Genomic DNA, 1,014,879 nt, shown 5'->3' with positions numbered 1-1,014,879 from the left:
GGGAAGAGAGCTCAGACTCTGGAAGGGAGGGGGCTTTCAAATCAGCACAGACAAGGAGGGAAATGAAACATAAGGGTCTTCCCCTGCTTACTTTGTTGGCACAGGAATCGAAGGAAGCTACTCCCTGAATCTGACTCAACGGGTTCGGATGCATAATCCTGAACTATAGCTGTTTCTTGTACATATGTAATAAAGACTGTAAATATCAAGCTGACTGTGTGTTAATGCGAAAGGGGAGACACCACCTTTACACTAGATGTATATAATCATAATTGAAATACAATAATAATCCATGGAAACATCATAAAAAAGAAAACCCTGTACAATGAAAGTTACTTTTGGCATTTGGGAACTTCCATATTGCCTTGTGAGGGAAAGAGCTTCATGACAAGTGATTGAACTTACTCACTCTAGGTCACGGCAGAGCAAGCCAGCAGACAGAGACCGCTGTGAAAGGCACAGGGGCAAAACCCTGTTAAAGGTTTGGCAGCCCTGTGGATCCCATTTGGAGAAGATACAACCAACCTCACCAGCAAAGGTGTTGATACCCGGAGCAAGGACAGAGAAGTTCATGTGGAATGCATAGCCCCTAAATATGAAGCTTATGAGCAATGTGGAGCCCATGTTGCTATGACAACCTGGAGGTGCCCACAAAACCTCTGCACCGCCCTCTCCAGGTTGATAAGGGAAGTTACTGCTCTTTTCCCTTGAAAAATACATAGAGCTGAAGTTGGAAGAGTGACACTCTTTCCCACTTTCTCTTTCAGGAATTTGTGGGTTGTACTCAACCAGCTTTTTTCCTTTAATTTTAATTTTTATTAATAAATTATTTACAACATAGTCCACAACAACACATACAAACAAACCCACCACCACTGACAATTTGATTATCAAAATTAAACTCCTATCCCCTTATACAGTATATATAAAAAACATAAAAAATAAAAGACTTCCTTTATCCTGTAAATGGCTCCTTATTTACTTCTTGTATACTGTTTATATGTGATTATTACAATTTTTCCTAGTTATGACTTTAAAAACTGCAAAGTCTCCTGTAGAAATTAATCGAAACAAGTCCAGGTATATATTTTGGGGCACTGTTTGGTAAAATATTCTCTGCATTTCCCCCATTCTTTTTGAAATTCTTTTCTGGGTTGTCCCCTAATTGTCTCTGTTAATCTGGCCAGTTCAGTATAATCTAATAATTTATCCTGCCATTCCTTTTTTGTTGGCACAAATTCTTTTTTCTTTCTTTCCAAAATAGACCCATTGAAATGAATGTCCCTGACTGAGACATGTTAATTTCAGTTAGTCTACTCCAGGTAAAAGTTAGCTGAATACAATCACCATGTGCTTTTCAAGGCACAGATTAGTTCCACCCAGATTCGTTGGAAAAGTAAAATGTGTGTGGGGGTTTTCTTGAGTGACACGTGTGTGTTTGTATGTCCTGATCTGGATGAGTGAGGAGAGAAGCAATCAGAGGGGGACTCGCCCACAACAGTTACGTAAAATTACAAATGGGACCCTGGGTCTAAAAAACGTTAATGACTGGCCGCTGTTTCAATTGACCCACAAATTCAGGGACCGTCTTGTTCCTGACCTCTGTGAGCCTCTCTGGGACCCATATTTATCTCAACAATGAGGTAAAAATGCTTTAAATTTTATAAAGGGAGGGATGATAGGAGCTGTATGGGGATGAATGGGTAGGGTTGCTAACTCACATGAGGGGGATGAGGTGGCTGCTATGCCTGCATTTAAAACTATGCAATTTATGCAGAGAAGCAACTTTTATGCTAGCCACCCACCCACCCAAAGTCTGAGCATTGCCCACAGACCCATTCTGACCCAGGCCTCAACCAGGTCTTAGCATCTTTTCCCAAAAGTCAACAGTTACAGAGGAAACAGTTAAAGTTGCTGTGCAGCACTCCTGCTAAAAGCAGGGCCATTTAATTCTCACCCCACCGCTAGCCAGCATCTCCTGCTTAGATTCCTTTCCAGTGCCCATTTCTCAAGTTAATAGAACGTAGCTTCTGATTGTCGGTTCCTCTTTACTGTACTTAGATTGGGGGGGTGTTTTGGGGGGGAAGAAAGAAAATTAGTGTTTTCTGTTCCACTCTCTTTCAAAGGCTCATATTTACAAAGGGAGGGAGGGGGAAGCAAGATATACATTTTCTAGGTTATCGATTCTCCTCCCACCCTCCAGCCCAAGTGCCCAGAGTTGCTGATTTCAGACTTCTTTGCTTAATGGGATAATCTTTTTTGGAGGCTCAGGGCCATGGCCTGCATTTGCAAGAGACATAAAGCAGGACAATTTGAGCTGGTTGCTTAAGAGGATTTAAGCAATGTCAGGAAGTTTAGACATGAGAGAAAGACAAATTGTTTTTTTTTTCCTGTTGGGAGACGATGGGGATTAGGAAGCCACTTGGATCTCAGTCTGGATGGAGCCCCAGAACCAGTCACAGAGCGCTGGGCAAATAATATATTGTGCGAAGGATGATGGTGTGAGAGAATAACCTTGAACATGCACAGAGTAGCTCTGCCTCGCCGCTGAGAAATCATAGCCTGCCTCCAGCCAGCTTGGATTTAGGAGTTGGCTTCCTCAGATTTTCCTAACAGACACAAGCCACAATTTGAAGCCTTTTCACTGTTGATGAGGAGGGGAAGTTCTGTAATATTCCATGAACAGAGGTTGCTTCTGTGAGATAAATTGTTTATGATTTGCCTTCTCGGAACTAGTGTGATGTAGTGATTAGTGCTGGAGTAGGATCTAGGAGACTAGGCTTCAAATCCCCACTCAGCCACGAGGTCTACTGGGTGGGCCAGTCACTGTGTCTCAGGCTAGGCTACATTGCAGGGGTGTTATGAGGATGAAATGGAGTGTGGGAGACTCACATATGCCACCTCAAAAGCCTTGGAAGATAGGTGGGATATAAAGATAATAACAAACAGTGCTTTTTTCTGGGAGTACTCAAGGAGATGCAGTACCACCACTTTTACACACACACACGCATATATATATATATATATATATATATATATATATATATATACCCACTGTATATTCTGGCGTATAAGATGACTGGGCGTATAAGACGACCCCCAACTTTCCCAGTTAAAATAAAGAGTTTGGGATATACTCACTGTATAAGAAATACGACCCGGCATACAAGACGACCCCTGCCTTTTGAGAAGATTTTCCTGGGTTAAAAAGTAGTCTTATACGCAGGAAAATACAGTATATGAAAAATGTGGCACTTACTATAACAACTTCATAGTGAATACCAACACCTTTTTTCCTTTAAAAAAAGCACTGGTAACAATAACAGCAACACTAGAATTATAGCGTTGGAGGGTACCCAAGGAGTCATCTAGTCCAGCCCTTTGCAATGTAGGAATCACACAGCTGAATCACTAGAATCCATGTGCATGATGCAACCAACATTAAAGCAATTTTAAGTCCCATTTCACTGCAAGATGAGGCCCAGTGTCAGACCCAGCTGGGCATCTGCAGAGCCCCATGACATGGCAGAGGATGCAATGCTGACTGGAGATACTGGACTGCTCTCCTCTTTCGGGGGGGGGGCAGCGGAGAGAGTGGAGCACAAGAGATTGTCACTACCACCGGGCACTCCTCCCATCAGAAAACGGAGTATTGCGATGACAAAGCTGGAAGAGACCTAGAGGTCCTTTGATCCAATTCCCTGCTCCGTGCAGCATAGAGCTACAGCCTTTCTGACAGATGGTTAAGCAGCCTCTGCTTAAATAAGGCCAGTGGAGGGCAGCCCACGTCATCCTGAAGCTAAAGGAGGGCACTGTCCTCATATACCCAGCTATAAACAAAGGTTCTCCTGGCGCGTATTGCAGTACGGTTTGGGGGAGCAGCCCCCTTCCACAGACTTTACAGATGATTTTCCCATTCTGGACATGTGCGAGGGGGCTACACAGGCTTCGCATTGTAAGATTCCTCCACTAAGGCTGCCTTTGGGTCAAAAGTCTTCCCAAAGGTTTTTGGTCAGCTGAGCTTTGGTTCGCAGGCAGACCGTCTTGCAGAGAGATAGGTATCTATGCAACCTTTAGAAGACACCTGTATAGGGAAGTTTTTGATGTTTTAGGATTTATTATGTTTTTTATATATGTTGGAAGCCACCCAGAGTGGCTAGGGCAAACCAGTCAGATGGGTGGGGTAATAGTAATAATAATAATAATAATAATAATAATAATAATAATAATAATAATATGTCCCTATTTTAATTGGATAAATGGTGGAGGCAATTGGTCCAGGCAACATAGGTTTGGGTAGCATTATGTACACATCAGCTCCAAGTAGCCACCTTGCTATTCTGCTGATATTGCTTTTTGGAGCTTTAAGCCACAAACCCTTTTATTCTTTGACTGCCATTTTTATTCTGAACAGAAATAAGTTTATTTGAACTCCAAGGACAAAGTTTATTTGAACTTATTTATTTGAAATGGGGACTTGCTAATTCTGGCTAATTCCCTCAAGTAATTTAAGTGACTGAAGTACCACACAAAGTCTCCAGGTAGATGCTTTGAACTCCAGATCAAAGGTGCCAAATACCAAAAACCTTCGTGGTCTGCCTTCTATGTAACACAAATGATGCTCATTTCCTAGAATTAGGACTTAAAATGGCCGACCTCCGTGGCGCAGCCTGTATGATTGGGGGTGGGGAAAACTCACCCTGCTGCCAACGGCCCACAAAGACTTGGAGCCAGCTTTGTGTGATCATTAAATGTTCCTCATCCTAAATTAATGGGGCTTCAAAATGCCTAACTTTAAATGGATCATTCCCTGGGGCCTTTATGCCAAAATCAATCCATTACTCTGTCAAATGGCTTTTTCTGCAGGAATCCAAACGTTTTTCAAACATCATTACTTGTTCTGCCTGAGAATTGTCTTGAGGCGGTGATAGAAATTTTTTTTGCACGTTAGTGTTTTTTCTACTGTAGTCAAACTCCTACCATCCCACACCCAAATAAATACTAACTTTATCCGCCCACCCCGAAAAAAAGCCCTCCTCTCTCCTTCTTTTGCAACTTAGCACATCAAACCCTGCTATTTTCATCGCCTCGCTTAATGACAACTCCCTACTTTCCAAAACATCTTCACATTTTGGCTTGAGACGGTGAGAGGCTTTCAGTCAGTGTGTCTCCAGTGCCATCTCCTGGGCAGAACCATAACTGCAAGGCTTGAGCAGAAACAAGTCTGACAGAATGGGCAAGACATCTATTTTGGTGCAGGTCACCACGGCTGTATAAATCCTCTGCAGGACCAACTGAACTTAGGCAGCCTAATAAAGAGTACATTACATTTATGCAACCAGATGTAACTAAGGAGTGAATCCAAGAATTTGCTTAGCAGGCTGCTAAAGCAAAGGAAGTATTTATAATTCCACCAGTCCATATACTTCGTGTTCCATAAATGTATGACAAAAATATTTGATAAAAAATCTAGTCTTAATCCATGCCCCTGGTGTTGTCAAAGAGTTACCTTGGAAATGGGGAGAGGGGGCAAGGCGGTGAGAAAAATGGCATAAGACCGCCATATGCAATCATGCTTGGAAATTAAACAAAGGGTCTGCTGGTTTCTCTTTAAGGTTTCCAGACTCAAAAGAGAGCAGGGCAATTAAAGGCACAGAAGTCCTGTCCTCTCTTGAGTCTGGCAACCCTAGCCAGATGTGAGATTTCAGACCAGCAACAACCTCACATAGCAGAACTCATTCCCTGAGTCACCCCACTACAAAAGCTCTTAGCACAATTACATCATGGTTTTGCTTATTCCCAATCAATTTAGGGCACTTTGGGGCGGGGGTGAGGAAGGACCCTGTTTTGGGAAGTAACTTTTGTCTCCAGGAGCTGAATAGTTTTGCTTTTCCTCAGCTGCACAGATAGAATGGTGCTGCAATTTTGTCCGTTTTTTCACTTTTGGGAATATGGCAACCCTAAGATAGAGGGGTATATCTGCATTAAATCTTGAGCTCAGATCATTAGGGAACATGTCTAACTACTGTTTCTGGTTTCTCCACTAGGTGGAGAGACATAATTGCCATTTATGGAAGAGTCCTTCCACCATAGCTGCCAAGTTATCCCTTTTTTAAAGGGATTTTCCCTTATGCTGAATAGGCTTCCTCGTGAGAAAAGGGAAAACTTGGCAGCTATGCCTTCCACTAGTCTCTTGCAGCAAAAACAAAAAGTTCGGGGGCACCTTAAAAAGACTCAACACTCTTAGTACAGAATTAGCATTCATCTACCACACAGACCATGAAGCCAGAAAGAAATGAAATTCAGAAAACAGAAGACTGGTGCGCAGTCTTGAGCTCCTGAAGTTTCCCAGGATGGCACAAGATGGCAGCATTTCCTTACTTCAAATGCAGTGAAGGGGGGGAGCAAAGGTGGCAGACAGCTAAACCAGGGGTGCCTACACTATATACAGGGCCAGATTTAGGTTTGATGAGGCCCTAAGCTACTGAAGGTAATGGGGCCCTTTATATGTCCGTCTGTCTTTGTCAACAGTAAATTGTGGCTGTTTTTTGTGTTGAATATATGTTATATAGGGACCCAGGTGGCGCTGTGGTTAAACCACTGAGCCTAGGGCTTGCTGATCAGAAGGTCGGCGGTTCGAATCCCTGTGACGGGGTGAGCTCCCGTTGCTTGGTCCCAGCTCCTGCCAACCTAGCAGTTCGAAAGCACGTCAAAGTGCAAGTAGATAAATAGGAACCGCTACAGCGGGAAGGTAAACGGCGTTTCCATGTGCTGCTCTGGTTTGCCAGAAGTGGCTTTGTCATGCTGGCCACATGACCTGGAAGCTATATGCCGGCTCCCTTGGCCAATAATGCGAGATGAGCGCGCAACCCCAGAGTCGGTCACGACTGGACCTTACCTATATGTTATATGTAATTTATGGACCTAATAGGTATCTAAAGCCATTTGCACATAACAAAATATGTATTTTATCAAAGGAATTGTTGAACTGAAATACAATTAAGAAGTTTATTAATAGTGAATTACAATTAAGAAGAAGTATATTAATAGTGAATTACAATTAAGAAGAAGTGTATTAATAGTGAAATAATTATTACGGTAAGCTCTAACTTAAAATGATTGGGGGGCCATTACTTACATCATAGGAGCCTACACAACACCAAACACTGCTGCTGAATGTAGGTTTCATTTTATTTGTTTTTTATTTTATATTTTGGAAATGTACATCCAGGTTTTTTTTCCTTTAATTTTTTTTGGGCCCCCGAGAGAGTGAGGCTCTAAACTATATAGCTTGTTTAGCTTATACCTAAATCTGGCACTGACTATATATTGAAGGATTGCAGAGTGGTTTGCAATTGCTTAACAACACCAACGAAATAACATCTAGAGCTACCATTTAAAAAGAACGAGGTTTTCAGAGAGAAAAATCTGGAGGAATGTTGTTAGCTATCCTCCATGTTTCAGAAGCCCAACTGGCACTGTCTAGAAGTCGGGCATTGTGTGCTGTTGATTCCATGCAGGGCAATTTTCTTGTAGTAGAGACACAGCAGACATCTTCACTTGTAACCTGACTTTTTTTTTAAATGTCAACAGGCCTGTTCAGCAGCTTCAACTTTTAAGATGAGCCGGTCCGTGATGGCTGTTGCCCACCAGACCAGGGGAAGCTGCTAGGAGGTCATGGGGGGATGACCAGTGAGGGGTCACAGGGGTGTGGCCAAGTTGTTTTGGTTTCCTCCACAACCTCCTTCCTTTTAAAGTTACGGTGGGCACTTAAGCACTGCAATTTTGCAGCAGCAACTGACTAAAACTGAAAAGTGCCTCACTCTGGTCCAGAGTCCCCTGCTGTCATGATTCCTAGTGTGGGTTCATGCTAAGCGAACTGCACAGAGGTGAGCCCTGCTTAATTCTATGGGGATTGCCACCTTGCAAGTATGTACAGGATTGTAAACCTGAACTGGCTGGTCTCAAAAGTGCAGCACAGGACTGTTAACAAGCTGCCCCATAAATTTCCAGAGCCTCTTTTCCTGGCCTGCTCCTTTCCGCTGGGCACTCTTTATCACTCAGTTGGGGGTGGACAGTGATCTGGTTGTCCCAGACTGCCGTTGGTTCCGATTTAGAGCCAAAGAGCAAGTTTTCCCTGGGAAAGGAGTGGAGCGAGGGAAAAACCACTCAGACCCACCATGCCTAGAAAGCGCTTGTCAAGCAGAAAACCTTTCAGACCTGTGCTTTCTAGGCACAGAGAAAGAGGAAGTGTGAATGAGCCCTGATAATCATCCATCCAAAAAAAAAAATTACTCACACACAGAAAGCTAGGTATCTTATGCTTGATATGTTGGATTTCCACGCACAGGAATTTGGAGGTGGGTGGGGGAGCACTCAATCTTGTGGGTCCCCACCTATTTCTGATAGTTTGGTACATATGTCCCAGGTTTATCAGAAGACACTCGAGGACACAGACAGGACTTCCCTAATGACTACTGCAGGGGGCAGGGGAGTTTGCATCTAAACTGAGCCACTATCCGATTTTCTTGGCAGGGGACTCCCTGAAGAAGGTTTTCCAAAGGTTAATGCATCCCAACATAACAGGAAGCGAGACAATGGCCGAGGCTCTTATCTTGACTGTGCAGCTTTTCCAGGTGCTGACCTCCTCCCCCCCCCCCTGCTCTACACACATACAGCGGTGGGGGCATGCCTGCAGACATCTCAGAGCAAAAGCCCCCAAGGCCAGAGCTGAGGCGGGAAGTGAGAACAGGAAGAGTCTGCTTCTGTCTTTTCCCCTTCCCGTGGTGCTTTGCAACGAGGCCAAGTTTTTGCCAGGTAGGCCAAGTTTGGGTGTATCAAAAGATACCTCTGATCAAAAAAGTAGTCTGGCTACAGATCAGATGTGACAAGAAAGTGTAATGGCATTCCTGTCCTTTTTCAATGTAAAAAACCCAAAAAAAAACCCCACAAGATTGCCATGTTTGGCTACTTCTGCAACTTACATTTACTTGCTGAAAATTACCCCCAAGAGGAAAAACCCCATATGGACACACACAAAAATGCAGCCTCTTCAAGAAGTTACAAAGGCACCAGATTTCCTTTGTACATTAATGAAATTTTCAAGTTTAAGTGTCTTTACAGCCAGTGTGGTGTAGCGGTTAAGAGCGGTAGACTCGTAATCTGGTGAACCGGGCACATGCAGCTGCTGGGTGACCTTGGGCTAGTCACACTTCTTTGAAGTCTCTCAGCCCCACTCACCTCACAGAGTGTTTGTTGTGGGGGAGGAAGGGAAAGGAGAATGTTAGCCGCTTTGAGACTCCTTCGGGTAGTGATAAAGAGGGATATCAAATCCAAACTACTACTACTTTAGGAAAACCTCAGTGTTGGTTTCCAAATACCAGCAGATAATGTGTGTGTGCGTGTGTGTGTTTTCCTGGGGTGTGCATGCTAAAATTTAGCCCAAGGCTCCAGGTGGAAAGAAAGAAACCAGTCACACACAGTTCTTGCCACTGTCTTTGATGCACTTTATTTACAAATAAGCAAAATAAATATAAAAAGGCTCTTAGAAATACAAAACCTTCTGCATAGACAAGATAGTAGCATTGCTTCTCTCTTTTAATAAGTTCTTGATCTACGTCTGATCAGAAGCAACTTCTTTGGAATGTAATAACTTGAGAATTTGGAGCAGGGCTCCCTGCCACTGCCGCCACACACACATCAAGTTTTGTTCATTCATGAGTGTCAACTGTTTGTTGCAAAGGTGGAGATTCCCTCTATGCAGAAACCAGAGCGTGTGGATAATACACAGGTGCTCTGAGCCAGCTGAAGATATCCATGTACATAAATAGACTTTTAACACATGCATCAGTAACCTTTCCATGATTCTTTGTGGAAAGCCACAACAGACAAACTGGTTATACAGTGGTGCCTCGCTAGATGAATTTAATTCGTTCCACGGGTGAATTCTTATAATGAAAAATTCGTCCAGCAAATCTCATAGGAATGCATCGATATTTTTTTTTATTGCCCATAGGAACGCATTAATTGAATTTCAATGCATTCCTATGGGAATCCGCGATTCGCTAGATGAATTTTTCGTAAAACAAATTCGTCTAGCGAGGCAACCTCCGCTCAAAAAATCCTTTCGTTAAGCGAAAAATTCGTCTTGCAGGACGTTTGTCTAGCGAGGCACCACTGTATTTGTTTAGGTTTGCAACATTTATGTCTCTGAGCGCTTCCAGGCTGTTCATATTTCTGAATGGAATTTAGTCACATTCTGGGCAAATTCTGGTAGTACATTTATAGTTGGGTCCTGTGCAACAAACTCACTTGGTCAGACTTTCAGCGATAGGGAAAGTGACAGGGAAATGCTCTGGATTGTGTGGGATAACACTAGCTGGATGCAACACCCTCCGCAGTCATCCTCCAGCCTCCCCACAAGCAAATCAGGGTGAATGTTCACTAAACAGATTGTCTGGAAGTTCCCTGTTTGTCACCATTCGTTTTACTTTTCATCTTTGCTAGCCCATAATTTGCACAAATGCACCTATATCCAGTCAATGTTATGCTGCGTGCTTCAAAGGGGCAGGGAGAGCAGGCACTAATATACTGTAATAGCCAGTCTCCTAACATGGGAAGTAACTGGGTTCTGGGAACGTAACTAGCTACATTTTGGTCAATGGGGCCACCCGAAAAGGCAAGGCAAGGCCATGCCTCACTTTTGCTGAATTTAGTAGACCAAGTCAGCTGTGACCATTTTGAATCCCTCAAGTTTTGAAAAAATTTTAAGCACAGGCTATACATGTAGCAGGAAGAGGAGGCAAGAGTCCTGAAGTGGGAGAACAAGGTACATAATATCAATGGGCAGGTGGGAGATCACATTATTCAATGTGCTGATACATTAAAATCTCATTGCAAGCACAGCAGAGTGTGTGGCTGGGGTTAGAGCTTTTAAAACCAGACACTTGTAACATTTGTATCAGCTATGGTAGGGTTTTTGTTTTCGTTACTCTCAGTGGATTATTTTTTAAACCTGGGGGAAGCATTTCAAAATGGCATCACCAACCCGCAGTCTAAATCCAGTATATTTCATTCTTAGCATCATTGGGTTCTTTCATCGCATTCTCCTTCATGACTTGGCCTCGGGTGCAAGTGATGACTTGCATGTGTAAATGTAGGGCTGCCATATGTCCGGAATTCCCTGGACACTTCCGGGTTTCACCTGCTGAAAAGGGAGTCCCAGTGGAATTTCCAAAAGAGGTTAAAATGTCCGGGAACCCATAGCAACCCATGTCAGAAGTGTTGATTTTTTTTGACAAATTTCTTTTTTAAAAGCTCTAAAACTTCAGTTTTTTTCGGAGATTTTCCAAAGAAAGCTCAACAGCTATGGCAACCCCATGTAAACAGGCCATTGCAGATAAAATATCACAAACTGGAAGGAAGTTCACTCAAACCTCACTACACTCCAGCAGCCATGCATTTGTTGTCCATTTGTAGGGTCTCCAGACACACCATTAGCCTTCAGGAACCTTGAGAGAAACTCCCTTCTTCACAAAGATTTCAGAACGGTTCAAGGGCACCAGTTACTTCACAAAGTGCCCAGCAGCTTAATGTAGAGAAATAAACTGAGACATGTATGCCTGTCCGAACATTCTCTGGAAGAGGACTACAAAGTTTAGGCAATGGGTGCACAGGTGTACTGATGGCAATTCATTACCTTTCCTTTTTCAGTTAAAAAGCTTTGATAAGGAAAAAAGAAGAAGGGATGGAGCTATAATAGCCTAATTGCACATTAGTTACAGATGTATGTCAAAATCTAGCCTGCTCCTAAAAACAGCTGCAGCTGCAGCTGCTGCCAACAGTTTAGAGATGACAGCAAGTCAACCTAGGATGGAAGTGTGGACTGCAGAGCTTGATTGTATCCCCATTGCACATTTCCATCCCCAAAACACTTTGAAATGGACAGGTGGGTGGAGGCAGTTCTGTTCTGTTTTTTATGCAGTGGCCCAGTTCTCCCGGAGGTGGGCAACCTTTGTCTGGGTTATACCACTGCAGACTGCGTGTGGAGGCACACATGATGGAATACTTTTCATGCCAAAAATAAAAATGCCATCTACCTGAACAGATGCCACGGAGGTGGGTTTGCACCTTGCTTTCTCCTTAGCATGCTTACTTTCCATGTTTTTATTTAAAATTTTCATAGAATAGTCCATGCATCCATCACCACTACCACCTGTAGTCTGAAGTGGTATAGTCCCAGCTTTATGGACCTGTGAGATATAAGCCAAGGTCCGGGCTTAGAAAATCCACAATCACCTGGATGTCTCATTTTCTGCTTTGATCTGGGCACATGTACTTGCTGGCTTCTCCCTTGTTAAAACTTCATTTGGACTCCATATGGAGTGCTGGCACAGGCACTTACTCTAAAGCCTTGCTGCTTCGGTCAGGCGTGAACACGCTCCACTTTAATGTGCGCTTTCACTCTCCGCTTCTTTCACATGAATGGGGGCGGCTCAGTGTTTGCACTGACGCTTGTGAAGCTTGCAAAAACTGACAGAACCAGCCACGACGCCTGACTAAAGCCCCCTTTCATCAACACCAAACTCCCAACAATGGTTTTACTAAGCTAGGGTGGGATTAAGCACCCAAAGACCCCCACATCCTGTACAGAAGGCTCAGAGACAGGCGTTCAAACATGAAAGAAAGGGACAGGGATAACTGATAGGGGCAGGGTGAGGACAGTGCAGGGGAGAATGAATGCTTTCAATATGGATAATATATGGGCTGGTGCACCGGGTTCTTCGTGTCAGCAAAACTCTGTGTTTGCAACAGATCTCGGGAGGGGAAATGAGAAAACAGCACGGGTTTCTAAACAGGTTGGGGAGAGAGGAGAAGAAAAGGATTTCCTATTTTCTAATTTGGAAGAGAGGAGAAATGCCATGGGGCTCTAGCAGGACAGGGGGCTCATTCTGGCTTGCTCTGCCAGTAGGCAGGCGAATGCTTTTTTCAGATAACTGAAGGTACGGTGGAGTCATCCCCTGTGACACAAACAAACACTCTGCTCTGACACAGAGTAAAATACACGGGAACCCCATGCCGAGTTCCTTCCTCCAAGAAGCACAACTTCTCCTGAGAACTCCTGACATCGTGATACGGTATGTTTTCCTGCTACAGAACATTGGCTGCCTTGGCAGCAGTTGGGCAGTGATTTTCACACCCTTTGTTTTTGTCTGGCAATCTCTCTGATCAAATGAATTTGACAGATTTTTGAAACACAGCAGAAACCATCCATTGAGGAGGTTGAAGCAACATGTTATAAAAAAACATGGGGCTCATACTTAAAATGGTAACCCTCCATAACTTAGGCCACGTCCTTATGACATCTCTAAGCTGAACAATGAATAACAATGCCCCCTTCATACCATCCTCAGCTCCATTGAAAACTATTGTTTGTCTTCCAACCGTTTGGTTGATCACCAGGAATAATAAAATTCATTTAAAAAAAAAACCTAGCAGTAGTTTGTTCCACCACAAAGGTGAATTTCCCACATGCCTGGGCAAAACTGTCTGGAAAAACACAGTCTTTGAGGTTGTTTCTTCATTCTGTAACTGGGCGCCATTTCCATTTCAGGATTGGGCCTCCAAGAATGATGGACCTTACTGAGCAGTTCTAGAAATGTCTTCTCAAAATCACAGCAGCCATCTCTTTACTTTATTTCCTGTGATTTGGACTGACTCCTCTGTTTGTGAGGGCATCCCCTGGCAGACTTGAGGTTCAGGATTCCTGCTTTTCTTTTATATGTCAGCCAGGCTGAGGTAAAGCAATGGCAATATGGAGTGGCTAGGAATGAAACTATGGGAGTGTTTACAAGAGGCAATATGTATTAGGCTGTGAGGCCTGATTGTTTTTGCGTGGTCTCCATAAGACTGGTGTTCGTATGTGTGTGAGGAGAAGGAGCAGCTAAGGGGAGATCCCATGTTACCTGAGGCCCAAAATGGTTTGACATGAGAAGCCCACAACTCTTGGCATTACAATGGCTGCCAATTCCTCGAAAGAGGTTTGTTCCTGACTCAAACCACTGTCGAACATCAGGTCAGAGAAACCAGCACTTCCAAAATGGCTTCATTTTGAGGCACTGGTGAGGTGTACAAGAGATTACTGGATACCCACAGAAAAGGAGAGGCTGATTTGTCCTCCCATATTGTTCACTGTATGGCACTAGCCACTCTTCAGGCAAAATTGACAGGGTGTTCCTTATTTGCTTCTGGTGTCTCTGCGGCACACTTTGGGTTTTGTGTGTAGGCTAACAAAGATGCAGAGGAGCAAGGGGGTGTCAGACAGAATAACTTTCCTTGGTCCCTTCTGACAAAACTTCCCCCTCTCCAGCTGTTTCTTCAGTTCTCAAGGAGCTTCCAAAGTTTCCAGGAAGGCCATCCAAAGCCTTTTAGACTTGCCCAGGGCTTCAAGAACAGTCCTAGGCCTCACACAGTCTTGTGCAGACCCCAGAATGTGGTCAAGCATTGTTCTCTTCAGAGACAGACTCAGTGGTGAAAGGGAGCTGTGTGGTGTTCTTTGGCTGATCCAGATTTGATTTTGTTTTCTTTTTTGGAGAAGAAAAATGGTGTGGGCAACAAAAGGAAGGAAGTTCTCCCTGGTGACCTGCTGGTGCAAGGTCGGCCTCCCAAGTTCCTCACTTCTTGTGGTGCATGTCTTCCATCCCGACCCGGCCCCAGACGCCTACCACAAAGGTTTCGATCTCACACTCATTGGCCCCACGGGCAATGCGGAAGTAGCCGTCCTCTCCCCAGTCCTTGCCCCACGAGTTGGCAGCAATCTGAAGCCGGAGACACAAAATTGCCCACAAGATAACATGAGCCATTAATGGTTTCCGACAAAACAGCTTTTCACATTTAGACTGCGCCGTAGCATTCATACATAGCAATCTTTTTGCCGTCCTTACTGCAGGCATGCAAGGCAGATCAGCACTATCCCCAATATCTTGCACAGAGAAAAAGAGAAGCTCACCTAAGGCTGTCAAGTGAGTTCATGGCAGAGGCGAGTTTTAAACTGGGGATTCCTGCTTTGTAACACTATCTCGCAGCGGCTTCACTACACCAACTCTCACATTAAATTGAGGATGCGGAACCTTTCAGCTCAGCGGGCCAGATCCTGAGCCCAGTGGGTCACTGACAGGTAGAGGGGGCACCCACCTTGGGGAACCCTTTTTCTTTTGTGGCATGGCTTGATGCCACCCACTACCAGCTGTTTGGTCGTGACTTCAAGCCCTGCTGGGATCGACTACATTCCAGAGTTTCCAATCAGTTGACTGGCATTGTCTTCAAGCCTCATTTACAGCAGCGCTTACTTGCAGACTGCGGGGCAGGAGAGATCCAGAGAAATAGATGTCTAGGATAACGAATAATTATTAAAAGGTCCCACAGTGTGCTTTGAAGGTATATGTTGCAGCCACTTGCTGAAGTTAAAACAAATTTGGGTCTGGGTCAGTGTCTCGATCATCACCCCCACACTGAGGTTGCTCCCTGACACCCTGTTTAATGAGCATTCATCCTGATTTGTTTGTGGGGAGATTAGATGATGTTGGGTCAAGGGAGTTTCATCACACACTTCCATTTCCCCATATTTTTCCTTAGCGCAAGTCTGATTTCTTAGGGAAGCAGGTTTGTTTTGCAAGAGCTCCAAATCAGCTCTGAGCGCGCAGGCTGAATTTGCCAGGATTTGATTGAATTCCACCTGAAAACAGTGACAGTCTGGAAATGCCTTGACTGGGCACCCATCTATGCCACCTTGAGCTCTATGATGAAAGACCTTAAATGAAAGACCTCAAATGAACAATACCTAAATTTGTGGCAATTCCTGGTTAAGACATGGCAGCACTCACCCAGTATTTCTGATTTGACCCATCATGCATCTGTTCCTCTCCCCACCTGTGACACAGAATGAAAGAGACAGCTTTGTTGAGTGGTCCTCCTTATCATGTGCTATGCAAAAGATTTCAGTCACACATTTGCACACCACCCAAGCATCTTCTGATGAAGGACAATTAACAAATATTGCTTGCAAAAAAAATGTGTATATTTGGAGTAATCGGACCAAAACGCTGATGAATTTTCATGCAGATTATAATAATAATAATAATATTATGTGGAAACGTGGCAAACATTTTTAAGACTGGAAAGATAAGAAACCAAAATGAAATTTGACAGATTCTTCGGTCCCTACTTTACAAATGAAACTGTGAGTGATAAATGTTTTGCCACACTTTAACTAAAATATGTTAAGGCCAATAGGACCTGGAAAAAGTGAATTACTATCCACTTTTCTCCAAAACCGCTTCACCAATTTCGTTCAAATTTGAACACAACGTCCAAAGCGAATGTCCAAAGACTCTTATAAGGTGGGACCAGTCACAGGGATGACCCGGGGGTGAGGGGAAGAGGGGGCATGATATGTCATGGGATGGGACAGGTTGGGGGGAATCACAGGGAAAAGCCGGGGTGGGGGGAGGAAAGGGCGGGATATGTCATGGACCGACACAGGGTGGTGGCAGTCACAGGGATCAGCCACAGCAACGTGTGGCAGGGCCAGCTAGTATAAATATAATGTCTAGTAGCTGCTGGTACATGAATCTGTCTAGTCCCCTTATAAAGCCATCAAAGTTAGTGGCAGTACTTCATTTTGCCTGTCCGGGAGAGATGATCAAAGTTCTTGGTCAGGTGTTAGCAAAGCAGGCTTGGTGTCTGACTGGAAGGGGTTTCCCATTTCATTCCTTACAGATTAGCTCAGAATCTGGTCTGTCATTTCCTTCTGCAAGCAGCTTGAGAAGATAAGCCCAAGTGGAAAAGACAGCATGATCTAGCTGGCTGGGAGCCTTCCACTTGTTTCTCCTTAGCTTGACCCCATAGTTCAGTGTTTTCCTTCACCCTAAGCCCATCTCTGAGTGTTTTGATCTCAGTGTTTGAATGGGTAACTGTGGCAACACTCTGTGTACTTACAGTTTGTGAGTCAAGTTAAAAAGACTCAAGGTGTCGCCTGGTGTCAATGTTTTGTTTAGGTTTCTGCTGTATTTGTGGCTTGTTCCAATCCAGTGAGAATTCCTCATCCCTCACACAGTATCATAAGTAGCGTTATTATTATTAGCATTCCACCCACAGCAGCTTACAAATGATTAGACAATCCCTTCCCTTCCTTTCGGGCTCTCAGTCTAAGGCACAGCCCTCAGCACCCTTCACAAACTACAGTTCCCAGAATCCTTTGGAGGGTGGGAAGCCATGACTGTTTAAAGCAGGCATCCTCAAACTTCGGCCCTCCAGATGTTTTGGACTACAATTCCAATCTTCCCCGACCACTGGTCCTGTTAGCTAGGGATCATGGGAGTTGTAGGCCAAAACATCTGGAGGACTGCAGTTTGGGGGTGCCTGGTTTAAAGTGATATAAACCTGCTTAAAATGTATACTGCAGATGATGCATTAGTTTTTTTAGCCATAACAGACTAAAAACACACACAGCAGTCTCCCCATTTCATCTGCGAAACGCTGGAGAGTCTTTTGCATGCTGTGGAATAAGACTCTGAAGCCGTTTCAGTCGTGGTGAAAGAGATCTCAGAGGGGAATCTGCTCCAGCTGTGCTCAGCTCACCCAAAGATTGACTCTTTCACCCGGCTGGCGGGTGTTTGACGTCAGAGAGAAAAGTTCTCACTTTCCCCCAAAAGAGTGGCCTTATCTGGCAGTGACTTGTTCTCAAGAGCCTCCACTCTCCCCCTGCAGGGCCTCTCTTGTTAGTTTTCCTTCCTCATTCCTCAAGCAGCAGTGAGCTGGCATGGATCAAACTCCGCTGTCCAGTCAGTGCCCACAGAATGAGGGGGAAAGGAGAGGAAATCACATGGCACCGTGGAGAGGAAACCTGTTGAACTCCCTATGGTGCCCACCGTCAAACATACACAGAGAGAGGCAGAGACAGTCATAAGCTCCAAAGAGTCACAAGGCCAGGCAGTCATCAGGGGTCCAAGAAGACCCACAAGGAGGAAGGAGGAATATGAGGAAATTCTGCCCCTTCTTCCAGGTTAAAACAGTCTGTGGAGGATGTCCTCTACAACTGCCCCCACCCCCGCAACCCTGGGAAAAGAGAGGACATTATTTTTCTTTACCCAAATGTCTCCTTTATTCCTTTTTCCTGCAACTGGTCCTTCTCCCAAATTCTGGGGCCAGGGCCAAGCTCGCACACCTCTCCACCAAAACATACACAGGCCGTGTTCATGCCATACATTTATAGCACCATGATAGCATTTTAACTTGTCCTGCCTCCCCCCCCAAAGGATTCTGGGAGCTGCAGTTTGTTATGGGTGCTGAGAGTTGTTAGGACACCCCTATTGCCCCCACAGAGCTACAATTCTCAGAGTGGTTCAACAGTCAATTGCTTTCATGCCCTGCTCTGAGGCTCTCAGAAGGTGCTGTCCCCTGTTGGAAACAGAACGCTCGACTGAACCGGACCTTGGCATGATCCGGTAGGACATAACATGTAAGAATACCATGCGATTGGATATTCCTGTGATCAGTAGAAAGCAGCCCCTGAACACCTCTCCACCAACATTACCCGCTCGAGCAATCTCCCTCACCCGGTGACTTTGACGGAATGGGTGCCGTGCCGTCGGTACTGTTCTGGCTTCCCGGCTGCTACAGATGTGTGCCGATAAATGCCGCTTTTATACACGAAGAAGTCTTCATGCACCTCCATGATGGCTGTACAAGAAGATAAAGGAGATGAAGTAAGCAACATGGAAAAGTCGACAGGCACAGACCCTCCACCTCTGATGTTAACTTCACCACCAACCATTGGGAGCCCTGTCTGCACTACAAACGTGTATCAGTTTTATAACTCTCGTGGCTTGCACATTCACACTTGCATACGTGCACCCCAAAGGATCCTGGTAATTGCAATCTGGGAATCCTGTTAAGGGAATCTGGGAATCTGAGAATTCTGTTAAGGGTTCTTACACTCACAAAGCCAGAATTTCTTCAGAAGATGGAATAATTATTAAGCAAGTTTGCTGTGTGAACACACCATTTAGATTTCTATGATAGGTAGACTCCCTGAATTTCCATCAACAAGTGGTGCATTTCTGCACTATGGATGAAGGAGCTGATCATGGGGGGGGGGGGAGGACTGGGGACCTCTGTGAAGAAGTTGTGGGCCAGAAAGGGTTGTGATTGGGCTTGCAGAGCTTGGAAGGCAGGAGGTAAAACTTAGGCTGCTGGTGGTAATACCCACTGCTAGTAGACTGGGGGTTGTGTGTTTCCACTTTTGAAAGTCAGTGTGGCATTGTGAACAGAATGCTGTACTTGAATAAAGGTAAAGGGACCCCTGGCCATTAGGTCCAGTTGTGACCGACTCTGGGGTTGCGGTGCTCATCTCGCATTATTGGCTGAGGGAGCCGGTGTGCAGCTTCCAGGTCATGTGGCCAGCATGACAAAGCCGCTTCTGGCGAACTAGAGCAGCACACGGAAACGCCGTTTACCTTCCCACCGGAGCGGTACCTATTTATCTACTTGCACTTTGACGTGCTTTCGAACTGCTAGGTTGGCAGGAGCTGGGACTGAGCAACGGGAGCTCACCCTGTCGTGGGGATTTGAACCGCTGAGCTTCTGATCTGCAAGCCCTAGGCTCTGTGGTTTAACCCACAGCGCCACCCGCATCCCATGCTGTACTTGAATAGGAGGGAGCAAATTAAGATCAACTGACCTAACGCAGGGTTGTATCTAACTACGTTTTACTCAGAGCTGCTCCATTGTGATTAATAGGTTAGCTTAGTCTTGCTCATTCATTTTTTATGGGTCTAGTAGGACTAGCATTGGCTACAAACCATGTTCTTCTATCATCATCCTACTACTATCCTTTTGAGATTTAGACCACTGGAATTAATCTATTTTTCTTTCTTTCTTTCCACCTGTCAAACTTTTGAACAGCTTTGTGGTGCTGATCATCCCGTGTGCTCTGCCTTAGATGACAAGGACGTGGCTTTCATAATATCTAGCACCAGAGTCAAATTAAGCCCTCCACCTCCACCCACCCAATGGCAAAACTGTTTGTATGTAGCATTATATGTTTATCAGCACAACTCTTCCATGATTGCTGGTGCCGGTGAAATGGAGCAAACACCTTCCATGTGTTCAAAGAACATGTGAAAGGATTACACAGGCTGCCCCCTTCCTTGCTGATGCACCCAAGAATGCCTCCCTCCAACTATGTGAATGGAGCTTCTCCATGCAAGTGGGGGACATGACTGGATCTCTGTTCATAGATGAATGCACCAGTGGCAGAGGGACACACAATCCCCTATTAATGTATGTGGGTTTTCTTCTGTCTTACACCACTGCCTCAGAAATCTCAGGTAGGTAGCCGTGTTGGTCTGACAAAGTTGAAATATAAAATAAAAATTTTAAAAATTGCCCAGTAGCACCCTAGAGACCAACTAAGTTTGTTCTTGGTATAAGCTTTCATGTGAAAGCCTATACCAAGAACAAACTTAGGGATATATATATATATATATATATATATATATATATATATATATATATATATATATATAGGTTTTTGCATTGATTTTTATATATATTCAGAAATCTCAGTCATAGAGATCTGTGAACCATTGAAAGCCAGAGTCCAACTTCCTCGAGCTTAATCATTGATAATTTCCTAACAGAAGGTCTGTCTTGATTGTGCCTATCCTAAACATAAACCGACTTCTACTGGGTTTTTATCTCTGAGGGTTACAGGAGCAGTGCAGGCTGCTGTGACAGAGGCATGCTCTCTTTTTTTTGTACAAAATATGGAAAGACAACATTTTCGGGAGCTGGCTTCCTGTTCTCAACATTGTGTCATCCATACTGGGCACAGTGCTGTAAATAATCATTTCTACAGCAGGCTGGCAGTAGGGATGAGACTGCCAAGTCTATGCCCTCTTCCTGGCCAGGACTGGAGCAAATTAAGAATGATCATGGACCTCTAAGGTTCTAAATGCTCAGGTAGAGTGCTCTTCCTCGAAGTGCTTTGTGGAAAAGCTCTGTGGCTACAAATTTCTCAGGTTTTTTTCCTAGGGGCGACCCATAGCTCACCTTGCACTGGTCCGTTTTCCATTAACTCCTTCTGGATCTCTTTCTCCTGCAAGCAGACGGAAGAGTATCAAAGCATTTTACAAACATATCATAAACAGCTTTAAAAAAAAACAACCAGAAAAATGATACTTTGTAAAAAAAATTCCTCCCAATATTCTCCACCATTTTTGATGGCAGATCCCATTGATAGCACCCCAGAATGATGCATAGGCTAGGACTCGGTGGAAGATGCGAAAGGTGGTCAGGATGCCAGCATAGTTGATGCTGAAGCTGCAGGAAAATACTGCTTTGTGACAAAAGAAAGAAAATATGCTACTGCATCTTTTAAGAGTGATCTCCACCAGAAATAAAGTACTGGGACCCTGCCCACCCCACCACAAATATAGATATGCCCACCAATGGGATAGAGGATTTAAAGAGCCATTTGCGCACAGCTCTAGCTTGAAAACCCTGCCCAGAACGATCAGCTGTGCTCAGCCCAACCTCTACAGCACTCACGTTAGAGGAGAGGCGATACGCAGGGGTGGACTGGAAGATCTCATTGGAGTCCGTCCATGGGTTGGGGCAGCGTGCCGTGGCTTGTCTCTTGCCCCGGCCTGTGGAGCGGCTATGCATCATGCAAGGGGTTGCAGGCGGGGTGCTGTCTTTTTCCTGGCTGGTGAAAGGGTAGCATTCGTCCGTCACCACTCTGGAAGACCAAATGTGCAGGAGAGTGAAAGAAGAAAAGTATGAGATTTTGTAGGTAACTGAACGGCTTATTTGGAGACTTGCCCACTACCAAGGGTGATGTTACGAACATGGTATGTATGTACCTTAAAAAAACAAAACAAAACCCTCTAACTAGGAGTCACCCAGGATGGGGAACTACTGGGACAACACTAGCAGGGAAGTGCTTATTCAACCCTTCCCTCCTATAGAAATGGAAGGGGGAAGGGATTCCCCCTCCCCAATCAGGAACACAGTATAGGGGGGGGGAAACAGTTTTAAAACACCTTCCCCATGTGTCATGATCCTGATCTCCCACCCCTTGCCCCCCACCAAGCTGCAGTTATTTATAGCTTTTTTAAAGATACAAGGAATGCCAACCCACGTGCCTAATGCCACGGGTTGTTCGGCCTCAAGTCTTTACATGCAACTCCTTCAAGGCAACTTCCGTTCCCACCCTCCCTTCCCCACACCTGCCACCCCCCCCCCACTAGTTGATACTTTCCCCAGCCTTCTAGCCTTCCCGGTCATCAAGGAATAATAGCCCCCCCCCCAAGCCCCATAACAAGGCCGGAACAGTATTGCCTAACAGTTTTCAAAACACGTGACAAGGAGAGTAATGGAGGCTGTTCTGCGAAAGACAATGTGTACATAGGAAGTTGCCTTATTCAGAGTCAGGCCACAGGTCCATCCAGCTCATTAGACAGTAATATGCCAAGGGACTGTTCTACCGTTGAACTTTGTTTCTTCCCCATGACTGCTCTTGTGTGCATTTTTTTGGGGGGGGGATTCTTATTCCATGCAAGCTGGTGGTAAAGCACCCCATGCAGACTCAAACTCCCCAGAATCTTCTGCAATGCACTGGGCTCTACTCCAACAGCCTGCTGTAAAATGACGATGGCTGAACATTTGAGTTTAAGTCAAATTCAGCATATGATCCCTTAGTTCTTTCTACCTTCATGGACTCACGGCTGAGCCAGAACTGGGAGCCTGGCAGAATCTGGGAGGTCCAAAAGGGTTCTGGAAAGCCTCCAGTGCTACACTAGGCCATGCCACATCTGCACAGAGACCTTTTCTGTCCCGTGCATGTCGACGACCTCATCAACTTGCATTGCCACGCCAGGCTCAATTCCTGAAAGTGACAAAAATGGACTTTTCTGTACAAACTCACCCCCTCCTGCGCAGGAACCACCAGGCCCCGTCAATTCGGCCCCCGCTGCAGCCTTGCTGGTTGCGAGTGTTGCAGGAGAGGAGGTTCTGGGGCGATAAGGCGGGAGTCATGTGTCCCATGGAGTGGATGGAGATCCTGTCTGAGGCCACCGCTGGTGAGAAGACACATGTGGTAAGAAGTCTGGAGAGCTAGTAATGAGGATGAAGCCTGTTTCTTGAATCACAGGAGCATTGGCATTGTGCTACAGTTGATGTAGCTCTCCTGTTTGGATTTTCAAAGCATAAGGAATCTCCAGATTTAGGGAGGAGAAAGTGAGGGGCAGCAGTAGTTGGAAGAGAACGCCGGATGGACGAGGGGGAACTAAAGGGGGTACCAGGGGTTCACAATCTGCATTAAGATGAGGTATGGCTGCCCCCTCTACGCGTGAGAAGTCCAGGGCGTTGCTTGAAAGAAGTGTGCCTCCCTATGAGTGATGCCCTATGAGTCCCTAAGAACCTGTACAATGGGAGGAAGAGGCAACATAGTGTCACAGCAGGAGGGTGGGACAAGCACCGTGATAATAATCAGGGACACGGACATGCCAGGGATGTTGGAAAGGAGCCAGTACTGCTATTAAGATTTACAGGCCTCTGAAGATGTGTGAGTCAATGAATGAGTCCCATTTCCAGAGCACCTAGAAGAACTGGCAGTAGATTGCCAGGTACAGAAAACATTTGAATAGGTAGGAACAGGTTACCCTAGCCTACCCCACCCCCAAGTAGAGCATCAGGAAGGTAGCAGAAGACACGCCCTCTCCCTGCTCCATCATTGTTATGGCACATTTTTTCCACTTGTGAGGTGAGGTACCTGCAGTAGAAAAGGCCCAGGATCCAGCACAGTTGCCCTGGTCCAGCGGCTCATGGATCATTCCAGGCCACTTCTCAGCAGCGTTGAAATGGGAAGGCAGCACCTCACTGGCGTCCATATTCATCTACAGAAAGAGGGGGAAGCAGGAGAAGGGTGTCACTTGAGAGCAGGGAAATGTACCCAGGATTCACAGTGGAAACAGCAACAGGAACCAGGCCAGGGATATTCATATCTTGCAACAGGCTCGCCTTGGTTCCTGCTTCAAGATACTCCCTCAGGCAAAATGGTTGGTTCTCCTGCTCCAATTTAGGGCTAAAGAAGAGGTTTTCCGGGGGGAAGTGGCAGGGCAAAGGGCAAAGCTGCCCAGACCCATGCCTAGACAGCATGGGACAAGTGGAAAAGCTCTTGAAGCCCATGCTTTCTAGGACAGGAGGACTAAGCGGAACAAGCCCTGAGAGAGAGTCAAGAAACCAGAATACAAGCTGTGTAAAATTTCCTGCCCTTTCCTGCATCTTCCCCTCTCAGCTTACACAACCTTGAGAGTTCCCACGTTGCTCGGTCACAAAGCAACAAGAGCAAGAGCAAAAATTGCTCAGGCTTGGAATCACGTCCTGTTCTGTTGACGGACAGCTTGTGCTCGTAGCCCAACAGACAAGGTCTCGTCGCTTCCCTTGCTGGAAAAGTGGGGCCTTCAGTCCAGCCTGGCCTCTTCCCTTTCCTTGTTCTAAAAAGAGAGCAGGGATCTGGGGGCCAAACTGGTTTGATTCCTCTGACATTTCAGCTGGCTTCCTTTGGTCTGGGGAGCAGATTACGTCAGGGATAATGCACTGCTGAATCAGCAGCCTCTGCCAATGTCCTGAGGGGCTGCAGTGGCCTTCCCAGGAGTGGGAAAGAACAACACAGCCAGAAAAAGACAGGACTGAAATTGCTGAAGCAGCATGAGTTTGTTTGCAAACATCTCCAGGGCCCCCAGAGTCTCTGGATTGTTTTGTAGATTGTATGATTTATGGTGCATTTGTATTGTTCTATTATGTTCTATCGTGTTAGTGTTATTTATTGTTTGTAAACTGGTTTGGGATTCATTTGAATGAAAAGCGACATAGAAATACAATAAACCAAATCAAACCCTTCTCTTAACAAAGTCACATATCTTCCCTCTTTTCCCCCCACACACACAAAAAATGTGTAAGTGACCTCCCTCTTATAATGGAGATGGTAAGCAGGGCTTTTTTTCAGCTGGAACTCACCAAAACTCAGTTCAGGCACCTCTCAGGTGGGCACTATTGTCATTATAAGTGAACAAGGGAGGTGTTCATGGTGAGTTCCGGCACCTCTTTTCCTAGAAAGATACCAGTGATTGTAAGCCTTCCTGATTTAGAGCTCAGCATTCCAGGCCATCCTCATTACTGCCACTGTAAGGACTGGATGCTTGACTAGATGGGCTTTTGGCCTGATCCAGCAGACTCTCCATATCCCCCCCTTTTTTTTAACTTACTGTCAACAGGTAACAAAAACACGCTTGAAACTGACCTCTCAGAAGCCAAGGGGTAACTGGATGTGAGTTTCAGGGCTCTCAGAACTACATGCCTGAAATCTGTCCCTTGTCCCTTCTGACACAACTGGGAAAATTATACATGTACACACGTTCTTTTGTATTTAATTTTTCACAGTCCTATGCTCAGAAATGCAGAGGAAGAAAACTCCCGGGCTTTGGAATGAAGAGGCTCAGAATGAGCCTTTCTGGGTTACACACCAAGCAAGACTTACATGGAGTTCATTCATGTTCATGACAGCAGTGGGGGGTTTGATGGTGCCAAGTCGATACTGGATGCCCTCCTCTAGCGTCATGCCCCAGAACTGGCTGTAGTTGGAGGCTCTCCAGCTAAAGAAAGATGGAAGAGACTCCATTGAGAAGATGAACCTTTGCTCAGGGAGACCCTGAGAGATCCATTAGAGAGAGTGCCAGCATTCAGAGTTGCTGGGGTCTGTTACACAAACTGTGAAGACTCTGCTGATCCTTAAGTGTGCTAATGCTTTTTGGCATCAGTCGCTGTGATGTTCAGGCTGGAGAAAGCTTTTGAAGCTCCCAAACGATAGACCAGGAGGGAGAGAACATGCCAGTCGAGCTCCTCACCAAGAATAATAGGCCACAGACACAAACACAGGGACCAGAACCTGCAACAGACCCAGATTCCAATCCTGTCTCCACAGCTCCTAATAAAACACTATTGCAGATCCTAATAATGTCAGCCAGAATGTCAAGGGGACACCGACCAGCTCATCTTACATGATGGCAATATCTCGTTATGCATCCTACATAAGACCAACAGAACAACCACTGTGCAATAAGCATAAACGGACATAAACTTGACACTTGAAATAGCATTTAAAAAACAAACAAGCCAACAACTGTGGAGGAGCATTTCAGTGTACTTGGACACTCTGCCATGAACCTTGTTCTTGAACAAAGGAACTTCAAAAGAAAACTGAAGCATGAAACCAATGAATCACAATTTTTCAAGAGGTACTATTTTTCAAGAGGTTCAAGTCTACTAGCTGCCTTAAATCAGGATAATGGGTTGACTCTTCAGGTGAACTGAGCTTGGGGAACAATATCCATGAGGGTCCTTGCTTGGGTTCCACAGACCCCTAGGCCACTCGCCTCAGGTACAGTATCAGGAACTTGTTCCAGGCCCTCAGCTAGTGCTACAACATCTCCAGATCCAGCCAACCTATCATTTTATGACACTGAGGTCAAGGCTGGAGCAATGGCAGCTTTTTCTTTAGGCCCACAGCTTTGACAACAAGCCTCAAAATGGTGGATATGTGGCTCCCCTCCTCACCACTGCTACACCTCCCTCGGAATGGAGACCGCCAACTTTTGTTGGACCCCTCCTCCCTAGCAGCCTGCTTGATTTGTCAAATTGAGGCTCTTATTCTTACCCATAATTCCCTCTGTTGACGGCATCTATCATATCCCCATTGATGAGGCAAGCATGGTTTTCACAGGACCATCGCCCATTTCCTTCGCAAGTGCTGAGAAGAGAAGACATGGGAAACGTTAGATATACGAAGCTACAGAAGAGTGGTGAGCTAGTAGCCAAAGGGAGATACTTCCAGAAGTCTAGATCCAGCAGTGGCCTGCAAGGTGGTGTGGAGCCACCATCCTGACACCAGCTTTGCTGACACTTACCTGAATGCAGGGAAGCTGGGCAAGGAGGCGATGCCATTGGGGCTGTGCAGGCCCAGTGGCAGAGCCAATCCAACACACTCCCTCTGGTGTGTCCAAGCAACTTCAACCTCACCACCACCCTGCTTTACATCAGGGGTTGCCAATGCACTGCATGAAGGTGCCATAGCACCCACCAAGTTCTTCACTGAGCTCTGAGCCTTGTGGAACCAGGTGCAGATCACATGAGGATCAAACTCATAACAGTACAAAGGAGATAGGTGATGAGCCAGGGCGGACCACAGCACAGATATAACAGAGGCAGTTCTGACTTCTATAGGAACCTAGGAAGCTGCCTTAAACTGTGTCAGAACGTCTAGCTCAGTGTTGTCTACACTGATTGATAATGACTCTCCATGGTTTAAGATAGAGGACTTTCTCAGCCCTGCCTGGAGACACCAAGGATTGAATCTGGGACTCTTTGCAGGCAAAGTAAATGCTCTACCACTTAACTACAGCCCTTCCTGCCACCTTCCCTCACAGGACTTTTTTCCCATCATCCTGGCAGCATTTTTGCTGCCATCCTCTGAATCTGCTCCAGTGTGTCCACATACAAATTCAGAGTGCAGTGACTACAGAAAGACACAGAGCTCCAAGCGAGGTCCGACTAGTGCTAAGAGCTTTATTTACTTATTGGAACAGGCTCCTTTATTAAAGAAAGCTTGGGATTCTGAGGATGTTGGATGTGGAAGGGCTCAGTGGCAGGACATCTGCTTTGCATGCAGAATGTTCCAGGTTAAATTCTCAGGATCTGCAGGTGGAGCTGGGGGAGACCAGTCTGAAATCCTGGAATGCCACTGTTAGGTCAGTGTGGGCAATATTGAGCTGGATTGACCAGACTTGGTATACGCACTCAACCCCCTCCCCTCTGTGTGTGTCTGTGTATGCTTAGACCAGGCATGTCCAACAGGTAGATCGTGATCTACCGGTAGATCACTGGATGTCTGCGGTAGATCACTGGTAGATCATTGGCTCCCCCCAAAGAAGCTGAACAACTGTGGCTCCCCTAAAAAAAGCTCAACATTCTACCTCCTCCCTGAAAAAACTCAACAACTTTGACCTTCCCCCAAAAGGGGGCCTTCCTCCTTCCTAAAAAAAGCTCAACAATTTTGACCTGAACCCCCCAAAAGAGGGTAGACCACTGCCAGTTTTTAACTCTGTGAGTAGATCGCAGTCTGTTGGGAGTTGGCCACCCCTGGCTTAGACCAAGCTCCCCCTGCACATGGTCTATGTCCAGGCCTGCTGCAAACACATTGCTAGCACAAGGTGCCCTAATCCTTTTCACGAAGCCTTCAGGAAACACGGTGGCCTTGCTGACGAGGAGCCAATTCCAACATTAGCTATGCTTCATAGAACGCTTGGCATTTTCTCTTGGCCAAAAGGCACTTTATAAAGCAACAACAATCCTTTCCCCCACCCCCTTCCCCATCCTGAAGGGTTTTGTCCTTTTACGGACCTGCCTGGCAGCAACACTCTCCCCTTAGAGTCTGTATCCTGCCAGGGCCTGCTGAGCAGTTAACTGGAGCTCAGTCGGGACTCTGTTTAACCCTCATCTTCCCTTTGCCTTTCAGACCACAAGGACAGCTTTGTTGCTGGGTCTGGTCAAAGGCCCATCGAGTCCAGCACCATGTTATCAACGCCATGGTGAACATAATAACAAAAGGGAAAAAAGAGCCTGCCAGATCAGGCCAATGGCCCATCTAGTTCAGCATCCTATTTTCAGAGCCGCCAACAAGATGCCCATGGGAAGCCTAGAAACAGGACCTGAGCACAACAGCATTCTCCCCACTTCTGACTCCCAGCAACTGGTATTCAGAAGCATTACTGCCTCCAACCATGGAGACAGAGGCTAATAGCCACTGATAGCTTTCTCCTCCATGAATTTGCCTAATTCTCTTTTAAAGCCATCCTAGTTGGTGGCTCTCACTGTCTCCTGGTGGAGTGAGTTCCATAGCTTAACCATGCCCTGTGTGTATTGTGTTTACACATAATAATAATAATAATAATAATAATAATAATAATAATTGTAGTAGTAGTCATTTTATTTGCATCCAGCCCTTCTGACTGTGTTGCCCTAGCCACTCTAGGCGGCTTCCAATCCAGCAAATACAAAAGCATAATGAAGCATCTTTATTCATTCAGCTCATTTCAACGCATTTCCTTGTCACTTTCCTAACTGCAAAAGTCCACACAAGTTTTTAAAGCAGATTTGTTGTTGTGTGGATTTGCTAAGCAGTGCAAACTGAAAGTTCTAGCATGTGCTCAGATTCCTTCTGCCAAATGCTGGCAGTCTGAAGGGAACCTTTGGCAGTGAGACTTTAACTGGGGGGAAAAATGCTTCTGTGATCAAAGAGCCCAACTTACCAGAAGTTGCAGTTATCTCTGTAGGTTGAGCCTGTTGGAAACTTGTGTCCATTACGGATGCAGGCTGGAAAAGAGGGAATAAGGAGAAAACTAGGATGGGAAACTGAGTGCATATGGATCCATATAGGTAGCAAGAAGGCTTGCATTTTGGTGGAGGGGCTCAACCTCCCAATATCAGGATTCAGTGCAGTGTTCTATACAACTGTTTACTGCTGTGGATGCTGGGAAAGCAATATTTAGGCTGATTTCTTGTACTAATATGTCATGCTTATATTGCTTTATATTTATGGCACACTTATATTTGAATTTATCATACAGTGGTCCCTCGACTTACGAATTACTCGACATCCGATGTTTTCGACTTACGAAAGGGACAAATGCCCACAAGCTTATGAATTCTTCTACATCCGAATGGAAACCGTTGGCGGTTTTAAATGCGGTTTCCTCGACTTACGAATTTTAAATGCGGATTCCTCGACTTGTGAATTTTTCCGATTTTTTTTTCCTATGGGAAACCGCTTTTCAACTTACGAACTTTTCGACCTACGAATGTGCATTCAGAATGGATTGAGTTCGTAAGTCGAGGGACCACTGTACTTTATTGTATTTTCTTTTCTATTCTGTCCATCACTTTGGGGGCATTTGGGCCAAAAAGCAGTATATATGTATGTATGTACGTATGTACATGCGCGCGCATGCACACACACACACACACACCAGCCATAACCAATGGGAACCAGCAATGGAGGATAGTCTCCTGATTGCTGGGAATATCTCTCTAGCTTTTGGAATGCAACCTCCATCAGAGTTTGGGAAGGCAACACTCTGCTCCAGCTAGTGGGAGGGGCAGCAGAGAAATGGTCTGGGAACCAGTTGCGCAGTTTCAAACCAGCTAAAATCAGAAAGGGAAGAAAGAGAAAGAGCTGAGACCACTGCTTGGGTGTAGTTGCTGGTGTTTAAGGGCTTCTATTAACCCCTGGCATGCTCTGATTGTATACTATAAACACATCAAATATTACAAAATACATCATTAAGCCTTCAGGGCTTTATCATACGAGCTAAACCCTGTAGCACGTTTCTTGTAATTCCTCACTAAAATATTATAAGGCATGTTGGGGGAACCAACACACTGATGTAGCCTGGCTTAATTACGTACCACTCCCTGGTTCTGGAGCAACAATAACTTACTGTTTAGAAGCTTCCCTCTCTCCATAAATGTACATGGAAAGTATGGAATAAATTCTACCCTTTTAACCTTTCCAGAGTACAAAAGGCTGGTTGAAGCTTGCAAAGGTTGAACTGTATAAAATCTCACTGTGTTCAGTAGAGTTCGCACTCCTGCTCTGAGGCTTTGGATTGAGAGCTCAGGGTCAAAGTTTGATTCATTCAAGGCTCGGCGAAGGCTGGAGCATGTTTCAAATGCCATTTTCCAAGTCAGGCTTGGAAAATGCGAAGGGAGGGGTGAACCCTAGCTCATAAGAAGATAGGAAGAGCCTGCTAGTGTCCCATTGGAGTCCAGAAGATACAGAACATTCCTAGTTGCGTAGGGTGAGGCAAGGGGCAGGTTTCAGGCATGTAATTCTGCTCCATGAACCCCGAAACTCCTGTGCGGTTACCCCTCTGCCTTCTGAGAAGTCAGTTTCAAGAAGATATGTGTTACCTGTTGGCAGTAATGTACAGAAACGTAATGATATACAAAGAGACCTGCTGGAACAGGCCAAGGACCTCTTCTCACAGTGGCCAATCAGATGTCTATAGGGATCCCACAAGCAGGACCTGAGGGAAGCAGCACTTGCTCTTCACCTGCAGCTTCCAGAAACTGGTACTGTATTCAGAGGGACGTTGCCTCTGGCAGTGGAGGTGGAACAATGTGAATGTGATAATGCATGATCTTGTGTCAGTAACAGAAGGTGGTGTTCCTGACTAGCTTGCAAGTCAGGAAGCCTCCTTTGAGAAGGTTGTCTCTGCCATGAACTCAGCAGCACCCCCAATGCCCTGGAGGATGGCTATCTCTCAGTGTAGGCAATACTGTACTAGAGGGGTCAATGGCCAGAAGGCAGGACATTTGATTTGCAAATCATTTATTGTTATTATTATTAATTATTATTCACTTTAGGGAGAGCTGGGAATGTGCCCGGTCTATAACCCTGACAGCCATTGCCAGTCAGTGAGGACAAGGCTGAGCTAGATGGACCAATGGTCTGGCTCAGAATTACGTTGCTTCCTACATCTCCGGATAAGGTACCTCCCAATGTGAAAAATAGCAATAAACATGACAATTTATCTGAGTATCCACAAAGTGCATTTTTCTCACCACTGGGGGGTGGGTGTGAAATAGTCCATGCACACCCAAACTTGAGAGTGTGGAATTGGTTTCCCGGCTAGGGTTCAGCACTGTTCTTTTTAGAAATTAACTGCTTGGAGAAAATTTAGCCCAAAATGAAAATTTCTATTTCTCCTTTGGGTTCAGCTTTGATGGGGTTAAACGTCTTATTTCAGAGGGAAGCCAGAGCCCTGAGGGAAGCTGAAGGCATTCCCCACCACCAGCCCTTCTATGAGAAGCTCAAGAGAAAGGCGCCTATTGTTTTTAAGCAAGGATGGAAGGGGAAATCACATTTTCCTTAAAGGGGGTCAAGGGGATTTTGCAGCTGCTGCGGAAGTATCCCTACTGGGACTCTGGGGGCTGTGATTGTGCCAAAGGCATATTTGCTTGACACATCTAGTAGAGGCAGATTTAAGGGCCCAAAGACTGACGTCTCCAACATGTGGGCGGGGGATGGGGGATGGGAGAATCCCAATATCAATAAATCCACACATTTAATCATAAGGTTGGTCTTTCCCAGATCAATCCAAGGGCTCGGTGGAACATTACAACAGCAGCCAGCTATATTCCTCTGGCGCCCCAATTATTTTATCTGTAAGCCTCCTTGAGTCCCAGTCTGGGGAAAAGGCAGGATGATGGTGGTGATGACTTGGCCCCAACACTGGGCACTCCAAAATGTACTGCCTCTTCTCTGGCTATCTTCTCCAATGTGGTGGTGCTGGCGGAGCCTGAAAGGAGCTGTGGACCAAAATATCTGGAGGGCATTTGGTTGATGAATGTGGCCTATCCCCTTCCAGGAATTTGTCTCTAATTCCGTATTAAAGTCACCCGGAGTAAAAAAGTCATTACTCCCTCTTGTGGCAGTGAGTTCCACAAATTAAATGCAGGTTGCCTGAAGAAGTGCTGCTTTCTATGCCGGCTTCCACAACAGACATTTACCATAGAATTATTGTTCTTTCTTCATCATTTTTTTTACAATGATGTCATTATCAAAACACTGCCAGCCTGTGTTTCCCTGTGCTCTGTTTTCTGCAGCATTTTTTTCAGACTGCAGGCAATCCAGTTTGGGGAGGAAGGATCAGAAGTGTAGCACAGACTCAGCCTGTCTCCTCTACAACTACTAGGTTTGGATGCGTTTGGTGATGAACTGGGCAGGTGAGTCTATCGCCATGCCCCTAAACTTTGGCACACCTCCAATAGGCACCATTCTATCCATGTGCTTATTTCTTTAATCAGTCTATGAATTTGGGCTTAAACACCATCTATGTATTTTTGTCTTTTTATATACCGTGTTTCTCATATTATAAGACACGTCTTATATTTATTTTTTCCTCAAAAAAAACCCACTATGGCTTATTTTCAAGGGATATCTTATTTTTTTCCTCCTCCTGCTGCGGCCGGCATTGCTGCTGCTCCTATCACTATGTCTTATTTTCGGGGTATGGCTTATATTCCTTGAATGCTTAAAAATCCTGCTATGGCTTATTTTATGGGTATGTCTTAAAATATGAGAAACAGGGTAAAAAAAGAAACCCACAATGGTTGTTAAACGAAAAAGCATTTTGTTGCAGATTTTAACCTGTGCCGCTCCAACTGACATCATTTTAGCATCATTAAAATACATCATTAGCATCATTAACAAAAATGTTGTAATTGCACAGTGGTGCCTTAAAAAATTTTAAAAATTGATCTGGGGGATTTTAATTTTTATCCTTAGCTAGAGGGCTAAGTCACATCCACTAGTCCAGTGGAAACAAAGTACAATGTGTATACAATGAAAGTGCCACAATCCCTGAAAATGTAGAAACTCTGTTGCAATTCCACATGGAGCTTGCAGTGAAAGAGCAATGCTTGGGTGGTGCTAGGAACCAACAGCCTGCCTGCTGTGACTTTCCTGCTGATCTGTTTCTACAATCTATAGTATTAACACAGAGGAAGAGAAAATGAAAACACACACACATGCAACCATTCATAATTGTCCAGCACAAACAGCCACTTATGCCCACAGACCCTTTACAGTATCTGCACAAGTCACAAACACCCATCTCAATACATCTAACCTCTTAAACAACTTTTCTCAACCCTGTGCCCTCCAGGTGACTTGGTCTACAACTCCCACCAGCACCCCAAGCAGTGTGGCCAAAGGCTGCTGCAAAGCAGCCCACATTTGTAGCCCCTTCCTCTCCCCTCAGACTCAACCTCCAGTGCTATGTATATATCTAACCACCAAACAGGCAATCCACCCGCAAGTAACCCACCTTGCTGCACAGCAAACGGAGGTTCGATGCCCAAACAGTACTCCCAGAAATCAGGGCAGCAGTCAGAGACAGTGCGGTTGCAGAAGAGGTCACAGTAGCAGATGGTGTCCAGGTATGGCACTGTGCAGCCATCATCCCTCCCAGGGCAGCAAGCATTACGGCGTTCGCAGTAAGAGCCTCCTGCGTCCCGGATCCCCCGCTCATGCAATCCTGGGGCCAGCTCCCTCCGCGTACGAGATGCCCGGATAGCAAGGGCCTCGCCTGCCAACAGCACGGTGGCCAAGAGAGTCCAGAAGGCCTTCATTCTTCTGTTTGATCTTCTGGGATCTGCAGGTCTTGGAGAACAATGAAAAGATGGAGAATCACACAGAGAAATCAATCTCCCTTTTACACTATGTGGAGCTTGGTTGGATACATACCAACTCCTGCATCCCATAAAATGATGCTCAAAGTGACTTACAATACAAAACCAAAACACAATGTGGAAAACTAAATGTTCAGTGTAATAACATCAAGGACAATACTTTCCCCCAGCAGAACAGAGTTTCAGGAACTCTGACCCAAATCAGAGCACCCCAATCGTGCCCCTGAAGGCAGACACTCACACCAAGCACCAGCAGCCCTTCCCATTGATGGTCTCCCTTGGGTTGCTCTGCACCCTGCCTGGCCTGACAGTCAATCCCCTCCATGAAACATGCAGGAATGTGCAGCAACCTCGGGAGCAATTTTGCAGGGGAGGGCGGGCAGTGCTCAACATTCAAATGTTTTGCCCCAACAGGAGCCTCCACTTCAGCTGGCAACTCAAGAGATCCTCTGAAGAAATCCCACGGGTCTCGCCAGCATGCTCTGGGCTTCCCTCGCTGGAAGATGGTGTTCAGCTTGACCTTCAGGTATCCAGGAGCACAGGGCTGCGCCAGCCAGAGCACGGTAATCGTTTCTCTTACATCCTCTGATATATCTGTCCCAGCCATTTTCCCTGAGCACAGGCTTTCCTAGCCAGGAATGTAAATCGGGACATTTTCCTGTTTATGCTGCCTTCAGGATGGAAAAAGAAAGCAAAAGGGTACAGCCTTGAACTCATGAGCTGAGCAGCTGAAAGCAGCCAATCAAATGAGATGGGGAGAGCATTGGGCGTTCTTCCAGGCTGGCTTTTACTGCAGGACAGAGGCACCTCATTTTTGCACCATCCTCAAAACATGATGCCAGCCTGAATTCCGCCCACCCCCGCCTCCAATTTAATTCAGATTTAATGAATTTCTGGGGGTAATCTGATAAGGTTTTTTTTTTCTTCTTCTCAAGATACCTGTTGCCAATTATACATTTGGAATTTGAAGCTAGAACTCCAAAGTAACTGTTTCTGAGCTGTGATTGAAGTACAAAGTTTCTCAAAAAAGAAATTGGAGGAAGGATGAGTCCCCTCACCTCTCATGTTAGAAAGACTGGGTGCTGGTGTCTGCTGTGCCCTGAAAGAGGAAGACGGCCTCTGCCCCATTCTTATTCCTTCTCTGGCATCTCCCCTGTGCCCTCCCATCTCATGGTCACCCGGGATTAAGAAGGCACCTTCTATGATCTCAGACTTCAGCAATGCAATAAGTTTTCTACTCTCAGCAGCAGCAATCTCAAGAGGAGGGCGGCTCAAGGTCAGAAGGCAAGGAAAGAATCTGGGTCTCTCCCCCCCCCCCACCCCAAACCTCTGCCTTGCTCTTCCAGATGCTAGGAAGTAGTGGGGCGTCATTTTGATTAACTGTCACCTTCTGACCTCAGTCGGCAAAGTCCACGGAAACACACAGTGCGGCTCATCAATCTGAGGAGGTGGAGCGTTCAAGAATGGCTCTCGTCTCGTGCAAGGCAGGGAATCTGGGCTTGCGCCTGTTGGTGTGCGGCTTATCTCCCTTTGAACTGTGGTGTTTGTTATGTGACTGTACAACTATGGAGGTTTTCCAGCCCAGAGGCTTTTCAAATGGAAGAGGGGTTTTTTAATTGAGTTCTTTTTGTTTTTTTTGTTTTAGTAGTGATGGGAAAAGATCTCCAAAAGACATAACTGCAAAACAGGGGAACTTTGTGTCCACTTTACAAGAGCGCAGTTTACACAGTGCACATAACACAATGTGCAACAGCTCCAGTCAATTCCACATCCTTCCTAGCGACACGGGCTGAGTGGCACCCACACCCTAGTTCCCCACCCCAAACACAAACATTAGCAGCATGTTCTAAATTTCACAGACAGTTATTAAATATAACCTTTCCTGGTGCACCTTTATTTAAACACATTGCTGATAAGGGAGTCCACACAAACACTCAGGACTGGGGGCCTTCCCTGGTAATCAGAACACTCCCCCCTGCTCAGACAAAACTCTTCTTCACTAACTAAACACAGGAAGGAGAAAGAACATTTATATGTTCAAGGCCCCCCCCCCAAAAAATACCCTTTCATTTGGGATTTCTTAAACTACATCAATTAGAATAGAACTAGAATAGAATAATTAGGGTTTCTTAAACTAGAATCCCACTCTTTATTTTGGGATGCACCAGGCTCCCCTTTCCTTCCTCAGATGCCTTAGGTGGGGGGGGGGAGGCTGGGGGGGTAGAGAGAATATGTAGTAAAAAAATTCCTTCTCACTTAGCAAGTTCTTTATATGGGTCTTTTAACTGGTTTCATTTTTATCCCACCCTTCTTCCAAAAAAGCTTGAGTGGGCTAATATACATACCAGTAGCTCTCTCTTCAGCTTTTATCCTTACAACAATCCTGTGAGGTAGGCTAGGTGGGCCCAAAGCCAACCAGTGAGCTTTGTGGCTGGACAAGGATTTGAACCCAGCTCTCCTCAGTCTGACACTAACAACGACAGCACCCTGGTTTTCTTGATCCACAGACTTCTGCACTCTGACCATTGTTTAGGAAGCATGGTGGCATGCCTGTGGTTCCAAGGCAGTCAGCCCCCGAGGCATTGACTAGACCCAGAGCTGCTTAGCTTCAGCAAGGTAGTGTCCTCAGGTGCCTTTAGACTGTACCCTGGACCTTGATCCCAGGGATGGGCAACCTGATGCCCTCCAAATGTTGTTGGACTCTGATCTGGAACCGTGATATAAATATGCTTAGCATTTTCCTTTGTAGCTTCAATTATATCATGATTGCCTAACGATGGACCCCTCGATTGTTGCTCTCACCTGTGCATGTAAGCATGGTTTTAGTAAGTTGGCAACCCTAGTAAGCAGAAGCACCAAGGCCAACTTGTGTATTTGGCAACCTGGCAAATCAATGACATTCAAGCACATGATACATTCAGATATAATACTTTTTTTAAAAAAATGCACCAACCCTCTTTATTCCATTCTATCCTGCATTCCCCCCCCTCCATTTTTTTCTGATAGACCTTTTGGGTGGTCAGTCAGATATGATGGGAGTTGGAGTCTGGAGGGCCACGAAGGAACATAGACCAAATACACCTTTGTCCACCTAGCTCAGTATTGCACACACTGGCTGGCAGCTCTCTTCAGACAGGGGACATCCCCAGCCCTGTGTGGAGATGCTGCGGGGTTGCGGTTGAACCCAAGACCAAAGCAAATGCTCTCCCACGGAGTTACAGTCCTGCACCCCGCACGTTTCCCCATCCCTCCCCTACCCCACGCTTCACACCTGGCCGCGCGTAACACTTACCCCACAAGCTTCCCAGCCTGAGGTCCAAACCTGGAAACGAGGTTCAGAGGAGTCTCAACAGGAGAAGGAAAACAGCCTCGCCTTCCTGCCCCGGTGATGCTCAGGCTCTGGCCAAGTTGGATTGCTTTTCACCCGGAGAGGAGCAGCCGAAGGGAAGGGCGGCGGCATACCAGAGAGGCTGATCTCCTGAAGAATCAGTTGCGCAGGAGAAGGCGCGGGCTTCGTAGACCTGAAAGGGGTGTGAGTTGCAGCTCGCAGGCAGACAGGCAGCGGCTGATCCTCGCCGAGGAAAAGTCCCTGGCAGGGGCGGCAGGAGCGGACGGAAGTCTCTCTCGCACTGCTGCCCGGGGATTCAAGCGTCTCTTATGTACCGGTATGCTTCCCAGCCCACCACCGGCTCCCTCGATGTAGTCCCGGCAACCAAGCCCGCCGCCTGCCTCTCCGGCCCGCCCAGCTTTACGCAGGGGCAGCGCGGAGGACCCTTCTGGGGTGGGGCGTGCAGTGGTAGCCTTGCCTAGTGGTGAGAGACGCAGCGCTAGGAAGGGACATTCCCCCTCCCTTCCTCGCTTTCTGTTTTTAAACGGTCGGCTTTTATCTGCTTTTAAAGCCTCTTTTATCGTTATTTTTAATGAACATCTTATCCTGTTATGTAAGCGACTTAGAGCTAGTTGTTGATTAGGCGTAATACAGTTGATTTTTTTTGTTTTAAATCATTCATTCAATGATTTCTCAAAGAAAGTCTCCAAGCGGTGTGCAAGTCTGGTTTTACGCAAAGCAGGACGAAAATACACAAACCAACTAGAAACAGTTAAAATCACTGAAAACAGTTATAGAATCAGTAAAGCTTTAAAGCAAAGTATACCTAAAATACAGTATACAGCTGCATGGGTCTGTTGAAACAGAAAAGTTTTCAGCAGGCAACTAAAACAGTATGGTGAGCGCACCTGCCTCATGCAAACTGGCAGGGAGACCCAGACTTGCTAAATAAATACTCATTCCTTTATGTAAACATTTACTCTCAGTTGCACCTCTGGAGGGGATCTAAGCATGGAATATGCACCACACTAAAATAAATACTGTAGCAGCTTAAAAAAAACAACTCCACAAGGTTCTAGTCCCTGTGACTGCAAACATGAGTGGAAGTCGTCTTTGAATTTCAGAAGCAAGCATGAACAACTGCTGAATGAAATCTAAATGGCACCAGGGCAGGGGGGTGTCTAATATACAGCACCTAAATATTGCTGGTCTTTCTGGAAATGTAAAGAGAAGGATGATGAACTTTATCATATGTGGTGGACATGCGAAAAAATTAAAAGATTTTGGGAAATGATATATAACGAATTGAATTTTTTTTAATACACCTTTCCCAAAAAACCAGAGGCTTTTCTATTGGGACTTATAGGACAGGAGATTGCAAAAGGAGACCAAGTATTATTTATGCATGCGACAACCGCGGCTAGGACTTTGTTAGCCCAAAAATGGAAAACGCGGGAGTTACCGACAATTGAGGAGTGGCAGACGACAATGATGGACTATGCTGAATTAGCAAGACTGACTAGCAGGATCCGAAACCAGGGAGAGGCAAGGTTCCAAAAAGACTGGAGTAAATTTGTGGACTATATGGAGAGGAATTGTAGAAGTTTAAAAACCCTTGCAGGACTGAAATAAATCCTACAAAATGACATTAAGTAGAAGGTGTAAAGGAACTGCGAGATAGGAGTGGACAAGAAAACCGAATGAGGGGAGGGAGGGAGGGAGGGAAGTCAAAGCTCGGCAGAGCACAGAGAATCCGAGATAGTTAAATAGATGTTAAAAGGAAATTTGTGTGTGTGTGTGTGTGTGTGTGTGTGTGTTTATTGTTTATTGTGTGTTGTTGTGTATGTTGTTGAATGTTTTGTTATTGTTTAATGTGTTTATTGGAAAATTTAATAAATTGTTTTTTTTTTAAAAATATTGCTGGTCTTTCCCAGTTCCAGTCATCTCTGACCATTCGTCATGCTGGCTAGGGCATGATTGGGGTTGGAAGACAGCAGCATCTGGAAGGCCACAGATTATCTTCTTCTTGTTGGAGTGCTGGATTTGAACCTGGGAGATCCCAGTGTACATCCCTGCATAGCCAGGAAACTTACTTGGTGAACTCCGGAGGGTATCTCTCTCTCCCTTCCTCCCTCCTTCCCTCCCTCCTCCTGTGCCTACCTCCTATCTCAAAGGAGAAACTACGAGAAAAGGGTGAGAGAACTGTGACAGACTGGTGTATAAGAGGCAATGCCGTATAGTGTTGGAATGGGAGCAGGGAATCCTGAGTTCAAATCTCCACATAGCCATGGTGAAGCTCATCATTCGATCTTGGGCAAATCACCTTACAATATTGTTGTGAGAAGAGGGCATGGAGGGCATGCTAAAAATGCTTGCAAGCACTAAAGGTCCCCAGTGGTCCCATGGAGAATTTAGGGTGCTTTTTTTAGCACCCTGTTCCTAAGTAAGGACATTTGGTTTGGAAGATCAAGGAATGATTATTCACTTAACAGCAGCTTTCCTTCTCTCATGGAAGAAGTCAGAACCACCTGGATTACAAATCCAGTGAATGAAAATTTGGGGCATTGTCTGGATGATAAAATTAACAAGTGTAATTCTGGTTTGGGAAGGTAGGCAAAGGGATAACAAAATATTACTTAAATATCCTCCTGGAATGAATGAACACACAATCCTTTTGTGGAGGGAGAGAAAACTAAACAAAACCCAAGGGAGTTTAATGTAGGAATGACAGCTAAACAATTGATGTGCCTGGAGCTTTGCTGACTTTAATAATAATCTGCTAAAGGGAAAGAAATGAAATGTTAAAAATTGCTTATGTGTTTGCATCTATTATGATGCTCATTGAACTCAGCGGAAGCTGGTTAAATGGGCAGAACCCAACCAGGCCCAGCCAACTCCTGTCTATTCCCTGCCGTCTTACATACTGTATAATGACTCTGAGGATGGCTGTGCCCACAGGTGTACTTAGGGGTTGGTGAAATCAGCCCCCTCCACGGTTGCAGGCCCTTCAGGGAGCGGTGTAAAAATAACCTATCAGACTATTGTGTATGATATACAGTATATGTGTGTGTTCAAATGCCGCTGCTGTCTTGGCAAGATCAAACATAGGAGAGTCCTCGTACCACGGCACAAAGGCATGTGAATTTTTTCACTCTTCCTCCTCACTTTGCCCTTGCCCACAATCCAGACACTTAGAATACTTGGGTCATGTAAAATGCAATAACATCTAATGTGGCTATTTGGTTTTTTGTGGGGGGCAGGGATGCTGGTACAGCTTCTTGACAAGGTTTCAAGGGACCCTAGGTACACCTCTGGTTCTGCCTGCCATTGGCGCTGGCTCAGCCTCATGTTGGTCTCCCTGCCTTTCCACTCCACCAGCCACCTCTGGTTGAACATGGTTTTGTACAACACTCTACGAGATAAATATAAATATGCATGCTTAAAAAATGTGTGAGTGTTGGGGAGGAAAAACTGGAGGCTCTGGCAGTGCATTCATCCCTGGGGAAGGGGCCTCTGCTGAAGCAAAGCTGTGGTTTCCTCTTCCCACCCCAAGAAGGATCCACATGGAGCTGCGTTGCCAAAGATCAAGGCCGAATCCACCTCCAAAGACATTGGACGCAGCATCGCATCATGCTCAAGCAGGAGCCAGCAGGGCAAGGATGCGTTGGCCAGCTCCACCCTCCCCAAGGGCAAAGAGATATGCCACCAAACTGTGGCATCCCTCCACAGGTTTCTCTTGGCAGCACTCAGTGCCGAACCAGATGGCAAATTGCCCATTGGCACATGCAAGAGGCTGGGCTGTGGTTGCGTCAAAAAAGAAATTAGCCACAGTGGTTGGGCACGCTGCCAACTGTGACCTCAGGACGCTGGCAAAAGAAGAGATGGGAATTAAGCCAGGCTGCCACTGTCTGTGGCTGGCTGGGATGGAAAGGCAGGTGTGAGGAAGAAGGCTTAGCTGGAGCCATAGACCCACCTTAACTCAGCCTACTTTAAAAAATAGAAATCTAAACTTCTGATAGCTAAGGCATGCCTTTCTGAATTGAAACAGGGAGCACATTTCACCCCACATCTGAAAAGGGTTCATTTGGAGGCATTGTTGTTGTTTAGTCGTTTAGTCGTGTCCGACTCTTCGTGACCCCATGGACCATAGCACGCCAGGCACTCCTGTCTTGCACTGCCTCCCGCAGTTTGGTCAAACTCATGTTCGTAGCTTCGAGAACACTGTCCAACCATCTCGTCCTCTGTCGTCCCCTTCTCCTAGTGCCCTCAATCTTTCCCAACATCAGGGTCTTTTCCAAGGATTCTTCTCTTCTCATGAGGTGGCCAAAGTATTGGAGCCTCAGCTTCACGATCTGTCCTTCCAGGGAGCACTCAGGGCTGATTTCCTGAAGAATGGATAGGTTTGATCTTCTTGCAGTCCACGGGACTCTCAAGAGTCTCCTCCAGCACCATACTTCAAAAGCATCAATTCTTCGGCGATCAGCCTTCTTTATGGTCCAGCTCTCACTTCCATACATCACTACTGGGAAAACCATAGCTTTAACTATACGGACCTTTGTCGGCAAGGTGATGTCTCTGCTTTTTACGATGCTGTCTAGGTTTGTCATTGCTTTTCTCCCAAGAAGCAGGCGTCTTTTAATTTCGTGACTGCTGTCACCATCTGCAGTGATCAAGGAGCCCAAGAAGGTGAAATCTCTCACTGCCTCCATTTCTTCCCCTTCTATTTGCCAGGAGGTGATGGGACCAGTGGCCATGATCTTGGTTTTTTTTATGTTGAGCTTCAGACCATATTTTGCGCTCTCCTCTTTCACCCTCATTAAAAGGTTCTTTAATTCCTCCTCGCTTTCTGCCATCAAGGTTGTGTCATCTGCATATCTGAGGTTGTTGATATTTCTTCCAGCAATCTTAATTCCGGCTTGGGATTCATCTAGTCCAGCCTTTCGCATGATGAATTCTGCATATAAGTTAAATAAGCAGGGAGACAATATACAACCTTGTCGTACTCCTTTCCCAATTTTGAACCACTCAGTTGTTCCATATCCAGTTCTGACTGTAGCTTCTTGTCCCACATAGAGATTTCTCAGGAGACAGATGAGGTGATCAGGCACTCCCATTTCTTTAAGAACTTGCCATAGTTTGCTGTGGTTGACACAGTCAAAGGCTTTTGCATAGTCAATGAAGCAGAAGTAGACGTTTTTCTGGAACTCTCTAGCTTTCTCCATAATCCAGCGCATGTTTGCTATTTGGTCTCTGGTTCCTCTGCCTTTTCGAAATCCAGCTTGCACTTCTGGGAGTTCTCGGTCCACATACTGCTTAAGCCTGCCTTGTAGAATTTTAAGCATAACCTTGCTAGCGTGTGAAATGAGCGCAATTGTGCGGTAGTTGGAGCATTCTTTGGCACTGCCCTTCTTTGGAATTGGAGGCATATAAAACCAAATATAAAACAACAGCCACCCACAAAGAAGTCCAGCTTCTCTGTTTCTGCATGAGTCTCTGTTCTGGGCAAGTCTCTTCATTGGAAGGTGGCCAACCTGGAGCAGAGACTCACCCAGGGGGGCAATGAGAGCTGAGATGAAACGCCAAAAATAACTTGAGAAATTCCTTTTTCAGAATCCCCCTGAACTGTTGGTGGAATGGGAATTTTCCTGCCTGTGAATAGGGTGGAAACCTCTGAGGACCATTGTGGATCCAACCCATTATATTGTTATGAGTTTTTGGTGCCAGGGTGTGTGGGTGTCAGACACCCATAATTTCTAGGTTTAGTAAGTGTTAGAATACAATCAATGCTTGACAAGTTAAACTTGAAGGCACACTCTTAATAGCTGGACTCAGTTTCCCCCTGATAATGGCTGAGTTGTTAAGCAAGCAAAGACAAGGTGATCACCCGTCAAGAAAGCCATCAACAAGGCAAAGCCACATGCAGAGGGGTGTGGTCCCACTCTGATCTCTGAATTAGCTGGAAGAACAAAGGCCAGTAGCAGAGTTTGAGGTTAGCAGTTTTTGCCAGAGGAAAATTAGATCAGTCTGTAAGCAATGGAGAAGCAACACAGGCAATTACCCAGTAGAAGGGTTAGGAGTGATGCAACACGGATGTAAAGTAGCAAGCTGGAGAGAGGGTCAGAGCATGACAATTGATTTCTGTTTGAATCCAAGGCTGTGGCTGTGGGAGAAACAAGACCCTATTGGGTTGGGCCCTTCTTGCTTCTAGCCCAGGCATCCCCAAACTGCGGCCCTCCAGATGTTTTGGCCTACAACTCCCATGATCCCTAGCTAACAGGACCAGTGGTCGGGGAAGATGGGAATTGTAGTCCAAAACATCTGGAGGACCGAAGTTTGGGGATGCCTGCTCTAGCCCTTCTCTCATAGCCTACTGATTCCTGCTCCATCACCATGAAATAAAAGTACAGTATATTTCAGGTGAGAAGTTGGACTGAAATTTCGCCAAGGATAATTTTCTGACATTTTATTTTCTGATTCCAGCCCCACACCAAATAAAACACACAGCAACAACAATCTGTTCTAGAATTATACTTCTCTGGAGAATATTTGGAAAATTCCCCACCCCATTTTGCTACCCACGGATACGGCGGGGTCACTTTCACTCAGATCTGGATGCAATGGGCAGTTTCATATGTGTGTGTGGAGGGAGAGGTCAGAGCACACACACACACACACACACACACACACACACACACATTGAAGGAGCACATGAAGATTTATGGAGCTATACAAACTAGCTCTGAAATATGCATGAAGTCCCTTCATATGGTGCCGGAACATGCAAATGATGTGTGGCTGTTGCATGGTGTGCCATGGTAGGAGTGCCTAACCCACCTTTTAATGCTTTGGGGGGTTGTCTGAACCCCCTTTGATCTCTGCCTCAGGAGTGAGCACCTCCCCCAATCTCACCTACTGAAAGCTGCAGCAGAATAATTTCTGAATTAATTCAGGGAGAGCTTTGAAATAATAACATCACCATCAACAACAATTTATTTATATGCCACCCATCTGACTGGGTTACCCCAGTCACTCTGGGAAGCTTCCAACAAATGAAAAAGCTCATCCATCTCTTATTGTTGCCATTAGCCAGTAGCCACCAACCCATTTCAGCAAGCATCCTTTTCTTGGGTATTAGCAATACATACACCTGGAAAGGGAATGTTCTCTTCTTCACATGATGACATTACAGTATCAATAAGATGATACAGAGGCTTGGAAGGAGGTAAGCTTTGGAGCCTGGTTGCTGCTGGCTTTGAACAAACCACTTGCTCAAAAAGAGTAGACCCAGTGAAATTAGTGGACATGACTAACTTAGGTCCATTCATTTCAGTGGGTCAACTTTGAGTAGGACTAGCATTGGCTATAACCCAGCAAGCTGCCTTTTACAAAGTTTTCTCTCATCTCCCCCATCCTCTTTGACAGTTGGGGGCCTCTGCCTCTCCCTCAAGGCTTGCTCTGGGATTGACCTGCCAGCGTCCCATTACACAACCCCAAGTGGCAGGACTCTGCACAACGGGGTTCCTGTTGCACAACAATGTCATGATCTCTTGCACAAGTGGGGTGGGGGTGGAATAAGAGGAACTGAAAGCATCTTGGAAAGGCAAGGGGGATAGCGTTGGACCCTCTTCCAAGAGAAGGGCAGAGGAAGTGAAAATCTGGGTCTGAATCACTGTAGCACCAACGTCCCTCAAGCAAAGTGCTGAAGAGTTAGGAAATGTGGAGGGAACATCACTGAGTCACCCCAGGGCTGTGACCTTGAAGTCAGGTGGGGACAAATATGCTGAAGCAAACCCCATCCATCCACACAGTGTGCGTCACTTCATTTCTGTAGGAAAAAAATGCCAGCAGTCACCCCCATGACAGGCAGGACCACTTCCCCTCAAATTTTGCATCTATAATTAAAATAGAAATGCATTCATCTCAGCGTGCTGGGGGAGGCAGTCACCAGGTGAGTTGTGTGCCTTCCTCAGCCTGCTGCCTCTCAGGTGCTGCTCACTGTCAAGGGGAAAATTCAAGGGCCACCTGGTTTCCTAAGTGCCAGGATGGTCTTTGAGATCAAGTGTTGCAGAGGCAGATTTAGAGATGGGAGATGTAGTCCAAAAACATCTGGAGGGCACCAGGTTGATGAAAGCTGTTCTACACAGACCTTCTGATCAACATATGGTGGTCAGAGTGGTCGGTAGTTGGGGGAGAAGAAAGCAACCCCGATCCCCCCAATTGATGAGTCATTGTTGTTTCCCACTCTCCATATAAGACCAGCATTTTCTGTGGGTCCAAGGGAAGGTTGTGCAGAGCCATAGCTGCCAAGTTTTCCCTTTTCTCGCGAGGAAGCCTATTCAGCATAAGGGAAAATCCCTTTAAAAAAGGGATAACTTGGCAGCTATGTGCAGAGCCCCAGTGAGAAATTTTGCTAGTTCATGGAAACTCTTTTTTTCTTTCCTCCAAATTCCTCAGAAATCCCCACCCCCAAATGGAGCCTCCAGAATTCATCCCGAAACACTGAAACCCAGTACTGTCTTGCACAACAACCACCCCCTGGCCCAAGAGGCACGGTTTATAGAGGTACAAGTACAAAGCATGGGTGTCATTAGGCAAGTCCAGGCCAGCCTCTTAAGAGCCAGAGGCCCACTGCTCCTCTTCAAGCGACAGACCTTTGACTCTTCAAAGGTCTTTGCCAAAGAATATGCAATTATCTTCCAAACTCATTCCACATCCCCTAGAAGAGGCTACTGTAATTTAGCAAAATCAACGCTGACTCCATTGAAGAGGAAGTTGCCCAATCCTGAAGAACCTTTGGGGCACCAGTGGGTCAGGAGGAAGTTTCCAGCTCCTGGCATGCCATTGCTCAACTGGAGCTCCCAACTGATTCTGAAACATCATTCAGTGCTTGCTTCTTCTCCATGGAAATATAGGAAGATCCCTGTGGATTGGGCCTATGGCCCATCTAATCCAGCATCTTATTCTCACAGTAGCCAATCAGATGCCTCTTCTGGAAAAGCAACAAGTTAGACCTGAGTGCAACAGCTGCTCTACCCCTGCAGGGCTTCCAGAACCTGGTATGCAGAAGCATTGTTGCCTCTGACCATGGAATGAGTGCACAGCCGTCGTGGCTGGTAGCCATCGATAGCCTTGTCCTCCACAAGTTAGTCCAATCTTCTTTTAAAGTCATCTGTTGGTGTGGCTGTCGCTGCCTCCTGTGGAAGCAAATTCCATAGTTCCACTATGTACTACATGTAGAAGTACATCCTTTCGCCTGTTCTGAATCTTCCAACATTCAGTTTCATTGGATGAAGGAGAAAAACTCCTCTATCCACTTTCTCCATGCTGCTGCTGGTGTTTGCACATCCAGAGGCTATATATATATATATATATATATATATATATATATATATATGGGATAGAAGCAGACATAAGGAAGGTTGGAGATATTTGCTTGCCAGAGTGGAATCCACAACACCCACAGTGGAAGTTGAACCAGACATTCCTACTTGTGATGGATTAAAACAATTGTACAAATTCTTCTATCGGGCCCCTATTTTAAGAAAGAAGCGTCACCTTTAAGATAAGTTTATACAACTTTGATAGATGTTTCTAATCCGCCAAAGCTCCTTTTCCTGTGCTGGTGACTGTAAGTCTCACTTCCTGGCGGTAGCAGCAACCCCACCTTCTGGTGAAGGAGCTGGGTGTTGGACAGGGTGTCCAGGAAGGCCCAGCAGGACACTCGGAGACCCAGCGTCTCCTCTGCACATATTTTAGCAGTGACTGAGTGGATGGGAATGTGCCATGCGTCATGTGCTTTCCCATGAGCCCCTGGGGAAAAGCAGCAGAGATCCCCCTCCACTTGACACAAGTCTTTTGCCATTGTAATGCAAGCAGAGAATGGCTCTTCCCCGAGCATTTCTCTTCTCCCCTCAGCCTTGCACTTGGGTGACTTTTAGTAGGCAAGAATGTTTATTTCCAAAACTCCCCCTCTTCATTTCCCAAAATAAAGATGCTCTTTCTCACATTGCTCTTGTTTTTCCGCCAGTGGTCCATGTGGAGTAAACGGGGGGGGGGGATCCCATTGCACTTCACCATAGAGAACATCCCTAGTAATTACTGTACTGGAAAAGGGAGGCAAAAGTAAGAAAGTTGGATTTGGGGAAGCAGGGTGGAGTGCTAGGAGGAGGAGGAGGAGGAGGAGGAGGAGGAGGAGGAGGAGGAGGCAGAGGCGGCAAAGAGGATGCATTAGAACAGGCATCCCCAAACTTCGGCCCTCCAGATGTTTTGGACTACAATTCCCATCTTCCCTGACCACTGGTCCTGTTAGCTAGGGATCATGGGAGTTGTAGGCCAAAACATCTGGAGGGCCGCAGTTTGGGGATGCCTGCATTAGAACTTCTAAAATACAGTCAGAGCCCGACCACTCAAGAGACACATTGAGGCAGCTGCTTTGAGCAGTGGAAACCCACCGGGGCAGCTCCCAGTGGGATCCCCACTTGCCGCAACCACCACTACTGGAGAAGTGAGGAGAATCAGCAGCAGGGAGTTCTGGCAAGCTCTCATAAGATCTTACAGTGCTCTCACAAGACTTTGCAGAGCTCTCCATGAGATCTTGCTGCTGCTACCACTTCTGCACCCTTCCTACCTCCCACGCTCCACTCCAGCCTTGATCTGGATAGATTTTGCAGTTCAGTCTCCAGTCTACAACTGACTCTGCCTTGGGACTGATGCTCTTCTGGATCTGCCCTAAGGTTCCATTCTGTGTGAAGCCCTCCTCACATTAGGCCTTGCATGCCAGCTGCCTCCCTGCCATATTTCAAAAAGGAAAAAACCAGGACACCCCGGAAATTGTTGAGCCAAATAAACACAATTTTCTGAAATATATTTTATTAATTTTCCAATTAAAACCAATTATATCACATTCATTATTTCAAATTATACACATATATATATCAATCAAACCGAATGTTATGCCAAATCGTCTAAAGAATTTTTTATTTGGGTTCCCATGCTTCAAGAAATTGGGGATTCCTCGCAACCGTCCACTGCCGTCTTTTTTCTAAAGTTCAAATCGTCCTCCAAGTTCATAATAATCCAGATCTTCCCCTTACAGTCACATAGATGTTTTCCACTTTCAACCGATTGTTTCCCAGCTGCTGAGATAAATATCAAACGAGGTTTCACAAATGTTCTTTCTCCTGTGTGGGTTAATCAGTCCAGCCTCCCCATAAATCTTCTTAGTCTGGAGCTCCCTGTTGCGTCGAAGCAGCGCCATCTTAAAAAGCTCAAATCACTTTCGTTTTCTCTCATAGCCATGAAGATTAACGATCTTTATAAAATTTACAGCTTTTCCAGGCAGAAGACCCAAACATCAAACCATAAACTCTTGGTAAATTAATGGATCTCCTTGCCCTATAGCTGAACTTAGCTTCAGGTCGCTGCTCCAATTCAAAGTGCGTCACAGCTCATAAATCCTCCGAACGCGTCCAGGACTCCTTCCATCCGACTAGGGGGGGGGGCTTTTCTCATCGGCAACTCCACATCTTTAAAAAATATGCTCAGTAACAACAGTTTATAAAGTTCAACTCACACAGTCTTTTGCTTCTCTTTCACTCCAAACAAGCCAGGACATCGCGTCTGGGAAGGTACGAAGTAACTCATATGAAGAAAAATAAAACTCCATTCCCTTATCGCTCCGTCCCCATCAATCCTTCTTCCAGATGATATACAGCCTTTAACTCCTCTCCCTCAGCAGCATAGATTTCTCAGCAGTAAACAGCGCTTCTTCCCCTCCTTCTGAAGTATGTCCATAGATTTAAGCCTAATTATCTTCTTTAACCATGGAAATCCCCGCCATGCAGATTAGCGTCCGGGAGTCCTGGCCCTCGTAAGTGCTTTTCAGCCCAAGCTCCCCCCACTCCATAAACAGTCGGAGTGGGTCTGGGGGCATCGCGGGCCAGCGGCCCCTCTCCGTAACCCCCGGAGAGGGTAGGGGGTTGCCATTTACTCCCCTAGCAACCGCCAAATTCCTTACGAAGGTCAGAGGGATGGAAAACAGGTCCGCCATTCCTGCCGGCGGAAACCGGAACCCCCGAGCCAAATAAACACAATTTTCTGATTGACTTGCCTATGATCCAAGACAAAGTGCCACCTTTGCCAACCTGACATGCTCTCTAGAGGTACTGGACTACAACTTCCACCAGCCCCACCTAGCACAGTCCCCGCATTGCACGGTCAGGCTGATGGTCCTTCAAAGGATTTAGAGGGTTTGAGATTGGGGGAGGCTATCCCAAATGCTGTGCTGCCAAATGGACCGTGAATCTCCACAGACTGCCCTGTGTGACAAGAAAAGCACAGCTTCAATGCAACCACAGACAAACAAGAAAGGCAAGAGAAAGGTGGCCTCCTCCCCTCCCCATCCCCAAAGAGGCAGAGTCCCTCTCCATTCTGATCTAGGAGGGAGGGATTATATCCTGCCCCAAAATATGCTGATCAGTCAGATCAAGAGTATGAATGAGACCCAATCACTCAATCACCCCAAGGGCGTTTTCACTGGGCAAAAGTTATAGGCAAGAAAGTTATTGGCAAACTGTTCTCAGATATGGAGAAAAATTAAAGGGGCAAAACAGGACCTGATGAAGCTCTGCTTGCCCCGCAGGGTATTGTGGGGGCAGCAGATGCTGCTACGGTGCCCTTTCAATATCCACCCTGCAGTTGTCCCTAACCCTGATGCCTCAAACCATATAGGAAAAAGAAATCCACAATCCTATGTGAGCGTGGAACTTCCTGATCCAAGGAGCCAGAAGTGAGCCAGCAGAAATCAAGTCTCATAATTTAATTAGTTTACCCAAGGCATGTCAAATACACCACAATGAAACCAATCATTGAAACCTTTCAACAGCTGATAAATTTTCAAAATTTGACATGAAAATTCAGATTTCAAATTTCAGAGATGAATGGATGGATGGATGGATGGATGGATTGATTGATGATGTCACTATAAATTTACTCGATTTTATTACAATACACTTTTCAGAAAGCATCAAATGCTCACTGCTGTTTTATGTCACTTGTCAAATGTATTCCCAAACGCCAGCAACTGTACGTATGTCAGGTCTCAGTATCTTCTGATGACAAGTGCTGAATATTAAATATTTACCCAATATTCACACCCCCAGAGAATCTCTCACTCAAAACTTCAGACAACAAATTGAGTAAAAACTACTACTCAAGTGTGGTATAGAAACGAATATAAGCACCTTAAGATATGGGCAAATTAAAATGATATGTCCATGTAGACACATAATGAACAGACTTGTGTGGCAAACAGTGTTCTGTATGTACTTAGTGACACAATTGTCTTTACCCAAATTCTCATCTGAGTTTTGTTTTGGAGGCTGGGGTCCACATATCTTTTTCTGGGTTGTGATTGTTTGCAGAATACAGTGGAACCTTGGTTCTTGAACTTAATCCGTTCCGGAAGTCTGTTCGACTCCCAAAACCATTCGAAAAACAAAGCACGACTTCCGATTGGCTGCAGGAGCTTCCTGCCTTCAAGTGGAAGCTGCATCGGACGTTCGGCTTCTGAAAAACATTTGAAAACCGGAACACTTACTTCCGGGTTTTCAGCGTTCGGGAGCCAAATTGTTCGTCAACTAGGCCATTTGAGAACCAAGGTACCATTGTATCTGCCATAAGAAAATTAAATAGGCAAACTTGGAAATATAGCAGGCAAATTTGTTTCAGCCCTTAAGTCAGGGGTCAGCAAACTTTTCCAGCAGGGGGCCAGTCCACTGTGGGGGGCTGGACTATATTTTTTGGGGGGGGGGAATGAACGAATTCCTATGCCCCACAAATAACCCAGAGATGCATTTTAAATAAAAGGACACATTCTACTCATGTAAAAACATGCTGATTCCCGGACCGCAGGCCGGATTTAGAAGGTGATTGGGCCGCATCCAGCCCCAGTGCCTTAGTTTGGAGACCCCTGCCTTAAGTTCTTTGAACTGCCAAGGAAACTCCTTTAGAAGACTTTTGCACCACTAAGAGGTGCTGTGTTGTGAAGGTTAATTATTCACACAGAGAAGCCTGGACACTGAGATCACGGCAGGCGGACGTCATGGCCTCCCTGATTCATTTCCCCCTTTCTGCCTGCTCTGGGCAGCCCTGCCTTTAGAGATAAGAGCACCATAAGTCCTCCTCAGCACAGGGACCCCAGTGACTCACATTTCCTTCCCTGGCATTCCATACCCTTTTCACTCCAGCTAGCTGTCAACCTGGTGAATATTTTACTCCCCGGAACCCTCTGCTGATAGTCTAAATTATACGTTTTCTGCATTCCACCCCTGTGATGTTGCACCGTATCAACAGATGTGTCACACACACACACACACACACACAGCTACAGGAGCTGCAGATCTCAAGAAGGATCGTTAATGTGCAAGTGGTGAGCATGCCAACTTAGGCAGCAATTTTGTGCAAAGTTTCTTTTTCCGGGGGGGGGGGGGGTGTCAGTGTTTATGTAACAGAGTGTACCACCCAGTATGGCATGGGCATTTCTATTGATGGCGCCAGGTCAAAGTTATGCAGAAGGAGTTAGTCAGCTTCCTCAGGGGGGCAGAAGTCGTGAGGCATTGGAAAATGAAAACTGGCTGCTTGGTAGAGGGTTGGTATGGCAGAATTGGGCAAATTGCATTTCTAGAAAAATCCACACACCACGATAGGTGGATAAGAGACATGGTCAAGCAGGACAATCTTTTAGACACCTGGTTTCCATTTTTGTCATATGTTAAGGTGTGTGTGTGGGGGTGCCGCTTAAAACTCATTTTGGAGAAATGCTTTTTCTTGAAGAGTGTATCTGCTGGGTGAAATAGGGACACCAGAACTGTCCCTTATAGAAGTAACTATTTTCTGTGTTTAATACACTTCTTGGTGTATTTAGTTGCTGGTGTGCTTGCTCTTTATAATCCCCCGCCCCCGCCCCACAGATTTTGTCTGAGTCCAGTGCTACCAGGTGAAACAAGGGGATTCAGAAGCCCAGTTCTCCCCAACCACACACCTGAGCATGTCACAGATTAAAACAGGGACACTTTCAAAGCATCTCTATTTCTCTATCACTTGGTTCAGTTCCCAATCGTCTCAACCTCTGATGCATAGCTGAAAGCTCTTTCGTCTTGCCATATGACATTTTCTTCTGTCCTGCAATAACCTGTCCTAAAAGCAAAAAGGAGTGCTTTTGTTTTTTAAAAGTATGCAATATAATATTACGGTACCCTCAGTGTGGTGTAGTGGTTAAGAGCGGTAGATTTGTAATCTAGGGAACTGGGTTCGCATCTCCGCTCCTCCACATGCAGCTGCTGGGTGACCTTGGGCTAGTCACACTTCTCTGAAGTCTCTCAGCCCCACTCACCTCACAGGGTGTCTGTTGTGGGGGAGGAAGGGAAAGGAGATTGTTAGCCGCTTTGAGACCCCTTCGGGTAGTGATAAAGCGGGATATCAAATCCAAACTCTTCTTCTTCTTCCGGCAAATGTAATGTAAAAGAAAGATAACCAGTGGCCAGGAATGGTGAGAGCTGGAGTCTAGCAACATCAAGAAGACCAAACATTCCTTACACTTGATTTTAATATTTATAAGGTATTTTGTTCTGTGTTTTTGTGCATTATAACTGGATTGCAGAATCCGTGCAAGTGCACAATCTGCCTAGGAGTTGCATTTTGATCCACAAGCAAATTTGGGAGCCCCAGATTGAGTTGGTCTGCCATGAAGTAGACTGGACAATTTTCTCCATCTCTCACACATGGCACTAAACATCTGCTTTCATGCCATGAAAACAAACAGTTGCTGATTGCTACAATTAAACTATATGCTAAAAGCTAAGGAGCAGGCCAGGGTGGATTTTTTTACTGATTAGTTAGCAACCCCACAACTCCAGCACAGAAATTATATTTCCTTGGAACATCGGAGGGGGCTTCTATTTTTAGGTGGGATTCAATTGCATATTGGCAAATTCAGGTTGTGTAATTATAATTGATGGGGGTGAGTTTGTACAACACACTTCTCCCCCAAATCAGCCTTTTGGTGATTAGGAAAGTGATTGGGAAATGTAAGAGAACCTTTTCTTCTATGCAACATTGTTTAACCTCCCCACAAGCAAACCAGAGTGAATGCTCAATAAACAGCCGACATTGTCTAATCTCCCTGAAAACAAAACAGGGTGAACGCTTAAAAAACAGTTTGCCTGGAAGCACCAAAAGACCCAGTCCGCAAATGACTCTTCTTATTGTGAGGAATTCAGCACCATTTGTAGGAGGCTTTGTGCGCTTAGCACGCCTGGAGATAGACAGAATGGAAAGATGTCCTTCATGGCACGTTTCTGTCTACTGCTGCTGTGGCCCAGCTCATGGTGATCCCCTGAGGCGCATTCATGTTCCCAGAGGCATCATGAAATGGGGGAGGGGGGGGTCTGTGCCTACATGGGCAGATGTTCTGAGCCTTGACAGACAACAGCTCTGTTCTCTTCCTGGAAAGTTCAAGTTCCCATAGAATAACCAGACAAAACCCACCATTGTCCTTGAGTAATGCACATTTATTTGGGATAGTTCTGAGAGCAGATTGTGAAAGGGGTGAGTGGGCAAGGGGGCTGAATGTCACAGCAAGTGAAGGGAGGAACAGACCTGAAGGAACTTTGGCACAGCCCAGAGGCATTGTGGGTAATCTATTACCTGCCTGCCATTTTGGTTTCGATTTCAGTATGATTCTAGTTAAAGAAAAAAGGGAAAGGGGAAAAAATGTGGCTATAGGCCACAGGAAGTGGTAGGCTTGTAACACAATTATCTGTTTCCTTGTTATGCTCACAATGGATTATTATCATGCACTCAGTATAGGGCTATTTTCAAAAAAGGCTTTAGGAAGTTTCATTTGGTTCGCAACACAGCCACCAGACTGTTCTTTGGTGTGGAGTTTACTGATAATATCACTCCACTGCGCTTTCAAGTGCACCAGCTACTAGTTTGCTTCATAGCTGGATTCAAAGTGCTGCCCTTCTAAGATTAGTTCAAGGGCCTCACTCAGCTCCCAAAGCAAATATCCCCCCACCCAGATTCCACTGATTTTTATGGTGACAGTGAAAAGAAAAGAAAAAGTAGGCATGGCGCTGAAGTGGGTGGAGCCCAGCATTTGGATAGGTATGCCGTTCTCAGGTGTCAGATATTTGAGGAGCAGAGGGGGCACAACAGCCTCCCTCCCTAGTTGATCTGCAACAGAGGAAGGGAAGTAGGCTACATGCTGATGTCTGATTGTGTGACAAGAGTGTGTGGCATGGTCCCGTTCACTTTTGGCCACACCCACTGGGAGGTAGACCAAGGTTTCCAGAATAGGTTAGTCACTTCGGCTTCATGGCTTTAAACCAGGGATGGGCTACCTGCAGCCTTGCTCTATTTCAAAAGTCCTTTGCAAATGATCAGTTGAAAGAACTGGCAAAGGTTTTCCTGGCCCTCAATGGATGAAGAACTTGGAGTAGCGTTTTTGCCAAAAAAATTAATGCTCAAATCAGTGTGTTACATAGGCAAAACAGGGCTCAAACACTCAACAAGTGTTGTGCATGGGAAATGAGCAAACAAACAGGAACTCCATCTGGAGGACTGGACCTATTATGAAGACAGATGCAAAGAATTTATTCAGATTCTGTGCAATTTCCTTATCCTTCTTTAGTACGCCTTTGACTCTCTTGTCATCCAAGTGTCCAGCAGTCTACCTAGGTGGTCTCATGACACTAATGTATTTAAAGGACATCTTGTTGGTGTACTTAATGTTTTTAGCAATGCACACTTCTAATTCTTTTTAAGCATCCCTTACAGTCTGATTACACTGGGAGGGGGGGAGGTGTTGGAGGCTGAAGAGGTAACAGGGTTTAGTGAGCAGGAAGAGGCTGTGGCAGAGACCAGCCAAGAATCAGAGGCAGAAGCAAAAGCTGGAGAAGAGGGACCAGGAGGCAGAGTTGGAGGTAGGCTGCTGAAGAAGCCAGGGAGTCTCCCCCTCCCACTGTGACCTGCTCTCTCCCCCTGCCCCTTCCACATCTCTCAGTACATGAAGAGGAATGAAGAAGGCAGAGCAGAGAGAGACAAGACGAAGGAGCTTCAGGTTGCTGGAGAAGGTGCCAGTGCAGGAAGAGACTTAGAGAGTAGTGGAAGGTGAGGACCTTCAGTTCTCGCAACTGCCTCATTGGGGCAAGACCTACTGGGAAGAGTCGCTGTGATCACTAGGCTTGAGCTGTGTTGTTTCTCTGAATAAAGAGTGATACCTTCACTGATACCTTGTGAGTTATTGCTGACTTGCTCCCGGCTCCCACCTTGACATGGGGGTGCCCAGCACTGCAGAAGAAGAAGAAGAAGAAGAGTTTGGATTTGATATCCCGCTTTATCTTAAACCACTGAGCCTAGGGCTTGCTTATCAGAAGGTCGGCGGTTCGAATCCCTGTGACGGGGTGAGCTCCCGTTGCTTGGTCCCAGCTCCTGCCAACCTAGCAGTTCGAAAGCACGTCAAAATGCAAGTAGATAAATAGGTACCGCTACAGCGGGAAGGTAAACAGCGTTTCCATGTGCTGCTCTGGTGTGCCAGAAGCGGCTTTGTCATGCTGGCCACATGACCCGGAAGCTGTACGCCGGCTCCCTCGGCCAATAATGTGAGATGAGCGCGCAACCCCAGAGTCGGTCACGACTGGACCTAATGGTCAGGGGTCCCTTTACCTTTACCTTTATCACTACCTGTAGGAGTCTCAAAGCGGCTAACAATCTCCTTTCCCCTCCTCCCCCACAACAGACACCCTGTGAGGTGGGTGGGGCTGAGAGACTTCAAAGAAGTGTGACTAGCCCAAGGTCACCCAGCAGCTGCATGTGGAGGAGCGGAGACACGAACCCGGTTCCCCAGATTATGAGTCTACCGCTCTTAACCACTACACCACACTGGCTGCATGCCATATTCCTCAAAGCAGAGGTGGGGAATGTGTGCCTGCAACTGATATATTTGACCACCTGTCAGTCTGCATCACCAATGGTCAGGGGTGATGGGAGCTGGAGCCCAGCACCTTCTGAAGGGTCCCCAGGTCTCCCCCCTGCTGCTTTAAGGAAAGGGATGGAAAAAAACAGCTACATCGCAAGTGAATCCTCAGTCATACATTCTGCTAAAATTCACTGCATAATTGTAACAGCTGATAATGCTATGGGGACTGGCAGACTGCCTGCAGGTATAGAAAAAATTAACAGGTAGCTCCTAGCAGCTGTGAAGGAATGCAGACCCTGGGGACGGGATAAGTGGTCACTTCCAAACACTCAAAAGGCAGAATGGGTGGTGGTGGCAGGAATCTGAGCGACTCCAGATCTTGGACCATGTCGCAACCTCCCAACATTCCTTCCATACTACCTTCGCTGTGCTGGCACCAGGCCAGAAGGCCACCCCTTCCTCAGAGTCTTCTTACGTCCCTGGGTTGGAACGAGATCAGGCAGGTAAGCAGCATACCTTTGCCCCGGCCTTGTCCTGCCCAAACCAGACAGAGACGGCTCTTTGAGATGGGAATGTTAAGAGCTCTGCAATTTGCTGGGAGCCAAATTGCTGGGAACCGCAGGAAGGGAGGGTGATCTTGTGCTCAAAGGGTGGGTTACGATTAAAACGCAAGGTCAGGTGGTCCGCGGGACGTCTGCATGAAATATCCATATTGATTTCTAATTGCATTTTTATCGATTCTTCTGTTTCTCCTGTTCACATTCTGAATTGTGTGGGTTTCAAATGGTAAGAAACGAAATAAAAGCAAGAGAAATACAATTAAGGACCTACAACACCTAAGATGGTACATCATGATTACTAGTGTAGGCTGAACTGCAATATGCAGGAAGAGTTTGGGAACCACCAACCACAGTCACATTGCCTTCCAAGGGAAAAGGTACAGGGACCCCCATATCTTTTCACCCATGGGTGGGTGTCTGTGGAAGATGGTCTTAATCAGAAAAAGGCCCCCTGGGAAAAAGATTTCAGCAGTCCCACCCTACTGCCACTGCTCCAATCGGAATTTGCTCCTTCTGCCCCATGTTTGTGTTCAACTTAATTGTTTAAATTTCAGTTTAAAAACCCCACACATGAACCATCAGGAGACTGTTCATTTCTGCATCTAGATGAGCCTAACATGGGACTTTAGCTTCATATCCGGGGGGGGGGGGAACCCAAATATGCTTAGCTCACTTATGGCAGTGGAAAATTGTGAGCTGCTCTAATAATAATAATAATAATAATAATAATAATAATAATAATAATAATAAATTATTTATACCCCGCCCATCTGGCTGGGTTTCCCAAGCCACTCTGGGCAGCTTCCAACCGAATATTAAAAACAGTACAGCATCAAACATTAAAAACTTCCCTAAACAGGGCCGGTTTCAGTTGTCTTCTAAATGTAAAATAGTTGTTTATTGCCTTGACATCTGCTGGGAGGGCGTTCCACAGGGCGGGTGCCACTACCGAGAAGGCCCTCTGTCTGGTTCCTGAAACCTCACTTCTCGCAATGAGGGAACCGCCCGAAGGCCCTTAGTGCTGTATCTCAGTGTCCGGGCTGAATGGTGGGGCTGGAGACGCTCCTTCAGGTATACAGGACCGAGGCCGTTTAGGGCTTTAAAGGTCAGTACCAACACTTTGAATTGTGCTCAGAAACGTACTGGGAGCCAGTGTAGATCTCTCAGGACTGGTGTTATGTGGTCCCGGCGGCTACTCCCAGTCACTAGTTTAGCTGCCGCATTCTGGATTAATTGCAGTTTCCAGGTCACCTTCAAAGGTAGCCCCATGTAGAGTGCATTGCAGTAGTCCAAGTGGGAGATAACAAGAACATGCACCACTCTGGCGAGACAGTCCTCCACACCTGCCCACCTCCTGTCCTCCCAAAACAGTACTTCTGTCTTATCAGGATTCAACCTCAATCCGTTAGCCGCCATCCATCTTCCAACCACCTCCAGGCACTCCCACAGGACTTTCACTGCCTTCACTGGTTCTGATTTAAAAGATAGGAAGAGCTGGGTGTCATCTGCATACTGATGAACACCCAGCCCAAACCCCCTGATGATCTCTCCCAGCGGCTTCATATAGATATTAAAAAGCATGGGGGAGAGAACGGAACCCTGAGGCACCCCACAAGTGAGTGCCCAGGGGTCTGAACACTCAACCCCCAACACCACTTCCTGAACACGACCCAGGAGGAAGGAACGGAACCACTGTATGACAGTGCCTCCAGCTCCCAGCCCCTCTAGACGGTCCAGAAGGATGTTATGGTCAATGGTGTCAAAGGCCGCTGAGAGATCCAGCAGAACTAGGAAACAGCTCTCACCTTTGTCCCTAGCTCGCCGGAGATCATCAACCAGCGCGACCAAGGCAGTTTCAGTCCCATGGTGAGGCCTGAATCCCGACTGGAAGGGATCCAAATGGTCCGCTTCTTCCAGACGTGCTTGGAGTTGTTCAGCAACCACCCGCTCAATCACCTTTGCCCAAGAATGGTAGATTTGAGACTGGGCGATAGTTGGCCATATTGGCCGGGTCTAGAGATGTTTTTTTAAGAAGCGGTTTAATGATCGCCTCTTTCAGTGGGTCTGGGAAGGCTCCCTCATAGAGGGAAGCATTCACCAACCCGCGGAGCCCATCGCCCAGCCCTTCCCAGCTTGCTTTTATTAGCCAGGATGGGCAAGGATCAAGGAGACAGGTGGTCGGTTTCACTCGTCCAAGCAGCCTGTCCACATCCTCGGAGGTAACAGATTGGAATTGATCCCACACAACTTGACTAGACAGGGCTCTAGCACTCTCCCGCCCTGGCCCTGCTCCCACGGTGGAGTCTACCTCCTTCCGAATCTGAATCTGGCCATTGGGATGCTGCCAGGGACCATCTTTTAGCAACCATCTAAATTATGGCCCAGGGCTGAACAGCTTGACATGGCAAGCAGCCTTCTCTCTCTAGGTCAAGGCAGGGGTCCAAGTCTCTTCCAGTTCTTGTGCTTCTTCCTAGCCCACGGGGGCGGGAGAACCTTTGGCTCAGGGACCAAATCTCTCCCCTGGTGCTTTGCACCCTGATTGTTTTTACCTGGCTGGAATGTATGTTTGATAATGCCTGTTCCTTGCCTGGGTGGAGGATAGAGAGGACTGTGTGTGCACAACAATGATAAAATTGACATTTGTTGCTTCATCCACTTTTACTTGGGATCCTGCCCACCCACCACTGGAACATGGCCCCAGGAAACCTGCCTAGAAGGGAATGCGGCCCCTGAGCTGAGGATTCCCCACCCCTGTTGTAGCCCAAGGCATCTCCTGGCCCTTTTATAGCTTCTTCCCAACTTCTTGGAAGAACAGAAACAGCAGGAAAGTCAGTAACTACCGTCTCCCCTCATCTTCCCTCTCCCCTGCTGGACCAGGCTCCTCCTCCAATACGCTGCCAGTACAACTGTGCCCCCATCCCCAATATGCCAATGTCTGCTTTTTAAACTGTGAGTAGCTCATTTCTAGCCATGTTGGTCATTTACAAGAACCATGTAACAGAAAGAATTGGGAGTCTCAAGTTTGCTGGTATTCCTCTTCCCTCCCCCTCCCTATTTCCTTTTGTGTCATCTGTTTTTGGATGGTAAGCCCAAAGGCTGGCACTGTGTTATTCTTACTGATTTGTAGGCCATGCTGGGAGCTAAACATCAGGGTATAAATGCTTTGAATGAATAAGTGTAGAACTTTCCCTCAAGAGTAGGCTTCAATAGCCTTGAAAGGCAAGGGGGGTCCTAGTGATTGCCATATCTCACTCATTCTTTCACCCCACCCCATGCAGATTGACAGACAGTCATTTCCAAGATGCAGCCCAAGTTAACTCTGGCCCCCATCCACACAGCCCACAGGTTTCTACCACAAACAGATAATTAACGAGACACACAGGCAACCGTCTACTGAAAACTTTAATGAAACAAATAAGTTAATAAGTTAATAAAGTGAGGTACTATTCATTGTCTCAGAAACAAGGTTTATTTGGAAATCCATTGGAGGGTCCACCTCATTTACCTTGGTTGGTCAAAGCCATGCCCCTCCTCTCTTCCTCCCCCAACCGCACAAGCCCCTTCTCCCTCCCACTTTTGGAGACGTCCGTCTTGGATGGAAGACTTGGGGTGTGTTCTCCAAAGACGCCGTGTTCAGTGCATTGAGAGGTGGGGAGAGGTGGGCTTCGGTGGGCTGAGAAGTCAGGAAGAGCTCTAGCCATTTCTTCAAGACACATGCATGAGCATGCAAAGGAGAAAGGTGCACGGGAGGCCAGAGGGGTTTTGTGGCATGCACCCTAAGGAGGCGTGAAATGGAAGCAGGGCCTTCCCCCTAATCTGATATCTCCTGGGGCAACTGGATCACCCTGGTGATGTTGCCTGTGAGGTGAAAAGAAAGGGATAACCTTCCAGTTTTAAACCCTCCTCCATCTTCATGTATGACAATGGTGGTGGTGGTGGCGCTAAGAAAGAGAAGACAAAAGCAGTGGAGAAGGGAAGACAAAAAACCATGAAGAAGAGGAAGACAGAAACAATGAGGAAGAGGAAGACAGAAACAATGAGGAAGAGGAAGGACTTTGATCTGATCTCCTGCTTAAAAACAATTATTATCCAATCAGGGTGGGAGTACACTGTGAAATCCAGGTGGCCAGGTAGAGGCCAGAGAAAGGGGAGGAAAGGCAGAAAGGAACAAGCCATTCAAGCTTGTAAATTATCATGGGATGGCTCTGTACCAACAAGAATGTGCAATGGAAATGGAGAGCGAGGAAGTATATGGTCCCCTCAAACTACTAGATCTAAGGGCCACTGTTTACACAGCAGCAAGCTCAGGTTTGCGGCAGAGTGACAACTTGGCAGAGCTGCAGTCAACTGTGGACCTTTGACATGCATGCTGGTATGATGCATGTGCTTTTAGACACATCTGGTTTGTATATTATTTTTGCAGATGAATTTCTAATGCAGAGTTGGGAAATCTCAGGCCCATGGGCCTCTCTCTCTCCGGATCTTGGGGCTTTTCACAGGCCATGCCTCTTCCTAGTCCATGCCCCTTTCTCCAGGCCATGTCCTCCACAAGTGTTTTGCCTGTGTCCTTGGAACACAGGACACAAGTTTGCCTGGATGGAGAGGGATGTGCTGGATGTGGGTGTAGGTAGAAACCTCTGGCTCTTGCTTAGTTGGAATGTTGCCTACTAGACAAAAGTCAACCCTGTTGCTCCACCCACTTTAGCTTCTGGACCTGCCCACCACGGGCATGCAGCCCCTGGAAGCTTGCCCATCAGGGAATTCAGCCCTCAAGCTAAAGAAAGATTATCCATCCCTACCTAAGTGTTGTTGTCGCTGTTGTTTTTGTAATAGCACATACCTGGAAAGGTAATGTGTCGAGAGGGCCTTAGCCACTGATCTTTCCCCAAAAAGCACACTCAAGACTGAAGTCTACAGTGATACTTATTGCAATTAAGATTAAGAAAACAGCAAAACAAACTAATTGGGAAAACTTATTAGGAAGGCAAGTCCGAGAGCCAGTGAGGTGTCATGGTTAGAGTTCTGGACCTCGGAGACCAAGGTTCAAAGCCCTAGTCAGCCATGAAGCCCACTGGGTGACTTCGGGCCAGTTGTAGCTTCTCAGCCTGACCTACCTCACAGGGTTGTTGTGAGGATAAAACAGGGATGGGGAGAGCTATGTGCACCACCCTTGAGCTTCTTGGAGGAGAAAGCGGGATAGAAATATAGTAATAAAATAAAAAATAAATAAAAATACCGTATCATATCTGGAGGCACAGCCTCATAATGGGAACAGCTCCCAAAGATGCAGAGGTTGGGGCCTGAAATGATGTTGGAGACAAGCTTTGGGTGAGGATAGTAGGAAGGCAGTTTAGTGGGCTGCCTGCAGGAGACTGAGGGGTGGAAATCGGGGGTCAACCAGGGCCTGTCCGCTAGCAAAGGGGCTGGATTCGTTAGGTGGTCTGAGGGGAGGGAGGATCTAAAGCTACACCAGAGCGCCCTCCGTCAAGGTAACCACCACAAAACCAGAACCTCTAATCATGAAAGCCTAATGCTATTGGATGAAAGGGATGCACAATCCCTTGGGACAGGCTGGCTGTTGCCCTAAAGGTAGGAATCGGATGCAACACACCCTGCAGGTCACCAGGAACTTCTCTGCTGCTGGCCAGCTGAATTTGGCCTTCTTAGGTGAGCATATGAAGGCATCAGGATTGCCTCCGTGTCCTAGTCAGGGGAGGCTCAAAGTCCACTGATTGACTATAAAGATTGATTTCAGGTTGCATATTTAAGATTGTTGCATATCATGTTTGCTCTGCACCTGAGAAGCACTTCCCCTGCGAGGAAGGTCCCGCTGTGCTTATGATGTCGGGGCCACAGAGCAATGTCCACTACCTGGCGGGGGTGAGTGGGGGAAGAGCCAAGGTGCTTAAACACTGCCAAGAGCAGGAATAGACATTGCCAGTTATTATTCTCTTCTAGATGCAAAGGTAAGAAACCACATTCACTTGAGTCGCAATGCCCCTCGCTTTTGACCGGGGAAGAAAGGGTTACCTAGCATTTGCATAGCTGTTAGTAAGCATCTCTGACCTGGTAGAAGTCCGGAGCCAGAGGCGGTCAGATACAAGCCGATAAAGTAAAGTGTCTGGAACCACTGGTGTTATTTGCTGGGCTGGGGGAGGGGGCTGTTGGTGGTTCTTCAGCCCTGGTACCTCTGTTGACAAAGGAGGGTCCAGCCCATATGAAGTTGGATGCACCTGGAGATGCTTTTGGTAGCAGAGAACCTTAAAAGATGCTCATCAAAGGCTGAAGGGCAAAGGGTGGAGCCCTCTGCATCATGTTTCAGGCTAGTGTGGATTTCTCTCCATGGAGAAGACCACCTGCCCCGTGCAGTTCAGACTGCCAGGCGCTGCTATTTACGTAGCACTTTTTGTTTAAAAAGCCACAGAAGTGCCACAATGGCTCTACCGAGGGCATGAAAACTGCATCCTTCTTGGAACACCCAGTAATAGCAGCTTTGCTCTGCAGCTGGAAGACTTCAAGTAAAGTTGAGGTGCACTAAGAGAGAGGAGTCAGTTGGCACCCCACCAGGATGGCGAGGGTGACGAAGGGCTCTCGCTCTCGGAGCATTGTCTGTCAGAGCAGCCGGCAACGTTTGTCTATCCCTCCTTCTGCCCTGGAAGCGGAGAGGTGCCGCCCTCCCTAATATGGCTGGTGTGTAACGACCACATGGCTAGGCTGGATGCCATCTTAGTCCATGTTGGTGCTAGCCGACCGGGAGATGTTCAAGGTCTGAGCGGAGACAGAGATGTCCTCGTGGTCCACGGGGCTGTGGTAGTCGGAGGTGATGTCAGGCTCCCCGGTGGGGATTGGCATTGCCGTCAGGCTGATGGAGTTCACGGACCCTTTCCGCAAGCACTGAGAATAGACACCCAACAGCAAATCCAACTTGTGCTCAATGGACTGCACCTGCACAAAGCAAGAGAGGTCTGTCAAAGGCCAGGAGTGATGGGGGCGAGGACTCTGAACCTGAAGGGGAAGGCACTGCTCCCGAAAGAGTCCGTGCCTCCCCATCACCACCAGGCCGAGAATGTGGCATTGTCTTCCTCTCACAACTCCACTGTAGAAGACCCAGGAAGACCTGAACCTCCCCTGTTCCATTGCAGCAAGAGCCCTTTAAGCAAAGGATGTGCCAATAATTAGGCTGCATCTGTTGCTACTACTCTATCAGGGCTCCGTTTCAACTGCATGAACTCCAGAGCACAGTCTGAGCCCTGCTTTGTCTTGTATCTAGCTTGAACCTCACCGTATCCTACACCTTGGTTGAGCCTAGTCACACTGCAGAGCAGAAGAAAAAAGGGAGGGAGGGGGGGGAAAGGCCCTCTGGTCATAGCTGCCAAGTTATCCCTTTTTTAAGGGAAATTCCCTTATGCTGAATAGGCTTCCTCGCGAGAAAAGGGAAAACTTGGCAGCTATGCCTCTGGTGCCCCAGATCAGAGTGGAAAGGGAAAACCAAAGGGGAGAAACTCAACTTTCACATCTCTAGCTTCTAGATTTGATTGAGTCCCTAGTTGAAAAAGTAGCCTCAGAAAGTCTGTCACCATTGCAGCCAAGTTCTCTCTAATGAGTGTTCAGCGCAATTCTTTGATCTTATCACCACTATGTGTTCCAGCTGGCAACGAGGCCTTAGTTTAGCTAAATAAATAAATAAATACATTATTTCACATCCCACCTTTCCTGCCAAAGGAGCTCAGTGTGACAGACGTGATAAAACACTAAAAACATCTTAAAACATTTTTAAAAACTGACCACATATAAAGCTATTCCCAGCTGGGGGTTGCAAGAGGCCTCTTAAGTGTGTGCATTACAGACCCTACCCTCCCTCCTTCCCTCCCTCCCTCCTTCCTTCCCTCCCTCCCTCCTCCACTTCCAGCTGTACCTGCTTCTCCACCTTGACCACTCGGCCCATCATACTGAAGTCGTCCGCCAGCTCCACCTCCAGTGGTGTCTTCTCCCCTTTTTTCTTATCGATAGCGATAGCTCCCCGGCCCATGATCTGATCCACACTGCCAGGCAGGGAAGAGAGAAGAGACAGGCAGGAAAATGAAATCACAGATGTAACAATGCATGGAGGGTTAAGGATGCAAGGGCGAGCAACTATGAGATGGAGAGCAAAGGATACAAGTGCAAAGCATAGTGGGGACATAAGAGCATCAGAAGAGCCTGCTGGATGAGGCCAATGGCCCCTCTAGTTCAGCATCCTGCTCTCACAGTGGCCAACCAGATGCCTTGGTGGGAAGCCCACAAGCAGGACCTGAGCACAAGGACATTCTCCCCTCCTGCAGTTTCGAGCAACTGGCATTCAGAAGCACTTCTGCCTCCCTGCATGGAAGCAGAGCATTGCCATCATGTCTGCTAGCCATTGATAGCCTTCTCCTTCTCCATGAATTTGTCTAATCCTCTTTTAAAGCCATCCAAGTTGGTGGCAATTGCTGCCTCTTGTGGGAGTGAGCTCTGCAGTTTAACTGTTCTATGCATGCAGAAATACTTTCTTTCATATTTCCCAAATCTTTCAACATTCAACTTCATTAGATGCCCATGAGTCCATGTTCATGGAAGACAATCTTACTTGGCTATGAGTGATCACAGAGGAGGAGGAGGAGGAGGAGGAGGAGGAGGAGGAGAAGAAGAAGAAGAAGAAGAAGAAGAAGAAGAAGAAGAAGAAGAAGAAGAAGAAGAAGAAGAAGAAGAAGAAGAAGAAGACCACTTATAATGTCATAAACTCCAACCATATCACCTCTTGCCTTCACAGAGCTATAATTCCCAGCAGCCTTAAAAATAGAGTTCCCAGGATTCTTTGGGGGAAGTTGTTGTTGTTTAGTCGTTTAGTCGTGTCCGACTCTTCGTGACCCCATGGACCATAGCACGCCAGGCACTCCTGTCTTGCACTGCCTCCCGCAGTTTGGTCAAACTCATGTTCGTAGCTTCGAGAACACTGTCCAACCATCTTGTCCTCTGTCGTCCCCTTCTCCTTGTGCCCTCCATCTTTCCCAGCATCAAGGTCTTTTCCAAGGACTCTTCTCTTCTCATGAGGTGGCCAAAGTATTGGAGCCTCAGCTTCACGATCTGTCCTTCCAGGGAGCACTCAGGGCTGATTTCCTTAAGAATGGATAGGTTTGATCTTCTAGCAGTCCATGGGACTCTCAAGAGTCTCCTCCAGCACCATAATTCAAAAGCATCAATTCTTCGGCGATCAGCCTTCTTTATGGTCCAGCTCTCACTTCCATATATCACTACTGGGAAAACCATAGCTTTAACTATACGGACCTTTGTCGGCAAGGTGGAAGTAATTGGGGGGAAGTAATTTTGCTTTAAATGAAGATACCTTGCCTGATGCTAAGAGGAAGCAAGTGCCAAAGAATGGCTACAGATTTCTTATAAATGCTGGACAGGTATACATGGCACCTGCAAGCATACCAGTGCTACAAATTGAAGCCATCAAGTGGGCTTATATTGGGCAAAGTGATTCTGCATGTAAACCGGACTAATAAAAGCTATCTCGATTAATAGTTAACACCTTGAATTTGGCCTGGTAGCAAACTGGCAGCCAGCGCCAGACACCTGAGCGCTGGTGCTATATGTTGGAGGGTCTCACTCCTGTCACCAATCACGCTGCAACATTCTGCACTGACTGTAGGGATCAAGCACAAGGAAAGAAGCCCCATGAGCAATGATGGCAGTTGTAGTTCAACAACACTGGGAGGAAGGGAAGGAGGTTTTGGGTGAAAGTGGGTTTCCTGCAAGAGAAACTATAGTCCAAGCAGGCACTGGCAGCTCCACTTACCGCGTCTGGAGACTTTTGATCCTGCCAAGCATGTCCAGGTGGCCAGCTGAGTACTGCTCAATAACATCCTTGACATCATACGGACGCAACGTCTCCTTGAACTTCCTCTTGGCCACCAGGAACTTGAGGATTCTGCAAAAGTGTAAGAATCCAGAAGGCTTGAGGGAAAAGCAGCCGGATAATTTGATGCAAGAACCTGCCCTACAGAGAGAGAGACAGACCACTGGCCTATCGAGCATAGTCTGCTCTGTCTAGTAGCACCTTTCTAGGATTGCAGACAGAAGACTCATCTATACCTGCTAATTGGAGATACCAGGTGGTGGGACCTCATCCATGCAAAGGAGATGCTCTAACCCATTCCCATTACCACTGACCCATGTAGCCCAGTAAGAACTTTTGAAAAGGTGCATGGGATCAAGCCAAAGGATTAGCATCCTGTTCTCACCGTGGCCAACCAGGTGTGTTGAAGCAAAGGCGAAGTGTCCCAGAAGTTTTTGCTACCACCACCTTAGTAGTCAAGATAATCCCACAATTAAATGGTCATTGTTGTCATATATGTTTATATTTGTTTGCTTTGATATAAGCTAATTGGCTTGCGTCGATGTTATCCTTATCTGTGCACTTGGAGTACTGGGCTCTGAGCCCAGAAAGGGGAACAATCTGTAAAACTTGGGTATTTGCCACCTAGGCCCTCATTTGGACAGGTGAAGCAATAGGAAGTCAACTACCTAAAGTCAACTACCCAGCCACCCCCATCTCGAAGTTCAAGTTGTCTCATCAAAAGCAAGGCATCAATCCATCAGAGAGGATGGATGGAAGGAGGAAAGGGGTATCCAGGGCCATGCTTGCCAAACAACACAAGACAAAGTCCCCCAGGGGCCTGAACCAAGAACACTTGCCCCACAGGGCTCACCTCACTGCCCTGATGAGCATCTTCACAGCAGGCATGATGTCTTCAAAAGTCAAGTCACACTGGTAGGCCTTCTCCTCACTGCTTTCCTCTGCAGGACCATCAACTGTGAGCAGAAACAGGGCTTCATGGGAGGACTTGCCTGCCATTCCTGCCTTCTTAGTCAGTTCTAAGGAAGGCAGAAACCTCTGTGCACAGCCCACCATTTGCATAAATTTCCCTCCACTTTCCTCTTTATTTCTCTCCACCCTCCATTGTTCATTTGGGCCATAATTGTTTCTCCCTACCATCAATTGTGTGTGTGTGTGTGTGTGTGTGTGTGTGTGTGTTCCCCTTTTTGCTCTGATTTTGCTTATCCTGGTGTGTGCAAACAAGCAGACACAGAACAATTGCTCAATAGTATAAGCTTGCATCCCAATCAAAGTTGTGAAGATTGAAGGGCAGGAACAGGGCAGTTGTTGCATACTATCAATATCGTATTTAGAACAGGGGCGAAATTCCCCTAGCAGGTTCAGATTGATCAGTGACCCTGCGGCATCTTTATTTCTTCCTTCCTTTCGTAGTAGCATGTGGCTTGGCTCACTTCCTCAAGCTGTCTAGAACACTTTCTTCTGCAGGCATCTTGAGGAGCAGCCCCTATAGAGAAGTGCACACTGCAACCTTCTCTCCCCACCCCAGAACCCCTTCACAACCCCAAACTGTAGCTGCTCTCAAGACCTACCCTCCACAGGTGTCCGGGGCCTCAGCCTCAATGAGGCCCGGAATCTTGTCCTGTCATTGAAGCTCCAGCTCTTCTGCACCTTGGTGGGGCTGATGGCCTCGTTGACATTCTCAGTGCTGGGAGAGCGGCGGAGAGGTGGGACCAGATGCTGCTTCCCCCGGCTGCCCTGCCTCTGGGAATTGTTCAGGCGAATGCGGTCCTTGATGCCCATTTTATTGCTGCAAAGGATTCAGGGGAGGAACGGAGAAATTAGGAGGGAGGTGGGGAGCTCTTGAGCTGGGGAGGATGCAAGCAGCAACCTAAAGGGGGCTCTAGAGAGAAAGAGATAGAGAGATGTGGTGCAATGCACTCTGGTCTCTGGTGGACCAGCTGACTACTTCAAAGAGGGAGATGACTGGAGCTGACTCAATGGTTCTGACATCCTACACCAACTCTAGATGTATGTCAGAATCAGAGAGGAAATATTGGTACAAAGCCTGACCACAACAGGCTAAAGACAGGGCATTTCCCAAGGTCTTGAACTCAGAACCCGAATAAATGACTACTCTACCCACACTGAGACTCAAAGAGGTTCTTATTTAGCCTGTGGTATCTCCCCCCAACTCGTGAATTTCTGTTTGCTCACAAACCAAATTCTAGAAGTCAGGCATCAGCGAAGACCAATGACTGGTCAAAATATGCTGTGTGTCCACCAGCCTCTCATACAGCACAATCCTGTAATATTTTCCTGGGAATAAGCCCCACTGAACTCAGAGTCACTCACTTCTGAGTAGATATGATAGGATTGCAATATGACTAATCCAAAACAGGGCTGGGGAACCTGTGGCCCTCCAGGTGTTGCCGGACTACAACTCCCATCATCCCTGACTTTGGGCCATGTTGGCTGGGGCTGGAGTCCAACATCTGGAGGGCCACAGATTCCCTACCCAATCAGGAATGTAAGTGTGACACGGTGGTTCCAAGGCATGCGTGTTGTGCCCCAATTGATGCATTTTAGCCTGGATTAGTTAATCCAGAATAAGAAGGTGGTCCTAGCTAGTGTACAAATGGCAGTAGAAACTGTGGCAGTGATTATTATTATTTTTGTAATTTTGTTTTGCAATTAATGGGTGTCTTTTTTTAAAAAAAAAAACTTTTACAAATGATTTTGACTGCTTCCCTTCCACAAGGAAGGCTTTATTTTCTGCTGCTTGTGGAAGTGAAAAGACAAGACTAAATGATTGGTTCTTAAATAAGGCAGAGACAACTGTTTCAACTGTTTCAGCCAGTATCAAAGCTAAATCCACTCCTTAGCTCAGTCTTCCCCTAGTGTCCTTCAAATGTTTCTGGGTACAACTCTCCTCCATTGCCCCACCAGTCTCTGGGGCTGATTTTGTAGTGCAATATCTCTGGAGAGCCTCATGGCAGGGAAGGAAATTCTAGCTATGCAGGAGTAGGGAAAAAATCTGCATGAAAAGGGGGAGGGACTAATTTCCCCTCTGTGCTTAGTAAGGGGGCTCTCTAGGATGTGGGGACAGGCATATCATAAATGAGAGCTGCAATTCCACACAGCCTCCCCTAAAAATACAAAAGTGACTTAAGGATTAAGACTTTCTGAGAACGTCAACTCCCCCCCCCCCAAAAAAAAGGATTCTAGTCTTTATCATTGCTAACAACAACATGAAAGTGTGTGAGCAAGTTTTGTTGAATTCTGATTAATATTTGCAAGGATTAGGGGTGGAGTTTCAGGACCCTGAACAGCTCCTGACCCCTCTTTCCAACTAGTAGAACCAGAATAAATGATGCAAAAGTAAGAGTTCATGCATATTTATTTAACAGACATAAGATTGCCGAATTCAGCTTGTTGTATAATTTGAGTTACCTTAGTGCACACACACACAGAAACACACACACACACACACACACACACACACACACACACACACACACACACAGTGCACCCAATCCTGACCACTGACAGTTGTTTTGTTGTTGTTGTTAACAAAGAAATAGGTGAGGGGAGAGAAGGAAAAGGACAAAACCAAGTCATGCCACAAAACTCTATTCATGGTCCAGATGCTACTGAAGTACTTACGGTAAGGGCTGAAAAAGAAAGAAACAAAAATATAAAGCATTAAAAGGACCAAGCGATAAAGAGAGATTGAAAGACACCGCCAGAAGAAGGAGGCCTGGAAAGGAGATGTTTGGATACTCCAGAGGTTTTGGGGGAGTGCATGGGAGCTAGCTAAAATAAATAAGTCTTTCAGTTGATGTTCTGGCTAAATGGCCAAGAGCATCTCCCTTGGTAGGAAGTTGAGGCCTCCAACCCAAGCAAAGCTGACAGTGCAAGGAAGAGGGCAGAAAATCTGTTCCAGAGCCGAATTCACAGTGCTGGTTCTGACCTATAAAACAGCAACAACCTCAGGGGTTATAATGCTTACCCCATATTTGAGTTGAGCATTATGAACTCCTGAAGTGCGTATTTCCAAGTCCCAGAAATACAAATTTTGGTGACATCACTAGCACTGACCCACCGGATTTTTTAATGAAGATCCAGCATTGAAAGAATTGCTACCACTGAGTAATCCAGAGATGGAACAAACAATATGCAGCACAGACCACATCACATAACCCTTTCTAAGATGTCTGGAGGCTATGGAAGGGGAGCCCCATACCCAAGGTGCAAGGACCAGAAGTCACCATTTGGCATAAGATCCACACAAAGGCAAATTTAACAGTAGAGGATTTTACATTTGGGTCTCATCAACTTTCCTTAAAACAAACAAAAGTCAAGAGAAATGTAAGTTTCTTGATCTCACTTGTAAGCTACTCTGGAAGGCATTCTGCCACTCAGGTACAACAAAGCATTGTAAGCCTTCAACATTGAAATAAGAGTGAATGGGCAACATGTGTCTGTCAGAAGCACAATTAAGTAAGAACACAACAAGAGCCCGCTGGATCATCTAGCCCTGAATCCTGTACTCACAGTGGCCAACCAGATGCCTGTGGGGAACCCGCAAGCAGGACTTGAGTGCAAGAGCAACTCTCCCCTCCTGCAGTTTTCCCCAAAAAATTACTCAGAAGCATTACTGCCTCTGACCATGGAGACAGAGAAAAGCCAACATGGTTAACAGCCACCCATAGTCTTCTCCTCCCTGATTTTTTCTGGAAATTGCAGCACAAACAAAAGGATGGATGAGCCCTGAGACTATCCATCTCTTGGCCACCTTCAAGTCCCAGGATGCCTTCTGAATTGGGGTGGGAGGGTGTTTCTGCTCTGGGTAACTTCTTCCATCAATCCTTTCAGCCAGGGGTTTTCAATCTTTTTAACTGGAGACACCCCTTTCCACATTGGCTGGATTTCTGCAGAACCCACTGATGCACTGCAGGGGAGTCTACTGAAGTGCACCCTCAGTTCATGCAAAACACAGATCACAGGCCTCCTCCTACTCCTCAACATCACCTGAGAGCAGCTTTCCACAACCAGGTACCCTCCAGATGCTTTTGGATGGCACCTCACATCAGCCCCAGCCAGCACAACCCATGTTGGCTGGGACCAATGGGAGCTGCCGCCCAAATCTTTTGTAGCACAGCTGGCTGGCAAAGTCTGCCCTCCAAGAACTGAAAGTTCACCCTTTCTGCGCCCCCAGCATTCCTTGCAGCTCTACACTGCTGGGCTGAGGGTAGGGCCATAGTCATGGTTGTCCATTGTGGGGGGGGGCATTTGCCCCCCGAATCCTAAATGCAATTATTTGTTTTACTGTACACAGACTCATGCAAGTTACAAGTGTCACAGACTTCCCCCGACAAAAATGATTTCTGCACACATCCATGGCCATAGCTCAGTGGCAGAGCACATGCTGTGCATGCAGGTCCCAGGTGCAATCCCCAGCAGCATCTCCAGGTAGGGCTAGGAAGGACCTGGCCTGAAACCCTAGAGAGCTGCTGTCAGTCACTGTAGACAATACTGAGCTGGATGGACCAGTCGTCTGACTGAATATAAGGCGGCTTCCTATGATCAGTAATTGTGATCAAGCTGTTGTACTGGAAACGCTTGTCTGGGGTTCTTGCCGAGGGAATGCCAAATGACTTTCAAGCCAGGGTTCCTTGGCACACAATAACTGCCACCAGGGCAGAAATTATTTGTCAGCCTTGTTCCTTGGGTTGCACTGATGGGGCAGTTGTCAACCTCCTTGGCCCCCTTTCCTGCTCCACCCTTCCCCCATGCATCTCAACTAAAAACACAATAGAAATAACTTCAGGGCCAGCCCTTGTGTAGCAAATTCTGCCAGACTAAATTCTTTCCTGTGGTTGAAAACTGATTGAGCCCATCCATGACAACCACCGACTTTTAATTCCATGGATGCACACCTAGGAAAATCGTGGGGCGTGGGGTCAGTAGGTGAGCTTTGAACACAATCCTTTTGAGGTTTAATGCAGAAGAAGTCCTACAGGGTGAGCTGTAGACTCTGAAGACTCTCTGCGTCCCTGCAGATGGGGGTGTGGCACCCAGACGCAGAAGCAAGTGCTCGTATTGGAATCCAATGAAAAGTGGTGACATCACCGTGCTAATGGAACCACTTCCCCTGGAATGATGTTGTGTGTGGGTGTGTGTGAGAGAGAGAATCCACAAAGTCACTACTGGCCCCAAGAGTTATTCCAAACCCACTTTGTCATCAAGCACCTACAGGCAAGCAGATCTCCAGCACAGCTTTCTCAGAGTTGCTATAAGAAAAAAATGGGGAAATCCCGCTTTCTTCCTATTAATTTTTGGCGGTGCTCAGATTATGAAGTGAGGGAAGTAGGGCAGGGGGCTTAATGAAACCTACAAGCTCCACCACCAAAACTTCCCCAATGTAACTGAGCTTTCTCTTCTTCTTCCCTTCCCTTCTAAAAAGAGACAATAAGTGGGCTGTTGCAAAAGGGAAGGGGCAGAGATTCTTCTGCCCCAGCTGAGCACTGATGGAAGCAGAAGTCTATCTTTCTCATTTGAGAACAGGAACTTCCTGACCTGCATCTCTACATTCCCCAAGAAGCCACACGGACCAACTCTGTCTGGCCACATTCAGTCACTAAAGGAATCTCTAATGTACAGCATCCATCATCTTCAGCCAACAGCCGTTCTGACCGTGGCTAATTGGAGCTGCAGCCCAGAAGCATCTTGAGGGCTGCAGACTCCCCTTCCTTGAAACGGAGAAAACAATGTCCTGGCAATACAGCTTGTCTAACAGTGATGTCTCTCAAGTGAGCCCACTGCATTCTCTACAGGTGGGAGGGACCTCGGTGACATCAACACTCTATAAAGCTGAATTCTAGCACAGGGTTGGTGGACCTCATGACTTGAGCTGGTCTGGGTTTTAAACCACCACCACCACCCCTTCTCACTGTCCTTGCTGAGAAGAGGAGTAAAGTATCAAGCTGTTTGGCCAGAAATAAAGGAGGTAATCTATATTGAGTTTAGCTTGATGAGAGGTTCTGCTATTAGCTCCAGGCCCTGTTCAAGAAGCCCCACCCTGAGCCATCACTACCATCTTCTGCCCCAAACACACTCCACCCCCTTGGCTGCTGAGTCTCTACCCCTTGAGCCTCTGGGGGACTTGGGAGTGGTACCTTTTTGAACCATGGGTGATTCCCTCTGTGACACTGTCCTGATAAAATCCACATCTTATAAACATTTGATCAATTTTTGGTCCATCAACTGCCTTCTGTTCAGACAGGTCAAATCCCAACCCAACAGGAAAGGAAGTAGAAAAGTTTAGAAGACTAGGGAAGGGAATCATTTTAAAAGGAGTTTGGGGGACATTGCATAGTTCTCTCTCCATTTTCTAGTTCCAGCTGAAACGCATTAATGGACTCTCATTTTAAGCTGCACTGGAGACTGATTATCTGGTTGCAGGAGAGCAAACATATCTCCCACCAAGAAAGGACTTCATAGCAAGATTCAGAGGGTTACCCCCCATGCACATCTCCATTGCACATTGGCGCAGCATGCCGTCCTTTTTTTTTTTTCTCTAAAGGAAAGGAAAAACCAACATGGGACAAAACAATGCAACGGCAATTAACATCCAATTCAACCCCAAAACATCTCTTGGGTAGCAGATCCAAAGCCTCGGTACCTCTGTTTCCAGCCGGTGTGAATCCGAAAGAAATTCCTTTTACTACTAAAGATCTGGCTAGAGAAATGGAAAGAAAGAAAGAAAACAACAGAAGGGGAAAGGTGGGAGGAGGAGGAGGCAAAAAGTTAGTAAGGGGGGCAGCAGAAGGAAAGTTAGAAGGATGATCCCAGAGGGAAAAAGCCTTGCTGAGGCTGGCAATAATGGATGCTTGTGTGCATACAGCGCCCCCTGCAGAATGAATCATTCAATGACAGATGTGACTGAATATTTAACTCTTATCCATATGTTTTTGAACAGGCATGGGGCAATTTATCAGACCCCTTCAGGAAGCAATCCATTATTATATTTTTTTATTTAAAAAACCTGTTGGAAAAACTTCTGGTTTAAAAAGGATAAGCACATTTCAGAGAAAGAACTGGGGGGGGGGTGCAGCAAATAACCAGGTATTGTACAGGAAGTTTTGGTTCACGCATTCTCTCTCACATTTCGCTCTCTGTCTCCATATGGCAAGCTGCATACTTGAAACTTTGCACGAGAGAAGCAACTGACAGAGACATTCCTGGGGGAAATGGAAGATGCCTCTCTGTGATCGTGATTCTGAGACATGCATTCATTGGAACACTGGAACAGGCGGCTGTGCAGTAGCATCAAAACAAGGCAGTTGTGTCAGCAACCAACGTTTCGGAAGACAGCTTGGAAGAAATAAGTGAGGGCAATGGGCTGAGTCCCCATGACCCTAATGTGGCCTGCTATCAAATCCCATTTTTGGAGGTGTTGCTTATCCATGTCTCTGTTTCTGGGACTGGCAATTGGCTCCCCTCTTAGGCCTGGATATGATCCAGGGGTCATTGATCATTTGCGGTGACCTCCAGATGTTGATGGATTCTCAGTTCCCATCAGCCCTAATCAGCATGGCCAATGGTCAGTGGTGATGGTTGCTAAGAGACCAGCAGGAGGACACCACCTGCTTTAGAGCCTAAAAAGCATGCAGGCAAGATCTCTGCGGTAACAATGTACTGGTTTCTTTCCTGATACTCACACATACACACATTCACAAACACACACCCAAGGTTTATTTGGCTTTGATGACCTCTCCCCAAGCAGTAGCTGCAGATCGTCCGTACTTCTGGAAGAAAACCTACCGTCCTTTGGTCTCTCTTTTGAGGGGGAATAAAAGCACACAGCGGCTTTGAGGGAAAGGTTACCTTAGGCGTAAACACTTGTGGGGTGGAGCTTCGTCTTCTTTCCAGCTTCCAGGAATGAATGGGGAATGGTGAAGATGGGAAGGTGGAGGAAGGACGAGGAGGAGGAGTGGAGGGAGGCAAAGAGGAGGGGAGAGAGAAAAAGATGATGAAATGAGATAGGGACTGCAAAGGAGACTTGAGGAGGGGAAACTATCCGGCCCAGCAACACAGACCTTCATATAGTCAAGACAATCCAGTTGGTTGCATCCAGTGACAAATCTGCCCTGCTGAGGACTGGCAGATTTGTCATTTTATTTTTTAGCCTCAAGAAATATTTGCTGCCCGTCTGTTACGAAGGAACAAACACACAATGGATTTTCAGCACCATGAAGCACAAGCTTTGTAGTCTCTGCTTCCCACCTTCCATCCCCACGAGTTGCCAAACCCTCTCCAGTGTTTATAGGTTCTACAAACAGCTTTCTGCTCCTAAAGCAGAAGTCCCTTGTCCCTCCTCTTACACATAAGGACCCAACTGCCATGCTGTTGGCTGCTGTCTGTTTAGAAACCACCTCCCATTGGAAAGACCCCCAAATGTCTGACTTTGGCCAGATGGCAAGGGAAAGCTTGAGATTTGGCTCTTTTTGAGCATCTACAACACAGAAGAGCTGTCAGAGGCCAAACTAAACATGATCTGTATAAAAAGTTCTGGTTCCCGTACAACAGCCATGTAAATAGAAGTGATGTCAGTGTCAGACCTCCAGCCGCTCATGGTTGCTTTGGGAGAGGCTATGTCTCAGATGATTCAGTTATTTTGCAGTGTCTCTGCTTAATTCTCCTTCTTATATGTGAGTGATGTAGGCACATAAAACCTACAGGTTTTATTATAGTTGTTAAAAACCAATAAAATATGTCTTTTTTAAAGTCTCTACCTCTGATCCGGTCACCATGTGCATAGATCATCATACCTTCTGCCTTGCAGATCTTCCCCCTCCTGTCACTCTCTGCCACCCAGTGGCATAGCATGGGCGGGGCCATGGGGTGGTTGCCCTGGGCACAAAGTTCTTAGGGGTGCAAAATTTCAAAAGAAAAAGAAAGTAGTAATGAAAAATGAAAATAGTGCCTCCTCCTCCCACAGAAAATCTCCCAGTGTTCACATGGGTGGACTGGGGAGTGGATTTGGGCAGCTGGTTGCTATGGTGCCCTCTGCACAGGCTTTAGAAAGTTACCCACTCCCAACCAATCCCCGTCCCACTCTCAGCTGTGCTTGACACTCATGGGGCACTGCAGCTACAAATTGGACAGGTTGCTGAGCTATTGCCCCTTCAATTCAACCTATTGGCAGGCAGTGCCAAGGATACTTTCCTTAACCTGGACACTGGTAACCCACGCTATGCCACTGCTGCCACCCCTTTGATTCAGAGCAGATTTCCTGATCACATGGATGAGAGAGAGGGGGGGGGAAGTAGCTTGTGCTGCTTATTCTCTAAACCTCTTTGTAACTACTGGAGACCAGAATAAAGAAGCCCAGTCCTCACCTCCAAGTCTTCAGAAACAAATTTTCCATTGTCCATTGTCTATTCATTCTGCCCTACAATCACAGCAGCAAGAAACATATCCTAAAAACTTTGGTTCTCAGGGTTCTGAGGTGGGCACTAAAATTGTGATAGAAAACTAGATTCCCACTGTCTTACAATCCACACCAAAAGGCCAGGATGGTGACAGCTATAATTTACAAACACCGAAGCTCTCTGTCTGTAGAAAATGCACTTGTTAAAAATGATTAATTAGAATAGGCAAGATGTAGCGGCAGACTCCAGTCAGAAGGGGGAGGCCAAGAACAAGGACTGGTGGTGCATTCAAGTCAAAGGGCCTTTGCAGACCGGAAGGAAGCCAGTTCAACGTCTGTCAGGTGTTAAACCAGAAGGCAGCAGAAGCAGCAGAGTGAGAAAGAGCCAGCACACCAGACAGACAGAGGGGACACACCACAGGCATGGAGGAGGCTTTGACCCTACCTTTCCCCTGAGCAAAATGGAGGATGGATGGTTTTCAGGCCAGAGGTGAAGGAGTGGTACGGTGGTGGAGCTCCATCAGGGAATTTCCTCACCTCAGAGTTCCTGAGCCCCCCGTTGCGAGCTCGGTGCAAGTGGTCAAACATAAGGACCAGTTCTCTAGGGGTGGGTCCAAATAAAAACATGGAGAAATTAAAATGCTTTGAAAAGGGGGAGAGAGAAATAAATAAATAAAATAAAATAAAATATCAATATAACATGCAGAAATTGAAGGGGAGGCATAAAGACGGGGGTGGGATACCCCATAATTCTTTCAGTTGTTTGAGTTGGTCTCTCCAAGGTGTGAATTGGCCAAGGTGGGTTTGTTGAACTGGGGGGGTTACAGATGTTCACCTTTGGTATTTTGCCTTCGAATGACTGATCAAAACCTTGCAGTTTGGGTGAGGCTTCATAGTTGGACCTGGACCTTATAAACTGCTTGGTTCTGCACACAGCTTGAAAACACATTGAAATTACGGGACACAACAAAATATGCCGTCCCTAACCTTCCGATGGCAGCAGAGTGAACTGCATACAAAGCTACTGTATTGTCAAAGCAAGTTATGGCTCAGCTGTGGGGTGCTTTCGCTGCTGATGGAAGACATGCCTGTTCATCCAGGCCAAGGGTAGCAACATGGAGACCTGAGGATGTTATGGTCTGGAGCAGTGTTTCCCAACCTTGGGTCTCCGGCTGTTTTTGGACAGCAACTCCCATCATCCCTAGCTAGAAAGACCAGTAGTCTAGGATGATGAGAACTGTACTCCAAAAACAGCTGGAGACCCAAGGTTGGGAAACACTGGTCTAGAGTTCCCATCACTCTCAGTCAGCCTGGCCAACGGGACGAGACGCTGAGAGTTGTACAACAAAACAACTGACTGGCCCCAGGCTGGCTACCCCAACCCTTCATATTATTAGTAGACTTTGGTGATTGTGGCAATTTTACTGCTTATGAATTTTTATTGGATACTGTTATGCCTTATTATTGCGCAAACCACTGTGGTATTCTTTTTGGTAAATGAAAAGCAGTGTAGAAATATTTTGATAAATAAATAAATAAAAATAAACAAAATAGCACGCAAACAAAATAGGAACTTGCAGCACCTTGCTCTTTAGAGTGCTCTATTTTCATCTTGCTGGAGCAGAGATTGCCCAAGTTGCACCCACCGGCACTAATGTAATCACTTCTTATGGTGCCCACAAAAGCACCAAAGCACAAAAATATCCCCTTAAAAATTGACAATGCATGAACAACTGATAGCTTTTCCCGGTTGGTTCCTGCTTTCACTGATTCAGGCCCTCTTACGTGGGACCTGCTCCCTTGAAATACGCCTGCAATCCATGGGACGCCAGATCTCCCCAACTGTTCTGAGAAGTGCAAAGAGCTTCTTTCTGTGAATGAACATGGGGGCACTTGATGCATATGCCACTTCCCCCACTGACTTGAGGGGGGGTTCTGGGAGGGGGGGAGCTGCCATACCACTTTGGAGCCCTGTTTTCCCCCTGCTATTGTAGATGCGGCAGCAATTTTGTGTTCTGCCACACCCCCGCAGCAGCCATCAAGAGGCAGGCACCCACAGCACTTTCTCAAAATTCCAGATGGGCTTACTGGCCCCAAAGGTTTGGCTGCCTCTGTGACAGACACCACTGAAGACGTTTTCTAAAACCAGGCCATATGAGGTAAGTATGGAAGTCATTCCTTGTACTTTGCAGAATCAGTCATCTTACAACTGCATTGCAGGGGGTTGGACTAGACGACCGGCTCTCCCACTCTATGATCCTGTGGTGCAAACTTGCTGGACTAGGTTGTCATATGACTTCTACTATGGGTTGCTATAGGTCCCTACTTGAGACCCTGAAGAGCCTGTCTAATGAGGCAGAACTTAACGAGATGGATTAACAAGTCTGATTCAGTAAAAGCCAGCGTCGTATGTCCACACCCACCAGTGCATATTCATGTATATATGTGAGTATATATATCAGCACGTAAAAACCAGGGGTCTCCTCCAACATCCACACCACGCTTCCCAGTCTCCACAGAAGTCTTTGCAAACAAAGTCCCGACACTGATTGAGATGGTAAAGTCATGTGTTAAGGGAGAGGGGGATGGAACTGTGATGGAAGTGTGATGTGTTGTGATGAGGGTGTGAGATCTGCACACAATCCCCAGCATGTAGATGTTCTGTTTCACTCCTCCACTGGCTCCAGGGAAAATAGCAGCACAAGAGGCATAAACCACTGCCTCACCTTTAAAAGTCATACCACCACACTCCTGAGGGCACCTGTGTTTTTCCTCTCCCGTGCAATAGAATGGCTGTCATTCACTACTATGGAAGCAAAAGAGCATTGCACAGGGAGAGAGACTGTCCCTTCAACCCAAGTGCCTGCAATGTTCAGGCCCCCTATGCTCTCCCTTCCCATCCTAATGACAGACATCTGACTAGTGCATAGACTGAACAGAGGCAGAAAAAGAACAGTGGATTATTGCTGCGTGGCAACATTTTCCCCAAATTAATTCACCATATAAACTCGCCTTAAGTTAACATAAGAACCCCCCTGATTTGGATCTATCAGACACCAGCTACCCAACACTGGATGAATGCCAGAAAGTCGGTGACACAAAATGTCCCCACCGTTCTTATTTGTTGGGGAACGGATACGTCTGTTATATTGAAAACTGTTACATGAAATGGCAACAATCCACAACGAAAACAGGAAAAAGTGTAACTTTAGTCCAACCGCTGCCATCCTGAACCTGATGTTATTTATCAGCCCCACTGGCTTAGCCATTCTGGCCAACCCTGGCTCTCCACCTCTTGGCTTGCAGAGAGTCTGTGAATTTTAGGGGCCCACCACCAAGTAGGCTCCTCCACCAAGGCAACTTCACACCTACCTAAATGATGGAAGGATGCTGTCGTAATAGCACCAGGTGGCTGTCAGGTAGGCTCGGCTGACATCCGTTGAGTAGAGGCGCCACGCAGCCTGCACCAACCGGGACGAGGGGGTAGGGGTGGGGAAAGAGAAGGGCATGTTCTTTATGCACTGCTTGTTTCCCCCAGTGGCCATCTCGTTATTGTTACTGATTGACACTCTGTCATTTTTAAATCAAGGTGGCTCACGGAGATATCATTATAACAAGATAAACAAGATATATATCTCCCTAATTCCCTTTCTTTCTTTGAATTCATCAATTAACAGCATTAATAACAAATAGAACTTAATGTCTAGTGAAGGATGACAACTGGACATTAAACAAAAGAATATGCGGCTTCGGGAGGAAATGATCGACATATGTTTGCAACAGGAGCTGGAAACCTGATTTTAAGAAATTGTATTAAATTTAAGTAATTTGGTCTGATTTGTAACAATTTGGATTTTTTTTTTTATAGAAAAAATGAATAGCAAATACAATGACTAGAACTAAAAAACCCAGAATTGTGTGTGTTTTTTAACTAAATAGTGCCCCTATATCTATAAGGCAATCAGAAGTGGTCTAATAAGGATGGCCATTTTCAAAAACATGGCCACTTGTGCTGTGGATTATTTACTGGAGCCCTGAAGCTAAGTGATCATGAGAGACTCAAAAAAGCAGCCAGGAAGGGACTGTATAATGGGATATATTAGGTCTTTCCTAGTCCCTTGAGAGAAACTACAGTAAAAAAGACATGCAAGATAAACTCCACCTCAGCATTGTTACAGGGGATAAACAAGATAAGAGCAAAACCACAACAAAATAAGCAGGGGATAAACAAGATAAGAGCAAAACTGCAACAAAATCACAGCAACTATAAAGTGCAACCGGGACCATCTTTGGCTGCATACACCATACATTCAAAGCACACCCAAATCCCAGGAACCATAGTTTGTTAAGGGTACTGGGAATTGTAGATCCCCGAAGGGTAAACCACAATTCCCAGGATTCTGGAGGGGTGTGTGTGGATGTGCTTTGAATGTATGGTGTGTACACTTCTTTTTCTAATACAGTGGTACCTCGGTTTAAGTACACAATTGGTTCTGGAAGTCCGTACTTAACCTGAAGCGTACTTAACCTGAAGCGAACTTTCCCATTGAAAGTAATGGAAAGTGGATTAATCCATTCCAGACGGGTCCGCAGAGTACTTAAACTGAAAGTACTCAAACCGAAGCGTACTTAAACCGAGGTATGACTGTACAGAAGACCAGGTATATTCTCACCCACCAACCCAACCTGATTTTGGCCAGACATTGTTGGGAAAAGGATTCTGAATTTTAAAGGTAAATCTAGAAAAAGCTTCACAGGGGAGGAATTGCACTATTGCTTTGGCAGAAATGGGGCCAAAATCTGCTGCCTTTTACCCCACAGATGTCCCAGGCAGCAATCTTTGCAAATCAAGCCGAAAGATTCCCTCTCCATTCATTCATTCATTCATTCATTCATTCATTCATACTTGCATACTGTAATGTAACACAATCTCTAATTGGTCCACACACAATGCAAGTGCCACTTTCCTCCTTTACTTTCCAGAGCGACTTGCCCTTTCCCTTCACAGAAATATGGTCTCACTTTACACGGGCACCACTGGCAATTGTGGTTCTGTCACAAAACTGAAACGGTTCCCGTGGTTTGAAGCTATGGTTAAGAGGGAATCTGATTTCTGCAAATCACAGAGGGCATCACTGCTCATTTAACATGAAGGTGTGTTTAATGCTGGGAAATGAAGGGAGCGGTGGTGCTGGCCTGCATTCACAAGGCTGGCTTCCGATTTGAAAACCATAGCGAAAGGGGTTCTGCCACATGGGGCAATGGAAAAAGGAGCTCCCCTCCCCATTCCGCATACAGATATGGACCATATTTCACCACACCATGTAGAAACATTGGAAGCTGTCTTGCGCTGTATCAGATTATTGGCCCATCTAGTTCAGAACTGTCTCAGAATTCACAGCAAGTTCTCCAGCCCTACCTGGAGAAGCCGGGGATTGAACCTGGGACTTTTTGCATACCTTAGTGGGTGGGGGGCAAGTCACACAGTGTATTCAGCTCTGTGCTCCACAACAACGGTAGGGCTGGTCACATCTCCCTGTACCATCACATTCTTGTGAACTGGGTTTAGACACTGTACTTCTCAGTCTAACAGAGAGGCTGTGTTTTGTCTCATCACACATTCCAGTATTAATCCGTTTTCATTTGATCAGATGCCTTGAGTATGAGACGCTCAAACCCATAGAGAGGATTTGGGGCAGAGGCAGGGGGACAGGGCAGGCAGTAGGGCTGGGGCCTAAACCAGAGGATGATGAGCCCATAATCTTCTCCCAGGAGTCCTCAAATTACAGCAGCTCAATATTCGGAGATGTTTCTCCCAAATCTTTTCCTATTTATTTCTGGGGTGGGGGAATGCTCTATAGGGAATTATTGTGGGTTGGGCGGAAGAAAGAAAGTGGACGGCCATATCATCATTTTCCATCTGCTCCAGAAAGCAAGGCCTTCTGAATTGGCCGGCGTTATCAGGTGGGGAAGGAGAGAGGAGCCCTTCTCGGGAGCAAAGGGGACAGAGAGCTGTGTCCTTGTGATTGCTTTGTGTGCTGAAACAATGAGTGTGTTCCCCTTTTGTCTGGCTCACTGTCCATTTCCAGCTGTTCCTTGTCAGCCTTTCAGTGAATGAAAGGCAACATGGAGCTGCATTTAGCAGTGGGGCAGCAGGAAAGCTGACAGGAGGAGATGGGGGGGGCAGGAGGGGTCCCCTTTGTCACAAGAGTCCTCTGAACCAGAGAGATAACGCAGGAGTCAGAAGCATCGCCTTTCCAGCAACAATGGGAGGGGAACAATCTAGGCACATAGCTAGTACATCCGGATTTTTGTTCTTTGCCCCGATGGCAGGTTCTATATTATGAAATGCAGGGCAGATGGAGGGACAGCCAAAGAAAAACTGAATCGGAACTGGGTGTGAGCATGCAACATGGGGAGGGGAAAGGGGGCCAAGAAGGAGGTCACAGATAGAACAAGGATGAATAGGGAAAGGGCCAGACTGCGACACTGGGCTTCTTGGGGAGGCAGGGCAGGATATAAATTTAATGAATGATATTATTGTGCAGGGGAACCAGTCAGGGGCATGCCAGATCTTGTTGGACTCCAAATCCCATCATCCCCCCCACAGGCTGTGCTGGCTGCAAGGGCTGTTGGGAGTTGGGCAGTTGCTGCCAGTCAGTGTAGACAATATTAAGCTAGATGGGCCAATAGGCTAAAGCCTCCAATGTTTCTATGTTTCAAGTAAAAAGCTGCTTCTTATGTGAAAAATAATAATATATGTAACCATGGGAGATAGGCCATCTACACCCAAACCTCTAGGACTTGGAGCAGGTTTCTTGGCTAGCTTTAGCAGTTCTTCTTTCCCCTTTGGATCCCGCTTTGATGGGGTTAACATGCCGAGCTCATAGGAAAACCAGAGTCCTGGGAAAAGCTGAAGGGATTCCCACCCACCACCTTTTCCTATGACATGCCCAGCTATTGTATTTAGGCAAGAGAAGGGGGCCTGGGCTGCATTTTCCTTAAATAGGGCTTCCATTGTTCTTTCAACTGACAGTGGCTCTCTGAGATCTCAGGAAGAGAGAGGGAGTCTTTCTTTCTGAGCCCTAATGAGATATTTTTATCCAGAGAGAGTGGCGACTGAACCTGGGACCTTAGGCACAACATTGTACTGTGAACTGGGACCCCCCCCCCACACTTGACCATTACTCTACTAGCAATGATACTTAGGGCTTGTTCCATGCTTTCTAGGCATGGGTCGGAGTGGTTTTTCATTTGCCCTGCTGCTTTCCCCAGGAAAACCTGCTGTTTACCACTGAATTTGGCAATCTGCAGAAAACCTAATTGCCGTTTGTTCCAATTCAGTGCTAAACCATGGGTTTTCCCAGTGGAAAGCAATGGGACAAGAGGAAATCTGTGTGAGCCCTTGTTCCCACTGTCATCAATTTTCCAAGGCAGGCAGAGTGACGTTTTCCCCAACTGACGGTCCGTTGCCTGGGATGCTTTGCCACTAAGCTGTGCCCCCCTTTTGTGCCAAGAAAAGCTCCACACTGTGATCTATGCAAATTTGCTTACTTTCTCTTATTTTGCATAATGCATTGTCATATTGTTTGTCCTGGGGAGGAGCTATATTGCTTTAAGAAACTGCTGCTCGGCCTTGCTTTCCCCCCCCCCCTCCTTCCCACCCATCCCTCCTTCCTCGTGTGCCATGCCTTTTAGCTGATTTCCATAAGCCTAAAAGAGCAGGGTAAAAATGTTTCAAGGGGATTGTTTATTTGAGATTCCTGCATTGCAGAGGGTTGGACTAGATCAGGCATCCCCAAACTTCGGCCCTCCAGATGTTTTGGACTACAATTCCCATCTTCCCCGACCACTGGTCCTGTTAGCTAGGGATCATGGGAGTTGTAGGCCAAAACATCTGGAGGGCCGCAGTTTGGGGATGCCTGGACTAGATGAATCTTGGGGATCCCTGTAACTCTACCATTCTGTGATTCTAAATAAGTAACACCTGGTTTCTTTTTTGGGGGGGGTTATTCCAGCCATTCCATGAGGCGTTGTCCATACCCTCCCAAGCGTACCTCCACAATTACAAGGGCAAGGATTTGGCTATCACAAATAAAGAAGTGGGGGGAAATCCCAGGATCACAGCCCACCCACAGAGCTGGAGAAGGGCCTTACGCCAAACTCTATCTGCTTTCTATCCACCTGGATCAAGTTAGCCGCCGGTGTCCGTCTCTTCTCAAAATGTTTCTGCCGATGCTGCTCTTGAACTTTGAGAGCAAACCCCGAGCCCAGGATCCCCTGTGTGGAAAAGAGAAATGGAGCAGGAAAATAGAGGTCAAGGTCTAATTTCGGAGGAGGAGCCCCACCAACTGCTTGGGAAAAGCCCATCAGCCCATCTGCTTGTGCTAGACAAGGGCCTTGGTGTCTCCTCACCTCCCCCTACCCACCAGTCTGCCATCCCTGTTAGCCTCTCCCCCAGGTCTCATTGGCACCTACTTACAGCAGGTAGAGCAAAGAAGGAAATGCCCAGGAGGGCAAAGCAGGCTGCCAACACCCGCCCCAGCCATGTCTGTGGGGTCTTGTCCCCGTAGCCAATGGTGGTGAGTGTGATCTGAAAGCAGAAGAGGAGACATCAATACAAATCCTTTGCCATCACCCTTCAGTCAATCTGGCACCTTCCAAAGGTTGTCAAGACAGCAGCCCTCACATTGGCCATGCTGGTTGGTGGGAGATGTAGCCCAACAACATTTGAGAATAGAATAGAATAGAATAGAATAGAATAGAATAGAATAGAATTAAAGAGTTGGAAGGGACCATGAGGGTCATCTAGTCCAAGCCCCTGCAATGCAGGAATCTTTTGCCCAACATGGGTCTCGAACCCACAACCCTGAGATTAAGAGTCTCACTCTCTACTGACTGAGCTATCTCAGTCAGGTTGACTGGCTAGGACTAGGCTGGCATCCTCTCGATTCACGTCAACTTCTGGTTCCTTCACACGTTCAGAGGGTAAAGCTAAGGTACACAACACCTTTCATTTCTTAAGTTCAGTTCATCACAAAACGAACTGAAAATAAAACGTCCAGCACCATAATGCCGTCACAAACATCTACGGAGTCACCACACTTGGAATATGGTGTCCTTTTCTGGTTGCCTCACCTCCAGTTGGAGCTGGGCAAGATTCAGAAGAAGGGGATGGAGCAATTCCCCTATGAGGAAAGGTTACAAACATTTTGAATTTTTCATTTTAAATAAAAGGTGTGTAGGGGGAGGGGGCATGGTGTGGCAAAAGAGAAAATCTCTCTCTCTCTCTCTCTCTCTCTCTCTCTCTCTCTCTCTCTCTCTCTCTCTCTCCTAGAACTCAGGAATATTCAATTACCGGTAAGCTGAATGTTGGAAGATTCAGGACAAGCAAAAAGAAACCACTTCTTCACACATTACATAGTAAGACAATGGAATGTGCTCCTACAAGAGGTTGTGATGTCCACCAACTTGGATGGCTTTAAAAGGGAATTAGACAATTCCATGGAGGATAAGGCTATCAATGGCTACTAAGCATGTAGGCGATACACTAGTAGTAGTACACTACTTTCTGTGCTGGAGGGTGTTATGCCTCCCAACGCCAGTTGCTGGAAGCTCACATGGGGAGAGTTGCGGCTGTTGCTTTCAGGCCCTCCTTGCAGGTTTTCCATTGGGGTATCTGGTTGGCCATTCTTAGAAAAAGATGTTGGACCCCTCTGGTCTTTATCAAACACAGTTGTACCTTGGAAGTCGAACGGAATCCATTCCAGAAGTCCGTTTGACTTCCAAAATGTTCAAAAACCAAAGGTGGCTTCTGATTGGCTGCAGGAAACTCCTGTAGGGCTCTTTTATGTTCTTATTTCCTCATCAGTATGTTTTTCTTTTTAGCAAAGTCCTCACTCTATCTATCTATCTATCTATCTATCTATCTAATTTCGAATACATACATTTTTGTATGCAGCTTTGCCTAATGCACAGATTTTGCCAGCAGTTTTCCTTAACATAGTTTTTTAAAAAAATTAACAAGATTTATATACTGCTTAAACTAAAAAAAGCTCTAAGCTGCTTTCATAAATAGCATAAAATATTCATAATAATAAAAGTACACATCTGGGTAGGCTTGCCTAAATTAAAGTGCTTCTAGCAGGCTTAAAAAAAAAATACAAGGACACCTGCCTGATATTAACATGAAAGGAGTCTCAGAAATTAAGTACTACCGCACTATATGATGGGTTCCTTGTAAGTGCAAGGATGAGCATTGAACAGTACATGTAAAAGGGCAAGCTCAGCATTTTGCTACATTCATGTATATTTTTATGCACACTTTCCCTTAATATATGCATTTTTGCACCCATGTCTTTGGTTGGAGAAGGGCATTACAAAATTCAAAGAAGTGTGAATTTCAAAGGATGGTTGCAATTCGCTTTGTTATGGGAAGCACGAATGAAGCAGCTTCACATTAAATGGCAAATTGAAGTCAATTTCTTCCCCCTCCCTAGACTATGGAGGATATTCTCTGCACTCAGTCATACCCACCCCCTGCATTTTAAGAACATAAAATGGACCTTTCTGGACCAGACCAATGGCCCCTCTAATCCAGCATCCTGCTCTCACAGTGGCCAACCAGATGCCTATGGGAAACCCACAAACAGGAGCTGAGCACAACAACACTCTCCCCACTTGTGATTCCAGCAATTCCTAGCATACTGTCTCTGACAGTGGAGGGAGAGCATTGCCTGGTCCTCCACATCTTCTAAGCACCCAGTTTGCTCTCAACAGGTCAGTTGAACATCCCCCAACAAACTTAACTTCTTCTCCCTCCCTGCCCATCCCAAGACGAAAGAGCAGGCCAGATCAAAAAGATGTCTAACTTACCGTACCCCACCAGAGTGAGTCTGCATAGGTGAGAAAATCTTTGTTGGTATCTTTCTCTGCCAGGTAGACGAGGAAGGAGGCAAAGATGAGGACCAGGAAACCGATGTACCAAGCTGTGATCAGCTCCTGCACACACACACACACACACACGAACATCAGCAAGTAACCTGAAAAGGAACTTGGAGCAAAGCAGTTCTAGCTGAAGACATAAAAAGCTAGCTAGCAAACCAAAGGAATAGGACACAGAAACCTAAGTCATGGGACAGAGTTCAAGATTCGGGGGCTCTTCTACTAAGGTATGAACATACTCAAAAGTACCAAGAAAGAAAGACCTTCCTAAACTACAAAAGCCGCAACATGACTGGTGATTCTCTGGAGTCATTCAACATTTCTCTGGGGGGCTCTGAAATCCACACAAGGAGATAGCAGCATGCTTAGGGGAATCTTGGGCTTTGTAGAAGTACAGTTTTAAGAAAAACAGCCTCCCAAAGAGACACACCCACACCCCAAACCAGCCTAATGATGACTGAGCATACTAAGTGTCCACAGAAAGTTGAATGTCACTTAAAAAGGAAAACTGAAAACTGGGCAGATGGTGAGTGGAATGTCCTGCTTGAGTTTCTAATAGAGGGGTTCTAATGGAAGGGTTGGCTAGCTGGCTTGGAGACCACACATAATCATTCCCACTAGAAGATGAGAAGGACACTCTGGTATAGTCCATGCCAGTTCTCTCTATTTAGTTCTGTCCCATTTGGAATTATCTTACTTTTTTTCCTAATTGCAACATTTTTATCTGTTTTTATAATTGTGCACTATATTTTTGGTGACTTGCCCTGGGATCTTACAGTGAAGGACAGGTGAGAAATATTGTGAACAAAAAAACAAAAACAAATAAATATTGATCTTATTAAGAGACCACGTGGTCTCCTGGAACTTCGTATGAGCTTTGCTGCTTTATATCATTGATTACCCAGAGAGGAAGCAGATGTGTTGAGAGGAGAGAAGGAGAAGAAATTTAATCTCTGCAACTGACAGACCCAGTTTCCTGTCGCCAAAATTTCTTGTGGAGCAGAATGCAGCTATCACTCAGATTATGCCCTTCTCCAGATTTTGCAATGCCCCAAAAATGTGCACACAAAAGATGTACTATGTACATTTTCTTAAAAGGGAGGAAAGAGAGCATATATTTTATGCATTGGAAACCATACAAAAAATGTGCATTTTAGGGGAAGAAGAATACATGTACAATGCAGAATATATACAATTTAAATGTAGAACTTTTTGCCCTTTCTGTTTTTTAAAATCTGAAAAACCTGAGATGGGAAAGACCTTTAGGCAACAGCAAAATGCCATAGAATGGAAACAGGTTTATCCATCTGCCTCTAGCTGAGAACCCCTGATTTTCCAAAAGTTGATGATTCAATTTTCTTTCAGTCTTATCATCATCCTCAAAAGGATTTAAAACCACTTTCCGCATTGGAAGCAGGATGCCTCTGAATACCAGTTGCTGGCAACCACGGTTGGGAGAGTGCTGTTGAATTCAGGTGCTTCTTGTGGGTTTGCTCTCTGCATGTGGATGGCTACTGTGAGAAGACGGTGATGGACTGGATAGGCCTTTGGCCTAATCTGGCAGTAATACTCTTCTTGAAGACAAATGAGAGGCTGGAAGGTCTTTGCAGTGCTGGAACGGAGCCTCCTTCTTCCCCCACCTCAAACATGCCCCCCACCCCCCAGAGCGTGCTTTGTACCTTCTACTTTTGCCTCAGGCTGCCAACTCACCTTGCTGTGCGCATAAACCACCGAGCCCAGGAGCTTCCAGGTGCCACCGCGGCGGTCCATGCGCACCATGCGCAAGATCTGTAGGAAGCGCATGCTGCGCAGTGCCGAGGTAGCAAAGATGTTCCCCTGGGTGCCAGCAGCGATGACGGCCAGAGAAGCAATGCAGACGATGAAATCTGGAACAGAAGAAGAGAAGGGGAAAGCAAGCATGATCCAGGGCCCAAGGGGTGGGCCGGTCCCCTGTGTGTTCAGGAAAAACCCTCTGCCTAAGCACAGAAGCTGGTCACCTGAAGCACCACCAAGGATTTGCAACTGGGCCAAAATTGCACACAGAGAGAGATTCATAGGATGTTTATGTTCTAATGGGGCGACAGGGAAGCACACATCCCTGAACTATGAAAAGTCTTTAAATTATCTGTATAAAAATGTGTCCTTGGGGCATAGGAAGCCGCCTTATTTTGAGCCAGATCACTGGTCCATCTAGCTCCATACTGTTGACACTGACTGGCAGTGGCTCTCCAGAGGCCTCTCCCAGCTCTGCCTGGAGATGTGGAGGACTGAACCAGGTATCTTCTGTATGCAAATAAGATGCTCTGCCACTGAACTGCAAGAGCAATTGAAAGCACCTTGCAAAATATTTAAAAAAACAGACATAACAATAACAATAATCCAGTATAACTGTCTAACTAAAAGCTGCATCGATAAACAAGAACCCAAACAGCCAAAGGTCAAAAGCAATTACTCAAACTGAACCATGGAATCAAAAGCTTGTTTTAAAAACAGCATCTTCAGTTGTAGGCAGACTAGAAAGGAGGAAGATAACATAACCTCTTGGGGCAAGGCGTGCTGTGCAGTGACACTGCTGCGAGACTGGGGCAACGGAACTGTCTTAAAAGTTCTCTTTTCAAAGGGCTGCATCAGAGCTCCTGTGGCAAAGCAAGTAAGACTATGTAATGTGCGCAGTGCTCAGGACTTCCAGTAGGTGGCATTCAAGGCCACCCCTGGTTAAGAGAACTTGATAGCTCAGCAAAAATTAAGAAAAATGTGGGTCTCTAAAGGACAAAGCAGGGCTTGAGATAAAGGCCACCCAGAGCTCTTTAAGAACTGCAGTAAAACAACTTGGATGTCTTTATTCAAATCATGAAGAAGGTATTGAAAACCTTCTGTGAAAGGGGAGCATAAGGTCTATATGGCTTAAGATCACCTGTATCTTGGATCTCACTGTTTCTGGGTCCTATTAAGCTTTGGAGCCCTTAGTAGCTTGAGACCAAGATCCCTGAAAAAACATATTCTCTTATATATACCTGATGTAAGCCCTAGATCTTCAGAGGCCTTTTCCAGGTGCCCCCACAAAGGGAAGCGGCAGACTCAGGGGCTTTTCAGTGGTAGCAGCTGAGCCGTGGGACACCCTCTTAAAAAAGGAACATCTGGTGCCTGCCTTGCTGTCCTTTCAGAACATTTTAATTCTCTTTTAACAACCTGCCTTTTTATTTTTTTAATATATACAACTTTAGCATTTTCAGCCACTGTTTACGAGCTGCAATGCGCACATTTGAATTGTCTATTTTGATTCTCCTTTCTTCCAGAAAAAGAATTTTATGTTGCAAGTTGGGTTTTTGAAAAAATAAAATAAAATATGAAATTGTCTTTTTAAATTGTATGTTGCCGTTCTATGCACACTACCCCAAGAACAATGCTGCTGGCTAGCCTTGTATCAGAGGGGCATTAGATACAGGGAGAGAGCCACATCCAGAACTGGTTCACCCTCTGTGGAGCATTTTTGATGGGCAGATTGGGGCCACCTATCTGTCAATTACCTGATGGCATCCCCTGGCTCAAAGTTCATGCCACAGCAGCAGGTACAGGCTTATATCTGATCTCAGCACTATGCAGCCACATCACTAAGATCGGAGAAAGGCAGCAGGCAAAGAATTATCTCCTGATCTTAGTGTAGTGCATATCTGAGTGCTTAAATCAAAGATATTAGACTGCTCCTCCTGATGTCTGGTGGCTAACAGGTGGGTGTGGTTTACACAATCGGTGCAAAGATGTGGTCCACCTGTGCACACCTTGTCCCATTGCTATGTCTCTTCCTGTGACTCCTCCTTCTCTCCTGGCTGCTATAGGGCAAAACAAAAGGCGTACCTATGACACAGAAAGGTTTCCGGGCAAATCGAAAGCGTCCCTGCCAACCTCTGTAGCGGCAGCAGCAGCCGGCTGACCAGACCCTGATGATGTATTCCATGCCAAAAACCACAATCATGACAAATTCCTGCAAAGGAGGAGAGAGGAACAGAAAAAATAATAATCAGGTGTGGGGTTTTGGAGAGGGGGGGGGGCGGAGAGGGGGAAACCAGGCAGGAGAAAGCTACCAAACACTTTTGAAATCACACTCCATTAACAGTAATAGTAAGAACCTGCCCCCCCCCGTGTGTGTGTGTGTGTGTGTGTGTGTGTGTGTGTGTGTGTGTGTGTGTGTTGAAAGTCACCCAAATAAACAGACATGTGGCTAAGTTTAACATCAATAAAGGAACATGCTTCTTCACACTCATATACTATATTTAATAAAATATTTACACCTCACCTTTCAGGACAACTGTACTATAAGACAGGCTACACCTCCTCCCACAAAAGACATATTAAAGGCAGCTATTGAACCCCTATTAAAAAAGGAAAAATAAAACCAGAGCGAAGCAACCATCTTTCATAATGCACAGTTAACTTACAAAATTTGCTGCCGTAAAAATTAAGAGACAGCTGTTAATTTGGAAGACTTTAACAAACTCGTGATAATGTGTTTTATGACTGTGGCTGCTGCGTGTTATAATTCAATATTGCATTGTTGTAACCTTAATTTGTCACCATGGTTGTAACCTGGTATTATCCTTGTAATCTAATATTTTATTGTTTTAACCTGGGACCTCACAGTAAAGGATGGGCAAGGAATCTAATAAATAAATACCTCTTTGATTACTCATGACAACTAAAATGGAGCCTCCATGTTCAAGAGACATTCAGCATAATCTCTGAATGTCAGGCCCAGGGAATGAGCCACAGGAAGAGGCTGCCGCATAATGAGATTCCCAGAGGCATCTTAACAGGCTGCCTGAAATGGGACACTGGACCAGGTGGGGCTTGGATCAGACCAGAAGTCCAACAGAGCGATTCTTCCTTATGCGACTACCAAATGTCAGTTCAAGCCATGCAGAACGAGACCTCTCTCCCCCCACCCTCTGCACTTTCCGCCGCAGCCCAGTGACCAGGCCATCTCGGCAGGCCCCCGTGGACCCCACAAGCAGAAATTAGAAGCCGGAAAGGGCAGGGTGGCATTGGGACCTGCTTTCTAAATATAAATGTCCTCATTGCAAATCATTGATCCCTCTCCCAAGCAAAGGCCAGACCTCAGAAAGCAAAGGATCTCTTCTGGAGAAGGTGGAGGAAGTTGGTTTTTACCAATGCCGGGAATTCACTTTTGAATAGATATTTGGGGGACGTATTATGAGAGCCCCCAGAGAACTTCAGCTGCAAAGCCACTTGTGAGCACCAGCCTGGTTGGCCTTTTCATAGGAACACAGGAAGCTGCCTTATACAGAGTTGGACTATTGGACCATCTAGCTCAGTATTGTCAACACTGACTGGCAGCTGCTCTCCAGGAGGAAAAAGGTCTCTCCCATCCCCACCTGGTGATGCCTGCAAAGCAGAGGCTGTCACTGAGCTACAGGGGCGTCTGCTCCAGAACACCCTTGTTTCAAGCCAAGGAATTGCGGCAGCCGTTTCCATGTACAGCTGAGGTATAGAACCATGGTTTCTCATATAACTGAAGAAACCCAACCTTTTATCCGTAAAGTTAATCACTGCAGCGGGGACATAGGAATCTGCCTTACACTTAGCTAATCTGCCTTATAGCAAGCCAGACCCTTGGTCCACCCAGCGTATTGTCTGCACTGACTGCCAGCAGCTCTCTCCAGGGTTTCTGATGCGGAACATTACCAGCCCTACCTGCATATACCAGGGACTGAACCTGGGGCATTCTGTGCACAAAGCGGGGGCTCTGGCACTGAGCTATGGCCCTTCCCTTTTGCTAAAGTAAGATTCCAGCCCTCATGGTTCCAGATAAAGGAAGATCCCTTCTACTGAGTCAGACTATTGCTCCATCTAGCTCAGTACTGTCCACACTGACTGGCAGCAGTTCTCCAGGGTTTTGTTGTTGTTTAGTCGTTTAGTCGTGTCCGACTCTTCGCGACCCCATGGACCAGAGCACGCCAGGCACTCCTGTCTTGCACTGCCTCCCGCAGTTTGGTCAAACTCATGTTCGTAGCTTCGAGAACACTGTCCAACCATCTCATCCTCTGTCATCCCCTTCTCCTAGTGCCCTCAATCTTTCCCAACATCAGGGTCTTTTACAAGGATTCTTCTCTTCTCATGAGGTGGCCAAAGTATTGGAGCCTCAGCTTCACGATCTGTCCTTCCAGTGAGCACTCGGGGCTGATTTCCTTAAGAATTGATAGGTTTGATCTTCTTGCAGTCCATGGGACTCTCAAGAGTCTCCTCCAGCACCATAATCCAGGGTTTTAGCTGGGGGAAGATATTGCCAGACTGGACATGCCAGGGATTGAACCTGAGCCCTTCTGCATGGAAGGCAGATGCTCTGCCAATGAATTATAACCCTTCCCTCAGAGATGGCAGCTTCACAAGCCTCTCCGTCTTTCCTGGTCTGACTGGAAAGCCAGTGTGGCGCTTCAGCACCCTTGCCCAGGAAGCCCATATGAGCAGCCCACTTGCATCCCTTTCCTGCACCCTTGGAGGAAAGTCAATAAGGGCAGGTTTTCCCGCCATGTCAGCTTTGTCCTGCCTCGTCGCCTCCCTTTCCTTTCTTTCCTTTTTCACAAACAAGCCCCTATTTTGCTTACTAGAGGGAAAGTCACACGGACCTTCTTAATTTAGTCTCCATCTCAGTCGGGAGAATTCCAGCGTCAGCCGTTTCTGACAGTTTGGGGGAAAGTTGCTTTTTTTAGAGATTCTTCTCGCCCACCCCCTCCCCCTGGGTTTGGTCGTCCTTCCCCCTTTCCCAAGTTTTCACCCGCCTTTTCCATACGGATAAAGTTCACCACCAAGACTGCCGGCTATGAGAAGACAAATCCTGCTACCGAATTGCACCATAAGATCCAGCTGAGCTAGCATTATGCACCCAGAGTCCTCCAGGAATCCCACAAGCAAAGCATCTGACAGGTACCGGCCCTACCATTAGGCCAAGCGAGACAGCTGCCTCTATTAGCAGAGGTTGGGGGCAGTAGAGGCCACTCCCTGGCTGTCCTTCCAAGTCCTTTGGTCGTATCCCTCTGTTGGAGGGTAGACTTGCAAACAGCAATGGTGGCTGGTGCTCACTGGGGTGGAAGGCAAGGAGGCCAACAGCAGGTGGCGCCAGAGGCAGTGCCAGGCAATTGTCTCCATCCTCCTGCTGCTCCCTGCTGCTGAGTTCTGCAAGGGCAACACTGAGACCCAGGAGGAGGAATCTGACAGCCACTGCTGCCGCCACCTGCAATGGTTGCAAGGCAGGAGGCAGGAAAGTGGATGTAAGCTGAGGTTGGGGAGGGGGATAGTGCTCCCCAGCTGCCCTAAACGACCAGCCTCCATTGCTACACAGCCTGTCCCAGCCCCCTCCTAAACTGGTCTGTGGCCTCAGGGGAAGCAGAAGATACTGTTCTAGTCGCCAGGGTGGAATCAAGGTTCAGTTATTAGGCCAGCCAGCTGCTGTAGGTGGAATGGAGAGGGGCGGCCTCATTTATATATTTGCTTCTTGGATTTACATCCCATGCAAGGAGCTGAAGGTGACACCAGTGAGCTTCTTGGCTAAGCAGGGATTTGAACCTTGGTCTCCCAGGTCGTAATCTGGTACTCTAACCACTACACCACCCTGGATCTCCTTGGCACCTGCTCCTCCCCACCTCCTCATTCCTTCCACTGCTTGTTTGCTGAGAGTGGAGGAGAAGGAGCAGCAGCAGCAGCAGCAAGGAAAAGAGCCTTCCAGGGCTTAGAACGCCTGCCCTACTGAGCCATGGCCTTTGGAAGGTGAGGAATGATGCCAACCCCTGGTTCCTTTCCTGGGGCAAGCAAACAGAGAATGGTGGGGAGGAGCCGCTACCACCCTCTTGGAGGGAAGGGAATGGGGGTCCCTAAGTCCCTTACTTACTTACAAACTTGGAGCTGGCCCTGTAGCAAAGCCTCCTGAAGAGAAAAGGATTGCAAGACCAAGGGCAAGGAGAAGGGATTTGCAAGAATGAAGAACAGACTTAAGATGGGCAGACAGGAGAGCAAGACAGATGAGGAGGGGGCCAGAGGAGCCCCCCTTACCAGGATGAAGAGACACTGGTTGGCGAATTTGTGATGCTCTGGGATGGTTGAAAACACAGACAGGACCAGACAGCTGAAGACCAGGAGAAATCTGGAACAACAAGAGGAGGGGAACACAGATTAGCCCGGGCTGGCAATTGTACATACCTCTGACATGGTTTTCTTTCTCTTTCATAAAATCATAGAACTGGAGAGCTGGAAGGGACCCCCGAGGGTCCTCTAGTCCAACCCCCTGCAATGCAGGAATCGCAGCTAAAGCATCCTGACAGATGGCCACCCAACCTCTGTTTAAAAACCTCCAAGGAAGGAGAATCCACCACCTTCCAAGGTAGGCAGTTCCACCGTCAAACAGCTGCTACTGTCAGAATGTTCAGTCTAAATCAACTCACTGAACCAGTCAGCAGATCCCACAACACATCCTGTACGTACGTACTATAAGAAAATAAGATACAAGATCAAATAACTCTATGGACAGGGAAAGAAATGCGGCAGTGTTTATTTGGCAAAGACTTTCTTCACTGTTTCAACACAGATTTAGAAAGTTGATGTAATTTTAATCTGTTTTGGTATTTTAACTTTTGTATGTTTTAAGTTAAGGTTGCAATTTTTTCTCGATTTTCTCGTCTTTTCTTTTTGTAAATAGCTTTGGGGGTTGTTGTTTTTTACAATCAAGTGTATAAATCATATGAAATAATATTTTTTTAAAAAAATCTCCTGGGCTGGGTTTTTTTAAAAAAAATTCTCAAAAAAAAACCCTCTAAATGTACCGTTTTTATTATATTTTACTGGTTTGCTCTGTTTTATCAATATTGTTTTATTGTGCTGATATATTTTTAATCCACCACTGTAAACCACTTTGGGATTTCTAAAAGGATGTGGTTTTTTAAAAAGATAGATAGATAGATAGATTAGATACAACCATAATATATAAATGTTATATATTTTTTTAAAAGTGTGCATTTAGGACTACATTTATGCCTTGGCTTTCCTCCAAGGATATGAGAGTGGTGTACCTGGCTCTCCGCCTCCCCACTTTATCCTCTTCTTAGCACCCCTGTGAGGTAGGGCGGGCAGAGGGAGCTTCATGATGGAGAGGGTTGTTTGAACCCTCGCTTTCCCCCTCCACAGGTTGTAGTCTAACCACTACACCACACAGCCAAACACCACAGAGCAAGTGTGAGGCCCTCTTTGGACCGGCCTATGGAGAGGGATCGTAGCTCAGGTTCCTTACCCAATGCCTACAATTAAAAGGGTCAGGTGGCAGAGGCACTGGTGGAGGAATGGGAGTGCGGAGGGAGTGGACCGCCCCTGGTACCACTATTGTGGTAGAGTGCCATCAAGGTGGACCCCCCGGACATGCACCGTGTACCCGCTCGCGCGCCCACAGGCAGCGCATCATGCCCCCAGAACACGCGCCACTGGGCAGAGGGAACCAGGAAGGCCTTCTTTTAGCCTATTCAATTTAGCCTATCCTTTCTTTGGAAAAGGAGGGCACAGGCTCACCAGGGAGCAGTGGAGCCCCAAGGCAGGCCATGCTCAAAGGGGGGTGGACATAACTCACACTGGAGCTGCCGTGTTTGAGAGCGGGAGAGTATGTTTAGCGCTTGGCCATCTCTTGGTCCAGCCAGGCTTGGAGTCTGATCCAACACAGACGAGGTGGAAACTTGGAAGTGGAATCTAAAACCCTGCATTCTCAGCAACCCTCTCCTCGGAAGGACTTCTCGCTGGGTCACAGCCCATGGAAGACAGCTGAAGTTTCCACCTCAGGCACCAACAATTCAGTTTTAGAGAACCCTCAAGAACTTGCCACCAGTGCATCTGACCAAGCTGCAGGTGGGAGGCATGGCCGATAGGTGGCAGCATGGAGCAGCTGACGGAGCCTGGGAAGTCTCAGAAACCAGAGCTAGAGGCACAATACGTTTTTGTTGCAAAATCTGGGGGATGAGCCATTGAACCTCCTAGCCACACATGCACCCCAAATGCCAATCCTATCTTAGCTTATTGAATTTGAAGCCTCTCAGCTTCCTTAAGAGAAATGAAGGTGATGGAGACTTGAATTTGCAAGCTTGAAAAGTTTTCTTCTGTCAGCGGGAGGCGCCACGTTGGAGCGACCTCCCTGCAAGAGTAAAATCTCCCTGCAAGTAGAAGGTTAGCACATCAGCGGGGAGACGTTTTAGCCCACACCACCTTCTGGGCTAGCTTTCTAAGTGCAGGGATGTTTAACTATAGCCAGGGAAGTGTTCTAATATGCGATCCTTGCCCAGCCCCCAGCACTCTACCACCTCAGAACTTCATCACTTCCCCTCCCTTTCTGTGCAAACCAGGTCCAAGAGAAGAGAGACAATTACCTAATGACCAGCAGAAATCTCTGTTGCATCCAACAAACAACCTCACAGATTTTTTAAAGGATTTTTTGGGGGGTGGGGGCAGTGAGCAATAGCTTAGTGGAAGAGCTTTGCATACAAGAAGGTTCCAGGTTTGATTTTTGGCACCTCTCAGTGGGGTTGGGAAAGAGCCCCAACTGAAACACTAGAGAGCTGCTGCCAGTCAGTGTAGATAATATTGAGCTGGGTGGACCAACAGTCTGACTCAGGCAGCTTCCTACATTCCTAAGTATCTAGCCTACAAAGATAGGTTAGAAGTCTGGGAGCAATGCATGGTAAAATCTCCAAAACTAGTCAGTGTCTCAGTAGGAATTCCAGCAGTTGTGGAGGCTGGCACCAGAGCTCATTGCTCTTTCCCATGCGTAAGAGGGAAAAGAGCAAGCGAATGAAATATCTTCAAATGCCCATAATTGAGCTCTCATTTATTAAGGTGAAGTACTGCATGCTGTAAAGTTTGCTTGCCTCTTCCTTGCTTGCACGACTTTGCCCCTTTGAAAAATAAAAAAAATAAATGAACGAGAGCTTCACCTATTTAACTAGAAGAAAATGCTGTATCCTTGCGAATGAACTTACTACATTATGCAGACATTGTTAGCGGCATTGTAACTTCCTTGTTCAGAAGGCTAAAGCTCTAGGTTTGCTCAGGGAAAACCCACTGCCAGCAAGCTCAGGACAGACAAAAGGAAATGCTTATTCACACAACACACAACCCAGGTGGAATTCATCGCTACAGAGTGTGGCATAAGCTACCAGCATATGTGACATTAAAGAGGAGGGTCCTGAGGGCCAGGCAGAGAGGTCTTGGGGACCGCTTTTGGTTCCTGAGCCTGAGTGGCCCCTCCCCACTCAATTCAGCCACAGGGAGCCAAACCCTTCTGGTTGGTCCATTTCCCAGCTACCCAAGGGGAAGCAACAAAACCATTTTTACACATTGTCTTTCTTTCCCAAACAGCAACCAGGGAAAATGCTGATCTCAAACAAGCAGAACAAGAGACGCACACAGCTTGTAATATTCTGAGCACTATCAGAGTTGAGCCAGAATTTTAAATATTTAATCACTTATAAAAAGAAAAGTGGGGGGGGACACACACTTTGTAGCCATTCTCTGGGGACTGGTGAAAGGAAGCACTTGTCTGGTGACAAGGGGCTCAGAATCCCATTATCGTACTAATAACTGGCATGGCCAGGAATGTGTGTGTTTTTTTTGGGGGGGGGTCAGTCATGGCCCCTGAGGTCACAGCTGTGAATAAAGCCAGCACTCCATGGACTGTGGCAACTACCGTATTCCCCATGCATGTCTTTCTGAATCATGCCAGATTTGCCCTTAGAGAGACCTGCAGTCTTTCATCTATTCAGAATTCCCCCATTAAGCTCAAAGCTCTCTGTTATCAACCCCTCCTTGGTCAGTTTCTCCATCAGTTCTCTGCCATGCTTCAGCTTCAAGCTTCTAGTCCTTATGGCAAGTCGGCAGTAGACTCACAGACCAAACTGCTCATCAGCCATGCACAAACAGTCCAGCGGGAGTACTACAAGTCTTTTCTTTTCGGCTGCCTGCTTGAAACTGGAGTGTGTGGGGAAATACAGCCGTGTCCAGCCAGGAGGCCACAATAGAGTTTGCTGTTCATGTAGTCTCTCTCTCTAGTGTGGGTGGGTCGCATGGGCGTACCCAGCGAGGGGCGGGGGGCAGCTGTCCCCCCAGAAGCAAAAAAAAATTAACGTATTTTACGGACCATAACCCACACTTTTTCCCTCCGAAAACTGAAGGGGAAAAGTTGCTGCGGGTTATGGAAATCGGGCTGTTTCCGCCCCCTCTGCAGCTGCAGCCAGCGACAGGAACGTGGGGAGGGCGAGAAGCAGCCTGAGCTTGGGGGGGGTGGATGGGAGCACCATCCTTCCTTCCATCCTTCCTTCCCCCCTCTTTCTTTCTTCCTTTTTTTCTCTCTCTCCCTCCCTTTTCTCTCTCTCACCCCTTCTTTCCTTCCTTCCTTCCTTCTCTCTCTTCCCTCCCTCCCTCCTTCCTTCCCTCTCTCTTCCACTCTCTTGCCCCCCAAGTTTTGATCTTGGGTACGCTCCTGGGTGGGTGGTCATTTTATTCTTGTTTTCTTAGCTTCTTTGGGTACTTTTTGAAGACAACACGGGATATAGGTTGCAAAACAAGCCAACAGCATTAAACTCCACAGAGCACCAGAGGCATCCTTTTGGTTCCAAACAAATGATCTATAGCAGAAAAGTCTCCCAAGCACTTCACACTTCAAGCTGTTGCTATTATTTCTATTTAAACACAACAACAGTATCTTTCACTCACAATTTCTGACAACTCTGCTACAGAGGACAGGTTAAGTACAATCAGCAAAGTTAGGAAGTAAAACTTTTGCAGGCTGGGGGCAGAAAAGCCAGCTGTGTGTTTGAATCCTCTCCCAAGTACAAATCTCTCTGCATATAGAGGGAGGGAGGGAAAGCTAGGATGAACACTTCTCCAATGCATGCTAGATTTCTCCATGCAGGGAGATTTCTTCTTGGGACGAGGATTCAGACTCCTCTACAGCTGCAGCCTGAGATGGCACAGTCCACAAAACACCTTCGCTGCAGGACTCTGCAGGCTGCATGAACTCAGGAGCAGAGTTTGTGTTGTTGGAAACACGTGAGAGATACTAAAAGAATAATGAAAACAGTGAGCCCCATCCTTTTGGCCTTTTGGAAAACTTCTCAAGTTGGGCTGGAAAACTGGAGCTTGGGTACAAAAGGCATGCAGCAAAGGATGTGAAACTCTCGCCCTGCTGCAGTCCGAGAGCAGGCGCCTGAAATGAGAAACCCACCGGATCTCAATACTGCCGATTCTGGCGGTTTCTAAAAACTGAATGAATGAAAAGAGAGAAGGAGCAAACAAGACCCAGTTGCCAGCCAAACATATCAATGTCTTCCAATCCCTTCTGAGGAAGTAGGGCTCTGTGGTCACAGAATCCACACTCCTGGGGTGTGTGGGGAGAAGAGATGGCTCGTGCTGAAATTTGCCTGGCTTGGCCTCGGGAGGAAGATGTGTCAGGCCACAGGGTGTACCAGGCAGCAAAGGCTCCCTCCGAGCTTTCTTTTAAAGAGTGCTGCAAGACCCACAGAACCTTTAAAGCTTGCAATGCTTGGCTCAGGTCAATGTAAGGGGATGTCCGCTGCCGCACATGCTTTACAAAATTCCCTTGCTCCTCCCTCGCTCTCTTCCGGCCACAAGCACCAGGCCCTAGCCCTTGCAACTGGCTGACAGCACAAAGCCCTTGAATTGCCAGCGAGAGGGATGAATGTGGAAAACTTGGCCTCCCACTCCGGGTCAATGAACAGTAGTGGCTAAAGTCCATTGGTAGGGTGGGAAGCAGGGAGCGCAACAGTAGGTGGCGCTAGAGCTATTGACTGGTAGAGCTAATTAATTCTGGTTCTGTCTCCCTCCTCCTCCCTGCTGTGTTCTGCAAGGGCAACACAAAGACTAAGGAGGAAGAGGAAGCTGGGAAGCAGGGCTACCTCTTGGACTGGTTTTAAGTAAGAAGGAAGGCAAATGGGGGCTAGTTGAGAGTGGAATGAGGTTGGTGGAACTGAACAGACGCCACTGCTTTCTACACTTCATGCTTCAGTTATAGACTGCAGGAACCCCGGGTTGAAGAATAACCACCTGGAGGTCAGACAAGTGGCTGTCAGAAAAAGAACAGACTTTTTGGTGGTGGCACCCAAATTATGCACCTCCCATTTTTTAGGTGCTGCAACAAGTTCATCATGTTCTCACATGCATATTAATGACTTTAAATGGTACTATGTATCTTTTCAATTGCCTTTTATGCTGCCTTTTGTTTGGGCTTTTAATTGTTGGCTCTTGTTTTATCTGCCATTTATATCCACTGTTTCTACTGCTGCTGTTTCGTCTTTGGTATATTAGCGTTTTACATTGCAAGCTGCGCCAATGCCATTTGATGAACGGTGGAACGTCAATGCCAGATATTAGAAGAAAAACAAAGAAACTCCAGATGTGGACTGAGAGTTTCACAAGCCATCCAAAGCCGTGGGGTTGGGCTGACACAGTGGCTTGTGACAATCAAGAACACTTGCACTTTTTTGTGGTGAACCAGAGAAAATGTTACCATTTCGTCTCTGAATCATGGCCAGTTGTTACATTGCAAAGTGACTTTGATAATCACTAATTAGCGGGGTAGAAATCTCCAAAGAGAAACATTATACTGTCTGAAAGAACTGTTTCCCTCACCAGTGCAGCTATATCCTCCAAAAATGGACCGATTAAGAGTGTAAGCTAAGCTATTTCAAATCTTCCTCCATTCTTTTATCCAAGCATCCTTAAAAGAAAAGAAAAGGGGGGGGGACTGGCACAATTAGTGAAGAAATGAATAAAAGGGGAAACAAAGATTGCTGAAGACAAAGGAATGGGAACTGTGCAAAAATATTTTTCCCCGATCCAGCAATTCTAAATATGGCACATGGAAAGACTGGCCCACAAGCTTGCGTAACCGCATGCAGAGACCATCCATCTCCCAGGGCAGCGCACTGCCCCCAAGACCCACAGGCAGCAACACTAGGTACATGCGTGTACGTGACAATTTGACAGCACTAGGTTTAAAGAAACATCGGGGGGGGGGAGAACTCTCAGCTCCTACAAGTCAGTATGTCAGTTACCAGCTACACTTCAGAATCGTATCGGTTAATGCACGGCCAAGTAGCATTAGAGGACTGTCTCCTCTTGACGGCACCCAGTTCTCCTTTGCTGCACAACAGGACACAAAAATATGTTTATTAAATTGTGTTCAGTGCGAGGAATGTGTGCAGACATATAACTAGAACTCAAGATCGTCCAATGAAACTGAGCAGCAGCAGAACAGCTGGAACATGGAAGCTGTCTCCTATCAGATCAGACCTCTGGTCCTTGCAGTGCAGTATTCTCTACCCCAGGGGTGGAGGGTAGAGATTCTGGCCTTCCAGAAGCTCAAGGATGATACAAGTTTTACTCCAGCAAAATCTGGAGGGTCACAACTTCCCCAGCACTGCGCTATACTAATCAGATACCTGATTTCTTTAGCTGGAGATGCCAGCATGGAACCTAGCAGCTCCATCCTGCAAGACAAGAGCTTTACCAAAGAGTTAAATTGGCAATTAAGGCACAAGAACACAGACAGCTGTCTTATGCCAACTCAAGCCATTGAGTTCTATACTGTCTACACCCACTGGCAAGGGAGAGGAGAAGATATCAAAGACAGGAGAGGAATTAGAGAGGTGAGAGCAAGGAGGTGCAAATTAGGAGTAAATACAGTCAGTAGCTGTTGCATGGATCTCAACTTTGTTTTGGTTATGGCTGAGGGGTTAAGGCAGGGAGCTTCTGGGTAAGATTCCATCACAAATGAGCAAATTCAGGTTGTGCAATGGAGCTCTTAAACAACAAATCCGACCCTCACCCCCAAAACTGGACTTTTTCTGATAAGGAAAGTGATGGGAAACTGTCTTTGCCTGAAACAATGCTGTCTAATTTCCTCACAGAATAAATACTCAGCAAACAGCACCTATTGTCTAGCCTCCCTGCAAGCAAATCAGAACAAATGTTCAATAAACAGGTTGTCTGGAAGTAACTCCAGATGATTTGTCGAAGAAGGGGATTTTAAGCTGGGATTTAAAAAGAGGAAGGCAGGAGGGGGGGGAGAGAATCATGTGTGTGTTTGGGGGATGGAGTTCCAAACATAAAGGGAAGGTAGGCAGAATTAATTTAAGATAATTTCCATAAATGTGTGTGTTCAAAACAAAACTTCTGAGTATCATGCATTGCTTGTTAAAAGTAAAAAAGAGCAGGATGTCAGGTTCTTTCAAACATTTTTGGATCTGCTAAATATGTTAGCTTGCTGATCTGCAACTGAACTCTGGCAAGATCTCAACTTTCAGCAATTTAATGGAGATGACCCCTTACACAGCTTCAAATCTAGGAACTCGCTGCGCTTGGGCAAATGTGTTACACTGCCTGGAGAATCACAAACCAGATTCCTCAACAAGGCAGGTACCATCTCCAGTCAAGGAGGCGAGGCAGGTGAGCGTGGGGAGCAGATCAGAAGCTTAAAAGTTAGTGCACAGTGGTGGGGCAGTAACCCTCTAGGACCTCTATGGAGTTCTCCATGCAAACCCTTTCCCGAGTTCAGCAGAGAGATGCAGTTCCAAAACAGCTTCTCCAACAAAAGAGCCCCGCCAAGATGAATCAATCAACTTGCTAAATATAGCAAAGGGGGGGAGCTGTGATCACAGACACCCCTCCACCAAGGGAAAGACTGAGCCCGCCCAGTACTGACATTGAGTTTCTCTTCTTTTGTTGCTGATGTGAAGCATTACAGTTGAATCAGCTGTAACAGGAGTCTTTGGGACCTGAAACTAATCCTCAGAAAGCAAGTCAGAGTGGAAAAACCCTCAAGTGGTGGCTTCCTAGCTTTCCTGATCTCTTCTCTGCCTACTCCTGCACCTTCCCATTCCAACCTCAGACAATTTATCCAACCATTGGCAGAAACCCTGATTCGCCTGCAAGAGTGCACTCCCCAGCAACTCTCAGTTGGAGTATTTTGGCACTTTTAAGCCAATGGTCTGTTCTTCTTTCAACTGTGTGGTCCTTGGGACAGGAATCTGACCTTTGGGGTTATGCTGCAAAGTGCCACGTACAGCAGAAAGGGCTGCATAAAGAATTAAATAATGGCAACAGACGCTTCTCTCTTCCTCAACCACTTTGTCATCATGAGTTGGCAGCAGAGACGCCATCTGAAAGCTAAAACAGAGGGGGGTAACTGACAACTTGGGGGACCTGCAACCTTTGACCTGGATGAGAGCCCCTACCAGTCCTTCACCCTAGCCTAGAGACAGCACAAAATATCTTTAAGAAGCATCAACAACCGTTCTACCAATATCCACTCTCATCTCAAACCTATTTGCATGCTTAGCAACCAGCAGAAATCTGTTTAAAATGGCCATAGCTAAAAACAAACCTGGAGGCAAAATATAACACAAAACAAATCAGTTCTTCCACTTACATGTCCACCTTTTGATGAGCATTATGTTAGTAACAGAAATCTTCTCTGGCCTCTTTCTACCCAACAGTGTACTGGCCTCTGTATGTCAGTGTACTGACATGTATCTGAGCATCTGTCATGGATGCTTTAGTTGAGATCCCTGCATTGCAGGGGGTTGGACTAGATTATCCTTGGGGGTCCCTTCCAACTCTACAATTCCATGATTCTATCTCACAGTCCCCACTATTTCATAAAAGAAGCAGCTATATGAAGATACTAACCAAATAAAGGTTAAAAAAGGTAAATATGTTTAATCAATTGGGCTAAACATTTCTCTAATTCAGGGATGGGGACCTCAGGCCCAGGGGCCAATGCGGCCCTCCAGGCCATTCTATTTGGCCCTCAGGCCACACCCCTCACTGTCCCTGCTTTCCACCCTGAGTGTTTTTGCCCTTTGAACTCTGATAAGGCCATTTTGCTTCCTTGGATGGAGGGCAGAGAGGGGTGTATGAGTGTATGTAGAAATTAGCCTGCTGTACAAAGGCAAAATGTACATTTCTTATTCCTCCGTCCTGTTTTGCCTCTGGTCCTTCTCACCACTGGAATATGGCCCTCTGGAGAAAATATGCCGATGGGCTTATGCAATTGTCTAAAATACCCCTTGATGGGTTCGTGTTGCTTTTCAATGTTTTTATGCAGTTGCCTGCCTCCCTGAAGTTTTGTGAGAGGCAAGATGCAAATACTTTTAGAAATAAATATGCCCCTAGGCTGAAAAATGTGCTCCATCCTTGCTTTAACTGGTTAACAGTATGGCAATTTTGTACATGAATGTGTGTGCCCCCTCTCCCGCCCCCCCCCCCCGCCCCCACTGTTTTACAAGCATCAGCAACAAGACTGCTTTGATCCAGGCAGAAACTGTCTCATCAACTCATGGCTCCACCCTTAGGGGATGGGACTTTCTTTTCCTTCCCTTTTCCTTCCCGGAGTATTCGATTTCATGACAAGGGATTCCAGCCCTTGACAAAGGGTAAAGAAGCGGGGTTGCATTTCCCCCGCTTGTCCTCCCTCCTCTGACTTCCTTGCCTCTGTAGCCAGACTGCCTCAAACTTGCGAAAGAACGGAGGGAGGCGAGAGAATTGCTGTGCTCACTTTTTCCTAGCCTGTCAGCAGAACATGAGAGAAACGGATTCAGGTAACAGGGTGGCATGTGTGAACAGAGGAAGGAGAGCTGGTAAAGGGAAATGGATGCAGGGTGGGAAATGGAACCTAGAAAAAAATCATTTAAAACGGTGTGTGTGTGTGTGTGTGTGTGTGTGTGTGTGTGTGTGTGTTCTATTAAAACCATATAAACAATTATAATAAAAACAGCACAGCACAAGCCCTTTCATTAAAACCAGTTAGTTCCCGAATGCCTGTTGGAACAGCACAGTAGTCACCCACTGGCAGAGAGACAACAAGGAGGGAGCCAGTCTAGCTTGACTAGGGAGGGAGTTCCAAGGTCTGGGAGCAGCCACCAAAAAGGCCCTGTCTTTGGGCCCCTCCAGGTATCCTTTTTACTGTGCATTCATGATTATCTGTGGTCATGATGTTATATGGGGCAGTTATATCATATGATCCTGCTTTCAATACCGTTTGCTCCTGCAAAGGTTTCAGGGCAGACACACTGCTTCGTTTCCAAGCAGTACCATGCCCTGCAGTTTCCTGCTGAAATCCTGTATCGTGTCGTACCACAAATGTTCAGATTGGGAGAGTTGTTTTGTGGCAGAATAGCACAAGAGGCATAGCTGTCAACCCTCCCTTTTTTGCGGGAAACTCCCTTATTCCAAGCCACAACTGTCAACCTTCCCTTTTTTTGCTGGAAATTCCCTCATTCCAGCGCCGTTTCCCGCTGCTATCCTGGATTGTTAGATATAACCGTAGACCAGGGGGCAGCAACTTTTTCCAGCCATGGGCCATCCACCATCCCTCAGACCATGTAGTGGGCTGGACTATATTTGGGGGGTGGGGAAAGGAACAAATTCCTATGCCCCACAAATAACCCAGAGATGCATTTTAAATAAAAGGACACATTCTACTCATGTAAAAACAGGCCGATTCCTGGACCGTCCGTGGGCCACATTGAGAAGGCAATTGGGCCGCATCCGGCCCATGGGCCTTAGGTTGCCTACCCCTGCCGTAGACTGTCCCCGGGACAGGTGAGGCTGCTGATCCCTCATTTTCAAATCCGAAAATTGACACTATGACAAGAGGGCCCCTCCGGATTGCATTAATGCAATCACATTCAGGAAGCACTGCAGAACAATTGATAAAAAGGAATGACATGTGGATGGTCAAGTTTAAACCCAATAATACACAAATATTGCATTAATGGTGTTGCAGAATAAACCCATGCACAAAAACCCGGTCCAGGGTGCCCTTGTATGGGGTGCAGACCCACCCCTTCTTCCCCACGAGGTAAAACAGCTTCGGAGTGTTTCTGTGTGGCTGGGTGGGTATGTGACCAGAGACTGGCTGATCCTTCTGCATTTCAAGGGGAGGATTAAACTATCCTGCAGCTTAGGCCAAGATCTAGCAATGATGATGATGATGTACAATTACCATCTTGCCTTCTCCAGCAGTGCAAGGGAAAACTCTCTCCCCTCCTGAATTATTAACAAGCCCCCTTCCTTCTTCCCATTCAGCATTTCTGATGTTAACTCTTTCCAAACAGGAGCCCAGAGGGAGTCTGGGGAGGATGAAGGATTAACAAAGAGTTAATTTCACCAACAGCAGGTTCTTTCTTGTTTTATTGCTAACCTACCCCTGACTCCAGCACCTGACAGCGGAGGGGTCTTAGAGGCAACCTGGGCTAACCCCTTGCTCAGTACAGGAAATTGGAGATCGAGAGCATCCCCTGCAGAACGCTGCCCTGCCTGTGCTTGAAGACCTCAAGGAAGGGTCTTCCCACACCCCACAGGACCCAGCCCTGCCCTCTTCCAGCTGCAAAGCTGGAATCTGCCTTACGCCAACTCAGACCATTGGTCAGTACTGTCTACAGTGGCTGTCCAGAATTTCAGCCTTTCTGAGCTCTGCCTGGAAACATCAAGGCTTTGAGCAAGGAACCTTCTGCATGTGCTACAGATGTTTGGGAATGCAACTCCCATCAGCTCCAGCCACAGCTGGGGCAGAAGGGAATTCAAACATTGCAGCTGACGTTCAGGGTTGGTGGTCATGTGACAGCACCCACCTAGAGTGTAATAAGGAATGAGAGGTTGGGGGGGGGCTCATTGAATCTCACTGTAAACAAGTGGTACAGTGACAATAAAGTATTTCTATTTCAATTTCAAAACATCTGGACAGGCAGTTTTTTTATACTGTAGTCATAGGAGCTGAGTAGGGCTTCCATGTGCAAAGGCACTATACCCCAGGGTCAGGAAAGAATGAAGAAGAGAGAAGGCCATTGCCGTTATGCTTGTGAGCTTCCATAGAAGTTGGCTCCCTTCCGACGGAAACAGCCCATTTGTCTGATGCATCCTGGCTCTTCATATGCTCATTTCTACCAAGAGAGAACATAATGCCCAGACCATTTGCCATTAGGAAAAGGGTTTCAAGAACAAGGTATGGGGCTTCCAGAAAGATTTTAGCACCACCGTCCTGTTTCTTTTGCTTGTTTTCAGAACTTAACTATTCTAGAGAGCTCTAGACATCACTCTGCACAATTCTGACAGTTTTTTTAAAAAAAATTAAATCCGCACCAGGAAAAAGCCAGGGTAAGCCTACCATTTATAGTTAAGTTTAAGTGGCAAAAATAATTTCATCTAACGGCAGCCCAGATCCTTAATCAGATGAGCTCAACGCCTCCTATCACCGGCAGCAAAGATTATCAAAAATCAAAATGTTGCAAGCGATTTCAGAGGGGATGGGGGTGCAACAAAGCAGAAAGTAATTCAGCCGTCATTCAGCTACCAAGAATTTGGGCACTGCATGGCGATCCAAAGTCAAGTGGGTAAGCATGAAACTGCAACACGCAAAGTTCCCTTGAGGTCTGGGTTGGGGGGGGGGTTGAAACAAAACACTCTGCATGCAAAAGAACCCAGTTTCAATCTGTGGCATCTCCAGGTAGGGTTGGGAAAGACCCGAGTCTGTGTCGCTGGAAAGCTGCTGCCAGTCAGTGTCGACAATAGTGAGCTCGATGGAACTATGGTTTGGCATGGTATAAGGCAGAATCCTGTTTCATTTTCCCCCATGGGGAAACAACTCTTTAGCGCTTAATCAGAGCAAACAGCAATTTAGGCTTTCTCCAGATTGGCGTTTGCTCCAATTTAGCGCTAAAGAGCAGGTTTTCCTTGGGAAAGGAGAGGGGTAAAGGGGAAATCACTCAGACCCATGCCTAGAAAACTGCTTGGATCTGTGCTTGCTAGGCACGGGACAAGTGGAAGTGTGGAAGAGCCCTTTATTTTGTTTTGTAAAACCACTTAGGGAATATGGTACAGTATTAGGTTGCTCAGAAGCTGCTGGAAAAAATAATAAATTCCTCTCCATGCTCAAGACCAACATCAAGGGATGATCTGGTCAGGCACCCACCAAGGGACCTGCTGCAGTGAAGAAGTAGGCTGAGAGGCAGGGGACGGGGCGTGGAGGGTACCTCACACAAGGGCCTTAAAAAACTTTATCAGACACTGCTAGATACCATAGCATTCTGCCTCCAGTGCACCTGCACAGGTGACATCCAAAGCTGAATGATGGAAGATTCAGGACAGGCAAAAGGTACGGCACATAGTTAAACTATGGAACTCGCTCCTACAGGAGGCAATGATAGCCACCTGGGCAGCTCTAAAAGAGAAGCAGACAAATCAGTCACATTGCTTATGTTTATGCATCCATGTGCATATAATTTCAAAAGGACTTTGCCAAGAACAGACAGACAGACAAACAAACAAACAAGGGTGAGAAGCTATGAGAGGATGCAGGTCCAAAAGTCCAAGTGTGAATCCAAAGCAGGACCAAGTCCCTGAAAGAACAGTCCATAATGGAAGCGTCGCCAGCCCAACTCCATGCTAAAAAAAAACAACCCACCTGGCCTTGAGCCCAGGGTGCAGAACAAAAAGGGACTTTTTACATTGGACAAGGAGCACCTGAAGGCTGCTTGAAGGAGCTTAATTGTTTTAATATCTGCACTAAGGGAAGCATGAATTGTTTATAGTAGTGATGACTCCTTGATACTTGGGAGCTGGGAGGAGCAGAGGGAAGAAAGAGAAAGGCCGAATATTATGGGTGAGTGCCTTGTTCAAAAGACTCTCTGTCTCTCTTTCCAGTAGAGTGCACAGCACAGACCACCCCAACTTGATACCCCCTCTGAATCTTTTCCCTACAACTCCTATCAATGCCAACCAGCAACGCTAGTGGTAAGGGATGATGGGAATTGCAGCCCAACACCTGGAGGGAAGCAGGTTGGAAACACCTGGTGCAGGGACTGCAATGTCCATCTCCCTTTGACAACAATAAGCTGTATTGGAGGCCACCTGCAATATTCTCTTGAGTTCTGGGACCAGCTTGGTAGGGGGGAGATCAGTAGCACTGTTGCTTGCACAGCAGAATCCATCAGAAATACTTTGGAATTGCTACCCTAAAGATTTTCTATGCAGTTCCATTTGCCACAGAAAGCAACTGCTGCAAATCAACTGTGAAAAACCCACTGGTGGTGTGTGGCACACTGGGCAAATGATATGTGGCAATTAAGCTGACAGGGAATAGATTCACGTCAGGCCAAAAAAGGAGGAGTGAATAATATGCACACAATTTACAGAATTCACTTCAAGATTTATACAGCACTTCATGGAAAGGAAGGGGGAGTAAACAAAAAATACACATTTCAGTTATTGTTATTATTATTATTTTTTAAAATAGATTTTATTAATTTCTTTAAAAACATAGACACACAACATGTATACATACATTTGATTTTCTTCTCCTATCTCATAACATTTTACAAAACGGAAATAGAAAAGGAAAAAGTTAAAGTAAAGGAAGAAAAAAGATAAGAAAGAGAGAAAAAATACTATTACAGAAAAAACGAAACACTCCGACAATCTGTATACAAAAAAGAACAACAAAAAACCATTAACATCTTCTTTGTTATGACTTCCAATTATTCTCTCTGTAATCTATATATTAACCTTATTTTATCACACAATTCTGGATTTCTGTTTACATTTATTTTTCTTTAAATTCAAATTAGGTTCAGCTTTAGTCTGCCATTAGGATTTTGGGTATACCATTACTTTTTATATACTCATCAAATATCCTCCATTCCTTCTGTGTTTTTTTTGTTTCGTTTGTCCTCTTATTCTTCCAGTGGTTTTTGCTAACTGTGAATATTCTATCATTAAGGTTTGCCAATCAGTTATTATTTGTGGTTGTCACAGATCCCTCGCTCCTGCTGCCACCAGCCTGGTTCACACATAACACTGAGCCAAACTAAGGGTGAACAAGATAATGGCTGCTTCACTCCTCTGCCAGTCCTGCTATTGCCACTCTACCAAGAGCAAAGCCATAGTTTGGCATAGCTTGACATCTGAACCCAGGCAGACCACAGGCTGCAGGCAGGCCTTCTTTGAATGTTAATACCAAGCCAGACCAGACTTCACTCCATGCAGAACAGCAGCATTTATCTGGCCCCCATACAAATGTTTGGCATGCGCCTCCCTCCCCCCCACCCCACCATACTCCCTTGCCTGTGGGGGGGGGAGTAGAGGGCTTTAGCTGCTTTGGGTCTCTTTGTCTAAATTCCTTACATTCCTAGCTGTCTGACTTGTATTTACTGCCAGCAGTATGACTTGGATGTACGTAAACTGCCCACAAGTGACAAATGCCCTTTATAGCAGCCTTCACCACCCTGGTGCCCTCAAAATGGTTTGGATCCCAACTTCCAATGTTGGCTGGAGCTGATGGGCATTGTGTCGGATGTCTCGGTTTTTCCAGGGCAGTTGACAGGTATGGGAGTGTGTGCCTTAGGGGATGAAGTCAAACTGTCGGAAGGTTGCAGCGCCTGCTGTGGCTGTAGAAGACCTAGGGTCTCAGTTAGATACCCAACAACCACATCTAATATATCCACCACTAATACACTATTTAGGCACCAGGCGAAAATGTTTCTTTTCAACCAGGCCTTTGGCTTATTAACATCCATTTTAAATGTGTTGTGGCAGGGGGTGATTATTGGTTTGGTTTGGTTTGGTTCTTATTTTTATTACGTATTTTGTGTTTTTATATTGTAATTTTATGTTGTGAACTTCCTAGAGATCTACGGATGAAGGGTGGTATACCAAACAAACAACAAACAAATACTGCATCAACAACATATTGCACACACAACACAACCACACAACCAGTCTGGAGGGACTCATTAGTAAGTACTTATCAGCATGCAGTGAAACACTGCAAAGCACTGCAAAAAGTTGGGCCTACTTGCATCTAGTTCAATCGTACTGCACCCTTTCTCATGAAAGGAATACATACAGTATACCGTAAGCGAAACCCCACACTCCCTGATTCTTTCCACCCTTCTTTCCACTTCTGCCTAATAATCCCTAAATGGGATTAGCATCCCACGAAAAGGGTCATGCAAAGTACAGAGTATGAGAAGAATACTTCGTAAACTGGATCACCTGCTAGGCATTAATGTCTAAAACCTTTGCTGAAAGTTTCTCCCCTCCCCTTTTTTTTTTTAAAAAAATGTGCACTTCTATGCAGACACACACTAGAAAGGGGCTTTCTTAAGCTGCTTAGTAGAGAGCGAGTCACATGTGGCTAAGGGCGACTATTGGGAAATTTGCCTTAAAATGGAAAAAAAGGCAGCAGAGCTGGAAGGCTGAGGAGGTGAACTGTGCAAAGAGAAGCTGCAGATGTTGCAAATATGGATGCCAGGAGAGCAGGCAGGATTCTCCCCCTCCCCAGGGTGCAAAGGAAACAGTCGATGCTGCTGATAAGAGTCCTGGAGCAGGCAGCAGGTTTGAGACCAGGACTGTCAGATCCATGAAACAAGAGAAAGAAAGAAAGAAAGAAAGAAAGAAAGAAAGAAAGAAAGAAAGAAAGAAAGAAAGAAAGAAAGAAAGAGCAGAAGAGAAAAGCCATGGTTCTATATACAGTGTGATATGCAGTTAAACTGCAAATAGTACCAGCTAAAAGATGTGCAATGAGGACTCAGATCTACATTGGAAAAAACATCCTGAAACTGCTACTTCATGACACAGCACCAATAGGGTGCATTAACAGAGGACTGCCAGCCTTTGGGGGCCCATGTGCACATCTGCAAAGTGGGGAAACTGCCGTGGGCACCTCACACAAACTGCAACCAATCACATGCTGCAACCTAGTCTTCTGGCTACAACAGAATGTTTCCTTCAAGTCTACTTTGAGCAGGGGGTGGGGATGCTTCAGGCACCAGGGAAAGCCTCTGTGGGAGTATGTGCAATGGATGCCACACTGGCAGTCCCTGCTTAAAAATGTTGAAAGGCTCTGCATGCATAACCACAATATGTCTTCTGGCAACCCTACAAAGTGGGCTGATGTGTTTGCCACAGATCTTTTTCTAGTAACCATATCTGTTTTCATTGCTGGGGTCCAAACATGTGGGGTACACTTTATGCAGGGTGCAAGTCCACCATGAGGAGACAGAAAGTGGCTTGGGCTGATGGCTGCCATAGTCCAAAACATCTGGAGGGCACCAGGCTTGGGGAAGACTGGACTGATGCATCCTTTTTCTGCCCTCTCCCTATATCAAGCCCAGGGTAATGTACAGCCACCCCAATTTTATTATGGATTTCACAAGAACCCTATAAGGTAGGTTAGGTCGAGAGATAGTGCTTCCCCAAGCTTACTCTGAGCTTCACAGCTGAGTGAGGAATTGAACCCAGGTCTCTCTGGTCCTGGTCTACTCTCCCCCTTACACAATGGCCTTTGCTGCTGACAACTTGCTTGTGCTCTGGTTCGCAGATGCCCACAGGTATTCCTTGGAGATTCATTTTTGTGATGCTGTTGGGTTTATGCCTGACCATTGTAGGGCAAGATTCTCTCCCTCCCTCCTGCCCTTACTAACAAATGGGCCCTGTCATGAAATTTAAGAAGGTAAGCTGCCATATTCTGCACAGTGGCATTCTTGGAATAATTGGCCGTGGTCGAGCAACAGACGGTCAACTGACAATATCTGATCGATCAATTGTCCTGCATGCCTGACAACCCGAATTACTAAAATAGTATCCGATGAATTTGGATATAGCAAGACATGGTAACGCAACAGTTGCGCAGAAGAGCAACAGTGCTCTCCCTCCTAAAAAAACAAATAATGCCCCATTTCTCAGTATATTAATTTAAGAGCGGGATTCTAAAACTCTTACAGCAATGCTTCTCGTGCAAGGATGAAGAGCCACGAGTCCTCCAAACAGCATTGGACCCCAACTCCCAGCAGCCTCTGTAAGCATGGCAATGGCAAGGGATGAAGGAATTTGGAGTCCAACACCATCTGGAGGGCTACAGGTTTCTACTCCTGCAATAAAATAAGAGTCCATAGCAGCAAATCTGGTGGTGAAGAGAGCTCTTCCTTGCCACCAGCACACTTGTCTGGGCTCAAGTGAGAGAGGCAGGTGAGCAAGGAAATTGTCATGGCAAAGAGGAGCAGGCGGTCCAGGAAGGCCCTTGGCAGTGGGCCCCTTGGTTAGTGGGCCAACACAAAATGCCCAGTTATGCCAACCCATGGAGCAAGTCCTGGGTTAGTGTGTAGGAAGAAATAATCAGAAGAACTGACTCAATTGTAGGAAGAATTTTTTATTTTAGCAGACTATCTCTTTACAGTTGATAGAATAACATTGTGTGGAGGTTGGTGGCTGGGAGAGAAATGGAGATTACAACATTTCCCAGGCCAATTGAAATGGATGATCACCATTTTGGGCTATCCTGTATCTCAGATGTGGAAATACCTGAGGCCTGGGGACCAAATATGGCCCTCTCGATTTGTCCCTCAAGACTCTGCCCAGGCTAGACCCTCTCTTCCCAGCTACACCTCTCACTGGTCTTGCTCCATACTCTTTTTGAGTCCTTGAAGACTGGAAAGTAGCCAATGCAACACCAATTTTCAAAAAGTGATCCAGGGGAGATCCTGGAAATTACAGGCAGTTAGTTTAACATCTGCCCTGGGAAACTGCAGAAAAATATTCTTAAGGATAACATAATTGGGCATATAGAAGAACAAGCCATGCCAGAGCAGAGCTAGCATGGCTTCTGTAAGGATAAGTCATGAACCTCTTAGAGGTCATTGAGAGTGCCGACAAACACACAAATAGAGGTAATAGAGGTTGACATAGTATACTTGAACTTTCAAAAAAAATTAATAAGGTCTGTGTGGTGTGTAGAAACCTCCAACTTTTGCATAGCTGAGTGTACAAAAAGAGTCTCACCCACTGCGTCACCCATGTTTTGCCTGTGGCCACCCCTAGTACTAGCACACAGCCCTCAGAAGGGTCACCCAAAAGGGAATGGAGCCCTTCAGCTGATAAAAGTTCCCCACCACCTATGTATATGAATAAACTCCCATGTTACATATCAGTCTATGGCACCCTCCAGCTGTTTTGGAATATGCACCATCAGCTCCATCTCCCAACTGATGGGAGCTGCAGGGGGAAAGAGCTTCAGAGCACCAGGATGTCAAAGTCTAATGTACATATACACCAAAACAGGCCAGCAAGGCAAGCATTGATGGAAATTTGGCATGCCTTTCATAACTTTTGGAATAGTTTGAGAAAAGACATAAATATACTTAATTGTGTGTTTTATTTATATAACTTCACAACAAAACTTGAACTATGTTCTCTTCTGCCCCTTCTGTTAATAGAAACCATAATTTAGTTTTTTAGACAGCAGGCAATGCGTAGACGGAGTTCATTCATTTTAACGTGATTCTTGTACACAACACCTAACCATTGAACCATTTTATTGATATACTATATATTTTGGAAAGCTGTTTGTTCACTATGCAACTGGACACCTCTTAAGATACCACAACCATATCTTCTGAGTGAGAGGCAGGGGAGGGAAGGCCTCCTAGGGTGAGAGACCAGGAGAAGAAAGGAAAGCTCCCTGGTGAGTGCTCACTGGAAGGACAGATCCTGAAGCTGAGGCTCCAAAACTTTGGCCACCTCATGAGAAGAGAAGACTCCCTGGAAAAGACCCTGATGTTGGGAAAGATTGAGGGCACTAGGAGAAGGGGACGACAGAGGACGAGATGGTTGGACAGTGTTCTCGAAGCTACGAACATGAGTTTGACCAAACTGCAGGAGGCAGTGGAAGACAGGAGTGCTTGGCGTACTCTGGTCCATGGGGTCACGAAGAGTCGGACATGACTAAACGACTAAACAACAACAACAACAACAACAAGAGTTAGAAGGGTCCACCACTTTCTGTGTGAGACAAGGGTTAAGAGCTACATTTGAAAGAGGAATCCATGTTTTCTTTTCTCTTTCTTTCTCTGTTTCTGCCTTTATCTGGATTAGTTTCTTTTATCCTACTGTATCACGAAGAAGCTCTAACAAAATCTTATCAACAACCACCACCACCAAATCCTCAAGGAGTAGGTATTTGTCCATGTTTGGACACAGTTGCATGCCACTTTGAATCAAGATGCCAGACTGAACCTTTCACCACTGCACCGATTATAACCACTGATTTCAAAACTGTGCTGATATTTTTTTCCTTTGAATTCCCAAGCAATGCCAGGGACAAGGCTGCTAGTAATATGTAAATATTCTGATAAAGTTTATCAGATTTGCAAAGTGGTAATGTCAAATAAAGCAATGCCATCACCTGTTCATGCATCTAGCATGTTTGCACAGCTGCTCCAAGCACACTGGCTTGGGAGTGAGTCTCAAAGAACGGAGGAAGGCTTTGCTTGCAAACAAATGTGGCACAAGATTGAGCTGTCCATCTGCAGAGGACATCTGTACCTTTGGGGGGGGCTCACAGTCACCCTAGGGTGACTAAAACCATTACATAGGTGAGGAAAGTTGTGGCCAAGAAAGCAATTTGTCCTGAACCAGGTATCACAAACACATAAGTGCCAGTGAGTCCACCAGAACTTCCTATGGAACCTGCAAAAAGTTTCAGTAATTGCCACCACCACCCCCAAAAAAAGCCTTTCCCTGCTCATTTCAGCTCAGCAAGAACTTGAACCCAGGCCATGTTCTGCTTTAATGCATCTGCATTGCATGCCTCTCTACATATACCACTTAAACAGGAGGAGAAGGATACTTATGGACTAATGTGTGTACATGGTGGGGGCAGAGGAGAGAACTCAAATACAAGCAGAGTCTGCTATTTTTATTTGTGGGTGAGTGGGAGGAAAGATAGCTAATACTACCTCCAGCCATTAAAAAGTCCAGCTGTGTCACTTATCCACTCCACACAAAATAAAGTAAGTTGTTGGGGAGACAGGAAAGCGCTGCACTTTTCAGAGACGTTCCTGCTGTGTTCTCAGCTGACAGAGCCCTTGCTCCCTTGCCTTTCCCACCCAGATTAAAGTATTTTCAAGGCTTTAATCTCATGAGTCTGGTCTCAGGTCCTCCTTGTTCACAGCTTAGCATCTGAAGTCAGAAAGTGCTGGTGGCAAGAAGGGAAGAGAGCTGGGAGACTGGGACAGGATGGGTCGAGTGATCGACCTTAGCACAAATCGTCCCTGTGCAGGCAGGGGCATTCCTCTCTTACAAATAGCTCATCAGCTCAGCAAACTGTGACAAAGGGAGACCAAAGATTAGGAGGCCATCTCATAAGCCTCCTAGGGACCTGCAGCCCACCGGCCAGGCAATTATATTGCTACTGCTGCCTTTATTCCTCGCATTCTGCAAGGAAATGTGTCAAAGCGATTTACAGATCCCTAAATTACAAATGAGCTTGGCAAAAGTTTAAAAGCCAAATTCACAGGGCAAAAAACTACCATAAAACAATAGGCCTAAAAGTGCCCCAACAACTATAAATATAAAAACGATGCACCCTTAACGCCACACCACTAAAAGATGACAACCAGAAAACAGGCCAGAGACAAAAGGATGAGCGCCCTGCTCCAGGATGACGAGGGCAGCACTGTTGTGCAGCAGGACAATGCAACCTATTTTGGGCACCACCACAAGCGGGATCCATGAAAGGCAAGAAACTGATGGGTGCAGATGATGCAGCAATGCTTTCTAAAGCAAGGGTGGGGACCTTTTTCAGTCCAAGGCCTATGTTTCCGTCTAGGCAACCTGCTGGGGACCACATGCTAGTGGTGGGTGAGGCAAGCAGCAAAAGTGGGTGAAACAATGAATGCAATTTAATAATACAGTAATAATAATAACAACAACAACAACAACAACAATACTCCACCCATCTGGCTGGTTTCCCCCAACCACTCTGGGCAGCTTACAGCATATACCCTGTTTCTCATATTTTAAGACATACCCATAAAATAAGCCATAGCAGGATTTTTAAGCATTCAAGAAATATAAGCCATACCCCGAAAATAAGACAGTGATAGGCACAGCAGCAATGCTGGCCATGGCAGGAGGAGGAAGAAAAAAATAAGACATCCCTTGAAAATAAGCCATAGTGTGTTTTTTTGAGGAAAAAATAAATATAAGACATGTCTTATAATATGAGAAACACGGTATTGAAACATAATATCTGGAGTTACACAGTGCGTATTTAAAGTATGCAATCCAAATTAACCCTGATATTCATATTAAATCATCCAGTTTATACAGAAGGCTAGTTTCTGCATTCACACACCGCTCTCTATCCACCCAGGCAAGCAAGAGGCATTATCAAGACTTCAAGGACATATTTCAGTCCAGCCAGGTAAAAGCACTCAAGAAGGGTGCAAAGCAGGACTGGAGAAGGCCATGGCCTGGGGAGAAGGGGTATGGCTTGAGGAGGGTCCTGAGTGAGGCTTGGGGCCACACTTGGCCCCTAGGCCTAAGGTTCCCAACCCCTGGCCTAATTAAACATAGTTTTTTCCAGCACCTAAGCCCAAGGTTCCGCACTGCTTAAAGGGTTGGTGGTCCTGGTGTGGGGCAGGAGGAAGGAGCAATGTTTGGGCTGCGCTTCAGGGAGGAAAATGTCCCACACTAGCTGCTAACACCATTGATTTCACCCAACAACAGCTCAAGCAAAAGAGTGTAAGAACGGCAAAGGGTCATGAAGGGATTTCGGTAGAACTCAGAGACAGATCTCAGAGGGTTTCTAACATCCCAACCCAAGAGAAAAATATTAATGCAGGCTGTTCGCCAAGCTGTATCCCATGCTATCATTTGCTTCCCACCAAAACCAGATGAGTGAGTGAAGAAGAAGAAAACACTCTATCCAGAAACATGACGAGAGCCAGGAGCAGAGTCCCCGTGGATGAAACAGAGAGATATAAACCCTGTAAAGGAGGGGAATAAATGACTGCACCTTAGCAGTCAAAGGCTAACTTAATGTTTATCTCTATTGTTTTGAGTTACGTGCACACTGCTTAAAGACAATTGCAATTAAGTAACACACATTATCTCAATAAATAAGCACAAAAAGAAATGTGTCTTCAGTACAAAGGAAAAAAAATTTGTACAACCAAGATGCTAAGTGCACTACTGTGGGGAGGAAGTTCTGCATTCGAGGGGCTGCCACAGAAAAAGCCCTCTCCCCTCTTGGGCCACCATCTCCCAACTTCCTGAGGGTGGCAGAACTACCAAGGAAGTGTTGTCCTCGTCCTCCCGAACAGATCTTGACATCCAAGAAGGTTGAGAGGGATGGAGATGGTTGGTGGGCAAATTGAGATGGCCACCTTAGGTTGCTGATGCTGGAGGAATGCACTCCTCGACTGTTTCTCCCAAGCCTCGCCTCCCCTCCCCCAGCCATTTCCCTCTGCTGCACAGTCTGTCCTGGCCCCTTCCCCACTACAAAAACTAGCCTGCTGCCCATCACTGGTGCTGAAGTAAGATTCAGCAGGCAGCTGTTTACATGGGGGTAAGAAGTGGGGGGGGGAGAGAGACATCTTATTCACCTCAGGCTGCAAAATGTGTTGGGTCAGGCAGCCAGGCCAAAACCCAACCCACAGCCATCATGTTAAATTCTCAAGCCAGAAATGGGGGGCGGGGGGGCGGGTTCCTGCTGGCTGTCTCCAAGCCAGCACTCAGCTCCCAGGAGGACTTGAAGGGCCGCCTGCCTCTTATATAAACAGCATGTCGTATAAATCCACCCATCCCTCGTTCTGCCGACCTTTATGGAGAGTGAGAGAAGGGAGAGAAGGCATCCGATCTACTCCGAAGGATATAAATACCCTTCTGTGGAGCAGCGTTTGTTTCCAGCTGTCACCATGGCGAGGGCCGCTGCTGTTGTTTATCTTGCTGCATGTTACACTGCAGGCCTCTCCACCCTGCCTGCCAGGGCACCCAGGACTCCTAGACAGCAGTGAGAAAACCCGCTCCCACTGGCCGGGGCCCAGAGTAGGCCATCAAACCTTCTTCCTGCCCCGCAACCCGCTCTGTAAAGGGCCAAAAGGGTCAATCTTAAATCTTATTCTGCTAACTTTAAACCAATTACATTTAGACCTTGTCCCAACAGGGCAGAAGTGCTAAAAGCACCACATTTTGCAGTAATTTTATTTCTCCTTGCGTCTGTTGAATAGGAACAATCAAAGCTATTAATGTAAAGCTGTTGAGGGGTAAGGGTGTGAAAGAGACAGCCAATTAGCAAACAGGGAAAGAAAACCCACTAGGTAAGGTAAAAGTAAAGGACCTCTGGACAGTTAAGTCCAGTCAAAGGCGACTGAGGTTGCGGCGCTCATCTCGCTTTGCAGGCTGGGGGAGCTGGCATTTGTCCACAGACAGCTTTCTGGGTCAGCATGACTAAACTCCTTCTGGTGCAATAGAACACCGTGACGGAAACCAGAGTGCACAAAAACACCATTTACCTTCCCGCTGCAGTGGTACCTATTTATCTACTTGTACTGGCATGCTTTCGAACTGCTTGGTTGGCAGGAGCTGGGACAGAGCAACGGGAGTTCACTCCGTCGCAGGGATTCAAACCGCTGACCTTCTGATCAGCAAGCCCGAGAGGCTCAGTGGTTTAGACCACTACACCCTTGTCATCCATTATGTCAAAGTAGTTTCATACAGTCATTAAATCTTTATAAAGTTAAGGTAGCGCAAAGCCTTTGCCCATCACACTTGGCCAGAACAATGGAAGGTGGAAGATTGTTTACCCCCAGCTTTGCCATTGAACAAAATACCACCAATCGTATCCTCAGTTACACCTCTGTAAGTAAAAGGGCAGCAGAGGCTTTTTGGAAAAACTGAGCTGAAAATTCATAAAGGACATTGCTGACAGGGCTGGCCTCCACAGACTGAGTGTGTGCCTGCTGTTCCAACTTAAATGATCTCTATGGTTAACATTTAGCCTTATAATCCTCTGGTTTTAAAATGAAAGTTCTTCTCTAGATTACAAATCTCAGCTGTGGTGGATGCCCTTCTTCATGCCTACTTCAGGATGTCAGTGGTGCTTCAAGCAGTTCTTTCCAGACTCCTGGCATTCAGAAATGGTACGAACTGGATGGAACAGCAACCACTTGACAGGGGATGGATTGATGGACCATCTGCCACTGTGATGGATGAGGAGAGGCTTCCAGGGGAGAGTTGTAGTGAGTGATGGGCAAGGGGGCTTGGCAGGGGGACATTTTGGACAGCAGCACGTGGGCTCCTCCTTCAACCAAACAGCTCTATTCATTTAAAATAGATGGTTCCCAAACAGCCAGATTCTATTTCTTCTCAAGGCAGCAGCTAACTTTTTTTTAAGGAATAGTCCCCCTTTGGGCAGCTGTGGCTGAAGAGCACCACTGCTTTGTTTATTTTGCAAAAATTATATATCACTTAATCAAAAGTATCTCTCTTGAGTGCCTTGCCAAAGAATATAAAATATTCATTTTAAAAAGTGATACAAACAAACTTTAAGAAAAGTTTCCTCCACCTCATCACCAATTCACATATTCCATACGGCTGCACCAGAAAACAGAAGGAGCCCCCCTTGGCTATGTAGACCTGACAAAGAACAGCTCACTATGGACCAACAGTGGCCTGGAGACCACAGTTTAAGAATCAGCAATCCATTAGGACAGGCATAGGCAAACTCGGCCCTCCAGATGTTTTGGGACTACAACTCCCATCATCCCTGACCACTGGTCCTGTTAGCTAGGGATGATGGGAGTTGTAGTCCCAAAACATCTGGAGGGCTGAGTTTGCCTATGCCTGCTTTAGGATGTGGTGCAGTGGAGGAGGCAGCTTGCGAGATCCAGGGGTAAAAGCCAACTCAAATTTAGGAGCACTTGGCCAATTCTTTGTCCTCAGTGTCAGGAGAGAGGCCAATCAGGAGGCTCCAGCATCAGCCTCTCAGGAGGTCTTCAAGAGCATGTTTGGGAATCCTGGACAGCTCCAAGATTCCCAAACACAAACCTCAAGGTTGAACCTTCAAACCAGAACTATGGGATGGGCAAAAGCTTTTTACATACCATCCAGTAGTGAAAGGATCCCTAACACAGCAGCATGCATGCTGAGGGGAACCAGGTCCAGAGAATGCCATGGGGCTATTTCTACAGGTGGAAACACAGCCCTGCCTTAGAATCAGCCCCAGCCCCTTGGCAGAGCATAAATACATTAATAAATTGACCTTTCTTTCAGCAGCCGAGCAGTACAGATGAGCATCCTGCCCATCGATCCATCCATCATCCCGCAACACCCCACGACAGAAGCCCAGTTGGAAAAGGATGGCAAAACTCAGTCCCTGGCGCTAGAGCAACTGGATGTAAATATTTCATGTTGAGTGTTCTGTGCGACGCTTCGGCTCACCTCTACCTTATCCATCAAACAGCCAGCCCCATAAAGCAAGGGAAATTTTATCAAAGCTAAGGGCACACACTTATATTTTGTTATGCTTAGCTGAAACAGCATCTTTGCAGCATTGATGCCGAGGGAGGAACAGAAATACAGCACTGAGAAGGAGAAGGTCACCACCCTCTACCTGAAAGTTGGCCTTTTTGTTCGCAAAAAAAAAAAACCTCCTAGAAAACAAGCAGGTCATAGGGTCTGAAAGGGGAAGCTTCCATTCCAAGGTCACCATTGGTGGTAATTGAATGGAGGGAGAAAGGGGTCACTATTCCCATCCCAAGCTCCGAAAAGAATTTAAGCAGGTGGAAATCAAGATGGATAAGACCTATTGTAGAACATTAACCTAAAATTCAAAGAAGGGAACTAGAAGCAGCACTATCCATACAATTGGCAATTGCCTGAATGTGTTTTCTAAAATTGCAGGTGCCAGGTGGATGGGGGGGGTAGATGTTCTGGACTGACTGCTTTAAACCTTTGCTACCTGCTGTGGCCTCAGTCCAGGTCCCCTTTGTACCAATGGAAACTCATGCTACTGATGGGAATCCCTGACAATGCAAAATTGCATGTGAGGGGGAACAGCAAATGGGATTGGGACCACAGCAGGGGACAAAGGCCTCCCCCATCTTGGTCCTGAAAGTAAACATTCATTCTGTTGCAGGGGGGTAGAGAGTCATGAATTTGGGAACTGAACAGAAAGAGTGTGTAATGCAAAGTACAAGATCATTGAGATGGGTGCAATAGAGAATCCTGGTCAGATACAGGATGACACATCCAGAATTGTAGCAAGCAGCCCCTGGGTCCAGAAAGAAGTGACCAAACTATATGATCTATTCCAATATCTGCCAACCTGGGGCTCTCCAGAAGTTTTAGACTACAACTCCCATCAGCCCTGTGCTGTGCAGTCACCAGGTTGGCAAAGGCTGACCTACTGTGTCATGTTTGCAAAACTTGACCTTGAGTGTCGCATATTTCCCCCGTGCTATACATTCTTTTACATAAAAAGCAGACATAACTCATGTCGTCAACAGAGAGCAATGGATCCAGACTAAAACAAACATGCCTGCATTGAATATTGGATTATAAAACCAAGTTATTTTTTTTAAAGAAACACCATTGTTGAAACCTTTATTTTTAAAATTGCATCTATTTTTTAAAAGAAAAACCAATTCTTTAAAATTAAAGAAAAACCAATTCTCCTCGCAATATTTTAAACTACTTGTAGGACCAGCCCATTCTTTGCATGAATCTATCTCCTTTTGCTTCCTTTGACACCAGCCAGTTGGTTCCCACACATGCTTGTTCTTTTGGCTCCTCTCTTTGGTTGCAACTACATCCATGTCTGCATGGACAGCAGCCCTCCCCAACCCAGTGTCCTCCAGACAATTTGAACTCCCATCAGTTTCAACATCATTCAGCCATGCTGAGTAGAGCTGATGGTATTTGGCAGGGATGGAACCAGGTTAGGGAATTCTGGCCAAGGAGATGAAAGCAGACCAGGGCAGCTTTTAGAGAGGCTGAGATTCCTGGGCAATTGCTAAGGCCCCAGAAACCTGGAAGGGCTAAATATTGACACCTCACCTGCTGCCACTCCACCTACTCAGGCAGGTGATGATGGTGATGAGCAGCACGAGAGGGCAGGTGTTTTCTCACTTGCCAGCCACAGAGCCACTGTGTAGTAAAGAGTGTCTCCAGGCTCAAATTCCCACTCAGCCACAAAACTCCTTGGGTGACCTTGGGTCCAGATTCTTTCTTCTAAGAATAAAGGTGGTGCAGTGGAGAAAGAAAACCATGTGAGCCCCTTGGAGGAAAGGTGAGGCAAGACTAAAGAAAAGAAACTCTCAGAGGTAATGGGAAGCAGTATGGAAGAAAAATGCTGTCAATGAGGAAAGGAGAGGAGAACCCACTGAGGGCACCTTTGTGGTGGTAGGAGCTTCCAAGCCTTGCACCTTGGTGGTTTACAGCTCCGTGTAGGACACTGACCTCTGCAATCCTGACAACAGGATGCCACAGTGACTTATAGGCTATGTTCCACAAGAGCCACCAAATCCAAAACTGACCACAGAATTCAACTTCCTGAGATTTTCAACTTCCATATCTTTGTTCATTTTTGTTGTTGTTTTTAAAAAAAAAACACCAAGTTTCTAGCCCTCATGGTGATGAAAGGGAACATATGCTGGAACCTCCAAAGCAAGATAAGAATTTATGGGGTTTCACTGCACTGCCCCGCCCCATGACCCGGAAGAGCAGAATAAATTGTGTAGAAGAAGGAAATTCATTTATACAGGTTGTAAAATCTAGCTTTTCACACTGGAAGCTTTTGATCCATTTTAAAATGTAGAGTACATATCAGCCCATTTTTTTAAGCTGCAATCCCACCCTCTGGCCCAACTGCATGTTCTATAGACACAACACTCCACCCTTCCACATCTTGGCTCTGCTCAAAGTAGACCCTACCAATTTCCCAAGCAGGAGAAGAGGAGGCAATGTTTCTTCTGCAAGATCAACCTGGTTGTTATGAAGACATAAGGTTGCCTTCTACCAAGTCAAGGCCACAGGGGAACACAGCTCAGCAGCAATCCAAGATCTCCAGCTGGAGGACTTTCTTAGTTCTGCTGCCCCAGGCGATTCTAACTGTAGACAACCAAGGGCAGAATTGGGGACCTTCTGCAAGCCAAGCATGTGCTCCAGCGCTGAGCTCTGCACACCCACACATTGCCTTCACCATCCTCCTTCCCTGTCCTCACTGTCTTGTATTAAGTTACAACAATGGGACAACTGCTTTGCGAGAGATCTCCCCAACGTGTAGGAGAACAAGGGTTTTTATAGCTATTTCAGAAGGGATTTCAAGTGCCATTTGTCATCTTTTTGGCAGCCCTGCTGCCAGGTGGCTCTTTATAATTAAGCATTGTGCTATTATTGTAACACACACCGGCCCACTGCAACTCCGCTCAGCACCTTTACGCCCTTCTCCTCAAGGCGCTCGCCGGCACCTCCCTGTAGATGTGGCGGGAAAGGTGGGGAGCTGCTCCATTTCGGAGGCAATTCTGCTGACAAAGCTGGCTTTTATTTTAGCTTCCTGGGGAACAAGTGCGCGCAGATGCTCAAAGGCCCACTTCCTCCCACTGCTGCGCATTCCCTGCGCGGTGTTCAAACCTGTGGCCTGCTGAAGCTATTCTGCGGCGTCTTCCTCCCTTCCCACACCCCCAAAATGTCTCATCACCACCCCGTCCCTTTACAGCTGCTTTCCACCAGTATCAAAGCGAGATGCAAATATCAAGTCTCAAAAGATGGGAGGGGGGGGCATTGTACAGGGCTGTCCTTTTCACTAAGAACCAGTGTGGACGTCAGATTCCAGCTGCAAGATCACTTGGCAGGTGGCAACGTTGTGTCTTTCACCACCACAGCCTTCACACAAAAAGAGCGTTATCTGCTTGTTTTCTACATCCATCAATCCACAGCCATTTTTACCACTTGATTCTAGTTATGGTATTCTTACAAACATAGTTTGCCTTGCACCAAGTCAGACGACTTGTCTGGGTGGTGCTGTGGTCTAAACCACTGAGCCTCTTGGGCTTGCTGATCGGAAGGTCAGCGGTTCAAATCCCCTTGATGGGGTGAGCTCCCATTGCTCTGTCCCAGCTACTGACAATCTATGCCAGAGGTGGGGAAACTCATGCACAAAGGACAAATGCAACCCCTAAGACCTCTCTCTCCAGCCCTTGGGATTCTGCCTGGGCCATCCCCCTTCTCCACAGCCACACCTCTCACTGGCCCTGCCCCCTCCATTCCTAACAGGAATCTGTCTTTGAACTGTGATAATGCCTCTTGCATGTGTAGAAGGGGGGAATAGAGGGATTGGCAGAGGAGGGCTATAAAAGCGTGTGAAGAATTCTTGACTTTTGTAGGCCTGGAATGTAGCCTGCTGTACAAAGTCACCAGTCACATCTGTTTCTGCACTCAGGGTTTGTCCACATTTCTGCTTGTGTGCTGTGCCAAGAAAGCACGAGTCCTGGCTCTTTAGCGAAAGATCACAACAAATGGAAATCTGAATTGCCTTTTGCTCTAACTGAGTTCTAAAGATTGGCATTCCTGGAATGGGAAAAAGCAGCAGGACAAGACACAGGGTTTGAAATTAGCAGGACGCCAGGTGCATTTTGTGCCTAAAGATTCTCTGTTTGCGAGCACTTCAAAAAGTCTGGGTGCCATTTTTTGTGCTTGGCTGACACTCAAGGATTACAGAAATGCATGTGCTTTGAAGCCTTGAAGTATATGTTAAGGATAAACAATATGTTAAGAAGTTTAACAATAAAGCGTAAACTGTTTTGAAAACTGAAGTATGGTACCAATACAGTCGTACCTTGGTTGCCGAACGCCTTGGTACTTGTATGTTTCAGCTCCTGAACGATCAAAAACCAGAAGTGAGTGTTCCAGTTTTTGAACGATTTTTGGAAGCCAAACGTCCGGTGCAGCTTCCGCGGCTTGGTTTTCAAATGGTTCCAGGAGTTGAACAGACTCCCAGAATGCATTCTGTTCGAGAACCAAGGTACGACTGTATTCTTATTATAAACACTAAGTTAAACATGAATTATCAATTTCTGATAAAAATGTGAAATTAACAATGTGTCTCTTATGCAAATTACATATTAGTTTATGCTTACCAAAAGAATAAATAAAAAGTGTTGCTGACCCACCCATCCCCCGTGCCCGTGGCGACGAGACATTCTGTTTTGGCTCCTAGCTTTTCTCTCCCAGTTTCTAACACTGCACAAGAGGAAGTGTGGATAAGCCCTTACTTTTGCCTCTGTTCCTGCCCACTTTTCTGTCTCTGGCTCCACTCAACTCTGGAGCACATGCACATACACAAATAAGCTTTGCCTAGAAGGGAATACAGCAGTCTGAAATGTGGTTCCCCGCTCCTACAGGTTTTGAGAAAGACATTTTGCCAGCAGAAGCAGACAGGGCCATCTTAAGCCCATCCAGCACCCCCCTCCAGAGCCTCTCCAAGGGAGTGCCAAGGGGACCGTGGCAGCAGCGGGAGGCCACCTCCGAGGACTCCGCGCTGCGCCTCCTTCTCGTTTCCCCAGCACTAGGTTCGGCTCAGTCGAGCTTCGCCACCAGCGCGCGCACCATCTCCCACAAGAGCTGCTTGGGCGCTGTGCGTGCGCTGGTGGTGAAGCTCGACTGAGCGGAACCCAGTGCTGGGAAACGAGAAGGAGGCGCAGCACGGAGTCCTCAGAGAAGGAGAGAGACGCGTCGCAGCCTCTCAGCTCGTGGAGCACAGTCCTGGTCAGATCGCCGGAACCCTGCGCTCACTTGGCACCCTCCAGCGCCCGGTGCCGTGGTTCTCCGCGCCACTAGCCTCTATGGCTAGGACAGGCCTGGAAGCAGACAATCTGACAGGGTGCCCTCCATCTCCCACAGATTCACATGGTGTACAAACCAAACAGGAAGTTCTACTGCTCAGGGCTTGAGACCTTCCTCCTGGATTGTGTCCATTAAACAGAACCGTCCCATTTCCCACTACCAATTGTACCTAGAATTCGCTACCCAGGCAGTCACATCTGTCCATGGGCAGCACCGTTTCCCCAACACACATATCCCCCCCCCAAAAAAAAAATGGGAGAGGGAAAAATGCTGAATTGGTTGTTTATGCCATTCAGGGCCGAATTAATCTCTCGAGCCCCCGGGTGTGCAGGCAAAGCTTGCCGGGGTGTGCAGCTTTCATTAAGCAGCATAACAGATGTGCCAATAAAGCCAACACAATTCCCCCGTGGCCACCAATTTGCTTGCTCCTGTCTCATCATACCCTGAACTCAGAGTCCAAAAGGTGAGGTTTTTAACAAGGGGTCCTCTAAACAAGTATGCATCAAATAACTGTTAACAAGGGAAAGGAGAGGCACAAACAGGCCTCCAAACTGTAGCTGAGGAGGGAGGGAGGAACAAATTCCAATTTCTAAGGAAATAGTGGATGTGTTGTCTGGGCAGGGGGGCGGTGCAGGATAGGGAAAAATCTCTCTCTTCTCTCTCTTCTCTCTCTCTCTCTCTCTCTCTCTCTCTCTCTCTCTCTCTCTCTCTCTCTCTCTCTCTCTCTCTCTCCATAATTTGCTTCTGGTCAAATTGCTCTTTTTAATGAAATGGTCCTCCAGGAAAACGGGAAAATTCTGCTGAGCCAACTGTTCCATCCCCATCCCACCCCCAGCTGATTTAGAGGCATTAAGAGCAAAGCCTGGTACATACTTTTCAAGAGAGTAAATTGGGAAATCAACAGGTGAAGAAACCCCACCCAAAAGGGGGGTGTCATGAGAAAGGGAGGGCAAATGGCAAGGGTGAGTTGCATAAATGAGGTAGTCATGACTGGCACAGGAAAGGGCAAATCTGTCAAATTTTCTTTTGCTCAGTTTTGCATTTTTCTAACCTTAAGACTACATTTCTGCATCAGTTTGTGATTTTGTTTTTTAAGTCCTCATGAAAATTCACCAGCATTTTAGTGCAAGCTTCTAATTTGTAGGTGATTTTGCCTAATATACACATTTCTGCAAGAATTTTCCCCAATATAATGCATGTTTACAGCTTATTTACTCTAATACACACATTTTTGCAAGCAACTTCAGCACTGTGCTGATAATGCCAAGATTGCAAGTTTAATCCCCATATGAGACTGCTGCATATTCCTACATTGCGGGGGGTTTGACTTGATGATCCTCAGGGTCCATTCCAACTCTAGAATTCTATGATTCTTCAATAAAATGCAACTCTACTATGCTATCTAGAGCAGTAGTTCCCTCATTAGATTTATAATGGCGATGGTGATGGTGATGGTGATGATTTAAACTGTGGTCTGCAGACTACTAATGGTCCATGAGTTTCATTCAGGTCACCTGCAGCATACCTGTGAATTTGTGTCTGAAGTTGGGGGGTGGCACATCCATTACATCAAATATTTCTATTTACCTTTAATAGTATTTTTGTTGCTTCTCTTATTTCTTATACTGTCTTTTATCATATTCAAATTTAAATTCTGGTGGAATCACATTTACTATGACAGGCAAAAACAATCAGTAATTTTCAAGTGGTTTGTATGTTTAAAAAAAGAAGGTTTGGAACCAGTGGTCTATAGCAGGCATAGGCAAATTCCATCCCTCCAGATGTTTGGGACTACAACTCCCACCACCCCTAGCTAACAGGACCAGTGGTCAGGGATGATGGGAATTGTAGTCCCCAAACAAGTGGAGGGCCGGAGTTTGCCTATGCCTGGTCTATAGAACCAGAAATTCTCCACCCCTGCCTTAAAGCATGGTTGTCAAATCCAATTTGAGCCACAATATTTTATTTTATTTTATTTTTTATAAAATAAAATTCCACAAAAGATTAAGTACCCTGTCTGTTTGCTATTTGTGGCCCGAAGGAGTGTGGGGTGGGGAAGTAACCCATTCTGCTCAAACAGCCATCTCTAGCCTGGTGCTCTCCAGATGTCTTGGACTATAATCCCCATTGGCCCCAGCCTTCCTGGTCATGTTCCATCAGCCTGAACATTCTGAGGCCATGCTGGCTGCAGCTAATGGGAGCTGCACTACATAGCAGCTGGAGAGCCCCACCTGGGCAATCCCTGCTATAGAACATCCTAGCACCATTTGCCACGAAAGCGCTCCTGTTTATGAGCTCCCTCCAGACTGGTGCTCTGTGTGTGCATGTGCGCGTGTGCTGTGTAATGCATCCTCGATGCAATAATAGTTCATTAGTGGTGGGCATAAACTGGATCATTCCCACATCATTCCACTTTATTGGTTGTTCTGTGATGCTCCCCCAATGTCACCACATCATTGGCATCTGGAGGAAAACTATAGCACAACAAAAGCAGAATGGTGGTGGTGGAGGGGAACCCTAAACATTTGCTGTACAAAAAGTTACCAAATTTCAGCAGGAAGATAAAGGGAACTGGAATCCAAGCAGTAAATGTTCACCTTTACAGGCACAAACAGTTTGGAGAATGAGACTGCCCTAATTCCATCATGAGCACAAATCATCGTTAACGCTCAACAAAAGGAACCCTATGCCTTTGGGGCAGGTATGCTGAAACACACTCGCTTCATCCCGGTTCATATCTGCAGGTGCAGATAACTCAGTGAAGGCTTTTTCAACCCTTCTCCTCAAGTATCACTAGTAAGAAATATCACACTCTTTAATCCACATTAACTCCCATGCACAGAGGTCTGCAGGGAGGGTACCCCGTTGCGTCTCCTCCAAGATCAAGGAGAACAGCAGTAACGGGAGGCGTCGGCTGGTGTTATTGATTCCCAAATGGCAATGGTATTTTTAGAAAGGTTGCCACCCTGGAAAGGAGAACAGAGCTTCTGTAGCAGGGCATGGATGCCACATTCCTGCTTGTTAGTGACGCACTCAAAAAAAAAAAAAGGATACTACAGGTCCCCGGTGTTTAACTGCTGATCACCCAAGGAGCTGGTTAGAGAGGAACACGATCTCACCAGTGAGGAAGTCATCAACACCTCAAGAAAAAGTGCCACAATTAAGGGAAGACTGTGAGTGAGGACTGGCTGGCAACAACACTTTCCCCACTGAAAGCGTTTTTGCAGGAAAGGGGATTTTCAAAGCAAGTGGTCCAAATTCTGCTGCGTTCATTGCAATGGTTATGAGAGGAGGCTAAGAGGCCAAGCTAAGCCGGGGGGGGGGGGGGAAACATGCCTGGTAGGGGTGGGGTGTGTAACTCAGTGGTAGAGCATCTGCTCTGCATTCAGAAGGTGCCAGGTTCAACCCCCGACATCTCCAGTTATGACTGCAAAGGTCCAAGACCCTTTGGGAGAACAGCCCATTCTGACCTACCTTGGATCATTGTTTTAAAGGTTGGGCCCCTAAGAATGGCTCTGCTGATCAGACCAAAGGTCCCTCTACAAGTCCAGCAGACTGATGCTGTACAACAGCAGGCCACATGCTTCTAGGAAGCCCACAAGCACAAAGTCAGCTTTAAAAAAGAGGACTGGACTAATTCAAGGAAGGTAAAGCTATTGCTGCTGGCTACTAACCATGATAGCTATGTGTCCCCACCTTCATTTGTCAAGGCAGGAAAAACCTATGCAATGTGATATTTACACTATAAGGAATTGTTTGGGGTGACTTTTAGGAAGTAAATTGCAATCCCACAGTTGCTAGAAGCCTCAAGTAGGGGCAGCGCTGTTGCCCTCAGGTGCTGCTTGTGGGTTCCCCATAGGCTGGCCACTGTGAGAACAGGATGCAGGACTTCATGTCCTATGGTCTGATCTGGAAGCCAGAACCGTCTTATGCTCTTCAGCGAAACAAGAGGGTAATAGCCCTCTCTCCCTGCTGGAGATAATGTACATAGCCATGATAGTCTTATTCATCATGGATTTGTCTAATGATAATCCTCATTTAAAGCCGTTTAAGTCTTCTGGTAGTGAACTCCACGGATGATGCATTGTGTGAAGAAATGCTGCCTTTTGTGTCTGTACTGAGTCTGCTGCAATGACCTAAAATTATGGCAAAGCTCTGTCAACTTTCCTACACAGTGTATGCTTCTATAAAACTCAGTCCTGACCCCCACTTACTCACCTTCCCCAGCAAAATAAAAGAGCCCCAGATGTTGAAGCCATTCCTCATAAGGGAGTTGTTGTTCCAGCACCTTAATCAGAGCTGCCTATTTATTCCTACTTTTCACTTTCACTTTCTATTACGTATTTAATCAGTTACAAATCCATAAGAGAACCTGTGTTCTCACATCATTACTGCTAAGTTGACTGTGGAGATAACTTCTATTAAGCAATCTGAATTTAAGAAAGCACTATTTTAAAATGCATTTTTAATATTAAATACTAAAATATATAAGGGACGCAGGTGGCGCTGTGGGTTAAACCACAGAGCCTAGGGCTTGCTGATCAGAAGGTCGGCGGTTCGAATCCCGCAACGGGGTGAGCTCCCGTTGCTCGGTCCCAGCTCCTGCCAACCTAGAGTTCGAAAGCACGTCAAAGTGCAAGTAGATAAATAGGTACCGTTACAGCGGGAAGGTAAACGGCGTATCAGTGTGCTGCTCTGGTTTGCCAGAAGTGGCTTAGTCATGCTGGCCACATGACCTGGAAGTTGTACACTGGCTCCCTCGGCCAATAATGTGAGATGAGCTCCGCAACCCCAGAGCCGGTCACAACTGGACCTAATGGTCAGGGGTCCCTTTACCTTTACTAAAATATATACAGTACCATCTTAGCTGTACTAAGTGCAGCTCATTTCTGATTATGACACATATTTTGTCACTGATTTGCCCCAACCTGCAACACAAGTTTTACCTTTTCTGTTTTTTAACTAAATGTACAGCTTCATCGTTTGTTTGTTTGGTCTCAGACTTTCTACTTGTTGCACTGTGGTCTAAACCACTGAGCCTCTTGGGCTTGCCGATCGGAAGGTTGGCATTTCGAACAGGGCCGTCTTAAGCATATCCGGTGCCATGGTGCCCCGCAGAATTCAGCGCCTGCAGGCTAAAAGGAAAAAAATGAGCCGACGCTCGGCGGGAGCAGCACACGCACCCTCGCTCACTCAGTGCGCTCGTTCGGTGTTCCCCGGACTCTCACCTGGCGCCCTCCAGAACTTGGCACCCTGGTGCCCTGTGCCACTAGCCTCTATGGGTAAGATGGGCCTGAGTTCGAATCCCCACGATGGGATGAGCTCCCGTTGCTCTGTCCCAGCTCCTGCCAACCTAGCAGTTCACAAGCACGCCAGTGCAAGTCGATAAATAGGTACTGCTGTGGCAGGAAGGTAAAGAGAGTTTCCATGCACTCTGGTTTCCGTCACAGTGTTCCATTGCACCAGAAGTGGTTTAGTCATGCTGGCCACATGACCCGGAAAGCTGTCTGTGGACAAACACCGGCTCCCTCGGCCTGAAAGTGAGATGAGCGCCACAACCCCATAGTCACCTTTGACTGGACTTAACCGTACAGGGGTCCTTTACCCTTTTACCTTTTTTTTTTAACCTACTTGTTGCTTTCATCCTCTGTAAGGATGTGCCATGTGCTGGCCCAGGAGCAGTAGGGATTCAGAAGTGAAGATTCAAAAGAGGAAGTCCAAAAAAGAAAGGAAGATGGCTGTGTGGCTTTTACATGGTCAGCTAGGGTCACGCTCATCCACCTGGTCACACACAAGGGGAGGAGGCTCCAGAGCAGGTATGACAGGAAGTCCTCCCTGTCTGGAGGCACATTCCCCTGTGTGTCCATTCTAGGCAACAGGAAAATGTTATTCTTGACTGCTCTAGCAAATAATACAGTGGTGCCTCGCTAGACGAATGCCCTGTAAGACAAATTTTTCGCTTAACGAAGAGATTTTTCGAGCGGAGGTTGCCTCGCAAGATGAATTCGTTTTGTGAAAAATTCATCTAGCGAATTGCGGTTTCCCATAGGAATGCATTGAAATTCAATTAATGCGTTCCTATGGGCAAAAAAGAAAAAGAAAATTCAATGCATTCCTATGGGATCCGCTAGACGAATTTTTCGTTATACGAATTGACCCGTGGAACGAATTAAATTTGTCTAGCGAGGCACCACTGTACATCCCACAGATATGACCTCTTATTGAACATGGGAACAGTTTCCATAGATTTATTTGGCGTTAATGATCGCACAAGCTCACGTTGCCAATCTTTTGCTAGCAGCTAGGATTTTAGTGCCTTCTAAAGCGGGAAATAACAAACACATCACCCATAACTGAATGGTTAAACAAAGTATGGCATGTGGCTGAAATGGAAAGACTGACATCATACATTAAATTAAGAGAACACAGAATAAGAAAGCTTTCACTCAGTATAGGGCCTTTTACATGATTCTGGACAGCACAGCACAATTCATCAGATTTCAATATATATTTGTTCGGAATTCTGTCAATCACTGTTCCACTCCCAGCTTGCAACAAGGACAGTGAAGCTGGGCAAGTCATGCCTGCTCAGCCCAATGCGATGTGCCTGTGGAATTCAGCAACCCCCTCCCGTATGATCCTAGCCACCAGGGATAGAGCCCCAAGGCCTGAGCTTCTAACTTCCACAAACTGCCAGGGTACCAGTTCAGTAGCAATGAGACTCCTTCTCCGAACAACAGAACTGGATAAGAAGACAACTCTCCATTGAGAGCTTCTCTCCATGACATTCAAGGAGTTAAGGCAACATTCTGCACTGGGCTGAATTTTTTTGCTGTGCTTTGGAAGTTCACTGCCATCCCTCCCACCCTGCTAAATCCCTTGCTGGGATTTCTCATTTTCTAGCACAATATTTGCAAACAAGCAACTAAACAACTTCTGAACCCTTGGAACTTACAAACAATGCAATCTCTCACTTCTATCTCATTTTTGGGGACCGAGAAAGAAAGCATTTTCTAATGCAACAGCAAGGATATCACAGTGAAACAAACACAACTCCACTAAGTGGCATTTTGGGGATCTATTTCTTAACCTTTTACTATAGGTTTGCATGGTGGTAGAGCTCTTGCTGTGACCTACCTTGGGTCAGGCCATGACCTACACTATTGAGTCCCAAACCACCAGGTGAAGACCAGTGGTGTAGACAATACTGATCTAAAGGGATCAATGGACGGACTCAGTAGAAGCTGAGTCCAGAACAGTTGCTGCTACCAACTAAGACTGATTCTTTACAACAGCTCCCCCATATTTCCGTCTTGGCAGTTGGCACAGGAACTCAGTTGCAGGAAGCTCTGTCAATTGTAGAGACCAGCAGGTGAGTAGGCAGGCAATAATGCACACCAAAAGATATGATGAGGGCTAGAAACCTGGAAGATTACAATGAAAAGCCAAGATTGTCAAAAGCCCGAATTCTGCATTGGCACCAAGCTCCATGTGGACTTTTCTGCACTACACAGCATGCACTGGGGGCCACAGCAGCTGTAGAAACTGGTGCAGAAACTGGTTTAGGGGGCAGAGAAGAACCAAATCTACAACACACACCATGAGGGCTAGAGACCTGATGAAAAGGGTTAAAATGAAAACCATGCCTTTTACGAATCTGAACACTACACCAGGCTTCAAAAGTGGGGTTGGGGTGCATGGCTAATAGGAAAAGATCAGTAATAATCATCAGACACACCACTTCTCCCCTTTTGCACATTGATATTTTTCTCTATCTATCCATCCTGTTAAAATAACCCAGTTAAGAGAGACTGGGGGGGGAGGGGAGGGAGCAAGATCCCCAGCACAGGAGAATCGTAACACCTGCTCTCTGATTTATAGCTTTCCTGCTTTCTCGAAACCCTGCTGCAACCCTGATGCTCAAAGAAGATGAGCTATCTAATTAGGTGGAAAAGAGGGGAAGTCATTTCCGATATCACAAGGCAGCCCCACCTCTGAACCCTCCAGAATTAACACTGCCTCTTTGTGCCCAGCACAGGAGTCGATGCAAAGTTTCATGGCCTGCCACTCCTCCTTTTGTTTTGCATAATTACCCTTTGTGCTGAACCCAAGAAACATCGCCACCCAGTGCTATTAACTCATAGATCATTAATGCTTTTGTGGGCTTTACAAAACAATTAGAGGCAAGGCGGTCCTCCGCCGCTTGCCGCTAACCCAATCACTCTTCATTCCGAGGCTCCCCGGTGCACGGACTCGTGAGGCTGTCTCCCTTCCGAAGCCCACATTTGATGAATTGCACTGTCTTTTCTGCTGTTGCTGAGAGTGAGTTTGTTAATGAAATTAACAAATTCAAATGTGTGTTTTACGTGGCCCGCGTTGGCAAAGGGAGGGAGCGGAGGGGAGGGAGGGCAAACCTGCTTTTAACAAACGCTTAGCTTTTATTCAAAACGCAGTTCAAAAACATCACCCATGCATCATCTTAATTATCTCTACAACAGTTCTGCAAAGTAGGCCACTATTAACACACCCAGATGGCGGAGACAAAGCTATAAACAACAGCCAGCCCAAAGCTGTCCTATTTGTACCAGGAACTTCCACCTCATGCAATTAGCTCCCATTTATTTATAAATAGGGTCACTTATGACAACTCAAGTTTCCTGATAATGCTGATTTTTTTTAAAAAAAAAGCACAAATAAATCATGTTTTTGTAAGTTAAAGACTATAACTTGCTGAATCAAACCAAATGTCCATCTAGTCAAGAGCTAAGCTGAATTTTCTCAAAATACTTTACCGAGAAAATGTCTCATCTTTTTCTCACACATTCCCCTGCCTCAAAGAAGACCACATGGCAATTCCCATCCTGCAGTTCTGCACCATTTTTTGATGATGGTTACCACTCAGGTCCCCACCCCATTAGGCATTGCGGAGAATTCAAAATAGTGACCAGACTGTCAACACAAAAGCAGCAGCAGCAGCAAATAATATTTCTTAGAGGGGGGGGAAGGGCTATGTGGCTACAACTGCTTAATAGGGTACCACACCGACTGGAGGCTGCTGGGAGAATTGTGACTTACAAATAGAGAATTTTGAGAGGACATTTGAGTACAACTCTAGTTAAGTCCAGCATTCTGTTCCATACGCTAGACAACAGTACATCTCCAGGAATTCACAAGCAGGGTGTGAAAATAATAGCACCCCACCCTTCAATACTGCCTGTTCCCCAGAAACCTACATTCAGAGGTAGACTGCCCCTGAAGCTGGAGGGTCCTCTTAGCTCATTGTTGTTGCTAAAAACCCTCCCTCTGTGAATTGTCTGCCCTGCTTTTGAAACCGTTTGGCCACTGCCACATCTTGCAGAAGCAACTTCCAGGGGTTAACCACAACACACATACAAAAATTGTTTGTAAAACACTCTGAATTTTTTTAATGAATACTGGTATATAAATATTTTTACAAATCAAAATAAATAAATCTGCAGGTTTCAAAGCCAACCTTAAAAAGATATAAATATTCCATTTATTCTGCTTAGGGATGGGGTTCTTATTCTCCACATTGTGGAGCTAGCTGATATATTTCCATCTCAATTAAAAAAGAAAAGAAAAATATTGCTAGCTACCTTGAGCTTTCAGATGTAGGGAGAGATAGAAGCCAAATACGGAAAGCAGCACCCAGGCAATTCAGAACGAGCAAGAGAATTCCAAAGAAGTGTATTCAACAAGAGCAAATACAAAGCCTTGTTCTGAAGGAGGAGAAAATATAGGGAGCTGCCTTATACCGTGTTTCCCCTTTTTTAAGACACCGTCTTATAACTTTTTTCCCTCAAAAAAACACACAGTGGCTTATTTTCAGGGGGTGTCTTTTTTTAAAAAAAAAAAGTGCTGGTACAACTGGGACCCACTGGCTCAGGATGCTCGGTGCTCTCTTCTGCACATTGCTGGGCGCGTTGTTGGCGCTGCCAGTTCCGAGCGCCTGCAGGGTGGGGTGGGGGTGGCAGTGCTTTAAACCCCCAACCCTGTAGAAAGCAATGGAAGTTATGGACTGTAACAATCCTTAAGAGGCGCAGGTCTTAAAAAACCCCTGGTATCACCCTTGAAGCACAGCCTTCCAAAGTCAGGGGGGAATAGGTCTGTTTAGACAAAGGAAAGGATCGGGGGTGATTCTGTGCCCTGGGACCCACAGAACTACTTTAAAAATCCCAACCTGGGGGGGGGGTCAAATAGTGAAGCCCCATAGCCCTGTAGCAACAGAAGGCACATTCTGAAGCACCCGAGCTGTTCGGTTCCATAAAAAATCCAGGAATTGTAAAATTAACAACAATAATGGGGGGGCACTCTATCCAAAGAGTTAAGAAGGAATGGGAAAGTGTTGAGTTATATATGGAAAAATATGGAAAGGAAAGTTAGTTAAAGATAAAAAATAAATAATTATCGCAAGGGGAAAAATAACATCATAAAGGGTAATAATATTAAATATAAAATAGACAACACAACAGAAAAAGCAAGTATATGACTAAATGAGATCGCACAGGAGTGAGGGAAGTGGGGAGAGAGGGAGGGGGGTAAGGAATGGAAGGAGGCAATGGTTGGAGGAGGGTATAGGGGGATGAATTAAAGGAAAATTAAGACTGAGAAGCGCATGGTTTTTGTTTTTTAAAGATGCAAAGGCTTGCAATCAGCCAAAGTATAGAGCCCAACTTCTAGGAGACTGCGATCTACTTGCGGATTTATAAACTGGAGGTGATCTACCCCCGTTATATTGGTGTTCAGGTCAGAGTTGTTTTTAGAGAGAGGAAATATCCCATTTTTGAGGTTAAAGTAAAAGTTCCTGACCTTTTTTTTATAATGAGGAAATGCTGCTAAAACTCCGTTCTTCATTCCACGAAGGGGAGAGGGGGCGGGGCCGGGTGCTCAAAGACAAAAGAAATGGAAAAGGAGATAGCGATCAAATCCAGCCTCGCATTCATGCAGCCGTCGGGAGAGGCAGGGGCTGCAGCCGAGTGCTGCTTCACAAACAAACGGGGGAAAGTGCTTAGAACCCAGAGAATCCAGCTGAAAAACACGAAGCAGCAACAGCAATTGCACACACACCATCCCAAGCCAGCACAGTAACCAAGTCCCAAAAGCAAGAAAGGACTCAGCAAACACTGCTGCGGCCGGCGTTGCTGCTGCTGACTCGGGGAGCTCAGTGATCTCTTCCGCACAGCGCCTATCACTATGGCTTATTTTCGGGGTACGGTTTATATTTCTCAAATGCTTAGAAATGCTGCTATGGCTTATTTTATGACTACGCCTTAAAAAGGGGGAAACACGGTAGTATACAGTAAGTACATTGAGTAAATTGGTCCATCTAGCTCAGTGTTGTCTGCACTGACTGGCAGCAGCTCTCCAGGGTGTCCGGCAGGGACATCTCTCAGCCCTACTTGGAGGTGCCAGGGACTGACTCTGGTCCCTGGGGCCTCTTGCATGCAAGGCAGATTCTGTACTGCTGAGCTATGGCCCAAAGCAATTTACGGCAACCCGTTGCCAAATGAAAGATGGATTTATAGATATGTCTTCATCTTGCATTATGCCTGAAATCAAATTGAAGCTGCTATACAATTGGGACGATGCAATAATAAGCATTTATAAAGCACAACCCTTTTATACATGTCTCCTCGGAAGTCCACCCCATTGAGTTTAATGGGATTGCAATCTAAATGTTCAAAATGCTTTACATCCTGCTGCAAATCAGATTATCTCCATACTTCAGATGGGACAACTGAAACTGAGAAAGTACCTAGCTTGCTTAAGTGCCCCTTCTGAGTTTACAGCAATGGTGAAATTAGAACTAGGGATTATTCTTTCTTTTTTTATAAATAATTTTTATTTCGTGTTACAAATTCATTCATATTCATCCATAGTAAAAAAAAAAAAATGCACGAGATTCTTCAGAATCTCAAGACTTCTCCCCTCCCCTCCATGGGTTCTTTGAGTAACTTTTTAACAGTATATTCTAAGTCCTAGAACTAGGAATTTTTCAATGTGCAGCTCAGCCTCTCACCCGTTATGCTACACCAACTCTTCACAACATGTAGCCCAAAACTTCTAACACTAAGGAAACCCAAAATTTAGTGAAATCCATGACATTTTGATGTATCTCCCACGGTCAGGAGATATAGAAGGATGATAAGCCGCACCAACAGGTTAAAGAACAGTTTCTACCCATGGGCCGTAAGGCTGCTGAATGGAAAACAGCAACTTTGCAGCCGACATTCGGGGTTGGTGGTTGTACGACAGCACCCAGAGTGTAACAAGGACTGAGAGATTGGGGGGGATTACAGTTTAATTTCACTGTAAACAAGTGGTACAGTGACAATAAATTATTTCTATTCTATTCATATAGTCCAGGGGTCCCAAACTAAGGCCCGGGGGGCGGATGCGGCCCAACTGCCTTCTAAATCCGGCCCGCGGACGGTCTGGGAATCAGCATGTTTTTACATGAGTAGAAGGTGTCATTTTATTTAAAATGCATCTCTGAGTTATTTGTGGGGCCTGCCTGGTTTTTTTTACAAGAGTAGAATGAGTCCTTTTATTTAAAATGCATCTCTGAGTTATTAGTGTGCCATAGGAATTCATTCTTCTTTTTTTTTCAAAATATAGTCCAGACCCCCCCCAAGGTCTGAGGGACAGTGGACCGGCCCCCTGCTGGAAAAGTTTGCTGACCCCTGATATAGTCCTTTAAGTTCCAAAAGCAAGCAGATACAACATTTACAAATATGCCCATCTCTCTCTCACCATGTAGCCACAAACTTGCTTTTAAAATCATACCCTGCCATTACCAAATTCCATACTGGGAACCAGCATAGCACAGCCCTTAGAGAATTGAATAAAACACAGGTAATATATGTGCTTTGACCACAGAGATGGGTCAATGATGTGGGGCAATGTGAGTGGGACCTTCATCTGAATTTTATTCTACTATTACCTGCCTCCTCCAAGGTTCTGGGGAAGAAACAGGCAGTAAAGGACATGATCCAGGGAAGTTTTAGAACCAAGTCATCTGCATTCTCATGACTACCAATATAGAGACTACCAGAGAATCCCACGCTTGCAACATCCAGTTCTTTGGGTACAATTGCAAAATGACCATCTAAATACGGTGTCAAGAAGGATTTTTTTCTTTTCTTAGTTTTTGCTTTTAAATGTTTTAAAGTGTTTTCAGTACTGCTTTTAATTACAGTATTTAATTTTTAACAATATCTATATTGATTGTGTGGATTTAGCTGTATTTGTTTTCATTTATGCTCGGAGCTGCCTTGCATCCTGACCGAGAAAAAGGCAGAAGCTAAATTAATTAAGTAAATGGGAACTATAGGGTTGCGGTGCTCATCTCGCTTTCAGGCCAAGGGAGCTGGCGTTTGTCCACAGACAGCTTTCCAAGTCATGTGGCCAGCATGACTAAACCGCTTCTGGCACAACAGGGCACTGTCAGCGACGTAAGAAGATAGTGGCGGTGGGAGCGGGCCGCCCCAAGCGGCGGGCTCCAAGGGGCGCCATCGCGGGTGCCGCCCCACCCCAAAATGTGTGTCACGCCCCTCCGGGAGGCGCCCCCACCCCTGGAATGCATGCCACACCGCTCTGGGAGGCACGCCGTGCCCCCGGGAGGCGTGCCACGGCCCTCCGGGAGACACACCCCACCCCCGGAACGCATGCCATGCCCCTCCGGGAGGCGCACCGAGGCCCTGGAACATGCACCCCACCCCCAGAACATGCGTCCCTCCCCTCCGGGAGGTGCGCCTCACCCCCAGAACAGGCGCCAGCCCCGCCCCCGCCCCCGGTGCCAGAGCATGAAACTCCGCCACTGGGCACTGTGACGGAAATCAGAGCACACTGAAACACCGTCTATCTTCCCACCTATTTATCTACTTGCACTGGTGTGCTTTCAAACTGCTAGGCTGGCAGGAGCTGGGACAGAGCAACGGGAGCTCTCCCCATCACGCAGATTCTAACCACCGACCTTCCGATCGGAAAGCCCGAGAGGCTTAGTGGTTTAGACCACAATGCCACCTGCGTCCCAATTTAATAAATATCTGTAAATAACAGGATCATCTTTAATATGCAATTGTAAAATATTCTTCTACTATTGTGGGTACCACAGCAGGAGAACAAACAGTAGCTTCTCCCTGGCATTTATTAGCCTGAGTGTTTATCGTAAGTCTGAAAGCAGAGGGGCAATCTGTTACAGAAATATATTTCCACTTGCTTCTCAAGTTGCTATGTAATTCAACTGAGTCCCCATTGCCCTCTAGATCCTGGCCAAAGGAACTTTTAAGGCCGCAGTCCTAAGTGTGCTTACCCCCTGGCAAGTCTCACGGAAGATACCGGTAGCTCACAGCAAACCTGCATAAAGCCAAACTGAACAACATACACAGTCAAATGAAGTCTTCACTCAAGACAGCCTTGTCGGGCAGCAAGAAAGAGATTAAGATTTTAATCTTTGTTTCCTCCAATGTAATTAAACTAAGCAGCCTCTCTCCGAAAGTCCATTGCCGGCTATAACATAAATAACATTTCCTCAAGTACTAAGTAGACTTTTCACCAATTGCCTCTTTAGTTGATGCTCACAGCCGGGGTGTTTTTTTTTAAAACAGTTTGTAATGCCAAGAGAGTTTTACGCACAGGAAAAAGAGACCCACAAACGAATGGTTTTGGCTCTGGGTCCTTTCCAATCCGGGAAAGCCTATGAGCCTGTTAAACCAGCTTATTTAAACATTCAAACAATTTTTCAAATTCAAAGCAGGAAAGCACACCCTCTCTCCCTTGAACTTGGGAGTGGAAGGGAAGAGACTGGAAAAGCCAGTACTGTATGTATGAAATTCACAAAAAGAAAAAGAAAACTTTTTCTTTCTTAGATGAAAAATAATGTGTTGTTGCTGTTGTTGTTCACCCTAAGATTTCAGAGTGATTTACAACAATTTAAAAGCCAACATTAAAAACAATTTCAAAAATTAAAAAGGGTATCAGCAGAACAGAAAAGTTCGTGCTGCTAAGCTGCAGAACAAGGTAGGGGTGAGAAATTAACCTTTAAAAGTGACATACACCGCTTGATTGCAAAAACCTCAAAGTGGTTTACAAAATGAATAAAACCACAGAATTATCATCAAAAACAACTACTTAAAACATTGAAAGAAACGATAAACTGAAAACAGATTAAAGCACACATCAACAGGACTGATCGGTCTCGCAGGGCTTTTTATGTTTATATTGTTTAAAATATTTAAATTCCACCTTTTTTGACCAAATCCCACTTTTTTAAAAAGAAAGGAGATTCCGACTAAACATCAAGAAGAACTTTCTGATGTTAAGGGCTGTTCAACAGTGAAACAGGTCTCCCTCAGGACGATGTGGACTCCTCTTCATTGGAGGTTTTCATTGGAGGTCTGTCATGGATGCTTTTGTTGACATTCCTGCATTGTAGGACTAGATTACCCTCAGGATCCCTTGCAACTCTACGATTCTATGAAAGTTCTCAGGCAGCTCAAAACAAGAATTTTATTTTAAAAAATTCTTTAACAATGAAAGTATAGCTACAGTAACAAAGCGTGTCAAGGTTCTTTTTCTTTTCTTTAATAGCCTAAAGCTAAAACCAATTTAAAATGCCTAGGCATCAGGCCATAGCTATTGTATCATGATTGTCTATACAAAACACACCTTCCCAAAGAAACAAAAAGCCTCAGTCAAAGTTTCCAGTGCAGAGAACAGCTGCTTGTGTCTTCCAGGGCACACAAAACTAACATCTTCCACCCTCCCTGACTCAGTGCAAAGAAATATGGAATAGTTACCTATCTAGTTCCTGTTTGGAGACAAAGACAGATAAGAGGAACAGCCAAAACTGAATCCCTATTCAGACGGTAATATGATCAGTGGAGAAGCAAATAATTGTATTGTCAAAATTAAGCGGGGAATAAAGGACTGCTCCTTTAAAAAGGTGAACAGGGAGGCAAATGCCCAGGGTGTTGGAGGAGGGCAGGATTGCCAAGACAGCCTGATGGTCTTACACACCAATCAAGAAGAGATTCTGTTCCACTTTACAGCTCTGCTAGCTTTTGCTCATAAAGAAGGCTGGTCGCCGAAGAATTGATGCTTTTGAATTATGGTGCTGGAGGAGACTCTTGAGAGTCCCATGGACTGCAAGAAGATCAAACCTATCCATTCTTAAGGAAATCAGCCCTGAGTGCTCCCTGGAAGGACAGATCGTGAAGCTGAGGCTCCAATACTTTGGCCACCTCATGAGAAGAGAAAAATCCTTGGAAAAGACCCTGATGTTGGGAAAGATTGAGGGCACTAGGAGAAGGGGATGACAGAGGACGAGATGGTTGGACAGTGTTCTTGAAGCTACGAACATGAGTTTGACCAAACTGCGGGAGGCAGGGCAAGACAGGAGTGCCTGGCGTGCTATGGTCCATGGGGTCACGAAGAGTCGGTCACGACTAAACGACTAAACAACAACAACAACAGCTTTGCTCTTTGCAGTGTCTGGGAAGGAGGTAGACACAACTGAGAAGAGATCCAGGTCTAATAGGTGGAGAGATAAATAATGCCACAAGGAGCAGCCAGGTAGGGCAAGACAGAGGCCCAGAGAAATTGCAACACCTGCCTTGCATGTAAAAGGTTCCAGGTTCATTCCCCAGCATCTCCAGGTAGGACCAAGAGAAATAAAGGCTGTCTGAATATCCTGGAGAGTCACTGCCAGCCAGTGCAGGCAATACTGAGCTAGATGGACAAATGGTCTGAGTCAGGATAAAGGAGCTTATCACGTCCATAGTGGGGATCAGATTCTGCAAAAAAGGGAGGCATTTTGGGGTGAATCAGCAGAAAGGGAGCTGGGACAGGAGATGGAGCCCAGTTTCCAACAGCATTGTATACCTATTGAAACAACTATTCTTCTCCCCATGATGGAAGGAAGGAATCCCCTTTGGACCTCATATTCAGCTTTCCTGTTGCAACTCTGCCTTACATCTTCCTGAAGGACCTTGTGTGGACCAGCCTAGAGTAGGGAAATCTAGAGAAGCCTCTCCAGCAGCGGTCCTCCAGGTGTCATTGGACTCATTACAGTATTTAGAGACAACTAAATAAACCACAGAGCCTAGGGCTTGCTGATCAGAAGGTCGGCGGTTCGAATCCCTGCGACGGGGTGAGCTCCCGTTGCTCAGTCCCTGCTGCTACCAACCTAGAAGTTCGAAAGCATGTCAAAGTGCAAGTAGATAAATAGGTACCGCTCCGGCGGGAAGGTAAACGGTGTTTCTGTGCACTGCTCTGGTTCGCCAGAAGCGGCTTAGTCATGCTGGCCACATGACCTGGAAGCTGTCTGCGGACAAACGCTGGCTCCCTCGGCCTATAGAGTGAGATGAGTGCCGCAACCCCGGAGTCATCCGCGAGTGGACCTAACAGTCAGGGGTCCCTTTACCTTTATTTTATGATTAACTAATATACAAATGGTTGAAATAAATAAGGTAAGAATTCCCATCAGTATCAACCAGCATGACCAATGGTCAGAGGTGATGGGAGTTTAGTCCAGCAACAACTGGAGGGATAAAGGTTCCTCATCCTTCATCTACAGACAGAAGTTGCCAACACCTTTCAGGGTTCACAAGCTGGCAGAACACAAAAAGGGTCCTTTTACCTGTTAGCCCCACAATGAAATGGTACCCTAGCCAAGGAGGATCCCCTTAGCTAGTATGGCCAATATAAACTTTTCAGAGATGAAAAGCTCCAGGGCATGGAAGCATCATCATAGACATCTGTTGTTACTCATGTGCAGATTTACCTACTGCCATCTTACAACTTCACATGTTCCAAGGCTTGTTGAAAAATGGGTCCTGGGGCAGAAGAAGAGTGCATTTCTGAGCTGGGAGGAACGTGTCCTGGGTAAGATTAAGCAGGCGGCAGTGAAAAACAGGAAGACCTGCAAGAATTGCTCTGTCCAAACAGCCTGAAATGCCGTTCTATCACCGCAGGGTTCTCTCAGCATCAATAAGGTTAACTTTCATTTGGGAGGGGGGGACTTTTCATACCATTCAAAAACTCCACACCAATGCACCCCCGGCAGCCCGGGAATGGGTTCTGGCTGCTGGCACAATGTTGTGGCTTCACAGCCTGAGATGCACAAGAAGGGGAAAATCTAAGTGCCTGGTTGCCCCCAAAGTTTGGTGCCATCACTTAAGAGATCTGGCTCTCCCTTCCCTCAGTCGGCTCAGGCAACGGAAACCCCTGCTGCCAAGTCTTCCAAGATAATGCCTCTAACTTATTGTTCCATATAAAAGAAGCAGAATTAAAGAACACTTTAAAATCCAGCCCTCCTTCCAAAATGGAAACTGAACTTTGAGTCCAGGCAACCTGCTTTTGCTCAGAATCCATCCCTTCCTACCCTTGTCTCTTCCTCAGCTGCTTCTGCTGATGGAAAATTTGAACTGTAAGCTCCTGCTCTATTTTGCTGTGCTGCTCTGAAAAGTACTGGATATATGGTGCCCTCAATGTCTGAACAACAGGGGCACAGTCAGAGTTGAACCTCAATTTTAGATCTAGCCAGTCCCAACCCCTCACCTGGAAACTGATTACTTACATGAAAGAGGGAGTGGGAAGAGTAATCCTATGCTATGGCTTTAGCCAGGGTTTTATCCAAAAGTAAGTAGTCATCAAATCACAGCCAATCACTCCCCTTCCAGGTGAGTTATCTACCTGGCTTCATATCCACAATCACCAAGGCAAAAAACACAAACAAAAAAACCCCAAGCCCCTTTGTTCAATCTGCAGCATGCACAGAAGGAGCAGCACTAATCCTTTTACCACTTATTAACCAGACTAGGAATAGATTTTGTGCACACGTATGCTTAATTGCAAACAGTTACCACTAATTACTGAGTACAGGGAGCAACGCCTAGCCAAATTGGAGGCTACAGCTTCAATGATATCAAGTAAGCGAAGACCTGCCATTCGCTTGAGTTGCCACTAGAAGTTAAGAGCAAAATAATGGCTTCATCATAAAATATATTTTTCAAACTGATTTTTAATCTGCACCCTAAGTCTTGCAGGTGGCAAGGGGGGACCCGAGGAGCCTTCTGTCTATCTGCATCAGCTCAAGTTATTGATCTCTGTGTTGGCCAAAGAAACAAGAGCAGCAAAACAAGCACCACAATAGCTTATCCGGGCTCAAACTTCGATCAGCAAAAGAACATGCAGGCTTCAGAGTTACACAAGGCTCTTTTATCACACCAAATTGCAAAAGAAAAAAAGAAAAACAGCAGAAGCAAGGATTTGCATATGGGAATGGGCCATTGGCCATATAGGAACTCTCTCACAGACACACTCCATCCCTTCCTCCAAAGATATAGATGTGCCAGGCATGAGCATACCAGTAAGGTGGGCATGCACTTTACGAAAAGTTTAAAAAAAAACTGATAAGGGGGGCAGGGGGAGAGCAGGCTACTTTCTCAGACACTCAAAATGTGTATGAACATTTTGCTTCATATCTCAGGTTCTAAAATGCTCCAGATGTGGTCCCTTCCAGCTTCACAATTAATTATATGATTCTATGATATTTCCTCTTTTTAAAGTATGAAAGCTGGGAAACTGGAGGTTAGGATTCATTGGAGGGAAGGCTGGCTCTCCCCCCACCCAGCAGATGCCCAAAGAGTTAGCTTAGTTTGAACACTGGGGATTGGCCCTGTCTGCACCACTTTGCAAGTTTCTTTGGCTAAACAGGAATTGAAACCCAGGTCTCTCCACTCCAATTCTAACATTCTAACCGCTACACTGTGCAACTTTTTTCAGTTTAGCAGCCAGTCAGCAAGAGTGAGAGGGTGGTAAAGTTGGGCATTTGCCCAAGACCAACAGGGGGCCGCTGGACCAACAGTGCTGCCCTTTCCACTTTGCACAAAATATCCAAGCAGCAGCAGATGTAGTCCAAGGGAAACAACAGTTTGCATGTCCTTACTCTTCTAGCAGAGCCCCAGCCCCCACAGCAAATCCTGGAGTCTGCACTGAAGAGTAGAGAAAACCAAATACAAGCCTGCAGGTGCAAAGCGGTTCCCAGATAGGCTGGGACTGTATAGACAGAAAGCAAAGATATTAGCAAAGCAGGCCAGAAGTCAAGGAGGAAATGGATTTCTGAAGGGGAATATGGTCATGATCTGGATTTGGTGACAGAGAAGCAGCTTTGCCCTCCGATTCCAGCAGTCCTTTGTAGGAAGAAGGGACTGGGCCCTTAAGAAAATAGGATGTAGAGGGTAGGCTGTGCAATCAAGGACTGGTCAGGTGAAACTTGCACTTCCCAAATGTCATGTCAAAAGTTGCTTTGCCAAGCGGCATTTAAATCTGGCTTTGCATTTCACAAATGTGCAATTTAAAGAACGCAAGACTGGGATTAGCGGCAGGCTCAGCCCTCTGTTGACTTTCAGGGCCCCGTTCACAAGTGGAGCAGCGCTGGCCTGCTGAGCATCCCTTGCAACAGTGCCCTCAATCTGCTTTGCATGAGCCTGTACATCTACCCAGTCACAGTGCTGTAAACAAGCTATTTACTAACCAGCTCAGGGTAGCAAACCTTGGTCTGCTTTGGACAATGTTGGCCCTCTTGAACATAGTGATCCATTCAGGCCAAGCTCTCACCTGTGTTTACTAGGAAGCAAGCTCCACTAGAACATCTCTCATTTAGTGAGTCCTCTTGCCCCTCACACCATGTTTCCTCCCTAAGCATAAAACTGTGGGAAGCTGTAAGAATAGCTGGAATACATCTTAATACTACGAGGGGAGGAGGAAAGACACAAACAGAGAGGAACATGGTCTTTAGTTCTGGGCCTGTAAAAAGATGGGACAGGGAGAATTGAGGTGTTAAAAGAATTGGGTGCATGGGTGAATGGTGGCAGAGGAGCCAACTCCTAGGGACCATGGGGGCTTCAGCCTCCACAATAAAATATTTGAGGGGGCTGGGCCCCCACAAAGTTGATGGGCATTCCCATTCAAATGGTGTGTGTGCACTGAGTCATGTGATCGATTATGTGGGGCGGGGCCCCCACAATATTTTATTCAAGTTGGCACCCCTGGATGACGGAACCCCATGCAAAGAGGCACCTTTCCTATGCAAAGACCCTTAGGGAAAAGTTTCCGGTTGGCCGGGAAGGGTCTGGGAGGTCCAGTACTCACATGAAGGCGTGATAGATAAACGCCCAACCTCGGGGTCTTTCCAGCACATTGTAGAGACAGTTCTGGAGGCGCCGGTAGCGTTTGTTGGAGGCGGATCGGGCTCCGGAGCCCCCCCGGGGAACCGGCAGCGGCGTCCCGAGGAGCCCCAGGCGCCTGGGGCTGCCGGCGGCAGGGACGTCGTTTTTCTCCGTCTGCACGGCGGTAAGGGCCACGAACTCCACCCGTTGGGCTTCCACGCCGCCGCCGGGGATCGTGGCCGGAGACAGCATGGCACGGTCCCCGCCGGGCGCCCCGGCCATAGCGCTGGCAAGATGGAGAGGGCACCGTCACCGCATGGAGAGGCACCAGCCTCGAAGCCGGTCAGCCCGGCATCATGGCCCGAGGAAGGGGACCGAGAGGGGCTCCGCCGCGACACTTCGACGCTCGCGCCAGGTTAGGGACCTCCGCGCCCTCACTCTCCTCGCTTCTTGCCCGGTCACACTTCGCCCAGCGCCGCGCCTGGGTCTCAAGGGTTGGAGGCGCCCAGGGCGCACGTGCGGGACCCTCTTCGGAAAGTGAGGCGCGCTCTTAGCCTCGGCCGCGCCGTCCCCGCAGCTTCTTCAGCCTATCCAGAAAAGAAGGGGGCGCAGAGAGAGAGAGAAAAGTCCGGAGGAACTGGGATTCTCCCCCTTGCCTCGCTCACCCAATTACTTCTCCGCCTACGCCCAAGTTTAGAAGAGTTGCCGGTTTACATGGCGCTTCGCTTTGGAGAGCTGGACAGCGTCAAAAGCGCAGCCGGCTGGAAACAGGAGCAGCCGCCGCGGCGGGCTCTTTCTCCTCCTCTTGTCTCGGCCCCTCTCCATCCTGCTGGCTTTCCCACCTGCCTTTTGCTTCCCCGACTCACATGGCACCCTCTTCACCCGCCTCCTTCGGCCTCTCTCCGCCCCTCGGCGACTCGCCTTTCCGACGGCGCGGCGGCGCTCAAGAGGCGCGACGCCCGCGACTCAGCCCCGCCCTGCCTCGCCAGCCCAGAGCCGGGGGCGCGTTTCCTCCACCAGGCGGGAGGCTCAAAGCGAGACGGACGCAAAGGAGCGCGGTTTCCTGTTCGGGGCTGGGGGTCCGCCGTCTTCCTTTCCCGCTAAGCCACCCGTCCCAAGCCAGAGACTGAAAAAAGGTGCTGAAAGTCGCCAAACCACACGCTTCCAAAACTCTCACGGATACGTCGGGTTGGCCGCAGTGAGAACCGGATGCTGAACCAGATGGGCCACTGGCGTCATCCAGCAGGCTTTTCTTATGCCTTTTCTCTCGGGGATCTGTGCGACCGTCTGTCTTCCCGCCCAGAAACCCACCACGGAGGCCTCGACCTACGCGCCTTGCTTTCCAAAATACAGGCAGAGAGATACCTTGTTTCCCGAAAAGGGTGAGCACAATGTCGCCAACTGACTGAAAGGAGCTTGCTCTTCATGCCCGAGGTGCAGAAACCAGAAAGTGAAGCTCCACCCCCCCGTCCCGTCCCCACGCTGGAAGACGGACTCATTTCGCACATCATTTTATTGAATATTCATGTTGATTTGTGCTCACGATGCTCTCAGGGTGGTCACACAAAATCTCACTTTCAATACTGTACTGTTTGTGTCTGCAAAAGTTTTTGGGCTGTCACACAGCTTCATTTCCAATCACTGCATATCCCGTAACTTCCTGCTGAAATCGCATAATATTTTATACTGAATGTATGTGGAAGGGTGTTGTTCTGCTGTAGCCCCTCTGGACAGCACCCATGTGGTTTTTCTGGAGAAACGCCACAGAACAAATTAAAGCAGAATAAAGCCACCACTACTGGCACTATGATTACATCAAGAACCTGTTGCAGAGCACTCTCTGAATAAAACATTGGTCCGAAGAAGGGGCCTTAATAATAATAATAATAATAATAATAATAATAATAATAATAATAATAATAATTTATTTATTTATTTATACCTTGCCCATCTGGTTATGTCTCTCCAAAGATTGAGCTTCTTGTGCGAGGCAGAGCTATGGTGGGACGCTGTGAAGTTGGCAACCCTGCTTCCTTGTGGTTTTGCAGAAGCTCTTGGGAAAACATCCAAAGCAGAGTGCTCATTTTAATGGAATGTGCTGAGTAAATTGGTAGATTAATCGACAGCTGACTGGTTTAATCAGCAAAAACAAAGAAAAAAAGGAGAATTTTAATCAGTTGGGCAGGGAGGCTCAATTCACCTGAAAAATTGTTTCTTTTCCAGAATGTGGCAGCTAGACTAGTGACTGGGAGTGGCCACCGAGACCATATTACATTGGTCCTGAAAGACCTACATTGGCTTCTAGTAAGTTTCCAAGCGCAATTCAAAGTGTTGGTGCTGACTTTTAAAGCCCTAAACGGCCTCTGCCCGGTATACCTGAAGGAGTGTCTCCAACCCCATCGTTCTGCCTAGACACTGAGGTCCAGCTCCTAGGGCCTTCTGCCAGTTCCCTCACTGTGAGAATTGAGGTCAGAAGGAACCAGGCAGAGGACCTTCTTGGTAGTGTCACCCTGTGGAATGCCCCCCCCATCAGATGTCAAGGAAATAAACAACTATCTGACTTTTAGAAGACATCTGATGGCAGCCCTGTTCAGGCAAGTTTTTAATGTTTGATGTTTTGTCGCTTCTTTTTTATTATTATTATTATTATTATTATTAATATTTTGTTGGGAGTCACCCAGAGTGGCTGGGAAAACCCAGCCAGATGGGTGGGGTATAAATAATAATAAATTATCATCATAATCATTTTAGCATATGGAAGGGTAAGAATTGCCTGCTTTCAGAGGTACCCTCCCTCCCTAATTATGTTTATCTTTCTTTTCCAGAATGTATCCAAAGTAGGGTCCCACACACAACATGAGGGATGATGACTAAAAACTAAGACTGTTACTAAAACAATTTAGAAACAAAAACAAAAACTTGACTGGGTTTCTATTGTGCCTTTTTGCTTCAGAAGGATCTACAAACTGCTTACAAAATAGCAGCCCTGGGCTGCTTCTGTTCCCTCCCATCAGTCCCAGCACCAGCAGTCAGCCAGGTCAGGCACTGACCAAGGACTCCAGGGGCTTGAAAGGGCTGCTCACCTGGTTGGCGCTGCCCTTCAAAACCCTCCCGCATCAGGCCCTGGGATGTTTTGCCACTTTTGAACGAGAGCCATGCTTAGCTCACTTCCATGGTAGGTGGGTGCCATTGTAAGTTACCAAAATGTAATGACCAGGCTTACAGACCTATGCAACATATTGTTTCCATGGATCTGTGGCAGGCATAGGCAAACTCGGCCCACCAGATGTTTTGGGACCACAACTCCCATCACCCCTAGCTAACAGGAGCAGTGGTCAGGGATGATAGGAGTTGTAGTCCCAAAGTATCAGGAGGGCCAAGTTTGCCTATGTCTGATCTATGGTCTAAATTGGATGATAATTGGAGTTGGTGGGACCATCATCAGTAGCACCATGCCAACACACAGACACACCATGCCCTGAAAGTCTGGAACTGGCCCTCATACTTAGCACTGCTTTATGGTAGGATGCTCTTGCCACCACTGCTCTCATGAGCTTATTGTGGCTCATCCCATCTTCCCCTGGCTATGAGCTTCACTCTCTTCTCCCTGTCCAAGAGCTGAGAGGGAGGACCTTATATGTATGTACATCAGCCAGGCAAAAAGAATGACTGCATGGAAGGGTGTGGGGTCAGGCCTCACCAGCCTTAGGCCCTCATCTTCTGTTTATTGAGTGGGGTGTCATAAGAACATAAGAAAGGCCTGCTGGATCAGGCCAATGGCCCACCTAGTCCAGCATCCTGTTCTCACAGTGCCCAACCCGATCACTGAGGGAAACCTCCAAGCAGGATTTGAACACAAGAGCACTCTCTCTCTCCCTGTGGTTTCCAGCAACTGGTATTCAGAAGCATTTACTGCCTCCATCAACAGCCCTTTCCTCCAATCTCTGAAAAGAAATGCCTATGCCTCCTTGTCCTGATTCTTGTATGTGTGATATATGAGTGAAAAGTGTTAATGTCCCAAGGCACCTGGCTCTCAAGCCAGATTGGTGTGCCCCATGACTGAATGGAGGCAACAGGCTACTCTCCTTACATAGACTCCTGCAGAGATAGATTGCAGACCATAGATCCAGGCAGGGAGGGCATTCTTGAAGCACCAGGAATCATCCAATCATATCTGATGCAGAGAAATAGCAGAATCACCTGATTCCACACACACCCTCCCTAGAGGAAGATGATTGGATGAAGCCAACAAGCCTAGAGAAATCAATCATTCAGAGATGCAACAGGCAGCCTCTACTGTGAGCAGCACTTCTTTGGGCTCTTGGGAGCTTTTAGTTATGTGATGCATCTATTTCTGTTTGGGATTTTGTTGTACTAAGCAGATCAAATCAAATGGGGGAAAACTAAGGAGATCAGTAGGAAATTAGCAGCCACAAAACCACTAAATAAGGACCCAGTATGAACTTTAATTGTCTCAATTTCTGTTAGGAAGACCCAGACATGTTTCCCACCCAATTTTCTGCCCCTTCCCCCCAAAGTTAGTCAAGTGTCTGTGGGCACTCAAGCAAGGGGTACAAATTATATGTTGTTGTTGTTGTTGTTGTTGTTGTTTCCAACCTCACTGTGCTGAATTCTTTTATTTTTGGGGGGGGGAGCAGGAGGGTGCCCCTGTCCCATTGAGGTTATTTTTTGTTCTAAATACTTTTACACTTACGAAAACCTTGGGGTTCCCCCGAGGCTGCTGATATTGCCTGGATGACACTGTTTGGTCAACATAGAGATCCACACTCAGAGAATTCTAGCCTGACAAAAATATTCAGGGTGCCAAGCAAGGTCAGTGAGGGGTGTGGCCTGGGGAGAGTCCCAGGGGCCAGATTTGAAGGCCTGGAGTGCCACGTTCAGACCCCAGGCCTGAATCTCACCAGGCTCAGTTGGTCGAGCATGAGACACTTAATCTCAGGGTTGTGGGTTCAAGCCCCACGTTAGGTGAAATGTTCTTGCATTGCAGAGGGTTGGACTAGATGATCCTCATGGTCCCTTCCAACTCTACAGTTCTATGGTTCTAAGTTGAAAATGAAATAGTTCTAATAAAGAGTCATGCACAACAGGTCTTCTCTCCCTTCAACTGCTTTCCCACTCTGCTTCTAGCCAGGCCTCCTAATCTAGATGTGGGAAATGCCCTTAAAGGTATAGTCACACTTATCCTTACAGAGCAGGGGAGACTGATTGTACTGGGCTTCTGTGATGGAGTTGTCTGCCATCAGAGACCAGCAAATGCAACTTCCTCAGGCCAGAGGTGGGATGAGCAGCGACTCACCTTGCAGACTTGCATCTGGGGCTAGTCCTGTGTGCAAATCCCCTTCTAACTCATTCTTTAACATCATAATGAAGGAGAAGACTCCAACCCCAGGGTCATGGCAGACCAGTTTCATTTTTGTGGCACTGTCAGATTACATCCTGGTTTGCTCCCTTTCATCTTTGCCAACGGAACCACTTCCCCACCTACAGATTAATCCCACAGGAGGTTGGGTCTGTTATGCTTTCAAAACGGGCTTTGGTTCCTCCAAATGCACCCCCGGGATCCCAACGGCTCCAAGCCACAAGGAACAAGAATGAAAATTAAAGGCTCATGCATTAGTGAATTATTTAATGTGTGGTTGAGGGGCTTGGCACCGATGCCCAGTCCTAATGAGCATCGCTGCTTTCGGAAGGCACTTAGAGATGTGGGCCATAAAAGCATCAATAAGTAATACCTCTGCCACCTACATTCTCCTCCCAGCAAAGGGACTTGCTAGGAAAAACTGGAGCAGAAGCAATCTCCCGAGGTCCAGTAAAAGGTGACCAGTCAAGGCACATGCTTCAAATATCCCTATTTATTCCTGGGCCCTCAATAAAAGAGAAGCCTTGCTGTTGGGTCAGGCCAAAAGAGGACCACATCTAGCCTAACAACCTGTTCTCACGGTGGCCAGCCAGGTGTCCATGGGAAGCCTGCAGGCAGAACCTGAAGGCGCCTGCACTGTCTCCCCACAACAACAGAGATTCACTGTTGCTCTGCCTACCTTATGCTAAAGGAGAACCCCAGTTAGCTTTTTTCCTATTTTATTTTAAATATGCTTTATTAATTTTGCACACGCTTTAGAAAACAATAAAGCACAATGGGGGAGAAATGGTGAATCACATTTTGATGGGCAGAAGATACTGTATAAATAATATAGACTGTTTGTGCATCTTGCATTTCACAGAAGCAATACAAACTTATGGATAGAGCCATTTACTTGTAGAGTTGGGAGGGAACATGAGAACCCACCTATCAAAGGCGGCCCACTCCTTTACACATTCAGTTACCCCGGGTTGACAAACTCTGAACTGAACTCATAGGCTTGGCGCCTTGCTGGAACTGAGCAGGTCAGGATATTGTCAGCACCTGGAGGGGAGGCCACCTGAGAACCACATCTATGCTGTGCTGGGTTCCATGATGGAAGAAAGGCAGGAGATAAATTAAGTACAAGATTATATTAATTTTGTTTGCTTACTTAAGGAGGAGGATCAGAGATGCGTGTTGCACTGAGGGTGGGTGACATGTCCTCCAGGATCCCTTCCAACTCCAAATTCTGTGATTCTGTGAAGAAGAACCAGTGGTTCCTTGGTGGTAGCAGCTGGGAACTCTTGCACAAGGGCTGTTAACTATGCATGATGCAGTTCTATAAGAGAATGGAGAAACACAACATTTGGTTTCCAGCTTTCATTTCAAAAGAGAACTAGGTTTTGAGGCCTTATTAGTGTGAGGATATATTTAGGAAAGGCTGCCTGATGACATCTCACTAATTAAAGAATGTGACTGCCTAGTTCTGTGCCTTTCCTCCTAACTAGCATGACCAGAATCAAATATGCAAAAACAACCAAGTTCTCTTCGTTTGCCTAATTTCTACATGCCACAGAAATCACCTTTGCTTGAAGCAGGATTTTTCTTTTTCTAAGAACACACAGAATAGCTTTCAGCCCTTGACTCACCTTGCTTTTTCAGGATAAACAATCATATGCACAAGGGCAGGATGATCTTTTCTGGTGGGCATCTCTGGGGAGACACAGCTGAGCTGTTCCTTTGCCTGCTGATCTGCACAATCAACAGTTCACATGCTTAGTCTGCTTTATGGGATTAGCAACTGGGCCAAAGCTGGTCCTGAGAGGGACATCGCAGCCATTCTCCCAGTTGCCAGGCCAGAGAACTCAGAGTCAGCAGTGCAGTGGTCAGAGCATTGGACTAGCCCCAGGAAGACCCAGGCTCACATCCCCACTCAGCTGAGAAACTCACTGGGTGACCTTGGGCCAGTCACTCTCTCTTAGCCCAGGGGACATGAAGTGCCTTTGGTTCAAAGCCTGCATTTCCATCTGGTCATCCTTCCAGTGGTGGGTGAGGCCAGAGGCAAAAAGGGCGCAGAGCAACCTGTATGATTTTTACCTTTGCACAGTAGCTTCTGCACATACCCCACTCCATCCTCCACCATGGGAAGCAAGAAACATCGCAGTATTACTGTTCAAGGACAAATTCCGGTCAGGCAAATACAATCAAGGATGGTGCAATGCAGGGCTGGTGAGGGGCGTGGCCTGGAGAAAGGGGTGTGGCTCCAAAGCCAGAAAGGAGTACATTTGGCCCATGAGCTTGAGGTTTCACCTTCTGGTCTCAGCCTAGCCTAACTCACAGGATTGAGTGAGTTAGTGTGGCATGTGGGTTAGGGGAACCACGTGCATGGCCTTGAGCTCCTTGGAGAGAGGTTGTATATATAAATGTAGCAGTTAGGGGAGGCAGCAACATCTGTGGCATTGCACTTGCCACTTTGCCAGCAGGCTACATAAATGAGCAGAACCAAGACCTCCATTCTCAAAGCAGGCCTCCAGCATAGCCAGCAGCTGATCAGGAATCTACTCCTGTGAGTGATAAGAATTGAGCAGTATGTGTGCCACAGATCAGTTTCTGCAACCACGGGTTTTCCACATCTGTGTGCCTTTCCTGCAAAGGCTTGCACAAAGTGTGTTGATGGTTATCTTTGGGTTGTTTCCTTTCTCTCCTGAAACTGAAGTAGAAAGGCTCATTTTCTCCTCCATAACAGCCTAAGTGTGTGGTGGTGTTGGACCAAAGGGAATTTGTTTGTGTGCATCCAGGAATCAGTATATGGGTCACCAGTTACCAACCCCTGCATTAAACCACCCCCAGCAGAGCTTCTTTCAGCTCAAGGAAATGGCTCAACGCTCAAGCCTTCCATTGTATTCTGTTGGTGAGATGAGAGCATCTCCTTTATTATGCAGGACACCGAGGTCATAGGAAGAGCCTGGGTCTCTGGGTATTTTGCTGGCCATCAAGACATCTCCAGCCATGTGTCCAAAGGACTGTGGACAACCAGTTCCTCATGATGGTCGGAGGATGGAGGACTTTCCCTTGGCATCAGTCCATGGACACACAAACCACACCCGTGATGAACAATGACAGCTGGGATATCTTTGCTTCTGCTTTTTTGGTGTCTCTTTTGAACCTAGAAACCTCCTCCGATCGATTTCATAGCCGAGAATATATTTTGTTACTTTTTGTCTTGGTCCAAAGCCAGAGAGTCTAAATCAATATGGCACCAACTTATCCATCAGATCTGTCATGGGTTTCGGGAAGCCAGCCTGATCTCTTTTGCTGCCACAATGTTGCCTGGTTGGACTGGGCTTCAGCACTATCCTCCTCCCCTCAATGAAACTTTAAAAAGGCTTTCCAAGGCCTGAGCTAATAAGAACAGGGAGTCCTGAGCGCCTGGAGCCCACTCCACTCCTGGGAACGAGAATTCAGTTCCTGGCATGGCACTAAGGACAGAAATGGCATCCTCAGGGTTTCCTGTAAGAGTAGCTACACACACACACACACACACACACACACACACACACACACACACACACACACCTGGGGTGGCAGGGGGTGAGAATGACCACCTTTGAGGGAAGTGGGATTTACATGGCCGGCACCTCATTCTACAGTCTCCACTGTGTGTGGTGGACTGGACCACATTTGGGTGGTTTCTGAACAGGCCAGAACTGTGGGAGGCAACTCCTGAGTCCAGATCAGGAGGGTCTGCAGTTGAAAGCTGGGGGAGGGGAGCAAACAGTATCATCCCTGGCTGAGGGCCAGGTTCTAATTATTTAAACCAGGACTGCCCAAGCCAGAGGCTTGGTTCTGTCCACCACCAATCCAGAGGTGAGGTGAGGCCCGAAAGCCCCTGCAAGCCATTCCGAGATTCCTAAAGGAAGGGTGTAATGCAGGAGTAGGGAGCCTCAGGCTCTCGATGCCTCTCTATCCAGCCCTCAGAACTGGAGTGTTTTTGCCTGGCTGGGATATACCTCTGATAATACATCTTGCTTGCCTACACAGAGGATGGAAAGGGGTGTGTGTGTGTGTGTGGATAAACTGTATGAAGGTTACAATCACATTTGTTGCTCTGCCTGCTTTTTGCTTCTGGCCCTGCCCACCAGTGGCATATTGGCCCCCAGAAGTTTAATGCAGACCTCGGGCTGAAAAGGGATTCCCCACGCTGCATAATGAATAGAACAGGCCACCCACAAAGCTTGAGTGCAAACCAAATAAAACCGAACACCATGGAGCAGGCATCCCCAAACTTCGGCCCTCCAGATGTTTTGGACTACAATCCCCACCATCCCTGACCACTGATCCTGTTAGCTAGGGATGATGGGAGTTGTAGGCCAAAATATCTGGAGGACCGCAGTTTGGGGATGCCTGCCATGGAGCATCAAGCGCCAAGGGCTGCACTTACATGGCTCACCCTCTGCTAGAGGTGGAATCAAAGCAGCCCCAGGCAGGCCTCTGACCTCCTGAGTGGCTAAAGCTCCATCTGAGGAGTTTGGAGTCCCACCCACTGGAGTCTTCAGCCACAGTGAAAGCAATGCCAAGGAAACCAGTTTTAATATGTGCATTCATCAAATTCCTAAATGCATGCTGAAAGCAAAAACATTAAGTCTTAATGATCAACTTCTGAATGATTAAGCTGTTTCAATAGTCTTTGCTTTTCTGCTTCCTCTGTTTGTCTACTCCAGCATCTCTGACCTTGGGTGATAGTAAACAGGCTACTACTAACACATAAAATTGTCCACGATGCTAAGATTTTGCAGGTTGTGCTTGCAAGACCTTTGATCTTGGTTCACTAGCAGCTCAGGATCAGCCCCATTTAATCTGACAACAGCAGACCCTCCGTGTCCCTTTTTTCCAGGGATGTCCATGATTTAGAGAAGCCGCCCCAGTTTCTGATTTGATCCTAGAATGTCCCACTTTTCCTTAGGATGTCCCTATTTTCATTGGAGAAATGCTGGAGGGTATGGAGTTTTCTGACCCACGAGACGTCTGAAGGCAATCCTCTATAGGGAAGGTGTTTTTTTTTTTTTAATGCAATAGATTTTCAAGGTTCCCATTGCTCCAGCAGTTTAGCTTTAGACAAGGTTTAATCTCATTAGCTGGCAGAAGATATATTTTGCAAAGTGCTTTGCACTGATCCCGCAAGAGCAGCTCTCTGCAATCTTATCTTAATTCATAGCATATATTGTGGTTGAGAGGACCTTAACAAAGAGCAAAGGCAAAGCCCAGAGAGCACATTCTATGCAAGCAGGAGCCAAAAAGCAAACCAAAAAACCGGCCTCGAATCCAGGTAGCCACCACTCAAAATAGTAATCAGCAGGTTCATGTTCATAAGGGATGTTCTTTTGCATATAACAAAGCTGACAAGCACCTGCTTAAGACACTATCGTTTAGGCAAGACATGGTAGATGTAGACATATTATAATTGCTTTGACTATTAATTGTAATTAACTTTAAATGATTTTAATTGTTTTTCACATATTCATTGATATTTCTTGTAAACTCTAGAAATTTAAGAGCTTATACTACTTTCAAGCAGTAAATGCAGGGTGTTTTTTTTCAGCCAGAACTCAGTTCCGGCACCTCTCAGGTGGGCACCATTGCCATGATAAGAGAAAAAGGGAAGTGTTCATGTTGAGTTCGGGCACCTCTTTTTCTAGAAAAATAGCACTGAGTTTATGTGTTTTGTTTAATTAATTAAGAGTATGCTAGCTAAGAGACAACACAGCCCCCTCCCCAGAGAACAGGATCAGCCTACAGCAGTCACCCCCAAACTCAGCCCTCCAGATGTTTTGGGACTACAATTCCCGTCATCCCTGACCATTGGTCCCGTTAGCTAGGGATGATGGGAGTTGTAGTCCCAAAACATCTGGAGGGCCAAGTTTGGGGGTGCCTGGCCTACAGCATTTTATGGCCTGAAGAAAATGGGAACAGAGGAGAAATTCGAATCAGTTCACATTTAAAGGCCAGTTTATCAAACTCACACTTCCTAAAACAACATGCAAACCAAAACACTGCCATCCTCGAAATCCACATTTATCCAAATTGTGTGATGCAGTTCTGCAACAAAAAATGCATGTACTGGGGAAAGATTGTGTAAAAATGAATATCTTAGTGAAAATAGCATACAGAAATGCATCATATTAGGGGAGATTGCTTTGCAAAAATGTATATGTTAGTCAAAGCTGCCTACAATAAATTTGCTATTAGGAAAAATTCTCATTAAAATGTGCATGAATTTTCACGAGGGCTTAAAAAAAGTAAAATAATTGTAAACTGATGTGAAAAATTGGAGAACTGAATTTAACCCTGGAAAAATGAGAAACTGAGAAAATAGCCGAAATTGACAGATCCTTCCATCTATATTGAGGAGAAGGGTTAGACATTGCCATCCATTCCAGATAAAGAAGCCAGCCAAACGGACAGCTGAATTCATACTTCAACACAAGTGGGATAAAATCTGGTCCAAAGCTCTGTTGAAAACAAATATCACCTTGATCAAACTGTCCACTATGCCCCCAAGGTCATATTCCTGGTCAGTCACTGCCAGTTCAGATCCCATGAGTGTATATGCAAAATAAAAACGTTTTGCTCCAACATGCATCCCAAATGGAATTCAACAACCCCACAGCATGCTAAACCTGACAAAATCATAGAAGTATCAATATCACACAGCCAATAGGGTGAAAATGGCATCGTAAATATGCACGAGACTGGCTGGTGCTGAAAGGCAATCAGGGCTGTTACTGAAGTCCTGAGCAATATGGGGAACTTGCGGTTAAAACAAAACCAGCACTTTCTGCGGAATCCAGAAAGGAACAGGAAGCTGTGGGTATATTTGTGTGTTCCTCTTACTGCAGAACTCCCAGCTTTCCTCACCTCTGTAGATGCTGGCCATCCACCAGGGTTGTCATATTTCAAATCTGGACAGAAAAGTTGTTGAGCTTTTTTTGCAAATTTGCCAAAAGTAAATAGGTTTTTGACCTATTTTTAAGAGAAATCACCCCAAATGACACTGCTGACATGGGTTGCCATACATCCAGATTTCCCCGAACATTTTAGCGATTTCCGCCCAGGAACTGCTTCCGACTGCAGTATTCCGGATACGTGCAGGAAATTCCGGACCTATTCCAACCCTACTCAAACTTTTCTTCCTTTCCCTCCTCTCCCGTTTTCTTACTGTCAGGACATTGGGGAGGAGGAATAGGATCCCAGCAAGGGGTTTAGCCAGGACTGGGACACACCAGGACAAGCAGGGGATGGGGAAGGAAGTACTCACAGTGTGGTGGAGGATGGGAAGCGGATGGGGGTCAGTGCACAGGAACCAGAGCAGCAGGACCCATCACCAGAGCCAGAGGAGCCCCTGTCTCCACAAACACAGTGGGCTCTGAGATGCAGGGACCAGCAGCAGGAGGGGCACTCTACAAGGCTGAGGCAAGGACCCACAGCCCAGCTCCCTAGCTGGCCAGGTGGGGCTCAGTAGCTCTGGGAGGAGGTGTGTGATTCCTCAGCTGGAGTAGGAACAGGTGAGGGTCCCATGCCTTGTCAAGCCCAGATGCTGCAACTAGCATGCAAGGTATAAAAGGGCAGCAGAGCGCAGGTGCTGTGTCTGCTCTCAACTGCCCATATTGGATGCTCCAGGATCTCTGTGGGGCTTTGGATATGTGGATTGATCCTGGACTGGGGATTTGACATACTGACTTGCTGCCAGGTAGGCCAGGGGCTCAGGACACTTACCATCACAGGCCCCCAATTTGCATCACATAATAAATCAATACCCACTGGATTGATTGGTTATGTGGAAAGCCCTGCTAGCTCCCTCACCTTTTTTTTCTCCCCTCCCTAGCTCAGGCCCAACCCCAATTTCCTTCTCCTTCTCTTTCCTCCTCTCCATGGGCGACACTCAAGGCCACAGTAGACACAACAAACAATTGTGTGAATGGCATCTGAAAAATTAAATAACAGGTACAAGGGGAGGGTAATGGTTAAAGCCCCAATTTAGACTGGGGGCTCCTCCCACACCTGACATTTACAATACAAGCAGCTATTGAACCAGTCAGGCTAATTTCTGTAGCTGGCCAGTTAAGTGCTCTCTGCAGCATCTCAAAGAGTAAGCTATGGGTCACAGCAACAACTTGGTGACGATGCCGTCCAGGAAAGCAGTAGGCATTTTCCAACCCCACTTGCCTGGCTGGGTGTCCCTGTCACCCTAGGAAGGAGGGAAAAATAGGCCAAGTGAGTTAAATTTTTGGTGTATGAGTTTTGGCTGATGCTGGAAGCTGGATACATAGAGGCACACTTTGCTCTGTGCTGGACCCAAAGCTGTGGCTTCAGACGTCCCTGGAAACCTATTGGGGAAGCAAGGTCTATTGGCATGTTAATGCTGTGAGCCCCTCTATCATACCCTCCAACATTTCTCCGATAAAAATAGGGATGTCTCATCCCATAATGATAATTTTACTATATACTGTACACCCCACACATCTTATTGGGTTGCCCCAGCACTCTGGACAACTTCCAACATATATAAAAACTTAAGAAAACATTTTTTTTAAAAAAAAAACCCTTCCCTATACAGGATTGCCTTCAGATGGCTTGGGGGTTAGAGAACTCCATACCCTCCAACATTTCTCCAATAAAAATAGGGACATCGGGAAAAGTAAGACATTTCGGGATCAAATCAGAAATCGGAACAGCTTCTCTAAATCAGGGATGTCCCAGGAAAACAGGGACATTTGAAAGGTCTGCCTCTATCCTATACACGGTGTGTGTGTGTGTGTGTGTGTGTGTGTGTGTGTGTGTGTGTGTGTGTGTGTGTGTGTGTAAATAAAACAATATACCCTAGACACCACAGTCTCCACTGACCTTCAATCCAAGGAAACCAAACCTTGAAGTGCTGTAACCCCTGGAGGCTCCAGCTGCTCAGTTAGTGGCAGACTTTGGGCTCTCAAATTTCAGTGGCATGCTGTGTAACACTAAAATTCAGTGCTCCCCCCACCTTTCATGCACCATTCTACAGCATTGTTGTGGTGCCCCCTGCAGCATGGCCCCAATGCGGCCAAACCAGTTATGCTACCCTAAAACCGCCTCTGCCAGAGGCTGGGGATTTTGCAGAAACATGCTATTCTTTCCTACAACAAAATGGTTGTTATGCCCAGGTAAATGTGCTGGGCATCAGGGCAGCAGAAGCTGACATCCTTTTGTGAAAAGACGATAGTATTTCTTTGGAGCTTATCGGGGAGATGGAGTGACTGTCCTGTGAGGAAACGTTGCAAGTGTATGTGACTTTTTAGTTTAGAGGAAAGGTGAGGAAGAGGTAATGCAATAGACATTTATAAAATTATGCATGGCATGGAGAAACTGGATGGAGGAAAGATTTTTCTCCCTTTCTCACAACTCATGAACATCCAAAGAAGCTGAATGTTGGAAGATACAGGACAGATGAAAGAAAGTACAGCACATAAACTACAGAATTTGCTCCTGTGCATAGGTGCCAAGTTCCAGATTGAAAAATCCAGGATCAGCAGCGCCGCGGCACCGGAAGTCACTTCTACGCACTTCGCTTCCGGCCATGCGTAGAAGCGACTTCTGGCGCTGCGGACATTTTGGAAATGGGCAGAGCGGCATCAGAAGTCGCTTCTATGCATGTCCGGAAGTGCATGGAAGCGACTTCCGGTGCCGCCGCGGCACCGGAAGAACATGGCCGCTGGCAGGAGCTCCGTAATCTGGGGGAATACGGGGTATTTTGCCATTCTGGACACCTGCGGAAAACGGTAAGAAAATACGGGGGGTTTCCCGGGGAAAACGGGGTACTTGGCAGCTATGCTCCTGTGGAAGGCAGTGATGGCTACCAACTAGGATGGCTTTAAAAGAGGATTAGGCAAATTAATGGAGGAGAGGGCTACCAACAGCGACTAGTCATTATGGCTGTGCTCTGCCTCCATAGTCAGAGGCATACATTGCTGGAAACCACAGCTCTTGTGCTGAGGTCCTGCTTGAGAACAGGATGAGAACAGGATGAGGAACTAGATGGAGCACTGGCCTCATCCAGTAGGCTCTTATGCATCTATTTCACAACACTTTCTCTCTTCACCCCCCTCTTTGCAACTCTATAACCTTCCTGGAGGCCTACGGTAGAAATAGTCCAAGCTTCACATCTGAAACCAGCAGAGACAACTTTGGGCTCCAGCCTTCCTTCTGCACATGGTTGCTTCCCTTCCCCTGCCCCAAACCCACCGTTCTGGAGACATCACAGAGGCAGGATCTGCAGCAGCAGCCGTGCTCTTAGTGCTAAAGTCGGGCATTCCTCGGCCTGCTGCTTTGGGAACCGAGAAACGTTTGTGAAAGTTCTTTACCACACAGATTTTGCTCTTTTTAAATGCTGCGCCAGCGAGAGCTTAAGAGTGCTGATCACCCGTTAAAGCTACAATCTCATCTCGAGGGAAAATCCGATCACTTAATCGTTTGGCTGGCTCCTTCCGCGCCGCCCCCGCCCCCTGCCTGCAATCCTCCTTCTCCTCAATTTGGCACAAATCTTTTTCCTTGTTTTTCCCCCCATTCCAATTATATATATAAACCTTTTGTTTTTACAAGCACTGCCAGAGGAATTAGCTGTTGTGTCCCTGAGATATCCTATTTATCACTGTGTAGGCGCAGCCAATGGAGCGGACAAATGATCCCAGGGGAGGTTTTAACATGTGGGAAGCTGTGCACAGGGTGTGACCAGGGGAAAGGGCCATAGCTCAGTGGTAGAGCATCTGCTTTGAATGCAGAAGGTCTCAGTCCCCAGTGACCTATCCAGGTATGGTGGGGAGAGACCCAGGTCCGATCCCTAGAGCGCTGCTGCCAGTCAGTGTAGCCACTATTGAAGTAGAGGGGCCAATGGTCAGACTTGGTATAAGGCAGCTGAATTGACTGGGGGAGGCAGAGTACACAGTCAGTCCCAGGTTCAAACTCCAGCATAGAACCCCTGCTTGAAAGCCTGGAAAGGAACTGCCAGTCAGTACAGTACAGTACAGTACAGTACAGTACAGGACAGTAGAATACCAAGCTAGCCAGACCAGTGGTCTAACTTGGTATGAGGCACCCCCCTATATGATCACCCAATACAGCCAAGTGAAATGCAGACCTTCCACGTGTCCCTATTTTCCAGGGACATCCCTGATTTAGAGAAGACACCCCGGTTTCTGATTTCATCCTGGAATGTCCCACTTTTCCTTAGGATGTCCCTATTTTCATTGGTGAAAAGTTGGAGTGTATGCAAATAGACTCCCAGAACTGTAGAGTTGGAAGGGACCCCTAAGGGCCACCCAGTCCAACCCTTTGCAGTGCAGGAACAGAACCCCGTGCAGATTTCCTATTGAAGTTTCTGAATTTGAAACAACCTCGCAGGGTTGTTCTGAGGAGGATGAAGCAGGGAGGGGAGAACCATGCATGCCATGTTGCACTCCCTGGAGGAAAGGCTGGGTAGAAAAGTTAAACAAACAAAACGAATTAGCATGCATAGGTTTGCTGGCTTGGAGTTTAGCAACAAAGTTTACATATGCTTCATAGCAGTTTAGCTAATTGCAACGCACCTCAAAGAATTATCGGTAGGTGTGGGAAGAACTGAGAATTCTTCCTAAGAGATCTCTTTCCCTCTTTCCCCTCACAAGCTACAGTTCCCAGGCTTCCCTTGGGAGAGAATTACTGCTGGAGCTATTTAAATCTGTGGCACACATAAACTAGAGAAGAGAGGATGCAAACTGAGGAAAGAGCAGCTAGTGCCCGGGAAGCAGGTGGGGGGGGGGGAGGAACAGGGAGAAGGAATTATTATTAGAGGTCCCTCCAAATTTCATCCAGAGGCAACATTGATTCTGGATTTGGAGGGCCCTGTTGAGGCAAAACAGCTGCAGGATTTAGAGTGGAGTGAAATGAATTTCAGTAAGATTAGGAAAAGGTCTTTCATCATTTTATCGTCACTGGATTTGGCACAAAGTTGACATTGCAACCTGAATTTGGAAGACCCAACCCAAGGAGGACTTTTTAAGGTTCACAGGAAGGGTTGAAAGGCAAGGCATTGTCTTAGAGACTACCTTGGCCAGCCTGATCCGAGATGCTGCTGGACAACAGGGCGGCAGATAGATCAGAACTATCCCCAATCTGTCTCTCTGGTGCAACACCAGGTGCAGAGCCTCTAAGCCCTTCCTAAGGTAAAGAGGTTTTCTGGTCAAGGAGGTGGTGCTTTTATGGACAAGAGCAACCCACTCACTCCCAGTCTAATTTGATGTACCAAGCAGTGGCGGAGCTTCATGCTCCCGCACAGGGGGTGGAGAGCAGGCAGGCGCATGGTTGGCGCATATCCCGGGGGGGGGGCATGGCATGCTGCCGGCAGGGATGTGGTCTGTGTCCTAGGGGGTGTGACGTGCTTCCCAGGGGTGTGCCACGCTGCCCGCAGGGGTGTGGCATGCCGCCTGCGGGGGCGTGACACCCAGCGCGCGGGAGAGGGGAGCCTCGATTGCACCCCACCGGGATCGTGGTGCCGGGGGCAGTGCGCTCCCCCCCACCCCCTCTTCCTCCGCCAGTGGTACCAAGTACCCAGGTAGGCACAGTTGGGTAAGGTGAGGACCGGCCAGCTCACTCACCTATCTCTCCCAGAGGAGCGTGTGCACAAAAACACACATAGTAGTGAAAATGCCTTATAGTAGGGAAGGTAGCTTGCCAAAAATGTGTATATTGGGCAGGAAATGAATTCCAAAACACGTTTATTAGGCAGAATTCACATTAACATGCTGACAAAGTTTCATGAGGATTTATTTTATTTTATTTTTTTAAAAAACCATTGCAAATTGCTTCAGAAATGTGGAAAACTGAATTTAAGATTGGGAAAATGAGAAACGGAGAGAAAACAAAATGGACAGTGCCACCCGTACTCTAGGGATAGGTGCAAATTCCCCTGTGGTGATCTCAAAGAACGGTGTGCCTGACGAAACGGGGGGGGGGGGGTTTAAAGGAGAGATTTGAAGGGAAAGGAAGCGCTGAGGTGTTCAGGGAGGGAGTTCTGTGCAAGGCAACCAGAGAGAAGCAGCGAGGCCTCTGAGGAGTAATGGTGGTAATGTTATTGGTTTGTTTGTTTATTTGAATTTATATACCGCCCTATACCTGGAGGTCTCTGCGTTGGAGTAGCAAATGCCAAGAGCAGGTTCTCCTGCCTGAAAAATGGATTGAGTACAGCACAGCCACTGAGGGATGGCACCCAGGTGACCTCCCACAGTAACAGTATCCCAAGCTTTCTGCTGAGTGGAGACACTCGCTTCCTTTTAGCAGAGCTTAAAAAATCCTGCCCTTGCGTGCGTCAGAACGTCCCCTTGATCTCAGCCGAGAAGCGGAGACACCTCCATCCCCGTACAACTGAAACATCATTCCACTTGGCAACACCTTCCGTCATCTTGCTTCCGCCAAAGTCATCCTTTCGATAGGATATAATTTCACATGGCAAAGGAGGCACATTCAGCAATGGGTGCTCTGGGAGAGAGACAGCCTGCCGCTCGGGCATCTTAGCAGAGGGTCCTTGATTTATCGTTTGGAGCTGTGACGTCCACAGGGCTGCCCATTCCCACGGTGGGCCTGGACCGTCTTCCCTCAGAGGTTGTTACTCCTGAGTCCAGACTATTTTTAGCAGCCTCTGCTTCCTGGCAATATAAATACACCCGGCATCACTTTACCTTTGTGCTGGTTCCCAAGTTTACCTTTCTCTCTCGCTCATGGGCAAAGGAACAAACATAAACATGAACGAAATGGAATTTCTTTATTGCCTTTGGCTGTCAGCTGGCCAGGGGAAAAGGATTATTTTATTTTAGCCAGGACCAGAATTGTAAGCAGCAAGACTGCACTCTCATCTTCCCCTACCTCTGTCTTTTGCTTTGTTTCTAGACATCCACCTTAGGTGCACAGACTGTGTACTTACGCTGTCCAAAAGCTTTTGACAAAATACTCCAAAGTCTCTTCAGTAAACTTAGCAGTCATGGAGTAAGAGGAGATGTCCTCTTGTGGATCAGTAACTGGTTAAGTAACAGGAAGCAATGATTAGGAACAGTGAATAGTTTTCACCATGGAGGGAGGTAGAAAGTAGAATCCCACAAGGGATAGTGACTGGGACTTAAGCTTTTAGACCAGGCATCCCCAAACTGCGGCCCTCCAGATGTTTTGGCCTACAACTCCCATGATCCCTAGCTAACAGGACCAGTGGTCGGGGAAGATGGGAATTGTAGTCCAAAACATCTGGAGGGCCGAAGTTTTGGGGTGCCTGTTTTAGACTTACTGGCTTATTTTCAGGGGATGTCTTTTTTTTTAAATTAAGCCTATCACTATGTCTTATTTTCGGGGTATGGTTTATATTCCTTGAATGCTTAAAAATCCTGCTATGGCTTATTTTATGGCTACGTCTTATTTTTGGAGAAACAGGGTATTTATAATCAAGTTAGGGAGGGGCAGTGAGGTGGCCAAGTTTGCAGATGACACTAAGTTGTTAAGGATTGGTTTTTAAAAAAAAACCCAAGGATTCTGAAGATCTCCAGAAGGGACCTTTCCAACCTGAGGGAATGGGCCATAAAATGGCAGGCACATGGGGGCGTAGGAAGATAGGGGCGGTGCGCCCCAAGTGACACGATTCCAGGGGCGCCATCGCCGCTGCCTGCCCCGCCCCAAAACGTGTGCTACGTCACTGCGCACGCCGCGCACGCCCCATAACGCATGCCACATCACTGCGCACGGCGCACCCTGCCCCCAAAATGCACGTCACGTCACTGGGGGCAGCGCACCTGCTCTCCGCCACTGCAGGCACAATTCTACATAAACAAGTATATAGAGCAGGCATCCCCAAACTCGGCCCTCCAGATGTTTTGGGACTACAATTCCCATCATCCCTGACCACTGGTCCTGTTAGCTAGGGATGATGGGAGCTGTAGTCCCAAAACATCTGGAGGGCCAAGTTTGCCTATGCCTGCTCTAATGTCATGGTGGTTGTGGAGGAAGCGCAGCTTTGTTGCCAGGGTCTGAGCTACTCAGAGATCAAGGGAGGCAGGAGAAGGACATGGAAAAAGAGGGGAAGAGGGAAAACTTCGCGTTTGGGGATACCTGATATAGAGTGATAGAGGGCAAAATAATCTTTATTTCACATGTATACATGTGGGGTCTGAACTGGTGGTGACTGACCAGGAAGGAGACCTTGGGGCTTTTAGTGGATAGCTTAATCAACCCAATTTTTGACAGTTGTGAGGGGGAAGAAAAGGCAAATTCTATGCTGTGGATAGTTTGGAAAGGAACTGAAAATAAAAGTACCAATATCGTAATAATACAAATATGCAGTGTGAATCTTGTGTACAGTTCTGGTTGCCCTTACCTCAAAAAGGATATTCTAGAGTTGGAAAAGGCGAACCAAAATGATCAAGGGGGTGGAGCAACTCCCATTTGAGGAAAGGTTGCAGGGTTTGGACCTTTTTAGTTTAGCAGACATCCCCAAACTTCGGCCCTCCAGATGTTTTGGACTACAATTCCCATCTTCCCCGACCACTGGTCCTGTTAGCTAGGGATCATGGGAATTGTAGGCCAAAACATCTGGAGGGCCGAAGTTTGGGGATGTCTGGTTTTGAGAAAAGGAGAGTAAAAGGCAACATGCAGGAAGTTTATTAAATGATGCATGGCATGGAGAAAGTGGATAGCGAAGTTTTTCTCCCTCATAACTCCAGAACTTGTGGACATCCAATGAAGCTGAATGTTGGAGGATTCAAGACAGACAGAATCTTCCACACATTCAGATTGAATGAAGATACAGCTGTCCCCTGCATGTTTATCTGACAAAGCTCAGCCACATACCGGTAACTATATAACGTTTGACCAGCCATCTTTAATGTGGGCAATTCAAGGCTACTGTCTCCAGAAGAATTAAAAAAAAATGAGTCCTGCACCCTCTAGTGACCAGAAGAGGGATAAAATTTGTACATTTTGGGTTCGACCTGCTGCTACAATTGCAACACACAAAAGGTGCAAAAGACAGAGGCCTCCACTTTCATTTTTTCAGTTCTCAAGCAGGTCTTGCCAATATAGCAATGCCCCTGGGAGATCTCAGAAACCAGAGTGGGGTTGGGGATGAGACTCTGGTGTTCCAGTCAAATTTGAGACTGACGGAGCAGAAGTCTTTAACTACACATTAAGGTTGCAAACTTAAATTTCAAAGAGACTAGTTAAACAAAAGGTGCTCCCTAGCCATAAAGCTTTTTTATGCTCAAAGGACTTCTGAAAGTTGCAGATGGGACTTCAGACATTGTCTTAGAGCCAGGCATTCTCCCATCACTCTAAGTTGATGCTGTGATATGCATGTGTTTTGAAGCACCTCTAAAGCACCTCGTTTTAGTTCAATGCAAGCTTATGGAGGTTTAATTTAGAAGAGCTTATTTTATTAGATGGCATAAGACATGGATGGGTAATCTCAGGCTCAGGGGCTGAATGAGGTCCCCCAGATCTGTCTGTCCGGCCTTTGGGGAATTTCACCAGACATCAGCTGTGCTTCACACTCTTCTGAGTGTAATGGGACTTTGTATTCCATTCTTGCTCACTTGGACAGTGTGTGAGTGTGTGTAGAAACTAGCCAAGTGGTACAAAGGCAACATTTTCATTCATTACTCTGCCTGGTTTTGCCTCAGGCCCTGACCGCCACTGGTATTCCCCCCCCCCAAGATTGCCCAGAGGGGAATTTGGCCCTTGTTGTAAAGGTTCCCTGCCTTTGGCTTCAAACATCATTCACTGGATGGAAGACATACATGGTCATGGAATGATTAGCAGTGGTGTCCAAACATTATGAAAGAGGGCCAGATTTGATGAAGTGAAGGGCCGTGAGGGCTGACCGAAGGGCCGACCAAAGTTGTTAACCTTTTTTTTTAGGATTGAAGTTGTTGAGCTTTTTTCTAGGATTTTTTTAAGGATTAAACTGGATTAGGCCCTCAAAATGGACTTTGGACATGCCTGGATTAAAGGAAATGTATCCTGCCCAATTGCATGCCGTTAGGTCCGAGGGTGCATTTTCCTCTTTTGGGAGAAGCGGCGAGAGCAGAATTTACAGCACTTGCAGCGACATCTCCCAGACTGTTTTGTGTGTGACTGTGCCAAGGGTAAAACTGCTACAGTATGCTGAGAAAGCAAGCAATTAAATAATGACTGACTCCTGTAAACCCAGCATGTGCACCCACTGGGGAGGCTGCCTGCTGTGTCTCTGCTTGGTTTGTTGCTCTGGTCCTGCTTCCATCAATTCAGCTTGCTTGGCAGGGATGGGAAGCTTAATGTTGCGTTCCTGCCCAGGTCACTCTTCCTTCCAATTAGGAAGCAACCACCGTTCTCACTGAAGCACAAAGACAGGGGCTCCACTGAAGCAGGGTGGGTGGGTTATTTTAAGCCTTGCTACAGGCTAGCACATAACCTTTTTTAGGCATAAGAGCCAACTGAGCTCCCAAAGACTGCGACACCCAATTGTAATGAGCACGCAGGTCAGAAAGGCGCTCCTTCAGGTAACTGTAGGACTTCTGATGGTATTTTTATTGCTTCTTCTATGTCTTGAATTTTATTGTATTACAGTTCGAAATTCAAAGAATTGTAAGTGGCATTGGTTAGACATGTCATGGACCACCTGAAAGAATCCCTCAGGCCGCTGGTGGTCTGCAGAGCGCAGTTTGAGAACACCTGCTGTAGCCTCCCAAAGAACACATTACAGTAGTCCAATCTTCAGATCCAGAGCATCAGCATCTTAGCCATACTAGATTTAGCAGAGGAAATCTTCCTTTTCACTCTATCAATATCCAGGGATTTGGAAAGTGTGAATTTAAAGACCGTAACAAATTAATTCTTTGGGCAGCTTTCAAGACTATTCAGGTGCAGAAACTGACCACTAAGCAGACATTTTCTCTCTTTCTGGAACTGGCTCCCTCTGGACTAGCCAGATGCCCACAAAGACAATGTTAATAGTGAAAAACTTTGCTTTCTTGACTTGTCGTCCCGCCCCCCCTCCCAGAACTGGAGACTGTGAGGGGGAAACCACCACTTTCATCCTGACTTTGAAGTAGCACGTAGAAGTAGAGGTGCGGTTTCAATTATGAAATGAAAAGTGAAGGCTTTCACACCTACGCCATGCAGAGGCGGGAGACATACCATCCAGAATGTTACAACCAAGGAAGATCTAAGTTCAGCTCTCTGCTAAACCGTAACCCCAGCTGTGCGATCATGGCACAATCACCAACACCCAGCCACACCCAGCCTTCCCCACTGCTCTCCCAGTGTTTTGAACTATAACTCCCATGCCCGACATTGGCAATCATAATCCAGAACATCTGGAGGGCAGTAGGTTGGGGAGTGATGACCCAACCTATTCCAGAATGAAGTCTGCTATACACAGCTCAGTTTCTCCCAGGAGGAATGCCTGGATACAAATGTGTTAATAGTCACAAAGCAATGTCTGCCTGTAGTGACAAAACCAACTCCAGCCTACTTCACACTCTTGAGAAATGCTATCAAGTTTACCAATTTTGAATTCCTTTCCTAATACTGAACTTGGGTGCTGAATTGTACCAGTCAGGTAGGCAATCTCAGCATTCTTGGGGGAAGGGGAACCATGAAGTTTGTGGGGAAGAGGAACACTACGGCAGATATCAGCCTTCCTTTTAGGGCAAGGCCAAGCCTTCCAGTGTTGCAGGATAGGGCAGCAACCTTGCCTCAAGCAGTGGATTCTAGGGCAGCCTTGAAATTCAGTAGATTTGTCACTTTACCACCACAGGGGAAGATGCCAGTTATATCTTCTGCCACAGGGCTCAAGTTATCTTGGACCATCCAGTGGGGGCTGTTGGGCTGCTGATTTGAGAGAAGACACATGGCTCTTGAACTATCATAGAAAACAAGTTTATTGCATTTCATGCAGCTGTATTATACACATGCATTGACCGAGACTTCATACAGTTAACCAATAACTCATATCTGTGCATCCAAACTGAAAGTATTTCAAAAAATAGTTCAAGGCCAATATTAAAGCCTTAGGGGCAGCTTTCCCCAACGTGATTCCCCACCCCGAATGCCCCAGCCAGTTGTAGTCCAGAACATCTGGAGGGCGCCATACGTTGGGGAAAGCCGCCTTCAAAAACAGGTTTAATACAGAATTGCTGGGGCTGGTTTACTCCCCTCCCTGCCCCCTCCCTCAGAAGCTGAAGTTAACAATACTTAGATTGGGGACATTAAAAAGAGATAAACCTTTCACACGCATACACCCACACTTCCCGACTGAAATATGAAGATGGGGATATGTCCAGCTTATGCAGCAAACGCAAGGTTGTTCCAAGGTTGAAAGTCCTGGAAGATGAAGTTTACTGGACAGGGATGTGGGAGGGACAAGGAAAAGATGCTGCACCAATGAAGAAACAGGGAAACAGATACACTGCTTTTGACAGAGCCCTATAAAAATTCACCAGTTATATACAAAGCAGAATTGCTGAGCAATGTAGAATTTGCCATTTTCTTTTAAAAAAAGAAAAAAAAGAAAAATATTGCAACATTGTCAGTTTGTGGGGTTTCCTTGCCTCCCACCAGATTGAAGGAGTTCATATAATACAACGTAGATTGCTGCCCTTTGCAGGTTTATATCAAATGCAGATATATATTGGGGAAGGGATGGAGAAGAGCTGAAGAGGGCCTCTGGTTGGCAGTACATCAATCAAGATGGTGTAACTTCCATAACATCCCGCAGCCCTCTTGCTGGACCAACTCACTCTCCTGTAACTTGTGCGGCCTGTCCATCTGTTGTCTGATTTGTGGACTGGATGAACATGGGTTGGGTGATGTCCTGGCCGGCAGGCATGGTCACCTGCTGGATCTGGTAGAGCTGTTGGAAGAGAACAAGCAAGGAGACCCACTGAGGTTCCCTCTTCAATGGATACAGACAATCGCAGCATCGTGGAACAACCATTACATAGGCAAAAGTGAGACCCACTATGCTAGGTCAAGCAATTTAAACACACTGCTGGTGAAGTGTACCCCACACCATGGTCATGTATGATACTCAAGCAGGAGTCCCTACTTCACTGAAAGTGAAGAAATAACATTGCCATTTGCATCCCTAACATCATTGCTCATCCCAAAAGCCCATCTAGTCCAGCATCCTGTTCTCATAGTGGCCATCTAGTTGCCCATTATAGGGAACCTGCCAGCAGGACCCAACCGCAACTGCCCTCTTCCCACTTGTGATTCTCAGCAGTTGGTACTGAGAAATACTGCCTCTACAGTTTCCCTGTCTCCTACTGTAAGTTTGAAATAATCAAATGGAGACACAGACTTAACTTTGCAGAAGCCATGAACTTCCCCAGCTTTTCATTTTCTCAATGAAAATAAGAGGCAGGAAGATGGCCAAATAGGAGCTAGAGAAGACCCACCTCCTTCTGAACTACATCAAGGTGTTATAACGTAAGAGCCCTCCTGGATCAGCCCAATGACCCATCTAGTCCAGCATCCTGTTCTCAGTGGCCAACAATATGCTTATAAGAAGCCCACAAGCATGACCGGAGCACATCAGCATACTCCCCACTTCTGATTCCAAGCAACTAGCATTCAGAGGCATACTGCCTCCAGCTGTGGAGGGAGAACATAGTAGCATCATGGCTAGTAGCCACAGATAGCCTTGTCTGATCCAACCCAATGGCTGTCACCATGGGTTCTGAAGCTCATACCTGTCCGTCTGTAAACTGGCCGAATTGTTGCTGTCCCTGCTGAACCTCTGTCTGTGCAATCTACAAGATAGATGATTGATTTATTGACATTTGCAGCCCCACCATGTAAAAACAAAAAAGGAGGACAGAGCCCACTTGCCTTAACTGCACCCCCAACACAGAGAGACCATTTTAATTTTAAAGACCTGCTTGCCCCACCAGGCGGCTCTTCTCTTCGGCTGGCATCAGAGCTCTTTGGTTCACAAATCCACCTCCTTGCCCCCATTTAACAGAACAAGGCAAAAAGAAAGGAATAGAAATGTGCTATGGAAGTATATCTTCAACATACAAAACCACAGCAAATTTGCAAAACAAATTTTCTTCATCAGAGAGATTAGAGAGAATAAAACAACATACGCCTGGAGGAAGGGTGAGGGCAAAAGGATGATTGAGGCTGCTTTGTCATGCATGATAGATATTCAGATTATTTTGCTCCTGTGGATTATTTAACCAAATAATGCCATAGTGCCTATTGAGATTGGATGGATGGCTGTAGTTCACAGGAGGAAGTGGTAGAGACACCTGGGGGTGGAAGTGATGTTGAAAGCCTCAAGACAAGCCTTTGCTATAGGCCAGGCATAGGCAAACTCGGCCCTCCAGATGTTTTGGGACTACAACTCCCATGATCCGTAGCTAACAGGACAAGTGGTCAGGGATGATGGGAATTGTAGTCCCAAAACATCTGGAGGGCTGAGTTTGCCTATGCCTGCTACAGGCCATTCACACAGCCAGCTGAGAGAAGGAAGCTGTGTGCATGGAGTAGGAGGGGAAAGGCATTTTTTTTTAAAAAAAAAAAAACCTGAGTGTGTTGCTAGGCTGTACATAAAGATGCACCCCAGACCTGAAAGAGCAGGAATACTGTTATATAGGACATAAAAGTAAAAGTAAAAGATGCTTTTAATGAATGTATTAACAGTGACTAAAAATGGTTCTTGCAAAGCACTGGAAATCAGATATGGTGACTGAACAGAAATAATGGCTGTGTTAAATCTGGCAGGTGGTCAGAACAGAAAAGCTGACCTATACAAGAAAGGGGGGAGTGGGAACAAAAGGGAAGGAATAGGATTTAGCTGAATTTGCCAAACACTGAAGGAGGTCTGTGCCAAACAAGAGCCAGATTTTTGTATTCCAGCACGTGTTCCAGGACAGGTTGTATCTTTAGTATCTTGTAGTTTGCTCTGATGCGTGACAGGTATTTCCTGAAAGTGCACGTTAATTGTAATTTGTTTTCTGGGAGTTGTCTTTTGATGGAAATTCTGGTGATCAAGCCTCAGGACCTTGCTTGAAATATGAAGGGGTGGGGTAGGATGGAGTAGGTCCAAAACAGGTTTCTGTACTTTTTAAAATGGAAAAAGGCAGGCAGCATGAAAAAAAGACCAAGGAAACTACTGCCGCTCCCTTGCCTCAGTGCCCAAGTTCAGGAAAATCCACTTCTTTTCAACAGACTAGGTACCTTTTAACAGCTATTAACAAGCCACTGGACCTCAGTTTATACCTGTTGTGTGTTGGCTGCAAGTGTCTGGATTTGGCCCTGGACCACCTGGGCACCAGAAACGGGCTGAGTTAAGCGGATATACTGCAGCTGACCGGCGTTGAGATGTACCTAGAAACAGTAGGAGATGGCACAGAGTTGGTAACCTGAAACATGCAGGCTTTACACCCTTGTTTCCGAAAGAGACAGAGATATTACACAGGGAGGGCTAAATAAAGCCAGGGCGGAAACGTGACCACAAGTCCCCCTTTTACATCATCCCCCTTGACAGCAAAACAATAGGAGCATGAAAGGAATCAGGCAGAAATATAGATATCCACATGTTTCTCTTCAGTGAAGTTTTATCAAATGTTAAAGGGGAACATGCAACCTAGCATTTCTGATTGTGCTATAAGCTACCATGTTCTGTTCTGAATTATTACTATTACCCATGATAGTAATTGTATACAAAAAAGTCTCAAAGCAACTTAACAATACAAAATACAAAACATAAAGATAAATTAAGAGCCTTAAAACACACACAATGTGCAACACAATAAGGAGGGTAAGTCTTACGCCACTCACCTAAAAGATGAGCACCTCAATATAGGCTACTTGACTACCAAAGGTCTGGGCAAACGGAAATACAGTATTAGCCTTGCACCTACCAACTGACTGTCATGGGGCCAGTTGTGTTTCTCTGGGGGCAGCATTCCAAAGAGTCAACTTTCTGTCCTTTAACATTAGACACTTGTGTACTATATGCACGGAAACCTTTTTTCTTTTTTTAGGAGCAGGTGGAGGAAGATCTTCAGTCAGAGAAAGTGTTTTAATACCTGTCACTGATGCCCAAACCATTTGGAGCAGAAACTATGAAGCTTGCAGTTTGCCCCCTTGCCGATTTCTCCAGCATGCAATATTTTTCTCTAAAGGTCATCACCCTGTTACAGGCAAAGTGTAGCCCCCTGTAGCAGATATACTCTATGTGAGCAAAGGCACCTCTATGCATTTGTCTTTCAGTGAGGAAATTTGCCTTCAGGGGAAAATGCTGTTTGCCACAAAAGGCCCCTAGTTAGATTTTAACCATAAGAGCTAACTCTGAAATGGACAAGGCAAACTTTCAGGGGTCTAACTATTATTCTACTGCTCACAACCAGAAAGCTTTTGTCACAGAGTTAAAGTTAAATCCTGTTGCCTCAAGCTGTTTTGAGGTGCACCTGCAAAACCTTTTCCTAAGGTGGCCTGGGTATAGTTTGCAAACACTTGTGCAACACTCACACAAAGACTCTACATAACACTTGAACAGTTTATTATTTAAAAGCATTCATGTATCTTTCCATGTTGTTTTAAGGACTGCAACCCATCCTGGTTGTACAAAGCAGGCAAATGAAGATTTCAGAGCTGAATGCAGCTTTGGTAACAAAAGTTGCAAGACGATGTGATCTTTGACTTCAGAGCACTAAATATACATTGTCAAAGTGTGCTGCACAGAACATACAAATGACAGCCAGTCCTACCCATAGGGTTTGCAGCCTATGCGATGATGAACAAGGTGTGTGCAAAATGGATGTGTCGATATGTGTGAGAGACAAGGAGTTGGCTTGGCGGAAAGAAGGGAAGGCTGTCAGAGGCACAAGGCATGCTCAAAAATTTAATGAATTCAGGTTCCCATCCCCCAAAAAACTACTTTCAGAGCCTCACAACCCTCTGGCAGCCAAGCACAAAGTATCCTCTCACTTATCTACATGACTGTATGCAATTAGCTGCTGTATATAAGGACCTGTTGACTGAGATATGAAGCCAACAGTGGCATCAGAAGAGCATGACCATGGCTCATCCAAGTCTTCCTCTTTAACCCATCCCACCAAGTGAACGAAGCAGGAAAGGAATGAGCTCACTGGAGCCAGGAGCTCCCACCTGTACCTCACCCATCTCTGCATCTTTCATGGTGAGCACAGCTGCTCTGATGGCAAAAAGTCTCTGACTCTGCCTGCTTGGAGAATCCTCTCTCGCTCCCTGAAACTTTGGACCCTTCCTCCCAGTATTATGCAGAGTTTAAGAGCCACTGGCATAAGCCAGCAAAAGAGGAAGAAATGGAGGCAGAAGAAGTTTAGAAGAGGAGGAGCAGGAATAAGAAAAAGGAGAATATTAAGGCATAAGGTAGACTGCTGTGCAATGAACGGAAGGCCCTTGAAGCTCACACAGAAGAGAAACAGTATGGATTTGAGAGCAAGTGAGAGTCAAGTGTCCAGAAAGCACTCCAATATGTGCTGGTGGCGAGGATGGAAACTCTCCCCCCCCCCCCAATGCTCCCACGCATCAAAGAATGCTGTGCAAATTGAAAGCTATCATGTCAGGGTGTCAGGCTCTATCCTAATCTTCTTCCTGTTTAGTTAGTTTTTACAGAAAATTGTGGTTTATGACAAAAAAGTTTTAATTATTTCAGTGATTATTTGCAACATGCAAACACTTAGCTGGATTACAGAAGTGTTCAGACTTGAGAGCACTGCACTACATACTATGCTTTATCTGAACTTCTGAAATGATGGGCACAGATGGTTTGTGAGTGTGTGGGGGTTGGTGGGTATTTGAAAGTGCAGCACAGCAGAAGGCAGAAGTGGGAGAAACACACAGAAGGGTTCTTTATTGTAGCACAATGTTCTTTAACCTTGGGGCCCCAGATATTGTTGGACTACAACTCCCCTAACCTCTGAGCAACGGCTAGGTTGGCTGAGGAGCTGCAGTCCAACAGCTTCTGGGAACCCAAAGTTGAAGACTGAAGCCCACTCAAAAGCAGTGATGGGTGCTGAGCAGAGAGAAGTAAACACAAGTCCCTAACACAGTGCCATTTCTGCCTTCTGAGTTGTCTTAAAAGCAGGATATCATCGTCAACAACAACAGCCTGCAGAGAGAAGACCCTCTTGAGAACAAGGGTCACAAGAGGACAGCCTGAGTACAAAGAATAAGATCAGTCGTATGCCTCCTTACCGGTATTTGCTGAATTTCTCCAGTATTGGTGATGATCTGTTGCATGACCTGCATGGTCTGCCCAGTCCCACTCTGTGCTGGCTGAGCCTGCCCCTGTGGCTGAGCCTGCACAATCTGAACCTGCTGCCCTTCTCCGACTTGCATAGTCACAGGGGTGGTCTGAAAGAACAGAGCAGAAGAGAAGCATCCTGAGCCTGAGGTATCCCAAATACACCTGAAGCCTGGCTGGTTCCCTGCAACAGCCAGACTGAAAAGGGGAAAAAACCCACAGGCCCTCAACCTTTTCCCAAGCAATGTCCCAGAATTTCTCTGCTGACTACCTTCAAGGAGGTGCAATGGATAAGATTTTGATTGCTGTGGTAAAAACAATCCGAAAGCAGAAGTGACCAGTACCTCCACTACCAGTGGAAAGTGAAAGTGAGTTAGAATCAGGACACATCTATGCAGCTTAGTTGCTTTCTACCTGAAAAAAACTGCATTGTGGCATCTGGGAGCATGCAAATACCTGCATGGCAAATACTTATGAGGAGGATCAAGAGTTTTGGCAGCCAATATAGATTTGGGGCAGGAAGACCCAAAGACTTACTCCAATGATGGTCTAAAGCAGGTCATTCTCCTATTCTACACACATCTTTTGCACTTGTCTCATACTTCTTTCTTCAGAATTTAGGATCTCTTTGTGAAAGCCTGGGCAGCTTATGAAAATAATCAGATCTGCAGTTTTCTCTCCAAGAATTTTTCTTTGCAGCCCTCAAGGCTGCAAAGCAACACCCAGATAGTGGGTGTTGAAGTCTCAGAGAGCAGAACGTTACTAAATCTCCCAGCATAGGCATCTATTCTGATTTCTGCCAAAACCCTGAAGTCCGCCAACAGGAACAGAGTCAATGAACACCTGCGTCCCATGAGCCATGCGCTGGGATGATCCACACATACAAATGGAAATCTACACCAGAATTAGTTGCCCAACTTAAGCTTCTCCACTAGTCTTAGTACTTCCAGAGAACTGTCCATCCAGCAGCCAAAGGATCTTGCCATGTTTCTGGGTGACTCAGCAGAGCGCTGGCATTTTCCACTAGGAAGTCGAATGGGCTGCAGTATTATCTAGCACATTTGGGATTTCTGCTGCTGTCGGAGCTAGGGAAATTCAGGCCCAGGGACCAAATATGGTCCTCCAGACCAGGCTTTTATTCCAAGCAGAAACTCATTGGAACTCAGTTCCAGCACCCCTCAAGTGGGCGCCATTGCCATTTTAAGAAAATGAGAGGTGTTCATGGTGAGTTCTGGCACCTCTTTTTCTAGAAAAATAGCACTACTCCAGACCTTTCCATGTGGCCCTCAGAACTCTCCCTATGTTACGCCCCCATTTGCTGACCACATCTCTTGCTAGCTGTGCTGTGTCCTCCTTGGGCACTTTGGCCTGGCTGGAATTTATCACTTAACTGTGATAATGCCTCTTGCTTGCCTGTATGGAGGATGGAAAGGGGTGTGTGGTGAAGCTGGTTTCACATGGCCAGAATATACCAAGATAAGTTACACACGTGACACGCTTCAGCCCACCTCTAACACAGAGCACAAGCCCTCTGGAATGCCATTTACCAACCTGCCCTTGCTGAGGCTGTGCTATGATGATCTGCCCTGGCTGGATGGTCGTGGTGGACGTGGTCGTCTGTTGCCCTTGCTGCTGCCCCTGCACCTGGACAGCTGCAGGCTGCTGAGCAAGTGTGAAGTAGTATTGGACAGGCTCTGCCGGGGTCACAGCCTGGCGCACCTCCTCCTGTGCCAAAGGAAAAAAAGGGGGATGAAAAAGCAGAGTTCATCAGCTGAAGTCCTCTTTGTGATATCCAGTACAGCAGCCTGTGCAGTGCTTCAGAATGGGACAGTAATGTGTAGCAAGCCTATGCCTACTGACCTGAAAATGATGGTCTTCAATGGACTGAGAGAACAATGCGTCTCTCTCCACTGTCAGAAACCTTATGGTGTGCATCCCCCAATATTTTAATTGATTTTTTGTTATATACAAAAACATGTAGACACTAAAAAAAACCCCAGATAACTTGTTTGATTGGTTTCGTGTGTCTATCATCTACTTTGCTCAGCATTCGGTCCTGCTTTCTGCCCAAGCACATTGTAATTTTATTTAGAGGAAGCCACAAGAGGTTAATGTGTGCTGCATACGTGGGACATCCCTCAAGGGTTTGGTATTAGCAGAAAGTGGTGTGTGTGTCTATTAGACAATCTTCCAAGTCTGCAAAGTTTTGTGAAATCCCCAGCTGACTAAGAACGGCATTCTCTTCCCCACTTTGAATCAGCCTGTAAGAGATGATTTGGAAGTAGAAGATGAAGATGTTTGAAGATGAACAATCCATGGCAGAAGGCGTAAACAACCTTCTCCCAGCCACCACAAAGTCACAGCTGAGAGTGTAGGATGTTTACACATGCTGCTGCATGGGAAATTCTGGTTCTATGTAGAGAACACGCCACAAACTGCTTGCAAATCAGTTTCCTTTGCCTTCCTTCCTATCATTGAAGGTAGAGAAAGAAAGAGGGTGTGGACACGTGTCCCCTTTCAATTGCCAGCTTGAGCGCCAGCTCTGCAAAGCTGTGACACAACTACCTTCTGGTTCAATGGCAGCGCAGCAAACATCCAGTTCCTAGTACGCAGACATGCATATGAAGCTGAAAAGTTTGTAAGTTAGTTACAAGATCCCAAAGTATGTTGAAATCCCTTTTTGGGAGCCTTGGTTGTATGAGAGTTAGAAGTCATTCATTACTCTTTTTCGTTCAGCCAGTTGGCTTCAATATGCCACTCTCCCCACTCCCCATGTAGGAAAAAGGAAGGTGTGAAGATGTCCTCACCTTCCAGTGTTCAAAACTGTAGGTCCTGTGGGTTATTTTGGCTAACTTTACATCTTAAGCTTATCAGAGACAAACACGTTACACAAAACAATTATCCTCATACATAATTGGGGGGGGGGGGGAATATATAGTTCAAGTACAACTTTCACTGTTTCTGAAACATTTTTGGATGCACAATGATTGGATTTTAATGACTTATGCTTCTGAACCGCAGTCACAGTCATCCAGCTCTCCTGCCAGTAGTCTTGTAGATTAGTGGAGGCCAAGAGACAAGACCGCCAAGAATGGCTGGAATGGATTCCATCAACATAATGTAAGGATCTCTTGTGCAAACTTATTGGCGTGTCCCACTCTGTAGATCCAGGGTTGATTGCTTTAAGGGAAGGAAAAATATCTTTACAACACAAGAACTGGAAAATGTTTTGCCAGAAGAATGCAGGCCTGCAACCTACTCAGCCCCGCTTTTGTCTGAAGGACACACTAGATATCAACCCCAAATAATGCTGTTAAACAAATCTATGGTACAACCATATTCACAGTTCTGGTCACCTCATCTCAAGGGAAGAGTTGGAAGGGATTCAAAAAGAAAGAAAGAAAGAAAGAAAGAAAGAAAGAAAGAAAGAAAGAAAGAAAGAAAGAAAGAAAGAAAGAAAGAAAGAAGAATGAGAATGATCAAAGGGCCAGAGCAACTTGAGTATGAGGAAAAGTTACAGTATTGGGCTTTTTTAATTTAAAGAAAGGGCGAATAAGAGGTGACATCATAGGTTTATAAAATTATGCATGGCATGGAGAAGGTGGATCAAGAAAAGCTCTTTCCCCTCTCATATAATACTAGGACTTGTGGACATCCAATGAAGCTGAATGTTGGAAGATTCAGGACCGACAAAAGAAAGTACTTAACTATGTTCTCATGTTCTTAAAGAGTGAGTGTCAGAACCATTCCTGTTTTCCCTGCTGTGCCATATAGCACTAGAGCAGGCATCCCCAAACTGCGACCCTCCAGATGTTTTGGCCTACAACTCCCATGATCCCTAGCTAACAGGACCAGTCGTCAGGGATGATGGGAATTGTAGTCCAAAACATCTGGAGGGCCGAAGGTTGGGGATGCCTGCACTAGAGGTCTGAGGAATAGGGCTGGCTGTCAGTTCCAAAACTAGGCAAGTTTTAGCTATATAGCAGGAGTTGGGGGGCTGAAGGATGAAAAAGCTAAAGATCAATTTTCTTTTCCTACAGCAACCCTGTATAGTGAAGGGAGGGAAGTCTATTTTATAACCCAAGGGTAAACATCTCCCTAACCCTAATCCCTTCTCCTCCTCCAGGATCCTTACTATAAACTGCTAAGAGCTTGAGCAGGTCAATTCCCTCTTCTTCCCACACACCTAGTTTCTTCTCCCTCCCCTTCTAATGATACCAGCTTTTATTACATGGTAAAAGTTTTTGTGAGACTGTTTTGGTTGTGTTTTTTATAAATATATATATATGTATATAATTTGCAAACTTATGTACCAAGACAGCCCACCAAATACATACAAACCACTGTCTTACTTCTAGATGGTCCTGGTTTGCTTTCAAACCAATGATAAACATGAGGTGGTTAAGTGCTTAGTAGCCAGGCTGAAAACAAGCATCTGCCAGCAGGATGTGGCCCAAGTCAAACTGAGGTAGATGTAAAGCCATTTCTGCCTGGAACACTGCAAAATAGTAACTAGGAATGCAAGCTATTAAGATGCTGAGGGTGACTTCATTTTAGACAAAAGCTACATGGAATCAGAAGTGTCACAATCCTTGGATCGCAATAGGGAGAAAGAGCTGCAGCTTTCCCCACACATGGCCTCCTGAGGCACCTAACCTACTCTATGTTTGCAGTGAAGGCTCAGCTGAAACAAAGTCTGCTTTGAAATTCACCTGGGAAAGACAAACAGTAGAAAAATATTCAGAGTGTTGCAGTCCAACCAGCTAGAACCGGGGCTGCTGATTAAGCTAGCGTTTGCTCTGATGCTCAACAGCTTCCTTAGAATCTCTCTGCAGCTAAGCAAGCTCACCCTCCCACCACACCTGCTTTCTTTATGGATAGAAAACTAGGGGCTGCCCTGAAATCTGGCAACTGGCTGAGTGGAAGCGAGGCCTTTGGTCCAGACTACCTGTCCGGCGTTTCCAACATGCACATTCTCCCTGTCACACTGAGATATTGGAATTGAATTTGGAATGTGCTGTGGACCACAAGTCCTGGGGTTCAGAAGTGAGTGCCAATTCTTATGTACCCAAAATGACACAGTTACAATGCAAGAGGGGAGGTATCAGTAAGGTACTTTGTGGTTTGCAGAAGAACAAAAAATCTTTTGGAAAAAGAATTACCAAAACAGCCCAATGAGAACATCTGGAAATGGTGCCCTTGCTGGAGATATAAATTGTGCTGGAGATAATATCCATCATGCTGTATTCTGAAGTGGGCAGGGGGGGATTTTAAAATCACAAAAAGCAGGTGATAGTTCCAGTATTACTGTATGTTTATTCTATAGCAGCTTTCAAAATTCCAGACATATACATGCTGTACTAGCAGGAATGGAATTTAGAAACAGGCACTCCCTGTGGTTGTCAGATGACAGAAACAGAGGCTGCTGTATTGATGAGAGATTGAATTTCAAAGACAGCAGACCGTCCTTACAGCAATCCTGGAGAGTCAGGTTCCTCAGAGCTGAGGAATCAAGGCTATCTTAAGCTTCCCAGTAAAAGCTCTTAGATAATCTTGGAGCTCCCCAGGGACAGCCTTGCCCAAATAGGAAGCTTTCCCTTCTGCAGTAACTAAAGGCAGATTCTCACATACTCCATATCAAGCCCGTTTGTGTGCCTGCAACCAAGAAGTACCAGATTCAATGGAGCACATTCTCTTAGATTGCCTTTTACATAGCAGACCTCGCCAATTGATGCTGAGTAAAATGTTGGATCTCCAGCCCACAACTCTGAGAAGAAATCAAATGAGGGTTCTCCTGGCAGATCGGGACAATGATACCACTGCTCTAGTAGCCTCCTTTTTAGCCACAATTTTACCCAAAAGGGTTCCCAACAAACCATCCCCTCGGGAAATAGACTGGGTGTAGCAGAACATCTAAGTGCACACGACTACAGTGTGACCCTATAAACCTTGACAGCTTCACCCTTGTCCTTTTAATTATCCCAGTGATTTGAAACATTTTATATTGTGATGCATTTTATATTGTGGGGTATTTGATTTGATTTGATAGCAGCTGGCCCCAGAACCTCCCTGGATCCAAAGTGTTTAACAGAAAGGAACAGCATTTTGCATCACTGAAGGAGAAAGCAAAATTGTAATTGTTGCATTCCTGCAAGGGGAAATTAGCAACTGCCATCTATTAACTCCACTTGAACTGCACATTAACATTCCCACATAGTAAATCAACTTGCAGAAGACCATCAACTTGATGTTCTCCAGATGTTTGGACTCCAACATCAGCCCAAGTTAACACAGCCAGTGGTCAAGGATGATGGAAGTTGCAGCCAAGCAACCAATTCCCCACTCCTGAATAAAGGGTTGCTGACAACATTGCTACTAAGAATACTTAAAGGTCTCTGGTTCATGTAAAGGTAAAGGTACCCCTGACCGTTAGGTCCACTCGCGGACAACTCTGGGTTGCAGCGCTCATCTCACTCTATAGGCCAAGGGAGCCGGCGTTTGTCCGCAGCTTCCGGGTCATGTGGCCAGCATGACTAAGCTGCTTCTGGCGAACCACAGCAGCGCACAGAAACGCTGTTTACCTTCCCGCTGTAGCGGTACCTATTTATCTACTTGCACTTTGATGTGCTTTCGAACTGCTAGGTTGGCAGGAGCAGGGACTAAGCAACGGGAGCTCACCCTGCCGCGGGGATTCGAACTGCCGACCTTCTGATCAGCAAGCCCTAGGCTCAGTGGTTTAGACCACAGCGCCACCCGTGTCCCTATCTGGTTCATGTAACCCTGCCTAATTATGTGTAGCTTCATTTGCTTCAGCCTTTCCTTTCCTCCCACTCCTGTGGCCTCCTGAACTATCAAAATTTAGTTTATAATTTCTGTGGAGCCAGGGACCTGTCTTTTTTGCTCATGAAACTGCAAATGTCCCAGGTATAGTGATGGCTACATTACTGCAATGAAGTTGGCCAAACTTCTCTCTGAAGGTCTTCCAAAGACATTGTCTCTGCTATAAGTCAGGCACAATAAGGCACCGCCTTCAGCATTTTTCAGACAGTGGGATACAAAAACAGTGGGATACAAAAATATAAAATGCTCTTAGTATTCAATTAAATAAAATTATATAGCAACATCTGTACAGAAACTGAGATGCAAGTCTATTCATAAGTAAAGAAAGATGGTAACATAGTTGTAGGTGTTATATATACATTTCTCTAAGGGTGGTTTTATGTAAAGTTGTGATGTAAGAGTTGATCCTTAACCTGCTCTAACCCCAAATGTCGCCTCAAAGTGACTCTTCAATACAAACCCGTTATGTTTCAGGAGAACTGCAGCAGCCTGCCGCTGTAAACATCCGACTGAAAGCCCCTTCAAGCACCATACAGCTTCCAGTCAAGGATGTTTACAGGAGCAACAACTGCCGAGAAAGATTCGGGATGTGACATTCCTGGGGTGGATCAATGCTTGTGGCAGGGAGGACATGGGCCCTCGATGTGGCCTGGGCTGGTGCTCTGTATGGCTTCTTGGAGGAACTGGAGTCTTCTGGAAGACGGAGCTTCTTCTAAATTAGCAAAATTATCTCTGATTGTTGCTCTAGAAAGTCAATGTCTGAACTATTTGACCAGCACACTTACAAGGTGTTTTGACCAGTCAGATGTGAGCACCTTAATGAAAGTTCCAGATGGCTGTGAGGAGAGTGTCATAAACCTGTGTGTATCCAATCTCTAAGCACCTGGCATAAACCGAGGGCATTGTGCACAGGTTATTGCTTATGTAACAGGAACCTGCTGTGCAGGTAATCAAGTGCCCAATTGTGCATCTGTGGAAGCGAGCATGCGCATGTGCTTCAAATCAACACTCATGCTGCTTTTCACAATTTATAAAACATTCAATTATCCTTCTCAAAAGGCACCAGCAATACCATTTGTCACTCCAACAAGACAGAAAAGCTAAGGGTTTTGAGAATAAGCCACATTTAATACAGGCTGGCAGTCTAACTATACCCAGTTTAAATATATATGCAAAAAATGGAGGGGTGTTGAAGCTGAGTGAATAGCTCTTTCCTACCTCCATGAAATGAGATGATGTGAACTCTGGTGGCCATGCTGGTCAGCTGAACTTTATTCATATTCAACAGTCTAAAATCCAGTTCTGTGTGACATCCACTGTCTGGATCTTGTGTCTTACCCATTCATTCAAGTCACTATCCCTATTTCTTCCCCCAACCCCATGTGCATCACCCCCAGGTATCTGCCTGCCCCAAAGGCATGTTCCAAGGGCAATGTTTCAGGTGTACCCAGTATTTTGTGCCTGGTCTTCCATAGCCTTTGACCATGGAGCTTGGCCACTTAGGAGAGAGGGCAGCAATGGCTCTACTGGAAGTTGCAGCCACTGCACCAAGATGGTCTGATGGGTTTGCTGCTAATTTCTCTAAATGGTAGATAACGGAGGCTGGAGAATTTTGAGAGTGGTAAATGCTGCTCATGCAAGACCTCAGCTGTCTAACATGTAACGCTCTTGTTGTTTAAAATTGATTTTCTTTATGCAATTGTATCAATTGTTTTTATATGTGTAATTGTTTTATATAGATTATACTGTAAATCACTTCAGTTGCTGCATAGGAAGAAATTCATAAACGAAATAAAATCACCATCATCTCATAAACATCGCAATAAATTTGGATATTTACCCTGATGTTTTGGGGGGCAAATAGAGCTAGTTTAGAATCAATGCAGTTATTCCAGACTAGTCACATCTTGATTCTAGGCAAGCATTTTGTCTGTTGTATGGTGATCTTGGGGGAAGGAATCAGCACAGGAAAAAATACTGGCAACCCCCCCCCCCAATATCTGCCCAAATCTTTATAGAGAACACAAACAGGGCACAGACTGTTTCACTCTCACCTGGCGTTTGGGAGGTTTAAGTTCATCCCTCGGAACAATGTCAATGAGAAAGTCAAACTGATCAAACTTAGTGATGGCCATGGCAATGTCGTTTCTCTGTAACAAGGAGAAGATGGTGGTTACATTAAGCCTTGCCACCTGTACACTGCTGGAATTGACCGGGCTCAGATTAATAAGCAATAGCACCTCATAGATTAAAAGTATTCCTTCCAGTAGCACCTTAGAGACCTCTAAGGTGCTACTGGAAGGATTTTTTAGATTTTGTTTCGACTATGGCAGACCAACACGGCTACCTACCTGTAACCACCTCATAGATGTTAGAGTAGCCTTTCTCAATCTTGGATCTCCAGATGTTGTTGGACTACAACTCCCATCACCCCTAAGAAGCAGGACCAGTGGTCAGGGAAGATGAGAGTTGTACTTCAACAACATCTGGGGATCCAAGGTTGAGAAAGGCTGCGTTACTTGGCAATGAAGAAGCGAATCTTTAGCAGTGGAAAGCTATCAGAAGATATGGAAGGAAATGTTATTCTTAAACTTCACAGCTTTGTGGAAAGTCAATCAATAAGGGATATCTTGAATTTTGCTAGTTTACTCAACCCAAGGACACATGCACATGCACTACTTATTTAATATTATGTGGATGTGATTCAAAATCCACCTAAGGCTACTCTACAGCAGCTGGTTAAGGTCACAAGTCTTGTATGCCTCACACAAAGGAGCAACATCATTTAGTACTACCAGCCAACTACTTTATAATGAGTCGTGGGTGGTCCACTTGCCCATAACTGACCCTCAAATTGGGTGGAGAATTCTGGATCCTGAGATCTGATCATGGAACTTTCAGCATCATGTCTATTTTGGTCCTTAGTGCAGCTTGCAAGAAATCCATGATTATTATATTGAATCACTACTAGAATTCAGCCCCATGCGTTTTGCTCAGGAACCTCTAGAAAGGCGAACCACTAGTGCAACCAACCAGTTATTACATTATTAACTGCAAGCAGAAGCAGAGGAGCACTTCAGAAAGGGGACTCCCCCCCCCCAGAAGTTAGGGATTCTATTTGCCTTCAAATTGTTTCTGAGTATCAAACCAGTGTGGCAGCGATTGACAAAAGTCTAAGCTGCACTTCTAAAGGCAGTGACACTGGTGAGGTTGAACAGAGCAGCCTTTGCCAACCTGGTGCCCTCCAGATGCTTTGGACTACAACTCCCATCAGTCCCAGCCAGCCCTGCTGCTGTAGTAATCTGAAACATTTGGAGGTGAAAGGTGACACAAAGGTTTGACAGAAGTTCTCAGGACACACATGTACAGTGGTACCTTGGGTTAAGAACTTAATTCGTTCTGGAGGTCCGTTCTTAACCTGAAACTGTTCTTAACCTGAGGTATCACTTTAGCTAATGGGGCCTCCCACTGCCGCCGCACGATTTCTGTTCTCATCCTGAAGCAAAGTTCTTAACCCGAGGTACTATTTCTGGGTTAGTGGAGTCTGTAACCTGAAGCGTCTGTAACCCAAGGTACCACTGTACTGAACACAGGCCAGAACTTCACATTACTAGCCACCTCACATATGCAGACACCTCAGGGCCACTTTCTCCTTGCAACTCTATCCCCACCCATTAGCACCATGGGGTTCTGACATCTATCTTCAAAGGAAACAAAGTCTGGAAGTGGGGGAAGGGTTAAGTTCCTAAATGCTGCTTCTTCATTGCAAACTGCCTCCTCCTCCTCCTCCTCCTGACACCACTCTGCAGCAAAGGTGCTGCAACCTGGTTTTGCATGCCCAAGTCAAATAGCTCCAGTCTACTCTCCATTCCACTCCCCTGCCCCAGCCCCTACTGGAGAAATAGTCAGAGAGCAGAAGGAGATGCCATGGAACTTTTAAGCTAGCTGAAAAATAAGCCTTCCATTACCTGCAGGGTCCTGCGCTTGTTGTCCTCTGTGTGTATCCAGGCCCGTAGTGTCAGTTCTGTGATGAATATCTGAGCAGCCTTGGCAAACAGAACAGGCGCCTCTGCACTGATCATCTAATAAGGAAAGGGTGCATTTACTCTGACTATAGAAAAACATAACTAGATGCTAAAGTCTGTCCCCACACACCCTTAAGTCTTGCTGCTTGGACTCCAGAAAGAGGACTTCCCCATGTACAGGAAAGAGATGTCAAATCATTTTTGTATTATCACATTTGTATCATGCTCTACTCAAAGTGGCACATGAGGGTGACATGTAAAAGCACCTCATGGCCTCTTCAACCCAAGTTGATGCAAGGTTTCAAGGCCAGCAATGTCACAGACAGTGGTAATATATCTACAGAAGAAGGGGTAGTTAGGTCTCTGTGTTCTTGACTCTAGTGCGGCGGGGAGGGTGTACTTGTGGTGGTCACCCTTGTAGTTTAAGAGCGGATATGACAATTTCCCAAGTCATCTGCAGAGCAGACAAACTTCCTCTCTCACACAGGAAATGTCTCCTTTCACACTGTCAGCCTCAGTGCAACCCTCACCACTTCCAGATACAGTAAAAATAAAACTGTCAGTCAAAGAAATATTAGCCAATCATGAGTTTTACTCAATTAAAATTGCTTATAAATAAAACGTTCTGAAGTAAAAAAAAAATACCCTGTTTAAGACACAAACACAACTATCGGTACATGCACAATGCCAGAAGAGGCATTTCATCTTCGGTTTATTGGACCTCATTTAGCTAATACTGGGTCTACAGGCAGGGGTTCAGAACTTTCATAGCCTCTCCTGATCCAAAAGACCAGGAGAAAGAGAGGTGCGTATTATCTGCATACTGATGACACTGCAAATCCCCAGATGACCTCAACCACCAGTTTCATATAGGTGTGAAAAAGCAAGGACAAGGAGGACAAGCTCAAATGCCTTGGGGTCAAGCAGAAATCCCCCAGTGCTATGTTCTGAAATTAATCCTGCAGATACAAGTGGACCCACCAAAATCACTGCATCTCCCAGCCAACAGAACCAATCCAGCAAGATAACCATAGTAAATGGTATTAGAAGGTATTGAGAGATCAAGAACTAAGCAGGAGTAATGGCTCTTTCCTGACAGAGGTCATATATCAGGGTGGCCAAGGTTGCCTCTTTGCCAAACCCTGGCCTTAATCTGGACTGAAATGGGTCTGGATAATCCAGAATATCCAATAGTGCCTGGAGTTGAGTTTGTTACCAATTTGGGAAGAGGTATTCAACAGGGATGTGTTTTTTTATATTAAATATGCTCAGAACAAATTTATTGACTTGCAAATGTCAAAATTCAACATTTTTGACAGGAATTTTACCTTTACATCTTCATCTAGTTTCATGATCTTCTTTATGCGTGCCAATGGAAGTTCCTGAACTCTGAAATCTTTCTGCAGAGATCAACAGAAAAGAAGAGACTTTGTATCACTCTGGTACACACAATTCAGTATAGAAAAGGACATTCAAAGGCATCTACTAAAAAAACCCAAAACCTAACACAAGCTGGTTTACAAACATATTGTACAGGAGATTGTCTATTTTTCCTTTAGGCACCCTTTTTCGACCTGGGGTCCTCCAGATGTTTTGGGCTACTAGTGTATTGGCTGGGGCTGATGGGAGTTGCAGTCTAAAACATCTGGAGGGCACCAGGTTGAAAAGGTTGCTCTGCGGGATGACAAATGTGGTCACCTAACATTTGGATCTGCTCCTGCTCCCCTTCATTAGAGTACCATTGATATGGTTATGCAAGTGACCCACAGATCTGAAAAGGACAGTTTGGCTTCTGTAATATAATCAAAATCTCCACAGGGATTGTCAGGAAAGGCACCTGACAATTACCCAATTCAAAAAAGCAAAAACAAAACACGCTTAGCAGCAGCGAAGTAAACTCTTAGTTGTCCTAAAAATGAATCCTGCTCTAATAAATTAGGTTCTGTACTCTCCCCACCCCCAAGGTCAGAGTGGACAGGCATTTCTAAAGTTCAAGCGAAAATTTCTATAGCTTCAGGGTCACTATAAAAGTACAAAAGAGATTCTGATTTATCTTCCAGCTTTTGTGACTGCTAACGAAGAGATGTTTCTAAGCAGAACCTCACCAGTAGATCTGAACAACCATCGGGATTAATATGGGGGGCACTCCCAGTTATGCAGGGTCCAGGGTGCAATATGATCTTTAAAGATCCAACACCAGCCCTCTGAAGTGGGCCTAGAATCTAAAAGGTCAGTACAGCTGCCACTGTATGCAGTATAGACACCCATGATTCTGCACCTTTCACAAGTGATGGTTTTCACACCCATTGAAACGTCAAGATCATTTGAGAAGACCAGCCATCAAGTAAGCAGTCTGTGAAAAGAACTGAGTGGCAGGAGAACTCTTGACCTGGATGGACATTTATCTGCACTGTTCATGGATTCAACTGTCAACCCTTGTGTGCACAAACAAAGCAAACATTGGTTCCAGAGAGAGTGAGAGAGTAGCTCACAGATGCTTAGATCATGCACATTGGTACCATCAGCATACAGGTGACACTGCATGCTCAGGAAGATCTTGCCCAGCAGCTTCTTACAGATGTTGAAATTACAGAGGTGACAATGTGAAACTTTGAAGAACTCAGCCTATTGGTAGCCGTGATGTACAACAGGCTGCATTCTGAGAGAAATTAGCACAGTAGTATGCTAGCTGCATGAGAATTATGTTGGCCTACTTCAGCAGGTTGTTAAAGGATGACCAAAATAATATGGGAAACACTTGGAAAAGTGCATTGCAAAAACTTTGTGTTACCATAATCTCCACTGTCTCCTACAAATAATGGAATTAACACCATGTCAAATACAGCCAAGACGTTTAGGACAGTGGTTGCCCAAATGTATTTCAAGAAACACCAGGATTCCTTGGAACATCAACAACCATTCTTCAGTTAAATCAGGAATGGCAGGCGTGTTTCTCTAAATACAGTTGTTTCCCTGCAACACAAGGTGTGCCCCAGGATAGAGTGCTCAGCTGATGTGAGGGTCAACATGCTATGTGAAGTTATGGATGCCTCAGAAGCCTCTGCAACTTGCAGGCTAATGTGAAGGGTTTTTTCCACAGGCAAGTCAATGTATAAGTAGTCTCCTTAAGCTAGAAAAATTTGGGAGAAAGGAAGGAAGGAAAAGATTTTCTTCTACTGATCTCTCAAGAGGGATACCATCAGTAAGAGTTGTATCCAACTCAATTTGACTCGGTAGTCACACTGAAATTAAAGGACTGAACACTGTCATTTTCATTTATTTCAATGGGTCTACTCTGAGCAGGACTAGCATGAAATACAAACCAATGCCTCTGTCGCATATGACTGAATTGGGACTTGGGCCCATTAATTTCATTAGATACATACAGCTCAACAACAGACACTGAGGTCACATCAAACAGCAGCAGAATCTGAACATTTTGTACACCTGCCAATTGCATAGTACAGGCAAATCAGGACCTCTATTTGCATAGAGGAACATTTAGTGGATTGGCTGTACAAGACGTAATTTCAGCAATGATTATAAACAGAGTAGAGTATAGCCAGAGAGGGCTTTTTTGTAATTATCTTTCTTCCACAGTCCCTATTAAAATTTCCACTCAGGCAAAAGGGTTACAGCTTGACATTCAATGTTTTGTTCATTCACAGTGTAATAAATTGAATCACATGACCAGAGTACTAAAAAAAACAACACACACACACCAAAAAACTGCCCCTTTTTGGGAAGCTGCAGAAGACTTTTTACCACTGAGCTGAAATCTCAGACTTGCAGCTCCTACATGTCAGAGCTATGTTTACTAAAGGATCATAATTATTTCTTATTTTTATGCATCAGTATCTTTTGACTGACCTCCAAAAAGGCAGCTCTAAGTATCAGATCCAAATGGGAAATTTATCTTTAGGCTGCTGGTTCCAATGTGGGCTCTAGGGTTTATTTACAATTATATCAGACTCTAATACTGATTAATCTCTAAGGTAAATTCTTCAACAAACAGGTCCAAACTTCTTCATCAATTTGCTGATTTAAAAAGAAGTGGTAGAAAGGTCTAAAATGTATTGTACTCCTGACTGGGAATCAAAGTATAGTTTTTACTTATCAGATTTGTAGGATGCATGGTAACTAACCATTCAAATTTAGATTTTTCTCAGAGATGTGTATGTTGTTGCAATTGATTATTTATAACGTGTCTTAATTTAAAATATTCAAAAAATGGATAATTATATCCAATTTTTCTAACATGGTGGCGATGCAGGTCTCTAAAGGGGTCTCATTCATCTGTGAATCAACTATGTTACAAGTTTAGTTCCTACACAAATTCATAAAAGGCACTGGACCTCAAGCCAATGAGCCATATGAAAACCTTTCTGAATGCAAGAGTCCTGTTTGGTCTATCCACTGCAGCAGAAAAGCCCTTCAGATTGTGCCCTCCTAACTGGTATTCAGAGGCTCAATGCCTCTCACCTTGGCGATTTCATTTGGCCAATGAAAACCTAAAAAACCTAACCTCTGCAAAGTTGTCTACTCCTCTTTTCCAAGATTCCTCTGAACATACACCACACCACTGACCTTCTATTAGAGAGATGTGATTTGTGAGGGCATGAGCCCCGTGTATTTTCAGTGATCCCACACATATTGTGAAGCAGCTTCCCAAGAGAGACCTCTTCATTACTTGAAGTCCTCCAGAAAGCATTTGTACATGCTTTTACCATCTGATTTTAACAGGCTGATTTATTCCGGCATTTAAGCCTATGTGTTAACACATTTAGTATTTATTGTAGCTAAAAATGACTTAACATTTAGTTCTATGTATTTTCCTCATTTCAAATTTGCCACCTTGAGCTTTATTTTCTTAATGCTCAATAAATTACGAACAGAAATAAATAAAATGTAAGAAAATCACATTTGCTAGCTAAAGATATGAATGTCTATGCTTAGTCTGGGTGGCGATCAGGTGACAACTCCACTTAGGTGAGACCTCTACAACAGGCACGATTACATCTGTGGGACTGCAGGTTGCATGAAGGAATGGTGAATGATACCTGCTATCCACCTCAGCTGCACAACCCTACCCACCCACAAAGGCAAACAATACGTTTCCTCACCTGAACATATGTGTCTCTTGTAGTTCTATGGGTAAGCATGGGGCTATGTTCTGTTACTGGACACACACAAAACACTGCATTTCTTTGTGTTCCACTCAATAAGAGAACTGAGCAAATCATATTCCCGGAAAGGCAAATATTATAGACTTGCCCCTACACAGAATCCATCTCTACAGATGTGCTCCCTTGTAGAATCTTCTCTGTACTGCAAAGCTTCGCAAAAAGGCAGCACAGGAAGCAATTCTCTCTTGCAAAAGGGATGCTGCATGGAAGATGGAGCAAACTTGTTTTCTCCTGCTCCAGAGGGTAGGACCCAAACCAATGGCTTCAAGTCACAGGAAAGGAGGTTCTGACTAAACATCAGGAAGAATTTTCTGAAATTAAGAGCTGTCTGACAGTGGAACAGACTCCCTTAGAGATGGTAGCTGCCAGTGTGGTGTAGTGGGTAAGAGCGGTAGACTCGTAATCTGGGGAACCGGGTTCGCGTCTCCGCTCCTCCACATGCTGCTGCTGGGTGACCTTGGGCTAGTCACACTTCTCTGAAGTCTCTCAGCCCCACCCACCTCACAGGGTGTCTGTTGTGGGGGAGGAGGGGAAAGGAGATTGTTAGCCGCTTTGAGACTCCTTCGGGTAGTGTAAAGCGGGATATCAAATCCAAACTCCTCCTCCTCCATGAGACATTCTTAAGCAGAGGTTGGATGACCATCTGTCATGGATGCTTAGTTGACATTCTTGCATTGCAGGGGGCTGGACTAGATTACCTTTGGAATCTCTTCTAACTCTACAGTTCTATGGCCCCCTGCTTGTATTGTTGAGTTTATTGGAGGTAAGAAGGCCACAGTTACAAAAAAAATTCAGAAATTCAATCTTTTCCCACCCACCCCATTGAGAAGGCAGCATAATAATCAGCAATCCCTTGTAAATTAAACTAATCTGGTGGACAATAACTCCTCCTCAATAATGACGCAAATATCACCTGAAAGTTCTGGGTTTTTAAAAATGGAATAACTTACCACTGTAAGATTTCGAATCTCCTCCATGACCCGAGGCCAAAAAGACTGAAGGCATTGCTGGGCATCACTGTTGCCTCCTGAGCCAAAGCCCCCATCTGTGGACATTTTGGAAGCTAGAAAGAAATTAAGAGACATGTTAGAAGCAGAACTGTCTTGAGGAGCTGCAGAGTTCACATCTAAAAGGTCCTCAGATGGCTTTGGGACATGAAGAGCAAATGCACAGCCTTCAGTGTTATCCAATAATCTGGGGTGCTTCCCACAATTCTCCTTCCTTACCAAAATTTTCTTAAGAATCTTGAGACTTCTCCACAGATTCTATTCTTATACACAGTACCTTTCAGAAAGATCTTACATCTTGCATTTGTGACCAAGCAGTGTACTTTAGGGAGTTTATTAACTCATATGATTCTTCTGATTCCTTCAGATTAGGAATGGTTGTTCTGACTGGGGCTGATGGGAGTTTTAGTTAGCAGTATCTGAAGGGCTGGAGAAGGCTACATTAGAGCTTTCTCTGCCATAGCACCTACACTGTAAAACAGTCTCCCCAAAAGCCTACATTCCACTATTTTAATTCAGATATTTTTGTTCACCAAGGCTGGTACTCATACACATGTATTAAATTCTACTGAGCCCTGTGGGTCTTTTGTCAGAGCAAATATGGCAGAAAAATAACTAGATTGTTTGGCATTTAAGTTAACATTTCTTGGCTTGCATACACTTGCTTTTTCAATGTTGTTGTCGATTTAACATTTTTGATGGTAAATTTACTGCTTTGAATGATGCTTTTTGAAAAAGTTTATAAATGATATATATGAACTACAGATCACCTTGGCTTAGGTCTGGTTGGGAAGAAAAAGTTTCCAATTCATTGATGACCTTGAGAAATATTGCCTTAAGTATATTTTGATAGCACAATGGCTACAGAAACAGAAGACATTCCTAAATGTAAAATGAGAATACGATTCACATTCTAGCTAGGAAACAAGTGTTCCCTAGCACTATCCCTTCAAAGGCCTTTAACAATATGGATGCAAAGAGGTGGCACATTTCTCCTAACTTCCTAAGGGCTGCTATCAGGCACAGAATTCTTTGGAATGGCAGTCTGGTAGGAACTTGAAGCTCCATTACTGTAAGTACTTTCTCACCTCAACAGTTATGTCAGAAAGGAAGAAGAAGAAGAAAACAACAATTAAAAGGGGAAAATAGAGAAATCAGCACTTTTTCAGAACAAATTGAGACCCAGCCTCACAGCCGCTAGGCAGAGCCGAACAGTGAGACTCAAGAGCCCTCCTGAGAAGCCAGTCTTCAGCTGGCCTTGCCTCCTGTTTAGATGTAAGAGAATATCTCAAAGGATAAGATCTCTCTCTCTTGCCTTCACATGAGAAGCGATAAGAAACTCCAGGAGGAGATTTTACTGTATACTAGTTTTTTACAGGGGACAAAAGCCTGGATTGGCCAGAGAAAAATTAAGTTTGTAAGTAAGAAAATTTAAGAATAGTCAGAAGATAATTCCACAGCTGGTTTTTTTGAAATGACCATGTTAAATATACCTTCCTAAGTTTGCATAGAGGGGAGAGGAAAACCAGAGATTGTTTTTATTCAGACTTTTAAAGAAAGCAATCTTTCTGCACAGTGCCGTAATGGGAATTGGCTGGAGGCCAGGAACAATTCTAGCATAAGTGGGTACGATTCCCACTGACTTATGATCTATTGTGTGTGGTGGGGTTTATTTTGGACTTTTACTCAGGCCAAGAAAGGGAAGAGTGCTCCACTCCCCAAAGAATGTTGAGAATGGACCTTGGCTTATGCTATGGACCTTGGCTTATGCTATGTAAAGCAACAACCTATTGCTTAAAAAAATAGTAACCACAGTGCTAAATAATTCTATTGTCAAAAATTATTAGTACTTAAGTTTGCAGATACAACTCCATGAAGAACAATGAATTCTGCTGGTATAAAAGAAAAGGAAAAAACAGAGGTTAGCTAGGACTGGTTAAGTTTTCTAAGACTGGATTTTGATGAATACTCCCTAATGGCACAGCATCTGCAATATCTTGAGAAAATAAAAGATCGTTTGCAGCTTCTTTAGAATATGCTTATTTAAATGTAATCAATCCACTCAAATATGCAATTAGTTGACAACCCTAATAAGTTATGCTGCCACATGTATGCAATTTCCATAATATATACCAAATAGATAATTCATGTGGAGCTGAAAAGACCAAGGCAATATGCAGCCTGATCCCGGGCAACAAAAGCAGGGCAAACCCCCACCAGCTGTGCGCACATTGTTTACTGATGCAATCTATATCACAGCAGGCCAGAGCAAGCTTGCAACAGAAAAGCACCTGCAGAGCAAACAGGTCCAAATGACAAGGCCACACCACCCAACATCTCATCTCATCTCACTGCAGAATCTAATTACCCTGTTTCCCCTATTTTAAGACATACAGTGGTATCTCGACTTACAAACGACTTGACAACCGAATTTTTCAACTTACGAGTGGGGCAAATGGCCGCACGCTTATGAATTTCTCGACATCTGAACAGAAACCGCGGCAGTTTTAGATACGGGTTTTTCAACTTACGAATTTTTAGATGGGGTTGCTTTGACTTACGAATTTTTCCGTTTCCAATGCATTCCTATGGGAAATCAATGGCACTTTTCGACTTACGAATTTTCTGACCTACGAAGGCGCCTTTGGAATGGATTAAATTCGTAAGTCGAGGCACCACTGTAGTCATAAAATAAGCCATAGCAGGATTTTTAAGTATTCAAGGAATATAAGCCACACCCCGAAAATAAGACATAGTGATAGGCGCAGCAGCAATGCCGGCTGCGGCAGGAGGAAAGAAATAAGACACCCCCTGAAAATAAGCCATAGTGTTTTGGGTTTTTTTGAGGAAAAATAAATAAAAGACGGTGTCTTATTTTCGGAGAAACACAGTAGGCCTCTGAGGAAGGGAAATAACTTAATGCATAGTCATATATGGTGGTGTAGATTGTGTTCCGACCCCAGCGGGCCACTTTGTGTATTCTGTCCCACCCTGAGGGATCCAAAAGACACTTCTGCATAGTGGTGGTACATGATGCAGGGCATGACACTTGCATTGTGTTTTAATGAGCAGTCAACCTGCTCATGCAAGATACAAGTACTTCCATACCAGTGCAAACACCTTGTCCTTGAGGTGGGGGAAGAAACCTTCAGGAATCATATAGACCAGGGGTAGACAAACTAAGGCCCGGGGGCCGGATGCGGCCCAATCGCCTTCTAAATCTGGCCCACGGACGGTCCGGGAATCAGCGTGTTTTTACATGAGTAGAATGTATCCTTCTATTTAAAATGCATCTCTGGGTTATTTGTGGGTCCTGCCTGGTGTTTTTACATGAGTAGAATGTGTGCTTTTATTTAAAATGCATCTGTGGGTTATTAGCGGGGCATAGGAATTTGTTCATTCCCCACCCCACCCCCCAAAAATATAGTCCGGGCCACCACATGGTCTGAGGGACGGTGGACCAGCCCACAGCTGAAAAAGGTTGTTGACCCCGATATAGACGATGACCCAAAATACACCTTCCAAAATTAATTTTAGACCATCTTTAAGTTGGCATAATAGTTCTATTATGTTCCTGCGCTGTCCATGGGAGATTGTTCCAGAATTTCACATCAGATTTCCATCAGACATTTATATTTTATTTTCTAGCCTTTTATGTAGAATCATAGAATCATAGAGTTGGAAGAGACCACAAGGGCCATCCAGTCCAACCCCCTGCCAAGCAGGAAACACCATCAAAGCATTCTTGACATATGCCTGTCAAGCCTCTGCTTAAAGACCTCCAAAGAAGGAGACTCCACCACACTCCTTGGCAGCAAATTCCACTGTCGAACAACTCTTACTGTCAGGAAGTTCTTCCTAATGTTTAGGTGGAAGCTTCTTTCTTGTAGTTTGAATCCATTGCTCCGTGTCCGCGTCTCTGGAGCAGCTGAAAACAACCTTTCACCCTCCTCTATATGACATCATTTTATATATTTGAACATGGCTATCATATCACCCCTTAACCTTCTCTTCTCCAGGCTAAACAGGCCCAGCTCCCTAAGCCGTTCCTCATAAGGCATTGTTTACAAGCCTTTGACCATTTTGGTTGCCCTCTTCTGGACACATTCCAGCTTGTCAGTATCCTTCTTGAACTGTGGTGCCCAGAACCGGACACAGTACTCCAGGTGAGGTCTGACCAGAGCAGAATACAGTGGTATTATTACTTTCCTTGATCTAGACGCTATACTCCTATTGATGCAGCCCAGAATTGCATTGGCTTTTTAAGCTGCTGCATCACACTGTTGACTCATGTCAAGTTTGTGGTCTACCAGTACTCCTAGATCCTTTTCACATGTACTGCTCTCAAGCCAGGTGTCACCCATCCTGTATTTGTGCCTTTCATTTTTTTTTGTAAAGCAAGGGCTTATCTGGAATTCTCAAACAGAAGAACAAGAATGATGACCAAGTTTCCCAGAAAGCTTGCCCACCACTACCAGTTCCCCCAGTAAAATTAAACGGCATGGTATTTTACAGCACACACAGTTTTTGTGGGATGATGGCAAGAAATCATGGCTCAGTATCCCAGGTGAACTGAGAACATCTCAGGATATTGTCCCAGCCCCAGAATGCCCAGCAACACAGAGGGGTCCTCAGCAAATAAGCTAATATGTGAAAGCGTTCTAAAGGAGAGAAAAAAGGGTTAAGAGACTGTTCCTTGACAAGAGCATACACACACTTGGATAAAATTTACTACGGGGTTTATATCTCTTTTAACTACAGTCCATTAACACTGTTTGCCTTCAGATGCTTAGATATGTTTAAGAACATCAGCAATTGAAAGGCGTGCCTATATGTTTTCCCTACATGAAGGCAAGTCTAGATTTAAGGACACACAAACTAATCCCCCAGATCTGCTCTGTCCTGGCAGGAATGTCTTATGTAACTGATCTTTCAATGTTGGCACACTAGAACCAGGAAGCACTTTCTCCTTTCAAGCAGCAATACAATTCACTCAAAAAGCAAAATCAATATATGATCCCACCACCCTGCAATTTCCCCCTCTCAGTAGCTATTTTGCATCCCAATCTATTTAACCTCTGCCTTGTGCTAAAAGGAGAGAAAAATAATAAAACATGCCAGTCACTTGAAAAAAATGTTTGCTATCAGTTATACCACAATTTGGGTGTTTTTCATGGAATATCTTCCTGACAGTAAGAGCTGTTCGGCAGTGGAATTTGCTACCAAGGAGTGTGGTGGAGTCTCCTTCTTTGGAGGTCATTAAGCAGATGCTTGACAGGCATATGTCAAGAATGCTTTGATGGTGTTCCTGCTTAGCAGGGGGTTGGACTGGATGGCCCTTGTGGTCTCTTCCAACTCTATGATTCTATGATTCTATCTCACAAAAAATTAAAAGATCAAATTATTTTAAAGATACATCTGGGGGGGATCACATTCAGAAAAAATAACAGAACAGCAATGGAACAGAATCAATTTGGGACTGAAGTAAAAACATCTGGCACAAAATTTGTGGAGCAGGAGAAGAGAGGAAGAAGTTTGATATCTTTTTCCCATAATGAGTCTAGGAAATATGGGGGGACATAAATCAAACCGTTTTATTCCTAGCTATTCTCTAACATAGTTGAAAATGTGTATTTGTTTTTCTAAGTTGCCTATTGGCACAGAGTGTCCCTGAGAAAGAGGTCCCTGAGACCTCTTACTAGGTCAAGTGATAGGTTGACTAGAACAGGGCAGGGTAGCCTTACTGATGCTCTTAAAGCACTTCACATACATTGCATCCAGAATTGTTAACTATAGCAAGATGCCATGTTCTCCTTGACATGCCCCACTTCAAGTTTCTCTCCACCACACCCTCTCTGCAGAAGCTTAGGCACACTTTTTAAAGTAGTATATCATCATACGGTGCAAAGCCTGCAACACTGGTTGCCACTGGAATGGAAACACAAGAAATGAAGAAGTCACTACCACACAGGGAAATACACCTAAATGTGAAAGAAGGGGAGAGAGAACTCAACAGAGCTGCCATTTTCAGAGGAAGCATTATGCTGAGTGTAAGGTGTTGTTCTATCTTAACACAAACCATTATCATTATCCCCTTATTGTTGGGGGAGGGGATTATGATGGTTCACAAAAAACTGTGTCTTCCTGCAACAGCTACATGCTGGCAAGAACTGGAAGTCAGGTAGCCAATGGCATACCGTACCTGCAAAAGCAGCCACATTATTCTACGGTACTTCATGGTATTCTTTTAAAAAGTATCCTGTTTTTACAACATTACTGATTTTCTCGTTCAGGAACCCCCCAGTTTCTCTGGGCAGAATTTCAAAAAACAATACCTTGAAGACTGCTAGGTACATACAGTATGCTTTTTAAGCCTTAAAAAAATCATTTTCAATACCAATAAAAAAGGTTTCTAGCTCTCAGTACAAATGACAAAAGCCTGAGAACACATGGGGAAATGCTTAGTAAAGGTTGGGAGAGGACATGGCTACCAGCAAGATTTCCAATATCATTAGATGGTGGTGGCAAGAATGCAACATACAAACTTTATCTGCTTATATTAAAAAATATTGGATGGTTTGGAACTGCATATAAATGAGATCCCGGTTCCCATTCTGAAGTTGTTGCATATATACGTGGATGCTTTTAAAGCGTGTGTTAATTTTCCATGTTGAACTGTGCTATGCTATATTTATCTTACAAAAACAACACTGAAAACTGCTGCATATTCTCAGCAATAGGAGTTTCCAAAATATGGGCTCATTTTACATTCACATTTCTTATACTGGTTTCTCTCCTCATCCCTAACACAAATAAACGGAAAAAAGAATGGGAGGGGAATAATTTGAGCATACAATGACACATACACCAGTCCCAAGGATGTTTGCTTCAAGCTTTATACCACTCTGCAAAATTCACAAGCAATGTTTCTCTTTTTAGCAACTGACCTAATTGGTGAGAAATAGCAAGCAAAATGTGTACTTTTGTCATCAGACAACATTAATCAGTATCAATAACCATCTACACGACATATGATTCCCCAAAACTGAAGCTTAATTTTATTTCTTTTAAACAATATTATGCTATAGCAGCAAAGCCAGGAAAAGAACAACATTTGGTTCTTTATCAAGCTATTTGCTGAAAGGACAAGAGTTCCTCCATCCAGAGCTGCTCAACTGTAGCCCAGCTGTTCAACTACGGCTTCCCCAATGTCTTCAGTGCAAGCCTGGCCTACAAGCTTCCTACAAGCCTGGCCACATTCCTGCTCACTTTCACAAGCAACCTACACTGTTGTAGGCACAATATTCCTACAACATATTGTGCACAATGCACATGGGAGACAGTGCTAAACCATACAACCTGAACTCATTTGATATTATGGACTCTAATCCCCATCACTCCTGACTACTGCCTGTGGCTTATGGGAGTGCAATTTCAAAACATCTGGGAAGGCACCATGTTGTTGTTTCAGCCCTTACCTCTAGTAAAAGTATTTCTCAAACCCAGGTCACACATCACAGGAAGCCATGGTTAATGGCTCCCTGTGAGCAAGCAGGGTACATGGTGCCCAGTCACTCCGCTTGTTGCTCCTTTGGCACAAGGCGGCATAACAAGCCATGAAGCCTGGATTGCTGTTATGTCCAAACTAGGATCGTCATTTGTTTATCCCTAACAACCATGATCAGGAAGCCAAGAATAAACCATGATTTAATGATAACTGTTTGTCAGGGAGAAAGAAACCATGACCTCCAATTTGGATGCAAGGACAACAAACACAAATGCTATTGGGGAGGAGCAAAGTGGGAGCAATTGGGCAGTACATGCTAGCATGCTGCTCATTCATGGTAAGCAATTAACCATGTGTGAACCGGGCCACCGCCAATGTCAATCAGACCCCCCCCCCAATAAATTGCAGGAAACTGAACTGAAATAGTTCAGGCTTGCCAATATTTAAAAATGCAAAATACAACAAGAGACAATATGGTCTGTTGCTATAACATTAATGTCTTCATTAATCTAGATGCAGAAAGAATAAATGCACCTGCTTTTCTTTTAAAGAGATAACGGAACTTGGGTCTGGAAGACATGGTGTCCCAATCCCACATCAACCCCATGTATTTACTGGGAAGTCTCAGCTAGCTCCAACTGTTTCATTGCAGTTTCATATGAGACAAAATGTGTAAACTCTATACATACTTGCAGTGGCAGTGGAAAGACCCCAAGTGTGGAGTCCCGCAAGGTGCAATCCGTTCCCTGGTGCTTTTCAATATCTTCATGTGCCCCCTCGCCCAGATTGTCCGGAGTTTTGGGCTGGGTTGTCGTCAATATGCTGATGACACCCAGATTTATCTGTTGATGGGTGGCCGTCCTGCCTCGGCCCCGGACACACTGACCAAGTGCTTGGAAGCTGTGGCTGGATGGCTATGTGGGAGTCGGCTGAAGCTAAATCCTTCGAAGACAGAGGTCCTCTGGTTGGGTCGGGATGACATGGGGCGGGGGGGGGGCAACTTCCATCTTTCGCTGGGGCTCAATTAGTGTCAGCCCCTTCTGTCAAGAGCTTGGGTGTAACCTTGGATGCCTCCCTTTCCATGGAGGCGCAGGTTGCAACTACAGCCCAGGTGACATTTTTCCATCTCCGCCACATTAAGCAGTTGGTCCCCTACCTTTCTCAGCCTGACCTGGCCACAGTGATCCATGTGATGGTCACCTCTAGGCTTGATTATTGTAACTCGCTCTATGCGGGGCTGCCCTTGAAACTGACCCAGAAACTCCAGCGGGTGCAGAATGCCGCGGTGAGATTCCTTACGGGGTCCGCGCCACGAGACCACATTCATCCAGTGCTTTACCAGCTGCACTGGCTCCCGGTGGAGTACAGGGTCAGGTTTAAGGTGCTGGTTTTGACCTTTAAAGCCTTATGCGGCTTAGGACCCTCATACCTACGGGACCGCCTCTCCTGGTATGCCCCGCAGAGGACATTAAGGTCCACAAATAATAACTTACTGGAGATCCCGAGTCACAAGGTGGGTAGACTGGCCTCGACCAGGACCAGGGCCTTCTCAGTACTAGCCCCGACCTGGTGGAACGCTCTCTCTCAGGAGACTAGGGCCCAGCAGGAGTTGTCATCTTTTCGTAGGACCTGCAAGACGGAGCTGTTCAGCTTGGCCTTTGGAATGACTCAGTCTGACCTTGGTGTTACCCTCCCCTAAGGCTTTATCCTACAGATATTTAAATGAGGTTGCACTTGTAGATTCCTAATTTTTAAATTGAATTTTAACATTGTATTTAATCTGCATTTTAATTGAATTGTTGCTTTTATGCATGCCTTGATATTCTTGTTGTTAGCTGCCCTGAGCCCAGTCTTGACTGGGAAGGGCGGGGTATAAATAAAAATTATTATTATTATTATTATTATTATTATTATTATTATTATTATTATTATTCAAGTCTGACATCTAATGTGAAGATGACACAGGGATCTATTTTTACATACTCAAGGCAAGTGAACTTTCAAAATAAAGCTGATCTTCCCATTAGAGGCCAATAGTGTGTATATGCATAGGGATATATAAATATGTAGATCTGCATCTAAAAGTTAGAAAATACCCAGGCTAAAAAGGGCTTGTGACAAAGCCACCCAACTCTTAGGCTGAAGCTGACATTTAGAAACTGAATTTATTCCAAATTTATATTCCACTCTTCCTTCCCCAAAGTTGGCAGTTCACAATAAAATTATGTAAAATCTATTCAAAACTACACAACATCACAGACAGCTGTTAAAAGCAGTACTATCCTTCATAAAACTATTGGCCAAAAAAGTATTTATATGTTTGTTGAATACAGAAAAGGGGTGGTGGGGATGGAGGGGGAGAGAACTGCCTGACTTCCCTTAGGATGGAGTTCCATGGCTGGGCCTTAATTATTTCTTCCAACACTTCTACAGCTATACAAACTGAAATTTTGTTCACAAAATGACCGGCTGGAAAGTCTACACACATAGCAGGGAATCACCTTGCCCTCAAAAAGCAAGTGAGAAGGTTTATGTGCACACAGGGGATGGCATAAGACCATAGGAGTCAGTGTTGTGTCATTATGTGTTAAGGCAAGCATGCCTAGTCCTAGCTTCATTCCCCCATTCTGCATACAGTAAAATATGTGGTTATGGCCAGATGGCCTTAAAAAAGGACTAGGCAATTCATGGGGGATAGATCTATCTACAGTTACTGGTCACATTAGATAAATAAAACCTCCATATACCTCAAGTGATGGGTGGGGCAAGCAACAGGGAGGAGCATTGCCTTCAGGCAAGTTTCCCAGAAGCACATGGCTGTCCACTCTTGGAAACAAAACACATGCCTACAGGAATCATTGGCTGGGTCTGGCAAAGTCCTTATCCTCTAGCAAAAGAGATTATTTTCTATTGGCAGTGAAGTGTGTATCCCATGCATCAACAAATGCACAGGGCAGCACAGTATCTGACTTCTTGACTCTCTCAACTTTTAAGATAGTTTTTAGTTCTCATGGCTGCACAAGGAATTTGGGAAATAAGTCAGAGCAAAACAGCAAAAAGCCAGAGTAAACTTTTATAGGCAGCAACCAACTTGTCACCAGATGCATGAAGTAGACCAAGAAAGTAGGAACACAAGAGGGGTACCGAAAAAGGAACTTGTAACCAGCATGTTTATTCTGATCATAGAATCTTTCAAGGTGCAGACATGGCGCTGCCTCTTAGAAGGATAACTGATTTGGTTCTACAGTATTGTGTTGGTTCTATAACCATCTCATCTTTAATAGATACTTAAGTGCTAACCTTTCCACATATATGAAGAAGAATCTGTGGCTCTTAACCTGGCTGTTAACTTGTGGAAAAGTTTACTTTCACTAACTTATTTTTGTTAAGTGTTTATAATCCACACAATTAAGAGTAGCTAAGCACAATTTGTGCCCACAAAAGAAAGAATAATTAGTTATGTAAAGCTGCACCATACACAACCCAATTCATGTACAGTACTCAAAAACTTGATACACTGGTGAAACACAGTCACCCTGGCAGTTTCTTTCATGCAAGGTTGGAGGATTTTTCAGTTTACAGGCAGACGGAGGAATCACAAGCAGCTATAGAAACAGCATGCAGCAAAATTCCAGAAGGAAGGCAATAAGCTAAATGCTCACCAAGAGAAGAAATGACCTTTTGCTGGTGCCCCACCACAATCACAGTCCATTTGGAAAATGCTTCACTTGCTAGTTTTAAAAAGTAATGTATTAAGAGAAAAGCAAAACTCATTGGCATCGCTATTTCCATCTATTGTAGTTGTCCTTAAACAGAGCAGTTCAAGGACATAAATAAAAATGGCACTTCCAAAGTTAAACATTTACTGGGTCTAGTTTATCAAACAGCTCATTATTTTTCATTTCCTCACAACCATTCAGATTTTCCAGGTTAGCAAGGTACTTTCCAAATGTGGAACCACCTTAGAAAAGATCAATTCAGCATTGTAATTCAGATGCGTTGTTAAATGTAAGTCAGAGAAAAGACTGAAACTCAGGGGTGGAAACACTGCATGTCATGTGCTGAACAGTACATAGGTGGTATGGTTTGTCCTTTAAGTTTTGTGATTTGAGGGTGTGCCCTCTTTTAAGTTGATAACATTCTGAAAAACAGGAGACCTCATGCTTAAGGCACACTGATCCCACCCTAATCTGCTCCTGCTCTTGCCCATTCATCTTTCCAAAGTGTTAAGAGACTAGTTTCTTGGACCCCAAGAGACTGTTTAAAAACAGTAATCTTGAGCAGTATTTTATGTACATTTTCCAAAAAAACTAAACAAAACACACATAGCACAAAACATTTTGTATTGAAACTGCTATTAAAACCTAGCTTTTTTGTAGAGAACTGACTTATGCAGCTGACACCTTCAGAAAACAGGTTGACAGCTGACACCTTCAGAAAACCCAAAGCTGTTGCAAACACATGACAACCAGCTGGCTGATGGACAACTCAGAAGCACTGCATAAGGACCTCAGACAGGTGAGTGGAACAAGCCACTTGTCAGGTATCTAATGTCATATTGGTCTGACAGTATAAGGCAGTTTCCTTTATGTCTTCTTGGTGGCCTCTTAAAAGAACGTATTTACTGTATCATTTCAGGAAAACATGGGAGCAAGAATTTTCATCAAACCTCTGACTGGACAATTAAAGAGTTAGTATACCGAATCTGGCCTCTGAGGCTCACAGCTGCTTATTCCTAGACACTTTCCCAAGTCATCCAAATTTAGTACGAGGTGCCACACATGTTCACAGATAATTGTGTACTGGCTGTACTGCAACAATGAGGGCCAGCTACATGTCTTGTGATCTACACTTTGGCCACCCTTGGCCATTGTGTGATCTGAGCATCTCGTAGGTAGTCTTTACCAACTCAAGAAGTTGGCCCAGGTCAACATCAATGACCACATTATAACAACTGAAAACATAAATGTTCTGAACCAGCTACTGAACCACAGCAAGCACAGCAATGTGAGTCCAACTTCTGTTATTTTTCATTCCATGTTTCATTTAATGGAAGCCAATGCAAGTTCTAATTGTAGAGGGCACAGACTGCTTCCTTCATTCTCCGCAATTCATTCTCAGCCTCTGGGAGGATTATGTTTTCAAAACATAACTTAAGCAGCACACTCAACAAATGTAGATTTTCTTGATTTTTACAAAGCTGGTTAAACATGATTTGTATTCCATTATCCTGCTAACCATTACGATTGCAGAGGGTGTAAAATATTCTAATTATTTTTTTAGTTTGTTATGGTATTGTATGCTGAAAAGTTTTTTTTTTAAAAAAAGTAAAGGTAAAGGGACCCCTGACCATTAGGTTCACTCGCGGACAACACTGGGGTTGCAGCACTCACCTCACTTTACTGGCCAAGGGAGCCTGCGTACAGCTTCCAGGTCATGTGCCCAGCATTACTAAGCCGCTTCTGGCGAACCAGTGCACAGAAACGTCGTTTACCTTCTCACTGTAGCCGGTACCTATTTATCTACTTGCACTTTGACATGCTTTTCAAACTGCTAGGTTGGCAGCAGCAGGCGCCGAACAACGGGAGCTCACCCCTTCGCGGGGATTCGAACCGCCAATCTTCTGATCGGCAAGCCCTAGGCTCTGTGGTTTAACACACAGCGCCACCCGTAATGATTCTAATTACAGTGGTACCTCGGGTTACAGACGCTTCAGGTTACAGACTCCGCTAACCCAGAAATAGTACTTCAGGTTAAGAACTTTGCTTCAGGATGAGAACAGAAATCGCGCGGCGACGGGAAGCCCCATTAGCTAAGGTGGTAGCTCAGGTTAAGAACGGCCCTCCAGAACGAATTAAGTTCTTAACCAGAGGTACCACTTTATTTTTCACTGGCTTGTCTTAAAAGGACTAAAGGATAGAATAATGTTTAGTGAAAACATAAGCCAATTACAGTGTTAAAAGCTGAGATATGAAAGCCAGGAGCTAAATGGCACCTTAAACCTAGGTTTAAGGGTGCAACAACAGAATGTCTAGGCACATTTTTTTATAACAAGAATACAAAAAGCTGAAAATGAATGAACTGCAGCTAAAACATTGTGTTCATTTTTCACATGCTCCGGTCTTTCCCCTGCCCACCCCCCTAATACTCTTAAGAGGGTCTCTTCTCCAGTTTTCAGAGAGTAGCTGAAGGTGGGGAGGCAGAAAAGATCCCCCTTTCCTTCCACTCTGCAGTTTTAAACTGAAATCTTACCTGCAGTACTGCACCCTGAGCTCAGAAACTGCTCACACTAATGAAATTCCCTGTCACAAAATGTGCCTAGAACAGGCACCCCCAAACTGCGGCCCTCCAGATGTTCTGGCCTACAACTCCCATGATACCTAGTTAACAGGACCAGTGGTCAGGGAAGATGGGAATTGTAGTCCAAAACATCTGGAGGGCCGAAGTTTGGGGATGCCTGGCCTAGAAGAACAATGGGAGTTTCGAAAACCGACCAATTATTATCCCATATAATTCATCCCTTCCTTTTATGGTCAAATTGCACATTTGCAATCTGGGAGTACTCTGTGTGGGTTTGGGTGTTTTTGGGTGGCAGATTCTATGTGCACCACCTCCTACCACTACATAGTCCTCTTGAACTTACAGTATTGTGTGTAATGCCCAAGTTCTGTAATCCTCCTCCATCCAAACACACATACAGACACAAGGATGATGGAAATCAGGGTATTAAATACATATGTATATGCGTACCTATGGCTCAAACATTACACTAGTGAGAGTCTGCTATATGTACAATATTTCCAGATCATAGATTAGTTGTCAATTGTCTATTTAATTTATCTATAAGATTCTCTCAAAGTGACATAGGTAAAGGTAAACGTACCCCTGACTGTTAGGTCCAGTCACGGACGACTCTGGGCTTGTGGCGCTCATCTCGCTCTATAGGCTGAGGGAGCCGGCGTTTGTCTGCATACAGCTTCTGGCTCATGTGGCCAGCATGACTAAGCCGCTTCTGGCAAACCAGAGCAGCGCAGGGAAACACCGTTTACCTTCCCGCCGGAGCGGTACCTATTTATCTACTTGCACTTTGCTGTGCTTTCGAACTGCTAGGTGGGCAGGAGCAGGGACCGAGCAACGTGAGCTCACCCCGTTGCGGGGATTCGAACCGCCGACCTTCCAACCGGCAAGCCCTAGGCTCTGTGGTTTACACCACAGCGCCACCCGTGTCCCAACTCAAAGTGACATACAAAACATTTAATCTGCAGGGTGTGGGATATCAGTTTAATACAAATTGTTATAGGGTGTGTTTAAAATTGGCTGGAAGCCATTAAACACAATTTCCATTTGTATGTACTGTAGGCCCTAATGGGAAACTAAGGCTACGTGCAGCTTCCTGATTTGTTTTGCCACTCATGCAAAGGGAGGAGCAACGGAACTGCATACTAAATAACAACAAACCAGGACATGGTCATGTGAATACAGTCACAGTCTTAAAACTGATTCATTTCCACCTATCAAACATTGTGTTAAAGTTTGTTTTTTGTATGTAAACGAGAATCACTGCAGAGGATATCTAACTACCGTACCTAGGTTAATTATTATAACATGTAGTTATAACACATGCTATGCACATGTGGATTTCCTACTGGACTCAGGGACTAGCAACCAGGAATTGCACATCCAACAACTTGAACTGTGCAACATGTATAGTTATCCATAAATGCTTATGACTCTACTCAGCGTTTGAAATTGAAAATTGAAATTTAGCACCTGGCTATCGACCACTTGCAACCAAGTGAAGATGCCTGGGCGCCAATATGGTGCCACCATTTGGAGGTGCATGCCTGGGGATCCTTGGATTTTGACGGTTTTCACACATTTGCAACACATCCCATAGAATTCAACCTGCTATATTTTATCTGCACAATCAGAATGAATTTCAGGAACCAAAAAGGTGTATTGAAAAATACGGATTTCGAGCTGTTGGGCCCCAAAATGGCAACTAGACATTCCATTTTGGTGACTATAAACCTGGTTTAAGGAGCCATTTGGCACCTAGCTTATATATCAAAGTTTCTAACACTGACTCTACTAAGCGAAAACATGGACATTAAAAGTTTGCATCACATGGAGATGCTTTTTTGCCTAGTAACTCCTAGTCTTTACTTTTGGAACAGTTACAACTCAATCTTATGAATGCTTACTTGAAAGTACCAATGTATTCAAATAGGAATTAGTCGAAAAAATGGGCATAGGATTGCAGCCTCAGCCTTCATGTAAGTGATCTTGCTAAGAGTCAACAGAAATATGTCCCTTAGTGCTAAGCAGCAGTAATTCTGCAGTATAAAAGGCACATAAGCTTAATGATGAAAGGCATTTTAAAATGCTGCTACGCTGAAGGCTCTATATAGCTGCAAACAAGTATGTTTAATAGTTATAGCAACTATTTAGTATGCATGCTTCTAAATGCTTTCACAAAGAGATACAAGAAGTTATTGATATATAACACCTGACAATGCCCACGCATATATGTTCCATAGAACATATCAGAAACCATAGCTTGAAGTGAGTTTACAAAACATGGTCTATATGCCAACTATGTGTTAGCACACATAAACAAACCATATTGGAGGTAATAGAACAATAATGTCAGAGGCTGTTACACCATCGAAAAAAGCTGAGTGTATGAAAAATAAAAGCAGACAGGCACCTTTCTGACAGGTTTGCCTAGTGCTTTGGGGAAGCTCAAACCATAGTTTGGGTTCTAAACATGTCCTCCTCATAGTCAAGACTCCTACTTCCTTCAGACTTCCCTCAAAAATGCACTTCAATAACCTCATCTTCTCCAAATCCTCTATAATAACCTAATGACAGCCTAAACTTTGTCAAACAGAAGTGAATACTTCAGTTGAGGCCCTGAATAAGCCTGAACAGAGCAATACTCTAGTTAATGTCACTAAAATGGCAATCACATTTTGGGTGACATCATCAATCCTTTACATGGAGATCTACTGCTATCCCCTATTTGCCAGTGGGTTCAATGACTTGAATAAAGGGACAGAAGGCATGCTTTCATTTTATCTAGGACACAGAACTGCAAGCTTTAGCGAAAACAGGATCAATCTTGAGAAACTGGGGTGCTAGGATAAAAGCAAAACAATGCCTGGTTTATGATTCATAAAAAGACCAGTTCTGCAGTTTCCTAACACACCTTTATACGTGCAAAGCAGAGTCTATGCATTTAAGGATGTGGTGACCAATAGGGTTGGCTTGAATCTTATCAATCCCTTCCATGAGGAGCTAATACTGGGGCAATACAGAAGCTAGTTGGAAGGAGTAAGTGTACCAATGTACACAGAATATTCCAGTGGCACAATCCACAAGGAAGCTCTACTGTACAAGCTCCACTGATGTTGTTATTCATTTCAGGAATGTGCCCTAAGTTCTTAACTACAGCAGAAACAGGGATGCATAGACATTTGGAAAACTTTGGTGCCAGCTGGGGAGGAGGGGGGATGGGGGATGGGAGACCTGAGGACATCCATGAAATGGGATATCTTGCTTTTGCAGTTAAGTGAGAGCTGCTACTGGGCAACCAGAGCATCTGTTTGGGAGATCTATGTCCAGCAAGGAGTTGCTGCTTGCAAATGGGGTCAAATGAAGTTAGAGGTAGCTGAAGATAGCAGTAATCTTGCAATCTCTCTCTCTCTCTCTCTCTCTCTCTCTCTCTCTCTCTCTCTCTCTCTCTCTCTCTCTCTCACACACACACACACACACACACACACACACCAGCAGCATACATGGGGTCAGGGTGGTGGAGGAGGAGAAACATGCTTCCTGTCCCTTTCAGCAACTCAAGACAACAGGGCCAATTTTGAGCCAAAAAGGCTAATTAGGGTGGCTGGATGCTTGCTACCCTCAGTCATGAACAGCTGATCCTTGAAGGGTGGTGTAAAATCCATCCTTAGAAACTAACACTAGGTAAAGTTTATTTCCAAGCGACACTCTTTTGTTAACACCATGTTTAATGTTGATGCAAAATTAAGTTGTGCTCTTGCTCATCATCCCATTACTATTGGGGGCGGGGGCAGCGGGGCAGCTGGCAACCTGCTTTGAACGCTCAAAATTTAACTCCCAAAGCCAGTGGAGAAAAGTTAGGCAGGATATAAAGGCAGAAAACAACATTCCTTATCATCTTAAATATCACAATCCCTTGGAAACCTTGGGACTGAGGCAAAGGGGGAGGGGAGAACAATTAAAGGATTTTTGTTTAAATGGCTTCAGTTTCAGTCTTCCACTTACTTATACCAACTATGGTTTTGCTCAGGTATTACAAATAACTCCTCAGCCTCCTCCTAATCCAGATGCCTCTTGATAGCTAAGATAAGAACAGCATAAACAAACTTTGTCCTTCAGTCCTTAAAACTCAGAGTAGCAGTGCTTCAAGGTCACTCTTGTTAGCAAAGGAAGGCCTTGCTCCAGCAACTTTTACTGCAACACCATTCCAACTATGAGGAGGGAGAAATGTAAAAAATAAAAAGCCATGAGTGTCAGTCTTTACTCAATGCAAACAGGTAACCCATTCCAGAGTGCACTTGTTCCCCTTCTTCCAGTAAAGGATGACTGATCTCAGTGGCAGGAACATCCCAGTGACCTTCATCATCTACTTGCAACTAAGAAGAAAAGCAAAAGCCTTCTAATACTTGCCAAAAGAAAGCAGAAGTCTGCAAAGAGATGCATGTCTTTTGGTACCCACAGCAAAGTCTTTAGTAGCCTGTGGCCAAAGGAAAAACTTGTCTCGCTTAACCTAGATATGAGGCAGAAACTACAAGGGCAAAAGACTGAACCCTTTTCTGCCCCCTTTACTTTCCCACATCAACAAAATGTGGTTGCTGCAAAGGTTTTCAGATCACAGCACATGGAAACTGACTTTATGATACATGCAGTACAATACAGAATGATAGCTGCTGCTCAGAAAGATGGTGATTTAAGCAAGTAATACATTCCCCTCACTGAGGTTTTATAAACGGGGGGGGGGGGGAGAGATGACAGGTGAAAAAAATTGCCACAATTTACAAATGCATGGCACCTACATTAACTCTGATATGTACAGAGTAATGTATCAGTTTAAGGCCTCAGCTACTAAAGACTGAATGGTATATAAAGCAAGGGAGCAGTTTAATGCTAACTCTCCTCCCTACACCCCCACTCCTCCAAATGTGTTGCCAATGTTCTTTGTATTTCCCAAAATCAAAAGGGCATTTGAAGAACAACTCCCTTATGTTTTTCTCCTTCTATGAAAGCTTCAGTGCATTTGAACAAAGACAAATTAACAGGAGGGGAAAGGGGGGGGAAGAGAAAGAGTTCCAGCTTTTCAACCCAGATCTTGCACAAAAGATTAGGCATCTCTGCACAAATTAATCTCTTTCCTCACACATCTCCTTTTACAGCTACAGAAGTGGGGGCAAGCGGGGGGGGGGAGGAGGACGGGGAGCCAGCTAAAGGGCATGCAGAAGCCAAGGAGAGCAAGGTAATGTAGGTGCTCCTCCGGAAGGTATGCAAGGAATGCAAAGGGGCCATTTTCTGAGACAGTTTCAACTTATCTGCACTCTTGGATTCTTGGTTACAGCTAGGATCACTACATAGAAAACAAAACAAAAACAATTCAAAAAACTTACCAGGGATTGCGTTTATTTTATGTGCAGTTAACTGTGCTTCCTCTGACAGAGCTAATTAAGTCATTCCTAGCCCTTCTCCACACAAACACACACAAAACCAGAGGTGGAGGAAGAGGAAACAAAGGCAGCAGGAGATGCAGGAAAAGGTCTCTGGAGTGTCCACTGTGGTACAAAACTGAACAGCTGCCCTCCCAACAAACTATTCGCCATTTTTCTTTGTCTTTCAGCTGACCCCTGCCTCAGTGAAAAACTCCCAGAGACTCCAATGAAACACTGTGCAGCCTCCTTCCACTTTAACAGTCAAAGACATTCAATCTAGCATGCTATTTGACACCAAACCTCGCCTCCGCCTGCATCTCATTGGCTAAGCCCCTTTATCTGGGAAGATCACAGAGGCTGGATTGGCTGCTCCAGTCATCACTAACCTCCTTTGTACACTTCCTGTTTTAAAGTTACCTTGAGATGCAGAACAGGGGTCAGACACGGAGACTTCAAGCTAGAAACAACTTACATAAAAGGAATTTCTGGCAAAGACACACTTTTAGCAATGAGAATAGGAAATCATAAAAAGAAAGGCAAGCCTCCGCCCCCCCCCCTTTTTTGTCTGTACCCAGCACAGTAACATCTACATTTCTGGCCCTTTCCTTCACATTATAGTAAGAAAAACTTGGCACTGCTAATCATAGGATTTAAAAAAAACTGGTAATAAAAAGAAATCATTTTTTTTAAAAGCTACAATTTTCACAGCATGTCTATTGGCCCCACAGGCTGTCCATATACAGCATAACTTCACAGGCATTGAAATACAGAGCAACAGCAAGTACCTAGGGTTGCTCAGAAGTAAAGGGGAGAAGAAAAAGAGTGGGCACATATCATTATTAGAGTACACAGGCACTCTTATGGCAGCAGGGCTCCACAGTAGACTTGAGGTTTAGGACCGCTGGTTCTCTTCCCACCCACCCCTCTTGTCAAAGTGGTCTTCTGGCAAAACTAGCTGCTCATCAAGGGATTCCCTTACTGCACACAGTCATCGCAAACGCTTCCCACACATCAGCAGTTACACATCAATTGCCAGAAATGCGGCAGGTTTCCATGCCCGCAACTGAGGTCAGCTTCCTGCAACTGCCAAAGACATGCCAATATAATAATTCAAAAGGCAGGTGAAATCATTTTATGCACCTACACCTGCACGCTTTTCATGAGAACGTTCAGATACTGCATAAGAACCTTGTGGCACCTTCCCTAACACAGCATAAACTGTTGTGGACTAAAACCTACTTCGTCAGATGCATTTGTCTATCTACTGAATGACCCACAGCCCCTCTAGCGTCCTAGGTTCCTTCTTCTCCCTGACACCACTCCCTCTCTCTAAGTCTAACCTAAGTCTAACTCAAACCCTCCTTTCCTAATACTGCCCTCTCATGCCTGTTTTCCTAAGTTTTCCCTCTTCCCCTCTTTTTCCTTCTCCTGCCTCCCTTGATCTCTGAGTAGCTCAGACCATGGCAACAAAGCTGCGCTTCCTCCACAACCACCAAGACATTAGAGCGGGCATAGGCAAACTTGGCCCTCCAGATGTTTTGGGACTACAGCTCCCATCATCCCTAGCTAACAGGACCAGTGGTCAGGGATGATGGGAGTTGTAGTCCCAAAACATCTCTAGGGCTGAGTTTGCCTATGCCTGATTAGAGTAGCTTAACTAAACAATGTTAAGACCAACACCACCATAATCTCTTGCAACATTACAATGCCTTACCTAAATTGTAATAAAACACAGTACTTCACTGAACAAATGTACGTGGAAAGTGGCTAACCTAACAGGCAAACCTTCCTTCTGTTTTGCAGACCTGGAACTGCAACCAAGTACTAAATTAACTGTGTACATCAGTTTCCAATCCAGAGGCAAAAGCAGAAGTGCTATGGTGCTTGCATTGCAAAAATCCCTTCCTCCTCAAAGTCCAAGCTCTTGGATCAGGAGAACACACTGCATATGTTAGGCAAGCCTTGCAATTGGTCTTTGGGAAGAGTAAATGATTCCTTGCAATACAACATAACAATATAATAAAGCCATCCCAACTCACAGGCACATGTGCAGAACCTGTTGCGCAAGCAAGTCAATTATTCTGTGTATATATGAAAGGCTGAATTCTTTTGCTTCTAATATCTCTTTTAATAAAAGGGGTGGTGGGAGAAGCAGCAGCAATGAATGGATTGGCAGAAGAGAATCTTTGTGGTTCCATTCTCTTCTGCCATCTAGATATGTCACTCTAGATATGAACCACAGGTATTTACACAATCTGATATACAAAATGCCAAGCAGCCCCAACCCCCAAACACAAATGTGAATGGGTTTTTGTTAAAAAAAAATATAATTAAAAAATAAAATAATATTCTATATACCCTGTATTTTGGAAAGGGTTTGGCCTATCTGTCCGTTCTCTGAGTTTCGCACTTCTTGAAATATCATTGCACAAGGGTTCCCAAGGTGAGGGTGGCAGACTTAGTTGATGCCAGGCACTATTTTGAATTAAGATGGCAGACCAAAACATCACTTTGGCATGACTCTGCCTATTTTTTTGGCATAGGTTTGGCCATCTCTTGAGATTATGTCACCAAACCCGGCACAAAGATTCCTGCAGTGATATTTGTCAAAAGTTGGGTGCCAGGTGCCACTTTGAATCAAGTGGACTGAAACCTGACTTTGGTGCGGCTTCTTCCTTTTGTGTATGTATCAGGTACAAGCTATGCTGATTTGGGCACCTCTGAAGATATTGTCATCCCATTTGGCAGGTCTTCAACAAATATAACCTGACAGTCCGACCCTGCACCAATTTGGACAGGTTGGAAACAGCAAGAGTTCCAGAAGTGGAGGTGGCAGTCTTTGCCTATGTTTGGACATCAGGTGCCATTTTGATTAAAGACGGTGGACAAAATTAACCATAATTAACCATTGGCTTCCCCCTCGCCAATTGATTCAGGCCTGGTTCCTTAAAGCTCACACATGACACTATCCATTTAAAATCACATTTTAACAAATTTCTTCAAATTTCTGGGCAGCGCCAGGCTCTTCCCACTACTATAAAATAACTTTCATATAAATATGATAGCCCTAATTTCAAAACTAAAAGAAATACCTCTACCAAATACATTGAGTTAAATGAGTCTTTTCTATGTAATTAAAGAACCAATTTGATCATTTCTAAAGTATGAGTATTTACACTCTACCTGCCAAACACAGGCAGCAAAGAGATGAAACACTGCAAATACTACTCTATTCAATTGTAAATTAACAGAGTTTAGGCTGCAGCCATGTATACCAGGGGTAGGGAACTTTTATGGTTCAGTGGGCACCACAGCTAAGGCTAACTTTGACGGGTGCAAAGTTGACAGGAGCAAGTCCCCTAGAAAGGCAAATGTTTAGGAAACAAGCATCAATAGGAAACTTGATTTAAATCAACTCTTTTTCTTACTTTTTTTTTGTAACAATAATTTATTTTGCCTTTCCTTCCAAAGGAGCCCAGGGCAGCAAACAAGTGATGAAACAATAAAAACTAACATCAAAACAATTTCAATATAGATGCAGTTGGGTTGGATCTCAACTTAAAAGGCTTATTGAAAGATGAAGGTATTCAGTAGGTGCCAAGACAACTGAGATGGCATCCTGACCTTAGTACAGTAATCATCAATTTAAATCATCTTGGTTTAAATCAATCTACCTGCTGCTATATTCCTGTCAGTGCAGCTACCAACTTGCACAAATCAAAACTGCACAGCTAGAAGGAACATGTATAGAAGCATAATTTTTAAATGATCTTGTGCAATTCCTCAGAACCAATTTGCAGCTCGGAAGTCAGCCAGATCAAAACTAAAACTCAATGGAAGCCTGAAAAGTACATTCTCCTGTTCATAATAAGGGTACTAACGTTCTGACAATGCGATTTTGTCTTTGCTCTGTTTGCTTATATGAACAATACTCATTTTTTGTTAAGAAGCTAGTTTCTAAGTTGTTGTTTTTTTAAAGTGGATGTTTTCAACTTGAAATATAAAATGTTATAAAAGAATAGGGGTGCTGCTCACCATTCAAACAGGAAGAACAATTCCCATCCCTGACAAGGGTGTTGAGATAAGTCCACTGCTTTAGTGGGAAAAGTCCACATATGGAAATAGTTCGCACAAAGTAGCTGCTTGCACAGATAACCAGCATGCTGGCTACTGTGCATTATCACACTGTTTACAGATAAAAAGGGTATTTAAGGCTCATAAGTCTCTGTGAAACACTGTGATGTTAAGTTGATAATAGGAGGAGGGAAGGAAGAAGAATAAACTTTTTAAACTTCTGTTCATGGGTCCAAAGTACAGATTAAAATCATTGGCAATAACCACTCAAATTGCTCCGGCGATAGGAACCTAGGAAGCTGCCTTATACAGGGTCAGACCATTGGCCCTTTCAGCTTAGTATTATCCTGACTGGCAGCAGCTCTCCAGAGTTACAGACAGAGGACATTCCCAACTCTTCTCGGAAATGCTGGCTATTAAGCCCGGGACTTTCTGTATATACATGGTAGATGCTCTCCCACTGGGCTATGGCCCTTCCCATGTTCAAAGGCAGCATACCTTTAAACATAGGTGGCTGCTATGAAGTATTATTTACTTCTACTGCATTCACAGCTCACATCTAACTAAATTGTGTGGCTTGGTCATGAGAAACAAGGCTTGGTCATGAGAAACAAGAGACCAAGCGAGAGCTTTAGATTGCAGTGGAAAAGCAAACTTGCGCCTAATTTCTGGAGAAGAAAAACAAACCTAATCAGGAGAAGAAAAGGGGTGGGGAAGGTCAGAGTGTAAGAGTAAGGAAAAAGACCAAAAGGGGACAAAAAACCCAGAGGAAATAAAGGGTGTTTTGGAGAAGAGCAAGGCACACATACATACTCTCAAAATCCATACATACAACTAATCCAGAATGTGGCAGCTAGACTGGTGACTGGGAGCGGCTTCCGAGACCACATAACACCGGTCTTGAAAGATCTACATTGGCTCCCAGTACGTTTCCGAGCACAATTCAAAGTATTGGTGCTGACCTTTAAAGCCCTAAATGGCCTCGGTCCAGAATACCTGAAGGAGCGTCTCCACCTCCATCGTTCTGCCCGGACACTGAGGTCCAGCACCGAGGGCCTTCTGGCGGTTCCCTCGTTGCGAGAAGCCAAGTTGCAGGGAACTAGGCAGAGGGCCTTCTCAGTGGTGGCGCCCGCCCTGTGGAACGCCCTCCCAACAGATGTCAAAGAGGGGAAAAAACTACCAGACTTTTAGAAGACATCTGAAGGCAGCCCTGTTCAGGGAGGCTTTTAATGTTTAATAGATTAGTGTGTTTTATTTTTCTGTTGGAAGCCGCCCAGAGTGGCTGGGGAAGCCCAGCCAGATGGGCGGGATATAAATAATAATAATAATAATAATAATAATAATAATTATTATTATTATTATTATTATTGAACCTCTACAGGGAGTGACAGAAAAAGCATAGTAGGCAATAGTGAATATGGGCTTAGTAGAAAAAGCAAACCCTAGTTATGAAAGAGGGATGGCTTCAGGCCAAGTCTGCCCACCAGTGTTAGAAACTGAGATATGAAAGTTAGGCAGGCTGAGGCTGAAAATAAATCAATATAGTAGAGTAATAAAGATCTCCAAAGACAATCTGGAAATCTTTTCAGGCTGAAAAGGGACTCCTACAACAGAAAATCCAAGTTCAAGAATAGGAGGCCTCTGAGGCCTATACTTCAAAAACTGATGCAGAGATGTTCAGCAAGATCAGGAGAATAAACCAAGCAGAGACAGTGAAGAAGAAGATTACTTTGTACAACCTGGGGCAAAAATTTAGGGCTAAGACACTACTGCATGATGATTTGGAAATATAAAACAAAAAACCCCATAATCCATGCCTCCAAGGCAGAAACTGTTGTTAGCAAAGAATACAAGTCAAACAGGGCCATGATCCTGATTTTAACATGGGGTGGAATCCAACTATACAGCTTTGCTAGCACAATAACTTTTAACTGCATAATGGAACTTTCCTGCCTGCTTCCTCTCCTCTAAACCTGTTCCAGGAGTTCCTTCAACCCTACAGAGCAGATTTACAGGCACGCAGGAGGTACACAGGGACAGGAAAGTTCTATTGCATCACTGGAAGTCCTTGTGCTAGTCAAACTGTTTAGACGGATAATGCTCATGGTTGAGACAAATGTTGAAAATGAGCTTTTATAAGATGAAACATTACATGTTCTCTTCCTGCTCCAGAATCAATCATTTGTTTGTATTGCCTAACAGTACAAAAAGATCTTAAGGCAGCTATGATGGTGTCAGATTACATTAGAGCTAGAGTGAGGAAGCCCCCAGGAACAGTCCCAACCCCGTCTGAAGATTCTGGGGACTGAATTTGTATGCAAGGCTCAAGGCCACAGGTTCTCCACCTCTGCACCAGAGTAGTAGGTAAATTGAATGGGATGAACTGCAAAAATCATATGCCTGCTTATTAGTAAGTCAGTGTCACTGATTTCAGGAGGATTCACACCATAGTGCACAAAAGTGCATTCACAGTATAACACAAACTTCAAATGCAAATGAGAATACAAAACAAGGAAAGGTAGGTAGGATGGAACTTGTTATTTCTTTCAAACAAATTTGAGAGGATTCAATATCAGCTTAGTGTGAGAAATAATAATGTGTCAGAGACATCAGTTTATGGCCATTTCACAGTTCAATCCTCTGCATATCTATTCAAAAATAAGTTTTATTGAATTCACTGAGATTTATGTGGTAAGTTTATATCACTGGGGTGGGGAATTTTTTGGGCTTGGCAGGCCAAATCTTGGGAGATTCGTGAAAGGTCCAGTGTAGGAGGAATCGCCTGGTAGATCAAATGAGGAGGTCTAAGCAAGCTAAATTTGGCCCATGGGTCAGAGGTTCCTTTTTGTGTGTGAAAAAAATGCATTTGGAAACAAAAACATATCCAATGAGGCCTATGCAGGAATGTTACTGCAAGAATGCCTTGCAACTCAGAGGTTCATAGCATACACAGGTCCCCTTCCCATTACCTCTAATGCAACTGAACTGCCTCAATTTACACCAGGGCTCGGCAACTTGCGGCCCACGTGCCGCCCCCGAACTGAGCCGCCCGCTCGGTGAGTCCTCACGTGTGGCGCTAAACCGGCACGGGGATTCGTTTCTGCAGCGCCGGAAACTGGAAATTGCATCTGCGCATGCCCAGACACCAGAAATCACACACACATGATCTGGCCCACGGAGAGATCTCCGCGGGACTTGACTGGCCCAGGCAGGTAAAACCTTGTCAACCCCTGATTTACACCCACCCACATTCCTAGCACATGCTCATTTTAACTAGACAATACCTGTCCTACCTGCTGAGAATACTGTAGATCACTGTTGTGTAGGACAAGGACACAGAAATCACAAGCAAAGTCACTATGAGTCAGATATAGCCCTGGGCTGCCTAGTTAATGCCAGGACATTAAAGCAAGATAATAGCGGTCAAAAGCTGGAAACTTGCTTGATAGAACACTTCAAGGTGTAGTAATGTTTCCCTTAACATAAAATCTCGAGTTTCAAGTTTAGTGTTTTCTCCCACATGGTGCATGTACTGTTTTAGAAAACAGCCACTTAGTTCTACATGTTTATAGCTGAAGTGTTGTAATTCATCACTAGGTATATTTATCCTACTTATTTACTTTAATTGTACAATATACTTTGAAGACTTTCTATGAATGGTATGACTAAATGCTTTTCCAAAAACATCTTCATAAAGAACTTAATATTAAAGGGCTATCTATCTGTTTATCTATATATGTTTTAAGGCAAGGCAAATAATTATACATCGTATTTCAATTCCCAGTGCCATGTTACTTGCCGCAAGAGCTAAAAGCATGCCAAATGCTTTATCTATTTGCTAATATCTCTAAGTAGTACGTAGTAACCTCCAAAACGACATTTGCTCAAAAATGACATTTAAAAGTAGCCGACTATATTTATTTTCACACAGGATTAAAAGGTTAAAGGCTAAAATGTGGAATGTCCCAAGGCAGTCTTGCAAGACAGTTGCAACTATCCCTCCATCTCTCACCTCCAATGCATTACAGAAAAGCTTTCCAAACTGTGTCATGACACTGCCGGCTGCCGGTGTGTTGCGCAAACACTCCCCAGGCTCCTCCTGGAGTTAGTTTAACCTCTGGTTTTGTCGCAAAATGATGCACTTCTAAAAAGTGTGTCACCAACATGAAAAGTTTGGAAAGTTCTGCAATACAGGTTATGTTCCTATTAAGATACCTTTACTTGTTCCCATGCAAATATGCTCCCATTTCTATGTCTTTCTATTAGACAGTGTATTCAAAGCCGCTTACAACAAGAAGATTAAATCAAGTTATGAGGAAGCAATGAAAATTGCTTGGAGGAAGCTTTGGAAGTATACAGACATACCTTGGAAATATTACGGGTTCAGTTCCAGACCACAGTAAAGCAAATATTGCAATACAGCGATTCACACCTTTTTTTGGTTCTGTTCCCCAGTGATGCATATAAAAGTAATGCCTACACTATACTACAGTCTATTAAGCTAGCCCCACTCTGGCTGCAGGGGCAGGAGGGGGAAAACCTGGCCCCAGCCAGCTTCACTCCAGTTGCCCAAAGAGGGGTTGCAGCAGCAGGGCTTCATTCTCCTGGAAGCAGCAAAGCTGCCTGCAACTGCAGCTGCATCCTCGTAAGAAACAGTATCTGTAAAGTACAATAAAGTAAAGTGCAATAAAATGAGATATCCAAGTTAAACAAGCAGTACACAAAGGAAAAAATGAAGTGTCACAAAATCTATCAGAGCAGCAAAAGGAGGGGAATCAACAAAAGCAGTTGAACATAACTTCCTTAGGTCTTAAAATATAAAAGCTTCTATGCAGAGTTTGCTTGTTTTCTTTCTTTCCTCCTCAATCCCTTTTCCATGTGCGTCATTAATGTCTCATAGATTATAAACCTATATTGCTTCTTATTGGCCTGTAAGCCTATCTAGGAATCTTTTCAGCTGAATAGCAAGGTACAAAGATGCTTTAAATAAAATCAGGTCAAAAACAAAGTCAAGGCTTGGATGAATGGAAAAGGACGAATGCAATGATTGAGGCAGCTTCGTTCTTTATTTAAATATCACAATAGCCCTCCAATAAGCTCAGGGCAATACAGTATACATGGCCCTTTACTACCCCTCTCCCCATCCTCACTACAACCCGGTTCATTTATTCTTTATTACATTTATATCTCATCCTTCCTCCACCTAGCTCACATTAGCATACATCGATCTCCCCCACTTTATTTTATCCCCGCAACATCGCTGTGAGGCAGGTGAGACTGAGAGACACTGAGTGGCCCAAAGTTACCCAGTGAGCTTCATGGCTGCATAGGAATTTGGGTTCTAGTCTAATAATCTACCCACTATACCACACTGGATCTAAGAGGTAGGTAAGGCTGAGAGGAGAACACATACCGGTAGCTCAAGGTCACACACTGAGCTTCATGGTTAACAGCTGTGAGCTGCACTAACCACTGTGCCCACTGCCTCTTTCTCAGGATTCTAGGTCCTGTATCCCTATAATATGCTTACTCTGAGGCCCCATTTGGCTCCTCCTGTCCAACCACCTTAAGCGTGCACAGGATGTTGATGCCTCAAGGTCTACTGAGACCCCAAAGCCTGAACCCCTCTGATCACTGTCCTGATCACTTTGCTCTCAGCCCCGCTCCGACAACTTATCCCGCTCTCTCCCTCCCTCTATCCTGGTTTCTTCCATAAACTTCTATGCATTCCTTTCAGACGCACGCGCTCGCTCTCAGCCCCGCCCCAATACCGTTGGGCGCTTAAGGGCATCAGAAAGGGGCGGGGGCAACATGCGATTTCCGTTGCATCCTGCTCTCTCCACGGTCCGCCGGCGGCACTCACCCAATCGCCGAGCTAGAGTTCCGGGCGGCCGCCTTACCCCACTGCCGGCCAATCAGAGACAAAAGCAGAGGGCCCGTCCAACCAATCAGAAGCGGGAAGGGAGGGAATGGCGGCGCCGAGAGAGGGGGAGGGGAAAAACAGAGTCCAACTGCTGCTACTCCTCTCTACGAGATCTACCCCCCCCCAACAAACAAACAAAAACCATCCCAGACTCACCAAGCTAATCAAGAGTCCGTGGCTTCCGCTACGTTCCGGTGGCGGGTGCAAGTGCTAGTGCGTCAACCGCAGCCCGCGCGCTCCCGGGCGCAACGAGGAAGGGGGGGCGGGGATGTGACAGACGGAGCGAGCGCAAAGTGGCGGTGAAACAAGATGGCGGCGGGGCTGGGACTGAGGAGGGTAAGCCCCGCCCCTTCTCTACGTTTGTTACTTCTTCCACTTACTGCGCAGGCGCAAACTCTTCCCTCCACGTTCCTCTTAGTCGTTCGATATCGCGAGATTTTTTGCCATACGCGAGCGACGAGCGTTCTTTCTGCGTGGGAGCCTGGGAGTTGTAGTTTTTGCTTCACCTCCCCGGAAGGTAATACAGTACAGTACTGTACTGTAGTTGTATGTACCAAATAAATAGAACCACGTTTTCCAAGGAGGAGCAGGAGATGTGGGCCGAGGATTGTGGCACCGCGGCAGAACTAAGCGCAGGATACGATCCTGTAACACTTAGTTAGGCGTAGATCCCATTTCTTAGTTCAGTTGATTAACTACCGAATTGCTTTGCACTACCTATAATATCCTATATGGTAGTAGGAGGCGTCTTCCTCCGTCCTCGTTATTGTGCATTCACGAAAGTTTGTCTTCACCATTTTATCCGGGAATTGTGTTTATACGTACTCTTCTCATCTGCAAAAGCCCTAGGGCAGACCTACTGCTTCATTCCCTATCGCAAGAACATAAAGAGAGCCTGCTGGATCAGCCTAATGGTTCATCTGCTTCAGCATCATGTTCTCAGAGTGGCCAACCAGATGCCCATTATGGGAAGCCTGCAAACACGACTCCAGCACGGCAGCCCCCTCCCCTTCCATCAATTTATAATTCCAAGCAGACATGCTTGTAAGAGCAGGCGCAGGCTTTGGTAATCTCTTGTAATACAGCGCCCTGTGCGAGGCCAAAATTTGGTGCGGATTATAGGGCTTGCCGATCAGAAGGTCGGCAGTTCGAATCCCCGCGACAGGGTGAGTTCCCATTGTTCGGTCCCTGCTCCTGCCAACCTAGCAGTTCGGAAGCACATCAAAGTGCAAGTAGAGAAATAGGTACTGCTCCGGCGGGAAGGTACGCGCCGTTTCAGTGCGCTGCTCTAGTTCACCAGAAGCGGCTTAGTCATGCTGGCCACATGATCCGGAAGCTGCGATCATAACGCTGGCTCCCTCAGCGAGCAAGATAAGCGTGCAACCCCAGAGTCGTCCGCAACTGGACCTTTACCTTTACCTTATAGGGCAACAAGAGTGTGGGAAACAAGCATAGTCTTTGAGCTTATCCACACTTACTTTTTCTTCCTCTTCCCAGGCACAGCCCAAACTTTAAAGCTCTAGGTCTGAACTCTCCCCCCATTTTTTTTGCCCTGGAGTCCTCCCCTCTCCCCTCCAGAAACTTGTTCTTTAGTGCCCAATCGGAGCAAAGGGCAATCTGCTTAAAACTTGAACTGACGTTTTTCTGACTGAGAACTGAAGAGCGAGTCTTCATGGGGCTGCTGAATTTGCTCCCTGGTGCCCTTTTAGAACAGACCAGCACCTTATTTCAAACCATCTGAGAAGTCCAGATGGCTTCAGGAGATTTCTGTCCATCCACTTTCTTTTATGTCTTATATTCTCTACCACTCATCAAGTAATGCTCCATTTCCTACCCAACAGCCTCTGCTTCAATAGAATGGCCAGCTTGCAGTACAAAAAACACCACTGCCTTTTGCAGAACAAGGTCTGTGTGTGCCAGGCAGGCCAGAAAAGTTGCAGCTTGCAAAAGTGAAATTTTCTGCTCACCCCCACCCAGCACATTCCCAAAGACATTTTCATGATAGAGCAATGTCTGCAAGTCTGCAGTGTTTTTTGTTTCTGCACTTTTGTCCGGCACCTCATATAGTGCCTTTGCTGAAACACAGAAAGAAAGGGTTGGTTCTTCAGAAGTTAATTGCTAATTTCAGAGCATAGAACATCACAAGTCTGCATACTCCAAGTTGTAGATTTATGCATGGGGGAACAAAGTACAAGATTTTTTTCCTGCAAAATAGGCACTTAGAGAAAACAATAATCTGCTGTTCCACATTGCATAATTTGCCTTGAACAGAATAATCAGAGGTTTCACGGTCAGTTTGACGGTCATGAACCCCCAATGTGTACAGTACAGTATCTGCAAAGTAAGGAAACAGTATATTTTTGTGTTTCTTTTTCGCCTCCAGATGGAGGCAGAGAGCAACCACTGATCCTCATCCTTCGGACTGCTTCAGTTACCTTGCAGAATGAGATTATGATGATGTGTTACAAAACTGAGCCCACTCAAAAATGCTAGCTCCAGAGCCACCCCATCTGAAACCACAATTTTCCTGACACACTGGAATAATTAATATGTAATCAAGCATAATGGCTTGCTGGGAGAAGCTTACAACAGCCTTCCCCAAGCCAGTGCCCTCCAGCTCCCATCAATTAAGGGTGCTGAGAGGATGTTAGGAGCCCTCTATTTCACCACCACCACCACCAGACCTACAAGTCTCAAGAGTGCTTTAATTTTCAATCCCTCTTCCCTTGGAACTCTCGGAATTGTAGCTCTTTGAAGGGAATAGGGGTCTCCAACACCCTTCACAAACTACAGCTCCCATAATTCTTTGAGGGAACCCATGATTGTTTGTTGTGGTATCATGGTGCTTTAATTTTTTGGTGTGAATGTGGCCTCAGGAAAAGCACAACACATAGGGCTCGTCCACACTTCTGCTTGTTCTGTGTGTAAAAAGCATGGGTCCAAGTGGATTTCTGCTTGTCCCATGTTGTTTAGGCAGGGGTCCAAGCAGTTTGGGCATTGTCCTGCTGCTTTACCCTGGAAAACCCATTCTTTGGTGCTAAACTGGATCAAATGGCAATCCAGGGAAAATCCAATTGCCGTTTGTTCCAATTCAGCGGTAAACCATGGGTTTCCCTTGGGGAAAGGGGCAGGGCAAACAAAAACGTGGATGAGACCATACAGTGGTACCTCGGGTTACAAACGCTTCAGGTTACAAACGCTTCAGGTTACAGACCAGAAATAAACCAGAAATAGTACCTCGAGTTAAGAACTTTGCTTCAGGATGAGAACAGAAATCGTGCTCCGGTGGTGCGGTGGCAGCAGGAGGCCCCATTAGTTAAAATGGTGCTTCAGGTTAAGAATAGTTTCAGGTTAAGAACAGACCTCCGGAACAAATTAAGTTCTTAACCAGAGGTACCACTGTACTTAGCATGTTTGATGCTGCATGGCAAACTACAGGCTTGCCAGATCTACTTTTTCCTTTTTACTAGAACCTGTCATGGACTGGTTGGATGCAGAGGGAGACAACCAAGGGAAGTAAGCTTAAAGGCCAGGGTGCGGTGGTCGGAGAGTGGAGAGAGTGAGAAGACTGGGAGGAAAAGGTTTCAGAAGCTGAAGAGGTCACAGGGCTTAGTGAGCTAGGAGAGTCTGTGGCAGAGAGAAGTCCAGAATCAGAGGCAGAAGCTGAAGCAAGAGCGTGAGATAAGGGAGGCCATGAGGTAGAAATGAGTCAGACTGGTGAAGAGTCATGGTGTCTCCCTCTCCTGCTGCGACAAGCTGCCCCTCCCCCTCGTCTCCCAGAACCAGAAGAGGCATGAAAAAGGCAGAGGAGGCAGGGACTTTCAGCCTCCACTTTCATGGAGGAAGTTCACCGGGGACTCATCTACACTCATGGTTTTTAATGCTAAAAAAGGGCTATGATAATCATATAGCCATATGATGTTCTTTTAAAACTCCAGTAATGAGTTATTAAAATGTAACACCAGAGGGCGCTGCAGAATTCTCCCCATCAAATAAGTGGGTAGACCGTGTAGAAAAGGAAGCGGAGGGAAGAGAATGCCTTTATGTTTAGAGTATCAAAAATATAGTTCTAAGAATGCCTAAAGAGTGAGTATAGATCCATCCAGGAAATGTGCTGCTCTGTTCATTAGGCCTGACACTCAATCAAGTTTGTGGAGATTGTGTTTTTGCTAATAAAGAATCAACTCCATCTTTGAACTGTGTGATTACTGACCAGCATGTCCTGTGACAGAACCACAAGATCTACGGACTAAAGCAAGAAGTAAAAGAATCAGGTGGTCTGTGAGCACATTCTGAGACTCAGAATTTATTTTCAGTACCAGAGGTTTGTTGAACTCCTAGACTCCTAGTTAGTCAATGCTTCAACAGTCTAATTTGGTATGCAGGGCAATGATATTTTTTGTTGCCACTGCAAAATGTCTACTGCAAAATGTCCAGAGATCTGCCAATAGATCCTAGCCTACCTTTGGTCCCAACCTGCAGGCTAAGAAAAGCTCCCCCCCCCCCCGCTTAGCGGCCTGGGCAGAACTCATTCTGGAAAGGCAGGGATACATTTAGGGCCAAATGCAAACTAGCTGGCACACCCAAAGCAGGGTTGAACTCCTTGTTATCAGCCATGTCTTTAGCAGCCATGCTTTCTTTTCCCCGCACGTGTGGTGTAACATGTGACCGTGGTTTTGGGGAAATGGCCTGGCAGGGTAAGTTGAGCTGAAAGTTTCGCACTCTTGCTAGAAAGGAACCAAAATGGAATTTATTAGATGCACAGACACCCCCACAGTGGCGGAGCTACCTGCTCTGGCACCAGGAGCAAGTACATCTGGGGACGTGGCTGGTGCGCATCCCAGGGGGCACGGCGCGCATTGGGGTATGTGGCAAGTGGGGTGCATCCCGGGGCGCAAGCGGCGAGTGTCCCTGGGTGGCACGCCGAGCGTCCTGGGTGGCAGGGGTGGCAAGATTGGCACCACCCTTCGTCCACCAGTGCACCTCCAGAATGTCACAAGTTGACTCTAGCTACACTATGCAGGAGATCTGTGCGTGTCTGAGACCAAACAGGTGCTTCAGGCTTCACTTTGGAGCTTGAAATGGCTGCCCTAGAAGCCATTGGCTTCATTGGAATTTTAAAAAAATAAATAAAAATGGTTTTTTGCATGTGAGGGCGACCTGGCTGCGACATCTGTCACCCCATTGATCGCCAGGGTTGGCTTCATTGGAAATTAATCCGGAAGCTTTGGTAGAACCTGGAAGGGTAAAGATATAGGTTAACCCCTGCCCCTCCACACAAAAAAATAAAAAATTTGCAGAGGGAACCTCAGTTCTACTATCTCAGTTGCTCTCGGTATGAAGCTGAGAGACCAGGAAATCTCCTACTGTAAAATAAGATTATACAGCATGCTAACATTTCTTCACCCCTTTCATTGAGTATGTTCGTCCATGTGTGTCGATGGGGACCCATAAATTAATACATGTATGCCATCTGTCCAGAGGAAGCATCCAGACCTACCTTTTACCCACCTGCATCACCGGCTCTTCGAACACTCCAGATCAGTTCACAGACCGTTGATGGGCTTTGGAGTCAAGCCTATCAAGGAAGCCTTCCTTGAATCCTCTTAAGACATGTCTCAGAAGGCTAAGCTTATTAAATCCATGCCGTTCCTTTTGCAGAGAACCAACGGACAGCGATTACTGCCAGAAAGTGGCAAAGATCCAGATTCTCTCAAGGCTGGGCACTTTAAAAAGAATGATTTGAATCAGGAGATTGAAAAAGAACTAAAATTCTCTGGAAATTTAGGCCTACAGAACAGTCTAGGTTTTTCCTTTTTTCTTTCTTTTGATTTATGTTAGAAGAGCTGGCCCATGACATTTTGCGGCCTGAGGCAAAGGACCTACCGCTGTTGCTTCTTCTGCTCACTGATCCCATATACAAGAGCTGAGCAGAGTCTGTAAGACTCTGAAGTTTAAAACAGTTGCGGAGTACCTGTGTTCCTCCAGATGTTCCTATCGGGACAAGTGGGTGGGCCTTTTCCAGCCTCTCTTTGCTAGATTCCACACCCTCCTTGGAAGGGAAGCGATTGGCCGTGGCGGCTGAGTACATGAGAGTTGTGTGCTGAGCTTTTGGAGTGAGGCTCAGATTTCCAGACACACAGGCATGTCCGCTCTGTGCCAGATTTTCAGCTCCCTTGGGAACCAAATGGGGAAGCAAGATCTGCTGGGGCGTTAATTCTGTGAGCCCCCCCATACTATGCTCAGGCTGTATATATGTGTAACTGAAACCATATATCCAAAAGACTCCATGGTCTCTGTTGACCAGGTATAGGCAAACTTGGCCCTCCAGATATTTGGGGACTACAGTTCCCATCATCCCTGACCACTGGTCCTGTTAGCTAGGGATCATGGGAGTTGTAGTCCCAAAACATCTGGAGGGCCGAGTTTGCCTATCCTTGCTGTTGACTATTCCAAGGAAACTGAATCCTGAGGAAGCACAGGCCTGGCGTTTCTTGCTGATTAGAGGCTGCAGCGCCTGTTTTCATCTTTTATCTAACTTTCAAACTCTCGTGGCATATATTGTACAGCCACGTTCAATGTTTTTGTACATTTTATTTCCTAAAATAAGATTTTAAAAAAATAAATAATGTGCTATTTTAATTTCTTTCTCGTAGCTGCTTTGACTAGGATGTTTCAGAAAAGCAGGTTTGTTTAGTAAGACAAATATATGTTATGATCAGAATGGAATCGTCATAAAGCATTTTCCAGGAAAGGAATATCCTGCTCATGCATGGTTTTGGCAAGGGCACTAAAAATACACAAATAGTTAATAGTCTCTGCTTCTGGCCCATACAGGAAGGGCAGAACAAAGTCTGGCCGGAATTGAGGGATTTGCAGCTGGGCCAGCTGTGAGGAATTAATTAATTGATCCCCGGTCACATTGTGGACAAGGAGACCTATGGGGAGCTGAAAGGTGGCCTGCAGGGCTCCACTCCTCTCTTCTTAAAAGGGGCTTAGCTCTAAGGAATGTTTTCTGAGTAAGCACAGCATCCTTGGAAACGACAGCCCCAAGACCTGAACCGACAGATTAAAATTACATACAGGAAAGGAGACTTTGATTAAACATTCAAATATTGATTAAACCCTAGGAAGAACTTTTTGAGGGTGAAAGCTGTTTTGACAGTGGAACAGGCTCCCTAGGGAGGTGGTGGACTGCCCTAGGATCATTGGAGGCTTTTAAACAGAGGTTGGACGGCCATGTATCAGGGATGGTTTAGCCGAGATTCCTGCATCACAGCGAGTTGAGCTAGATGACCCTTGAGGATCCCTTCTGAGTCTAGAACGATAAAGTTTAAATTCAAATGGTATTTATCATCCCGGCTTAGATTTGGAGTTGCCAACATTTCAACCAGAAACTCTAGTTGTAGTTTGTAGCAGGTAATGATAGATAATATTAGTGGGTGTTAACATTTCTTTTTGTGTTTGGAAAGCTTCAGCTCGTGATATTTTTACAGACAAAGTTTCTGATAAAGGCACAAGAGCGGGCTATTTTTCCACCCCCTTTGGAAAACTGGCACGCCCAGCCCAGCTGGCATGGAGTGTCATTGGCATTGCCTTGTGGAATAATCTGCCAATAGAGATTCAGTAGGCGCTTTCTGTTTCTTTTAAATGCCTGCTAAAAACTTTTCGATTCCATCAGGCTTATGCAGGCAATTAAAGAACATGTACCTTATTTCCCTAACAGTTGGCTGAGCTCCGATTCTAACTTTTAAAAAATAAGTGCCTCTCTTTTTTCTTTTTAGGAAAAAAGGTGCCCGATACTCCATGAGGTTGTTACACTCAGTGCCACACTTCTAACATTTGAAAGGGAGGAAAAGGGTGCCAGTACTGTGTACCCTGGAGTACTCCCAGAAAAAAAACACACCACTTTTTAATTGCATGAATTTATGTGTAATTGTTGCGATGACTCATTATTATTATTTTTAATAGCAAAATATAAACATTTTTATAAATATTAAGGAAGCAAAATAGTCTACCCATCAGGAGCTGATCTATGTGTCAGTCAGTCACTCAGATAAAGCAAGACAAGGGAAAGTTAAACAAAGGGAAGTGGTGTACAAACTTTAGGGAGTCAATTTTTGTTTTTGTTATGTTTTGTCTTAATTGCTTTGGTTTTTTCTTTCTTTGCTCCTATGCATTATTTGTTAAGGGTATTGGGTTGGAATTTTATGGTCTATATGTTTCTGTTTTCGTTATTACTCTTTATTTTTTCTGTATGTTCTTTTTTTCTGTTTATTTGATTGTATTTTGTAATATTTTAAATATATATATAAGTAAAGAGATTTTTTAAAACTAAAAAACTAAAAAACTATGTGTCAGTCAGTCAATGTTTATTATGGCAAACAGCCAGCATATTAAACCAGAAATTTTGCATAATTCTCTACATAAACAATAAAAAAAACTGATATGGGGTTTTAACAGTCAATATACTAATTAAGTGTACAGTACTTAATATACGTGTCCAGAGGAATAAAACACCATAAAAGAATAAGAGATTTAACTAAGAACTGTAGTGGTTTGTGATGATCTATATGTGTAATGCATCCTTAAGCTTTATTTGATGAGCTAGCATTTATTTAATAAGGTGATATGGTCACACATATATCAGGGGAAGCTAATCTGTTTGTTGTTTAGTCGTTTAGTCGTGTCCGACTCTTCGTGACCCCATGGACCATAGCACGCCAGGCACTCCTGTCTTGCACTGCCTCCCGCAATTTGGTCAAACTCATGTTCGTAGCTTCGAGAACACTGTCCAACCATCTTGTCCTCTGTCGTCCCCTTCTCCTAGTGCCCTCAATCTTTCCCAACATCAGGGTCTTTTCCAAGGATTCTTCTCTTCTCATGAGGTGGCCAAAGTATTGGAGCCTGAGCTTCACGATCTGTCCTTCCAGGGAGCACTCAGGGCTGATTTCCTTAAGAATGGATAGGTTTGATCTTCTTGCAGTCCATGGGACTCTCAAGAGTCTCCTCCAGCACCATAATTCAAAAGCATCAATTCTTCGGCGATCAGCCTTCTTTATGGTCCAGCTCTCACTTCCATACATCACTACTGGGAAAACCATAGCTTTAACTATACGGACCTTTGTCGGCAAGGTGATGTCTCTGCTTTTTAAGATGCTGTCTAGGTTTGTCATTGCTTTTCTCCCAAGAAGCAGGCGTCTTTTAATTTCGTGACTGCTGTCACCATCTGCAGTGATCAAGGAGCCCAAGAAAGTAAAATCTCTCACTGCCTCCATTTCTTCCCCTTCTATTTGCCAGGAGGTGATGGGACCAGTGGCCATGATCTTGGTTTTTTTGATGTTGAGCTTCAGACCATATTTTGCGCTCTCCTCTTTCACCCTCATTAAAAGGTTCTTTAATTCCTCCTCGCTTTCTGCCATCAAGGTTGTGTCATCTGCATATCTGAGGTTGTTGATATTTCTTCCGGCAATCTTAATTCCACATATATATCAGGGGAAGCTGGTCACACATATATCAGGGGAAGCTAATCTAGTGCCCTGCAGATGTTTTGCATTTGCAACTCCCATCAGCCTCTGCAGCCAGATTGACTGCTGGTGAGAAATGTAGTCCCAGCAACAGGTGGAGAACCACAGGATTTACCACTCCTGCAGTATAGAAGGTGCTGGGCTTTCCTTCATTGCTAATTTTTAAACAGAAGCTGCACGATCATTTGTCAAGGATTCTTTAGCTGTGATTCTGGCATTGCATGGGGTTGGACTAGAGGACCTTTGGTGTGCCTTCCTTCCAACCCTACGCTCTATGATTCTGTGTTCCAGTCTGGTACCCAGACAAAGAGAGCTGATATCCCCACCGGGCAAAAAAGCAATCGATGATTTGCATGCTGTGGACAGACATGGAAGCAACACTGCAGGGTGGGGACAGGTGTGTATATGCACACATCCAGTGTTTTCTTCACCGGAGCAGCAGCTGCATCTGAACAGCACAGCTCAGAGTAGCACCTTCCAACAGTTGGGCTTTCCCTTGCCTCCGCCCCAGCTGTGGTTTCCAGAAGGGGATGCTGTGCTGCCACTGCTGAAAGAGACAGCTGGTACCCACCCCGCTCGTTTAAGGCTGCATCGTCAGATCCTGGCAAGCATCTTTCTACAACAGCAGAAGCAGGGAAAGGCTGCGAGAGACAGGTGGATGCATGCAGGAGGCAGCGGGGAGCAGCTCTTCGCCAGTGGCAGCAGGGAGAAGCGGGGAGGTGAGTAGCTACAAGCAGCCAGCTCTATGGGGGGTAGTGGGGGGGAAGCATTTGTTCTGATTGAAGGCGGGAGATGTTCTCTTTGGGAACAATATGGATGTTGTCTAGGAAGGGTGCGCAGCGTTCTGGTCTCCTGGGTTGTATTCAAGCGGCTGCAATTTACTCTCAGCTGTGATACTCTCTTAAGTTCGACAAAGAGCCAGCCTGGGTTTTATTTCAACCCACCCACCCCCCAGCAACGAATGGACTAAAGGGGCTGGGTGGGGATTGGTGTGTGTGTGCCTGCACAGAACTTGTCTTTTTCTGGGCTGCATCAATAGGAGTATAGCATCTAGATCAAGGGAAGTAATAGTACCACTGTATTCTGCTCTGGTCAGACCTCACCTGGAGTACTGTGTCCAGTTCTGGGCACCACAGTTCAAGAAGGATATTGACAAGCTGGAACGTGTCCAGAAGAGGGCAACCAAAATGGTCAAAGGCCTGGAAACGATGCCTTATGAGGAACGGCTTAGGGAGCTGGGTATGTTTAGCCTGGAGAAGAGAAGGTTAAGGGGTGATATGATAGCCATGTTCAAATATATAAAAGGATGTCATATAGAGGAGGGAGAAAGATTGTTTTCTGCTGCTCCAGAGAAGCGGACACGGAGCAACGGATTCAAACTACAAGAAAGAAAATTCCACCTAAACATTAGGAAGAACTTCCTGACAGTAAGAGCTGTTCGGCAGTGGAATTTGCTGCCAAGGAGTGTGGTGGAGTCTCCTTCTTTGGAGGTCTTTAAGCGGAGGCTTGACAGCCATCTGTCAGGAATGCTTTGATGGTGTTTCCTGCTTGGCAGGGGGTTGGACTGGATGGCCCTTGTGGTCTCTTCCAACTCTATGATTCTATGATTCTATGATTCCTACAGGTCCTAAGGAATTCTGGGGTATGCGCTCCAGAGGACTGTTGGTCATCAGTTCTGCAGATGTCCCCCTCCCTGTATTATGGAGGAGTGCATTATTTCCCCCTCCCAGGAAGAGTTCGGACTTTTTGCTGTGACTGATCCTGGTGCTCTTATGCCTTTTGCAGCAGCCTGCCCCGTACATGCCCCATAACATGCTCCCCGCCGCCACTTGACTCAGTGATGGGGACCATGTGGCCCTCCAGGTGTTGTTAGACAACAGCTCCCGTGCCCATGGGCTATGCTGGCTGGTGCTGATGGGAGCTGTAATCTAACAACATCTTTAAATTTGCTTCACAACTGGAAAAAAGCTTGCATCTGCTGTGGTTTTGCATGGTGGGTGGCTCTTTGTTGTTGAAAACAAACAAACATGGCAACCCAACTGGAAGTGACCATCTCTGGGGGGGGGGGGAGAACCACCCCACCCCCCGAAGAGTGTGTACTTTTTACTCCAAGTGTTTCCCTGCCAACAGTGTAAAAATATGCATCACGGTGTTTCGTGTTTAGAATATTTAGAATCCTTTTTCTCAGAGACTCCTAGAAGCTTGAAACAAATAACTCATCATGCAAATTAAGGCAGTGGTCCTCTATGCAGGTTTACTTGGGAATCGGCTCAGTGGGTGTTATCTCTGAGTAATAAGGCATAGGTTTGGGTTGCATGTGCTTCTGCCCTAAATCAATGTCCCAAATCTTCTACACAATATTTTGTTTATCGTCTTACAATCACCAAATCAGGTTTGCCAACATCTTTACTGCTCTTTGTTACAGTACCTTCGGTAACAGTTTGATCCATATGCATTGACAAGTATAAATCTCTTTAGGTGGGTTTTGATAGTGTTTTTATTCTGTGTGGTTTTTAATGAGTAAATGCTGCTTTATATACATTTTTTATGTTAAACTCTCTGGTTGTATTGTTACTGTGTTCTAATGTTGAGAGCCACATTGAGATAAAATTTTCTATTTTTAAACGGTGGGTAAAAATGACTTAAATATATAATGATAATTTTCATGTTGTCAAGTGTTTCACTTGCTGGTGTCTATAGCTGTTATTAAAGGCAGAAGAGCATGTCAGTCCTTTTTTCTTCTTCTGGTGAGCTGGCAACCCTAGCCAAAGTCCAGCCAAAGTTCATTGCAACTAACTACCCAGCTAGATTTATGTAGGAATTCCATGTTTGGAGCTTCCAACAAATTTTTCTGTCCTCAGAAATAATTGTGTGTGTGTGTGTGTGTGTGTGTGTGTAATTTGGAATGGGACCTCTGTGCAAAAGGAAGAGGTCAGATCCTGGCCCCTGTACCAATTCCCCACATTAAAGCAGTCCATGGAACACAGGGAGACATGAAGCTGCCCACTTTGGTGGGAAGCATACAGCCCAATTCTGCATGTTTTTTCTTTGAAGTAAGCCTAGTAAGCTCAGTGAAGTTCATTCTTAGAAGGATACATAGGATTATTGCCTTCCAGTGCAGTCCTTTACATTTCCATTAAGAGGCAAGACCCATTCAGTTCAATGGGACTCTTTCCTAGGTCAGTGGATATTGGGCTGCAACCTCTGAACTGACAATTTTAGGTGGCTTGGGATGAACTTAGTCGATGGACCATCCATACTGGACTGTGGTTTTGTTCTGTTTTGTTTTTGAATTAGTTTACACTGGGCCACCTGTACATCTTCTCATAGTGGGATTTTGTGTACAACTGCTCCGGTTCCATCATAAGCACTGATCATCATGAATGCACAATAAAAACCATGTTTGGATACCCAGCGTCATTGATGGACTGTTCTCTCGCAGTTGTTCAACAGTCGGTCTATTGAAAAACTTGACAGAACATTTGGAGAATGTTCTCCTAAGTCCACCTTCTCCAACCTAGTGCCCTAAAAATTTTCTGAGACTCCAGCTGGAAGTCAAACAACATCTGGAGAGCTACAGGTCCCCATCCTGGATCAAGGTTGCATCAAGACAAACAGGGTTCCCCCCACCCTGCAATCTGCTAGCAGGGGAATGTTCATCAGTCAGCCACTACTTCAAGGGCCGTTCTGTCCAAGTTCTGTCCAAATAACTGCAAGAAGGGAGACCAGAAGAGGGGCTCAAAGTGGTTAGTGCCATCAATAGTGAACAGCACCTGGGCAACTGACTAAGCAGGCACACACAACACATCACCTGGTTATACTCTTATTCCCCACTATGGTGAGACATATCATGTTTCTATTTAAATTATAGTAATTGTTTCTAATTGAATCTATAAATTAGCCTCTTCAGTTTTAGGCAACTCTCTCTTTGTATTTGGGGTGTGTGTGAATCCACTTCCTTTCTTTTTTTGGCCGCATCTGTGACCACTCTACTGCTGTACCTTTGCTCTTCATAATGTTGTTTCATGCAGCTTTAACCAGAAAATGAATCAGTTGAAACTCATATGATTAACTGATAGGGATTTCCTAATTGAGTGAGAGCACTCTTGGCTACTGATAGATCTTGTCCCATACCTCTTTCTGGTAGCATTGCCAGCTTATCAAGGGGGGTGGATAAACTTGTAGAAAGTGAGGATGCAAAGTAGCAACTGTTCACGATCACAGAATTGTAGAGTTGCAAGGGACCCCAAGGGTCATCCAGTCCACCCCATGTAATGCAGGGATCTTTTGCCCAATATGAGGCTCAAACTCACGACCCTGAGATTAAGAGTTTCATGTTCTACTGGCTGAGTTGTCATATGCTACCTCCCGGGTCAGAGGCAGCCTGCCTCTGAACTACCACTTGCCGGGGTTTAGTGGTAGCTGGAGAGACCTATTGTGGTCATATCCTGCTGGTGGGCTTCCTTCCCAAGGGCATCTGGTGGCCTGCTGTAAGAAGCAGGATTTGAACTCCATATGCCTTTGGTTTGTTCCACCAAGGCTGCTCATATGCTGTTATGTCCAGGAAATAGCTGGTTTGGCTGATTTTCTCAATTGAACAGCAGCCAGAGCCATTCCCAGGTACTTAAACAGATTTGAGGCCTACGTCCATAGGCACAATTTGCAGAAAATTTGAATATGCTAATTTCTATTGTGGGTGCAAATTTAGAATCTAAATGTCACAGAAGGCAAGCCAACTGACTTCCCAAATCACACCAAATTAATTCTTCTTCGGTAAATTTGCACTCTGCCCCCAAACCAGTTCCTTTTCCATTTATTTGCCCCAATTAATTTCCCAACGGATCCTGTTATAAATCAATTTTCTTTCCGTTGCCCCATTTTGTGCCCCCAAATCATCTCTGGATAAAGTGATCTTAAATTTATTTTCCCAAATTAATATTTTATGCAATAATTCAGATCACCACTGCCAATTCACCACCCCGACACACACACACTCGGAACACTTGAGGCACATAGGAAAATATTTGGAACATGTGCCCCATATGACCACCCCTAACAGCACCCACACAGGAGCTGGAGAGGTAGGAGTTAGCAGGTGAAGCTTTACATGGCATTATCATCTGCTAACCTCAGAATATCAGGCTGTTGTTAAAAGCACAAAAAGCAGGGTCCGTTCAAGAAGTTGGCAAGCTTTCTTTTCATTCTATTCCTATGAGGTGCAGCCAGATCCCACATAGTTGTATCTGTAGGTAATATTCACTGTATTCAGTATGGTCTTTTCAATTTACACATTGATTTGGGGTGAAGAGTAAAACTCTAATAACTAAATCCCCCAGTACTAGAATCTAGCCATGGCGTTTTCATACCTATCCACACCGCCAATTCCCCACAACCAGTTTGCACAGATCAGGAAGCGAGACCGGTCCTTCCAGTTCTCATCCAAACAAACTGGGTCCAGAAGACCTCTGCTTCGAAATGAATCACTGAAGGTCACACAGCTGAAATTCCTGTGCGTAGACGGTTGCAGAGTGGAAATTCCTTCCTACTCCACTACGGTAGCTTAACGAAGCTGTATCCACAACCTTGTTTTGCAGGGGTGGGGAACCAGTGACCCACAGGCCGATGTGGCCCACGGGGGTGGCCTCTATCTAGCCTGCATTGCCTCCTCCTTGTGCTGCCTGCCACCCTGTGCAGGTTTTAGGCTTGAAAAAAGTATTCTACTGGATCTAATAGGAGGATTTTTAAAAAAATACTATGGAGCATGGAGGTGTTTGCAGAAGCATCACAGCTGCGGAGGAAAAGGTTAGGCCAGGGGTCAGCAAACTTTTTCAGCAGGGGGCAGGTCCACTGTCCCTTAGACCTTGTGGGGGGCTGGACTATATTTTGGGGGAAAATACGAACAAATTCCTATGCCCCACAAATAACCCAGAGGTGCATTTTAAATCAAAGGACACATTCTACTCATGTAAAAACTCGCTAATTCCTGGACCATCCACGGGCCGGATTTAGAAGGCAATTGGGCCGGATCCGGGGCCCCGGACCTTAGTTTGCCTACCCATGGGTTAGGATATATATATATATATATATATATATATATATATATATATATATATACACATACAGTGGTGCCTTGACTTACAAATTTAATCCATTCCGAAGGCACCTTCGTAGGTCGAAAAAAATGTAATTTGCATTGGAATGCATTGGAAACGGGAAAATTCATAAGTCGAAGCAACCCTATTTAAAAATTCGTAAGTAGAAAAATCCCTATCTAAAACTGCCGCGGTTTCCTTTCAGATGTCAAGACATTCGAAAGCGCGCTGCCATTTTCGTAAGTCGAAAAATTCGGTTGTCGAATCGTTCGTAAGTCGAGGTACCACTGTAATAGTTTGTGTGAGAGAAAGAGTTGTGTGTGAGAATGGGTGTGTGGTGGCTATGCCCACTTTGGCCCCACCCACCTCTTTCATGTGTTGTGGGAGTTGAATTCCAGTGTAGAATACTAATTTGGGGAAATAAATTTTAGATCGCCTTATCTAGAGATGGTTTGGGGGCAGGAAATGGGGCCCCAGAGGTCTGGTTAACAGGGAATGCAACCCTCAGGCTGAAAAATCTTCCTCACCCCTGTTGCTGGGTTGAGGTGAGGAGAGGGCCCAAGAAACATTTAACAAAGGATCAGACAGCCAGGGGTTAACAGGTTACCTTCAGCCGCCAGAAGCTCTCTTCCAATTAGCTTTAATAAGACAGCAGCAGGTTCCTTTGGGGAAATGTGGCTTAGACTAATTGGCGGCAAACTTAAATGATTTGCCCAAATGCTGGGAATGTAAAACCGATAATGGAACAGGGGTGGTGTGTGCGTGTAGAGTGCACAAGGCCAAGAATAAGGAATGCGGGGAGGTCTCCCGGAGTGCCACCTTTGCATCTTTTTAAATCATTCAGTTGCTTGACCAGCAGAAATCCAACAGGTGAAGCAACCCACTTTCCACAGCTCCTCCCGTCAGCCAACTAGGAAGCACATGGAACTGACACTTTCTGGTGGTTAACACAACAAAACGGAAAGAAAAGAGAGGTGTGCTGGCCTGGAAGCTGTCCTCCCTGGTCCTCGGCATGGGGGGGGATGCCCTGTGTTCTTTTAGCATTCTGCATATTCTCTGGGGCACTGCTGCATGTAATCCAGGTGTTGAGTGGTAGAGCTCTGGAACTGAAAAACCCCATGGCCAAGGCTGAGTCATGGTGAGCTCTGGCTCAGCATAAACATGGTGTATTCCTTGGTTAATCTGGGGCTTCCTTCACATAATTGCTTGAAATAACCATGTTACAATAACGGCCAGTGTGGCATCTGCATCACTCTTTCACGTGTCCACTGTGGAAATTAATCCAGCTACTCTGGATTAACACTAGAGAGGATTTGGGTGGGTACACATATCACTAGAAATATCGAGTTTCATTGACCAGGGTGGGGGAGCAGTTTTTGTCACCCACCCACTTTGAGGCTTCAGGAAGGGGAAGGTTAGAACAGACTGTGTTGCAATTAGAATTATCTGCATAAACACACCAGGAATTGTTTTTATATTATTACTCCATATCAATAACTAGAACGGGTGATGGAAGTGATTATGCATAAATGCCTCTTGTTTTTTTTCACTTCTCAGACAAGGAGGCATTTAAAGCGAACCTTCAAGGCTATGCTAAACAAGCAATTAGCCTGGCACTGTATTACATCACTCAGTTTACTGAGACAGTGTCTTGTCTAGAGTGGCTGATTTCATTAGCACCACGACAGGGTCTTGTATTATCTGAGAGATGGCAGCTTATACAGCCCAAAGCCCAACAGCACTCTTTGGTGCCCTGCTCCCTAATTTCGGAATGAAACCACCCGCTTAGCATAGCTGTTCATTTATTTCAGAGTTTTTATACCCCGCTTTTCCTCCAGATCTGAGCACAGGGCTGTTTGCAATATGCAGCATACATTATGAACAGTAATATAAAATAAAACAGTAGAAAATCATGCATCCATTATTATTTTTAAAAAACAGCAGCACTAAGCCTAAGCTCCAATCAGAATCGACTTCGTCCTGCTCCAAATGCCTTAACAAATAAATATATTTTCGCCTGTCACGTAAATATAGCTGCTGTTTTCATGAATATGTGCATTTTTAACGCACATCTTACTCCATTATATGCATTTTTATACACATTTGAACTGCATTTCAAAGTCTGGAGGCAAGTGAATTCCAAGGGATGGCTGGGTCGCAGTTTGTGTGTGTTTCAGGAAGAGTGAATAGGTAGGTTTACCTGTAAATGCTAACAATACCAAATTTCTCCCCCATCCCTAATATAGGGTGGCCAAAAGAAGAAAAGCAGACTGAACACCAATATGTTATCTTTCATAGTAGTGCACAAGAGAACATGAATTTAGCGATATAAATAGAAAAATAGCCTCTTGGGGGTCCTGAACATAGGAAGCTGTCTGATACTGTCAGACCATCCAACCATCTAGCCTGGTGGTGTTTACATGGGCTGAAAGTAACTCTTTGGGAGTTTAAAGCTGGAATAATTCTTCTTTTAGCATTATTCCACAAGATCCTGAGTTGGCAAGGGTTAAATATGGGACCACCTTCATCCAAGTCTGGGCTTTCTCACTGAACTATAAGCTGATTTTAATTCTTGTTTCTTTTGTTGCCAAAGGCAATAGGTTTCCATCACGCTGTAGCAAAATAATAGTAGTAATAATTGACGATGAAGGGCTAGAGGGAGTAAAAGCAACAGTGCTAGAGGCTAATGACTTAATTGGAAATCATTTAGGAAACTGCAAGAAAGGTTGAAAGCAAACCAGAACACAGATGAAGTCAGTAGTTCTGGTTTAGGGGTGTACAAGACTTGTTTTAGACTGGAAATTATCTTAATCTAATGGATTATTTTGCCAGATGTCTGGAAACAATCTGGACTGATGCCAAAGTTCAGGGATACTCGCATGGGCTGAAGCCATGGGTCTGCATCAGTGTACCAGGACTGGACAAATGGAGGTGGGGAGAAAAGGGACACAGCTTTGGGCGAAGAAGATGATACTCTGTAGCATCTTCCTCAGCCAGTAACCCTCCAGACATTTTGGGCCATGACTCCCATCAGCCCCAGCCAGTACAGCCAAGCCCAAAGCACCTGGAGGCACCAGGTGGGCAAAGGCCGTGGTAATGCATGATAGAAATGGTTTAATTTTGAACACATTCTCTGCCCTAGAAATGGATGTCTTGCAATGCAGCAAAAAAAGGGGAGGGGGGTTCTGACCTATTCATTTTGTTTTAGGTGTTTTATACCACCCTTCAATCATATTCTCAGGGAGGGATGGCGAAATAAGAAAAAAGAAAACAATTAAAATGCAAGTGCAAGTCAACCCTGGGCCACAGAAATATAAAACAGTTTTCAGATTAAAATTGTGTCTGAAAAGCTTGGAAGGGAAGGTCTTTGGAGGCTGAAAAGACATGATGGTCGGAACCAAGTGATCGCCTCTGGGGAGACCATTGCACACCTGGAGAGCCACCAACAAGAAGGGAGCCACTCTGGTAGCCTTCTGCTTCATGTCAGATGGTGGGGCACCTGCAAGGATGCCCTCCACTGAAGATCTCCAGGGATAGGGAGGAGCAGATGAAAACACACTCTTTCAAGTCCCTTGGTCCTCAGGATTTAAATATCTAAAACAGCACTTTGGACTGGGTCTGGAAAAAGAATGGGATCTTCTGTAATAATAATAATAATAATAATAATATATTTATTTATTTATACCCCGCCCATAGCTCACAAGGCAAAGATATAATGTGAACATAAGTACCTGGTCCCAGTTAAGTACTCCAGTAGCCACATTCTATGCTAACTGCAGTTTCTGAGCAGACTTCAAAGGCAGGCTCTCACAGAGTGTATCAGAACAGCCTAAACTGGAGCTAACTAGAGCATGGATAACAACAACAACAACAACAACAACAACAACAACAACCGTTTATTGTGAGGACCATGCCTGTACACAAATATCAACACAACAATAATTAAAAATGTTAAAATTCATTACATACTATCCCAACAAAACCTTCATCCCACAAAACAGAAAGAGAAGGAAAACAAGCAACGAGTTAAAGAGACGATGAAGGGGTCTTTACTTTATCATCCATAAATCTTTCCCTGGCTTTCATGGCCATCACAAAGACCGCTACCACATGGGTAATTCATGGGTTAGCATCAACTAACAAAAATTTTACTCTATCTTCAGGATTGATTATAGAATTGACATGGATAACTGAGGCCAGGCTATCTCTGTTGAGGTAGGGGTACATCAGACTTTTAAAAGAATATCTGCTTGTTTTCTGCCTTCTCAAACCTTAGGTCCCTCTTTCAAGGCTGATGGCCCAAACTCTAGCATCCTTCACTGAAATTCTGTATTTGTGGAACCTCTAAGCAGAGGCCAAAGCAAGGAAAAGCATGGTCAGTCTCAACACCATGCACATGTCCGCTGAAGCCTTGGCGGGTCTGAATATACTGATGAGGCATGGAATTTCTCTGCATTTGAAAACCTATGCCTTGCTATCTGATTTCCCCATGCTGACCTCACTAATTTCCCCCATTTCTAAAACACAGACACTCTTTTTGCCCCGTAGGGACACCCCTCCCTCCTTGAGAGCTTCTCTTTTGTTTGTGGTAAGCACAATCTTCTCCAGGGTTTGCTGCCAGCCTTTTGGAGTTCTCCCGAAGGGAAGATTAAGTTTTGTTGTTGATGAGGCTGCAGTGCCCTAATGAAACCCAAGCACTTGCTTTGCAGAGATCAGCTTCTGCTTTGCAAGTAAGAGCAAAGTCTGACTAAGAAGCCGTCAAGTAAGGGCCCCGCAACTGATCTCTCTGGTTGAGGGGGTGCTGCTTGATCCCTCCAACAGCTTCCCCCAGGGCAGGTGAAGGGTATTGAGGTTAGACATGGATGAGCCTGTCAATTTTTGTTTGTCTCAGTTTCTCATTTTTCTAACCAATTCTCTACATTTCCCCATCAGTTTACATATTTTTAAGTCCTCGTGGAAATTCAGCAGCATTTTAATGCAAATTTACCCGCATATTCACATTTTGTATGCAACTTTGCCTAATATAGACACTTCCTCAAAGCTTTTTTTGAACATGTTACTTGACACTGCAAAATTCAGAGAAGTGTAAATTTCAAAGGCTGGCTGTGTTTGGTTTGTGAATCGTTTCGTAAAGTGTGAATTAAGTAGGTTTTCCTTTAAATTGAAACTGCATTGATTTTCTCCCCTCATTCCTCATAAGAGGGCTGTTGGAAGTCACTGCCCAGGCGGAGGGGTTGTTAGTTAGGGTTAATCTGTTTCTGGTTGTGTTAATTTCACATGTTTATTCATAACTAATTCCATACTTGTTTCTGCATTAATCTGTTATGGTATATGTATACGGTATATCCATGTGAAAATTGTATTTAAAAGCCTATTTTGTTACAAAACTGGTATTTAAATATAAACACATACTTTGGGAAAAAGCATAAATGAGACAGAATGGATTTATAAATTGGCATATGTAAAATTGACACAGTACACATTTCATCTCAATGTGTGCATTTCTAAACATACTTTATCTTTAAAGTGTAGATTTTCATAAAAATGAATGTTGAGTTTTTTAAAAATTTGAGGACTATATTGCAAATTTTGGAGAAGTGCAAAATTCAAAAGATAATTGCATCTCTAACTGTTTTTAGTCTGGGACTTGTGAATTAGATCAGTTCTCTCATATATATATATATATATATATATATATATATATATATATATATATATAGTTGATACTACTGTATCATACCTGCCATCCCAGGAATCTAGCTGCTAAGTAGAGGTCACTTCCAAGCTGGTGAACAGGTGGATTGGACCAGTGAGTGGTTAAAGAAATCAGTCTGTAACCAGCAAAGGTGGTTTTAGGGCAGCGTGACCCAAGCAGAGAGGGTGCCCAGTAAGCATGTGGCTGGTTATGGGAATGAGTTATGAAGGCTCTGACAGGGCCGTCTTTAGCATATGTGCCGCTGGGGTACAAAGATTCGCCCAGCACCCCCAAATTTAGTTTAGCCACCCCAAATTAACTTTTATTGAGCTTTTTTGTGAGGGGGGAAGCCAAGGTTGTTGACCTTTGGGGGGGGGCAATATTTGACACTACGGGGTAACAGAGCAACGGAGGAGGGTGTGGGGACTTTTGCTCCATTGCTTTTCACTGCCACTGATTGAGAGGGATTGGTATACAGTAGTTTTCACTGCCACTGATTGAGAGGGATTGGTATACATTTGGTGCCCACCGGAATTTGGCACCCGGGTGCCCCACACCCCTTGCACCCCCGGGTAAATATGACCGTGGTCCTAGAGTCCTCCCACCTCCTTCCCAAAGCTTTGTGGGGGGAAACAAACCAGGGAAGCACCCCACCCTCCCCAAAATAGCCCAACGAGGGCTGAGTATGCTCTGAGGCCTGTGAACATCATCAGACACAAGACATTGAGTGTCAGTTGGAAAGGAAAAAGGGGAAATAGAGATGGAAGAGAGGAGAGTTAGTGCTTGAGACCCTATTTAACAGTTTATAGTATTCTGGGGTAAAGGAATTGTGGTTTTGAACGGCAGCCCTTCTATTGGGCCCTAGCAGTTAGGGGAATGAGGATATACCGCAACATTTCATTATAGTCCCACTGGTAAACAGGTATTATGAAAAAGCCTGAAGTCTTCAGTACACTCTTCACTCTCCCTGCTGAAAATGTCTACCCCCTCAGGACATTGGGGGATGCAAAGTGATACAATAGTCACAAGTTTGAGCAGAGTACCTTGCAAACAAATAACCAGGCATGTGACACACCTGCCAGGCACAAAGGCAACTCAAGGGCTTCCAAGCAGCTCCCCTGTGGCTCAACAAGCACCACATTCTCCCTCAGTTCCACTGAGATATGTTTGTGCAGCTCCTTGGGTCTGATTACATATTGATCCTGGTGGCAGCTTCCATTAAGCCCAGCTCCCCCGGTGATTGGCCTTGCTTCATAACCCTGATGATGGAAAATGCAATGGCTCCCCCACAACGCATCCTGGGAACTGAAGTTTGGCAAAAGCGCCGATAATTCATCACTACGGTAGAGGCCTTGTAGAACTGCATTTCCCAAGGTTCCTGGGAAAAGGGAATGACTGGGAATCTACTTTAAGATGTGTAGCTCATGCTCTCAGTAGTACACCGATGAGTCATGCCAGTTCTCTTGTTCTCTTGTTCTCACACCCTTTTTTCTCTCCTCTCAGTTGAAAATTAGCATGCAAGGGCCTGACAGTGGGGGGGGGGAGCAGGGACCACACTTTTTTATTGTTGCTTAAATTACTCTGTAAAGGACTATATACGCAATGCTGGTAATAGTCAAAATTGCTGTTCTATTTTTAATTAAAAATACCCCAAGGAAGCCCATTTTTCTCCATTGGTCAAGACACCTCTGTCAAATCTCTACTTTTTGAGACCCTTTTCTTATCCTTACTTGGACAACCCTTTAAATGCAAACTGAATCAAATCCCGCCCCCATCCCTACCTCTGATTTGTGGTGCGCCTTGGGCCTAGAGCAGGCATCCCCAAACTGTGGCTCTCCAGATGTTTTGGCCTACAACTCCCATGATCCCTAGCTAACAGGACCAGTGGTCGGGGAAGATGGGAATTGTAGTCCAAAACATCTGGAGGGCGGAAGTTTGGGGATGCCTGGCCTAGAGGGAGAAAGCAAGTGAGTGGATGGCAGAAGTTGTGGGAGGAGGAGGAGGAGGAGGAGGAGGAGGGGAGCATCAGGGCCTTGCTTGTTTCGCACTTGTGAGTAATTGATCCTTCAGTGTGGCAACACCTACTCTTTGGAACTCTCTGCCCCTTGATATTAGGCAGATGCCTTGGCTATATTGTTTTCAGCACCTGCTAAAAACGGTTTTGTTTCAGCAAGCCTAGCCAGGCATGTAATTTTAACATGCCGTTTTAACATGTAATTTTATTATGTATAATGGATTGCTGATTTCATTTGATTCCACTACCCAAATACAATCTTAGCAGCATGGGTTATAGTCACTGGGAAGCAGTAATAATATTGCCCTGATGACGTATGAATAGGCCCTCGGTGGAATGATTTAATGTGACAATTGTAGTGGATCTGCCTCTAACTGGTCCTCTTTTCTTTTCCCTCCTGCTCCCTTGAAAAATTGGGATTTGCATCCTGTGCCTTAAAAGTCTTCATCATTTGCATGCTTCCCTGTGATTGGGCAGCACAAACTGCAAAGTCCTAGAGGATGCCCAGTGAGAGAACCACATTTAAATTGCAGCATTGGTTCTTGTTACTATGTCAGAAGTGTGATGCTCTGGCAGATCAGCTTATGTGCATCAGACGTGCATCTCAGTGGCTTCAGATTAAGGGGGCCAGGGCCGTCTTAAGCATATCCGACGCCGTGGTTCAAAGATCCTTCCAGTGCTGCCCCCCCTTTCCCAGAATTGTCGACCTTTCCCCAAGCCTCTGTGGGGGATTGCTCTCCTCCCGCGGAGGCTTGGGAAGGAAGCTGCACGCCCGCCAGCCATATGGTTGACGGGGCACAGCTGGCAGGCGTGCAGGGAAAGGGGAGGCTGTGCAGCTCCCCCACTTGCTGGGGTGCCCCTGAGAGGCCAGTGCCCTGGCGCAACTCACCAGTAAGCCCAATAGGAAAGACAGCTCTGAAGGGGGCTATGATTGCTGAGCTGCTCCCACAGAGAGCAAGATATACAGAGAACAGGGATGAGGACCCATCTTCAGCCAGAGGGGTGTATCCCTTTTGGGCCCCCACCCAGAAGCAAAAATGATTAGGGCAATGGATGTGGATTTGACCTTTGTACAGTATGGTAGTTTCTACACCCAACTCACACACTCCTCTCTGTCCTCCATGCAGGAAAGCAGGAGGTGTTATCAGAGTTGAAGGACATATCCCAGCCACGCAAAAACATGCAAGGAGGGTACAAAGCAAGGCCAGTGGGTGTTGTGACCATGGCGGAGTTTTGGGGGACTGCATTTGGCCTCTAGGCCTGAGTTTCCCAACCCTAATACAGAAGGATAAAATCGGGGTTCTGGTTACACGCTAATCTTGATAGCAATGGGGCAATATAACCACAGAAAATGATGTGATGAAATAACTAAAATATTACTTAAATGGTCTCACGTTCCATCTTCTTAGTGTAATAATCATGGCGCTATGATTTAACTGTGAAACTGTATGTGCTCAAAGAGTTTTTCTATTTTAACCAAAGTGGCAAACTGCTTTTTCTTGTTGTTTCTTTGTGCTTCCTAATTGCTTCTTCCTTCTGCTTCTGCATATTTCCACATCAGTTTGTGATTTTATTTTTTATTTTTATTTTAAAAAAGAAATGTCCCCATGGAAATTCATCAGCGTATAGTGCGAATTTCTCCTAAACGTACACATTTTTGTATGCAATTTTGCCTAATTATACATATCTTTGCAAAACATACTTTTCCTAATCCCCCCCCTTATGCTCACTAATTGTGTTTATGCATACTTTACCTTAGTATATGCATTTTTCTACACACTATTCAGATGGAGAAATGCATTGCAATATTTGGAGAACTGCAAATTTCAAAGGATAGCTGTGTTTCAGTTCACCTATTTATTTATTTTTTGCAACCTGTGAATCGGGAAGGCTCATCTTTAAATGCGCACTGAATTGAATTTCTCCTCCCTCCCTTTATTCTGGCTCAGAGCCATGTATCAGGCTGCCATTGAATTACCTTGAATGGTACCTTTTGCCCTCTTCAGTAATGACCTTTAGAAGCGCAAAATCTCTCTTAGACAGTGGCATTTCACATAGTGAACACTTGTCACACCCCTGTTCTCCTTCCAGGGAGCACTGCCTGAACACCCCCACCCTCACATGTTGCTATAGGCTTTATTCTGCCTGCTGATAATTTACTCTGCAATAGTGAGTCCTGACCTGGCTATTGAAGTACAAAGTATGTCTGTCTGGAAAAGCAGGATACCGGGATAGGAGGAAAAAGGATTACATTGCTCTGCCCAAACAACAACTGACTTTAGCTCAGTGGTGGAGCATTTGCTTTCCAGGTTCAATTCCTGGCATCCCTAGATAGGGTTGGGACCCCTATTTGAAACTCTGGAGAGTCACTGCCAGTCAGTGTAGACAATACTGAGTTAGATAGACTAAGTTAGATGCATTTCTGTACACATTACTTGGCTGGAGAACAGTATTGCAGAACTTGAAGAAGTGTGAATTTCAAATGATGGTTGCATTTTTGTTCTTATGGTTTCAGAAAGTGTGAATTGGGCATTTAATTTCTCCCCCATCCCTTCTGAGATGACAAAACCTTGTCCAAAACTCACATGGATTAGGATATTGAGAAATCATTTACAAACCTCTCCTCAGATGCAATGTACATTCACACATACTTGCCTTCTATGAAGGGGCCAATTCCAGCTGAGATGCGAACTGTTTAGGTCTGATATACGTATGATGTTTCTCTTCTTTGGCCCTCCCCATTTTTGGTGACCTCCTCTGTGTGATGGGTGGTGGATAGACTTCAAGCCCTCTTCACTGACCTGCGCTCTGCAAAGATTGCTCTCAGCCTCTTCTTTTATCCTGAATTGGATTAGGAAAGTTAATCAGCCATTTTATGGAGGTCTCAAACCTTCCTGCTCTTCAGGATTAAGAACCTACTGCCAGAGCTGTTAGCCACTTCTCTAACATGATAATTGTTTCTTGGCTGCTAAAATATCCTGTGTCGGCGTCGGCGTCCCCCCCCCCCCGCTTCCTTGCAGTGAGAATGGCTCTGTCTTAGGAGAAAGAAAGGTTCCGGAAGATACTGATATTGCCTGTTGGTACGGCTGTGCTCTCTTGATGTCTAAGCCACAGGGAACCTTTCCTTCACAAGAAGAAAGATAAGAAAGCGCTGATTCACCCATGTATGCATATCCTTTGATGACTGCAATGCACAGAATACCACTGAAGCTTTCTGACATCAACTTAAATGCACTGCTTTTCAATAGAGTTTGTAAAGGCCAGGGTGGCACAAGTGGCAGAGTGGGGTGGTGCGATCCTGCAGTGGCAGAATGGACTGTGCCACTTCAGACTTCAGGTAGGGGGCAGGTACCATTGTTGATGCTCTCCTATGTGTTAAAAACCAACCAAACCCAAACTTCATTCAATCAACAAGGAAATTGGGAGGGAAGCTTCTAGTGCAGTGTGCTGTTGCATTACTATTCTACTTGCATGGAGTCCCCACCACCACCTATAGGCTGATAGTCTAGTCTAGAACCTTAGAACTATGCCGCTATGTTCAGGATTTTGGGCTCAGTCTTCTTATTCAGCAGCATGTTGATGTAATGCTGAGAGAATAGAATAAGAAACCTTATTCTCAGAATTGCATGTGGAAAGAAGATTACCATTTTTGAATACTCCCCATGTTCCCAGTAAATTGAAATAAAGAACATCGAGGAGAACAATTCTAGCCTAACCCTGTCCCTCCTGTACCGGCTTTCTGTTTGCAAGGAGGGGTTTTTCTCCTTGATGTAGGAAAGCAGTAAAAAAAATATGATTGGCCCACCAGGAGTGATGCAGCTCATTTTACCACCATATTGCTTGTTTGTTTCTTTAAAACATGCCTATACTGCCCTTCAATTAAACAGATCTAGAGTAGTTTTCAATAGCTCATAAAACACAATGCATTTGCAACAATAAGTAAAACACTTTATTGCAGTAATAAAAAAGCAATTGCAGCTGAAACTTTCTAGGCAGTCTTCAGGGACAGCCCTATGCACAATGCACTGTGGTAGTCTAACCTGGAAGTTACCAAAATGTGGGTAATTGTAGCTGCGCTATCTCCATCCACAAGGGGTTGCAGCTGGCAGAACAGCCTTAGCTGGTGGAAGGTGCTCCATGACACTGCGGCCTTGTGGGTCATTAACCACAGAGCTGGACTAATGAGCATCCCCAGGCTGTAAATATGATGCTTTAGTGCAAGTGTGATGATTTCCAAAACAGGCTGAGTAACACTTCCCTGGACAAATGAACCACTCAACAACAGTACTTCTGTCTTGTCAGTACTAAACTTCAGTTTATTCATCCTAATCCACTTCACCACTGCCTCTAGGCAATGATTCAGCACATGGACTCCTGAATTTGTAGGCCCACTCTCAGTGGTCATTTGTAAGTGTGTGGTAATCAAGGGTAAAGAAATCAACAGATGTGCAACCCAATCCAAACTTGATTTTTTTATTTTTTTTACCCTTTCTTTATGAGGGCAAGAGATGCACATGTGACCAACTTTGGCTTTGTCCAGTGGAGGACTGAATCTGGAACATGGGATGTAGAAGGAGGAGACACAGAAACTTGATAAGCTTTAAAGATGAACCAAGTGTAGAACACCATAGCTTACAGACTATGGTTGACTCTTAGCCTCATCTGCCTCATCCAGGGCCTGAATGCAGCTTTCCAGGCCTCTCTGGCTTGCATCCATCTCTGGCCCTCTTCTGCACCTTCATAAGGTACTGTTGCCTGGCTGGAATGTGCTCTTGAGTTTTGATAATGCCCCTTGCTTGTCAGGATGGGAAGATTGCTCTGCCCACTTTTGTATCTGGCCCCTCCCACCCCGGAAGGTTGCCTATGAGGGGCCATTGGGCTTAAAAAGATTCCCCATCCCTGGGCTAGAAGCTATATATGAGCTCTTCTAGGTCAAGAAGTCAGTCCTAAGGAATGGGTCGAAACAAAAAAAATCCTTCCAGTAGCACCTTAGAGACCAACTAAGTTTGGCATCTGAAGAAGTATCTTCTTCAGGTATCTGAAGAAGTGTGCATGCACATGAAAGCTCATACCAATTACAAACTTAGGTGGTCTCTAAGGTGCTACTGGAAGGAATTTTTTATTATTTTGTTTTGACTATGCCAGACCAACATGGCTACCTACCTATAACTAGAACTAAGGAATGGGTGTTCTCTTGGTAAGCCCGGGACATCTAAGCCAGGATTTCCATATAGCAACTGCTGCCATTACTACTTCACCTCCTTTTCCAGGTCCTTCCTCTACAGTTAAATGGGAATTTCAGTCCATAGACAAGCCTGTTAAGTTGCTAAGAGAAACTTATCTATTCCATCCTCCATGAAGCTTGGGACAAAGATATGTGAGACTACATTTTCCTTCATTCCTGAGGAATGCTGTTGGAGTAAATTTATTGTTCAGCAGTGGGCAATGAAACAATTCCAGGTGCCTTCTCTGGAGCCAGAGTTTGCACCTTAGTCTTCAAACATCTTAATTCTGGAGCCACCTTTGTCTCCTGCATGATGCCCAGCATGGACAAACGGATATTTGGATGTCTGGGCTATTTTATACTCAGCCTAAGAATCAGGTGCTCTGCAAAACAGAGCAACAGCAACAAAACCAGTGCTTGTTAGAACTGAAACAATAATATGCAGATATTCAAATTTGCCCCAGAATTTCATTTGACAAATTGTACGTAAAAAAATTTGAACCTGAAACTCACATTTAAACATTGTGTGAAATTTTAAAGGAGTCCAATTTTGAATTAGATTTGTTGGCATCTCTCGATTAGTTTGATTTGGGCAGGTGTCAAACCTCATAAACTGTCACCTCTCAAATACTAAATCCGATTAGACATAGGCCCAGTACGCACAAGCATAAATGTCACTTGGTATCTAATCACTCAACAAATCCCTTATGACTCTCAGCTCAACGTCACAAACTAACAAAATTCCCGGCACTCAAATTTTACCCTAGATTCTACGGTTTCAGTTCACCTGATCTTTTTTGTGGCTCAGCACTGATGCAGTGCTGCCATTGCCAAAGCACAGGAGCAACCTTACGTGCATTGATTAACATATCATTTAAAAAGGAATACTGATGTAATGAGACCATCACATCTGGATTCCTTTCCTGTTGTGATTTAATCAACGTACTTACACGTAATTACAGCATCAGAAACAAACCCATCAAGATCCCTGTGTTGCCTGGCGTTTTGATCAATGTACATTTGCGCTCCTCCACCCAGTGGTCTGTCAGTAAGAAAGAAAAATGCATTATTCAAACCTGCAGCAAACTGTGCACCTACCAATCCTGAAATTAATTTTAGAAATTGTTCCAGTCAAACCAGAAACCCACAGGATGAAAACAAGATGGAATGGGGTGCACACCCACTCATCCCTGGCAATTTGCGCTTGAGGTGCTGTGAGGTGATGCTGAAGCTCTGCCTGTGGCATGTGATCTGTGATGTTCAATTCATGCATGATACAATCACTGATGTCGCCGCCATCAGAAGATGGAATGTGTTCGTTTGCAGCAACTCACAGTGGCAGGCAAATTCCAAAGAAGAGGAGCCCATTTGGAAGGATATTAGGGAAACTGTGAGGGTAATGGGGAGGCATGTGCTGTGTGTGTCACCACTTGTCAGTGATCTGATTAGCATTGTGGAATAATGATCCAGTGGTTTGTACTGCTGTGGTTGAAATCCAGAACACTTGGAAGATAGGGATACGTATCTTGTGTACTCCGATGAACCTTGAACCTTTTCCATTGAACTGTCTGCTTTTCTGCACTGGCTCAGACCCAGCGCCGTATCAGTGGTACAAGGGTGTGGGGGGGTGAACGCTGCGTGTGGGTTCAGCAGATTCTTGCCCCTCTCTACATTTCCTCCCTGTCACTGTATATTACCCCCCCCCCGACAATAGAGTTAATGGGGTGGGGAAGAGGAGACACAATATTTCTTCCCCCCCCCATTTCATTTCTGGAGGGGGAAGACATCCAGAGGCTACTTCTCACCTGCTCGGACTTTCTTTCTTTCTTTCTTTCTTTCTTTCTTTCTTTCTTTCTTTCTTTCTTTCTTTCTTTCTTTCTTTCTTTCTCCTTCTCTCTCCCTCTCCCCCCCCTCCAACTTTTGACTGCGAGGAGAATTGGGTCAGCAAGGTAACCATGGTAATGCTTAAGCAAAGAGAGTCTACGATCCAGCCCCCCCTCCCCACCATCTCCCTCTCCCTCTCCCCTTCTCTCTCTCTCTCTCTCTCCCCCTCCAGAAACCCTTACATTACAGATTAACTAGATTGCCAGCTCCAGCAATGAGATTTGGGGCCTGAATCCCTTCCATTTGGGGGCCACGATTATTCCGATCTATTTCTGGAGGGGAGGTGGAGGGCAGGTTGTTGAGCTGCTTCCGTGACTCCATTTACACTTGGATGCAATATAGGACCCGTCCATCTCTAGGTAAGGAGCATCCTTCTTCCCTTCAGCCTTGATGTTTATTTTCATTGATGTTAGGCAAATGGCGGGGGGGTGCAGGGGGAGGGAGAGGTGTAGCATTACTTTTTGCAATAATTTGGCAGTGTCAATTCTGGGTTGGCAAAGCTTGATTTTTGTTAACAGATACGGTGAAGAATTTGTCTGCCCCCCCCCTCTGCCAAATGACTGGGTCTGTGCATTGTATTTTCCTTGCCACAAAGGGAGATTTCTGTCTGCATTTTGCATGCATGGCTCTTTCAAAGAACAACCAAGCTGGCACCATTGAGGCAAGGATGCTAAAAGATGCATTCTTTTGATGTCCTGCCACCTCTTTGCTTCCTAAGGGTTGTGGCAGGGATGACAGGTCATCAGGAATGTGAAATGGATGCATGGTTTAAAAGAAATCTCAGAACAGGTGTCTGGAGGCGCAAATCTCACACATTGTGTTCAGTGGCCCTTACTCCCAGGTAAGGGGATGTCTAATTGCAACCTGGTTGAGCATTTGTAATCCTGTTAGCTGGTGATTGCCTCACTTCAAACACACACACCCCTCCCCAGTTCTCTTGAAATAAATTTTTCATAATTTTAGGAACCTGGTATCTTTGAGAATGTTTTCATTTGTTAAAAAGTCAGAAGATGAGGGAACAGAATGCTTCTGCAAGAGAAAGACAGCAAGAGTTGGGAACTGATTGAGCTTCTCTTGCAAACCACCTCCTCTTCTTGCTGTTTATTTGGAGGGAAATGATGGGGAAACAGTGGTTTGGTTTTGGGATGCTGAAGTGAATGATGGTATTAGCTGTTGTGGGTCTTACAGCAGCCACCCTGTGGCTAAATGAGCAGTGCAACTCTTGGGTTTATTTTTTGGAAATACCTTAAAGGCATAAACAGCCTGGGCGAGCTGAGGAAAAGGTAAACCGAAAAGATGGGCTAAGAAAAATAGATGCCTCCTCTTGTGTTCCAAAATGAGCAAATAAGCACCCACCGTTTCAGTTTTTTGTCTCACCTTCTCTTTCACATGTTGCATTGCCAGCAATTTCACTGGCATCACTGTGGCATAATGATCTAATTTCTGCACCCACCCTAGTCTGGCGAATCTCAGCAGCAGCAAATAAAGAGCAGGGCGGAAGAGGCAACTGACTTTCTACCTGCTCTTTGAGAAGACTGTTTTGGTTGTTGTTGTTGTTAATCATAAATGAAACATAAATTTGCTTCATTTATGAATACTCCCAATGAAGCATATCAAATCAATTTCACAATACAATAAAAGCGTACAAGACAATTTCAAATCCAATGCAGATATCGATTGGGATAAAAATCTCCATTTGGAAGGCTTATTGAAAGAGGAAAGCAAGCCCTTTTACCAACACAAACGTTCCCTCATTTAGCTATCTATGGATACAAGAGGTTTGAAGGATTATTGCACCCCACATCTTTCTGCCAGTTGTGCCTTGCCCTGTCCTGAAGCACAATTTCACTTAACATTGTGGAGTGTTGTCATTGTGATAGCAAAAAGAACTGTGGTAATTAGTTGTTCCAACGTGTGCTTGATGTGTGGGAGTGGGGGTTAAGCAGACCAACAGTGCAATCTATTGGATGCCTATCTAGAAGCAAGCCCCATTGAGTTTCATGGCGCTTACCTGGGGGTAAGTGAATATAGGGTTGCAGTCTAGTGGCCGAACCAGGAGTGGCACTCCAGATCTTGTTGACCATTAACCAAACTGTATGGGGCTTGTGGGAGATGGAGTCCAGCAACATCTGGAGGGTCACAGGTTACCCACCTAGACACATCACTTGCAGTTGGTGCCTGTCATGTCTCTGCATCCATGTCCCCATTGTTGCCTGAGGGGGGCTTAGATAGAGCCTCACCAGCAGCTACCAGCACCCCTTCAACACTACCCAAACCTGAAGGCATTGCTCTCTAATCATCCTCAGATTCATCAGATAAGCCTTCTGTAATTTCTCCTGCTCCATGGCCATGCAGGAGCATGCAACTGCAGAAACAGCTGTGGGCTTTGCTTGCCAACTTTAAACCTTCAGATGACTTTGGTCCTCTGCTGAGACAACATTTTCATTAGCTCAGCCAACAGGGCTTAGCACTCCACATTGACTACCTTAATGCCAGAATGGGCAAAACCTGTAGGTGGCAGACAACTTCTTAAAGCTGGTGCTTCTCCTTCCCTTTCACACATGAAAGATGCATGTAAGTTGGGTGCTGCTGTGACATGTAGAGACAACACTTAAACACAAATAAAAGTGTCTTATTTACTCATAGAGGTATTGCTTTATTCATTTGCTAATAGAATAGAAATAGAAAACCCGTATCAGGTAAGAGTTCTTTTAATTGGCTGATAGACCTATTAAGAACTTGAATAAGGAGTGTTAGGATAGCTGCAATGCTGGTGTATGGCAGCATAATGAATTTTCAAAGGGTGCACCTCAAAAACCTCAGCAGCCTCGTTTGTAAATCTAAGGAGAGTTTAGTGTCTTTCACTCTATATCTGGGTCTCAGTGTTGCTATAGGAGCATTCTGATGAATCACAAGTGATCCCATTTGGATCATATTGGGCTCTTAGCACCTCCTTATGCCCTCTTCTGGCCTGGGGATGTGGCTTTCCCATCTTATTCATACTCTGGCTCAGACTCCCCTGTAGCTTCTTTAGCTCCACAGCCATGTAGGAACACACAAGTTTGGAATCCACTATGGGCCCTTTAAGGATTGCAGGCAGCTTTCCTGGGAGAGGCCGGCAGAGTCACTGGGAAAAGAAATCCTGGCAGCTTTTTAAAGCCTTCACATAATTCTGGTCCTTTGCTGATAAAGCATCTTTCTATACCCCAGCTAGCAGAGGGTGCATAGAACTATCCATGGTCCTGATTGTTGCTCCCTAGGACCTGCCATGACAAAGGCCATAGTCAACTGACCAGCCCCGAGCTTGGTTTTTATACCTGGACTTGTCTCCACATAACTGTGATCTTGGGGAGGTGGTGTTGTCCCATAGCAGTGGCCTTAGAGGGAGGAACTCTAAGGTGCTTTAAAATGTCATTTATTCAACCCAATTTGTATCAGCATGTATTCTTTGTCAGGGGTGCTAGCCAAACAAAACAGTACACTGAATTTCCATGGAGCAGAAAAAACTGGTAGGATTGGTCTGTAACACTTCAGGCAGCAGATGAAGGAATTCACAGAGCATTCAAAACTCTCCCTGTTTTGAATAGAAAAACTCTCCCTGTTTTTAGGGAGAGAGCAAAACTAGAGCTTTTCTTCCCAGTGTGCTACTTTGCTACCGGTACTCACAGAGAATCTTCACATGAAAGAGCATTCTAAACAAGATCTCTTTCCTGCTGCTGGAAGAGTGGGGACCATCTCCTTTTGATGTTTGTGTTGAAAAGGCCCCAGCAAAGTGGTAAGATACAATATTTTTAGGGCCACCAGTATAGGAACATGAGATCTTCACAATGCAAGTAGGAAAGGTTTTGCACCAACTCACGGAATGAGGAGCGATGATGGAAACTTACAAAATGAATTTGCTGCCGATGTGATAAAGTGAAGGCAAAGTTTTTCAAACTGAGCTGCTCTTAATTGGGCGCAGGGGGCAGGCAAATTTGAGGTGCTCTGCAGGAGGCTGCAGTAGAAAGCACTTGCCAGCAGCTGAAAATCCACTTGTGAATATGAGTACCTATGCTTAAAATGTGCTGGAATTATTTTAGCCAGTTTAACTGTCATTCTTTCTCTGCAGAGAATTCTGGGCACAGTAGTTCTGTGTGCAGGGCCAAGGAATCTGTGGTAGAGAATTCTCAGCACCCTCATCAAATTCCATTTCCCAAGATTCTTTGGGAGAAGCCACTGAAGTAGCATGAAACCAACTTTTCCCTCATTGTATGGCTGAATACCTAGGTTTGCTAACATTGGAACAGGTAACAGCAGCCAAACACTACAGGAGAAGAGCTTTAGCTCAGTGCTAAAGCAACTGCTTTGCACTGGAATGATTTCTGACATGGGACAGATAGGACAAATAAGCAAACACTGACAATTTCTGCTCCTGTTTCAATTTTTTCCGGAATTCTCTGACGACCCTAGTGAAGTGCACCTAAAATGTAATGTGTGAAGTGACCCTGAGAACTTCAATTATATACCATTGAAAGCAGGGCATTACAAAAAGTGTGTGTGTGCAGTTAAGGATCTCGTTATTTTGACTATTACATTACTCTTTAATTTTCACCACTGTGCTAAGTATTGCTTTGCCATTTATGGCTGGCTTGAAGGAAAGGTCCCCTGCCTCGTTCATTTTCAGAGAATAGAAAAGCGACCCGCTATCCCATTTTGTTACTAGGAGCTGGTTAACGCTCTTGAGCAACAGCCAAATCTTTTATTGAAAGGCTGGCAAGAGAGGTCTATTTATCTAAATTTCCTGGGGAACAGCTGATTTGCAGGACTAATTGAGGGCTGGGGTGGCATTGGCAATGATTTAAACTTGCCGCACAATGCCTGTCCAAAACAGAGCCCTGCTCCTTGACAATAGAGATCATTGGCCAACAGCATGCAGCCAGCACTGTCTTTGTTCTGGGCCACAAAGAAAATCTCAATTTCACATCCAAATTCTAAACTGAGAAAATGCTGATTCTGCAACCTGAATGGATTCTGCAAATCAAATGAAGGGAGTCCCCTGGAGATTGAATACCCTGTCCTTTTAATATTCTGTTCATTCCACCTTGAGGCCTCTTAGATATTGTGGCTGTTCAAGGTTAACTTGCATCGCCAGGGGCTTAAAATATGCAGAATGGAGAGAGAATTCAGTTTCCTATCCAATATCATTGTCCTTCCCTTTGACTCCCCATCCTGCCCCCACTATATGATTGGAACAAAGTCAAGGGGAACCATCCACAGGGGAGTTCTCTTGCAGAAACTTCATTGAACTGGATGGGAGAAGCACATGGACACCATGCTCTTGAACTTCTGCCATTCATGTGCAGGAGCTTTTTCCAGTGAATGGTGCTTTTATTCAGCACCTCTTTTTCAAAATGCATGACTAGCCTGGTGTCTCCTACACACACTGGGAAAACCAAATGTTCAAAGAGCAGTGCAGGGCTGTTTGCAAAAAGGCCTTCAAACAGCTCTGGACTGTGCTTTGAAGTCATGAGAGTTAGGGCTTCAAAGCACAGCATCATCTGATGCAAGATGATTGGCAGGTGGGTGGCTCTGCCCATCTGGCAAATTTGCTGGTGGGGGGAGATAATGATCTGGTCTAGCCAGAAAAGCTTCCCCACCCCTGTGGTATAAACTGAAAAGCCATGGCTGGGTCTCCAAATTTGACCCCAAAGGCCATTTTGCCCACCCAATATTCACCTGACATCAGGTGCAGGACAGGTAAAGCTGTGGCTGCAAAGTTGTTCTTTTGCAAGCACAGTTTGGTTCAGAATGTTTAGAACTGGCATAAAATGCAAGCCGTGCTGCTTACAGCAGAGGTTAGATCCACCTGACATCATATGATGCCAGATGATTGACAGGGGACCTGGCCTTCTGGCCAAAAGTGTTTCCCTGCTATGATAAGTAATCTGTAATTCTTTCAGGCAAACAGCAATGTTGGTAAGCTCTCTTTCTGGAATCAGATCAGATGAAGGGACAGATAGAAGCAGGCTTAAGGTTCAGTCACTCTAATTCTCAGTTAATTTCATTGTACACAGGTTGTACATTGACAATAAAGGTACTACTACTACTACTACTACTACTACTACTACTACTATTCACTTCTGTGATTGGTAGACTGTCAGGGAAAGGGGGGCAGCTACCCCCCTCCACTCCACAAACCTGAGTTGCAAGTGGCAGATTCCTCCCAACATTTTCTCTATGCTTCTCTATGAATGGCTGCCATTCGCTTTTATAGACGAGCCTTAGCTCAGTGGTAGAGATTGTTTTACATGAATGTCCCAAGTTTAATCCCTGGCATCTCCAGATAAGACAGGGAATAACGTTTTCCTTAAATTCTGGAGACCCACTGACAGTGTGGACAGTACTGAGCTTGTTAGATCAATGGCCTGACTCAATATATAAGGCAGTTTCCAATGTTCCAGTGACAGAGCAAATCCTTTGCATCAGAAAGTCTCAGGTTTAATCCCTGGCATCTCCAGGTAGGTCTGGCAGAGACTCCCAGTCTGAAACCCTGGAAAGATGTTGCTATTCAGCGTACGGTAGCTAATTCTGAACAAGATAGACCAGGCATCCCCAAACTTCGGCCCTCCAGATGTTTTGGACTACAATTCCCATCTTCCCCAGCACTGGTTCTGTTAGCTAGGGATCATGGGAGTTGTAGGCCAAAACATCTGGAGGGCTGCCGTTTGGGGATGCCTGAGATAGACCAATGATTGGATTCAGAGTAAGGTTTCCTGTGTCACCACTAGATTTCTCCTTTAGGTTGATGAGAAACAGTCTGTTCTCTACAAACTCAAGGTCTAGGTTAGTAATCCCTTTCCCCAGTAATGCTACCTGGAAAGGAGACCTGGGACAAAAGCCTCCCTTCTCCAGCCATCCATAATCAGGGCCAGCCCTACCATTTGGCAAAGTGAGGTGGCTACCTCAGGCAGCTGATTTTGAGTATCATGAAAGAGCAGCAGATTGTTAGTTCTTGAATTTATCATGGTCTACTTTTTGCTGCTTGTGGTATTTTGTGCCCCAGGTGCCCAAATAACTTGGCTGGCTTTGGGTGCAATGCACCTTTACTGGAGGGGGGCACCATTTGCAGCAACACCCCAGGCAGCTAAATGTCTTGGGCCAGCCCTGTAAATAACTGGGATGCTTACCCTGCTTCTTGTCAGTGACTGTCTCAGCACTCTGGTCCTTTCCTTCTAACTGTTTCCAAGGCTGAGTTGAGACTCGTGTGTTGCTGTATCATGCCTATGCTAGGTAAAGGGCCATGGCTCAGTGGCAGAGCATCTGCCTTGCCAGTAAACGGCCCCAGGTTCAATCTCCTGTTGTGATAGACCACTATCTGAAAGCTTAGAGAGCTCCTGCCAGTCAGTGTAGAAATATTGGGCTAGAGGAACCAGTGGGCTAGATAGAATTCAATTCATCTGGGATGTTTTCCCACACAAATTCCACTGAAACAAATGGAGGATGCAGAAGGCCACAGTAATGTTATTGTATGACACCCAACCCAGTGAGGTGGAACTTCTTTGTCGATTGTGCCTCACATTCATCAGTGTCTGCAAGTAGGAGGCCTGTGAATTTTCTGACTCCAAGCATAAAAATATTTCAGGTTGGTCCAGCAGTAACAAGCTATTTCCCCTCTTCCTTGTCCCTTAGTGCTGTTTAGCATCCAAAATTATGTTTGCTACCAGAAAGGAGGAGAAATTTATTTATTTATACCCTGCCCTTTCTCTGGAAGAGCCTAGGGCTGCTAACAACCTTTATCAATACATCTGGGGTTCCCAAAATGGTGCCTTCACCATCTGCCAAGACTGCATTTCTCTTTAAAAAAGAAAGAAAAAGCTTTCATTGGAAGGGGTTGTTTGGTTGGGTGTTGCCTGTTGTTTTTTTGTCTGTGCATTATTTGTTCAGGGATCCACGTTTTGTCTCTTCTTTGGGGCGGGTGTCTGAGCATCACTGTTTATTCTTCTTCTGTGGAACGAGTATATTGATGTGCCCATGACAGATCCTCAGGTTTCCAAATGTGCTCTCAGGACCCAGAGAGATTGAGGAGCCCTCCAATAAATCAACATCACCAAAATCATAACGCCAAAATCACAAGGATGCCACACAAGTTGCTACAGTGTGGAATAAAATGCCAGGAATTTGTTGTCTCCCAGTTAGCTCCAACCAGCTAAAAGTGCAGTACAAAACCTTTCCCACACAAAAGCAGTCCAATTCCACCCGGGCACAGCTGGTAACTTGGCAAGCCAGTGAGAAATGTCATCTCTAGAGTTCTAGAGAGTTTGCTCATATTTAATGTTTTTTCCCCCTCCCCTGCCTCCCCCTTTTTTTCTTTCTTACCGCTTTCCTGGAAGTGTTTTCCAAGGCGCAGCCGCCTTCCCCTCTTATTACAAAGTGGCAGGGAATGAATAATTTAGCTTCCTCTAGATGATGGATGCATCCCATCACATGGGAAGGCTGAATTATTCATGGCAGGGAAAAGCAAGAGTGAGCAAGTTAGGCATCTGGGCATTTTAGAGGAGCATTGGAAGCTGCCTTATAGCGAATCAGGCTGTCGGTTCATCTAGCTCAGTACTGACTACACTGACTGGCAGGGAATTTTTTATCTGCGCACAAAGTGGATGCTCTACCATCAGGTTGCAGCCTGTCCCACTACGGTCTCTATGGCAAGGCTGAGCCACTTTTGCTCAGAATGGGCAAAAGGAGATATTTGCTGGGAATGTGACTAAGACCTAGGCTAGCTCAATGGCAGAAGCTGCCAAAGAAAAGTGGGGATGCTGGTGGGGAACCTCTTCTCTGGGAGCTGAGAGTGGTTGCCATACCTTTTACTGGCCACACACCCTCCTTGAAGCATGACAATGCTTTTTTACTTGCCTGGAAAGAGTGTGTTTGTGTGTGTAGACCTCTGCCTCGTGACATCAGCAAGCTCTAGTTTCTGAGTCTCGAAGGACGCATATCAGAAAATGTCTGGGAAATAACTGGAATTGAGTGTTTTGACCATATTATGCCTGTGTAATGTCAGTTCATTTCTGGGCCTAATTTAAAGTGTTGGTTTTGGCTTTTAAAGCTGTTAATGACTTGGGAACAGATTAACTGAAAGAGCCCCCTTTTCTTGTAAGTACTTAGCCAGCTCTTAAGATCTTCCGAAACCCTGGTCTGAGTGCCCTCACCAAACAAAATGAGGTAGGCCACCACTAAGGAGAGGGACTTTTCAGTAGACGCACCCCAGTTCTAGAATAGCCTTCCCATAGCCTTTATGATCAGGAGAGAACCTTTCCTATTTTCTCAGTTCTTTAACTTCTGTTTCACAGTCGGGGCCTCTCAGTTTAAAACTGTTTTAATTTTTCAAATTGAGCCATTCTAGTTTTTATTGTTTTATGCTGCATGCTAATACTGTATTATTTTAAAAAATGTGTTATTACAACATTATTAATATTGTATTAAAATCCATAGCTCAGTGACAGAGCATTTAGTTGGCATATGGTTGGGAGAGACTCCTTTCTGAAATCCTGATTTGCTGCCAGTCAGTGTAGATAATACTGAGCTAGAAGGACCCAATGGTCTGGGTTGGTATAAGGCAGCTTATGTTCCTATTTTAAGGGTGCAATCCTATGGCCTGGGAAAGGGGAGAGGGATACAACAGCACTTTAACCACTCATTCGACACCCTCTTAGACAGGCACCCCCAAAACGTGGCCCTCCAGATGTTTTCAGACTAAGGTAAAGGTAAAGGGACCCCTGACCATTAGGTCCAGTCGTGACCGACTCTGGGGTTGCGCGCTCATCTCGCATTATTGGCCGAGGGAGCCGGCGTATAGCTTCCAGGTCATGTGGCCAGCATGACAAAGCCGCTTCTGGCAAACCAGAGCAGCACATGGAAACGCCATTTACCTTCCCGCTGTAGCGGTTCCTATTTATCTACTTGCATTTTGATGTGCTTTCGAACTGCTAGGTTGGCAGGAGCTGGGACCAAGCAACAGGAGCTCACCCCGTCACAGGGATTCGAACCGCCAACCTTCTGATCAGCAAGCCCTAGGCTCAGTGGTTTAACCACAGCACCACCTGGGTCCCTTGTTTTCAGACTACAATTCCCATAATCCCTGACCACTGGTCCTGTTAGCTAGGGATGATGGGAGTTGTAGTCCCAAAACATCTGGCGGGCTAAGTTTGGGGATGCCTGATCTTAGAGATGCAGAAGGGGTGGATAGAGTAGCGTTCTGTGTTCTTCCATATATTTCTAGGCTTAGATTTAAAACAACAACATTGAAAACATTTCCCCTCCTGAAAGGGAAGCAATAAGTTTAGACACACTCAGAAGTGTGACCAAATTTCCCTTTGTTTGGGGACCTAACAGGGAACTGGAAGAGCTTAGGATAGTTCAGATCTCAGCTGCTTTCCCATAAACTCCACTGTCAGTTTGGCCACAGCAGCAGAGGAGCCTGTGTCATTGGAGAAGGCAGCCAGGGACAGGAAGGCAGATCATGGGCCTACTGTGTTTTATCAGTTTGGCTCTCATATCCCTAATGGATTAAATATTTAATTCATTGATGGCGATTCCCACAGAGACAACCTAAGGAAGAGATCCTGTATAATCTGTACATATAGCGAGGAAACTGTATCTCAGTGGCTGGAGTATTCACTTAGCATGCAAAATGTTGAGGGTTAAATTTTTCAGCTAAGATTTCATGGGTGATAGTCAAAGAAAGGTCTTTCCTAGCTCTAAGATTTGGAACCTAGACATTTTGGACTATAACTCCTATCAGCCCCAGCCAACATGGCCATTGGTATCCTTCTAGCTGGCTGTGCCAGCCCACTTGCACGCTCTGTCATTAGCTAACAATAAAGAAAAGAAATACAGTGATAATCGTAATAACCTTTTATATCCTTAGTTGTCAGTCTTTGTTTAATTATTGTGGTAAGTGAAAGAACATACGTATCAGAAGACAGATGACAAAGGACCTGCTTACGTTATATGAAAATCTCCGTTGAGTGCTGGTAAATAGATCTTCTGGGCATCAAGGACAACAAAAACGATTCAAGATCTTCCCAGAAACTTGTTTTCTGGGTTTTACAATGTTGGCTTCTAAAATAAGACTGAGAGTTACACCATCCAATAGGACTTTTCAAATGTAGATATAGCCATTGGGTATTCATTGATCACGTATCAATATGGCTATAGGAAATGTATGGAGGATTTGGAAAGTTTTTCAGTAAGAAACTGATACATATTTTATTAAAATAAAAATAAAAAAATCCTTCCAGTAGCACCTTAGAGACCAACTAAGTTTGTCATAGGATTTTTTATTTTTATTTTGACAGTGTCAGACAAACACGGCTACCTACCTGTAACTAATATTTTATTAAGAGCACTGTCCTATGTACTCAAAAGTGTCCCAAGGAGTCCAGTGGGTCTTTCTAATCAAGCTGTGGCTGAGGCTCCAAAAAGCGCCTTTTGCTATCCTCCTCTTCTGTGTGAGAAATAAGAACATCCTGTAAGATTTATGTTGCTGCATTTTGTTTTGTTTTCTGTTGTTGTTAAAGACAATTATGGTCTGAGATGCAAAGCATCTCTGTTTTCTAAAGACCCCATCTGTGTGTACTGCTTGGTACTGTCATAATTCAGGGACAAATGCCATTGACTAGGCACAGCTAAATCTAATCCATGCCACGCTAGAGAGCTAAAACAGCTCTAATGTTCAAGCTGGCAGTCAGCTCTGGCAGGGTGGGGCAGACAGCAACACTCACCAAAGCTTTAGGACAGTGGTAGCTGGTGTCCATCGAGACTGGCAGGGTGGAGGCAAATAGTAGGTGGAGACAGAACCTATGAGGGGCAGAGCCAATTATTGCTGGTTTTGTTTCCTCCTCTTCCCTGCTGAGTTCTGTCAGAGAAAACCTGAGACTAAGGGCTTATCCACACTTCCGCTCATCTCTCTGCTCTCCCCCCCCCCCGCCCTGGGGAAAACCACTCTTTTGTGCTCAATCGGAGCAAACAGAAAATTGAGTTTTCTCCGGAGTGATGTTTGTTCTGATTTAGTGCTAAGGAAGTGGGTTTTCCCTGGGACAGGAGTAGGGCAAGGAGGAAACTGCTTGGACCCATGCCTAGAAAGTGTGTGTCAAGTGGAAAATGGTTTGGACCCATGCTTTCTGGACACAGGACAAGCGAAAGTGTGGACGAGCCCTAAGGAGGAGGAAGTTGACAGCCGGGGTGGCCATCACTTGGTCCTTTTTAGTTTTTTAAGAAAAAGGTGAGTAAGGGGATGAGGACATGTTTTTTCCCCTCTCTCATAATACCAGAACCTTGGGCCTTTGGTCTTATCCCAGCCTTTAAAATAGGTAATTATAATGTTTAAAGTGAAAAAAAACCATTGGATGAGACATTGACTCATGTCTCCTTTGTCTTCTGTTGCAGCTTCACCCTGCTGGCAAGGAGCCACTGAGATCACCTCAGGTGACCATGCTTAACGGGGAGACAAGTTCCTCCTCAGCCAGGAATGTGGTCCGGAGCTCCAGCATCAGTGGAGAGATGTACAACATTGAGAAGAGTAACGCAGGCAACCCGGATTCAGCTAGCCTCTCATCCAATAAGAAGCGGCGATCCAGCCTGGGGGCAAAGATGGTGGCTATCGTGGGGCTGTCCCAATGGAGCAAGAGTACGATGCAGGTCAACCATCCTGGTAGGGAGGCTGTCAGGGATTTTTGTGTGTTGCGAGATACTAGGGGAAGGAGACTGGAATCAGCCTTCATAGACCTGAGAGTTACTAGCAGCCGGGGCTGCTAGTAATTGTAGTTCAAAACATCTAGAAGGCACCAAGTTGAGGAAGGCTGCTCAGCCAAGCCACTGAGTGACTGTAGATACCATTTGTTAAACAGGCCGATATGCATGTCAAATTGACAAGTACCGTGTTTCTCATATTTTAAGACATGTCTTATATTTTTTTTACTCAAGAAAATAAGCCTATGGCTTATTTTCGGGGGTGTCTTATTTTTTGCCGAGCCCCGACTGAGCGGGAACCAGCAAAGGCAGCAGCCCGCCGCCGGCATGGAGCTCCAACAGAGCGCGCGCTTTGCCGAGCTCCAAGCCGGCGGCGGGCTGCTGCTTTTGCCTGTAAACACGATTACAGCCTGAAACTCAAGACGACAGAGACCAAGGCGGAGGAGGAGGAAGAGCGCGGCTCCTTCCTTCCATCCACAGCCAGCTGCAACTTTACACTTCGCCGTCTTGCGGGCGTGTCCCCGCGGGCGGCCGAAGTTCCAGCAAGGCAGGAAGGCTGTGGAGCAACAGACGGCCAAAGCTGGGCAAGCGCCCGCCTCGCCCTGCCTTGCCTTGCCTTGCCTTGCCGAGGAAGGAGCGGGTGGCGCGTGCGCTAAGAAGTTTCTTTCCTCAGGCCTGAGCCAAGAAAGGAGGAGGAAGCAGCGAGCGACGGGGTCGCCGCCTGCGTCGGGGGCACTCTGTGTCCGCCACTCACAGGCAGCCGGTCCGCCGGGAGAAAGACGCCGCCTTCCCTTCTCAGAGGAGCGGCGAGGAGCCCCGGGGGCTGAGGCGCTCGCCACCTTCTCCTGTAGCCTCGGAGCAACTGCTTGGCGGCGGGGAGCATCCTCGCCATCTTGCCCTGCTTCTCCTCTCCCCGCTCAGGTCGAGCTGAGGGAGCCGAGGGGCGTCGGTGCGCGCAGCCGCCGCCTGCGCAAGAAGCGGCTGCTGGGCGCGCGGGGAAGGCGAGGTGAGGCGCCTGCAGCACCCGAGGAGCCCGTTGTGTGAGTGAGCAGCTCTCCGAGTGAGCAGCAGAGGGCGGGTTTAAAGGGGAAGGCGTTTCTGCCGCTCGTTGGGCTCTCCCCGCCTCCCCCCCTCACATTTGTTTTTGCCGACAAAAAGAAAAGAAAAACAGCAGCAACAGCCAAAAAGCAGCTCACGAACGAAAGCGCAAGAGCTGCAAAGTACTTTTCTGCCAATTGCCCTAACCACGCGCGAGAGACGCGCCCTTTGCCAGCTATGAGATCCATGTCTCTCCCCTGCACAGCCCGCCGCCGGCACGGAGCTCCAACAGAGCGCGTGCTTTGCCAAGCTCCAAGCCGGCGGCGGGCTGCTGCTTTTGCTGGTTCCCGCTCAGTCGGGGCTTGGCAAAGCGCGCGCTGCTGCCCTTGCCGGGTCCCGCTGGGTCGGGACTTGGCGCGGCGTGCCCTGCCATACCGTACCAGCATGTCTTATTTTCGGGGTATGCCTTATATTTCGCCAGGTCTTGAAAATCCTGCCATGCCTTATTTTTTAGGGATGCCTTAAAATATGAGAAACACGGTATCTGTGCCTAGAGAAGGAGCTACTCTTTCCTGATTTAAAAAAGTAACCACAACAAATGTTCTTGAGATACAGTTAGGTGCTTGGCAATTCCCTGAGTGGTGAGAAGTGCCAAGAGATTTGGAGGATTATGTTGTTGTTGTTGCTGCTGCTGTTGCTGTTGCAGCATCTAATTTATTTATATATATACCACCAGCAGGGAGGCAAACCTGTGCCCTCCAAGGTGGCATCCCAAGTTCCATCTAACTTCCTCCCCCACCAGTGGTAGAGCATCTGCTTTGCATGCAGAAGGACCTGGGTTCAATCCCTGTCACCCCACAGGTAGAGCTAGTAAAGAGTCCTGTCAGCATAAATAATACAGAGATAGATAGATAAATGGCCTGACTTGGTTTAAGGCCTCTTCCTACATCCATATGATGCTCCTTGCATCTTCTTCTGCAGAGTCAACTAACTCGCCTCTCTCGCTTACATGCACATTTTGCCCTTTCTTTTGCCTGTGGAATAGTTTCTCCTTGCAGAATTTCATGCCACTGCTCTCCCCAGCAGATAGCTTATGCTTTTTTTGCTTCAGCTCGGATGCGGGCTTCAGGGTCAGCTGCTGCTATCTGGCACCATGCTTGCTAAGCTGCTGCCTTGTCCTCAGGAGTTAGGAAGGGTTAGCACATAATGGACAGCTCACGCTGGCTCAGCCACCTGCCCCTTTTCGTCCCATCTCTCGCCAGAACAGTGATCAAATTATAATCATTTAATAAGGGGAAATCCCATTCCCGTCTGTCCTCTTTCTCTTCTGCCCTCTCTCTTTTTCTTGTAACCTCTAACATCGGATGGAAGAAATCCCCTCCAGTCATTGTATATAAATCACACACAAGGGTTCACAGTAGGATACCAAATGAGCCAAGTGGTTGAGCGACATCCCTAGGTTTCACAGCATGCCTCCCCAAAGGACTTTGGAGAAAGGCCCTGCCACACCCTCGCAAGCCAAAGAAAGTCTCACTCTGTTTTGCATGCAATCAGTGTGTTTATTCCTCTCTTTTTTAGGAAAAGGGAGTCTCTTTCATTGTAAGGGCCACACTTGCTTCTGGAAACCAGTGGTGGATGGGGCCAGAGGCATAAAGGAGAATAGCAATTAATGTAAACTAGCAAGTGGCTAACTTCTACATAGACTCCCACATTAATCTCTGTCCTCCATCCTAGGACTGGATATTTGCACAGAGGGACTGTGGGTTCCATTCATTTCTAGCCAAAACAAATTACAGGGCTCAGAATTCATTATTTCTAATGTATGTCTTCTGCACCAGGCTCTGGTCTTTAGATCTCAGGGTTCCAGTGAAAAACAAGTCTGAAGTCTCTTCTCTCATTTCATAAAACAGTATCTATCCACAGTTAAACACTTTAGAGCAGCCTTCCTCTACCTGGTGCTCTTTGGATGTTTTGTGCAACAACTCCCATCGGCTCCAGCTACTATGGCTTTTTCACACTGGCAAGAATCCTGGAAGTTGGGAGCTGCTCCTCTTCTTACCAATTGAGTTGAGTACCACCTGAATGGCTTAATTAAAAGGGGGAAGGGGTGCCTCCTCCATCATCTGTACAGAGGAATAAAGCAGAAGGGGCTAGGAGTCTGGTGCCCTTGTCAGTTAATCAAAATCATGTGATGGGGAGGGGCCTGCTTTACATGTCAAAGGTTGCAAGTTCAGTCCCAGGAAACCTGAAGAGCCACTGCTAATCAGTGTAATGCTAGCCTGGAAGGAACAATGATCTGAGTTGGTATATGCAAGCTTCCTATGTTCCTATGAGTGGCAAAGGTAACAAGTGCAAATTGAAACAGATACTAGAACTTGTTTTGGTTGGACCAAAGTCTGAGGAGATATAACAAAGGCATCACAGAATGGGTGGGTTTTGAGGGGGATTTGAAGGAAGAGCTAATGTGGTATAGTGGGTAAACTTGGATTGGAAAGCCTTGTGTTCAAATTCCTGCTGTTCAAATTGAAGCTCACTGAATGATCTTGGACTCTGTTTCTCAGCCTATTCTACCTTAAAGAGTTCATAGAGTCATAGAATCATAGAATCATAGAGTTGGAAGAGACCACAAGGGCCATCCAGTCCAACCCCCTGCCAAGCAGGAAACACCATCAAAGCATTCTTGACATATGCCTGTCAAGCCTCTGCTTAAAGACCTCCAAAGAAGGAGACTCCACCACACTCCTTGGTAGCAAATTCCACTGCCGAACAGCTCTTACTGTCAGGAAAGTTCTTCCTAATGTTTAGGTGGAATCTTCTTTCTTGTAGTTTGAATCCATTGCTCCGTGTCCGCTTCTCTGGAGCAGCAGAAAACAATCTTTCTCCCTCCTCCATATAACATCCTTTCATATATTTGAACATGGCTATCATATCACCCCTTAACCGTCTCTTCTCCAGGCTAAACATACCCAGCTCCCTAAGCCGTTCCTCATAAGGCATCATTTCCAGGCCTTTGACCATTTTGGTTGCCCTCTTCTGGACACGTTCCAGCTTGTCAGTATCCTTCTTGAACTGTGGTGCCCAGAACTGGACACAGTACTCCAGGTGAGGTCTGACCAGAGCAGAATACAGTGGTACTATTACTTCCCTAGATCTAGATGCTATACTCCTATTGATGCAGCCCAGGATTGCATTGGCTTTTTAAGCTGCTGCATCACACTGCTGGCTCATGTCAAGTTTGTGGTCTACCAGTTGCTGCTGCAAGAATAAAAAGGGGGCACTGAAGTCCTTAGAGAAGGGTTGTTGTAAAAACACATGCATCATAATTGAGCAGGAGATCAAAGCAGAGGGGAATATGTCTCAGTAGAGATGCATATTTTGCAAATAAGCAAAAAGGCTTTCATGCATTCAGCAATTGCATGCAAGTCATTTTTGTTATACAATTGCATTTTGAAACTTTAGGCTTTGAATAGCTACAAGGCAATGGGCGGTATCTTTTGTGACCTGTCCTTCTGCATTTGACATCATGAATTTTCAAAAGAGACCATCAAGTGGAACTGCTGAAGGGGTGTGGAAAATGCTCTTTCAGAAGAAAAGGGGCTTGTCAACTATTACAGCTTCAGGAAATTTTTATTTGCCTAAAATAGGTATTTGGGGGAAAGCCTGAAAAATAATAATATGAAGAGCCCATTATAATCTTGGCAGTTTTTCAAAGTCTCCCCTTTGCATTACTATAGTTCTGGTATTTGCTGGCATTTCATGGTTCAGCTGTGTTTTGAAAAGAAGGAGTTTATTTGGAGCTTTTAAAGACTTGCACATCTGAGATCTATCCAAAGGGTTGTAATTATCCACAGAATGGCTAAGAAAAGAAAGAGCAAAAATAAATAAGTTAAAAATGGTGAAGAACATAGCTCAGTAATGTGGAACCCCAAAGCAACATTCTCAAATTCTACTGAAGACGAAGAAATACTGCCAGTTTAGCTGGAGAAAAGCTGATGCAGAAGAGTTTTAGACATGAACAACAAATTCCAGTGCTCATTGCCCACCTGGAACAAGGAGCAGAGACACCAACCCAGGTTGACCTTTGGTGGTGTGAATCAAACTTTCCCAAATTGGTGCCATCCAGTTGTTTTAGCCTCTAGCCATGCTGGCTGAGGCTGATGGGAGATGGGGTCCAGGACAGCTGGAGGGGACCAAGCTGGGAAAAGGCCTCTTTCCCACAAAGGATTATTGTGCAGCAGGGGAATTTACTTATCAAACCATTTATATCAAGCACGGGGCACCTATGGCCCTCCAGATGTTTTTTCCTACAAGATCCATCATTCCTGACCATCGACCATGCTGGTTGGGACTGATGGGAGTTGGAGTCCACATGTTTCCCATGTCTGGTTTATATATTTGTTACAGGTAGGTAGCCGTGTTGGTCTGACGTAGTCGAAACAAAAAATAAAAAAAAAATCCATAGGTACCTATGACAAACTTAGTTGGTCTCTAAGGTGCTACTGGAATGAATTTTTTTTTTTGTTTATACTGTATATTGTCTTTTAACCTCTAAAGAACCTCCTGGACCAGTTTGCAAATTAAAAACAAACAAACAGTGAAATTAAACCAGAGCACATTAAACATGCCAATAAAAAGCAAATCTAAAAAAAGAAGAAGTATGTGTTAAAATAAGTCAGAAGCTTAGTGAAAAAAAGCTCATATTTCCACCTAAGAATCGTTTTTTTGAGTGCCATTCTTATGTCCCTTGCATGTGTGTGGGGAAAGGGTAGCAGTTCTACAGAGAATGTGGAACCGCTAAAACTTGCTTCATGAACAATCAAATATCTCTTGGTGGTAAGACATAGAACACAGCCTCCAAAGGTTTATACAGGATGAGGTAGTCCTTCAAATACCTGGTCCCTAGACGTTCCATTTTTCAAAGGAAAAACCCATCTGCCTACTTTTTGAGAAGCATGATCTCACAATAGGTGGGGATCTCTTTTCCAGATTTTGGAATGCAATACTCATCAAGGGTTGAGCACTAACACCTTCTAGCTCCTGGAAGTGGGGACAGAGAAACAATTTGAACGTGGCAGAGATGATCACAGTGATAGAGAGATTGAGGGAGGTGGGGGTGGGGGAGAGAGAGAGATAGCACTGAGAGTTTTTGTCTAGAGTTGGCTGATGAAGAAGCAGCTGTGGGTGTTGTGGCCTTCCCTGGGAATCTGGCAGATTTCCTGCCTTCTGGAGAGTATCTGTTTCCAATAAGCCCAGCTTGAATATTTGTAATTAAAACATATGTTATAAAAATGTCAATAGATCACTGTCCTAATCCATAGGCAAGTGAACTCTGCAGCGATGCCCCTGAACTCCTCGCTGTTCAGGGAAATAAGGAACCAAGTGGCAATACAGTATATAAAGATGCCCAAGCATCTCTGCTTACAGAATGAGTACAGAATTCTGGCCCATTAAGCATTCTCCTGAATCCAATGGCTTTGCCGATATCCTAGCAGCCACCTGGAAAAGGTCAGAAGCTTAGAGCTGAGCTGATGTCCCTTGGTGCTCAGTATTGTATTATTACATCTTATGTCCCCTGCTCTAGATGAGCTGCACAGCCTCTGGGGCAAAGAAGTGAGACATAATTCAGTTTCTGTTGTGCTTGCAACCCTCCTATACTCTGAAGCTGCTGGATTAGTATGGGCCAAGGGTGCTGGCGGTTTGTATGGCATAGGTGCCCACGTACAGGGAACTGGACCAGACAGGAAAGCAGCAATTTGGAGTTTCTACCCTCTTGAGTGTTGAGCAGAAAACTAGAAGCATCTGTGCCTTTCCTTCCCCTCCCCCTCCCCTGTCAATCACATCCAATGGGAGAGGCGTTACAAATCAGTAACACTTTACCTTGCTGTCCATGGTGCTGAACTTTTATAAGTAGGGGGTGCATGTCTTCTGAGATATAGAGTTGTAATCAACAAAGTTCTATTCTGAGTAGACCCACTGAAATTAATGGGTCTAAGTTAGGCATCTTCCTTTATTTCAATGAGTCTACTCTGAGTAAGCCTAGCAACGAATACAAACTATAGTGCAAGTGTGGGGAACCTTTGATCCCCCAGATGTTACTGAACTACAGCTCCCACTAGCCCCAGAAAGCATGGTCAGTGGTCAGGGATGTCGGGACTTGTCATTCAGGAGCATCCGGGGGGCCAAAGGTTCCCCACACTTGCTGCAATGTTCTGGATTTAGCCCAGAATCTGGAACTGCTCCTGCTCTGTTCACATACAAGTCATTTTCAGAAAAGTTCAGTTCTGACTCTATTTATTCTCCCACCCTGCAAATCTTGAATCCAGGCTAACTGTGGCATGAAGGAAGGGGGGTGGGGAAAGAAGCACAGAGGTTCAGCTGTAAATTAGTGTCAATGCAAATGGGGTTAATTAATCCTTGCCATGGATTTGCCCACACTGTGTTCTGATCATGAAGCAAAATAGAATGGGGGGTGGCAGGACTTTTATCCTCCATGACTCATTAGGAAATAGCTCTCTTATGCCAAGTCAGACCATTGATCCACCTAGCTCTGGTACGGTCTACCCTCTAGACTTTGGGCTATAACTCCTATCATCCCTAGCCATTGCCCATGCTGGTTAGGGCTGATGGGAGCTGTGGTCCAAGACACCTAGATGACACCAGGTTTGGGCAGCTTGCTTCATTCTAACTGGCAACTCAATCTAGCTGCAGTTCCCTCTCAGGACCAGCAGCACTGGTGGACCAGGAAACCAGTGTGTGATTCCACAGGGCTCCTCTGAAGGCAGCCCTGTTTAGGGAGGCTTTTAATGTTTAATAGATTATTTTATTTCAATTTTCTGTTGGAAGCCACCTAGAGTGGCTGGGGAAACCCATCCAGATGGGTGGGGTATAAATAATAAATTATTATTATTGTTATTATTATTATTTATTATAGTTAGAGGGAGCCTGAGAGCATCATACTAGGAAGGGGATCCTGTCCAGGGACTGATTGTGTCATTTGGTTCTTCAGAACACTCACTGGAGATTTCTTGGCATTTGGGGTGTTTAAGCCTCATTTTTTACTCCTGCATGTCATGGTCTGGAGTTTGTGGGTGCATCTGTGGGGTTGATTTCTTGATCTATGTAGGAATGGGGTACCTGTATGCTCTTGGGTTCCAACTCCTACCACCCCCATCTAGCACAGCTAATAGTTGAGAATGATGGGAGTTGTAGTTCAGCAACATTTGGAGGTTTGCAGATACCCCATCCCTGATCTAGGGAGACTTGGCATGCCAACATTCCCGGGGATGGTTCAGCTTCCCACTGCTGGCATTCCTTCCGCTGGTGAGCAACTCCTGGAGGGAGGGAGGTGCATTCATGAGCAGCTGGTAGTCAGGCCATGCTCTGTGGGGATGAATCACAGTCAACTGCCATGTCAGATCAGGCCACTGGCCCATCTCATTTTCCTTCCCATGACAGGCTTACGCTTCAGAAGAAAGAAAGCAGCCGGCCTCCACGTTCTGCTCCTTCCTCCCACAATGCTGTTTGCAGTGGTACTGGATGTGGGTGGGTGGTGGACTCCAGCAGATTCTCTCCTGACCTTTAAATCAGTTGACTTACGTCCTGCAATGGTCGAGTTTAAATTCTCCCAGAAATGCCTCTTGAGTGACTGCAAACCAAATTGTCTGGTAACCGTGTATGAGAGAGATGTATAAAGATGGGAATGAGGGGGCTCTCCAGTCTAGCGCAAAGATTCATAGATGCTTGCTATTAACACAATAAGTTATTCTGTTGTACAAAAGGAATCCTTTTCTCTGGGTTTCTAAATAGTTAAGTATTTGATGGAGAACAACAGGCTTTTCATACTGGGCATTTTGTACTGCTCCTTGACTAAAGAGCCACATTAGAAAGTATCCTAGAACCAAAGAATCATAGAATTGCAGAGTTGGAAGGGAACCTGAGGGTCATCTAGTCCAACCCTCTGTTGTGCAGGAATATCAACTAAAGTATCCAAGACAGATGGCCATCCAACCTTTGCTTAAAAACCTCACCTTAGGGAGTCCATTCCACTGTCAAAACCAGAAAGTTCTCCCTGATGTTTAGCTGGAATCTACTTTCTTGTAACTTGAATTCCTGCTCTCCAGAGCAGGAGAAAACAAGTTTGTTCCATCTTCCATGTGACAGCCCTTTATATATTTGAAGATTGCTATGATACCTCCTCAATGTCTCCTCTTATCCAGGCTAAACATACCCAACTCCCTCAACCATTCCTCATAAGGCTTTGTTTCCAGACCCTTGGTCATCTTAGTCACCCTCCTCTCCACACTTTCCAGACTGTCAACATCCTTCTTAAATTGTTGCACCCAGAAATGGACACAGGACTCCGGGTGTGGTCCGACCAAGGCAGAATAGAGTGGTATGATCTGAACACGATACTTACTTGATGCAGCCAAGAATAGCCTTAGCTTTTTTTGCTGCTGCATCACACATTTTGAGTGATGCAATATAGCTAGGGGAACTAAGGTCAGTTTTGATTAGCAGGGGCTAACACTTTCCTTCCCCAACCTGGAACCCTCCAGATGTTTTGGGCTACAATTTCCATCAACCTAAGCCAGCACAGTCAGCGGTCATGGATTATTGGAGTCATTGTCCAAACATCTGTAGGATGGGGATGACTGATTGCCGTATGAGAACAGATTTGTGTAAAATTTGCATATGCAAATTATTTATATAGTTGGAAATTTAGGAACAATACAATTTAAATGAAAATCCAGTGCACCACCCCATAGTGGGGAAGGCTGTGACCTGGGGGCCTCATGTGCTTGCTGGCAATGCACTAACAGTTGATGTACAGTTTCAAGGTTCCTTCTCTTCTGTCTCTGGTACTTTATCTTGAAACAGGACACGTTCAAATAGAGAACTGTCCTCTTTAGTGCAAGACGTATGGCCACCCTAAGCCCATCTCTGGTTCCACTTTGTCCTTTCTTCCAGGTCTGCACCTCCCATAAGGGCCTGGCGCTATGATTTATGCCAGACTCCCCCTGGGGAACAGCCTGCTGAAGGATGCTGGCACAGACAGATTAGTATTAGTGAGTGAAAGAGAGAGCACAAGCCTGCTCTGGGAGGAAGGAAGGTACTGGGGAGGGGGCTGACAAGGAGAGGAAGGGTTGTCATGGCAACTCTGTGAGTGATTGTGTGAAGTGCTGATTAGGACAGAAATTAGGGGGCCAAAAGGAGCCTGGATAGTCTTGCTCAATGGTGCACACAACGTCTCTTGCTTCTGTTCTGAAAATTATCCTTATCTACACCAGCCTCCTTCATTCCCTCTCTAGGGGTGCCATGTTTTAAAGCAGGCTGTGCTCCTGCATCTATAAGAGAAATTTAGCAGCTTTGCTTTGCTGTCCAACTGCCCACACCTCAGTCTGTGGCAGCATGGTCATGAGTCAACACCAGCTGGCTTCTGAATCACATCTGCCTTGGTGTGAGGCAGTCATGTGGATGGCCCTGCATCAGGCAACACGGCACCCAAGCCTTAGAGCCTAAGGTTGAAGGTAAAGGGTAAAGGGAACCCTGACCATTAGGTCCAGTTGTGACCGACTCTGGGGTTGCGCCGGTCATCTTGCTTTATTGGCCGAGGGAGCCGGCGTACAGCTTCCGGGTCATGTGGCCAGCATGACCAAGCCGCTTCTGGCAAACCAGAGCAGTGCACGGAAACGCCATTTACCTTCCCACTGGAGTGGTACCTATTTATCTACTCGCACTTTGGCATGCTTTTGAACTGCTAGGTTGGCAGGAGCTGGGACAGAGCAACGGGAGCTCACTCCGTCGCAGGGATTCGAAGCGCCAACCTTCTGATCAACAAGCCCTAGACTCTGTGGTTTAACCCACAGCACCCTGTTTGCCTTGCCTTTTATTTGTTGGTTGGCTTGTTTTAGTAATTACATTTGCATCCCGCCCTTCCTTCCATGGGAGCCCAGGGTGGCTAATACGAAAGTGGTAAAATAAAAACAATTTTAAAAGTGTAAAACAGTCACATCCCCTCATAGTTAAAAATTTTGAGGTTGCCAGAAATAGTCTTTCAGCTAAAAGATGCATGGGAAAGCAGAAACATTAAAATTCCACCTGAAAGCCAATAATGGAGAGAGACACCTCACCAAAGGGCATTCTGCAAAGAGCTGCTACCAAGAAGGCCCTGTAATGGGCAGTGGCAGCACCTCCAGCAGGGCCTCCCGTGTTGCTTGTAGGGCCTGAGATGGTTGGTATTGAGGGGAGGCACTCTTTTAGGTACGTACTTAGGCAGGCATCCCCAAACTTTGGCCCTCCATATGTTTTGGACTACAATTCCCATCTTCCCCAACCACTGGTCCTGTTAGCTAGGGATCATGGGAGTTGTAGGCCAAAACATCTGGAGGGCCACAGTTTGGGGATGCCTGTACTTAGGTCTCAAGTCATTTAGGGCTTTGCACGTCAGTACTGAAACCTTGAAGTGGGCCCTTATAAAGCAGGAGCTGTGTGCTCTTCCAATCCTGCCTCTTCTCCACACCACCCTTCCCTCTGCTTTCCATCCCTTCCTGCAGCAGGTCAAAGGCTGCTGCAGATGGAAGTAGAGAAGGACAAAAGAGCTAAGGGGAGAAATGGGCATGAGCCTCCAAACAGGTTCTTTTGTCTTTAGGATTGCCACCTGACCAGGGAAAAACCAGCCTGCTCTGTTCCTATGCTTTTAACTGATGCTTGATAAATAGTTCAAAGTGCTGCAATTTTGGTGGCTAGTTCAGAAGTTGGAAAACTAGGGCCTTGCATTGTTTGAATTTGACGTTAAGTTGGATTTAGCATCTAGGCCAGGGAGAACAAACCTTTATCAGTCTAAGGTTCCCTCATTTGCAACCTCCAAGGGGCCATAGGAAGAAATGGTCAAAGAAACAGTGAGGAGTATACTGTACAAAGAGTTATATTCCAGCCAAACAAAACTCACCAAGGTCTACAAACACTAGGACTGACATATATTGAAGAGCAAAAAGAGGACAGCCCAAGCTGCTGCCAGCCTGAGCTAGGAAAAGAGGTGTGGGGGCTGCCACACCTCTTTCCTCTTTCCTTGACTTGGGCTGGCAGTGGCTGCAGCATGCAGAGCAGCCTGAGCCACCCAAGCCCAAGCCCAAACCCCCCTCCAAAACCCAGCCATTTCATTAAAAATGTAAACATCCGCCCAGATATGCATATTGGCCCCCCAAAAGAGGAAATGTCTGGGTTTTCCCGGACGTATGGCAACCCTAACAAACACATCATTCAGGCAAATGAGAAGCGATCATCATCATCATCATCATCATGTTCAAGGACATTCTAGCCAGCCAAAAAACATCCAAGGAGGGCATGAAGCAGGGCTAGTGAAGTGTGTGGCCTGGGGAGGGAAATGAGGGCTAGTTAGGGAGGATTTGAGGGTTGCATTTGGCCCCCAGGCTTCAGGTTCCCCACTCCTGATCTAGACCAAATTGCTATCTCTGCTGGGTAGGGTTAAACAGAATTTTAGCCAAAAACATCTGGAAGACACCAGGATGGAGAAGGTTAGATGCTGCCTTGCCACCAAAGACCTAGAGGAGGGAGACGTATTTTCAGTAAGATGGGCTCACTTTCCTCTTTGTTTGGCTCCGAGACACGCAGAAGTGCCTGAGTTTGGAGCTGGAAGGGTTTAAAAATAGCTCTTTTATTTTGGATTCTCCAGAGGCCTGGCAGGAGGCTTGTCCGTGTGAGGCTTCATTGCACAATCTGTGACAGCCTCAACGAGTTGCTCTTGAGTCCCCAAATATTGTGAGTGGTGCTGGTAGCTCAGTGAGGAGGAGGCTACTAAAGTGTGGAAAAAAGTAGTACAATCTCTTGCACAGAGGCAAGCCTTTTTGATAGGGCTGGGCAAGTTTCTTGGGCTCAGTATGTGAATTGACTCACATAAAATGAGCTGCTTTGGGATTTCTTTGGATCGATCTTTAATAGCTTGGGTCTATTCTGGAGACTCCCAAGTTTTGTCACACTCCTTATGAGATCATTGCAGATATGGCCAGCTCTGGAAAGCTTTTCTCCTCCACCACCCAAATCCATGGCTATATCTGGGTGCACAGCACATGCTTTGCTTGCAGAAAGTCCTGGGCTCAATCCCCAGCATCCCTAGGGTGGGCTGAGAAAAATGCTTTCTGAAACCCCAGAGAGCCACTGACACTCAGCATAGGAAGATGGAGTATTGGTCTGGCTTAGTATAAGGCTGCAGGTTCCTTTGCAAGCAGGGCCACCGTGTTCATTTAGGTGAACTAAGCTGCCTAGGGCGCCAAAATGGAGGGGGCGCTGGCCAGCCTGCCCGCTGCCACCGGTGCTGCCTGTGGCTGACTCCACTGTGCCTGTCACCTGTTGAGCGGCTTCAGGCAGCTACCCTGAGGTGTGCGCGTGCCTCCGGAGAGGGGCCTGAAGCCGCTCAACAGCTGACAGCTGCAGTGGAGGCGCCCCAGGCTCCCGCTCCCGCTCCCCGCGCGATGCTCCGGAGGTGTGCGGGGAGCACGAGCCTGGGGCTGCCTCCTCCGCGCCTGTTACTGTTGAACAGCTTCAGGCCGCTATCCCAAGGCGTGCACGTGCCTCCGGAGAGCAGCCTGAAGCCGCTCAATAGCTGACAGCCACAGTGGAGGCACCCCAGGCTCCCGCTCCCCGCGTGATGCTCCGGAGGCGCGCGGGGATTGTGAGCCTGGGGCCACCTTGCCGCACCTCTCGGCTGTTTTATTTTTATTTTTTCTACTTTTTAATTTCTTTTTCTATTTTCTATTTCTATTTTTTCTATTTTCTATTTTTATTTTGTCTATTTTCTATTTTTATTTATTTATTTATTTATTTATTTTATTAATTGGGGGGGGGCGTCAGAAGGTGATCTCGCCTAGGGCGCAAAAAACCCTAGTACCGGCCCTGTTTGTAAGTCCTCTCTTTCCATTGTCCCTGTTTCTCAGAAATGATAAGGGGTGCTGATCTGGCAGTGGCACCACTGCGGGTACAAAAGGCTCCTGGGTCCTGAATAGCTTTTGGTAGCCTTATCCTCCATGAATTTGTTTAAAACTTTTGTGCCATCTTAATACAAGTTGAATATCAACTACCTCAGATATGCTGATGACACAACCTTGATGGCAGAAAGTGAGGAGGAATTAAAGAACCTTTTAATGAGAATGAAAGAGGAGAGCGCAAAATATGGTCTGAAGCTCAACATCAAAAAAACTAAGATCATGGCCACTGGTCCCATCACCTCCTGGCAAATAGAAGGGGAAGAAATGGAGGCAGTGGGAGATTTTACTTTCTTGGGTTCCATGATCACTGCAGATGGTGACAGCAGTCACGAAATTAAAAGACTCCTGCTTCTTGGGAGAAAAGCAATGACAAACCTAGACAGCATCTTAAAAAGCAGAGACATCACCTTGCCGACAAAGGTCTGTATAGTTAAAGCTATGGTTTTCCCAGTAGTGATGAGTGATGAGTAGTAGTGAGAGCTGGAGCATAAAGAAGGCTGATTGCCAAAGAATTGAGGCTTTTGAATTGTGGTGCTGGAGGAGACTCTTGAGAGTCCCATGGACTGCAAGAAGATCAAATATATCCATTCTGAAGGAAATCAGCCCTGAGTGCTCACTGGAAGGACAGATCCTGAAGCTGAGGCTCCAATACTTTGGCCACCTCATGAGAATAGAAGACTCCCTGGAAAAGACCCTGATGCTGGGAAAGATTGAGGGCACAAGGAGAAGGGGACGACAAAGGATGAGATGGTTGGACAGTGTTCTTGAAGCTATGAACATGAGTCTGACCAAACTGCGGGAGGCAGTGGAAGACAGGAGTTCCTGGCATGCTCTGGTCCTTGGGTCCATGGGGTCATGAAGAGTTGGACACGACTAAACGACTAAACAACAACAATACAAGTTGGTGGCCATCACTACATCCTGTGGGAGAGAACACAGTTTAACTATGTGCTGTAAGAAGAAGAAAATATACCTCTTTGCCTGTCCTGAACCTTCCAATGCTCAGCTTTGTTTCATGGCCCCAGCTGAGTTCTAGCATAATGAGACTGTGCATGTGCAGGATCTTGTTTTTCATTCTGAGCCAGCAAAGAATTTGGAGGACAAATGCAGCTCACTTCATCATACACCCAAGCATTTTGAGCTTGCTCCAGAGGGCAATGTTAAGTATTTCATCACTGAAAGATCAACTGAGCACATTAAAGGCCTTTTGAGCATTTAAAAATAAAATAAAAAATATTGGTTGTGAATAATTTATCAAAGGGCCAGGGACTGGCAATGCAGGGATCAGAAATCTGTTGTAGGGAGTGCACAGTGTGAATCTGCTTTGATCTCATCTGCTTTCAAGTATTCGCAAGCGATGTCACCCTTGATTCTCCCCTTCCAGAGCCTGGGGGTCTGCAAGTCAGGGACCGTTTCTAAGTGGTTAATCTTGTCCGCTCTACTGTTCCTATCTGAGGGAAAGGTCAGTTGTAAAGGGCAGGTAAACAGCATAGCTGAAGCTCAAAGCGGAGTGTTGCTTTGGTGAGCCATCAGGAGGGAAAATTCACTCTCTTGTAACTCTGTAACTCTCTGAGAATTACAGCTTGGCCACAGGGGATGGGGTGGGCAACACACTAATGGAGACTGATTTGCTCCTCCAGGTTAATTGCTGTGGATTCCGAGGTTTGCTAGCTGTCTGATTTCAGTTGTGGTTGTGCAGTAGAATTATCAACTTTTTTGTTTTAACTTAGGACAAAGTGCCATGTTTCGAAAATTCTCCCCAGACTGCCTTTGAAATCCTGGTAATGTCCGGACATATGGCAGCCCTATTTTAACTATAGCCCACCCTTGTACATTTTACAGTACCTTGAGCAGTAGACGAATTGGAGGTGTTTCTCTCCCCGTTCTGAAAAGCATCACTTGCTAACACCTAAAGCACAAGCACAGATCAGATGCTTCTTTTCTGTTGGCAGTCCTCCCCTCTCCCCACTATGGTGGTGCAGAACATGAACTGTGAACCAGGAAATCCCTGAGTGAATATTAACCTCGGCAATGAATTCACTTGCTAGCCTTCGACATGAGATTGTCCCACACGTGTGTAACTAGCCTCTGACCCACCAAGATGAAGGCAGCCTATTGGGGGGATCAACATTTTTGCTCCCTCCTTGGGACACCACAGACCATGGAGTTGTGACTGAGTTGTGCGGGTGGGCTGTGTACAACTTGGTGGTCACTGATTCTGCAAACCTGCCCCATTTTTCAGCCTGAGTTTACCATGCCTCAGTCTGCAACGTGGGATGGGGGATACGATCATGCTAAAATATAAACAGATTGTCAAAATCTGTTTATAAACTGACAGGTGATGGGAAAGGAAATGTCTAACTTAGTGTGCTAGACATTCTGTTACAGTATGCAAAACTATACTATATAACACATATTCATTTTATACCAGTTTAGTGGTTTCCCCCAGATAAGTCTGGGAGTTGTCATTTGATGAGAATTCTTTGTTTTTTAGCTCCTCCCCCAGACTTTCCCTGTTTTTTTTGGGGGGGGGGTTAATAAGCATTAACTAAGTTTAAGTCTGTATTGGATGTTAATGATGTTGTAATTTTTAAATAGAAAGGCAGGGTATAAATGTTTAATTAATAAATAACATTGTGGCATAGATGCACCCAAAGAGCAATCCTCAATAATTTGATGGACCTTAGGGTGTCTTGAAACCAATTATAACCAAACCATGGGCACTTTTTAAGTCTCTGAAATCTACCGTCCCCTGTCCCCCTCCCCCTTCTTTCAGATGGTGGGCCAAAAAAGCTTCGTAGTAACATCCGCAGAAGTACGGAGACTGGCATTGCTGTGGAGATGAGGAACAGGGTCACTCGGCAAGGCAGTCAGGAGTCAACTGATGGAAGCACCAATAGTAACAGCTCCGATGGCACGTAAGGCCCAGTGGCAGTGAAGGCCACTTTTCTCTATAGGGCAGGTGTCCCACAACTTTTTGTAAACGGCTTTCAGGTTTTACAATCAAGCGGTATATAAATTTTATGAAATAAAATAAACATAAATAAGCATAAGCACAGGAGAGACAGATTACGCAGTCATTCCCCAGTGGCTTGGTTTTTTCTTTTAGTGATCTGCTGTTGGTGGCTCATAAATGGGACAAAGGCACAAGAGGAACAGGAAGCATGATGCCCTGGCGCTTCCTGTTCCCCCACTCCTCTGGATTTTCAAAAACACATTGCCTCTCCTCAACAGAAGCTTCTTCAAGAGAAGTGAATGAAACATGAGATAGTTGGCTTGTCTTTTCCCGCTTTGCTTCACCATCATGCCTGAAACCACCCTGTGGCATGAGGAAGAAATGAATGAAGGTGCAAATGAGGAAATGACTCACATGCCCTACCCTGCCAGGCTTTATCTGAAGGCAGGGGGTGCATTTCTTCTGAGGAAGATATAAACATACTCTGTCCTCACACAGGAGACCCCTTTGTTCCTCATGGAAAAGATGTGCATTTTCCAGACCTAGTGTTAAAGGTTGACATGGTTGAGGGCCCATACCCATTGACAAGAGCCCTCTTAGCCAGCTCCTCTTTCCCATCACAACTTGCTTGTTCACCCATCTCTCAGACAGGATGAGCAGGTAAAGAACCATGGTGGGGAGATGGAAACAGAATTGTTGCCACAGCCTGCTTGGCTCTGTCTGTCAACCAGTCAGGTGGTAGCATTGATGAGACAGGGGAGCAGTAGCTGCTGGCAACAGTGGCAGTGAGGGGAGTAGGGTCCCATTGATGGCATCTTGCCCAAGACTTGGAGCTGGCACTGCATCTTTTCCATTAGACAAAGGGATGCAGGGATAACAGTAAATCTCGTTTCTGCATCTTCTCTCTTTTCACCTCTCAAATGGCCAGTGTAGCACCTGCTCACTGTGTTTCCACACTGCCATTTCTCTCCCCTCACTCCCTCACTCTGTTGTCCTTTCCTTCAGGTTTATTTTCCCCACAACCAGGCTGGGAGCTGAAAGCCAGTTCAGCGACTTCCTAGATGGGCTGGGGCCAGCGCAAATCGTAGGACGGCAGACGCTTGCTACTCCGCCAATGGGTGAGTTAACCAGTTCTAGGCACTCAGTGCCAAAAGGTCACCTGAACACCCACCTCCTTTGGATTTTGTGCAGTTTGCATGCTATCAATGTCATCTTTCGTTGAGCCGGCATGGCACAGGGGCGAATTCCTGTTGAGCTCTTCTCAGACTGAGCAGAATGGTGCTGTTCCTCTGGCCCATTGTTGAGTTTTGATGTGGGAATCATAGGTTCAAATCCTCACAGAGCTATGAAGCTCTTCAGATACCCTGTTCCCCAGAAAATAAGACATACCCATAAAATAAGTAGCAGGATTTCTAAGCATTTGCACAATATAAGCCATACCCTGAAAATAAGACATAGTGATAGGCGCAGTTCTGGAGGGCGCCAAGGAAGAGGCGAGGCTGGACGCATAATAAAAAAATAAGACATCCCCTGAAAATAAGCCATAGGGTGTCTTCTTGAGGAAAAATAAATACAAGACAGTGTCTTATTTTGGGGAAAACACGGTAGCTTAAACAGGGGTGGCAAATGCATGGCCCATCTGATGTTGCTGGTCTCCAGCTCCCCCCCCCTCCAGCAACATGGCTGACGGGGATGATAGGAGTTGTAGTCCAGCAACAACTGGAGGGTCACAAGTCCCCATCCCTGCTTTAAGTAGTTCTTATTAGAAACAATCAAAGAAGGCCAGGAAAGGGTGTCAAGAAAGAGCCACAAACCCCCTTTGCGTTGTTGTTAAGAGGGGATCTGTGATTGCCTTGTGTTGCTTACGTTGCTATTATGAGGTATAACAAAATGCTCTATAAATACACTTGTTGTTTTGTGATTGAGGTGTGAACCTTGAATCTTTTCACTCCAGTACTTAATTTTGAAAATGGAGGTTTTCTGGGAGATTCAACCATCCCTGCTTGAACGCCTGCCTTTTAAAATTCCTCTCATCTTTTTATATGAGAGTAGGATGTGGTTGTTAAGCAGTGTGGAAAAGTCTATCTGCGCATGTTCAGAGGTACTTCTATATCCTTTTTCCCTCATGTTCCAAGCCTGAGCTCTGGCTCAGAATAAGGACCACTTCCCCCAATACTGTTCTGTTCAAGATCCTGTTCTCATTTCCTATCAGCTCCATGTGCCACTGTTACAACAATTCCTTTGAGCATACTGTTCAATATACAGTAAAGCAACTGTGAAAATGCACTGTTGGCACAACAGTAGTTTTCTTAAAAGGAAGGCTCCTTCTGTTTTTCTGTTTCTTGTGCTCCTTTTATATTTTTGTTTTCTTTCTGTGCTGCTTTATTTTATTTTATTTCAATTTGCCTTTCCAGCCTGAAAACTGTGCCCTCTGGTGGTAAGATATGAGATAACAGATAGCTCATTCTTCTCTTCTACAAATAAGACATATCATAAAGGAGTCCTCTCCTTTTGCACTCCCAGCAATGGAGAACCCAGTTTCTTTTTTGCCCTCTGCTGGTTAAAAACAGGAATGATGGACATAGACAATTGTCCTAGGGCTGTATTCACATGAACAGGCAAGACAATTTTGCTTTGTGCTGTTCACACATTACATGTGGGATAAGCAAGGCTTTTTCAGCTGGAACTCGCTGGAACTCAGTTCCAGCACCTCTCAGGGGGGGCACCATTGCTGTTATAAGAGAACAAGGGAGGTGTTCATGGTGAGTTCTGGAACCTTTTTTTTAGAAAAATAGCACTGGGGACAAATGTGCACAGAGAGCAGCAGGCTGTGCTTTTAGCTCCACCCTTGATGTCACATTTGGTTCCCCCCCCCTTGTGATTAGGGCTCTGCGTAATCAGAATACCAGCACAATCAGATGTCCTGGTGTAAAGATCCCCCACTCATTAGCAGTTGCTCATACACTGAACTTCCTCCTTGCAGAACTGTGGCCCACATGTGGGGGATGGGGCAGGGAGATTCAATGTTGGGGCAGCGTTTAATGCATGGCCCTGCTTCCTACACATGTATTCCCTATACACAGGTCAAGTGTGAATAGGGCTCCAGTCTCAACATAAGGGCAGGACAAGACCATGCAATTCTGTCTATACAGCACTGAATTGTCCTCCTTGGTGGCTTTCTGAAGAGGGTCATAGCTCAGTTGTAGAGCATCTGCTTTACATGCAGAAGGTCCCAGGTTCAGTTGCTATCGTCTGCAGGTAGGACAATGGGAGATCCTGGAAAGCCTCTTCCAGTCAGTGTATAACAGTGGCGAGGAACCTATGGCCCACTAGATGCTGTTGGATTACAAGTCCCATCATCCCTGATGGCTAGAAATGGATGGGAGTCCAGCAACCTCTGGAGAGCAACAGCTTCCCTGACAGTGCTGTAAGCAGTTCTGAACTCAAGGAACCAAGGAACTAAGTTAGCAGATGCCAGATTACCAGGTTTCTAAGCTGCCCTGCCTGTTCAAAAGCATCCTGGCAAGGGAATGCATCCTGGTGAGGGCCAATTTTGGTAAACCCTTTGCACTGATGGGGGAAAAATGTTTTCACCTGGTGAACCCTGCTTCCATTTTATATTGTTTTGTTTCAATATTGTTGTTTTATTATAGGGTTCTGATGCGTCCGGATTTTTGAACACCCCTTTAGCAGTGTTGGCTCGTGTTCATTGGGACTGGTAGGGCAGAAGGTGGGTGGGCGGGGGGAAGGGGGAGCCAATGTCAGGGAAAGCCAGCTACTTCTGGTTTCGTTCCCATCCTCCTGCCTGCTGAGTTCTAAAAGGCAAAACTGAGATGGAGGAGGAGGAAGCTGACAGCCAGGGCTGGTTTTGAGTAAGAGGCATGCAGGGTAGGAGCAGGCTGAGGTTGGTGGGACAGCACCCCATTTGCCTTTAGAGACCACCCTCCGCTGCCCTTTAATCTGTATCCAATCCATGGCGTCACAGTATTCCAAATGTGGATATGCTACAGAAATGTCAAGGTGGCATAAAGCAGGTTGCAGAGATCCTACATGACCAGCACAGGATTGTGAATATGTTCCCATGCTGACTCCTCTGCCTTCTTCTAGGTGATGTCCACATTGGAATGGTTGACAGGAATGGACAGCTGGAGGTAGAAGTAATAGAGGCCCGGGGACTCAGTCCAAAGCTAGGATCCAAGTCCATTCCTGGTGAGTAGCCACATCAGAGAAGGCTATATGGATAGAAAATATCACAGATGACAACCGGCATGGAGCAATTGGATGTGGTTTGGGGAAAACAGATTAGTGGACTAAATTTGGTCCATGGACCAGAGGTATCCCATGGAGGAGTTAATTGAGTTGTTTCTAGTTGTTTACTTGCTTCAGAGTGACCTAGTCATTATACATCCCCTGCCTCCTTTAGAAGTACAGTGGTACCTCTACTTACGAATTTAATGCGTTCCGAACTCACATTCGTAAGTCGAAAAAGTTTGTAAGTCAAATCCCATAGGAATGCATTGGGAGAAAAAATTCGTAAGTCGAAGGAACCCTATCTAAAAATTCGTAAGTAGAAAAAATCCTATCTAAACCACATCCAAGATGGCGGACGGAGCTCCATTCGTAAGTAGAGTTATTCGTAAGTAGAGGTACCACAATATAAAGAATATGTAATATGGGGTTCATGTTTGTAGAGAGGCAACTAGGAATTAATATATTCAGGTCTTCCTTTTGTGGAAAAAGTACAGGGAAAACTGGGCCTTTTCCAGTAACTCCTTCCTCACTTTGTTTTTCCTTCCAAGAGTTTTACCATCATTAGTCTCACCACGACACCCAATTCCCTCTAACATATTTTTTTTAACTCTGAACACACAAATTATTATTATAAATAGTCTGAGTTAGTAAGAGTGCTAATAAATGCTTAACATTTAATTAATTCATGAGATGTTTTCATAAAGTGCTATTTGATTATACCTTTGTTGCCTAAATATCTGGCAGGTCCTTTTTAATCCTGCCCCAGCTTCTACCTTTTTCTTTACCAGAAGGCTACATTTTATCTGAGTTTCCCTGCCACAGGATAGTTTTGTTTAACCATAAGGGCAAATGAAAGTGCCTTAATGTAAGAATAAAGTCTCCCCTCAACCCCTATCCCCCAAGCCCCCCAGAAACCTCAAAAGTGTTTCATCTGCTAGACCGCCTCAAAAAGCAGCCCCGAGACATAGCTGCCGTTATAACAGGCCATTCATGTTTCTCTCTCTCTCTCTCTGCCAATGCAGCCACCTACATCAAGGTTTATCTGCTAGAAAATGGCGCTTGCTTGGCCAAGAAGAAAACAAAGACTGCCAAAAAGACCTGTGACCCGCTCTACCAGCAGGCCCTACTCTTTGACGAGGGCCCTCAGGGAAAAGTGCTACAGGTGATTGCTTTCCTCCTCTTTAAAGGGTAAGAGGACCACTACCGCAGCTCATCTTCCCTCGGACAGAAAATGCCCTGGTGGTACATGAGGGAAAGAATATTCTAGAAGCTTTTATAAGAGGGCAACCCATTGGGGCTGAGGTGAAAGTTTCTGCTGAGGTAAAATGCCCTGATTATGGGAAGGGGCTCGGTAGGTCTGTGTGGGCGTGTGGGAAGCAATAAAAAAGCCAGGCTGGTGTAGTGGGTAGAATATTGGACTAGGACCTGGGAGACCAGGGTTCAAATCCCCACTCAGCCGTGAAGCTTACTGGGGCCAGACCTTGGGATAGTCACTGCTTCACAGGGGGGTTGTGGGGATTAAATGAGGAGCGGGGAGAAGTGTGTATGCTAAAACCGCAAGGCAAAGGATTTGCTTCGGCAAAGCCCCAGCTTTAGACAAGAGTGAAAACACGTAAGGCATGTTCAGGCATTTGCAAATGCTCAAAGTGAATTAGCATTGCCTCAGTCCCTTATCTTTCCCAGAGGTCTGCTTTCTCAGGGTCCCCCAAGGCAAGTGGAAGCTCCTTACAGATCTTCCCCACACAACAGTGGGGGAAATGGGAGGGACATACAAGGACTGACAGCCGCTGTTCAGGGTTTCAGGGAAGGAACATTTCCAGCTCTACCTGGAGAAGTTGGGGATTGAGCCTGGAACCTTCTTGGTTGCAAGGTAGATGCTCTAGCATTGAACTACGGTCCTTCTTGCATAAAGCAGCCCTTTGGTTGACTCTGTAGGGAGGGATAAAAAGGGATATAGTTTCTGAATGTCAGCAAGTTAAAGGCAATGGAGCTCAGGATTGCTGACTGTATACAAATTATTATTATTATTATTATTATTATTATTATTATTATTAGGGGCCATGCATGTACTATTCTGTTTCCTGCTTTCCTGTGTGTACAAATGTCCAGAATCCAGTTCAGATATAAAGAAATTAGAGGTGTCATTTTAGATTTCATATGGGGTCAAGGAGCTGATCTTAAAAGCCTGCTCTTCAATATATTCAAAATAGATTGCAGACAGAATAGGAAAGGAGAGTCGCATTGAGGGCTGATTCATACCTTTTGCCCCTGTGCTTTCTAGGCACAGGTTGTGCTTTAAAGTGCTGTGTCCTCCTCTTTAAAGCTGAATAAGAACAAATAGAAATTTGGTTTTTTGTGGATTGCTGTTTGCTCTGATTCAGCAGTAAAGAGTGGGCTTTCATGGGGAAAGCACCAGAACCCAACAAGAACACCGCTTGGACATGGTGCTTTAAAGTATACACCTGTGCCTGGAAATGCGCCATAAAAGGAAGTCTAGATAAACCCAAAGACAATATGTTTGTGGTTACATTTTTATACTTCATAGTTGGCATAGTAATGTTAACCACAAAGGTCAAACAGTTGCACATATATTCCCCATTTTGGAACACAGGGATTTAATTGTTTATTTATGTACAGTATAGAATTTACAAGTTTACCTTTTGATGGGAACATCCTCAAGGTTGGCTAGCAGCTTACAAAAATCAGTACAAAAAAATAGAAAATATATTTGGTACGCATGTCTAATATACTCACAATGCATGTCTGCTCATAAATAGGGATTTTTCTCATTTTACAAAATTCAGTAGTAGTAGTAGTAGAAGAAGAAATAAATAAATAAATAAATAAAACTATGCTGCCCATCTGACTGGGTTGCCTGACCCAGCCACTCTGGGTGGCTCCCAGAAGAATACTAAAAACCCATTTCTGCAGGAGTGTGTAATTCATACACACATAAGTGCATTTTATGCATGCTTCCCTTAATATACACTTTTTTTTGGTCACAAAATCTGGAGAAGTGCTTATTTCAAAGGGCAGTTATGTTTTGATTTGCATATTGTTTCTGGAACTTCAGATTAGGTAGTAACCTAACCAAATGTCTCCCTAGTCAGTTCCACTGAACTCATTGGGACTTACTCCCAGGTAAGTCAGTATAGGATTGCACAGCTTAAACTGCTTTTGCTGCAATCCCTCTTCATGCTTGCCTAGGAATAAATCCCATTGAATGGTGTGACTCACTCAGAGTGAAGATGGATAGGACTGTCCTTTGGATTATTTTGTCACTCAATGGCTGTATTGCACCTCACAGTAAACCATGGTGAATGGTTTGTCACGATGCACAGCTCACTCCCACTTTGCTCTGCTAGGGAGAAGGAGCAAGAAAACACAGTCCTTGGCTTAGTATTACATCTGAAGCAGGGTTCAAACAAGCCAAGATCTGAAGCTAATGTTTGTTCTTGGCTTACCAATCATGGGTTGTTTGGAGCGAAACAAATCACAATCCCTGGTTCAAAGGCAGTGCTTCTGGGGGAGACCTTCATGTTCTCGGTGAAGCACTAATCATGGTTTAGGATGGTGTGCGAATGCACCCAATGTGTAGAACTAGGGAGTTGGCTAGAAACATAGGGGCTCCTAAGGATTAATCATGTGGTCTGAAAAAGCAGAAGGCAAACAGATTCCTCCCCAACTTCCCTAAGTGGCATATCTGGTAGGCATCCTCCTTACTTTTTACTCCCCATAGTGAAGTTCTGCTGGCAGTTCAACTTCTCCTTCTCCTTCATTTTAGGTGATTGTTTGGGGAGATTATGGGCGCATGGACCATAAGTGCTTCATGGGAATGGCCCAGATTGTTCTAGAAGAGCTGGACCTGTCCAGTGTGGTGACCGGTTGGTACAAGCTCTTTCCCACCTCCTCGCTGGCGGACTCCACCATCGGACCCCTTACGCGACGTCTCTCCCAGTCCTCTCTAGAGAGTTCAATAAGCCCTTCTTGCCCTTAAGGATGGACTGGGAGGAAAGGAGAAAAGCAAAGGAGGAGACACCCTGCTCTGCCACAAATTTGGTAGCATGGTTTGTAAATGTCCCATGTCTTTCCCTCCCATCACCCTTCCTTCTACTTCTTCACAGAGGGAAGACTGTTACCAACGATTTTAGGCGTTCCCTCACTCACCCTACAGGTATGCGATTATAGGAAGAGATAATTCCAGAATGTGGTGGGGGAGGAATTAAAAGGAGATGGGGGGGAGGAGGAGGAAAGGAACATGTGATAAAAGACAAGTCATGTGACTGGCTCTCCATTTTCAAGACTGTTGCATCACTTTCAAAGAAATTGCCTTTGAAAAGGAGTCACCCATTTCTCACATCTCTAATGCATTTTGGGGGACACATCTCCAACCTGACTCAGTTAATCCCATTGCAAGTAGCATGTTAATTGAATATGTTTCTTTCCTGCTCCATATTGTTTCATTTCCATATCTTTCATTTCCATATCTTTGAAGGAGAAAGTAGAGCTTTTCTCATTTTTGTTTCGAAAAAAAAGAAAAAAGAAAGACTGATTGACTGAAATCAAACACTATTCAGCTTTTAAAAAAGGAATGTAGCATCTTCAGACATTATGTAGCCTGCCATGTGCTCACAAATCTCTCTGCAATATATGGGTAGACAGTTTTCCTCCTGGATTTCTGGATGCAAGCCTTGGAAATGTTGAGCAAGCAACCAGGGTTTTGTTTGTCTTGCATCTAAAGGGTGATTCTGCCAAGGTTGTGAGGTGGGGGGAAAGCTATAAATGGTGCATTTGACATGACTGTTAAGTTTGAGGCATATTAAGGTTCCTGTTTTGCTTTCTCATCTTATGAACAATTTAATTTGTTTCTCCTACTCCAACCAAGGCATTAGCCTTTGGGCATAATCCAATCTCTCATCCAAGCCCCACTGGAATAGTGGGGCTTGTGCAAGAGCCCAGTAGTGCTGTATTGCTTCAGCTGAGAGATGCACACAAGATAATGCCAGAGATTGGTGTCCTTTGCAGTTTCATCTTTGCATGATCTTTGCCCTTGCACCTGGGTCCAGTTTGCAACCCAAGAGGCAGGATGTCCAACCACTGGCATTCAAATAGAAGGTGAAACTTTCACTGGACAAGGTTGAACATGCCTTTTTGAAACCCCATTGGTGGGCATATCTGAATAGCACATTGTGGTTTTCTCATAAGGGTGAGTGTGGTTCTGTCAATCTACTGTTTTGAATTTAAAATGTTCTGGCTGCAATCCTAAATGCACTTACTAGGGAGTAAGTCCCCACTGAATTCCCAGTGGGTTTTTACACCTGTGTAAACCTGCATAGGACTGGGTTATTAGTTGTGTATTCATGTGTTCTTAAGTAGCAATCTGGCTCCCAAAGCAAGGGCCAGTTCCTGTAGCAAAACTGAGAATTACAGCTTTTAATGAAGGTGCCTACTAAAATTTGATGAAAATACTCAGGGGAGATACTACTGGAAATCATTATTTCTTCTTCATTATTCCAATATTTTTGAAGTTTCACACTGACCGAAGTGTAGGAGCTCTAAAACAGAAGGATCCCCTGTCTCTACAGAAGCAAAAAAGAAGTTTCGGGACCATTTCTGCTTGCCAGGTAGCTTTGGATGTTTCGTATTCAATCCAACAGTGCTCAAATTGAGATTTTTAAAGAAATTATTGTTAGCGGCAAGGAGCACATTTCACAAAGAAATTTCATAATCATATATATATAATGCATAAGATAAGATATGGGTTCCTCTGTTGCTCTACCCAAGCATGAAACAACGAAGTTCTTAAGAAGAGTTAGATTCAGAGAGATAAGAAAACAACAAAGAATCATTTCCACCATTGAAATGGAACCTGAAGTGGATGGCAACCTTTTGCTGCTGATGATCTGAAGGGATCCTGTCTCTGCCCTCACAAGGCACAAAGAACTGCACAGTAACCCTCTTTCAGCAACTTTAAACCTCTCTGATCTTTTGGATTTGTAATTTCTGTCCTTTCATGTTTAAGGCATCAGATGTACAATTTCAGCAAACCTGCATCCTTCAGAGAGTTGATGAAATTCCATTGGTCTGGGTGTTCTCCTTGGCCATTTCATGCCTTTGTTCCAGTATTTTGTCCATTGTGACTCCCCTCGCCCCCACCCCCCACCCCCAGAATAAGCAATATGTTGGTTTGCACCCAAGGTGCTCATTCTCTGGTTAATGTTAGAAAGTCTTCAGCAGGGGTGGAGGGGGGGGGACTGATGCTCACTGATGTGTTAGTCATCTGTATTGATTGCTTTTTGCTATCCTCCTGCTGTACCTGCAGGTGTGGGCATTGCAGAAGATATAGCAAAGCATGAACTACTTTTAAGTTATATTGTCCATCAGCATTTATGACAAAGAACAACCAATCCGACTTTGGTCTTGCAGAAAAGTGAAGAGATCTGTTTGGAGGTGGAAAAAACAACTAAATCACCACTTAGGTCATGACATGAAAGTTATTCAATCGGCTGTCCAAGCCACCTAGTTTCTTGTGCCAATAGTAGAACTGTGGTTGCAACCAAATAGACCCATTTCTTGAAATCAAAAGAGGGTCATAACAAGGAGAAGGGGATGACAGAGGATGAGATGGTTGGACAGTGTTCTCGAAGCCACCAACATGAGCCTGACCAAACTGCGGAAGGCAGTGGAAGACAGGAGTGCCTGGCGTGCTCTGGTCCATGGGGTCACGAAGAGTCGGACACGACTAAATGACTAAACAATGACAACAACAAACAAACAAGATTTGCTGCCAAAGGCATCACTGAGCCCATTTTTTTGTAGGAAAGACCATTGAGATAGTGGACCAATTGATTTGCTCCGCAGTTTATACCAGCTGGCAGACTATTCATGAAGCACCTAATGCCTCTGGGGCAGAATAGGGAGGAACTCTCATGGATTCTCTTGTTATACATGGCTTAAGTTTTCATAATGGCACATGCTCTGGAAAAACAAGAATAAGAGAACATCACTTCTAAACACATCTCATCAGATATTTCTTCAGATGAAACTGGAACATTGTTGCCAGGCTGAAAGCACCGGGCAGCAGACAGAAAGCGGGTCAACGATTCTCCATTCCTCTTGCATCCACATGGTGAAGTCATGACAAATCAATTTCCAAGATGGACGCAGTATTCTTGAGCCAGTGCTGATAGGCATGAAAAACCTGACCTGCTTCACACTGCAGTTAACCACACGTTAGTGCAATCATTGGACTGCTATGCTGTACATTAACTCAACCCACAATTACTGCACCAAACATCAAGGTTGGTCTCTATGGGAGATGTTTCAAGAAGGATATGAAGACAAGTCACAGGTGCAAGCTGGGGCATAGAACCACTCAATCCACATGTCAGCATATGGGCTTAGGCTTTATCAGTTGGCCCATGACAAACAGTGGTAGTGGGATATCTTCTTTGCTTTTCTTACTCATGAAGAACCCCAACCCAAATTTGTTTAGCAATGTGTGAATTAAGATTAGCTGTATATTTTAATGTCTGCTTCCTAACGTAAGTGCACTGGCCGGCATCCAAAGAAAAAAGCAATTAGTTTCATGCATGCATTCAAATACCTTTAAAAAAAACATTTTTAAACTTTTTTCTAATGGCTCATCTTTGTAGGCAAGGGGTTGCATCCATGGGCAGAAGATATAAAAGTTCAAATCGTATTTGAAAAACAAAAACAAAAAACATTCCAGATTCCCTTGCACTTAACAATTTTCTAGGGGACACACAACCCATTCTGGTGGCAGTGTTACTGTAGGAAAGAAAGCTGATGCAAACTAAGGGCGATGGGTTCATAGGAGCTCCTTTCATCGGAAACCAAGGTACCAAGAAGCACCTACTCTGCATTCCCAATCTTATTCCACTAATAAATGGGACTTTGAGCAGTTTCCCCAGCACATCCTGAAGGACAGTTGGGTTGTAGGGTGAAAGTATAGCTGATGAATGAATAATTTGGTATTTATTTGCACCATATATTAATCCGGGTTACAGGAAATGCATGAAGGTGGAATTAAAATTGGGATCTATGGTTAAAACAAAGCTGGAGAGGGGGACTCATTTGGAATATTTCCTCCGGGAGTAGAAATGGTGAACAGCAACAGTCTTGGCCTTGTGCTGTTAATTAATAGTGCAAGACTAGCTGCTCCAGTTAACTGCTAGTTATTGGTTGTATTCCTCATTATTTTAATTACTAATATGTTGTGACTTGTTTCAAGTGTTTGTCTGTCTGATAAAGGAAACTGTGGGTGTTGAGAAACAGCTGTGAGAAGCCTCCATTAGCACATCTCTTCCCCCATTTGCTTTGCCTGTGAGTAGATACAGATTCAGAGTTTGTCTACTAGTGTGTGTTTATTTATTGCCATCATGTATATTTCACCTTTTAAAAAAGTTTACAAAAAAGGAGTCCACAGAACCACAATAAAATCACAATTGAAATAATATCAGATAATTATGAGCACTTCAGCACAAGCCGTATAAAAGGCAGCCACTTGGGTAGCCATTCCCAAGCTGGTGCCCTTCAGATGTTTTGGACGCAGTCAGCACACATGTGCAATAACAATGGTTATTAGAGTTCATATTGAAGTTGCTGTTGAGAAGTACTCCCAAAAAAGTAGTAGCAGCCTTAGAACTGTTGAGGAGTGTTGGCAAAGGGGTGATATGTGTGTTAATTGAGATTGTCTTTAAGTCACTGGTCTCTGTCCACATTTAGGGGGTGGGTGGGAGGGGAAGAGAGAAGGATGTTTGTCAATTAGACATTCCAAGCACTTGCTGGAATGGAGGACTGTATTTCCGATATTCATAGCAAGGACCTCAAAGCAATGCTTTCCTGATGCCAGAGATGGCAGCTTGTTCTCACTGGGCTTGGCTGCAACAGCCTCCCCCAAGACTGTGCACCTGGCTTTTGCCTAGTAGCGAACAGCTCTGGACTGTTAGCACTTTTGATGTTGGTGGCCTTGTTGGGGTTTTCTTCTTCTGTTTTTTAAAAAAGGGCTTATTACCGTATCGTATTTGTTAACGGAATGAAAATCCTTCACCTCCCCATCAGTTTGGTCTTCCCATCCCTTTTAAACAAAGCAACTAGCAAAATAGCACAGGTGATACCCACTGAATTCCCAGAGTGTGACAATGGAAACTGGAGGCGATTCTACCTCTAAATCCTGTTTGGCCTGGAGCTGTTCTGGAACTGGAATCGTGGTAAGGCCTGAGATCTATTCATAAGACAATTTTTAAAAACACCCCCCAAATCTCCATTTAAATAAAAAGAGACACTGATAAATGCAAACCTGATTTAGAAACTCTTAATTTTGCCATTGCTTTATGCTTCCCTGAAGGAAAGAGTCCTTGTGAATTCCTTCTGAATTGCTACCCAAGGCAGATGTGGTGTGGGAATTCATATATTTGCAGAGTTTTGTGCCACTTTTCATTATAAAAAATTCAAAACAGTATACAATTAATTAAACTGCATACAAAACTCTCTCTCTCTCTCTCTCTCTCTCTCACACACACACACACACACACACACACACACACTGTAAAAACCACATTAGCAGTAGAGCTGAACAGCATCTTAGCAGATGCCACTTCATAACAGAAAAAGGTGTTAATCTGATTCAAAAGGGATAACAGAGTGGGAGCCAAACAGGCTAAAAGTTCTGGGGCTAAAACAGAAAAAAGCTCTGCTTCATGGAGGCCAACTTGATTTCTATATACTTTCAGCAGCAGACCTTAAATTGGTGGTGTTCATATGGAAACAGATTCCCCATGGGAGAATCTGGACCTAAACCATTTATGGTTCTTTAGGTCAAAAACAGAACCCTGAACTGAGCTCATTAACCAGGGGTGGCTGACATTTGGTCCTCAACATGTGGGACTACAGCTGACTACTGGGCATATTGGCTGGGGCTGATGGAAGTTGGAGCCCCAACATCTGGAAAGGAACAGGTTAGCCCTGCCAGATTGACAACCAATGCAGATTCTCCAAGGAGGTGCAATGCGACTGTGGCACGTGGTGTCTGCCAATAGTCAGGCAGCAGCCTTCTGCTCTAGCTGAAGTTTTCAGACTTGCTGCAAGGGCAGCCTCAGTAACTGATAAGCAGGCACATCCGGCACCTCACCCACGTTTCCTTCTGTCAACAACGTAGCATGGGCCCTGGGACATTTCCATGGAGAAAGGGAGATGAGGAGCAAAACACTGAGGACTTAGAAGCCTGACATGGCTGAGGAATGCAGAAGGGGTATGTGTGTGACAGGACCACCGCAAAGAATGTTTAATTAAGCAGGGGTGACACGAACAATCAGTAGGAGTTAGAATACAGCAGGGAAGCAGGGATCAGCCTATTTCTGGCCTGTGTCACTTTCACATGATCATTCCCCCCTCTTCTGGCTTTAATCTGCAATTTATTTATTTTCAGATCTTTACAAAAATTAATATTTAAATAAGTATTTCAGCTAGATATATTTTATCCCAAAATATGAAGTCTGGTACATTTTTTTGAGCTGATAACTATTTAATAAAATTTGGACCAGGGCGAAAAACCAAAAGATGGTTATTTTCCAATCACTGTATTTGTCTGGGAGGTGCCAATCTTTTGCTTAAAAATATGGACCAAATATAGTTCTCCTCCAAGGAATAGCTATGGTAGTCTTCACCATACAGCACAAATGAGGTTTCTAAATCAGGTTTTTTAAATCGTGGTTTTGGGGTGTGTGTTTTTTAAAGTAGAAAGTCAATATTTTTCAAGTTACAGGTAGGTAGCCGTGTTGGTCTGGATCGAAGTAAAAATAAAAAAATTCCTTCAGTAGCACCTTAAAGACCAACTAAGTTTTTATTTTGGTATGAGCTTTCGTGTGCATGCACACTTCTTCAGATACAGTGAAATGGAAGTTTCCAGGCACTTATGTAGAGAAGGGGTGGGGAGGGGTGGGGATGGGGAGGGGGGATCACTCAGAAGGGTGGTGGAAATGGGTGATTGACTGACTGATAGCTGTTGATGACCGGAAATGACTGCAAATGGTTTTGCATGAAAAAGCAAGGGTGGAGATGGCTGAAGATCGCTTATCATGTATAATGAGATAATAACCCGATATCTCTGTTCAAACCAGGTCCCTCCATGGTTTTGAGCTTGGTGATAAGTTGCAATTCAGCAACTTCTCTTTCCAGTCTATTTCTGAAATTCTTTTGTAGTAAGACAGCTACTTTGAGATCTTGTATAGAATGTCCTGGGAGATTGAAGTGTTCTCCTACTGGTTTTTCTGTCTTCTGGTTCCTGATGTCAGATTTATGTCCATTTATCCTTTGGCGTAGGGTTTGGCCTGTTTGTCCAATATAGAGAGCTGAAGGGCACTGTTGGCATTTGATGGCATACACAATGTTAGAGGATGAGCAATTAAATAGTCCTGAGATGGTATGTTGGATGTTGTTGGGGCCAGTAATGGTATTGTCTGGGTGTATGTGGCAGCAAAGTTGGCATCTGGGTTTATTGCAGGCTCTGGTACCAGTGTCCATGTTAAGTCTGGTGGTTGTATTATTGTGGGTGAGGAGTTGTTTAAGATTGGGTGGCTGTCTGTAGGCAATGAAGGTCTTCCTCCCAGAGCTTGAGAAAGGGAGCTGTCATTGTCCAGGAGAGGCTGTAGATCTCTGATGATGCGTTGTACTGTTTTAACTTGGGAGCTGTATGTGATGACTAGTGGTGTTCTGTTATTTTCTTTTTTGGGTCTGTCTTGCAGCAGGTTCTCTCTAGGTATCTGTCTGGCTCTGTTGATCTGTTGTTTAACTTCATCAGGTGGATATTTTAGTTCTAAAAAGGTTTGCTGTAGATCTCTTAGGTGAGATTCTCTGTCTGTAGAGTTGGAACAGATGCGGTTGTAACGTAAGGCCTGGCTGTATACGATGGATTGTTTGGTATGTTTGGGATGGTAGCTAGAAGCATGTAGATATGTTTGTCGGTCAGTTGGTTTTCTGTATAAGGTGGTGTCTATATGTCCATCCTGTATTTTTATAGTAGTGTCCAAAAAATGTATTTCTTGCATAGATTGGTTCATTGTTAGGTTGATGGTGGGGTGAAAGTCATTGAATGTCTGGTGGAAGGTTTCCAGGGTCTGTTGTCCATGTGTCCAGATAATAAAAATATCGTCAATGTATCGCAGGTACAGGAGAGGTTTGAGTGGGTAGGAGTTAAGGAAACGTTGTTCTAAATCTGCCATGAAGATGTTGGCATACTGTGGGGCCATGCGGGTGCCCATGGCTGTGCCGCTGATCTGGAGGAACAGGTCATCACCAAATTTGAAGTGGTTGTGGGTAAGGACAAAGTGGCAGAGTTTGGTAGCAAAGTCCGCTGTGGTTTTATCTGAAATGGTGTTCCTTATGGCTTGTAAACCATCATTGTGTGGGATGTTGGTATATAGAGATTCCACATCCATAGTGGCTAGTATAGTATTGTTAGGAAGATTGTTCAAAGATTGTATTTTCCTCAGAAAATCTGTGGTGTCACGTACGTAGCTGGGAGCACTGATAGCATATGGTTTCAGAACAGAGTCCTTTCATTGCCTACAGACAGCCACCCAATCTTAAACAACTCCTCACCCACAATAATACAACCACCAGACTTAACATGGACACTGGTACCAGAGCCTGCAATAAACCCAGATGCCAACTTTGCTGCCACATACACCCAGACAATACCATTACTGGCCCCAACAACATCCAACATACCATCTCAGGACTATTTAATTGCTCATCCTCTAACATTGTGTATGCCATCAAATGCCAACAGTGCCCTTCAGCTCTCTATATTGGACAAACAGGCCAAACCCTACGCCAAAGGATAAATGGACATAAATCTGACATCAGGAACCAGAAGACAGAAAAACCAGTAGGAGAACACTTCAATCTCCCAGGACATTCTATACAAGATCTCAAAGTAGCTGTCTTACTACAAAAGAATTTCAGAAATAGACTGGAAAGAGAAGTTGCTGAATTGCAACTTATCACCAAGCTCAAAACCATGGAGGGACCTGGTTTGAACAGAGATATCGGGTTATTATCTCATTATACATGATAAGCGATCTTCAGCCATCTCCACCCTTGCTTTTTCATGCAAAACCATTTGCAGTCATTTCCGGTCATCAACAGCTATCAGTCAGTCAATCACCCATTTCCACCACCCTTCTGAGTGATCCCCCCTCCCCATCCCCACCCCTCCCCACCCCTTCTCTACATAAGTGCCTGGAAACTTCCATTTCACTGTATCTGAAGAAGTGTGCATGCACACGAAAGCTCATACCAAAATAAAAACTTAGTTGGTCTTTAAGGTGCTACTGAAGGAATTTTAATATTTTTCAAGTTGAGGTGGAGAACACTTTTGCCCTCCAGATGTGGCTGAACTGAAACTGCCATAATCCTTGGCCATTATTCATGCTTAATCTGCTTCAAAAGGGGTAACAGAGTAGGAGCCAAACAGGCTAAAAGTTCTGGGGCTAAAACAGAAAAAAGCTCTGCTTCATGGAGGCCAACTTGATTTCTATGTAATATACTTTCAGCAGTAGACCTTAAATTGGTGGTGTTCATATGGAAACATATTCCCCATGGGAGAATCTGGACATGAATCATTTATGGTTCTTTAGGTCAAAAACAGAACCCTGAACTGAGCTCATTAACCAGGGGTGGCTGACATTTGGTCCTCAACATGTGGGACTACAGCTGACTACTGGGCATATTGGCTGGGGCCATTATGACCATTATTCATGCTTGTTGATGCTGATGCAACATCTGGAAGGCCAAAGTTTTCCCACCCTTTTCTAAGATAGCCAATACAACTGTCAACCTGCCTTCAAATCTCTCCTATTTGGCTATCATTTTTTAAAAAAATGTATAATGGCCTTTGCTTTAAATGACAGATTTACCACAAAGTTTGAATACAAGGGGAAACCCCCATACTTGGAGATTAGAGTTGAAAATCTCCTGGTCACACTGAGCACAAGAAGGGATGAGCTTGTGATGGGCAGTGGAGAATTTGATTATTTATGAACCAAGAAACATAACACACATTTACACACAAATGGCAATTTTATACCTGCGCTCTGTAATGTTTTCTATGTGATGTGGTCTTTCCTAAATGTAGAACTCTTGTATTTTTCTGTGGGTTTATATGCAGCAGGACTGACAGCTTTGAGGGTGCACGCTCAATTTTGTATAAACATTCTTGACAAGTTTTTTCTCCTCTTTCCAAAGGAGACAAGATGGATAAAAAAAAAGTTAATGTCTCTCCATTTGGCTTGTTAAATGCATGTACAGTATTTGGGCAGCAAGTAAAGACAATTAAAGTCAGTTTTGAAAACTGTTTTGACTGCAAACTGTGTTTGGAAAAGTCGCGCCAATAGTATTTCCAGTTCTTGACTACACGTTTCATGCAGCCAGTACATGGACCCTTGCAAATAAGCACCAAGGGTAGGTGCTTGCATAGATTCACACTTGGTTTTAATAGGAGTCTACCTTAATTCTTGCAGATAAATGTACATGGAAGTGATTCAATTTCTCCACAATATTATCCCACCTCCATTAGTCCTTACACACTGTTGTCATCAAATGGTTCAATGATTTCTTGTACCTGAAGCATCTGTTTTAACACACATTTTTAGCTTCGAAATCCTTTTCCCCCTTGCTGTGTTGTCAACCTGCATGCATTTGTTTTTCTGGAATTTGTGCTCGCTCTTATCACCTCCATTTAGGCAAGACTTCCACTTCATTAAGGAAGCCTTCTTGCATTTGATAGCTTCCTTACATTATTTATCGATCTAAAAAAATTATAAACGGCTTAATGAAAGTACCCCTGAGCAGCACACACAAGACACTATAAAATAATCAGGCAGGCATCTAAAATACTATAAACAAGGGTGCATGCTTAATGTTAATGGGCAGGAAGTTCCGAGTAATTAATGTTGCCACGATGAGAGACTCCTGATAGACACAGAATCAATACTGTGTCATTTGTAAAATGTTTGACAGATTTACATTGAGGAATTTTACTTCCCTCCTTTTTAATTAGTCTCATGTTTAAGAAGTTTCTGTTTTGAAATTAGATGTGGCCATGGTGGACTTCCTGGATAACTGTCCACTTACACCTGTTCCTGAGAGATTTTTTGATGCTTTCCTCACACACCAGATTCCAGGTCCCTCTAAAACTTCTTTTAACTGCACAACTTTTCTTGTGACTCTTTAGTCTTTTGTTTCTGTATGCTCATTGCCAAAGTTCAGCCCTTCCTAGTCTGAGGATCTGAAAGACTTAACACCATCCCTAAAGGGTGAGTTTTCCCAAACCAGATTCTTCCAAGCAGATAGCCCCCTCCCTAAGAGGTCACTTAAAAACCCACATCATCTCAAAGTGAGTGAAGCCTGTCTCCTTCAACAAGTCCAACATGTTCCAAGTGCTGACCAAATCTAAGTCCTTCCTCCCAGTACCAGCCTCATTGTTACTTTGCTTGTCAGACCCTGTCCAGGCAGCTAATATGAAAGCAATGCCTTAACATCCAAAAAATTGGCTGCCAGGACCTCACAACTATATTTCCCAATGTTTGTCATGAACACACTTTTCTCCCATACTTTTTAAACAATATGTACATGATGCCTGCAGCCTTCATACCAGGAAAACATCACCATGCAGCCATTAAATGTCTCATCATAAAACTCCTACTGCACCCATTGCTGTGTATCCTTTGTGCAAGCACATGCCAGTTCATCACTGAGAAATAGATCTCATTTATGGGATTACAGCACTCTAGGTCAGCTACCTTGGCCTAAAGATAACAGATTTGGATTCATAAGAGCCAGGAGCTCATAGCACCGTGGACACATGCATGAGTTCTACCTAGCAGGCAAAAAAGCATACACAGGATGCTCCATGCAAACAAAAAAACAAAAACCAAGGCATGGTTCTCATAGTTGCTGATTAGCAGAGACAACTGAAATTTACTCAACATAAATGCTTACTGCATTTGGGTACATGTGTAGAAGTATTAAAATAACTTTAACACAATGAGTTAAGTTAGAGAGAAACAAGGTGATATTTCATTGCAATATTTTTATTAAGGAATTTACATATACACAAGGTAAAGTAGACAGAAGATGCCTAGCTTTCATTTATGCTTTATTTCAAAACCACAGATTGGATCTTCTTCCTCTGTGTAGTGGCTGAGGAGAGTCGGACCATCCCAGTCCCATAGTTTTTATTCCACCACTAAAACTTTCAGGCTGGCAAGTGTGTGTGTTACACAGGAAAACAAAGTGCAAAAAAAAAAGTGCAAGGAGAAAACTTGCCACAGAGTCTTGGCCCTTTGATCAATTAGGTCATTAAAATGTAAAAGAAAGAAAATATTGGTGGGCAGGTGGGGAGAGGAGAGGTTGTTTAAATATGTCGCCACCACTGGTGGTTAGAAAGAGGAAACAGTTGTTTCAAAGTGGTGCCAATTTCACCCCACCTTGTTCACAGTTCAAAAAAAAAAAAAAAAAAAAGATTTGTGCTCAAGGGCCTCATAGGAATTCTACCAGTTCCAGGGTAATAAATTTCAAGCTCATGAAAGGTGGAACTAGTTCTGGAAAACTCCATAGTGCGTGTGTGTGGAAATGGAATGTTCAGTAGAAGAAAGGCAAAAGGATGGAAGCAAGAAGCTTTTTTTTTTGTATGGGGGAGGGGGGAGAAGAGATCGTAAACAGATGACAAACCTCAGAGAAGGGGCTTGATTTCTGAAACACAGGCCACCTCCCACCATATGTGCACACTCACATAGTTTAAAGAGCCAAGATAGTAAAATCTCCAGTTCCATGGATGTGGAGTTGGAAAGCAGCAGAGAAGGTTTCCCTTATTACAGGAAAGGTCCAGCCAAGACCACCAGAATGGAAAGCAAAACCTTAAAATAACCTCAGGGAGCAACTTTTTAATAATGCAGAAAACAAACAAACAAACAAAAACCCCTCAAACAAGAAAACAGAAGCAAAGGAAGAAACAAAAGGTCCAAAATCCTGGTGTATTATTTCCACACCTGGGAACTGAGGGTTTGATTGGTTCCTTGGGCCCCTCCTCTGCCCATAGACTGTCCATATCCCACCATCCCATTTGTGCCGTAGAAGTTCATCCCAGCCATCTGCTGCGTCATCTGAATGAGAGAGAAGGCAAGAAATTGGTCAGAAGGCCCATTCTACAATACCAGGGATGAGGAACCTGTGATCCTCAAGATGCTATTTGACTACAGTTCCCATCAGCAGTGGCCAGTGTGGCTGATAACCAGAATGATGGGAGTTGGAGCCCAGCAACTTTTAAAGTAGCCTTCATCAACCTGGTACTTTCCAAATGTTTTGGCTTAGAACTCCCATCACCTCCGACCCTTCAGCCATGTTGGCTGGGGCTAATGGGAGTTTCAGTCCAAATCATCTGGAGAGTACCAGCTTGTAGAAGGTCAGTCGGGAGCACTGCAGGATACTCATCCCTGTCCTACACACACCTCTTAAATTTCCTGCTCTGTAAACAGATTTCAACTGGCTACGACACCTTTGCTGCTCTCATTTTTCTGCACTTGCTAGCATCTAGGTCCAATAACCAGTTGCTACTGACCATGGTGGTTCTCAGAACGGACTTAATGAGGTTCCACAATTTCTTATCCTTTACAGGGAGGTCATGATTTTTATGAAAAAATATCCAATTTCAGAATATGTTGGCAACTAACTCCATGGCTTACTGATTGGAGTTCTGATGGGTTGAATACTACAGGAGTCTGATGTTATGTCTCTGGATCCAAGCCATCCAAGAAGGTGGCTGCCTCTTTGCTTAACAGAGGCAGAATGCCTTCTTTCAATGCCCAGCCTTGAGCAAAGGCCAGACATCACATGTGCATGGTAGGGCTGAGCCAAATGAAGCTTCATCAGGCTCAGTCCCACCTCCAACACAGAGACAGCAATGTTTTGAGGGGACTGTGAAATAGTTCTTAGGGAGCCCTGCAACTATAAAATGAAGCAATGGATGTATTCTAATGTATTTCATTTGCCCTTCACCACATCAGCACATAAGAGTTGTGATGTCATCACACGCAGTACATGATCCCCAATTGGCTGAAATTATGGGGGCAGGGGGAGGCTACTGAAGCAGGAAAAGAGGGGAAACAAGCAGTAGGTTAGTTAAATCCCTGCATTTTCCTCCATATGTTTTAGTTAGGGCTACCAGGCTATTGAAGGATTCAGTCAGCATATTACCCAAACCTCTATCTCTCAGTCCCGAAAGGCACCTACTGTATAAGAGAGACCATATTTTAGTATCTCCTTTCATTCCCTCTTACAAGTAGAACACAAAAGCCAGAAAAGCTCACCCACCTCACCCTGTTTAACTCCCAGTCTCCATCAATTACGTTTGTTTCAAGCATTTCATTTAAGAAACTTTGAGAAATGTTACATAGAGAACTACCTATATAATGAGTGAGACTACCTATATAAAATGAGAGGCAATTTTATTTGTCAACTACCATACTTTTCCGTGTATGTACTTTTTTGGGGAGGATTGCACAGAATTGTTGAGCTTTTTGGGGGAAGGACTGCCCACAGTTGAGCTTTTTTGGGGGGGCAAGGGTTGTTGAGCTTTTTAAAGGGGAAGATGCCAAAAAACGCTCACACAACAGACCAACAACAGACCAACAATGCTGCTCGTGCACATCACCAAGGCAACCTATCCTCTGTCCCACTGCCGAAAAAAGCAGCAAATCGGCCGGCCAATTGCTGCAGTGACAGCCAATCAACAACAGCCCTTGCAGCAGCCACCAATAACAATCTCCAACTGCTGAAAAGGCATTTGATAATGTCTCATGGAAATTCCGCAAAAAATAATAAAAAAACTTGAATTGGGAATATCAATCTTAAAGGCAATAAAAGCAATATGCCATAATCAAACAGTGAATTTAATTATAAACAATGAAATGACTGATTATTTTCCAATATAGAAAGGAACAAGACGGGGTGCCCACTTCCCCCCCTTTTATTTATACTAACATTTGAGGTGTTAAATGAGGTTATAAAAAAAATGAAATAAAAGGAATAACCTTAGGAAGAAATTCGTATAAAACCAGGGCTTTCACATATGATATGATAGTGATGATGGAGAACCCAATAGATGGTATAAAAAGTTGCTAGAGAAAATGGAAGAATTTGGGAAAGTGGCGGGATTTAAGTTAAACAAAGAAAAAACTAAGGTTATGGTCGAAAATATGGATGAACAAGGGGGGGATTTAGAAGAGAAAAATGGATTACAAATTGTAAAGAAAGTAAAATATTTGGGAATCCACATAACAATGAAGAGTATTAATTTATTTGAAGACAACTATAACAAAACTTGGGGAGAAATAAAAAACTAACTGGAAATTTGGCAAAGGCTAAAATTATCTATATGGGGTAGGATTTCAATGATTGTTTTACCAAAGTTTTTGTTTTTGTTTGAAAAGCTCCCGATAATTAAATATGACATTTTTGAAAAATGGAGAAAAGATATACTGTATCACGATTTATATGGCAAGGGAAGAAGCAAAGAGTAAAGTTTAAATTACTAACGGATACCAAAGGGGGAGGGGCGCTTCGGATTGACGGATCTGAAATTATATTACCACACAGCCTGTCTCGGATGGATCAAAGATTGGGTTATGTTACGTAACACAGAGATTTTGGATGTGGAGGGATGGAATAATCATTTTGGTTGGCACGCTTATTTGGTTTACGATAAGGTGGCAGTAAATAAGGATTTCTTGAACCATATAATCAGAAAGCCCTTATACAAAGTATGGGCAAATTATCGATGGCTACTGGAACCAAAGATACCCTGGTGGGTGTCTCCATCAGAGGTATTAATGGTAAAAAAATATGGAAAAGAAATGGCCAACATACCAACAATTAATAATAAAAGAACATGGTGTTGTAAAACTAAAACCATATGAAGAGATTAAGGATTACTGCAATAGCTGGCTACAATATCATCAAATAGCCCATTTGTTTAACGAAGATTAAAAAAAAGGTTTTGAACAGAAAACTTCTAAATTACAAAAGGAACTATTGCAGCCAAATAAAAAAATTATATCGAAAATGTATAATCTACTCCCTGAGTGGGAATTGAAAGATGAAGTAATAAAAGAAACAACGATAAAGTGGTCACAAGATCTGGGCAAGACAATACATTTAGATAGGTGGGGAAAATTATGGAGTGTTGACATAAATTTCACAGCTTGTTATTTGATAAGAGAAAATATAATGGAAATGTGTTATCATTGGTACCTCAACGCAGTAAAATTGGCAAAGATTTATTAAAAATATTCAAACCATTGTTGGAGATGTAAAGCAGAGGTGGGAACAATGCATCATATGTTGTGGGGGAATAAGGTGATTAAACAATTTTGGACTAAGATACATGAGGAGTTGAAAAGAATATTTAAGAGCACAATTCTCAAAAAGCCAGAAGCATATCTGTCAGGCTTAATAACCAACAATATCCCCAAAGATAAAAAGAATATATTCCTCTCTGTGACAGCAGCGGCCAGATAGTACTAGTGACAAAAAATTGGAAAACAGGAAAAATACCAAAATTATCAGAATGGAGAATTAAGATTTGTGAATTTATGGAAATGGCAAAATTAATGGAATCAATTAGGGGCTGCCCCAAACAAAAAATTGAGAGTGGGAGTGTGTAGAGATATATGGTATATGAAAAAAAATATGGATATGAAAATTAATTTTAACATAAACGTAAAAGACTCACAAGGATACAAGATGATATCATAAAGGATAGGACTATTAAGTATAAATAACTGCTAACACGACAAGAAACAATAACACAAATGCCAATAAGATCTCACATGGGTGAGGGGAAGTCGGGTGAGGGGGAGGGAAGTAGAGGGTGGTATTTGGAAAATTATTAAGAATGTGATATAAAAGTAAAATGATTGTGTTTGTAACTGGAATTATGTTGATTGACTGTGGTTGTAAGTCCCCCCCTCTAGTTTTTACTTCTTTTTCTGTCACAAAAACTTTAAATAAATTTTATTTTAAAAGCAAAAAATAATAATAATTAAAAAATCTCCAACTCGCAGCAACAACCTATCCCATGGCCCCACAATGCACTACCCATGTATAAGATGACCCCTAATTTTGAACATGATTTTGGCATAAAAAAACAAAGTATTTGTCAGAGGGTCACTGTGGAGTAACTCCACTTGAGTCCAGTTTGTCTTCAAAGACGTTTATTGTGCTAATTATTTACAGTGTAGAGACAGCTTAAAACATGACCTCTCATCCCGAATCAGAATCCAGCAATGGCGTACGTCTGTACTTACGCCAGCAAAGTAGTCGGGGCACCCCAAAACGCCGCCTCCTTGACCTGCGTTGCGGCGCTCTCCTTACTTCTTGAGCTGGAAGGAGTGATGCCCTTTCAGTTTCCTCCCTGAGCAGTCGGTGCCCTGGCTCTCCAACATCCCTGAGCCCCTGTCTGCATCTCTCCGCCCCTGAGCTTTCCCATTGTTCCTCACTCTGATTTCTCTCCCCCTCCGAGTCTCTTCCTCCCCCTCTGACTGCTTCAGAACCACTGGTGCTCTCTGTACTTGATGATGTGGGCATCAGGATGATGGGGGCTGGCTCCCTGTAGGGAGTCACCCTTACAGTCTTATACACGGAAAAGTATGGTAACCCTACTGACTAAAGATCTCTGCATCATTTCAGGCTTCCTCTCACTCATCCTTGATCTCCTGTATCCCCATACCCATTTCTTAGGCTTGCCAATTCATTGAGAAAAGAGCAGGCTAGAAATATAAAAACTAAATTCTACATTATCGTAAAAGCAGGGAGCATGTTTTTGAGGAGAGCAAGAGAGCTTGCCCCATGCCCAAAGGAGTTATGCAGCAGCCACCCTTGCCCCCAATGCCCCCTCTTACCTGGGCAATATTCCACTGTAACTGCTGTGCTGGTTGCACCCCATATGCGGGGGGTGGGACGGGTGCCATGCCAGCCACGTACCCAGCCTGCTGTGCTGGCATCATCCCATTGGGGACGCCGATGACTGCTGTCTGCATGCCGCCTACATAACCCGCTGGGATCGCCATGGGTGCCACCATGCCAGCTGCTCCCTGCTGTGCCATCATCCCAATTGGTGGTGCCACCATGCCACCCATCATGCTGCTGGGAGGGGGCATGCCTGGAAAACTGGGGTATGCTGCAGGGTACCCCATTTGGGCTGGAGTGATGAACACAGCTCCTAGATGAGATTTTGTAAAAAAAGGTGTTAGTGCTGAAGGGAGTCCTGGGAGGAGTCTGGGTTATTACGATTTCTCTGCTGACATGCTGTCTTTATGCCTGATGAGCCTACAAGGCAGCCTTTCTTTGCTACTCCATTCTATGGGCATCAGAGTTTGACATTTTGAGTGAGTCACACCAATTGTAATCAAGAAGCAAGGTTGGGAATTGGGGGTGGGGCAAGAGGAAGAGACAACCGCCTCTTCGCATACGCACATCCAAATTGGGAACTAACCTTGGGATGAAAGACTAGTAATGCATTCCTCCTCTGCAGCCCAGAAAAGTGCTCTCAAAGGGTGTGAATGACGTAAAAAAAAGTCTGTGATGATGGAGACAGGGAGTGGGAGGAAGAGACTGCAACTACTTCTTTCGCAAGCAGCGTGGTGAAGCAGTTAACAGTGTCAGATGAGGGCTGCATCAGAATGCTAGCCACACCACTGCTATCCAAATACAGGATATCGAACAAAATCTGATGCAGAGTAGACCCTTTTCAGCTGCTGTCCCTCCCCCCCCCCCACTCCAAATGGCTGTGGAATGCTCTCCCCAGCAAGGCCTGCCTGGACTAGGTGCCAAAATTAATAACTTTTTGGTGCCCAGTTACAAAATATCTGTTCTCCCAGGCTTTTGTAGGATTACGATAACCATGTTTAATGTTGTTTTTTTGGGGGGGGGGGGTAGGAGAGAGAGGGGACTGCTTTATTGCTAAACTTCATAGAGATTTTTTCCCACCTAGAGCTGCTTTGTACTGGATGGTCAATAAATCAAACAAGAAGTCCATCAATTTCTACTATTAAATTGCCTAAATCCAGTTATTTCAGTGGGCTTATTCTGAGTATGATGAACATTAGATATCACCCACAGCATCTAGGAGAAGCACTTTACTTGCCTGTCATACATAACCCCAGCACCGTGAAAAAACCAACATAAAACATTGACACAAACTGTTCAAGAAAACCAATTGCATATTCAACAAGCCTTCCTAGCTTTACCATGAGAACATTTCCATGAGTCTACTAACTTGAACAAAACATTTCCTAAATTTAGAAGCTGCACCAAACTATGCAACTTTATGCTTCAAACCCAGCAAATGAGTTAACCACTTGCAAAATTATTCTCTACTGGTTACATTCATTCGCCTTCCCCAAATATAGCATTAGCTATAACTGGCCACAGGATATTTCCCCTACCCTTTCCACCCCCTCACTGGGTACCTTGTGCAGGTATTTGTGGGGTCTGAGAGCCATATAAGGAGAGAATAGAATCCTTTGAGAGCTGCTTCTTCCCCATCTCTTCTGACTTGCTTCCAGGCTCTGGGAAAAGGTTCAGGTTTTCAGGAACAGAACCAGCACTCCCAGCTGTGGGCATAGAGCCAACGACCTGCCGAGAGAATGTACCATGTTTATTCCCAATGGTGGAGGGAGGGAGAAAACAAGGGATATAGCATTCTCCCTAAACTTTCAAAAGCATTTCACAAAAATATTTGAGATGCTGTATCTCAATTCTCTGTGACCAAAAAGGCCTTCAAGGTAATGCACAACAAACCAATTTACAGTCATTACAAAGCAGCCCTGCATGGTAGGACAATATTGCCATTCCCACGCGAAAGAGGAGGACAAAAGAAAAGTGGATTTGCTGCTCTTTGAAATCTCAGCCAGATAGTCCACCAGGGGACAAATAAGAGCAGATAGACAATGGAGAGAAAGATGGTCAGCTGCTCCACAGTCGCCCTTTAGCTTTTTCTGCCTACCTCTGAGAGGATCTTTAGAATTCTCAACAGAAAGAGCCTGACTTGCACACGGTTACCTGTTAAGTAATGTGTAACCAGAATCTAGTTACAGTGGAACCTCAGTTGTAGAACGGAATCCGTTTCGGAAGACCGTTCGACTTCCGAAATGTTCAACAACCAAGGCGCAATTGCCGGTCGGCAAATTCCTTTAAAAAATGGAGATATGCGCCTCGGAAGCCATTCGACTTCCGAGGCGCGTTTGAAAACGGAAGCATTCACTTCCAGGATGTCGGCATTCGGCTTCTGAAGCGTTCGACAACTGAGGTTCCACTGTATATGCAATTTGCCGCTGATGTTGCAATCAAACACTGAAAGCAGACGTATCAGCCAAGCTTTCTTTGCTGTTCAATTTGATTTAACAACAGTGAGACGCAACGATATACAAGCATTTGGAAGCTGGCTACAAGGGTACACCAGCCCATCAACATGAATCTTCCTCCTCCTTTCGCACATGGGTTGTTGGGTATTCTACTTTTCTCACCTTCCTCTCAGAGGTCATGGAGGCAAACAGGTCCAAGTCCTTCTCTAAACAGTTACTTGATCTGCCATTGGGGAGGGTCGTTGAAACAGGAACATCTGGAAAAGAGGAATGTAATGGGAACAGCCTGAACTAATCCAAATCCAGTAGAAATCCACTGGTGGCCAGCGGCCCAATCACCAGCTGGCCCGCCACTTGCATGGGCCTTTTGACCCCAAACAACAAGATGTTTCAAATCCCTCTAGCTATATAAAAATTGCGCAAATTAGGGCGAGTTCTCTCACCATGGATTATTTCTATTGCTGTGTTCACATCGAGGGCAAGGAGCTACACAAACCAAAGTCCCATCACCTAGACCAAATGAAATCCTATTCAGCCTCCCCTGTTACCTCTGCCTTCCGAGGTTTCACCAGGCATTGCTTAAACATTTCCAAGTGTAAGTTGGCAGCTATGCTGGCAGCAAGCTGTGGATTTGTGGCCCTCCAGAAGTTGTTGGACTCCCAACTCCTATCAGTCCCAGCTAGAATGACTAATGGCCGGAGATGTTGGGAGCTGGGAGTCCAATTGTGTCTGAAGGGCCACAGGGATTCACCATCCCTGCCTCAGGGGCTACAAAATTGATTTATTTTTTTTACATGAAATGTAAAACTCTTAGGAAGCTGAATTTTACTCCATAAACTGTAATCTACGCAGGACTTGAGAAAGGACGCAAAGCACTGGCTTCAGGATATAAAAGGAGAAACGGCCACAAACGTTAGTGCTGCCCATCCTTCCCTACTAGTCATCTGTCTTCTTTGAAAAAGGCAGGCTAGAATTTTCATGTTCTCCACCCTAAACAAGGCACCCACCACTAACCCAACCCCAACAGCTCATACTGTATGTTAATTTGAGCGACAGTGTCCTTTAAACCAAGCTAAGCTCTTCACTTTGCTGATCCTGCAGAAGCAACTGAGACCACAAGCTCTGTTGCAGTGCTGGGTAGCAGCTGCAGCTCAGAGAAGAGTCGATTCGGAGATTTTTGCTGCAGAGGCAGATTTTAAGTACCTCAAAGGATAAGTTCCTGTGCCCCTCCCCATCAGGGGACAACTCTTGGGAAGCAAAGGCAGAATATTACATGCTACAGAAGGGGGAGTAATGCAGAGAGCAACATCTGCAGCTGTTCCTTAACCTCATTAAGAGGGAGGTGAGCTGCTGCAGCTAAGATAAGAGGAATTTCATGCATGGCTTGCAGTTTTGCTTTGTCCCCCCCCCCCTTAAAATGTTTCATCATCTTTAAAGAACAGCAGTGAGATGGGCTGAGATCTAAACTTTGGTGCCAGGTAGAACTGTGTGAGCTGCAGGAAACAGAACAGAATATATAATTCACTTTCAGCTCAAAGGCAGCCCTACACTAACAGTATAGCTCAGTAAAGCCTACTCTGACAGGCAGCAGCTCTTCAAAGTTTCAGGTAGAGAGAACTACTCTGCTGGAAGCCCTTTTGACAGGACATACAAGGGACTAAACCTGGAGCCTTCCACATGCTAAAGCACCTGCCAGGTTATGGGCCTTCCTCCTGATTAACTGACTGGAAAGTGTGCAAAACCCCTATGCAAAAGCACAATGATGTAGAGGCAGAGACAAGTTATATTACACTGGACCCCACCATCCAGGCAGGCCACAGAATCCTATTGCCAATGTCAATGGTGTGATCCATGCTGCCAAGAGGCCACCTGCCAGGAGCATGATCCCCTAAGGGAACCTGAAGCACCCCTTTCCGCACAGGTATACCTGCAAATCCTGCCTAACTATCTGCTTTGCAATCTCCCAAAGCCACCAGATCTCTGTAGGCCAGGCATAGGCAAACTCGGCCCTCCAGATGTTTTGGGACTACACCTCCCATAATCCCTAGCTAACAGGATCAGTGGTCAGGGATGATGGTAGTTGTAGTCCTAAAACATCTGGAGGACCAAGTTTGCCTATGCCTGCTGTTGGCTCTTCCAAAAGAAACAATGGATGGAAGTAGATCCAGGAACGTCTGCTGAAAGGTAGAGGTAGCACTGAAACACCCCAAAGGATTTGATGCTGTGGCCTCTCTAGGGAGAAGGACTTGTTATTTCTGCCTCCTCTTACTCACAAATGCCTAGTTTTAATACCACACAGAATATGACATCACCTTGCTGTGCACTTTTCCACCCACACGGCTGACTGGCAATGATGCAGGCAGGGGAAGAAGGCAAGCACATTTTATGTTGTGTTCAAAGTGGATCTTTTGAGGAAGGCAGTCCCAGAAGTGTGGGAAGGGAGAGAGACTGAGCCATGGGCTCTCTTGGAACACCCAGTCTCATTCCTGAGTGTTTCAGCAAATGTCATTTATGCAGTTACGTTCCATTTCAGTCAAGGATGAATAATGAAGGATTAAAAGGTTAGGCCAGAGTCTTTATAGGAGGGGTTGGTCTTGGAACTTTGAAGGCAGTTATTTTTATGCTTCACTGAAACACAGAAGTATAGCACAGAAAGCTGCCTTATACAGAGATAGGTCACTGGCCCATCTATCTCAGCACTGTCTACAGTAGGGGTGGGGAACCTTTTGGCTTGGTGGGTCAGAAATTTATTCCCACCCATCATGTGTGCCAATTGTAGCAGGTGGTTGGGACCACCCACCTCTTAAAGTGGGGAGCGATAGTGAGTGACCAGCAGGCTTGAACTCCTTACACATCAACTGATGAGCAGGAAATTCAATCCTGTTTTCTTCAGGTACACAAGTGAGTTCCCAGCAAAGAACCCTCTCGTGCACCCAAACCAAACAGGACTGGTTCCCGTGTTGATGCATTGCAGAGGATTCTGGGTGACACACAGTTCACACAGGGGTGGTGCAGGGCCTGACTCTAGATAAGCTTGGGAGCATGCAACAACACACCATATGCTCCCCCACATATCTCACACTGCAGAGGATGGGCAGTAAAATCAGGCACAAGCTGTCTTTCAAAGAGGCTTGCCTGCCATGTGTGTTTTCCTTATGGATAAAAGCCCTTTGTTCAAAGGAACACAAGAGTGGACAGAATACACTGTGGCAGCTATTTAACCTGTTTCCAGCACCTACAGTGTGTGTTATCATGTATAGAACATGACACCAAGGTGCATTTGGACAAAGAAAAAGCTCCAAAGCGCACATCATCTTACCAAGTCCCAGCAAGTCCATGGCGGGCTCAGAAGATCTGGAAGGACTTTTCCTGGCATGAGAGTCGTCTTTCTTCTGAGGCTGAGCCAAACAGAGTAAAAAGCCCCTCAGTTACTTTGATGCAGACTTTGCCAACCTGGCGCCCTCCAGATGTTTTGGACTACATGCTGGCTAGGGCTGATGGAAGTTGTAGTTCAAAACATCTTGAAGGTACCAGGTTGCCAAATGTTTCCTTTACATCTTGTCAAAAGCTGCCAGATGGCTCCCGTTTGAAAAGCTTTTTCAAACGTTTAGAGGCTGTTTGAAAAGCAGAAAATAAACCTACTAAGTAAACCAGGGACAGGCAATATGGAGGACTCCAGATGTTGTCAAACTACAACTCCCATCATACCTGACTACTGGGCCATGCTGGCTGGGAGTTGGAGTCTAACAACATTTGAAGGACATCTGGTTGCCTACTACCAAAGTAAAACAACACATACTAGTTCTGTACATAAAGTTTACCCAAATTCCCAACAAAAACAAAACAAAAGATACAAGGAGCATAAAATTACAGTCCCAGGTGTTACCCCCCCCCCATCCGTCCATCTGAAGTTCAGGAACAACCACACGCAGCAGAAGGAAGAGTTGTCTTACCATTTTCACTTTCTCAAAGATAATTGGCTCCAGCTTTTTCCCTGAGGCTGTCTCTTTTTTCCATTTGTCATCCTTTTCTCTCTGTGTATACAATCAAATGAAGCAGTGAGACAGTGAGGAAGGTAGTTGAACATGACACTGTCATTTCCAGGCCAGTGGGACAGAAAGTCCAGCTGGTTTGGCGAATGTAAAACTCCTTAAACCACACCACACTTCCCCAACAGAAGCGAAGTGTTCCTGGTTTCCAGCCATATTAAGTCAGAAATGTGTTGGTGCTTATTCCCTTTCAACTTCTCCAATGTGCAAGAGGACAGAGTAGCCACATCTGGCTGCTGAGCAAATGCAAAAAAAGGTTCAGGTAGTCTAAGGGGCCAGTGTACTGATCAAGAGGACAGCCTCTGACAATCTCAACTGGATTTTTTTTTGGGGGGGGAGGTGAAGAACTCTCATCCTTTCTACCATAAAAGGACAGTTTAGATGAAAATTCTCCCCAAAATCTGGGCCATCAACAGTTTGGAAGTCTCATGCTAACAACAGGTAGGTAGCTGTGTTGGTCTGCCGTAGTTGATTTTTTTTTAAAAAAAAATCCTTCCAGTAGCACCTTAGAGACTAACTAAGTTTGTCATTGGTATGAGCTTTCATATGCATGCACACTTCTTCAGATACCATGCTAACAAATTAGTCCAGATTATGGCTTTATACTTTTGAATTTATACCACTACTTTGTATGCAGCAGATCCCAGATTCAAATCCAGGGATCCTGGGAAGCCAGGCTGGAAAAGACACCTCTCTGTCTGAGGTCTTACACTGGGGGTAGTCAGTGTGGCTCCTTCCATGCTTTGGACTACAACTCTCATCATCCTCAGCTGGCACAGGGTAATGGAAGTTGTAGTCCAAAAACATTTGGAGGGCATTATGCTGGTGAAGGTTGCCTTAAAAGAAGCACTGCCAGTCAGAACGAACAGGACTGGGCTAGATGGGACTTAATGGACATCATAGATTCAGGATGCAACAAGCATTCTGATGCATTTAAGACTCACCCGCAACAAGTTGACGTCGAGGCTTCTGTCGATGTACTTCTTCTTTTCATATTTGTCCCTGATAAAGCCCTCCACTGCTCTGCACAGAAGTCAGTTAAAGAAGAACAAGGAAGGATTGACAGCCTGTGCATAACATGGTCAGGCAGCAGCAAGATTCTAGCCCAAGCTAGACTTCTGTCATGGCATGATTTGACCCACACCTTCTCTATTCTTGCTGAAAAGGTAGACACTGTGACAACCACGATCCTTGGATAAGTGACAGTGCCTTTCTAGTATGAGCTACAGCAGTGGCCCTCAACCTTGGGCCTCCAGATGTTTTTGGCCTACAACTCCCATGATCTCTAGCTAGCAGGACCAGTGGTCAGGGATGATGGGAATTGTAGTCTCAAAACATCTGGCGGCCCAAGGTTGAGGACCACTGAGCTACAGGACATGTGCAGATCCAGCAGCAACCCAGTGCTTTTTATGGTGCTTTTGCCTCCAATCTACCTAGACCGCGGTGGGGATACCATTTTAAGCCTAAGAAATACATTCCTGTCTGGGCAACCTTCTGAGGGCCACATGCCAGTGGCAGGTGAGGCCAGAGGCAAAGGTGGGCAGAACAACAAATGTTAAGTTTTACTTTTGTACGGTAGGCTAGTTTCTACACACACATCCTCCATCCAAGCAAGAAGCATTATCCAAGTTCAAGGGGATGCACCAGCCAGGCAAAAACTCTCAGGGTGCAAGCAGAGGCGGTGTGGCCTGGAGAGAGTCTGAGGGCTAGACAGAAGGGCTGCATTAGTCCCCTGGGCCTGAGCTTGACAATTAGAAATTTTTTGAGTGAGTGCTGCACACCACCCACTCCAGTCAGTTCTCTCTTCCCTCCCTTTGATCAGCCCCCTGCCTAGCCGAGACAGAGACACACACACACTTTGCTTTCCCAAGGAATCTTGTATACAGTATAATTAAGCTGAGCGTTAAAAAAACACCTAGAGCCGAAAGAGGAAGTGAGAAAACACCACTCTTCCAACTCTAGCTCTATGGACTTTTCATGGGTGAGAAAAGTAACCACCCTCACCATCTCATGACCAAGGGGGATTTATAGGAATCAGACTCAAAGGCGTCATGGGTGCCAGGGAAAGACCTCAAAGGTACAACTGCACCCATGGGCACCATGGTAGTAACCCCCAGTTTGACCCGGTGGGGGTGGAACCAAGATCATGACTACAGGGAGGGGAGAGCACATGGGTGTGCACTGGAGTGCAGGCAGAACGGAAACATGGTCACAGTCATGAGGAAGCCAACCACCAATGAAGTTTCACCACCCGTTTTGCTGGCCCTGCATTCAAGACCCATAGTCACAAAATGGGACAAACCCGCTGCACCTGTCTGCTTTGCTGTGGGCAGTCACCCCTCTAGCAACAGCACCTTCTGCAGCCTAATTTTCAAAAAAAAAAAGCCAAGTAACAGAGGTGCCTCAATGAATACAGACTCTAACAAATATTTTAAAAAGTTATACATTCCATTTAAGGTACACTTCTGCTCCCTTCAAAAGTATGCATTCAGAGATTAGTGAGATGCCCTCCATCCAACTAATGCTTAGCATCAATATGCTGTAAGAGAGGCAGAGGAAGGATGCTGGTCTGTCTGAGGTCGTCTGAAGTTCTCCGGAAGGTAAGCTTCATAGAGGCGATTTGCTTTGCCATTCCCCATCTCCTGCATGCACTGGAACAGAAGCAAGAAACCTTCAATAATGGCATGGCATCTGGTGCTGCCAGTTAGGCTATTCTTGCCATCGTTTCACTTTGAGCATAAAACGTTTTATGGAACCCAGAATGCAGGAGTATCACAGGGCCTGCTCTGTGCTGGTATGAAGGAAAGGAGAGAGTTTTCAAAGTCTGCCAAAGCCGTTTCTGAAAGGTGCTCCAACACCAATCTGCAGAGTCATCGTAACAGTGACTTAGTTAATTCATGTCCTCGATTTCTGACAGATCAGCAGAAAATGGCTGCAGCTCCTAATGGCTACAAAGAGCAGGCTTCTTGCAGTTTTTGTTCTTTCAACAAAGAACACTGTTTTGCTTTTGCAACAGGACAGATTTATTGTAACTCTTCTCTCCTTCCAAAGTGGATGCCTGATATATTCTCAAGTGCCTGCATCTTGCTCAAAGTATTTGTTTTGCCCATTCACATCGCTGCCTGCCTCAAACTTCCCACAGTTCAGCTTTCCTTTGACTATGCCACTTTTTCAGCATAGTTATTCAATTTTAGTTTTTATTAAAATCAAGGCAAGGAACAGAGAACACTGCCAGGGATACATTTGCAAATCTTCAGTACTTCTGAGAGAGAAGTTCATCCTCACTCACTCAAGAGTTAGGAATATCAACTGAAGTACAGATTGGGCAGAGCATTGTAATACTGATGATTTGATTCAGGCTGGATAATTGTGTTTGGGTCTAATACAACCATCTTTTTTTACTTTCTATAGAGTGTGTAAGCACTGCAGCAAGCATAACCTGATTTGCATAACACAATGATGTCCTAGATCTGAAGCACACTGATAAAAGTCAAGGGCTGAACTGCAGAGCATGTCAATGACAATCTCGGAGTAATTGCACACAAGCTCAATTTACTCTTTTCAGACGCCTCTCCTTAAGGAGCACTACCTACCAGATCCCTTCTGGAGGGCAGACTTCAGGCTTGCTGGATCTGCTTTGGTTGGCAGCTCTTGGGGTTCTAAGCAAAAAACAGAGCTACACTCCAGCACAAAGCTATGCTCCAGCACATGAGTTTTCTAACTACTGGGGGCAGGGAGTGGTGGAAAGGTTGCATGGAGGAGCACCTGAGTAGTCCAGGCTCACGTTTTTCCTTCTCATCTGCCATTTGAGAAAATAAGGCTGAGGTTCCCCATATTAATATAAGCCAAGATACAGAACTGCAGATGAGAAGCTGAATGGTCTTCAAAAATGAAGCCTACATACAAGGGAGATAGTTTTCTGTTACTAACCTGTATTTGCTCTTGTGTCCATTGGTCCAGATTGACGGATTTTACCCGGGATATGTGGACACCCAGGTTCCTGTGGATTCCGGCGCAACGGATGCAGATGAAAACACCAATATTCCATGAGGCCCATCTTGGCCCTGCAAAAGTACAAAGAAAGTGGTCACAGGAGCATTTCTGAGCATCAAGCTAGTTATGCTGGATGGGCTCTGCCCCGAAAACTGCTGAAAGCCAGGCAGGGGCTGAAGAGTTTCCATCTGCAATGTAGGCTGGCTTTAATACGTTCATTACCAAAGGTCACAACCATGCTGGAGAAACAAGGGACTGGGAAAGAATCCGACCATGCTTTCTATCTTAAAAAACAGGCACAGGATTGGAGAGGTGGGGGACAAATCGGATGCAGGCAGGAAAAGACAGTTTCATTTTTAAAATTTATTTAACAGGTCCAAAAATATGTCTATCCCAACCACATTGACTAGGAATCCATAAGAAAGGCATGAGTTTCAGAGCACCATCTTAGAACAAGAAGAAACATTCTTTTGCAAAGGCAGGAGTGGAAGATTTCTCTGTATGCAAAGACCTCTGCAGCAGATATGCATAAATCACAGGACGAAGGACATTGGACACTTTCTAGATATTGCTCCCTTTTGCACTTAGGTCTAGTTTACACATGTGAAGAGAATGAGGTGCAGATTGCAGTTGAGGGGAATGCAGCTCATTAAAAAAACAACTTGCTGCAAATCTGTGATTTGGGAGCCCCCCCCCCCAAAAGAATTCAGTTTCATTCATAGCAAAGCCAACCACGACTCTTTCCCACACAAGCCAGCTAGGAAGTCCACTGCAGAGTAAGATACGAATTACTACGCAAAGCCGCACAGTGCCACTAACTTTGTCCATGTGCCCTTGAAACGGAACAATCAGATGCTTTGAATACAACCAGCGGTGTGAGACAGAAACTGTTTCTCGCCTACGCTGCTTTGCACAGGCAGATCTTTAAAGGAATAGAATCACAAGTCTTCAAGTCCCGTCAGAGGCAGCTGAGTGCAGCAGTATGGAGAAGGGCTGCAATTCAATGGCAGAGCATCTGCTTGGCATGCAGAAGGCCCCAGGTTCAATTCTGGCAACTCCACATAGGACCAGGAAAGACTCCTGCCTGAAACCCTGCAGAGCTGCTGCCTGTCACATGAAATAGTTACACCTCACTTTTCTTGCTGGCTCTACATTTATGTCTTGCTTTTCCCATGGCATATGTGGCGCTAGGGTGCAAAGACCCCCGCAGCGCCCCCCCCCGGTTGCTCAGTCCTAGGTGCACAGGAGGGCAGAGCCAGCCTGCCACCTCAGCGCCTCGCTGGCTTGGTCGCCCCCAAACTTGCAGCAGCAGAAGAGCCCACCGCGGCGCCCTGACCGATGGGCGGGATCTTCCCTGGACTCAACTCTCGGGCCCAGGATTCTCAGCATGGCGCCCCTGAGGGCCTGGCGCCTGGGTGCCCCGCATCCCCGAGCTCAAGATTGTGTACATTTTTCTCCCCTCTTTATCTTCTCAGCAGCCCTTTATCTTCTCAGCAGGCCAGGCTAAAATAAGCAGCAATAGGTTGCCTAGCAAGGGGGAAGATGCAGGGGGTCCAGTCCTGTTGGCATGCCTGCACACGAAACCTCGGAGGCCAGAGAAGTCAAGCGTTTGAATGATGAAAAGAGAACCTAGGTAACCACATATTCAAAGTTATTTTTAGCCCTGAAAGGTAGCTAGGAATCATTTAGGGTTAGGTCTAAAGTCCCTGTTATATTTAGCATTTACTGTGTTGGAAGGGATTAGTAATCTAGATAAAGCTGTTTCATCACCTTGAGGGTTAGCACCAACTGATTCACACACAGCTCTAGCCTGCGCTAAGAGATGCAAATACTAGAAACATCTGACCCCCCCCCCCCACTTCATTGAGGCAGTAGAAGGGGGACATACACCAATTCAGAATATCAGGCTGGTTGGGCAGATTTGTTTTTCATTTCCACCACCTGTATGCACAGTTCCATTGAAAAAGCTTAAGCAGACATAATGAAAACATTAACTGTTTTAATTGTGTCCAACTATTAAGAGCCAATTTCCAGTTTAGCTTCTTGGCTTCTGCAGGCACAAGAGTCAAAACTTAAGGGAGAGAATAACTGCCACCAACGAAGTTGATTTTAAAGGTGTTTTTCTTCCCCATGGTTCACAATCTAAAACAGGAAGTCTGTTTTATTGTTTCATTTCTATTTTATAAATAGAAGGCTTTGAAGGCACTGAATAAAAAACAGAATCTAAAGCTATTTAGTAAATCAATATATACATAAAAGGGGCTTTCCCCCCAATATCTACTACGGTATCTTTGAACCTACAATCAGCAGGGGAGGCCTTGTTGGTGGTGGCACCACTGCTGGGCGCTGCCTTTTTGGCATTAACCCATGACAGGGCTTTCTCTGTGGCGTTTCCCTATTTGTGCAAAAACTATCTCTGGTGAGGTGAATTTTGTCTCCCTCATTATTAACATTCAGGCTGAATTTTAAAAGCATTCCTGCTCCCCCAGGCAGTTGATGGTTGAAACATGCTGTTCCTGGAAACTTTGAAATTACCAGTATTAGCTATGAGGATATGCAACAGTAATAAATAAATAAATTAAATAAATATATATTTTTATCCCTCCCTTTCTCCCAATGGAGCCCAGGATGGCAAATAAATGCTTTTAATGCTCTTAAATTTATTTTAAATTGCATTACTGTAGTTTTTAATGAATTTATATGCCACTTAATGCCAAAATAGGCTTTAATTATATTACTTTGCCACTCTCTTTGCCACCCTGGGCTCAGTTTTATTTGTCCACCCCAATCCATAAGCTCACAAGCAACAAATGCACAAACCACTGGACAACAAGCCAAACTTTGGAGAAACAAAACCATGGCCAACATCACCACTGTGAATGCTTGGGGGAAAGCGTGACATAAAATACAAAATTTATAACTCTCAACCCCTTCCTCTTCAGTGTCGATGCATTTTCATGACTCCACAGAATTACTTGAAATCTACAACATAGAGGGTCTTGAGCAGGGGTGGAGAACCCTTTTTCAGTCAGGGGCCGCATTTACACATGGGCAACATTCCAGGGACCCAGGTGGCGCTGTGGGTTAAACCACTGAGCCTAGGGCTTGCTGATCAGAAGGTCGGCGGTTCAAATCCCTGTGACGGGGTGAGCTCCTGTTGCTTGGTCCCAGCTCCTGCCAACCTAGCAGTTCGAAAGCACGTCAAAGTGCAAGTAGATAAATAGGTACCGCTACAGCGGGAAGGTAAACGGCGTTTCCATGTGCTGCTCTGGTTTGCCAGAAGCGGCTTTGTCATGCTGGCCACATGACCTGGAAGCTATACGCCGGCTCCCCTTGGCCAATAATGCGAGATGAGCGCGCAACCCCAGAGTCGGTCACGACTGGACCTAATGGTCAGGGGTCCCTTTACCTTTTTAACATTCCAGTGGCCGCATGGCAGCCAAGAGTGAATCAATATTAGTATGACAGGCCACATTCCAGCGACACAGAAGTCATAGGTTTCTATAGAGACATCCATTTCTCCATCCAGGTATGCCAGAGGCATCACTACATTTCAGAGACACATTCCAGGAAGGCTAAAGCACTAGAGGGTGGAATGAAGCAGAACCAGTGATGCTTATGACCTGCAAATAGCCCTAGAGAGCTGCAAGTGGCTCTTGGGTCGAAGGCTGCCCACCCCTGTTTCAAAACACAAGAAGCAAGGAACATCACAGTAACCAAGAGAAATGCCTGAACAGGATTAACTAGGCTATAGGTGTGCAGGCTTCAGTGGGCTGGGGAAAGATTTCTATATAAATAAAACATTAGCAGAACACAAGCAGCTCTGCCTGCCAGCTCCACCATGAAAGCAACTTAAAAATGCACAAATGAAGCATCAACTGTACTGCCAACCTTTCATGGTGCCGCATAGCACTAAAAATGCATGTATGCTGGAACTTTGGTGTGAGGGGAAGTGGAAGACGGCACATTTTTTGTCTGGATGTTATGGAAAGTTATGTACCTGCTCTTGTTGCGAAAAGATAACAGCCAGTAAGGATATGATGGAAACCAAGTTGGATTGTGGGCTTAATCTTGAGGGCTTCCCAACAACACTCAAGCCATGGCTGTGGAAGAATCCCTTAGTAGACTGTCTTTCTAACAAAAAGAGATTCTAGTGTTTGCTGCTAAGGAACATCAATAATAAAAAACATAATATAAAGCATACTAACAGACAGCATAATAATAAAATAGTCATAATAACACACACACACACACTTAACATGTCATAGATTATTTAATGGTTAAAGCCCACCATCACAGTGACACAAGTGTATTGATATAATCTCTCACCGGCCAAGGAGAGCTCATGCTGTGTGCTGCCCAAAGTCAGATTTTGACTATATTTACGAAAACAATCTTTGCTTCCATCACTCCCCAGACAGACAAGTCTCTCTGTTAAACTCCAAGCAGGTTCTGTTTCAAAAGCAAGTGGTATCCACGCATGTGGGCTTTATGAAGGCGTTTTGACATCTCCCAAAAGGATTTCATACATTCATCACTATGGCAACCTGCCAGGTATTTTTGTGGAAAAATATTAAATTGAAAGTTCAATTTTCTACAGAAAGCAGCTGTCTTTCACACAAAACACAAATTTAGAGGCTCCAATTTCACAACACAGCCCATGCTATGAGCTCAGGGAAAAAATGTATACATTTCATTGTTCATAACTAGGTAGCTCAGGGCATCTGCAAAATGGAGTCTGGCAAAGACCAACTAAAACATCAAATGGCTTGCCACAAATGTTAGGGAACACTGAGCTGTACAGCTCAGTTAGGTTATCGAATCTTCCGCAAAAGGTGGACAGTCACACAATTAAATCACACACGTCATTCCCTTATCAAACCACCTATATATGCTTTAGATATGTTGCTGTCTCTGAAACATCACCAGCTTTGCCTTCCAGCTCTAATGAAACCACACAGTGGCAGTTAGATTGCAGATGTAGAAAGTTGTCATTTCCAGAGCTTGGAATGCACAGGGGCACACTGAAAAGAAAACCACACAGAAACCAATACAAAAGTTGTCTCCAGCCTTACCACTTCAAGAGCAGTTGCGCATATAATTTAGCCCTCAAATGCTACGCACTTTAGCTGGAAGTCCAGAAGACAACCCCAAGTTGAGAGCAGGTAATAATATCTGCCCTCCAGATATACTTTGGAAACACATCTTAGGTAACAGCCTATGAAAACAGACATCCCTTCTCCCTTTGCACAACTGGTTTGGTAACCACATATGTTAAATGCCTGCACTGGAGGCTCTAAGGCAGAAGCTGGAAAACTACCAGCCACCTAGAAATCTGAATCAAGCTGGCATCCAGGAGTACTGAAATATTTATTTAGGTCTGTCCAAGGCCAGAGCCCAGCAGCTTCCACTCCTAGGGTGGAAAAAAGTACTTGCGCCTTGGAATTTGAAATACTCTTCCAGCTCCACCCCCCCCAATCCAGCAAATTCCAAAATCAGCAGACCAGTTATAAACCTGTTAATCCATCCTTATAATCACAACATCACTTTCCCTTCACCCCACCCCCTGTTTACAGTCTCTTGCCATCCAGGTCACCATACAGGACCCCTGAATTTCTTCTCTTCTCTGCATATTTTTTCCTTCTTCCCTGTGGGCGTTCTGGAGTTCCAATAATACCAATCGTGCCCCCCTCAAAGGCAGGGCACTCCATCCAACTTTTTGTAGAGTAGAGTCATCATTTTTTTCATGGTGTGTTTCATTTTGTGTTGAATCATCACAGTCCTCATCTTCATCTTTTCCTTCCCCATCATTGTCATTCTCACATTGCTCTTTTTCAGTGTCAAAAGCTTCATCTCCTAGAAAATCATATTCCGCCATCACCTCCTGAAATTTCTGCTGTAACTCCTGTCGTCGTGTCTCCTCTTGACATAACTCTATTCTTGTTTCCCACATTAAGGTCAAAACAGACCGCTGGAACTCAGGGGAACACTTTTTTGTTGACATATTTCAGTCCTGCCAAGGTCAAAACTTATCACGTGGGGTGGAATATGATCACAGTTTATTTTCTCGACTCCATTTTAACAAGCTGGCTGCATTCTTCAAGTCTTGTTAACAATAAAGTTCGAACTCACATTTCACAAGCACTTAAGCCAAAAAAGAAATTCCACAAAGTCCAGAAATACAAAGTGAAGTAAAAATTGACTTATAAATCCTGATCAACTCACTGGATTGCCTGGGCTGCCGGCTCCCGAGGGAAAGAAAGGTTTTTCTTAGGCTTTACCTCATTGCTGCAGGGCAGTCATAAACCACAGTCTCTCTCCCCTTTTCACCCTGCATCAAAGGGGATATTCTCTTTGATGCCTTTGAGGGATCCTTTTGAATTACAAATCTTCTGTTTATGGCTTCGGGTTTCTATTTACTGTCTCTTTGTTGCCGTGGGGGGGGGTGGCTTCCTCTTTTCTCCCCTCTCTCCCAGACCAAATTGTTTTATAATCCAAATCGTGAGGTTACTTACAGTCTTTTCCAATCGTTTTATTTTCGGAAGAATCCAGCGCTCTCCGCCTTCGGCTTGAAGCTTCTCCCTGCTAGAATAACGTTGCCGCTCAAAATGGCCCCCGCGACTTCTACCCTCCTCGCTCCGGAGCTCTTATTAGAGCTAACCGAAGAGTTGGGGAGTCCGGATTGGGTCTGTGCCGAGCAAATTGCCCTCGGGACGCCCTTCCCGAGGTTCTAAGGGGCGCAGCGTTGCTCTCGCTGCCCTCCCCACTCCTAGCAGAGACGGGCCGTCTCGGAGACGAGACGAAACCCCGCCGATCGACGCTGGCGCTGAACCCGGAAGCCGGTAATCGGGGATGTAAGGTTAAATTGAGAATAGTTATAGTTTTAAAAGTGAATGGATTTTGGAAAATGTGAAAATATGGAGGCTTATAGAGGGAGAAAAAAAAATTAGGCACGGGAAGAGAAAATGGGAGTTTGAATTTTCAGTGATTTGAATATTAGATGAAAATGTTAACAATTGATTTATAAGTTGTATAAGATACAAAGGTGTATTTTTATAAAGTAAGAAACTGTTGCAGATGATAAAAAAGGGATGAAAACCGGGGAAGGGGGGGAGGGGAAGCCCATAAAATATGGTTTTTCAACTATGAATGCAAGAAAAATTTTTCTGTTTTGTATTGTTTTTTTCTTTTTCTTTTTTTTCTTCGCCCTTTCTTTTTCCCCTTTTTTTCCTATTTCTATTTTTCTCTTTTTTTTGGTATAACAATAGATGGTTGGATGGATGTCCTCCTGCGTACTGCCCTGGTTTGCTGGAGCTCCCTGGTGGCAGGGGGGGGCTTTGGGGTCAGGGGAGGGGGAGGAGGACAGAAATCCAAGCATAAAATGGACCATTTCTGACTGTTCACAAACATGGGATACTTCTGTGGCAGGGGAGGACCCATGTGGGTGGGTAGGAAGGAGGTGGAAAAGGGGTTTAAGTATGTACCGTTTTTTTGTTTTTTTGTATTTTGTAAAATTAATAAAAAGTATGTTAAAAAAAAAAAAATGAAATACTCTTCCAACCTTGCTTATCCATGATAAAAGCAATGAATGGATGCTATGGTTAAATACCAAGAACTGTGCGCCATCACAAAAGTAAGAAAAGCGTAAGGTCTTCCCATCTACCTGGCAATGTGCTGCAAGAGGGTTGGATTTCAGAGAGGGACTCAAGGAGAAATTCGCACAACACACTGGTGCAAGAAGGAGGCAGGGGAAGGCGGGGGAATGATGTTTGGACAAACCAAAGGAGGAATTAGGGGGGCAACCTTAAGACCTGATGAGCTGACACAGTAGAAGTTGCAATAATCAGCTGGTGAGGGCTCCACTTGGGGAAGAACCTGCAGCTCTTGTCACCTGCGGCTCTGGATCCAAAGGAACCTGTGGGAAAGAAGGGATGTGGATCTGGAAGTAGAGAGGAAGAGTTTGGAAAGGGGGAAGTATCAGATACAGTACATCTGTGCAGCATGATCAGTTTAGTGTTAAAGATTCAAAGACAAGCGAGCCAGAGAATGTCACACATGCTTAGAAAACTCCAATGTTAGCTTGACAAACCATTCTCAGCATCCATGCCCTGCAGCACGGTTAATACAAATCATAAGGCAGGTTGAGCCCAAGGCAACATGCTCAAAGACAATGCCCTTTTCTGGGTATGTGAGGCTCCTGGAGACCAGTGGGACAAGCCTATCCATCTTTATTTGCATGTGAACAATGTAACCAAAGTAGCTATCCTGAAAAACACAGTAGCTTCCAAGAATACAGTAAATGTGCAACTTATGTGCATTTAACTTGTGTGCATTCAGCTTTACTTGCTAGGCGATTTTTGTTTTTAATTAAAAGGTGGAAAGGGGGCAAGCATCCGGAGGGCGGGAGGAAATGGCAATTCTACCCTTCATTGCACCCAATGTGTTTTGACTATGTGCAATTTTGGCTTTATGCGCTATCCCCAGAATGTAACCCCTGTGTAAGCTGTGGGTCTACTGCAGGCATCCCCAAACTTGGTCCTCCAGCTGTTTTGGGACTACAATTCCCATCATCCCTGACCACTGGTCCTGTAAGCTAGGGATGATGGGAGTTGTAGTCCCAAAACAGCTGGAGGACCAAGTTTGGGGATGCCTGGTCTACTGTATTCAAACCCACTTCATGTGATGAAATACCATAAGTGACTATGGTAGGCAGGCAGAACAGAGTATCAACAGCTGCCATGGGCAGCAGAGAAGAGAGCTGGGTCGCAAAGGCATTTGGGGATGGGAGAAGCTGAGACGGTTGTGGGTCCTGCAAACAAATATTTTGGTGGGGACCACCCCACCCAAGGCAAAGCAGCAGTCAACCTAACTAAAGAGGGACATGCCAGGGACAGCAGCTAGAATAAGTTTAAGCATGACAGGCAAAAGGGGAACAATGGATGTTGCCTTATTGGTACATCTAGCTCAATATTGTCTGTATTTACTGGCAGTGGCTCTCTAGAATCTGACAGGGTTCCCTCCCAGCCCCACATGAGGATGCTGGGGATTGAACCCAGGACTTCTGCATGGAAAGCATCTGATTTGTCAGAGTTACAGCCAGGTTTATGGTATGTGTGTGCATTATAAAATTACGTGTGAATGCACACACACCCTGCTTAAGAAGAACCCAAATTATTCCAAAATAACCAACATTTTATATCCTGTATAAATTATGCAAATTTAAGCATAATTTTTGCAGTTTGCCCTATATCCACTAGACAGGACAAAGGGGCCATGGAAGGTAATGTTAGATGTTACTTCTGAGAGATAATAATAATAATAATAATAATAATAATAATAATAATAATAATAATAATAATATTTATGCCCCACCCATCTGGGTGGGTTTCCCCAGCTACTCTGGGCGGCTTCCAACCGAATATTAAAAACAGTACAGCATCAAACATTAAAAACTTCCCTAAACAGTTTGTATGCTTTCAAGCATATATTCTCAACCATAAGGGCTGGAATCTTGCTTTTCGAAAAATAATAGTCCTGATTCTAGGAAAATTGAATTGTGCACCCAATACTACATTCTGTACTTTTCTAGTGCTACTGCAAAAATAGCAGTATAAGTTATCACTGCAATTTAAGCAATTCCATTTTGTGCTGCGACAGTGTTACCTTGCACTGAAGCTTTGTGTGTAGGGGCCACATGAAAAAAGTTTTTCCAGTCTGGAAAACAAAATGAATTTGTTTCAACATGCACATTTATTAACACCCCCTGAGTAGCCTTGACTCAGCTTCACCATCAAGCACTTGGAACAATAAAGGACAATTTCATCATTTCTCTGTGTAGTCACAGGAAGTGAACACAACAGGACCTTATGAAGACGACAGCATTGGCTACAGTCAGTTGGGAGGGTTTCTTGAGCAATGCAAAGGAAGCAAGTGTGGTTGAAGAAACAGGAGCGAAGTTTTATGGTCTGGGGAAAAAAAAACTGTCAACAGCCTTTGCCCTTCAGTTCCTCTATTTGCCATACTTCCCCCTCACCCTCAAGAAAAACTCAGATAGCTGCTATGAACCAGCATAAGCTGCCCATGGATCTATTTCTTTGTTTATAGTGGCTCCAGTTCAAGTTTCAACCAGATTAAACATGCCATTGTTGACTGCAAAAGGTTTGTCTCTTCCTTAGTGCGTTCTGCAACTGTAACATCCCAGAAGGCACAGGCAGTTCAAGTTCTTAATTACCAAAAATTTGGGCTACCTACTTGGAAGTATATTCCACTGCAATCAGTGGGTCAGGCTGCTCATCTTGCAAAAGAACAGTCACCATCACTGCAATATGTACAGCATCGAGCACAATCTGCACTACATAAATGTTAGAACACAGCAACAGCCCCCCAAACTGCCTTCACTCACTCAAGTATTGCAGGCAGGCAAGCAAGGTGATCATGTTTGCTCAAAGCCAAAAGAACAACCTTAGGTATACATACAAATGGACACTCTGCAATTAGCCATGTTACGCACAATCTGATTAATCTTCTGTATCTTTCCCTCTTCAAGGTTGCTGTGGCAGCGTTTGTGCTGCCTTATGCCCCAGTTGCAATCGCTAGAAAAACAAAACCACAGGTTCAAGCCAAATGCAACCTCCCATGAAAAAAAATGGCTACAAGCCTGCACTAGATACCATTATGCAAGTGGGAAAGTGCTTTAAAAATGACAAAATCTCAATGACCATAACGTACGGCAGAGGAACACAGGAGAAGATCAACCTTCCTGCCCCAAGCTGTACCACCTTCATCTTCTGACTTCTACCAGGGGCTCTGGCTGAATCACTAATTTTTACTCCATCTTGATCAGGATGAACCTCTTGGAAGTATTGGGGTGCAACCTAGCTTGCACTGTAGGCCAATGCACCTGCATAAGAAAGCGCCAAGCTTCCAAGACTGTCCTTATCCCAACCTGGGTTGTTCTTCCTTTAGCGTTACTGGTAACTTAGACCGCCTTCTTCCTTAGAGACCCTCTTGGGTGCTGAGATTGGCAAAGAAGACCTGCTTGATAGTTCCTCTGCCTTATACTCAGGTGGAGGTGCATCTAGCAACTTCATTATACAGTTGCTGGAGAATGCTGAAGATGCACTTTTTTACCCTGGCTTTTGACACTTGAGGTGCATGTTTTTAGGACCCACCTTATTTGTGTGATTGTAAGTTTTTAGTGTTTTTAATGATGTAACCTGCCCTGGGACTTTAGGGTGAAGGGTGGATGATGATAATAATAACAATAACAATAATAATTGCTGACCTGATCTTCCTACTTCTCTTCCCTCCCTTAACAAGACAGAACTAGCATCTTTCCTATACAACATTTATTCCAATAAGAAATATATTTCTTATTCTCCTAAAACCAGGGTCTTGTATCCAGAGTAAAGTGTGCTGCTCCAACAGGGTTCAGCTTCTGCCAGCATTCAACTCAAATGCTAATGTCCCCAATTCTGCAGTCCCCATAGTTATATATTGTAAACCATTTAGAAGCCAAATTTAGCATTAAGCAGTATGTAAATAAATAAAGTTTCACTTAACTAGCCTGCACAAGCCCTTACTGTGGAGGATGCAAACCAGACCGCAAAATGTAGTATTATAAGCAGAAAGAACAAGAGTGCTGCAGGAGAAAAAGAAGAGTATATTCAGATAACTTAAGGAAAAAGACCAACTCTCTGCAACAGAAGGCACACCACTCCCTCTCTCTCCCCCTGCCACCCCATCAACAGCTGCAAAATCCCCAAATCAGGGTTGTTAATCTGGCCCAAGGGAGAAATTGTTTCAGGTCCAAAATATGGCAGGGAAGCAAGCAGTGAGCATTAAGAAAACCCTATCTACGAAGTCATCCCAAGAGATATTTAAATTGAGCACACTGTGGATGTGCATAGCAATCTTCACAGTCAATTATCTGGCCTGGTGTCATTTCAATGTCAAAACATGGCTCAGGAGACTGTTCCATTGAAGACAAATGGAAAAAAACCACCATGTTACCAAGGAGAGTTTAAGTCAAACTCAGGCAACTGCAAAAGGTCTCCCCACCCATATCTCTCCACCTAAGGCTCTAAAGGTAAAGGGTAAAGGGGCCCCTGACCGACTCTGGGGTTGCGGTGCTCATCTCGCTCTATAGGCCGAGGGAGCCGGCGTTTGTCCGCAGACAGCTTCCGGGTCATGTGGCCAGCATGACAAAGCTGCTTCTGGCGAACAGAGCAGCCATTTGTTTTTGTCCCCATGCTTTTCAAATTTTCTGTAGTTTTGTGGGGACACTGGTTGTTTGAAATTTGTTGGCTGTATGGTGCATTTTACATTTTTAATGGCACACTTCAATTTTACATTAATTATACCACCAAGGTAGCTTGCTGTTTTATGGACTACTCAAAAACGAATGCTGGCAGGGCAGGGAGTGGATATTAAATACTGTACAGACCTTAGGGAACCTTTTAGAAAGCTGTTTCAGCCAAGTATCATAGAGAGCAGAACTATCAGTCTTGGCTTCTCAGGGAACTGTCATAGAAATATCTTCCAACGCTCAACCACGGGGAGGCTAGCGTAGGCTGCTTGAAGTCAAGGGCTATGAGCACACAGGAAGCTATGCAAATGAAGAAAGGAAACTCAGAAAAACAGGAAGTGGACAGAAATATGAGGCAGGCACACCAACAGGAAACTAAGCAAAGGTCTTCAGCAATATTGGTCATTGGTATTATAGATCTGAACCCTTATTGACATGGGATGACATAAGAAGTGCCTATGGACTTTACAAGAAGCTTCTCCCTCAGACATACACAGATCTTATGCCGGATATGAATCAATGGTTCATTCCAAACAGGCCAGCACATTTTTAACAAGATGCCATTAGACAAGCAGAGCAAGACAGAAATTATTCCTCTAGCAAATGGTATTCAGAGGTATACTGCCTTTGAACCTGGAGGCTCCATTTAACCTTTCACCATCACTTGTGGCAATGAATTGCATATGTTTTGTGAAGGGGTATTACCCCTGCCACCAGCCTTGAGCTTACTTCCAATCAATTTAACTGAATGACCCAATTCTGTTTGCAAACACATGTGCATTCTTCACATGTTCTTTGTAGCCCAGACTAGAAGCTCTGAAGTTTGGTGCAACACAAAGAGTGAAAGGGGAAAAACCTAAATCAGCCTTCCCCAGCCTGGTGCCCTCCAAGACTACCGGTATGAACCCCCATGAGAATTCATAATCAAAAACATCTCAAGAGCACCAGGTTGGGGCAGGATGACCTAAATCATCAGTAACTTGACTTCCAAAATATAGGAATCCTTCTGCTTAAAGCACAGATGGGACTGAACCAACTGAGCCAAAACATTCTTTGCTTAGAGTTGGGCAATCTGGACTGCAGCTAATCTTTTCCCAGTTTTGCATTGCACTTTGCAAAGTGCCACTAGACCCCAGAGCAGAGTTTGTTGGAACATGTTTAGTTTATACTGGGTTCTCAATTGTAATCTATATTACTATTCTTAACCATAAGCTTTGGAGCCTTGCATCATGAAAGCAACCAGAAGGCCACTGGGTCCTGCTTCCTGAGCAGCTGATTTGGGTAGCAACAAGAACACAGGCACACAAGCAGAGTGTTTTCAGAATGGTTATTGCAGAGCAAACAACTGGGCAACAGAAATAAGGGGGCAAAGATACCGTATATGAAAGAAGCCAAACATGCTCCATTTTTCTAGCTAGCTTGACTGGGGGAAGAAGCATCATCTTCTCCATTCCAGATATGACAATCCCCTTCCAAAGAGTTTTCCAAAATAAGTTTTTGAGGATATCAAGAGTCAGCCTTCCTGAGAACTCTGAATAGATCTTAGTAACCAGAGGCATTTGGAAGAGAAATAAATCTTGAGCTGCCTTACCAACATGTTTGTTTGTGACCCTTCCAGACACTAAGTTTTTTCAAACTTCCTTACCACCTGAAGAGCTAAAAAGTTAAGGCATTTAACAGGAAGCAGAGACACAGGAATGTTAACAGGAGCCTGGGAGTATATAATGCTAGACTCCAGTAGACAGTTGCAGTCCATGGCTCACACATACAGTATACATTTCCCAAATCTGCCTTTTTTTGTGAATCATCCTTCCCTTCTCTTTTCTGATGCGGCCTTCCCATGTGATCTGGCCTTATCAGCCTCCAGAAAGAATTCATCCCCAATGTACCTTCTTTAGATACAGAATTTATAATACAGTCTGTGCTGTCAATTTGCCCAGTTGATGCCATTATGTAACCAACTGCATGCAGTACCCCCTGCATTAGGCGTGGGTTCTCTCCCCCCTTTACAAAAATGCAAGCCAGTCTGCCAGCAACCTTCCTTTCATACCGGCACTTGATTTTTCCAGCATGAGGGACCATTTTCACCACCTGTTTGCTTTTCCTCCCTCATCCAATTCAAGAGGCAGAGCACGAGCGCATACATCCAAGGAGCTAGTATTTCTGACAAAGAAACCTGCAGTACATGCTTCTGCCTAAGAGGAAGTCTCATCCTGATATCACACAGTATTAATGAAGATGACCTGAAATTCACAGCATTTGCTGCTTACAATTATATAATGCTTTTAGTAATTTTTTAAATAAAAAAACCTTACATGTATTTGTATATTATGTATGTATGCATATTATGTACATATGCATATTAACACACTCTGGCACACACCAATGAAGATATACTGTAATCACCATCCAGCAACAGTGACACAATCTTAGCCCACCTACTCGTTGCCACACAGCTCCCTTCTGTAGGGCTAAGCTCATAGTTTCCCCCAACCCCACAATATGTTCACCAGTTCTGTATGTTACCTTTGGCCTGACAGTCTGCACAGTATTTGTTCTCCTCTTCCAACAGCAGATTGGCAAGGACAGCCTGATATCTATCCACATCCCGGACCGATTTGCCTGTCATTGCAGATAAGAGATGGCTGCGCAGGAGTGCAAAAATAAAAATAAAAAAATAAAAAGGGAGAGATGTCCTTTCCTTCCTTTAGCTCTCTAAAGCAGGCCTTTCCAGGCTCCTTCACTCCACACCTCTGATAAAGTGCACCCCACCCTAAAATTCAGCTCACACCCTTCTACATAATCAAGATCTTGGTCTAGAGAGAAAAGAGGCCTCTCAGCTCCCAACAATACAACTTCCCCTCTTGCTCTTTGCCAAAAAGGCCTTCTGCAGTGCTGAGCTGAGCACTCCTCCCCAACCGACTGTCACACAGTTTTTAACCCTTCCACAGACCTTCCCATTGAAATAATATCCCAGAAGCACGCTAACATGCTACAAAGGATTACGCTCCGTAATAAAGCCTCTCTGCGGCCTCCCTCCGGTCACAGCATCCCTCTAGCACTTCCCGAACCGAAAGCACAGGCCAGGTCAGGTTCCCCCCTTTCCACATAAGAAGCAATACCCAATACCAAAACTAAATAAGCTGCAGCTGCCAGTTCCTCCTCCCTCAACCGCCGCCACCACAATTGACTGTCCCCAAGGTTTCCCTACCCTGGCAAGTTCTCTAGAAACCAAGGCTCCAAAACTCAGCCTCCCCAAAGGCACCTATCGCCCCGAACGTCTGAATGTCCTTGCTACCTCCGCAAACCTACACCAGCGAAGGGTCACCCCTGAAAGTAGGTAAGGAGCATGTCCCAAACACACCTCTTCTTCCCCCCATCACCGGCAGACACGAGAGAAGGGGCCCTACAGGACCTGGCAAGCACCCGGCAAATAAATACCTCTCTTTTCTCAGATATACATGCAGTGCAGGCAGTGGCACTCAGGTGTACCTTCAACCCTGGGCGACTCAAGAGGGGTTTTTCCTGAGGGACTCCGGAGCCTCCCACCGCCACCTTCGTGTGAGGGAACGGGCGGTGCCTGTGGCCACTTTAAAACCCAGCCTAAAACTCCAGCAAAGGACACCCCCCCCCAAAATAATAATAATACAAAAAGCCCCTCAGCCGCTGCTCTCCCCTCCCACACAAAGCCCTTCTGGCCCCTCAAGGGGAAGCAGGGGGAGCCCGAAAGACCCCCAGCCCCCGGTGTGGTGGTGGCGGCGGTGGCGAAGGAGGACGTTGTCAGGGTACGGAGAGAGGCGGGCAGGGAAAGGAAGGGAAGGGAGGAAGAAAGAAAGAAAGAAAAAAGAGGAAGGAAGGGGGAAAGAGGAAAAGACGTGCGCGCGCGCGCGTCTCCAGGCAGCGACTGACGGCGCCGCCTCCTGGAAGCACAACGCGCGCACGCACACACATAGCGCCGCTAGACACTTCCGGGAGAGGTGGGCGGGGCTGTGGTATAAACCCCGCCCACCGGCTTTACTGAGGGGTTTTGGGTTTTTTTTCTTTAAACCCGTCAATCTCGGTTTATTCGACGAGTGGATTGCAGAGGCGTGCGTCGAACGGAGAGCCAATCAAATCGGAGGGATCAGAGGAGGGGAGGAGAAATCGGTGAGGGAAAGGGTGAGGCAAGAATGAATGAACGGGAGAGTGAATGAATGAGGGCAGGGGGGGGGGGGGATAAATGGGTGGGGGCGGGGGAAGAGCAGAAGTGGGAGGGAGCCCTGCTGAAGCCCCGGAGAGCTGCTGCCAGTCAGTGTAGGCTGCATACTGCAGATGTGGCACACTGCGCACTGCAGAAGGCATACGTACATTTCTGTACACGTTATTTGGTTGGAAAACTTCACTGCAAAAGTGGGAGAAGTGGGAATTTCAAAGCGCATATTATTTTGGGAAGTGCAAATTAGGGAGATGGACCTCTTAAGTACAAATTGAATTGAATTGAATTGAATTTCTTCCTCATCCTAGGTTTTATACTCCAAACTGCAATACTGCTGCCCTCCAACACTAAATACCTGCCCAGTGTTTTTGCGTGTGTGCACACTGAGCTTTCAGATCCCAGAAGCCTCAATTTGAGGTGCTAATTGGATTAATTAAGAAATGACACTATAGGAAAAGTGAGTAACACAGAGGCAGTGTCACAAGTGGTTGGTGGTAGGGAAGACTGTTGAATGTGTATAGCCATGCAAGAGACGCTTTAGATCTGCTTTCCCCAACTTAGGTTCCTCCAGATGTTTTGGACTACAACTCCCATTAGCCCCAGTTTTCACAGAGTTGATTATATCAGTTAAGTGTCTTTTACTTTCCATCTTAACAGATTGACCCAGAGTGAGCCATGGGTGGTATATTGACCTTTCCAGTGTTTTGAATAAACAGCTACCACACAGTTTCAAAATCATGTTTGGTCTTGGTGTTCTGAAATGCTGTGTTTCAGTTTCTCCATACAAACTACATTCTGAAGCAGGCATCCCCAAACTTGGCCCTCCAGCTGTTTTTGGACTACAACTCCCATCATCCCTAGCTAACAGGATCAGTGGTCAGGGATGATGGGAACTGTAGTTCCAAAACATCTGGAGGGCCGAGTTTGGAGATGCTTGTTCTAAAGCTAGCCTCAGACCAGGCAGTATCACCTCTCACACAATAGCAGAAACTTTTTCAAACACTATTTTCCAAAATAATTATACAGGTTTGCATTATCATATTATTTAGTTATTTGTTTATTAAATATATATATATACCTGTGTAGCATAAACAAAAATATCAAGGCAGTTTGCAGCAATAGAAATATGAACCTAGCAGTTCCCATTGTCCATCTTAAGATGGACACTCAGGCAGGATTTATGGCTTCAACACCAAGCTTGCTTCGTTTTTGTTGTATTTCAAACCTTGCTCCACTTCAGGGACAGGGGCAGACAAGATGGAGATCTTCTCTATTACATTAAAATCCCCTCCACCATCGGTTTCTTCCGAGGAGTTCATGTGGCACTCATGGTCTTCCATTTCCCCACAGCAACTCTGGTTAAGCTGAGAGAGTGATTGGCCCAAGGTCTCACCATTAGTTTTGTGGTAAATTTAATCCTGGTCTCCCAGGTCCTAGTCCAGTTCCTATAATATCCCCTTCACCTTCTACAGAGAAAAAAAGATACAGTATAGGAGTGAATAAGCTGGGGAAGGGGAATCCCCCCCTTTTAGAGGGCTCACCCACACTTCTGCTCGTTCCATGTTTTCTAGGCATGGTTACAGGTAGGTAGCCGGGTTGGTCTGAGTCGAAGCAAAATAGAAAAAAATTCCTTCAGTAGCACCTTAAAGACCAACTAAGTTTTTATTTTGGTATAAGCTTTCGTGTGCATGCATCTGAAGAAGTGTGCATGCACACGTATCTGAAGAAGTGTGCATGCACACGAAAGCTCATACCAAAATAAAAACTTAGTTGGTCTTTAAGGTGCTACTGAAGGAATTTTTTTCTATTTTGCTTCTAGGCATGGGTTAGAGAACTTTCATTTGCCCCACTACTTTCCCCAGGAAAATCCCATTTATTGCTGAATCAGAACAACAACCTTCAGTCTACAGAAAACCCAATTGACATTTGTTAGGATTGAGCGGTAAACAGTGGGTTTTCCTGGGGAAAGCAGCAGGGCAAAACCTCGAAAGCATGGGACAAGCAGAAGTGGGGATATGCCCCGAGGAAGGAAGCACCTGATCAGTGGCAAAAAAAATTCTGCAGTGTCCCACATCCCACAAGGATGTGTTCAATGTCTGCATGTCTTCGCCAGCTGCTGCCCACGTCTTCTGACATGGTGCAAAACCTTTTGGAAGCAATTGCAGCTCCCTCACCGCGCTCAGTGCCAACGGAAAGAATTGTGTCCCTGCATAACCTTGAGGCAGGCAACCTGTGAAGAGGCATGACAACACAAGCAGTTAATGAATAGCTCTGAATGGGATTGGTACAGCCTAGTCCGCTGTACTTTACTTTCTTTCAACCAGAGGCGGGAGATGACGAAGGCCTGTTCCATAGGTTTATGTTCAGCGGGATTTTGTAATAAAATAAGATAATAAATATTTTGGAGTTGTGGAGTTTTAAATGCTCAGTTTATTTCAATCACAGTAATTTCCAATTTAATTTAATTAAAATGAATGCCTTGTGGTACTTGTTTATTTAAATACCCTTTTGCATGATTTTAAAGTGCCATTTTGAGTTCACCCCTCTCCCCACCAGTGAAAATTCATTCTAATAATAATAATTTATTTATTTATTTATTTATTTATACCCCGCTCATCCCCAGCCACTCTTGGTGGCTTCCAACAAAAGATTAAAAATACATTTAAACATCAGTCATTAAAAACTTCCCTAAACAGGCTGAATAATGAATGTTTTATACTTTCCCACAGTCCAAGAGGAGACAAAAGGGCAGGATTCCTACAGTAATTTCCCTCCACCTGGCCCATGAATTCTGTCTTGGAGTCCAGCTCCTCCCGTCTCATATGTCAGTGGGCTGGGAGGGGAGTTCCCAGTCAGGTCATTTACTCCCCTTTCACCAAAATACTACATATTAATGACCCGCCGTCTCCTCCCTTCTGCCTTTCTCTCTGCTCCTGTTGGATCTAAAGATTTAGTCATTCAGGGGCTGGCGGGCCCCCACTTTTCATCCAGCTAGCCTGAAGACCTCGACATGGCTAGTTTTTTGGGTAGCCTCAAATTCTGCTTTCTCCTCCAAACCATCTCTTTCTCCCTGGCACAATTGGTAAGTTTCTTTTTTACCTATGATTCTACTGGAAAGATGTCTAGGTGTGGAGGGTGATCCAGATGGGGTGGGGGGTGGGGGCCTTTAAAACAACAAAACTTGTTTGCAGTTTGGGATCCAGTGCTGGAGGACAATGTCTGAATAATTAGTTTTAATACACTATCTTTTCTTTCAAGCTTAAAATAATGAGGGGAACTGGCACAGCTTGATTGTTGGGGTTATAAAACATACTCTTTTCTTTTCTTTTTCTTTGGCTGGGTCAGGGGAGGAGAGAAGAGCTTTCCTTTTATTCCTGGAAAAAACTGTTTTTTGTTGTTTTCAGGGGTCTCCCTGCGCTTCTGCACTGAGGCTCCTGGGGAATTTTACTCCCTGGAAGTGAACGGGGAAGAGATTTGTGGAAGCAATGTTGTAAGAAGCAAAACAAAAGTGATTTCAAATGTCTAAAAGGGATCTCACATTATACCTGTGATATTGAGTAAGGTGGTAGTAAGTATTACGGCAGGAAATGTTGCCTTGGGCAGAAAAACATCTTGCCTTTGGGAACCAAATTAAAAAGTATTTCTGTGGATCTGTCTTTTGGGGCAAAAGATGTGTTATTATTATCCTGATAGTGATGAACAGGATATGTCCAGTGACTGTTACTCTCTGCGGACTGCAAACAAAAGGAGCTGAAGCAATTTGGCTGGTCATCTGATGATGGCAATGGGAATGTTTTAAAATAAAAATCCAAGTCCCTGGTTAATTCTGAAAAGAAAAAGAAAAGCAGTTTTTGAAGCTGTGAGCGAGAGAAAAGACAGAAGATAATGCTTTGAGTCATTTGGTGGTGGTGGTTGGAAAGCCCTTGATTTGCTGAATATTGGGTGTCACCTTAGGGACAGTGACATGCAGTTGGAGATACACACAGTCATTTCTACAACTTCTTTTTGGTGTGGAAAAGAACGCAGGTCCTTAACACAGAGAAACTTCTGCCACCCTTTTTGAGGGACAAAGGGGGCTATTCATTCAGCGAATGCCTTCAGGAAGCTTCCATCCCCGGTGACTGCAAAGCTGGTATTTTATAAGTTCAATGCCTTATTTATGAATATGTACATATATTATTTCCATCAGCCCAGACCCTACAATGTCACATTTTAAAGTAAAGAGAAGTGGGGGAAATAAAGCCAGAGGCCTCAGATTGCTTTAGGATGTAACTGGACTGCTTTGTTTTACGTAGTTCCAAGGCTCACAGGGGCCTGGACTCAATTTGCTGTATTCAGTGCTTTTTTTTTCCTGGGGGGATGCATAGCTACCCCTAAACATTTTGTTAATCTTTGTACTTCTGTCCATTTACTGGATTTATTTCCCCCGATTTGAACTGTAAAATGGTGGTTTTCTTGAGCCGAAATGAGAGCACCCTTAAACATTTTTTAAGAAAAAAAGCACTGGCTGTAATCATACATGGAGACGTTTAAGATGATCCTTACTAACCAAACCACATGGTAAAACTTCAGACAGGAATGCTTCATTTCATTTCAAACAATGTCAGTCTAATCATCTACCATCCAAACCCTTAATTAAGAATACTGTACTGGTTGATCTAGCAAAATGTAAGCACTTTGAAATCTCATTGATTTCAATGGAATACATTTACTGTGCATATGCTTAACCCAACTGAAATCAATGGAACTGCAAAGTGCTTACATTCATCATTCCCTTAGCATTTATTGTTGAAAGCACTTCACATGCTGAAACTCAATCAGCCTTACTTACTTATTGTTATTACTTGCTATTATTTATAGCATGCCATCATTGGGGGAAAACACAGGCCAACCCCCGACGGCTATAAACATACCAAAGGATCTGTGCTTTCATAGTAGCTCCTTGTTTTACACACAGTAGTAATTCTCGGGCTGACTTATTACTGTCTGTATTCAGGTATGCAGCCATCTATTCAGAGTAATTATGCATTGAACACGTTAGAATGTGATTCATTCATATGCTGGCAAATTCAGGTTGTGCATTTAAAGGTGATTTGGCGCTCTTGTGCAACAAACCTGCCTCGGCCCAAAAGTGGGTATTTTGTGATAAAATAATGTTATGGGGAAATGGGGGATAACACTTGGTGCAATGTCATCTAACCTCCCCATGAACAAATCAGGATGAATGCTCTGGAAGCACCCTAGTTTCAAAGGAATTTGAGGTACCAAATCCAACCAGAGTTCTGCACAACTTCTGCATGTTTGTTCAAGCTAGGTTTTAAATCTCACAGAGCCTTTAATTTAAAGCACACCAAAGTTGCCTTTGGGTACACTATGTGGGGAGTTGATAATGGAGAAAAATGAAAGCAGCAGAACACATCACGAAAGCCAAATTTTGCAATTTGGTGGTGGGGGAGAGGATTTGACGCACAAGAAATGCAATGCCACCAAATGGCATAGAAATGTTCTAGGTCTTCCTTACCCTTAGAAACATGTGATTTGTGAGTTATCTTATCTGCAGTAACCACAGGGGTCACGTATCCTTTTACCGCAATGAGAGGCTTCAGTCCTGTAGTGTCTTCCATTTTTGGGCCAAAGATGTTCTCGCTGCAGCCAGCATCCTCCTAAGAAGTTCCTTAGATTGGGGAGTTGCTGTCTGATCTTCCCACAAATTCAAAAGGCCACGTTGCAGAGAAACTTGAACGGAGCATTTAAAATTGGTTGCTATTACTTAAAAATGGATGCCTGAGAGCATTGCCGCAGCCCAATTTATGAAGCTATATGTGTTGGACAAGTAGGCAGCTCATTGAGGCCAAATTCCATGCTGTCTTAAGATCCTGTGTCCAATTCTAGGACACCCTGAGATCTGAGAGGAAAAGGAGGAGGAAGCAAGATCTCTTTGCCTTTACCTGGTTGATCAAAAGGGCTTCAAAGCTGCAGCCAAACCCTTTTCTTTTTCCAAACAAAATTCTGTCTGTCTTTCGTTGTCCTTTTGCATGGGCTAGCAGATTATCCCATTTTACCATTACAACAACCTTGCAAAGTAGTTCAGACCAATAGATGGTGCTTAGTCTAAGGTTGCTCAGTGGTTTTTCTGCCTGCTTGAGGGTTTTAACCTCAAATCTCCCGGATCTATCATGATCTGTACCATATCCCTCATTGTCACCCTGCTTTTCAATGGTTGGCTTCACCTATTTTCAGGTGAGGTTTTTTGTGTGCAATATGAGCAGGCAGGGGGGGGGGCTGCGGCAAATCTGTCCACACCTCTGTTTTGCAACCCAGCTCTCTGGGGAAGAGGTTGAGGCTTTCAATCTTTGGCTTCTCTGGGGTTTTGATGTGATTGTGAGACAAGCTCATCCAGCTTAGTTGGTTCTTGGTTTTTGGTCACCTTTTTCTTCACCAAAATAACTTTGCTTCTTGTTTGATTTCTCTCCTTAGCAAGGTCCTCCAGGAGAACCTGGACCACGAGGGCCCCCGGGTCCGCCAGGAGTGCCAGGCGCTGATGGCATTGATGTAAGCACACCGCACAGGAACCTGAGCAGTAGAAGGGATGGTGTGTCTGTGTGTGTGTTGGGGGGAGAGATGGTTTGGGTACAAAAGAAGGCATTGTATACAGAATCCCAGGTGCAGTGCCCTTCCAAAACGGCTAGAGGGAGTCAGTGGGCTTTGCTTTCTCAAATCTGATTTTCACTACAGACCAGAATCTGATTCATTTCCAAGTGGTATTCTCTCCCCACAATAACACCCTACTACCATATATGGACTTATGTTTAAAAACCATTCCCTGGAATGCTGGGGAGGGCTATGGCGAGAGTGGGGGTGTTCATTCATTGCTTTTATGTATCAGCATTGCCTTTTCCTGGGTGGTGTGTGTGTGTTTGTGTGTTGGGCTCTTGTTATTGTTTAAAAGCTGCCTAAAGGGTGTGTGTGGATGTGGTGGGATGGAAGGTGTTGTGTATTGAGTCAAAGGATTTTATATCTGTATTATTATTGTCTGTATTTGCATTAGGATAAAGTAACTGCCTTTTGGTTCCAGAGGGTACAGCTACTATTGGTTCATTTAAGCTGCTGTATTTGGATCCTCTGTCTTATTGGTTTCCTCCAAAAGGCAGCACTGTGATTGCTTGATATTGTTCCCTCCAAAATGTATCCCTTCCTAGCTAGTCCCCTGTCCCTATAAATGTAGCTTTCCTCTCCTCAGTCTTCAGCCTTGTTCACTGTAATAAAGAGCTGTTACTAGAGAACTGTCTCCAGCATGTTTTGTCAAGAGAGCTGAAATCACAAACCCCACGTCACAACAACTGGCGACGAAGGTGGGATCCGGAATGCTGAGGAGCGGTTAAACACAACCCTGCCTCAGAGTCCGGATTGCATCTGAGAACAAGACTCACTGGCCAGCTGAGAAGACGACCCTGCCCGCTAGGACAATGGAGAGTCCAAGGGTATTGGAGCCCTTCCAGCCATCAGAGCCCCACACCTGGGAAGACTACGTCGAACGCTTCGAGTTCTTTGCAGTGGCTCAAGGGATCACCGATGCCAGCAAAAGAAGGGCCACATTCCTGAGCTACTGTGGGCCCAAGACCTTCAAGCTAGCCAAGGCATTACTTGCTCCAGCGAAGCTGAGTGAGACATCTCTCAAAGATATTCTTGCCTGCCTAACAAGCCACTTGGCGCCTACTGAGACCAAGATGGCCCGGCGGATGGAGTTCCATAAGAGGCAGCAGCATGCTGGGGAGTCTGTATCCACATTTCTGGCTGAACTCCGGAAGCTCGCTCAGCACTGCGGCTTCCAAAATCTGGAAGAGACTCTCCTGGATCGGTTTATTGGTGGTCTGAGCAGCAAGAAAGCCAGGAGACGCATCGTGGCTAAAGAAGAGGTTACCCTTGCTTCAGCCTTGAAAGAGGCCACCGCCACGGAGAATTATGAAAGAGAGGAGCTTGATGCCAGTCGCAAGGCCACTAAGCCACAGATAGAAGTTGCGCATGCCATGGACGAGCTAGAGGCTACTCCGAGCCAGAGCCCAGTCCGTGGGGTTGAGTCGGTGCGTCAGGCCTGCACAGTGCACAGAGATCGCCGAGGCAGTTGCCCAGGTTGTGGCGGAAACCATGAAAGGAAGAGTTGTCGTTTCAGGGATGCTATCTGCCGGACGTGCGGAAAGACGGGTCACATCGCCAGGGTCTGTAGATCGGCGGCGTCGGGAGCGACAGGAGCACCTAGACTGGAGCATCGCAGACCGCCCACAGCAACTCGTTTTCTAAAGGACTGCCACTACGTAACGGAGATCAACGGGAGGGCCGTGCAGTTTCCAGCGCAAGGCAAGGCACACGTCAAGGTGAAGATTGAGGGTCAGCAGTGCGACATGGAGGTGGACTCCGGATCTGCATTCACCATCGTGTCGGACCAGACCGCGAAGACATTCTTCCCCAGGGGTAAGTTGCCCCCTCTGGAGCCCTTTCCGGCAACCTTGCAGTCGTACTCAGCAGGCCGCATCCATGTTATGGGAATGTGTGCCGTGAGAGTACAGTTCCGGGACAAACAGGCTGTACTCAAACTGGTGATTGCGAAGGGCAGTCGCCCCAGTCTCCTGGGCACTGACTGGTTCCCTGCCCTGGGACTGAGTATCTCAGGGCTTAATTCAATCCAAACCTGCCCTGAGATGAGTGAGGTATTATGCAAGGAATTTGCTGGTCTCTTTAATGGAAAACTGGGTTGTTATAAAGGGCCCCCAGTTGACTTCGAGTTGGACCCCGGGGTGGCTCCAATCTGACTCAAACCAAGGCGAGTGCCATTTGCACTGCAACCCAAGATCGAGGCAGAGCTGGATAAATTGGTCAAGCAGGGAGTTCTCTCACCCGTGGACTCTGCTAAGTGGGAGACTCCAATCGTCACGCCCCTTAAAGCAAATGGGGAAGTCAGGATATGTGCAGATTACAAATGTACTATCAATAAGGCACTCAGGGGAAACTCATACCCCATTCCAGTCGTATCACATCTGTTGGCTAAACTGGCTGGGGGCAAGGTGTTCGCCAAAATTGACCTGGCACAAGCTTACCAACAGCTGCCAGTAACCCCACAATCAGCGGAAGCACAGACTATTGTCACACATAAAGGGGCGTTCAGAGTTAACAGATTACAGTTCGGAGTTTGTGTGGCCCCAGGGATTTTTCAAGGGCTCATGGAACGCCTGTTAAGAGGTCTGCCGGGGGTCTTGCCATTTTTTGATGATGTTTTGATTGCTGGAAAAGACCCACAGGAACTGGTTGCGCGTGTCCGTGCAGTGTTGCTCAAGTTCAAGGAGGTGGGGTTGCAACTGAAAAAAGAAAAATGCAGTTTTGGGGTGCCAACTGTGGATTTCTTGGGGTTTAAAATTGATGCATCAGGCATCCACCCCACAGATGCTAAGATTAAGGCCATCATCGAGGCACCACGACCACAGAACAAGACGGAGTTGCAGTCATTCCTGGGACTTATTAACTTTTATCATTCGTTCTTACCCCAGAAAGCTTCGGTAGCTGAACCATTACATAGACTATTGCAGAAAAAGAATGTGTGGCGATGGGGGCGGGAGCAGCAGAAGGCTTTTGACTCCTTGCGAGGAATGCTGAGTAGCAGGAGCGTCCTTGCTCATTATGATGAGTCAAAGCCGCTGGTCCTGGCATGTGATGCCTCTCAATACGGTCTGGGGGCTGTGCTGAGTCATAGGGAACCGGATGGGTCGGAGAAGCCCATCTCTTTCTATTCCCGTACGTTGTCGCCCACAGAGCGCAACTATGCTCAAATTGATAAAGAGGCACTGGCTATTGTGTCCGGAATCAAAAGGTTCTATGATTATTTGTACGGTCGCCATTTCTCCATTGAAACGGACCACAAACCACTGTTAGGGTTGTTCAACCCAAACAAACAAACGCCACAAATTCTCTCCCCCAGAATGTTGCGTTGGTCAATATTCCTGAATGGGTTCCAGTACACCTTGACCCATGTGCCGGGGAAACAGTTGTGCCATGCTGATGCGCTGAGTCGATTGCCCCTTCCTGGCGGGAGCAATGAGGATCCTGCTCCGGCGGAGCACATTATGATGCTAGAAACACTTCCGGGGGCTCCTGTAACAGCTACGGATATAGCTGAGAAAACTAGGAAAGATGCTGTTCTCTCCCGTGTGCTCACTTGGGTGGGGAGGGGGTGGCCAGGTGGTCCGCATGAAGAAAAATTCAGGCCTTATGCGACAAGGCAGCACGAATTGTCCATGCATAAGGGTTGTCTCCTATGGGGAGATAGGGTGATCATCCCAGCACCACTGAGAAACAGGGTTATTGAGACGCTTCACATGGGACACCCGGGAATGGTCAGGATGAAGTCGCTAGCCCGATGTTATGTGTGGTGGCCTGGAATGGACCAGAACATAGAACAATGGGTACGAACATGCAAGGCATGCCAAGAGGTGCGGCCAGAAGTGGCCAGAGCACCAGTCCACTGGTGGGAGCAGTCCAGGACTCCCTGGAGCCGGCTGCACATAGATTTTGCTGGGCCATTCCAAGGGAAGGTCTTTTTGGTTATCGTTGATGCATATTCCAAATGGTTAGAAGTGGCGATGGTCCCTAGCATGGCATCAGCTGCCGTAATCAAGGTGTTGAGGCAGCTGTTTGCTACCCACGGGTTACCTGAGACCATTGTATCAGATAATGGGGCAGCTTTTGTATCCCAAGAATTCAGGGCATTCTTGGCTGATAACTTTATAAGAGGGGTCACATCCGCGCCCTTTCACCCATCCTCCAATGGACAGGCTGAGCGCATGGTAAGAACAGCCAAAGAATCCATTGCGCGCTTAATGGAGGGTAACTGGTCGGCTCGCATTGCGCGAATGTTATTTTTGCAGCATGCGACGCCGTGTACTGCGACGGGCAAGTCGCCAGCCGAGCTGCTCTTAGGTAGAAGACTGGTAACGGTGCTGGATTATGTCCACCCAGATAAAATGCCAAACCGTAATTCAAGAGCAACCCCCCAGGCTGAGACTGACACAACAAGGTATCTCGCCCCTGAAGATCTGGTCTGGGTGAGGAACTATTCACGAGGTCCGCGGTGGGTGGCCGGTGTGATCACCCGGGCTAGTGGACCTGTGTCCTATTATGTGACCTTGGAAAATGGGCAAGTTTGGAAGAGACATATAGATCAGCTGAGGCGCCGGGCGCTCAGCAGGGAGGAGTCAGATAATTCATCCCTGGCTAATGACGCACAGCTGCAAGACCAGAGTGAAAATGGTCCAGAGGTACAGTCACCAGGGGCTTCAGCAAATGAACCAGGGTCTGCTAGTCCTCATGATGACGAGGTACAGGTCGGGGACCCTGAGATGTCTGGGACTCCATCTGTTCCTGATGAAACCCCTATAGCAGCCCCTCCACCACAGGTAACACCCAATCCAGAACCTGCAACACCTGTTGTCAGGAGATCAGGTAGAAGTTGTAGGACCCCACAGTACCTGAGGGATTACGTCTGCTGTGCTCACTAGGGGGGGAGGGGTGTTGTGTATTGAGTCAAAGGATTTTATATCTGTATTATTATTGTCTGTATTTGCATTAGGATAAAGTAACTGCCTTTTGGTTCCAGAGGGTACAGCTACTATTGGTTCATTTAAGCTGCTGTATTTGGATCCTCTGTCTTATTGGTTTCCTCCAAAAGGCAGCACTGTGATTGCTTGATATTGTTCCCTCCAAAATGTATCCCTTCCTAGCTAGTCCCCTGTCCCTATAAATGTAGCTTTCCTCTCCTCAGTCTTCAGCCTTGTTCACTGTAATAAAGAGCTGTTACTAGAGAACTGTCTCCAGCATGTTTTGTCAAGAGAGCTGAAATCACAAACCCCACGTCACAACAGAAGGGATGGAAAAGTGTAAACTGGGGTGGATGATGATGATGTGGAGGGGAATCTGTTCTATGACACCATGATCGTATGGGGTGGGGCCTAATCCAAGTCTTCCACCTCCCTTGCTCGTAACCCTTAGCATGCCTATGTGATTCTGGGATTGCAGTGCAAAATCAGAACAGGATATCTGGATTGCCCATTGGTAATACAGGCACATTTGACTTCCAGGTGCAAGTTTCTAGTCCTTATGGCTGCAGACAAAAAAGATAGGAGTGGGTGAATTTTTGACCCCCTACCATGATGACTGTTTGTGGTTCTTCCCTTCCCATGGACTCATCTCTAATTTCCATCTCTTAATTTTAGAGTCTGTACAGGTGACCATAACTCATAACCATACTGACTTCTGAGATGCACCAGGCCCCACAGCCCACAGCAAGCAGTGTGGCATGTTTTCCCTGCAATCATGTGGACTAGACACTTTATTTTAAAAGAAAACAAAACTTAGCACTTTTGCATTGGCCTCTGCATAATCTCAGTTTGTGTGCCAATTTTTCTAATAACGCAATACCCCACACCTTTGTATACCAATAGTCTATATCTACTTCCCTCCATGTCTCTCCAGTGATAAGTTTATTTTCTTTCAATCGGTATGATTTTGTGCCTTAATGTTAATATCCAGGAGCAGGGCTGGCCCCCACCAACAGCATTACTAATAGTTGCTGTTTTTAAACTTTTCCTCCTGTTGATGTGTCTTCTTTAGAGTGGACCCCTGCCACTCTGTAATGGGTGAGACATATTATATTTTGTATTACTAAGAAAAAGAGAGAGGGGGGGGGGAAAGAAAGAAAGAAAAGAAAACCTGGAAACTTTTGTTTTATTTATGAGATTTATCCCCCACTTCTCTTCAAAAGCAAATCTCAGATCAGGTTACAACAATATAAAAGGCATTAAAAAATGTTGTTTAAAATACAATTGTAGATTTAAAATGCAATTAAGGCATATCAGCACACCCATCTGCATTATATGACATGTTCAGAAGGCCTATTCAGAGTAAGTTTGCCAGGTCAGGACTATCCCAGGCCCTGAGAGTTCAGGCTCCCAACCTGCGACCTGGGGTCATCCCCAGTGTTGATATGGGTCGGTGATGCCACAGGGGGCAGGCTCCAGTGATGCCATTGAGCATGACACATTAAGCCATAACCACAGTCGCTGAGAGCATGCCAGTAAATTAAAAACTCAAATGAGCAAATATATCACTGCTTAGAAATTAAGATAGAAACCTCAGACACCCTCCCTCTGAGAGTCTATGTAGTACTTTGCAGCCGGCTCCTGCCAGGCTGACGCTTGCAAGCTGCATGCACAGTCTTCTTAATAAAAATGTTTCTTTTAAAACTGCTCTCACCCACCTGGGGTATCAAGCCTTCCACCTTCTACCTGGGTGTGCCAGGCAAAACAGCCTTATTTCAAAGGCCTGCAGATAGAGGACTGTCTTCAGCTGATGCCAGCCAAATTGATGGAAGGAAGGTGTGCTGCAGCTGAATCTCAGAGCCCAGACAGGACAATGAGGAGAGATGTTCTTTCAAGTAACCAGTTCCAAAGGCTGTCTGGGTCTTTGCACATCAAAACTAACACCTTGAATTGGTTCCAAGGAGGCAGCCTATACATATATTTCAGGACCAGGGGGCAGATTTCCAGCTGCTTTGACAGTGATCATTTCAAGAAGTCAAGAGGAACATGCTATTAACCATTTCCCCCTTTTTCCCCTCTAGGGCGATAAAGGCCCACCAGGAGCAGCAGGGAGCCCTGTGAGTATCTAAGCAAGCGATGCCAGCAGGGGTTACGTGGGCCTACAATTTGTTTATAGTGCAAACATAAGTATTAATAAAAATCTGCAATCACTTTCAGGTTACATTTAGTACCTATCTCCCAGATTTGTGTTGTGTTGAACTGTCAGAATTAGGTCAGAGCCCAAAATATGATGCTTATGAGAAACTGCTGTTGTGGGAGGCTTAAGACCCGTTTTGTAACTGTTGAAAAGCAAGGATGGCCTTCATTTTACTATGCATTGTTTGTAAATACTGTAGTATCAGACCTTATCCCTGCAAAGCTGTGGTTGTGATTGTGTGGGAAATCAGACAAATTACTTTGAACTAAAAAACAACAACCCACCAGTCTGCTTCAGGGGGTTGGGGGACCCTCCAGAGCACACATAGGAGGCATGTGGAGAGGGAAGAGGAAGTTTCATTGCGCAAGTAGAACTGAGCTTGCAGTGTTGGACAGAGCCTTTTTGGGCCGGCCCTGTGAACATCCTGCAGAATGGCAATGTGCAACTGTGATGCTTTCACTTTATTTTCTTCCTAAGAACACTTTTAATTCCTCAAATGTTTCTGTGTAACAGGGGACCAAGGGAGAACCCGGCCTTCCAGGTCCAGATGGCCCTCCGGGGAAACCTGGGATTGATGTGAGTACAAATGGTTGTCCTTCTTTGCCCACTCCCAATCTGGTGTGATTTGCATGCTTTGCTAGTGCAGTCAAACCGCGGTTGCTGAACATAATCCATTCCGGAAGCCCGTTTGGCTTCTGAAATGTTCCACAACCGAGATGTGGCTTCCGGTTGGTTGCAGGAGCTTCCTGCAACCAAGCGGAAGCTGTGTCGGATGTTCAGCTTTTGAAAAAATACAGTATCTTAAAACCGGAGCATTTGCTTCTGGGTTTTCGTTCGGGATCCGAGGTTTGAATATTCATTTTCAGCCTGTCCGTGGTAGGCTTGCCATATTTAAAAATGTGAAAACCCGGACACAAACGTTGTTGAGCTTTTTTGGGCAAAGTTGTTGAGCTGCAGAAACTGGTTGTTTTGCACCAGACTCAGGATACTTTAGCAACTCATGCTATATATTTGCTTATTTGTCACCCCTACTTCCATGAGACATATTAAGACAGGGGAAATCTTCCGTATTTGTAAGACTCCTGGCCCCATTGCCCGAGCCCCCATCCTGCCTGCACGAGGTTGAGCATTGCCGATGCCTTTTCTTTGCCTGCTCTTTTTGTTTACTTTGCAATCGCCTGCCCTGTGCTGATTTAAAAAGCAAAGAGGGTGTGTTGTTTTGGTTAAAGATATACTAGGAAAACACTATTGTCCTCAGTTACATCTTGAGCTGTTGATAACACGTCAGTGGCTGCAGCAGCGTGTGAAATAGCAAACTGCGTGCTCTGCTTGGTGCCGCCGTGTTCCTGCATGTGCTGTTAGAGGCAGATGCACTGCCAGGGAGATGCAGCCGCCTCCTGCTCAGAGATTGAACTGCTAGCTAGAGATGTGGGGGCTGAAGCCAGAAGAACTGCAACTTGTGCTATCTTTTTGTTGTTGTAAAAACGGCACCCCCACATCACACACCATCACTCCCAATGCTAAACCTTTTTATTTATTCACATCATTTTTTCTTTTTTAAGAAATAAGCTTTATTTTCCAAAACTATAAACTATAAATACAGGTACAAAAGAAATAGATAGATAGATAGATAGATAGATAGATGAAATAAATGGGGGGAAAGTACAAGAGATGGAGAGAGAACACATAAATAGAAGTACATAACATTTTTACAGTATTCCCAGAATCTGAATCTGTGGTTTAGCATTTTCCTGTATTTTGTGACACCAATCCATAATAAAGGGACTCCATCTCTTATCAAAAGACAGTTGTGCCTCAGTAGTTGAGCGGAATCCGTTCGACTTCCAAAATGTTCAGAAACCAAAGCTCCTGCAGCCAATCGGAAGCCACGGAAGCTCCGTCGGACATTCGGCTTCCAAAAATAGCTTGCAAACCGGAGTGGTCCCTTCTGGGTTTGCGGCGTTCGGAAGCCAAAACGTTCAGGAACTAAGCTGTTCGAAAACCAACTACAACTGTAGTTATCTGTGTGCCCACCTTCTTATAATAGTCCTCAGCTTCAGTGTCTGAACAGTCTCTCATGCTTTCAGAAATATGGTTGGCTGCTTCCACCTTGCCACACTTCCTGGAGTGCTGCTGTTTCATATTCTACTACTCTGAAACCCGTCCAGTAGGAACTGCTGGGTAGGGGGAATGGACGCTTATATGTGACCCTTCTTTTAAAAATTTAAAAACTAGTGTGTTGGCTTGTCAGACTAGGACCTCAGAGACCAAGGTTCAAATTCCTACTGGGCCATGAAGCTCACTGGGTGATTTTGGGCCAGTAACCAACTTTTAGCTTAACCTACCTCACAGGGACGTTGTGAGGACAATATAGAAAAGGGGGAAACCATGTACACCACCTGGAAATCTATGGAGGGAAGCTTACATAAGGAATGTAATAATAAAAGCAAACACATAAAGAAATAAACAAAATAACCCTTGGTCACCTCATATATTTAAGGTAAGAATGGAAAGGACAGAGTGGATGGGGAGGCATCTAGTTTGCCCCCACCACAAAAAAAACCTGGCTGTGCCTGTGATCACTGGGATTAGTACCAGAAAGTAGGTAATTTAGGAACCTTGGTAAGGGAATGCACATTTGAGGTCTTTTTGAGAAATGCCTTCTGGTTTAGATGGCTAGTTATACGCACATGCTTGCATTTCCACAAAAACTTTATTTTACACCTGCAGTTTCTATTTCTGGATGCTCTGCAGCTATGGCAAAGACAGGGGCGTCACAAGGGGGGGTGATGGCGGTACGCCCCGGGTTCCATTTGGGCTGCACTGCGTGGATTGGAGTCGGCGGGGGGGGGCCAGCGATACCCCGCTACGTAACAGCGCAGCGGGATGCTGTGCATGCGTCGTTATGTGGCGGGGTATCGTCACCCCCCGCCTCCAAAGCCGCATGCCTCCAGCTACAAACTCCGGGTAGAAAGCCCGCTCAGCGTGGCAGTATTGGCAATTTGCCGCCCTGGGTGTCGCGGCGCCTTGCTACGCCCCTGGGCAAAGATTTTTGGTTTTGAATTTTGCCGCTTCACCCATTTCTTTTCCAGCCCTGGTGTTTTTACCTGTTTTATTGCAGATGCCAGTTGATGTCCCGCAAGCTGAACCTGTAATTCTCTTTCCATTTTTTACAGGGGCTAACGGGAGCAAAAGGGGAACCAGGACCTTTTGGGCGACCTGGCCCCAAAGTGAGTGACTGTTTTCTGTGTGACTGGAGGAGATGGAGTGGTTCTTTTAAGACTGGCTTGTGATTGTGATGCTGTAGTGGGGGGCTGAAGTTCTCCAAATGAGGACCAGTTGGGGGACAAAATGATTCAAAGTGGTTTTCGATGCATGTATGCACTGTATACATCCCCCAGCAACTAGAGCAGGGGGAAATGGGGGATGTAGAGTAATTGGCCTGTGCAAGGTAACAGAGGCCTTAGGTGAATTCAGACAACAATACTGTCCAGACTGCACCTGCAAATACAAGAGGTTCAATCTGATCTGGTAGGGCTGGGTCCTTGGAGCTCATATCTGGATCTGCCCCATGAAGTAGATCTGCAGCTTAAGGCATATCCCATTTGTGTGGATCCTGCTACACTGAGTATCTCTTCCTTCTTGCATTCACTCAGGGCCAGACTGGACTTCCAGGACCTCCAGGGCTTCCAGTAAGTGTTTATTCTTTATTGGCTATATTTGTAAAGAAAGTATAGCGCTATATGAACTCACCCAGTGTACACAATCACACCAATGTGTTGAATTATAGTTGAGTGTGATGAGAGAGGGCTTGCACACTCCCCATCTCTCCTTTAGTGCAGCAGTAAGGAGGCGTTATATAGCATTCACTTTTAAACTAACCACAGTTGCTTGTTACCTTTGGAACATGGGGAAACTGTGGTTTGTTGAAACAAGCCAAAATCAAGTTGTCCTTTATGGTGCTGGCTTGTTAACAATCCGTAGTTCAGACAGAGAGGGGAGCTCTCATTAGTTTAAAGGTGGAAACAAGTGCTTCTGATCTCTTCTTTGCAGCCATGCCAGAGGGGAGGGGGGAGCATATGAGCCTGTGGCTCATCAAGGCTCGTTCTTATAGCTCTGAGCTATAGTTTAGGGCAGGTGCAGCCAACATGGGCTACTTTGGGCCAATTACCATCTCTTAGCTTAACCTACCTTGCAGGGTTGTCGTGAGGATAAAATGGGGAGTGGGGGGGGGAGCTATGCATGAAACCTTAAGCCCTATAGAGGAGAGATGGAAGGTAAACATACTAAAAACTAAGTCATTTATTAATGTCCCATTGATTTAAGTAGAGCTACTCTAAGCATGGATAACAGTTCAATCCTAATTATCCATCTCTACTCATGTTGAGTGGACAGAAGGTGGTGGACTCCTTTTCACTGGAGGCTGTGTTTTGCCTTGTAAGTTGTTTTACGCCTCTGCATTGTGGTTTTGATGGATCTGAGTCCTGCATACTCAGTTGCTATATTAGATCTGGTTTTAACTGTTTTTATTTGCCTAAACCAGGCATCCCCAAACTTCGGCCCTTCAGATGTTTTGGACTACAGTTCCCATCATCCCTGACCACTGGTCCTCTTAGCTAGGGATCATGGGAGTTGTAGGCCAAAACATCTGGAGGGCCGCAGTTTGGGAATGCCTGGCCTAAACTGTCCGTAACCCAAAGAGAACCCTGGTTATGGGGCAGGTGACTCAGAAATGCAACAGTTAATTAATATGATGCAACCAGATTGGGAAAACGAGACAGCCGCTCTGCCTCTGGGAGAGGCCTCAGCTGCAGCCTTCACGTTTTTCAGCTGGTTTCTTCAACGCAGCATGATTGTTTACTGTGGCTGTCTTCTCATTTCAGGGACCTGGGCTGAAAGGATCTCCTGTAAGTGCTGTTCATGTGAGCTTGGGTTTGGCTGATGGGAGGCAGTGTGCTGGATTTGTGAGGGGTGCTTACAGGAGCGTGTGCTCATAGCTTGGCTTGGAGGAAGGGGCAGCGACCCAACAAAAGGGTCTTGCATTGTCACAGTGTTGTGAGCAGTGATGTGCCATTGGTTTGGCTTTTTTTTATTTATTTGCAAAAATCACTTTATTAGTTCAGCCATTTGGAAGAGGGATATTGATCCAAGAGGTACTGGGGGGGGGGGAGTTTTTCCAGCCAGTGGGCCAAATCCTGGGTTCCTTCGCTCCCATGAGCTCCTTTGGTGGGTAGGTAGGGATGCCCACATGCCAATCACTTGGTGTCATCATGACATCATGAAACGAAGATCCTTGCTGATCTAAGAAGGGCTTTAAAGAAGGGCTTGAATTCACCAGGGTACAATTCCACTTGGGAGCACTGATTGTCACGGAGCACATTTCAAGGTGTTCCTTTGCAGCCACATCCTTTTAAAAAGTAATAATAATAACCATTTATTGGGCTTTATAAACAAAGATAATGGGGATAACAAATGAATAGACCCAAGTCTATTCATGTCATTTGTATATCACAAAAACAGAATGATAAATTTGCAGGGATATCTGTGGTTCATTATTTGTGGTCAATGTATCTTTACAGCCACATCTTTACCTGCCCCATAACTGACATATATGATGACAGATGTGGGACAAGGGGATGTGGCTTGGGGGGAAATAGCCCCAAATGAGACCCCTGCAGGACTAATTTGTCCCATGAGGCAGAGGTTGCCCACTGCTTCTCTGCATGCACCAGATTGCTGAGTGACAGCAAGGGGTGGGTGAGTGGGAATTTTGCTTAGTGGCAGAGCACCTGCTTTGTATGCAGAATGTTTGAAGTTCAGTTTCCGGCATTTTCAGTTAAAAGAATCCACTAGCAGGTGATGGGGAAGTGGCCCTTCCCTACCTGACCTGCTGCCAGAGTATTGGGCTAGAATCTAGAAGATCAATATAACTCAGCATAAAATAAACCATCCTTATCTGTTGATAACTATCCAGACTTTTGCTGGATTAAAGAGATTTTTTCCCCCTTGCTTGGTCAGTGGCCAGAATTGGAAAATGCAAACCCAAAAGCGCCTCCAGATGAGCGCTTTCTCCTGTTAAGTGTGCACATACTTGTGCTGCCATAGGGCACGTATGTTCAGTAATGTGTCACTTAAGCGGGAGAATGAGGCGCTGCATTTTTAGCAGACATAGATGGAGCTGTTTGCTGTTAGCCAGAGAGTGCCTGCTCATCTCTCCTTCTTGCTTGTTAGCCTAGCAAACCCTTTGCCACCGCAGACGTCCGGCAGAGCCTGAACAGGTGAACAAAGGGCTGTTCCCATCATATGACTAAAAGAGAGCATTTTCTCCTCTCTCTGCTTCTTTCTCTTAAGGGCTCTCCAGGCCAGGTTGGACTCCCTGGAGAAATTGGAGCTTTGGGACCCAAGGTAAGGGATCCGGCTGAGACGGGTGAATACGGCTTGGGGTTTGTTGGCTTTCCTAGGCCTGTTTTGCAATAAGAGCCTGGCTATATGCTGCTACAGTTGTCATGTCAGAAGTAGATAGGCTTTACCTGTTGAAAATTAAGATGTATAGAGTAACTAAAGGGGATTACAGGTAAGCACAGGGGAAGCTAAAGCTGGAGAGCCATATCTTAATGGTACAGCATATTATTATTATTATTATTATTATTATTATTATTATTATTATTATTATTATTCTGAATTATGGTGCTGGAGGAGACTCTTGAGAGTCCCATGGACTGCAAGAAGATCAAACCTATCCATTCTTAAGGAAATCAGCCCCGAGTGCTCAAAGGAAGGACAGATCCTGAAGCTGAGGCTGCAAAGCTTTGGCCGCCTCATGAAGACTCCCTGGAAAAGACCCTGATGTTTGAGGGCACAAGATTGAGGGCACAAGGAGAAGGGGACGATGGAGGACAAGATGGTTGGACAGTGTTCTCGAAGCTACCAACATGAGTCTGACCAAACTGCGGGAGGCAGTAGAAGACAGGAGTGCCTGGCGTGCTCTGGTCCATGGGGTCACGAAGAGTCGGACACGACTAAACAACTACTAATTAATTTAAGCATTAGTCATTTTCAAAACAAAAGTAACTCAAAGGGACTTACAACAATAATCAAGCTCACACTAGCATAAAATAAAACAATGACATATCTAAAATAAAACAATGACATATCTAAAAGACAACCCTCTTTTTTTAAAGGCAGGATTAAAACATCCCACCCAGTCAAGGAGGTTACAGTTAATTAAGAGCCAAAGGCTTGTAGAAAAATAAATGTTTTTGCCTGCCGCCTTAAGATATGTAATGATGGCATCAGGGGAGGTTCCCTGGGGAGAGCATTTCACAAATGGGGAGCCACTACTGAAAAGGCCTGTTCTCATGTTGCCTCCCTCCATATACTTGTTATTTACCTCAACTGCCTCACTCGTCCTCATCTCTCTCTCCCCCCCCCAACTCTTAATGAAAATTTGCCACTAAAGGGGGGGGGGAGAGAAGGTGACCCAGAGAAAATGGCTGGAGAAAGGCATCTAGGGGCACTGTAATCGTCTCCAGCTTTCTCTGCTTTTCTCCCAATGATTTTTTTTAGAATTCTGAATATTCAGAGCATAGATATTTTTCTGACTGTAGCACGTAGCCAGGCCTTAGACCAAATGTTCATTGGCATCCAGAACTTCTGTGATATATACTTGCATATTCAAATGGATAGACCATGCTGCACAAACAACTCAGGTGGGGGTGGGAACCCATAAGGCTGCAACGATATGCAAATCTAAACATAAACAGATGGGTGGGTCCCCCTGTAGCCGAAGGGCTCATGTGCTAAGACAAGGAGAGGGGAGAGGACGAAAGATCCAGAAAGACCCAGAAAGAAATATGTCAGTATAAAACGAAAACGGCTACATCTCTTCCCAATTGCTTCCATTCTCTCATCCTCTTCCCTGTCACTAGGACTGTGTATGCCAGGCATGTCAAACCTGCGGCCCTCCAGATGTTTTGGACTACAATTCCCATCTTCCCCAACCACTGGTCCTGCTAGCTAGGGATCATGGGAGTTGTAGGCCAAAACATCTGGAGGGCCGCAGATTTGACATGCCTGGTGTATGCTAAAGTAATTGAACCTCTCTGCCAAATTCTGTATCAATATGTGCTGTAAGGTACAACTTGCATAAATTATGCAAAATTATATTTGCATAAACTATGTAGCGCATTTATTCTGCATGTTGTTGTTTTGTGGTATTCCGCAAAATGTATGTGCTTTTTATGTTAGGCATGAAGGCAGCAGGGGCGAGAAAAAAGTGCCCTTCCACCTAATTCAGAAATCCCTTTCGGTTCAGACACACTCTAAATGGGTTTGCCATGCATGCTTTCCAATATGCCTTTGTAAACATAAGAAACATACATGCCCCCATGTATAAGATGCCCCCTCTTTTTTGGGACTCCAAATTGAGAAAATGGGGGTGATTGCCCAGAGTTGTTGAGCTTTTTTGGGGGGGGGGGAGATTGCCCAGAATTGTGTTGCTTTTTTTTGAGGGGGGGGGGGGGTTTGCCAAAAAACGCTCAACTGCAGGACCGCCACCAGCCAATCTCACACACACACACAAACCCATCAATCATCTGCATACTTGCCAAAAGCAAGCGCCAATTGCCCGCCCAATTGCCGCAGCAGCCAATAGCCAGTGGACCTTGCAATACCCACCAATCACCCGCAAAAATGCCACTGACAATCTCCTGCTCGCGGCAGCCGTCAGTCACCTGTCCCACCTCTCCACTATCCATGTATAAGAGGAGCCCAAATTTTAAGCAAATTTTAAAAATAAAATAACCCCGTCTTATACACAGAAAAATAAGGTACTTTTTAGAATGAAACTTGTATTCAACTTCCCCATGGTGTTTTGCTCATCCTCTGTGCCACTCTGCAGAATTGTGGCGTAAACACAACCTGACCTAAGAATTTTCTTCCCTGTCCTTATCACTATACGTACATTCTCAAATTCCCCTTTTCTCCAAGTGGCCAAGCAGTCTTTCCAAGGGCTGCAGGTCAGTGGAAGAGCAACTGCTTTGCACTCATGAAGTCCCTTATTCAACCCCTAGCGGCATCTCCAGCTAGAGCTCTGGGAAAGGCTGAGACTCTGGAGTGCTGCTTACTAGTCACTGTTGACAATAGTAAGCAAGATGGACCAATGCCTGGCTTGCTATGAATGAGGCAGCTTCCTGTGTTCAAGCCAGGTCGTGTGTTCTCATCATCTGCTAAGCCATTATTCACAAAAAGACAGCCTCTATTCTTTTTCCTTCCTCGGTTAACTCATCCTCTCAGCAACTCCTGTCACAGTCATTATCTTCACCTTGATATTGATGCCATCTTACCGGCAGTCATTGCACTCTTGCTTGCTCATCAGCACCTTTGGGTATTTGGACCTTCATGTCTTCTACAGGTGGCTGTCAGTGATTCATGTTAAAAAACAACATTTAGTAACTTCCCTGCGTAGGGAGTGTGACAGTATTAAAGGGGAACAAATGCACTCCGGATTGTTTTTTCACATGTTAGGCTGCTAGTCTCTTGACTTCCACGTCTCTTTTTCAGGGGGTACGTGGACCAGAAGGGCCACAAGGGCCTCCAGGGCCTCCTGGGAAACCTGTAAGTTTTATTGCTACTACCTGGGGTAATTTCCATAGAATTGGAGGGGAAAACACTTACCAGGTTGGAAGCAGCCCTGGCTGACAGCTAGAGACTACAATGCCCATGATGCCATGCAAGTGTGATACTTTATTTTTAAAAAATGAGCAACTACTGTGGGCTGTGGGAAGCACCTTTCCTTGTGCAAGTTGACCATACACATTTATTTTTTGATCTGTTCCAGGCTGTGACCTCTATTGGTTGAATCATAAATCTTTTCTTCCGGTTAAAAATAAGAAGGGACAGTCCTCTTCTCCCTTTCTCAGGCTGATGCACATATTGACTTTTTGGAGACTTGATTGTTTTTATTTTCTTCTGCAGGGCCCCGTTGGGCGCATCCAAGGAGTTGAAGGCAGTGCAGATTACTTGGTAAGGAAGGTTGCATTTGCATGCCGTGTTCCATTTTTTAAAAAAATGAAAGCTACCCATCTTGTACACGATGCTTGAAAACTAGAAGGCAAAAGATAGGAAGTGCATTTGGGATTTTGGCTTGGATTCCTTTGTTGGCACATATTCTTTGGATGTTTGCGAGCTTGGAGGTTCCTGTTTTGCCATTTCTTTAAAGATGGCAGTGTGCACAGCCATAACTAGTCAGAATCCATGATGTTTGGTATGCATGGTACATGGCACACTGAATGCAGATGCATGTTAAGGACATAAGGGCCCTGCTGAATCACTCTAAAGGATCTAGCGCCTGCACCTTGTTCCCAACAGTGGCTGCCAGATACATGCTTCTGGAAAGCTTATAAGCAGGGTATGGTACTCAGCATACAGAAACTTCATGTAGCTATCATGCCTGCTGATAGGCCTATCCACCATGAATTCGTGCTTTGTGCTTTCTGCTTTTTAGGCCAGTGGCCATCACCAAAAAGCAAGCATGGCTAACCTGTGGCTCTCCAGCTGTTCTTGTTGAACTCCAGTTTCTGTCCTCTCCAGCCAGTCTGGCCAGTGGGCACAGATGCCGGGAGTTGTAGTCCACCAACATCTGGAGAACCACAGCTTCTCCATTCTTGCTATGGGTTTTCCGAGCAGAGTGAAGGGAACTTCTTTCTCACCCTCATTGCCTCTCTGCAAAAGTAAATATTCACACAGTGCATAGTTAAACAAACCAAGAGGGTTGCTTCCACAAGTTGTATACTGATGGCCACCAACTTTAGAAGAAGACTAGACAAATGCAGGAGGATAGTGTACTAACTATGATGGCTATGTTCTACGTCCACCATCAGAGGCAGTAATACCTCTGAATACCAAATAAAAAATTCCTTCCAGCAGCACCTTAAAGACCAACTAAGTTTTTATTTTGGTATGAGCTTTCGTGTGGGAATTGCAAGGAGGCTTCCTCATCAACTCTCTTTGTTTGTCCTGATGGTCTCCTCCTCTTTGCCCCTCACAAAAAATAAGGCCACATATAAACCTATTAGTTTATCACTGTAAGGTTCTTGGAGGAGGATACTACCTGGAGATCTTGTGAAAGACCAGGTAAATTGGGCTTTAGGAGGACTAGCTTGTGTTTATCCCTAGCTGCTAACTTCCTTCTCAGTTGAGACAGACCTCTAATCTCCTCTTCCCTTCCTTTTCTCCCCACACAGTGTCCAACCAACTGCCCAGCTGGACCCAAAGGCCCTCAGGGATTACAGGGCTTGAAGGTAAAGCATTACATGTTGTTTTGGGGTTGATAGTGGTTATGGTAACCTCAAGGTGTTGGGGAATCGTGGACAGCTGCTCTTAGCTAATCAATCCACATGCCCTTGAATGCTGAGGTGAATGAACCTGAATTAGCAGGCGTTGCCAGAAGGAGGCGTACAAGATGCCATCCAAATATCTTAGGGACTCCACTCTGAATTTGTGTAGGAGGTTTGGAATCAGAGTTTTCCTTCCCACGTAGACAAGCCCCACCTGCCCGTCACTTCCCTCTACAGCATGTGCAGAAACTGCCTTGTTGACCATTGAACCCACAATTGGCCTTGAAGCCATTTCCCGGGGTGTGGCCACCATCACATGCTGACAGCTTCTATGAGCCACAAATGAGAGCTGAGTGCAGGGTGGGACCAAAAGGGGACCAAATGGTGAGCTAGGCCCACACAGAAATGGCAGTACTCCATCCTTTTTCTGTGGTGGTTACTAGGCCACAAAAACATGGTGGCTCTCTCTCTGTCTCTGCTTATAATGAAATTAAAAAAATCCTTCCTGCTTATAATGATGGTTGCTAAGGGAACACATTCTATGGAACACCTGTCCATTGTGGTTGCTAAGCAACATGATGGATATGGTCCTCTAGTCTAGAGGCGGCTGCTAGGCACTGCTGTAGCTGTGATGCTGTGTTTTTTCTTCTCATGTAAGGATAGGGAACCTGTTGCCCTCCAGATGCTGTTGGGCTCCAATTCCCCTCGGCCCAAGCCAGCATGGCTAGTGGTCAAGGATGATGGGAACTGTAGTCCATCACTAAATAGAGGGCCAAGATTCCCCTATAGTGGCATCTGCTATACCTTTCCCTGCTATGTGAGTCTGTTGCTTCTTTAAATAAAACAATCCTGGAATGTCATTGTCTTTATCTGAGACCCATCTTTTTGAAGTTTCAAAACAATTTTTCTAGCCATTGTGGCTTTTCTTTCTTTCTTTCTTTCTTTCTTTCTTTCTTTCTTTCTTTCTTTCTTTCTTTCTTTCTTTCTTTCTTTCTTTCTTTCTTTCTTTCTTTCCTTCTGTCTCCAAAAATCCTTGTGCTTGGAGTTGTGAAGATGTGTTTGGGATATGCTTGGACTTATTATTGGTATGCCTGAGATCTCTCTCTCTCTCTCTCTCTCTCTCTCTCTCTCTCTCTCTCTCTCTCTCTCTCTCTCTCTCTCTCTCTCTCTCTCTGTGTGTGTGTGTGTGTGCATTTGTGTGGTCAAATCCCATGCTACAACCCCTAGCAAATCACATCGTAATTGGTTGGAGAGGTGGCATGCTGTTTGATTACAGAGTAGGAAACTATTCATTCTATGTGAAACTCAGACAGCCTTTAAAATGTTGGCTCTCTTTCTCTGTAGGGACACAAAGGCCGTCCTGGAGCTCTGGGAGAGTCTGGCAGACAGGGCAGACCAGTGAGTACATACTTGGTCTATCTCTTCACGGTACCTGTAGTTGATTATAAGGAGAAGGGTTCAGCCTGGGCAACTGAAGTGCTTTTCACACATTATACAACAGCAAACCCAGCCTGGCAACTGTATGCAAAATTAAGGCTGTTCCTATCTACTCCATCCCCCCCCCCATGTGTAGATCCTTTAAACATAAAAAAAACACCACATCATGTGTGAACCAGTCCTGGGTGCTGAGATTTTTCACCCTGATTTGTTTTCACAAAGTGTGTGTGGAAGTTATACTACATTGTGTCAAGTAATGGTTATCCCCCCCATTTGATTTTCTGTCACTTTCCTTACTGCAAAAAGACTGGTTTTTGTTTTTTTATGGAAGCACATGAACACCAAATCTGCTTTCTTTATGATTTTAAAATTTTATAAGATTAAATCCCACCTGTAAAATAGCAACAGGGTTGCCATATTTTGAAGAGCAAAAAAGAAGACACATTTACCGACTTCTACTTTTACCTTTGAATCGCTATGACGACTCTACCCATGAAAAAGAGGATGTGTCCTGGGAAAAAAGGACACATGGCAACCCAACGGAAACAGTTTCAGTGTTAGGTGTTGGAAAAGATAAGCAGATAAAAAGAAGATGTGGGATGAAGATTTTTTTTAAGGCAGAAAGAAGCAAGGGAGGATATGAAAATAGCATGACAATACCAAGGGCAAGGAGAAAGACAGACTTGTGTAGGATGATGAGGAAGACCTAATACATCTTGACAGCATAGAATTGAATGTAGATTTCCTAAATTCCTTTCCATTCTACCATAGAATTAAACGTACAGCTTAAAGTCCACATTTCAAAGCTGGTTTTTGCATTTTTGTTTCAATTGTAGCTCTGACATCTTCCTGTTATATGTTTGTTTGTTTGTTTGTTTGTTTGATTTCCTCAGGGTCCGAAGGGTGATGTGGGCCTCTCTGGAGAACAAGGCATTCCTGGCCCTCCCGTAACGTATTTATTTATTTCTGTTTCTTAATGTTCTTGTTTTTGTCTTAGGCCTGTGGGGACATAACTTAAATGTTGTATTTTGTCTTTCCACAAGGTCAGCGTAATTATATTACCTGTATTAATATGGACACTTTTTTTCTAGAAACAGGGATTTCTTCTTCCCCCCCTGCATGTTCAGTTGTGCAAATAAGTCCACGAAAGGGTTTACTAGTGTATCTGTTCACATACAACCTCACCTGGTCACCTGAAGTTGTTCATTCCTTGCCACAGGAGATCAGATATGCTATTCTTTACACCCCTGTACCAGATTACATCGAGACTTTCATACAGTTTATGTGGTTAATTGATATACAGTGGTGCCTCGCTAGACGAATTTAATTCGTTCCACGGGTCTTTTCTTATAACGAAAAATTCGTCTAGCGAACCCCATAGGAATGCATTGAATTTTTTTTGAATTTTTTTTTGCCCATAGGAATGCATTAATTGAATTCCAATGCATTCCTATGGGAAACCGCGATTCGCTAGACGAATTTTTCATAAAATGAATTTGTCTAGTGAGGCAACCTCGGCTCGAAAAATCCTTTCGTTAAGCGGAAATTTCGTTAAGCGGGGCATTCGTTAAGCGAGGCACCACTGTAACCTTCATTTTTACTTGGTATTAGGTTAATTGTTTCTATTTTTAGTTTCTCTACTTGCTAATTGCCAAAGGGAAAAAAATGGCTGGAGAAAAATATGCTTGTGATGTAGCCACTTCAGTCTAGGCATATTGGGGGGGGGGGGCGGTGAGGTGAGCTAGTGGGGAACTAAATATGGCTTTGTTTGTTTTTAAACTTCATATTATACACATAGCACTGTTTTATTTGTTACTCACCTGTGGTGCAAGTCCATTGGACTCAATAAAATTTTCTTCTGAGTAGATAGGGACAGGAAGTCCCTACAGAGGGTGGTGAATACAGCACATGATATCATGGGCTGTCCCCTGAGTTTGCTAGATGACATCGCAGGAGAGCGAGGAATTCTCAGGGATGACTCACACCCCGGCTAGCACCTCTTTAATCTCCTACCTTTGGGCAGGAGATACAGAAATATAATCAGCCGCACCAACAGGTTAAAGAACAGTTTTTATCCGTGGCCTGTTGGGCTGCTGAATGGAAAAAATTAGTGGTGCAATTGACTTCCGACAAGCACACACAGTGTGATCAAGACTGAGTGTGTGTGGGGGGGGGGTCGTTTAATTTCACTGAGCACAGGTGGTGTAGTGACAATAAAGGTTTATTATTATTATTATTATTTTATTATATGTACAGGATTGAGCTGTAAATTGTATATAATGCTTTTCATGTTTGGAATGCAGTCTGCAATCCCCTGCTGCTTTCATTGCTTGCCTCTGGAAGAGCCTTTGCAGGGTACTGCCAGATGACCTGTTTATTGAGCATTCATCCTGATTTGTTTGTAGCGAGGTTAGAGTACCTGCATCAAAGCAGGTGCTTTCTCACATTCCGGTGCATTTCCCTATCACTTTTCTAATCTCAGAAAGCCCAATCTTTTGGGGAAACACCTTTGTTGCGCAAGGTCTCTCAAAATCACCTACAAATGACAACCTGTAACAGATTTAATTCCACCCCAAAATAGTGATGGTTTGGGAAGGACCGTAATTCTTAACAGTCAGAACCTGATCACTTACCAGTGACCACTTTTTGACATGTGGGGTGTATCATATAGGCAGACTCTAGAGTCCAACGGCAAAGTGGGAGGAGGGTCCATTTGGGACTGTATTCTTGGCCAATCCATCTTAGTTTATCGCATTACCATTTAGGCATTCTGCTCTCAGGATCTCCAAAGAGCGCACTTTCCCACCGAATTCATTAGTTAAAAGCTCTTCTGCTTTGATGATAAGAAGGAATTAACAGGACGGAATTCTTTGCTGAAGCCGGTGGAAACTTTGTCTTTGCTTGAGTAAATGTTATGGTCCTTTCACTTAATATAACCATTAAACTAATGTCTTGACTCCTGTATGGGGTTGTGGGCAGGAAATATCAGCATTAGGTGATAATCAGTGAATCAGACAGAAAAGGTGGCGAGGAAACTGGTGATTAATCTTTACAGATAATGACTTCCCACGCTTCATCCATGGATGGATATTTTTCAAGGTGACAGATGGGGTGGGGGCTTGGGCAGCTTTAGCTGTGAGATGTGACCTCACCCAGAAGTAAGGTAATTAATCCAGGCTTGGTTTCCTTTTCTTTCCAGGGCCCACAAGGTCTCAGAGGATATCCTGGCATGGCAGGCCCCAAAGGAGAGATTGTAGGTACACTAGGCAGAAGGGAAATGGGGAATGCGCTGATGATGTCACAACTCAGCGGGGACACTATTTGGGAGGGGTTTGCTTTTGTCGTTGGAGCAGAAAGAGTTTGCTCTGGCTCTTAATGTCTGCTTTTTTCCACTCTGTGTTTGCATAGGGCCCTCAAGGTTATAAAGGCATGATTGGAACCATTGGAGCTGCAGGGCCACCGGTAACTCATTTATTATTTGTTTCTTGGTTTGTTTTTCTGGTTAACCCTACACATTCTCTATGGTCCCATGTTTGAGCCCTTTGCCCAGTGGCATGCAGTGAAATTTTTCATAGGGGAACAGTTAGAATCATAGAATCATAGAATCATAGAGTTGGAAGAGACCACAAGGGCCATCCAGTCCAACCCCCTGCCAAGCAGGAAACACCATCAAAGCATTCTTGACATATGCCTGTCAAGCCTCTGCTTAAAGACCTCCAAAGAAGGAGACTCCACCACACTTCTTGGCAGCAAATTCCACTGCCGAACAGCTCTTACTGTCAGGAAGTTCTTCCTAATGTTTAGGTGGAATCTTCTTTCTTGTAGTTTGAATCCATTGCTCCGTGTCCGCTTCTCTGGAGCAGCAGAAAACAACCTTTCTCCCTGGGCCAGAGGCACCAGCTTGCAAGGGATGTCCTGACATTGCACGTCTGAGCGTTGTGCCTCCCTCTTCAAGCCAGACAGAATCTTCCCAGGCTTTGGGAAGGAAGCACCAAGCCTCTGACAGGATGTTGGAGCCTAGCTGCCTCCTTCCCAAAGCTAGATGGGCTTTGGGAAGGTGGAGGAAGGGCTCTTGGATCCTGTCGGAGCATCAAGCCTCCCTCCTTAAGCTGGGCAGAAGCTTCCTAGACTTTGGGAAGGAGGCGCCAAGCTTTGATACTTTAATACTCTAATTTAGGGGACTAGCCTAGGTTTCCATGTCCACTGACTACACGTTATACTGCCTTTGACATCATGGATGGAAACTGGATTGTGGGTGGGGAAGCCTCCTCCTTGGTTTTTGCTAGAGGAGTTTTCTTAGAGAATAATCTGAGCAGATGTCCGAGGAGCTGGACATTAGAGGACATCAGTTCCCTGACACCACACAGCTTCTCCTGGACCACAAGGTTTGGCTGTTTACCCATGTTCCACTGTGCACCACATGCTAAAAGGAACTCGTAGGAGTTACCGGCCCTGAAAGAGGCATTCATAAAAGATGCTAAAAACAACATTTTACCCTGCTCTCTTTTGAACTAGCGAACATGGTTAATACAGCATGTAATGCAGCCATTTCTTAAACTGAAATAGTGGCTCCTTCAATAAATCATTGCATTTATGGTGTACATTTCAAATTTTCAAAGTGTGTGCTGTACATGAGTTCAGCTAGCCTTCTGCTTCATATTCAGAGGCGGAGCTAGCTGCTCTGGCACTCGGAGCAGCGCACATGCTGTGCACCTGGGGGCGGGGCTAGCTCCCCAGGGGGGCGCCGCCCGTGGTGAGCCTCCCAAGGAGGCAGGGCAGCGATGTCACCCCTCCTCAGTGTTGACACCCAGGGCGGGCTGCCCCCACCACACCCTTCCTCCACCGGTGCTCACATTTTGTGTTTGGCCTATTGTTAACTAATTAAACTTTTTTCTAGGGGGTATCCATGTTAAGTCTTTTTCAGAGTCTTGTAACATCACAAAGATGGTCAAATGGGGCTAATTCTACCATTTCCTGTTGCTGTCTTTTGGGTGCTTTAACAGTTGCTGGGTTTTTTGTGTGTTCTTTTATTGGATATAAATTTAATTGCTTTGTGTTACACACACATAAATATATGCCACTTGGATTGCTTTGACAGGAAAACGAGGAAGAAATAATGAACTGTACAGCCTGATGCTGGTTATTTTGTATTATTTGCATATCTTAGATGTGGGGGGGGGAGAAGTATTGGGCCTTAAAATGACAGTGGCTTGCCTAAGTATGTTTGTGATTTGGAGTTTTTTTGTTTGTTTCTTTTAAACCAGGAACTTCTTGGTTTGGAGCTCTCACACTTACTGCACAATCAGACTCATTACCAGTGGGGTTTACTCTCAATTTAGCGAGCATAGGGATTACAGGATTAGACCCTCTACTCCCCCACTCTCAAAAGATACAAGTTGATTCCATAATCACTTGGAATCAGAAGCTTTTCCCAGCTCTCTGGCTCCCCATAAACAATTTGAATCAGGCTTCAGGGTCTTTAGAAGGATCCATGTTGGAGTCCATGTTCTCTGAAAAGGATTATTAGAGTTCTTCCAGATGGATGGGCATGTTGTGAGATCAGTGCAGTGTCACCCAAGTTCATTGGCATTAAAAAGGCCAGCCCATATCCCTGCTCCTCTTTAATTTGGCTTTATATATATATATATATATACCTGTTTGTGATGATATCTCAGTCAACTGCCTGCAATATTAATGCCACGTGTTAATTTTAGGAAGACTTGAAAATGTTCTCTTTCTCTTTCATTTTCTATTTTAACCATAAAATATTTGTTGTAGGGTGAAGAAGGACCCAGGGGGCCACCAGGACAGGCTGGCGAGAAGGGAGACCTTGTGAGTAAAACCTTTCACTTGCAGCATTAAGCTGAATCACCAGGAGATAAGCAGTTTCATGATAAGGGTGCTCCTTTGGCCTTTTTTGATTTCTTGATAAATCCACCCCACACCATCCTATCCAAGGGGCTCAAGAGCATGTGACAACTCCCACCTCAATTTCATTGATTAATTTCATTGGTTTTAGATATTTCAATTATATGTCCCATCCTCCTTCTAAGGCACTCAGGGCAGCAGAGCCTATATTTCTCCCCCTACCCCCTTTATCATCACAAGAACCCTGCGAGGTAGGCTAGGCTGGTGGATCCATGCCATTTTTACGGCTGAAAAGGAATTTGAATTTGGCTCGTCTGACTTCCCATGTTCTCAGTAGCACTGGAAATTCACTCAGAACTGGGCCTCTTAGAGACGGCAGGGCAAGTCCAATTAGAAGTAGTTCTGTAATCTGCTCCCCACCTACATCTGAAATTGCTTTTTGAAACTCTTCCAAGAACCTGAAGGGAAGAGCTTTCTGACCTATGCTTCCCTCCCCCCAACTGTGATGTCTGAACAATACCGCTCCTTCCCTCTTTATTTCACCGGGGCAGCAAAAACCTCAGCTCCCTCCACTGGCTCATTAACTCAGCCATCATCAAGACGAAGATGCATGTTGACTTGCCTTCAGTACAAACGGGATTAGTGGGATTCCAGCCTCCCTGCTGTAGCTGAAGAGGGGGAAGTTGGAGTCTAAACTTGTATCACGAACCTTGCTTTTGAAATTTATCCAACTACTCTCCTCCTCTCTCTCACGCACACACTCCCTGGGGCCAGCCTAAGACATTTTGCTGCCTGAGGTGAAAAACAAAATGGCGCCCTCCTCCCGGTCCAGATTCTAAAGCTGATGGAACTGGCAGTTTGGGGCCGGTCCATCCATGAGGCAAGGTGAAGCAACTGCCTCAGGCAGCGGGATCCGCAGGAGCACCAGATCTGGCCTCCCAGGAATGCATTGTCAGCTGTTGCCGCTACTGCCGTAGTGGTGACGAAAACTGTTTGAAGGCTGGATCTGCCTCCTCCACAGCAGTCCCGCTGCCACCTCTGCTGTGTTCCTTTATCTCAGGTCGGGGACAGAGGGTGGCGCTAGGGAGGGGTTGTCGCCGCAGCACCCCTTGGTGTGTGGAGTCCCGCAAGGTGCAATCCTTTCCCCGATGCTTTTCAATATCTTCATGCGCCCCCTCGCCCAGATTGTCCAGAGTTTCGGGCTGGGTTGTCATCAATATGCTAATGACACCCAGATTTATCTGTTGATGGATGGCCGTCCTGCCTCGGCCCCGGACACACTGACCAAGTGCTTGGAAGCTGTGGCTGGATGGCTACGTGGGAGTCGGCTCAAGCTAAATCCTTGGAAGACAGAGGTCCTCTGGTTGGGTCGGGATGACATGGGGCGGGGGGGGGCAACTTCCATCTTTCGCTGGGGCTCAATTAGTGTCAGCCCCTTCTGTCAAGAGCTTGGGTGTAACCTTGGATGCCTCCCTTTCCATGGAGGCGCAGGTTGCAACCACAGCCAAGGTGACATTTTTCCATCTCCACCGCATTAAGCAGTTGGTCCCCTACCTTTCTCAGCCTGACCTGGCCACAGTGATCCATGCGATGGTCACCTCTAGGCTTGATTATTGTAACTCGCTCTACGCGGGGCTGCCCTTGAAACTGACCCACAAATTCCAGCGGGTGCAGAATGTCGCGGCGAGACTCCTTACGGGGTCCTCACCGCGAGATCACATTCATCCAGTGCTTTACCAGCTGCACTGGCTCCCGTTGGAGTACAGGGTCAGGTTTAAGGTGCTGGTTTTGACCTTTAAAGCCTTATGCGGCTTAGGACCCTCGTACCTACGGGACCGCCTCTCCTGTTATGCCCCGCAGAGGACATTAAGGTCCACAAATAATAACATACTGGAGATCCCGAGTCACAAGGTGGTTAGACTGGCCTCGACCAGGACCAGGGCCTTCTCAGTACTAGCCCCGACCTAGTGGAATGCTCTCTCTCAGGAGACTAGGGCCCAGCAGGAGTTGTCATCTTTTCGTACGGCCTGCAAGACGGAGCTGTTCTGCTTGGCCTTTGGACTGACTCAGTCTGACCCCGGTGTTACCCTCCCCTAAGGTTTTATCCTACAGATATTTAAATGAGGCTGCACTTGTAGATTCCTAATTTTTAAATTGAATTTTAACATTGTATTTAATCTGCATTTTAATTGAATTGTTTCTTTTATGCTTGCTTTGATATTCTTGTTGTTAGCCGTCCTGAGCCCGGTCTTGACTGGGAAGGGCGGGGTATAGATAAAATTATTATTATTATTATTATTATTATTATTATTATTATTATTATTATTATTTTATTAGCACCATGCATTTAAGCCAATATTATGATAGGTTTTATATATATATATATATATATATATATATATATATATATATATATATATATATATTCGTTGGCTTTTAGTTCCACACTAATTGGTAGCATCGGTTCACAGCTATCCTTTCAATTTCTGGTACAATGTTCTACTTGATGTTAGAAACCCCAGAGGAATTTAATGCCACAGGAACTCCCTTCCTTCTTGCAGTCAAAAGCCAGCCATTGATTTTCTGCACATTAAATGTCTTGTTAAAGTTTGGCGGGTCAGTTGGTGGCAGCTATGAGCAGTGCGGAGACCACAACCAGAAGCTCATTCAGATTTCTGTGGTTGTCAATTCCTTGGTATATTAACAATGGGTCTTTCTGGGGGGTTACTTTTTAGGGTGCTCGTGGTTTCAGGGGCCCTCAAGGAGGAATGGGGCCAAAAGGGGGACAGGTAAGTATCTTCTTTTTTTCTGACCTCCATCTTGGAGTCCAATGGTGTTTGGGGGAGAAAGATGAAAGTAAGAGTCCTTGATTTCCTGCTTGGGGTAAATCAGCTTCCAAACTGACTGAAAACATCCAGAAACATTATTACATTTTTCTTCTTTCCCCTTTGCTGTAGGGTCTTCCTGGGATTGATGGCAAAGATGGCACCCCAGGTATTCCTGGAGTGAAGGTAAGAAGATGCCCTCAAACAATATAATTGACTCTTTGTTCTGTAAGCATTTTCTTTCATTGTTCTGTCACAATTGTAACTTGTTTGTCTAAATGAGCTGTACACAATCTTTAATAATAATAATAAAAATATTAAAAAGAAAAGTGCAAAGCAGATTCAGTTGAGCATGGAGCGCTTGCTCCTCTGTTCTCTAGAGCATGGGGCCAACCCAAAACTCACATTTTGAAAAAACTGAGCTATCTACCCTCCTTCTGCAGCCTCCCCCGTAGTGAAAAACGAATGATTAATTACAGGAACAGATACATTTTACTGCCTTTTAATGGCACCTGGGGCCATAGATAGCACTAAAGAATGGCTGAGGGCAGTGCCGGATTTACATATAAGCTAAACAAGCTATAGCTTAGGGCCCCAAGGGGCCCCCCAAAAATTTTTAAAGGAAAAAAAAAACCTGGATGTACATTTCCAAAATATAAGATAAAAAACGAATAAAATAAAACCTACATACAGCAACAGTGTTTTGTTTTGTGTTGTGTAGGCTCTTATGATGTAAGTAATGGCCCCCCACCTGCTAGCCTGCTCCCTAAAATATCACATATTTTGTTAAGTGCATATGGCTTTAGATTATGCATAGGTCCATAAATTAGGTCCATAAATTTAATAATAATAATAATAATAATAATAATAATAAATGATATAGCATTTATTCAACACAAAGAACAGTGACAATTTGTTGTTGACAAAGGACAGTTGGACATATAAAGGGCCCCATTACCTTCAGTAGCTTAGGGTCTCATCAAACTTAAATCTGGCCTGGGTGAGGGTTTTTGATGGGAAGGGCAGCAAAGCAACTATACCTATCAAGTCTCTCTGTCTGTGTTTCTCTCTGTCTCTCTCTGTCACTCTCTGTCACTCTCTCTCTCTCTCTCTCTCTCTCTCTCTCTCTGTGTGTGTGTGTGTACTGGTATATGCAGTCTTCAGATTGCAAAGAGATCTTGGTGTGACCTTTGCTTGATATTAGGTCCCTGTGAAAGTCTCCTTTTTGTATGAGCAATAAGACCGTGTTCCCTTCCGTGAGCCTGGAGTTGTGTTCCTACAGCTATTGAAGTTTTATTTTTTTTAAAGACAAAAAAGTGCTGCAACCGTGTCCCGTCTTGCTGTTTCTCAATATTTGCTTTATTTCCCCCCGCCTTCCATTAATGGCTATTCTTCTGTCTTGCAGGGAAGTTCAGGGCAACCAGGTCTTCCGGGGCCTCCAGGCCACCGAGGCTTAGCTGTAAGTATTATTTCAAATCACTTTATTATATCACCTGAAGGTAGTTTGGCAACCTTCCTAGTTTAGAATCAGCCCAGTCAATTCCATTGGTGAAAAACTGCCACTGCTATATTTCATTTAAAACAAACAAACAAAATCTTCTCGTCTGTGTAACCGTAAAGCTCTTATTCAATATGTGTTGGTAACAGTGAAGGTTTGTGATTCGAACTAGAAAATTGGATATTACTGGGTAGTTTGAGAAATCTTTAGCTGAAATGGACAGGTTAACTGGATAATGTGGCTGCAGATGGGAACTGGGAATTCTCAGGAACTGCTGCAGAGATAGGCCAGGAGTGGGGAACCCTTGACTCTCCAGATGTTGCTGAACTACAGCTCCCATCAGCCCCCAAAAGCATGGCCAATGGCCAGGGATGATGGAAGTTGTAGTTCAGCAACAAATGGGTTACTAAAGGTTCCCCACGCCTTTGTTAGATATTTGAGCAATAGCTGTAAAGGTCCTCAGTTAGGGGAACATAGGTTTTATGTCCAATAACATATGTTTTTAATTTGAAAATAAAATAAAAATAAAAACCATAAGCATACCATAGATTCATAGAATTGTAGAAGTGGAATGGACCCTGAGGATCAACTAGTCCAGGCATAGGCAAGCTTGGCCCTCCAGATGTTTTGGGACTACAACTCCCATCATCCCTAGCTAACAGGACCAGTGGTCAGGGATGATGGGAATTGTATTCTCAAAACATCTGGGGGGCCGAGTTTGCCTATGCCTAAACTAGTCCAACCCACTGCAATGCAGGATTATGCAACAGTCCCACACAGGGATCGAACTTGCAACCTTGGCATTATCAGCGCCTCTATCCAGGCTGCCACATGTTGGCAGAACTCTGCTTATAAAAAAGATCCACGTGGCTTATCTAGCTGAGTGCCACCAATGATCTGTGGTAATGCATTTTCTAGTTTCTCTCGGAAGGAATTTCTCTTTGGATCTGGACCGAGAAACCCACCCCTTCCCAAGCCTAACAAGACAAGAAATTCTGGTATAATAAATATGAAATTATAATACAATAGATAATTTGGGGTTGCTGTTTTTTTCTTCTTCATTGCAGGGCTTGCCAGGCACACCTGGAACCAAAGGTGGCCCAGGACAGAAGGTGAGTGCCTTGACTTAATAATATCATCGGCTCCTCTTTCCTTTTAAACCAGCCTTCCCCTGGCTGGGGCTGATGGGAGATGTAGTCCAGAACCTCTGGAGGGCAACAGTTCCAGGAAGGCTGTTATAAACCATATACAGAGGGCCATCATAGGCACTTTGATGGATCAAGGAACCATCAAATGCTTTGAATTATGTCTTTTGATGTTTTAAACAGGGTGAACCAGGGGGTCGTGGCCTGGCAGGCTCATCGGGGGCACCTGGGAAACTTGTAAGTAAAAAGGGATTTCTGTCCCCCATTATATTTTGTCCCTTAACTTTAAAACATAGACACTAAGAGCTCTGCAATACACCCGTCTGTAAGGTTTCCTTGCTTATCCAGTAGATTTTTGCTTCCTTCCCTCTTTCTCATAATTTCTTGTTCATTCATTTTATTTATTCTCTCTCTCTCTCTCTCTCTCTCTCTCTCTCTCTCTCTCTCTCTCTCTCTCTCTCTCTCTCTCTCTCACACACACACACACACACACACACACACACACACTTTTAACTTCTGCTGTTTGTAGAACCTCATTTTCTCTTCTCTGGGCTGTGTTTTTGTTTGTTTCTTTGGCAGTGAGAGAAATTGCAGTCTATTCGGACTCACAAGCACTTTCTATTACATTAATGGTGCTTCTGCTATTAATAATGTATATGTAAATGACAGCTCTATGTTGGTTGGTTTCTGTTAGCTGCCTTGGTTATATCCCACAGAAATATTCAACATTTATAAATGAAGTTGGGCTCCTGTTACTCCTCACTGCAGGGGGAGAAGGTCCAATATGGCTTCACCCGCGGACAACAGATTCTTGCATTTGAATGGCAAAAAGGTGCCAGGGCAAAGCAGGTGTTGCTTTTGATGCTTGCACTTTCCTGCTTTGGACAGCAGGGGGCAGCAGTAGCCTATCAAATTCTTAGAAGCAAGTGAGGGTTGTGCTGTGTTTAAAGAAGTGCAAATATAATGATATTGAATTAATTCTGTGCAGTAAAATTGTTTAGCTTCCTTCAATGGCCAAGTAATCTCTCCCCCTGCCCCCATCCTGCAACAAAGCAGACCAGGCCTCACCAGACTTCTGTCTGGTGCTGGTGTTTTTTTGCAGATATATTCTGTGACCCATCATTGACACAATAATAGTGAACTAGTGGTGGATTAATACTGGACCCTCCTCACGTTATTCCACTTTTGTGAGTTGTTCTGAAATGCTTATCTGCTGTTACCACATTCATGCTGTCTGGAGGGGAACTTTTGTGCTATAGCACAATAAAAGTGGTACAGAAAAATTAACTGGCGCATTAGCGGTATAAAAAGTTGCAGGACATGCCCTGAATGGAAATGAAGCAGTTTGTCCACCCCAGAACCTTTGCAGGCACAAACATTATTGAAAGTGGGATTGCGTATTGCTGCCCTGATACTGCCATGAACACAAATCGTCATCAATGCACAAAAAGGGGCTGTTCATTTCTTAAAACCAGATCTTCAGTTGGTGTGTTCTGCCATTCCCATTCAGGGTGAGCCAGGACCTCAAGGAGAAGCAGGGCCGCAAGGGATCGCTGGTGTGAAAGTAAGTCTTTTAAAATTAATTCCTCTAAGGTACGGATAATGTGGAGGCATTATGGGAGTGGGGACAGCAGACTTAGTACACCGAATTGCTCAAATAATACCAGTATATCCCTAGGGCCTTTTGCAAATGAGGCAGATGATTCCTCGAAGTAGAGTATTTGCTTCAGGGGGTGTGATTTTTCCATTCAGAGTCTGAGGTTTATGCAGACCGGCCTTCCTCAGCCTGCATGATGTTGCTCAGCTGCAACTCCCATCATTCCTGACTGTTCCCCATGTTGGCTGGGGCTGGTGGGAGTTAGAGTCCAAAAACCTCTAGATTGGGGGAGGCTGGTGTAGGCCTTTTCGGGCAGGGCGAATGATGTCTTGCTCCCTATGGACACATTTACCTCACAGTTATGGCAGAATTGAACATCTTGACCTCTCCCCTTCTATTTCACAGGGAGATCGGGGTGAGAGAGGCCCAGTGGGTCCTCCAGGAGTGCAGGGGAAAGTGGTGAGTATGAATAATTTCAGTCCTTGAATTCAAATGCATTCCTTTTGCCTTTCTTCTGAAAAAAAAGAACCAGAGCTCTTTCCCAAGAGCTTCTTCGGATGGTGGTCTCCCCTCCAGGCACTTCTCTCTCTGTTTCACCTCAGAAGAGACCATAAGAATCAAACTTTCATCCTACTGTTTTCTCCAAGGAGCTCAAGGTGACATACATGGTTCACCCTCTCTTCATCTAACCCTCACAACAACCCTGTCAGGTACTGTAGGCTGTGAGGCAGTGATTGGCCCAAGGTCAACCAGGGAGCCTCATACCTGAGTGGGGATTTGAACTCAAGTCTCCCAGGTCCTAGGCCAACTTGTATATACAGTGGTACCTCGGTTTTCGAACGTCTCCACCAATGAACATTTCTGTTTACGAACGCTGTAAACCCGGAAGTAAATGCTTCACTTTTTGAACATGCCTCAGAAGTCGGACATGCCACACGGCTTCCGTTGAGTGCAAGATCCGGAGGCCTAGTTGTCCGCTGTTGAGTCCTAAGCACCCACGCAACACAGAGGTGATATTTGGGTTTATTTGGTGACTGTGTGAAATATATCTCTGATCATCTCATCTCAGGAGCACTATTGCAACCAATTTGTTTTTGTAACTGTGTGGATCTACGGTACCATTAGATGGTAAAATTAATGTTAAATTGCTGTTTTAGGGGTTGATTTTAAAAGTCTGGAACAGATTAATCCATTTGGAATACTTTCTATGGGAAACTGCTCCTCATTTTTCAAATGTTTCAGAACTCGAACGGTCTGCCAGAATGGATTGTGTTCGAAAACCGAGATACCACTGTACTTTGACCCTGCTGTGGTGTCTGTTGTATCATTGACTATTTTATTGTTTTTTAAAATATATTGTAAGCTGCCTCAAGAACTTTGGTTAGTAGGCAGGGTATAAATAACTCCTAAATTAATAAATGCTTGGACAATCTCTGTTTGTGGCAGGCAGCCCATGGTCCATGATTGTGGAAGGACTGGAACACCTGCTTTGCTTTCAGAATGTCCACTTTCAGTCCCCGGCAGCATTTCCAAGTAGGGCTGGGAGATACCCCTGCCAGACTAGGATATCAGCCTCTTGACTGTGACTTACTCTCCTCCTGGTGTGTTTTCTCCTTTTCTTTATTTCCAGGGCCCCAAAGGAGAGCAGGGACCCCCAGGAATTCCAGGCCCACAAGGTCTCCCAGGAGTGAAAGGTGACAAGGTACCATCATCTTGAACTCTCTGACCAGAGTGGTGTTGAGGATGGAGTCACACTTGGGTTTTCTACAACTCTGGAAATGGGACAGCATGTTTTGAAACTTCTAAAGCTGCTTTTAGAGCGGGTCCTGCAAATGGAGCAGATTTGCATAAATTTGGATATGAGGATGGGTGGGAGGAGGCAAAGAGGAATATCTCCCAGAATTTGGATATGAGGATGGGTGGGAGGAGGCAAAGAGGAATATCTCCCAGAATGCACCAGGCTTCTTATGCCAGGCCTGGGGTCCACTGAGATGAACCAAAGCTCTAGTTCCCACACAATGATCCATACAGTGTGATGGCCTGCGTACATAAGTACAGATCTACACCAGGGATTCTAACTCCGCTTCATTTCCAGGTCCAACTTAGTGTTTAAAATCCTAAACAACTTAGGCCCCAAATATCTAATAGACCCCCTCCTTCTCTACAGCAGGGAGAAGGGACCTCTTGGTAGTTCTACCTCCCTCAGAGGTCCATGGTGAGTGTGACCTGGGAAAGGAGATTCTCTGTGACAGCCCCTGAGTTGCAAAATGCCCTCTTCATGGAGGTGTGTCTGGTGTCTTCACCATCACCAGCATATTTTCGGGCATATCTTCTTAGCCATAAGGGCTAGAGCATCTTGCTTGATTCACTGGTGTTTACTCTGCAAGCCCCTTTTCCATTGAAACGAGGCCTGCACACACTGTGGTCTGGTTTGTGGAAGGTTTTTGAGAGGCTGGTGAGTCATTTGTCTTTTCTATGTCCAGTGATAAGCTGCAGTGGGTGGTCTATTAGTGGAAATTTATATAGAATTCAGCATCTCTTGGATCTCAGCATTTCCCTCTTGTCTGCTCTAGGGCTTCCCAGGAAAAATTGGACCCAAAGGTGACATTGTAAGTCTTTTATGATTTATTTTTGTCTGGGTTTTTTTTACTGCTCTGTTTATAGGGTTACATTGGTGTGAGCAGCTGGAAATATACTGCCTTCTACTTTTGCCATATTTTATTAATTATATTTTTCACCTTGCACCTTGAGTATGAAATGCTCCCAGAGGGTAGCTAACAAACCATATTAAAAAGCCTTATGCAATTAATCCATAAAAATCAATAACATGACAAACAGTAGGAGATAAAACCTAGTCAGTCAATAAGTAAATAAGGCGGGCAAAAAAACCCCACCAGCTTAGGTTGTCTGGAAGATCCCAACAAATCTGGAAGAGCTAAAATATCTAGAAGGCCTGGAAGATAAAGGGGGGGCATACCCCTGGGGCCTAAAAGGAAGCAGTGTAAGTGCCAGGTGAGTCTCCCTGAGGAGGGTCTTCAAAAGGCAAGACATACAGTTGAAAAGACCCTCTCTCTGGTCAGAGGAATCTAGAGAAGAACCTCAGTAGCTAAGGGCATTGGTGTCAGGAAGGCAGCCCAACAGGTATATCACTTTTCAACTAGAAAGGGGTTTAAAGATAAGAGACACCACTTTGAACTGAGCTTGGAAATAGACCGCGGCATGAACCTGCCACCTGGCCCTGTGTGACCAGTGCTGGTCTGAGATGCTTTGCCACTGTAGGCAAAATGCCCTGCCACTGCTGCCACAGATCCAGGCCCCTGCACTTCCCCCTCCCTGCCTCTACCTTCATGCCTGTGGTGCCACTAGCCCTGCCACTACAACTGCACCCTCGTCTGTGCTGCGCCCACAACGCAGCAGCAAGAGCGCAGTGGTGAGGGCACAGTGGCAGCAGGGAGGGCAACATCGCTGTGGCAGCTGCATGGGCAAAGCCCCGGCAGGGCTGGTAGCAGCACAATGGCAGGGCAGAGGCAGGGAGGAGGTTGGATCTCCTGCCTGAGGCAAATGGCTTCACCTCACCTCATTGAAGGGCCACCTCTGCAGTATATTCTGAACTGCAGTTTCTGGATTGTCTTCAAAGGGTGTCCCATATACAATGCATTGCATTTCTCCAAATGCCAGATTATCAGAGCATAGATTACCATGGCCAAGCTATCTCTTGTGCACTCGTGGCTTCAGTTGGTGCTCAGGCTAAACTGGTAAAAGACTGGACTTGGCAGCAATTCAGAGACAAAGGCACATGCAAGACATGAGGGAGTGGAGCACTGAGAGGGAACAGGAAGTGCTAGTTTTGGGGGGATCATTTGCTATTCTGGCCGGAAAATAAAGCTATTGTTCCTTCCTTATAGGGAGATCCTGGTGTTGAAGGCCTTCCAGGGGAGAAGGGGGAAAAGGTAAGATACTTGCCAAAACTGTGCTTCTTGACGTGCAAAACCCAACATTGCCTGGTGGGTAGAATGTTGCAGAGCAACTTTTGGAGCTGGCTCAGTTACGGTCTTATGGCAGGGATGAGGAACCCAGATATTGTTGGGTTCCAGCTCCAATCAGTCCCAGCCAGCATGACCAATGGTCAGGGGTGATGGGAGCTGGGAACGAACATTGGAGGGCTACCAGTTAGCCACCCCTCCCTTATAGCATCCTTGTGTCCTCTCTGAAAAATGTTCCCTTCTGACTCCTTTTTGTCCCTGAAAGTGCTATTTACTGCAAACAGCATCTTCAGCAGCAAATGGTAGCCAGCTAGGGAGTACTTCTGGCAGAAAACGGGCTTGAAGCCCAAAGCTATTGCCCCACTCTAAATAAAAGCAGCCTGACTATTATTATTATTATTATTATTATTATTATTATTATTAATTTATACCCCGCCCATCTGGCCGGGTTTTCACTGCCACTCTGGGCGGCTTCCAACAAACACCAAAATACATTAAAAAATCACAGATTAAAAACTTCCCTAAACAGGGCTGCCTTTAGGTGTTTTCTAAATGTCAGGTAGTTGTTCATCTCCCTGACCTCCAATGGAAGGGCGTTCCAAAGGGCGGGCACCACTACCGAAAAGGCCCTCTGCCTGGTTCCCTGTAACTTTGCTTCTCGCAGTGAGGAAACCGCCAGAAGGCCCTCGGCGCTGGACCTCAGTGTCTGGGCTGAACGATGGGGGTGGAGACGCTCCTTCAGGTATACAGGACCGAGGCCGTTCAGGGCTTTAAAGGTCAGCACCAACACTTTGAATTGTGCTCAGAAACATACTGGGAGCCAATGTAGGTCTCTTAGGACCGGTGTTATGTGGCCTCGGCAGCCACTCCCAGTCACCAGTCTAGCTGCCGCATTCTGGATTAATTGCAGTTTCCGGGTCACCTTTAAAGGTAGCCCCACGTAGAGCGCATTGCAGTAGTCCAAGCGGGAGATAACTAGAGCATGCACCACTCTGGTGAGACAGTCCACGGGCAGGTAGGGTCTCAGCCTGCGTACCAGATGGAGCTGATAGACAGCCGCCCTGGACACACAATTAACCTGTGGCTCCATGGACAGCTGTGAGTCCAAAATGACTCCCAGGCTGCGCACCTGGTCCTTCAGGGGCACAGTGACCCCATTCAGGACCAGGGAGTCCCCCACACCCACCCGCCCCCTGTCCCCCCAAAACAGTACTTCTGTCTTGTCAGGATTCAACCTCAATCTGTTAGCCGCCATCCATCCTCCAACCGCCTCCAGGCACTCACACAGGACATTCACTGCCTTCACTGGTTCTGATTTAAAAGAGAGGTAGAGCTGGGTATCATCCGCATACTGATGAACACCCAGCCCAAACCCCCTGATGATCTCTCCCAGCGGCTTCATATAGATGTTAAAAAGCATGGGGGAGAGGACAGAACCCTGAGGCACCCCACAAGTGAGATCCCAGGGGTCTGAGCACTCATCCCCACCACCACCACTTTCTGAACACGGCCCAGGAGGAAGGAGCGGAACCTCCTGTTGAAGCACATGAGCAAGGTCTTGCCCCATTGAGCAGCCTGGCTGCTGAATTAGGCACCAGCTGACATCTGTACTCTCTTCAAAAGCAGCCCCATGTATAATGCATTGCCATGATCTAACCTAGAGGTTACCGGAGCATAGACAACAGAAGTTAGGTTATCTCTTTCCAGATAGGGGAGCAACTGGGCCACCAGCCGAAGCTGATGGAAGGTACTCAGTGCCACTGAGACCGCCTGAGAAGTACCCTCAAGCTGCACACCTACTCCTTCAGAGAGAGTGTAGCCCCCTCAAGAGCAGGCAACCTCCCATCCATTGGGTTTAGGGAACCGCTCACTAGCAGTGTCTCAGTCGTATCTGGATTGAGCTTCAGTTTGTTGGCTCTCATTCAGTCCATTACCGAGGCAAGACCATCTGTCCAGCACATCCACTGCCACACCTGCAGATGTAAAGGAGAAGTAGAGCTGGGTGTCATCAGCATATTGCTGACAATGTATTCCAAAACTCTGGATGACCCCACTCAGCGGTTTCATGTAGATGTTAAACAACATGGGGGAATAAAAGCAAACGTTGCAAAACTCCACATTCAAAGCTCCATGAGACTGAACAACACTCCCCAAACACCACTCTCTGACAGTGACCATCCAAGTAGGATTCTTTTTTAAAAAATAAATAAATGCTTTATTGGTTGGGTTGAAAATTGCATAACATAACAAAAATGATCGTTGAAAACAAAATAAAAATAAGAGCATACAATCTTTCATTCCTTAATTGATATTTGCTTTGTACATCATTTTGTAATTCAATTAAACTTGACCTCCGATCCTCCCATTGCGTTCCCTGATTAAGTTCTTTAAATAGGCACATGGATCCACATGTGGTGGAACTGTAAAAAGATTAGACAGTTTTGGGAAATGATTTACAACGAGCTTAAGAAAATGTTCAAATGCTCTTTCCCTAAAAAACTTGAAGCCTTCCTGCTAGGAATCATGGGTCATGAAATTCCAATAAAGTTCAGGAGAATCTTTATGTATGCCACTGTAGCAGCCAGAATCTTAATTGCAAAAGATTGGAAAGGAGAGGATATACCATCTAAATCAGATTGGCAAAACAAACTAAGGGAATACGCTGAACTGGTGAGATTATCAGAAAGGTTAAGAGACGTTGCAGATGAAAAATTTATCAGAGAATGGGACATATACAGAGTTTATGTAAAAGAAGACTGTCAAATTACCAATCCATTGCCAGGTTTTGATTGAACTTCTGTGTGTAAAATAGGAAAACTTGATAAAACTCAAAGTAAGTCAGACAACATGGAGAAATCTTAGGCAAGTCCGTCCAAGTAGGATTCGAACCACTGCAGAGCAGTGCTGCCTGCTGCCAATTTTATGTAGACTGTTGATTATGGTGTGAATGAAATATACATAGGGAGTTTTGCTCAACTGATGGTTAGAGATTGCCCAAGCAAGCTGTTAAGTGGATGATCTTTATTTTTGGTCTCTGCTTTTCATCTGTAGGGTGAATCGGGTGAGCCAGGACCAAAGGGACAGGTGATTATATGCAAACAAATATGCATTTCCTTTAACATTGTGAATTAGGTTGGTTTACACTTTTAAATACAAAAGAAGAAGAATGTTTTATTCTTCTGATGATCAGGGAGGGTGGATTGCATTACTTATGGGACAGTGTGCGACTAACTGAAGTTTTTTTAGGTGAGCAAAAACGGAGGGGAAATGTGCTAGAGACTTTAAAATGCTACATGGATAGAATTTGATATGAAGAGAATACAAGGAATAGAACCAACAAATTTCTCATGCTTAGAAAGCAAGCACTCTGGAAACTGATGGCCAGCAAGTTTAAGGCAATCATAAGGAATTCCTCTTTCATGCAGTGCAGAATTAACCCTGGAATTTACTGCCAGAGGGTGCCCTAATGGCCATTTTCATAACTGTTTTTCTTTTGAAGAAATGGTTTAGATGAGTTTATGGGAGCTATTGGCCAATTAAGACATTTTAATCAAAAATAGAACCCTATATGGCTACTTGGGGATTCATAGTTGGGGGGGGGGTTGGATATTACCCTCATGCCCAGCTTGTTAACTCTAAGAGGCATCTGATAGGTCACTGAAACATGGAACGGTGAGCCGGTCTTACTCACCAGAGAATAGGGATTCCAGAGAATACTGTACAAAACAGATACTGAGGCAGAAATTGTTGCAATGCTTATGTTTCTCCAAGGATAGATCAGAAACCATGAAAGCAAATACAAGCAGTATTCACTATTATTTGCATGCTAAATAATAATAATGTTATGTAAATAATTATTTTGCTTTCCACATGTTTTTAATGTTTTCCTTCCACTGAAATTCATTGGAATTGATTGCATAATTACTGAATGTTAGTTTCCTCCATTGTTAATAGTAAGATGAATAACCTAGGTTTTAGCAGAAGCCAAACTGTAGTGGAACAGAAACAGTGCTGACTGTAATGAAAACAGGACGGGACAGAAATTTCTGCCTCCTTATGCCCCTGTCCACCAGCCATTCTTATCACTGTGCATTAGCTCTCCAGTCTTAAAAGGGGCTTTTTTTTAGTCTTGGGCCTCTTCTTAACTAGCGTCTGATCTTTCACAGCAAGGTGTCCGCGGGGAGCCTGGTTTTCCTGGACCTACTGGGGATGCAGGCGCACCGGGTATCCGAGGCTTCCTAGGACCTCCCGGCCCCCGAGGGCTAGCTGGGGAGCGCGGTGTACCTGGAATGCCTGGCACTCAAGGTGCTCCGGTGAGTTAAACCTGATAATCCTCCATGTTACCACAGAAAACAGCCACACAGCACAGCACATGCCTGAGCTAGATGGACCAATGGTCTGACTCAGAGTGTAAGGCAGATTCCTGTGTATTCTGGCAGTGGCTCTTCAGGTTCTGTCCAAGAGATCCTGTTCTCACAATCTGTTAGCAGGTTGTTGTTTTTTTTAAAATAAGAGGTACTAGGAACTGGAACTGGGTTCTCCTGGATGCAAAGCAAAGGGGCAACTCACAGAGGAAGCAGTTCACTGTGTGTCTTCATGCCCCTCTGTGCTGGTCTTGCCTTCTCCCAGTTACTCTCCTCTAGAGGTGAATAATTCTGGACTGTGTCTGCCTGCATCACGTGCAATTGGATCACTGAGGAGGCTGGCCTATTGCATCTGTGCATGAATAATTATTCTTCCTTCATGTCAGGATGCATGCCCTGCTGTTGATGCTTTGGATGCTCTGAATTAGGGCACAGCACCCTCTCATGGCCATCACTAAGTAGTGCAGAAATAATCTTTATGAAATCAGCAATTTAATGATTTGCACGTGAAGTAGAAACCCTGGTTGGCTGTTGCTGTTCTGCAAGCGTGCAGATCCATTTGTCAGCCCAGCAGAGCTGAACTGCAGGTTCTGTGGACACTGCATCTCCAAGGAGATGCTACCAGGCACTGATATTTGCCCATTGCTTTCTCTTCCACTGATTTGCAGACAGAATCTCAGCAGTACCACAAGCAGAGAGTAGAACTGGAAAAGGCACTCTGTAACTGGGCATTGCTTGATAAAACAAAGAGAGGCGAGTAGACCTTCCAGGTTTAGTGGTTGGGGTGTCAGCGTTCTGCATGGCTTTGGTCCCCCACTCCCAATTCTTCATTGCAAGTAGATGCACAGCTGCACATCTCTGTTTAGGTAGCAGGTCTGACAGCACACAAGTAGGGTTGCCAGACTCAATAGAGGACAGGACTTCTGTGCCTTTAATTGCCCTGCTCTCTTTTGAGTCTGGAAACCTTAAAGAGAAACCAGCAGACCCTTTGCTTGGAAATTAAACAAAGGGTCTGCTGGTTTCTCTTTAAGGTTTCCAGACTCAAAAGAGAGCAGGGCAATTAAAGGCACGGAAGTCCTGTCCTCTATTGAGTCTGGTAACCCTACACACAAGTCAGATATTTTCCTCCATGTAGAGTCCTAGTTGTGATAACTAGCAAATCACCTTGCAGGCCTATAAGGTTTCTGGAGTCCAGAGCTAACAATGATGGTAAGAAATTGGTGCAGGCTTCAACAGGGGGAAATTGTTAGGCTATGGAATTCATGACCACAAGAGGAATAATGGCCACCAACTTTAAAAGCAACTAGAACAAATGCATGAAGGACTAGGAGCGTTGTAACTGTTGTTGCTCAGGAATTGTACGAAACCCCCAAAATTGGTGCCGTTTCTAAAGGTTCAGTCTACCATCTTGATTCATAATAGTGTCCAATTTTATCCAAGCACAGATGAAAGCCGCTCCTTGATCTTGGGAATCATTGTGCAAAATTTAGTTATGATATTTTAAGAGGTGTCAAATGCATAGCAAAGAGACAAACAACTTTTCAAAATATATGGTAGACTAGAGGGTTCCACTCTGCTTGCTCTACTTCCCAACCATGTTAGTGCCTCCCGCCCTTCTCTTCTTGGGGTGACCCATTCTGAGGTGGATTCCTAGTAGGGCTTTCTTCCAAGTCTTGGCTCAGTCTGTGTGCCTCTTGTACCCCCTAGTGACTCAGAGTGTTGTCATTGGTCATGATAGCTGTGTATAATCTCTGGTATCAGAGCCTATGCCTTTGAATACTTGTTGCTGGGAAACAACAGCAGGAGAGGATTACTGTGCTGGTGTCCTGTTTATGGGTGCCTCATAGCTATCTGGTTAGCTGGTATGAGAACAGGATGCTGCCTTAGGTGGGCCTTTGAGCCCACTAGGGCTTTTCTTAGATCTACAAGATCCATTTCCTCTCTTTCCACTTTCCAGGGCAGGGACACAGGAGATCAGCACATTGTTGATGTGGTCTTAAAAATGTTACAAGGTGAGTACATAGAAAGAGCCTGCTGGATCTGAACAAGTTGGGTCTGTCTTGGCCAGTGTCTAGATTACAACAGTGTCCAACCAGATGCGTCCTATGAACCCACGAATAGAGCATGAAAGAAACAGCTTCACCCTTCCATTGTTTGTCCCCAAGTAACTAGTATTCAGAGGCAAATTGCCTCTGAAATTGGCAGTCCCGTACCTTCTAAAAAAACAACAACCAGGGTTGAAATCCGTCACGGAATTCACACAGCGTTTGCAAAATTTGCACGGATGTAGCTATACAATGATTATCAACCTAGTGAACAGGCAGGGTTTAGAAAATGATCTCCCACAGCAGATCATCTATTAACTATGAAAATATTGATAGGAAAATGCAATGAATATAGCATCCCTATATACGTTGGGTTCAGCAGTTTCAAAAAAAGCTTTTGACGCTATTGAAACCTGGGCTGTACAATGAGCATTACGAAACTGAAGAATTGACAGCAGATACAACCAGCTGTTGCAAGAAATAGCAGACAAGGCAACAGAAAGACCAACCCCAGTACCCTTAGAAAGAGGAACAAGGCAAGGAAATGGCTCACATAAGCTATTTGCACTTGCATTGAAAGGTGTGTTTAAAAAGCTGTTATGGTCAGAAAAAGGAATTAATATCAACAGAAGATGCCTAATATGCAGATGATATATAATTGCCAAAAGTTGACAAAAAGTGCAAGAAACATTGTACTACCTTTGTAAACCAAGAAAATCCTTAATAAAAAAAAGAAAAAAGAAAAAGGTAGGACTGATGATGAATCTAGCAAATATTAAAGTAATGTTTAAAGAAGAGAATGATATACAATTAGAAATTAAATAAAGCAAATTGAATAACATATCTATTTAAGCCAAAAGAATAATACTGGGAATTGAAAATCAAACAGTGGAAATAAAGTGGAGATTAAAACAATTGTGGGTGGCCTTTGGAAAACTCAACTGTATAATGGAAAAAATTTCCTTAGGCTTTAAAGCTAAAGTGCTCAATATGTGCATTTTACCTGTGATGTGCATTTTACCTGTGATGTGTTATGTTACCTGTGATGTGAAATGGACCATGACACACACAAGCACAAACAATGTAAGAATAAAACAATATGGCATGGAATGCCCAATGTTAAGAATATCAATAACATACAGGAAAAACTAATAATTGTATATGACAAAGATTGAAAGCTATGGATGGTAGTGGAAAAGGCTGCAAAATTAAAAAGGGCATACGCCGGACATGTGGTAAGAGGCTGTTCAGGCTGATGAAATTAGCAGTGTTAGTATGGAGGCACTGCAATTTCAAATGACCAAGTGAATGACTACCTATGTGACGGGTTGATGATCTAAAACTCACAGCAGGGTTTACGTGGTTGCAAGAAACAAACAACAGAAAATAATGGTGAGAACTTGAAGAGGTGTATGTCCAAAAAAGGAAGGAAGGAAGGAAGGATATACAGTGTAGTCCTTCTAGGGTTCCATCAGCTGCAAATTAGTGTCCTCAAAATTCAGCCACTTTTGCAGTTTTATTCCGCAATAAAATCTTTTTTTGTTTGTTTTTGTTGCTGCTGGGGTGTTTTGTTTTGTTTTGTCCCAAATAATGCTAATGTGAAAAGTGTCCCATTCATTTTTTTCAAGGAAAAAACAACTTGGAGAAGCAGGTAAATGTCTTTCTCCTGACACATTTAGCTTTGCTTTGGCACATATTATCACTCCAAGACACACTGGAATTTGGCTTGGGGTAACAAAATGTCCATTTCTTAGTAGTGGAGGGGCAGGACTTTGGCCCAGCATTTAAATGCGAAGCTACCCAATTTGCACTTTCCAAACCAAAACATGAACTCGGCAATCCTTTGAAATGCCCACTTCTCTGAATTTTGCAATGCATTTCCCTAGCCTAGGGATGTGTATAAATATGCATATATTAGTGAAAATAATATACAAAATGCATTCTATTAGGGGAAATTGCAGAAATTGTGTATATTAGAAGGGATTCACATGAAAATGCTGATGAACTTTCATGAGGACTGATACGGAACAGTGGATAATTGAACTCAAGATTGGAAAATGAGAAACTGCGAGAAACTAAAATTGACCCATTGGCCCATCCCTATTTCTTAGTTTCTGCCTGTGGAGGTTAATAACCATTCATAGATCCATTCTCCTTGAATTGGTTTAATTTTGTTTAAAGCCACAAGTGGTGCCTCGACTTACGAGTTTAATCCGTTCCGAAGGCACCTTCGTAAGTCGAAAAATCCATAAGTCGAAAAACGCCATAAAATTCGTAAGTTGAAAAATCCCTATCTAAAACCGCCGCTTTTTTTTTTTGGATGTCGAGACATTTGTAAGCGTGTGGCCATTACCCCCATTCGTAAGTCAAAAAATTCGGTTGTCGAGTCGTTCGTAAGTCGAGGTACCACTGTATTGTATGAATGCATACGAAAAGCACATTCTTTTTGTCTGCCCTGAATCTGCCGGATCCAATAAGGATGGAGGAGCCCCAGGTACATGCCATGCCTCTCTCTGCCTCATTCTCTCTCACTCACTCTGCATTACAGAACAACTGGCTGAGTTAGCTGTGAGTGCTAAAAGAGATGCCATAGGAGGGGCAGGTGTGATGGGACCACCTGGACCTCCTGGACCACCTGGATCACCTGGTCAGCAAGGGCCACATGGACACCCTGGCCCTCGAGGCATTCCAGGAATCCTAGGAGCTGTAGGACAAATTGGCAACACTGGACCTAAAGGTAAGAGCCCATCTCTGCATGAAAAGCCTCATTGAGTTTTGTGGCTCAATTCAAGTGGCGTGTAGCATATTTCCTCCTTCCTGTGCTGCTTCCTCTTCAGTGCTTAGCAATGGTTCATTCTGACATCCAAACCAGCAAAATATGGTTCATGTTTGCTCTCCAAACCCCCTTGGTAAACTTCGCAAATATGGCTATTTTTTCTGACTTGTGTTCCGCAGTTACTGTCTTGCATAGTTTGAAGTTTTGCTAGTCATGGGGAGGAGTGGCAAGATTCCAATCACCTGCTGATTTCAGCCACGAGGGCTAGAAACTTGTACAAATTTTAAAGTTGAGATTCTGAAGAAACTGCCTTCTGCACACGTTTGCACATTCTAGGGGTTTTCTTTGTGGAATCGCAGCATAACTAAGCATAACTGGCAATGGGGGTGGGGAAGCTGAATCATGTCTGTTTCCTTTGTGATAGCTTATTGCTGATTTTAATTACCGTTGTATGTCTTCAGAACATTTGTTTTAAACTGCCTTTTTCTGATAAGTTCAATGTTTTAATTTTTGTAAATCACTTTGAGGTTTTAACTGCAAGTGAGTGGTGTATAAACTTTGTTAAATGAGAGCTTTTCTACAGCAAGAGCAATGCAGGATCAGCTGCTCTGCTGTCAGTCCTGGAGGGATGTGTGTGTGCATGAAGTGTTAAAAGTCTCTCACTGTTTCCCCCCTTCCAATTCTACAGGAAAGAGGGGTGAGAAAGGGGAGCAGGGAGAGCCCGGCCGTGGACATCAAGGGATGCCAGGGCCACCGGGAATACCAGGTAAGGTGACTGCAGAGGCACCAAGGGCAAATCACAAACAGAAGGCTTGTCAGGGACTTCCCACATGGCATCAGTGCAAGTTGCCTGGGGCAGTAGTGATACATGTTGTGTGGCAGAGCTGCCTTCTGGTGCCCACTTTGCCCCTGGTTGAGAATGAGGCAGTAGTGAGGTTGGGGCCATGGCCACCAGTACAACCACACTGCCTTGCCCCAGCTCCATTGAGGCCCCACAGATCTACCCCACCACATGCGCCATGGCCATGGGTCTTCCACTCAGCATGATCCCAGATCACTTATCACACCTACCTTTTAGCCCACTGTCTCTTTGAGTAGCATTGTCAAGGGTCTTGCCAACAGGCTGGCATCCCGCAACCCAGCCCCCTCCCCAAAATGCCCACCCGGAGAGCTTGAGAATAAAGAGGTCACAGCAAACAGGCTCAGTATCAGAATCTAGGCTGGCATGGGTATGCCAAGGCTGACCCCGGTTGTTGTGACATCTTTTTGTTCTTACTTCTTTTGGAAATCTTTTATAGTCAGGGGGCAGCCAACTGGGCATGCCCATAGCTACAGATGATCTTTTCATTATTTTTATTTTAAAGTACATTATCCATTTCCATGGTGCTTATGGTAAAGGTGTTTAGCACCAGACTAGCACGGTCACGACTGGACCTAATGGTCAGGGGTCCCTTCACCTTTACTTAGCAAAAGCAAACTCCATTTTATTCTTACAGTCATGATGGAACTATTTTTCCTCCTTTTTCTTTTACGATTGGTAACCTGGTTTGGGTTTTTCTGTTTGCCCTAACATGCCAAGAATGTAGAATCAGCTGTGAATCATTGAATAACAGCGGAGGGGAGAAGGGAAATGTTAATTGTGTGCTTCACACCTGAAACAATGCACTTGGCTGCCTTGTGTGTGTAAGACTGTTACAGGTGTGGGAAAACTGTGTCCCACCAGATGTTGGACTTGAGCTCCCATCAGCCCCAGCCAGCATGGCCACATGGGAATCTCCTTGGCTTTTCTCCCAGAACCTTGAGGTCCACCAACTGGAGCCAAATGAAAAATAGTGTCGTAGAAAGGGGCAGTGAATGAGGGCACCCTTGGATGCATCTCACTCCAGGAAATTGTTCTCAGTAGTAGAACTGAGACCACAGGTCTATCACACAAAAATCTGCCTTTGTTTCAGTAACAAAAAAGTTGCTGTGATCATTAAGTGGTTGGGTGCCAGAAACGCTTGGTGATCTATTGCAAATCAGCCAGAGACCTACCAGGAGGTCCTGATCTACTTTTTGCCCGCAAAGATGCACAAACATGGACTACCCATTCCTCTTTTCACTCTTCTAGGTCTTCCAGGACACCCTGGCCAAGCCACAAATGGCAAAGAGGGAGAGCGAGGCACCCCAGGTGTTCCAGGAGAAGCTGGGCGACCTGGTTTACCTGGCCCTCCTGGTTCTCCTGGGCTCTGTGAGGCAGCCGCCTGCCTAGGAGCCTCTGCCTATGCTTCAGCCCGCCTGACTGAACCAGGTGCTGTCAAAGGACCTTCGTACTAGATGTGGTCGGGGAGAAGTTCTGTTGCATTGAGTTGGCAAAAGCTCCACCACTGGCATTGCGGGACCAAACACACCAGGACTTGAGAGCAAAGAGACGGGGAACAGCCAATCAAAAGCTCTTACAGAGCGAGGAGGCTCTGTCTATTGCTTGGGCAACAGTCCATTGCTGTTGAGAAGACAAAACTTGGCCACTGTGAGTAGCCTGAATCAAGGTGAATTAAAAGGCGCCCATGGAGACTCGCAGAGATGCAAAACTTGTCTTAATAGCTTGGATCGAAATTGCACATGAAACCTCACTAAATGACTGTTCCTCTTTTAAATATGTAGAGGTAATTGCTGACCCCATCTCACTGCCATGAAAATAAGTGTGTGTATTGTCTAGATAGATGTTGTCAATAGTTCAAAAAGCAAGGGGGAGGGGATTTTATCCTTTATCTTGACCCCAAATCATATTATAATTTGTTGACTCTGTAGAGCAGCCTTCCCCAATCCAGTTTTCTCAGATGTTTTGGACTACAATTCCCATCAGCCATAGACATCATGGCTGTCCTGGCTGGGGCTGATGGGAGATGTAGTCCAAAAATTGAAGGCATCATTTTGGGAGAAAGCTTCTGTAGAGTACACACAGTGACTTCTCTCTGTTGGTGTTTGTGTGGAATAGCTCCACATGGAAAAAAATTGGAATTGCCGCATGAATGAATTTTCTTGATAAGTGGCATTTGATTTTTCAAAATGTAGTTTTTGATCATTCCCTACCCACCCGAGTTTTTCTTTACCTCACTCTGTGTAAATAGCACAGCAAAGCTTGCTATCAGAAGAATTTACCTTAAGAACAAGCTTATCAATTGATCCCTTGATAATTCTTTAATTATTTCATTGATTCACTGCCCCTCTTTACTCTTTCAGCCCCTTCTAAATCTCTAACTTGTTAACTTTTTGTCACATTATATTGCATTTGCATGGAAGGATTGATCTCCCCAAATTTGTCCTCATTTCTACTTGCATTATTATTGTACTTTTTATGAGATACAATTTTTGGTTGATTATTTATCACCCCAAATCATCTCTCCAAAGCTGTAAATCTTTGTAAAATAATGTTATTTTATAAGTACTAATTAAAAATCAGTATTTTTTTCCCTCCACAAAAAATAGCTAGTCAAACAAGACAATAAAATGAAGAATGAATGCCAATTAACGTAATTGCTTCTCTGGGTTTAATAGACTTGTAAAAATTTTCTTTTCATTAGTGTGTGTTTCAATAATTATCTTTTGTGGCTAATTAATCATCCTCATGATTTATTTACTGGATCTTGCTCTTGTTCAGGGGATAAAATGGATTACTTTGGAGGACCAACCTGGCTCTGTGATCCTTTAGATACCGTATTGTCCACATTTTGTGGAAGGGCTTGAAATGTAGCTAACTTTCCAAATTTGATTCAAATTCCAGTTCTGAAATGTGTTTGGTTTGTGTGTGCAGGGATGAAACTGAGGTTTTAATGATAGGACTTTAGCTACATCATTTATTCTAGGGCAGGGGCGTCCAACTCCCAAGAGACTGAGATCTACTTCCAGAAAAAATATCTCACAGTGATCTACTCATTTTTTTTGGGGGGGGGAGCAGGTCAAAGTTGTTGATGAGCTTTCCTTAGGGTGGGAAATCAAAGTTGTTGAGCTTTTTTGAGGGGGGAAATTCAAAAAGCTAATGAACTTTTTAAAACAGTAAGTAAGAAGAATTGCAATAAATTGCTCACCAACAACACAGCCTCTATCAGGCGAATGCAGCAGACAACTAAGGAATGCCCATTAAACGCGACGCGGGGAAAGACTGGGGGGAGGGGGGCGGAGACATGATTCTAAACAACACGAGCAGTAAGGAGACTGCGATCGACCACAGTCATCCAGGGATCAACCTGTCGATCGCTGTCGACCAGTTGGACACCCCTGTTCTAGGGGATAGTCATACTTGGTGATGGAGAGTCATGTAATGCTTTGAAGACCAACCATTTTTGGTGGCATAAGCCATGGGTTCCAATTCTAAATATGATTCCTGCATCTTTTACTGTAATCTATCTATTGTATAATCATGTTATATTCATGTTACTTTACAAGTGTCACTGTATTCCTGCCAGTGATTTCAACTGTTTACAGGGGTCTCTCAAATATGTTAGAAAGTTATTCCAGTCTTTTAAGAATACTTGGCCAAGGGTAGTGTTCCATGCATCTGATGAAAGCTGGTTCACAAAAGCTTATGTCACAATAAATCTGTTAGTTGTTAAGGTGACACAAGGCTGTTTCTCCCTAGTTTGTCACTGAATTTTTAACCAAAACTTGAAATTCCCCTACCCAAACTCTGAAGATCTGTGTCATTCTTATTTGACAATTTATGCACTTTTTAAAAACAATTAATTGAGGCTAACGCTTCATATATCTGATAACCAATTTAGCTGTAAGATCTACAAATTTGAAATATTACAATTCAACTTTCAAAGCAGGAGGATGTGGTTGTAGGGAACGGCAGTGTTCTTGAACTCTCCAAGGTCCTGAACAGCAGAACGGCCCAGGTTATTTAAAATAGGAATTCTAAGCACTTCTTGAACTTGAGGCTCCGCGTATAAGACCATCATAAATGTTCACAGCTGTCCTCAACAGGAGCATTTGTGGTGATATTACTTTTATTTGCGGGGAAGAAATTTATTCTTCCATTTCTTTGTTTATTTTAGAACAAAAACCAGAATAAGAAATGGTGCCATGGCAACCATTTCCAGCTATGCCACACCCTGTGGCAGCCATTTTGTGGCTGGTGCTGATAGAACTTCATCAAAATTCCAAGTGTGCTCATTGGCTTCAAAGATTTTGCTACTCCTGATGTACAGTTTTGAAAGACAAAACCGCTACCACAGACTACAATAGACAGTGCCCTTCTTTCAATACAGAAGCAATATGCCGGCTTGCACGTCTCACCAATCATAGGGTTTGGTAGCAGAGTCTGAATGCATAAGAAAACCATCACAGATTTCTCATAGCTATTGCATTGTGCCCTTTTACAGAATACAAGTCCAGGTATCAATAGCTCCTATGGGGATTGGAGAGGGATTAATAAGGAAGAAGTTGCGAGACCAGCCAGTATAGCAACATGGGTGTGTACCATCACTGGTGAGTCCTGTCATGTGACGCCCAGGGGACCACTTCCTTGATTCTCTGCCACCCACCTCAAGTTGGGCAAAATTGGTGGAAGTTAATTTCCAATATTATATTTGTAAGATGAAATTTAATCAAGAAATTAAGCCTCTTGCATACTAACAAGGCTCCACGATGCATCTGACAAATGGGAAAAAATGAACAGGAACCTTCTTCCTCCTCCCTCCTCTTTCCCCTCTCATGCTCCATCTTTTTCATTAAGGGCCTTCATAAATATTCATTGTATAAATAGAAGATTGGATGCCATGAAAGCAGTGGGGGCCGGGGAGAGAGAGAGAGAGATTGAAATCAGAGTGTTTCTGCAGGAATAAAAGGCCAGGCGACTGGCCAAACTTCAGCCCAAATAACAATAAATCACTGGCACAAGGAGGATAAGAAACAGCCCTGTCATCTTTGTCATCTCAGTCTTCAGGGTAAATCAAAAGAGAGTTAGCCAATTTTTTTTATTAAAAAAAAATTAAACAAAGACCTGCTGGCGCTTTAATTGTATTGGACACTTAGAATGAAGTGCTATGAATATTAATTAATGTGGCCAGAGGCAGCTAAACAGAAGACGTGGGAATATCACCCAAGTCAGCCCCAACCACCTGCTTTTCAAGTCTACTGATTCAGAAAGAAAAACGAGTTCCCTAGTTAGCTTAATAAATTGCACATTATAATTTATATAGAAGCTCAGTGTAAGATAATGGTGTGTTGAAAGTTCTGAATTGATTTCTTTTCTTTTGGGCACATTCCCTGGGGTGCGGAACAATACAAATTTTGTGGGGAGAGAAACCCACAATCTTTGGTGGGCTGGCCATTTCAAAGGTGGGAGACTGAATTTTTAACAGACATGCTCTCAAACCCCCAACTTTTTTTGGCCGCCAAGGGTTCCACTGAGGGCAGCCAGGGTCCGCCCCTGCCTCCTCCAGCTGCAAAATCCCCCCCAAACGTACCTGACTGGATGCTGCATTGTCACTGCTTTTCTGCAGAGACATTGTGGGGTGAAATAGCCCCAGACAATGCTTGAAGCGCCACTTTTTGTTTCCCACATTTATAGGATGCCTGCCGACTGTCAGTGTTTTGTGGGAGGGACTCGGCACAGACCATCAATTTAAGTTTGTGCAATTCACTTTGAAAAAAAGAATGGGACTTTTTGAAGTTAGGGAAGTGACAGGAAAATGCATGGAGAAGTCGGTGGTAAATGGATGATTCACAAGAGGACGCATAAACACCCCAGAGGCAAATCAGGACGAATGCTCATTGTCATACAACGGCCCAGCAATGAATAAGAAAGAATATTCAATAAAGACCAGGCAGCATCTAACCTTGGAATATACTCAATATACAGGTCATCTGACGGGGCCCATAGAGAAGAAGGGGGAAAGGATAGGCCTCTGCTGCTGCATCTTGCCAGCCTTTCCTCAGAAGGTGCCTCCCCACTTTTGCTGCTATAGAACGGTGATTTTAAATTGGCACTTTCAGCCTGTTAGGGCAATCAGTTCATATGTGCAGTCGTCATTTGTTTGTTTGTTTGTTTCAAATATTAACCTACCGCTTATTGTTCAGGACTTCTAAGGGGTGCTCTCTGCTTCATGCTTGCCCTTGTTTGTGGAAGCGGGGGATGAAAAGCAGGAAGGGGGCATGCCAGAGTGGCACTGCTCCTTCCTTCCCTCTCTCGCTTGCATGCATGACGATTGCACTTACAACCTGAGTGTATGAATAAGGCTTTGGTATGTGATGCACTTGGCAGAGTAACTGTAGGAGCCTGGCTGTTGCATCAGACCAGAGACCCATCTAACCCAATATTCTCTTCTCACAGTGGATAATTTGGTGCCTATGAGAAGCCCAAAAGCAAGACCTGAACACAGCAGCAGGTATTCAAACTTAGGGACTCTGGCAGCCAGAGCCTGGTGCCTCAGCCTCTATGCTGCTGTGGAAGCTTGTTAGAAGATCTACTCCTAGCCAGAACACAGAAAGCTGTCTTATACCAAATCAGATCATTTGCCCATCTAGCTCAGTATTGTCTACACTGACAGGCAGCAATTTGCAGAGTTTCCAGCAGGATTCTTTCCCATATCTTCCTGAACAGAGGGTCAGGGTTTGAATAGCAGACTGTCTGCATGCAATGCATAGGTTCTGCTCCTGCACTACAGCCCAGCCCCCAAAAGACAAGTTTTATGTTTGCAGTCAGTGGTTTCCTTCCTTCCTTCCTTGCACCAGGGGGCACTGTTTGCTTTCCAAAGATGCACTGCAAAGCATAAGAGTTTGTGTGGCATGAAAAATAAAAAGACCAAGATCAGAGTGGTTGAGTGAACAGAGCACTAGTAAAATGGGGAAAGGGAGCAAGGTGTATGAGTGCCCCTGAAATTCTCCCACTTTCAGATTATATTGCAGCTCAAAGATTCTCAAATGTCGACACCGCGTGGGTTATGGACAGGTCTTTAAATCGGAGACCTGCTTTCAGTAGCACAGTATATCAAAATGGGAAAGACATACACAAACAGTCCAACCGATGAACACAAGAATGTCTTTGCTGTTTCAGGCTACAGATACGTCTAGCCCAGCTTTCTGCCTCTAACAGTGGACAGCTAGATGTTGTTGGGAGTTCATAAGCAGGGCTTAAGGAGGGTGGTGGCCACCCCTTAGGTGTTGTGACAATCCCAAACATTTGTATGAATCTGAAGCTACTTAGCCTACTGAGATGTAACCCACAGGTAGAACATGTGCTTTCAGTATAGAATGTCCTGGTTCAGTATTTGGCATTGCAAGCAAAATAAAGGATCAGGGGGCAGATGATGAGGCCTCGCAGAGCCAGAGTAGGCAGTGAAGGCTATGTGCTTTGTAGGCAGATGATATCACCATCTTACTGAGGCTGAGCAGGTCTGGGTCTCGTCAGTGCTTAGATGAGAGGCTTTATGGAAGCCACATTTACACTGCCTTGGATGTTGGGGTGGAAGAAAGGTGGGATATACATATGCAACAGGATAAAAAGATAAACAAAAAAAAGTGAAAGTAAATAGTGTGTAGAAAGAGATGGGGAAGAGAATTAGGCAGGGATCCAACAGAGCAATTTTGGAGATAAGTGTGGAACCAGTTTGACAAGCTGTCGTATAGTGTAGCCATAAAAAAGGAACAATGTAAATTGCTCTTCAGATGGTACCTAATACATAGCACCAGAAAGATTAAATAGACTCTACAGGGCTAATTATTTTAAATGCTGGAAGTGCCAAGCTGATTGTGCTCACTTTCGTCATATGTGGTGGGGCTGTCGGACTGCTACACGCTACCAGAGAACCATTTTTCAATGTATGCCAGGCATTGTGGACATTACAATAGGAGCTCTTTTTTTTTTTTTGCTGGTCCTGTTCAATGTCATTGGAAATGAGGTGGAGAAGACTGTAAGATTCTTAGTTTTATCTTATTAATGGCTGCAAAAATCATGCAGGCAAGGAAATGGAAGGACCGGAATTTACCACCCGTTTGGGAATGGCTAATGAAACGTGTTGAACTGGCAATGATGGATAAACTAACAGATGCAATTCAGGAAAGAGAAGGCATGAAATGGATTTCAATAGCTGCAGAGAGATGGAAATGTTTGGTGGGTTATTGGAATGAGCTACACAGAAACGAGATTAGAAATATTTTTTATTATTTAGCTTATGTATTTGACTATTCCACCTTCACAGTGCATCATAAGCTACCATTTATAAATGAATGGGTGGTTAACCTATAGCTCTTCAGGTGTTGTTAGACTCCAACTCCCATCAGCCTTAGCCACCATGCCAATGGTCAGGGATGATGTGAGCTGCAGTCCAGCAGCATCGGGTCTCTTGGCACCCTCTGCTATAAGACATGACTCTTTCTCCCAAGTGTCCTCAGTAAAGCTGAAATAAATCACATCAAGGCACTGGATCCTTATGAGGAAAGGCAAACTGCTTTGGAACATTATGCTTAAGAAGAAGGCAGGAAAAGGATTAAGGAGGAACCCGATTGACATCGATAAAATTGCACGTGGGGCAGAGGAATTGGAGAGATTTCTTCTCTCCCCCCCCACTTCATGATAAGAACATCTAGTCCAGCATCCTGTTCTACAGTGGCCAACCAGATGCCTGCAGAAAATTCGCGAGCAGAACGCAAGCACAAGAGCCTTCTCCCCTCTCGTGGCTTCCAGCAACACGTATTCCTAAGCACAGCCATCGTGCCAAGCAGCTATTGATATTTTTATCCTCCATGAATTCATCCAGTTCTCTTTTAAGGCCATTCAAGTTGGTGGCCATCACTACATCTTGTGCCAGAGTATTCCATAGTTTAACCAAGGTGTTGCATGATGAAGTCCTTTCTTTTATCTCTCATTGGATGTCCATGAGTTCTAGTGTTATATTGGGGGGGGGGGAGCTTTAGCCTATATACTTTCTCCATGCCATTCATAATTTTATAAACTCACATTGTGTCGCCTCTTACTTGCCTTTTCTCCAAAGTAAAAAGTGCCACATGCTGCAACCTTTCTTCGTTGGGGGAGTCACGCCAGCCTGTTGATGATTTGGGTTTTCCTTTTCTGGACCTTTGATACCATAACTGGTATGGAGGATGGGAGAGATCACTTGATGAAACTGACTGCTTGCAGCTTCAAGAGAGACCACAGCATGTCCTCCTTCATGCAATGCAGAATTAATTTAAGGAATCCGCTTCAGATGCCTGGGATAATATTTGTGCTCACAGACCCTCCCAGGCTTAACAAAATGCATGGCAGAGGAAGAAGAAGAAGGAGTAGGAGAAAACCCTTCCACAAGCTTATCAATTGTATGATTAATGAAAATGCAAAGCTTACCCTTTGGAGGCCTGGCCCATTCTTCAGAGGCCCCAGCTCATGGAAGGCTACCGAGCTGATATGATTAAAAAGCTTTCCCCACAACTTTTACAAGGCAGTGATTTGGAAGGACAGTGCCTGAGCAGATTAAGAAAGATTATGTTTTAATTAAAGTAGCTGCTCAGGTCTGGATGTATTTCTTCCTTTCCCTTTGCCAGTGCATGCCTTAGCCTGGCTTGAGTCACTTCACTGGTGCAGACCAAATGGGACTTGCCAAACCTTGATATTGCAGGGATATCTTAGGATGCAAAAGGACCCAGCTGATATCTTCCACTGCCCTCGTCTGTGAGGTTTCCCTTTTCATTCTTGGCTTTGCAGCTGCTGACTGAACTCAAGCATCAGACTCATTCAGCACAGAGCTGAAATGGGCCATGAGAAAGCCATGTTGTGGAGCGTTGAGAGCTTTCAAGCTCTGGAATGACATTGACCCTCTCACCCAGGCTCACGTTAGGAGGAACATACACTACCTGAAGGTTGTACATGGTGTGTGAGACTTTACTCTGAGTAAACTTGCATATAAAGCACTGGGAGTCTCTCTTCTTCCAGAGTTCCACAATCTGTCTGGAAAAGATTCAGGTAGGTGCTGTGTTGGTCTGACACATTCGAAATAAAGGAAAAAAATTGTCCAGTAGCACCTTAAAGGTAAAGGGACCCCTGGCCATTAGGTCCAGTTGTGACCGACTCTGGGGTTGCAACGCTCATCTCGCTTTACTGGCCGAGGGAGTTGGCGTACAGCTTCCGGGTCATGTGACCAGCATGACTAAGCTGCTTCTGGCGAATCAGAGTTCTGGGCTACTGGACTATTTGTTTTGTCTGGAAAAGATCGAAGAACATTTAACCAAAGAAAGGAGGCAGGACCAGCCCACACATTAGCCTTGGTGAGGCAGTTGCCTCAGGCAGCAGACTGGTGACAGCTGGGAGGCCTAGCAGATCTGGGCCCCTAAGGAACATGTGGCCCCATCACCTCCAGTACAGAACCCCCAATGGATTAACAGTCTGGCTCTGTATTACAGTTTTCTTTCAATTCCTTTCCCCTTCATGTGTATGTGTGTGTGTGTGTGTGCGCGTGCGCTCATGATTATTAATTATTTCTGTACTCTCTCTTGAAAGCCATAGGAACTGGGGATGCTGAAGTGTTCTGTAATTAAAGGCACCCAGTTGCGAGCATTTACCAGCAGGGGGCTGTTCCAGGGCGGGTGGCAGGCTGCAGTTTGCATTGGCAGAAGCGCCACACTCCATCCACTTCATGTTCAGACATGTATTGACTGTGGATGCAATGGTCTTCCTTCTGGGGCACCAGGCAAAAGAATTGCTTCCTTCTTCCTACATAGAAATATAAAAAGAGCCCTGATTCTTTTCTTTTCTTGGAACAATCAGAAGGAAAAGAAGAGGGGGAGGGGATGCCATTGTAATGCATACCAATCCACAAAGACTTATCAGGACATCATTGTATACATGTCTCAGGGCCTGAGTTAGACGTTGTTGTTGTTGTTGTTGTTGTTGTTGTTGTTGTTGTTGTTGTTAATTTTCAAACAAAAAATGTACAAAATTCTGCAAAACACAGTTGCTATCAAACAGGATCTGATGACAATATACACAGTCCATATACAATGATGAATCACAGGTAAGTGAATGCATGGGACGCGGGTGGCGCTGTGGTCTAAACCACAGAGCCCAGGGCTTGCTGATCAGAAGGTTGGCTGTTCAAATCCCCACAACGGGGTGAGGTTCCGTTGTTTGGTCCCTGCTCTTGCCAACCTACCAGTTTGAAAGCACATCAAAGTGCAAGTAGATAAATAGGTACCACTCCGGCGGGAAGGTAAACAGCGTTTCCGTGCGCTCCTCTGGTTCACCAGAAGCGGCTTAGTCATGCTAGCCACATGACCTGGAAGCTGTACGCTGGCTACCTCGGCCAGTAAAGCAAGATGAGCGCCACAACCCCAGAGTTGTCCACGACTGGACCTAATGGCCAGGTGTCCCTTCACCTTTACCTTTTAAGTGAAGGCATGGAAGGTAGCAACTAAAACTGTATATACCACAGACATAATGGTTAGACAAAACAACGGCCCTATTACACCAAGGGAATATTCACCAATTGGAATATTCAAATGCTCAAAGTACTCTTTATCAACCATATTTGTCCGTAGGCCGTGGGTGGGGAGGGATGTGTGTCTATTTATGGAATCTTATCCAACTGAAAAATTCCCTGCAGAATGAAAATCATCAAGTGCGGGAGATAGGACCAGTCCGATGTGCTAGTCCTTTAATTTTAATTGTGGAGTTTTCTGCAGCCTGAAATATTATATTCCAGAGCCTGTGTATATTGGGGGGGGGGAGTGGGGGGTCAGGCTGTGCTCCCACCCTATACACATTTATTAGAAAATCTGAACACATTCGCATGTAGTCGGGAGGAGAAGCCTGTTGCTGGAAGGCTGTTGTTGTTTCCCACACTCTGGGGGACTGCAGGGAGCTTGGGAAAAGCTTTAGCATTTCCTTTCTGCTGTGAAGGGGTCCTGGGGGAGAGAAATGAAAGCAAACTGCAAAGAGGACCACAAATAGCAACTGAATGCACTGACAGTTGTGTTGCTGTAACTGCTAGACAAGCCTTCTCCAACCAGATTTTGGTAGCTACAGTTCCCGGCTGGCCACCCATGCTGACGGGCTGATGGGAAGTGCAAGATGCAACCAGGTTAAGGAAGGCTGCACTTGCCAGGGCATCCAACAAAGGCTTTGTGTGGCCAATGAAGGGCTTGTGTAGATCCATACAAAGTTGTTGCATTCCGTTATATAAAGGTGAGGTGTTCAGCTCAACTTTTAACAAAGGGAAATCTGCATCCACCAAAACAAAACAAAACAAAACCAAAAACAATATTCCAGTCAATTCTCTCCATAACAGTCTTTTACTGAGCTCGAACACACACACACACACTTTAAAATTTAAATGACTGTTAGCTGAATTTGTTGCTGACCGTGTGGACTGCCTTCACATCATATTGCCTGTTACATTCAATTTAGGAGCGGCTTGTCTTTTCTTCTTCTTCTCCATTTCTGTAATGAGAAGCTGGGAGAGAAATGAGACCGTCACGCCTCAGCTTCTTAAATTGGAAATGCATTTTTAAATGTTTTGCCTTCCTGGCTGGGCTACATTTATTCTCATCAAATGTGCAGCAGAGCTACCTTTCAACCCAGGGTTTCCTAGAGTTCAGGAGTGGAATCTGGGACACTGCTAAACAGTGAGACACTTGTGTTGGGTTCCAGATCTGCCCCCCCCCATTTTTTAAAAAAAGCAAAAAAGAAGAGTTTTTATTTTATTTACATACTTGTTCGATGAACAACACTTATATACTGCTTCATGTATGAAATTTTCCAAGCAGTGTACAGAGATAATAAAATTGTACAATAAAAAGACGTTGCCCCCCCCCGTCTATATTTTATTTCTGTTATATATGGTTCTTATTTGAGCCCCCCTGGATAACTAGGTAGCTGTCTTTCCCCACACCCGCCATACACACCTGAGTGATGGTTAAACTACTGTGTTTATTCAAATTGACAATGCCAGCAGCAAAAAAAAAATGTAGCCTAAACAAGGATATCCCAAAGTTCTTTCCACCCAAGGTCTAGATGTGCCAACAAAAGTCTACATCCTGTCGCCTTACTCATTGTTAATGCAAGGAGGTGTTTGGTGAGTTGGTATCCCTCTCTCACTTTTCCACGATGAAAAAGAAGAAGGGTTACGAATATAGTGGTCCAGTTTGTGGCAGAAGGAGGTGCCAGCAATTCTTCTGCTCCAACTGAGAGTTGCAGTAGCTGATCCAGCCAACAGGATTGGAAAAAAACATAATCCCAGCTGGAAGTGTCCCTTCCTGGTTGAAAAATTGTCTCAGAGCATGTGGTTCTCCATAGAGGACCAAGCACTGGAGCAATACTCCACACATTTATGGGAATTTGAAGCCAATGAAAGCTAGCCTCCCACCTCAGATGGAAAGGGGCTGAACCAATGCCAAACGAAGTGGAATCACTTACAGTAACCAATCAGAAATTTACTTTGAGGATCATTCCACCTTCTTAATAGTTTTGAACTTCCTTTGTGGATCAGAAGAGTATAGAATTTTCCATAAAGGATTCTGGGAATTGGGTCAGTTTTCCAGAACAGAGTGGCAAACCTACTTCAGATGCATTGATTACTAAGAAGTTGCAGTTTAAACTAATCTTAGAAAACAGTTAGGTACCTACAGTACACCCTTGTGTGAATTGAAACAAAGCTTGTTTTCTATCTTACTCGTAATCCTGTACTCAAAGCAAACACAAAAAGTCAGCTTGATAATGTTTTTATGTTTTAATGAAACAATCATTATGTCAGCAGCTACTGTATTGCATCAGGTTACAGAATCCTGTCCAACCACCGTAGTTTATGATGCAATCATTACATCAGCAGCTACAGTATTTCATCAGCTTTTGATTCGACCGCCGTTTGAGAAGGATGTGATGCCTAGGAAACGTATGAAGATCGTAATTCTGCATGGACACACAGCTAAGACGTATCAAGAGATTGCCTCAGTGGTTGGTGTGAGTTTAGCAACTGTTAGCCGTGTCATCAAGTTGAAGCAGGAAACTGGACAACTATGGAGAAGCTCATTCAGGCGCTGATTCAAGTGTGGTACAGGGACCCGAAAATCAACATTGAATGTCTGAAACTACAGTGGTGCCTCGCTAGACGAATTTAATTCGTTCCACGGGTCTTTTCTTATAACGAAAAGTTCGTCTAGCGAATCCCATAGGAATGCATTGAATTTTTTTTGAATTTTTTTTTTGCCCATAGGAACGCATTAATTGAATTTCAATGCATTCCTATGGGAAACCGCGATTCGCTAGACGAATTTTTCATAAAATGAATTCGTCTAGTGAGGCAACCTCTGCTCAAAAAATCCTTTTGTTAAGTGGAAATTTTGTTAAGCAGGGCATTCGTTAAGCGAGGCACCACTGTAGTAGATGCCATGGTGTTCAAATGCTGCTTAAAAACAGCAGTGGCCATATCCGTTACTAATGTATGTATATGTGAGTTTTGTACACGTACATGTGAATTTTGTACAATAAAATACTAAATTCATTGTTTGTTTCAATTAATTCACACAAGGCTGTACAGGGAAAAGAAACAAAAAAACCTTACAACTTAGTTTGATTTCCTTCCTTCCTTCCTTCCTTCCTTCCTTCCTTCCTTCCTTCCTTCCTTCCTTCCTTCCTTCCTTCCTTCTCTCCCATGGAAGTTTAGAACATAGAGTCATTTTCTCAGTCAAACTAACCTCACAGGCCATTGTGGGGATGAAATGGAATGACTCCCCAAATATGCCAGCTTGTTCTCCTTGGAGGAAGAGAAAGGAGAGGCTATAAATGGGAGAGAGGAACTAAGTCGCCCAGTATCCTTGCAGCCGTTCACTGTCTCCAGCTGTTTGCCCTTGTCCTCCGCCGACATGACTTGGTAGTGGTTGTTGATACTTGATATCACTGACTTGTATCTTTCTTGACTTTATAGGCTTAATGATGCAAGGCCCCATGTCTTTCTTAACTGGACCTTAACTGTTCACCTTTTTGCCCTTGAGTTTGTGATTGTTTGAATTAATTCATGTTCTCCAAGAGACAGATTGAATATCGGTTCATAGCCAAGGATGTAATCAGATTTGATCCATGCACCTGGAAAGTGATATGCTCAGCATCCCTGGAGGGCATTAGAACATACTGACGTGAGGCAGTGATGGCCTGATTTGAGCCTGAGTCTATCAGCTGTGGCTTAGCCCCCAAGCGTTTGTTCAGTGTTAGAGCTCTACCCTATAGCTTATGATATGAGAATGAGTTTCAAGGGAACCGGAGAGGTGTGGGACTTCAAAATAATATGTACAATAATAATTATTTTTCGAAACTCTACTACAGAGCAATAGACGTAATGCACAGAGTACATACTTGAGAACAGATAATTGAAACAGAGCAAAGAATGCAAGTCCAATTATGAGTTGTTATTTATCCCTTTATGAACATTAGAGGGTCTTGTTTTGTATGAAACCTCCCTGCAGTTTAGCTTGAGCCACTCAGGGTTGTAATAGCCATCTATTCCATTTCACACAAGTCAAGAAAGGCATTGAAATTGTCTTGAATGTGTCCTTCCCCAGGTTTTTCCTTTTTTGGCAAAACCCCTTAGAAAGTTATTATGATACCTCAAGTGCTCTGAGAGTGCAATTTCCCAGTTCCCACCCAGTCAGCATTTCACAGAAAACGATGGTGTCATCCAATGACTGGCGAGCTTCTAGCAGACACCTGTGACCAGTGCCTGAATTTAGTATCCTCTGACCACTTGATCACAGATCAAGTCAGGTCAAGGGGGCATCACTTGCCCTGTAGTAGCAGAGATTTCTGCAAAGTCAATGTCCCTGTAATCCCTTACCATACTCATCCATTCACCACATGTCAAGTTATTTTCCAAGTAACCTGCAATTCTGGATTTCCATGGCCCTTTCCTGAGACCTCTCCCCCCCCCCAAGCTGAAGCAGAAGCTTCATATTTCAGCCCACACCCAGTCACACCCTCCATTGCTGGCCTTCCCCTTCCCCTGTCCTGGTGGTGGGTGCAGCAGGAGACTGGGAAGTTTTATTCCCCTCCCTGAAATATGCACCAGGGACCAGGAGGGGGGAGGGGAATCTGCCAGTTTGGTTCCTCTCCATTTCTCATTTTTCCACTCATAAATTCAGTTCTCTACATTTCCACAACAGTTTGTCATTTTTATATTTATTCTTGAAGAGCGCTCATAAAAGATTACTAGCATTTTACTACGAACCTCTCCTATTATTCAAAAGTTTGTATGCAATTTCCTGTAATATAATGCATTTCTGCATGTTATTTTCACTAAAATACGCATTTTCATGCATATAATCTGGTTGGAGAACTGCACTGCAAAACTGTGAGAAGTGTGAATCTCAGCTGCATAAAGTTCCAGATACAGTCTGAACCAATTTCTCTCCCCAGCTCCCCATCCCTACGGGAGAGGTGTAATTACAACCCCCAGTGCTGAGGAACTTGGAAGGGGTCAGAAGACAGGGCAAGGTTGGGCAGGGTCAGTATTTGAGGGTTTACTAGGGACTCGAAACACATTTTTAAAATTCAATTTCAGAAAATAGAAATGGATTTTTAAACGGGTTTTAGAAAAAAACAGCTCTTTTTCTGAGCTTTCAAGAAAACCGTTCAGTTAACTGAGCATATTCCAAGATCCAGCCCAGGGAAAAGATTTGTTCATCTCTACTTTATCCTCCCTGGAGCGTGTAGGTAATCCACACAAGGGTGGCATGTTCCGCTTTGCCAATTGAGGCGAAATGGTAAGTGCTGCCTTTCCTTGCCCTGCTGTTTCTACCACCGTACCTGTGGCTGCTAGCGCCATTTCTTCACCTGCCCTACCACCTCCACCACTGGCGAAGAAGTGGCAATGCCTTGGCACAGATTTCGGGTGAGATCTTGCCCATTTGCAAGATCTTGTGAGATTTCAGATGTGATTTCAACTGATACCGGCGCCACTTATGTGCCACTTGTGGAAGGGAAGGTGGGGCACTTGCCCGGCTGCTGCCTTGGGGGTTATGCCACCTGAGGCAGCCGCCTCAGCTTGCCTAAGGACAAAGCTGGCCCTGATTCCACACATAGGATCCTAAGAACACAGGAGACTGTCAGATGGTTAGGGAAATATTGGGATTCAATGTTCAATACCCTGTAGGTCCAGACTGGATGGCCAATAAGACCCAGACTCCAATGGTCAGTCAAACAGCAAGGCCAGCGTGACACAACCTCAACCAACAAGTAGTTGAGGGTTGGCACCAGAATGTGTTTCCTTGCCTGCAGTTTTGTGGACCTGTCAAACCCCAATATTTCCCCAACAAGACCAATGGTCCATCTAGCTCTGTACTGCCTACACCAGGGGTAGGCAACCTAAGGCTCGTGGGCCAAATGTGGCCCAATCGCCTTCTTAATCCGGCCCACGGACAGTCCTGGAATCAGTGTGTTTTTACATGAGTAGAATATGTCCTTTTATTTAAAATGCATCTCTGGGTTATTTGTGGGGCATAGGAATTCGTTCATACTCCCTCCCCCCCAAAAAAGAAAAATATAGTCCGGCCCACCACATGATCTGAGGGATGGTGGACCGACCCACAGCTGAAGAAGGTTGTTGACCCCTGGCCTACACTTACTGGCCCAGTGGCTCTCCAGGTTTCAGGCAGGAGAGATTCTGAGCCCTACCTAGAGATGCCAGAGGTTGAACGTGGTACAAAGCAAATGCTCTGCCACTGAACTATGGCCTTTCATCAACATCGCCAGCCTTTGCAGGCAAAAGCTGAAATCCTTTTCACTCACGGGGCCCCCCAGCAACCTCCGGCACATCTTCCAAGTGTCACCTTCATCATGCTTTAATTAGCCATGTCGACCACAGGGAAGTGACCCCCTGTCCCAGTAGAGAGAGCTTTTAAGAGCTTGCTTGTTCCCTCTTTGAAGAGGGCCCTCTGATGCTTGCTGCCATCAATGTGATAAAAGTGGGGCAGGGAGGGGGGGGAGTCTGATACAGAATGCACTGCGAAAAGGCTGTCTTAATTATGGAAATCATTCTGATTACAGCCTGCAAACACTGTTATCTTGTAATTATTGCCAAGAAACCACCATTAGTACATGATTAAACACAATGACTTGTGGGCCGCCAGCTGATCGTCTGATGCCTTAGGAACTTAATTGGTTTGTGCAGATAGAGAACGATTGGGGAGAGGGCAACTGGGGTTGTGGGGCTGGGGGGGCGCGCTTTAGATTTAAGAGGGTGGTACTTGAAGGGGAAAAACAGGCTGGCAACTCCTGATCATTTCCAACAGGGATGCCTTAGTGATAATAAATCCAGACCTCCTTTTTATCTGAGGATTAAAGACTTCTTTTATATGCAAAGGTTATCTTCATTTATGCACGTTCCCTGTGCTTGCTCTGTGAAATGCCATTCCAACTAAGATGGTTCCTACTGGCACAGACCACCTAGTTTAGCATTCTCTTCCCAGCAAGTGGTCAACTAGAAGCCCCGAGAGGCTAACAGTTAGGCTACAATGGTGATGTGTTTCCCTGTTGTTTGCTCCAAACACCTGGTATTCAGTGGTACACTGCCTCTGGAAGGGGGTGCTCCATTTATCTAATAAAGGTTAAACCCAGAATCTGCAATAAATTAAAGCAAATTAAAACACTTATCAACGTTCTACATATCTGGGTAAACAAACAAACAAACAAACAAACAAACAAACAAACAAATGGTAATGTACCCCTGGAGGGTTAAGTCCAGGGGTTGCAGCGCTCATCTCGCTTTCAGGCTGAGGGAGCCGGTGTTTGTCCACAGACAGCTTTTCGGGTCATGTGGCCAGCATGACTAAACCGCTTCTGGCGCAAAAGAACACCGTGACATAAGCCAGAGCACATAGAAAAGCCATTAACCTTCCCACCACAGCAGTGCCTATTTATCTACTTGCACTGGTGTGCTTTTGAACTGCTAGGTTGCCAGGAGCTGGGACAGAGCAATGGGAGCTCTCTCCATTGTGGAGATTTGAACCACCAACCTTCCAATTGGCAAGCCCAAGGGGCTCGGTGTTTTAGACCACAGTGCCACCCATGTCCCATTCACCTAATACCCATGGATAGGCCTGCCCTTCCCCCATGGATCTGTCTAATGCTCTTTTGAAGTCATTTAAGCTAGAGGCTCCCAGTACAATTTGTGACTCTTGCCATGTATTGTCTCCATAGGCCCTGTTAAGAACGCAATAACCTTGCTGCAAAATCAGGCCAAACATGCAAAGACAGTCATGTGGGTGAGAAGTCTACTTGAAGATGCCGGGGATTGAACTTGGGGTCTTCTGGATACAAGCAGTTTCTTTGCCACTGAGCTACGGTCCTTCCCACCCCATGAATGTTAAAGTGCTAAAAAATTGTGTTTTAAATGTGTAACAAGGCTGTGACCTGAGAGAAACTAAAATTGACAGATTCACCCACCCCTAGATATTCTGAAAAGTCTGGGCACGAGAGGCTGCAAGGCAGGATATCCTATAAATCACCTCTCCTTTCCTCTTCCTCCTCCAGTTTTATAATTCAGCAAGATTCTGCATAGAGGGACTGATCAGCCTCTCTCAAGCACCGCCAACCCTGACCCCTTTGTGAAACAAGGGCTCACAAACTCATCCCGACATTTCATTAGCAGAGCTAATTTGCAGCCCGAGTCCCCAGCCCATTGCAAAAGCCACCCACGTCTAAAGCTCCAGTGTAGCTCACAGCTGTCAGGCAAAATGTTGAGATGACGAAGACTGCCCAGGTCACCAAAGTGTTACAGTTAGGTGAAGATGCAAAAAAGAAGAAGGAAGGAAGGAAGGAAGGAAGGAAGGAAGGAAGGAAGGAAGGAGAAGAAAAATGGAGGAAACTATTCTAATAAAGATTGCTTTGGTCTTCAGCTTAAACTCTGTGGTGCAGGAAAAAAGCAGCAGTTCTTTTCTTGGCCAGTTATTGTTCCTGCAGGGTGGCATCAAGTTAGGGAATTCACTGTCAGAAGATGGAGCCTTTGGAGGGCTTGAAAGGCGAAAGCAAGCTGACCTCTGGCCATTGTGGGAAGCTGGAGGCTGACCTGGACAGACTCACCTTGATCAGATTTATTTATGACAGTCTTTCATCACCCCGAGCTTCAGTCAAAAAAGGCTCCTAATGAAGGTCACCATGAACAACAGCAAAACCATCCCTCTCCTAAAGGACGCCATTCAGAAGGAAAGAAGAACATAAAGCAGAAGAAAGGCCTGCTGGATCAAGACACTTGCTCATCTAGTCCAGCATCTTGTTCTTACACTGACCCCAAGCACAAGAGCCCTCTCCCCTCCTGTGGTTTCCATCAACTGGTATTCAGAAGCATTTCTGCTTCTGACTGTTGAGGCAGAGCATAGCCATTATCGCTAGTAGCCCCTGATAGTCTTATCCTCCATGAATTTGTCAAATCATTTTTTAAAGCCATCCCAGTTGGTGGCTCTCACTACCTCCTGTGGGAGTGAGTTCCATAGACTAACTATCCACTGCTCATATCCTGACTCTTCCAACATTCAGCTTCCTCGGTTGTCCATGAGTTCCAGTGTTCTGAAAGAGGGAGAAAATCTTTCTCTATGCTATGCATAATTTTATACACATAAAACCATAGAATCACAGAGTTGGAAGGGACCCCCCAAGGATAATCTAGACAGTTTTAATCTCAATTCCTTTCCTAACAATTTGCCTTTTTCACAGCTGCCCCACACTGGGGCAACATCTTCATTGAGCTACCCAGTAAAACCACAAGGTCTTGTTCTTGGTCAGTCACTACCATTTCAAACATCATGAGTGAAATTAATGATGTGAAATTAAGATATCTCCCCAACATTCATGACTTTACGCTTGTTTGCATTGAATTGCATTTGCCATGTCACTGCCCTTTCACTCAGTTTGGAGAGGTCCTTTTGGAATTCTCCATATTCTCTTTTTTGTTTTAATGACATGGATAATTTAGTTTCATCAGCAAAATTGGTCACTCCTAACTCTAGATCCCTTAAGAAATTAAAGAGCATGTTTCTTGGCGACTATGCATACTGGCCAGAGAATGTGCATATTACACAGAGAATGTACAAAATGGAGATGAGAGATGTGCACCACCCAAAGCCTGTTGGATATTATACATAATGGCCATAACGTACAAAATTCATTCAGTCACTCTATGCGTGCACATTCCCCAAGACCTGCTGGGGAGTATATTGACTAGGAAATGTTAACAGTTCCCACTTCATGTGTTAATTCTCCATGAGGCTTGGTGATTGTGCACAATAGCCAGTTATTATGCACATCAATCACCCACCTTGCATTTCCCTTAACATATATACCCCACATTCTACAAAAAGGATTGCCTCTCTTGTCTCCAGAACTGGATTACCCCATGAGGCTAATTTAACATGAGCATATGTGTCCAATTGTAACTGACATGTCAAGCTGCACTGTCTCTCTTGTTGCTAAAATTGAAGGTAGTCTAGGTCCTTCCTTTTTATTATTGTTAGAACCCATCACTAGCCATCCAAAGAGAGGTGTTAAATAAACCACCTCTAAAATTATCCAAGCTGGGATACTGAAGGAAGAATAAACTTGGCAGTCATTTTTATGTGCTAACAAATCCGACTTACAATATAAGCTAATATCTGGAAAATTAAAAGCACCTTTCAGATACTGGCATTCTCTTAAGTGGTGTGTGTGTGCGTGTGTGTGTACACAGACACACACTTGGAGAATATATAATGAAACACCATGCAGTACATACAGTATATTACCTATTGAAATATATTAATCTTTAGCATGTTAACTTTACGCCCAGACACTATATATAAGTAATGCCTGTTGTTCCAAACCACTACAAACCTCCATTATCAACTTATTCAGAGGAAATGTAATCAACTCAGAAATATCTATTGCATCACGACACCCAGGTATGTTAAGATCTTCTAGTACATTCTGTCATTCTGCAATTGGGAAAGGCTTTTACTCGACCTACCTGATCGTTGAAATTATTTCTCGCTGCAGTGCTCTCCCCCCCCCTTTAAAGCACACACACACACACCCCAAACCCTCAAACAAACCTAAGGTCAATTCTTAATAATGTGTGGGTAATGAAGTCCCTGCGAAGAAGGGCTGTTGATGGATGCCTGTCTTGATGGGAATTGACAACAAAAGCTAGCAGAACTCAAGGAAGACATGACAGTCAGTCAATTGTCCTCTGGTGCATATATGATGCCCTTGCCTTGGAGCAGCAGCCTGTAATTTGTCCTTTAAGAGGCAATGTCACTTCTGTGAAACTGGCTGCAATTTGGAAGACAAAGGATTCCTCTTTGGCTTGAGGTGAGACACCATTGGAGGTCGGGCCAACAGTGTTCTCATAATTACCTTCCCCACTTCAGGCTTCTCTTCCACTCATGAAAACCTCTCAGCACTAAAGGTTTCAGGGATTATGCCCAAGGAAAGAGGCACTTGATTGATTTTCATTTCTTATACCCACCTGGAACAAATCATATTCTATACTTGCATGGCCCAGACTCCTGCCATTTTCATTCAAGCTTCATCTCAGGCGTCCCCAAACTAAGGCCTGGGGGCCGCATGTGGCCCAACCGCCTTCTAAATCCGGTCCGCGGATGGTATGGGAATCAGCATGTTTTTACATGAGTAGAATGTGTCCTTTTATTTAAAATGCATCTCTGGGTTATTTGTGGGGCATAGGAATTCGTTCATTTTTTTAAAAAAAAAATAGTCCAGCCCCCCACAAAGTCTGAGGGACAGTGGACCAGCCCCCTGCTGAAAAAGTTTGCTGACCCCTGCTTCATCTGGTGTCTCCAGGCCTCCATTTTAGCCCTTCCAGACCACCAGCACCTCTCTTCAGTGATATTTATTGTTGTGCCAAATCTACAAGTAATAAGGGAGGGGGAGAGAACTGAGAATTGTTGGGGGAAAGAGCTGCATTCGAAAACCATCAGAGGAGAGAGAAAATGTTGGTGAAATTAGTTGTATAACTACAAAAAGCTCTTTTGATTCCGTTAAAGTTTCAGATATGAGAGACTCCAAACTCTCCAGACTTCATCTTCTCAAAGGGCTGTGGCACAAGGCCCTGGTCTCCTGGGCCCATCATCTTTCTCAACCAGGCTAACTCAGGGTTTGTCCACACTTCTGCTTGTTCCATGCCCAGAAAGCACTGGTCTGAGTGGTTTCCCTGCTGATGAATCATGGCAGACATCCATCTGCAGAACTGGCGTTTGTTCTAATTCAACAGTAAAGAGCAGGCTTTCCTGGAGGGGAAGTGGCAACACAAATCACAGACTCTGGATTTCACTGTGACAATTTCCCCCTGCAAGTTTGTGTGGGACAGCCAATGAAGCTTAACGTTGGAAGATTTGGGACGGAAAAAAGCAAGTACTGATTCACACAACACATAGTTAAATTATGGAATTTGCTCTGGCAAGATAGAGTGTTTTTCACCATTTTGGATGGCTTTAAAAGATGATAAGGCAAATTTGTGGAGGATTCGACTGTTGCTGCTGCTCACCATGCCTATATTCTGCCTCGATTGGTAGAAGCAGTATGCTTCTGAATATCAGTGGCTGGGAATCACAAGGAGAAAGAGCGCTGTTGTGCTCAGGTTCTTCCAATGGGAGCATTCAGCCAGACACTGTGAGAACAGGATGCTGAACTAGACAGGGCATGGTCTGATCCAGCAGGCTCTCCTTATGTTCTGAAACATAAATGATAAAATCAGCATAACTCAAACCAAAACCAAACCAAACCAAAGCTATAGTTTTGGACAGGGCACCTGTAGGTTCCATGGTGCCACCAGAGGCCTTCATGAGCAGCCCAGACTTTGTTGTTGGCGTTGGATAAAAGTCGGTGCATTTAACAGCATGGCAGGCAGGATAAACCTTTTCTAGTATGGACATAAGATTATGATATAAGATTCATCAACATAGGAAAAGTTCCCCTCTTTCTAATGTTGTGTTATGCAACCATTTTGTGCTATATAACCTGCACGGCAGCCATTTTGTGACTGGTACTCCCAGCACTCTCAAAATTCAAAATGTACCCGGAGTATGGTTGGTGGCCCCTGGTTTATGAACCTGTGAGCCATTGTGGTGTAGTGGATAGAATTGATGGCTTCACGTTCAGTATTGACAGGAGGTGGTTATTCAGGGTTGTAGACTGGAGCCATTCCCAGCCATAAGTGGAGATGCTGAACATTGAACCTGCGAGTTTTTGCATGCAGATCAGTTGCTATACCACTGAGCTACAGCCCTTCCCCTGGTCAAAATATACCCACCATTGCAGATTAGTTGCCCCAAGGCCCCTGTGATGGAATTTCACCTACAGATGGTAGCTTGAACCACCGGTTTTGTTTTGTTTTAGTTTTAGGCCCTCTGGGAAATCAATGCAAGCACACAAAAATGAACAGCTGCTGGTTATTGTTTGACATGCTTGGGAAGCAGCTATAATGCTATTTTCTCTATTTGTCCTCCTCAATGTGTCTGCAGGCAAGGAAGGAGAGATCTAGAAAACCAATACATCTGATGAAGTAGCCCCATGTATATCTACTGCTATATCTATTTTGCTATTTCCCTAAGTGAATTGAGATATTAAAGTCAAATTCCTCTCAGTACCAAACCTTTTTGTCAGAGGTCGCCAACCTTTTTTGGACTAGTGGGCACATTCTGAATTTTGAGAGTCATATTAAATTATGCACCAATGCATATAAAGTACCATGTGCACATTTTATGCTCATTTGTACCATGGGCCTGTGACCGAGTGTTTTAAATATCCAGCGATGCTCCTGTCTGCAGCTACCTTTCTATATGGGTCAGACTGGACAATCGCAAGGAAATTCCTCTCAAGGCAATTCCTCTCAACTGTAAGCAGCAATCTACACAATGAATAACAAGGAGATGTTACTTACTCAGCAGCAATCCCATAAATTTACGAATTCGACTGTTTTGTGAAAATTGGTAGAAATCTAATGACAACTTTCTTTTTCTAAGTGGTGACCAGCATGAAGGTTAGAATGACTTCTCTAACCTGACATCTAATTAAGGGCCATTTTAGCTCTCCTCAAGCCAAGAAATACCTAAATATAAAAACAAGAGGCTGCAGTACCCACAAATAACATTGGTGTCATTTAAAAAAAAACATTGCTGAATCCATAGCAACTGAAGAATTATTTGGGGCATGTAAAAAACCCGACATGTTGTGGGGCTGCCAAGTCACAGAACACAAGGGAACTAATTCGGATGATGCACCGCCTTCGCCTTGCCTTGGCAGACATATAAGATCGGTTGCAGCTGGTGACTTTGTCAGGAGGGGAATTCTGGACTCCTCTTGCAGATCTATATCTATATATCTATATATCTATATCTATATCTATATCTAGAGAGAGAGAGAGAGAGAGAGAGATGAAAAATGCACAACTATCTCATGTATATGGTTTATTTATTTAAACTACTGCAGATTTATATACTGCTGCTTGATTGTAATATACTGTAACCTCAAAGTCGTTTACAAGAAACATTCAAATTAGCAGTTTAAAACAAGCAGTTAATAATATTTAAAATATATTTAAATTAACTGTGAAAGAAGAAGAAGAAGAGGAGTTTGGATTTGATATCCCGCTTTATCACTATCCTAAGGAGTCTCAAAGCGGCTAACACTCTCCTTTCCCTTCCTTCCCCACAGCAAACACTCTGTGAGGTGAGTGAGGCTGAGAGACTTCAGAGAAGTGTGACTAGCCCAAGGTCACCCAGCAGATGCATGTGGAGGAGCGGAGATGCGAACCCGGTTCTCCAGATTACGAGTCTACCGCTCTTAACCACTACACCACACTGGCTTAAATGCCCCAACGTGCTGAGACAAGCTTACCTAAACAAAGATTGATTTCTTACTAGTGCACTTCTTATGTGGCACTTGCAAAGAGTGCCATGTGTGCAGATTAGAGTAAGGCGATCCTACATGAAACTGGTCCCAATCTGTTAAGGGCTTGATATACCAATAGTAACACCTGTGGTCTTTCTGAAATGACGAGTAGAGGATACAACTCAAGTTGTGAAATGAGCCTGGCCAAGGCAACAGTTCTCCTTTCTGTAGATAAAAATGTTCCAGCTAGCGTCTTCCAGAGGTGCCTTGTTAAGGGTGCAATCTGACCCCCCCCAAAAAGATGAAAACCTTCCCTGAATCACCCAGATTCTCCTCATAATCCAGCATACACACAAGATAAAGTGGTCAAAGCATCTGACAATCTCTAAGACACATCACAAAATGAAACAATGCATCACTAATAATAAAATGGGCAAAGATCAAAACCAACAGAAAACAAAAAGGTTTTAGCCTGGTAGCATGATCAGCAATACTGGCACAAGACCTCCTTGTGGAGGTCATTCCATAGTTGGGGTCTTCCTACTTCCGAAATATTGTATTCTCTCTGCAATTGGTGCAAAATCTCACCTATGACAGAGGAGGGCTAGAGAAGACAGCCCTGGAAAATGGCCTTCCAAACTGTTTTCCCTCTCCCTTGTAAGAGTAACTGAATGCTTGTCATTACCTTCCCCAATAGATACTGCATTCAGAAATTTAGCTCCCAGTGATGAAATATCAGTCAGTTATTCTGGACTATTAGCAAGCGATCAGCCTAACCACAAATGCTACATTTTTGTACTATGTTCCTGCACTCACTGGAGGTGGCTCTCATCCAGCAACACCCCATATAAGACTGGTTTACACATACCTGTATATTATTTGCTTTCTCTGTCTTATACTTGAATGGAAACTGAATTTGTGTACCAAGTTGGGTTGAGAGCTGGTGTTTGCAGTCTGGAGTTTTGATCTGGCACCTGGCACTAATGTTCCATTCGACCCACCTATTGGTTGGTGGGTGCTACCTTTCAAATGAGAAAGAAACACCATCAATTGGGAGCCTCCTTCCCATGCCCTTCCAGATGTCCTTAAACACCCTCCCGAAAAACATTTCCCCGGGGAGGGTGTGTTGGGGGAAAAATGGCAACTAGAATGAGTCTGCTTACATAATCACAAAAGGCAGGACTGGTACATTACTGGTTCTATTTCTCCTGACCATTAACCTGCCCATTTGTCTAAAAAGATCATTCCAGCAACGTATAATTTGGTGGTTGGAGAAATGATGCAAAAAGGGGATGTTTACTGGCCACCGAGTTTTCTTGCACACATTCGCCCAGCAAATTACATACCCCCAGCTCTACACAGGGTGCTATTAGGGTGTTATTTCCATTTCATTAGATAGGAAAGCATAGCTGCTGTTTGTCAAGAGATAGGTTACCTAAGCTACCATATCCTTTCCCTCCTTCCTCTTTTAGTATTGTGGGTCTAGCAAATGGAAAGACAGCTGCTTGTGCTAGACTGATAGGCACTTCTTCTTTGCACAGCCCCAGAATAAATACGGTAGCAGAGAAAATGTGCCATGCAGATCCCAAGAAATGTGCGTGCCTTTATATTTAAACGAATCCCTTCAATTTCCCCCCACAATGCGCACATGACATCAGTAAAAAAAAGTCTTCAGTTTTTAAAGACATGTTTCTAGCCCTTGTTATCTCCCTGGTCATTTGATTTGCCAAAGGCATGACGATAGGACTTAAAATGGGGAAAATGTAAAAAAAGAAAAGAAAAAAGAGGAAAACTATACTTCCTCTGACTACTTTTGTTGTTGTTGTTTAGTCGTTTAGTCATGTCCGACTCTTCGTGACCCCATGGACAAGAGCATGCCAGGCACTCCTGTCTTCCACTGCCTCCCGTAGTTTGGTCAGACTCATGTTGGTAGCTTCAAGAACACTGTCCAACCATCTCGTCCTCTGTCGTCCCCTTCTCCTTGTGCCCTCCATCTTTCCCAACATCAGGGTCTTTTCCAGGGAGTTTTCTCTTCTCATGAGTATTGGAGTCTCAGCTTCAGGATCTGTCCTTCCAGTGAGCACTCAGGGCTGATTTCCTTCAGAATGGATAGGTTTGATCTTCTTACAGTCTATGGGACTCTCAAGAGTCTCCTCCAGCACCATAATTCAAAAGCCCCAATTTTTCGGCGATCAGCCTTCTTTATGGTCCAGCTCTCACTTCCATACATCACATCACTACTGGGAAAACCATAGCTTGAACTATACGGACCTTTGTTGGCAAGGTGATGTCTCTGCTTTTTAAGATGCTGTCTAGCTTTGTCATTGCTTTTCTCCCAGGAGAAAATCCATTTCTACAGGATTCTTGCCCACAGTAGTAGATATGATAGTCACCCGAACTGAATTCACCCATTCCCTTCCATTTTAGTTCACTGATGCCCAGGATGTCAATATTTATTCTTGCCATCTCATTTTTGACCACACCCAGCTTACCATGGTTCATGGATCTTACATTCCAGGTTCCTATGCAATATTTTTCTTTACAGCACTGGACTTTCCTTTCACTTGCAGGCATATCTGCAACTGAGCAGCCTTTCAGCTTTGGCCCAGCCGCTTCATCAGATCTGAATCTACTTGTACTTGTCCTCCGCTCTTCCTCAGTAGCATGTTGGACACCTTCCAACCTGAGGGGCTCATCTCCCAGCGTTATAACTTTTATATGCCTGTTGTTTTGTCCATGGAGTTTCCTTGGCAGGGATATTTGAGTGGCTTTTCGGTTCCTGCTTCAGGTGGATCACGTTTAGTCAAAACTCTCCACTATGATACCTCATAGCTTCTCTGAGTTATTCAAGCCCCTTCGCCACATCAAGGCAGTGATCCATGAAGGAGCCTCTGACTACTACAGAGAGAGGCAAATAGGGAGCTGGAAAACCCAGATTCAAAGTCCCATCCCTGTCATAGACTAACTTCATAGCTTTAAGTAAGTTTCTTGCTCTAGGGGGGGTCTCTGCTCTCTCAATGCACCAAACTGACTCTATTGTATTATGCTGTTAAATTTTATTTGCCACAATTACTCAGCTAATAACAAAGCCGCTGATCAGTCAAGTGAAAAATCTAATCAGTTCACAATTCAAGGAGAGAAAGGGTGGGGGGAGTGTATTACCTGGGCAGAAAAACATCTGGAAAACATACTGGAAAGGACTCAGGAATGTTTTGCCAAGGGAAGAGGGAAGGCTGAGAAGGGAAAACAGCAGCCCCACCATGGAGGCTATGTCCAAACCCCTCCACCCACCCAACGTGCCCCAGAGGGCTTATCTGCCCATAATTAAGGACCTATTTGTAAACAAGGAAGCAAGACAGGAAGGAAGGAGGGTGCAAAAGGCACTGCAAAAAAAGAAAGAAAGGAAAAGTATCACCGAAAGACGAGGACAAATCCAAAGGAGCTCAGGGCAGCAAAGACCGACATATAAAAACAATTAAAACTAAAATAAAAATGTATTAAAAACATTCAAAAACAACGAAAAGTCCTAAGAGCCAGTGTGGTGTTGTGGTTAAGAGCGGTAGGCTCGTAATCTGGGGAACCGGGTTCGCATCTCCGCTCCTCCACATGCAGCTGCTGGGTGACCTTGGGCTAGTCACACTTCTTTGCAGTCTCTCAGCCCCACTCACCTCACAGAGTGTTTGCTGTGGGAGAGGAAGGGAAAGGAGAATGTTAGCCGCTTTGAGACTCCTTAGGGTAGTGATGAAGCAGGATATCAAATGCAAACTCCTCTTCTTCTTCTAAGAATGTCTAAAGACAATCACATACCCTGATAACCACAAGCTTACCAGGAACAGCCGCTTTCAGCCATCAGATGCCCAGGTGAATGGGAATGTGTTTGCATTCCTCTAATCATGAGCGAGACAGACACATGTCACCAGGGAGCAAACTGCACAATAGAGGAACGACCCCCAATGCCAACTGGGCAGCACCCGACAGAGTAACCAACAACAGGACCTCCCCTCCCAGTCATGACTGACAGTGGGGGTGGGGGTGCTCTTTTAGGTATAGTTGCATATTTGGAAAGTTTCTGTAATGTAAACAGGAGTGCGTCATGCTATACAGCAGAGAAAACTGCATACGCTCCAAAATTCTGCTGATTAAAATTGGGACACATTTCTTTCGGAGGTGCTGTCACTTGCGAGTCAACTGGTCTCTCTCCCTCAGAAGGTGGTGGACTCTCCTTCCGGGGAGGTTTGTAAGCAGAGGTTGGATGGCCATCTTCAGGGATGCTTTAGTGGGGGTCATCTAGCCCAGCCCCCAGCAATGCAGGAACCACAATGCAGGAAGGTTGTAGCCGAATGCATACAGCATCCCAAATCCAATCCAGGCAGGATTGGGAAAGTTCCCTGTCTGAAATCCTGGAAATCTGCTGCCAGTCTCTGTAGCCAATATTGAACTAGACAGAGCAAGTCTGTCTCTGTATAAAACAGCTTCCTATTTGGACTCCGCAGCAGCCAGAATTCTCAGGAATCAGGGCTGACAGAGCTTTGTGCAAGAGATCCAATAGGAGACTTTCAAGCTAGTGGGTTAAACTAAACACTACACCTTTCCCTTGGAGAAAGTCAATAGCAGAATTTTTGCTTTGGATGTAGAAGGCCCCAGGCTCAATGTCTGACGTCTCCAGATGGGCGAAACCCTTGTCTGAGACCCTACTGAGATGCTATTGTTTCTCAAAGGCAATGATGGGCTGCAATGGTCTTAACTCCCTCTTAGCGTATATTTCCAGTGGGGTCTAATTTGAAGAGGGGCGTATCAACCCGTCCTTTTGCGAGAGGCATTTCTCCTGCTGTGCTTATTCTACAACCAGCTCTCTTGGCATCTATTTCAAAGGCTTCTTAAAATCAATAGCTGATTTATGTTAGTTCTGTATGGAAAGAATTGAAAGCAGGTTATCCTGGTGCTGACACATTCCATGTACAAGAATCTACAGGCAGGCAATCATTTCCCAGTTGGCGTGCCAGAGGTGGGGGAAGCTGTTTAACTACTATTCAAACTTTTTTAAAATAAATGAATAAATAAATAAAATAAAAATAAAAACCCCGCCACCACACACAAATGCTTCCAACAAGATCACAAAATTGATGTGATTTTCTTGTCTATATACACAAAATAATGCTGTGGTTGTCTTAGCAAGAGAATGCTTTCATGTCAGAGATGAGGGCTGGCCAAAAGGGCGAAATGTAAGGTGGAAAATAAGGAATATTTTCCTAGCCTGGTAACCAACTCCCACCATCCCTTACCATTGGCCAGCCTGGCTAAGGTTGATGGCAGTCCAGCAATATTTGGAGGCACATAGGTGAAGCACTGTTCGATTACCAGCTGGAGCTGCATGGCAAATGTGGAAATGGTGCACAATGTATTACACTATACTCTAGACAACCAAATACAATGGTACCTCAGGTTAAGTACTTAATTGGTTCTGGAAGTCCGTACTTAACCTGAAGAGTACTTAACCTGCAGCAAACTTTCCCATTGAAAGTAATGGAAAGTGGATCAATCCATTCTAGACGGGTCCGTGGAGTACTTAACTTGAAAGTACTCAACCTGAAGAGTACTTAACCCAAGGTATGACTGTATTTTGATAACCTAAAAGGGGATTCTGGATGTGGAACATTCAGCCGCAGCCTTCAGTTTGTTAGCATTTCATTGACATTGACATTGCCATCTCCCTCTGGGTTACCAAGGTGCATGGATAAAAACGCTTCAAAAAAGATTTTTCAAAATGTGACCGTGTATATGATTGCACCATTGTTACTCAAATGTGCTTTTGGTAAAACAACTGCAGTGAAGTAACTTTGATACAACTAAATCTGCAGTCAGGTCAAGCTTCCTCTTCTTCTTTGCATAGCAGAAGTGAAGATGTACACTGGGAAACTGCGAAACCAAATGAACCTTTGTGTAACAATGTATTATTTATTTTATTTATTAAATGTATATCCCGCCCTTCCTCCAAAAGGAGCCCAGGGCAGCAATCATGTGCAGAAGCCATCAGGATTGCTTGTGCTGTGTGTATTTTATTATGCTATACAGTACACACACACACACACGTAAAGTGAGGGGGAGCAACATAAAGAAATTGAAACTGGTGGTGTTCATTCAGAGTCCTTTCCACAACAACTGAATTTATTTGTTTGCTTGTTTTAGAATGAAGTAGAATTCCTAATTCTAGCATCTGCTCTGTTTCTGGTAAACATGCCTAAGTAATTCGGGACTCCAAAATCCAGAGAGAAATTTGGATGAGAAGACTTACAAAAATAGCATGGGTTACGGTTCCCAAAACACGTTCCAAAGGTTTGCACCATCAACAGCTTTTTTTATTCTTTAATGATTAAGTAGATTTGTGTCCCATTTTTGTGTGTGACAGGAATCCCCAGCATGGCTGACAACATTCACAAAAAGTAACAGTTCCACTAAAAACCTTATGAAAGTTTAAATTAGCAGATCCACAAGCAATATTATAGAGGTGACTCCTCTGCTTCTTAGGACCCTGACGCAAACCCCCAGGGTTGTCAACAGGCCACTCCCCCCGTCTTGATCTGACCAGCCCCTCTACAATGTCTCTTCAGTAATCACTACATCTCAATCAACATCAGTGTAGTGCATATTATAACTGAGCCTATTTTTATTTTCAGAAGATCATTCTTCTGAGAACTGTTCTTCAAATGTTCTTCTGTGTCCTCCACAAACCCTTGGAGAACAAGGCCCCAAGGAGACTTTTTGGACAAATGTTTCCTACCTGATTTTTCCACCTGCAGGAGGATGTAGAATTTGGGAGGTCACTCTCACTCGGGCTTGGTTTAAGGGATTGGGGAAGACTCAGAAGATGTTTACATCCTGGCGGGGCAGTTGAAAGTCTCACATTCCCCAAACACTTTCAGCAGATGTAGTTTTGTGAGCCATCACGCTCCCTCCTGGTACATTCTCATCTCCAGAACCCATCGACCATGGAAATATAATAAATAACCAAGGATTCATTTATCACACACCTGTTCAGTTATAATTTTGCCAGTGCAAACAAAAAAAAAAGGAAGCAGTAACACCACCTGCCTTAATGGCCCTGCAACTTTTAAAAACATCTCTTGGAAAAAGGCTCTGAGGAGCGAGTTCTTTTTCCAACATTTTATTATGATTATTTTTAAACACACACACACACACACACACACACACACACACACACACACACACACACACTGTGTGCCTGTGTATAGGGAACAGAGTTTGGGGAAAATGCAGGAGTGGGGATCAGCACAACATTACAAGCACAAACCCAGTAAAGTAAAGTTCTGGTAAATATCATGGTGTAAATACCTGTAAATATCATGATGGTGATTAGCATACCAACCCCTTGTTCATCCCCAGCACCTGGTTCAGAAGCATATTCTGTTTCTGAACATGGAGGCTCCATTCCATTATCTTGCATTTTAGGTAAAGCATATAAGAACATGAGATCATCAGACCAAAGGCTCATCTCATCTCACAGTGAGCAGTCAAACCGATCCAGGGGGCCTGAAGGCAGCAGACCCCTCCCTCTGTGGCCCCTTAGCTAGTGGGTGGCATTCCTGTGCCAATTCTTTGCTGGGATGGATCTTATGGACACCACTCAGCCCAATTTATATAGCTTGCCACCCACCAAGCCACACAAGGTAGGCATAAAACAAGCAAGAAGGCCTCTTTGCACTGTTGCACATGGAACAGAATGATGAGAAGCTGCCTTACAGTGAGTCAGAACCCTAAAAAAATAAGATAGGAAGAGCCTGCTGGATCAAGCCAGTGGCTCATCTAGTCCTGGATTCTGTTCTCTCTCTCTCTTTTTTTTAAAATTTATCTTTATTGATTAAAAATACAAACAATAACAAGAAAAAAAAGAATACAAAAAAAGATAACAGAAATAACGTAACTGGCATAAATTCAAATTAATAACATAAATTCAAAATTTAAGCCACCCAACACAAGATAACGCATAACCTAAGTTAATTCTAACTATTGGGCAAATTAAACAAATTAAACTATATACATACCAACATATCAAAATAAATCCCCAAATATAAATGTAAAATATGCCATAACAATTCACTCAACGTAACTTAAAAGCAACTTCCAATTGCTAATGTATCGTTTCCCTTATTATATCATTGTAACTTGCTTTTCTTATGATTAATTTACCATACTAAATAATTGAATTACTACTTATTCTCCTAATATCTACCTACATATTCCCATATATTCCCTTAATCCAAACAAATCATTAACTTTGTTTCTATACCTTCTCTTTTAAAATACTCTTCCACATATTTCCATTCGACTTTTAGCTTTTGTTTTGGTGTATTCCTAATCGCTGCCGTCATTCTAGCCAAATTCATGAATTCTACTAATTTTATCTGCCATTCTTGGATTTTTGGTATTTCCTCACCTTTCCATTTTTGGACTATAAGTAATCTCGCTGCCGCACATGCATACAGAAAAATATTTATCCTATCCGTGGGTATGTTATCTGGGATCAGGCTTAATAATAAATATTCTGGTTTCTTTCCAAATGTTACTCTCAACATCCTGGATTCTGTTCTCATAGTGGTTGACCAGATGCCTGTGGGAAACTAAATCAGGACCCAAACACAAAAGCACCCTCCCCCCCTGTTGGTTTTAGCAACTTATATTCAGAAGCATGTCTGCCCCCAACCATGGAGGCAGAGAATAGCCATTGTCACTATGCTTCTTTTGAAGCCATCCATTGCTGCCTCTTGTGGGAGCAAGCTCCATTTGTGCACTTTATGAAGAAGGTCTTGTCTTGCTTTTACCTGTCTTAAACAGTCAGCTTCATTGGATGTTCATGAGTTCTAGTATTATGAGAGATGGAGAAAACATATCCTGTCTTCTCCATTCCCCCATATCTCATTTCTCTCTCTCTCTCTCTCCCTTCTCCTAGTGGTGCGGCAATAAAACTGTGAAGACATTTGGATGGGGGACTGCGTGCTTGAGGTTCCTGCATTGCAGGGGGTGGACCCTTTGGCTCCCTTCCAACTCTACAATTCTCTAAATCCAGAGCTCACTACAGGATCTTCCATCAGCCCATGCGCTTGCCAACTCCCCACACTCCCAGTAGTTCAGAGGACACCCTTTTGTTGCCTACCAACCACGACCTCCTCCTTGTCCTCCCTTGCACCCAGCTGCACCCAACAGAATGGATTCTTTTCCTCACCCCAGAAGTAATTTCAGTGCACGATGGAACCACGGTCTACGAGGTCATGAAACCTCAGCCCATATCCCATCCTTTTCCTCCTCCCCACACTACTGCTCTGGGAAAACAGTTTTAGAAAGAAGGCTATTTTAAACATCAAATTAACATACAAATGTAGAAAGGGAAGGAGGTGGCCCATGTCTCTGCTAGAGTGACATAAATATAGAGGGCGGGGAAAAATATAATGGTGCATTAATGCTAATTGAAACAGCGAGAGATCCACTTATGAAATCTGAATATGCATCAATTGAAGAAAGAATTAATAGCACTTCCCTTTCACACAAATGCTGCATTCCGTCCCCCCTCCACCCCAACCATACAGCCCTTTCCCTACCATGGGTAAAATGTGTTAATTTTTGGAATAAGTGCCTGGATTTGCAAATGGAGATTAACCTCTGAGTCGCCAGATTGCTCTATAATTAATGGCTTTACATGTTCATACCGAAGAATGCCTGCAGATGGACTCAAAATGAGCTGCGATTCCTTTTCCATCCTTTGCGACTGCCTATCCAGAGAGTAAATCTGTCTGAAAGCATTTGAGCTGCATCTGTTCTGTAATAAGTGCGGTCAGATCATTGTGAAATCGAATATTTAGGGCTTCATTCTTTTGGAGGAAACTGTTGTGGGCATTTCCACCCGCCTGTACATCAGAAGCCAGATCTGGCCAGGCTATGTCAGAATATATGGAGAGGAATCTTCACTAGCGATGGGGTGGAAAAGCTCAGGCAATTATGCCATTAAGTATCCTGAAACTGCACGGGATGTGTAAATGTGTTCAATGAAGCCCTGACGGATGCTTTTTGTTTCAAAACAAGCCACTTTGGAAAAGAGCAAATCTTGGGTGGGTGGGGAAGAAATGCTTAACCCTTCCACAACTCACTGTTGTTGTTGTTGTTGTTGTTGTTGTTGTTGTTGTTGTTGTTGTTGTTGTTGTTGTTTTTAATTGCACACTACTAAGCTGTTTCCTATGTAAGTACTTATTAGTTAATTCACTTATTGCGCATGCCACTTGCAGAGTGAGTAGTTTGGGGGAACAGAGATAAGAGGGTGGAGCCAGTGCACTCTTTAGCATTTGTGTTGCCAGGATGCAAAGATCCGCCCAGCGCCTGCAAATTTAGTTTAGCCCCCAAATGAACTTTTATTATGCTTATGTCAGACACCATGCTTACGCTTTATTTCTTGTTTACGAAAGAAGAGAAGACAAAGAAACAAACTTTTTTATTTGCTTATTTACAATACACTTATACTTAAGTAGACAACACCACCACACTTAAACTTATAAGAATTGTTTAGGCACCTACTTAGGAGAAACATCAGTCATGTCAAAGGTGCCGCTGACCCCGCTGCCGCATAGCAGCTCAATACAATACATAATATTTTGATGTAAGAGTTAATTTCGCTTGCACAGCTCCGTTGTCAATGACAATTGCCATTTTTGAGTTTGACAAGTGCCACCATTGTGAATGACAAGTGTGGCGTGTCTTTGGTAAATGAGCGCACAAAGTTGAAAGTCCTTTAGTGAAACAGCAGGTATACATTTCGGTAATACCTAGGTATATATGTCTTTTGTTTTTCTAGCTTGATCAAAATTATTCATTATTTCATAACAGGTAGATAGTTAAGAGCTTGCGCGGCTTCAGCAGCAGGCGCCTGGTGCCCCCCATAATTCAGTGCCCGGGTGTCATGCACCCCTTGCACCCCCCCAGGTAAAGACAGCCCTGGGTGGAGCCCTCTAAAGCAGCATTGAAAGAAAGAGCAGAGGAGAAAAATGACTTAGAACAAATAAGAATGCAACAAGAGTCAGGATTTTTTGGGGGGGAGGGGTCCTAGTGGTGAACTTATAACAGGACAGGAGATGGGTGGAAAATAATAAAATAGAGGTAGGAAGCAGGATAAAGTGCATGCTGTTGGGAGGGGTCCAGTGATGAAAAGGAAATTTGTAGCATTTGAGCTTCTGTAGCAATGGTCCCAACCCAGCACACTGTGAAGTAAAAGTATCCTGGTGTTCTGAGGATCCACTGGGGGAGGCGGAAGATGATGGGTGAACACAGATTGAATATGACAGATATGTATGTCTTGTGTTAATGAACTGAAAGATTTACTGACTGACTTTCAGGCTTAACAAAGTGGTGCAGGAAAGCAAGAGGGCAATAAAGTGACAATGTTCAGAATAAAACAGCCACTGCCAGAACAAACACAGGTAGCTAAAAGAATCCAATGGGTATTGGCGGCAGATCCCGGGGTCTCAAATTTCAGTCAGTGATGTCCTGCGTGATGCCAAAATTCAGTATCTCCCCATCTCTCTTGCACCATTCAAAATCATAGTTGTGGTGCCCCCCGAGTCTCTGTGCCCAGTACAATTGAATCAGTCAAACTCCCCCAAATCCACCTTTGTTGATATTAATGGACAACAAAAGTCTACGTGAAAAAATGTGTTTTCAGCATGTGCTGAAGTTGTATTAATGAATGAATGCATGAATTCCCATGATGGGTGACTCTGGCAAGTATGGTCGGTCCATTGCTCTTATGAAGAAACTGACAAACCTTTATAGAGGAAGAACAACCAGGAAGACAGAATCCCTTTGGCGCAGTTTAACTTTATTATAATATACAGCCATCAAAGAACACCATGGCCATCTTATGATCACTCGGGCTGATTTGTGGAAGAATATTTTGGGGTAAACCTTTGCATATACTGGAACATGGTGGATAATTTGGCTCTGCAGATTGTTGTTGAATGAACTGGTGTTAGATTCCTGTTTTCTTGGATTCCCATGCATTGTCTCCATTTCCTTTTTTCCATATGGGTGACTCTGCTAAAAGAATAATAATCAGTGAATATCATTTGTTTTTAAAAGGACTTAAGAGTTGACAGAGGAAGTGGGAAGAGCATCACTCAGCCAACCTTCTCTGCTATGTTATTTTGCAAGAATGAGAAAGTTAAGTACCCTCACTACCTCATGCCCAAGAGAGAAGGAGGGAGGCCTCAGAGACTTCATGGGTGCCAGGGGAAAACCTCGAGGGCACCAGTGAGCCCAAGAGCACCACGTTGGCAACTCCAGGTGTGTGACTTCATTGTAGGAGCTTGCCTTAGAAACAAGAGCGAACATGCATCTGGTGCTTTGCAGATACAAGAGCAGCTGTGGAGGGAAGAAGGAGTTGAGTACTCCCTGCACAAACTCCTCAGCCTTAGTCAGGGTTTTGTGCAAAAGTGGGGAACCTAATAGCTAACATAACCTCTTTATATGTCCCCCATGGCTCTCTCTCTGCAGGCCACACCCCTAAATGAACCTGCTCCACCCCACCCCAGTGCTTTTGCCTGGGTGGCTTGTGTCATGGGAATTTGATGACACCTCCTACCTCCCTGGATGGAAGAGACCTGTGCACAGAAACCTCTGGGTTTTGCATGGCTGGAGTGTAGCCTGTTGTACAGAGACAAAAGCCACATCTCTTGCCCCACCCACACCCAAGATTATTTATTCATTTATTTATTTCTTATACCACTTCATTATTTCAGCGTAAATCTCTGCGGGAAAAAAAAAAGATTACCACAAACAACTCATCAGCCACCTCAAACGTAACGCAACCACAACTAAACTACATAAGACCTACATAAGTGTGGCAACACCTGCCCTTTGGAACTCCCTGCCCATTGACATTAGGCAAGTATCTTCACTAATCTTTTTGGTGCCTGCTAAAAACATTTTTGTTTAGACAAACCTACCCAAATATGTAGAATGTCAATGCACGTTTGAATCTGGTTTTAGGTGTGTGTTGATTTTAATTATTTTTGTAGGTGTTAAATAGCTGTTTTTAATCATTTCTACTGCTAATTTCATTGTTTCATTTCTTTTTGTAAACTGGTTCGTGTGTTCTTACAATCAAGTGGTATCTATCTTTTATGAAACAAGTAAGTAAGAAAGTAAATAAAACCCTGCAGTGCACCTATGAGAGTTTTACCATTTCCCCCTCTCCTTTTAAACAATCCCCAAATTCTTTTCTCTTCAATTGACGGAGAAGGGTTGCAAAACCCACCCACCCCAACATGTTGCTAATGAACAATAAGAGAATGCCAGAACATTGCTCAATGCATTCTGCTCAACCAGTAGAATATTTTGGGCAATGTCCTCTTTAAAAACCACAAAGCCTGCATGGGGCTTGTGTGAGTTTAAGCAGCTGCTGTTGCTCTTGGCAGTGTGAGGCTGCCTTATGTGACCCTGCAGTTTGAGCGTTCAATTAAAAGATCGCTGAAGATTGCCTCTGCTAACGTAGATGGGACGTCTTGAGCATCATCTATGGCAGGGTTCAAATGGCCCTCTTAGAGGTATCGCAGTCAGGATCTGGAACAGAGGTCATAATTAAGATTTAAGCATCTTTGCAGGAAGGGACAGGGAGCTGGTTCTTTGAACTAACAAGCACGGCATGGATGAGCAAAGACTGAAAACTCTAATTAAATTAAGGGGTCAAATAGAACATATTTAATCTTGATGTGTTTTAATGCCCAAAGGACCGATAGAATTCTCTTGGAGGGGTATACAATTTGCACTCGCATCCTTTTTGACCTTCCTGCTAACCAGCCATGGGATGAAGTTCAGATTGTCTTGTTAAACTGTTATTTGAGTCACAAGAAACTGTAGATTTGGGACCGGGTCGGTGTGTGGGTGGTTAAGAGAAAAATTGCATGAATCTGAAATCCACAATTCTCTCCCACATGTGCATTTTGATGCAACATATTCCCTGAATATTTGAGCCAGTGTGGTTTGGAGGAACCATGGAGACCTGAGTTCAAATCCCTGCTTAGTCATGGCCTTTGGACCATGGGATGTTGAGCCTGGGCACTGGGCCACCTAGCTCATGACAGGCTGCTCTCAGTTCTCCGGAGTTTTAGACAGATTGGCAAGTATTGCCTTGTTAACATTCACCCTCCTTCATTCAAAACAAAGACACAACAGTTAATAACACAGGCATTCTGCCATTGGTCAGCCAATTAACACAACAGTTACGGTAATAACACAGGCATTCTGCCATTGGTCAGCCAATGCCTCTGGATGCATTGCCATTCAACATATTCTTGGTTCCAGCCTCCCTTTGAGTTTTCTTTGTTCTAGGATGGGCAGCTTAAAGTCAGCCGAGGAGTACCCTGTGAGGCTAAAACGTTACCCCACGGGCTTTTCTCTATATTTCCATTTCTGATCTCAGATTTCTGCCCATTTATTCTTTTGCATAGATACTGTCCTGTTTGTCTTGTGGAGAATGCAGAAAGGCCACTGTTGGTTGATGATTATATTGGAAAGACAAGCAGGGGAATGATGTTGTGAATGGCATTATTAGTTCCTGTAATGGTGCCCTGCAGTCCCATATCTCTCCCTCTCCTGTAACCTGATGGAACAGAACATAAAAGAGCTAATTACTAGAAACAACAGGCCAGCCAACAGTAGACCCAGATGCCAGCTCTAGCCCCATCTCTACCCTGGAAGCACTATTACAGGAATTAATAATGTTATCCACAACGCCAGAACCTCATTCACCTGGTTGTCTTACAATGCATCAGAAGCAGTGGCAACACCAAGAAAAAAAAAATTCAGGAGGGAGTACAGAAGGGGGAGGGGAGTATTTTTCTAGGTGGGTAAGTTTTGTTCCACATGTTAAGATCTCTATTGACCTTCATTCCAAGGAAAATGAAGGCACTCCTCAAAAGTGGGGTGTGTGCATCAATGTCACCATTCCTTGCAATTTCTGTTTTTGAGTGGCCATGTTGCCAGTGTCTCTGGCTTCCTACTGATCTAGTTCCCTGTTCTTAGTTCCCTGTTCTAAGCTCCCTCCAGCTCGCTAGCGCCATGTGTCCAGAGACAGATGCCAAACTGCCCTTCTCCTCCGCTCCCCCAACCCCTTGATACAAGTCTAATTTCATAGAGTTGCCACGGCAGATGATTGGAATGGGCTGTGAGCAGTTGGTACGCTTTCAAAGTGTCAGAAGCGATGGAGGAGAATGAAGCTTAACTCAGACCAGCAGAGCATAATGTTCACATTGTGTTAATATTAACACTTCCAGAGGGGAATGGAAAAAGGCAGTGGGTGGCCTGCGCTCATCTCATTAGTCTCCACTGGCAGCCTTTGCCTTCTATAGGGAAAGGAACTCAGTTCCAAGGGGCAGGGTGGGGCGGGGGGCCAGCTTCCAAACCAATGTCCCTGCAACCCCAATGAGATGTTGCATTCTGTGAGAGCAGGGGAAGGAAGAAGTAGGGAGCCAGAAAAGGACCGTTTGGAATCTGCTCAGCAATGCAGATGGTGTTTATCCATGAGGTGTTAACCTGAGTCCATTTTGTGCTGCAGTACTTTAATAGCATGGCAAGAATCTGATCCATTATTTTCAAGGAGAGCAACCCACCCCAAACAAAAATGTCAGGAAATGGGAAAATGGATGATCAGTAATTTTGCATTGGCATGAGACGATTAGCTCAAACCCTGAGAAATCCATCAGAGCTTGAAAGAGCACAGTTGTCCTTCACATCGTTCAGAAATAGCTTGAAGGAAATGATTGCCCCAATCTCGAATCGGGTCAGCCCAGCGAGAGCTGGAGGCTCCACCCTTCCCTAGGTCTCAGCCATGGCCCTGTTCTGGGCAGCTGGTTACATCAGCTGCCCCTCCTCCCAGGTAGACTCACGTGCACCTAGTCAGATGCTCGGTTGTCTGCCCTGAAGTTCCTCCATGGCATGTCATTGCCTCTGCTCCACTGGTGGTGGGGATGATGGGGAGGGGGTCTGAAAACTGGCTAGGAACCCAGGGTGGAGGGCCTGTGCCTCAAATGCCTGCATCCAAAGTCTCTTCAGAGAAGCTGGTGATGTGGAGGGTCCGGCTCCCCCAAGAAGACACCCAGGACTCAGCTATACAGTTGCAAATAAAATGTTTTAAATGTGTTGTACAGTGCAATATACAAATACGACACTAGATGGCAACAGCGAGCTATGCAAAATTCAATGTATTTTTCAAAACGTTTTTTTTAAAAAAGCATTTTCACAGCAGTTTTTAAAAATGTATTTAGATTCCACCCCAGTCTGTGCAGAGCCTAAAAAGGGGTGGTGCATGCAAGAATTCCAGTCAGCTGCAGTAGCCAGTTCCCTAGGAAACTGATCTTTGCTGTTTGCTAGGGGGACAACTGCGCAAAAGCAAATGTTAAGAGGAGAAGAAGAAGAAAGAAGAAAGAAGAAAGAAGAAAGAAGAAAGAAGAAAGAAGAAAGAAGAAGAAGAAGAAGAAGAAGAAGAAGAAGAGTAGTTTGGATTTGATATCCTGCTTTATAACTACCCTAAGGAGTCTCAAAGCGACTAACATTCTCCTTTCCCTTCCTCTCCCACAACAAACACTTTGTGAGGTGAGTGAGGCTGAGAGACTTCAGAGAAGTGTGACTAGCCCAAGGTCACCCAGCAGCTGCATGTGGGGGTGCGGAGACGCAAACCCGGTTCCCCAGATTACGAGTCTACCGCTCTTAACCACTACACCACACTGGCTCTTCCGGTGACACATGGAACTGTTGCCCAGCAGCTTTTGCCCTCCATGTGAGACACCATTACCACACTGCACATTTCCTTGTCCTCTACCTCCTAGGAATAGCTGGTGCCATGAGGCAGAGACAGTACAATGGCATCATGCCACCCTTCGCAGTTAGTGGCAGAGCATCTGGTTTGCATGCAGAAGCTCCCAGCTTCAATCCCTTCAATGCCTGGCACCCCTGTTTAGGGAGGTTTTTTTAGGGATGTTTTATTGTGCTTTTAATTCTGTTGGGAGCTGCCCAGAGTTACTGGGAAAATCCAGCCAGATGGGCTAGGAATAAATTAATTTATTATTATTATTATTATTATTATTATTATTATTATTATTATTATTATTATGGTACCTTGGTCCTCAAACACCTTGGTACTCAAACAGCTTGGAACCCAAACACTGCAAACCCAGAAGTAAGTGTTCCGGTTTGCGAACTTTTCTCAGAAGCCGGACGTGCTCCATTTTGAGTTTCACGCTTCCGATTTGAGCGCCACACTTCTGTTTTGAGTGTTACGCTGAGGTCTGTCTGTTTTTGCGGCTTTTCTGTTTTGTTTTTGTGACTGTGTGGAACCCAGTTCAGCTACTGTTTGTTTGATTGATTGATTGATTGTGTGTGTGACTGCAGTATATTGTTTATTGCTTTCATTTTATGGACCAGTGGTCTCATTGGATTCGTGTTAAATTGCTGTTTTAGGGGTTGTTCTTAAAAGTCTGGAAAGGATTAATCCATTTTGCATTATTTTATATGGGAAAGCACGCCTTGGTTTTGGAACGCTTTGGTTTTGGAACATACTTCCAGAATGGATTAAGTTTGAGAACCAAGCTACCACTGTACGATATATCTCCAGGTAGAACCAGAAATGTACCCTGCAGTGAAATCCTAGACAGTCACTGCCAATATTTATTGTACTGAGCAAGGTACTTGTTATGTATTAAGTTAACTGCAGTACTCCTTCTGGCCACCATGGCTGCAGTTCTTACCCTGCTCACTGTGGCTGCAGTTCTCACTCAGGACCACAACATGCAAATGAAGGATTGAGAGTGCTGTTCACGGATTGGTAGCTAGGGGGAGTTTGTTACTGCTGCAAGTTACTGAGTACTATATAAGCCACTTGACTAAGCTACTGTTCAGTCTGGACTCAGAGCTAGAATAAAGAGCTGGTTGTTTTGAGAGCTGTGTCTTCACCCTTCTTACCCACTATTTTACAGTACTCATTAAGGCAGGTTCACATGTTCCCAGCAACCGTGATACAAGACCACCCCTTGCTCAGAATGCAGAAGGGCTGTTGCTCAGCAGCAGAGCATCTGCTTTGCATGCAGAAGATCCCTGGCCTCTCCAGGTAGGACTTGAAATGCCCACTGTCTGAAAGCATGGAGATCCTACCGCCAGCAAGTTTTGCTTTAAAATGTGAACTGAACAGAAATTCTCCTCCACCCCTGCCTGCGGCACAGTGATATGACAAGGCTCTGCTCGTCAATATTCCCTCCCTGACACTACTCTGAAAGGGGTACCAGGAGTGACGGTGCTATTCATTTTGGCCGTCGCTGGTGCAAGAATACTTCTAATCATGGTGGCTTAAGGCAGCTGAAATATACAGCCATTTAGGTTCTTTCTTTTTTAAAAAAGAACACAACCCTGCATGATTCAGATTGTCCTTTCTGCGAGGGAAGGGAGGGGAAAATCACCTGCTCTTTTGATCCATTGGCAGCTTTTCACTTTATTCTTGATTGAAGGCAGAGCAAGGAAGAAGAAAAGAGAAGAGTGCCAGTGGAACCACAGCCAGAGGATTTCTTTTAATAAAGAAAAAAATAAAAACCCTAGCCCTGCTTGCTTCTTCCAAGTGTATTTAAAGTGGGCCTCCGGGGGACGGAGGATAGAAACACGCAGCACGTGACATGGAGGCCAATTTCTTCTGATGGCATGCGGTATATACCCAGAGCACAAAGGCAAGGAGCGCATAACCAGGGCAGGCTGACACATCGCTGAGCTGCATTGTGATGACTTCTAATTCCACTTGTGTTTGGGAGTCGCCAATCCACCTATCCTTCCCCGTTGCATAGTAATGTGGTGAACTCTGACATGCCTTGCTGAACTTCTTTGAGGAATAATTATAAAGATCTGAAGGAGAGGGAACTGATTACTCACTTCCTTTTTGCAGCAAGGGCGACAACAGCTAAACATTAGAGGGGGGAAAGTGTTAAGGTCATGAATCTAGAATATCGTTAACAGGAAAGTTTGGGCAAAGAGCTGCACTGGAAAGATCGTCTCGCACACTTCAAGTAAGGCAGAGGTCAAAGAAACACAGACAAGTTTTGGGAAGGTAGGCATTTGACTACTAATATTATAACTAGCCAGGAATCTGGGAGATCAGCTCCAACTGCATATAAAATGGTTTGTTCTTTTTAAGGGGGAATAGCATCAGTTGAAGAACGGTGAGATGAATTAAGGACAACAAAATGTGAATCTGTTTAATGGAGTTAAGATTATAGAAAACCATCAACGCTGTAAAGGGGAAAAATAGTTTTATCTATTATAATAGTTCAAACATTAAATTAAATAAAAGATTCTCAATTCTACTTGTAGAATATATTGTGCTTTAAATGTAACTTGAATTTTGAAATACTGTTGATGGAGGAAGGGGGTAATTTATATCGGTATTTCTATTTCAATCAACATTAGTGTTTTAAAACAGTTTGGTATGGAAAATAAATATAGTGAAAAGGAAAATAAAAACCTCTGATGTGGAGGGCTGGGACACTGGATTTTAAGCGTTTGCCACCCCAAATACATTCGTTTTCCATCAGATGCCAGACCCGCCTTTCCCAGTGCTTTGGACTCCAACTCCCATCAACCTCAACCAGCATGCTCAGTGGTCAGGGCTGACTAGATTTGAAGTCCAAAGCATCTAGATGTCTCCCATGAGCCAAATTGGTGGCGCCTTCTGAAATCTGACAAGTCTCCCCATTTTGTGCAGGGGAGGAAGGCTATGTCTGTGCAGCTAAGCCATCCAGAATTCTCCATGGCACTAGGGTGCTGTAGTTGTTTGCATATTCCTAATTTGCTGAGAAGCTTGAAACAATAAAAAGGGGAAGTTTATGTGTCCACAAACTCAAAAGTTTCTATGTCCCCGGACCCCAAAATAAACATTGGGATACTCCATATCATACAACTGCACAATTGTAACAATAATGGTTGTACGAAGTTATCATGCCTCCAGAATACTAATAAATGCATGATGACATTGTATTGTCTACACCAGGCATAGGCAAACTCCGGCCCTCCAGATGTTTGGGCCTCCAATTCCCATCATCCCTAGCTAACAGAACCAGTGGTCAGGGATGGTGGGAATTGTAGTCCCAAACATCTGGAGGGCTGGAGTTTGCCTATGCCTGGTCTACATACAGAGAGAGTTGTATTTATTCATTTGGGGTTTTATATTCCCCTCAGGCTTCTCTAAATGCAATACTGTACATAAATCCAAAGATTTCTGTGCTTAAAATACTTCAGTTTTGTGTGTTTTCTCTAATAACTTTTGAATTTGACCAGGAGGAAATGTTCAAGCAGCGGTACTGATGTGGAATAGAATTTTCATCTGAGAAATGTTGGAGGGTATGAAGTGGTTGCATACAACAGTCATACTGGGAGTGGACCCACTGAAAGTAATGCACATGACTAGTATAGGTTTGTTCATCTAAGTAGGTCTACTTTGAGGAGAACTTTGTTGAATGCAACTCTATAACTCCAGATCTAACCCCCATAGCTGCCAAGTTTTCCCTTTTCTCGCGAGGAAGCCTATTCAGCCTAAGGGAAAATCCCTTAAAAAAAGGGATAACTTGGCAGCTATGCTAACCCCACATACATGAACTAGCCCCACTGAATTCCACGGGACTTCCCTTCGAGTAGATGTGAGTTAGGCTTGCACTATAAACTAACTTATCCAGTGTCACATGTGCTGCTGACATTGCAAAATTAATTTCAGCATCAAGAGTAGAGAGCCAGGATGCTTTAAATGGGCACTTACGGGGGAAAAAGCTCAAAGTCAAATTTTATTAAGAGTCTATTAACAACTTGCCATCACCCGCTCATTAGCAGAGACGTGAGACAACAAAGCTATTAAAAATGTATAAAACCAGCGATATGCCTCTCTTCACTGTTTTACAGGCTACTACTAAGGCCAATAAAACACAGTGCCAAATTTATTTATTTATTTTTTTAAAAAAAACCCAACAACAATTACACAGCAGTTTTAAGATCTGGAGCATCTTCCCATATTAACCCCTGACAAATGTTTGGAGTGGGAGAGAAGATATGCACTTATATACATTACAAATGCTTTCAAGCCAAGAATATCAAAACATTCTGCACTATGAATTAATAAATTACCAAATCAATCTTTTATTTTATTTACTGTATTAATGCAGCCCCTGCTCTCAGGTTTATAGTCTAAGAGACACAACGGGAAAGGGAAAGAGATTGGGGTGGAGGAAATTTAGGCATCCGTGCTATGCCAAATGGTCTTTATTTCAAACATTCACAGCACAAGGGAGTTGAAGTGAAATTATTGTTGAGGAAGGGGGGTAAAACACTTTTTAAAAAAATTGTGAGAGATGAGGTTAGGAGGGCCATAGGAACCAAATAAGGTGGCAGTGACCCAGGTGGCGCTGTGGTTAAACCACTGAGCCTAGGGCTTGCTGATCAGAAGGTCGGTGGTTCGAATCCCTGTGACGGGGTGAGCTCCCGTTGCTTGGTCCCAGCTCCTGCCAACCTAGCAGTTCGAAAGCACGTCAAAGTGCAAGTAGATAAATAGGAACCGCTACTGCGGGAAGGTAAACGGCGTTTCCATGTGCTGCTCTGGTTTGCCAGAAGTGGCTTTGTCATGCTGGCCACATGACCTGGAAGCTATACGCCGGCTCCCTCGGCCAATAATGCGAGATGAGCGCGCAACCCCAGAGTCGGTCACGACTGGACCTAATGGTCAGGGGCCCCTTTACCTTTACCTTACCTCTGGTGGGGGAAATGTCATGCCCCTTTTGGGGTAATTTGTCCACCTTTGGTTCCCACCCTGCAATAGACTCTCACTTGTGGCTCCTAGAAGCTGTCAGTGTGCAACAATAGCCACACTCTGGGAAACCGCTTTGACTGGCCAGTTAAACCAGATGAGGGTAGCCAATGGGTCTCAAACCCTCAGTAAGTTAGGGACTTCCTTTGCATGCGGAGACATGTTTTGGTGGATTGAGCAGCCGAGACCAATAGGGGGTCCAAAGGCCAATAAGCTCATCAAACTCTCATCCTCAACTTCCACACCTTGCATGATACCTTTGGGAGAAGGAAAGGCTAAGGAGTACACCCTACACAAATCCGGAGTGGCGCCTTGTGCAGGCAACTCCTGCAGCCAAGCTAGTGAAATCATATTGCTGTGCTTTCCTTTGGACCACATCAGTGAGGCCAAGAGAGGGTCTTGTTGTCTGGGAGCCCAGGACCTCCATACACTGGCCAGGCTTGTGTCCCATGGAGGTCACTTTAGTGCTGCTAACACAATGGTTTGACTTCACCCCTGAAGGTGCACTCCATGGTTTCTCAAGACAGACAGATATAATAATAATAATAATAATAATAATAATAATAATAATAATAATAATAATAATATAATTTATTTATACCCCACCCATCTGGCTGGGTTTCCCCAGCCAACAGAAATATTAAAATACAATAATTTATTAAACATTAAAAGTCAACAGCAACAATACAAGATGCAGATTGCAACTGTTCCTAAAACTATATTGCAAAACAAATATTCGCTTGCCCATTTAAAAAGCCAGGCTTGCAAGCAATTCTCATTCTGGTCTGCTCCAGAAGCTCACTGCTGAATTCTCCTTACTGCTCAACACCCTTATGTGGCCACACTGCCAATATTCATCTTAAACTGATGATTCGGGTTATCGTGACAGATCATACCACCAGGCTTTCCCTAACCTCAATAGTTTCTTGTCTATCTTGCTTCTGCGCCAGACTTCTCTCTCATCTCCTTCTTAGCCAGTGTTTCTCTGTCATCTTCATTCTTGATTTCCTCTTCTCTTCCAAAGTCTCTCAACAGAATAGGCCTACTAGCAAGTCTATCCTTCAACCAATCAGATTTGAATTGGCATAGAATTCTCCCCCTCCACTTCTCCCATCCAGTAAGCCAATCAGGTGTGATTTTAGAATCTTCTCAGTATTTTAAAGAACCCAGTTTCCCTCAGACCAGTCTTATGTTAGTAAATAACAGCTATCTGTCAGCCACCAACTGATACTTCATATTTCAAATTCATAACCCCACATACACATACATTATATCTAAACCAAACCCTGTTCTAGTAAACACATTTTAAAAAGTGATTTCTCCACACTAATTATTAACATTATTAAAGAGGGAGACCCCAGTGTCTCCAAGCCGAGATATGAGAGCCCCATCTGTATTGGCATTCTGCTGGCTTTTGAAGACGCACCTGTTTACACAGGTATTCCCTCGATCTCTCCTGTTTTCATTACTGTGTTTTAATGCAATTGTCTTTTTGTGTATGTTAACTATGGATCTTTATATTTTAAGTACTTTTATGAGATTATTTTACTGTGTATTTTAATCATCCGTGCTTATGCTCTGCACAATAGGATTTTTATACTTTAAAACCACTGAGAAGCCTACTTTGGTATTGAGCATTATACTGATAAACAATTAGCACAGGCCTCGGGATGCTGGCAAAGACCCACATAATTAAGTTCCAGTTTAACCCAGTGGTTTAACCAAGAAATCCTATTGGGTTTTCTGAAGTGGGATGACATTTTCCTGTTTCTTGAGGATGAGGGCAACATGTGACACTGAAGGAGCGTGTGGCCTTTTGCCTCAGCACTGAGGCAAGCCTCTCCCACCAGAGGAGAGAAAAAACAGGCAAATGCTGGTATAGGAACTGAACTCAGCTATACATCACTGTCGGCAGCAATTTGCACCAGGGCATGGAGCTCTCATAGGCGTGTTATTGGCTGGATGGTGCGGTGCTCTTGGCCATATATTACTAGTGCCTGCCAGGGGAGGGGATTGTTCAGAAATAAGTGGGCCAGCAGAAAGTAATTGATGCCCAAGCTGGAGTTCATCTCATTTTTCTTTCTCTGGTGCACACATTCACTGGCAAATCTCTCTCCTGTTTTATAGTAAATACCATGATGAGTGCAACCTATCCGAAGGGGTGGCATCTTGGAGGAATCATGCTGATGTACAGAGAAGAAGGTGAGGCTGCATACTGAAAGCAGCCTTCCCCAAATTGGTGCCCTCCAGATGTTTTGGACTACAGGTCCCACCAGCCCCAGCCAGCAGTGGACCTGAGAGAGCAAATATTAGGGGAAGGTGCTCTTTTAGGCCAGAACCCAAGTACCATCTGGATCCCAAGCTATTTAGGGCTTATTGCACCAGTGTCAACATTTTGACTTGGGCCTGGTAGCTCACTGGAAGCCTGTGCAGTTCTTTCATAACTGGCAACTCGTGGTCCAGTTGGGTTGTCCACATTCCAACCTAATAGCTGCATTTTGCACCAGCTGCAGTTTCTAGAGACCAAAGGCAGCCCCATGTAGAGCGCATTGCAGTAGTCCACTTGGGAGCAGACCTATTTTGGGTGATATAGTCTAACATACACAATGGTTAACTACACTGAGGAGGAGCTATAAAAGGTACGTCCTTTTATTTTCACCTTAAATTTGAGTTCTTTGGGTGGTTTAGGCACTTTAACAGCTGTGGGGCTGGCTGAAATTACGGTGAGGGAAAATGTGCATTTGGATGAACTTGAACTCTTTTATTCTTTTTAAAAGGTAACTTTCCAATTCCTGGGGGCTACTAACGCAATCCTATTCAGTTTATCCAGAAGTAAATAAGCCCCACTGTATTCTGAGGGGGTTCCTCATGAGAGCAAACATACGACTAAATCTTTTTGTAGGGCTACAAAAGGTGTGTGTTCAACAACTTGCTACTCTCTGTATGTGTTTAAACAGGACTGAGAGCAGAGATTTGAGTTTCTGTTGGCTACTGAAGGAGGATGCCCTATTTGTGTGCCTGCTCATGAGAGTCCGCATTGGCCTAAAGCTCTGTTGGTGCTAAGAATTTATAAAATTCCAATGCTTAAGAGTCCATTGTTTCTTTGCAAGGGAGGATAGGGGAAGGAAAGAACCAGAACAGAGGGAGGCCACCAACATTTCTCCTATCCCAGAGAAGGAACGGTGATAGCAGCAGCAACCACTTCTGAACCAAAATAGTTTAGTTAGGTGCTGTTTGTGAAACTGCAATGCTTAAGTGTCCAAGGTGTGTTTGAAGGGGATGAAAACAGTGAGAAAACCAGACGTGGCCACACCCCTGCAACCTTGTTGGGTCAGGCACTCAAGAACTCCTTGCAGCTCCATCCAGTCTAGTGAGCACCAGTCACAACTGGAAAACCTACACACACACCCCACCTGATAATGGGGTTCAGGAGTGCAGCTCTCTCTCTCTCTCTCTTTCATACACACCAAGTGTGTACATTGTTATAGATTTTGCAATTCACAAAGCAGCAGGCACTAATCAATGGGTCGAAATCTACAAGCCTTTCTTTACACCCATGAACTCAGTTTTATAGAAACTGCTGTATGGATTTCCCCCTATCTCTGCCAATAGACTGGCTTTGTCTGTCTCCTCTTCTTATATCATCGTAAGTGCTTTTGTGTTTGTGTGTGTGGGGGGGTGAAAACAGCATTTTAATCCAGTGCGGGTGCCCAGCTGGAGTGCATTGATCCAAACTGTTGGCCAGTCGCTAGCAGGCAGAAAGCCATCCTGGCCTGACAGTGAACTGTTAAGGGAGATGCCTTTGAGGCTTCTGGCTCTGAGTGGCACATCACTAAATCCCAGCTCATTGGATCAGTTCTGCAGCAGAGTCACCGATCCTGCAACAACAACTTCCCATCACTGAGAATGCTATTGCCAAGCAACAGGTGGGTTGGAGGAGTTTGACTATTAGCAAGGCAGAGGCTGCCAGTGCATTGGAAATTCATTTAAGGAAGGGCCATAGCTCACTGACAGAGCATTTGCCCTGTGTGCAGAAGGTCTTAGGTTCAATATCTGGTATCTCCAGGTAAAGGCTGGGAGATACATCTGAAATGCTGGAGAGCCACTGCCAGTCAGTGTAAACAATATGAGCTAAAAGGACAATTGTCCTGAATTGGAGTGACCCTGATCCAAGCTGGACCTGGGCTTCAAATTGAATTGGTGGCCTTGCACAGTGTGTGATTAGAATTGGGAGTAGGGGAGAAGAAGATGCAGATTGGCCAAGGAAGACTCTCAATGCTGATTGGTTTGTACAGGTCAGGTGATTCCTCCCCGACTTCCACGGCAGATCTGCCCCATCTTCTTGGCAACTCAGAAGTTTGCTCTTGCAGCTTGAAGGCTTTCTTTGCTCCCCACCCACCCGCATGGCAATCAGGTCTCACCTGATTTCTCACCACTTGAGAAATAGCTGAGTGAATCGTCCCTTAAATACAGGAGGTGACTTGATGCCACCGCTAAAGTTTTATGGAGCGTCAAAAGTCCGGGGGGGGGGGGAGTTGGGATTTTTCTTGCAGGCACACACTTAGTCACTGGTTCGCTTTAGGGCCCAGCTCAAAGAGAGTTATTCTCCTTGCAGGCTGGGTTTCAGGCTGCTCAATCATTCCTTGCCAGCAAGATGCAGACATAGAGCCACGATCCTCAGAGAAGGATCATCAATACTGCAGTAGTAATATAACCTTCAGCTTTCTCTAAGCCTCTAGTCAATCACCTGTCAGTGGAACCCATTTATCCAGGGATGCAAGGGAGGGGTGCAGGGTGGGGGATGCGATACTCTTCCAGAACGCCTCTTGCCTCCACTTACGTGATGTTCGCTGTTGCTTTTTGCTGCATGTCTCCCTCTCTTAAGTCCTCCTCCTGCCTGGTGGTATGGAGGAGGTTGGAAATGGAAGCAGGAGTGGAAATTGCCGGTTCTCACCCTATTCACCCTATGAATACGATTGGCTGCTGTTCTTCTTTTCAGTCATATATATATGTATATGATTTCCTCCCCCACCCCCAATTGCATTGTGTTTTGTTTGCATTGAAATGAAATGTAGTAACAATGTAATTAACACAATTTTGCCACAGTGGACAATGTGAAAAACAATGTAGTTTTGTATGGAAGATGAACCGTAGCAGAAAGGAACCAGCGTTGCATGTGATTAATACAGCGAGGAATGGAAATCAATGCCTACTGACATCCCTGTGTGGTGGAGAATATTTCATTGTTGGAGTAAGATTCATTGCCAGTCCAGTTGGCTTCTGTAGGTGGAAGAGGAGAGCAGGATCATGCACTTTGCTTCAGGCAGTCAAATGTCTTGGGCTTGCCATATGCCTCCTTGTTGTCCTAAGGCACAGCTGCTCCTCTTGAGATAGAAAAAAATCTGGCTCAGTCCAGAGCCCTTTGGAAGAAATAGTATAAACATACAGATTCACTTCCTCACCTCTTGACCTTGCAACACTTCAAATCAATGATAATGAAAGGGGGGTAGGACAGTGGGGAAGGAGGCCAACAGTAGGTGGCGCTAGAGCCAATGATAGGTGGAGCTCACTGTTTCTAGTTTTGCTCCCCATCCTCTTCCTGCCTGCTGAATTCTGAAAGGGCAGCACAGAGATGACAGAGGAGGAGGAAGGCAACCAGTAACCCCCTCCAGACTGGTTGTAAGTAAGAAGGCAGACAACTGGTAGCTGACTGAGGGCAGGCTGAGTTGAGTGGGACATTGCCCCCCCCCCTGCCCTAACAGAGGAGCTTCCCATGGTTTGCAAAGCTTTGCACATGTTAAGTCCTGCTCAGCACCTGCTAAGTGGATAGGGAAATCCTTCGCCTCTTCTCTTCTCCTGAGCCTCCTGCCGAGTTAACTCCACATCCAGAACCATCAGCTTTGGGCCTGTCTACTCAGCCCCTACTGCCTAGTAATTTCCCTTTGGCAGCTAGAAAATTATGAAGAATTACCATGGCCTGCTCATGAGAGAGAGAGAGAGAGAGAGAGAGAGAGACAGACAGACAGACAGACAGACAGACAGACAGACAGACAGACAGACAGACAGACAGACAGACAGACACAGAGAGACAGAATCACTGGGGCAGACCTGCTCATATTTCAGATAGGAAGACGGACACCCAGGCACACATACCTTGGGCACATCACTACAGCTGAAAATATACATTTTGTTTTCTGCAGCATTCAGAGGTTCCACACCTATCCAGTTTGCTCACTGTTCCTACATATCATTGTACCGGACACTCTACCTGTTTGTATTATGGATCTAGTACAGAGGTCGGCAAGGTTTACATTGCCTGGGCAGGTTCACTGCAGTGGAGATCCCACCATGGGACAGATCACATGCATGCCCGCAATTTCTGGCATCTGTGCAGATGTGATTTCCATCGCCATGGAAGCGAGTCCCCGCGCTGCGCCGCACCGGTTTAGTGCAGTGCGCAGGGACTCGTCGATCAGGCAGCTCAGTTTGTGGGTGGTTTGTGGGCCGGTTAAATGACATGGGCCACTTGTGGCCCATGGGCCTTAGGTTGCCGACCCCTGATCTAGCGCCATAGAACAGTAGAACTGTAGGGTTGGAAGGGGTCCCAAGGGTCACCTAGTCCAACCCCACAATGCAGGATTTTTTTGCTCAACATGGGGCTCGAACCCACGACCCTGAGGTTAAGAGTCTCATGCTCTACTGACTGAGCCTGTTGCTCATTAAAAAAACTGCCCATGGGCAGCCCTTCAGACCCACTGCCACTCCCTTTTATCGTTGTTTCCAGTGGCAATAATGAAAACGCATGTGTTCTGCTTGCTCCCCCCTCCCCCCCTGGCTCCATGTATTTTGGGAATGTTTTTAGATTGCAAAGATGTTCCGACTAAACGTTTTCACATCCAGCTAATGATGTGTTTCACAAGAAAACACTAAACTTTGTGCCCTCAGTACTACCGGTAACCTTACAAATGAATAGAGGACAACCCAGCCTGTGTTCCTTAGTCTCAGGCGCTCCTCAGAAGTATGTCCTGCATTGCAGAGGGCTAGACTAGATGACACTTTGTATCCCTTCCAACTCTACAGTTCTGTGATTTTATGATTAAATACAAAGGGGCTTCCTCCCAGGTAAATCCACCCAGGAAAGAGAGGATGTTGTAGCCAGGAATGAACAGCAGCAACAGAGGCAGGCTGAGAATGGCTGCAGTGGTTGCTGGCAGAGCTCAGAGGAGGATTGTAGAGAAAGGGGAAAAAACAGGACAGCTCCCAAACTGTGATATGGCAAATGCACGCTGCCAGGCAAATCACCTTACCATTTTACTGCCAGTTAGAAGAAAGCTGGATGTTAGCCATGCAAAAATCATCTGATCAATATAAATTTCACATGGTTCATCCAAAAAAAATATAAGAGGGCAAGTGAAAAGCAAGGTGCTTTTTCATATGGTGCCAGGCTGATATCCTACAGGAGCAGTCTCCCCCCCCCAGTTCCTTGTTGCAACTGGAGTCCCGGCAGGCACAGGCAACAACCAGCAGGGGGCAGCAGAGGCCAATGATAAGGTTTGTGCACAGCCCTCCAAATAAAATGCTCAATGCCTCATCTCTCCCCACCCCCCACCCTGTGCCATTAGCAGACAAATGCCATTCCTGCAGAAAAACAGCAGCTTCAATCCTTCACCTATTTTAACTTGGATTTATAATAAATGTCCCAACTGGATTTTAAAAGGGGCTGCGGCATAAACTGTGCTATGCCTCTGCAGGAGTCGTAGCTGGCAGAGGCGGAATGGATAATCTTGCCAGCTGCAGAGTAGGAGGATCAACAGGAATCATTCCCCCCCCCCCTTGGGGTCAAAGTAAAGACAGACAGGGCACTTACAAGAGGCAGATGGACTAACCATGAGCTGGGTGATAAATAAAGTAAAAAATAATAATAATAAAGCAAATAAAAAGAGAATTCCCTGAAATGATTAAGATCCAGGTTTCAGGCAAGTATTCTTTGGTGAGCAAAACCCAGCAGAGATTTAAGATCACAAAATATGCAGCAAAGTAAAATGTCCACTCCTGCCTTAACAAGGGTGTGTATTGCATTGTTGAGATGTGACTGAAAAATGCATAGAAGTTGCAGCCTTCAGCAGCCCAAGTGACAGTCTTATCTTTAAGTCTGGATGTTGTCACCAAAAATGGAGGTTTTTTCCATTCATTGCCAGAAGTTCAAGGGTTGTATTTATTTATCATTTATGGATCGCTTCCTCTGAAACATCCTGAGGTGATTGACAATGAAAATATATCTACACACATGAAAATATACCACACACACACACACACACACACACACACACACACAGTTTAAAATCCAATACAGTTGTAGTTTGGGATATGAATCTTCAAAGACTGGTGAGAAAAGGATGGTCTTTGGTAGGCACCAAAAAGGCAACAGAGGTGGCACATGTCTGATATGTAATGAGAGTTCCATATGTAATGAAAGTTCCGCTAAATGCTTGATTCCTACATCATGTGGAATGGACCTCCTGGTGGGGTGATATCTGCAGGGTGCCTTCTCCTGCAAAACACAATGATGGCTTTGGTATATAAGATGCAAGGTGATCTTTCAGGTGTGCCACTTTAGTCTTTTAACTGTCACCTATGGTGGCCTTGTCAGACAAACCACATAGAATTGGCTCCAGACAGTCCACACCCCCTGCTCCTAAGCTGTTTATTCTCAACATTGCAAGGTATAAAACCCTTTCTTTTCTACACCTCTTGATATCCCACCCCCTTCAATCTTTTTGCCCCCAGGGTTCCCCCTAACCCATTCAGCTTGCCAAGGAGTTACATGCATGATTTTTTCAAAAAAATTATGGGCACCTGGCAGGAGTCAACCATCATGACTTGAATTGCACTTAAGCTGATAAGAAGATAGGGGTGACAGGAGAAATTTGATTCAGTTCACATTTAAACGTGAACCAGTGTCATGGTTTGCCAGCTGAACAGCAGCCTGAAGGGGGAGAAGGGGGAGTGACTCCACCTGCGGCTGATCAGCCTTCAAGGACACAGAGGAGAAGGCGCTGATGAGAACCAGCTGGCTCCAGCCTTCTTAAGTAGAGCTCTCAGCAGCACTCACAGGCTGGTAACAATGTTTGTAGTTCCTGGTCCTACCTTGATGCTTCCTGATTGTTTTGACCCTTGACCCTATAATCATTGGATTCTCTGACCCCTGGGCTGCCTGACCCAACTGGACTGCTGTTCGCCTGAGCCTGAGGCTGGACCTGACTTGGGACGCTGACTTTGCCTCCAGGCAAGTACATCTCAGAAACTCTTCTGGTTGGTTGGCCACTGAGCTCTGTATGTTGTTGCTCAGCAATGAGACTACAGCAACCTACCTCTTCCACAACTTTCCGAAACAATACAGAAACCGATACGTGGCCATCCGTCTTTGAATTTTGCAGTGCCAAGTAAGTGAAAATAACACACAAAGTGTGTTGGGGGAGGGAGCTGCTTTGCAAACAGGTGCAAATTAGGAGGAATTCAAAGTAAAATTCTGATGAATTTTCATGAAGTAAAAAAAAAAAAGCAATAGCCACAAACTGATGTGGAGAACTGAACTTAAGGTTGGAAAAAGGAGAGACGGAGAAACTGAAACTGGTAGGTTTGCCCATTCGTAAACTGTAGGAAGCCAGGCTTCTCCAGCACCTGGCCTTGCATAGCCTTCTTTTGGTGACAGGACAGTTGCAGGAGCTCTCTCTATATCAGGCATGGCCAAACTTGCCCCGCCAGCTGTTTTGGGACTACAACTCCCATCATCCCTAGCTAACAGGACCAGTGGTTGGGGATGATGGGAATTGTAGTCCCGAAACAGCTGGAAGGCTGAGTTTGGCCATGCCTGCTTTATATCCTCCGCAGAGGCGGTGCTTTGTGTTTGCCCTCCAGCATGAGGGTCAGCTGGCATCCATGACTTGTGTCAATGGTTATCTCCAGAAGTCAAAGCCTGGGCTGGCATATGCACTTTAAAATTGGTCTCTGGTTTTCATGGCTGTGGACGTAATGAACCGTTAAAGTATGAAAATGTCTCATTAAAAAGTTTTTAAAAAACCCAACAACTGTAGAGGTTTTTGATAGGTGGACTCTGAACTGAGACCAGTTAAATATGCAAAGTTGCCCAGAGACCTTTTGATTCCCTGCCTTCCAAACAGCTCTGGTTCAAAGTTACTTTTCCAGCTTCTGTTCCCCTTACCCCACCCCACCCCCAGTTCCCTTGTCAGAGAGAAAGCGAGATGATCCAATCTTTCTTTGGCTTTCCATCCTCCCACATCACTGTCAGCCACAATGCCAATGCTAACTCAATGGATACGTATTCTTTCTTTTATGTTATAAATATTTTTCCATATTTAGCTCTGGTGCTGTCTTCACACAGAGAGCTGAGATGGTAGAATAATAATAATATTCTTAATAATATTATTATTAATAATAATAACACCTTCATTCCATGGACCTCCTCCCTCCCCCTCCCCACCTTCTAATCCAGGGTGTGTCCAAACTGCCATATTTTGGGGTGGGATTCAATAATATACAGGCAAATTCATGTTACGTGATTATGGTTGATTGAGAGGTCCTTTGCAAACCTGCTTCCCTGAAAGATCGGAGTTTTTGTGATAAGGAAAATGATGGGTGAAGTGCAGTATAACATCTGTCTAAAGCAATGACATCTCGCCTCCTTGCAAACAAGTCCAGATGGATGCCCCTTAAATTGGTTCTCTGGAAAAGCCCCAGTTCTTCAAGCTTGCACTGAGGAAAATGGTTATGGATTTTTCTTGATAAGCTCTGAGAACAACATCAGGTTTCCAGGGTTTGACCTGAGGTTTCTTCATCTCAGTCTCTTTCTTCTCAGAGTTCTGATTCCTATGGGTTATTATTATTATTATTATTATTATTATTATTATTATTATTATTATGCATTCAAGGTTATTTGCACTCATGATGGCATCAGGGTCTTTATGTGTAGTTCCGCGTTCAATACTTTCAAAAGGTCCCTTCTGAACCATACATTCAAAGCACTCTTGTGCCACTTTTAACAGCCATGGCTTCCTCAAAAGCATCCTTGGAACTGTAGTTTAAGGGCAGGAAATTGTTAGGAAACCACCTACTGTATTCCACTCACAGAGCTACAATTCCTGTAGTTCCCTAGGAAGAGAGATACAGTGGTACCTCGGTTTAAGGACGCAATTGGTTCTGGGGAGCCATTCACTCCCCAAGCAGTGCTTAAATGGAGCGCCTCTTCCGCGCGTGCACGAAGCACCAATAGAGCGCTTCTGCGCATGCGTGTGCTGTGTAGATCGCTTCTGCGCATCCGTGCGCCGCGGAACCCGGAAGTAAACACTCCCGGGTCCGCGGAGTGCTCAAACCGAGAGTACTCAAACCGCAGCGGACTTAAACCGAGGTATGACTGTAGATTGTTAAGCTACTCTGTGAATTGTAGCTCTGTGAGAGGAGTGGGGTCTCATAATAACTCTCATAATCCTTTACAAATTACAGTTCCCAGGATTTTTTTTCCGGGGAAGCCATGGCTGTTAAAGTGGTATAGCAGTACTTTAAATGTAGCAAAGTTACATTTGTGGGCTTGAAGAGCTTTCCAGTGTCCTGGAGAAACACCCCAAATAGTGAGGGATCCACATTAATACACTGGGTCATTAGGCACATTTTCCTTTCGGCTGCCACACTCCCCCTCCCCCGCCCACCATCCCCGAACTTAAATATATTTTGTGCATAAATCGATCCTTACAATTTGTAATACAAAACAGCTCTTATTCTATCTCCTGGCTTTTAAAAAGTGTCTGTTTTTGGAGGGATATCACATTGAATATATGTGCACATATATGTAGTTTGAAATATTATATATATGTAGTTTGAAATATTTCCCTGTAAATATAAATTAATAGAATAAAATAAATATTGAATACAACTGAACAGCAACACAGGTTCAACATGCACATCCTATCTTATAACAAGGGGACAAGATAGTTAAGTGATTGGCCTAATAGTTGCTCTGCAGTACACAGCCATTGACAGGCAGTTCCCCATTCATCTTCCCTGCAAGGGACAACACTGAGACTGGGGGGGGGGAGAGGCAGTGCCACCCCAAGAACTGGTTGGATAAGGCAGGCAAGATGGAGCTGGCTGATGGCAGACTGAAGTTGGTGGTACAGTGCCCAATTTGCCCCAAAGGACCAGGCACAACTGCTGTACAGAGAACACTGCATCCTTCAGAGATTTGGGCTCTGGGTGACCACTTCTTGGCCCTCCAGGACCAAACAGGGAAAACAAAATACCCACCCTTCCTGTTCTGTCTCTTTTTCACACACCACCGACATTGCTTAAAAGGCAAAAATAAAACTTACACAAGTCCCACTGGTTAAAAAAGAAAAAAGTTATTGACTCAGTTACTCCAGTTACTTCACAAGGATGAGCTAAGATTGTAAACAACATGACCGAACTGGTTTCCTGGCACCCTCATGCCAGGAAAGAGGAAGAGAAGGGGAAGAGAGTGAGGGGCAAAGCTTAGGGCAGCGCTTTCCAAACTGTGTGTCACGACACGTTAGTGTGTTGGCTGCAGCATGCAGGTGCGTCACGCAAACACTCCCCATGCTCCTCTTGGGGCTGGAAAGGGATTAATTTAACCTCCGGTTTGCGAGCAAAACTGAATTACTGTGTCGTGAAATGATGCATGTCTAAAAAGTCTGTCCCCTGCATGAAAAGTCTGGAAAGCACTGGTTGAGGGGTTTACCGAGAAACCAAAAGTTTATTTTCCCTTGCTATCTGTTGTCTCAACCCATCCCTCTAGTGACCGGAGGCATGGGAGGTTGCTTATACCCAGCAAAATGTCCCCCACCCTGGCAAAGTCTAGGTAAGAAAGTGTCTTCTGTAGACAACTGTGTTTAAATTGTCCCCAGAACAAGGAGGGTACTTTTAGAAAGTAGGTGTTACATCTCTCGCTGCCATGGACTTGTGGATTCCTCCCCCCCCCCTTAATCACAGCAAAGGCCTCATTCAAAAGCAGGCAGCAAAGCGAAAGCTGCAGGGATGAGGGCTGTGACGTCTCATCAAGCGGCTGCCCCATGGTGACATGCTAGACAGGGCTCTGCAGCTTGTCTGTCAGCAATCATAATTCACCAGGATTTTGCAGTAGCTTTTTAAAAAGTGTATCAAATGGGAACGATTGATCAGCTGCACCGGCAAATGAAGATAGCATCTTGGAGAGAGTGGTACCCGAGGGAAGTGCCCTGTCCAATTGTTCTTATTCTTAAATAACAGAGTTGGTGGAGGGGGGATTAAGTTAAGCATCACTATGGGCCACCTCATCTTGCCTCCTCAGCTTTCTTCCGCTGCTGCTTCTTGGTAGGGATGGGAAAAATTGCCAGTTTCAGTTTCTCTGCCTTTCTCATTGTTCCAATCTGAAATTCAGTGCTCCACATTTCCACATCACTTTGCAGCGCTTTTGTTTTTTCAAATAGTCGTCATGAAAATTCATAGTGTGAATTTCTCCTAATACACAGATTTTTGCAAAGCAAATATCCCCAATCTGATGCATTTGCATGTTACTTAAGTGGGAAGGTAAACGGCGGTTCCGTACACTGCTCTGGTTCGCTAGAAGCGGCATAATCATGCTGGCCCCATGACCTGGAAGCTGTACGCCAGCTCCCTCGGCCAATAACACGAGATGAGCGCCGCAAACCCAGAGTCGGTCACGACTGGACCTAATGGTCAGGGGTCCCTTTACCTTTAAAGACACACACACACACACACACACACACACACACACACTTACTTTACCCCCATGGATGCATATTTGTACACCCTACTTGCCTGGCAAACTGCATTGCAATATTCTGAGTATTTCAAATTTTGAAAGTTTGCTGTGTTTCAGTTTGACTGTTGTTTCAGAAATGGCAAATTAGGGCGGACCTCAGCTCTTGGTGAACAAACATAGAATTAAACATTTTGGCAGAGTAGGCGTGTCAGGCCTGTGGGAGCACTTGTTCCTTGCAAAAACATGAGACGAACCACGCCTGCATATTTTGTCTCATATCTCAGTTTCTATAAATGCTACAGACTCCCCCCCCTTTCTTAAAAAAAAGAAAGAAAGTTGGGAGCAGCAGCCCATGTAGAGATCACCTTTCAGTGGAAAAACTGTAGGGGATTTATTGATTAAGAGATGGCTTAGATAGTGTGTGGGAAATAGCCCTGTCAGAAAAAAACCCCTATGCAACTTAGTAGGGTGATGCAGGGGCAGTCTAGGAAAGATAAATTTGATATTCTTTGGTTTCCCCTTGATACATTAATACAGCTTTACCTTGATTTCCCCCTACAGTCATGCAAGTTTCACTGTATGTACAGCAAAGGGTATCTATGACATTGGTCCCTCTCATTGTTTCTCTCTCTGTAGGCAGGACATAATCTGATAATTGTTATTGTGTAGCATGTTTCCCTGTCCTTCATATTTCATATTTCATATACATATTACATACATATTACATATATACATTTCATATTACATATATAGATGCTTCTAAGGTAAGTCTACGAGATGGAGTGCTTATGTGAATCACTCTGTGTTTTGTAATCAGGCCATCTTGTCTAGAAATGAGTGGAAACAAACACATAAGGCAGAGATGAAGTTATGACCAAAGGACCACATTCTGGATTCTTCACCCCCAGCTCTGTACAATTCAGCCCCACATTTCCATTTTCCGTGAGAGCATATAAGTGCCGATCCAGCCCTTCCTGAAGGACTCGCTCTTTCCTTTTGAAAAGAGGGGGTGGGGAGAATGAAAGTGAACAAACCTCACTTTAAAAAAATCTTGCCACTCTAAATAATGATTACAGATCCTTCTACATGTAACAGCAAATTAAGTAGTCTTATTATCACAGGCCAGTGAGTTATTTAGAGTCTAGATTCAATTAACTTATACCTCGTTTACCATTTGGAAGGTGTAAAAATACCTTTCGTTGACGTTAACAAAACACTCTGTAATGGAACTTGACAGTACAATGGAAAGGAAAGAGAATATAGCTTTAAAAAAGCTTCAGAAATGCAAATACAAAAATTATAGTAGCTAGAATATGTGGTAGCTATCAGAACTGAGCCCTTGGTGGGCCTGGCACTAGGGGTTGACATCACTGGAAATCTATTGGGCCTACCTTTAAACTCTCTTTCCAACACTTGGTCTTAATTAATGGACTTAATGCCAGGATGAGGAACCTCAGGATGGGGAACTAGTTTTTATGCAAACCAGTTTATTCACCCAGAATTATACAAAAAAAACATGGTAGCTTTCGAGAAGGGCCACTTTTGGCTTTTCTACAAATGTTCTCTTGGTTGTCTCTTCCTAAGTCTACATTAGTGGGTGCATAAGTGCCAGGGCCTCGCCCCCCGCTCTTCCTGACACACAAGACAGAAGAAAAATTGGCCCAGGTCCCACTCCCCTCCACCAATGATGTGTGTATGCCTATCTGTCAGTAGCTAGCACATTTAGCATAATGTGTATTTTGTAGCAATTGTTTCCTTTTGGATGGGAATATGTCAAATGTTTGTTTGCATGTCATCTGACAGGGTCTTGCCAGTGGAACAAGATGTGCCGCCAAGAAAAATTCAGAGAAAGCAACAGTGTAAGTACATCTAATCTCATCTACTGTGTTCCTCATTAACCGCAAGGGAGAAAATTTATTCTTAGGGAGCTATTTGTCTCCTGCTGCATCCAGATCCACCCCCCCCCCATCGAGCTTTTAGTAAATCTTTGGGGACAATGAATTATCTGCATGGGGGAGGCTTAAAAAGAAAAAGAAAAGGCTTACATTTTAACTACATAAGATGTTATGAGGCAAATGTTCACAGTTGAACATACACTTTTGTCTGTAAATTTGCTCCCTCCCCCCATTTTTTTTTTAAAAAGAAATATCTAGACCATCTTTCTACAGCCTGATGCCCTTCAGATGTTTCAGATCAAAACCAGGACCATTAGCCCCAGCCAACTGAACTGACCCCATGTCTTGTAGGGATGGACACATGAGTTTATTTCAGTTTCTCATTTTTCCAATATTAAGTTTCAATTGCTGCATTGTGCATCCGTTTGTAAACTTTATTATTATTTAAAAATGTGTGCATATCACCTCAAGACTCCCTGCATCAGGTAAATTCACTTGAAATGCTGCGGCTGCTGCTAATAATAATTCCTTACAAAAAGATTGTCAGCATTTTAAGAACACAAGAGAAGCTTGCTGGATTGGGTCAATAGCCCATCTCCTCCAGCATCCTGTTCACACAGCAGCCAATCAGATACCTGGGGGAAACTAGTGAGCAAAATATGAGCACAAGAACCCTCTCCCACTCCTGTAGTTTCCAGCAGCTGGTATTCAGAAGCATTACAGCATCCAGCTGTGGAGGCAGAGCAGAGCCATCATGGCTAGTAGCCCTTTCCTCCATGAATTTGTCTAATCTTCTTTTTGAAGCCATCCAGGTTGGTGGCCCTTACTGCCTCCTGGGGGAGCAAGTTCCATAGTTCGACTGTGCACTGCGTGAAGAAGGACTTTCCTTTATCTGCCCTGAATCTTCCAACATTCAGCTTCAATGGCTGAACATGAGTTCTAGAGAGTGGAGGGGGGAAAAACATTTCTTTTTACCCATTTCTATCACATCATTTCTCCTAACGTGCACATTTCTGCAAGCAATTTCCCCCACCAGTATAATGCCCTTTTGTCCCTATTTCTTGGCTAGAGAACTGTATCGCAACATTTGGAGTTGTGTACGCTCTGCAAAGGATCACTGCATTTCGCATGTGCATATTGATCAGAAGGTCGGCGGTTCGAATCCCTGTGATGGGGTGAGCTCCCATTGCTCTGTCCCAGCTTCTGCCAACCTAGCAGTTCAAAAGCACACCAGTGCAAGTAGATAAATAGGTACCATTGTGGTGGAAAGGTCAACAGCATTTCCATGCGGTCTGGTTTCCACCACGGTGTTCTGTTGCACCACATGACCCGGGAAAGCTGTCTGTGGACAAATACCGGCTCTCTCTGCCTGAAAGCGAGATGAGAGCCGTACTCCCATAATTGCCTTTGACTGGACATGACCGCCCAGGGGTCCTTTACCTTTTACCTTCTTGTTCTGGGAAGTGTGAACCAGGCAGGTTTGGAAAGCAAATTTCTCTCCCCATCTTTGGGTTTCTTGTCAGATACTTTTGTGGAGGGAGAGTCTTCATGGTGGATGTGGGACTGTCTGCCTGCATTGAAAATGGCCAACCCCCCAAAAAAACACCCAGCCTAGTGCTTGCCTTTAAAAAGAGGAGAAACATACACAGCCCCCCCCCTGAAAGCCTCATTGCTGTTGATGTTGTTATCTGCACCTGCTGGAGTAGAGTGGCGTGGCCTGTCAGCAGAAAACAAAAGGACCACTGAGTCCCTGCTTTCCCTAATGGAAAGATGCCGCTCATCATTAAAATGGGATTGTGAGGGGTTTGGTGATTTCTTTCTTCTTGCCAGTTAGGACTTTGAGGAAGGTGATGGGGAGGGGGTGAGCTTTGCTCTGAATCCACTGAGTGTGAAAGAAACTGGGTCTGCTTTGTGACCAGGTTGCCAGTTATGTTAATGGACTTTGTAATTTTATAAGCTGCATGACTCAGTTCAGTCTTTTTAGATGGCCTTCTATGTATTGTAGTGTTTGATGCATTTTGACATAGCTGTTATTTTCATTGATTATAGCCTGGTGATGATATATTGTACAGTGGAACCTCGGTTTATGAACACCTTGGTTTATGAATTTTCGGTTTATGAACGCCACGGACCCATCTGGAACGGATTAATTCACTTTCCATTACTTTTAATGGGAAAGTTCACTTCAGTTTATGAACGCTTCAGTTTATGAACAGACTTCCGGAACCAATTGTGTTCATAAACCGAGGTACCACTGTAATTGTTGTCTGTTATTTGTTGATATTTTGTGAGTTAATTTTACTGTGCAATGGCTAAATGGATTATTGAATATTGCTTTATTTGATATAAGTTGCTTATTTTAAAGTCAGCATTTTAATTATTTGCATTGGATCAGATTCTAATAGGACGTGTGGACTTTGTTGTACATTTTGTTGGTTTCTATGGCTTGTAAGCTGCCGTGTGTGTACCAGTACAGATAGGTGGCATACAAATTTAATAATAATAATAATAATAATAATAATAATAATAATTTATTATTTATACCCCGCCCATCTGGCTGGGTTTCCCCAGCCACTCTGGGTGGCTTCCAACCGAACATTAAAAACAGTACAGCATCAAACATTAAAAACTTCCCTAAACAGGGCCTCCTTCAGTTGTCTTCTAAAAGTAAAATAGTTGCTTATTGCCTTGACATCTGCTGGGAGGGCATTCCACAGGGCAGGTGCCACTACCGAGAAGGCCCTCTGTCTGGTTCCCTGTAACCTCACTTCTCGCAATGAGGGAACTGCCAGAAGGCCCTTGGTGCTGGATCTCAGTGTCTGGGCTGAATGATGGGGGTGGAGACGCGCCTTCAGGTATACAGGACCGAGGCCATTTAGGGCTTTAAAGGTCAGTACCAACACTTTGAATTGTGCTCGGAAACGTACTGGGAGCCAGTGTAGATCTCTCAGGACCGGTGTTATGTGGTCCCGGCGGCCACTCCCAGTCACTAGTCTAGCTGCCGCATTCTGGATTAATTGCAGTTTCCGGGTCACCTTCAAAGGTAGCCCCACGTAGAGCACATTGCAGTAGTCCAAGCGGGAGATAACCAGGGCGTGCACCACTCTGGTGAGACAGTCCGTGGGCAGGTAGGGTCTCAGCCTGCGTACCAGATGGAGCTGGTAGACAGCCGCCCTGGACACAGAATTAAGCTCACTAAAAGTGAGATGGAAATGAAAGGAAATGAGAAGGTCCCAGGTTCAGACCCAATGGGATGTCCCTTGACCTAGATGGACCAAGTATAAGGACGTTCCCGGTGTTTCTGTGCTGGGGTGCAGCAGGGAGATGTGATGAGGTTGGGGCTCTACGGATGTGCCGGTAGAGCCATGCTGGCATGCCCAGCATTGTATCCACACAGGCTTAACCCTGCCCCTGGCCCCACACCATGCAAGTAAGCTGCAGCAATGCCAATGAAGGGAGGGTGGTTCCATAGTTCTCCCTTACCTCACTGGCTGCTACCAACCTAAATACAGTATTTGGGGTGGGTTGGTATGACTTGAGAAAAAAAAGTTGGTGGAGCAAATAACATATATGGAAACAAATTAACGTAGGGCAGCTATATCAATGGCTATTAGCAGAGAGATCTGCAGCAAAATGTTGCCATGTGGGCTGGAGGAATGTCAGAGAATTCAGAACATCAGAAATTGCTGGTGCTCACTTCTTCATCCTGTTGGGCAGCTTCACTTCTTGCAAAAGAAGGGACCTAAAGAAACACAGGAGTATATGGACACAGACAACTATTCTATAGAGGAAAACAGAGCAAGAGAGTGGGGGCCTTGATCCAACTTGTAGGGGATTGGACTAGATGACCCTCTGGACCCCTTCAGCATAACTTGATTACAGCAATGCTTTCAGTAAGGTCCCCCATGAAAATTTTGTTGGCAAGCTGGTACCATGTGGGCAAGATGATGCTACTGTTAAGTGGATTTGTAGCTGATTGATGATCTATACCCAAAGAGTGTTAATGAATGGCTCCTCATCAACCTGGAGAGAAGTGGCATGGGTGCCGCCAGGGGCATTCCTAGGTAAATAAAAGACTTAGGGCAGAGACCTGTGGCAAAACTCCAAATAAAATCAGCACATACTGATTTATATGCATAGATGTAAAATTAGTAGACTTTTTTTTGGGGGGGTGTAACTCTAACTTGCTGTTATGTCTTACTCTTGTCTATCTGGGCAAATGGGTTGCTCCCCCACCAACCTCAGCCTGTCCCTCAGAGAGCTGTCACCTGCCCTCCTTCCTACTTACAACTAGTCCAGGGGGTGGCATTGGCTGTCAGCCCACTTCTCTTTAATTGTAGTGTTGCCCTTATAAAACTCAACTGGGAGGAGGATGGGGATGAAACTAGAATTAGTTGGCTCTGCCCGTCATTGGTCCTGACTCAACCTGTCATTGGCTTTAGTGCCACCTAATGTTGGGCTCCCTGATTTCCACCCAATGGGCACCAGCCACCTATGGGATGCCTACAAGATTTTATGAGTGCTGTACATTGTGTTCCGTATGCAATGAAGCACTAAGTAAGCATCCTGTCAATGCAAAGATTCCCACTTCTCCTCCCTCTATACCCTCACCAAATCTGTTCCAGGGGGAAACCCAGAATAGATTTAGGGTGTGGGTGGGTGGGGAAGTGGGAGAAAGCCCCATCGCATGAGTGGGAACCTCTGCGCTAATGGGACACATACTTAGCACTGCAGTGGATAAACACCTATATGTGGATTGGCTTCTCTACCCCACCAATAATCTATTGTCAATAACTGCTGCTTGTGTACATGTTAAAATGAAAACCAGTCTAGTTCAAGAACTAACATGGCTTTTCTTCTCTGGCAAAATAAAAATGGACAGTGGCTCAGGTCTCACACACATGGGCCGGGGTGATGAGCATTGGTCTAGCAACATCTTGAAGGTCACAGGTTCCCCATCCCTGACACAGAATGCATGGCTATTGACATTTTCGAAAAGTGTGTGGGTATATTTCCCCACTTGCTTCTGCTCCTTCCTCTTCCTAGAATTAGTCCCATACAATCTGGGATTACATAGTGATTAGAATGAGGTCACAGCAAGTTGCCTGCTGTTGAGAGGTCCTCTGAATGCCAGTAAATAGAATTACATGGATCGAAACAACCAATTAAATCTGGTAAAGTGATGACATCAGTGAGAGCAAATGTGGGGAATAAGGGCAACTTAAACAGGTAAGCGAATGTTTTCAGAAGGAATGCTGAAAAAAATCACATGAAAGGGGAAACCGTTTTGCATGGAGGATGTTTTCTTTACAACCGCAAAGGAGTGAACAGTTAAAAAAATGCAAGCGAGCTTTGTTTCCAATGAGCTGATATATGGTTATGCCTTTTGTACAATTGCAATCAATAAGGTGGGGAATGCAGTGGGATGAAAAGCTCATACCACAAGGGATCTCATTAGTTTTAATGGCAGTAATAACTCACTGTGCAGACCTGGCTCCATGTTAGAAGGGGGAGGGGGGACAAGAAAGCTTTGTATTGGAGACAATTATTTCTCTCTTAAATATCTGCAGCCTCCCATCTATGAGCAGAAGATAAGAGGTGGAGTTTTTAGATTATTATTTTCTGAGGAAGAGCTTTTTTGGGGGGTGGGGTGGGGGTTAGGGGAGATTGTCAAAAGGGGAAAAGGCTCTTCCACGAGCGAAGGGAATTGAATAGTTTCTACATGCTAAGGTTCACACAAGGAACTGTAATATGTTTGGGATGTTCTGTCTTCATTTTTAATCTGTGATATTTGATGTATTTTAATGTTTGTTGGAAGCCGGCTTGAGTGGCAGGGGAAGCCCAGCCAGATGGGCGGGGTATAAATAAATAATAATAATAATAATAATAATAATTATTATTATTATTTATTATTCTGTCACCTTCAGAAGAAAACGGTGAAAAGTAGCTGAATCCTGTGAATCATTTCAATGCACCCCCAAGTCAGTTGAAGATTCACTTCCTTTCAAATTTGAGGGAAAGCATCCAAAATGTCTGCTGCTGCTTCTGTCCAGAATTAATTCTCTTAGTTCTCTCACCCAGTCAGGAATCACTTTGTGATCTTGCTGTTATTTCATTCAATTCACATCTTGGCCTTGCTCTGAGATAGACTGCAGCTGTGGTCCAGTTTGGGTGCAGGGGGAAGAAGATCAGGATCCCTGCCCTCTCCGTTCCACACACCTCACTTTCTATGCCCTGTGCTGCCACTTTCTCTCCACTCTGTGGTCCAAAGCAAAGCAGAGCTATACATTTAGCACCAGCTTGGTTGCAGGAGTTGTTGGAAGGCACCATCCAACCTTCTTAGGGGATCCTCTATGGATTTATGCAGAGTTTACTCCTTAGCCATTTCTTCTCCTGAAGATATCCTGCAAGGCAGTGGAGGTTTAAAGGGTAAAGGGACCCCTGACCATTAGGTCCAGTTGTGGATGACTCTGGGGTTGCGTCGCTCATCTCGCTTTAGTGCCCGAGGGAGCCGGCGTACAGCTTCCGGGTCATGTGGCCAGCATGACAAAGCCGCTTCTGGCGAACCAGAGCAGCGCACGGAAAGTGGAGGTTTAGGATTAGAGTTTTCCTTCTCCTAGATGGAATACTTTCCAAGGTTGATGAGCCCCATATGTCCCTCACTTCCCTCTGCAGCATATGCAGAAACCACCTTCTTGACCACTGGGCCCATTATGGCCTATTACGACCCCTAGATAGATCCCTACTAAGACACCTAGTCAACCAGCTACAAATCCACCTAACAGTTACCTGTTACCAGCACACATTTTGCCAACTTCTCAAGAACATCATGGGGGACTTTGTCAAAAGCTTCACTGAAATCAATATACAGTACATCCACAGCATTCCCCTCATCCATGAAGCTGGTAATTCTGTTTAAAAAAAGAAAAGAAATGATATTCATCTGGCATGACTTCTTTGAGGAATCTATGCTGGGTCTTAGTAATCACAGCATCCTTTTCTGTGTGCTCACAGACGGACTGTTTAATTATCTATTGAATGACCTTTCCTGGTATTGACGTCAAGCTCACTGGTCAGTAGTTACTTCAGTCTTCTTTCCTCCCTTTTTAAAGATTGGGACAATATTTGCCGGCCTCCAATCTGCAGGAATCTCATTTGTTCTCCAATAATTTTAAAGATTGTAGACAGTGGCTCTGAGATTACATCTGGAAGCTTCTTTAGTACCTTTGAGTGTAGCTCATCATTGATGTGTTAAGCTGAAATGTTATCACAGCAATGATTGAAACTCTGCTTTGGGTGTCAGTTTGCATCATGCGAGCTCATCCAAACCCCACCACTAACATGGTAAACCACCTTTCACCGAAGATCAAAGGGCCTTTTCATACACTATACAGAAATGGGTGTTTTCATTCAAAACATCTGGAGGGCACCAGGTTGGCTCATGTATTTTTAGGTGCACACTAAAAATCTAGGATGTGAAGAGGTCAAGAGAGCCAATCCTCTCTGTAATTATATTTTTTGCATTCAACATGGTCTTTGATTTAGCTCCCCAAACCTCTGTCCATGCTAGTTAGGCTGTGCTTTCGCTTTTAAATTCAGCACCAGTGTTACCTCTGTGCTATAGGACCTGGAAGTCTTGTTGCATTTTACTGGAATTGAAATGGCACATGATAATATCTGGCGAGTTCTCCTGCTGATGGGAAGAGAAATTGTGTCTCTGTGCTCTAATGGCCTTGCTCTGAAAGGAGAGTGAGGCAGGAGGAAGGGAGTGTGTTTGAGGTGTTTCTGGGAAGCTGTTTGTGGGGGTTGGGGAGACAGGCTGACAGCATGCAGAGCAAGCAATAATTTAAAGCATTAAGGGTTTGGCAGACACATTAGAGAAAGCCGAGAGGCAGGTAAAGAAGCACTAAAGTGCAATGCTACAGTTTCCAGCTTGAACCACTGTTAAGAACTAGAGGATGGGCAAGCAACATGGTGGCCTCTATATATCATTGGACTTCAACTAGCACCAGTCCCAGCTGGCATGGCCAATGGTCAGGCTGGATTGGTATTGTAATGCCAACAAAATGTGGAGGAAAACATGTTGGTTGGCTTTTAGCTAGAGAAATCCATGAGCATCCTACACCTTGATGTATTCCAGGAGGTGTCGGTGCTGAGAGTTGTTATTCTTCTCCCAGAACTACAGTTCCTAGTGTGGTTTCACAGTCAACCTCCCTTCTCAGGAAACTCGGAATTGTAGCTCTGTGAGGGCAATAACTCTCCTAATAACTCTCAGCACTCTTAACAAACTTCAGCTTTCAGAAATCTTTAGGGGAAGCTGTGAATTTGCAGTGGTCTCATGTTGCTTTAAAAGTGTGATGTGAATGCGATTGGGCAGGTCATTGGTCTATAGCAGGCATCCCCAAACTGCGGCCCTCCAGATGTTTTGGGACTCCCATCATCCCTAGCTAACAGGACCAGTGGTCAGGGATGATGGGAATTGTAGTCTCAAAACATCTGGAGGGCCGAGTTTGCCTATGCCTGTGCTAAATACTGGGCATTGAAGTGGGAAAGCAGAGTTGGACAAGTGGCCCTGGTTTCAGCACTCACCAGCTGTTTGAAGTCAAACTAGACGTGTCACTCGGAGATCTATGAAAGGATGGGCCTCTGTATTTTTAAATATCGGGGTGGTTAACTTGTGGTCCACCAAAAGTTGTTAGACTACAGCTCCCATCACTCTGACTGTTGACTATAGTGACTGGGGATGATGAGAATCATGGTCCAGCAACACCTGGAGGGTCACAGCAAGCCCCTCCTGGACTAAATGCAGCTGCTTGGGGTCTTGATTTGGTTTGAGGTACTAAGGGGTGGCAGTTGCTTTTTCCTCCTGCTCCATCTTCCTAATCTGAATCACTGTCACACATGATGCTAATAATTAACTTTTGGAGGTGGCAATTGAGACTGGAGACATGGTATGTGTGGAAAGCATTCAGTTTCTTGTTCCCCAATGCCATGGTCCAAAAGTGCATTTACACTTTTGAATACTGTGTGAGATATGATAGCAGGTATATCTTGCTGTTTGACTCATTCAGTTGCATGCTTAGATGAACATCTGTCCCCCCTCAACTTGTCTTAACTACTACTATCAGTTTCCAGCTCTATTTTGAAAAACTAAAGTTTCACCTGTTGCTGTCCATGGTGCTAGTTCTTCCTACCTTGCTGTAATCCTGGAAGCAGAAAGGAATAATGTGAAAAGAAAACAGCCACTCCGGGGCTTGTATTTATAAAACTTTTGTAAGTCCAGCCTCTCTAACATGGAGCCCAGGTAGCCCCAAAGGGCTGCTGGGTCAATATGCCAACACCCCTCCGAGAAGTCCAGTCAGCATCTTTTAATTAACAAACCATCTGGACCAAGCAACAGCCTATTCTAAGGGCAGATGCATTGTTTTATAGCAGAAAGTCTGCAAAAGAAGAAAGGCTAATAAAAAAGATAGTTAATCGGTGCAGCAATTAATCCCAGCATACTACACTCACAATAGCATCTCCATTTCCAAATAAGTTGCTGATGTCTTCTGTGTTTGAATGACACAGAGCAAGATCAGGAGAAAGGGAGAAAAAAAATGTCCGGAGTGACTTGACTTCCCTCCTGTTAGCTTGAAGCAGCCAGACAATGGTAGCTAGTGCTGGAATACTGCACAGTTGTTCTATGCAAATTATTTCCAGAAAGAAGGGCAGTGGTGTGCAGTTGCTGGACCTTGAGTCTAGGAGAGGGTCTGGTTTTAAATCTCTGTAGAGAATAGTTTGAGGATGATCAGGCAGTGAATGCTTCAGATATGTTGCTATCCATATTGGGAGGTCTCCTTTCTTCCCAGTCCTCTGATCCTGACGTTCTTCATTAGTTGACTTGTGCTGAGATTAAAACTAGTAAAACCATTCTAACAACAACCATGTGCAATGCAAACCATTGTGCATTCAAATATCCTTTGCGACGCTTCAATTCACTACATTTATTTATTTAGCTAGTTAGTTACTTGTGCAAAGCACTTTTACCCTTACTCTTCAGCCAAACAAGGCTCCCAGAGTGGCTTACAAATGTTCATGATAAGACGATCACAGCCCTCAGGCATAGAATAAAAAAGACACAGCAGAAAAAGAGAAGCAATTGGAAGGGAGGAGGAAGAAAGAAACCCCAGCTAGAATGGAGAAGAGGAGGACATTTGATCTGAGGAACTGGCACTGTTGCAGGTCCCACATAATATTTGTTCCATATCTGCAAGGAATCTGCCTTCTAGTGCAGAAACCCCCTGCCTATTTATACCAGTCAGGCGTCCTCACCATATTTATTTCATTACCTGATAAAAACATTATTGTTCAGACAAGCCTACCCAGGTATTGGAAGGGAAGCAGGTGATACTGTGGTCTATGTGACAAATATAGGACTCCTTTGAGTTATTTATGACTCAATTAGGAGCCACTAAATGCCGCCCGGCACGCTTTCTCTAGCGTCTCTGCTCCGTAGACCCGGGCTTGGCAGTAAAATATAGCAGAGTTCTTCTTTTCCTTTCTCACGCACAGCGGTAGCTTGTATAGCCATTGGATAAAAAGCCTCTTAAGAACACACAGAGTCCAAGGTGTTCTAATAACTACTGAAGTTTATTTTACAGAGAAAACAACAAACGACCTGGTGAGCTCGCAGACATTTTGCGACCGTCTCCCAGGCAGAATCGAAACCAACCAATACACAAAGAAACACTTCCAGTACATTGTGTAACATGATATCTTCCTCAGTGATCAGGTGCACAGTACACAGTTAACCCCTTTGGTTACTTGTTACTCCTCACAGTCTAAACCACTGAGCCTCTTGGGCTTCCTGATTGGAAGGTTGGTGGTTTGAATCTGCACGATGGGATGAGCTCCTGTTGCTCTGTCCCAGCATCTGCCAACCCAGCAGTTTGAAAGCATAGCAGTGCAAGTTGATAAATAGGTACTGCAGTGACTGGAACGTAAACGGTATTTCTGTGCTCTCTGACATTCATCACAGTGTCTCGTTGCATGGTTTTGTCATGTTGGTCACATGACCCAGAAAGCTGTCTATGGGCAAATGCTGGCTCCCTCAGCCCGAAAGCAAGATGAGCACCACACCCCATAGTCACCTTTGACTGGACTTAACCATTCAGGGGTCCTTTACCGTTTATTTGCTTACCTAGACATGTAGAATGTTAATAAGTGATTTAATTTGCTTTAATTTATTGCAGATTCTGTGTTTAAAAAAATGTCTTAAATATCTGTTTTTACCAATAATGTTGGTTGGTTTTTTGTTTTTGTTTTTTGCAAACTACTTACAGGTTTTTTTTTTACAACCAAGCAATGTGAAAATTTACTAAAAGCATGCTTATTAATTTCAATAGATGCACTCTAATTAGGACGAGCATTGCATTTTAGGTGTGATTTTTTTAAAAAAAATTATATATATAAAAACCTGCCGGATATTTTACTTTTGTTTGTATATTGTATCTTCTGAATAGATGGATGAATAGTGAAGTAATACATTTCCAAACAAGCAAAGTGAAGGAGCATTTGCAACTATTGTTCCATTTTCTTTTATGATTGTATAATACCATATGCAGACTAAAAAACTGGCATATATATTCTTTTCTGCACTAGCATATAGCACCACCATGACCACAATTATATTACTATTTGCTATATTAATAGCAAACTCATTTGCCAAGTGTGGGTACTTATATAGGGGTAATCTACAAACAAGAAAGGAATACAAAATACTTCGGTAATAAATTGCAGAATTACGGCAAATATTTAGGAATTGACAGTTAATTGGGGGGTGGGGAGCACACCTCAAGGAATACTAAACTTGCTCAGTAGCCATAGAATGCTGACCGAGATCCCGAGAGGGAAACTTTTAGGTAATTGGGAGGGGGACATGGAATGGAATATCTGCAGAGGGATATGGCTCACTGGACCCTGAACTAGAGAACTCTATGCTGCAACATTTTTTCCAGGTCTCACTTATTTTTATTTGTACATCATCCATGTGCATGGTGTCGTTGTCTAAATTGGCTAGGGAGAGTGCAAGTTGTACTCTACCAGGTAGGGATCCCAGGTTGAAGAACAGTGTGTTGACAGAGTGGTGGGAAAGATAGGTCCTAGGTAGAAACAACATTTGGAGGGTCACAGGTTCCCCACCCCTGTACATTGGTCCATCTTTCCCAGCATGCATTTGACCACTGAGTCATTGACTCCCCCATTAAAGTAGTGTAGCAAGAGAGCTTTGCAACTGCCTCTCCTTGCCAATATACTTTTGCACAGAGTGAGCCTGTGGTATATCACAGCAAAATTGATTTTCATTGGAACAAAGGGACTTTTCTGAAGCACAGGCTGTGTTATGACAAGCTCGTATATATCCACCAGCCAGCAGAAATGAGAAACAATTAAGGCAGCAGCTAGAGGTCACTTTTGCATTTCCTTAACCTGACACCAATTTGTTTCCATTACCCCAACTACATGGCAATTCATTAGAGGCCATTAAAGCCCAAGCCTGTGCAACCCTTATCTCCATGAGGCTGAAGGCTCTGCCAGCCTTTGTTCCCTTGCACTTAATTATTGGCATCGGTCAACAAGGGAACCAAGCTCTGGGTAACTAGGTAAGCTGCTTGAGTGGCATTTAGGCAATGGTGGCAGAGGCTGACTCATTTAGGTGTGTCATACTAATTCAGGGATGCGGATGGTGCCATGGTCTAAACCACAGAGCCTAGGGCTTGCTGATCAGAAGGTTGGCGGTTTGAATCCCTGAGACGGGGTGAGATCCCGTTGCTCGGTCCCAGCTCCTGCCAACCTAGCAGTTTGAAAGCATGCCAAAAAGTACAAGTAGATTAATAGGTACCACTCTGGCGGGAAGGTAAACGGCGTTTCCATGCGCTGCTCTGGTTCACCAGAAGTGGCTTAGTCATGCTGGTCACATGACCTGGAAGCTGTATGCCGGCTCCCTTGGCCAGTAAAGCGAGATGAGCGCTGCAACCCCAGAGTCATCCGCGACTGGACTTAACAGTCAGGGCTCCCTTTACCTATACCTTTACTAATTCAGTAGGCAGACAGAGCCGCACCACGAAAACACCACAAATGTGGCTGTCTATGCCAGTAAGGAAAAGGAGTTCTATAGTTTGGGCCCACTAAGTAGTGGCATCCCATCTCACATCCCCAACAACCTAGCAACATTTGCTGGTGGGACAAGTAGGGCACCCTCTGCTGATCACAAAGCCTGGTGCTGGCAGAGGCTCTCCATTAGATGCCTGGGTCCCCATCTATTACTTGTAAACATCAGGATTGAAACTGTAACTAGGAATGTTTTCAGAATTCTGACAGAAATAGCCAATGTTCGCTTGTTCATCTGGTGCCTGGAATGGAAATTGATCCAGCAAATATAGTAGGCATTCACTATTGCTGTTTTTAAAATTTGCACTGCATTTCCTTTCCTTTGCATTGAAATGAATTGTGTGGAATAACATGGTGATAGCATGGCTTTTTGATGAACTATGTAGAAGTCTACTACAGTGGACAGCAAGATGAACAATTTAGTTTCTGCTGGGAGTTGAACTGCAGCTGAATGGAAACGATGTTGCATGCAACAAGCAAGGGTCAGAATGAAAACTGATGCCTTCTTATACCTCTAAAGACAATGTATATACAGCCATCACAAATCCTGTAAAGCAAAATATTAGTTTTCAGAGATTGGAAGCAAAAGTTGTTGTATGCCTCTCCCAGTTCCTCGAACCCCCTAGGTAAACTTTTTTAGCCTGATATGTACTTTAATATTTAAATAGTCTTCTAAGTTCAAGGAGTGTAGAAAAGCAAAAAGGACACCTTGGTCCAAAGGTTGGAGTCTGTGTGTCTTCTAGTTCTGTGTGGCTCCCCCCCCCCATCTTCCCAGTCTGGTTAAAGCACAGAGCACCTGCAGCTTTTATGTTAGCTCTCAGTGTGACAGAGGGGGATAACAGAATCCCAGTGGAGACTTTGGGGAATAAAAAGCAGGGCAGCTGATGGATGTCTGCACTGTAGCATGGAGATGTTCTCTCGGCTCCCCTCCCCTGCCTCTCCCAAAGGACTCTAACAAGACTTCCCAAGAGGAACTAGTGACTTGCTGAAAAGTAGCAAAGCAGAAAAAAGTAGCAGTTAACCATTCTGTGTGGAGCAACTTGACAGAAAATGGAAGAGTGTCTTGAAAAAGACATTTGGCCTGGTAAATAGAATTTGGATTATCCTCCTGCCCTAGTCCCCGAGTTTCTATTAGTAGTTTTGCTCTAGATTCAACTTTTCACATCTGCCACTACTGGATCTGCAGTTCAGGGGCCCTCGCTTGTTTGGATATTGCTGGGATATCCCATATGAGGCAGTCAGGCGTAGGAAATGATTTCAGCCTCTTACTAAATCCCCCTTCAAAGGAGAGGAGAGCTTGGCAAGCCCTGGAATTCCTCTCTGATTTTGCTCCAACCAGCCTCTCTTAGTCGCTTGAGTACAGGGTAATGCAACTGCTCCCACCCTTTATTTCACAATATTCCACAACCTGATGCCATTCGAAGTGTTTTGAGCTGCAACTCCCAGCAGTGTTAGCCAGCATAGCTGGCAACTGAAGCCATAGTCCAAAGGGATGCTCTGGGTGGGGCTGATAGGAGTTGTAGTCCAAAAACATCTATAGATCAGCAACTTTGGGAAGAAAGACTCTCTTTGCTTGAGAGAGAAGGGTGTTGGTGCTGTGAGGTTTTTCCAAAATCTTGGTTTAATTTGAAGACGTTGCTCATCTCCCCCCCTCCATCTATTTCTCTGCCATCAGGCGCTCAAGACGATTTCCAAATTAATCTGAGAGGATCTTTTGAAAGCTCACCCATTTCTAGTTCCAAAGAAAGAACAGCAAAGTGCAGGGTGAATAAATCCAGAGGCCAAAGTAGCTATTTAAATCTGCCTGGATATAAATGCTTCAGAATTGCCAGACAAATTTGTCCAGCTCAGCATTCTGTGGCCAACCAGATGCTGCAGGGATGTACAAAAATAGAGCTTGAAGTAGGGCGCCTGTTGGATGGCTGCTCTTTGGCCCCCAGCATCTGATAGAGGTAAGAGGATGCGTTTTGGGGCATAATGATAGTCTTTGCAGCCTTCGTTCTGGGCTGCTGCAGACCAGCACAAAATGCTCTTGCCTGGCAGCAATTGGCTGGATTCTATGATGTCACAGGGTGGCTATTGATGCAGATGGATCTGGAAAGGGTTAGGGAGAAGAGAAGCAGATGGTTGGGGGGAAAGTACAAAGCTTGGATGGAAAGGTGAAGAGAGTCGAATTTCACACATTGAGTCAAAATAACTTTAGCAGTAGGCTTCTGGGGTGATCAAACACCACTGGCTGTAATCTTTCTTTGCTCATAAATAACAGGGGTTTGCACCAAACACATTTGATAATTCTAATGTGTTTTAATGATTTCATTAGACACTGGGTTAAAAAAATTGGCAGTTTATATTCCTAAAAATCAAAATGATTTAGGTTTGGGTTGCAATTCAGAACTTCTAGCGCCACTGGAGAGCCAGTGTGGTGTAGTGGTTAAGAGTGGTAGACTCGTAATCTGGGGAGCCGGGTTCGCGTCTCCGCTCCTCCACATGCAGCTGGTGGGTGACCTTGGGCTAGTCAGACTTCTCTGAAGTCTCTCAGCCCCACCTACCTCACAAGGTGTCTGTTGTGGGGGAGGAAGGGAAAGGAGAATGTTAGTCGTTTTGAGACTCCTTGGGATAGTGATAAAGCGGTATATCAAATCCAAACTCCTCTTCTTCTCATCCCCATTCCCTCACTATTCTCATACCAACTCATAGTTGGATTGAAGAATTGAGGGGATGTCCATCAAATTTGCAGATGACACCAAACTGGGAGGGCTGGCTAATGTTGCAGAAGACAGAATCGGGATTCAAGATGACCTTAAAAGATTGGAGAACTGGGCCAAACCTAACAGAATGAATTTCAATAGGGACAAATGTCATGTTCTGCACTTAGGCAGGAAGAACCAGCTGCACAAATATAAGATGAAGGACATAGCTTGCTACTAATACACGTGAATAGGATCTGGGGGTCTTACCAGAACACAAGCTTAACCGGAGTCAACAGCAGTCATCACAACTTTGGCAGATATGCCACTGGGTGTGACCCTTTGTCAGAGGGGGAGATGCAAGCCTCTGCCTCCCCCTCCAAGGCTGTCGGGTATCCCATTAAAGGGATCCCAGGAGAGGTGTTTCTGTCCATATGCCCATGCAAGGGCTGAGGGCCATAGCACTCCTCTACACAGTGATCCTGTCAGGATTACACCTAATTGATGTATGTTAAAAATCAGTCCTATATTAGGTCTTGACTACTGGTAATTCTCCAGTAGGTGAGCCAGGTGATACCCAATGCCAAGACAAATCTCACCTATATCTGTAATCAAGTTGCTGCCTCATTTGAACCCAAAAATGTTGTCTGTGGTCCTTTCTACGTTTGCATGCATGGCACCATCAGGGCAGTGGGCAGACAGTGTCTGGGCATGCAACTGTTTGCCAGTTGAGCAGACTCCCTCAGAATGTAGTCTGGACTCCCTTTCCTTGGAGTTTTTAAAGCAGAGCTTGGATGACCATATGTGGTGTATGATCTAGTTGAGATTCCTGCATTGCAGGGGGTGGGGCGAGATAACACTCAGGGTCCCTTCCAACTTTACGATTCTGTGATTCTATGATTAATGCAAATCGGATGTTAGCATGTTGATATATTGGGTTCATTATGAGAATGACTAATGAAGGTTGAAATGATGGGCTTAAGTCTTTTAATGCATGAAGACATCAAGGAGATTAAAGATCCCTTTGTTTGATGTGACTACACACACAGCTAATAGTTATGGGTTTGTTGTGTATTTTATTAACATTAGTTCTAAGTGTTGATGTCTGCATGTGACAAAAGGATGTAACGATAACTGCCTCTTTAACATTTTAGAATGTGCTTTTGTTAATATGGGTGCTTAACAACAACAGCAATAATTCTCTCTCTCTCTCTTTCTCTCTCTCTCTCTCTCTCATTTATTTGGTTTTCAGTTTAAAGTTCTGCAATCACATATCCAACATACAACATAAAAACAAGATTCCAAAGAGTCTCCTGGACTTCCCTCCTCCCCTTTGTGGGTCCCACTGTTGATCATTTCCTCCTGCATCTTTTATGATAATCCAAATCTTTTACATCTCCATTATGTCCAAAATTCACCATTAAACTACAAGCAATCGTTAACTATAAAATAAAATTGAAAAACAAATCAAACCTGATTTCAACATAGTAGCAAACCCTTTTTAAGTGCAAGGGAGAAATTCCAGGAAGCCAAAGTTATTGCTCCCTTTCCCCTCATGTCTTCACCTCATTCCAGCTTGATGGTATTTTACCTGAGACAGAGCATAATGACTCTTATTAAGTAATTGGGGCTCAGTTGCTCCAGCACTAAATGTATGTTTTGTTGCGTTGTTTCAAAAAAACATCAGATGCACAAAGAAGAGCTACACTCTGCACACTGCTAGCTCCCACGGAGTGCCACTTAGATAAACTTATTAAGGAAACGAATCTATTCTCAAGACACCTGGGAAGCGAAAAGACAACCAAGGAGGACACACCTAATAAAAGCTATAGGCAAGAGAGAGCAATGGGTACATTCTGCACATTGTGCTGAATAAAAGTTAATTTGTCAGAGTTGGCCACATCTTGATGCCTAAAGAGCCCCTAGTATAATTTGCTTTCAAAAAGGATTTAATAATAATAATAATAATAATAATAACAACACTTTATCCATTCCACAATCAAAGATATCTTAATAAATCACATGACTTTGACTCAATTATTTACTGCTAAATCTAAGTGTGAAATTCATTTTCCTTTCTTTCATTTGCTTTTAAGATGTCTTTTAAATGCAAGATCATTATTATTATTAAATGAAAGGAGACATACTTTTGAAATGGTGAATACCTTGACTCCACAATCCATTGTCACAGGCCTGTTTTCATTCATTCCCTTTAGGCAGATAAAACATATACTTGTCAGGACTGCTATGTGACTTGAGATGGTCTCTGAGGTTGACTAGGGGGAAATAAGTCTAGGTATTGATCTGTGTACTATTTTGGCCTGAATTCATGGGCGTGACCAGGATTTTTTTGGGGGGAGGCATGACTTTTGTTAGGGGGGGCAGAACTGATGCGATTGGTCAGTTAAGTATTTCTATTGTTTTACTGGATCTGGGGGGCAGCTGTCCCTTCCTTCCCCCCTTGGCTATGCCCATGTCTAAATTTAATTGAATAAAGTGATATTTTATTGCAAAGTAGGTATCTTTGATTCATAAAAAGAGGCTGATAGAATGTATCCATAAGTAATAGACTCTCAGCAGATATCGCTGGCAACAGCAAAAACTTGCTTTGGTTTAATTTCTCAAGCTAAGAGCACCAGCTAAGATGGCAAAATCCCTAATTTTTTCAAACCACGCTCTGAGTCTTTTGGATATCATTTGTAAAGGGTAAAGGGCTTTCCTAGCCTAAAACCTTTATAACATGATATTTTAGAATCATCCAATATTTATTGAAAATAGATATATTTAAAAAATCTCCCAACTCATCTTGACATTTATAGCAGAAGGGTGAGTAGTTCTTGCTAATTTTATTTATCTTGGAGTAATATGCCATCTGCTCATACTCTAAACCAGTTTCCCCTTATGCTCATGTTCAAAGAAAATTTGTGAGCTGGTGATAAAGGTAATTGAGAACTTACAAGATCTGTATGAAAATAATTAAGGGTGTTAGTTAAGGATTGCCAATTACTTAGGGCCATAACTGCCAAGTTTTCCCTTTTCTCGCGAGGAAGCCTATTCAGCATAAGGGAAAATCCCTTAAAAAAAGGGATAACTTGGCAGCTATGCTTAGGGCAGAGTGGCAGAAATTATCATCATTCTCAGGCAGAATAGCAGAAGTTAAAATAACAATACAAAAAAATCTTTTTTAAAAATTCCAACCTCTACTACTTAAACTATCAACAAACTAGTTGAAGATGTGTCAACAAGGCATAAGAAAAATTATATGGAATAAAAGATCAAGGTTGAAAACAACAATTTTGTGTGATAAGAAAGAAAGAGGAGAGGACTTTGAGTTCCTAATTTAAAATTATTATATGTTACAAACTGTATAACATGGTTTGTGAACTGAATATATTTGGGTATCTCAATATTCAAATATAATATCATAGCATTTTCACTGCATAAATTACTTTGAGGTAATAAAAAGATTAAACTTAATAAGAATATTTTTTGATACAATATCTTCTAAAGATTTGGATTCATGATAAAGGTTATTGAGTCCAGGTCCATCCCCAATTAAGTCTGTATTGAATAAATTTAAGCATCTCAGCAGAAATACAAAAATTGTCTTTGGACTGTAATAAAGAATAAGTGAATAAAGAAAGATGTAAAAAAGGGTGTGTAATGCGGAAAAATAGCAATTTACTTAGGCATAATAATCTTAACAAATGATAACCAACATATTCCCTTCTTTGTTTCATTTTATCTGTTGCTACAGCTATGCAAACAATTTCTGTGTCTGCATTATTTAGCTTAAAATCTGCTTCTATATTCTTCAGTTTACCCTGATACATGCTGGTGAGACTATGCAGATGAAGGAGCATGGCTTTGCAGACCTGATTCTCAAAGGTTGTGACCACCATGGATGAGTTTAGATCCCATCTGTTTCCAAGCACATCCTTGCCTTCTTACCTTTAAATGATGGCCATTCACCCTTAATGCCAGGGTGAAAGGAAAAGCACACCTCTGCAGTTGGGGAAATGTCTGTGTCCATCCAGCCAAGATGCTGGGTAGCTCACAGATAGCTGTCTGCTGTGACTGTACACCCTTCCCAACACACACATGTGCCATCAGGTAAACACATGTGCAGAACGCTGAGTGTTTTGATAGATGAATAAAGTACTGACATTTGCTTTCCCCCTCACTATACACATATTGCTTCACAACGCTTCTTTAATTGCTGTGTTTCTTGGTAACAAAAATGTCTGGCTAGAAATGCTTCTTTTCTTTGTCTTTACTACTGGAGACTTTGATTTAGGCTCAAGGGCCCCCCATGATCTGAATGGCAATTGATGGGTGGCAATTCTGTTGACTGTGTGAGATGCTTCTGACACGGAGTGTGTCCTCTAACCAATCTATATTGTCCTAAGACAGGCACCCCCAAACTGCGGCCCTCCAGATGTTTTGGCCTACAGCTCCCATGATCCATAGCTACCGGTAAGAGGACCAGTGGTCGGGGAAGATGGGAATTGTAGTCCAAAACATCTGGAAGGCCGAAGTTTGGGGATGCCTGTCCTAAGCCAAGGTGGTTGGGATTCTAGGGTAAATAACAGATGTTGATGCAGCCATGTATCTACTGGTGGCCGGGCACAGGGTGGAGACTTCAGGTCTGGAGCTGAATGCAGCCCTCTCTCTGCCCCTCGTCTGCCCCACACCATGCCCTGTGAATCCTGTCACAGGTAAGATGGGGTGCAAATGTAAGAATAATAAACAAGAAAAGAAGAGAATAATTTCTCTTGCTTGTCTGGGTGGAGAATTGTGAGATGTGTGTGCAGAAACCTTTGAATTTTTGTGCATCTGGTAATAAGCCCAGGGTACTAGGGTCAAGAGGTACTTTGATCACTTTTGCCTCTGCACATACCCACTACTGACATGCAGCACGCAGGTTTCCTCCAAGGGAGTGTGACCTTTGGACTGAACAAAGGTTCCCTGTCCCTGGATCATAAGGGAGAAAGTGTAAATGCTCAGCCATTGACTTCAATGCTGCTTTGGGGGGGAAGAAACCATGCTTCATATTGACTTGATGGCTCCCATTGTAAGCATGTAGCGTGTCTCAGACATAAGCCAGATTGCACAAGCTTTGCCTCTGTTGAAAACTGCGTCAACAGCATCTGTGTCCCCCTGACACCCCTTCTCTGGGCTTGCTTCTGCCTCATTAAATTCTGCAGACTCCCCTTACTCCGTCACTTTTTTTAAAAAATTTTATTTTTAGGAGGTTATGTGGGGTTTTTTTGGTTGTTGTTTTTTTTGCTCTATTTCCCCACTCAATGCCCCCCCCCCACAGCTGCTGAAGCTTATCAGGAGATGAAAGATTTGAAGGACATGCATAATTAATAGCCTGGCGTTATTTGAATAATTTAATTTTGCCATCACAGCGCCATTCTCCAAGTTCAGCCTTAATTTTGCAATTAGGAGATACAAGCAGAAGCTGCAACTCACATGATTAAGGCGCATGGAGGAGAAAAGGGACAACGTGGCAGGGAGGAGGGAACAGACCAGAACGGAAAGCGGATAAAGGCCTCTCAGGACGGGCAACAAATTTACGAAGCATTTTCTAGAGCAGAGCTATTGACCTAGACATATGGGCCCAGAGTCTTTTCATCCAGCTCTCGTGGAAGTGTGTCATGATGATGGAGCCACAGGGAGGGCTGCTTGTGCCATCTCTTGTTATGATACCCCCCCCCCCAGGATGATGGGAAACCCCCTAGGACCAAATGTGGCCCTCTAAGCCTCTCTCACTGGCCCTCCGAGCTCCTTCCCACCCATGCCCTTCATCAGTTCTGCTTCATGCCTTCCTTGAGTGTTTTTGCCTGCCTAGGATGTGTGCTTGAATCATGTCTCTTGCTTGTCTGGAGGGGTGTGAGAATGTGGGTAGAAATGAGCCCAGTGCAGAAAGGCAAGATATATATTTGTTGTCCTGCTCCCTTTTGCTGTTGCCCCTACCCCAGATGGGCTGGAAATGGTTCCATACCCCTGCAGTAACCTTTTTGACTCCCTCTGACTTTCCCGGCTATTCTCCATGTGCTGCATCAGTTACTGGCCAGAGCAAAGCTTTACTTCCTCTTTCATAACACTAAAACTCACAGACAACCACACAATTCAAGACAGATAAAAGAAAGTACTCCTTCACATAGCGCATAGTTAGACTCTGGAACTTGCTCCCACTGGAGGCGGTGATGGCTCCTACCTAGAAAAATTTTAAAAGAGGATTGGACTATATAATGGAGGAGAGGACTATTGAAAGTTATTAGCCATGATGCTTAGGCTCTGTCTCCACAATCAGAGGCAGTAACACACCTGAATAACCATTCCTGGAACCCTTGGAGAGTGGAGAATCCTCTTGAGGTCAGGTCCTGCTTGCAGGCTTCCCATAGGCATGTGGTTGGCCACTCTGAGGATGACGAGCCTTTGGGCTAATCCAGCAGCCTCTTCTTATGGTCTGATGTAGGAGGAGATACAGCCCTTCGGACATTTGGCTCAGGATTCTGCACAGTGTTTATCAGGCTCCCATTCTTCCTGGTACATCCCAGGCTCACCCTGCTACTACATCAGTAGTAGGCATCTGAACATCCTTTCCCAGACACTTTCTTCACCCCCGGCCTGATTTCTCAGGTGTCCACCTAAGTTAGCTCCCCCAATTGCAAGAAGCAGTGAGGAAACTGCAGCTGACTTGCCTTTCCCTGATCATCATTTCTTTCTTCTGGGCAGGTACACTGAACAGACACCACTCAAGCTGGTAGATGCAATTTTGTTCCTGGAGCATCATGGTCACCTTGAACAAGCTTCTCAGAGGGCACCTCATGCAGGCTACCATCTGACGGCTACTCCCACCTTGGCAAGCAGACTTGCTGATGAGAAGGGATGATGGAACTTGTGGGGAGAAAAATAGGGTAAGTAACACACATCACTCAGTTTCATTTATAAAATTCTTCATAATTTTCTGATGCCTTGTTATTCACCACATGCCCAAATGACACTCTGCTCTACCTGGTAATGAGAATAGGTCAGTCTAGTCCAGAAAGCTAAAGGTCTGATTAGTGAAAGCAGCCAGAGAAGGCAGCCAGGTTTGGTTTGGCTAGTTAGCTTGCTTCCCTTCCCTATCATTGTGCAGGCTGTAGCCCATGCTGTTGAATTTGTATGCAAACCTCAAAGTTTCACACCGCTAACTTCAAATACAAGGTGAGCATTGTAAGCAAGTGTATTGTGGTGCTGGAAAGACTACAGCCCTTCTCATCAGGTGCATGAAAGGGCTATCTTTGAGCTGCAGGTACACACGTGGATTGGAAGCGGGGGTTGTAAACATTTTAAAAGGGATATGAAATGCAGAAAAGCAGAGTGATAATTATGTAATTAACCATAGTAATTAAGAAAATAGTTGTTGAAAACACAGACATCTTGCATTGGAAATCCAATTAACACACACAATGCGATTAGGGGGGAAAGTCATTTGTATCCGTTCAGTTAACAAGTGATAGCACTGAACCTCCCAATGTATTGAAATGCACCAGTTTCACATTGCAGGCTCCTAATGAATTTGTTTTGCTTCTGGTCACTTTCAGAATCTCCTACTAGGTTGAAATAGTTTCCCCAACCATCCCAGTGATGTTTGTATATTAGGAGAAATGCATCCTAAAATGCTGATGAATTTTTGTGAGCAAACTGTTGCAGAAATGTAGTAAACAGAATTTAAGATTGAAAGAAAAGAAAAGAAAAAGAATCTGAAATGGATAAATTTGGGCTTATTTACTTTCTGGATTTAAAGGGGACAAAAATAAATCCTGTCTATTAAATATTATTAAAGAAAGGGGGGTTGGATAGTTTCCATTGAGTTGATGTAATGTCTAATAAAACACTAGGTAATCATTTCAAAAAGGCAGAAGTTTAGGCCCATGTTACTTCAGTAGTAAAGCATCTCACTTCTGTGTAGATCACATAGTTAATTCAGAACAGCCATAGTCCATGTTGAGCAGGGCTGATTATCAACAGCATCTTGAGGACACAAGGTTTGGATTCCCCCTCCCCCCCCAGGGGATAGAATTGCTATGTCCAGAAAATGCCTGGCACGAGCTGGAGTATAGTAGATTTATTCCAAGGTCCCTTCTAGGAAAATATTGCACTCTAATTGAAGTCTGTGTGAAAGGGCTTGAGGTTCATTTTAAAAAGACTCCGCCGTCCATGGAAGTATAGAACAGCTTGAGAGTTATTTTCAGCCATGTCTGTGGGTGGCCCATTTGTTTCTAGTAACCAGTGGACATGGTTTAAAAATGCTGGTGGGGAATCTATGGCCTGTGGACCTTAATTAGGCTTTGAGAGTTAGCCTACGAGGACATTTTGTGAGACTTACATCCTACTTTCCTGGGTCTGATCATATATTATAGGTTAAAGCCACAGCTGCAAAAGAAGAAAGAAGAATGTATTCTAAGTGTGCTCCTGATCCTTCCCCTTTGCAGAAAAAAATGGTACATTTTGAATTTGGTAGGGTGCCAAAAGCACAACAAAAACATCAAATTCAAAAAGTGTCAAGTTTTGGCTGTAAAAGAAAGCTCATGAGTGCACCTGGAGAACATGCCTCATTCTTCCTCTGCATTTGACATCAGGTGACTGACCCACCTTTCAAACTGGCATGTGGAGTGTTGGCATCTACTTGTGGTTTGAAGCATGGGAAATGGGCACAACCTGAGGCCCATGACTTCATTTTATGTGGCCCTCCAATACACCCAGAAGTGACTCCAATCTCCCACAATGATTACTTCTTTCTTGTCTCCTATCTCTTTATTTTCCCCGGTGTTTGAAAGTAGTTTCTCCCTTTCTATAGATTCCCTTAACAATTGGGACAATACTGTATTGGCTAGATAGGTTTCTAACTTTTGTATTCCTGGTTACATGACTGGGAAAGACATCCTCCCTGCATTTTCTGAGAATAAATTGGTAGGCTTCAGATATGTAGGAAACTACAGTTAGAAAAGAATTACTGAGTAGACCAGCACAGGACTGGGAATTCTAATCTAAGATACCAGTGATGAAAATTGTAAGAAGGCTGACTTTATTCTGAATTAGTTAATCCAGTACACTCTTGATTCAGGCTCCACCATCGTCAGCCCCGGCTCTGCCCAATGATGACATGTGGTTCTGAAAATATTACCCTCAAGAGAATGCAGTCCACAATAGGGGGCCAGGGAGCCACTGACCATCCATGGTCCAAAGACTAAATCTCTGTAGTGTAAGATCAGTAAATATAAACCCTTGAGATCCAGCTCCTGACTGTTTGTGGCTTCTACCACTCCTTGCCATGGAAATTTGGATTGGCAAGGTGGTTAACCCACCACAATGGGAAATGTATTTTGGTCAGGGAAAACGGGCAAGAAGATAGCAGAAGTGATGGGATAGTCTAGCCATTTGAGGATAAAGGCAGAAACAATGAATAGACCTGAGTTTTGTTTGCTCTTGATGAATTCAGGAAGCAAAATTAGATCACAGAAGGAAGCTATGAAGCATTTTTTTAAAAAATAATTGGAACAAAGAACAACTAATGCTTCCCTTGCTTAAATGCTAAAACTCTATAAAAGCGGCAGAGAATGAAGAAGTGGGAGGGCTGGATGTGTAGGATATCCTGGGAGTTAATTGCTAATTTACAAACAACTAGTATATAAATTGCTGTTAATTAGCTGGTAAATGTTTACTGTGGGCTGCTGAATTAGAACCTGCAGAAGGGCAAGATCAGCAAACTGGAAGGGATCAGCTCTCTTCTTAACTTCCTACCTTGTGTGAATTTTAATAGGATGAGTGCCATTATATATATATATATAAATAAATAAATATATAATCTCCAATTTATAAAGGAAGTGGACCCATAATGTGCTCAACTTGTGTGCATGTCAAGCATCCTCTTTGATGCTGGATAGACCCAGTGCTATTTTTCTAGAAAAATGGGCTGGAACTCACCATGAACACCTCCCTTGTTCTCTTAGAATGGCGCCCATCTGAGAAGTGCTGGAACTGAGTCCCAGCGAGTTCAGGCTGAAAAATGTCCTTTGTGCTCATCAAGCCAAAGGCAGCCCATCACCAAGTACATCTGTGTGACTGTCTTGGTGACTCTAAACTAGCCTTTTGCTGCAGGTGCAGTGGTGGAGATTGCTATCTAATGGGCTTCCATGGGCAGGAGCAGGGGCGTCGCAATAGGGGGTGGGGGGCAGGGGGGCAGGGCGCCCCGGGCTCCACTCTGTGGGGGGCAGCATGGTGCCCCCTCGCCCCCTCCACCGATGGCTGCCGCTACCGTGGCGGTGGCGCGACCGCCATCGCGGAGGCCCCAATGTTGCTGGCCTCGCCCCTCGCTTCTTCCTGGTGGGGCGGAGGCAAGGGGCTGGCCAGAGAGCAGCGTCAGCAGCGGCTGATGACGCCCCTTGCCACTCCGCCTCCACCTGAGTAGGAAGAAGCACAAAGCATGCTACGGAGTGGGTCCCAGCGGCGCCATTCTAGCATCGGGATCCTTGGATCCGGTCGCTGGAACACTGCCCCCGGCAACCCGCTCCGTAGTGCGATGCGTGCATCATGCGTTATGATGCGCGATGCACGCCCTGCCCCCCCCGGGGTGCCTTTGGGTTTGCCGCCCCGAGCAGCCAGAAGGCTAGTGACACCGCTGGGCAGGAGTCCGTCAAAAAGCCCTTTGTCAAGAACATGAGATGTGTTTGCTGGATCAGGCCATGATTTAGCTAATTCAGCAATCTTAGGAAGAATTCCAACAGCCCACAAGCATCAGGTGGTCAACCTGCAGACTGTGGCTAGGTCTGAATATTTGCCACAATTTCCCTGCAAAAGGATCAAATAATGAGAAAAAAACACCATGTAAGAAAAGCAATGCAAAAATTTATATTTTATTTTAATTCAAAAATTTAAAATAGCTCTCAAATTCAGTAAAGTACGCTGAGACACAAAGGATAAGCCTCATATACAGAGACGGGATAACTTAAAATGTTATATACTGCAGACAAGCCAGCTTTATGTAGAATACATATTTACAATTGGTTTTCTTTTTTTCCTTCTTTTTCTTTTTTTAAATTGAAACCATATTTATACATTTTATTACATTTACAAAAAAAGCTGAATCTTCCACTACTTTTTACTACAATAATGAAAAAAGAAAATTTACATTGTGTCTTTTTCTCCACTGTACAAACCTTTATTTCATAAAAATATATCTCTGTACAAAAAAGTTTTTTTTCTTTTTTTCTTCATTTTTTTTTCTGTTAAACTGTGATGCAAGTCCAATGGGCACTGAAAATGAAAAGATCTCTTGTCCAGCTTTCAAAAAAGCAACAGGGACATAAAAGTGTCTCTCTCTGCCCCCCCCCCCATGTTGATAAGAGAAAAAAATTCATAAAAAAAGAATCAAGCATTCAGTGGGAGAATACTCAGCAGCAGGGGCCCCCTTGCTCTGGGTCAGCCTTCACCAACGTGGTGCCTGCAATATGTTTTTGGCTGCAACTTCCATCAGTTGGGAGTTTTAGTCCGAAACATCCATAGGGCACCAGGCTAGTGAAGGCTGCCCTAGGGTTTGAAGAAGTAACATTGACATTGCAACTTTATACTAGCCAGCCTCCCAGGGCAGTGGTTTTCATAGTTTTGTACCTTAAGGAAACTTTCCACAGTGGCTGCTCTGTTACATTCCACTCAACTGCATGTGGCAATGGGTTCTGGGGCCTAAGCTCAGTCCACAAGGGCCTGTTGACCACTTAAACTGAGACTATGTCTTAGTACACACCAGAGATCAGTAATTGTAGGCATGCTGCTCGCCATTGCTGATCTTCCTGAGGAACTTTGGAGAAGTCCTGAAGAACGGTTTGGAAACCATGTTCTATTGCATTATCTCAGCAAGTTTTCAGAATGAAATACTCTAGGCTAGGTTAGAAGGTCCTCTGGTTTTAATCCCTATGAGAATGCAAGATGCTGTTCGCAGGGGGAGCTGGTGCTCTCCAGATGTTGTTGGACAACAGCTTCCATCCTCCCTGATCCCAGGCCATGCTGGCTGGGGCAGCCAATTGTTCAGCGAGCAGGTGAATTTGTAAAAGAGAACACAGCTTTTGGCCAAGTGGATCCCGAGTGACCCAAAAGCCAGGGAGAGGGCAGGCAAGTTCTGAAGCAAACCCCCGATGGCAACAGTGGCGAGTGGAACAAAGTTCCTTCAAGACAATAATTTAACATGCTACTTCTGGGGTATTGCTGCATGGTGCTGGATGGTTTGGAAGCATTCACACTGCCACATGCAATTATTAGCCCTCTGTTACCCATGTCAAAAGTTTAGCCAGGTTCCCTGAAGTTTTAACTCATTGTCCTCTGGAGAAAAATGGTAACAAGCCAGAGTGGAACAGGCTGCTTCAGGAGGTGTTGGGGGTCTCTTTTCACTGGAGGAATTTAAGGAGAATGGACAGCCATCTGTCAACAATGCTGTATCTATAGCCTGCCTTGCAGATCAGGAGATTTGGACTAGGCGATCTACAAGGCCCCTTCCAACCCTATGATTCTGTTCTATGAATCACCATTAGTTTAGGGCTTCAGTTGGGGAAGCAGGGGGACTTTGGGTTCTAGCATGAAAAGTTAGTGAACGTTGGTTTGTTGTAGCTCAATATGGCAGCATGAGTGTCCAAACTTGCCCTTTTAAACAAGCTGTACTGTGTTACCTCCCATGGTTATGAAAATATTTCACTACTACTGAAGTTTAAAACCTAACAAACTGCCCTGCATGTAGAAACCGATGCATTAGGGGAAAGATCCCTAGCCTGGCTATCTTGACACTCACTACTTTTCTATGTGCAAATTTTGATGAAAGCTGCTCCTTTCTGCTCTGTCACCAGCTGATGGGAGCATGGTAGCTTCTACACAGAATGCCCAAAGTAGTTGCATTGACTCTACTACTCCTGAACTGCCCACACTCTCTGTTCCAAACAGCCCAGAGAAATCAGCACTACTACAAAAATATATCACCAAATCATAGAGTCGTACCTCAGGTTACGAACACCTCGGGTTACAAACTCTGCAAACCCGGAAGTATTTTCTGTGCATGCGCAGAAGCGAGAAAATGGCGCTTTGGGTTACAACCATTTCAGGTTACGAACTGCATCCCGGAATGGATCGTGTTCGTAACCCGAGGTACCACTGTACACAAGGGTCGAAGATGCACATTCACCCTGATTAGGCTACATTCCTGCTCAAAGCATATATTTTCTGTTGACTTGAAAAGGGTGAAAAGTAATTCGGAGTCCTCAACACTAGCTGTCTGAAAATTTAGTTAGAATCTATTTGTTCCCTGCAAAAATAAAAAAGGGATAAGGCATGATTGTGATTTTACCATCCCTGGTTCTGCCCAAACCTGGTTGTGTGTGTTAAGGCACCAGTATGTCTTCTCCCTTGCTGTGAGTCTCAGCTAAAAAACCTCAACTATCACCAAATGGCATCTTCCAACAAAAGCATGCTTTCCAGGTTGAAAGCATGAACCAAATCCAACAGTACTGGTGAAAGTCAACACTGCCGGTTTCTCCCTTTTATTGGGGAAGATGGCAAAGAATGCAAACACCTGTGCTCCTTTATAGGGATTAAAAATGTAATAGTATTTGCACACAGTAAAAGAATCTCATACCTTGAATTTCCTCTGGGATTCTAAAGCCGTTTGGCGTGGAAATTGCACAAGACGTTATTTGGGGGAAAGGTCAAAGAGTTCTTAGCATGGGGTTGCTGTTCAAAAGTTCTTACTGTAAAATCTCCTGAAAGGCTGGTAAGAAAGGTGATTCCCACTAAACATCAGGAAGAATTTCCTGATGGTGAGATCTGCTTGACAGCGGAATGGACTCCTTTGGAAGGTGGTGGAGTCTCCTTCCTTGGAGGTTGAATGACCACCTGTCATAGATGCTTAGCGGAGCTTTGCTTAGCTGGTATTCCTGCATTGCAGGGGGTTGGAATGGATGACCCCCAGGGTCCCTTCCAATGCTACAATTTTATGGTTCTGTGCTCTCAGGAGGATCCAGGGTTACATCTAGGATCTTCTGGACATGACTTAAGCATGCTCCAGTTTAATCAGATTTTGCCTCAAGTTTGTTAAGCAGCCAGTGTAAATTCTAGCTTTAAACCATGCCCCAAATGCCTACACAAATCCCAATTTTGTTTGGTCTGGGAAAATATGGGGCCCATCTACCCTAGTTTACACAAATGGTAGATGAGGCTTTAATGTTCAGTCAACTGTAATATACCTTTGATCGCTTGATGATGGATGCTCAATAGATGGGGCACATCCAACATATGTTCTTGATTGTACCACTTCAGACTGCAGGTTGGGCATTGCAGGGCTGTATTTATACTTATCCCTCTACTCTCTAAAAATTCCTGCATGTGTGTGGGGGGTGGGGGGTGAGGTGAATAGATGTCAAAGAGAATATTTTCAACCAGCTCTCTCCCTGGCAGACTACTACTGTAACCAACACTGTGCTAGATGAATCTGACTGCATGTGACAAATGGGCTGCTCTAGACAATGCAAAGTCTCTGGATTTTTTAACTCTTGGCAATAGACTAGTAGTGCAAGATTCTGACCTTGCAGCAAGAGATGGGGGCTGAGTGGGTTCATTCAGTTTCTCACTTCAGTAGAGCAGTTGTGCACTCCAGCAGGAAGCACAGAATGTAATAAAATGGAGAAGAGAGCAGTTTTACAATACTGCAGGCAAACGTATTTGCCATATTTTTTTGTTGAAATAAATGTAAAAGAAATGCGAGCAATCCTACTATGGTGGTATAGATTGGGGTGTGTGTGCTCAGCCTCTTTTTTCCTAAAAGGAATCTAAATGAGGAGGGAGGAGGTCAGAACAAAATGAATTAGTCTCGTTGGACACTGGTGATGCCACATACAGTAACCAAAAGGACTTCATGACTCATGCTGCCATATTCCACAGGGCATTATTCAAAAAGGCAAGGGAAGTGCATTTGTGAGAAATTGTTCCCCAGCGACAAAATACTGTAGTTCAAGGGCTGGCAAAATGCGACCGACCTGCAATGAATGTGCTAGCTAGGGAAAGATGCTTTGATTTCAACTTTAACAACTGTGCAAATAAGGCTGCCCACCCCCTATGCTAAGAAAGGTCCATGGCATGGTCCCTACTCTCGAACAATCCTGTCAACACTAGCAAGGACAAAGCAACAATGGCAGCTGTGGTTTAAAAGGCAGGGTTCGAATTGGCCTTATACCTGGAACAAAGACAAGCAGCTGATCTTGACAGAATAAAGCAGAGGTTATTTTAAATTACAGAATGAGGTGGGTTTGAGGAGTGTCAGGTTTTGCAGAAACCTCCAATCCTTGAAGTAGGCTATTAGCATGAAGTACCTACATGAGATGGGGGAAGAAGAAGAGAATGAACACATATGAAGCAACCATTTCTCCATTTGCTAAACATGATAGGTGCTTTTGTGCCCCATACTCTCTGCATCCAGGAAGTCTCCTCAGCCCCAATGCAGCCACTTCATCTTGCATGTCTTTAACACTGTTAGATTTCCCTACCAGGTCACTATGTACTCCCCAGAAGGCAATAATCAACCAAAAACAAGCAGCTGGACAACCTCTGGTCTCTGGGTTCTGAAATTGGCCAGAATCAGCTAGAAAAAGGCTCAGAGGTGGGGGACGTGTTGGTGGATCTGCTCCCATGTGGTCGTAACACAAGGGCTGGAGTGGGTGCTTTGGTTGATTTGACTATCGGCTGCAGGACAGAACAGAAGGGCAATGAGGATGTGGAGTGGTGATGAACAGCAAGGCAGTCACTCTCTTTCTCTTTCTCTCTCTGGATCAACTCAAAGGCACCATATCAACTCCACAGCCCCAACATTTCTGGGAGGGATGATCATGGGCAAAGATGAACCAGGAGGAACATCGGGCACTGGCGAGACTCCCGTCCCTGGAGAATGCTGCAGAGGAAGAGAAAACGATAAGCAAGGCTGGATCCACAGCACAAAAGAGTTAGCTTGCTGTCAATGGGCTGGCTGCTAATTCCCACTATGTTTCTAAAATTGAGAAAGGGTTATAACTAATCCTTGCCTGCTTATTATTCCAAAGTGGTGTGAATTATGTCCAGTCATGTTCAAATCTGATTACCATTTTTTCCTTGTGGAACCTGAATAAACCAAGTATTTTTACCCAAAACAGCTGTTTATTTATGAAAATATTTACATTGCATCTATATTACCATAGAAAGGAGACCTTGAGGTGTCTACAAACCATCATAAAAGTAACACCAAACATGGACTCCATCAAGCACCGAGCATAGTCATCTGGAGACACACAAAAAAACTAAATGGGGATTGTGAAGAAGCTTAAGAAGTAGAGTGATTTATGGTATGGCCAGTAGTAGTTGGTGGGAGGGATTTGTGTGTGGCCATGTTGCTGCATTGCTGCATTGCTTTCCCAACACCCTGCATCATTTCCTCTTGGCACATGTGGGCAGGAGCATTGTATTGCACACCATGCTGAGCTCCTGCTGCCTTGCCCCTCTCCCTCTCCCTCTGGATAAGCAGCAACAATGCACGATGTTAGGAAAGCAGGTCGGTAATGCAGCAATCCACTGGGCATCCCATCCCTATTTGAAATTTATGTCTTAATGAACAGGCCCAGATCAGGGAAGCTTTTGGCCTGTGTTGAGTCACCCATAACAAGGGTGGGAAGCTCCAGCAAAGACATTGCAAATTAAAAACGCTAGATCACTTATGAACTGGGAACAGCTGAACAACACGGCACTTACTGCGCAGGTTTGTTAAGTGCTATACCGCAGTGCACACGGTGCTGACTGTAAACTCTGCCTCATTGGCCATGATATCTGTCGGCTGCAAGTTGCGGTCATACATAGGGTTTTCAAACGTTCCACGGACATTGGTGTTTTCATGCCCAGCGTAACCATTGAATGGCACCTTCGGTCTCCTTCTGTACCAGACAAGACCAAAAAAAGGAGTCAGAGATGGCCTTTCCGGGACATGCCAGCAGACAGGCTACTTTGACTGAGCATGGTTGATCAGATATTGGTTGTTCTTCATGGGGGGGTTCCTTTAGGCAAGCAGAGCCACTCTCCTCCCTACAAGGTTAAGCATGTCATTTTGTTTGGCATTCCTCCCGCCCCTGATCAGAGTAAATATATATATGGTGCCCATATCTTTTCCCCAGCAGGAAGGGACAGAGTTTGGTGAGAAGTGATTTCGAGGCCCATTTAAGCAAGTAATGAATAACAATAAACAGGAATGGTTATGCAGTCTCTCTCTGCCTTTCTCCCCTCCACACAGACTGGCAGACTGGTTAAGAACACAAACACACAGATAGGAAAGCAATACAAAATTTGTATTTTGCTTTCATGCCACCCTCCGTTTGCTCCCAGGTTTGCTCACCTGTGTTTGTAGAGATAGAGCACAAACCCTGCAATAATCAGGGCAATGAAAGGCACAAGGATAGCAGCTGCCACTGAACTGCTGTTGGATGCAAATGGATGTCCTATAGACTCGGCATCTCGTTCAATGATGTCTGAAAAGGAAGATGTGCCATTGAATTGCACGCCAAGCTTTGTTGGGAGACAGAGGCTGGGGGTTCTGAGTCTGGATGGCCCATCCCTCGCCATGTGCCCACTACTGCATAAGATATTTGCTCAATTCACATAGTTTATGCAGAAAATATTGTCAGATAACTGGAAACTCTTATATGTAAGAGAAAGGGGAATAAATGCCAAAACTAACCAATTAGGTAAAGACTATGGCAAGCAGAAAGCACTCAGGTTTGTCTCAGCCTAGACTCCCTCTATTAGCCAATCAGAATCAAACCTTTTATACATTACAGCTTGAATTGAAAATTTCCCCATTGCATTGCTATATAAAAATTACAGAAATAATAGTTATACTGGTATTAAAATAATGTACAAGTAAAAAATTTAAAGAATAGGATTTTTGCACGAAGGCAGGATAACTTACCTAGCCTCTGCAGGCCGAACTGCCCAAAACCTTTGCCATGCACAAACCCCTGGTAGACAAACGTCCCACTTGATGATTCTGGAGTGACCTGTGTATGGGAAGGAGGAACAAACTGAGGAATCCCATGTTTCTGATTGCATGAAGATTTTTGGCTTTGGCAGCAGGGTGGTTTAGCTTAGATTGCTAGACTTTTTCTCCAAAAGCCCCCAAATAATTATTCAACAAAACAACGTAACAGTACAAAAATGATGAAAGTACACATTTTGACAGCAAAGATATGGAGCCCACAGCAAAGAGAACTGATCACACACAGCAGGTTGCTCATCCCGAAAGCAAATCCAGCCCCCCCTGAGCAGTCTCTTCAAATGTTGAAACTGCTCAAGTGTAGTGTTGGGTCTGGGTGCTCAATCAACCACCCAAAGGGCACTGATTCAGCTCATGCTGGTTGGATAGGTGGGTACTTCTCCTACTGTCTGACCAGCACAGAAACTGAGTGTGAATGATTCTCCTCTGTCAATGTGCTTCAGGCTTATGCTGGTCAGAGAGACAAATGTAGGAACCAGAGCTAAAGAGTCCCTGCAGATCGCCACTGTTGAACAGCTCTAACCATCAGACTATTCTTCCTAATGTTTTGTTGGAATCTCCTTTCTTGTAATTTGAACTCATTGGTTTGGGTCCTGCCCTCTGGGACAGCAGAAAACAAGCTTGCTCCACCTTCCATGTGACAGCCCTTCAGATATTTGAAGACTGCTACCGGTATCATATCACTACTCAGCCTCCTCTTCTCCAGGTTAAACACATCCAGCTCCCTCCACCGTTCCTCATAAGGCCTGGCTTCCACTGTGGTGCCCAGAACTGGGCATAGTATTCTAGGTGTGGTCTGACTGAGGCAGAATAGAACAGAGCTATTATTTGCCTTGATCTGGGCACTTCTGTTGATGCAGTCTAGAACTGCATTCATTATTTTTTGCTGCTGCATCACACTGTTGACTCATCTGAAGCTTGTAGTCTACTAAGATCCCTAGATGATCTTCTTCTTCTTCTTCTTCTTCTTCTTCTTCTTCTTCTTCTTCTTCTTCTTCTTCTTCTTCTTCTTCTTCTTCTTCTTCTTCTTCTTCTTCTTCTGTCAACCCAGATGTCCCCCATTCTCCAATCTGCTAAGTCCCATTCTCCAATCTGCTAAGGTCAAATTGAATCCTGATTCTATCTTTTGAGGTATCAGCTGACCCTTCCAGTTTGGTGTAATCTGAAAATCTTTATAAATGACTTCATCCAAGTCATTTATAAAGATGCTGAACAACAATGGGCCCAGGACAGAACCCTGCAGCATCCCACTTGTCGCTTTTTTCCCAAGATGATGGGAAACCATTGGTGATTATACTAGATTAGGAGCTAGAGATCTGGTGAAGTGGAATAGAATCCAGCGAGTCGTGTTGGAGAGGATATTCCATAACTATAGTAACCAGGGAGAGGTCACTACTCCAATTAGTAATCTTATGTTGACTTTTGCTTCTTCAGACTCCCAGTGCAATAGCTCCTGTTGTTTCTTGTTCCCATCCCTACTCTCTCTCTCCCCCCCCCCCGCCCTCCATGGCTCTATACGTCTGCCATTGGAACACATCAGACAAATTCTGAAAGCGTAATGTGTGGATGGGCCAAATGAACAAGACAATACTGGGCTGTGTTAATACTTACATGACCATCTAAAGCCCACTTTTCATTCTTGAATTTGTTCATGAAGATCTCCACCGGCCCTGTAATCTGGTATACCTGGAGGAGTAGGTGGACATCTTCTCTTTTGTAAATACCTGTAAAGAGAATACAATGAGAAGGTTGGTCCTTCAAGAGCTTGTGGCTTCTCTTAGCAAAAAGAAAAGTGTGTGTGAGAGTGGGAGACTTATTCACACTTCCTCTTGTCTCACTGCTTTTCCCTAGGGAAAACCACCCTTTAGTGCTCATTTGGAACAAACAACAATTTAGGCTTCCTCCAGATTTCCGTTTCCTTTGATTTAACACTAAGGAGTGGGTTTTCCCTGGAGGAGTGGGGCAAGGGGAAAACTGTTTGGGTTTATGCTTTCTGGGAAGAGGATGAACCAAAATGTGGACAAGCCCTGAGAGAGAGAGAGAGAGAGAGAGAGAGAGAGAGAGAGAGAGAGAGAGAGAGAGAATGAGAATGACAGTGGTGGGTAATATCCCAGTGATTTTGGATAAGAAGACTTGCAAGCTCTTTCACACACTGGACTTGCACTCTCCAGTTGCACCATGCTAGAGTTAAGATACATTTTATTTCAGATGCTCCTGTCTTCAGGCAGCACTGAATTATTCAGGATGGCAAAATTCTTAAGAGCTCCAAAAAGCTCACTCCAAACAAGGTGGATGGGTGATGAAACATCAGACAAAGGTAAGTGCAAGTAAGTGCACAGCGATGCATATTGGAGGCAAAAAAAAAATCCTAACCATGAATACAGTTCCAGTTGATTATCTGGAAGCTGACCTCAGCTTCCCTTTTTGATCACTTGTTTTGCCTTGACTTTTGGTTAGATGCCTGAGTAGGGAGGACTAAGGATCACTGCAGATCATGACTCTACACACCTTATTGCAAGGGACCCAGTGAATGCAGTTTCTGGGTCCTCATTGGTCTGATGCAGGAATGAGAAACCGGTGGGCCCTCCAACTGGAATGCAACTCCCATCAGCCACAGCCAACATGGCCAATGGATGATGGGAGTTGAGTCTAGCAACATCTGGAAGACTGCAGGTTACCTAGCCTTGGCCAAATGCTGCCCCTATTTCAGCAGGGAGATAGCTACCTACACTTTTAGCCATAACCTGGCACTGTTAATACACTATTAATTCGCTGCACTGTATACTGCAGGGTAGCCAATGTGGTGCTCTCCATGTTTTATTAGACTGCAGCTCCCATCATCCAGAGCCAGATGGCCAATGGTCAGGGATGATGTGAGTTGTACTACAACCAAATCTGTAGGCCACTGCATATTGTGCTAATTACAGTAAGTGAAGTATGGAATTTCTCCACTTCTTTATTACCCAACACGGATGGGCAACTGACTGCACCATCTGTGGCAAATGAGGATATACAGAAGCTGACTTACCAGACAGTTGTAGCTCCACACCACTGTGGTCTTTCAGGGTGGCATTGACTTTACTGGTGACTGGGTCAAAACTCGTGACAGAGAGCATAGTCAGCTGCTTCTTGCCCATGTACTCGTAAGAGCCTTTCCAAAAGGAGTTCTTTGCAAAGACGTCAGCGGGAACTAGGAACAATGCAAGGCAGAACATTTGCAACAAGATGTCAACGGTTAGCCAAAATTGCCTGGGATTCAGTTTCGTACTCATTGAAGCTGTCATGGTGGCCTTTGGAGTTTCCATGGAACTGTGGTTTGGTGTGCGAATGCAGAGCACATTGCAACTAGGGCAAGAGGCACCACTCAGTGGTAGAGCACCTGCTTTGCATGCAGAAGGTTCCAAGGTCGATCTTTGACAACTCCAGGTAAGGCTAGGGCATACCCCTGTCTCAAATCCTCAAGAGTCTCTGCTGCTCAGTGAGGAAAATATTGAGCTAGGTGGACTAATGACGTCTGACAAATGCAGCCTCCTATGTTCTTAAGGAGAATTTGGTTAGCACCCCTAGGCCAGCCCTTCCCAGTGAAGTGAACTAAGTGAAGTGGGATCACAAGGATAGGCAAGCAGGACTTTCTAAAATGTTGGCAGCCTAGCAAAGGGTGTAGATCACACATCCCTTCAGAGCTATATCTATGAGCACAAACAAAGGGTTTTGCTCACCACTTGGGTTCAAGATTGCTAGGAAATCTGCAGAGATATAACTTAGAGGAATTATTATAAGGCATACTGATGTGGGGCAAATAGGACTCAAGTCTTAGGATATGGTTCAGGATAGCAGAAGGGATGGGTTACCCTTTAATTCTGCATTGCTCACTAAAGCTACCTGGTCCTCTTACATTGAGATCATACAGTACACTGAGCACACAGACTTTATACTGGTGCTTACAACTTTTATGCGCATATGGGGCAAAAAAAGCTTCATTTATCTGTGAATTTATCTTCATTTACTTTCAATTAAGAGCACTCATTTAAAGTATTTTAGTTGATTAATGGAATGAGTTTTGATCTATTAATCAGTTAATTATTTGATTCCACTTGCATAAATTTGCAAGCACTGATTCTGTTGGGGGGGTGGGGGGGTGAGTTGAAGGGTCTCTGTGCAGTTTCTTGTTTGAGCCGATTTTCTAAATTTGGTACTAAGGTTTTAATAAAGGAAAGCAGTACCTGACACCTTGGGAAGAGGCAGGTCCCTCGCAGTGCCCACTGGTCTCCCACTGGGACGGACGTCCGCTATAAAAAAAGAGATAAACAAAGGTCAGTTCTCTTAGCAGGGCAATGCACAGGTCTGCCATAACATGTGAGGATAGAAGAGGACCTTTCTGAATAAAGGGGAACATTGTTGGGGTGGGAAGGAAACATCCCAGTGGTTTAGGGTTAGGGGAAAGACTACAGGGGCTTTCTTGGTAGAGGTCTATAAAACTGTTGTTATAGGTTTCGGGGGGGTCAGTCTGGATGATACCTCTGGGTCCCTTCCAGGCCTGTGATTCTGTGATCCAGTGAGGTCTAGAAGCTATAAGAGGGAGCTTCCTGAATCTGTCAAAGTAGTTCCTTTCTTAAGGTGGTCTTGACCGGCCTCATCAGCTAAGTTAGCTAAGAAGAGATGTTGCCATAGTGACAACTGAATATGCTTCCAGGAGATCAAGTCATCCTAGGAGTTAGTTTTTGGTTTGTTAAGTTTTGGCTGGTGCTGGAAGCTGGATACACAGAGGCCTATCTACTCTGTTCTGGACCCAAAGCTGTGACATGGAGCTTCCCTTGAAATCTAATGGCATTAATGTTGTGAGCCCTTCTATCTTATGCTCAAGTTATATTTATGTGTATATGAAAGCATATATCCTACAGACACCACAGTCTTCACTGACCGTCATTCCAAGAAAATTGAACCCTGGGAAAGTGGTGGAACACCGAGAGTCTCTCACCTCCTGGTGATTGGGACGCAAGCAACACTGAACGGGGAGAGACAAGACGGAGGGGTTTCTTTCCCTTTGGTGATATGTGTATGACAGGCAATAGGAAGTAACTCTTTCTGCAGTGCATAATTCAATTATGTCAGAAGACGTGGCCTTTTTTTTAAAAGGACTAGCCAAATCCACAGAGGTGAGGAGTAAGGAAGCTTTTTTGGAACATGGATGCCCATATCTTTTGAGGAACCTGCAGGTCAGGGGATGCATGGCCCAGCATTGGGTGGAGCCAGAGGCAATAACGGGTGGTGTAATGAGTGTGTGTGTGGGGGGGGGGGGGGAAGAGTGAATGAATGAATGAATGGCCAGGATAGTGCAGGATGTAAATGCAATCTTGCAATCTCTCTCTCTCTCTCTCTCTCTCTCTCTCTCTCTCTCTCTCTCTCTCTCTCTCTCTCTCTCTCTCTCTCTCTCTGTCTGCAGGGAAAGGACAAATTTCAGCCTCATCACAGAATGCTTACCAAGGCAAATAGGGGGCTTCCCTGTCCAACTGCCATCTGCTTTACAGGTCCTGTGTTCTGATCCTCCGGTGAGGTAAAAGCCACTCTGGCAAGAGTAGATCAGGGTGTATCCAAGGGAAGGCAGGTCCAGAGCACCCACGTTGGCATGGGATGGGGTTTCTGGCTCCTTGCAAGTGTGAGCTAGAATTATACAAAGAGACTACCCTGAAACCTCAACACAATTTACACCTATATAAACTCTACACAATGGGATGCAGGTGGCGCTGTGGTCTAAACCACTGAGCCTAGGGCTTGCCGATCAGAAGTTCGGCGGTTCGAATCCCCACCACAGGGTGAGCTCATTGCTTGGTCCCATCTCCTGCCCACCTAGCAGTTCGAAAGCACGTCAAAGTGCAAGTAGATAAATAAGTACCGCTCCAGCGGGAAGGTAAACGGCATTTCCGTGCGCTGCCCTGGTTCACCAGAAGTGGTTTAGTCATGCTGGCCACATGACCCAGAAGCTGTCTGCGGACAAACGCCGGCTACCTCGGCCTATAGAGCAAGATGAGTGTGCGACCCCTGAGTCATCCGCAACTGGACCTTAAGGTCAGGGGTACCTTTACTTTAAACCAGTCATCCCCAAACTTTGGCCCTCCAGATGTTTTGGACTACAATTCCCATCATCCCTGACCACTGGTCCTGTTAGCTAGGGATCATGGGAGTTGAAGGCCACAACATCTGGAGGGCCGCAGTTTGGGGATGCCTGCCTTAAACTCTACACAGTTATGGAGATGGGCATTATTTCTAAGGAGCAGGCGGGCCCAGTAGGAGAGGCTGCTGGGATGGGTGGGGAGGTCCTGAGAGCTGCAAATGACCCACTGGTAAGTGCTCCCCCCCTTTGCCAAAAAATGATTTAGCTGCTCAAGCCAGTCCTATTGCGATCAGTCAAGAAGAGGTGCTCATTGTAAGATGCCAGGGGTCTCTGGTAGTGGGATTCAGAAACTTATTTGTTTATTTTACTTATTTATATACCACTTAATGATGTCATTTCCGAACAGGGTACAATAGCTTTACTCTTTGATCCACCATGGCAGCTTAGCAGGTGAGGGGGCAGCTGCACTTCAGCGCCCCCAGTGTGGATGGCCAGAGAGTGGTGTTGCACCAAAAATCTCTGAGCTCTGGGGTTAAAGCTGCTGACTCTGGCCCACTGCCTGAGCCAGAGCAACATGTTGCTCAGCCACAAAGTGAATAGCACAGGGAAAAGACTTTGGCTTAAAGCACACCCTCTGATAAATGCAACCTCTTAAGAGCTCATCCCTACTTCCTTTTGTGCCATGTTTCTAGACACAGATTGTGCTTCAAAGCTCTGTGTTTGAGCACTTTTCCTTTTTCTTTTTTTGCCCCAGTGCTTTCCACATGAAAACCCACACTTTATCTCTGAAAACTATTCCACTGAAAGCCCAAATTGCTGCTTGTTCTGATTCAGCATTAAAGAGCGAGTTTTCACAGGGATAGCACCAGGCAGAAAGAAAGAAAGAAAGAAAGAAAGAAAGAAAGAAAGAAAGAAAGAAAGAAAGAAAGAAAGAAAGAAAGGTAGGTGCTTGGACATGGAACACATGGACATGTCCATAGCTGCCAAGTTCTCCCTTTTTTTTAAGGGAAATTCCCTTATGCTGAATAGGCTTCCTCGCGAGAAAAAGGAAAACTTGGCAGCTATGGACATGTCCCTAGAAAGTTTGGGCAAGAGGTAATTGTGGATGAGCACTTAAACTAAGAATGGCAAGTGTGAAGTTTGTTTATCCCCAGACCTTATTGCTGTATCAAAGCTTAGCTGCTTGCCAGAGTGGAAGTGGAAGATGTCACAAAGGCAAAAGTGCCTTAAGCTCCCCTTGCTATTGTGCTGCTACTCTGAGCACTAGGCTCACTAACCACGAGAGGAAGATAAGGAGAAGGGCTGCAGAACTCGGTGGCACAGCACATGCTTTGCATATAAAGGCTCCAAAGTTTGACCCCCAGCTTCTCCAGCAGTAGGGCTGTGAAAGACATCTGCCTGGGTTTATGGAGAGCAGTTGCCACCCAGTGTAGACAGTGTATACTTGAATCTAAGCAAGGCAGTTTTCTATGAACGGCTTTCAGAATGCCAATCCCTGCTTAACCATTTTCTGGCCCACCTGCTTCCCAGCTGGACTCCCTGCCTGAATGGAAGCCACTGGCTTCCAGACCACCAACCAGTACACTTTCCATGGGGGCATTATAAAATCTGAATGCAGTCTAGGAGACTTGCTTCACTGCACACCCCAATCCCCAGGATTTTAGTGCAGGTTGGACCCCAAAAGCCGGCCAAGACATTCTGCTTCACATCAGGCTGCAAGACTCACGGATGCAATCAGGCTGCATTCCACTCCATGTCAGGTTGGGGAGACAAGCCCGCGTGGTGGAGCCCTGCAACAAGTATCCTTTGTGGCACTTGAAATAGACGATGCTCCCGATCTGTTGGGATGGAGAAACAGAGACTGAGCGGTGGAAAGAAAAAGGGGTTTACAGCCTTTACAGCCTTGGAACCTGCCTGCAATTCCAAGCTGTGAGATGTGGCCAAATAAACTTCAGGCGACACCTTTAGGCGGCTCAGGCACTCTCACAGCCACCCTTCCCAGAATGATGCTTTGAGAGCTTCTCTGGGCTATTGAGAAGGTATATGCACTGTATTCCATAGTAATAGTAATAATAATAATAATAATAATAATAATAATAATAATAATAATTGGTGCTTTTTAGAGTGCAACAGGGACTCTACTGTTAAACCTGGGGTGAAAGAAATAACCTAAGCAGGGGGAAAGTGGGCTAAAATGAAGAGGAGGAGTGGGGGGGCAGTGGCAGCAGCACAATATCTTGTGCCAGCCCAGTTTATGAAAGGCCATGCATAGCACTAGCCAGAATGTTGGACTGCAGAGATGTGGATTCAAACCCACAGTCAGATGGGACGTTCACTGGGTGACCTTGAGCCAGTCATTCTATCTCAGCCTTGGATTGTGTGTCTAATGCATGCTGCTCTAAGTTTCTTGGATAAAGATGTAATAATCAATAAACAGGTATATACACCAGGATGGTGCACTGCAGATGAAAGGAAGGGCAACAGAAATAGGAAGTTGTGAGAACCAGCGCCTGCATCCAACTGTCAAGGGAGGAGGAGAGGAGGGGATTGGATTCTGAGCAACTAGGAGTCATTAGATGCAGGGGTTGGTTTAGCCCCTACCTCAGTTCAGGTGACCCGAGGAGCCCCACAGCATCAGACTAAAGGCCTATCTAGTACACAGCATCCCGTTTTCCCACAATGGACAACCAGCTGCCTCTGGAAAATCCACAAAGCAGAACAGGACCACAATTGCCCTGCCTCAGCAACTGGTATGCTGCCTCTGATTCTGGAGATCGCAGGTGACCACCATGACCAGTAGGGAGTACTTCTGCACACAGTACCTGGCTAAGCTATGGAATCTGCTGCCAGAGGATATACTGACAGCTAACAGTTTCAAAAGAAGGATGAGACAAATCCCTGAAAGATAAAGGTAGTGACAGCCACTAGTCATGAAGGGTCAACATCTCTGTGAATCACCAGTTGCTGGGAACAATTATTGCTCCTCGTGTGCTTCTCAGAGACATTTGGTTGACCACTGAGAAAAGCAGGATGCTGCATGAAGTAGGTCTTTCGTTTGGATTCAGCAGGGTCTTCTTATGCAACACATTTGCACTTCAGTTCAATCAAAGGAATCATTCTGTGTCTGGGAAACATTACGTGGAAGGGGGGGAAGGGAGGGAAGAAGGGAGACTAGATTAGATGGGTGGAAGGATTGAAAGATACTATGCATCATGCAGATAAAGGAGTTCATTTAGAGAGAGGAGAGAATAAAATTAGATCAATAAAGAGGCAATAATAATTACCTGATAACCTTGGGAGTTGTTTTGCGTTCCATAAAGGGGCACACCAGGATCTATACATGTTGTGTGTGTTGAGTCTGATTAGAAGCAGACAGAAATGTGGCAAAAGATTGAAGAGCAAGGAAGAGTTAATGGCACTATTAATTTAGCATTATTTATCTCCATTTATCTTGCTTAATTCCAACAAGTAAGCTGTGGCAAAGGGATGGCTGAATCTGTCAATTTCAGTTTCTTTCAGCTTCTCACCCTTCTAGTTGCAAGTTCGGCTCTCCAGTTTGTGATTTATTTAAAGAAGCCCTCATGAAAACCCACCAGCATTTTGGTGCGTCTTTCTCCTACTATACACAATATGGCCTAATGTATGCATTTTTGCAAGCAATTTCCCCTAAAAGAATGCAATTTTATGCTATTTTCACTAATATATGTACTTTAATGCACATTTCCCCCTAATACACACAATTTTGCACACAATGTTTATTTAGATAGCTGGATCATTAAATTCATAGAAGTATGAGTCATGAAGGATAGCTATGATTTCGTTCAATGATGGTTATGGGAAGGGCAAAATAGGTAGATTCCCATTAAATCCAAACCAATCTGAATTTGGTTTGCCATCCTTCCCTGTGGTTCTGATGAATGTTGCACTGGGAACCTCTGGGCTGCAGTTGATGGGATCTTCAGTCCTCTCCCTTTCCCAGCCCACACCTGAGATAAGATCTTTGTCTCAGGCTACTACTTTAAATATCCAGACACACAAGATTGGGGGAGGGTTCATGGGGCCTTGTAGTACAAAACTGCAGTTGGGGAGGCACACAAGGAGCCAAGCGTCTCATACCCTGGTCTAGCAACCACACCAATCACTCTTCCTCCCCTTCTCTCTATCTACACACACACACACACACACACACACACACACACACACACACACACACGCCTTCCAGACATTTTGTTGTCTACAATAGACTTTCAGCACTCACTGGCTCATAGCTTTCATTGGTGAAATGCCCCACCAAAATGCCCTCTTACCTATGCAGCTTGGCTGTGTTCCGCTCCATGATCCATCAGATTGACAGAACCTCCTTGCTGATCCCACCAGCACCAGTGGAGGCAAACAGGAATATGAGACAGAGGAGCGATACGTGAAGCCCCGTTCTTCTCGCCTCCCTTCAGCTGGGATTCCCGGGTCTCCACAGAAAACCGCTGTAAAAGAGCAGTCAGGCTACCTTAACAATGGCCACCAGTTCAGTAAGGTAAACGCTTCCCAACTCAAATGAATCCTCCGATTATAGACACATCCCACGTAGAGCTGCAATTTTACAGAAAAATCAGCTTCTGGCATGAGGGGTAGGCGAGCAGCATTCAGCAACCTTCTGCCTTGTCACCAATTATGGCTTAATTAATTTCCTTCTACCCACCATCTCCTAGCAGAAGGGTTGAGGGAGAATGAAAGTTAAACTTCCATTTTTCACCCCTGCTTTGGTTTACATTTAAAATGTATCTTCAACTGTACACTGGAAAGTCGCCATGTGGCACCGCATTTAACAAGAAATCTTGTTTTGTTCTACAACAGGTGAGGGGAGGTGTGCAGAACATGACCTCCCCCCACCCTCAATCTTTTGATGGTCATTGTCCGGGGAGGGGGGGGGGAGAAGGCAACTTAATGCCAAGCTTTACCGTGGCAAGTTATTTTAAGAGAACCAAATGCAGTGGTGGTGTGGGCTGTTGAAACTCTCTCTGCACAGAAACAATCAAAGCTTGTTCAATCACACACAGTTTGCGCTTGGAGAAGGATTTAGCATCTAGCAAGCCTTCAAACACTTCCTCAACATCAAGGACCAAGCCTGCAAACAGAGCTTAGCTTCTTGTTTTCTGTCTAAATGAAAGGCAGGTTTGAAAAGGGGTCAGCAAATGCCACACAGCATTTCCATCTGGTGCAAGAACGAAGAGGATGGGTTGTAGATTATGGATTTGATGACACCTTTGGATCAGCAGTTTGTGTGTCAAGTAGGACTCACAAGTAGAGTGGGCTGGGCTGAGGCTGGGCCACTTTTACCAAGGGAGTGCTTACATGTCCCCCCACTCCACTGCTAGTGCCTGCACCCTGCCATTTCTCTCCTGCCTTGATTCCCTTTTGGGAAAGCAAGTAATCTTACCCCTTTGCATGTGATAGACAGAGACATTTGGGAAATGGCATGAAGTCTCATTTGGTGATGGGCTCGAGTTACTTCAGTGGTCCTTCCACAGGCCTCTGGGTCCTGGCTTTAGCCCAAAGCAGGTAATGTCTGGAGTGAAATATGTCCCGGCCATTCCACTTCCAATTTCCCCCTACAGCACTGTTGAGATTGCATGCTTACGAAAACACTGTGGGAGTTCTCCGCTCCATGATCCGTTCCCTTCGCAGGTCAGAATTGCGGGCAGCGATAGCTGATATCCTTCCAGGCAGCTGTAGCTCACACTTGATCCCCAGCTGAAATCTGACCCCACAACTTTTCCATTGGGGACAACCTGAGGAGGTTTGCAGATGATAGCTGGGCAGAGAGAACAAAAGGGCACATTCAATCCCAAGTAACAATCAGGGATGAGCAGAATCCAGTGGTTCAACTCCCCAACGTTTTGGCAGACAATGGAATGGATCCAGATTAGATCTCAGCATCCAGAATGAATAATGCCACGGGTGGGAAAGTACACTAGGGGTCACATCCAGGCTTCTGTCAGGCCCTTGGGACTCTCTCCCCAAACCATGGCTCCCCCCCCCCCGCCTAGGCAACATCCTTCACTGTTCCTGCTCCATGCCTTCTCTAAATACTTTTGGTTGGCTGGAAGTGCTGCAGTAATGTTTCTTGCTTGCCTAAGCAAGAAACTAAAGGGGTGTCCATGCATTGAAACCTCAGAGTTTTGCATGATGGGATGCAGTCTATTGTACAACAATCACATTCACTGCTCAGTTTTTCATTGGCACACAGTCCCCAGAAATTTGTCCACGAGGAAAAAAAAAGCAAAGGAGGCAAGCAGGCCCAATGAGGTTGAACTTAGTGCCTGGGGCAGGATCATACTAGTGGAGGTGATCTTTCAGATAACATGGCCCCAAACTTTTTGGAGCTTTAACCATCAAAACCAGTGTTGCTTCATATGGCTGCCCTCACAGGTAGGCATTCATTGGTTTAAAAGACAAGAGCAAAAACCCACCAGGTCTCTCTCTTCCAAAGGAAATTGACTTCACAAATGCCAGCCTGCCCTTTCCACTTGGGAAGGGGGATAGCCAAACACTGTATGGATACAGATGGCCCTCATTAACAAGGGGGCAAAATGCAACCAGCCATACAGTACAGTAAGCTGGCCATCTGGATCACCTGTTGTATGGTAAAGTGGACTTCAACACACATGCACACCCAGTCAGAAACCCATGGAAGGAATAGCAATATTCTCCTTGTCCTATTTACTGTGTGCGCAACCATGATACAGTAGTACCTCGGTTTAAGTACACAAATGGTTCCGGAAGTCTATACTTAACCTGAAGCGTACTTAACCTGAAGCGAACTTTCCCATTGAAAGTAATGGAAAGTGGATTCATCCGTTCCAGACGGGTCCGCGGAGTACTTAAACTGAAAGTACTCAAACCGAAGCGTACTTAAACCGAGGTATGACTGCAATTGCAACCTTGGCAAATGGTTCTCTGTATCAAGCACTGCAATCCAAATTTCTTTGGAAAATCTCAGATTATATTCCTAGGCATACAATGCATTTTTTTTTATAAAAAAAAACCTAATCCTGAAGATGCTGAACAAATAGGCCTTACCTTTGCAGACAGGTTTTGTTCCATTCCACGTGCGGTCCTTGGTGCAGGTCAAAGCAGAGGCTCTGTCTGTCTCCATCATGTAGCCGGGCATGCACAGAAACGTGACAGTCTTATTGTAGGCGAAGTCATTGCCCAACCGAATGCCATTGGCTGGTACTCCAGGATCCCCACAATTAATAACTGGGAGGGAAGAAAAACACATAAAGTGGTTACATTCTCAGAATGTCTCCAAAGTAAAGTTGCAAAGCTGGCCTCTGAATAATGAGAGATAATGAGCAAATCTTCATTTCAGTATTAAATATAAACCTGTATTTTCTCTAGATTGCAGAATTGGGTGGGTGAAAGCAGAGAATGGTCATTTGCCTAATTCCTAAATGATGTGCTGGGTAAGCCTAAGCTAAAACGCCACTCACCCCTAAATACTTTGTGGTCCTACTCACAGACTGCAAAAATGAGAGGAAGCATTTCACTGGTTTTGGGGTGCCTGTGTGATTTTTAGCACATGAAAATCGCTGAAACTCTCTCATGGTTCTAATTAGCTTGTGTCTGCCATCTCCCCCCCCCAAAAAAAGTCTAATTGCAGGGAGTATTCTAGGAGGAAATTGTGGTTGCCAGGAAAAAGTGGCCATATTTTAGTGATAGCTACATGGGTGGCGCTGTGGGTTAAACCACAGAGCCTAGGGCTTGCTGATCAGAAGGTTGGCGGTTCAAATCCCCACGATGGGGTGAGCTCCCGTTGCTTGGTCACAGCTCCTGCCAACCTAGCAGTTCGAAAGCACATCAAACTGCAAGTTGATAAATAGGTAAGGTACAGTGGGAAGGTAAACGGCGTTTCCATGTGCTGCTCTGGTTTGCCAGAAGCGGCTTTGTCATGCTGGCCACATGATCTGGAAGCTGAACACTGGCTCCCTTGGCCAAAAACGCAAGATGAGTGCCGCAACCCCAGAGTCAGTCATGACTGGACCTAATGCTCAGGGGTCCCTTTACCTTTACTTTACCCCAAAAGTCCTTTAAAATGGGGGCACTTTGTATCTCTGTATGTGTGAAAGTTGCAGCCACCGGCTAACTAGATCTTCAAAGGAGTTGCAGTGACCACCACCCCCTCCCAGAAAAAAGCAAGAGGGGGGGAGAGTTTCACCTCCTTATGATTCAAACTCCACCCCATCCCCCCATTTGAGTACATGCCACCTGGGGCTGATGGTTATCCAAAGCATCTGAAAGGCACTAGGTTGGAGAGGGCTGATATAGAAAAAGAAGGGACAAAATGGATGCAAATAAACTGCAGAACAGCTGTTAAATTGTTCATCGTTAATATTAAGGGCCTGGTCTGGACTCTTCCAATGGCAACTGGCTAACTGGAGTTGAAAAAGAGGGAGGACTAAACAAGGTGGATGAAATTTTGGTCAGTGTATATGTAAGGGGGAGGGATTATAGAGAACCCTCCCCCCTCATCAGAAGCAGCCCGTCTCCCAGCAGTCATGAGAGCGAGGGATCTGAAGGGGTGAGTCAGGAAACGGAGAAGGAGTGCCAGGGCTCTGGCAACATGAAAGAGCCCCTACTCCATAGGCAGGAAGAGAGGGAGGCGGAAAGAGTGGACAGGAATAGGTCAGACAGAAGACCCTTCCCCCCCCCCCCGACGCCGGAATTGCGGAGGAGGAGGAAAGGGAGGCGCTTCCCAGTCCCGAGGCTTTTATGCTGGTCCCGAACACGGAGGGGGTAGTGCAGGAATCTGACTCGAGCGGGTAGACATGAAATGAGCAATCCGTTACACTGTAAATAATGTGCACCAATAAAAACGTCTGAAAGACAAGCATGTGGAAGGTCGTTACTCAAGAGTAGTCACAACACACCCTGACAGTATAGATAATGCCTTACTGGATTGCTCCCAGCTGCTCTTGAGCTACTCACCTGTACACTCTGGGGTACTTCCAGTCCAGGTCCCATTGACTGTACAATGCCTGCTGAGCACCCCCGTGGAGTAATAGCCATCCCGACACTTGTAAATGATGGAGCTTGAAAACACCAGGCCATCATTAAATGTCACTATTGCATTGCTGGGAGTCCCAGGGTTTCCACAAGATATAACTGCAATGAGTAAATAAAGGTCAAACAAGAAGTGTCAAAGGTTACTTATGAAAGCTACATTCCAGAAGCAATTGGATTGGCATATGTATGTAGTTGACTTAGGACAAGGTTCCCCAAACTTGGGTCTCCAGTTGTTTTTGCATTACAATTCCCACAATCCCTTCATCCCTAACCACTGGTCCTGCTAGCTATTGATGATGGGAGTTGCAGTCCAAAAACAGGAAAAGAAACCACTTGGAAAGCATGCCTGGAAAGCATGGTGCAAAATGAAGTCTGGATGAGTCCTGCATCTGCTCACAAGATGTGTAGGACCAAACAGCTGTAAAAAGGTATAGGGAAACACAAATAAATGAACAGCTGTGTACAATAAGAGAGAGTCTCCTTTGTTTACCAAAGGAATCACTTTCCCCCTCTCCTTTATATACAGTAACTGTCCAGTTAAGTTTCCTCAACATGCCAACATCCTTTTCAATAGAGCAAGAAGGTGACATAGCCAGTGCAGCCACATTTCGGTACCGAGAAGTTTGGCTTTAGAACTCCTGTTGAAGGTTCCAAATGCTACTTCCTCCAGATCAGGAGACTTTTAAAGAATATGAGCTTCTACACAGGAGTTGTGGAAAATCTGACCTTCATCTCCTGAATTAAACATATGTACTAAAGGCTATCAATCTAGAAGGCTCAGGAACATGAGATCTGGCCTTCTACCTGATCCTTAGTCAGGATTTCTGATCCCACACATTCCCCTTTATGTTTTCCTTGCTGCTGAAACAGCAATTGCTCCCTAACAAGACACTACAATGCATTTGCCGAAAGCCTGCTTTGGAACAAAATGCTGTTGAAAGCCTCCAGCGTCCTTTAAAGTCCTTGCTTGGAGCTGGGTATTTCACACACTTTTTAAATTAAACAGTAACTTACATTTTGCTTGAAATGCAAAAGCAAGACGTGCCGGCATGGGGGAGAGGGATGGCGACAACAACAGCAACACACTCGGGCAATGTAAATGTACCTTTGACGGTCATATCAGAATACGTAGCAGGAGGACATTTGCCAATTGAAAGAGAACACAGCGGCATTGATTTCAAAATGTGTTCAGCCTTTTGTGGCATTCAAGGGGCTTGATTTTGAACAAAAGTCTGCTTTGGAAATCCAGTCGGGGGTACGAATGTGCAAATCAACGATGAAAACAGCAGCAGCATCGATTGAAAACTATTTTTGTGAGATCCCGTGATGTCCATTTGTGCCCATACCACTAGCCCAGTTGGTCCCATGCTCAGATGAAAAAAACTGGGAGAAGGACGGGGGACAGCTTTGGATGGCTGACTCGTTTCATTTTTAAAAAGAAAAATGTCTATTTCCATGTTTAAAAATTGCTGGAAATTAAAGTTAAATGAAGCCTGACACTTGCGTATGGAAAATGGGTCTGGGATACAAGGCAGCCTCTGTCGCATAAAGCAGAGAAGATAATACAGCAGACTTCTAACGCAGAGCGATTAATTAACTCGCTTCATTTCAAACCATTTGTGGCCTTTGAAATACTGATTGGGATCCCCCCCTTAAAAAAATCCTCCCCCCTATTTTAATAATTATAGAAAAAAGACTTCAAATTAATAATCCCACAAAAGAGTTAGTGCTGTTCCTTTAACTGCATATGAACTAGACCAGGAGGAAGCCTATTCCTACGTAGGAAGCTGCCTTATGTTGAGTCAGGCTATTGGTGCATCTTGCTCAGTGTGGTCTACCAAGTCTGGCAGTTGCTCTACAGAAGGCATCTCCAAACTGCGGCCCTCCAGATGTTTTGGGACTACAACTCCCATGATCCCTAGCTAACAGGACCAGTGGTCGGAGAAGATGGGAATTGTAGTCCAAAACATCTGGAGGGCCAAAGTTTGGGGATGCCTGCTCCTTCAGGTATACTTGGCCGAGGCTGTTCCAGTCTTTAAAGGTCATAGGGGTTGAAGTCAAACTGCCACAAGCCTGGGGGTTTACAATGGAATCCTAACCATGTCTATGCAGAAGGGATGGATGAGAAACCCAGTTTGGTCTGCAAACCTACCTAGCCTGAGTTCCGTGAAGCACAACGCAAACCAAATCACAACCATTCTTCAAAATTCACACTACTCTGAATTTTGCAATGCTGTTCCCAAGCCAGGTAATGTGTATATAACTGTTGATAAATAGGGTAAAACGTGCACTGAAATGCACTGTATTAATGAAAATAACATACACTAATGTATTTTGTTACACAAAATTAGTTTGCCAAAATGTGTATATTAGGCTGAATAGCATACAAAACTGTGTGAGTTAGGAGTACAGGCAACGGGCAATTTAGGCGTGTCCGAATGATGTGTGATCACACACACAGCACTGAACCCAGAAGTAGCCCCCAAATGTCATAAAGATGTCATGAAAAAAGGGGGCGGAACAGGGTGGGGGCGGAACGGGGCGGAGCAGGCTTAGGTGTGCTCTGCCAATGTGCACGTGGCTCTCGAATGTAACGCCCACACAAAACGAGGATAGCATGTAATTCATGCTAAAATGCTGGGTCTCTTATTTTCTTACTAACAGTTGAATCTGACTTCAATGCTGCGGACAGAGCATTGCCCTCCACTGGACCTGAGGGCAGTTGGTACTTGATGCAGAAACTAGCTTCCTGGCAGGTGAGCCACTGTGGATTACTGGGAGGAAGAGAGGGAAGAGTGAACATTGGGGAGGTTGGTAATGGGGCGGAAGAACCAGGGGGAGCCCATCTGCCACTCCTGCCAGTGCATTTGTACCGTGCCAACCTCCCTGCCTTCTCTCCCTTTTCTCCATCCCCATTTCTAGCCCATAAAGAAAGAGGAGCTGAAGAGAGGGAGGTCACACCCACTGTGGAGCTCTGAGTTGCTTAAAGCAGGTCAGGCCCAGGAAAGTAGAAGTGGAGAGCTGGTCTAGGAGGTTTTCTTTGGGGTTCCCTGCTAACAGCATCCTTCTGTGATTCATGTTTGGACGTCAGCCCTTCAAATACCTTCTCCTTCCGCTCTCTTTGTCCTGAATACAAATCAGAAGAGCCCGTGAACTACATATCACTATGAATTACTTTCTGTCCCCTGATCGGTAAGCGCCTAACATTAAAGGATCCGCATTAGGGGCATAATATTCCTATTATTCATAAAGCTGTGATTAAAAAGTCTTGCCTGGGATCTGTATTCCTGCTTGCTTTTGAACTTGACAAGTTATTTATCCTGGGATTAATGTACATAACTCCTCCCTAGCTCAAGCAATTTTTTTAAAAAAGAACATTTTTGATAGCATGGGGAGGAATCAAACCCTTCAGACCCCAGTATATTAATTAATGGGACACAGCGTCATTGGCTACATCAATTCAGAATAAATTTCAAACTCATTTGCAAAGTGCTCAGCTTTCTGATCAGCCAGGGAGACGCATGAGCTTGCTTGGGTCTTCTTGCCTACCGTTTCCCTGCCTCTCTCCGGCTTTTGTGGCTTCTGCTGATTGATTTTTAAGTATTTCTATAGCAGCATCTGTCTGGAAAGGTTGCCTGAGGTTTATCACACCGGATTACCTGATTTTACTTCTTCTTTTCTACATGTAACAAAAGTCGACACAAAATGATTTTTTTATTTTTTAAAAAAGAATCTGCATATAAATGTTTAGGAGGCTTGTAATAGGACATTTAATGTAAATTGGTCTGAGATGGCAGTGGGGAACTACAAAAGTCTTCTTTTGACTGAATTTCCTCCTGCCTGCCCAAACCAAGGAAAGAATTCCTAGATTTCTAGAAATGACTGTGTGTGTGTGTGTGTGTGTATGTGTGTGTGTGTGTGTGTGATAAATCAATCAATGCAGCATTTTTAAGGACATAGGAAGAACTTGAGGAATCAGGCCAGTGGCCCATTTAGTCCAGCATCTTCTTCTGTGGGCTGTGGATTTATGGCCTTTTGTGACCTTTCTGGAGGCCACATTTTTTGGGGGGCACTTGGGGGAGGGGAGCTGTGCTGCCCCCAAGCCTTTCCTTCCTGCAGCAACTAGGCTTAAACAGAATTAACTGCCGTTGTGGAAATGGACTTATTTTTCTAATTGATGCCACAACTGCCAAATTGCCCCACAGTACTGTAATTAGGTTTCAGACGAAAAGGTCCTATTTTCACCTAATCTAAATCTAACTGGCATTTGGGTGATGGGCTAGGGTGGAGGGAAGGGTAAAGAGAAGGGGGCAAAAAGAGAAGGGTGGGGAAAGGGAAGGGAGAAAAGAATTTACCCCAAAGGCCATGAGGCCTTTGACAGATAAGAGGTTCCACTGCCCTAGACTGCTGCTGTGCCCTTGGTGGGTATGATGAGACACAGAAGCCTCTAATGGAGGTGCTTCCCTCAACATTTTTTAGATAATAATAATAATTTATAAACTGCTTTTAATATAAAAATGCCGTGGAAGTAAACAAGGGGGTACGTATGTCCAAATAATTTGCTCCACCTGCAGCTCGCCCCCAAATCCTGCGTGCTTTTAGTGCTCCATGTGGCCCATTTGCTGCACTGACCTTCACATTCTGGCTGCATCCCACTCCAAGAACCGTTGGCTTGGCAGATTCTCTGCAGTGAACCCCGGAGGGTGTAGCCTGGCTCACAGCTGAACCAGACGGTACTCTCCACACTTAACTCATTACCGCCATGCCGGATGCCGTGAGAAGGTATTCCTGGGTCACCACACAGTCCCTCGAGGCTTCCTGGCAAGAGGAAAGCAAAAGTACTGTCATTCTGGTAGTCCCCCTTTTCATTTTTCTTTCCACACCTAGCTGATGCTGGAAAACAGAAAGTCCTAGGAGAAAGCTATCAGAGACCTCTTGGATTAGGCCAAGGCTCACCCAGTCCAGCATCTTGTTATTACAATGTACAACCAGATGCTCATGAGCAGTCTGAAAGCTGGAGTGGGATGCTATAGGATTTGTCCCGCTTGTTATTCTCAGAAACTGGTATTCAGAGGGAGAACATAGGCTATCCTGTTCAGCAGGCATTGCCCACAAACTTTCAAGACCACTTTTGCAGCTGTGAGGGCTAGAAATCTGAACAGTAATAATATCAATTATAATTCCAATAATAATATCGAACAAATGTGGAAGCCGGTATTCTGAGGGAGCTGAATTCTGTGCCCCAAAATGCATTTTGCAAAGTTGCTTCTGAGTTTGTAGGGTTGTAAGAAGGTGATCTCCATTTCAGCCTGTCTTCATCCCATTCCACATTGTTTCCATTCTGCCACAGTTTGGTTTCTGCCACATACTATGTAATTCATACTGTTGCCTGCTATTTACTGTAATTTACGTTATGATTTATTGAAGCTATTAATTTATACAATTATTTAACATCATTAAATTCATTTCAATGTAAAGAAAACATAAAAACAATGCAAAAAAGCCATTAATTACATATCAGTTGTGGGCTTTTAAAAAAGGATTGTGAGTGAATACTGATTTCTGTTCCAGACCAGCAACAAAAACACAAGTAGTGGAAACTTCCACTTCTGTTTCTGATAGAATTCTCTGTTAGTCTTATATGCTCACATGGTACATACACAAGTATGGAAATGACACACCAATGGTTGAATCATCAAGTGCAAGAACACCCTTGGGTAGCTCTGAGTACAATCCCAGCCAGATGTACACAGCAACAGCTGTTGCTGTTTGGCTATTTTTTCATTCGGTTTGCCAGCTCTGGTCTCCTCAAACTGAAAATGACAAGATGCTTCAAAGCCACCTGTTGTCCTCACTGACTCAGAGCTGCTGTCTTTGTTGGGAATCCAGTGAAGAAAAAAGACACACCACTGAGCCAGTGAGTCATTTGCTCGCAGAGTACAGAGGTATGCAAGGAGGCCACCTTGCGGGAATGCCTTGAGAGATGGAGATGTGCCTGTTCCTTTTGTGGAATGGCAACCATCTGTTCTTGGCTCTTTCCACCAACTAGCTTTACAAACACAAAAGTCAGCAAACCAGGAACAGTGCGCTTCTCATGTGAAAGCCACCACCCCTTTGAAGGCCTGAAGAGAGATCTTCTGAAGGCACAGCTCTGTGACTGCCCTACAAGCCCCTCCCTAGCAGCTTTGCACAGTCCGTGTCTCATGTAAACACCTAATGGGAACTTTTAAAATCTTTTGTAAAATGACTTGGTTGCAAACAAGGAATAAAAGCATCCTCTGGTGTGGGAGCTCACAGAATCAGAAAGTGACCTGAAGGCCCACAACTCCCCAAGCTGTGCTGTGAGGCTAGGCCTTTCACTTGCCGTAGCCAGAATAAAGATCACAGTGAGCCACAAGCAGGGAGGTTTTTCATTTCTTTTTCTCTTTTTACACAAGTTGCATCTAAATCAGATTTGGCAAACATGTGCCCCACTGCATGTTGCTTCCTAAGGCTGGGGCTGACAGGAGGGCTATAAGCTCCCAACCCATGACCCATACAAGTCCCTCTTCGAAACTCTCGTTTTCTGGGAAGCATCGGAATAATCCCCCCTAGTCCCTGTTGTAACTAATCTGTATGTATGTATAATTGCACTAACAATATATTCTATCACATGACTCCATTTACTCCCCCCCCCCCAATTTCTCTGTGCTGACTAGGGCTGACACAAGCTGTGGTCCAAAACATCTGGAGGGCACTAGGTTGGCACTAGATGTATTGGAATGAACATCTCCCCTTTCATCACAATTGTCTTCACTTCATGCACATCCTACAACATGTTTACCAGATGCTGGGGTGGCAATGCCATGTTCTTTGTACACAGCTTACAAGCTCCCCAGAGGAACCAGAAACCAAGCCCCAGAAGGCCCATCTGAACTTATGGCTCTCCTCCTTGTTTAGATGGACCTCTGAGTACCAGCTGCTATAGGCCAAGGGCAGCATGCTGCTTCTATGAGCTGGCAGGCCACTGGGAAATATAACACAGGGCTAGGTGAAGCACAGGTCTGAGCCAAAAGGCAATGATTTTCCTCTCACATTTGGCAAATGGCTCAGCCCACTTTCCAAAGATCTGCTGCTCCTTGGGAAGACCCTGGCCATTTCCCCCTGCTGCTCTTTCTACTTTGAATTGCCTCCCACAACACCTCTGTGCAACCACTTCATTTTTTTTTCCAGGTGGCAGATGGATCATTCTTTTCTTCCGTCAACATCCAATTTCAAAGCCATCCATCTATTTGTCTACAACCGTCCCAATTATTGTGATTTTTCTAAAGGCCAACTTGGATAAAAAAGCAGGATGGAAATAAACAACTGCAGTTGGTGACCTTGCAATTTAAGGAGACAATAAATAAAACCATCATTAGCGTCAACTGTGCCATGCGGCCAAGTCTTCCCACCTGAGCAGTGAGGGAGAGACCCACTCCAGCGCCCATCAAGCTGACACATACGGGTGGAATTGCCAATCAAGCTTCTCCTTTCCAGGCAACTGTAACGCACCACAGAGCCAACTGTGTAGACTTCACCCAAGATCTGGGCATGGGGTGGGGATCCAGGATGGCCACAGGAGACCACTGAAACAAGGCGGGAGGGGGACAAGAAGGTTTTGAGCAGACACAGCATTAGCCTTCCAGCACATTCAAAGGGCACAAACAGGAAAGCCACCGTCAATAGTGTTGGCAGTTTTGGTCTTAACGCAAAAGAAGTCAATTGATAGAACCATTTCTCATATGGTAAGTCCAACCTGAGCTGAAATTTCCAGTGGATTTCAATTTGTGTTTCAATAGGAAATCCAGCTCATGCCTCCCTCAAATCACCCAACACATCTTCCTAAAATGGATTGAAAACATAGAATCATAGAATTGTAGCGTTGGAAGGGACCCAAAGGACCATCTAGTTCAACCCAGTGGAAACAGGTTAGGTTACTCAGAAGTCCATGCAGGCCACTTAGAAGACATGCCAACATCCTGAAGTTCAGTGAATATGGGAATTAAATCTCTTTTAAATCAGAACCAGTTAAGGTCCTGTGTGAGTGTCTGGAGGCGGTTGGAGGATGGATGGCGGCTAACAGATTGAGGTTGAATCCTGACAAGACAGAAGTACTGTTATTGGAGGGCAGGGGGCGGGCTGGTGTGGAGGACTCCCTGGTCCTGAATGGGGTAACTGTGTCCCTGAAGGACCAGGTGCGCAGCCTGGGAGTCATTTTGGACTCACAGCTATCCATGGAGGTGCAGGTTAATTCTGTGTCCAGGGCAGCTGTCTACCAGCTCCATCTGGTTTGCAGGCTGAGACCCTACCTGCCCACAGGCTGTCTTGCCAGGGTGGTGCATGCTCTAGTTATCTCTCGCTTGGACTACTGCAATGCGCTCTACGTGGGGCTACCTTTGAAGGAAATTGCAATTAATCCAGAATGCGGCAGCTAGACTGGTGACTGGGAGTGGCCGCTGAGACCATATAACACCGGTCCTGAAAGATCTTCATTGGCTCCCAGTACGTTTCTGAGCACAATTCAAACTGTTGGTGCTGACCTTTAAAGCCCTAAACGGCCTCGGTCCTATATACCTGAAGGAGCGTCTCCACCCCCATCGACCAGCCCGGACACTGAGGTCCAGCACCGAGGGCCTTCTGGCGGTTCCCTCACTGTGAGAAGTGAGGTTACAGGGAACCAGGCAGGGGGCCTTCTCGGTAGTGGCGCCTGGCCTATGGAATGCCCTCCCAGCAGGTGTCAACGCAATAAGCAACTATTTTACTTTTAAAAGACAACTGATGGTGGCCCTGTTTAGGGAACTTTTTTAATGTTTGATGTTTTATTGTTTTTAATATTCAGTTGGAAGCCGCCCAGAGTGGCTGGGGAAACCCAGCCAGATGGCTGGGGGTATAAATAAATAAATAAATTCATCATCATCATCATTGTTAAAACTGATTTGACCATAGTTCAAAATACAAAGTAAGAAAAATATGTGATGGTGTTATTAGTCCTTAATGCCATGACCACAAACTGAAGGTGATATATCTGCTGGTGGGCTGTGTCATTTCATTGCAGGTGTGTGTGTGTGTGTGTGTGTGTGTGTGTGTGTGTGTGTGTGTGTAATGTATGGATACTTATTCCCTACATATGCAAAACTAGCAAACCAAGAAGGCTAGCCTAGACCTTCTTCTTGATGAGTTGTTTCCATATCTGAAGGGATAATTTTATGGATAGAAGTATTCAAACCCAGACATAAAATGGCACAGTCCCTCAAGAAATAATTCATACCCAGCTTCGGCTTGTATTTTCAGCTCTAGGGGTCGAATGACACTGCCAGTTTTTTATTTAAAAAAATGTGGGGTATTCAGCTCAAATGGGCTGACACATAGAATATGCCTGGGAATAATATGTATTGGGAGGGGTTTCAGCTTGTGCTGTCTTAGCTCTCAGACACAGCTGGCTCCAAGTTTGAGGGGGAATGCTGCAGCATTCTGGGAAATTAAAATGGTAGCTCACAGACTGAGCTGCTCAGCATGGAGGGTCCACATCAGATGTGAACTCTGGTGGGTGCTGCTGGGGCAGTTGGTCCCTGGCAGCTGTTCTAGGTTGCCAGGTGTTAATGCCAAGACTACCCTTCAGCCTAGTCTATGCCAATGGCAACACCAGTATAAGCACCAGAAGTTATTGGGCAAAGGAAGGCAAAATGCACTGGGGGGGGAATAGATTTTTATTTATAAAAGAGAAATAACATTAACACTCCCACCCCAAACATACTTTCTCTGAAGAAAACCCTATTGATTTTGACGGAGTTAAACTACAAGTAAGGGTGTTTAGGGTTGCAGCTTTATTTTAATCTCCAGTTAATGATTCCCTTAGAGTTCGTAGATTGAATTTCTGTATGTATGAACAAAAGATTAGAGTAACTCCCTTTAAAGAAATGTAACATTTTAATCCTAACAATTTAAAATTGTATTTTTTAAGTGTTAGATTACAACTACTTAGTTTATTGTTGAGATAATTGTTAATTAAACTTTCTCTGTTAAGCAGATTCATGAACTTTTCTAATTAGAATTTCCTTCTATTGTCAGTCCCTTGGTCTCATGTATTCTATGTTGGATAAAACAATTTAAAATAGTTTGAATATGAAAAGTAACCACAGGGGATTCAGCAACTTGTCCAGGATGGTACTTGGCACCCTTCCCTTGACCTATATTGAAATGGTGCAGTCAACATTAACATCTCATTCTGGTTTAGGGAAAACAATATGGAAATGGGGGCATCATCAGGGAGCTGAAGCCTAAGGCCTGCTTTAATGTCCCAACAAGGAAGAGATTTGGGTCTATCTCTCATCAGTCCTGGGCTAGGTGCAAGTCTGGTCCCAAACCTTCCAATCACCAACACAATGTGACAACTTATGTGCTTTGCATGCAGAAGGTCCCAGGTTCAATCCGCAGTATCTCTAGGTAAGGTTGAGAAAGCCTGAGTCCCTGGAGAGCTGCTGTCTTTCCATGTTGACAATACTGAGCTAGATGAACCAATTCTGACTCAGTATAAGTCAGCTCCCTATGTTCATATGTAAAAAAATAAAATAAAATAAAATAATTGTCCAGTAGCACCTTAGAGACCAACTAAGTTTGTTCTTGGTATGAGCTTTCATGTGCATGCACACTTCTTCAGATACACTGAAACAGAAGTCACTAGACCCTTATATATAGTGGGAGGGTGGGGAGGGGTATTACTCAGAAGGGTGGTGGGAATGGCTGATAGGTGTGGTAAACCTGTTGACGACTGTTAACGACTGCATTTGGTCTTACAGGGAAAAGTAAAGGAAATGATGGCCAAAAATAGCTTTATCATGTATAATGGGATAAGAATAAAGCTATTTATTTATTTCTACTGCGTCAGACCAACACGGCTACCAACCTGAATCTATGTTCATATGTGATTGCTTATTCTGTTTAATTGTGTAAACTGATCTACACTTGTCCATTTAGGTTGTTGTTCTTGAAGAAATTAACAGAGACAGGTCCCAAGTGTTGCCTAGTCTAAAACTGCTTTTAAAAAGCCATGCAGCATCACCATATTATCCCAGGAATTAGAGGGTGGGAGGCTGGCTATTGACAAACATCCTAACTTTTGCAAGAGCCATTGAATCTGTTCTCAACTTGAAGGGTTCTTAACCTGAAAGGAATGTTAGCCATGGAAGCCTCCCCCATCCCCTCTCCCATTTGTGATGGGTTCCAAAAATGTTATTGGCAACATCCAGGTGGAATATGCAAAATGTACTTTTTAATAGCAAATAAAGACTGAACTAATGTGTTTGCCTACACGAGCATTTTTGGTTTTGTCTTTTAAGACCCTGGCACTGAGCTGTGAGTGAGACCGTGCCAAGATTTCCAGACCGATGCTCTGAGAGCCAACGCAAGAAATCATGCTGTAGCAAATAATTTAATAACTGATCCTCCAGGAATTACATCTAAGCTAAAAACCTGCTTCAGCGACAGCACTTCTAAGGATTAACAACTTAAAATGTGCCAGATTTCACAAATGCATAATTCACCTTCCTGAGCAGGGTCTTTTAAAACCAGAAATTGCTGGAATGTAGCAATAATCTCCCCCTTCCCACAAAAATTAGATATATTAACTCCATTTGAAATGTCTTATATAAACATGTGGATGACAGCCATTAACTGATGGTGTGGGAACCAACTGGTTTTACCTAGGAATTTTGCCTTACTTGTACATTTTCTACTCTTCCTGGTAGGTGTGAGGCCAGTCACTACAAATGCCTCTCCCCATGACCTTAGACAGGGTCTTCCTCCAAGTAAGCCTTACTTTAAAGGCATGCTCAAACCATGCCTGGGCAATGGAAGCCTGGAATATCCCCCAGCCTAATAGATGAGTAGAGGTATCCAAACCCCAGGGGTATGGATGGATGAGGTGGTGTTCCTCTGTTCAGATCTGCCAGGCTATGTGAATTTTTTGATTACCTGGTGGGCAACAGATTTACCTGGCATTCCTCTATGTTTATCATTCTGACATAGAGAAAGCACACTGAAGCCTAAACCCCAAACCAAAAAATGCAGCAATATCTAGGGCTTATTATAGTTTGGGTTTTATCTTACTAGAGATAAATTTGTGGCAAAAAATGAATCTTAGCACTTCAGGATCTCATTGCCAAGATTCTGAGACAGAAGCATGACCTGCCACTGATAAGTTACAAGCAGGTAAAATACAATATTGCCCCTTTTGTTTATGCATGGAAATTGATGGTATCCTGCACTTAAAGGTAAAGGTAAAGGGGCCCCTGACCATTAGGTCCAGTCGTGACCGACTCTGGGGTTGCACGCTCATCTCGCATTATTGGCCGAGGGAGCCGGCGTTTGTCCGAAGACAGCTTCCAGGTCATGTGGCCAGCATGACAAAGCCGCTTCTGGCAAACCAGAGCAGCACATGGAAACGCCATTTACCTTCCCGCTGTAGCGGTTCCTATTTATCTACTTGCATTTTGATGTGCTTTCGAACTGCTAGGTTGGCAGGAGCTGGGACCAAGCAACGGGAGTTCACCCCGTCACAGGGATTCGAACCGCCGACCTTCTGACCAGCAAGCCCTAGGCTCAGTGGTTTAACCACAGCGCCACCTGCACTTGGCTACCACTAAAAAAAGCAACAAATCACATTCTACGACTGCTTAAGGTGAATGGGACAGGCAATGGGTAGTTTTGAAAATTAACTATCAATACCTCATTTCAAGTGCTACCTCATCAACTGATACACTCAAAAAGGCTAAATAATTTTATCAAGCCCATTTACAGAGAGCACAGTACAAGTCTGGGGGAAAATGGCAGATTAATTTGGCATGGATTATTTCTCCGGTAATTCCGATAGCATACCATCTGCTCTTTTCTCAATCAGGTAGAGAAGCACAATTTAAGAACTGGAAAGTCAAAGGTCTCTACCCCTTTACAGGATTTCTACTCTGCTACTCAACCACTAACAATTAAAACTACTCTTTAATAACAATTGGATAAATTGGTTGCTTCTTAATCAAATTTGTAGGGGCCCTTGTTGGGTTGTTGCTTTTCTTACACGTGATTATGTAAAAGTGCAAGCACTGAGACCATTAACACAGTTTGAGTGCTTAAAAACTGAAACGAGTGAATAAAGTTTAGTTACTACAGTCTACTCCAGGCACCCCCAACCTGTGGCCCTCCAGATGTTTTGGCCTACAACTCCCATGATCCCTAGCTAGCAGGACCAGTGGTCAGGGGTGATGGGAATTGCAATCCAAAACATATGGAGGGCCGAAGGTTGGGGATGCCTGGTCTACTCTGTAGTATTAAAAGCAACATATTGTTCCATGGAATCATTACTGAAAGTATGAGAGTCAGATGTAGGTAAAACAATTTGGATTCAAGACTAGAACAGAATAGGGGAAACTCACCCACTAAAAATTGGATTCAGCTTTATTAGAGGACACATGCTGAAGTTACTTGCCCACCATTTTGCCCCTGTGGTGGGACTGTGATCTGGTAAAACAGTTTTGGGGTCAGGTTCACATTGAAATGTGTGCAATTTCTGTGGAATGGATTATAGGGTGCTCTCAACTGAAGGTATTAAATATATTTGATGATGAAAATGCTAGCACATTATGAAAGGAATTTATGACTTATGATATTAGCAGCTCACCAAGTTTTCACAACCCAGTTAAAAATGGCTTAGGGAAGGCACCCCCAAACTGCGGCCCTTCAGATGTTTTGGCCTATAACTCCCATGATCCCTAGCTAACAGGACCAGTGGTCGGGGAAGATGGGAATTGTAGTCCCAAAACATCTGGAACGCCGAAGTTTGGGGATGCCTGGCTTAGGGTCTCATATTGGACAGATGGGAGGAAAATCACTCATAATCTGAAATTTAAGCAGGGACCAGAATCTCTAAACTCTTTTTATATGGTATGACATTCTTTCATATCCTACACAGCATGCACCACCTTCTCTCAACAATAACCTCAACAAGTTTGGGATGTTTGAAGCCTATAGCTGACTGCCATATGCTGCCTCCGTACCTTTTCTTTCAGAAAACACCCAAGCTTGGATCAAGACGCAGGTTACTGTTGATTTCTCCTCTCCCCCCTCCCCTGTATGTTTTTATTTTCTTTATTGTTGCCTACTTGCTGCTACTGTTAAAAATAGAATAAAGGCTCCTTAAAAAAACAACGCTGTGACATTTTCTTACAGGTCCTACTAGAATTCCCAACAATTTCTTTGAAGGTGTAACCTCAGCAGGAGAAGGCTCCCCGCTTGAGAAATGGGGAGAATATCAGGATATAAAAAACGAGTCCCTTCCAAGTGTTTATTTCTCTCTTCCACAACGCCATCTTCTTCTGGGTTCTTCATTTGCTGTAATAGCAATGGAGCTATCATGATGGGAGTGGAATCTCCCTAGCAGGTCTCTGAAGGCCTCATCTACACAGCCTCCCTCTCTCAGCTTTTCTAAGCCAGCAACCTTAAGCCTGAGGGCAGAGCCTCTCTCTCTCTCATCTATCTAATCTATCAACACACACATACACACAAGCCACTGAAAAGTGCTAGTATGAAAACATAAATAAGTACCTCCTGAATTTCCAGCTTTCTAATTTTTTTAGGGTGATTGTTTTTGTTTGCATTTAAGGGTTGTTTTTTAAAGTGTTATTCTGGGCTGTTAGGTTAGGCAAGGTTGGTTCTTACATTTGCTACAGTAGGGAAAGGAACTTTTGGCTTTGCTGGCTTCCTCAATCTGTTGCGAAACTCCCAGAGGCATCACTTTCAAAAGATGCTCAAGCTAGGGCTCTTGTCATGATGGTAGGTCAAGACCACTACAGCCAAGAAAAGGCTCTGAGGACTCCCTTTCCAAACGTACAGTGGAGTCAAAGTATCCCCAGCTTCATCTCAGTAAGTATCTGAAGAATCAAGTACAGCCACTTTAAGTACTAATACCTCTCTGTTTGCAGGTGGCCTTAGAAGTCATGCCATGCCTGCAGTGTATTCCTTCCAGGTAGCTCTCGACCTTTGCTGGACTGACATCCTCATCTGTTGCCATTCAGGGCCTGTATCAGCCCTGAAAAGTGCTTTGCTTTGTTCAAAGCTATCCATGGTTCTGCTTCTGTGCCTGAACTCTTGTTCTGCCCAGTGGTGTAGTGTGGGTTGCCAGTGCCCGAGGCTGCATGGAGGGGGCGGGTGGGAGGGAGGCACGGAATACACATGCACATTCAACTGCCTAACAGCATCAGCATCACCCAGCCACAGAGGTAAGAAAATAAGAGTCATTCTATTGTCTGGAGAGGTCACATCCTGGTTCGCATGGAGAAGCCGTTTTCAATGGAACCCAGCGAGGGAAGCATGCATGCAGTGGTATTGAGGCAGCACTTGGTGTTGACATTTTGCCCCTGTGGTACACCACTGGTTCTGCCTTCCCAGTCCTCCCTGTATATTTTCTCAGAACAGGACAGGCTTGAACCTGAATTTCTCCCAGCTCCTCTTGAAGCTGTCTGTGGCTCTACTCCCCTGACTCAAAGCCTACTCCAGTTATCCTGCTTTCTCAATGGACTTCACCTGGAACAGGATATAGCCTCTAATGAACTTCCAAGGCAACACTCCCTTCCCTGGCAGTATCCCAGAACAGGATTGTCCAGTCCCTTCCCCCCACCTATCAAGGCTCTGATAAATGTTGTTAGTCTTTCTTATTGATTGTTTGTAACCTCATTGATTATTTTAACATCCTGCAAATAAAATGCCAAGCACAAACCTCCAGATTCACCTCGAAATTTTGCTGAGCAGTTCTACTTTCAGATCTTCTGAAATTTCCCCACTGTGTGGAGATATTCTTCACTAATTCCAGGCTTCTCAAAAGGTCATATATGTTGCTGGTGAGAGGCAGGACTTGTCTAATAACCTGCTTTAGTGTTTTCTGCAGGTCTCAGGTATACAGTAACCTCTGAGAGGTTGCTCCAGGTTCATCCAAACTCTTTTCACTTCATTTGAAATTTCTCAGATGTGTAGGAATCTTCACATTTCCCCAGAAATGTTGCTTGCTGGTTGCTTCAGTTTTACAAAGAGCAGTTGTTTAATGCCATTTGTCCAATATTTACCCATCATCCTTAAGAATACCAATGTGGGATTCACTTATCAATTTCCCATGGTTTGCACATAGTGGCAAGGTAGCATGCTGATAACATGGGGGGAACAAAAGGTGCAAAAAATGTGTGTGTGTGTTTTATAAAAACCTGCTTAACGTGAGGGGAAGAAGGGAGAGGAAAAAATAAAACTAAAAAAAAACCAAAACTTGTTCAAAAGGGGTGAGACTTTGGACCATCTCAGCTTTATGAAATGTAAAGCTGTTGGGCTCTCCTGGTTGGCAACTTTTATTAGGCAGTAATGATTTTCTAATTTGTTGGTGCAACCAGTGTCTGTCCTAAGAAGAAAAAGTATTGTCTAAGCAGGGCTGCTCTTGTCTCCATTGTCCCCTAATTCTACTAGGGGTGATGGTTGAGGACCCGGATTTTTGTGCATTAAATGACAATATATGGACCTCTTAGACGAATGTTCAATTTTGAACTTTGCTATCACTGCTTCACTCAAAAGTTTATCTGTACTGAAACACACATCTAAATCTGTATTTTTGGGAGATATCACACATTTAAGAATACGTATGGATATACTTTTTTAAAAAAATGAGCAGAAATGGAATGGGACAGGGTTATCGGGAAACACGTGAACATGATACAGACTGAAAAAAGACAGATTTATCCATTCCTAAATCCTATCCACTGGTCCAAATTTTCAGGGGTTTATATGTATGTGTGGGTTCCATACATTAAATTTTGGATATACTTTCGGCTTTCACTTCTACACACCTTCTACAACTATGTGCAACTACAGCTGATTTCAGCTCTAGTAGGCAAGATGAGGGGGCTGAGAAGTCACAAAAGCCCGGGCATCAAAAGTAGCCCCCTGCCCCCCGCCAGGCAAGCACACAGAGAAACATAAGGTGCTAGTTGCATTTTCTCCATCATCTGTTGCTTTTGCTATTAAGTTATCAAACACACAAACTTCTCTAGTGCCATACAGACATTAAAAAGACATTATCTGTCAGACAGGAATTCTTTAACTGTGATTCCTCCATTGCAGGAAGTTGGACTATATGACTCTTTGGCTCCCTTCCAATGCTACAACTTTATGATTCTATCTCTGGTCATCATCTTCAGTGGCTAATTACTCCTCGCCCTTGTAACTTACAGGAAATATTAGAGGAGATTGAAGTTCTCCCTCCCTTGGGCCTGCAAAATGACAGACATGGGTGGAGGCCAAGTAACCCTCAGAAGTGAGGGATAAGTGAAGAGGATTCCCACCAAGAGAAGTTGTATATGCTGCCCAAAGCTGGGGCCAAACACAAACAAACACAAGGGGATGGGTAGAGAATCCTAAATGATTGCTTATCTAGAGTTTGTTGTAAACCACCTTAAACATTCACCACTCAGTTGTACATCTCCTTTCTTATCTCTTTACTCACCTAAACCATTTTAATGTATAGATTCTATGATGTCAGCTTGAATCTTAATTGGATAAAATCTCAAACACTGTGTTCCAAGTAGATCCATCAGAGAAAGTTTGGTCAAAACCTTCCAATGTGCATTGCAGGCTTTGACTCAACTAAGCAAATAACTCCAGTTCCCTTAGCAAGATTTGGGTCGCTTGGTGGCACCTACATTTCAATTGGTCAGCTGTCACATGATGTGTATGTGGTGGTGGGAGATCACCATCTCAGAAAGGGGGAAGGGAAACATTTTCAGAACATGTTACCACCATAAGGGAACTGAGCCTCTAAAGGAAACTGAAGAACTTACAATGACACACTGGGAGGGGCCGATCCCAAGTGCCATCCCCCTGACAGGCAAGAACATGGGTGCCCAGCAAGTAATATCCATGGTTGCACTGATATGAGACAGTTGTTCCAAAGCTGTATCTGTGAGGCCCACTCGGTTGCACTTGTCGGACGCTGTTTTCCAGGTGCCCAGGGTCAGTACAGTTTACAACTGCAAGCAAATCACAGAAAAAATAAATAAAAAGAAAAACAGAGGGTGTAACAAAGGGGAAAATATTCTTTTAAAATAAAAAAGGGTGTTAAATTCTTACATCATACTTTTCCAAAATTGGATTTCTTTTCCACAATGCATTGAAATTAATGTGGTGGTGGTAGTTGTTTTTTTTTTTTTTTGGACAAATTTATAATTATAATGTGATTTTTTAAAAATTAAGTAAATACGGTCATTCATGGGGGAGAGGGCTGCCAATCCTGAAAAGAAATGGAGGATTATAATATACATTGCCAATGGTATTGTTCCAGGATTGGGGTCCAATCTCAACCCCAATCAAGAGAAAGGACCTTGCCAAGATGTGTGAGGGGGGATATTTGGCAAGGATATGGAAGGAAGGAGACAAAAGAAGGGAAGGGGTGTGTGTGCCCAAGATGGGGGAGGGTGGGAATTCGAGAAGTGAACTTTAATAAAATATATAATGCTACAAGCTGATAGAATAGCCCTGGAGGGCTGAATAACAGGAACAACATTGAGGGCCTTGAGGTAAGAAATATCTCCACTTATGCCTGGCTGACATGACCTTTGAAAATGTGCACTCATTCCTCATGTAAGCATTTTATTTTACACATCCCTTTATCCAAAGACCCTCAAGGTGGCTTACAAATCAAGCTGCCAAAACAATTCAAATTTCAATAGAACAATGATATAATCAGTGGATTAAAAACTGATCAGCAACATCTTAAAATGCAAAAGCATCCCTCCTAATCTCTTAACTATCTGCAAAACTCACCCCCCCCCTAAAAAAGAACAACTCTCAGCCTTTTCCTGAAAATCACCAGGGTTGGGGGTTGGGGGCTGTGCACCTCTTCAATAAGTTGGTCCAGAGGGAGGATGGAAGAAAGGAAGGAAGAGGCGGGCACATCATAAATATCAGATTTTGAAATAGAAAGTATAAATTATTTAAAATGCCACGAACAACTCAAGCTATTTACTGATCAACATTCATGCAACATCATGTAAGTGATAATACGTACATTTCACAACCTGGAAGGGTAAAGCAATTTTCACCATAGTTACATACTGCATCATTTATATATTCTGTCAAAAGTCAGCTATTCAGGATTTGCTTTGGCACTTTCAGTTTGTTTTAATATCTCTTTTTAAATATACTTCACTCATTTTTGTGCTCCTGAGGAAGAGGACCTGTGAGGAAAATGCACTGCACATTCTTTACAAAATACATTGATGCTTCCTAGCTTCAGACGTGAGACCTGACTCTCTTCCTTTGCTCCTGCATTCTTTTGGCCTCCCTGCCCCCCTTCTCCTTTGTGCAGTCTGCCGGGGGGGGGGGGGCAGATTCCAGGCCCCTGAGATACCAGGATGAAGTGTCCCCTATCACCACCCTGATCTGCCTTTTATTCCTTCTCATGGATTACTGTATATTGGTTGTCCTTTTACTGAATCTTTTCCAAATCTAAAATATCCCTTTGGAGGTCAGGTGAACAGCACAGTATTCCAAATGCAGTCGCACCATAGATCTGCAAAATGGCATTTTGATATATTGGCAGTTTTATTTTCAGTTCCTTTTTCACAGCTGGGTCCACTACTGCCCCAAGTTCTTGATCCTGGTCTGTCACCACCAGTCCGGACCTCATGAGTGTATATGTGAAATTAAATATTTTTGCCCTGACATTGATTTACACATGTTTAACAAATGCAGACACAAAGACAGAATACGAAAAGAAGAGGAGGAGGTTGACTTACTGCGGCAGGTGGGAAGGGCGTTACTCCACTGGCCATTTGCCAGGCATTGGGACTTGGATGTCCCTTCCAGGCGGTACCCAATGTTGCAGACAAACTTGGCCACATCATTCAGGTTGAACTGGTTGCCTTGCGTCAGGCCATTCGTTGGATTTCCTGGGTGACCGCAGGTTATGGCTGCCGCGAGAAAGCGGAGATGTTAGCCAGTCCGTCCTTGCTGTGTGGCTGAAGTTTGAGTGCTTTTGGACAGGGGACAGAACGCAATGAGGTGCCATGGGCAAACTTTTTCAAGCACAGAGGATTGCTGCAGGGGAGAGACCCCTGGAACCATCAAAGGGCAAGTTCTTCCCCCTTCTTTGCCCCACCACTGATGCTTAAGTATTTAGTCTTGCTCTTTCTTAACATTTTTAATAGGGAATGGTCTTTGCCCTTTTGGCAGGAACGGAAAATATTTGGTTTTTTAATACTTTTGAAATGTTAAGGTTTCATTTTTTAAATTTTTAACATTTGCATTGTTTGTTATTTGCAATTATTCTTTGTGAGCCGCCTTGGGAGGCTTTTTCGGCCAAAAAGCAGCATGTAAATAAACAGTAGCATAACATAACATCCAATGTCAGTCCTACTCAGAGTAGATTTGTTTAAATTAATGAACTTGGCTTAGTTAGGTTCATTATTTTTTATGGCTCTACTCCTTGCAGCACTTGAGCAGTCACCAAAACCAAAACTGATCTTTAAAAAATATAAATATAAAAAGGGAAAGAAATTATTCTGCTGCCACCACTGCTGCCAGTAGGGATGCACAGATCTGCCAAATGTGGTTTCTCTCCTGTTTCTCATTTTTCTATTAAGTTTTCTCATTAAGTTCAGTTTTCGGTGTTTCCTCATCAGCATGCTATTTTTTTTTAAAGTCCATTTGTCAAACGCCTTGGTGTGCATTTTTCCTAACATATACATTTTGCTACACTTCTTTTGTATGCTACAAATTTTAGGCAGCAATTTCTCTCAATATATTCCTATTTTTTCCTAACATTTCTGCACTCTTTCCCCAAATATCTGCATTCTTTTTTGGTTGGAGAAATGCTATTGCAAAAATTTGGAGAAAGACTTCTGCATTTTGGTTCATGTTTGAAGTGTGAATTAGGTAGGTTTACCCAATGATGGAAAGTAAACTGAAATTTCTTCCCTGTCCCTACAATGGTAAACCTACCCCACATCACAAAATCCTGAAGTTTTCCACCCCTTCAAAATGCAGGTCCAGGAGGGCCCCTGTTAGTGGGCCCACTGGTGTCCTTATCAGATGGCCTAACACTGCTGACCCTTCCTGTTGCCCCTTTCTGATGGGACACACATAACTCTATAGTAAAGATAGCAACATACTTACGCACACAGACAGGAGTCTTTCCAGACCAGCGGTGGTCTTGCTGGCAGATCCGGACAGACATCCCAATGAGTCGGAAGCCAGGGTTGCACTGGTACACCACACTGCCCCGATAGTTGTAGTTCTCACCATTTATTTGGCCATTGACGATGGGGCCAGGTTCGCCACAGTGACCCGCTAGGCAGAGACCCAACCAGGAAAAAAAATATCAGCCAGAGCTATTGGTTTACCCTAAAAACAGAATATGGTCCTCTGAACCTATACTTGATGTTTTTATTAATAATTTTAATATCTCTTTGTAAACTGCTTGCTTTTTTACTACCAGAGGTATAAATAATTGGAATCCTGGGGTATGTTTTGAAAAAGAACTTGAGCTTATCTTGCAGAGGTAAGCTAGAAAACATAGACCAAAAAGTGCTAAACTAGTGTGGGTACCCAGTTGTGGTGCCTTGCAGATGTTGCTTGACTCCTGACTCCCAACTCTCATCAGTCCCAACCAGTGCAGGCAGTGATCAGGGATGGTGGCAATGGGACTGCAAAATATCTAGGGGACCAGGGCAGTCTCGAGCAGATGGGGTGCCCTGGCGTTGAGGCATGGAGATCGCTCCGGCGCCCCTGCCCTTGCAGCATGTAGCATGGCTTCCGCGCAGCTTTGCCGCGCAGCACCCCACCTACTAACCTGACGCCCCGCGCCACCGGGACTACACCTAGAGCCAGGCCTGTAGGGGACACTACATTGGTTACCTAGCCCTAAGAGAAAAAATACTAGAAGGATAGGCACCTGCAAATCAGACGCAAGGCTGGAAATAAAAAGAATTAGAAGAATAAGTCATTTCTAATACATCTGTGGCAGATGTAGGGTAGTTTGTTGCTTATAAGGTAATGCTAGCAGTAAGAAACATGAAGCATATTTTTTCTTTCCCCCAAAATCAGTGTCAAATGGATTTTTTTTAAAAGTCTAAATGGTTTGGGGAGCTTTCTCATTTTAAATTTAGATTACTTGCAGTTCCAAAACTTGTTATGTTGAACTTACTCCAGGATTGTCTTGATAATAATAATAATAATAATAATAATAATAATAATAATAATAATATAATATAATGGCTAGAAACAATAAAAAACCTGACTGATATCATTAACTTATCATAAATGAATTGATGCAATTCCAAGGACAAACATCAGGTAACCCCAACATCTGGGGAGAAATTCTCAAAGAACCGTTCTTTCACAAGAATGTTAGAAATACCCCAATCTGGTAGTCAGGACTGCAGGGATTTGTTACAGTTCTCTTAGTTGCTTTATTAAGATATTTCATTGGTTTTTCCCAGCAAGGAGAGATAATAAAGGAATTTCAAGGTAAGTTTCAACCTAAGAAACAAACTTAATAATGTAATACAAGTAAGAAAAACCACATATATTTTCTTTTACTGTGCACGCCAATCTAGTGTTTCAGATACGAGCTCGTTAGCAATGGCAACCAGAGATTAATCAACCAATGTTTCAGTTGATTCATCTATTGGCTTGATTTAAGCTTGCAGCCTCCATTCTAAATACGTGCTGCAGAAATACAGCTTTAATGGTCTTCATCAAGGATACAAACAGTGTGCAGTTTAGCGGCTCAAAAGCAGCAAAACATTACTTAAACACCTACCTAGGCAGGTCACTTCCAATCCACTCCAGAGGCCGTTTGCCATGCACTCCCGCACACGCGAACCCACCAAGGTGTAACCGGTATTGCAGGAGAAGATGGCAGTAGCACCATAAATGGTTAGGGTCCCAATCTTGTTCCCATTGGGTGGTACAGGCAGATCTCCACAGGAGATAACTGGAGGGGGAGGAAAAACATCCTAGTGAAGGACAAAGCAACTTGGGTAGGAAAATAAGCAATGGTCTTCTCCTAAGAGCACTCTGCTCTCAAAGCTGGGCCAATTATCACTTACATAAAGAGTTCATTTTTGCAGGAAGTTTCTACCATATTGAGCATTGGAGAATGCTTAATGGACCTATATCAGGCATGTCCAACAGGTAGATCGTGATCTACCGGTAGATCACTAGACATCTGCAGTAGATCACTGGTAGATCATTGGCTCCCCTAAGAAAAGCTCAAAATTTTACCTCCTCCCTGAAAAAAACTCAACAACTTTGGCCCGACCCCCCCCCCCCGCATGGGCCTTCCTCCTTCCTAAAAAAAGCTCAACAACTTTTGACCTGAACCCCCCAAAAGGGGGTAGATCACTGCCAGTTTTTAACTCTGTGAGTAGATCGCAGTCTCTTGAGAGTTGTCCACCCCTGACCTATATGATCTCTAAAGCAGCTCACATTGTTTTTTACATACACAGACGCAGGTAGGTAGATCAGGGAAACAAACAGAATGAGTTGCAGGTAGCTCTCAATTTGCAGCAGAAGTTTAAAAGAGCCAGAGCAACCTTAGGCTTGTACACCAAAACAGAAACTGCTAGTGATGCCACCAAAACTCTTAATTATAATCAGTCCCATCATACAGATCAAAGGTTATTTGCCTCCAAAGTTCTTCTACAGCTCAGATTAAAAAATGAGACTGCACACGCAGCTATTTTTAGTCTGTGTTTTGGAATCAATTAGTTCTCACACAGAGCTAATCAGACAATCCAAAGATTCTCTCTCTCTCTCTCTCCTCCCCCCCCCACTCGCCCCTTAAGACTCCATACACTGGTAGTAATGCCCAGCAATGTTCATAATGTTTAGGATTAAGGATCAGTGCAGCATATAGCTAGGAATACAAAAAAACAACAACACAAAACCATTTTAAATTAAATTAAGCCTGAAGCCAATCTAATATAGTACAACCAGCATTACATGCCATTTTATAACTTGTTATGCGAAAATAAATTCCATTAGCCCTATATTTTCCTCAAAAAAATACCCCATTGCTATGAAAAGCTGGCGAAGAAGATATCTTACTGTTATCACAGCACTGCCATAAGCACCCTGTTTCTCTCTGGTTATTTGGACTACAACTCCTACAATCTCCAGCCAGTTGTGCTTTTGGGTGAGAGTTTTACTAGAAAACATCTAGAAGGTACCAAGTTAGTGAAGGCTGTCATAGCACAACTCCTGGCTTGCTGACCACATAATCCATAGTGGATGATGTGCACATTTGTGCCTAGTATGTATAGAGTTCAAAAGTGGCAAAAATTTGCTACTAGATGCACATTTTCAAAACTACTGACTTGGTCCATGTGCCCATGAGATCAACAGATTACATTCTGGATGATCTAACGGTTGCAGATGCTCTGTGGACCAGAAATCAAATAAGCTAGTGGACTATTGTTGTTTCAGAGCTGAGGATTGGGGAGACAAAGGGGAGGAGGGGAAAAATGTGCACACACTATCCAATTGCCAAAATCCCCCCCCCAAAATGGCCTGTGAATTGACACACCAAAGTGGGAGGAGTGAGGGTTGTCTCAGCAGTAATTATATGGAATATGTGTTATCTAGGCTGCAAAATACTTTTGTAAGACTTCCATTTCATCTTATGACATGAATTTCCTACAAATGAGAGTATTCTCTTATCAAGAATTCTTGTATTTGCAGCTTGGTAATTCTTTGAAAGCAACAAACAGATCTGTCTGGCAAAAACTTACTGAACAGTTTTAATATGACAGATTTGGGCACCTGTGAGTAGAGTGAGTAGAGTAGAGTGAGTAGAGTGAAGACCTCAAAGAAAAAGAGGCATATTTTTCAAGATCTATGCCAAAGCAATTGGTAAAGGAGTGATGAACCCTGCTCACTATTAAGGATGGATGCACCTGCTAATTTTTGTTCCTTTCAGGTTCTCATTTTTCTAATCTTAAATTCAGTTCACTCACTAATTTGCTTTTCAAAAAAGTCCACACACAAAAAAATTATCAGGATTTTAGTATGTGTTTTTTACAATATACAGACTTTTGCAAAGCAATTTCTCCCCAATATAATGCATTCTTTTCACTAATGTGTGCACTTTAACGCATACTTCCCTCTAAATATTAGAGGTCAATGTGACTTTCTGTACACAATTTTTGGTTGGAGAACTGCACTGCAACATTTGGAGAAGTGAGAGTTTCAAAGACTAGCTGTGTTTCAGTTCACAGTTAAAATACCGATTGAACCAAATCTTCCCCACCCCCAATTCCTACTCATTACACAAAAGTTCACCTGTCACTCAGCTATGCTTCTGTGCAGATTCTCATGGGGATCGGGATAGTAAACTGATTTTTTAATTTAAGCAGCAATTTCTACTTGACAGTTTGGTTTGGCTTCATTTATCCCACCACAAAATGGGGAAGCTAGAATAGCTATGCAGCACAGTATGTGTCCTTGCAAAAGTGAGAAAATGTTTTTTTATATATATGGAGCCTTTTTTACAGGGGGAAGTGGGGGGATGACAACACTTTTCATAAATGCTGAGCTTAAAACACAACACTTTTGTCAGGGCTTACAAGAGAGCTGTCACAGCTTCTGCTCTTGTGAGCTTGGTGTGAATGACAGACTAGGCCCACTGATTTGTTTTTAAAAGCAGTGCTTATAGAAGACTGAGCTGGGGCGCTTTTAGTGACCAGTCCTGTCGGCAATGAAAGGCACCCCCTGCCCAAACATGGATCACTGTGAAAGGCAGGTGTGTGTGTGTGTGTGGGGAATATCTGTCTATGAAATGAACATTGCTCTGAATGGTCAATGCTTGTTCTCGCTTATGAGATTGTTCAGGAACTCCAGCTTGACCAACCACTCCAAGAATTATTGCTTAGAACAGGAATGGGAACTGGATCTGCCCGGCAGGCTTAATCCAGACCTCTCCCAATTCTTTTGGGCCAGTTTGACAGGTGGGCAGAGCATCACAATGACATGAGGTGAAGCATTCTCCTTTATTCTTGTGGTTTGAAATCAAATTGTGCTGACAAATGAACAGGGAGGTTGCTTTCAAACTGCACAGGCAAAGGAAGTGTTTTTCTTATGTTTCTTTTGTCCGTGTGGTTTGAAATCAGACCGCAGGGGCAAATGAAGCGGGGTTCGCAGCAACTGCTGGTCAGATGATCAATGGCTGCTGCTTTCTTTGCCTGTATGCAATCCAACCATGCAGGCAAAGGATTTGCTGTATGTTTCAAGTAACTGTTCAGCACTGACAGCACATCTTGCTTGCCAAGAAACAACCAAGAGAGCACTTCAGGGGTCCTGATTATTCCTATGCAGCCACCTCTTTCCCTCGCCCCACCTAGGATATATCATGGAGTAGCTGGGGGAGATTTTGGGGGAAATGACATTACTGTACAGGCTGTATTAGAAACCCCTGCTAGGCCTACAGGTAAATAGATATTTAAACTAATTTGCAATGCATGCTATTTACACTTTTCCAGTTTCTGAAGGTTGCTGCCAAAAGCAGCTGATGTGCACTTAAGACTGCATTCCTAAGCATGTTTCCTCAAAAGTAAATTTTGTTGAATTTAGTGACGCTTACTCCCAGGTGAGTGGGGTTAGGATGACAGTCTTTTTTCTGCTTCTTATTGGGAATTTCAAAAATCAATAGAATGCATCACTCACTATTGTTCTTTACATATGGAAATAAATCATCCTAGCCTTTGTCAAAGTGGAGAGAACAATCTGAATTTGACTGCTTAGTCTAAAAACTCATTTTAAAATTAAACTTCTCCTTTTCTCTCCCCCCCTCCCTGATGCCTGAGTGAGGGGAATGAGATTGTGAAACTAAGGTAGTGAGAGTGGCTATAATATTAACCTCTTACCTGGGAGTAAGCATCACTGGATTCAAAGAGGCTTATTTCTGACTAAACATGATTAGGTTTCATGGCCATTAACTATGAAAGGGAACATGGAGGGAAGATAATTGATTTGCAAATATCTGTTGATGGCTAAAAGGGAAATAATAGTTCCGCTCTAGTCTGCCTTGGCCAGACCACACCTGAAATAATGTTTATGGTTCTGGGTTCTACAATTTTAAGAATGATATTTAGAAGCTGGAACGTGTTCAGAGAAGGGCAACCAAGATGTTCAAGGGCCTGGAAAATGAGTCTTATGAGGCACAGTTGAAGGAGTTGGGTATTTAGCTTGGAAAAGAGAAGACTGAGAGGAGAAATGATAGCCGTCTTCAAATATCTTAAGGGTTGTTACATGGAAAATGGAACAAGCTCTGGAGGGTAGGACACAATCCAATGGATTCAAGTTACAAGAAAGGAGATCCAGAAGAACTTTCTGACAGTAAAAGCTGTTTGACAGTGGGACGGGTTCCCATGGGAGGTTGTGGACTCTCCCTGTTTGGAGGTTTTTAAGCAGAGGTTAGATGGCCATCTGTCATGGATGCTTTAGTTGAGATTCCTGCATTGAACTTGATGACCCTTAGGGTCTCTTCCAACTCTACAGTTCCATGATTTATGAAATATGAATATCTGATCCATGTTACATAACAAATATTTCTGCATTAGTGAATGAAATGGAACACCTGAGTGAGATCAACTATTTGCTGCAGAACAGAATATACCAGATGAAAGTGCAAATGGGTATTGGAATGCATTCCAGCATGTTCGTCCATCCCTCGTCATCTTTATCTTCTCATTTCTGAGCAACTAAAATGCCAAGGTGGCAGCTAACTTACTTCTGCAGGTTGGCTTGGGCTCGCTTATGCTCCAGGTCTCATTGGCTTGACAGTGGATGACACGGTACCCTGTGTAGTAGTACCCGGGGTCGCAGATCAACATTAGTTGTGCATTGTAATGGTACTGGGTCTCGTAGATCAGCCTCCATCTACCATGCTCCACAGCAATGCTGCCAATATCTGGGCAGCTAACCGCTGAGCACCAGCCATGGAAAGAGAAGAAAACAAAACAAACAAAATTACCTGCAAGAAACCGGACCAAACATTGACCAGTTGTGTGACCTGTTGAAGTTTACAAGTAAGGCAAAATGGCTGCTTCTGCCACCATTACTGAGCTCAAATATTTGGCAAGGCATGAAAGTGGTTGTGAGGTGGTCACAGAGAGGGATGCTTGGAGGGAGCAAAAGGCACCACATCACAATTAGGATATTACACCCTCATTCCAACCATTTAATGCTATCCATGTGACACTAGATACTTTTTCGTTATTTAATGGTTTGTAAGACACACTGGGAACCCTTTTCTGCCTGAAGTTTGGGTTTGTTTGTTTTTAAGTTCCAGACAAATAAACAAACATGGAACATGAAATAGCTTAATGGATGAATAGCTTATTGGAAACTGTGATTGGAGCAAATATACATCCAGACCAGCTGCTGAGGAGAACAAATGGCAAGGAAGGGTAGGCCTATCAGAGGTAATTAGCCGTGCAAACTGAAAAGGGAATCTCCCTCTTCTTGAGCACCAGATGATGGGGACAGACTACAAAGGAAGATTTATGCTTTCATGCCCTGCTTCAAGTCTTCCCAGAGGAATGACTGGCCATTGATGGAAACAGAATGTTGAACTACACAGACCATTTGTCTGATTCGGCAGAGCTCTTGTAGTCTTCTTAAATAATGCCAGATGTTTAGTTCAACAAACATATAACTCTCAAAAGGGAAACATTACATAAAAGGGGACTTACCCACGCATGGAAGAGGGTTATTGCCATTACTCCACTGTCCGTTTGTCAGACACTCAATGCTTGATGCTTCCTGGGCTTGAAGGTGGAATCCGCGCTTGCACTGGAAGACTGCTTTGGTGCCCACTGTATACTCCTTGCCAAAAACAACCCCATTCTTTGGTGCTTTGGGAACTCCACAGGAGAGGGCTGGAAAGGAAATGGTGAGGTGTGCCATCATTTGCACCTTACATGAGTTCTTTGCTTCTCTAATTGGATTATTCCAAAAGTAGTCCTTCTTGCCTATCCACAAACTCCCCACCCCAGAAGCACATGAGCATAAGTTTGGAGGTTTCTCCCCCACTAATCTTTCCTCTAACAATGCCTGTTTTGATGAAGCAGCAATGCTGTGACTGCAAAATTCGGAATAAAAATATAGATCAATGCAAGTGGTAGTGATAATCCACTCCTTCTCCTTCCCTCCCCAACAACTTTGACCAACGAGTAAGCAGTGGTTCCAAAGAAAGGGGTGGGGTCTGAAACAGCTGGCCCCACTACAGCACCTTATTTGCAGGTGAATAAAAATTAGGGGGCAGCTGTGTTGGTCATGATTCAACCATGGAACAATTGGGGGGGTCGGGGGAGGAGGGAACTTGCAGCTGCAGTGCAGAAGGAGCTTCTTTAGTTTTTCTTTCTTTTATTTTTCAAAGGGAAAAAGAGGAACTCTCCATAATTACAAGTCCCTCCCTTCAAACAAGGAAAGTATGAATTAAGTAGGTCCACCTTTAAAAGCAAGCTGAAATTATTTTCTACCCTAGTCCTATTGCTGCCCAAATCATTTTGCCCCATACTTTAATTTTGCTTTGTGGGTTCCCCCTGCCCCCCCAATACCCACATCCAAATGCCCAAAATGAAGTGAAAGGAGATCTGTCTCAAAGGCAAATGAAGGTAAAAAAAGAGTTCAAGCTCATGACATAAAAATCCAGACCAAGTTCAAAGTTCAAGTTCTACAGACAGTAGACAGAAACGAACATCTGGAGATCATAAGAGCCCCGGTGGGGAGTGTCATATAGGTAGAGAATGACACCAAGTACACTGTAAGGATCTCACAGTGCCATAGCTATGGGGGTGGGGGATGCTAGCTGAGTTTTTTTTTTGTTGCCCTGGGTGAAACCTCCAGATGAGTGGCACTGAGGTTCTCAGGGTGTGTACATGTGTACACAAATGCATGCGGGTGTGTGTGTGTGTGTGCTAAACTCGGTCTCTGATCAGGTTGAAATAAAGCCCAGTTTTTCCACCCCTGGGGTCTCATTCCCTGCAGTGGGGCCACTAGAACCACCCCATCCACTTGAAACAGTGCCAAATGCCCCACTCTTCCTTGGCATAAGGAGAATGAGAGCTGTTTAAACTTAGAATGAAATGAAATGGCAGCTGGGATAAGGAGGGAAAAAAAGAGCCCTGCACAAACGGATCTCACTGGCCAGCACAAGGGTCATCAGTCGCATTCTGGCTTTGCAATGATAATTGTGTGCATGTCATCTGAGCCACTAAGGAGCTCAGCAAATCCTTTGGCAAGGCCAGGCGTCTAGACGGCTGCTTGTGATGAATACCAATTTCACACAGCAGCAGCAGGAACAGCAGCAAGCACAGCAACAGGCGCCTGGGAATCCTCGCCCCTTCCAGCTCCAGTGCTGTAATCTCTTTAACCTTCAGGTGTTATCTGATCAAAACAATCAGGAGGGCCTGGTATGCAGCTCATCCCCACCTCCCCATACAGCCCGTATCTTTTCTTTTCTTTTTCCCCCAAATCACTTTTCTGCCTGATTCTTCTGGACTTCTGCAAACAGGCTGTTTTCTCTCTCTTTTTTAGATGCTCATTTTGTGCATCCTGTCCATGCAAAACATGAGGGCCATTTTCTGATTGCAGTGCAGGACAACTGTGGAGCTGGCCCAGGCGAAGGGCTGCAGCTCAGTGGTACAGCATCTGTTTTGCATGCAGAAGGTCTTGGGTTCAATCCCCAAGGGCACCTCTTGCCTGAAACCATGGAGAGGTCAGTGTAGACAATTCTGAGTTAAATGGACCAGTGGCCAGACTCAGCATATGACAGCTTTCTATGATCTGAAATATCTGCTCAGAGCTCACACAGTAGACAGCTTACGCCAGGCATCCCCAAACTGCGGTCCTCCAGATGCTTTGGCATACAACTCCCATGATCCCTAGCTAACAGGACCAATGGTCAGGGAAGATGAGAACTGTAGTCCAAAACATCTGGAGGGCCAAAGTTTGGGGATGCCTGGCTTACGCTGTCCCTCAGCCCATTTGCTCAGCAGGCAGAGGGGAATTGGCCCTATCCATATAAATTAAGGAAATACTAGTATCAGGGCCAACTGGTGGGGGTGGTGGCTGTACCTGAACCCAGACTTGGAACATATATTCTCCAGCTCAGCATCCCTCAGTCAGTTAGTACTCAAAGCTTGAAGCCCAAATTGCAGCAGACCACTTTGTTATTCTGGCGTGAATTAGAGAAGCTTTTAAATGCAAACTATCACATTTCTCCCCCATCCCTAACAGCACCAGCCAAAGTCAGGGGCCATCAACACACACCCTTATGCCTTTCTGTACACAAGCTATACAGGTGCTGAACATTACATGCAAATATCCATATAAGTGGACAGCCCAGGTATTTGTGTATGCTGTTTAATATACATACATGAAACCATAATGCAAACTATCAGGATGATGATGCTCAGCTTGGTCTTTCAGCTTGAACTTCATAACTAGTGCCTGAGCTTGCTTTTTCCTTCTCTCCCCCCCTTCCCCTTCCCCTTCCCCCCTTTTCCCCCTCCTCCCTTCCAGTCCATGGGGGCATACCTTATCACTGATATTTGTAAGTGGCTTTGGAAAGCACATTTTCACCTTAAGAGCAAAGGTAAAATGCTTTAGATTTATAAATGGTATAAATATTGTGGTGCATTTTATATATACTGTATATTCCTGCGTATAAGACTACTTTTTAAGCCCCTAAAATCTTCTCAAAATTGGGGAGTCATCTTATATGCCGGGTCCCCTGTTAACCAAGCTGCCCGCTCGCCTAACTCTATATTTTAAATAGAAAATTGGGGGGGGGGTCGTCTTATACGCCCAGTCGCCTTGTATGCCGGAATATACGGTGTATATGCTATATATATATATATAGAGAGAGAGAGAGAGAGAATCCCATTAGCTTGTAATAATAAAGGCTTTCCTCAAGTTGTTACAGCAGCCCTAATGTTTTTTTTAAAAAAAACAGCAACATTGTTCTGAAATCTGACCATTCCCCGCTCTCCCACCCTGCCAAAAGTCAGAATGAATGATCGCAATTTTACTTGAGTGCAGACATTTTGGCCCCTCTTGAGTTATCTGCTCCATAACTGTGATATTCCACACTTTAATTAACCATCTTTTAACATCTGGCATGCTTGCTTCTATTGCCCTGCATAGCTTCCAGTTGGATGATCTCCACTAATCCTATGTCAATATACAACCTAGTTAGTCTGAGCGCAGGCCTGTCCAGACCAGCTGCAGCTCACCAAAAAGTTCATTAAGCCACTAAAGGCAGCCCTTGGACTTCCATCCACTTCACTTCTACCACAGATGGTCAGGCAGAAATGGACTCTGCTACTGGTTTGTCAGAGAAGGTGGAGGCACCCCGTTGGCATCAAAAAGACATCCCAGTTTGCTAAATTTGGCAGAACGTGGTATGATGAGTCTTTGTTTACATGCAGCAGGGAAACCTGGTTTTTCAGGATGGTAATAAATTTCCCATCTGCTCCTCCACGATACCCAGCAGAGAGCACTGCTCTCCAGGAGTGAGGTAAAAGCGGACAAAAATATATGGCTTTTTGAGTCTGTATTTTCCTCTGAAAGAGATCCTACAGTCTTCAACTGGGAGAAACCTGCTGGCATAGTGGTATTTGTAACTGTGATGTGCTAAGAAAATGAAGCAGGAATCGGGACAAAGATTTGGAAGAGCCAATAAGCCACTAGCAAACTCAAAAAACCCCAGAGAAGGTTGTTGACCCAGGAGGCAATGGGTTCTATGTTTTCCATGTTTCAACAGGAGGGATAATAGTCCACCTGTGTTTTCATGCTGGTTCTGGGGAAAGGGACTCTTTTTCCTCCATGGCTATCCCAGAAAGCAAGTTGGCTGGTGACTGAACTTCCTTCCTTCCTTCCTTCCTTCCTTCCTTCCTTCCTTCCTTCCTTCCTTCCTTCCTTCCTTCCATCCATCAAGACAGCACATTCACTCACATCAAATCCCAAGCACTTCCTTGCATGTAGATCATATAAGGTAAAGGTATACCTGACCCTTAGGTCCACTTGCGAACGACTCTGGGGTTGAGTGCTCATCTCACTCTATAGGCTGAGGGAGTCAGCATTTGTCCGCAGACAGCTTCTGGGTCATGTGGCCAGCATGACTAAGCCGCTTCTGGCGAACCAGAGCAGTGCACGGAAACACCGTTTACCTTTCTGCCGGAGCGGTACCTATTTATCTACTTGCACTTTGACATGCTTTCGAACTTCTAGGTTGGCAGGAGGAGGGACCGAGCAACGGGAGCTCACCCCGTCGCGGGGATTTGAACCGCCGACCTTCTGATCGGCATGCCCTAGGCTCTGTGGCTTAGATCATTTAGCCACAACCAAATGCAATGCCTTGTGACTTTACTGTGCTGTGACAGTGAAATACACACTTCATAGCAAAACTGCCAAGGTAAATCACAAGTCAAGAGAAACCTGGAAAGAGTTTTCAGTAAGCAGCAAAAGTGACCATTGGCAACAGCTTGACCTACTCTGAGAATAATAATAATAATTTTCTCTCTGAGATTTCATGTGCTGCTGTATGCACTATAGCTGTAGGAAGCTCAGTCGGAACTTTCTTCATTCCTCAAAAGCGGCACACGTTGCCACTTGATTTTTTTTTACATAATTCTTTTTATAACGTCTCAGGAGCTGGCATTATTCAATGGAATATGCCCTTTCAGGGCAGTCAGCGCTATGGGGATGGTGGGATGATAATTGCTGCACATTATCACTTGGCTGCCCTGGGTTCCAGCAGCTAAAAATCAGCTGGCTCTTCATTTCAGAAGACACTGATAATTAATTCCTGCTTTCCCAGGTGGAGATGTGCTCACACCGGTGGGTTTTTTTTAAACATGTTGCTCCCAGTGGGATTTGAAAGAGTTGCAGTTACCATGGTAACCCCAGCCTAGTGCTGAGTAGGCCGCACCGCCCAATTCTGCTGCTCCACTCAAAACTAGCTGCTTTCATCCCACTTCTGTTAGACTGGGCTCTCTCCTTTTTCAGTGAGAAGGAGGTACTGTAAGTAAGATTCTTGCAGCGATGCCCTACTTAGACTACTGGTGGATGTTTAGTCAGAAATACTTGATTAAAGATCTGATAATCCAGTCGTTCTTGTGTGACAATGGATTTTGCTGATCCAGCAGAAACTCTTTTTGAATTCCCTTGAACCTCCCTGGAGATTTTGCTCAAGGAGGAACTTTCAAATTCACTTTGACTCCCATTTAGGGGGCCAGGGGAAGCTGCGGATGACTGAGAGGTGGTTGGGTTTTCCTTCCTCCTGGAAAATTCAATTAGGCTGATTGCTCTTTTTTTGGGCTTCCCTCAAAATGTTTCATGTGAGGAAAACACCCCAAGTTTGCTTTAGATTGGGATTGTAACTTGAGGGACTGGTGAGAACTTGGGACAGCCTTGAGAAATATCACTCTCCTGTCTCCTGGTGGTGGTGGTTGTTGTTTTACATCTGGCCTTAAGTTTAGTCGGCCAAACCATGGTTTATTAAACCAAGGTTTGTTTGATCTTCTGGACCCTATCCAGTAGCTTAACTATGGTTTGTTTACTGTCAACAAACCACAGGCTGAAGCCATAGTTTGTTGGAGGCTTATGAACTGGGGTTTGTTTTCACTATAGCTTAGTGTTACATGTGAACCCAGGACATTTCCTAAACATGGCTTGTTTGGCGACCCCACCCCAAATGGTTATTAAACTATAAAACCATGGAACAAGAACAAGCCAAGCTTTAGAGAAGAAACCATGTTTTGTTTAGTCATCTTTAGGACAACTCATTATTAACCCATGACTAAACAAACCACATCTTAAACAAATCATGGCTTAGTGTTACACACAAACACAGCAATTGTGGCAGAGAAAATGGGAAGGCAGGCAAAAGAGAATGGTCTCATATCATCTGAGGCTGGATCAGTGCTGAAGCTAAGCAGCTGTGGATCTGAAGGATCCCCTGGGTAGGTGGCCACTTGGAGTATAAGAGCAGAATATTGATAACAATATTGCAACAAGAAGGGGAAAAAATGGGAAGACAAAAAGTGAAAACCATCATTTTGCTTGTATTGCAATTCCGAGAAAGAGAGATGTGGTCATGAACCTTTGGACACCTTCGAAAAGATAACTCTCATGCTTCAGACCTCTAATGTATGCAATATAACAGCCCATTTTTCCCCACTCCAAAAATATATGAAGAGCAGGGTAAATCATAAGCCTAAACAATATGTTCATTTCACAGCTTCTCCCCTGCCTACCTTGGCATAGAGGAATGGCTTCATTCCAGTGGAAGTAACCCTGTGGGTGCCTTGAACACATCGCAAAGCTGTGACCAACAAGGCGGTAACCAGCATCACAACCGAACTGGATGGTGCTTCCTGGCTGCAAACCAGTGTGACTGAGGATGGAACCGTGGTGAGGAGGTGGAGGGAGGCTGCAATAAGGGGCTAGACAAGGGGGAAGGGAAGAAAACACACACACAAGACTGTGAGAAAAACATGAATTGCTCTTGCTCACATATACATCAATATTGCTACACAGAAGCTGGGTTCAGAAGTCCCCACCTGCAGGCACTGAAAAAATACCACAGGCTGGCCCTGCCTCCTATGTATTCAGCAGGTATGTGAAAGGTCTCTGTACATTGGTAGACACAGAGATCTCCTTTTGATGGTTGCCAAACATGCTGATGGCAGAGGGTGTGGTCACTGGATGCCTTGGGGGCAGGGAATGACATAGCTCATGTGGTCACACAACCCCAAATCCTTGGAACATACATAACTGTGTTGTCCAGAACAATTTCTTTAGTCTAGTTTTCAAAGCCCTTTAGTATCTTGATTGCTTGTCACTGAACTGTGCCCAACGCATCCGGATATGTATTTATTTCTGCCCCACCCTCCAGTCCAAAAGGAACGCCCAGCTTGTTTACAAGAGGTAATAAAAGTAAAATTAGCAACTGCTCAGACCATTAAATTCAGGCAATTAAAGTCACTGTACCAACCATAAAACCAGTAAAAAATAATAATGCGGATATCTGGCATCTGTATCAACAATGATGTTAGGAAGTGTGGCAGCAGAAATTACAACTGCGGCCGAACATTTGTTATAAATGTTAGGAAATGTACCAGTAGAGGAGATCCTCAGGTCTGGGGGCTAAATGCAGCTCTCTAGACCGCTCGAATTAACCCTCAGTGAGTTCTTTTTCCTGGACAGAATGTGTCCTTGAACTCTGATCATGCCTCTTGCATCATGCCTTGATGGAGGATGGAAAGATTGGTGTGGGTCTGGAGAAACCTTTGATTTTTGCATAGCTGAAATGTAGCTCATTGCACAAAGGTATGTCACATTCCTTGATCTGCGCTCTCTCTCTCTCTCTCTCTCTCTCTCTCTCTCTCTCTCTCTCTCTCTCTCCGGCCCCACCTCCTACTGGCGTTTCCCATCCCTCTGTTCCATGAAGAATGAGGGCCGAAAAAGATTCCCTGCCCTTTTGCTGTATGCTGAACATTTTGGAGCAAAGAAGTCAAAAGTGCATGTTAAGACCACCAGATTAATCTGGACTGGTGCAATGTAAGGAAGGGAAAAGGTGTGGAGTATGAAGAGAGGTAGAATATGGGATACATCTTTCTGCATTGTAGTTAGTTGATTTCTGATTTTCACTTCTCCCAGGACATCTCCCTGTAACATGTAGCTTGGGCTTCGTTGTTGGTTCCAACAAACACCACAATGAGAGGAAGCAAAAGGAGAAGGAAATGAGAGATGTACTGGTTTGCTAGTTATTAGCTTCAACAACTAGTACCTGGGCCAAAGGTCTAGAACAGGGGTGGCAAACCTCAAGCCCAGGGGCCAAATGTGACCCTCCAGCCTCTCCATCTTTTCCTAGGGACTCTGTCCAGGCCACACGCCTTTCCCCAACACATCCTCCTCTCAGGCCAGACCCCTCACTGCCTCCACACCCTTTCTTGAGTGCTTCTGCCTGGTAGGAATCTGCTCTTGAATTCTGATAACGCCTCTTGCTTGCTTGGATGGGTGGGAGACAGAGAGGCACAATAGTGTTAGCCACCTCCTGACTGGTTGTGATTAATATGGCAGGGAAGGGACTCGGGTTAAGGGCATCCTGAGGTTGGTAGAGCAGAGCCCCTTTTTCCTCCATGCACCAGTTTCTACTGGAGAGGGTGTACCGGGTATGTGCATGGAATCTAGCCTACTGTACAATGTGCATCTGTTGCTGTGCCCATTTTTACCTTTGACCTTGCCCACCTATGGTATGTGGCTCCCCAAAGGGAATGTGGCCATCGGACGGAAATAAATTTTCCCAGCCCCAGTCTAGAAAGACAATATTAGAGCAGACACGGCTATATAACATAAACAGGCCTGAGATGGCATCCGATATATTTCTGCTTGAATTTGCTTTTGTGTTGTGTTGTAGGGGAGGGGTGAAATGCCATGATAAATTGCCAATTAAAAAGGAAAGGAAAGGAAAGGAATTGGATTTCCCAAAAGAGAAACAGCAGCTAGTTTTCACCATTAACATTTTCAATGTGGGTGTTTTTTACACTGGTCTTGGTTTCATATGAAGTTTAATTACTCCGCCTGTATAAAAGCAATTACCGGGTGTTTGGAAAAGAGTCCCTTTAAAATTAAACAACCCAGTCTTGGAATGAAGCATATTTTAATTACTTAATGAAAAGCAATCAAACTCGGGACAGGGACACGTATAAATGTGTCATAAATAAGTTAATACTGTTATTCCATAAATGAATGAATTAATATTTAATTGGCAGAAATTATGTTTTGGTTGCGTTGCTGAATGAACACAGAAGCTTTGTTCCTCCGGAGATTGCTGTGTGTTACTTTTCATCTCCTGGCTGCCATTTAGAGTCCCAAACAGAGTATTTCTGTGCACCTCAAAGGCTCAAAGCAGAGGAAGGGGGGATAAGAGGCAGAAAGTGGCCCCAAGTTTGAGAACAAGAAAATGTAGGATCTTAAAATATACAACAGGCTTATAATAAATAACCTGTAGACAACGAGAGTGGGACCATACTCACACCACATATTTAAAGCACTCTGTAGCCACTTTAAAAAGCCATGACTTTCCCCCAAACAATTTTGAGAGCTGCAGTTTGTTCAGGGTACTGGGAATGGTTAAGAAACCGCCTATTCCCCTCAATGAGCTATAATTCTCACAGTTTTTTTATACTAAATTTGTATGCTGACCTTCATCTGAAGATCACAGAGTGTTTCATAACATAAAATTTCAAAATGAGAACACAAAATACATAATAAAAACAAACTAATAGCTCCCATCCCATAAACACATTACATCAGGCTTTATCCAGGTGATTGAGCTGGGATATAAGGGTTCAGGTGGCCCCCAAAGTACCCTGGACCTAAGGGATTTGTAAATTAATACAAGGGCTTTATACAGGGATACCCAAACTCGGCCCTCCAGGTGTTTTGGGACTACAACTCCCACCACCCCTAGCTAAACATGACCAGTGGTCAGGGATGATAGGAGTTGTAGTCCCAAAACATCTGGAGGGCCGAGTTTGGGGATGCCTGGCTTTGAAGATGGGCTTGGTGGTCAATGGGCAGTCAATGCAGATGCATTAACACAGGGGTCAACAAACTTTTTCAGCAGGGGGCCAGTCCACTGTCCCTCAGACCTTGTTGGGGGCTGGACTATATTTTGAGGAAAAAATTGAACAAATTCCTATGCCCCCCCCAAATAACCCAAGGATGCATTTTAAAGAAAAGCACACATTCCTGGACCATCCACGGGCTGGATTTAGAAGGCTATTGGGCCAGATCCGGCCCCCAGGCCCTAGTTTGTCTACCCATGCTTTAACATGTTGTTGGCCAGGTGCTGCCCGCCCCCAGCAATCTGGCCACTGCATTTTGCACTAGCTGGAGCATCCAAATCAGGCCCGAGGGCAGCCCCGCACAGATCACATTGTAGTGATCCAGCCTCGAGGTTTATTCAAGACAGCATGAGTAGGATTTGCAGTCTCAGTTACATGGGGAATCATTTAGCTAAAGAAAATGGGTTGAGCTATTTTCGTGCATAAGAACAGGATACTGGAGTTCTATTAATAACTTCAGACTGCAAAAAAGCCCCAAACAAAACTGAGCATAAATTTCTCAGCTCATTATCACTACTTTATGCATCAATACACATGCCATTTCTATCCCTGCTATTTACTAACCTGAATAGCGGATTCTGAAGCCCTTTCTGCTATAGGCGTGGTCGGAGGACCAGTGGAGATAGACTCTGTTGCCAGAACTGGTTACCGTTAGGGGAGCAGAGTAATTCCCACTTAGGGACAGCAATAATGGACTGTGGCCTGAAGGACCTTGAAGAAAGATCAGACAAACAAAACATAATAATATATAATAAGCCCTTCTGCATCAAGCCATGGGTGCATATAGTTTAGCTGCATTTTGTTTCAACCTTGGTCAGCCAGTGCCTCTTGAAGCTCAGAAACTGTACCTAATGAAACAGCTGTCTCCTCTTGTTTGTCTCTAGGACTTGGTATTCAGGAGTAGGAAGCCTCCAAAAGTGGGTGCTTCACTTAGCTACCATAAGCTAATACTGATTGATAGACCCATCTTCCTCCATGAATTAGTTTAATCTATACTTCTAATAGCAGACTCATTTGGTGAGGGCCAACAAATTTGAAGCCCAAACATGGCCACTGAAGAGCAAGGGGGAGGTATCAGTGTCCTTGAGGGGATCCTCAAGTTTTGCAGAACTACAAACGTTATTTAGGGAACCTACAAATTGCTGGTAATTTAGATGACATTTGCAGAGTGGATTAAGCCTAGCAAATTGGTGAGGAAAAGGGACTGGAATGTGACAGAATTGGAGATTATTATTATTATTATTATTATTATTATTATTATTATTATTATTTAAACAGCACACTTTCACAGATGTGTTTATGTTGTGCATAACATAAAGTACAGTAGGCTCATAGGCACAGGGAAACATTATATACCTTATGCCTGGGGAATGTCACAAAGAGAGGGGAAATGTGACCAAGAACACTATTGACTGAATGTTTCAGGAGGGCTGTCCAATGGTGATAAGGGTGCTTTGTTGTTTAGTCGTTTAGTCGTGTCCGACTCTTCGTGACCCCATGGACCATAGCACACCAGGCACTCCTGTCTAAAGGTGCTTTATGTGCTTACAACTGAGTACTTGAAAATAAGAAGGCTGTATTGCAAAATGATCTCACTGAGCTAGAAGAGTAAGGAGGAGAAAAAAAATGAGACATGGCAGATGCTTCCTGAAAAGCCCCAGACCAGGACTAACTAAAGCTTGACCAACATATATATATACATAAAGGCTGTCTCAGTAGAGAATTACTAAGTTGCTAGCAAACACTGGCACTGGCACTGGCACTTTAAACAGTATGGAATTAGTCTTAATAAAATGAGGTAATCACAGATGCTCATAAGAAAGGAAGGAAAATTGGGTTGTGAATCTTGCTGAGGCCTCTTAGATCTTTGCTTATTTGCAAAATGCTACATTGAGTCGGCCTTCCGCCTAATACCTGTATACCCGGATGACTTCCGTTGGTTAGGATTTAGATTTGAGGGGGCCTATTACATGGATAAATCAATGCCTATGGGTTGTTCAGTTGCTTGTGCTGCCTTTGAAACGTTTAGCACTTTTTTGGATTGGGCCCTGCGTTATAAAAAAGGTTTGTCTGGGGTCACACATTACCTTAATGATTTTTTACTGGATGGACCAGTAAATAACACTGCATGTACTACTCTGCTTAATGCCCTTGCCTCTCTTTCAGAGGAGTCTAAACCACTGAGCCTCTTGGGCTTGCTGATCAGAAGGTCAGCGGTTCAAATCCTCGTGACGGGGTGAGCTCCCATTGCTTGGTCCCAGTTCCTGCCAACATAGCAGTTCAAAAGCACAAAGTGCAAGTAGATAAATAGGTACCACTCTGGCAGGAAGGTAAATGGCCACATGACCCAGAATAACTGTCTGCGGACAAACGCCAGATCTCTCAGCCTGTAAAGCAAGATGAGCGCCGCAACCCCAGAGTTGTCCGCGACTGGACTTAACTGTCAGGGGTCCTTTACCTTTACCTTTTAGCATTTGCTTAGCTATGACTAAGACTATGGGTTTTGGTGAGGATCTTGGGTATTTTAGATGGCAGTCTTCTTCCCTTCTCCAGAACACTGTGATTGGAGTGCCTTGGGGAAATCATTCACTGAGATTAGACCCATGTGTCAAAATGAAAGACACACACACAGGGGCAGCCTGCCTATGAGGCAAGGTGAGGCAGTGGCCTCAGCATAGCAGGCTCTGGGCATCTGAGAGAGGGCAGATCCAGCCTTTGAGAATGCCACCTACCATTTCCTGTGCTTGTCGGCCGCCGCTACCTCCTCATCTTCTGCTGTACACTTGCATGCCATGGGTGGGTGGCATGTGCATGCATGCGGAGACTATGGCCTCCGCATGCATGTGTGCTGCAGGTGAATGCATGCAGCATTTTCTGTTTTGCATCTTGCAGCAAACATCCTGGGTGGCCCTTCACTCACAAACTCTCTGCTCCCTCCCCACTCAATCATTTCCTTAGTCAGCTTGGCTTTGCTTTGAAATAAAATAAAAATGCAGCAGTCACTCTAAAATTGTAGCTTGGGGGGGGCACCCAAGTGCATAGAGCAACATGGGACTCTAGGGAGTCCCTGATCCGACTTGAAATGCCTTGCTAACAGTGCAATCCAACTCAGGAATGACTTACCCAAAGCACCCCTGCTTGCCTTCTAAATCAGAAAGTACACAGAGACAACACACACCTCTGCCAGCGATTCTCTCAACACAATTCTTAGATTTTATGAGGCTGTATACCTTCTACTTTGTAAGTTATTTTTCTTTCAATGACCCGAACAGCTCAAAATCTCCCGATCATCCTGGTGACTCACCATCAAAGATGCCAAACTCATCATACTGCTTCTCACTCAAGAAGTACTCGACAGTGAAGGTGATGTTGTATTCTGGCTCCACCTTGACCACCCAAGAGCAAGTCTGAAAGTGAGGGTAGCTGCCTGTGAAGGTCGGACTCAGGATCACTCCCACGGAGTCTGTGCGGACCTCATTCATTGGGCAATGAACTGATTGGTGCAAAGAAAGCAAACACAGAATGTCACCTTGTGCCAGTGATCAGCACTTTAGTGTGGATTTCTCCTTTTGTATGCAATTTTGCCTAACATACATTTTGCAATGCAATTTCCCCAAGTATTCTTGTTTTGTATTTAGTTTTCACAAATGTATATAAAGTACATATTCAACTTTATGCACACTTTATCCAACTATATACAGCTTTGTACACATTACTATGCTAAATAGCTGCACTGCAAAATTCAGAGAAATCCACATTTTGAAGGATGGCTGTATTTTGGTTTCCATATTGCTTTGGAAAATGCTAATCAGTTAGGTTCATCCCTAATGCAATCAAATGTCTCTCCCATCACTACATCATAGGTCCTTCCTACTTTGGAAGGGTCATGCATAAAATTATACCATATTTCTATTTATTCCTTAATTTCCACAAGATAATATCAGGCTGCAAGTTTTAGGAACACTGTAATTAAGGTATCATCAATCTCTTCTGTCGAGCGTCTGTATAACTGCTGTATCTTTTGATATGTTTAGTATAGCTGTTGTTTGTTTTGCCTTTAGTACAATCAGAAAAGATTTTAAAACTAACAAAAAAATCTACCGAACCCCATTTGCTGTCTGGTAGTTCCTAGGGCGCTTCCAAGAGCCACAGTAACCTCAAAGTGACTTACCTTCACAAGTTGGGGGAGGCCCTTCAAACTGGAGGTGAGTACCAAGCCTGCAAGTCAGGATCTCATTTCCAACCAAGGTGAAGCCAGGAAGACACCGATACCTAATGATATCACCTGGGGAAGGAGACAAGGGAGTTGAAAATGCATCTCAACCGCAGAAGAGGCAATTCCCCCAATGATGAAAATCAAATTGTGGTCAAACTGGACCAGGCACCCACAAACTCGTCCCATCATCCCTGACCACTGGTCCTGTAGGCTAGGGATGATAGGAGTTGTAGTCCCAAAACATCTGGAGGGCCGAGTTTGGGGGTGCCTGAACTAGACAGAATGACTTAGTGAAGGACAAATCTGTAAATACTGGTTTCACTTAGTTTTTACAGTTTTCAGTTCAGTTCTCTACATTTCCACAACAGTCTTCATGAAAATTCACCAGCATTTTTCTCCACATACTGGCACGCATTTTTGCCTAATATAGAGATTTTTACCAAGCAATGTTCCCTAACATAATGCATTTTGGCATGTTATTTCCACCAGTAAATGCATTTTCATGCATACTTTATCCTAGTGCATGCATTTCTGTGTGTTCTTGTCTGGAGAATTGCATTGCAAAATGCAGAGAAATGTGAATTTTAAAGGGTGATTGGGTTTTGAATAGCATCTTGTTTCAGAGAGTGAGAATTGAAAAGGTTTGCTAAACAGAGCTGAATTTCAACCCCCCCCCCAATCCACAATAATGTCTGAAAAAGACCTCCTACTTTTTTTTTTTAAGCAGCTGCTGTAATAAGGCAGATAAGGACTTGCTAAGGACAGAATGAGGTTGGTGGGGCCATGCCCAAACTTCCCTAATGGACCAGCCTCCACTGCAGCCAATACTGTGGCCTCCAGATGTTGTGGGAGGGGAAGGAGCAAGAGGTCTGGGGCTCAGGCTCCCCGAACCATCCCCTAAGAATGCACTTGGCCCTTTTCATCCTTGCCATTTCAGATGTTTTCACACATGGTCCAAACATCAGCTTTAAAGTGCGATGCTAAAAAAGAGTTCAGTGTGAGTTACTCTCAGAGGTATATTTGCAAGCCTCATTGCTTTCTGTGTCTCCGTCTGGTGAGGTTTCCCCTCACCTTGCTTCGACCCCACCCCCATTTATCTTCCAAATCCCGCCACTGCTGCAACGATTGAGATCCATCCCCCAAGCCTGGTTCTAAATCAACAGCTGAATGAGGTGGGTGAGTCCTGGCTTGCTAGAATGGTCCAAACGTGCAAAGCACTTTTACCTTGCATGCAAAACACTATTATGGGGTCGCCTAACAACTCTCAGCACAGCTTGACATGCTGAAAAACCTGCCAACTTGGTCTGCAGGACCAAGGACAGCAACTAGGCAACTCAGACTGAGTTAATTAATGACAAATTCCACATTAACACATTAACAGCCAATGTATCCTGGGAACTGTATTCTGTGAAGGAAAATGCAGAAAACACCACAGAGCAAGTGCCAGGGATGCAAGTCATGCAGTCAATACCTATGTTGTAATCCTCATTCTCTGTGATGATCTCAGCATTGGGGACCATGGTTGGAGGTTGGCATCTAGAAAGCTGATAGGCTGAGAAGAGAGGGGAATGAACAAGATATGTCACAATTCCAGATTGCTAACTATATGGATTTGCATGTGCCTTTTGTGTTTAAATGCAAGAAATGTGAGCATTTAAATCTATCCCAGGAAACCAGAAACCACAGGTCTGAAGATCTATCTCCATCTAACCTACCTGAGACAGATCCTACCCATCCCCACCTCCAAATGCAACCTGATTCATCTTTTGTTGTTGTTGCTGCTGCTGCTGTGCAAGGACTTTTTAAAAGAAGTAAAGTGATCTGAGGGAGGCAGGGTTTATTGTGCTTTTTTCCTCCCATTATCTTTAGTCAAGTAGGTTTGTAGCACTATAGAAAGCAGCCACGCCAGGCATGTGAAACCTGTGCGCCTCAGATGTTTGGTGCATTATAATTCCGATCATCCCTGACAACTGGGCATGCTGATAAAGTTTAGCAAAGGGTGGGCTTTCATATGCTCTGGTGGTGGATACTTAAGCTTATAAATGCTTAAATAAATATGTAAATGAGGCGGCTCCTGACAAATGTTGCATTCAGTGGTTTAAAAAGACATATATATCATAGCAGATGTCAGCATGTCAGTGAGCTGTACAGACCGTAATAGTGAATCGCAAAGACTCCTCCGTTGGCCACATCGCTGTAGAATTTTAGGAGGACCTGGTTGGAAGAGCTTTGGGTGGCTTTCTTAGCAGAGCTTCCTGTAAAAACACCCAGTTGTGGGGCTGTCTGCTGAGGCCCATCCCTAAAGAGAAAGAAGAAAGATGAATGGAAAAAAAGAAGTGCACGGCAGCTGATTTGGGTCAAAGTGAGAATGCTGTGCAGCAGAGGATGGCTCCCTGTGCCTCCCACTCACCAGCTCCAGATTCCTTATTTACTGCAGATCTGATTGGTAATCAGCAGGATTAGGGCCTTCTAAGTGCTATCATCTACAGGTAAGAGGATGTGGCATTTGTAATTGTGCTGGGTCACAATAATGAAGGCTTCCTGCCCTTTTCCTCCTCCCATACCTCTGGAGCAGATTTGGGTAGGGCATGGAGTTTGTGCAGGGTGCAAGTTTCCACTGCACAAGCAGAAATCCTTGTGTTGATGAAACACATCAACCATGGTTTTGACTCTTCCACACTCATGTGACTTCTACTCAAGTTGATCTACCATTGTTGGGCTTTCACAGTCTGCATGTGCTTCTTACCAGACGGTGATGAAGTCATTATATGGTTCAGTTTGCAGCAAGGTGAAGTTGAGGTAGATGCCATATCCAGCCGACACCGTAAGAAGCCACGTGCAGTCCTGGGAACTGGGATACTGGTTGGGGAAGCCTGGAGAGTAGATGGTGCCATTGTGTGCAGTGATGTTTCCTCCACAAGGTACTGCATGTTGATTGACAGGAAAGAGGAAAAAGAAGTCTAGCAAATTCCTGCATTGCAGGGGCCCATCCGACTCTGCAATTCTATAGATCAAGAACCTTCCAAATCAAGAGCGGCCTGATTTTGGCATGGTATCACCTATCTTTTCTTTCCATGAACTTGCAATTCATTAGTTGGGATCACATCTAATAAGAATGGCCATATTCAAAAACTTTGCCTCTTGCTCTGTGGCTGACTTACTGAAGCAAAGTGATCAAAAGAGCAGCTAGGAAGGGATTGTATAATGGATATATTAGACCTTTCCTAGCCGCTTAAGAGAAACTACAGTAAAAGAGGGCATGCAAGATAGATTCCAATTCAGTGCTGTCACTATTGTTATTGGGCTTTATTGTATCTGTCTTCTAATGAATCAGAAGGGAGAACATTAAACCTTGTTAAAGGGATGTACCGGAATATCCCTATATTTAGGGATAGTTTATCGTCCCAGGTACGACACTAAAACTTTACAGGAAAGGTATGGTCATCCCAGTGACAGAGGGGAACAAAGTCCCTGTGCAGTTCCTTGAAGCTCCTTAATCAAAAGATTGGCTGAAGGATGTGTTGCTCATAAAACCAAAAAAGTCAGCATTTTGGAATCATGGCAGCTACCCACGCTGGGTGGTTGAGAAGCGTGTGCTGACAAATCCATGGGGTTTGACTGCTGGAAAACCATCTCTCAGCAAGTGGAGCAGCAAGGAGTTAGTCATTAAACTTACTCCAGCACAGCAAGATGGATGTCAAAGGCACAAAGCAAGAAGGTGATCAAAGCCCCGTTCCTTCCACCTTATTTATACTGCTGCTTGGCTCCTAGTTCTGCTCAGACTTTGATGGCTGATTGAATGTGAAAAGGCAAAAGCTCACTTAGAACAATAAAACTCCACTCTAATCATCCTAATGGAGGTGGGGGTGTCCAAAAGGAGAAGGAGGGAGAGAGATCAGGAAGGAAAGGCTGCCTTCATAGGGGAGAGGGGAAGGGTCCAGCAGTTGTATCTCAGCGAAAAAAATAATGGCTTGTTTCAGATGTAATGTGAAACGACGTCAGCTCAAGGCATTTTGCTACCCAAGGGCAAGATCAAGATGGTGCCCACTCCATGTCATGTTGAGAAGCCAATTGGGATGGCTATTGAATCTTGCTTCTACATCGGTGACTAGGAAGCCAATTTCTACCACACTTGAAAGCAGTAGGCTAGCTTAGGGGATCAAGGGAACACAAAATTTCACCCTCTAATACTTTACCAACTGCTGCCCCCCTCCCAGCATCTGCCACCTGACTCTGCCTAATGGTAGGGCCAAATCTTGATGCTAAACCATAGTTTAGTGTTACATGTATGAGCAGAAGCAAGCCATACACTTGTGTTTTCTCTGTTCCTCCCACCTCCACACTGTGGCCACAAGAAGAAGATTGGAAGAACCCACTTCCTGTTTTAAGATAACCAGCATTTCTGGTTTTGTTCAAATGGGGTAAAACTCTGGTTTGTAATAGGAGATGGGATCATAAACCATGGTATGACCTAGCTTGTTTCTACAAACAGAGTTTAAACCAACCAGTTTCCCCACATTTTGAACATCAGAAGTCTCATAGTCAGGACGGCTATATTTTGTTCCTGCTTCTGGGCTTCCCATAGGCGTCTAAGTTAGCCAGTGTGAGGACTGGATGTTGGGCTAGATCAGGCATGTCAAACCTGCGGCCCTCCAGATGTTTTGGCCTACAACTCCCATGATCCCTAGCTAGCAGGACCAGTGGTTGGGGAAGATAGGAATTGTAGTCCAAAACATCTGGAAGGCCGCAGGTTTGACATGCCTGGGCTAGATGATCCTCTGGCCTGATCCAGCAGGGCTCTCCTTGTAGTCAAATACCGAGATAAAACATTGCTGGCAATTGTGCTTAGAAGGGGGAGAGACATATCTTTTTCCTTTGTGCCCACTCAAGGAATTTTGTGTTGTTTTTTTTAATTGGGTTTTATAAACAAGAATAATGTTGGTACAAATAAGTATACCAAGTTTTCTCATGTCATATGGATATCACAAAAACAGCACAAGAAATGTGGAAAAATATCTACAACATATGATTCAATATTAGTGGTTAATTTATGAGTTCTTGGTTTATGAATTGCTTTAAACAATTAGGAAGAAGAAGAAGAAGAAGAAGAAGAAGAAGAAGAAGAAGAAGAAGAAGAAGAAGAAGAAGAAGAAATAATAAAGGGGGGAAGAGGGGGAGTGGGAGTGATGGGTGGGGTGGTTATGCTTCTATTATTCTACTTAGTGTGTTTCCTTTTCGGGAAGTGACTCAATAAAGCCATACCTTCACACCTGGGCAATGGGTGGTCCCAGTTCCTATTGGTTCCATGTTGACAAGTTAATACTGGGTGGCCAATGAGCTGATAGCCGGGGAGACACTCAAAGGAGATGGACTGGCCCACACTGTAACCGGCTCCTCTCACAATACCATTGGCAAAGGGCTCGGGGTCAGGACATTCCTGTAGTTCATACGCTGGAAATCAAATGAGACAAGAGGCGCCATATTTTACGTTAAGCATTTATTAGCATGGCTTCATAACAGGCATCCGGGGCACAAGCAACTCTGGGACACACAGTCTATTTCGCAGGGCCTCTGGTGTCCAGGATGCTGAAGGACAACCTTCCCCTTACAATGGCTCTGTAGTTCACTAAGATCACTAGAAGAAACCTTGCTAATAATGCAGTGAACTGTTGAGTGTGTCTGAAGACAGTAAGGCATCAATGGTAGCATGTAACCTCTGAATGCCCTCCTCACCCCACTGTCCCATCCCACCCCTGGCACTCCCCTGGAATGGCCTTTATTGGAGACTTGCCTCAACTGAGCTGGGATGGAGGATTTACACCAGCATATCTCTGGCTGAGCTTGGATGGGGGACATCGGTTGGCATAGCCCTGGTTGAATAGCTGGTTCAGTGGAAGATCCACTTATTACAAACTCCACTCATCCTGTAAGATCTTAGGTTTGGACTGCAACCTAAGTCCCTTTTCAAGACCCATCTTTTCTCTTTGGTTTAAATCCCCTGGTCTCACTCCCAATCAAATCCGTGCTTTAGGACATATAACTGCATAAATTCACATATATCTCCCCCTAATTCTCTTTCCCCCTTCCTCTCTACTCCCCTGTTTTCTCTCCCAGTGTCAAAAATTTAGTTTGCAATCTTTGGGGTGTGTGTGTGGATGCTTCTGTTTGGGGTAGTGGCTCTTCAGAAAGGAGCAACAATAATTCTAATAACTTATAGACAGACACCAAAGCTTTCTGTGCTTCTAATTAGAACCAGAATAAGAGCGGCAGGAAAAGGTCTGGACAAAAGACTACTGGGACAGAGTATTTCTCTGATGCAATAATTATGAGGTCTCCAAGCATCTAAGAAATTCAGGTCAGGTTGAAACCCCAGGCAGAGTGCAGAAGCCCTCCAGGAAAACACATTGTGAATTAACTTGTCTGTGTTGGCAGGGTGAACAGGCCCTGGCTATTAGGATTAAGCAAGGCTACTGTGTAACCCTTTTATAGTTGCTTGGATTAAAGCCCCGAGATAGGACTTCAAAATGAGAGAAGTGGCTCTCACATTCAGCGCTCTTTCCACGAGCCTCAAGGGCAATCTGGCTGCATCATCCATGGCTTCATTGGCTCCCTCCTCCTTACCTTGGTATTCTACCTTAAAGCCGGGCTTGTTCTGTGAGTGGTCGCTGTGGAAATACATGGTGGTTTCATGGTATGTGGAAAGGAGGGAGCCTGGGAGGTCAGTCCCACTAAACCGGCTGATGATGTTGCTGGTGTCATCCGGCCCATTACGGATTTCAACAAAGTCATGGTTAGGCTCGGTGGAAAAGTTCAAAAATTGGAGGTGGGCACCTGTATGAGAAGGGGAAAGAGGGGAAAAGGAGATATATCCCAGGGGCCCAGCCAGAAAGTGGACTATGGCTCAACTAGGACTGCAGGCCACTCTCATGTTCACATGTGCCCAACTTTAAGGGACCATTTCCACATTAAGACCATGTTTAGGGAAGCTTTTAATGTTTAATAGACTATTGTATTTTAATATTCTGTTGTAAGCCACCCAGAGTGGCTGGGGAAACCCAGCCAGATGGGTGGGATATAAATAACTTATTATTATTATTATTATTATTATTATTATTATTATTATTATTATTTTGCAATGGTTATTTTTAAAGATGCATAAAATTCACATTTAAATACTTATTTTCAAGTGCCCCCAATATACATTTTTAATGTATTTCAATACTTTTTTTGAAATGACAACTATCCCTGGGCTCGACAAAACTGTATAGAATTTGGCTGTAATCCCCAAAACATACCCAGCTTCTCATAAGGTTTGATTTCCAGACCCTTGATCTTATTGGTTGCCCTCCTCTGCACACATTCCAACTTATCAATAGCCTTTCTTAAATTGTGGTGCCCAGAACTGGACACAGTATTCCAGGTGTGGTCTGACGAAGGCAGAATAGAGTGGTACTATTACTTCCCTTGAACCAGATACCATACTTCTATTGATGCAGCCTAGAATAGCATTAGCTTTTTTTCTGCTGCATCACACTGTGGACTCATGTTAAGCTTGTGGTCCACCAAGACCCCTAGATCCTTTTCACATGTACTAGTGCAGCTGGTTCCTCCTGCCTAACTGCAGAACCTTACATTTGTCCCTATTGAAATTCATTTTGTTAGCTTGTGCCCAGTGCTGGCTGAGGCTGATGGGAGCTGTAGTCCAAAACACCTGGGGGAAACCAGTCTGGCAAAGGTTGGGTTTAAGCCATCCAGTTCTACATAATGCAGAAGAAAGAAAGTAGAGGAGTCCTGAGGTGATATACCGTAATGGACTGCACCATGTCAAACTGCAGGTGGAGAATTCCATTTCTGAATGCTTCCCTGCATAAGAAATTTAGTAGATTCAGAGAGGGCAGGCTGGGTTAGAATGGTTAGAATGATTTCTCAATACCATTATGATTTTCTTCTATTATTTAATTTATTCACTTTTTAATTGCACAGTGGTTTACAACTATACCAACACCACCCTGCTTGCACAAGGTTTTTATATAAAGGGATGAGCATTTGAAAATGACACCCCCAACTTGCTGTCTTAAGCGGTACAACTTCAGACTATAGCTTACCTCCACTTACTTTCTTCTGATTTTTCCAGGCATGGCCTGTGTTTGAAAGCTCCATGTCAGAGCACCTTGTTTATGCTCCAGAGCTTTCCCCATGAAAACCCATAGACATTTGCTCTGATTGAGTGCCAAAGAGCAGATTTTCATAGGGAAAGTTCTGGGGCAACATCCCCCCCCGCAACCCCCCCCAAAACCCCCTCAGTCATGGCACTTTTAAGCAGGGATCTGTGCTTGGAAAGAGTGGTGGAAAAGGTCAGCTTGGATAAGCCCTGTGTAGACAAGACCTAAACTTGTTCAACTTGAGGTCAGCCTAACAGTAAGTGCAAATAGGTTTATTCATTAGGCTTTTGATGAGATGGGAACAGCACATGGCACTCTCTTACCAAACCCCACCGGAAGGGATATCCTCCACGTACAGTCGCTGTTGCTAGGATAGTTTCCTGGGAAGCCGGGACTCAGAATTACACCTTCCATCTCTTCCATGGTCCCACCACACTGAGCTGTTAGATAAGCAAGAAGAAGGTGGCCAGGAACAAATCTCTGCATTTTGGAAAGCTGTTTATCTGTCTGCAAAACCTTTGGACACATCTTAAGACATTGTAACATAATTTTGCATGATGGTTCCTGAGATCAAGGAGCAGGTTTTTGTATATTTTTGGGTACAATTGGATGCCATTTGGAATCAAGATGGCAGACTGAACCTTTTAAAACAGCACTGATTTTAACCACCAAGTCCAAAACTACACTATTTAGTTTCTTGGAATCCCCAGCAACACCAGAAACAAGGCTGCCAGTTAAAAATAAACCTGTTGCAATATTGCTTGCCATTTATCCTGAGGACACAGGCAAAGGGATCACAGCTCAGCAATGGAACACATGCTTTGTGTGAAGAGTGTCTCAGGATCAATCCCCAACATCTCCATTTCAAATTATTTTCTTCCTCACCTTACTTCAGACTACTGTAAAATCCAGCCCTCTGAGAGAATATATGGCATAATGCCCCTACCCTCCCAATTTCACTACTCGTTTTTGGGAGGTGGGTAATTTTGGGAGATTTAGCTCCACCACCATTACCCTTCTCGCCTGAACCACAGAGTCCAGTTTTCATCTTCCAAACCTAAATCCAGGGCTCTCTCTGTTCCTAATTCCTCTATATTCATTCACCTATGAAATTCTCCGCAAATCCTCTTGGGTCCCCCCTTTGCAAAGTCTAAAATAGAACATGGAGGCCTGTGCTTTTAATCTATGCTGACACTGACAACACAGAATTCCCTCCATTTAATGGCTCATTATATGCATTTCTTTTCTGCTGACTTTGCTAGTCTCTAACTCCCCACCCTCTTGATGTCTACTTAAATGGAACTCCTCCTCAATTATTAAAAAAGGATAACATCTGGATTAAAGAAGAAGAAAAAAAACAGCCAGTCGAGCTTGTAGGGACTCATGAACATTTCACCAAAGCTTGATCACTTCTGCCTTCCTAAGTGTGCCATAAAAATATTTGAAAAATCTCCAATCTAGTTTCTCTACTATGAAATGGTGTGAGCCTTTGTGTGCGTAGCTGTCAAAGGCAATTTCTCATTCGGGATCTGCAGCTAACAGATTGAGATTCAAATGCATATTTATGCACCAAATTAAGCATCCTGATTTTTCAAAAGGAACAATGAAAGACAAACCCTCGTGGGAAAATGGGCTTCTGATTTCAGCTGTTATAAAGCCGAATTGCCTAACTCAATTGCATTGCAGACCAATATTCTAGTTTGCAATATTCTTTGCAGACCATCGGACCTTCTTACATTGTGGTTTTGCAAATGGGAACCTACTTATAAGGCTTTTGGGTTAAAACTCTGCTCCTTCTGCACCCCAGTGCAAGGTGTGCTGAAAGGGAAGGTTGAATGGGAAAAAGAGCTTATAACCCTTTATTCTCCCCAGTGGTCCTGAGAAAACCATTCCTCTGAAGCTGCTATTTACATTGGGAGGAAATTCTGCATTCAGCCTGCGAAGTGCTGTGGAAAAGGCTTTGCAGGTGTCCATCAGGGACTGGTGGTGCCTGCAAATGATATTTCACCCCAGACCTGTGATATATGATGTCAGGCACAGAGCAGTGTGTGTGGCTTGGCCAAAACAGGGAGGCCTGCTGAGCCTAATTGGACCAAAGGGCCAAAGGTCCCCCAACACTATAACAGAATCAACAAACAGAACAGCTTATCAGTTCAGTTTCCTCCAAGGGATTCCCTAAGCAGCCAGGACATCACCAAGCTCCCTCTAAATGAAATAAAAACAAATAATAAATAGTGAGGCGGCTACAAGGGTGTCCCTCTAGGATGTCGTGGTCTTAAAATAAATTTCATGGTGGGCTTTTCCTACCGATGCAAAGTGGAGGTGGGTAGTTCCAGCGCCGGACAGTCCCTGGCATGCAGGAAATATGAGAATGTCCCTGAATCAAGGAAGGAAAGCAGACTATGAGACAGTGGGATGGAGGAAGAACCGAAAAAATTTGTAATGAGTACCAAAGCAAGTTTATATTTTGCAGCAATGAAACAAAAAATATATATACACGAACTTGAATCTTAAATTAAGTTACTTTACAGGAAGTTTTTTTAAAAAATAAATAAATCGCATATTTATAAACTGTACAAAACCACATTAAAGACCAAAACAATATACAAACATGAATACATTAGATAGCTAAAAGGATGGTTAAATATCCAGATCGATTTCTTTCCCAATAATAAAATTTAGTTGTCAGATTAATCTGCAATTTCCTAATCTGTGTCATATAATCCATCACATAAGAACCCAAGAAGAGCCTGCTGGATCAAGCCAAAGGCCCATCTAGTTGAGCATCCCATTCTCACAGCAGCCAGCCAGATGCCTGTGGGGAGCCCTCAAACAGGACCTGAGCATGTTGCCTCTGTTAGTGGAGGTGGAACATAACCATTGTGGCTAGTAGCCATTGATAACCTTGCCATCCATGAATTGGTCCAATCTTCTTTTAAAGCCATCCAGGTTGGTGGCCATCACTGCAACATGTAGGCATGAATTCCACAGTTTAACTATGCACTGAATAAAAAAGTCAGTTCTCAGGTATGGAAGCTGATCTGAGGAACAAGTTACATATGTTTACTAGAAGACCAGCCATTTCACATTTGAGTTGTTTGAGAACTCTCAGGTGGATGCCATCTGGACCCAGCAATTTGTCAGTTTTTGTTTTGCCCTACAACTTCATCAGCCTTCCTGAGACCCCCCAAATCCTTCTAAAAGTATTGTGTTACTTTAACCCATCTATTCATTGACTCACTATATATTTCACTGTGTTTAAGGAACACTGCTAATTTCATTATAATTTATTATATTTGGCTGTTTCCAGATTTGCCCAACTACATCAAATGCACCCATTGGTTTATGGGTACTTTCCCATGATCTGGCATATAAAACTCTGCCCATAGCTATAGTATATAATGGTTGAGTGAAATATATTGTCTTAATCTCAAGAGGTACATCAGAGCATCTAATGGAACATTAGATTGGAATATTTATTTAATCAAGCCGATTACTACAAACCAGGACACTCATGCTTTATAACATTCCCACCAACGGTGAGGTCATTTCGTATAAGAATTTGCAATGCTCAAATGCTTCAACCATCCCCTTTCCCCCTGATTCCGTCACATCACAGATCCCTGTGTACCTCTTTCAATCAGCTCTGCCAACTCACACATTGGCAATTTCACATATCCACAGTTTTCACTGCAAAGTGAAACACTTCACAGACTCAGTAACACTCAGTACCTGGAGTGCGTAGCCTGGCTCACACTGAAAGGAGACAACATCATTCACCAAGTATCGCTCCCCGATCTTCAGACCACTGCTGGGGACAGCTGGTTCTGGGCAGCTGGCGAGGCCTACAGCTGCAAGAAAGCAAGAAGAGGTGAATGGGGGTGGCTGGTGTGTGTGTGTGTGTGTGCGTGCGTGCAAGAATGCCCCAAATCACACCAACCTGACAACAGAGACCTAGCTGCCACTGAAGAAACTGTGCTTTGCTTTATGCATTGGTTTGAGAAGTGCACATTTGATAGGTCTGCATTAAATGCACAAATTTCTCCTCCATCCCTACTGGCACACAGCTGATTAGTCAGCTAAGTCTAGAGTGGTGCTGCTCCTAAGAACCTAAGAACTGACAGCTGGATCAGGCCAGTGGCCCATCTAGTCCAGCATCCTGTTCTCACAGCGGCCAACCAGATGCCTGCGGGAAAGTTTCAAGCAGGACCCAGCAGCAGCTATTACATTTTACAAACTAGACACACTAACTGCATTGGCATGATAGTGCTGTGTCCAGTTTGGCCCTAAAAAGAACTCCCACGCCAAGTTTAAGGGAAGTGGGCCTCCAATTTTAAAGCACCACCAGATGTACTAAGCCTGTACGTACACATTCCGTATGGAACTGTGTGTATCATGTCTGCTGTTGATCTCTGTTTGGTGAATGAAAAGTAACAGAACGCTGCTCTCATTTCTGAAAGTGACCTCTCCCATGGGACTCCCTCCAGCGGTTGGCACTGGCACTTAACTTTTCAGCCACTATGACGGGCGCAGCAGGCCCAGTCCAGCTGCTCTGCTGTTCTCAGCCAGACATTTGGCTGTGAAGGTAGCAGCTGAATTGCAGGACTTAACGCCCCTGTGATCAGTGGTGCATCAACCAGGGAACTGCCAAGAGCTTTAAAGCCTTATAGAGTTGTGTTGTCTGGACCAGGTGATTTTTGCACCACTTGTTAGCCACATTGTGTTGCTGGTTTGTGTTACATTTTTGGAATCTTAATTTTTACTGCCAACCACTCTGAAATCCATTTTCTTGCTGCTTCTTTTGGATCAGGGGTGGTTTATGCATGCCTTAAGACACATAAAGAAGCATGTTTCATGCGCATAAAACACACTCCCTGCCATCTCCAGCTAACAAGCCGCATCTCTCATTCCTGCCTGGAGCACCTCAGAAATAAACCATCACGGGAATCAAAGAAGAATGCCCCCAATTTTAATTCAGAAATATTAGAACTTGGAATATCATCATTTTAGGGAAGGCTGCTAGCAATTTCTTTTTTTATAATCTATTTTTATTAATTTTCCAATTAAAAACAATTATATCTCATTCATTATTTCAAATTATACAAATACATATCAATCAAACCGAATGTTATGCCAAATCATCTAAAATTTTTTTCGGGGTTCCCATGCTTCAAGAAATTGGGGATTCCTCGCAGCTGCTCACTGCCGTCTTTTTCTAAAGTCCAAATCATCACTCAAAGTCTATTATAGTCCCGATCTTTCCCTTACAGTCACAAAGATGTTTTCCTCTCATCCGATTTTTCCCCAGCTGCTGAGATAAGTATCAAACGAGATTTCACATATGTTCTTTCTCCTGTGTGAGTTAATCAGTCCAGCCTCCCCATAAATCTTCTTGGTCTGGAGCGTTCCCTGTTGCATCGGACTCTCAACACGAAGCAGCGCCATCTTAAAAAACTCAGATCACTTTCGTTTTCTTCCCATAACTATGTAGATTAACGATCTTTATAAAATTTACAGCTTTTCCAGGCAGAAGATCCAGCTGTCACATTATGCATAGACTCTTGATAAATTAGTGGCTCTCCTTGCCCTATAGCTGAACTTAGCTTCAGGTCGCTGTTCAAATTCAAAGTGAGTCACACCCCATAAATCCTTGAACGCTTTCCAGGCACTCCTTATCCAGTTAGAGGGGGGCTTCTCTCATCAGCAATTTTACATCTTCAAAAAATATACTCAGTATCAACAGTTTATAAAGTTCAACTCACACAGATGTCTTTTATTTCTCGTTCGTTCCAAACAAACCAGAACATCACGTCCGGGAAGGTATGAAGGTAACTCTTAGAGTATATGCAAAAAATAAAAAAGACTCGCTTCCCTTGTCGTTCCATCCCCATCAATCCTTCTTCAAGATAAAATACAGCCTTTGACTCCTCACCCTCAGCAGCGCAAATTCCTCGGCAGTAAACAGAGCTTCTGCCCCTCCTTCTGAAGCATGTCCATGAATTTAAAACCTAATTATTTCTTTAATCATGGAGATCCCCGCTGTGCAGTTTGGCGTCCGGGAGTTCCGACATTCCTCATGAGTGCTTTTAGCCCAAGCCTCCCCCCACTCCTTAAACAATCGGAGTGGGTTTGGTGGCATCGCGGGCCAGCGGCCCCTCTCCGTAGCCCCCGGAGAGATAGGGGGGTTGCCATTTACTCCCCTAGCAACCGCCAAATTCCTCATGAAGGTCGGAGGGATGGAAAACAGGTCAGCCATTCCTGCAGGCGGAAACCAGAACCCCCGGCTGCTAGCAATTTCATCATGCTCTTCATCTTGGCTACTGGCCTACCTTTCCATTTTATTTATGAAGGCTACTTTATTTCCTTTTTTAAAAAAATGTTTATTTTGGTAGCACATCAACGAAGGCTCAGTGGTTGAAATAGACTACTCTTATACAATGGCCATTCTAGTTTCCACCCAGTGCTCTTCTCTGATTTCTGAGCATTTCCTAGTCACCACCTGCATATCCCCCAGCCCCTTTCTTGAGTCATGAGATCTGGAAGCTTGGCTTTATTTTAACTTTTATTTTACACTGAAGTTTCAAATTATATTAAATTCCACATCATATAACCTTTCTCGATCCTGTATTTGCATGATTACCGTGACAAAGTGTGCACAACCCTGAGAGTAATTGCTCTCACAGCAGAAGCCACAACCTGGACATCTTGGAACAGCACCATCAAGAAAAATCCTTACTTTTGTACTCAAGGTGAAATCCTGCAGCAGAGACACTGATGTCGGAGTAGAAATGCAAATAGAGTTGGTTGGAGGTGCTGTTCAGCAGTGCAGGGACTGTTGTTCCTAGGGGAGAAACGCATGCACACAAGAGGCAGAGATGTTACCAGGGGGCTTCAGAAATGTTGGAGAGGATCTAGACCATGTCCAGAGCCACTCACCATATCTGGGGAGGTGTCTCCCTCCACCCCCTTCCTGCCACCCCTAAACCCTGGAAAGTAAGACTAGAAGAGGGAATTTGGCAGTGGTGGTGGGGTCCCATCTAGCACAGGAGGCAGGCAGGCTGTAGGGCAGGCTCCAGGTCTTTTGTGCATTAGGAACAGACAAATCTGTCGATTCTGGTTTCTCTCAGTTTCTCATTATTTCCAATCTTAGCTTCAGTTTGCCACAATTCTGCACCAATTTGCAATTCTCTTTCTATGGTCCTTACACCAGTAGCATTTCAGTGCACATTCTCTTAATAGACTTGCAATTTTGCCCAATACAGTTTTGCAAGCAACTTCCCCTAATATAAGGCATTTTGTATTTTGTTATCACTAATATATACATTTCTAGCCACACTTTACACACACACACACACACACACACACACCTTTTTGTACCACATTTTGTTTGGTTATTGTTTGGAGAACTGCATTGCAAAATTCAGAGAAGTGCAAATTTTGATGGCTAGCTACATTACAGTTTGTGTTTTGTTTCAGGAAGTGCAAATTATGTAGGATCACCTTAAAAAGTGAACTGAACCAAATTCCTCCAACATCCCTAATGTGCACACACAATTATAAAGGTGTGAGCATTCTGAAGGTTAGCGCCTTCAACAGCTCATTACTGAGCCAGTAAAACAATCATTTCACACAACCAGCAGATGTCCCCATAATAGATCTGTAGTGAAAGGATGAAGAATGAATCAGACTTAGGGGCCTGCACTGCACACCCCCTTCCTTCCCATTGGTCTTGGAGAACTGCAGGTGCAAAGCCTGACTGTTATCTGAGAACACATCAGAGATTGAATCTGTGTGCCTGAGAAGGCAGCCTTTAACTTTGGCAGCATGGTTCATTTTTGATCAAGCTCCACAGATGCCAGCAGAGGGATACTCAGAAATGTAGTTTTCAAAGTGCAGAGACACATTTCTCATCACAGAAAGCATTATCCGGTTGGACTAACAGATAGAGAAAAGGATTTGGAGATGAGAAGTTATGGGGGGGTGGGGGACGGGAGTCACAGAGGACCCCTCATGGCACTATTCTCCCCTCTTTGTTGGTTGAATAACAGCTTGGGGTCCTGAAATGAAAGGAACAAAGGCAGCTCTGGAGGGGAATGGATACAACTCTGTGGAAAAATGGCCCAGAAAGCTTTGGCAAGAGGCTCAAATGATGGTTTAGGAATGCAAACGGATTCACTCTCAGCTTTGCTTCCTTGATGCACTTTCCTGTTTTGAAAAATTCCACTGCCCGCTCAGTTTCTTACTCCACATAAGCACCATTCATGCATAACTCACATACAGGACAGCACAATGCTTTAAGCCCTACCTCCAACATCACATTTGCTTCCTCCAAGAACCATGTACTGCACATAGATGCCTGCAAAACAGCTCCAAGGCACGAACTCTTGATCATGTGCAATTGCCCCACACAACTGGGACACCCAGCTGTATAGGTGTTCTGATCATGTGGTGCCTTTATGTCAGGCTTCCTCAACCTCGGCCATCCAGATGTTTTGAGACTACAATTCCCACCATCCCTGACCACTGGTCCTGCTAGCTAGGGATCATGGGAGCTGCAGGCCAAAAACATCTGGAGGGCCGAGGTTGAGGAAGCCTGTTTTATGTGCAAGCAAGCATTCCCACAACCGGTACAAACAACACACCACTGTTGAAGGTGGCAGATGTGATGTTGGAAGTAGGGCGAAAAGCGTCGCCTTGCTCCTAAGTGAACATGATACTGTCCTTCACACAAGTAACGTCATTCACAGAAGTCAGGTAGGGAACAAGATGGGGAAGAGGCCCAAATATTAGCACAGCAGACCCCTTCAAAATAAGGGGTATTAAATTTGGAAATGTTGGCACAGCTCCAAGCCTAAACCAGACCACAGGATGCCAGCTAGTTTGTGTTGGCAAGAGTAATGACAAAAAGACTTCCCTTCTCAAGCAACCATAAAGTTGGGCTGGAATTCAATGTTTGGAGTGAAATGTAATATTTCCAAGTGTATGCTTGCTTCTAACATAGGAAGCATGGGAGGGAGGGATTTGTTTGTGTATGTGGCAGTGGGGAGGCTGTCTATGGAGGTAAGAGTGTTCAACCTGTTCTCCGCCTTGTCTGTGCAAGTGCTGCCTTGTACTGTTGTCATTAATTAATAATTATTATATTTGTTCATCCTTTTTTAACATAAATTGTCTCAATGGAACCAAAGGTTTCAATAAATAGTGATAACAAGAACCATACAAAAAGAGCAGTAAAACTGGACCTAAACTGCTCACCCATGAACACAAAAAGAGTTCACAGATTTAACTAGTTGCCCTCCCAATGAAGGACCAGCGGCCTATGTGCCTTAAAAAAAGAGTGATGTTTACAAAAAGCATGCTTCCTTATGTACAGAATTCCACAAGTAGGGAGCCACCAACGAAAAGGCTTTTCTGTGCTTGACCATGGAAGCCAGTCTCAAAGCCCAGCTAGAGGAAAAGTTGCAATGGAGGAAAAGCAGGATCTTTCTGTCCCCTGTCTGTCTTGGGTGTTTTTTCATTACTTTGGAGGTGGCAAGCCTGGAAGACTGAGCCCAGTGAATGGTCGACACTGGAGCTGCAAAGGCCAGTCTTCCCCAACCTGATGCCCTCTAGATGTTCTGGACTGCAGTCAAGCTGGCTGGGGCTGATGGGAGCTGTAGTCCAAAGCATCTGGAAGGCACTGGAAGGCTGCTGTGGTCCATTCTGTGTCCGCTTCAGAACTCACCTGAGAAGCTGCCCAGCATGGTGGCTGTGTTATCCCCACCGTCAAAGACTTCTAGGGAATCCCAGTTCTGTTCTGTCACAAAACTGATCACTTGAATCTGGGAAGAGGGGAGGGAGAAAAGAAAAGAACTGAAAAATCATGATACGGATTGCCTTTTAATTAGTAAACCAAATTTAATTTTGTAAAAAGAAACAAAACATTTGAGGTAGCCATTGGCATACTTTTCGGCCTGCAGATAATCCTTTCAATGTTGAATTATCTGTCAGGATCCTGATGGGCACTCTGAAGAGCACTGAAAAGCATTACTGTTGAGCACAGCCTTGACTAGCAAGCATAGCTGCCAAGTCTCCCGCTGAAAAATGTGGGATCAGCAGCGGTGTGGCGCCGGAAGTCGCTTCTATGCATGTCTGGACATGCGTAGAAGCAACTTCCGGTGCCAGCGCTGCCCGATTTCCGGTGCCCAGACATGGGTAGCGCGGCACCAGAAGTTGCTTCTGGTGCCGCTCTGCCTGATTTTCGGTGCCGCGCACCCATGTCTGAGCACCGGAAATCGGCACCCAAAATAGAGCCTCCCTGGCAGGTAGGAAATCTGGGGGATTTACGGGTTTTTTTTTTTCCAATCTGGGCTGCCAGCTGGAAACGGTTTAAAATATGGGGGTTTCCTGCGAAAAATGGGAGACTTGGCAGCTATGCTAGCAAGTGTATGTTCTAGGGCACAGACTTGATTAGCATGTGGTCAATTGGGCTCCCCTGTTGCCACACCAAAGCTGGCAGCATGCTCTTAAGCAGGCCCCTGCAGTTGCCATTGGTGGTTTTCCCCCCCAGAGAAGCTCATCTGCCATTAATGGTGTTCTGTTTGAGGAAACCCTGTTAAATGCCCAAGATACCTCAGGGTTCCCTGAAACACTTGCATGCTTCCTGTATGCATCTGGTTGGCAACTGTGAGAACAGGATACTAAACATGCTCCCCTAGGAGCCTCTAGTGGTACAAATCCAGGTTAATTTTCACCACTTGATTCTGAGGATAGTATACACCAGCCCCAACTTGGTCTCCCTCAGCCTTTCCTGGACATTCTTTAGGAAGTGCTTAATCTATGCTACAGCTGTGCAAAATTCCTCCTCTTCTGCCAAATGCCTCGGAGGGAAAAGGTGTGTGCCACAAGAGTGATCATAAACAATTATCTCTGACATTCTAGCTTGCTTATCCTGAATAACAACTTTGCGGGGACTTTAAAGCAAAAGCAAAAACATGAAAACCTTTAGAATCCATCTCACTGAAATGCTAATGACCTCCACTGAGTCTTTACCAATTGCTCCAGCCAAATCAGCATCTGCATAATTATCCCCCTAATAATAATTTCATGCATTACAGAAACAAGACTTGGGGGGGTTTCCCTCTCACCCACCCGTGTGACCCCCAAAGCTTCCCTTCCCACACTGGAAGGGCACAAACATTGTAAGCTTCTAATTTGATGCTCATGTGCAGGATTTCATGAAGGATCATCCTGTATTTTCTGCCAGGGATCTAAATTAATTCACCCAGGGAAGAGCTGCCTTTGGGATGAATAATTCATACCAGAAGTGCTAGTGAGCAGGATGATTACATAAAATCCTCACTGGCCTGACACTGCCTCTGTTGTGCTACCAAGAACACTTTCATCTCCAATGCCTCCTCTTGTTTTGTCATCACTTAACCTATACCTGCAGTACAAAACAGGGGTTAACAGCTGTCTAAAGGGATGGAGCTGGGCCTCGTCCTAGACACTAGCTGCACGTTCTGTGAGCCTCCAAACCAGCACCCATTCAAAGCACAGAACAGCCCTCTGCATTTGATAGCACTGGAGGTTTGCCAGCCCTAAACCAGAACATTTTACTAGTATATGGGAAGGGAAAGGTTGGTGACCCTCACTGCCTCCCGTGGCCCTGCTCTTTAACCATGTGCTGTGCCAAGAAGGACTTTATTTTATCTGTTCTGAATCTTCCAACATTTGGCTTCTTTGGTAGTCTATGGGTTCTACCGTGTTTCCCCTTTTTTTAAGACACCGTCTTATAACTTTTTTTCCTCAAAAAAACACACGGTGGCTTATTTTCAGGTGGTGTCTTATTTTTTTTTATTACCACATAAGTACCGGTATGGTAAAGCAATCTACAGTACATTTATCCAGGGCTGTCTTAAGGGTGCTGCCGGCGGGGCTGGAGCTGTTGCTCGGAGGCGCAGTGTCCAGCCTCGCCTCTTCCTTGGTGCCCTCCAGAACTGTGCCTATCACTATATCTTATTGCCAAGTCTTGCGGGGGGCGGCGCGGAAGTGACACCACCCGCTTGGCCACCTCCTGCGATGCCAGAATGTTCCCAATCAGAGGGAAGGCAAAGCGTGGTGTCCAAGAGCCCCCCCCCCCAAGAGCTGGGTCTCTGAAGGTTTGTAAGTCCTACACACCAGATGCTCCTCCAGGAGAAAGGGAGAAAGGGAGAGAGATTATTCAGAGCCCACCAGAGCCACTCCTCCTCCAGATTTGCAGTGGGTCTGTTGGCAAAACAAGACGGGGAGGGGATGTCAGTTTTTTAAAAAGCCAGAAGGTGAAGCCATTCTGAACCACCCTATGGCCATAGAACATCTGTAAGCAGCATTGCCCAGGAAGATACCATTACCTTCCCCATTGGGCAAATGTACACCCAACTGGAGCCACTTTATGCTTCCAAAAGCATGAGAGAGAGAGAGAGAGAGAGAGAGAGAGAGAGAGAGAGAGAGAGAGAGAGAGAGATGTGCACACGGGGGGGGGAGAGAGAGAGAGTACGCCGCGCGCAAACACAGAGAGACAGACGTGCACAGGGGGGGGAGAGACGCACGCGCAAACACACACACAGAGAGAGAGACGCACACCGCACACAGAGAGAGACAGAGAGAGACGTGCGTGCGCACAGAGACGGAGAGACAGAGAGAGACGCAAGGGGAGAGAGAGACGTGCGCGCGCACAGAGACGGACGTGCGCGCGCGCACACACACACACACACACACAGAGTGCGGCGCTGCTTTGCGCTTTGTCGGAAGCGGCGGTGGCTGCAGCGTTGACAAAGCACGAAGCAGCACCGCACTTAGGGGAAGATGCCCAGGGAGGGGTCTGCGGGGCCGAGGCAATGTGTGAAAGGGACGGATGGCGAGGAGGAAGCGGGGAGTGAACCGATTGGGGCTTTAACACGCCCGCACGCGCAAAAGGGAGGGCTCGGAATGTGGAGATCGTTTCTCTTAAAGTGCCGCAAGTAACGAGCCTCTCTCTCTTTCCTCCTGCCGCTCGTGCCCTTGGTGCTCCGTGCGGCGCTGCTTCACGCTTTGTTAGCGCTGCAGTCGCCGCCACTTCCGGGCGCCGACCTGACCGGCAGGCTTCCTCCTCCTGCCGCAGCCGGCATTGCAGGAGCTGGGTCCTGCTGGCTTGTGCCCTCGGTGCTCCGTGCGGCTGTTGCACGCTTTATCGGCTGCTGCGCAGCCGCTTCCAGCCACTGACCCGACCGGGCAGGCTTCCACCTCCTGTAGCGGCCGCCGTGCTGGGTCCCACTAGCTGGCTGGGGCACTTGGTGGTCTTGCTCGGCGTGGCACTGAAGTATGGCTTATTTTCAGGGTATGCCTTATATGTCTCAAATGCTTAAAAAACCCTGCCCTGGCTTACTTTTTGACTATGTATTAAAAAAGGGGAAACACGGTAGTGTTATGAGAGGAGGGACTTTTCTCTACCCACTTTCCCCATGCCATGCATAATTTTATAAACTTCTGTCATGTCACCTCTTACCTGCCTATTCTCTAGGTGAGTGAAACTCAAAAACATTCTGGGTCTCAGTTGCTCTCAACCTGACAAGACTCATGCGGTCGAGCTGGATTCTAGTTTCTGCAGACTATTCCCCCCGCTCAGCTGCCATAAAAGTCTCGTAAGCTTGCAAGTTATCAAGCGAGTTGTTTTAAAAGCAACAAATCCTTTCTCTTTCAGCTTTCAAACTTCTGTACTTCTTCCTATCTAGGGCATCCCCAAATATGCAGAAGCAATAGCTGCATTCTGGGGTGGCCCCATTTAGCTTCCAAAGCAATTTGACTTTGCTATAAGAGGGTTTGATGATTGTGGCGGCTTTTGTACTTTTCTACCTCTGGGACCCAGGTGGCGCTGTGGTTAAACCACTGAGCCTAGGGCTTGCTGATCGGAAGGTCAGCGGTTCGAATCCCTGTGACGGGGTGAGCTCCTGTTGCTCGGTCCCAGCTCCTGCCAACCTAGCAGTTCGAAAGCACGTCAAAATGCAAGTAGATAAATAGGAACCGCTACAGCGGGAAGGTAAACGCGTTTCCATGTGCTGCTCTGGTTTGCCAGAAGCGGCTTTGTCATGCTGGCCACATGACCTGGAAGCTATACGCCGGCTCCCTCGGCCAATAATGCGAGATGAGCGCGCAACCCCAGAGTCGGTCACGACTGGACCTAATGGTCAGGGGTCCCTTTACCCTTTACCTTTTACCTCTGAGGAGCACTTCAGCTAGACAGCTGATGGAGCCCTGCACAGAAGAAATGGATTAGTTGGGCATATTCAAGAGTCCACACTCAGTTCACACAGAAGACTGGCTGGCCAGGACTGCTAGGCCTCACCACTGCCCTCTGTGAACTGTTTCCAAGAGCACATTCAAAATTCCCCTTTGGTTGCACGTGGCAGAGGAGGAGGAGCAGCAGCAGCAGCAGCGATCAAGCTGTTTTTTAGGATAGCGTTTCTGTCACGACTGATCTGCTCATTTAGGAAGCCGTAAGAAGCTTCTGAAAAACACTAGGTAGGTTTCTCCAGGAGAAAACCTGAAAATCGCTGCAGTGGTATTGCAGAAAGTGGAAGAGGGTTCTATTTTATGAATAAAGCAATGTTTTGAGTAAATGTTTCACTTTCCCCCAGGTCTGGATTAACCATTAAGCAAAATAAGCATGTGCTTAGGGCATCAAGGGAAGGGGGGGCACCACAGAAATTTCCCCTGGCCTGATTTTTAACATTAATCATCACAAATTGCTCAGCTGAAGTTCCTTTTCCCAGTTGAAAATCCCAACAGAACTACTACGCAACAAGGCAGGTCGGGTGCCATATCTCTACTAAGCATAGAAGCAGACATGTTACATAAGATTAGTTTTGAGGATCTGATCAAATACTTTGCAATTAGAAAAGGTAGGAGAAAAAATTTCAAATATAAATAAAGTGGACATATACAAAAATAGACATTATATTCCATCTTACTATAGGTTTTGTTTCCTTTTCAAAAATAAAAGTTTATTTTACCATTTATTATTGTGGTTTCTTTTAATAAAAAAAGAATTTGAATTATGGTGGCACCACAATCTTCTAAGTTTTTTGCATATATTCCAAAAATCCATTAGCAGCTTTGCTGAGGAGAATCTCAAAATTCTCCACTGCGTTTCAAACAAAAGGCGCAAAGAAAAAGAAGTGCTTCATTAGTGGATATTGCTCTCTCTTCTCCTCATTTTCTTTCCCTCCCTGCTTAGATTAATGAATGAATTATCACCTTCTGAAATTGTAAGTGCCAAACGTTTTGCAACTCCACCTCAACTGTTCCAACAGTTTTGCTCTGCTAAAGTGAGTATCCCCCTTCCTCCTTCCCCTTTGCAATGCCTGTGGGAAATACTGATAACAATGCAAACAAGTCACAAGATATCCAGGGCAAAATTAAACATAGCAGGAGGGGAAACAAACCCAGAACAAAACCTATCTGTTAATTAGCTGTAGCACCCATGGAAAGACATGCCAGTTGCTAGTTTGGAAGTTGTAAATAGGTTCACTTGCTGGCACTAATTGTTCCTCTGCCTCCCTTTCCCTGACTACCAAAGTAGAGCAGTTGCTATAAATAAAATAATAATAAAATAAATAATAATAATAAAATAATTTTTTATTATTAAGAATATTGCAAACAAGTGTAGCCTCATAATACACTAGATCTAGGTTAAATTAGTTGCATCTAGGTCCCAACTGAAATAAATGTGAAAAGTTAGGGTAGCTTGGATCCATCCTGTGCAGTTCTATGGACACATCAGAAAAGCATTTCAGAAAAATGTGTTGTAAACCTCAAAGGGGGAAATCAAGTTGATGAAAGACAGAACTCCACAGCAACCATCTGGTGTTGCAGTGTTATAACTAATGTAGCTGAGTCCCAAGGCTCATAGTGGTGGAAGGAGGCAGTGTCCAACCCTTGTCCAATCAAAGTCGGACTCAAAGCAGAAAGTAGATAAGAACAGGGCCTTGGATAGCTTCAGTTAGGAGGGGTCCCGGTGACTGATTCATTCTTCTACTAAGCCAGGAGTGAGGAACCTTCTTGGCTCCACAGGCCAGATATCAAGATCAGCCTCATGCGCCAAATTTGACAGCTGGCAAAATGGACTTCGTGTTGGCCACACCTAGAATAAAGACACTGGCCTTCTGACTTTTCCTTGCCAAGGTAAGAACATAGGAAGAGGTTTCTGGATCAGGCCAATGGCCCATCTAGTTCAGCATCTGTTCTTCACAGTGTCCAGCCACATACCTATGGGAAACCAGCAAGCAGGACCTGAGCATGAGATCATTTTCTTCTCCTGTGGCTTCCAGCAAGGGGTGTTCACAAACATTGCTGCCTCTGACTGTGGGGCAGAGCACAGCCAGCATCTTCTGCCTTCTGCAGTTTGCTCAAATTCACACCTTAACTCTGGCCCTAGCATCTTCAGCAACTGACTCCAGAGACCCTGGGTGGGAGAATGCACACTACTCCAAATGTCACTCTAGATACCTGGGCTCGCTGTTGTTCAGACCATTAAAGGTAAGCAGCTGTACTTTGGCCAAGAGTGAAATCTCTCATTATATTAGTGCAAAGATTTACCCTTGCACAACTTACCCCCTTCCCCTATGCATCCCTAGACCTGTTCTGGGTTTTTTCCCCTGCATCGCAGACTACCTTTTGCATTGCACATGGAAGTGGACAAGCAGTCAGTTGAGCTCATTACATGCAGGCCTCAGAAGTTATCAGCTCCTGGTCCCAGTTAGTATCCTGACATATCTGGCTACACCAGGAGGAAGTTTTTATTGCTCTTCGGAGATTTGGGCTGGGACTGCTGTACAAGTCCTTCAACTGAGCTTACCAAACAGGGCATTCCTCTAATGTTTTACCTGTATTCCTGCTCCTTCAGGGACAGTTATTTTCCATACACAGTTGAGGCTGTTCAAGTAGGGCTCAGGGAATCCAGGGGACAAAATGGTGCCTTTTCGCTCAGTTAAGTTTCCACCGCAGGGTACTGAAACATAGAAGAGAGGCTGCTACAGGTCTATTCCACATGAGGCTTCCTAATTGCTAGCAGGCTGCTACTGCTCTCTATCAACACTGTTATCTGCTTTCACTTTCCCCTAAGTCCTAAGACTTATTCATAACATTCATATGCAACCCAACAATAATGGTTCTCTGGGACACTTACAAAAAGATTTAAAAAATAATTAGACCATAAAACCATAAAATCTAATGCAGTGTGGTGCCTGAAGCCGCAGATAACATCCATGCAACAAAGCTTAAAGCAACACCAGAATTTTTACAATAGAACCTACGGCTTTTTGCATGCAAAGCACTGAGCTGCCTTATCCTAAGTAATAAAACTGGTCAATCTTGCTCAATCTTGTCTAGACTTACTGGCATCAGCTCACCCAGGTTTCAGGCACAGTTCATTCCCAGTGTTACCAGGAAATACTGGGAGTTAAACTTGGGTCCTCCTGCATGCAAAGAAAATTCTGTACTCCCGAGATATAGCCATTCATTATGTAACAGGAAAAGCTCTTGCTCTTCATTTGGCATGAGCTACTGCAAAAGGGCCTTTGAAGACTGCTCTAAGGCCTGGATAGGTATTTGTGAGATGAAGCCAACCTTCAGGTAACATGTCTCCAAGGCAGTTAGAATTTTTAGGGTTGCATCAGAATCTTGAATTGCGCTTGGAAATGGGCTAGAAACCAGTTCCAATGACAGGGGCAATATGATCAACAAGAAACTGAGCCTTCAGAATCATTGGTTTGTGAAAGGCATCTTGTCAAGAGGAGAGATGCTTTTGGAGGAATGGAATTCACATCAGAAACAGTGGGGGGAAATGCCAGAGAAGAGTAAGCAGCCAAACTTCCCCTTCAATCTTACACATAAAGGTTAGGATATGTCTGTTTATCAGCATTGTGTGCCTAGCCTTGCTCCCTTGCATGGTTAATGAAAGCAGGAGTCCCTGCCTGCTGTCCCTTGGTGCTAGCACCAGCTCAAATCCTAGCTTAAGCCCAGGACCCTCCTGCTGCCCCTTGGTGCTAGCACCAGCTCAAATCCTAGCTTAAGCCCAGGAATCTTGGAACAGAACAGATCACAAATCTGTAGTCGGGTTCAGTGCTGTTCCAGATTTTATAGGTACATACCAACACAAGTAGGCACAGAGGAATTCCACTGAGCAAGGGCTCCGGGCATTGTCAGGCACTCAATGCTATGGGATCCTTGGAGGGCATAACCAGCAGTGCACTCAAACCGGATCACAGCCCCCACGGAGAAATCACTGCCTATCCGCCTCCCATAGCGGGGTTCAGGCACAGAGCTGCACTGCGTGGCGCTAGTTCGTGGGACAGCTTCAACAAACACACAGGGGGGAAAAGTTACAGAGCAGAATACATGCCTAAAATGAGCAAATCCTTAAAGCAATAATCCTGGAAGGTTGCCCCCCCCCAAATGAATGTTGCTCCTCAGGTTGATCCACCCCTCCACACACACATATTAGGAACAAGAAATTCACTCCCTGCCTTGCTGTTGTAGTTGATCCTTAGCTGTTGAAAACTTCTCATAGATGCCACACTGATACAGCTAAAGCCATCAATTCACTCCTGCATGTGGCCAGCAAAAGGAGGCATGAACTAGCCATCAAAGCAGACAGCGTCCAAATGGAAAGGTGTTTGATGTGGACTTAAGAGAGGTCAGATGCTGGGTGGGGATTGCTCCCATTGCTATTCCTCTCCAAAAGGCAATCAGAAACGATTGTGCAGCCCAGGAGAGGCTGCAATTAACTCTCTGGAGGTAAGGCGGCAATTTTTATTTGACTTCATCAGAGCCTTTGATTCGGTTAAATCATTAACAATTGCTATCAAAATCTCTTCCCCCATAATTAGGTACGAGAGTCAACTGAAAGGTTCTCTGATTAGTGCAAAAAAGCGTCAAAAGAAATCAGGGTCGAGCCTTCCTGCGGAGGCTCAAGCTTGCAACTAAGCTGAGCTACCCAGGATATCTAGGGGCTATCAAAAATTATGAAGCCCTCCTAAGGGAGGAACATCTGATGGCTTTGTATGCTTTCCCTACTGGGATAAATCATGCACACCAGAATTGTCATTAATTACGGGCTCCCAATTAAGCCTTTGAAAAACACCACAGGGAAAGATTTATTTTCCCTTCCCTTAGAGTAAAATTGTCAAAAGAATATAAAAGCAGTGTTTTGACTCGCAATAAGAGAGGTATCTAGACCAAAGCCAGAAGGCAAGCACACAGAGGCAGTCTCCTCTCCACCCTTTCCACGGAGGGACATGCAACTGGGGACCTTCCTAAACCTGCCGTTCTCTGCAGAGGGAAGCCATGGCTGAAACACAGCAACGAAGTCAGAGTCTTTGTCTGCCTAGCTCAGTATGGCCTGCACTGACTTGGCAGAGGCTCTCCAAGGTTTCAGGCAGTAGACTCTACCTGTCCCACCTGGATATGGAGATACATAGATAGAATACCCTGCTTTTCTTCCAAACTGGGGTTCAAGGTGGCTTACTGTTTCTTGGTTATGCTCAGAAAGAGGCAGAATTTTGCGACTAGTCAGGGGCAGCTATATATATATAGCTTTGAACATATTTTAGTGGAAAGGGAGTAGGCATTTCAAAAGAAAAATAAACAAGTGAGACCTTCAAAAAAATGTTTCAATGTGGAGTGCTCCTGTTCAAGGTTTCAGCCAGCCATATCCTCTAATAATAATAATAATAATAATAATAATAATAATAATAATAATAAATTTTTATTTATACCCCACCCTCCCCAGTCAAAGACCGGGCTCAGGGCGGCTCACACCAACAGAATTACAATAAAACATAAAAACAATTAATTAAAATACAGATTAAAAAAGTGCAGCCTCATTTCAAGTAGTCCATAAATCCAAGCCATGAGGGAGGAAAACACAGGGGTCAGGCTGAGTCCAACCCAAAGGCCAGGCGGAACAGCTCTGTCTTGCAGGCCCTGCGGAAAGATGACAAATCCCGCAGGGCCCTGGTCTCCTGGGAAAGAGCGTTCCGCCAAGTTGGGGCCAGTACTGAAAAGGCCCTGGCTCTTATAGGATGCTCCATTCACTTCCTCCTCTACTCTGGTTTCCTGTATCCCTACTCAACAGAGAGCCAGCATTTTGTGGCCACTGAGCATACTTGGTTCTCAGTAGACTGTTTTCTGCCCTCTTCATTCCCCTGAGTATGCTGGTAACTCTCTCTATTTCCCTGTCCCTCCTTGTTTGAGCTACAATTCTGTTAACACTCACAAGCTGAGCTCACTACTAGAGGGAATGATGAAGAGCAATGAAAAGCGAGTGGTCTTCTCATCAGGGCACACCTGAGGAGAGACGGGGACAGCAGGAGTGACTGGCATAAATGCATTAACATTGTAGCACTCAGCACAGATTGGTTCTGGATTTAAATCTGCTCCTTGTAATATATTGCACAACCATGCTCCTCTTTGCTCGGTGAGATTTAGGCTATGATCCTCCCAAATAACTCTCTCCTGAGTTACCCTCCCTTGATGGCTTCCACACCACCCAACACGTGCCTCCATTCCAGTTTGGTTATTGATATCTCTGCCTACCTTGGTAGACAAAATGGAAACCTTTGGCTGTGGCTTGACCTTTGGCACTGAACTTGATGAGGATTTGGTTGGTGGTGGCCAAAGGCAAAGATTCACCTAGGGAAGGAGAAAGCACACAACAAAAATAACAACTCCAAAAGAAAATACAATAAAGCGCAGTTCTCACCTAAGTGAAGCCAGGATTGGTCTGGTGCAGCATGCCAATAAGGTGGGAATTTGAATTTTATAGGGCAGGAGAGGGGAACCTCAGGCTTGGAGCCCAAAGGAGGCCTTCCAAGCCTCTTTATTCTGCTTGTCAGACACCCTTGAGGCCATTCTCTCTCCCCAGCCACACTCCTTGCTGGCCTGGTTTTGCACCCTCCTTGAGTGTTTTTGCTTGGTCGGAATGTATCCTTGCTTGCCTAGATGGAGGATAGAGGTGTGTGTGTGTGTGTGTGTGTGTGTGTGTGTGTGTGTGTGTGTGTGTGTAGAAAGCAGCTTATGCAAAATGTCGAATCTTAAGTCTTTGCTCCACCCACTTCTGGCCGCATCCAGCACTGGCATTGACTGTATCTATTATATCTGAAAGCTGCCTTGACTCCCTTGTCAGGGAAAAAGGCAGGATATAAATATGATGATGATGATGATGATGATGTGGCATCTGGAAAGTTACCTGGATGGGAATGCTGTAGGACCATGCTGCTCCAGACAGAAAAGAAGCATTGCTGGAGGACCTCCTGATAATGCTCTCTGAACAGAGTGCTTCCTCCTCTGCTTGTAAGCTTGGATGTGGTCAGGGGGCAGGGGTCTGCCAAGCCTGTAGCCAATTGCCCAGATGCTGGCCCAGAGCTCTCTACCAGCCCAGCAAGAAGAGTGGAGGTAAGCACCTGAGGAGCAAGGTGGAGGCTGGCTCCAGGTGTTTTGATTCCCCTCCCTCTTGCAACTCAGGCTGGGAGGGGGGAGTGAGCTATGAGTGAAGTCTCTACTTGCTGTAAGCCTATGGGACATAAACTATGAAGATGTTTGCCCCCCCCATGTGGTGGGATCACACTCTGCACCTGACATGTCCCTGTGTAATTCAGATATCTTTTGTAACATGGGTGTGCAGAGCCTAAAACGCAAAGAAAGGATTGCAATGTATCCCCATTCCTGTATTGCGAGTGATAAAGGCCTGTGTCTTATTGGGTTTCCAATATAGTACCAGTGGGATGTTACTTCCCATATGGCAAGAGGCTGAGGATGGGGTCGATCAACAAAACACTAAGAAGTTGTGCCACAGTCACGTTTACTCAGGTGTAGGGCACCTTCATGAACCACTGGAAGTGGGGTCACACTTCTAATCCTGCCGCAATGTTGCATCACCATTGTTGTGCTGCTCTGACCTCTGCACCTTAAGTACGGAGGCTTATAAAGGGAGCCCTTTGCAAGAGCAACAACTACTTGTGCAAAGGCTCCAGGGCTCAGCCATCCTCACAAAAGATGCAATTTCCCAGACAAATGATGCAGCTGGAAGCATTCATGATGTTATATATTTCCGTTTCCTATTGGCACAGCTCTTTCTACCGTCCATTAAACATCAAGCATGGAGCTTCACAATACTGCACTGCAGGGCAAGTATGTTACGGGCCTTCTCCTGACTCCCCACTAAGCTGTCACCCTGCCCCACGTCCACCCTATTCTCAGCTCCCCTCTAATTTCAGTGCTCTCCCACAAGTCAAGCTTCTATATATGCATTCCATGCCTACCCCCAGGGAAGTGTAGCCCAGATTTCAGTTATGCTAGGCACGAATGTACCAGGCATCCTCTACAAAAGGCTTTGTCTATAGCAGCTGCCTGTTCCCCCCACCCCCACCCCACTTTACAGAGTGCAACCCAACAAGCGTACACTTTTACACAAACACTTGCACATGTGTAGAGACAGCTTGTACCTGCGCTCAGTTCCCTGCATGAACAAGCCTCTTATCACTGCTTCGGCAACAGGCAAAGATGTTCTTTTTCTTTTTCTGGAGGCCACCGATAAGATATTATGATACTGTACTGCTAAATCTGTTTTTAATGTTTATGTGATTTTTATTGCGTGTGGGGGTTTAAATACGTTGGTTGTAAATTGCTTCAGGGTGTTTGAGTGGGAAGCAACATAAAAACTGAACAAATTCACCCACTCCCCCTCACAAGAACAAAGCAAGTGATCTGCTGGATCAGACCAAAGGCCCATCCAGTCGAGCATTCTGCTCTGAAAGGCACACTAGCAGGACAGGAGGGCAATATCACTCTCCCGCTCATATGCCCCAACAACTGGAATTCAGCCGCATATGTCAAAATCACTTAGGGCATCTCCTCAGGGCTACCTGTTGCTGTGGCCCTCAGTTTTCTCTCCACACTACTGAATGAGTCCTGAGCAGTATGACCCAAGCAAGCTTAGGATCTTAGGGAGCCTTTCTGTCTCCAAGAGGGAGATGGGTAAGAGGGGGAACATACTCTTACCAGTGTGAGAACCAGAGAGGGAGCTGAGGAGACGGGAGTGCTGGTTGGGTCCATCATGCACTTCGATGATATCATGGAGAGCGGTCTGGAAGAAGGCAAACTGACCAAACACCACTGTCAATGAAGCACATTTGGTGCAATTAAAGAGCAGATTAAAGACTAGACGTTTACCACCACTCCAATGAAGCCACAGAGACACAACAGAGTAGTATTGGCATACCACAAAGTATGTAGAATCACAACAACAACAAAATCAATGTCTAACAATGATTCTTTAGGGGAAGCCATAACTATTTAATGTGGTACTGCTTTGAATGTATAGTGCAGATGGAGCCTTAGTTGGATAAAAACCCTTTGTGGTTTTAGCTACCTCTGTCCATACTGATGTGGGGCTTTATTATTTTATATTTTAAAGTATGGCTGGTTTGTATTATGTAATGTATAACCCTGCCCTTTTATATCTACACAGATGAAGGGCGCATTATAAATATTTAAAATCAATCTTGATGTGTAAGAACACAGATTGTGGATTGGAGGAGCTTTGGGTGCTCAGCAATGAGCCCAAAATTCAGATCTAGAAGCCCCACTGGAAATGAATGGAAGCTGCACAGGAGTACCACTTGTTTGGATTGTGCCCAGAAAAAGGCAGTCAATGTTTAGTCCCATCAGCTCCCCCAAATGCTTTCATTGTAGATACGTCTAGCAGATTCCACCCCCTCAAAAATTAGGGGGAAATAAATAACAGGCAGCTCATTAGTCCATTTTATTTATTTCTTTTCAAAATACTACCTTCTGAGGGCTTTGGGTTATTTATGCATATCTATTTTTTCCCCAAAGCATAACAGCAGTTTTTGACTCAAAACCCTGAGGCTCAAGTTCTTGTTGTTGTCACTTTTTTTTTTTTGCATGCTAGATTTGTTATTTGCAGCTTGTAAATGCCCATTTACAGATTCACAAGTGCCTCGCTCTCTTGTTAGGAAATTTCAGCAGTGAAGCCAGCGGCAATGTTTGTGATCTTTGCAAAATCAGCTGTTGCGCTGGGATGCTGCAGGGAGCCCCGATCTTCTCCCAATGCCCCCTCAGGTAATCTCCAAGGAAGCTTCTCCACAGTCCTTTCTTGTTAGACTTTGTGGCACAACTTGTGAAGCCTGGATAATGCTACATCCAATAGGTCCAAGCTGGTGTCCTTCTGAGCTTGCTAGATTGCAACTCCCATCAGGCACTGCATCATACGGCCAGGCTGGCTGGGGCCAATGAGAGTTGCAATCCCTGGTAGGCTGCTTAATAATAATAATAATAATAATAATTAATAATAATATATTGTTATTATTTATATCCCTCCCATCTGGCTGGGTTTCCCCAGCCACTCTGGGCGGCTTCCAACAGAAAAATGAAATGAAATAATCTATTAAACATTAAAAGCCTTCCCAAACAGGGCTGCCTTCAGATGTCTTCTAAAAATCTGGTAGCTGTTTTTCTCTTTGACATCTGATGGGAGGGCGTTCCACAGGGCAGGCGCCACCACCGAGAAGGCCCTCTGCCTGGTTCCCTGCAACTTGGCTTCTCGCAACGAGGGAACCACCAGAAGGCCCTCAGTACTGGACCTCAGTGTCCGGGCAGAACGATGGGGGTGGAGACGCTCCTTCAGGTATACTGGACCAAGGCCGTTTAGGGCTTTAAAGGTCAGCACCAACACTTTGAACTGTGCTCGGAAACGTACTGGGAGCCTATGTAGATCTTTCAAGACCGGTGTTATGTGGTCTCGGTGGCCGCTTCCAGTCACCAGTCATTGGGCCTAAGTCATTGGGCCACATTGGCATGTCTATCTGGTGGTGGTGGGTGGCAGCAGTCTCCAGTAAGTGTCAAGAGAAAAGGCACCTTTTAAATTTTCCACAATAGGCCCATCACAGCATCTCTCAATCGCAGGCAGGCCACCTTAGGATGCCTGAAACCGCCCAAGGATGCTACATGCTGATACTCGTCCTGATTTCATGCTGCAAGGGTAGCTAACAGGGTGCCTTCCAGATGTTGGTGTTGGACTCCAGCTCCCAACACCCATACCCGGCAATGGTCAAGTATGATGGGAGATGTAGTTCAACAACATCTAGAGCAGTGTTTCTCAACCAGTGTGCCTCCAGATGTTTTGGGACTACAACTCCCATCATCCCTAGCTAGCAAGACCAGTGGTCAGGAATGATGGGAGTTGTAGTCCCAAAACATCTGGAGGCACACTGGTTGAGAAACACTGATCTAGAGGGCACCACATTGGTCACCCTTGTTCTGTGGAACCCTGGAAGTATCAATCTCCCCTAACAAAGTGTGGCTGCAGGGGACAATTGTACGATTTCTAGAGCTCAAACAGTGGAGGCTTTAGACCCCTGCAATAGTTCTCCACTGAATACTTTTGGCTGAAAAGTTTGGGCCACTGAATCTCCAGGGCTGGTTCCAGGTTTCTGGGGGCACAGGATTTTAGTGGGCTCCTTTTGCCCTTGCTTTCTTCTCAAACCACACTCCTCGTCCCTCTTGGCCTTTAAAGCAAAACTAATCATGGCAATCCTCTTCTGTCAGAGAAAAACAACACAACATTTTGAACTTTTGAACTGATGTGTGCCATTTTGTCATCAGTGAATGGCCACACCGCTCCCACACATCTAAAATTAATCCTTGGGTCTCTGCGCTATAAAGTGTATACACTGCTGCATGCAAATTAAAATATTCCACTAGACCAGTCCTCAACAACTTGGTGGCCTCCAGGCGTTTCAGACTATTCCTCCCAACAGCCTTAGGGACCAGTGGAATATAGTCTTCTGGAGGGAAAATTGCCAATTGTGTTGCTTCTTATTACACTTCTCCCATCAAGTGGCACTTTTATTTCCTGTCTCAGGAAACAAAGATGTCATCTGCTGGGCGTGAACTGTGACAACGTGAGCAATCTAACAACCAGGGCTTGTGAACACCAAGAATATACCATAGTCTTTGGGCACAACGATGAAATACAGGCACACTTGTCCACTGGTGTAGTTCTGAGGATAGTTTGGAGACAGGACGACACCATCTGATCCTGTGTACTGACCGCCACATGGTGCTGGAATGGGCGAAAAACAACAGCAACAATCAATTTGTCTGTCTGTCCTGCAGCACGTGCTTTTCTCTTTCCATCCCCCTATGTTTTTAAAGATGTTGGACGATGCATTCTCTTAATACAATGCCCAGCAAGCAGTAGGAACCCTGCAGTATCTCATTAAGGAAATACAGGAATCCACCCTTAGCAGAACTTGTGCCTGATACATATTTTCATTACAAACTCTGTGTCATCAACTGGAAGATTTATCACCATGATGTAGGGTCTGTTTGATCTCAAAAGCTGTTGCGAGCAGCATCTTGAACTATGTGGGTTGTTGAGATGTGGAGTGGGGTACGCATGGGTGGTAACTGCTTGAACTGCTCTGCTATGATTTTGGATGCATAACCATCTGTACCCGTGCAACAGCAATGCTCACATGATGCAACCTGAAGCTGCCCTGGGCAGCTTTGGGAGGAGCAGAAGGAAGGAATTTTCCTTTATATATAATTATTCCTTATAGATCTGGTAGGTCACTGAGGTCTGTGCGAGTGCTCCTTCTGCAAGTTTCAAAGATATCAGAAGCACAGTAACTTGAAGCAGGGCTTTCGCAGTGTGGCTGCCCACTCTGTGAAATAGCACTCCTGTAGAGATACAACAAGTATCCAGTATTTGCACTTTTTGGAAACAAACAAGTACGTTTTTTTTGTTCTGACAGCCTTTCTCAACTGCATGAACGGGTCTCTGCCATAAGTGCCTCTTTTGTATCTATTGTTTTACTTAAAATATACCAGCTATCTAAAACCGTTTTCAAGCTGTTTTTATTGTACGTTGCCTTGAGACACATGTGCAGAAGGTGATAACTAAATAGAAAGAAGTCCACTTCCACTCCACCCTGCTCACCTGTACACGTTGGTCTTGGTTTGTTCCACACAGGTTTTCCATCTCCTCCCATAATGCATGTCAAGGTAGACACTCCCTCAATCACGTAGCCACTGCCGCAGTAGTAGGTGATTGTGGATCCCAATTTCAACTCGCTACCAGCCCGGGTGCCATTCTTAATCAAACCAGGATCGAAGCAAGATTCTCTGGGGTTTTCTGGAACAATAAATTGCCAGGATATTACTTGTTTACTGCTAGCAACCCCCCCCCCTGCTTTGTCTTACTGAATAAAACAAAGCGCCAAAGGATCCTCTCAGGAAAGAATGCAGGATGGTTTATGGAAAACATATTCTGGAGCACCTAATGACTACCTATGGAACACGGCTTCAGCAGGCTTCAGCCTTTGAATCCCTGTTGAAAACTTTTCTGTTCCATCAGGCTTATGCAGGCAATACACACTGCTATACACACTTAATGAGAAACATGCCCTTTGGAATTCCATCAGGCTTTCCTTCTGAAGAGACCTCTATAGGATTGAAATATGTCTCAATTTATATATAAGTAATTCAGAGAGGAAAAAATGAATCCAGAAAAAGTGTGCTCCTTTTCTCTATTCTCCCCTCATCTCCTCCTGATTTTTGTATGCATGAAATATAATTAGGGGCTTTGATTAATCCATAGCTTTTGTCGTTTGAAAATTGCTCATTAAAAGCCCGGGGCTTTTAATTGTATTTTATTTTAATTGTGAACAGCGTGGCCCTGGAACAATAAGAAAATGTGCCCTGAAATTAGATTGTCATGGTTCTTTTAAAAAACACAAAAACCCACCACTTCCCCCATACCTCACCTATTCTCCCTCAAAAGATCCAAGATCTTATGTCCTCATTAGGTGTAAAAAGTCGGATACTGTATTGTCACCTCATCTTCTTTGCCACTTGTTTCTGCTCCATTAGCTAAGCCCATTCTGCTAATTTACAGCCTCAACTGAGTTTCCAGTAACTACAAACAGAAGCCATATTCCCAAAATAGTAAACCTCTAAGGCAGTGTTTCCTCAAAACCATTTGGCCTTCTAAATTTGTTGAGCTCAGCCCTCACACGCTGGCAGCAACCACCTGTTCCAAGGTGGATGTGAAGAGATCCATGCATACAGTCACACTCATTCAACCAGTTGCATGCAAGGGTCTCTGGATCTGGGTAGCAATCATTTCCTTTAGATAAGAAAGTGAGAATTGGATATATCCGATGGCTCAGGAATGTAGGGAGCTGCCTTGTGCCAAGTCAGACAACCCATCCAGTTTAGTATTGACAACACTGGCTGCCAGTGGCTTTCCAGGGTTTCAAATAGGAGTCTATTCCTTCTCTAACTAAAGAGGATAAGAGAGCCCTGTGGCATCAACCAAAAGACACATCTAGGCCAGTATCCTCTTTTCACAGCAGCTGACCAGATCCATATGGGATGTCTGCAAGCAGCTTTTCACATGCATGATTTCCAGCAACTAGTATTCAGAAGCATCCTGCCTCTGGAGAACATAGCCACTGGGCTACAAAGCTTGCCAGAATATTGATGATTCAAAGGCTTCACATGTTTCTAAAGTGCTTCAAGCCACAATTCAGAATGGTTTGGGCCTATTAAGTCCTATATGGTTTGGGGCCAGGATATCTGAAGAAGCAACGGCTTCCTGTTCCTTCACTGAGAAGGGTGGCATCAGGTGGCATCAGGTGGAGCTGCTGTATGACATGAATGAGAAAGACACTGCTCGGATAAAGCCTGTGACCAGGAGCAGCTCTATCTCCTTGGGACGGGACTGGAAGGGCAGAAGGCAGAGAGCCCGGCAGAAGGTGGAGCCAGAGAGCCAATGAGTGGCAAAAACAACTAAGTCTTGTTTTGTTCCCATCCGCATCTCTGCTGAGTTCTACAAGAGGAAACACTGACAGGGAGGAGGAGGAGGAGGAAGCTGACAGCTAGAGCCACCCTTTGGAACTGTTGTAAGAAAGAAGGCAAGTGAGTGGAGAATAGCTGAGGGAAGACTGTAGCTGGTGGGACGGCACCCCATTTGCCCTAAAGGAGCAACCTCTTCTGACTATGAGATTGCCTTGATGACGATACGCAGCGAACGCCTCCCTGCAGGCAACTCCAGCCCCAAGCCACAAAGTAAAAATTAAAATGTTGCCTTTCTTGTCTGCAGTGTTGACTTCTAGGGAATATTATTATCAGGCCCTTTTTCCACGCTAAAGAAACTCTCACCCCTACAGGCTTCCTGCCACCATTCAGTGCCTCTATCTCTCACTCCCCCCCCCACTTGTTATTCTGAAGAGCCGTGGTGCCTTTCATGTAAGGAGCTGAAGCAGCTACTACCGCTTGACACTCTGCCTCCCACTCAGCTGTCAGGCATCTTAGGTCTTCCTCTTGATCTCTGCCTCTGCGCTCCCTTTGAGAGAAAAAATGAAATGAAACCATACTGCACAATGTTGTGCTTTGTTGCTGGAAAAAGAGGTGGGGAGGGGGATATTCCTTGACCAACTGTCCTCCTGCCCCCTTGGCATTTTCATAGAGATGTCTTCTCTCTTTACTTTTATTCCTTCTTTAGCTTGGAGATGGAGGAGAATGTCAATTGATCTGCACTTTGAAGCAAACTGACCTAATTTGCAAACTCCTGGCCCAATACGCAGATCAGACAGTAATTATCCTTCAGGATTTTGCACTTCTCTGAATGCTGAGATACAGTTTGTGGCTCAAAAGTGTTTATAATATGTTGAGAAATGTGCACACTGAGATAAAATACATGTTTAATTGAGCATTTTGTGATAAAAAAACTTATCTAAGTACTATGTATATATGAATTGCGCATTAAAAAGAATCACAAAAAAGAACAACGACCCCCCACCCCTCATATCTTAGGAACAATGGAAGCTGCCTTATTCTGAGTCAGATCATTGGTCCATCCTCTCATTTTCATCTACAATCAGGGGCCGCAGTTCTCCCGGATTTCAGTTCAAAATATTTCCCACCCCTACCTGGAGATGCTGGGGATTGAACTTGGGAGCCTTTGCATGCAAGCAGATGCTCTACCACTGAGCTATGGCTCTGCCTCTTAGCTCCTGCAGTCTTTAATGTCCCCTCACTGGATGTAATGAAGTGACATGGCTCCATTACATCCAAAAATCCAGAGTTGAGTCCCTAAAGCAGCTGGAATCTTGCATGGAATCTCCCATCTCTTGCGGGGGCTCAATTGGTGCCAGCGCCTTCTGTCAAGAGTTTGGGTGTAACCTTCGAAGTCTCCCTTTCCATGGAGGCTCAGGTTGCAGCCACAGCTAAGGTGGCATTTTCCCATCTCCGCCGTATCAAGCAGTTGGTCCCTTACCTTTCTCACCCTGATCTGGCCACAGTGATCCATGCGACGGTCATCTCCAGGCTTGATTATTGTAACTCGCTTTACGTGGGGCTGCCCTTGAAGCTGACCCAGAAACTCCAGCGGGTGCAGAATACCGCAGCAAGGCTCCTTACCGGGTCCCTGCCCTGGGACCACATTCATCCAGTGCTTTACCAGCTGCACTGGCTACCGGTGGAGTACAGGATTAGATTTAAGGTGCTGGTTTTAACCTTTAAAGCCCTACGTGGCTTAGGACCCTCGTACCTACAGGGTCTGGCGTGCTATGGTCCATGGGGTCATGAAGAGTCGGACACGACTAAACAACTAAACAACAACAACAACCTACAGGGCCGCTTCTCCTGTTATGCCCTGCGGAGGACCTTAAGGTCCACAAAGAACAACATTTTGGAGATCCCGAGCCATAAGCTGGTTAGATTGGTCTCAACTAGGGCCAGGGCCTTTTCACCACTGGCCCCGACTTGGTGGAACACTCTCTCATAGGAGACCAGGGCCCTGTGGGATTTGACATCTTTCCGCAAGGCCTGCAAGACGGAGCTGTTCCGCCTGGCCTTTGGGCTGGACTCAGTCTGACCCCTATGTTTTCCTCCCTTATGGTTTTGATTTGGGCTGCTTTAAATTCAGGCTGCATTTAAAATTTTTAAATTTAAACTGTATTTTAACATGTATTTTAATTAATTGTTTTTTCTTTTATGTCTTATTGTAATTTTACTGGTGTCAGCTGCCCTGAGCCCGGTTTTGACTGGGGAGAGTGGGGTATAAATAAATCTATTATTATTATTAGCCTCCTTCCAGCAACTCTTGCAGCCAAGCTGGTGCCAATTGTATTGCTTTCCTTTCCTTCGGACCACATCAGTGAGGCCAAGAGGGAGAGGATCTTGTTGGCTGGGCTGCCCAAGACATCCATACACACTACCCAGGCTTGTGCCTGGGAGAGGTCGCTTTGGTGCTGCAAAAGCAGCGAAAACAATGCGGGAGCCAGCAGTTGTGAGTTATAATCTCTACCTGATTGGCATATGGTGTGTGTGCTATGGGTTGCCTTTGTTGGTGGGATAGCCATGGTCTGCCTGGACAGCGCACCCAGAGGAAGCTCTACAGAGACTCATAAACCATTTTGCACAAGCATGCAGGGGGTTCAGCCTCACCATCAGTTTTACGAAGACCAACATCCTGGGTCAGGACATCACCAGCACTCCATGTATCAGCTCCAGTGGCCACATGCTTGTTCTCACTTTGAAGGAGCTTCAACCTTGCAATCACTTTGGGTGCCCTTTTTAAAACTAGTGCTAAGTGAATGCCTAAAAGGAGCAACAGCTAAACAGGTTTAATTGGCTGCATGTAAATAATCAATAATTGAGGTTTTTTTAAAAAACAAAACAAAAACCAAACCCTAAATTTGTTATTCCTAGGTGTGGAGATGGGGAGGGGACAGGCGGTATATTTTAAAAACATGGCTTACTAACCTGGGGCTGGCTGACAGATTAGTTTATCCTGAGATTAAAAGTCCCCAAACTGACATAAGGCTCATGTTCAAGAAGTGAAAGAGGCTGACAGTGTGTTAAAACAGAACTGGCAATAGGTGGCATAGATGGGGCAGTGGGGCGGGGAGAGAGGGGTCAATCTCTTTCACCCTTGAGTAAGTTATGGTGTGACTAATGAGACTTCTGCTGGGTGGAGTTTGATGCAGAAAACACACACGACATATTTAAACTGGCTTAAGTCCAGTGGGTTTAACAGTCATCCTTTCTGCCCTGGTGAAACCTGAGAAGCATAACTGACTTTGTGTGTGTTGACAGTGGGAGTAAGACAGAGCTACAGATTCTCTGGAAGTGAATCACCACCCTCAAGAGGCAATACATCCTGGGCCAGCCCTGGGGACGGCCTGAGCTTGGCTGGACAATGCCCCATTTGCCCTAATGGAGTAATCTCTAATGCAGCTGGGATCTTCTTAAATTCCTTCTTGGTTCTGAGCCTTGTCAGCCTGCAACAACTCAGTTTGCTATTAGAGGGAGTGATGGGGCTCAGGTGAGACTTGGAATCGGGACTTCCAAGATTACAGTTCGTTCTCTCAACAGCCGCACTGCATTAATTCTCAAATGGAACTAAATTCACCACAGAGAGGTCTGACTCTGGAGCAAAGTTTCTTGTTATTCCCCCCCCCCCCTTGAACAAGCCAGAGTTGAAGGGGGAGAGAGAGAGAGAGGGCAGGACACCCAAATTCCTTTTTAAGAATGACACCTGTGCATTCCACATTAAGTCAAAAGAGGTTCCCCCCCACCCCACTGCGAACAAATCTTTAATCCTGCTGCAACACACAGAGTGGTGCATCTGGTTAACCCCCCAGTGCTCTCCAAGTGCTCTGGAGGCTGAAAGCTGAGAGGAAGTGGCAAAGGGGACGCTCTGCTCTTTGAAGGGTTGCAAATGTGGGATGGGATTAGTCAAATGCAGAGAAGAAATGGAAGGGGAAAGAAGATGGAATATATACACCTGTACAATCCCACTTCGTTCCCTCTGCAGATGTTCCTCACCAGGCATCCTCTTAGGAGATTATGCTTTTGGTTTTTTTAAAAAATAAATTGCTCCCTTGCCCCCCTTGAAAATGTTAGGTGGTGTGATTCTCAGCTAAATGGCAGCAGGTTTATACATGAAAATCAGCAGTGTTTAATATTTCCTTTAAAACAAAAACTGCTCCTGAAGCTGCAATCAGTCTTTTAAACCTGGTTTTGAAATTCTGATGGCTTTCCTTCTAAATGTGCACTATACTGCCTTTACATGAGACTAGAGGCTCAATTCATGTCATTTCCAGGTAGTGTCGGGAGACACCCTTGCCTGAAACCCTGGACAGCCACTGCCAAACAGTATAGGCAAAACTGAGCTGGATGGACCAATGGATTAGCTCAGCTTCCTATGTCCTCTGCCCCACTGCTTTCTGTTGCTTCCCTCCACCATGGTGCAAGCTCCCTTTCCTCTCACTCTCTCCTGCACAGATGTCTCTCTAACCCCTCCCCCCTCCCCCCAATGCAATGCTCATGACAAGGCTTCGCTGCCACAATGGCAATATAACATAGATGTCTGCTGAATTAAATGCGACTAGGGACTGATAGCAAAAGATAGGGCAGGATTAAGAAAATGGTAGAGATAATAACAACGTAGCTATCTCCTAGAATTTGACACACACCTGTGTAATAGATTACAAATCCCATGTTGCTGACGGAGGCGTCACTCCGGAAGGCCAAGAAGAGGTTATTGCTGCTGCTCTCAATCCTCTCTGGTAGCTGAGTGTCGTAGAAACTCCCAATTAGGGGGCTAAGCGAGCTGGGACCATCATAGATGTGCAAGAAATCATATCCTGGTTCCAAATTGAAACTGATGGAGAAGGTAGGAGGGGGGGGGGAAACACACCCATCAGTGTTAGATATATTACCATTACCACCACTGCGGCCAAGTATATTTCTCAGTTAGTTGCCCCTCTATTAAAATGACACTAGAATTAAGTGATAAACTAAAATGGAGTTGGGAAATATTTTTCTGTCACACACACACACACACACACACACACACACACCATATATCTCTCCATCATTTATGCAGGCAAGGGAATGGGATAATCAAAGTCCAAGGTCACATTCCAACCAGGCAAAGTACCAATGGAGGGCACAAAGCAGGGGCCAGGATAGGGTGTAGCTCAGAGTCCTGAGAAGCAAAGACAATGGGCTGCATTTGGCCCCTTGGCCTAGGTTCACACACCAAGCAAAACAGAAAATAATGACGGGCTTCAGCACAGCAAACCTTTATCATCATTTTCAGCCAGCAGCCATAAGATAAACATCATGAATAAAAATTCAAGCTCAAAATAGGGGAGAAGAAAACAACAGCAACTAAAAGTTGAAACTTAATTTCAGTTTTGCTTGAAATAGCATCAAATCCAAATATACCAATGACTGAAACATCACCATGGCAATTAACTACCAAGTCTGAAATAGCTTTTACTTGGATTCTTGAGTGTAGAGAGAAGCCCCATGGGTCACATAAGAGTTTGCGTCATACAAGAGGTAACTTAACTTTTTCTAAAAAAACAGAGAAATTGGAAGTGGGATAAAATAGCTCTTTGAAATTGGGAGCGTGACTCAAGATAGGGGAAAAAAGGGGGAACTGTATTAATGTGGAAGGAAGGTCTTCCAATGCAGAAGCTCCAGAAATACAAACTCATTGTGCCAATGGAACCCAATGGGATCTGCTGGCATGGCTTAAAAGTGAATGGTTGTGAAGGTTTCTCAGAGCCTGCAGAATGGAACGGTAGCCAGATAGGAGGTTCTATTATGGTCATGTTAAGATTTACAGCACGAGATAGGAAAAAAAAAATAAGAATTTGCCCATCAAATAGAATGTTTTGATTTTTAAAAATGCAGCCTCAGAATGTAAACACCAGCTTCAGAAAGGGCCTGAAGATCTGCTGGAACTGAGATGGAGTCTACAGTCATTGGCCCTCTATGTGGAGGCATATCGTGGGGAAGAGGAATAGGATTGTGCCTCCTGAACCACACCCCAATGTCATGCATCTGCCCTGCCCTGCTCCTTTGAGCTCCACATGTTTGGCAAAAGCTTAAAGGGGAGGCAGATAACCTTGCAAAGGATCCTCCACACAATATGGAACTCTAATCTGTGCAAGGCTGCAAATCATGCTGTGGAGCCTCCCTAGGTAGAGCCACCTCACCTTTCAGACTTTCGTCCCCCAATGCACCGAAGTCAAGGAGACGTGGAAGTCTGGAGATGAGGCCAGTGCCAAAGCCCTTCATCCCCCGCTTCATTACAGTGTTGGCCCTTCATGTGGCTACTTACATGAAAAGGGCTCTCACATTAAAACAACAATATACTGATACACAATAAAAGCAGCATGAAGGAAAAATACAAAGCATGCTTCCCTGGAATTCATTTGGAAGAGTGACAGGATACTGATTTAATAAACAATTTATAAATCCAATTCCATCTATCATCTATCTATCTATCTATCTATCTATCTATCTATCTATCTATCTATCTATCATCTATCTATCTATATGAATGTATTATGCACTGTTCTAGTTACAGGTAGGTAGCCGTGTTGGTCTGATGTAGTTGAAAAAAAATGTAAAAAAAAAATCCTTCCAGCAGCACCTTAGAGATCAACTAAGTTTGTCATTCGTATGAGCTTTCATGTGCATGCACACTTCTTCAGATATCTGAAGTGTTGTTGTCACTTGCCAGCAAAAAGGCAGCAGAAAAGGCCTCCTGGTGGATCTGTAAAGTGCTACTACTGCAAAGCATGGTCTAGTGCCTCCCACCCCATTGATCTCACTTCAGCAAATGAGGTGGTGAGGAGAGGAGAGAGAGGGAGCAAAGTAGCATTTTTAGGGCCTTAACAAATAGGGATAATACAAGCTGGGGTTTCAACTTTGGCTAATATGTTTATCACACTGGCAACACACTGGTTAATAAATACTCCAAGAAAAAGCAAAGCGTATCTGTGTAACAACTTTTACAACCCTTTGGTTACTTCCCATCTCCATTTCCAAGTTTGCAACAGCTGAAACTGAACTCAAAAGTTAGGCTGAGAAATGTTTTTGCCCAGAAAGATTTATCACTGTTGACAAAAATCTGCACCGTGACAATGAGGAATGTTCTCACCCAAAAAGATTTATCATTGTTGACAAAAGCTTCACCCTGCTAAAAGCAGAATTAAAATCTGGCCAATGTTACAAAAGCTCTTTGTCTGATCTCAGAGCATTGTCAGTGAGGAGGTTTTCTAACAGCTGAAGTTCCAGCAAATGCCTGCAGCCATTTTGGATGGTGGCTAAAAAAAAATCTCATAAGATCAAAGGCGTTCAGTTTTCAGTGTGGGTGTTGCAGAGGACACCCATCTTTGATTCATTTTAATGTTTTATCTACAAGAAGGTAAGAACAACCCCAAGTTTCATTCCAATTTTCCTCCTTGCTCAAATTTGCAAAAAATTAATAACAGGGGAAAAAAATCTATCTACAGTGGAACCTCAGTTTATGAACACCTCAGTTTACGAATTTTCGGTTTACGAACGCTGCGGACCCATCTGGAACGGATTAATTCACTTTCCATTACTTTCAATGGGAAAGTTCGCTTCAGTTTATGAACAGACTTCCGGAACCAATTACACCCATGTTTCGGGTTAAGTACGCTTCAGGTTGAGTACTGGAACGGATTAATCCACTTTCCATTACTTTCAATGGGAAAGTTCACTTCAGTTTATGAACGCTTCAGTTTAAGTACTCCGCGGACCGTCTGGAACAGATTAATCCACTTTCCATTACTTTCAATGGGAAAGTTCATTTCAGTTTATGAACAGACTTCCGGAACCAATTGTGTTCATAAACCGAGGTACCACTGTATCTAAGTGGGGAGAAGTTAGTGACTGAGAATATCATACTTGTAGCTAAGGGGCCTGTCAGAGGGCCTGGTATGGCTACTCTAGAGTAACGACTCCAGCATGGTCTTTTAAGGCTTTTATTAAGTGCTGATTATTTACAGTGTTCAGAGCAGTAAAAATGCATCCTTAAGGTGAGGTGTCAGAACTCCCGAATGGCGATTGGCGCGTTTTCTTCCAGCACCACAGCTTTGGCAGACCCAACCTCTTCCCCCTACGTTTGCGTCGCAATTCGGGAGTTGGGGGGATTGGCCTCCCCCCCGTGCGTCCAACTTCCTGTCCCACCTGCGGCCTGGGCTCCACAACCTTGCCTGAGCCTCGGACACCACTTCCTGACTCTCCGCTGGAGGCAGAGCTCTCCTTACTCTCTCCAGCGCTTGGGGATGGGCTGGAACTTAAGATGGGAGGGACTTCCCTGTATCCCTTGTCCCTCACATCCACCCCCCTCCCAGGCTCCTCTCCCCCCCTCCCTAGTGGCTCTCTGCTTGCTGGGGACGAGTGAAACCCTAAGAAGTCTGTGGCATCCGAGCCTGTGGGTGTAAAAATTTCCCCCCAATCCTGCGATCTTTCTCCTTCCCCCTGAGAAGACGGGAATCCCAAGAAGTCAGTGGCGTCAGAGCTGGTGGGAGTAAAAATGTTCTGCCAGTCCTCTCCTGCCTCTGACGTCGTCGACCTCGGTGAAACCCACACCTCTTCTTCCGTGTCCTCAAATTCCGCTTCCCATCTCCATGGAGAGCTGCTGCCTGCTATCCCTTCCTCCTGCCCCTCCCCCTCTCCCTCCCTTTCCATGTGCCAGGGCTTGGGCCTGTGGGGGAACAGGGCGTGGAACTCTTCCACTAAAAATTCCTCAGGTACTTCCGTGGCCGGTATCCACTCATTGTGGGACGGCGGAGTGTCCTCCCATGCTATCAGGTACTCCAGCCCTCTCACCCCTCTCCTTGAGTCTAAAATCTCAGTTGCCTCATTGAGCTGTCGGGCGTCTCCCGTTTCCCCCCCTCCCTCTGGAGGCTGATCGCTGTCCCTGAACCTGGTACTTTCCCTGTACGGCGACAGCAGTGATCTATGAAACACTGGGTGCACTCTCATGTCCTCCGGCAGTGCTAGCCTGAAGGCTACCGGGTTGACCTGTTGCGTGACCGTGAAGGGGCCCAGCCTCCTGGGTGCTAACTTTTTGCATCGCCCCCTGGTGGGAAGACCTTCCGAGGATAACCAAACCTTGTCCCCCACCCTGATGACCTCTCCCGGTCGCCTGTGGCGATCTGCCCCCTTCTTGTACGCTTCCTTGGCCCTCTCCAAGTGTTCTCTGAGCTGCTGGTGCACCGTCTCCAGGTCCTCTGCCCAATCCTCTGCCTGTGGGCCCTCCTCCTCCTCCTCCCCCTCCCTCTCTGGGAAAGATCTGAGGTCGCGCCCGTAGTTGGCCTTAAAGGGCGACACCCCTGTGGAGACGTGCACCGCATTGTTGTAGGCAAATTCTGCCAGTGGCAGGCGATCCACCCAGTCCGTTTGCCTCTGGCTGACGTAACATCTCAGGTACTGCTGCAGAATGGCGTTGACCCGCTCCGCCTGTCCATTGGTCTGCGGGTGCCGAGCCGTAGACAAACTGACCTCCACCTGCAGGAGGTTCATTAGCCGCCGCCAGAACCTGGAAACAAATTGGCGGCCACGATCCGAAATAACTCTTAAAGGCAATCCATGCAGTCTGAATACGTGGTCAACAAACAGTTTGGCCGTCTCTTCTGCCGAGACCGCCCTGGCACACGGTATAAAGTGGCACATTTTGGACATGAGGTCCACCACCACCAACACTGCGGTCTTGCCCCTGGACGACGGCAGGTCTGTGATGAAGTCCATGGACACTACTTCCCACGGCCTGTGCGGTGTGGCTAATGGCTCCAGCAAACCTGCTGGTGGCGCTCTGACCACCTTTGCTCGCTGGCAGGTGTCACATCCCCTTACATAATCCCGAACATCCTCCCGCACCCCTGGCCACCAGAAGTGTCTCATGACTAGGTGAGTGGTTTTGTCCCTTCCGAAATGACCCGCCGTTGGGTTGTCGTGCATCTGCTTGAGGGCCTTACCTCTCAGCTGTTTGGTTGGCAGGTACAGGGCTCCCCTGTAAAAAAGCAAACCCCTCCTTTCCTCAAAGTCTTTGGCCTGCTCCCTCCCCCCTCTCAGTTCTCTGAAGATGCGGGTGGCAAATTCGTCAGCTGCTGTCAGTGCTGTGAGTTCTGCCTCGCTCACCACTGCTGCTCCGCATGACCATGCTGATGGGGGGAAAATGTGCCTGGGCGCTGGTGGCAACTCCTCCTCCATGTACTCTGGCTTGCGGGAGAGGGCATCCGCCCTGACATTCTGCTCCCCCGGGATGTAGTGGATGGAGAAGTTGAAGTTCGAGAAGAACTCTGCCCACCGTATTTGCCGCTGGTTGAGCACCCTGGCAGTTCTCCAGAACTCCAGGTTCTTGTGGTCTGTGCACACCTGGATGGGGTGCTTGGCGCCCACCAGGAAGTGTCGCCAGTGCTGGAACGCAGCGTGGATCGCGAGAAGTTCTCTATCAAACACTGTGTAGTTGCGTTCTGGCTGGGTCAGCTTCCTGGAGAAGAAGGCACAGGGTCTCCACTCTCTGTTGGCGTCCAGTTGCAACAGAATCGCTCCCAGAGCCTTGTCCGAAGCATCTGTCTCCAGGCGTAGGGGCGCATCCTGCACCACGTGGAACAGGTGCTGGTCTGAAGCGAATACCCTCTTGAGGCTTTCGAACGCTGCTTGCGCCTCTGGTGTCCACCGGAACTTCTGCTTGCCTCTCAGGCAGTCGGTGATAGGAGCCGTGACACGAGAGAAGTTCTTGATGAACTTCCTGTAGAAGTTGGCGAAGCCTAGTAGGCGTTGGGCATCTTTGCGCGTCCTGGGGCTGTGCCAGTCCAGGATGGCCTGCACCTTGTCCTTGTCCATCGCCAGCCCCTTGTCTGACAGCTTGTAGCCCAGGAAGTCCACCTCTTTGGTGTGAAACTTGCACTTCTCCAGCTTCACATACAGGTGGTTGTTCTTCAGGCGCTGCAACACCTCCCTGACATCCTTCACATGCTGCACTGGGTCATTGGAATAGATAAGGATGTCATCTAGGAAGACCAAGCAGTTCTTGAAGAGGAGGGACCCCAGGACGTGGTGCATGAAGGCCTGGAAGCATGCTGAGCCCCCTTGCAACCCGAAGGGCATCACCAGATATTCAAAAGAGCCCAGAGGCGTGAACATCGTGGTTTTCCATTCATCGCCCTCCCGGATCCTGATCAAGTTGTACGCCCCTCTTAGGTCTAGCTTGGTGAAAATCTTGCCCCTGCGTGCCGCTGTCAGGAGATCATCCACTCTGGGCATGGGGAAAGCCACTGGCTCTGTCACTGAATTCAGTCGTCTAAAATCCACCACAAGACGGCGCTGTTGCGTGTCTTTCTTGTCCACCCAGAAGACCGGGCTGCCCCCTGCTGCCTTGCTTTCTCTGATGAACCCCCGCTTGAGGTTCTTGTCGATGAAAGCGCGCAGATCCTCCAGTTCCTGATCTGACATGGCGTACAGCTTGGCTGGGGGTATCGTTGCCCCTGGCACCAGGTTGATCTGGCAGTCAAAAGGCCTGTGTGGGGGTAGGTGGTCGGACTCCGCTTCGCTGAAGACCTCCTGCAGGTCCCAGTACGGCTTGGGTATCGCCTCACCCCCTTTGACATGCATGGTGGCCACCGTGGCTATCGGAGGCCCCTCCCCTGGTTGGTGCTGCATGCAATGTTCCAGACAAAAGTCCGACCCAAACGTGATGCATCTCTGGTGCCAACTTATGGAGGGGTCGTGGCGCGCCAGCCAGCTCATTCCCAAAACGATGGGGGGGTCTGAGATGGTTGTGACGTTGAAAGCCAGTGTCTCTGAGTGCCTTCCCACCGTCATTCTCATGGGGGGGGTTTGATGAGTGATGGCCCCTCCCAGCAACTCTCTGCCATCAATGGTGGCCACGTGCAGGGGAAAGTCCAGCTGCAGAAGCTGGATCTGGTGCTCTTCTGCAAAGTTTCTCGAGAAGAAGTTAGCTGAGGCACCACTGTCAATTAAGGCGAGGACTGTCAAGGGATAGCCATTTGGGAGCGTTAGCGTGACTTCTAGAACCACTCCTGCTCTGGGAGGGGTGGGCTGGCTCTGCTCCTCTCTGTGCGGGTGGGCGGGCTGGGGCTGTTGTCTGCTGACTGTGCCTGGCTGCTGCCCCTTGTCTCCTGCAGCCAGGCTGTCTCGTTTCCCTGTTGTGGTGCTGCGTCAGCGGGGGAAGGTACAACCGTTCCCGCCTTTCCTTGCCACTCTCTGCGATGAGGGCAGTCTCTGACGCGATGCCGGGGGGAGTTGCAGAGAAAGCAATTCCCGCCTCTTCCCTCCTTGCGTCTTGGTGCCGCCGGGGTTTGAAAAGCCCCCGCGCGCGCTCCCCCGATCTCCATCGGTTCCGGCTCTGGGCTTGGTCTGGGCGGGTCTGGGGGCGGTCCCTGGGGTGGGGTTTGGTGATGTGGTCTGTCCTGGGAGCGTGGGAACCAAGGTTTTGCTGCGCGCGTCGCTTGTTTGTCATACCATCTGGATTCCTGTCTCACCCCCACCGCTAGCGCCGCTTTGCTTAACTGATCCATAGTCTGCGGTCTAGGACCTCTTGCCAGCTCATCCTTAACGTCTGCGTGCAAACCCAGGTAGAAGGCTGATTTCACTGGCTCACTTTGCAGATCCCACCCCAGTTTGTGCACCAGCATGGTGAATCTCGCCCAGTAGTCCCTAACTGTCGATTTTCCTTGTGTTAAGTTATGAAGCTCCTGTTTAGTGGCCTCCATTTCACTGTCGCTAGCGTACATTATTTTTAAGGCTTCTAGAAATAATTTTGCGTTCTTCATGCAAGGATTTTTTTGCGCGATGAGCGGTCTTACCCATTCCCGGGCGGCCCCCGTCAAATGCTCTATGATAAAGGAGACTCTGTGCGCGTCATCTGGGAATTCTGCTGCATGCAATTCCAGCGCATAATTTATTTCTGTCTCGAATCCTAGGTACTCCCTAGGGTCGCCGCTGAACTTGGTGACTAGGCTCTGTCCCCTTCTCACTTGGACTAGCTGCGGCTGGGGCGCCCCCCCACCTCTAGCGGCTTTCTCCTCTTCCAACTTTTTCTGCAGGTCCAATACCATCACCCTTAGCTGTTTCTCAGTCTCCTCTTTTGTCCTCACCTGGTCCACCAGCTTGTTCAGCTCCTCCTGCGCCCCTCGCGCTTCCTCCTGAGCGGCATGCAATTGCTGCTGTGCGTGCGCTGTGAGGTTCTGCAGCTCCTGCTTCGCTGCTTCGGCCTCCAGCCTCCAATGCTCAGCCTCTTGAGCGCTCATCGCTGCACTCCAAAGTAGCCAAAAAAAAGATTCGGAAGTTGCTGTCAGAGGGCCTGGTATGGCTACTCTAGAGTAACGACTCCAGCATGGTCTTTTAAGGCTTTTATTAAGTGCTGATTATTTACAGTGTTCAGAGCAGTAAAAATGCATCCTTAAGGTGAGGTGTCAGAACTCCCGAATGGCGATTGGCGCGTTTTCTTCCAGCACCACAGCTTTGGCAGACCCAACCTCTTCCCCCTACGTTTGCGTTGCAATTCGGGAGTTGGGGGGATTGGCCTCCCCCCCGTGCGTCCAACTTCCTGTCCCACCTGCGGCCTGGGCTCCACAACCTTGCCTGAGCCTCGGACACCACTTCCTGACTCTCCGCTGGAGGCAGAGCTCTCCTTACTCTCTCCAGCGCTTGGGGATGGGCTGGAACTTAAGATGGGAGGGACTTCCCTGTATCCCTTGTCCCTCACAGGGCCAATGCAGCAATGCAGATGTCCAATTGTTGTAAGGAGGACTGCTGATGTCTTGCAATAAATGTGAAGTGTGTTACGGAAGTCATTCCTTTCAAAAATTATTTTGGAATTGGTTCATGTACAGTTTTCAACCTGTATCTTTCCCTCCCTACACAGGTAAGAGATGCACATGAGCACATAGATTAAAACCACCACACATAACAGATTCCTGATGTGAGCATAGAATCACATCAAGATTCCTTTACGTCTGATGTGTTCCTCAATCTGCATATGCACTCATGCACACCTAAAAAAGAAAAGGAAATATGCACATTGAAAAATATGTCAAACTGAATTCGCACTATGGTCAGAACCAAGCCTGGAAATTGAATACAAAATCACGTAAGATCACTAAATCACTGGTGGTGCCCCAGGCACTTCAGAACTCTAAAACTCTGCCTCCAGGATAAAAGAGAAGATACATTGTAATTAGCACACAGGGGGTTGCTCCATTTTCTTCTTCTTCATTTTTCCAATCTTAAAATCAGTTTGCCAAATTTTCAAATATGTTTGCATGAAATTCTTATTTCCACGTGTATTTCTCCTGATATATGTGGCTTTTCTTGTACTTAATTTTGCCAAGTCTTTGCATATTTGCAAGCAATTTCCCTCTCCTGTAATGCATTTTTTTGGGGGTAAATTGTTTTCTGCTAATATTCAGATTTTGTGAACGCTTTCTCCTCATATACACTAGAGAGCTGCACCACACAGTTTGGTGAAGTGTGAATTTCAAAGCATAGCAGCAAACTGAAGAAGGCACTTCCCTCCCATCCTTACCTGGTAAGAAAGAGAAACTGGGAGAACTTACGTGTGAAATACCAAGGCAATGACATAATCAGGAGAGACAGTCAGCTTCCAGTCACACTCCTTTCCTGGGGGGTAAGGCTCTGGGTAGTTTGGTGACAAGATCACTCCTGAAGGCCCAGTCAGGATCCCACCACAGGGAGCTATAAGAGAAGGCATACATGAGGCCTAACTTTCAGAGCCTCTTTCTCATGTACACATGCAAGGCATCTGTTTCGGGTACTGGAAAAACTTAGGAGCAGTCTAAGGACCTGAGTAGGGACACAGGTGGCACTGTGGTCTAAACCACTGAGCCTCTCGGGCTTGCCGATCAGGAGGTCAGTGGTTCGAATCCCCATGACGGGGTGAGCTCCCATTGTTCGGTCCCAGCTCCTGCCAACATAGCAGTTCGAAAGCATGCAAAAAGTGCAAGTAGATAAATAGGTACCACTCCGGCGGGAAGGTAAATGGCGTTTCCGTGCGCTGCTCTGGTTTCGCCAGAAGCAGCTTAGTCATGCTGGCCACATGACCCGGAAAAACTATCTGCGGACAAACGGCGGCTCCCTCGGCCTGTAAAGCGAAATGAGCGCCGCAACCCCAGAGTCATTCGCGACTGGACTTAACTGTCAGGGGTCCTTTACCTTTACCTTTTTAAGGACCTGAGTATTACCTAGCAACTTTAGGAGTGGCTTCGTCCTCTACAACCCCTGAATCTTCCTAGGTTTGCTGCTAATGACATTTCCCCCTCCAACAACATGCTCCTCTGGATGACTTGAAATAATTTCCAACCAGCCAGGCTCAAAACACAGAAAAAAACAGAGTTCAGTTAAGGTTTTGTGGGGTGAGATGGTCTCGGCAAGAGGGATTTTCATAGGAAGGGTTACGTGGCCCTTCTCCCTGCTGACAGCTCTTTTCCTTATAAGACAGAGATGGGCCCAGCAGATGTTGACAGACGCCAACTCCCATGACAACATCTGGAGGTTCCATGGTCCTGAACCCAGCCACAAGGCATTTCCATGCCTTTTGGAGCTCGTTTACCAAAATAATGTATAGTTTCACCTTTCCAAAACAGTACAAAGCAGTGGTTTATCTGGCTACGATTGGTTGGGTTGGGTATCAAATTATCAAGTCAGCCACTCAAAAAGGAATGAAACCCATAAGCTGCCCTCCAGTGAAAACAGAGAAAGAAAGAAAAGAAACAGAAAACTCCTGACCTTCTTTTAAAATTAGTTTTAGAATGAAAGGATATTAATTATCTTCCCTTGCTTTGGATTATATTTTATAAATACAAATTAAGTACAAGAGGATGACACAGACAGCTAACATTTAATTAGGCCATTAATTGAACATTTATTGCTTCGGTGTACTTGGCATGACAATTTTAATATAGCGTGGACCCGTGTGTGCATGCATTTAACTTTTGGCTGCCTTGGGGTGGGGACGGGGAGGCAGGTTTTGTGGAAAAAAGAGGGGTAACACCGCTCTTCCCTCTTTCACTGTTCCAAAAGTCAGTGAATTTGGGTGGTGTCGAATTCAGCCAAACTGCTCCCACCAATCCCCCCCCCCCCGAGAATGCCCCTGAATGATGCCACCTCACAACACAGCATCATACTGGGCCATTCTGGTGAAGAAAATAGTGGTTGGCAGCTGACAAGAGCACTTTTGCTTTTCATCTCTTCCCCCCCCCCAACATTCACTCCCTCCAATCACTGAAATGCTCCCCCTCCCCCAACTACAATCTTCTCTTTGCAACACAAAATTCTGGAAGATGAGAGGGAATTGCAGCTTCAGCACTGCCAGTGTTACTGGGTCCTCTTCCTCCCAACTCATTTGACTTGCCAGTTCAAAGGGGAAAGACCTCTGTGAAAAATCTTTTTTAAAAAATAAAATAAAAATCATACCAAACTGTATCACAAAAGTAAATATAAATATAGATTATCCTCCTCCCCCCACGAACCGTATTTCAAGATTCAGATTATATTTATTTAAACCACAATATATCTACAGGTAGGATTAAGAATATTCTATTTCACATAATAATCTGCTACAATGTACAGAAATAATAATTCATGTATTCATTTATTATTACTAATACTGCACTAGATTGAAAGATCACTTCACTGGCAGCTCTGGCCCTGCTCCACACTAAGTTCTCATGAAGTAGTGAAGCAATCCAGACTGGACTAAACACTTCCTTTTCCTGCTGTTTCTACTGTGACTGTCTCTAGTTGCTGGGGAACTTTAGAGGGAGCCAAGTTGAAGCCTCTACCTATGCAGGTGGGGGGGTCAGGTTGCCAGAAAAACCTGTTCTCAATCTGCACGCAGCTGATCTTGGTATCCCCCTGCAGGGCGTAACCAGGATCACACTGGAAAACGATGGAGTCCCCTGCCTCCTTGCTGTCGCCACTGCGGCTCCCGTTCTGTGGGACGCCCGGGTCATTGCAGGAGGTGGCAGTGGACACTGAAAACAAGAAGAGAAAAAGTGAGTGAACTAAAGCAAGTGTTTCTCATATATTAACCAGTTCTCAATGATTCCACAGTTCAAACCACGGGTGGACTGGAGGGAGGATAGAGGGGTGTGCAAGTGTGTGTGGAAGCAAGGCTACTGTTGATGGGCAAAATTCACATTTGTTGCCCTGCTCTCTTTTGCTTTGGGCGCCATCCAACACTAGCATGCAGCCCTTGATCTGAAAAAGGTTTCCCACCCATGGCTAAGTCAGCTACTGTGGACTGGAGGTGCTCTCTGCAGGCAGCAAAGGGAGAAGGACCATCAGAAAAAGAGCACATGTGATTGTCAGGCAGTATTAATCCTCTGGATTGGCCTGGACCAGCATATACCAGGGACACAGGCTTCTATTCTTGCCTAGTTAACAGAGCAGGGGCTTCCACTCGCCACATCTTTCCCTGGTTCTGTTTCCAGTCTAGTCCAGATGTGGGGGATCCTGAGCTGTGGAGAACATGACTCTCCTTTCAGGTACCTCCACCCATAGCCTGACATTGTTGAACAGCGCATCTCAGACACAGAACGTGTCACTTATGTCATTCAAGGGAAGTTCCTAGAGTGCATACCAGTCTTATATTTATACTAGTGTAATTCAGCCCGTTGAGTAAACGGGCGCTAGAACATCCTGGGGTTCGGAGAAGCGCTTGCACAGCGCTTCTCCGAACCCCAGGACCTGTCCTTGTTGTCGGTGGCAGGGGGACAGGAACGAAGGAGGAGAAAGCAGCCCTTTCTCCTCCTTCCTTCCTCTCCCCCAGCCGCTGATAGGAAGGAGACATCCCGAGGTTCGGAGATGCGCTTGCACAGCGCTTCTCTGAACCCCGGGACCTGTCCTTGCTGGACGCACACACGTGCGCTCTCTCTCTCCCCCCCCCTGCCGTCAATGCTCAGTCCGGCTGGGAGCAGCGGTTGGCGGCCGCAGGAAAATGGTAGGTGGAGGGGGGAGAAAGAGCGTGTGTGTGCACGCATGCAGTCTCTGCATCCAATCCCTGTGTCCATGGGGCACATGCGCAGTAGCGCGGACACAGGGACACAGGGAATCTGGACGCAGAGACACTTGCACTTTATTATATAGGATTGCCTGGCACTTTCCAGACTTGGAAGGATGAGGCTGCAAGATTTTCCTGCATCCTGCTCAATGGAAGAAAAGTGTGGTGCAAGATACACTATGTCCACACTCCTAGTCCAACACTCTAACCTCTCCACCACACTGGCTCCCTTTGTCACCATAGTTAGCGCTCACTATGCTACACCAGCATTCCTACACTTCAGAAGTTCTGCAGAAGTTTGCCTCCTGCTGGTTGAGGACAACAATGCCAGGCCATCTGTGCTACATGGTCCCCTTTGGTGTTCCCATTCCACAACACTGCCTGAAACTTCTTGCCTGTGTGCAGACAGCCTTTCCTCCCAGCCTAGATGATCTCTTTTTGGTTTCTCAGTGGCAATGAAGTACACTCTACACATGCTTAGATGCGCTGTCACTGTTTCAGTGTAGGGCATAAAGCCTGGCATTGACAACAGGTTTTGGTGACTCTGCACATCCTCACGTCAAACTCTGGTGTGCACGTGTGCATGTGAGCTTGCACAGGGACGCATGCTCAAGCACACAATATCACTCGTTTCACAGATGACATCTGCTTCTGCAGCTGGGAAAAAGCTGCAGGGGATGACAAGTTCAAGTGTGCTCCGTGGAGTTCAGCCTGATGTACATTTGCACTCGTTCATGTTTACTTAATAAGCCTGGGCATCTGCTAATCCTACATGGCATTTTGTTACAATCTTATGTCAACCATATGCTCTCAAATAAACTGTACTGCAAAAAGATGCTCCTACTAAGTGATGGAGAGGAATTTTGCCGCCAGCTTTCAGAGGTAGTCATGGGCCTGACCTTTTTATGGAAGGAACTTGGGAAATCTGATGTTATGTTAAGTGAAAACTCACTCTTGTTCTTTCCAGGGCCCAAGGCTTTAAAAACAGACAGAATATCTCTTAATTGGAGGGGGTGCTGAAAGCAGCTAGCAGCCCCTTGAAAAGAGGGACTCCAAAGTACGCTTATTAAAAATAAAACAAAGCAATGGCTTTGGTTGGGGGAACACTGGGGGTCCCCAGGTGCTTCTCAGGGGTTACTCAAATAAGATCATTCAATGCCTTATACAGACTGCTGACGATTTGCTGCAATGCGGAGGAAAAGTTCTGAGGGTTTAGAAAGCATTTATGACACACTTTGGCTGATCTTGGGGCCCAAGAGGCATAGCTGGGGAGCCATGCACCCTTGGGTGTGCACCAAATAAACTCAGAATCCACTCCTGTGCAAATGTGTTTGCTTGGTTTGTAACACATTTTCTCAGGATGGAATTTTCATTGTGGAAATGAGCTTTCAAAACCATCTTAGAGGTTTCTTATTTTTTCATACTAGTTTGCAGTCCTGAAATAACACCACAGCATAGTATATCCAGATTTAGCTTCCTGGTGACATTACTGAGGGCAACTGAAGCCCTTGTGTTGCCCTCACATCAGATGGGAAGAAGGGAACACATTCCCTTTTCTGAAGCAGCTAGGTCAACATCCCCTATCTTGCCATGCTGCTCAAGAGTTGCACCTGGTCAGTTAAAGGATCAGTGTCTTTTTATGCTGATGTTTGATTCTTTGTGTTCAAGGGGGTTATTTGGGGGACACACCTTGGGACATTCCTGATCCTCTGATGGGTCTGAGGTCCATTCTTTGGAGTGTAGTGACAAAGGGATTATGAAGAAGGAGTGCAGAGTATGGTCCAGAAGGACCAATTCAAGGAGGGCTACTAGTGAGCTGCTAGTGCTCAAGATTCTGCACCTAAGGACACCTGGTCTAAATCCCATGACAGGATGAGGAAAGGAGCTTCCATCTGATTCTTGCCCTCCTCACACTCTCAAATTATTAGTACTGTTTATCAGACCTACCCGAAAATTGAATGGCAAAGCCCTGCTTGCTGGTGAAAAAGTCTGTGTTGAACTGGAGGACCACGGAGTTGAAGGTGCTGTGGACGTCGCTGGGCAGAGTGGAGCCGCTGACTTCCTTCAGGAGAATCCCTTTCTCCACAGGGCCGTCCCAGATCCTCAGAACATCATGGAACTCCTCTGTGTGGAAAACCATGAAATGGAGGCTGCCATGCAAGGTGAGAGGTGGAGGAGAGAACAGATACAATAAGGCTATATCTGAGCTATAGACTCGTTGTAAGTTTCAAAACTGTTAACTACCTTGGCTCCCCCAAAGAGCCGTGGGAACTCTAAGGAGATAGGAAAAGCCTGCCGAGTCAAGCCAGTGGCCCATCCAGTATCCTGCTCTCACAGTGGTCAACTCTAGTCTGATGAGAATGCCCCCCCAAACTTGGTTACATATCTCCTCCCGTCCCTTCACTGCACAATTGTCCTCAGGATTCCTAGGTTGTGGGGGAGGAATCGGCATTAAACAAGTTACTAGGGTGGAAAAATAATATGAGATTGCTGGTTAAAAGGAACATGAGGAGGAGCACAGTTCACGGTGACAGGAAATTGGGTATTTGCTACGAACAAAGAGGGATAACTGGACAGCCACAAACAGATTCAATTCAAGATAAGCTCATTGCAGAAAGCAGAAAAGAACAGGGAGAAAAGGAGATGCCTTTTCCAAATGTCTCTGCGCACTTCAAGCCAAGTTTAACTTCCACTTCTGTTTTCTTTATTATTGGCGTTCTTTTCCACCCTGTTAGGCGGCGGCCGCAGCGGCACGACGCTTTCAATATTTTAATTCCATCTTCGAGATAATGGGTACTGTGGCAATGCATTATACATGTCAGACAACTGCATGGTTATTAACTGACTGCTTTTTCAGGTGGCCCAAACCTCTCTGACTTTTTATTGAATATGCTTGTTATATTTGTATTTTTGCCAACGTTTGTACTCGAGATGCAACAAAACGTTGAGGAAAAGCTGTGAAGGAAGATGCGAGGCTTTGAAGAAGGTCCCATCACTATTGTTTGGCATTCCTCTGAAACATCTTAAAAGCAAGAACCCTATCCTTCCTCCCGCTGAGGGAACTTACAAGAATATGAATGGCAGGTGGGATGGGATTATGCAGCAGAGCCCACTTGATGAGACCCTCCTCTGAAACCAGATGCACACAGATCTATGGGTGAGGCAAGAGATCCAGGGACTGAAAATTATAGGCTGATTGCTTTGATTAACGTAGGTGTAAAATACTAGCAGTGATTGTGGTTAATAGTAATGTTACAGTAGTATATTGGGATCAGGGTTTTTTATTCAGCATAGACAGGGAGCTGATCATTTTCATCACCCAAAGGGTGCACAGAGCTGCTTAACCCCATTTGAAACCCCTGCTGTTCATTTGTTGAAGCTCCCCCCCCTCCTTCCCCTTTCTGGTCCCAAGGAGGTGACCCCATGGCAAAGCAGCACCACGGAGAGCTCCCAATAGGGCAACTACACCTGTGGAGGGCTGGACGTGAAGTGAGGTCTTTTGAATTTAGGTCTCCAGTAAACTCTAAAAGGGCCATCCCTCTGGCCTGAAGACAAGCACTTCTCCACATGCCCCCACATCTGGTGCACTCCCATGTGCTGTTGGTCTAGCAAAGTGAGAGCAATGTGAGAGACCCTCAGTTCCTCTGGTCCAGGGAAAGGTGCCTGTGAGGGTTTGGGCTCTATGGGCCCTTCCACTGTGGCACCCTGGTTTAGTGTCATGACACACACACCCTGCCCCCACCAGCTAGGTTCTAATATTAGAAGTAAGCCTACCTGTCAACTCTCAGACTAAAAAATCTGGGATCAGCAGCGGCGCGGCACTGGAAGTTGCTTCTACGCATGTCCAGACATGTGTAGAAGTGACTTCCAGTGCTGCCGCTGCCCGATTTCCGGTGCCCAGACATGGGCAGAGTGGCACCAGAAGTCGCTTCTACGCATGTCTGGACATGCATAGAAGTGACTTCCGGTGCCGCTCTGCCCGATTTTTGAAAATCCAGGGGAATTACGGGATATTTCGCCATTTGGGACAACAGCAGGAAACAGCATTAAAAACGGGGGTTTCCCGCACAAAAAAACAGGAGACTTGGCAGGTATGGAAATAAGTGTAGACTGGGGAAAAGTTGCGTGGAAGGGGAGAAACTGCAGAGGAAATGAGGCGAGTGCAGACAAGAAAGGATTCAGCATTCTTTGCTCAAACCTCTTTTTGGTATTTTGAATTCCTGTTTGGGGCACTCAAAGACTTCCTTTTGCCAGTAGCGCCTAGGCCAGAATCACAATTTAGAGTCTGTTCAGCCTCTGGCCTGCAGACACTGCAGTTGGGAACATAGATCTTTCTAGAAGTAATCCTTGCTATGAACTCTGCAGAATATATAAAACTGATTGGTGCCTGGATGGAAGGACTCTTTTCAGAGTAGACGTACCGAAATTAATGACTATGACTTAGGTCTATTAATTTCAGTGGGTTCTCTCTGAATAAAACTTAGTTGAATGCCACCCATCATGATAACCAGTTTTTTTGCGGGGTTGGGAATCTGGTACCTTTTTCTTTTCTTTCCCCAGTCCCTATTACAACAACAGGCACATAGATGAAACTAACCTCAAAAGAATCAATAAGTATGGCATTAACTCTCTGCCTCTATGATTAAAGCTAGCCCACCCGCCACTGATTAATCAACTAGATTTTCTAGAAACAAAATAGTTGATTAATTTACTGATTATGAAGCTTGAGGTCCTATTTTTTAACCTTCTGCCTATGCAAAATAGTAAACATTGCAAAATAAATTATGTAAAGTAAGAGAAATCATGCAAATATTGTCAATTTGCATAATTCACACACATTGCACAACCTAGCCACTCTTGCCAGAGATTTTGGGTTATTTTGGCACAGGCTTTTTCATCTATTTATTTATGTTTAATTGCAGAGCACAAACAGGTCTACACAGGGGCACCTGTTCCCTGCATATAGCATGATGTGATTTAGATGACGAGGGGACATGGGGAGTTGAGTGGGTTGCCCTATCTCACATCATGAGCCTGTTCTAGAGAAGTGGGAATCTAGTCTATTCCAGCTCTAATAAATAAAAGCCATGTTCCTGAATCGAGCTAAAGATCCATCTAGTCCAGCATCCTATTCTCACAGTGGCCAACCAGATGCCCATGGGATGCCCAAAAGCAGCACAACCCTCTCCCTGTTTATGATGCCCAGCAACTGGTATTCAAAGGCATGACACCTCCAACAGGGGAGTAAGAACATAGCCACTGTGGCTGGTAGCCACTGATTGTCTCCTTCTCCTCCATGTATACATCTAATCCTCTTTTAAAGCCACCCTTTGATGGTGGTCATCAATGCCTTTTATGGGAGCAGAATTCGGTGTGAAGAAGCGCTTTTCTTCCATGAACTCACCCTATTGTGCAACCAGCTTCTGCTTCAATAGTCCAGATACAGTTGAGGTTGTGGTCATAGGGTGTTGGGTAGCCTGGAGACAGGATCCTTCCCGAAGGCTCATCTTTGATACTGCCCCCACACTCCGCTGAAAAATACCAACACGCCATTTAGCAAAGGGGTTCCATTGCTGCTCTGCATGCCAGTTGCTTAGTAGTATTTGGCAGCTTTCTCCCCTGTATAACCCTTTGAGTTCAAGAGGCAAGAAATCATAGTAACTGCATATAGTACGCAGGCAAAAATACAAGGGAGGTGATAACAGAGAACAGGGGCGCCAACTATAGGGGGGAGAAGGGGCTTCAGCCCCCTCAATATTTGTGGGTAGAGGGCTGAGCCCCCCATATTGAAGGGGCCACCATCCTCTGCCCCCACTTCATGTGGAGGGTGAAGATCGCCTTCTGTGCATTCCATCCACCACTGGGCAAGCGCTTGCATGCTGGGCGAGGGCGGGACGCACAAAGGGGTGCATGATATTGTGTGCATGATGTCACGTCACCGGGCCCCTGAATGTGTGTGTGGGGGGGGGAGGCAAGTCGGCACCCCACTAGACAAGCATGTAAAAGAGAGATTCCACAAGGTATGTGAATATTTCTAATTCACGAGCATTTTGCCCATCTTCAACCATAGGTCTGTTCCATCCCATTTCCACAAAAATTGGCATTTATAAATTTGCTCTAAGCAACAGGCCAGCCTTCACCAACCTGATGTCCTACAGATGTTTCGGACTACAATTCCCATCCCTTGCTGCGCTGGTTGAAGCTGATGGGAGTTGCAGTTTGAAACATCTAGATGGCATCAGATTTCCAAAGACTTCAGTAGTAACTGTACAGGGGACAATGATAAGGAAGGCAAGCCTCACATTTGCCTTCCTCTCTACTCTTGAGATTGGCAGGTTTTTCAGCATGGGTGGTTCTTGACTTGTCTTGGGTGTCTGGGCATGCTCTGTAGGTGATCCTGCCTGGAATTGATGCTATGATCAAAGAAGGTTCAGTCTTCCCCCCCCCCTCCTGATTTATGAAACTGGCCATATGTTCTAATGCAGCCCATTGGGGGAGGGCCATAGCTCATCTGCCTTGCACCCAAAAGGTCCAAGGTTCCATCCCCAGCATATCCAGCATTATTGGTGAGAGACTCCTGCCCAAAACCTTGGCTAGCCTCTACCAGTCAGTGTGGACAATGTTACAATGGGTAGACTAATGGTCTGACTCCACATAAGGCAGCTTCCTATGCTCCTGTCGGAATTGGAGCTACCGTGAAAGTTCATAACCAAAGGTTTGGATAGAGAACAGCATCTTAGTAAGAGGGGCAAAAGGTTTCACAAAAGTCCCCCAAATGCCTACCTCTTTCATGCAAGCTCAGGGTGTCTTCTCCGTGATGCAGCAGCATCCATTTATCCCCCACCCCCTGTCAAACAGGTCTCTCTTTTTTTAGCAACAAGTTATATTCTCACATAGCCTGTCGGCTTCAAACGTTATGAGGCCACTGAAGGCAAATTAAGCTAATTCAAATTCGGAGCGAGGACAACCTTCTAAAGAGAAGGGCTGCAGCTTAGTGGCAGAGCACATGCTTTGCATCTAAAAGTTCTGAGATTCAGTCCTGAGTGTCCCCAGCTAGTGCTGGGGAAGATTCCTGCTTGAAACCCTTGTGAGCTACTGCTAATCATTGTTCACAGTACAGAACTAGATAGGCAAGTGGTCTGATGGCAGAAGGCAGATTTCTACGTAGCCTTTATTTATTTATCTTTTAAAAAACAAAACAAAACCACCCTCTCAAACTATGAATTATCTTTTGTCTTCCATTGAACCAGTTAGGCAAATCTGAAGCACAAGGTGATTGCAGCACTTGTCCCAAGGGAAGGAAGGACTGAGCTAGTCCTTCCTTCCCTTGCATGTCAGATACCATGGTGGATGGAGACTGAAGCTGCACTTTTGTCCAATTTTTAATCTGCTCACCAATACAAAAAATCACTTGAGAAAGTTTATGCAAAAAGTGGCCCTCTGTGGCTCACAATGGAAACCTTCCAAAGGGGGTTGGACTAGATGACCCTTGTGGTTCCTTCCAAAGCTACAGTTCTATGATTCTATGAAGAAACAACCCCCAAACTGTTAACAGCTAGGTCCAATGAACAAGCTAGTGTCCTCTAAACAGATGAAGAAATAAACTTCATTCAAATTCAGCAATGATACTGCTAATCAACACGTACACAAATGAATGGACACTAATTCCTCTCCTGTGTGGCTGGAAACCAAAAGGACAGATTTTCTTATGTGGACAGATGTAGCCAAACTATTAAAACAAGATATTGAAACAAGTGGAGGGCTTGATTTATATCCTCATTGTATACTCAAGGAGACAAACAGCCCCGCTCCTATTGATTGGCTAGTTAACCTGAAGGTTATTGGAAAATGGCTGGTGCAAAACCTGAAATGGAAACAGCAGCAATTAAAGCTACTGCCAGCATTTAAAACTGAACTGGATGAAGCACAAGTGAGTAAATCTTCCGGAACAGCCCTTCCATTGATTGGTTCCCACTATTAGAGCTGGTGCTCAGCTCCTATTGCGCTTGGCTCATTCAGAGCTGATTTCAGACTGAGCATCAGAGCAGCACTCACATCCAGACTTAGAAATGTTGTTCTGCAGTTCAAGCTCCACAAATTCAGCAGAGTGAGCTGAAGAAGGTGCTATCAGGAGGCCCTACTCTGATAACCATGCAAAAACATGTGAACCTGAGAGACCCTGACACTCAGGATGGGCCATCTGTAGAACTATTTTGTACTGGGCAAGTCATTGTTCTAAATGTGGGGCAAATCAGCTTCGTGTCCTCCAGATGTTTTGAAGTACAACTCCAATGGTCAGGGATTCTGAGAGCTGTAGTCTAAAACATCACTGGCTACCCTTGTTCTGAATTCAGCAGCCCTAAATGGCACCAACCACCACTGTCAAAATCACCCAACTCCTCAGATAACGGCCCCACGACAATCATGCTAAAAGGGAAGAGTCATACCTACGCAGATGGGGAGTGGCTGATCCCAGGCTCGCCGCTCCCCAGTCAAGCAAGCCAGCACCCGGCTCCCTCGCAGCGTGTAGCCGGGGTCGCAGTTAAAAGAGACTGAGCTGCCCGCAAAGTGCCCCTCATCGTGGACTTTGTAGCCAAACTGCGGGATGCCGGGGTCCTCACACTTGATCAGCTCAAAACCTCAAAGCAGAAGAGAGAAGAAACTTGTTACTTTGGAGATCTTGCCTGGCCCAATCCATGCCACTGCAACAGCAGAACCTGCTCACAACTTCCACTTCCACTGGCAGATGAGGCCTTGTTGGTGGAACTATCACCAGGGCCCTGCCCAATTGGCACTGACCTGTGACATGGCCTTTTCAGCAGTGGTTCCACATTTGCAGAATGCTCTCCATAGTAAAGAGCATCTCTCTCCATCACTATTTAATTTTAAGAGGAATTTGACAGCATTCCTGTTTACCCAGGGATTTGGTGGGCTCCTTTGGGAGAAAGTGTTAGGTGTAAATTGAATTAATAATAAATAAATAATCTGAGTGCTCCCAGGATCTCAGCCCAATAACATTGCCAGGACTGAACCACTGAAGGCCTATGGTAATGATAACTAACAAGCAAAAGGAATAACTATAGTTGGGCTTCGTCTGTCTCAAGAGACAACAGAGGACACCTTTGGGAATGAAGTCCAACCACTGTGTTAGCAGCACCAAAGTAACCTCCCCAGGGAACATTCCTGGGCAGTGTGTATGGGAGTCCTGGGCTGCCCAGACAACAAGACCCCTCTCTCAGTTTCACTGAGGTGGCCCAAAGGAAAATAAAGCACTGGTGATCCGCCACATCACACAACCTTGCTCTTTGCTGAAGGCCCCAAAATAGTGATGGGCAACTGGCAGCCCTTGAGCTGAATGTGACCTACAACCTCTCAAATGCAGCCTTCTGGTTCCTCACAGCTGCTTTCAGGAGAAAGGAAAAACTGCTCTCAAAGCACAGGCTGCATTGCCCACTAAACCCCACATTTTTCAGCTCCAAGTGCAATGCTGCTTCACTGATCGGCAGCCTCAACCATGTCAGCTCTGCCTATCAAGTTGTCCTGTGCTTAAGGCAGGATACAGGCAAAAGAGTTTATTAACCAGAGTGTAATAACCAGCTTCTTCCCAGGGGGAAGAGCCCCATTCCTATTTGTTAGCTAACGCAAGCAAGGCTGAAGCCGAGGAGGGCAAGGGAAATAACTATGGCCAGAAGTTTTGTTGCTATTCATACCAGGTGTTTAATAATCCCAAAATGTGCTTGGAATCACATATTGAGAGAAAGCACTACAAAATAACACCAGGGGGGGGGATTTATGGGAACTAGGAGTTCTGCTCAGAAGCTGGAACATCGGGCTGCTAGTTGAATGTACCTAGTGGGCAGCCCCCCACACCTGTCAAAATGTCCTACAAGGTTTAGGGAACAAGACATGCGGTCCACTGGCTGGAAACAATCTCCTGCCTCTGCAAGAAACGTAGGAGTCCCACAGGATGATGACCCAGCTTTTATGCCTTGTGTCACAGCAAGGTTTTCTTTGGACTTACTAGAAAACTGCAGTTCGAATCCTTGACTTGTGCTGTTGCCATCGGAGATGAATTCGAGCCACATGGAACTGGATGTGCTGTTGACACTAAGGCCCAACATCTCTGTCCGGCTGAAGGTGCCCAGGAGGCGGGCAGAGTTGTTGTTGCCATCATAGATCTGGAAAAGGGGAAAAGAACTGCAACTGAGGATGGGCTCCTTCCCACAATTCTGCCCACCCCCAGCATTTGAATCGTCTTGATCAAATGCCTTCTTCTGGATAATAATTCTGCTCATTTTCTGCTTTTCTTACCTATAAACACTGATGGCATTATATCACTTAGAGTTGAGTGAATGCCCTTCCCCAATTTCTCAGTCCCATTAATTGTGAAATGGGAGATTTTTTTGGTGGTTTTCAGGGGTTGTTGGAGGAGAAGTGAGATTTCCCAGAGGTTTTCAAAATTCTGCTAAGCTGTGTCTAGTGCAGATTTCCCACAATGCCCCACTCTTTTTGTGGGAAATTAGTTGCCACCATGGGGGGCGGAAATGACACCCCTCATCACGCAATTAATGAGATTTTAATGGATTAATCAGATTATTTGTTAAATTGGCATAAATTTGCATATGATTGAGGAAATAAATATATCTCACAGGAATCACAATATTAAAAGTGGCATTCTTTCTGGGATAAGGGTGAAATGAGAATCTGCTGCAGCTTATATTATTATTTATTGAATTCATATTCTGTCCTTCCAGGTCAGCAAACATGTCAGTACTAAAACAGCACAATTAAATGCATGTATAAAATGTTCGCATAGAAAGGGTGTTGCCTGATTAACTGGGAGGGGGGCAGGTTTTCAGTCAAATAAAATGTTTCATCCAATCAATCAAACTGATTGTTGTTGTTTAGTCATTTAGTCATGTCCGAGTCTTCGTGACCCCATGGACCATAGCAATCAAACTGATAAATCAATGAAAAGCTGCAGTGAGTGGCCCAGAAGTGTATTAGACACTGTTCACTGGAACTCCCCTGGTGGCTACATTATTTTTCTGTTGGAGGGTTTTGCTTGGTCTTTTAAGAAACAGAAAGGGAGAGTCAGAAGAGGAGAAAGAAGACAGGAAGAGAATGAGAGGGGAGGAGAAAGATGGACACGTAAGGTGGAAACTAAGGAAAAAGAGTGCCTGGGGCCTCAGGTCGTGTTAAAGGTGCTCTGTATTTCCCTGTGTGGTTAAACCACCTCATAATAAGCCACCCCTGCCCTACTCTTCACCTCAAATCCAAGGAAAGTGTTGTATATTGTGAGTCAGGATGTACTGAAGTTGATTTAGCTCTTTGGCATTAAACTGGAACAAATAGCAATACAAAGAAAACTCGCTTTCCCAGATGAAAGAGGCAGGGCAAATGGAGGTAAAGACGGTCCATAGTACTAAGCACTTTATAAAAAAATATGAAATAAAATAAAATGATAGATGGATAGCACTTTGGGACAAAAGACAGAAACCCAAAGCCCAGTCACCAACAACAGCCCACCAGTCCCTTAAAGAGGCAGATATGCTTTCCTGAGAACTTTTCATTGAAACATCAACCACCATTTTGAAGATGTTTTCTCTGGCAAAAAGTTTGAGAAAATCTAGGCTGTCAACATTTGGGAAGCAACTGTACTCTGACAGCTGGTTCCTGCTTGGCAGGGTTGCAAATTCTGCTCAGGATTAATCCATTTGGAGATGAGTGGATTTTCCTCATTGTAAGCCTTTCATCTGCCCACCAGATTAGCCATTACCTTCAAGACATCCTGGGCCTCCAGGCTGAAAGTCCTGGCTTTGAGTTGAATTCCTTTCCCTGGCTGTGTCTGGATGGAGTAGATACATTCATGGTTGTTGTTGTAGTTCAGAGGGTAGTTTGGGGACAGCAGGACGCCTTGAGTGCCAGTTACAGAGGAGCCGCATTCAGCTACAGAGAGACGCAGAGTGGTTGGGTTTAAATATTTCTGGAACAGGCCACTAGTGTAAAGCGCGAGTGCACACAACGTTGGTATGTTCCCTATCTGGGTTGGGGTGTGCACAAATTCTCCCATCTACACACATACATAGAATTCTAGATCCAACACAAAGCACATGCTAAAACTCCCATGAACCACAGAAAAGAAAGTACAGAGCTGTGGGCAGCAGTGCCATTGGGGCAGGGCTTTGGAGAAGAAGTTCAGGATCCCACCCACAGCAGGGTAAGCAGGGAGGGTGTTTCCTCCATTCCCAAGAGGACTGGCTTACGATATTTTGAAGTAAGCAAGGACACATTCAGGCACTTCCCTGAGCATGAAAACCCAGTGGAAGAGGTGCACATGCGAACCCTGCAGGGGGCTCTTTTGTTTACTTGAACTATCTGTGCAAAGGATACTGATAAAGCACAGTCTCTGCTCATGCGAAGCTTTCCACTTGAGCTCAGGCAAATGTGAGTAAAAAACAAAAACCCCAACCCTGCAGACTTCATTCAACATGAGGAGGTTGGGAACTCAGAAAGGAGACTGATGCACACAGGGATCTGGTGTGCCCCCCACCCACAAACACAGCATTTGCATGTTTCAGAACTGGCCTCTACAGGGAAGTTCCAGTAACACCATTTCACCCCTTCCAGCCATGACAAACACATTGAGGAACTCAGAACTCAAAGTTATAACGCTCTGCCCAGCAGAGGGATTGGAAACAACCTCACCTTGACTGAAATATCCAACCAGCCATAGCCCCCAGCTCCAGTAAAAGCAAAGCCAACCTCAAGATCCCCTTGCGAACAGCCAAGGTGACCAGGGAAGGCAACAGAAAGACAGTGGTCCTGAGAGTTCCCCACAGTTTCACCACTGGTAGCATATGAAGACACCTTCTTCTGCCAGGTCAGACTATGCGACTCAGAATTGTTACCTCTGATTGGCATTGACATTCCAAGGCCTCATGAAGAGTTGTGTTGATGGGAACTGTAGTTCAAAATGCTTGGAGAGCACCAGGTTGTGGAAGGCATATCAAAGTGGGACTAGAGATCTGCATTTGTCACTTGCTGCAGGCAAAGCATTTCATTGCCCATTTCAATGTGCTGCCCTGTGTAAGTTTCCTACACTCACCCAATGTTACAGCCAACCCAGGGATTGCTAGCATCTGGTGTAACACAACCTTTTAAGAAGTGCAATTAGCACATGTGTCTTTATGGAACTCATTAGGCTCCTGATTATTGAGAGTGGCAAAATTACCGAGGGAGCACTTCAGCATATTTAATTCAGGAAAATGGATCTTCAGCAAAAGAAAACCTCCAGGTCCTGAACAGACTTGTGTTCTGAGGTTTCGCAGTCCACAAATATGTACACACATATTTTCCAGTGCTCACAGTAAATGTTTTGGCATGTCTACAGGGGTCTCAGTCTCCTAATTGATCTACCTATACCTAGTAGACCTGGTATTGATTCACCACTGCATTCATCATCATAATCGCCATCATCATTCTCTGGTTGATGATATGAGTCAAGGTCTTCAGGGGAAACAGAGCGCCTGAGGTGGGACTAGGACCCCTGCATGAAGGTCACACTCTAGGATGCCTCCTAGAAGTGGAGGAGTGGGGGCAGCAAATAGAGATTGTTGGTGAAGAACACCTGGAGACTGGAGAGGTAGTCAAGGGGGAAATTACTTCCTTAGCTAGATCTACTAATACAGCCTCCTTGAGAAGGTGCAGTATATCTGCAGGAAATTCTGGAATTAACAATGCTGTCTTCTGAAGTAGAGGCTGCTTTTGGACAGTTGAGTAATGAGGATGAAACACCGAATTCATGCTAGAGCTGCATGAACACCTTAGCTATGAGAGAGGTTTCCAGGGGATGAGGAAATTCCTCTAAATTCAGCTGAGGAAGATCTTCCCTGTGAGATATTGAATTGCTGAACTGCTTGCTCTCCTTCACCAGGGAGATATTCTGTTGTCCTCCTCTCCCTGTGTAGTGAGTGCTCCTCAACCAAAGCAAGGGCAGAGCCTCCTCCTGCTGACCTTCCATTGTAACAGCCCACCTGAACTGGCTCTGAGATGCAGGAGATGTTGGCCAACTGGAAAGATCTGCCATAACTGAGTTGAAAATGGCAAGTGCTGCCATTGAATGTGGGGTGGCTGGTGTGGAGGCAAGAGGCAAAACTTGAGTAGAAGCAGAACTAGCTATAATAATGTCTACTGCCTTTACAGGCTGCAATTTTGCTGCTGCAATTCCCTGAGGGGGATGGGGAGTGTGGATCCCCCCCCCCCGTCTTCCTATTTAAGTACAGGCAAAGAAGCCCTTTGAACAAGTCAATAGTTTGCCGATCCTTAACACACACAAAAAAAATTGTGGGAAAACTGTCTAACCTCCCACTGAGAGCTAAATACTAGCAGTTTGAAAAGGCTTAGCTGTACTGAGCAAAAGGATGGCCGGGGGGGGGGGGGATCCAGAGGCTATTGTGGCTGAACTCAGAGTCTAAAGAAGTTGCAGATAGATAAGGAAACCAACAATTGAATAGGCCTCAATAAATGAGCAGGAAAACACCAGAGCAGGGGAAGGAGAAGAACTGGAGACAAGGCTAAACACAGAAATAAATTAAACAACAGGTAGAAGGAACAAGGAAGTACCCAGCCAAAAAGGAGAATACACCAGGAGTCTCAGAAAAAAATGTCCACATTCTGCAAGGCAAAGTAATAATAATAATAATAAAAACCTGAAGAAGGAAGGAGTGGGAAAGAGCTAAAATGGCAGCTTCCTGTTTGGATTATTTATTTTATATTTTGCAAGCTTGCAATGTTGCCTGTTGACTGCCGGGTGATGCCAAACCTAAATCCCAATCTGGTGGCAGTTTTTATGGGGGTCTCAGAAAAAATGATGAATAGTTTACAAATAAGTCAGAATATTAAACCATGCTTTGAATATGGTAATATCCTTCCTAGTTTTAGTTACAGGTAGGTAGCCGTGTTGGTCTGAGTCAAAGCAAAATAGAAAAAAAATCCTTCAGTAGCACCTTAAAGACCAACTAAGTTTTTATTTTGGTATGAGCTTTCGTGTGCATGCACACTTCTTCAGATACGCTAGTTTGTAAGCCAGGGTTGGGAGACCTTAGATTTAGGGGCCAAAAGCAGCCCTCCAGGCTTCTCACGCCTAGCCCTCAGAACTCTCTTCAGACTATGCCTCTCCCTGGCCTTGCTTTGCACCTTCCCCTCAAGTGTTTTTGCCTTATTGGATCCTGTTTTCGACCTGTGACACTTGCTTGGGTGGAGGGTGGGTGGCGTGTGTGTGTGTGTGTGTGTGTGTGTGTAAACCTCTGACTCAAGTGTGGCTGGATTGTAGCCTCCTGTAGAAAGTAACCCACAAATTTTGCTCCACTCATTTTGGCCTCTAGCCTTGCCCATCTCTGATCCTGCCCACCACAGGTTTGTGGTGCCCAGAGAGTTGATTATTAGATAACGAAGGCATTCAGCTGGAAAAAAAAGAGCTCTCTCTATTGTAGACCATTAACCATAGTTTTTAGGTTTGCACAGAACAGGCAGCTCTGATAAAGCTCTGGCTTGTTCACCTGCTTCCATAATGGAAGGAACGAAGCTTCTAGAAAGGGGCTTGGACCAGGTGCACACCATGTTCTGGATTATTAAGTCAGGATTTGATTGCAAGAATTCACTGAGGTTTTGCCACCGTGGTTTGAGCTACCTATGCTTTCCAAGCACTTATTTCACCTGCCTATGCTTAGGAGGAATGTCAGTGTAGATGAAAAGCTGTTCTAATGTTTTAACAGCATGTGATGACCCAGCTTTCTCCAGGTCTTTGCTTTCCATAGATTCATAGAATTGTAGAAGGGACCCTGAGGGTCATCTAGTCCAATCCTTTCCAATGCAGGAATCTCAGCTAAAGCATACAACCCAGATGGGCATACAACCTCTGCTTAAAACATTTGATGGAAAAGATACCACCTTACAAGGGAGTCCATTCCACTTTCTTATAGCTCTTGCTGTCAGAAAGTTCTTCCTAATGTTTAGTTGGAATCTCCTTTCTTGTAACTTGAAGCCATTGGTTTGGATTCTACTCTTCAGGGCAGGAGAAAACAAGCTTGCTCCATCTTCCATGTGACAACCCTTGAGATATTTGAAGATGGCTATCATACCCCATCTCAGACTCCTCTTTTCCAGGCTAAGCATACCCAACTCCCTTAACCATTCCTCATAAAGCTTGGTTTCCAGACCCTTGGTCACCTTGGTCACCTTGGTCACATTCCTCTACACATGTTCCAGCTCCCTGTTGTCAGAGAAACTCCACATGTGGGTGGCACAACAGAATTCAAGACAGATCCTCCTGTCTTTCACTTGCTTTGCCCCGCCTTGTCCCTCCAACGTTTCCTGCTTGTTGGCACTGAGAAAGCCCACAACCCCACAGAGGACTAGCTATTTGCCCGTGAAACATTATGACATGGTAGATTGCCCAAGCAAAATTAAAGCACGTGACCACCTACCAACACACCTTGGCAGAGGCGAACTCCACACACGCCGTCTACCGCCCAGGCAGGTAATGCGCGAGATGCCCTCCAGCCGGTACCCAGGGAAGCAGGAGAAGGTCAAGACATCCCCCACACCAAACTGAAGGCCCTTGCGGATGCTGTAGACTGGCACTTCTGGCTCGTCACAAGGCTCTAGGTCATATTCTGACAGACAGACAGACAAAAAGCAGGCATGACATTACTGAGCAAGCCTAGAGTTTTTCTTCTCCCAGGCTTCAAGGGCAGCCCCATGTAGAGCACATTGCTTTATTCTCCATAAGGATCCAGCAATGCCCATTCCCACAAGGCTCTTCCTGCTTCCTGACCTCTTAACACCTTCATGTCACCTCAGAGCTGCAGGGGCAACAAATGTTCCTTTGAAAGATTAGTTGTCTGATTTTTGGTGACTGGAGGCATTTTGGACACCAAAAAATAAAGTTGCATAGATTGTGTGGTTGAGGAGGAAGCACAAAAGGTCATGTGTGTGTGTGTGTGTGTGTGTGTGTGTCAGACAGCCACATCAAAAGATTTAAGAAGGTGGATAAATGCTGTAGGTTAGCTACCCTTGTTTTAAAGGAAAAACAGTGCCTACCTGAAAAGGTGATGTTGAAGCCCTCGTAAGAAATGGAGAAGTCCGAAATGAAGCGGATTTGAGCGGAGAAGTTCCCGAAGAGGCCAGCGCTGAAAGGAGCAGGCAGGTGGGAGCCAGTGAGCTGTTTCAGTGGCTGGCTGAAGCTGCCATTCTCTGTGATCAGCAGGTAGTCGTGGCCACTCTCCAAGTGGAAGGTGTGGAAGGTGAAGAAGACACCTGTGGAGCGACACAAATGCAGGGAGGCACCCCAGCTCAAAGATACGTGTCAAGAAACATGGTTGAGCAGCAGCAGCAGCATCAGCATCAGAATTCACCATCCACTGAGCCACTGAGTTCCATGGTACACAGCATTTTTCAAAGAACCATCTTTTCACTCCGAAAAGACGACAGCCAAGGCAAGTTTGCTTTTCTATTTTACTGCTTTGCATATTTTATACTTATTATGGAATAGGACTAGGAACTGGCCTCAAACACTGGAAACCTAAATGGGATACTAAAGCAGCTGCAGGTTGGAGCTACTGATTTGATTGGAGCAGCGTAATAATATCAAAAAATGGGGACCAGTTTGTTCCTTATTAGGTCCCTTTTTCACTTTTTGCTTTCAGTCATATGGATTAGATTCCTGACTTCTAAACAAACAGCAAACAATAAAACTGAGACACTTTATATTACATCATGTGGAATCTGCACTCCTTTTCTACTCTCATGTATGGAATCACAGCGCACACAGAGCCCTGAACCCGGCTGCAGCTACGCTTTGTCTGGGGTAGCATTTGCATATGGGTAAAAGCCTTACGGCTTGAGAGGACGTACAGTGGAGAGGTGCTACTGCACTGGGCCCAGAGTCAGAAGATAGCTCAGGCTCTGAGATTTCATTCTCACTTCTTTCCTAAAAAGGTCTTTAAAAAAAAAAAGAGCAAGTCTCTAGGCCTTACCCGGGAAGTCCAATCTCTAGAGTTCAGACTCCCTGACTCCTTTTTTGAAGGCTATATTTTGGTCTTCCTTGATGCATGTGTCACTCTAAGACTTTTCTCCAGAAGTGGACATCAGAAAAGAGCTCACCTGGCTCCCTGTGAAGGGACTCCACAGACAGAAGCCGTGTTTTTATCTTCCCCGTGGAGAATGCAAAAGGTAGCAGCACAGACAGGAGCACATGCTCTTTGCAACTGAGGTTCAATTCTACTCAAAAAGCATTATTTTGTTCTGAGTGTGCAAACATTTTTTTTAAAAAAAAAACATTCTAATGCAAATAAAGCCCACCATTAGCCCCACAAAATTGTCCAGTGTTGCTGGTGGAGGGCTGAGAGAGAGAAAAAACCCCTGCAGTATAGTTCAGTGTTTCTATCTGGTCTCATGTCATATTGGGGTTTTTTTTGGGGGGGGGCGGTGTTGAGGCAGCTGGGGAGATATTAAGCAGATTATAGCAGCAATGTGGGAGGAGTGATTTACTGCTTTCCCACCCCTGGGGAAAAACAAGGGGCTCCTTGGGGGTGGATTGGGGCTGCTTGTATAAATGCCTAAGTGAATATGCCCATTTCAAAGGCTTGGATTTTATTTATTTTTTTGCTAGGAAAAAAAAAGCAAAGCAAAGGGAAGGGAAGGGAAGGGTGGCTGTTTGACCCATGCTCATAACATTGCTGTAATTACGCATTATAAATAAATAACCACTACAAATGCTCTTAGGATACACTGTTTGCTTTTTAACAATTTATGCTTCAATTTATCCAAGCGCAGCCATCTGAACCTTGGTTGCTGTATATCTTAAATCTCTTTTGACATATACGCCTGCCACCTTTGAATATGGCAAATGCCATGCCTGGCCTTGTGCCTTTAATAGCTGTGTGTCAGGCAGAAATTCAACAGACGAAGCCTTTTTTTCTTTTTAGTATGGAGGTACAGTTATGGGGAAAAGCTTCACCTCCTGAAATTCAGTATGCCAGACATGTTATTTGCATGTAGTTGCTGATATATTTTGGGGCCTTCCAGCCATCTATGAAAAAGGGTACAAATCACACAGCATATGAAAATGCTATGCAAATTTGCATCCTCTTTTGCCAATGGCGTTTGGGGGTGGGAATTGCATTCAGTGTATTGGATCTTTTAAAAAAATCCTCTTGACATCTCTAGTAGTGATGACTTCTTTCTGGGTAAATATGTCCTGGATCAGGCAGTGTGCTTCTCTTTGGGATCAAAGGCTGCTGGAAGAAATGCTCTATGAAGTTGCCAGTGCATCATCATGGCAACTGAGGTGTGTGATAGAAATGTAATCAGTAATACTTCACAACTGCTTTACCTACATTATATCACTCCTTCTTACTACAAGCATGCAGTTGGGAGGCTCAGGGAGAGATTGTGGCTTGCCTAAGGCCCTGAGTGAGTTTAGGGTCATATCAACATTTCAACTAGGGATGTCCTGACCTGATTTGCAGTTTATTCCCTTAAACACCAGTTCATCACAGATCAAAGCATGCTGAAAAGGGCATTCTGGTCACACACCAGGGCTGTGGAGTTGGCTGACACACTTAGCAGCTTGTCATTAAGTGATATACAGGGAAGTAAAAACTGAATACTGTAAGGTACATCATTCTGAAGATACACTGTGGTGAAGGGTGGAGACAAAAGCACTCTGCACATGACCCAAGGCATTCCCTTCTTTATTTTCTTATATTTCACATGTTCAGAGAGCGACCATTGGCATTAAAAACAGGTCCAACATTCCTTGCTGAAACTGAGCTTGGCTTTTTATTCTTAGCAAAACCGGGTCCTGCCAAACAAATTGGTTGAGCTGGATTCTGAGCTATCTAATCTCTTACAAATATACTGGGATTTCTTTCTTTCTTTCTGATGCATTTTAATGTCTTAAAAATAGATTTATTTTTAAACTGTAATTTTACAGCTCATTAGTCCATAATGCAGATAAGTTCTCTTGGCCACACAGAAAAGAGATTAAAAGCACAGAGAATCACAGCTGGGAGGCGAACATGGGGGAAAGTCTTATCTCTATGGTGCTAAAACATGAGTGAAACCTTGGACTGAGCCAAAGCCACTCACGGTTGGTACAAAAAACTGTGCCAAATACATCTCTCTCTCTCCTCCCCGCCAACACTCCTTAAGAATTATCCATCTGCGTACTGAGATTGTCAGTTGTTGTCGGTGCCCTCCTTGATACCATGTAGAAATATCTGATTGGTTGTGCAGTACAGCAACATCCTCATATTCACTATGTATCTGACTGGCTTGGATCACCCGCATGACTGCTCTAGGAAGCATTGCTCTTACTCACATTGCCCGCATTTGCCCTCACTGACAACATTGTGCAGCAGGATCTGATAGACTAGGGAGTGCTATGATAGTACCTCAGCCACTACAAAATATGTGACTTGCGATGGGGAAAGGGAGAGAAGCAGCAGTTGTGGGTGGAGGCTACCAGTGCTGAAGCAGAAGCTTGTGAAAGAAAGAATGGCTGGCTTCACACAACAAGTAAGCCAAGTTATGGCTTACCAGGGCAGTATAAAAACGTAGGCTCTGGGAAAGGAGCTTGCAAATACTTTGCACCTCCCTGGTCTTTCTCTCTCTCTTTTCACTTCCATACCACACTGTGCTAAGCCAATATTAGCATGCTATCCAAACTAGAACTTGTGGTTCAGCTCTCTCTTCATTAACAACGAGGTGTAGCCAATGGCATAGTGGTATTCAGTGGCATATTGCCTCTGATTCTGGAGGTAATATATAGCCATGAGGACTAGCAACCTTTGATGAATAATTGTTGTCCTGCCTGAGCCCTACAAGAATATTCTCCCAGCACTCCTTTGCAAGAACTGCATGCCAAGGGTCGATTTCACCCACCATTCCAACTGCTGCCAGCCAGGTGGTCTTAGGAAGCTCACAAAGTATAAAAGCAATAGCCTTCCCTTGTCACTTCTCTTATGTTACCTGGTATTTAAAGGTATGAAAATGGAAGCTCCATGAATTAATTGCTAATAGATCAATGCATTAATTTTTCTGATCCTTAAAAAAAAAAGCCACTTGAGTGAGAGCCATGACCCCTATTTTAGGGTAATACTACTTAATTACCTGCTCCCACTGATTCACCTTGCCAATCAATTTGGAGAACTGCTTTCTGGTGAAGCGGGGTGCCAAGTATCTGAATCACCTAGGCCCGGCTAATCATGTGGCTTCTTCCTGTCTGATATTAATGACGCATTCAGCTTTGAAACTGCCATCATGCCCAGCCCCAGATATACATAATGAACTAAAAGCACACCTGGAAGAGGAGCCCTTGTGGCAGTGCCATCAGCTTGCTATGTTATCCTCCACTAACAGAAGACTCCAGTTCAGAAGTCTTAGTGAAACCACATTCTCCTCTGCTCCATTAAAGTCAAGGACTATTAAAGGAAACTGGCCCTTGCAAATGAAGAGGCAGATGAGCTAGTAACTTAGACAGAGCTGCAACTCCTGTTGAAAGCTCCGTTTTGAGGATGATCCCTGCTGAAGCAACCTCATGAAACCTCCAGCCAGAGCCCTGCATGGAGCTGTCCAGGGTACTACATGGCCTTGCCTCCGTATTGCTGAGGGCATTACTCAAAGCAGAACACTACCTAAGGGTGAAGATTCATTGCCTGGGGATAAAAAACTGATTATTATCATATTGGGTTGAAACCAACAGTGTTCTGTCTTTCAACAGCGGCTCCCTATGAAGGGCTGCAATCCTTCTTAGGGGTTAATCAGTGCCTGGGGACCGTTGTGATCAAAAAAACATTCAGCAGTAGCAAGGAGCTAACTGTAAAGCAACCATGTATAGGAAGAAAAGCTGGCAGCCTCAAAGCTTTGATAGCACAGGATTTAAAAGGCTAGCAACTTAATTCCAATGGATAACAAAAAGCACTGTGCTTAGCTTTAGGTTGGTAAGAAGGAGAGTTTGCTTTCTTAGTTTTCAAAGGCAGCCATGGCTACATTTGCAAGGTTGGATCAGAGACGTCAAGATCCTTGATATGCAAATGGGCATGATTCTGCTGTACCTCCCGGAGACCATGAGACATCAAACCTCTCTGACAGTCTGTGCAAGTCAAGCTGGGTGGGGGGTGGGGAGACGCGGAGACAGAAAGACTAAGCAAGCATCAAACACAGAGGGGAAAAGGAGAATACCTGCCTCTTTGTCAAGAACTGGGCAGTGGAAGCCTGTGGAGGTTGGTGCACAGCTTCCCTGTATGGTGAGCAGGCAGGATTGCAGTTTTTAATATCTCCCTAGTAGGTAAAGCGTTTCCAGGTACTAGAATGAGTCTATCCATCCAGATTGGCTAGTGTATCTCTGGTCCCCTTTAAGGCTCTGAGAATCCGCCTGAAGGCTAAAGGCGCCCCCCCCCGCACTAATTCCTTCTCACTGCATCGTTTGTCAAAATCATGTTATTTTCTCAGGAAAACAAGCACACCTAGATAGGCAGGTATTGTTATTTCTGAAAACTCAATAAACACTTCTTTGAAAAGTAATCGGCAGCAACACACACTATTGAAAACAGAAGAAAGAGTGTCATGAAGGCCCACCAGCTGCAACTGCATGGAAGCCTTAGCAAGTGCATCCGTGTGAACAGAGGCCTCATACCTACAGACACCTGCACTGCATGTAGAACCACTAGAGGGAGGGAGGCATTTACATTTACAGCATGGGAGGAGAGACTACATATCCCACCCCGCTTCCCATCCATCCCCTTTGTGTCTTGGGTGAATTGATGAGTAGAATGCTTGAATAAGAACTGAATGTCTCAAAAACTGGAAGAGAAAAGCAGAAAAAGTCCCTTGCAAATAGCAGGATTTCTCCCACATCTGGGATCATGTTTCATCAACTAATAAACACACCAGATACAAAGTCAAGGGTTGTGGCAGAGCAAGGAAGCGTCCCTTGCTGTTCTTGGCTGGGGTGACACCCTGGCTGGAGGACAGGTCCATGGAGCTTTCAGTCGATCAGCAGAGGAGAGGAGGGATGGAGTGTATTGGACTAAATGTTGATTAAGTTTTCTGGTGAAACAACAGGCCAATGAACAGATCCTCATGTCAACCGCCCAGCAAATGGAGCTGTGGGGAAAACTCAAAACACTGAAATTACTTCTGCAACTGGGTGAAACACTGACCAGTATTATTACATTGGGAGTGGGGAAATTGTTCTGATTGTTTCAAAAAAACAGCAACATTGCACTTTATTTTGCCCTCTTCATGGGTGAGGTCCAAGTTAATTGCCCACATTTTCTCTCTCCTGCCCCCCCCCCCCAAGGGCCTGGCTCTCCTCAACAAGAGGGACTAATAAAACCTTCCTTTTCAGGCTGTGACATTGCCTGAGCAGCAACCATCATTGCTGGCCTCTTGCTATTGGATTCTGCTTTGCCTCTTGACACCCATCTCTGACCTTGGTGCAAACTCCTGGCTCCTACTCAATGGCTGCCTGCAGCTCAGCTCTGACAGATTGTCTGACAGTGCAAAGCTTCAGGACTAGCTGGCCTGATATGAATAATTCCAGAAGACTGGCTTTCTCCCATGGGCCTGTCAACAGAGCAGGACCTTCTGATTGCTGCACTTCATGGTACGATCTGCTCTGCCCCAACAATGGGATTCAGGCAGGGATGGGGAACCCATCAGGCTATAACTCTCATCATCTAAGACCACTGGCCATTCTGCCTGTGGCTCATGGGAATAGGAAGCCAACAACAGTTTGAGAGTCACAGGTTCCACACCCCTGGATTAAAGTGAGCTGCCCCTTCCCAATTCTGATGCGCCTTTATACTCCTTAGCACAGACTCATGCACTGGAAGGTACCAAAATGCCATTTAATCCATAAAGACACATGATTCAACAGGGGCCAGTAAAATGCATTAGGCACTCATAAGCATAGCATGAAGGCAAGCAATTCTGCCTCTGCTGGTTGCCTCCTGCACCTGATATCTGTATGCACAATGTTCCTGTTCACAGAGCATCCCTGTACATTCAGTTTACCATGGCTTATGGCTGCTGATAGACCAATCTTTAAAACACTCCAAAAACTTATCATGTAGCACAGGGGTGGAGAAACATAGGAATGGTGGCTGAATGAAGCCCTGTAGGGGTCTCTCTCTCTCGCTCTGGAATATCCACAGTCCACAAGTCCTCCTTAGACCTGTTTCACATCCTCCTTGAGTGCATTTCTCTGATTTGAATGTGTACTTTAACTCTGATAATCTCTAATGCTTTTTTAAAAAGTACATTCTACATTCGTTGCTCCACCCACATTTGCCTTTGGCTCCACCTACCACTAGCAAAAGGCCTCCCAAAAGTTGACAAACAGGTGATGTGGCCATCAAGCTGCAGGTTTCCCACCCCTAATTTAGCACAGTTTTTTGTGACTGTGGCTTTTTCTCCAGTTACTTTCATATTATAAGAAGAAAGGCTCATTACTCATCCTGGGCTTCAGATAGGACTCAGACATGGGTAGCCCAGTTGAGTAAGTGCTCGTCCACACTTCTGCTTGTCCTGTGCCTAGACAGCAGGGGTCTGAGTGATTTCCCACTTGACCTGTGCTTTCTAGGCACAGAACTGAAAGGTTTTGTTTTGGCCCTGCCATCTGCTTTCCCCTGGAAAACCTGCTCTATAGTGCTAAATTGGAACAAACAGCAATCTGCAGAAAACCTGACTGCCCTTTGTTCCAATTCAGTGCTAAAGATCGGTTTTCCCCAGGGGAAAGCAGTGGGGCAAACAGGGGTGTGGATAAGGCTGAAGTCAGCACTAAAGATAGCAGCACTGGATTTAATTCTGATAGTGAGCTTGAACCCGACAGACAGAAGCCCCTGGAGCACAAGACCTTTGAACAAGGACACCCCAGAAACTGCCTGAGCCAAACTCTCCCACGGAATGAGAGCCTTCCCTGCTAGGTATGTCATGGGCTCCAATTCATGCTCTTCAATGCAGGTAGTGCTCCAGGTGGGGGCAGGTGGATAGGTGAAAGAGTACTTGGATTCAGGATCAAGGACTGGCCCTTAAAGGTCCTCCTCTCCCAAGTCAGGGATGGAGTTGGGGCCGTGGAAAGCTGGTTTGGGTCAGTTTTGAGCTCAGATGTTGTTGGAACAAGTGATCAGCACTCTGCTGGCCTGTCCAAGGTCCTGAAAACTCTGTATCTGACTGCCTTCAATATTTATTCTGTGTTTGTGCTCCTGGATTTGAGTAACAGACTGGACTCTTGCCTGCACTGCAAGTTCCCGCCCCCTTCATGAGCTTCTGATCCCATCTGCCTCCCAAGGGCTTTGGAATGGTCCTTGGGACATGACATGACAGCTTACACCAACCATATCGGCTCCACTCTTCATAATTCACTCAGTCTCTGGCCCCCTAAGGCTGATACAAAAGGCCCCACAGCCTTTCCCAAAATGAACAATTTCAAGCAAAGGTGTCCTGGGATCCACATCACATGGCCCCCACACGGCTTGCAGACGCTGCTCACGTAGGGTGGTCGGAAGCCGCTCTTTGATCTTCAGGAAAACAAGGAGCTGCACGAATTACATCTTACGGGAGAGTGTCAGGCTCTGTGTGCTGCACGTTAAGCATAGCGGTAGGATAATGGGAGGCCTCTCATCAGAAGAGAGAATCCAGGGCTGAGTGGATTAATGAAGAGTGGATTGCTCCTGCTCTGTGGGGTACCTTGCACAGTGTGCGACGCCTGCACTAATGCGTTGTGCTTTTCAGTGACTGGTTTATCTGCCTTAATACAATTGGCATCACAGAACTGATTGATAGCGGCTCCCATTGTGCTGGTATCTAGCAGAACTCGAAGAGCAGAGCCGCTGAATGCAGCTCAAAATTAAAGTGCACTTATGTGCCTGATTTCCTCTCTCTTTTCCCTTTTAAAAACCTGGCTGTTTGTAGCAGCATTTCTTCAAGTCCCAACTTTGTCCCAAACCAGCATGAATTAGCAGAGGAACCAGAAAATCCAATGCAGCTGGGGAACTTCATTGGGGGCAGGGTGTGCTAGTGTGGCCTGCAGCAGATTAATACCACAGCCAGAGGGGTACGGGGCAAAGGGTGTGGCAGAGGTGACTTAGCCCAGGACTGCATCCCATCACCGGGGAAAGATGGTTAGAAGGAAAGCAGTGAGGAGGTCAGGAAAACAGTGTTGGAAGATTGCAAAAACAAAAAAGGCAGGAAATGCCTGCCTATCTATTGCAGTTCCACATTCCATTCTACTTCAGCACAGTGAAAAACTGAGGAATTAGGAAATAGGGGAGAGTTTGGTTCTTGATTGAGGGGCATGCCACAAAAGACAGGGAGCAGGTACAGAGCACCTTGCTTCATGCTGTCTTTGAGTACATCCTTTCATTTTCTCCTAAAACAAGGGAAACTACTACCGGTATCCTTTCAATTTTATCAGTCATAGAGGTACTATCAGTGTTACCATATTTATAATTGCTACAGTGCATTTCGAAGCCAATACATTATCTGACAACTATTACAACAGCATTGTGGGATTAGTATTTCCATACTGCAGACGTAGGCAGTAGGCTGCGCTGGGACTTGAACCACAGAGGGGTGTACCTTTTGCACTATGTTACTCCAGAGTAAGTTTTTAGTCCTTCCACTTCATGGTAACTTCAGAAAATGTGATGGAGGGACACCTCCCTGCTCCGAGGAGCAGCTGGAGACCCACAAATCTAGATCTTTTCTTTCCACCCCCCATGGGACAAAGGGGGGGGGAGCATGCCACATGAGTTACCTTTGCCATGAGAAGCTTCTATAACCCAAGTGCAGTTCAAATTGTTGGGGTAGAAATCCGGGAAGCCTGGAGAAAGCACAGTGCCACTGGAACCACGGATGTAGCCTCCACAGAGAGCTGTGATCAAGCAAGAGAAGAAGAGGAGACATTGAAAGTCAGAGCTCTCAGAGGTGGGGAGGGAATAGCAGTTGCTTAGCAAAGACCCAAGCACCTTCCCAGCTGCTGCCTGGTTTTCAGCCTTGCTTGGGCTAGGCAGCCTGATGCTATTGGACAGCCTTTATGACACTTTAGCAGTCCTGAAGGGATGCCCCCACCACCACGACATTGCTGACTAGAGGACAACAAGGGGTAAGGAGTACAGTGACGGCACCTGCTTGAACTGTTTCACTGACTGAAGTCGTTGTGTGGGCAGATGTGGGGTAAGGCGATCTCATAGGTGGCCCTACGCTGCCCTGTTTTCCCATCCTCTCTCAGTTAATTTTGGTTTACTTCCGCCTTACTTTCATGGGGTTTTTAAAGTGTCCACTCACCCCAATTTTCTACTCATATCAGGCAGGCACCTTCTCTGCACTCTTTTCAGCACTGACTAAAAACATTTTTTGTTTGTTTACACACATCTACCCAGGTATGCAGAATGCTGGCTGGTGTTTTAATCTGGTTTTTTTTTAGCTCATCATTTAATTTAATAATTTTTCAATGTTTTGAAACCTGTTCTTAACTGCTTCTACTGATCATTTTGTTGTTTTGTTCTGGCACCTTCTGTGACACAAGTGCTTCTGGTTTAGTATGTATAATCCATGTCTGGGCCTGACGGCAATACTCTGTTCCACTCTGAACCCTGGTCTCATCCCCTGAAGAAGAGGAATCTGTCAAGCAGAGTCCGGATACTTGAATTAGATAATCCTAATTCCCTAAAGTTTACATGAATAAGAATTGGTTATGGTAACAAGCAGAATAAAGAAAACAGCAAAAGAGAAGAGAAACATAGCAGCTATATTGGAAACAAGGCTATGAGCCATTTTGCTTCATGATAATCAGGAGAGAAGGATGGATGGGACCAATGGCCTAGCTCTCTGTTGTTATTATTCTTCAAGCCCAAACTTTTCAGCTTTTCAAAGCTCAGCTCTTACCCTCGCAACTAGGAAGAGGCCTGCTCCACTGAAAATTAGGTTCGCACTCCAAAGCTTCATTGTCACTCAAAGTGTAGCCTGCGTCACAGCTGAAGGTCACCAGGGCCCCCACATAGAAATCATCCCCATGTCGTTGCCCACTGACAGGAATCCCTGGGTCCAGGCAGTGGTCTGATTGGAGTTTTACCGCTGCAAAGAACAGAGAGGGAGAGGTTTGACTGATAGTCCTGGGCACGTATTTGGCCATTGAAAGCATTAAACACTACATTTATACTTATTTATTTGCAGATATATACTTCACAACCAAAAGATACTAGAGTAGTAACAAAATAAGATGATCACATTGTCTTAAATTTACTTGCTTATCACACTGACCCAGCTTCGAGGTATTTGGAGCAGGGGTGGGGAGAGAATCACACCTCAGAGATAGTCATAACTCTGGACTATAAGCAGGGATGGCCCACCCTGTTTCACCACCTGAAGCAGAATAGGAATTGCTGCCTCCTGGGCCGCCCTGCTGCACCCCAATTCCACAGTACTTGGTGGGAACCTGAGCCCTCCTCAAAGTACGACTGTTCTCTTGGCTTCTCCGTCTGAGGGTAGGGAAGAGGAGCAGAAATGCTACATGCTGGGACCCCCCCCTCTAGTTGGTGGAAGTGCTGGGGTGGGTTGCCTCTTGCACCTCCGCCACCTGAGGTGGGAGCTTACACCCTGTGTCATGGGTGGGCCGGCTCTGTCAATAGGTAATGATTTTAGGACTCTGTCTTGGGCTGCAATCCTCTGTACATTTACTTGGGATTAAATCACATTGAACTCAACTGATTTACTTTTGAGAAAATATGCATCACGCTGGGCTGCCAGCTGGTCATTCAGGCGACAGGGTGCACTTTGGATATGAGGTTGCTTTCATTCTGATCTGGTAATGTAACAGGAAATGGGGGGAAAGGCCTGAAACTATGCAAGGGAAACAAAATGCAAATTGGGGTGGGAGCAGTGATCAATTACATATCATTGCATAGCGTTTAAGGGCTGAAAACAACAATAATTGTGAATTATGATTAGCTGCAATTCCTGCATTGCAGGGGGGTTGACCTAAAAGACTCTTGGGGTCCCTACCAGTTTTAAAACTCTATGGTCATATTTGTTGGGTTGTTTTCTGCTCCAGAAGCAAACATTGGAAATTTCATTCTTTCATTTCTGTTTCTGCCAAAATTCTCCAACATCTTTAGATATAGATTGATATATAAAGCTATCCTGCCATTTCATTTCAAGATTCTGCAAAATGTTTCTCTTGTGTGTGTGTGGGGGGGGGAGTGTTGAAACTTAAATCAAAGAGGGGAGCCGGCGAGTGAGAGATGGATCGTTCCTGATGTAAATTTGAGCAGGACATATTATTTTTGTAAGACATCCTCAAAATAATATAGACTGAATCTGGTTTGGTATCAGTTTTCCCCAGCCTCACAAGATATTATGAAGTACAGCTTCCCATCATTCCAGCTGACATGGCCAATGGTCAGGGATGAAGGAAATTGCAGTATAATAATAATAATAATAATAATAACAACAACGGAGGGTATCTGGCTAGGGAAGACTGATCTAGAAAACTATGAGAAAGGATGATAACATCACCACCACTGACTGGACCCAAGAGGCCAAGAATCTACAAAATATTTCCTGGAAGCCTCCATCACACTCTCATTTCTATTCAGCACTAAGTCCCCACCCTGCACCAAGCTTCATTTCTGAGCCCCCCATATACAGGCTGTGACTGACACTGAAGAATTTCAAGGTCTCCTAACATTTGGTATCAATAGTGCAAACCAAGCAAATAAGATGAATGGGGGGTGGGGAACATATTCCAGGCAGTTATAAGGTGGTTTTATGACACTGGTGAGGGCGTAATTGCCTGCATTTCCTGACTTACTTTCATAGCGGATTTGAAAGCCGACATCAGAGTGGCTCTTGTCAGTTGTGAAGAGGAGGTAGAGGAAGTTGCTGGTGCTAATGAGGAACTGGGGGACCTGAGTGCCGTCAAAGACGCCTATCAAGGGTGACGAGTAAGACTTGCCATCGCGCACTTCCAGTGTGTCGTAATTCACCTCAGTTTTAAATCTGCAATAGGGCAAGAGAAGTGCCTGTAAAAATGACAACTCCCTGTGTCCCCATTTGCCCGTCCCTTTATTTTAAACCAGGGTTGTGGAATATTTTCCCACTCATGGAACACACTCCCTCGTGAGCCGCTTTCCGGGGCCTGTGTGCCAGTAGGGGCAAGGGCCAAAGACGAAAGAGGGAGGACCTACAAATCCTGTAAGTAGGCTGCATTCCAACCCCACAAAAGGCAGGTATTCGCACGCACACCATACCATCTCCTGGCATCTCCAGGTTGGGCAGAGAAAGAAACCCATTTGAAATGCTGGAGAATCACTGTCTGCCAGTGCAGACAAGACTGACCTAAATGGAACTATGGTCTGACTTGGTATAAGAAAGCTTTGTATGTTCTTAAAATGGTGAAAGTTCATCTGAAACTGAACATTCCAAGGGCCACCTATAGATCTCAAGCTTGCTAGGTACACACAGTTCTCAGGTATCTGGCAACCACACTGTTTCAATTTATTCTAAAATTTATTTTTGTATTTTGAAAGTGATCTGGTGGAAATAAATCATAATAGCACCCACCTGTCAAATGTAATTTTGATAGGGTATCCTGGTTGAGCTTCTATGACCCACGCACAGTTCAGAGAATCCTTGTAGAATCCAGGCCAGCCAGGAGACAAGATCATTCCACTTGGAGAGGTCAGATGGCCACCACATGGAGCTGTCCACGTGTGGGGAGGGGAGCAAAAATACAAATGTTGGGCCAATAGATCAGTGCCAGCCACACACCCACATTTATGCCCCCTCTCCCACCCCACATGCCTCACAGAAGGCTCCCAATAACCACCATTCACTTTCAACCCCAAATGCCCAGAACAGTCCTATATTTTCATACACCACCATACCAAATGGGATTCTGGAGAGAAAAAGTGGTGGCTGTCAACAGGCTGCCTCTCAGAATAACCTTGGCAGAAGTAAGGCCACACCTTAAGAATTGCTTAAATTCTCCCTTACAATTGCATGGCCTGCAATGGTGCAGTAAAATGGGAAAGCATTTTAGCCCTCCCCAGCCACACATTATACACACAGTGTGTACAAAACCACACCAAAGTCATTTACTTTGAATTGCTCTGCAAAGGAGGGAAATTCTGCTGGAGCAACTTCTTTGAATCATAGAATCATAGAGTTGGAAGAGAACACAAGGGCCATCCAGTCCAACCCCCTGCCAAGCAGGAAACACCATCAAAGCATTACTGACAGATGGCTGTCAAGCCTTTGTTTAAAGACCTCCAAAGAAGGAGACTCCACCACACTCCTTGGCAGCAAATTCCACTGTCGAACAGCTCTTACTGTCAGGAAGTTCTTTGTTTAGGTGGAATCTTCTTTCTTGTAGCTTGAATCCATTGCTCCATGGTCTTACCCAAATCTGACAAGCTGTAGTTCTTCCAAAGTCTCCCCTTTTGTGCTTGTGTTAAGGGACAGGGACTCATCCTCATCTGATCATCCTAACACTTCGGAAGAAGGGTAACCCTTATACAAGTATCTGGTTAAACATGTGGGGGCTTAATATGGGGGGCATACAAGGCTCACCCCCAATGTTCCCCAATGTCACTCCATATGCAAAGATCAGAAGTGGAATTGATAAACAGATGGATGTTGGAGGTAGACCACCCCATTTTAAGCTCATGGGTTACAACAGAAAAACCTTAAAACAGTAATAGAGCAATCCAAACTCTCTTTGTGCCAGGCTGGTTTGTGCATGGATTGAGCAGAAGTGTCACTCCACCAGGGCAAAGCTCTCCCTTCCATTTGCCAAATGGAGCATTCCAGGCATAGGGAGGAGATCCATTGGATATTGAGTTGACCTGTCACATGATGGCATCAGCTATGGTTGTTGTACTAGCTCCAGCTGGAGCTCCCTCCCCGCCATGCCCCCATCTGACATCATTAGCAGAACTGCAGATATGTTGATTTTATTAGTGGTTCCTGGGTCTACTGATTCACACCTTATTTACCATGCTGCATGGATCAAAACTGTCCAGTGGCTCAGGACTGGAGACCTGGTGCTCTCTAGATGTCCCATTTGCTCTAGTAAGCATTGGCAATGGTGAGGGATGATGGGAGTTGTAGTCCAGACACGCCTGGAGGGCACCAGATTGCTGCTCCTGCTTTAACTATTCTGTCAGGAATGAAACATTTGGAGAGGGAGCACCTCACCCACATAGTGAGCCCACAAAAGGATGCTCCTCTTCCCCATATAAGAAAACAGGAAGCGGCTGTACACTGAGCCAGACCATGGGTCCATCTATTTCATTACTGTCTATGTTGACTGGCAGAGAGTTTTCCAGGGTTTCAGAAAGGGGACATTCCCAGTTCTACCTGAAGAGAGCCAGGGAGGTGTAAATGTGAAGGATACAGGAAATATATCTATAAAAGTGTTCATATAGTTTCAGAGAAGCACAATGTCCTTATAGTGTGATGTAGTGGTTAGTGTGTCAGACTAGGACCTGGGAGGCCAGGGTTCAAATCCCCACTTGACCCTGAAGCTGATGGGTGACCTTGGGGCAATCACTGCCTCTCAGACTAGACTACCTCACAGGGCTTTTGTGGGGTTCAAATGAGGAGAGGGAGAACCATACATGCAACCTTGAGCTCTTTGAAGAAAAATATGGGATACAGATGACTAAATAAATCAACAAATAAATAGCCACATACATAGCTCTTCCCCATATTAAGGACATAGGAAACTCTGTCCTTGGCCCATCTAGCTCAGCACTGTCTGCACTGACTGGCAGCAGCTTTCCAGAGTTTCAACCAGTAGGTCTCTCTAAGACCTACCTGGAGATACCAGAGATTGCAGCTGGGAACTTCTGCATGCAAAGTTAGTCTTTCCCCAAAGGCAGAAACCAAAAAAACTTTGAGGTGGGCCTACCTAAGTGATTATGTCCCACCTGCACCTTTGTGAAACCCCACCAGAGACACTTCAGTAATCTTAACATTTTGGCTGATCTTGATTTTTCACATGATGGGGACAGTCTAAATGTAATCTAAATTTTATTGGCCTGTGGGATGTGCATGGAATCAGATGACAAGTTGGGGGTGCCTAGACCAGGCATCCCCAAACTGCGGCCCTCCAGATGTTTTGGCCTACAACTCCCATGATCCCTAGCTAACAGGACCAGTGGTTGGGGAAGATGGGAATTGTAGTCCAAAACATCTGGAGGGCTGAAGTTTGGGGATGCCTGGCCTAGACTATCTATGAGGGGTGAGGAATCACTCATCTTATTGAAGCTCCTCTAGCCTCTACTGAAGCTCCCAGATGGGTGGTGCAAGGAACAGCTTCCAAATTCTATACAGGTTTCCTTTGAGCTTTTGTAGAAACCCAGGAAAATTTTTGGTGGCTCTGCTATCCTCTCTCCTGATGGAATCTCAATCAACCTTGCTAGTTCTCTCTGCTGATTTTTTTATTCAAATGTCAAACAGCACTTTAAATATTCTAGACAGACTTCTTCCCTCTTACTTAATTAAAAAAGGGGAGCTAATTAGGACTCACATTTAATTGAGCTCACACTGGAGGGCGAGTCAAAGGCGAGCCAACGAGATGGGCGATAAAGGAGTACACATTAATATTGGTGGGGTTATCAAAGCTTCCCAGAGATGAAAAGCAGTTTTAATTTTTTTTAAAATATATTATTCATTTCCCCCCACCGCTTAAAGAGAAAGTGAGGAGGTAGGTGTATGCAATCTTATACTAAAGGCAGTGATGGGAGGAGGGGGAGTTAAAATTCACATTAAGTGAATTAAAGTAATTAAAATGAGTAAACAAATAAAGCCACAGGCATTTTCTGACAGTATTGATGGTATTCTGGAATAGAAATGAAAGAGAAGAGAGCAAAACAACAAATTCCGTCATTCCAGTAACTGGATGAGAACTACCTCCTCTCTGGCAAGCTATCACAGTAAGACCCACGGATGCAGTTCACCATCTCAGACCTCAGATAATTGCCTGGCGCTTCCTGGCATTCCAAAATGTGGAGGGTGGAGCATGTCGACTTCATTTTGCCAGATGGTAGGGCTGGCTCTGTTCTCATTAAATCAGACATGGGCAACATCGGGGCCCTCCCGATATTGCTGGACCGCAACTGCCATAATCCCCAACCACTAGCCATGCTGGCTGGGGCTGATGGGAGTCTGGAGGGCTACAGGTATAAGGTGCACTAATTATGTAGGAAGGTTAAAACAGCTTACATAAGATGAATAGAGGTGACCAGCTAAGCAAGGGTTAAATGAAGGAAAGTTTCAGTGTTTCTGAAATGTGTACTAATGGGCAGCAACACATATGGTTATGGTGGGCCTTTGTAGTATTTTTTGGCTGCTGTTGCACCCCCCTTAGTTACTGTCTTGTTCTGGTACTATGGAGCAGGGACAGATCCCTCCATGCATCAGGTTTCCTAATGAGCCTCCCACACTTTGTGATGTTGCCCATTGACATTAAAGACTTGGAGAACCAATTACTAGAATTATTTCTCAAGAGTTTGGCACATCTGTATTCAAACGATTGCAAAGATATCACGCACTGGCATCTTTCTCAGAGAATAAAGGGTAGGCGGAAGCCTTTAAATTTGTAACAACTTGTTTTCATTTCACTTGGTTTTCCTGTAACAGAAAATGTTAAGGCTCACAGAGCAGCTTGCCGGAGCGGGGATATGTTCTATCACAGACTTTAAATTGCTATCACTTTAACTGCTCTTTCTTTCTTTCTTTCTTTCTTTCTTTCTTTCTTTCTTTCTTTCTTTCCTAAATTGTATGCCTGCAATGCAGAGTGATGGATCACAAGATATCTAACTTCAGCATGCCAAAAGCTATAAGCTTCAGATATGTCCTAAGGCCATATAAGCTTCAGATCCATCCCTTGAACAAATCACTGAAAGCTTTTCTCTGGTAGCAGCTGCCATGTACATCCAGACACTGAGGGTTGTATCCAATGCCTCTCCTACTCAGAGTAGACCCACTGAAATGAATGAACATGAATAAGTTAGGGCCATTAATTTCCACAGGACTACTCTGTGTAAAAAGCTGTATCCAACCCAAAGAATCAGAGAATGGTTCAAGATTGTACCCTATTATGGAAGCATTGTGTGTTGGTGTGAATAACAAGCTCTGGAATAGTGCACAACTATTCTTAAAGGGTCAGAAGGTAAACACTCTTACTCAATTAACCAGAAAGATAAGGAAAGAGTACATTCACCCCAACAGTGTATTAATGCGGAGACTAAGGCTTTCTGCATACTACCACTGTAAAGTTTGCACTGTGGACCAGGACTGGAGCTTGCCTATGCTGCCCTCTAAAGTGTGGGTGGGGCTCTTTTAACTGCATAAGGAGCTACACTCAGAGAAGGAGTTCACTATTACTATACAGTGGTCCCTCAACTTACAAATTTAATCCGTTCCGAATGCACATTCGTAGGTCGAAAAGTTTGTAAGTTCGAAAAAAGTGGTTTCCCATAAAAATGCATTGGAAACGGAAAAATTCACAAGTCGAGTAAACCGCATCTAAAATTTGTAAGTCGAGAAAACCCCATCTAAACTGCAACAGTTTTCCTTTCGGATGTCGAAAAACACGTAAGTGTGCGGCCATTTTTACGCATTCGTAACTTGAAATTTCATAAGTCGAGTACTTCGTAATTTGAGGGACCACTGTATAGGATGTTTTGCATGCATATGCTATAATGTTCAATATGCAATTTTCAAAGATGGATTAGATATCGGTAATTGCCAGCTAATTGCGCCAAACTTTCTGCACCTGCCTCCATTTTGGTCTATCTCTGGTCCCTGTGTCAACCTTTTGTGACTGGTAGGCCTCTGTAATAGTTAGCCATCTCAAGTGGGCCCTGGGGGTAGAAAGGGTAGAGAGGGTACTGCTGTCTTTTTCTACTGATCCATCTTTGGGAATGGCTAAATTTCCTTGTTTCCTTGTGGCAAGGAGCTGCATAGCTCAGTTTATGTCATATGAAGTAAATGCATCTGTTCTGGAGATAGTCTCACAGCCTTCCCACTTAGAATTTGCTATAAATAGAGACGTCTGTTTTCTTTTATAGTTTTCTCTTCCCACTTCCATATTCCTCTTACAATTTGTTTTACTCATCTGCTGCATGGAGGTGTGTGTGGGGGGGATCACATGCATGGGTGCGTTTAAAATAAATCCATATCTAAATGCAATTTCTCCCAAAATACACATTTCCAAATGTATCTTTTCCTCAAAGTACACATTTTTATACACAATTTATTTCAAAACACACATTTTGAATTGCATTTTGAAAAGTCTTTTGAACAAAACAAGAACAACAAAAGCAACAACAACAACAACATCACCACCACCACTTGGGAAGTGTGAAAGCCATCAGACAAACAAGCTCAAATCCACATCCAGGCGAGTCTGTACAGGAAGAGGCAAATATCAAACTCCTCCAGGCCCCCTACCTTGTCTGTACCCCGATCAAGAACATGACATGCCAGTTTGGCAGCTCACCTTCACATCTCAGCACGGAGTTGTCCCACACCACGTTGCCTTCCTTCAAGACGCAGGTGATGGTCTCCGAGCCATGTGTCCTGATGAATCCCTCATCACACAGGAAGGACACTGAACTGCCAAGCTGCAGACTGTCACCAAAACGCTTGCCATTAACAGGCACACCCGGATCAGGGCACTCATTGTGTCTGAAGGCTGGAAGGAAGCAACAAGATGGCAGATGACCAAAAGCATTTCCCTACCGGTGGAAGTGCAAATAACCAACAGTTTATAGGCAGTCTATATTCATGGATCTTTCTCCAGTAACAAACCCGTCTGTAATTCTGTACCCAACACTAGGCTCTTCTGACCACTGGAAGAGATTTACATCCCATCCTTGTTCGCAAGGAGCTGCTAGCTCTGCTTCTGGCTACAGCCAGACTCGAAATCGCCAAACAGTGAAAGTCTGCATTAGGTTCATCTAGGATGGTTTGAGAGGGTGTGGGATGCTGCCTTGCCTGAGTGTTTAACCCATCACATGAGGATTCTAAGAGGGGTGGTAAATCAAGACAATTTTGATGTTGTATGGTTTCTGTTTACAGTGGTACCTCAGAAGTCGAACGTCTTGCAAGTGGAACGTTTTGGCTCCCGAATGCCGCAAACCCAGAAGTGAGTGTTCCGGTTTGCGAACATTCTTTGGAACCCAAACGTCCAACACGGGTTCCACGGCTTCTGATTGGCTGCAGGAGCTTTCTGCAGCCAATCAGAAACTGCACCTTGGTTTCCAAACATTTTGGAAGTCAAATGGACTTCTGGAACTGATTCTGTTTGACTTCCAAAGTATGACTGTATATGCTTTATAAATTAAAATAGAAGGCGGCATCACACATGCTTCTATGTGGCAAGGCTACCTTATCAATATTTGACTCTTACTTCCAAAATGTCCTGTTGTTGAATCTAGGTTCCCATCAGCCTTGAATATTGGCCACGGTGCCTTCAGCTGATTGGAGTACAAAACAACTGGAGGGCACTGGATTAGCCACATCTGTATTAAGGGCATCAAAGGTTAAGTCCAATGCTTTGAACTGAACCTGAAAACTACATAGTTGGCAGCCAGTGCATATCATATAGAACCCTTGTGATAGGATCAGATCACCTAGGGAACAGCTGTGGCTGTAGAGGACATGTTTTGCATGCAAAAGGTCCCAGATTCAGTACCCATAAACTTCAGGTAGGGCTGGGAATGTTCCTGTGTTGGAAACTCTGGAGAGATGCTGCCAGACAGTGTAGACAGTACTAAGCTAGGCAGACCAATGGCCTGACTCAGTATAAGGCAGCTTCCTAGATTCCTCCCTAGTCCCTGTCAGCATCATGGCTGGTGCAACATTTTTTGTTAACTGAATGGTTTTCAAGGGCAGCCCCATGCAGAGTTTGTTACAGTCATCTAATCTGAGAACAATTCCAGAAAATGGCTCCTGTGACACAGCTCAAATAGCAAACTACATTCACATTTTCTGTATGTTTTGGATGGAGATGTGCAGGACCAACCCTCCTCCCTAGGAAATTTTACTGGGCTTAGCATAGCTTTGCTGACTTCCCTTAAAAAATCACAGACTTTTCACCTGGATTCCTAATCTATATACAGTCGGACCTTGGTTCTCAAATGGAATCAGTTCCGAAAGGCTATTCAACTTCCGAAAACGTTTGAAACGTTTGAAAACCAAGGAGCGGCTCCTGATTGGCTGCAGGAGCTTTCTGCACTCAATTGGAACCCGTGGAACCTGCGTCAGATGTTTGGCTCCCAAAAAACATTCGCAAACCTGAACACTCACTTCTAGGTTTGCGGTGTTCGGGAGCCAAAACGTTTGGGTCACAAGGTGTGAGAGAACCAAGATATGACTGCAGATGCTTAGGAAACTGACTTTGGTGCTTATAATTGTAGTTCTGTGAGGAGCACACTGCAGTCCCAATTAACAGAGACTTCCTATGCACCATACATTTAAAGAATATATAAAAATCTATAGTCAGTGCATATGCATCCTCTGTTAATACATTACCAAACCGTTTCCCCACCTTTCTAAATTTGCAATGGCAACTGCTTTGCTGACTAACACCCAGATGGCAACCACTCAATCCATGATGTGACCCAGAATAACCCCTCTGTTCCCAGTGGGGTGAACAGATTCCACATCGACACTTCTAAACATTAGGCATTAAGCCCCTGGCAACCTCCCCTCACAAAAAACCCCCAACAGGTTAGGTGACTTTGATGAACTTGTCCCCTAATCTAGCCCAGCAAATTATTTTTAATAATAGCTGGTTTGCAGTTGCCAACCAGAAATACCATTAATTTCGCAGAGCTGTTAACCAATGTTATAACAAAGGTCGTTCATCACTCCTGCCAAGCCAATGTAATCGTGTTCTTTAGAAAATTATAGGAGAGCGCGTGAGAGCACATTGCTATGGGAAGCTGGCATTCATGGCTCAAATTTAAGAGGACCCAGAAATATTTCCTGCTCTGTTATTCTATGCAACAAAGTTTATCCTTTCATTTATGCAGTGCCTGGCGGTTCTGAGGGCATACTCAAAGCAAGCACATTGGGGCCATGTTAATTCAAACAGTAATATTTGGGGCACTAAATAAATATGCAATGAATATCCAGGGTCTTGAGAAGTGAAAAATCACATATTTGCAGACTGCTGCTAAGTATCCTTGAATAAAGCGACAGGTTTCCAAACATTTATGGATCCACATGCAAAAATGAAGACAAAGAAGAAAGGAAGCTGAGGCCACATCCACAACACACACTTTAAGCAGCCGCAGCATCCCCACAACATTTTTGGGGAGCTGTAGTTTGTTAAGGGTGCCGAGAGTTGTTAGGAAGGTCCTATTCCCCTCCCAGAACTACAACTCCCAGAATTCCCTGGGAAGGGGGACTGATTGTTAAACCACCCTGGGAATTATAGCTCTGGGAGGGGAATATGGGAATCCTAACACGTCAAAGTGCAAGTAGATAAATAGGTACCACTCTGGTGGGAAGGTAAACGGTGTTTCCGTGTGCTGCTCTGGTTTCGCCATGCTGGCCACATGACCTAGAAAAACTGTATGCGGACAAACGGCGGCTCCTTCGGCCAGTAAAGCAAGATGAGCGCCACAACCCCAGAGTTGTTCGCGACTGGACTTAACTGTCAGGGGTCCTTTACCCTTTTAACATCTCTCAGGGCCCTTAACAAACTATACCTCCCAGAATTCTCTGGGGGAAGCTATGACTGTTTAAAATGGTACCATAGTGCTTTAAATGTATGCAACAACGGTGGACCGGGTTTTGGTAGCCCAAAAAATGGAAAGTGAGGGAGGTCCCAGGTAAAGAGAATGGGCAACTTAAGATGATAGAATATGCAAAATTAGCTGGTCTAACATATAGAATAAGAGAGCAAAAAGAACATGCATTTAAAGAAGAGTGTAAATTCAACAGTATAATAAACACTTGAGTGATGTAAGATAGGAGAGCCTGAATAAAATGGTTATAGTAAAATATGCAGGGATGGTGTATAAATTAAATGAACCATGGAAGGGGAAGGAGGGAAGTCACTGAATGTACGGTTGTATGTACAATGTTTATTTTGAGATGTAAAATTGAAAACTTAATAAAAACAATTTAAAAAACAACAACAAAGGCTGCAACCCTGAATAATGGGGGGAAAGGACCCCACACAACAAGAACATGCTTCCCCACTTACTGGTAAATGTGATGTTGAAGCCTCGCTTTTCGGTGGAGTGGTCAGTCTGAAATTCCAGCCTGGCGACATGGCCGCTGCTGGTCAGAGAAGATGGTAGCTGACTCCCAGAGAATGTTCCCAAGACAGGGGATTCAGCTGTCCCGCCATCCTTGATAGCCAGGAAGTCAAACTGGGGCTCCACGTCAAAATCATTAAAGGCCAAATGGATCCGGCTTTCAGGTTTTGCAATGATTAACCAAACACAGTGCAGGCTGCTGCCATATTCCTCCGGGTAGTTTGGAGAGAGCACGATGCCAGATGACGTGGTGAAGTTGAAGAAGCAGGAAACTGCAACGAGAGAGAGAGTGCGAGTGAAAGTTGGTGTCAGTTAGGCATTGGCAAATCTGTCAATTTCAATTTCTTGCAGTTTTCCAGTCTTAATTTCAGTTCTCCATATTTCCACATCGGTTTGAGATTTTTTGGAAAAAATGCCCTCATGGAAATCCATTGGCATTTTAGTGTGAGTTTGTCCTATGATGCATGCAATTGTATGCAATTTCTCCTGCTGTGAAAAATCTGCAAATAAATTTCCTCTAATGCAATTATTTTTATTTTTGATAATATATGCATTTTACTGCACACTTTACCCTAGTTCATGAATTATGGTACAAATCACTTGGCTGGAAGACAGCACTGCAAAATTCAGAGGGTGGTGAATTTTGAAGGATGGGTGTTTTTCAGTTCATGTATTGTTTTAAAAAAATGCACTTTAACAAATCCCTCCACCCAATCCCACCTGTTCCTAATGTCAGACAATCCATGATTCATCAAACTGGTTTGATTTATTTTTAATTTAAAAAAAATAAATTTAAAATATTTGTTAGTTGCCCTTTATCTAAAGATCCCAGAGTTTTGTACAAAAGTGTAAATAGAAATCAATTCAAGTTCCAATTTTAAACCAGGAAAACACCTGTAACAAAATATAAGGGGGAAAAAACAAATGTAAAAGCGAAGCAACCAAAGCACAAACTGAAACAAACAAAAGTTATTTAGGAAGGTATTAATTTTGCACTGAAAACCTTGGAGTGCTGGTGCCAGCATAAATACTCAGGGAAGGGATTCCAAAGCTGGGGAGCCACAGCTAAAAATACCATCTGCCTTGTAGCAACAGAAGGCAGCTCAGCTAAACAGGTGACAGGCTTTTGAATGTGAGATTTTGGGGAGGGGAGGGGGGAGTCATGTGAACTAATGATCTTTCAGAATTACAAAGGCAATACAAGGGGAAGGAGAAAGATTGGCTGCCTCTGCATCAACACAATATGCAGCTTAAAGGTAAAGGTAAAGGACCCCTGACAGTTAAGTTCAGCAAGAAAATAAAATGAAGGAAAACGTGGCAATATTATTATTCACTTATCCCCTCTCTTATGTACCTAATTAGCTATGCTGCTAAACTTCTGTCTTGGGGACGGGTCTTTAAAAATAAAGTAAAGCTATAACGTGTGTGTGTGTGTGTGTGTGTGTGTGTGTGTGTGAGTGAGAGAGAGAGAGAGAGAGAGAGAGAGAGGGAGAGAGAGGGAGAGAGAGAGAGAGAAACCTTCCATTTTTTGGGCCCAGTTCAAAGTGCTATTTTTGACTTATTGAGCCTTTTGTGGCTCAGGACCCCAATACCCCAATGACTCCCCATTTGAATGGACCCAGATGTTGTAATCATCATCTGAGGTTCTTCTTCATGTGTCTCCTCTTTGAGAGGTCTGGAGGGTGGCCAACAAGAGAACAGGCTTTTTCAGATGTGGTTCCCCGTTTGTGGCATGCTTTCCCAGGGAGGCTCACCTGGGGCCATCATTACATAGTTTTAGATGCCCAACAAAAACATTTCTTTTTCACCAGGTCTCTTGCTATTAATTTTCTATAGACTTTAGTGGTTGGGATGTTTAAACCTGCCTTTTTTCTTTTTTCTTTTAAGGATTGTCTTTCAGATTTTTCTTTTGTTTTCCTTTTATGTCATTTTAATGTATGTGTTTGTTTGTTTACATATTGTAAGCTGTTTTTGAGAATCCATGCTGTGGTTCTGATAAAATGGCAGCAAGAGACGACAAGCCATGGCCGGTTCTTGCGGCAGCAAGAGATGACAAGCCATGGCCGAGGCGGCAGGAGAAGGCGACGGGGTTGTTTGGAAGTGAAGGGCTCCCCCTGTCCTCGGCCGGCCCAGCTGAGCCTGCCCCTTCTGGGGCCTCGCCCACCTTCCCTGCCCGGCAAAGTGCAGTGGCCGCCAGCGGGCGAAAGTATCCTGGGAGGGACGGCAGAGTTATTTTCCCGCTTGCCGCCTGTGGGCACAAAAAATGCTCTGAGCCGGAGTTGCAGGGCGAGAGAAACTCTGAAAAATGGGGGGGGGGCCGCTGGAGGGATCTTTGCACCACGGCGCCGGATATGCTTAAGACTGTTCTGGAACCAGGCAGAGGGCCTTCTCAGTAGTGGCACCCGCCCTGTGGAACGCCCACCCATCAGATGTCAGGGAGATAAACTGACTTTTAGAAGGCATCTGAAGGCAGCCCTGTTTAGGGAAGTTTTGAATGTTTGATGTTTTATTGTGTTTTTAATATCCTGCTGGAAGCTGCCCAGAGTGGCTCAGAGGCCTGGCCAGATGGACGGGGTATAAGTAATAAATTATTATTATTATTATTATTATTATTATTATTATTATTATTATTATGTGTGGCAGTGTATTTAGCTCCAGCTGTAGTACTACGTTGTGCTGCTATCTTAGCTCATAGGAACATACAAGCTTCCTTGACCGAGTCAGTAAGAATGGGTGAATCTGTCAGTTTTGGGTTCTCTCAGTTTCTCATTTTTCCTATCTTAAGTTCAGTTATCCACACTTTGACATGACCTTTCAATTTTTTAAAAAAGTCTTTTTGACAAATCCCCAACATTTTAGTGCTCATTTTTGCCAATATGCATATGTTTGTATGCAATTTCACCTATTCTTACACATAGTTAAGTATGTAAGAGTTGCCATGCTGCAGTTTGCATAGCTGTCAACAGGTGGTGCTGCTGCAAACTATGGCGTGACAACAAACTGAGCTCTCACAGCTGCTGGGCTATTTCAGCAATGTTGGAGAGTGAGGAGGGATGGGCGAGTGAGTGAATGGCTGGTTGCCCAGGTAAGTGGTTAGAGTAGGTGGCCCCAGGCAAGCCACAGAGGAGCAGTCAGGACAGACTGAAGCAGCTCCCCAACATCTGTCCTGCGCTGCTTGCTGCCGCCCTCCTCACACCAGTGACACTTACTGGCAGTCGAGCTATAAGGGGACGGGAGGTGGTTCAGACAAGCTGTGAATATTGTGCGCAGTGGCAGTGGCTCTGCAGGGTTTCACATGGTGTTTCTCAGCCCTAGCTGTGGATGGTGTGAACTTGAGAACTTCTGCATGCAGTCCCTTCCTAAGGACACTGTCTCATAGTGAATCAAACCACTGGCTCATCTAGATCAGAACTACCTGTACTAACTCATGGCAACTCTTCAGAGTTTCAGATGCAGCTTTTCCTCAGTCCTTCCTGGGGATGTTGGGGATTGAACGCAATACCTTTTGCACATGAAGCAGATGTTCTACCACTGAGCCACAGCCTCTTCCCCCTGGCATAACCATTCTGCGTACAGTCCACTCTCCGCTTATATAGGGATTACGTTCCAGGGATAGAACATGAAGCCAAAACTGTGTATAGTCAAATCACACTCCACCTCCACCTCCGAATGCTCTTTCAAGGCCACTGAACACTCTCCCTGTACCTGCAAATGCTCTCCCAAGGTGAGTGCAGTGGCAGGTGGGGTTGCTGTTGTCCCCTCTCCCGGGATGCTACCCCCTTTTTATTTTTATGTTTTTCAGCCAAGTATGTAAAGCTGAATTTGCACAAGTTAAATGTGCGTAAGTTGTGAGTCGACTGTATTTGTCAATAAGCTCAAAATGCCACAAGCCTCCAGTGACCTCTTTCCAAAGGAAACTAATATCAGGTGAGCATGACATCCCAGGAACATCTCCCTGCTTAAATTGGGGCAAGCAGAACTCAAAGGTCACCCAATGCATGAGGTCTAATTGCATTGTCTCCCAAAAAGTTTTTTGTGTAGGTGAATATATGCATCTTCAGTCATTAATCTGGGATTGTCAGTGTTCACATGTGCATGTGTCCATCTTAGCTACATCTAAGACACTTGCCGTAAGATTATGACAAGGTATGAATTATTTCCTTGCCAGCGCATTCTACACATCACTGTAGACAGCACACAGTGTAGGTGGAAATGCTTCACACAAGTCATCGGAAAACAGTGGACAGGAGGAGCATTGCACACTATGGAAGTGGTGTGTAGAAGCTGCCACTTGAAGGCTGTTTCCCACAGAAATCTGGTTGGCCGCTGTGGGAACAGGATGCTGGACTAAATGGACTCTTGGCTTGATTCAGCAGCACCTTTTATACTCTAAGTCAGGGGTGTCAAACTCAAATTCATCAGGGGCCGCATCAGCAGTTTGGTCACCCTCAAAGGGCTGGTTGTATGTGTAGGACTATGTGTCCACTCTTTATTATCATAAATTATTGTCACTGCATTCAATTATTACTGTTTTTTGTAATAATGTAAGTAATATCTAGCTCTGAAAGCAGAAACATAGTCAGAATAATGGCAAGTAGATATTCAAATGTACAATTATTGTACAATTTATTGAAAAATGATTTTTGGTAACTGCACTGGGTGGTGGAGGCTCGCTAGGGTTTCATGCAGGACCTTTGCAGAGCTACTAGTACCTGGAGATGCTGGGGTCCTTCTGCATGCAGGACAGATGTTCTGCCAGTGAGCCACCACCCTTCACCAAAGGGACTAGCTGAGGTTGACTCACTGAAGCTGCTCTCCTGGTTCCAGGGTTTAAGGGCCAGAAGTATAAAGCAGCATCCTATGTTTCTGAGGAGAGGGAGAGGGAGAGGGAGAGGGAGAGGGAGAGGGAGGGGAGGGGAGGGGAGGGGAGGAAGGAAGGAAGGAAGGAAGGAAGGAAGGAAGGAAGGAAGGAAGGAAGGAAAGAGGGGAGAGAAAGAAGAGTAGGAAATAAGGAAGAGAATAAAGAAGGAAAGAAAAAGAAAGAGGGAGAGAAGACGGAAAGGGAGAAAGAAGGAAGGAAGTAGAGGGAAAGAAAGAATAAGAATGAGGGAGAGGAAGAAAGTTGGGAAGGAAGGAAGGAAGGAAGGAAGGAAGGAAGGAAGGAAGGAAGGGGGAGCAGGAGGGAGAGAGGAAGGAAAGATGTGAGAGAAAGAAGAGTAGGAAAGAAGGAATAAAGAAGGAAAGAAAAAGAAAGAGGGAGAGAAGACAGAGATAAAGAAGGAAGGAGAGGGAAAGAAAGAATAAGAACGAGAGAGAGGAAGAAAAAAAGGGAAGGGGGGGTCGCCGCCTTGATTCAGCGCCAGAAAAGAGCGTGAAGGGACCCAGGGGCAAAAAGCATTTCCCCGGCCCCAGCTGTTTGTCGGCGCTTTGTTGGTGCGGCGCTTCAGCAGCAAGGTCCCACTGCTGGGTCCCGCTGGCTGGGGCGCTCGGCGGGCCACATGACGAGGTCTGGCGGGCCGGATTTGGCCCCCGGGCCTTGTGTTTGACACCCGTGCTCTAAGTAATAGGTGAACCGCAGAATCCCAACTCACAACGTGCAGATTTTTGAAGCGCTACGGGGCAACTATTTGCCACCCTGCCCGTCATCCTCTGCCTTGATGAATAGGCCAGTGGCCTGAGCTAACCAGGTGTGAAGCCAGATGCTGGAAAAGTAAAGGCAATTAAGGAAAATTTTTAAAGCAACAATGAACATGGAGCCCTTTAGCTGTCCGGAGAGATCCCCCCCACACACATTTCAGCTGACAGGGTCCATTTGCTTCCCATAGCAAGGAGGCTGTTTAATTGGTACTGTCTACTGCTTGTCTAACATATTACTGATTTAATAATGCCCCCGCCAACACCACGCACACAACCAAACTGGCTCACGATGCTTCACCTCCTACTCCTGGATACCCTCTGGACCCCACCCGCTTTCCACCTAGTATGTAAAACCTTTTCATGTTAATTGCAGGCCAGAAAGAAAGGTTCAGCAAGCATGTTTTCCCAAACACAGAACTGTATTATTATTTATGTCATTGCTTTTCCACCTTCCCACACCCCTCACCAAAGGTTATTAAGCCATGATTATATATTTTTTAATCTATAAGGGCTTCTGCTGATCCAGTCATCCCCTGAAATGAGAGAGGAAATGGGAAGCAGTTCTATTACAAGGACAAAAGAACTTGGCGATCCATTTAAGTCATGGGTGAAAAAATTTTTTCAGCCCCACGGCCAGATTCCCTGATAGTCAACCTTCAAGCAGTCACATTCCAGTGATGCGCAGGGCCAGAAGCAAAAGTCAGGCAGAGCAATAGATTTGTACTATAGGTTACATTCCAAAATATGTTAATACAACAGGGCTTTTCCAAACTCCTTGCTTTACCCAAACTTTGTTTTCAACTTCCACTTTGCTCCCTCTGTGTTACTTTCTGCTTCTGCTTCTCAAACGTCTATTGTTGTTTACAATGACCACCTCTTTTTCTCTCAGTATCCCTCCACTCCAGTTTACTCAAACCTCTGATATTGTTTAAAACAACTACTTTCTTTTCTTTTCAGTTTTCCTCCCTTCTCACTGAACTCAAATGTTTCCCTCTTCCTTTCCTCAACAATTGCATGTGAAAGAGATAAAGGATGTACGTAGATCCTTCAAATATTTTGTAGTACCTTCCTAGAATGAAGGAACTTTACTCAAACGCCTGCCATTGTTTAAAACTGCTATTTTCCTCTCAGTTTTCTCCATCTCTGCTTTACTCAAATTTCTGCCAGTGTTTTAAGCCACCAGTTTTCCTCCCCCAGTGTTCCTCCTTTCTCACTCCCATGCCAGGACCACTGTTATTTTGCAACTGGCCTTCACTTTTGTTTCCCTACTTGACTTCAAACAATTTCAGGATTATGACAAGGCACTACAAATCCTCCAGTGAGAGCTGTGTGATGACATTCTTACATTTTTATTATAGAGAGAGACAAAAGTCAGAGGTTTCTGCACACTCACCCTCAGCTTGCCATCCAGGCAAGCAAGAGGCATTATCATAGGCCAACAACACTTTACTGCCAGGGAAAAGTACTTGAGAAGGACAGGGAACAGGGATAATGGTGGTGGTGCAGCAGCTGGGTGGCCAACAAAAAGTTATGAAGGTCAGGAAGAGAGGCCCCTGAAAAGTGTAAACTAGTTGTCCTACACTGGCAGAGGCAAGCAATTCTATTTATAAAGGCACCCAGGATCAAATCATTCACAACAGTATCCAAATTGCTGGTGAACTTCCATACCACCTGAAATGTGGTTGAATGTATACAAAGGCAACTTATTTACTGAAAAAAGTTCTCCAAGTTAGACATTTACACACCTCTGTCTTGAAACACAGTAAATAAAGAGTAAAGTTTAAGGTAACAGAACACATATGTACGTGCACAACACATCTCCACACCCACCTTAGAACTGTAATAAAACTCTCCTCCAAAGTTTCTACACACATTGAAACCCACCCCCCAAAAAAGATGCCACTTTATACATCACCCCTCCAGATACGAAACTTGATCGTAGGCCTTTGGAAACTCATGCAATCTTACTGGAGACTAGTAGCTGTACCCCTATCCATGTTGCTCACCAATCCCACCTACCTGCCACCCTTTGCCAACCCCTATCTCCTTGACAACCCCACTCCCTTTACACTTGACCAACCCTGCATTACAGCTCCCCACCCACTTTACACTTCATTCCCTTCCTCCAAACCAGTGGTGAAAATGAGAGGGGAGTGCAGCTGCTGCTGTAGGAACAACAACAACAAAAGAGGGGGGGGGAGCCTGCAATTTATAATGCAGCCTTTCTCCTTTCCAGAGCAGCCATCACAACAGTATCAGAAGCATGGGGGTGGTTTACAAAGGGGACAAGGATTTTCTCTCCTTCATTTCCCTCCCACCCACTAGTGGTGGCGCTAACAGGGGAAGCAGCAGCACAGCATAGCAGGATGGTTATAGGGTAGCTGCCCCAGTCTGTCCCTGTGTGGCTAAGCTGGGCTGCCCACCACCTGCACTGCTTGTTCACTCTGTCTACTCACTCCCCCTGTCTGCATGACCAGCAGCTGCATGACAACACCATTACAATTTTATTATATACTAAGAAAGGGATTTTTCAGAACTGCATTCAGGTTTGAGATGGAGCCCAGTGGCTTCTATTTTAAATTTGTGGAGAAAGTGTACATCTGGGGGAATTGTGAGAACTTAAAAATGGCAGCTTTCACATTTGACTGCCTAGCGGAGGGGAGCAGGGCAGTCATCAGTGCTGGTGAGTATTGCACAGAAGCAGCTGTTCAAAAGTGCCAGTTGCCAATGCCAGGCCAAGGTTTATTTCTTACTGGTATGATGGCTGAATGACACTTCATGCAAGCACAATGCAGGGAAAGGACTTCTGTGGAGGGGGAAGCAAGGAGCCAAAATGACAACCACGCATTTACTTTCCACCTAAACTTTAAACAGTTCAGCTCTTACATTTACCCAAATGACAGTAAGGTGAAGGAATTATTCAGCCTGCTTCTTTCATTAGGGGTGGAAAACCTTTTCTCATACCAAGGGCTGCATTCCATTCTGGACTGCCTTCTGGAGGTCACATGACAGTGGTGGAAAAAAACCAGAAGTAAAAGGGGGCAGAGAAAAAGTATCCCTTTGTACAGTAGGCTGGTTTTTACATGCACTCCTCTGTGTCCTCTACCTAGGCAAGCAACAGGCATTCTCAGACCTTAAGGACACATTCTAGCCAGGCAAAAAACACTCATGCAGGGTATGAAATAGGACTGGGAAGGGGTGTGACATGGGGAGAGTCACAAGGGCCAGTTAGCGAGACCTGGAAAGCTGCATTTGGCACTCAGCCCTGAGATTTCCCACCCCTGAACTACAAGAAAACACACTAGTCCACAATCAGAATGAGTTATACTTAACCTCTATTGAGGAAATAATAGCAGTTGACAGGAAAGTAGTACAAGGATGAAATTAGTGTTTGATTTAGAAACAGAGAATTGATCACATGGCTGTAAAATGAATGCAATGAACTACCTACAGCCAACATCTGGCTTTAAATACCTTTAGTTCTTGGCCCATGCACCTCTCCTCTCTACACATTCTGCAGTTTCCTCCCCCTTCATGCTCTTGCTTGCCCTGATCATCTCTAGAATCAGAGGCAACTTCATTGCTAGAGACTCTCACACTGTCTGCCTCGTTCTCCCACCATGACATTAGAGAAGTTCAGCCACTTTAGTGGCAATTGATTTGTGAACATCACCACCAAACCACTTTAATGCACAGTCACACAGATAAATGCCCATGGAAATATACTTCGTGCAAATCCAGGATTGTGATGTGGGACAAATCCTCCATTGGGGGCTGCATGATGACATTCATACATTTTTATTATATAGAGAGACGAAAGCCAGAGGCTTCTGCACAGCCACCTTCAATTTTTGATCCAGGCAAACAAGAGGAATTATCATAGCCCAAGGACTATCCAGCATTAAGACCCAATTGTTTAACTGTGAGCATGCGTTCTACTACTCATGAAGTTTGGAAAGAAGCAAACCCAGCTCACCCTAAACAGAAGTGTACTGAATCTTAGAACGGTTCCATGTGAACCACTTCACTGTGGGGAGTTTAGGTCAGCATGGGTTAGCCTGCTTTTGCATTTTGGCCACACTCACTTTGACATGCATCCCCAGGAGGGTCGATCCATCCCTGGGTTAGCAGAAAGCCAAAACTCAGGGCAGACGAGGTTTTGTTAATTTATACCTTCAATGTATGCAGCTCATAGTACAGAATAACCTACTTTCCGGAGTTGTTGTGATGATAAAATAGGAAATGCTCACGTACACAATCTCCAGCCCTTTAGAGGAAGCATGATACACAAAATTGCAATAAAATGAAATAATTGATTTACAAGGGGGATGGAGAGGAAAGTGGGAGGGGGAGGGGGGGAAGGTCAAGATTACCTTTGCAACAATTAGGATTTATAATCTGCATTCCAAAGAACCAATGAAAGTAAAGATTCTCAAGATGATGAAGTCTGAACAGACCTGATGTTTGAACTTGTATAGTAAACAGAAGAATGTGTTGGGCATGCATGTGGTGACAAATATATTCACATACCCACCCACTCATTCTAGAAATGCTCCGCTTACAATTTATTGGACTGCTCTTTGCAGCAGGCAGTTTATTTTTCAGGACATCAGCAAATGTAACTAGGCTTAAGGGGATTTGGCACAAACCTGCGGGAGGTTAATCCACTACACATTCCTTCTGCAGTTCTCTCCTGAAGTTCAAAGCAGAATCCACAAACTCTTTTTAAAATACAGCAACCCATAAAACAACAGGCAGGCAATTACTCCTCAATTCCTTAGTGGAACTTGGCAAATTACAAGGAAAGGTTTTTTTTTATTGTTTAATTGTTTTGAGATGTTTCATAGGATGCAATTCCGAAATGGAAATAAATAAACAGATAAACAACCTCAGCACGATGTTATGTAATATTTGTACTCAACAGATTCCTACAAAGGGATTTCCCAAATTAACAGATGTTACATACAGGTGTCGTGAGCACCCACCATTTTTCTGCTCCCGAGGGAAACCACAACACACACACACACACACACACAAACCATTAGCAGATTTGTGAATTGTAGCATAACATTTCAATTCAATCTTCCTTCTTCTTTTAAACCAAGACAGTTCCTGCCCTCAGGCTTACAATCTAAAAGACACAATACAAAAGGATGAAGGGATGAGGTCAGAGAAGGAAAAAGGCAAACTTAGGCACTGGTAGTGACAAGCTGGGATGGAAAGAGGAGCCAAAAAGAGCTGATCTCTCAGCAGGGCCAGTGCATTGGGGTCTGCAAGCCCATCTTTTCCTTTGCTGCAGCCTGATGTGTACCCTGAATGTACACAGCTAGACTGTGGAAAAGCAGAAACTTATGTTGGTGTAGAACCAGGATCTGTCTGCCTCTGTCCCTTTGGAGTGAGAGACTAGGGGCTACAGGTCAAAGTGTTTCATGGATGGGCAAAACGTTACCACACTTTGGTGCAATTCAACTCATCCAGTCTGGTCACTGGCTCCCCTTAAACTGGAAGGGCTAGAAAAGCATCCATGTCAAGCTCATGTTTATTCTGGGCAACAGCAGCATCTCCTGTGACTGAATCTGACTTCTGATACCAGGTTGTGACTCCACAGGTCTAGCAATGGCTACACCTTTCCCGCAAACTCAAGGTAAATCAAGAAGAGGCTGAAACTAGGCTCCAGCATATGCTGATCAAACATAACTGAGCTGGCTTTGGAGACAATTCCATTATCTTGGTTCCTTTGCTAAACAACATGCCACGCCTGTTACCAAATCCCAAAAGAAGATATGTTAAGAATGTAAGAAGAGCGGCTGGATGAGGCCAATATCCCATCTAGCCCACCATGCTGTTCTCACAGTGGCCAACCAAATGCCTCTGGGAAGCCCCAAAGCAGCACCCAAGCACAAGAGCAAAACTCCAGAAAATGATATCCAGAAGCATTATTGCCTCCCAGCTGTGGAGCATAACCACAACTGTTTTTTCCCCCCTATCACCACTCATTTCTCCAATTTGCCATTCTGGGGCTCTGTATGAAGTTGTGCATTATGGGAAGGAAGAAGCGAGAGAAGGAAAGTAGGGGGAGAAAGCAATAGTCAAGTGACAGGTTAATTTTTAGCTGAATGTAAAACTCATCATAGTTAACAGGAAATTATATAGTGACTCTGGAAACATTGTGAGGAGAAAGCCATTGATCACAGTTTGAATTCCCCTCTTATAATCCTGAAAGCATACATGGGGCAGTGAGCACAAGAGGCTAGACATTCAGAAAGCAGCCTGTTTATGATGGGGGCCTGGGATCATTCAGCAGGTATAATAAGGCAATATGGGATTAACAAGAACAGGTAATTACTACTAAGGGTTGCAAAATTAATGCACAAGAAAGAATCCATTTTGGCACACAGGAGGAAGGGCTAAGAGGAGGATTAGCAGAGAAATGAGATTTCAGAAGGGGAGAAAAACTTTTACAGCTGTTAAAAATGGCAATTAAAAATAGTCCCCCACTTCAATCTAAAAAGTGAATTTAGGCCTCTCAGGTGCCTACTGCATCATGGGTAACTGTGGCTAATGCAAAATGAAACAGGAAAGCGAAGTTTCTAGCTCAGGTGTGGAAAACCTGTGGTCTCCAGATGTTGCTGAGCTACAAATCCCATCATCCCTGGCCATGGTTCTGAGGGCTGTTGGAAGTTGTACTTCAGCAGCATCTAGAGAACCAAGGGTTCCCCAATGCTGTGCTAGCTGACAGATATTGTAAATCCATGCAACATTATTGAAGCCCAAGCAAATTTAAAAACTCAGGTGTGAAAACGCCCTTAGAGGGTGGAATGAACATGAAGTGCTCCTGTTTTCCATGGAGGTAAAACACCAGGCAACATCTGGACACAGAGAGTTAACTGTAATTGAAACAGATAATTCTAGACACAAATAATATGCAGAGGCTGTCAGTATTCTCTGTGGATATCCTTTCCCTTCTTCTTCTTCTTCTTCTTCTTTTTAAAAAATAAAGTTAATATCCTGCCTATTGATCCGAAAAATCTATATGATGGCTCAGAAATAAAACCAATACAATAGCCAAAGCAGATGATACAACATAAGCACACGGCAACAGCAGGGAAACCAAAATCAACAAACCAAGGAGAATTAATTTGCCTGCCCACTTGCACAAAGCTTGCATGGAGGTTACACAATGTCTGCTCTTTACTGAGCATTCATTCTGTTTTCTTTAAATGGTGATTATACATCTTCCTGTCAAGCAATCATTATACCACATATTTTAGTGAATCTACCTGTCACTGCATTCCCCCCCCCGAAATTTTTATTATTATTTTAACACAACAATACAAACAACACGTGAAACTATACGAAGTTTTTCCAGTTTTATGGATATATTGGGTGAAGCCCAACATAGGAAGAAGTGAAGCATTAATTAAGGTGATAGCAAAAATGATCTGCTCATGAACATGGAAAGATTCATCTTGCCCTAAGTACCCAAAGGTCAGGTCATCATAGCCAGTGGGCTACTTACCGTATACAACCTCTCCACACAGGGGCTTGGGAAGGCAGGGATACAGAGAATAATGGAAACCAAATTTCCTCTAGCCTATTCTTCTTAGATAATCCTCTTGCCACCCTTCTGTGCTGCTATGAGGCTATTCAAAAGAGCTACGTCTGAGATGTTATTTATCCAAGCTTCCATCAGGAGCTCTGAGTCAGATTTCCAATGATATGCAACAGCCAACTGCACTGTTAACAAAAAAAGAACACCAGGTCTCTGTGCTTGATCTCTGGATTTTTGTCATTTTGCAGTGATAGCAGGGCTAGGGATAGATCAAGTTTCAATACTTTGGCCATAACAGAAGAGGGAATGGCAAAAATCCATGCCCCCCCTTTTTTGCATTTTGTTGCAGGCCCACAACACATGAAAAAATGAAGCATGTCCCCTGCAGTCCTTCCAACACAAAGGGGATAGGGTCTTGCTTACTTTGGAGAGCCACACTGTGGCCCAGTGCCATCGGAGAAGGACCTTGAGGGGCACCAACTGCAGGTGCACAAAGGTTATCTTAACCACATGGGGGGGGGGAGGAAGGACCACACCCTTTCCCACGAGTATACATTACATCACTGACGCCATTTCTCTATTTCTTAAATTTGATCTAGTGCATAGGGAGTCAAAGAGCATAAGAGAGAAAGGCTGGCAATTAGCATGCCTGGGTCAGCTGGAACCATGTAATTGGCAGCCCTTCTTGCTGTCCTCTTAGAGCAGGCATCCCCAAACTTCAGTCCTCCAGATATTTTGGACTACAATTCCCATCTTCCCCAACCACTGGTCCTCTTAGCTAGGGATCATGGGAGTTGTAGGCCAAAACATCTGGAGGGCCGCAGTTTGGGGATGCCTATCTTAGAGCCTCCTTCTTGGTGGCTTGGCCTCTATGTATTAGATCATGAATTCTATATATCTCATTGGATTCTCAGACCCAAAATCACTGACAGTTATCTAAACGACTAAATGTGGGATGATCAAGCAGTGGGGTAAGGGGGAGGATACACCCAGGACCAAGATGGAGCCCCGCTCCCTCCAAGGTAGATAGTTGTTCTTAAGAGTTATTCATTTTCCTCACTGCTGCCCTGGAAAACCACAGAAAGGGAAGTGCTCTAATGGATGGCATGGAGGGAGAGAGCTCAGGCTGTACTCAAGGGGTCCCCAGAGAGAATATGATGAGTGGAATTAAGTGTTTGACTTGGAATGCATTATAGTAGGACTTCAGTGGGGAACACCCAGCCCGCCCTCCTTCGTGCTGGGTCCATAAAGCGTAGTGAGGCTTACCCTGCATCTCTTTCCCTGGGACACAAACCGTTTAACAGTTTTTTGGCAATGTTTAAAACTTGCAACGGGAGCAGGGATGGGAATCACTTGGAATACATCCAGAAATCTGGCAAAATAGACATTTTGACTGCTGTGATGCAGCTGAGGCAAATTAGGACGGCTCCACCTTTTTAATTCTGCCAATATTTCTTTGCGCAGGTGGTCAAAATTTTGCCCTGGCAATTGATTGTATCTTTTTAAAACAACAACAACAACACAAAAAACTATGGGTTGGAGTAAAGGCAGATGCAGTGAAAGGCTGGGACATGTTAATTGGGAGGACAACCCATTTAGTGTATTGGATTTCAGTCCTGCTACATGATAAAACACACTGAGCTGTGATTTTAGTGGTTTCAGGGCTTGCCTAGGCTTTTGCAACATTAATAGCATGTTAGTCACAAACATATTTACCGTATGTTCTGCTCCACAAAGCATCACCCCCCTCCAGAGCAAATGTCAAGGGTGAGAGAGGGCTACTGTACTTTGTTTACTGCTCCCCAGAAGGCTGAAGCACCGTCCCATTAATGGAGATCACTGCCTGGGATTTGGTGTGGAGTAATTGCATCACATGGAGGAACTTTAACCACAACCACATTTTGGAAAGTAGTAGACTTAGGAAGTTCCACTGAATTCTGTCAAATTTAGAATTTGGTTTCCCATGAGGCCAATGCTGCAGAGGAGCGGGTAGAGTTGACTTCATTGATAAGGTTTATTACCTTACTAAATGTTCCTGTGGGGCATGAAGCCAGTTTGGTAGGGCACTTTAACATAATGGCAGTAAGTAATTTCACATCCACATTTATGAGGGTGATGGGGTGATAGGAGCCCAGTACTGTGGGGTTGAACAATAATAACAGTCTGGAGGTGTGCCACATCAGTGGATTTTGCTCCCATCCAAAATAAAATTAAATGGTTTAATCAAGCATGGCAACAGTTCTTCTTCTTAAGCTTTGTAGTATTCCACCATGAAGTCATCAGTCTCTGGGGATTTCCCAGATTTGAGCTTCTGGATCACTTCCAAGACCTCCTCCCAAGTTCTATCTGCTTGTCAGACAGCTCCTTTAATTTAACCTTGGAATGGTATGCACTTATGTTACACTGATCCCAGACTCTCTGACGTTACAAGGGTGCAAATAAATTTTAATGCCAGTTTATCTTCATTTTTTAAATGCCAGGTCATCAGTTGCCATTTGCAGGACTCGTCTCTCCAACTGACTAAGAGTCTCATTTGCCATTTTGGAAATGTTCAAAATCAGATTCTTCAATGTCTCCATTTTTATTTTTTTACTTGAGCGATAACAAGGTAGTTGCTCAGTCCGAGGAAAAGTCTTTGCTAATTTTAATGACATATTCATCTGCTTCTTGGGCCTCCTCCATTATAGGGATTGTTTTGTGCTCTTCTGTGAGTGGCAGGCCTCATCCGACAGCTTTGAGTACTCTCCCACAACTTCTTCCTGTAAGTCAAGTTTATCTAGCATACATTTGGGGACACAAAGTCTCTAAGATCACCTTGCTGGGAATGTAGTTTTTGAAATGGAAAAGTGGAAATAAATGTCATGTTGCCTTAGATATCCCATGGTAACTGGAGGGGTTGTTCCGCCATTAGGCTTAAAAGTTAGCCACTCCCCCAAGTCCATTTAAAAAAAGTAAATTTGCTGTGCCTGAACAATTGAATCCACTTTAATTGCACAAACCTAAATTTCCAAGTATGCTATTGAATTCTTCCCACAAAACAGTGACAGTCTGGGGGCAACTCTAATCTGAACAACAGGTCCAAGCATCAACAAGTTAATGATTTTTCCCTAAACTGCAAATGACCAGGATTATGTCAAACTCTGATTTTGCTGACATTTGAGTTCCATTTCAGAGATAGGTAATATAGCTTCTTCCACTTCTTGAATGCTGTTCATCCCAGGTTCCTAACCATTCACATTCACCATACATTTCCAGATTCATGTATTCAGTTTCTAACTAACTAGTCCTCATAGAGGCTTCAGAATAACCGTGACGTTAAAAATAAAAAGCAATTACAGTGAGGGCAGTCATCCAAAATTAAAATACAGTAGTTGGAAACTGAACAAATTAAGGAACCTCCCCTCAGAGGTCAATAGATGGGGTCAATAGTGAAAAAAAAACCCACTCCAGGCCCCAAGTTGCATCACCAAAGTAACTAAACACAAACATTATATAAGGGTTTGTTGACCAAGTCAGTGATCCTGACATGTGAATCCCTCCAGAAACTCCATGTTCAGAATCATTATGCCTTATAATGTATTGGTAAACCTTAACACATGGTGTGGCATCATTACACTTTGCTGCTTGTCTTTATGGGTTGTTGCTCAGTGTCTGCGCTCATCAATCAGTGTTACATCACACATTATACTTATTTACAAAGAGGTTACAATTAGGCAGGGAGCAAAGAGACGCAGAGCAGTGAGAGCCATAGGTTTCATGTAACATGCAGTTTACCCAGAGACAATATCCTCCCATGAAAGCCAGAATCCTATGTGAGCTCAAGGTAGAAAGCAACATCATATGTACTTTTCACACCACAGCTATTCACGGAATACCCCTCCCCCCCAAAAATAAAAAAAATTACAATCATAATGCTATATCACAAGAGCCACATTTCGGATTGGAAATGGTAGTTCCCACTTTGGTTGCAAAGTTAAGCGGATGCACAAATTCCAACAAACTACAAATTCTAGCAGAACATCAATGACTTAAAGACCTAAACAAGGATCTTAGCCAATTAAGACAACCAAGCTTATTTCATGAGATAGTTGTGGCCTATCATGCAGCCAAACGTAGAGCATTCATCATTTACAAATCAGTCAAATGCAGTTCCAGCCATAGAAGGATGAAGTGATCACTACCTTTCTTCTGATTTGTTAATATTTGCTGATTGCTTAAGAGAACGTGGCAACAAGGAAAAGCAGACTCGTGAACACCTGGGCAAGACGCTGACAGTGGGGCTCACAACTCTACTGAGGCTCCAGACCTTCTGGCTGTCACCCCACCTTCCCTCTCAGCTGAGAGAAGTTCATTACAATTTGGGAGTTAGTGCCTGAGAACGAACGAACGAACACACACACACACACACACACACACACACACACACTGCTTCCCACCCACATTCCCTTGCAATATACATATAAAATGAGAAGCAGGTAACACCACAGTGCTAAATACTGGGAAGACCCTCCCCCTCCCCTGACAGGGAACTTCAGGGCCCACAAGCAATGCCACCAGCCCTAGCACATGCCCCCTCCCTGCCAGCTGAGACCCTGGACCTCTTCCTCACAATCATAATGAGTTTTACCCTTTTTCTTCCCCCAAAGCCAGCTGCATATGATCACCACACACCTATGTGGCCCCCAAGTTGTAAGGCTGCCACTCATTTTATTATACAGCGTCAGATCTAGCTTGGGGGGTAAGCTTGGGCTGAAAGTCCAGATGGACCAAACTACCACTCCCCACCTGATCAAGACGCCACTGTCTTGCCAATCCTGGGAAGTGACTACAGATGCCTGGACAGCAGAGTATCTGGGGGTGGGGGCTAAGCAAGACACAGCAGGGTGCTCAAAGGTGTCACTGAAGGTATCACAGGCTTCCTGGTTATCTGGCTGACCTTCTGATCCCATCTGTGGGCTTGAAAGGAACCCTTCATTATACTCAGCACATTTCCCAAGACATTAAGGGTCCATGGAATGTCATGGAAGCATTCCCCAAATCTTCAGCCCTTAAAGAACCAGATCATTTGTGACACTCCTTGGCCCAGATCCAATCCTGCCCATGGACTTTAGAAGGTTTGTGGAACAAACATAGCCCGAAGAAGTCCACAAACTGTTCCAGAGCTATTCAGATGATAAAATATGGAGAAGCTACATATGACAAAATGATGTAAGATAAATGTACCATCTTCCCATGCATTTATTTACACTTTTAAACATTTCACACTTTTTTCCTCCTCCAAATTCCCACCACCACCAATCTACTTCTACTTCTTATTCTCAAATAATATTGAATCACAACTACAGAGCTACAGGTCAGCCTCACGGTCAATGAGGTATCGTGCAGTGGTGGCTGCTAACCATTGGGACTGGTGGGGGACAAAGCAGTCAGGCCAACAGTGGGTGGAGCCAGAGCAAATGAGTGGCAGAGCCAGAACCAATGGCAGGTACAGATAACTAATTCTAGCTTTAGTTGTCCTGCCCATTGAATCTCACAAAGACAACACTGAGACTAAGGAGGAGGAAGCCGCTGACAGTCATCTCCCCCACCTGGATTGACCGTAAGAAAGAAGACAGGCAGGTGAGGGTTAACTGAGAACAGACCGAGTTTGGTTGGGCAGTGCCCCATTCTAGCAATGGCATTTAGAACTATGAACAACCTCCACTGGTGGCATCACATACAAAAGGTTATCAAGAGAGCAGAGGAAGACACAGTTGGTTTCTTCATTAATAGGCTGAGCAATTTTGCTGCAATTCCTGATCAAACATTTGCATGAACTCCGAAAACCAAACCAAAACATACTAAACAATCCCCACCAACTCTGGACCTAAAAGCACACACATATTTCAACTGCACTAGTTAGATCAATAAATTAAACCACGGGTCACCAACCCGTCACCCACCCCAAGCACAGAGGCCTCTACTGAAATTAGGCTTGAATTCAATTCAAGCCAATTGAATAGGTGGAAAGACTTGTTTGGTTGTGGGGTGTGCACATTTCTGTGGTGCCCACCAGTTTGTTTGTTTTTTGGTATGGAAACATGCCCACGTGTCCCAGAAGGAAGACAGCCCCAAATGCTGACAGAAAGTGTCCAGAGCAGTTTTAGGTGCAACCTATTAATAGATTCAGCCTCCCCTCCCCAATATAATGTGAGCATCAGTCATATGTTGTGTATGTCCCCAAATCAAGTTGCATAAATAGAAATATTTTGCCTGTTGCTATTTTTTGAGGGGAAGCTCAGAAATTTCAGCTAAGGATTTCACAAGAAACCAAGGCAGGCCTTACGTTAGGTGAATGCCTCAACTCAGCCCCTAAAAGGAGAATCAAGGTGGGAAGTAAAGCCCACTACAAGGGCTCTGCCTGACCTAATTCTACTCTCACACAGTCTCAATGCCAGTCTATTGCACTTCCCCCACTCTATGGTCAAATGCTTACCTTAGGTGCCAGACAGCACTAGGGCAGCTCTTTGGATGGAATGGGGCTACCTGGCCTTGTGACCATGCAGTTGGGCTAATGACCCATGTGGTTCCTTCCAGTGCTACAGTTCTATGAAATAGAGCAAGCATCTTGGTGCCATGGAGCCTACTTCTGCTTGGGATCACAATTCCTATCTCACACACCCAGCACAAAATGTTAATGGACGAAGATGGGGTGGATCAATGTCCCCAATTCAGGGTGCAAGTAGCTGCTACCACATCAGAATGCCAGCTGCATCTTCTATCACTCTGGAAGGAAGAGTGGAGGAAGGAAGCCAGGTGGGCATAAGAATGCAAGAAGAGCCCAGCTGCATGGATCAAGCCAAAGGGAGCCTGTCTAGTTCAGCATGTTGTTCTCATAGTGGCCAACCAAACGCCTATGGGAAGCCTGCAAACTCACAAATGCAGTGTGTATGATCCATCCAAGGAGATGGCACCTGCCTGGCCTCCAATATGGTCCTCATGCCAAGCCTTGGTCAAGGACAGACTGGGGGCAGTGGGGGAGAAAGAGAAAGTAAGCAGGCATGGGGTGGGTTGGAATAAGGAAGGAATCAACATTCCCAATGAATATGAATCACCTTCCTCAGGAGTTTAAGTGTCTGAGAGACTCCAACTCATATTAAGGGCAAGCAGACTGTTGTTCAACCTTCTCTGTTTTCAACAAGCGGCCTCTGTTGACATGAATGCAACATTCAACCAGGCTCTCAGGTGTGATTCAGACGCAGACCAGGACATCTGATTGTCTCAGGAACAAATGGGGTTGATGGTCTTACGACATGGCAAGGATTACTTGTTGTATGAAATGGCCCCTCCACATAGTAGCATTGTTTCTTATTTTCAAGGTGGCTCAGTCTGGATGGTGGGCTTGGCTCCACCTCCTCCCCAAACTCACTCACCCTCCAGGTCTGTGTCATTGCTGAACTTTGAGGTTTTGACACCCCCACAGACATGCATGGGCTGCTGAATCTAATGCATGGGCTGCTGAGAATCTAATCTAAACTATGCAACTCACTGCCACAGGAACTGCTGAGACTTTGAAGCATTCTCCGCCCCCCGCCCCGCCCAGTTGACCTACTTGTTCAAGATGCAGCCTGCAGGTTCACTCCCTCCCTCAACCTGCTTAAAAATGTTTCCAGAGTTATTGCATTAAACAAAGAACCAAAACCTCCATTTCTCAATATCCCACATAACAACCCATTTCCAAAATGTGCAATGTCGACAGCTCCTTTGCCATCCCTCACAAATGGCTCAAGGCTGCATTCCTTCTCTCTGACTTACAAACACAGATTGGTTTCTGAGAGGACCACTGGCTACTCTTTTGACAAGTGATTGTTTTCTGTCCTTTCAGTTCAAATGCAGGCTGGCATTCAAACGTCAACGAGTCCCCGTGGCGAAAGGTTGACCCTTGTCTCTTGCCGTAGGCTGGCACTCCCGGATCTCCACAACTCCCCTGGTCGATTTCTGAAAGAGAAAAAAAAGACAAAAAGAAAGAAACAGGAAGAGAAGTGGGGAGGGCAAAAGGAGACCTGGGTGCAACTTCTTTTTACAATCCCTGGATTTTATTATTGCAAAGCTAGGAACATTCTTTTTTTTTTTAACACAACAAAGAACACCACCACTTGTGATTAAACTGGGGGACTCTGGCTTGTTTTCCTTGTTTAAATAATAATTTGGGGGACACTTCTAATTTTCCAGTGGCAGCCAACAAATGTGCTGGACTTCTGAAGTTCCATGGCCTTATTGCCCCTTTCTGGCCTCATTGCTCCCCTTCCTGGGAAATGAGTCTGGCAATTTAAAAGTGTCACAGGACCTTGTGTTTCCAATCTGATGTGGAAGGCAACTTTGGGAGCTGAGAAAAGCCAAGAGTGACATAGTCTTAGCAGCCTCTGCGCTGCTGGCTTGCCGCTCCTTGGTTTAAGAAACAATGCAGCTCAAAATGTAGGATGGAGGGGAATTTACTTGCAATCATATACAGGCTGTTTCCCAGTCTCTCCTGTAAGTTTTTCTTTTAGATACAGAACGAAGGGGGGCGGGGATAGCAGCAAAGAGAGAAATGCCAACATCCAAATGAGCTGCTTGCTGTGCTCAGCCCAAAGCACACACACACACACACACACACACACACACACACACACACACACACACAGTGTCTAGGACCAGAACTCCTATAAAACTGGGCCAAATAGTGTAAGTGGTATTTTGCCTGATTAATTGCTAAAAATACATTTGGATCTATTTTCAGAGTTCATCTCATTCTATCTGCCTTTCTAACTGGCCCACTTTAAGCCACTATTGTCATCACCTCAAATACATTTGGATGTTTAATTAGAGAGGGAGGAAACATTTCCTAGGCAGGATTTTTGTACTCCCTGCAGGAGAACTGAGTATTTATTTCATTTTGTGAACATGGCTGGATGAACTATGCGAAAAGTCACTTTGCTAAGAGAATTTTCCAAAGCTCAGAGCCGTTTTGAGCATGAAAATAAGCAGCAGAGAAGTAATGGTGAGGAAGTGCAATTCACCTATGCTTCCTCTGTCCCAGTTTTTCCATTGAGTAACTTTTATCATGTTAATACAGGGTGGGTTTCTCTTGTGCCAACTTTTCCACCTTAAAAATTATGATCCTGTGAACTGGCTTGAATTATCATACCTGGCTCTGCTAATCAAGGCAATTCCCTTTACCAGGTGCCCAGGGGTGTCAACTTGAATAAAATATTTTGGGGGAGGGGAGCTAAGCCCTGTCCCACATAATTGATCACATGACACAGCACACACCATTTGAATGGCAATGCCCATCAACTAGGGTGGGGCTGGCCCCCTCAAATATTTTATTGGGTGTGTGTGAAGGAACCTCAGCCCCAGGAACTGACCCCCATGCAGGTGCCTTTAAGTTATTAATTACATTAAAGTTTGCCATAGCGAACAGTAAGTCTGATAAAGTGTCTTCCTGTTGAAAGAGAATGGCAGCAGCCCCAGCCATGATGAATACAGGTGGGAATGGAAACGCCTGCCTTCTTACATCCCTCGTCTTCAGCCACACTTTTTGTAAACAATTCCCAATGTTCCTCCGATTAATCCCACCTAACCCTCTCTCATCCAGTCTTGATTGCTCAGTGAAAATTCTGTATCTCTTCCACTCTCCCTGCTCTGCTCACCTAACATGGGAGAGCTTGGGATCCTGCAGTTTCACACACTGATGAGGCCAAGCAACAGTGATGCCACTGGCGCTGTCCAAGCTCGTACTCAACATTGAATTGCAAGCGTCTGTCAAACTTGAACTTTTCAAATCAAATAGAGAGGTCCCCCCAGCCCTCATGCCTTGATAATAGCTTGTACACAAGCTTTGTCTGTACAACTACAAACATATCCAAGTAAAAGGGTTTGTGTGAGTGTACACTTCTTGATTTCTACAGTTCAACTACTGTGTACATCTACTGTATATTCACAGAATGTAACATGTGAGCACCCCTACTGCGACAGGCTTGGGGAACCATCAGAGCTGCAATTTCTCAAAGGGTTCCTGCAATTGCAAGAACATAAGACCTTGCTGGCTGAGGCCACTGGTCCATCTACTCCAGCCTCATGCTCTCACAGCGGCCAACCAGCCATCTCTGAGAAATCCACAAGCAAGATCTAAGAACAAAACGCTCTCCTGCCGTGGTTTCTAGCAAATGGTTTTGGAAGCATTATTACCTCTGGTTGTGGAGGCAGTGCACAGCCATTATGGCTAGCAGCCATTGATAGCCTTATCCTCCATGACCTTGTTGAATCCTCTTTTAAAGACATTCAAGTTGGCCACCACTGTGTCCTGTGGGAGTGAGTTCCATAGTTTAAAACTGTGCTGTGTGATACTCCCAACATTCAGCTTCCCTGGATGTCCATGACTTAGTGTTATGAGAGAGGGAGATAAACATTCCTCCTTCCACTTTCTTTGTGCCATGCATAATTTTCTATCATGTCACCACTAAAAAGTCCCGAATGCTGTAATATTTGCTCATAGGAGTCTTGCTCCTTGTTCATTATGCATGCCCTTTTCTGAACCTTACCTAACTCTACAATATCGTTTCTGCACTGAGGTAACCAGAACTGCACACGGTGTTCCAAATGTGGTCACACTGATCGGAATAACTACAGGAGGAAGGGAAAAAGCAAGAGGCAGATGGGGAAGGGAACTCTTTTGATTAATGTGTCATGTTGCTGAATATGATGGATGGAGGGATGGGGAGATGGCTGGTGGGCTGAGCGTGTCATCTGCAGAGGCCTCTGAGCTCCTGGATTGGCTTAAAGATGCCCCCCCCATGACTTCTTGTACACACACACCCTGCCCCCTGAAAAATCTCAATAAGATCTGAAGAGCTGGCTGGCTCATCTTTACTAAATTAAATGTCAAATCAAAGTGTGAAGAGATGCAGGGTGTCAGCTCTTTTGCAGAATCATGATGGAAGAGAGAAAAAGAGTATCTGTGTGATATGTGTGTTTTGTGTTGCATGACCATCGCAGGATCATCTCATTTACTTTATTTATTTCATAAAGTTTATATACTGATTGATTGTTAAAAAACAAACCAACCCAAACCTAGTGAAAAGATTCTCTCATTTCTAAAACCAAGGCAAAACACCCTTTTGTGTTTCTGCAGGATATAAAAGCCTTGGGGAAATAAATAGCATTCTGAATCCTGGAATATTGCCTATTCCCCCGGTCCCAGTTATCTGCTTACACACCATTTCATTTCTAAAGAATTTCATTTCTCCCTATTGCTATTAACACCAGCAGTTTCTCCCTTTCATACCTTCTCCAGTACTTTCCTGCTATTAACCTATGTCACATTATCCCCATTTTCCACTTTCTCTGACCTTTTTTTTTTATTCCCTTCATCTGTGATCAACCACCTTGCTTTCATTGCCCTTTCTTTTAAAAACTAAGCTAAGCTAAATGTTTCTCTTGGTTTTCTCCTCCTCCTTCCCCTTCAATTTTTGATAGCAAATTCGAAACATCTTTTGTGACACCTTCCTTACAGAGAAAATGACATAATCCTAGATTTGCATTAATCCAGCTCCTGTTTTGATGCAGGCTGAACAGCAATGAGCTTTCCCCACTGCTGAACTGTCTCTGGAAAGGCACTGAGGCAGGCTGGCGTCCCTTTGCCAAATAACTAAGGTGGAGACATGCTTCATAGGTGGTGAAAATAGAACAATTTGTTGTTTTCAATTTTGTCACTGCTGATAATATGCCAAGGAGAGAAGCTCTCAAACAGGCTGAATTCTGACCTACCCCTGCCCTACCATAGCTAAAAACCAAACACATTACATTTTTTTTATATAAAAAAGGATTAACTGTTTATTCACCAGGAATTCTGAGCTACTTTAGTGCTGAAGACCCCCCTCCCCCCCAAAAAAACCCTCCTGTGGGGCACTTTGATAAGTGGTCAGGGTTGCCCAACTGGCAATCACCAAACAACACCATGATCTCCTAAGCCAGCAGGGGGGGGGGGAACGGGAAACTATGGGGCTAAATGGCCCTGTGAGGCTGTTTTCCCCAATACATCTGCTCCGCACCTCACATCAAACATGACTACAGGTGTGGGGCAGGTAAAAATGAAAGCAGGATTTGACGTCAGTGCTGATCAGCCCTGACTTCAAGCACTGCTGGTATTGGCTACACTTTGGAGTTCCCAATTGGGAGCTATGGAATGCCCCTAGTTTCAGGTTATTTTTGAGGGTGTACCTGGATCTTCAGCCTCTCTTGGAACACCTTGTTTTAGTCTCTGCTACTAATGGAACACTGCTGATGAGACTTCCCTGAGTGCTGTCCTACCAGAGTTTTCCTCTTCTCTGACAGAACAGGTATAATAATAATAATAATAATAATAATAATAATAATAATAATAATAATTTATTATTTATACCCCGCCCATCTGGCTGGGTTTCCCCAGCCACTCTGGGTGGCTTCAAACAGAAAAATAAAATACAATCTATTAAACATTAAAAGCCTCCCTAAACAGGGCTGCCTTCAGATGTCTTCTAAAAATCTGGTAGTTGTTTTTCTCATCTGGTGGAAGGGCGTTCAACAGGGCGGGCGCCACTACTGAGAAGGCCCTCTGCCTGGTTCCCTGCAACTTGGCTTCTCGCAACAAGGGAACTGCCAGAAGGCCCTCGGTGCTGGATCTCAGGGCAGAACTATGGGGGTGGAGACGCTCCTTCAGGTATACTGGACCGAGGCCATTTAGGGCTTTAAAGGTCAGCACCAACACTTTGAATTGTGCTCGGAAACGTACTGGGAGCCAATGTAGATCTTTCAATGTAGGTAAAAAAGTAAAGGTAAAGGACCCCTGGATGGTTAAGTCCAGTCAAATGCGACTATGGGGTTGTGGTGTTTGTCCTCAGACAGCTTTCCAGGTCATGTGGCCAGCATGACTAAACAGCTTCTGGCACAATGGAACACCATGACGGAAGCCAGAGTGCATGGAAATGCCATTTACCTCCCCACCGTAGCAGTACCTATTTATCTACTTGCGCTGGTACACTTTTGAACTGTTAGGTTGGCAGGAGCTGGGACAGAGCAATGGGAGCTCACCCTATCGTGGGGATTCGAACCGCCGACCTTCTGATCAGAGAAGAGTTTCCCTCTTCTGTGGCAGAACAGCACGCATGCTTCTGGCCAAAAGACTTTTTGCAGGATTACTGTTTATTTGTTTAAAAGCATTTATAAGCAACTTAATTTTTTTAATAAAAAAACTCTCTAAGCCATGCAACACATAAAAAGAGCAACTGTTCAGTGGTATCCAACACACTTGTTCTGTCAGCTCAGGGATTTATGCTTGTGCAACAGAACTTCCCTCCTCTTCCCCTCATGCACAGACAGCACACCCCTCAAATCTCTTCCAGAGGGTTGGGAGATCCCACAGAACAGATAGGCACATAGGAGGACAAGAGAGGGGAATGCTCTGTTGTGCAAGTGTAAATCCTTGTGCTGATGGTACAAGTTACTTCATGCTACAGTGGATGCAGTCCAATATGAAAAATACAACATAAAACCAGTAAAACAGTAGTATAAAACATAGAAAAACAAATGAAAGCAGAAATTCATGGAATTCAAACCAATAAAAACAGGGCCCAACCTCATAGGTCAGGCAAAGCCTATGCTTATAAAAAGGGGAGGGATTTAAAAGACATCTGAAGCAACTGGTTGCTGCTTCACATCCAGTAGAGGAAAGGGCATTCCATAATACAGGAATTCCATTCAAGTTGATAAAATTCTATTTAACATGATTGTAGTTGATGATGTAAGGTACTTTTCTAAAAAGAAGAAGTAAGGATTGGTTATCCAATTTCCATTCCAGTGCATAAAAATAGAAACACATTTTCAAAACTCTTGTAATAATTCAATGCAATTTTTAAATGTTGTATACAACACTGGTTTAATTAATTTGTATTTGTAAGCAATGTGTATAAAAGCTATTGTTAAGTGCTCTGGTTTTAATAAAGTCAATGCTTTGAAAGAGACTTGATCATTATTTGACTGTATTTGACAGTTCAATTTTTAGATATTTCCTAAATAAATTAACATTTGTCACCCTTCATCATAAATATTCTCAGGGTGGCTCATTAAAAACACTGAAGAACAAAATACACAAGGAACAAAATAAAACCCCTCAGAAAGTTATTGCAGAGGAGGGGGGGGGAGCATTATGGTTAAGAAGGAAAAGTCTAGGGAAATAAACAGCACTCAGTCTGCCATTGGGAAGGCCCTCCCTAGGGACAAAGCTCCATAAATGTGGGAGGGGACAAACATTTGAATGCCCGCTCTCCCCACTTTCCCCTGATGGTGAAGAAACCTGTGGGTAGGACTCCAATGACAGTTCTGGGTGTATGGATAGGACGATCTGGAGTCAACTGACAAAAGCCATGCACACTGCAGGGTATAATGGAGGCCCTTGTAGGGCACCCACCAATCTTGTTGGGATTGCTGACTCCCATGAACTGAAACACACCCAGCACCCCACAATGACTGCCTACTTGCAAGAGGCAGTGGGGGGGGGGACATGCTTTGTTTTAGGAAAAAGGTTTGCTTGCCATGACTTATCTTCTCATTTAGGAACCCTTGGCAGGTTTCCAAACCATCTCAGGAGTGTCCGCAACCTTTCAAAAATGCTCTTCTACCCAACAGAAGGGGAGGGTAAGTGCAGACTCACAACATCATCAGTAGGTGGATTTGAGCTGAAACAACTACTGACAGCCTCAAGTAACAGAAATGAAAGCAAGCAAGCAAGCATTAGATTGCACTGTGCGGTTGGCAGATCAGGGGTGTATGACTTTTAGGCAATATTAAAGCAAGTACATAAAAAAGCCTGATGGATGAGGCGAATGGCCCTTCTAGTCCAGCATCCTATTCTCACAGTGGCCCACCAGATGCCTATGGGAAATCCGCAAACAGGTCAAAAGCACAAGAGCAATCTCCCCTCCTGTGGTTTCCAGTAACTGGTATGCAAATTAAGCACAATGAAGGGGAAGGCATTGAAGAAAAGTTTAGCAAAAGCGAACTCCAGATGGCTTAAGCAAAATGTCAACTGGCAACGTGAAATGTTGCCCCCTTTTTAGTCTTCACTCCATTAAGCTTTAAAGTCGTTAAGAGGGGTCAATAGCAGTCAGTCTGGAGGCGGAGCGACAGAAAGGGGCGAGTGTGGGGAGAGAAGTACATTAAAAAATAAACATCCCTTGAATATTTGGCAAACATCCATTACAAAGTTCAGCGAACTCATAAAGCTGTTTGGGCAGAGAGCCAACAAGGGTGTGTGTGTGTGAAATATGTAGCACTCAGAGAAAACAATTTGTTCTGACCTACTTCTTTTGAAAACTAGATGATGGAATCATCTGATACAGCAAGAAGGCTACTCAAATATCTGCAGCGAAATACATCTGCAAGTATTTGGGCATTAATCTGCTGACTTAACCTGCAGACAGCAGGGCTTGGGTGTGAATCAGAGAGGCCCAGTATAGTCTTCCCTGCCCTGACCATGGTGCTGAATGCACTACTGTCCTGCTGGGCACATTGCAGTGCGGCCAGAGTGTTCACTTTCTGTACACTGCAGCACCTCATTCAGTGAATCACTCCTATCTCCAGACCCACAGGTTGCTAAACAGCTGTAGTAGTTCCAGCTGCATGAGAAGAGGGCTGGGCAGGACTCTCTTATCACACTGCACTGTGATATTATCACGCTGCACAGTGCATTCCTATTCTTCATTGATATTTGCCAGCCATCCCCTGCATTGAGACAGACAGAACAATCCACAGACCCCCTTAAGGAAAAGAAAATAAGAAGCAGCTTTAGCTCAGTACAGTACTTTGAAGCACTATTGACAGTCTGTGAAGGAGACAGTATGCTTCCAAATACTAGTTGCTGGAAACTGCAGGAGAGGAGAGTGCTGTTATTCTGCTTGCTGTTTTCCCACCAGCATCACTGTGAGAACAGGAAGCTGAACTAGATGGGCCACTGGCCTAATCCAGACAGCTCTTCTTATGTTCCTATGTTTCAGACCAAAGTCTTTCCTGCTCCTACTGGAGATGCCAGGGATCCAACTTGGAACCCTCAGCATGCAAAACATGTTTTCTACCACTGAGTTATGGTCCTTCCCATCTTCTTACACTGAAACTATCTTGCACCAAACCTCTAAAACTATTTAAGCATGATGAGTCCTACTGACTTCAGTAGGAGTACCTTCTGGATGGCATGGCTCAGTATTAACACGTGGGATAATTAGAATTTGGGATCTGCCTTTAGTGCAACAGTAATAATAGTAGTAGTAGTAGTAGTAGTAGTAGTAGTAGTAGTATTTATACCCCACCTATCTGGCTGAGTTTCCCCATCCACTATGGATGGTTCCCAACAAAACACTACCGGTAAAAACAGAATAAAACTTTAAACATTAAAAAAAAACTTTCCTAAACAGTCACATTGTTCACTTCCCTTCTATCTTATTCTAATATAATGGGCAAGTTGATGCCCCATAAATATAATGGGCAGGGTGATGCCCCGGGTTGATGGCACATGAACAGAGGTGATGGCAGCAGATTGGATGGAGCTCATATTGAGGGACTGGTGAGCAGGCGATGCCAGATGGTGTTGCTGTTCCCACTCCTCTGAGCAGGTCTACAGTGTGTGTGTGTGTGTGAGCATTCCCAGATCCGGCTGCACTCCCAGATTCCCAGGTGGTAACAGTGGGAAGAAGTGCATTTGCATTTTGCTATAAGGAACATTTTAATTTTTAACACCGCCACCACCCTGCAAAAAAATGACTGAGAAAATAGGAACAAAGAAAACTGCCTTATACCAAGCCAAACCAATGATCCATCTCTCTAGCTCAGTACTACACCAACACTGAGCAGCAGCTCTCCATGGTTTCAGGTAGGGGACTCTCCTAGCGCTGCTTGGATTTGTAGGGGACCAAACAGAGGACCTTTTGCATGCAAAGCAAATATTCTGTCATTGTGCTATGGCCCAGTTATGGTTGTGCTAAATTGCTAATGCAGCTCATCCCTTTTGAGGCATAATAATCAGGATCTCTCACTCAGTTAAATTCTTGTTCTTTAAAGTAAATAAGACATAGGAGAACCTCCATGACAGCTGTAGCAGAAAACAGAAAGATTGGTGTGTTCAATTGATTCAGTGCTCTTTAAATACTGAGGAGGGGGGTTATATTTGTTTTCAAGAGTCAGCACAATAAAAGAATGGGAAGAAGGATACTAAAAAGAGCTTTTCTGATAGGTATTGGGGGTGGAAATACAGTATAGATGGAGAAGAGACATTCAAACACTGCAGGAACCAATGTTTTCATTTTTTAAAAAAGGAATATATACATACTGCAAATGGGGGGGGGGTCCATGCGAATTTACAGTGAGAGGAAAGAAGGGCTGGGGGAGAACCATCTATGAATGCAGGTCTTCTCTGCTGTGCTTGACAGAGAGATGGGCAGACAGGAAGATGTCTGTATGTCTTTGCTGCAGCTAGGATGGCTGTGCCAGAACTGAAAGAGCTTGCATTAAAAAAGGATCAATGGGTGGATGGATGAGTCGTTGTGATGCAGTGGAATGTGTGTTGAGCTCGGCCTCAAATCCCCACCTATTCCCCCATAATTTTCAGTGGGTAGCATTGAGCAATAACTCCTTTGCTGGTAGTGAGAGAAATGGAAAGACCCTGATGTACACTGCCCTGAGCTCCTGGACAAAAGCCAGGATACAAATGTGATAAATGAGCAGCGACTAAAAATTAAGGAGGGTGGTACTCTAAAGACAAAAAAAAAGGGGTGAGGAAAAGTGAAAAATGAGCACAGTAGTTGCACGTGGTGGGAAGGGGAAGTTCTAGGGGGTTAATGGGTGGGGAATGGCAGAGGCGTTGGCGAGCAAAACAAGCAGGGGCACAGCCCCTAGTAACCACATAATATATGACTGCAGTGATTTCAAGAACTCTGAGAGTTTTGGAACACTCATTGCCTTTACATGTCCAAAGGATTGGAAAACATAACACAATAGGAGGAAGCTTTTTTTTTTTTGAAAAAACCCAACACACACACACACACACACACACACACACACACACACACACACGAGTTTCCCCCTCAGACTTGCTTATTTAAGTCTATTATTTATCCAATTACATTTCAATATGAAAATTCAGCTCCACTAAAGACTTTAATTAGCGGATTAAATAAGGTACTCGGTTACTATAATGAAGTCCAGCCGAGAGGGCCAATCTTAATAGATTATGAAAGGGGGAGTCAAGCTGACAGGCACCCCTCCCATACACCTCAAGTTCACTACTTTCTTCTCTTCCACCCACCTCCAGACAGGTGTGCTGGATAGTTATGTTACATTGGTATAAGACCAAGGTATTGTATTCAGGAGACTTTGCTAAGCAAGGTATGATGAACTTGCGGTGGGTCTGTGTGCAAGCCACTCCAACACTTGAGAAATTCCACTGTTCTAATAACCAGGGTGTGTGTGTGTGGGTGTGTGTTTGTAAGACACTTTGAGAAGCTGCTGCAGGATAGCGGCTAGTTGCTAGGGAGACCCAAGTATGAAACCCTGCTCAACCGCAGAGCTTGCTGGGTGACTTTGGAACATTTACTTTCATTCACCTTAACTTACCTCACAGGTTTTTTGTGACAATGCTGTGGGGAGGAGAAGCATATATACAGCCTTGAGCTCCTTGGAGGAATGATGCAATATAAGTGTAATAAACACACTCAATTTATTGATAAAGCGGTGGGCTATGGCTTTTAAAAACATATTAACTATTATACTAGTTTTGCTTCTCTTGAAATCCCACAAATGTGCCTGAACAGTAACATCCACACTAAACTTGGAAAACTTTAGGAAAAACTCAGTGGGGACTTAGGGCTGTGCCAACACCCCTTCCCTCCACATGTGATATGCTGCTAACCTTAGCAATACATTTTGCTTCCTCAGGTAGCTCACCCAAACAGAAACCTACAAACTTCCTGAGGCTGGACTTGGTAGCAACTCTTACACTCTTATATGACCCACTTTCTCACAGGTTCTCACACTGCGGTACCAGAGGAAAACTGATACTGGTTCACCCACACTGGGCGCCAAGCCGAGAGGGCCCTGCAGGGGGCGCTGCAACAATGATGTAGAACAGAAGGCAAGAGGTGGCAGGAGGAAAGGCTGCCACTGAAATTTGAAAGCCCTAAGTCTGCTACTGGTGGTACATCATAGATTTCCTGAGATCCCATTTCACATCTATGCCTGACATCCTGGTGGTGTATTGAGAAGACTTTCCCTCCTCATCCTCAAAATGGTGGGGGGGGGGAATCATCTTCAGAACACAGCTCCATTGCAGTGAGCTCAACTACTGACCAATCTCCAAAAGCATATTGCTTGTAATCCTTGCCCAGGTGGTAGTAAATTTGTGGGTGGAGAGAGAGAAAGGGTTTCCACGCATGGGGGAAACCTCCACACCTTATTGTGACTCAGGCATGACCTTGATCATGAGCCCCACCGCATGTGGATCTTTGTTTTTATTTCTAAAGCCACACACTGCTACAGTATAAAGATGGCCTGTTGTCGGGGCAATCATAGATTCACATACCCTGCATCAAACTTTAGGTCAGTGAAAACCAGCTTGCTATGAATCTAGGAATCAGGAGTCACTGGTTTGAGTAAAATTTGTTGCAAGTTTTGCCTCAGGGTGAGCAGACTGTATTCATCATCAAACGAGAGACACTCTGTAAGCTGAAAGATGATTCAGGCCATTGTCAGGATATACAATTAAAAAAATTAAAACCATCCTGCCTTCCCTGAGTTCAATTCTCCAGATTTCCATCTTAGTTTTCCAAAGTCCTCATGAAAATTCAGCAGTATCTTAGTGCTAATTTCTCCTAACATACACTTCTTTGTTTTGTTTTCTTGATATATGAATTTTTAATGCACACTTGACTCTAGTAAATGAATTCTTGCACTTATTACTTCGCTGGAGAATGGCATTGCAAAATTCAGAGAGCTGTGAATTTTACAGAATGGCTGTGTTTCCATTTGCTTATTGTTGTGAAAAGTGCAAATTAGGTAGGTTTGCCTTCAAACGTGAACTGAATTGAATGTTTCCCCAATCCTTAACCCACAGTAGGTGTAACAAATTGCTTTTTTGGCAATGGGAGATACTTAAATCTGAGGCCAACATTCTATTTTCTGGACAACAGTAAGCAATACTATTGATGGACCAGTGTGTTTCCTCCGCAGCCACCTATTCCCCACCATTTTACCCTTGGATGTCTTTTTTCTCCTTTGCTACTTTATTTTCAGGAATAAGATTAACACTTACATTTCTAGAATGACGCTCCAGGATGGAGAACCTTGCCAGGATATATAGCTATTTAAACATGCTACAGAAGCCAATATCTCCCCTTTCTCCCAGATAATTTTTGGTGAGGTTCCCGCTGACCCCGTTTCCATCTTGGTTTAACAAGGATCCATTAGCTGTACTTTCTTCCAGACAAGCTGGCTGTAAAACTACATCCAGTTTGCAAGTATGTTGCACATAATTTCATCACCTAATTGGCAGCCCTCTAATTGCTGCTTTCCTCTACAAATTTCTCATTCTGTGCTCCAACTCAAAAATGCTTTCAAGGCAGGCTGCATCACCACTACACTCCTCACTGCCTTGCACACAGCTGGTTCAATTAGCAGCAGGCTACCCTCAAGGGAAAGCTCCCAGCAGGTTACATGTGATGCTTTCTGTAATTTTGCTATTCACACTAGAGCTGAAGGAGGGGCCATGTTTCACAAACACGCTGCTCACTGCTGCGTGCCCTCCTCTTTTGCAGAACAGTGCAAAGCTGTTTGTAAGTATAGTGGAAGATATGTATATATTTGGTCCAAGGGTTACACTCCCTCAAGGACATCCTCCCAGAGGCCTCATGTCAGCAGTGGGTGGGTGCAGAAGAGGTGGAATGATAGGCATGTACAGTCCAACTAAGTTTTACTCAACAGAAACCCATTGAAATTAATGAACATGACCAAGTTAGGTCCATTAATTTCAATGGGTCTCTGTTGAGTAGAACTTAGCTGAATACCACCCTAAGTCTCCATCATTCATTCAGACAAGCAAGAGGCATGATCACAGTTCAGCCAGGCAAAATCATTCCAGGATAGTGCAGTGCAGGATCGCAAGGGTGTGAAGCCAGGGAATGGAGGATGTTGGACTGGGAAGGGATGTGGCCTGGGAAGAGTCCCACAGGGAACATAGAGCCCTAGAGAGCCACATCTGGTTCCAAGACCGAAGGGTGGCCACACCTGTGCTAAGGCAACTGGACTAGCATGCTTTCACCCCAATCCAGTCACACAAAATTGACTCCTTTGAGCAGAATGTGGATGTACATTTGAATGGGCATCCCAAGGATGGTGTCTGCATCTTGATTTGCATCTCCAACCCAGAGCTAGTCCACATATAAATAAGTACAAGCAGAGTTGGATGAGGCTGAAAGTCTTGAAGCTTGATGAAACAGGGAACACCAGTATTGATGATGAGACAGTGTGGATGCATTCTCCTCCCCCACATCTACACACAGAGCAAGGACAATGGGGTGGACCTCATTTGCACTTAGCAGCATCAAAACTATTCTGATTGGCTGCATGGTACTTTTATCATTGTGATCAATATATGATCCCTGATTGCATGGTTCAGCATCATGCCTAGTTTTGGGCAAAGCCCTTTTAAGCCAGAACAATGAGGACTAACTGGAATTGGGTTTAGAGACTTGTTCTCTGTTGCTGCCCCAGAGGGCAAGACTAGATCTAGTGGTCTTAAATTAAGGGAGGGTAGATTTTGGTTGAGCATTAGGCAGCATCTCTTTATGGTAAGGGCATTCCAGCAATGAGGCCAAGGGTGGATGGGCTTTCCCTTGCTGGAGGTGGCTGGAAACTTTCTGCAGTAAAAGGTTGGACTGCATGGGCAACTCTATGGTTCTATTACAGGTAGGTAGCCGTGTTGGTCTGGGTCGAAGTAAAATAAAAAAATTCCTTCAGTAGCACCTTAAAGACCAACTAAGTTTTTATTTTGGTATGAGCTTTCGTGTGCATGCACACTTTATTCTATGGTTCTATGACCGACTGGATAGAATTCCTTGTGGCGGTGGTTGCATCACATCCACAGTCTTTGCAAACTATGGGCTGTATCCAACCAAGTTCTACTCAAGAGTAGTCCCATGTCAGTCATGTTCATTAATTTCAATGAGTCTACTCTGAGTAGGACTAACACTGGCTACAATTTTATGACTACACACAAGCATGGAAAAGCACACGAAACAGTGGAAGGATGATAAACATGTTTGTGCCCACCTGCACCTGAACAACAACTTTAAGAGCCAAAACTTAAACTCAAAACAATGCATAGCAGCACTAATTCTCGCCCCCCCCCCCCTGCGCTGGGTAGGAAGGATGTGTGATTTCTGAAGTCTCACAGCAAGATGAAAAACCCATTTATGTTTCAAGCTGTGCTATTTTGCAAATAATTCTACAGAAGTTGTTGGTCAACATGTTGTTTGTTTCGTTAGATTTGTGTGGGTGGAAAGGCTATGTCAATTATGTGTAGCATACACTGACAGCCTAGTAGGGGATGGAATAAACCCATATAAGTTGCAAAAAACATTTTAGTTTCTGATCTCCTAGAGGCGATTTTCTTACTCAATTCAGGTGACCAGTTGAGTGGCTATTTATACAGGATGTGGCTTAGTACCTGCTAGCCACACAGAAGGCTCCTGGTGCAAGGTCTAGTTTCTCCACATTGGGCCTGAAACTCTGGAGAACCACAGCCAGTCAAGCATGGACAACACCAAGTTCAGTGCACCAATGGACTGACTCAGTAAAGGCAGCTTTTTATGTACCTTATACTAGTAGTACCGGTAGCTCTCCGGGGTCTCTAATAGAAGATGCCAGGAAGTGTGGAGATGCCAAGGAATGAACTCCCTGAAAACTTCTGCATACACAGCATAGACTGTACTAGTGAACTAAGGTCCCATTGCTCCCAACAACATTTTCTGCTGTTTACACCAACTCTCAGCACACTCTTTCTCTACCATTATGTTTTCTTTCAATTCTGCACAGAAAGTGGAGCCAGATACCTGGACCAGATTGTCAGCAGCAACAAGCAGCAGCAGCAGCAGCAGGCACATAGAGCAGGTGATCGCCCAAAGTAGGAGGTCAAGATAACCTACCCTATGCTCTGAGAAGCCATCTCCTCTCCACTTATACAGTATAAGTTCTGAGCCTTGTACTTTGCTTTGTTAAACAAGGCTATCTTTGAAAGAAAGCTGGATACTTGGCATCCAACAAACAAATGGACAACAACAACAACAACAACAACAACAACAGGCTGCTGTTTGATCATTGGGGATGGAGGAATCTGATAATTTCTATATATGTGAGTTTCTCATTTTTCCACTCTTCAGTTTGCCCCATTTCTGTATCAATTTATGAACTTTTTTTTAAAAGTGGGGGCAGAAATCCTCATAAAAATTCTTATCCACATTATCTTCATCAAAATATACATTTGGGTGCAAAATACTACATTTAGAGCTGGCCTAAAATAGACAATACTGATTTAAATGGACCAACGGTTCAGCTCAGTATAATGGAGCTGCATAGGTTTGCATCCTCAGCTATCAGTGGCTGCTAGCCACAATGTTTACATTCTGCTTCCACTGCTGGAGGCTGTATCCTGCTGGTACCAGCTGCTGGGTATCACAAGGGAGGAGAGTGTTATTGCACTAAGGTTCTGCTGACAAGCTTCCAATGTGCATCTAAGGTTATCCACTGTGAGAACAGGCTGCTGGAATAGACAGGGATTAGATAGGGTGCCTTTGACCTGGCTCTCCTTATGTTAGGGAGGTCTCAGAACTCAGTGATAGAGTACACATTTTGCATTTAGAAGGTCCTAGGTTCAATCCCGAATGCCCATTTAAAGAAACTCAAGTAGCTAGGCTGGGGGAGACTTCTTCCCAAGTCTTTGGCCAGCTCCTACCACTTAGTAAACACATGATGGGAGATCAGTATTACCATGACAAAAGAGAAAGGAACAGAAACATTTTTTATAAAGAAAAGAAAAACACAACCCTAAAATTGTAAGAAACTTTCCCTTAAGAAATGTTGAATTGTGTGGCATAGTCCTCAGCAAACATCCTGACAAGTTCTCTCTCAGTGGTTAATTGTTCCATGTTAAATTTTCTTTTGTCTAGCCTTGTTTCCCATTGTGCTAAGGAACATTATTAGCATAGTCAAACACAAAGCCACTCTTTGATTTTTTAATAGTCACTGAATACTAAAGTGTCACCCTGCAGGTACCTTCCTTTGAATACCTTGCATACATTTGTATGCACTGGAAATCCCCCTTAAACTGTGTATTCTTAGCACCCACCCATTCACTGAGGCCACTGGTTTTCACATGGTGAATGGAGACAGCTGTAGAGTCCATAGGTAGTTCTTCACTGAAAGAAACAGTGATGGCAGGAAGTTGCCCTGAAAAGTCGCTCACCACTTTTCCATTAATGTGTGGTCTGACTCCCCATCTTTAGGAGATGTGGCCAAGAATTTGGAGGAAATATTGGAGAGGGAGAGGGATTTTCCCTCAGAACTAGTCCCAGACATTCCCGCTGTCTTTAAACTCTACTGCAAGAGGAGCCTTTCTTGCCAGAACTACTCTGGCGTTAGAAGCTCATGGTGCCTTCCTTAGATTCTTGCTCAGAAGTCCCAGCAGGAATTCTTGGTCTACTGGAGGCAATGGCTACCAAAACAGCCTAAACTCCATCACTTCAGAAGTGGACCTAATCATCTATGGAGCTGCAATTCAATTTAAGTCTTAGTCTAGTTTTGCTTGCTACTGAAGCAACATTTCAACTCCTGTTTCACAGGGTGCTGTCCAAGGTGCTGCCTGCTTTTCTTAGAACATGATCTCTGCTTTGCATGATGTTGTCTGACTAGAACCTGAACTTAAGACTTGTACATACTTGTACCTAGCACCTTGCCCCATATTGGGCTACATCCTCATCTGGCTGAAACCACTGTCTGGAACGCCACTACTGATGTGCCCCTGTAATGCTGAGGAGCATTTATTTGTTATATTTATATCCTGCCTTTCCTCCAAGTGGCTCAAAGTGGCATACTTAGTTCTTCTCTTCCCATTTTATAATACTGAGTGTGTAGTGTGTTCTAGGTTGCTCTTTTAATTCACACAGCATGATTGTGTGAATAGCCCTGGTTTCTACTGCAGGCAAGTCAATGGGGGGAAAGGGACTCTGAGGGTGGAAAGTTTGGAAGCCACAGACCTAGCTAGCTAACTCTGAAGCTATAAGAATGTAGAAGAAAATACATTACTTTTGCATGAAGTGCATAACACGTAGAATTAGCTTCTAATTGCACTGTCCTGTGTTATGTTTGTAACCCTTGGTTTCACCTGAACAAGAAAACTTCAGAGAAGTTTCAGGAGGGGATTAATCAACATATTAACCTGGATTACCTTCATATGTTGCTTTGAATCCCAGTAAGTTCCTCACACTGTCTGTCTGGAACAGAAGCCACATCTGATGTTGGGTGCTGACAATCAGATCAGGGACTGTTGTGCCTGTTAAACTGTCAACAAAGAAGACAAAGGAATGGTAATAACAACAGTAACATCAACTGAAGACAACAATTTAACTGAATTTTGGGGTGGGAGTTCCTCCTGAGGCAAAAAATAAAATAAAAATAAAAATGCAAGGAGCGAAGATTTTGCTAGGGCAACTGATTTGTCTTGACCACAGATTCCAGCAAACACAGAACCAGAGGTCTCAGGGTCAATAGCTAAGGGGCCAGACTAGGCTCCTGAAACTCTGTTAGATCACACAGCACTAGCACCACAGATTCAGAGCCCCTGGGGCTGAGAAATGTAGTGCTTCCTGACTTACCTCATAGTCCAAGGGTACAGAAAGTGCACCAGGAGGCCAGGGATTGCAGAAGAGGTCCCCATCTGCAGGCCAGAGTGTTAACCCTTTAAGGAATATAGGTGGAAAGGGGTGGAACCTAGAAGAGATGGACTAGAGCAGGCATGTCAAACCTGCGGCCCTCCAGATGTTTTGGACTACAATTCCCATCTTCCCCAACCACTGGTCCTGCTAGCTAGGGATCATGGGAGTTGTAGGCCAAAACATCTGGAGGGCCGCAGGTTTGACATGCCTGGACTAGAGGCTCAGGCTCAAAAAGGCCTCAGTTCACCTTTAGCCTTCAGTGGAGCAAGTTGTTCAATCTGTTGTGCTGCAGCACCTGAACTACCTTGCTGTCCTCCTCTGTTGGGCTCCCTTTCAAGACCAGGATAGGACACAGTTGGGGATGAGGGAGGATGCTCTAGATGGATATTATTTAGTAAGGTTGGCTCAGTTGCCAGAGATTTTTCAGTAAAAGCAAACTGTATCCCTTCTCCTTAGTGTGCATACATGAACTGTGTAGCCAACTCATGAACAAGCAAGACCACCAAGCTTGGCCACTATACACCACTCCCACACTGCTGTGTGCAATATCACAGTAGGAACAGGAAGGTGTGGGTGCTTCCTAACTGCCCTGCTCCTAATCTGTTGAGTCAAGAAAGGCTGTATGGTTTGTGGCAGTGTAGCATGACAATACAGCAACAGCACCTGGGGAGATTCTTATCACATCCTCTTCCCCACTTTGTCTTGCCCCTAAACCTGCCCCCATTTCCACTGGCCTCATCCAAGTAACAGAACTCTCAAAATTGGCAACCCTATGCTTTCCACAAACAAATGCAGTCTTTTCAGAGGGCAGAATATAATTTCCTTGCCAAAGATGGCCTGCATCAATATTTTCAGAAGGTACAGATCATAGTCATCATGGGGAATGTAACCCAATCTAACAAGTTAGGTTAAAATAATACTCAAACCAAACCCACCAGCACCAACCGCCTCTAAGGCTTCACTCCTAATTCCTCTACTCACCTAAGAATAAACCCCATTGAATTCAATAGGACTTACTTCTGAGTGGACATGATTAGGATTGTGCTGTAAGTCCTTAGTTTAAAATACAGGCATCATCTCAAGTATCTTAGACTCTGCTGTCCCTCATTTCTGTGCAAGTCTCTGCCTACAAATGTCCTGAAATCAATCCTTGTCAATTTGGTCATTCCAGAGAAATGTTATGGGATAACTTTCCAAAAGACAAACCTGTGTTGACATAAAAAGAGGAACTCTTAAACATTTGGGATTTTCACTGTTGTTGGAATCAGGGACATCAAACAGATGCATTTCCTATCTCAGTCAGGACCAAAGACCCAGGGATGTTGCTATGCTGCCTGATTCCATGTCAATGGATTCATGATCCGCCAAGAAGCAAACAAAGTAATTCCCAAAGAGTTCACAGAATCATAAATCAAGGGATCATCATCCAATCCCTGGCTTCAAGGTTAGGCTGACTCATCCCACATTAACTAACCTGACACATCTAACAACAAGATAAAGGATGATCAGACTTTAGACTAAAACCCCGCAAAACGAGGGCTGAGGGGAAGACACTAAAGTATGACTCTAGACCAGGCATCCCCAAACTTCAACCCTCCAGATGTTTTGGACTACAATTCCCATCTTCCCCGGCCACTGGTCCTGTTAGCTAGGGGTTATGGGAGTTGTAGGCCAAAACATCTGGAGGGCCACAGTTTGGGGATGCCTGCTCTAGACCCAAGGTGGGAACTAGATGTGTGACTGGTTTGCCCTTGCTTAACTGATCATTTTTTTTAAAAAAAAAGCTGTGGGGTGGATTTGGAACACTGTGTGTGTTAGGGGGTTTAAATGCTTTGTCCCCATATGGAAAACCTCCCCCTTGCACCTGCTAGGTGCAATGAGAAGAAAATACTCATGGAACCATATATAGATGCATTTATCCCTTGTCAAAGTGACAGTGTCTATGCCGGGAGATGAAAGGTTAAATCCCTTTCACCACATGACATGGTCCTGATCCATCTGAACCCCTCCCGACTAGTTGCTGGGTGGGTTTAAAAGAGTCTCACTACATGAGAAACACCACATCATCAACTTTGGTACTGTCTCCAAGTTTTTCTCTCCCCCCCTCCTGCTTGTAGAGTGCCCTACAAGCAGGAAACACAAGCAAAGATTACCCATCTTGGTAAGGTTCATGCCCTTGGAATTCCATAGCATCCATTACTCAGTGAAGCTCTTGCAGTTATAACACAGTGAAGTTTAGGTGGTTAGTGAAAATCTCTGTCTCCCGCCAGGTTTATGGGGAAGCAGATTTGAACCAATTATGTTGCTGCTATCTTGATTGATAATAGTCTGGTTGTTGTTGCACTCCTGTGGATTTTGTAATATATTATTTCGATGTTGTTTTTATGGTAGTCTTGTGATTGCTTGATGGTTGTTTTATTGATTCCAATGCTTTTATATTTGTAGGGTTGGTTTATTGTTCCTTTGGTTTCCTTAACTGGCTCCTGTGCATTGAATTGTGGAAAAGCAGCCTAAACTTTTTAAGAAAAGTAAAAAGAAGGAAAATCTCTCCAATCAATGCAAGCAAAAGTCCCACACTATGTGCAAGTCAAACAGCAGGTGCAAGTAAGCCAAGTGTGGAGTAGTTTACAAAGCCTCAGGTTTGGACTGAGGTGACTCACATTTAAATTCCCCAACCCAAAGCACACTGGATAAACTTTGAGCCAGTCACTGTAGCCTGGTCCCAGTTTACATCCTAAAGGTACATGAAGCCACCACCTTGATGAAGCTAAGCAGGTCTGGGTCTGGTTACTGGCTGGAGGGGAAGGCACCTGGGAATGAGTCATGATGCATGCTAACATACCTGGGAACTTGCCTTGATGCATTCGCTCTGTCTCCATGGCTGGAGACAATAATGTTTCCAAATACCAGTTTAAGGAAACCATGAGGAAGAGAGTAGTACTCTTGTGCTAGGGTCTTGTTTGCAAATTTCCGATAGGGCACCGTGAGAACAGGATGTTGGACTAGAGGGGCCAATGGCCTGATCCAGCAGGCTCTTCTGATGTTCTAACATCCAATTCTGGTACAGTTTTCAAACCTCCAGACCAAAAACATTTCTGCCTCATCTAGACAGCTTCAGACTGTCAATATCCCATTTACTGCCTGAAACAGTTTGCTGTTAATTCTACTGGCCCCTGTACTCCACATTTTGACCAACATTTTGTCTGCAAATGAACAACTCCGTGTACAACTCACAGTTCCCAATCTTTGCATGCCTCGCCCCTTGGCTGTGTCAGCAAAACCCCAGCCCTTGCTTCCTTTCACTAGGATCTTCTACTTGGAAAGCCTTTCTAGAATTAACCTGAAGTCTTTTGAATGGCTATTTCATCTTGCCCCTCAATCCGAAGCAGGGTCCTGACTATGCTGCTACAGAACAACAGGGTCCAGATCCTTCTAGTCTTTCTCCCAGCAAAAGCACATACATGTCCCAAGAGGTGCTGGACTCACAGTGGAGCATGAGCCCCTTACAGCGCTTGAGTACTCTTGCACAACAATTGTCAAAAGAAAGATGAGGTGCAGGACCACTGAGGAAGTTATTCCTGGCCAACATGAAATATTCCAATATGAAAGTCCAAGAGGATTTGCTCTGCAACTTCCCTGGACACTTTTCTTACAAGTGCTTCTCACACCATTTAGAAAATGTTGTTTTGTGAAGAGAGCCCCTGAACTCACTTCAGCTTCTGACTTGGGTATCGAAAGGAAAGAGAGTGTGTCTCTAGCACAATCAGGCTCACAGGAACCCAGGGAGCTAAACAACTCCAAGTCAGATCCACCTGGCTCCACAGTGTTCATTGCTAGTTTCAGGAAGTGAGTCTGTCCCAGCTCTACCAGGGGTTGAACCTGGGACCTTTTGCATGAACACACATGTTCTGTTAGGGACGCGGGTGGCGCTGTGGGTTAAACCACAGAGCCTAGGGCTTGCCAATCAGAAGGTCAGCAGTTCGAATCCCTGAGACAGGGTGAGCTTCCGTTGCTTGGTCCCTGCTCCTGCGAACCTAGCAGTTTGAAAGCACGTCAAAGTGCAAGTAGATAAATAGGTACTGCTCTGGTGGGAACGTAAATGGCGTTTCCGTGCGCTGCTCTGGTTTGCCAGAAGCGGCTTAGTCATGCTGGCCACATGACATGGAAGCTGTGCACCGTCTCGGCTCCCACGGCCAATAGAGCAAGATGAGCGCCGCAACCCCAGAGTCAGTCACGACTGGACCTAATGGTCAGGGGTCCCTTTACCTTTACCTTTACATGTTCTGTTACTGAGCTACACCACCTCTCAAGATTCTTTAGATTGTGAGAACTTTTGGTCAGGGTCCTCTTTTCCACCTCCTTATATTCTCTTGTAATTTCTGGGTATACTGACTGTGCTGTAAAAACAGTCTCTTGTCTTAAAGCAACTTATCATGTTAACCTTGGCATGGCTGTGAGGTTCTTTCTAGTGAGAGGAGGCTATAGGTTTGGAAGGTAAATTCAGACCTGACTAAGAAGAATTTTTTGGGGGGGAGGTAGAGTGGCCTGTGCCATTTTGATGCAGAACTGTACTTTTAAATTATCCCCTAGTAAAAACTCCCCGCAAGCCAAAAAAGCAACACCATGAGGAGAAAGGTCCCAGCCCATGCTAGCCTTCTACTGGCAGGGAGGGAGGGGTTTTCTGGTTTGTTTTTTATACAATCACTTTGGGTGAACTGATCTCCCTCACCTGCAGTCTGAACAGTTATGGCTCATTCTCAGGGCCGGCCCTACGGCCAGGCTGGGTGGCGCAGGGCACCACGGCGCCGGCCCACCAGGGGGGGCGCCGGGCGCTCCGCCACGCAGCAGCGCCCTTGGCAGCAGTGCTGTGCACTAAGCCCGCCCAGCCATCCGCCCGTCGTGCTGGGAAACGGGGCGGCGGGGGGCTCCGGAGGGATCCGCCACACCACGGTGCCAGGGCGCCAGAGGTGCTTAAGACGGCCCTGCTCATTCTACCACCTGAGGACTACCATCTTATTCTTCTGCTGAAAGATGATGTAGCTCAGGCATCCCCAAACTTTGGCCCTCCAGATGTTTTGGACTACAATTCCCATCTGCCCCAACCACTGGTCCTGTTAGCTAGGGATCATGGGAGTTGTAGGCCAAAACATCTGGAGGGCCGCAGTTTGGGGGTGCCTGATGTAGCTGAACCAACCTGAATTTATTTCTGGTTTTAAATGGAGGAAAGCAACTCTGAGATAAATCCTCTGAATCTTGTTTGTGTAAACAATCTAGTAGCCAGTGCAAAATATCAACAGTGGGGCAACAGCTGAAATATGTGCCCCAAACCAGAGTCCAGGACCCAGGCTTTGTTTGAGCCAAGATTCTCCAGGGACCTGTGACCCAGACCTGGAGTTTCTGAAGGAATAACAAATAAGAAGGTGGGGGGGGAGGGAGAAGAGGATAATGTCCTCTTCTTTGTCCATTTATTGTTTCAGAATATCACTTTGCCCTGAAATCTGATCTACGTGAGGAGAATATTTTGACGGCACATATGAACCCATCAAGATTGCTTTTCAATGCTGAAAGTGGTGGAAATTTGTGGATATTCTAATTCCATGATTAATCTTATGCATTTTACTGGCACGAGCATATGCTCAAGTGTATTGGTAAGGCACCTGATAAGTAAAATAATGTTCATTATTATTATACCTAGAGAGAAAGGATTTTATTCTATTTATTTACTAGCAGTTTTGTACCCGGCAACACTCAGGAATTCTAATAAACCCCAAAATCATTGTGGTTTTGAAATCATGGCAGTTTCACAAAGTTCAGTACTCTACTGATTCAAAATGACATCCAACAGTATACAAACATAGATGAAAACCTGCTCCTTGATCTCAGGAATCATCATGCAAAATTTGGTTACAATATCTTAAGAGATGTCCAAATGCATAACAAGAGACAGTCAAACCACTTTCCAAGTTATATAGTAGATTTAATAAAGATTTCAAAATGTACATATGGCAGGAATGAAGGTGGGGGGAGATGCAAAAGGAGCTAAAAGCTATAGTGAATCTTGCATATAAAGTGCAACAGAGGCTCTGAACGAATTTAATAGAACTTAATTTACTTTGGGTTGCCTTGGGCAAGATAAAGCAACTAACAAATAATAATAATAATAATAATAATAATAATAATAATAATAATAATAATAGTCTGCTAGATCAGGCCAATGACCCATCTAGCCCAGCATCTGTTCTCACAGATATGCTCTAAGGGCCACATGTTATGGAACTGAAGAAATCTATGAGATGGACCTTCAAGTTTGGTACATCAGAAGAACCCTAGTGGGTGGGTCAGAGCAATCTAGTCCACCATCACACTTCCCATACTGGCCAGCTGGATGCCTTTAGGAAACCCATATGCAGGACATGAAAACAACAGCCCTCTCCCCTTATTGTTCCCCAGCAACTGGTAATACGGAGGCATGGGTGGTGCCTCTGAATCTGGAGGGAACATTTAGTCATTTAGTCATCATGGCTAGTAGCCACTGATAACTTTATCATGCATCCTCTTTTCAGCAGCAAATTCCACTAGTCGGTAGCTGACTGTGAAGGACTGCTTGTCCTGAATGCTGTCCACTTGCCCCACTTTTGATTCACAGCAGCTGGTATTCCAGCATTGAAAGAAGTACGTGGTCATTATTGCTTGTTGCCTTATGCTCCATAAATTTGCCTAATTCTATTTTAAATGCATCTGAATTGGTTGCCAACACTGCATCTTGCAGTACTTCTGGTTGCCCTTTCCTGCACCTTTTTCAGCTCTCTAATTTCCTACAGGAAATGTAAATGGCATGAAAGCTGTCATTTCCTCTGGAGTACCATGATAACCCAACACCTTCAGTGCACTTAGCTAAATCATCTGTTTGCACAGTGTCTGTCTTGACACCTCCAAGTTACAGCAGAATGTCTTCATTTGTCCAAACTTAATTCCCAGCAGAATTTTGCTGCAGGGTCATCTGAACTGGAACTAGTTAACCTGTTGGAAGAAGGAAAATGTTTCCCTCTCCCGGATTCTGTGTCTTGTCCCCATGCCTCTCTCAATGCGTAATTCATTCGTCCATCTGCCCACCCATCTTCAAGTAAAGACCAAGTCTGCTCACTCTTTTGTGCTGAGAGTGAAATCAGTAATGGCATTAGCTTCCCCCATAATTCAGTGCTGGCACAATCTAATGCACTTGTTTTCCCAGGCAGTTAGTGTAATGTGGTTTGAATGATCACTTACTAAATGCATTTATAGCCTCAAGGTCAACTTGAGCTTCTGTTTAGCAGAAGGGGACTGAGGAACACTATGGCGGTGACCTCCATTCATTGACAATTGCTCTAACTCTTCCGTAAGCACCAAGAGGAATTCAACGTGACTGGTAGAAACAGGAACTCTGTGAAAAGGCTTATTTGGTTTCTATCCTCCACTTAAGTGTAGAAAGTTCTTTAAACTGTCTGTTGTTCCAAGCACAGCTTTGTTTTATTTGTTATAGTTTTGCATACTTTAGAACTTGAATTGCTTTTATTGCTTAGAGTTATGTTAAGCCACATAGATCAAAGGATGAAACAGGATGCAAATAACTAGACGCAAAACCTTTGATGAGCAATTTGCAATTGGGAGCTGGGGAAAACTCTTCCACAGCTCCAAAGATGGCCAAGATGCTTTTTTGAAAATGCCCTGTGTTTCCTCAGTATTGATTGGTGGAGTGTGTTCGATTTGACATCGTTTGTGCCAGTGTTTCCCCTCCTTTTAAAAGTGACAGCCAATGAAGCTGAAGGGGAGAAGAAAATGGTAACTTTATGATGTCAGAACAAACTTCTTTTCATCAACACATTACCAGGGACACACTTTTCAGAAGCATTCCTGCTTTTCCATGTAATATGGAATTTGGGTTCAAGACCCTAAAATGTTCAGTACTTCCCCATCTATTGAGGGTGTTATATTTGGGGCAAGCGAGTGGGGGAATCCATTTTGCCTTGTCTCTAGCTGCAATCACTCACAATTATATCAAAACATTTCCACAACAACCCATGCCACCAAATCCTACACATGTACTAGGCACCCCAGTGGCTACATTAACTATTCCAATAGCTGCCTTCGGAAAATGACAACTGAATAGCTCCAAACCAGAACCACCAAATGTCTCTCCAACTCCTTTCAACCCTTCCTCAAAACCCACTTCAGAACTTGATGGTGGGGGTAGGGTGGGGAGGGAAGACTGCCACTGTTGACTCTGACTTGCCTCCAGTTCATGGCACACCAAATGCAGGGTTCAGCTTGATAAATGGCTACCCATTTCCCTTTCTACCCTGTACCACCAGCTGTGTAAATGGAAGAAGCCACCATCTTCCCATTTCTTCTTGGTTCTCTCAACCCAGAGTATGTGGCCATGGCCACTGCTCTGTCTATTTCCCCAAGACAGACGTTTCAAACACTATGAATGCCCCACGTCACATATATCAAGATAATATCAAGCCCATTGGGAAAGGCAGTAGCTCAGGGAACAGCACATGCTTCACATGTGAAAGTTTCCAGAGTTAATCCTCAATATCTGCAGGAAGGGCTGGAAAACACCCTTGTTTGAAGCCCTGGATAGCTGTTGCCAATCAGTGCAGGCAATGCTGAACTAGATGGACCAAGTATAAGGCAGCTTCCTATGCATACAGGCTTTCAAGATACTGAAAATTAATAGGTGATACAGAACAGGCAGCCACCCGGACTCATTGGTGTGGGTCTCTGGAGAGACCTGTGGCATCTCAGCAGAGGAAGTGGTTACAGAGCTGAGGCAGAATAAGTGGTGTAAGCTACCATTTCTGCAAGGCTTGCAAAACAAATATATTCTTGCTGTAGAGAACAAGCTTTTTAGTCTAGGTCCATTATCACTTGCTACCTGCCTGAGACCCTTGCCACAATCCAATAGCAGCAACTCTCTCCCAACCAACTGACCATTCCAGTAACACATATTTGTTTCTCTGTTCCAGCCATCCCAGCAAATTATTTAGTATACAAAAGTGAGCATGTGCATTCTGCCAAAGAAGTCTAAACTGCCTACAGTGATGTAGACATGCACACTCCAGCAAAACCCAACCAGAATCACATGAAGAAAAGCCTACTTACACATAGAGCACACTCTTCTGGTCTCCGACCTGACCACCGTCCCCCACAGTTAGCGTATCATAACCTCTCTCCAAGTCGAATTCTTCAAAGTTGAGTTTGATGACCTACCAAAGACACATGGTGTTAGAACAAATGGTTGAAATGTCAGGGAGGAACCAGGTTAACAGAAGGATTGGATTGAACAAACTGGGGCTAATATGGAGTAGCGACTAGCATGCTGAGCTGGGCTGCATTATACCAAGGTTCATATTCCCACTGAGCCATAAAGGAAAGTGGGTGGGCCTTGGAAAGCAACAATCTTTCAGTCTGTCCCACTTCTAAAGGTTGTTGCAACACTGAACATCTGGGGTAACAACCAGTGTTATAGAAGTGATGCAATGAATGATCAGGAAGCCAACTTCAGTGATTCTACCCCCAACTATATTCAAGCTGTGCAATCATCTAAATCAGCCATATTGCTCACAGTTATGAGCATCAGCATGGTGTAGTGCTTACAGCATCAGATGAAAACTGGGTTCAATTTACTACTCAATCATGAAACTTACTGAATAACCATGGGCCAATCAGCCTAACTTACCTCACAGCATTGTTGTGAGGATATATGCTGCCCTGGGCTCCTTGAAGAAAGGGTGAGATTGTTCTCCTTAAAAGCAATCTCAGTGCTTGTGGGTCAACAGAAAAGGGAGCATAAATTAAGCCACTGGGAAAGAAGGTGAGGGATCAGTATCCCCCAAGGATTGTAGAACATTATATATATATATATATATATATATATATATATATATATATATATATATAGGAGGAAGCCCCCCACCCCATAAAGCCCTGTGAAGACAGAGCATACTCAGTGCACACTTAGGAAGGCTGAATGTCAAGTGGGGGGAGGGCTGAGAGAGGAGGAGAATGAATTTGCTTGCATCCATGTCAGTTTTTCAGAGGAAGCCAGTGTGGTGTCCTCCAGTTCTTGCTGAGCTACACCTCTCATAATCTGTGACCATTAGCCATTCTGGCTGAGGCTGATGGGAGCTGCAAATCTGTACAGCACCAGGCTGTCTAACCTCCCCTAGATCTTGGAAAATGACAGTGTTTGTTTGACAATACTGCGACTTCGGTACAGCTGACAAAAAAATAGCATCACTGACTGCTTGAAGCAAGTGTAAATCATCAAATCCAAACAGGGTATTCTGGAAGCAGGGACTGGGCACCTTAATCTCTGCACTATCTGGGAAGCTCTCAGGTAGGCTGGCATCAACCTTGTTGCTCTGCATGCCACAACCCTAGAGCCCAGCAGAGACCATGACACCAAGTCAGAGGCTGCAGTGCTACGAGCTAAAGAACCAGATTTAGTCCCTGGTTCTGAGCCTGATGCTGATGATTATGGGACCACTGAACCTGAGGTTGGCTAGTAGGAATCCATTGAACCAGCTCCCACATCACCAAGGAATGAAGAACTGGGACCAGGACTCTCACAGGCACAATCCCTGGGTCTAAGGAGCTAAGTGCCTACCACAGTTTCTTGCCAGTCCAGTGGCAGAGGAAGAATACATCAGGAGGGAGGCCATGGAGCAGAAGTGCCTTTCTGCAGGTAAGGGGGCTTGCCCTTAAGGGACTCAAGGACGAAACCTAGGAAATGTGGGCTGGAGGCAGAGGTTCAAGAGGGGCCAGTTCACTTCTAACCCTTGAAGTAGCTCATTAGGAGCTCTCCTTGGTGCTGACTTGACACCTGATCTTCCATGCTCCATAGGTGCCTCTGCAAGACCAAAATAGGACACCACAGGTCCTATTGGGTCACATGATATACAGAGCCAACTGGCTATTTTTAACTACTGTGTTGAACTTTGTTCCCCAGCCTGACCAACTTGTTAGATGAAGCAGCTGTGCCGGCTAGTCCTGTGCCCTTGCTCCATTTTCGAAGCTGACCTTAATTACACACATGCCCCTGGTTCCTCAGAACTTTGATTTAAAGAAAAGAGAAATAAAAATACGTTTTTAAAAGTGGGAGAAATATGTTTGTGTCTTTTTGGAAGAGAAGGCATGGTGAACACTCATCACAGGATGTTCTTCGGAGTGTGTGACTGTATTTATGGAAATAAGAAAAGTATCATGCAATACACTGTCTAAATCAACCCTCTCCAACCTGATGACCTCCACATCCTGCTGGACTCCAACTCCCATCAGCCCCCAGCAAACATGTCCAATGCTTAAAGATAATGAGAATTGTAGTCCAACACAACTTGAGGGTACAAGGTTGGGGAAAGCTGGTTTATTGGTTTTTGTTGCTTTACTTTGTTGTCTTTATTCAGGATCAGGAACACTGTGCTGGTAGTCCCAGCATTGCTGAAACTCAGCAGATGTGGACTTGATCAGTCCCCTTGAACAGCAGACCCCTGGGAACACCATTTCACATTTATTGATAACCAAGAAAATAGATAAAGGGCAGGAGAAGAAAAACCTTTAGCCCAGATTTGCTCACCACCTGAATGTCTAGGCTGCAAATTGTGTGTGTGTTTTTTTAAATTATCTTACTGAATGTATGGCCCACCACTTCACTTGCTGTATGTCACTTCGGAAAACACAATCCTGTAAACAGTTTAATCTGGGGATACAGCACAAAATTTAACACCACCATTTAAATAAATGCAGGAGGAAAGAGCTCCACAGTTGCATCAGCATCACCAGCCCAAATTCAGACTTGAAGCCTCTAGGTCTCTGAGCTGGTGACCTCCTCTGTGGGCATCATGTGGAGTCTCAGAGAGGAGGTGGGAGGCCAGCAACTTGCTCCCACAAACTCAATATTTCCATGGTTGACCCACCAAGTTGCATATTTCTGGATGAAAACGCTACACTTCACTGAAAGAGCAACTGTCAATGTGGAAATCAAAACAAACAAAAAATCCAATCCTGCCCAAGTAATAATATATCACTGGAAAAAATGGAAAACAAATATAATGTGGTCCATTTGAATAAAGCACTCCCCACACTCCTCAGCCACCAAGTGAAAGTTCTTACTCTCTTTTCAAAGTGAAGGTAAAAGTGTTTGCAGTTGTACATGGAAGAAAAAGATCCTTCTCAAAGATGACTGTAGCCCATTCATGCATCCAGTTCATATGGGTACCACACATGCCAGGGGAAAGTGTCATAGGATCACACCAGCAAGTCACACTTCACATGCTAGTCGTGCCACTGAATGGTCATACATTCAGTGTGAAAGCCAAAGGCTCCTGTTGCATGAGACCCCTCCCACACTGCTGCCAAACATAAGAACATGGCTGGCACTCATGTCAACCTGCAGGGGGTACAGGGAGTGGGCACATTCTGCCCTCTAGCAAGGAAGAACAGAGTGAGAGCAGCAGACAACATCAGAGCCTGCTTTAGCCGAACCCCCACTTGGGGAAAACTGTACATTATATTTTATTTATTATAGTATTTTTAAATTGTCAAGCGCTTTGGGTTCCATGGTAGAAAGGTGGTATATAAATGCAGCAAACAAATAAATACATACAAATCCACTCCCTGTTTTATGAATTTGGCCCCCAAAGGGGTTTGTCAAATTCTTTTTACTATTCTCCCTACGCTAAGTTGCGTTAAACCTCCACCTAGTATGAACCTGTACTAAAAAAAATTATTATTAAAAAACCATGTAATGATTGAATAATGTAATTAATGCAAAGAACAAAGGGTTGTTAAGTGACACACATCATTAGTTAAAGCAGCCATTCAAGTAAACTACATTTTAACAAGTCTGACCCTAATTAAATAGCTAATTACATTGTAGTACACTGTGGACCATAACCTTGTTGCAGAGACACAAGCTTCTGGAGTCCAAGAATTATTTATGTATTCTTTCCTCCCCCTACCTTTCTACTCTCTTCCTTCCGCTTTTGCTCTTAGTTAAAAATTGAAATTTATTCAATGAGTCATTAAATAACAAGAGACCTTCTAGAAAATATAGATGAATGGATGGCATAAAGCCCACCTTTCAAAAGTCATTGAAAACAAGTAGCAAAAAAAAACACATGAGATGTGGTGAGATCTGCTGAGCAGTTTTCAATAGGCCCAGCTATTAAGGCTTGTCAATAGCCATTATGGGTCACTTTACTTTAGACTAGTTTGCTGGCTATTGACAACCAAGGATAAGATTTCAGCTTAACAGATCTGCTGGTGTGTGTGTCCATGCATGTCCAGGTAGTAGAAATTCCATATGCTTACAATTCCATATCTAGGAATATTTCCACAAGCCACAATCTGCTAGGGCCAAATGACCCTCCAAAACCAGTATGGCCAATGGCCAGTGATGATAGTAGTTGGAGTCCTACAACATATGGAAGGTCAAAGGTTCCCACTCCTGCTTTAGGGCTACACAATTTGCTAGCATTTGAACACAGGAGGTCCCTTACATGGAGTCAGACTACTGGTCTTTGTCTGACCATTGTTCGGTGGCTCTCCCAAGGTCTCAGATGGTGAGAAGATTCCCAGCACCAGCCACCTAGGGTTATTCTAACTAGAGATATTCAGGATTGAACCTGGGGCATTTTATATACAATGCATTCATATTAATGAGTTATCAGCATTTTTACTGTTTCAGGGTATATCTGTGTATCTGAATGCAAGAGAGGGTGATTATAACACTTAAATTAAAAAATTTAGTCCAGTAATGTTTAACCGTTATTAAGCCAATAAGGCTACAATGTAACCCATCAGAATAAATGCCCAAGGTCTCCAGTTACCCAAACGTGGGAGATTTCTCTCTAGCTCACCATGCCACCCACATCTTTAACACACACACACAATTTGCTTTTCTGACACACAGTAAACTCGTTCAGCTGTATTTTCTGCAATTGCTGCAGATTCTGGAGACAGCACTCAAATGCTAAAAGGAATTGATTTGTTTTCCACCTTCTCTCTCTCTCTCTCTCTCTCTCTCTCTCTCTCTCTCTCTCTCTCTCTCTCTCTCTCTCTCTCTCTCCCCCCCCCCATGCGCCTGACAAGAGAAGCCCACAGGAGTGTAAGGAATATCCTAAGCTATTTAAACACAGGGAGGATATCAGTCATCAGTTGTGGAACAACTTCTCAAACTAATAGTAACAAGCTGAGTGGTAACAAGTGAGCATAGTTCCACTTTCTCCAAATCCATCAATACAAGTTCTGGCCAGTCATCTGATTCTCAGGAACAAGGACAGTGAGGACAGTGATGTGCCTTGGAACACATCAAGGAAAAGTTTCCTGTGCTGTCTGCTAGTTGTAAGGAAAGCCAAAGGGTCCCAACAAAAGACAACTGCATCTTCTCCTTGTAATCCTTCATTTTCCTTACACGGGGTACAACTCTCCAACACATCACACTTCATACTAAACTAGAGGTGAGGAATTTGTGGCCCTCCAGATGTTGTTGGACTCCCATCTGCCAGCAAGGTCAAAGATGGGAGTTGTAGTCCACTAACATTTGGAGGGCTACAACCCCCCCCATTAAACATACAGTATGACAGAAGTCAGTGGAGAGGGTCTTTTCATCCATCTGCCTGGCCCAACTGCCATCTGAACCATTCTCCTTCTTGGATCAGCAGCAGTCAGCCAATGAGGCCACATGAGAAAAGAGCTCTTTCCTTGGTCTGTTTGGATAGGCTATCACTCAGAGAGGGTTTATTCAAACTTACCATTTGTCCTGCTCTTTCCAGGCCACAGGTTCACACTTAAAAACTTGAGGGTTTTTTTAAGCTTAATCTACTGTAGTGGCAGTAGAAATGCCACTGGGTGGCCAGTGACTGGATCTTTCTCTCTCCCTTGAAAAGTGGGTCCTGTGAATGCTCAATATACCCCCCTGGGGCCTGTAAATGTTCTCTCTCCCTCCCTCTTTCTCTCACCCACACCAGAAGAAAAAGCACTCAACCTTTCTGCAGCCACTCTACTAGCACAAAAAGAGATGCCCAAGTTCAACAAGTTCCGAGTGTGGAGGGAGATATAACACAAGGGCACAGAGGCTACTTCAAAGAAAGTGGGTGGGTGGGGGAGCCAGGGATACTCCAAACATTCTTTTTTAAACCCTTATATCAGTTTAGTGTTCGCCAGATGTTTTCAGCTGCAACTCTCATCATCAGCGCCAACACAGCTGTGTTTGTTGGGGCTGATGGGAGTTGTAGTCCAGAACATCTGAAGAGCACCAGCTTCATGAATGCTACTTTATAACCCTGCCTTGATCTAATAACTACTACAATCCTGGAGCTGATTCAGACTATTGTTCCATTTACACTGACTAGCAACAACTCTGCAGATTTTCTGACAGCCCTATCTGGAGATGCCAGAAAAAGTATTTGTTGTGCACAAGACAATTTAGACCCATACAGTTGGGGTTGCATATACTCAATGCAATTCTGAGACCAGTGTCCAATTGCATAATTTTTCCTATATTGTGCAATGCATGATGTATATTTTTACAGAACTCAATTCCTTTTGTTAGTCATAGGCAAGGAAAAGGAACTATCACAGCAAGCTATAGCAGAGGAAGAGATGGGACTCCGCTAGCTCTGGAAAATGTCAGCTCCACCAGACTCCTCCATCAACTGTCATCTGGTGCAACCATTCCATCAGGCTATAAGAACGAAAGATCCTATTGGATCAGGCTAATGGATGAGGTTACTGCTAGGTGGATTTGTAGCTGGTTGACTGACCAAAGCCAAAGAGTGCTTACTAATGGTACCTCATTATTTTTTGGGGGAAAGAGATAAATGGGCTGCCACAAGGTTCTGTCCTGGGCCGGTTGTTGTTCTACGTCTTTATAAATTACTTGGATGGGGAAAAAACACCTGAGGGATTGTTCATCAAATTTGCAGATGACACCAAACTGGGAGGTAATAATGCCACAGAAGACAGAATCAGGATTGAATATGACCTTAACATATTGGAAAACTGGGCCAAAACTAACAAAATGAATTTCAATAGGGACAGATATAAGATGTACACTTAGGCAGGAATAAACAGCTGCACAATTATAAGATGAGGGAAAACTGCCTTGCAAGTAGTACATGGGAAAAAGATCTAGGGGGTCTTAGTAGACCACAAGCTTAACATGAGTTGAGTGTGATGCAGCAGCAAAAATACTGCTAGGCTTGAGTCTAATGTTCAGCTGAAGGGAAGTAATAGTGCCACTCTATTCTGCTTTGGTCAGGCCACACCTGGAGTACGATGTCCAATTCTGGGCACCACAATTTAAGAATGATGATATTGACAAGCTATAACATGTGCAGAGGAGGGCAACCAAGATTATTAAGTGTCTGGAAACCAAGTCTTATGGAGAAAGCCTGAGGGAGTTGGGTATGTTTAGCCTGGAAAAGAGGAGACTGAGAAGAGATATGATAGCCATCTTCAAATATCTTAAGGGCTGTCACATGGAAGATGGAGCACGCTTATTTTCTCCTGCTCTGGAGGTTAGGACACAAACCAATTGCTTCAAGCAACAAGCAACAAGAAATAAGATTCTGACTAAACATCAGGTATTACTTTCTGAAGGTAAGAGCTGTTTGACAGTGGAACAGACTCCCTGGGGAGGTTGTGGACTCTCCTTCACTGGAGGTTTTTAAATAAAAGTCATCTGTCATGGATGCTTTAGTTGCAAGGCAGGGCAGGGGGTTGGGCGAGATGACCTTTGGGGTAGGAAGTTCAATTTTATGAACCTATGAATGCTTCATCTAGCTCAGCCCCCTGTTCTCACAGTGACCATCTAGACATCCGTGGAAAACCCACAAACAGGACCTGAGCACAACTGTCCACCAGCAATTTCTAGCAACCGGTATTCAGAAGCATTACTGCCTCTGACCATAGAGGCAGAGCATAGCCATCATGGCTAACAGCCATTGGTAGTCCGTCCCCCAGGGATATGGAAAGGACTGTTGGGCCTCTCCACAGGCTCCACTGAGAAACCAGCAACTTTTTGAACCCTCCCGTCCTTGAAATCTTTTCAAACCAGCTGGTCATTACAAGAACTCTGCATGTAAGAACCTGTGTGTGACTTTGCTCCCCCATCTTCCTTCCTTTTATATTGTGATGTTTTATATTGTAAGTGAAGGCAGGGACTTTCTTATTGTTGAGTATCTGCTAATACTGCTATGGGATTCTCTAAATTAATTGTGGTATGTAAATTACTTTAATATTTTTTATAATTAAAAAAAATCTGTAAGCTGCTCTGGGGGCCTTTTTTCAGGGTAAAGTGCTATAAATACATGATGAATGCAGGGAACCCAAACCCCACTGCTTCAAAAAATGGGCATCCCTTTTCAGCTACGTTGCTGGTTTCTGACTGGCTGAATCTGTATTGATTTACTTAAATAGAGTTCCAATTTTCAGGATGAGCCACAACAACAACAAATAAGGAATACATGACACAACAAAGGTTATCATGTATATATTCACACTGTCAGCAAGTTCTATAAATGCTTCCAGGTTAGATTTATTCATTTACGTACCATTTCCTTGCATTTATATCCCACCATTCTTCCATCATGGAACCCAAGGCAGCATTCATGATGTTCCCAAGGATTTCCCCCTCTGGGGACTAACTAGACTCAGGCTTGCTTAGCTTCAGTGTCTTCAGACCATATGTTGGGACCAAAGGCTAAATGCTAAAGGTCTGTCTGAATAGCCGGGCAGAAACTCTGGACCTTCTTGCATCCCACCTCCCTTTTGCCAGTGCAGGCCTTCTTGACCTGTGTATGTCATATCCACTTCAAGTTACAAAGCAACACACCTTTCATTGCTTGCATGAGCTCAGCCTTTACCAACCTGGTGACCTCCAGATGTTTTGGACTACAACCCTCATCAGCCCCAGCCAGCATGGCTGTATTTTGTTGTAGCAGCTGCAGCCAAAACATCAGATGGGCAGCCAATTGGGGAAGACAGCATTGGCTGGATTGTCCCATGGCTGACCCTGTAGCTACATTTTAGCCACTTAGTTTGGAACATGATTGCCTCAACCTACTTTCATATGCCTCTCACATGCTGCTGATGCAACTTCCTGCCCTTCACCAGGTTTGCTGCGGAATTATGAGTCCAACTTTGCAAACACGCTGCTCAGGTTTCCCAAAAGTGGACATACATCCAATCCCCACCCCCAGCAATGCATCCGCAAGACCTACCTTGGCTGGATTGACTGCTGTTATCACCCACACGCAGTAGGCATTGTTATCGTACTGGACAGGATAGTTTGGAGATGTGATAATGCCGCTGGGGCCTCGGAGGTACGTATCACACATCCTAGCTGTGGGGGTGGGGGGAAAGGGAAACAAAAAGCAAGGAGTATGTGTGGAGGGAATATTTAAGCTTGGGGTGGCCCCTTTGTTAAGAGGTCAGGAATGCACAGGCAGCGAATTCAGTGTCATACTTTATCTGCTGTTTCCTCATCCTACCCCACCACTCTGCTTTCCACCAACCAAGTCATAGAATCACAAAAGGAACAAACTGAAAAAGCACCTGAAGATCATCTACTCCCAGCCCACACATCACAAGACCACCAAGCTGAAGGCATCCCACTAGCCATGCATGGAAATCACAAGGGCTCAGCTTCTGCTGCCTGCCTTTGACTCTGTAAACGGGATGAGATTATAAAGCGCCTGACAGACTTCAATGCAAGGCTGGTGGCCTGTGTTCAGTTGACTGCAGACTGTGCCAACCTGGTACCCTCCAGATATTTTGGGTTATTATTACTATAAATTAAATTTATATACCACCCTTCATCCAAGGATCAGAGAGTGGTTTACAGTATAGAAGCATAAATGAATAGCATAGTAACAAACAAAACAATAACCCCCCTGAGTTTAAAAGGCCACAGATTGTTTAATTAGCCAAAGGCCTGGGAGAAGAGGAATGATTTTGCCTGTCACCTAAAGATATGCAATGAAGGTGCCAGGTTGGCCTCCTTGGGGAGAGTATTCCACAAACGGGTCCATTGGTCCATCTAGTCCAGCACTTTGTCAACTATGTGCCCTCCTGATGTGTTGAACCACAATTCTCACCTGCCTCGACCGGCCCAGACATATGGTGCCAGGGCTGATGGGAGTTGTAGTCCAAAACAGCTGGAAGGCCCCAGGCTGGAAAATCTGGGCCTATTCCAATGGGTGCCAGCTCTCCATTGTCCTTCCAATCCGACTGTTTGAAATCATTTTACGCAGAGGTGCTAGTGCAGGCATCCCCAAACTTCGGCCCTCCAGATGTTTTGGACTACAATTCCCATCTTCCCAGACCACTGGCCCCGTTAGCTAGGGATCATGGGAGTTGTAGGCCAAAACATCTGGAGGGCCGCAGTTTGGGGATGTCAGTGCTAGTGGATCAAACCTGCATATGAATTATGTGCTAGCTAATCTGAGGGCTATCCCAAACTTGCCACCTTTGCAGTAGTATTAGGACACAGTGGCAGGGATGCCAAATTAAGCCAAGCACGGGAGTAATCACACAAGTACAGTAGCAGAAAGGGGGATATTAATTCAATAAAACAAAAACAAAACAACCAGCTCCCTAAAACAAATTAACAAACCAAAACTGTACTTATGGGGACGGGGTGTTTATAAAGCTGAGTGTTTTTGTCTTTTGCCACCACAAATCAAATCCACAGACCTATACCCATTTACCTGGGAGTAAGCTCCATCAAATTTTATTCGATTTACTTCTGAGTAGACATGATGAGGACTGCCCTGTGCATATATATATATATATATATATATATATATATATATATATATATATATGTTCAAGTGTTGGTTTGTAAGACTTGAGTTATACAAAACAAACAAAGAAGCAAAATATATCTAAAGTCTTGTGGCTGAATTCTAAGGCAATAACATTATAAATTATTTACTCTTCATAGTTCATTTACAAACTCTAGCTTCACCACCAATGAGAGCTGGAAACTTATTTCATATTTCTTGTTTTTTCAAGAAGAAAAATGAAATAAAGCTGGGATTCAAAAAGATGCAGAGCACCCTACAAGGTTGTGCATGCAACTCCACACTCAAGAAACTGAGAAGGTGGTTTGGCATACCGTGTTTCTCATATTATAAGACATGTCTTATATTTATTTTTTCCTCAAAAAAACCCACTATGACTTATTTTCAAGGGATGTCTTATTTTTTTCCTCCTCCTCCTGCCGCGGCCGGCATTGCTGCTGCGCCTATCACTATGTCTTATTTTCGGGGTATGGCTTATATTCCTTGAATGCTTAAAATCTTGCTATGGCTTATTTTATGGGTATGTCTTAAAATATGAGAAACAGGGTAGATATCTCAAGATGCAATCGATTTATTTCAAAAAAAGAGCAGGGAGAAGAGGCCATACCTGGCAGCTAAGCAGACTATTGGCAATGCTATTAAATTTGTTTTGCAGTATGGCTTCCTGATAGAGAGTGAGGTGGGCTTTAACTTCCTTCACCCACGCTCAGCCTGAAGGCCTAATCAAATCCCAGCACTGTAAATATTTAATAGAAGGCAGTCAAATTAAGTTTGGCTTTTCCACAGGTTCTGGGATGGTGGAGAATATTTCTGAAGAACACTTTGGATGAAAGAGAGGAGAAAAAGGCAATATTTAAGAAGAAAAGGTGGACACAAAGTGTCTCTCTCTGGGTTCATGGGGAAATCCATAAGTTTGGATGCCAGCATCAAAATTCATTTCAGATTAGGATTCAGATTCATGAAAGGCTCAGTTTTAGACCTTAAATGCTTTGAACACTGCTTTGGGAGGCAACATACAAGGAATCTCTTATAAGTGTCTTTTAGATCTGAGCAGGAACAGAGGAAGCTGCCTGATACCAAGTCAGACCATTGGTCCTTCCAGCTCAGCATTGTCTACACTGACTGGCAGCACCTGCTCAGGGTTACAGACAGGACTCTGTCACATACCTACTTGGAGCTGCTGGGGATCGAAGTTGAATTGACTTGAATTTGGGACTTTCTGTGTGCTCTACCACTGAACTATGTCCCTTCACTTTATTCTGAAACAGACCAGTGACTAGAAGTCACACTCTTTGGTTTCTGATAGAAGTCTTTCCCAGCTCTACCTGGAGATGTCAAGGGACTGGACCTGGGACTTTCTCCATGCAAATCCCTTCTCTGAAGCAATTCCTGGAAGCCTATCGTGCTATCTTTACTTTTGCCCCAACCACACAAATCAAGTGTTGCACACACACAAAATTGGATCCATCCTCAAAATACTAATATTCACTCTTATAAATAATAATGACTAATTGCTACTAATGGTAATAATAAAAACAGTTTTGAAGAATCTATTAAATTTACACAAAAAAAATTCTAAATGAAAAGAAAGCACAGGTCCTGCCCTCATGCTCACATTACAGATGAAACAAGGGCGATGTAATATGAGGGTGATACAAAAGTAGAAATGACCACAGAGGAGATGCCTGAGCAAAGAAGAGTGTCTTCGGCAGCTGTTTGAATACAGAGACAGATGGAGATGTCTGTATGTCAGGAGCCAAGACATCCCACAGGAATGGTTCATTTAGGAGAGAAATAAGATGGAGATAGAGGAAGACATCTCAGGCATGGCATGGGGAAGAAGGGACTGAAAGAAGAAGGACAGAACGGGAGAAGCAAAAGGAGAAAATGAGGGACAAGAGAACTGGGTACATGCATTTAAAGTACGATCATATTACTCTAAATAGTCATGCCCCCTCCCCAAACAATTATGGGAGCTGTAGTTTGTTCAGAATGCTGACAGGTGCTAGGAGACCCATTCCTTTCACACAACCACACTTCTCATAGTGCCTTAACAATCAATCCCTCTTCACGGAGAACGACAGCTCCCAGAATTCTTTGGCAAAGTCCTGACTGTTTAAAATGGTATGGTAGAACTTTTAATGTATGGCATGAATGTGGCCAATGTAAAGCAAGGGACAAAAGGTAGGTGGGTGTGTGTATTTAAGGGGGAAAAATGAATGCCAAATGTAAAGGGTAAAGGGCATCCAATGAGTGAAAAGTAAATAAATCTAACTGGGAAATGGGCAGGGCAGGGGGAAGATGTTATGGCATATTCGAGAACACACCTATGCACATGGCGTTCCCCCAGGGACATGGGGGAAGCGAGCCATCAGATCCAGTTTCTGCAAAATTTGGGGGTAGGGAGTCAAGACCTAGAAAGTATACTGCAGTGTCTAAGATGTTTAAAAGATCCCCAGGAAGTATTCACTAAAAGTGTGCAGGAGGGGCACAAGCATACCCCTAAATGTGAAGGGATCCAAAGTGTATACAGGTGATTTGCACAGAATCTCCTCTGGATAAGCCAGATCCCTGGCTAATCTGCTTTCTCACTCGACCGGAGGAGCTCATACGTACAAGCAAACTTCTGTCTCTATGTAGTCTCTTCAAACTGATGTCCTCCCATCAGATGTCAAGGGAATAAATAACTATCTGACTTTTAGAAGACATCTGAAGGCAGCCCTGTTTAGGGAAGTTTTTAATGGTTGATGCTTTGTCGTATTTTTAATATTCTGTTGGAAGCTGCCCAGAGTGGGAGGGGTATGTATAAGTAAGTAAGTAAGTAAGTAAGTAAGTAAGTAAGTAAGTAAGTAAGTAAGTAAGTAAGTAAATACTGTCAGATTTGGGGCCATGGGGAATAGACAGTAAATGCAATCTGACTGCCCCCTCCCCAATGTAGTCAGTGAACACATGGGGGGGGGGGTAGCTTGAACTTTCCTAGTCTAGCAGAGCCACTAGGGTGGAAGGGGTTGTGCCCCACCAACCCACAGTCTGTCCTTGGCAATCTCCTGTCTGCTTGCCTTCTTCCTTCCAACCAGTCAGAGAGTGGCTCTGCCTGTCATTGCCTTTGGCTCTACAGTGGACACTAGCCACCATTGATCAGAGCCCTTCTAGCTGGTCAGACTTGAATTTTTATAGCACTCAGGGTGTTCCACAGTATGTACTGTTATGGGCAATCATTCTCAATAACCTTCTTCGCTGGTCCCCTGTAGTTCCCCTGCCCCAAATGGCTAAAGTAGGTTTTTGGAAGCCCTGATGAATACCCAGCTAACTTTCTTTAGGTCCCCCGTTGAGCATCTGCTATGACCTTGAGCTACTTATAGACCAAGATCTTTCAAGGACAGGCAACTCCATGACTCCAAACTCACTTCTTAATACAATTAATCAAAACGGCAAGGCTTTAACATTTGAAAGGTTTTTTTTAAAAAAAACAAACCCTAACAAACCCAAAATATAATATATAAAAAATATATACAGGGATAAGAAAAGTCTAAATTTTAAAAGGAGGAAGGATTTAATGACTGTATATAAAATTAATGATTAACACTGTCACAATGGCACTGGCAAGTCCTCCCTTATTTCAAATGAAAGGTTGCTATAGAATTCATTTGCAGAGTCAGATATTTATGCCAAATATCCTCTTATGTTGATTTAATTCATCCACACTTCAGGGAATTAGCCGGGATTTTACAGTGCCAAGCAAATACCAAGAAAAAAAAAGGAAAGGGCAGAAATGCACAAGCTGTGCAGTGATGGTTCAAAAAGACTTGTGACGGAGAGATCCAGTGAAGCGGAAAGTGTGATGTTCCCTATTGAATAAATACAGTAGCAGATAGAGAAGGAGACAGGACTCTCAACTTCCGTTTCCAGGACATCTCTGGAACAAACTCGCCTCTTCTCTTTCCTTTTTGATTGTCTTGCAAGCCCAGAGGAATACCTTGCATTGCCCTGTGGGGCACAGAAATCTCCAATAGACCATACATCCTCTCATTCCAGTTACTTAGGGCTATTCCACACTTCCACTTGTCCCATGCCTAGAAAGCATGGATCAGAGAGGTTTTCCACTTGTCTTTTCTAGGCATGGGTCTGAGTGTTTTCTCATTTGTTCCAATACTTTCCCCAGGAAAACCCACTGTTTAACACTAAATCGGAAAACAAAAATCAATCTGCAGGGGGGGGGGAACCATTGATGTTTGTTCTGATTCAGCAGTAAACAACAGGTTTCTCCAGGAGAAGGCAGTAAGGCAAGTGTAAGTGTGGACGAGCCCTTGGAGTCCCTATTTGGTGATGGCATTAAGAGATTATCCACATTTCCGGGGGGGGGGGGGGTTGATGCTCTTTAGCACTCAGTTGGAGCAAACAGCAATTCAGGTTTCCCCTAGTTTGCCATTTGTTCCAATCTATCGCTAAAGAGTGAATTTTCCCTTAGAAAGGAATGGGGCAAGAGAAAAACTGCTTGGACCCATGCTTTCCAGGAGTGGAATTGTGGACAAGCCCTAAATGTTATTAGCACTGATCCTCTGGCATATGTTCCCCCACCCCCTGTTGATTGCTTATGCCAGGGGTGGCTAACCTGTGGTCTTCCAGATGTTGCTGAATTACAACTTCATTCCACCCCCCTTGACCATTGGCTATTGCAGGCTGGGGCTGATGAGAGTTGGAGTCTGACAACATCTGGAAGTTCACATTTTAGTCACCCTTAGTTTATGTTCATTACATGTACTGTTTCTTTAGAAATAAAGGTAGTGGACTCTCGGGCATTGGAGGCTGTTAAACAGAGGTTGGCTGGTCCTCTGTCATTCCTGCAATCTGTGATCCCTGCATTGCAATGGGTTGGACTACATTACTTTTGGGGTCCCTTCCACTACAATTCTATGATTCCATTATAAGTACTGTAAATAAATATATTAATCTCAAGCAAGTTTCCCCTGTTACGTTCAGTAAACATGGCATGTGGCAGTTCTGTGTAGGCCAGTCAGTATAGCATCGTCATGGCTACATGAGATGTTCAAACTCCCTTTTTAAACATCTTTGGGGGGGAAAACCATGAACCAGCGACTGCCACCTTTCCTTGCTTTTTGCCTAAGCATAAAGGATTTGGGAGACCACACCTGTTGACTGTTTCTATCTTGAAGGACACTCTGACCCCACCATCCCAATTCCTGCTGATTTGGGACACTGAAACACTTAGAAAATGGGCATCGGTGCCTAATGTTGCTCATACCTGTCCCAGCCAAAAGAGGTAAGTTTGGCAGCTGGAGGAAAAACTCAGCGGCTGCACCTCCTTAGCTGAGCCCCACCTTACAATTAGGGAAACGTGTGTTTAGAAGATTAAACAAGGAGAAGCAATTAAACCAATCCCAGCCCCACGGCAGGCTACACATGCTGCAGGATTAATGGGCCAACCAAGGCTCTCAGCAAGGATGTTATTGGATGCTACCCTGAAAAGAGACCCCTACAGAGTGAACTTGATACAGTTCACAGCATCATATTCCCCCCCCCCTTCCCTGCTTATAATGAACCCCCAAGAAGGTGGAAATTGAAACCAATTTCCTGGCCAATTTGGAGCGTTTGGCACTGCACAGTTACTTGCCTCACCTCTACAAACTGGCCTCTGGTCACTCCAGGCTGCTATCATACCACTCAGCTTCTTACAGGTGATGCTTTTGGAACCTTGCAAATCGTAGCCTTCATTGCAAGTGAACTGGATGCTGGATCCTAACCTGAAAGATAGAAATGGTGTTGCTTTCAGCTTCTGGGAAAACGGATCAGCAATAAGAACTAAAAGCTGTTCTTCATGCATTCTGGTTTCCAGTCAGGAAGTCACTGTGGCAGCTGATTGGCCATTTATCTATTTATTTGTTCCTCAACATCCAGACTTTCTAAGCAGAGTACTTAGTTGTAAAAAAGCATACAAAGAATAAGAACAATTTAAGAAGTCTGCTGAAATATGGAAGTTTTTGTAAAGTGCCCGAAATTCAGGAGGGAGTTCAGAAAGGACTGTGCCCAATACTGAATGCATGGCTTGTGGGAGGCTACAAGCTATGCCTTTGGGCCATGGGAGGCTACTATTAGAGACTGCCACTTGGAGCTCCTGGGTGTAGCTGATCCCTGCCAAAAGTGGACCGTGAAGACAGCACTGACCAAATGATTGGTGGTGACTTTACAGCTGCTTTGGATCAGTAGGGATCTTCCTTTGCACTGGCACTTGAACTCAAGCTGCACTGCAAAGGAAAAATGGGTCACCTGACATCATTGTGATGTCAGGTGACTGACAGGTGGTTGGCCCCTCCAACTGTCTGAGTGGCTTGCCAGGGGTGGCAGAGCTAAAGATCTGGTCTGCCAGTCAAATCCTGTCCCCCATCACCTGCTCTATGATATATATCAACTTATTATTATTCTAAGGTTTATTCGTGATTCCACCAGGAACATTTCAAAGGGGCATTTTCAACATATATTAAATAGAGTGGTACCTTGGTTTACAACCATAATCTGTTCCAGAGGTCTGTTTGTAAACCCAAACAGGTTGTAACCCAAGGCGTACTTTCGCCAATCAGGCCTCCAAAAGAAAAGAAAAAAAATGTTCGTAATCCACAAAAAAGGGTTGTAATCCAAAAAAAGGATGCAAACTGGGACATGCACTTCCGGCTTTGACGTGTTTGTAATCCAAAACGTATGCAAACCAAGGTACCACTGTACCTGCACTTTTTAATCTGCCCCAAATATCAGCTTAGCATATGGTGTGTCTTGGCAACTGGCAATTAATTGACACAGCAATCAGCTCACCACATCCCAAGTATTTATTTTCTGGTTCAATGGGGAGAGGATGTCACTGATGGAACAGGGAGAAGCCTCTGTTGAGGTCCTGGAGAGCAGCTGGTCTGACTGTGCATCTTACGTTTGACGTGGTATATAGATTGCAGCTTAAAGGGTCTCTGAATTCTTTTAGATGGGATTGTGTGTTTGCTCCCTCCCTGCCCCATCATATCCCTCAGTGGGCATCACTATTTCTTTGGTTCTGACCCAAATTCCAGGAGAATATGGACAGAGTATTGGGGTGAAAATTGAAAGGCATTTTTAGAGAACAAATCAGGACTTGGCAGAGAAGTATGATTAAATATTGATCCACACACACACACACACCCTTCACATGCACAATGTGAAGAGCTTGACTGGCTTATTTTACGCCAAAGGGAAGAGATGGCAATGCAACAATGGGAAGCCACTCATGCAATTCAAACAACCTCATGGGGTAGTCTCCCCCAACATGGTATCCTTCAGATGTTTTGCATGTGCTGGCTGGGGCTGATGTGAGTTTTAGTCCAAACATCTGGAGGGCACCAGGCTGGAAAAGACCATCAAAGGGGTTGGTTCACACATACACATCTGTAGCTTGACAACTACTGGTGCCAGCCACTTGTCTGGATTGAGAAACACTTTGCTTGGGTTGGGATGTAAGCTCTGACTGATTCTGGTATTTGATCTGTGATTGTTAAATCCATGCAGCTTTTCAATTCACACAAGGAAAGCCATTGCCACTTTATATTTTAGCCATCAGCTAATGTGCATGAGTATTTGTGGCCTGGGAAAAATTAGCTGTGCAGTCATCAGGAATTCAGGTGTGTGTGAGTGACTTGGGCTGTGTACTCGTCATACACATAAAGTAATCTCCTGCCCAAAGGATCATGGGAACTGTAGTTTACCCCTTGCAGAACCATAATTCACAGCACCCTTAACAAACTACAGCTCCCATTATTCTTTTTTTGGGGGGGGTGCTTTTAACTATATGGTGTGTATGCAGCTGTGGGTTCAAATCCCACATCAACCCTTCACTGAGGGCTCCTACATACAGGGATAACTCATTTTCAAGAGACACTGAAACAAAAGGGTAGAAGGGGGAAACAGAAGAGTGATTTCTAAAAGAAGTGAAAATTACATTATATGGAATAACTCTCTGTAAACAGTTGTGGCCATACTAAAAAAATTACATAGAAACTACTATCTCTAAGGACACATGCAGCCTATAGGAAACTTTAGCACAGACCCCACTGTGGCGACTGGTGAGTATTTCCGTTTCTTTTTCCTCACCATGTTACTCAAGTGCCTGGGCTTGCCATGTTGAGATCCCCACCCCATTTCACTATTACTTTCTGCGACAACCACGTGTGTTGTGCACAGTGAAATTTCAACATGGAAGCATCTTCTGGAGGTCATAAGGAGGGTGTTGGTGTAATGTGGACAACATGCTAAATTACACAGCGCTTGGTCTCATGTGCGGAGTGGCACATCCCCCATGTCTGCATGTTCTGAGATGCACTGGGTTACCATAGCAACACCAGTCTCTAGGGTGTTTCCTTTCTCATGTCCTGTGTCCTATTTGCTGTCAGGTTCTGAATCTGTGAGAGTCAGAGGAAGAGGCTGTGGGTTTGGTTTTACACAGCAGCCTTAGCTAGCATGGTGGTAGTGTTAGTGGATCTGTACATAAGTATCTTTACTTCAAAGACCAGAATAACTGCATATAGTATCTGAAGAAGTGTGCATGCACACAAAAGCTCAGACCTATGACAAACTTAGTTGGTCTCTAAGGTGCTACTGGAAGGAATTGTTTTGTTTGTTTGTTTGTTTCGACCACGTCAGACCAACATGGCTACCTACCTGCATATAGTATATTAGCTTTGTCTTATATCTGGAGGCAATAAACACATTGTTACTTTGAACTGTGTGGGAGAGGAGTTTTCCCCTTAACTGGAGGCTCTGGAAGAAGCTGTTCTTCTGGGAGCAGGAAATCTCTGAAGAGCCTTCTGATACATCACACAAGCTGAGGTGTGGTGGACTAACAACTGGCTTCACAAGGCACTAGCATAGGGACACCTGGATGTGTAGGTCTCCTGACTGTGCAAAGCCCCTGCAGGTGTTATAATTTCACAAAGGCAAGTGCACATGGCATGTGGTTGTTGGAGAAAGGAGTGGGGACCTTAGGAGCGATGCTAAAAGCACAAGCCTGCTTACCTATGGACATGGCAAGGCCCTAAACACAACACAGGGATATTGTTTACACCAGCCTTTGCCAACCTGGTGCCCTATAACTTCTGCAACTATGATAGGAGTTGCAGTCCAAAACATCTGGAGGGCATCAGGAAGTTCCCCAAACCCTACAGCAAATCACCAAGATAGCATTTGCACTACAGGCAGCCATTCCAAGAAAGAGACCCAAAAGGAGTGTTCTTCAGTTCGGGGTCCACAACCCCAGATTCCGAGGTTCCCATTTCAAATGTCAGAGCCCCAACCAGCTCAGGGGTTGGTAGAGCAATCTATAGCTGCAACTACTGTGGAATGTGATAGGGAGTAGAAAACTGTGTGTTCTGAAGGCAAACAAGCAAACCCATAAGTGGACAGGTGAGAGGATGCTTGGGACGAATCACATGAAGAACAGAACTATAATGCACTGGTTTTCACACTCTCTTCTGGGGAACACTGCAGCTCCATAGAATGTTCTTAGGAATTGACCAATGAGATGATCATTGACATTGGACAGCTCCCAGAAAACTACAACTTAACACTACCAGCCATCTGCTGCAATACATTGTAGGGTGTAGGAGTGTGTTGCCACATTCTAGAGTGCACTTTTATTTTGAAGTGAGGGAAGTCCCTTTTCATCTGGGGCACTCAAAAAGGAAAATTCTGTCGATTCCAGCTTTCTCAGACTCTCAGTCCCCCCCCTGCCCCCCCATTCAGTTCATTCCACTTACACACCAGTTAAGGATGTATTGATTTTTTTTATCAGCTCATATATGCATTTTTGTGCACATTTTTCCTAATACACATTTGCCAATTTTTACAAAGGTTCCCCTAGTATTATGATTTTTTTGTACTTTTTATTCACTAATGTACACATTTCAGTGCACACTTTCATTACACACATTTTAATAACACTTTTAAAATAACACATAACCCATAAAACAGCTATATTTGGGTTTGTGTACTGGTTTGGGAAGTACAAACAATGCAGGTTAACATAAAAAATTGAACCAGACTAGTTTCTCCCCCAGCTTTATAACAGACCTCACCAATCCTGAAGACCTTCACCCTATGGGGCTGGCCTTGAACATATCCCAAAGTCCTCTGCCCCTCACAGAGGCCATTCAGCAGACACAGCGATGTGGAAAGACTCATCAGAGAGTTTGAAAAGTGATGGAGTGGGAGGAAAACAAATATAACATTTCTCCTGTGACACTCCTAAGCAATTAAGAGAGCTGTGTGGATCAGTGGGGCTTTGGTGTGGGCTGAGAGACACCACATATCTGATTGTAGGTGCCTACACATCCAACCTATGGATTCATGGTAGTGTGGTCCCCATGTTGAGCTGCAATCCTAAGCAGTTTCTTGAAAGTAACTGCAGATGAGATCAACCATGCTTGCGCTTGAAGGAAACATGGGTGCAATGAGGTTGCAAGGCTCAATTCAGATTGGAAGAGGTCAGCATGTTAATAATAGTGCAGAATCTCATCTCATCATGAAATAGCACATTCTTCGGTTACCTTAATCATTTTCACAACAGATCCATCTATGAATCACTCCTTATGTAATAATCCACTTTGTTCAACTGAATGAGATTTGTTTTCCACCCATTTTGCATGGGCAGCTGATAACAGAAATATTATGTGTGTGTGTGTGCAGAAAAAAGAACATTATGAAGTATGTTGTTGACTCCTGCTGAAGAGTCCTGCTGGATCAGCCCAAATGCCCATCTAGTCCTGCATCCTGTTCTCACAATTGCCAACCACCCCACTCACCAATTATGAGTCTTCTCAACAAGCTTCAGAGACATATTGCCTCCAACAATGTGGGTAGAAAATATAGCCACTGTGACTAGTAACCACTGACAGCTTTTTCCTCCGTGAATTTAAAGCCATGCAAGTTTGTGGACATCACTACATCTTGTGGAAGCTAATCTTATACTTTTAACTATGTGCTGTGTAAAGAAGTCCTGGATCTCCCAGCATTCAGCTGTCCATGAGTTATATAGTCTTATGAGAGTTCGGGGGGGGGGGAGATTCTCCAACATCCGTATACATCTTGATCATGTTCTCTTTCTCGCTTTTTTCCCCTAACACGTCCCAATTGTTGTAACCTTTCCTCAAAGGGGAGTTGCTCCAGCCCCTTGATATTTTTGAATGCTCTTTTTCTGAGCCCCCCCCCATATCCTTTGTGAACTGAGTTAACCAGAAATGTACACAGTATTCCAATGGTGGTCACACCACAGATTTGCATAATGGGATTATGATAGTGACAAATCCATTTTCAATCCCTTTCCTAATTAACCCTGGCATACAATTTTTACCTTTTCGATAGCTGCTGCTCACAAGGTCAGCGTCTTCTTCATGCTCTCCACTGTGGTCTCCTGTCATAAGCCCATGGTTATGGCAGCCCCAGACAGAAGAGAAGAAGGACCAAGAGAGAGCAGATGGGGGTCCCTTGTAACTCTAGACAGCCGGGGGGGGAGCAGAGCTGCCTGCTCTTGCCACCCCCCCCCTCCTGTGGAGTACAGAGACTTATTAGGCAGTGAGGGATGACTCTACCAGCCAGAGGGAGGAACTGAAGAAGAGCTGGATATAAAGGGGCAGGGTATTGTGCCTGGTGCTGCTTTTATAAGTGGGATCAGCTGTGCTCACCCAGGAGGAGTGGGCAGGTGCATGCATGGGAGCTCCATAGGGTGAAGGTCTTATGAGTGAACACGTCCTACCTCAACTTTGAAAGCTTGGAGGGAGGGGCATGTCAAACTGTTGGGACATCTTCATAGCTTCTGTTTGGTTCTGAATCTCTTGCCTTGCTCATGTACTCTGAACTCTTGACTCCTGGACCTTGTGCTTGCTACTGAACCTGTACCACTATATGCTTACCCCAAGCTTGGCATTATTGAAACTGTTTGATGGTCCAAATAGATTTTAAAAGAACAAGGAACTTCTTATTGATCTTATTGTGGCTAGGTGGACAAAAGCAAAATTTTGGAAGGGAAAATATTTAATCTATTTTTTTCCTGTAGCTGCTAGTTAGAAATTTTGTATTTTGTAAAAAGGTAACAGAAGGGGAAGAAAGTATCTAAATATTCAAGCACTGCTTTTGACAGTTTATTAAGTTTATATTAATTGTGTTGGCATGTTTACATTGCACCTTGGATTGCAATATAGCATCTGGGTCCTATTTATCTCTGTAAAGTGGGTGGGTGTTTGAGTTTTTTGGTAGGGGTTTTTTTTTGGTAGTAATGTCTTATCATTATTTTTTATTATTTTTTGAATTTATATACCACCCTATACCAGGAGGTCTCAGGGCGGTTCACAGAACAATCTTATGATAGTGTCAAGGTTTTCTCTTTTGTAATATGTAAAAACCCAATAAAGGACTGTGGGTTAGGGTTAGGCTTGAATAAAAATCTCTTTTTACTTTGACATTAGTGCCACTGTCATTGTGTTCTGGGACAGGAGCTAGACATCTCCCAACATTTTTAGGTCAATCCCTGCCAGTACACACTCCATCCTGTTTCCAACACCAGCCAGCTATTTTTTCTCGGAAAAAGCTGGGCACGAAGGCAACAGCATTCCCTAGCCATGCCCTTGCCCATTGCAACTGATATTCAAAGCAAATTGCCTCTTCTTGTAAGGATTCTACGTAACAATCATGCTTAATCGCTGTCAGTAAAACTCCCCTCCACAAATTTGTCTAACTCCTTTTTCAAAGCCTTCTAGACCATATCTGTAACCACCCTTGCAGCAGCCAATTACAGAAGCTAACTGCACATAGGGTGAAGAAGCTTCTATCTCTGATCTGTTCTGAATGGACTTTCAAAGAATCAAGAGCAGTTATTTGCTGAAACATCTGCAGGGCCTGATGAAGACTGAAGCACACATGCACACACACACACACACACACACCAGTAGAGTTGGGGGACAGATAAACAAATTCTTACCTGAAATCATTGCCTATCCTTTTGCCTTGGTCTGGAATCCCAGGGTCTGGACACATGTTATGTCCCTGGGACACACCAACCTGTGTTACTACAAAGCAAAAAAACAGCATATACAGAGATAGAATAGAAGACAGAATCATTTTTTTTAAAAAAAATCAACTCTGTTGGAGAATGTGAAGAGAAAATGGGATATTACAAATTGGAATGCATTTGAGTTGTATGTTCCCCCTTTTTTAAAAAAAGCAACAAAATCGTTACATGTCTACTAAGGGAGTATGTGCAATGGAAAGACTTAATTTAGCTCAGTCTAGGCAGCACCCTCTGAGATCCACTCATCGCTGCCCCCCACCCCGATGCGGAACATGTTTTGCCTATCTCTCTCACACATACACACAAATCCCCCAAATTAAAGGGCACATTTCCAGAACCAGCTATTTAAAAGGACACCTGTGGAATGACACAGAATATTTGTAAAAAGCCCACCATCACCAAGACGCAGATGTGAATGAAAAAGACACAGCTAAAAAAATAAGTAAATAAATAAATAAATAAATAAATAAATAGTTGTAGAGTGTGACATCAAAAGTGTGCAGAGATATGAAGGGAGAAGAGGTCAGAAGCTGGTTGCAGTGTTCCAAAGTTGGTGATTTAGTTTGAATGTGGGGCAATCTGCAACAGAGCAAGCCTCTTCCTATTAGCAGAAGATAAAGAAAAGTCAACCGGACAACGATTAACTCCATCCCACCCACTGCAGTCTTGCACTCTTGGCCACAAACACACACAGCAGGGATCAAACCAGGATGAAATGAGATTGAGAGAAAATTTGTTGGTCTTTCAACTGCATACACCAGCTTCCTTTAAAAAAAAACCCAAAGTAATAAACAAAGAAACAAATAGTTTCTACTGCATAAATGCCATGCATCTTCATCGTCATTGCTTTATTTCCTCCAACCCTTCTGTTATTTGATGCAGCTTAATTTTCTGACATTGCACTGTGTGGGTAGGTGAAGAAGAATGTGAAAGTTCTTTAGCAATGAATGGAAAAGTCACAGAGCATGAAAAAGGAATAAGCGTGCCCAGTTCCCACTGCTGTGTGGCTAACTAAATCACACACACGTCTATACTATGTGTCCATTGGTCTCAGCAGAACCCCAAAGATCATTGGAGAAGAATGGGTACCAACGGTCATAACAAATGATGAAAAGAACAGGTATGCCACAGAGTGAGCCCTCAACAGGGAGCCATGGTCAGTGTTGGCTTTGGGACAACAGTACTTGGCAAGATACATAGGCTTGTAACCACATATGTTTCTGACAGGCTGTGCCTGCACTCAGAATCAGACAATATCTCTTTAGAGGACAGCCATATCACAGACCCCAGCACATAGTGAGACTGGGAGAGGCTGGGATCAGGTCATCCTTAGAATGCACTGAGGTCACAAAACATCTATCATCTATCTATCTATCTATCTATCTATCTATCTATCATCTATCATCTCACTTCCAGGTTTTTAATCCTAGCAACATTTGGGAAACTCCATCCCACTGTGTTCAAAACTTGTTCCCCAAGGCCCACCCTCTGGCTTTCAGTAACTCTGCTGGTACTGATAGACAGCTCCCACCTTGACTGCCAGACCCCGACTTTCAATTTTGCTGACTTGGATGAACTGCTTTCCTGACTCAGCCTAGAAGACCTTGCCATGTTCACACATTTCACTTTGAGAGGTGCACAATGTTTTCTGAATGCACACTAGTAATGATGATGATGGTGATCATGGTGTGTGGAGCAACCCTCAGTTGCTATGGTGGGATAAAGATTGAAGCAGTATTATCAGCATTCATCCTTGTATTGTGAGTGCATCTGTATTCTTAGAAACAAGACACAAGCCCCATGAGCACAAATATGAAAAAAGACCTCAACAACTCATTTTTTTTTTAAAAAAAGGTAACATCCCTTTATGGCTGATATTCTTAAAAAGTATTAACGTTGCCTCTTTTTTCGCTTCTGTAATAGGAGGCTCACCCCCACCACCTCCCTTAGGAAACCCTATCATCCATCCTCCCCAATTTCTGCCTTGTGGGGCACAGATCCATCACTCCATCTTGAAACCCTTGAAGGAGGGCTCTTCAGTTCTGTGCATTGCCCACACATACATTTCCCTATGGAATGAACCATTCATACAACCAACCTGCTGGTCGTCCTATGAACCACAACATTTTATGAACCCAGAGTATCACCTCTCTGGTCCTTCTTTTCAAGCACATTGCGTTGAAGGCCCAGTCCATAAACCATTTCTGTATACATGAATCAAAACAATTGCTGCAGAAGGTGAAAGGTAGACTTGGAATGCCACATCCATATACAAGGATGGGCTCATCATCCAGGCGGGAAACAATTTCCTTGCAGCTACCACATATGGACGCAACACCTTTTTCTGTGGAAGCACCATAACCATCAGCTAGATTATTTAGAAGCCACTGATCACATGCTTGGTCCACCCATTTGGTTCCAGTCACCAACCTTTCTTAGGCCCATAGGCACATTTAGATATTTGAGTGAGTGTTGTGGGTCCCACCCTCTCTGGCCACTGCTTTCTCTCCCCTCCCTGTATCAGCCACCATCACTCTGTGATGGTGAAGCAATCATCATATTGTCAGGGAAACAAGAGAACACCAATGCAACCCAATACTACTACTGCATCACTGTCAGTGTAGATCACAATAACCATGAGAAGGTGTCAGGATTTTACTTGACCCAGACTCACCACCATTAACCCTTCCAACCACATCATAAGCCCTGCCTTGATCCCTTGTTCTCTCTAGGTCTAGGATTGCTCCTCAAAAGCAAAGGTGGCAGCTCAGAGTCACTGTAGGAATGCAGATTTGACTGCCAGAAGTCACCAAATGACTCCTTGGCAGGAAGGAGAAGATCCAGCTGAGAACAATGCAGATGACAATGAAGAGCAGGAGTTGATAGTTTGTGTGGGGGTGGGGTGGGGGGTGTTTTTGTTAGTTACTATATTACGCAGTTTTGTTTTTATATTGTAAACCACCCTGTGATCCTCAGATGAAGTGAAGGGTAGTATAGAAATGTTAATAGTAATAATAATAATAATAATAATAATAATAATAATAATAATAATAATTTCTTTCCATCTCCGATGGACCCTGGTTGGATGGTTGGAAATCAAGACAGTCAAGACACCGTGGCTCTGTTTGCATGTCACATTATACCATAGTTAAAATAAACTATGGTATAATGTGAATGTGGAGTGTGCTGGTGCCTTGCTCCTTAAATTGTGATTGCTTTGCCCCTTCCCAGCTCCTTCTGCTGCCGCCACACTATCAGGAAACAAGCCATGCTCTGGCTTAGTGTTATGTCCATAATTTGTTTTCTTCAAACAAAACATGAGTGATAAGTCTAGAACAAGCTTTGGTTATCACTCATAGTTGGTTTGTTTAGGAGCAAGTGTGGTATAGTGGTTAAGAGTGTCAGGCTAGGACCTGGGAGACTAGGGTTCTAGTCCCCACCTGACCATGAAGTTCACTGGGTGACCTTGGGCCAGTCACAGCCTAGCCTACCTCACAGGGCCATTGTGAGCATAAAATGGAGGGGAGAGAACTGTGTATACCATAGTTGAGCTCCTTGGAGAAAAGATGGGCTATAACTCTAATAATAAATTAATTAATTAGAGAGAAACAAGCCAGAAACGTAGATTCAGAAGTGACTCCAAATCAGACTATGAGCTGGGATAGCTCAGTCGGTAGAATATGAGACTCTTAATCTCAGGGTTGTGGGTTCAAGACCCATGTTGGACGAAAGATTCCTCCACTGCAGGGGATTGGGCTGGATGACCCTCAGAAAGTTACCCAGAAGGGAAAGCAGTCTTCAGGCTGGAAAAGGGTCCCTCACCCTGCCTAGACACCAACATGAATCCTGTCCTCGTCTCTTAGACCAACCACCTGTGTCAGCCTGAAGGACAGTCCAAAGTGCATACAGATTGGGGGGGGGGGAGTAGGTGTCTTCTCCTTCTAGATTCTAGCTAGTCAATCTCTCCTCTGCAAAATAAATAAATACAATTTGCCAATTCACAGTTCTGTGTTAAATGTATCCAATTATGGTTTCATTGTTTGCTGTGATAATTTACTTCAGCTATTCAAAGGCCAGGCAAACCCTCGTCAATCCTCTGTACACAGCATTAATAAAGGGATAATTGATCCGTTTTTTCCTCGGGGGGGGGGGAGAGATTCCATTCAATGAGGGGTTGTCTTTTAATATCAGCTAGAATATAAATGAGTTTCTTACTGTCTGGGGAAGCAGGATCTTTAGTTAAAAGAAAACGGACCCTCCCATTAAAAAAGCCTGGCTTTGGCCAGTTATTCCTCAAAGACTCTGTTGTTTTGTTTTATATTGTTTGGCAGATGTACAACAAAACACGTGGAAAACACAAAAGGACATGGCTGTGAATAAACAGAGGGCATTTGTGTTAAGGGCCTCAACCAATTCCATGATAAACTATTCTAAGGTTTCACATACACAACTGGGTGTTGGGGGGGGGGGAGGCTGCCTGTGTGGAGGTCAGAAGATAGGACTATCGATCTTAACCCTTCTCAGGAATATGTACACAACCAAGCAAGAGTGTAGGAACACAACTGTCAGGATCCAAAGAACACTACCAACTTGACACACACACACACTGCATGAATTGTTCATCTTAACATGGAGCCAGGACTGGGAGGATCCATAGACATGAAATCCACCAGATTGAAAAAGTCTTTCCAAAATTTGAATTGGTCCACCCACCTCTGTTCTCTCTTGTAGAGATTCTCCCTGGCAAAGGCCGATAACCCGAGGCCATTCAACAGCAAGAAAACTGGTCTTTTAAATTCCCTGAAATGGCCCTTGAAATGCTGGTAGTCATCAGGCCCTGCATGAGTATATACTAGCTTGGTTGTGAACACTGAAATCTGTTGGTTGCAATCTGCTTTCCTTGGAAGCTTGCTCAAGTCCTAGAGTTTGCTACATATTACCTATTAATGTACATTGTAGTCTAACAATATCTATAGGGCAACTGGTTTCCCATCCCTGGTTTAGACTGATTCAGAAGTACTGTACCAATAAATCATTGTTTCATGTCATGGCAACACAATGCATTTTAGGTTTGTGTGCTCCTCCTCCTCACGTTACATACATGTGCAGAAGATTTAATGCTGCTCATCAGAGTTTGTAACAACCTGAAGTTTCTGTTGCATCCAAACAAGGAAACTGTGGTTTGTACAAATTCAGTTAACCAAGAAAAGTATTGAACCTGGATCAAAGTGTTTTCTATTTTGGTTTGTTAACTTGCTGTGCTTTGTATAGAACACAGTCTTCTATTTTCAGATAGCAAATGCCTGTTTCTGATGAACTTTGATGAAATACTTTACATTTCCTCCACCTGTATGTGAAGGAAGGAGGAAGGGGGTGCATGTGAGCCTGAGGCTCATGCCTTTAGCAACAACAAGCAATTTGTTGTTATGTATGAACTGAAATTTAGTTTGGTGCCCCACAGGTTCTTAGCATGGTTGGACAAAAGCACTGAGAAGGATTGCTAACCACCCTCCCCTTGAACAGCAGGCATACACATCACCAGCAACTCTCTTAAATTGCAAAAAATGGCTCACCAAGTGGCAATGCACACTTGAGAAGCATAAGATCAAAGCCTGGTTGTCTGTCGCTAGGAGGCCTTTTCTCCTCCCGTATACTTAAAATTCATGTCTTCATTTTAAAAATGCCACTTCACAGTTCTATTTAAACAAATCCATTCTTTGGTTGACATGCAGACTACTCTCTGTACAGATCCATTCAAAGCTGGTCCTACTATTAGACAGAGTCAGGCAGCCACCTTGGGCTGCAGATGCTGGAGAATGGGGGAGCAGCTAGTAGTGAAGTGGGCAGAGTTGTGTATGCCGCACATACACTAAACTAGCCCGTTATCCTGGGGTACTGTACTATCACCAGCACTGAAGAAAGGTTCAATTGCCACTTCATTCAGCTTCTGCACATGGAAGTGTACATGAAAGTGGACCCTATCTTACTCAACACAATGTCTTGGAGAGGCCCTTGGCACATCCAGGTGCTAGACAATCTTAGTCTTCAGCTCATTAGGCTACTGGCTGGTTCTTGCTAGATTGCTTGCTAAGGAGCAGAACCACTCACTGCATTATGTTGAGCCCACCCCATTCCTCGTCTATAAAATACAGCAAGGGGTGTGCCAGTGTTGGATCAACAGTCTATGCTTTGAGGGCTTAGATTACCTGTGTACCTTGGATTAACTATGTGTATTGCCTGCTGCGGCATAGACCAGAGATTTGCATAGGTATCACACCAATCTCAATATTAAAGCCTTTGGAATGAATCATTCTTTTAGTTCTTGTTCTTCTTAAACTGGGAGTCAGGTTAGACAGCTGCTTGTAGACAAGATGTGGTCCCCCTAAGGAGACGGATGCTGGAACTTCCTATGTGGACATGCGGAACAAACTCTCTTGCCGCTAGGAATATGTCTGCAGGAATCATTGCTGCTATGGAGGAGAGGACCCAGAAAGCCAAAATCTGATTGCACCTTGCATTAGCAGTTATTGCAAAAACTATATTGGAGTAGTGGACAATCACCTTCACATCTATTTGGGAAGAAATAGTTTGGAATTTTGGCTCCTGATACAAACTGGGCTGAGAAGATCAAGAAGCAGCATATTATATTTTTATTCTTAAACTTCCTACATTTTTAGAAAGACCCATGGCACGTTGAGAAGATGGTGTGTCACTGAACTAAATATCTGATTTAAGAGTTACTTGGTTGCAAGATGCCTAGTCAGTGCCTTACAACACAATTAAGAGCACAAATTATTATTTAATTTTGCTTTGTATTGCCAAAGCGGAGGGAAACCGAATGTGTTCCAATATAAGCTATTGTGCTGCTTCAGATGAATCTGTGTTGAAGAAACAGACACTGTGACTTACTCTGCCATGTTAAACACACACAATCCGTCACAACTATAGCTTATCTCTCAGCTGCTGTCTCTTCCTTGCTCATCAATCTCTTAAGAGTCCCACTATCCACACAGACAACCATGTGAAATAGATAGCACATAACAGAGCACAGGTGGGGCTGAGTAGTTAATAGCAATATTCCCAGCCAAATAAGTTGGACTAGATCAAAATCAAATTTTATGTCACCATCTGAACTGGGTATTATTACCCCTTCACCTTGAGAATGTTCCTTTAACTCTACATCCTGCTCTTCATCCACTAGCCAAACTACAGCCAGTTTGTGCAATCACAGCTCAGATGCCACAAATGAGCAAAAGCATAGAATGCCATTTGAAAGAGCAATTCAAAACCACTCTGGTTTTTTCCTACTCTCTCTCTCTCTCTCTGATACAAATGCCCAAATGGAATTACTTTAAAGCAGTCTGCATCCCATAACGCTACGGAACCACACAAATAGCACAAGTAACCTTTCCCCATACTGCCTTGAAAGATGACAGTATTGACCCAAGGAACCAGGTGAGTTTTTAGTTCTGATCCTACATTAGAGGCACTTCTGGTCCTGTCTAGGAATGACACAAACATTTCCTGCCCAGCAATTCACACTACCAGATGCCCACTCTTGCACTGTTTCTATCCATTTCCAGCAGACTTTGTGCTTTAAAATTTCAGTGATGCCAAAACTTGGCTGTGTCCAGGCTCTCTCGTCTTCCACTGTTCATCATTGTTTCAGCGCCCCCTCTGGCGCCCTCTTGGCCCAATGCCCAATGCCCAATGCATCTGAACCGATCATTCTCCTCTAAATCCACTTTTGACATCCAACTGCAAAATCCCAGCTCGGTTTCCATTCCAATGCAATTCTATGGAGGGAATCCACACCCAAGGATTGCTCCACTTCGAATTCAAATACCTATCAAAGGAGTGCATCTAATGCTTTTTGTGTGTGTAAAGGATCATATGTACAAACAAAAGATCACACACACACACACAAAATACCCAAAGGAGTCTGCTAACTTCAGTAAAGGAACAATCCCAGAACAAAACAAACTGTCTATTCTAGGTCTGTTTCTAGCAAGTTGTTTGTTTAAAGAAAGGCAAAGTTAGTGAAAAACTAAAAAGCACATCCGGAATAAGTGTGGTGAATATCACTATTTTCTCCTTTTGTCTTTTTCTTTAAGTTAGGCACAGTGAAATTCAATGACCAGGAATGGGAGAGAGGAAAGATCTCATTTCAGATTATCAGTGGAGTCACTGCAGCTTTTTTGTTGCTTGCTTCCTCACCGCTGATCCAAGTCCTCTTACATTCACGCTAGACAAATACATCTGGTTGTCAAAAAATGTGTTTGCATCTTGATGACTCTATAGAGTATGTGACAAAAAGCAGAGATATCCGAGTCTCCCCAAGCCCTCCACAGGATTGCTAACACTATAGATTGCACACACATGACTTTCCCCTTCCCACCCATCCAGGCCGCATCTTGACAGTTAGTAGGTGCTTGCAAACAGAGCACCGGAAGAAGGAGGTGAGACGGTAATGCAGGGTAGGAGGTGGGGATAACAAGCATTAAAACTCGGGAGAAAGAGTGGCAACGTTCTGGAGATTGCTGTAGAGTCATGGAATGCTTAAGGCGCTAGTTCTCACTGGACGTGCAACGGTGGGTGAAACTTACACACAGATGTCTTCTGGTTTGTGTCCTTACTTGGCATCAATTTCACACCCCGGGACTTCATCTCCATTTGCTTTTTGACTAAAGAGGTAATGAAAAGGAAGAGAGATCAGCAAAAGATGGACTACAGCCTGCCAAGAAAACAAGACTTTTCTACAGGTCAGTCCATTTGCAATGGGGGGGAGACATCGGGGGGGGGAGCAATGCTACGAAATTAGTGGAAGAACAATTCAATCTCCCAAAGGAATTTCACCCACAATGTTTACAGCCTTTTTCAATCCCTCGCCCCAGAGGATTACACTATATGCACCTGATAAAATGGACTTTATCTTTTAAAACTTATAATATAATAACATGTCTCCACCCCCATCGTTCTGCCCAGACACTGAGGTCCAGTACTGAGGGCCTTCTGGCGGTTCCCTTGTTGCAAGAAGCCAAGTTGCAGGGAACCAGGCAGAGGGCCTTCTCGGTAGTGGAGCCTGCCCTGTGGAACGCCCCTCCCATCAGATGTCAAAGAGAAAAACAGCTACCAGATTTTTAGAAGACATTTGAAGGCAGCCCTGTTTAGGGAGGCTTTTAGTCTTTAATCGATTATTTTATTATTCTGTTGGAAGCCGCCCAGAGTGACTGGGGAAACCCAGCCAGATGGGCGGGGTATAAATTTTATTATTATTATTGTTGTTGTTGTTATTTTAAGGTAACACAATGCTGCTATTCTTGCATACTTTTCCATGTAAATTGCTCTAAATTCAGGTGGAATAATTTTCTCCAGAAGCTCCAGATCATGACAGGATGAATGACCCACATCAGTAGAATTACGCCGTTTCCTTCTTTGCCACTCATTTCCTGTCTTTCACCCTCTCTAAGATCGCCTTGAAACAGCAGGCAATAGAATCTTCATTGGACTGTACATATTTAGCACATGCCTTGCTAGCATCTTCAAAAAATACCAGGAAGGAGTTTCTCCCAGAGTAACAAAAAGGCACCAAGTAAACTATTAGGGTCAATGCATCACTGAAGAATATACAGGGTATTCAAAAATTAAGAGATGCAACCAATGTTAGGTCTCATCTCCATTATATGTTTAAAGACCTATGATTTCACAGTCATGGCTTCCCCCATGTTATGGGTGCTCAAAGTCATTAGAAGACCCTGACTGATTGTTAAGGAACTCTGGGAACTGAGGATTTCATCAACTTTCTCTTGCAGGGAGGAAAGCAGATGGATGTGGTGTTTTGAGTAGATAAACAGAGGGATGGGAAAAGGTTAAGATACATCTTCCACCCACAGCTATAGCCTTACAACTATAAAGGAAAGGGTAAGGGAAATAGTAAGGTTTAATTTAGCTCTCTCCTGTCCTTTGCAAGCATCTTCTGTCATCTGTCTAAACATAAACCTGTCTCTAAGAAATAACACAAGAAATTGGTTCTGAACCCCCTAGTGTCTCTTCCAAATGAGCAATGACTTCTGGGAAATTTATCTTTTAAAGCACACAACATGCAAACACTCAGACTATTATGTCTAAGGTTTTTTTGGGTTTTTTAAACCAAGCTTACTGGATTAGAAGCCCCTGACATTTTCCTTAATCAGAGAGGAAATTATAACATTAATCTTTACTTGACTATTTTTGCAAAAAAGAAAGAAAAAAGGTATGATTCAGGCAGGTGTATTTTTAATAAGCAAAGCAGCAATCATGACTTTGATTTCCCTTTTCTTTTTAAAAAATCAGCATCAGGGCAATTGAAAATTATGACTAAACAGCTTTAGGTATTAAATCTGAAAGATGATTCATAAAGATCATAACCTGAGTTTCTTAACCACAGAACACAGTGGTGGAAGGGGAGGAGAACCCAGCCTGAATTATCACATATGAAGGCTTGTTCTGGTAGCACCATGCATCACACATACTATGGGAGAGGTTTGGAACTGGATCCTGCTAGTGCTCTGGATTCTTACCTCCCACAGAACGTGCAGGTCATTTTGACAAGTGAACAGGGGCACCTGCCTGTCAATGACCTGACTTCATCACAGGTGAAGTGTTTTTCTTTGCCTGAGTAATTTGAAATCTGCAGTCCCCGCAAACCCTGATTTCAGTAGGAGGCTGCATATTTAACACAATTGCAGGTATAGAGCAAGATGGGTATAATTTGGGGGAAATGATCTCCTGAATGAAATTAAGACCCTGGAAGGCCAAAGTAGTCCTGTGGGCCAGAAGATCTACACTGCTGAGTTGTAAACACAATCCACCTTCCCCCAAAAGTTCTGATGTGAAGCACACAGGAAGCTGTTTCACGCTATTTGCCAATCAAGCCCAGTATTGTCTGTTTTGACTCACAGCCACCCTTCAGTGTCTCTGGCAAAGGATTTACATCATCTGCCAGCTGATACTTTTAACTGGAGATGCCAGGAGTTGAACTTTGGACCATCTGCATGCAAAGAGGCAGCTCTGTCACTGAGCTATGGTCAAATTGGCATGACTTTCCTTCCTGGCAAATGCCAGACAAATCTGAGGTCTGCAGGCCGTGCAAGCGTCACCAGCCTTGCCCTATTTGTGGACAGCGGTTCCCACTGCAGTGTGGAAAAGAGCATTTCAATACAATATTTGTAGCTCTGTGTTAAGCTATAATTTTGTCTCCTGTAAGCACTGCAAGGAGTTGATCAGCAGGGTAGGGACAGAAATGGATAAACCCAAGGAATGCCACAGGATCTGCTTTTGAATGCAGCCCACTGAGGTGGTTATGAGCAAGCAAAGGCCCACTAGGTGCTTGAGGGATTCCAATATTGGTGAATTTCAATAAGAGCTGACTTAATCCTCCCCTCCCAGACTATTTTACGGATTAGATTTGGCTAACTGCCAGCTTGCATGTTTCCTGAATATTCTGACAAAGTTCTCAGCTCAAAAAAGCAGCAAAAACTTAAAAAAAGCAATATGTTTAGATACCTGCATTTTGATTAAAATGTATTTAAACAAGATTAAAAAATGAACATGAGAAATTGAAAGCTGCAGCAAATAATGCATACTCCAATTCTCAAGTTGCTTTTAGGAATTCCCACTGTTCATTGGTCATTCAGGAGGAGCAGGGGACTGGGCAGAATAAATCAGGAGACTGCCAATACCTTGATACTGAGCACTGAAGCCCTTCTGCCTGTGGTTGCCATCTGACATAAAGTGCATGCGAAGCCAGTTTTTGCTGCTGATTACAGGGGCAGGAAGGTTCGTTCCCGTAAACCTGCAAAAACGGAAGACAAAACAAAAATAGCAAAGGTCAAAATTGTGTTGATTATTACTCCCCCCCCCTAAAACAAAAAAGTTGGAACATTTTGTTCTGCCATCTTGATTCAATATAGCATGCAAATGTATCTTTTCATACAGCTTCAATCTCGGGAACTGTCACACCTAATTGGTTGACAACACCTTCAGAGCTATTCTGATCAGTGCTGTTTGGAATGATTTCGTCTGCCATCCTGATTCAAAATGGCACCCAGTGGCATCCAAACATGGATTCCATCTTGGGAACCTTCTCAAATGCAGAGAGAACAGACAGACAAACCACTTTCCAAAACATATAGAAGAATCAGTAAAAAGAAAAATACCCCACCAACCTTCCACCTGGTTTTAACTAATATAACATATGTATTATGTTGTTGTGATGTATTAAATTGTTTCTATGACATTTTATTATCAGGAGCTGTCCTTGACTCCTTTGGGGAGGAAGGATGCGTTGTAAATTTGAAATCATCATGATATCATGCAGGGAACAATCTACTGGTCAGGAGCCCATACTGTTTTTAAATAAAATAAATAAATAAAGTTGTTTATATGTTTAGCAGAGGCAGAGCCTGAATTCAGTCCTGAATGCAGCAAAATACTGCTCAATGGTATCACTGCTCTTAGAGGCAGATACTTTGAGCAATGAAGGTTCCTCTTGACTAAGACCACATCCACACCATATATTCATATCAAAGAACTCTGGGAGTTGTAGTTCGTTAAGAGTGCTGAGAGTTGTTAGGAGACTCCTTATTCCCCCCCCCCCCCGAGCTGCAATTCCCAGAGTTCCCTGTGAAAAGGCATTCACCATTAAATCATGGACTCCAGAATTCTTTGTGGCAAGCAATCTCTCGTCAAAGTGGCATTATAGTGCTCAAACTATATGATGTGAATGTGGCTGAAGTCAACAAGAAAAAGAAACAAAAAAACCTATTGAGATAGGCCATGAAAAAACACACAGAGACATTCTCTATGGCTCACTTTGGGAGCACTAAAATGGCACTGGTATTTCCATACAGCATTAAGCATCCTATTGATGATCCAATTAAACAGGAAACCACACTACTCTCTACTCACTTATTCAATACTATATTTTCACTTTTTTAACAAAAGGAGGGGGGGGAGAATTGCAATGAATATTTTTTTTCTTTGAGGGGAATAGGGAATTAATAATAATGAGGGAACTCTTGGCCAAGCCATCACGGATTCTGTCAGAAACAAATGTTTACCTAATAGTCACAAGCACCCTTGAAAATTGGGGTATATGAGAGCAAAATTAATGGCCTTAACCAGAACAGTGCAAACAACATTAATGCGATAAGAGCTATTACAGAATCCAATTACTTTTAACCAAAGTCCATTTCAGACATTTTATTAGAGACAGTGTCACATTAGTTATATGCTATTGGCATTCTAAGACCAATTCCATGTTTCAAGAACAGCGTTAAAAAGAAGAAGGCAATGACAAGAAACCCCACAAATTCTGCCCTTGAAGAGACTGAGGTTTTCAGCTCTCATTGCAAGAACAAATCACCAAATCAATATGCAACCAAGTACAATCACCAGAATAATCTACTGAGGATGCGTCTGAGATAATAGACCAATTCAGCAGTTAACCCTCTGCATGAAGTAACATATGGATGGGAAGGTGTGCCATGGATCCTGACACTGCCCCTACCCCACCCACCCCACCATACCCATGTGTTTAGAGGTTCAGAAGCTTGCATAGGTCTAATAATTGCACCGGAGCTCTAATAATTCAGGTTTCCTAACTGAGTGGAGGAGTCTACCCCAGTCCAGCTAACTCTCGCTCCATAATTTTGCTGAATGGAAAGAGGAACCCAAGGTACAGATCATTCATGAAAATAAAATCTACCATGGTATAGATTATCTGAGTTAGGCAGATATTGGTTGAGATGGACTAATGATCTGATTCTGCTGAAGGCAGCTTCATATGTTCAGACAGGATAATGCCACCTTTCTGTCACAATACAATACTTCACTAATCTGCCTTTAAGAATGGCACAAAGAGCCTTTAAATCATTACGTCCCTGGACCCTAAATAAATCTAGAGCTACCGTATTATGTGTTGATGGGGTTTCTGGCTTGGGTAGGGGTGGTAGAAAACTAGTAAAAGAAACACTTTGCCTTTTAATTAGACTAATTGCTTAGAAGGCAATCTCTTGCAGATGATGCATCTATGCTGATCTCAGAACCCAATGCAAAGCCCCAGGGGGATAAATTAATATGTGATGCAAAGGAATGTTTGTGGCAGTGGCTGTCTGCTATTGATCTGTGCTGAAAACTATGCATGTCGGGAATTGAAGCCTGAAAACTTTGTTGTGTGACTATAAATTGCATAACTTCTCACGTCTTGATCTAGTTGCTCAATCTTCTATAGTGTGTGTGTCTGTGTTTTGGTGCATTTACCCACACCTATCTGAAATTTATGTTCTGGTTTATTCCCCATAGGGTTGTGCCCGCTTTGCGGGGAAGCCCTGAGGAATTTCAAGGGAAGTTAGAGTAGTTAGATGAGAGAAGGGAAATTTCTTGGGAATTCGCACATCCTTATGTAGGCCTCCCAAGGCAGCTGAAGTCCTACCAGAAGCTTCTCCTTCCTGAATAGTTTGCTCAGCAGCTGATTGAGCACCCATCCTTTCATTCGAGTATGTTCAACCCAGTTGTGATTCTACTGATTCCAGTTTAGAGAGGCCGGGTGCAGCATAGAGCCCTAATGGCCATCCCAGCCTCAGCTAAGAAAGAATCAATTGCTGTGTGGAGGAAGAGGCAATGGAGGACACAACTTGAATACAATGAGCAAGAAGATCACTATGAGATACATATCTTAAATGAGTCCATTGACTGATAATTGCTATTTTTTACAACAGAAGACTGCAATCTCCATAGGGCTAAAAAGAATGGTGATGAAGCTTTAATGCCTAACATAATGGGCTATTTAATTATAGGTGAAGACACACAGAACTCAAGTAGCTGCTTAGCTCAAGGGCGTACTTTAGGAGAGAAAAGTCTCTCTTGCTGCTTAACATAATACAAGTTTCCCCTGCAACAGGAGGCAAGTGCTCCCACCCTCAGCAAGGAACTGGGCACTGTAAAACACATGGAGAAACCACCACTCCATGACCCTTTGCCCTTGCTTCCTCATAATGTGACCTGTATATTTTTAAAAAAGATGGGCTTGTTGAGTTTTCAGAAATAACAATATACTGACAAAACAAGCTTAAAGTAACAAATAGAAATGGCTGTGTGGAGCACATACTGCAATTGGAATAAGATGAACAGAAGGTTTTTAGTACACTTTTGCAGACGTCAAAATAAAATAGATCTTGCAAAGGGAAGTAAGAGTCACATATGATTATAGGTACCATTGTCTCATAGGGGCATACGTTATTGAGGTCTTAGGCAGTTCATTAATGTCATTTATAAAGCATAAAAATGGAAACCATATAACCATCCTATGATGGGTTAAATGCTCAGCTAATGTGCCCTATTAATACTATAAATGAAAACATGCCATCAGTCTGTGCATCTCCCAATCACTGTCAATCAAAGATAACAAAGATATGATGACATCTTGTCACCCCACATAACCCTGCCAAGCTCTGGGCAGACTGAAAAGATCTGGGTCTACTTTGCAAAAAGAAGTATTAATATATACCAGGGATGCCAACATGAATGAAATATTGCGGGGGCCCAAGTAATCTATCACATGACATGGTGCACACATACAATTCGAATGGCAATAATAAAATTTGAATGGCAATAATAAAATGACATTTTATTATTGGGGCCAAAGCCCCCACAGCTCCTAGGAGTTGACTCCTATGATATATACAGACTTTATAGAATTATTTACTATGATCATTACCCACAGAAGCGGTTTAGTCATGCTGGCCACATGACCCGGAAAGCTGTCTGTGGACAAACTCTGGCTCCCTTGGCCTGAAGCGTGATGAGCACCACACCCCAAAGTCATCTTTGACTGGACTTAGCTGCCCAGAGGTCCTTTACCTTACCTTTTACCTTTAACTGCTACAATTATATATATGGTATGCTTTACCTCCTGCCATGGGTTTAAATTTTAGTCTCAAATCTTTGTGGTTCATGCTCAAATCTCCACACACACTGACCAAAAATATTCCATCAAAATTCCAGGCAATTTCTAGGCTTGTTTGTTATTCATTGGACGAATTGCTTCCTCAGCCCAATAAAACTTATAACTCAGTGGCTTAGCAGCTTAAATGTACTTGCTCCTTGTGTTTTGCCTTAAGCTATGTGCTTGCCTGTCCTAACTTGGTGCCTTCCAGATGTTTTGGACCACATCTCTTGAACAGAGTTTGTTGCCCACAATAGCTGGTAAGTACCAGGTTGGGGAAGGATGATCTAAACAGCTTATTTCTTTCTCTCTAACCCTGCACCCCCAGAGAGGCCTTAATTTAGAATGGCTATTGAACTTCCACTAGTGAGTAATGATTATTGATTTTTTACTTTAATCTTAATAGGCGGCTAGTCATCCAAACCCATGAGGAGATCCAATTAGTATATTGCAATCTTTAGGAAGCTGAAGATGTACTTAGATGGTTCTTGTTTCCAAATGAGGCCAATCCATCTTAACCCCACTCCCAAAACAAGGGTCTGATGTTCCACGGGAAGAGGAATAACCTGGGAGAGAGGAGGATACTTCAACCACATCCCCATTTGCTATCCAGATATGTTCAGTGTAATGCTGGCCCAAAACCCTCAGCCCCAGGGTCTGAAAAATATTCTCTCCATGCAAACATTGGGGGTAGGCCCCTAAATGTTCAGGAGGCAATTCTTCAGCTTTGCACTGCTTCCTGTCAGTAACATTTCCCAGGATGCCTTCGAGTAACACAAGGTGACATGGTGTTACATGGCTCCAAAGGTGTTCCAAGAAGTGATCCAAGCAGGAAGCTATGAATTTAGCTTTCTGCTGTTATGAGCAATATGGGACTTTTATGTTAAATGGGATGGGGAGGGGAGGGGACTGGAAAACACTTGGCTGCTTCATAAGTTTAAGCAACAAAAGCTCTAACCCCTTCCTACACATTAGAGAAATACACACACACACACACACACACACACACCCCTTCACCGTCCCTCAGGATGGTTTTGTTTTATCCCCATCCACCAGATGGATGGAGAGAGGGAGAGAGGGAGAGAGAGAGAGAGAGAGAGAGAGAGAGAGAGAGAGAGAGAGAGAGAGAGAGAGAGAGAGATTTTCAGTGCAGCTCTAATTCAGTGGCCAATTCATGATGCTCCAACAATTTAAAGAGACTCCAAGATATTTCTGTTGACCATGGGCTGAGGTCCCAGTCTCTTTAGACTCACTTTTGTAGATGTGGGTTTGTTTGTTTTCATGCACTGAATTGCTTCCAACAATAAAGACATCAGAAGCAAGGAAACCCAAAACAAGGTGTTGCGTGCACAATGGGATTCCAATGAGAAGCGCAGCAATAATTCCTAACCAATCCCCCACTAGGAATACTGCTTGGAGAAAGGAATCACAAGAGGGTCACCCTGGAGCAATTGTCCTGGTCCTGGGGATCAGGTGACCCCAGGGAGCCAGTCTGTTGTGAGCAGAGTGCTGATCTCAGGCGAGGGCTGGTGTAAGGCCAGGCTCGGCCTGGATGCAAGTTCAGACAGGGTTTCAGCTGTGCTGTAAGAGAGTTGAGCTATGATTCAGCAGCAGCAGCAGCAGCATCTGCATCCCAATCACTAGCCTGGCTGCCCATGGAAGGTGCCATCACTCACTCCATCAGTCTTCTAACCTGGAAGATCAGGGAAGAGTTATGGGGTGAGTTGTGTGGCAGAGCCCTCTGAGTGTGAGGACAGCAACGCCGCATCCTCAAGCCAGAAGGGTGCTGACACTACAGGCTCATCTGGTGAAAGCACATCTGGAGCTAACCTTGGCTGCCTTTCCCCTTCTGCTGCTTCAGACTCCTCACCTATGTTCCCTGAAGACAAGGGATCCACCTCCAGGTTCATAACAGCCTAATATAAAGCTCCGAAGTTCTGGTGAGCTCCCTCACTCTGAGCAACTCATTGCTGCAAGAAGCCAAGAGGCTTTCACTTTTCATTCCCAAGCTGCTTGCCTGGCAGTTGCTCCCTCTGCTCCAGGTTCACATCACTTCTCAAGGCACGAGATGGTAGATTATTGCCAGCACTCAGTCAAGCAGAACTGTGATTTTACAATATGGTGTCATTCCAAGGATGAATGAAGCAACTCACAATACCTTGCATAAGGCCAACTGAAACAAAAGGGAGCAGCCACAAGATCTTTTCATGTCAGCTTCAAGTTCCTGATCCTTATCTGAAGTAGGGCTTCAGAGATAACACAGATTTCTAGGTATTGGATAGAGGGGCATGAACAACCATGCACCTCAAGAGTCAGCGTGATGTAGCAATCTAAGCTTTGATCTAATTTTGGAGAGAGACCCGGGTTCAAACACTCACTTGGCCATAAGGCACACTGGGTGGCCTTGGGCTAGTCTCTCAACCTAAGTTACCTCACAGAGTTCTATTGAGGATAAAAAAGGGGAGAAGAAGTGGGTCACAGCTGAGAGGCAGGTGACAGGGGTAAAACAACAACAACAAATAATAATAATAATGCAGACTTTCCCCTTTTTTCTTAAAAGAAAAAAGAAAAATAGATATTACATTAGACGCGAAATTTTACTGTCTTCACATTTCATGTTTCTTTCTTTGGGGGAGTTTTTATTTTATCAGTTATACATTAGATTTGAGATGTATGCACAGTATAGCATACATCTCAAATAGTTCTACAACAATCGTAACAAACAAAACTGGGGAAAGGAGAAGAGGAGGAGGAGGGGGGAGGAGGGGGAGGGGGAGGGGGAGTTTGGATTTGATATTCTGCTTTATCACTACCCTAAGGAGTCTCAAAGCGGCTATCATTCTCCTTTCCCTTCCTCCCCCACAACAAACACTCGGTGAGGTGAGTGGGGCTGAGAGACTTCAATGAAGTGTGACTAGCCCAAGGTCACCCAGCAGCTGCATGTGGAGGAGTGGAGACGCGAACCCGGTTCCCCAGATTATGAGTCTACCGCTCTTAACCACTACACCACACATTTCATGTTTCTAAGAACAAACTTGACTTGGTGAGGAATGCCTGCAATGGCTATCCCACCTGATGGCTGCAAAGCTTATTAAATATGAAAACCACATCATTAAGCAATTCATCTACAAAAGAGAGAGGGAAAGAGAGGGTACCTATCTTTCAGTAAGCAGAAGAGACAGCGTTTCACAAACTCTACATCATTATTTATTACTGTATTCACTTTTTTTGCCCCTTAACCTTTCCCTCCGAACTTCCAGTCTAATTATCTCAAGAGGTGAAGAGACGGCCCTTAATTTAAAAGCACGTAATTTTAGGCGATTCTCTTTAATAAAGCACACGGGCAAAGCCCCCACCCAACCTCCCATTTTATTTTACCAGCAGGATGAGAAAATTCCCGCCAGGGCTGGACTTCTGCAAGGAAAACAAGTAATTAGGTCAAGTTGTTCTTCAAGATTAAAAGCCACAGGAGTAAAGAGCAAGAGCACTTCTCCAAATAGATCCATCTTGTTTCCAAACAGGAATTGATGAAGCCAGAGTTCCAGTGGTTGAAGGGCATGAGGGGGGCCTATCGCTGCTTCAGAGATTATGGTTTCAGGTTGCAGCCCAGAAACAATTCAAGCCATTTTCACAGGCAATGACCCCCCCCAAAAAAAAGTTTCAGTGTATATGGTGGGACATTTGCTCCTTATGCTTTGCCCCTTAACAATGGTAGCTTACTTGTGTTCCATGTTACACCTTGGCCATTTAAAAAATCTTACAAATGTACATAAGCTATCACTGTGTTATATAATCAATACATCCCATAACCAGTTTCATCAATAAGTTGCACAAATTTAGTGCAAGAGAGGGTATGTTGTGTAGTAGTTAAGCATTCAACACCAATCTTCTACTATGAAAAATTAAAGGTGTGCCCATTTAGCAAACGTTTGAAATCGTTTGAAATTATCACTGACTGTAATTCTGGCATCTCTTTGCCATTCAACTGCCACCTTACAATTTCCTCCATTATACATCTGCCAACTAAGCTTTTGCATTCATGCATCTGACAAAGTGGGGCTGAGTCCACAATATTTTCCCCCATAATGAATTTGTTAGTATTTAAGGTGCCCATAAGTCTTTTTCAATGGTTTTGCTGCAGGAGTTTTTGCAGCATGTGCTGGCCGAGGCTGATGGCAATTGTCTCCCAAAAACATCTGGAGGACACCAGACTGGGGAAGGCTGTGTTAATCTGAATTTCCTATTAGAAGTCATCATTCATGACAATATCTACAGCGGAATTCCCTGCTTCCCACCTACCCCAGGCATTTTCAAGCCTGTCCTGCAGGTTTGGACATTTATAGTATTATAGGTTTGTGGGGGGTCAGTTTGAATGATATCAATGAGTCCCTTCCAGGCCTATGACTCTGTCTCAAGGCAGCTTAGAAGAGGCCACTGTCAATGTTATGGCCTCAGCTGCATCTTAAAAAAATTAGCTCTGTTGCCATAGAAACAAATGGGTGGACATTTACCCACCTCACCTGGCTTGGTAGTACACCATCCTAGGCTGGAGAACAACAGGCCAAGGGGTGTGAGTGGGTGAGCTGGGCTGTTGCTGCAAATTGGGGAGACACAGAGACATGTCTGCTCTGAGCTAGACCCAAGACATGTGGTTTTGAGTTCACTAGACCCCTAATGATCTGTTGGGGTGTTAATGCTGAGAGTCCCTCCAACCTATGCTCAGGTTGCATATATCCAAAAGACACCACAGTGTCTGTCGATCTTCATCCTCATTAAAACAAACCCTGGGTACATGTCAGTACCCCTGGAGTCTCTTGTCGCTTGGAGATTGGGGGGATACAACAACAGCTGCATGATGGAACTGAAGGTGGAAATAGGCAATTTACTGATGAGACATGAAGCCACCTAACTAATGGAGGTAGAACTTCTAGTTGCCTGAAAGGAGATGTGGTCGGAACTTCAGGGGTTTCTTTTCTGCGAGGAAACAAATTCAAGAGGATGACCCCTGTATCTTTACTGCACAAGCAAGCACCCAGTAGAGCAATTCCCCCAGCACCTGCAAATCAAAAGTCTTCTAAGTCAGCAGCACCTTGTTCTTAAAAGGCATCTTTTGGAACAAAGGCCCTTTCTTACTAGAGGTGACCTGAGATAGTGTTTATCATTATCTCGGCCACTTTGGGGGAGTTAGTTCCCATAAAAGATGCAAAGGCTTGCACAGAACAAGGAGAATCAGCCGGGGCTGTCAGCTTTAATTACCATCCACTCTCGCATTACACTGGCTGGCCAAAAACAAAACAAAGCAAAAAACAAAGAAACCAATCAATTTTTTTTTCCATTGCAAAAGATTTACAGTGATATTCTTAATTCGTGCTTTTTTAATCTAAAGAAGAAAAGATGCAATTTGAACTCCCTCGGATTTCTCGATGTGGCGAGCATCTTCAAACACCAGCTGCCTCTATAAACAACGACAGTGGGGCAAAGCTAGTCTACACTTAGTTCAAGAGGTGTGTTCATGAACACTCACAATGTGGGAAGGGATAGGGATGCCTGCACTGCCCCCAACATCCTCATGTGCACATCTGCCCGCTGCTGTGTTCCACTCCCTGACCATAGCTGCCAAGTTATCCCTTTTTTAAAGGGATTTTCCCTTATGCTGAATAGGCTTCCTCGCGAGAAAAGGGAAAACTTGGCAGCTATGTCCCTGACCCTCCTCATGCCAGCATTCAAGAGCTGCCCCATGCAAGATGGAGTGGTTGGGGATGGGGTGATGTGAACAAGGACACTGTGGGTGTGGTTCACATGTGCACCCCTGCTCCCATATTCTATTTGAGCACACCTATATCCAGGCAAATGCCTTAATGAGCCTAAGGTATGTCCTGCATTAGCATTTTCTAGCACCATACCAGAAAACACATCATTTTTTGGATGTTCCCATGACCCAGGAGGGATGGCAGCAGCATAATGGTTTGCACATGTTTGCATTCACAAGAGCCTGGGTTCAATTTTTGGAATCTCCTGATTTCTGGGCTACTGGATTGCCAAAGTAGATAATTCAGGGCCAGACAGACCAATTGTCTGATTCAATGAAAATTAACTGTGTGTATCCTTTATGACTAGCTGATGATGTAACACAGGAAGCTGCCTTATCCTAAGGGCTCATCCACACAAACCTTTCTCTTTCTTGCACTTTATAGGATCAGCAAACATTTTGAGCAGGGGGCCGGTCCACTGTCCCTCAGATCTTGTGGGGGGCCAGACTATATTTTTGGGGGAAATGAACAAATTCCTATACCCCACAAATAGCCCAGAGATGCATTTTAAATAAAAGCACACATTCTACTCATGTAAAAACACATTGATTCCTGGACCGTCCATGGGCCGGATTTAGAAGGTGATTGGGTCGCGTCCTGTCCCTGGGCCTTAGTTTGCCTATCTATGTTCTAGATATAGGTATGGGGATTCTCTGTCTGAACACTTTATTTTTTTGCCCCATCACTTGCCCCAGGAAAAACTGCTCTTTAACATTGAATTGGAACAAATGGCAATTTGGGTTTTCCAAATGGTCATATCACTTGTTTATCTAGTTGTCTACTACATTGATCGGCTGCAGTGGCTCTCCGGGATTTCATGAAGGGGCCTTTCCCAGCCCTATCTGGAGATGCGGGGGATCAAACTAGGGATTGACATTTCTGCATGCAAGATAGGTGCATTTTTTAAAACCAAAGCCTCCAGAATTCAGCAAGCCTACATTTTTTTTGCAGCATAAAACAGCTAAATAAATAATGTACTTTAGCCATACAGATATTCCCTTAATGAACTGCATTCCAGTTGTAGGGAAAAAAAGATACCTTGGTTTGTCTTGTTGAAAGGGATGATGGTAGTGAAAGGGGAGTAGGGATTACATGGGTAATACTGCTAGGCATTGTGGGCCTAATAGCCCATCAGGAGCCCTGTCCTAGGAAGCTCCCTATACCAGGCATCCCCAAACTTCGGCCCTCCAGATGTTTTGGACTACAATTCCCATCTTCCCTGACGACTGGTCCTGTTAGCTAGGGATCATGGCAGTTGTAGGCCAAAACATCTGGAGGGCCGCAGTTTGGGGATGCCTGCCCTATACAGACCCCATTCCATTTCTGAACTTTCACCACACACTGCACATAAGCTGCTACGCTTTTCAAATGAGGTTTTATTAAGGAGGACTAGGAATTTTTGTGGGTGGAAGAAGAACTCTTCCTAGGTTACTAGCCCAGCTTTGCACCCTCCTGGGGTGATTTTGCCTGGCTAGAATGTATCCTTGAACTGTGATGTTGCCCCTTGCTTGCCTGAATGGAAAGTATGTTTAAAAAAAACACTCTGACTTTTGCATGTAATCTGTTTATTATTATTATTATTATTATTATTATTATTATTATTGATGATGATGATGCATTTTCCATATGCAGTACATTATACATACTTTCCCCCCCATCCTATTATGATATAGATATACTTCCCAACCTATATTTCCTTGACATCCTATTGTACATTCTGTTGGCCTGCCACATCTCCCTTTATTATCTATTGTTTTCTTCTTCTATTCATAATCATTTGTTTTATCTACTGCTGTTCATAGGGTCAACCCCGCTTGTAGATTTATCTTAATACCGCTTCATTTTAGATACCCTTCAAGTTGTTCCCACTCACTTATTATTACTGTCTTTCCATCTATATTTCTTATTTTGGCTGTCATACTTCCTAGTTCGACATATCCTATTAGTTTATGCAGCCATTGATCTTTTGTTGGACTAGCCTTCTCTTTCCACATTTCTGCGTATAGTATTCTTGCAGCTTTTGTTGCATACAGAAATACGTTTTTAAATTTTCTTTGGTATTTCCTGACCAACTACAGTGGAACCTCGGTTTATGAACACCTCGATTTACAAATTTTCGGTTTACGAACGCCGTGGACCCATCTGGAATGGATTAATTCACTTTCCATTCATGGGCGTAGGTAGGGGGCAGGGGGGCAGTTGCCCCCCCCCAAAGAAGCAAAAGGCTGAGGGGCGCAGCGTGGTGGCCCCAGGCTTACGCTCCCCGCGCGCCTCTGGAGCTTCGCGCGGGGAGCAGGAGCCTGGGGCCGCCTCCTCGGAAGAGCTGGGAGGCGCAGGCCATGTAGCCCCGCCCACATTCCCACTGTGGCCCCTCCCCTCCCGTGCCTTGGCCCCGCCCCTTGCCCCCTAATTTTGATCCTGGGTACGCCCCTGTTTCCATTACTTTAAATGGGAAAGTTCGCCTCAGTTTACGAACGCTTCAGTTTATGAACAGACTTCCGGAACCAATTACACCCATGCTTCGGGTTAAGTACGCTTCAGGTTGAGTACTCCGCGGACCCGTCTGGAACGGATTCATCCACTTTCCATTACTTTCAATGGGAAAGTTCGCTTCAGTTTATGAACGCTTCAGTTTATGAACACACTTCCGGAACCAATTGTGTTCATAAACCGAGGTACCACTGTACTGCTAACAGGAATGCTTCTGGGTTGTTGTTGTTTTGGGGGGTTGCACTTTAGCATCTTTTTTTACTTCCTTCTGCATGTAATATGCTGTACAAAAGCAAGACTGACATTCTGGACACTTCTTGCCTATCTACCGGTATGGCCCTGCCCACCACTGGCATACAATCCCTGGAAGACTGCTCTTGCAGGAATGCAACCCTCAGGCTGAAAAAAGTTCCCTTGTCCTGGTGTAAGGAGAAACATTTCAGGAACAGCCAAGAAGATCCACTCCTTCCCTGACCCAAAATGCCACAGCCTAGCCACCTCCTCAAGCTAATCTAATAGCTAACTATTTGTACACATGGCCATCCTGCTCACACCAGATCAGAAAGATTTTCTCATTTTCTTCCTATGTTCAAGCCTATGAATATTTCTGGTGATGGTGATTCAAGCTGGCCCTTTGGCAGCCTACTCTCTTGTCTAATAATCATCCCGACAGCTATAAAATTGGCTTCTTGTTCTACCTTCGGTTACCACTAAGAATAAGCCTTCCCCCCCCTCCTTTCCGGTATATTCACACATGCTTTTATAGTTATAACATCCAACTTCATCATCTTTTACATTCATCTCCTCAGAGGGCTTGCTTCGGAATACATTTCTAGAACTGCCTGTTTTGAAATTCCCTTCTAAACCTATTGGATATTTGCCTGTAGGGGAGGGCTGGTTTACTTATTTCCACATTCCAGCAGGTCTTTAGCAATAAGCTGTGTCCCTGATTTACCTCATATAAGCCCCGATTTTGCCAAAGGCAGGAAGCTAGAAAAGAGAGATTATTGAACATTATGTGTCTTTCACACTGTGACTAATTTGCTGCAATCATTAAATTTTTGCCAAATTCCCTTTAGTGTGGGTGGACATTTTCTGTCATCCCACAGAAGCTCAAGCAGTGGGTGGGGTGGGATCTCAATGATTAATGGAGAGAGAAAACAAATGTGTGCAACTATGTTTAGCATATGCCCAACTCATTCAGCTCATCAGAACCTGACTTTATAGGTAAAAAAATAAAATGGAAATGGAATTGATTACGGAAACATTTGCACATTAACACCTGGTAAAGTTCCCAACACTTCAATCAGAATAGGCTTAAAACAAGCAATCAGAATGGGGGTTCTGAGCCAGTGGCATATTAAGGTGGGGGCGTGTCGCCCCGGGCGGCAGGCTGGGTGGGGGGCAGCAGGCTGGGCGGGGCTGACTACCTCCGATGGCCGCAGCGTGACACGGCTGCCTCACTCCGCAGCTTGCTCATGGGGTTTTGCTGCTGTGGAGTGTCGTAGGCCTCCTGCGCGCGCATGTGTCGTGCTTCGCAATGCATGCGCATGGCGGACACCACGCCCTCGGGTTTCCATCCCCGGGCAGCCAGAAGGCTAGCGACGCCACTGTTCTGAGCTTCTCCTTGAACTGGCTTTATGGATTTATGTATGTATGTATTTCACAAGATTTATATACTGCTGGATTGTAATAAAATCTCATAGCAATTTACACGAAGAATAAAGCAATAAAATTATCAGTAAAAAACAACAACACCCCACCACAGTTAAAAACAACTATTTAAAACATTCTAACAACGATTAAAATGAAAACCTAGGTCAATATTCCACCTGTCTGGATAGGCTTACAGCAAGCCACTTGCCTAAACAAAAATATTTTAGCAGCCTCTGAAAAGAGTTCATTGAAGATGCCTGCTTGGTGTCAATACACAGGGAGTTCCAAAGTGTGGGTGCGTACATGTTGATGGGGCTGTGCACATGCACAATGCTGCACTGCACCTTGGGAACTGTAGTTGGTTTCACCAGCTGTATGGTCACAACCACAACAACCACCCATGGTGGAGAGGCCTTTGGAAACACAATGTTTCTCCTTCCAAACCCTGCACAACTGCATTCAGTCAGAGTTTCATTAGGAGTGAGGGACTAAAATCAAAGAGCTTGCATTCATGTAACAAATGTAGACCACATATAACTTTTTTTTTAGAGGGAGGGTCCACAAAACTCAATTCAGCATTGCTAAGTTACAGTACATATAGATTTCTATGCCACACCTTTAACACATGTTTATGTTCCCAAGGAGGCTAAACAAAGTAGCAAGAAGTAACAAATATAAAAATACATACAGATTAATGCAGAAATTTTAAAGCAACAAACTAGAACAGCAATAGCTGTGGTCAAAATGAAACTGAGCTAAGTTTTAAAAGGCTTAAATTAGCAATTTTTAAAAGCTTGGGGCGCGGGAAGTTTTACCCAGCAATTTTTCCAGGCAAGGAGGTATCTAGGCAGGCCTTCTTAGGGAGGGCATTCCAAAGATGAGGAGCCATCACAGAAAAGGCTGCCTCCCAGGTCACCCCCTACCACACGTCAGAAGGTGGGGGCACCCTGGGGAAAAAAGAAGTTTCAAAAGACCATCTCAGTGGGCAGGTGAACTGAGGCAGGAGAAAGTTGTCCAACAAATATCTGGGGCCCAATTCACCTGACAATTCTGAACCAGGCAAATCTGTAGGCTGAAAGAAGTAATGACAACCTCAAATGACATCACTGCCACAAACAGCTCATTTGGACTTGTCGGCATTATCGGTCAGGCACCAATTTCTTGATCTACAGGAAGGTAACTGAAGACAGTTTGTGCTAGGAAACAGACACCGTGGATCAGAGTGCCACCCCTTTAATCTCTGAAGGGATCTGTCCATTTGAGATGACAACTTAATTGAGGTGATGAGGTTGCTCAGGAGTGTCCACCCTATTTGCTATCTTTAGCCACGCTTATCCCAGTAGCTATCAGAGTGCGACCACTTGTGCTATCCGGAAATATTAGGCTGTCTACCACCTCACCTCTCAGGGGATTTCCAGCTCACAGAGTGAACCTATTCTCACTCCTGAGGATGCAAAGGATGAACTAGGGGAGTAAAGAACAACTCACAGTGCAGAGGGGCAGCCATTAAAGAGTTTTACTCATCCAATGCATTTTATTATTGTTTTTCATAGAATTTTTATTGAAGTTTTAAAAATATAAGAGAAGAAAAAATAAAAAGAGGAGAGAGAGAGAGAGAGAAGAAACTAGGGGGAAAAGCATTCTGCAGCATCAACGCAGGGAAGGAACATGAATACAGCACAAATAGTGTTGTGGCTTAACAAATACAGTGGTACCTCTACTTACGAATGTTTCTACTTACGAACGGAGCTCTGTCCGCCATCTTGGATGCGGTTTAGATAGGATTTTTTCTACTTACGAATTTTTAGATAGGGTAGGAATTTTTTTCTCCCAATGCATTCCTATGGGATTCGACTTACAATTTTTTTCGACTTACAAATGTGCGTTCGGAACGCATTAAATTCATAAGTAGAGGTACCACTACATTTGGGGGGAATGCCATGGTAATTACCATTATGTGAAATGCATGGTGGATCAAACAAAAATGTTGATCTTAATTCCCATGCTTCCTTATGTGTACACCATATGAACAGAGCTATAATAATAATAATAATTTATTATTTATACCCCGCCCATCTGGCCGGGTTCCCCCAGCCACTCTGGGCGGCTTCCAAAAAAACAGAAATTCTAAAATACAGAAATCCATCAAACATTAAAAGCTTCCCTAAACAGGGCTGCCTTGAGATGCCTTCTAAAGGTCTGGTAATTGTTCTCTTTGACCTCTAGTGGGAGGGCATTCCACAGGGTGGGTGCCACTACCGAGAAGGCCCTCTGCCTGGTTCCCTGTAACTTGGCTTCTCGTAATGAGGGAACCGCCAGAAGGCCCTCGGAGCTGGACCTCAGTGTCCGGGCAGAACGATGGGGGTGGAGACGCTCCTTCAGGTATACCGGACCGAGGCCGTTTAGGGCTTTAAAGGTCAACACCAACACTTTGAATTGTGCTCGGAAACGTACTGGGAGCCAATGTAGGTCTTTTAGGACCGGTGTTATGTGATCTCGGCGGCCGCTCCCAGTCACCAGTCTAGCTGCCGCATTCTGGATTAGTTGTAGCTTCCGGGTCACCTTCAAAGGTAGCCCCACGTAGAGCGCATTGCAGTAGTCCAAGCGAGAGATAACTAGAGCATGCACCACTCTGGAGAGACAGTCAGTGGGCAGGTAGGGACTCAGCCTGCGTACCAGATGGAGATGATAAACAGCTGCCCTGGACACGGAGTTGACCTGTGCCTCCATGGACAGCTGTGAGTCTAAAATGACTCCCAGGCTGCGCACCTGGTCTTTCAGGGGCACAGTTACCCCATTCAGGACCAGGGAGTCCTCCACACCCGCCCGCCTCCTGTCCCCCACAAACAGTACTTCTGTCTTGTCAGGATTCAATCTCAATCTGTTAGCCGCCATCCATCCTCCAACCGCCTCCAAGCACTCACACAGGACCTTCACCGCCTTCACTGGTTCCGATTTAAAAGAGAGGTAGAGCTGGGTATCATCAGCATACTGATGGACACCCAGCCCAAACCCCCTGATGATCTCTCCCAGTGGCTGCATATAGATGTTAAAAAGCATGGGGGAGAGGACAGAACCCTGAGGCACCCCACAAGTGAGCGCCCAGGGGTCTGAACACTCATCCCCCACCACCACTTTCTGAACACGGCCCAGGAGGAAGGAGCGGAACCACTGCATGACAGTGCCCCCAGCTCCCAAGCCCTCTAGACGGTCCAGAAGGATGTTATGGTCGATGGTGTCAAAAGCCGCTGAGAGATCCAGCAGAACAAGGAAACAGCTCTTACCTTTGTCCCTAGCCCGCCGGAGATCATCGACCAGTGCGACCAAGGCAGTTTCAGTCCCATGATGAGGCCTGAATCCTGACTGGAAGGGATCCAAATGGTCCGCTTCTTCCAGGCGTGCCTGGAGTTGTTCCGCAACCACTCGCTCAATCACCTTGCCCAAGAATGGAAGATTTGAGACTGGGCGATAGTTGGCCATATTGGCCGGATCTAAAGATGGTTTTTTAAGAAGCGGTTTAATAACCGCCTCTTTCAGCGGGTCTGGGAAGGCTCCCTCATGGAGAGAAGCATTTACCAACCCGCGAAGCCCATCGCCCAGCCCTTCCTGGCTAGCTTTTATAAGCCAGGATGGGCAAGGATCAAGGAGACAGGTGGTTGGTTTCATTCGTCTAAGCAGCCTGTCCACATCCTCGGAGGTAACGGATTGAAATTGATCCCACAAAACTTGACTAGACAGGACTCTAGCACTCCCCCGCCCCGGCCCTGCTCCCACGGTGGAGTCTACCTCTTCCCGAATCTGAGCGACTTTATCTGCAAAAAACTTTGCAAAATCATTGCAGGAGATCATGTGGCCCGTACTGGGCCCGGATGGAGCAGGTGGTTCCGCTAAATTGCGAACCACCTGGAAGAGTCTCCTGCTGCTGTTTTCTGCAGATGCGATGGAGATGGTGAAGAAGGTCCTCTTCGCCGTCGCCATTGCCACTTGGTAGGCTCGAAGTTGAGCTCTAGCCCGTGTCCGGTCTGATTCAAAATGAGTTTTCCGCCACCGACGCTCTAGCCGTCTCAACGACTGTTTCATTGCCCTCAGCGCCGGGGAAAACCACGGGGCTGTCCGGGCTCCATGCAATCTGAGAGGGCGCTTCGGAGCCAGACAGTCAATAGCGCTGGTTAACTCCGCATTCCAGCGGGCCACCAGGGAATCAGCTGAAAGGCCATCGACATGGGATAAAACATCCCCTACCACTCTTTGGAAGCCAATTGGATCCATTAAGTAGCGGGGGCGGACCATCCGAATCGGTCCCACCTCCCTGCAGAGGGAAAGGGTTGCTATGGCAAGATATGATAAAATAAAATAAAAGAGCATAGGTGTCCTGTATACCTGAAGGAGCATCTCCACCCCCATCGTTCTGCCCGGACACTGAGGTCCAGCACTGAGGGCCTTCAGGCGGTTCCCTCACTGTGAGAAGTCAGGTTTCAGGGAACCAAACAGAGGGCCTTTTCGGTAGTGGCACCTGCCATGTGGAATGCCCTTCCATCAGATGTGAAGGTAATAAGCAACAATCTTACTTTTAAAAGACATCTGAAGGCAGCCCTGTTTAGGGAAGTTTTTAATGTTTAATGCTGTATTGTATTTTTAACATTTGGTTGGGAGCTGCCCAGAGTGTGGGGAAACCCAGCCAGATGGGCGGGGTATAAATAATATATTATTATTATTATTATTATTATTATTATTATTATTATTATCTTATTGATTGTATTTTCATGTAACCAATTCTATAGCATAAGCTGGAGAGACCCGAGTATGGCTCTTTTTGCCATAGTGCCCACTTGAAGACCCACAGAACATGCAAGCTAAAGCTTTTACTTCTCACGACAGGCAAGACCACCTTCACTGAGGTACCTTTGAGGTGCCCTTCCTTGTTTGGCATTCCCATCAGTGTCCTCTGAGCCAATTTCAGAAATGGTTAACTTGTCAAGGAAAAAGAGTGATTTAATTATAATCAGTGACTGTTCAAAGTCCAGCTGCAGTGGGAATAATCATTAAGAATCCCCCTACCCTTCTTTGCCATTCCTTTGCTGCTACTCTTCCCTGCTCAACTTGCACATGCATGCACATCCTTGCATGCTTGTGCTCCCTTCCCTTTCTCTTGCGCACGCCAAGCTTAATGAGGCATTATCTTCTCCAGCTCCTGGCAGGCTTCAGGAACTGAAGACAAAGGAGATCAGCAGCCAAGATACTTAGGGGGCTTGGAAAGCTAAACCCACTGAAAGGAACAAGGCTCCTGGTTTGGATACTTACATGCAAAAGCTGTAGGATGCAAAGAAAAACAGAAAGAAAGGAAGGAAGGAAGGAAGGAAGGAAGGAAGGAAGGAAGGAAGGAAGGAAGGAAGGAAGGAAGGAAGGAAGGAAGGAAGAAAGAAAGAAAGAAAGAAAGAAAGAAAGAAAAAGTGGCCGGCTCTTTGCTGTCTAGTGGAGAGAATGAGCCAACAAACACATTCTACACTGTAATGAAGCTATTAGATGGTTAAGAAGTTGGAGGAGTTGGGGGAACCACCCCAAATCACCAAATCCCAAACACAGGGATTTGGGCAGTTATTTGAGCTGCTGGAAATAATAGGTCTTTAAATTTGTAAACTGCCCAATGACTGTTTGGTAAAGGACGGTATAGAAATCCCTCCCTCCCTCAATGTTAGAGGTGCTTGAAGCAGATCCACTGGAATCAATGGTATGCTCTGACTTAGTTGGCTATCACCCATTAACTACTTACTGTAGAGAGGGAAAAAGGGATCTGAATCAATTTACAACTCCGCTTGACACTTTAACTGCCGAGTCCACAGCAGTGGTGGAGGAAGGAGGGAGCAGGGGGTGCGGCCCACCTTGTGTGTCATCACCAAGGGGGGTGACAAAATGAGGGTTTTTTTGTTTTTTTTTAAAAAAATGGGCTCGCAAATCTTTTTAGGAGTGATGTGGTGGCTTAGGCGCCTGCAGGTTCCGCAATGCCTGAAACGGCAGTGTGCGACTTGCGTCTGCCTACTGCCTCTCCCTCAGCCGCTCTACAGCTGAGGGGGAGGCGATGGAGAGGCTCCAAGTGTTAGAGAGGCTCACCCTGGCTCCATGGGCAGCTCACGCCACCCCCACGGGCAGATCGCCACACCCCTATGGGCACGGATTGTGCTGCCCGCGGCTGCTGGACATGCCCCCACACCAGGCACCCGGGCAGCTAGCTATGCCGCTGGTTCACAGTCCTCTCCTAGGTTCTTCCATTCTAACCTGCCTATGGTTGGTAGATTTGGGGGGGGGGTGTGCTAATGAAAATAACTAAGAATTTATTCAATTACAAGTACAATTCACAAAGATTGTAAAACAATGTCTTTTTTATGAGCATTTTGTTTCAGTCTTAAGAGAATAATGGAAAAAGCCCTTTACAGACTGTAAGACCTGTGTTATATGGAGATGATCCCAAAGTTCTTGAGTTATGCAGAGGCACACTAGGTCAGGGAAGCAATGGAGGTTCTCAATTTGAAAAAAAATAAAATGAAATCTGGAGCAGTTATATAAATTCTATTCTAGCGCCAATCAAAACTCACGTGTACCCCATAAAGTGGAGACAGCAATAAAGAAAACCACATTCTTTCCAACCTTTACTGGCTATGAGATGGGAATCATGTGATTTCTGCTGCTGAGATGTCTCATGCCAAGACTCAGGGCTTATCCACACTTACCTTTCCTTTGTTCTTTCCAGGCACATTCCACACATTCAAGCACTTTTTTTTTGTTGCTGCTGCTGCTGCAAAGTTTTCCCCAGGAAAACATGCTCTTTAAAGCTCAATTGGAGCAAACAACAATCCGTGTAAAACCTGAATGGATGTTTGGTCTGATTAAGCACTAAAGAGCAAATCTCATACAGAAAGCTCTGAGGCAAAGCAAAAAATGCTCAGACACAGATTTCAAGCACAGACCTGCCCCTGAAAAGAGTGGGGCAAAAAGTAAGTGTGGATAAGCCCTCTGTGGCTGAGCACCTTTATCACATATATTGCTGAAGTTTCTTCTCCACCTGCTGAATGATGCATTCATTGACTCTGCTCTAAGTCTGCGTGGGCTTCTGAAGCAGACTGCATTAAGCATTCTGGCAATATGAGCTGGCAAATGGAATGCTCAATCTCACAATGGATTTGGCTGCAGTTATTATGAAATAGCTGTTATTTACATGTATTCAGCAATATTTACTATATTGGTGGCTGGTTGTGGGTGAAGGATGAAAGTGAAGCTATTGCAATACAAATGCAAAGTCCATGTACAAACGTATTCATCAAAATTAGTGAACAAACCTTTTTGCTAAAAGGAAAATGTAGGATTGATGTGGGTGGAGAGAGTGAGAGGCTTCACAAAGACCTCCCCCATATTCCCCTTTTTCACTGGCAAAGTCTATTCTGCGCTATATTGGTAGTGGTTGCCGTGCCGCCTGATTATGGGTGCCATTTTTTTTAGATCCACAACATGCCACAGGGCTAGCAGGGAGTGTTGTTCTCACTCTGAGTTGGCTTCAGTCACATCACAAAGCCAAATTTCATTGGCTGCTAAGTTCATCATGAGGCCAAATCTGAGTAAGGGCAAACCTTCCTGCACTCACTCTGGTGTCTTGTGGGTAAAAAATAAAATAAAGAAAATGGCGACCACCAGCAAGAAGTGTGATTGCTGCTGCCTTTAAGTTTACCCACTACTATACCCATTTACAGAATTTCCCAAAATATCCCCATCTTTATACAAACAAAGTGGTAAAACTGGAAAGGGGCCATTTTGGTACAGCCCTAGATGCACATGAATTGCCAATGTATGCATAGGGATTTAGGATATTGAGATCGCAAAGAAAGGGAAGAATCCCGATGAAATCCAATGCACAAACATGTTTAAGGCGCACACACACACACACACACACACACACACACACACACACCAGTGTCCTTCCCCCGAGTCCTATGGTAAACAAAAAATCAAACAAATAGCAGAAGCCAAAGTATATTAAAAACAAACCAAACCTGGAGCCCTTCGCCCCACAGAAGCCAGTGAACTCTCCCTGTTTGTGGCTTGATATAATTTCTAAATCAGCATTAAGAAAAATTACAATCACAACACTAAACATGATCTCCCTTTCACTCCTAATAAGCAGCTTCCAAGACCTAGCGAGAACTATCACCAGCTTTTTATGACTTCAGGCAGGTAGCGGGAAGAAAGAATTAAATTGCCCTCCAAGGTCATCTTTGCCCGGCACTCGGTAAATGAGGCCTCCCCAAGGATTCATAAAAGTGAAATACTTGTGTGCCATATATTAAAATATAAAAGATCAAATATTATTAAACATCTGAGCAAAATCTATAAAAGGCAGGACACCCTGGATGAAGGCTGGGATTCTGGATAGCCTCCAAAACAGGGGCTAATGGAGAGCAGAGAAAAGAAACAGACCAGCAGCAGCAGAAGCAGCATGCCAACTATCAATACATATATGTGCACTTGGACAAAAAGTTCTTTATATCACACGTGGCAGCCGCTTCTGCTACAAACACTCCCCTCTGGGAGCTGGGGAAAGAGGCAGTGATACTTTTTACAGCTACTGCCGCTTGCAAGGTTGCTCCCCTTAAGAAGCTGACTAAGGCCTCAGCCAAGCCAAACCACCTCGCTGCTCTGAAGCAGAATGTCCCGCCAATGGAGTTCAGGCGATTGGCAAGCCTCCACCCACCCTGCTGCATGTTGGAGACCCTGCTGGCTAGCAGCATGGGAAGACAGAAAATAGATTAATAGATTAAGGTGGGCTAGGGAAGGAAGAAGTAGCTAGAGAAGGAAAGTGAAGGGTGGAGCAAGCTTTTATGACTTTCGTTTTTTAATAGCTTCTTCGACTCTGCTTGTTAACCATGCTGACACCTGCCAGTCCCTCATAGTACTTTTCCTGATCCCCTGCATACCTCCAGTTGTGCTTCTAATATTGTGTTTCTGAACAACCCCTAAGAATTTTGGAGCGATTTGTTGACCCCCTGCAGCCTACAGCCTCATTCTCCACCCTCTGTAAGCAGCCTGATGAAGGCAATATCGAGGAAGACCCTTAAAGAGCCACATTAATAATGCTGCTTTATTAGGGTAATACATACATGGAAAAGCAGGCTGTGGCAGCAAAATTAGCGGCACTATGACAAAGAAGGATGCTTATGAAGGTGTGAAGATACAGTAAGGATGATGCTGAAGAGGCAGGAGGCGATGTGCATTGGTCCCCGTGGTAATTTATGCAACAGCTATGGGGATGTGATCTATAGCTTCATTGCCAGGAACTATTTTATAACCCAGCAGATTCCTTACATGGCTAGGCTCGGCTATTTAAAACTCTGTTATTCTTAACATAAGTCCCCGTTTATTTTGTTTATTTTTAAGGGTTCTTGGTAAACTGTCAATATATTAAATTCAATGCAACAGTGATGCACTGAGGCAAATTTTCCTTACACAGGAGATAAGATGGGTAAGGGTATTATGGACCAAAAGTAGCATGCTGAATTATTCCTCAAGGAAACTCTGAGCCAAAGCAGACAGAGAAGACTGGGGCAATATGGACCACTGCAGTGGGCATCAATCTGAACTCCCAGATGTCATCCATGGCAAACCCATTTGAAGTAGAATACAGTAGTTTAACTTTAAGATTATGTTAGCCATAAAGATGTTTCAGGGATACTAAAATATTAATTGGGGAGGACAGCGACCACTCTGAGTAAACTTTCTTCTATACTCACAGGGGGCTTGCTTTGTTCCTAGCTCTGCTTGCCAACCCCCCTGCTGTTTTCCCCAAATTTACTGCCTAGACATCCCCCTTCCCACCCAATGGAACCACTGCACTCACTTTCCCCCCTTCCAACCACAACAGACTGTTTGAGGGCTCCACAGCATTCATCTCTCTCTCATAAGGCAGCTGAGAAATGGAAGAGAGAGAGGTTTGACTATAGTGAGGAAAGAGAAACACTGGAGGGGGAAAAGTGGCTGCTTAAAACAATGACAGAAGTCCAAGTAAAGTGGAGGGGCACTGAAAGGAAAATGAAAGTTTTAAAGCCAATGGGAAAAGACAGAGAGGTTGTTTTTTTTTAAGAAAACAAACAGACCAGTTTTGACAAGGAAAAGTACCTGTAGTAGATGGGTACAAAACAGAATTTAAAACCAAGAAGCTAACACAACACAGCCTTTCCCAACCCTTTATTATTGCTGTATTCAACCAATGTTTTAAACTGCCACTTTCCACCCCTCAGTGCTTCCCCTTGCTTGCTCTACTCAAAACCAGGGCTGGCTATAAGGCAAGGCTGGGTGGCGCAAGGTGCCAGGCTGCCAGGGGAGCGCTGTGTTGCTGTGCCTGCGGCAGCCACGCTACACACAGCTGCGCCCGCCAGACAGCCGCGCTGGGAACCGGGGCGGGGCGCCAGAGGGATCTTCACACCACGGCGCCAGGGTGCCAGATATGCTTAAGACGGCCCTGCTCAAAACTCTGTCATTGTTTAAAGTAACCATTTTCTTATCAGTATTCCTACACCCACAATGACCCCTCACTAACCTTGCCTTGAATGGCATTGCCTGGCTGGAATGTGTCATATGAACTCTGATAGTCTCTTGTTTACCAGGATAGGTGATAGGCAGAGGTGTGAGGGTCTATGTAGAAACTAGTTCATTGTACAAATGATGACGTTGTCCATGATAGCTCTTGGTTTGTAAAGGTTCCCCACCCAGTGGGACGTGGGTGGCACTGTGGTCTAAACCACTGAGCCTGTTTGGGCTTGAATCAGAAGGTCAGCAGTTCGAATCTGCACAATGGAGTGAGCTCCCATTGCTCTGTCCCAGCTTCTGCCAACCTAGCAGTTTGAAAGCATATTGGTGCAAATAGATAAATAGGTACCACTGTGGCAGAAAGGTAAATGTCATTTCTGTGCGCTCTGGCACTCACCACGGTCCTCTGTGCACCAGTAGCAGTTTAGTCATGCTGGCCACATGACCTAGAAAGCTGACTGTGGACAAACGCCGGCTCCCTCGGCCTGAAAAGCGATATGAGTATCGCACCCTATATTCGTCTTTGACTGGACTTAACCTTTTTACCTTATGAAGCAACAAGAAATGTCAGGCTATTTTTCAATGCATGCAGATCAAAAAAATCAACATATTCAATAATGGTGAACTTTAAGAGCAAATACTACACTTGCAAGAATATAGGTCACTACTGATCTTCAATAACAGGGTCATTAAACAAACAGACAGACAAAACGATGGGATTTTATAAACCAAGACATTACAGGTTACTTCTTGACACATGCAGACCTAAAAATCCAGCTGATTAATTTCAACAATGCTGTATTTCAGTAGCAATACTACCACTCTTGCAATAAGAGTTTCAATAAGAGGTCGCCCGGGTTGTGGCAGGGTCTGCCTTGGTCCTTCTTTGATCTCCCTGCTGTTGAGGGCAATGCTAATGGGCTCAGATCTTCTTCAAGAGACCAAAGCAGCACCCTGAAGTTGTGCTTGTAAGATCATGTATATTTACTGAGCAAGCAGATGAATAATTAGAGCAGAATGATACGAAACAAGCCTGGGTCCTATCACCTGAGTGAATTATTTAAGCAACCCATTCTTCAAAGACTGGTGCAACAAAACGGTTTCATGTTGACGGAGCACTCTGTGACTTCACAGTAAATAAACCATCTCATCTCGAAGGGTCGGGAGCATCTTCAACTCCCTGAGAAGTAGACACTGATGTATTTGCTGTAATGTGTTAGCACACCAAACAGGAACAGAGAGGTTTTACTGTGGTCCCTCTTGTGAAAAGGTGCCTATTCAAAGTAAGGAGGCCATTCCATGCAAACATGCAGCCAGATCACTGGACACCTTAAGGTAGCTTGGTTCTTTTCTAACAAATATAAGCAGTAAAATAAATTAAAATAAAAGTGCCTAAGGAAGGGGATTGTATGTATACAAATTTAGGGTGGATTCGATGGCTGTGTAGTCACAAGATGATTGGAATTATCACATTGCTTCCTGGTAGGCTGGAGCTTAAATCCAATTGTTTGACAAAGTGAGGCAACCCTAAAAGAATCCATGTGATGAAGCTAAGCACCTCCACTGCCAGATACTGATAATCACTGGAGGGGAGGGGGGTGTTGCATTCAGGCGCTGCTTGCATGGGCATCTTGTTAGCCACTGTGCTGGACTAGATGGGCCACTGAGATGACTCAATAGGGCTAGTTTTCTGTTTTTAACAAGCCATCTTAATCTACCCTAAAGCCTGGTCCATATGCTGCTCCGGGGGCTGGGACACCCTCCCTTATAATTCAGTTCAGTTCAGTAGTATCACTCGAGATCAGGGGTGCAGAACATTTTTCATCCTGAGGACTATATTCTCTTCTGGGCAACCTTCCAGGGGGCACACACCAGTGGGTGGACTAGTTATACCTTGGACTAGTTTCTTCACGGTCCCACATCCCTCTCTAGACAAAGCAGAAACCATTCTCAGAGTTCAAGGACACATTAAGGGAGCATGAGAAGCAGGGAGGGTGAAAGGTTGTTTTCTGCTGCTTCCTGACAGTAAGAGCTGTTCGACAGTGGAATTTGCTGCCAAGGAGTGTGGTGGAGTCTCCTTCTTCGGAGGTCTTTAAGCGGAGGCTTGACAGCCATATGTCAAGAATGCTTTGATGGTGTTTCCTGCTTGGCAGGGGGTTGGACTGGATGGCCCTTGTGGTCTCTTCCAACTCTATGATTCTAGGGGTGGACCTAGCATAAAACAAAATGGCTGCTGTGAGGGTGTGTGCAATATTACAAAAGGGATGCCGTGGGGGCATGAGATAATGGTTGCCCCATCTTTAAAAAAGAGCAGAAAAAGAGACAGGATCAGAGAATGGTGTGGGCATATCCCTGCAATGTAGGAAAGGGTATATTTATCAGCTGCCACCACCCGTTGTTCAAAGAGAAAACTTTTTTGTAGCTCTCCTCTATTCAAAACAGATTGGCATCCAATCTTGACCCACTGGATCAGGTATCCAATCCAATGATGGCTTGGCATGCTCAGCATAGAAGAGTCTGAACCAGTGCAAAAAGTAACTGAGCAGGAAACACCAACAGTTTTGCATGTATTGTGGATTTTTGAGAGGATATTTGCTTACACCCTTCACAGACACCCTAAGAAGCACTGGTGAGCAAACTGGAGCCTGTCGGCACCACACTGGCAACTCCTGAATTAGACCCTCTAAATGTATTTAGAATTTTAAAATGATACATATTTGCAGTCATCATAAGAGGGCATGGTAGCTAGGATACTAGTACCCTAGTGCTAGAGTCCTGTCTAGTCCAGTTGCGTGGGATAAATTCCAATCTGTTACCTCCGAGGATGTGGACAGGCTGCTTGGACAAGTGAAACCAACCACCTGTCTCTTTGATCCATGCCCATCCTGGCTTATGAAAGCTAGCTGGGAACGGCTGGGCGATGGGCTTCGCGGGTTGGTGAATGCTTCTCTCTGTGAGGGAGCCTTCCCAGACCCGCTGAAAGAGGCGGTTATTAAACCACTTCTTAAAAAAACATCTTTAGATGCGGCCAATATGGCCAACTATCGCCCAGTCTCAAATCTTCCATTCTGGGGCAAGGTGATTGAGCGAGTGGTTGCTGAACAACTCCAGACACGCCTGGAAGAAGCGGACCATTTGGATCCCTTCCAGTCGGGATTCAGGCCTCATCATGGGACTGAAACTGCCTTGGTCGCACTGGTTGATGATCTTTGGCGGGCTAGGGACAAAGGTGAGAGTTGTTTCCTAGTTCTGCTGGATCTCTCAGCGGCTTTTGATACCATCGACCATAACATCCTTCTGGACCGTCTAGAGGGGTTGGGAGCTGGGGGCACTGTCATACAGTACAGTGGTTCCTCTCCTTCCTCCTTCCTCCTGGGCTGCGTTCAGAAAGTGGTGGTGGGGGATGAATGTTCAGACCCCTGGGCTCTCACTTGTGGGGTGCCTCAGGGCTCTTTCCTGTCCCCCATGCTTTTTAACATCTACATGCAGCCGCTGGGAGAGATCATCAGGGGGATTGGGCTGGGTGTTCATCAGTATGTGGATGATACCCAGCTCTACCTCTTTTTCAAATTAGAACCAGTGAAGGTGGTGAAGGTCCTATGTGAGTGTCTGGAGGCGGTTGGAGGATGGATGGCGGCTAACAGATTGAGGTTGAATCCTGACAAGACAGAAGTACTGTTTGTGGGGGACAGGAGGCGGGCAGGTGTGGAGGACTCCCTGGTCCTGAATGGGGTAACTGTGCCCCTGAAGGACCAGGTGCGCAGCCTGGGAGTCATTCTGGACTCACAACTGTCCATGGAGGCATAGGTCAATTCTGTGTCCAGGGCAGATGTCTATCAGCTCCATATGATACGCAGGCTGAGACCCTACCTGCCTGCAGACTGTCTCGCCAGAGTGGTACGTGTTCTGGTTATCTCCCGCTTGGACTACTGCAATGCGCTCTACGTGGGGCTACCTTTGAAGGTGACCCGAAAACTACAATTAATCCAGAATGCGGCAGCTAGACTGGTGACTGGGAACGGCCGCCGAGACCACATAATACCAGTCTTGAAAGTTCTACATTGGCTTCCAGTACGTTTCCGAGCACAGTTCAAAGTGTTGGTGCTGACCTTTAAAGCCCTAAATGGCCTCGGTCCAGTATACCTGAAGGAGCGTCTCCACCCCCATCGTTCTGCCCGGACACTGAGGTCCAGTACCGAGGGCCTTCTGGCGGTTCCCTCGTTGCGAGAAGCCAAGTTGCAGGGAACCAGGCAGAGGGCCTTCTCGGTGGTGGTGCCTGCCCTGTGGAACGCCCTCCCATCAGATGTCAAAGAGAAAAGCAGCTACCAGATTTTTAGAAGACATCTGAAGGCAGCCCTGTTTAATAGATTGTTTTATTTCATTTTTCTATTGGAAGCCGCCCAGAGTGGCTGGGGAAACCCAGCCAGATGGACGGGGTATAAATAAATAATAATAATTATTATTATTATTATTATTATTATTATTATTATTATTATTATTATTATCTAGGATACATGTCTGGTTCAAGTGATGATTGCTAGCCACTGCAGTCTTATATAGTAATTGTGGTCTAGCCACTACAATATGCTGTCTCATGCGGCTGACATACAAAAGTCTTGGAAACTGAAAAACTGTCAAACATTAACAAAAGGACACTCGTCAAGGTTGGCTAAACATTGCTGTTAACTTTTCTTTAATTAATTGCATCATCCATAATGATAATGCAAGGTAATTCATTCTGAGCTGGCCCTAACTGTCAAGATGTTGCTCAAAAGAAGCTGCTTAGAAAGTCCATGTGGCCAAGCCAAGCTCTGTTTCCCCAGAGTCATAGCAGTTTGCTATGTGAAAGCTGTTATCTTTTAGGGTCAAGAAGGGTGGGTTTGTGTAGTCCTCCCGCCTTTATTTTGAGCATCAGGGACTATCACATGCAGAGACAGGCTGCTGAACGGCATTAGTTTGTGACACAAGACTGTTTACCTTGGGAAGTGTCAGTGGATGAGAAGTGCCCTTTAAGACAATCTGCCACATTTGTAAAATAGAAGGGCATTATCCCTTGTGTTAGAGTGGCTAAGAATACTTAATATATCCATTTTTTTGAGCATGCAGAGACCTTCACAGTACCTTCTCTGACTTGTCCAAAAGTTAACTATGAAAGGGAGACCAATACTACTTTCCCTGGGTTGCAGATTGAGAAGAGAGGCTGGAAAGAGATTGCTGAAGAGCACCCACCTCTCTTCCATTGTTGCATTGTCCACACCATCAGAAAGTACTTCCTCAACCACCTTGTATTTAGAACAGGAATGGGAAACTTGTTGCCCACCAATGCCCATCAACCCCATCCAGAATGGTGAATTATCTGGGATGATGGAAACCAAAGTTCTGATATATCTGGAGAGCCACATGTTCTCCATCTCTGGTTTAGTGGTAAGACTTAACACACTCAACCCCTGAAAATATTCATCAATACTTTAATTATGATAACTGGGGGTGAATGGCCCCACAAAACTGCATGTGTATAATATTCAGCACATCTTTAATAGCAATGATTACCATCTTACCTATTTTTTTCTGTAAGATTTCTGAGAAGATTTATGTGAGATTTTCTAAACTAAGGCTCCAAACACTGAAAAAAGTGGTTCCAAAATGCTAATTTTTTAGAAATAATAATAATAATAATAATAATAATAATAATAATAATAATAATAATAATAATAATAGCCAGGGACTATTTTCAGTCTAGCTCTTCCAAACACATTATCCCACACTACCCAGTACTCAGACTTGTTTGAACATGTATAGTATATATGCAGAGGACCTATTCTTGGTTGCCTGGCTCAAAACAAGCAAACCTAAAAGTCTGACTACCTGGTGAAACTGACTGAAGATGATTTAACACCCCATCCCACTCACTCCTACAAAAAGAGCTCTGCATTTGTTCAGAAACTGATCACCACTCAGCTCAAGCAATTACAGTATGTCGAAAATAAAATTCAATGAGGAAGTGAAATTTCTCCTGAAATTCAAAGCTTGAGAAACCTTTCATCATTCCTCAGCATAAATACCAGGGATCCCATCATGCATTGGCTCTTGCCAGCCAAACAACAGATAGGAAGAAGCTGGAATAACCTCCTTATAAAAAGGCTCAGAGACATTTATTCTGTAAAGAAATAAGAGGCCAGATTCTCCAAGGAGATACAGCTAAGCTTTTAAGTCAGCAGTGAAAAAGGAGAGTGGGGAACCGGGAGAAAGCAGACAGAAACATATTAAGGAGCTGAGGTTTCTCCTTATCCAGTTTCTTCTATCAGTATATACAGCAAGCTCAATGTACCTTGTTTTTGTATTCGGGCAGAGCCAGTCATTTTAAAATTATAGTCCCTTATAAACCGCTATCAGATAACTCCTTGTTCCATTTTATTGTGATGTTACTGACTTATCATATATGACAGGGGAAACAAACAAGCAAGCAAAAACAACAACAACCCAATGCCAAAAGTTTTCCTAGCAAAAGATAGGCTGTCAGGTGCTAAGACAAGTATGAAATGCCAGTCCTACGACGGAAAGGAAAAGAAAGAGAGACCCAGGCTGAACTGCGGACATCGATATAAATCCTGTAGTGGGGAGGGAAAGGGGGGGGGACAAAGCAAGGCAGCATGCATGATGTAAAAGGGTTGGCATGAATGTCATTCACCTAGAGAGCCAGCACCTTTGTTGACAAAAGACAATGGAAAGGTGATGAGACATGGTCCAAAGCAGAGCAATATGTTATGAACTTCAAGAGGCAGTTCCTTGTCCTTTTCTGGATGTCTGTGAGAACCATCAAGGTCACCTCCAGACCTTTGGTATATTGCAGAAAGAATTCAAGCGCATACCCGAAATGTAGGTTTGTGCAATTAAAAGGGATTAAAGCGCTCCGTCTCCCTGGCACAACAAATCCACTTAAAAAAACCAACAGATTTTCTGTGGTTAGGAAATTGATGGGAAATGCACTGAAAAGTGTGTGATAAACAAATGATTAACGGGAAGGTGTATAAACACCCCACAAGCAAATCAGGATGAATTCTGCTTGAATGGTCATTGCTGTATGACCTTACCATAAATGAATCTGAACAAATGTTCTCTAGAAAGACAGGTCACAGTTAGGGATGGAGGAGAAATTCAATTTGGCTCCAACTTAAAGACAAACCTACCCAAGACAGGGGCAAAGCTAGGCTTTATTTCACCCAGGTCAAACATCCAGTTTGTTACACCCACTCACACACATTTGCTTACACACATACACAAACAGGCTGGGAGCCTCAATTGTGCCTCTCTGGAGGCTTCATCTGGGGCAAAAAAACTGGTTAACCCCCCCCCCCCGCTATAGCACTGCCCAAGGTACTTGTTTAAAAATGGTACGCAAACTGAAACACAGTTATCCTTCTAAGTTTGCAGTTCCCCAAATTTTGCAATACAGTCCTCCAGCCAAGTAAGTTTTACAAAATGCATTTATCAGTGAAAGCAACATACAAAAAACAAAAAACACAACCTTATATTAGGGGAAATACTGTTTTCTGGAAATGTGTATTGGGATAACTTTGCAGTAAAATGCTGATGAATTTATATTAGGACTTAAAAAAAGAAAAGAAATTCACAGACTGATGTAGAAATGTGGAGAGCTGAATGTAAGATTGGAAAATAATCTGGGGGAAACCAGAATTGTCAGATTTGCCCATCTCTAGTCATCGTCTAATATCTGTGTAAGTTTACTGCAAGCAAAGCAGGATGAATGCTCAATAAACAGTCTTTCTGGAGGAGTCCCATGGTGACCATATTGACGCTCTCGAAGCAAACCAATCCATAAAGGAATATCAAAGTTTATTATCGGCAAGACATGTCATTTTAATGGATGTGATCTCAAAAACTCTCAGTGTGTTTAAGTCCCACTGATTTCAATGGGGACATTATATGCTGCAACAACAGAAGTATAGCGTCCAGATCAAGGGAAGTTATAGTACCACTCCATTCTGCCTTAGTCTGAGCACACCTGGAGTAGTATGTCCAGTTCTGGGCACCACAATTTAGGGAGGCTATCAACAAGTTGGTACTTGCAAAGAGGAGAGCAACTAAGATGATCAAGGGCCTAGAAACCATACCTTATGAGGAACAGTTGAGGGAACTGGATATGTTTATCTTGGAGAAGACTGAGGAGTGTATGATAGACATCTTCAACTATTTCAAGGGCTGTTACATGGAAGGTGGAGCCATGTTGTTTTCTGCTGTTCCAGAGGGTAAGATCAGATTCAATGGATTCAAATTACAAGGAATGAGACTCTGACTAAACACTCTCTGGTATTAAGGGGTGACAGTGGCACGGACTCCCCCAGAAAGTAGTGGACTTTCCTTCATTGGAGGTTGTTAAACAGAGGTTGGCAATCTGTCAGGGATTCTCTGGCTGTGATTCCTGCACTGCAGGGGGTTGAACTAGATGACCCTTGGATCCCTTCCAATCCTGCACATAGAAAACCAGATGGCAGGGAAAAGGTCTTTGCTTAGTTTTCTCTCTGATATACACTGCTTTGCTATGTATGGGATTTCCCTTCCCCCTCTTCTGTGCGTATGTTTGTGGATGGAGGAACATTCACCTTATTTAGGTCCCCACATGCAGTCTGAAGTGGCAATGCCTAGACACAACTCTGTTGTCTGTGAGACGTAGTCTGCAGTCAGTGCTTCTGAGCTCTATTATTCTGGGCACGAGTCTCTTGTGAACAGAGGTTGCCTGTTTTGCTAAATTATTTACTTAAATCTGGGGACAATGGAAAGTGCTCTGCTGAAGATGAGATTAAGAGCTGCATCTCCAAAGCCGTTTTATACATGACCTCTATCAAATGGTTCCATTTCTCTCGTTCCCTAAGATCATCACTACAAATGCTGCAGGTTCCTGGGGAAAGAGTGGAAATAACTCCAAGAAAATGAGGCTAAATGAGCTTAATCAGGGGTTGAAGAAATTGAGGGGGCGGTGGGAATGAGAGGTGAAGAAGCTACCTAGAACTCTTGAGAAACGGGGAATTTTGAAACATTGTTGAGGCTGAATTAGTGGGATAACAAAACACCAGTTTAAGGGACCATAATCAAATTATTTTGCTGCCTCAGAATAATCAAATATGCTTATTTTGTTCCCTAAAGAATGGCAGGGAGAGAAGGCAGCATGACTAGAGGACAAAAGAAAGGAATATATATATATGACCCAACACATCCCAACATGCAAGAATCACAGCAGAGAAATGTGTTCTGTTATTGAGGTAGTTTGGGCTGAGTGGGTTATCAGACGTTTTATTGTTTGCTGTGAGGTCATTACTAAAAGACATCTTCAGGACATGCATACTATAAGTCATCAGGGGATTGTCTGCTTGGTTTCACAAAGTTCAGGACTGGGAAGAAGACATCTTGATTCTTGCAGATTGGGTTATCCTAAATCCACAAGGGAGATGCAGCTAGAGTTGAGACTGAAATTTTGCTCATAGAGACATTATTCCCAAGTAAATTTCATGGTTTCTCATCAAGCAAAACATTTGAAGGACATTAATGGAAATCAACACAGATTATGGGCTAATGCTTAAAGTGCTTTTGAGTAGTAGTACAGTAGTAGTAGTTTTTTAAAAGGTGGTGATTTGTCATGGAACAACCCCATTGAAGAAGATAACAGCAGTTACTCAGACCTCGTTGCTGGTTGTGAAGGGGCCCCCATTCAAGCTTCAGGCCCCAAAAAATGTAGGTCTGCCACTGGGCATGGGAGACTCTTGCCCCTTCCACCCCACTTTTACCCACTTGCACATGTGCAGGAGCTACACTTGTGAGAAGGCTTTAACCTGCACTCATCAATTGATGAGCAAATATTAAATCCTGCTGCCTTAGCTGTGCAATCTTCTGGGAACTGGGCACACAGCCAATGCAGGATTAAATCCTGCCCTTCTACCCATCACCAGTGATGTCAGCTGATGGGTGGGTGGATGGATGTGATTTGAGGGAAATGGTTTTGTGGGCCAAATTGGACACCCTTGTGGGCCAAGGTTTGCCCAGAGGTTGGAGGTTCCCACCCCTGTATTATTTCAATTATTATGCCTGCATTTCACTATCTTGAATGTGTGGTGTTCACCAAGTTTAAATTTGATATGGATACCACCACATTCCCTGCATTTCCCTGCATTTCCCAAAGGATGAATCAAATCTCCAGGGCCCTTCACAAACGACATAATGGGAAACCTGAAAGTGAAAGCTCAGCAAGAAGCTCCTACTAATCACAGCTCCTTGAGGACAAGACCGGCATAATACACTTGATTTCAAACACACAGCCACACTTTACATTTTAGATGTGCATGCAAGGCAATTAAACATGGACACCTCTAAATTCAATTTGTGAATTAGTCCCAACACACACACACACCACACACACACACACACACACATACACACACTTTGTGTAGCAGCCACTACTAAATGCAAATGTACTGCAACTTGGCAACCCGCAAACAAAGCTAATGTGTTGGGTCTTGGCGCTTCCTTTGGGATTTTCAATTACCACTTAAAGGATAATGCAATTCCAGGACGTGCCCCCCTTTGCTACCTCACTCGCAGGCTGCAAAACTAGAGAAGTAGGGCATTTTCCAGGGTCACAGGGCACACAGTTTTCAGGGATGGGTGTTATCAACAGAGCACCTGAAGATTATTACTATTACAGTTGTACCTCAGAAATTGAACGGAATCCGTTCCAGAAGTCCACTTGACTTCTGAAACGTTCGGAAACCAAAGTTCTGAAGTTCCTGCAGCCAATCAGAAGCCGCGTTGGATGTTCGGCTTCCAAAAGAACCTTCAAAAACCAGAACACTCACTTCTGATTTTCAGGAGCCGGAACATTCGACTCCTAAGGCGTTCGGTAGCCGATGTATGACTGTATTATATATTATTTTTCTATCCCACCCTTCATCCAAGGATCACAGGTCAGTTTCCAATATAAAAGCTGAAAATACATACCATAGCAACAAACAAAAAACAATATCCCCCACCAGTTGACTGCTGCACCACATTTTGATTTTCCCAGAATGATCTGTTCTGAAAGGCATTCTTTCCTTCTCTTTTCTCCTTTTCTTTTTCGGTTGGAAATGATATGGTAGCTGCAACAAAATAGTGGCATGTTCCATCCTTGAAAAGGCAAAAGAGAGGAAGGCATTTTGGGAGGAAATTGCAGGCCCAGCTTCATTCTAACTATGTGGTTGGTGAGCCAAGGTATTATCCCACCAAACAAGAGGAGGCCCTTTGTGTTCACTTGAACACTATTTCTTGCACATGGTCCCTTGCAATGTTTTGCAGAGATTTTTAAAATCAGTGTTGATGGAGTCTCTACAAACTTTGCTGTTTCATCCTCACAGCTTCCTAGCAACTTGAGATGTATGAGGCTGATAAAGGGACTGTGGCAGTAGCGGTGCATGTGGTGGGGCAGAACTGCCCTCCTGACACTGACATCATCACTGCTTACCTGGATGGAGTTGGGTGGTGGGGAGGTTGAGCAAGTGCAGGTGCACCAGAGGGAGTGATGCTACCTCGTCCCTATTCAGGTAAGCACCCATGGCAACAGTGGCAGGAAGGTGAAGGTGCAACACCCCACTCCCAACAATGATTTTGCTCAAAGCTACCCAATGACATTCATGGCTGAGCAGAAATTTGAATTTGGACCTTCTACATATATGCCCAACACTGTTGCATCCCACCCACATCTCCCTGCAATAAAACAAGCAAACAAAATCGCTCAAGGAAACCATGACGTCAAAGGGAGAAGAGAAATACCTGTATTTTCCCAGGAGGCAAATTGTCTTAATCAACACACACGCACACACAAATCCGAATACTATAGTGGGGGTGGGGAGATAGTTGTGCTCCCTTTTGAACCTTATTACATTTTCATTTACTAAAATGTAATTAATGAAGGCTTTTAAGCCCCAAGAACCTTTCAAATTAATGAAAAGTCCACCCAAGTAAATTAGACTTGTAGTCCAAGTGCTAGAGATTTAAATTACAGTAGTTAGGCTGACAGCAACCAAGAACAGTTGTCACATACAATTATTTTTAGGGCAGCAACCAGTTCTTACATTATCAGCTGCCACTTCTCAAGGGCTAACTGTAAGACTTCATATTTTACCATACCAAGTAAGTATGCTTGGACTTCTAGCTTCCTCCATTTGCTCAATATTCAGGTGGGGAGGGGGTTTGTCTCCACTTTGCAACGCTGCCAGTGCTTGAAATGTATCAAAACTAACAAGACAGGTGTATGTGCACACAAAGCAGGAATGACGCTTGAGGCGGCAGCTCCGACCCCGCTGCATATTTTATAACGTTAAAGAGAATCTAAAGCACCTTTTTTTGAGTTTATCTTAGCTTTGTGCTTTGTAAATATTTTAAACCAAGTGGATCCAAAACGGCAACTAGAAATACAAAGGCTGGTCAGGGAGACATGGCACCATCAGCAATGGCTATGATGGGAGCAGTCACAGTGCAAGTAAAACAACTTATTGCCTCTCTAATTTCAGAACGTCAGAAAGCCTTTGAGCTGCTAAAAGATCAGCTGGAAAAAACTATCACAAAAAATCCACAGGCAGAACTGATGACACAGCTCTACACCTAGGAATAACACCCCCTCCAAAAATCCAGGGTTGTTGGGTTTTTTGAAAGCTGACAGAGAACTTAATGGAGATGACTTATGGACTTGCAAGACTCTAGAGACTGGAAACAGTGACACCTAGAGAAAGGTGTCCATGCTTTAACAAGAAATCTATGAGGCCACTATGCTTTAATTCTTCCTCTACTCACAGAAGGGGGATTATAGTGAAATCCAATGCACTCATTATCTTTGGGCTACTTCTTTGTTTGATATATATATATAACTAGCTGCTTTAATACTGTCTTTGGGGCGTTTTCATTATTGGACATGCAGATGCAGGTTTTTATGTTTCCCTGATTTTGTTTAGACAGGTACAATTGTATCAACACTATCCTGTTAAGGAACCTTACTAATCTGAAATACTAACTGGGGTATATCTAGACCCTAGGGGACGAATTTTCTCAATACCGTTTTCAAGTTTCTTTCCCTGTAGTTTATAACATGCCTATGCAAGATAACACATCCAAATGGATGTGCCGTAGAAGCTCATGAAAGGAGTAGGGTTCTGCTTTAGGCATGAAGTTTCTGTGGTTTTTTTTTTCCTGGAGTTACTGAGAGCCACAAGAGCATATGGATTATCCTATACAGTCAGCATGATTTTGGAGATGGGTAATGTTGGTTGATATATATCAGGGGAGAGATTTATCCCAAAGTATTTCAATTCTCCTCCTGATGCCTTATTTTATGTTTTACTCACGACTAATGGTATTAAAATTTATACCCTGGGTATTCCAATTAAAAGGCAGATAGTTTATGATTTAATTCAAAAGGACTACTCTCATTTTTTTTCCATCAAGAAATCTGTAATGGAACACAATACTTCTCCCACATAATTATTATGGAATACAATATTTAGCCCCAGGGAATTCAAAATCGAGGGGAGCCTCTGTACTGCTGACAATCTTTCGCTTTTGTATGTAAACAAATCTGTAAAGATAAAGAAGGTTGCTTTGTTTGTTTTCCCCCCAAAGGTAAACTAACCAGAGAAGCAGGGAACAACAGTAGGGGGAGACGAGTGGGGCGCACCCCACGAGGAAGGCACCATTAGCTGCACAGGCAAGCAAGCTCCCTGGGACTGTACCAAGGCAGGGAGCCTTTGAGTTCTGTGTTTTGTGTGTTTTTGTTTTGAAATGTGTTAATATAAAATGAATAAAAAAAATGGGAGGAAAAAAGAGGATGGCCCCCAGGCCATGGGCTGACGGCAGGGGCAGGGAGGAGGTTATGTGTCTGTAAACCACTTAAAGTGCCACCCCCTTTCCACAGTTTCGCATATTAGGGGCAAGAGGTTCAACCAGCACCTTTATCTTCTGTTGCCACATCCCTTGCTGCACTTGTGTGACTTGTATGTGGCCACCCTCATTGTCTGCCTGCTTGCCCATGTGAAATGCAGAATGCATTGCTGCAGGTCTACCTGCTTAGGTAAGTTCTCCCTGGCCAACCTGGAGTGCTGTCCGTACTTCTGGCTGGACAAGGAGCCCATCAAGGAGCTTTGCCTGATGCTGGCTCCCCACCTGCAAACTCAGATCCCTGCCCACAGGGTCATCCCCATGCTCTAGAACAGGGTTTCCAACTGTTTTTGGACTACAGTCCCCATCATCCCTGACACTGGTCCTGCTAGCTAGGAATGATGGGAGTTGTAGTCTTTAAAAAACTGGAGACACAAGTTTGAGGAATTCTGCTCCAGAAGGGGCTCCTGGGCTTGTGCTACTTAGCCATGGGTGCCTTCCTGTAGGATGTGGCCTATAGTGCTCAACCTGCCCCCCAGTCCTCCACCAGCAGGTGCCTGTCTTCTTTGCTGGATGCCATCAAGACCACCCACATGTTTACTGCCACCACCAATACTCCATCAATGTGATGGCCATCTGCAGAAAATAGACTTTGAAATGGACTTTGAAATAGACTTTGAAAATAGAAACACATTGAAATGAACAATTGGAGACTTGTAAAAACAAAAACAAAACACCACTCCATATGGAAATCACGATGAATGCAGGTTGATGCTCATTGTCATACAACTGCCCCGTAAACAAATCAGAGCAAATGCTCTGCAAAGACTGAACATGTTATCCCAACCACATAAGCTTTCTCCAAGCAAAACAAGATGAATGCTGAATAAACGGGTCATCTTGAGAAGTTCTTTTTAAATGAGACGAAGCTTAAAACATATAAAACAGAAGGTAAAAGAGGCCATTTAGGTTTGTGATAAAAGCAAGGGTGCTTGGGGGAAAATGATCTTTGCAAAATCTGATATGAATAGATCTAAACCTCACCACCTACACTAATGTGCAGATGGGAACTTGGGCTGCAATCCTAACCCATTTTCCTGTGAGTAAGCTCCACTGATTTCAATAGGGCTTACATCTGAAAAGACGTGGTTAAGATTGTGCTGTTGGTTTCCCACTGGCTTTCACACTTTTTAAAAGATGTTTATTTTAAGAGAAAATACACATTTTAAAACATGTATTTAAATATAAATTTGCATGCTGATTTTTATTTATAAAATAGAAATGTGACAGTACAGGCTTATGGCTGAGCAGATGTGAAAGGGGCACAAATCAGAAATAGACTGATTCGCTCATCCCTAGATAAAAGAAGAAGAAGAAATAAGTTCCCAACTCAGAGGCAGGGGAGGGATGTCAGAAAAGTTCAAAACAAAAACAGTGACAACCACAGGTCCTATAGGAATGTATTGAAAGAGGGTGAATGAGAACATGCTCTTTCAGAAAGCAGGAATATTCCCTGAATGACCTCTCAAAAAGGTCCCCCTTCTTCATGCCTCTTTATCTACAGATCACAGCAACTGCTTTGATAGCAAGATGTTGTTGTGGGTTCCCTCTCTCCCCCAACTAGGGCTGCTTCCTTCTCACAGTAAGATGGACCAAGTTGTGAGCATAATAACACCACAGAGCAAAGCAGATTAGGTCTTTGTGATGATTCAATGGAGCCAACTCAGAGCGAGGGTAGGAAATATTGCCATCACTCTCTAGCGGGGGACTGTAGATGTAGTCTGAGTGGCTATCAGAGGAAGGATGAGACTGCTGCTGTAGCCACAAGCACTAACCTGCTTAATGTTAACTGTTTCACCTCTTGCATGCTTGCTCTCCATCATGCGCCCATCAAGATCAATACCTGACCATTCCTGCTCATTGTGCCCCGGCAGTGGCTCTACACAGCAGAGGTTCATTCAATATGGAGCTCTGCCCCACCAACTTCAGCCACCCCTTAGACAGCCCCCACCTGCTTGCTTCTTACTTTCAACCATTCCAGGGCCGGAACTTGCTGTCACCTTTCTCCTCCTCAGTGCTGCCCTTGTAGAACTCAGCTGGGAGGATGGACCAAAAATAGAAAGAGTTGTCTCTCACGGATTCTGGCTCCTCCTACTGTTGGGCTCCCAGTCTTCCAGCCTACCATTCCCAACAGCCACCAGGCACCACTGGCTCCACTTCTTGCATGCTTCCACCATGTGCATAGTAAGATCAATACCTTCATAGTCTGCTTCCACCACACAACAGGTGAACATTTTCACACATACATCCCAATTACCAAAATAGGTGGGAGTTTGTACAGCAGGAAAATATCTCAACCTTCCTGTTCTATCTCAACTTTAGACCCAGTTTAGGTTACAGTGCAAAAAAAAAAAAAAGGCTGCAGCAAGATTTGCACTCTCCAAAGATAAGGCAAGTTTTATTCCGTGCATTCTCAAACCCTAGGGGAGGGGTAGCCAACTGAGCATGCTCCAGATGTTTTAGAATACAACACTCATTATCCCTCACTATTGGCAAAGCTGGCTGGGGCTGATGGGAATTGTAGTCCAGAACATCTGGAGGATACCAAATTGGTTACACTCCCCTAGGGAAACTAGCTACAGTTAGCAGATCCTTGGCCTGAGAAGAAAAGCCTGGAAGGACTTGAGCTATCTTTTGAGGGTATGTGGCTATACTGGCAAAGAAAACATGGCTTATGTCAGTATTGAGTTGGTACATTCCTCATTGTAACTATGACTTTGCAATCGGCCAATAGGCCTGAGGTATGCAAATGGTTAAAGTCAGGCTTTGTCCTTATTGGTTCACTTTGAAGTTGAAGACACAATCACACTCTCTTATGGAACAATGGTATATCATCCAAATGCACAAGCTGGTCTAGGGAAGGCCTTGAAGGCCCTCAAAGCAGGGGTGTGTGTTAAACCAGAAAGACACATCTAAGATGACCACCACCATGCGTTAACACCCCTTTATAGACACAGTCCGGTAGAGCATGTCGGAATCAAGGGGCATAGTCTCATCATAGGCGGCTTTTAAAATCATCCTCAAGGAGCAGTCCAACAGGCTGAATTTCATCGAGCTGTTTCTAGAGGTGCTGAAAACAGCAGAGAAAATTGCCCGAGAAACGTGTGAGAAAAGGAAAGTATGACAACATGGCCAAGGGATACAGGAACCACTGCTCAAAGAAAAAGCGGAGATCCAGTCATCTGAGAAGAGTGACAAAGTCACACAGGAGAAATCGAACAAGATCAAAGAGGAGGAAACATCACTCCAAAAGACGGAGGCCGTTACCTGCTTTCTTCCTCTTCATGAAAGACAAACGTCCCTCACTCAGGTGTGATCATCCAAACTGGACTGTGATCCAGATGGCCAAACGGTTGGGGACTATGTGGCACCAGCAGTCCACTGCTGACAAAGAAAAGTACAAGAAAAAAGCAGCTCAGCTGTGGAGCCAGTACCGTGGCAAGGGCAAGGGCAACTGCGCCAAGAATCAGAAGAAGAAGAAATCAGGAAAGTGCTCCGGATTTATGAGAGACTTGGAACGCCTGGGCTGTTAATAAGTCTGGGAAGCCATTTTAAGACAGCTCCTTACCCACCACGCCCAGAGCTTCTGTTAACGCTTGAGTAAAACTAAGGGCACATCCCTAGCTAGTGTACTTATTTATGAGTGGAATTATTTTCTAGAAGAGAAATAAGCTGCCGTGTGTGTGTGTGTGTGTGTGTGTGTGATTTTGCTTAGCCAGGTATGCAACTTCTTCTGGTGATGACTATAAGGTTTAAGGTGATTCAGAACTCCAGATTTCCCATTTTGATCTCCCAAACAAGGTGGTAAATTTGGGGTGGGGTTGTGATGTGTTTCATGGCAGAGAGAGGATCTAGTGCTAAACTGGAAAGCCATCCAGAAAGACCTGAGTAGAAGCACAGGCCTGGAGAGGATGCTGCCTGCAACAGTGGCACCTGAGGATTTATACGCAGGACTGGCCCTACCATTAGACAACATGAGGGGACTGCCTTATATGCTCACATTAGGTCTACTGAATGTGGGGTATTGTCCTCAGGTATGGTCAGGGGTTTCCTCTGTTTACCATGCCACCCTATGGTCATGCTAGGTCTACCAAGGAGGGTCCTCCTCATCAGAGGAGGACTTCAATTCCAGCTATAGAAGCCAGAAGTTTTAAAGACCAGATTCTACTTAGTAGAGCTTTAATTGTCTGCTCCACTTTGAATGACGTACCATTGTTTTGGATTGCTTCATTTTTATCAGCCTTGTGTCTGTTTACGAAGAAAGACGAGGTGCAATGACTGTTCTAAATACATAAAATATGCAGTCAAAGACATGACACTCCCTTATATCAGGTCAGAACATTTGCCCAGTCTAACCCAATACTGGCTACTCTGACTGGATATAGCTCTTCATGGGTTTTGGGCAGTGTAGAGGGCCCTTATCATCATCACTTTTTAACTGGTGATACCAAGAATCAAACCTACAACCTTCCAAATACTAAGCATGTGCACCGTCACTGAGCTGTATGACCCAGTGGTCTTATGCTGCACACTGCGAGCATAACCCCCAGTGCATGGATCAGACCTTGGTGTATATTCCAACATGCACATCAGAGCAGATCAAAAGGGGTCACATGCACACTAACCATTGCAGATATTGAATTTGCAGGAAGAGTGGGGCATTGGGGAGCAGCATGATCAGCAGATTTTAGGGTAAGGCTGGCATGCACAATCCTGATACCCTTTGCACATCCAGTGAATGTTTTGGGAGGGAGCATTGATGTAACAAACAGGTTTGCCTACAGCCCCTACTAGTAAGATGGGCTATGATGGAGGAAACAATGGCTCAATCAGAGCAACCTGTCTGTTACCTGGGAGCTATCCTTGGTTCTGCAAACCCACCTCTCGATTCTGCTTCCTGATCTCACTTTGGAACCTGGTATCTCAGAGTCTCCAGGACTGCATTCATGAACTGTGCCTCCCTCAGCCTCCCATTCATCTGTCAGGTGAGCTTAGCCTGAGGTCTGGCCCATTAGGACTGAGCTGAGAGGGATAGGATTCTAAACTAGTTTACTGTACAGTACTGACTTAGGTTTCCCTGGAAATTAGCTAGTACACCACAAATGACTTTCTCCCTTTTTCCCCATTGTCAATCCTGCCCCCCTCAAAAGAACAAACTTGACACCATCTGCTCTGATGCCAAGAGAATAATTCTGATGGCCACAATTTTGCCTTAGAGAGAATTTAAGAAGCAACAGCAGTTTGTTGTTGCAGATGCCACTGTCATCTTGAGCGGAAAAACAACAACCACCCAATTCTATTCTATTCTATGACTTCGTGGCAGAGTATTTAACTGAGCAGGGACAAGGAAATATCACCCTAATGGGACACCAGCATCTTGACAGTCTCCATTCATTAAAATCTATTTCTAGCCATACTCCAGAAGGGTAACTGCTTGGGTAATTTTTCACTGATACTGCTAAAAATGTTCAAAAGACTATTAAGTTTTGTTTTCCATTAAAAAATAAATAAAATAAAAACGAAGTGCATGTTTTAAAACTGCATTGTACTCCCCTAAATGTGGGAACGGGAAGAAATAATGCAAATTAATATAATTAGAATTATATTCTTTTAAGGTGTGGCTCACAAACACTCAGCAAATGGATATGGAAGTAACGTATGTTTTCCACTTATGATCAGTTTAATGGCAGTCTATGTTCAAGGGAACTTGGACACCTTTGAAGCATAAAGAAGATAAATGATGTCAGGAACGTTTTACTAACAGGCAGAGTCCGCATCACCCAGAATGCTCCCCCTGCAAGGCATACTCTCAAGGGAGTGTTGGGCAAATCCCTGCTCACTCAGTGTAATAATGAAGCCTAACATAGCCACCTCATAACTTTGGCCACCTCATGAGAAGAGAAGACTCTCTGGAAAAGACCCTGATGTTGGGAAAGATGGAGGGCACAAGGAGAAGGGGACGACAGAGGACGAGATGGTTGGACAGTGTTCTCGAAGCTATGAACATGAGTCTGACCAAACTGCGGGAGGCAGTGGAAGACAGGAGTGCCTGGCGTGCTATGGTCCATGGGGTCACGAAGAGTTGGACACGACTAAACGACTAAACAAACAAACATAGCCACACAATCACTGTCAACTAGGATCACATCCTGGAACATTCTACAGCAGGGGTCAGCAAACCTTTTCAGCAGGGGGCCGGTCCACTGTCCCTCAGACCTTGTGGGGGGCCGGACTATTTTTTTTGGAGGGGGAGTGAACTAATTCCTATGCCCCACAAATAACCCAGAGATGCATTTTCAATAAAAGAACACATTCTACTCTTGTAAAAACACGCTGATTCCCGGACCGTCCGCAGGCCGAATTTAGGAGGTGACTGGGCCAGATCTGGCCCCTGGGTCTTAGTTTGCCTACCCATGTTCTACAGACTCCCCAGCAGCAGGAAATGGTCCTGTGGCAAATGTGGATGGATACCTCAGCAGGCAAGTGTGCACCTTAAGCAGGAGGATATGGTATTATATTCCCCTGGGGCTGCTGTAGCTCTTGAACAGCAGCAGGAAAAATTGGGCTGGGATGCCAATTTCTAGTCTTTGCCACTTTTGCAGGATTTTGCCCATGGTTCAGTTGTTTTAAAGTTATAAATTAGGAGTGGTGGAAGACTTTGGGTGGGGGAGTTCCATCTTCTAGAGAGATCCCATCTGATCTACAACAACCAAATCAATGTGTAGGCTGGAATGTGGTGTGCTTCAGAATCTGTCCTCCTACCAAAGAGATCTGTGAGGTAGTACTAGTCGAAGGGCTACATCTTAAACTCCCCCCTTCTTTTCAAAACAGGATCTGGCCCTTCACAGAGACACTGTAGGGAAGATGGCCACCCTGTGAGGGACAATGGCCTCCCCTTCTGTCCCTCACAGCCCACTTCAAATTGTGCGGCAGATGTTGTGGTATCTAGAAAGATGTAAATACAGCCCTCAGACCACCTTGTAAATGTGTTGTGAGTATATTGGTGGAATCTCTGTGTGTTTGTTTCAAAGTGCATTTTTAAAGGGGGGGAGGAACCTACACTCGCTGTTTCAAACTAGACCTAAAGGACTTAATATTGGTCATGTGTGGAATGGGCACAGACCATATTGAGGCCAATCTGTCCATCCCTAATTATACTACATATTGTAATGTGTATTTCCCCTCAACATATGGTTTCCAATGCATATTCTGATAAACGGCTGAGACTGTCTTACAACATTTGGAGAAGTGCAAAATCAGGTAGGTGGCTCTGCTTCTTTGGGGAAGGGATTAAGTCAGTGGTGGATCATCTGCTTTGCATGCAGAAGGTGTCAGGTTCAGTCCCTGACATTTCCAGGTAGGGCTGGGGAACACTTCTATCTGAAACTCTGGAGAGTCGCTGGCAGTCAGTGTAGATGGGTCAATGGTCTGACTCAGTACAAGGGAGCTTCCTTATGTTCCTATGATCTGCTTGGTATTCTCAGAGAGATGTGGAACAGGTTGTTTCAAGTGAGTTCTGATCCATTCATAAATCTTAGTGATGTGGATCAGGTGGTTTCAAATAGGAGTTTTGCAGAGTGAATCCCTGTGCCCAGGCTTTTATCTCTAGGAGCTCTGCGATTATGCCACTGGGTATCAAGGGGTCTCAATTCCATCAGTCCTGACAACCTCACTTAATGTAAGCCCCTTTGACAGGAACCATAACTTCTAACAATCTTTTGGGACTCCCTCCACCTACTCAGTCCTATTTCAGCTGCAATTTCTCTCTTTCTAGCTAAGGTTGAGCTAAGCCTCTAACTGTTCCCTGATCCTACAAGAACTTAACCCTAAGCACCAAAGCAACCATTATATGGGCAAATGCACAGTCCTATCCTCCTGTTTGCAGAGAAAACACCAAACACAGAAGGGGGTCTGCTTTCAGGAGAAGAATGGAATGGGTTGGGAGGAGTGCTTAACCTCTTCTGAACAAGGCAAATCTCCTATGGAAATCCCTACTCCCAGACAGGCTCACTTCTATTTTCTGAGGCAAGCTTGGGAGACAAGTTTACAAACTGGTGAGAGGATTTGCTGGGCAAGATCGGCAGGAGGGACAAGAATTAGTGCCCACCTACTTCCTGCCTACAGAGTCTCAGTTGAAAGTACTACACAACAGGTTGAGGTTCTATCCCCGTATGAGACAGCTGCACAGTCCTGTATTGCATGGGGTTGGATTAGATCAGGCATCCCCAAACTGCGGCCCTCCAGATGTTTTGGCCTACAACTCCCATGATCCCTAGCTAACAGGACCAGTGGTTGGGGAAGATGGGAATTGTAGTACAGAACATCTGGAGGGCTGAAGTCTGGGGATGCCTGGATTAGATGATCCTCAGGGTCCCTTCTAAATCTACAATTCTATGCACATACATACACACAAAAAACCCCAGCTTAGTCCGTACATCATGAAGAAGAAGAGGTGGGAATCCCCTATTTATGTGATATCACCTAGTGTGGCCCTATGGCACTCTCAAGAAAGGGACAAATCATCATATTCTGCTCTCCAGCAGTTGCTAAACTACAGCTCCTATCATTAGTGGTCATTTGCTATTCTGTCTGGGGTTTGATGGGGGTTGGGAGCCCAGCAACATTTGCAGGGCCACATGCTCCCCACCATGCCACTCAACATCTTATGAACAGCACAGCATAATAATAATAATAATAATAATAATAATAATAATAATAATAATAATAATGCTCCCCTGCACACTTGCAGACTCTGAATTCAATGTGTATTGTTCAATCTGGGACCATCGCTACTTCTCACATGCACAGCCTTCAGCAGGGAGAGACACTTTACATATTTTTCATATGCTCCAAACTAATGAAAATGACATTATAATAGATCTTGTAATATCATTTTTATACAGCTTAATGTGGCCTTTGTTACTGTTGCTAAGAGGCAGGAGATGACTAAAGAGAATACCTTTTAAGTTCTGCCGAAGAAAATCAGCAGCAATGCCACTTTAAATTTAGCGAGACAGGCTAAATGGATTAATTTGGATCACTGGCAGATAAATGAGTGGTGGTGTGCGTATGTGGGGAGCCGGGCAGAGAATGGATTAATTTTGATGGCTACCTGACACAGCCTAAGAAAATACTGGTGTTTCAGTGTGCTTAATCCACTGATCCAGGAAAGGATATCCCCTTATTTTTTAAGGGCTCACAGCAATCAAGACAGGGACTAAGATACTGGTGGGCAATGGAGGTGCCAGTGATTTCCTCCTGAGCCATTTTCTTGATCTAATCACCATCCTGCCACCCACCAAAAAGTGCCATAGGGCCAGATGACACTTTTGAGGGGAGATATTCATCAGGAAAATAGGGCGGAGGAAATGGCTAAATCCCCCTTCCCCCAGCATCAGGGTGCTGATCTGAACTTTGTACACACATACATATCTCTCAAGGTATTTGGATTAAAAAACAAACAAACCCTGCACAATGAATGCAAAGTCAGGTTAATGTCACATGGCCCTAAAACTAGGAAAATGTTTCAGAAAGTTTCTATTCTCCACTGTAAAGCCATGTTACACTTCCCCAATTCACAGCATCACTAGGAAAGCACTAAAGTTTTATTGGCCACTGGATAACCTGTAGACAACACAACCTGGATCTGAAAGCAAGTTTGCTATTTTGATGTAACAATTCCCTCCCAGGAAGTGCTTTTAACATAGGTCTTGTTAATTCATGTGAAGGTCATGTTGGCATTTAAAAAGGAAAAAGAAAGAGTCAGTTTGGTCGCTGCACCCCAAATGCGGAAGCAATACATTCACATGTACTGGAAAATATATATAATTCTGATCATATTAGGTTGCTTTGTACAAAGCCAGAACATTGGCCCCATCCACTCCCCAATTTATCTACTCTGAGAGGTTGTGGCTTCTTGGAACCTCAGCCAGTGGCATTTCCTCTTCGATTCTTCATTCATCTAAGGGTGCCAATAATTAAATCTGGGATCTTCTGCATGCAAACCATTAAGCTATGGCTTCTTCTACCTGTTGCGTTGATCAACTCCTGAACCAGGGATCAAGCTGCTAGCCAGACTGGACCTTTAGAAAGAGCAGAAAGGCACATCTGCCCTTGGAGGCCAACCCCAAAATGGTAATCCCCAAAGTTCACCAAAGAACTCCCCACCCCATCACAAAGCACAGAAGTACTTGATTTGAAACAAAGCCAACCTGAAACTCTCTGGGAGGGACACTGAGAATCTTAGATGAGATTGTAAGATGCTGACAAACCTAATGCATTTCTAGAAGCTATGTATGACTGACACACACACACCATTTTTGAAGGTCAAAAGCATCCCTTGCAAGGAAGACTTTACACGATTAAGATTCCTTTGGCAGATGTATTAAATTTTAGACAATGGTCTATTATTAACTTTAGTGGTATTTCCAAAAAGGGAGCTAAGTATGTCTTTAAAAAAATGTGGGGAAACAACAAGGTCAAATTTCACACACACACACACACACACACACACACACACACACACACACCAAGGAGCCTGAATTGTTGAAAGAAGAAGTGAATTGCTATGGAAGGAGAGGTGAGTTAACCTTAAAATGCCTCTCCAAGTGAGCCCCCTGCCACTCCTCTAATGGAGGTTATTTGTAGCTATACTCATATTAACTGGCAGAGTTATGGCTGTATCAGCGCTTTCTCTTCTACACCTTTAAGCCACTGCACCAAAAGTTCTACAGAATCAAATCCATAAAAGGGGGGGGGGAGTTTCTCTCAGTTTCTCATTTTTCTAATTTTAAGTTCAGTTCTCAGCTTTTCCATATCCTTATGAAAATTCATCAGAATTTTAGTGTGTAAATTCTCCTTATATACTCATTTTAATGCAATTTTTGCTCGTAAAGCATTTTCCCCCTAATATGAAGCATTTTTGTTTGTTATTTTCTGATGGTGGCTATCATTCAGTTCTTCTATTGTTTCAGAAAGTGTGAATTAGGCAGGTTCAACTTTGAACGTGAACTGAACCAAGTTTCTCTTCCAGCCCTGCAACTGCCCCCAAAATGCCAGGACTGTCACAAAAACACTTAAGCCACCACAACTTCTCACTTTGTCATGCAGAATCACAAATTCTTATCCTGAGGCTACCTAGCTCACTCCTCAGTTTTCACCAAGCAATGCGCTCCAGATATTTTGGCTTACAATTCCCATCAGCCCCAAGTCAGCATGGTCAATAATATGAAAAGATGTGAGTTTTGTAATAGGACTTTATTTTATTTCATTTCCTGGTGGAAAACATAAAGGGTTCCCACAAATTTAGGTCACCAAGCCAAAATCTTCGGACAATAGGACACTGCCCCTCCCTTTGACTGTGGCTCCTCTCCACACCAGTGTTACTAGAGGTAGGAATCCACATGGATTCCCATGTGATTGGCAGCCATTGCCAAGAACAAGGAAATACATGACATGTTGATTACCAGGATACATGAGTCATGCTTAGGCAATGTGGCAAAATAGAGGCCTTCTCATAGAACAAATCAGTTGAACAGGGGCCCATCAGTGCAAGGAGTTCCTCACCCTCTCATCTTCTTGTGCCCTTGCACCCTGTAAAACTGTTCTGGGTTTTCCCCCAACCCTCCAGAGCAGTTTCAGGAGCTCCATTACTCAAATGGAAATCCCTGAGTCAATGGAACAAGTGTGTTAGACACTGCCTTAATGTCTCGGCTAATATGACAACTTCCTCCCTTGATTGAAGAGCTACCTTGAGTCTTTTCCCTCTCAGCTGTTATCAACACACATGCTGAGTCAGACCACTGGTTCATCTAGGTCAGTACTGTCAACACCGACTGGCAGCAGCTCTCCAGGGTTCCAGGCAGGAGTCATTCCCAGCCCTAGCTGGAGATGCCAGGAATTGAAGCTGAGACTATCTCCATGCAAAACATGAACTCTATCAATTTTCTAAAGCCTCGCAAGCAGAGATCAAGTTTGCCATCCAACACCCTTCAAAAGGACAGTCGGTAACACAAAAATGTCTTGCAAGCCGAGTGTTGTGTGTGTTCTAGTGTTAAGCCGCTGCCTGCCCTACACCCACCTGCCGGCCCCTGCTTCATACAGATCCCCCAGCCCCATCTGTTTCATTTCCACAGAACTCAGTTGCAGAGTCCATCTGCTCCTCTGGAAAAACAGAGGCTATTTTGCCAAAAGGAATGTTTATCAAAAGGGTTCTGGAAGACAATTTGCTGTGGTTTGTTTTCTTAAAAAGCTGGAGCAAATGTTTATAGAGTCTTACAGCTCCAGAGGAGGGGGTCATCTCGAAAAATATGCATATTAAAAAGCCAATTTTGCCTACAAGGAGTAAATGAGCTCCCCTCAAAGTGATTTGATGTCATCCTTTGGCCAATTAGCCGGAGACAACAGGCTTGCCAAGCAGCCTTACAATGCAGTTTTTTTACCATGCAGAAACAGGCACAATATGCTAATCGGTTTATTAGTGGCATTACTTATAAGCCATTCCATAGCTCCCCAGCTGTGATTACTGCTATGCCACAGTCAAATTTTCAAGAAAATGGCCAAAATTAGCCACAGTGTAGATGAACTTTCCCCCCTCTATCAATCAATAAAAGGCCATTAAAATCCTCTGAGTTCAAGCCTTGTGTTTCTTGCCAGAGATATCACACACACACACACACACACACACACACACCACAGACTCTCTCTCCACCACAATTGCCTGTACTGTATTAGCAATATTCCCAGTCAAATTGCATTAAACACTAAAAGAGCACATTTTGCATCTGGGGAGCAAGTGTTTGTGGGTGGTTAAGTGCCACTTTAATGCATAAGAATTAGTGCAATCTTTATCATTTTATTTTATGGGTGGTTGTGCAGACAGAAAATCCCTACATTCCAAAAGACTAGCAAGAGATGAAAACCAAATTCATAAAAACTGCATTGTCTCAATCAAGGACAAATCCAGCACTCATATTACAGCAGTTGCCTGACAGGAAGCTCAAAAGCAGGCATGAAGGCTGAAGTTTGACCCAACACTCAGTACTCAGATATATATATTGCCCCTGGACATTGAGGTTCAATAATCAAGTTCTCTAATTTTTTTTTTTTTTTAAAGCCATTTAAGCTACTAGGCAGAGAATTTGATTCAGTCATGAGCAGAACAGCTCATATCTGGGGTCTGGGCAGGTCAGTAACAGTGTGAATCTTGATATTGAAAAAAGGAGAACTATTCAAGCCTGAGGAAGGGCAAATCTGTTCATTTCAGTTTCTCTCAGTTCAGTTCTCCACATTTCCATATCAGTCTGGTTTTTGTTTTTTAAAAAAGCCATCGTGAAAATTCAGCAGCATTTTAGTGGAAACTTACCCTAATATACACTTCTTTGAGTACAAATGTGCCTAATTTGGGCATTGGGCTATCAGGACAGATTATGGATTCTGCTGTTTACCACCTGCCTTGTAGCCCTGCAGTCTCCCTGCCTGAGCTGACAGAGCTGGTTTAGTAGGCAGTGTTGAGGACTCCCAGATTGCTGGTTTGCAGGGACTTCAACATCCAGGCCAAGGCAACTGGCTCTGGGGTGTCTCAGGACTTCATGGCTGCCATGACAATCAGGGGGCTGTCCCAACATGTCATTGGCCCAACGCGAATGACAGGCCGCACCCTGGATCTTGTTTTCTCACCTGAGCAGGAAGAGGGTGATCTGAAAGTGGGGGATACTGACATCACTTCCTTGTTAATGTCAGATCACTTCCTGTTCAGATTCGGGCTTTCAGCACCTTTCCCCCTCTGCAGAGCTGGGGGAACTATTAGAATGGTCTGCCCTTGGAGGCTGATAGATCCAATGGGTTTCCAGTCAGCTCTTGAAGATTTCCTGCTTGATGAGACTGGCACTCCTGCTGAAGCCCTGGCTGACCTCTGGAACATTTGAATTTGTCCACTGCTCCATTGTCCATTGCTCTAGACCAGGCATCCCCAAAACATCCAGATGTTTTGGACTACAATTCCCATCATCCCTGACCACTGGTCCTCTTAGCTATGGATCATGGGAGTTGTAGGCCAAAACATCTGGAGGGCCGCAGTTTGGGGATGCCTGCTCTAGACTCACTTGAGTTTGCAAAGGGCCACCATTTTGATCAGACAAACAGGAACAAAAGCTTTTTTAAACTGAGTCAGACCATTCTACTGCAATGCACTCTGTCTGGCAACATCTCCCCAGGGTCTCCAGAAAAGAAAATAGGCCTGCTATGGGTGGGGTATAAATAATAACTTCTTCTATAAATAATAACTTCTTCTTCTTCTTCTTCTTCTTCTTCTTCTTCTTCTTCTTCTTCTTCTTCTTCTTCTTCTTCTTCTTCTTCTTCCTAGAGATGTCTGGGACTGAACCAGGGACCCAGCCATATTCCACAGTGATATACATGAATGTGAGTCTGTGCTGGGGAAGTTGTTATTTTTCTTTGTTGAGGAAAATGCTGACCCCAGCAGCAGCTAAAGCTGAAGCTCTCATCAAAGGTTGATTAAGTCCAAGCACCTGACTGAAAACGTGTGGTTCTGGCAACTGGAAATAATATTTAAGAAGTTGTTAATTGCTTGGGAGGTGGGAAATGTCTGAAAATAAAAGGTAAAAGGTACCCCTGACCGTTAGGTCCAGTTGTGAACGCCTCTGGGGTTGCGGCGCTCATCTCGCTCTATAGGCTAAGGGAGCCGGCGTTTGTCTGCAGACAGCTTCCGGGTCATGTGGCCAGCATGACAAAACCGCTTCTGGCGAACCAGAGCACCACACGGAAACACCGCTTACCTTCCCACCGGAGCGGTACCTATTTATCTACTTGCACTTTGACGTGCTTTTGAACTGCTAGGTGGCTGGGACAGAACAACGGGAGCTCACCCCGGCACGGGGATTTGGCAAGCCCTAGGCTCTTTGGTTTAGACCACAGTGCCACCCGTGTCTCTACATACACATACACATATATCTACATATACATATAATCAAAATCTTCCTCTGAAAGGAAAGAGAGGGACATGCCAACAACTAATTGATCGCTAGCATAATAAACCCTTTTACCCAGCAACGTGCATAATCTATCATATTGTCCCCTTGGACTTAATTATTCCAAATTTGCAAAGAATGACACCAATAAAGCTGTGTTAAGCATTAACAAATCTTCCTTCCACTTACTTCAAAAACAAGTGTTAATTGCAAGCCTTCAAGGTTTGCGCAAATTCCAGGGTGGCATAATTTGTATGATGGCTTTATTTCTCACACACAAGAAAAGGCAATTACGCAGCGCACCCCCACCCCCAATGCTAAAATCTGCCCATTTTGTAAGGGGGTAAAGAAAGCAAGAGAGCACCCCTGCACATCTTCGAACAAGGGAGGGACATGCTGGCAAGTCTTTGAAATGAGCATGTTCTCTTGAAGACTTCATCATTTGTGGCAAAATTCCTATAGACCAGCGACAGCAGCAGACGAAACAAGTAATCATTTATATGTGTACAGGGAGGGAGGGAGGGAGGGAGGGAGGGAGAGAGAGAGAGAGAGAGAGAGAGAGAGAGAGAGAGAGAGAGAGAGAGAGAGAGAGAGTTGGGAGGAAGCCCAATGGGCATGGGGGGGGCACTGATGTTCAGATCTAAATGGCACATGATTTAGTTCTAGGTTGAGTTTCTGTGCTTTTGCCTAGGGGCATGTCTCACTGTAATTAAAAACAATTAACATGACTTGAAAGTTGCATTCTTTTAGCTTCTAGGATGGACAGAAAAACCTCAGTAAACTCCTGGCAAATATTAAACTGAGTCCTTTGTCATTAAAAGTAAAAGGCTCCTTAGGGGCATCTTTGGACAACCAGCCATTCTCACAATTCCACATATATATCACTGTATGATAGCTTAACAATGATACAAAGTCAATACCTATAAAGGCTAGGATTGTGCTCTTTAAGCCCAGCAAAGCATCATTGTCAAATCAGTCCAAGGCTGGCTCATCTCAATTTTACATATGTTCACTCCTTAGCCTATTCCACCTGGTTCCACGTTAGCATGTCAGATATTTTAATGAACATGATAATTCATATTTAAGTGCATATTGCTAAAAAAAGTCTCTCAGAATATAATACTTTAGGCATATTTTCCCATCAAAATGCATGTTTCGTAATGCATTTTGGTACTGAGCTAAGAGTTGTGCCAGGATGTTTGGGAAGTGTGAAAGCAAATCAGCATTGTGAGGGGATGGAAGTGGGGTGTGCGTTTGGGACAGAGAAGTCCCTCAGCTCATCCCAGGCTGTGTTGGGAGGACGCCAGTGTCAGTCCATTTACATGCAACTCCCCCTGGGAAGAAGCACCATGAGGCAGCAGCAAGTGGAAAGCCCCAAAATGGAGCTTTCCAGAGGCAGGGCGGATGCAGGGCTGAGATAGCATGGGACCCATTGGATCCTGAGCCAGGACCAATCTGGGGCCAATGTTGTAATCTGTCTACCCCCCTACTACATCCACCTTGGCTACCATGTGTACCAGGGCTACAGATGCCTTGCCGCTCCATCACTCTGCCGGGTTGGATGAAAGGTTAGAATGGCACCCTAATTTCTGATCTGCTTATTTGCCCAGGAGGTGTGGATCAAGAGAGTTCATATTGGAAGACATAAAGATGAAACACTTCAAGTCACCAGGTTTTGATCCATTAATCTCCTGGCATGTGGCCCTTTGCAGCCAAAACGAGGCATCAAAATTGAGGTGGAGTGGGGGAAGGAATTACCTTCTTCAGGCTCCAACGTGGATCCAGCCCCAAAGCAGCTCATTGGCTCTCCCTAACCTGTGGGCTAATAAATTGCTTCCAGGTCCGGCCAGCTTCATCCTGTCCCTTATTTTCCACCTCTTCTGTCTGACCCACCATTGCCCTCTTGCTCTCTACCTCATGCCTTTCTCTACTAGGCTGACTTACACATCTCTCTCTTCCACTTCAGGTTTCTTGGCTTCAGTCCAGATACTTCTCTCTGTACAACTGCTTCCACTTCAGGTTCTGGGCTTCTCACAAATTTGGTGACTCACCCTTCATGTTGTATGGGCTGCCTATGGATAAGTATGCACAGTGGGGGGGGTTCGGGGGGGATGCAGGGGTATGCATACCCCTACACATTTTGTGAATCTAAGTTTGGCCTCATTGAGGGGCAGTATTTCAGTATGAGTAGGAAAATGAGGGTACTGCTAAACTTTTTTTTTTTTAGAAAAAAGCACTGAGTATGCACAAGGCATTCAACTGCCTTCAAAAGTAGAAACTGGAATAAAGAAGTGGAGGCTGGTCCATCACAGCAAACAGGCTACTGTCCCACCAACCTCCGTCTGCCCTCAGCCATTCCCCACCTGTCTGCCAGTCCAGTGATGGCACTGCCTGCCAGCTTCGTCCACCTCAATCTCAATGTTGCCCTTGCAGAACTCAGCAGGGAGGAGGAGGATGGGGACAAAGCTAGAATCAGTTGGCTCTGGCTCCACTTACTGTTGGTCTTCCTGCCGTCTGCAGGAAGTTCCAAAGGGGACTAGCCACCATGAGAATAAAGGAATACATTTTGAGTTATGGGTCATGACTGAAAAGAGATGAGTCAGGGCCTCCTGAGCTTCCCATCGCAACTGTTCTTCATCTTCTGATTCATCTCCAAGGTCTTGTAAACTAATGAAATGTTAACATGACATTAAAAAGGTTCCTTTCTCAGGACAACTGATCATATAAACAAGCCCTTAGAGAGTGTTGGCCAGTGCATTGTTTGAACAGAGTTGCCTAAGGAAGACCACAGAGGAAACTCATGTAAACTGGTGGTCATTCTCTCTCTCTCTCTCTCTCTCTCTCTCTCTCTCTCTCTCTCTCTCTCTCTCTCTCTCTCTCTCTCTCTGTGTGTGTGTATGTATGTGTGTGTGTGTGTGTGTGTGAGAGAGACCCTTGCCCAATGACTTTAATGGAAGACTCAGAAAAATATGTGGAGTAGTTCTCTCCTCCCCTCTTTCCTCAGACATTGCAATTTGCCTGATGCATCAGCATCCCACTGTATTACTCAATGATTAACAAACACTTGCACACAGCGCTTGAATGTAGTAAAAGCACTTACTACGATTAAGTGCTGAGCAATGACACTGTTGCCAATTTCCCGCATTCACTGGGTGAGTTGTCTGACTCATTGACTCTCTTTGTAGGCTGCCTTTTGTTCGAGGCATTTAACAGGATGTTTTATCTGCCCCTGGGCAACCTTCAAATATCCACATTACCCTTCAGTTCTTTATGCTTCGTGCTCAGGCCCTCATCAGTGTGCAATACCAGAATGCCAGCGGTGTCTCTTACCCACAACGGGGCTGTCTCAAAATAGGTAGGCCTATCTAACATGTGGCAAATGAAGAGCAGAAGAACAGCAGCTTACAATGGGCCAACCACATGTAAACTATTCAGAAACCCTCCAGGAAGAAAAGAATCACACCCCGAAAGCTAACAGAATGAATGCTCTAGAGTAGCTGCAGTTTTTTACTTCTACTCCCAAAAAGCAAGAAGTGTGCATGCACACGAAAGCTCATACCAAAATATAAACTTAGTTGGTCTTTAAGGTGCTACTGAAGGAATTTTCTTATTTTGTCCCAAAAAGCAAGTATTGGAAGATCTGCAAGAAAAATGAAGTTTTGAAACCTATCATACAGCTATTGGAACAGAGGAAGTTGCCTTATACTGAATCAAACCATTGGTCTCTCTACGCAGCTTCATTGACTGGCACTGGCCCTCCAAGTTTTCAGGCAGTGGAACTTCCCAGCCCTTCTTGAAGATGCCAGGCAGGAATTGAACATTCTGTATGCTGCCTTATACCAAGTCAGGCCATCAGCTACCTAGCTCAAAATATCCGCTCACCAGAGAGCATTTGCCAGTTGGCTGATCCTGGGGCGGTGGGGGGGGGGACACACACACACACCTTCTTGCGCTAACAGGGGAGGGATGGCCACTTGGCGCCACGCAACTCTAGTCATGCCATATGCTCCAATTGGGGTGGGCCTCACCACAAGGCCAATCAGGGCAGGGGCACAGGGGCACCCTGCCATATTTTAGAGGGCGGCCATGTACAGGCCACTTGAATGCATTCTTGCCTAATGAGGACTAGTGCACAACAGCAAACCAGTCAGATGTGAGTTGCAGTCCAGAAATGAAATGAAAAATCTAGTTCTGATGCAGTACTGTATATTTAAAAGTCCAAATCTCATCTATAATGAAATCATAGTGATGCTAACCTACTTTATATAAACAACCAAGAGTCTTGTGGCACCTTAAAGAGCAACATATTTTGCTATTGCATAAGCTTTTGTGTTGAGAATACACATTATAAGATGTAAGAAATACAAGTACAGTAGACATTTCTACTTCAATCTTTTTATGTTGTTTTTAATATTGCTTCCGATCTATCTATTGGCACTGCTCAATATTAAGAAAGTGTAAGGTAGTTTTACTTGCATGATACTTTGTTTATATTTTTTGCTCTGCTTCTATGAACTCTTATTCAGTACTTTGAAGTGGTCATTTGTGCTCTAAATGGTGGTCTGTAAATCAGTTCATGAATAAAAATACATTTGAAAAAGAGGATTGTAAGGATTTCAAAAATCTCATGGATATGAAGTGCTCTGTACAAGTTATAGTGGTACTGTTAATGGAAAGGACATTTCTGAAGCATTTTGCAGGTGGTTTGTGTCTGTTGAGCTAGTTGGGCAGTGGCTGGGGAGGAAAACAACAGGGAGGGAGGAGAAGTGATTAGCTGGTGTTGGAAGAGCTTTTTGTATGTGCCAAGTGCCATTAAGTTCTAAGTGTTATTAATCCACCATTTGATCACTTCACTTTTATCATCAGCACAGCTGTTTCCCTATTAACCCCTTACTCTCCTCTCTCTCCATCACTTTCTCACAAAAGGAAGGCTGGTGCAACAAATTTTAAAAGCTCATCAAAGGCAGCTTCTCTTTTTCCTGGCTCAAACTAGCATCAAGTTGGAAATTACTCATTCTACAGGTCCACTGACTTAAAAATAAATAAATTATTTGATGTTGTACAAGACAGCTCAAATATCACATTAACTAAAACTAGGAACATAGGGAGCTGCCTTATACCAAATGAAACTTTTGAGTCCACCTAGTTTGGTATTGCGTTCACACATGGTAGGCAACATGGTACATTCCAGAAGCTGTTAAACTGCCAACAGCCCCACCCAGAATGAATAGTCAGAGATGATGGGGATTATAGTCCAATATCTGGAGGGGAACATGTTGGCCAACTCTGGTCTATGCTGACTGGCAGTGGCTCTCTATGGTTTCAAGCAGGAGACATTCCCAGTCCTGCTTGGCGATGCCAGGGATTGAACTTGGAGCTTTCTGAATTGGAAGCAAGCACTCTGCTACTATGCTATGGCTACTCCCCAGAGAGAGACCACTCCCTCAAGATACACTCGAGCAAGGTTGTATAGCAATTCAAAGCAGGCTGTAAGTGAAACAGGCAAGCACAGGTTTGGAACAGTGAGTGCTAGGCTCAAGTAATCACTCAGCCAAGAAGGTCCCTGGAAGATCTGGGGACAGCCACTATCTTTCTCAGTCTAACCTGCCACCATCAGGCTGTTGTGAGGCTGTCACGAAAAGACACCCATATGCTGACTCTGAGATCTTTGGAGGAGGAATAGAATACATTTGCTTTTTAATTTATCTAGCACAGTTCTATCACACTGTTCCTTCACTGAACTCAGGATGGCAAATGGAGTCTAGAAACACAACAACCTTATGATATAGGTCATGCCAAGGGATAGCAACTATATTCAAGTCACCCAGTGAGTAAGGTTTTGACTTCTTTCCTTGGCCAGAGTCCAACATTCCAACCACTACATCATAATGGATCTGTTATAGTGATAGTCTAATTTGGGCACCTGTTCCCATATTTTCTGAATAACATGAATACAGAGCAAGGTGTTTGTTGAGAAGCACTGTGTGTGTGTGTGTGTGTGTGTGTGTGTGTGTGTGTGTGTGTGTGTTTACCTCTGCCAGACTCATCACTTTCTCCTTGAAACCCTCATTCCTTGGTGGTCATCACTCACTCTCTTGCTCTTTTAAAGGTAGAAAATGGATGTCAGGGAGACATTACTAGGATATTGGTGGCGGCAGAGGAGAGGTTATGTACTCCCTTCTCACTTGCCAATTCTCTCAGCTGCAAAGGGCATGGCTTGACATCATACGCTTCCTTGGGAATTTAAGCTCTTCAAGGTCTCTGTAGATCTAAGTGCTATGTAACAAGTTCTTCTCCCTGGACACACGCTGGTTGGCAACAAGAGAGTTCTCAAGGATGGAAGGGTGTGTGTGTGTGTGGATAAGGCTTCTGCCATCCTCTTGGGAGGCAGCCTGCTTTGCAGAGTTAGCCCTCCTGGGACTGTATGCAATAGGATCTGCCTCAGAGTCTTCGTCACTGTCACAGTTTTGCAAAATGAAGAATACAAAAGCAAGGCCAAATGTGAACAAAAACAACTGCATTTATAGCGAAGCAGTGGCAATGGTCTGGGTCTGGAGGCTTAGGGCAGGGAAATTGAGAGTGCAAAAGAGTTTGTATGTGTGAGCCTTTGAAAAACACTTTTGATTCACCTCTGATAGCACTTGGAGCTTGCAGATGCTATTAACAGAAGGAAGACTCTTGTAGATAAATGGAGTGCACAATCATGTAAGTGTAGATTTTACAAGTGCCTTAACAGGATTTCTTATTCAATACAAAGAAACAATGAGTAAAAATACTGGGATATCCAAAATACTTCTTTTTCTTTTAACTACCAATGTAAACAAGAGCAAGAAGAAAGAGAACAAACCAGCCGATTTGATGTGCCTGGTGAACATCCTGAACATGCAGCAGTTTTGAGAATGTTATGATCAGATTTACCCAAAGGAGGAAAGACAGGATGCCCAGTTAAGTCAATGGTATATGCAGTGCACAAATATTATTCAAATCTGCATAATACTGCCCTGAGAGAGAGTTGAGTACATTTGGATGGGGCACTGAGGTTACTAATGTGCATGCAACGCACAACAGTTATTTGGATCTGCAATGCAAGAATAGCAAAAACTGTTCTTGCAAATAACTGTCCCAAGCCATGCCTATGAAAAAGAAAATGATAGGTTTAGGATATCACCTAGGCAAACGGCCAAGAAAAGTTCTGCATCAGCCTGGCAAAAAGGAAGGAAGGTCTTGGAAACTGGGGAGAGAAATCCCAATAAGGACTACAGGTCCAGCTTGAGAAAATGCCTTAACAATGCCTTAATAAGCTCAGATTTTGAGGATGTAACATTTTGCACGACATAACAGATTATAAAAATTATTCCGCCTCCACCCTACTTGTGCTTGCACACACTCTGGACGTCCAAGTTCCTGTTTTCTGTCTTCTCCCTTCTTTCTCTATTCTTTCCATATGACACCTCCATAGAACCATAGAATTGTAGGGTTGGAAGAGATCAAGGCAATTCAGGAATCACAGCTAAAGAATCCTTGGCAAATGGCCACCCAAACTCTGTTTTAAAACCTCTAGTGAAGGAAAGGCTGCCACCTTCTGAGATAGTCTGTTCCACCATCAAGCAACTCTGTCAGAAAGTTCTTTCTAATACAGTGGAACCTCAGAAGCCAAATGCCTTTGAACTCGAACGTTTCGGCTCCCGAACAATCAAAAACCGGAAGTGGGTGTTCTGGTTTTTGAATTATTTTTGGAAGCCAAACGTCCAGCATGGCTTCCACGGCTTCTGATTGACTGCAGGATGCTCCAGTGTGGTGTAGAGGTTAAGAGCGGTAGACTCATAATCTGGGGAGCCGGGTTCGCGTCTCTGCTCCTCCATATGCAGCTGCTGGGTGACCTTGGGCTAGTCACACTTCTTTGAAGTCTCTCAGCCCCACCCACCTCACAGGGTGTCTGTTGTGGGGGAGGAGGGGAAAGGAGATTGTTAGCCGCTTTGAGACTCCTTTGGGTAGTGATAAAGCGGGATATCAAATCCAAACTCTTCTTCTTCTTCTCCTGCAGCCAATCAGAAGCCACGCTTTGGAAGTCGAACAGACTTTCAGAACAGATTCCATTCAACTTCCAAGGTACGGCTGTAATTTGAAACCAAAACAGCTCAGGTCAAGTGATCACAGCAACTCTTCCCAATAGGTCTTGCCCCAATGAGGCAGTTGTGAGGATTGAATGCCCTCGCCTTCCCATAGTTCCCTAAGTCTTGTCCTCACCTGACTCCTTCTCCAGCAACTTGAGGCTCCTTTATCTTGTCTCTCTTTGCTCCACCCTCTTCATTCCTCTTCATGTTCTGAGAGACCAGGAGGGAGGGGAGCTGGTCACAGCAGGAGGGGGAGACTCCCTGGCTTCTTAAGCAGCCTGCCTACACTCTGCCTCTTGCCCCCCCTCCTCTCCAGTCCCTGCTTCTGCCTCTTCCTGTTCACTAAACCCTTTTACCTCTTCAGCTTTTGACCCCCTCTCTTCCCAGTATGCTCCCTCTTCTCCTTCTGACCACTCATCATTGTCCCACCACCAATCCCCTGGCTCCGAGGCTTCTTCCCCTGTGGCATCCAGCCAATCCACAACACTGACACTCAGTAAGAGAGGGAAGTGGGAGGGGAACAGGCATGTTTTGGATTCAACAAGAACAGGACTTATTACTTTTATGCATGAAACTCTCCCATTATATTTTTTCACAGATCCCTATTGAAGGTTGGGGATCTCAGCATCCTACAATGCCCAATTAATATTACAGTACTGCAGTAGCCAGTCTCTAATAAGAGTGGTCTAATTATTGCCAAAGCTATTCATCCAACCTCTTATACCTCTGCCTCAGCAACTGTAGTAAAGCCATTTGTCTAGAACACCCCATTAATAAACATATTCAAAGTGTCTACACCAAACCATCTTATGCACAGACACACACCTTGCCTAGAGCTCTTTTTCCTTCCTTTGCTTTGAAAAAAAAGCTGACATTAAATAAACCGTGTTTCATAATGAGAAAACTAACAGGGGCCCAGCAACATTATTATAATTGATGCAATTAATTACATTTATGCTTTTTTAAAAGGGTTTCTTAATATGCAAGGAAGGCTTGCCAAAAGAGTTAATTTGAATCCTTTCATTACCTAAAAGACAATCAGCAGAATGCATTTTTTTTTATTTTAAAAAATTCAACAAGGGGAAAGAGGGAAATGGATACAGGTGATTCTTCCTTCCTATTAACTGGTTGAATTTTGCACTAAGTATCCACATTATAAGCTCTTCCTGACACTAAGTCAGCTAGCAGCCAGTTCACACATCCATGCACATCTCATGCATGCTTATTACTGTTGATAAGTTGAAGCTGAATGTGTGAACTAATTCCCCATGAAGGCACTGTGATTAAGGTGACATAAGAGCTTGCTGGTGGGGTTGACAACAACAAAAACAAAACAAAACAAAGAATGTATAGTGTGTCAAACATGAAGAATGGGAAGAGGGGTCCCTGTCCTAAATGAGCATACAATTCAGAAAGCAAGACAAGGGAGAGGAAGGGGGAATGGAGTGTGGTTTGGGGAAAGTCCCAAGAGCAGAATAGAGAGGCCTAGAGGATCACATTTGGTCATCAGGTCTGAGGTTCCCCAACCATTTTAACATGTGTATTATTTTTATATCTCCCTGTCCAGATTTGTGTTATATTAAGCCTCTGCCTGCCTGCTTCTTGGGCAATAAGCCTTATTTTGTCAATGTGAGCTAGATGCCACAGCATCTGCCCTGACCTACGATGATGCCTGTGAACTTCAGTTGCAACCTCCTGGGTCTGATGCTTGCCAGCAATTATTTCTGAAAACTGGATGTAACCTTCATAGAGCTCTCCTGCTGTTAGCTAGTGCTCTTTCCCCAGCTGCCAAGGCTCTCTGGGGATGGAGAATTATAAAGAGAGAGAGATGCTCATGGAGCTGCCCTCAAAATGACAAAAGCACTCAAAGTTTAAAGCCCAGGAAAGAAAAGACAGACATGCTTCCCAGGCACAGCTTGACATTCATAGGGATCTTAAAGTGGTGCCCATTACAGTAGAGGAAGCAGCAAAGAAAAGGAGAACCTTGAATGTTAGCAAATTCTCTAGTGTGTGAAGGCTAAAGGGATCAACAAACACTGCAATGAAGTGCTATGATATCCCAGCAAAATTACACACATTCACAAGGTGCTTTGAAATAGCTAATTGTCTTGCTTTCAGAGCAACCTTGGAAGCTGAGGTCATTAATATTCGAACTTTTACACAGAACTGATGCTCAAAGCTATGGGGAAGAGTCATAGATTATTTGAAAAAAAATATTGCAAACAACTAAGTTCATTAGCAGGATTAATTTAACACAAGCAGTTAAACATATTTATTAAGGAAAACATAGGGAATAACTAATAAACAGAATTAAGTGGGAGGTGCAGTAATGAAAATTAAAACATAAGAAACTACAGAAGGATACAGTCAAACTGTATATTTTTTTATTGGAAAATCTAACTAATCTGTATGATTGTAAAAAAAAAAATCAAAAACTGAAAAAATAAAATATTAATTTAAAAAAGAACTGATGCTAAAAGTTGACATGATGGGATGCACATAATTGGCACACAATTTATTATTATTACTACTGTTAATTAATTAATAAATTATACTTAGCTACTGCTCTTCGTCAGAAGACCACAAGGCAGTTTACAACACACAACTCAGCATAAACATCAAAACAATTATATCAATACAATGATAATAATTTTGCCTCTGGCCCCACCCACTATTGGCATGTGGCCCCAGGAAGGTTGACCAAAAGGTAAAGAGGCCCCTGGGCAGAAAATGCTTACCTGTCACTCCCAAAAACACTATTCGTGACATTAGTTCTGAAGAATGCCCATTTCCAACCATGTTACAATGCCTCTTTTTTCCAAGACTGTCAGCTGCAAAGAGTTGGCAGAGTTCAGTCCCTTGGGGCACCCAGTCACTTCAACCTCCAAAGAAAGTCTTTCTGTTTGCTGCCTAGCAGATTAATACTTGCTGTCTCCAAACTTGTAATCAACATAACCTGCATCAGATGTGGAAAGACCAAGATACAGCCTGCTGCAGCATAATTTGGGGGACCAGGGTAGGATTTTGATGCACACGCTGCATCTAGGAGAGGTAGGTGGTAAATAAGGCAAAAATTCAGGCCTATTTATCATTCAACAGCCACACAGATACTACACACACACACACACACACACACACACACACACGTCAGCCAAACTGAGTCAAAGGGATTATGATTCGCACCCCCTCAAAACCGTGTGCCTTGGGCTACGGTTCCCCTGGCCCTCCCACACTACGCCCCTGTTCCACACAGCACCCAACTTCCTCTCCGGAAACTCCTCCTCGTTCTATAGCAAGGTGAGCAGCCTCCATTCAAGTTACAGATGTATAAAAGCAGGTATTTTGCCAGGGGCACCTTTTTGGTACAACCCAAAAGGCAAGAACCAAATGACTCTTGGCCTGTGGCACAGCACCTGTGGTGAAAAACTGAAGAAGTGGATTAAAAGGGCAGAGGGAAGGACTTGTTTAGAAATACCACTCCCAAGGCTGGCCTTACACCATGCAATATAAGCCAATGATACCACAGATGGAGACTGTCATCATTCATGTCTACAGACTGCCTCGAGGAAGATGCGTAAGGGAAAACAACCCTTTGAGAGTACCAGAAACTCTGCCCCGCTGAAGATAGCAGGATTAGCAGCAGCTTGATAGTATTATTGCTATATTCAACATGGAACACAATCTATATAAATAAAAATGTAAAATATGCATGTTTGTGTACGACCAGTAATTTCCGAAACTGCTTGACCAATCGCATTGAAATTTTGACACAATGTTGCATTCCAATACGGGAGTGTCTGTATAAACTTAGATTATATAGATGTCGCACCCGCGACAGGTAAAAACATGTTTTTTAGAAAACCAGCGCCATCTGCTGGATATTAAAGCAACACAGCTGAGGATGCTGCATCGTAATCTCAGGCCTCAGCTGCTGCCATTGGCTAAAGACTATCTGTGACATCACAGATAGCAGCCACAGATGGCAACCTGCTGGGAGTGGCTGTGCGGCGGGCGGGGCGGGTGGGTGGGTGCCGGACAGCCGCCGGGACCTGCCGCGGGAACGGGAACCGGCCCAGCCCTCCCCAAGATGTGCATGGGGTATGCAAGGGGGAGAGAGAGAGGGGTGGGGGTGGCGAATGTCGTTACACAAGAGAATTATAACATCATGAGGCGGGGAGACCAGAGAGAGGGGTGCCGTGACGTCATGCGGCTGGGATGGGGAATGGGGGCGCTGATGGGCTTGGGGCTCATGGATTTGTGGAGGACAAATGGGTCGGGACGGGATGGGGGGGACTTTCCACAATGCGTCTGGATGGGGAACTTACTTACCCATTTAAAGCAACACAGACTAACTGTGACATCACCCAGCATTGCCCAGCCAGGGGAACCGGCCAGGCCCTTCCCAAGATGCACATGGGGGGTGCGAGTGGAAGAGAGAGAGGGGTCGGGGTAACGGGTTCCATCATGCGGGAGGAAGAGGACGTCACGCAGTGGAGGGACCAGAGAGAGGGGTGTTGTGATGTCATGAGGCTGGGGTGAGGAACGGGGGCACTGAGTGGAGGAGGGCCGGGGTTGGGGCAGTGTGGGGGGGTTTATCAAAACACGCATGTTAACAGAACACGCTTGGGCAAGTTTCTCTTTCTGAGCCACATCAACGTGTGGCCAGGAACAGCTAGTATCTTTATATTTGATTTTTTATTGTTTTTCATTGCCAGCCACTTCCATGTATTATTTTATCAGAGAGGTGAGGTATAAACCTTAAATTTAACCTCTCCTTCACCTTATCTTTCTTTAACATTACTTGCAACCAGTTTCTGCTGGGAATCTTTTTCTAGAGTCAGCACTCTGGGAGGATGGTAAGCTGATGCTCACAAGAATGTAAGTAACACCCCTGGCATGGGACTAAGGCAACAACCCCCAAAAGCTTCTGAATAACTTCCTCAACCTGATGCATTTCAGAGGAAGCCACTCAAGGACAAAGGCCCCTCCTAATTTGCAGTGGCCTTGTCAAGCTGAACTTCAGAAGGCTGGCAAGAGGGGAAAACACAAACCTATTAAAATATGGTGAAGTAAGGGGCAGCAATGGACTAGCTCCAAGTATTTTCTAATCCTTCATCTTAAAAGTCATTTTTTGTGCTGTGGCAAAGAGATGACTAGGATATGCTGTTCCTTTTGTTTCACCTCTCTTGACACATCAAGCTTGGCCTCCACTCTGCACATTTAATTAATGTTTTTGTAGCTCATCCTTTGCCAGATTACTCAGGCTTTGTTTCATTCTAGCTTCCTGTCTCCAGAAAGGGAGCTTTATGAATGGGAAAGGTACCTGGCTTTGTCTTTTGGGGGAAAACAAAGATAATCACTTTCTCTCTCTCATTTGAAGCGAGGATTTCACATGAAAAAAAGAGTAATTAATTCAGGGTAGTGGGGATGGTTACAAAGGAATACCTACAGTGCCTGTGCAGATGAAATGGTTGGGCACTTAACACACTTGTAGAGGGTCGATTTTGTTTCAGTGTAAATAAAAGAATCTGAAGATTTACTGTAGAGTCACAAGGAAAAGGTTGCACAGAAGAGTCCACCCAAAAAAATCACACAACCTCCTTTTAAGGGAATATTTTTGTTTAATTTAATAATAAAGTTGCATTTCCAGTTAAAAGCCACCTCCAGTTAAAAGCCACCTCCCAGATTCCGAATTATAGGGTTCTCTCCAAAGTTGCATTAAATAACACCTTCATCAGCACAAGGGTTTCCACTTCTGTAATGGGACCTTCACCTTCCCCTCCTCTAAAATTGTTCTAGAGCAGATTTCCCAGAGCAGATTTGAGGAGGGTGCAGGGTGCATGGGGGGAGAAAGTCCTATTGCACAGGCATAAATCTTTGTGCTGATGCAATTCATTAGCTGAACACTACCCACAACCTCCACAGATGGCAGCTCCTTCCACCAAACATGCAAGAAGAATGTAAGAACCACCTTTGCAAATCCACTGAAGGATCCTTCCAGTCCAACATCCAGTTTGCATCAGAGGCCCCAAGGAAGCCACCAAACAGAGCATGAAAGTTATAGACATTTCCTGCTGTCAGCTCCTTAACAGGAAGTGGTATTCAGCTACATACTGTCCAGGGTCATGAAGATCCAGTTGGGTCATCATGGTTAATACCAACTAACAGGCCTGTTTTCCTTCTCATCTTCTTTTAAAGTGATCAGACCCCACAACCATATGGAATAGTCAATAAGATATACCATATAGCAAGAACTACCTGCAATGGTTCCCCAATCTCTGCACCCAAACCAGGGCATGCAGCTTTGCATGAGGTCACAGTTTTTATCCAGTTAAAAAACTCTCCAATAGGAGGGCTTGGGTGGGGAGCCCTGCATGAGGTACTGGGGAGCCCCTGTCAATTGCTGAGCAAGAGGAACCATAATTTATTATTTATACCCCGCCCATCTGGCTGGGCTTCCCCTGCCACTCTGGGCGGCTTCCAACAAACATTCAAATACATCAATGTACGAAGCATCTTCCTATCTTCAGGGCCCTTTCAAGTCAAAAGGCAAACATGTCCCCTGCACGGACTGACTGTACACAGAACAACAAATTCCCTGACATTCTGTTCCCTCTTGCTAAATTAAAATCAATCAGGCACCTAATGAGCAGATCAGCAGTCAGAGCACTGAGTGTACACATAAAGGGTGGTCATGTGTCCCATTCACAGAGGATTGTCCTCAGTTTCAGGAGCTGCCTGATCAAAGAAAAAAAGGAGATGGGGGGAGGGCTCACAGACAGTTGTCAATCAAAAGTTAGCACCTGCCTCGATAGTAGACTGAGAAGGCACACAGATCACCTGGTCACACTGTGGTGAAATGCACTGTTGTGCAATGCTTAACTCTGGATGGTGAGAGACTCCAGGGGTGGATGTGCTTTCTCAGGGTTAGGTTTCCTTGGAATGAAAGAGACTGTGGTGTCTTCAGGATATATGGTTTTATTTACACATATATACAACCTGAGGATAAGATGGAAGGGCTCACAACATTAATACTCCAACAGATCTTCCTTAGCCTTTAGGTTTCCAGGGAAGCCACAGCCACAGCTTTGGGTCCAGCACAGAGCAAGCTATGCCCCTGTGTCTCCAGCTTCTAGGTAAAGGTAAAGGGACCCCTGACCATTAGGTCAGGTTGCGGACGACTCTGGGGTTGCTGCACTCATCTTGCTTTATTGGCCAAGGGAGCTGGCGTACAAATTCCGGGTCATGTGGCCAGCATGACTAAGCTGCTTCTGGAGAACCAGAGCAGCGCACGGAACGCCGTTTACCTTCCCGCCAGTGCGGTACCTATTTATCTACTTGCATCTTCTAGCATAAGTCAAATAACTCTCATATACACAAGCCTCTTTGGCTTGTTGCTTTCCATCCTAGGATGTTTCAGTATCCAGCCAGGTGATGTGGGGAAAAAGCACACCCATTTATCTCTATCTCATCAGAGCAACCTCTTTGGATATGGTAAATATAACTGGCCAGCTAAAACCATTACCTTAAGAAAGAAACTGGTTTGGCTTATTCAGCAGCCTCTTCTAATAGATTCTGAACAGGCCTGCAAGGTACCCATGGGCATCATCCAGTCTGACACCAAGCCTATAACAGTACTCTATTTCCATTAGCATTACAGTAATTATTTCTAAATTTGCATCTATACATATGCATTAGAATATTCACATTTAATTTAAATCTGTGTCCTCTTTTTGCCCTCTTGGTTATGCATTTTCTCTTTCTTGGCAATTTGAAAGTGGCCATCCACACACACACACCATGCATACATACATACATACTAAATACATACAAACATCTAAATAACAGAAGTGATGCACCTCCTTCAAACTGCTAATGCTGATGGAGGAAATGTGTACATCATCCAGTAGACTGACATAATGCAAAACTCTTACCATTACTGATACAACACAAGTGCCTGCCATTGAGGAGTAATAGTAGGATGGCAACAGCCTGGTGGCACATGTAATTTGTAGATAAGGCTCAGCCTGGAGTATGTTGATAGTTAAAGCAGAATTTCAAAGGTGACACACACCCAGGTTTCTGTGGGCCCTTGAACGAAAGGCTGTCAATGCCCACCGCCTGACATTAGGCCTATTTTGATGTTAAAACATTAGAACACTAAAAAAATAAAAATAAAGCACATTATACTCCTTTGCCTGCAGCCAGCCTCAAAACATTTGCGATAGAGAGAACAGACTTTTGGGGTATAGGCAATAACTTACAGGTAGGCATGAACCCCAGAACCTCTAGTTTCACATAATAGAGTTTGGTGGCAGCACAACCTATTCTCAAATCCCAGCTAAGCAAAACACCCCCCCAAAAAAGACAGACACGCCAGCAGCAGGTCTGAAGATTTTACCAAATATACACCCTGCTAGCACAGACATATCTGAGGACCAGGCGAAGATCCCACAACAGTCTCTGGGCTTGAGGAAATGTCCAACTGTGTGAGGCATTGATTGTGGAGAAGAGCCATTCTAAAAGTGTATGTGGAAAATCATATGTAGGGAGTTTAATACATATATAAGAAAAAGAATAAATTGCAAGTATGGGAGAAGGAAGAGTTTCATTTCATGGTGTGTTCAGGCTGAAATTGTAGAGACATGCCATTAATCTTCTGGTACATTTTTTCCATCCTCATTCCTCATTCATATACATCTGCCTCACCTGAGCTTCAGATTTGTTTTCAGAAACAATTCTCTCTCTGTGTGTCTCCCTCTTTCTTTCTCTCTGCTTCTCTCACCTTACCTTCCACATCATGAATTAACTTGCTATGGGAACAAGGGAGGAGGTCTGAGATGGGACTTAATTGTGGAACAAGAGAAGCATTAGCATCTTGAAATCCAAAAGGAATTTAAACACAATGGTGTGATGAATTAAACCTTATTGAGCCAACTGACGTGCAATTCTTGACCAAAGTAAAGTGACAGTGATAAGTTGTAAGGGCCCAGTTAGGCACTGTGCTTAAGATGCTGTTTTGCTGACTCTTGGGATGGGGCACAGGGGTGGCAAAGGGTCGTAGAATCACATAATCGTAGAGTTGGAAGGGACCCCAAGGGCTATCTAGTCCAAACCCTTGCAACGCAACAATCACAGCTAAAACATCCACAACAGATGGCCATTCAACCTCTGCTTAAAAGCCCCCAAGGAAAGAGAGTCCACAACTTCCCAAGGGAAACTGTTCCACTGTCAAACAGCTCTTACTGCCAGAAACTTCTTCCTGATATTTAGTCTGAATCTTCTTTCTTGTAACTTGAAGTCATTGGTTCAAGTCCTACCCTGAGGAGCAGGAGAAAACAAGCTTGTACCATCTTCCATGTGACAGCTGTTTAGATATTTGAAGGTGGATATGTCCTCTCAAACTCCTCTTTTCCAGACTAAACATAACGAACTTCCTCAACCCTTTCCCATTAGGCTTGGTTTTCAAACCCTTGATCAACTTGGTCACCCTCCTCTGCACATGTTCAACTTGTCAACATCTTCCTTAAATTGTGACAGAACTGGACACAGCATTCCAGGTGTGGTCTGACCAAGGCAGAATAGTGAGGTACTATTACTTACCTTGATCCAGACACTATACTTCTGTTGATGCATCCTAGAATAGCATTAGTTTTTTGTTGTTGCATCACACTGTTGACTCTTGTTAAGCTTGTAGTCTGCTAAAGACCCCTAGATCCTTTTCACATGTACTACTGGCAAGCCAGGTGTCATTGGCCTCATTAAGTTTCTCAGTGTTCAGAGACAAGGGAGAAAAACAACAGGTTATGCATTGGGTTATATGCCCATGTCCTTTTAAGAACATGTCCTAAACTACATCTCCATAGACCCATGGCTCAACCACAATAGCCTTGGATTTGATTGACATATTCCTATTACTACTTTACATAGGGCGCATCTCACTATGAATTTTACTGGATTCTTAGGTAGGGGAGAATTCCAGTTCCCCACTTTCTAGCTCCACATGTCTATAGGATTTCATTTTGCTATTCATCTTTAAGCAGTATTTCCATCCAATTTCTCTCTCTCTCGGAACTACATTTGCATAACCTGCCAATAATTTCTTTTTTAGCCTGCAGGTAAAAAATTATTTTTGGAAGCAAGGGTAAGATTCAGAAGGATGAGGGGTGGAGAACCAGCAAATGGGAATGTTTAAATACTTCCCCCCCAGCTTCACATTTTTATTGTCATACAGTGGTACCTCGGGTTAAGAACTTAATTCGTTCTGGAGGTCTATTCTTAACCTGAAACTGTTCTTAACCTGAGGTACCACTTTAGCTAATGGGGCCTCCTGCTGCTGCGCCGCGGCTGTGTGATTTCTGTTCTCATCCTGAAGCAAAGTTCTTAACCCAAGATAATATTTCTGGGTTAGCAGAGTCTGTAACCTGGAGCGTCTGTAACCCGAGGTACCACTGTACTCTCAACTTTGTACACTCTCACAATGCCATGGATTTGGAGACAGAGCAGACAAACCATAAACTATGTAAATTAGAATTTAAGTTAGTGTATTGATGCCATGCCATCTTCTTTGTGTCTATTGATGGAGACCAAGGATGCTAATGTGAAATTAGGAGCAGTGGTAATCTGGACCATAAAGAAGGCTGATCACCGGAGTATTGATGCTTTTGAATTATGGTGCTGGAGGAGACTCTTGAGAGTCCCATGGACTGCAAGAAGATCAAACCTATCCATTCTTAAGGAAACCAGCCCTGAGTGCTCACTGGAAGGACAGATCCTGAAGCTGAGGCTCCAAGACTTTGGCCACCTCATGAGAAGAGAAGACTCCCTGGAAAAGTCCCTGATGTTGGGAAAGATTGAGGGCACAAGGAGAAGGGGATGACAGAGGACGAGATGGTTGGACAGTGTTCTCGAAGCTACTAACATGAGTTTGACCAAACTGCGGGAGGCAGTGGAAGACAGGAGTGTCTGGCGTGCTATGATCCAAGGGGTCACGAAGAGTCGGACACAACTAAATGTCTAAACAACAACAACAACAATCCACAACATACTATGAACAATGCAGCTATCTGTTTTGCAGCTCACTGAGGTCATGTCATTGGTAATTTCTTTTTAAAATCATCACCATCAACAACAGCAGCAGCAATGTACTAATGCTGCATTGGGACTAGCACCGCTAGCCTGTATGCTTGCTCCTCAAACCTGATAATGCCTGCTCAACCAGTGTATTTGAAAATAAAATTATAATGAAGCTATCAGCAGCCAGTGTTTCCTGGGGAATTTGTCCTATAAAGGTTGCCATGAACGTTGCACCAATAGGGAAAAGAATGGCATGAACTGGGACCATAGCAATTGTCCCAGAATTGTAGAAGGGCTATAGACTCAGTCCCATAGCATTCACTTTGCGTGCAGAACATCCCAGGTTCAATTCCTGGCAACTCCATGTGGGGCTGGGAATGTCCCTTACCTGAAACCCAGAGGAAACCTTGCAAAGCCACTGCTACAATTTTGAGCTAGGTGGAACAATAGTCTGACTTGGTATAAGGCAGCTTGCTATATACATGGGAAAGTAAGTGTGTAGGATCAGGAAATAGAGATAAAAATATGGCACTGTGGTGACATTGCACCACAGCACCACCCCAGTAAGTCAACTCCACAACATTTGTGGCTGGAGTTGATGGGGGATGTAGTCCAAAACATCTGGACAGCACCAAGTTGGGGAAGGCTGGTGTGTGTTCATGGGGAAAACACCCTGGACTATTTGGCAAGCTAAATTAATCATATTTCAAGTATGCTGAGAGGCAGGGGAGGTGAAGGGAATCAGATTAGTCAGGAAACACTTTATAAAATCTAATCATGTTTTATTGAATGAAACAAAGCAGGAGAGGTCAAAGGGTCTCTGCACTGTAATGTGTTGTGAATTCTTTTTCTTAACTGCCTTGCTGCAGAAGGGGAGCAAAGACAGCCAGAGGTGAGGGGGATGGAAAAGGAACCCGCGACCCAACTGCAGAAGTGTAATGCGCCCTCCAGCCACACCAGAATGAAAAAGGGTAGGCCATGCTAAGAATTTAATAAGCAGGATTGTGGCTTCTCTCCAAGACAGCTGTCTGGAAGGGCAGCTCCTGCCAACAAACTGTATTTCAAGCTTCAGAATGAATGCAAGTTTGATGGTGCACATGAGGATTCAATAGTAATGGAACATGCAGCACCCCATCCATGACACCCTCAATCCTCCACCCCCAACCCAGTGTGGTACAATGCAGAACTCAAAAAACAATGTGCAAAAGTCAGGCTTCTGGGGTGTTACATTGGGCTCTGGAGGGGGTTGTAAAAGAAATATACCCTAAATCAATCACGCAGTCAATCAATCAACCAACCAATCAAGTGGTGGAGTGAGCTTCACCCTAGGTGGAAGGTAGAAGCTCGCAAGATCTGTAGATGCACAGAGAAACAGCCACAGCCTCCAGCAAACAAAGGTGGAGCCTGCAAGTTTCATAAGGCTTCAGGCTTTTCCGGGTCATATGGCCAACATGATTAAACTGCTTCTGGTGCAACAGAACACCATGGCAGAAGCCAAAGCGCAAAGAAATGCCATTGGGGACGCAGATGGCATTGTGGTTTAAACCACCAAGCCTCTGGGGCTTGCAGATTACAAGGTTGAGAGTTCAAATCTGCGAGACAGGGTAAGCTCCCGTTGCTCTGCCCCAGTTCCTGCCAACCTAGCAGGTCAAAAAGCATACCAGTGCAAGTAGATAAATAGGTACCGCAGGAAACACCACTGGGGGGAGGGGAAAGATGAAGGCAGGAATTGATGCCTGAATGGTGCAACAAGGATTTTCACAAGTGGTCCTTGCAAAGTCATGTGCAACAAAATGTCTTAGGGTGGCATTGGAAAGAACCAGGAGGAGGAATCAGGTGGTAGCAGACATTATTTCCTTCATCTGAGGCCTTCGATTTCAGGTAGACTACATCAACATCACATTTCCTGACACATCACAAATGCCCTTTCCAGTGAAAGACACTGGAGACAGAAGCATTGGAGATAAAATCTTTTGCCATGGCTAACCAGAGTCTGCCTCCAGAAATTGCCTCCCATTTGAGACTTTTAATCTAAATACAGTGCAATAATAATGTGGGTGTCTCTGAGCATGTTTAGAGAGCATCCATTCTTGAATAACCAAATTCATCTCCCCCCCCAAAAAAAAAAGGTTGCTAGGCAAAACTGATTCCAGGTACAGTTTAATTTAATAACAAACATTGAAATAAATCAGAGGTATGGTTTCCAGGGTTCCTGTCTATATACTGTAGCATATACACAGAGTGTCTAGTATATACACATTTAGTAAGACAAGTCCCTCAGTGCCAGAGGCAAGGCTTTCTCATGGCACTGCCGATGAACTCAAGTTGTTAAAACGGCGGACAGTGAAGCAAAACATGGAAAGGGAGCTTGGTCAGCTGTTTCCCATCAGGCAGTATTCAGCTCACTGACTTGCAATTTGATATTGTAATGTCAATCGGAAGAACACAGTTCTGAAACCTACTGAAGAAAGAGCTGTTCGGCAGTGGAATTTGCTACCAAGGAATGTGGTGGAGTCTCCTTCTTTGGAGGTCTTTAAGCAGAGGCTTGACAGGCATATGTCAAGAATGCTTTGATGGTGTTTCCTGCTTGGCAGGGGGTTGGACTGGATGGCCCTTGTGGTCTCTTCCAACTCTATGATTCTATGAAGGGGCTAGAAGCACCTGAAGGCAGCCTTTGTGCACACCCTTGGGAGGAGGAAAGGGGAGATGGAGTGAGAAGCTACGGTAATAGCATCTTCAAAGTCACTTACATGCCCAGAGACCCTCCAGAGACTCCCATTCATAGCTCCTTTGCAAACCTTGCTGGAGATGGTTCCTTGCACAAAATTCTGACCCTTCCATGTGCAACAAACTTCACCAAAGAAGAGATATTTTTTTAAAAAAAAGAGTGGCCATTTAGTGGCGTAATATTTCTAGAGACAGGCAATTGTGCAGTCCCTATAATTCTTGCTCATGTTGAGTTTTCCTCATGCTTGATCCAGAAGGAGTGAGGTCTTGTCAGCATAAAACATCTGTGCTCAAAGATCTGCACTGTTTGCAGATTTGCTACTGGGCGAGGTTCAAGGTGTTAATACAGTATTGGTATAGAAAACCCTTAACATATTGGGACCAGTTTACCTATGAAATTGCCTTATCCCAGATGTGCCCACACAACTGCTTCAAATACTACTACAGGTGCCACATGACACCCCTTCCACATTTGTAAGAACTTGATCATTTAGTGTGGCTGCACCTACATTTTGGAACTCCCTGCTTATTGAGAGCAAGCAGACGCCTTCGATGTACTGCTTTCAGCACCTGCTCAAAACATTCCTGTTTAGACTAGCCTACCCAGATGCTTAGGAAGTTGAGGTAATTTTAATCTTTTTTAGTGTTTTGATTTAAGCAGACAACCTAAGCAGTGTGAGGTACCACCTATGTACTAGCTTTATCCAGTTCTTAATCTAAGTGAAGTGTTCACAGCACTTGAAATGAAAGAAGGCAACCATGACTGGGATCAGACATCCCTGGGCAAACTAAGCTCTTTCTCAGATCACAACTCTTACCTGGGAATGAGACAAGTTTCAAAAGAGCACAGGCAAGGGCTATGGGAGCCAGGGAAATAATCACTAGCTTCAGGATCAAGCTTTGCACTTTTATTTTAAATATACATCATATATACTGAACTGACTTCTACACAGTTACGAGACTGTCATTAATATTCAAGCAGCAACAAAGAGAAAACCTGTATGTGTTTAAATAAAAGGTTCTAACAACTGATTCGCATGACCCTATTTGGGTTAGAACCCAAGGACTGATCATGTGGATAGGGTCAGCCCCAAACTCACTTTCCAGCACTTTTTGGTTAGGGCTGTCAAGACACTCAAATCAAGGTCTGGGCAAGTATTTGGGATGGAAAGACCAGAGGCAAGGAGGTCAGTCACTTGCCTGTGCAGAAGAATAGCAACCCATTGTCCAAGCTACAGAAATGCAGCAGGTCTGGTGGGAACTGCCTACAATTTCATCAGGATAGCAATACAAGTCTCACAGTGCTCTCAGCCCTAGCCTTGCGGTAGCTGACAAAAACTACACAGCAAGACCTTAGGCTGGGGATAGGCAATGTGTTAGACTCCAGCTTCCATCAACCCCAGATCCAATGGTCACAGATGTCATAAAATAGCACATGGAGGACACCAGCTAGGCTCTCCCTGGTCAAGACACTTGCGGATCTCACAGAAATCCTTTAGTTTTACAGCTGCTCTTTATTTCTGAGGACGCGTTGTACAAATTGTTTTCAGTGTTTGTGCTTTTTAAATCATCATCATCAATGTGTCCTGATCAGATAGTAAATGATCCTGCTTGCTCCCGGAAGGGTTGTTTTGCACCTCACACAAGAAAGTTATGCAAGGGGTTCTTCCATTTGCACAACTTCACACACAAAACTGATGTGGAACACATGTATTACAGAGTGACACGGACTCTTTTCCAATGTTCTTTGGGCCCAACCCTTCTGAAAGGATTTCTATTAGATTTGTTATAATCTACTAGTTCACAAATCAATACTGCTTACCAGAATGGGAGCACAGGAAGCCGCCTTACTCAGGGTGTGATCAATCATTGGTCCACCTAGCTCAGTACTTCTTACACTGACTGGCAGCAGCTCTTCAAAGTTTCAGGCAGGGGATATGCCCAGCCCTACCCAGAGACACCAGGGATTGAACCTGGGACATTCTGCATTTAAAAGAGTTGCTCTACCACTTAGCTTCCCATAAGGATCACTTTGTAAGTTCTTCCCTTTTCTTTGCAAAGTACATTTCAAAGCTGGTCTCCAATTTTATCTTCCAACTATATGTCCTTAAACAGCACTAAAATCAAAAGCTGTTCATCATCATTACAGAAGACACTGTTCTGTGGCAAAGCAATAATTAACTATGATGTGGAAGCTGTTCATATTCTGGGGACAGAACAGTTGTAAAAATGTGTCATTTAACCACCAGAGCCTCTTTCCTACACTCCCCCTGAAAGCTAAATGTTTAATGACAATTGGCCAAAAGTTATAAAAATCAATTAAATGATATTACACTTTTAACTTCCATATTCATCATTGCAATATCTAAGAACACTTGCCTTAAGAAACTGCAAGCTATTGCAGTTTGGTTTTATGGCTTGCATTGACAGCAATTTGATGGAGAGGCTATCAATTAATGAATAACCCAACCTTATTTCAAGTGCCTGAAATTATTCCAGGTTAAATTCACCTCCAAGGAAAAAGCCAAAGCAAAATATCTCAATGCTTGCAGTTCATGGCAAATTCAGATATCTTGTTAGATTCAACTTTTGATACCGGAGCACACTTGGCCCCAAGGGTTAAAGTGTAAATCATGTATTGGACTCCAGAATTCATTTGCTGGATAAGGTGAGGAGAGATGATCTATTGAGAAACCAGCATTAGGATGAAGCGATAAGGAGCAGGTCTCAGATGCTAGAGAGCTCGTTATAGCAACTGGTCAGTTTAGGTGTTACAGGACATGGGAGAGCTCCCAGGGACAATAGCATTGTTCTATAATCCATTTCAATCTATATGCCTCAGTGATGGCCTACCATAGCCCAACTACCAAAATTTCTAAATACAAAAAACTGTATCACCACAGTTTGACACACACACACACACACACACACACACACACACACACCCCTACACCATCACCTGTGGATATATGTGCACTGATAAAACACTGCAAAAAAGCAAGCTTCGTGCAAGCATGTCATATACATAGTATACATAGTTTGTGTATGTGCATGTGTGTGGTGGGATGACCAATGCTCAGGAGTTCATGTGCAGTTCAAGGTTTAATAATAAATAAATAAATAATATACAGTACTTCATCAAATTGCATTATGTACATTAATAGTTTTCATCAGGGAAGAGATGCAAATGAACTGAGGAAGCCAAAACTGCAGCAAAGTGCACATACTTCAATGCTGAAATTAATTCTAGAAATTCTCCTAATTATACCAGAATTCAGAATAAGAAGAATGCTGACCAGAGAAACTCATATGGGGCATTATAGGCTAGATCTCTTAAATCCTAATAAGAGACATTTAGCCTAAGTAAGGATGTTCAAGGAATTTCTCAACTCAGAAGTATATCAGAATATGTTTAGCCTGGAGAAGAGAAGGTTAAGGGGTGATATGATAGCCATGTTCAAATATATAAAAGGATGTCATATAGAGGAGGGAGAAAGGTTGTTTTCTGCTGCTCCAGAGAAGTGGACACGGAGCAATGGATTCAAACTACAAGAAAGAAGATTCCACCTAAACATTAGGAAGAACTTCCTGACAGTAAGAGCTGTTCGGCAGTGGAATTTGCTACCAAGGAGTGTGGTGGAGTCTCCTTCTTTGGAGGTCTTTAAGCAGAGGCTTGACAGGCATATGTCAAGAATGCTTTGATGGTGTTTCCTGCTTGGCAGGGGGTTGGACTGGATGGTCCTTATGGTCTCTTCCAACTCTATGATTCTATTCTATGATTCTATGTCTTTAAATGCATAAATTGGAGAGGGTTTTTTTATTTTAAAAATCCATTTTTAATATGAATTTTCAAGCAGGTTCTTTTTTATGGCAAACTTCTCACAGATGCAAGAAGGAACCAACTAATGGGGGAAACACATGAAAATTCTGCAGACCAGAATACATTTGACCTGAGCATCCTTCTGTACTGAGCAGTGCAGTGAAACAGTCAAAGCAACTTCCACCTTTCCTGCTTCATCTGTGTCTCACCCCATGCCCAGCTTGACAATAATTTGGTCTAAAAAACCAACAAGAAATCTAGGAGAGGTGAATGTTGATGCCTGTTTATATCTCTGTGTTCTGGTGATGGCTGAGAGGTGGGAACAACAGCTTTAGAAAACAAGAGAGTCAATATGGCAGAAAATATATATGGTATTTTTGTTCTCAATTCTTCTATAAAGCCTGTTCACCCGTTCCCTACAAGAGAAAACACAATTAGGGAAGGCCCATTGAACTAGAATATGTTGCCAACATTTCCCTACCAGGCGAGAAAACCCAGAACTGTCATTTCTAATTGGCTAGAAGGCTTTTCATTCCCCCTCACTGCTTCTCTCCTCCTTTTATTCCATCTCCATTACAGCTTCATTTCACACTTTTCAGGAAAACAGGATGGCCCAAGATCTCACCAGAAACAGTGTCATTAAAGGGGCTGCAAAAAAGTGTTTCATGAGCTGTGAGAAGTGTTGGTTCATTGTTAGGTGATCCGCATGTGGCAAACCACTCCTGGACTGCCTGTTTCACACCCATCTGGTAACATGATATTCATGTGAGCCTGAGGCAGGTAAGAGCCAAAAGCCAGGAGGTCAAATGCAGGAAGCAAACAAATGCCCTAGCACATGTCAAGCTCAGAAAGAAGTTTAGCACAATCCTGCTTTCTAGCAACTGAAGCAATGGCTGCATGGCACATCTATGGGATTCTCATTTCATCTGCAGAACAAGAACAAAGCTGTCCTGATGTACAGAGAAACTCACTCTAGAGTAGAGCCAACTCCGAGGAACAAAATTTGCAACAATTGCTCAAAAGCTCACTCTTGGTATTAAATGTAATGCAGGTCAAACTATCATCCTTTTTATTAAAGGACTGCTGCTCTACTTGCTCCACTTGCAAACCCTAACTTGCCAACCACTCTTCCCCCACACTTCTCACTTTCCATCTCATCCACCCCCTTGCCTATACCCACAAGCTCACCACCTGCCCCCTGCCCTCCCAGCTCATCCCTACGCCCCTTTGAATGGAATTGGAAAGGTGCTTCGTACAGCAGCTTGCTAAACTGCTGCGTGAAGTGCCTCCCCCTCCATTAAACCTCACTGCAGGTGTGAGGCCACCTACTGGCAGCCACACTAACTGCAGCATGGTGACTGCAATATTTTTATGCATATAGGGGAGAAAAGGATTTGTGCCTTTGACATGCATTTATTTACTTGCTTATAAATCACTTAAGGACTTTTTAGTGGGAAGTGACACATAAATTTAATAAACCTAAACTTAGCAACAACTATGACTATGACTGCTACTTACGGTAATATTTGTTGCTGAGCAGTTAACAGTCACTATTATTATCCTCAATTTTAGTGGATGGGAAACAAGGAAGCAGAGAGGGGGGGGGGGGCTTGTCTACTGAGTTCATGGTAGAAGTGACATTCAGACAAGAGGGTACCTGGATCATAGCTCAGTCTCTTAGCACTTGGTGTGTAGAACCAGACAGCTGGCATGTATAGGCTATCCTGAGACATAATTGTATACAGACATAAACAGAGGGGGCAGCAATTACTCCTCCAAAATGGAACCTCAATACACTGTTATTATGAATAGAGACCATATCTCCCTCACACCATCCCAGGCATTAGGAGTGAATACCTTAAGCCTGGCTGAACAAATTTTGGACTGGACAATTTCTAGCCCCTAAAAAAAGTATCTTTCTAGTCTTAAGCCAGAAACAGGTTTTTTATATAGAAACAAGAGGGAATAAATAGTTGACTAATGACTTAGCAGGGTACATGATGTAGTCACTACTAATCACCAGTAGGGATGCGGGTGGCACTGTGGGTTAAACCACAGAGCCTAGGGCTTGCTGATCAGAAGGTCGGCGGTTCGAATCCCCGCAATGGGGTGAGCTCCCATTGCTCGGTCCCTCCTCCTGCCAACCTAGCAGTTCGAAAGCACGTCAAAGTGCAAGTAGATAAATAGGTACCGCTCTGACGGGAAGGTAAACGGCATTTCCTTGTGCTGCTCTGGTTCGCCAGAAACGGCTTTGTCATGCTGGCCACATGACCTGGAAGCTGTATGCCGGCTCCCTTGGCCAATAACGCGAGATGAGCGCCACAACCCCAGAGTCGGTCACGACTGGACCTAATGGTCAGGGGTACCTTTACCTTTACCAATCTGCCAGTAGCAGCCTTGAAAACAACAATAGCACTAATTTCTCTATATAAATGGGAAATGTAGAAGCTGTAAGACCTGCCTGCAAGTGCCCACTCTTCTTCCAAACCTTGGTTTCCAAATCTATTGGTTTCCATGTATTGATGTGAGTCCTGGCACAAAAGTGATTTAAGGCAAGACTTGTTTTGAGTGTGATGGAGTCTCATAAGGCAAGCTCTTCTTTTCCATGGAGGGGGTTATTCCGGATGTGAATTCTGAGAGATTTAAGGTAGCTGGGATCTCAGACTTGGAACTTTGGCCATGCAGCCAAGGCACACTGTTGTTTTTTTCTACCAGAAGGAAATTGGCAGCTGGAGGGCCTTGCTTGATCACCACTGGACTGTCACATAAGGAGACTAGTAAAGCAGCTCCTGCCTTTGGAGAGAGGAGGAGGGGGGGGGGAGAAAAAATACATCCCACCTGGCACTGAAAAATTGTCCTAGCTCGAGAATGAGCTACTAGCATGCTGCCAATTCTTTCTTTCTCAGGCTTAAAAACTTCTGTCGAGCTGTTTTGCATACAGATGCTTCCTCCTCTTTCTGGAAAAGAGTGAGAAGTGGGATGCCACAGGGTTCTGTCCAGGACTCAGTGTTGTTCAACATCTTTATAAATGACTTGGATGCAGGATGACACCAACCAGGGAGAGGTAGCTAATGCTGCAGAAGGCAGAATCGGGATTCAAGATTGGAGAACTGGGCCAAAACTAACAAAACAAATTCCATTAGGAACAAATGTAAGATTCCCAACTTGTGCAGGAAAAATATGACTTGACAACAATGCATGCAAAAAGAATATGGGGTTTTAAAGAGACCACAAGTTTAACATGAATCAACTGTGTGAAGCAGCAGCAGAAGAAAAGCTAATGCCACTCTAGGCTGCATCAACAGATGTATAGTGTCCTGATCAAGGGAACAGGTAGGGAGTCGTGTTGGTCTGAGTCAAAACAAAATAAAAAAATTCCTTCAGTAGCACCTTAAAGACCAACTAAGTTTTTATTTTGGTATGAGCTTTCGTGTGCATGCACACTTCTTCAGATCAGATTTTTTTTTATTTTGATCAAGGGAAGTAATAGCATCGCTCTATTCTGCCTTGGTCAGACTACACCTGAAGTACTGTTTCCCGTTCTGGACACCACATTTTAAGAATAAAACTGCCAAGCTGGAACATGTACAGGGGAGGGTGACCAGGATGTTCAAGAGTCTGGAAAGCAAGCCTTATGAGCAATCGTTGAGAGAGCTGGGTACATTTAGCCTGGAGAAGAGAAGACTGAGAGGTGATATGCTATCCATCTTCAAATATCTGAAGGACTGCCACATATAAAATGGAGCAAGTTTGTTTTCTGCTGCTCCAGAGTGTAGGACCCAAACTAATGGATTAAAATGACAAGAAAGAATATTCTGACAAAATTTTAGGAAGAACTTTCTGGTGGTAAGAGCTGTTCCACAGTGGGACTGACTATCTCAGAGGGCGGAGGACTCATTTTTAGAGGTTTTTAAATAGAAATTGGGTGGCTATCAGTCAGTGATTTTTTTTCAGTTGTGATTCCTCCAGCCCTACAATTCTATGATTTTATGCTGCCTCCAATTATGGTTGTGCCTGTTCCACCCTGAAGCATGGCACCACATCCAACACAAGTTTGCTACATGGTTGGCTCAAATTTTTCTGTGTGTTTTCTATGAGTTTTTTGACCTAATTATAGCTGTTTATAATTCTTATTAAATATTTGAGTCAGAATGCATAATTTGGCCTTGAGTCTATCTGGCATGTTGCTAATAATTAAAATCATGGCTCTTATTTCGTTTTAATAAAAGAAATTAAAAGGCAAAAGGGGAAATGATTTCTAGCAGTATTGTGAAACAGAATCATAAACATATCTTAAACAAAACACCAGATTTCTTCTCTCTCAGCCCACTCTACCCCCACCCCCACTGGCAAAAATTACTTACAAAAAGAAGGGGGGAAATGAATCATTTGAATTTAATTACCAACCTCTGGGTATTCTTTGGCAGCTTTCAAAAGTAAAATTTGAAAAGCCTTTTCCAAGTCTGTGCCTAGAACTTGAGAGGTTAGTTTCTTGTGAATATGAAATTGAATTATGCTGAAATCATGGGGAGTTCTCCAGGCCAGTAGACTGGAAAGGGCAGCCCTCTGGCTTACTTTAGACAACAGAGACCCAGCCCTTTTCTGAAAAGAGACTCTTAGAAATAATGAAGTTTGCCAAAGGCAGTCCAAGGCAGCTATTGTCTGAGGAGGGGGGAAAGAATCCCCAAGAACCCACTAACATAGCATAACGCACCAGGAAGAAGTCCTGTATAAGCATAGCAGAAAGATTGTCTGCTGGTCTTCTCCCTAACTCATTCATGCCATTCAACACCCATCAGCCACAGACAGCATACCAATGGCCAATTGTACCCAACAAAATCTGGGTTCTCCATCCCTACTTCAATTCACTGGGTGTAATCTGAAAGCTCCTAGAGATCAGAACTGGTCACGTGACTTGATGTGGTCTTAATCACTGTTAACCAAGATTTTGCAGATCCAAAACACCCAGGAGAAATCTCTGCCTAGGAACACAGCAAGCCACATTATACCATGTCAGACCATTGGTCCACCTAACTCAATACTGGCTGCAATGGCTAGAAGCAGCTCTCTAAGGTTTTAGGCAGCAGTCTTTTCCAGCTCTACCTGGAGATACCAGGGATCAAGCCAGAGACCTTCACATGCAAAGCAGATGCTCTACCGCAGAGCTACAGCCCTTCTCCTGGTGGTAGCGTAATACCACCCCATATTCAGGACCAGCTGCAAACTTGGGCTCTTCTCTGTCCATAGGGAAGATAAACAGGACAGAAAGGCTGTTGGGAGAAGCTCACATCCCTCCTACCTGCAACAGGCACTCACTGCCAGCACTACACCAAGGCAAGCAAAGGCCTGAATAGTCTCAGAAGCTTCATAGCTTGTGAAGTTTGCCAGCACCAGATGAAAGTGCCTGCCCCCTAAAGTATTAACGTACACTAATAAATGCCATTTCTGCATTAAAACGAGCAACATCTAATTTTCATGCAAGCTCCAGGAACATTAAACAATTGGGTACGAGTTAAATGGCAGCTATCCCAGATTAATAGCTTTGCAACAACTCAGACTATAATCCCCCCCCCCACAAAAACAGCTTGTCAGGCAAGTATAAAATTAGCTACATGAATACGTCTTTACTTCTGATGGTGACACAACTGTGGTAAACACATTACCTTTTAATTTAATACCCAGCAATATATCTAATTATGTCAGCAGCTGACAACCTTTCCCCTTCCTGAGAGGATTTGGAGTGTAGAAATAATGGCCTTCCCCCCCCCCCCCACATCTTGTAGATTGCCTGGTCACCTATGATGACTAAAGATTGGTTATGAGAGACAAGGCAGGGAAATGATGATCTGGTCAATTGGAAGAGAGTTCCTTTCCTCCTCCACCTCCTTTTCACCATCTAACTACCACAAATCACTTACCACATTATGTTTGCAGTTACTGGAGGTTTCAAGTCTGTGTCAGCATTTGTCATGGCTAGAACAGAGGACCTGCAGGCCTGTGTTCTGCTGTCCTATCTGGTGAGCCACTGAGGCTGTAGGCTGGAGCATCTCCTGGATGGTAAAGTGCTTGTAAGCTCTGGAGTGACTCAACCAGGCTGACCACTGGCTCTCTGATCTCGCTTCAGGATCAGGCTGGATTTTTTCCTGGGCAACACAAGCGTCTACTCTGCTGTGTCTGGCTCCCGGCTCCTGATGCTCATTCCACAGCTCCCAAAGGGCCAGAACTTATATTCTCTTTTTAATCAATGCAGCAGTGTGTTCAATGGGACTTTGGAACTTGAAATATTAGAAGTAAGTGAAACCTCTGAGCTGTCTCTACCTGCAAAATTTCAAGAAATGTGTGAGAGGTGCACAAAGCCTATCTGTGGTGGACGCAAGTTCTTCTGCCAATGGCAGACAGTGGGTGGCTGCCAGGATTCAACATCATTCCAATGCAAAAAAGGGGGGGCGCTACTGCACATCCAATACAAATGCTGCTGACACTGATAAGACTTCCATCGCACCCACCCCAATTTACAAAACACATTCCTTCTCCAATTTAGCCACCTTTAGATTTGTTTCAGTCCAACATACTGGCTGCTTATTGTTGTAGTGGTAATTCCCACTGCCATGGTGGCATTTTATTTGGGCAGCCACCAAACTCCACCCAAGTTGGTTTCTCTTCTTCATATACTTCACAAGCACCCTGTCTTGGACCTCAAGACATGCCCTCCATGTCCTCCACCCTTTCAGAAAGGGAGGTCCCACCCCAAATGCAAAGGTTGCTCTCTTTTTCACCACTGAGAATTATTTACCACAGGAAATAAAAAAGAAACACAACTGTGATTACAAGAGAAGATTGATTTATTTTGCTCTAAGCAGATGGAGCCTGTGTTATTTTAAGGCTCCTTCATGAATGATTCTCTGCATCTTTTATTCTGGGTATCTCTCAGTCACAGTGTCTTGTAACACAGCAGGAGGGGAGAGCTGGAGAGATAGGTGACAAAATGCTAATCCTGCCATCAGAGCCCAAAAGGAAGACCATGTCTCTGAAGAGACTGCATTCCCATCCTGCATGTAAAGCCCTGGAGTCTGCAGCTGCTGTAGCCCAAGTGGGGGCCTTGATAAAAATACTTTGTCAATGTCACACAGGCCCAGGGAACACTTACACATTAGAAATTAAGGCAAAAGCAATATACTACAAAAGACACATGGCTGCTTCCAATTGCTTCATGTATCTTCCTTTTATCTTCCCATTTAATAGTTGATTAAATAGTAAGGTAAAGGTAAAGGGAACCCTGACCATTAGGTTCAGACGTGACCAACTCTGGGGTTGCGGCGCTCATCTCGTGTTATTGGCCGAGAGAGCCGGCGTACAGCTTCCAGGTCATGTGGCCAGCATGACAAAGCAGCTTCTGGCAAACCAGAGCAGCGTACGAAAATGCTGTTTACCTTCCCGCTGTAGCGGTACCTATTTATCTACTTGCACTTTGATGTGCTTTCAAACTGCTAGGTTGGCAGGAGCAGGGTCCGAGCAACGGGAGCTCACCCTGTCGCGGGGATTCGAACCGCCTACATTCTGATCGGCAAGCCCTAGGCTCTGTGGTTTAACCCACAGTGCCACCCGCGTCCCTGAATAGTATTTCATTGCAATTAAAGTTTCCATGCCTCACTCTATTTCCCCACCCTAGAATCCTCCAGAGCAGTTAGCAAACCAAAACCTGCTTTGTGTTCTTCCCCAAAACACATCTGTATTGCCTTTACAAGAATCCCCATTTTATTTGAACATAACAACATTAGAACATAAGAAGCGCCTTGCTGGATCAGGCCAATGACCCATCTAGCCCACCACCCTGTGCTCATTGCAGCCAACCAGATGACTATGGGAAACCTGCAAGATGCACCTCTGTTACAGCATCATACCAACACTGAGACCACCTGGCTTCAAAAGTCTTATGACTCCTGTTACTGCTGATACATCTTAAACTAAAACGGTGGGACATTTCCAGCAGCACAAATATCTTCTTCCCCTTCCCAATTTCTGGGGGTGGGGAGGAGGTGCCGTGGCAGAAGTTCAGAGTTTCACCCAGTCAACAAGGGATTGTGTGCCCTAATTGCTTAACTAGCGCCACCAAGGGTTACAGAGGCAAATGGTCAGAGGCAATGGTAGCATTCCAGAGGGAAGGGAGCTTGACTGGTCTACAGGAGCCTGAGGTTCATCGCAAGCCACAGTTCAGAGCAAACCTAATTTTAGCAAGATCACCACAGTTCCCATAACAGAGACAGCAACCCATTTTAAAATAATCACACCATTCTAAAAAGCAAGGTTACGGACCGTTACATCCTACACTTTAAATTCTACTTAACCAGCTCTCTGCTATGGGAATCATCAAAAAGGACATGTATCAAAGACAGAAGCCCGATGCTGCAAAGCTTAACCAAGCTATCAAAAATATCTAGATATTTCTCATTACTGCATGCTTTAAAAAGATCTTAATAGTGACTATAACAAGCTGCAAATCTTGATCATGAAATCTTCCCTTTAAGTGCAAAACTTTAGTGCATCATAGATGACACCCTGCATTTCATTTCAGAGTTAAAATCATAAATGCACAGATACAATTAAATCTGTATGCCAATGTGAGCGGTACGGAAAATCAGAACTTAACTGCACTCCACAAACACTAACAGCAAAGGGTTGTATCCAACATCAGCTACAGTATACTAAAAGAAGACCCACTGAAATAAATCTAAATTAGTCATGTTCGTTAATTTCAGTGGGTCTACTCTGAGTGTAACTAATGTGAGATACATCCCACAAATCCTTTTAAAAAAAACTGGACCCAGACTATCAAAGAGGCTGCCTCAACCCCTATGAGATATTGCAGCTTTTAAGACTCACAATGCTCTTTTTAAATACCTCGACTTTTTATTTATTTATTTTTATTTCGGAACTCACCTGCTGTTCTACATTCAAAGAATACCCACATGGTGTGCAGAAATAGAATATAAAACATAAAACAGGTCATAAAACAGTGTTAAAAGAAAAGAATCAACGAGAATGAAAGACTGCAATAAAAGTAGACAAATTTTGGAAGCCTTGGGAGATATGTCTGATTTAAGTCTGCAAGGACACACACATAGAGTCTTGGAGTTTTCTTTCCCCACAGATTCACCAAAGTTGAGAGATATACTGGCAGATAACCCACAGATATAAGAAAGCATAGCCATCATCTTACCATAGGGAGGATCCCTCAGTTCCAGTAACCTCTAAAAAGTCGTATTCATCTTCTAGTTGGAAATCCAGGAATACCAAAGCGATGGTATCCCCAGGCTCTGCTAGAATGGTCCATGTGCAGTCTGCATTGTTGCTGTACTCCGAAGGATAATGGGGGGTCGAAATAATCCCACTCTGCCCCCGAAGTGTCCCACCACAGGCATCATCAGCTGAAGGCAAAAGATGAAGGTGAATTAGAAGTAAGATTTATTCAGTTTGCATTTTCAGGAGAACCTATGTCATTCTCACTTCCTTTGACATTCACACTTTTACAGATTTTGTGATGTACCGGTAGTTCTCCAACCAAAATGGTTTGCACAGAAGTACATATAATACTGAGGCACTCTTAGTGGGTGGTTACCTAGACCAATTTTTGCATAGATGATGATGATGATGATGATGATGATGATGATGATGATGATGATATATGGAAATGGATGTGGAAATGGGTCAAACTGAACTGCCCCGCCACAATCCCTAGGCACCCACAACCTAAGGACAAACTTCAGGCTCTAGTTTCATAAGTTCTCAGAAGACCTGCTCTAAAACAATGTGTCTGGAGGTGCTTCATAGTGTGGGGAAGGCAGTCTGTGCATGCTTAGAAGCAAATTTAATATTTCTTCACACATATTCCAGAATCCAACTTTAGGGCTCATACAAACATGTGCTTGTCCACTACCTAGAAAGCACAGGTCTGATTAGTTTTCCCTGGAAAACCTGTTCTTTAGCGATAAATTGGAGGAAACGCCAAATTCAGTTGGCATTTGCTCCAATTCAGCAGTAACGACCGCTCCACACATCAATGGGGGGGGCGACTTTTGCGTGGACGTGTGCAGCCCCCTGATCCCAGAGGCGACTCCCTGGTAGTTCGGGGCTGGCATTGCCTTCCTAGGTAGGATGCCAGGGGTCTCCACCTACCCAAGCCCAGCGTCCAATCCTGCCTGGGGAGGTGTTACCAGGGGATGGCCAGGTAAGGGGAGGGGCTGTCCGGCTCACACAAGGGAATTTGAATCTTGCCTCCAAGCACCCGTAGGTTACAGAGCTTCTCCCACCCTCCACACCCTCATTCATGTTCTTTTGCAGGTTAACCTTTTCTCTACAGGTTCACAGGCGCTGCTACCGTGTTTCTCCGAAAATAAGACACACACGGTGGCTTATTTTCAGGGGATGTCTTATTTTTTGTCCAGCCTAGCCTCTTCCTTGGTGCCCTCCAGATCTGCGCCTATCACTATGTCTTATTTTCAGGGTATGGCTTATATTGCGCAAATGCTTAGAAATCCTGCTACGGCTTATTTGATGGGTATGTCTTATTTTTGGAGAAACAGGGTATGTCAAGGCCGCTGTTGAAGGGTCGGAAAGGAATTTTCCTGCATTGGCAGGTTTCGCCTTTCCCATAGCAATACATCACAACTTTGGCAGTGTCAGGCCTTGGGCGGAATTCTTTGGCTATTTTCCTAGAGGGAGGGGCGTGAGGCGGAGACCTCACCCCCTTTGCGGCAACAAGAGCGGGGTATTGGAGGAAGCCTTGACCATGCCAATCGGCGTCATCACTTCCCCCTTCCAGTGGCAGCGAACAGGGGGCGGGCTCTCTCTGCTTGAACATATGTTCTCCAGAGCCAGCTCCAACTCCCATATATGTGGATAACCCCGACGCCTCCCAGAACCCCGGCTGGGGACTGGGAAGGATAATGCCCAATGCCTGAGCCAAGGTCTCCCTACATCTGACTCTTAATAAAGTTGTGGCCAATTTGAATCCGATAGCACGTTGTCTTGCATCTTTATTCCGCTCAGCGGGTCGCCTGAGGGTTTGGGGGACTCCGCCTGTCCATGCAAAGATCAGGTTTCCTTGGGGGAAAGCTTCAGGGCAAGGGCTGGATGAGTCCTTAGTCTGCTTATTTGTGTTTCTGGCCTCTACAAGGTTGGGGGGCTTTGTTGTAAATGCCATCAAGAAAGTATATTGCTCATCCCCATGGGAGGGCAAAGCAAAGTGATGACAGTTTGCCAAAGCTGAAATACTATGTTTATATGGTTCTCTCCGACATACAGTCATTTAGCACCAAGCAGTTCAGGCTCAAATGATACATGGCAGAAATGTGAGTGACCTTTTGCCCTGATGTATTGGTTTGTTTTTAATGTAAAAATCTTGGAGGTGATAGCAAGGGGGAGGGAATATAGCTTGGAAGGGAGCAATAGGACAGATACAAGAGACCTGGCAAATCTGGAAGGTGGGTGGAATCAAGAACATAGAAAGCTGTCTTATAGCAGGTCAGACTATTTGTGCACCGAGTCCAGTATTGCCTCCTCTGACAGGCAGCAGCTCTTCAAAGCAGACTGAACTGTAGATCTTCTGCAAGAAAAGCATGTGCTTTGCCGCTGAGCACTGGGACCCTCCACTCGGGCATGGGGCTTTGAGCATTAGTGTGTTAGTGGGACACCACCCTCCACTGGGGCAAAAAACCAATTCTGCTTTGGGGAAAAAAATTCACCACTATTGTTCTTTTTACAATAGTTTATATTCTGACTTTCAACATAAACAGCACTCAAGGCAGCTTTCTCCATGAAATGGCTTGCTTTGTCATTGTTTTTCATCAGGCTGGTTATGGAGTTGGATGTCATGCTCATTTTCCTGTCTGTAATGTAAGCCTACTGTCCTTGGTTGAAACCCTTCTCAGCCACAAGCTCACAAAAGTAACAACAAATATGAGTGCAATAAAGTCTGGAGTGTGCTTGAACATAGCTTGAAGGAAACAATTCACAACTATTCCATCATGGTGGAAAAACACAAAAACACCAAAGCAGCAGCAGCATTAATGAAAACAGAAGAATAGACAAATGATTGATTTAGCTATCTCCAAGCTGAATTCTTTATAATTTTGTATTCCACAGCATTTCAGAAGAATTTAGTAATCTGAGTTATCTCTTGTTGACATGTTGGACATTTTCATTTTTAAAACTTAAACAATCTATTTAAATTCTTGACAAGTCACAGTCAAATATTTGGTTCTATCTAGTTTATTGTTGCTTATGCCATAGTGTGTGTGCATGTGCCAAGTGGCATATATAACTGGCAATTATTCATAATAGCCCATGGCTAAAAACGACTTAAAAATGACTGATTCACAAATGTAATCCTTTCCGTTGCTTAACATGCATATTAAAAAAGAGAAAAGAACACAAGTCTTCCCCCTTTCCATATTTCAGAAATATATTATGTTAGCAACCCAAAATACTGCCTTCATTGCCACCAGTTGATAACAATTGTTGAAAAATACTAATTGGGTTCTTGTTCTGTAAGTATCTCACAGCAAAGTATCTCCAGTCCCCAGAGACAGGAGTTGCAGCACTTTCCTCAGTCTTTGAGGGCTGAACCAGGGACTGGGAGCAGGAAGGTGGGAGTTTTGCAAACAAGTTAGAGCTGAGCATCAAAACAAAGAACTGAAAAACGTATCATAGAATTGCAGAGCTGAAAGTGGGGTTATCCAAGGCTGGGTCAAGGGAAATTCTTCTCTCCCTTCCTCCCAAACTCTATCATCTCTTCAATACCCAAGGCCTCATCCCCAAAGCATTAAGAATTTGGCCCTGAATGCAGTAAGGGAGGGCTGAGTAGTAAAGGATGATAAAAGAATGGAATGGTTGCATTTGCTCACATATGCTTGCATCTCAACCTGAGAAACCACTATTCAATCACTATTAATATTAGGGGGGTTTCCTCTAGTTCCAAGTTCAGTCTGTGATTATTGCTGCTTGTGTAGCCAAAACAGCACCGCCCACACATAAAAGAGAGGTATCAGCAGGCTTGGGGGAATCCCAAGGTTTGCAGAAGGACAGAAATGCTGAAGGGGAAATAACCAGACCCAAAAACAGTGAAATGAGGACTGAGGCATGAAAAACCTGAATGGAGGGTTTTTTCATAGACTGGAGTAATTGGAATCCTAAACAAAAATACTGTACTCCACACTACAATGTTTTGCTGCAGACCCCACTTCTAAATAAGCAACACACACACACACACACACAGAGAGAGAGAGAGAGAGAGAGAGAGAGAGAGAGAGAGAGAGAGAGAAAGTCATTCAGTAAAGCTGACAGCATTTACTGTGCAGAAAGAGAACGGGATCCGTGGCTTGCCACAGGTTATCTTCCTGTACAAGCTGACTCTATTAACACAAAACTATTAGAGCAAATAAAGTAGGAGGATCAAGGACAAAAAACATGGGGAAGAAGATAAAGGGAAATGAAGAATTAATTTGACTTGCATTGTGGTAGTGTGTCACTTTAGGATGTTGGAGTGCCGTCAAAAGGCGGCACTATTTATTGAGAAGGCGCCAACAAAAGCCTGTTAACTTTACAATGTACAGAACAGCATTGCAGATGCGTTCGTCAAGGGGCTCTCTCCAGCTTTACATTATGAACACCTATTTGTCTCAAGCAGCTTTAATACCCAAGGATAAATATTGTCATTATATTTTCAAAAGACTTCTGGTTGAAGGCATGGGTCATCTTCACTTGAACATTTACAGCACTGTTGTGTCAAACTCATCAGTCCTATATCTGGAAACTCCAGGTCACACTATGCCAGCAGCAAAACAGCCTTTTAACACATACACACACACACACACACACACACACACACACACACACACACGGGAATACATCCACTCCCTGTGTGTCCTCTTCAAACTAAAGAGAGGGAAATATTTGCAAGGCCCAATACCACCTTTCTTTAGTACACTGTATATCAGTCTCTTATAGGCTAAGTCCTATACACTTCTCATTAGGAGCTCATCAGATTGCCTTCCTACTTTAGGCGAAGCTGCTGTGATGTCATATGCGGTAAGCTTGCAACATGTGTGAATTTAACTTGTTGGCATTCGGCATTCGGCTCTTGGCAAAATATTCCCAAAAATAAATCAATAAAAGGGGGTGGAAAGGGGCCAGGCATCCAGGAAAAAAGACTTCAGCAATCCCACATGCATTGCACCCAACATGTTTTTGACTATGCACAATTTTGGCTTTAGGCATGATCCCTGAGTGTAAGTTGCGAGCTTACTGTACATCTTTTAAAAGTGAGCAAACATGCAAGCATTATTGGCTACTAACCACAATAACTAGGTTCACCATGAGTCAAGGCAGCCTGCTGCTAACATCAACTACCAGGGAACAAGCAGAGAGCTATTGCATCTATGCCCTGCTTGCCTGGGGTAGCTGTTGGGTTACTGTAGGACACAGGATCCTGACTAGATGGGCCTTCAGTCAGACCCAGCAGAGGGATTTAAAAATGTACCTGTAAACCTCCACTGTTCCCTGCACTGTCCTTGCCTTATCCCACAATGACTTGACAAGCTTTCATCTGCTTCTTTGGTTCTGCCAGTTTTTTCTTCTCTAGACCAGAGATATCTAACCTGGTGCCCTCTAGTGTTTGCTGGACTACAGTTCCCATCAGCTCCAGACACAATGGCTAATGGTCAGGAAACTTGTGTGTTATAGGAAAACAATCTCTGGAGAGCACCATGTTGGCTATGTTAGAAGCTCCTACTCATGAGTAGGACGTTGGCAAAGACACATGCCCGACTGGCATGTTCTCTCCCTCCTGGCTGATCGTTCGGGAGCTTCAAACGCTTTCTATAGCCCAAACATCACAGTGACTGATGCCTTGGAGACATCAGCACACTTAGGGATCTGCAGAGTCTTTGCACTTTGCGTAACAGAACTCAGTAGCACAGCATTTGGCTAATCTACATTTATTTACATAAAATACACTCAAATCACTGCAACATGGCTCCCTCTCTCTCTAGCATCAGACAGCAGAGAGGGAGAACAAAAGACAATAGAACCACTTCTGGAAACACAGTAACACAAACATCTTGTCCTCATCACTTCCCACTGTGCAATAAAAACATACACCATCATGTGATAAACAATAATCTCATGACAGCAGACATGGGGAATGAATCTCCAACAGGCTACCCCTGCACTAGTCTGATCCTTGGTCAAATCAGCAGAGCTCTCCTTTTAACAATATGAGACAGCTGGCTTGGTCCTGGAATATCTACAACCAGGGCACATTGTCACAATATTATCTTGATTATTTGCTGCATGATCTGTGCCAAAGGCTTTGGGTTGAGCTAATCCACAGCCCCAAAGGCCACTCCAAACAGGTACGATTTAAGACACTCGGTCCAAAAGATTTGACATTTCTGGAATGTTGGTAGGTTTACTGAAGTTTATGGTGAAGCACTAGGCCACATTGTGCAGGATAATTCTTCCATCAGTATCTTATTCCCAATACTTCAAACAGTCTTAAAAAGAGGGGGAGCCATGAATAGAACTCAGAAGCCTGAATAAACCTTACAGATCATCATTTGTCACCTGGAATTGAGGCTAAGTTCAGAGCAAGGTAGGGACCCAGGTGGCGCTGTGGGTTAAACCACTGAGCCTAGGGCTTGCTGATCAGAAGGTCGGCGGTTCGAATCCCTGCGACGGGGTGAGCTCCCGTTGCTTGGTCCCAGCTCCTGCCAACCTAGCAGTTCGAAAGCACATCAAAATGCAAGTAGATAAATAGGAACCGCTATAGCGGGAAGGTAAATGGCATTTCCATGTGCTGCTCTGGTTTGCCAGAAGCGGCTTTGTCATGCTGGCCACATGACCTGGAAGCTGTACGCCGGCTCCCTTGGCCAATAATGCGAGATGAGCGCGCAACCCCAGAGTCAGTCACGACTGGACCTAATGGTCAGGGGTCCCTTTACCTTTACCTTCAGAGCAAGGTACTGCATGTGCATAAAAGCTGGACACAAACTTAAATGCTCCAGCAAGGGAGATCCCTAAGGAGGTGGGGTCCACTGAGAACACCTCTTTCCCCACATTTGCTGCCTGAATCTAGTATATAGATAGCATCATTAGGGGAAGCTCTCTGTGCATCTTAAAATATTATAACGGTATCCAACTGAAGGAAGCGGTCTTTAGCGCACTTTGAGCCCGAGTTATGATATGACTTGGTAGAATTTTGGTTTTTGAACAATTCAGCCACCATCTCAACAAGCAGGGTCTGAAAAGACTGCTGTAAACTCTAGGAGGAAAGAAGCTCTCCTTCACGCCAACTCAGATTTCTTATGACCATCTGTTGCCCAACTGTGTCAAGCCGGTGAGGCAAACACATTGCGTAAGTACAAATTGCATCCCTGTGTGTGACAGCTGGTACTCGGGGCAGAAATAACCCAAATCACAATTCTGTCTGCATTTTGAAAAGGAACAAGCCAAACTGGCAAATAATTGCTACAGCCACTTGGGGGACACAAGCAGTGCCTGAAAGCCATGGACATGTGAGTTTCTCAGTCACTTCTGTGGAGTCCATTATCCATTTCCCCATGTCAGGAAGGCTAGAGGTTCAGCAATGAAGGTGCTTTTGCTGGCAGGCCCTGGTCCAAACAGGTGCTCCAGTAAACTTCAGCCTCCTCCCAAGTAGCTTTGCAGGCAACTAGCAGGGCACTTTGGCTCTGAAGTTTCTGCCTGGGTTATCGCCTCCTCTACCCCTGTGGTTCTGGGTGAGACAAGAGTAGTCCATGAATCCAGGCAGCTGGTGTGAGGCAGGGCTGCCTCAGGACCATGTCTCCTCAGAAACATTGGCATTATGGAGATCTGCTGGACAGTCCTGCTCCTCTTGCTCCTCCTCTGAGGACAGCTCAAGTTCAAGGTCTAGGCAGAGTTAAACTGTGACAACCACGATCCTTAACTGGCCTTCCAAGAAGCCCAAGTTCCATTTAGAACAGAATTAGTAACAACAGAATTAGTTGAAGTATTTACTGTATGTATGTTTAATGTTCAAGTGCTTATCATAAAGTACCTCAGGAACCCTTCCAACAGCCCTCTAAGGCAGGCCAGTGGTATTCTCTCCATACTTAGGAAGGGAGACACTGAAGCTGAGCGGAATAGTGGTTAATTTGAAGCTGAGGCCATCTTCTTCAAAACCAGGGGCTTTCCAGATAACACTCTGCATTCATCGAACCATTTCCAGCATCCTCATTTGGGTAAATCAGACTAACTTTCCGGTACTTGTGATATCATGATCAGGCCAAAGTTGTGTGGTGATCATTCTCAAAATCCAGAATTGGAGTGTGTTGTTTCCATCTTAGGATTCCTAAGGTCAGTTGCTGGAGTTGTTGTGCAGCAGCATTCCTTTCCACATCTGAAGAGTGCTTTGAGGTCTAACCACACATGGTCCCAGATAACTCACCCAAGGCTATGAGTTTTGTAGTTCAAGTTCTTGAGGCCTGGATGACATGACTGTTGACAGACAATTTAAGAAACAGCACAGTAGAAATACTGATGACTCAGAGACAATGTGGATTTATTTTTTGTAAGGCCTCAATTAAAGAGTCGATTTTCCATCCTGAAAATCATTTCTCCATTAAATTCTTCATGGAAATCATCCCACGGCACTCTCTCTCTCTCTGAACAGAACCATTATCAAAACAGTATAATATCAAAACAGTATAAACCAGCTGGTTCCTTTTCTGGAGAATTATCCCCTTTGTTCTTGAAACTTTAATTTAAAAAATCCTTTTAAAATATTAAGAGCTTCCAGCACTACTTGTTAATATTTCTCCTAATTTGATGAGCTTATTTTTAACTTATTATTACAACATATCAAAGTGCCTGTCAAGAGCCCAGGATTAATAAATAAATAAAAACAAAACATAAACACACACTTTGTGCACAGTGCATTCCAAGCAACTGTTTGAGTTCTAATAGACCAGGACACTTTTAATGAGATAATGTGTATTTGATATGCTTAAAAAGCAGCATTACAAATGTTCTCAACTCCTTCAGCTGGCTTCCTGAATCTGTGCTCAACTGCCAAGTGGAGTCATAAACCCATCAGCTCCGCTTAAATTCAGCAAACTAACTAACAAAGGATTTGGGGTGTTTTTCACTTAGCCTATGTGGCGGAAAGAAGGTTTTGTTTTGTTTTTTTACTCCTCCTAGAGCAGGCATCCCCAAACTTCGGCCCTCCAGGTGTTTTGGACTACAATTCCCATCTTCCCCAGCCACCGGTCCTGTTAGCTAGGGATCATGTAGGCCAAAACCTCTAGAGGGCCGCAGTTTGGGGATGCCTGTCCTAGAGCATGGAAGATGGTGTGGCGGCATCTCTATTCACCATGAGGGCAATGAGCCATGAGAGGACTCAAACAACACATATCTCAAGAGCTGAAGATCTTTGGAAAGAACAGGTATTAGGAGGGAGCGGGTAAATTTTGTAGTGGTTCGGCAAAACAGATATATTTGTTATTGGGCTGGTTCTGTATCCATTTCTTGTTGACTACTTCTACTTCTCCTCCTTCCTGTAACAAGTTGATAGACATAACATTTTAATTATGGTTTTATTCTGATGTTTTTTTTCCCCTTGGATGCTAGTAACTTTGGATGCTGTCTCATTTTGCGCATGTCAGCTATTTTGTGCTGATCACTGTTATCTATGGCTATGTTTGACCGAACTGAAGGTGGCAAAGCAATCATATCAGCCACACTTGATTTTAGAATTCTGTTTCCAGGACCTTTGGAGGACAAGGTGCTACCTGTCTTATACTGACTCAGGCCATTAGTTCATACAGCTCAGTACAGTGGTACCTTGGTTTTAGAATGTAATCCGTTCTGGAAGACCATTCAAATTCTGAAACATTTGAAAACCGAAAACTCAGTAGCTGACAGGCCTCAGGATCTTGCACTCAACGGAAACCACGTAGCATGTTTGACTTCCGAGGCATTTACTTCAGGGCTTACAGTGTTCAAAAACTGAAATGTTCATCAATAGAGACATTCGAAAACCAAGGCACCACTGTACTGTCCTGGATCTTGCTGGATGAAGAACTTGAACTTGGATTATGGTTTCTGCCAGCATCTTTCATGCTCAGATAAGTATAGTGCAGATCAGATCAGGTGAAGGTTCGAAGGCACAGCAGAACAACATAGCTAAGCCAGCTAAGACAGTGACCCAATGAACAGAACACCCCTTGCTCTTTGCTTCTAAAGAGTGGGGTGGGCACAGTGCCTTTAGACTGGGAAAGCAAATGGGCACTCCACTGCAAGAACTGGGCCTTAAATGAATGTGGGACTTAACTCAAGATTACCGGCAAGTTGTGTTAGACAGCAGCAAACAGTTGCTGCCTATAATAGGTTATGATGGCATTGAAACTTTTCCAGATTTATTTTTGATACATTTGATTTTAGGTAAGTTGACACAAGAAAAGTGCAGATGGGAGAGCATCCATAAAAGATGGCAGGTTGGGGGGGGGTGCAGGAAAGGTAGGTGAGATTCGGCTCCTCAGGATGGGAGACCCTTACTTAACCTTAATTGAATTCATAAGCAAATCCTTTGGAAGTCTACTCAGAAGTAAGGCCCATTTATTTTTAAAGGGCTCACTCAAGTATACACAGGACTGCATCTTTAAAATTTCAGCATTAATTTGGGAGTATTAATATTTAGTTGCTTTTAAAAAATAACTGTAAAATGGAAAGACTTTGCAAACTAGAAGAAAAGAAACTTCTTGTTTTGGAACAACGATGTGTTGCTTCAGAGTGGGAGAAGCAAGTTTCTTCAAATACGAGCATCCTGCAAAGAGGCAACAAAGAACAGCTGCTACCTATGTTAAGTTAAGAGAGTGACCTCCCCATGAAATCCTGTTGATTTCCACCCACCCCCCAGGCAAGCTGGCATTAGGAGGGGCCAAGGATCACAGAGAGCTGAATTGAAGCAGCAGATAAGGTGAATTAAAGTGAGCAGAGTATAAAAGAAATGAGAGGGAAACAGAAAGACATTGCTGACAGGTAAAAGGAAGCGGAAGGTGAAAAAAGAAAGGAGAGAAATGTTTGAAAAGGTAAAGAGAATATGGAAGAAGGAGCAAGGAAAGAAGCTAGAGGCAGACAGCTGATGATAGAAAGGGTTGGGGGAGGAGAGGCAACAGTAAATATCTATCGCAGAGGAAGGATTGAGAACATGCAAGGAGGCAAAGGAGAGGAAGGTGAGAGGAAGGGAAAACCAAAGGCAAGACAGGTAACAGAGGACAAATATTTCAAGAAGGTAGATGGAGAAATGGTAGAGCAGGCTTCCTCAACCTCGGCCCTCCAGATGTTTTGAGACTACAATTCCCATCATCCCTGACCACTGGTGCTGCTAGCTAGGGATCATGGGAGTTGTAGGCCAAAAACATCTGGAGGGCCGAGGTTGAGGAAGCCTGAGGTAGAGAAAGAAAGGTGGTGAAAGTTGCAGAAACCAAGAAGGTGATAGAAGGTGCTTTTAGTCGAGGTCTTACAATAAAATTGGTTAAAAGAGAAATATTTTACGTGGCGTTATTTTAGCTCAGTGGTGATCAGGACAGGTTGCTTCCAGCATAGTTATTTGCTCCCTGCCCTCACCCTTTTATCTATTTTGTGGGAATTTTTTTTTGCAACATCATAGAAGCATAACAATTAACATAGCAGCTCTGAAAATAACATGAACAGGGGTTCCCCTGGAGAGGGAGGAGGAGCTACCAGGGACAGAAGAAGCATGTTTCTTACCATGTTTCTTTCCTAACTGGCCCAGGAAACGAAATACCAACCCATCACTTCTCAAACTGTGCAATGGAAGATGTCCCATGCTCCAGCCCTTTGTGCCAGCTTCCAGTGCTGTGGGCGAAAGGAGCAACCCTCTTTCATTTTTTGGCGCGCTTCTGGCCCTGCTTTTTTTTTTTTTTTAAAAAAAGAATAAAAAATCCTCCTTCCACTACGAAACAAATGATAGCCATAACTCAACCAGGGAGTCTGTGCAGTTGAGGGATTTATGACGTCTTTTAGCTCAGAGCTCGAGAATCAATTGTGGCGTAATGGGCCTTCCACGCCAGTGCTGACAATGCTGCAGCAGCTACACCCACGAAAATGCGCCTCCTGGGAAATGTTGGGCCTCTGTATACAGTGAAGCCACTTTCAGAAAGACCTGTGCTGGTTACAGCTGGGTGCCACATCTCTATCCATTTGTATTTATGTATTGAGGCTTCCAACTGAATGACCATAGGCAGCGGGGCACTGGATCTGTCTTTCTCCCTATATGGTGATTTTCATGCTACTGAAGCTTCAATCATATGCACACTTTCCTGGGAGAAAGCCCTACAGGACACAGGAGCACAATGGGTTTTTAAGGAAGCGTGCATCAGCTTGTGCTGTAAATTACAGACCATGTCAATGACAAGACAATTCTGGACTCGCTCAGTGAAAGGCATGATAGGCTGTTACTACCAACTTATTGACCTGCTTGGCCCTTTTAACAATTGACCAGCAGTTTATTAGGATCTCCATTACTCTTTTCTTTAACAGCCCTGTTCCCCATGTCAGCAGAGTCTTCCTCCAAGGCAGGAGCTTTCAAACTTTAAATCTTTGGAGAATTCTTTCCACATCCAAAGACTCTTGAGAGCTGCAGAGGATTCTAGAAACATTCCACTCATACCCTACTTCACACATTATGTGGATTAGGACAGTTGGCTTCATTGCCACCCTATATTAACTAAATTCACATCCTAAAACACACCTGGCACTCCCTACACCTACTTTCACACAAAATAGTTTTTTTTGGGGGGGGGGAGAAAAGCTGTCTTTCAGGGAAGCCTGTCTACCATTACTGATCTTCTAATTAAATAACCACTGACATGGTCCGAGGAACCCCAGGCTTTCCCAGCAACAGTGCCTCCCAAGAAGAACTGGATTGCACTCTTTTTTTATTTGAGCCAGCCAGGGCTGTCCTTCCCATTGGGCTGACTGGCGCAGTGTGCCAGGGTGCCCACCCAGCAGGGGGCACATCAAGGAGGCAGACGGAGCCACCCACGCCTCCGCCTTGCCCGCTTCGCTCCTTTCCCGGCAGCGGTGGCTGAAGTGAGGCGGCAGCAGTGGCAGACAGCCCTGCCCCACAATCCTCATTTGCATGCAAACGAGGTGCCGCAGAGCATTATGGGGTAGTGCTGTCTGTGCTCGCTGTGACTTGGAGTGTGGGTAGGCGCTGCCCCACAATGCTCTGTCGGGGCGGCAGCTAGGACTCCCTGGACTGCAGCGCTGCTCTGCTGCTTCGGCCAAGCAGGCGGAGGCGGAGCACAGCTAGCAGTGTCCCTGCCTGTCACGCGGCGCTCTCCGGCTGCCCGCTGTGCCTGGCCCTGTGCCCCTGCACAAGGGGCGCCAGAGAGATCATCGTGCCACGGCGCCTGATACACTTAAGACGGCCCTGGAGCCAGCAGTCTCTGTTGGGGAAAGGGTCTAGCCCAGGTTGTGGCACAGCTACAGTGGGAGAAATAACAATGGGTTCCATGTCCAGGGTGCAGTAAGCAGAGTCATTTAATTTTAGGTTGATGTCTGGAAGGGCAGGTCAGCAAACAGGAGTCCAATTCCAATATGCACAGGCAGACAAAACAAAAGGTCAAGTTCTAGGATGGTCAGAAAGGAGGGGGTTCTAGAAATGTAGTCAGACTAAGCAGGGGTCATGTCTCTGATGGGAAGAACCAATGACGTTGGTAGCACCATGCACAGCTCAGAATAGAGAGAGAAACCAGAAAGGCTTAGCTGGACCAATAGCAAACTCTAAATAGGTTTTTGGCCAATCATGGGGGGTTACAAGTGTTGTGCGTAGGGCTTTGAAAGCCCAGACAATCAGCTGATCACTGGGGCTGGCATAGCAAAATGACAGTAGGTGCTCTCTTTTTGTCCATGCACACTTTCTGGGTCCTTTTCCATTGATAAAAGGGGACTGGAACCCTGGGTTGTGGCACAAATGTCTGCACGCTGCCATTCCTCCCACTGGTATGCAAACGAATAAGTGAGGAAAGTTAGTATAATGCTGGCGCAGAAGATAAATTTGACTAAAGCTAATTGGAACAGGCAAATGAGATAAAGGAACGTGATCACTGTGAAAAAAATAATCAACAGCCGTAAGAGAACCACAGATTCAGAGCTGGCTATGCAGGGACGTGATCTGAATTTCCAGAATGGGATGAGTATTCTCTGGGCAATTCTGCCTCTAATGGGCTGCAGGTGGCAGTGCATAATTGACGCTCCCATTGTTGTCCACAGTGGCTAAAAAAGAGAGAATGAGAGTACACACAAATCCACATATACAGCACACACACTCGTCACACATATGCAGCCATGACACTTGATTGTATACATGGACACAAACTCACATGCACACACACATACACAGAATTCTCTGAGTGCTGGGAGATGCTGCCTTTTAGTCTTCACAATATGATCCGTGACTGCAGTGCTTACAAGACCCGCACCACCACATGGCTCTGGGGTGGGTGAAATGCTTCATTTTCTTTTTCCTATCTAAAGAGCAGGCAGAGTGCCTTATCTCTGGATCTCCTTGCTGAGCACCACAGCTCTTGGATCAGAAGATAAAAGCTGTGTGGCCTGGCAGACCACATCCCACAGTTTAGTAGGTCAGATTCTACCCACGGATTTGTCACCTATGCCCTAACAGGTGGGCTAAAAGTCATTAGATAGCAGCAACAGCATGCAGCAAGGGCTGCTGAATATGCATAATGTTTAGTCCAGGGCTCCCAGCTTGCCCTGAATCCTTGGTTCCCAGCAACCTTGCATTGGCAAATGCCTCAAACAGCATTTGCTCATCCACAATATAATGAGCACTCACACCTTATACTGTGGGTGCCCTTTGCAGGATCACATGTGGTGCTACAGTTCCCAGGGAGCTTATTGACAAACGGGGCTGGCTTGCCTCTCAGTGTTAATTTTGGAGGTTCGTGCCCAGCCTCAGTAATCAAGTTTCTTGCTGGGAGGTGCAGCCAGCCCCATTTATAAATAGGGCGTGGAGCCGACAATAGCCAGGCAGTCGGCTCTGGAGATTCACCCTCCCTTTGTTTAATGTTTCTTGTTTGCAGGTTAACTTTTTCTTCCTGTTTAGTGGGCGCTGCTATGGTCTTTGAGTGGTTACTGTTGAAGGTCCGGGAAGAATTTTTTCTGCATTGGCAGGTTTTGTCTTCCCCGTAGCAATTCATCACAACTTGGGCAGTTATGGCCTTGGGTGGAATCCTTTAGTCTTTTCTTCCCTATGGGTGTGTGTGTGTGAAGTGATGATTCACCCCCCCCCCTATGGTGGCGATTACAGGGTCATACACTGAAAGGTTGTCAGTGAACTACCCTGCGAGTGGGGATATGGGCTGCGCTGCCTGCTACACTTACATCTCACAGATATCCCATTTACCCTGTTGAGCCCCAGTTCCCCCCAGCTAGGGGGCTGGGAGGGATACACATCCAAGGCCTAAGCCAAGGTCTTCCTACATTTGGAAGTTTAATAAAGCTGTTCCATATAATGTTGTCAGAGTCTTTATTTCTTCCTTATGATCCCTGGGGGCTGGGGCTGTTGCCGCCTGGTCATGCAATGCAGTGACGGGTCATTTAAGGCTTCAGATTCCGCATTCTCGTGGCTGGAAGGAGGGGCTGCAATCACGATGCCATTTTCAACAAGTCCCACAAGGGTCTCAGTAGTGGCCTTGAGACCCGTTACCTCTTTGCAAAGTGAGTCCACACTTCTAAAAATTCATTCCACAATGCGGTAAGATAGAAGACAGTGGTCCCAAAAGGGTCCCCCACAGTTCATAGACCCCACTTTCACCTGGTCGCTGCGTTTCTGTGATGGGGGCATCTTTGCCTGTTGGCAGTGTAGTTTTCACTTATGAGGCTTGGTGTTGCCCAGGTTCATCGAAGACGTCATCATAATATGCTGGGTCAATAGACCAGTTAAGCATCTATTCAGCAGTGACAATATCAGGTCTGCCTTCCGTGGGGAGATGAACCGTAGTGAGGCGAGGGCTTTCATGATTATCAAGAGGCTGAATTGTGTCTAGGCACCTTGTGTTTGCAATATTAGTCCTCGTTGGTGTGTTGTTGTCTGCCGGATGCTTTAGTTGAGATTCCTGTATTGCAGTGGGTTGGACTAGATGACCCTTGGGATCCCTTCCAACTCTACAATTCTATGATTCTATTAACGTTTGTGGGCCCAGCAAGTAGGTTTGCCTCAGTCCTACACACAACACTGGTCTCTGCCGGTGCAGCTTCCTCCTCCTTATTCTTGTAAGAAAATAAAACATGATGCAGAGCAGAGCACTGAGATAAAATGATTATTTCCTACAGCCAAGTTGAAAAATAAGGTTTCTCGGTGGAAGCACCAACTCAGCATGAAGTTCCGCTAAGGAGTCAAGATGGATGATGCTAACTTCAGAGAAGAAAAATGAAGGAGGCAGAATGGTCCCTCTCTGGTATCACCCCAGCTGCACTAGCCGTACTCTTCATACTCAGAGCACTGGTAACAAAAATGGGCAGGAGTGGATAAGTGCAAGATAAAAATGCAGCCAGCTGCATATATCAGAGTTAAACTAAGGAAAGCACCGAGGATTATGCATCGCTAGGCAAACCATCTTTGCTCAATTTAAATATAAGATCTATGCTCCAGCTCAGGATTGCTAATTGATTACATGAACAAAGAATCAATGAAGGAATCAATATGAGATAATTGAGTGAAGGGCGCGTAGGATACATGATAGAATGGAGGAGGGAGGCAGAATTCTCACGACTGTGTATCAAATCAAATGCTTCTACTTATTTATTGATTGGCTAGTCCCAAATGTGAGGTGAGAGGGGTATTAGGAAGCTTTCATATAATCAGAGTTGGAAGGGACCCCAAAGGGTCATCTAGTTCAGACTTTGATATATTTGAAGATGGCTATCATATCGCCTCTCAGTCTTCTCTTCTCCAGGCTAAACATACCCAACTCCCTCAACCATTCCTCATAAGGCTTGGCTTCCAGACCCTTCATCATCATATTTTTTAATGTTTGATGCTGTATTGTTTTTAATATTCGGTTGGAAGCCGCCCAGAGTGGCTGGGGAAACCCAGCCAGATGGGCAGGGTATAATTATTATTATTATTATTATATAAATATAATAATAATAATAATATAATAATAATAATATAATTATATTATATTATTATTATTATATTATTATTATTATATTATTTTGGGTGCCCTCCTCTGCACACCTTTCAGCTTATCAATATTCTTCTCAAATGGTTGTACCCACAGCTTTTCTATAGATGCATAAAAGAAATGAAAACAGACACACAGACACACACACACAAAAAAAACCCCTCCTTATATATGCCATAGTATAAGTGGACTATTTTTATGTCACAATTCTGTGGAAGCGCATGGGGGAAATGCAAAATGTAGCATTTAGATTCTTATGCATTTTCCCTTTTATTTAAGAACCAAGTTGCCATTATGGGTACCAAATTATATTTACGTGCCCAGTGTCAGCTGAAATTGTGGAAGCAAGTAAGACGACTGGATATTAGCATTTCTAGTGGTTTTAATAAGGAGGACTTCTCTTCCTCCCCCTGCCTCAGCAGAAACATAATAAATTATACATAATAAAATATTCAAATATTCCCAGCTTAGTTTATATATGTAGGCCTCACAATTCAGCTTTCCTAGGTGCAGAATTTGGACTAAATGACACAGATCCCCCCCAATCAAACATCCCATTAAAATGCAGTTTGAGTATTGTCCCCTCCCTACAGAACAACTTCAAAATGGCTACAGTGTTAGTCTGAACCTAGACATTGGAATGACCCAACAATAGTGATTAGGGGGGGGGGATGACCCAGTTTGCCTTTAAAGATGAATCTACATAATTCACGCTTTCCAAAAACAATATGCAGATGAAATTTGGTCATCCTTCAAAATTCTCACTTCTCTGGATTTTGCAACGCAGTTCTCTACCCATGTAATGCATACAAAAATGCATATGCCATGTGAAGTGTGCATAAAAAAGCATTCTGGGAAATTACTTGCAGAGGTGTGTATATTAGACAAAATTGCAACAAAAGTGTGCATTTTAGGAGGAATTCAAACAAACATGCTGACCAATTTTCACAAAGACTTTTTTTTAATAAAGACAAACTGATGTGGAAATATGCAGAACTGAATTTAAGACACCATCTCTTCCCAAGAATAAATGGAAGGGAAGCACACCTACCTCGACAGGAGGGCAGAGGGAAGTCCCAGGAGGCAGTGTTTTCCGAACTGGAGTGACAAGTGAGCAGCGCATGACCCTCCAGAAAGAAGCCCGGGTTACAGCTGTAACGCACTTTGTCGCCAACACTGAACGTCGTCCCCTGCTGGATTCCATTCTGCAGCCTTCCTGGATTTCCACATGTGTGACTTGGCAGAACTGAGTGGAGAGCAGGAGAAGAAGGAATGACACTTGGTTAGTCAAAAGCACCAAGCTATAATCAATCAAATGTTCAGTCCCTTCTGCAAACCCAGGCTTCATTTACTACTCTGCCCTCTTTCACCACCCTCTCGCTTGCCTTCCCATTATTCCACATCACTGAAAAGACTCAGAGTACAGGAGCAGTGTCTTGTCTTCCTCTTCCAGACCTTTCAGGTCAGGCCATGCAAAGCATCAAACAGTGGGAATCATAACATGACAACTTCTTCCTTGATAAGCTGTAATAGCTCCTAGTTCCAGGCCCAGGGAATTGGTGGAAATGAGCACAGGGGTGCTATCACCATGGTTCACACTTCATGTCTCAGCCTTCAAGGATCAAGGCAGGCAACACCAAATCAATGGGAACAAAACCTTTCCATATGTGCTCTACCTTATCCTCATCTTGTTTTGCTTAATTGCTTATTTCCTGGTTTATGACAAACCACAATGACATCCAATCCTTCAAACTATAACTTGTCCTTGCCTTGAAAATTACAGTACACCAAACCTCACAGATACCTTTTCTCTGGTGGCAGCTATTATTTGAAATAGATTTCCACTGGAAGCAAGTTTAGATTTAGCAGCCACTGTATGTGGGTAAAAACCTAGATCTTTGGGAAAGTGTGAATAGAAAACACATTTTATAGGAGATATTATACAAACAACTTAGATCTCTTCTAGGAATTAACAGCTGAAAGTATCTAGTTCCTTGAGGAGTACTTAGCTGCTAACTTAGGAGCAAGACAGATGAATAAATTCCTGTGGCAACAGCACTTCCAGGCAGAAATATTCCCAAGCATCATCTAGTCCAACCCCCTGCAATGCAGGAACCTCAACTAGATCATATATGACAGGTGGCCCTGCAACCTCTGCTTAAAAACCTCTCAGGAAGGAGAGTCCACCACCTAGAACAAGCATCCCCAAACCTCGGCCCTCCAGATGTTTCGGACTACAATTCCCACCATCCCTGACCACTGGTCCTGTTAGCTAGGGATCATAGGAGTTGTAGGCCAAAACATCTGGAGGGTCGCAGTTTGGGGATGCCTGACCTAGAAAGTGTGCTGCTCCTGTTAAGAGGGCTAAACTAGGGGGCAGGAGGCCTAGATTCAGATTCCTGCTCAGCCATGAAAATCACTAGATGACCTTCAGCAGGCCACTGTCTCTCAACCTGGCTTACCTCCCAGGATCATTATGAAAATAAAAGTGTACTCTGCCCAGAGCATTTTAGAGGAAACATTGAATCAAAATGTCATAAGTAAATATGCCTATTAAGTCTGAATGTGTGAGGCTATCAGGGCCAGCTCCAGATCTAAAGAAGGTATGGGAGAAGTGTCATCTTGTTGGCCCCTAAGTAGTGGGCCTGGCTGCAGTGATGATGCAGTGGGTGGCTGTGTCTATAAATGTCTCAGAATGCCCCAGGATAAATTTGGTTGCGGCATTGTGAGGAGTTAAAAGGGTGGCTAGATCTAATTGCTTGGCATAGTTCATAGTGATGGGCTAAATAAATTAAGAAATTGGGGGGGGGCAGCCATCCACAATGGGTTCCACCAGGGTGATGTGTCCCTGGCAGTTCCCATGGGTGTCAAGTGCTGACACCAGCCCTGGAAGTTGCTCTGCGGGGCAATTCCCAAGCACCTCATGTATGCTGTTGTGGCTAATTGCACCTCTGCTCAATGACCTTTAATAGCCCAATTGTTTAAATGTGTACCTCAGTCTCTACAGCCACAGCAGGCGCTGCAACTCTCCAGTGGTTTGACTTCACCCCCAAAGGCACACTCCTCCACTATCTGCAGAGGCAGACAGATGCCCACTAGAGTGTCCTGGACCCCTGGCCTACCTGGCAGCAAGTCAGTATGTCAAGCCCCTAGTCATGGGTCAATCCACACATCCAAAGTCCAAACTGAAGCACAGTCCCACAGAGATCCTGGAGCATCCAAGCTGAGGTCCACCAACATGGGCAATTGAGTAGACACAGCCCTGCTGCCCTTCTATACTTTGTATGCTGACTGCAGCATCTGGACTTGATGAGGCAGGTGACCTTCACCTGTTCCAAGCCTACTTCAGCTGGGAAATCATACTCCTCCTCCCAGAGCTAGCGAGCCCCACCTGGCCAGCTACTGAGCTGGGTTATGGGCCCTTGCCTGCCTTAGCCTCCTGGAATGCCCAGCCTACTGCTTCCTATACATTAGCACCCGCCATGTTCATGGAGACGTTCCCCTTTGACTCTGGTGATGGGTCCTGCTGCTCTAGTTCTGTCACCCTATGAGTACTTCCTATACCAACCTCTCCTTCCCCTGCTTGCCCTGGTGTGTCCCAGTCCCAGCTACACCCCTCACTGGGATTCTCTTCCTCCTCCCTGTAGTCCTGCCAGTTCATGAGACAGAGATACCACCAAGAAGGACTGCATTACTTTGGCACCCCATCACATGGGAAATGAGGCAAGAATCCTTCAGTGCTCCCACAAATAGGGGCACCATTTAAAATGAACAAATAGTTTGAGGAGCAGCACAAAATGAGCACTTCATTTTCTGCACTGACACTCCAGTACCCTATTTAATTATATCATTGATGTCATTTTTAAAACAGCAGCAACAAAAATTGAACCTGTTCCCGGCTTCTGAGCCTTCTTCGTTTGAAATTAATGACCGAAACATCACTCCAAGTAAAAATCTATCTTCTTTTTTTTTCTTAAAAAAGGTCACCACTGAACACTCTCTGCTCTTTACTTAATGAACTGTTAAGATAAGACGCAGGTTGAGGCTGTTTGCTTCTTTACACATAATATTTGGAAAACTAGAGTCTCGTTTACAAATTCCGCCTCATTTGCCTCTTTTAGCAAATGTGATATTCACTTCTAGACAACATGCACATCCTGAGGGCTTGGGTGCACATTACAACGTTGTAAAATGCACATCAGTGTAAGCTGGCTATGGGCAGGGCTGGGGCTGCAGACAGATATCTCCTTGCCTAGTAAGTGTATTCCCTACCTGAGAACCTCGGCTTATGCAGGAGTCTGAGACCCAGAAGACAGAAAGTTCTGTTCACTTGACCAGGTCAGAAGACCATGTTCCTCTTATTTACAGCAAGCATAGCCAATCCTGGGATTTTATATTCTCTGCCAATCACAGGTGCTTATACTACTCCAGGGTTCATAGGCCACTTCTGGCTAGCTCATTAGGCTAGGACCCAGCCTTAGGCCATTAGGTTTAGTCCTGTATCCCATGATGGTTCTACTCAATACGTCTTTCCTTTAGGTTAAGCAGGTGGGGAGGATCTGTGGTCCTTGGGGTGTTGTGGTACTCCAACTCCCATCAGTCTCAAGGAATGTGCTTACAGCAGGCACTGACCATTTTTCTTTTGAGAGCCACATTTTTTGAGGGCATCTGCCAGCAGCAAAGCCAGAGAAGAACTGCTCTGGATTAATGAAGTGAAGATGGCTTTCCTTCAGTTTTCACTATGGCCACCTCAGATTAGAACTCCCAGTTACATTGCAGGCCTATTCAGAAGAAGAAGCGACAGTGCTGAGTGACAGGGGAATGGGGATGCCATGGGAAATCTTACAGGAACTTCCACAAAAATCTCCACCCTGGTTCATACTTTTGTTGAGGTGTGTTCAAATGGGGCCCTGTTCAATCCACACTTCATGTGTGCTTGCCATCACACCCACCTTCACAGATCCAGAAACATACCCAGGAAGTGGGCAGGATAAGAGAGAGAAAGCAGTGGGAAAGGATGCCTTATTTGAAGGGTCTTGTTTTACATGAAGGACCATGGCTCAGTGGCAGAGCATCTGCTTTGTATACAGAAGGTCCCAGGTTCAATCCCCAACATCTACAGGGATGACTGGGGGTGTCCCCTATCTGAAACTGCCAGTCAATGTAGACAATACTGAGTTAGATAGATCAAGGGTCTAACTTGGTATAAGGCAGCTTCCTGTGTTCTTGCATGTGCCTTGCTTGGAGCACATGCAAAAATGTAACTCTGCATGCTCTTGTTCTGAGCACATGAAAAGGACCCTTTGTGCATGCCCGCCTTTTCTCCCTTCTTCTTTCCTTCCCTGCTTTCATAATTCCACATGCTCAGTGATGGTGAGCTTTTGGGCCAAGGAACAGTATATTTTCATGTTTTATAATGCAGTGTAAATCACACTAAGAGTTCCTGGGATACAGCAGGATATAAACTTACATACATAAAAATTCCACCACCACAAGTGTCCTCTGAACTAATATTATTGCTTACGTTTGCCTGATTGTCAGAGCTGTCCCTTTTTCAGCTGCTGCTGAGATTCAGGCATAGATATTATTTATTACATCAGATGCCGTGTAGTGTAATAATAACATCAAGTCTATGGATCCAACCAATTTCCAATTCCTCTACAGCCTTTGGAAACAGGTCCCCCTCCATAAAAGCTTTTCTGCTAACAACCAACCAAAGAGTCTCCCTTCCCGTAATTATATGGGAGCCAAGGCAGGCAAAAGACAGAGACAGATACAGCTGCATAAAAGCCCTGTTTATTGGCTCGCAAATAAAAATCCAGTACTCTGCCTGATGCATCAAATTAATGGATGTAGAAAAGAAGAAAACCTTTGGGAGTTGTCAAAAGATTTGCTGAATGTTTTAAAAGCAGGGAGCAAAGGGGTATACGTGCAGTTATTTGCTCAGTGATTTCTCCTAGAACAGTTGGAAGGGGGGAGGAAAAAAGGACCACTTTGGATGTTTAAAAAAAGATGGGGAAAGATGAAAATGCTTACACACCCGCCTTTGTAATGTCTGAATGCCCACAATTGCTGAGAGGGATGAGACCTTGTCAGCATATAACAGCTCTGCTCAGACACCAGGACAGCTTGTTGATTTTCTCCCAGGCCAAGTTCAAGGTGTTATTATTAGCGTATAAAGTCCCCGAGAGCTTGGAATCAGTTTATGTGTAAAGATGCCTTACCCCATCTTTAGCCCACTTCACTGCTTCAATCAAACTGTTATAGGTGCCACATAATATTTGTTCCACACTTGTAAGAAATTGATCTTTTAGTGTGGCAGCACCTACGCTTTGGGACATATTATCTATTTCTCCTCTGCTTGCCCACCCCCCTCCAAATGACAAAAGACCTCATGTTCACATCTGAACAGGGAAGGGAGATGAGAAAGGCAAACAGGAACAAGAAAATCCAGACACTAAAACTTTCTACCAGGATGGCTACTCAGGGTGCCCTCTGAGCTTATGGAGGGGAGCCCTGTTTTTTCACCTCTCCCTCTGCCACAGCAGGTGGAACAGCGGCTGCCAGGTGGAACCCAAACTCCAAGCAGAAGCACCCCAAAGGGCACATATGCCTCGCTATTTTTGATACTACAAGCTTGAAGCTGGTTTCCTTACATAGTTGAGAAAGATGCTTCCTCCCGTGTTTCTCACATAAACAAATCTGGCAAGGACAGCACCATCTCAGATAATTTTCAGGGGGAGAAAACTACCCCCTGCCCATTTACCATCCCGATTAAATGTCTTCCCCATTTTCTCTCCAGATCAATCTACAGTTCTGTCTCCGTCCTCTTCTGCACAGTTTGCACATAGATATCCATTCCTCAGCCTTGCCTATTGCCTTATTTACATGGCTAAAAGAAATACTTTATTGCCTGAATTACTTGTGGCAGCCTTTGACAGCTATATTTTAAACACCATTGTGGCTCCAACCTTGAAGCTTTATCAATGAGTGAAACATCCTTTGCCTTTAGGAAATAAGGTTCCCACGCACCTTCCTCAGTCATCAGCCAATTCACTTTCGATGAGCGGGGGTGGATGGAGCTTCCTCAAATTTCTTTATTTATCCAAAGTACCCTCACAGTTAAGGACTTAGGTCAGGTCAAAATACTGAAACATCAGATTAACTGAAAAGCACCCTTCAATAATAAATAATAATAATTCAAAGGAAAAAACCCAAGGACTTTTGCATACAAGGAAAGGAGTGTCCTACCCTGACCAAAAAGGAAAGGAAAGCCAGGCCGTTTGGAGAACCTAAAATCTGTATGCCAAGAGAGGGAGAGGAGAATCTTTCAACACATTTGCCCTTTAAAAAGTGCAATGTTTTAATAATTATTAAGTTAAAAATAAAAAAAACCGTCTGATTAATACCGAATAGGACAATTTATATAGCAAGTCCCTGTTTTTTCAGCTTTTTTTTTTTTTTTGCTGAACCAAATATAAAATGCAATATGTAATATATATGTATGATAACGAGGCTGCAGAACAGAGGGGGAGGGGAGAGGAAAGACTATCCTATCCCTACTGCTTAGAGACTAGCTGTTTTTAGTCCTCCTTGAGCTGCCACCTAGAAGCAGCCATTCCATCAGATGCCCTGGGTTCCAAGTTGGTTGTTACAAGAACGGTTGCCTGAGCTGACTTGCATCCCTGCCTTCTCCCTCCCTCCCCTTTCCCCCCTTGTGTGTCATGTCTTCAAGACTGTAAGTGGGAACCTTTGTGGCTAAAGCATGGGATAAAGGTGCTCTAAAGGCTAAATCATAAATACTTGGGGGAGGGACATTTGGGCTTGAAGGAAAGCCAGACCTTTGGTCCCACAACAACTGTCACTGTGAGTACACTGGTTCTCCAGGGCCTTAGGAATAGGCAACCTTATGCCCAGACCTTACAGGTTTCCTGAGTAATACTGCAGACACAAATGGATATGCATTTGGAAGCTGAGCATCTTGATATTGAAGGGTAGGATGGACAGAGCCTTCCTTGGCAAGTGATGTTCCTCCACCTGTTGTTGTTTAGTCGTTTAGTCGTGTCCGACTCTTCGTGACCCCATGGACCATAGCACGCCAGGCACTCCTGTCTTGCACTGCCTCCCGCAGTTTGGTCAAACTCATGTTCGTAGCTTCGAGAACACTGTCCAACCATCTTGTCCTCTGTCGTCCCCTTCTCCTAGTGCCCTCAATCTTTCCCAACATCAGGGTCTTTTCCAAGGATTCTTCTCTTCTCATGAGGTGGCCAAAGTATTGGAGCCTCAGCTTCACGATCTGTCCTTCCAGGGAGCACTCAGGGCTGATTTCCTTAAGAATGGATAGGTTTGATCTTCTAGCAGTCCATGGGACTCTCAAGAGTCTCCTCCAGCACCATAATTCAAAAGCATCAATTCTTCGACGATCAGCCTTCTTTATGGTCCAGCTCTCACTTCCATACATCACTACTGGGAAAACCATAGCTTTAACTATACGGACCTTTGTCGGCAAAGTGATGTCTCTGCTTTTTAAGATGCTGTCTAGGTTTGTCATTGCTTTTCTCCCAAGAAGCAGGCGTCTTTTAATTTCGTGACTGCTGTCACCATCTGCAGTGATCAAGGAGCCCAAGAAAGTAAAATCTCTCACTGCCTCCATTTCTTCCCCTTCTATTTGCCAGGAGGTGATGGGACCAGTGGCCATGATCTTGGTTTTTTTGATGTTGAGCTTCAGACCATATTTTGCGCTCTCCTCTTTCACCCTCATTAAAAGGTTCTTTAATTCCTCCTCGCTTTCTGCCATCAAGGTTGTGTCATCTGCATATCTGAGGTTGTTGATATTTTTTCCGGCAATCTTAATTCCGGCTTGGGATTCATCTAGTCCAGCCTTTCGCATGATGAATTCTGCATATAAGTTAAATAAGCAGGGAGACAATATACAACCTTGTCGTACTCCTTTCCCAATTTTGAACCAATCAGTTGTTCCATATCCAGTTCTAACTGTAGCTTCTTGTCCCACATAGAGATTTCTCAGGAGACAGATGAGGTGATCAGGCACTCCCATTTCTTTAAGAACTTGCCATAGTTTGCTGTGGTCGACACAGTCAAAGGCTTTTGCATAGTCAATGAAGCAGAAGTAGACGTTTTTCTGGAACTCTCTAGCTTTCTCCATAATCCAGCGCATGTTTGCTATTTGGTCTCTGGTTCCTCTGCCCTTTCGAAATCCAGCTTGCACTTCTGGGAGTTCTCGGTCCACATACTGCCTAAGCCTGCCTTGTAGAATTTTAAGCATAACCTTGCTAGCGTGTGAAATGAGCGCAATTGTGCGGTAGTTGCAGCATTCTTTGGCACTGCCCTTCTTTGGAATTGGGATGTTCCTCCACCTACTCCTATGCAAAGTGGCTGTGAAAATCTTTAATGGGAGGTGCCTATCACTGAACCCAGAGCCTTCTGCATGCAAACAACATGCATGGCCATTCATCTACGATGACCTCTGCACAAAAAAGCTACCACCTCTAAAAACACTTAAGCCATACTAGCTTTGTCGGCAGATAAATTTGTTTTCCCCAATCTGTGGCCATAATTCTTGACTAAGTAAGGCTGTGGCTGTTTGAGAGCCTTTTATCTCGATCTTCATGTGATGTGTTTCAGTGCCAAAGCAAAGTTTTTAACCTTCAGAATAAGTGTCCAGTGAGCTCTAGAGAAGAGAAAATAAATGGTATCTTTTTTCTTTTCATTTTATCCCCCTTTTATGTCATGATTCATTTCCAGTATGGCCAAGAAAGCTAAAGCTAAATGGAAACTATTTTCTCGCTCTTCTCTATTTCTTTGTTCACTAAAAACAACAACCAGAAAGATACTCCCCCCCCCTCTCTCTGCACCCCCACCCTCAAATGTAATGGTTTTGAATGCGACATCATCCATCTTGTAGATATGGGGAGGGAAGGGGGGTATGTGGGGGGGAACACTTTTTCCAATTTTCCACTTCTGGAATCTGCCAGCACAGGAGAGGAAATTGAAAGTACAAATTGAACAAAATCCTAGGCATGGTTACTTGGAACACAGCCCTACTGCATTTGATGGGGATTACTTGCTAATTGAGATGTCAGAAAATTCCAGCGAAAACAGAAACAGGAGCAGAAATTACCAGTGTTCGCTTATTCGTTTCAGCCCAAATCATCAGTATTCATGGCTGCTTTCCGTTTGCAGATAACATGCAATTGATTACCTTTTCTGCATTTGCATCGTGTTACCTTTGCACTGAAATCAATCGGGTGGAATAAGACAATGCCAACATACATAATGTAATTAGGTAATTTACCAAAGTTATGTAATTTCTCCAGAGCAGACAGCCAAGCGAATAGTGTAACTTTTGGCAGAAGATGAACTGCAATGGAATGGAAACAGTGCTGCATGCAACAAATACTGCAGGAGATGGAAGGCAATGCATTCTTACATCCCTAATGCAAGTATTTAGAACTGCCGCCACAATGATTTCTCACAGAAATAGCATTCCTTCTAGTCTATGACCTTGACCTCCAGGATACCTTTATAACCCAGATGTTTACTCTTCATTAAGAGTAACACACACACACCCAGGCCACCATGTTCTTTACCACGGAGAACCTGAATGCTTGGAGGGGACTGAGGATGTTCCTGCATTCTAGGACCCTGGCAGTTGCCACTACAGCACAGATGTTCCTCCTTAATGGAAGAACACACACAGTGACAGGCATACAGAAACTTCAGGATGTTTAAATGAACTTGAGCAATGTGTTCAGAGGAAGTCCTCCCAGGCAGAACTCGGCATCTATGGGTAGATGCCAGGGTCCCAGCAGCCTGGGATGGTCTACTGTGAATGCCTACCCTGGTCCTGCATTTACTCATGAGCTTTCAGAGGACAGCTTGCTATTTAAAGGTGTCCTCTATTTGTGGGCTGTCCAGTTGAAAGCTGGTTTAAAGGTAAAGAACCATCAAAAGAAAGAAACAGGAGTCACCCAACAATGGCTAGCAGCACCCGCAGCCACACAAGCCACCTGGTGTCTCCGCCACTGGAGTGAGATGTACTGTGTTTCTATTTAAATTACAATAATTGCTACTAAATATGTGTCTATACATATTAATTACCATAAGCATTTTTTTTTGTCCTTTACTGATAAAAATCCTCTTTTTTTGGCAAAAGTAAATTTTCCTGAGAAATTTTGCTCATCAAATTTTTAGGTTTATTTAAAATCTTCAGCTGATTTTCCTGAGAAAGATCACTAAACTTGCTTTTCTCAGTTATATTGCCTGAGCCAGAACCTCCATATTTGCCCCCAAATGGGCTAGCATCATGGCAAGCAAATAGCCACATGGGTCAACAAATATTGCCTTCTAGGATTCTAACTATTGGACATGATCAGAACATTTTACACCTTGATTTGCCAACAGGGGGAAGACAGGGAGACAGAGGTTCAGATCTGAAATTATTTCATCCAAACACTGGGGGCCAGTGTTGATCTACACTGTATATAATATGCCGGAGATTCCTCCTTTGTCCAAGAGGTTTTGTTTGTTGATCATGAAAATACTCAGAAGCTTACAACTTTATGGGAGTCAGAAAACTTTGCAGTCTCACTGACCTTCCATCGCTACTGCTTGGCTAGGAAGAACTAAACATCTTGCCAAGAACATGGCTGGGAGCATTCATCAAATTGAGTGAAGATGTAATTTGCTATGTGGATTTCCCCTATTCCATTTCTCTCTCAAAAGGTAAAAGCTGTGAGATAGCAAGAGGGTAGGGTGAAGGCATCCTGCTGGACCCAAGTTATTTGGATAGCTAGGAAGGAAAATCCACACGACACCCCCTTCCTTAAATTAACTGTTAGATGAACCAACTGTGGAAAGAAACATTGAAAGCAGGTTGTAAAAGCTACCCTTCAAAAATAATTTATAATGGCCTCCCGTGAATAGAAGAGCCTTGCAATGTCATCGGACACTATCCTGATGTTTAATGAAGCTTTTAATGTTTAATAGATTATTGTACAGTATTTTAATATTCTGTTGGAAGCCTCCCAGAGTAGCTGGGGAAACCCAGCCAGATGGGGGGGGGGAGATAAATATATTATTATTATTATTATTATTATTATTATTATTATTATTATTATTATCTGGTGAAGTACCTTGCTTGGTAAGCCCATCTGGGGAGTGTTCCACAGTTGTGGTGCAACCACTGAGAAGGCCCTACTTCATGCGCAACATCGGCACACAGGCTAAGAAGACGGAAGGAAGACTAGAACACAGATAAATTCCTTCCCACCTCCCTATATTTTCTTTGAAAAGATCAATACCTTTTCAACATTATGTGCTACACAGAGATAACTCACCAGTTTTGATCATTTAGACCAGTGTTTCAATATACCTTTTGGTTCCTTTGATTCCCCCCCTCACACACACACTGGTTAAAATGGGAGGCACAGTTACTCTCACATGTGAAATGTTACATAAACATTTTTTGAATCAGCAGCTACCCAAATAATGGGCAGCCATCTTCCATGTGACTACAACATTCTCCAGGTGTACCTCCCAACATTCCTTTACGTGGTTATTCAGAGTTCAATGCTGCAATTGGGCTTTGTGGGAAATGGTGGTGCTTTCAGACACTCCTGAGAAGTGTAAACTGCATTTCAGGCTGACTAAATGAATCCAGGGCCAGCTCTAGGTAGACCCCCGGTGGCACGGTGTGCTAGGGCACCGGGTCGGTAGGCAGGGCATCGTGTGGCAAAGCCGCGCGTAAACCATGCTGCGCCCTGCGAGCGCGGGGGCGCCAGAGCGATCTCCGCCCCTCAGCTCCAGGGCGCGCAACCTACTCGAGACTACCCTGAATGAATCCCTGTGTGATCACCATCCCCAAATAGTGACAGAAAGGGGGAGAGGAACACTGCACAGTGCCTCCCTGCTCAAGAAGACATACAATATGGTGCCTTAGTGTTTTTTCAAGGCACATGATGCAACTTCTCTTGGGACACTCTTCATGGGACTCAATGAGCTGGATGTAAACACGCCCACAGCTAGCATCTCACTTTCTCAGCTTAACAGTCCTAACACTCTGTTGCAGCTGGGGGGGGGGGGCGACCTCTGCAGAGCACTGCAGCCCTGTTGCATCGGTAGACAGGTCACTCATGGCAGCAGCAGTGGAAGCTCAGTGAGGGCAGGGAGATTGGTCCTGGTCCTCATGCCAGCTCCGGGCTGGTGCAGTGATTGAGCCAGGTTCAGGCCTGATGCTGGCAGGTGCCAGGTGCGAGAGTGGCTCAGAACCCAGCAGACCCGCCACCCTCAGAATGCCTAGCTAAGCCAGCCAAAGCAAGCAGGGTGTGCCCAACAATCCAGTGCAAGGTGGGCTTGGATTGCATCTTAAGCCTCCAAAATAATATAAAGCATACTATCTTGGGTTTGAAATGCGCATATACACTTCCATATCATATGCATATGAATTAATCTGCATGTTTTCCAGGTGGGAATTTCATTTATACATTATACATTGTACACTCATACATTATGGGTATGAACCAGCCAAGCACTTTGGAGTCACATTGATTTCAGTGGGGAAATTAAGAACATGCTTATATTCCTCCTGCTGCGGGTGTGGAGTGGAAGCTAAGTCCTTGACTTTGGCTGCACCACTTCCAGCATTACACTATTGCAACCCGCCCCAAAACATGGTCTCAGGTAAGCCTCATTTGCCTGAGTGGGGTATATCCAGGAGGCAATCCTCACAAGGTTATTATTGTGGAATCTCAGACAGCATTTGATCAGACTATAATAGAAAACATGACCTTTTTGACATTTCCAGTCCATGAACCAAAACCTTACAGCAGGGAGCCTGCAAGCACCAAAGAAAAAGTGTGTGTTTGTGCAGAAGGGTGTGTGTGTGTGTGTTGTGGGTTCTCTCTTAGCAGCTCAGAGGCTCATTAATAAGGTCCACCAGAAATGCTGAGCTCATAGTTCAAGTCAGCTTATGCTACAATGCAAAAAGGTCACATAAATTTCCCCTGAATGGGCCGCCAGACCATTGCATAGTTGTAATGATTATGGCGTTTTCTCACGGAGTCTGGGAGATTGATGACATAATATGCAGTCATAAACGATCATCAAATAGGAGAGTAAGAAGTTCAAGAAGAAATCCTATTATGCTGTACTGCAAACAAAGCTGAAATGGCATAACTGTGCCATAAAAACATGCCTAAGGGCTCTGCATCTCAGAGTTATTCACGGGGGCCTTCACTCCAAAGGTGGTCAGAGGAGTGGGGTGGGGTGGAGAGCAAGAGGAGGGGGCAGTCTTCAGGCTCCATGTTGTTAGGAAGTCTTGAGGCTTCAAGTGGGAACTGCTTGGCCTGAGACTCAGGTGTAGCCTACTGAGCTACCTGAAACAATCCATGTTCAAAGTCTCTTCACACAGAGACAGACAAGAGATGTACCACATTAGCTGCATAATTCAAGGCTCTGGATCTTACCTAAATGGCCTTTGACCACAGACTTACAGGACCATCATATTAACTTGTCCATTATTTAAGATGTGCAGTGAAAACCCTTTTCCGTCAGAAGTTTGATGGCTACTGTGGAGACTGTACATCCCTTAGCCAGTTCAGCAGACACCTTCAGGCATCACTCTAGGACTGTCCTATCCTCCTAAGCATTGTTTCAATTTTTATTGGCATCATGCTTTTATGCATAGCTGCCAAGTCTCCCGCTGAAAAATGCGGGATCAGCAGTGACATGGCACCGGATGTCGCTTCTATGCATGTCTGGACATGCGTAGAAGCAACTTCCAGTGCCGGCGCTGCCCGATTTCCAGTGCCCAGACATGGGCAGAGCGGCACCCGAAATGGAGCCTCCCTGGCAGGTAGGAAATCCAGGGGATTTCCGGGATTTTTTTTCTATTCGGGATAACAGCGGGAAACGAATTAAAATATGGGGGGTTTCCCATGAAAAGCGGGAGGCTTGGCAGCTCTGCTTTTATGCCACCCTCGAGTTGTTGGTTTCATCACATGCTGGTTTTCTAGAGTGCATGGATAGATGGAAGGGCCATAGGTCAGTGGTAAAGCACCTCCATTGCATGAATAAAGTTTCAGGTTCAATGTCCAACATTTCCAACTAGGAGATCCCTGCTTGAAACCCTACAGTCCCTGCCAGTTAGTGCTGATAACACTGTGCTACATGGACCAATGGTCTGACTTGGTAGACGGCAGTTTCCCACACTGTTCATATGGATGGATATATGTTGTTTTGCAGTTTTATTTCAAAGCACCTTATAGGTTCTATAAACAGAATGGTAGGGTAGAAATCAATTAAATAAACCGATAAATATGCTTCTAGCCCCAATCTTAGGTTTCAGAGATGAAAAAGATATCATAGCTCCCTTCAGCTGAACTCAGAAGTCCCTGGTAAGGAGGACTGATCCAACATGACTCTTACTATGTTCTACTCCCGCTGTCAAAGGCAGTGTGCCTCTGAACGTCTGTTGCTGGGAATCACACATGTTTCACTTAAGTTCTAGTTTGGGGTTTCCCACAGGCATCTGGCTGGCCACTGTGAAGAATAGGATGCTGAACGATGGGCCACAGCCTGCTCCAGGAAGGCCTTTCTTGTGTTCTTAAAGGAGGGAGACATGTGCAAAGTAAATCAACTCAGCTGGCACTCGTTTCCCCAATAAATACGCATTGTTGTACCCTACTCAGTTTCAAGAGGAGCTCCCAAGGGCCCTTCAGTAGTGTTCCACAGCCAAGGACATCGCTGGCATTCCAAAGAAGAAGAAGAAAGCCACATGGAATTGTTGCAAAAAGAGAGGAGGGGGTAGAAATGAGGAAGGTGGAGAAAAAAAAATAGAAAGGCTATTTCATAAACATTGTCATGGAAACAGAACATCTTCTCCACTTAAGGGCCTTTAAAAGAGAATTGTACGTATAAGGGTGGGAAGAAAGAGGCTGCAGCTGAACCTGGAATAGAACGGAGCTGTTTAACTCTTCTCTAACCTTTCCACCCCCCACTTTTCTTCTTCAGCCTTGATTGCACTAATGCAAATTCTTATAGCACTTTTGACATCTCTTGCTCAGCCCTGCTTCATAAAGCATTTTATATTCCATACCCTGCCCCAGAAATAGGCAAAAACCGATTCCTGGGTCTTGGAGCATTATCTAATGATGCTCATTGGTGGGAAAAAATTCCCAAACTCCTAAACCCTGTGACATCCCCATCACATGTGAAGATATCATTTAATAGAAGATGGTGGACTCTCCTTCATTCGCGGTTTCAAAACAGAGGTTGGATGACCATCTGTAGGGGATTCTTTAGCTGTGACTCAAGCACTGCAGAGGGTTGGACTACATGACTCTTGGGGCCCCTTCCAACCTTACAATTCTATGCTTCTATGTCCTCACTTACTCGACTTTTAGCTCCCGATGTTGTCCTAGGAGAGTTGCTTGGTCATTTTGCTTGCTTTTTCTGCACATTTCCCAGCTCTACATAGCCATTTTGGAGGTGCACCAACCATAATAGTACACTGTATTCCAAATGTAGTCACACCATATATTTGTAAAGCAACATTATAATGCCATTATGCAAAACTATGCCCCCCCCCCGTGACCCACTGTAGGCACACAACTTTCCAGTTAGTCTGTTTCCAGTGGCCATGGCACTTGCACATATTTTTAAACATCATTCCACTCCACTGATGCATTAATCTGCCTTTTTTAAAGGATCCCTTTCAAGATGTACTTTTAAATATGAGCTGTCTCTCTCTCAAAAAAGATGTATTTTTGGACCATAGCACACCAGGCACTCCTGTCTTGCACTGCCTCCCGCAGTTTGGTCAAACTCATGTTCATAGCTTCGAGAACACTGTCCAACCATCTCGTCCTCTGTCGTCCCCTTCTCCTAGTGCCCTCAATCTTTCCCAACATCAGGGTCTTTTCCAGGGAGTCTTCTCTTCTCATGAGGTGGCCAAAGTATTGGAGCCTCAGCTTCACGATCTGTCCTTCCAGGGAGCACTCAGGGCTGATTTCCTTAAGAATTGATAGGTTTGATCTTCTAGCAGTCCATGGGACTCTCAAGAGTCTCCTCCAGCACCATAATTCAAAAGCATTTTATTTTATAAAAGCATTTTATGTATTTTAGATGTACAGTAAATTTTGATATACTTAAATTCCACTATATTATAACATATCTTCAAACTGGTGGACAGTGAAATTCCAATGCACATATTAATGCAAAGAGTTCTGAGCAGACCATTCATTTCACGCTGAAATTTTCAAAAATCAGATTATTCTGATTATAAAATAATAATAATAATAATAATAATAATAATAATAATAATTTATTAATAATAACCCACCCAGATATTCCTAGTTGCACACAGACAAGGTACAAAAGAACGGACCAGGGACATACTCATACTTCTAAATAAACTGCCTAAGCTTCTCTCTCGGAAAAAGCATATAGTCTTAAATCAACAAGTCAGCAGTAGGCTGTATGCTAGAAAAGGAATCTGGAAGATTAGCTGAACCACAATAGCCCAAAATGCGAACCTAATGATGCTTGCTATGCACTTCTGCTTTCTATCTATCATCCTCCTGTTCCATTTTGATGGACATTTCTCCAGGGCAAGAGCTATAGCCCAAGGCCACCTTCTGTTGTCACTGCCGCAATATATCTCCCCATGATGTTTTAGAAACATCATCCACTTAAACGTGGGAGAGTTGCTCAGATGCTCTTCCTGTGCAGTGGTAGAATCACAGTGGTTTGTGACTAAGGCTGTTTTATATGAGCTGGCTATGGACAGATCGAGGGCTTATCCACATTTCCCTCTTGCCCCACACTTTCCAGGCACAGGTCCAAGCTTTAAAGCTCTGACCAAGTGCTCTTTTTTGCACCCCAGAGCTTTCCTTGTGAAAACCCACAGGCATTGGAGTTTTCCATGTATCACCATTTCCTTTGATTCAGAGTGGGTTTTCTCAGGGAAAGCTGTGGAGCAAAAAAAAAAAAAAAAAGGTGCTTGGACACAGAGCTTTAAAGCATGGACCATGCACAGAGGAAAGTTAAGTGTGTTAAGCCCTGAGTTAACAACAAGATCTGAGATTCTGAGATTCAAACTGAAGTTTTACTCAAGGTTCATTAGGATCTGTTCATATTCCAAGGCTAGTACAACTTGTAAATAACCTATGAAACTCACAGCGCAATATTTGAAAAGAAACATAAGGAGAAATGGCTATTCACCAAGTTCACCATGATTGCAGACATCAACTTTTGTGTCAAAACGGAGCACTTAACAGATGACTAAATATTCAATTTGCCACAGAGACAGAAAGATATTTACCAAACCCAACAAAGTCAGCAGAAGGAGAAATGTCCAATACAAAAATCAATCCATGGTGCCCATTTAATTTTCCAATATATGTGTTTCTGAGATGCAATTAATTCTTCCTTTGTAACTCAAACAATTGGACAGTGGAACCTACCGCTGTAGGATATCGTATTCAGCACTAGCATAAATATTTTCAAGAAAGGAAGACACACACAGAAATAGCTCCTAGCTAGGGATGTTGCCAACTTTGCACCAGGAAAATTTCTTGTGTTTACAGTTTAAATGCTTTTTATCATCAGAAGCATTTAAACAAGGAGAAAGAAAGACAAGGAGAAACAAAACAAATCTGATTTAAGGCTCAATTACTTGCAAAATGCCATCAAACATATTATTTTACTGCCCTTGAATGGTCCAATTGACTCCACAGTGTTTCACATGACTGGGCCCCAAAACTGAATGATGGCTTCCCTTTATGGGACTCCTAATTCCAGTTCCAGTGGTTGCACCTTTTTGCGCTGTCAACTCACACACACACAGTTCCTTCTTTGCTCCTGCATTGCTACCAAAGAAAGCATCGCCATTTTGTTGCCTCCTGAGCACCATTACAAATGCCCTGGGGATGGGAGGACATGGAGAATTGACCTTAAAGGCAAAGCCATTAACTAAAATAACTTGCAAACCTATGTTCAAAAGGTCACTATGGTGAGATGCGCTGCATTTCTGTTTCAATTACAGTACTTATTTCTAAAACTGTGTTTATCTTTGTGGAAACAAGTCCTCCTTCGGCATTTTTGTGTGTGGTGCCTTTTGTTCTTATTTGGCAATGCACAAACCACTACTTTAGGAATCCTTAATGGAATGGGGGTGAGTTTCATTAAGAGCTACCCTACTTCTTCTCATAAGTCAAGCACCAAGATAGCTAGCCCACGCAAAGCTAACGGCACATATAAGAATGCAGTCAAATCAAAAACTTAGACAAGTATAGCAGTTTTGAAGAATATATGCACAAACACTGTTCAAAGAAGAACATGCTGATATGCCTAGATTAAAGGAATGGGGGGGGAAATAATAATAAGTTAGACTATACAAAGTTTAAAATATAAAACCTAAAAGATTGCAATGTTGGGTACTGAATTCAAAACATGTGTAAATGGTACCATAGTTTGTCTTTGTGTATTTATGTATTTTCTTTATTTGTTTTTGTATTCTTTTTTATGCACTATAATAAAAAACAAACAAACAAACAACATAGCTAGCCCACAAAGATGGGTGCAAACTAAACAAATCCAACCACATTGATGGTGTGGAATTTAAAAAAAACAAAAACAATGCAAAAACCAGCACTTTCAATCAATAAGAATCAGCAACTTAGTGGTGGCGAATCTTAGTCAATCATGTTGTACATGAGAAAATGGAAATTAGGGTTCGTGATGAGATTGTGCAGATTTATATATCTGAGGACCTACAAATATATGCATTTGTGCACCCATCAGTGTGCGTTTTATTTTTATCCAATTAATCTTTGTCAGCGCTAAAATAAAAGGAAAATGCATTTGCTGTTCCCCAAGGCATAACAAAACAAAACATGAAGATCTTTTGTGTTAAGGAAAGGATGGAGCTGTTTATACAACAATGACAAGAAGATGAAATTACTGTGAAAATACCCCTTCCCCGTTTTTAATAAAGATTTTCTTTATCTCGTCTGATTTCTGAGCCTGAGGACAATATTATTCTGAATTGAGTGTATGGATTCTTTGACCTTCTTTCCCCATCTTATTAAAATTTCAGCTGGTTTAATAGAAAGGGGAGGGGGCACATGGGTGTCACAATTCCACTGAAGCAAAGATTACAGAATTTGACTTCATGAGAATCTGTTTTCTTTCATTTCTAAAAAATAATAAGTTTCTAGCCTTCATGGTTGGAAAGCCACACTGAAAGCATGTGAACATCACTTGGGGTGGACAGATCAGCCTCTCTCCAGACACACACCCCAGTCATAAATCCATCCCATCCTGTTTTATGTGGATTTTAAGGGAGATAGTGCTATCTGAACACTTGATGGAACACCAATGCGTAGTCAAAGATATTTCAAAACACGACAGATTCAATGGGGCTTGTTCCCTTTCTCAGCTACATAATTTGGCATGGAACTAAAACTTTCCCACCAATGTTGCGTGCTACATTATGGAACAGATAAGTCCAAAAACCTTGAGCAACTTGGTTCATTTCTTAAACTTTAAACAGCACTATATCTGTATTTTGCTCAGCATACGCTTTGTTGAACGTTGACTGATACTACTCGAGTCTTGCTTGTTTTCTTGTTCTTTTGAAAATCAATAAAAATATGTACAAAAAAATACTGGTAACGATCAGTGAAATCACAAGTAACAGCAGATAAACGGCCTCAAGGTTACTTGTGCAAGGATAATGATGGCCAGATCCCCTCTGTCCAGAAGGTGTCACACCTGTCTCACCAACTTAATCTGGTAAAAAAAAATGCTCCTAACTGCAGCAGCAGGAGGTGTATCATGCCCTTAGTAGGCAGCCATATGTAGGATGAGGACAAAAAAAATTATGCACATCTAGCTTTCTGTGGACATATATTTTTCACACAACTGTCCATTACTGCAAAGGTCATGGCATTAATTTACAAAACCATGGACAACGTGGGTACAGGGTACCTCAGGGACTGCCTGAACTTGATCACTGAGATCATTTGCAGGAATATCGTTAGTCATTCCCTACGTTGGCAAGGTTCATTTGACAACAAGAAGAAACTGAGGGTCATCACCCCAAGCCTCTGGAATACTATTGCAATAGAGATTCAGCATGCACCTTCTGTTTTGACTTTTAAACGGCTGCTGAAAACCTTTTTATTCCATCAAGCTTTTTCTGACAGCACATCTTTCCACAATAGTGATCAGATTTTTGATTTTACTGTTTTCAAGGGTTTGACGATTTTGTGTACAATTGTTCTAAACTATGCTGTTTCTTTAAATAAATAGAGGCATATAAATATGTTTTATAAATGAATGAATGAATGAAGCCACCATTCAAGAAAAAAAATCCACTTACCCAAATCCCCACAGCTGTGTGGTCTTTAACAAAGTTACCCCTAATGTTAAAAGCAGCCACTGTAAACAAGGCAACTTTCTGTATTATATATGCATACACGTGGATCACTTCCATTGAAGGGAAAAAGCCACGAAAAAGCGACAATAGAATATCAAATAAAAATATATAACATTCTGCTTGGAGGGCAGGCTGCTGAAACTGCCTTGGTGATGTGGGACTAATTGCACACAATGTTGAATTCTGGTCTGCCCACTTACAAAACCTTCTCATAACCTTTCACATAACAAGCCTGGGAAGAAGGTTGTATGTATTCCCATTTCAACAACAGCAACAGAGATGGCTCAGAGTACATCTTATTTCTCCAACATGGAACAAAAGCTGTTGAAGAATCATGGTGTAAGATACAATGCGGAAGATAAAATAGGAGTACAAAATTCAGATAGTTCACAGGGGGGAAATGCTAACCCAACCCCTTCCCCCTTCTTCCCCACCCAGTGAGCAAACAAATCTCAGGATCCATCATGCAAATTTGCTAACAAGAGGTGTCCAAAGGCACAGTGAACAGACAGAAACATTTGTATAATTGGTTAAAATGTGAAAAATCAATTAAAAAGAATTGCAAAGAAAGAGGACAGGGACAACTTCCCAAAATATATACCGGTAGTAGATAATATTGATGATAATGTTAATAATGATTTGTTCAAGCTGAAAGGAGTGTAGATTCAGACAAAACAAATTCAAGTTCAGCTTCATGTTCAACCATGAAGCTCTCTGGTAGGTCTGGGACAAACACCTACCGCTGAGTCTCAAATTATGGAACAAAACATATTTATATAAACATCATGTCAAAAGTGGCAGTGCATTTGGAGAATGGATAATACAAAAACGCTGACCACCACAGCAAACAGTGCTTATTATTACTGTAAGCATTTCCTGCTTATTATCTTACCTCAAATGCTTCATTTGGTATACAAAATACTGGATGAAGCCCATGCTCAGTTTCTTACTTAGTCATCAAGACATCCCCAAACTGCGGCCCTCCAGATGTTTTGGCCTACAACTCCCATGATCCCTAGCTAACAAGACCAGTGGTCAGGGATGATGGGAATTGTAGTCCAAAACATCTGGAGGGGCAAAGTTTGGGGATGCCTGCTCTAAATGGTCCAGGTGTTGTCACTTTCACACAGAGACACACAGAGAGCGAAGCTTCCCCCAAAATACTTGCCAGCTAATAGCCTTCTCATCTTCCGCAGTGTGGCAGTGGCCATCTTTGTTTAGGGAACAGCTCTATCCTGGAAAGTCAAATCAGGCACTGAACAATCTTGGCCCAGTCACTGTCTCACAGTCTAAACTACCTCACGGAGTTGTTGTGCAACAGTAAACTGAGTAGATGAAAAACCATGTACATCACCCTGAGCTCTTTGTGGTATGTACAGAACCAAAAATTAACAAATAAAAATTAATTAAGAGTTTCAAACACACAGTGGTGTATCCAACATTAGAAAGTTTTGATCTGTTTTTAGCCTATTGTTATTTTAACTTCTCTAAAGTCTTGAATTGTTATTAATTATTATTGATCATTTTGTTGTTTTACCTTTTTTGTAAATTGCTTTAAGGGTTTGATTGTTTCACAATGTACAGTGCATAATTTTTATGAAATAAATGAGTAAAACTGGTCCTACTCAGAGTAGGCACATTAAACATAATGGATGTGACTAGCCTAGGCCCAGTTATTTTAAAAGGCAGGACCCAACTGGATACAACCCAGAAAAACAACATCCAAATTCAACTCTGCGCCACATTGACTGTGATCCAGCTCTCAGAATGTGAAAGGGGGGGAGGGAGCTGTGTGAGTGCTTTCATGTTGGTGGGCATGGGAAGAAGCTGTCGGAAAAGGTTCCTTCCCCTCCTACCTTCTTTTGTGTGAGAAATTGCAAGATGTTTTCAAAACATATACACACACTTACGGTCTCAGGTTCAAACCTTAAAAGCATTAATTATCTTTTCTTAAAGGTAATTTCATCCCTCCAGTGCCAGAAACACAATAAATAACATAACAATGTAGGACCAGAAAAAGCAGAGAAAAGAACAGTCTTCTCCAGCTGCAGAAGCAAAGACTTACGGGGAAGTGGTGTGTGAAGCTGCTGCTTTTTTCATGTGCATATGCCTATAACCATTCTATAAAGGAAAGAGATCCAGGACATATTTAATTGCAAATTCTAAGCTACTGGGCCTCACTGCCTTGTCTAGGCATGCCACAAACTCACAGTTCCAGGGGGTTGGAGTATATGACTCTTTGGGCGCCTTCCAAGTCTGCAATTCTATGTTTCTGTGGTTCTAATTGTGCTAGCTGATGTACCCAAGAAGCACATTGGCCACTAAGTACTAGAAGGGAGCATTTTCCACAATTATTATTAATACATTTACATCCCAGGAGCTCAAGGCGGTGTACATTGCTTCCCCACTCCCCATTTTATCCTCACAACAATCCCATGAATTGAGCTAGCCTTTATGGATGATGACTGTCCCAAGGTCATCTAGTGAGCTTCATGCTTGAGTGGGAACTTGAACCCTAGTCAAAGACTCTTTTTCACCACACATGCTCTGTTGGTGACATCCTCCCACAACATCTGCCACAGAAAGCACCGTGCTGAGAAGATCTGGGAGCACGCTCTAGGGTATGGGTTGGCAAGATAAATACTGGTAGTATGCTGGACTAAAGGGGTTGATCCAGCATGGCATTTGTGTACTTAAGCAAGGGGAGGCCTATTGTCAGGATGCAAAGAACACAGATTTATTATTCCTGTCCAAAGCTCTTAGGAGATGCTGACCACAAACTCCACATTTAAACTCATCAGTGGATCATACAAGTAATATGTTTAATAAAATATATAAGAAGTAGACCATAAAGCATCCTGTTAGATCAGACCAAAAGTCCATTTAGACTGGCATTCTGTACTCGCAGAGGCCAACTGAGACATTCATTTCAGGTTGTATCCCTAGTTTATGCAGTTTGTTGCTGAGACTCACTGGGCGTTACTTTACATGATCTAGAACAGGGATGTCCAACAGGTCGATCTGGATCAACTGGTTGATCCCCAGGAGGCTGCAGTCAATTGCTGTTGATCACGGGCTCCTTTTTCTTTGCTTTTGTCTAAGAGCACCCGGCCCCGGCCCCTCTCCCCTCCCTGCATTTTATCCTGTTCCGTGGAACGAAGAACGGAGTTTTTGCAGCAATACTTTGCTGAGTGAGTAATCTCCTTGCCCCTGAAAGTTAGGCGGTCCCCCCACTGATTTTTTTTTACCCTCCACCCCTCTCTAAAAAAGCTCACCAACTTTGACCTGAAGCTGAATAAAACGGGGGTAGAGCACCTCCAGTTTATAACTCTGCGAGTAGTTTGCAGTCTCCTGGAAGTTGGCCACCCCTGATCTAGAATAACACAACATAGAGCTATCTCAACTTTCTTGCATTTATAAATGGCAGATCTGCCACTGAAAGGATAATGGCCATGGCTCAATCGTAGATCACATGCCCTGCACACAAAAAGTCCCAGACCCAATCCCTGTCATCTCCAGGTAGGACTGACTGCCCATATGTCACCAAATCAAGTTCAAGGGCCTCGTATCAATTTGCAAGGCCCCTTAACAACTTGAGTCCAGGATACCTTAAGGACTGCCCGATTCCTTGTATCTCTGTCTGATTACTGAGGTATTTGGGCGAGTCGCCGTTAGTGGTCGCCTATGCCTCAGATGCATGACTTGTATCTACCAGGAGATACATTCAGTATTATAGTCCCAATTCTGTGAAACTTCCTCCTGGCTGAGATCAGACAAGCCCTCTCTCTGTTGAATTTCAGTATCTTGACAAAGACCTATCTATTTTAGCAGACATTTTAAGGAAGTTTTCTACTTTCCTTATGAATTCCAACTGTTTTTACCTACTGTATGCTTTCTGTAATCTTTTTGTACACTGGGTAGAAATGTCAATGGTTAACTAGATGATTTTTTTTTAAAAAAAACGATTTCTGATTCCATAACTGAAAAACCCTTGTAAAGCTTTCAAGGAGCCCCAGAGTCCTCTAGAACACAGTTCAAAACAACAACAACACTGAGCTATGTGACACTCTGGCTTCCCTAACAATTATAAAATTCATTCCAATATTTCACAGGTCATATTTCAGTTGGATGTGAGCTCTAGATAGGCTCACACCACCTGATTTGCTGGTCATAATATGCACCTCTCCTTCTGGTCCACCAATATCTTCTACAGGTGAATTTTGGGATTCATTAAGCTTTGTTTGCTGAGTATATGGGGAAAAATATTACTCCTCAAGCAACTGCCACTCCAATTACGCTCAAAAAAGTGAGGCCCACAGGGTGAGGCAATACAGTTCTATGATGCTTATGGGGTTTTTTCCCTTTCAGTTGGGCCATTTATAAATAGAAGGGAATGAAAGTCACGCTGTTGGGTGGTGGTGGTGGTGGAATCGCATGTGTTCGAGCAAAAATCTACATTGTATGCCTTTAAAAAAATTAATGTTGGAAGATGGCAGCTACTGAGGGTGACTGTAGAGTGAATCCATCTTAATTCAAATTAAATGACTTTAATTAACATAATCTCCACTTCCAGAAGCAAATTTGTGCACCACATGTTTATCTGTGTGTGTCTGATTATGCTGTATTTCACCTTGAACAATATTTTATTAAGAATTGCAGGATGATTAGCCATACTCCATTTAAGATAAAGTCTGGGCCAAAGGAATTGTAATGGAGGTGGGGAAGAGAGTGGGAGAATCTTCTATTCATCCAGACTGTGTTTTACATATCCTACATACTAATAGTGAACTTGTTCTCCAAATGTTGTCTTTATGCAGTCATATTATGCAGCCAATCAGACACCACCCACACTTATGAGAGAATTATCAGAGCACTTGAGGAAATCCCAAGATTTGCAGAAGAAGAAAGGAACTCTACACACACCAGTCCCAGCATGCTCAGTGGCCACTCATACACTCAACAGTATTACAACCCAAATACAAAGGGTCACTGACAAGCACACAGAAATAAGATACACTCCAAATACAGTATCTGAAAGAACATTGGACTCATGCTCCACCCCCACTGGATCACCTAATACTCCTCTCCCATTTCTCACCTGAGTATGACCCCGATCAATACCAAAGCAGGCTCTCACCCTGGAGGGCGTTGAACTACTTCCAGGTATGGAATCATAACATACATGGTACCACATAACCCCAACACCTGTTAAAGGTCAACCAGTCAATCATCTGTTGAACTTAGCTTGTTTACTTCCCTTGTCGCACCTCTTGATGCCACAATAAGTCTTTGGTGCCAGATACAATCTGATTCCTTTTATTGTCATCAACTTGGGTTCTTATATGTCCAGAGAGGCTGGCCTGTATTGGTTTGGGCACTTAATTGCAGAGGGCAGAGGTAGACAATGTGCTGCCCTCTAGATTTTGGTGGACATCAACTCCTCAGCATGTCCAGCTAGATAATAGGAGTTGTAGTCCAGCAACATCAGGAGGGCACCACTTTGGCTATCATTGTTGTAGGGGTTCCATTGATGACATTAGAACATGAAACCAAGTCACCCCATGCAAATTTAGAGCCACCTCTTCAGGGAAAGATGGGAGATTCCCCACATCATACACTGCAGAGGAAGCATGATAGGGAATGATTTCCCGCCCCCCTTGTTTATTTATTTATTTCCCACCCCCACCCCCTTATTTATATCAAACCAGCTGAAAGGACTGCAAAATGAAACTATATCTAATCCTTTGGCTAGGAAAGCACATATTGGACAAACTGCTTTGAAGTTCATGGCTCCTTTACAGTCAGGCTCTGCTGGAGTGGTTGACAGTTTAATCATGAAAACGGAAAGAAACGCCACCAGGTGAAGAAGAGGAGAGAAAAGTACCAGTCAGGGGCCAGGCGGATTTGAGCGGATTGAGATGAGATGTTTTACAAGCAGCTTAGATCCAAATCAGCTGGCAGAAGTGGATTTTCTGTGGATGCATTTCCCCTTGTTCCACAAGCACCAGCAGAAGGATTTGAGCATGTCTTTCAAAGCAATATTTGCTTCTTCTCTTCTCCTTTACCAAATCCACACCCCACCCCAAGAAAGTGGGAGCCCAGGATGTACAGCATGGGTAGGCAAACTAAGGCCCGCAGGCCAGATCAGGCCAAATAGCCTTCTGGATCTGGCCTGCGGACGGTCCGGAAATTGCCACGTGGATCGCCAGCGCACGCGTTCTTTCCCTCTCCCTCACACGGCGCCACCACCGCCTCCCCCCTCCCTCCTCCTGGCTTCTCTCAGCCCTGCCTAGAGGAGGAAGGGGGCTGGGCTTTGTTGGTGCCAGCAGCAGCAGCGGTCGAGCGGCCGCCATTTTAAGCAGCCCCTCTCTGGAGCCCTTTCGCGCGCCGCTCGCAAGACAAAGGTAAGCAGCCACCGGGGCTTGTGGTGCCCTTGCATATATTTTTTCCTCTCCAAAATATAGTCTGGCCCCCCACAATGTCTGAGGGACAGTGGACCGGCCCCCTGCTGAAAAAGTTTACTGACCCCTGATGTACAGCATGAAGGATGAGCATCACAAAGCACTTTGTGGCTCCTTGGTTGCTTTACAAGGCCAAAGCAATAATAGCCAATGTTATAAAAAGAAAATGACTTTACACATTGAAGTGAAGAGATTAGGTTAAGGACGGGGAGGAGCATCATAAAAGCAAGATTGTAAAAAACAAAAACAAAAAAAAACACAATTAAAACATAGTTATAGAAAACACCCACTTGACATTTCAAAAGAGATAATGGTGAAGTACCAGAGATGATACAAGAGTAAAAACACAAGGAGATCAAGGTAATAAACTCAGAATCCAACTGAGGCATTACTTTTAAAAGAAGTCTAGCACTTATGAGATTGCAACCCTAACACCCCAGGCTGGTTGGTCTGGACCAACCTCTAGGTTTCTCCTAGAGAGCCTTTCCAAGGCTACCTTTTCCAGGGCTGTTTCACTCCCAGTGCAATCAACTCTTGCTTGATTTGACAACTTTCAATTAAAGAAATAAAAGTAATTGTGGACTTCCTTGGTGACGACAGGGAACAGAGTTAGGAAAAGCAGAACTAGTGAATTAAGGGCACAATCAGGCTACAATCAGAGTGGTTTGTGAGTAGGGTTAAAATAATTTCCCTCACCCCTTTCCTCTAGTTCACTGTACCCTGCATTTTACTCCTCCTGAATTTTGGATGAAATAGGACAATTTCTAAAACTGGAGAATGCAGCTCCTTCCTTTCATTTGCATAAAACACTACCAATCCAGACCTGATTGTCCACGGTCACATTAAGATTCTGAAGCTGAATCCCATCAAGACTGAAGCGCTGACAATGGTTGGTTCTTGTGGCACAGGAAATGACAGTTCAGCCTGCTCTGGGTGGGGTTGAGCTCCCCTTGAAGGAGCAGGTATGTAATCTGTGAGGAGGGTCCCTTACTTGAAATTGTAGCATTGTTCTCATGTTGATTTTTGATACTTTGCCATCACCCTCTCCAACACCAAAAGTTAATATTAAACTTTGTATGATGGTAGTTGTCCAAGTTCATAGGACTTATGCTTGTGTAGGTTCTTTTTTTATAATTTGTTTAAGCAAAGGTCACACACACCAAGATGGGGAGAGATCAAGTTATGAGTCTCAAATTTAGCTAAAAGACTTCCCCCAATCTTGCCACCCAATTCACAGGCAGCAAAACTGAAGTCACCATACAAGGGTGAGTTTAAAGTCAGCGGTTACAGAATATGCTTTCTGGTAGCTGCCATTAACACACACACTCAACCCAATATGTGAGGATGCAGTATCACTTTTATGGGAACTTTGGTGCTAAACCTAACAACCCCCAGAAGAAGTGTTCTGCCTGGTGAGTTTCCCCTACCCATCTCAGATTTGACCCACACAATTTGATGGAGGATGCCCCTTTCCTTCCTTATTCCCCACCCCTGCATCTCTCTGACACACACACACTTTCAAGGCAACAGGTCTTCAGAGAGCTCTTTTCCCTCAGCTCTAATCGGACAACCCTCATGATCCCAGGAAGTGCTGTAGCTGAGGTATATCCAGGTCATATATTACACTCCCTGTACAGAGACACATTCAAGGGTGGTCAGGAGTGCTTGCATATAAAAAGAAAATGCTATGTCAATGGATATAAAGTTGGGAGGGAGGTGAAATAAAAAGACCAGATAAATCCACCAAAGTTATTAGCCCATCTGCTCATGCAAAGCAGTGCAAGTCATTGACAATAGATCAACAGCCTGAAAGGCTACACACAAACCAACTCGCTTCTAGCTGGAGACAACTGATACCGTACTTGCCAGAGCTTAGTGAGCAAGTGGCTCTTCTGCAAAAGACATTACCATGTTTTACACACACACACACACGACTTGATAAAATTAGAAGCAGGAGGGGGGGGAGCCTCAGCCAACTCGCCATGCGGATGGAAACACCAGCAACTCGATTCCTAATTTTGATGGCTCAGTTCCATTGATGAAATATAGCCGGGAACCCAACATATGGAGGATAAAAATAAAACTGAAAAATGAAGTAAAAATGAAAAGGAGGGGAGCAGCTGTACAGCATCCACCGGACTGGGGGGGGGGGCACATTCTTCCAAAGATTTAATATCACGGGATGTCATCCTTTACTTTTCTCCAGTCACTGTGATTTACACCTGTTTCTTCATTGCACAAGCCAGTTGGTACTGAAGGAAGGGGGAGCCTTATAACCAAATTGTCTTGGCAGAGAATCTGATGTTTTATCACAGTTAATTAGTGGCCAGTATTGGAGAGTTTGCCTTTTCTACCAGAATCAAACTCATTTAATGATTGTATGATCTGAAAAAATAAAGTCAAGAGTGAACAAAGAGTAGGGTTGTGTGAAATAGAAAGGAGGAGGGAAATACATGGGGGCAAAATTAACTAAGACCCACCCAGCATTTCCATCTCTGGTTTGCAACAGTGTATTACTGTTCAGATATCCCTTGCTTTGGGCTAGTTCATACGGTACTAACAGTCACCTTTTGTTCTTAAACTGCAATCTGGGAACTATAATCTGTTGCCCCTGGTTCTTGACAGAAATACTATCATGATAGAAATACTGAAGACAGAGAGTTTTTTTAAGAAGATTTCACAACTTGCTGAAGAATCAGCCCGTTTACATTTTCATTTTTTTTAAATTTTCCCCAGCTTGCCTCTTCCGCAAGGAAAAGGCTTGCGGCAAACACACATAGAATGACCCATGCTGTGGGTACCAGAGATGTTGTGGTTGTTCTTAAAAGGGCTCCTTGAAAGAAAAGTGTGTTTCTAGGAACCTACAAAGACACAGATGGCATCACAAAAGTGGACCCTGAAAGCCCTTAGGGTTGCAGAGACCTAGGGAGTGTGCACATTGCCACCTTAGAGCATAGTGAAGTTCTGAATGCCAGTTAATGGAAACCGCACAAGGAGAGAGTGCTCTTATGAGAACAGGATGCTGGACTAGATAAGCCATTGGCCTGATCTGAAAGGTGGCCCTTCTTATTTTAGATGTTTAAGTCGGAATCAATAGCATTTTTTTATTGTTCACATCAACTGACAGTATTTCTATCTTGTTCTTTTTGTAACGTTTGCATTTGTGTGGCGATGCCCGACCCCCCCCCCCCCGAGTAAATACACAGGACACATTGCTTAAGGTTGGTGGTTGGGATGAGAGAGGCTGTTTCCTGGCCACGGGCTTGCTTAAATCAGCAAGCCGTGCCCCCTTGGAACGTCCTGATTGGGCGCACCAAGGGAGTGCCGCATCTGGGAGCCAGCCAATGGGCGGGGGGGGGGATGGCATCCATTTCCCCTTCACGTGGTGTGCTCATGGCACCCACAATCTCCCCTCCTCCTAAGGCAGAAGGGACAAGAAGAAGAAGAAGAAGAAGAAGAAGAAGAAGAAGAAGAAGAAGAAGAAGAAGAAGAAGAAGAAGAAGAAGAAGAAGAACCACCTGCCCCCCAAAAGCTTTTTGGCTTGCATCAATACCCAAGCCAGAAAAGGATTCACAGCAATCCTCTCTGCAACTTTATCCTTGCACCTACTCCCTCCCGGCCATCCTAAAATGCTCCACTGTGCATCAGGAATAGAAGAGCAGTTGAGCTTGTAAACTGGAGACCTCTCAAGATCTACCTGTCATAGCTTTTGCAATGACTTTGATCAAGTGCTGCTCATTGGGTCCAGATGTGCTGCCCAGTTTGTTACGGAGGAAAACTAGCCTTCTCCGTGCTGTTGCTACCACCAAAGTCTCCACTCCCTCCTTGTAGTTAAGTTTGCAGGTTGGTGGACATCTCCTGAACCCCCCCCCCCGGCTCAGGAAATGATATTTAGAATATGGCATGCTATGACAGCATTCTGTTTTTACAGCGACCAACCAGATGCCCATGAGAAGCCTGCAAGCTCCCCACATGTGATCCCCAGCATGATGTATCAGACAGTGTAGGTAAAGGTAAAGGGACCCCTGACCATTAGGTCCAGTTATGACCGACTCTGGGGTTCCGCGCTCATCTCGCATTATTGGCTGAGGGAGCCGGCATACAGCTTCTGGGTCATGTGGCCAGCATGACAAAGCCGCTGCTGGCGAACCAGAGCAGCGCACGGAAACACTGTTTACCTTCCCACTGGAGCGGTCCCTATTTATCTGCTTGCACTTTGACATGCTTTCGAACTGCTAGGTTGGCAGGAGCTGGGACCGAGCAACGGGAGCTCACCCCGTTGCGGGGATTCGAACCACTGACCTTCCGATTGGCAAGCCCTAGGCTCTGTGGTTCGACCCACAGCACCACCTGTAGGTAGAATGTAGCCATTAATTTGTCTAACCCTCTTTTAAAGCCATCTAACTTGGTGGTCATCACTGGCTCCTATGGGAGTGAGTTCCATTGTTTAACTATGCACTACATCTCTCCCCCCCACCCCACAATTTCTGATTGTTTGGGTCCATTTTCAGTTCAGTCCAAAAAGAGCAAAGGATAGTTTGTTCATCCCAGGCAGGGGAAGATCTCACCTGTGCATAAATATAGCTCCACAAAACCAAGGCCACTGAGGAGAAATGGAATTATTTCGATCTCCCACTCAAATATGCTCCATGAGAGTATCTGCAAAATGGGTATCTGATAGTCCAGACAAATTAGAATGTCAGTCCTCAATTGTAAAAAAAAAACCAAACACTTCAGAGCCACAGAGTGGGAAAAATACCATCTTTTCCCGCTTTGACTCCTGATTGTCTAAATCAGGACATGGAAACTGTGTCCTACTAGATTTTGCTGGTCTACAGCTTCCAACATCCCTGATCCACAACCACAGCAGCTTTTTTCAGCCAATGTGCTATGAGGTGGGCAGAGCAGCAACCTGGGTGAATCCAGCAATATCCATTAAACATCATAGGATATGTAATAGGGGGCTTTTGACTGGCAAATTCTCCAGGTGGTTCTTTAGGAGGCAACTCTGGGTTTAAGATTCCCCCCCCCCCAAAAAAAACGACAACATGTTTGTTAGTTTTAGTACATCTCATGATGTCCTGTGCCTAGCACCTCTGGGGAAGGAACACTTGGGCGTGAGCCCACCCTGGTCAAGACAGCTGCCAATTAGTTAGTATGTGGGGCTCATCATGTTGTTTAGATGTTTCTTTCCTGTGTCAGAATATGTTTCCAATGCCTTCTATGGAACAGACTGAGGAGAAGGGGACGTGACCAACAGACAAAGGCTTGGTTGTGCTTCCTGTTTTTGGGCATGAGATGGCGATATAATCATTGTGGGAATTAATATTGTGGGATATAAATACAGTGGGAATGCTAATTAGGGACAATGGGAGTTGGAGTGCATCAACATCTAGACCAGGCATCCCCAAACTTCGGCCCTCCAGATGTTTTGGACTACAATTCCCATCTTCCCTGACCATTGGTCCTGCTAGCTAGGGATCATGGGAGTTGTAGGCCAAAACATCTGGAGGGCCAAAGTTTGGGGATGCCTTATCTAGACAGCCGCAGCTTCCCCACATCCCTGGACAAAAACAATGGTGAGGCTGCAGGTGCAATCTGCTTCCAATACACTTCAGTTAGTTGGCCTAACTGTTGCAATACACCTTAAGCTTGTTGAGAAAAGGGATAGAATTATTATAATCATTTTGGAGAAGTCAGTAAGGGAAGCTGGCCCAGTGCTTGGTCCCCCATGTGCTGCATTTGCTGCAAATGGGTTCTCTCACTCATGTCTGCAAGCAAAGTCTCTCTCTCTCTCTCTCTCTCTCTCTCTCTCTCTCTCTCTCTCTCTCTCTCTCTCTCTCTCTCTCTCTCTCTCTTTCTAGCTGACTCGGCAAATGCCATTAAACTTCACTGCTTTCCCAGCCTTAAAAATCAATTAGTTAGTATATTAAGCTACACTGGCTGGGAGCTCATTTAAGTAATAAAAATCGTTTTTGTGTAGCTTAACAAAGTGGAAGGAGGAGGAGAAGAAGAAAATGCGCGTGGATGAGGCTGGGTTCCAAGTGCCCCCCGGGAGTTGTTTTAATCTGCAGTTGTAATGGAAAAGAAAAAGGAAGGGGGAAATCGGGGCATCTGCTTGAATTGCTTATTGAAATGGGATGCTAACACTAACAGTATTACCCAGCACACAGGACATAATGGCAGAGATAAGCGGAAAATGCCCACTCTTCTGGCAAACAGATCTTTGTATCTGGGAACAAAATACAGCACGCCTGTTTACCCGTAAAGACTTTAAAAGATACGTCAATCCTCTTAGGAGATGCAGGGATACTGGTGGGAGAGAGACAAGGTCCACACTCCTCAGAGTGAAAAAGAATTTTGTGTTTGTTTGTTTTTTAAATTAACAAAATGATTGGTGATCAGCAACTGAAGTTGTCCAGTTGACCAAGTGACCAGAAACTTAAGAGCAGGAGCCTGTTTCTTCCTCTTCCCTGCCCATCCAGCTGTTCCTTGCTTGCTACTCATTAGGTTGAGTCACACATCAGCCATGGACATGCAGCAATCTACACCTCAAGATGTCGATATCAAATGCCAAACTTCAGGAAGGGTTTCCAGCCAGGATACATTTCGGATCTCACCCATCCATAGTCCAGGCTGATCCAAACTGGATCCCTGTCAGTCTTAGTCCTAATCGTGGGGTTCTCTGAAGGCTTGCAGCTAGGCACCCATCTAGCCTCTGTGGAACTTATTGAAGGTGAGGGAAGATAGCAGAGAGGGATCAAAGGAACCCAGCAGTAAGCATACAGCCCCCAAAGGTGTAAAAGGGTTAGCAGGGTGGTATAGGGGTACAGGAACCTGCTAATGGGCATGGGAAAATAAGGAACCAGCTGGAGAGAAAGACTCATGGTTTCTGTTGTCTCTGCAGTAGGCCCGAAACTTATGTGAGGGTTACATTTGGAGGGGGGGTTAGTGCACAAAAGCAAGATTGCATAAAGTTGGGAAGACCCCTGGAACTGCCACCCCTTCCTCCACGACCCTATCTATCAGTCCAAAGCTAAGGTGTTGAGCGGGTGAGGTCTGGGGAACACCACACGGCCTTCCTAGAGGCCACAATGCAAGGTGGAAGGCTTAAAAATCTATTTCCATGCTGAGTTTTCCTGCTGTGGAAGGAGCTTTTGAAGCCTTCTACCTTGCTTTCCAGGCTTTGAAGGCTCTTGAACAACTCTCACAGCCGTTTTGACATTTCTCCCCCTGTCTCCTGCCCCTTATCTATCTATCTATCTATCTATCTATCTATCTATCTATCTATCTATCTATCTATCTATCTATCATCTGCAATACCTGCAAACCTGTGATCACACATGAGTAAACTGCATATAAGTTTCAGGCCAACTGTACAGTAAATCTGCAACAAGAAATTGATGATTATGATGTATTTTCTGCTTATTTTCTTTGTATTTCTATCCTTCTCTATTCCTTGATATATTTGCTTTTATTTGCAACTATGGTGTGTATAGCTGGTTGCAGTAACTGAAAATTATCTCTAGTTTCAAGTATCTTTTATTTCCCAGCTCCAATCTACAGCAGCACACTAGCAACAGACAACCTAACAACCAAAGCTTAACATCGTCTGGAGAAGAATAAAGTTTTCCATTCATTAGTTGTCAGCAAGAACAACTTTTTTCTTTCTGTTTTCTTTTGGAGGCAGCAGCCATTTTGTGTCAGACCACACCCCTGGCAGCAGCCATTTTGTGACTTGTGCCATTGGCACCTATTCCGAATTCCATATTTGTCTGTGGACCAATAAAAAGTTGGCAATGACTGCTTAACAGATAGATGGATAGATATTTGTGTACACATTACTTGGCTAGAGCATTGCAAAATTCAGAGAAGTGCAAACTTTTTTTAAAAAAAATGTTGTGTTTTGGTTCTATATTGTTTTGGTGTGCCTTTAAATGTATTCATTATTTATTTGGGAAAATCTGTATACCACTTAATAAGAAATGAAACCTATGGGTGTTTTAATGTGATCCAAATAAAATGTCTCAATCTTTCCTAGCTCAGAGTACCATTCTCTCTCTCTCTCTCTCTCTCTCTCTCTCTCTCTCTCTCTCTCTCTCTCTCCCTGCCCTTGACTTTCAAAAAACACACATATGGTATTATTAAAGTAGTACTCTCTGGTGTAGTGAGGGATTGCACTATGACACATAGAAGAAGCTGGGCACCAAGATATGAAAAATTGTGCTGCATTAAAGAACTGAAGAACACCTTTTAAATATAAATATTTCAGCACATCAGTGGGGGGAATGCAATCAACCTGTGCAAGATTTATCTGTAGACAGGATAAAACAAACAAAGCAAGACTAGGTGAGGGCGGGCTGGTTATATGGTGAGTGATGGGTTTTTTATATATATATAAAAAAATCTAGAATATGAAAATTCAGAGAGAGAGATTAAAACATCCCTGAGGATCAGAATGCTGTTTATGCGGATTTAAATTACCTCAGGCATCGATGCAAACTGAAATTGCTCATCAGCTAGGGAATTTCTAAGTACTGAAGGCTGAGAACGGTCATTGCTTAAACAAAAAAAGCTATAGGCCCGTTTGTATTTCTTATGTATACAGGAAACAAGGAGACCCAGGAATTGCCTGAACAGGCCCCATCTATGCTGATGTATTTAATCACTGGCAATGGCTTCAGAAGTAGAGAAACTCTCAGAGGACTAACTGGCATAAAACAAATCTGAGATTTTTCTTTTTCTTGCCCTCCACAATTCCCCTACCCACTCATCTGCAAAGTCCAGAACACTACTTCTCTCTCTCTCTCTCTCTCTCTCTCTCTCTCTCTCTCTCTCTCTCTCTCTCTGTGTGTGTGTGCGTGTGTGTGTGTGTGTGTGTGTTGTGAGGCATTAGGGAAAAAATTAAGGAGCTGTGCTCCTGCCAATGTTGAGCCCTACTACAGAGAAACTGTTGGATAATCTGACCTCCCCATGGAGAAATTCAGAGAAATGGTCCCTGCAATTTATCTCCCTGTAAATAGGGTGGAAAAGTTCAAAAACTTGAGACATCTACTCAAATCCTTAGGGATTGAACATTGCATGCTCTAGTAAATGGGGTGGGGGAGAGAGAGGGGAGTGAGTGAGTGAGTTCTGTTTATGGAATTCCCAAGAGGCATCTGGTTGGCCAATGTCAATCAATCAATCAATCAGATTTTATTCGACCATCAGTCAAAAACAAACATTTATCCATACAAAAATTAAAACATCTAAACATCTAAAGGAACTTAAAACTTAAACCTACAATAAGAAGTAGGCTATACATTTAGACCCATGTCAATGCTGTCAATTTTAACCTTACGAAGCTTAAGGGCCAGAAAAAGAAATTTGGCCACCAAGGAGGCTGTTGTTCCAGTAAACTTGCTCAGCAAAATCAAAACCTGTCTTTCTCTGGCTACAGGGCTAAGTTGGCATAGGAGTGGAGCTGTAAGTTTTTGATTGGCCAATGTGAGAACAGGATTCAGAGGAAGAAGGGCTTTTGGTCTGATCCAGCAGCTGGGCTCTGTGTATGTTCTTATGAAAATCACCGATGACATATTCTAGGTCCTAAAAGGCTCAAGCCATCTGGAAAGTAAGTTGAAAAGAAAGAGGCGCTCTTTAGAGGCTGATCAATAATTTAAGGCATTAAGAGGGATGCGGCTGAGTGGAGGTCATTTGTTATTTTAAGCACATTAAGCTGCTTCCTAACAGGCTGCAGCCTATCAGGCAAATGAAATGGTCTTGGGGCACTGATAAGGAGGGAAGAGGGTTTTTTCCTCTCCTAACCTAACACAACAGCAGCACGAAGAGCTTTTTAATAGGGATGGTCAGTGCTGGTTGCCTAGAGGTCTTGGGTGTTTGGCACTGTCAGGTGGAGGGCAGATTTCAGGCAGAGGGGTGGCAGATGTGAGGCTAATAGGATACACTTTCCTGCTTTCTTGCCTTCTTGCTTATTCTTTCTTTCTATTTTGCTACAGCACCACCTCCTGTAGCTAAATGTTCTGTAGCTCCACCTGCAGAACCAATTGCATATGGCATGCAACAAGTCTTATGGTAGGGTAACCAGCATATACAAGAACAAATATCTTATTAAATTGTAGGTTGGCCAGCAGAAAAAGACGACAGCGTCCTGCACATTTAATAGTTGTGTGGAAGAGGGGAAATTCTATAGTTGCAGCTTCCATGACCCTACTGTTGAAGGTGCGGGAAACCCGACTTCTTATTTTACCTCCCCGCCCTCACCATAAGTTGCTACTGGTCAGAGAATCGATGAAAAATACACTGAAATTTGACCAGGATAACTGCATAAAAAAACTTGGCCAGAGGCACCAATCAATACCCTTATTTTACAGCTTGGTGAGATTAAAGGTGCTTCCAGATTGTTACTATTTCCAATTGCATGCTGGTAAATTGATGTTGCACACAGAACATTTATTTGGCACTCTTGTGCAGCAAACCCACTTTGTCTCCCCAAATCATAATTATTTTTTTCAACCAGCACTCTGTTTCCAATTGTGCAATATCATCTGCATAATGACACTTGGAAGCAAAGTATGCAAGTGATGACCTGTCCCTGGGATCTTCCCCCAGGACAGGATCTATAATTCAAAGGTAAAAGGTAAAGGTAAAGGGGCCCCTGACTGTTAGGTCCAGTCGTGTCTGACTCTGGGGTTGCGGCGCTCATCTCGCTCTATAGGCTGAGGGAGCCGGTGTTTGTCCGCCGACAGCTTCCGGGTCATGTGGTGAACCAGAGCAGCACACGGAAACACTGTTTACCTTCCCGCCGGAGCGGTCCCTATTTATCTACTTGCACTTTGATGTGCTTTTGAACTGCTAGGTGGGCAGGAGCTGGGACCGAGCAATGGAAGCTCACCCCATTGCAGGGATTCGAACTGCCAACCTTCTGATCAGCAAGCCCTAGACTCTGTGGTTTAACCCACAGGGCCAGCTGGGTCCCTAATTCAAAGGTACATTGCTTATATAACACTTCTGAACATAAAGGTTCCACCAAGCTATCATGACTGACTGTCAGTACACCTATGGTCCATGAATATATCCGGTCCTTAAAAGGAAAGTCAATATAATCTGGAGGACGCCACCACAATTTTACAGTAGCAAATTCTATGTGTGAATTTTGTGTCATGGAAAATTCTACTCAGTTTGTCCCTCACACATACTGGTAATCAACTTCGCCAGATGACCCTGAGTTCTAATATTGTGAGAGATGGTGAAGTGATCTAGTAACTGAACCATGTGTTCCTAAAGTTAAAATAATGCAGTCTTGGAAGGCATGCAAAATCAGATGGGCTTGCATATCAAACTGATGGGTACGCAAGAGAGCGGAAAGCAGAGTGGCTTCAGGAACACTTGTGGGGGATGAAGACAATTTGAATAGTGCTACAGAACCAGCCTGTTAAAAATACAAAAAAAAAAAAACATTTTGTGCTCAAAAAGAAAGGGAAAAAAGCATTGGGGGAGGGGAACAGAGAGATGGAGGGAGACACACACACACACACAGAGAGAGAGAGGGGGGGGGAGAAACACTGTCATTTACTTAGGGCTGCTTCTCTGTATATAAATGCTTCAAATTTCTTAAAATAAGCAGTATGCCTCAATGCATAATTACTGCTTTTCAAATAGGCTGTTGATGTTTGTGGCCATCAAATTTGTCACAGCTGGAATCACAACACAAGAAAATGAATCTTCACCTACTTTCAGAACAGAGCGCCTCCATGGAGCAGGATAACAAAGCACCACACTTTACTGGATCGCATGCTATAGTACACAACCATCACAAACCACCTAAAGAAATGAGCTTGAACCATGGCATGACAGATTTCAAGTCCAGCATTGAACAGGAGGTTCGACAAAGAGACTACCAATGCTATGATTTCCCTGATAAGAACAATGCAAAAGAATGTTCTTCCACTCACTCACTCACTCACTCACTCACTCTCACACAAAGAGACACACACATAACACCAGAACTTGTGAATATCAAATGCAGCTAAATGTTGGAAGATTCAGGACAGATAAAAGGAAGTACAGTGTATCGTTAAACTTTGAAACGTACTCTCCCAGGAGGCAGAGATGGCCACCTACTCGGATGGCTTTAAAAGAAGGCTGGCCTCACTCCTCCCCCCTCTCTGCCAAGGCAGTGTGTGCCCTGTGAGTTCTGTGTTGAGATACTCTTGCAGCCCACTTGGTACGAAAAGTTGGGCTGCCCTGCCTTAAATACATGCTTTAGTTATTCGGTTTGTAGCAGTTTAATTTTGTTCAGAACACTTAATAATGTCAGTATCTGTGGCCATATCATGACTACGCCATCCCCTAATGGACTAGCTCTGCCTGAGAACTGCTTCTTATAGACTAATTGCTTGACTTGGTAAAGACTCTAACATAGGCAGGCAGAAAGTAGCAAGAGGAAGGAAGCCAAAGAGAACTAGTCCCACCATGTTTTTAAACTAACAAAGTTCCACATAAGGAGACCAGATCTCCATGCCTCTAGGTCCCTGAGCCAATTAGAATGGGGGAAGTAATGGATACAGACATGCACCAGAGCTTTGCCGCCTCATCTCGACCTATGCCTACTAACAGAGTTATTAACATTTAAAATAAGAGTCTTCGGAAGGTCCAGACTTACTCCATGTGTAGATTAGAGAGGCTTAAACAAAGGAAATGTAAATTTCATCCAGATGCCCTTTAGGACTGGCCTTAGAAAATCTTAAAATGCAGTTTGGACTTTTAAAAAATGGAAGCAAATAAATGTCAAATCTGATCAGTCCTTGTGAAAATAACCCACAGCCACAATCTAATAAAGCTAGGTGTTTGCATGTCAAAGCACTACATATGCAGCTGAGAGTAGGGAGGTTCGGATAATTCCCCACTCATTCAAGGGGGGGGGGAGAAGGCTCAGGTGGCCATGTGAGCTAGCCATGCTTACCACTGCTGCCACATCTGGTAGCCACACAGTTCTGCTAGGAATCCCCTCCCCACATTGTTGCTGGCATTCATCTGCCTTGAGAGACAATGGATTGCCCATCCAGGTGAAGTCAAACCAGTGCAGAATCACTGTGGCTGCAGAGATGGGTAACTCATAACTGCTGCCTCCTGCATGGTTTTGATGCACTAGCAGCACCAAAGTGACCCCTCTGGGGCACAAGCCTGGGCAATGTATACAGAAGTCCTGAGCTGCCCAGCCTCACTGATGTGGTCTAAAGGAAAGCAGAGCAGTATGTTTGGTATGTTGGGCAGAAACCACCTTCTTGACCATTTGACCCACTATTGGTCTCATCTGTTCAATCTGCTGGAGCCTGTCTTCAAAAGACAAGGGAAGTCCCTAACCCACCAAGGGTTTGAGACCCATTGACTACCTTCACCTAGTTTAGCCGGCCAGTAGAAGCTGTTTCCTAGGGTGTGGCTGCTGTCACATGCTGACAGCTTCTAGGAGCCACACATGAGAGCTGAATGCAGGGTGGGGACCGAAGGTGAACAAGCTATCCCAGAAGGAGCATGATAATAATACTACTGTTCCCCATCACCCCATACATTCCACATGACCTGGAGGATGTACCCAGAACTCTTTCTCACCCACTATGACACAGAAGGGAGTTTCATCTGAACCCTTCTACTTTCCTTGAGCAATCCACTGCTGCCTCCTGGACTGCTGAAGAGGCAGGCTGTTTTTACATCAAAACAGCAGTTGCTGCACTTTGGAAGGTCACACATTGCTTTCTGACAATCTCTTGGGTTAAAGTGAAGAAATGCAAGTTTTGCTCGTTTGTAGCATGACTCAGCTGCATGTTGCTCTGACTGACTGGCAGCTTTGACAACAGAATACCACCTTCTTATCCTTGTCCTCCTACCAGTTTTTCAACCTCTTAAAATTAAATTGGTCATGTTTTAGTTGTTTCATTTCCTTGATTTCCCTTCAGTATGAATGTTGGGGCTGCAACCTGAGTAAAGAAATGTGAAATTGATTAACCATATGCATTTAGCTGAGTCAGTTAGATTAGCATATGGGTTGAAGCAATATTTATGATTCAACAAGCACACTTTTTAAATGTAAACCTTTGTGCCACAGCAGGCATTCTTTTAGAAGGCTAAACAATAAATAAATAAATAAACTTCCAGTAGCACCTTAGAGACCAACTAAGTTTGTCATAGGTATGAGCTTTCGTGTGCATGCACTCTTCTTCAGATGCACTGAAACAGAAGTCACCCGACCCTTATGTATAGTCAGAGGGTGGAGAGGGGTATTACTCAGAAGGGTGGTGGGAATGGGTGATTGGCTGATAGGAGTGGTAAACCTGTTGACAACTGTTAATGATTGTTAACTGTGTAACGACTGCAATTGGTCTTGCAGGAAAAAGCAAGGGGTGAGGTGCCTAAAGCGAGCTTTATCATGTATAATGAGATAAGAATCCAATGTTTTTATTCAGACCAGGTCTCTCCATGATTTTAAGCTTGGTAATGAGTTGCAATTCAGCAACTTCTCTTTCCAGTCTGTTTCTGAAATTTTTCTGTAATAAGACAAGCACTTTGAGATCTTGTATAGAATGTCCTGGGAGATTGAAGTGTTCTCCTACTGGTTTCTCTGTCTTGTGATTCCTGATGTCAGATTTATGTCCATTTATTCTTTGGCGTAGTAGGGTTTGGCCTGTTTGTCCAATATAGAGAGCTGAAGGGCACTGTTGGCATTTGGTGGCATACACAATGTTAGAAGATGAGCAGTTAAAAAGTCCTGGGATGGTATGTTTGATGTTGTTGGGGCCAGTAATGGTGTTGTCCGGGTGTATGTGGCAGCAAAGTTGGCATCTGGGTTTATTGCAGGCTCTGGTACCAGTGTCCATGTTAAGTCTGGTGGTATTATTGTGGGTGAGGAGTTGTTTAAGATTGGGTGGCTGTCTGTAGGCAATGAAAGGTCTTCCTCCCAGAGCTTGAGAAAGAGAACTGTCATTGTCTAGGAGAGGTTGTAGATCTCTGATGATGCGCTGTACTGTTTTAACTTGGGAGCTGTATGTGATTACTAGTGGTGTTCTATTATTTTCTTATTTTCTTATTTTTAGAAGGCTAGTTATCTTTAAATAGTACTTTGCAGCCATTGTGGCAGAGCTTCAGCAGCGCAGGCGCTTTTTGGACAAGTGCACCCACAATGCCTCACCCTGAGCAAGGACTCCTCATATTGAGTCACGGAGGGTCTGCGTCGCTACTGTTTTGCCAGCAATGGGTGTGCTAGCAGAAGGCGCTGGAGATACTCACATATTCACACACCCTCCCAATTTTCCAGGGAGGGAATTATGAAAACCATCTGACTTGATCCCAGAATGTCCCCTTTCCCCCACCAGCAGCCCCACTGCCAAGCTTGGGGAGGAGGATGAGCCAGTGCTTGTCCCAAATGATGATAATGACCACGGCTAAGAGGGAACATCCTGTTGTCTCTCCATGGCCACAGCAGTTGGCCTCTTCCCTTGGACAGCTCATAGCAGCTGCTGAAGAGTGGGCAAGGAGGAGGACAGGCTGCCATCGCCAAGGCCAACACCCGCATGACACGCCGGCTCTGAGGGGGCAGGCAGAGGGCAGGACTGCCCTTGGTGGGAAGAAAGGCAGAGCAGAGCAGAGCACAACGAGTCTTGATTGAGGGAAAAATGTTTTGTGTAACAGTGTCTAATCTTGCCCCTTTCTAAAATTCATTTATTGGTGTGTGTGTTTTTGTAAATCTACCAAAGAATAAAATAAAATCGGGGTTAAGGGGTTTTCTCAGGATGGTGGAGCACATGTCTGCTGTGTCCCATTAGCACTCGCCCTTCTTCTGATACGAAATGCTCTGTGGGGCGGGGGACACAAAAAGTGAGGAGTCAAGGAGGGTCAGTTGGGGGGGTGATTAATGTCCCTATTTTAATCTTTGTTGGAAGCCACCCAGAGTGGCTGGGGAAACCCATCCAGATGGGTGGGGTACAAATAATCATCTGAGGAATGTTGGAGGCTATGTACTCAGTGAGTGGGCTATGAGGGACTGGTGGGACTGAAGCAACCATGGATGAGAAGGAGCCAACTCAGTTGCATCTCATGCCTGTAGCAGCGGGGAATTGGATGGGGAGCATACCCTTCCCCGTCTGCCACCTGAGTCAAATGGCTCAATGAAGCTCATAGGAAGGCTCACTCTGCCTCCAGGTGTTGTTGGACTGCAGCTTCCACTACCCCTGAGCATTGGCCATGCTGACTGGGCCTGAGAGCCAACAACATCTGGAAGGCCAAAGGTAATCCTACTCATGTATTAACCAATTAAACACTCTAACTTTCCCCCCCAGACACAGCCTGCTAAACGAGCATTAAACTGAATACAGCATGCATTTGTTTTTTTTTAAAAAAAGGTTGACATTAAAAAAGGTGGACAGCCTGTCAGACTGATGTGGGGATAATGTGCAAGAGACAACTGAACGTATTGGAACGAGGAGTAAGTTATGTGTCTCTCTTTTACAGTGAACACACAGAAAGGAAAAGCAGATACAACTGCTGCGCAAATGTCAGTTTTAAAACTGAAACTGCAATTAGGATTGTCCCTAAGGTGTACCATACTGGAAACTCCAAAGAGATCTCAAGGTCATCATCATTTTACATATGATTTTCATCCTGGTGCAAAGGGGACACCTGAAAAAACAACAACATTAAAACGAGACTACAGAAAGGTCCAGGCCTAGGTGGGATTGATTCCCAAATCTTTCAAGTCACCCGCTCCACTTCACGCCCCCTTCAACATCTGAGGATGTTTGAAATGAATTGGTTCCTAGTCCTAATGAGAATTCTAACACCAAATTCTTCTTGGTGTTTTTTTGTTTTGTTTTTAACCACTATTATGCTTAGTTTATCAGTAAGTGGGATGGATTGGTTCATTAACACATCAAAGGTACAGTATACTTGCTACTTTCTTTATTCAATGGTCACAGGCCACCATCAACCATCAGAGCACCAGACAGTCATGGTAGACAGCATATTGCCCAGCTAAGTGCTTTGAAACATTGAACCAGAAACCAGCACACAAAGCTCTGAAACTTTATTAAAGTTTTATTAAGCCCAGCTTGTTGTTTTATAGAACTGCTCCTTCTTTATTTGCCTTATGATAAAGAACAAACATTCCCATCACTGTATTTAGCTTTCCCTAACTTTTTACTCATGCCCTCCACGCAAACATCAGCACAGCAAAGAGGCAGCGGTTTATAAATTACAATGCAATTCTGTCATGCACATGGTATTAATGTGCTTATTTTAAAAAACCACAAAAAAACCTTCGTCCTCTGCTATGATGAACTGTTGTTGGTATTAACCAGGATGTGGTGCTGAATTCATACTGATTTCCCATTTACTGCAAAACACTCCCTCAATTTATTTTAAATGTCACTTCACCATATATTCATCAGGTATGCTGTAGAGGTGATTGTAATTAATTTCACATCATACCGACATGGCTAGCATACATAATCCTCAGGGAAGGGTACTAAGAGCACTTTCTTGTCTGCAAGCCAAGGCAGGCAATGTGAACTCCAAAATCAGTCTCTCTGTGATGGATAGAAAGATATAGAGACAGACAGATATGCATTCCATGTCTCTCTATATGGTAATGTGAGGGACAAGGGATACAGGGAAGTCCCTCCCATCTTAAGTTCCAGCCCATCCCCAAGCGCGGGAGAGAGTAAGGAGAGCTCTGCCTCCAGCGGAGAGTCAGGAAGTGGTGTCCGAGGCTCAGGCAAGGTTGTGGAGCCCAGGCCGCAGGTGGGACAGGAAGTAGGACGCACAGGGGGGAGGCCAATTCCCCCAACTCCCGAATTGCGACGCAAACGTAGGGGGAAGAGGTTGGGTCTGCCAAAGCTGTGGTGCTGGAAGAAAACGCGCCAATCGCCATTCGGGAGTTCAGACACCTCACCTTAAGGATGCATTTTTACTGCTCTGAACACTGTAAATAATCAGCACTTAATAAAAACCTTAAAAGACCATGCTGGAGTCGTTACTCTAGAGTAGCCATACCTGGCCCTGTGACAGCAACTCCCGAATCTTTTTTTTGGCTACTTTGGAGTGCAGCGATGAGCGCTCAAGAGGCTGAGCATTGGAGGCTGGAGGCCGAAGCAGCGAAGCAGGAGCTGCAGAACCTCACAGCGCACGCACAGCAGCAATTGCATGCCGCTCAGGAGGAAGCGCGAGGGGCGCAGGAGGAGCTGAACAAGCTGGTGGACCAGGTGAGGACAAAAGAGGAGACTGAGAAACAGCTAAGGGTGATGGTTTTGGACCTACAGAAGAAGTTGGAAGAGGAGAAAGCCGCTAGAGGTGGGGGGGTGCCCCAGCCGCAGCTAGTCCAAGTGAGAAGGGGACAGAGCCTAGTCACCAAGTTTAGCGGCGACCCTAGGGAGTACCTAGGATTCGAGACAGAAATAAATTATGCGCTGGAATTGCATGCAGCAGAATTCCCAGATGACGCGCACAGAGTCTCCTTTATCATAGAGCATTTGACGGGGGCCGCCCGAGAATGGGTAAGACCGCTCATCGCGCAAAAAAATCCTTGCATGAAGAATGCAAAATTATTTCTAGAAGCTTTAAAAATAATGTACGCTAGTGACAGTGAAATGGAGGCCACTAAAGAGGAGCTTCATAACTTAACACAAGGAAAATCGACAGTTAGGGACTACTGGGCGAGATTCACCATGCTGGTGCACAAACTGGGGTGGGATCTGCAAAGTGAGCCCGTGAAATCAGCCTTCTACATGGGTTTGCACGCAGACGTTAAGGATGAGCTGGCAAGAGGTCCCAAACCGCGAACTATGGATGAGTTAAGCAAAGCGGCGCTAGCGGTGGGGGTGAGACAGGAATCCAGATGGAATGACAAACAAGCGACGCGCGCAGCAAAACCTTGGTTCCCACGCTCCCAGGACAGACCACATCACCAAACCCCACCCCAGGGCCCGCCCCCACACCCGCCCAGGCCAAGCCCAGAGCCGGAACCGATGGAGATCGGAGGAGCGCGCGCGCGGGCTTTTCAAACCCCGGCGGCGCCAAGACGCAAGGAGGGAAGAGGCGGGAATTGCTTTCTCTGCAACTCCCCCAGGCATCGCGTCAGAGACTGCCCTCATCGCAGAGAGTGGCAAGGAAAGGCGGGAACGGTTGTACCTTCCCCAGCTGACGCAGCACCACAGCAGGGAAACGAGACAGCCTGGCTGCAGGAGACAAGGGGGAGCGGCCAGGCACAGTCAGCAGACAACAGCCCCCGCCCGCCCACCCGCACAGAGAGGAGCACAGCCAGCCCACCCCTCCCAGAGCAGGAGTGGTTCTAGAAGTCACGCTCACGCTCCCAAATGGCTATCCCCTGACAGTCCTCGCCTTAATTGACAGTGGTGCCTCAGCCAACTTCTTCTCGAGAAACTTTGCGGAAGAGCACCAGATCCAACTTCTGCAGCTGGATTTTCCCCTGCACGTGGCCACCATTGACGGCAGAGAGCTGCTGGGAGGGGCCATCACGCATCAAACCCCCCCCCCATGAGAATGACGGTGGGAAGGCACTCAGAGACACTGGCTTTCAACGTCACAACCATCTCAGACCCCCCCATCGTCTTGGGCATGAGCTGGCTGACGCGCCACGACCCCTCCATAAGTTGGCACCAGAGATGCATCACTTTTGGATCGGACTTTTGTCTGGAACATTGCATGCAGCACCAACCAGGGGAGGGGCCTCCGATAGCCACGGTGGCCACCATGCACGTCAAGGGGGGTGAGGCAATACCCAAGCCGTACTGGGACCTGCAGGAGGTCTTCAGCGAAGCGGAGTCCGACCACCTACCCCCACACAGGCCTTTTGACTGCCAGATCAACCTGGTGCCAGGGGCAACTATACCCCCAGCCAAGCTGTACGCCATGTCAGATCAGGAACTGGAGGATCTGCGCGCTTTCATCGACAAGAACCTCAAGCGGGGGTTCATCAGAGAAAGCAAGGCAGCAGGGGGCAGCCCGGTCTTCTGGGTGGACAAGAAAGACACGCAACAGCGCCGTCTGGTGGTGGATTTTAGACGGCTGAATTCGGTGACAGAGCCAATGGCTTTCCCCATGCCCAGAGTGGATGATCTCCTGACAGCGGCACGCAGGGGCAAGATCTTCACCGAGCTCGACCTAAGAGGGGCGTACAACTTGATTAGGATCCGGGAGGGTGATGAATGGAAAACCACGATGTTCACGCCTCTGGGCTCTTTTGAATATCTGGTGATGCCCTTCGGGTTGCAAGGGGGCTCAGCATGCTTCCAGGCCTTCATGCACCACGTCCTGGGGTCCCTCCTCTTCAAGAACTGCTTGGTCTTTCTGGATGACATCCTTATCTACTCCAATGACCCAGTGCAGCATGTGAAGGATGTCAGGGAGGTGTTGCAGCGCCTGAAGGACAACCACCTGTATGTGAAGCTGGAGAAGTGCAAGTTTCACACCAAAGAAGTGGACTTCCTAGGCTACAAGCTGTCAGACAAGGGGCTGGCGATGGACAAGGACAAGGTGCAGGCCATCCTGGACTGGCACAGCCCCAGGACGCGCAAAGATGCCCAACGCCTACTAGGCTTCGCGAACTTCTACAGGAAGTTCATCAAGAACTTCTCTCGCGTCACGGCTCCTATCACCGACTGCCTGAGAGGCAAGCAGAAGTTCCGGTGGACACCAGAGGCGCAAGCAGCGTTCGAAAGCCTCAAGAGGGTATTCGCTTCAGACCAGCACCTGTTCCACGTGGTGCAGGATGCGCCCCTACGCCTGGAGACAGATGCTTCGGACAAGGCTCTGGGAGCGATTCTGTTGCAACTGGACGCCAACAGAGAGTGGAGACCCTGTGCCTTCTTCTCCAGGAAGCTGACCCAGCCGGAACGCAACTACACAGTGTTTGACAGGGAACTTCTCGCGATCCACGCTGCGTTCCAGCACTGGCGACACTTCCTGGTGGGCGCCAAGCACCCCATCCAGGTGTGCACAGACCACAAGAACGTGGAGTTCTGGAGAACTGCCAGGGTGCTCAACCAGCGGCAGATACGGTGGGCAGAGTTCTTCTCGAACTTCAACTTCTCCATCCACTACATCCCGGGAGAGCAGAATGTCAGGGCGGATGCCCTCTCCCGCAAGCCAGAGTACATGGAGGAGGAGTTGCCACCGGCACCCAGGCATATTTTCCCCCCATCAGCATGGTCCTGCGGAGCAACAGTGGTGAGCGAGGCAGAACTCACAGCACTGACAGCAGCTGATGAATTTGCCACCCGCATCTTCAGAGAACTGAGAGGGGGGGGAGCAGGCCAAAGACTTTGAGGAAAGGAGGGGTTTGCTTTTTTACAAGGGAGCCCTGTACCTGCCAACCAAACAGCTGAGAGGTAAGGCCCTCAAGCAGATGCACGACAACCCAACGGCGGGTCATTTTGGAAGGGACAAAACCACTCACCTAGTCATGAGACACTTCTGGTGGCCAGGGGTGCGGGAGGATGTTCGGGATTATGTAAGGGGATGTGACACCTGCCAGCGAGCAAAGGTGGTCAGAGCGCCACCAGCTGGTTTGCTGGAGCCCTTAGCCACACCGCACAGGCCGTGGGAAGTAGTGTCCATGGACTTCATCACAGACCTGCCGTCGTCCAGGGGCAAGACCGCAGTGTTGGTGGTGGTGGACCTCATGTCCAAAATGTGCCATTTTATACCGTGTGCCAGGGCGGTCTCGGCAGAAGAGACGGCCAAACTGTTTGTTGACCACGTATTCAGACTGCATGGATTGCCTTTAAGGGTTATTTCGGATCGTGGCCGCCAATTTGTTTCCAGGTTCTGGAGGCGGCTCATGAACCTCCTGCAGGTGGAGGTCAGCTTGTCGACGGCTAGGCACCCGCAAACCAATGGACAGGCGGAGCGGGTCAACGCCATTCTGCAGCAGTACCTGAGATGTTACGTCACCCAGAGGCAAACGGACTGGGTGGATCGCCTGCCACTGGCAGAATTTGCCTACAACAATGCGGTGCACGTCTCCACAGGGGTGTCGCCCTTTAAGGCCAACTACGGGCGCGACCTCAGATCTTTCCCGGAGAGGGAGGGGGAGGAGGAGGAAGAGGGCCCACAGGCAGAGGATTGGGCAGAGGACCTGGAGACGGTGCACCAGCAGCTCAGAGAACACTTGGAGAGGGCCAAGGAAGCGTACAAGAAGGGGGCAGATCGCCACAGGCGACCGGGAGAGGTCATCAGGGTGGGGGACAAGGTTTGGTTATCCTCGGAAGGTCTTCCCACCAGGGGGCGATGCAAGAAGTTAGCACCAAGGAGGCTGGGCCCCTTCACGGTCACGCAACAGGTCAACCCGGTAGCCTTCAGGCTAGCACTGCCGGAGGACATGAGAGTGCACCCAGTGTTTCATAGATCGCTGCTGTCGCCGTACAGAGAAAGTACCAGGTTCAGGGACAGCGATCAGCCTCCAGAGGGAGGGGGGGAGACGGGAGACGCCCGACAGCTCAATGAGGCAACTGAGATTTTAGACTCAAGGAGAGGGGTGAGAGGACTGGAGTACCTGATAGCATGGGAGGACACTCCGCCGTCCCACAATGAGTGGATACCGGCCACAGAAGTACCTGAGGAATTTTTAGTGGAAGAGTTCCACGCCCTGTTCCCCCACAGGCCCAAGCCCTGGCACATGGAAAGGGAGGGAGAGGGGGAGGGGCAGGAGGAAGGGATAGCAGGCAGCAGCTCTCCATGGAGATGGGAAGCGGAATTTGAGGACACGGAAGAAGAGGTGTGGGTTTCACCGAGGTCAACGACGTCAGAGGCAGGAGAGGACTGGCAGAACATTTTTACTCCCACCAGCTCTGACGCCACTGACTTCTTGGGATTCCCGTCTTCTCAGGGGGAAGGAGAAAGATCGCAGGATTGGGGGGAAATTTTTACACCCACAGGCTCGGATGCCACAGACTTCTTGGGGTTTCACTCGTCCCCAGCAAGCGGAGAGCCACTAGGAAGGGGGGGAGAGGAGCCTGGGAGGGGGATAGATGTGAGGGACGAGGGATACAGGGAAGTCCCTCCCATCTTAAGTTCCAGCCCATCCCCAAGCGCGGGAGAGAGTAAGGAGAGCTCTGCCTCCAGCGGAGAGTCAGGAAGTGGTGTCCGAGGCTCAGGCAAGGTTGTGGAGCCCAGGCCGCAGGTGGGACAGGAAGTAGGACGCACAGGGGGGAGGCCAATTCCCCCAACTCCCGAATTGCGACGCAAACGTAGGGGGAAGAGGTTGGGTCTGCCAAAGCTGTGGTGCTGGAAGAAAACGCGCCAATCGCCATTCGGGAGTTCAGACACCTCACCTTAAGGATGCATTTTTACTGCTCTGAACACTGTAAATAATCAGCACTTAATAAAAACCTTAAAAGACCATGCTGGAGTCGTTACTCTAGAGTAGCCATACCAGGCCCTGTGACAGGTAACAATGTAAGAATGGCATTGTGTGGCCCCCAGTGAAGGATTTGTTGTGCCTCATTACAATCTTGGATTTACGTAAATTCGGTGCAGGATATGGGAGAAAAAGGCAAGGCAAGTTGCACAATAGCAGTAGCCATGGTATGGGAGAAAGAAGGGACAGACACTGAAAGGAGGAACGTAATGGGTTGAAACAATGGCAGAAGCTTCAGTAAAGGGGGATGAAGGAAAATGAGAGAGAAATGGCACACTTGGCAACAGACTTATGCTATTCAAGTTGCACACTGTGGTGTTAGGTTGGGAAACAGCAACAGTATTTCAGGTAAACATCTCATCTTAATGCTGACAGACTCAAAGAAGAGAATAAAGTTAGAGCTTATTGTCCAGGCTCCTACTCTCATACATGGCACTCTGACTCTCAACTCGATTATTCCCAAAGACTTTATTCCATAAGTTAGGGCAGGGGTCAGCAAACTTTTTCAGCAGGGGGCCGGTCCACTGCCCCTCAGACCTTGTAAGGGGCTGGACTATTTTGAAGGGAAAGAAGAATGAATTCATATGCTGTGCCCCACAAATAACCCAGAGATGCATTTTAAATAAAAGCACACGTTCTACTCATGTAAAAACACCAGGCAGGCCCCACAAATAACCCAGAGATGCATTTTAAATAAAAGGACACATTCTACTCATGTAAATGCACGCTAATTCCCAGACCGTCCTCGGGCTGGATTTAGAAGGCAATTGGGCCGAATCTGGCCCCCGGGCCTTAATTTGTCTACCCGTGAGTTAGGGCATGGTTTAAACATAGCTCTAACATACATAGATAGGCACATGCTAAAAACTTTGTCTCAACACTGGATATGCCCCTTGGGCTTCTCTTTTGAAGAGCGGGGTGGGCACAGGGCACGATTCACATCTCAAGAGATAAGACTGTGGCAAGCAAGTGGGCTCTCCTGCGAGTGGGATGAACCTGTTCAGTGGCATATCCAGTAGTGGTGGACCTTAGTGTCTCAAATTTCAGCAGCTCCCTGTGCAACACCAGAATTTGGTGCCCCTACACCTCTCACACTCCATTCTAAGTAATAGTTATGGCATCCCCTGTGGCACCCCCGAGGCTCTGTGCTCAGTGCAACCCAACCGGCCGTGCTCCCCTAAATCCGCCTCTGCATCTGATGGTGCATTCTTGGAGATGGAGGCTGGGCTGGCTCAGCCAGCTCACTATCTCACTCTTGCTCACATGCCTCTGAGCAGCAGCACTAAGACAGGAGGTGGATCAGGTGACACTGCCTCCTATGCAGGGACATCTGCCACAAAGAGTGTGGAGATGTCTCTCTCTGACATCAGACTCAGTGATTTCATCCCAATCCTCCTGCTCCAACCTATCCTGCTGGGATATCTTCACAGGACTCATGACATATATAGATTTTTATTTTCATTTGTTGGGGCAGGAGGGAGGGCATGTGCTTTTGTGACCAACATAACACACTCGGCCAATGTATTTTTGATTGCCCTAAGCTCCTCTGATCTTATTACTAACATAAAACTTCTTCTCTGTTGCCAAATAAAAAACAAAGCTATCAATATAATAAAGGATCATTAATCTATTGCCTATTTGCTTGGAGATATCTTTAACTGAAGATTAGAAGAAAATTACTGTCTTGTCGTCTTGGATGTCATGCTTCTATTTATTTTACTCACAAGTAAAATTCCATTTTGAAAAATTGTTGCCAGATAATGAAACTTTGGAAAATTATATTTAAAATGTTATAGAGCATATTAACAATAGATGAAAATGAAAAATGGGTTGACATTTCCATGGAATTACTCAACATTTTGATTCTTTCTTACACATACACATAATTTGTCAATTTAGCCATTGCTCTCTCTCTCTCTCTCTCTCTCTCTCTCTGTGTGTGTGTGTGTGTGTGTGTGTGTGTGTGTGTGTGTAGACCAGGGCCAGTCCACGTCCCTCAGACCATGTGGTGGGCCGGACTATTTTTGGGGGGCGGGGGGATGAACGAATTCTTATGCCCCACAAATAGCCCAGAGATGCATTTTAAATAAAAGCACACATTCTACTCATGTAAAAACACACTGATCGCTGGACCGTCTGTGGCCCGGATTGAGAAGACGATTGGGCCACATCCGGCCCACGGGCCTGAGGGTGCCTACCCCTGGTTTAGACTGATAAATAAATAGATACAGTGGTACCTCGAGTTACAAACGCCTCAGGCTACAAATGCTTCAGGTTACAAACTCCGCTAACCTGGAAGAGTTACCTTGAGTTGAGAACTTTGCCCCAGGATGAGAACAGAAACGTGTGCTGGTGGCGCAGCAGCAGCAAGAGGCCCCATTAGCGATAGCACACCTCTAGTTAAGACCAGATTCAGGTTAAGTACGGACCTCCAGAGCGAATTAAGTTCGTAACTAGAGGTACCACTGTAGATGGTGTTTCCTTCTTTGTTTGCTTTTTCAAAAAATGTAAGGAAAGGAGTATTGGTCCAATTTTAGATTCAAAGCAATAATATAGTTATATATATATTCCAAAAAGCATTTATATACTAAAACATTTTTTAAAAAAATTAAAACCAGCACAGAACTGCAGCAAAATACAGGACAGAGCACAAAATGCACAGAATTACCCTTAAGAAAAAAGACAATGGTTTTGACTTGCAAATCATAATTTGTCCCAGAAAACCCAAATGGATCTTGACCTCCTGTACAGAAACAAAGGCTGGACACCAAAAGCTGACCTACCTTCATAGTTTGCCTGAAATCCTTGAGCACTGACAGCATAATCGCTTACAAGCCACAAGGACAGCACCACCCCAGTACTCACGATGGGAGGAGGCAGTTGGAATCCCGTTAACCTGAAAGAGATCACAATGGGAAGAATCACACCAGGCACTTCCTATTAAACATGTAACGCAGAATCATCCTGTTACCAACCTGCCCAACCATCTCCTGCCTTCCTTTTAGGTGAAGGTATAATACTGTAAAACGGGGATTACTCAGACTGTGGCACAGTCCTGACCTCTTGTCTTTCTCTGCACTACCTGTGCAACATGACTGCTGCCCACAATGGTTGGGGCCCCTTTATAGCTGACCCTTTAAACTCTCCCCAGGCCATAACCCTCCCCAGGCCACATCCCCCAGCAGCCCCTACTTTGCACTCTCCATGAATGTTTTTATCTGGATGGAACGTGCCCTTGAACTCTGATCATGTTTCTTGCTTGCCTGGAAGGAGAGAGAGGGAGAGGTGTGTGCGAGTGTATGTAGAAACAAGGCAAAAATTACATTTATTGTTCCATCCACTTTTGCCCTTGCCCTCCCTGCCCCACTGGCATTTGGCCCCAGAAAGTGGTCCAGAAGGGAATCTACCCCTCAGAATGAAAAAGATTGCCTACCCAAGAGCTACAGTAGATGAAGAAAAAGGTTGACAATTACGGCAGCTTCATATGTTCATTCACACTGATTAAAAAAAGCAACACTTATGTCTTTGCCGTCAAAGTAACTCATAGGGCAGGCTCAATGAGCTTGACAAAGGCTGACTCGATATGTGAATTAAAGATAATAGCTGGTGACATTCTGCAGCCCTCCTAGGTTCCATCCCTGAATGACTTTTCTTCCACAGCTAGATGGCATTGTTAATTTTATTAACACAGGTTTGTTCAGCAATCATTTCTGAACTGGCATTACGATATCCCAGGTATTAATTCCCAGCTGTTCTATTGACACAGCTGGGAAATAGCTGATGTACATTTCTGACGAACAATTACAGTTTTATCTTCCAATCCTATTGCCTCTCACCTGGCTAAGGCAATTTAAAAAAAAAAATTAAGCTTTAAATGTGGATTTTAATTTAAAGTGTGCTCTCTCTCCGCTTTCATCAGCTTAACACCTAGAATTATACTACATAAAAACACTGGAGAGAGGCAATAACTCAGTGGCAGAGCTTTGAACACAGACGTTTCCAGGTCCAGTCCACAGCAACTCATGAAGCAGGGCTGGAGGAAGGCACCAAAGACTCTGCCAGCCAGTGTAGGCAACACCAGGAAAAAAGGACCCATAATCGGACTCAGATATAGGGACGAGGGGTGGAATTCATTTGGTCCACTTTTCCCAGTGGGCTGACCCAACACAATGCTACCAAACTTCTTTCTGGACTGGAACACGACTCTTGGTCGGATAACCCTCTTCTGCGTATTTCATGATGCAGCTTTGGTGTGAAAAACGTGTGCACCCCATGCTAAATAAAAGATGCGCACGAAAAACTGAAAATTGTGTTGTTTTTATGTAAAAGGAGCTGTACAGGCAATTTATGTCCACACTTTTAATGTGTTCCTTCAAAAAGTCCACACAAATTGAGGTTAAACATCAGCGAGATTGACAAAGGACAGAATTACTTGTTCTGCTAACCGCCTACCTAGAATAAAGCAGTTCCCTAGGTTTGTTTGTTGGTTTATTACATTTATATACCACCCTGCATTCAAGAATCACAGGGTGATTTGCAGTATGAAACACAAAAATACATAACATAATAGCAAACAAAGCAACACCCCCCTCCTCAGTTTGAAAGGCTGTAGATTGCTAATTAGCCAAAGGCCTGGGAGAAGAGGAGTTTATTTTTTTCTGCTATTCTTGTTTTTTCCCCTATTATATTTTGTTCTGGTGTTTAAATTGTGTGGTGTTTTATTTTTTTTATTTTTTAAAAAAGTTAACTCTCTCATTTTGACTACAGCTTAAGAGGAAGACAGAAACTATGCTCCTTCAGAAAACATAGCTCTCATTTAAAGTTATATTCCCATAGTCATATAGTCCCGGGTTTGTCAATTTTTTGGGTCCATGGGCACATATACAAACCATAGAAACTGTTGTGCCCTCCCCCACAACCATGTACACACCACAACCTGCTGCATCTTTCCAGCCTAATTCAGCAGGGGGCTGTGGCAGCAGAGAAGACCTCTGAGATCACAGGTGTGCCCACGAGCACCACCCTGGCAACACCATATATATCATATGTGTCTACAGTTGCCAAGGCAGTGCCTGCGAATACCACAGCACTCCCAGACTTCTCACTTGGTGCCATTTACACTTATTAAAGGTTTGCTGGATTGTAACAAGGTTTCCATTGTACCAACGTTGGACTTTGGGGTACACATGACCTTCCTAAACTAGAGTACTCCCTGACAGGTTCTGTTAAGGCTGTCTGAAGCCCTGTTCCCAATATCAAGCTCTTAGGAGAGCAGGTGGCACTGTGTTCTAAACCACTGAGCCTCTTGGGCTTCCTGATCAGAAGATCAGTGTTTCAAATCCCCGCAATGGAGTGAGCGCCCGTTCCAGCTTCTGCCAACCTGGCGGTTCAAAAGCACACCAGTGCAAGTAGATAAATAGGTACTGCTGTGGCGGGAAGGTAAACGGTGTTTCCATGCACTCCGGCTTCCATCACTGTGTTCCGTTGCGCCAGAAGCAGTTTGGTCATGCTGGCCACATGACCCATAAAGCTGTCTGTGGACAAATGCCAGCTCCCTCAGCCTTAACCGTCCAGGGTTCCTTTACCTTTTTGCTAAGCTCTTAATTAGATAAAGATAAGACAAACTGCCACAAATACATTGCCTTAATAGCATGGAGTATGAGAGTCTACCAGTGCTCATATCCTCCATTCTTGAATTTTCCCCTGGATACACCTATCAATTCATACCACAGGTGAAATAAGGGGGGGGGAATTGACCTCCGTTACTTGCTAAAGCAACACACAGGTACACACTTGTAGATTCAATAATATTGTAAGCGGGAAAACATTGTCAATCGCTGAGAGGGCTAGAGTGCCGGTGGCGGAAAACTCCCTCTGAATCGGACCAGACATGGTTTAGAGCTCAACGTCATGCCCACCAAGCGGCGATGACGATGGCGAAGAGAACCTTCTTCACCGCCTTTATTGCATCTGCAGAAAACAGCAGCAGGAGACTCTTTCAGGTGGTTCGCAATCTATTGGAACCACCTTTATCATCAGGGCCTGGTAGGGACCCCAAGATCTCCTTCAATGCTTTTGCAAAGTTTTTTGCAGATAAAGTCGCTCAGATTCGGAAGGAGGTAGTCCCCACCGTGGGAGCAGGGCTGGGGTGGGAGAGTGCTGGAGTCCTGTCTAGTCATGTTATATGGGATCAATTTCAATCTGTTACTTCCGAGGATGTGGACAGGCTGCTTGAACAAGTGAAACCAACCACCTGTCTTCTTGATTCTTGTCCATCCTGGCTGATGGGCTCTGTGGGGTGGTGAATGCTTCCCTCTGTGAGGGAGCTTTCCCAGGGCCACTGAAAGAGGTGACCATTAAACCACTTCTTTTTTTAATTTTTTTTTGGACGTGGCCAATATGGCCAACTATCACCCAGTTTCAAATCTTCCATTCTTGGGCAAGGTGATTGCTGAACAACTCCAAGCACGCCTGGAGGATGCGGACCATTTGGATCCCTTCCAATAGGGATTCAGGCCTCACCACGGGATTGAAACAGCCTTGGTCGTGCTGGTCGATGATCTCTGGCGGGCTAGGAACAAAGGTGAGAGCTATTTCCTAGTTCTGCTGGATCTCTCAGTGGCTTTTAATACCATCGACCATAACATCCTTCTGGACCGTCTTGAGGGGATGGGAGCTGGGGGCACTGTTATACAGTGGTTCCGCTCCTTTCTCCTGGGCCATGCCCAGAAAGTGGGAGTAGAGGATGAGTGTTCAGACCCCTGGACTCTCACTTGTGGGGTGCCTCAGGGTTCCATCCTCTCCCCCATGCTTTTTAACATCTACATGAAGCCACTGGGAGAGATCATCAGGGGGTTTGGGTTGGTTCTTCATCAATATGCAGATGATATCCAGCTCTACCTCTCTTTTAAATCAGAACCAGTGAAGGCGGTGGATGTCCTGTGTGAGTGCCTGGAGGTGGTTGGAGGATGGATGGCGACTAACAGATTGAGGTTGAATCCTGACAAGACAGAAGTACTATTCTTGGGAGACAGGGGCCGGGCTGGTATGGAGGACTCTCTGATCCTGAATGAGGTAACTGTGCCCCTGAAGGACCAGGTGCGCAGCCTGGGAGTCATTTTGGACTCACAGCTGTCCATGGAAGTGCAGGTTGATTATGTGTCCAGGGCAGCTGTCTACCAGCTCCATCTGGTACGCAGGCTGAGACCCTACCTGCTTGCAGACTGTCTTGCCAGAGTGGTGCATGTTCTAGTTATCTCTTGTTTGGACTACTGCAATGCGCTCTACGTGGGGCTACCTGTGAAGGTGACTCAGAAACTGCAATTAATCCAGAATGCGACAGCTAGACTGGTGACTGGGAGTGGCCGCCAAGACCATATAGCACCGGTCCTGAAAGATCTTCATTGGCTCCCAGTACGTTTCCGAGCACAATTCAAAGTGTTGGTGCTGACCTTTAAAGACCTAAACAGCCACGGTCCTGTATGCCTGAAGGAGTGTCTCCACCCCAATCGTCCAGCCCGGACACTGAGGTCCAGCACCGAGGGCCTTCTGGCGATTCCTTTGCTGTGAGAAGTGAGGTTACAGGGAACCAGGCAGAGGGCCTACAAACATCCTTTAAACAACCTGAGAAAAGCATTATGCAGTATACTCACTTCCCATTGCAATGAGCATTGCAGTAGCGATTACAATTGGACTATATAGTAGACAGCTACAGCACAAGTGGTTCAAATCTCATGGTGAGTGTGATAGGACAGACCACATAGTCATGTATGCTATGTGGCAGCAAATAAAGCTTACTTCTCCATCTCCAAAGCACCCAGCAGAGCTTCTCAGAGCGGTGAGAGGATTGGTTGAATCTGGTCCTGGATATATAGCATCTGATTACTCAGCAGCGCATTGCAAGAGTTTTGCTAAAACTTTGAGGGTAAAGTCCATCTCACCCATTCAAAACTTGATGCCACAGTTGAACAGGCCTGGTGGAGGTGTTTAGGCAACCATCTGGTCAGAGTGTGGCAGTTCAGGTGCCTGCCTGGCATTCTCTTGTGCCATTGTTGTGATCTCTGTGCAACGGCTGTGGTCTAACTTCCATTATTATATTTGTCCATTCTTACAAATATTGTAATAGGTTAAGACATGGGTAAGCAAACTAAGGCCCGTGGGCCGGATGCAGCCCAATCGCCTTCTAAATCCGGCCCGCAGACAGTCTGGGAATCAGCGTGTTTTTAGATGGGTAGAATGTGTCCTTTTGTTTAAAATGCATCTCTGGGTTATTTGTGGGGCAGAGGAATTTGTTCATTCCCCCCCCCCCAAAAAAAGTTCAGCCCCTCACAAGGTCTGAGGAACAGTGGACCGGCCCCCTGCTGAAAAAGTTTGCTGACTCCTGGGTTAAGACCTGGTGAAGTACAATAACAACTTTGTAAAGTATATAGTTTTGGGTTTTTCCCCCTCTCCCCTTTATTTTTCCTTCTACACGGGTGTCGTTTCTCTTTTTCCTTTTCTCTCTTTTATTTACAGCTTACCATGTTTATTGCACATATAATTATGTACTTCCTGAACTTTTAATAAAGATGTCACACACACACACACACACACACACACACACACACACACACACACACACAGTTCTGTACTGTTGGTGAAGAAGGCACCATGGAGCTGCCATTCACATTTTGCCTTAAGTGGAAATTGAAGCAAACCTGTGGGTTCTGCTTGAGGCAAAACGCTTGAGAAATTTTGAGGGAGTTTTGTTACAGCTATAAAAAAATTCCAGAAGTGATTTTTTTTTCATATTACTGAATCCTGTCTATAGTTAAATCTGGGACATATTCGAAGGTTCCCTCTTATATTATGCATCGGAATAATTCCAAGGGAAATCAAGGGTTCTAATTAAAGTCTAGCAAAGTTTCCCCGAAACACTTCTCCTGTATTTAATATAGAGAGATATCCTGCCATATCACAAAATATAATACAGACTATAAATGCCCCCTTTTCCTTCCTCGAAGTCTAAAACCTCTCAGTGATAACACAGAATCCATTACCCCTTTTTCTGATATGGTTCTCATCATCAATTCAATCATCAACAAACAGTTACTGCTCCTGGTGACTAACCTATTAAAACCCAGAAGGCCAGAGAACTCTCCCCAAACTTTTCTGACTTCCTCTAATGAAAATCCAGTGGAATGCACCATTTAACCTGGCATTAAATTACTCTACCTCATAGTCCAGTGCATTTACTCGCACCAAATTTAAATGTCGCCTATTAATGAGAATTTCCCCATCAAATTAGCTTTTCTCTTGCTTTTAACCATATGCAGTTAATATGATATGGAGTCTTGTGGGGGAAAGCAGCACAAGGCTACCTACTCTAGGAAAAACTGCAAAGTTGGAAGAAAACATATTTTTAAAGAGAAGCAAAACAGATACTAAATGTTTTGAAACATTTAATATCCACATGTTAATTAAGCAGCAGACCTCTCAGCATTCATTCAGTAATGAAGACTAACCAGAGATCATTTTCAGAAATGAACAGCAAAATAAATTTTCTGAGTTTTTCCTTCATTAATTTGCAATTCACGTCTCACTATCTGTGAACTGCATACAGCAGAACTATGGCTGTGCCAAATGTTTGCCCATTTCAGTCTTCAGGATGAAAGATGTGCTTTGGAAAGGGAGCTGAAATATCCCTGAAAAACCACTTGTACCTTGGTGTGTTTGTTTTTGGTGACTGCTCCCAGTCATCATGTCCCCTTTTCTCCATTGCTTGGCTTAGAAGCAGCATTGCAGAGCTGCCCCCAGAAAAACTGGGAGTGAGGACAAAAGCCAGCACCCCTCGGAGGACTATTGGACGAAGAGCATGGGACTCATTCCCATCTCCCCAGGGCAGCTCTTCAAATCTGCCTATAGCCAAGCAAATATTTTTATAATATTATATTACCTACCTTTGTCTTGTATTTATTATACTATATTATTATTATGAAACTTGTTCCCACTCTTCCTCCCAAAGGAGTCCAGGGCAGCAAATAACAAGCAATACAGCAATAGAAACATATTTAAAACAATCCCAATATAGACACAGGCTGGGAAAGAGCTCTACCTAAAAGGTTTGTTGGAAGGTCTACAGAAGGTGCCAGAAAGAAAACAGAGACAATACCTAATATTTTAAAGGAGGGAATCCAAAAGGGTAGGTGCAATAAAGCTTTGGTTCCTGCATGGTGCAGAACAGAGCTCCTGGTAAAATGGAATCTGGGAGAGGTCTTCACCTGCAGAGCAAAGTGATGAATCAGGTATATAAGGGGTGAGATGACCTTTCAGGTGATCTAGCCCCAAGCAATTTACAGCTTCATGGAGCAAAATCAGTGCCATGAACTTAGACCAACAGCTAATTGGCAGAGATATGTCTTGTTGCTTTCTCTGGGACCTGTTTTGAAAAGCTCACACACTTACACACAAAAGCTGAGTGTAGGACAAAGCCTACCCCTACAAGAGACTTTCTTGGCCAAACAATCCCATCAGGAGGGATGTTACCCTCCCATTCCCCAAGGGGCAGGGTGAATATTGGAAACAATGTTATCCAATATTAGTTTGTTAGAAGCTGAAGATCTACACGCAGAAAACAATGGGGATGAAGAGAAAAGCCACTGGGGTCAGAGCCATTTACAGAAGATGTAGTCAAAAGACAGGCTGATGGTTGGTTAAATAGAAGCTAAAGAGCTGGAGGCAGGAATGATGAGGGAAGGGAAGGCAGCAGGAGATTGCTACTACTATGCTACTACTATTTGGAGCAGATGTTTTATAGAGCCAGCCAGCCCATATTGACTCTTGGCCCCAGCTGAGTTGTAGGGCTGCAGATCCAGTTCTGGCCATCATATGGGTGGTGCTCTAGCCTAATAGAGACTGGGCTTGTACAGCTGTGCTCAAAGTGATACTCTGAGGGCACTGGATGCCTTTAAAGTTTTGTCCCAAAGATGGGGAACCTGTGGTCCTCCAGATGTTGTGGGACTCTGACTCCCATCAGTCCTAGCCAGCAGCAACCAAGTGCTAGAGGTGACAGGAGTACCGTCCACTGACATGTAGAGGGTCACAGTTCCCCATCTGGTTCTGCCAAACTGGGTGCTGCTAAGTCTAGGATTGCCTAAGGGCTCACAACTATGATGGCGTGAATTAAACAGAATGGAAGGTGAGAGGCAGAGGGGGAGGCGCCAAACTTTGGCTTTGCACAGGGTGCTTTTCTCGTGTATTTTTATTTTTGGCTGGTTGGAATGATATCCTGGACTCTGATTATGTCATTTGCTTGTCCCTATGGAGAGCAAAAAGAGGTATGTGATGAACGTGAACCAGCCTACTGTGCAAAAGTAAAATTGACATTGATTGTTCTGCCTGCTTTTGCTTCTGACCCTGCTCTTGTGTTCCTCGGAAGGCTGTAGAAAAGGGAATATGTCCCTTTGGTTGAAAAAAGGCTCCCCATCCCTGCTCTAAATGCAACTCTGCTCCCCTCCATAAAGAGATGGCACACAGATTGTCAATGCACTGGCCACCAGTGGTGAAATTAAGGAAAACCTCCTGTCAGGAGAAGCCTTTTGTAGCACAGCCAAAAGTTTTCACTATAAGTTTGGATGACTTCCATTTTTCTCAAACTTTTTTTTTTTTGCCCCCTAGTTGTTACTTTGAATTTTTAATACTACAAGCCATTACAATGAGATTTGTGGAGTGACATTATTTTATATTGGCAGAATAATAATTGATATCTTAAATAACCTCATTAATCACGAGGGAAAATTAGCTCGGTGCGGAAGCGAGGGAAAATTCTGCTGCACTGCCTTATATGGAAACAGTTAAAGGGCAGTGCTGTCTGCCAGGCTGAGCTTAGGAGCACTACACGGATGGTTGTCCTTTAAATCTCTGCTCCCAGGAGGCAAACACGGTGCTCTGGGCCACACAAAGCTCAGCCAACTTCAAATTATATTGTTATGACACACTAAGGCAAAGGCTTTGTGTAGGTTTTTGAAGCCATTTGTCTTCATTTGATGGCATTCATTCCCTGTCCCTATGATTAGGCTAATCCCTCCAGTTGATTTTCCACGCAAAAGACAAATGAAAGGGAGAGCCAAATATGGGGCTAGAGTATAATCAAGAATTCTGTGTAATGCATAGGAGTTCCTCAGAATTTGGAAAAGGGATCCACACATGTAGAAAGCTTGGAAGTCATTGTCCTGGCAGAGGTGCGTCAAACCTGTGGCCCTTCAGATGCTGTTAGATTACAACTCCCTTCATATCTGCCCATTAGCTGTGTGAGCCTGGACTAATGGGAGTTGGGAGTCCAACCATATCCAGAGAGCCAAAGGCAGCCACCAGGATCACAGGGTCACATTCTACCTAAAGGACAAAGGATGATCTTGTATGCTGTCAAGCACCTGAAACCATTTGTGCAAGTGCCAATGTTATGGGACCAATAGCTGCAGTCCCCTGCCACAAGAGACAGACATCCAAGCGTTTTCACATGCATAGATTAAATAATTAGAGCAGACCTTACTAACCATTGCAGGTGTCGGTAATCTGGAAGGCCTGGGCACAGTAATTCCACTTTTGAAGACAATTGTGGGGTAGGGAAATAATCAACGGTTGAATGTGCAACTGCATACACAGGTTAGCAGGAATTTATGAATAGGAGTTCTCGTCCAATTGTGCCTCTTACTCAAAGCAAATAAATGCATCTACATTTCGATGTGCATCCAGATGTGCACTAAAAGCAATGGACACCATCGAGATATGAATGTGCATTCCCATAGCCCTTCCTATTTACACACAAGCATGGATTTCTAAGACACTCTGTAGAGTTTCCATGGATATCTCAGGCCATAGGGGAGAAAACTCCATGGAAATGAAGGGAAGGGATTTGCATATCCCTATAGGCCACTCACCCACACATTTTCAGGTTTCCAATGCAAAAACAAACGAACAAACATATAGTCATCTCTTCCTTTCCTTTATTAATTTAAAAACCTATTAATTCTACAAGTTAGGGAGGGAACAGGCTCATTGCAGTAGAAAAGAGAGATGGTGGAGCCCAGCGCATTGGAATGATTTATGACCAAAATCAGGCCTCCTTTAATTTCAAGTCAAGCTGCACAGAGATCTCTGAACCAACACCTTCCATCATGGACATGTTGCAAGAAAAACACAGCAAGCCATATACTTGTTCCTTTCAGTACACACAGAAAATGTACAACTGTGAGTCAATGCAGTTGCTATTGTGAGTCAAGTTAATCATCTTTCATCCTATGCCCATATCTCAACTTTCCACTTCACTTCCAGGAAGCTCAACTTGAGACCCTCTTCTTACATGAAGTTTATTTCCAAAGGAGTGTTTCTGGAATGAATCACATAAAGGAAGATATGCATGCAAAACAATCCTGTTATGGCAGGATTGGATATTATCAGGACCGTTTTGAGAATTTCCATATCCTTCCTGGAAAATCCACTTGAATGAACAACGTACAGAACTTGCCCTAAAGCATTTCAATCATTTCCCATTAAATGCTTTTGGCTTTCTTCATAGTTTGATTTTGCCTTAGGTGCAATTTTGGTGGCAGGTCATGATTAGTTTGGTCACGGCTTTCCTCACGTCAGTTGCTACCACTGTTGTAATTATTCTACAAATACTCCCCCTTTGAATGCAGCGCTCTACAAGGTAACTGGCCCTAAGTACTCTAAAAAAACAAATTCAATTTGAACTGATCCCTTATCTCTATCTATTACACATAAAGAACCTAGGAATGTGGAACAGAAGTTTGATCCTATCTTTCCATGTATGACCACAGCAGTGATGTAAAAATACAAACAAGTGAGAAAGGAAGCACAAGACAGAAGTCGACAACACATATCACATCCCCACCTCATGCCTTAATCTCTTCTCTAATTTTAGGTGTGATTTGTTTATTCTGCATTATTTGCTTATTTGTCATTTTTCCTCCTTTCTTTGTATCAAGCCCCGAAGCAAATATGCAATGGGATAAAGCAAGCACCTGAATGTTAATATTGCAGATTACCCCCTTTAACCCCCACCTTCTTTTCCATGCACCAAAAGCAATGTATCAAACTGCCCTCTTGCTTATTAGTCTGACACTGGTAATAAACACTCCATTAACCAAATAACGTGGGCTTGTCTCTTGGGACAGTCTTACATTTCATAGTGGATGGATCTTTGCATTCAGTTTAAATGTATATGGGGGGGGAATCCTTCCTAGATAAGACAGCACCCTCAGCCAGGGATCTCAGACTACACAGGTAAAGTCTTCACATATTCTGAATACTCTGAATATCAATAAACCACATTTTCATATTGCACAATCAGGGAAGTTAAAAAGCATGCACTGTTTCTGATGCCTATCACTTTCCCACTGTACAGAATACTAGGTTGCTTCCTCAGTTCAAATCATGATGATCAAAGGCAGGTTTATGCAAAAAGAACATGTGACCATAACCCCAAAATGGCTAACTAACCAACGTTTTTGTTATTATGAAACAAAAAATAAATCTGATAGGATCTGACAAATTTCTACCCCCGCATGGACTGACATCCTAAACAAGGTGCCCTAGGGACAGAAATTGAGACATGGGGGAGAATTGGTCATGATTTAATCCAGGCTGGGCAAAGACACATCAGAACTGGCAACACTTCCACCATGTGTGGCTGTGTTAGCACACAACAATAACACCATGGTTTAATAATATGCAGACTAGCTTGGCATTCATACAAAAACTGATGGACTGGGTGGATTTGGGTCTGATCAAGGAATACCTATACTTAAAAGTAGGAAACATTTAATATTACTTAACATGGAAAAGCTATATACTTTGAAAAATGTATAAGCCCAGCACACTTGGCCCTACCACAAATTAATCAGCAACATATTGCCTCTGCCTATGGAGGTTTCCTTTCCAGCTATTATGGCTCATACCCATTGATGAACGTACTATCCATAAAACTGCCAATATCATAAAAGCATCACACAAATCTACAGTGTGTATTATTCACTTGGAATATTACACGCGGATCTTGATGCTGTGCCTCGAAAATGATATTGTAAAAAGGGATATTGGAAAAGAAAATCCAGAATGATAACAGGGCTGGAACAACTGCTCTATTAAGGGAGAAAAATAAATGGTTTTGGCTATGCCAAGCAGAGGAACCAATCCCTGGGAATGGGGAAATACTCTAAAGTAAGTGGATAGGGACAAGTCATCCTGCCCTCACCCTGCTCTCTCATAGTACTAGAACCATTCAGTGAAGCCAAATGTTGAAAAATTCAGGGCAGACAAAAGGAAGTGCATGTTCACCCACAGTTTAACTATGGAAGGCAATATCAGAAGCTGTTGCAATGGCCACCAACTTGGATGGTTTAAAGAGGAGTAAGATGAATTAGCTACTGGCTACTCTCTCCAGTAATAGAGGCATTAAGTCTCTGGGTGCCAGTTGCTTGGAAACATGCATGGAAGGGCTACTGCAAGCAAGTGCTGCTTGCAGGCTTCCTACAGGCACTTGGTGAGCCACTGTGGGATCAGAATGCTGAATTAAATGGGTCTGTGGTCTGATTCAGCAGGGCTTTTATTACGCTCTCCATGAATTTGTCTAAACGGCTGTTTTAAAGCCACCCAGGTTAGTCATCGTTATGTTTTCTGGTGTGGGCTTCTATTAAATGGATAGAAATTGTGGCCAAGCCTCAAGAACTGAGACACACCTCCATGGAATGCCCCCTCCCATTTAAGAATTTGCTTGTGGAGTCCAAGCATGCAAAAGGTATTATTTTGTTTGCTTTATTTATTTATTTTTAAAGATGTCTATTTCTGCCCTATTTCTGCTTCTCCTAAGCAACAAAAACATCAATCTGACGAATTTTGACAAGCGGTTCCATGTGGCGAGCCTGACAGAACGGTTAATTATGTTTCTTGCCAGGAGAATATGTGGCATACAATCAATAATGTCAAGAGCGCCGGGGGGGGGGGGGAGGAGAGAGAATATTACTACCTACAGGCCATTACAACAAAACGGCTCACTTTCCCTCAATCACTCTCTTCATTTTTCAATGAAATGGTTTCATTTATGATTTTGTATTTTTCATTAAATCCTTCCAATCAACAATTTAAAGCAGTTTGGTTTAAATGACAGCCATGCAGTGCCGTTTTGTGGTTTGTTTGTTTTTACCCCCAGTCAAAACTACTCAAGGCTTCTCGGGGTTTTGTTTTGTTTTACTCCTGTCTTCCCCTTCTTTGCCTTTCCCTCCTTAATAGCTTTATAACAGTTCCATTTAGAATTAGTTTTCCCCTCCCGAAAACACCTTTGTTTACCAATTTGTCCAAATTACCATGCATTCTTGTGTTCTAATGCTTGGATTAGGGGCTGAATGATTCTTGTTGAGGAAGGAAGGAAAGAAGGAAGGAAGGAAGCCCTGGTAGAATAATAAATGCCAGATAAGGCCAATCACCTATCTAGTCCGACACCCTTTTCTCACAGTGGCCAATGGGATGCCTGTGGGAAACCTGGAAGCAGGACTTGAGCAAAGGAGCACACTCCTAGATTAACAGATGGGGTGAAAATGTCATCAAACTACACCTGCTAATGTCAAAAGAGAATCCAAAGAGACAGCAGTAACCTAAACAAGAAAGGATACAGATTAGCAAGGGTCACATATTTTTGTACACCACTGTCCTGACCCCTTAGAGCTGGAACAGTGGCAGGATTTGAAAGCTTGGACAAGGGACTGTCAGTGTTCCCCACTGTTGGAATATCCCCAATGCTCTTGCATTGTGCCCCTCTCTCTTTCTCCAGGCTCGTATTTCCTTAGCACCTTTACTGAGGGTCAGGCCTGCCAGCTTGGCACTGGGTGTGTGGGTGTCTGATGTTTGCACACCCGTGGCACGCACAGCCCCAGCACAAAAATTGTGGGTGCATGGCCCCTTAATGTGGAATGTTGGGAGGTCTGGAGCACCCAGGGCCCCAGACACTTGACACCTATGCTGAGGGTGGAACAGAACGTCTCATTTTGCACTGGGAGTGGGGGGAATAGGAGGTCTGCTTCTATTTTCCCCGAACCAATGAGAATTGTGGCATCTTAGCTCAACAGACTCCTTACCAGCCTCTACCTCCACCATCAAAGACAAAATGCTTCTGAATACCAGTTGCTGGAAATCACAGAAGGGGAAAGAGCTGTTACGCTCAGGTCCTGCTTCCCATAGGCATCTTGTTGGCCACATGAAGAGGATGCTGCACTAGATGGGCCACTGGCCTGATGCAGCAGACTCTTCTAACGTGACTGTGTGTAGAAACCAGTTTACTGTACAAACATAAGATTTATATGTGTTTCCCCATCCACCTTTGCCTCCAGCTCCACTCACCACTGGCATGTGACCCTCAGAAGGTCATCAAGAAGCAAATGTGGCCTTCAGGCTGAAGAAGGTCTCCCAGCCCTGGATTAGAGGAAAATGGCACAAAACCCAACACATAACCAGTCCAATTAGTGTAAGTAAAACACTCTGCCAACATCAGAACCCAGGAGCTGTCCACTATGCCAGGAAAAACACCACTTCAATCATTCCTAGCTGAAATTTCCCAATGGTGGTTCATGAATATGAGGGAGCTACTCGGAAATAGAAAATACCAACATATAGTCATGGGCAATGATGTATAGATGGTCTCTCCTATCCAGTTCCTTTCTTTTAGCTTTTGAATCTGAATTCAGCCCTGAAAAATACTCCTGCCTCTTATCTGCACTACCACTGAGTGGCTCTTACAGAACTTCTGATGTCACCTGCATACTGCAGAAGTTGAGGACTTTAAACAGACAGGTGTGAATAGCCAGAGATCCTAGCAAGGTGACAAAGCGCTCATAAAAAAGCACTAAAGCAGAAGCAGTACTCTTAAAAATAGTATCAACCATGCACCATTCTTCCCATATGGAGAGTATTTGTGATTCATAGGCACCAGGGTGATTAAGAACCAAAATTGAGAAATGTATGTTTACTCAGTTTTTAAGCTTGATAGAAAAACATGCACACAGACCATTAACCATAGACTCAGGATTAAGACAACAGCATCCTATCTCGCTGTGATGAACAGCAGCTGATGGCTGAAACAAATATGGATAGACAGTGCAAATCAACACAGCAAACAAGGATTTTGCCAGCTATTACGGGCTTCCTCCATAAATATGTGACTGGTGTAGGCGTAGCTCTGCTGTCAAATGCTTCACTTCTGTCAGCGCTGCATATGATCCACAGTAAATAAACTTCTATGCCTGAAATAGATTGGAGCAACGAGAGAAGACCATGACTTGGCCTGCTAATGAAGGGTGAATCCAGCTCTGGCCCACACCATACAGGTCCCCCTTTACTTCTGTTCAGGCATTCTTGCCCCACTCTTTGTCCAAAAAGTACCCCAGAGCCTTTTACAGAAATCAATAGCAAGCATGCACTGATTTGGAGTTCTTAAAAGGTTCATTAAATTTTGTAACAAAAGTCCGGAGCTGGGAGATGCTACTTCTAAGGATAGTCCCCAAGAGAGCCTAAATGTTAAGAGGGGAAAAAATATAGAAATCCTCCCAGCTGCACTCAGGATTTGATGTTGTCGTTATATATACTACTTAGATTTGTTTATGCTGTATATGTTGTTTGGGAATATTATCTGTTTCTTATAATAAAAGCTTTAAAATAAATTTAAAAAGTACCAGCCTCGGGGTTATCATCTTAACAACATAAAAGGAAAAATGGGGACGGGAAGGGAAGAGTGAAAAAAAAATCAAGCTCATACACCAGTTACAGTTCCACTTCTCATAACTACCAGCTGGGATGGAAACAGTTCAGGTAGCCTAATGAGAGACTGCCATTAGGTAATGATTGAGGGAAAGCCGAAGACAGCTGTTCTCTCAGCAGAGGAGATGGAATAATTATTATTGTTATTAATATTATCAATCATCATCTCATTTTTATTTAACATGCACCATTTGTGTAGAGGCCTTTTGCAGAGTAATGCAAGCAAATGACAGCTGCCTCCCCCCCCCCAATAAAAAGCTTACAATCTAAATTTAGTCAGTGTGGGAAAACAACAGAGGCAAAATTAAGTAAAGTAAAAATTATTTAAGGGGGGAATACATAAAGAGACATTTTGTCTCATCTGTGCCTATTGATATTGTCAGGTCAACATCTGAGGCCTTGCTCTGGGGTTTGCTATGCTCAGAGATGGACAGGTGAGCATGCAGGGCTATGCCCTTTGGGCCATGGTATTTTTCCCGGCAAGTCCTCCCAAGGAAGAACCCACTTGGTCCCATTACTGATTAAAACATCATGGCTGTTTTTAAGAAGTAATTAGGGTATTCAGGCCTCATCATGGGACTGAAACTGCCTTGGTTGTGCTGGTCGATGATCTCCAGTGAGCTAGGGACAAAGGTGAAAACTGTTTCCTAGTTCTGCTGGATCTCTCAGTGGCCTTTGACACCATCAACCATAACATCCTTTTGGACTGTCTAGAGGAGCTGGGAGCTGGGGGCACTGTTATACAGTGGTTCCGCTCCATCTTCCTGGCAGGGTTCAGAAAGTGCTGTTGGGGGATGAGTGTTCGGACCACTTATGAGGTGCCTCAGAGTGCCTTTCCCCCATGCTTTTTAACATCTATATGAAGATGCTAGGAGAGATCATCAGGAGGGGGGGTGTTCATCAATATGCAGATGATACCCAGCTCTACCTCTCCTTCAAATCAGAACCAGTGAAGGTGGTGAAGGTCCTGTGTAAGGTGCACAGCCTGGGAGTCATTTTGGACTCACAGCTGTCCACTGAGGGGCAGGTCAATTCTGTGTCCAGGGCAGCTGTCTACCAGTTCCATCTGGCTGAGAACCTACCTGCCAGCAGACTGTCTCGCCAGAGTGGTGCATGCTCTAGTTATCTCCCGCTTGGACTACTACCGTACAAAGCGCTCTACATGGGGCTACCTTTGAAGGTGACCTGGAAACTGTTAGGTTTCTATTTTTCTCACTGTGCAGGTCACATGCCTGTGTTATGCATTCCAGCAAAGATTGTTGGAATCACGGGAGCAGATGTTTGCTGTATTCTGTTTGCTTTTTCTTTTCTTTGGACTTCTCTCAGCAAGAGGAGACATGTTTTTCTTTTGTTCTGCCTTATGCTTAACAAAGTAGCTTCTAGTGCACAACCTCAACCTGCTCCATCTGCATTTTATCTCTGCTGGACTCTGAGTATGTGCTCAGTGTCTCCAAGACATGACTCGTAATAAATCGTGAGAAAGGGCTGTCAGAACTCCCTAGAGCTGCAAGCTGAACCCTGATGGGCTGGATTCATTCCTGCATTGTGCCTGTGGATCGTTCCTGCCTCTGGCTGACCTGACAGAAACTACAATTAATCCAGAATGCAACAGCTAGACTGGTGACTGGGAGCAGCCGCCAAGACCACATAACACCAGTTTTGAAAGTCCTACATTGGTTTCCAAGCACAATTCAAAGTGTTGGTGCTGACCTTTAAAGCCCTAAACACCCTCGGCCCAGTATACCTGAAGAAGCATCTCTACCCCCATCGTTCAGCCCGTTCAGCACCGAGGACCTTCTGGCGGTTACCGCACTGCGAAAAGCAGGGAACCAGGCAGAGGGCCTTCTCAGTAGTGGCTCCCACCCTGTGGAACACCCTCCCATTAGATGTCAACGGAATAAACAACTATCTGATGTTTAGATGACATCTGAAGGCAGCCCTGTTTAGGGAAGTTTTTAAATGACTGATGTTTTAATGTAAATCTCCTATTATTATTATTATTATTATTATTATTATTATTATTATTATTAGTATCTTGAAGCCCGTTAAATTAACGGGTGCTAGAACATGCAATTCCCCCCGCCCATTCCCCCCTCTCTCCCCCTCCCTTCTTTTCTCCACCCACACGTGCCGGGACTCTCCTGGGCTGCCACCGGCGCTGCTCCTCTGTCGCTGCTCCACCTCCTCCTTCTCCGCTGCTGCGGTCCATGCCTAGGCAGGGGAGGGGGGAAGGTAGGGGCGGCCAGGGCCCTCTTTCCTTCCTGCCCTCCCCCTGGGCTTGAGCCTGCTTTTGCGAAGGGTTAGCAGGGAAGAATGAGCAGCATCCCTCTGCTGCCACCGGCTTCTTGCTGAACGCAGCGGAGGCACGGGGTAGCAGAGGAGATGCTTCACGGAGCAGGGAAAGAGGGGCGGGCGGCGGGCGGCTGCCACCCACCCCTCCTTCCCTGCTCCCTGTCAAACATCTCCTCCCCCCCCCCCAGGCTGCTCTTCCTCCCCCCCATGCGCTGTCCCCGCTTCTGTCTGCCTCTGAACCTGCACCGTGAGGGAAATGGTAGGCAGAGGGGTGGGGGGGAGAGAGAGAGCCCGTGTGCATGACGCACGTTTGCTGCTGGTCGTCGGGGGGGGGAGCGGAGGAGAGAAAAAAGGGGGGGAAGCAGCCTACATGCTCAGTAGCGCGGAAAACGGGACACACGGAATCTGGATGCAGAGACACAGGGACTTTATTATATAGGAATATTCTGTTAGCTATTAAACTGTGTTAGGGATCTTTCTTACGGTATGCTTCATATTGCTGTTTCTGCTTGTGTGTTTTAAATAATTATTTTAATTGTTATATCATTCTTGGAATTCTTTTCTAGGGGCTTCTTTGGGATTGGAAGACAGAAGAAAAGGAAGAAAGGGTGGACACACATTTGTGTTTCCTTGGGATTTGCTTTGATTATGAACAGAGGTTTAACAAAAGACTTCATAGAAAAGGTGAGCTTTGAAGAGGCATTTCAAGAGAGATCGGCAGGAGGGGAAAGCCCATACCAGTGCAGTAGGTGCTGGACCAGAATCTAGCTGTAAACCATGAAGGGGTGGAGTAACCAAATACTTAGGCTTAATGCTTCAGGAAACACCAAACAGCCCACTTGACTGCATGTGGCTGCCCCTTGCATTGTATCCATCGGCAGGAGGGGAAAGTCAGTACCAGTGCAGTAGGTGCTGGACCAGAATCTAGCTGTAAACCATGAAGGGATGGAGTAACCAAATACTTAGGCTTAATGCTTCAGGTGCCATAGGAAAGACATGTTGTGACTCAAAGACAAACTTTTAGCATTGTGGCACCAGTTCTGGATTTCTCTTCCCTAAGAAGAGCAGCAAGACCCAACTTTCTTGTAGCTTTGGTGTTTATAGAAAATCATTTTTTCTGCCAAGCCTTCTCAGATAAGCCTATTTATTTTTACAGTGTTAAAAAAAATCTTGTTAGTTCTTATGTTGTTTCTATAATCTGTCTTTTGCTTTACATCCCCCCCCCCCCGGTCCTTCGCATTTTATGCTGGTTTATTGTTTAGTTGTATCTTGTATTGTTTATATTTTATTATCAGATGGCGTTGGCTTTTATTTGAGATGGCACGCTTCTTTGTGGAGGCAGTTCCCCAGAAAGCATGGTATAAATGCTTAAATAAAAATGAAACAAAATGGTTCCCATAGGTTTTCTGTGAAAACTCCAAACCCATTACCAGCTCCACCTGAGGTCTCAAGGTACAGACACCTTCCTCCTACCTTCTGGGGGTCGGGGAAGCAAGCATTCATCAGTTGAACACATTTTGACAAACACATTTGACAAACACATTTTGTCAAAGCTCTGAAAACCCAACGATTGTTTTCTATACTGAACGAAGAAAAGGTTGTTTGAAGCTTGCCTCTCTGAGCACGATTTTCCAATTCTTAAGCTGCTTCTCAAAGCCGCATTGTTCTTCCCTGCCCAGCAGCAGCAATGAATTAAAGTCAATGGGTGCAAAAGATTTGTCACTTCTCCATTTGATACCTCTAACAATTTGATATCTCTAGCAATAGCACTCCACAATTTCATTGTATCTCCAATGATCTACTAAGATTGCATTGCTTCTGGTAGGCGGCCATTAATTTTGATAAAAGGGAAATATAGCAGCTAAAGAGGTGCCTCCCTTGGGAAACTCTGAAGGTCATGACTACTGCGCGCGTACATCCCTGCACACACTCCCATTCTCCCCACGTAATATATGAAACAAAAATATGCATACATCTATGCTGGTATAATCATTTATTGAGAAATAACTGAAATTCTCTATTACACAGTCTCTGTCTCTGATATATTGCATAACTACAATTATATGCAATGATAGTACAATATTAACCATCTGTATTGCTTAAAAGCCAAAGGAGTGGTGTCAGTAGTGGGAGGGAAATCAAATCATCTCTTACACGGCCTGTTGGTTTTGCCCTTGTAACCTCACCCCTTTTACTTTAGTGGTGCCCATTCAGAAACCCCATTGCACCTGTGCTCATGTTTCTCCATTTAAGAAGCAATTACGTCATTGGGGAATAGCACATATTATTTACCAGCTAGAGACCCTTTCGTGTTTGGCAGGCAAAGAAAGGGAGAGGGAGAGATTCAGATCCGGTCACCATCATCTTGTGATGGAACACAGAGAGCTGCTTTATTCCAAATCAATCCAATGGGTTCATCTTGCTTAGTCTGGTCCACACTGACTGGCAACAGCTGTCCAAGGTTTCAAGACAGGAGTGTCTCCCATCCCAAGCCCTACCAGCAGATGGCAGGGACTGGGACCTGGGGCTTTCTGCACAGAAAGCATGTACTCTACCAGTGAGCTACAATTCTTCCCCCAAAAGCAGGCCTACACATGCCTCCCACAACATTTAAGACCGTCAATAAATGCTAGATGCCTGCAATATGATATCCAGGGCCTTAGCCTGCACCTCCAAATCCACTGTCAGGGGTGATAGGTATGCTGTGCCCCAACATCTCCATTTTGCCATTCCCCAAAGGAAGGATTGGCTGCCATTCACTTATATACGAGAAACTAAGGTGATGTAAGTTTCCAGAGAGCTCACATCAGAGACTCTGGCAGCAAGACCCAGGGCTTTATTCCCTGTACCACCAGGCCAATTGTCAGGTGAAAGAAGCTATTGACATGATCTTTGGGACACTGTGGTGCCACCTAGATAATGGTCGGAGGGTACTGCTACTCATTGATCTAGGGAGCCAATAGAAGTCTAGCTGAGCTTATAGAAACATTGCCTTGGGTTTGATTCCTCAGTTTTCGCAACTCGTCAGAAGTTGTAGCTGTTCTAGACTCCTGTGCCTTGTCCTACCATCTGACCAACTGTATGAGCATGCCTATGAACCAGCCACTGGCCCCTCAGAAATTTGGTTGCTGCTCTGGATCTTAACTTTCACCTGACCTGGACTACCTACTTGCTCCTGACCCCACCCCCTTCACCAGTTTCGGGACTAGCTGTGCAGCAGCCTTACAAATGGTGCAGTTCTGAATACTATTGGGGAGGGGTCTACATCTACTCCCACTCCCTGGTATCTCAATCTTTTCAGAATAAAAAATGATCCTATTTGCGTTTGTATGGAAGGAGGTGGTCTTTCAGATACCTGGGGCTTTCATCATTTAGGGCTTTGGACACTAATGTCAGCGCATAGAATGGGGCCCAAAAATTAATTGGCAGCCAATGTGGCTGTTTTAGAAGAAGGGGCTATATGAGTTCTAAAAGCATCCTCTGCAAATAATCTTGCTGCTGCATTTTCGACCTGTTGAAGTTTCTGGGTCATCTTCAAGGGCAGCCCCAAGTAGAGCACATTGCAATAATCCAATCTGGAAGTTACCAGCATATTGGGCACCATGGCCAAGTCAAGTTGCAGAATTGTGCCCTGCATGGTGCAGAATTCCAGTTTTTCTAGCATGCACAGCCTGTGTTACAGTCTATGCTTCCATTTCCATTACCCATCTACATAATTCCTCTCAAGCTCTTTTTAACAGTAATTTTGCATCTTCTGTTCTATTTTTCTCCTCCAACAAGCTGTCTCTCTCATTAACCACACTAATTGAAGGTCAAAATGATCATCAGGTATGTGTGTTTATATAACACAATTCATTTTTATGACTGTAAGAGGAACAGAGACATTTATAAAATGATCTAAACCCCGTTCATTCAAGGCAACAGAGTAGCTGTTCTGCCTTTCTCTCTCTCTTTTTTAAGTGTGGAAGCAGCAATTTGCAAAATCTGCTAACGGCAAGCATTTGGGGTCAGCATTGGGAGACCCTTCCTTTCAAATGAGAGAAGGGAGAAGCTAAAAATACATCCCATTCATACCACTTTGAGGGTCTTTGGGTTTTTGGGTTTTTTGCAAACCTTCAAAGCACAGTGACATCTCAGAGTTCGGGAGCCGGGTGCTTCCATTGACTGATGAGGAAAAATATGGTACTGAAGGTTAAATGGCTAACAAAGGCTAGAGGCAGGGGCAGATGAAGATAAATTACTAATCTGAATGTTTGGAGGAGGGGTGATTTTGTTCCCAGACAACTGACAAAAATAATTAGGGTTGCCAGCCAGCATTTGACTGGCACAACCAGTAAAACTGTGTTCTGCCAGGTAATCAGTGCTGAGCTACAGAAATCTAATAAACAAAAACTTGTGATTCTGCTACCTTTCACCATCCTTAAGCTGTCATTAAGCTGTCATGTTACACCTTGGGCATTGTTGTGATTTGAGCTGAGCCAAAAATGTCATGAAAGACATGTTTTTGGGTGGGGCTCAAATTCTGAGAAGTTCCTCAGCCCCTTTCCTCCTAGAAAAAAAAGACCACTTTGCAGAATTTTCTCTAAATATTCTCCATGGTTTTCTGGTGGCAGCCGCTCCCACACATATACACACTGGCCCAGATGGATGCTAGGTCCGGGCATTGCAAAGGATGTGACCTGGTGGCCAGAGGAACAACACCAATGATGATGATGCTACTTGTAACTGTTTGCAGTTTCCCTGATGGCCCGCTGGAATGCAGAGTTAACCAGGGCTATTGACTGTCTGGCTCTGAAGCACCCTCTCCGATTGCATGGAGCCCGGAAAGCCCCATGGTTTTCTCCAGGGCTGAGGGCGATGAAACAATCTCTGAGGCGGCTAGAGCGTCGGTGGCGGAAAACTCATTCTGCATTGGACTGGACACAGGTTAGAGCTCAGTGTCGAGCCTACCAAGTGGCGATAGTGACGGCAAAGAGGGCCTTCTTCACTGCCTCTATTGCATCTGCAGAAATTAGCAGCAGGAGACTATTTCAGGTGGTTCACAATTTAGCGGAACCACCTTCACCATTGGGGCCCGGTAAGGACCCCAAGATCTCCTGCAATGATTCTGCAAAGGTTTTGGCAGATAAAGTCACTCAGATTCGGAAAGAGGTATATTCCACCATGGGAGCAGGGTTGAGGTGGAAGAATGCTAGAGTCCTTTCTGGTCACAGTTGGCGATTACCTTTTAACAACCAGATTAACTTGCAGTTGTGTGTTGTTTGGGAAGATGCCTTTCAAAAACTATTCAGAAACTATAGTTGGATCAGAATACATAAAAAAAAAAATAGAGTTACTTTTAGATATATTCCAGGTGGCTGGAACTAATTGAGAGAGATCTCTCATTAGCTTTCAACTTGTTTCCAGGTACAATTCAGAGTCCTATGCAGCTTTCCTGTTACCTGTTATTGTGTGGTGCACGGCTACAGAGACAGAGCCTTCTCTGTGGCAGTGCCCCAGCTGTAGAATGCTCACTCTAGGAACACTCAGCTGGTATCTAGCTACCTTTGCTATCTTTTCAGGCCTAGGTGACAACCTTTCCCCCATACATTTAATATATAACTTTTGAAAGCTTCTGGTTTTAATTTTGATACTTTTATGCTGGGTTTATGTTCATTTCGTGGTTCTCCCACTATGGCTTTAATTGCAGTTATGTTGTGTTAAATTGTTCCTGAAAAGTGTCAGCTACCTTGGAAGATTTGGCTAAAGCGGGGGGGGGGGTGCTAAACACCTTTTTTTTTTTACAAATAAGGAGGGGGGGGGAGCCTGATTTCATGCACTCTCAAATTTCTCACCATTGCAGAAATGTGCTGATTCATTTTCCCCAGACCAACACTGACTGTCTTTCCTGCAGTAGCAGGAGTCAAAGTCACATATAAATATTCAGAACCTCCCTAAGGTGATATGACAGGACCTCTGATTACCTGACCTTTCTTAGGTGAATATGTGTGCGAGACAAACATTGCATAGTTTATTATTTTCCAACAGCAGCAGACAGATGTTAAGTGTATTTAACTCCCGGCAAGTCAATGCAACATGACAAACAATAAGCTCCCCACATCCCTCCAGCACAGCAAGATTGGTATTTCAGAAAAGCTAATGCAGACACACATAATTTCCCTGAATACAGCTATTTTGTATATTCTGCAAAGGTTGCAAGCCAAGTTAAGTAATGAAGTGATCCAAAGCACAGAAATATTTCATTTTAACTGGAGAGGTAAACATTCAGTCTCCAGCTTAGCAAGGAACTCATTGGATGCCAGGTGAACTGTGCTGACCCCAGGCCCCCTTGCTTGTCATGAATCTACATCCACATGGGCTACTGAAGGCCGACCATGATTTCATTCAAAATATATAGTAGGGAAATTTCACAGGATTACAACCCCAGACCTCTGTGATTCAAACCCAGATCCACATCATCTGCTTAGCTGCCAAGTATCCCATTTTCTGCGGGAAACACCCAGATTTTAATCTGTTTCCCGCTGTTCTCCTGAATGGAGAAAAATCCTGAAAATCCCCCGGATTTCCTACCTGCCAGGGAGCCTCCATTTTGGCTGCTGCTCTGCCCATGTGTGGGCACCGGAAATAGGGCAGCGCGGCACCGGAAGTTGCTTCTACGCATGCCCGGTGGCCATTTTGGTGGTGGCCGCATGGCGGCAGCCGTCACCAAGATGGCCACTGGGCATGCATAGAAGCGACTTCCAGTACCGCTCTGCCCTATTTCCGGTGCCCACACATGGGCAGAGCGGCCCCGGAAGTTGTTTCTACGCAACTTCCGGTGCCGCGCCACTGCTGATCCCGCATTTTTCAGCGGGAGACTTGGCAGGTATGATCATCTGGCAAAGAAGTCTCATAGCCCCTGAAGAACCGAAACACACTATTAGAGGAGCAGCACTCTGTGGAGGGCAAACTTGGCAGCAGCAACTGACCATTCAAGAAGCACAACTGTTTCTTCAAAGTTCCCAAAGATGAAGGCAGAGAGCACACAATCCAAGGGGATTCCCTGGTGACAAAGCACACAGCATGGACCCAGAATTCTAAGAGTGCAGTCATCACGCCCTGCTTGTGGATAAAAGGACTCAGCTGGGCTTTGATGAGTCAACTCCTACTGTTCCTGGGAGCTTTCCCAGATCCTGCAGTACCTAAAAGCCAAAACAGACAGGAGGTGCAAGATCCATCATGGACCTTGCAGCTTTTAAAACCTTTTTAAAAATGGAAGTGCAAATGATGCCAACAACTAGCATTCAAAAGCATTTTCGCCTCTAAGCATGGAGGCAGAGCATAGCCATCAAGGTTAGGTAAAGGTAAAGGGACCCCTGACCATTAGGTCCAGTCGTGACCGACTCTGGGGTTGTGGCACTCATCTCGCGTTATTGGCCGAGGGAGCCGGTGTGAAGCTTCCAGGTCATGTGGCCAGCATGACAAAGCCACTCTGGCGAACCAGAGCAGCACACGGAAACTCCATTTACCTTCCCACTGTAGTGGTGTATTTATCTACTTGCACTTTGACTTGCTTTTGAACTGCTAGGTTGGCAGGAGCTGGGACCAAGCAACGGGAGCTCAACCCGTTGTGGGGATTCGATCCGCCGACCTTCTGATCAGCAAGTCCTAGGCTCTGTGGTTTAACCCACAGCGCCACCCATGTCCCTGCCATCACGGTTACTTGCCATCAATTTGTCTAATCCTCTTTTAAAGCCATGCAAGTTGATGACCATCACTACCTCACGGGGGTGCAGCTTTCAAAGTTTAACTATGTGCTGCATGGAAGAGTACTTTCTCTTATCTGTCCCGAATCTTCCAACATTCAGCTTCACTATAGGAACACAAATCCCATCACTGAGAGGGAGAAAAGCTTTTCTCTGCTTTCTCCACCTCATGATTAATTTTATAACTCCTATCATGTTGCCTCTTACTCACCTTTTTCTCCAAACCAAAAAGTACATGCAAATTGGGTAGACAGCCTGCTGTGAATAGTGTTGCACTCCTGCTGAGCTGAGCAAGGAGGTTTATAGCTTGCAGGTGCTCTTGGAGTCACTGGTGGTTTTTGGAGCCCAGCTGGCTCCAATGTCATGAAGCACCTTTACCCAGCTATGGCTGATTCGGTAGCTACTGCCTTTCCTGGAATGGCTTAGTTACAGTCGTGCATCCTCTACTAACCTCCTGATTATATGATTCCAGTAAACTCTATCTGGGGTTATCCTTGAAAACTTTCAAGGTTCCAGCACATACAACTGAAAATCATTGAAGCCCAATTCTTTTGCAAGAATAACTGCAAGATTAATCAAACAGGTAAACAGGTAATTTGTCAATGATCTTTACACTGACCAACCTGGTTAATAATTGATCCTTCCTTCACACAATCACACAATAAAAGTTTTGTTTAACAATAATGACAACAATAATAAAACTATGTCTCTCATCGGTTGATCACACTGCTGAGGAGGCCAAGTTTTACAGCTGCAAAAGCATTTAAGACGCTTCTAAAGCCAATAGCACTCATTCGCAGATCTGACGAGGACATTTCTCTATTAACAAATGATGTATGTTTCTGGCACCACACTCAGCGGCTGCCATTGAACAGCACACGAATGCCAACAGATGCTCACTGAATAATGGATAAGAGATTCTACTGTTTCCTCTAATCTTACAGTAGCAGTGCTAGCAAATGTCTCCTCTTTGATGTCAGGGTCCATAATCAGAACATGGACAACAAGGGAGAAGGGATATCAAAACATAGGCTCTTGTTCCAACCTCAATTTATATGGCTCCATCATTTCCTTCTTCAGGTGTCAGGTGGTGATTGGCAACGGAAAGAAACCAAAGCAGGGGAACAAGGGAACAAGAGGAGACAAATGCATGCCTGGGGAACCCAAGACAGCAAACGTACCAAAAAAGAACAATTAATCTTAAGTGTGTGAAGAGGAACTACGCCCTCGAACAGTCCAAGGAGGATGGAGCATGCTAAGTAGACATGGAATGTTGAAAGTCAATTGGAAAAGAAAAATGGGGAAGGGGTGGGAAGAACAGAGTGGAGTAACCTGGAAGAGGGAATGGCTGGCTGGCTCTGATTCAGTATAAAGGCAGCTTCCTATGTTCCTAGTGAAAGGAATCTTGGGTGACCAAGATGATGAAGGGTCTGGAAACCAAGCCTTATGAGGAATGGTGGAGGGAGTTGGCCATGTTTAGCCTGGGAAAGAGGAGATGGAAAGGAGATCTGATAGGCATCTTCAACTAGCTAAAGCAGGCATCCCCAGACTTCGGCCCTCCAGATGTTTTGGACTACAATTCCCATCTTCCCCGACCACTGATCCTGTTAGCTAGGGATCATGGGAGTTGTAGGCCAAAACATCTGGAGGGCTGCAGTTTGGGGATGCCTGAGCTAAAGGGCTGTCACATGGAAGATGGAGCAAGCTTGTTTTTTCCTGCTCTGGAGAGTAGGACCTGTACCAATGGATTCAAGTCACAAGAAAGGTGATTGGGGTTGAACTACATGAGCCTCGGGGTCCCTTCCAATTCTATTATTCTATGAACGGGCTCTCAGTAGTATCTGTGATAGGGGACAATTGTTTTTATGCAACATTCAAACAATGCACGGATTCAAAGGGAGCTAAAAGGCTACTTGATCCAAGTACGGATGGGCAAATCTGTCAATTTCAGATTCTCAGTTTCTCATTTTTCCAATCCTGAATTCAGTTCTTCACATTCAATATTAGTTTGTGATTTTTTCAAGTCCTCATCAATATTAATCTGCATTTGAGTGCTATTTTCTCCTAATTTTACATAGGTAATTTTGCTTAATATACACAGTTCTGCCAATTTCCCATAACATAACACATTTTGTACCTTTTTGCTAAAACATGCTTTTATATGTGCACTTTACCAGCAATGTATGTGCACTTTTGTATACAGTGCTTAAGAGCTGCATTGCAAAATTCAGAGAAGTGTGAATTTCAAAAGTTGCCTATGTTTCAATTCAAAGCATAAATTAGGAAAGTTCACCTTTAAATGCAAACTACGGTACATCAAATTTCTCCCCCATCCCTAAGCAGGAAAAGGAGATGCACAGAGGGAAAGCATTTGGGGCAGGGAAATAATAACCAGAAAAAGGGATATGCACTGAAAAGGAATATGCACTTTCTCCCTTCTGCCACATTTCTGCTCCAAAGAGCAACCTTCTCCATTAAAAAGAAGAGGAAATCAAATGCAGATGGGGCTTCATTCTATGACTTGATTGGAGCATGTTTCATGGATGGACTTGTTCATCTTTCCTTCCAGAAACTTTCCTCTATAGTCCTCCCCTGCTCCCTTTTCTGGCCAGCAAATTGGTGGCATGAGCTTTGATAAATGATGTACAGTCATCCATCTTCAAGGCTAGCAGGCAGATGATGAATGGAGTACATTTGGAAAGCAGAGAGAGGAAGTGGGGGGGCACGTAAAATTGATAGCTTAGAAAAGAAACAAAAATTCTGTATTGGCAACAGTTGTGGATTTTTTTGTTTTTTAAAAGAGTTTTATAAGGAAAAGATGCAGGAAAAAATATTAGTAGAACCAAAATCAAAATGCTGATAAAGCACAGAACAATGAGACATGGGTTAAACTCTTTTTAAAATTCATTTTTTTCAGGATGGGACATCAGCTAAAGCTAAGTATACTTACTAAAGCCTCAGGTATGCTGGTGTGTGTATATATATGAGAGAGAGAGAGATAACCAAGGAAAACCAATGCTGGTGTAGATGCATTCCGTCAGTGCCCACAGGATTTGCTCAGCATCACCATACCCTCAAAAAGGAAGTGGGGGACAAGTGGGAAGTGGGGAGATTGACCACTTAAACTTGGCGCTGACAACACACTGTGGGGGCTTTGGGAAGATACAGCTGCAAACAATAGCAACCTTCTTACAGAGGGTTTGCAGCACAGTCACCGCCTCTTGCAGCCATTCTGGTCCCCTGGAGCAGAGTGGGATGAACGTTTGTCAAGACCTGCAGTGAGAGAGGGTGTTTGATTTGCCTGTCTCTGCTCTGAGCTGCTGTGCCATTTGCGGGCTGCATGGCCTTCCATGCTTGCAGCAAATCTTACTTTAACATCTCTCCATCTGTGGTGTTTGTTCCTTGGCCTGTGTGCGAGAGACTGCCATCACTGGGCACTTGGGACTTCGGGCAGGTCTGTTTCTGTTTAATGTCCTGCTTGGTCTTATTGTTTGTATATGTGTTCTGGCTGTGACATATATACCTGTTTGTACCTGTTTGCCTGTACATGGGGAGGGTGTTTGTCCATGTTCATTCATGATTGACTCTGTGTGCTGGGGGTGCTGTGCATGTCGAGTGAGCAGTGTGTGCTGATTCTGTGACATCAGTGGTGTTGCTGTGGGTGCTGTATGAATCTTTGTGTTCCTTCCACTGGCATCAGACCCTCCCAGGTGATTCTGAACAGGGTTTGAATGAAGTTTTTAAGTTGGGGTATTGCCAGCAGACATAAATCATGCCTATAGTTTCGATTGCTCTGTCTGTTTCATTTAAGCCAGTGGAACTTCCAGGTAACCACAGAGAGGATTAGGGTTAACATAGGGATACAAAAAGGTTTCCCCCTTCAGGGAAAAAAAACACTCAGAGAGATATTTTAAAATACATTTTGCTTTAAGTTGCGCTGCCACAAATATATGGCAGTTTAGAAAGTGAACCTGATGGGTTTGAAAAGACTGGATGTGCACCAAGCCTTACATGGCCCCTAGCTAATATTCTTGTAATTCAAACCAAGATCGATTAAAAGTTAATTTGTAGTTTGTGTGTTTAGCTTAGCTAATCTCTGTCTGCCTGTCTTCTCTCCAGGAGTGACTGGCTTGGCACTAAGGGGCTGGTCTTCTGGTAGTACCATCACTGACTTTCACCTTGATGGTTTTAAAGGATGGAGCCAGGGTGGGGGGTGGGCGGGGCAGTGCATGTTACTCTTGTTGTTCTTTAAAAATGATTTAAGTCACCTACAAGCAGCCAGCTAGTCCCTGTCACCAAAACAGGTGAAAAATTAGGAGGACATGCTCATTTTTTAAAATATGGAAACTCACACACCATAAACAACTTCACAGCTTGCTTATAGCTGGTTCAATAAAACAAGGGAATAACTAAAGCCAACTACATAACCCCAAGTGAGTTTCAAAGTCCAATCAGTTCCATACGAACCAGGGTCACTGAAAGCACACATTCAAGAATCTCTCTTTTGAATAAGCATCTTCCCACCTGTCCTCTTCATTGCTCAGGAGACTCTTATTGCCAATGTTCTTCAAGAGAATCAGTCAAAATGTTTGCTGAAGAACAAGGATGACCAGGTGTTACTGCTGATTAGTTGCTAATGCTCAGGGCTGATGAGTATATGTTCACTGACTGGGAACTGATTAATAGTTGGTTGATGATGAGAATCCAAAGTAAGATTTGGTGGGTTTCCACCTTGTTTTTATGAGTCCCCTTACTTCCAATCTGCTTGTATATCTGAGAGTAAGAAATGTAGCAATAAGACACTGGGCGTCTTCATTACTGTACATCACTCAAAAGGAAACCAGACTTCATTGTTGGGGGGTGTGGGTGGTTGTTTTTATTTTGATTATATATTTTGTGGTTTTATATTTTGATTTTGTTCTGTGAACCGCCCTGAGAGTCTAGGGAAGTATATAAATTCTATTATTATTATTATTATTATTATTATTATTATTATTATTATTGTCAGTGTTGAATACCACCAAAGGACTTCTTAGAATAAGGTGCCACCACCTACATGGACAAAGAACCAAGTCAGACAATTGGTCCATCTAGTTCAGTATTGTCTAGTACAGGCACCCCCAAACTCAGCCCTCCAGATGTTTTGGGACTACAACTCCTATCACCCCCTAGCTAACAGGACCAGTGGTCAGGGATGATGGGAACTGTAGTTCCAAAACATCTGGAGGGTCAAGTTTGGGGGTGCCTGGTCTAGTACATTTACTGACTGTGGCTCTCAAGGATTTCAGACAGGGGATTTCCCAGTCCTAACTGGAGATGTTGGGGATTAAACCTGAGACTTCCTGCATGCAAAGCAGATGCTGTACAACTGAGCTACAGCCCTTCCCTTTTAGGAATTAGGACAGGTGGCGCTGTGGTTAAACCACTGAGCCTAGGGCTTGCTGATCAGAAGGTCGGCGGTTCGAATCCCTGTGACGGGGTGAGCTCCCGTTGCTCGGTCCCAGCTCCTGCCAACCTAGCAGTTCGAAAGCACGTCAAAATGCAAGTAGATAAATAGGAACCGCTACAGCGGGAAGGTAAACGGCGTTTCCATGTGCTGCTCTGGTTTGCCAGAAGCAGCTTTGTCATGCTGGCCACATGACCTGGGAGCTATACGCCGGCTCCCTCGGCCAATAATGTGAGATGAGCGCGCAACCCCAGAGTTGGTCACGACTGGACCTAATGGTCAGGGTTCCCTTTACCTTTAATAAAGTAATAAAATTGCACAAACTTGATCTTAAAGAAAATAAAAAGAAAGGAAGTGAAACCTCCATTGTCATAAGCAAAAGGTATAATTTATTTACTGGCACTGCTCTGCTCATTTCCCACACCAGCAGAGCAGCTGGTTTCCACTGTAACTTCTGCTTCTTTAACCCAGATTCTTCCAGTTGAGCTAACAGAGACACTCAAAGGTTGTGGGACTTGTTCTGAAGTTACACCAGAGAGCAAATGGCATACTGTATAATGTAACACATGATAACTTTCAGAGTACTTCAAGGCCAGAGGGGACCATTAAAAGTTGTCAACATCTGACCTTGTGCACATAATTGGGTCACACAGAAATCCACCCAGTTAATTCCTGCCTCAAATCAATGATGGGAGATCATGGCCCTCCATTATCATAGCTTTTGCTTGGTTCTGAAGCTTTTGTCATAGCGAGATCTCCATTGGCTAGGGAGCCAAGACATGAGGATGCACCAAGAGGACTAAAAATACTCAGTTCTTCAATGAATTTTTTCCTCCTAAAAGAGTCTGCAGCTTCTACCTGGACTTTTTCAAGATACTGCTCCCCAGATTACTGTACAAAGTGGACATGTGGAATCAGACCATTGGCCCATCTCACACCAATACTGCCAACTATTGATAAGCAGCAATTATCTAAGGTGTCAGGCAGTCTTCCAGCTCTGCTGCCTGAAGTACATGTAGACAGGGGCATCAAAGACTGGGGCTGGAACTTCTGCTAATAGAATGTGCATACCGGTAGAATGTGCTCTGAGGAAATAACCAAGAAACAAAGTAGGGGGCTAGTGTACTGACAAGGAATGTGTGAGCATCCTGCTGCTTGTCCCAAACAACAAACTGTGCTCTTCAAGTGATCCATACTCCATGCTCAAAACCCCTCTGAGGGATTTTCATATGTTCAGTACAAGCACTTAGAAAACATAATTTAATTTAGCCAACACTCTTTTTTCCTTTGCCCCTTCTTCCCCAAGTGGTTGCACACTCAGCAGCAAATGACCTGTGCGGAATCATTGCCCGCTGAGGATCATGGGGCTGGTAGTATTTCTGATCATGGGATCTCACCCAGCAGTTCCTTCAGCTTTTTAAAATCAGCCTTCTTAATGTCAAGAGTGCATGTCCAACTACACTCAGCTTTCTCTTGCCTCTGTATCATGACACCCAAGAGGACATAATCACTTCCTCCCACGGTTTGCAGTATTTCCACTTGATCAATCAGTTTCTCCCCTTTGGTGAGGACCAGATCCAAGATAGATGATCCCTTTGTTGCTTCTTCTACCTTCTGGTAAATGAAAGTGTCAATGGGGAAATTTAGGAATTTGTTGGATCTAACATTCTTGGCAGAGTTTGAGTTCCAACAGATATCAGGTTTATTGAAGTCTCCTATGACTACCATATTTCTCCTTTTTGAAAGTCTGATAATCTGCTCTAGGAAGGCATTATCTAATTCTTCAGTCTGGCTTGGAGGTGACACAGTAACATCACTGTTGTTTCCCTCTCCTACAATGTCCCCCATATACTGTCAATCTGCCTTCTGTGGATCTTTTCACAAGTGTACACATCCTTTACATATAATGCTACTACTCCTCCCTTCCTGTTTGGTCTATTCCTTTTAAACAGGTTATACCCCTCAATTCCTATATTCCAGTCATGAGTCTCATCCCACCAGGTTTCAGTAGTGTACCAGGTCATATTTGCCATCCTGTATTAAAAGCTCCAATTTTTCTTGCTTGTTTCCCATACTCTGTGCATTAGTATAGAGAAAACTGACACCACAAGCTGCTTCCTTCTTGTAGTTTCCTGCCCTTTGGCAAGTTTCTGTAGCACCCTCTCAGTTTCCTGTGCATCAATGAAGCTATTATCTCCAGTACCAGGTGTTCCCCTGTTATCTGTAATATTGTCTCCCTGCCCCTCAGGATTTAGTTTATGGCTCACCTAATCAGGTTCATGAGACTCTTAGCAAGACTATTGCCAACTACTGTGAGATGCAGCCCATCTCTAGCCAGGACTCCTTCCTCAAGGAAGTGGAGACCACAGTCCAAGAAGCCAAACTGCAAACCTTTCATGACTACGTACATCTCAGCTTGATATATCACATCATGACCTGTTATATTCAAGCTTGATCACTTAGACCATCTGGAGCATTACTAGTTGTTACAGGGATTTAGTGCTGTTAGTCCCATGTTGGGTAACATTCTTCCAGCAGTGATTTCACAGGCATCCTTGCTTTTGACTTTCAGACATCTCTTGAAAACCATTTTATGCTGACACACCTTTGTGGTTGGTTTTTTAAAAAATTGATTTCCCAGTCACCTTAACTATGATCTATATTTTATAGATCATAGTTAAGAGGAGACTCTTGAGAGTCCCATGGACTGCGAGAAGCTCAAACCTATCCATTCTGAAGGAAATCAGCCCTGAGTGCTCACTGGAAGGACAGATCGTGAAGCTGAGGCTCCAATACTTTGGCCACCTCATGAGAAGAGAAGACTCCCTGGAAAAGACTCTGATGCTGGGAAAGATTGAGGGCACAAGGAGAAGGGGACGACAGAGGATAAGATGGTTGGACAGTGTTCTCGAAGCTACAACATGAGTTTGACCAAACTGCGGGAGGCAGTGGAAGACAGTAGTGCCTGGTGTGCTATGGTCCATGGGGTCACGAAGAGTCGGACACGACTAAAAGACTAAACAGCAACAACATATTTTATTTTATTTTTTTAAAAACCACTGTGTTACTGTGTTTTATGTTTTAACTGCAAACAACCCTGATATTTTATGATATATTTGTATAGAAATACTTTTATATATACAGTGGTACCTCCGGTTGCGGATGGGATCCGTTTCGGAGCTCCGGTCGGATCCCGAGATTTTCGCAACCAGAGGTGCCTGTTCTGTGCATGTGCTCGGCATGGTAGAGCGCTTCTGCGCATGCGCAAATGCACAAATGCCGAAGGATACGCAACAAGAGGTGCACGTAAGTAGAGGTACCACTGTAAAATGAACAGTATAAGGTTTTCAAGAGGGAGACTTCAAAAACTGGAGACAGAGTGCAAAACCTCTCAGTTTTAAGATTTTCACAATTTGCCAACTACTTAACTGCTATCCCTAAAGATGGGGTTACAGGGAGGGGAGGGACTTGACTTTTAGAAAGGTTCCTCTCCAAGCTCAGTTCCTCTAGCAACAACTTCTAATTAACTTTTCCAGATGTCTCAGGCAGCAACTGCACTGATAACACTATGCCATCGAACATGCTTAGCAATATTTTTAAGGCCTTATCAAGTGTGTGAAATCCAGACAGTTGAGATAACTTTACAGAAATAGAGCTAGGACCTGCTTTTATTGCAACATAAAACCTTCATTCAAACTGTTTAATCCAACCAACAGACATCTTAATGTGCTTGTGAACATTTTCCTTCTCTGAATGACAGGGTTTTTTTAACCCTCCTTTTTCATACCTTGTTCTTAGATTTCCCTGCTGAGGCAACCCATCGTAGACAGACAGCACATCAAAATCTTCCTCTAGCGCAAAGGACTGGAATACAAGCTGCACTCTGTTCTGCTCCTTGGCGGTGATTGTCCATGTACAGTTTGCATAATTTGGATAGCCGTACGGGAATCCTGGACTTTGTATTGTCCCGTTTGGACCTCGCAAAACGTAGCTGCAGTTCTGGGCTGGGGAGAAGAGGAAAGGAGAAAATAAGACAGAAGCTGCATTATTGCATTATTATTGCATTATTATTGCATTATTAGCTGCATTATTATTATTATCTGCAACACAAGAGCCATCACTGAATCATAGCCCAATCATAGTAATGACTAGCTCCCCCATAAACTCAGTGGCCACAAAACAATGAATAGTTAGCAGATTTCCCCATTGATTTCAATGGATTGGATCTGAACTAGACTATCATGAATGCTAGTGCTTCTTTGTTTCATGAACAGATTTTCCCCCTGTTCATTCAGTTCCTTGTGCCACCTCTCTCTAATTTGTGGAAATGCAAGGGGCTGAAAAGGGAATCAGCAAGAGTCATCTCTCTCTCCCCCTCTCCCCCCACCCCCACCCCATCCTTCACTGGTAGGGGAACCACATGAGCAGGGCCGCTGACAGATGTGAAAAGGGGGCACACTTTGAGGGAGTGCAAGGCCAACAAAAGCCCCAGACTCTTAGGTCTCAATTTAAAAAAAAAATCAATAGGTTGTTCCTAAAGAAAGTGCTCCCTGGAAGGACAGATCGTGAAGCTGAGGCTCCAATACTTTGGCCACCTCATGAGAAGAGAAGAATCCTTGGAAAAGACCCTGATGTTGGGAAAGATTGAGGGCACTAGGAGAAGGGGACGACAGAGGACAAGATGGTTGGACAGTGTTCTCGAAGCTACAAACATGAGTTTGACCAAACTACGGGAGGCAGTGGAAGACAGGAGTGCCTGGCGTGCTATGGTCCATGGGGTCACGAAGAGTCGGACACGACTAAACGACTAAACAACAACAAAGAAAGTTAGAACACAAAGCATGAAGGCAGTTCTTAACTTCTGCTAACATTCACTGCTGTTGCGAAGCAATCAGAGGAAGGCATGTCCCTCCTAAAGATGTAAGTTTCACAAGGAAGTTGTGGACTTGGATTGAATTTGGGAGGCTCTGGAGTGAGAGTGCTATAAGAGGAGAGCAGCCACCATAAATGCCTTTGTTTGTTTCACTGCTTTTTGAACATAGAAACATTAGAAGAGCCTTGCTGGATCAAAGACCTCTACAGCCCAGCATTCTCTTCTCACTGTGGACAACCAGGTGCCTATAGGAAGCTAACAAGCAAAGCATGAGTGTAATAGTACTATCTTGCTCATGAGCCCTAGCAATTTTCTCAGTGAGCCAACTGGCAAGAGTCTTGTCTTTAAACTTTTTTTTAAAAAAAGTCAGCCCATCAGATCCAGAGTCCTAATTGAACATTTCTGCTGCCACAGGCTCATTGTGCTCTGGCACCCTATCAGCCAAAGAGATAGCAGAAATAAAGCAATAGCCCGGTAGTAATTTGAAGGTGAGCAAATGTATAAATGCATAAATGTCCATAGATTATGAGGAATGAGGCATCTGATTGCGGTTTTGAATTTTTTTTAATTCGGTTCCTTTCGCTGTTTTGCTAAAACATTCTACTTTACAGGTCTGCTGTAAGGGTAAGAGACTATAAAACAATATGGTAAATTTAAAACGCTCTTAGAAAAAGGAGGATAGTTCAAAGGAGAACTCAAGTGTGCAAAGCCTACATGCAGCAGGGGAGTATGAATTGCAACCTGCCTGAATGCCTCACTCATGCAAGCTAGTCCCAGCAGGCAGCTACACATTAGATCTGCTGAAGATCTACATGTAAAGTCTGGTTGCGTCCCAGATTCCTTTTCCCTTGGTTTTTATGGCTTTTTTTCTTGAAAGATCTACATTGGCTCCCAGTATGTTTCCGAGCACAGTTCAAAGTGTTGGTGTTGACCTTTAAAGCCCTAAACGGCCTCGGTCCAGTATACCTGAAGGAGCGTCTCCACCCCCATCGTTCTGCCCGGACACTGAGGTCCAGTGCCGAGGGCCTTCTGGCGGTTCCCTCGTTGCGAGAAGCCAAGTTGCAGGGAACCAGGCAGAGGGCCTTCTCGGTGGTGGCGCCCGCCCTGTGGAATGCCCTCTCATCAGATGTCAAAGAGAAAAACAGCTACCAGATTTTTAGAAGACATCTGAAGGCAGCCCTGTTTAGGGAGGCTTTTAATGTTTAATAGATTATTTTATTTCATTTTTCTGTTGGAAGCCGCCCAGAGTGGCTGGGGAAACCCAGCCAGATGGGCGGGGTATATAATATATTATTATTACTACAGTGGTACCTCTACTTACGAATAACTCTACTTACGAATTTTTCTACTTACGAATAGAGCTCTGTCCGCCACCTTGGATGCTGTTTAGATAGGATTTTTTCTACTTACGAATTTTTAGATAGGGTTGCTTCTACTTAACGAATTATTTCTGCCAATGCATTCCTATGGGATTCGACTTACAAATTTTTTTGACTTACAAATGTGCATTTGGAACGCATTAAATTTGCAAGTAGAGGTACCACTGTATTACTACTACTATTATTATTATTACTCTTATTATTACTACTACTATTATTATTATAAACCTGACTCCTACCCCACACACCCATTCAAAATAAAAGAAAGGCAGGCAGGAAACAGACTTTTTATTATTAGCATTTTAAAATTTATCATTAGCCACATCCCTGTAACCACCTAGCAGCCTGACAGGTCTAGTGAACATAAGCTGCCAAGGAGGGCATAGATCTGTATCTTGATTTTCCACCCAGCAGCTCAAGGTTGTGGATGTTTTCTCCCCCCCCCTTTTTATATTTGCAACAGCCCTGTGAGGTAGGCTAGGTTAAATTGTTATGTGTACATATGCAGCAATTCTTAATGGATGTTATGAGGGGGGTGGGATGCCGGAGGCGCAACCCCCACACAGTGTACTGGGCTCAGGAAATCCTGTTGGCATCCCTGCATATGACTGTAAATCTGTACAGGGAATACTCCTGCCAACAGGAACAAAACCAGGATCTCAGCCATTGAACAAAATGCGCACTGAAAGGCAGCATATAAATAATGAAACAAACACATTAAAAAATTTAACCACATTTTAAAAAAAAACCAAATGCATTGTCCCGATGCAATAACTACTGTCTCCCCTTCACCCGTGATTCTGGCTTGGTTCTCTCCTTGCACATGATAAATGCTGAGCCATTTTAATTTTAAAATGCATTGATCTGTGGCAGTCATGGCATTTTTTAAAATATTTCTTTCTGCTTGCTGCTGCTGCTGCTGCTTTTCAAAACAATGCCAGTGGAGTTACGTACACCAGGCTGATTAACTACTACACCATGTCCAAAACACACACAAACACACCAAGGAACTAAACTAAATGTGAGCATTCATTAGAACCAGGCGTACTTTGATTGACCTGCTCTGGCACCACAAAAAGAAACCCATAGCTTTATGTCCTTTTTGGGTGGGGAGGGGTGCATATTTGTCTTTTGAAAGCTCATGACTTCCATGACTGCCTGCTTGCTAGACTTCCATTGCTCCCCTCCATAGATCTTCAGTTGCCATATTTATCCCAAGGAAGGAGCATGCCCGTAGTTGGATTAGGCAAATGCTCATATTTATTAGGATTGCTCCAGAGGGGCAAGACACTAATGAGTCACACACTTAAGTCAGATCAGCAAAGCAAAATTACAATGCCTTTACAACAGAAATTTACCAAGGTGAACGACATATAAATAGCTTCCTAGATGCTGTTCCAATAAAAAGAAATCTTTATTTTTCTCAGCATTCTATCTGCTGACAACAGCCAACCACAAGCCACTGAGAAGCACACAATGGTATCATCGATCCCTCCCCTAAATCAGATTAGGCACAGGATCAGTTTCTTTCCAATCCGCCTGTGTTCCCTCATAAACCTGTTCTGTTCCTTTTCCACGATAATTTGCATTTTAAATAAAACTCACATGAAAACCCACATTTAAACATGCATTTCTAAACATACTTTGATGCTTTTTGTGAGCCAAGAACTGAGTCGCATCATTTGGACTAGTATGAAAGTTGGTGACAGCCATGTTCAGATCTGCACATTAGTTTGGGAGGTGCAGATTATGTCAGTCCACGTCACAATTTTCAGGACTGAATTCCTCATGCATTCCCAAGTTAAATGCATACTTTGGCTGAAAGTGGAAGGTGAGTTCCTGGAGTTCCTGACTGGTAGCCATAAAGAAGGCCCGTCCTTCTCCAATTAATCTCATCTTTTTCTAAAGCCATTTTATGTGAGTGGCCATAATGGCATCCTGTGCCAATCAGTTCCATGGGTCATACTGAGTCTCAGTGATTGAGGGGATGGGTAGGCATTACAGGGGAAGACTTTGAAGGGATGATGGGTGGTGACCAAGTGACCGAGAAGGAATTTCCCTGCATTGGCAGGTTTCGCCTTCCTTGCAGCAGATGTCACAACTTTGGTGGTTTTAGGCCTTGGGCGGGCCAAGGGGGACCAGGGGGGATGAGCTGGAAGAGGAGGCAATGGGGGCAAGTAGTCCTCCTCCCCAGCCCCGGCCCCAGTCACTGCACTTACCTTCCCAGGGGCTGCTGCTGCTGCCGCTGCTGCTGCTTCTCGTGGATAGGAAGAGCGAGCTCGTCCGGTCCACTCTCTGGCCCACAGGAGCACCAGGGCAGCAGCAGTGACAGTGGAGGGAAGATGAGCAGTGCAAAAGGGCTGGCTCCAGAGAGGGGCTGCTTACCAGCTCAGCCCGGCCCCCTTCCTCCTCTAGGCAGGGTGGGGAGAAGCCAGGAGGAGGGTGGGAGGAGGCGCCGCCGCGGTGTGTGTTAGGGAGAGGGGGGGAAATGGAATGGCACAGGGGAGAAATGGTGCTGCCCGAACGAACAGAATCCCCATGCTGATCCATGGACAGTCCGTGGGCCAGATCCTGAAGGCAATTGGGCCTGATCCGACCCCCGGGCCTTAGTTTACCGACCCCTGCAATAGATGCTCTACCACTGCCTCTACCACTGCCCAACAGCAGGGTGGTCCTGCTGCTGAATAAGTGGTCAGTCTGTAATACAAAAATGCTGATTCATGATTTGATTGTGTATAAGCAAGCTGACCTGGTGTGCCTCACCAAGATCTGGGTGGGGGAACCTGGAGAGCAAAATCTGACTCAGCTCTTCCCACCCAGTTACTCGGTGCAACATCAGCCCAGCCTGGAAGAGGGTGGTGGTGCAGGTTATGTTGTTGTAGTCCACAGGGGTTCACTTCATACCATCAGGAAATCCCTCTCTCTTGGTGTGGAACTGGAGGGCTTGCACCTGGTGTTGGAGCCAGAGAGACAGGTTAGTATTTGACTGACTGTGCTGGCTGATGTTATATTGGGTGTTGCATTGAAGGAACCCAGAACTGTGGTCTTGGGTGACTACTACATCCATGCTGAGGATGCCTCAGGTCCAGCTTGGGAATTCATGGCCTCCATAGCAACGATGGGGCTTTCTCAAATGGTCATCAGTACAACACACAGATCAGGACATGCCCTTGATTTAGTCCTCTATCCACGTGGAGAAAAGGGTGGTCTGGAATGGGGGAGGGTGAATTGTCATAGTCACCCACTAAAGTCCACCAACAGTCCATTAAGCTAAAGCCTAAAACTTTAATATGCATTTAGCTAAATGGGAACTCAGTCTTGTGGAGTAAAAATAAAGGAGCACTTCTGAGCATGTGCCAAGAGCATTTTACAATCAGCCTTCACATATCTAGGCAAAGTTACAAAGAAGGACATTAGCTCACTTAGCTCGGATTCTCCGTACCAGAAATCAGCTGCATCTGGTTGCCAAAAGTCTATTCGGATATTAAGGGGTCCTTGGCACAGTGTCAGTGATGGGCTAAATCCCCACCATCCCATGCACACAGCCTCAAGTGCACAGTGTTTTTTTTCTTGTGCTGCTGCAGCAGGAACGGTGCTCCCTGCCAGCCCCCCCCCCCCGATGGAATTTTAGTAAGCTCCACTCCTTTTAAAAAGAAACACAGGCACTTGCCCACCATTAAAATGGCCAGCAGAGAGGAACAGTGAGTTGACAGCAGAATCAATTCAAGGCCCTTTTGAGCTCCTGGGGCCCTTGGACAGACTGAAATGACATTCTTCTTTAAAACTGAAATTAAAAGCTAATTTCACCAGAAGAGTAATCTGTGGCAAATTTGGAGGCCCCTCTTCCAGCAAAAAGAATAGCAGGATTGGGGGGGGGTAGAAGAGTATTGAAATGACCATCAGGAAAAACTTTCTGACAGTAAGAGCTGTTGTCATTGGAATGGTCTCCCTCGGGAGGTTGTGGACTCTCCTTCATTGGAGATTTTTTAAGCAGAGGTTGGATGGCCATCTGTCGTGGATGCTTCAGCTGAGATTCCTGCATTGCAGAGGGTTGGACTAGATGACCCTTAGGGTCCCTATGGCCAAGAGTTAAGGAGCACCAAATTCTCAAAGGGAAAGAATTTAGTTGCCTTCGACATCCACCTACAGCAAAATTCTGAGGAGAATTTTGGAAGTTCCTGCTTGAGAAAAACAGCTGATGACTGTCAAGAAAAATTAAACAAGTTTTGATAGGACTACCAAAAAAAAAAAAGGATCAGGAGAAGAGAAGACAGAGTGCTACTATTGTACAGGGCTCACAGACCTGTTAGTGATGCCTTGGTGATGGTTTCAAAAGGGTGCCCCCGCCCTTCTGCCAGATATCACTTCAAGCAAATAGACAACATGTACGTTCTTTTCCTTGGGGCCTCACAAACAGGCCTGGGAGCCGCCAGCCCCTCAATTTTCCAGCCTCTCTGTCAAATCACATTCCCATCCCTGTCACATCCACAACGGCAGCGCAAGGGTTCTGCGAGCGAAGTCAGACAAAGCCATTTGACTCTACGGCATACTTTTAATTTCAATCATCAGGAAATGTCAAAAAGATGTTAAGAAAGTAGCAATTTATAAAGGCCGCGTCACCAGAGGAGCTGCTGAGAAGTCTGTCAGATGCCAGCATGGCGTTAACTGTGCAATTTCAAGGCTGTGGGTTTAGACATAAACACCAGAGACAACCAGACTACTGTATGCTGGGGGATTGATCTTATCTTGAGGGTGTGAAGCTGCATTTCCTCAGAATAAGCGCTAAATCCTAAAATTTCAGCTACTTGGACTCTTTTCCTCAGACTTTCAGAGGAAACGTAAAGAAAGTCAGCTTGGAATCATGGGGAGACCAGTAAAGACATCCCCAGCTTTGAAATTTGCTGGATGACCTTGAGCCACCCCTGTACCTCAGAAAAACCTTCCTCTCAGAGTTGCTGCAAAGATAAAATTGGGGGGGGGTCCCCAATGTGTACACATGCAGTACAAATAGATTAGATTCAGGAAAAGGTAATATTTAAAAGATATTAAAATATTTAAAATATATTAAAATGTTCATGAGAAGACAATATTTAAAATATTGGTTATCGGGTTTACTTGCCATTTGAGAGTTTGTCCTTGTAAAGCAGCTTCATTGGAAATGTTAGCCCATGTTCTTCTATAATGTAACATTTACGGGGATATAATATTCCAATGCATCTCTCTCTCTCTCACTTTCTTGGCATGTGGGGAACACAAATGAATTCTATGCTTCATTTTTAATAGCAGACTTCAACCTAAGATTGCAGATAACATAGGCAGGTTCTTCACTGTAGCCCTCAAAACTAGACCACCATTATTCAAAGGAATATAGACCCGATAAGGGCCTAAAACTTCAACCATATGATCAAATTGCGGTGTGGCAGGCACAGATGATGGACTTTGCAGAAATGGCCAAACTGACCTGCAGGATTCGAGACCAGGACGATCAAAAATTTCAAAGGGAGAGGAGTAAATTTATTGTATATTTGAATAATAACTGCAAAAATTTGAAGACACTAGCAGGACTGAAATAAATCCTACAACGTGGACAATAGGTTAAAGAGCTAAAGTGTGAGATGGGACTTGAAAGTGGAAAACCAGCTGGAGGGGGGGAGGGAAGCCACAGGCTCGGCAGAGCTGAAAGTAAATATGTGTGTTATTGTATTGTTGAAAATATTGTTTAAGGAGAAAAATAATAATATTTTTTTTAAAAATAATAATGAAGGGAATGTACAGTCAAAACTGCCTGCAATTTTTATATCTGATTGTTTTCAGTTTCTGTTATAGGTTTTTTAAAAGACACAATTTGTGTCCATGTATTTTGTGCTTTTTCTCTTCAGTGGTTGTTTTCATAATCTTATACTGTATTATATTGTTGTGGGCTTACTGTCTGGTTATTGCAAATGAGACAGTTACCATGGTCTTGCTCTAATGCAATACCTGAGCAGAGTCTAGAAATAGACAAAGGAATGTTAATATTTCTTAATCGGCCAGTAAGGCTAGTTTATGCCTCTTTGGGGAGCTAATTGTTGGAAGAAAATCTCTTGATACAATGTTCTCTCTGGAAAGTGGTGAATACAGAAGGATGATAGCAGCATAGAATTGTACAGTTGGAACGGATCCTGAGGGTCCTCAAGTCCAACCCCCTGCAATGCAGGAAATCTCAACACACGGTCCATACTGGAAACCATACTGGACCCTGCTGAGCTTTTGCAAGATGTGGGGAGCATTGATTGCTCTGACCACGCCCATTTTTGGCAATGTGGCCCACCCCTCCACTGGAGTCTGCTGTGTGGCAGCAGCAAATATTTTTTATTTCTCCTTTGCATCTGCAAAGTGTTGGGGAAGAATTACTCCAAGCAGGGTGCCTAATTATGCACCACCCAAAAAAGAAGATAGACATTGGCATTTTCCAAGGCATAGATGCAAATTTAGAATTACTAAAATAAGAAGTGCATCTCACCATAGCGAGGAAGACTAGATTACTTGTGTGCCTGCTCAGCCTGTTCTCCAGATGCTCGCTGTTGACGGGAAACTACTTCAAGGCCCCTGTTCTCCCTTCTTAAGAGTCCTTTATCTTTATAGCGGACTTGGACTAGACAGCTATTCAAATATAGACAGCTTCCTTCTTGAAAGTAGGACACATGATCACCCAAGTGGCGAAAGGCCTACTGCAGCCTTCCCCAGCCTGGTACCCTCCAGGTGTTTTGGAGTACAGCTCCCATCAGTCCCAGACAGCATGACCAATGGGGTCAGGGATAGAGTTGTACTCTAAAACATCTGGAAGACACAAGGTTCTAGGTGGTATATTTCTGCTTGTTTTTAGTATTAGAATGGTTGTTTTCCTCTTTTAATTTGGTCGCTGGCTTTGTAAACCAGTCTGGAGCTGATGGAGAAGGAACAGACCACCCTCTTTTCCACCAGCCTGTTTAGTTGATATGTGGTCTATCAGAAAAGGAAAGTTTCTTTTCACCGCAACCACAGAAGCACAGTGTGTTGTGGATAACCTCATCTTCCCTGCACCAGTCCAACTGGTAGAAAGCAAATGTTTTATCAGCCTAATAAGAGACTAGGAGCCTGCATTTCCAGGCTGGTCCTGCAAGTGGGTACTTCCCTCCTTTTAGCAGACTAATAAAGAATATGCAGGCTAGTAAATTGGTGGGAATATTTACAGGTCAGTTTCATACTGCCTGTTTTTATTGTGGTTTTACAATAGTTTTGTATCATGCATTTTATTTTAATACTTGGGCATTTTCTTTGTAATTCTTGTAAAGCTCTTTTTTGTATCCTTTGGTGATATAAAGCGGGAGGGATATAAACAGCCGCCGCCACTGGGGATGGAAAACAATAAACACAGAAGGTGCAGCGTCTAAGAACAGAGCCCCTTACTTTTCCAATCAATCCACTAAAAATAATTTTGCATTCACAATCCTGGCTAAGAAGCACTTTGCAGATGGATCTGTCCATAAGAAGAATTTCTTACTGCAGAGAAAAATAGAAGGGGGGGGGGAGGAGAGAAAATAGATTTCCCCCAAAGCTGACAACCTAGAAGGCAATAAATTCTTCATCAGCTGTAATAGGCAGGAGCTTGAATTATATTGGATGGTGATGAGACCAGTCAGAAGGCATGGGAAAGAGACGAAGGAGCCACAGGAGACTTCATTCACACTAAATAATCTGGTTTGGGTTAGCGGTTGCTCAGTCCGAGTTTGATCAGCCATCCACAATTTAAAATTCTGCATTTCAAAGCAGGGAGGGCAGGAGAGGGTTGGAGGGAAGAGTTGTGAAGGTTCATCACAATTCTCCCCACTTTTCTTCTCCAGCAGTCTTTGTTAAATACAGAAAGGAATTTATATTTTAGCAAATCCCAGACCAGCACCTTGGAGTCCTTCAGGCCACACATTCAGCATGCATCCCTTACTCCCAAAATGACTACACATTGTGGCTCTTCCTCCTCCTGTGACTATTCTGGGTATACATATATTTATTGGGGGGGGGGAAATACCAAAGACAACTTCAGCCCCCAGATCTTGGGGGGGGGGGGAACTCAGCAGTTCCTTTTGAGAGCTGTCAGGTTACGAGATGTACATGTTTTTGCCCACCTGCTGGGTAACCAGCATGCTTCAGCTCTTAAGGCAGGCCAGGTGCAGGGAGGGGAGAGGAGGATGCAGAAAGCAGTTGCCTAGCAACCGAAGGACACATTCCTTGCAAGCCTCTGAAGAGCATCACTGCAGCAACAGAACTGTACACCTCCCATCTCACTATCAAAAGCTGCTCCTCCCGATGCTAGAGAGGGCAAAGCTAAGGCAAGGCAGGGCAGAAATAGAGGTGGGTCTGTTGCAGAGAACAACAGCTCTTTGTTGCCCAGATGATGAGCAAGCCTAACCTGGAAGCATTCACAGGCGTCAGGAGAATGCAGGAAACCTAAGGTACAACTTTAAAGGTTTGGACAAAAACCTTTATTCTGGAAAGCCAACCAGCCTCATTTCAAACCTATCACTTGCTCAGGTCTGGTCTCTCTCTTTCTCTGTGTGGCTCAATTACCATCCCTGTGTGAAGTTGGAATCAGTTGCCCATTCAAATATTTTCAATTTCTTCTCTGATGGGCTAAGTATTGTTAAATACTTTCAAAATGGTGAAGAGAGCTTTGTACATTTCCCACCTTCCTGTGTTTTTCAGTGAAAACCAATAACACTTCACAGCATTTATGTTATTTCCAGTACAGATTTTTCTCCCTGCTTTTTCTGTTACAGTTTTGCTATAATAAGTTGGGAGTTGTTTTGATACTTTGTTATTTTTGGGTGATGTAGGAAGCTGCCTTATACAGAGTCAGACCACTGGGTCCACCTAGTTTAGCCCTGTTTACACTGACTAGCAGGATTCCAGGGTTTTCAGATAGGGAGTCTTCTTCAGCCCTACGTGAAGATGCAAGGGAATGAACCAGGCACTGTCCACATGCAAGCAGGTCCTCTTATCAAGAGGTACTGTAGAACCTCCCATCAGCACCAAATAGCATGAACAAGTGCCAGGAATGATGGGAGTTGTGATCCAAAAGTTATTAGGGCACCAGGTTGGAGAAGGCTGCTAGAGAATATCACAGGGAACTCCTCTCCAATGTGTCCACAACCATTTTCTTTTAAGGGTGGCTTTTGAAATGACCTTTTCCAATTGAGAAATGAAAGCTCCTGCTCTGCCCCTCTGCCAAACATTCAGAAATAAGCTAGGATTAAAGCATGGACCATTTCACATTACTTGTTTATCTCCCCCCCCCCCATCTTTCTCTCCATCTGTTTGAAGCCTATAACCCCTGATTGCCATGAAGAAATCTCATTTCACTTTTTAATCACCAGAAGTTTATGCCTAAGGAGTTGATTCCATACCCCAGTCTTACCCGCTTCCATGCTGAGTCTACTCTAATAAAGTGTTTGGAACTAGAAATGGACAAACCACCCTGGGCTCACATCAGATGGGATCATAAATGTGCTAAGTCACTTTTAAGCAACTATACAGTGGTACCTCGGTTTACAAACACAATTGGTTCCGGAAGTCTGTACTTAACTTGAAGCAAACTTTCCAATTGAAAGTAATGGAATGTGGATCAATCTGTTCCAGACGGGTCCGCGGAGTACTCAACCTGAAGCGTACTTAACCCGAGGTATGAGTGTAATTAGTTCCGGAAGTCTGTTCTTAACCTGAAGCGTACTTAACCTGAAGCGAACTTTCCCATTGAAAGTAATGGAAAGTGGATTAATCCGTTCCAGATGGGTCCGTGGAGTACTTAAACTGAAAATACTCAAACCGAGGCGTACTTAAACCAAGGTATGACTGAGGGACCCAGGTGGTGCTGTGGTTAAACCACTGAGCCTAGGGCTTGCTGATCAGAAGGTCGGCGGTTCGAATCCCTGTGACGGGGTGAGCTCCTGTTGCTTGGTCCCAGCTCCTGCCAACCTAGCAGTTCGAAAGCATGTCAAAATGCAAGTAGATAAATAGGAACTGCTACAGCGGGAAGGTAAACGGCGTTTCCATGTGCTGCTCTGGTTTGCCAGAAGTGGGGCTTTGTCATGCTGGCCACATGACCTGGAAGCTATACGCCGGCTCCCTCGGCCAATAATGCGAGATGAGCGCGCAACCCCAGAGTCAGTCACGACTGGACCTAATGGTCAGGGGTCCCTTTACCTTTACCTATGACTGTAATAGATGAGAAACAGCTCAGCTAATTTCCAAGCCACTCTGAATCTGACCACCACCACCCGCTCTCACATGAACAGCAGTCAGGGATCACTTTCAAGCTCCCCAGGGCTGCACCTATAAAAACTTTTTGGAGAGATTCCCACACAGAGAGAATCTGGGGGCAAGAGGGCAGTCTGCAAGGAGTCCCCCCCCCTACACACACCCAGAAGCTTCTACAGTCACAGCTCCTTCAAATTGCCCCTTCTGTGGTTCTGTTAGACTAAACAGGGGGTTTGAAAGAGGCTTTACCCATAAAACACTCCCTCAGAGGACCCTTGGGGCAAAACTTATTTTATTTCAGCAATTTATATACCACTGAGCACCATAGTGTCAAAGCAGCATACAAGATAACAAAGGACACAACAGATATAAAATCAGTTAAAATGAACCATAAAATCAGAAAACGTATTGAAAATGCCAGCTGAAATAAACAAAGGTATTCACCAAGCAAGTTCAACATAGAGCGTCCTGTCTGATCTCAGCCAGGAGGGAGTTCCGCAGGGTTGGGTCCCCAGTATTGAACCAATAGCTCCTGATGGATATAAGCCTTATGTCTGAGCTGTGGGGTACCACTAACAGTGGCAGTGCTCAAAGCATGGCAGAGTGACTTGAAAACGAGTTGAACTAGAGATCTGAGTTTTCCCTTTGCATTAGTGGCGTTTACAGCTGCCAAAGTCAGCCGCAGATTGTAGGAGGTATACAGGCCTCACTGGTCCCTGGCTCCCCTTGACAGATTTATGTAGCCAAGAGACATCCCAAGGAGGATGTCTCTTGGTCAAACCAAGACTTCTCTGACTCAGAGTTCATTCCAAGCTAGCGAAGAACTCAGGGCTTTGCAATGCTCACTTCTCCCTTTCCTAGCTACAGGTTTTTCATTGATTTTGAAACACACATGCACATGATTACTGGGGGGTTGTTATATGTTCTTATATAAAGCACCCCATACCCTTTGTTTAGTAGTGAGGCGGTGGCAGCAGGTCTAAGTGTTTTGTGCTTAAGCAGAGACTTGGAGCTCCCCAAACCTGCTTGTGACAGCCCAGATTTCCGCAGGGGGTATTGCATGTCCAATTCTGGCCTATTGCTGCAGAGTCAATCCTCAATGAAGATCTTCCAGTAATTTCTTCTTTGGCCAGAGCTAGGTGGGACACACACACACACTCCACCTGATCTCCCTCCAGTCCCAAGTTCAGGGCCCACCATTGTGGCTCAAGTCCTGAGGTATCCCAGACATCATTACTTCACTGAGCATGATCCACCATGTGATGGCGGAGAGCATAGGCCTATAACTGATGTGCGCACAACATAGTCGTAAGGCATGGTCTCCTTAATAGCCCCTGCACAAGTATCAAGTGAATACATCCACAGAGAATTAAACCTGTCTGAAAATGCCTTGTAAGAAACTCTGAAGCAAGAGTTTGTTTGTGCCATTTATAGTTTAGGCCAAACTGAATGCCTGTCATAAATCCAGCGTGTCCCTGCACTGTCCCCACAAATCGTCTCAGAGCTGCCTGATCAAGCTAAATCACCATCACAGCAAATGCCAGCAAAACACTAGGGCAGACAGAACCAATGTGATTGCAAAATGCAATTTCCTAGAGCAGCGGGGACTCTTGGCTGGTGGGGGCAGGCAGCAGGCCTGGCAAAGGGGTGGGGAAAGAAACAGAAGCTGCACAGACTTTATGTCCATGGAAGTCAGATCGAACAGTTAGGAAGGGGGCAGAAGTCCCACCAGGTCCAATCACTAATCACCCATTTGCCAGCCACCTGCAGATTAATCTACATCATCCAGGTAAGAGGCAAAGAGAAGTAATAATTACAGTGGTGCCTCAACTTATGAATTTAATCCGTTCCGAAGGCACCTTCATAGGTCGAAAAATTCATAAGTCGAAAAGCGCCATTGGAAACGCGATTCCCCATAGGAATGCATTGGAAAGGGAAAAATTCGTAAGTCGAAGCAACCCCATCTAAAAATTCGTAAGTCTAAAACCGCTGTGGTTTCCATTCTGATGTCGAGAAAATCATAAGCGTGTGGCCATTTGCCCCATTCATAAGTCGAAAAATTTGGTTGTCGAGTCGTTCGTAAGTCAAGGTACCACTGTACACAAAGTGTGGTGTGGAGAACTTTAGATGATGCAAGCCCCATATCATGGGGCAAAGGAATCTTCAGGTCATGCATTGATGGACCTCACCTGTGCCAAACTCCCCACCAATTTTATTGAGTCTCCACTCAGTTACCTTATTTGCACATAATGCCAAGTCACAGTTTGTTTATCCAAGTGTGGTTTCCTTGAATATGCAAACCCAGGCAGTAGATTAACCATGGTTTGTTTTCTAGCAACAATGTGCAATGCAAAGCCATGATTTGTTTTTGATGTGATGCTATGGTTGGGCTGGTGGCTTTAACTGCTGTTTGGAGTTCTGTTCAAACCTAGTAGTCTCACCTCACCCCCGGGCACTTGCCAAGCTATAGAAGCTATAGAGGGTATAATGCAACAGCAATGGGAAAACAAACAAAACTTTGGAGAATAAAGCTGCAGCTGTTGGCTTGTCTGTGGTTGAAGAAACCATGACTTAAGTGTTATACACAAGCACAGTCAATGCCTCCTCTGCTGATAGGAACCTCCAAAATTCCAGAACAGGGACAGCTGCAAAACTCAAAAAAATGTAGGATGGAATTCAGACATTCAGCATTGTATGACTCTTCCGCCCTCCTTCCTATTAGTCCATCTATGATGGGATTTTAAACCAGATGCCCAGGTTCCAGCCTGACTCCAAAATAGGACCACAAAATAGGACTGCAATCGATCACTTTGCTACCTCTGAACTTAGTCATGTGGTAATGACATTCACCAGACACATCAGGGACAGCTTCATTCACACAATCGAAACAGTGTGCATCAGGGTGCAGAGACAAATTAATACACCTTAAAAAAAATTATAGATATTAAGATTTCAGTATCTTCATCAAGGATGTAGTGATAAGGGTCCACAGATTTTAGCTGGTTTTTCTGCACCTTCCCCTCTCTTTTACTGGGGAAAGAGCCATAACTCAGTGACTGAGCAAGTGCTTTGCATGCACAGTGGTGAAGTGTGCATATAAATGCTTATAATCGTGAAAACGGCATTAAAAAGCCATTTTATTTGGGGACAACGCTTTTCAGAAATCTGTATATTAAGCAAAATTGCATACAAACATGAGCATGTTAGGAAAAATCATGAAAATTTTGATGGTTTTCCATGGGGTCTTTAAACAAACCGATATCAAAATTTTGAGACGTGAACTTAAAATTGGAAAAATGAGAAACTGAAATTGACCGATTCATCTGTCCCCAGTCCAGAGTCTAAAATCACCTAACTACACTGGTGGCAAGGATGGCAGCCAGGAGCTTGTCCCTGTTACGCTCAGCATCATGCTCACCAGAGGCTAAGAAAAGGAATGCATATTTAGAAGGTACAAACTTTGGAACAGGAGAATCACAAAAAAGCATGCTGTGCTTCAGCAGGATCTCAAGCCCTGGAGCTCAACACATATCTGGCAACAACCCTCCTATGTTTCTGCTATAGCAATCACAAAGTCTGCTTGCAAACGTTGCCCTTTGTGTGTGCACGCGCACATACGCACAAATGTTGGTTTTGTGACTTCTAGTAAATCTACAGTCTTTATTTCCACACTGCATACGACTAGACCTAGTTCAGGTACACCATATCACAGCCAACATCCCTTCTGATGAGGCTTCTTCACGGCTCCTTTCTCCTAAAGCTTTCGACTTTCTGCTACTCTTTCTACTTAGCCCGCAATCTCATAGCAGGAGCCTTCTGGGTAATGAATAATGCAGGACAATTCCATTTGCTATAACTTTTAATCAAAATTCACCAGTACAGAGAGAAGAACATCAAGGGGAAAGAGGTTGTCATTTCGCCTGTTCAGTACTTCCCTATCTCTTAAGGAAAACACATGTAAAACACTCAGTGGTACACATCAGTCCTAAGCCAGGAATTTCTTTGTTTCTTGCTGGAAGGCAACTCTCAACATAGCTTTTTCATAGCTTTTCCAAGGTCACCTGCCCAAGAAATATCAGCTACAATTAGGGATGGGGATGACATCCACTTTAGTTCCCATTTAAAGACGACCCTACCTAATTCGCACTTTCCAATATAAGACGTAAACCAAAATGTAGCCAAGACTTTGCACTTCTCCAAATTATGCAATGGAGTTTTCCACCAAGTATTGTGCAAAAAAACCCTGCATGTGCTAGGTAAAGTGTGGATAAAAATGCACGCATTAGGGAAAATCGCAAAGAAAAATAATTATCCTAGAGGAAGTACCGTGTTTCTCATATTATAAGACATGTCTTAGATTTATTTTTTCCTCAAAAAAACACACTATGGCTTATTTTCAAGGGGTGTCTTATTTTTTTTCCTCCTCCTCCTCCTGCCGCGGCCGGCATTGCTGCTGCGCCTATCACTATGTCTTATTTTCGGGGTATGGCTTATATTCCTTGAATGCTTAAAAATCCTGCTATGGCTTATTTTATGGGTATGTCTTAAAATATGAGAAACAGGGTAGCTTGCAAAAATATGTGTATTAGAGAAAATAACATAAAAATACGCATGTTGTTGTTGCTTAGTCATTTAGTCGTGTCCAACTCTGTGACCTCATGGACCAGAGCACGCCAGGCACTCCTGTCTTCCACTGCCTCCCGCAGTTCCATCAAATTCATGTTGGTAGTTTCGAGAACACTGTCCAACCATCTCGTCCTCTGTCATCCCCTTCTCCTTGTGCCCCCAGTCTTTCCCAACATCAGGGTCTTTTCCAGGGAGTCTTCTCTTCTCAAATAGGCATATCCAGATAAATTCACTCTAAAATGCTGGTTATTTTAGTAAGGACTTTAAAAATAAATAAATAAATAGCAAACTGATGTCAGAATGTGGCAAACGGAATATAAGACCGCAAAAATTGAAAAACCAAGAGAAACTGCAATTGACAGACCTGCCCATCCATATGTACAACTGTGGGCTCTTCTGCGTGGAGACTTCAGCTGGTTTAACAAATATTTATTTATCCTCGGGGAATTGTGGGCATTGTAGGGAGGGGTCAAGCATAGGGACCTATAACAGAAAATTATCATGACTCTTATGCAACTACAATAACAAGGATTCTTTGGGTGTGTAAGAGAGCCCTGACTGTTAAACTGGTATACAGCCAATGAAACATTGAGGCATGGCAAATGGCAAACTGAGGGAGGGCATTTGTTACTTTTTCAGGGGAAGGGGGGGCTAAATTATTCAGATAGTATTAGAGGTTTGAGAGCCCTTGGGGGTTTTTTTGGTTGTTGTTCATTTTGTTTAAGCTGGCAGGCGCCATGCTTTTTAAATCAGGAATGTGACCCATCAGCCCTGACTAGAACTCCCAGCTCCACAGATCATTGGTAATTCTGGCTTTGGGTGATGAGCGGTAGAGTCCAATAAGGTTCTCAGGCTTTAAAAAACTCAAAATCAAGTGGAGTTTTAAGTTGAAAAGAAATTTAAAAACAGTGTCACCATATTAATACGATACCTATCATTTCCCTCTTAAAACCAGCTGAATTACTTTGCCCGCGAGTAAGACACATACACCATTCAAAATCATAGCTCCCATTTCAGGAAACCCCCAAATGACCCTCTTTAGGGAGAATACTTCATTTTAGGGATTTTGCCACAGTCCTAATATACACCCCTCAGCGTTCCAGGAAAAATTCCAGTGAATTCTTGGGAACACATCCAGGAACCAGCAGGTCTACCCCACATGGTATTAGTCTCACTCCTTGAAGTCACTGAGATATGCATGTTCAAGTATTTCAACTCAGGTTGGCAGGTAGAATTCAGTTCTGTTTGCATTCTAATGGGAAACTACACAAATCATATTTCAAACCAATATGCGACTCAAACAAAGCTGCATTCAAAATTCACACTTCTTCAGATTTTGTGATGTGGTTCCTCAGTGTGCACAGAAGTGCACATATTAAGGGAAAGTGCATATATCAGTGGGGAAAATATACAAAAATGCAGCATATATGGGGAAAGTGCTTGCAAAAAGGTATGTATATTTGCCAAAACTGCGAACAATAATGGGCATGTTAGGAGAAATTCACACTACATTGCTTCCGAATTTTCATGACAGTTTTTTTAAAAAAAAAAAAACCAACAAGAACAACACAGGGATTTCTGTGGAAAAGTGGAGTATTTACTTTAGGTTTTTTTGGGGGGGAAGTAACTGAGAGAAACCAACTTTGACAGATATGTGTGCTTTGATGCTGAGAGTCTTTCCTTGGTGACATTAAATGGGGGTGAATCAATATTTCATTGACTGCTAGTCTTTCCAAGAACTGGGAAAACCTGCACTGAGTCTTTTCAGGATGGAATGGAAGTTCGTAGTAGCATCAGTTTGAGACTTAATCCCTGTGTCTTATTTACGCATACCTGTGCCACTGCTTGTCACCGCAGCTGCAAGGTGCTTTTCTTCAGGGTTTCAGCTTTTTTGCAAAATTCAATACATAAGACCAGTCCTCCTGGATCAGACCAAAGCTCCATCTGGTAACTCTAGTCCAGGTGTGGAGAACCTTTTGTTGTTGTTGTTGTTGTTGTTGGCCATATTAGCTTGAGGACCATAATAGCTCAGGTGTAATCTACTGGGGAAGGGCGCTGTGGTCTAAACCACTAAGCCTCTTGGGCTTGCCGATCAGAAGGTTGGCGGTTCAAATCCCCATGACAGGGTGAGCTCCCGTTGCTCGGTCCCAGCTCCTGCCAACCTAGCAGTTCAAAAGCACGCCCAAAAGTGCAAGTAGATAAATAGGTACCGCTCCGGCGGGAAGGTAAACGGCGTTTCCATGCGCTGCTCTGGTTTCGGTGTTCTGTTGCGCCAGAAGCGGCTTAGTCATGCTGGCCACATGACCTGGAAAAACTGTCTGTGGACAAACACTGGCTCCCTTGGCCTGTAAAGCGAGATGAGCGCAGCAACCCCAGAGTAGTCTGCGACTGGACTTAACTGTCAGGGGTCTTTTACCTTTACCTTTAATCTATTGGGGACCACATACCGTAGCAGCAGAGGGTCGGAACAAAACCAGCAGTGGTTGTGGTCATCTCTTTTATCTCCCTCTTTTTGCCACCTCCATCTCTCGAGCTCTCTTCATTCCCACACAGTGGGTTGCCTGGAGTGGGGCAGGTCATTCTCCATAGGAAAATGTCCCTAAAGAGCCTCACCGTACACAGAATGCAACAGCAATACTTCAGTGTCAAAAATTAGCATGAGGTCATATCCATAAATGAGCCTTCCCCCAATCCCAACTGTGAAGGATGATGTGAGTTGTAGTCAAAAACCTCTGGAGGACATAGGTTGGAGGAGGCAGCCATAAAGTATTCACAACCCAGTGAGTTTCATATGCCCTCATATGTCTCATAAAACTGTCAGGTCTGCTATTTTAAAAATAAGTTTTGCGTTTGTTTGTTTTTAAAACTAAAATAAAATCACTCAAAACTTCACTCCGGAAGATTCCCATTTGGTTTTGATGGCGTAATCTGCAGATAAACCACAGCATGACTGAAGCTCACAATTAGTCATCCACAAAGCTTGGCCACGTAAGTCCTCATTTTATGACAACAAATAATTGATGAAGCTTGTAATGTTTTCACGGTCAATAGCTCTAAGAAGGGTTCAGGTACCCAGCATTTTCAATCATTCCAATGGGCAAGAATGGCGCTTCTTTTGTCAGGAGGCAAATTCCCCAGCTAAGACGGCCTGGCTAAGAGAATTAAATGAGCAACTCAGAAGCAGCCAGCAACTCATCGGTAATTTCATTATCCTATTGAGGCTGCCCCCCCCTTCTCCTTCTTGTATTAAACCAGTCTATTCTCAGGCACACAAACAAGCAGATAAATTGACCCAGTGTAGCCAGACAAAAGAGAGAGCAGTTCCCAAAAGAAGCCTCTCCAAGACAACCTTTTAATAATGGCAGCGTTTTTTATATTTTATTTTTGTCATCGCTGTTGCTATTTTGAACAGCTCAGATTCCCACTTTCTTCACAGCAACAGAAACATGAGGTCTCAAGATGTCAAGCAAACACAAAGGATAGTACTCATCACAATGCTCCACAAGGCTGCTGAATCGTAACACCTGCTGGCATACAGACACCTTTTCTCCCCTCTCTCTCTGTTTGGAAGGAGAAATGAGCATTAACAGGGGGATTTAGCATGGACGGGTGTCTTTGCTCTTGGGTGCTTGGTTTCGCTTAGGAACAGCAAAAGGGGTATAGCTGGAGTAGTGTTTATTGGTCCTGATACCCAACACATACTTTTTTCCTGAATTAAATTCAGAAGGTAAACTTCATTTCTTCACCCAAGTAAGCTAGGTCACAGGTTCCTCACTGCTGGTTTAAAGCTACCTCAGATTACAATCTAGACCTGTCAGTTACAAAGCAGTTCCTTCTCCCCCATCCTAATGCCTTTCTTAAACAAGTTTTGATTTCGATAAGCTGCTACCTCACTCACACCCACCCCCTTTGATGTTTCCCTTACTATGTAAGTTTAGGTGTATAGTTCTGCTTTTAGCAAACTTTTTGCATGCAACTTTTTTATGCCTGGATCTCTGACATGACACAGAGAGCTTCAGGGGTCCTTGTTCCGGCCTGTGAATCCGACTTTGCCTCAGACAAGCCACAAACCCCTCTGAGGCACCCTACTTTGGCAGGGATTATGGGAGCTGTAGTTCAATAACATCTGAAGGACCCCAGGTTCCTTACACCTCCAACAGGCAGTTCCCACCGAAGATGGATAGAGTTTGCTGCAACTCTAAAATTAGGAGTAAAGCAGAAGAACCAACTACAGAAACTGACTAGAAGGAGGAAAGGCCAGAGCTGCAAATCATGCAGAGAAGCAACGGGCAATATCGTTGGTGAATGGATAAATTTGGGGTTATTGGTCAATGCCTTCTACACAACTATCATTGCTCCCCTCATGCTGATTAAATGGTTGTCCCAGTTCACAGGCTATGATTCTAAGTTGTGGGCTGTTAGAATTCTATTTCAGCCATCGCCAGACATCTGAAAAGTGCCTTTGACCTCAAGGAAGATAACATCACTACTCCACTGTAGCTTCTTCCCTTATCCAGACAGCTCCCACCGGGCTCCCCATCAGCTGGGAAGGACTCCTGTCAGAAAGCCTCTGCCAATCAGCATAAACAATACTGTGCTAGATGGGCCAATGGCCTGACTCAGTACAAAATAACTTCCTATGTACTTACCTCTCCTTCCTCTGGATGGAGTGCAGAGTGCTGTCTCTCCAACTGGACCTTTAGTCAACTGGGGTCTGGGCACACCTGAAGCAGACTTCTGTACCTGCCAGTACAGAATTTTGCCTGCAATCCTTTCCACGACACAAGGATTCTCAAAGACCATTGCACTCGTTTCATTTCTTTTTAAGCCAAACCAAGTCACCAGGCTCTCATTCTCTTGAAGGATTGCTTGCTTTTTTAAGGGTGGTAGCGGAGGGCCACTTATCATGCTTGAACAGTGACATGCAACCTGAGCTATCTCAGAGGGTTATTTGAGGATTTCTGTTGAAATTGACATGTTATAACTACTTTACCTGAATCTTCATCTGAGAGAGAGACCACTCTCCTCCCAAGTGCCTCAGCCCTCTAGGATCAACAGTAATGTCTCACTCACATGTGTTTTGGAGTGCTGTGACATCAGCAACCTGGACTGCTGTGACATCAGCATTCCTCTCTCTCTACCATACCTGTAACATCTAAAAATCCAAGCTCAGATACTGCAGAAACCATTCCTTCCCATCCTCTGGTGTTTATGATCCTAGAAACCCTTGAACCATTGTTGGTCTACAGGTTATCTTGCTGCTCATGTTTTGGCCAGAAAACAAACCATAAGAAATAAAAAAACCCAGTCCAAAAAGTCCTATTGAATTAATGGCGCTTACTCCCAGGTAAATGGGCTTCAGATTGCAGCTGAAGCAGCTCAGTGTGCACACACTAGTTTCCCTTCCCAGTTTCCTGCAAAATTGGGCTTCAAAAACATCAAAAGAGGTCTGCAGTGCTTTGGAGAAAATGATACAGATTCAGTTCTGTTATCACTGGGTTTCAAAAAGCAGCAATGTCTCCACAGCAATGCCTGTGGCTGGCAAAGATCCAAGGAGGAACCTAAGCATAGGAATGCATCGTTCAAAGGCAATGCTTTGCTCTGTGAATAAGAAGCCTAAAGGTAGAAGAGAAAGAGAAAAGCAAAAAGCAGAGGAGGGGTAGGTTGTAATCTGCTGTATTGAATCCCCAACCCCCCCAAAAAGAATAAGCAGCATTAACTGGCAACTAATATTAACTCCTTGCTTTGCTCTGGATTTCCATACAAACTCTCAAAGATAGTCTTTAAAAAGAACACACAAGCTACATTCAATGTTAGGGCAAACCATTGTTTAGTCCTATGTGAACAAGCTTTAATATGCATCCTCCCTTCTTCTTGCATGGCTGTGAGAAGTTCAAAAATTTACACTTCCAATTATTATTAACTACAGTTTGTTGTGTAATCCAAATTGACAAAACATGGCTGTTAACTACGCTTTCATTTAAACCAGCCAACTTGGAACCATGGTTAAATGTAAACCACAGTATATTGGTTCAGACAACAAGCCAAGCTGTCCTCTTTGCAGTGATGCCAGAGCAGGAGAGAGGACAGGGACAGGGATATCATACAAACCTGAATGTCATCTAGGTTTATTCACATTGTGCTGAACTATGGTTTACCATGGGGCTGATGCAGCCCTGGTCCTAATTTCATGAGAGTGAGGAGGAGGCGGGAGGAGGAATAGGTAGGCAAAGAGAGAGAGGCAAGGTCCCATAGCCACTTTTGGACCTAAACCAGGCATCCCCAAACTTCGGCCCTCCAGATGTTTTGGACTACAATTCCCATCATCCCTGACTATTGGTCCTGTTAGCTAGGGATCATGGGAGTTGTAGGCCAAAACATCTGGAGGGCCGCAGTTTGGGGGTGCCTGACCTAACCCTACCCACTTGTTTAAGCCCCAGTCACCACTGACATATGGCCACTGACAAATTGCCACCCCAGGGAATGCACCTGTTGTCACACACAGAAGTTCCACACCTGTGGTATAGCATAACATCCAAGCACAGCAACTATTTCACAGTCAGGGGATCCTTCCAGCACATTTCTGATTGATATTTTGGAACAGTAGTTTTGGAAGGTCAACCACACACACCACTCAGGTAGAAACTTGAAGGGGCAGCAATGCCCTCGGATTATTGGATGCTTTCCGGTGCCCCTCCATTTCTCACCACTGTCCATGGCATGTACTCTTCTTCATCCTCTTGGCCCAATCCAGTACCGGAAATGAGACAGCAAGCTGCTGCATATAGCCATCACCACCTCCTTGCTCTCCCAGGCGAATAGAAATGGCAGCAAGGAGAGTCAGCTATATTTGCCACCCTCACTCTCCTTCCAGATAGGAGTGGGATTAGCCTTAACAGGAACGGAGAGGCTTGTTTTTTTTTATCTCTGCATTTTTTATTTTATTTAAACATTTCTAAGTTAGGTACATACAGCAGTAAAATTAATATATATACAGAAATAAAAACAAACATACAAATCTGTGTACCTTTCCAATAAACTTACATTTGTACAATCAAACTTTGGTTGTGTCATATTTATCTTTACTTCTCTTATAGCGTTCATCTTCTCCACTTGTTCTTTCGAACTGGACTTCCTCCTGTTTTCTTTCTTGGTTTTATTTATAATTTCACCGTTTTCGGTGCCATACTCTTTCTTGCCTGTCCATTTCCCTTTATATATATATATATATATATATATATATATATATATATATATTCTTTCTATTTATTCTCATCTGTGCTTAACACATAGTTTTACTTGTATTTTTTGTGGACAATGGCTTATAATTCTTTGTTGTATTTTAAATGTAATTCTACTAGTGTTTTTAATCATTTGACATAATCCTTCAAATATTTCCTAAACTTATTCCATTCTTTTCGGTACCTTTGTTCTTTTTGGTCTCTTAGACTTCCTGTCATTTTTGCCAACTCTAAATATTCTGTCATTTTCTCTCTCCACTCGTCTACACTTGGGACCTCTGGTGTCTTCCACTTTTGGGCTAAGACGATTCTCGCTGCCGTAGTAGCGTACATGAAGAGGTTTTGGTCTTCCTTCTTAATCTCCCTCCCCAGTATACCCAACAGCATTTCTTCAGGTTTCTTTGGGAAAGTGTAACACAATAATCTTTTTAATTCGTTGTAGATTAATTCCCAGTAGATCTTTACCTTGTTGCACGTCCACCAAAGATGGTAGAAATCCCCATCTTTTATATTACATTTCCAACATTTCTTATTATTTGTTTTATATATTTTAGCCAGTTTGACGGGCGTAAGATGCCACCTGTACATCATTTTCATGATGTTTTCCTTCAATATTATACAGGCAGTGAACTTGATCTGGTGGTTCCACAACTTTTGCCATTGATCTATATTTATATTATGGCCCAGGTCCACTGCCCACTTAATCATACATTCTTTTGTCGCCTCGTCTTTCGTGTGCCATTCAAGTAAAAGATCGTACATTTTGGACAGTAGTTTCTCGTTACCTTCCACTAATTCTGATTGGAATTTAGATTTTTTGTTTTCAAATCCGTGGTTCTTCCTATCTTTCATGAACAGGGCATTAATTTGATGATACTGCAGCCATCCTATTCCTATTTCTTTTAGTTGTTCGTGTGGCTTAATTCTCCAGCCTTCTTTCGAATCTATGATGATATCATCATACCGTAACCAATTTGCCTCCATGTTTGTCTTTTTTATACTTAGGACCTCTGTTGGCGACAGCCACCTTGGAGTTTTCCTTTCTAGGAGATGTTTATTTCTAACCCAAACCTCATATAGTGGTTTCCTAATTACATGGGAGGAACGGAGAGGCTTGTGTTGAAGCATGAAAATATGGCTTATTCCAAGTAAGTCAATTTCACTCAGTACTGTCCACACCAGTGTTGGGGGGCTGCATCCAGCTAGCATGACCACCCCACCCTGGGCAACTTGGATAGGTGGGTGAGCCCACCCACCCAACAGTCACCTGATGTCATCATCACGTCTGCTGACAACCTGAATGGGACTCGCATTCAAAGTCCATTGCCAAACACTTTTGCAATACAAGCCATTTGCAAAAAGACATCAGTGTGATGTCTCCTGGTGCCCATCAGCCAATCAGCATTGAGAGACATCACCTTTGAAGTCATTTCAATTTCTATGCAAACTACTTGGAAAGTAACTTCAAAGGGATGGTAGCCACGCCTTTACTTGCTTCAGAGCCAGTGTGGTGTAGTGGTTAAGAGCAGTAGACTAGTAATCTGGGGAACCGGGTTCACGTCTCCGCTCCTCCACATGCAGCTGCTGGGTGACCTTGGGCTAGTCACACTTCTCTGAAGTCTCTCAGCCCCACCCACCTCACAGGGTGTCTGTTGTGGGGGAGGAAGGGAAAGGAGATTGTTAGCCACTTTGAGACTCCTTAGGGTAGTGATAAAGCGAGATATCAAATCCAAACTCCTCCTCTTCTTCTTCTTCTTCTTCTTCTTCTTCTTCTTCTTCTTCTTCTTCTTCTTCTTCTTCTTCTTCTTCTTCTTCCCCCAACTTCAGGGCTGGGGCAGGTGGGTGTGGTTTGGGGAAAATGGCCCTGTGGGACAAATTAGGTCCCCTGCTGGGCCTCACTGGGCCCGTGGACCAGAAGTTCCCCATCCCTGGTCTACACTGGCTGGCATGCAACTCTCCTGTGTCTGCAAGCAAACAGAAGCAGTTGACGCATCTCCCTGGATGATGGAACGTGGCAGTTCACTGAGGATGCCAACCCCTAACTCTGGCCCTGAATGCCTCCTGACAGAGACTATAGTGCACTCTCTTAGTTTAGTCAGCATCATTTCAAGAGAAGAAGCCCTCCGTGCCTCATACCAAGAAGGACAGAAAATCAATGATCTGCTCCTTCAAGGAACAAGATGCCTTTGCACCCCTGCTTATAAACAACGATTGCAAAAAAAAGAGAAAAGGTAGGAGAGAAAGACAATTAAATAAAATAGATACATGAAACACATCAATGGATTTTAGATTTTCATTTGACACACTGGTGAGAAGGAAACTGGGATGATTACGAAAGGGGGATGATAGAGAAGAGTGTTGCACACATTCACAACAGAGCAACAATCCCCGCTGTCAAATTGGGTGTGTGGGGAGGGTGCAGCATTTAAAGGCAGCCTTTGGATAAAAGATGCTCAGTGTGACATTGAGAGAACCTCAGGCACGGTTGTCATGACAACACAGCACACACACATACCTCTCTCTCCCCTCTGCCCCATAAAACAAGGGGGAAAGCAGGACACACACAGCCTTGATGCTGACTGCCAAACAGCACTCTGAAGACTTTGCACCGGTTAGGAGGACACATGTCACAGGTCAGTCAGATCATAAGAGAAATCCAGGCTTAAGCATCATTTAGCAAGATTTCTAGAGTAAAGAAGAAGGAAAACCATTCAGCCCAATTTCTGCATTCAGAATCAGTGCGATTCTGCCAACATTTGGAAGGAAGGAGACATTGCGTTTGGAGCCTTAGCAACGCCTCTTTACTAGTGTCTTTGCATACAAGCTGGTCACCTTGCATTTCCATGCAGTACAAATGAATGAGAAACTCACCTTAACAATAGTAATAATCTAGCCCTAATGATTATGGAAGAACATTAGAATAATTTACACTGGAAGGTTTTTCAAAAAGTCCAGAGCATCCTTTGCCAACCTGGCACCCTTCAAATGTTTGGGATGGCAATTCCCATCAGCCCCAGCTAACACAACTCATTTAGGAACAAAGCAAGAACAATACTATGTCACATGATTTGCCAATCTGGCTCACCATTGCCTACTCCAGGCTTTCCCTACCTGGTACCCTCTAGACATTGCTGGATTACAAACTCCATCATCCCGTGCCATTGCCCATGCTGGCTGGGGCTGATGGGAGTTGGAGTCCAACATCATCTAGAGAACATCAAGTTGCAGAGGTTCCCTTAGGTTTCAGGCAGAGTAAGGTATTTCCCTATCACCTCTTTGAGGCTTGCTTCACCCCACTGACATCGGGGGAGGGTCTCCTCACAAGCCATGGGTACTCTCCAGCTCTCTCCTGCCATTTTCAGGTTTGAATTGAATTATTTACCTGTTTCCCGGCACTGCATGTATGGGTGGTCACGTGCGAGTTGATATGCATGTTTAATGTAAAATGCATTATTTCTTACGCACTAAAACTGCCTGGCAAAATCCAGATAAATGCAACATCTGGGTGGGGAGTTGCGTTCCAATCCTCAAGCAAGTTTGTGAGCTTTGGGTCTAGCTGGTTTGCTGTAAAAAGCAGGCCAAATGAATTTCTCCCCCATCCTTAGCCTTGTATATTCCTTTTGGAAAGAAAAGGCAAAATAAAAACCTGGAACAAATGAAGCATTCCAGTATTCACCTTGGAAGGGCCAGAAGTTGCCTTATCTCACATCAGATCATGGGGTCCATTTAGCTCAGCATTGATGAGCACTGGCTCTCCAGAGTTTCAGGCAGGAGTCTTTCCAGCCCTACCTGGCAATGCCAGGGATTGCACAAAGGGTCATTCTGCATGCAAGGCACGTGCTCTGCATGCCCACTGAACTCTACATGCCCCTCCTTTACATCACTCCTATACACCCCACCCATTTGGCACAGCTTACATAGCTAGGGCAATGAATAAACTGGCCAAAATAGAGCTTTATTTTTAGAAACATCCCCATGCTACAAGCGGCCTTTTCTCTCACGTAGTAACATGGCTGCAATGAAAAGAGCCGAAGGTCCACAGATGACCCCCCTTTTGCTTTATTTTTTTTTATTAAAGCAACTCAAGTCTATTCAGGAGGGTTGCATAGGTGGGGGCAGCCCAATCCTCCTCTCCTCTGCCGATTCTGCCAGGCAAGTCACAGTGTGAGAGCCTTCTGCAAGCGCTCAAGGAGGACTGAAGATCAAGAAACAGGAGCCCAGCTTTTGAATGCTTCGCGCAAGAGGCCCGAATATCTTTCATTACAAATTACCATTCTAACCAGCTCCCTGACAGCCAGCCTGGTTCATCCCCTCGTGATGGATTCTTTGCTGTGACGCTATGACGTTGGTAGGCACAGTTGCTAGGCAAAGGCGCACAGGAAACTGCTGAGCTGTTCCATGGCAGGACAGGCTTTGAAATAAAATAAAATAAAAATGAAAGCTGGGACGTGGTGATTAAATAAACAATAAAGGCTTTCTGGAGGACGGGAAGGGGAGGAGAACCCCGACTTCACCAGTGACCAGCTTATAAACAGTCCCTGGAGAATTCAGGCTTGCATTCCGAGAGGTCACCAAAACTCAGGTCTGTTGCCTCTTTGCCTTTCCAGCACCCAGATCATCAATATTCAGCAGCACTAAGTGCAGTCTGGTATACCACAGGACAGAAGGCTTTTTTGCAAAAGGAGAAGAGAGGGTGTCAGGGGCTAAGTAGCCACGGGGAGCTGGAAACCAGATCAAAGAGTTCCCAGTTCCAGCTCCAATGGATTCTGACCATGCAGAGAGAGGAAGTTACAGAATAGGAGTAGGACAAGGAAAGGACAAAATGGGGGTCAGGAACCTCAGGCCTAGGTGCTAAATGCAGCCCTCTGTCTGGCCCTCACCAGGCCATGCCCTTCACCAGGCCTGTCTCTTTAACGTGTTATTGGATTCTAATAATGTCTCTTACTTGTCTGGATGGAGGATAGAGGGGTAGGGGTGTGTGTGTGTTTGTGTGTAGGTGTAGAAACTAGCCTACTGTATGAAAGTAAAATAAATACAATTTTCCCACTCATTTTTGCCTGTGACACTGCCCACCACTGACATGTGGCCTTTGGAAGGTCGCTAAGAAGGGAACAGGGCTCTCAAGCTGAAAATGGTTCTGTACCCCAGTATAAGCTATGGAATGAAAAGCTAAACCCTTAAACTGGATTTTTAAACCCAATAAGAGTTTCATACTTTGGGAGATTAATTCCTTGTTCAAAAACTACAGGGAAAAGAGAATATTGAGTCAGACTCCTGCTTCATATGGCCCAGGAGATCAGATTAATTTATATGCTGATTTTCCACAGAAAACTATCCTTAAAGAGGCTCACGATAACACAGAATATAACAGATTATATCAACATGAAAATGTATCTCCAATCTGGAACATCAAGATGTTTTGGACCAGACTTCCCATCAGCTCCAGCCAGCATTGCCAATGGTCAATAAGCAAACATCAACAATTTCCATTCCTGTTTCTATTTTTGCTGGAGCTCTTCAACATCCCCAACCAGTGCCCACTGCCAATGGCTGACCACAGTCAAAGAAGAAGAAGCAGCAGCAGCCCAGCACTCTGAGCCATACCAGGTTGCTAGATTTAGTCATGCATTTAATTCTTCTCCATTAGTATCTCTCTGGGGAATTGTAGGAAATAAAAAAAGATGTTCAGGGCACTTTCATCACAGGCAAATAAACCACTCAGAGAGGAGGGGAAGCCAGCAGAGGACACACTGTTTGTCCAGGACCCACCCACCCCCAAGCCTCTGCTTCACTTCCTGTGTCACAAATGCAGATCAGCAGAGCTGTGGCTACCACCAATAAGCCCAAATTCAGTTAAACTCTGAACTTAAAAACAGAACGGATGTCACAAGAGACAGCCTGGCAATGATCACTGGATTTCAAAGCTACTGACCATGAACACAGTCAAGGCTAAGGGCAGGTGGGTGGGTGCAAAAGAATAATGCAGCCTTATCAATACCAAATTGGACTGTCCTTTCAGATTGCAGCAAACAAGAGACCCATGTGACAGCAGAACTTGTCCTCCACAACAGTAGCATTGCAGAACACAAGCTGTATAAGGCAAGCACATAAAGCTTAGAAGGCAGGAAAAGGTCTCTCTCTCCCACCCTTGGCCACAAGCACAGTCAAGTGAGGAAAGATGGAGTGGGATGGGGAAAACCATGAAGATTCACCACCCGAGAGGTGAATGGATAAGGGATGTGTCTACAACAAAACAAATATTGTGCTTTCCAGGAACAAAGGTTAAAATTCACTGAGCTTATCGAAGCTCCTAAAAGGACAGGAGCTACAAACAAGAAAGGAGATTCCAACTAAACACCAGGAATAACTTTCTGACAGTAAAAGCTGTTCAACAGTGAAACAGTCTCCCTCGGGAGGTGGTGGACTCTCCTTACTTGGAGATTTTTAAGCAGAGGTGATCATCTGTCATGTATGGTGTAGCCAGTGCCGGATTTACGTATAAGCTAAACAAGCTATAGCTTAGGGCCCCACTCTCTTGGGGACCCCCAAAAATTAAAGAAAAAAAAAAAAACTGGATGTACTTTTCCAAAATATAAGATAAAAAACAAATAAAATGAAACCTACATGCAGCAACAGTGTTTTGTGTTGTGTAGGATCCTATTTGTTATGTGCAAATGGCTTTAGATACCTATTAGGCCCATAAATTACGATGTAGCATATATTCAACACAAAAAACAGTGACAATTTGACAAAGGACATATGAAGGGCCCCATTACCTTCAGTTGCTTAGGGACTCATCAAACCTAAATCCAGCTGTGGGTGAGGCTGAGATTCCTGCATTGCAGGGGGTTGGATCAGATGTCCCCCAGGGTCCCTTCCAACTCCACACTTCTCTGATTTTCAAGGAAGAATGGACCACTGCCTCCATTTACAGGTGGCCCATAAAAGAAACTCTGAGGTTATATTTAATTGCTCTGACAAGTATTTTTTTATTTATTTTGTTATCATGTTGTCTTAAAGGGAAATCAAGTTGACATGCACCCCTCACTGTAGCAAAACTGGGATAAAAGTGAGAAAGCCCTAGTCATACCAGATGCTTCAGAAGATTCCTGTTGCAACTAAGGCAAAGCACATGGAATTAAAATGATATCATATTATATCCCTGTCCAGCCTCCATCCCCCTCCTTCCTCCATTGCTTTTCTCTGTCTGTTTTTTTAATATAAAAAAACTGTAAATGCTTTGGCGGTTGGGACCTGTCATATCTGTTATTTGTAAAGTGCCATGAATACAAATACGAATAAAAACAAAACAGCAGCAACAACAATTCACAAAACCAAAATCACACAATTAAGAGGGTGTTCAGAGGGACCCAGTGTAGCTTTACAAACCTATTGGGCTTTCAAGTTTGACTGTATGCCTAGGGCTTTCCTTCAATTTGCAAGCAATTTTTCCTGAAGATTACATGAAAATGCCAGAAGGGATACAACCTTGTGTGATCTGGCGTGGTCAACCAGGAGTTCAGGGTATTGGAGGTACAAATCTGAGCAGAACAGAACTGATGCACAGAGGGGAATGCATACATTTGAACATCTCTCATTAAAATGGCACACTCCCTATTTTCTGGGTGCTGTCCCTGGTACTGACCTAGCTTGGAGACAACACTAAAGCACAGATTAGTGCCATCTGCAAAAGTCTGCTCCCCTCCCCCACCTCACTGCTTTAACCTCAGAGGCTCTCCCTGTGCTTCTCCACAAACAGGAGAAAAAAACTTCCAGAGTCCAAATAGGACTTGTCTCCAGAGTACCTCAGGCTCTGCGTTCGAAACCTATGGCCACCAGTGGGGTCTCCCTCCCTGGGATCCCTACGGCTACAGTGTGCCTCTCCCTTAGGCAACTATGTGGCTCCTTCGGCTTCCCTAACCAGCCCTTTGTATGACAGGAGAAACAGCAAACAGTTTCCTCTTCCCCAGGAAAGCTTTGTTCTCCCCTCTTTGTCACACCTCTGAAGGTACTGAGACACTGCCGAGTCAGTGAACGTTTAAGCACAATTAACTTTATTATTTAACTTATTAACATGAGTTTCTTTGGTTCTTAAAAGCACCTATCTTCTTTTTATTTAACACAGTTTTCTTCATACAGCTCCTGCATCCCTCTTTAACACTCTACTCTCTACCAACTCCCTAACTGCCAACTGCCAACTCCCTTTCGCTCGCTCCCACAACCCTCTCCCCGAATTAACTGCCTCCCATTCCTTTTAAACTCCTGGCAGTCCCGCCCCTCAGGAATGGAATGCGTCATTTATCCAGGAGGTTGGGGTTTAACTCTCTGCACCCTGGAGTTCTTTTGCCCACCAGGCCAATCCGTCACACCTGCCTGGCTGGAAACATCCACTTCCATTTTAAACTACGCACAGTTTGTCACTTTGTCCAAACTGAAAACCATGGTTAGTTTTAACTATTGTTTATCCAAAAACTCAATATCATAAACCACAGGTTGGAGTTTGTTCACATCTACATTTTTTAAAAATAATAATAATAATAATGGCAAGATCAGATAAGCCATAGTTGAAACTAAGCACCACAACCACCCAGTTCAGACCAAGCAACAAACCACATGTTTAGCTGAAAATGAAAGTGGTCACTTCCCATTTCCTATTTGTGACCACAACAGAGAAGAAAAAAGGAGGGGTTGTGCAAGTCTAAGTTCCATTCACATAAAAATAACTTAAAGTGTTATATCTGAGTTGGATGATGACATATCTGACTAAGATGGCACCTTAACCCCCGGCTCCTTCCCACTCCACAAATAAAAAGGCAACACTAAAAATAGAATACCATATTGACAAACTCAGTATACCCAACTTGACATCTGACCACACTAATTTTCTGAATCAGGCCTTCTCCATAGAATTTTTTTTTTGGGGGGGGGTTAAAATCATTGAAATCCATCCACCCTGATGGCTACACTAAGCTTCTATAAAGTCACTGGCAATCCATAGATTCCCTTCTTATTAAAATTATTCCTAGATATTCAGAAAAGTGGCTGATTCCTGGACACCTGGAAAACCACAAATGTACTTTCCAAGACCCAAATGGGTCTGGAACTGGTGGACTCTTATCAGTCGCCTGTTGACTTCCTTTGAACATACAGTGTATTCTACCCATCCTTGGGGAAAACTGTTAATCTCATTGATCTTCAAGTCCTTGTTTCAGTTTTCCTTAAAACCTTTAACTACACTAAAGGCCTGCTGGGAACAAGACTCAGGCAAATCCATTGATGACACCTCCTGGAATCACAAGTGGGAAAAGGCCCCTTTCACTCTTGTTCAGAAAGAGCCCAAGAAAACACACTCAAATTAGTCCACTCCTAAAATAAGGAAAACTAACACAGCAAATTTTAGAGAGCTTGCAGGTCGAATTCACTTGTTAGTTGCTCTGGCACTGCAGAACCCAAAGGAAACATGTTGTGGCTCCATCCATCAAGCAGCAGACTAAGGCCCGCTGGGTTGTGTTTATATGTGTACTTTGGGGACTGGGATTTCATTATTAGAAGAGTGTGTGTCCATTGCAAGGCTGAGAGACCAGCCCCACCTTCCTTGTGGCTAGAATTATGAAAGAACCTTCTGCCTGGGACTGTGCTTTTGCACTGGGCGAAGAAGCTCCCTTCCCAGAGGGAATATGTCAACTGGTACTGGACTGGTGCTCAGCAACCATTTCTGAAAAATTATTTTGGAATTATTCTGACTTTGTATTAAATTGTACCAGTTGATTACTTAATTGCTTGTTCCCCCCCCCCTTTACTTATATGGTCTTGTTGGTATTTTATTTTAAAAAAATGATAGAAATGTTTGCAAATTAGGAATTCTTTGTGAGCCATTTGATGCTTTGAATCATTGTTGGAAAATGACAGACAAATATTAAATCAAATCAATTACAACCTGCTGTAAGCAGCCTTAATAATAATGTGATCAAAAGGTGAGATGTAACTCATAAAAAATGAACAAAATAATGAGCAAACCTATGTGGTTGACCCAAAGCCACACATAGGTTGTTGCACACTTTTGGTTGATGTAAGAATTCAGATGAAGGACTGACAAACACCACAGAACTTATCGAGCTTTGGCCATCACAGCCTCTTCTCTGGGGACATAATTTACCTTTTAAAATTTTCCTCCTCTTAACCATCTCTTAATCGGTTCCAATGGGTCCCTTAGCACATTGCATAGTCATTGTTAGCATAATGATAACCCCATGCATTACTTGGCTATTTCTCACCTCTAATGCAAGCATTAACCAATTAACACCCATTTTTCCAACACTCTCGCAACCTTCCTTGGATTTTCAGTTGCATGCATCTGTCTTGAAACTTACTTACTCTTAATATTTTTACCCTGTTCTTCTTCCATAGGACTCAGATCAGCTTACAAAATTTAAGGTACCTAATAAATACAATGTAATAAAATTGCAGATAAAAAATGCAGTACAATGATAATCAATAAGGATCACTAAAGACCTATTGAAATAAAATTATATTCACCATATGCTTGAAGGCCACTAAGGAGTGGAGCCTGGTGGGCTCTCCTCCACAGATCATTTCAAATTCTTGGCACCACAGCAAAAAAGGACTTGCTTTTCATATGCAGCCTACTTTGAAATTTTAAGGATCAGTATTTTGAAGAATTTGTGGTTCAAATTACTGTCTTCACTTGATTTTATTGTTGACAGTTTTGTTTTAGTTTTTTTGGTTTGTGATTGTTTTTAATGTATTTGTTGGATTCTGATTGTGTTGTACCCAATGCTTTTTCTGATGGTGCTCATAGATACAAAATACTGGCAGTTCTTGCCTTAATTTTCTTTTTTGCTGCCCATGGCAGCCATTGTGTGCTGGCACCCACAGCATTTTATTCAGGATACAAGTACCAGCACCTCACATTTACACACATACCCAAGCACTGGTTGTATCTGCCCCCAAGATCAGTTCATGAGAGTTGGGCTACAAATAAATAAAGGACCGAACTAGCACTTTGAATTGGGCCCAGAAACACACCAGTTACCAATGGAAATGACTTAACACTGGAGAAATAATGCTCGACCTACTAGCCCTAAATCAGGAGGGAGCAGCCTCACGTCTGGGGGCCATGCGTGCCCTTCAAAAATCTGTATCTGACCCCAACTCTTCTCAGGCTGCACCCCACATCAATTCTGCTTCTGCCCCGACCCCCTTGCAATTCTGCCTGACTAGAGTATGCCCTTGCACCGTGTTAATGCTTCTTACTCACATGGAGAGAGGATGGTGAGGTGTGTGAGAGGGTAGAAACCTCTGGAAGTCTATTCTATTGTTTCGTCTACTTTGCCTCTGCTTTGTTTGTGACCCTTGGTACTTTGCCTGTGAGGTAAAAGTCCCTCAGGCTCCTCACCCCATCCTAGATAATAACTTGGCAAATGCATTTTGAACCAGATTAAGCCTCCGTTCAACACATTGCACCTAGAAGCATTTTCTTCTCTTCACCCAGCAGACCCTGCTGCAAATCAACTTGGCTGATCCTTAAGAGAGCTGGGAAATTTCCCCCCTTTCCATTCTTGCCATTCGAAATTTCATAAACCTCTATCGTGTCCCTCCAGACCTGAACTACTTCAGAAGAGCCGCTGCATTTATTTAAATCTTTGTCTACATAATCTTCCTCACAGCTGCTCTGTCTCTCCAGCTGCTCAAAGTTCTCTTCGGTGCCCTCCTTCATTTTCACAGGGATGCAAAGTCATTTTCTTGAACAGGCCAGTTGGAAAGAACTTCTGCTGATGACTGTCATTTCACATGCCACGGTTATAAAGCAAGCACTAGTTACTACACATTTCCTTAACAGGTTTAAGCTGCTCTGTCCATTTTCCCCCTGTAGTTTCCACCACATGATATTTAAGGTAATTTAAGCTTCTCTTTAGGAAGAAAGCCAATTTACCTTTCCTCTACTCCATATATATATATATATATATATATATATATATATACACACACACACACACACACACATATACTTCAGTGGGTAGCTAATACTCTTCTGCTAAATCCACACAGTCTTTAGAGGCTGGGATTGTCCACCAATGAAATATTATTTATTACTGGTAAGTTGAAAACTCTTCTGCCCTGGGCTAATTTCAACTACATTTATAGAAATCTGCATGGTTCCCTGAACTTCAATATAAGTGGCTTTTGAATGTCATTAAGGGCCCATCCACAATTACCTTTTACCCCACCCTGCACTTACTGCAAAAGTCCATGTCTAAGCTCTGTGTCTGAATGTTTTTTCAATTTGTGTACCCTGCCACTTTCTCCAGGTAAATCCGCTCTTTAATGCTGAATGGGAACAATGATCAGTCAGAAAAGTCTGCTATTGATCAAAGTAAACATTATATAACATCAACAACCAGTGATATCTGCAACAAATGTGGCAGTACAGAGTGCTGCAGGTCAGCATACCAGCTAGACAGCCATGCCCTTTTCCAGGATACTCCATTCCATACTCCCTTGGCATTCTGTCTTCCTTACTCCACAGACAGTAAGTCCGTCAACATTCCATGTTCAATGAGAATGCAAAGTCCTCACTGAACAATCCAGGTGTGTTGGGTGTTCCCACCCCTTATACTTTTTTCCTATAGATGTTATGTACTTCTGCAAATTTCAAAGAGAGCACACAGTGTCACACAGGAGGCTGTTGAAATTTGAGAGCCCAAAGCCCACCATTGCAACAGTTTTGCACTGAGGTTGTAACTTGCTTTCTTCCACAAGATGCTAACAGGTAGGCAGCATGCATTGCATAATTCTGTACACACAAAAACATAATACTTAAATGAAAGAGAACAAATTTCTAGCTGACGGTGAGGAAGGGATGAACCAAACTCACAATTCCAAAGCAGACTCATCTGATTTAATTTTGGCAGATCAGATCAAGGGTCCTCTTCCAAATCCACAGATCCCTTTATGTTAATCTAAAATATATTTCCTCATTTAAAAACAAAAACAAAAAAACCAAGCAATCCAGCTGCCCACAGTAACCAGCATATGGAACTTCTTGCCACCACACACATTGAATGCAGTACATAAAGTCTCTGGGGAGCAATGGGATTTAATGGCATTCCATCACTCTGAGGAAAAATTATACAGAGGGGAAACACAGCTGCCCCCATTCTCTACAAGACTCCATCAGTCCTAGCCAGAATGATCAATGAGAAGGCATGGGGGCTATTGTAGTTCAACAAAATAGAATAGAATAATTTATTAGCCAAGTATCAAGCATACTTGGAATTTTGCTTTGACTACATTGCAATGTAAAGAAAAACATACCTCATACAAACATCATTCACCTCACAATACAACAGCACAGCGGAAAAAAAACCCATACCACCAACTGACTTCCCTTTCACCCACAACTACAGATTCAATAATTTGATGTTACAAGGAAAAAAGCTATTCCTGTGCCTAAACGTTTTTGTATATAGAGTCCTGTACCGGTGTCCGGATGGGAGTAAATCAAACAGGTGATGACCAGGATGACCAGGGTCTACAGCAATTCTCTCTGCTCTCTTCCTGACTCGAGCGGCATAAAGTGTCTCTATTGGAGGCAAACTAACACCATATCGAAGGCACTATGTGGCTACCCCAGCTAGAATGTCAGACTACAGCCAGGGAGACTCAGGTTAAAATTCTCATTCTGTCATTAAGCTCAGCGGGTAACCTTAAATTAGTTACCATTTCCAATATTATTTCAATTACCAATAATAGGGTTATTGTGAGGAGAAAGTTGGAAAGGAAATCATATAAGGCACCCTGAGCTCCTTAGAGAAAGTGTGTGGGGCGGGATTATAAATGAAATTTCCTTCCTAGTTTCAGGCAAAGCTTTCTATACTTCTGGTTTCACCTTGTCAGCATTACAGGGACAGAGTCTGTAGACATAAAAAAAATGGGGGCAAATATGTTCCTGCAAATTAGATCAGGATTATTCGTGTAATCTATGGTGACCAGAAGCATCTCAAGAAAGGGGCTGTGTACTAACAACACTTTTATGTATGGACAGTTCAGAAGCAAGAACTGTCTGTGAAAGTTTCTTGAGAAGATATTGCTGCTGGTCTAACATGGAAGAGAAACTGTTGCCTCTGCTTTCTGTACACTAACTGGCACCAAGAAAATAAATGAGACAAAAGCTGGAAGATCCGGCTGGTTACCTCTAATTGGTGTATGAAATTGAGCTCTCCAAATTGAGGCATCTCCCTGGCCCAACAGCTTTTGAATATCCACGTCCAATTGTCTGCCACTGATCATCTGCAACAAGGATTGTCAGTCCATTTATCTGTCAAGCGGTTGAGTAACAGCCATTACTTGACAATGGTCAAATAGTCTGTGAATGTCTGTACAAGATGGCAGCTGATCTTTTGTGTTTCATTTTGTTGCCATTTGTTAGGAAGGGCAGAAATCAGGACAGTGTTGCCCCCTGACCTTCCAGCAGTGAGGAAGGGCTTCTCCTGCTGGCCACTTGCTAAAAATGAAAGGATTTCCAAACAGGAACACAGACACCAGTGGAAAATACCTAGATGCAACCTTCGCCAACCTGGTGCCTTCCATTTGCTGCCGAATGTCATAATTCAGAATTTCCATCATCTGGAGAAGAGATCATAGACTCAAAGGACATCTCTCACTGGGAGGAGGATGCACCCTCAGAAGTTCCAGCACCTGAGGAATACTAGCATCTCTCCAACCTAAAGAATTTGAAATCAGACTCCAAGGGCTCCAGCTCAGAGGCCATAGTAGAACCATGGCTTATCCAGTGCCGCTGGAGTCCAAGGCCCTAAAAGAGAAGAGGCTCTACTCATCAGGGGTGACAGCAGTCAAGAGAAGCTGAAGGTCTATTTATGGGTCAGGCAGAATTTGCTGGCTGTTGGAGCAATATTCAAGTCTGTTTCATCTCAACAGCAGCTGAGAAAACTTTTGGAGTTATTCAGGGTGCTACTTATCCTGCTTCTTTGCTTGCCTTTTGGACTTTGTCCTCTTGGTTATCTGCACTTACACTCTGCTGTGTTTGACCTTGCCTTGCTGGAACCTGAACTATGCTTGGCCTGATTCTGCTTCTTACCTTTGGAACTGGTGCTGGTGGTATTTGAACTGGGGTCTCTGGACTGTGTGCAAGCACTGTCCTGTGGCAGGGACCACTGCCTGGGACAGAACCCTGGGCTTCCACTTCCATCATCATTGATCACTGCCCATGCTGTCTGGAGCTGATGGTAGTTACAATGGAAAATACCCAGAGGGCACCAGGTTAAGCAGGGCTGTCCTAGTGGGAAAAGTAATGGATTAGGAGCCGAGAGAGCCAGGTTCAAATCTTCACACAGCCTCAAAGCTTCTAAGGGCCAGTTGCACACATTCAGACTAGCCTACTCCATGGGGCTATTGCGAGGATCAAAAGGGGAACAGGGAACTAGCTTGAGTTCTGGGGAGTAGAGGAGAGATGGTGCTGCAAAATATGTAATAAAATAAAAATGAGCAATTCATTACAATTAGTGGATTACAGTGAACTAATGTTCAATAAGAGTAAACCCAATGAAATGACTGGATATGATTAACTTAGGTCTATTAATTTCAACTCTGAGTAAAAGTTAGTTGGATACAATCCAATGTAATTGTTTCACAACAGCTCTCTCATTTGTTATGATTAGCATAGATATCAAACAAAACTTTGTTGTGCCCATAACACTAATGCATTAAAAATAGTTGGTCAATTAGCTACATATTTTTTTTCCTGGGGAGGAGGCAGTCAAATGGTTAGCCCTTTCTGTGATGGAAACCACTCCTGTTGTAGAGGAATCTGAGTCATGATCTGGGGCATAGCACATATTCAAGGCACATGGGAAGCCTGTTGAAGACCATGAAGCTTCATCGTGGCTCTAAGAAAACAGAGGAGGATGAGCCCTGGAGCACCCCTACCATTCACCAGTGGAGGTATACTGCTGGGGAAGCTGGGGACAAATAATCTTCCAGGGAAACTTGGTTCACTATTTCTGATAATCTCATCATGAACATCCAGGAAGCTGCTGAGAAAGCCCAGTGGTTCACAGCATGTATTGCCCATAGGGCTCCCGTGTGGACCCCATTCACACACCAGTGACACCCTCTTCAATTCCTAAGCACCTCATCCCCAGCATTGAACCCCATTCCCATGTTTAGCTTCTCTACCCCCTAAGAAGCAGGTGGGATTGCTGGACCCTTGGCACTAAAATACCCCCCAATTAAGTTTCTATGACCCTCACAGCAAAACTAATTGCCAACACTGACTGACTGACCCTTCCTCCTTATTAATTAAACCAGACATCCCCAAACTCAGCCCTCCATATGTTTTGAGACTACAATTCCCATCATCCCTGACCACTGGTCCTGTTAGCTAGGGATTGTGGGAGTTGTAGTCCCAAAACATCTGGAGGGCCGAGTTTGGGGATGCCTGAATTAAACTATTCATTCTGTAATACCATTATAACTCAGGAAGGAGATTAGGAGAAGGCCTAGGGAATTCCATTTCTGTGAATTCTGAACTGTATCCCCCAAACATCTCCATGCAGAATGGCAGATCAATAGGAACACGGGATGGAGTAGACTTATAGAGTGAACACGTGCAAAAATGGCACACACCAAAAACAAACTATTTGCCCATTCCTGTATCTATATTAATAGTCTCATGACAATTAATAGTCCCATTTGAATTTGCTTCTTTCCATTTGCTTCTTTCCCAGGCATCCCCAAACTTTGGCCCTCCAGATGTTTTGGCCTACAACTCCCATGATCCCTAGCTAACAGGACCAGTGGTTGGGGAAGATGGGAATTGTAGTCCAAAACATCTGCAGGGCTGAAGTTTGGGGATGCCTGTTCTTTCCATTTGCAGGCTGGCAGGCTTACGTAAAATACATGTGCTACCTTAAACAGCAGCAGAGTATCTTTGCCCAATCCAGCATATGCCCAAAGTAACAGATCATCAACAGTAAAAGAGTGCTAATGCAATTCTGTTAGTCAACAGGATTTTCCCCAATTACACATTAAACACCATCAGATCAGGCTGCTGCTACAGTAGCAGCACATGGTACGAGTATATATATATATATGGGTTTCACATTACCATTCAGTGTTTATCGTAAGCCAAGTTCACTGAATTATGTAAATGTGTTGAATTTCAATTCTTTTTAAAAAAAGAAAAGAAAAGAAAAGAAAAGGCGGTTGTATAAATAGAAAGTACAGCTAGAGTGGTAACCTCATTTAATTTCTCCTTTAAACAAAAACAAAGCCATCCACTAAACTAGCTTCCTTCCTAACACCACATCAGACAGCATTGCAAAGCGCCAGGTAATAATTACCCGTTTCCCATGTTACAGCAACTGGGACTGCTGGAAAACCTTGACAACCCGTAACAATCATTCTTCACCATCTCCAAACAACACAGCAGCAACATTTACCAAAGGAATGAGGCTTGCTACAGAGCAGTAGCTCACACTGTGCGAGAACAAACAGAGATTGGAAGGAAAGAAAAACACGCAAGGCAGATTTTGTTTTTCTGGTTACACTCATCAGATCAATTCAGAGAAAGGTGTCCATTTCTTACAAGGACATTAAACCCTGAGAGACAGGCAGCCAAACCTGCTTCATTCATCCCCACCAGAGTCGTTCCTTGCCCTTCTAACACAGCAGTAAGTTCATTTTATTCAGAAAATAAAGAGTTTATTTTTACATGTATAGTCAACCTTTCACATGCAATGGCTCTCGGGTGATTTTCCATCCAGGCACTGACCAGAGCTAGACCTGCTTGTCTTTGGGAAGGCTGCTGCATCATGTACCTTCAGACCATATTCTAAGGCCTCCTTCCTCCACCTCCGCCTCTTCTACTATACTACTCAAAACTGTAGCTTCACAACAGTTTGACTCAACCCCCAAAGATGCACTTCTCCATGGTCTCCCAAAACAGATGGACACCCACAACATAGTGCAACTGTGTCTGGCTTGCAGGCTTCCCACAAGCATCTTGCTATCCACTGTGAGAACAGGATGCTGGACTAACTGGACCTGTGGCCTGATCCAGCAGGGTTGGTCTAGTGTGCACTGGTACTTTGGTCCTGACTTCTGATTTGCCCCACAGCTTCTGTTTCTTGTCTCACCTTTGACTGCCATCAATGGCCCAACCCTAACACCATCCTAGGTACTGCAGTCACCTCCTTATGATTAGTCTATATGTGGAGGTGAAGACAGCAACCATTCCTTCTAGTCCCACACCTGATTGTCATGTGCTCATTTGGCCCAGCCCCAACACCCACATGCTCAGTGTATTGTATGTGCACACAGCCTCTCCTGCTGATTGGCTTCTCCATGGTGTACCAAGCCCATATGTATACAACAGATACATTTTGCCTGATGTGTGGATGATGGCAGCAGCATGTTTGTGGTGTTGGAGGATGATGGCCAGCAACTGTGCTCCTGCTACCCCTCCACACATAGATTAAATGTGTGGAGGCAGCCACATGAATAAGTCTAACAGTGAGAGAATACAGTGGTGCCTCGACTTGCGAATTTAATCCGTTCCGAAGGCACCTCCATAGGTCAAAAAATTCGTAAGTCGAAAAGCGCCATTGGAAACGTGATTTCCCTTAGGAAACAGAAAAATTCGTAAGTCGAAGCAACCCTATCTAAAAATTCGTAAGTCGAAAAAACCTATCTAAAACCGCCGCGGTTTCCGTTCGGATGTCAAGAAATTCGTAAGTGTGCGGCCATTTGCCCCATTTGTAAGTTCAAAAATTCGGTTGTCGAGTTGTTCGTAAGTCAAGGTACCACTGTACCACGAATGAGTTGTATCACAGATGTGGGCTAAATGATACTGTTGGGTGGATTTGTAGTTGGTTGACTGGCCAAACCCAAACAGTACTCACCAATAGTCCCTTGTCATCCTGGATAAAAAGTGACGTGGGGTTCTGTCCCAGACCTAGTGTTGTTCCAACATCTTTATATATGATGTGGGCAAAGGAATTGAGGGGTTGTTAATCAAATTTGCAGATGACACCAAACTCGATGGAGTAGTGAATACCACAGAAGATAGAATCAGGATTCATGATAACCTTAACAGATTGGAGAACTAGGCACGAATTAACAAAATGAATTTGAATAGACGGAGGAACACCTGTCTTGACAGCTGTACATGTGTAAAGGATTTAGGGGTCTTAGTAGACCACAAGCTTAACATGAGTCTACAGTGTGATGCAGCAGCAATAGGGGGGGGGAGCTAATGTTGTATGCTGCACAATAGAAGTATAGTGTCCAGCTCAAAAGTAGTAATAATACCACTCTATTCAGCCTTGTAGAGAGGAAGATTTTGCACGCCCGTCATAGAATCTAGTCCAACCACCTGCAATGGAGGAAACTTTTTGCCCAATGTGGAGCTCGAACCCACCAACCCTAAGACTCCTACTCATGCTCTACCTGTGTTAGTGCAATAGAATACAGGGGCAAGAACCTGGCGTGGGTGGGATGAAGAGACCTATCCAGCTTAACGTACCTGCTGCTACTCATGCTGCCTCAAGCAAGAGAAGCACTTTGCACCTGCACCCAACAAATTGGAAGGTGCAGATGCAAAGGCACTTACAGACACTGTCTGTTAGGTGCTGCAGTTCTCTGTAATCAAATGGAAAGGGGGCTAAGTGGAAAGAGCTTTGTATGCAGAGGGTGCCAGATTCAATCCCTAGCATCTCCAGGCTGACAAAGACGCTATTTAGGACCTTGGAGAGCTACTGCCAGCCAGTGCAGACAATAATGAGCAAGAGGAGCCAATGATCCAAACTGGTATTTGACAGTTCCCTGCGGTTCACCAACCGCAACAATACACAACCAAGAGATAGTGAGGTGAGCAAAAAAAAGAGGAAGCCAGTCAGAAGTTTCTCCTAGACAACTTGCCTCCCACAATTCTCTCCCTCAATGCATCCCTCTTCCTTCTTCCATAGCTCTGATGGAACCACTATCCATGGGAAACAGAGGAGGAGATGAGGGAACCAGTGGTGCTGTTGCTAGGCAATATCCTCACATGCTGTCTTAACTGTTTCGAGCCAGGCAGAGCCAGTACAAAGCAAGGACACATGAACGCTTCTGACAGCAAAGACCCAAGGATGCACTAGCAACCATAAAGCACTCTAGTCACATGAATGGTAAAACGGCAGAGAAACAAACACATGTGGTTCTTACTTTTGATGTTACACTGCACACACAAGTAGACTGTTCTCATAACTAGGGTTTTGCTTGTGTATGCATGCACATATAAGCATGCTAATATTTTGTCAGAAATGAAAGGCGGGGTTAAATAAATATAGCACACTGTGTCATTAGGCTCTCCTTATCCACCCAGTTCAAGACTGGTTCACACATGGGTGTTATTTATTTGTTACAGTTTTACCCCACCCGTCTCTGCCACAGCTTAGGGTTGCATGCTACAAACCAAATCGATCCAATTAAAATCCTTAAATGTCATAATATAAAACTAATATTAAAAACAGTAAGAATGTGCTATGCTGTATACAGTAGAAATAAATAATGGGCAATCATTCCCAATCACCATTCCTAAGACACTTGAGTATGTTTTTAACTGTTGACAGAAAGATGACAATGTGGGAAACAGCTGTAACTCAATGGGGAGAGAGTTCTGTATTCCAGGTGCCGCCACAGAGAAGGCCCTGCTATTCAAATGCGTCATACCTGTTGATGTGACCACAAGCAGGGCTCATCAGCAAATCTTAAGGCCAGAGACAACAAATGGACAAGGAGCTCCTGCAGGTTTCAATAGCCCATCCCTCCCCAACCTTGTGCACCCTCCAGTTCTTTCTGACTCCTACTGGGGCTGATGGGAGTTGGAGTCCAAAACATCTGGAAAGTTGCAGGCTGGTGGATGCTGTGACAGCCCACCAAGTGGTGCTGTCCTGCATGGAGGGAGGCTAAAACTGGATGCTTTACAATATGTATGTGCTTGCATTTATGTCAGTTATATTAAGTGTCTCTTTTACAAATAACATTCAGCAGCTTGAAAGTGATTTCAGTTGTAGAGGCTGACACCTGTAATCACAATCTCTTAAAACAGAATCCACAGCACCAACTTAAAACCTGCTTTCTTATGTAACAGGAAGAGCCATAAGAGAACCGTATCTGACTTTTGAGGTCAAGGACACCACAGGTCACATGTTATTGTGGCAGGTTATGAATATTTATGACTCCATCAACTAAAATGCATGGAGAATTATTTTTCATTGCAGAGAGGAAAACACTGATCTATCCAGGAGCAGTCCATGCTTCTGGAAAGCTATGAGCAGAAAAGGCTTAAGGGTTAGGCTATTTAAACCACACTGGAATTTAATCCTGCAGATGCTTGTTTTTCTTTATTGCTTTTGGAATAATAATAATAATTTTATTATTTATACCCCACCCATCTGGCTGGGTTTCCCCAAGCCACTCTGGACGGCTCCCACTAGAACACTAAAAACAGAAGTATCTGAAGAAGTGTGCATGCACACGAAAGCTCATACCAAAATAAAAACTTAGTTGGTCTTTAAGGTGCTACTGAAGGAATTTTTTTATTTTACTTCGATCCAGACCAACACGGCTACCTACCTGTAACTAAAAACAGAATAAAACTTCAAACGTTAAAAGCTTTCTCCAGGCTTTCTCCAAGTAATTAAGGACAGGATACATGGGATTCCACACACACCCCTCGCCTAACTTTAGCACCGCAACAATCCTGGCTGAAAGAAAATGTTTGGACCAATGCCATTTGTCACTAAGCAGGAATATGGACCTGAGGCACCCCCATTGCAATTTCAACACTCTATTGTGGGTTCAAAGATGTGCTTGCAGGAGTCTTACAAAGCTACACAGAGATTTACAGAGTGAACTCCAGCTTTTGGAGGGTCTTTTGGCAAGTCGCCCTCCATGGGCCCTTCTCTCTCAGTGAGTCCACCTCCTCATTGCAGCATGTCTAGGAGACTCATGTCAGTTGGCACCCAGCTGGGCTCTGTAGATGCTTGAGCATGCTCACCCTTGACTTCAGGTTTGGAAGCATCTCAAGAGTTATTCAATTCCGTGTGGAGACCTTTTAACCACCACCACCACCACCCCGAAATAAATTCCGACAAGACTCAAATTTTAGGTTTGGTTTTTGGCAGAATTTAGGCCACAAATTTATTGATTACAATCAAGTGAGTGGTTGCATAGGCTCTGGTTCGACTAGCTCCCTGCACCCTTGCAGGCAGCGCTGACCCTGGGCACCAACCATAGGTCAGCCTCAGGTGAACACCTGGGACAGTGGCCTCCACCCAGATGTTCCCTAGACTCAGGCTCCGGCCACAACCCCTCACAGGGAAGACCAACCATGAGCCCATGAATTCCATTATCGGAATACCCAACACATAGGGATGGCTAGGCATCCTGCCATGCCACCCCATCACCTGAACCAGAGCCTATCCACAACCTTAGAAGTTGTGACGCTTTGCTACGCAGCAGGCAAAACCCAAATGGCACCAGCCAATCAGCCAAGTGGGGAAAATTCCTGCCGTGCCCCTGTCCCAATGACAGGTGACACATGACAGCATAGCAAGGTCAAGCGCAAGCCCTTAAATTAGGGAGAGGTGGGTGGGTGTTCCAATGCACAGAGCCCCAAAGAGGAATCTCAGGGACACGTGCATTAAATAGAAGTCCTTCGATCGCTTTGACTGGCATCCCTCTGGCCCAATTGCACCCAGGATCGAGGGACCTCCAATAGGGTGTTGTGGCTATCCAAACATTCCCACCCACAACACAGGGTCTGGTTGCCAGGTCGCACCGCAACACGTGCCCTCTTGTTAGGGAGGACCCGATTTAGATCATCCATGGCAAGCAAGCATCTCTGAATGGAAGCTTGCCCAACACTATCTTCCCAATAATGTGCAACTACCAATGAATATTAAGAGTGTTTAAAACTGCACTTTGTTTACATATTTCAGTGGTGCAGAAACTCCTCATTAGACACATTAGGCTCCTCAATAGCTCCAATTTGGTTTATGACATCACAACATACATGATGGCAGGTAAGGACACGGCTGAAAAAGACCAATTGTAAGTCTAAAGTGTATTCCTAATTGTTCCCTGCCAAGCAGGACTCACTGACTGACCACTTGAGATTGGCTGCACCAGGATTTCTAATGGGTAACTCCCGAATGCAGCACATGAACCTTGCACTCAGCATTGATCAGCACTGAGAGTGAGACCCATTAGAATGATGTCAGGCATTTGCAGGTGGGTGGCCCTAACAGCCTGTTAAATGTGTCCCACGGGATAGATGAGGTAAGCATTCAGCACACAGGCTGGAGCCAGTTCCCCACTCCTGACAAAGCCCACCAGCTTAGCCTGCGCTCCACACAAATTCAACATGCACCCTTGAACATCACTTAGAATTGATAGTTGTTGCACTGGGATTCCATGGCAAATAAGCAGGGGTAATTCAGCACACAAATCACAATGGAAATCACTCCCTGAAGACAGAAAGTCCAAAAGCCATAGCACTTTTCTACATAGCCAGTGCTAGTCAAGTATTTATAAGAATATTGGGGAGGGAGGAGATAGAATCATGTTTTATCTAGTCAACAAAGACAGAAGAGGCAACACAGCAGGAAACCAGTTTGGTATTTTAAAATCTAAACAGTGTGTGTGTGTGTGTGTGTGTAAAAAGAGAACTGCTGAACCTTCTCAGGGAATCCCATTGCTTGTTCCCTCATCAGGAGCTGAGAATTTCCACCCAAAATCAAGTCCTAATATCCACATATTTCTTGGGAGAAAAGCAATGACAAACCTAGACAGCAACTTAAAAAGCAGAGACATCACCTTGCCGACAAAGGTCCGTATAGTTAAAGCTATGGTTTTCTCAGTAGTGATGTATGTATGGAAGTGAGAGCTGGACCATAAAGAAGGCTGATCGCCGAAGAATTGATGCATTTGAATTATTTTCCTGGAGGAGACTCTTGAGAGTCCCATGGACTGCAAGAAGATCAAACCTATCCATTCTGAAGGAAATCAGCCCTGAGTGCTCACTGGAAGGACAGATCCTGAAGCTGAGGCTCTAATACTTTGGCCACCTCATGAGAAGAGAAGACTCCCTGGAAAAGACCCTGATGTTGGGAAAGATTGAGGGCACTAGGAGAAGGGGACGACAGAGGACGAGATGGTTGGACAGTGTTCTCGAAGCTACGAACATGAGTTTGACCAAACTACGGGAGGCAGTGCAAGACAGGAGTGCCTGGCGTGCTCTGGTCCACGGGGTCACGAAGAGTCGGACACGACTAAATGACTAAACACAACAACAACAACAACATCCACATTCTATAGGAGTTGCTCACACTGCTCTTTCTTTGAACGAAGTCCTTAACTTTTTAAGTTGTTCACCGCTTAAGCAGAGACGTCACTGAAGATCCACAGTCACCATACCTGGGACGTACATACAAACTTCCAGACTGAATCAAGCTCAGCAGAAACTGCTTTTTCCTGTTGCCAGGAGAAGCCAGATGTTCAGAACACCAATTGGCTGGCCCTTTTGGGAAACACAAAATTCTCCCCCCCCCCCGCCCCTGGAAGTGTGCAGACCACAATCATGAAACCCCTTCCAAACTCCCTCTGCTCCATCAAGAACAATGTTTCAAGTCTTTAAAGAAATGTGCTGGCTTCAAATAATATCAATAATCACACCAAATACATGTTTGAAATAGAAACATGTCCAGCACCTAGGGAGAGCTAAAAATAGTCAAGAGACTTATGGAGGTGAGCATAAATGCCTGCACTATCATCTGAGCCAAGCATAGAAGAGTGAGAGCAGGAGGATGCAGAATGGAAAAACGCATACTTGCTCCTGGAGGAAGGTATATTTGTTTGTATGTATGCAATCTTACTGACCACAAGATGACCAGATTTTCTGGTACTGGTTACAGCTGTTTTTCACTACAGGAAACAGTCTTTGCACATGCTTTGAACTTCTACATCCACTTTGTGACACCACTTTGTGACACCAGCCCCCTAAACCTATGTTTGTGGATGCTGGCTATGTAAGGGGTAAGAAATCAGCCCAAGACCATAATTCATCCACTAACAAATCCAGCACAATCTTCTGTGTCTTTAACATGACATCAACTGGCAAAGATTTTCTCAGGAAACAACTGAAGTAATAGGAATCTTTTTTTCTCCAGAACTGCCCTTGAACTGACAGTTTTTAAAGGCGCACAAGCTATGTTCAGTCAAAAGTAGCAGCCTAGGCTTAATTTCAGCCAAGGGACCCTCTTCTCCCTGCCTGGATATAAATGGTTGATTTAGGCAAAGGTGTGACAAAGGGTCTGGCGGGGAGGGGGGGAGGAAGGAGGCATTGCTATCATGTTTTCTAGAAAGCCTTTTAAGAGTTGCACAAGACACAGCAATTCAACAGATGCTCTGTGCTGTGATGCATGAAACAATGGCTTGGCTGACATTATTACACACCTAAGACTTTGTACAAATCTTTAAATACAGATACTTTTCATTTAGTGCTGGGTATGGAGTTGCAAAACTTCCTCAAGAGAGGACATCCATTTCTGCATCAAATTTGGCACAACATTTAGAAAAAGGTATTCTTTTCCTGTACTGTCTTATATGATACAAAATAAGACTGTGAAAAATCACTTTCCTTCAAGGTTCTCCAGTATAGGGAATAAAACCCAACAGCAACACCTTAAGAGCTAAGAAATACAACACATGAGATATGCATAGCCATGACCTTTTATTTGCACAGCTCCACCCAGAGCTCCATTTCTTTTCACACTGGAGTGTGACTGCGGGACAGGATGGAAGAACTGGCTTCCATTTATATTATATTCTTCTCTGAAACCACCACGCTTTTGAGGATCCAATTTCTCACCCACTTATCATTCCTTCTAACTCAGGTAGTGAGTGTCAACAGAAACTCAGGTAGTGAGTGTCAACAGAATGTGAACCCAAAACAGAGTAACTACGGAACAAGAAGCACCAGCATACTCAGGGGGACGTCAAGGTCTGCTGAAGTAAAGGTCTGTTTAAGTCTACAAACAAACCACAACAAACAAACAAAACCAATCCACAGAATGCTGAGCATCAGATGGGAAAGAAAAGAAGTGGAGGTTGGAATGCCTTGATTGAACTCTTTGCAGTCTAGCACAGGCATCCTCAACCTGGGGCCCTCCAGATGTTTTGGCCTACAACTCCCATGATCCCTAGCTAACAGGACCAGTGGTCAGGGATGATGGGAATTGTAGTTGAAAACACCTGGAGGGCTGAAGGTTGGGGATGCCTGGTCTAGTAGGTACAGCAAATGTGGCACCCTCAATATGTTTGTGGACTTCATTTCCCATCAGCTCCAGCTCGAAAGCCTTTAGCCATGATTGATGAGAGATGTAGTCTAACAACTTCTGGAGTGCCCTCCACATTGGCTCTCTCTGTTTCAATTATCTTGAAAGCATGGCTGAACAGGAACCCTGAATATGAGCCTCCCTGTGCTTAACCGATAGATTGTCACAACTTGTCATGATCTATCAATCATTACGGTTGCACCCCACTTTTCCTCTGGGACGTTCAATGTGATGTACATAGCTCTCCTGCCTCCCCTATTTTATCTTTCACAGCAACTCTCTGAGGTAGACTAGAAAGTGACTGGCTCAAGGTCACCCAGAGAATTTCATTGCTGAGAACTACACAACACTGGCTCTTTTAATTAGCCATTTAATCAACTGTATTATTAATAAATAAATAATGGCTGAGGAGGAGCCCCATCCTTGTAAGAAGGAGCTCAATGCAAGACAGAGGGAGGGAGGGGGGGGAAGAGAAAAGAAGAGAGGAGAGGAAAATCATCCTGGCAAATTGCTTAGTGATACTCTCAACAGTGAATCAACCTGACAGTGAACATGAATGACCGAGATCCCATGGCAGAGTGCCTGGATCATATTCCATGCACCTATTTTGATATGTGTCTCCTTCTGACAGAACCTCCCAGACAACTGGAAGACGGCAACACAAGGTTACCTCCCGCCTTCCTTCCTTCCTTCTTTCCCATCAGCAGCTCTGCAGAAAAAGCTCAGCAGGCAGACTGAACAATCCTGAGACCAGGGTGTCCCTTGACAAGGTTTGTACTGCTGAAACACCAGGATGTGTGAGCCTGGCCACCAGAAGAATCAAACACCAAGGTATGCTGTTTTGACAGTGGCATTTGTCACTGCAATTGCTATTTCTGCTATTATTTAAAATATTAATAATCCAGCCTTTGCGGTACTAATATGACAATGAATTCCCAAATCTGAGCTCGGGGGGGGGGGGAATGGGGTGTGTGTGGAAAAGAGTCCCCTTATTTCAACACAGAGATATAAACTGTAGGGGCATAGTTTGGAAATTAAGCTGTGTATATCTTCACTACAACTTTCTTTGGAACAGATTTATTTATCCTCAAACTATGAGTGTTTACTTGCCGTGTACTGGGGTGGGGATTGCAAAGATCAGAGAAGACTTTCCTCGACATTTCCCAAATCCCAATTTAGAACAGCAGGTTCCACCACAGCCCTTTTTGAGATGCTCTTGAGTTGCGTTGTTCCTTAAACTAAAATGGTACTTGACACGCACAGAATTAACTCAGGGCATAACACTGTTGTGATACCACAGGGTGTTGTAATAGATGGCTTCCTAAAAAGATTGAACCGCTCCATGGAGGATAACCTATCCATTGCCATTGGCCATAGAAGCAAAGTTAAGCCTTCAAATGCAGAGGTAGAACACCTACATCTCATACTCTGGGCACAAATAATGAGGGAATGCTATCACCTTCACATCTTGCTTATAACCCCAAAGAGGTGAACATATGTTCCCTCTTAGCAACAAAATGCTGGACTAGAAAATCTATCGAGGCAATTCTCATGTTTTTACAGTCTACCAAGAGGCAAGTTCAACTTCAGTGGGGCCTAGGGAGGATGTTCAGAGTGGATCTGAATCTCAATTGGCCTTCTGTCCCCTCTCAATCTTAGCATTCAGGAATTGGGACATCTGTATACTTCCTTTCCACTCCCAGATTCTAATCTTAGCACTGGAATTAATGGGAAAGTCAACCAGTCTAACACCCCCCCCCATCTCCTCATAAGGAGACTATTTTGGGATGAACATTCATCTTTCCTAGCTTGGCCATATCAGTCCCTAAATCCAGGCCATCCAGGCCTGAGGGGCCCTTGGCCAAAGGTACTCTGGTGAACCCCCTCCTAAGCTACTTTGGTGGCAGCAATAACTTAGTGGCCATTTTAATATCTCACAGTGTCCTGGAAGCTGCGTGCTGATACTGGATGTGCTCTGAAGTCTTAGAAACAGTGCTCAGCAATCAGGTTCCCTCAGAAAACAGTTTTGAGAATGGAATCTTCACCAACCTGGTGCCCTCCAGATGTTTGGGACAACAACTCTTATCAACTATGTTGGCCAGGGCTGGTGGGAGTTGTGCTCCAAAACATCTGGAGGGCACGTGGTTGGCGAAACCCGGAATAATAAACAGAAGGCCAGGGCTGCAACCCCACCCATTCCCAAAGAGCTGCTGCCAAATCCTATTGCCGCAAGCACCACAGCCTTTTTTCTTTTCTGTTATTTCATCCACCTCTGGGTGGGCAGTGAGGAGATAATGGAGGTGCACTGACAGGGGCCTGCAGTAGCTGACCCCTACCCTTGAGAAAAGAGCAGGTGGCGTCAAGGAGAGCAAAAGGAAAGGAAGATTCCAGATGAAAGGGAAAACACATTTCATACCAGAATCTTCAAAGCCAAGATGGGCGACTTAAGAGCACCCGCTGATAGAGTGGGAATGTAAGATGCCTGGTGGAATGGTGATAATCAATGGGATGCAGTTATCTCTGGATATAAAATCTCTACATAAAAGAGAGTAGGTCATGCCGGCAATCATGTTGCCCTACATGTCAAAGAGGACACTGAGCACAATAAATCAGAAAACTGAGGAAGAAATCAAATCACAGAATCACTGCTGGTAGACATACCAGGTTAAAAAAGGAAATATATTTACACTGACTATTTTCAAAAGGTACCTTGGCTATTCATATGAAGAAATAGTTCTTTCTTTAGAGACAGAAGAAGCTGCATTCACTGTTGCAATGAAGCGGCTCAGTTAGGCCATTTTAGACCTTTGGTGGTCTAATGCAGTGGTCTTCAACCTTGGGCCTCCAGATGTTTTTGGCCTACAACTTCCATGATCCCTAGCTAGCAGGACCAGTGGCCAGGGATGATGGGAATTGTAGTCTCAAAACATCTGGAGGCCCAAGGTTGAGGACCACTGGTCTAATGGCCTCCCTTTTAGATGGTCCTGTGCACTGCATTTGTGGGGGCTCATTCTGCTGATTGGGGACCTTGAACTTCTTCCCTTGGATCCAGCCCTGAGAAACAGGGGCACATATTTCACTTTAAAGTAGACTTCATATTCCTCCATCACTTTTAATTCCTCCCTCAAGATGGTTTGAACATTAACTCTCTTCCTTATCTGTACGAAGCAGGGTATCAAAACTGGGCCTAGGGCTTTACCCCACATTGAAGTGAGTACCGTGGTCAAACAGAATCCATTCCGGAAGTCCGTTCGACTTCCAAAATGTTTAGAAACCAAGGTGCGGCTTCCGATTGGCTGCAGGAAGCTCCTACAGCCAATTGGAAGCCACGTAAGCCATGTCGGACATTTGGGTTCCAAAGAACGTTCACAAACCAGAACACTCACTTCTGGGTTTGATGCATTCGGGAGTCACATTGTTCAACTCACAAGGCGTTTGGGAACCAATTTACAATTGTACCAAGTTTCCCACATTCATTTGAAGCTGAAGATTAGACTTGCTTACAGCCAACACCAGGTCCGGGTCCAACTTTTAAGGCCTGTAACCATCGTAAAAACTCTTGTAGTGGTTTGTTTATATCAGTGGTTCCCAGTTAGGGGTCTGGGGACCCTGGCAGGGGATGGTGCCGGGGGGTCCCCGGCAACATTCCCTGCCTGGGACTCACTTACCTTGTTAACTGCACATTGAAAGCCTTCCACAGATCATCCAGCCACTGCTCATGAACAGCGCCTGCTTGCTGGCAGGGGGAAAACTTGCGAAAGTGTTGCTGGATGGCAAGTGAGCTGGGATTGGGAATTAACCTCTGATGCAGTTTCTTAAGGATCGCTCTTGCGATTGGAGGGGTGGGGGGAAAGATTGCAAACAGCTCACATGCTTATCGTTTTTTTTAAAAAATGTAATGGATTCCTTCCCCTTGCTCTCTACTTTTTAACTGAAAATAACTTCTAATTGTTTTCAACAACTATCAAGCTCCGAGCACTCTCCCAGTGCTTGTAGGTAGGGTTTTCATTGTATCTTGCCTCATGAGTTTGGGATTCATGTCTCATCTTGGAAGTCCAACAGGGGAAATAGCTAAGCAAATTGCCACAATGATTAGCACAACAGCTCACCCTCTGATGATTTAGTTCAGTGCTTGGGCTGGGTGACACTTTCGTTTCAACATCGTGATATATCAGCAGCTAAATACTGGTACATGCTGATATTATCACAATGACTGGAATTTATTTTGGCTGCTTCTTCCTTCCCTAGGGCAGGCCTTCCTTAGGGAAGGAAGAAGCAGTAGAAATACATGGCCCAGCCCTACACAGTGAGCGAGTCCTGATGCCTCTCAGGGCTCACGTCTGAGTTGAGGAGCACTGGGGCTTTGCTGAACTGCTCAGCTGGGGGATGAAAGAGGCCTCAGAATTGTAGAGCTGGAAGGAACCCTGAGGATCATCTAGTCCAACCCCGTGTAATGCAGGAATATGCAGCTGTCCCATATGGGGATTGAACCTGCAACCTTAGCATTATCAGCACCGCACTCTAACCAACTAAGCAATCCAGGTTGGATTATATTCTTGTATTTATGTTACGTTTCTATTAGCCTTTCAGATTGTTCGACTATTTAAATTTTGTTATGTCTTCTAATTGTTAGTGAAATGTTTTACTTAAACTTTCTGATGTTGTGAGCCACTTTGAGCATACCGGTACTAGTAATAATAATAATAACACCAACACTACAAAATTCCAGCTGTTTTCTACTCAGTCTTCACCAATATTTTATCAAACCCTGACCAAGCCATCACTTATGACTTGAAGGTGCAAGATTCCCGAGTTAGCAGAACCATATGTTTCTAAAGTTTTGCTAAGATGTACCATCTTAGATTACAAATAAGGAATAGCATGTTTGAATATTCTTTCATATAAAAAGATTTCTGCATATAGAACACTTGCAAGTTAGGGAAACAATTGCTTTTTTAAAATTAAGTTGTAGTGGAGTAATGGAGACAATTTTTTCCTACTGTCTGGGGATAGGCAATTTGTGGTAATATCACAAATTTTATGGTCTGTTTTTTAGTACAGTACAGTGGTACCTTGGTTTACAACCATAATCTGTTCCAGAGGTCCTTTTGTAAACCAAAACAGGTTGTAACCCAAGGCGCGCTTTCGCCAATGGGGCCTCCAAAATTTTTTTGCTCGTAATCCCCCCCCCAAAAATGGGTTGTAATCCAAAAAAAGTTCCAAAGTGTATGCAAACCAGACTGTTTGCAAACCAAGGTACCACTGTATACCTAAAATCCTTTGCCTATTAGGGACCACCCCACATTTTCTTCAGAAAAATGCTTTGCACAGGTAACTACCATAGAGTTATCAAAATTTTCAAAACTAGGGGGTCCGTGGCTTGGCTTTTGAAAATTAGGGGGTCCTCAGTAATTAGCTAATTGGGAACCACTAGCTTATATAATCAACTGATCAGAGAGGACACAATCATCATGGTCTAATCTTGTGCCATCAGAACAGATGTATTTTTAAATATTCATAAATATTAATTGACCTCTTTTAATATGACACAAGCTGCATTGGTTAGCATATTTATCTATCTCCAAATCACATCTCTTATTTGCTTAAATTTAGTTACAGGTAGGTAGCCGTGTTGGTCTGACGTAGTCGAAACAAAAAATAAAAAAATTCCTTCCAGTAGCACCTTAGAGACCAACTAAGTTTGTCATAGGTATGAGCTTTCGTGTGCATGCACACTTCTTCAGATACACTCTGCACAATTCAGATACATGCACACTTCTTCAGATACATTCTGTTTCAGTGTATCCGAAGAAGTGTGCATGCACACGAAAGCTCATACCTATGACAAACTTAGTTGGTCTCTAAGATGCTACTGGAAGGAATTTTAAAAATTTTTGCTTAAATTTGCTGTTCTAAACTGGGGGGTGTGCCACATTTTGCAAGTAAATGAAAGGTTGGAAGTTTATCAAATGCCAAAAAATTAAGAAGTGTCTAATTTTTAAAAAATGCCTGTTGTCTTTGTCCATTGAGTTTTCTTGGCAAAATACTGGAGTGGTTTGCCAGTTCCTTCTCCATAGGGTCACAAAGAGTCGGACACGACTAAATGACTAAACAACAACAATTAAAAATGAATAAATAAATAAAACTTTTAAAAAAAATTCAACACCACAAAAGCAGGTAATACAAAAGAAAAGCAACAGAATCAAATGAAAACTAAAATTAAACACACAGAGGCAGAGGCACACACATACAAAGTACAAATTTGGCTGTTTCACTGCCATTCTCTTTGCACTTGATGCCCAGGCCAAATGCCTCACTACTACCCCTTAGTAGTTGGCCCTGCTTGCTTATATCCAATGTGTTGTTAAACTATCAAGCAGTTGTTAAAACTGAAACAACAGGACCTGTGATCATGATCTCTGCAAATTCTGGTCTCATCACCAACTGTGTTGTGGCCAAATGATGATTTAGACAACTGGTAAGAATGACAACTACAACACCGCTAATTATTTAGGAGCTCTTTTCTTGACTCCTCCTTTCTACTTCAGATTTATCCCTGAATCATGTAAACAATTTGTTTCAATCATGCATGGATCTAAGATGTATCAGACTAAAGACACGTTTCCTCAATCAGTCAGCTCTCTCATATCCCTTATGCACAGATTGAAACCAGCATATTATTTGCATAATTTGATAAAAACAAAAACAAAATACCCACTTCAAAGCCACAACACACGACAATGGTCTGTATGGAAAAAGCAGAATTCACAAGTAACGGCTGACTGAATTATGATGAGACTAACAAAATACCCACCATCATTGTTTACTTGTATCCTGCTTTTCCACGGTAAACCACACACAAAATGGCTCACAACATCAGGAAGTTTATGTAAGATATTTCATTAACAATTAGAAGACATCACAAAATTTTAAATAGTCCTACAATCTGAAAGGCTAATAGAAGCATATAAGAATACAACCCAGCCTAGATAGCTCAGTTGGTTAGAGTGTGGTGGTGATAATGCTAAGGTTGCAGGTTCAATCCCCATATAGGACAACTCATATTCCTGCATTACGTGGGGTTAGACTTGATGATCCTCAGGGTTCCTTCCAGCTCTACAATTCCATGGTGGTATATCAGACATTAGGGGCTTCTGGCAGAATTACATTAGGCAGGTTTCTCTCACCCTTTCAACCAGGTCCTGGTCTGCAGGTTACCTAGAGTCACCTTGCTGGCCACTGTGAGAACACGATGCTAGGTTAGATGTGTCACTGGCCCAATACATCTACCTTGGTTTGAGAAGTAAATCTCTCTGTACCTGCATATCGCAAAGTTCAGTTACCGGTACTCCATTGCTCTGTGGCATGACCAAGTAGTAGAATCCAGCAGCTAACCTTTATAGAAACTAGCAACATTCTCACCACCCTGAAGGGCTGAATGTTTATGGTGGGAGAGCATGGCCCCATGTTTTGAAGCCCCCAAAGCCATATGCAACTCACCAGCCTTTCAGGTATCCTTGGGTTTAGAGAGGTAGCCTGGTGTGACGGACAGAATGTTTGGATAAGAACCATCAAGATTTGGGTTCAAATCCACACTCAGGTATGAAACTCCCTGGGTGACTCTGGTTGAGTTGCTATACCCTCAGCCTAGCCTACCTCACAGGTTTGTTGTGATATCATGATAAGTTCATAAATGCAGTTTCCTGTGGACTGCAACCTGTCAGAAGCAGTTCAGCAATGAAATAGGCTATCATCGGAAGCAGTGGATTCATTTCCCCCTGTATTGATTTGCAAGTAAATACTGGAAAGACACAAGTAAATTAGGTATAGAATATCCAGTTTTAGAGTAGAGTATTAGATTAAAATGAACAATTTCAACTCTAGGAAAACCTGTCCCTTCTTACAGCTAGTTACTGTATATATATTTTTCTTAAATGCTTTATTCCAAAATACCTTTATGGAAAAGAAGCAAGCTATTTTGACAGACAATCCAAATCAGAAGTAACCTTACATAGAATAAGCTATCTATGCATTTCAGGATTTGGTAGTACTCATGATCACCTCCAGACATCAACATCTGCAGAGAGAATTGGTGTATTTGCCCTCTTTTTTTGTAATGCTCATTTACAAAACTCCAAAAGCAATTCAAAATATTGACAGGTTTCAATAATTAGAAGGAGGTTAACGCAACACTAGCAAGGTGGGTGGGTTTAGATACACAACTGAATTTATAGATTTAATACAGGCTACAACTACTTCCTGGTAGTTTTATTCACACAACTGTAGTGCCACACTTTGGGCACTCCTGGTCATTACTCTCTAATAAAGCACCTTTTTCCCATGGAAAAAGAACCAGGTAGATGTCAAACCACTGAGGTTCCAATTTTGCTCTATTATAGTGCCTAATCCTTTGACTAACCAGCCAGCATCACACCGCAGCCTTGAAAAATGCCAACAGTTTGATGGCAATAGTAACATCTGTGCAACAAAGGAGCAAGGAAGCAAGCATGAAATAATTGCTGCATTCATTATATATAGAGAGAGGGGGGCAGTACTGTAATAACTTGTTCCCTTGGGTAAGGAATGCCATTTTTCTTCCTAAAATCTAGGATAGGTGATTTTTTTCTTTAAAAAAAACCAGACAAGTGGATTCAATAGGTGTGGATTTAAGGAACCCAACTGAAACTCCACGGAGACTGTGGGCTGAGGGGGTGGCAGAAGAGCATAAGGGAGAACCAAGAGATAGGAGTACAGCCTGTCCCTCTGGACACGATCCAAAGTATTGTTTGACTTCAAAGCAAGCATCCATTTATAAATAAATTTAAAAGGCACATGAATAGGCAAAATTGGGAACATCAAGTGATCGCAGAAGTTAAAACTGGAATTAGCCAGTGCGAAGAAACAATGGAGACCAAGGGAGGAGAATAGTAGACCCATATGACAATCCATCAGCCATGGCTAACCAGTGTCCCACTTGTAGGATAAACCAGATCTGACTGCTTTCCTCCCTTTCACCATCACAGACCCACAAAGGTTTTGCAAAGAAGAAAAAGTGCCTGCAGCAAGTGAAAAGGAATATTCTACCCGTACCCAGTTAGTTGACTCCCTCCCTCCATCTCAACCCCCATCCATATACGAGTTTCCCAAAGATACTCTCTGAGAAACAGTTAATTGTCAGCCAATGTCCTCTTGGAGAGAATCTCCCTATGGAAAGACCTCGGTGCTGAATTTCAATTGCAACCACAAAGTTGACCAACCATATAAATCTATCCACAGAGCAATCCTACACTGTTATTTTTTTCTTTCTTTCTGCAGGAGTAATCCTGATTATGTTCAGTTGAGTTTACACCCTTGTAGGTATGTTTAGGATTGTGGCCCACCACTTTAAAAAGTAGGGGGGGGGAGAGAAGGGAGGAATACCTTCATGATTCTGGTAGGGAAGAGTGCCAAAAGCAGCCATCTATGAAGACATCCTCATTATTCCAGACAGTAACAGAAATTTTAGGAAAGCCCTCTTAGGGAAGAAAACTGACCACCACTTCTTCCTTCCCCCAAGCCCACTCCATCAAGAAATGAAACTTCAGCAATAGATTTCTTTGCTTGGTTTCTGCAGCAAGGGCACTTACAGGAGAAGCAATCAGGGGCTAGGGTGGAGAAGGGGGGGCATTTGTGATATTAGACTACTCTTTTACCTCTTCTGGTAGACTGGGTTATCAAATATGCCAGGGCCAAAATAGGAAGGAGCCCACCCTTAACCCTTCTGTCCTTATAATGTGGGGAGAGGAGGTGTGATGTGTCACACAGTGGTTCTATCAGCATTCAAGAACTACAGGTTTACAGACACAACATTTGGCGAGGGATCATCAAGAGGGGTGGTGGATGGGAAAAGCCATGAAACATGTTCAATTTTTCCCACCTTGATGGAGCTATCACCCTGCTTTGCAAAGGGGGGTGGTAGGTTATAGGCTTATTTGACATTCTGAAAAGAGGAGTTGCCCATTTCCATCCCATCCCATCTCACCCACCCACCCCCCAAAGCAAATCTCCCTTAGAACAGCGTTGCTCTCACAACCAGATCCCTGCAAACTTTAACATCCTGCTGTAAAAACAACAACTGCAAAGCAGAAATCCTAGGAAGGCTTTCTTTAAGCACAGAGATTACGCCCCCCCCCTCCGCCCCGACACGCAGAGCTGAAAAATGCACAAGAATTTAGGTGGTTCCATGGACTGGGGGAAACCCCAGCCTCAGCCCAAAGTCACCCACCACCCACACCTCGAAAGATCTTCCCAAACTTAACCACCCTCCTCTGGCCCCACTTACCGGCGGCTGATGTTGCCAAAACCCCCACCGAAAGCAGAAGAATCCGGCTCCAGTAGCTCACCTCCACCGTCATGAGAGCAAAAATCCCCAATTTACCCCAATTCCGTTTAAAGCTGCAGTGGCATGCCGGCTTGTCCCAACCGAAAGAGGGTTGCATGTCAAAGAGGGGTTGGGGGGTTTGATTTGCTTGGAGGAGGAGGAGGGAAGACGGGGAGGAGGAGGAGGTGGAAGAGGAGGGAAGGGGGGGAGAAGAGAGAGATGGGTGATTGGTTTGAAATTTTCGTTTTAACCCCCCCTTCCTTTGCTCAATGGGATAATTAGGATAGGAGGGAAGGGAGGCTTCTTTTAAAAGGGGGGTCAGGATGGCGCTTATTTAATCTTATATACATATATACATACATATATATTTGCTCATAAAGAAAAAAAAGATCCGAATGCACAGAGAGCTTTTTCTCTCTCTCTCTCCTCCCAGCTGCTGCAGCTGGGCTAAACCAACTCACACCGTAGCTTGGGGAGAGAATTGGCTATCTCTCTCCCTCTCCCCCTTTTCCACCCTCCCTTCTCTTCTTCCTCGGTCTTTTTTTTTTTTAATGCCTACCTTGGATCAAGCTTTTCAGGATTAACAGCTGAAGCTCCCCAGGGAATTATTCTTTTAAGTTCCAGGTGATTAATCACCGCTACATCGCTGTGTATTTTGTTTTAATGGTCTCTTACCTTTAAAACAAACACTAAATACTGGGGGTTGGGGTGGAGGGGAGGGGGAAGATTGAGGAGGGGGACTCAAGTCTGGATGGGCCGCTGAAAGGTTCGTTAACTTCCCGGCGCTTTCCGCATCGTGCGGGCAAGGAAAACCCTCCAATCCAGCTTGCATTAGCTTGATTTGATGAGAATAAAATTCCCTGCAAAATCTCTTCCTCATCACCACCTTTAAGAAGGGGGGCGCCGGGGAAGCGTGCCTGTTTCACGCCACCATTTCTTCCAGGGAACAATCCACAGACCCTTGAGTTGAATTGACAAGGTTTAATCCCTGCATTGATAGGAAGGTGGGGAGAGAATTGCCCTTTTCGCTCGGGAGGGCGAGGGCGAGGGCGAGATGTCTGCATTTGTAAACCATCTATAGGCTGTTGCAAGAGCTAGCGAGGAATTACAAGGTAATTTCCCCCCCCCAACAAAGAATCGGACACCCCCCCCCTTTCGCAGGCGACTTTTTCTCTGTCTGGTCTTGGAAATCTGGTTGAAGGGCTGTGAGTGGGACGGAAAGTGGATTCAGAAATCTCGGCCATTACCCTGCCGAGTAGTCCTTAAATGATGCTGGGCTCGGGTACTAGTGTCCTTTTGCAGAGGAGAACGGCTTGCTGGGGAAGGAGGAGGGGAGGTTCCGTCTCTCTCTCTGTCTCTCTCTCTGTCTCTCTCTCTGTCTCTCTCTCTCTCTGTCTCTCTCTCTGTCTCTGTCTCTGTCTCTGTCTCTGTCTCTGTCTCTGTCTCTGTCTCTCTCTCTGTCTCTCTCTCTCTCTCTCTCTCTCTCTCTCTCTCTCTCTCTCTCTCTCTCTCTCTCTCTCTCTCTCTCTCTCTCTCTCTCTCTCTCTCTCTCTCTCTCTCTCTCTCTCTCCTCCCAGATGCGCACCTATGCAATGCAAAAGGGCGAATGTAAAGGGGGAAAAAACCAAACAGTGGGGGGCTTGATTAGCTTTCGGCGGAGACTGGAAATGGTCAGGCTGTGAATTCCCCCCCACACACACACACACACCCTCCAAAAGCTTCCGGATTCGTTCCAAAAGGCATCACACACAGACACACACACACACACACACACACACACACACACGGTTTTTCCATTGACCATTTCGACCCCAGTGTCCCCTCTCCGACAGCAGATAAGAGGGGGGGACACCCTCTTATTTATCTGAGAAGTGCACTGGTGCTGTGGAGAGTAATATTGGATCAGATTCAAAAATACACACTAGGAGAAATATCATGAATGAGAAATTGTGTAGTGTATAACCGCGCGCGGAGATTCGGGTGAAAAACGCGCTTGAGATGCAAAGAGCTTTGGCCTCTCCAGACCATGCACCAGCGAGAATCAAGGCAAACAACAAGGTCTAGCTTGCAATACTGTACTATACATACTCCCCCCCCCAAGTAACACTTAACTCAGTGCAGCTTACTCCTGAGTAAACGCGTGGCTGCAGTGCAGCCCTCTGTATGCTGGAGGAAGTAAATGCCAGCAAAAATCAAAGGAGCCATTACTTCCGAGGAAGCATGTATTCTGCACACGTTCTAGGCTTCCATGCCAATTGCATTAAATGTAAAAGTTACCTCGCTTTGTTTGGGGTTGGAGGGCAAGGACTGTTTCCCAGAGAGACTAACTGTCCCTTCTTCTGTTACACAGACCTGAGTGGTTTCAATTAGAAGTTGGGTATTTAGGGTCACTGATCACACACTGTTCGCTCCTCTTCCAGCAGAGATTCAGCAGGAATCCTCACTATTGACTTCCAGGTGTGTCTTGAAGACCTCTTTGTGATGACATGCCTTCTGCAGCTGTTTAAACTTTCTTGATTAGCCAGTCATTTAAATGGATTTATATTGATAATTTGCATGATTTGAATATATATATATAGAGAGAGAGAGAGAGAGTCAGTTGATCAGCAATGCTGAACACAAAGCAACTACAGGTAGCAACTACAAGGAGGATGCTTGGAGGGCTGGGATCTCCTAGGTGAACATTATAGAGAAAATGCAGAAGTGAGGCCACAATCCTAACCCCTTACCTCGGAGTAAGCACCACTGAATGCAATAGAGCTTGCTTCTGAGCAGACTGTGGGATGTAAAGATGGCTAGGACTGAACATAAGAACAGCCTGCTGGATTAAACCAAATACCCATCTAATCCAGGATTTTGTTCTTACAGTGGCCATCTAGATGCCTCTGGGAAGCCCGCAAGTGGGACCTGAGCACTATTCTCTTACCAGGAAATAGCTTTCAGTTTGCCATGGACATAGAGCATAGCCATTGTCGCTAGTAAGTATTGCGCTTTAAGTAAGCAATTTTGCTCTGGGCCGATCCATTTGCCACTGTTTTAAAGCTTAGGCTGCGATAAAGTTTGTGTGTGAACAGAAGCCTTGAGCTTTTTGCCTATCAGTCCATTACCTTCCACCAGGCTCTGCTCCTAATGGCTTAGGTGCCTGAAGTGGATTCCATTTCCTGCCCTACCAAGATCCATTCCCTAAATTCTAAAACACCACCCCTGAGCTCCCAAGCCCCACCTTCTATCTCAAGGTCTGAACTTCAGGACAAGAACCAGCCATATGGTGAAGTTCCCACTTTTGGCCCTTATACCCAGCTTTCCATCATTCACAAATACGAGTTTCCTGCCTCCCTTCTACACACAAGGAAGCAATAGAATAGTGTGGGTTGCTAGTGCCTGGCGCCGTATGGAGGGGGGTGGGAGGGAGGGGAATGGGTGGAGTACGGGTGTGCCTCCAACTTTGTAATGGCCTCTGTGCCACCCAGGAGATCGCAGCTGCAGAGATAAGAAAAGAAGAGTTGCTCCGTTGTCTGCAGAGGTCACTTCCTGGTTCTCACAGAGAAGCCATTTCCAAAGGAGCCCAGTGATCCAGAAGAGCACAGCTGTATTGAGGCAGCAACTGGTGTTGAAATTTTGCGCCCCTGAGAATTTTCCACCCGGGGCAACTGCCCCTGTGTCCCCCCACGCTACACCACTGCAAGGGTAGGGGGATAAGGACTGTACCTTCCACATTTAATTACAATACACATACGTACCTACAGTACAACCACATTTTACACACATTTAACTTGCACAATTTCAACCACACCCTGTTGAAGGTCAGCTGGCTGAAATTCCGCAAGTTAAATGCGAGCAAGGCAGGGGAGCTTAAAAGCTCTTTTTTCTCTGGGGAAAAAAATTGTCTTGCTTGGGGTGCACCAAGGGATGTTATAAGGAGATTTCATGTCACCATTTGAGTTCCTCTGTGAGCATCCCTAGCCTTCTGGAGCTGGTGTGCTGAGCGGGCCTCACCTGACAAGCAAGGCAGAGAGCTTAAAAGCTTTTTGTGCTAGGTCCACTTGGGTTACCCAGTGTGAAAAGAGCTTTTAAGCCTCACTTTCCTTGCAAGGACAGCTCAGCGCACCATCTCCAGAAGGCTAGGGATGGTCGTGCAAGAGTAGCTTGACTGTGCATGTTTTTGCATATAGGTAGAACCCTTGGAACCGAACCCCTGCATGATGCAATTGTACTGTATGTGCGAAACTAAGCACAGGGCCAGGGCCAGGCCTATCATTAAGCAGAATGAGGTAGCAGATGCTACAGTGGGAGTGTAAGGTATCAATTGCTGTCCTCAGGTGCTGCTCCTGTACTCTCTCCTCCCCCCTCATTCCTATTGTCCTGATTTGGTGCGCAAGTACTGGCCATGCGTGCCTGTAAGTGGTTTGGGCTGTCTTGCATACCGTAGCTGTCTTCTCCCAATGTCTCACCAACAGCACTTCTTGGAATGGCCCACCACTGAATAGCCAGAGAACCATCCCAGCCCATGTACTCCAGCAGGCATTGTGCATGCACGCGCATTGCTCTGATCATGTGCCACATACTGGTGCCACCACTGCTGCATTGCAGCAATTGTTTGAGTGAGCAAGTGCTAGGCAGAGCACTGAACAAAGCAGATGCAAGCCCCCCCCCCCGGGATGCTGCTCTATTAGGGTGAACAGCCTTTGTCTCCCCTCTGCTAGCCACCACCTGCCTGCCTCCTTAGTTACAACTAGTCCAAGGAGTGGTACTGGCTGTTGGCGTCTTCCTTGTAGTCTCATTGCTGACTTTGTAGAAATCATCAGGGGAGAGGATGGGGACGAAACCAGAATGAGCTGGCTTTGTTGGTCATTGGGGTCTCTGCTCTCCACCATATGAGATAAGGAGGGAGAGAAGGGGTGGTTCTGCCCACTTTGTGTTCAACCCCACCCACCACAGCTAAGAGGCTCCCAAGAGATTACCCACAAAGGGAAGCAATCCAACATAAAAAGCTTCCCTACCTTTTCCTCTGGTCTATCTCCAAGCTCCATATGGAGATAAGAGTTTAGGTAAGAGCTTAGATCCCAGAGAGAGATCGTAAGCAATATGCTTAGGTATATCATCATTGAGGAACTGAGCCACTACTGCTGCTGGCTCCATCATCTCTTTCTCAGGTTTCACTTTCCTACTGTGAGAGAGGTGCAGATCAGGTTTCCAGGATGTGGCATCAATTAGCCTAATGGAAACAGAAACATCCACCCTTTTCTGCTGCATTTGCCAGAGTGAAACCTTGTGAATCCCAGAAACTGAAATTCAGAGGCGTACTGCCTCCAGCAGAGGAGGTAGAACATAGACATGTGGTGGGAGAACTAGGAAAAGTCTAGCAGTTGGAGGAAGGGGCTTCTAGTAGCAAGTTCTAAATACAGGGACTGGTTTGTGGGATTTCCTCCCATTAGCCCCTGTGTAGATTTAACTCAGAAATGCATCCTACAGACTTGAATGGGCCTTGCTACTGGCACTTAAACAATTTAATTCAACAGGCTCCTTACTTTCTATTGGCATGCATGTTTGGACTCTTGCCAGAGCATGCATGCATACATAGGATTTGTGGCTTTCCTGTCTTTTGCAAAAGCAATGGCTATGTGCTTTAATTTTTTTAAAAATGGAACCGGATCCGAGATTTTCAGCAAAAGAAAACAAGCCTGAACAAATTTATGGGTGGGGAGAACAGAAGCCATGACATTTCTGTAAATGCAAAGCCAGTGCCAATGAGGGGGTGGGGTTTGTCCTTACTTCCGCTTGTCCCATGCCTAGGTAGAATGGGTCTGAGTGGTTTTCTACTTGCCCCACTCCTTTCTCACAAAAACAACAACAAAAACCTACTTTAGTGCTAAATCAGGGCAAAAATCAGGGCAAACATCAATCCAGAGAAAACCCAATTCACTGTTTGCTCTGATTGAATGCTAAGAGCGGTTTCCTCTGGGATGTGGGGCGAGGTGAGAAGCAGCAGAATGAGAAGTGGGATTAAGCCCCTAGTCACTACCTGTTCCTTGGAGGGGGGTAGACTTTCATTACTTGCTGCCTGTCATTTCTGTCTTTCAGTATAACACTATGGTTATGGGTCCAGCATTTGAAATTAACTTTCAACAAACCCCTGTCTACTTAATTTCAATTTCTTTATGAAAGTGAATGTTTTCCCAGGGAAATAGTTGCATACATCCCAAATAACACACACACTCTCTCTCTCTCTTTGCAAAAGAATTTATTGGTTAATCCATATTAGATCTCTCTGTCCTGAACCCTAATTGGTAAGTGTTTTACTTTGCTAAGAAATATATTTAAAAGCTCATAACCATTTTGACTAGTTGTAAAAAGAAAAAAAGAAAACAAGATCACTCTGCAGTGCCACCTACAGTCAAAAGATAAAAACAAACAAGTGGAAAAGGAGTCCTCCTGTTTTGAAACTCCTACCCAAAGCAACAGAGTGACTGAAGGCTGAATAAACCCCTCCAATTCCAGGAGTTAAAGATATCAGGTTGTAATCTGGGACTGTGGGATAAAGAAGCAATGATTGCTCCCTGTCTCTTATGAAGCTACCTATCACTTGGCTGTCGGTCAAATGCCTCTTAAAGGCCCAGCTATGGGATCCGTTGAAAAGTTTTACATGGAGAGCTGCTGCAAGCCCCCACCCTTCAAATTGCTTCTCAGGTATTTCTCTTTGTTGATATATATTGATAGGATTAGTAGGGCAGCATCCAATGAGACAAACATTCCATCTATTGTTGTTTACTATAATAAATATTGTACCACCTTTGCACACTGTACTCAACAGTGTTTTTAGCAAGAAGAGGCAAAAGCTTACAACTTAATTTTGACAGGAGAAACAGACTGCAGAATGCGGGGAGGAGAAAAGAGAGCTTCAAGGGATGGATTTGCTTGCACAAATGTGCTTCTATGTGTTTGGGCTTAGAACACTGTTTCCCAATGTGGTGCCCTCCAGATATTGTTGAACTACAAGTGGAGATGATTGTATCAGCCCCAGCCAGCAAGACTGACAGCAGCATCCCAGATTATATGTTCCAGACATACCACTTTGAGACACTGAATTCATTTATGTGCCATCTTCCTTCAGCTGCTGCTGGGTCTTTGGGACTCAGTATAGCTCCATCCAGTTGTTATCCTTCATAACAGTTGCTATGCCACAAGGGTTCTACAGTTACTTGGCTACCACAGTTTGTTGCCATCTAGTTCATTCTATGCCACCTTTTCTTTTTAAAAAATAAAATAAAATAAAACACACCACACAAAGGTGTGTAGGCAGCTCTCCTGTTTTTTATTTTTAATTCTCCTGTTCCTTACTGTGCAAGGCAGGATGCTGACTAGTAGGAGCAGCCTTCAGTGTTCAACAGTCAACCCTAAAGGTCCTTTCCCCCTAGGCCCTTTTCCAAGACACATCTGGATCCATCACAACACTCCCCAGGACAGCTTGGACAAAGCCTGCCATGAGATCTGGAAAAGGGTCCAAGGCCTCCCCGAGGAACTCCAACCAAGATCCTCATCACCGCTTCTCCAACTTAGCTGTCATCCTGTCACATCTTCAGAGGCTCTCAGAGAAGACAGCAGTAGTACCACCAGCAGCTCTCAAAAAGAGTGAGTGTTTAAAAAACAAAACACCTCAGCACAAAAAAAGGAGTGGAGGAATCTTTCCTAACTCACAAATCAATAGAAGCATCCCCAAACTCGGCCCTTCAGATGTTTTGGGACTACAATTCCCATCATCCCTGACCACTGGTCCTGTTAGCTAGGGATGATGGAGTTGTAGTCCCAAAACATCTGGAGGGCCGAATTTGGGGATGTCTGCTCTACCTAGCTAGCTGAAACTGGAGTCTTGGAGAATATATTTCATAGCAGTTAATCTGAAATAAAGGAAAAGTGTTTATTTAATTGTATAATGCCCTAATCCAGGCTTCCTCAAACTCGGCCCTCCAGATGTTTTTGGCCTACAACTCCCATGATCCCTAGTCAGGGATGATGGGAACTGTAGTCTCAAAACATCTGGAGGGCCGATTTTGAGGAAGCCTGCCCTAATCAGTCCCCATGGGATTCACATGCCCCAAGGATAATCTCCTTCCATGCACCCAACTGCAATTTTTGTGGTCAAACCCTCTTCAAATTGCTCTCAGTCTAACTTTGAGCCTGGACCTGTGAGCTTTCAATCAAATAACCTCTTTGAATTCCAGAGAACCATGAAGTGGAAAGTAAATATTGAGCATCTGTTGAGTGCCTTGTCATAACTGCAGGCACCCTGGATCAGTAACACTTCTTGGCCCAAAAAATTGGCTGTAGGAAGGGTGCCACGTATTCTCATATTTTGGGACATTAAGTGTTCTGTGTGCTCCATCTGCCAATACCACACAACAGGGGTGGTTAATGTTGGGTCTCCAGAAGTTGTTGGACTACAACTGCCATCTTCCTTGGAGGCCATGTTAGCTGGGGCTGCTGAGATTTGACAGTTGGCCACCACTGCCATGTTGCAAAGGCATGTAAGAAGGGTCATAGATATGTGGTAGAGCATCTGCCTTGAATGCAGAACATCCCAGATTCAATCCCTGGCATCTCCAGGTAGGTCTGGGAGAGACTCCCTGGCTGGGAAACCCTGGAGAGCCACTGCAAGTCAGCATAGACAATAGTGAGCTAGAAGGACCCGTGGTCCTACTCAGTATAAAACAACTTCCTATGTTCCTATGCATATGGAAAGGTATTCTTAGCTGCTAATCCTCAACTTTAGAACTCTCCTCCTCCAGGGATCTAAAACAGTCAAACCCCAAGAGGATTTCAAAAGTAGGAGTGTGAAACTCAGATTGGCTGCACATTTAGATTCAAATCTTTTTCAGGGTAAAATCTGACCACACTATGAGAGGGCTTCAATACCATATTAAAAGAGAAGGTGCAGAATGAATAGAACATCTTTTTTCCCACTGTAAAAATGGTCTCCTCGTGATATAAGCCTACATCTGTGATACTGGAAACAACCACAAGTCGCCATAATTGCTTGTGCATTTATATTTTTAAAATTGAAAATTTTATATGGGAAAGATGGAAGGAAAGCATTCAGAAGTTAAAAATGAAAATGGTGGTGGTGGCTAAAGAGATCTATGGTACTTTTCTGAAATGCCAGATTTGGCAAGGTTTGGGTTTTTTTTTTTTTTACCAAAGCCTCCATTGGTGAGGAGATGTCAAGGGGGAAGGTAGAAAAGAGAAAGGGAGAAGGAGGAATTTACATTTATATTGTCATTCTCTAGGATGCTGCCAAAGTAGGAAGATTATAGCAAATTTTGTAAGCATGTGAATTGATTAGTGGCAACTAGCAGCTGTCCAGGTTTGGAAACACACCAGACAAATCAGGGAGCGGGTCTTGCAGGATGGTCAGTGTCATGGCGCCCATCAGCTTGGACACTAGCCCTGCCCAGAAGTAGGAGTGAAGTCTCACTGACTGAACAAAGAGTGGGGCAACATTAACTAGGTTGCCATTCAGTTACAAGGAAGATGAGTGCAGAGGTACATGCATCTCTCTCTTTTTGAGCATGTGCCTCTAGTTTTAAACTGTGTCTTAAATATCAAAAGTTTGGGGAAAGCTTGTACTTCAGTCTCAGTGAGGAAGGGATAACAAGTTGGGGCCAGAAGGGATTCATGATGTTAAATTATGGCATCTCTCAGCCTTAATGTAATGAAAAGTAATGTTGACACAGCGATAGAATTCTCCTAATTCTCATCCCTTTGTGGTTACAAAATAACACTAAGCAAAAGAAAATACCCCAGACCAGGAAGGCAAATCTTTGTTGTTTGTTCAAAAGATTCCAGAGCCCTTTCAAATTGGACTCGGAGCATCCTATTTGCATAAGTCAATATGTTTAAATAATTAAAGGCCATGGATCAAGCAAAAGGGCAGAAGGTATAATCTTGGCCCAAAATGTTGCAGCAGATGACAAATTGAACAGACACCTTCCATCCTTGGCAGGCAAGTGTAGGCAGAGATCTAAACAGGGCAGCGGCAGGATGCAAACAACAGCAGCAAAACTGTGCCCTTTAGGAAGACTCTAATGAATCAAAGGTGTTTGTCATGGAGGCTTCTGCTTCCATGGTCAAGAGAATTTAAAACGACAAGATCAAAATTCTCTTCACTTTATTCAATGAGATTTAATCACATGCCTCAGTAGAAGCTGACCAAAATTCACACACACCACACACACAGTTTGGCTTGTGTCATGCCGAATTTTTTCTCCCTCATCAGAAACAGTCCCCGAAAGGTGATATGAAATTTCTCAAGTTTCTGCAGTTTCAAGACAAGCCCCACTGCCTTGCAGAAGTTGCATGAGGAAGGAGAAGCAGACTAGTCTTCTGGATTGTGTCTGCTTTTGGAGGTTTTCAGGACAAAATGAGGCATTGAGAGATATAGGTGCTGGCAGCAGAGAACAGCAGTCCCAAATCGTGTTGATTTATGGAGCTCACTTTTCAATTTCAATTAAAAAAAAATCCAAAGAGAGTGACAGTGTTAATATCAAATAATTTTAAACAGAAATATTTTGAAACATCAAATAATGAAAACAACACACACACACACACACACACACACACACACACACACACACACACGAGTATATACTTTAAGGAATGTGGGGACTTGCCTTATTGCAGTTCAGACTGTCCTGCCAACATCCAGTATTGTCTACTGTGATATTTGGCAGCCTCTAGATGTTTGGGCTACAAGCTCCATCAGCTGTAGCTAGCAGGCTTCTGGCTAAATTTGTTGTTGTTCATTGGATTTTGATCAGACTTTGATGTTAGTAGAGAAGTGAAATTGATATTACAATATTTTTTAGCAATTTTATCCATTTTGAGTACTGGTTTTCATCAATGTTGTTACTATCTATTAGCTGTATAAGGATTTTGGTCAGGTGTTGACTTGAATAGACAAGTCGGGCAGATGTTGTCCCCATTTTCCAAAAGGGGAGGCAGAAGACCTAAGCAACTACCAACTGGTCAGCTTAATGTCAATACAAGGAAAAGTCTGAGAACAGATAATTAAGCACTCAATCTGTGAGCACTTAGAGACGGATGCTAGGGTCACTAAGACCCAGCATGGGCTTCTCAAAAACAAGTCATGCTAGACAAATCTCATTTATTTATTTATTTTGATAGAGTTACAAGCTTGGTGGGTCAGGGGAATGCTGTTGATATAGTGTATCTTGATTTAGCCACCAACTTGGATGGCTTTAAAAGGGGTTTAGACAAATTCATGGAGAAGAGGGCTATCAATGGCTACTAGCAACAATGGAAGCAGCAACGCTTCTAAATGTCCGCTGCTGGAAACTGCGAGGGGGCAAATGCTCTTGTGCTCATATTTTGCTTGCTGGTTTCCCGCAGGCATCTGGTTGGCCATTGCAAGAACAGGTAGCCGGACTAGATAAGCCATTGGCCTGATCCAGCAGGCTCTTCCTATGTTCTTATCTTCTGCCAAAAGCTGCATTATATGTCTCACTGTCCATTATGGCAAAATTATGTAACTTGAGTAATTAACTACATAAAATACATTGTCATTATGTTATACCACCCCATTCATTTCAATACCAAGGAAATAATGTGAATGGGGAAGGAGGAACATGATCAATTATTTGTTGTTTGCAGACTGAAAGTAACAAGTACACCAAACATTGCTCATATTGACTGGATTGATTCCTGTTCCAGACATGGGACAAATGAACAAACACCAGCAATTTCCACCTCTGTTTCCATTTTCCTTGGCGTTCTCAGACATCCTCACCATGCCCCTGCAACTTGAGCAGTGATTCAACAATTGGTGTCCCTTGGCCAATTCCAGTTTCCTATGTACTGACATTTTCCCCACCATCATCACAACCCAAGAGGCAAAGGAGGAATTAAGACAGCTAGCCGCTTTGACAATCACATCAGACCACCCAGGAGTCTGGTGGGTTAATTTCTCTGGTTAATGATCAGGGGTGTATTTCAGTCTTTTGCATCAGTTGCAGGAGACATATACCGAGAAAAGATTACTGAATTTAAAAAACAACCACCCAGCAACATTTCAGAGATGCTCTGAAGGAAAGGGAATGGAAGATTGGTTCAATTTATAAAATAATAAAGGCTGCTCTAATTACACAGTGATGCCATAATTAGAGGGTAATTAAGTAATATGCAGTTTACAAAGAAATTTGACACAATATTTATATGTATAGATAAGTACATACATAGTGCATGTTTATAACACCAGCTGTTCCATCCTCAGAGCCTGTAACAAAGTAAGTAAAAAACAAACAAACTACATTTATGCTGTTAATGGCAATCGGTAATGAGTGATCAAGCTGGATTGGCAATCCAAACAAAGTTCTTGTTTGTGTTGCCAGATGGTGCAGTTGTACAAACTCTTACTGTGGCTTCTTCCTCGGTTTCTCATGCAGCACAGAAGCAAAGGCTTAATCTTTGTGGCCCTCTTTTGTAGCATGGAAATGGACTCCCTTGCTTTAGTTATTCTTTTGTCTCTTTTCCACAGTGTACCTTCACTTCATTCTTTTCAACCCTGTTTGTTATATTTCCAAATAATATCAGAGCTCTGTAGTAACTAGGGATGTCAGAGAATTCTGACAAAAGCAGCAACGAGAGCAGAAATTGTCAATGTTTGCTTATTCATCCCTTGTCTGGAATGGGAATCAGTCCAGCACATACGATTGGTATTCACTGTTGTTGCTTTCAGTTTGCAAAGGATATGTAATTGATTACATCCTCCCACACTTTGCCTTGTGTTTCCTTTGCATTGAAATGAATGCGATGAAGCAACTTAATGACAATGAAATTTATGGTATTTGTGTATTTAATTATGTGATTTTTGTAATTTCACCACAGCAGAAAGTAAGATGGTGAATGTAATTTTTGGCAGAAGGCATACTGCAGCAGCATGGAGACAGCGCTGCATGCAACAAATATAGGACAGAATGGGGGTAGCAATATTTCCTACAAATCTGCTGATCCCAACAGAAAATGATGCTTCAGCTTTTAGATCCATTGGGCAGCCAGGATAACAGGCCTGTCTGGATCACAGTCAAAGGCTTTCTCCTGCCAACAGTAACTTTGCTGCCTTTTACAAAGGTTAGTTGCAAAGGGGTGGAATAATTAGCAAGAGAGGAGGTCTGCCATCTGGGTTTGGTAAACATTCCCTGCAAGTAGTCACAAAGCCCATGGAGGCCTTTGAAGTTGTTATGTACTGAGCTGAATCCTAGAACAATAGGATTCAGAAACAGCGGGAGCTACCCAATCCAACTCCAGGTGGAAGTGAATCCGCAACCTGATTGGCCTGCTGGAGCAGCCAATCAGGCGGCTGGCAGAAGTGAATCTGCTACCTGATTGGCCTGTAGGAGCAGCCAATCAGGCTGCAGGCAGAAGTCAATCCACAATATAATTGGCCCACAGGTGTAGCCCTGAAGCAGCCAATCACGCAAGGCCCATTGTGTAAATAATGTATATAAGCAGATGGTTTTGGGAAAAGAGCCATTCTTCTTCTCCTCTTCTCCTTGATGACTATGAGCTGAATAAAGAGCATGAAATTCACTCTCGACTCCGAGTACATTTCACTGGCGACGAGGATGGGATCCTGCTGAGCTGACCGCCACCACGCACTGCACCGCAGCACCGCCACCTGCTGCACCGCTGCATCGCACCGTGCATCCAGGCTTCAGCTCCAGGACCCAAGGAACCCAGAATGGCAACCGACAGCAGCTTCTCGCCATTCAAACCAGCATCAGGAGACTGGGAAGGGTACGCCGCCCGTTTCAACTTCCTCCTGCAAGCGAAAGAAGTCACCAACGATGCCATGAAGAGGGCGACATTCTTCAGCGTCTGTGGAGAGGAGACGTTTGAAATCGCCCGTGCTCTCCTTGCACCTAGAGATGTCGCTACCGTCTTTTACAAAACAATAATGGAACGGCTGAAGGAGCACTTCTCACCACAGCCCTCGGTGGTAGCTTGCCGAAATGCCTTCTACGCAAAGCGGCAAGCCCCGGGGGAAACCATAACTGGGTTTGTGACCTCCCTCCGCCAAGCCGCCCGGCTATGCAACTTCTCAGAGTTGGAGAACATGCTTCGTGACCGCCTCGTCGGTGGCCTGAGGGACGAGATGTTGCAACGACGCCTCTACGCCAAAAAAGACCTCACGTTCCAGATTGCTCTGGAGGAAGCCCTGGCAACCGAAGCCGCCGAGAGGTCAACGCAAGAGGCACGACCGGCCCCGCCATCCCAACCGAGGGTCTACCACGAAGACCTCACCGACGAATCAGAATCTGACAGGGAGGAAGTACACCGAGTACAGCGGCGCACTCAAGCAGCACACACACCACAGCAGCCTCGACGAGAAGGAGGGAACTGTGCAAGCTGCGGGGAGAACCACGAGAGGAGGACCTGTCGTTTCCGCAACGCAGAGTGCAGGCAGTGCAGAAAATTGGGACACATCGCCCGGGTGTGTCGGGCTCGACTCACCCGTCGACAAGCATCAGATGACCGACCCAGGAGCCCCAGGTCACACGGCACCATGCACCAAGGCAACTCGACGGAGATCACGGACTACCAGGTATTCCAGTTGCCCCATCCCAGCACAGAGAAAATTTATATAGAGGTACAGATAGAGGGAGCCCCATGCCGCATGGAGCTGGACACGGGTTCAACTCTATCCATAATCTCGGCCCGAACATTAAGGGAACTGTGCCCTAATGGGGGTCCCAAACTAAGGCCGGCCCCATTCACCCTCCGGGACTTCCAGAAACGTAAGGTCCCTACAATGGGGGTGGGGACCTTCAGGGTGCAATATCGAGGGCGAAAGCAACAATTGGACTTGCTGGTAGTTAAGGGCCCCTACGTTAGCTTACTGGGACTGGCATGGTTTGGACCTCTGGGGCTAGCCGTTACCGGGGTGAACCGCACTAGCTTACAAGTGGACGTGGACGCCATATGCAAAGAGTTTCCAGGGGTTTTCGATGGGGCATTGGGACGATATACAGGACCCCCCATTGCCCTACAGCTAGACCCCGCTGTACGACCCATCAGGCACAAGGCCCGCCGGGTCCCGTTCGCCCTGAAACCCCGCATAGACGAGGAATTGGACCGACTCGTGGAGCAAGGAGTGCTGGAGCCGGTGCCCAACGCCCCCTGGGAAACTCCAATTGTCACACCCGTCAAGCCTAACGGTTCGGTCCGCATCTGTGCAGACTACAAATGCACCATAAACAAGGCTCTCACGGCCCATGCATACCCAGTGCCAGTGGTCAGCCATGTCCTCGCCACCCTGGCTGGGTCAAAAATCTTTGGCAAACTGGACTTGGCCCAAGCGTATCAACAGTTGCCTGTGGACGAAGCCACAGCAGAGGCTCAGACGATTGTGACGCACAGAGGGGCATTCAGAGTAAAGCGGCTGCAATTTGGCGTTAGCGTGGCACCAGGCATATTCCAGAATCTAATGGACTCTCTCCTTAAAGGGATTCCTGGCGTCACCCCCTTCTTCGATGATGTACTGATCGCCGGGCCCACACCAGAGGAATTTGAGGACCGCCTCCGCTCCGTCCTGCACCGTTTCCAGACGGCGGGCCTCAAGGTGAAGCGGGAAAAGTGTTTACTGGGAGTGCCGCAGGTGGACTTTCTGGGATTTAAGGTGGACGCAGAAGGGGTCCATCCAACCGGTGACAAGGTACGGGCCATTTGTGAGGCCCCAGCGCCCAAGAGCAAGCCCGAACTTCAATCATTCTTGGGACTATTGAACTTTTACCATGCCTTTCTTCCGCATAAGGCAGCGGTAGCGGAGCCCCTACACAGACTCCTAGATAAAAGGGCCCCTTGGGTGTGGGGCCAGCGACAAAGGGCCGCATTCCAGGCAGTCAAGGACTTGCTCGTCTCGAACTCGGTCTTGGCACACTTCGACGAGAGGCTGCCAGTGGTGCTGGCATGCGACGCCTCTCCCTATGGCATCGGCGCTGTCCTGGGACACCAACTCCCGGATGGAAGAGAGGTGCCGGTGGCATACTTCTCCCAGACGCTTGCTGCAGCCGAACGAAACTACTCACAGATTGACAAGGAGGGTCTGGCAATCGTGAAGGGCGTAAAAAAATTCCATGATTTCTTGTACGGGCGGCCCTTTACCATAGTGACTGACCACAAGCCGTTGCTTGGCCTGTTTGCCCCCGAGAAGCAGACCCCCCAAGTGTTGTCTCCACGTGTCCTCAGGTGGTCAATTTTCCTTGCCGGCTACCAGTATGCACTAATCCACCGCCCTGGGAAGGCGATGGGCCACGCAGACGCCCTCAGCAGGCTACCACTACCAGAAACAGGCCCCGACCCAGCGCCTGCGCAAGAGGTTATGACCCTGGAGCTGCTTCCCGACCGACCCATTCAGGCACAAGAAGTTGCGCACCATTCCACAAAAGATAGGGTCATCTCCCGGGTCCTGGACTGGGTGTGGCGAGGATGGCCCAGCAGCAGCCCCGGGCCAGAATTCGCTGGCTACACAAACCGCAAACATGAACTGTCGGCCCACAAGGGGTGCCTGTTATGGGGAAGCAGGGTTGTTGTTCCCCAGCCCCTCCGCAAAAGGGTCCTCACAGCCCTACACGAGACACACCCAGGGGTAGTGAGGATGAAGGCCCTTGCCAGGAGTTATGTGTGGTGGCCGGGGATTGACAGAGAGATAGAGGCCTGGGTCCAACACTGCCAGACCTGCCAAGAATCCCGCCCGGATCCCCCAAGGGCCCCAGTCCAGCCCTGGGAGTCCGCCCGACATCCATGGTCACGCTTGCACGTGGACTTCGCTGGCCCCTTCCAGGGAAAAACATTCTTCATAGTGGTGGATTCCTACACCAAATGGCTGGAGGTCGCACTGGTACCGTCCACTTCTACGGCGGCAGCCATCCGGGTACTACGTAAGCTTTTTGCAACCCACGGGCTCCCTGACACCCTCGTCTCGGACAATGGAACCGCATTCACGTCAGAGGAGTTCCAGACCTTCACAGCGCAGAACGCCATCCGCCACATCCGCTCAGCACCATTCCACCCTGCCACCAATGGCCAAGCGGAGCGCATGGTGCGGACCACCAAGGACAGCCTCCGCCGCATGACACAAGGGGACTGGGAATACCGCCTTGCCGCATTTCTTCTAGCACAGCACAGCACCCCAAGCACAACGACGGGCCGGAGCCCAGCTGAACTACTAATGGGCATTGTGTAAATAATGTATATAAGCAGATGGTTTTGGGAAAAGAGCCATTCTTCTTCTCCTCTTCTCCTTGATGACTATGAGCTGAATAAAGAGCATGAAATTCACTCTCGACTCCGAGTACATTTCAGAAGTATTTGCAAGGAATGATTGCAGTACCCAAACAGTTCTTCAGGCAAAATGCAGGTGGGAATTGGTGACCAAGAAATCAGCCTATTTCCATTGAGTATTAGTTTTTCACACACACTCCCCCCCCCCCTGCAAATAACTGTCTCAATACCACAATGAGCAGAAATTATCATGAATGCTCAATAAAAGGATGTCTGAAGGGGCCCTTACTTTAGTACAGTGGTACCTTGGTTTAAGTACACAATTGGTTCCGGAAGTCTGTACTTAACCTGAAGGGAACTTTCCCATTGAAAGTAATGGGAAGTGGATTAATCCGTTCCAGAGGGGTCCGCGGAGTACTTAAACTGAAAGTACTCAAACCAAAGCATACTTAAACCGAGGTATGACTGTATTTTAATTGATGTACAGTAATTGTGAATGGTCTTGCATTTCTGGACATGCCTATTTAGGCTGAATGGTAATGTATAAATATAATATGTAGAATATTTTTGTTTGTTTTGTTTTAACATTTTTATACTACCCCCAATCAAACTGGTTGAAGGAAGGATTTGTTTTCTATTTAACTACGCTGGTAGTTGCCTTTTCTATGATCAAAGGGAGCTGGTCCACCTAGCTCAGTATTGTCCATGCTGATGAAACTGACAAAAGCCAATAGCTTTCAAGGTGAGAGGGGTCTTTCCTAAACCTACATAGTGATGTCAAGGATTTTCATGAAATGCAGTGCTCTATCACTAGGCAACAGCCCTTCCTCTTATCCAATTTGTGCAATCCTACATAAATGGTTCTATTTCTGTTTCACATAGATCTTTGGAAAACAGCATTTGTAAAGATGAAATATCCATGCTGGTTGAACAAGAGTATTTGAGCCTCACACAAGAGAATGCAACTGAACTAGAGATGCAAAGATCTGAAGAGGAGAAGGCCACCCCAGCTGCTTCGTCTCAGGCCCCAGCAAACAACCACATCACAATGCCCTCTGATGGAGACCAGATGTTAGATGAGAGGGATGCAATGGAAAACGTCTACAGAGCACTCACTGGAAACAAAAGGGAAGTGAAACTGAGGTCCATATGTGATGTCCAGCTGTCCACTAAGTCCACTGTCACAGGGATCTTGCTCCCTGCAAAATTAATCTACAAGAATGCCAAAAGCACAGAAAGTGGAAACAGTAATATGATGGGTTCCAACACTCAGATTGCCAAGCTTTTGGCGCAGTTCCCACTCAAACGTGTTGAGGCCACCAAGTCTCTGGACACCAAAACGGTGACAGAAGAAACCAAGTTTATCAAGGACCTACTACTGCAGAACAATGTCTTTGGATCTGCAGCCCACAAAGACAATGTAACAAGGCCATCCTCAATAATGGCAGTCATGGAAAGTCAAGGATCTGTGCAAAAGAAACAGCTCCCAGTATTTGCCAAGATCTGCTCAAAAACTGACCCTGAACTAGTTGCTGATGGGCTCTGTCAAAATAATGGTAAGGGTTGTGGGCTGTGATGATTATTTGAGAATAATGAAGGGAAAGGAACCCAAGGTGTGTGGTGAACATGTGCAGATAAAAATGCTTTCCCTATCATCATTGTTTTATGAAACTGATTGATAGGAGATTCAGGAAACACATGTTCACATATATTCATCTACGGAATTCTCTGCCAAAAGATGTAGTGATGGCTTTAAAAGGGTATTAGACGAGTGTATGGAGGAAGATCAGTCTATAAATGGTTATAGCTCCTGCTGGCTATATAGAACCTGCATGTTCCAAGGCAGAATGTCCTGCCAGTGGGCTTCTAAAAGCATCTGATTGGTCACAGTAGGAAACAAGATGCTAGACTAGATGAGCCATAGTTCTGATTCAGTGGGGCCCTTCTTATGTCACTATGTAGCATTCTGGTTAAAACAGGGGAGTCAGTTGAGAGAACTCCTGTTACCCACTCCTCCTATTATCCTTTTCCCTTTGGCATCCCAGGAGTTCCCATTTATTTTGCAGTCAAAGTCTATATGAAATGGGTGCCCATCAATGCTCAATCATCAGTTTTACAGATGGGTCACTTCTAGTAGGGGGGGGGGGGGTTGTCAGCTCTGAGCAGTGGGCAGGAAATGCAGAGTCAGGCTCGGATAACACCTTGGGGTCAGGGATTAGGGTTGATAGAGGATCCTCATCAATTACCTTCTTTTATTGTTCCTTTTATTGTTCCTTTGGTTCAGAGCAAGTGCAGTAACTCATTGGCAAAGCACAAGTTTGTATGCAAAAGGTCCTGAGTTCAATCTCTGGCATCTCCAAGGATGGCTGAGAAAGACCCCCTGGAGAACCACTAGGAGTTAGAGAAGACAGTAGTGAACTTGGTAGACCAGTGTTCTGACTACTACTACTACTGTTATTGTTGTTCTTCTTCTTATTTATTACAACAACAGTGGCCCTCTCTTTCAGCTGCAAAAATGCTACTTTTCATAGAGGTCTACTATCTGTTTTAGAAAGTTGTTTGCTCACTATATATTTGGACACCTCTTAAGCTACCATAATCAAATTTTGCATTGATGGCTTCTGAGATCAAAGAAGAGGTTTTTGTCTATGTTTGGATACAACTGAATGCCGTTGGGATCAAGATAACGGACTCAACCTTTCAACCCTGCACTGATTTGAAACATTGATTTCAAAACTGTGCTAATTGCTTTGGTTTCCTAGAATTCCTGACTATGGAATATGAGGCAAATATACATATAATTAAAATGTTAGAGTTCTATCAAACATCCCCCATTGATGGTGCCTAACTCTGTTTTGTATTTTCCACAGCAACTTCTACAGCCATTGATAAGAACAACCTTAAATACAGTGGGAATGTTTTCACCCCACGATTCCCGACGAACTCGACAGCCGCCTCATTAAAACAGCCAATGTGGCTTAGCCTTAACTACCCTCCACCTCCTGTTTTCCCAAACCACTCCAGCTTCCCACAGTATCAGGTAATGAATGACATGAGCCCTTATGAATGGGGTGTGGAAAGAGCTCCAAAACTTAATGAGGCTGACAGTGAGGATGAAAGAAAGAGCTATGAGGTTGCATAACTCAGATTTAGAAACACCAACAGGCAACCAAGCCTGAAGTGTCAAGATTCAGACCAAGACCAAATCTGGAAGGGTGGCAATTATTTGAAATTAAGCGGGCTTCCAGACAGTCTGGAAGCCCAACAAAACCTAACTATGGATTCCTCCAATGAAGAATCCAGATTGAAGGCATGTGCAACAAATGTTTGAGTCATAAGGCAGGCAGTGGCCTGGGATTGGCTCATCCATGCTCATCTGATTTTCATGCCCAGATGAATTCTGGTTTGTGGTATCTCTTTCCCAGATGCCTGCTGCTGCCATATGTTGCCTGGTCCAAAAAGATAGGTCCCTCCCTCGAGGAATCTACAATATAAAATTTGACACACAAGAGACAACAGGAAGGGAAGGGGAGGTAGTGGTTAACAGGGAAAGAATATTTGATTTTATCACATATTTAGTTTGGAGCCCAATTCTGTGTTATTTCTGGAAGCATGAGGAGACCAAGCAGGTATAGGGTGGAGCGCATGCACACCCACCCTGCCCCAGTGTCCCCATATGCACCTGCTCCAACGTGATGCTGAGTGGGGGGGGGGTCTGGAGGAGACTCCTATGCATGCTCAGTTTGACATATTTAGAAACTTTCCCACAACCAGGAACTTTATTAGGGTTCCCACCTGGGTGGAGGTTTTTAAGCAAATTCGGTGGAAATAATGTACATTCAAAAACCCCTTCAAACCAGAGTTTATGTGCCCTCAGCCCCTGAGTTCTTTTTGCCATCACAATTTCTATCTGAGTGCCTCAATAGAGTTTTGGTTATCAGCTTATTTAGACTTAGGCCCCATTCACACCATACACCTTAAGCAGCCAAGGCTTCCCCCAAATAACTCTGGGAGCTGTAGCTCATTAAGAGTGCAGAAAGTTGGCAGGAGAGCCCTATCTCTTTCCCCAGAGCTACCATTTCCCAAGTGGTTTAGCAATCAATCCCTCTTCTTAGGGAACTCTGGGAATTGTAGTTCTGTGAGGGGAATAGGGGACCCTTAACAACTCTTGGCACCCTTAACAAACTACAGCGCCCAGAATTCTTTCGGGGAAACCCATGATTGTTTAAACTGGTGTCGTGGTGCTGTAAATGTATGGTGTGAATTTGGCCTTAGTTGCAGACATAGTTGCATCAAGGCATGGAAATTTGGGGAGTTGTGCCCAAGACATGGTGGGAAATTGTGGGACATTGTGGGCATTTTTAGAGCAATGTGACATACAAGAGGAAGCTTCTAGGGATGGATGGATCTGCCAGTTTCAGTTTCTCTCATTTTCCCAATCTTAAGTTCAGTTCATGATATTTCTACATCAGTTTGCAATGTAAAAAAGAGAAGAAAGAAATCTTAATGAATATTCATTGGCATTTTAGTGCTCATTTCTCATATACACATGCTACTCTGCAACGCAAGCAATTTCCTGTAGTATAATGTATTTTATATGTAATTTTCACTAATATATGCATATTTATGCATACTCCTCCCTAAAACATGTGTTTTTGTGCCCATTTTTTGGTTGGTGAACTGTATTACAAAATTCAAGAGAAGTTCAAACTGAAGTGAAGGACAGCAGTTTTGCGGGAAGCGCGAACTAGGTAGGTTCGCATTAAAATGCAAACCAAATTTCTCCTCCATCTTTAGTAGCACCACATAGGCATTCTGGGAGGCTGTGCGAAGCATAAGAGGCAGTAAGTCAGAGAGGGCAGGAGTCTCAGTGGCACAGGGAACACTGAACCAGTTCCTGATCTCCACATGTTCAGGCTTCCAGGATGCTGGAGAGGACCTGAAAATCATGAAGATTCCCATTCATGGTGTATGTTGACAGGGGGAACGGATTCAGAGAAGGCCACTAGTAATAACAGAGGAGCTTGGAGACACACCTTGTGTGAAAATGCAGAAATAATTGGGTGTGTTCAGTTAAGTCTTTTGCTACAATTGGAGGAAGGTGTGGTCTAGACATGGAAGGATTCCTGAATGCTCTCAGAGTTTTTCCAGAGTTTTTCCAGTGAAGGGTTTCCTGTTGAAACCCTTGTTTCACTGTAGAATGTAGAGATGCATTGAGCTCTTGATGGGGGGGGGGGTACCCAAGTGTCTCCTCTAGCACTGCAGAACTGGTTCTGCACCTTCGCGTATCAGAGCACTAAGGATGATGAAACAGGCTGGACGACTGAGTGCAAGTAGCAAAAGATGCACTGTGAAGCTGACCCAACATGAGTTAAACAGCACAGTCATGTTTATCACATGGTATTGAGGGCAGGGAAGAAGGGTCACTTCTCTACTTTCATCACATCCTCAAGTAGCCATCCCGCGGAGCTTTTCTATATTGTCCAGGGCCTATAAACATCATCTCCAGTGAATGGAGTTTTAGACCAATTGGAAGCCTATTGTGTCTTATTTGAAAGGCACTTTGAGGGTCCCGTCTCTCATCTCTGTAGCAATCTTGGTCTCACATTTACAGCATTGAGATGTCCAGGGCAACATCTTCTGTAACATCTTGGGATCAGGTTCAATACCCTTCGATACCTGTCTTATCAAGGTAGCTCAGGAGGATACCATGGGCAATGGTATCAAAAGCAATTGAGAGATTAAGTAATAATAACAGCACCACACACACACACACACACACACACACACACACACACACATCCTTTTGATAAAATTCATCCATCAGCATGACCAAGGCTGATTCAGCTGCAGAACCAAGCCAGAACCCAGATTGGGTAAATATTATGTGTTTTATCCAGGTGTGTTTGCAACTGTCCTAACATGGTCCTCTTGATCACCTTCTCAAAATAAGGTATTTGGCACTGGGTGGTAGTTTTCAGAAACCAATAGATCCAGTGCATGGCTACCACACTCTTGCAGCATGGAGTAGTTCTGGCCATCTTAAATGAGGTGGTGATTCAACTTCCAAAAATTCCCATCCTTGACTTGTTGACCATCTCTGGCACTAGAGGCTAATGTGACTTCAGTGGTGAACCATGCCTTTTATCAGCTTTGGTTGGTAAGATAACTACAGCTGCTTCTACATGGGGATAGCCTGCTTGACCACTGTTCTTGGCACTGTAACCTCCAGGTTAGAACGGTGCAATGTGCTATATATGAGGCTGCCCCTGCAGTTGGCCCTGTAGCTGCAGCTAGTGCAAAAAGTAGCGGCTCAGCTTCTCACTGGGGCAGACTATCACCATCATATCAGGCTGTTGCTAAAAGAATTACACTAGCTTCCAGTTAGCTGCCAGGCTAAGTTCAAGGTATTAGTACTAGTGTACAAAGCCCTATATGGGATGCGGGTGGTGCTGTGGGTTAAACCACAGAGCCTAAGGCTTGCCAATCAGAAGGTCGGCGGTTCGAATCTCTGTGACGGGGTGAGCTCCCATTGCTCGGTCCCAGCTCCTGCCAACCTAGCAGTTCAAAAGAACGTCAAAGTGCAAATAGATAAATAGGTACTGCTCCAGCGGGAAGGTAAACAGCGTTTCTGTGTGCTGCTCTGGTTCTCCAGAAGTGGGTTTGTCATGCTGGCCACATGACCTGGAAGCTGTATGCCAGCTCCCTCGGCCAATAATGCGAGATGAGCGCCGCAACCCCAGAGTCGGTCACAACTGAACCTAATGGTCAGGGGTCCCTTTACCTTTACCTTTACAAAGGCACCAGGACACCTAAAGATCAGATTAACCCCTATATACCCAATCAACCACTGTGCTCTGCAGTAGAAGCCCTCCTACAGATACCATCTCATCAGGAGATCCTTATGTTCAGTGTAGGGATCAGGGTTTAGCATGGTAGCACCTCTGCTCCTGTAAATGTTTTATGGTTGATGGTTTTAAATTATGGAAAATAAATAAGAAAGAAAGAAAGAGGTTTGATTCCCGATCCAGTGGGGAATGTATGTGCCCTGGATTGGAGTGTCTATAGAAGGGATGATAGAATTCCATATAAATATCATGGCAGTAACTTGTGTGCTGGCACAATGCAACATGGACCTTCCCCCGCTATCTTTAAAGCTCCTGTTGTTCCCTGCAGCACTCTTAGGCAAGGAGAAAATGGACAGGAGAATGCCATGGCTATTCTCCCTCCCAATTTAGCACTGCAGAAAATGCAGGGCAGACATCCAAGCTGCAGCAACCTGGGGAGCCCCAGCAATTACTGCAATGACAATAATAATGATTCCTATTATCTCATATCTACATAATGATTTCCCAATGTGTCTACTGATGATCCCTCCCAAATTAAAAGTCAACATGACTTGAGAAATATAAATCACTGCCATGTTTATTTAATTTCCTATACATAGCACAGAAAGAAGCAGCGGGGGGGGGGGGGGGGGTTTGATCCATTCAGGCTAATGGGGCACTGCCCAACCAACCTCAGATTGCCCTCATCCAGCCCTGTCTCTCAGCTTCCTCCATCTTAGACCCAGTGTTGCCCTTGGAGAACTTAGCAGGGAAGAGGATGGGGACAAAATTAAAAATAGTGGGCTCTGCCTATCATTGGTTCTGACTCCATCTGCTCTTGGCCTCTCTGCCTACTGCCCTGCCAGTCCCAGTGGGCAACAGCCACAGCTGGGGGGGGGGGGCGAGGATAGCAGCAATAGCCATAATAATAGGTAAAATGCTTAATTCCTTCAATTTATATGTTAATTAAAGCTTTGGTTTAATCAGAGGGGGGAATTTAACTTGGAGAATTGGAAGTTAAGGGCACATTACTCACCTTTGGGGGCTGTTGTGGTTTTGGTGTGTTACTGTTGTACAGAATGGGGAAGAAAAGATGTCCTTTCCATCTAGCAGGTAGTGAAGCTTCTTGAATATGATATCTATGCATTCCATTGTGAACTAACCTGACACACACCTGCCAGACTCATTTGTGGATTGGGAACGTACCAATCACTTCTCTGAATTTTGTGATACAGGCTGCAATCCTAACCCAACTAACAAGGGAGTAAGCCCCACTGAATTGAGTAGGCCTGACTTCTGTGTAGACATGTTTAGGATTGCACTGAACATTTTTAGCTCAAAAGACATGCCAAAATTTATCCCACAATGCATATTTTAGGATAAAACACACTTTGAAATGTGTATGTTAAGATAGAATACATAGCTAAATAAGTTTGTAATATGACATATTTACATTGTTTTGTTGATGGGTTTTTTTTGGGGGGGGGGGATCACAGATTAATGCAGAAACAGGACAGAATGGATTTATGAATAAACAGGTGCAAAACTGACGCAGACTAAAAACAGACTGACCTGTCCATCCTTACTATTAAGGTGGTACCTTCTGGAATCCTTACATGCTTACCTAGAAGTAGGAATGGGTGAATCTGTCAATTTCAGTTTCTCTAGTTTCTTCTTTTCCCAGTTGGAAGCTCAGTTTTCCATATTTCCACATCAGTTTGAGAATTTTTACAAATGCATCCTCATGAGAATTCATCAGCATTTCAGTGTGACTCTCTCCTAATATACACATCTGTATGCATTTTTGCCTGATATACACATTTTTTTTTGCAGTACAATACCCCCTAATAAAATGTAACTCTGTATGCTATTTTTTTTACTCATTTTACTGGACATTTTACTACAGTATATGCATTTTGGGGCACATGACTTTGACTGGGGAACATTGTAAAATTTGGAAAAGTGGAAATGTCAAAGGATGGCTATGTTCAGTTCTTGTGTGGTTTTGAAAAGCTCAAATTAGGTTAGTTTGTCTTTAAATGCAAACATAATTAAATTTCTCCATGATCCCTACCTAGGAGTAAGGACCATTAAACACAGGGAAGCTTACTTTTGAGTAAGTATGTATATATTTGCACTGTGAGGCAAGGATGAGGGCACAAGGATTCTAGTTGACACTGGAATAGACCAACCTTTACCAGTTGTGATTCCTGCATTGCAGAGGGTTGGACTAGATAACCAAATTCTATAATTCTACGATTCTATGGTTCTATTATTTCCTCAGTTTCTTTAAAAAGCACCTGTCTTAGAGTCCGGCAAGATGCAGATTTATTCAAATTTGTATGAGTAGCAAATTAAAAAGCAAAAAATGAATTACCCACTCATATAAGATATGACGATGAGGTCTTCAGATCAGCATGTAATATCTGAACACAGATCACCACTGGAATGAGATCCAAAATTAATTGGTTAATCATAATCATAAAATAATAGGTTGAGGCCTACAATGGTCACTTCCTGCCTTGTGTTTTTTTAACAGAGTTTGTATCAGCAAAGAGCACGGATCCCATACCAGCAGACGCTACATCCTCAGTTGGGATGCTATTCCAGACAGGTATGGCATAAATCCTCTAGGATGAATCAGTATAGAGGCTGTTGATTTGCTGGGCATGGGGAGGAAAAATATGGTTTCAGCTTTCAGTGGTTTTAAGCAAGTCCATCTCTTGCAGCCTTTTGGTGCTTCCAGAATGTCACCATATTGGGGTGGAATGCAATCACATAACAGCAAATTTGGGTTGCGCAGTTATACTTGGTTGGGAGGTCTTGTGCAACAAAACTGCTTCCCCAAATGGTTAGACTTTTTGCAATAAGGAAAGTGATGGGGATATGCTGTGGAAAGTGTGGGGTTATGCTTTGGCATAATGTCATCTGACCTTGGTTAGTCCAAGTTTCACTGCTACCTTGGAGCTAGATGGCTGTCAAGGGCAGAAGGATCGACCCAAGTCCCATATTTGTTCTCTGGAATTGTCACATGGAGTTAATGGTTTAATCCCCCTTCCAAAATTGATATGGGCTTCAGCAGTCCATTTCTCTTCATCCTCCATTTTCCTCCCGCCCACCTCAGTGACACGGTTGGGAATGCAATGTTGGGCTCCTCCTGGTGTGAATTCTCTCTAAAGTGGACCTAGGCAATATTAACAAGGTGAGGACATCAAGTATGGCCAGCTTGGGAAGATGAATTTTTTATCAACAAGAGAGACTGAGTTGTACATTGTCTGCAGAATATTCTGCTAGAGTAAGGCAAAAACCAGGGGCTCAATATGTTTGGCAAGTTTAGAATCCATGTGGATTTTCTAGGTAAGTTGAGAGGGAGAGGATGATGAGGGAGAGAAGGGAGCTTTCTCAAACTCAGCTTTTAAAGTGGGAAGATCAAGACTAAGTAAGGCAATCAAGAGGCAGCATAAATATACCTTGCGTGGCAGAAACGCAAGAGATGGCAGCTCCATGAACACCTTGCCCACCTTGCTGCCTCTGCCACTGTCGGAGAAGTGAGATCTGGTGAGATCTCTCAGGCGGTGAACCAAGACATGCCCCCCCTTTATGTAGTGGCTGTTGCCTGGGACATGCCCGCCCCTCCATAAATAATACTGATTTTTGTGATTCCAGCCCCATTTTCAACAGATATAACAATTTAAGACAGGCATCCCCAAACTGCAGCCCTCCAGATGTTTGGCCTACAACTCCCATGATCCCTAGCTAACAGGACCAGTGGTCAGGGATGATGGGAATTGTAGTCCAAAACATCTGGAGGGCCGAAGTTTGGAGATGCCTGATTTAAGACATTGGGTTGTAGCCAAGTAAATTCTACTCAGAGTAGACCCAATGAAGTCAATGGCCTAAGTCAGTCATGCCTATTAATGCTGGTATGTCTACTCAAGCCATTGTGAACTATTAAAAAAAAACCTGCTTTCCCCAAAGCATCATCCCTTTCCATTCCTCTCTCCCACCTGATTCTTTAGGTCACTCCTTACAATCCACAGCAAATCTTCCGCTCGCCTTACACACCTGTGCTCAGCTACATCCCACTGGTTCAGCCAGGTTACTCTTACCAGCAGAGGAACCCAACCAAGCCATCCAGCAGCGTACGTGATCCCCCAGCAATGGCAGGTGATGGTCCACAGTATCCATTTTCTCCTTCCTATGGGTGAGTCTGTGCTTTGTAGTGGCAGTGCATAAGTGCAGAATAGTCAAAGGTGGAAATCAATTTGCATGCTTAGGGATAGTTTCCTTTCTCTCTGTTTCAGGATTCACTCTCTTCTTCTTCTTCTTCTTCTTCTTCTTCTTCTTCTTCTTCTTCTTCTGTCAGGGGTGCATTTAGGATGGATCATGAAGATACATGCAGGGAGAATCCTCAAATGGGGAGAAGGAGGTGGCATAAAGTAATTCATGCCATTTTGGAAAGAGGATTGTGATGGCAGAGACGGGCTTCTTCCTTTCTTGAACACATTTTGGGGAATAGTGAAGGGGGCTTAAAATGGACAGGGAGTTTTTTTTTACATTTCCACACTTTTTCATAACTTTTAAAGCATAATGTGGCACCCTCCGGATATTGCTGGACTACAACTCCCATCATCCATTGACCCTGACTGTTGGCTATGCTAATGGGAGTTGGAGTGTCAAGCAACATCTGGAGGGCACCATGTGGCTCCCACTCATTATCAGAGTACTTTGGGAAAGTATGCTGGAGAAGGAAAGGAGGACAGTGGCCATCACTGGAAGATTTGGTGGGGTAATCTATACCAGTGGCATATCTGCATTCCCTAGAATTGCTGAAGAAACAGAGCCCTATCTGTATCTTTAGAATCCCTATAGGTGATGATCTCAGGATCCAGACATGGTCATGAACTGGGGGGAGGGGGTGGCAGCATACAATAGATAAAATAAAATAGTGGTAGTTATTCAGGGA

At 44.7% G+C, this 1,014,879-nt stretch overlaps 7 protein-coding genes and 2 long non-coding RNA genes across 10 annotated transcripts; 3 read left to right on the top strand and 6 right to left on the bottom strand.

Moving 5' to 3' along the window:
• Positions 1-9,489: 9,489 nt before the first annotated feature.
• TINAGL1 (tubulointerstitial nephritis antigen like 1) lies at positions 9,490-38,132 on the bottom strand. The gene is made up of 12 exons (XM_060275835.1): positions 37,664-38,132; positions 34,008-34,342; positions 29,427-29,490; positions 26,777-26,869; positions 25,601-25,715; positions 23,834-23,957; positions 22,988-23,138; positions 21,610-21,799; positions 21,112-21,157; positions 18,615-18,738; positions 15,882-15,927; positions 9,490-14,816 (listed from the first exon to the last, which is right to left on the bottom strand). The coding sequence occupies exons 2-12, from the start codon at positions 34,309-34,311 to the stop codon at positions 14,673-14,675; spliced, it is 1,401 nt and encodes a 466-aa protein (XP_060131818.1). The 5' UTR covers positions 34,312-34,342; positions 37,664-38,132; the 3' UTR covers positions 9,490-14,672.
• Positions 38,133-60,271: 22,139 nt separating this feature from the next.
• KCNQ4 (potassium voltage-gated channel subfamily Q member 4) lies at positions 60,272-151,276 on the bottom strand. The gene is made up of 14 exons (XM_035121190.2): positions 150,394-151,276; positions 96,541-96,631; positions 92,335-92,461; positions 90,190-90,365; positions 88,411-88,536; positions 86,018-86,128; positions 85,720-85,815; positions 80,908-80,996; positions 77,981-78,136; positions 68,690-68,907; positions 67,972-68,074; positions 67,059-67,190; positions 65,154-65,280; positions 60,272-64,183 (listed from the first exon to the last, which is right to left on the bottom strand). The coding sequence occupies exons 1-14, from the start codon at positions 150,690-150,692 to the stop codon at positions 63,965-63,967; spliced, it is 2,070 nt and encodes a 689-aa protein (XP_034977081.2). The 5' UTR covers positions 150,693-151,276; the 3' UTR covers positions 60,272-63,964.
• A 171-nt stretch (positions 151,277-151,447) lies between these two features.
• Positions 151,448-153,292, top strand: LOC132592377 (uncharacterized). Its single transcript, XR_009557841.1, has 3 exons — positions 151,448-151,792; positions 152,634-152,714; positions 153,236-153,292. It is a non-coding gene; the product is annotated as an uncharacterized LOC132592377 (long non-coding RNA).
• Positions 153,293-174,710: 21,418 nt separating this feature from the next.
• NFYC (nuclear transcription factor Y subunit gamma) lies at positions 174,711-227,698 on the bottom strand. Its single transcript, XM_035121203.2, has 10 exons — positions 227,523-227,698; positions 198,089-198,201; positions 193,281-193,352; positions 191,896-192,009; positions 189,982-190,077; positions 182,639-182,812; positions 181,039-181,197; positions 178,075-178,182; positions 176,541-176,600; positions 174,711-175,699 (listed from the first exon to the last, which is right to left on the bottom strand). Exons 2-10 carry the CDS (start codon positions 198,191-198,193, stop codon positions 175,583-175,585), a joined length of 1,005 nt encoding a protein of 334 aa, XP_034977094.1. The 5' UTR covers positions 198,194-198,201; positions 227,523-227,698; the 3' UTR covers positions 174,711-175,582.
• A 42,529-nt stretch (positions 227,699-270,227) lies between these two features.
• On the top strand, positions 270,228-296,158 carry RIMS3 (regulating synaptic membrane exocytosis 3). Its single transcript, XM_035121201.2, has 6 exons — positions 270,228-270,490; positions 287,344-287,485; positions 288,529-288,641; positions 291,631-291,732; positions 292,797-292,936; positions 295,559-296,158. The coding sequence occupies exons 1-6, from the start codon at positions 270,271-270,273 to the stop codon at positions 295,769-295,771; spliced, it is 930 nt and encodes a 309-aa protein (XP_034977092.2). The 5' UTR covers positions 270,228-270,270; the 3' UTR covers positions 295,772-296,158.
• An 8,980-nt stretch (positions 296,159-305,138) lies between these two features.
• Positions 305,139-340,483, bottom strand: SMAP2 (small ArfGAP2). Of its 2 annotated transcripts, none has more exons than XM_060275834.1 (11): positions 340,059-340,483; positions 339,093-339,211; positions 324,197-324,330; positions 322,832-322,917; positions 321,211-321,289; positions 320,171-320,251; positions 319,537-319,615; positions 316,380-316,474; positions 315,324-315,489; positions 313,755-314,074; positions 305,139-308,960 (listed from the first exon to the last, which is right to left on the bottom strand). In XM_060275834.1, exons 2-11 carry the CDS (start codon positions 339,193-339,195, stop codon positions 308,835-308,837), a joined length of 1,269 nt encoding a protein of 422 aa, XP_060131817.1. In that variant the 5' UTR covers positions 339,196-339,211; positions 340,059-340,483; the 3' UTR covers positions 305,139-308,834. The 2 variants fall into 2 exon arrangements, with proteins under 2 accessions (XP_060131817.1, XP_034977087.1); XM_035121196.2 differs by having other exon boundaries at positions 306,399-308,960; positions 340,008-340,483.
• Positions 328,832-339,086, bottom strand: LOC132592315 (uncharacterized). The gene is made up of 2 exons (XR_009557751.1): positions 336,705-339,086; positions 328,832-335,900 (listed from the first exon to the last, which is right to left on the bottom strand). It is a non-coding gene; the product is annotated as an uncharacterized LOC132592315 (long non-coding RNA).
• Positions 340,484-343,706: 3,223 nt separating the features above from the next.
• COL9A2 (collagen type IX alpha 2 chain) lies at positions 343,707-397,238 on the top strand. Its single transcript, XM_035121188.2, has 32 exons — positions 343,707-343,843; positions 347,239-347,313; positions 354,425-354,460; positions 355,054-355,116; positions 357,717-357,770; positions 358,197-358,232; positions 359,424-359,447; positions 360,892-360,945; positions 364,102-364,155; positions 364,516-364,563; positions 365,784-365,840; positions 367,221-367,274; positions 368,207-368,260; positions 370,513-370,566; positions 370,722-370,775; positions 373,092-373,145; positions 375,917-375,970; positions 376,139-376,192; positions 377,412-377,465; positions 378,572-378,616; positions 378,833-378,886; positions 380,160-380,213; positions 380,652-380,705; positions 381,877-381,948; positions 382,820-382,855; positions 384,152-384,196; positions 387,281-387,313; positions 388,396-388,542; positions 390,551-390,605; positions 393,187-393,375; positions 394,103-394,180; positions 395,525-397,238. Exons 1-32 carry the CDS (start codon positions 343,772-343,774, stop codon positions 395,728-395,730), a joined length of 2,073 nt encoding a protein of 690 aa, XP_034977079.1. The 5' UTR covers positions 343,707-343,771; the 3' UTR covers positions 395,731-397,238.
• Positions 397,239-490,472: 93,234 nt separating this feature from the next.
• Positions 490,473-985,883, bottom strand: CSMD2 (CUB and Sushi multiple domains 2). Its single transcript, XM_035120356.2, has 70 exons — positions 985,756-985,883; positions 924,414-924,630; positions 889,123-889,235; positions 836,045-836,239; positions 817,941-818,148; positions 729,239-729,351; positions 726,125-726,202; positions 717,429-717,516; positions 710,063-710,187; positions 702,842-702,963; positions 693,720-693,823; positions 684,089-684,201; positions 666,346-666,528; positions 645,308-645,634; positions 641,588-641,782; positions 635,641-635,779; positions 634,889-635,076; positions 632,965-633,153; positions 631,835-631,951; positions 622,111-622,326; positions 621,495-621,683; positions 616,787-616,956; positions 615,029-615,185; positions 613,455-613,646; positions 610,412-610,538; positions 606,955-607,157; positions 603,788-603,979; positions 601,544-601,682; positions 591,605-591,792; positions 585,058-585,252; positions 584,062-584,178; positions 581,094-581,207; positions 578,631-578,726; positions 576,185-576,388; positions 574,919-575,043; positions 567,763-567,859; positions 564,778-564,882; positions 561,774-561,892; positions 560,349-560,418; positions 558,365-558,481; positions 556,501-556,710; positions 555,142-555,330; positions 552,626-552,803; positions 552,033-552,178; positions 551,351-551,431; positions 549,835-549,948; positions 548,968-549,156; positions 546,228-546,374; positions 542,286-542,474; positions 535,716-535,901; positions 534,752-534,946; positions 529,784-529,957; positions 528,136-528,309; positions 526,758-526,931; positions 524,802-524,990; positions 514,353-514,526; positions 511,552-511,737; positions 506,842-507,018; positions 504,934-505,113; positions 503,492-503,665; positions 502,164-502,337; positions 501,141-501,214; positions 499,583-499,694; positions 497,226-497,405; positions 495,968-496,033; positions 494,773-494,934; positions 493,356-493,468; positions 491,661-491,748; positions 491,088-491,220; positions 490,473-490,632 (listed from the first exon to the last, which is right to left on the bottom strand). The coding sequence occupies exons 1-70, from the start codon at positions 985,826-985,828 to the stop codon at positions 490,473-490,475; spliced, it is 10,707 nt and encodes a 3,568-aa protein (XP_034976247.2). The 5' UTR covers positions 985,829-985,883.
• Between the last annotated feature and the right edge of the window lie 28,996 nt (positions 985,884-1,014,879).

This window comes from Zootoca vivipara, chromosome 6 (genome assembly GCF_963506605.1).
Source record: "Zootoca vivipara chromosome 6, rZooViv1.1, whole genome shotgun sequence".
NCBI lineage: Eukaryota > Metazoa > Chordata > Lepidosauria > Squamata > Lacertidae > Zootoca > Zootoca vivipara.
This window is presented reverse-complemented; position numbering and strand designations above follow the sequence as displayed.

Coding starts and splice junctions, on each gene's coding strand:
- TINAGL1 (XM_060275835.1), bottom strand. CDS start 34,311: ATGAAGGCCTTCTGGACTCTCTTGGCCACCGTGCTGTTGGCAGGCGAG. Junction 23,958..25,600: donor TGAACATGAATGAACTCCAT/GTAAGTCTTGCT, acceptor CTCTTTCTGTAG/ATGAATATGGACGCCAGTGA. Junction 18,739..21,111: donor GGAAAACGGACCAGTGCAAG/GTGAGCTATGGG, acceptor CTTCTTGTACAG/CCATCATGGAGGTGCATGAA.
- KCNQ4 (XM_035121190.2), bottom strand. CDS start 150,692: ATGGCCGGGGCGCCCGGCGGGGACCGTGCCATGCTGTCTCCGGCCACG. Junction 85,816..86,017: donor CCTTCTTTGCTCTACCTGCT/GTAAGTAGGTGC, acceptor TTTTCCACACAG/GGGATCCTGGGCTCGGGGTT. Junction 64,184..65,153: donor TGGTCAAGGTGGAGAAGCAG/GTACAGCTGGAA, acceptor TGCTTTGTGCAG/GTGCAGTCCATTGAGCACAA.
- NFYC (XM_035121203.2), bottom strand. CDS start 198,193: ATGTCCACAGATGGGGGCTTTGGCTCAGGAGGCAACAGTGATGCCCAG. Junction 192,010..193,280: donor AACTAGATGAAGATGTAAAG/GTAAAATTCCTG, acceptor TTTCCTTATTAG/ATGATCAGTGCAGAGGCGCC. Junction 176,601..178,074: donor TTGCAGCCAACACACAACAG/GTATAAACTGAG, acceptor TCTATCTTGTAG/ATTGCACAGACAGAGGTTCA.
- RIMS3 (XM_035121201.2), top strand. CDS start 270,271: ATGCTTAACGGGGAGACAAGTTCCTCCTCAGCCAGGAATGTGGTCCGG. Junction 288,642..291,630: donor GCTTGCTACTCCGCCAATGG/GTGAGTTAACCA, acceptor GCCTTCTTCTAG/GTGATGTCCACATTGGAATG. Junction 292,937..295,558: donor CTCAGGGAAAAGTGCTACAG/GTGATTGCTTTC, acceptor CCTTCATTTTAG/GTGATTGTTTGGGGAGATTA.
- SMAP2 (XM_060275834.1), bottom strand. CDS start 339,195: ATGACAGGCAAATCGGTCCGGGATGTGGATAGATATCAGGCTGTCCTT. Junction 320,252..321,210: donor TCGACGTCAACTTGTTGCGG/GTGAGTCTTAAA, acceptor TTGTATACACAG/AGAGAAAAGGATGACAAATG. Junction 308,961..313,754: donor TACAGTGGAATATTGCCCAG/GTAAGAGGGGGC, acceptor TCTCTCATTCAG/ATGACGCAGCAGATGGCTGG.
- COL9A2 (XM_035121188.2), top strand. CDS start 343,772: ATGGCTAGTTTTTTGGGTAGCCTCAAATTCTGCTTTCTCCTCCAAACC. Junction 357,771..358,196: donor TTGGGCGACCTGGCCCCAAA/GTGAGTGACTGT, acceptor GCATTCACTCAG/GGCCAGACTGGACTTCCAGG. Junction 378,617..378,832: donor AAGGTGGCCCAGGACAGAAG/GTGAGTGCCTTG, acceptor TGTTTTAAACAG/GGTGAACCAGGGGGTCGTGG.
- CSMD2 (XM_035120356.2), bottom strand. CDS start 985,828: ATGACGGTGGAGGTGAGCTACTGGAGCCGGATTCTTCTGCTTTCGGTG. Junction 635,077..635,640: donor ATCAAAATTACATTTGACAG/GTGGGTGCTATT, acceptor GCCCTATTGCAG/ATTTAAAACTGAGGTGAATT. Junction 526,932..528,135: donor AAAGACTCCTGTCTGTGTGC/GTAAGTATGTTG, acceptor TTCTCGCGGCAG/CCATAACCTGCGGTCACCCA.